The sequence below is a fragment of the Lithobates pipiens genome, unplaced genomic scaffold, assembly GCF_037356315.1.
Source record: "Lithobates pipiens isolate NorthernLeopardFrog02 unplaced genomic scaffold, aLitPip1_a1.2 Scaffold_16, whole genome shotgun sequence".
Taxonomy (NCBI): Eukaryota; Metazoa; Chordata; class Amphibia; order Anura; family Ranidae; genus Lithobates; species Lithobates pipiens.
Genome location: NW_027507748.1, coordinates 656,121,381 through 657,274,813, shown reverse-complemented (window position 1 = coordinate 657,274,813; position 1,153,433 = coordinate 656,121,381). Strand labels below are relative to the sequence as shown.

The 1,153,433-nt window shown below is 42.5% G+C and overlaps 1 protein-coding gene and 1 long non-coding RNA gene across 2 annotated transcripts; both read left to right on the top strand.

The window, feature by feature from the left end:
- Positions 1–232,154: 232,154 nt before the first annotated feature.
- On the top strand, positions 232,155–1,012,604 carry CNTN5 (contactin 5). Its single transcript, XM_077484405.1, has 22 exons — positions 232,155–232,329; positions 287,777–287,900; positions 292,344–292,519; positions 380,685–380,780; positions 452,267–452,470; positions 470,363–470,465; positions 511,359–511,540; positions 526,965–527,101; positions 530,832–530,961; positions 536,311–536,461; positions 710,718–710,845; positions 719,952–720,127; positions 769,055–769,175; positions 820,307–820,465; positions 838,411–838,560; positions 862,407–862,477; positions 862,633–862,867; positions 935,085–935,194; positions 976,664–976,850; positions 980,114–980,226; positions 1,007,607–1,007,775; positions 1,011,853–1,012,604. Exons 1-22 carry the CDS (start codon positions 232,302–232,304, stop codon positions 1,011,948–1,011,950), a joined length of 3,048 nt encoding a protein of 1,015 aa, XP_077340531.1. The 5' UTR covers positions 232,155–232,301; the 3' UTR covers positions 1,011,951–1,012,604.
- An 85,704-nt stretch (positions 1,012,605–1,098,308) lies between these two features.
- LOC143984088 (uncharacterized) lies at positions 1,098,309–1,104,823 on the top strand. The gene is made up of 3 exons (XR_013274711.1): positions 1,098,309–1,098,657; positions 1,101,880–1,101,972; positions 1,102,961–1,104,823. It is a non-coding gene; the product is annotated as an uncharacterized LOC143984088 (long non-coding RNA).
- Positions 1,104,824–1,153,433: the final 48,610 nt, after the last annotated feature.

Sequence of the window (1,153,433 nt, the reverse complement as noted above, 5' to 3'; positions counted from 1 at the left end):
ACTGAAGAAATGACACTTTGCTACAATGTAAAGTAGTGAGTGTACAGCTTGTATAATTTGCTGTCCCCTCAAAATAACTCAACACACATGTCTAAACCGCTGGTAACAAAAGTGAGTATAGCCCTAAGTGAAAATGTCCAAATTGGGCCCAAACTGTCAATATTTTGTGTGGCCACCATTATTTTCCAGCACTGCCTTAACCCTCTTGGGCATGGAGTTCACCAGAGCTTCACAGGTTGCCACTGGAGTCCTCTTCCACTCCTCCACCTTCCGTTTGAGAATGCCCCACAGATGCTCAATAGGGTTTAGGTCTGGAAACATGTGTGGCCAGTCCATCACCTTTACCCTCAGCTTCTTTAACAAGGCAGTGGTCATCTTTGAGATGGGTTTGGGGTCATTATCATGTTGGAATACTGCCCTGCGGCCTAGTCTCCGAAGGGACGGGATCATGCTCTGCTTCAGTATGTCACAGTACATGTTGGCATCCATGATTCCCTCAATGAACTGTAGCTCCCCAGTGCAGGAAGCACTCATGCAGCCCCAGTCCATGACACTCCAAGCACCATGCATGACTGTAGGCAAGACACATTTGAGTTGCCATGCTGAACTTCCAGTGATCAGTATGAGAGAGTGAGAGCGATAACACCAAATTTAACCAACTGCTCCCTATTCATACCTGAGACCTTGTAACACTGAGTCACTTGACACCGGGAGGGAAAATGGCTAATTGGGCCCAATTTGGACATTTTCAATTAGGTGTGTGCTCACTTTTTTTTTATTGTATTTTTATTAAATTTACAGAACAAATACAGTATAATTATGCATTACAATTTTCACTGAGCACAAATGTTTAAAGAGTGTAACAAAACAAAATTTTGTAGTGAGGTGGTGAGATATCAATGGGTTAGTAATAGTGAGCAAGATATCATCTGCAAAAAGTGATAACTTATATTCCTCCTGTCGCATCACCACCCCATGTATGTCCAGATGAGATTGGATAGACTCGGCTAGGGGTTCAAGGCATAAAATAAAAAGTAGCGGAGATAAGGGGCACCCCTGCCGAGTTCCATTCGCCGTGGGGAAGCAAGGAGACATCTGCACTTGGGCCGTGACTGTCGAATACAGGGCCTCCAAAGAACTTAAAAAGCAGACAGTAAAATCATATTCTTTTAATTTCAATCGTTTTTTATTGAATTTTTTGAAAAATAACACAAACCGCAAAGAAACAAAGTCAAATAACCATTATCTGCCATCCAAGTAACAGCTAGCATGAAATAGTTGCGTACACTGGCAAATCTGTACAATAAGAAAAAGAATGTTGGGAAGGAATGACTCGCTTAGATAACAGGTAAGAGGTATACCCCCACTCCCTCTCTGGCACCCCAATGGGATCACACTGTGCCAGAGAGGGAAGGGGCCCCCCACCCATCAGATTCAGCATTATTAAGAACATAAAAAGGAAAGTAGACAGACACAAGAAGGAGAGGGTACAGAAATAGGGGAGGCAAGCGGGGCACTGTGAAGATACGAGAAATGCAGACCTCAAGAGGCACCGGTTAGCAAAGATGGTAGAAAGTTCAATATATTTAGTTCACAATGTCCCCGTAGAGATCCGTTCACTTCCATTTGATGATTACATTGGAGAGAGGGTGCTCTTGCAGTTGAATAAGAAGGAGAGGAAGGAATAAAGGGAGAGGGGAAGAGGGAGGAGTCACCTTATGTAAGTATCAAGGACAAAGATAAAGGAGATGTATGAGTACATGGGATGACTTGTGGAATGAAAACAAATTATCAATCTTTAACCGTACAGCGTGGGTGCGATAGCCAGATTTTCCATTTGGTCCGAAATGTCATAATCCTAAGATCAGTGATAGCTAATAGTTTCTCCATCACGCACTGATGATTGAGAGTGAGTACTGCATCTGTAGGAGATGGAGATTTATCCGAGTTCCACAGTCGTGTGATAGTCAGTTTAGCTGCTAGCAAAATTTGAGTAAGCACTACTCTAGTGTTGGGTGGAAATTCATGTATTGTAAGGTGAAGCAGAGCGACTTCAGGGGAGGGATCCACACGAGTATCACATATTTCGGATATCAACGTAAACATTTGTTCCAGAAGGCTTGCACCGATTTACATGACCACAAGATATGGTACAAAGTACCCACATCTCCGCATCCCCTCCAGCAGAGGGCCGTGCGGTCATGACAAAATTTACTAAGTCTATAAGGGGTGAGATACCAGGAATGAACAACTTTTTGAAAAAGTTCCCAATGATTAGCGCATCTGGAAGAAGTATATGTAATAGAAAATGTTGTCTTCCAGTAGTTGTCAGGAAAGGATTTACCCACGACCTTTTCCCATTTAGAGATAGTAGTCGTTTTGGAAAAGGAGTCGTGGGAGTTATAAATATCGTAGAGTAGGGAAATTCCTTTGATGGGGCTACTAGGGTCCTGGAGGAACTTATAGAGTGAGGAAGGTAACATCAGGTAAAAGGGTAAGGGGTGCTTCATTAGAAATGAGTACATTTGTAAATAGGGGAAATAAGCTGAGGAAGGAAGAGAAAATCTGGAGACCAAATCGCCAAATTTGCAAAGGGATGCGTCATGGTATAAGTCTTTGATAAGAGTAATGCCTTTGGAGATCCAAGGTTTCAAATCAAGGTGCAGAATGAAATCGTAAAGGATGGAAAGTGGGGTAGATAGTTTACAGAGTGGCTGGTTAGGTATGGAGGAAATGGGAAGCTCTGACCATAATGTGGTAGAAATCTGGATGGTGGGTATAGGGGAAGTAGGGACAAGAGCACCCAATTGAATAGCAATAAGGGTTGATTTAAGGTCTCTATTAAGATTACTGCCGACCTCCATGGATATCCACGTTTTGTGTTCGGAGGGGGACTACCAATATTTAAGTTGATCTAGGACACACGCTTTGTAATACGCTGTTACATTAGGGGCACCCATACCACCGAGTTTCTTATGTTTTAGCAGAATAGTGATAGAACATCTAGGTGGTTTGTGGTTCCAGATATACTGATTAAACGTTGTTTGTACCGAGGAAAGGAAAGTGCGTGGTATAGGAATTATTAGTGTGCGAAATAAATAAAGAAGTTTAGGGAGGATGATAATTTTAAGTGCTGCTATTTTCCCCGTTGTGGACAGGCCTTGGGTATGTAGATGTGACAGTTGTTGAGGTAAGGCTTCCAGAAAGGGTTTAAAATTATAGGTATACAATTGAGAGGTATGGCGGGTCAAATGGATACCTAAAAAGGGTATAGAGTGAGTGGACCAAGTAAAGGGGAATTCCCTGGCTAAAGTGGATTGCATGGCCGCGGAGACGTTGATACCAAGTATTTGGGATTTTGTGGCATTTAATTTGTAATAGGATGAGGCACTGAATTCCTGTAACAGTTTCTGTGTCTCAGTCAATGAAGTCAAGGGGTTAGAGAGTATGAGCATTACATCATCAGTGTATAAGCTGATTTTATGCTCTTTACCAGCTATAGATAGTCCTGTTATGTGATGATGGGATCTAATATGCTCTGCTAGCGGTTCCATGAGGAGTGTAAAAATTATTGGTGAAAGGGGGCACCCTTGCCTTGTCCCATTGGTTATGTGTATCGGTTTGGAGGTAATCCCTGATGTAAGTACCGTGGCTGAGGGAGTGGCGTAAAGGGCTAGTATGGCTGTTTGTATCCAGCCCCCAATTCCAAAGGCGTTGATTACTGCCTTAAGGTAACCCCAGTGGACCCTGTCGACTGCCTTCTCCGCATACAGAGAAAGAATCAGAGAAGGCACTCGAGAGGATCCAGCCTGTGAGATTAGGTTGAGAAGATGTCTGGTGCCGTCCGGGGCCTGTCGACCGGGTACAAAGCCCACTTGGTCCGGGTGGACAAGGCAGGGAAGGACTGGTTGCAATCTAGTAGCTAGAAGTTTGGCATAGAGCTTCACATCCGTATTAAGGAGGGAAATAGGCCTATAATTTACTGGACTAGTAGGATCTTTGTCGGGTTTAGGCAAAGTCACTATCACCGCTCTAAGCATTTCAGGTGGAAAATTACCCGAGGATGAAGCAAGATTGAAGACTGATTGTAGGTGTGGGGCAATTTCTTTAGATAAGTGTTTGTAGTACTCATTTATAAAACCGTCCTCACCAGGAGACTTACGGTTGGGAAGTTGGTTGATGGCCAAACAGATCTCTTGGGTAGTAAATGATTGAGATATGGAATCAATTTGATCCTTGGAGAGGGTGGGAAGCTTTCATTTCCGTAAGAACTCATTAATAAGTTCTGGAGATGGTTGAGGGGTAGACACATCATTACAAAGATCGTATAAAGACTGATAATAATCCGCAAACACATTGGCTATGTCTTTAGGGTTGGTAACAGAATTTTTAGTAAGTGGATGGGTAAGGGCGGCTATTCTTCGTTTGATCTGTTTTGCCTTCACTACTCTAGCCAACCATGCTCCCAAAATCATATTCTTTTAATGTAGCAAACATATAAGGACAGCTCAGCCTGTCAAAGGCCTTCTGTGCATCTAAACTTAAAATCAGTGCTGACCGTTTGGACCTATCCAGGAGATCTATCAGATCTATTGTGCATCGGGTGTTGTCTCCGGCATACCTGCCAGGGACAAAACCCACCTGGTCTCTATGGATTAGCTTGGGGATAAGTCCGGACAATCTAGAGGCAAGGATTTTGGTGAATATCTTATAATTTGAATTTAAAAGGGCTATAGGTTTGTAGTTGTCAGGAATAGAGGGGTCCTTACCAGGCTTAGGGATGACTGAAATGTAGGAGTGGGAAAATTGCGGGTGAGGAGATGTGCCCTTGAGTAGAGAATCAAATAGAGTCAGCATATACGGACATAATATATCAATGTAGATTTTATAATAAAAATAGGGAAGACCATCAGGGCCAGGGGATTTATGTGAAGGGAGGTCCCTTATTATAATAGAGAGCTCTTCTGCCATCACAGCCCTATTCAGGTTCTCTAAATCTGTTGGCGAGAGTTTGGGGAGTTTTATGGTGGAGAAAAAAGTCTCAAACTTTTCTTGTGTGAAGTTGAAGTGGTTCTCCGGGGTCAGAAAATTGGTAGAATTTGCCAAAAATGTCTGACATCTCACAAGGGCAGTGCATCTTGGTTCCGTCCATAAAAGGAAGTCAGGAAATGAATTCAATGGGCGTGGATGTCGTTTATTAACTAACATTTTGTGGGGTTTGTTGGAAAATTCATAACATTTTTGCTTTGTCCATAACAGGGATTTAGCAGCCTTATCAAGTTGTGTCATTCTAATTTGTTCTAAGTGAGGTAACCCTCCGCAGTTTCGTCACCGTGGGGGCGCACAACAACCTCTGCTCTGCAGAAATCAGAGCAGATGTTAAAGACCGTATGAGTTTGATTCTATTCCTCTTTAATCTAGAGCTTTCAGCTATGCAGACACCCCGAAAAATTGCCTAGTCAGAGACTGTCCCTCTATTTAGTTGTAAAAATTCTGTCAGACCCTTTGCCAAAATAGAACGTGAGATTTCAGACTGAAAGAGATGGTCATTAAGCCGCCAATGACAGGATCTGGGGTAGGCCTGAGTGAGTATGAGATCTAATGTGATGGGATCATGGTCTGACCATGTAATAGGCATCACATCAGACTCAACTACATAGGGGAGAAGTGGGGCCGAGATAAAAAAGTGATTGAGCCGTGACATCTTATGAGCTGCGTAGTAGAACGCGAATTGTTTAGTGGAAGGGTGTTTAATCCTCCATGAGTCGAAGAGCTGATGGGATCTTATGCATTGACGGAAAGAGTTAGCTTGAGACAAAGTGTTTGTCTATTTCGAGTGGGAGACATAACCAGATTGAAATCACCACCAACAATCATAAAAGGCTGTGCTCGGTATTGGGGGGATTCAAAAAGGCCATTAAGGAAATCAATCCTACCTGTATTAGGGGTGTATAGATTAACAAGGGTAAGGGAGATATTCAAGTATTGGCAAGCTAGAATGAGGTATCTCCCATGGGGGTCAGCATGAGAGTCCCTAACCTTAATAGGACTTTTTAACCAAAATCGCCACTCCCGCCTTGCCCGTAGAATCAGAAGCAAGGAAGGCAAGGAAGGAGATGGGGAAATGCTTGGAGGTGAATTTAAGAGAACCACCCACCCTAAAATGGATTTCTTGTATCATTATCACGTCTGCACCTGAGGTCCTGAACTTCAGGGCCAACCAGCGTTTACAGATGGAGCCCAAGCCCTTCACATTATACAACATAATCTTTAAAGTCATATAAATGGACTGATTGGGAAAGCTTGGGTAAGAGGTACAAAATTGCAGAACAGCAAAACGTGAATAACAATGAAACAGATGTCTATCTGTCTATAAGTATCATTAATGGTAATTACTCTTTGGTAACTGAAAGAAATTAGGTATACCCTGTTACGATGCAGCCATAGGTTATACCAACATAAAATTGCATTATCAGCCTGTAAAACTGATCTATAGGGATAGACATAGTAAGAAAATTTACATTAAACAGAAGCAATAGAAAAAAAAAACCCTGAAAATCTTGAGAACCTGAAGGGTATATACACCTCAGGAGACCCAGGATACAAAAAGGTCAGGTAGGGACGTGAACGGATGACCATCAGAAGGTTCTGTGTGGATAAATGGGGAGGTCCAACTGCTCACCTTATGAACTCGGTAACATTCAAAATAAATTGACAACAGAAAGTCGTTGATAGAAAAAAGTCTCATGGGTTGGGAAAGTAGAACTCTACCCTGAACAAGGAGCAAGGTAGACACCAACTTTATATAGCCAGAACAACAGGTTCGTTTTTTTTTATTTTGTAAAGAAATGGAAATGCAAGGAGCATTGGGGGATGGATCACGGAAGGGCCGCTCAAGGATTCAAGGGGGTTGTTTGGAGGAACGTAGTTCCTGGGGTGTGGAGGGGTGCTTCTTAGGTTTGCCCCTCATGGTCCAGATGTGGCTCGGGGTGTTTGGGAACGGGAGGGTCTGGATGGCTGTAGAGTTCAAACCGTCTTCCGGAAGAGGAGGCAGCCCGAGTTTTTTAGAAATGCTTCGCTCTCTTGTAGTTCACGCAGAGTGTATTGGACTCCGTTTTTAGATACAACAAGGCGAAAAGGAAACCCCCAGTAGTATGGAACCTTGTGATGTTGTAAGTAGGAGGTGATTGGACGCAGGTTCTTACGCTTGGCCAGGATAATGGCGGAAAGATCACAAAAAATCTGCAATTTTGCCCCTTTGTACACAATTTGGGATTTGTTGCGCGTGGCCAGGGTTAGCGCCCCTTTACTTTAAAAAAAATGGAACCGCACTATAACGTCCCTAGGCCTAGCTCCAGCCGGAGGCTTAGGACCCAGTGACCGGTGGGCCCTGTCCAGGCGCCAGTCTATATCCACCACCGTGGGGGCTAGAGTGTTGAAAAGACCCAGAAGATAGGCGCGCAGGTCAGGATCTCCCACCGTCTCAGGGATACACCTAAAGCGCAGGTTCTGCTGTCTTTCTCTATTTTCCAAATCCTCCTGCTCTAGTTGTAGTTGGGAAACTGAGAGACGTAGGTTATGATTTTCCTCCACAATAGCCTGGACATAGTTAATCATCTCATAAAATTTGTTTTCAAGCATATCTGTGCATTCCCCGAGTTGGATTATTTCCCTTCTCAGTTCCACAGGTAGTTTCTAGTTTGCTCACCTCAGCCGAGACATTGCTTGTAATTTGTTGAAGTAAGAGCTGTAGTTTAGCATCTAACTCAGCGTCTAAGATATCATGGGTGAGGATCCCCTGTGAAGAGGATGGGTGCAGTTCAGGACTTTGGGAGGTGGCAATTGAAGGGCTTACAGGATGTTCCATTCCCAGGCATGGGTCCATTGTGGCAAAAGGGATTACTGGGTGATTTGAGGATGGCAATTGGGACCTGGTAACAAAGCGGTCCATATTTGGCCCTTTATACTGTCCAGACAGAGGTTTATAGTATTCCTTAGACATGTGCATTCGTTTTCGTCCGAATGCATTTTCGTCCGAATTTCAGCTATTTTCAGCTATTTTCGTTTTCGTTTTGACAAACGATAACGAAAGCACAAAATCCAAAAAACGAAAGATCCGACATAAATAAATGCTTTATTTTCGTTTTCATTGTTACAACAGTTCGATATAGAATAGGAGATTCGACATGACTCTGACAATAACAATCGGTCTATAGAACCTGTGGTCGAATGTGCCTAACCTTACCTCTATTAGTCCAAGATTATATAGAGAAAATATCCGACAGAGAAAAAAGATTTGACAGAGAGAAAAGATTCTGCAAGTTACTGTCCTAAAAAGTGTTTGGGGACCACGGGTCCTGCCCCAGGGGACATGTATCAATGCAAAAAAAAGTTTTAAAAACGGCCGTTTTTTCGGGAGCAGTTATTTTAATAATGATTAAAGTGAAACAATAAAAGTGTAATATTCCTTTAAATTTCGTAGGGGGGGTTGTCTATAGTATGCCTGTGAAGGGGCGCATGTTTCCCGTGCTTAGAACTGTCCCTGCACAAAGTTTATGCAGGAAAAAAAGTCCTTTAAAATCACTCGCAGCTATTATGAATTGTCGGCTCCCGTAATACAGAGAACACTCATTGAAAGTCATTGATAAAAAAAATAAATAAATAAAAAAGCGTGGGGGTCCCCCAAATTCAATTTCAGGTCTGGTATGGTCTGGTATGGATATTAAGGGGAACCCTGCCTCAAATGTAAGAAAAAATTTGACATGGGGTTCCCCCTAAATATCCATAACCAGACCCTTCAGGTCTGGTATGGATATTAAGGGGAACCCCGCGTCAAATTTAAAAAAAAAATGACGTGGGGTTCCCCCTAAAAATCCATACCAGACCCTTTATCCGAGCACGCAACCTGGCAGGCCGCAGGAAAAGAGGGGGGGATGAGAGAGCGGCCCCCCTCCCTCCTGAACCGTACCAGGCCACATGCCCTCAACATTGGGAGGATGCTTTAGGGGTCTGTGACCCCTCAAAGCACCTTGTCCCCATGTTGATGAGGACAATGGCCTCATCCCCACAACCCTGGCCGGTGGTTGTGGAGGTCTGCGGACGGGGGGCTTATCATAATCTGGAAGCCCCCTTTAACAAGGGGACCCCCAGATCCCGCCCCCCCCTGTTTGAAATGGTAAGGGGGTACAAAAGTACCCCTACCATTTCACAAAGAAAGTGTAAACAATGGTTAAATAAAACAAACACACTTTTGAAAAATTCCTTTATTAAAAATAAAAAAATAAAAAAAGATTCCAGCGGCGGTAATCCACTCTTGCTATCCAGCGACGGACGATCATCTCTCCAGCGATGGCTCATCTCATCCAGCGCAGCGAATCCTCCATCCTTCTTCTGTCTCCGTGGAGGAGACACTGCAGGCATTCCGGCGGCTGACATTTCTTATAAACGGAGGGCGGGGCCACCCGTCACCTGACCCCGCCCCCCTCTGACGCAAGGGGAAACCCGGGGTTCCCCGTGACATATGGGTGACCCCGCACCCCTCTGATGTAACACAGGCAGGTTTCCGTTACATCAGAGGGGGGCGGGGTCACCCATACGTCACGGGGAACACCGGGTTTCCCCTTGCGTCAGAGGGGGGCGGGGTCAGGTGACGGGTGGCCCCGCCCTCCGTATATAAGAAACGTCAGCCGCCGGAATGCCTGCAGTGTCTCCTCCACGGAGACAGAAGAAGGATGGATTCGCTGCGCTGGATGAGATGAGCCATCTCTGGAGAGATGACCGTCTGTCGCTGGATAGCAAGAGTGGATTACCGCCGCTGGAATCTTTTTTTTATTTTCTTATTTTTAATAAAGGAATTTTTCAAAAGTGTGTTTGTCTTATTTAACCCTTATTTTTACACTTTCTTTGTGAAATGGTAGGGGTACTTTTGTACCCCCTTACCATTTCAAACGGGGGGGGGGGGGGCGGGATCTGGGGGTCCCCTTGTTAAAGGGGGCTTCCCGATTCTGATAAGCCCCCCGCCCGCAGACCTCCACAACCACCGGCCAGGGTTGTGGGGATGAGGCCCTTGTCCACATCAACATGGGGACAAGGTGCTTTGAGGGGTCACAGACCCCCAAAGCATCCTCCCAATGTTGAGGGTATGTGGCCTGGTACGGTTCAGGAGGGAGGGGGGGCCGCTCTCTCATCCCCCCTCTTTTCCTGCTGCCTGCCAGGTTGCGTGCTCGGATAAAGGGTCTGGTATGGATTTTTAGGGGGAACCTCACGTCAATTTTTTCTTAAATTTGAGGCAGGGTTCCCCTTAATATCCATACCAGACCTGAAGGGCCTGGTAATTGAATTTGGGGGACCCCCACGCTTTTTTATTTATTTATTTATTTATTTATTTTTTTATCAATGACTTTCAATGAGTGTTCTCTGTATTACGGGAGCCGACAATTCATAATAGCTGCGAGTTATTTTAAAGGACTTTTTTTCCTGCATAAATGACACTTTGTGCAGGGACAGTTCTAAGCACCAGAAACATGCGCCCCTTCACAGGCATACTATAGACAACCCCCCCCCCCTACGAAATTTAAAGGAATATTACACTTTTATTGTTTCACTTTAATCATTATTAAAATAACTGCTCCCGAAAAAAGGCCGTTTTTAAAACTTTTTTTTGCATTGATACATGTCCCCTGGGGCAGGACCCGGGTCCCCAAACACTTTTTAGGACAGTAACTTGTAAATTAGCCTTTAAAATTAGCACTTTAGATTTTGAACGTTGGAGTCCCATAGACTTTAATGGGGTTCTAAAGTATGCTATATACTAGCTCCGTCCAATCTTCTTTATACATTCGACAGACACCATAAGCCTTCAAAGACAGATTCGACCGTAATTCATGTGGATTTTCGGACGAATGCAATTTTTGAACGAAAAACGAAATAAATAAAAATGAATTTCGGGAGTAACTAAATAAATTAAGTTTTCGGACGAAAACGAAATTCCGAAACAAAATATTTTACTCTGCACATGTCTAGTATTCCTGCTGTTGGCCAATTTTGCACATGAGATGACCAAGTAATGTAATGTAAAGGTAAGCTTACCCCTGGAGCTTTAACTGGCTAAGGTAGCATTGCAGGGGTCTTGGAGAGCAGATGGGACCTTGAGCTCACTTAAGTGTCATTTTTTATATTAGATGCGGCATCCATAATTCTTTTGTAATCCTGCTTCCTCCAGTTAGTTGCAATGATAATGAATGGGAGTAGCAAGATGGCTGCCGGCCTCTGGGGGTAGGCCGAAGCCACGGCCTGTCCTGCAAATAGAGTCCGTCTACCCAGATCCCTCTCTCTGCATGTTGAGTGTACTCACTTTTGTTGCCAGTGGTTTAGACATTAATGGCTGTGTGTTGAGTTATTTTGAAGGGACAGAAAATTTACACTGTTATACAAGCTGTACACTCACTACTTTACATTGTAGCAAAGTGTCATTTCTTCAGTGTTGTTACATGAAAATATATAATAAAATATTTTCAAAAATGTGAGGGGTGTACTCACTTTTGTGAGATACTGTATAACATCTTTTTTATTTTAAGTAAAAAATATTCTTCAGAATTTAATTTAATTAAAAATGTACAAAAAAATTATTCTCCACCTGCACAACATCGACTGATGGCATAAGTGCATTATGGGAATCTGCTGGGAGATACATTTATTGCGCATAAAACATGAACCGTAAGACTGTGACAAACAGCACATAAAAATGTTTAAAACCCACTAAATGTGTCATTTTCATTGTTTATTGCTTATTTATTTGTAAAAAAGCCAAGCCAGATCCATGACATTTACAAGTGAGGGAATATTAGCGCTGTGTATTGTGGTAGACTTTGCAGAATGACTGGAGGTGATGTATCTGATCTGTGAGATCAGCCAGGGATATTGCCTTGTTCTGGGCTTTCACGTCTATGTATGCATTGCAGAAAGCAAGAAAAACAAGAATTTCACCTGTTTTTACATGGATATTTGACATTTTTCCATTAACATTATTGAGGCACAGTGCGCAAAGCAGCAGGAGGTGCCGAAGTTGGATAAAATAGTAATGGCTTTTAATAAAAAAGATGCTGCGCTTATAATGCAAGTACCATTTCATAAAATTCAAATAAATACAAAAATAAACAACTAGAGCAGTTTTACCTCCCAAAGGATTTTGGGATAATATTTAAGAATTACCCACATTGGAATGTACACCGCTAGTGGATTTGGATTAAGGTTTGGATATTGATGTGTTGAAATTACTGCAGAAAGTTTTTTTAGTAGTGTACCCCGCAACTTCTGGTTGTGGCCATTTAGGCGATTACTTCATCAACCCGGCCCATTGACTCCTGGGGTATCTATGTCATCAATCCCAGAAGTCTTCAGGCGTCTAATGCATGTACACAAAGTGCGCTGCAGCATCATTCCTGCACAGGCGCAAGATCCGTAGGTGCATGCTGGGTAGTCAGCTGCACGAAAACCAGGAAATGAAACCAGACTGGCTTCAGCTGCCCAAATCCTGCATGGCTGCAGCCAGAATCGAGGAACACAAAAGAAAAAAAGGCAGTCTGTAAGTAGATACGATGCGTACATGGGCAACATTTTCCATTATGCTTATGAGAAATTACAACAATCTCTGCAATGCTTTTAATGAAATGTTGGCTAAGAGAATGGACCTCTATTTTCAGTAACATATTTTGGTCTTCTCTTCACCCCCACTTTATGATTGGACAGTGAACGTGGAAGCAGAGGAGCTAATCTCCCTGTCACTTTGTTCTCTCCTTCTAACAGCATGTTTCTTGCACTGCAACACAAATGAAATGCTGGTGTTTTTTTGGGGGGGCATCAAACAACTCCCCCTTCGCTTGCTCCAGGTCAGTCAGTTGGCGGTCGGGTCAACTGCACACCCACCCAGTCAGTCAGTCATCCAGCCCGGCACCTACCCCACCAAGGTTGTGGGCAGGCAGCGCTCCTACGGGTGGAAGACCCGCTTCCTGATTGGCCGGGAGGAGGATTAGTATGGCAATAGGGAATATTCATTTGGTATTGTCACACAACTAGTTGGGCTCGGAGTGCAGAGCTATGCGCCCCAGGCACACCCTTTTTTGAAGTGAATGAGTACCTCTGGCTCTAATCACATGCTTAAACCCCTCCCCCCATTGGAATTCATGGTCTGGTACCCCGCATGTAGATCAGGGGGCCGGACGCATAGATAGGAAGGGCGGCGCCCGTGCGCCCCTAATGGATGGGCCGACACTGGCTGAATGGCTCCCTGTGTTTCTCTCTCCCTGATTCTGAACTCTGCCATACAGGGACTACAGGAGGCTGATACCATTCAGGTGCCTGCACTGCTTGAATTGAAAAAAAAAAAACATACAAACACATAAACATAAATTACAAAGCTTGTGCTTTTTTGATCTGCCTGGATTTCAACTTTAAAGTGGTTTTAAATGCTTAAAGTGTTACTAAACCCACAACAGTAAAATCAGTCTGCTTATGCAGTAAAGCATGCTTGTTATACTCACTGTGGAACCTAAGGGGTTAATCCTGTGCATTGTATGCCAGTGTTAAATGGTTTGTCTCAACCCTCGAACTGACTTTTTTTTCTGCACAGCTTGGTCTGTTAAAGGAAGTTGAAAAATAACAAACTTAGTGGCTGGACCATCAGGTGAAAATAAAGAAAAAAAAAAAGAAAAAAATGAAAACGAATGCAGACACTACATCAAAGAATTAGTAAGCTGCAATATAATACATTTTTTTTTGGGCTTAATGCATTTTAATGTTTCTTTGGGTATTTCATATCTGCCTACACTTTCCCTTTAAGCGTTGTTGCTGTTGAAGTAGAGAATATCAAACGCAAATTATTCCTTGATCCACAAGAGATCGTGGTTAGATGTATTCCGTTGCAGTTCTGTAGATTTGTGTTGATTTTATACCTAAGGATGTCAGTCAAAGGTCTGTTTTTCTTGAAAAGTGAACCATAGGTAACCATTCATGAATGAACCATGTGGGCTTATGAAGGTCTGCATGATATAAAATTGATAGAAACAAATGTATTAACCAGCGCCGGTTTAGAGGATGCAGGACAATGTCTCCAGGGGATTCGTATTGATGAAAGGTCTGCACAAATCTTACATGTCATCTGAACGGAACCTATGAGGTTTGGGGTGTATTTATCCATACAAATGTACTGCCGTGTCCATGGATAGATTTTTTCTCTAAAAGCTCAGAGTGGTCAATTCCTCATAGAGAGCAAACTAAATAGATTCTGATTAGAAGATAAGTAAATCAATAGAGGCCTGCTTTGAATGATATCAGACACATGAGTGTATGTTATCTCAACAGGGCTTCCTACGGGAAAGTACAGTATATTCACAAATACTTCTTGGTAAAACAGTGTTATTCACTTTCATCTTGTAGAATTTAGATAAATCTGAACTCCAGGCAGCCAGCTAAATATCCAGGTAAAATACCAGAAGAAGTTGAAATTTTACTGTGTAAATGAGTTCTGAAATTCGATATATAAGCTAATAGAACCAAACGGGTATTATTTTAATGAAACAGAACATAATACAAACCTTTCCAATTATTTCCAAAATTTTACGGTAAAAACAGCATAGATTTGGAAATATTTACACTTCCTTGTCAAGGGTCCTCTAAGAAGTGTGGTCCCTTAGGCTAGGTTCACATTGATGCGGCTCTGCAAGCCGCGTTTTGCACAGGTATTTCAGCCCATTAATTTGAAGAGGCTGCTGCTCCTCCTGAAACTCGGGTCCTTGCATCGTTTCTGGAATCGCAGCCCGCACGGGAACTGCAAGTGCAGTTTGGTTTCTAGTGTGGGTGCGGTTTCCAGTGCGGGTGGGATGCCAATAATAATCATTTACAATGATAATGGTAAACAGGCAAACAGAGAGGCTGTTTTAATACAGTGGTAGGGTGGAAATTCTGGAGCGCTTTTTTAAAATGGCATTCTGTTTACCACTTGTCCACCCATTATTAGATGGTACAAATCATAAGTAAAATGCATAGAGCCAATCAGAGTGGCGTTGTGCCTTTTTATTGCTGTGATAGCCAATCACAATGATCACAAATGTAAACAGTACTACTGTTTACCTTTGAGAGCCCTCTTAACAGAGGAAGGGGAGGAAGAAGAATATTAAGAATGCAGAGACTTCCATCCTCTTACTGTATGTGACCTGTTCATTAACCCCCCCCCCCCGCACCCCCACCCCCTCTGCCTTCCTCCTGTATATGTCCTTTATAATGATTATGCATGATATCTTGTGCACCATTACCAAGCTTCATGTTTTAACCTCCTCAATATTGCCATGTTTCTTAATTTACAAAGTTTTCAATTTTGGAGGTGTTTGTATTGTCCTGGCATTTTTGTTTGATATGCTTTAAAACAGAAAGTAAAGAAGCAGGTATTTGTTTCAATATTTTTTTTTCTTTATATACTATATTGTCAAAAGTATTGGGACACCCGCCTTTACATGAACTTTAACGGCATCCCAGTCTCAATCCATAGGGTTCATTGGCCCAGCCTTTGCAACTATAACAGCTTCAACTCTTCTGGGAAGAGTCAATATTAACCACTTGCTTACTGGGCACTTAAACCCCCCTCAGTCCCAGACCAATTTTCAGCTTTCAGCGCTGATGCACTTTGAATGACAATTGCGCGGGCATAGAACACTGTACCCAAATGAAATTTTTATCATTTTTTTCCCACAAATAGAGCTTTCTTTTGGTGGTATTTAGTTACAGCTCGGAGTTTTATTTTTTGCTAAACAAACAAAAAAAGATGCAAAAAAAATAAATAAATAAATCATGTTTTAATAGTTTGTTATAAAATTTTGCAAACGGGTCATTTTTCTCCTTCATTGAAGTGCGCTGATTAGGCGGCACTGATAGGCTGCATTGGTGGGCACTGATGGGCTGCATTGGTGGGCACTGATAGGCTGCATTGGTGGGCACTGATAGGCTGCATTGGTGGGCACTGATAGGCATAGTTAAGGCGGCACTAATAGGCACAGATAAGGCGGCACCGATGGGCACAGATAAGGCGGCACTGATGGGCAAAGATGGGCACAGATAAGATGGCACGGATGGGTGGCACGGATGGGTGGCACGGATGGGTGGCACGGATGGGCACTGATAGGTACCACTGATAGATGGGACTGATGGGCACTGATAGGTGGCACTGATAGGTGGCTCTGATAGGTGGCACTGCTGGGCACTGATGGGCGGCACTGCTGGGCACTGATGGGCGGCACTGGGGTGCAGCACCTTTGAGGCAGATTGTGGGCACTGTGGGTGGCACTGTGGGTGGCACTGCTGGGTGGCACTGTGGGCACTGCTGGGTGGCACTATGGGCACTGCTGGGTGGCACTGACGGGGGGCACTTACTTTTTATTAGGGTGGCACTGCAGGGGGCAGGTGGGCACTGGCAGGGGGCAGGTGGGCGCTTGCATTGCTGGCCGTGATCGGGACTGATGTCCCGATCATGGCCGCCGGTGATCGGCTTTTTTTTTCTCCTCGCGCTGTCAGCGTGAGGAGGAATACTAGCCGATTACCGGCTCCGTTAGATCACCTGATCAGCTGTCATTGGCTGACAGCTGATCACGTGATAAGGGGTCGGGATCGACCCCTTGCACGGATCGGTGATCAGGCGAGTCTCATGGTCTCGCCGATCACAGAGCGCGGGGCGCGCAGGCCGCTCGTACACGGGACTACGTCAATAGACGTAGTCCCGGAAAAGGAGATCCGCGCTGTAGCCGTCATTTGGCTATAGCGCGGATCTCAAGTGGTTAAACCCTACGGACTAAGACTGGGATGCAATTAATGTTCATGTGTGTGTAAAAGGCACGTCCCAATACTTTGACAATATAGTGTATAATAAAATATATAAGAACCCAATGATTAATAAATACCACTAAATGAAAACGATATCTGTCTTATATAAAATTAAGGTTGGTATAGAGTTGCATGCCTGAGTGATTGTTGTTCAAATTATCACAGTACTAAAAACTGAAAAATGGTCTGATTATGAAGGCTAATACTCCTTTTAGCATTTAAACAAAGTAATTTCTCTGGTACGAATAGTATTTCCAACTCTATCAGCTTCTTCAAATGTACTGTTCTGCAAATTTTTCAGTACAATGCAAATATCTTCTTTTTATTTTTTTATGTTTTTTAACTGATTCCCGACCGGCGCATGTCGGCAGAATGGCATGGACAGGCAAATGGAACTACCTGTACGTCCCTTTAAATTTGCCGCAATGCCATCGTGCGCCGGCCAGGAGCTCCGTGAGCCGGGTCGCAGGTCCCGCGGACTCAATCGCCGCGAGAATACCCGCAATCGTCTCATGGAGAGGAAGAACGGGGAGATGCTGTCACGATAAAAATCGATGATCGCCACCATTACTAATAAAAAAAAATATTAATAAAAATGCCATAAAACTATCCCCTATTTTGTAGACGCTATAACTTTTGCGCAAACCAATCAATAAATGCTTATTGCAATTTTTTTTTACCAAAAATATGTAGAAGAATACATATTGGCCTAAACCGAGGGAAAAAAAATGTTTTTTATATATTTTTGGGGGATATTTATTATAGCAAAAAGCAAAAAAAAAGCATTTTTTTTTTTCAAAGTTGTCGCTCTTTTTTTGTTTATAGCACAAAAAATAAAAACCGGTGATCAAATACCACCAAAAGAAAGCTCTGTTTGTGGGGAAAAAAAAGACATCAATTTTGTTTGAAAGCCACGTCGCACTACCGTGCAATTGTCAGTTAAATCTATGTAGTGCCGAATCGCAAAAAGTGCTCTGGTCTTTGGCCAGCAAAATGCTCTGGGGCTTAAGTGGTTAAGCTAAGCACTCACCTACATCTTTGACTACACTACTTGCTTACTTATGTGTGCAGGGAGCAGTCACACCTATAAGTGGAAGTGCCCAATGGGGAAATAATTGTATTTCTGGAAACAACCCTTTTGGGCACAAGCCCAGGGAAGAGAATCTTCTTTAAAGGTTGCTTCTGGAAATGTATTTCTTCCCCAGCTTACACCACTGGGTCAACTCCTCAGTGATTGGGGTAATAATTATTTATAACCCAGCTTGTTTTGCCTCCTGGCACAGACTTCCTGAGCATGCTTCAACAGCAAAGGTAAGCAGTAATGAACAATATGGACGTAAGGCATACTCAGAAGTAAATGCAATACATCGACTGTCTGCAGCCTAACTAGTTCCTAAAAGCACAAAAATACTAATAACACATGTTGCCTGTAGCAGGGTTTCTATTTGGGCCAGATTCTGTGACCTCTTCACAGTTGTGGTTTGGCTTAGCAGATATACTTCAAAGGGCCAACAGCATTTAAAAAGGGAGCAGCGCAAAACGCTCCATAGTGTGGTAAATCATCCTGGAGTTTATTACTAAAAACGGAGTAAAATACACTCACAAATTTAGACACAGGGGGTGGTTGCTGGGGGGTTATTAAGTATAGATCAAAAGCACAGAGATTCTCCAGTGTCCTCCCCATCATCCAATTTTGGTTACAGTGAATTTTTTGCCTCTGCCTGGCATTATACTATGTGTACTATTTGTTCATATACATATCTGTCACTTCTATTAATCAAAACACATTTTTTTTTAAAAAAATTTTTTATTATTATTATTTCTGCTCCTTTTATTATATTTACCTGCGTGCCGCAGAATATATTGTTTTTGTTCCAAGTGCCAGCACCTGCACTTTTGTATTGCTGGAAAACAACATCGTGTACACAGGAATTCCTCTTCCAAACAGAATTTATCAATAAGTGGCTGGACCATTTCCAAAGGACCATTTAATGGTGCGTGAGTCAATAGATCTACCGCTAGCTGTATATGTTAAGTTCAGCACATCCAGATGAATTCTGATTTAGATTTGCACAGTCTATTCTGTAAGGGCAGAACCATTTTTTGTGTTGGGGTGCATTAGTGCATTGTGCTGCCGTTCATTTGGAATGGAACCCCAAAGTATTAAAGAGGAAGAAAAGCCTAACTATAACTATTCCTAAAAAATGTTCCTATGTTTAAGCAGTCAAATATATCTAATAAAAAAATATTTTAAGTAAATGTTTTTTGTTGATCATTTACATAATCACAACACAGACACAATATTTTGTTGTTTTGGTTATTTATTACAAAAAAAGTTAAAAATAATAAAGCACATAAGTATGTTAAAAGTCATAAACATGAAGAGACAAAGAACGACATCCAAAAGAGATATTCATCTCCCACCATGCCTGTATAGCCTCCTTGTCTTAACCTGTAATGTCTCAACTTCAGCACCACGCTCAATAATAAATGGCCATTATCCAAAATGTTTGCAATATTATTCTATCCAACATGTAAGGAATAGGCTGGGATGCTAAACAGGATGTATATATGTAATTATACAAATGTACACAAAATTATACAAATTAATTTAAATAAGGTCAAATTACTTACCTAGGTCTCTGTATAATAATCACAACTAATTTCCACTCTAGAACCACCAATCAGTTGTCAGGAGTCCGGAAAAAGAGGCTACAGGGCCATCAAAAAGCCATAATGTTACCTACTTCCCAGCTATACTCCCATCTTATCAGGGTATCAGTGCCGATCCTGGAGGGTCTTAGGGCCAGGTGGCAATTCCTGAATTGAATGAATTCCTGAATTGCATGGTTAGGATTGGGACGATATCTGGAACTTCCCATTTCGGTCCTTGGTTTTCCTCCGAGACTGACTGATTCAGTTCAAACTTCTTCACCATGCCTATTTTACACCATACAAATTGAACAAAATGAATCCCAGCTCCCCTCCTGGGTGCTGGCGATGCGGGGGGACCCCTGGACACTTTATCCATATTTTCTGGACCTGCCCAGTCATAGCCGGGTTCTGGGAGGAAGTGTTATCATTTATACAGCTGGTCAGTGCTATATCCTTGCAGGCCCCCCATGTCTGTTTATTGGAGTTCATTGAATATCTAATTCCCACTGTGGCAGGACGTACTTTAGTCAGTTTGCTTTTATTTTTTGCCAGGAAAACCATCACATTTCACTGGAGGAAATCAAATCCCTCACCTATCACATTCTGGAAAAAGCTGGTCAACAATAGCCTACCACTTTATAAGGATACTTACGCTAACAGAGGCTGTCCTAAAAAATACGATAAGATCTGGTCCAAGTGGTTAGTAGAGCCATCCATGCACTAACAATGCTTGGTAGTTTGCTGTGATCTTTTCTACCATATTACTGTGGTAGCGTCTGCCTTATTGTCATGCTTCTTATTGATAGCTATCCAGGCTATGTGGGTTCAATAGTTATACTTGTTATAATATCTCATGACCTAAGGGAGCCTTACCTATTCTTTTATTAAGGTGCCCCTCTCTGTATTTCACTGTTTGATCATATTGGTACGTATAATAATAATTATTAATACCTGTGTGCGGGTCATTGTGATTTTCACCCCTATGTTTGTATGTTGGTTATTTGTCTGTGACATTAAAACCAATAAAAATATATGTATTTGTTGAAAAGCCATCATTTTAAACTAGAACCTGCATTAGGACATCATAAGTATTACTTATACTATCATTAAGCCAATATATTTAAAAATGCTGATTGTTAAATAGTAAAAATCTTCTAGGATTTGAACCTGTCCCACATTATAATGTTTTTTTCTTCTTGTTTAAACCACTTTATGGTGAGTAGGAATGAATGTCGGGTTTATGCTGAACCGATCTGAACTAAACCTGATTGCAGTTCGGTGAACAAACTGGCTGTACTTGGCCAAATTCGTCTGTTCAAATCCAAAGCTATTATTTGTATAGAAATATCAGTTGAACTTGTGTAATTTTACACCAGCAACACCACCACCACCACAAAATGACAATTCCCTTGCCAACGTCATTCAGCATCCCTGACTGTTTCTTTTACTTACAGCAACTGGCCAAAGATTTTTACTTTGTAACAGACGTAGTACTGGTTGAACATCATTGGGTGGTGGATTGTCATGGTTAGGCTGTGTGGTTTATCATGAGTGACATAGATCAATATGCATTGCTGGACAACTTGACTGATGTTGGATTTACATTGGTGGACATTGTTTATTCTTTTATTTATATTGTGCATGAGTAACAACGGATGCTATGTACCCTTTACTCATTTACCTGAGGAAGGGCTGATATCCCAGATGTCACCCACCCCCCACAGACCCCCACATCTATTTTGCCTTCTGCTTAGACGGCAGTTCTGGGAGGAATATCCAGATCTGCAATAATAGGTGAGATGTTTTGTTTGTTCTTGGATATTTTATTTGGGCACAATTTGGGCCTTGTTGATCTGTGCTATGCCCATGTGAGGTCATCATTTATGTGCTCCTTGCAAGCGTATCCTATAATTTGAAATAATACACAAACACCCTGGGGGGTAATTAAGGGTTAAGGAAGGGAGATTATACATGCATGGTCGGAGAATAAAATACAATTTGGATACTCTGGTTCTATGTCTCTATATATTTGTCTTTTAACATAATTACCGTATTTATCGGCGTATAACACGCACCGGCGTATAACACGCACCCCAAGTTTAGGAGGGAAGCTTAAGGAAAAAAACGTTTAGGACGCAAGTTTAAGGAAAAAACCTTACATTTTAAATGCCCATCAATGTAGCCTTCCACTGTCCCCCTGCAGCCCTACACTGTTCTCCTGCAGCCCTACACTGTTCTCCTGCAGCCCTACACTGTCCCCCTGCAGCCTTCCACAAAATTGCAGTATGGTTAGTTTTAAATGTACTTGTTTATTTATTTTCAAGATCTTCGGCTCCTCCCGCCGCCGCCGCCGAGATCTTCGGCTCCTCCCGCCGCCACCATCGAAATCTACGGCTCCTCCTGCCGCCGACATAGACCGAGCCGAGCCGAGGGTACTCGGCTACTCGGCTCTGCTCGCAGTAACGCCCCCGTCCCGCCCCTTGTCCTGGCTCCTGTGATGGACACAACACCGGGCCAATGGCAGGACGTAAAGGCTAGGAGGCGGGACTGGGCGTGACTGAGAGCGGAGCCGAGTACACAGTACGCTCGGCTCAGCAAATGTAGGCGGAGCTCCACAGAGCGCAGATCGGCAGATCGGCGGGGGGATCGGCGTATAACACGCACCCATGATTTTCCCCCGATTTTAAGGGGAAAAAGTGCGTGTTATACGTAGATAAATACAGTATATGTTTTAACATTTTTGCAATAAATGAAAAATTATCAAATATTGTGTCTAAATTGAGATTATGCAGCTGGTCAACAAGTACTGTTAAATTCACATTGATATTTAAATATTTTTTATGCAATCTTTGGAATGCTGACACTAAACAAGAACTCTATAAAAGCACACCCATATACATATAGTGCATGCACATTTTCTAATAAAAAGTGAGCAGACAAGTATAGTGGGGGTGTTTTTTTTGTTTATATTTACTTTGAAAATCCACTTTGCAAAGTGAACGTGCTTTACTCATTTACTAAATCAGCTCCATTGTGTACTGTCCTCTATTTCAAAATTATGGCTAATAGATGTCCCGGCTCATAATCAGTCAGTGCAGAGATTCCAAACTCCAGACTACAGGCACCCTGCGTATTGACTCTGCTTATTTCAGCATTCACAGATACTGTGATTCCAACCTCATGTGTGAACCATAATGATGGTGATTCCAATCTTTGGTGGACCATAGGGACTGTGATTCCAACCTTCGGTGGACCATAGGGACTGGAATTCCAACCTTCTGTGGACCATAGGGGTTGTGATTCCAACCTCTTGTTGACCATGGGGACTGTGATTCCAACTACCTTTGCAGCATAGGGACTGTAAATCCAAGTTCCTGTGAACTATAGGGATTGTGATTCCAGCCTCTTGTAGACCACATAGACTGTGATTCCAACCTCCTGTGTGGACCATGGATACTATGATTCTAACTACCTGTGCATCATAGGGACTGTAAATCCAAGCTCCTTTAAACTACAGGAACTGTGATTCCAGCCTCTTGAGGACCACATAGACTGTGATTCCAGTCTCCTGTAGACTATAAGGACTGTGATGTCAAGCTCCTGTGGACTATAGGGGCTGTTATTCAAACCTCCTGTGGACATATTTCATCATTTTGTTTCAAGCGAGAACATTATTTGGCTGGGAATTTGTCCATTATCCATATGCTGCTAATTAAGTCTAAAACAACCTTGTTTGACCAGTAATCATCCTGACTGTGATGATCTTATGGGGACTGTTAACAGCCCATAACTGCTAAGTCAGATAAGAAAGTAAGGAAGCAAGATACTTTATTCTATTTTATATTTTCTTTAAATACTGTGCAAGAGCTGTCAGTAGATTATTGTACTCTACTCAGTAACTCGGAAGAAGAAAATTATGCTTTGTACTGGAAAAACACAAAGTCTTCGGTGAAAGATTACTGATAAAAGGAGTATGATGGAAGCCATATTATCTGGTATAAAAAGAGGAAATAAAAAAAAGATCTCTAACCCTTGCCTTTCTAGACTAGTTTCTAGGGAAACTATACTGAACTATCATTGAGTACACATTTTGACTTATCTTTGTAACATTTGCTGGAAAGTAATTTTTCCAGTAATTCTCGCATGTGTTACTTGTTTGCTGATCCTTAAAATGTTGAAAATTCTGAGGGATAAAACATAGTAGGAGAAAGAAAGCACTGGAACTTATTGTACAATGTGATGGAAAGAAAGAAAAGAGGCATATTATTGAATACATTACTGGTGTAAATAGGGTTTGGGATTGTAGTAGTTGCAATATGAAGCCAAAATCAAGACCAGCACAATAACCTTAAAGTATAATTTTACCCCAAAAATTTGGTTTTCAGAGCAGTAACAAACATCTCCATACTTACCTGCTCAGTGCAATGGAATTACACAGAGCAGCCCCGACCCTCCTCTTCTTGATCTTCCGCCAGCGCTCCTGGCTCCTCCTCTCTGTCCAGTACCCCCATGAAAATCTGCTTCCCATAGGGGTACTCATATGTGCTCGTTCCCAAGCCCCGTTACTGTGTCCATTGACAAAGACAGTGAGACTCTTTCCTGCCCCTTCCTCGTCACTGGCTTTGATTAACAGCACTGGGAGCTGGCTGCCCCAGCAAAGCCGACAAGACACAGAAGTGAGGGGAGAGAAAAGCTGCAGATGTGCACAGCGCTGGATCGAATGAGGGTTTAGGTAAATATAAGGGGGTGAGGGGCCAAGTTTGATGCGTAAACATTTTTTACCTTAACCACTTCCGGACTTCCCACCATCGTTATACTAGCTAGCAAAACCCTGGTATCCTCTTCTTCAGCGGGTGGTCCGCTTCAAGATAAAAGTGGTCTCTGTGGTAGATTCGCCGCAAGATCACTTTTATCGGCAGCGGGAGGGGCGCCCCCCTCACGCCGCACTCCGGTGCCCTCCGCCGCTTACTGGAGCCATCAGCAGATCTTGTGAGACATGGAGACGAGTGAAGGGAAGATGGCCCCCACCCGTCTCCATATCACTGCAGGGTGGAAGCAACGTCAAAACGTCGCTTTTTTTTAAATTGCATTTTAGTGTAAAAATGAGATCTGAGGTATTTTTGATCCCAGATCTCATATTTAAGAGGTCATGTCATGCTTTTTTTATTACAAGGGATATTTACATTACTTGTAATAGGAATAAAAGTGACACTTTAAAAAAAAAAAAAAAAGAACAGTGTAAAAATGAAAATTAAAGGTAAAATAAATAAGAAAAAAAACATTTTTTTTTAAACGCACCACATCTCAACGAGCTCACGTGCAGAAGCAAACGCATATGTGACTAACGCCTGCATATGAAAACGGTGTTTAAACCACACATGTGAGGTATCACTGCGATCAGTAGAGCCAGAGCAATAATTCTAGCTCTAGACCTACTCTGTAACTCAAAACATGTGACTTGTAGTATTTTTTAAATGTTGCCTATGGAGATTTTTAGGATATCGCGAGCGCAATTTTGAAGTGTGACATGTTGGGTATCAGTTTACTTAGCGTAACATTATCTTTTACAATATAAAAAAAATGGTCTAACTTTACTGTTGTCTTATTTTTTAATTCAAAAAGGTGTATTTTTTCCCCAAAAAAGTGTGCTTGTAAGACCGCTGCACAAATACGGTGTGACAGAAACTATTGCAATGACCGCCATTTTATTTTCTAGGGTGTTAGAAAAACAAATGTATAATGTTTGGGGGTTCTAAGTAATTTTCTAGCAAAAAAAACAGTTTTTAACTTTTTAAACAACAAATCTCAGAAAGAGGCTCGGTCCTTAAAGTGGAGGTTCACACAAAAATGAAACCTCCGCTTTTCAGAAACCCCCCCCCCCCCTGCTGTCACATTTGGCACCTTTCAGGGGGGAGGGGGGTGCAGATACCTGTATAATACAGGTATTTGCACACACTTCCGGGCATAGACTCCCACGAGTCTACGCCTCTTCCTGCCCCCCCCCCCCCCCCGCTGTCTACTGGGAAACACATGGATCTCAGAGACAGCAGGGGCCATCCGGATTACGCAGCGCAACTCGCGCATGCACAGTAGGGAACCGGGACGTGAACCCGCAACGCTTCATTTCCTGATTACCTTAATGGAGATGGCATCGTGGGTGCTCTGGACAAGTAAGTGACCATATTTTAAAAGTCAGCAGCTGCAGTATTTGGGCGGACCTCCGCTTTAAGTGGTTAATGCAAGGAATGCATTAAGGCAAAAAAGTTTAGACTTTAGAACCACTTTAATGCCTGGGAGGCAGCACATCTTCTGTATTTTGTGACTTCTGTGATTGGTCACATGATCGGGAGCATGGTTCACAATCAGAAGCCTTGATTGAGAGCTGTTGGTGATAGCCTGGTAATTGTGCTGTGAGCACATTCTCAGCACACAACTTCAGACTATCATGGGGGCATATATATATATATATATATATATATATATATATATATATATATATATATATATATATATATATATAGATAGATATGTTACGCAGTTGGTAAGAGCATAAACATATTTGGGACAAACATCTTGTAGGCCTATACTTGGACAAAAAGTAAAAAAAAAAAAAAACACAAAACAATAAAAAATATAAAGGGGAACGGCTTAATGAACCACCTGGTCTTTTACGGACATCTCCTTTTTATGTTTCTATACTGAGTTTCATTGTTATCTGTGTTACCTCTAGAGACAATCTGTATTTTAGCTAATGTGATTAGTGTATTATAAACAATTGTCTTTGTTCAATAAAATACTTGTTTTCATGTGTTTTTTGTCCATTCGTTTTTTTTTTTTTCATTCTACCGTGGGTTGAACGAGAAAAAACTGTCAGCTCTGGTTGAAGTCGCTGTACTAACCATGAAAGGTTAGTTCAGCGATCTCCCCTACTTAGCTGTTGTGCTCTGACAGGAGGAGCCCCCCCCGCCAGACCACTCCGATCAGCACTCTATGCCATCGACTAGGAGTGCTGATTGGGAGTTGGTCGGATCCAGGTTTTACAGCACGCATGTCCAACAAAAGCCAGACAGACTGACATACACACGGACCGAATGTTGGCCATTGTTTTTTAACCGGCTGTGTTCTGCCGACATTCAGCCCATGTGTACAGGGCTTAAGTTGTATCTCCTCTGCTGATCTACTGCAGCCTTCTAGGATGTCAATTCATGCCTACATGTCCCCCAGTAATAGCTGCATGCCATTTTTCAGAGCAAGCATCCTGATGGTGGAATAATGGGCTTGGCTATGGGTGCTCAACCCTTGACCCTTCAACTGTTGTGGAACTACATGTCCCATCATGCCTCTGACTCTAGGAGTCATGCTTGTAACTGTCAGTGGCTTGTAAACAAAAATACTAGTGCACTCCACTTGCCTATTACCCTGATGAAATAAATAAATAAAAGGAAGCTGCCAGCATAGAAAGTGATCTCAGCACCTGAAAGGAATATGTTAAAAGAAATATGCAGCGCTACCCCACTTCCTCATACACTACAATATGAAAAAATATAACACAATGTATATAAAAAAAATGATAATATACCTATGTGCAAAAATAAATGTGCAAATCAGCAAAACCATATAAGCATGCTTAGAGTAGTATATTGTAAAGGATTATGGGAAGGTTTTTGTAGATGTAGAAGTGCCGCTGTTTGGTTTCTGGTTGCCATGACAGCGGTGCGCATTGTATATAAGCTCCACCCGACACCGGTCTCCTTTACCCTTTGAAAAAGTCACGTGGATGTGACGCAACGCGTCAGAGAGGAGCTAGGTGTCACAATCGTCACTTCCGGTCGCGGCTGAGACCGAAAGTTTCCTTGTTTATCATTTTGCGAGTGTTACTACTAACTGTAAGTGTGGATATTGTTTTAATAAAGTATTATACATTACGTTCTACACATGGGAGCCCCCTACTCTAAGCATGCTTAGAGTAGTATATTGTAATGGATTACGGGAAGGTTCTTGTAGATGTAGAAGCGCCGCTGTTTGGTTTCTGGTTGCCATGACAGTGGCGCGCATTGTACATAAGCTCGACCCATCACAAGTCAGTGGGTCACCTGTATTTTGTTTGATTTGGCCATTGATGGTCTCCATTGGAGGTGAGAGGCTGGGGGAAACAGGTGGTGCACAAGTTTAGCACTGAATTAATGGTGGACTGTCACACTATTTGGAGCAGCTTTAGCTTTCATTCCACTGCATGGATTTACCATAGGATCACAGTATTCATATTGGAGTCCGCACTGCACTGTTCGGCTGTGCGGTTTATAAACTATTTGCACTTTTCGCATTTTTTATGAACACTGAGCTAATTGGAGGTCGCACTTCACTGATCATCTGTGTGTTTTATGGATTTTGATGCACCTTTATTTATGTTATATTTTATTGCATTTGCACTTTATTGATTACAAAGTATCATTTTATGTGTACTATTATATGGTTTTGCTGATTTGCACATTTATTTTTGCACATAGGTATATTATAATTTTTTTATATACATTGTGTTATATTTTTTCATATTGTAGTGTATGAGGAAGTGGGGTAGCGCCGCACATTTCTTTTAACAACTGTCAGTGGCTTGCAATGCCTCAGTGAACTTGTAGTTCCACAACAGCTAGAGAGCCAGAGCTTGAGTACCCATGGGCTAGGCCTACATAATGTGTGCTGGAACGGCCACTTGTGGTCTTTGTTAGTCTATTTTACAAACTGACAATGCAAGAGACAGGTGTTGCCACCCTATACTAGGAAGCACCTAACTTTTTTTTGTTTTTGGTCCTCTACATTTTTTTGTCCCACTGGGGAGATTTCTTTTCACTTTCTGCAGTGCATATCCAACTTCAGACATTTATCATCACAACCTCATTGTCCTCATGGAAGACTTCCTCTTTATTCCTTTTCTGATGATAACTCAAAAATTTGGATTACCCTCATGACCAACACACTTAAGTTTAAGAAATCAAAACTTTCCTGAGGCATTACATATAAACAATTAAAGTGATTGTAAAGGTTATATATATTTTTTAAAATAACAAACATGTCATACGTTCCTTCTATTTGCAAGGATTTTGCACAAAGCGGCCCCCATTCTGCTTTTCTGGGGTCCCCAGGTGGTGGTCCTGGCTCCTCGTCGGTGAGCCGATTTCCATGGGGGCATCCGTGCGGGCGTGCTCCCGAGTCCCGCTGATCATCCATTGACACAGACAGCAGGACGCGACTCCCACTTCCCAAGCCATTTGCTATCAATCTATCCAATGAGGACCTGAGACAGCGGTTGGATCTGCTGGGCTTGTGCTCTTCACTGGAACGATCGAGTTCAGATAAGAAAAACAGGGGGGCTCTGGGTGGCAGCTGCCACACAGAATGTTTTACAGAGACTTTACAACTCCTTTAAAGTGATTCTAAAGGCTTAGTTTTTTTTAACCTAAAATTAAAAAAAAGGTATATACTTACTGGTACTTGCACAGAGTGGCTTCTTTCCTCTTCTTCTGTGTCTGCCCTCATAAAAGCTGCTTGCTATGGGGGCAGATGTGCAGGCATGCTTCTGAGCCATACCGTGTGCATCCATTGACACACAAAGCCCGGCTCGGCCCCACCCCCAATCCCTCACTGGATTTGATTGACAGCAGTAAGAGCTAATGGCTTCCATTGCAATCAATATGCCCTCTAAGAGCAGTGCTGCTGCCGATGGGCACAGATCGGTACAAGTATTTAAGGGCTGGGGGAGCACACACATAGTGAAATGTTTTTTGCCTTAATGCAGGTAATGCATTAAGGGAAAAATAAATATTGTGGCTTTAGAACCACTTTAATTTAACAAAAAACAGCATTGTGAAATAAAACCCTGACATGGTTGATAATCCCTACTCAATCAAAAACTTAAAAACGAAGAGCTTTTAACAATATTACTGATCCTTTACAAATATTATTTATTAAATGAACTGCTTTGTGACCGGCTCTCGCCGATATACATCAGCAGAAGAGCTTGTACAGGCAGATTAACGTACCTGTATGTTGCTCTTCAAGAAGCAGTTTGTACGTGCGCATGCGCCCGCCGCGACCTCTGTAAGTGTGACGCGGGTCCCCTGGACTCAATGTCCGTGGGGCTACCCGTGATCATCTCACAGAGAGGAAGAACGGGGAAATGCTGATGTAAACAAGCATTTCCCCATTCTGCCTGTAATCGGGATCGGTGATCAGTGTCGTGTCACGCATAGCCCCTCCCCCCCACAGTTAGAATTACTCCCTAGGACACACTTAACCTGTACAGTGCCACCCAGTGGTTGACTCCTTCACTGCCAGTCACATTTACACAGTAATCAATGCATTTTTAATTGCACTGATCACTGTATAAATGTGAATGGTCCCAAAATAGCGCCAAAAGTGTCCGACCTGTCCGCTATAATGACGCAATCATGATAAAAATCGCTGATCGCCGCCATTACTAGTAAAGATAAAAAGATTAATAAAAATGCCATAAAACTATCCCCTATTTTGTAGACGCTATAACTTTTGCGCAAACCAATCAATAAACGCTTATTACAATTTTTTTTTTTTTTTTACCAAAAATATGTAGAAGAATACGTATCGGCCTAAACTGAGGAAAAAAAGTGTTTTATATATTTTTTGGGGATATTTATTATAGCAAAAACTAAAATATAAAGTTTTTTTCATAATTGATGCTTTTTTTGTTTATAGCGCAAAAAATAAAAACTGCAGAGGTGATCAAATACCGCCAAAAGAAATCTCTATTTGTGGGAAAAAAAGGGTGTCAATTTTGTTTGGGAGCCACGTCGCACGACCGCGCAATTTTCAGTTAAAGGGACGCAGTGCCGAATCGAAAAAAAATGCTCCGGTCTTTTGCCAGCCAAATGGTCCGGGGGCTTAAGTGGTTAAAAAATATGCGAAATGATGAGCTATTTGCAGTGTCTTGTTTTATTTTTAAAACGTAGTCACTGTATACAAGGACATTTATTCCAAAAGCAGGCCCTCCCACATCCAGCCAATACTTTCACTGGAAACCATAAAAAAACGACTCAAGTATTACTACTGCAGGCGTTAGCCTTCAGGAATTTTATATTGTAACTTTTATTGAGTCTAAAGTATTATCACTAAAGACTCAGATCATTACCACTGTATTGTAGCAATCTATTAATTAGGGGAGATAGGGAGTTTGAATGGATGTAAAGATAGATTAACACTCATATGGCCATGAAGTCTGTCTCAAATAATGGACGGATTTAATGAGGATATTGAGATCAAAGGCGAGGATTTATGGGCAAAAAGATAAAGAGCAGAGGAGGAGTAGACCACTGACCTGATCTATGGAAACTGTTAATCCATCTCCTCCACTGTCAGGTGGTGGGTGATTTTTGTCCTGTCACCTTCAGCCTGATCCTTTATAATGAATATTGTGCTGCTGGAACACAAATAGAAAGGAGAGTATTTCAATGAAATTAAATGAAGTAGGCGAGCTCTCAGCACAGAAACATTGGCCACCCCGTGATGCATATGTGCGTGTATATGGCATTAACGCCCACCCTTTTGCTGCCACACATACAGGTGCATCTCATAAAATTAGAATATCATCAACAAGTTAATTTATTTTTCAGTAATTCAATTTAAAAAGTGAAATTCATATATATTTATATAGATGTGTTACACACAGAATGATATATTTCAAGCTTTTCTTTCTTTACATTTTGATTATAGCTTACAGCTAGTGAAAACCCAAAAGCTATTGAAAACCAAACATTCAGTATCTTATAAAATTAGAATATTACATAAGACAAAAAAATTGTCTTTTTAAAACAGAAATGTTGGCCAATCTAAAAAGTATGTCTATGTACAGTATAGTATGCACTCAATACTTGGTCGGGGCTCCTTTTGCATGAATAATGGTATCAATGCGGCGTGGCATGTAGGCGATTGTGGCACTGCTGAGGTGTTATGGAAGCGGCTTTCAGCTCATCTGCATTGTTGGGTCTGGTGTCTCCCAGAACCGTTTTAAGGCAGGACAAAAGGGGCAGCTGCCCTGGGCCCCATCATTGTAGTGGGGCCCAAAGCATCTGTCTCATACTTGCCAACTATCCCAGCTTAAATTCCCTTATCCCTTGAAGTTTTAGTGCCGTGCTGTGTCCTGATATGTCAGTGTAAACTTCTGCTGCTGCTGCCCAGCTCTGCCCTATTGCCATGTACAGATGACTCACTTGCAGACCCTGTGCTTACATGTAAATAACCTGCATTGATATTTAAATAGGGGCAACATTAATATCTAAATAGTCATGGACTGTGACATTGATATGTAAATAGAGGTGGCATTTATATGTATATCATGTCCCCCTGAGGTCACATCCACCATTAATTTTGCTTAATGCTGTCCACTGGGGAGGTAAAAGGGCATGCTTGAAAGTCCTGCCTACAACTGTGGTCATTAAACCTAACATGGGCCTGTTCTGAAAAAGTAAGCAAATTGGAGGTGGAACCCTTTTTCAAAATAACATGGTGCCACAGCACCCTGAATTTTGGTGCATGTGAATATGCAGGCAGGAAGGTAATGATGTGCTGTAACCTTTGGCAACCAATCATTGGGCAGTAATAATGTGCAGTAAACTCTAACAACCAATTAGTGAGTGGTATAGATGTTCAGTAAACTCTAGTAATCAATCAGTGAACAGTATTGATGTACATTAATCTCTAGCAACCAATCAACAAGCAGAAGCCATGTGCTGTAACCTCTGGAAAATAACAGTGAGCCTTAATGTGTGCTGTAACCGCTACCAGCCAGTCAGTGAGCGGTAATGATACACTGTAACCTTTGGCAACCAATCACAATTTACTGCCTGATCTGAATCAGTAAACTGATTTTGAGTCTAGCTGCTATTTATTTTATGTCTCAAAGCATGTGGAGAGCAAAATTGAATGTTAGAGGAGGCCCAATAAAATGTTTGCCCATGGTCCAGTAAATATTAAAGACAACCCTGGTGTCTCCATCTTCTACTTAATACCCCACAAATTCTCTTTGGGGTTTAGGTCAGGCGAGTTTGCTGGCCAATCAAGCACAGTGATGCCATGCTCATTAAACCAGGTATTGGTACTTTTGGCTGGTGCATCTCCATAAAGCTGGTCAGCAGATGGAAGCATGAAGTGCTCTAGAATTTCCTGGTAGAGGGCCGCACTGACTTTGGACTTGATAAACCACAGTGGACCAACACCAGCAGATGACATGGTTCCCCAAATAATCACGGACAGTGGAGAATTTTGCATTTCATTTGGAAATCAAGGTCCAAAAGTCTGGAGGAAGAGTGGAAAGGCATGGAATCCAAGTTGCATGAGTTCCAGTGTGAAGTTTCCACAGTCAGTGATGATTTGGGGAGCCATGTCATCTGCTGGTGTTGGTCCACTGTGTTTTATCAAGTCCAAAGTCAGCGCAGCCCTCTATCAAATGTAACAGTGGTATGTTAAATACAATATAACCAATAAAATTAACATAAGAAAACTGTTAATTTCAATTCTTGGACATTTCTTGGACATGCTAACATAAGATGAACTAAAGCCCCATACACACTCAGATTTTCTGCTGTTTTTTTGTCTTCAGATTTACCAAAACCATATAGTGCAAGGGCCTGTCTGATTGCATACAAATTGAAACTCTTAGCCCTTGTACACACGGTCGGAGATTCCAACGGAATGTGTCCTATCGGACCATTTTGTCCGATATTCAGACTGTGTGTGGTCTCCATCGGACTGTTTCCGTCGGAATATCTGACAGACCAACTTTTCCAACTTGCCGGTAAAATTTTCCGACAAAAGGATTTGCCCCCTTCCTGACAGGCCCTTTTTTGCGATACGGCACTGCATCATTTTAACTGACAATTGCGCTGGCAGGCAATGTTTACACAAACAAAATGTATGTTCTTTTTTTCCCACAAATAGAGCTTTCTTTTAGTGGCATTTTTCAGCACAGTTTCCAATACCCTAGGAATGTCCTTCACAATGCTGGATCATTGACAGCTATGTGACACCACCAAAAAAAGTGACAACTTTGAAAAAAAACTATATTTTTTTAGTTTTTGGATAAATAACCCAAAAAAACTGATTTCTTCATCAGTTTAGGCCAATATGTATTCTTCTACATATTTTTGGTCAAAAAAAATTGCAATAAGCGTATAGTGATTGGTTTGTGCAAAATTTATAGTGTCTACGAAATAGAGGACATATTTCTGGCATTTTTATTATAATTTTTTTTTTACTAGTAATGGCGGTGATCAGCGATCAAGGGGTTCAGTGTTCCCTGGGAGGTGTTTCTAACTGTGGGGGGAGTGTACTAACTGGGAGTACAGAGAGATCACTGCTCCTGATCACTAGGAACAGACGATCACTTTGTACTCCCCTGATAGAGTGGAGATCTGTCTGTTTACATTGACAGATCCCTGTTCTGGCTCTTTGAGGAGTGATCGTGAGTCACCGGCCAACATCACATCGGCTCCGGCGTTGTTGCCACAGAAGCTCATGCGTGCCCCCTATAGCTCTTAAAGTGGCTGACGAACACCTATGGAGATTCGCACAGACATGCCAACCTGCCGCAGTAAAATGACAGCAGCTGGTTGGCAAACAGTTAACACATAGGTTTGCAAGGGGGTCAGATTTTGTGATTCACTATACCCAACTGCCATACCGCCTAAGACAGTGGTGTCACATAGTTGTCAGTGATCCAGTATTGTGCAGGACAGTCCTAGGGTTTTGGAAAATGTGCTGTAGTATCAACATCCCACAGGCTGTCCTTTTGTGCAGAGTGGCTGAGGGTGGTGAGCACTGGAATGCTCTGTGCTGCAACACCTGGCCCTAAAAATTACACTGAACTGTCCAGCAGAGAGGTCTGCTCCCCAACAGTCTCGGCATTCAGCTTCAGCAAAAAGCTAGAACAGCAGTGTGTAAATGTGTGATTATATAACTAACCACTCAACAATGGTGCTTAGTTTTTTTCCCCAACAATTTTGTGTAAGTTTTCTCCTACTGACACCCAAAAATTGTTTTTTTTTATTTTTAATCCCACTGACACCCAAGATATGGGGCATTTTTTGCTGACGTCAATTGCAAAGCTTGCTTTAACTGCTTGCCGACCATATACAGTACATATACTGCGGCAAGGCGGCTCTCCTTTGTAGGATCTCATACTTGTACCTGATTCTGCACTTCCAGATCTCGGGCATGCATGTGCGGTGCCTGCGACCCGCTCTCACTGTGATTGGACACAGCGGGAGCGAAACTGTGGGTTCGACGGGGTCGATGCCCACTGGGACCTGCCAGTTGTTCAAGAGAGAAGTAGAACGGCTGTCTGCCCATGTAAACAAGGCAGATTGCTGTTCTGTGAGATGTTTTGTCACATGATGACAATGTACATGTATAGGTAATAACACCAGAGAGTGTTGACCCAGAGAATATCTGGTTGCCTTATAATGGATCAGGAAGGAATTCTTTCCTCCACTGGAGCAAGCTGGACCATACTTCATAGGACTTTTTTTGCTCTTCTTCTTGATCAACTGTGGGTATAGGATTGTGCATATAGAGGTTTTCTATTTCTTTTTTTTTCTATTGAATGAACAATATGGACTTTTTTTCCCACTGACACCCATGATATGGAATTTATTTTATCCTACTAACTCTAAGCCCTTGTACACACGGTTGGATTTTGTCCGACGGATTTTGTCCAAAACTGTTGCATACACACGGTCGGACAAAGTTGTCGGAAAATCCCATTGTACATAACGTGATGACGTTATTTCATTACGATGGGACTACGTTCAGGCTAGTAGCCAATAGCTTTGGTCTAGGAATTTGATCTGAGCATGCTTGGCACTTTGTCCATCGGAGTAGGCTACACATGCTCGGAGTATGTCCGATCGGAGCATTTTGTCAGAAAATGTTACCGGCAAGTTGGAAAACTTGGTCCGTCGGATATTCCGACGGAAACAGTCCGATGGAGACCACACACAGTCGGAATATCCGACAAAACGGTCCGATAGGACACATTCCGTCGGAATCTCCGACTGTGTGTACAAGGGCTAATGATTGTTTTTTTCTTTTCCACTGACACAAAAAATATGACTTATTTTGTTCTTAGTTCTTCTTCAGTAAACCTATTCAGGTCCTCTTCTGTGTCAAACATTGCAGAACCTATGTGGATAGATGTGACACCACAAGCCATTGGACGTCAAGTCATTTATTGGTCACACTCACTTTTTTTTTCCTTCAGTTCATTCTCATTTATTTCCAGATCTCGGTGACTGTGGTGTTAGCGGCCCAGGACCCAAATACCTAGGTGCTAGCAATGCCTATGATGATACATCCAGGTCATCAGGGGACTGTTTCTAGTTAACATGGTCAATAGAATTCATGCAACACTATTTTACATCATTGTTTGATAGATAATTAAAATGTTTTGTACAATGTTTGTTAAATATGATTACTGATAGACTTAGGCATGTTCGGGATCATAGTCCCAACCCACCTGAGCAAATACCCCCAGGAAGCCGGCACTGCACACCGGTAATCATAGCGAGTGTGGTATTTCCTACTCTACGCAGCTTCGGACCAGGAAATACCTCACTGCCTATGATTGGCGGTGTGCAGTGTTGGCTTCCTGGTGGGATTGCTCAGGTGGGTTGGGACTACAATCCCGAACACGCCTGAGCCCATCACTAAATATAACCTAAGCTGTTCACATTTCAGGACCCATGCATGTAGATATTCAGAAACGGGATCACAATTGTTTATTACTACCATCAGTATTGACAGAACTACTGCTTTAAAACTTTTTTAGGCACATGGGAATTGAATTGAACTAATTATTAAGTATTTTTGGAAACAGAAATGTATTTGGCTTTTGAAGAACAAAAACTTACATTACGCATGCCATAAGCTTTCTTTTTATGTTTTGTTATTAATATTTTTATTTCTTGAAAGTCTTTGCATTCCCCAGAATTTGGACTCTGTTACGATTGTTCTGCTAATGTACACTCTTGGCAGTGGTAAATGTAATTTCTAAAGATTAATTGGGAAGGAAAATCCTTGAAATTGGCCAGAGAACATACATCTAATAATAGAAAGCTATTATGTTCCTCATAAGATGTTGGATGCCCTGAATAAATCAATGGATAAGGACCTTTTTTAATTGAAAAGAAATATTTCAGCACCATAAATAATTGGAGAGGAAAAAAATCAGATCATACAAAATCCATCACAGTTTTCTATATTCTTTTAACACTCTTTTGGCTTATCCAGGCAAAAAAATAAAAAAAAAATAAAAGAAAAAACCCTTTTTATTCCTCATTCTTTTCTCCTGTTATAACACTCCAGCTAATCACTGAAATAAAAAAAAAAAGTCACCAGAAAAAGCATTATACAGGGGATTTGTGTCCCCTATGTAATAAAAAATAAAGTTTAGCAAAAAAAAAATAAAAAATGAAAAATTACTTCCAAGCATTTAAACACCCCAAAAATGTTTGAGGCCCCCAAACACACCTGAACATACAAAAACGTAAACACATATGTTGGAGGCACTTATGCATGAAAACATCAACTTTACTAAACATGTTACATATCAGAGTGCATGCTGGAGTGAGACCTATAATTCTAGGCCCAGTATTCATGATTATCTCTAATTTGATGATCTGTAGGGGCTTAAAATGCTGCCGATAGAGAATGTAAGGTACCAAGGTTTACCACCATTTCAAGCACACAATTCTAAGGCTTAATATTTTGGGTATCTATTTACATGGCCCATCCTCATCTTTTATAGTTTACTAAACATAGGGTAAAATATTGTGTTTGTAAGTTAAAATAACTTTATTGTTTTTTGTTTTTTTTTAACTGAAATTTTGTGTTTGATAAACTGTTGTGCTGATATTGAGTGATACATAAAATTGGAACTACCACCATTTTTTATTCTCCAGGTTGTCCGCTTTCAGAAATGATATAAAGTTTTGGGGGTATTAGGTAAATTGCAAAAAAAAGCTCATATTCTATCTATCTATCTATCTATCTATCTATCTATCTATCTATCTATCTATCTATCTATCTATCTATCTATCTATCTATCTATCTATCTATCTATCTATCGATTTATATATATATATATATATATATATATATATATATATATATATATATGTATGATAAAAACACACATAAATACAAGATATTTCCTTTAAATCGCTGAATGTGACTTCTGATATTGTGTGTCAAACTATTATGCTTATGCTACACAACACAGTCAAAATTATATAATATACACTTCAGCTTGCTCTCTGGTGCAAACATGACATTATTCACAAACCCTGCTCAATTTCTTCTTTCTACTTCTATATACAGTATTACATAATTCTGCATATTCCATTGTAGGGGATCACAAGAGGTAAATGTCTATTCCTACAATCCAATAACATTATTTTTTATTTATTTAATTTTGTTATTTTTGTCATCACATCTCTATTGTTCATCCTTTTTTCTTGTTAGGCCCGTTTTTCTATACATTGGATTTATTAGATAGATAGCAGCTTTCCTGTCTGAAAAAAAAAGGATTTCCTAACAGAGCTGCAAGTCACTTATCACAGCAGGACCTAATATGCAGCAGGCTTTTAAAACTTTAAGCAATTCTATCTCTCGGGAAATAAAATGGAAGCCAACAAGAAAACTAGTCTGTTGACATTTTTATTTGCTCCAAGTAATCTGACATAAAGATTGATGACATTTGTATTGATAGCGGTGCTACTTTAAATCGCATGCAAATACATTAATGTAATGGCTCCACAACACATAATGGCCTCAAATTGAAATACAAGGCTGACATCAAGTCATCAAAAGAGTGTTAGATTTTAAGGGGAATTGAATCTCACCATCATGTAGTGATGACAAATGGAATTCTATTTATGTGGCTAGAATGTATGGAAATGTCTCAAAGTAATTTTTTCTGGTGTCTCGAGGGGTGTGGGGTAGTTTTTTTTTCTGCTCTTTTGAGACCCTTGGAATTCTTATTGCGCTTTAGAAAGCTTGCCTTGCCATCCCAAAGAAATATCATCAATTAAAGTGGGTGATGGAATCAGGTCCTTCCGAAGGAAGGAAAGTGAAAGAATGAAATCTCCTTGATTAAAGTAGAACTTAAAGCGATAGCTATTTTTTCTTTTTAATTGAGCCTCTGCATGTTTATGCCATAATGTGCTAGTGTGTACTGCATACTAGCATGTTATGATTGACTTACCTTTGAAACTGAGCCCTCCAGCTGAACTGTCATTGCTCCTGGTGCTTCCATCTTCGTCCGGTCTGCCTTCCGAGTTTGTATTTTCCATCTGTTTGAATGGCAGGGCAAAATTATGTTATTGCTGTGTAAGGGAGTCACGATTCCGGAAATGCACTGCGCATGCCTCTGGCTCTATTTACATGCTTAAAAAAAAACACCCCCCCCCCATTGTAATCAATAGTCCAGCGCCCTCTATTTAGATCAGGGGACCGGACTCACGGATAGGTAGGCAGTGCCCATGAGCCCCTAATGGACGGGCCGCCACTGTTCCCCACCCTCCTGGTATAATAGGAACTGTAATGCCGCGTACACATGACCGGACTTTCACGGACTTGGTCCGGCGGACAATCCGATGGACTTTGCAGCCGAGGTCTGCCGAACTTTCAAACAAACAGACTTGGCCACACACGATCACTCCAAAAGTCCGACGGATTCAAACGTGATGACGTAGAATAAGGAAGTTCATAGCCAGTAGCCAATAGCTGCCCTAGCATCGGTTTTAGTCCGTCGGACTAGCACACAGACGAACGCATTGTCCGCTAAAAGCTGAGTCTGGCGGACAAATTTGAAGCCAGTCTTATTTCTAGGTCCGCCGGACTTTTGGGAAGAAAAAGTCCGCTGGAGCCCACATACGATCGAATTGTCTGACAGACTCTGGTCCACCGGAAAAGTCTGATCGTGTGTACGTGGCATAAGTCGAAGAGTGAAAAAGATTTATTTTTTAAGGACCTTGTATCCATATCCATGTGCGGGCTTCCACATGATTTAGTCTGAATAATAAAGGATTTTGAAATTGCGCTATACTGATTATTGGATTATGATCCATCAAACTTTACAGGTTGCATGTTACTGCCTTCAATTTTATGCTAAGCTCATATATTTGTGGACTGGCTATATACATTTTTGGATTTTGTAAAGAAATGAACTATATCCCATTTTCAGGCACTAGTTATACAGCATAGTTAGGAACCTCTTTGTAATATACTGTATAAGGGCAGCTAGGTTGTAAATCACGTTCATGTGCAGTAGTCTGGAAATATTATCTGTTATTAAGTGTTTTTTATTGCCTGCAGGTATATGAGGGTGACAGTAGCTGGCACCTTTATTAGCATTGAGTGACCTGCAAAAATTCAATAAATTATATTTTTAGTATGTGTATAGTAAAGTTTATTATCGCTTGTATCTAGACATTAGTTGAGTGCTGGAAGCTCTATTTTTTTCTCTTTGTTTATAGTTATAGTTTTTCTGCTTTGTTTCCTCAGGGGTATGTCCACAGATGTGTACACCTACTTGTAGCTGTGAAATGTTGGAATAAGCACGGCTTTCTCTGTACAAGAAATAAATGTTGAGTATTTGCTATATGGGTAGTGTAAGATGTTATACAAGCATAAGGGATTGGCAGAAAAAAAGGGAGAAATGTAGAGTTAGTTTAAGACCTTCACTTAAAAGTGAAAGTACCACTCATCTGCCACCCCAACATAGTTTATTATTATTACTATTATTATTATTATTATACAGGATTTATATAGAGCCAACAGTTTACACAGAGCTTTACAATATAAAAGGTAGACAGTATAGTTACAACAAAATAAAATACAACAGGGTTCAGAAGGCCCTGCTTATAAGAGCTTACAATCTAATGGGGGTGGGCGGGGGGCAAATGGTACAAAAGGTTATAACTGTGGGGGGTGAGGTGTGGAAGTGATAAAAGATTAGTTGGAGGCGCGTAATTGGCTACCCTGGAGAGATGAGATTTTAGGGATCGGACCAAAGGCAGCCAGAGTAGGAGATTGAGGTAGAGAGTTCCAGAAGATGGGAGAGGCTCTGGAGAAGTCCTGAAATGAGTGTGGGAGGAGGAGACAAGGGAGCTCAAGAGCAGGAGGTCTTGAGAGGTGCAGAGAGAATGATTTGGTTGGTATTTGGAGACAAGGATGGCGATGTAGAGTTGTGAATGGTTTTGTATGTTGTAGTTAGTATTTTGAATTTAATTTGCTGGGCAATGGGAAGCCAATGTAGGGGTTGGCGGACACTGAGCGGTGGGTAAGGTAGGTGAGTCTGGCAGCAGCTTTCATGATAGACTAAGGAGGGGATAGCCAATGAGATGGGAGTTGCCATAATCAAGGCGAGAGATAAGGGAGGGAATGAGTAGCTTGTTGGCTTTGTTAGTTAAAAAAGGGGAACATTTTAGAGCTGTTACGGAGGTGAAGTCTACAAACTTGTTTTATACAATTATTTTTTTTGTGGAAGTAGGTACCTTTTTCTGACAGGTACACATTGCCACAATTCTTAACTAAGCAGCTTGGCCCACAGGTCCACGTGCCCATAACCTCTTGGGACATTATACAGCCCAGGAGGTGCAGGCCCAATCCACGCTTTCTCAGTGATACAGTGATAAAGTCACAGCCGGCACCCACACGCAATATGTGTCGATGCCAGGGGGCCTAAGACCGGTGAACAACTGGTCCCAGTGGAGACAGCACTGGACTCCTGGAAATTTAGAAAAAAAAGAAAACATTTGGCTAGAGTATGTAGCCTTAACCACTTCAGCCCCGGACCATTTTGCTGGCCAAAGACCAGACCACTTTTTTACGATTCGGCACTGCGTCGCTTTAACTAACAATTGCGCAGTCATGCGTCGTGGCTCCCAAACAAAATTGACGTCCTTTTTTCCCCACAAATAGAGCTTTGTTTTGGCGGTATTTGATCACCCCTGCGGTTTTTATTTTTTGCCCTATAAACAAAAATAGAGCCACAATTTTGATAAAAACTCATTATTTTTTTACTTTCTGTTATAATAAATATCCCCCAAAAATATATAAAAAACATTTTTTCCCTCAGTTTAGGCCGATACGTATTCTTCTACATATTTTTTGTAAAAAAAATCGCAATAAGCGATTATTGATTGGTTTGCGCAAAAGTTATAGCGTTTACAAAATAGGGGATAGTTTTATGGCATTTTTTTTTTTTTTTACTAGTAATGGCGGCGATCAGCGATTTTTATTGTGACTGCGACATTATGGCGGACACATCAGACATTTTTGACACATTTTTGGGACCATTGTCATGTATACAGCAATCACTGCTATATAAATGCAGTGATTCCTGTGTAAATGACACTGGCAGTGAAGGGGTTAACCAGTGGGTGGCAGTGTAGGGGTTAAGTGTTCCTAGGGGTGTGTTATTAACTGTTGGGGGCTGGGCTTTCTTTTAGTGAACACCAATCACATGGAGCAGAGATCAGCATCACTTGTTGCTAGGCAGAACAGGAAGATGTTGTTTACAATGGCATCTCTCCGTTCAGCTGCCCCGTGAGACGATCGCGGGTATGCCCACGGTGATCGAGTCCGCGGGTCCTGCAACCGGACTCATGGGGGTCCCGACCAGCACGCGAGCATGCCGCCGGCGGCGCGCTTGCGATGGCAGGGCGGCATTAAAGATTGGACGTACCTGTATGCCAATATGCCTGCCCGTGCCATTCTGCCGACGTACATCGGCGTGCGCTGGTTGGAAAGTGGTTAAAGAAAAGTAGCCTTATTATCTTTACATTTGTAATGGGCAACCTTGTCAATAGGCCCTTACCTTGGTATCCATAGCCTATATCTTGAAATTTACGTTTTGCTTTAAAAGTCAGGGGTGATTTTTTTTTAAACATTTGTATTAAATCCTTCTGGACTCTGCAGCCAAAACCTGAATACTGAATGGTGCTTAAAGACTAAGTAAACCCTGATGGGTTTACTTCCTCTTTCATTCCCTGCAAAGGTAAAGCATAATGGACTACTATGCATCGCATAGGAGTCCATTATGTGTCACTTACCTGACACAGGAGCCAGCAAAGTCACCGCTGTCCCCTGTAGTCCGGCGCATCCATCTTCTCGGTGGGTCTCGCTGCTCAGCCGCTGTCATTCGGCAAAGCCGCGATGACGTCACTCCCGCGCATGCGCACGTGAGCCGCCACTCGCGGCATATCACTGTTGACCACGGCGCGCTCAGTGCCACAGTGCGTAGACAGCGGTGACTGTCTTTTGGCAAATATCTCCTAAACCGTATAGGTTTAGGAGATATTTCTTGGACCTACAGGTAAGCTTTAATCTAGGCTTACCTGTAGGTCAAAGTTGGTTGTAAGGGTTTACAACCACTTTAAAGCAGTATTAAACCCAAAGAAAACATTTATTATAATGCAGTTTAACAATTCTTAAAGTGATGGTAAAGTCTTGTTTTTTTTTGTTTTTTTTTAACCACTTACATACCAGGCCTATTCTGGCACTCCTTTCCTACATGTAAAAATCATCATTGCTAAAAAATTACTCAGAACCCCCAAATATTATATGGTATATGTTTTTTAGCAGACAGCCAAGGGAATAAAAAGGAGGTCATTGCAACTTTTTATGTTGCACGGTATTTGCACAACAATTTTTCAAATGCGTTTTTCATGAATTAAAAAAAAAAATAGTAAAGTTATCCCAATGATATCATTCATATTTCCCCACTGAAAGTCAAAGACATCATATGATGTCCTTGGGCTGGATTTGCACCTTACCCTCTCCATCTCCTGATTGGCTTACTGGCTGTGATTGCCAATGGCACCCGCTGCTGCCAAAAGCCACTCAGGAGTGTGAGTCCCTAAAGAGCCAAGACTCTAGTGGACATTCCTGGATCGAGGAGGCTAAGGTAAGTATTAGGGTGGCTGGGGGGGGGGGAATGCTGAACAATGAAGGTTTTTTTTACCTTCATGCACAGAGTGCATGAAGGTTAAAAACCTTGTGCCTTTACAACCACTTTAAATATGATGGCTGCAATAATTTTCTTTTTTAGGTTTTCTTTTTTTATATTTTCATCTGGTCTGTATCAAACTTTCTTGCAGTTACAGGGATGAGACAAGCCATTTACCATTGACAGAGGTGCTTACAGTGATCAGCTTTTATTTGTTTTATGGAAAAACTTTATCCAAAAAGGAAAAAAATAACTGGTTGCCATAACTGCTTATAAAGTGTTAGCTGGAGTTTGGCTTCAATTTGTTAGTGTATTTAAATCTGCCAGCACATCTAACACTGTCCTCCCCCCAGACGAACAATGCTGCTGTCCAAATGTGTCCCTTTTTCTCCATCATCCACAGTGTAGGCACTCTAATACAGGAGGTGTTTCACTGGCCAGATCACCAGGTTAAAACGAAGGGAGGGAAAAAGGCCTAAAGAAAAAAAGGGAAACTATTGCAACCACCACTTCTAATGACTCGGGATTGCAATTCGCCAGTCAGGCTCTGGACGGTTGTACCAAGATGTCCGCTGTGGCTGGACAAACACAGGCAATCAGCGCTGAATCGCCAGGGCCTACTGACATGAGACACCTCATCTCTCCAGCAACCCTCACTTACACCCCAATCTCACAGGTAAAAGGCCAGCAATTCCCTACTCCCTCCCCAGCATCCATAGAATCTTTATTGAGCCACACTATGGAAGACTATAACTTCTCCCCAGCAGGGCCTGCCTTTGCCTGCCCACCTGAGGCCTTCTCTCCTGGATTTACCAGGGGTGTACACTGCTTTCCTTTCTGCAGATCTTTTGCGCAAAATGTCCGAATTACTGGACAGAGGACTATCAAATACTGCTGCAAAAATAAGGGGAGACATTAAATCCGATTTTCTAAATTTGGGAGCCTGAATGGATGCCATAGAGCAGAAACTGGACATTATTAGAACTCCGACCACATCCAAGTATTACTGGACCAGCTCGATACAGCTTTCTCCAGAATAGACGACCTTGGGAATAGATCGAGAAGATATCATTTCAGGGTCAGGGGTCTCCATAGAGAGTTGGTCAAAATCCCCTGTGTGAACCCAGCCTAACGGCGATAATAACCTGTGTGAACCCAGCCTAACGGCGATAATAACCTTCCTCAGACCGCATCCCTATTTCAAAGCACTTGGAGACATTGGAAAAAAACAAATCCAAATGGGCAGTACCAGATATGCAGCCATATTTACTTTTTCCAAAGTCCCGATGGGGAGAATCCATTTTTTTATTTTTTATTGAACCTACCCTTTTTATAAACATATTTTTCATTAAGTTGAAATAAAAAAAGAAAAATCCAACTTCTCAATCACTTAGGATAATATAAATGAACATGCCTTCTAAATGGTGATTGCTTTAAAATATATCCAGAGCACAAATTTGTTATCTAAAGCCCTAAATATAAATCAACGGTGCCTGGAAACAGCATAATTCCGCTGTAGTGTCTAGCGTTCATAAATAAATGATGCTTATAAAGGCTGATTTATGGCACAGAATAATGACTGATTAACTCAGTTGTAATTCGATTGTGTTAAAAGTGATGAAATTTATGCTGTCACATCTAGTAAAAGCGTGTTCCCCTCCATCAACCAAGTTGTAGGCAATCAGTCATCTGCAACTAGATGTCTACACAGAAGAACACAGGTGATTTGAAGGACGGCATTTTCCCAACATCACATGGAAAAGGCCAAAGAAGACAATTTTAATCATGAAGGGAAACAATAAAAAAATGTTTGATTATTTTGTCCTTGTCAGTCTGGATGAAAGCATCAAGAAAATGTACAGGAAGGAATGCAATATATATATATATATATATATATATATATATATATATATATATATATATATATATATATATATATATATATAGAACAATGCATATTCATTTCCTTAAGATTAAATGATACCTTTTTTACAAAAAAAAAAAAAAACTTAGATATTAGGTATTAGGTAGGCTTTATTTGAATGCATAATATATCTTAAAATTACTTCAGGCTTTTATCATTCTAATTATTTGCATACCTCCCAACTGTCCCTGATTTGGAGGGACTGTTTCTATATTGGAACCCAATACAAATGTCCCTGGTTACTTCTCGAATGTCCTTATTCCTGGTCCAAGGTATGGACCTCTACAAAACAATAGAATATAGTTGTTTTTTTTAATAAATATATAAATAAATAAATCACAGGGCTATTCATCCTGGCAAACAGCATTTATATTCATTCTGTGTGAATGGGGACATAATCGAATGTCATTAGACTATTTTCTCTCCTGGTCAAATGTTACTCAATCATAAAGAATAGAGTGTATCAGGAAAATATTGCATTATGGACACTAAATGGCACTGAAAATCACAGTAAATAAGTAATGAGAAATGACATGCAGCAGCTGCCAGAGTGGATGCAAAGAGGCTGCAAGGCCTCAAGGTTGATATGCAATAAAGTATGTTAAAAAAAATCCCTGTATTTTAATCAAATAAAACATGGTTATTGTTTATAATGCACAGTCCTTTATCAAACTGTCATTTAGATATTACATCTAACATCTCTTTTAGGATCAAGTGTCCATAACAACGTGATAAAATAAATAAATTCTTTATCAAGGAACATACATTCCACATTAATGATTAAGCTACCAAAATTAAGCCCATTTCACACAAACGGTCCGATTGGATCCATTTTTCAGGTGGACCCGATCTGACCCTCCATTCTCCTCAATGGGGTGGTAGATGTAAACAGACTTGTGTCTATTTACGCCAAGGAAAGAGAAAAAACTGGCCAAACACCACAACAAGACTGATGCCAAATACTTCCTTGATTGTCTTCACGGTCAGAAGAGCAAAACAGGACAACTGTTGATGCATTTCACACACAAAGCATGTGCTTAATTGTACCCAACCTCTTTCCTGGATGTTTGTGGTAGCGTGCCGGGGTGGGTACCCACGCTGGACTCTAATCAAGTGCTCACCAGAGCGTTATATACACCTTGGATCTTCTGTTTACCGCTGCCTACCTCCAATCCGATCTAGCAAAAACCAACATAAAGGGATCCATTGGCCTTCATCTGGCCAAATTTTACACCCAAGGGCAGTCGGATGTATATGGGCAGCTAGTCCGTTTACATCAGACTGCCGGTCTGTTTACAGAGGAGATTGGGCTGTGTTTGTGTGCCTAAGTGGAGCGAACACGGACCTGTCATCTGCCCGCTCTGCTCAGCTCAGCAAGAAATCAACGGACAGATCCCCTGCTGAGAAAAAAGGATCCAGCCCATGTAAAAGAGACCTTAGTGTGTGCTGTAAATCGCCTCCAGCATTGCTCCATTTTTCTGAAGCCCATAGACCCTGAGCAGCAGTATATCTGGCTGTCAGCAGATTGGCCTCTAGTGGTTTTCAGCACAATACCAAAAATGGAGAGCAACTGACTACGTGCAGAGTTGGGTGAGACCATGTATTACTGGATTTAAAACAGTATAGGCACTTATTTTTAATGTTTTACATGGCTATACTTGCAAAAGAGGCCAGCCTTGCTAAAGTTCTACTTTAAGTTTAAGTGTTGTGGTAAGTGTTAAGAATTCAATCTCACAGCTAGTGTGCAGGATACTACATATATAAAATGTATGTTTACCTAAACAAAAAATAAATAAATCACAAAGCACGTTAATAGTCTTCAGTGAGATGTGTCCCTCCCGCCAGTGAGGGACCCGTGAAGAGGAGGATCGGGGCTGCTCTGTGCAAAACCATTACACAGAGCAGGTAAGTATAAAATGTTTGGTATTTTTAATGATAAAAAAAAAAACAAGACTTTAGTATCCATTTAAAGATAATCATTTTTAATTTTTTAGAAAACTCCTTTCTCCTAAACTATTCAACCTTCTATATTATCATTTTGAATTTGCAATCACCATATCAGGCTGAAAACTTAGGGGGAAACTAAAACTCCATTTTATTTCCCTTTTTTTATCTTTTACAGTATTATTATTATTATACAGGATTTATATAGCGCCAACATTTTGCTCAGCACTTTACAACATGAAGGCAGACAGTACAGTTACAATACAATTCAATACAGCAGGAATCAGAGGGCCCTGCTCATTAGAGCTTACAATCTAGGAGTCCGTATAGAATAGGATATAGAATTCTTCAGATTCTTTATTTTATAAGTATGTAGTATCAGTATTAGGGATGAGCAAAATTAGGAGTTTTAATTTCCACAAAATGTTTATTTTGGCAAAATGCAGGGAAATCAATGGGGAGGTGAAATTAAGGGGCTTTTTTATGAGTTTCTAAGGGTTTAATGGGCTTTAAATGGCTCCTGATGTTTCTAGAAGTTCCTTTTAACTATACTGGTTCTGTTGTGAAAATAAAGCAATGTAAAATATTTAGCATCAGTACACAAAAATGCAATCAAATACGCACAAAAGCGGAAGAAAAAAGCTTTAAAAAAGCATAAATTCAAAGAACATTTAGGGTTTTCAAGTTTTAGTGTTCTTTGAATTTATACTTCTAAGCACATTTCGCCTAAGCAGCCCAATGAGTAAAATTAAGAGTTTCAACTTCAATAAGATTCCGCTGACACCGAAAATTATCATTTTGAAGCAAAATTAGTGATGCCAGTCAGTGACTATCAATGACATCAACCTGTGCCCATCAGTGACACCAATCTGTGCCTGTCAGTGATCCAAATTTGTGCCCATCAGTGCCTGCTCATTAGTGCCGCCCATCATTGCCCATCAGTGGCACCCTTCAGTGCCCATCAATGCTGCCTATCATTGCCACCTAACAGTGCCCATCAGTGCCACCTATCAGTTCTCGTCAGTGCCACATATCAGTGCCCATCAGTGCGGCATATTAGTGCCTCCTCATCAGTGCCATCTCATCGGTGCCCTTCAGTGCTGTCTCATCAGTGGCCATGAGTGCCACCTTATCAGTGCCCATCAGTAAATCCTCATTTTCATAACCCCTATGCACAGTTAGAAAGCAAAGGAAGTTATCATCTCATAAAAGAACTGGTCATTTTTGCACTTATTGAACATATATATGTATATAAAAAAAGACTTTCAATGGTTTGCATAAATGTCAAAGGTGATCGTATACTGTATGTATTAAGCTATGATCAACCTAGACACAATCCATCACAGACAACTAATTCGCCATCAATTAAAATATTGAATGATGCAAAAAGTATGTCATCGACAATATATCTATTGCAATTTTAATCAATATGCATTAGGGTCAGTTATCCTACACATAAGCAGATATTCCTACAATTGATCAGGAATGATCAATACATTTCCAAACGCCATGCCAGCGCTGAAAACAATTGACTGCTTACTTAATTACGGAAAAAATAAAATAAATAAATGGAGACGTTCACACAACTCTAGTTTGCTGATGACACCACTTTAGTTGGACTCATACGAGATAATGAAGAGGCGGCTTATAGGCACGAAATTCAATATTTAATTAGGCGGTGTACAGAAAATGAGGCAATACTCAATACTGCAAAAACAAAAGAAATAATAGTGGATTATAGGAGATCAAGAAAGATCAATCATCACCTGGTATATATAGATGTGAGGAGATAAAAAGGGTGGGCACTATTACATTTTTGGGAGTGCATATTACAAAAGAGTTGTCATGCTTTCGAAATACTTGTTTTTTTGTGAAAAAAAGCGTGGCAGAGACTGTTTTTCCTTTAGAGACTGAAGCAGGCTGGATTGCCCTTAAGGCTTGTGGTCAAATTCTATCATTGTGCCATTGGGAGTATTCTTCTCCACTGCGCTGTAGTGTGGTATGGCAGCTGCAGGGCGCAGAATAAGAAGCACCCATCTCAATTTCTGATCGTGTGTATGGGCCATTCGGGACCATTGCTCTGGCTCCCTCTGTCCCGCTGCAATAATAATAGCCAGCACTTTATTTTGGAGGGGAGAGGCTTTTTCTTTCAGGTGGCCTCACCCCCACTGCCTTTCTGGCCCTCATACTCTAGCAACCCCAAGGATATCCTTATTGCATATCCATGTTAGACCATTTACAGAGGGGCCAAGGTTGGAGCTGCATGCATCGTTGGGGGATACCTGAAGCCGGAAGAGGCAGCCAGCTGAATCAGACCAAGGTAGAAGCACAAGACTGAGTTTCTGACACCCAAATAATGGCTCACCACAGGAAAATGCAGGATCCCCTGGGCAGGTGAGTATGTTTTTTTATTAAGAGAACCTAGCAAAGCAAGTAAGAAGAGATGCTAAGGAAGAGGCAAGGGGGAGGGTTGAAGTTTCTGTTTAGGGGCCTCTGATGATGGACTATGATGGGCCAAGCAATACTTTTTATCAGTTTCTCAGACCATTCAGAATTCATTGACAGGTGCAGTTGACCAGCTTCAGCAGCATTGTATTCCCACAAAGTTGAATGGGGAGATCAGAAGCTTTGAAGTACATCCGTAGACACAGGTTCTTAGTATGTCAGTATTTTTGTACAATTTTTATTTTTATAAGCAACATTATGATTTATGAAAATGTCTTGAATAAAAAGTGCTTTTATTTAGAATGAACAAGCTGGGTTTTATGAAATCAAATTTGATATGTCTCCTCTGTTTAATATTCTTTCATAAAAGTATGCATGTTCATCTCACTGTGTAAAAAGATGCAATCAGTGAGCCTAATAGATATGGGTTTTAAGGAAAATGTATGCATTTTTATACTCATCATTGGATGGTTTCATTGTATAGTGATATGGTCTGCTTCCTTCGTAGTCCATGGTAAAACGTTACTGATTATGAAAACTGCTATTTAAGAACTTCCTTTCAATTATCTGCAGCTACATTTTATATACCGTATATCATGTAGGCAATGTGATGTTTTCTAAATAATGTGGGTCCGTAACGGGTAATGATATATTTTTTTTATTGATAACAGACTTGAGGGGTTTTAGCAGAACCAAGTTTTAGGTTTTAGATGGAGATGTTTGAAATACGCTTATACATTGTCCATGCTAGGCAAAGTAATTTACAGGAAGTACTATAGGGAGCAATTGCTTACTTTTCCTATGCTACCTCCCCACCTAATTCATATCAGAAGCCCAGAACAATTCTGAGTATGTATGAGAGCATGACAATCACCCCGTCTCCCCACTATGTGGTGCTTGGTTGTTGGGGGGGGCATTTTCCAGGCCTTAAGTGGTGTTAGCAGTGGCTTTACTAGAGTTGGTGTCACCCTGTGTGGAAAAACATGGTGTCACTCCCACAAACTATAGTCCCTCCTCAGTACAGACCTCCCTCCACTAAGTACAGACCCCCATCTATCAGTATAGACCCCCTCAGTGACGAACCCCCTCTATCAGTATAGACCCCCTTCAGTGCAGACCCCCTCTATCAGTATAGACCCCTCTCAGTGCCAACCCCCTCTATCAATATAGACCCCCCCTCAGTGCAGACCCCCTCTATCAGTATAGACCCCCCTCAGTGCAGACCCCCTCTATCAGTATAGACCCCCCTCAGTGCAGACCCCCTCTATCAGTATAGACCCCCCTCAGTGCCAAACTCCCTCTATCAGTATAGACCCCCCTCAGTGCAGACCCCCTCTATCAGTATAGACCTCCCTCAGTGCAGACCCCCTCTATCAGTATAGACCCCCTCAGTGCAGACCCCCTCTATCAGTATAGACCCCCTCATTGCAGACCCCCTCTATCAGTATAGACTCCCCCTCAGTGCAGACCCCCTCTATCAGTATAGACCCCCACTCAGTGCCGACCCCCTCTATCAATATAGACCCCCCTCAGTGCAGACCCCCTCTATCAGTATAGACCCCCTCAGTATAGACCCCCCTCAGTGCCAAACCCCCTATATCAGTATAGACCCCCCTCAGTGCAGACCCCCTCTATCAGTATAGACCCCCTTAGTGCCGACCCCCTCTATCAATATAGACCCCCCTCCATCAGTATAGACCCCCTCCCCTCCCATAGAGCGCTCCCCCCAGCACATGTCATCTTAACCCCCCTCATCACTCCTCCATTGTTTTTCCCCCCTTCCTGGTCACTGTTTCTCTCCTCTGTCCTCCACATACTTTACATATCAGTAATAATCAGTACAGACCTCAGAACAGCACAGTGTATGTCCTTCCTCCTCCTCCAGCTGGCGACATGCAGATTAGTGGGGGTGCGTGGTGTTAGCGGTGCTGCTGCCCACAGGTGTCACCTCTTCTGGCGGGTGTGGGATTCGGATAACCATTTTCTGAAGAGGAATAGTGGGGCTGTTTTTTGTTTAACACATGATTTTATATTTTTTATTTGATTAAGAAGGATCATTTGCTTTATAATATTGCAGTTCACTAAATATGCACTTTATTTGAATTCATGATGATGAATCACTGATAAAGATTGTTTTTGATATGTGGTAAGATAAATATACTATTTAGGGTCAATGCAGTTACACCTTTTTCTGGAACACTGCTTACCCCACACTATTGTTGGGGGATCTATAACTGCAGCAGATCTGCTATTTAAATCAAAAGGTAAAGTCACATACTATTATAGATTTATATATTATTGAACCGGTGACACATTTTTTCACTTGGGTGCAGCCTGCATCCCCCCCTAGTGACGCCACTGGGTGTTAGGTGGGGGAAGGGGGTGCTTACATTGCTCCCTGTAGTTTTTAATTTGCTCAGGATGCCTACATAAGAGTGTCAGGTAGTTTAGCAGCAAATAAGGTTAGTGAGAGAGTCTGAAAAGGTAAGTAACTTCTGCTTGTGGTCCTTTCTGCAAAGTGAATCTGTTACTTTGCCTAAGTTTAGTTCCAATTTTTTTTTTTTTTGAGCACAAGAGATGATATGTACCGTACATGCAATGCGAAGTGTCCCTTATGATGGTAACTGCTGTCCTAGTTCAATCGTCAGTCCTCTGCCCCTGCATAGGGTTAATATAGTTGCTGGTCCAGTCATAGGCACACATCAAGAGTGCCAATGTTGCTGCCCTTTCCGACCCCCTCCTTCATTCATAGCATCTGTACTATAGCTTCCATCAATGAAAAGCACTCTATGAATGGCAAATGGATAGATGAATGAAAGGTCCCCCTCCTCTCTATAGTGTATATAAGTAATGCATATGATGTGATGCAAGGTAGCATGAAGATGCTGGTGCTTCAGATGATAAAAGTTATAGTGTATATTGGAAATTTATTTTTTAAAGGAAGTATGTGTTAAAAGAAAAATATAGTAAATTGCCTGGCTTTTATATTGATTCAGCAGCTTCAATGCTTCACAAGGGAGAACATTGGTAATTGGCACATGTTTTCTAAGATGACCCATAAATAGTTTCTTCTAAAAGCAGTCATGACGTAATTATGTGCCAATTCTAAAGACTCCTAAATATGTCCGTCCAATCTGGCCAAAGGCAGCCACATCGGGTACATTATATATTTGGTGGCTTCATGGGGCAAGGCAGTAGAACACATTACGGTAAATAACATTTATAATATCTTCTGGCTGGGATTGTGCAATACATACAATTACAACCGATTTATTATGAAAATAATGCAAATAATAAATGGAGTTACAAAAAAGGTCATCATTGACATCAGTTTTGATCCTACTACTGTTCCAACCCTAATACATCTTAATATCATGAATTTTCTGAAATAATTTACTTAACTATGAGCAAAAAAAGATGAGCAATTTTCAAAAATATAACATACAAGCTAATTACTATTAGCCCTTGTACACACGGTCGGACATTCCGACGGAAAATGTCCGATCAGACCGTGTTGTCGGATAATCTGACCATGTGTGGGCTCCATCGGACTGTTCCTGTCGAATATCCGACCGACAAAGTTTTAGAGCTGGGCTATAAAATTTTCCGACAACATGATCCGATCGGACTTTGTCCAATCGTTTGTAGACAATTCCGATCGGACAAAGTGCCACGCATGCTCAGATCAAATTCCTACACCAAAGTTATTGGCTACTAGCCTGAACGTAGTCCCGTCGTAACAAAATAACGTCATCACGTTCTGAATGATCGGATTTTCCGACAACTTTATCCGACTGTGTGTATGCAACACTAGTTTTTGACAAAATCCGTGGGACAAAATCCGACGGATTTGGTTGTCGGAATGTCCAACTGTGTGTACAAGGGCTTAGAGACAAGTAAGTCTGCCCATTGTCTTCAAAGGCATTGTCATATTTGAAAACTTTTTTTGAAGGACCTGTTTTCTTGCACCCCCTGTGCCCCTGGTGAGCATGGGAAAGATTCCACTTCTGCATGCTGTGAAACTATTAGAGGTATTTTTCCTCTACCCTGATGCAAAGAAAAGTATGAAACAAATGTGAATTCTAACTTGAAATGTTATACTGCATATTCAAATGGAAGCCTTCCCCATTATCTGCTTCAATAAGTTTCATAATAAGGATCTTATATTCCCTTCAGTCTGCAGTTGGCTTCTGCCTAAAATTGCGTCTCTTCTTCATTTGAATAAAACACACCTAGGGTAAAGTTTGGGGAGCAGGATGCCCCATGTTATTGCTTTTGGGCTTTCAAAATGACCAATTCGTAGAAAAAATGCATTTTTGAATCTGCAGATCGAACTTCCACACACCAATATGTATGCTGTTGTAATTCTGTTTTACCTGGGATCACAGCAAATGACTCAGTCCACGTATTTGGCTGTAGTTGTCCAGGCATATCTACCTGGTTCTTTCTCTAGGATGTTAGTGAAAGTAAATTGGACCCTAGTTACTTTATAGAGAATCTTGAATAATAATTTGCTGGGGAACACCCACAGAAGAGAAGAAGGATGAGGAACAACCAGGTTACCCCAAAAGCACATAATCTCAAATTGACTTCTAATCCTCTTCAAATGTCTTCTGTGTTACCACAGACTATTCTATTTTATAGCAACACACGGGTCTATTTGGTTCCTTAAGGACAAAGTTTCTAGTGGTTTTTGTGTTTATGTTTAACTTCTCACTCAACCTTCCAGTAAGCCTGTTGATAGGAGGGTGTTTAAAAGCAGCCATATTGGGCAAATGATATATTGGGTGGCGTCATGGGGCAAGCCAGTAGGACACATTTATAATGCCTTCTGGTTGGGCTTGTGCAATGCATAAAATTACAGCCGATTTATTGTGAAAATAACATGCCTGTCAGTCACCACCTCCCTGCAAGTCTGAGAATGCTGCAGGTGCTTCTTCAAGGTCGAAATACTTATTTTCTTTGAAACTCTGTATTCAGCAACATGCCATTAAATGTATTTTGTAATTATTTTTAAAGGCAAACAGTATCTGAACTTGCCTTGGTATGAGACCCTTGCTGTTTATGTACAATATAGCTCAGACTGGGAAAGGGAAAATAAGGGACCAGTCAGTTGTGTTGTATTGCTAATGTACTAACAAAGAACAGGACAGGAAAAAGCATAGTGACAGAAAGATGAGCTTCAATCTGCTGCTTCTCCTTTCAGTGGCCAATCACAGGCTGGGGAAGTACTCTGACAGACATAGCTGGGCTTAGTACCTCAGTAATTATTAGACAGAAATACAAATCCTTTGGCAGTTAAAACTGCTCTAATGTGATTATATAATAGTTGCCTGGGGTTCAGGTTTGAAAGCACATACTCAATTTTTCAAGGCCCTTAATTTTGTTATTATTACTTATTCCATTAACCTCCCTGGCGGTATGATTAGTTCTAGTTTTAGGTGCTGAAAGCGGTACAATTATTTTACATGGAAATTTGGCGTTTTATATTGTAGTCCTGTAATTCTCGGCGGACTAAGTAGGCCATACAATCCGCCCGTGTGTACGCGGCTTTAGGAATAACTCTCTTAAATCTGTTCAAACCAGAGTCTAGCAGACATCCCAGGTATGGTAAAGTTTATAATATCATAAATAATAATAAAAATTATTCAATAATGTAATCAAATCCAAAAACACTGAAATTTGCTCATTTGCAGAATTGTTGCTGTCATTAGATTTAGTGTTTGATGACGAATTTCCCCCAAAAAAGCTATCAATCAATTCTGCAAGTGATTATAATTTATTATCGCTGTTTTCTAGTTGGTCTAAAATCACCTTTGACATAAAGGGACACTTTTTGGTTGCTATGGACAATCTCCAAATTCCAGGCAGAAAAAAACTGTATTTATAATGTAAAAGTGCATGCAGGGCACTGAACAGACCACTAGGGACAAAGGGGATGTATCATTTTTTTATACAGTACTGTAATCTGTAAGATTACAGTACTGTGTATGTTTTGTGTGTTTTTACTTTTTTGAATTTGGCGCCGATCTCCGCTCCTGTGCGCCGTAACGTCAGAGGGAACGGAGCTCGGTGGCATTCAGGCACTGTGTGAATGGAGCGGAGGACAGCTTCGATCACACAGCGCGGAGGACATCGCTGGATCCAGGGGACAACTTCTCCCTTCAGGGTAACTTCTCCCTGTGTCCTCCCTGTATCCAGCGATGTGATCCCGAGTCTGACTCGGGGTTACCGCTTATAGTACTGACATCCCAACCCGAGCCAGACTCGGGATCACCGCCAGGGAGGTTAAAGTGGTTGTATAGTCATTTTTGGGACTTTTACCTACAGGAAAGCCTATAATAAGGCTTACCTGTAGGTAAAAAAAATATCTCCTAATCCTGTACGGTTTAGGAGATATTCCCCTCGCAATGCTCCGCTGACTGCAGCGGCGCATGCGCTCAGGGGATTCTCGGCTACCGGACCCTGCCAGGAAGAAATCTCCCACGCGCATGCGTGGGAGTGACAGTCACGCGATACCCGTGTCAGCTCCCTCGGCGTGGATCGGGCCAGATTTTGGGGTCTCGTTCTAAGGTAAGTATTTCATAATGAGCTAATATGTGGTGCATACTAGCTCATTATGCCTTTTCCTTTGCAGGTGAGTAAAAAAAAAAAAAAAACATCAGCGGGTATACAACTGCTTTAACTGCTTCCGCCCCTTCCAGACCAGAGCACTTTTTGCGATTCGGCACTGCATCTTTTAACTGACAATTGCGCGGTCGTGCGACATGGCTCTCAAACAAAATTTACATCCTTTTTTGCCACAAATAGAGCTTTCTTTTGGTGGTATTTGATCACCTCTGCGTTTTTTATTTTTTTGCACTATAAACAAAGAGTGTAAATTTTTTTTAAAACGCAATATTTTTTACTTTTTTCTATAATAAATATCCCCCAAAAATATATATAAAAAATGTATTTTGCTCAGTTTAGGCTGATATGTATTCTTCTATATATTTTTGGTAAAAAAAAATGGGAATAAGAGTATATTGATTGGTTTACACAAAAGTTATAGCATCTACAAAATAGGAGATAGTTTTATGGCATTTTTATTATTATTATTTTTTACTAGTAATGGCGGTGATCTGCGTTTCTTATTGGGAATGCGATATTGTGGCGGACAGATCGCACACTTTTGACACATTTTTGGGACCATTGGCGTTTATACAGCGATCAGTGCTATAAAAATGCACTGTTCACTGTAAAAATGTCACTGGCAGGGAAGGGATTAACACTAGGGGGTGATCAAGGAGTCAATTGTGTGCCCTAGTGTGTGTTCTAACTAAAGGGGGGAGGGGACTGTGTAGGGGAGATCACACATCACTGTTCATACTCCATATAAACAGACGATCAGTCTCTTCTCCCCTCAGAGAACCGGAAACTTTGTTTACACACACAGATCCCGGTTCTCGGTGTGCCCCGAGCGATCGTGGTGATCGTGACCGCTGGCCACTCGCATTGGCTCTGGGGGAGAGCAGCGGGCCGCTGGTGGCCACAGGGCGAAGTGACGTAACATAACATCGTTTTGCCCAGCCGTGCCATTCTGCTGCAGTAAAATTGTGGCGGCTGGTCGGCAAGTAGTTAAGAAACATAGTAAGAAAGCTTTTTTATGGCAGTAGGCCATAGAAAAAGTAACACTTATAGGAATAAGAAGATTTAGGAAGATTTAGGGAGTTACCAGTGGGGTGGATTTGCAAATTTTGCTTTGCTCCAAGAACTATTATTATTTTTGTTGTACCATTTTTGTTAATTATACTTTAATACTTTACTATTACTGAAATAATAACTATTCATAAGAGGCGCAGAATGAGAAAATCTATTTGACCTGATATGATGCTCATCTAATTGAAACTTGTTGACTTTTTTTCAATTATGTTCCTCTTGATGTCATTAAATATTTTCTCCATCCCAGACCAACTGACATTTCATCTCATCTACATATTAATTCTGCTGCCTACAAATTGGACTGCTTAACTAAACAGCTATATATTTACTATACAACAACAAGAATTTTTTCATCCCTCTCTTTTTTTTAATTTGTTGGCTCATGTATTCTGTTGGTTAAAAGAAAATTTACAACACCCCGCTGTCCTTGCTACAAACTAGCCTGCAATCAATTTAGTTTAATGAAATTTAAGCCATGCACAATTAGACGATGTTAAAAGCCCCCATGTGTATTTTGGAATTTGTAATGAAGGAAAAGTTTATCAGAATACATGTGCCATTCGGGGTTGTCACCGTTGATGTCAAAACACCCAGAAATATTTACATATTGCATGTTTGTACTCAATCATTCAAAAAGAACTCATTAGTGTCACAAAGACATCTCAGATTGGCAACTAACGATAGAAAAGACATCAAATGAAAGAAGGAAAAATATTAGTATAGCTCAAGCTACTGACTTATGGAAATAAAGTCATGTAAATCTTTCAATTGCTATGTGAACAAATGGTTTGTTGTATTTTACTGGGTCCAACATTTTGTATGTTCTCTTTAACTGCTTCAATACCGGGCACTTTACCTCCTTTCCTGCCGAGGCCAATTTTCAGCTTTCAGCGCTGTCACGCTTTGAATGACAATTGTGCAGCTATTCAACACTGTACCTAAATAACATTTTTATTATCATCATGGCTTCCTGGGCGGGCAGGATTGCCCGAGCAAAAATGTACCTATTACCTCACATATTGCACCTCTTTTGTGCATTATGTATACCAGTGTTAGCATCTTATCTCAAGAAATTACAATGACTGTTAGACACTTTCATCTGCACTTCCATCTATAACTACACGTGTGGGCACATGGATTTGAAGTGGGATGGCCAAAAAACGCTCACATAAGTAAATTGTCACTTATCGCTCTTAATTCTCAAGCTGGAATGGGACCCCCAATATATCTAAATACTATAAAGCAACAATACTTGATCAACTTCAACACTGGTGGTGCCCATCCTTAGGGAAACAATAGGTACAAATTGAACATGTCTCATCCTCTATGAATCTACAAACCGTGTTGTTGTGTGCTACCACATTGACCTATAAGGGAAATATATTCTGCCTGGACACCATTAATGCTGAACTTCATATATGGCTGGCCTGCTTCAAGACATCGCCTTGGGAACAGTCTCCTATCAACAAGTTAATACCATATAATTTTTGATGTTTAATGTGAATTTAAATGTGTGGTCTTAGGAAGTTACAGGTTTTTAACTTGTATCACAAATCTAGTCATGGGGAACTATTAGAATCTTCGAGGACCTTCCTATCCTCCATCTACTCCATTCCTAAGACAGGCTTTTAGAAATACCTCCAAATACGTCATTTACTGACTATTATAACACAAATGGGTGACCCTCTCACAGACTCTGTTCTCTCGATTTATATTTCCTCTGACACATGCTCAGGTGTCATCTCATATATATGTCCTCCTCTCTAAAAATTCTCAACCAGATAAACTACCTTCAATGCTTAAATGGGAGCTAGAACTGAACTTTCAAATAACTTTCCAACAATGGTATTATGCCCTTTGATGGCCTAGAAAAGCATTGCGTTGTCTTTTCCCATTGGAGATTATTCACAGACGGCATTTCACTCCTTCATGTTTAACAGTTCTGTTCCCTTCACATCACTCTTCCTATTGTTGAAGACTTGCTCCTTTCTTTTCTTCATTATGGATATACTTGACAAGACAATATAGTGTAGATCTCAACTAGGCTCTAATGCTCTTTTGTATATATTTCATAATGATCATTATAACGGATGAGTATATATTTGGATTGAAGCCATTGTTTTTAATGCCAACAGTACACTTCCTTTTCTTGGTATATTTATGCTGTCTGTAACTCGTCTAATATTTAAAAATCAATAAAACTTTGAAGCCCCATACACTCTATCAGATTTTCTGCTGATTTTTTCCTTCAGATTTACCTTTCAGATTTTCAGATAATATGAGGTCAAACCTTAGGAGTTTCAATTTGTATGCAATCAGGCAGGCCCTTGCACTACATGGTTTTGGTAAATCTGAAGACAAAAATCAGCAGAAAATCTGAGTTCGCATGGGGCTTTAGTAAAAAAAAAAAAGTATTGTGAGGTCAGGTACTGATGTTGGCTGAGAAGACCTGGCTTCCAGTTGGCATCCTGATTCATCTCAAAAGTGGTCATTAGGGCACTGTGCAAACTATTTGAGCTCCTCCACATGAAATATATCAAACCATTGTTTATTGATCTGGCACAGTCATGCTAGCACAGAAAAGGGATTCCCCAAAATGTTTCTACAAGGTTGGAAGTAATCCTGCCTGTTGAGCCCCGATTAGTGGGCAGGGGTTGCCCTCGAAATGTATTAGCTGTTTTTTGTAGCAACAATTGAAATAATCTTGGACTCTTTCATCTGGTTTTAGTCTGATGCTCCTTTCTGTATTCCTTTGGTTTGATCTACTGTTGGGTGCCCATTGAGGAAAGCCTTGCTATATGGAAGCTACCTTGCCAGAGCTATAGCACTTATTTGAAGTTTTTTCCATCTGACTACACATGCAGATCTAAATATTTGCAGCACCTCTTTGAGTATGTTGTTGTGGAGTATGACGGTTTGGTCCTGCAGAGTACTGGAGACAACCAGCCAACTCAGAGCTAGGACAGGCTTTTGCTGCAGCTGAGCCTTTCCCACAACAGCCCCCGGGCCTCTTCTGTTTGTCTGTCAGCTCAGCCCTTATTGTATCAATGACATAATGCAGAAATATTGAAGGGAATGGTGTGTAGGGTGTTTCTAAAATGCTGTAAGATGCATCAAATTCATTGACAATCCATGTATGCTATGATATTTTTCAGATTAATCAGTTTATAGACCAATACAATAATAGTATAGGAATGCTTGGTGTTTGACACCAATAAACATAAAAGCATTTGCTCTTCTAATAATGTTTTATATTTGGGAATGTCATGGCATTTTTTATTATACAGAACATTACGAATAAATCAACTGTCTCCAATTGTATTCCCCCCCATTGTCTTTTAAATATAGGCTTAATATTATAACTTAACTAACCATTGAAGGCGTTGGAACCTAACATAAAATTAATTCTAAGGACTGCCACGGTCTTGGGAAATTGAAGATCAGCTATTTTAAGTTTCATATTTGGCACTTGTGTCATTACCATGAAACATTTACAGCTCTATCTATTATGCATATCTTTCATCCCTGTGCTTCAGTCTCTGCATCTCATTTTTCTTCTCAGCCTAGTCAATTTTTCTTTTTAATTTATGAGATATTCTGTATATAAGGTCCCCAGCGAGAGCAGATACAAATTAACTCAAATAACGTGGTCTCTTTTGCCCTAATTTAAATAATCAGGTGTTTAATATTTGATACCGGGTGATATTCTACATAATGTATATCATTATACCCTTGTTGGGAAGATTTGGCTGTGTGTATTTGTGGGCTGTAAATTCATAGAGGGAGGTAAATGTGATGTTTGTTCACTGTTTACTGGTTTACAGAATACTTGTTTATAACTAGTATTTAAACCATGCTGTCTAATGTTATAAAGTTATTTGTTTGGAATGAGTGCTATGAAATATGTATATAAAGATATTAGTTCAGAGACTTTTCCTAGAGTTTAAAGGAGGTTTGAGGGTTTAGCTTCAAAGAGAATACAAAGACGCCAGTTCATTCACCAATCAGGCATTAAATCTCTTCCTGCACAGGATCTATGTCAAGCATAATCCAAACTGAGGTTATGGTAGTCCAGCTTGCTCTCCTCTCTGTTAACATCACAAAGAGGCCTTTCCATGTGCACAACAATACCCACAAGATCGTTATGTACTTCCCTTTAAAATTGGACACGCATTGATGACCAGGAGCAACATCTTCACCTTTACTGGCCAGGCTGCAAAATATACAGCAGTGGTCATCAGCCCTGTCCTCAGGGTCCACTAACAGGCCAGATTTGCAAAATAACTGAAATACATCAGAGGTGATATCATTTGCTGCTCAGTGATTGCAGTATTCTAATCTGCATCTCCCCAAGGTAATAAATAAAACCTGGCCTGTTAGTGTGCCCTGAGGACAGGGTTGATGACCACTGATATACAGAGATCATTCTTGTTTGTCTCAGGCTTTGTTTTTTTTATAGTTTGAAGACCACCACGGCCTAGGCAATAATTATCTTCCTTCATAGATCGGCCCCTGGGCCTTCTGAGCTGTTTGTCACAGTGTTTGCAGACCTGGCAGGACGGACAGACATGCAAGCATTATTTTACTGACCTATGATACGTTTTCAATACGTTTTCACATAAACTTAAACACTTGGGGTGCCAAGGCTAGACTCTAAACCACCAGTTTATCTTTATGAAAACAATAACTACTGTAGCTGACAAAATGTTGCCATTGCCATTTTCTCTGAGATCAGTCAGCTTGGAAAATCAATGCCAATGGAAATGATGGTGTGAAGACCATATTATGTATATGGTTAACTGAAGTAAGGGTTAAGAAAGTGTGCCTGCTGTCACTAAAAAAAACAATAAAACCAATGTCCATGGTTGCATTTCTGGTGGGTGGTGTGTTAAATCTTTGCTGTCTTACTTTTGGACCTATTGATTTTTGCTAACCAAGTCCACCAAAGGCAGATTCCTGTGATAAGATGACAATACTGTTGCACTGCTCCTAAATTCAAAGCAGCATTGTCATCCTCATGTAGACTGTGCTTCTTGGCGGTACATTGAGATGAAAAGACATTGAAGAAAAGATGCAATGTCACCAATACTACACATAAATGCATAGCACATATTGTATTGATAGCATCACATGAGTTAAAGAATATCAACATTTTGGGAAACTGTTCCTTTTCAAGGTGTTCTTGCAAGGCACTGAAAAATCTGTATTTTTGACTTATGTAATAATATGCTCACAAAAAAACATGTGATATACATTTATTTAAAGTGCTGTTGACTTCCTATCTTCTAATTCAGTTTTGGCATACCACCATTTGATGCAATCACTTGGATCACTCATGGATCGTAAGTACAAGTACTGTTAAGAATGCAGCTTTAGATTTGAACTTTAAAGACGTTGTAGAGGGTATGGCTATGCATTGCTTGTTAATCTGCACCTGGTCATTCCTAACCCTGTACACAGATTTCAGGACTGCCAGCACTGCCTCTGCTTCTGAAACTCTCCTACTGTGAGCTGCAATGTCTGAGATAGGGAGTATGAGACACAATTGTAGAATGTACTCTAAGTATGTTTTCAGAGGTCACCATTGTACATTAGGCATGGCTTTTAGAGACTGTGGGATAAGATTCTTTGCTTCCCCTCAGAGCTCCTCTATCGTTTTTCCTGAGGTAGTCATCACAATGCAATATTTGGGGTTGTACTGTAATGCATATGATATGGTCTTGATTATAAAAAGAAAGGCTCACTCCTGCTGAAAAGCATTCAGAAGCAAATCCTCAAGCCGATGTTTCCAGACACCTTTATAACACCCCCACGCTTGATTTACCAAAAATGTATAAATTAATTGTTCTGTGCAAAAGTGTTTTCACACATAATTGCCCTACAATCAATGTATGCATCATTTCCATGCAAATAATTTTTCTTGTGTGAATGTATGTTACAATAAACACCAGATATAAATTTAAAATGTATAAGTAAAAGGCTGTATGTTCTGCTTTGACCATAGCCTTCATTGGACTATGGTTAATTTGTAGCATGCATTTTTTAAAGGCATAGTTTACCTTTGCCAAAAAAAAACTGCCTGTGTAGGTTAGGGCATCTGTAGATACAATTAAACTGTTTAGCTTTGACCAAAGTTGAATTATGCCCTTGCTATAGGTGTAGGCCGTTTATGTACCTGATGAATCCTGACTGAAAAACTCCCAGGGATGCCATCATCCTGTTCTGCTTCGTTGCTAGGATGTTGTTAAAACACGTCCAGATGTGACTGCTCACCCCACCATCACAGGATTTATCTTTGAAATGCTGAGCTCAGAGCTACTGCAATAGGGCAGAGAAAGTGCATGTGAGGGGGGCTGAATCGGAGAAAGAGCTCACTCCTGTGATGGTGAAGGTGCACAGCAACAGGTGGACGTGTCTTAGTAACAGCCTAGCAACAAGGCAGGAAGGGGAGATGCAATCTCTGGGAATTTTCCAGTCAGGTTTCATGAGTCTTGATTTTAAAAAGATTAATTCAAATGAATGCAGACTTAAATCTAATCTTTAAAATGTAATTTAAGATTAAAGGCTAAATCCACCTCTGTTCGCTTTTTTTTTCTTCTAAATTCCAGCTCCCCTATGTACCAATAGAGCATTAATGTACTTATTTTGCAAAAATTAAACAGCTTTCCATTTATTCCACATACACTCACCTCACTGTATTCATGGCGGTTTAAAAACACTGCTCGATTATTTCTGCCTTACTTCCTAGACAGACTTTAGGTCATGTCACAGGAAGGAGTTGACCAGCTGATCTCATTAGCACACACACCCTGCATTATTTACCCTCAGCTGGTCAACTCCTTCCTGTGTCATGACTTAAAGCCTGCTCAGGAAGTAAGGCATAAGTAATCGAGCAGTGTTTTTAAACAGCTATGAAGTCAGTGAGGTAAGTGTATGTAGAATAAATGGAAAGCTGTTTTATTTTTGCAAAATAAGTACATTAATGCTGTACATAGGGGAGCAAGCATTTAGAAAAAAAAAAGGTAAACAAAAGTGAAATTATCTTTTAAGTATTGTAAAAGAAAATGCCACTCCCAAGCCCTTTCAGGTCCTGATTTTCTGTCTGACTGGTATTCATCGGGGAAAAAGCTCCTTCCAGCTTGCATGTGAAATCCACAAATATGAAAACTGCCTTCACTATATTTCGAACAATATCAAAACAGAGCTGACCTGGCATCTTAAAGTGACACTAAACAATATCCTAATTCTCCCAAAAAATTTCCATACACATCCAGTACTTCATGGTCTTGTAATCTATTTTTCATGATATTGTTTTCTTTTTTCCACTCACGGTTTGTTTGAAAAAAACAGTGCATGTTGGTTGCGGCCATGTGTACAGCTCAATGATCATTACAAGTCCCATAGTCCCTAGTTCATCTTGAGAGTGAGCAGGAGATGGTGTCTTCATTCCTACAAGCAGTGAGGTCATGGAGAAAGAATGTAGCCACTCTCTAGCAGAAAGTCAGATCAGAGCAGCAAAAAATGAATTCTGAGATTTGGAGGAGGCTGTGCGTTAAAGTGGGCGTAAGCTCCCTCGGTTGATATTTACCTATAGGTGCAGTAAATATCTCCTAAACGTGCACTGTTTAGGACATATTTACTTGCAAAGCTGCCGGTGATGTCACCAGTGCATGTGCACTGAAGGAACAGTCATAGCATCAGAGTCCTGTGCCGTGAACAGCAGCTTCCGCACTGTAAAGGTCTGGAGCATGTCAACCCAAAGGAAGACTAGGTGAAGATGGAAGCCCTGTCAGCTGTGAAAAATAAAATTAAATAAAGCACCCCATCCCTCCGTGCTCACGCGCAGAAGTGAACGCATGCGTAAGTCATGCACGCATATGTAAACTGTATGCAAACCACACATGTGAGGTATTCCTGCGAATGCTAGACCTCCTCTGTAACTCTAAACAGGTAACCTGTAAAAGTGTTTAAAGCGTCGCCTATGGAGATTTTTAAGTACCCAAGTTTATTGCCATTCTATGAGGGTGTTCAATTTTAGAGTGTGACTTCTTAGGTATCTATTTACTCTGTGTAACATCATCTTTCACATTACACAAAAAAATTGGGGTAACTATTGTGTTTTTTTTTTAATTCAAGTGTATTTTTTCCCCCAAAATTACGCTTGCAAAACCACTTCAGAAATACTATTTTATTCCTTAGGGTTGATGTATAATGTTTTGGGGTTATAAGTAATTTTCTAGCAAAAAATACTGATTTAAACTTGTAAACAAAATGTGCCAGAAAAAGCCTGGTCGGCAAGTGGTTAATATTCTCTAATATTAAGCCTATTTCTAATAGAAATGGGTCAGAGTGTCCCAAGCAGTTTTGTGTTGTTCAGAACAATAATGTTTTTATTAATGCTGGAAGTTACTGAGTTTAGCCAGTTTCTTCTATAGTTCAGATAGAAGAGATTTCTAAGATTTATCCTGCAGATTTTTAACTCTGCAACTGTTCTGGAAATGTTATATTTAGGCAACTCCTATCCTTATATTGTTAAGTGGTTCCAAATGAATAATACCTACTACAGTAGCGAACAGACACAACAGGATACACTCCGTATCTTTCCAAATCACTGTTCTGCTTATGAGGTGCAATAGAAGTGTTTTTATACACATGATTATGTAGGTATCACATTAATATTACAATTGTACTTTTATGGTAACAAGGGGCGTGACATAGGCAGGCTAATTTCTTATCAGGGCAAATACATAATCAAAACATTATTAGTGCCGTGTGTACAATGAGTGCATTGTGTAATACACAAGCAAAGCATACAAAATAGAATACAGTTTTATACAGATTTTACAATCTCTTTTACAGCAACTTTCAGTGACACTTGCAAATGCACCTGTGCTCCAATTACTTACCAGAACCTCAGCCAGGGTTCTCGTGATTATCTGAAAGAGGCAGCCCCCTTGAAAGCAATGAGTGGCTGCTGACTCTCACAGCTAATTGTGATCACTCACACGTAATCTAAAAGAATACCTGGTGGTCCTGCAATGGTCTTTGTTTCTGTTATGAGTTGACAGCTGTCTTTCAATAGTGCTCCTGCATTGTCACCCTATCACATATTCCCCTGGTGTAGAATACATGCAGCTGTGCTAGCACACATTAGACTTGCACGGTCACTGTTAGCGGCCTAGTTGAGATCAATGCGGTGCTGCCGACACTGGAGTAGGTGCACGTACACCAAAAGTGAATGAAAGAGGCTGGAGGAGATAAGTACTACCACTACCACTTTAATTAGACTTTCACCAGATAATGTAGCATATCATTCCATTCTAGCTAGTGAACCAATAAACATATACAGTGTATTGTAAAACCCATTAAAAGTGCACACAATGTCAAAATAGTGCACCATACTTCACAATATTGAAATCACTCTCAGTGTTGTTCCTTCTACTGTGCGGTGCCATAAAAAAATTGAAGTCAGATCACTTGATCAAATCATCAAGTATTTGGCCAAGTTTAGTAAGAAAAAATCTTTCAACTAAAGTCTCGATTAGCAGTAATTACTTCTGTTAAAGTAATACCTTTTTTTGAGTACCGGTAATACCTTTTGTGGTTCTAGTATTATAACAATGAGCAGGATCTAACAGAACTTGTATGGGCTGATATGAAGCACACACATCATCAGGCTCATGTGATATGATGGTGATGGACCTTGAAAAAAATGTTTGTTACCCAGCGTAGTAAATTAAATCATATGCATCAGCTCGTATAGTACAGCACTCAAAACACTTCTAATGCACATCAACTACATTTTTCAGAGTCTCTCTGTGCTCATAATTAAAATATATTTGTGCTAGGAAGAAGATTGCATTGCTGTCATACAATATAACACTCTACTTCGTTTACTAGAAGCTTGATGGTTGCAAACTGGTGAGTAAAAAGTGTATGATAGGAGCAGCACAGGTCACTCAACAATGTAGTTAAGTGACTTGGAACTGAAACTGAGATGTGTCAGGTTTATACAGTAATCTAAACATATGAACATATAATATACACGTAAGTAAAAAAATATATAGACAAAGTTCCAATACCAAAGTAGTGCTCCAATCAAATAAATGAAGTATTACCAGCATTCACATGTAAAAACATATGAGAAATTGGTAGTATGTTGATAGGTGATGAGACAGTTCAATTGGTGAATGATTCTACTTAATGATTGATAGGCATATACCATCCACCAGAGTCGACACCATGTGAAACACACTCCCCTAGGGGTTCACACTCACCAAATGGATTTAATTCAAAAGCCTTGAACACACCAGGTGTCTCCCATTTGGTCTGGTTATCTCAAACAGTTCATTACCCAGGGTGGTTTAGTCATGTAAACAAAAGGCTCCACATAGCGTGATACTGTTTTAAAAGTTTATTCAAGACAACCACTCCCTTAAAACCACACTTGAACAACATATATCGTAACAGGAATTTGGTTGAATAATCAAACTGTGTGTTATCACTAATTATTATGGAATGCCACCTAGCCTATGGCACTCTCCTTGTCTGTCTGTCCACCTGCAGGCTGATTTATGTGATCAGTCTCTGGGTGGGAACCAAGCCTTTTATAAGCCAGCTCAAACCTCATTTGGGTGCTTGTGATAGAGTGAAACATATGTTTTTTTCTGATCAAGCTCCCTGTCTGTCTGTCCTGCTTTGCTAGTTTGGATTTCCCTATGTATGACTTTGGACCAGATTATTGGACTATTCCTTGAGCTCAGCCTGCCTTTTACCTGGACTGTCATAGAACCATGTTATCTGTCTGCTAACTGCAAGTATCTATTTGCTTTGCTCAGTTCGCATCTGCCCTGTGGTGGCCAGGCACTGTAGCATTGTGTATAAGTCCTGGGGGCAACCGAGTATGGGTAGGCCTGCTTGCCTTATGGGAAAGGGGGCTGCTATAGGTGAATCACACAGTAGCCAGCTATTGTGTCTGATCACCTGCCTTGGGGTAGACGTGACAGAGATAGAGAGAGGGGGGGTGAGGGGGGAGAGAGAGAGATGGAATCCATAGTTAAAACACACTGCTCTCTCTGCTGCTGCTCTATCTTCTTTAACAGAATGACTGAAATAGTTAATAATACTTGTTTTTCTTGCATTGTGGGCATTTGGAAGGGTCTCCTGAGGTTATCTTTAAAAAAGGTTCTAAACCAAGGACATGCTTCTTCCTGTCTGCAGCAGACTGATGACATTATCTCATGCTAGGCAAAGTCACTGAATTGCAACCCAAATACTGAATTTTAATGATAAAAGGTTGAGCTTTTTAAAAAACATATATATATATTGTTTCTGCATATTGTGTCAGAAATGTATTATTGCACACTTGTAAACTTACTCAAGGGTCCACTTTAATGTGTATGAGCCTTGGACACTCATGTAGCGTTAGTTGTAACTAACAAGCTGTAAACTGGAGAACTGGCAAAGTTTTTGTTTGTACTTCTGCTATAAGGCAACCTGGAGTATTGTGATCTATTGTTATGTATGGGTTTGCATGGTATTCCTAGACCACAAAAGATGGCATCTGTGGTATTATGTTGCAGTGGCAGTGTCCAGTGAACATCACAATGGTGATGAAAAGTTGTGGCTTAGCACAGACTGGACATCAGCAACATTACAAATGGGCTTGTGGTCTGCCTCCACAATGACTTCTCCCCTGGTGTAGATTAGTGCTGGCTCAGATCAAAATACCCTGCAATTTCATACTTGAGGCTGAGTGCTCCTATAATGCCACATACACACGATCAGAATTCCGGCCAGAAAAAGACTGATTTCATCAGAAACTGCGACCCTATGCTCCATAGGCAATTAGCTTTCCGAATTTCCGCCAGCCAAAAATTGATAGCATGTTCTCAATTTTCCTGTCGGAAAAACTTTCTATTGGATATTCCGATCGCGTGTATGCAATTCTGACACGCCAAAAATCACACATGCTCAGATTCAACTATGAGACCGAAGCTATTGGCTACTGGCTATGGAACTTCCTTTTTCTAGTCCCATCGTACTTGTTGTAAATCACCACGTTCTAAACTATCGGGATTTGGTGTGACCGTGTGTAGTCAAGACAGCTTGAACGGAATTCCATCGAATGTCCGTCGGGAAAACCATCAGAGCTTTTTCCAACGAGAATTACGCTTGTGTGTACGCGGCATTACAGAATAGTCAATATCCAAAAGGCAAGGGTCACAGAGTGGACATTAGCAACATTTTAAATGGGCTTGTAGTCTGTCTCCACTGTGGCATTCCTTTTAGGTTAGGCAAGTGCTGATCTAGTTCAAAAGACCCAAGGATGATAGCCCCTATAACCAGACATAGCGCTTCACCAAGAGGTAAGGCTTAGTATGGGATGGATGTTGGCAACATTTTTAATAGTTTTCGGTCTATCTTCACTATGACATCCCCTCTAGGGTAGGCTAGTGCTGGTCTAGATCAAAAGGTCAGAGAATTACATACTTGAGACTGAGTGCTCCTATAGCAAACATACTGTTGATGATGTCTAAACGGTAATGCTTAGCACAGAATGGATATCTTCAACATTTTAAATGGCTTTGTGGTCTGTCTCCACCATGGCATCACCTCTAGGGTAGGCTAGAGCTGGTCTAATTCAAAAGACCCTATCATTTTGTACTTGAGGCTCCCTATAACAGACATAGACAATACCAAATCTGTTCAGGAATCAGTGAACTTTTTCAGTTGCGAGTAAGCAGAAGCATCCAGTTGAAAGCCATACCAACTCTATGAAGAAACTGTGCCTGTTGGAATTGGAACCAGTATACCAACACTGCAAGATCGTCATGCTGCAACGTGAGCTGCTTCATTATCAAATATTGGAGACACACCAGGTCATCTTGAATAATGTTAAATTGTCAGTTTAGTCCCATCTGCAGAACCTTATGTCACTTCTTACTAGCAGACAAATATAAGTAGGAAGTTCTTGAAACATCTAGACTAATTGTTTTATTAGATAGAGAATTGATGAATGATATAAAGTAACACACAATATCCAAGCTTCTCATGTTTTTTTCAAGTACATTAGCATTCAAAGATCGCTTCACTATAGCATTTAGATGATGCTTTGTGTTTATAATATGAATGTGAATTGATTGAAAGGAATGCCAGCTGTTTCACTACAATTTAAAAAGAAGTTATACTCTTAAATATAGTATATGTTTCATAATAAGACAAATGGCGGTGATAAGCTCAAAATCTTGAATATGTAAATGTGATTGCAAATGTAATTTTAATTATTTTTATTTTTAATTCTGCATTTTTTCTTAAAATAATACCTTGTGATCCTGGCATGAAGGTCATTGTTCTGGCATCCTGTTATAAGGTGACAATGCTCTATTGCTGTCCTCCAATTTTGCCTCTGTTTTTTCACGTTGTCACATAAGTGGCTGATGATGACTACAAGTTGCCCTTGCAATACACATTATGCAGGCAAGTTCTCTGTTATGACCATCAGGAAACGCCATCAGAAAGCTGACCTGTAAAACTGGGATATATTTTTGGAGTTTTTATTCATTTATTTATTTACTAGTAATAGCGGGACTGCAAAATTGTGGCGGACAAATCGGACACCTAACTGACACTTTTGACACTTTTTGGGGACCAGTGACACTAATACAGTGACACTGTCACTGTACTAATGCTACTGGCAGAAAAGGGGTTAACATCAGGGGCGATCAAAGGGTTAAATGCGTTCCTAGGGAGTGCTAACTGTGGGGGAGGTGCTTGTACTGTGTGAAGGCAGAGATCCGTGTTTCTGCTTAGCAGAAACACAAGATCACTGCCTTCCCTTGTCACAGAACGGCTATTCGCCTTGTTTTCATAGGCAGAATGGCGTTCTGCCTGTGCCTCGAATGATCAGCAGGTCCCAGCAGACTCACTGGTTGGCTTCCGCTGTGTCCAGTCACAGTGAGAGTGGGTCGCCGCAGACGCGCATGCACGCCCCAGACCCAGAAGTGCAGAATGATGTACCTGTACGTGATTCTGCGCAGAGGAGCCACCACCCTGCAGTAAATGTACGTAGGGCGGTCAGCAAGAGGTTAAGTAAGCCAGTCCTCAGCAATGATTTGTATCATAGTTGCATTGGTCCAAGCTGGTCAAATATAATTATAAATGAAATATCCATACTTGGAATTCATCCTTAAAGAGGAACTGCAGTCTGCTCATATAATTTTGTAATAAAAACATCTGAAGATTCCCTCCTACAACATTGCATATTTTATATATACTGTGATTCTGTACTTGCCAAATGTGCTGCAGAACCCTCCCTCCACTAAATCTGGCTGCATCCATTTTAACTGTGGGCAGCTGAAGCTGCTGTTTGTTCACTTCCTGGATTTACACAGAAACACAAAGGCACACCTCCAGCTCTGCAGCTCTCATTGGCCCTCTTATGACTCATCACCCCTCCCTTCCTGGCAAACTCTCACAAGAGTGAGCAAGAGGGCTGTGCATGATGTCATATGCCTAGGCTTTTAACCACTTCCTGCCCAGCCTATAGCAAAATGACAGCCAGTAATCCTGACTGGGCATCATATGACGTCCTTCAGGTTAACAGCCACCACATGCCTGTGGGGGTGCGCATCGCTGCGTTCTGTGGTGCGGTGTGTGAGTCTGACACACCGCTACACCGATCTCGGTAAAGAGCCTCCGACGGAGGCTCTTTACTATGTGATCAGCCATGTTCAATCACGGCTGATCACGATGTAAATAGGAAGAGCCATTGATCGGCTTTTTCCTCACTCTCGTCTGACAGACATGAGTAGAGGAGAGCTGATCGGCAGGAGCTGATCATTAGCTCTCCTCATGGGGGGTTCTGTGCTGATTGTTTATCAGTGCAGCCCCCCTCGGATGACCACACTGGACCACCAGGGATGCCACTAGGACCACCAGGGAAGGGGGTAACATGTGGATGGCCAGGTATGTACCCCATGGCCATCTACATGTTGAATGCCCAATCTATGCCAATCAGTGCCCACAAATGGGCACTGATTGGCACCAGTATATACTAAAAGACAACAGTGATGCCCAGCAATGCCACCCATCAGTGTCATCAGTGCCACCCATTAGTGTCCATCAGTGCCACCTATCAGTGCCCATCCGTGTCAGCTATCAGTGCCACCCATAAGTACCCATCAGTGCCACCCATAAGTACCCATCAGTGCCGCCTATGAGTGCCCATCATCAGTGCCCATCAGAGCCACCTCATCAGTCCCACCTCATTGGTGCCACCTCATCAGTGCCCATCAAGGCCCGTCAGTGCAGCCATATCAGTTCCCATCATTGAAGGAGAAAACATATTTATTTACAAAAAAACAGAAACAAAGAAAAACATGTTTTTTTATTTCAAAATTTTCGGTCTGTTTTTATTTGTTGCGAAAAAAATAAAAATCGCAGAGGGGATCAAATACCACCAAAAGAAAGCTCTATTTGTGGGAACAAAATGACAAAAAAGCTGAAAATTGGTCTGGGCAGGAAGGTGTCTAAGTGCTTGGTATTGAAGGGGTTAACCAGGCAAAAAAGCAGGAAGTGGGCTGTATAAGGTATTTACTGTCAGAAAAAAAAAGTTTTACTATCCAAAGTTAAACAACAAGGGCAGAAGATTTATTTGATGGAAAGATAAAAAAATGACTGAAGTTCCGCTATAACTACTCTTGTTTCTATGGATGCTGCCTTGGCAAACACAGTGTCAACTTTGAATTGCGGCCCAGTTGCCTTTTTTCTACCAATCCTCCTGTAACAGACACAAATCATTTATTTCATTATTTAGGGTCGATTTCTGAAAGATGAAGTGACACAAATAAGTAATGTGTACGAAACACGAGCGTTAGTGTTTACATCTTACCCTCTATAATACCAATCCTCGCTGCGTCTTTATTATTTGGCACTACAATAAGAGTTAAGAGCCTAGCGAATACTTATTCGTTTCTGTCTTTTTGTTGTATTTATAAAAAGAAAAAAAAAAAAGAATTAAGCCTCATTGTTTTGCCTCTATCATAACTCCAGTGACGGGGTCGAGGGAGAAAGGCAGTCCGGCATCCTTCTAGTCGGCAGAATCTTTTGGCACCGACACAATGGCGGCGGTACAAGCATGTTGTGTGGCGCGGTTCGACAATCACGCTGGGGATTTTATCATTTATTTCATTTCGCTCCTCTGTTTGGACTGTGCAGCTGAATAAACAATGGGCAATTTGAATTCAAAAGCGCAACATAAAAGACTGTCGATTCAGGCTCTCCTCCCGCCATGTGTTTGAAGGCAGTGCCAAGTATATTTCGGGTTTGCAGAGCCGGATTCTGTGTCAGCTACATTGTTTCATTCAAGCTCTGGGTCTTATTTACACAAACTTCACAAATTGGGTTTCATTTCAATGATGCATAAAAGTGATAAGTGTGTGTGTATTGTAAATACAAGTGGTAAATTGTGGAATAATGCAACGTGCCTTGTGTGGAAATAACAAACTACCTGTCAGGGATGCTTGATATAGGCTGCTAATTACCTGCCACCTGGTTGGAAGGTGATGATTGGTTTGTGTGTGTGCGTGTGTGTGTGGGGGCTCACAATCTTGTTGTCTGAGTCAAAGAAAGTCTAGAAGTTGTTTTATAACCCATCTATTGTGAACTTAGGAGCTATATATATTGTTTTTTATTTAACTGGTATGGTAAATATCTAACCTTTTTACTCTCAGAACTGCTACCTGTTGAGCAATACTCTATAAAGTGTAATGGAGAACTCCAGGCAAGCTGTACATAGTAATTGAAAAATAAAATAATATATATTATTATTATTTTTTTCTACATTTAGATGCAGCCTACCCTGACCTCTTCTGGCCAGTTTACAGTTTAGAGGAAGCTATCATTTAGATGCAGCCTACCCTGACCTCTTCTGACTAGTTTACACTTTAGAGCAGGGGTCTCAACCTGGTGACCCTCCAGCTGTTGCAAAACTACCAGTCCCATAATGACCTTTTCCTGTGGGAGTCATGGTTTAAGTTGTCAGTCTCGCAATGCTTCATGGGACTTGTTTCGCAACAGCTGGAGGGCCACCAGTTTGGGACCACTGCTGTAGAGAAAGCTGTCATTGGAAACATCCATTCATTTGTGATAAAGATGCTAGTAGGCAGGTAGTATTGGCAAAAAAAACATTCCCAAGGATTGAGAGCTTGCAAACAGTTCTCACCTGCTTTCACATCCGTCTACCCCTTGATTGCTAGAACCCCTCTACAAATATCCCCCTTTTGTTCCCTGAAGGGTCCATGCAGTGCTGGGACAAGGTAATCTAGAGCCCAGGGCGAACATGCCAAATTGCTCCCCCCTTTCCCTCAAGTTTGTATGAGCATTATGTGTCAGTGAAAATCCCACCCCTCCCCCCAAAAAAAAAAAAAATCACTCACTCCTTAAGTATACATTTCCCCTCCTCCCGGTGCAAATCTGCCCCTCTGCTGAAACCGTCCCCCCCAACCCAAATCTTTGTCCCACCATCCCCTCCGACTCAAATCCTCTCTCTCCCCATATGCCCCAGTACGAATCGCCCCACAAAATAATCTTTTCCCCTTATTGCACAAATCCTCTACCCCTAAAATTTCTCCTCCAAGTACAAATCCCCCCCACTCCAAATCCCCCCTTCCAGCGCAAAATCTCCTTCCCCATCATACCACTATTTTCCCCTCCTTGCACAAATGCCCCCAATCACCCCTGCTAGCACAACCCCCCCCCCCCAATAAAATATCTCCCCTCTACTGTTTTACTTTTATAGCACAAACCCCTCAAACCCCTCCTCCTAGTATAAATCATCTTCCCCTCCCAACACAAATCCCCACTTCTAGCACAATTCTTACCCCTGCCACCCCCTGAATTCTCATTCTAAACACAAATCCCCTTACCCCCCCACCTTACATGATACCGCAGTGCCCAGGGCAGCCACCCCTCCTGCCCACCCTTTGTCCCAGCCCTGGGTCCATGGCCTGTAATAAAGGGAGAACTACCTTCTGTGCAGGACTCCTGGGAGGGCTAATGATATGGCAAATGTTTCGCTCCTCTGCACTGATCCCTTTAGCATTTATTATTTTCAATATGAAAATCATTGATAATATCAGTCATTTTGTATAGACAATGGACACTCTTGCATTTGCCACATCTTCAGCATTTTTTCATTACATAATAAATAATCACAATCATTACTAATCTTCAATAGTATACATCCAAATTTAGATGAGTCAATGGTACTCCAGATAAGAAGAGACAAGGAGAAAAAAAAGTAGGACAAGCTGGGAGAAAGATTCTTCAAAGAGTAGTATTCTGTTGTATACCCTGTTTCCCCCGAAAATAAGACCTAGCGTGATTGTCAGTGATGGCTGCAAAATAAATGCCCTACCCCCCAAATAAACCCTAGTTAAAGTCCTTGTAGGTCTTATTTTCAGGTTAGGGCTTTTTTCGGGGAAACGGGTTAGGGCTTATTTGGGGGGTAGGGCTTATATTGCAGCAATCACTGACAATCACGCTAGCTCTTATTTTCGGGGAAACAGGGTAGTATGGAAAGTATAGCAAAAAGTAACTAAATACATTCATAAGGTTGCTGGATACCTGTTAGGACCTGGGCTTGAACCTGGGACCTCTGGTGTGTCTGGCAGTGACTCTGCTTGCTGAGCCACCTGGAATGCTGGACAGCTCTATGGACAGCTCTATGGACAGCTCCATGGACAGCTCCATGGACAGCTCCATGGACAGCTCCATGGACAATTCCTTGAATGATCTTGTCTTGAATCTTGTTTGCCTTGAACCTTGAACCCTTTGCTCCTCCCATGAACTTCCTGATTTAAGCCATGTCTCTGCACTTCCTGGTTGCCAGAATATTGTGCCTTCACCAGCCAATATCTTGCTCCTATCTCTCCTGCTGCCGACCGTATCCTCGCTACAATTCGTTACCGACATTTGGCTTGTTCCTGGACTACGCTTCTGCTGAATCCCAACCTGCAACTATTTGTTACCGACTTTTGGTTTGTTTTTCAACTACGCTTCTGCTTGATCCCTACCTGCTATATCTGCTACCAGACCCCGGCTTGCTCACCTCCTGGTGGGGCTATCCTGAGGACCACGACCTGGCACTAACACGCAGCCAAGCCCATCTCCACCTTTGGGAGCTCTGGTGAATACCGGTTAGTGCTTAGACCCCGCACCTCAGGTGAACCCGTGTCATCAGCCAGGGTGACCTGTGTGAATATCTGCTCTGCTGCTATAGCTACTGGCCTCTGAGCCTGACTCCAGATCGTGACAATACCTATTGTCACAACCTATTGTCAGTGACCTATTTTAGCACATATGGAGAATATGGAGTCCACGCAAAGTGTGGGCGGTTGCACTTAATGCTCATCAGTGTTTTATCTAACTGACTTTAGTCAAGAAAAAAAAGACTTCTTGTTTATATCTTTTTGCATAGAAAATTGCTTCTCTGGAAAAAACAAAAAACAATATATATATATATATATATATATATATATATATATATAATATATATTAATATTGTTCATTTAAGAGTGGTCCATTCACTCAACCTGTAGACACAAATGCAGCCCTTGAGCTCTTGTAAGTTGAATGGCGCTGCTCTAAAATTTGTAGACATCAATTTAACCTTTTGGATCTCACCAGTATGTATATAACTCAGACACATTATTCACACAAATGGAGCTACTGACGTAACAGATCTAATAGAAGACTTGATATTGTATTACAAATCAACACATCTGAAAATATTACAAGCACCAGGCTTTTAGCTGCACCGATCCATGAATAAAAGAGCAAATGTAACCACATAACCACATGAAATGTAATTGAACGTCCCAAGTAACTACAAATTGCTTGGTGTGGAGTGGTGTCTCTATTTCAGACTGCCCTAATGGGAATGTAAAACCTTCAGATAGGCAAAAATAATTATTGCAATAATGCCTTAATATTTGTGGCTTAGTAAAGCACAATAAAACGTAACTATGATTTATAAGATATAGAAAGTTCTGTTTTTTTTTAGTTGAATACAGTCTAATAAAATTACATCTTTATGTACTGGAGGGGTGGCTCTACCTGCATGCACCAGCACTTCTATCACTTCCTTTAAGCTTACCTGTCTTTTTTTTTCTTTTGATCCTTATTCGGGGAAAAGTGGGCAGCCTATGGCCATAGGATTTTATACCTAAATTGCTGCCAGCCCTTTCCCCTGTATTGTGGAAAAGCAGTAGTTTTTCTCCCAGAAGCCAGGAGTAACGACCTCTGCCAATCCGAGCAGGCTACTCTGTGGCCTGCTCTGATTGGCTTGGAGAGTCAGAGCGGCGCGGGCTGATGATGTTACAGCCTCTGCCAATCCAAGCAGGCTTTGTATTCATTAATAGAATACATCGCTCGCAGTGATTGGCTCCAGCAAATGCAGGAAGGAGGAATAAATATGAAGCCTCGGAAGCCTCGAAAGCCGGGTCGTCTTATATGGTAAGTACAGTTTTAAAAGCGTTTTTGTCCTGTAAGATTAGGGGGTCGTCTTATATGCCGGGTCGCCTTATACACCGGCAAATACGGTAAATTAAAAATGGGGCTGTGAATCAGCAACTCTGAGTAAACACAGGTAAGGAAGCTCTAATGAGGGCCCTCTAATTCCTCTTGTGCCAGATTGTATTGTAACTGTAATGTCTGCCATCATTTTGTAAAGTGCTGCGCAAACTGTTGGCGCTATATAAATCCTGTCTAATATAATAATTTTATTGGAAATTTGCAGTGCAATGGGATTGGACTGCTAGATTTTGGGTGACTATTATGCACTTTTTTACAGCTCCAGATGGAAGCTGATGCTTGTTATACGCTGTAACATCCCTTCGCTCCCACTTGTAGCATTTCATAGCTCTCCCACTTCTGCCTCACCTTTAGGGATGTCCTGCTCTCCTCTCCTTGCCACCAAAGTGCATTCTGACACATCATCTATGTACTGCTCACTGGTGCCCATCTTGCAGAAAGCACCAGCTGCTGCATTTCAAAGGATGGTGCTGTTTCACGAATGCGGACCTATTCCTGATTAAGTGGCCTTCTCAAGAGCAACGATGGGCTCTATCCCAACCCTCTTTTGCTCAGTTTTTATATTATTTTGTCACTGCCACTCTGCCTCATCGGAGCATACCCTGAGAGATATCATTGTCTCCATATGCAACAAGGAAGAAATTAAGCAGCTTAACAATTCTGTCTTCTCTAAGCATAGACAGTTTGAAGAGAGATGGTGGCATATACCTAGATATTGAGAGATGGATCCATGTAGATTGATAATTAAGATCAATAGATAGATAAGTTAGATAGTTAAGGACAGATTGATAGATAAGTCGAAAGAGTAAGAAAAGACAATCTATAATCTACATTCTTCCCTGCAATTTCTGCTTGTGGCTTCTCTTATATCGAACAAGAATTAGCGTGCTCAAAGAATTCTACCATATCCAACCATAGGGTTTCGGCAGGATTAGTGGAAAGGAAGGAATAGGGTACATCAGCAATGCCAGCTTTTTTCCGGAAAAAAAAAAAATATATATATATATATATATATATATATATATAGTATTTTAGGGCTATGCTAGTCAAGCCACCATAAATATATTTATTTTTCACAAAAAATGTATTGAACAAAAAAAAAAGTATATGTTTACTGAAATCTATCAAATTAAAGTGAATTGGGTTGCTGCTTTCTGTAATTTTTCAATGACCCTCAAAAATGTCTTGATTCTGAAAAACACCATCTAGCTTTAAGGCATCCTTTAAACCTGTTATTTGAAAGATTTGTGTTTTTTCTATGATGCCTTCCAAGCTGCACGAACACGACCTTGTCCCCAATTTAATTTTTTTGTATGTGTGACAATGCAAAATTAGATTTGAAATTTAGCCAGACACACACACTCACACACACACACGCACACACACACCATAGTCTTCAGTGGGATTTGCTGCTGTGTTTTGAGTTTTGCAAATTTCAAACCAGATTAGGTGAACCCTTTCACCAATTAAACCAGGGGCAAATTTTTCCGCTTTGCCTATTCTTCCCCTACACTTGCAGTATTCCTGTGTCATCCTACTAAGCCATGTAACATCACAAGCAACAAAGAACCTGAAGAAAGCAATGTTGGATCACAACATCTATTACTGGTGTATTATTTAAGGAAAATTCTCTTTCTTTTTGTCCCGGGTGGCATATGCTTTGTGATTCTGTTGCCGCTGCTTCCCATTGCAATGCAATATGATAATTGCATTTGTCAGCACAATGTACCAAGTACAATACTTCAAAGATTTACTAGAAGTGAAAGGGGAGGGGCAGGAAAGCAAAGTGCAGTACTGTGCAAAGGCAGCAAAATGAAATTTTAATTCCAAAGCGCTTGAAAGTAATCTGTCTAAGTCACTCCGTGATGGAGGTGACTTATTTCTACTAACTGCAGTTTAACCTTTCCTGCATGGTACCATCGAATGAAACAACCTAATCATTGTATGTAAACAACCCCAACACAATTTCAGCAAAAAGGACAAACCTTTCTATTAAAACAATACTCATTACAGTACCTCTTAATAGCTGGAATAATTACAAGGGCCTGGGAGTGAAAACACTTCCTCCTTATGTTATATCTGAAAACCGTGAACCAAAAAAAATGTCATATGCCTTCATGCAACAGGAGTGTCCTCTATTCTGCTATAATTAAAGTTGTATCTAAACACAAAAAAAAAATGCATGTCCTGCAGAGAATGCTAGAGAGTGTTGTGTAGTGCTCACCCCGAAAGGGACCGCTGGAAATAACCCAGGTTTCCTTTACTTACTCAGAGGCTGCTAGGCCCAGGTACCAGTTCCAAAGCACACAGGCAAAGTTCAGACTCAGTCTAGGGTTGTCATTTGAAGACTCATTGCAGAATGTGAACACATGTGGGTAGAGGGATGAAGGTGAAGGATACTCCAAAATACATGCATGCATTAGATCAGGGGTCTTCATTTGTAAACATAGGGTCAATGTACTGTCCTTCAGACTTTTGGGGGTCCAGACTGTGGCTAATGTGAGTAGAAAATTCCCCGGCATCAGGCGGAGTAAACATTGCTTCATCATTGGTGTCAGTGGCAGGAATAATGCACCATTGTTGGTGTCAGTCTGGGGAATAGTGCCTCATATCAGTGGGAGAAATATTTCCTCAAGGGCCAGATAAAGGCAAGCAAAGGGCCACAGTTTGAAGACCACTACATTAGAGGATGGATTCTCAAGGAAAACCCTTCAGTAGCAGCCTAAAGTAATGCTGGAGGTAACAGGCAACAGCCAGCTAGTCTGAGACTCTGTAAGAGTGATCTCAGCCCTTGTAGCAACCTCTGGCATCTAACTGCCACACCTGAAGTTTTAGGCGAAAGTTCCTATGCACAGTGTACAAAGGCAGCTCCCCAACCTGCTTCCCTACAACATTCCTCAGTGAAACAATTCCTTCACCAGCTCAGTTTCCTAAGGTAGTGTCTTCCAGCAAAGTCCAAGTTCCTCCAAGGCCATCAACCAACACATGCAAAGGCCAAACAGCAGCAGCTCTTCTGTAACACAGGCTGTTACAGAGAGGCCCCCAGGAGAGAGAGCTCTGATCAGTCCTATCCAAGTATTCATCTTCTCCTCAGCTATACTTTTGGGCCCCCTCCCAGGGATTGGAGATCAGATAAATATTCATAACCCAGTGGCTAACCCTCCTACTCTATTTCGTGAAGCTTCTTCCAGAGGCAGGCAGGAGTAATCAACCAGCAGGCTCATGCAAAGACCTTAACAATAAATTGTAACAATAAATTGCTGCTCAGATGGGTACATCAGTGGCAAAAAGGGGTGCTACAGTTTTAAAAAGTCTCTTTACATAGCTGAAGGTGCAACTTACTCAGGGGGCTCAGTCTAAAGTTTTAAACTGGCACACACAATGTGAATTGCCAGCTGGTTCCTGAACCTGCCGAAATTCGCTACGAGGAAAGCTGTATTGGGAGATTTGTTCAACAGCACCTTATAGTGCAAATGGAGGAATCTGTTAGTTTTTTTGAAAAGGTACTCGTGTATGTCCAGTTTTAGTCAGACAATACCAGCCAATAGGCAGGCTGCTTCTGCTGTTATGACTCCTTATCTAACTCATAGCACTCTGCCAATTCTTTGTCATTTGTTCTAACCAACCAAAAATGGCATACATATAGTAAAAAAAAAGTTTTATCTATCTATCTATCTATATATCTATCTATCTATCTATATATATATATATATATATATATATATATATATATATATATATATATATTTTTTTTTTTTTATTATTTTTTTTTTATTATATATCTTTATTTTTTTTAGGTTGATTAAACAAAAAATATTTAAGAAAAAAAACTCACTGTAGTTATTTCTGAATTTGGTAAAGCTAATCAATTTTCCTAGCAAATCATGACACAAGCTGTACATTTCACTCTGGCATCTTAATACAATTCTCAGTTTGCAAATTTCCTAGAACTGCTGAAATAGTAAAACCAAACTGTATCCACTGTTCTCTTTTAGTTTTTTCCTGTGAAGGCTGGAAGTTTAGGGAAGCAGAACTAAGAGAGCAGGACAGAATGCTCTCCTTTTGCTGCTTTTTCCTCTCTAAGCTTTTCTGTACAGGACATTGCTAATTAAATACATAAACTATTCATATTGCTATATCAGTAAATATAGAGTTGCATTGTTGTATCTGTCTGTAGTTCAGAAGCAAAACTTCATTTTTTTTTCCTTCTATGGCTCCTCCCTACTGTTCTCAGCTCCATGCAGTGCAGACAGTCCCCTTCAAATGAATTTACATTTTGCATTATTCTACCCATTTTCTGACCCCATCCTATTGCTAGGTATACATTATCGCAGGCTGGCCTCAGAGTACTCTGGGACTCAGTAGCACTTGCATGCCTTCACGTGAATGCCACTCAGCCCAGAAGAAAGACTTACCTCCTGAAAGAACAGAATGGACTCATGTCCTGGCTAGAAGACTGCAGGTAAAAAAATATGTATAGGCCTTTTTTTAATAAAAAAAAAAAGATTGATTGGTTGGCAGTGGTAATGCAGATAGATAGAGAAAACAAGCTTTCCTTGGTTGATATTAGTTTCATTGGCTTTGGAATACTGAAGGTTCACTTTAAGGTACACCACTGAACCTCACATATGATGTAGTCTAAAGAACTAGCTAAAATGTTTATGTGCTTATCCAGCCTTCAGAAAAAAAAATCCAATAGGTGCCAGAATGGATTTTCTCTCGATAAGTATAGCACTGAGAAAATCACTGGGAAGTCAGAAGTAGATTGAATTATATGAAACCCATTCTCCGCATGTCACCATTTCATTTTCTATATGGAAGTGTTGTATGCATCCTGTAATGTGTTTCATACTTATGGGATTTTCAGATTTGTTAAGGTTTGCATTTCCAAGCCAAATACGGATATAATGGCATAGAGTATCATATTTTCTAGCGGGAAATCTTGTTTGGCATTATATTTAAGAGATAAACCACTGTGGAATGAAAGGAAGAAAAGTAAGAGAGACAGGTTGCTATAGTAAGATGGTTTATCTAGGAGGAAACAAATAGAATTGAGTGTATTGTGGTTAGAGATGAGCATGTAATGGAAAATCTGCTGCATCAGGTGATTTGGTTGAGTGGAGTCTATTACTGACTGGGTTGGGCAAATATTTGCTTTGTCTTTTGTATAATTAAACATGTTTGAATGGTCCAATGAACGTCTTGCTAGTTCACTGCTAGCAGATTGTACAACGCACCCCTCCAGCCACCCTTCCTGCAGTAGACAGTACAAACTCTTTGCTATCCCCCTAGAGCGGTGGTTCTCAACCTCAGTCCTCAAGTACCCCAAATGGACCACGTTTTCAGGTTTTCCTTTACTTTGCACAGTTGCTTTAAATCAATATCAATGACATGGTATTGATAAGAGCTATTTTAATTAAGGGAAGTTCCCAAAACATGGCCTGTTGGGGGTACTTGTGGACTGAGGTTGAGAACCACTGCCCTAGAGGACCTCAAGCAGGATCCAGTGAGTATGTGGAGGTGGGGAATCCTCGATCCAAGTGATGTTAGTGGTCTAAGTTGAAAATGTCTTTTTAGTAGTAGAGCTGGCCATAGATGGATCATTTCTGTAGTTCAGCCAGTGGGCTGAATGATAACAAATAAAACATATTCCTCCATCCATACAAGTGAGTTGTTGTATTCTGGCAGCAGGGAGTCTCTGCTGTCAGGATACACTGATGAATAATCCCATTGATAAAAAGTTGATCATTAGATTAACTTCCACTAAGCGGAAGTTGCTACACATTGAATTAAATTTGGCTAGCCCCTGTTTAACTGGTCGAAATGTTTTCATTAATTGTCAGCTGTAGGATGAGCTTAGGTTTGGAACCCAGACGGAAGTTGTCAGTGCCGGAAATTGAAAATTCCCCTTACTTTGTAGGATTTCCTATCATTTTCTGTCTCGGTGAAAATTGTCACCAACACAAATATTATGAATCTTCATTGCTGGGACACAGATAGCAAAATAACCGCACTAGGGGCTTAGTGCCCTATATCAGCTAAAAAATTGGCATTTTAACCGCTTCCCGACCGCCTCACACAGATATACTGCGGCAGAAGGGCACGTACAGGCAGATTAACGTACCTGTATATTTCCCTTTAAGAGGCGGCTCACGGGCGCCTGTTGGGAGCTCCATGACCGCGATCGCCCCACAATCGTCTCACAGTGAGGAAGAACGGGAAAATGCTAATGTAAACAAGCATCTCCCCGTTCTGCCTAATGGCACTGACATTGATCACAGCTCCCTGTAATCGGAGCGGATCAGTTATGTGTCACACACAGCCCCTCCCCCCCACAGTTAGAATCACTCGCTAGGACACACTTAACCCCCTACAGCGCTACCTAGTGGTTAACCCCTTCACTGCCAGAGCCATTTTTACAGTAATCAATGCAATTTTTTAGCATTGATCGCTGTATTAATGCCAATGGTCACAAAAATGTGTCAAAATTGTTCGATGTGTCCGCCATAAGTTTGCAGTCATGATAAAAATCACTGATCAGCTCTATAACTAGTAAAAAAAAATTATCAATAAAAATGCCATAAAACTATTCCCTATTTTGTAGATGCTATAACTTTTGCGCAAACCAATCAATATACGCTTATTGGATTTTTTTTTTTTTACCAAAAATATGTAGAAGAATAAGTATCGGCCTAAACTGAAGAAAAAAAATGTTTTTTTAAATATTTTTTGGGGATATTTATTATAGCAAAAAGTAAAAAATAATGAGTTTTTTTTAAATTGTCACTATTTTTTTGTTTATAGCACAAAAAATAAAAACTTCAGAGGTGATCAAATACCACCAAAAGAAAGCTCTATTTGTGGGAAAAAAGGACGTACATTTTGTTGGGGAGCCACATTGCGCGACTGCTCAATTGTCAGTTAAAGCGACGCAGTGCCGAATCGCAAAAAGTGCTCTGATCAAGAAGGGGCTAAATTATTTCCCAGGGCCTGAAGTGGTTAAAGCATATTTCCACTTGGGATAACACCTACTTTATATTTGTTACATGTTTCCATTTACATAACATGACTTAAAAAAAATTGCAAAATGGTACCTTACCTTTCTTGGATGCTCTATTCTGGACCCTTCAGCAAGGAAGCATCCTACATAGTTCTCTTTGTTTATGAGGCTGGGCAACTGTGTTTGCCAGTATTAGCCCTGTTTGTACTGTGTAGGCATATATTTATTGTCAATTGTAACTAGATTTAAACACTGTGGGATTGATTTTCTAAAACTAGAGTGCCAAATCTGGTGCAGCTCAGCATAGAAACCAATCTGCTTCCAGGTTTTATTGTCAAAGCTTAGGGCTCCCTTCACACGAACCTTCCGATCAGGTCCACCTGTCTGTTCTTCGGGCAGACCCAATCAAGCCATCCATAGCTCCCTATGGAGCGGCGGATGTCAGAGGACATGAGTCCGCTCACACCCACCGGCATCCGATCCAGGCTGGGAAAAACAGATAGATGGGAATCCGTTCCCCATCCATCCAGCGAATCAGATCGTATGACAGTCGGACAGAAACTGACAGGCGGTCCATTTCCATCCGACCACTCCATAGAGGAGAGTGGGCTGTGCCCAATATGTAGAGCGGACACGGGCCTGTCACCTGCCTACTCAACGAGATCCTCCACTGAGCATGCGGATCCGGTGGACAGAGTCCGCCCCGTGTTAAAGGGTCCTAATTGAACAAACTGAAGTTAGAAGCTGATGGCTACCATTCACAGCTGCACCAGATTGTGCACTCTCCAATTTTAGTAAATCAACCCATGTCTGTCCTAACAAAGATGTTTAGAGGCCAGGCTCCTTGCATTGTATGTTAATGAGGACAGACTTGGGACAGACTCACTCTGACTTTGTTGCAGTCATCCATGAGACCTTCTTCTGAGAATCATCTAAATGGAAAGAAAAAATAAAATAAAAATAGGCGTGTTGTGTGAATGGGAGCATTTAACAAACATGGAGTGGGGCTTTCTCAAATTTGACTGCAAAAGTGAAAATATTTAATATTTTAAGTATCAAAATAGAAGATAGAATCTTCCTTTAACTTCTGAATTGCCCCACACATATATACTTAGGCATGGTGGCCCTTTAGTGCAAAATCACATACCTATACGTGATTTAATTTCCTGGGTCGGGGGTGCACACGCTAGCCGCCGGCGACCAGTTCCCGCTGTGGTTGGATCTGCCGATCATTTCCAAGGCAGACAGAACAGTGGTCTGCCTATGTAAACAAGGCAAATCACTGTTCTGTGACAGGAGAAGACAGAGATCTTGTGTTTCTGCCAAGCAGATACTTTTATGCAATTTTTCTTCATTTTATCTTTTTTTTTTAAAAGCCCCCCCCCACCCCCCAGTTAGAAAGAACTCCCTAAGCACACATTTATCCGTTTGATTGCCCCAGATATTAACCCGTTCCCTGCCAGTACAGTTACACTACAGTACATATTATTTAGCACTGATCACTGTATTAGTATCACCGGTCCCCAAAAAAGTGTTAAAAGTGTCACTTAGTATCTGATTTGTCTGCAGTCCCGCTATAAGTTGCTGATCGCCGCCCCTACTAGTAAAAAAAAATTAATAAAAATATCCCATAGTTTGAAGATGATATATCTTTTGTACGAACCAATCACTATACACTTATTGGCATTTTGTTTTACCAAAAATATGTAGCAGAATACTTATCGGCCTAAATTGAAAAAGAAGTTGGATGCTTTTCCATTTTTTTATTGGATGCGTTTTATAGCAGAAAGCAAAATAAATTGTTTTTTTTTTTCAAAATTGTTGGCCTTTTTTGTTTATAGCGCAAAAAATAAAACCGCAGAGGTGATCAAATACAACCAAAAGAAAGAGCTATATGTAGGAATAAAAGGACATACATTTTGCTTATGTACCGCATTGTACGACCACGCAATTGTCATTTAAAATAATGCAGTGGCCTGGTCATGAAGGGGTAAACCTTCTGGAGCTGAAAAGGTTAATCTGACAGCAGATAGTAGAAATAAAATTGGTGTCTATGGATTTAGCTCTGCACATCAGTATTCCTTCATATGACAGGTTATTGAATAAGCCCATTTAACTCTGGATAAAGATTGCTGTAAATAAAGTTAATTCCTCAGTGACAATCAAACTTCAAGAACTTGGAAAAAATCTAGATCTCAACCTCTATCCAGGAAAAAAACAGAGATAAAGAGCACTGTTCATCTTGTAAGATAAATCTGTGTTCTTTGGCACAAAACATCAAGGTCCAGAGGTTGAACAGTAGAAAGAAAAAATTCAATTCTTGGAACGCTGTCTAGCCTTTTAAATCTGCCGTGCATTTTTCATTTTGAAAGGGATTCAAAAGTCAGAAGTCCAGCATAATCCAGCAATATGCGCTAAAAACTTCATGTACTCATCTGTTAAATTACATCCTGTAACTTTGCACTGTTTATCTGAAAGAATAATTATTAAAACTAAGAAGAATTTTGCTCTAATGCAAGAGTAACATACTGAATTACAAAATGCTGTACATAGTACACTCCCATCAGTCCCTGCACCATAGGAGCTTACAGTCTAATGCCCATCCATAACCTTACAGACACACATCTTTCTACAGTAATTTTTTTTTAAGAAACCATTTAACCAAATAGAGTATGTTAGGTTGCAAAGGGAAAGACTAGAGCAGCCAGGAACATGCAAAACCAAGGTCCCCTGAACTGCAAGGCCACAGCGCTAATCATTTAGACCCCTTTCACACTGGGGCCAACCGTGCATTAGAGTTAAGCACCGCTTATTTTAGTAGCACTTTGGCGCTGTTTAAGTGGCGCTTTTTGGCCACTAGCAGGTGCTTTTAACCCCCGCAAGCGGCCGAGGTAGGGGTTAAAAACGCCTGTATTGCGGCACTTCCGAAACGCTTTTTAGGTGCTTCGGAAGCATTGCCCATTCATTGCAATGGGCAGGGGCGTTTTGGGAGCAAAACCACCTCAAAGATTCTGCTTGCATGACTTTTTATAACGTCCCGCAAGTGCACCTCCCCAGTGTGAAAGCACTCAGGCTTTCACATTCGGGTGGCATGGAAGGCAGTTTTCAGGCCCTTTACAGGTGCTATATCTAGCGCTAAAATGCCTGAAAACTGCCTCAGTGTGAAAGGGGTCTAAATCACTAGGAATGAGCAAAGTTTAAGGGTTTTAATTAAGATGACATTTTGGCAAAAATGGGGAAACATCTTCATTTTGTTGAAATGCGTTGGAGTCAGTAGGGAAGGGTGTCATCTTCTTTACTGCTGTGTACTTTAAACCTCAGCTGATCAGACCTTTTTTGTTTGTTTTTTCACTTTGTTTTATCACGTTTCACACATTTTTACTTTCAGGTTTCAGAGTTTGTAAAATACCCTTAAACCATACACTTCTGTAAGCACAGGACCAGTAGAATAAAAGGATGGTGCTGATGATTTTGTACATCTCTAATGCCGCATACGCACAACCGGACTTTCCAGCAGACTAGGTCCAATGGGATTAGTCCATCGGACAATCCGATCATGTGTGGGCTAGTCCGATCGTTTTTCGAAATAAAAATCTGACGGACCTAGAAATAGAATATGTTTCAAATCTATCCGATGGACTAAAATCAGGAAAAATGTTTGTCTGTGTGCTGATGGACCAAATACGATGCAAGGGAAGCTATTGGCTACTGGCTATTAAACTTCCTTGTTTAGTCCCGTTTACTTCATCACGTTCAAAATGAACGGGCTTTCGAACACATGCCATATTCGTGGCATCCAGGGGTGTACACATGCCATAGTCATGGTGCCCGGACGTGTACACACTCCATAGTTGTGGCACCCGGGGGTGTACACATGCCATAGTTGTGGCACTTTGCCTTTCAGCATGTATTATACCCCCTGTCGCTTTCAAGCAAATGTAGCACTACCCCTGTAGGAGTTGCAAATGTCAGGGTTCCCCACTGTTGCAGTCACTCACTCATTTTCAACTTCCAGATACAGAAAACAGTCCTTGAGCTTGGTTTTTGTTGTTTTATTGAGAGGATAATAACTTGGAAGGGGATAGGAATTATGGGATTCCCAACTTGACTATACCCAAAAAAAAAAAAAAAAAAAAAACAGGGACAACTTCCTCCCTATAGACAGCTCCTCTCAATCCTCCTGCACAGCTTGATCCTCTGTACAGCTCTGCTTGACTTATTCTTTTTTTTTTCTTGGAAACCAACAGCCTCTTGTTAGCTTACCAAAAGCCCCTTAAAAAAGTAGCACATGGGTTGTGAACTGCATCCTGGAGTGCCTCCAGGAAATGCTAGACCACCTGTCTGTCTCTTCAATAGGCCCACCTGGCTGCTTCTTCTTCCCAGTCTACTTGACTCACCCTCTTCACCAGTCTACCCGACTGACACTCTGGAGATCTTAGAGGGCAAGGCTGAAGACTGCACCGTGCTGATGTACTCACACCGTCCTTCCTTGCTCCAGGTGCCCCTCAGGAAAATGGCAAATTTAAAGGGACGTACAGGTACGCCCATTTGCCCATCCGTGCCATTCTGCTGGCGTACATCAGCGTGCGCCAGTTGGGAACCGGTTAGCAGAAATGTAATTTAGCTGTTTGTTGTTCAGCTTTAAAGGATCTTGTATAAAAGCCCATTTATAATAATATGGTTTCACTGGTCCTTTAAACTGTTGGCGATGAGATGAAAAGCAGTAACTAAGGAGAAAAAAATACAGGATGTTATGAAAAGTTTAATGCATTGGAAAATGTAACTACAAATCATGGCAAGACGGTTAATTTATGACGCCAGTAAAATCTCTACGAATTGAAGAAGCCCGCAGTTTATAAAATTTTACAGCTGCAATATTTTGTAGTATGCTAATCATATTGATGGAAGTTCCTCAGTAGCAAACAACAATTCTTGATTTTTTTTTAAGCCTTTCTTCTCACAATACCCGTGTGGGGCTATAAATGTATGCATGGTGTTTCCGGTATTTGATTAAAGTAAACATATCTAAACACACATGTTTTATTTCCTGTGATCCGCTCCTGTGTCCTGATTAATGATATTTGTTGTTAAGTGTTTTCTGCACAAGATTAATGGGTGGTGAATATATTATACTGGAGCCTCTACAGCATGATTAGAAAAGACTTAAAGCGGAACTAAATCTTCAATTTAACCTAAAAGACTGTCATTGAAAGAGTGCTGTAAATGATAACTGTAAAGCCCCGTGTGCGCGATCGGGCTTTCCGGCGGGAAATGTGTGATGAAGATCCGACCGTTTGTACGCTTCAACAGACAATTGTTGTCGGATTTTCCACGGATAAATGTTGGATGGCAGGTTTTAAAATTTTCCACGGACAAATGTGTGTTGTCGGATTTTCCGAGCGTGTGTACACAAGTCCATCGGACAAAAGTCAAAAGTACAAACACACATGCTCAGAAGCAAGGACAAGCTGGAAGCAGGCAGTCTTGTAAACTAGCGTTCGTAATGGAGAATTAATATTCGCGACGTGGCAAATTATGAAATCTCGAAATGCAGCGCACATTCTCTTCTTATTTAATGGGATAATAATGAAGCTGCTTTGCTGGTTATACTGATGGAGTTATTGCAAACAAATTTTCAAAGGCTTTTCTTTCTAGTGCTATCAAGAATAATATTATTATTAATAATATTATTTTACTTTTTTCAGGGGAAAGTTACCACAACACCATTATCCCATTGTTTTTAAGATCAAAGATACAACTATGTTGGTATCCCTTGTCAATTTGTGTTTTTTACAATGTAACTGCCTACTCCCAAAGTGTCATTTGAAGTAAAACACATTAACAAGTATTATTCTCCACAATTTTTTTATTGTGCATTAAAAAAAGAAAACAAATAAAATTAGGCATGCTATCTGCCAATAGAACTTAACCAAAAAGTGCATTCTATGCATCCAAAAATATATAAAATATACCAAATCGATTTTCATTGCAACGTAAGACCCAACCCAATCTAAACTGGGCGACTTCTGTCTTATGTTTCTATGTGAGACACAGATAACACCTTTCCCTTAAATTAATAAACACAGGATTCAAGGGTCATCTGATTGGTATCTGAGAATTTGTATGATTATTTTCTCCTTGAATCCGCAATCTATATAGAAAATGGTATATACACAAAATCTACTATTCCGATAGGGGATAGCCCTGGGATTAAAGCCTGACTCTCGGGCCCACCTAATTTTATCGGGTCCGAGATATACATTTTACTCTTGCTCTTACTGGCGATGTTATAATAATTTGAACTTATGGGGTCTATATGTTCGTTTAACTTCCTTGATTGAAGTTCTAGCTTCGCTGTATTAACAATACTTGATATTTTGTTTAACGCAGAAGACATCTGTTTGTATTTATCGTTTTTCACATGTATTGATATAAACTTTAATAAAAAATTTTCTTAAAAAAAAAAAAATATACCAAATCAAATCGTTATTCAACCAAAATAATGTCAAAGCAATAACTCCAAGGCCAATAATAAATAACACGTTATCTCCTCCGATTCCGCAAGATGTCTGATTGACGAACACTGAAAAGCGCAAAATTAAAAGCACGAATCAACACTCACCAAACTTCTACTAGCATGAGATTAACAGAAGGAGCCCAAAGGGGGGCGCTAAAGAGCTGCAAAACCATGTAGTACGTCACTATGTTTGTGATTGTTGGCCAACAATTGTGTGCCATGTGTATGCAAGACAAGTTTTTTAAGACAAGTTTGGGCCAACGTCCTTTGGATAAGTCCACGATTTTGTTGGCCAACAATCCGATCTTGTGATCATCTGATCATCTGATCACATGTGCAGCACCATGACAACTGCAGATCAAATAGAGGCTAAGATTGCAGCTCCCTTGGCAGTAAATGATTGAAGGGTTTAGTTCCACTTTAACCACTTCTCCTTAGGTGGACATCATATGACGTCCTGGAGTTTAACCATTTGCCAACCAGCCCCCATTATACGGTGGCAGGCCAGCCCGTTCCCGCGAATCGCCGTAGATGTACGGCGGAAACTTTTACAGCTACAGCTAGGGTTGTCACCTGTCCAGGATTTACCCAGACAGTCCGGGTTTTGAATTATGCATCTGGGTTTCAATTTGTCTAAAACCCGGACATATTCAGATTGGGCTATGGCTCCCCAAGTAATTAAGTAATTAAGCCGGAAGCTGCGGGCATCTGTCTGGGGGCAGGTTTGGTATCACTGGGGGTTCGGGATGATGTCAGCAGGAGCAGTTTGGCCACACACACATGGTTCACCGCAAAGTTACTACTCTGCTTGGGGCACTCAAAGGTGTCCTAGATCTTTTATAATCCTAAAGTGTTTACTATGGGAAAAAAAAATACCCTGTGCCACTAAAGTGTTTGGGTTTGGCTTGAAGAAAAGGTGGCAACCCTAGTTACAGCTGGCGCACCTGTGGCGTGGGAGCTGATGCACCTGGACGGCAGTCGAGATGTTCGCTGGTCACCTGCAATTGCTCCACAGAGAGCCAGGACAGGATCTCCCAATGTAAACAGACAGATCCCTGTTCTGACAGGGGAGTTCAGAGTGATTGTCCCTAACGATTAGCAACAGCGATATCTCTCCTCCTCCAGTCAGTCCCATCCCCCCACAGTTAGAAACACCTCCCAGGGAACAGAGTTAACCCCTTGATTGCACCCTAGTGTTAACCCCTTCCCTGCTAGTGACAATTATACAGTAATCAGTGCATTTTTATAGCACTGATCGCTTTATAAAAGTCAATGGTTCCAAAAAAGTGTCCGATCTGTCTGCCGCAATGTTTCAGTCCCGCTGAAAATCGCTGATCACCGCCATTGCATTTGCAAGTAAAAAAAAAATAATAAAAATTCCATAAATCTATTCCCTATTTTGTAGACGCTATAACTTTTGTGCAAACCAATCAATATACGTTTATTTTGATTTTTTTTTACCTACCAAAAATATTTAGAAGAATATATATTGGGAAAGCTGTGATATTTTTTTTTATTTTATTTCAGGCTTTCCAGCCTAGAGGAGAGATGTGGGGACTTGAAGGCCCCAGATCTCACTGTAAAGAGGACATGTCATGCCCTATTCCTATTACAAGGGATGTTTACATTCCTTGTAATAGGAATAAAAGTGATAAAAAAAATGTAAAGGGAAAGTGTCAAAATGAAAAAATAAATGTAAAATAAACAAAAAAATATAATTAAGTTAAAAGCACCCCGGTCCCCGTGTGTACGCACACACAAAAAACGTAGGGTGCACTTACATATGTAAACGGCATTCAAACCACATGTGCAGTATCACCAACGTTAGAGTGAGAGAAATAATACTAGCCCAGGACCTCCTCTGTAACTCCAAGTAGGTAATCTGTAAAAAAAAAGGAGATTTTTAAGTACCAGAGTTTGGCGCCATTCCACAAGTTTGCACAATTTTAAAGTGTGACATGTTAGGTATCTGTTACTCAGCGTAACATCATCTTTCAGATTATACAAAAAAATCGGGATAACTTTTGTGCTTTGTTGTTTTTTTAATTTCCAAAACAGTTTTTTTTTTCAAATAAAAAATGTTTGAAAAATTGCTGCTCAAATACCACGTGACATAAAAAGTTGCCATGACCACCATTTTATTTTCTAGGGTCTCTGCTAAAAAAATATATATAATGTTTGGGGATTCTAAATAATTTTCTAGCAAAAAAAATTATGATGTTTCATGTAGGAGAGGAGAGCCAGAAAAGGGCCTTGTAGTTAGGCTTATTTGCAATCACTTGCTGAAAGGTTTGTCTCATGTTCTTCCAGCTTTGGACTAATGCAATGGTGGCCATACTCGATTCAATGTTTTTATACAATTAATGTACAATTCAATCAATTTAGACTCAGTTTCAATCAATCAGATTCAATCAAACTGAGTTAAGTGGTCAGGCCGGAATATTATTATCATTTGACATCAATCCGCAAGACTGAGACACTTTGTTCATGATTACAATCATTGATCAGATAATGAGAATGCATGGTGGAAACAGAGATGTGATCATTAACTTATGAAGCCCACTTCCCCATGTGGGGCATATCAATCAAATGGGTTGTCGACCATCAATTGATTATTGTTATCGGAAGGGATTGATTGGAAAATAAATCGATCATTTATCAATGCATGTATGGTCTCCAGCCACAGGGGAGCGGTCACTCTGTACTGCTATCATTTATAGAATACCTTATATATTTTTTTTCAATGAATACAAGGCATTTTCTCTGATTGGACAAAGCGATAATGAAGTGATGATCATGATATCACTGCACCATGTCCAATCTTTGTTCCCTGAGACCTGAAAATTATTTCAAAGGTTCCTCTGGGGTAAAAAAGTTGTTGCAGCTTTGAAGTGGTTTACCGGGATTATGGCTGAAGATATCAGCCATAACCCTGGTATCATTTTTTACAGCCGTCAGCTGGCTTTCTTAATGAAAGTGTTCCAAGCAACTCATAAGCTGCTGGAACGTTTTCAAAAGTGGCGGGAGGGGATGTCGACCCTCCACTCGCTCGCTGGTGTTTCTGGGCTTACCATTTCCACCGGTTCGCCCAAGAAACGATCAGACTGTGCGTTCGGCTAGTCCCGGAGGTACTAGTACTGTGTAGTTCGTTTTAGCTGTTTTTATTGTGCACCTCCGGCCGCCATCGGTGGGTCGCGGTCTGGGTACTGTTCGGCAGACATCTCTCCACCAGGTTTTAGCAATTTGGATGCCCCATGAATAGCAATGCACAACAATATCTGGGTAGATTATATGTTATAATCTAATTTGTTTCTTTATCACAAATTGTACCTATATATTAGAATATTGTTTAATTATTGCTGCCTATGGTCTTTTTCTCTTTTGTAATGTCCATAGATGGGAATGTAATGCATCATGAACCCCTGAGGAAAAGGTTTAACACTTTTGAACAACCTTGAAACGCGTCGGGCCTTTGTTGGTTTCAGCATTGTTCTGTGATCGACAACGTGGGTGCCTTCATCCCCATTATGCTGCTCTAGAAACACTGGAATTTGTTGTACTCTCTATTAATCATTGTGCATCCGCATATGTATATTGTTTTGTACTATGTAATAAAAAAAAAATTTTAACTTCTTTTTGTTAATCATTTTTGAGACTACTGACTAAACTAAAGTCCCAACCGAGGAAAAAATAGTTTTTTTGTTAGAATAATAAGTAGTGTCTGATGCTGGGTCCATTATAATATAGCCTAACTTTTGCAAAAATGTAATGAATACTCCAACATTTATAAAATTTTAAAAATGTGCATTTATTAAATGTTTTCATTCAGGCCTGCTGAGCATGGCAACCATGATTGCAGGTGCAGGCTCCTGCAAACCCTTTGACCATTCTCAGGTACATACAGAGGTACAAACCTGGCTAGAGGAAGCACTGTTGAACTTCAGTGCTGAGGGAGGTGGGATTTCCATTGCACCACCGCCACGGTGGCAGATAGGACTTGTAGTATAATTTCCAAACACTGGAAGATGTGGTGGTGTGCGGCTCTGCTAGGGTGTAACATGAAACATGGGTGTGTGAGTAAATATGGGTGTAACATGAAACATGGTCTAAAAGGTAGACTAAGTCTTGACTAAAGGATTTGTTACACTAGGTTCTTCCAACAACCATTTAAATAACAACATGGATGGTGTGGTATAGGTTTAAATGGCATAGTATGCTTTCAATTTAGGAAGACAACAAATAACATAAACTATCATAAACAACAAGCAATAAATCATTTGACAACGCAACCAAAAGGGGTGTTTGGGTGTCCTCACAGGCACAATTTATAACTAGAATTTTCCATGTCCCCTTTGGCTCGAAGATTTTGCCAATCTCACATGTTCTTACTTTTTCCCTGGCAACATAGCTCCTATGGGAATCACCAATAACCAAGAAAATTGAAGCCTCATACCTCAGATGGGCCCTTAGTTTTGTAATAATTGCATTATTCAGTACCCCCTGACCCCCCGTGCCTCTGTGTGTGCGTTTTTTTTCTTTTCCCTCCTCAAACCTTTGACTTCCAATGAACCTCAATTTGAGAGCTAGTGGGTGGGAAAATGTTTCTCTGCCTGAATTTACTGGCATACATACTCAGCAGCCTTCACACGCGTACAACCCTTTAGGCTCAGTCAGGCCCATCTGACCTAAAACCAACAATCCGCTAAGACCTACCACCTGTTTTACACTAAACTCAACCCTTTTAACCCTTTCTTGGCCTATTCTTCCACTTCATCCTATTGATCTTCTCGAGGTCTCACTTTAATTGCTGTATGACTATATGACTGCCCTCTTTAAACCTCTGCTACTTCGCTAGTGTTATTATTTCCCTCATGGAAGGACAACCTTTCTGGGTTTTTTTTGTATTTATCTGAAAATGTATGGTTGTTTATATATTCTCTTCTAAATCTGGATTCACCTTTGCATCACCCAAACTCTATTTCCTTAGCAAGAATAAAAAAGGCCTTATGATTCTTCTCGCACACTCTTCTCTAACACCTGCAAATCTAGACAACATATTTTAGTTTTCAACCTTTTGCTAGTTGGGAAAGGTCACAGAGAAAGCTTTACATTGCATTTCTAAACTGCTCAGTTTGCCATTCTTTATGGTCCATATATCATCTTAATTACTAGCAGGCTGTCTTCCTCCGAAAATTTGTAAATTAATAATACAATATAGACGGAAATGCAAGAATAAAAGAGACAAAGAAAGTTAGAAAATGGCTAATATTTATTCAGACCTTTTATATATATATTCATTCATCACTTCCCAGTGCTCTGTTCTGACTCAGGCTAGAGAAATATACTACCCAATTCAGAACGATCTACAAGAATTTTACTCTTTCATATCCACAATTAATTTTCGCTTGTTTTTATAAATTCATTTTTTAAGTTGGTTGATTAAAGCGTAATTAAACTTAAACAAAACAATTACATTTATTGCACCTTGCCATTCCTTAGATGATGTATCTGCAATAGTTTTCATTTTCACTTTATTTTTACCTGGTGATTTAGCTAGTAACACACTTACTAACCTAGAGTGGATACACTCACTTCTACACTGTATCTATGGGGGAGCCATGGTTGTCCCCCAGGCTGACCTTGATAACGTCTTCCTCTCCATATCTACATTATATGGGGGAGGGGGTTAGCTGTTTACAGAAGGTAGATAACCTTTTTTGAGCTTTCAGTTCAGCTCACAGGACGTCATTTGGACACTTAGGGCTTGTTAATACCACACAGCACACATTAAAGAGGAAGTAAACCCTGCAACGTATTGCTGTTTTTTCTGATATGTAAATGTTTTTAAACCTTGTCAAGTGACAGATATATAAAGTTGTCCAAGCAAGCTTTCTAGATACCTTTTTTATCAGTTTTATTCTTTTGTCTCTTCCGGGTCTCACCCGCGCCATTCTTCCTCATGTATGCTGAAGCCTTTGTGGACATCATTTCCGCCTTCAGTTCAATACCCTATTGAAATCTCGTGCATGCACCATGGCGTCGCCATAGCGTCTTATACAGTTACAAAGGGGATCATGCTGCAGCATCGCGAGGCTTCACTCTGTGCCGTTCTGAGTGTCAGATAAGGATACGGCAAGCAGAGGGTACTTTGTGCGCCATTAAAGAAGATACACAGTGTGCAAGCGTGGGCGATGTCACAGCACATAGAAGGGCGATTTATAACGGAAACACATCTGTGATAAGCTGCCTTTGCTATCTAGATTAAGATGAGCTAAAGTAGTAGAGGAGGGTTTACAACCATTTTAAGCTTAGTACACACTATCAGGTCTTTTTTTACGTTGAACAAAGTGGGTTGAACAAAAAACACCTGGCAGCTCAAGTCGGAGCCACTGTACTAATCATCCAATGTTAGTACACCGACCTCCCCCTCGCTGAGCTATTGTGTACTGATAGGGGGGACAGCCTGCCTGCTAGGAACACTATTGGCTGAGAGCTCTGATTCGGAGCAGGTCAGCTGCCTGTTTTCCAGCATGCTCGTCCGACAGAAGCTGAAGCCAAACTGTCAGACCAATGCATGGCTAATTTTTATTGAACCGGCCGATGTTGCCCGGCATTCGGCCCATGTGTACTAGGCTTTACTGTGCCCATAACATTTGCATGCTGGTGTGCAGTATTAACCCATACGGCAGTGCATTGTAAGAATGCATTGTACTGCTTGCTTCCTTTCTTCTTTTTCTAAGTCCTCATTCATGTCTGTGTCATTTTACACCCATGTGTGACAATGCACATCAAATAGATTTCCATGACATGGATCATGGTAAATGAATGCTTTTGGCGATCCTACAGGACAAACGAGCCCAATTTGACAAGGTGTGGGACCCCTGGATAAGATATTTGTCAGACTCTCGATAAGATACCAGGGACCCACCAAATCAACTTTATGGAGTGGACATCTCTCTCTTACCTCTCTTTTCTCTCTGAAATTTCCCTTTTCCTACTTCTAATCTTTCCTTTTTTCTCCCTAAGGAAATGTTTTTCTCCCTAGGGAAACGTTCGTGGTCATGGCAATCCCCCCCCCCCCCCCAAGGGGGCCGGGCGATAATTATAATTACCACAGAATTGTTAATTGGTTTAGTGTTTAGTCTTTTCTGGAAATGCAATAATAGAATGATAAATGTACTGGTTGGCAATTAGTAAGTTGCTTTTCTGTGAAGAACTTGTATACATACTTTGAGATATGGCAAAAAGTTTATGCCAAAATGTCAAACATATTTTGCAACTTTCAATAAAAACCATTGAAATACAAATACATTTCCATTTTGGTGTGAGAGTGTGCATTCCGGGCCCATAGATTTCAAGTAGAGAACATAAAAGATGCATGAAAATCACATGAAAGTGCATAAAAACTGCTTTAAAAAATGCATATAAGATTGCATGAAAATGGAGGCACATAGGTGTGAACTCCACCATTACATTGGGATGTATTACAGTATTTTAGAATGTGTTGCGGTGCATGAAAAATGCAACAAATCTTATTTTTCTCACATTGATGTGAACTGAAGTCATATGACATAAGGCTAATCAACTTGCTCTTACGTTGAGACTGCATTGTACCACACTGCTTAATGCAGTCCAATGTTACTGATGTGAATGAGTCCTTAGGTTCTTAGCCTGAAAAAAAAAAAAAAAAAAAACTTTATTAATTTCTTTAGATTGCTTTATTTAGAATGATTTGAAGAAGAGATGTGCTAGATGTAAAAATTTGCATTCATTCTTTAGGTGAATCATTTCATGTTCATGGTAAAATGATTTGTTTTTGGAATTCATTTTGTATACTTGGATTTGTTTGATATATTCAGATTTGTTTTGTATATTTATTGTTCTGAGTCGATTTATATTTTCGGAAGTTATATGGGAAAATTGCCTATATTTATTTTAGCGTGTTAGTTTCTTATTTCGGGAGATTACTTATGCACTCTGAGTCATCCTTGCTTGTCTAACCCACAGAGAAATCGAGTAATCTGATTGAGAAATAGATGTAGCCTCTATAGCAGTAATAATGGTAGGGGAAATGTAGAGAATTGTACCATCCAGAAACTTCAAAATATGGAAATCGGGAGCTTGGTCCCCAACCAAGCCTCCTTAGAGGACAAGGGCAATTGGACTATCTTGGTACACATTAAACTAAAATAGATTCAAATGTATGAACAAGTATATAGAAAAATATATAAATGTATAAATATATAATCAATAAAACATGACAAATAACCAAATACAGATTAAAAGCATGGTAACAATCCATGTGTATCACTCATATAATGGTCCCCAAACGGGGAGGATCATAGTGGGATAGTTGGTCATGGATAACATCTTAACTGGATTTGCGGTCTAATGATGCTTCTTCAGGAGGATATATGTAATTTGATTGACAGATGATCAATAACAATACAATTGACCAAAATAATAACAATATTTCATACAATAGTATCAATAACAAGGTATGCATGGGGGAAGAGCAGAGCAGAGTAATCTGATTGGACGATATCGACAGAAGTCGCGTGCATTTGAAAATAAGGAGTGAAACGAAAATAATTTTCAGATTTATTTGTTATGTTATGATTCAGAGATTCTGATTGATCCACCTTCATCCAACCCAAACACAAAGTAGGAATCAGCTTATTTCACTTTTATACCCTACTATATTTATTGCAACATGTTTCCATTCATATGTAGTGCATTGTTTATAATAATGAAAAATGTTAATGCAGAAAGAATCTCATCAGAAACATAAAGATTCGTTTCATTGCTGCTATTAAATTGAATTCATTTTCATTATTTCGGATGCTTCAAATATTAACAAAAGGCCAAATTATTGCATCTTGTCATTCAAATGAAATAAATGAATATGAATTAATTTGTTGTTTTTGTTAAAATTTATTTCGGATTTGTTGAAATTCGTCACTATTGTGATTCGCAGATTCAGACACATCCAAATCTCCAAATCATGCAAATTTCATCCGAATTTTGATCCGTAACAAAACAAAATCGCACATGTCTAGTTTGAAAGGGAAATAGGAGAGAGATCAACATATACTGTATAATTCTAATACCTAAATATGCCAGTTTCAACATCAACCATCAAAAGTCAAGGGATTTTGATGGAAGCTTTGAAACAATAACAAAAGCACCTTAGTTTTTAGCTTCTGTGCGCTTTTGTGTTTGGACTTTTTGAGTCAGATTTTTTGTCACACAAGCATCTAAAAAAAAGGAGGTCAGCAAAGGCAGATTACATTATTTTCCACGTTTACATTGTCATTCCATTCAAAATAGGACCTTACATAAATTGATTTTAACACAAAGAAATTGGATTTGATGTCATTTGGAAGTCTACAGAGACAAATCCTCAAAATCTGGAATAGAAACCTGCATATCAAAATATATTAATGTTGTTGCCCATATAGTCCAATTTGTTTATTCACCATCATTTACATTGAATTATTGTACTGACCTCCTTCCTGTGTAACAGAGCCCTGTGTAATGCCTTTGCTGGCCTTTTCTAGTCTGGATGCTGCTCTACAGGCAAATATGGGAAGCGGATATCAACACATATTGGAGTTCTTAGGCCGCGTACACACGCGGGGACTGTTCGCTCAACTTTGTCCGCTGAACAGTGTTTCGGCGGACAGTCCGCTCGTGTGTGGGCTTTCAGCGGACAGTTTCAGCGGACAGTCTGCTGAACAAAGTTTTTCGGAAATTCCGAAAAACTGTCCGCTGAAACTCTGTTTCAGCGAACAGTCCCCTTGTGTGTAGGCTTGTTCGACAAACTAAGTTCCGCGCATGCTCAGAAAGGATTTACACGCGAAGTTTGCATTGCAGTGTATAGGACGTCGTATTTTTCGTCCCGTCGTACGTGCCGTTCACGTCATCGCGCACGGTTTCAGCGGACTGTTCGTTCGTCGTGTGTGGGCAAGTCCGTCCATGCTAATTTTGAGCGGACTGTCCGCTGAAACTGTTTGACGGACAAAGTTGAGCGAACAGTCCCCGCGTGTGTACGCGGCCCTACACTAGTGCATTCAAAATGCATTCAATATTATTTTTAAGAAATATATAACCACATAAGACAGCTCTTTATCAAGCCAAACAAATGTATACAATTACATAGTAGCAACAGTCTGTTAAAGTGACACTAAACTCACATTAAAATAAATAAAATATGTTTAACCACTTCCCACCTGGTCAATAGCATATTCACGTCCGGGAAGTGGTTCTGTTATCCTGACTGGGCGTCATATGACGTCCTTCAGGATAACATGCCGCCATGTGCCTGTGGGGGCGCGCATTGCAGCGATCGGAGGAGCGGTGCTTCAGTCTGACACACCGCTACACCGATCTCGGTAAAGAGCCGTTGATCGGGTTTTCCTCACTTGCATCTGACAGACAAGAGTAGAGGAGAGCCGATCGGCGGCTCTCCTGATGGGAGGGTCTGCGCTGATAAAGCCCCCCCTCGGATGACCACACTGGACCACCAGGGAAGCCCCCAGGACCACCAGGGATGTGGGCAACATGTGGATGGCCAGGTATGTAACCCATGGCCATCCACATGTGCAAATGACAGCCCAATCTGTGCCATTCAGTGCCCACAAATGGACACTGACTGGCACCATCATGTACAAAATAAAAGCAGTGATGCCCAGCAATGCCAGCCATCAGTGTCATCAGTTCCACCCATAAGTGTCCAGCAGTGCCACCTATCAGTGCCCATCCGTGCTCATCAGTGCCCACCTATCAGTGCTCATCAGTGCCCATCCCTGTCACCTATCAATGCCACCCATAAGTACCCATCAGTGCCGCCTATGAGTGCCCATCATATGAGTGCCCATCAGTGCCACCTATGAGTTCCCATCACTGCTGCATACCAGTGCCACCTATCAGTGCCCATCAGTACCACCTATCAGTGCCCATCAGTGCCACTTATCAGTGCCCAGCATCAGTGCCCATCAGTGTTACCTCATCAGTACCACCTCATTGGTGCCACCTCATCGGTGCCACCTCATCGGTGCCCATCAGTGCCGCTGTATCAGTGCCATCAGTGCAGCCAGTGCCCATCAGTGCCGGTTAAGCCCCATACACACTATCAGTTTTTCTGCTGAGTTTTTCCTTCAGATTTACCAAAGCCATTGAATATGAGGTCAAACCTTAGGAGTTTCAATTTGTATGCTATCAGCCAGGCCCTTCTACTACATGGTTTTGGTAAATCTGAAGGAAAAACTCAGCAGAAAAACTGATAGTGTGTATGGGGCTTAAATCAGTGCCGGTTATTGAAGAAGAAAATATACTTATTTACAAAAAAATTAACAGAAACAAAGAAAAAATTTTGGTCTTTTTTTATTTGTTGCGCAAAAAATAAAAATCGCAGAAGTGATCAAATACCACCAAAAGAAAGCTCTATTTGTGGGAACAGAATGATAAAAATTTGTTTGAGTACAATGTTGTATGACCGTGAAAAGTCTTTCAAAATGTGCTAGTATGCAATGCATGCCAGCTTTATAGCTTTAGAATTTAAAAAATTTTTTTTTAGAAAGTTTACTACTGCTTTAAATAGTCTAGACTAACTAGAAATAGAGGTATTTCAAATATATTCACACTTAAATGTATCCTTCATATCATTATCAATTAATATCTTACTTTAACCACTTGACATCCGCGCTATAGCCAAAAGATGACCACAGTGCGGACCTGAATTTCTGGGAGGCCGTCATATGACAGCCTCCCCTGTGCATGCTCCCTGTGCGTGCCATGATCACCAAGTCACTGAGCCCCGGCCCCTGACCATGTGATCAGCTGTCAGCCAATGACAGCTGATCACATGATGTAAACAAAAGCTTGTTAATTGTTTTTTTTTTCTTCTCACATTGACAGCGTGAGGAGAAAAAAAAGCCGATCATCTGCAAGGGACATCGGTCCTGAAGAGGAAGAGGCAATTATGCCTCATCTGTGCACGTTAGTACCCCCTGCCAGTGCCACCTGCCATTGGCAACTGCCAGTGCCCACAGTGCCACCTATCAATGCCCACATGTGCCACCTATCAATGCCCACCAGTGGTGCCAATAGATGCCACCTTGCAGTGCTGCCTATCAGTGTAACCGATCAGTGCCCATTATTGCCACCCATCAATGCCCATCACTGCCAGCTATCGGTGCCCATCAGTGCTGCCTCATCAGTGTACACCAATGAAGGAGAAAAAATACCTGTTTTAAAATTGTATAACAAAGTATATTAAAAAGAATATTATTATTTTTTTTATTCATTTTTTTTACATTTTTTTAACAAAAAATAAAAACTGCAAAGGAGATCAAATACCACCAAAAGAAAGCTCTATTTGTGGGGAAAAAAATGATAAAAATGTCATTGTTGTATGTTGTATGACCGCGCAATTGTCATTCAAAGTGCATCAGCGCTGAAAGCTGAAAATTGGTCTGGACAGGAGAGGGGTTTAAGGGCCCAGTAAGCAAGTGGTTAAATAATTCATATGACAACAAGGTCCTGTTTACACTTGGGCAATTAGGAATTGCAGGCAGAAATGGTGCGATTCTGCCCACAATTCCATATCACAGCAACATTTGTGATGCTCATTTGGGTGCCATTCATTCTGAGTGGCACCCCAAACGTGGTGCGATTTTGCCACAATTGATGTTCGAGAATCACAAGGAAATGCACTTGCATAAATGTGCTGGGCCCAGGGCCAAAAATTAGTCCCAGACCTTCTTTGCCACAACCAACCCACCTTGAAGTGAATGGGCTGCCCTACACACGACATGGGGAATCGTGTGACAATCATCCATATAGAATCACAAGTGGGAAGTGTGAACGGGGCCTGCTTTGAAGGTGAATATTCTCCAAGACAGTAGTAAAAATGAACTGACATAAAAAGAAATAATAAATCAAACTAGACACATAATTCATTTATTCCATATACTATACAGGATAAATAATAATAATACACATGATTGCCGAATTGTAATAAAATAATTCAGAGAATGAATGTCATTTAAAATCAGGACTAAGCCGTTTAGGATGTAAAGTATCAACTTACTGAATCCACTTCACTTCTAAATGCTTTAATTGAAGCTGACATTCACCGCCCCTTCACAAATGTGTGATAGCCATAAAACCTTCCATGGAAACACTCAACTGCTCAGTTACGATTCCTTTAAAATTCTTCAGATCCGAGGTTGATTTTTTCACAGGTGCAATATTATCAATTTAATCTATCAGCCCAGGAAGATACCAGCATGCTTCAGACAGCAGGCACTTAGATGTGCTTCCCAATAAATATACCAGGGCCTTAATACATCCCATGGAACTTCTCCCTGAATAATTGTCCGGTGAAATTGCAGATTCCACATTATTTGATTGCCTCAATTCATACTTCACCTTGCTGCTCTGAATGTATTTTGGAAAGTGCTTTTTTTTCTCCCAGGGATGAAATCATGAAATCAGCAGTCCACTTTGACGGCTGCATCAAGCTGGATGCTGTAAAGGCTTAATTTTGTGTCCGAGGCATCCTGCTCTGATCACAAGGGAAGGGTGATGTATTGACAGCCTTTTTGTCAGTTGGCTTACAAAGTCTCTGCCAGGGTTTTGTAACCAAGAACAGGCTGTTGTAGGAAAGAATTTTAAAACACCACAAATTTATAAGAACTAAATAATGTGTATGTGATATGCTCAAAGTAAAAGAAAAAAAAAAGTTTTGAATTGTGTTTTCTACATATTCATAACAAAATAAAAATATTAAATCTAAACCCAAAATCTAAAATGTAATATATTTGACCTTACCAATCCTAAGATGGGATGGCTGCATTCGTATTCTTTATGACATTTATTTTCCATTATTTTCACCTGCTGATGCTACAAATAACTTCCTATCCCTTTTTGTCTACACTCATTTTTCCAGTGTACATATGGAGGGAGCCATCTCCATTACATTGAGGACTGATGGGGCTGGTAATTTACACAAAAAAAATAAGGATGTCTGTGCTTTCTTTTAAGTTAACAAGAAGTGACAAGGACACTGCATTTCTGGAAAGATCAAATGGCACTTTCCATACTTGCTGAAAATCATCATTGCCTAAAAAAGAAAATAAATGCAGCCACCATATCTAAGAATTGGTAAACTGCAATTTATTACTATATTACTATACTGTACTATACAGCTGTGCTCATAAGTTTACATACCCTGGTAGAATTTATGATTTCTTGGCCATTTTTCAGAGAATAAGAATGATAACACAAAAACTTTTCTTTCACTCATGGTTAGTTTTTGACTGAAGCCATTTATTACCAATCAACTGTGTTTATTCTTTTTAAATCATAATGACAACTGAAACTACCCAAATGACCCTGATCAAAAGTTTACATACCCCAGTTCTTTATACCATGTATTGTCCCCTTTAACATCAATGACAGCTTGAAGTCTTTTGTGATATTTGTGGATGAGGCTCTTTATCTTCTCAGATGGTAAAGCTGCCCATTCCTCTTGGCAAAAAGCCTCCAGTTCCTGTAAATTCTTGGGCTGTCTTGCATGAACTGCACGTTTGAGATCTCCCCAGAGTGGCTCAATGATATTGAGGTCAGGAGACTGAGATGGCCACTCCAGAACCTTCACTTTATTTTGCTGTAGCCAATGACAGATCGACCTGGCCTTGTGTTTTGGATCATTGTCATGTTGGAATGTCCAAGTATGTCCCATGCGCAGCTTCCTGGCTGATGAATGCAAATGTTCCTCCGTTATTTTTTTGATAACATGCTGCATTCATCTTGCCTTCAGTTTTGACCAAATTTCCTGTGCCTTTGTAGCTCACACATCCCCAAAACATCAGCAATCCACCTCCGTGTTTCACAGTAGGAATGGTGTACCTTTCATTATAGGCCTTGCTGTCTCCTCTCCAAATAAAGCATTTATGGTTGTGGCCAAAAAGCTCAATTTTGGTCTCATCGCTCCAAATGACTTTGTGCCAGAAGGTTTGAGGCTTGTCTCTGTGCTGTTTGGCGTATTGTAACCTTCTGGATACTTTGTGGCATTTGCGTAGTAATGGCTTTCTTCTGGACCATGCCTGTGTGTTGAGTTATTTTGATGGGACAGCAAATATACACTGTTATACAAGCTGTACACTCACTACTTTACATTGTAGCAAAGTGTCATTTCTTCAGTGTTGTCACATGAAAAAAATATAATAAAATTATTACAAAAATGTAAGAGGTGTACTCTATTTTGCGAGATACTGTAGTGTGTTTTCCCTTTTTGCAAAGTGGCTAAATTCCTGAAACAACACTACTGAACCAAGTTGGCCAGTGTACCCATCTGCCAAAAATATCATACCCAGAGCTCCCTGCCACGAGAAGCCAATATATTCACCCCTCCAGTGGCTCATGTTTCTTACCTACTGTACCTTCCTTTCATTCCAGATCTGCGAACTTGGGAGTGTTGGATTCCTCTGCTGCTCACCCCCGCCCTGCCCCTGCCGCATTCTGTGGCCCCTTCCTTCAACCCCTACATCATTACAGCGTTTAGCAGTCAGTTTCGCTGATAACCCTGGAAGTGTTGAATGCAAAAGAGAATGACAGCAACGCTTGAATGGAGGGAAGATAGGAGACAGGGGCCACCATATTCATGAGAATAAAAGCTCTACTAATGGAGAAATGTATGTATTTTTTCATAACTGGCACTATTGTCCAGGACTCCAGAAAAAGAGAGGAAAATAAGAAAAATATGAGCTCAAGCCTCATTGGTTTAAACATTTTAACCAAAATAGAGATTGAAATACATAAAACAGACAAATATAGACTCGGCCAATGGCTAAACCTAATTTGCGGAACCAACCTTTCATCTCCAGCACTCTGTCTTCCCTTTCAGGCCTGTTCACCTGCGGCTGTCCCATCAGTCTGTGTAAAATGATTGACACGATAAAACGGGATATGTTTGTGCACAGAGCGTGATTATGGTCCAGTGCTTCATTACTCCGATAAAATCTTAACTTGCAGACAAGCTGGTACCTCAATACGTATCACTATCTATGTATGAGTTGGATTTTATCATATGTTACCTAGTCCTGCTTTTTAAAAATAGAGCATTATTCTCATGTCACAGCTGACAGTATTATCATCTTATTTTTTATTTTTTATAGTGCCTAAAAAGATATGGATTTTACTAAGCAGACTATAGCATAATCAAGGTGTTTTAGAGTTCACTCAAAGTAATTCTATGAACATATCTCAATTATTGTTGCAGACAATGGCTAATCACATTTCCATCAGTCATAGCCGTGTATCTACCAGAGCTGGGATTATTAAAATCTATATTTCACGTTAAGCTCTGCATGTCTGAGATTACTTTCTCGGAAGCTGTGCACCTGTAATAAATATCTCCTATCAGTTATCCTCTAAAATACCGTTGCTGTCATAGATTAAAATGCATGGTGTGAATTTATAAGTAGATTGCATTTTGCAGGGAAAGGCTAAGTGCGTAATACTTGACCCATATTCATCTCTGGACGTGGAATCCACAGTGTGTTGCACAGATGCCTTTCTGGACGGATGAGACAACTTGAAGAACACTTGGCAAAAGCTGAAATGATGGTGTTTTCTTTCTGTATTTTCAGATTCTCTATATTGAATCTGAACTCCAGACAAACAGCTAAATACAAAAATGAAATGCATATATAAGAGCTGTTACGCCTGGCAAAAGATTTGTAATTGTATCCATTCAGTCCTGAGATTAAAAAAAACTCTGCCAGACTGTACAGGCAGCTTGTTGACAGCTGAATGTAAAAAAAAAAAAGAATTGCCGGCAAAAAAAGTGTGAAAAAAACGGCATGGAGTCCCCCCAAATCCATACCAGACCCTTATCCAAGCATGCAGTCCAGCAGGTCAGGAAAGGGAGGTGGCGAACTAGCGCCCCCCCCCCCTTGAACCATACCAGGCCACATGCCCTCAACATAGGAGGGGTGCTTTGGGGCAGGGGTGGCTCGCCCCCACCACCCCAAAGCACCTCGTCTCCATGTTGATGGGGACAAGGGCCTCTTCTCCACAACCCTGGGCTGTGGTTGTGAGGGTCTGTGGGCAGGGGGCTTATCAGAATCTGAAAGCTCCAGATACAGTATTCTTCTGGGACACCATCTGAGAAAATGGAGGCTAAAGGATTCTCATTGGTCAGTGCAGTCATGTGGTCAATCCTGACCATTGAGCACTCACCATTACTCGTATTGTGCTGTTACACAGCCTCCTGTGCTGTGTAGTGATGTTTCCAAGTGCTGGACCACTTTACAGCAAGGGCGGGCAGAAAGGGGTTGAAGGTAGAGTGACTATTTTTAATAAATACATAACTACTTTCATTGATTTTTTTTTTTTTTTTTTTTACTTTCTGTCTGCAGCAACTTTAATAATTAGATTACTGATACCAATTCTGTAGTTAGGGGGTCGAGATGGTAAATGCATCCTAGAATTTAGAGGGGTATTATAATAAGTGGTTCAGCCACAATTGATATGATTAATTGGAGGAAAGAATTTAGGGACTTTTATGAAATTATGGCCTGGTAAGGCCACCTATTTCCATCCCATGGGACTTTAAATGAAACAATGATTTGGTAAAGTCATATGTTTCCATCCCTATAATCATAAATTGATATGAGGTGGAAGCAGTGGAGGTTTAAAGTTTCCTTTTGAGTGCCCTCCTTCTCTGGTGTCGGGGTCCACAATTAGCAAAGGAACAGAAAATATAATGACTTAGCTCTAAAGCTGGTTGTACACTAGTAGAATTTTGTTCAAAATCTTTGTTTTCTGAACATTCTTAAGATGTTCTAATAGTTATTACAGTCAAATCTATGTCTGTTTTCAACTGGAGTGATGATAAAGGCCAAAGGAGCAGGATGGCAAATTTTTCTCAAACAAAATAAAATTTTAACTGTGGTTTTTGTTTGGGGAAAAAATCACACAAATGGTAGTGTCATAACCCCTGCTGGTTCATTTTTTGGTTCCATTTGTGTGGAGATTTCCCTTCACTTCCTGTCCCTTAGCCAAAACAGGAAGTGTGAGGAAATCCTTGTAAGTTAGGGAATCCTTTGGGGATTTTCAGGGGACAACATTTGAGATTTTTTTTTAGTTTCTCTTAAAGCGGAGTTCCACCTATTTTGACATGTCCCCCAAGTCACAATGCCCACCCGCAGTACACTCCCAAATGGATATTCTATTTTTTTTTATTATTTTTATTATTAAAATGTATTTAGGTGGCACTTCCTGTCCCGGCCAACTAGATGATTTCATCATTAGGCAATCCCCTTGGACTATTCCTGGAGTCTTCGGGAAGACTTCCCTACTGCACTTGCCAGAAAGACAAATCCTTTGGCAGGCAAAGTAACTTCCAAATATGCATTTTATCTGTGTATTTAGGTTTGTCTGGAGTGTTATCAAAAATATCAGGCAGGAGCATTGCAAGGATCGCTCATGCATAACACGTCAATGACTGCTGAATATATAGTAATAATAAAGCATTAGCTTTTACTATCAGCTTGTTAAAAAAGGGGAAGCATAACATACTTGCATGCCATAATCTGACATATCTTCTGCCTAGTCAGCACTTCATCAAAAGAAGTAGAATTGGAGATGGGGGAGCAAGGGTGATCGGAGATTCGCTGTCCAAGGGCCTCGGCTATGGAATGCTCTACCAATCAACATCCGCCTGGAAGAAAATCACCTGGCTTTTAGGAAAAAACTCAAGACCTTCCTCTTTTAGCAGATGATCAAAGCTCGCCACAGCGCCTAGAGGCGATTCAGTTCGCATTGTGCGCTATACAAGTATTTCATTCATTCATTCATTCATTAAAACTATACGTAGGCACTTCTGTAGTTTAAAAAAATAAATATGAGGTGGCTATAACTATACTATACTATACTATACTATACTATACTATATATACAATACTATACTATACTATGCTATAACTATAATATTATATACTTTTAAGGAAAAAGAGTATTGCCTGAAGTTCCCCTTTAAGATATGACACAGAGGATGGGTCCTCATGGCACACATAAATAAAGTGAACAAAATAGACTGCGGTCTCATTCAGTCTGGCACAGAAACTCTTCTGCCCAGTCAGCACTTCATCAAAAGAAGTAGAATTGGATATGGGGAGCATTAAAATTATATGTAGACACTTCTGTAGCTCAACAAAAGAAATATGAGGTGGCTATAACTATTCTATACTAGAACTATAACTATAATAATATATACATTTAAGGAAAAAGAGTTGTATTGCCTGAAATTCCCCTTTAAGATATGACACATAGGATGGGTCCTCATGGCACACATAAATAAAGTGAACAAAATAGACTGCAGTCTCATTCAGTCTGGCACAGGAAACTGCCCTCAACAAAGACATGTGATGCTCATACATGGTCTGTTGGCTGCATCATCACAGGACCATCTGTGGGCATGGCCGGCTGCCTGCTCTGAAGGTGGCATGGCAGTTTATTACTGATGCAGTGGCGGCAGCCAAAATAAAAGGTTGAGATGAGCACCGGGCTCAATTTTGTGTTACTAATGCCATCTGTTCTCTCTTTCATGGAGAACATCACAAATAATATTCATTTGTTCTTTATCACACCTATATTTTATATCTAAAAATCCATTGTATACCTCTAGATAGTGTGCACATGATGATAAGTTGGTATGGCACTCTTGTATGAATGAGTCGTTGAAAGCTGAACTCCAGGATATCAGTGAACTTGCACCATACGTTACACTAAATATACACATTATGAACATTCACATTGTTTATATTCGAAATTCAGTTCATAGGAACACTTTTTTTTAATCTCTGTGACATCACATGTGGCTACGGCCAGGGCCAGGTACCTGGAAGAGGTCTCTAAAGTTGGCAATTGACAGACCATAGGTTGCAGGAAAGAAAATTACTTAACAGTCAGTGTTAATGGGGGAATCCCTTCCCCAGAACCATTGTGTTCTCCCAGCAGGGGGGGGGGGGGGGTCTGGGGAAGCTGATACTCTTGGGTCCTCCATTTACAGTGAACAACAACAGAATGAAGTCATCACTTTGCAAAAGAATAGAAGCTGTACTATAGCTTTCATTATGAATGGAGGAGGCAGATCTTTCATTCATCCTCTGGTCCTCCATTCATGGATTGCTTTCCATTCCAGGAACTATAGTACGGCTTGTGTGAATGGAGGGGGGTGCAGAAAGGGTGAGCATTGTCAGCACTTTTGAAGATTGCATATGGCAGGTCCCTTGGCTCGGGGTGGACGGGAATCAGGCGACTTCGGATTTCAACTAAAACAGTTGCCAGCAAAGCTAATGCTGGGGATATGGACAATGACGATTGGGTGGAGGGGCTGAACAGCTGTAAGATGGTGTCACCTAAATTCTCTGATCGCCTCACGCAACTTTATATATTCCACTGAGCTTACCTTATCCCCATCCATATTGCCAAAGTTCGGGCCTGCCCACAATCCTTTGTATGCCATGTGCTTACTTACCCGGGGTGCATTCTTTCATATTAGGGAGACTTAAGGAACTGTGCCACACTGTATAAAAACTAAATTAAATAAATAATTCATATAATTAGAGCTCAGCTGCTATCTGGTTTAAATATGACGGAGCACGCAGGGAGGGGCTTAACATTATGTCACCACCAATGTTGGGTCTGTGCTCACGATTAGGAATTGTGGTTGGAGCCAGCCTGATTTTATGATTAGATGAATTATATGAATTGTGTCACTTAATAAATGTGAGTCCCTAGGCACACCCTAATCACCCTGTGTGGTGCAGATTTCCCCTGTTTAGACCCCTGATATTTTACCCAAGCCCCCTAGTGGTGATCTTAAAAAATTATAAAAAAATAATGAAGAAAAAATAAAATTGTAAAAAATAAAATAATAGAAATAAATAAATACTTACACCGTCCACTGCCCTACTGGCACCAGTCTCTGCCCTAATGGCAGTGTTCTCTGCCCTACTGACACCAATCTCTGCCCTAATGATACCATTCACTGCTCTACTGACACCGCCAGTATATACACACATGCACGCACACATATGTGTCTGAGCTTTGGGGTGCACACCCTTAATGCAATAGGTTGTGTACGCCTATGTTTACATGATTACGTTTGCACATGGCACTTTGATATATGTAGGCATATTGCACTATGATAGATGTCTATTGAAATTGAATATTACCGTATTTATGGGCGTATAACACGTGCCGGCGTATAACATGCACCCCAAGTTTAGGAGGGAATTTAAAAGAAAAAAACTTTTAGGAGGGAAGTTTAAGGAAAAAAAAACTTACATTTAAATGCAGATTAATGCAGGCTTATCAGTGTCATTTGCAGTCTTGCATTGCAGACTTGCATTGCAGCCTTGCATTGCAGCCTTGTCAATCGATTGAAGCCTTGTCAGTCTTTTGCAGGTTTGTCAGTGTAATTTTAAAACTGGCGCCGCCAAGATACAGAGTGGATGTCCTGTGTATCTTGGCGGCACTCGTTCTCGGCGGCTTTCGGGTATTTTCGGCCGCACTCAGGTGTTCTCGGCTATTTTTGGCCCTTCTTGCCTATTTTCGGCTGCACTCGGCCATTCTCGGTGGCTTTCGGCTTTCCGAAAGCCGCCGAGAATGGCCGAATGTGGCCGAAAATAGCCGAGAACGGCCGAATATACCCGAGAACGGCCGAAAATACTTGAAAGCCGCCGAGAGCAGCACAGAAGGTTAGGAAAGGAGGTGGATCGGCGTATAACACGCAGCCCCGATTTCCCCCCGATTTTAGGGGGAAAAAGTGCGTGTTATACGCCGATAAATACGGTATATGATTTATATACAGTATATGACACTGGAATTAGGATTGATCATACATAGCACATTTTGTACAGTGCTGTCTTTTTAGAACCTAATGTTCTTTCTTCTGCTGTGGGCTTGTCCCATTATCCAAGGTTTCTGGGCACAGGTGGTGAGGTTTCTTCATGAAACCATGGGCTTCCTCCTCACCCTACATCCCAAACCTTGCCTGTTAGGGATTTATTCCAATCCAGACAAGTTTACTAAAACATTGCTACATGAAACTCTTATGCCGCGTACACACAATCTGACTTTTCGACGGACTTGGTCCAGCAGACTATTCGGCGGACTTTGCAGCGGAGGTCCGCCGGACTTTCGAACGAATGGACTTGCCCACACACGATCACTCCAAAAGTCTGACGGATTTGAACGTGTTGACAAACGACTGGACTAGAATAAGGAAGTTCATAGCCAGTAGCCAATAGCTGCCATAGCGTCAGTTTTAGTCCGTCAGACTAGCACACAGATGACCGGATTTTTCGACCGAACTCGAGTCCGTCGGAAAGATTTGAAACATGTTTTATTTCTAGGTCCACTGGACTTTTGGGAAAGAAAAGTCCACTGGAGCCCACACATGATTGAATTGTCCGACGGATTCCGGTCCGCCAGACCTAGTCCGTCGAAAAGTCAGATTGCGTGTACGCTGCATTATTCATTGAAGTTGATTGCATGAGGCTGGATGCAGGCTATATCCCCCATGAGTAACTCCTGGGTCCTGAAAATTAATTCCACCTTGCCCTATAAAAACCTCATCTATATACATAGGGATTGCCCATCTAAATACGACAAAACCTGGGATCGCAGGCTGCAAATTCCCTAGTGTGTGTGGGTGACCCTAGTTGGTAATACACTATGGAGTTGCTTTACTAAAAACAAATCCACTTTGCACTACAAGTGCACTGCAAATGAACTTGAAAGTGTACTTGGAAGTGCAGTCGCTGTAGATCTGAGTGGAAGATCTGAAATGAGGAGAAGCTCTGCTGATTTTATCACCAATCATGTGCATACTAAAATGCTTTATTTAAATTTTCCTTGCATGTCCTCCTCAGATCTACAGCGACTTAACTTCCAAGTGCACTTGTAGTGCAACGTGGATTTGCCTTTAGTGAATAACCCCCTATATTACCAAAAGTATTCATCCCAAAGGTATTCTATTGGGTTGAGTTTAGAGTGGAGACTGTGAGCCAGGCCTTCTCATCCAACATCGGTGTATGACCTCACAAATGTGCTTCTGGAAGAATATTCAAACATTCCCATATAGACACTCCTAAGCCTTGCAGACAGCCTTCCCAGAAGAGTTGAAGCGGTTATAGATGCAAAGGGTGGGCCAACTCAATAACTCCAGACTAAGACCAGGATGCCATTAAAATTCATGTGTGTGTAAAGGCAGGTGTCCCAATACTTTTGGTAATATAGTGTACCATAAAATTATTGAGCAGAGGTAAACCAGTCAGTGCGACATATTCGCCATATACTACATCTTTCCATAAACTGTCTTCATGACTTGCTCTGATTCCCTGTACTTGTTGCTTGACAGGCCTCAGTGTCTTACCAGTTTTCCATTGCTAGATATCACATGTATCACCTTTTGAAAGAAATGTTACGTTAGGAATGAACCTCTGTATATGTTGCTGTATAATGGTCACCATTTATCCATTGTAATTTTGCAGTTTGTTATGTTCTTATGCTTCTCAAGTACTTTATCTATTGTACATTACCTTGTGCCTATACTTCGATAAATTATACCTTTTTCTTTTAAAAGTTATTTATTCTTCAAGACCCCCTAACATACGTTTACGTTACTGGTTTGAAGTGGCTTATAGTTTCATAGTTTCATAGTTAGTAAGGTTGAATAAAGACACTAGTCCATCCAGTTCAACCTGAGTGTCTACAATTGTCCCTATCCCTGTACATTGTACACTCACATCGGTCCCCACAATCTAAGGTCCCCATTCTTATACTAGGGCCAATATACCTACCTGCATGTCTTTGGATTACCGGGGTTATGGCCGAAGCTATCAGCCACGCTACCTATCAGCCATAACCCCAGTATTTTTATTTTCACCCGACGATTCTCTTTCAGATAAAAGTGATCCAAAGGCTGATTACCCACTGCTCTCCCTCCCTCCCGCCGCTTGCCTGTGTTTCTTGGACTTACTGCTCGGCAAACAACTCAGCGGCTCGCGTAGCTGGACACAGAGGTGAGGAGAAACTAGATCTCCTTACCGCTATGATCTAGGAGGACCATATGTCTCCATAAAGAGGACCTGTCATCCCTTATTTCTATTACAAGGATACTTTGCGACTTAAAAAATTGCGATGACCACCATTTTATTCTCTAGGATCCCTGCTAAAAAAATATATATATATATATATATAATGTTTGGGGGTCCTAAGTAATTTTCTAGCAAAAAAAATACTGATTTTACCTTGTAAAGAAAAACGTGAGAAAAATTCCTGGTCCTAAGATGGTTAAAGTTTTCAATAAGCGTGCACAGCACAAGATAGCAGGGCAAACAATTATGTATACAGGTGAGGAAGTACAAGAAAGGTCAGCACCTAGGCCGAGATCATCAAAAGCATACCAGGAAGGAAGAGTACCATCACAACGATATCTGGCAACGCGAGTATGGTCAATATATGAGGATACGTTTGCCAGAAGGACAACCCTTTAGCACGGGGTCTGCACTGGTGCGTGCAGAACACCCCATGTGATTCACATGCACATCACATGCGATGTCTGTGCGGTGCATTTTGAGACGTATATTTTGTATGGCTCAAATCACATCCGCACCAAGATTGTGCAGGATCCTTTTTTTTCCCCCGCATCTGAATGCCACCACATTTAAAAATCAATAAGCTGATAAATATTTGCTTTCGGGTTTAATATTTAATATGGGTTTTTATTGTGTTGATATCTTCCTGATTATTAGCTTCAAACCTTGATGGAATTCCTAAAATGAACTCTACATTTCCTGATCAGCTATATTCCTATCAGTTATAAAAATGACAATCAAAAAATACTAAGTGATAGTATTTACTATAATATTAATAAGTCATGCTAATTATTATTGTGTTAAAAAAAATGATAAGCTCCCTTAACAAACTTGTGCTGCAATACAGTATATGAATGCCAAATATTTTTATATGGACATACAGCGCAGCAAAATTTCAATGCCACAAATCCTGTGCCAAATTGTCTGGGCTAAATGCAGCTCGGCCACAATGCAAGCTTTATCCACATTGCCTGGAACAATGCCATTGTATTCAATCACAACATAGCTTGAATGGCTGGTGAATCTGGTCATATAGGCACGTTCAAAAGCAATCTCATGATGAGATCTCTGCCATTTTTTCGACAATGCCACTTTACTGTTTATCTTTATCATTTAGCACATATGTTAAGATTAGGAATACATGTAAAAACATCAGCAAGAGTTTCAGAATATATATATATATATATATATATATATATATATATATATATATATATATGTACTATACAGTACATCCGGAAAGTATTCACAGTGCTTCACTTTTTCCACATTTATGGTTATGTTACAGCCTTATTCCACAAAATGGATTAAATGTATTATTTTCTTCAAAATTCTACAAACAATACCCCATAATAACAGTGTGAAAGAAGTTTGAAATCTTTGCAAATTTATTAAAAATAAAAAACAAAAAAAAAATCCCATGTACATAAGTATTCACAGCCTTTGCTCAATACTTTGTTAAAGCACCTTTGCCACCAATTACAGCCTCAAGTCTTTTTGAGTATTATGCTACAAGCTTGGCACACCTATTTTTGGGCAGGTTCTTCCATTCTTTTTCGTAGGACCTCTCCAGCTCCATCAGGTTGGATGGGGAGCGTTGATCCACAGCCATTTTTAAGATCTCTCCAGAGATGTCCAATCAGGTTTAAGTCTGGGCTCTGGCTGGGCCACTCAAGAACATTCACAGAGTTGTCCCCTAGTCACTTATTTGTTATCTTGGCTGTGTACTTAGGGTCGTTGTCCTGTTAGAAGATGAACCTTTGCTCCAGTCTGAGGTCCAGAGTGCTCTGGAGGAGGTTTTCATCAAGGATGTCTCTGTACATTACTGCATTAATTTTTCCCTAGTCTCCCAGTTCCTGCCGCTGAAATACATCCCCATAGCATAATGCTGCCACCACCATGCTTCACTCTAGAGGTGGGATTGGCCAGGTGATTAGCGGTACCTGGTTTCCTCCAGACATGGCGCTTTCCATTCAGGCCAAGTTTAATCGTTGTTTCATCAGACCAGAGAAATTTGTTTCTCATGGTCTGAGAGTCCTTCAAGTGCCTTTTTGCAAACTCCAGACGGGCTGTCATGTGCCTTTTACTGAGGAGTGGCTTCCATCTGGCCACTCTACCATACAGGCCTGATTGGTGAAGTGCTGCAGAAATGTTTAAAGGAAAAATAAACTGCGCTTGACAAAAACGAAAAATAAAATTAATCTATAAAGAAGGCAGCAGCAATAAGTGAGATACACACACCTAACAGCAATAAGGAAATACAGAAGGCTGTGCCAACACAAAAAATATTCTATACATTAACTACCCAAAATACAAAATATAAGAAAAATATAATAACAATTATAAATAATTAGTATATTCCAAACTTATAAAAAATGATGACAATTAATATGAATCCATAATTAAAGAGTTCATGAAAAAGTCCGTAGATAATCAACACTTGCGATCCTATGTAAGAACACCACGGTGGTTACACACACTTGAAATGCGCACATGTGCCCGTCACCTTATAGTGAGTGCGCTTACCAGATTAAAGCTTAATGAAAGCGTTGTAAATATGTCCTCAATCGCCTCAGGATACTCCTCCTTTTAATGGATCAGCTCACCGTAATTAAAAGCAGTATTCACATGTACATATCTTATTCCATGATCCCACAAATTGCTATCAATGGCTCAAAGGAAGAAGAGGAAACCAATATAGTGTAATACTGATTGGAAGTTTAATAAGAGCAAAAAAGTAGCACACTTACATGAGCATTGAGTCAATACAGCATGCACAAGGGAACATAAAAAAGCCGGCCGGCATTCGGGAGCCCGTCCTCCCCTTCTGCAACGTGATGGCGTCACTGCGTGCCTTCCTTTGAGCCATTCAAGTTGTAGAAACATCTGAAGGATAATCAGTGGAAACAGGATGCACCTGAGCTAAATTTCTGAGTGTCATGGCAAAGGCTGTGAATACTTCCGTTCATGTGATGATTTTAATTTTTTTTATTTTTTATTATGGGGTATTGTTTGTAGATTTATGAGGAAAATAATGGTTTAAATCCATTTTGGAATAAGGCTGTAACATAACAAAATGTGGAAAAAGTGAAGCGCTGTGAACACTTTCCGGATGCACTGTGTGTATATATATATATATATATATATATATATATATATATATATATACACATACACAGAAGACAGGACACACAGTTTTTGTTTTATCCAGCTGTATTTACTAACAACAAAGTGAGTTGGAAAAAGGATCACCCCACTCATAAAAATAACTTGTAAACTCAATCAGGTATAGCTAATCACTTTCCTGATGGCACACAAAGCCATTTGACTGTCAACTATGATCAACTGTGGTCATTTTGATTAGCTCAGCATGAAAAGAGCTTTCCTGGAGCATTTTAGTTCATATATATACAATCTAAGGGGGAGGGTCTACAGATACAAGAGGTAATAACTGTGGGAGATGTGCTGATGGTGAAAATAAATGTACAGTTGTTATGTGGGAAATCTTTTCAGAGGCTTCTCTGAAAATATGAGTTTTCAGGGATCGTCTGAAAGTAGACAAAGTAGGAGATAGTCGGACAGATTGGGGTAGAGCATTCCAGAGAGTGGGAGAGGCTCGGAAGAGGTCTTGGAGCCAAGCATGGGATGAGGTGACACAGGATCTAGAGGGCAGGAGGTTTTGGGAGGAGCGAATAAGACCATTTTGGTTGGTATTTTGAGACCAGGTTAGAGATGAAGCTGGGGGCCAAGTTGTGGAAGGCTTTGTAAGTTACTATCAGTATTTTGAATTTGATTAGTTGGTTAAGTTTAAGTTAATGGAGGGATTGGCAGAGAGGAGTAGCAGACGTGGAGTGGTTTGTAAGGTGAATGAGCTTGGCAGCAGCGTTTATGAAGGACTGAAGGGGGGATTGATCATTTAGAGGTAAGCCAATGAGGGGGAGGTTGCAATAGTCAAGGCGAGAGATGACCAGAGAGTGGATTAGAAGCTTTGTGATGACATTGGTTAGGAAGGGGTGTATCTTGGAGATGTTGCGGAGGTTGAGGCAGCAAACATTGGACAGCGATTGGATGTGGAGCCGAAAGGATAGTTTAGAGTCCAGGATTACACCTAGGACCTTGGCATGGGGGGACGGGTTGATAGTTGAGCCGTTGATTTTGACAGAGAAATCAGGGGAAGTGGCATGTGGGGAAGGAAATATCGTAAGCTCAGTTTTGGACAGGTTGAGTTTGAGAAAATGATGTGACATTCAGGTTGATATATCTGCTAGTAAGTTGGTGATGCGTGAGGAGACAGATGGAGAGAGCTGTAGGGGTGGAGAGGTAGATTTGGGTGAGATGATATTGAAGAAAAGGAGAGGTCCAAGAACAGAACCTTGAAGGACTCCAACGGAGAAAGGAAGAGGAGAGGAGGAAGTAAAGTTGTAAGTGACACTGAGGAGTGGTGGGATAGGTAGGATGAGAACCAGTGAAGAGTACAGTCCCAGAGACCAAGGGAGTGGAGTTTTTTAGGAGGATGGGGTGGTCTACTGTATTAAAGGCATCAGAGAGGTCCAGGAGAAGTAGTATAGAATAGTGTCCATTGGTTTTAGCCGTTACACATATACACAGTATATGTGTATAATATATTAATTTGATACATTTTACATATTTGAATATTTTGTATACTCAGCCATAACATCATGACCACCCACCATAACAGGACCATCTACGTAATATAGAGAAAGCTGACCCATTGAGATATGGGCTCCACTAAACCTCTGAAGGTATGCTGTGGTATCTGGCACCAAGTCTCCAGTAGCAGATCCTTTAAGTCCTGTAAGGTGCAAGGTGGGACCTCTATGGATCAGACTTGTTTATCCAGCACATCCCACAGATGCTCAATTGGATTAAGATCTGGAGAATTTGGAGGCAAAGTCAACACCTCAAAGACACCTTCTTCTATTGCTCTATGGTACAGCTTTCATGCTTACATGCCCATTGTAGGCTCTTTTGGATGTGGACTTAGGTCACCAATTGCACCCTGACCAGTCTGCAGCTAAGCAGCCCCATACACAACAAACTGTGATACGCTGTGTGTTCTGACACCTTTCTATCGGAACCAGCATTAACTGTTTTAGCAATTTGAGCTACAGTAACTCTTCTTTTGGACCGGACTACACTGGCCAGCCTTCGCTCCCCACGTGCACCGATGAGCCACAGTTGCCCATGACCCTATCGTTGGGTCAATGGGTTTCCTTCCTTGTTACCACTTTTGGTAACTCCTGACCTCTGCAGACTGAGAACATCCCAAAAGAGCTTAAGTTTTGGAGTTTCTCTGACCCAGTCCCTGACCCAGTCACCTAGCCATTATATATTGGCCCTTGTCAGAGTCATATAAATCCCTATGCTTGCCCATTTTTTTTGCTTTCAACACATTAAGTTCAAGGACAACATGTTCACTCTCTGCGTAATGTATATCTCACCCATGTTCAGATGTCATTGTAACAAGATAACCAATGTTATTCGCTTTACCTGTCAGTGGTCATAATGTTATGACTGATTGGTGTGTTTTTGGGGAAGCCTTCTACAATGTAATTCCCAAACTGAGGTATGTGATATTTAATTATAATTTAATTCAGTTTCTTTCCAACATCACTATGGTTCATTGAGCATTATCCCTCCCTGTGGGCCTTATATGTGAAACGTGTGTTAAGAATATTTTATATTGCTCATAGCAACCAATCACAATCTTTGTTTAATGCTAAGCTCCAGGCACATATAAAAGGTAGAAATAGATGCAGCTCTGCATTCATAAATAAATAATTAAGTCTCTAATCTCACTTGTGCATAGCCAGGCAAATGTGTTTTTGTTTTTTTTTTTGTCATGTTTTTACATGTTTTTTTTACTTGTAGTATGGGAGCAGAATAAAATGCTAAAAAAAAATGCTGGATAACAAATACTGGTAATAGCTTTTTGTAGTAGCATTTTAAGAGCATTTAGGAACATTAAGGAGTGTTAGCATTGTATTAGCATTTTTGCAGTAAAAGGAAAAAAAGCTAAGAAAAATGCTATTACCGTAGTAGCATTCAGCAGCATTTCTGCTGGAAAAAACGCTCCAGGAAACTCTACAAAAACAATTTTTTTTCTGCTCCTAGACGCTGAAGCTCAAAAAACGCTAATAGCCTAAAGTAGTGTGCATGGACACATAGGATAAGACTATTTAGCTTCTAGGAGCAGAAAAAAAAATTGCTAATAACAGCTTCAAGGAGCCTTAAAAAAAAGCTAGTGTGCATGGAGCCTAAAGTCTATGGGGTGATTCTGCCCCAAAGAAGCTCAAGTGCTTTTCTCAAGCTTCACACAACAGGGGACACAATGCTCAGGTGTGATCAACAGTGTTAATTTAGTTGACTAAAATGTCTAAAACATTTTAGTCGACTAAAATGACTAAAACATTTTAGTCGACTAAATGAATACTATTTTAGTCAACTAAAATACGATTAAAACTAAAACAATTGAGACGACTAAAATACGACTAAAACTATAAAAGCCATTTTAGTCAAAAGACTAAAATTAGAGTTAGGCTACTTTCACACTGGGGCGTTGCGGGCACTGGTGGTAAATCGGCACTATATTTAGTGGCGCTTTACGGTCGTTTTAGTGGCGCTATGTTAAAACTGCCTGCAAGCGGCCAAAAAAGGGTTAAAACCGCCTGCAAAGCGCCGCTGCCCCATTGTTTTCTATGGGAAGGGGCGGTAAATATATCGCTCCTACAGCGCTTCAAAGATGCAGCTTCCAGGACTTTTTTGACCGTCCTGCAAGCGCACCACTCCGGTGTAAAAGACCTCAGGGCCTTCAAACTGGAGAGACAGCAGTGGCTGTTTCAGGGTGCTTTGCAGGCACTATTTTTAGCACTGTAGCGCCTGCAAAGCGCCCTAGTGTGAAAGGGGCCTAAAACTAAAATGCCATTTTAGTCAAAATATATGCAAATCAGTGCAGCGCTTAAAGGCACCTATTTCAATAAGTGAAAAAATATATATTTCTAGCAAACAAACAAATAATAGTGATGAGAAAGTCCACAAATTATGTCCAAAAATGTATCGTTCAGGACCTCTTGAGAATGGGTTCTACACAAATTAGAGAAGGTAGGTACTCTTACCGGATAGGTTGGACACATCCACCTTATAGTAGTGTGTCTTACGAGCTTATGGGAGGGCTCTAGCCGCTCACCCCAATACACTGGCCAGATGATATTTTCGTCTCGAGATTCCTTACGATATCCAGATGAAGAAGCTGAATGGAATTTCGGTCCCATGTGTTGCTGTGGAACCTGGTGCCAGAAGTCTCGTGAGGGTTCACCATAAAATGAACAAAACATAAAAAATGCCTCGCATGGTGAAATACAACCAATGATGGTTTATTGAAGAATTCTGATACACAGAACAGAAAAAAAAATTTAAATCACGTGATACATAAAAACAAAAAATAATTGCAATGTGGGGAGCAAACAACTGCTGGGCCTACGCGTTTCGACCTCTAAGTCATCAACAGGGGCATTTTACCATAGTCAAAAGACTATGACTAAAACTAAATTGCAATTACTGAAATGTACTGGAGATTTTGTCTACTAAATCCGACTAAAACTAAAATAATTGCAGAAGACTAAAATAGGACTAAGACTAAAATGCCATTTTAATCCTAAGGCCGCGTACACACGGGCGGACTGTCTGCCCAACTTAGTCCGCTGAACAGTGTTTCAGCGGACAATCCGCTCGTGTGTGGGCTTCAGCGGACTTTTTCAGCGGACAGTCTGACGAACAAAGTCTTACGGAATTTCCGTAAGACAGTCCGTTCAAACTTGGTTTTGTCCGTCCAAACTTGGTTTCAGAGGACAGTCCGCTCGTGTGTAGGCAAGTTGGACGGAATAAGTATGGCGCATGCTCAGAAAGGGTTTACACGGCCCGAAGGTTGCATTGCAGTGTATAGGACGTCGTTTTTCTAGTCCCGTCGTACGTGCTGTACACGTCATCACGCACGCTTTCAGCGGACTGTCTGCTCATCGTGTGTGGTCAAGTCCGTTCATTCAAATTTTGAACGGACTGTCTGTCGGATTGTCTGCCGAACTTAGTTGGGCAGACAATCTGCCCGTGTGTACGCGGCCTAAGACTAAAATTAACACTGGTGATCAAGCTCATCATAAAGGGATTCTCTGTCTTGAGTGTTGTTCGCTTTGGGTTTTGCTCCACAAAATGCTTAGATGTGAGCGGGGATCTATGTGAATATTTTAAATGCATAATTCTGAGTACCTGAATTTGATCTGGTGGCAGCCTCTTGCAATCCCTTAAATAGCAGCACTCAGATGGGGAGCCAATCAGATTTTCTTCATGCAAATATGTTAAAGCGAAGCTCCATCCAAAAGTGGAAGCTCCGCTTGTTTGCACCCTCCCTCCGGTGCCACATTTGGCACTTTTTGGGGGGAAGGGGGAGCAGATACCTGTCAAAACCAGCTACCCACTCCCACTTCGGTGTAAGATCGCTGCACAATCGTGCCAATCTACCAAATTCCCGGCCCCTCCCTCCCACTACCTTCTGGGAGACAGTGAAACCGCAAGGCTTCATTTCCTGTTTCCCTTAAGGATGATGTTGCCTGCACCCGAAGCTGATGAACAAATCGGCTTGGGTGGGGTACCTGGACAGGTAAGTGTCCTTATATTAAAAGTCAGCAGCTACAGTATTTATTCTCCTCCCCTCTGCTAAGTGCCCCCAATAGCAAGCCGCACTCAAACAGGTATGCTCCCGCGCCACGTTCTGTGTGTCCTTGATAGCAGCAGGAGCCGATGGTTCCTGCTGCTTTTTGAGCCAATGAGGAGAGAGAGACCCGGGAGAGCCGCAGCTCTCATGAACATTGCTGGATCGAGATGGGACTCAGGTAAGTATAAGGGGGAGGGGGGCTGCAGGGGAGCCGCACCCCAAAGATTTTTCACCCTAATGTAAAAAATGCATTAAGGCAAAAAAAAAAAACGTGAGCCTATAGAACCACTTTAATTAAAATTTTACATTGGAGACATGAACTTTAAAGCTGATTGGTTGCTAAGTGAAATACATTTTCTTGTTATCATACATTATTTCATAGACATTTAGAGGTGGTACTCTTTTATTCCCTATTGTCTTCAATGTCTTCAAGGTCGTATGTGTGTGCATAGTGACAAGTTCCTCCGAAGAATACATAGTCAGGTCTAGAGATGTCTAAGCTAGCATGCCAGAGTTCATTGATTTTATGAAGCTCTCATTGATTTGGCATTAATCTCACTTATGCATATTGTCAGGAGTTCATGACGTTCGCCGTTCACAGGTCACTTACACAGTTGTTACACAGATTCAGGTTTGTGTTTTACCTTTATTTCAGAAAAGTAATTGACGTTATCATCGAATGGGTTATAGCCCCAAAAGGGATCATCAATGCACTTTAGGTGACATTTTATAATTAGGATTTTTACAAAAATGACTATCAAGATGGATGTATTAAAAGGGAACTAACGTCTCTCAATCAACACTATTTGTAATCCTTTTGTTGCTAGCCTTAGTATATAGGTGGGAAGGTATATTATATTTACGTTTAACGTTTTTTAAAATTATTATTATTATTTATGCATCCATGTATGTACAGCACATAGCACTGTAAGGGGTGAACCCATCACTCGATGTTTTATGAATGCCATGCAAGTGGCCACAAATCTTAGGAAAATATGGGTCTACTAGAGTCAGATATATGCCTTACAGGTGCAAGCAATTTTCTTATGCATAAATCAGTACCTGTCCATGCTGTAGTAGCTGCTTCCTTGCTTTGGTTGCCTGATTTTAGCCCTTTTATCTGGATATATGCTCCTTGGGCAGGCTCAGATTATAGTGCGTATAAATCGGATGTGGGGCTATAATCTGAGCCTACCTTACTTTTGCATCTGTGTATGTATAAATTATTTATAGGAGTGAACCCATCACTCTTCTTTTAATCAATTGCACGCGTTTGTGTATTATAAATAATATAATAATAATATAAATTCACTGGGGAAAAAAATCATCACTCCCTATTTTATGAATGGTTTGCGTCTGTGTGTGTACTGTATATAGACTTTGTAAGGGGTGAAACCATCACTCCCTCTTTTATGAATGGCCTGCATCTGTGTATGTACTATATATAGACATTGTAAGGGGTGAACCCATCACTCCTTGTTTTATGAATGGCCTGCATCTGTATATGCATATATACCTTCTATGGGGTGAACCCATTACTCCCTGTTTTATGAATGGACTGTGTATGTGTATGAATATAGACATTGTAAGGGGTGAACCCATCACTTGCTATTTTATAAATGGCCTGCGTCTGTGTATGTACTGTATATAGACATTGTAAGGGGTGAACCCATCACTCCCTGTTTTATGAATGGCCTGCATCTGTATATACATATAGACCTTGTATGGGGTGAACCCATTACTCCCTGTTTTATGAATGGACTGTATGTGTATGAAAATAGACATTGTAAAGGGTGAACTCATTGCTTGCTATTTTATGAATGGCCTGCGTCTGTGTATGTACTGTATATAGACATTGTAAGGAGTGAACCCATCACTCCCTGTTTTATGATTGGCTTGCATCTGTGTATCCATATAGTAATTGTATGGGGTGAACCCATCACTTGCTCTTTTATGAATGGCCTGCGTCTGTATATGTATATTGACATTGTATGGTGTGAACCCATCACTCGCTGTTTCATGAATGGCCTGTGTCTGTTTATGCATATAGACATTGTATGGGGTGAACCAATCACTCACTGTTTTATGAATGGCTTGCGTCTGTGTATGTATGTAGACATTGTATGGGGTGAACCAATCACTTGCTGTTTTATGAATGGCCTGATTCTGTTTATGAATATAGACATTGTAAGGGGTGAACCCATTACTCCTTTTTTATGATTGGCCTGCATCTGTATATGCATATAGACAATGTATAGGGTGAACCCATCACTCACTGTTTTATGATTTGCCTGCATCTATATATGCATATAGACATTGTATGGGGTGAACCCATCACTTGTTGTTTTATGTATGGCCTGCATCTGTGTATGCATATAGAAATTGTAAGGGGTGACCCCATCACTTGCTTTTTTTATGAATGCTCAGCGTCTGTGTATGTGTATAGACATTGTATGTGGTGAACCCATCACTCGCTGTTTTATGAATGAACTGTATCTGTGTATGCATATAGGCATTGTATGGGGTGAACCCATCACTCGCTGTTTTATGAATGGACTGTGTCTGTGTATGCATATAGGCATTGTATGGGGTGAACCCATCACTCACTGTTTTAAGAATGGCCTGCTTCTGTGTATGTAATAATTTAGTGTATGTAAGAAACCCATCGGTCTCTATTGTATAAATGGCATTCAACCTTTTATGTATATTTTCAATGTAAAGATTGAGCTCATCGCTCTCAGTTTTATGAATGACATTCATCTGTATATGTATAAATTCATTATACAAGGTGAATCCATCACTCCCTTTTTTCGAATGACATGTACCTGTGTATATTTCATTATACGGGGGAAACCCATGAATGAATGGCATGCGATCATGCATGTATATATTCAGTGTATATGCTGAGCTCAGCACTCTCAACTTTATGGCATACACCTACATACTGTATGTATAAATTCACTGTAAGGGACAAACCCGTCACTCTGTGTTTTATGAATGATATATGTCTGTGTATATCCATTTTAAGGGGTGAACCCATCACTCAGAGTTTTATGAATGACATGCATCTACATATGAATTAACAGTACAGAGCAAACCTAATAATCTCTGTTTTATCAATGGCATGCACCCATGCACAGTATGTAGTCCAATAGAGCCCACACACGATTGGACAATATAGTCCGATCGGACCTTTTCCGTCTGAATTTCCGACCGCGTGTAGAGGGCATTAGTGCTTATCCCATCACTGGCTGTTTTTTGAATGGGATGTGTTCATCTATACACATACATATAAGTGATATAATGCCTCATAAATAATTTTACTGCTTAGATCTGTATAGTGGCATCCTCATTCTCATTAGATTAAGACAAAAGAAAGAGCGGGTTCACATGGACTACTCCAGATAAGTTACCGTGTAACGCCAGTGATATTGGAGGACTCTCTTGATACCCAGTGGTTAAACATAACTATTTAAAAATAAATACATACATTTTATTTAGAAAATTATTGTTAAAAGGGTTTAGATAAACAACCAATACATAGATCAATACATCATCCTAACACTACTCTGCCCCCCCTATATTAGGTTGGAAAAAGTCGGGGGCTTGTTTCCAAGTTAGCGGTGTACTCAACTAGTTTCGCGACCATGTCGCTTCTTCAGGAGGTGTCTTGGCGCATCTAAAATTAAGTAAATACAGTCTCATAGTTATGATGTTCAAAACCAACTTACTACAAAGAAGTCAAATATAACCTTACAATTAGACAAACATGGAGCAGATTACAATAATAAGAACCATAGCACGGCTTACCACTCAGATCCACAAGGGAGGCCCACAATTAAGGCACGGGTGGCACCACAAAAAAGGGGTGTCCCACCCCCGGGGCGGACACGGGAGGCAAGATATACAGAGAACGGCTGCGGATAATAAATTTCAAGAAATGAAAAAAGTAAATATAATAATATGTCAAGTATATCTATATTATTTAGGCAATTGTGGTATGTATATAATTGAATTGTATACACCAATCAGGGTAGATTACTAGAAACAAGGAAATAATTAATCAAACAAAAAAGAAGAGAGGGGAAAAAAAGATGGTAAAAAGGGGAAGGGGGAAAGAAAAGGGGAAAGGAGGAGCTAAGAAATGGGGAGGAGAGGGGGGGAGTAAAAAAAAGGGGGGGAAAGGGGGAAAAGGGGAGGAGATTAGCCTACTTAAATCTATTAGCCCTTGTACACACGGTCGGACATTTTGACAACCAAATCCGTTGGATTTTGTCCAACGGATTTTGTCCGAAACTGTTGCATACACACGGTTCGACAAAGTTGTCGGAAAATCCGATTGTACATAACGTGATGACGTTATTTCGTTACGACGGGACTACGTTCAGGCTAGTAGCCAATAGCTTTGGTCTAGGAATTTGTTCTGAGCATGCGTGGCACTTTGTCCGTCGGAGTAGGCTACACATGATCGGAGTATGTCCGATCGGAGCATGTTGTCGGAAAATTTTATAGACAAGTTGGAAAACTTTGTCCGTCGGATATTCCGAAGGAAACAGTCCGATGGAGACCACACACAGTCAGATTATCCGACAATACGGTCCGATCGGACACATTCCGTCGGAATCTCTGACGGTGTGTACAAGGGCTTAGAGACACCACGTGCACAGACACCAAATAAGACAAATCAGTCTTTGTAAAGGACCATTAATTTTAGTTAAAAAAGGGGGGAGAAGGGAAGTATAAAAATACCCACCCTGGTAAAAAATGAATAGTAGTATACAGGAAGTGGCTCGGGGAACTGAAACGCAAGCAGTTGCCTCAGCGTGCTGCTTGTCTTATCGTATCCCCGAGTGGAGAGCCATCTCTGAAGTAGGGCTCTCACAGGGATGCCCTTTTATAGCCTCCAACCCGGCGAGCGCCGCCAGCATCGGCGGACACCGAGTACTGACATCGCCGGGTCTGCCAACTCCTAATGCGCGTGCGTCAAAACTGACTGCGCGCGCATAAGCTCCCGATTTTTTATGGAAACCCGTAAGCCGAAAGCACGGACGAAACACCGCTCTCAATTGCGAGAACGTGCGTTCATTCTGTTGGAGAGTGCCCGCCCCTAGGAACACAAACTCCTTATACCCACTGGCCAAACAAGGGGAATATCAATGGTAACCTCGCTAATGGATAAATAATAAAGCAACATCAAAAGATGATTTGAAAACATTTTAAACAACATTTATGCGGGGAATACAAATGGTAATTTCACAATGTATTAAAGTCTCACCATACATGGTATGTAAGTCAATGTAAGGGATCAACCCACCACTTTCTGTTTTATGAATTGCATGCATCCGTGTATGTGTATAGTTCCTGTGGCTGTGTATGTATAAAGATACTCATTAAATGTGTGTTTGGAATGTTAAGCTCTTTCCAAGAATCTTTGCTAATTTAAATCCCAATCTGCACCCACATATAACATGATTCCTGTTTTATGCAGTGTTTACGCTGTCTGATTATGAATAGCCATTAGCTGCATGCTGAGCAGTTATTAAGATCTTAACAGAAGTGTATTCCATTGAGACAGCTATGTTGAATCAAACATTTCAATCTGATATACTGTCAACTGTTTAATGTTAAAAAAAAATGTAGCTGAGCCATTGAACAAAGAATCAAAATCTGTTTACAAATAAAATAAAATTATGTTTGGCCTATTGCATTTTTGAATGATTTTTCACTTATTATAACTTTTTCTTTATTTTTTAAACATTAACTATATCGTACATCAATCATACTTAAATGGGAATATATAGTGGGCTATTTTAGCCTGCTTGCTTTCAGGTCACTCCTTTCAAATTGAGTAATCCAGCTGCAGAAAGAAAGGTGGGTGTGTCTCTCCTCTGAGTCATTTGGCTGTGTTTGTGTAATTCCATCTTTTGCTATACAGTTCAATTAAAATATAAGATGGCCAGGCTATTTACAACATAGCAGCAAATCAAATTTCAGATTTTTTTTTAGCTGTAACATCAATACTCATGTGCAATATTTGACTTAATAAAAAAAAAAAAAGTAAACATAATTTTATTTTATGTTCCTTAAAAAAAAATAACATAAAAAAGAAAATAAAGGTAATGTATAAACCACTTCATGCCAAAGCATATGTGTGCTTTGCTCAGGTAGGTAAGAACAAGTTCATCCTAATACAATAGAGAGATTTTAAATGTGCCTTTTCAGGGATAACACAGTACCTTGATATAAGAACAATTATGTTTATTACAAATTTAAAAGCATCATAAAGATACATTAATGCCAACTCATAGTAAAAGTGATGACACATATCATATCATAACTAGAAGATACATAATCCCAAAGTGATGTAATGAATCTATGCGTTTCACCAAAATAAGGATTCATTGGAATCTACACTGTGACAATTAGACAAAATCAATATTACAGAATCACATAATCTCACACTGAGGATACCTGATGTGTAATTTTTTTTCTCTTTTTTCCATCTCTCCCCTCCCAGGTTCTTTTATACATCAGGCATTATCTGCGTGGTATTTTAATGTACATGCTGATTACATTTTTGTGTGTTTATATTATGTGGTTCTGTAATATTGTTTTTATTTTGGTCTAGTTACATCAATTGTCATAGATTAATGTGGATCCTGATAAACCTGTATTTTGACGAAACGCGTTGATCCATGATGGCAGTTTGGAATTATGTATCTTGTACTGTAGCTATGATATATATGTCATCACTTTTGCCAAGAGTTGGCATTGATGTATCTTTATTACCCTTGTTTTATGATGATTTTGTAATATATATCATGGTACTGTAGTATCCCTAGAAAGGCATATTTAAAATCCTTCTATTGTATATCGTTCACTAGTCCTGTGTTTGTGGTTTTTAGGTAACTAACTATTGTGTATATTGTAGGAATAGGAATGGTGTCTTATGGGAAATAAATTATATTAGTCAGCTTCATCCCAAGTTTATATATGCATTTAAATTCATCTTAATGGTGGCCCCGGCCCAGCAGCAGCACATATTTACCATCCTCCGCTAATGTGATAGTGCTTGTGTTTGGTGAGTGGAATCTCAGGTACCCATTGCTGTCACATGGGGGTGAGGAGGAGGTTCTGTGTGAGCTTCAAGTCCCTACACAGGGGTTCCTTTCTTCACTACCAGCAACCAAACACCCATGGCTGCCAATAGCAAACCTCACTTTTCTCCTTAAGAAATGATGCCAACATGAGCCACACTTCTGTCCTCTTGCCTTCAGCCAGAAAATAGGAACAGCTGCCAGAAGCATATTGAAGGTTGATGAAACAAGAATTTTGTTCCACACCCAAGGCAAGAGTTCAAATATAAAGTTTATTCCATTAAAACAGTCTTATAAAATCTATATTTGTATTCAATGCATTTTGAGCTCTCACCTTAGGTGTTGCACTCTATTCTTGTTTCTTCAACCTCAGTCAAAATAGTTCTTACAGTATCTTCATTAAACGCGATCTGCCTACCGACATTCCAATACCTCTAACTCAACCCAAGTCTGTGGGTGTAAACTCCAGTTTGTGATCCAACTCACCTTTTCAGTTAGAAGCATATCTAAAGATGTGTTGCGTTCTGCAACCCTACATCTCTAAAGGTGTGGTGTTGTACCTTAACACCATGGACTCCTAACTATTGGTCATCATGCCTTTTAGGCTTCTTGGACTTGCTCCTACAAACTTCTTCTTGCCTATCCTCCTGTTGATGAGAATTCCATCAAAGTCAATGGTCCACACATGTACAAGTCTCACAATGCAGTTATGAAAGAGAGCATGACCTAAAGGCAGCCAGGGACAGGGCCAGGGAAAGGGGACTTATCTTATAAACAAAACCTGTATGAATGCTCTCACTGCTAACCAATCCTAAAAATCATGGTGGCATGGCTGTCATGCTTACCCAGTAACACCAGTCAATTCCTCAAAAAAAGCATTTACAAAACTAGTTTTGACTTTTCTGGCCACGTTTGTTTTTGGGCAATGATTCAGAAAGTATTGAGCTCATAGGCAGCCAATCAGTTACTATTTTGAATAAGTTCAAATAAAAAGTTATTTAGATTGTATGCTGTAAATAGTTTCAATATTTATGCACGCATTTTGAAGAAACTTTTTTCTGATATTTCTTATATAGAGTGATTTCTTATGGATATTAACTGTGAGTGGGTGATAAACACTCCACCCCATACCCTACAATAAGGCTACATGCATTTGCCCATCTAGCGTGAAGACACTGGGGTTGATTTACTAAAGCCGGAGGGTGGAAAAATCTAGTGCAGCTCTGAATAGAAACCAATCAGCTTCCAGGTTTTTTTTTGTACTACTACAAGCCCATGTGTAAGGGGGGATTTAGCTACTTGACTTCCGGAACATTTACCTTCCTTCATGACCAGGCCATTTGAGATATGGCACTGCGTTACTTTAACTGGAAATGGAGCGGTTCTGCGACCATACTGAAAAAAAATATGTGTAATTTTTTTTCCCACAAATAGAGCTTTCTTACAGTGGTTTTTGATCCCCATTGCTTTTTATTTTTACTTTCTGTTATAAAATATATACAATAAAAAATGTAAAAAATCTAATTTCTTCATAAATTCAGGCCAATAAGTATTCTGCTATGTGTTTTGGTAAACAAAAACCCAATAAGCATATATTGATTGGTTTACACAAATGCTATAGCATATACATATTACAGAATTTTTTTTTATACTAATTATGGCAACAATCAGTCACGTATAGCAGGACAGAGATATTGTAGAGGACAATCGGACACTAACTGATACTTTTGACACTTTGTGGGAGCCAGTGACACTAATACAGTGATCAGTGTTAAAAATATGCTCTGTTACTTTACTAATGACATTGGCTAGGAAGGGGTTAATGACAATGGCGATCAAAGGGTTAAATGTGTTCCTAGCCAGTGTTTGTGTTCACTATGTGTGCTGCTTTTACTAGGGGAAGACATGGATTCTAATCCCTGCTTTGCAGGAACACAGAATCCATGCCTTCCCCCTGTCAGAACAGGAATCTGCCTGCAGATCCCAATTCTGTGTAGTTTACTGGCAATCAGCGTGTACCGGAGAGCATGGACTGCCCGACACTCGCAGATTGGCTTCTGTTGTGAATTTTCACAGCAGAAGTGGCCCGCCGGCATACCGTGCATGACCCCTGCAGGTGGAAGACCGGAATCATGTGTATATATATATATATATATATATATATATGGCTTCCCATAGACAGTGAAGGTGGTTGTACACAGCTATTTGCTTAAAGTAGAGCATGTGTTTTCATGGAATGCACCAAATGCACCTTAGGTGTGTTTGATGAATTTTGTTTGTAAATGTGCTCTACTTTACACAAATAGCTGCATACAGCCACCTTTACCCATGCATGTCTATAGGCAGATGTATGAAGCTCTAGGACAGCCTTTCTCAACCTTTTCAACAAAGAGGAAATCTTGAAATAACTTTCCGGTCTCGGGAAACACCTGCTAAAAATGTCTCTACAACTCATGATACATTAGTGTGATGGTTAGTGAGAAGAATGCTCCTTACATTTTGTGGTCATTGGGAAGAATTACCCCCTTACAGATAGCTAAAAAGATCAATGGTGTCTGAGGGAACTTATTTGAGAGGCAGAAATTGCTCATTGCTCAAGGAACCTCTATCGACTTCTGGAGGAACCCTAGAGTTCCATAATACCCTGGTTGAGAAACCCTACTCTATGACATTCAAGAAAACTAATATAAACAGTGTTTTTTTATGCATCTTTTTTCTTCAAGATTTTTAATTGTATTTTTTTTTATAAAGCCATCAAAACCTAAAGGAGATGATTGTACAAAGGTTGCCAGGTGGCCCAGTACAACATTGGCCCAGTAATACAGTACTGTATACCAGTATGCCAAAATAACAGCCACAGAGCAAACCAAGTAGGCTGTGATACACTAGATACCGAGATGGGATCACTAGGATCCAAATTCAACAACACAATTGAAAGAAGAAAAAGAAAATGAAAGACGAGAGCAAAAGAGGAAAGGAAGATTGGAAATGGAAGGGTGAAGGATCCCAGAGACTGTAGAGCCTGTTTACATCCCAGCCTAAACAGTATGAGCTTAACCCCCCTGGTGGTATTCCTGATTCTGGCTCAGGGTGAAAATTCAGTACCATTAGCGGTAACCCCGAGCCAGATCGCAACGGGATCCCTCGGGATCGCAACGCTGGATCCAGGATAAGCTTACTTACCTTATCCCCTGGATCCAGCGATGTCCCCCCGCACTGCGAGCGGCTCGTCCTCTGCTCGATGTATCACATCGCCGGGCTCCGTTACCTGTGAGCATTGTGACACACAGGGATGGAGAACGGCGCCAAATTCAAAAAGTAAAACACACACTATACATACAGTATAATGTAATCTTATGCCGCGTACACACGATCAAACAATCGGGTGAAAAAGTCCGGCAAACTCAAGTCCGCCGGACAATCCCCCCGTGTGTAGCCTCCGGCAGACTTTTTTTACCCAAAAGTACGGCGGACTTAGAAAGTAGTTTTGCACTCCAATCTTCCCGCCGGACTTGCATTTCGGCGGACAATCCGGCCCTGCGTATGCCAGTCCGCCGTACTTTTGAAATAAACGGAGAAAAGTCCGCTCATTTTGAGCGGGTCTCCAGGTAGGCGGGGCCCGCGAAGGAGACGTCGCTGACCCCGCCACCTGGTATAGACTTAAAGGGGAACCCCAACGCCGAAAAAAATTGGCGTGGTGGTCCCCCAGGTCCACATCAGACCCTTGTCCGAGCACGCTACCCGGCTGGCCAGGAAAGGGGGGACGAGCGAGCGGCCCCCCTCTTGAGCCGTACCAGGCCGTGTGCCCTCAATATGGGGGGTGCCTTGGGGAAGGGGGTCCGTGTGGCCCCCCCACCCCAAAGCACCTTGTCCCCATGTTGATGAGGACAAGGGCCTCTTCCCGACAACCCTGGCCATTGGTTGTCGGGTCTGCGGGCGGGGGGCTTATCAGAATCTGGGAGCCCCCTTTATTAAGGGGGCCCCCGGATACCCGCCTCCCACCCTATGTGAATGAGTATGGGGTACAATGTACCCCTACCCATTCACCTGTGAAAAAAAGTACAAAAAAAACACAACACAAGGTAAAAATAGTTTATTGCACAGTTCCGGGGGTCTTCTGTCTTCGGGGGTCTTCTCGCCGGACTCCTCCACTATCTTCTTCTAGCTCTTTTACTAGCGGAGGAGCCCGGCTTTCTTCCTCACCGCCGGCCTCTTCTTCCGACTTCGGGGGTCTTGTCCCCTTCTTCGGTTCTTCTGTTGCCGTTGTCGTCGCCGCCTTCTGTTCTCTTCAGATGTTGCCTCGTCGCTCCCTCCACTCACAATGACCGGGACACGGTGCGCGGCGACTTATATAGGGACATCACCAGATGATGTCCCCGCCCATTATGGTGTCACAGTCCCAGAGGATGCTGGGCCTGTGACATCATAATAGGCAGGAACATCATCCGGGGGAGCGACGAGTCAACATCTGAAGAGAAGAACAGAAGAACAGAAGGCGGCGACGACGATGACGACAGCGGCGACAGAAGATCGGGCCACCGCCTTTAAAAGAGCTATAAGAAGGCGCGGTGGCCCGGCAGAAGAACCGAAGAGGGGGACAAGACTCCCGAAGTCGGAAGAAGAGGCCGGCAGCGAGGAAGACAGCCGGGCTCCTGCGCTAGTAAAAGAGCTAGAAGAAGATAGCGGAGGAGTATGGCGAGAAGACCCCCGAAGACGGAAGACCCCCGGAGCTGTGCAATAAACTATTTTTACCCTGTGTTTCGTTTTTTTTGTACTTTTTTTCACAGGTGAATGGGTAGGGGTACATTGTACCCTATATTCATTCACATAGGGTGGGGGGCCGGTATCTGGGGGCCCCCTTATTAAAGGGGGCTCCCGGATTCCGATAAGCCCCCTGCCCGCAGACCCCGACAACCAACGGCCAGGGTTGTCGGGAAGAGGCTCTTGTCCTCATCAACATGGGGACAAGGTGCTTTGGGGTGGGGGGGCCGCCACCCCCCCTTCCCCAAGGCACCCCCCATGTTAAGGGCACGCGGCCTGGTACGGCTCAGGAGGGGGGGGCGCTCGCTCGTCCCCCTTTTCCTGGCCGGCCAGGTAGCATGCTCGGACAAGGGTCTGATGTGGACCAGGGGGGGAACCCCACGCCGATTTTTTTCAGCGTTGGGGTTCCCCTTTAAGTCCATACCAGGTGGCGGGGCCAGCGGCGTCTCCTTCGCGGGCCCCGCCTACCTGGATATGCGCTCAAAATGAGCGGACTTTCCTCCGTGTGTGTGGGCGAGTCCGTTCATTTCAAAAGTACGGCGGATAGTACGGTGGACTTAGTACGCCGTATTAGTCCGCTGAAAAAGTGCCGTGTGTGGGCAAGTAGCCCGTTTGGAAAGTCGGACGGACAGTCTGGCGGGAAGTCCACCAGACTAAGTCTGCCGGATAGTCGGCGCTGTGTGTACGCGGCATTACAGTGCCCTGCATGCAGTTTTATATTATAAAAACTGTTCTTTCTGCCTGGTAACTGGAGATTGTCCATAGCAACCAAAACTGTCAATTTACATCAAAAGAGGTTTTAGACCAGCTAGAAAACAGCGATAATAAATTAGAATCACTCGCAGAATTGAGCGATTGCGATTTGTGGGGAGATCCGTCATCAAATACTGAAAAAGTAATGACAGTGACAATTCTGCACCTGAGCAAATTTCAGTGTTTTTGATTTGATTACATTATTAAATAATTTTTATTATATTATTATTTGTATAATTATTTATAGTTATTTATTATATTATACTTTATGATTTCATTTTTCAAACTTTATCATACCCGGGATGTCTGCTAGACTCTGGTTTGGACAGATTTAAGCGAGTTATTCCTAAGAATTACAGGCCTACAATATAAAACGCCAAATTTTCATGCAAAATAATTGTACCACTTTCAACATCTAAAATCAGAAATGATCATACTGCCAGGGAGGTTAAAGGTCAATATGTATACAACATGCCTGTGGCCTGCAAACATTTTCAAAGCGGTTATTTGTGACCCGAATGTCTTGCATCTTAGAGGCTGGGTTCACACTTGAGAAAACAGTGGATCACAGCGGGAGTCAAGTGCATCTCCTTTCACTGTTTCAGGTCTGATTTTAGCCCGAATTTTGGGCTAAATTCAGGCCTGAATTGGACCAAAAGACGCACCTGAGCCACAGAGATGTATGAACCGGCTCCATAGAGAGTTGGTCACAATCTCCTGCTATGCGAATTGGATGCAGTGAAACCAGCATCAAATTCGCTATAGTGTGAACTCAGCCTTAGGCATTATGCTGTTATGGTGGGAGCGTGAATTTCCCGTTCACTCGATTTTGAATGGAATGTCTTTTTGTGGCAGTCCTCATTTCTCAATACACCTAATACAGTACTTTGTTTACCTTGCCGAGCTGGAGTCGTACGCAATCATTTTTGTAAAACGCTGAACAAGGCTAAGCGCGTATGTGTGCAGCTATTCGGAAAATTATTTTAACACTCTGGTAATGTAGATAATTTACACCTCTGTAAAATATGGAAATAAATCTGAAGGTTTGCAAAGAAAATATTATTGGAACTGTGACAAATTACCTTTTTTTTATCGCGCATTCCATAGACATGACAACATTTTTTGCAGAATTAACAATTTTCTTTTCTGCCATTTTCAGATGATTTACTGTTTTTTCTTTTGTTATTTTTACTTTTAGGAAAATCGTAAAGTAATGTCTCTGCAATACATGCACATTTCCACAGGTTTTACCCCTCTTTAAAGACCCTGCAAGATCAGAATAATACCTGCTGATCTACAATAACTGCACTCAGGGTTTGGATTAAAAAGAGGACGTGGTGGTGGAGAGTGAGGGGCCACTTCAAGCAACTGGGCAGACAATTGGGCATGGCTGACACCTCTTAGTCCATAAAAATGCTGCGTCTTGTAATTTCAAAACAGGACCTTTGAATTTTTTGTGCTTTTTTGTATTTTCAGGGAATTCTCCCTGCACAATCTCTGTTCTTGCCAAGGTGAGAATGATGTCACTTGCCTGTAGTCCCCTTACATACCCACATCATTCATCCTAGAAGGCCTCAGAGTTAACTACTTTGCCTGTGCCATGGCATGTCATCAGGAGGTTACCTGATCCTTAAAGCCAGCCACCTGATGATGCAGTGGGACGCATGCATCTCATCAGGAAGTCTTCTGTAAAACCCCAGAGGACACAGGGCTAATCACGTGTCTTCCTCAGGGGGAACTGTAAAGAATCCTATGCTTAAAGCGGACCTCCACCCTGAAGTGGAAGTTCCGCTCATATGATCCCTCCCCCCCTTCGGTGCCACAATTGCCACCTTTCAGAGGGGAGGGGGATGCAGATACCTGGATAACTGGGACAAGCTAGCCGCAGATGCCCCCCCCCCCCCCGTTGTGTTCTGGGAAACACACAGTTCCCAGGACACAGCGGGGACCAGTGGAGACGCGCAGCGTGACTTGCGCATGCGCAGTAGGGAACCGGGCAGTGGAGCTGCAATGCTTCACTTCCCGATTCCCTGACAGAGGATGGCGGCGAGGGCAGCAGAGAGACGAGAAATTGCTCGTCATCTGCCGCCGACATCACTGGACCCCTGGGACAGGTAAGTGTCAATTTATTAAAAGTCAGCAGCTGTAATATTTGTAGCTGCTGGCTTTTAATATTTTTTTTAAAGGTGCAGAACCACTTTAATGCTTTTACAGTTTGGTGCACTGGAAGCACCTAAAATATGAATACCCTTGTCACGTACCTAGTAGTTGAGCCTGGAATGCAGGGAGCGGCCCCTCGTATCCCCTGGTTAAAGAACCCCTGGAGGTGGAGACAGGTATTCAATAGCTCAGGGGGCACAAGTGCCTGGCAGGTAGTACTGGTCCGGAGAATCAGCTGGGCACCGACAGCAAGTTGGCAGAGCAGGAGGTGCTTGACTGTAGCGGGCAGGCACAAGTGCGGAGACTGGCTGGTGAGCAGACGTCCGGTAACACAGGAACTCAGACGGGCAACAGGAACAGCGGAGTCGGGTACAGGCCGGGTCAGCAGGAATCGGTCAGCAAGGTACAGAGGATGAGGCAGAGACGTGGTCAGACAAGCAGGGGTCGTGGGCAGGCAGCAACGGATCAGGGTCAAGGAACAAGCCGGATATCAGGAACCAAGGTAACGGGTACAGATACTGGAAGCAAGATCACGGACACGCTGTAGACTGGACAGCACGGGTAGGAGGGAGCCAGTGACTAAAGAAGGCCTTAGGGCGCCAAACGGACATACGACGGGTCAGCGCGCCCTTGCACGTACACGTGCACCCGTTCGTGACCTGCGTGCGTGTGTGTGCGCGTTCGCGTCGACGCGAAAGCGTTCGTTCGCTTTAGCGCGCGTCCAAGGGGAACGACGGACTCTCCACGACGGGTTCCGACGGGTAAGACTCCTGTGTTTGGCCGAAACGTCAGAGTGATCGTGACAACCCTGATGTTATATTTTTCTAATTACATTTTTTAAACTACCGATAATGCACTATCCAGCCTCTTTCTTGTTTTAAAATTGAGGACAACATCTCTAGATTTTCCTGTGGGATCCTGCTGAGCCGGTTTCACTTAGGCCGCGTACACACGGGCGGACTGTTCGCCCAACCTTGTCCGCTGAACAGTGTTTGGGCGGACAGTCCGCTCGTGTGTGGGCTTTCAGCGGACAGTTTCAGCGGACAGTTTGACGGACAAAGTCTTTCGGAAATTCCGAAAAACTGTCCGCTGAAACTGTGTTTGAGCGAACAGTCCGCCCGTGTGTAGGCTACTTTCGAAATGAGCAAACTGTTCCCGCACGGAGGAAAGTCTGCTCATTTCGAGCGCGTGTGAAGGTAGGCGGGGCCCGCGACGGAGACGTCGCGGGCTCCGCCGCCCGGAATGGGCTTAAGGGGGAACCCCAACGCCGAAAAAAATCGGCGTGGGGGTTCCCCCAAAGTGCACAACAGACCCTTGTCCGAGCACGCTACCCAGCCGGCCAGGAAAGGGGGGCGAGCGAGCGCGCCCCCCCTCCTGAGCCGTACCAGGCCGCGTGCCCTCAACATGGGGGGTGCCTTGGGGAAGGGGGGGCCGCACGGCCCCCCCACCCCAAAAGCACCTTGTCCCCATGTTGATGAGGACAAGGGCCTCTTCCCGACAACCCTGGCCGTTGGTTGTCGGGGTCTGCGGGCGGGGGGCTTATCGGAATCCGGGAGCCCCCTTTAAGAAGGGGGCCCCCGGATACCGGCCCCCCACCCTATGTGAATGAGTATGGGGTACAATGTACCCCTACCCATTCACCTGTGAAATAAAGTACAAAAAAAAACACAACACAGGGAAAAAATATTTTATTGCACAGCTCCGGGGGTCTTCCGTCTTCGGGGGTCTTCTCGCCGGACTCCTCCGCTATCTTCGTGTAGCTCTTTTGCTAGCGGAGGAGTCCGGCTTTCTTCCTCCCCGCCGCCGGCCTCTTCTCCCGACTTCGGGGGTCTTGTCCCCCTCTTCGGTCCTTCTTGTAGCTCTTTTGCAGGCGGTGGCCCGGTCTTCTGTCGCCGCTGCCTTCCGTTCTTCTGTCGCCGCCTTCGGTTCTTCTGCCGGGCCACCGCGCCTTCTTGTAGCTCTTTTACAGGCGGTGGCCCGGTCTTCTGTCGCCGCTGTCGCCGTCGCCGCCTTCCGTTCTTCTTCTTCTTGTTCTTCTTCTTCTTCCCCAGGAGATGTTGACACGTCGCTCTCTCCGGCCGGAATGCCAAGGCCGCGCTGTGCGGTCACTTATATAGTGACAATGGGGCGGTGTCACATGGTATATGTCACATGGGTTGGTCACATGGGTTGATGTCACATGGGGACTATGACATCGTAAGGGGGCGGGGTCACCATGTGACCAACCCATGTGACATATACCATGTGACCCCGCCCCATTGTCACTATATAAGTGACCGCACAGCGCGGCTCTGGCATTCCGGCCGGAGAGAGCGACGTGTCAACATCTCCTGGAGAAGAAGAAGAAGAACAAGAAGAAGAAGAAGAACGGAAGGCGGCGACGGCGACAGCGACAGCGGCGACAGAAGACCGGGCCACCGCCTGCAAAAGAGCTACAAGAAGGCGCGGTGGCCCGGCAGAAGAACCGAAGAGGGGGACAAGACCCCCGAAGTCGGGAGAAGAGGCCGGCGGCGGGGAGGAAGAAAGCCGGACTCCTCCGCTAGCAAAAGAGCTACACGAAGATAGCGGAGGAGTCCGGCGAGAAGACCCCCGAAGACGGAAGACCCCCGGAGCTGTGCAATAAAATATTTTTTCCCTGTGTTGTGTTTTTTTTTGTACTTTATTTCACAGGTGAATGGGTAGGGGTACATTGTACCCCATACTCATTCACATAGGGTGGGAGGCCGGTATCCGGGGGCCCCCTTCTTAAAGGGGGCTCCCGGATTCCGATAAGCCCCCCGCCCGCAGACCCCGACAACCAACGGCCAGGGTTGTCGGGAAGAGGCCCTTGTCCTCATCAACATGGGGACAAGGTGCTTTGGGGTGGGGGGGCCGCGCGGCCCCCCCTTCCCCAAGGCACCCCCCATGTTGAGGGCACGCGGCCTGGTACGGCTCAGGAGGGGGGGCGCGCTCGCTCGCCCCCCTTTCCTGGCCGGCCGGGTAGCGTGCTCGGACAAGGGTCTGTTGTGGACTTTGGGGGAACCCCCACGCCGATTTTTTTCGGCGTTGGGGTTCCCCTTTAAGCCCATTCCAGGCGGCAGAGCCCGCGACGTCTCCCTCGCGGGCCCCGCCTACCTGTACACGCGCTCGAAATGGGCGGACTTGCCTCCGCCTTACGTGGGCGAGTCCGTTCATTTCAAAAGTTGAGCGAACTGTTTGGCAAACAGTTTGCTGAAACAGTCCGCTCAAAAAGTGCCGTGTGTGGGCAAGTCCGCTCATGCAAATTTTGAGCGGACTGTTTGCCGAAACTGTTTGACGAACAAGGTTGGGCAAACAGTCCGCACGTGTGTACGCGGCCTTAGAGCCCAGGAGTGGTTCGACTGCTTATGGACCAAACTTAAATGTGCGGTCACGCTGTTGGAGGTGAATGCATTCACACATGGGGGTGGGGGGCGCACGTGTGTGAAGTCACCCTCTTATGATCAGGATTATCATCACTAGAGTCACCTTTTGGAAATTTAAAAGGAATAATACACCAATTTGCACTTTTGTCTCTGTGGATTGATGTAAATTGGGAGAAAAAAATCTCCCAACTTGATATTAAGGAATAATACTATATTTTTTTTCACTGTGAGTTTGCTTATTACACAAAAAAAATTAAAAATAAAAATTATATTCATAGTTACATTTTTTAGCAATATTTATTTTCATTGCACTATTTATGCATTTGTAAGGTTCAGTATCACACAGCGCTGCAGTTTTTGTTTTTTTGTTTTTTGTAAACTTTTGTACACAAATGAGCGTGAGTTTGTCATCCTAAGGTTGTAGGCAAATATTATATTATAATTACATTATGGGTCCAACAGAGACCTTGAGGCGATTCAGTTCGCGTTGTGCGCTATACAAATATTTCATTCATTCATTCACAAATGACTCAATAGACAAAGGAATCTAAAGAAATTAAAGTTTTTTTTAGTTTTTTTTTTAGTTTTTCATGCTAAGAACCTAAGAGCTCATTCACATCAGCGGCACTGGGCTGCGTTAAGCGATGTTGCACAATGCAATCTCAACACAAGAGCAAGGTGATTTGACTTGTCGTAAGACTTCAGTTCACATCAATAGGATTTGTTGCACATAGTTCTACTTTAAGAAAGAAGTTCATATTGCCTATGGAAACTTTTCCAAATTTATATTTTGTTTTGCAGTGCATTATGGGAGAATTAAAGTTAGAATCCATCTGCATAGGCAAAATAAGCGATTGTTCCTTCAGACGTTTATTGGTTCCCAAGTCCAGCTTTATGTGGTCTCTCCACACATCCAGCCTGATAGTAACAGAATGTTTTACTGCTATTGTGTTTTTTTTTTTTGCTGATATTGTTGAAGAGAGAGCGGTTTGCTTCTGTAGAATGCTTCGCACTGTATAATGAAGTAAATGGAACACTGTGTTTCTTGTTGAGTCAGATGGTCGCAGGTGCAGATCTGTTCTGTTGGCTTGATCAGTAAAAGCCCACCTGATGCCTTGAATGGTGACTTGGCCTTAAACACTAGAGCAGGACACAACAGCTGAGCTGAGACTGAAGCATTTCATCTTGGAATCGATTTTGGTTATCCATAAAACAGTGTTATTGAAACAATAAACCATTGGTGTTACAGAGCTTAAAAGCTCTGAAGATTTCTCTGGTGTGAAAGTGTCCGGCTTAGTTCTATCAGAAAATTGCTGCTTTCTACTTTACTGCTTTTAGGGACAGTTAACCTGAAATAGATACTTTTGGTAAGCGCTGGTGAGTTTATAGCCAAAACTTTTTAATTTTGAATAAAGTAGTGAAGGGTTAGACCCTCTGTTAGCTTGATGTGTGCATCCTGTTGGGGAGATTTCCCTTCACCTTCTATCCCAATGCAACATGAAGTGGTAGGAAATCTCTACGTAGTAAGAGTTGCCACCAGAGCAAGTTGCTACCAGAGCCACCAGAGCAAGAATATCCATTTCCACCGAGTCCACTGGTCCCGCAGGCACGGTCACGCTGTACGTGCCAGTGCATGCACACCTGCTATCCCTGCCTCTTATAGGGGATGCACATGTACGCCCATTTGCTCATTGCTGCCATTGTGCTGACGTATATCGGTGTGCAGCGGTTGGCAAGTGGTTAAAAAATTATTATCATTTTTTTTAGGTACTTATCTATTTTGTTTACAGTCATTGCCTAACCAGTACCAAGATAGATTTACCTTAAGCCCCCATTCACATCGGTGTGGTTTTTCATGAAATTTGACTGTTCAAAATCGCATGACAAGTCGCACCCCATTGTTGGCAATGGAACCGTTCAAATTGCCATGACTCATGTCATGAAAAAGGTTCCTGCACTACTTTTGCCAACTTCATTGCGACTTACACAGACTTCTGTTAAACAAAGTCGCAATGAAATCGTGGGTGCAGATTGAACTGATCTGCGGCTTTGAAACGTATGTGTACACCTCTGCCTACTGCCTTTGCAGCTTATGGTGGAACGGTTGGGAGCTGGTATAAACACAGCCTAAACACATGACTTGAGCTTAAAGTGATTGTAAATGCCATTCAGTGTAAAATGGAAATGAAAGGCAAAACATTTTTGTATTGATATAAAAAAAACATTACAAATACCCTTTTTACCTTCCCTCTGTTCTCAGCTGCATACGAGATGGGGGAGGAGAAGCAGCTGCACACTGAGCTTCCCAGTGAATGTGTGCAGCTGGGGGTGTGTCAGGACAAGTCTGATCCTTGGAAAGCTAGAGAACTAACCACGGTGTGTTCTCCTAGTGTGGTTAGTTTATTATAGGACAGCAGAGGGATTTGCAGGAACACCAGGGATTTCAAACAAAGGGAACAAAGAGGACGGGATACTTTCTCATACAAGTACACGGTACAGCAGGCACATATCAGGAATATGAAATGTTGGGTTAACAAACGCTTTAAGCTCAATTTTATTTATGCTTCCTGGACATTTCTTGCATGCAGTTCAGAAACAAAAACACAGGGGCTGATTATAAAGACGTTGTGAAGTAATTCAGCAATGCAAGTTTTAATGTTGTTTAATTTCCCAAGACATTTTATCAGGTATCTATAAAGGAGCAATCTGTTGGTCAGAAATAAAATAAAATAAAAATTATAACATAGCAAGCTACAAAAATGTTTCCTTAACTGGCAAACTTGGTTAAAACAGTTAAAAAATAAAAATAAAAAAGGCAAAGTGGCACAACAATGATTTTGTCCTACAAAAGAAATAGGAGAACACCATTCAGTTTTTTTGGGTTGAACGAAAAAAAAACCTGACAGCTCTGTCCGGAGCCGCTGTACCAACGATCCAAGGTTGGTGCAGTGATCTCCTCTGCTCTTCTTTTGTGTTCTGACAGGGGGACGCCCTCCCCATCAGAACACTCTGGTCAGCGCTGATCGGGAACTGGTCAATGCTGGTTTTCCAGCATGCTGGTCTGACAGAAGCTTGCCAAATGACCAGCTTCTGTTGGACCGGCTGTCATACACACGGGCCAAATGTCAACCTGCTCATGTGGCCCGACATTCGGCCCATGTGTACTAGGCTTCAGGAGTCTGTTTATAAAGGTGTCCCAATGGTCACAAAACTTTCACCCAAAATCCACACATTTTTCTAACTGGATTCCTTTGCAAAAAATAAAAATTTTAGGGGAAAATTGTGTTAATCTTCTGTAAAAACATTTATAAATAGGCTCTCTAATTCAGCCATTCCCAACCAGGGTTCCTTCTGAGGTTGCTAGGGGCAATTTGAGCTGTGGCTGATTAACCCTCCCCTATCTGATGGTGTCTGTAGAGTTCCAGGGCCAATGCCACTTTGTCCGTGACACCAGTTATCTGTAAGTGGGGGGGGGGGGGGGGGGGGGGGATTCTGACTACCAATGTAAGTGGGGCATCATTGCAACTTCCACCAGTGTAAGGAACATTTTTCCCACTTACCGCCAATGATTTTAGCAGGGGTTACTCGCGACTTGAAAACCACTTTATGGGTTCCTCTGGGGCTAAAAGGGTGAGAAAGACTTCCCTAGCTGGATTGTAAATCAGCATCATCACCTTTGTTCATGGCCCATAAGTTGTTTTCAGATGCAGTAAAAACTGATTTAGGAATGCAAATCCAGAACATAGTGAATTAATCTTACTGAAACCATCAGTACATCAGAGGTGTAAATCAAAGGAATAGCTAACCCTTTGCCAGGTGAAGTAGTTACTGTACGTATAAATTTTAGACTTGAAAGTCCACTTGGAGCTGGACCTTTTAATACTGTAACAAATACACATTTGTGACAAGTCACATTATACAGCAACGATATCACCTTTTAAAATGCTGCATCCTATATCAATAAAAAAATCATCAATGAGCTCCAGTCCAGTGACCGCCTAGACTGGAATGATGTCATTATTGTGATGCAGTAATCAAACTGCTACATTGTAACTTTGTAGAGAGTCACAGGATGAAAAAAACTGTGACAGAGCCTGATTTGTGTTAGAAAAAAACATAAAAGAAGTGCACAGACATCAGAATTTACATGATTCTGTCGTTTATGAACTGGCATTTTAGTCAAGGAAGTAGGTGTTGACTCTGAATTGTGCAACCACCCTATTCACAGATGACAATGCTGCTCTCAATGGATGATCATGCTGTTCCTCCATAGATACAGTTGAGAAGTGAGCATAGCCACCCTAGGAAGGAAGATCAGGTAATATTAAAGCAAAAAAGGCCTTAAAAAACAACAACAACAAAAAAACAGCAACTCTACATCTAAAGATTTGGACGCTGCAATATATATTTTTTTGTTCTTGGGTTTAGATATACTTCAAAGTAATAAAACTAAATTGTCATGCAACATTCTTGTAGATTCCAAAGCTATAAACAATTAAGAGTAAATAAAAACAAAAGGTACTGTTTCACCCCTTTTAATTAACCACGTGGATTGGGACACGGGGCAAATCAAAATTATAATAAAAGCATCAGTCACCAAAAATGACCACATTTCCTGAATTACATATAAAGGGGGGAAAACTGCGCTAATGTATCGGTAGGAAATAATCAATTACTAAAGAGTTATAGTTCAATAAGTAGCAGCTTAATTTGAGATATACACAAAATAGACATACTGTAGAAATAAGAAGCTGCACTAATGAAGTCCAATTAATATAGAAACTTGATAGTAGGAATAAATATCATATCTCTAGTGGTGAAAATATGGTGGAATAATGAACCAAATTCTTCTAGTATTAACACCACGGTGAGTTCATACAGCAAAGTGTGCCACCACCTTTAGAAGAACTTGCTTACCATGGCAAGCAAAACCAGGTATGTGGCTATAGCCCAGCCAAGGCCTTTGCTTGCATTGAAGATCATATAGGCTCTGCATGGATGGCTGATAGGTATATTCTTTTCAAATGTTTTTATTGAGATTTTTAGCAGAGTTAGTTACAACAAGGGTTACAAAACAAAAAAAAATAATAATATATAGTAATAAAAGTAACATAACACAGTATAATGTAGTGACAGGGTTTTCTCAGCATAATATAGCATAGAAACAAATAATCCACAATAAAGAATAAAGTAGTATTCCTAAGTATCTAATATTCATAGTCATAAAGGGACTCGAACAAGAGTAAGTCTCTTAGAATTTGTATAATAAAGTCTGTAATATAATTATTGTAAGATTTATAAATAGCGATATGGATAATGGCCACTTCTGGACCCCAAGACACCCCTCACAGGGATCTATCTGTGTCTTGGAGTACCTAGGCCAACATCCTAAAGGAAATTCAAACACAGTAGTTATCTTTTATGAAGGAAAATAAAGATCTATTCTTACTCCGCAGCTCAATTCAGATAAACAAATATGTGATATATTTGTCACTTTGCTATGAAATTATTATTTTTATTTTTTTTTAAATATAATTTTTATTAAATTTCACAGTTACAAGTGGAGTGTTGAACAAGATCACTTGAATAATACATTGTAACATTCAATATAAAATAAAATAAAAATAAAATGAAAGAAAATAAAATATATTGAACTCGAATGAGAACATTACTATTGGAACATACATGTGATGTTTGCAATGAACAGTGTGCTGCGGTCACTCCAACTAGAATTCACATCTAAGGGACATGCCCGAACCTCTCTAGCGCCCCAATTGGGATCACATTGCGCCAGAGGAGGTCCCTTGTTTGAGGTTGAATAGACATAAGTTCTAGTTGGAAGATCGCCTATAGAATGATTAACAAATAATTGACTTCCTAAACGAACAACTTGCTTCCACTACCTGGTAATGACGTGGACATTATGTTTTTATGGACGTCAACGGCCATACCATTCTTTCCAACAATTCCAGTTTTTGTCAAAAGTCAAGCAAGAATTATTTCTAATCGATAATAACCTTTCATAATGGTAGTTGATATTTACTTGAGCCGTTACCTCAGAGGGATTCGGGGAGAGGATATTTTTCCAGTGTCTGGCAATTATCAGTTTTGCTGTGGTTAAAACATGCGTCACAACCGTCCGGAATTGATAAGGGTAGTTATGTAAACCTAAATGGAGAATAGCCAGAGCTGGGTTTGGATTCTGTAATATGCCGGTAATTTCGGCCAAGACCGTGAATATTTTTCTCCAGAAACTAGTTAGATTTTTACACTGCCAGAAAATGTGTAGAATTGTTCCGGGTGACTCACAATTTCTCCAGCATAATTGGGAGTGCGTAGGGAATATTCTAGCTAATTGAAAGGGTGTCCTGTATCATTTAGTGAGAATTTTTTGGGTCAGTTCCCAGTGATTAATGCAGTGTGTGGCTTTATAATTGTAATGCAGGGCTACCCGCCAATGGTCGGGGTCAACTGTTATGTCCAGATCTTTCTCCCAGGACAGTATGTTTGGAGTTTTGAGGAATTCGAGTTTGGAATTTAATAGATTGTAGATAAGAGATATGCCTCTTCGTTTGCTGTGTTGTGATGCCAGGAACTGCCATACCTGGGTATTTATTTGTATAACCGGAATGGAATGTTTAGTTAAGAATGATGAGACTTGCTTATACAACATAATATGAGAGGTAGGTAGATTATATTTACCCTGTAAAATGTTAAATGGCATCAAAGTGCCATTGTCAAGAAGTTCCTCCACTGTTTCTATTCCTAAATCCATCCATTTGTGAATATGGCTATAGGGAAGAAGTATACTTAGTGTCTGCAATGGAATTTTTAAGGTGGTGAATTTATTTTCATGTTTAGGTTGAGACATAAGGTACCTCCACGCGAGAAGTGTGGCCTTAGTGGTTGGGGACAGGGATGTAAGCGACAGCTGTTTCCAGGAATCTGCTATCAGTAGTAGACTTAAAGGATACGCCTTATTGACAAACGCTTCTATGTTCACCCATAATGGGGGAGAAGATTCCTGGAACCAGCTTTTGGACTGTGCAAGAAGAGAAGCCCAGTAATAGTCTTTTAGATCCGGGAGCCCCATCCCCCCTCCCTTCTTATGCCGAGTAAGAATAGCATGTGAGCAGCGAGCTCTTTTCCCTTGCCAGATAAACAACTTGAGGGATCTGTTCAGTTCGTTGAAATAGGAGGCTTTAAATGGAATGGGAAGTGTTCTGAACACGTACAATATTTTGGGGAGAATGATCATTTTATAGGATGCAATTCTGCCCGCCCAGGAGAGTTCAGTTTTGGCCATATTGTCCAGTAATTTCCGAATTTCCGAAGTTAACAGTTTAATATTAATCTCGGCTATTCGTGAGGTATTGGCCGCAAGCTGAACACCCAGGTATGGAATAGATTTCTCTGCCCACATATATGGGAAGGCAGATTTTAAACGAGTTTTAGTGAGATGATGAAAACCTAAATCTAATATTAGGGACTTATTGAAGTTTACTTTATAGTAAGATAGTTTACCAAATTCATTGAGAATGTTGTGGGCGAATTGGAGTGAGAGAGAGGGATTGGTAAGCAATAGTATAACGTCATCCGCAAAGAGACTTATGACGTGGTTTACCCTATTGAGTTTAAAGCCTGATATATGGGGATGGGCACAAATGGTCTCCGCCAGGGGCTCCATCATTAGATTAAAAATTGATGGCGATAAAGGGCACCCCTGGCGGGTTCCATTCGTAATTTTAAATTCCTTCGATAATAGTCCTGAAGTGTAAACCTGCGCTATTGGGTTTGAATAAAGGGCCATAATAGCTGATAGTGATTCTCCTTGGAAACCGAATTTCCGCAAGACCGCTTCCATATAGCCCCAGTGGACTCTATCGAACGCCTTCTCTGCGTCCACCGATAGGAGCAGAGAAGGCGTTCCCCGGGTCTCTGCTTGATCAATGATGTTCAAAAGGCATCTTGTGGCATCTGATGCCTGACGGCCTTTGGTGAAGCCCGTCTGGTCGGGCCTCACCAGGTCTGGGATAAGATCATATAATCTGTTAGCGAGCATCTTTGCGTAAATTTTTACATCTCCATTGAGAAGAGAGATGGGGCGGAAATTGGCCGGCGTGTCGGGGGGTTTGCCTGGCTTTGGTAGTGTGATCACATAAGCTTTTAACATTTCAGGTGGGAAGGAGCCTTTTTTCCTGGCTTCATTGAATAATGATATGAGGTTTGGGGTCAAAATCTTGATAAAGGTTTTGTAGTATCCATTGGATAAGCCGTCTGGGCCAGGAGCTTTATTAAGGGGGAGGGACTCTATGGCCTTTTCTAATTCTGGGATTGAGAAAGGGTCGTTCAATATTTGAAGCTGGGACTCTGATAGTGAGGGTAGATTGATAGTAGCTAAAAAATTGGCTATATCCTCTCTATTTGGTTGGGTGACATTGGGGTCGTTTCTTAAGTTATATAGTGACGAGTAGTAGTTCGCGAATGCATTAGCAATTCCCTGTGGATTTTCTATTTTCTTGGATACGTCTGGGTAGTACAAATGGGGAATTACCGTTTTGGATCTTTTTTGTTTTAGTCTATTCGCTAGAAGTTTACCTGCCTTGTTGTTATTAGCATAGTAGTTTAATTTTAGCTTGTTCATATATTGGTCGTGTTGAGTGCAAAAAAGTTCCCTGAGTTGTGAGCGAGTATTGGCTAGGTTCGAGGCAGTGGCAGTTGTAGGTGTGAGTTGGTTCTCTTGTTCAAGCTTACGTAGTGTAGCTGTGAGTTCCGTAATCTTAGCCGAGCGGGCCTTGTGGGCTATTGTGTTCAGTTTGATAAGGATTCCCCGGATATAAGCTTTGTGGGCATTCCAATTTGTAAAGGGATTCGTGTCAGCGGGGGTATTAAAGTGAAAGAATTCTGTCAACTGGTTGGCGATATCTTTTTGTAGTTTAGAATCCTGTAAAATGTAGTCATTACAACGCCATAAGCGAGCTGCGGCAAAAGCACTCCCACCCTCTATCTGGAGAAGTACTGGGGCGTGGTCTGACCACGTGATATCATAAATTGCAGAGTGGGAGATTCTCTGCAACAGCAACTTATCTACTAGGAACATATCCAATCTGGAATATGAGTTGTGTCGGGGAGAGTAATAAGTGTAAATTCTATCATTTGCATTTAAACAGCGCCACGCATCATACAAATCTTCTTTGATAAGAAGGTCCCGAAAATTTGGGTTACGATTTGTGGTGCGGGAGGAAGAGTCTAGATTATCATCTACTACCATATTGAAGTCACCACAAATTAATATACTCCCAACTCGCATCTCTGATATTTTTTTGGTGACACGTTTTACAAATTGGAGTTGACGCGAGTTGGGAGCATATATACACGATAATGTAATAGGGAGCTTATTTATAGTACAAACCAGAATAATGTATCGACCATCTGGGTCGCAAAAGGAGTCTTTCAGTTCAAATACCACCGTATCTCTCACTGCAAGCATCACTCCTCTCTTCTTCGCTGAAGCAGATGACAGGAACACATGCGGGAAGTTCGGGTGAGAACATCTAGGTGTAGCTGCATTATGAAAGTGAGTCTCTTGGACTGCTAGAATGTCTGCTTTGTGCTGGATAGTCTCTCTCCATAGGGATCTTCTTTTAGCCGGGTGGTTAAGGCCCCGTGCGTTGATCGACAAGATCTTAACTGACATTCAGATTTGTGGGACGATAAGGCAGTCGATAGTAACCTTGGTCATGGGTAGGTGGCATAATAGTTTCGGAATTGGAAAGGGTTCAGATGTAATAGTCAATATGTCCTCCAAGATATGTTTGGTTAGGCATGGAGCAAAGTCAAAGCATAGGTAGAACCTCGCGACAGTCAATATCCAGGATGACTGCCAAGAGTAGCGGTAAGGAAGGCAAACAATCATAAAAAGGGTAATGTCCAGAACTGTCTTTGGAGATGTTGGAAAATTTACAGCTGCGAGCATAGTAGCCAAGTATAATCTCCAAACTGCCAAAGAAAAACAAAAGGAAAACAAAAGGAAAACTCTCAAAAACATACAAATAAGTCCAGACGGACCAGGCAGACTGGCCGCCCAACTGGAGGGAACTGCGGTACGGTGTACGGTACCTTAGGCCTTCGGGGAACCCTACTGTGCTTAGTAGGTCGTGTTATGCTGAGTTATTCAGGTACGCCTTGAATTGGATCTTCTGCGCTGTTGTAATTGCCACTCTTGGTGTACTTTACCAGGTGGGGTCTTGAGCAGCGGAGGTGGATCTTCACTTGTGTCAGGCGGTAGGATTTGCCACTGACGGATGAGGCGTATGCCATCTTCCAATGAGGTAATCAAGGGAGTGGTGCCCTGATGGGAAACGATCAATTTGGCCGGATATTTCCATTTATACATTATTTTGTGGTTTCTAAGCGCTTTAGTGACTGTCGCCATGTTACGTCGCTGTTGCAGTGTGTATTGCGAAAGGTCCGGAAGCACTTGTAAGTTTGCAGCTTGTTCTGGAATATTCTCCGCTTTGCGGAAGGCGTCCAAAAGTAGCTCCTTAGTCTGGAAGAAATGGACTCGCAATAGTACATCTCTCGGGACTTCTTGCGGCAAGAAGGAGGGTTTGGGAACTCTGTGAATCCTATCTATCTTCAGATCTAATGGGGACAATGATGGCGCTACAGCATGGAATAGGTCTGTGGCATAGGACTGGAGCTGTTGCGTCGTGACAGTTTCCGGTATGCCCCTTATTTTCAAATTGTTCCTGCGGGAACGGTCCTCGAGGTCTGCTAATTTCGCTTGTATTTTAGAAATAGAGTCCTGCTGGGACATATGGGAGTCAACAAGCGCATTGAAAGATACCGTAACATCACTCATCTGTGTTTCAACTTGATGCACCCTGCCCCCCAATTCAGTGATTTCAGCTCTACATTGTTGGAGGCACGTCAACATATCTGACTGCAGCGATGATCTAAGCGACATGAGCATTTCTTTGAGTGTAATATCCGAAATTGATTGCCCTGTAGTTGGAAACATAGCAATTGGGTCCGCTGGGGTGTTTGAGCCTGAGTCCTTGTCATGGGCACCACTCACCTCCATGTCCAGGGCTGAGTATTTATTGCGATGTGCAGGGATATCTGGATCCAGCCTGGGCTTGGATTTCGCCGGGCTTCTCGTTGTGGGTGAGTCACATGGAGAGGTACTGCCACTGCTCCGTGCAGCGTGCATAGTGTGTTCGGCATCTGCGTACCTCTCCTTCTCCTTCCGCAGCACTTCCGGTCCAGAAGGTGGCACTGGAGCGCTTGAGGCTTGCCTGTGATTATGTCTCTCGCCGCCATTTTCCTGTGGTCCGCGGGAGACAGCCGGAAAAAAGTCCGGTAATTTGTGCATTTTCTCCGCCGCGCGGAGCTTCTTCTTCATGTCCCCGGGACCCCTCGCTACTACGGCGGATTGTCAAGCCGAGGCGGCGATTCCGGCGTGCGACCGAGCAGCGATAATTCGGTGGTTCCCCGTCAGCCGAGCGGAGCTCTAAGCACTTGCGGCCATCATGTTCGGCGGTCGCCACGCCCCCCGCTATGAAATTATTTTTAAAGCCATCCAAAAAAAAATATTAAAACGCAGTTCTTTCTTCTATATGATTAAAGAATCAGCATTATCTAAATTGTGGAAGTATAATTTTTGTACCATGTGCTCCAAGGTTCCCATAGTTGTTGTTCCTTAATATATAGGGATTTGTCATTAGGAAATAACAATTCATAGGAGTGGTGGAGTTGGGTTAATTCTATAACTTCTGTCATAGTAGGAAGAGAGTCAGTTTTCCATTTTCTAGTTATGGATAGTCTCGCAGCTAAAAGTATATGTGTTACTACTTTACGATATTGTTTGGGAATCGTATGTAAATTCATATTCAGAATGGCTAGTTCTGGTGAAAGTTGAAGGACAATACCTGTTACGGAAGTGAGTAAATGGGAGATTGCCTGCCAGTAGTTATGTAAGCTTGGGCAGTCCCACATAATATGAAATAGGGTCCCCAATTGGGTACAATTTCTCCAGCCTGATAGGTATATTCAAACACCAATATTACGGCTCGATCCAGGACCATTAGTTCAGCAACAAACACAGCAGTAAACCCTTCCTGAAAACCAGACGACGTGATCCCAATAAAGTGGCCCTAGCAGAGGAGAGAAGTGATGGATCAGAGTCTGTAGAAGAATCTCTAGTGACCAGTCTAGGTGGACGAGTAGAGCTCTACATCTAAAGATTTGGAAGCTGCAATATATATATTTTTTTTGTTCTTGGGTTTAGATATACTTTAAAGTACTAAAACCAAATTGTCAAACAACATTCTTGTAGATTCCAAAGCTATAAACAAATAAGAAATAAAAACAAAAGGTACTGTTTGACGCCTTTTAATTAACTACGTAGATTGGGACATTGGGCAAATCAAAATTATAATAAAAGCATCAGAGTCACCAAAAATGACCACATTTCATGAATTCAATTTTTGTTTGCTCATTCAATTTCAGCATTATTTTTCTACACCTGTTTCCCCAGGGGACATTACTAACTAGGTGAAATAATTCCGGAAAATAGCTGGCCTTTAAACCATGCTGAATTTTCACTTTCCAAAACAGGAAAAAGGCTGCAGCGGTGCACGTTCTCCCCTTAAGATTCCCTCTATGATACTACAGTAGATAAATGTCTATACTGACTCTATAAACTCAATTTAGAAAAATAAGGGATTTTTTTTAATCTCATCTAATCCTCCAGCAAGATGAGAGACGTTTATGTACATATGAGAGTAATGAGTCCCACTAGCTCATTTTTACATAGATTTTCTGCTTTCAATTCACCTCCGTCCTAATGTACTTCTCCAAGAGGGATGGAAAAAGATACAGATTTTAAAAATACCTAAACCTGCCGGAGCCTAATTTCCCAGGGGGATGATAAGATATACCATATTTTCTCCTACTGCTCTTATTATTGTGCTAGAGGCCTCTGAAACAAAGGTATGACTTCATTTTGTGGCTTCTGTCTTTTTACCGGGAGAGAATTGTCGACCTTTCCATTTGTTGGGCCTAAGTGAATAGTGTGTCATGGGAGCCTGAATTTACTTTAGGCCGTTATGATCTTAAACTTATTGGTGTTGTGCCTAGTCCTGAAAGTAACAAAAATAATAATTATAATTTAGGATTATTATTATTATTATTATTATGCAAATAAATCTACCTGAACATAATTGAAAGTAGTGTTGTGTTTTTGCTTAGAAAAATAATAATAAAAAAGTATTATTGCGGTATTATCATTATTAAGCACACCAATCTACTCAAACCAGATGAAAATTCAAAAACATCTTGCCATTCGCCTGTCCAGCCACTTTGCCTATGACTGAACTTTTAAAGTCTAACTCTGGGAAAATTAAATATTACCCGTTGGGACTGAAGAAGACTAAAGAAGATCTTATTTGATCCTCCACTGCTCTGTGCTTGCTAGACTTGTCCCCACAGTGTCTTCTCCCTCCCATGCTTCAGCAGTTCATAGTCCTGCATTGGACTTGATAGCGCTAAGGGACATTCCACCACGTAGGGAAGCCCCATCTGCCAGGGAAACATAGGATCCAGTCAGTTAAAGGTGCTTTTTATCTTCCCTAGACTAAATAAGCAGGTAACCTTTGTAGTGCAGGTGCAAGTGTAGTGCAAGTGCAGGTGCTACCTCATTACAAAGGAGGGTTTTCAAATTTCCTAGAGTTGGGCTTTAAAGTGTATGTTAAGGCAATAACAATCTAATGGATAGAGTGGGGAAGGGTTTGACCTTCTGTAAAGTGTTTATTGCTGTCCATGCCCAGGCTGAGGAAATTCACCCCTCTGCTTGTCCTGAATGACTATTACTATTGAAAGAGGGGAGAAATCCAAAATGTTTGAGTTGCCACCAGAGCAAGAGGTGGTATGTTCAAATCACTCGATTGCAACAAATGTTCCAGTGACAGTAGTAGTTTAAGATGTGAATAACTCACTTTGGGGAATTTTCTGTTGCGTTTCCCAGACAGGAATTGCATGGAAATCTCCCCTTTTTTTAAATTTAACAAACATGTCATACTTACCTGCTCTGTGCAGTGGTTTTACACAGAGCACCTCCGATCCTCTTCTTTTTAGGTCCCCTCTAATTCTCCTGGCTCCTCCCCCTCAGGCAGTGCCTCCAGAGAAAGCCGCTTATCCTGGGGGCACCACTGCATGGGGGGGGGGGGGGGATTCACACAGAAGGCTTTTTTTTACCTCCATGCATAGTATGAAAATAAATCATTCAGCCTTTAGAACCACTTTAGTTTAAAAGACCATACTCAGACATTGAGAAAATAGAATTGCAGGTGCATAATAATGTCTTTCTTGCCATGGAAGTACAACATTCATCCCTCATGCTTTGGCATCTTTTGCATCTAGAATTGCCCAAGAATTCTGGCTAAATAGAATTATTACTGACAGCAAGCTTTAACTGTGAGTAAAATATGGTAAAAAATGGTAAATTATAACAGTGCCTGCAATTTTGGATGCACAATTTGTCATTAGCATCATGTATAGTTGTGTGTTTCATATCTCACCAGTTTTGAAAGTGGAACTCAAGCCAAAAACCTCTCGAGGAGAAGTGGGTAAGGATTGTAACCACTGCCTTTTTTTAGTTACTTCTGTTGTGTGTTTTCCCATATAACATCTCATTCAACACATCAGAAGTAGGAAGAGTTTTTCCAATGGTAAATAAAACAAAACAAAAAAAAACCCTTATATACATTCCTGATTTACTTAAAGCTGATATTTCAAAAATGGCAAAAATGTAAATCTACCCTTGCAGTGGGGCTCGTTTTTGTGTAGGGGTTCACTAAAAATCCTTGCTCCTCCAGCTGGTGTACCAGGTTGTGGGCTGGTCCTTAACATCCCTCACTTTTTCTGGACCTGCATTTTATGTGATGTCAGAGCTCCTGACAGAGAGCCAAAAAAAAAAGTATATTCAGGGGACCAGTTGCATGGAATTGTGAATTGGTGGCAGAAGATCTAACCCTTCTCCATTCCATTAAAAAATAATTTGATAAACGCTTTGCCTGAATTTTCTCTTTAAAGGCAAACTCACAATGGGAACTAGAGACTGGTTTGTGATATGTGAAAGCAAAAAGAGGCCACTTATGCTCAGACCGAAGCAACACTCAGTCCCCAATATTCCGAAAAAAATCAAGAAGAGATTTGCCCATGGAACTTTTATGAGTGGTGCTAAATAAAATAGTACACCGATTTGGTGTACCAATTTATTTAACACCACCCATAAAAGTCCCATGGGAAAATCTCTTCTTGATTTTTTGTGTTGTGATATGTGTGTAGCGCTAACCCCCAGAAAGGGCCACTGGTTTGCATCCCAGGTTATTTTCCCACTAGTGTAGCAGCAGCCAGATTAACACCTCTGGCTCAGTAAACAGTCCAGTGTTGCCATTTTTAACATGTATTGCAGTTTAATGTGGATGGGGCTTAGGGAAGCTGTGGCATAGTCCAGAACTCTGAACAACATTGAAAGGACACTCTTCTATGCACAGCTAGCAAAGTCCATTCAGCAGTAGTTCAAAATTGGACAGCACTGGAACACTATAGGTAAAGCTGCAGCCCAGGCAGGTGCACCAGTGGGCTAGCAGTAGCCACAGCCACTAGGATCCTTCATTCAGGTTTGTACTCACAGTGTTCCTGGGACTGAGATGCTTCCCTCCAGACTTAGGCAGACAGTCTCATTGGTGAAACAGTTTCCTTGGTGGAACTTACCTCTCTCTTAGTTCCAAAAAAAATTGCAGCAGGATATGCCCCCCTATATGCACAACTGGGACCTCAATGAAATAAGCAGAAACTTCAGCTGAATGGCCTAGAAGGGCAGACGCCCTTCTGGCTAGGAACCTCACCTCCAGGGGAAGGACCCTGCTCTCTGAGTCTCCAAACTATTCCCGCAGCCACCATCTGGGCACACTCCCCAGGGATTGGCTGGTGTCACATAAATATTATAAATATAAATAAATATATAAATATATATATAAATATATATATATAAATATATATATAAATATATATAAATATATTATATTATATTATATTATATTATATTATATTATATATATAGTATATTATTATATAAATAAATATATAAATAAATAAATATTATAAATATAAATATCTAAATACATAAATAAAACATGCAGCCTGCAGAGCCCAGAGCAGCCCAAAACAATCACATACTACTCTGCTGATTATAGAGGCACTTAAACTAAATTTAACCCTATTAGAAGCTTATCTGGGAGGGTGCTACATGTAACTATTTGTAACTATCAGTTTTGTAATTAAAAGGGTGTTATACTGTAAGAATACTGTTATAGCACCGTTATGCACACTTAAGGGAAACACGCGCCAAAGCATGACCATGGAGAAGTGAAGGCTTTGAGGTCTATCTGTGTGTTTGAGTTACATGCAGCTGTACAGTTGTTTAGTTTATCAGGAAATTGTGCATCTGTTCAATAAGTGTTTTTTACTATTGTTATTTTTGGGTTATCATCAATGGCCTGAATTGGAAGAGATAAATTGTAGTCAAACTACTGGATCTTCTCGATTAGATTATGATGTTAAAGCATTCTTGTCTGTCTTCGTTGCTGTATGTGTTTGCTGTAACTGGCATTCTATATGATTAAAGAGAAGAACAAATTATATGTTTGGAATGTTTCGATGAAAGGGTTCAGTTGAAGCTGATGTAAGCTCTATTTTAAACTTTTTAAAAGTAAATATAAAAGTAAGAGCAGACAATAAAACAATACCTGATAAAGTAACAGGCTTTTTTCTGTGCTACACCCAATCCAAAGAGAGTTCCTTGGTGGCCAGTGTGCCACTCTTATAGTACACAAGGATGACAATTGATGGAGCTCAACTATGAATTGGAAGAAGAATTCCAAGTATGGCATTTTTTACATTGGCCAAGCTTGGCAAAGGGATTTTTCTGTGCTTTTCTATTATTTAGTTTGACTTTGTTACTGAGGACTGACTATATGGCTATGTTCCATCAACTACTACACCCTATACAGTGAAAGTTCCTTGGTGGCTAGTGGTGCCACTCTTATAGTACACAAGGATGGAAATTGATGGAGCTCAACCATGAATTGGACGAAGAATTCCACGCATGACATTTTTTACATTGGCCAAGCTTGGCAAAAAGGATTTTTCTGTGCTTTTCTATGATTTCGTTTGACTTTGTTACTGAGGACTTACTATATGGCTATGTTCCATCAACTGCTACACCCTATGCAGCGAAAGTTCCTTGGTGGCTAGTGGTGCCACTCTTATAGTACACAAGGATGGAAATTGATTGAGCTCAACCATGAATTGGACAAAGAATTCCACGTATGACATTTTTTACATAGTTACATTGGCCCAGCTTGGACCTATGTAACTAGGCATATACAATACCTGTAGGATCTCTCAAGAAGCTGGAAATCACTGTAGTGGGCACCTTTACTACAGTGATATCCACAAGCTTCTGGGTCAGGCGGATGCCCTGCTGCAATCTGGACACTGGAGGTCAGCTACTTGGCACAGGTGCCATTCAGAGATCGCTTTGTAGTTTTCAATAAAAGGCACTTATTGTTATGGGGCAGCAACTGTTTCCAAAATCCTCTCATGCATTCTCACCATTTCGCATGTGCCCCTGAATGGGTACAATCAGTTGTACTATCACACATTGAGCAAGCATTTGACACTATTGTCACATATAACTGACATAACTCCATAGGCCCAGTCTGTCTGGACAGTATGGCAACCTGCTGACTTAATATCATCCACAGGCATTATAAGTTTCCAATAAAACACGAAGGTTGAATCCAACAGAATTTTTTTTCAGTAATCTAGTACAGATGATGTTTTAAAAGTTTTAGGAAGACAATGACCTTCCTAAACCCTGTCGCTGACAAGAATTAACACTGACTGAGAGAACATGTTAAAAACAGGCAGGGTCTAACTAGTAGTCAACTATCTAGCATTAAAAAAAGAGGGGAGCACAGAGGGAGATACCAAATTACATAGGTAGACAAGCTATAATTGACCTAAACCACTGATAGATGTGAGCATACAGAAGAACAAAAACAACCAGATAGAGTTCCACACTACAACTGAAAAAAAAATACACATTGGTTGGACAAAACAGATCTGCAACCAACACTTGAGTAAATGCACGTAGACTGGAAGTATCTTGAAGAGACTGGAAGAGATCAGCAAAAATAAAAGGAAAACGTATTTTATGGAAAACAATTGCAATTGTTTATGATACACAATGCTTAAGGAAAGTACATTTTGCCCAGTTAGGGTTTAGTTCTACTTTAAGGCATCCTGGCATTGGCTAGTCTTAAATTAACAAATGAGGCCTGCAACTGAGAGAAAGAAAAATCCTACAACGTTTAAACTACTATGAAGGCTGTATACTGCTGAGTAGAACTTTCTAAGTTAATGCAAGCAGTGGTAACAAAGACTTTCCCTCAAAACACTGCAATGGCTCGGGAGATAAAACAGCCATTACCATGATAATACTGCTGTAGGAATCAGCTGCCGGCTCATTATGACTTGTTAGTTAGCTCAGCTTTCCTTCCCATAATAGCTTGTTATTGTGAACATGTGGCAGTGATCAGATATAATTAACCAGTTACTTGTGCTTGCACCCCAGGCCAAAAGATACCAGCAGTCCCACTGGGGCATAGGAAGAGGCATGCTGCCAATATGCCTTCAGGTAAAAAAAGCGTTTCTTCCAGATTTACCAGGTACATTTTCTGACAGGCGCTGCTGTACAATTTAGTTCAACAGGAAAGATCATTGTAAATGGAGAAAATGCATACAAACATTTTCTTATCATTTTTTTTTTATTGTTCTCTCTCCTGCTACTGATAATATTACCAATAATAATAATAATAATAATACCCATAAGGAGAAGTCTTAAAAAATGACCTAAACTGAAAAGAATGTGCTATCTTATAGGGAATGTCTACTATAATTGTCAACGCTATATAAATACCTAAATGAAATAATAATGCATTCATTTAATATAGGCAGCACACATCTGCACACATCTGTGCCTTGAGACTCATACAGTAGCTGCATATAGGTACATAGATAGTCAGTTGATCAAGAGCAAGGTTTCTCAACTGGGGTTCCATGGAACCCTAGAGTTCCTCCAGAGGTTACCAGGAGTTCCTTAAGCAATGAGCAGTTTCTGCCTCTCAGATAAGTTCCCACTGGCACCATCCTTTTTGTTAGCTATCTGTAAGTGTGTAATTCTTCCCAATGATTATCATGAGTAGTAAATATAGTCATTATTAGCAGGGGTTCCCTGAGACCGGAAAGTTATTTCAAGGGGTCCCCTCGTGTTGAACAGGTTGAGAAAGGCTGATCCAGAGGAAGGCAAAAACCCTGCATAGATGTAGTGTGAGATCCAAGGCGTACATAATTAGTATTAGTTATCTATATTAGTGATCGTTAACTTGTGATCTGCACAAGTTTTTCTGCTCCCATTTTCACACTCAAATACCATTTCTACAATCTGAGGCCACTATTCCAGTTCCTTGTTTCACAAGAGCAGCTGATCCATTACCCTAACACCCCATTGGGATATTATCAGTACATTTTTGTTGAATACATTATTTAGGATCGAAGTATATCTACCCAAGTCATTGTATTTTAGTAATGGGGGTATGATTGGCTGCAGGAAAATCTCAGGCAATAGTGATGAATATTTCCTTGCCATTTGCTTGTTTTTTGGGTGTAGATATTTCATGATTCAGGGACTGAATTCAGAAAGTGAAGATTTGCTATCCTAATTGTACCTAATTAGTACTCTAAAAAGTTTACCTTTTGTTTTGAATTTCTCCTGAAGATTAGCGGTGCACTTCCTGGCATGTTATTGTGCCTAGGCACTCTTCTACCTGCAGCAGCCGTGTATTGGCAGTGTGAGAGACATTGCTGCTTGTGACTGCTAATCTCAGGAAATTTGTAGTGAGATTTGATGATGTTTCTCAGCACTCCTTGCTGGTGAGAAACTTGTACCTGATGTCCTGCAGTGCTAGGGTCTTCCTGCTTCTGCATTACCCATTCTTCATCCATTCTGTGTAGTTGCAGTGATCTCTATAAAGCTGGTCAACAGAAGGAAGCATGCAGTGCTCTAGAATTTCTTGGTAGGAAACCATGTTAAATGGACTGTAGTAGAAATCTGCAAAATGCAAAAAGCACAAAAATGCCATGTCTCTTCTGCAATAAGATACACTTACCTGCCTGCTTGTCTTCTCCGGCATCCATGTTCCTCCCGATAACCATGGCATATAGAGGAACCGATCCCCTCCATGTTCTCTCTGAAGCCGCTGAATACCCGCTTCTCCTCTCTCTCCCGCAGGCATTCAGAGGCTTTCAGGAAAAACATGGAGGGGATCAGTTCCTCTATATGGCGCATTGCCACCCCTCCTATCCAGGTTTACAGGAGAGCCACACGGGCCCTGTGAAGGATGGGGCCGGGTCACAATTGCGAACCCTGTGCTTACGTCCCTGTCTCTGGGTGATATATGTACATTGCTGGGATTTTAGCACATTTTGTTGCAGATTCCTACCTTTTGTTATTCTGCAGAAATAGCTGTGTGTTTCTCTGTGTCCATGTGGAAAGTAAATCTAATGGGGGTGATTGTATAATTATCAATCAGCTGCTGCACCTGCAGGGATCTAATGAGGAAAGAGTCATAGCCTGCATCCCTTTAGACATGATTTCCCTTTGACAGCATCTCACCAAAAATCTAATTTTTGTTGTAGGTGAGGCACAAAATCTGACTTGTATCATAGTGCAGACTGGGACAATCAGTAAGCCAATCACAGAGCAGGAAATAGCATGTCTGGAGGGCTTTCTGTATACCACCTGTGTACAGATCACCTCCAGGTTGCAATATTGCATTGCATTTTACAGAAAATTACAGAGCTACAGATTGAAAATGAAAAATAGTTTTAAATCCCATTCAAATACAATATGGACTTTTTTTTTCCACGAAAGTGGAGTTACCCTTTAAAGCAGTGGTGGTCATCAACCCTGTCCTCAGGACCCATTAACAGGCCAGGTTTTATGTATTACCTTGGGTAATGTCACTGAGCAGCAAATGATATCACCTGTGATGTATTTCAGTTATCTTGCAAACCTGGCCTGTTAGTGGACCCTGAGGACAGGGCTGATGACCACTGATTTAAAGAATCATCCATCCTCCCCCTTCTCCTGACCCATACTGTCATTCACCCCTTCTCACTGCAATTATCTGTCACTGCCTTCAATCATTTTGTTCCCAAACATTACATAAAAGAACACACTCCTGGCATCCCTTTAGATTTTCATGGTTTAGCAACTGATCAGCAGATTGCACAGCTAAACTCTGCATCCCCCAGCCTGACGTATCAAAACTGTCTAAAGTATACCTGGGGTGTGTTCTTTCATATAACGTATTCAAAAAAAGATCCAAGGCAAAGTCCTGTAAAGGTTTACAGGAGCCTGCTCCCACCAAATACGAAGCAAAGTGATCACTAGATCTCAAAGAGAATTTTTGAAAATTAATTAAAAATGTTAATAGCAATTTGATGATGGGGGGGGGGGGGGGGGGGCAAGCAAAGGTATTGTATGCGGTGCTGTGTTTTTTTTTTTTTTTTTTTTTTTTTATTAACAGCCAATAAATAATGATTAAAAAAAAATACTTGACATTATAGTATAGGTTAAAATGCATCACAGCTTTACAAATTGGTAGTGATTTCAGGGGTATGGATGAGTTTGATGTATAGTCTCATAAGACTACAACTCTTTGCTGTAAACTTACTCTGCTATTTATGTCTGTAATACAGTTTCATCAGACGAGGATAATTAGCACTAAACACATCATAACATATTTATGCTAATATGTACTTCTGATCACCTTGCACTTTTTTGTGAATCCTTAAATAGGCACATCATTATACATTTAAATCACAGCGCAAAGAAGAAGCCGTTTGCCACCCGTGACTTAACCTTAGGATTTCCGAGTGTGTATGGAACGCTGGGTACATTAATAATACAGGCGTAAACCGCTCGGACTTCAGTGGACATGACGTATCTACTAATCGCTCATGCTTTATTGATTTAGCACTCTGTGTCACTTCTTGTGAACAACAAGTCTATTAAATAATGGCATCAGGGTTTTGTATTGAAATGCTGTCAAAGTTGGACTTTATAGAGGTTTGTAATAGTTGTGACATGACAGTTGGCGACATGTTATTCAGAACAATGCGAGATGGCCCTTACATTCTTCACCTTGGAAACTGTTGGCGTAAAGTGTACCTGCTTTGCCACATCAAAAGCTGAGTAAATGCAATGGTCACAACAACATCAAACCTTTCTACAAAAGATCCTCCTTGTGACTAGACATGTAAGGGGATATAAAAGTGGATAAGTCCAACTACACTTTTTAAAAACAATTTAAAACATAATTAACCCACCAGTAGAAAAAAAAATGCTAGAGATACAGTTTCTCACAAAAGTAAGTACACCCCTCATATTTTTGTAAATATTTTATAATATAATTTCATGTGACGACACTGAAGAAATTACACTTTGCTACAATGTAAAGTAGTGAGTGTACAGCTTGTATAACATTGTACATTTGCTGTCCCCTCAAAATAACTCAACACACAGCCATTAATGTCTAAGCCCTTGTACACACGGTTGGACATTCCGACGGAAAATGTCCGATCGGACCGCGTTGTCAGATAATCAGACCGTGTGTGGGCTTCATCTGACTTTTTCCATCGGAATGTCCGACCAACAGAGTTTAAGAGCTGAATATAAAATTTTCCGACATCATGATCTGATCGGACTTTGTCCGATTGTTTGTAGAGAATTCCGATCAGACAAAGTGCCACGCATGCTAAGATCAAATTCCTAGACCAAAGCTATTGGCTACTAGCCTGAATGTAGTCCCGTCATAATGAGCGAATGTCATCATGTTGGGAACGATTGTATTTTCCGACAACTTTGTCCAACCGTGTGTATGCAACACCAGTTTCGGACAAAATCCGTCTGAAAAGATCCGACGGATTTTGTTGCCGGAATGTCCGACCGTGTGTACAAGGGCTAAGACACTGGCAACAAAAGTGTGTACACCTGAAAATGTGCACATTGGGCCCAATTAGTCATTTTCCCTCCCTGGTGTCATGTGACTCGTTAGTGTTACAAGGTCTCAGATGTGAATGGGGAGCAGGTGTGTTAAATTTGGTGTTATCGCTCTCTCATACTGGTCACTGGAAGTTCAACATGGCACCATGGCAAAGAACTCTCTAAGGATATGAAGAAAAAAATGTTGCTCTAAATAAACATGGCCTAGGTTATAAGAAGATTGCCAAGACCATACAGCGGTTTAACAGGACAGGTGCCACTCAGAATAGGCCTCACCATGGTCAACCACAGAAATTAGTGCACATGCTCAGCGTCATATTCAGAGGTTTTCTTTTGGAAATAGTCATAAGAGTACAGTGAACAATGCAGCAGAAGTTGAAGGAGTGGGGGGTCAGCCTGTCAATGCTCAGACCATATGCCGCACACCGCATCAAGTCTGCATGGCTGCCATCCGAGAAAGAAACCTCTTCTAAGGATGATACACAAGAAAGCCCACAAACAGTTTACTGAAGACAAGAAGACTAAGGTCATTGATTACTGGAACCATGTCCTGTGGTCTGATGAGACCAAGATAAACTTACTTGGTTCAGATGGTGTAAAGCGTGTGTGGCGGCAACCTGGCGAGGAGTACAAAGTCAAGTGTGTCTTGCCTACAGTCAAACATGGTGGTGGGATTGTCATAGTCTGGGGTACTTCTGGCACTGAGGAGCTACAGTTCATGGAGGGAACCATGAATGGCAACATGTACTGTGATATACTGAAGCTGAGCATGATCCCCCCCCCCCCCCCCTTCGAAGACTGGGCTGCAGGGCAGTATTCCAACATGATACCGACCACAAAAACACCTCCAAGATGACCACTGCCTTGCTAAAGAAGCTGAGGGTAAAGGTGATGGACTGGCCAAGCATGTCTCCAGACCTAAACCCTATTGAGCATCTGTGGGGCATCCTCAAACGGAAGGTGGAGGAGCCCAAGGTCTCTAACATCCACCGGCCCCATGATGTCATCATGGAGGAGTGGAAGAGGACTCCAGTGGCAACCTGTGAAGCTCTGGTGAACTCCATGACCAAGAGAGCTAAAGCAGTGCTGGAAAATAATGGTGGCCACACAAAATATTGACACTTTGTGTGCAATTTGGACATTTTCACTTAGGGGTTGACTCACTTTTGTTGCCAGTGGTCAAATTCATCACTCTATTTTGTAAATGGAAGTGAAAAAAATGATAATCCTACTTTCTCGGAGGAAGATTTGAAAGATGGAACAAGGCGACATGGACTCGAACTAGCAGAAAGAAAGTTCAAAACTGATCTTGGAAAGTATTATGTTATGGAAAGAGTAGTCGACTTTCAGTAGAATTAGTGAATTTGTCAACAGTAAGTGGATTCAAACATTCTGGTTAAAAAAAAAGAGAAATGGGGCAGACTCTATGAACAACTTGGTCTTATTTGTACCATCATTCTTCTATGTTTTGTAAAGATCCAGGATGATTAAACTAAAATGGTGCATGCGATTTGAAGTAGTGCCAGTCCAGATTGCATTTTTAAGGGCATGGCAGCCATTTAAAGGCATTTAAAGGTATAGAAAGTTCACAAAACAGCAATTTCCCTTGCAGGGGGTTCCACCATCACTGCAACTTGCTACTCCAGCCCCCTGGGTTACTCACTTGCCACAAGGCTGCTTCAGGCCTCACACCTAGGCCTTAGTTCTGCTCCTCAGACCAACACAAAGGTACTCTTCAGTCAAGCTCTCTCCTAGCTTACTCGGGTTCAGCTTCGCGATGCGCTGTTGTGGACTCCATTTGCCTCCTGCAACCATGTACAGTCAGACTGTCACCTGCAGCCTCTGACTCCTAAACAGGAGCACTGCACCTGGAGTCCACCCAGTTGTGTGACATTAGCGAATTTATATTCGCTAATGTCTTCCTGTTTCTGAGACCTGGTTCTGAGACCTGATTGGCCAGGAGTCCTAAGACACGATTGGCCGCGAATCCTAAGTCCTGATTGGAGGAGAAGCGATCTCCGGGACTCGGGAAGAGACGCAGGGGGAAGCCACCAAAGTCACGACCTGGACGGTCGTGTTTAACAAAAAAAAAGTTTCATGAAAAAACCCGAAAAAAACAAACAAAAAACAGTGAAGTTAGCCCAATTATTTTGTATAATGTGAATGAGGATGTTACGCTGAGTAAATAGATACCTAACAAGCCACGCTTTAAAATTGCGCATTTTCGTGGAATGGCGCCAAACTTTGGCACTTTTACAGGTTACATATTTAGAGTTATAGAGCAGGTCTTGGACTAGAATGGTTGATTTTGCTCTAACGCACGCAGTGATACCTCACATGTGTGATTTGAATACCATTTACATATGGGCGCAACTTTCGTATGCGTTCATTTTTTTATTCTTTATTTTACTTTTATTTACTTTCTTTTTAAAAAAAAGTTTTGATCACTTTTATTCCCATTGCAGTACAAGGAATGTAAACATCTCTTGTAATATGAATAGTGCGTGGCAGGTCCTCTTTATGGCGAGATGTGGGGTAAGACCCCACATCTCTCCTCCAGGCTGCAAAGGCCAAGATAAAAAAAATAAACTCTCTCTGCCTTTCAAACCGCGTCCTCGGCTTTGGTTACTTCCACCAGTGCGGACGGAAGGAGGCAGCGGGAGGGAGGGAGTGTCCCTTCCCCCTGCCTGTAAGAATGATCAAGCGGCTGAACTGCCACTATGATTGTTCTTATGGTACACAGAATCGCTGGCTGAAAAAGATGATGTTTGCATGTTACCTGTAACTGCAGGCATCATTCAGATCTCACCACTCAAAGTCCAGGACGTCATATGACGTACCTTGTGTGGGAAGTGGTTAATCAGCCACAGAACCTGTGTAATTAATATGTGTTTGGTTTTAAAGGGATGAGGTGTGCCGTGAACCTTAGCCGTGGGCTACCCCCCCCCCCCCCCAAAGAACATTTGAGCACAAGCCACCACTGGTTACATTGTTTTTTGAGTGCTTAGCTAGTGAATCTGACCCCATCCAAGTGCCCAGCTATTTATTTATTTATTACAGGTATTTTTATATTGCTGACAATTTACACAGCACTTTACATGTTGCATACCTCCCAACATATTGAGACGGGAATGAGGGACACCTACTGGCAAATGTATGTAAGCATAGGACACACCCCCTGCCACTCCCCCTTAAAGGAGACTTAACCAAAAAAAAAGGTTAATTAAATCCACAAGGGCTTTTTTTTTACTATTCCTTTATATTGGCTTTTAAAATGTACACATGCAGCAATTTAGAAATTAGATGAAAGGTTTAGCACTGGAAAACCCTTTTTGAAAGATAAAAAGTGACTTTTATATACAACTATATAGATCAGACCAAAATGAGGGACAAATGAGGAGAAAAGAGGGACAGGGGCTCCAAATCAGAGACAGTCCCTCAAAATCAGGGACAGTTGGGAGCTATGCATATTGTATATTCATATGACTCCCTGCCCCCCACCCCCAAGGAGTTTACAATCTAAGGTAACTATCTTGCATACATTCCATATAGGAGAGAGTTCAATATCATCTAGTCCTTTTTTTTTCAGCCTGACTGCCCCGGGCTACTCCTTTCATTCATTGGATTTCAGTTTTTTCAATCATGGTGGCATTACCTAGGAAATGATCCATGCAAATGCAGCCTGCATAAGAATGCCCACTCTTCCATACTGACATCTACCCATCAAAACGTTTGATATTTGCATTACTCTTCCCAATAGTCAGCCCACTGCTTGCATTAGAGCCGAGGGCTCTTGAGAGAAGGGTTCTGTGATTATTTTCAGGAAGCTATATATTATACAGCACCCTGCTGGATTTTGTTTTTCCATTAATTATCAAACTCATCAGCTTAACCTTTATCAAACTACGAAAAAACTCCCAGGTTGTCATGAAGTGCCATTAGTAGTTCTGTACTTCTACAACTTGTGTAGCACATGATGTTATTTGCCGGTACAGAGTATTATTTTGTTCAGCTTCATTGTAGTGTACACAGCAGTCTTCTATTCTCACGAGTGGCACCTGGCGAGCGAATTCCCCAATCAGAAGATGTGCAGGTGTACCATGAAAGAAGCTGCCATTTATCTTTTTTTTTTCCAGGAGCCATTCTTTATCTTCCCACGGCATCGACTTATCAATCCTCATTTCTAAACACACCTGTCAATAGCCAACTTCCAACCACCACTATAGAAGAATGCCATTCATCATCTTTTATAGCATCTGAAGGACGATTGTACTTATGTTCTTTATGATGTGTAGTGAACACTTCAATAGAAATATCACAATCCTGTTGTGTATACTGTATGTGTAAAATGAAAGTGCACTGACGTATAAGTCCAAGAAAAAAAAAGAAAGAAAACCCCCCCCTAAAAAGTCTTTATAATAGCAAACTGTGTGCCTGATTCTTCTATCAGCAATATCACGTAGGTCTCTTCAGACTGCCAGCTGGAGGGGTGGTAAAAAACTGCCTATCTTGTACAGCTGGACAAGGCCATACACATGCCATGGCTGCAATGATTTGCGCCATTTTTAACATGAGGCGCAGAGTTTGACGAGGAGCGCCACTTGAATACTGAGTTCAATGGGGCCGTGCCGCAATGGCGTGAGGCATTACAGGGTTAATTTGATATAACGCCTACTCACCGTCTGCCAAATGGCCTCTGAAAAGTGATCTAAACACAAGTCCTAAATAGTGTTTAAAGCGGAGCTCTACCCAAGGGGAAGCTCTGCTTGTTTTCCTCTTCCCCCCCTTCGCTGCCACATTTGGCACCTTTTGGGGGGCAGGGGGAGCGTGTACCTGGTATTGATAGCTACCTGCTCCCACTTCCGGCTGATCTCGCCATGGCAAAGTCACCCTGAAGTTCGCTCCCCCCTCCACCTTCCTCCGCCACCAGGCCATTCATGGAGCGCAGCGCACTTCGCGCATGCGTATAAGGGATCCGGCAGTTTCCCTCACAAGAAATGGCAGCGGCAGCACCCGAGAGCCGATTGAAAAATTGGCTGGGACGAAGACACCGCTGGATCCCTAGACAGGTAAGTGTTCTAATATTAAAAGTCAGCAGCTACAGTATTTTTTTTTTTTTTTCTGATTGAGCCTGGAGCTTTTCTTTAGGGAAGGCTAAAATGATATACAATAACATTTGTTGAAAGGCCACTTTAACATGCTTTTAACACTAAACCCATATCATAAAAATCTATCAACAAATGATGTGTTACATGTTGTTTATACACACTCAGTCACTATGAGATTCATTTTCTGTATCCTGCAAAAAAAACTAATTGATTCAGCTGTTCTCTATCTCCAGCTTCTGCTCATGTCCCTAATTCAGCTAGGGATTTTGCAGCTGTGGTGGAAACTCTGCACATGCTCAGTTTTCAGTGGCTTTCTATGCTGAGCATTTCCTCCCTATCACATGTGAGCAGCCCATGTGACTATAGAGTCACACATGTGGGTGTACACAAAGTGGTAAATGATAGCCCACTCCCTCCCTCTTCCTCCATGCCCACCAACCAGCTAAACACAATGGGGGCGGGATATTATATGTAGATTAATGGAGGCTTTACCTCCCTCATATTCTAAGACACAGGCTGGAGGGGCGTGACACAGCCTGTGACTGGCAGAAATCCACCTACACCATGTTATTGCCAAACAATAATAAAAATTTGATTTCAGATATACTGTATATGTATATGATAATTTAAAACAGTTTATTGATATTAATTATGCATATTTACTCTGTATACCAAAGGTTTTTTTTTCATATTGAACATGTGACCAGTAGCAGAGGAAGCTCCTCCTGCTTATGTTTACCTGCAGACAGGCTGGGAAAAAATCTGGGTCATGTGATAGCTGTATATCGATTAGGAAAAGGGTAATTAGAGGGTTTTTTTTTTTTTTATTAAAATAATTACAGTGTCATCCATATACAGAAATAGAAGGGACAATGTAAATGAAGTGAACGAGGCAGTTGCAATTCAACTGCTCAAATTCCGCGCCATGTGAACAAGAACAAAAATAAAAAATATATACACAAAAGAGCAGCTCCCTAGAAAAGTGAAACAAACACCTGTAGAGTGATAACAATGATTAAGGGCGCTCTGTAAAGAATATTAATCTAAACCACTAATTAGCAAAAAAAAAATTTTTCTCTTCCTAAACCACTGAATCAAAATGACTGGAAAAAAAGTGCTTAAAATAATGTGAACATCACCAAAGTGAAAAATATACACATCATAACAATGATTATACTGGAGAAATAGTGGACATCAGTGAACCACCATACATAATAATAATAAATTGACAATGTAAAGTCCCAATAATGTGTCAATAATGTAAATGAAACCATGTGTGTTTAATATCACTTACCCACCTCTAACTGATAGCTGGCTTAGAGAAATTGCCCTTTTTTTAAAATGCAGTACATCACAATCCATGGTATGTACTGTACATTGTGGTGCATGGCATCATGTATTGCATCCTACTGTACACTGCATTGGGATGCCATTCACAATAACACGCTGCACATAGAACAGATGCATTGCCGTGCTTTGTGGCAATGTGCGTTTATGCTTGTGTTTTGGCACAAGTTGCACAAGTGTGAATGGACCCTTAGCCTCTTCTTATCTACATGCAGCTGCTCCAGTGTCCACTGAAAATCATTGTTGTGGCCCAAAATTCTTACATACCAACAGTGATGGTTCAGACCTAGCACAAGCATTTGTAGACTATGTGACAAAATTAGAGGCACTGTTGGGGGACAGTTGTCACCCCATAAGAGGAAGTGCCTGAACAAGTTAAAGCAGAACTAAACCTTCCTATCTTTCTCAGCCAAGGAAGCTGCCACCTTGGCCTCTGTTTGATCTGCAACTGCCATGGTGCTGCCAATGTGATCAGTTATGATACCAGCCATTTGATGGGTTGACAGTTTAGTTGAGAACCCAAGAAAATTTAACAGTAAGCATTCCCAGCATGCTGGGAATGTAACTGTTTTTGAAATGGTTAAATTGATGGGTTTAGTTACGTTTTAAAGGGGTTATAAACCTTCGTGTTTTTCCACCTTAATGCATCCTATGCATTAAGGTGAAAAAACAAAAAAACACCCGGCAGTGACCGGCCCCCCAGCCCCCCCCCCCCCCCCCGTTTTACTTACCTGTACCCTCGAACTTGACCCGCAGGGATGCGCTGTCTCTCTGCAGGGGGTTCTCGGCTCTTCATTGGATATATTGATAGCAGAGCAGCCATTGGCTCCCACTGCTGCCAATCAAATCCAATTACTCGGGCACCGGGGACAGGGCTGAGCCATACATTCGGTGGCTATCGACGCTGAATGCTGGACTCGGGCACACGCCCACAAGGTTACCCCCTCAGGAGAGCGCTTCTCGTAGAGGGTTATCTGATGTGGGGGGACCCTAGAAGATGAAGTTCGGGCCACTCTGTGCAAAACAAGCTGCACAGTGGAGGTAAGTATGATCTGTTTGTTATTTAAAAATCATTACAATCACTTTAATATCATCACAAGATATTATTTTAATGTAAGTTGCAGATTTTCAAATGGCATGAATATGGAAATAAAGGCAGGAATACTCAGCTATGCTCCAATGGTCTGACACTTGCTAGGTCCCTCACCAACTCCGGCATCTTCTTCCCAGTCTTGATTGACCGGTGCGTGATGACGTCACATGCAAAGCATGCACAGCTCAATGTGCATTCTACAGAGGACTGCAAACAGGCAGGCAAGTGTATTTTATTGCAGAAGAGACATTGCATATCTATTCTGCAAAAAAAGCGCTTACCTGTTCACAATTGTAACATGTTAAAGGATGTATGGTATTTTGATGATTGAATTTACACCTCCTTAAAGCAAACCCGTGATTCGCTGGGCTCTTTTACCTTTATTTTACTTGTTTTTAATTGTACACCTAAAGTTAACAGCAGATTTGCCTGCAGCTAATTCATGAAATAAATTAACACCGTCACATTTTCTATAAACACGTATGCCAGCAGCAGTTTTGATCTATATCGGTAAACTTCTTCAATCAGTGCTATTTTTTTGATAGATGCTCAACATTATTGTCACGAAAGTGAAATTGTATTCTTGCAGCATAAGTGAAATAGCCATTCATCAGCATAACAGCAGCTTGAAAACTAGGCAAATGAGACATTAAAATCAAAGGAAACATAGATAATTGACTAGGAATGACATTTCCATACCTAAAATGACTTAGTGGCAGATGCCTCAAATTTTAGCTGGGAAATGTATTGTAAATCAAATATTTTACGCTTGTGCATTTTTTCCTCCACGTCAACATTTTATTTATTTATTTTTTTTAAACGCCTTTATCGTACGGTACTAAAGTACAAAAAAGCTGGGAAAATAATTTTGAATTGATGCACAGTGTTTATGTTGAACTTTTCTTTCTTTGTTGAAAAAATGTCAAGGAAAAGACAAAAATAGAATAAATTGATAACATTGACATTTGTGAAAGTGTTTTCTTTTTAAATTTTGCTATTGCCTGTAGTCCTTTTTTTTTTTTTTGTTTAATAATGAAAAAATATTATTCCATAAAAAGAAAGAAAAAAGAAAGTAGGAGAAAAAGTGAGAAAGACATAAATTTGAGAAGGTAGTTCCCTGAACACCATCCAAAGGAATGTAAACACTTCACTCTATTCTATGCCATGGTGATCTTGATTGGAATGTTTATTTAAAGCTAAACTCTGGGCAAGTTATTTTTTTCCCCCGTGCATTGAGGCTGTGCCCACACTGCGCAGGTTAACTGCTGGTTTTGCCAAGAGGTGAGCAGAACGCTGTATACTCACTCGATCCTCCGCCCAAGCGGCAAACTGCGCTCCCCCACGATCCAACGGTGGACTGATCCTGATGTCTTCACATCCAGAGCAGGTCTATGGATGTGATAATGTGAGGAACAGTCCACCGCACAAGACCACTAGACCACGCATGAGGGTGGGTGGTTGGCAGGAGCCGCAGGGGCCGGTTTTGTGCGATTAGGTAAGTAAATATTTGCTCTACTGGACACAAATGGACAGTTAACCCATGCAATGTGGACACAGCCCCACTGTATGGGTAAAAAAAAAATTGTCCTTTCAGTTTCAAGGTTTTAGAAGAGCCAGTGCATTTCAGGGATCTGTGTCCCCTCTCGTCAGAACGAATAAAAAAAAAAAATCATAATAATTAATAAAATAACATATAATTCATTTTCAAGTTTGAGGCAGTTGATGTTGGTTAGGGAGTTCCTTACAGTGTACGTAAGCCCTTGTACACACGGTCGGAGATTCAGACAACCAAATCCGTCAGATTTTGTCCATCGGATTTTGTCCATCGGATTTTGTCCATCAGATTTTGTCCATCGGATTTTGTCCGACGGATTGTGTCCGACGGATCTTGTCCGAAACTGTTGCATACACGCGGTCGGACAAAGCTGTCAGAAAATCCGATCTTTCAGAACGTGATGACGTAATTTCGTTACGACGGGACTACGTTCAGGCTAGTAGCCAATAGCTTTGATGTAGGAATTTGATCTGAGCATGCGTGGCACTTTGTCCGATCGGAATTCTCTACACATGATCGGAGTATGTCCGATCGGAGCAGTTTGTCAGAAAATATTTCCAGCAAGTTGGAATATTTGGTCTGATGGAAACAGTCCGATGCATACCACACACAGTCGGAATATCCGACAAACCGCTCCGATCGGACACATTCCGACGGAATCTCCGACCGTGTGTACAAGGGCTAAGTGTGTGAATGAGGGACAGAGGGACTTTGTTCCAAATCAAGGACAGTCCCTTGAAATCAGGCACAGTTGGGGGGGATGACGATCGCTCTCCTCACCCAGGCAGTCCCATTAGAATCACTCCCTGGGTAACACAGTTAACCCCTTGATCGCCCCCTAGTGTTAACCTGCCAGTGAAAATTACACAGTAATCATAATTATAGCACTGATCACTGTATAAATGCTAATGGGCCAAATAATTGGTCAAAAGTGTCCGATGTGTCCACCATAATGTTACAGTCCCGATAAAAATTGCTGATCCCCGCTATTACTAGTAAAAAAAATAATAATAATAAAAATGCCATAAATCTTTCCCCTATATTGTAGACGCAATAACTTTTGCGCAGATCAATCAATATACTCTTATTGCGATTTTTATTACCAAAAATACATATCTGCCTAAACTAAGTAAAACATGTACTTTTATTTATTTTTTTAAAGGAGGGATTTTTATTATATCAAAACATACAAAATATTGGGGGTTATTTACTAAAGGCAAATCCACTTTGCACTATAAGTGCAAACTACAAGTGCAAAGTGTACATGAAATTGGTCTGAAAGTGCACTTGGAAGTAAAGTCGCTGTAGATCCGAGGGGTACATGCAAGGAAAATAAAAGACAGCATTTTAGCTTTCACATGATTGGATGATAAAATCAGCAGAGCTTCCACTCATTTCATATCTTTCCCTCAGATCTACAGCAGCTGCACTTCCAATTGCACTTTCAAGTGCACTTTGCACTTGTAGTTTGCATTTGTAGTGTAAAGTGGATTTGCCTTTCGTAAATAACCCCCATTGTGTTTTTTTCAAAATTGTTGCTAGTTTTTTGTTTATAGCACAAAATATAAAAACCGCATGAGATGAACAAATACTATCAAATAAAAGCTCTATTTGTGGGGAAAAAAAAGACGTCAATTTTGTTTGTGTACAACGTCGCACTACCGCGCAATTGTCAGTTAAAGTGACGCAGTGTACTATCACAAAAAATAGCCTGGTCATTGAGCAGCCAAATCTTCCGGGGCTGAAGTGGTTAATCTTCAACTGACATGATGCTGCACATGTGATCAGCTATGACACCAGCCATTGGATGATTTGACAGTTTGGTTGAGCGCAGCACAGGATGGACATGTAACTGTTTTTTGAAACTGTTAAATTGATGGGTTTACTTACACTTTAAGGGCTTTCCTGTTATAGGGTGACAACACCCTGCCCCATCCCCCAATTCTGCTGTCTTGTCATCCCATCACATACTTAGGAGATTACAAGCAGCCGTACCGCCACACATTGTACAGACAAATTCCAATGCTCTTACCACCAGGAAACCGGCTGTGAGAAATGTCATGCAGCCACGCAGACATGGGCCATGTAGACAGGAAGTAGCTGTAAAAGGACTGCAGGAGACCAGCAGTGTTGATATGCAAAAAAGGACAACTAAAAGGTAAAACTAGTATTTTATTTGAATAAAATGAAAGGAAATTATGATGCACAGTGCTTTCGCAAACTATGGGGGGAGATTTACTAAAACTGGCGCACACAGATTCTGGTGCAGCTGTGCACAGTAAGCAATCTGGTTTTAACTTCAACTTGCTCAGTTAAAGCGGAGTTTCACCCACAAAATTAACTTTACATTAATCAACAGGAAAAAGCATCAGAAAAAAAAATAGAAAAAAAAATATTTTTTTACATACTGTATTGCGGTCTTGCCCAGTGTCCATCTGCAGCCTTGCCCAGTGTCCATCTGCAGCCTTGCCCAGTGTCCATCTGCAGCCTTGCCCAATGTCCATCTGCAGCCTTGCCCAGTGCCTTTGCAGCCTTGATAGTCTTGCCCAGCCGCTGATTATTTAAAATTGGCACAGATCTCCACTGACTGTGAGCAGAGATGAGCGAGCGCCGCTGACATACAGAAAGCCGAGTGTATACGGCTAGACTCAGTGTCAGCGGAGATCGGCGGGGATCGGCATATAGCACGCACCCACAATTTTCCCAATTTTATAAATACGGCACTTGTTCTTGGCTGTTGCTATGGGTTCCCTTGTAATCTGACCCCTTCCTCTCTGCGACGCCTGACGTAATTTCCCTCGGCGCCTGCGTTCGCTAATGCTCCTGTGTGTCATTTCCCAGGAGTCAGTGGGCAGCGCCGAGGGCTAGAATTGTGGCTAAATGACCTCACTGTGCATGCATGAGATCGGGAAGTGCATGCTGGTTATTCAGCAGCACCGAAACCCAGAAGATTATACTTGTGGGCTTCACCTGCCCACAAGCAAGATGGGAACGCCCGAGCATAAGGAATATAAGGTAAGTTTTTGTTTTTAAAACTAACTAAAGCGGTGCTATTTACCACACGAACCAATGCCAAAACAACATAATATAATAAATGAATAAAAGAACCTTCACAAAAAAGAACTCAAAAGAAAATTTGTGGGTTCAGTTGGACTTTTTAGGCATAGAAAAAGTTGTCAACACAACCAATATATTCAAGAGGAATTTTTTCCTATTTATTATTAAGACAAAAATATAAACAAAAAATACAAATTATTTTTACAAACACAAAAAAATTATTTCCTCCTTATAACTACACATTTGAGACCTAATTGACATCCTATCGAAGGTAGTAAAGTCCACTCAAAATTTCCAAAGAGGAAAAAACAAAATACATATCTATATAAATATAGAATCGAGGATATCAACCATACAGTCGACAATTACATATATTCAGGTGCTCTACATGTTTCGCGTCTATTTGATGACGCTTCTTCAGGAGATGATAAAAGTGTTCTATATTGTAAGGAGAAAGAATAAATAAATAAAAAGAAATCATATATATATATAAAATGCTAAAAACACATAAAACATAAACATAAACATAAATTATATATATCCAAATAAACACAGCATATTTCATTATGCCACCTGTCAAAAATGCTAAGGTGTTTCCTGGGATTAGGGAAGGGGGAAAAAAAAAAGGAAAAGGGGAGAAAGGAAAGAGGAAAAAGGGGGCAAAAAGGGGGATTTTTCTCCCCAATCCCCCATTCCCTGTTAATGTCTATATTTACAAAGTGATAACCAGGACGTGGCATTCTGTTTAGTTTTTCTAGTGTATCCACAGACACCACCCTGTGACAGATACACATTTTTTCATTTAAATACTAACATAATATAATAGTAACACATATATTTGAAAAAAAATATGAAATTTGTGGGTTGAACTCCTCTTTAAAGGGGTTGTAAACCTTTGTGTTTTTTCACCTTAATGCATTCTGTGTAGTAAGGTGAAAAAACACCGCCCCCGCCCCCATTTTACTTACCTGTGCCCTCGAACTTGACCCGAGGGAATGTGCTGTCTCTCTGCCCTTGATTGGATAGAATGATAACAGCGCAGTCATTGGCTCCCGCTGCTGTCAATCAAATCCAATGGCGCGAACTTCGGGGGCGGGGCCGAGTCCTCTATGAATGCCGAATGCTGGACTTGGGAGCGCACCCGCAAGGTAAGCCCTCCAGGGAAGCGCTTCTTCCAGGGGGTTATCTGATGTGGGGAGGAGTCGCGAGAGCCACCGAGGGACCCCAGAAGACGAGGTTCGGGGCCACTCTGTGCAAAACGAGCTGCACAGTGGAGGTAATTATGATATGTTTGTTATTAAGCAAACAAAAAAATGACCTTTATAATCACTTTAAGCTTTGACAATAAAACCTAGAAGCTGATTGGTTACTATGCACAGCTGCTCCGGATTCTGTGTGCACAGTTTTAGTAACTCTCCCCCTATACATCACTTAGGCCCCTTTCACACTGGGGCGGTGCGGGCGTCGGCGGTAAAGCGTCGCTATTTTTTGCGGCGCTTTACCGTCGTTTTAGCGGCGGTCTGCGGGCGCTAGCGGGGTGGTTTTAACCCCCGCTAGTGGCCGAAAAAGGGTTAAAACCGCCCGCAAAGCGCCGCTGCAGCGGCGCTATGCCGGCGGTATTGCCGCGCTGTCCCATTGATTTCAATGGGTAGGAGCGGTTTAGGAGCGGTGAATACACCGCTCCTTCACCGTTCCAAAGATGCGGCTAGCAGGACTTTTTTCACTGTCCTGCCAGTGCACCGCTCCAGTGTGAAAGCCCTCCGGCTCTCATACTGGAGTGAAAGGGGCCGTTTTTTTTCAGGCGCTACACAGGCGCTATTTTTAGTGCTGTAACGCCTGAATACCACCCCCAGTGTGAAAGCAGCCTTAGGGTTTATAGTTACTTCAAAGCACACGCTAAGCTTTTTTTCCCCCCTGTCTTTATTAAAATTCTTATCAGATTAGATACTAATAAACAAGCATAAACAAATCCTCTAATTACTCTGCAAACCTGTATTGCCAATGGCTGTGGACCAGGGGAAGATCCATCGTTGTGAACTTGGGTTAATTGCATTTTTCTCTCGCTTTAGATCATGAATTAGCTTATGCTGACTACGGCATTAATGGAACATGTTGTTTTTTTTTTCTTCTTGTGACCTGCAGCATAATGTAATTCAATAATGGTTAGAACCGCCATCTGTGTGGCAACTATTACCAAACACATTAACCTTTCTGAACTTTGTACTTGTAAGTCCTAAATTTTTTAATAAAGTCCAGAGAAAATGCAGGCGGCTGATTAAAGGGGGTTTGCCGGGAAGAATGCACAATGTTTCCTGAGATATTATCTAATGCTGAGTGTTGTTATAACAGTGGCAATGAATAGGGAATACACAGGAGTCTTTTTACATACTGATTTTCCTTCCTTTTGTATACTTTTTTTTTTACAGCATTTTTCTAATAGGGGCCAAGCAAATGGAAAATGTAGAACCTGAGAAGTAAGCTCTGTCCTACTACTCTTTATAAATAGGTTATTTATTGTGCCACTCACTTGTCTGCATTAGACTAGATCAGTGGTTTCCAAACTGCAGCCCTGGGGCCAGATGTGACCCTTTGCTTGCCTCTATCTGGCCCTTTGGGGACCATTCCATCCACAACTGACACCAATGATGGAGCACCATTCCACCCACTGATACCAATGATGGGGCACTATTCCTCCCACTGACACCAATGATGGAGCACTATTCCTTCCACTGATACCAATGATGGGGCACTATTCCTCGCACTGACACCAATGATGGAGCACCATTCCTCCCACTGATACCAATGATGTGGCACTATTCCTCGCACTGACACCAATGATGGAGCACGATTCCTACCACTGACACCAATGATGGGGCACTTTTCCTCCCACTGATACCAACAATGGGGCACTACTCCTTTCACTGATACCAACAATGGGGCACTATTGCTCCCACTAAAACCAATGATGTGGTATTGATGGGGCATCTGAGGCTGGGGCATTTTCTACTCCCACTGGCCACAGTCTGGCCCTCCTAAGCTCCTAAGGACAGTAAACTGTCCCTTTGTTTAGAAAGTTTGGAGACCCATGTGCTAGATCACTCCCAACATCCCTCCCTTTGTATGTGTTACGTTCTATAAATCCTGCTAGTCTGTAGGGAATTTGACTTAACAGGCAGGGAGGTTATGAAAACATGGATTATCTAGATGCTGCTGAAAACAACCAAAAGCTTTAGTTCACTTTTCCCAATCAGATCATAGTGAAAAGGCACCCCCTGTGTTCTGCTCCACTTTTCCATGTTTTATTGAACCACATAAGATTTTTTTTTTGTTAGTATCCTGACATCTAGTGGTGGTTTGTGGGCCACTAAAACTTGTTTACTAATGTGATTTGTTATCTCCCTCTGTCCTCCTCTCCTGTTTACTGCTAGTTAGTTCAGTCCTAGATAGATGTCCCCTGTTTCTTCCATGTTCTCCCAGTCAGTAAATGTATTTTTAAAGTGATCGTAAAGGTTTTTTTTTTTTTAATAACAAACATCTTATACTTACCTGCTCTGTGCAAGGGTTTTGCACAGAGCAGCCCCAATCCTCCTTTTCTGGGGATCCCTAGTGGCACCTATGGCTCCTCGTCTTCATCAAGTACTCCCACGGAGAGCCACTTATCATAGGGGCACCCGTGTGGGCGTGCTTCCGAGTTCTGCTGCTGCATCAATTGACACAGAGAAACAGCCCCAAAGCATAATGTTTCCACCTCTTTGCTTGACTGTAGGGATGCTGTTCTTAAGGTCACAGTCAGCAATTTTCTTCTTCCAAACACGTCAAGTTGAGTTAAGGCCAAAGAGCTCAATTTTGGTCTCATCTGTACACAGCACTTTCTCTGAATCCTTCTCTGAATCATTTAGATGTTCATTGGCATGACTGTACTAGTGCCTTCTTGAGGAGGGGGACTTGTCATGTTTGGAGGAAGAAAAATTCTGACTTTGACCCTAAGAACACCATCCCTACAGTCAAGCACAGAGGTGGAAACATTTTACTTTGGGGCTGTTTCTCTGCTAGAGGTACAGACCAACTTTGCCACATTAAGGGGCCAATGGATGGGGCCATGTATTGTAAAATCTTGGGTGAGAACCTTCTTCCCTCAGGCAGAACACTGTAGATGGGTCATGAATGGGTCTTTCGGCATGACAATGACCCAAAACATACCACCAAGGCAACAAAGGGGTGGCACAAGAAGAAGCACATTAAGGTCATGGAGTGGCCAAGCCAGTCTCCAGACTTTAATCCTATAGAAAATTTATGGAGGGAACTGAAACTTCAAGTTTCCAAGCAACAGCTAAGAAACCTTAAGAATTTAGAGAAGATTTTTAAGGAAGAGTGGACCAATATCCCTCCTGAGATGTGTGCCAAACTGGTCACTAACTGCAAGAAACGTCTTACCTCTGTGCTTGCCAACAAGGGTTTCTCCACCAAATATTGTCATGTTTTTTGTTTTGTTTTTTGCTTTTACTCAGAACTGCAACTTCATTTATAACATTTGTATCATGTGTCTTTTTCTGGATTTGTGGTTGATATTCTCCCTATCATTTAAAATACACCTATGACAAAAAAAATTAAAATTATAGACCCTTCATTTCTTTGTAAGTAGGCAAACTTACAAAATCTGCAGGAGATCAAATAATTATTTTCCCCACTGTATCACAAAGGTGGCAGACCTAGATACCAATGAAGTCTATCTATCACCTATCACTTTCAATTGGGATCCAACCCATTGGAAGTGATTCCCTCTATACCCCCCACATAGAAACCCGCACCAGTCCAGTGATGTCTTCCACCCAAATGTGTTATGGTTAGGTAACCTTCCAATTTCCTTCTATTACTGTGTTTATCACCTCCTAAAATATATAGACAAATGTGATCAAGAAGATTTAGGTAGTCCAGCATATCAACATCAACAAATGAAAAAGAATTCACCACAGAACTGAAAAATGAAAAGTATATGACATATGTATTAATCCAAAGAGTTTAAAAACTGAGAATAGTAGTGATCTCTGTAGCTAAAAATAGCATGTTTAAAGCCTTAATCAAGGGTCTACAAAACAGCCCTATACTTTACATTAGATGCCTTGTATATCAATAGCATCATATACAATAGTGAGAACTTGACACTTTTGAGTTTTGTGATGCATCCTTCCTTCGCTCAGTGCTAGTACTTCGCAGAGACCAGGCTCAGCAAAATCCATGTCTTCTTAAACTTAAAAAAAAAACGTAAAAGCATCCTCTGCACTGCAATTAAATAAAGTAAAATTGATTTGTATTCAACTTCTGTGTCTTATTGAAGATTTAAGCTGCCTGTGAATGAAGCCAAGTTGGTGGTTGACCATACTGTCTGAAAAGACTAATCCTAAAGAGATATATCAATGCATAAAGCAGCAATTAAAACAGAACACCCTGACTTACTGATACATGCCCCTTCTATTTTCCCCTACCAATTCTTACTAAATTGCAGCCAGCACTAATATACTGGATGTCATCTGGTGTTGGAGCCTAGAAGGAGCAGTAATGTAATCCTCTTTTTTACTTCTCACGTCATTGGTCATGTCTAATGACTGTCTGCTAGACCAGAGCATCATCCCATGAAAGATGGTCACATGCTTTCCCCATACTCACGAGCAGCAAGCGGTTTGTGCTGGTTGAGGTAAGGGGGAAGTGTTGGGATTGCTGGATACTGACCTTAGTAGATCAGAAGATCAGTCACCTTGTCATCAGCAGTGCCTATGTAAAAATTAACTGTAGGCACCAAAACCTTTATTCAAATATACCCCTGTATACTGTGAGGCATGATGCTAAACTTTCTGAAAAAATGTATTTTGGTTTTACATGCACTTCAGTTTAAAAAATCCAGATTATTGCCGAAATGTCAGCAAAGCAGAACCACCCACTTTTGCCCATTCCTAGCAACTTGTTCCTATTTTCTCCCATACTCCAATCGCTAGGTTATTTTTTATTTTCCAAAAGGGGTGCTAATATGTGTATGAGGATTGTGACAGTACAACTCCCTGTCGTGGTGTAAGAAGGGTTAAGTGGCACTCAGGGATCACACAGGTTGAGTGTTTGGTACAGAGGCAACTGATTGTTCAGTGTCCACTGGGATAAGTAAGGTCTGATGTTCTCCTGGAACATGGAGGCTTCATAGAGATTTGTGAAGGATGAAGTCTCCAATCCTGGGTCAGGTAGCTGGCACTCTGATTGGGCATGTGTGTACATACCTTATGAGCTGACTGTTTGCAATAGTTCAGGACTCCTCCTTCCATGTGTTGAGTCCATGTGGCGGTGAGGGAACAGCAAGTTTGCACACATTAGAGATGCATTGATAATCTTTGTGAAAACAGATGACGGGTTTGAGAGGACCAAGCATTTGGGTCGATATGGAAGAGAGATTCTGAAAAGCCCTAGTTGATGGTTTGTGAAACTTTCTTTTATTAAACATGGGCAAGGAAAGCCATAAAAAGTATAATTAGGGAGTAGCTGAATCTTTGGAAGCTCTACATTGAGCTAATATTTCTGCAGTACAGATGTATAGCTTGGTAGGGAGATTAGACTTTAATATCTTGTGGGGCTGATGTGAATGTAGAACATGTTCTCAATAAAGTACTGCACAGTCTGTTTGTGCTGTATAAATACAGGAAATATCTAATGTTTATGTGTACCTAGAGATGACTATTTACTTAATGGAACACATTCTGCTTTGCTTTGGGATTGCAGATACATCACCTGCATGGTACATATAGATTTTGCTCACAGCAGACGTTTTTTTCTTCAAACTATTATTGATCATGCAGTATCCAATGCAGAAATGGGTTTTATGGCCCTGAAAGTGGGTCTAAATTTGAAATGTTACATGACATATGGTATATAAACTCTGAAGTAGTTTTAAAGTTTTCTGGATATGGCTCCATATTACCCGAATGTTTTCACTTTAGTGCAACAATATACCATAGAAATGTTTCTGTCCTGGGATTTAACTACCTATGAATACTAAGCACACACCGGGCAATCATGTAGCGCACCATATTGCGACCCATAAATCTCCCTCCAGGAATGTTACCTTCTAAACTCAAGAATAAATCGGAATGCTAGGAAAATGGATGTTTATTGAAACGTGTGTCTTTCCCCTCAAAGTATACGGTGCCCTTTATGTCTTAGTCTTCTTTTAGATTTACGGCCCAAATAAAAATATCTTTAGAAACGTTATAAAGAAATGCATCTCTTTAGAGAAAAATAAAATGGTTGTTAGTAAATTCTGTTATTTTTTAGGTTTACATGTATATAATCAAATATTTTGTATATCTTTATCATTTGTACTGCTTATTTTAAAAATTAATATTAAATAAGTGCTTGTTTAATTTTCTATTAAGAGTTATATTGGGTCTTGTTGGCAGCCCCTTGAAAACTTACTTATAGGAATGCCCTAGGGAAGAGCAGGAGGCAGGAGACTAGACCCTGACCATGGAAGCTGTGGTCTATCAAGTCCAAATCAAGCCCCCAGGTTTTGAGAATCTCATGTTTCTCTTAAAATATTCCAAGCATGCAGAAAGCGCAAAGAGTTTGATTAGGAGCCCATTTACAAGGTGAGCCCAATGGTTCACAGTAACATTGACCTAGTATCATATTCATGTAAAGTTTGCTTTTAAGTGACTCTTTTGCTAAAACCAAGACCTAAAATAAAGGGCCTTCTGCAAAGAAGACACTCACCTCTTCTGCTGCCTCTCACCACATTTGTGAGGAGAAATTGCTCATAGTATACCCTTCACAAAAGTTATCTAGGATACCCATGCTAAAACATATAAACAGCCGCTTAAGCAATCTGTGACACTAAATGCAAGAATTGTGATAAATATATGAAGCAAAAAAAATAAAAAAATTTAACTCAATATTCGGAAATCACAAAAATAAGCCAATATAATGACATCAGCCTTATTAGGTGAAAAAAACGAAAAACTTGTATAAAGAAATCACACCAAATATGTAAATAAGTTTCCATAAGAGCCCATTCACAAGGGCTAAAAAGGAGAAATATATGTGAAACAAGAAAGTTCAAAGAAAACAAATCATCTACGATTCTCTTGATCCACCAGTGTCCCCGCAATCACAATTTGCAGTGCTTTCATCACTGAGTGACACCAAGTATTAATGCCTCTTACTGGATCCTCTGGACCATCATATAGTATGGTCAAATGCGCGCCACACATCTCCTTATGAAGGGAAACTCCAAAGCACCAAATGTGATCCAGCCAGGGTTGGTTCATCAGCAGGATGAAAAATAAAACGCATATACGCCCATAGTGTAACCCATAAAAAACATTTATTCAAAAAATAACAAGTAAAACTTGCAAAGGAAATCATGCTAATAAAATCCTTGGGCAATAGGTTTAAAAAACTTGCATATAGCAATAAAAACAGATACAATTGCTCTCCCAAAAAGCAGCAGGCTGTGTGACTGCACCGAACTCAACCACCGGTCAGCAAGCGTACGTGATGACGAAGGATCGTAGCCACGCACAACTAGTTTTGTAAAAGAGATGATGTTGTCGGGGGACTGGCTTTTTTTAAACCTATTGCCCAAGGATTTGCTTAGTGTGATTCCCTTTTGCAAGTTTTACTTGTTATTTTTTGAATAAATGTTTTTTATGGGTTACACTATGGGTGTATACTGTATGCTTTTTATTTTTCATCCTGCTGATGAACTAACCCTGACTGGATCACGTTTGGCGCTTTGGAGTTTCCCTTCATAAGGAGATGTAACACGTGCATTTGACCATACTATTTGATGGTCCACAGGATCTGGTATTGGTGTCCCCTGGTGGTGGAAGCACTACAAATTGTGATTGCGGGGACACTGGTGGAGCAAGTAAATCGTAAATGATTTGTTTCCTTTGGACTTTTCTTTTTAAGCCCGTGAGAATGTGCTCTTATTTAGATATTTGGTGTGACTTCTTTATACGCGTTTTTCACCTAATAAGTTTGATGTCATATTGATTTATTTTTGTGTTTTCACGATGTTGAGTTACATTTTTTTGCTATATATATATATATATATATATATATATATATATATATATATATATATATATATATATATATATACTCTTCACAAACTGTCATGGGTGTGTCAGATTTCTTGTCCTTTGCTACACTCAGTGGTTCAGCCCCTATGTCGGTATTGTGTCCTGTCCTGTAGCGATATATGGATTGGCGGGAGGAACCAGAGCATCCAATGAGTGATCAGGAAAGCAATATTCCTTAAAATGTGTGATTTTTCTTTATGTGGTCAGAAGAATAGTTGAGTATCTGAATTCTTCTTTGCAAGGAGGCCTTTATATAAGTTTTGGTGTAAGTGACAATTGCTTTAAAGCGGGAGTCCACCGGGACTCCGCGTTTTTTTTTTTTTTAAAGCCAGCAGCTACAAATACTGCAGCTGCTGACTTTTAAAATAGTGACACTTACCTGTCCAGCGCGCCCGCGATGTCGGCACCCGAAGCCGATCGCTAGGTCGTCTGTCGGGTCCTGCCGCCGCCATCTTGGGTATGGGAATCAGGAAATGGAGCCTTTCGGCTTCATTTCCCGGTTCCCTACTGCGCATGCGCGAGCCGCGCGGCGCAATCCGGACGGTCCCCGCTGCCTCTGGGAACTGTGTGTTTCCCAGCAGGCAGCGGGGCACTTGCGTAAAGGGGCGGGCAGTTGCGGAAAGGGGCGTAATCTACGCCCCTTTCCGCAGACAGCTATCCCGGAAGTGGGTGCAGTTACCTGGATTATCCAGGTAACTGCACCCCCCTCCCCCCTGAAAGGTGCCAATTGTGGCGCCGGAGGGGGGGGGGATTCCGATGAGCGGAGGTCCATTTTAGGGTGGACCTCCGCTTTAATAGGGAACAGTGGTTTGAACAACTCTCACTTAATGCAACTCTTTTGCTACATTTTTTTAAATCAAGTCATACTTATAAAAGAAAACTGTACATACTTACCTTCCCTGGTGCTCACGCCATCAACACCCTTTCCTAAGAAACCTTCATGTGAAACGAACACTTCTAGGAGTGTTGATCTCCTGGGTCCCCTACATCTCTCGCTGGTTCCTCTTGCTCCACGCATTAAAGGATTCAGTAGTGATGTGGATGTCAGCAAGAGGAACAAGTGAGAGCTTTGGGGGACCCAAAAGATTGACAATCCTGGGAGTTTCAAATTAAGATTTCTAAGGATTGGAGTGGCTTTCGAAGGTACAGACAGCAGGGAAAGTTTGTACAATTTTTACAGGTATATCATTGATTTATAAAATTAGTATAGCAACAGGGTCACTTTAAAAAACAGATATGCCACTACTCCTACACAAATTTTCCTAGGGACTGTTCCCAGTTACCACTTTGACAAATGAACTGCACTCCTGTAATCCATAGGAGAAGCATAGCCAAAAAAACTTTGGCCATACTTCTCCTTTAATAATTGCCGACCAGCCACTGCCATTATACTGCAACCCTTTAAAAGCTATAGCGGGTGCGTGCCCGCTGCATGGCGGAGGAGCTGATGTGTGGGGCCAGTGGCCACAATGTCTGCTGGCTACCCACGATCGCTCCACAGAGAGCCAGAGTTTTTTTTAGAGCTGATCGCTGTATTAATGTCACTGGTCCCAAAAAAGTGTCAAAAGTATCCTTCTAGCACACTGCAATGTTGATCATCGATAATACTAGTAAAAAAATAATGAAAATGCCATAAAAACCTTTGCATAAATCAATCAATATACACTTATTGCAATTTTTTTTTCCATTCTACAGGCATGTAGGTGTTTTTTTTGGCTGAAGAGACATTGCATGCACTGCATACACTGCAATAGAAAGTCTGTCCGTTCACAATTTTTTTCTTTTCCAGATTTAGCTTAGCTTCAACTGGTAACATTTTTATTTTTATTTATTTTTTAGTAGATATATGGCAAGGTATTAACAATACCCTATTCCCACAACCGGAACACAGGAAACTTATCTTTGTATTTAGCTCATTGATCTACAAAATTGCTTGTTTTTTTCTCTGGAAGCTTAGCTATCAAAAACCCATGAAATTTCACTATTACAAATTTGGAGATCTAATATATGATATTACTTAATATCTTTCCATAAACCCGTCGTTTAAACTGGTATTTTAATGTAATCTGTAATATAATTAGTAAATCCTTCTCCCAGTTACTAGCTAGGAACAAAATTGCAACAGCAAACTCAAATTGTTTAAGCCTTTTCACTTTTCTATAGCTGAATAACCTATTATTTAAATTGGGTGAGTTTCCACACCATTTAAACATTAACAATTGATATCAACCTTCCATGCTGAATCTCTGAAAATATAAGTTTCAAGTATACTTCTTCCCTACAATCATTTTAAAAACCTTTTACAGAAGCTTACCTATAAGGTCTTGTCTCAGAAAAGGGATTCCTCCACTTCTTAGTTTAAGTAGGAATCCATTACTTTTTGATAGTTAAGACTAGAGATGTAAAATTTCTGGAAATTTTCAAGCCATGGGAAAAAAATTTAATTTTGGAAAAATTTAAGAAAAATTCAATGTGGAGTAGTTTTATGAATTGAAAGTAATTTTGTTACACTGGGAAGGTGATATGCCATGTGAATTGTGCTTGAAATAAAAGTACAGCTTATTCAGTAATCAAATTAAACTTGCTTCTTAACATTTTTTACAATTATTATTACAAATAGAATAACAAGGACTAATATTAAGAACATTTCACCTATACATAAGAACAGGTAACCACCCCTTTCCCCCATAATAATATAAAAGCTTCCTGCCAATATGTTATTTTCAGTTATTGATAATACTGATCCAGAAGCAAATATTTCTCTATGAAGAGCTTGATGAATGTTCTCCTGATTTTCAGGTGTAATTTTCTCTATAAATGAAGGTATTGTGTATTTTTGGGAGGCCGTGGTTTGTAACACTTCCTTACTTGAAGATGCTGCTGGTACAGAAACACTTTGTGATGATCCAGAAGCAGCAGCAAGAGTTTTTCTGGAATGAGAACTCTGGAGGGAAAAGCTACTTTTATTATGATCCTCATCATTTCATTCCATAGAGTATGTTTAATGTCTTTAGGGTATCTTTGGCATGCCAGGATGTGTTTTGTCATCCTTGTAGCATTTGGAAATGAATATTTTCATAACTTTATTGAGCTTTGCTCCCAGCAGAAATTGCATTGTGGAAATGTTTCCAAACTCTAGATGTTGGTCTCACCATTTTACTTAGAGGAGGAAAAGAAAAAACTATTTACTCACCTATAACTATAACTATAGGGAGACATTATGCTGTGATGATGGGGAACATTAATAGGAATCATTTAAAGGTTATAAAGATAAACTAATTTGTCAGACAAATTTACCATCTTCCTGTCAGTTAAGGCCAGAGAGGACAGCAGTGGCGGCCCCTTCATATGGAGCACAGGAGTACTGCCCCCCTAATCCATGTGCCCGGCGCCCTAATCTACATGCAGGGCTCTGGACACATGGATTCCAATGGGTTATTTTTTTTTTAAGCATACGATTAGAGCCCGAGGCTCTATTTGGCTTCAAAAAAGGGTAGACTTGAGCCCACCCACTTGTATGACAATTGAAAATTAAGGTACTGAGACCCGATTGGCCAGGGAGTCTTAGGACTCCCAATCATGTCAGATCGCTCCTCAGAGAGCCAAAATGGGGACCTGTCAATATAAACAAACAGATCCCCATTCTGACAGGGGAGGAAAGAGAGATCTGCTGTACCTAGTTATCAGGAACAGCAATCTCTCTACTCCCAGACAGCCCCCTCCCCCCCACAGTTAGAAACACCTCCCTAGTAAACACATAACCCCTTGATCGCCCCCTAGTGTTAACCTCTTCCCTGCCAGTGACATATATACAGTAATCGGTGGCTATTTTTAGCTCTGATTGCTGTATAAATGTCAATGGTCCCAAAAAAGTGTCCAATCTGTCCGCCGCAATGTCGCAGTTCTGCTAAAAATCGCTGATCACTGCCATTACTAGTAAAAAAAAAAATAATAATAATAAAAATGCCATAAATATATCCCCTATTTTGTAATTGCTATAACTTTTGCGCAACCCAATCAATATACACTTATTGCAATTTTTTTTTGTTTTACCAAAAATATGTAGAAAAATACCTATTGGCCTAAACTGATTAAGAAAATTATTATTTTTTTGGATATTTATTATAGCAAAAAGTAAAAAATATATATATATATTTTTTCAAAATTGTCATTCTTTTTTTGTTTATAGTGCAAAAAATAAAAACCCCAGAGCTAATCAAATGCCATCAAAAGCAAGCTATATTTTTGATGGCCTTAAGTGGCTAAACCACATATCCTCGTTTCTACATGTTTCGCCATCCTGGCTTCAACTGGAAGCCTTCATGTTATATAGTTTGAATATCATGTCATAGATATATTATTTATATTTTTTTTTACGGCCTTCTAATCTCTTGGTAAGAATTATTATCAGTTTGTATATACACATCATTGGGTTACCGCCTACATATGTTTTTGGTAAGTCAACTGGTTCCAAGTTAGTGCTTGAGTTCATTAGTTAAAGTGCAGCTAAGATTGTAGGCTTCTCTTGGATGACAGACTAAAGTGAGCGGTCCATTGCTCCCCATAGAGTACAGCAGAGTATGTCAGTGGTACATAAATTCAATTACTATATATCTAAAAAATTTCTGAAACAACTAAATTCTGCACAGACAGGCGGTGCTCTCATTAATTTTGACAGGAGGTGACAGACCAGTCTATTTCTTGACGCATCACTGAGGACACTGCAACCTCTTCTATTTTTTCCAGCCATGAGATGTTTTTACACAATTAAAGGGCCTTTACCTTTTCTGTAGGGAAAAGGAACAATTCTTAATCAGCTGTCAGGATGTTAAAGCATGCTGGAATTTCTGCAGCTGAGTCTAGCATTTTTCTCTTATCTGTTTATCAAAATGAACATACAGATCAGATTTTGAAATACAAATGTAAAAAATGACATTATCCAATTCCTTTTTGGTCTTAATTGCAGATTAGTTGTACAAATATTTGATAGCATCACTGAATAGGTATAGGAGAGGCCAATATAAAGGGGAGATAGAAATCCGTATATTCATAACATATGCGGTTCAGTGACTCTGCATATTTGTTTTATGTAAATTATACTTCGTTGTCTATGCTCATGCTTAATTTATTTTAAACTATTTTATTTCTAAAAGAATTTTTTTTTTTATATAAATGTTAAAAGTTTATTTATATTAATATATATATGTTATATATATATATATATATATATATATATATATATATATATATATATATATATATATATATATATATATGTTTATTTATTATATTATATTATTATATATAAATATAAAAGTTAAATAAAGATTACCATATTCAATATTTTTAAGGATGTTCTAATTGTTTTAGAGCATGCCAAAAAATAATAGCTCATAGCCTTGGCAGCAATAATCACCTTTAATCCAGAGCTGTCCAATGCAATACTTTTTTTCCACCACTAGTTGTCCTCAGTCCTCCAGGTTAAAGGATGGCTAACATCATTTAACTCACCTAAGACTGGTTCTGACCGGGACTGCACAGGAACGCGCACATTCCTGTGCAATTCCCATGCATTACTTTCTGGTGCATTTAGACAGCTCATTCATTTAAATACCAATGCCAGTTGTGCATTCTTTTTTCTGCATTTCTGCACTCTATTTTCAATCTGCATTTAGGGTGCCATTAGCAATACATTGGCACCTGCATGCAGATTGCAAACTTTTGCAAAACGTGCCTTTCCTGCACAACATTCTGCTGTGAACCAGCCTGTCACGTACCTTACAGCGGAGTACGAAATGACGAGGGTGGCCTCTTGCACGGTCCCGGTCCTAGCACCCCTGGAGGTGGAGACAGGAGCTGCTAGGGCAGCGGAAGGGTGCAGGTGCCTGAAGACAAGCAGGTAGCAGGTCAAAGGTCAAGCAGGAGTCGGCAACAGGCTGGCAGAGAGGTACACAGACGGCAGGCAGGCTCATGGTCGCGGACAGGCAGAGGTTGGCAACAGGACTGGCAGCGGAGTACAGAATCAGGAGACAAAGCTACAGTTAGAGGTTCAAGCCGGGGTCGGTGCAGGCAAACAAGGCAGATAAGGTTGCAAAGGTATTCCAAGAGGGTGGTCAGGAAGAGCCGGGTGTTCAAGATCCAGGGAAGTCAGACCAAGTAGTAGCAAGTATACAGGAAGGAGCTGAGAGCACTGATGCTAAGTGGCTGCTCGTTTAAATAGGGCGCCGTACGCTGTGATGCGCCGGTGTGCGCGCATGCACACAAGAATGTGCACATTGCACATGTCCGTTCCACAAAAATGCACACATCTGTGCGCCAATGCGCATATCTGTGCACCAATGGGCATATCTATTACATATGATGCGCTGATGTGCATATATGTTCAGAAAAGGTGCGCAAAGGCGCATATTGGATCCGGGATTCACCTGCTTGGTGCGGAGGTTTCCTGACACGGCCATTATCCTTTGCCCAGGCTGTCTGGCTCCACAGCAATAAACTCAAATGGGTATATATTATCCCGCACCACCTACCTAAATGCCTGAAATGTAAAAAAGAGAGAATGGCAGCAGACAATTAAAATTGTGTTCCCACAAACCCAAACGTAAATAATACAGATAAATATTGCTGCGCCTCCCCCTATGAATATACAGTATATACATAGTAAAATATATATTAACATTAGCCACTTAAAGACTGCTCACCGCAGATATACTGCAGCAGGGTGGCCGCTCTGCGCCAAATCACATACCTAGTGTGTGATCTGACACTTCCAGGCTTGGGGCGTGTGTGCGCTACCAGCATCCCGCTCTTGCTGCGATTATACACAGTGCCCCAAAGCCAGCACCTGCCGGTTACAAAGGACACAGGCAGAACGACAATCTGCCTATGTAAACAAGGCAAATTTTCATTCTGTCAGAAGGGAAGTCAATGATCCTGTGTTTCTGCAAAGCAGGAACACAGATCTTTGCCTTCCCCTAGTCAAAGTACCTCCCCCACAGTGAGTAAGCACAACCTAGGCATGCACTTAACCCTTTTATTGGCCCTGATGTTAACCATTTCCCAGCCAGTGTCATTAGTACAGTGATCATGCATATTTTTAAGTACTGATTACTATATTAGTGTCACTGGTCCCCCAAAAGGATCAGTAAGTGCCAGATTAGTCCAACGCAATATCACAGTCCCTCTATAAGTCGCTAATCACTGCCATTACTAGTAAAAAAAATAAAAAAAATATTCCATAGTTTGTAGATTCAATAAATCAATATACGCTTCTTGGGATTTTTCCCCCAAATATATGTAGCAGAATACATAAATACTTTCTATACTCTTTTCAAACCAAAAAGAAAAAAAGTTGGCTGGAGTTGAGTTATGATGCATACACATGGCTACACAATTGTTGGCCAACAAATACGAATGTAGTGATGTACTACATTGTTTTTCAGCTCTTTAGCGCCTTTGTGCTCCTTCTGCTAATTTCGTGTTAGTAGAAGTTTGAGTGTTGATTGGCGCTTTTCATTTCACACTTTGGATTTCGCGCTTTTCAGTTTGCGCTTTTCAGTTTGTTTCTGAACGACCGTTCGTCAACCAGACATGTTGCGGAATCGGAGGAGAAAACGTGTTAGTTATTATTGGCCTTGGAGTTATTGCTTTGACATTATTTTGATTGAATAATGCTTTGATTTGGTATATTTTCTATATTTTTGGATGCATATAATTCACTTTTTGGTTAAGTTCTATTGGCAGACAGCATGTAAATTTTTTTTTTTTTTCTTTAATGTACAATAAAAAAATTGTGGAGAATAATACTTGGCTATTTGTTTTACTTCAAATGACAGTTTGGGAGAAGGCAGTTACATTTTAAAAATACAATGTAAAATTAACATGGGACACCAACATAGTTGTATCTTCGATCTTAAAAAATACAGGATAATGGTGTTGTGGTAACTTGCCCAAAGAAAAAAAGAAAAAAAAAAGCATAATATTGTTATTCTTGATATCACTAGAAAAAAAAAACCTTTGAAAATAAGTTTGCAATAACTCCATCAGTATCACCAGCAAAGCAGCTTCATTATTATCCCATTAAAGAAGAAGAGAATTGTGCGCTGCATTTGGAGATTTCATAATTTGCCACGTCACGAATGTTAATTCTCCATTACGAACGCGAGTTTACAAGACCGACCGCTTCTGGCTCGTCCTTGCTTCTGAGAATGTGTGTTTGTACTTTGGACTTTTGTTGGATGGACTTGTGTACACACGCTCAGAAAATCCGACAACACACATTTGTCCACAGAAAATGTGAAAACCTGCTAGCCAACATTTGTTGGTGGAAAGTCCAACAACAATTGTCCGATGAAGTGTACACACGGTCGGATTTTCCACCAACAGCCTGACATTGAACTTTTCACATTTCCCGTCAGAAAGTCAGATCGTGTGTACGAGGGAGGCTTTAGTGTTAATAAAAAGGAACATGGTTAGGTGTTATTGGGGTTAAGACTTAAACATTCAGTTAACCCCCCTGGCGGTATTCTCGAGTCTGGCTCAGGGGGGGAAGTTTTACACCGAAAGCGGTAACCCCGAGCCAGACCCGGGACCGCATCGCTGAATGCAGGGAGACTTTACTTACCTTCTCTCCTGGATCCAGCGATGTCCCCGCGCTGTATGAGCGGTTCGTCCTCTGCTCGATTCATCATGGAGCCGAGCTCCGTTCCCTGCGAGCATTGCGACGCACGGGGAGGAGATCGGCGCCAAATTCAAAAAGTGAAACACACAGTATACATACAGTATAATGTAATCTTACAGATTACATTGCTGTATGTAATCATTTCACATCCCCTTTGTCCCTAGTGGTCTGCCCAGTGCCCTGCATGCAGTTTTATATTATAAAAACTGTTCTTTATGCCTGGAAACTGGAGATTGTCCATAGCAACCAAAACTGTCCCTTTACATCAAAAGAGGTTTTAGACCAGCTAGAAAACAGCGATAATAAATTAGAATCACTCGCAGAATTGAGCGATAGCGATTTGTGGGGAGATCCGTCATCAAATATTGAAAAGTAATGACAGTGACAATTCTGCAACTGAGCAAATTTCAGTGTTTTTGATTTGATTACATTATTGAATAATTTGTATTATTGTTATATTATTATTTGGTATAATTATTTATAGTTATTTATTATATTATAATGTATTATTTCATTTTTCAAACTTTATCATACCCGGGATGTCTGCTAGACTCTGGTTTGAACAGATTTAAGAGAGTTATTCCTAAGAATTACAGGACTACAATATAAAACGCCAAATTTTCATGCAAAATAATTGTACCGCTTTTAGCACCTAAAATCCGAAATAATCGTACCGCCAGGGAGGTTAAAGAATTAGTTCACTTAAAAAATAAAAAATAGAAAACAGGTGGAACATGTAACATGTTCTCATAGGTAAACTTATCCTTTAAAGGTGAGTTAAAGCAGTATTAAACCCAAATCCAAAAAATTTATTTTATTGCAGTTTACCAATCATTAGATGTGGTGTTTTTTTCCTGTTCTTGCTGGCAGGAGCCTCACACCAAAAACACATTTCTGGTTCTAAAAACAAATATTTCTATACTGTCACAGCAGCCTGTTTATTATCTGCCATTTATTGTATTATGTATGTTCCTGTGTGCCCCCTTTTGTGTGTGTTAGTACAGTCCTTAGTAAGTCATTCTCAGTCTCTCCAGTCTCCAAGCTTCAAGTTAGTTTTGTATTCACCATCACTATGTTAATAGATATTCTAGAGAGTGTCAAGGCTTTGCGATAAATAAATCTTTTCATCTACAATAATAACTCCAAAAATACATGACACGTTCATGGTTTGAGTTGACATTGCCTGTGGATTTGTTGAGTTGGCATATTGTCACGCTGTCCATAAAGACTTGGTCTCAGGAGGTATGTGTTTGCATAAGGTGACATTGAAACAAATTAGTATCAATATTTTACACAGATTGCCCCATGTATGAAAATGAAACATGAATGCACAGTCTTACAACACTTCATTCATATCAGCACCACTGTGCAGCACCTTTATGGCCATAGAAGAGTTAGGCTCTGCAGTACATATGGTTACATAATTGGTAAGACTTAATAAAGACACCAGTCCATCCAGGTAAACCTTTGTGTGTTTATGTGGCTACCAATTTCCATATCCCTGTATGAATGTATCTACACTTCCTGCTAATACCACTAACTGTGGAAGGGAGTGCCACATCTTTACCGCTCTAAGCCCTTGTACACACGGTCGGAGAATCCGTCGGAATGTGTCCTATCGGACCGTGTTGTCGGATAATCCGACTGTGTGTGGTATGCATTGGACTGATTACGTCGGAATATCCGTCGGACCCAATTTTCCAACTTGTTGGAAATATTTTCCGACCAACTGGTTCGATCGGACATACTCCGATCATGTGTAGAGAATTTTGATCGGACCAAGTGCCACGCATGCTCAGATCAAATTCCTACATCAAAGCTATTGGCTACTAGCCTGAACGTAGTCCCATCGTAACGAAATTACGTCATCACGTTCTGAATGATCAGATTTTTCGACAACTTAGTCCGAACATGTGTGTATACAACAGTTTCGGACAAGATCCGATGGGCAAAATCCGACGGACAAAATCCAACGGATGTGGTTGTCGAAATCTCCAACCGTGTGTACAGGGCCTAACAGTAAAGAACCCCTTACGCAGTTTAAGATTAAAAAGCTTAAATTCCAACTTCATTGTGTGGCCACGTGTCTTCCTTAGAGACCTTAGATCAATCAATTCTCTCCCAATGCTATCGTCATCATTGAGAGATTTGTATATTACCATAATTTCCCCTCTTAAAAGAGAAGTAAAGGATTTTTTTTCTCCCAATCATACTTACCTAGGTTAATGCAGCATTGGTCCAATGCTGCATCTGTCCCCCTGGTGCCTCTGCACTGAGAACTGAGTGATCGAACACTGCCTATCACTCGGTTTTCAGAGCTCCATGAGCAGAGAGCTGCTGACTGTCAGTCACAGCTCTCTGCTCTTCTCCCTCACTCACTAGAGAGCTGAGCTGTGGAGGGGCGGGGAGCGCTCGCTGAGAGGCTGAGACAGGTGTCAGCCCAGGCACCTGGCAGCACCGTGGTTGGGATGACATGGTGCCTGAACTGAAATTGGTGATGTCAACAGAGAGCGGACTTCAGACTGCTTAAATCGGGTCACAGGAGGGCAAAACAAATTGCATTCCTATGATCCATATAAGAAGTACAGCCAAATGAGCTTTGGCTGGACTTCTCCTTTAAGCGTCAGGGATGAGATTCTATAATCAATTTTCTTTGCATTTACATACAGTTCCATTGATGCCAAAAGACCTACCTGTGTCGACAAAATTTTTTTGTGGTACTGTATCAAAAGCTTTATCAAAATTAGGTACACTAGGACGACAGGCCTTCACTCAATTTTATGTTGGTTACTACTAACAACACTTTTGGCTGGCAGATTCTTGGATATGGTCCCTTACCTTTCCTTACTTTACATACTATTGACGTTAGGCTGACTGGACTATATTTTCCTGGTATCACACACTGTGCAAATGTTTTAGTTAGGTGTAGGAAAAATGCTGTAAATTAAGAATTATTTAAAAAAACAGGAGTTCTAGTAGTTAAATTTATCAGTTAACAAATTGGAAAATAAATGAAGAGAAATCCAAATCAAATCAGTATTTGGTGTGACCAACCTTAACCTTTAAAACAGCATCAGTTCTTCTAGATATACAGTTTTTCTAGTCTATATACAGTATATGTTTTATTCAGATTTCAACATATCAAAATAATACAGAAAAAAGCCAGTAGCATATCGTTTTTAAAGGAACTCGGCAGATAGGTTATTCCAGACATCTTGGAGAACTAACAACAGATCTTCTGTGGATGTAGGCTGCCTCAAATCCTTCTGTCTCTTCTTGTAATCCCAGACAGACTTGATGATGTTTAGATCAGGGCTCTGTGGTGGGCCAAACCATCACTTCCAGGACTCCTTGTTCTTCTTTACGTTGAAGATAATTCTTAATGGCATTGGCTGTATGTTTTTGGTCGTTGTCCTGCTGCAGAATAAATTTGGGACCAATCACACCTCCCTGATGGTATAACATGATAGATAAGTATCTGCCTGTATTTCTCAGCACTGAGGACACCATTGATCCTGATTAAATCTCCAACTTAATTTACAGAAATGCAGTGCTAAACTTGCAAGGAACCTCCATCATGCTTCCCAGTCACCTGCAGACACTCATTATTGTACCGCTCTCCAGTCCTTCAGTGAACAAACTGCCTCCTTCTACAGCCATATTTTTCACATTTTGATTCATCAGTCCACAGAACCTGCAGCCATTTTTCTGTACCCTGGTTTCTATGTTTTCATGCATTGTTGATTCACTTAGGCTTTTTTTCAATGTTGGAGGTATGGCTTTTTGGCCGCAATTGCTCCATGAAGACCATTCCTGTCCAGACTTCTCTGCACAGTAGATAGATGTACTTGGGTCCCACTGGTTTCTGCTAGTTCTGACACTGCTGGACAACTTTTGATGTTGCAGGCACATAAGCATGATGTGTCCTTCATCTGCTGTATTAAGTTTTCTTGGCCTATGGTCAGTGTTGCCCATTTCTTTGGGCTTCGTCAAAAGAGCTGGAACAGAACATCTTGAAACCCCAGTCTGCTTTGAAATATTTGCCTGTAAAAGACCTTGCTGATGCAGTATACAATATATGAGTACACCCCTCACATTTTTGTAAATATTTGATTATAGCTTTTCTTGTGACAACACTGAAGAAATTACACTTTGCAACAATGTAAAGTAGTGAGTGTACAGCTTGTATAACAGTGTAAATGTGCTGTCCCCTCAAAATAATGCAACACACAGCCATTAATGTCTAAATCGTTGACAACAAAAGTGAGCAACCCCTAAAATGTCCACATTGGGACAAAAGTGTCAATATTTTGTGAGGCCACCATTTTTTTCCAGCACTGCCTTAACCCTCTTGGGCGCGGAGCTCACCAGAGCTTCACAGGTTGCCACTGGAGTCCTCTTCCACTCCTTCCTGATGACATCACATGGCTGGTGGATGTTAGAGACCTTGCGCTCCTCCACCTTCCATTTGAGGATGCCCCACAGATACTCAATAGAGTTTGGGTCTGGAGACATGCTTGGCAAGTCTATCACCTTTACCCTAAGCTTATTTAGCAAGGCAGTGGTCATCTTGGAGGTGTGTTTGATGTCATTTTCATGTTGGAATACTGCCCTGTTGCCCAGTCTCTGAAGGGAGGGGATCATGCTCTGCTTCAGTATGTCACAGTACATGTTGGCATTTATGGTTTCCTCAGTGAACTATAGCTCCCCAGTGCCTGTAACACTTATGCAGCCCCAGACCATGACACTCCCACCACCAAGCTTTACTATAGGCAAGACACACTTGTCTTTGTACTCCTCATCTGATTGCCACCACACACACTTGAAACCATCTGAACCAAATAAGTTTATCTTGGTCTCAGACCATAGGACATGGTTCCAGTAATCCATGTCCTTAGTGTTGATGTTCTTTATTGTGCATAATCTTTAGAAGAGGCTTCCTTCTGGGAAGACAACCATGCAGACCAATTTGATGCAGTGTGCAGCGTATGATCTGAGCACTGACAGGTTAACCCCCACCCCTTCAACCTCTGCAGCAATGCTGGCAGCACTCATATGTCTATTTCCCAAAGACAACCACTGGATATGACACTGAGCACGTGCACTCAACTTCTTTGGTTGACCATGTCGAGGCCTGTTCTGAATGGAACCTGTCCTGTTAAACCGCTGTATGATATTGGCCACCGTGCTGCAGCTTAGTTTCAGGGTCTTGGCAATTTTCTTATAGTCCAGGCCATCTTTATGTAGAGCAACATTTCTTTTTTTCAGATCCTCAGAGCGTTCTTTGCCATGAGGTGCCATGTTGAACTTCCAGTGACCAGTATCTCAGAGTGAGAGCGATAACACCAAATTTAACACACCTGTTCCCCATTCACACCTGAGACCTTGTAACACTAATGAGACACATGACACCGGGGAGGGAGAATGGCTAATTGTGCCCAATTTGGACATTTTCACTTAGGGGTGTACTCATTTTTCTTCCAGCAGTTCAGAAATGAATGCCTGTGTTTTGAGTTATTTTGAGGGGACAGCAAATTTGCACTGTTATACAAGCTGTACACTCACTACTTTACATTGTAGCAAAGTGTAATTTTTTCAGTGTTGTTACATGAAAATATATAATAAAATATTTACAAAAAAGTGAGGGGTGTATTCACTTTTGTGAGGTACTGTAATATGTACCTTGGGTCTTGTTGTGGTGCTCAGTCTTGCCATTGTGTATGACCTGGCTGTGACATGAAACTGTTTTCTACAACCTCACCTTAGTAGCAGAGTTTGGCTGTTCCTCACCCAGTTTATGCCTCCTACACAGCTGTTTATGTTTCAATTATTGACTGTGTTTGAACCTACATATGAAATTGATGATCATTAGTGCCTATTTGCATTTTGTAAGGTGATAAAAATAAACAAATAAAACATATTTCTGAAAGCATTCTTACTTTACAGCATTTCTTCGCACTTGCCTAAAACTTTTGCACAGTACTTTATATATGCCAGGCATTTTTTTAATATTGGTGCCACGTTTGTGTTTCACCAATCTGTTGGCACCATTGCAATCTTTCATTAACGTTCTGTAATCTATTTCCCATAAAGATTCACCCCATTATGTGAAACCCTAAGCCCCCGCACACACGGTCGGACATTCCGACTGAAAATGTCAGATTGGACCGCGTTGTCGAGTAATCCGACCGTGTGTGAGTTCCATTGGACTTTTTCCGTCGCAATGTCCGGCCAACAAAGTTTGAGAGCTGGATATAAAATTTTGCGACAACATGATCCGATCGGACTTTGTCCGATTGTTTGTAGAGAATTCCAATCGGACAAAGTGGCACACATGCTCAGATCAAATTACGAGACCAAAGCTATTGGCTACTAGCCTGAACATAGTCCCATCGTACCGAACGAATGTCATCACATTCCAAACGATCGGATTTTCCGACAACTTTGTCCGACCGTGTGTATGCAACACCAGTTTCGGACAAAATCCATTGGAAAAAATCCGACGGATTTTGTGGTTGGAATGTCCAACCGTGTGTACAAGGGCTAACACTTTTCATGGCTATATCATGCTTGGTGTAGAAGGCTGTTTTTGCTCCTAACAGGGGATAGGGATGACAGTTTATACATAGTATATTAGTATAAATGGTATTTGGAAGCAGGAAACACTGGTTAAAAGCAAATTACTGAAATTCAGTCCCGGTACAGGATTTGACTTCTTGCTTATATTGCTAATCTTTAAATGAAAAAAACAAAACATCAGTTATTCCCGCAGCTCTGTAGACTCTACTCATTCCATGGTTATGCTAAGGTTATGTATAAAACATTCTCATCTTCTCTATTTACATCTGTCAACCATGTAAATTGCATTTTTCTTTTGCTTTCCAACAATGAAAGCAAATATTGTATTTAGCATTGTCATTAGACACAGTGAAGCATCTGTCTTTAAGCTATTTATGACATTTTTCAAAACATCAGCAACCATCTCATAGTTGCGCGAAGGTCACATTTGCAAGTATTATTAGATAACTTACATTTTAATTGGATTACTTCTAAATAAATGTCACATGACAATGCCAGTGACCCACTGTCACTTAAAGTGTCATTCAAAAGTTGCATTCTACTCTGTAAAAAAAAAAAAAAGAAAGTGTTGTTCAGTGCCCCAGAGCATTATTTTATGTTGGCAAATAAGGCATACTGCCAGGGCCAAGCCTGGGAAGTAGGCAAATGAGGCCACCTTGGGTGTTTCAGAAGGAGAGGAGTGCAAAAAGGGCAGGATCTACAACCTATACTGCCGAAGTAGCTCACCACTCATGGGGGTCACACTTTGGCCTCTTCACCTTGGGTGCTGCTAAACCCTGTACCAGCACTGCATACTCCAGTTAAAAAGAAAACCTTTGCAGTAAAAATGTATGTTTCCTCACAACGTTTTTTCTTGGTTTTGGATAGGGTGGGCAAAGGTTAGAATCCATGTGAGGTTTTTTTAGCTACCTGGGGTTCTGTTATATAGATTGATTAATTTTCTGATCAATCTCTTCTGATAGGAATAATTGATCTTTAGTCGACAACCCATTTGATCGATATGCCATACATGGCAAAGCGATTTCAAAGTTAAGTTGCTAGTTAAGATAAGATTTTAAACTATTGATCACATCTCTGTTTTCACTAGACATGTGCAATTCATTTTGTAACAAATTGAAATTTGGACAAATTTTGCATCTTTTAGACATTTGGATGCATCCGAATGTCCGAAGAAAAAAACATTTTTCAACTAAAACGAAAATAATGAATAAATTCAGCATGATTCATTAATTCATTAAAGGTCCAATGAAACAGCAGGTTGATTTGGAGTAAATCTTACAGCCCAATCAGCTGATTTGTGCTGGAGGTTGGTTTACTAACACTGGCAAAGTGCAATGCTGAGAACTTAATGAGAAGGGTGATGTATTTGAGCAGAGGAGAAGAGTTTTGAGAAGCAGAAGAAGAGATCTTGTCACTGTGTTTTATTGGATTCAAGCTCTAAACATTAGGTTCCTCCTGGTACCAGCAGTAGTGATACAGTACAACCACTGGCAAAGTGCATTCCTAAGAAGGGTGTTATATTACATCTGAGCAGAGAAGACGAGTTTTGAGGCACAGCAGAAGAGACATTGTCATTGTGTGTGTGTGTGTGTTCATGGATTCAATAAACAAACGACTTTCCGAATTACAATTTGCTATCACAAATATATATACATAACAAAATTATCCAAAAACTAAACAATTAAACAAAAAAACAATCGATTCATTATAATGAATATCTTTACTCTGCGGAAATAATAAATTATCCAAAAACAAGTTAACGTAACATAACGAATATAACAGAACTAAATGATGTATTTTTTACAAATGAAAACGAAACAAAATTTTCTGCCCCATGCACAAGTCTAGTTTCTACTATACAGTTTTATAATCTGCTCAGTCGAAATATAAACTGTGATATTGGGGATTCTTTAGCTCAGTGGTAAAAGCAATTGTAGTGAGTCCTTTTCCAGCTCTCTTGGCTCTTTCAGTCTTTTCGGTTTTCCTTGCTCTCTCAGGCTTCTCAGTTGCAGCACAGGCCCACTCCCTCGCCTCTCGATAGGGGATTACTTGACACTTTAGGCTCTCTCACTCCTCTGATTCCCACAGTCTTCTGGACTCGCCAAGTCATCCCAACTCTCTCAGTTTACAAGACTCAATTAGCTGGCTCGACTTTCTCAGTCCAATGGACAAGGAATCTCTCCCCCAGCATGGAATGCTGTCTCTTGAGCAGAGCATGCCTGTCTCCGAATGGGACCCCCGAGCTATGGTCAGGTCCTTCATTATAAGGGTTATGAACACCTGAACTCACTGCCAGCCAGTGTTATGCAAGACCTGGACAATGAGTCGGAGATCTCCTACCTCCCAAAACTCATTAAATTCTCAAAACTCTGGAACCCAATCTGGGAATATTGAAATACCAACCTTTTCCCTACCCAATACCCAATGCCTCACACTGTCACAGATTGTAGTCAAGAACAAATAATGTCTTTGCTGCCATGTAATGCAGTACAGTCAATAATATTCCTGATAGAATCAAAACTGAGTCTTAAAAGATTGGAAGGGAAGTCATGGTTATTTTATTATTTTGATCAAATTGCACATCGTCGGGATAAAAAGAATTGAAGCATGTGAGGACACCATTACTCTTACCTCACTGTACAGACAGAAATAAAAATGCTTTTCTATAACAGAGTAGAGAAAGGCTAGAACTGCTGTCCCCTTGGGGAAAATGTAAGTTCTCAGATAAATATCTGGTGAAGAAGTCCATGAGTTAGAAAGGAAAGGGATATAGAATCAGATGAACCCAGGGGCGGTAGGGGGGCAAGGGGAGTGGGAAGGGGGGGGGGGGGGTAAGAAATAGTAGGATAATATATGGAAGTCTCTTTTTGTATTGTACATAAAAATTGAATATAATAAAATAATTAAATAAGTTATAGTAGAATAAACCACTATGATGTGAAAACGAGAAGGGACAAAATTGAGCTGCAAAGTTGAAATAAGTCTCTTGGGAATTTCGCTGTCTGTTTCGTTATTGCAGGTTCCCTCCACTTCTTGACAGATGAACCTGTTTTCAGCAAGACCAGAAATGAGGGTAAATTTCTCAAAAAGAGCTGAGGATAGTAGTAAAAACTTTACTGGAGTTCTGATTCTTCCCTACATTATCCAATCCTGGAAAAAAATGTTTTTGTCCTGACATGCACTTTAAACTAGCTTGGAAGACTCAGTCTGTTTGAGTGGATCTAAATTCCATCCTAGCATTTATCCTCTGCATGTGGTTGTACCAGCTGATAACATCCCGTAGTCGCTGTTAATGTATTCAGATTTTTACCACAGTAGAGGTTTTTAATCCTTCCCTACTATCAACTCTCCAGCATCTACCACAAAATGAAATACCATTTTCAGGTGGACTGACCATTTAAAGTGGTTGTAAACCTATAAAAAAACCAAAAAAAAAACCTGCAAGACAAAGGCATAATGCGATAGTATATGGTAAATATCTCCTAAACACTGTAGGTTTAGGAGATAGTTACAGTACCTATAGGTACGCCTTATTATAGACTTACCTGGTTCACCTAGGTTCAAGTGGTGTAACAGGGTTTACAACCCCTTTAATACCCTAACATAACTTTCCTTTCCTTTCATCTGAGGCCACCCGTACAAGTCCAAAAATTTCGAAGGAGCATCACTTGCCAAAGACATGCAGCATAGGGGTTAACAGGAGGAGCACACTTTAAAGTCAAAAGTAGATGCTGGTAAACAATTCAGCAGCAGATAAAGTGGACGATCAGTTTGGGTTATTATAGGTTATTGCACATTGCTCTTTGGTTTATTGAATAAATATGCTGGAGGCATTTGTATTGGTCTAAAGAATGAACCTTTCATGTTTTTTGTGGCCTCAGCAACTAAATCCTATTCCTGATAATGTCACCTGGTAGGAAAATGAGCCAGCGGGTTCCCAAGAAGGTGAAGGGTTCAAACAGAGTAATGATCCTGACAGATTCAAACATGAATCCAATTAGAGGTTACAAGAATACATCATTACTGAAATAAATTTTCTTAAATAATAGAGGAAACAGCTTCAATGTTCAGCAGCTGCGGCTTTATGATCTGTACAATGGAAACCAATCTACCTTTAGATTTAATATGTAATTTCACCTGTAAGTTTTTAGTGACACATGCATCATACTGCAGATGCAGTTTTTACAGCCCTTTTCTCTATTTTCTCCAGAACTAGTAGTTAGATTTAGTTGTACTTGGTTAGTAATGTTGGAGTTTCATCACTCATTTAATTTGCTTCCACAATTTTAATGAGTGTTGGGAATATACAAAAGCATTTCCGACTCAGGGTTCCTGTTCATCTAGGAGTTTTCCTTGCTTCTCCCCATTTTGGCATGTTCCAGCTCCACCTGTTAAATTCTCCATAAAATTAAAGAAATAAAAAGATACAACAGAGTGAACACACGTATAATGGCCACAACAGGTATACAAACCCCAGAACCCAGAGAACTGACCAATAGCGACCCAGACACATATATTCTGTATGGCCCTAGATATACTCTATATGGCCAAAACGACATGGAAATCCCTCCAAATATTGAGTTTAGGGACACATGGTTTGATAAAAGTCATGTGTAGGAACCCAAATACCTACATGAAGCCCTGACCTCAGTCCTAAACACTAAGGATGAATGTGTTTTAACATTGATTTAAATATTCCAGTTTGAGATGTAATGAACTTATCCTAGCAGCAAATGTCATTGAAGTCTACGAGAGGCAAATTCTATTAGTTAGTTCGGCCATTTTTAGATCTAATAGACAAGCTGGGCACTGATATGATGGATGATAGCAAAAAAAAATCTTAAAAATAGCTTACAGAGGAAATAGGGTAATTTTAAGGCTTTGAGGGAGACTTGGAAAAAAAATACAAACCCTTAAAAATCTGACATGTCTTATGGAACAGTCCAATTTTCACAGGTAGCCTCAGCAACAGCGTACTCTGGCAGCACATTTTGCTGAGGATTTTTTTTGTACAATAGCTTAGCCTACATACAGAAAAACCAGTCCAATCTAATTTATTTCAGTTAAAATAAAAGCCTGTTCAAGGTAATTTTAGCAGGGACACGTGTTCTTACATCAAGCAGTAAAAGAAGTGCTTTGATTGTCAGGTAAACATTGGCCAGTAGTTTGCTGAGGCTGTCCTGCCACTGGTCATTAAGAATTTAGAGACTTCAAATTTCATAGCAGTGTAAAAATTAGTGAGTGGCAGAGCAGTGTTATTAAGAGAAAGTAAGCTTAGGCACAGGCAGGTGTTTTCTCATAGATGTCAGATATTTAAGCGGCAGTTCAACTATAACACCTCCTTCCCCCACTTTTGGAGTTGTTTGGGTTTTTGGGGGGGCTTCAACTTTTTCTTCAACTGTCTAGGCAATTGGAGCGGAAGTTCTCTTCTTTCCTCTCCCTGGACACATCACAGTTAGTAAACATTCCGGTGTAGGGGACCTAAAGACCGGTGAACAACTGGCCTAGATGAGTACGGGGCTGGATTCTTGGAAAAGTGATTATTCTTTTTTTTTTAAGTCAACAGCTACAGTATTTGTAGCTGCTGACTTTTATTTATTTTTTGTTATGAATAAACCACTTTAATGTAGTCTAAAAATTGGCCTGCTGATTTTTTTTTGGGAGGTTTGACATGGTTTACAAACAAAAAATAATATCCCGCCAAAAACCCACCCATCCCTCGCTGGGTTTCCAAAAAAACTGGGTTACCCTTACAGAAGAAAAACAATTAGTAATATGAAGTTAACATTTGCTGGTTAAATTTAAGATATTGTAGACCAAAAGCAAGTACTAGGCGATGTATTTTTCAAAACTATCACAATCCTGTTAAGAAGTTGCCACATTAATAATTGCAAACACTGTTAACTGGCTCAGTGTGCCATTTCATTACATATATTTAAGTAAACTACACCAAGATTTTTCAGTAGGCCATACTGCAACTAGGCATCAGAACTCCATGGACATCAATAAGGAATGTATGGAAAACATTGGGCTCCTATTGCCCTGAACTAAGCTAAGTAATGGAGAGGTTTTGTATTTTTCAAAGATTTAGGTAAAAAGCCACAAATCAGTGAGCTAAGTGCTATACCTGGGATGTCTAGACAAGCCTCCAACAATTACATTTGGTTTGACATCCGCATCTGATATAAATAACAACTTCTCCCTCACTAACATATCATTGACAGTTTTTTGCCAATCCGAGTGGGTCAAGGCCAGGCAAGGGGGCTATCCATCTTTGGCCAATAAGCTTGCAGGCTAGAAAAAGCAGGGCAGTTTTAATAAGCAACATGGGCAGGTTTGTTCCTAGAAAAATTAGGAGAGCACAGATAAAAAAGTGTGTAAATATGTTTCAGTGGCAGTGCAGTTTAATGAGAAAGACTAGGCCAAAATGTACCAGAGACAAAGGGTAAAGATTGTAAAAGAGACGATAAAGCAGTGTAAAATTGGCCAGCAGTAGGACAGTTTTAATCAAGGTAAATAGACCTAACTGGCATATAGTACTATGTCTAACTTTTTATGTTTAACAATGGAGATAGGAGCCGTGGTGTATGTGAGCAATATATTGTGAGGTGGTATAGGTGCACATTTTGTTTGCTACAAATTATGCAGCAAACAAAAAGTAGTTTGAAGAATAGATAACCAGCAATTAATTAATTCTCTTCTTTGAGCACCAACACTTAAAAAAGGCCCTATCAACATAAACAAAAAACTAAAGTATCCCAAAATAACCACCCCTGGAACAAAAGCCCTTCCTCCTTATTTTAAAAGGAAAGCCTGACAAGCAAAAAAAGCAGCTCGTGGATCAGACAGCAGCTAAAAGTGGCCGCTGCCTTCTAATCAATCACTAACTTAACTTTGAACAACAAAAACCCAATGTTAAGAAACATGTACCATGAACCATGCATGAATAATAATAAAACAAATTAGGTGGCAAAGGGGATGATTGTCCAAAAATCTAGTATTCAAAAGTAGTAGTAGTAGTAACAGTTTCCTGACCCTGATCTCTCTCCATGTAGTTTTTAGCTATCACCATCTCTTCTTATAGCAACTTTTAAAACACATAAGCCCCATACACACGGTCAGACTTTCCGACGGATGTTGGCCCAAACTTGTCTAGCATACACACGGTCGCACAAAGTTGTCGGAAAATCTGATCGTTCCGAACGAGGTGACCTAGAACATGTACGACGGGACTATAAACGGGCCAGTAGCCAATAGCTTTCGTCTCATAAGTTATTCTGAGCATGCTTGGCACTTTGTCCGTTGGAATTGTCTACACACGATCGGAATTTAAACGATCGGATTTTGCTGTCGGAAAATTTATATCCTGCTCTCAAACTTTGTGTGTCGGAAATTCAGACGGAAAAAGTCTGATGGAGCCCACACACGATCGGATTTTCCGACAACAAGATCCGATCGCACATTTTACGTCGGAAAGTCCGACCGTGTGTACAGGGCATTACCCTTGGCTGCTCTGAGGCCCCTATTTGTAGTGGTGAGTGGACTGGATTATCTAAAAACCCAATTATTGGCCCATCTATGACTACTGGCCATGGTTCAAGGCCAAGTAGTGCATTATGGTTGAAACAAATTTGCCCAGGAAAATTTGCACATATATTCCAGAGACAACAATTTTTGAACACCTGGGATGTACTGCAAACCCATACTCATGGTGAATCCCAACCTCATCTTTTTTTTAATACCTTTGGGATGAATTGTAGTCAAGTCCTCATCAGTACCATATCTCACTGGGGACAAATTCCCTTAGACACACTCCTCTCCAAACCTTTGCAAAAAGCCTTCCCAGATAAGTGGAGGAAGCACACGTTACTGTGTGTAAATCTCTCCAATAAAGCCTCTAGCAGTCATCCAACACTAAAATATCTATGAAGTTTTGACCTTAAAAAAAAAATGACAGTGCAAAAAAATAAATGAATTAACTTAGTAAAATTATATGTACAGTATAGAATTACAATAGGCTTGCAAAAATGTTCTGTGCTTCATTTTTAAATTGCTCTGGGCGATTATAATAATAGTATTATTGCAGTGCTCCTCACTGGCCTCCATCGTAGTATTGTTTTAACACTTCATTACCTTAAGAGTGCTAATTACGGTTCTTTAATTTTAGCATTTTGCAGAATGTCACAGGAATTCATTTGCAATTCCACATCCTACTCATTAAACTACACGTAACCTAACATGTCATTATTTTGTGATTTGCCTCTTCTGATTTTGTTTGTTACAGCGGAGCCCAGCATTTGGAAATGAGATGCAGGCAATCTTTGTTGTGTTTACAGTTTTATATATTGAAGACCTACATAGGGAGGTAGTGGGAAAACAAATTATTTTCCTCACCTAGGAGCATAACTGAATGTGACTGGGCTCAGGAGCAGAATAAAGCCCCGTTTACATCTAAGCAATGTGTGAGCATCGTGTTTTTCATGCTTTTTTTGGAGTTACAATGTTTGCTTGAATGGGCTGCCCACAGCTCCGAAAACACACCAAAGTAGCTTTTGCACCTCTTTTTGAAGCTAACTTTGGCGCCTTTTATGACAGCCCAATTTTATGTGTTTTTAACCTGTTTGTCCTGCGACAAAATGCCAGTTTTTTAAGTGCATTTAGGCTGCCATTAAGAATGAATTGCACCCAAAATGCTGTTGCATATTTTAACGCATTTTTGACGTGTTTCGCAAATGCACAGAGAAACATGCATTTCGGGTGCACTTTTCAGATATACGCAAGTGTACATGGGGCCTACGACCTCCCATCTCTGTCTTTAAATCATATTTAAAGAGAAAGTAAAGGCAATAAAAAAAAAATGAAACCTGCAAGGCAAAGGCATAATGAGCTAGTATGCATAGCATACTAGCTCATTATGAATAACTTACCTGAGAACGAAGCCCCCGAAGCGGTCCTCCGTCTTCATCTTCGCCACTGCCATGTATCCTGGAGTGACTTCCGGGTCTCGCTGCTCCGGCGCTGTGATTCGCCGGAGCCGCGATGATTTCACTCCCACGCATGCGCACAGGAGCCGACACAAGCAGCATATCACAGTGATCTGCGGCCTGCTCAGTGCGCCTGCGCACCGCTGTCTATGACGCATGCGCCGTAGACAGCGGTGCTTGTCTTTTTGGAAATATCTCCTAAACCATATAGGTTTAGGAGATATTTCTTGGACCTACAGGTAAGCCTTAATCTAGGCTTACCTTTAGGTCAAAGTGATTTGTAAGGGTTTACAACCACTTTAAACCCAAAAATATACATTTATTATAATTAATTGTGAAAAAATTGGAAAAAAGAAAAGGAATGCAGCTACAATCTCATAACTAGTTATCTGCAATATATTATTGTTTTTAGGTTTATATATGCTTTTAAATAAACCTACTGTATCATTACATGCATTTTTATTTTGGATAGAGTGGGGAATGTGTCAGCTTTTTTGCCTTATCTGTCTCTTTGGGGAGATTTCACTTTAATTTCTGCCCTATAGACACAACTGGGAGTAGGGAGAAAACGTCTCTCATAAAGGAAATTCTCTCTTAATTGTCACTTAAACAAGTGTCCCCATTGGTGGATTCCTTTTCTATTCCTGCTTAGGTGACAACTCAAAATTTTATATTTTCCTTCACTTATCATCTTTATGTCCAATGATCACCCTAGGGGAGACACAGGAGGTGGTCCGTTGGCATGGGCCATGGGGTAAGTACATGGATTGAAAACTGGCTACAAGGGCGAGTTCAGAGGATGGTGATAAATAGGGAGTATTCGGAATGGGCAGGGGTGGCTAGTGGGGTCCCCCAGGGTTCTGTGCTGGGACCAATTCTATTTAATTTGTTCATAAATGACCTGGAGGATGGGGTAAACAGTTCAATCTCTGTATTTGCGGGTGGTACTAAGCTAAGCAGGGCAATAACTTCTCCCCAGGATGTGGAAACCTTGCAAAAAGATCTGAACAAATTAATGGGGTGGGCAACTACATGTCAAATGAGGTTCAATGTAGAAAAATGTTAAATAATGCATTTGGGTGGCAAAAATATGAATGCAATGTACTCACTGGGGGGAGAACCTCTGGGGGAATCGAGGATGAAAAAGGACCTGGGGGTCCTAGTAGATGATAGGCTCAGCAATGGCATTCAATGCCAAGCTGCTGCAAGCAAAGCAAACAGAATATTGGCATGCATTAAAAAGGGGATCAACTCCAGAGATAAAACGATAATTCTCCCGCTCTACAAGACTCTGGTCCGGCCGCACCTTGAGTATGCTGTCCAGTTCTGGGCACCAGTCCTCAGGAGGGATGTACTGGAAATGGAGTGAGTACAAAGAAGGGCAACAAAGCTAATAAAGGGACTGGAGGATATTAGTTATGAGGAAAGGTTGTGAGCACTGAACTTATTCTCTGGAGAAGAGACGCTTGAGAGGGGATATGTTTTCCATATACAAATACCATACTGGTGACCCCACAATAGGGATAAAACGTTTTCGCAGAAGAGAAGAGAGTTTAACAAGAATTGATGCCACTCATTAAAATTACAAGAAAAGAGGTTTAACCTTAAACTCTGTAGAGAGCGGCAAGGATGTGGTCTCAGCGAGGGGCATTGATAGTTTCAAGAAACTTAGATAAGCACCCGAACAACTGCAAAATACAGGTATATACAATGTAATACTGACATATAATCACACGCATAGGTTGGACTTGATGGACTTGTGTCTTTTTTCAACCTCATCTACTATGTAACTATGTAACTATAACAATCTGATAGATGTTCTACCCCCTCTCTAGTCTATCCACTGCTCGTGGTTTAAAATAAACGTACCCATTCATTTTTATACAAATTAGTAGTGCATTAATTGACATTGCAAATCACATTATTATTTTGAGTAAAACGTATTTATTTTGCCATGAAAACAAAAATGGTGATCCTGCAGTAATAACTCAAAATATGGGCCCTAAACCAAGCTCTGCTGCTTAACAGCAGTGAAGGTGTAGGACTTGGCTATGCTGTCTGGCAGGGATGTCTGAATTACTTGTCTGGCTGAAAATAATTACACGTTGTTTGGCCGGATAAAATGATTTGTGAGTTTGTATTTCATCTGTGTATTAGGCTGCTTGTCTGCAGTTCAGCTTTAAAGTGTAAATTGCTGTAATAACTCAAAATGTGTGAATTCAAGAATGTGTTCTCACCACAAACCCACAATAGCTTGTAGAAACTAAAAGAGATTTTTTTTTATACTCAGTAGTGCATCACCACAGATCTTCTCATCCTTCTCCTCCTCCTTCTTCTTCCTTCTCCTTCTTCCTTATCCTTCTTTGTTTTCCTTCTTCTTCTTCTTCTTCTTCCTTCTCCTTCTCCTTCATTTTCCATCTTCCTTCTTCTTCCTTCTCCTTCTACCTCTTCCTTCTCCTTCTCCCTCTTCCTTCTCCTTTTCCCTTCTCCTTCTTCCCTTTCCTTCTCCTTCTACCTCTTCCTTCTCCTTCTCCCTCTTCCTTCTCTCTCTTCCTTCTCCTTCTCCCTTCTCCTTCTTCCCTTTCCTTCTCCTTCTTTCCCTTTCATAAAAAAATATATTTCCAGCTATTTTTTGAGATATTTAAAACAAAATTTCTACAAAGATTTTCAAGATAAAATAAACATTCCATTTAAGGATAGAATTACAAACCAGCTTTGGTTGATATTTTTAGCTTCAATACAGAAATATCATACACAGTACTTTTTTGTGCCACTAGATGTCTGCAACTCATTCAAATCACTTCCTCTGAAGCCAGGTTATCCTACATTCATCACAGCTTGTGACTGGACAGTGAAAGGAGGATCAGCAAATTGATGAGCTCATCTCTCTGTCACTCTGCTCCTTCCTTTTGTCAGCATACTTGCATATTTGTTGAATGTATATTTTATCTGTGAGCCCACTGGTGATTTTTTTCCCCTTCACTTCCTGTCCCTGTGGCTTACATTGAAGAAATGATAGGTGCTGTTCTCAGGACAGCATATACAACTATAAAAACATTGTCAGACTTCTAACCTTTTTCCACTCCACTAAGAGAGAGAGTTTTTGTTTTATCTGTGTCCCTGTTGAAGGGATTTCCCATCACATAAGAGACACAGCAATAAAAACGTAATAAAGGTCCTAACCGTTCACAACTCCTACTAATACTAATTCAAACAGTTAATTCAAAATGCATTTTGTTTTATTTCCTTGCATGCCTCCCTCCGATCTACAGCGACTTTACTTCCAAGTGCACTTGCAGTGCAAAGTGTATTTCCCTTTAGTAAATAACCCCCATTGTGTATAAGCATAGGTACAGGCATACCCCACTTTTAAAGTGGTTGTAAACCCTTACAACACACTTTGACCTACAGGTAAGCCTAGATTAAGGCATACCTGTAGGTCCAAGAAATATCTCCTAAACCTACACGATCTTTCCCAAAAGACAGGCATCGCTGTCTACAGTGCATAGTGGTCAACGGCAATATTCCGCGAGTGGCGGCTCCCGTGCGCATGCGCGGGAGTGACATCATTGCGGCTTCGCCGAATTACAGCGGCGGAGCACTGTATTACAGCCGAATTACAGCGGAATTACATCGGCGGACTACAGGGGACAGCGGTGACTTCGCTGGCTCCTGTGTCATGTAAGTGACACATAATGGGCTACTATGCGATGCATAGTAGTCCATTATGCTTTACCTTTGCAGGGAATTAAAGAGGAAGTAAACTCATCAGGGTTTACTTCCTCTTTAAGTACACAATGGGGTTTATTTCATTGTGTACTTAAAAGTGGGGTATGCCTATATTCTCTGTAAATAATATATACCTAGAGAGGCTTCTATATCCTAAAGAAACCAGTTTTCTAATCCTTACTGCTGGTATGCAAGAAGGCCAGTAGGTACAGCTAGAAATCAGTATTTCATTTTATTTTCACAGGTTTCTCACACTGCTTGTTGATCAGGTTGTTCAAAAAAAAAGATGAAGTATTAAATTATGGAAAAGTGTGTTTTTAATACAAAAATAAAGAACACCTTGAGGCCAAATCCATTTTACTTTCTTTTTTCTTTGATCTGAACTAGTGTTTTATGTATGGAGTGCCAAACTTTCTGCAAATACTTTTTATACATTTACATGAGAAGGATGATCTTTAAGGTTTCACATAATAGATGTGTCTTCATGCCTACTGGCCCTGCTGGATGTTATTGCATTATAGGCAGTACTGCATATTAAGAAAGCTCGGGCCAGTCAAAATGGCTTTCGTTACAGTGTGAGAAAGTCTCTTTTTTTTTTTTTTGTTCAGATCAAAAGAAAGATCATTAAAGAGGGTACAAATAAATTACTTTTTCTTACTCCTGTGTTACTTTCTCTCTCCTGCATTTAAATATACATATAGATATCGGAATAGTAGTGGTGGTAGTAGAGACAAAACATAGATATGGGAGTTGTAATGGTCCCGGAGAGATCCAAATTATTAAAGAGGAACTGTGTGAAAAATAAAAAAATATAAAAAAAAAATCATATATACTGTAGTCAATCATTAGCACTAACAAAGTTTTTTGTTTTTCTCAACCCCAAAAACGTAATTTTATTACCTGTTGATCATGCCAGTAAATATGTTGATTTCACAGTGCTGGAAAAGGGGTTAAAACATTGTCGGTTCTTAATAGAGAAATTGCATATTTCATATTCCTTATTAAGGTTGGCCTCATAAATAGCTAATAAAGCTTCTAATATCTTGGTTATTCTAGTAAGGCCGGGTTCATATTGCCGCACGGAGCAGCTCACAGCAGGGGTCCGATGTGTCCCTGTTCACCATTTCAGGTCCTATTTCGGTCCGAATTTTTGGCTGAATTTGAACCTGAAACAGACCAGAAGACACAAAAGACTCCTGTGCAATTTGCACTGGAGCCGCTCCAGAGATGTGTGAACTGACTCTATAAACAGCTAATCACAAACTAATGTCATTGGAATGTGATTGTAAGCTGACTTTATGGACAAGCCAGCCCTCTATCCTTCAGGATTTTTCCATTTTCCTTAGAAGATCATTTTGCTCTGAAGGTTGGCTTGACCATTTTCTAAATACAAGGCCTATATACCACAACCAAAACCTATAGGTCATTGTCTCACATCACAGCTGCCTGGAGGTAGGTGTCTGTGGTCACCTGTGCCATATTATGGGACCCTATGTCGGAAACAGCCCCTTTAGTTAAGTAGTCTTGTTGTATAGTTATCAATAGACTGCTCCAAATGTAAACATCTAGATCCTTAAAAATATTATCCAATTATTTGCACCATATCACAATAATATAAAGCCTTGAGCCTGATCAAGGAATCAGGGATCATTCTTAATACCTCCTTTCTTAGTGGTCAGCTAGTGGTATGGACCGCTGTGACCCAACAAGGTCCTAGTTGTAATGAGATGCTTCAGTTCGTTTCTCCTTTCCGTTGGAAAGTAGTTAGTTCAATCACAGTACCCCTTTTGTTTATGACTACCAGTGTGTCACGTATAGGGATGAGTTTCGTGTTCGAGACGAACATACGTTTGACTCGAACATCGACTGGTCGCCCGTTCGGCGAATTCCGAACGTTATGGGCCATTCGCACCAAATTTGTGTGGCGCTCACGGCCCACAATGTATTGTGATGGCGCAGTGCATTGCTGGCTCATGATTGGCCAAGCATGCACTGTGACCCCTACATGCTTGGCGAATCACAGCGCCGGCAGCGAGGAGAGCCATGATTGGCCACAGGCAGGATGCCTGTGGCCAATCATAGCTCAGGCTGTGTAGTATACGCCCCACACTATATAAGGCCGCCAGCGCGGCGGCCTTGTGTAGTGTGTTGGCATCTGTAGCAGTTAGTGGGTGTTCTGTGTACCTTCAACACAGTATACACCGATCGTTATCGGCCGATTTTTCGTTCTTGCTCTTCTGTAGTGGTTGTTGTCTGTGTGCCCTGACCACAGTATACACCGCTATATTCACCTCTATATCTAGCGATATATCTATCTTTTATAATAGAGCTGTCAGTCAGTGTTAGGAGATTGTGCGTGCTGTCTGCGTGCTCTGAACGCAGTATACACCGCTATTTCCACCTATATAGCTAAATATCTTGCTCGTTTTAAATAGAGCTTTCAGTCAGTGTTAGGAGATTGTGCATGCTGTCTGCGTGCTCTGAACGCAGTATACACCGCTATATCCACCTATATAGCTAAATATCTTGCTCGTTTTAAATAGAGCTTTCAGTCAGTGTTAGGAGATTGTGCGTGCTGTCTGCGTGCTCTAAACGCAGTATACACCGCTATATCCACCTATATAGCTAAATATCTTGCTCGTTTTAAATAGAGCTTTCAGTCAGTGTTAGGGGATTGTGCGTGCTGTCTGCGTGCTCTGAACGCAGTATACACCCCTATATCTGCCTATATAGCTAACTATCTTGCTCGTTTTAAATAGAGCTTGCAGTCAGTGGTAGGAGATTGTGCGTGCTGTCTGCATGCTCTGAAAAAGACGGACAGCAAAACAAATTATACAGGGGTGATAACCCTTCCCTATGTTTTCCAAAAAGCTTAAAAATATTTTTTTTGACTGGAGCTAAATGTACCGGTTGAAAATTACAAACAGATTCAACTTAACACAACAAACCTACACAGTCCCTGTCTTGTTTGCACCGCCTGTATACTGCTGTATACTGCTGTTCTGAGTATATAGGGCCTGGGGGCCACACGTATTTCCTTTTTTTAATATGGGTACGGGGTTCCCCTTAATATGCGTACAAGACCCAAAGCGGCTGGTAATGGGCAGGGAGGGCTACCCATGGCATTTTTCTAAATGATTTTCAACCATATTGCAGGAACCAGATATAACATTAAAACCGCAAGCAGCTTTAAATGACGTTATTTCCGTTAAATGTCATTTTGTGCAGGGACTGTTCTAAACACGGGAAACACGTGGCACTTCACAGGCATACTACAGACACCCCCAGGCACGATATTTAACCACTTTCAGACCGGACCAATTTGCTGGTCAAAGATCAGACCACTTTTTGCGATTCGGCACTGCGTCGCTTTAACTGACAATTGCGTGGTCGTGCGACGTGGCTCCCAAACAAAATTGACGTCCTTTTTTTCCCACAAATAGAGCTTTATTTTGGTGGTATTTGATCACCCCTGCGGTTTTTATTTTTTGCGCTATAAACAAAAATAGAGCGACAATTTTGAAAAAAATGCATTATTTTTTACTTTTTGTTATAATAAATATCCCCCAAAAATATATAAAAAAACATTTTTTTTCCCTCAATTTAGGCCGATACGTATTCTTCTACATATTTTTGGTAAAAAAAATCGCAATAAGCGATTATTGATTGGTTTGCGCAAAAGTTATAGCGTTTACAAAATAGGGATAGTTTTATAGCATTTTTATTAATAATTTTTTATTATTTTTTTTTTTACTAGTAATGGCGGCGATCTGCGATTTTTATTGTGACTGCGACATTGTCGGGGACCCATCGGACATTTTTGACACATTTTTGGGACCATTGTCATTTATACAGTAATCACTGCTTTATAAATGCAGTGATTCCTGTGTAAATGACACTGGCAGTGAAGGGGTTAACCAGTGGGTGGCAGTGTAGGGGTTAAGTGTTCCTAGGGGTGTGTTACTAACTGTGGGGGGGTTGGGCTTTCATTTAGTGTACACTGATCTCTGCTCCAATCACATGGAGCAGAGATCAGCGTCACTAGTTGCTAGGCAGAATGGAAAAATGTTGTTTATACAGCATTTCCTCCATTCGGCCGCTCCGTGAGACGATCGCCGCGGATCGAGTCCGCGGGTCCCGCGACCGGACTCACGGGGGTCCCGACCAGCGCGGGAGCGCGCCGCCGGCGGCGCGCTCCTGATGGCAGGACGGCATCGAATATTGGACGTACATGTACGCCAATATGCCTGCCCGTGCCATTCTGTCGACGTACATCATCGTGCACTGGTCGGGAAGTGGTTAATGGAATATTTCACTTTTTTTTTTCACTTTAATCGTCATTAAAATCAGTGCTCCCGCCAAAACGGCCGTTTTTAAACGTTTTTTGCATTGACCCATGTCCCCTGGGGCAGGAGCCAGGTCCCCAAACCCTTTTTAGGACAGTATCTTGCATATTAGCCGTTAAAATTAACACTTTTCATTTTGAACGTTCGAGTCCCATAGACTTCAATGGGGTTCTAAAGTTCGTACGAATTTGGGGTCTGTTCGAAAGTTCTGGTGCGAACCGAACCGGGGGGTGTTCGGCTCATCCCTAGTCACGTACATTGTTACGAACTTACTAGTGAAATGTACGGAGCTAAAAGCAGAGACGGTACACACCTGATCAGGGCTGGACTGGGACAAAAATTTGGCCCTGGACTTCATCCAGACCAGCCCACTTTAATTTTGCAAACAAGCACAAAAACTGTTTATAAAACTATACGCAATTGTGCAAAAAAACATAAGTAGTATAACATAAGGAGTCCTCACTAACCTCTTTTATTATTTCACTTATTCTCTTCTGTATTTTTCTCATCTTTCTCACATCACCGCGTGAAGTTGAGGGTGAGCCACGCAGCCATTACTTGTCACTGAAACCGGCCCACTGAGCCATCGGCCCACCGGGAAACTCCCTGTAGTCCCAATGGCCAGTACATGCCTGCACCCGATATAAGTATTTTGTTAGAAATGTCATGTCTGAGTTCTATGCTTTAGGCCAACAACTGAATATCATACTGTTACTAATGTACACCTTTTAGTTACTATGATATATCTGTTTATATTGCACATCTGTTTTTGTGATACGATAAATACATTTTTCTGATTAAAAAGAAAAAAGTAGTCTTGTTACATTTTCTTTATCTTTATCTGTATCTGTGATTACTTTTAACAAATGTTATACTTTTAAGTATTTGTGTGATCTCTCTTTGCACATATCGAACACAAACCCAAAAACGTGACAAACAGTTCTGCAGGGAAATCACTGCAGGGCTGTCACCCTGTGGGTAAGGTAGTCTTAGCCCTTGTACACACGGTCGGAGATTCTGTCGGAATGTGTGTGGTATGCATTGGACTGTTTCCGTCGGACCAAATTTTCCAACTTGCTGGAAATATTTTCCGACAAACTGCTCCGATCGGACATACTCCGATCATGTGTAGAGAATTCCGATCGGACAAAGTGCCACGCATGCTCAGATCAAATTCCTACACCAAAAGCTATTGGCTACTAGCGTGAACGTAGTCCCATCGTAACGAAATTACGTCATCAGGTTCTGAAAGATCGGATTTTCCGACAACTTTGTCTGACCGTGTGTATGCAACAGTTTCGGACAAGATCCGTCGGACAAAATCCGACGGACAAAATCCAACGGATTTGTTTGTTGGAATCTCCGACCGTGTGTACAAGGACTTAGATGGATATATGAGGTTGATTTACCATGGACAACTAGACCATGCACAAGACATGTGCAGTTGCTCCAGAGCTTAGTAAATGAGGTAATTCTTCACTTTGCAAAGAATACCCAATCACATGCAAGGAAAAAAATAAATAAGCATTTTGCTGTCACATGATTGGATGATGGAAGTCAGCAGGGCTTCTGCTCATTTACTAAGCTCTGGAGCAACTGCACTTGCAAAGTGCACAGTCTATTTGCCTTTAGTAAATAAGCCCCATTGTTTTAGATGGACACATTAAACACATTGAAGCCCAGCTTCAGCTAACACTATTTAGGCAGTTACAGCAAAATGTAATATGTTGTAGTTGCAAATCATTGGTTGTGTTGGCTGTATACATTTTCTTTTTTTAAGCTTTTATTCCTTTATTTCCATGTGGTGATCAGCTTGTAATACACCTTTTGTCTTAGGATGACTACATTCACTCCTCCACTATATCTGTGGAGAAGCAACATAGCCACCCTTTGACAGTAGAATTGTAAATCAGTGGAGACGGCAGTGTTAGATGGACTAGTAGGTATAAATTAACTTTATGTAAGTGACTAACAAATTAAGGTCGGCTAACACTTATTAAAGTGTCACTAAACCCATATCATAAAAAAAATGATCAATAAATGGTGTATTACATGCTGTTTATACTTACTCAGTCACTATGGGATTAGTTTTATATATTCTGCAAAAAACCTGATTGATCCCACTGCTCTATATCCCCACCTTCTGTTTATGTCCCCACTACAGTTGGGGATTTTGCAGAGCAGTGTTGGCAGCTCTGCACATGCTCAGTTTTCAGTGAGTTTGTCAAGCTCCAAGAGCTTGACAAAAGAGAGTGGCTGCCATTGCATCCGCAGCACACATGATCGTGAAACACATTGCATTATCGGTGACATCATCCTTCCTTGCTGTCTGACCACCTGCGTTCCAAGCCTCGCTTTGAGATTCCTTCTCCGTTGGCTGGCTTTTCCATACAGCGGTGTTACAGTGAGCACAGCGCTCACCCATGATGGAGTAAAAAGGACTGGATCGTCTACCGATGTCCCCTGCTGGGACCGTTGTTGATGTGCCTGTTTATTACTTCTTAAATGTGAGTTGCCATTTATTGAAGTGAAATTAAAGTTGTCATAAATCTGCCCCCAGAGGCGCCTCCCTCCTTGTCTTTTTCAGTGCTTCTGGAACCTGGTTTCTGTTCCTATATGATGTCAGCCATGAGTGTTGGACTATTTCCACTCCCTATTTATTTATTTATGGACTTTTAGACTGTCTTTTTAGACTGTTGTATGTTATAGTAACATTATTTTATTTACAATTGTTGGATACATTGATCAACCTTTTGCACCTTTACTTGTCTAGGAAAAGTACAAAGACAAGTGTGTCTTGCCTACAGTCAAGCATAGTGTTGGGAGTGTCATGATCTGGGGCTGCATGAGTGCTGTCAGCACCGGAAGCTACAGTTCATTGAGGGAACCATAAATGCCAACCGGTACTGTGACATACTGAAGCAGAGCATGATCCCCTCCTTTTGTACACTGGGCCACAGGGTAGTATTCCAACATAACAACCCCAAACACACCCCCAGGATGACCACTGCCTTGCTAAAGAAGCTGAGGGTAAAGGTGATGGACTGGCCAAGCATGTCTCAAGACCTAAACCCCATTGAGCATCTGTGGGGCATGCTCAAACGGAAGGTCGAGGAGCACAAGGTCTCTAATATCCACCAGCTCCGTGATATCATCATGGAGGAGTGGAAGAGGACTCCAGTAGCAACCTCTGAAGCTCTGGAAAACTCCATGCTCAAGAGGGTTAAGGCAGTGCTGGAAAATAATGGTGGCCACACTATATGTTGACACTTTGTGCTCAATTTGGACATTTTTACTTTCGGGGTGTACTCACTTTTGTTGCCAGCAGTTTAGACATTAAAGTGGAAGTAAACCCATCGATTTAAACAGTTAAAAAAAAGGGATGCCGGGAATGCTAACTGCACATTGGCTGTGCTCTCAGCCAAACTATCAAACCATCCAATGGCTGGTGTCATAACGAATCACATGTGCAGCACCATAGCAGTTGAAGATTAAACAGAGGCAAAGATGGCAGCTTCCTTGGCTGAAAACAATAGGGGGGTTTACTTCCACTTTAATGACTCTGTGTTGAGTTATTTTGAGGGGACAGCAAATTTACACTGTTATACAAGCTGTACACTCACTAATTTACATTGTAGCAAAGTGTCATTTCTTCAGTGTTGTCACTTGAAAAGATATAATAAAATATTTACAAAAATGTGAGAGGTGTACTCACTTTTGTAAGATACCGTAAGTCATTTTTTATTTAAGGCGTCATTACACTTTAAACCGTGTAAAGTACTTTTCCTGGTCAGTGTGGCAGGCATGTAAATATGGGAAAAGAAATAAAAAAAAAAAAAGGAATTTATATACTGAATTCTGCTATTACAGGTGTTACCACTAACCACATTCACAGGTGTTACCAGAATGCAATATTTTTAGCAGCAGTCCTTTAACCACTTAACCTCCAGAAGATTTACCCCCTTCATGACCAGGCCATTTTTTGTGATATGGCCCTGCGTTACTTTAACTGACAATTGCACGGTCATGTGCCCAAATAAAATATGTCCTTTTTTCTCCACAAATAGAGCATCCTTTGGGTGGTATTTGATCACCTTTGTGGTTTTTATTCTTTGCGTTATAAACAAAAAAAAACAACAATTGCGAAAAAAAGCTTTTTTTTTATTTTCTGCTATAAAACACATTCAATAAAAAAATGTAAAAAATCGAATTTCTTCATCAACTTAGGCCAATATGTATTCTACTACATATTGTTGGTAAAAAAAATTCAATAAGTGTATTTTGATTGACTTGTGCAAAAGTTAGAGTGTCTACAAACTATGGCATATTTTTATTTATTTAGTTTTGTATTACTAATGGCGGTGATCAGGGACTTATAGCAGGACTGCGATATTGCGGCAGACAAATCGGACACCTAACTGACACATTTGATACTTTTGACCAGTGACACCAATAATACAGTGATCAGTGCTAAAAAATATGCACTGTACCAACATATTGTTTATGTGTCTCCCTCTGTACCGAAGGATCGGCAGGTGCTGGTTGACATCGAGTCCACGGTACCTGTTGGTCAGCTCCCTCTGTGTATAATCACAGTGGGAGCGGGCCGCCGGCAGCGTACGTGCGCGACCCCAGACCCGGAAGTGTCGGATCACGTACCTGTGATCCGGCGCAGCCATGCCACTTTGCCGCCGTATATGTAAGTCATATGGTCAGAAAATTATTAATATCTCTCCCATGTCCCAAAGCCCTTAGAGCATGTTTACATTTTTTTTAAATCTCTCCTGCAACCAAAGTTTTTTATTAATAATTATAACTGTGTAATGTTAGGCATTAGAGGGATGGGTTATTAAATGTTTTGGAACCACAATTTTGGATATTACAAAGTGACAGGATGAAATACCTTGGCGAAACCTCTGCTCATGGAGACAGAAGGTCTGATAATGCATTCGAAGTAGGCTTTGGCTAACCATCCAAGGCTGTGAGTGCATCATCCTCAAGCATATTCCCTTTGGTTGGCATAGGGGTGTTAAAAGACCATCTGCATGGTATGATTGCGGCCCCAGTGATGTTTAATTTTAACCTATGATGAGCTAGGTTGGGAATGACGGAGAATTACTGGACTTGAACGAGATGCATACAGAGAATATAAACTGAGAAATATCCTTTAAAATTAGGCAAACCCTCCAACAGGTTATGTCAAGTATGATATATTATTGCAGAATCAATACATTTTAAAAGATCACATTCACCAGTTGTGTACAGATATATTTGAGACTAAAATTTTAAAAATTGAAGGTCTACATTTTTGAATGTCATCTAAAATGCTCTTACACAAAACAGCTTGAAATTTACATTTAGTGTCTGTTTAAGGCACTTTGTTTCCAGATATTCTGCAAAGCTGGTATAAGTCCTTCTCCATTGTTCTACATCATTGGTGAACGACTGTGTACAGGGTAATGAGGAGCGAAGCCACACACTGCACTGTATCAGCAGTTGGAAGCCTCATGCACTTGTCAGAATAAAGCTGACGTACTGGTGCACTGAGCAGAACTGTAAAGGTGCTAGACTGCCATATTCCTCATTACATTGCAGTTTTGCAAAGTTATTTGAAAAGGTCACACACCGTTTCATGGTGAGACAATCCTGCAGAGATTCTTGCTTAATGAGTGCAAATGCTGGAGTCTTCTGTTTAAAGCCAACCTCTATCACTCCTGCTATGGGAGCAGTCAGTCTGTGAGCGGTGTCAATGCTTGAAGCTTGCAAGCAGTTAAATATAGAGCTTAAATACATATGTAACAGAAGAAGAGGAAGGGGAGAAAGAGGTGCCAAGCCGCCAATGGTGTAGCTGAATTTATTCAACAATGTAAATAAAAATACAATAAAATTGCACTCACAAAATCCGCTTGAAACAAGGGTATACCAAGCTCCATGTGGAGCCACCAGTGCAAAGTCCACTCCCGAAACAGACCGCTGAGATGACAGGAGTTTTGTGGAAGTCAGGGATCCAGGCAAACTGCCAGAGAACCAAACAGGAGACTTGAGAAAGGAGCTGTCAATGGAGCTGTCAGATGCCACAGACTCTGTAGCTAATTAGGAACGTGTTTTGGAGGTCAAACTATGCCTCTTTTATCAGCCTGAGGGAGCGTCAGTCTGTGGCATCTGACAGCTCTTTTCTTGAGTCTCCCATGGATCCCTGGATTCCACAGCGCTCCTGTCATCTCAGTGGTCTCTGTCAGCAGTGGACTCTGCACTGGGGGCTCCACATGAAGCTTGTTTAAGCGACTTTTGTGAGTGCAGTTTTATTGTATTTTTACATACACTGTTGAATAAATCCTGCTGGGCCATTGGCAGCCATTGGCAGCTTGATGCCTCTTTCTCCCCTTCCTCTTCTTCTGTTGCAGCTTTCGGGTTCCCAGCCCGTTCAAAGAGGCAGCCTAACCCCAGCCAGCTGTGTCAGCAAGAAACTATCAACTTATTGATTATAGCCCAGACTTCCAGGTTATATATGTCTATATATACATGCATATATCTTTGTCATTTTATATCAGCATTATTTGAGGTGTACCTACTCTCATCTGATGTCGATATAGTCCCTTATACACCATTCAATCTGATTGTTTAAGATCACCCTTGATTGTAACAAGCAACAAGTGTAGTGCTGGATGTTGATAGTTTTTCTCTTTATTTAAATACATATGTCGGTAGTGTATTGTGATAATCATGTTTGGTTAATCCTGTGATCCAAGTAGTCAGATCAGTGAAACTTTTTTTCATGCATTACATTAGGATATAAAGGGTTAACATGGCAACATTTTTGCTGTCTATCATATATAACACAAAAAAAAGCGTAATTCTCCTCATAGTTGGCAATGCAACAGGTATCTCCATTGAATGTTTTAGCATCACCTTCTGTTCTTGAGTCAACTGTAAAATTCTGGATTACCCCTTACTTTCTGTTTCATTCACAATGGACAAACAGAAGGAGACAGTAGGGACACAGATAAAAAATAAAATCAATCAATATATAAATAAATGTAGCACTACTCTTGGCTAGGGCTGCTGATTTAGGGCCTGTCCACACTGGAATGCAGTGCAGGTAGGCCGTGTGTCTTCCTGCACCACATTCTAATCGCATTGCCCTTGCGATCTGCTGCGGGGGTCAGTGCAAAGTTAATGACTCCCCAAACGCAGGTCGCAAACTCAGTGTGTTTGCCAGCACCAGATAGAATGGTACAAAAATACCATGCAATCCAGTTGCCGTGCATTTAAAAAAAATAGTGAATGCACTACTTTTTGGCGCTATCTGGTGTGATTTCAGCCCATTCAAAATAAATGGGTTGAAATTGCAGTGCACAGAACTGCATGTAAATCGCACAGGAATCACACATCATTCCTGGATGATTCACATGCAGTTCCTAGTGGGAATGAGCCCTCAATGTCCCAGGTTCTATTCCCGATAGTGCAGCAGCCACACAAATAGCAACTTCACACTGATTCAGGATGCACAGTCCCCAAGGCTTGGCTTTTTAAAAACTTTTTGCAACATTAACTTGGATGAGTTCAGGGAGCTGTGGGATACTCCACATTACCAACTGGAACAATAAGGATACTTTTCCTTAAAGTAGAAGTCCACTCTAAAACGAAAATCCCTGCATCTACAGACATCCACGATCTAACACTAACCTATCTAGCCTTGTAGAGAAAAAATATGAGTATACATACTTTTTTTGAAGTTGATTGAAACCGGTCTCCAGTGGCGGAAAGCTCTGAAGAGGACACAGCCGACAATGTCTGTGAAATGAATGGGAAGTAACGTCACTCATTACTATGAGGCTTCTATTGTCGGATGTGTTCTCTGCAACTGCCTACACAGCGAAGCCGCGGCTGACAGCTCAGCATGGAATCGGATCAAAACTGCTTCAAAAAGGATATGTATACTGTTTTTTATTTCTTTACATGGTTAGTGAGGTTAGTGTTAGATCGTGCATGTCTAAAGATGTAGGGATTTTAGTTTTAGAGTGGACTTCTACTTTAAAGTAGCTCTACTGGACAGTCCCTTAGGTGGACAGCACTGGGGCACCAAAAACCATGACCCAGGCCAGCCAAGCCTATACTTTGTGCATGAGGGGTGATAAAAGCAAAAGTCACTGAAATGTTTCCCCCCTTTGGGTCAATACTCAGTGTCCTCAGGAAGGTTACTCTCTAATTCCAGCAGACAAGCTGCCCCTGAAAACTACCAAGGCAGGTCTTCAGTGGCATGCCTCTTTAGTCCCTGAAAGGGTTTATGGCTGAGCAGGCCCTCTCAGCAGGCTGGAGCTTCAGCAGGAGGCAGGAAAGCAAGCAGGCCTCCCTGGCTGGGAATTCTTCACCTCCTGAAAAAGAACTCAGGCCTCTGGGCTCCAGACTATTTATACACTCCCAAACCACCAGCTGGACACACCACCAGGGATTGGTTGGGTCTACCTAAATATTTAGGCTGCCTATTTGACTCTTTCACCCACTACATTTTGGAATGCTCCAGGCACAGGTGGCAGCAGCCAGACTAGCAACCTTGCAAAACCCAGAGCAGCCTAAAGCAATCAGTTCTGCTCTGTTCATTACAGGAGAGCCAAGAACTAAATTTGCCATATCAAAAAACTTAGCAGGAGGGTGCTACATTAATTAACCAGGACCGGCTTCATTGTTGCAAGGCTGAGTGATGCTGAAACGTGTGTAATAAAGATCTCCCTTACTCGGACTGATGTACCCATGTTGTCATTGTTTAAGACCAGTAGATACTGTGATAGATGATAAAGCCTTGAGTAAAGGGAACAGTTTAGCCCCTGAAACCAGGGCAAACTTTTAGTTATACTTTTTCAATTTGTGGATAAATAAACTACAGATTAAAACTCTCATCATGTGTGTATGGTACTTCTTCTGGTTCCGGTACATATAGATCACTCAAGCCTGATGATCCCCTTGATTGGAAAGACCCATGATTTGCGCTGAACCAAGGCTGTTTCAGGGTCAACTAAAGACTTTTCATTATCTACATAATGACTTGTGTCTAGCTCTTTTCACCGGAACCTACCCCCAGTTGAATACTTAGTAGAGACACAAAAACCTGAAAATATAATTCAAATATAAGTAAAAGTAGAAAGGGATTTCAATCCTTCCTTACTCTATCCAAAATTGAAAAAAAAATACATACATTTTTGGTAGTAAAGCTTTCTTACCAATCTGACCCCAGCCTGCTGGCTGGCCAAAGAGGAAGCTTCACCACATTCACCAGCAATACAATTCTGACAGGTTCTAATCCTGTACATTAGCAAACTATTGAGCAAACATGGTCATTATACATCTAATTTGCTGGCAATCAGGCTTTGGAATATCAAGAATGGCTTTGCCCCACATTATTATAGTTAATGTAAATGCAGATATGCATTTTTCATTTTGGAAGGTTCGTTGGTATGTCAGGTCCACCCTGTAAGTTTATATATTAATTTATCAATACAAAAGTACATTCTCGGGGAAAAAAAGACAATATTTAAAGTGTATGTAAGTCAACGCTCACTGCCTGCTTGTGATGCATATGTATGTTCTCCTGTGGTAGGACTACAGACTGACGTGACCCTGCCTTGCCAATCCACTGTATGTACACAAGTCAACCATTACTAGTAGGTAGAATGATGGGCTGTATTATATTTGCAGAAGTGGCATTAGCTTTTACCCATTAGAATTAGTGACAGATGGAGATCAGGTGACCATTGTACTAACGTGTTAGTGTATCATTTCTCAAGGATGTGCTTCCAATGGGCTTATTATTTGGATTTTGCCTTCAAACATCTGCTTTAAAGAAGGTTTCAAATGTAGTTAAAACTTTTTCTGCACTTTAGAATGGCAGTATTGTTTAGACCTCTACTTATAATCTATGAATTTTCTCATTTTGTGAGGATAACAGGGCAGGAATTAAACTAATTAGCTGATCTAGTGTTTACAGCAAAAACGTGTTTCTTTTCATTTTCCCATATGCATGTGCCTGTTAAAGCCATGCAGGTCGTATAAACAACATTTGTCTTTATTGGAGAATGTGTAATCTGAAATTACCCTAAGGTTTTGTTATGTTAGGATTTACTAATTTTACTGTACTGTTAGTATACATTAACATAGTGTGTGCTTGTGTGGGTTTTTATTTTATTTTTTATTTTCATTACTGTTTGGAAAATTGCTAAATACTATAATATTTATTGCTAAATACTATAATATTATTAAATACTATAATATTCTGGCTATTTAAAGTGTATCTAAACGCAGAAACATAAATATAATGTATTGCAGCTTACCAGTCCTTAGATGCAGTGGCTGCATCAGGGCTTTTTCTTCGTGTCCTAAGGTGACAACACGCACTGTTGAGTAGTGTTGTCACATAAGCTGCTCTCCTGGTTTGAATTACAAACACTTTGTCCTCTTATAATTGCCATTACAAAAGGAAGGAGGGGTTATATTGTGCACAGGTGATAGTTTATAAAGCAGATAACATTGTGTAGTACCCTCCTAGCCAGGGTGCTAGGTAAATTTAGTTTTTAGGCTTCTGCTGTATCTACAGGAGCCAGAATTGCTTGGTTTGGTCTGTTCGAGACTCCTCAGGCTGGGAGTTTGATTACCTCTCCCTGACTCTAGGAGAAGTTGCTGGAGATTAGGGCAGGAGGATTCAAATATATAGTTACATAGTTGGTAAGTTTGAAAAAAGACACAAGTCCATCAAGTCCAACCTGTGTGTGCTTTTAGGTCAATATTACATCATTTAGGTGCCGATCTAATTTTTTAAAAAATATCTGTGCTCCCTGCTGAAACCACTGCTTGTCGAAGAGAATTCCACATTCTTACTGCTCTTTCCGTAAAGAACCCTCTACGCAGTTTCCGGCCAAATCGCTTTTCCTTTCATTTTAGTGAACGGCAGCAAGTCTTTTTTAAATGCCCTTTCGTGGAAAAGATTTATCCCTATTGTGGGGTCACCACTACAGTATTTGCACATTGAAACAGTGATGGAATTATAGGGGTCACTTCAGTCGCACTTGGGACTGGGCCCTGTTGTTCGGCCACTGTGGGGGGGGGGCTCAAGACCTGGGGATCTCTCCCTGCACCTCTTTAACATGCAGGAGAGGGGGTGGGAGGGGACCCTGAAGTAAGGGGGGGGGGGCTTTCTGGGGACCCTGATGTAAGGAAGGGGTCCACTGGGGACCCTGATGTAAGGAGGGGCTCTCTGGGGACCCTGATTAAGGAAGGGGCTTTCTGGGGGCCCTGATGTAAGGAGGAGCTCTCTGGGGACCCTGATGTAAGGAATGGGCTCTCTGGGGACCCTGATGTAAGGAAGGGGCTCTCTAGGGACTCTGATATAAGAGGGGGGCTCTCTGGGGACCCTGATGTAAGGAAGGGGCTCTCTGGGGACTCTGATATAAGAGGGGGGGCTCTCTGGGGACCCTGATGTAAGGAAGGGACTCTCTGGGGACTCTGATATAGGAGGGGGGCTCTCTGGGGACCCTGATGTAAGGAAGGGGCTCTCTGGGGACCCTGATGTAAGGAAGGGGCGCTATGGGGACTCTGATAAAGTAGGGGGGCTCTCTGGGCACCTTGACGCTCTGGGGATCCTAATGTAAGTAGGGAGGCTCTCTGAGGATCCTGATGTTATGGGAGGCTCTCTGGGGACCCTGATGTAAGGGGGGATCCGCACTAGCTAAAACTATTTTATATATATATATTATATATATATATATACACACACACACACACACACACACTCCAGTCCCTTAGCTTTGTTGCCCTTCTCTGTACTCGCTCCATTTCCAGCACATCCTTCCTGAGGACTGGAGCCCAGAACTGGATGGAATACTCCAGGTGTGGCCGGACCAGAGTCTAGAGTGGGAGAATTATTGTTTTATCTCTGGAGTTAAATCCCTTTTTAATGCATGCCAATATTCTATTGGCTTTGCTTGCAGCAGTTTGGCATTGCATGCCGTTGCTGAGCCTATCATCTACTAATTACCCCCAGGTAATTTTCCATCCTAGATTCCCCCCGAGGTCTTCCCCCTAGTGAGTAGATTGCATTCATGTTTTTGCCATCTAACCTTATTTTTCTGTCTGTGCAGAAAATATCCTTAGCTTGATAAATAAAAAGCTAATGCAGTCACCACAACTAGTATAGATTTTGTTTTTGCTTTTAGATACACTTTACTTGGCCTATCCACTCACAATTGATATTTTTATTTTTGGGGGACTATACACTGAGTCAAATTGTTCACCACATCTTTATATCTCTTGGGAACTCTGGCAGTGAGATTTCAGCAACTGAAAATATAACTCCACCCTTCTTCCCCATATTATGAGAGGGATCTGACTCTCACAGCACAGAGAATGCATCATAAGAAATCAGAAACGACAGGTGTATCAGGTTGGCAGGTCATGTAACTGGCTTGGCGATCTTGCGATAATGAAGACAGTGGGAAATACAAAGTGTATGTTTTCTAATATGTACATAAACTTTGGTTTAATGTATTTTTTGCACTTTGTCTTCCAGAACTTGTACAAGCTGTTCCAGGGCAGCAAACATCTTATGCTGCAATACTAAGAAGGAAATCAGAGAGTTCCTCATCGTCACTGTTTAACTCCAGGAGCCGGCCGAGGTACAGCAGTTCTGCATTGGAGTCTAATGGTCAACCGCTGCAGCCCGGGAGGGAAAGACTCAAGCAGTACAGCTTACCCACAAACCTCTATCAAATGTTAGATGGTTTCAGGCAAGATGATGGTAAGTTGCTCCAACTGTAAAGATTGTTTTTTTTCTATCTCTGCACTTTAGAGCTAATTTAATTGAAAACAACAAAGATGAATAATGGTTGCAAGCATTTAAGGTGTTGTTATGGTCTGTTAACATTCCGGCTGCCCTTGGTACCACTTTAAGCCCATGGACAGGCTGTAGAAATTCAAGCATTTACATGAATCTTAACAAGCAGTAATTGTGTTTTAAAAAAGCCCTCTCCGCAGTTACTCAACAGCATAGCTCCCAACTATCCCTGATTTTTAAGGTACTGTCCCTGATTTGAAACAAAGTTCCTCTGTCCGTCTTTCCTCCTCATTTGTTCCTCATTTTGGTCTGATCTATAAAATTGTATATGAAATGCATTATTTATCTTTCAAAAAGCGTTTCCCAGTACCAAACCTTTCATCTAATTTCTAGATTGTTGCATTTGTAAATTTTAAAAGCCAATATAAAGGAATGGTAGTGGTAAAAAAAAGCACTTGTGTGGTTAACTAATATTTTTTTTGTACAATTCTTTTTTAAGGGGGCGTGGCAGGGTGTGTGTCCTATGCCTACATATTTTTGATAATATGTGTCTCCCTCATTCCCATCTCAGAAATTTGAGAGGTATGCAACAGATCAGATCACCCGGCTAACCCTTCACTGTAGTGGCTTTTAAAAGCATTGGCTTGTAGTTTGTCAATCGGTGACTGGCCACACTTAGCCCTGCCCACTTCTTTTTGGACTGACAGCACTGCCCAGAATGCTGAAACCCTCCCACTGTGAGCTGCAGTACATGGGGGTGTGAGTATGTGAGACACAAGTAAACAAAGAGTTGTAAAAGAAGGTAAAATACGTTTTTTTTTCCTTTCATTTTTTTTATAGGGCTGTGGAAATTAAAGATTAATTCCTTGATTAATCAATACTTTTTTTGATCAATCAAAATTCTTTTGATCTGTACGCACCTCTCTGCCGGCTTCCGGGTCTTCAGGGAGTTCCGTCGGAGAGCCGGACATTGACGTCACTGGTCTCCTCCCCCCTTCCCCAAGTGCCTCCATCTGCTAACAAAGGGAAAGGGGGAGGAGTCCGGTGACGTTGAAGTTCTGATTGAACGTAACGTGTATGGGGGAGGAGCTAGGAATGACATCACCCTCTGCTGCCCTACGAAACTAACACGACTGTTGGCTTTACATGCTGTGTTATTATCATCTTTATGTGAGTAGTTTGTGTTTGAACACAAAAATTAGATCTTGTACTTAAGTGGTGAGCACTTAGATCTTTTCTTTCTACCCATGACCTGGGGTCCTTGCTGAGATCTAAGGAGAGAGAGGTTTATGGTTCGTGTTAACCCTTTTGATACCCGCTTGCATGGCCACCTGTTTGCACAGGGGTCCATGCCATAAGGTGAGAGTGATCAGTTAGACCGGAGGTGGACGGATTGTCACACTACTGTGGAAAAAAAAAAATTACTTACGTCAGTGCTACAGTTTGAATTTAAAGAATATTTGTGTGAAGTGTGAAGTTCAGTCATGGATTGTAGAAACTAATAGTGTTGTGTGATTGTCTATAGCGTATACCACATTTACCACTGACTAATGCAGAGTTGCAATGCAAGGAGATCAGCTAAAAGTAGTTGGATCTGTATGTGCATTATAATGAATCAAAATTAGTTGATTAATTGATTTAAAAAAACAATTAATCGAACACGAAAATTTTAATCAGTAACAGCCCTAATTTTTTATTTATATTTTGAAGCTTATGCATCCCAAAGTATCAGGATTTGGAGCCTCTTTAGACTGTCACATGGGAGCCTTTAGATGTAATGATATGTAAATACTTGAGTGTCTGTTTCCTGGGTTCAATTTGATCATTAATCCAGGGAGCACATTATGCACACTTGAAAAAGGTCGCTGTGTTCAAACATGGGTGAAGTTTACGGAGTATGGTTAAAATGTACCTGGTACATGGAAAAAAAGATAATACTAGCATAATCCCCTAAAATCATACACCCAGGGAGTAGTCAAATTGGACACACTTTGTCCCATAGCCTCAGCCCCAAGTCTTAGTTCTGGAGTTTCACCAGCCCACAATGCAATGCAGACATCACTATTTGCGAGTTCAGAAGCATTGATGGTGCACTCAGGAGAGGAGGGGGTTCCAAATGTCTGACTTTGAGCTAAGGATACTGTCCTGAGTGCAACCAAACAAATTTTAATTGCATGATGCATCATTCAAAAGAAAAAACAGCATGCTAATTTACCTCATTTCAAGGCAACACCATGAATTGTAAGGAACTGTGTGATATGCGCTGTCCATGGTGCTTACCCCATGTTTATACAGCAATTCCCAAACATTAGGTAATACGATTGCTGCTAAAGGGAAAGATCAGCATTCTGCCAGAGCCACTGATTGGCTAAGACCTCTGTAAAGCAGAGATCACATGACCAGTACTTTTTGACAAACTATTGTGGGATCCTAAATCAACAGTTACTGAAGGTATTTTTGCTTTCTATGGGAATGTGTAACATAGCAGGGTGGACACAGTAGCGGGGTAGGAAGGGGCAGGCAGCAGAAGGATCTTAGTTGGCTATAGTTAATCTTAACCACTTGGGCTTTGCAACTCCAATGTCAATGCCCTAAAGCATTTTCTTGACTATGATCTATCTCTATGATTCATGCAATATGATAACATGTGATCACCAGTTATGGCACTTTCAGAACATGGTACATGACATTACAGGTTCCTTAATTAAGCCTTGGGCTTATTAAATAACCAGCTAGTTGGTTTCTTCAATAAAGCAGTACAAGAAGAAAAGCACTTCAACCCGTATTAACCACTGGGAATCCAATTTCAACTGGTCTGCCAGCACTAAAGTGGATTCTGATGGGCTGCTATCAGTTGATACAATTTGCCTTAGTGCTCCCAGACCAGTAGAATACACTTTAGTGCTGCCAGTCCAGTAGAAAATGGATTCTGAAATTTGATTGGTAAAATATGGCATGGGTTTTGATTTTCTCATTGCACCATCTTATTGAGCCAACTAGCTTATGTGCTTCCATACTTTATCAATATATCGGTCCTTAAAACAGTAGTAAACCGCAGATGAAAAAAAAAAAGCCTGCAAGGCAATGTCATAATGTACTAGTATGGATGTTTAGGGGGAACCCCACGTCATTTAAAAAAAATTGAATTTGGGGGAACCCCACGCTTTTTAAAAATAAATTTTTTATCAATTACTTTCAATAACTGTTCTCTGTATTACGGGAGCCGACAATTCATTATAGCCACGAGTGATTTTAAATGCCTTTTTTTTTTCTGCAGAAATTACACTTTGTGCAGGGACAGTTCTAAGCACAGGAACACATGCGCCCATTTACAGGCATACTATAGACACCCCCCAGGTACGAAATTTCAAGGAATATTACACTTTTATTGTTTCACTTTAAGCATTATTAAAATCAGTGCTCCCGAAAAAACGTCCGTTTTTAAAACTTTTTTTTGCATTAATACATGTCCCCTGGGGCAGGACCCAGGTCCCCAAACACTTTTTAGGGCAATAACTTGCATATTAGCCTTTAAAATTAGCACTTTAGATTTTGAACGTTTGAGTCCCATAGACTTTAATAGGGTTCCAAAGTTCACATGAAGTTTAGGTCTGTTCGCAGGTTCTGGTGCGAACCGAACCGGGGGGGAGGGGTTAAAGTTTAACACTTTTCTAGAAAGCAAATATCAACCTTGAGCATAGGTGTGCACACAGGGTGTGCCAGGTGTGCACATGTCCACACCACTGATATTTCACCAAAGGCCCCAGACAGGGTTCCTAAAAAATTGTAAACAAAAAAAACATTAAAAAAAATTCTAAAATATAATACAAAGTAAAATAATAAAAATAGAAACTGCTGACACCAATCTCTGCCCTGCTGACACTGTCCACTGCTCTACTGACACCATCAGTCGATATACTGTAAACATATACACACACTCATGTGTGTTTGAGCTTTGGGGTGCACACCCTAATGCCATAGGCTGCGTGCACCTATGGCCTTGACATACCTTTCCTATTGATAACATTCATAATAAGTTCCAATTTTACCTGGTAAAACACCAGACACATAGTAACTATGCTATCAGCTGATTTTCTGTGCAGAGATTTTCACGAAACCATTGCCCAAGGAGGAAGCGCTATTATGGAAAGCCAAACGTCGCTGATATAAACATCCAGTTTCTTGTACCAGCAGCCTTCAAGGGCAAGGTTCTCCAAATTTTATGAACAAAGGTCCAGTTTACTGTTCTTTAGACTTTAAGGGGGCCGGACTGTGGCCAGTGTGAGTAGAAAATGCCCTCAAAGGGAGTAAAGAATGTCCCATCATTGGTACTAGTGGGAGGAATAGTGCCCTATTGTTGATATCAGGGAAAGGAACAGTGCTCCATCATTGGTGTCAGTGGGAAGAATAGTGCCCCATTGTTGATATTAGGGGAAGGAATAGTACTCCATTGTTGATATCAGAGGAAGGAATAGTGCTCCATTATTGGTATCAGAGGAAGGAATCGTGCTCCATTATTGGTATCAGAGGAAGGAATAGTGCTCCATTATTGGTATCAGAGGAAGGAATTGTGCTCCATCATTGGTGTCAGTGGGAAGAATAGGGCCCTGCAGTTGGTTTCAGTGGGAGGAATAGTGTCCCATTGTTAGTGTCAGTGGTAGGAACACTGTAATACTGTATTGTTGCTATCAGTGGCAGGAATTATGCCCCATTGTTGGTGTAGAAGGAATAGTACCATGGATCAGTGGGAGGAATAGTGTCCAAAAGGCCTGATAAAGGCAAGCAAAAGGCCACATCTGGAGACCACTGTTCTAGGGGATTGGATGGTACAAACCAGATTAGCTGATATAGTTTTATTCACCTTGCAAATCAGGAGACAGATTGCCCTCCCATTAATTATATGTAATATGCCCCCTTCCTTAATAGAATGACTCTACATCTGAACATATGGCACACTTATCACCTATGTACTTCATGGCTTAGATTACATCAGTCTTAGCTTATGGTTTTGTATTATGAAGGGACATTAAATGACAGTGGGAAGTGCTTGTCTGTGAACTATTTCCTCCAGTATGCAGATCTTCTAAAACCCAAGAAATAGCAGAGAGGTTCATGAAAGCACCGATAAGACGAAAAGTAAAATCGCATCAATGCAAATCAGCCTCTTAAACCTGATTACTATTTAAATAAAGAGCCCTTCCCAGCGTCTGTAAGATGTTGATGTTTACCTGCTAAACATTATTAAAATGCACAGTTAAATTACTCCTTAAGAGCTGTAACAAATGTGCACATGCATAATGTGATTAACTGCAAGCTATGAATAACAATATGAATTTCATTATAGCCAGTTACAAGAGCACAATGTCTTGTTCCATGACACCAAGGCTTATCAATAAATATGGTTATCTCTGCTCATTTATTACTACTGGAGACAAGCAGATTGCTACTACACTTTTCAAGGAGGATTCCAGAGCAGGGATGAGTGTGCAATGTGCTTAACAAACAGCTACAGTATGTATATGTTACATGCCAAAATATCTGAAACTATGTTCTTTTATCGAGGGTGGCATTACTGTTTAGAGCCTACTGTTAGCCCTGGTTCTGCGACTTCTCGTGCAACTTGCTTCAACATGCGAAAACACATTCATTTTGATGGGTACCATCTTAATTGTTGCAACACAAATTCTTTCACTCATTTTCTTTTTTTTTTCTAAAACGTGCACTCATTTTCTGCATTTTTCTTGTGACATGAGTGCCATAGACTGCAATGTTAAAATTACAAAAGTCTCAAGCAAGTTGTTTCTTTGTCTTTTATCTTTGTGACTTTGGCTGCAACTTCAGAGTTTTTTTTTTTAAACCCTACACTTCACTCCTATTCCATTTTCCGCTGTTTACCTGTGGCTCAGCCTATCCCTGCAGCTCAAAATCTCCTCCCAAAACACATTGGGGGTTATTTACGAAAGGCAAGTCCACTTTGCACTGCAAGTGCACGCGGAAGGGCAGTGCACATGCAAGGAAAATAAAAAAAACGCATTTTTGCTTGCACATGATTGGATGATAAAATCGACAGAGCTTCCCCTAATTTCAGAGCTTCCCATCAGATCTACAGCGATCTACAGAGAGTCCACTTACAAGTACAGAGTGGATTTGCCTTTAGTAAATCAACCCCATAGTCTTCATAGCAAGCACACACTGTTCACAGTGCAGGAAACATGGCTCCCAAGAGGCTGAGGGATGCTCTTGACAATGAACAATTCATCTGACTTGTATGTGAGCGTCCTGCAATTTTTGATACAAGGGACTCGACCTATAAAGACCAAGGCAAGCAAGACCGAGCATGGTTAGCGGTAGAAAGACTCTACCATGAGAATTGGGAGAGCCTTTAAGCCCTAGAATGGTCCAAAAAAGTTCAATGATATGTGACACACTCGGTATTGTTAAAATTGGCCAAAGCCAAAATGACAAAACATCAAAGTCACATGAAAGTCTCATGAAGTCATGAAGTTGCATCAAGTCACAAGCAAGTCGCACGCTTTGGGTTGTTAGCAGTGTTAACCGAGTCTTAGGTCTGGTCTCCACTGGCAGCAAACATTGTGGTTTTGGGGCATTTCTGTCCCTGAACCTCCACTTGCAACCATGATAATGCTAATAATTAGCACAGTACAGATGGAAGTGGCAACCATATAACTTCCCACCCTAAGGGCAGTCACATGTTAATAAAAAATGCATGCGAACATTGAGAAAACATGTATACACATTTTCAAAGTTGGTACTGTATGTGTCACAAGTGGGGACAAGCTCCTAGTTTGTCCCTAGGTCACCTGGCCACCTCCAGTCTGCTCATTGGACTATAAATAAGAACTCTTCCTCCTATTACCTTTGGGTCACATCAGTCATACTGGTGATGCATTTTTTATTTTTATTTATTTAAGCAATTCCTTGCCAAGGAAATCCTAGGTATTTTCTATGAAAGACACTCTGTGATTAAGGTGGCACAGATTTCATGTCAGCAGAGAGGTCCTCTACATCCACGTCTATAGTTTAGCTACAAATTGCTAAAGAAGCCTGATTTGTAGCAGGGAATGTTATCATTTGGCGTAGCAGGTGTTTGACCTTTAACTGCAATAAATCTCTTCTTAGTCACAAATCTCCAGCAAATATAACGATTCCATTGCTAGCTACAGCACACTGATAGTTGCTGGCATTAGCAATTTGACAGACCTCGTTTCCACTTGCAATTTGGGGGGGGTTAAAAACACTTGGCTGAGCCACTCCCCCGTTAAGCATTAGATGGATGGTGTACATATGCTGCAACCACAAAACTTGGCATCATGGCAAAGTTTATCCCCACTGTCATGCTTGGCGGGCAATACAACTCATCCAACGGTTACGGCATGGTGGTGCAAGTTTTAGGGTTTAAAACAGGCAGTGTGGTGACATAACGCCTCCTCACCACCTGTGAAATACTTTCTGAACAGCAGTCCACCTCGGAAGACTCTTTAGAGGGCAACACAAATGTGAACAAGCCCTTAATCAGACACCTTCTGGCCTCTTGGCAAGTGAGCTTTGGCGCAGAGTGGCCGCATATTTGCGTCAATTGAGGTGAATGCAGCTGTGCCGAGAGCATGGGCCCTGCGTGCTCCTGGCACAGTTACCGGCAGCTGACGGAGAGCTCATGATCACTATTTGTGTTTGGGAGCTTTCCGATCATGTGACCGCCGTAATAACCAATCACAGTGGTCACATGATCATAAATCCCGCCCAGCCTTCTGGCATCTGAAACCTCTTAAAGGGTCGGGAGGCGCCGGCACATAAGGGTTCCCAGATAGCAAGGATAACTTGCCACAAATCTGTATTATAAGTCTGTTAACTTGCTGCACATTTTCACTGGCAAGTTGTACATTTGCAGAGCACTTGAAGCACAAGTTCTAATTGACACTTTTCCAATTTGTAGCAAATGTGCATGGCAAATCTCTAACAAGAGCAAAGTTGCAGTGGTGAGTCTATAACAAGAGCTCTGCAAGTCTACAGCATGAAAATTCAGCCACAGTGACCCCTGTGGTGGGATGACTATTGCACAACATAACTGAACCAGAACTTGCAGCCGACTTGCAGAATTTTTGTGTAGGGATGTAGTCATTTCCTAACTTCCTTTTGCTGTGTATTGTGATCTGTTAGTGTAGTGTTAGTCAGCTTAGCTGCGTGCTGGCTGTGTCCTTTGACTATTCTCAGTCACATGCAGTATGAGTGTTCTCCAGCAGGCTAGAGATATTACTGCACATTATAGATATTTAATATCTGGCCAACCAGCAGGCCTGGAGAGCTTGCTGTGCATGCTGGGAGAGCTATTAAATATATGAGTCTTTGCCTCCAGGGACTTTCCCCAAGAGGATGTCTGTGTGATCCTCTTATCTAGGCCTCAGACCTTAGGGCCTAGAGGTATGGAGTGTTGAGGGATCTCCTGTGTATGGGAGGTGTCCCTAAGCTGTTGGCTAAGATTAAATGCTACTGGCCGTTGGGGAAGCAAAGCTGCGCTTGTCCTACCTCACGCATGGTGAGTGACCGACCGAGCTGGGAAGCACCACATAAACCTTCCCACTGCTGTCCGGCTTTGTACCCTAGGACTGAGAATACACAGGAACCTCAGTTGACAAGGAGCCACTTTTATGAGATGTATTCCATCCAGCAGAGTTCTGTGACAGAAGGATTGATATGAGTGAGAAGACCACGTATGGGACCAGAGACTGTGTATTGTTAATGGAACCCTCAAGTATGCTGTGTTCCCTCCACCCTCCTTCCCTCTTTTCATGTGCGTGCATTATTAAAACATCTAACATGTATTTAGAGTGACTTAATCCACTACCACCTGGGTAAAAGGACTTTCTCTCTGAGCAGGAATGTGCCTAGGACATTTATCACCAAGTAAATGGGTCTGGGACATTCACGTGTATCTACTGGGCATCAGTAGAGCCAAATGTGCCAGGACTGGTTACCGATAGCTAGGGATGAGCCGAATACCCCCCTGTTCCGTTCGCACCAGAACCTGCGAACAGACCTAAACTTCGTGTGAACTTTAGAACCCTATTAAAGTCTATGGGACTCGAACGTTCACAATCTAAAGTGCTCATTTTAAAGGGTAATATGCAAGTTACTGTCCTAAAAAGTGTTTGGGGACCTGGGTCCTGCCCCAGGGGACATGGATCAATGCAAAAAAAAGTTTTAAAAACGGCAGTTTTTTCAGGAGCAGTGATTTTAATAATGATTAATGTGAAACAATAAAAGTGTAATATTCCTTTAAATTTCGTAGCTGGGGGGTATCTATAGTATGCCTGTGAAGGGGCGCATGTTTCTGGTGCTTAGAACTGTCCCTGCACAAAGTGTCATTTGTGCAGGAAAAAAAGTCTTTTAAAATCACTTGCGGCTAAATTGTCGGCTCCCGTAATACAGAGAACACTCAATGAGTGTTCTCTGTATTAGCCGACAATTCATTCATTCATTGATAAAAAATAAATTAAAAAAACTTGGGGGTTCCCCTAAATTCAATTACCAGGCTCTTCAGGTCTGACATGGATATTAAGGGAACCCTGTGTCAAATTAAAAAAAAAAATTGACGTGGGGGTCCCCCTAAATATCCATACCAGACCCTTCAGGTCTGATATGGATATTAAGGGGAACCCCACATCAAATTTTAAAAAAAATTGACGTGGGGTCCCCCTAAAAATCCATACCAGACCCTTTATCCGAGCACGCAACCTGGAAGGCTGCAGGAAAAGAGGGGGGGGGGGCGAGAGAGCGGCCCCCCTCCCTCCTGAACCGTACCAGGCCATATACCCTCAACATTAGGGGGATGCTTTGGGGGTCTGTGACCCCTCAAAGCACCTTGTCCCCATGTTGATGAGGACAAGGGCCTCATCCTCACAACCCTGGCCGGTGGTTGTGAGGGTCTGCGGGCGGGGTGCTTATCAGAATCTGGAAGCCCCCTTTAACAACGGGACCCCCAGATCCCGGCCCTCCCCCTGTTTGAAATGGTAAGGGGGTACAAAAGTACCTCTACCATTTCACAAAGAAAGTGTAAAAATGGTTAAATAAGACAAACACACTTTTTAAAAATTCCTTTATTAAAAATAAAAAAATAAAAAAAAGATTCCAGCGGTGCTAATCCACTCTTGCTACCCAGCGACGAATCTCCGGGGTCCAGCGATGGATGATCATATCCAGCGGCGGGGGATCTCTCAGTCCAGCGCTGTCCATACATCCTTCTTCTGTCTCCATTGCAGAGACACTGCGGAGATTCCAGCGCTGACGTTTCTTATATTAGGAGGGCAGGGCCACTCGTCACCTGACCCCGCCCCCTCTGATGCTGGTGAAGGGAGCCAGGGGTTCCCCAGTGACGTGTGGGTGACCCCGCCCCCTCTGATGTAACGGAAACCTGCGTTACATCAGAGGGGGCGGGGTCACCCACACGTCACTGGGGAACCCCTGGCTTCCCTCTCCAGCGTCAGAGGGGCGGGGTCAGGTGACGGGTGGCCCCGCCCTCCTAATATAAGAAACGTCAGCGATGGGATCTCCGCAGTCTCCGCAGTGGAGACAGAAGAAGGATGTATGGACAGCGCTGGACTGAGAGATCCCCGTCGCCAGAAATCCGTCGCTGGATAGCAAGAGTGGATTAGCACCGCTGGAATCTTTTTTTTATTTTTTTTTATTTTTAATAAAGGAATTTTTTAAAAGTGTGTTTGTCTTATTTAACCATTTTGACACTTTCTTTGTGAAATGGTAGGGGTACTTTTGTACCCCCTTACCATTTCAAACGGGGGGGTGGGATCTGGGGGTCCCCTTGTTAAAGGGGGCTTCCAGATTCTGATAAGCCCCCCGCCCGCAGACCCTCACAACCACCGGCCAGGGTTGTGAGGATGAGGCCCTTGTCCTCATCAACATGGGGACAAGGTGCTTTGAGGGGGGGCCGCTCTCTCGTCCCCCCTCTTTTCCTGCGGCCTGCCAGGTTGCGTGCTCGGATAAAGGGTCTGGTATGGATTTTTAGGGGGATCCCCACGTCAATTTTTTTTTTAATTTGATGCGGGGTTCCCCTTAATATCCATATCAGACCTGAAGGGTCTGGTATGGATATTTAGGGGGACCCCACGTCAATTTTTTTTAAAAATTTGACACAGGGTTCCCCTTAATATCCATGTCAGACCTGAAGAGCCTGGTAATTGAATTTAGGGGAACCCCCACGCTTTTTTTTTAGGACAGTAACCTGCATATTACCCTTTAAAATGAGCACTTTAGATTTCTCCCATAGACTTTAATAGGGTGTTCCGGCTTTTCGAATTTGCTGCGAACAGCCCAATTTGTTCACTGTTCGCTGAACAGGCGAACAGGCAATGTTCGAGTCGAACATGAGTTTGACTCGAACTCGAAGCTCATCCCTACCGATAGCATTACATTTGCAAAGAAAGTTGAATAGGAGTCATGCAATGCAGATTTGCTGAAATTGTGCAACAAACTTGTGAAGCCCGGCAAGTCTAGCAATAGCTTAGCAAGTCATTTTCAAACTTGCAGCACAATTACTTGATATCTGGGTGTTAAAGCTGAAATTCAGGCTAAAAAAAATATTATCTAAATACAGATGTGACCTGTATTCTTTCTTGAATCTTGGTGTGCTTTGTGTATTTTTTCCAGCTCTATGCAATGATCCAGTGTGAAACTTTACCTCTGTGCAAGAGCTTCTTGTAATAAAGACCTAAATAGATGTTCATTGCACTCAGCTATGTGGGACATGTAACAATAAATGATCGCACGGTGGGGGGGCTTAGTGCAGATCACTGGTAATGCAAAAATAACTAGCTGAACTACGATTATGTAGGTGTTCCAACTGATTATTTTTTCGTTAAAAGTGACCTGCACTATGCCCCTTTATTGTGTGATCATTTATTGTTACATGTCCCACATAGCTGAGTATAATGAGGATATTGTTTGTGTTTACATTTCCAGGACTCCTTGGCACATGTTCTAGCAGCACCAGTCCATATGGACATTTTTTGCACATATATGGTCATGGATCCTTCTTATTCATCATCTACAGCAGGGGTCAGCAACATTTTTCCAATTAAGGGCTGGATCCAATGTATGTGAATGCATGGAGGGCTGCATTCACCTGCTAATAAATTAAGATAAAAATAATCCTAGCATAGTAATAAAAACAGTACAGCTTTACCTCACTTTAATGTGCTTCACTAATACAAAGCCAGTTCACCCCCTACATTACACAGCCCCCTGCACCTTTGGACAACTTTACATTACATAGGCCCCTGCACCTCTGGACCACTTTACATTACACAGAGCACTGCACCTCTGGACCCCTTTACATTACACAGTCCCTTGCACCTTTGGACCACTTTACATTACACAGCCCCTGCACCTCTGGGCCCCTTTACATTACACAGGCCCCTGCACCTCTGGACCCCTTTACATTACACAGTCCCTGCACCTCTGGACACAGCCCCCTGGCATATTACACAGCCTCCCTGCACATCACACAGCCTCCCCTGCTAGGACCACCCAAACCAATCACCTGGAAAGTTATCTCCGGAATCTCCTGCTGTCTTATCAGCGATGCTGTGTGTCTCTCCCGTGTTTTCATTCAGCTTCCTGCTCCCTGCTCCACTCTGCTCTTACTTAAAATGGCTGCGGGCTGGGTGCACGTGATTTGATCACGTGCACTGAAAATCTGGACATTTGGTGGTGGCAGGCCAGGTGCAGCCCGCAGGCTGTAGGTTGCTGACCTCTGATCTACAGACTCAATTTAAGACAATATTGGGCTATTGGGCAAAATCTTCATCTTGCTTTTTCCATACATTGGTCTGGCACCATCCAGTGGTTTGTTTTAACCTGTAATAAAGACTGGTCACTGCTGCTCTCTCTCTCCTTGTTTCGGGGCGACTGGTCTTGCCTTCGCCCCCTCCTGTAGTTTTATACATAGACAATAGACTCTATTGTCACTCTGTAGCAAATGTTACATTATTATTCCACAAGGAGAGTTTAATTATGGTTCTTTTATAGATCTGGGTTGTCTCTGTTTCCTTTGTGTCCATGCAGGATTCATCCTGTGTTGAGCTCTCATGTAACGGGAGTGTTTTGGTCCCAGATATTTTGTTAGCTGTTTTATATGACCTATTTACCAACAGCTAAAATTACTTTGACTCTTTTATCCATCTTTTGGTCTGGCGCTCCTTGCTGTGTTTTTACGGTTTGAACTACAGTTGGGTATCCATTGGGGGAAGCTTTGCTCTGTGAGGACTTCCTTGCCAAAGCTATTGAGCTTGTTTGAAGTTTTTCTTCATCTGATTGCAAATACAAATTTGTAAATTCCCATCGCCTTATGTTTTTCATGAAGTGAAGAAACTATTCTGGGCAACAAATGAAAATACAAATTAATATCTGATGGGGGTTTTAGTATTCCCCTACCATAGTAAATCATTTTTTTTTCCTTGAATATGTTGCTGTTGAAGACACGTTCTGTCTCATTTAAAAACAGCAGTATAGGAAATGAGGATAAATCTTTCTACATCGCTACTTCTTATTACTTCACATGTCTTTATTCAACCTTACTAACTGTGTAACTATGGCCACTGTACTGCTGTTTAACATAAAGATGGATTTTAGATAATTTTACATGAAATATTTAAAGCAAGTGCTGACAAATTGAATGCCAACACAGCTCACTACTGCCATGTTCTCCTCTTGGTGGGTTGTTGGGCATATCAGTACAGCAATGCTTGAGGAATAAGTCCAGCCATGGCTATATTATACATAGTTACATTTTTCCAGCTTGTAATGATGCATATACTATACCTGACCTATGGCCCAGGAAGATGGAACTTACCGAAGTAAGACACCACTACTCCAGTGATCTTGTTCTGCTTCTGGGTCCAGTGCCAAGTGGCTACACTCTGCTTACTGAATACAGGAGGTTTGGCTACTCAGCACGGGCACCATTCAGAGAACTCTTTGCATTTTCTGAATGAATGCAAAGCATTCAGTGATTGGACGAGGTGGAAAGATAGGGCAGTGACATCAAGAGGGATAGAATTTCCAGCTTCCAGAAGGATCGGCCAGTTATGGTATGTGCATAGCGGGATCAATGTAACTATGTATAATATAGCCAAATCTGGAATTAGTCTTTAACCACTAGCCGACCTGCCACCGGCGGCAGGTTGGCTCTCTTGGCAAATTGTCTGCCCCAATGTCGCAGTCCCACTAAAAAATGCAGATCGATGCCATTACTAGTAAAAAAAAATAATAAAAATGCCATAAATCTATCCCCTATTTTGTAGACGCTAAAAATTTTGTGCAAACCAATCAATATACACTTATTGCGATTTTTTTTTTTACCAAAAATATGTAGAAGAATACATATTGGCCTAAACTAATGAATACATTTTTTTTGGGGGGGGGGATATTTATTATAGCAAAAAGTAAAAAAAAAATTTATTTTTTCAAAATTGTCGCTCGTTTTTTGTTAATAGCGCAAAAAATAAAAACTGCAGAGGTGACCAAATACCCCCAAAAGAAAGCTTTATTTGTGGGAAAGAAAGGACGTCAATTTTGTTTGGGTACAGCGTCGCACGACCACGCAATTGTCAGTTAAAGCGAAGCAGTGCCGTATTGCAAAAAATTGCCTGGTCAGCTGATGGGGCAGAGCCACGCCAGTCCATGTAGAATTTGGCAATACTGTCAGGATCCACCCTGACACCTGATTACCAGCTGGCTCCACCATTCAGCGTGTGGTGTGGCAGAGAGTAAAAGCCAGCTGTGCCTTCTTCCGCCACTACCTGGTGCTCCAGTGAGCACTGCAGGAACAGAGCAAGAGAGCAGTGACTGACAGTCTTTGCTCTCCGCTCTGAGCAGACCGTGAACCAATCTCAATTCTCGGTCTTATCCCACGTACACACGAGTGGAATGTCCGACAGAAAAAGTCAGACGGAAGCTTTTCATCGTATATTACGATCGTGTGTATGCCTCATCTGACTTTTTTTTTTGAAAATTCTGGTGGTAGAAATAGAACATGTTCTAAATATTTCCGACGGAACCAATTCCTATCGGGAAAACCACTAATTTGTATGCTGTTCCGAAGGACCAAAAACAATGCATGCTCTGAAGCAAGTACGAGACGGAAGCTATTGGCTACTGGCTATTGAACTTCCTTTGTCTAGTCCCGTCGTACATGCCGTACGTCACCGCGTTCTTGACGGTCGGACTTTGGTGTGATCATGTGTATGCAGGATAGTTTCAGTGGAATTCCGTTGAAAAAACCTTCAGAGTTTTTTTTTGCAATGGGAAAACTGGTCACGTGTACAGGGCATCAGAGCCAACATGGGACAGTGACAGCATCCCACAGATGCTGCAGCATGGAGGTGAGTATGGATGTTTTTTTTGTTTTAAAGCCCATTCTTATCCTTTAACACAAAACTTTTTATGACAATTTTCGAGCCATCCTAAAGTTTTAGCCTTTCCCCTGGTTATCTGCAAAGTTAATATTTAATATCTCCAACCAGTTTATTATAAACTTCTGCAGTGCAGTTGAAAAAAAAAAAAAGAGAGAAAGATCTGGCAGCCATCACCATGCTGTCAGATTTGAGTCTAGAGATCAGACAGCTCAAGATGGGAACAGGAATGTTCCTTCCAAAACATGACAGCCGTGCTCATTATGAGTAATCAAACTTTACGTGATGAATTAAATTAGAATTACCCTAAATGACTAGTTTGATAAAAGGTAGCTGTTATTTCGTGGCATGTAAGTGAAATGTAAGAGCCAAAAGGTCTCATGGTGCCGTACAACTCCGGGAAAGTGGAAAGACTGGGTAATAGCTGACGGTGGGCAAATTATAATAACTGAAACTTAAAAAGAAATACCGGGAAAGAAGTGAACGCATTCAGTGAGCCACATATGATATCTAACGTAGGAAAGTTTTAATAAACTAACATTTATGTTTGCCATGTAGTAGACCTTTCAGTAATTCATTAAAAAGCCATCCGTGAGCTCCAGAATAGTGATTTTCCTGAGGCTGGGATGATCTAATCAGTCCGAGGCGGGCAGGAGGGAGCATTTCCATAACCTCCTCTTCCACCAGTGATCAGACTGCAATAGTCACAAGGTACAGGTGCATCTAAAAAAAATAGAATGTCATCAAAAAGTTCATTTATTTCAGTAATTCAATTCAAAAAGTGAATCTCATATATTTTATATAGATGCATTGCACTCGGAGTGATATATTTTAAGCATTTCTTTTTTTTTAATTTTGATGATTATGGCTTACAGCTAGTGAAAACCAAAAATTCAGTATTTCAGAAAATTTTAATATTACAAAAAAAATGGATTTTTAATACAGTATAGTATGCACTCAATACTTGTTCTGGGCTTATTTTGCATGAATTACTGCATCAATGAGGTGTGGCATGGAGGTGATCAGCCTGTGGCACTTCTGAGATGTTTTGGAAGCCCAGGTTGCTTTGATAGCAGGCTTCAGCTCATCTGCATTGTTGGGTCTGGTATCTCTCAGCTCTCTCTTGACAATATCCCACAGATTGTCTATGGGGTTTAGGTCAGGTGAGTTTTCTGAGCAGTCAAGCACAGTGATACCATGATCATTAAACCAGGTATTGGTACATTTGGCAGTGTGGGCACGTGCCAAGTCCTGCTGGAAAATTATATCAGCATCTCCATAAATGAATGGTCAACAGAGGTAAACATGAAGTGCTCTAGAATTTCCTGGTAGAGGGCTGCGCTGACTTTGGATTTGATAAAACGCTCCAGCACAAACACTTGCTGCACACCATTCCTCCTCCAGCACTTTACTTGCTACAGACTGTTACTCCTCCAGACTAGCTAGCACCACATTGGGTAGGCTTGACATGACTCCAGCCAGGCCTCAGTAAACTTCCTTTTGATGGGCCCCTGTGGTGTAGTAATAGTTCAGGTGATAGCTGTCCTCTATTCAGCTACCACTCCCAGATAGCTCTCTTCAGGTCCTGCCAGCCAGTTTGGCTACAATGACCTCTCTCCGCTGCCCTTTTCACAGTCCTCTCTTCTGATTCTGCACCCCTCTTAACTGCAATCTCCCAGTTCTCTCAGTCCTCCCGACTGAGCTCCACTCACCAGTCCCCCCGGCTGTGACCTGTAGTCCTCCCTGGAGACTCTTACAAGTGTTCTCTCCTGCTGTCCTCTACTTGCTCTCTCATGTGCCTCTTCTACCAGGATCTCGTCACTCCTCCTGGGTACACCCAAGCCCCAGCACAGACCCCCCCACCCCCCCCCCCCGTTGGAGCTCCCTGTGGGCTAGAACAGTTTCCACGCTCTCTCACTACAGCTCTTCCACCTGACAACTCCTCCCCGGACTGACCCCAGGTATTTAAGAAGGTCTGCCCCCTGCCAATCCAAGTTGGGGACTGGTAAAGGCTCCTTAACCACTTAAGCCCCGGACCATTTGGCTAGTCAAAGACCAGAGCACGTTTTGCTATTCGGCAATGCGTCGCTTTAACTGACAATTGAGTGGTCGTGCCACGTGGCTCCCAAGCAAAATTTACGTCCTTCATTCCCCCACAAATAGAGCTTACTTATGGTGGTATTTGATCACCTCTGCGTTTTTTTATTGTTTGCTCTATAAACAAAAAAATTGTGACAAGTTTGAAAAAAAAAACCACATTATTATTTACTATTTACTTTTTGCTATTATAAATATCCCAAAAAAATACATAATTTTTTTTTCCCTCAGTTTATGCCGATACATATTCTTCTACATATTTTTGGTTAAAAAAAAGCAATAAGCATTTATTGATTGGTTTGCGCAAAAGTTATAGCGTCTACAAAATAGGTGATAGTTTTATGGCATTTTTATTCTAATTTTTTTTTTAGCAATCAGTGCAATTAAAAATGCATTGATTACTGTGTAAATGTGACTGGCAGCGAAGGAGTTAACCACTATGTGGCGCTGTAAGGGTTAAGTGTGTCCTAAGGAGTGATTCTAACTGTGGGGGGAGGGGCTGTGTGTGACACAACACTAATCTCCACTCCCAATTACAGGTAGAGCTGATCAGTGACAGTGTCATTAGGCAGAACGGGGAAATGCTTTATGTCCAAGTGCATTTCCCCATTCTTCCTCACCGTGAGACAATCGCGAGCATCCCCGTGGGCATCGAGTCCGCAGGACCTGCGATCACACTCACGGCGCTCCCAGTGGGCGCCCACAAGCCGCCTCTTAAGGAGCAAAGTACAGGTACATGGATCTGCCTGTACGTGCCTTTCTGCCACAGTATATCTGAGTGTGGTGCTCGGAAAGCGGTTAAGATACCCCAGACAGCTCCACCTCTCTTCCCTTCCTCTTTTTTTAGCACTTTCTAGAAACAAAGAGGGGGGTGACGGTGAAATGATGCTGCCTGTGAGTTACAAATTGCTATCCTGAGCCACTCCCAGCCCAGAATGAAACAAACAGGTCTAGCAACCAGCTAGGCCTGCCTAAACTTTCCAACTCTCAGGAAAATCCGCACTTTAGCACCTACCAAGATAGAGGGTGATACATAAGGATGAATACCACTCTTCGATCCATATCTTTAATGCCTTCCAGAATAGTGTCTATCACTTTATGACAATCTGTAATTCTGGACTTCTCAGGAATGTTCATGTTGTCAACTGAGCGTGGCATCATTCTAAAACATCCAGTGTCAGTGCATTTGGGGGCAGGGATGTGTCATTTTAGGGAAAACCTAGGCTACATTTGGTACTGGTCTGTGTTCTCTACATTTTTAACTGGGGATGTAGCCATCACCATCATGTCCACTATCCCACTCATTGGGTGCCCTACAGTTCACTTTTGAGCTGCCCCCTCCCTCCCTAGTCCAATAACCTTCTCTGCCTGCTCTCCACTTTCTTCTTGATAAACAGGCTGGACCCACGTGTGAGTGCCTTGCTCCTGGCAATTCACACCACACTTCCATTGGAAGGAGGCATCAAGGGAATTTCCTTTGGCTAGTGTACACATGTCCTACTCTTAGGCTCCCATTGGATGGATTCCATGTAGGACTTCCTCCTCCTGCTCTCTCCTAGAGCGCAGTGTTTACAGGTAAAGGAAGCTGGAATGACCATCCAGCACATGGTAGCAGGACATAGGATGGATCTGAAGGACACCAGGGTTTTGCCCAAATCCTGGGACAATGCCACCAAAACTGGGATACATTGTTTTGTTAAGTAAGCACCCAACTGACAGTGATCAGCATTTGTTAACCAGTTTTTCTTAGTTTTATGATCATAGCTGTTAATAACAGGTCTGGCGTAGCAACATGGCATGAAAGCCTACAGCTGAATGTCATTTTGGATATCAATGCCATCATTCATTTAAAGTTTATTTTCAGTTTCGCATTCAAATGTGAGAAAAAAAAAACACTATGGGGGTTATTTCCGAAAGGCAAATGCACTTTGCAATACAAATGCACAGCAAATGTTTAACATTTTACATGTTTTTGGGGAGAAGGTGTCATGGTAGAGTGCACGTGTTTCCGGTCTTAAGCCTAGTACAAACTGGCCGAATGTTGGGCGACATCAGCCGGTTCAATAAAAAACAGCCAACACTCGGCCCGTGACAACACTCAGCTTCTGTCAGACGAACATGCTGGAAAACCAGCAGGCGATTGACTCCCAATCAGAGCTCTCAGCCAATGGCAGAGAGCACTGACCAAAATATTCTGGCGGGTGTCAGAACACAATAGCTCAGCAATGGAGATTGATGTACTAACGTCGGATGACCTGAGCTGTCAGTCTTTTTTTTTTTTCGTTCAACCTGCTGTGTTGAACAAATAAAACTAATAATGTGTACTAGACTTTAGTGTCTCTGTCCCCACACCGGCTGGGGATTCACTGAGCTTTCCCTCATTAACATACAGTGCAGGAGGCCAGCTTCTATATTTTAAACCACTTATGAAGGCAAACAGTGCTGAAATCTAATTTACAACTGAGAATGGGATCTGCCAGCCTAGTTTAGACAGGGTTAATTATGTTGAACATTATTCAACAGCCCCCTTCCTAAACATTACAATGCAAGGTGAGCTTGATAAGTTTTTAAACCACTTGACTTCCGCAAGATTTATCCCTCTTTATGACCAGGCCATTTATTGTAATACGGCACAGCAATACTTTAACTAAAAATTACGCGGTTGTGCGACGCTGTACACAAATAAAATTGATGTCATTTTTTCCCCCACAAATAGAGGTTTCTTTTGGTGGTATTTGATCACCTCTGCGTTTTTATTTTTTGTGCTATAAACAAAAAAATATATATTTTTTTTAGTTTCTGCTATAAAACACATCCAATAAAAACATTAAACAAAATCTAATTTCTTCATCAGTTTAGGCCAATATTTATTCTGCTACGTATTTATGGTTAAAAAAATCCCAATAAGTGTATATTGATTGTTTTTCGCAAGTGATATAGTGTCTACAAACTATTTTATTTTAATTATACCAGTAATGGCGGCGATCAGCGACTTATAGCCGGACTGCGATATTGTGGCAGTTATTATAACACTTTGTGAGAACCAGTTACACTACTACAGTGATCAGTGCTAAAAAGACCCACTGTCACTGTACTAATGACATTGGCTGGGAAGGGGTTAACATCTAGAGTGTTTAAGGCATTACCTGTGTGCCTAGCCAGTGTTTGTGTGTTAACTGTGTGATGCTTTTACTAGGGGAAGGGATGGATTCTTTGCAGGGGCATAGAATCCATTCCTTCCCCCATCAGAACTGAAATATCCAAGAAAGTCACGGACACAATCTGGTTTTGTTGCATCTCTGGAGCACTTCAGCAGTCCTAGAGGAGACTTGTTTTACATTATGCTTTGATGTGTATATACCTTATTTATCGGCATATAACACGCACTTTCTTCCCCTTAAAATCAGGGGAAAATCGTGGGTGCGTGTTAGATGCCGAACCGCTGCCTTGGAGGGGAAGGAGGGAACGAGTGAAGCCGAAATAGACAGAGCCGAGTGTACTGTATACTCGGCTCGGCTGAGATCCGCTCGTAGTCATGCCCAGTCCCACCTCCTTGCATTTAGGACCCACCTCCTTGCATTTACGTCCTACCATTGGACCGGTGTTGTGTCCATCATAGGAGCCAGGCCAAGGGGCAGGACTGCGAGAGGAGCCGAGTACACAGGACATCCGGCTCTGTCTATCTCAGCGGCGCTCGTTCCCTCCTAAATTGAGTACCGTTAATTTAAAACCGATCATGCTGCAATTTTGGGCAAGGCTGCAGATGGACATTGTTGGGCAAGGCTGCAGATGGACACTGATCATTCTGAAATGATGGGCAAGGCTGCAGATGGACACTGGCTAAGGCTGCATTGATGGGCATTTAAAATTTACATTTTTTCCTTAAACCTCCCTCCTAAAAGTTTTTTTCTTTAAACTTCCTTCCTAAACTTGGGGTGCGTGTTATACGACGGCGCATGTTATAAGCAGATAAATACGGTATACAACATACCTTTGTTATCTTGTGTGTAGCCTTTTATTCTAAAATAAATGTTTAGAATGGAATTGCACTAGGTTCGGTGTGCCCTTCTCTTGTTTTTGTTGTCTTCTAGAACTGAGAAATGCCTTGTTTACATAGGCATACCTTAGTTCTCTGTGTACTGCCAACGATCGGTGGGAGCTGGGGGGCATTGAGTGCCTGGTGCCCGCAGATCAGCTTCTGCTCTAAATTTTCACAGCAGAAGCGGCTGCCGGCAGTGCATGCGCGCCCCCTGTAGGTGGTAGTCCGGAATCATGTATACAGTACATACGTGATCTAGTACACAGCTGCCGCCCTAGAGCAATAAAACTGTCTGCTGTGTGCACCAGTTTTAGTAAATCCCCCCCCCCCCCCCCATACTATCACCATGCTTATCAGTAAATAAATTACTTATTTACTAAATTAAATAATGGCAGTTTTAGAATATTACAGCAGCTTCAGATTGATCTTTTAGGACAGTTATGTATGTTTTGTCAATTTTGTATGGCAAACAGTGTTCTCTTTTAAATGATACACACATTGATGGCAATTCTAATCTTTTTCATACTGGATTTTGATTACAATATCTCCTAAAATGAAGCACAAGGAGAAAGATCCAACCTGGTAAATGGTTGTGCTATTTTCTTATCATTCCGTATTTTTGAAGAATATTGCCTTGTTTTGCTTGTGTTGTAGAAGTTATTGCTGGAGTATGCCTCGGAGACCTGTTTAGATATACAGAACTTGTACTATGTCAGTTCGATATCAATTTATAGCAAAGCTTGGGGGAAATGTTTAGAATGAAAGGCTGTTGGAACCTAAGTACTACAACCTACATAATACAAGTGGAACTTGTTACAGCCTGTGTGAGTGTAGATAAAATAGAAACTCTCGAGAATTCACAAAGAGGCACTTGACATTTCTCGTTTTGAGCCAAAGATACAGAATTTGGCATTAAGAAGGCTTTTAATTACACTATTCTGGAACAGATTGACTTGATGTAAAGTTAATGTTTATTTAACTTCTGAATTATGTTATCCTACGTTATTCAATTTAGCTCCATTTTGTTTTTTAATACATTGAATACTAGAGAAGTATACTTATTATATACAATTGTAATAGAAACATAAAAACGTAGACAATTTATGGCAGAAACAAGACCAAATGGTCCATTAAGTCTGACCCCCCCCCCTTTTTTTTTTTTTATAAATGCTTTTTATTTGTTTTGTTTTTATATTTTATTTAGTTTGGTGTGTTTTTGTTTTTTTCTTTGCTAACCTTTTTGTTGTTTGTCTAAATGCGTTTACTTTTGGCTGACTCTCTACAGCTGCTGTCTGTTCCAAGCATCAACTACCCTTTCAGTAAAATAATACTTTCTAAGATTAGTTTTGAACTTTCCTCCAGTTATGTTGAGGTCATGTCCCCTTATTCTTGATTTTGGTTTCATATTGAAAATGCTGCCTTCTTTAACCTTATGAAAGCAAAGCTCATTTGATTATAACCTATCAAGTGACTAGTTTGTGCTGAAGTGTATATCTGCCACTTCATTATTTAAAGCAACAGTGTCCCTTTTTGGTGTGGGGGGTTCCTAGCTAGTGTTAGCCTAGGGAACTGTAAAAAGGGTAGCGACAGGATAGGCTTCCAATGGCCATTTAGATAGGCAGCGGTCCGGTAGCATTGATAACCTATAGTCAGATTAGGAGCCAAGAAATAGGCTAGATAGACCTGATTTGCCATGCAGGTGGCGTGTTCCAGACTTCTTCTTCATTGGTGTGTTTGTCTGTACAAGCGTCCCCAGGAAGCCTCCACTCCACAGATGCATTGGCGTTCGTCCTCTAAAGCCAGATTGTGTAACACCTTGCAAGCCAGCTCATCAGGGGCCCTGCAACTGATCTGGGCTACAGGGCCTAATCGGAGGTATTGGTGTTGAAGGCCTTTAGTTACATATCCGGATATATATATAGATACATATATACACTGTTCTTAGACATATGTACATTCTTCCTGTTATTGCCTTGGTTGTATGTAATGCCATCACGTTATCATATATAAGGTTACACTAATCACCTGTTGGTATGTCTGCACATCTTTACTTTTAGAAATCTATGCTGGCTGTATTAGTACTACTGCTGTCAGTTATTTTGGGTGAGTTACTAGTTATTGTCCCAGAAAGGGATCATCATCATTATCTCTACATACATTGGAGTCCTGTTCTAGGTGGAGGCACTGCCAATGATATGATCATAGTCCATTCTTCCTTTAGAGAAGGCTCTGGCTCCTTTGGTTGCCTGCAGGTTAGCACCATAGCCTTTGTGGAGAGGGCAACTTCATATGACCCCCCCCCCCCATAACAGGGCTACATGTATTTAAAGGTTTTTATCATGTCTCCTCTTTCCTTTTTTCTTCTCCAGACTGTGCATATTAAGTTCCTGAAGTCTCTCTTAATATGTTGTATAGCAATAATTCTAATTCTAATAATTTTCTGTAAAAACTGTAGCAAACGCTCCAGATATAAGACTTACAAGAATTTTTGTTGGTTGCCTGGATGATCTTTCTTTCATACCAGAGAGCATCCCAAAAATCATAACAATTGTTCCAATGGAGTGAAAGAAAAGCCGCCTCACAACAATGATGTAACTGTAATCCAACTTTTCTTTTTTGAGCAAGAAGGAAGTGTCCTGGATCTTTAAAATGGATACCAGGATCACCAGGGTTATGGATTTTGAGTGGGATGTGACACACTTTGATATGTAAATTCTTTCCCTCCCTGCAGATGAAATTCCTTATTTATTTATTTTTCTATTTCATCTTACCTTCCCCCTGTTTCTACTGTTCAATCAGTATGTGGTAGTAAATATAATGCTGAATTTATGTATTCTGCTACAGGTAATACACATATATTGAATATCTAAAGATAAAAACATAGGCAAAAAAAATAGTTCCACTGAAAAGTGGATGAAAAAAAGCAGATCTACAATTTTTTCTGGTAATTTTTATAACCACAATTTATTATAATCTTGTCCAAGACTTACTTAGTGCTCGAGGAAATGAACTTCTGTAAAACTCTGCATCCCCTGATCCTTCCTGTCTGGTTATGTATGTATAATGCACTATAAATTAGATCGCATGCTGTCAGTACTTGTCTCTAATGCTACATCTTTTAGTGCAGTGGTCTCCAAACTGTGGCCCAAGAGCCAGATGCGGCCCTTTGCTTGCCTTTACCTGGCCCTTCGGGGGAACCATTCCTTTCACTGATACAAAGCACAATTCTTCCCACTGATACCACCAATGAAGCCCTTGTCCCTACACTGACACAGACGATGGGACACTACTTTCACTAACACCAACAATGACGCACTATTCCTTCCACTAACAATGAAGCACTGTTCCTCCCACCAACACCAACAATGAGGCACTACTCCTTTCACTGGCAGCAACAGTGAGATATTATCCCTCCCACTGACACCAACAATCGGGCACTATTCCTCCCACTGACACCATCTATGGGGCCTAGTTCTTGCACTGACACCAACTATGGGACACTATTGCTTCCACTGACACCAGAAGGGGGCACTTTTTCTGCTACTGACACCAGCGATGGGACAATATTCCTTCCACTGACACCAACTATGGAACACTATCCCTCCTACTGATACTAACAAATGGCACTATTCCTCTTCCTACTGATGATAGGTGCTATGCAATCTTCTAACTCCCACTGACCACCAAGCCTAAGACATTGTTTACTCCCACTGAAGCTGGGACATTTTCTACTCCCGCTGGCCACAGTCTGCCCCCCCTTAAGTTTGAAAGACAGTAATCTGGCTCTTTGGTTAGAAAGTTTGGAGAGCCCCTATTCTAGTGTGTACCCAGTTTTCGTGTTGTTGCATAAAAAAGCCTTTTCAGATCACTTAAAATGGTGCCCCGGTGGGTTCGTTCTGGTGTCTATCCTAGATTTGGAGGGCACGGAATGATCCACCGGAGCAGCGGGTGGCTCTGTGTTTTGATGTGGTTATGTTCTTTCTTTGTATTTATGTGTAGTTTACTTAATTTTTGAGGTTGATTTGTTCACTTTTTTTTTTTTTTCTCTCTTAGGTGTACATACTGATAGGTGTGGGTTATTACAGTATGTTGAGTGAGGGGAACCGAGACCCGGGAGCTCACTCTCTGCCCTGTCTGTCCACACCCCCGAATAGGCCGGCGCTTCTGGCCCAGTTAGGGTAGATAAGTGCCAAAGCACGTTTTTGTGCTTTAATCTTAGTTTAAGTGGAGGCCCGTTTCCGTCGCGCCTTGTGCGTGGACGGTAGGGCCCTCCTACCTCCCCTTTTTTATTTAAATCTTTCCCCCTTTTTCCTTTTTTTTTTTTTTTTTTTTTTTTTTTTTTGCTTCTCTGACATGGTAGGGACGGGATGGCTGATCTTATTAAGTTTCTTTCGCTAAATGCCAAGGGATTGAATTCCCCGGAGAAGCGACGGATCTTGCAACGAGAGTTGAAGACTAATTCTGTAGATATCGCGTTTATTCAAGAAACCCATTTTAAAACCTCTAGTCTGCCGATCTTGAAGTCCCGTGCCTTTCCTCACGTCTATCATTCGACTAACTCTTATTCTAAAACTAAAGGGGTCTCTATTTTGATATCTAATAAAAGGACATGGGTTTATCGGGACCTAATGGCGGATCCGGAGGGGCGTTTTCTTTTCCTTAAAGGCCAGGTTGGGCAGTCTCTTTTCACTTTTGCTACGGTATATGCTCCTAATGACCACCAGGATGTTTTCATACAGCGTACCATGCGTAGTCTAGCTGACTTCCAAGAGGGCCAATTGATTCTGGGAGGGGACTTTAATATCCCTCTTTCTCCAGTTTTGGACTCCTCTACCTCCTCCTCTTCAATTCCAGTCCCAGTTAGGAAACGGGTGACTAAATGCCTACAGTCGGCCCAGCTAATGGACGTTTGGCGACTTCAACATTCGGGAGAGAAAGATTATTCTTTTTACTCCTCCCCTCATAAATCCTACTCACGGATAGATTTTTTTTTGATTCCCCATGATCATTTACATTTAGTGAGCTCTTCTTCTATTGGCCACATTACCTGGTCGGACCATGCACCGGTTGTGATCACCTATGTGCTTTCGGGAAATCCCTCACCCAGGTCATTATTCTGGCGACTGAATGAGAGTCTCCTTCAGATACCAGAAGTCCTCGTAGATGTGACTAGAGCAATGGAACTCTATTTTCAGGAGAATGAACTGGAGGGTTCTGATCCGGGTATGATCTGGGAAGCTCATAAAGTAGTTCTTCGTGGGGTGTTGATTAAACACGGGACACGTATTAAACGCGCGCGAAACGAACAGCTGCAGGGCCTGTTTCAGGAGTTAGCCCGAGTTGAAGCACGATATAAACATGCTCCCTCACGACCTTTAGAGATCGAACTGGGGTCGCTTCGCTCTCAGATTAATGATCTTCTTTACTATAGAGCGAAGGCTGCACTCCAGTTCTGCCGTAAATTAACATACGAATCTGGAGATAAGTGTGGGAAGCTTCTGGCCAAGTTGGTTAAGGATTTGAAGTCGGCTGCGTTTATATCACAGATTACAGATGCTACTGGCAAGTTGGTCTCGACGCCGAAGCAGATATCTGAGACCTTTGGGAGGTTTTACTCTGAGCTTTATAATCTTCCAAGCACGGGGACGGGGAGGGAGGAGATAGACAGTTATGTGGTTGGAGCTGGCTTGCCCTCTTTATCGACGGAGGATCGGGAACTACTAGAAAAACCAATTACCCTGCAGGAGGTGCAGGGGGTGGTGGGTTCTCTGAAATTGGGCAAAGCGCCGGGTCCGGATGGATATACCGCGCAATATTATAAGGTCTTTCTCCCCATCCTCGGCCCACGATTAGTCGATTGGTTTAATGCTCTGAGTTCCGAAAGAGACTTTGCTTTTGATACCCTTAGGGCACACATTTCCTTGATCCCCAAGGAAGATAAAGATCCAGGCCTGTGCGGAAGCTACAGGCCTATTTCCTTGCTTAACTTGGATTTAAAATTATTTTCTAAAATTCTTGCTATGCGTTTAGCTCACTATGTGCAATTTCTCATTCATGCAGACCAGGTAGGCTTCATCCCCTCTAGAGAGGCTAGGGACAATACCATCAAGGTCCTGGCTCTGATACACAAGGCTCAGGTGTCGAACACTCCGTGTGTCTTTGTGAACACAGACGCGGAGAAAGCCTTTGATAGGGTCCACTGGCCTTTTATGTTTTCGGTTCTCCGTCACGTAGGATTAGGTGAACGGATGCTTACTTGGATTAGTAAAATATATTCAAGACCCTCTGCGCAAATTAAGGTAAATGGGGTGCTCTCTTCTGCTATCAATATTGGTAATGGGACCAGACAAGGTTGCCCGCTATCACCCCTCTTATTTGCTCTGTCCCTGGAACCTTTTCTGGCGTCGGTCCGGCGTAACCCAGATATTACGGGTTTGCGCATGGGTGGGAATGAATGTAAGATCTCTGCTTACGCAGATGATATGATGTTTTCCTTGACAAATCCAAGAACTTCCTTGCCGAATCTTCTTCGGGAATTTCAGATATATGGGCAGATGTCGCATCTGAAAATTAATCTCTCAAAATCGGAGTCTATGGGGGTGGCTGTTCCCCCAGGGCTACTTCGGGATGTGCAATCGAATTTCCGTTTTAGATGGACGACCACCGCACTTAAATATCTGGGTACTTATGTCCCACCGGACGTCGCGAATACGTTTAAGTTGAACTTCCTTCCTCTGCTTATTAGAACACGTACCTTGCTTCAAAAGTGGCACGCTGGGCTCCACTCCTGGTTTGGGAGATGTAATTTGGTAAAAATGAATATACTTCCTAAATTTAACTACCTTTTTCAGGCCCTTCCCATTAAAATCCCTTCTTCATTTCTTAAACAGGTACAATCCGTGATCATGGAATTTGTTTGGGCGCACAAGAAACCCAGACTCCGGTGGCCACAGCTGACGCTCTCTAAACAACAGGGAGGGTTGGCATTACCCGACATACGGCGTTATTATGTGGCCTCCCATCTTGGAAGGATTTTGGATTGGAATCGTAACAGTGCTACCAAATTATGGGTGCAAATGGAGCAATCTCAGTCCCGCATTCCGCTGAGAAGTGCCATGTGGTGCTTCCGGGCGTTGCCAGTAGAACTGAGATCGCATCCTACTATAGGGGTCTCTTTAAGAGTGGGATATATGATCGCCTCTCAGAATAAAATCACATCATTGTCTTCCCCCTTGTACCCGATCTTAGGTAACCCGCAGTTTGAACCAGGGATCTACCCAGGAGACTATAAATTACTTAGTGAGCTACACGTAGAGCATGCGTCCAGATTTGTAATCGATGGGAAATGGCCATCTATCGCCGATTTGACTGACCAGGCAGGTTTGTTTCGTCTTCCTTTCTGGAAAGCGGTGCGCTTAAATCATTTTCTGCGCTCCATACCCGATCCTCAGGTTTTTGCGGGCCCCATGACGGAGTTTGAGACCTTATGTAGGGAAGAGGGCCCGCTGGCTCACGTCCTCTCTCGGACTTATAATCTTCTGAATGGGCACCGGGACCACCCTCACCTGTCTTGTTTGTCTAAATGGGAAAGGGATCTTGGTTGTTCGTTCTCTCCCTCGCAGAGTCAGCGCATTATTACCTTAGCTCTTACGACTTCGTTGTGTACAAAGACACAGGAGTCGAATTTCAAACTTTTAACTAGGTGGTATATGACACCGGCTAAATTGCATAGGTGCTTCCCATCAGTTTCGGACAGATGCTGGCGATGCGAAGTTGAGGAGGGTACACTGCTTCATGTTTTCTGGTCCTGTCCGGGTTTGACGAACTTCTGGACAGAGGTCCGTCGTATAACACAAGCACTTATTGATTATCCTATCCCGGAAGGACCAGCTTTTTTCCTCCTCCACCACTCACAGATCCCAATAAAATGTTATAAAAAGTCACTTTTGCGGCATTTGGTTAACGCGGCGAAATCATGTATTCCTCTTTATTGGAAGCAGCGTACCCCTCCTTCGGTTACACATTGGGTTAGAAGAATTGAAGAGATCAGGAAGATGGAGGATTTGATTCTAACTTCTTTGAATAAACAAGAAACCTTTAAACAGACATGGGACGCTTGGTGTGTCTTTCGAATCTCGTTGGAGGGTCGTCGACTGTTGGTGCCCTAGCAAGATATTTCCATCATGGAGCACTCCCATGTCTCTCCCATGTCTCTTTCTATTCTTTTTTTCTTTTTTCCCCCTCCCCTCCCCCCTTTTTTTTTTTTTTTTTTCTTTTCTCTTTTCTTTTCTTCTTTCCCCTCTATCTTTCCCTGTATTATTGGTAAAAAGTGAAAACTGGGCACGCTGGGCCCCCTCCCTACGGGTTATAGGTGGATGTGGGCAGGGCAGAGGGTTGAGATGACCATGGTCGGTCAGTCTCATCTTGTTTATGGGGTTGTAGGAAGGAATATTTGTATTGAGGATATTTACGTTACATCTCTCCTTCTGCCTTATGCCTTGATGTATTTTGTTTATTATGTACTGTGGGTCCTGTGTGCCCTTTCGGTTGGAGTTGAATAAAGTTATATTTGGAAAAAAAAAATGGTGTACGGGGGGGGGGGGGGGATAATTATTTGATACCCTGCAGATTTTGTAAGTTTGCCCACTTACAAATAAATAAGGGATCTATATTATAGGTGTATTTTAAATGATAGAGACAGAATATCAACCAAAAATAGAGAAAAAACACATGATACAAATGTTAGAAATTGAGTTCCAGTTCAGTAAGTAAAATAAGTATTTGATCCCCTACAAACCAACAATAATTCTGGCTCTTACAGACTGGCTACAGTATGTACTCATGTGGTACACAGATTAGTCCTGTCAATTTAAGAAGGTGCTGCTAACGACAACTCGTTATGTGTATAAAGGATGCCTGTCCACAGAATCTCTTTTGTGCATTTAAACCTCAAAATCATGGTCAAGACCAAAGAGCTGTCAAAAGACATCAGGGACAAGATTGTAGACCTGCACAAGGCTGGAATGGGTTACAAGACCATCAGCAAGAAGCTTGGTGAGAAGGAGACAACTGTTGGAGCGATTATTTGCAAATGAAAGAAATGCAAAAAAAAAAAATATTTGTCCTCAGTCTGGAGCTCCATGCAAGATTTTGCCTCATGGGGGTAAGGATGATCATGAGAAAAGTGAGGAATCAGCCCAGAACTACACAACAAGAGCTTGTGAGTGATATCAAGGCAGTTGGGACCACAGTCACCAAACAAACCATTGGTAACAAAATATGCCACTATGGATTGAAATCCTGCAGTCCTGCAGTAAGTTCCCCCACCTCAAGAAGGCACATGTACAGACCTGTCTGAAGATTGCCAATAAACATCTAAATGATTCTGAGAAGGATTGGGAGAAAGTGCTGTGGTCAGATGAGACCAAAATTGACCTCTTTGGCATTAACTCGACTCACTGTGTTTAGAGGAATAAAAATGCTGACTATGACTATCAGAACACCATCCCTACAGTCAAGCACAGAGGTGGAAACATTGTGCTTTGGGGCCGTTTCTCTGCTAAATGTACAGGCCATCTTTGCTGCATTGACGGGCCAATGGATAGGGCCATGTATTGTAAAATCTTGGATGAGAACCTTCTTCCCTCAGCCAGAACACTGAAGATGGGTCATGGATGGGTCTTCCAGCATGAAAATGACCCAAAACATACCTCCAAGGCAACAAAGGAGTGGCTGAAGAAGAAGCACATTAAGGTCATGGAGTGGCCTAGCCAGTCTCCAGAACTCAATCATGTAGAAAATTTATGGGGGGAGCTGAAACTTCAAGTTGCCAAGCGACATCCAAGAAACCTTAAGGATTTGGAGAAGATCTATAAAGAAGAGTGGACCAAAATCCCTCCTAAGATGTGTGCAAACCTGGTAATTGGTATTGTGTAACAGTAGTGTCTTATGCCCTGCTATAAATCACTCACCTCCACAGTTGTATCCTCTGCCACCCCCCCCCCCCACAGCGATGTCCTTTGCCCACTTTACATAATCCCCCCAGTAATATACTACGCCCTCCACTGTAGTGTCCTCTGCCCCCTCCCCACACACATGGTAGTGTCCTGACACCCCCCCCACACACGGTAGAGTCGCCTGACCCCTCCAACAGTAGTGTCCTGTGCCCCCCCAAACCAGTGTCTTTTGCCATCCCCCTCCACTGTATTGCTTCCCTCCCTCTGTAGTGCCCTTTGCCCCCCATAGCACTGTCCTCTGCATCCCCTCCCTCACACAGTAATGTCCTCTGCCCCCCGACAGCAGTGTCCTCTGCACCCCCCCTCCCCACATAGTAGTCTCTGCTTCCCCCTTTGTAGTGCCCCCCTCACTCCATAGCATTGTCCTCTGCAACCCCCACCCCCCACAGTAGTATCCTCTGCCCCCTACCACCTTGTGTCGTGCCCTCTGCCATCCCATAGACATGTGCATTCTTTTTCGTCCGTATGCATTTTCGTCCGAATTTCGGGTATTTTTGGTATAATTTTAACAAACAATAAGGAATGTGCAGATTCCAAAAACGGAAAAATCCGACATAAACAAATGCTTTATTTCCATTGTCACTGCATCAACAGTTCGATATAGATAGGAGATTCAGCATGACGTTGACAGTAGCAATCTGTGTCAATCGAACCTGTGGTCGAATGTGTCTAACCTTAGCTCTATTAGTCCAAGATTATTCTACATAGAGAGAAAAGATTCATCATTATAGAGACAATAGCAAAAAAGGTTGAATGTGCCTAACCTAACTCTATTAGTCCAAGATTATTTGACATATTAGAGAAAAAAGATTCAACATGAAGATTCGACGAAGCAGTTGCCGTGAGTGGACATTTATGGTCAAATGCTCTGCCCATAGGCTATAGAAGAATTCTAATGTTGGTTGACTACTAGTAATAATAATTAATACATATAATTATTACTAGTGTCATACAACATTAGAATTCTACTATAGCTTGTAGGCGGAACATTCGACCGGAAATGTACGATTGTGGCATCGTACAGTTTAGCTGCTCTGTTGAATGTTCTTAGAACATTCGACAGACACCATAAGCCTTCAATGACAGATTCGACCTTAATTATTTTGGATTTTCGGAGGAATGCATTTTTTAACAAAATAAAATAAATAAAAACTAATTTTGGGTGTAACTAAATTATTTTTTGGACAAAAATGAAATTCCAAAACAAAATATTTCAGTGTGCACATATCTACCATCTCATAGCAGTGTCCTCTGCCATCCACCCACCACAGTAGTGTCCTTTTCCTCCCCATAGCAGTGTCCTCTGCCATCCACCCCCCACCCCCCACAGTAGTGTCGTCTGCCACCCCTTAGCTGTGTCCTCTGCACCAACCTCCCCACAGTAGTGTCCTCTCCAATCCCCCCCCCCCACAGTAGTATCCTGCCCCCCCCCCCCCCTGCTTAGCACTATCATCTGCTTTTAATCCCCCCTCCCCCAAGTAGTGTCATATGCCCCTCTATAGCTGTTTGCTCTGTTGCCCCCACAGAAAGAAGTGATCTTGACACACAGCTGTAGGTAGCTCTGTCTTACCTTACAGTAGCAGTAGTGTACAGTAGCTGTACATCACAGAGGAGTGAACGGCAGCACAGTGCTGGATGGAGGGCGGGACCAGGAGCTGCTTCAGGTAAATTTTCATGTTAACAAGTGGATGGCTGGTTGCTAGGACTGTCTATCAACCAATCACCTGCTGGTTAACTTGCAAAGCTACCTAAAGCAGCTTCCGGTCCCACCCTCCATCCAACACTGTGCTGCCTTTCACTCCAATCTGCTAGTGAAAGGAGAGTGGTGCTGGAGGAGACTAGGGGAATGGCTTGACACAGATCTGATCGTGGCCTACGTTCCCACAGTCAACAGCTAGATTGCGATCGGCGGGTTGCTTACCCCGGCTATAAAGGGATATGCTTTATTCATATTTCATTCATAGGTTTACAACCACTTTAATCATAAACATCAGATGGCAATCAAACATGTCATCATAATCCAAATGTTCTTTTAAAAATTTGTTCCATAAACATTTTTGGGCCATTTGAGTGTGCTTTTTTTTGCCTAGGGAGGAAAGAGTGTGACACCCAAGAAATAGGACCAGTTGTATATGCAAATGTTTCAGGACTCATTTCTGCATGTTGTATTTTGGCACAGACCATTTTTACTGTAATATCAGAAGTATTAATGAAGTGAAAAAATAACAGGTATAGGTTTAGAGTTAGCCGTTGTACACACGGTCGGACATTCCGATTGACAATGTCCAATAGGACCGTGTTGTTGGATAATCCAACAGTGTGTGGGCTCCATCGGACTGTTTCCGTCGGAGTATCCGACGGACCAAGTTTTCCAGCTGGGCTATAAAAGTTTCCGACAACATGATCCGATCGGACTTTGTCCGATCATGTGTAGAGAATTCCGATCAGACAAAGTGCCACGCATGCTCCGATCAAATTCCTAGACCAAAGCTAATGGCTACTAGCCTGAACGTAGTCCCGTCCTAACGAAACAACGTCATCACATTAAGTATGATCGGATTTTCTGACAACTTTGTCCGACTGTGTGTATGCAACAGTTTTGGACAAAATCCGTTGGACAAAATCCGACGGATTTGGTTGTCGGAATGTCCGACCGTGTGTACAAGGGCTAAGAGATTAGGAGTTTAACGACTTAGCCCAATACAGCCAATGCTATATATCTGGGTGATTTAATTGGTAAGATCTGTGCTTAATTCCCCAGGTCTAAACATCTACTGGGTCAATTTAATGGGTTCCCACTGTGCTTTTTAGATATTTAATTTATTTTAGCTTATGGATGCAATAGGAGGCGCAGAAATACTAAAAGAGGTAAGACCCAAATAATAATAAGACCTAAATAACATAGTCAAGAATGGGAGGAGGATGTTGCTTTTGGAGTATCCAAAACAAGAAGCTTAAGGCTGACTGAGACCTCCAGGTCATAACTATAACACAAATATTAATCTTTAATATGAACTGATCCTTTTGATCCTTTAAGGGTTTGCTTTGGGGGGGGTTCAGTTTAAGTTAGGTTTACAATTTAGTAGCGTTTCATTTTCAGGCGTGAGGCAGAAACTGTGATATCCCCACCAATCTTGTTTCATTTAAACACATTTAGCTGTCAAGAGCTGTCGTATCTCATTGAAAATAAAGAGAATCCAAACCGGCCAATTAAATCTTCCCCCCAGTTCACCAGGGGGTGCCTGAAAAGCTCACAGAATGCCGACAGACATAAATGTGATTCCCAATTCTACCCTAATTGCCAGGATTGAGAAACAATCATCTCAAGACCATAGACACTTTTACTGATGTCTGAGATCTGCAGTTAATATCCCATGGTTTACAGCAATGGTTTCCATGTTCTTTCCTCATCTGGCAGTCTGTTCCAGAGGGGAGATAAAGCACCGTCTTCCCTTCCGACACTGCACTCTCTGGTGCGGTTAGAAATTCAAAATAGTAATTGGATACACAAAAGTCTAACCAAATTAAGATGACTGAACTACTTTTAAAACAGTTGTCCACACACTGTGAGCTCTGTTCCAGAGTTCTCAAAACTGATTAGGGATTAGGCTGGCTCATTTTGCAGTAATATAGGTTAATTGAAAGACCTTGAAGAGTCAGCACCTTAAGTACAAGAAAAGTGAATGTAGAATGAGTATGGATAGTTGTGTAATTGCTGGCAGCCATGAAACAATGTTATCACAACAAGTTTAAACGTACACATCTATGTTGCGTACTGCACAGTTATTTATCATCATTAGCCATGTACTGTACCTTTTGAGGTGCTTTCTTGGCAGTTCAAGCATTTAAAGAAAAGCTCTTGTAGAAAAACAAGCAATTAGAAAGGCCATTAGAAAACATTTTTTTTTTTCTCTTTTTTTGTGTTCAGTCAGTCATTCTTTCTGTCTGTATCTTGTAGCTGCTTTATTAGGAAGAGGAAGGCTGACAAAGCCATCTGTTAAAATGGGTTCAATGAAAAAAATCTTTCCAACTGTATGACCAATATGTTGGTTGTGTCAGCAAGAGCAAAGATGCCTTTATCACATTTTCTGGCAATGCCTATTGGTACGACCCTTTTTGGAGAAGGCTTAGAAGGTGGTATTTGAGCTTACAGGTTTTCAGCTTGAAGGTTACCCTGAGGCCTTCTTACTGCACCTGACCCCTGATGTCTAAATGTTGCGTTAAGAAGTCACTCCTAGTCCACTTGATTAGAATGGCTAGGGTGTAGCTCAAAAGTGGAAGTGTACTGAACCTCCTTCAGTAGGTCACCGGGTTGCTGTAATTAATTAAATTAAACTGATGGAGGAACTCACTGCAACCTTGCAGCGAAAAGAGGAATGGCAACAGAAGAATTGGTTTTACAGGACCACTTTTCCGTATTCTCAAGACTATTACACTTACCTTGATGTTGATAGCTAGACTGGAATGGTTGTGGATGGTCCGTAACCTCCGCTGGGAGTATTGCACTTGTGTGTCCCACCACTTTTTTTCTTTCTGTTTCTCTTTCTCTCTTGTATTTGTATACTATCTCTTTACCCTCTCTCTTGTATTCAAAAATGGTGGGTCCCCCTGCGCAGCTGGAGGACGCTTAGGTGGGCAGTGGTATATTTCAATCCCTTACGGTGGGATTGCCTGTTCTGTTGTATACAATATATATACTACTGATTGTGTTTTAAATGTATAGATCTGGTTTTTGCTCTGGCCAGCTAATGGAAATTAGGTATATAAGGTTATTGGTGATATCACTACTCTGTATTGTTTGGCATTGTATTTGCAATCAATAACAACCTTTATTTAAAACAAAACTGGAGTTCAAAAGAAATTAACCTGTAGCATGTGTAACAAGATATTGCAATGTGTTGAGGTGGCCCACGTTTGTAAGTGTGGCCTAAATGGGGAATGTGACCTAATTAATGATTGTAGGTAATGTTGTAACCCCCCTAGTAATAGTGGTTCAATTGTGGTAACCACTTCCTGGATCTAATAGGGATTATTGTGTTGTTCACTTCTTGCTCTTTTGAAAATATTGCTTTAGTCCAGCTTTTTAACCACTTTCAGACCGGACCATTTTGCTGGTCAATGACCAGAGGTCTTTTTACAATTTGGCACTGCGCTGCTTTAACTGGTAATTGCGCGGTCATGCAATGTTGTACCCAAACAAAATTTGCGTCCTTTTCTTCCCACAAATAGAGCTTTCTTTTGATGGTATTTGATTGCCTCTGCGATTTTTATTTTTTGCGATATAAACGTAAAAAGACCGCAAATTTTGAAAAAAAATGATATTTTCTACTTTTTGTTATTAGAAAAATCCAATAAACTCAATTTTAGTCATACATTTAGGCCAAAATGTATTCAGCCACATGTCTTTGGTAAAAAAAAAGTCAATAACTGTATATTTATTGGTTTGCGCAAAATTTGTCACATCTACAAACTAAGGTACGTTTTCTGGAATTTACGCAGCTTTTAGTTTATGACTGCCTATCTCATTTCTTGAGGTGCTAAAATGGCAGAGCAGTACAAAACCCCCCCAAATGACCCCATTTTGGAAAGTAGACCCCCTAAGGAAATTGATAAGTGGCATGTTGAGCCCATTGAATATTTTATTTTTTTGCCTCAAGCGATTGAATAATGACAAAAAATTTTTTTTTTTTTTTTTTTACACAAAGTTGTCACTAAATGATATATTGCTCACACATGCTATGGGCATATGTGAAATGACACCCCAAAATAAATTCTGCTGCTTCTCCTGAGTACGGGGATACCACATATGTGGGACTTTTTGGGAGCCTAGCCGCGTACGGGGCCCCGAAAACCAAGCACCGCCTTCAGGCTTTCTAAGGGCGTAAATTTTTGATTTCACTTCTCACTACCTATTACAGTTTTGAAGGCCATAAAATGCCAAGATGGCACAAAACCCCCACAAATGACCCCATTTTAGAAAGTAGACACCCCAAGCTATTTGCTGAGAGGCATGTTGAGTCCATGGAATATTTTATATTTTGCCACAAGTTGCGGGAAAATTACAAACTTTAATTTTTTTTAATTTTTTTTCACAAAGTTGTCACTAAATGATATATTGCTCACACATGCCATGGGCATATGTGAAATGACACCCCAAAATAAATTCTGCTGCTTCTCCTGAGTACGGGGATACCACATGTGTGGGATTTTTTGGGAGCCTAGCCGCGTACGGGGCCCCGAAAGCCAAGAACCGCCTTCAGGTTTTCTAAGGGCGTAAATATTTGACTTCACTCCTCACTACCTATTACAGTTTTGAAGGCCATAAAATGTCAAGATGGCACAAAACCCCCACAAATGACCCCATTTTAGAAAGTAGACACCCCAAGCTATTTGCTGAGAGGCATGTTGAGTCCATGGAATATTTTATATTTTGCCACAAGTTGCGGGAAAATTACAAACTTTTTTATTTTATTTATTTTTTTCACAAAGTTGTCACTAAATGATATATTGCTCACGCATGCCATGGGCATATGTGAAATGACCCCCCAAAATAAATTCTGCTGCTTCTCCTGAGTACGGGGATACCACATATATGGGACTTTTTGGGAGCCTAGCCGCGTACGGGGCCCCGAAAACCAAGCACCGCCTTCAGGCTTTCTAAGGGCGTTACAGTTTTGAAGGCCATAAAATGCCAAGATGGCACAAACCCCCCCCAAATGACCCCATTTTGGAAAGTAGACACCCCTAAATTTAGGGGTACACTAGTGAGACTAGGTAATAAATGGCGGGTGCCCTGAAACTATAAAAAAATAACTAACCAACCAGCGTCACCTGTAACAGTTATATGGTGATCACTGGTGAAAGGGTTAACTAGGGGGGCAATCAGGGGGCTTTATGCGGTAGTATATGGGGGTCCCTGGCGCTATAAAAAGCTGCGGCGAACCTAAATACCTACCTGCCTAACTAGCGTCACCTGTGACACTAATACAGCGATCAGAAAAACGATCGCTTATTAGGCTGGGTTCACACTGGAGCGATGCAGGAACGCCACAAATCCGCGGCGGGTTCCCGCATCGCATGCCTCCCGGCGGCAGTTCACACTGCCCTATGCGAACTGCTGGGAGTGTCAGTGAAATGTTAATGACACCCCCATATCAGTTCACATATCGCAGTGCGATCTGTAAACTCGGATCGCATGGTGTGAACACCCATGCGATCCGATTCTGCTGCGGACCAAAAAAAGGGTCCCGTGCGAATTTGCGGCGGGTGCGGCGGGTGCGGCGGGTGCGGCGCAAATTCAGCCATACTATCTGTATGGCTGAACTCGAATCGCACAGAGATCGGATGTGATTTGCACTGCAGTGCGGTGCGAATCACATTCGTTCTCATAAACCGCTGCAATGTGAACCCAGCCTTAGTGACACTGGCGACGGGGGGTGATCACGGGGTTAAACCTTTATTGGGGGGGTTAGGGGGGTACATTAGAACTAAATGGGGCTAACCCTAACTGCCCTAACAGTTATTACAGTCACAAATGACACCAATGCAAAAAAAAAAAAATGCAATTGATGTCACTGTGACTGGGGGGGCAGGGGTAATTGGGGGGGTGATCGGGGGGTGAAGGGGGGGTGTGAGTGTGCCTGGCATGTTCTACTGTGTAGTGTCGTGTTGGTGCAACTCACCGATCCTCTCTCCTCGGTGCCGGAACGAAAACTACCGACACGGAGGAGAGATTACATTACTTCCTCTCCTGTGTTTACATTACAGGAGAGGATGTGATGTCACGGAGCATTTCTTTTTTGATCGCGAGGGGGTGGCCATGAATGAATGGCCGCCCCCTCATCCCGGATCGCTCCCGAACGAATACCGACCGCCGCAGGCACCGGGGGGGGGCCCGATCGGGCCCCCCACCCGCGGGAAGGCAGGGATGTATATATACGCCCATATGCCTGCCCGTGCCATTCTGTCGACGTATATCGTCCTGCGGCGGTCGGCAAGTGGTTAAAACCCATTTATTCCAGAGGAACACTTGAAATAATGTTTAGGTCTTGGAAAATCCCTGCTAAAACCATTCATTGGAGGGTCAGTGAGAAAATTGCCCCTTATATTGCAGACTAGTGGAAAGACTGCGCTCCTTAGGCCCCATTCACACCTGAGAGTTTTGTATGTTGAAGCCTGAAGCTACAAAATTCTGGAGGGGAAAACATCTATTATTCTCAAAGGAGATGGTTCACATCTCCACTCCAAGTCACCTGAAGCTCAAACAAGTTCTGGACCCTTTTTTGGCGCTCGAATCGGGCAGATTTGGGTGTTTTTCTTCTTTTTACATTGGCAACCTTTTGCCCTGCACAAAATCACTAGATTTTCTGCCTGAAAATGCTATGCTCAGGTGTGAATGGGGCCTTACAGTAGTGGTCAGAATGCCACCTTTACAGAGAACTAAAATTATCATGCTTGCTCTGCCACGTGGCATTGGCCCTGAATGTAGGCATTCCTGAATGAATTACAATTTGGCACAAGAGGAATAAGAGGGCCCTGCTCGTTAGAGCTTACAATCTAAAAAGGAAGGGGCAATTGATACAAGAGGTAATAGCTGTGGGGGATGAGCTGATGGAGGAAGTAAAACAGTGTTAGTTAGAAGCAGGATAGGCTTCTTTGAAGAGAAGGGTTTTCAGGGATCGTCTAAAGATGGATAGATTAGGGGACAGTCGGACAGATTGGGGTAGGGAGTTCCAAAGGATGGGAGACGCTCTGGAGAAATCCTGGAGGCGAGCATGGGAGGAGGTGACAAGGGAACTAGAGAGCAGGAGGTCTTGGGATGACCGTAGAGGGCGGTTTGGTTGGTATTTTGGGACTAGGTCAGTGATGTAGCTGGGGGTAGAGTTATGGATGGCTTTGTAAATGATTGTTAGTACTTTGAATTTTATTCGTTGGGTGAGTGGAAGCCAGTGCAGGGATTGGCAGAGAGGGGTGGAGGACACTGAATGGCTAGTAAGGTGGATGAGTCTGGCAGCGGCATTCATTATGGACTGGAGGGGGGATAGTCTGTTTTAGAGCTTTATTTAACCATAACTAGACAGCATTCGGGCTGAAGGTGGGCACTAACACCCGATGCTGGTGCAGGACTTTTTTTTTTTCATACTACCAATAGGGCTCACTATTACACATTAGTACACATGGTAGATAGATTAATAAGCTTTATTTGAGATCCTGATGAGTTTTAAAATATAGGTTATATATTTAATGTATGTACTTTGTATTAGATTAGTAGATCATAATGAGGAATTCCACTATGATGTTCTTGTTTTTTAACGTTAATTGATATATGCATATGAAGGCAGAATGACCCGATGATTCACCCATCACCATGGCAATTTGTAAACAAAGTCCAGACACTCGTCACTAGGCTCCATTTCCCTCGTGATCGTGATCAGTGACGCAACGCATCGGTAGGAGTTGTGACGTCACTTCCGGTGACGCAGGGACCCAGAAGAAACAGTGAGGAGGAGAGCCGCTCAGTATATTATGATATTTGGTTGTACACAAGATGATAGCTATGTGAGTGGGCAATTTTTAGGCAAAATAAAATATTTTATTTAAACAATTTTGCGCGATGAAAGCTTTCTTTATGCTCTGAGCCACTCCAGAGAAGCAGTCTGTCCAGTGCACTTGAGGAGACTTAAAGAGACCAAGACACAGTGGCATTTTCCCTTCAGGAATATCTAAAACACATTAACCAAATGGCATGAGGGGTCGCTTCCTAAGGTGAATGGAGGTGAATGGAGGTGGTGATTTTATTTCTCTGAATTCTTTCACTAAGAGGCACATATTGACACAGAGTCTAAAGGAGGATCTTAAACTCATTATTTTTATGTGGGACAATTATATCTGGAATATTCATCACTTATTATATATTTATATATTTTGTATGATATTGGGTAGTGGTAGTTTAATGTTACAGTACTATCTTTATTTATGCACAAGTGGAATTAGCGCACTGCTGTTTTTATTGCTTTTATGCATGTTGTGGTGCGCCTACATGGATTTACAAGTAGGGCTTGTTCAACTCACTGGTGAGAAGTGCTCCAATTAAAATAGATTGCTTTAACAATGTATGTGCACTGCCATGCGTTGATCAACACATCCCAGATCTGATGTGAATGATGAATAGGAGAATCGGATGGCCGCTCTCCCAATCAGGATAAAACGTTTTTTTATTTTATTTAGACATCCATAAAAGCAAGACAGCAATAAGCCACAAGCAGCTACAAAGCAGGGGAGGAAATGAGTTAATGCATTTCACACTTTTAAGGTGCTTGGTGGTTTTGAAAAAGCATGTTAAATGTGTGAAACGCATTAACCCTTTTCCTCCCCTGCTTTGTAGCTGCTTGTGGCTTATTGCTGTTTTGTTTTTATGGATGACTAAATAAAAAACTTTTTATCCTGATTGCGAATGCGGCCATCCGATTTTCCTATTCATCTGACTCCTGTGGCAGTGACAGGGTGTGCACCCCTTTCGGAGATGGAGCAGGTTGCTGACCCACCTGTGAGCACCGGGTTACACTTTGTTTTATCTGATGTGAATGGACCCTTAAAGCACAACATTTTGACTTCACCGATTACCCATCATTTTAGGACTCCAGCAATAGGATCTCTCTGCAATAATTGCTTTTTCCCACCCACCTTAAAGGCTGTGGTACTTCTTTCCCACCTTGGTGCGGACACATTTCCACCTATTGCATGCCATATAATAAAAAGTAAACCTCCTAGAGGGTGAGTAGGACTCCCATGTATTTGCCACAGCACAAACATATATCATTAACAGATTTCCCAAGACATATGGAAAAGGAAATCGATAAGAGGTTTAACTCTTCAGTATCAACTCAAAACTGAAATGCCATTTTTTGGGTGGAATGATGCTTAAAAAGACATATGTTTTCCTAAATGGTCTATTCATGGAAGTGCTAATAGGTAATATTAGAGTATTGGTAGCCTGATATTTTTCACACCGAGCCCCATTGTATCCTTTATTTGTCTTCACAGCGAAGTGGCCTTGTAGCTTTCAGAAAAGTAATGGAAACCATAGCGCTTATTGCTTCAAAGAGCCTTTAAGTGCTTTGAAATTCCATGTTGTAAACAGCAATAAATATCTATTTCAGAACATAGCCAGTCTGTCACATGGCAAGAAATCTCTTTTTAATCTTTAGGTGACAAGGCTGGTGCATTGCATATTATATTGCTACACTTTTACGTCTTCTTACAAGTCGCCGTAATTATAGAAAAGATGCAGTGTGATGGGTGCAGTTACTGTGGTTGAAATCACTGTGTTTATATGTGAGATGTAGCCAATGGGACTAAATGGATATACGATCTATATTCAAAGTGAATCTGTCACATGAAAAGTAAGATCACAGAATTGTAAGACAGAGTGAGATACTGCACAATTTGTTTCTACTTTTTCAATTTGTGATCCCTATTGCCAAGCAATCAGGAGTGGAAGGTGTGTGGTTGGATTGCTTTTTTAAGTCTATTTAAACACAAAACTGTTTTTTTTTCTTTATTGCTAGTGTAGCTCTACCCTCGTAGAAACCACTGGTTAGGATGGGTCCTCTGTCCTTTGCCTTGACCTGTTCAAGAATATCAGCTCCTTGGACACACCAGCTTGAGTGTACAAACACACAATATCACTGGAAATCACTAAGAGTAATACTTGGCACCCAATAGTAATGCTATATCAAAGAAATCAGGCACCAAACCAGATAATAAAGGCAAACTTAATATATTGTGACCAATATGGTTGGTAACTATGCAAGCATAACATGGAATAACAATGGTAATAACTAGGGGTGCACCGAATGGGTTTTTTGGTGCCGAAACCGATACCGAAAATGAAAAATACGCTAGGCCGAAAACTGAAACCGATACCGAAACAGCACCGATTCCGAAAATGACTGTTTTTAAAAAATATTTTCATACAGCAGATGGTCAGAGACTGGGGACATGGTACAGGAGATGGTCAGAGACTGGGGACATGGTACAGGAGATGGTCAGAGACTGGGGACATGGTACAGGAGATGGTCAGAGACTGGGGACATGGTACAGGAGATGGTCAGAGACTGCAGACATGGTACAGGAGATGGTCAGAGACTGCAGACATGGTACAGGAGATGGTTAGAGACTGCAGGCATGGTACAGGAGATGGTCAGAGACTGCAGGCATGTTACAGGAGATGGTCAGAAACTGCAGGCATGTTACAGGAGATGGTCAGAGACTGCAGGCATGGTACAGGAGATGGTCAGAGACTGCAGGCATGGTACAGGAGGTGGTCAGAGACTGCAGACATGGTACAGGAGGTGGCCAGAGACTGCAGACATGGTACAGGAGATGGCCAGAGACTGCAGACATGATACAGGAGATGGTCAGGGACTGCAGACATGTTACAGGAGATGGTCAGAGACTGCAGACATGGTACAGGAGATGGCCAGAGACTGCGAACATGGTACAGGAGATCAAAGCAGCCTCACCAATTCCCCTCAGATGCAGCCTGCCTGATAAAAATACATGCACAGTGTTTTCCATGTATTCCAATGGCTTTAGTTCACACCATGCAGTCAGTTTCCGGTGCGGAAACTGACTGCATGGTGTGAACTAGAGCCATTGGAATACATGGAAAACACTGTGCATGCATTTCGTGCAAAAAAAAAAAAAGCACACGGAACTGCATCTGGTGTGAACTGGCCCCAAGCAAGCTACCTGGTTCCGTTCCAACAGACTTCTATTGGGAATGATCATATCGTTACCTCTACTAGCAATAACAACTTAACCCTTCCCCATTCTTTCACATGGCGAAAAAAACCTAGCTGGGTCAAAATCAAGATTATTATTTTTTTTTTATATGGCCAATAAAGGGAGTACAGCCTTTGTCCTGTGACCTGGTTTTATATAGCATGGCTACATTCACACAAGTGGCCAGAGGTAGATAGTTTCAGAGGCAAACAAATTACTCTTTTGGATGCAGCAGCACTGTGGGCACAAAAAACTTTCGATTTAGCTGCGGACAAAACTCTGCAGTAATGCTTGCCCTGGGCACACTCTTTCCCGCTCATGCAGCTTGCCAGTGTCTAAATGCAGCCTTACCCATGCCCGGATCAGAGCGGTGATCTCCGTGTGTCACGGAGCTGTGCATTGAATTGCCCGGGCGGCTGTAGTAACAATGTCCCACCTCCTGTAATCATGTCAGGCTGATTCAATGTCCCACCATTGGATCATTGTACCGTCTGTCACAGGAGACATTGTTACTGCAGCCGCCCAGGCAATTCAATGCACAGCTCCGTGACACACGGAGATCACCGCACTGTCGGGCGGGAGGAAAGGGGGAGGGAGGAAAGGACGAGGGAGGACGGAGGACTAGGGATGAGCCAGGAAAACACCCCTGCAATGGGCGGCACCAGGGGGCGGAGGCCCGCCCAGGCCCTGCCCCCATTTCCGGCCCCATTATCAGCAAGATTTTCCTTTCGGCAATTTGCTGAAAACACCATTTTCAGCCGATATGTTTCGGCGGCCGAAATTTTGGTGCATCCCTAGTAATGACACTATTTAGCATAGTGATTGCAAAGTGATTAATAGTAAGGACTAGGCATAATATAACATTTAGTGTCCAAATCAGTAGCAGGGCCACCTCAATTGCAGCTGTCACATACCTTCAGGTAGCGTCTGACAAGCAGAGAAAGGCCTCTCATACAGCCTTGGTTCAAAGACCACTGAGGTTAAAGCAGTGGTCACGAGAGGACGGTTAGGTAGGAGTGCCTCCATTTAGCAGGGAAGCAGGAAAAGCAGATGGTAGCAGTAGTAGAAGCTGCTGGTTGGGGCAGATTCAGGCATGTTGTGGGGATGCTGTGGATGCAGGTACATTTCAGGTGGCGGCATACTGTGGATGCAGGTATGTAGCCACTGAAGGAGTCAACTGAGACTGGTGCAGAGTCAGACAAGGGTATACACGGAGGATCAGACAGATACATCAGAGATATCAAGCAAAGAATGGTCAAGTTCAGGCAGAGGTTTGGCAACATAGAATCAAGTAGATGCAGGTAAATCAAGGTCAAGGCAAGCCAAGGTAGAGATAGGAGAGAATCAGGATAGTCTGGAAGCCGGATCAAAATCAGATAAAGGATTGCCACAGGAACAGAATACAGGGGAAAGCTGCAGATCAGACAGCAAGGCCCTAGTGCACCTGTCATCCTTATATATGTCATTTTGGCACCGGTGCTAATGGCCATGCATGTTTGCGCATGCTCATAGGCGTTCGCATGATCACTGGGAAATGTCTGTTAGAAAGGATACTTGTGAAATTGTGCTAACGCATGTGTGATTGCCTCTGCCTTTACACATCTGCTGCGCTATGGCCCGCATATCTCTGACAGCAGCAGTGAGGAGTAGTTAGTTTTAATCTACTGAGTGCTGGAACTATCCTGCCAGAGCTCATATATGGTGACAATCAACTGGGTATGCACTGCCCAAAATTAATGCAGGATGTTAGTGGAAGGGCCAGGAGAACAAATGGGGGCTTGGGGTGGAATAATTATTACAGGAGGGTCAGTCCATTGAGATGTTCTTCTACCGGGTATTGATGGGGCCTTTTAAAAGTGTCTTTGCACCTAATGACAGTCCCAGTTAAGCTGTATGCAGTATAGGTACAGAATAGGCATGGTATAGTATTGGCACAGGTGCAAGGTAGATGTGGTTCAGATGCAGTAAAGGTTTGGTATAATGCATGATAGGCGGCATTGATGAGCACTGATAGGCTGCACTAATAGGGCTGCACTGATCATCGGGGCACTATTGATCAGTGCCCTGATGATAAATATAAAGAATGTACTGACAGTCTTGCCTTTTAACTAATCTCCTTTTCTCACACAGACAGTGTGGGAGGAAAGGACTGCCGATAACCAGCAAGCCTGTTTACATGTGATCAGCTGATCACATAGTAAATGGCTGCTGTGATTGGTACTTTATTGCGATCTGTGAAGGACACAGCAGTCACAGAGCATGCTGGATGTGCACCCCAGGGGGTACACGGGAGGCAGGGTTATGGGATGATGTCCATGGACACCCTCCCAGAAATAGACGCCTGGGGCTTGGATGGAAGGGGGGGGGGGGGGGGGGGCCTTCGTGGTTTCATGCACCGAGGCCCTGAACATTCTAGTTGCATCTCTGAGTAGAATCTTCTGATGACCTGTCCTTCCAGATTCTCAGTTTGTCAAATTGTATGTACAGTATAAACTAGATTATGGACCAAATCAAGTTTATATGAAAAAGTTGAATTAAGAAGGATCTCTGTACAATATATAAAACTGAGAATCTGATAAAACAAGTCATCAGGTTTCTACTATATGCTATGCTGGCGGACATTTTTTTTATCATGAAACTATAGTTTGTAATAAATATAACTTTCATTGATTATTTTGTGTTGCTTGTTTTGGATGGCACCAGGAATGTCTCATTTGTTTCTCTATATAAATTGTTTACAACCACTTTAATACTTCTAAGAAGGCAGTGTAGAGAAATATGCTCAAAGGTAAAAATCGCAAAAAAAAGGCCTTACAGAAATTTTGTTATTTGATATGAAAACAGAAAAGTAGAAAAACAAAATCAAACGTCACCATTTTGGCAGTACATATTATTCTTTTTTTTCAATTGGTTTTTATTGAAAATGTTCACATTATAGTTTTTATCAACCATAACAATCAAATAAAGAAATAGGAGCAGATAACAGAGACTATACATACAATCAATTGTGTTGAAAATAAATATTCTCCAGTTACAAAGATTCAAATATTGAGTTGGATTAGTGTGAACCTCTGCATTTCAGGTATACTTTACCATGCTACAATCCTAATCGCCATTGAGACACACAGGTCCCCATCATTGGTTATTGATTACAATACGGTATTGCATGTATATGCAAAAAAACAATAGAAAAGAGGAACAAGTAGTATAAAGGGAGGTGGGGATGGGAGAGGGTTGGGGTATTGGGAGTGTCTGGTCTGATCTGCAAGGGAGTAAGATGACAAGTTAATAAGGTGTGCTTAGCGTCGACAGTCAAGAGAGAAGGGGGGTCAGTTACCTGTTTTATACCAGTTTGTCCAGGTTTTCCATTTGTTGTCAAACAGTTTTTTATTACCACTTCTGCTAGCTAGTAGTGACTCATACACAAAGTGGATCTGAGTAAATACCTCTGATGCGTTGGGAGCTTTATCAATCTTTCAATGTCTTGTTATTAAGGAACGAGCTACCAAGAGGATGTGTGTGAAAATTATTCTAAATTCTGGAGGAAAGGCATCGATTCCTATATTCAATATTGCTAGACTTGGGTTGGGGTGTGCTATAATTCCCGTGATACTGGAGATTGAATGGGAGACGGAGTTCCAGTAGCTGGTTATATGTTTACATACCCAAAACATATGGAGAAGGTTGCCAATTTCACCGCAGTTTCTCCAGCATAGCAGGGAACTATTTTGTCTGAATTTGGAGATTCTGTAAGGAGTAAGATACCACCTTAGGGCAATTTTTTGGGATAATACCCAGTGGTTGATGCATCTAGAGGCCTTATATAGGCATTGAAATGCCTGTTTCCACTGTGAATTAGTGAATGTAATATTTAGTTTAGACTCCCATTTCTCATAAGGGTTGGTTTTGACAAATTCTAACTTTTGTTGGAATAGATTATAAAATAGGGAGATACCCTTATCGGGGGGGGGGGGGGGGCAGTGTTATAAAACTGTCAAGCTTCTTGGATCTAAGGAAGTGGGAAATTTGGTTGTATTTGTCAGTGGGTGTTAGATTAAATTTGTTTTGAAGTATATTAAAGGGTACAATAGTATCTTTGTTGTAAAGGTCTGCAAGAAGGCAGATTCCTTTTGCTTGCCAGTCAGTCATAGAAAGATTAGGGATTGCCTGGGTAAGAGTCATTATGGGAATGGGAATGTCTACTAAGCTAGAAGCTGGAAGTGGTAGTTTTCGCAGTTCTCTCCAGGCAACCATTGTGGCTTGAATTGTGGGTGGTAATTTGTATATGGAGATTGGTTGTAAAGCGTGGAGAAATAAAAGTGCCTTTAGGTTTTTAGTTGGGCTTAAAGCTCACTCAATGTTGCACCAGAGAGTATCTGGAGTTTGGTCGAGCCACCTTTTCAGTTGTGTGAATATGGAGGCCTTGTAGTAGTCCTGTATATCTACTAACCCCATACTCCTGCTGATCTATGCTTGACTAGTAAAGCTTTAGCACATCTCAACCTTTTGGATCTCCAGATGAATTGTGTAAGTAGTGAGTTTAGGATTTGAGATGTTTTCTATTCATGAGTATTGGAGGAGTTCAAAAAAACATATAAGACCTGAGGCAGTAGTAGCATTTTAAATGTGGCTAGGCAGCCAGACCATGTCAGCTCAGTCTTAGCTAGTCTGTTAGCTTCTTTGGTGAGTTTGTCCAGTAAAGGAGTGTAGTTGGCTTCTGCTAAATTATGTATTTTTGCCGTCAATTTTATAAGGAAAGTTCCTCTGCAGCTTATAACTGAGAGGTGAGGGGAGACCTAAGTCAAGAATAAGTGATTTGGTACAGTTAGTCTTGTAATAAGATATATTACTGAATTCTTTAAGAGTGCCGTGTGCGTGTAGTAAGGAAATTTCTGGTGACGTCAGGAACAAGATAATGTCATCTGCAAATAAATTTATGTTATGTGACCCATCTAGTAGGGAAAGACCAGATATGTTGGGGTGAGTTCTGATTCTCTCAGCCAACGGCTCAATAAGGAGACTAAAAATTGAGGGGGACAAAGGACACCCTAACCTTGTGCCATTGGATATGGTGAACGTGTTTGAAAGTAAGTTGGACGAATATACCTAGGCACAAGCAGATGAATAGAGAGCCATTATAGCTGAAAAGATAGGACCAGAGAATCAGAATTTTTGGAACGTAAGTCTCATATATCCCCAGTGGATCCTGTCGAATGCCTTCTCCGCATCCAAAGAAAGAAGCAGAGAAGGCACCCGACAGGACCTCGCATATTGCATGATAGTAATGACTCTCCTTGTGGCATCAGAAGCTTGTCTCCCTGGGGTAAAGCCTTATTGGTCAGGTTTGATCAGGGAAGGAAGAATCGGGAGCAGTCTATGTGTGAGGATCTTGGCATATAACTTCACGTCAGTGTTGAGTAACGAAATTGTTCTGAAGTTGGCTGGGGATGTAGGTTCTTTCCCTGTTTCGGGATTGTAACCACATATGCTTTAAGCATCTCTGAGGGAAACGAGGCGTAGGACACTGCAGCTGTATAAACATTTTGTAAGATTTGGGTTAGGTTACCTTGGAAGGTCCTGTAGTACTTGTTTGGTAGCCCATCCGGGCCTGGAGATTTTCCCAAGGGGAGGGTCTTTATGATTTTCTGGATCTCAGGCTCTGTAATGGGGGAATTGAGAGTTGTGAGTTGTTCTGGTGGAGGAGAAGGGAGTTGAATTCTTGTCAGAAATGCTTGTATACTTTCCACAGTTGGTTGGGGGGTGTCATGGTCATTCTCTAAGTTAAAAAAGGGAGGCATAGTATTTAGCGAAGGAGTTCGCAATTTCCTTGGGATTGGTTATTTTCTTGTTGTCTGGGGGATGAGTTAGATATGGGATTCTGGATTTAGTCCTGGCTGCTCTGGGTCTCTGGGCCAAGAATTTACCTGCCCGGTTTCCTGAGGAATAGCAAGATAATTTAAGTGACCTAACATGTTTATCATACTGTTCAATGAGTAAGAACCTGAGATCAGAGCGGTATTGGGCTAGCGTTTGGGCTACATGTGTGTTGGCGTTATTTTTGTTAAGGGTCTCAAGTGTTTTGATATTAGTGAGAAGTTGGTTACGTTTTTGTGTCCCCCGCCTTTTCTCCTTTGCACATATTTGCAACATTGCCCCCTGATAAATGCTTTATGTGCACACTACAGCATCGCTGGGTCAGAGACCGAGTGCTCATTTAAGGAAAAGAATTCCGATAATTTGTTGGTTATGCTAATGGCGTGCACAGGCATTTGAAAGATCCGGGAGTTGGCTCTCCAAACATATGCAGGACCTGGTGTGTGCCCCTCCACCACCTTTATGGAAACAGGTGCGTGGTCAGACCACGTGATGTCCTGTATGGTAGAGGAGGACACTGCTTGTAGGAGAAGTTTATCAACCAATATTAAGTCAATTCTAGAATACGAGTTATGTCTAGAGGAATGGTAAGTGTAATCGCATTCATCCACCTGTTGGCATCTCCACACGTCATAAATAACTTCTGAATTTAGGAAAGGTTGAAGAGAAGGAGGTGGACGTTTAGCTTTGGAGGTCGTATCTGTCAGAAACCATGAATCAGACCGAGACAGAAGTACAATTAAATCAGACTTGTTTAGTAAATAAAAAGGTAAAGTAATCGTAGTCAAAGCATAGCCAGAGTCAAGTAACCGGATCGAGTAGTCAGCCAGTCCAGAGTTCAATAACTAGATCGGCTAATCAGCCAGGCCAGAAGTCAGGGATCCAAGTGGAGCAACAGCAAGCAGGATAAGGAGCCAGAAGGGATGTCAGCAAACCAGTCTTTAAACAGAACCGCAGAAGATGGTTTCTTGTGATGTGACCAAGGCGAAGGCAGAGATGAAGTGAGCTGGACAGCTTTAAGTAGGGGGATCAGACAAGCAGGATTAGGAACAGCTGGGTAACTGTGGAGAGAGATGATCGCTGGCAATTAGCCGACAGCTGAGCAGCCAGCCCAGAGAAGGAAGGGCTAAGCCAGCCCTGATAGTATCGATAGAATAGTCTGGCGACAAGTTATGATCACCACATATTACCAAGGACCCCCATTGGATGGCATTGACTTTACGAAATAGTATTTTCAGGAAACGAATTTGATGAGAGTTAGGGGCGTATAAATTCACAATGGTGAAGGGTTTGTTGTTTAGTTCGCCAAGTAGTATAAGGTATCGACTAGCAGGGTCGGCATGTGTTTCTTTCAAAGTGAATGCTATCGAGTCTTTAATGGCGATAAGCACTCCCTTCTGTTTCGTGGGAGCAGAGGCTAAGAAAATATGTGGGAATTGCTTGTGCAAAACTTGGGCGTGTTGTCAACTAAAAAATGAGTCTCTTGAATGCAGAGGACATCTGGTTGGAGTTTGAGTGCTTCCTTCCAAACAGACACTCTTTTGGCCAGATGGTTTAAGCCATTAACATTAAAAGAGACAATATTAAGCACCATTGGTGTATGGTTAGGTCAGATATTGACAGTACCTAAGGCGTGTGCTGATGTCTCTTGCAGGAGGCCTCCATGCAGGTGTTGATAGTGGTACATCTTCTTTTCTGGTCGTGCCGAGATCTTGAGTGTGCAGATCAGACCAGAGGTGAAAAGGGCGAAAGAGAGGAGGGGAAGAGAAACAAGTAAAACCAAAAAAACAAAGAGAGTTCAGTAAAAAAGTAGATTCAAGCAAGAACCTGAGGGCAGAACATCTGCCCATAACTTTGAAGGGGAAAACTTTGCACTGAGAGCTCCATAGTGCATCAGGAACTTTGTCATGACTGAGTGCTACCCAATTTTAGAACCAATTAATTAAGAGTTACGTTCCTTAGGTTTTTTTCTTTTTTGACACTGTTTGCCACTCCTGCTGAAGATGGACAGGTGCTGGGGGGAGGATCCTTCAGTTGATTGAGCACGGGGAATATCCAGGGAACGTAGAAGTGCAAGACCTTCTTCCAGAGAGGTTACTACAGTGGTGGTGTCTTTGTGTGTGATAGTCAGCTTCACAGGGTATCCCCAATGGTATGGGATGTTGTGATTGCGTAGGGCTTTAGTCACAGGAAGGAGGGATTTGCATTTCTGCATCGTGAATTGAGAGAGGTCTGCAAAGAGTTGGATATGCGAATATTCCTCTGGAGGATGCTGGTGTTTACGAAAGGCAGACATAAGTTGCTCTTTAGTTTGGTAAAAATGCACTCTCATCAAAACGTCACGAGGTATATTGTCAGGGAGATGTGACGGCTTTGGCAGTCTATGAATGTGGTCGATTTGCATCTCAGATTCAGGTAAGGAGGGCAGGAAAACTTTCATCAGGTCCTGGGCGTATTTTTGGAGTTGTGCAGGGAGAACAGCCTCAGCAACCCCCCTTATTTTTATATTGTTCCTCCTTGACCTGTCTTTGAGGTCCGCTACTTTAGCTTTGAGCCATACGATTTCATTCGCATGATCACTATGAACTTTAATCAGAGTATTATGCAAGGCCGCAAACTCCCCCATTTTGACTTTGATGTGATCTACTCTCCTGCCCAGATCCCCCACTTCTGTTTTAAAGTTGTTAATACACTTTAACATGTCAGCATGCATAGAAGTGCGGAGTGAGACAAGCATGTCCTTCAACACGGTATCTGACACAGGTTTATCCGTGGTGAGGAACGTCATAAAGGGATCGATCAGTTCCCTAGTGTCCACCAGGGAGTCCTGACATGTGCTCACCTGTAAGTTGTCCACATCCATACGTGGCTTGGATTTGGTAGGGCTTCGGGAGAGTGGGGTGGAGGCGTCCGGGGAGCGACGAGCACTGGCATCATGCGTTTCAGGGCTTGACGCTGCGGAGCAAGAGTCGCTTGAGGAGGAAGGACAGAGAGCTCCGGCACTGACACCATTTTGTCTCAGATCACAGCCCGCCTGTCTGAAGAAATCGTCAAGTTTCTTCGGTACAGCTGCACCTTTCCGTTTGTGGGTCATTTTGTGAGCGAGGCAGAAGCTTTAGACGGTCTGTGGTGGTTGTTTGGGTTAGCGGTGTCGCTTCTGTGTTGCTCGGTTCCTGTTGCTGGAGCGGAGCTGTGTTAGCTAGCTTCCATTCAACATGTTCAATGTTCAATTTTCAAGATGCCTATTTAGAGATGTATAGATGTGAAACCAGCTCTAACCCTTGGACAATCACCTTTAGAGGTGTTACTTAGCCTGGTGTGAGTACGATTCCTGCCTTTTGAAATGGCCAGGACCAGCCAGTTGTAGTGGCTGGATCAGAATAGTTAGAATTTCTTACATGAGTACATTATCCCAACTACAGCAGTTTGAAACAGCTCAAGACTGCTGTGAGCCAGGTCCAACTAACTTCTTTGGCAGTCCCTAGGTGGTTCTATACAACCAGGAGATATTTTTTTGCATCTGCTCACAGGTTGTACGGTCAGAAGGAATTGTTTTCATCTCCATATGAGTAATATTTTGGGACTTATAGATGAAAATATATTCCTTCTCATCTCTGGAAAATGAGAAATGATTGTAGATAGTTCAGAGCCCAGTAGCTGTAGAGTGTTAAAAGTACCCAATGTCTTTCCCCCAGTGAGGTGACAGTTTTCTAGGTTTACATACAGCCAGAAGACCTTGTCAGAGATCCATTAGCAGCTAGGTGTTAATTCCAGGTCCAAACTGTTTAAGCAAATTTTAACATTTTGAACATTTGTCCATCACTGACCTCTGAAGCAGGAAGTTGTGTGATATCATCTCTCTTTTATATTTAATTTTATGCCTAGTATACTTTGAACTAAGTTTCCTTTCAAGCATGTACATCAACAACTTGGACAAATTAGACACGTGTACCGTTCGTTTGTGCTAAATGTTCCCATATTTTACAAGAAAGAGGAACAGGAAAATAAAATCAGTCATGTTAAATAAAATGTTATGATATGTGGGTAGGGGATAGTAAATAAGTTGCACCACATCCCTTAAGATGCATAAAGAACAAAGTAACGATTGCAGGAATGGGATTTTTAAAGGTGCAACGAATGTACCAATAACAAAATTAGAAGTTAAAAATATTTTTTTATAGTAATATTTAAAATGTATATAAAAATGTACAGAACATGAACAATAAATCAGAAATGTGCTTTGTTGATGTTAAAAATATCCTCTACATATAATCTTCAACATGTTTCACCATCATGGCTTCTTCAGGAAGTGTACATATATGGAGAATACTAATAAAAAAAACAAAAAAGATTCATGTAAAAGACAGCAAGAATATGCATATATTGCATAATATAGCAGAGGATATGATAAAGCACATGTACGAGCAAACAAACCCCCACCTGCCCACCAAACCCCAAAAGGTTAAGCTCCCTTGCATCAAAAATAACCACAACATTAATTCATTTTAGGTTACAAAACATTATTTAAAGCATAGATCTGTGCTGGAAAAAAAAATTATTAAAATTGTCTTCTTAGTAGAGGATCCCGCTATCTTCCTCCTTTCCTGCTTTTTAGTTCTGATGACCGGCCACCTGAAGCCTCTCTTTTTCCAGTTTAATAACCATACTTTGAGAAAGCAGTTTTAGCTTACAGTTCTGCTTTAATACGCTGTACTGGATTTGCAACTGTGCTTTAGATTTTTGGCTTGAGTTCTGCTTTCATTATCTGTAAACCGACTAATGTGTGCATCAGCAGTGCAACATTCGTATACCTGAGAATATTATATAAACTGGAAGAGTTGTTTAAAAAAAATATAATGTATTTCATAACTGTTCTAGCTGCATGCTTCATTTGAAGACTTGCTATAATAATCTAAACCTCATGAACATCAAAGACCGCAAAGGAAAAACATAAGATCTAAAGCATTTTGTAAATTTTTTTTGTAAAAAATAAATAATGACTGTGATCAAAGCTGTAATTTGTATTAAACTTTAAAGTTTGTTTTCTCTGTCATGTTTAATCAGTGTGGCTTCATTTGTATCTACCCTGATCAGTGTTGCAGTGTAAGTACCAAGTACTTTTTGTGTTTTTAACGGGTAGATTTTCATTTTTTCAGAGAGTGTGGATTATGGACCAGTGTTTGCCCAAGAGCCAGAGAATGTAATATTCCCCATGGATTCTGGAGAGAAGAAAGTGTCACTTAATTGTGAGGCGAGAGGATTTCCTGGCCCGAGTTATAGGTACATACACTGACTATAAATGTTCCATTGCAAATAAGCCTTGCATTTACCATTCGCTATCCATGATCATCTCATCTCCAACAGCTTTATAATAACTTAAAATAAAAGACCCACTTGTAATATTCATTATAAGCCATGCAGCAGTCCCCATATCTGTGCATTCCTTTTAAATAGACTCTCTCATTGAGGAGAAAAGGGGGTAACTGCTCCAGGTATGGTATGCAGGCATCTAGAGGTGCACATACTTTCTGAAGCCTACAGCCTTAGGAGCCCATTGCTGATCCAAGGCAAAGCTCCTACACTTCTAACTTGTTGCTAGTAGACATGTGCAGTACTAAAAAAATTAGTTTTGTTTATTTTTTGTTTAATTTGTTTTTGTTTGTGTTTTGTTTATCGGATCATTCGTTATGATTGGCATTCGTAACTTCGGATGCATTCATATTCGTTCCATTCATGTAGATGCGGCATTCGTTACTTTAGATAGTTAGTAACTTCGGATGTATTCATTCCATTCGTTTAGATGCAGCATTCGTTACTTTGGATAATTCGTAACTTCGGATGCATTTGTATTCGTTTCTTTCCATTTAGATGCAGTATTAGTTTCTTTCCGTTTAGATGCAGTATTCGTTACTTCAGATAATTCCTAACTTCCGATGCATTCATATTCGTTCATTTCCATTCGTTTAGATGCAGCATTCATTACTTCAGATAATTTGTAACTTTGGATGCATTCGTATTAGTTCCGTCCCATTCATTTAGATGCAGCATTCCTTACTTCGGATACTCGTAACTTCGGATGCATCCATATTTGTTACGTTCACAAACAGTTACTTTAGCCAAATTTGAAAGGAAATTCCGATAAAACTTAAAATATAATCTATCCCAAATTAGCTGCTATGGCACAGAGACCTGAATAGAAGAATTACTGACTTACCTGTATTACTAAATTACTGAAGTTACCTATAATTGAATTGTTTCTAATAATAATAATAATAGATAATAATAAAAACTATAATAATTTAATTATAATAGAAAATAAAAAAAATTATTATCCAAATGTAATCGATTTGTTAAACTCATAGGTTGAATTGTTTTTCGTTCTTTCAGATTTTTGTATTTGCAGGTTTTTGTTCTTTCGGATTGTCGTTCTTTCGGGTTTTCGTTCTGGATTTTCATTCTTTCTGACAATTTGTTTTCGTAAGCATTCGTCAAAGCAGTCTTTCATTCACTTGGATGGTTCCAAATGAACAAATATGTTGAATTTCGTCACAGAAAATAAATTTGTAACTAAATGAATTGTACATGTCTAGAATTTGTAACAAAATTAATTGCACGTGTCTAGTTGCTTGGTCCTACGCCACACATTTCTGTCTGACGATAGAAAAGTGTAGGAGGGACAAGCAAGCTCGGTGTGTGCATCTCTAGATTCAGCAGTTTGTCCGTCCAGCCCGCCCCCCTATGAAATAATAAGTGTCTTTGCTGATGGATTTTGGGCTTCTGTCAATGGCATCAATTTGACATCAGATTGAGATGCTTCTGAGATCATTTGTAACTTTGGATGCATTCATATTAGTTCCGTCCCGTTCATTTAGATGCGGCATTCCTTACTTCGGATACTCGTAACTTGGGATGCATCCATATTCGTTATGTTCACAAACAGTTACTTTAGCCAAATTTGAAAGGAAATTCCGCTAAAACTTAAAATAGAATCTATCCCAGATTAGCTGCTATGGCGCAGAGACCTGAATAGAAGAATTACTGACTTACCTATATTACTAAATTACTGAATTTACCTATAATTTAAATGCACATTTGACCTGCAGTTGACCTCCTTCTGGCTTACATTTGACCTTCTTTCGCATGGGTTTTGCACTCCACAAGACTTGAATGGAAATGCAAAACCTGTCTGAAACAAACAAAAGCCCAATGACAGAGGTCCTTAAAAGAGTTCTTTCTAAGAAAATATACATATACTCACCTAGGTGGATGCAACATCGCTTGAATGCTGCATCTGTCCCTCACTGCTTCTAAAACTGAGAACTGAGCGATCAAAGACTGCTGATAGCTTAGTTCTCAGTGAGTCACCCGCTCTGTGCTCTGCACCTCCAGAACTCACTGGAGCGCTGGGCCGTAGAGGGGGGCTGGCTCAGTCTCCCAGCGATTTGCTGAGAGGGTGAGCCAGCCACCATTCCAGGCATCTGGGTGGATCCCGTCTATAAAGTTGGGATCGATCCAGAGCCTGGACTGACTGAGTAACCCAAGCCAATATCAGGCTTTAGCCTGCTGATGACTGAAAACGGACCACAGGAGTGCAGAATAAGGTGCACTCCTGTGATCTACAGGAGAAGCAGTGCCAAAAAAAGTTCTGGCCATACTTTTCCTTTAAGCTTCTGTTGCTGGCCCATCTTTCTAAAGAGTACTAGTCATCTGGCTTCTTTGCTGATCCAGCAGCCTCACATCTTTTTGTGCTGTTGACTTGAAACAAGTCAGGGTGTCAGGAATGATGAATTCAACTGCTACTTATTTATTAGCACCAGTTTTAAAAAAACTGATTATAATTAGAGTCAACCAGGCAACTTGGATTTTTAGAAGGAGAAGATCAATGGCAACCTACCGTACATGCTTTTCTCAGTACAGCTATAACATTTTATGTATATCTGCTGTGTACCAAAGCATGGCCTCTTGGCTCTGTATTCAGCACTTCCAGGCTAAGAAGAGGCTGCCTGAAAGGAGATTGATATATCACTTCCCATTTGATCAGGACTATTTAATGCTGCCAGAAGTAGTTAGTCTTATTGTACTAGACTTCTGCTGCAATACTAAAGACATGTAACTATTCACCCAAGTGGCTTCCTCAGTTCTAATGAGAGTCAGAAACACCCCTCAACATTTATGCCCTATCCCAATCACCATGGTGTTTTGAAGGCAGGTAACTATTGCCTAAGAACCAGATGGATGATGTGAAAGTTGGTGAAACCACATTGTTCTACTTACATAATCCCATATTCATAGTGCCATGACAATTGGTGCATTTGGTACATGGTTGAAGGCTTGAATGCTTACCGAGTACCAAACACAGGACTTCTGTCCTTACCCTTGTCTAGCTGGACATTCTGCAGAGCATGCAGGGCAATATGGAAAATAGTAGGATTGTCCTGCACCATGGGGAACACTTGGCAACTATGTTTGTGGACTGATGCCGCCAGTGTTTAGTTATTACCCAACATTGCCCATATACTCAACATGTATGTATAGTAACAAGCTAGTCTTGGGTCTGACACACTGTAATTAGACAGATTATACTCATCGATCTAACTGGGCAATTGAATTTCACATTTGGCAAAACAAAACACCATCCCACATGAAGACAGACCTTCTCACATGATGAAAGAACTTCAGGTTTATTCAATATAAACTTATTCTTAAGTGCACTAAGCCATTTGGACCAATCAGAGTTTACTCTGCTAAAGTTAGACCAGTACACAAGAGATTCTGATTGGTTGGTAGGCTTACTGCACTTAGAAATTAAATAAATTAAAAAGAAATGACTCCATAAAACTCAAATACATGTGAAAAAGATACTTCTTTTTCAGTGCATGCCAGATTGTATTAACAATACACTTTGGCAGCACACTCTTGTACATAGCAATGCAATGCTGGTCAAACTCTTGGAAAAAGGATGATATGGAATTGAAGTGTCCACAGCAGTGTGCCACAAACACCTTACATAGGGTTAGTTTATTAACACTGGAGAATGAGAAATCTGGTGCAGTGGGGAATGGCAACCAATCAGCTTCTAACTTCAACTTGTTCAATTAAGCTTTGACAAAAAAATCTGGAAACTGGTTGGTTTCTATGCAGATCTGCACCAGATGTTGCATTCTCCAGTTTTAGTAAATCCACCTGATTGTGTGGTTCAGTGCTAAATGATTACATTTATGGCCAAGCTCAAATGATACCAATGTAATGCCTGCTAATAGGCTATTTTGATCAATTCCAATTGCAGTTTGGATTGTTTGGCCATGCATATGCTGGAACAGATCATAACCACAGGTGGCAGATAGTCACAACTGTGAACTGTCATACTCAATGCAATTATTTTTAACTGTGTAATAAAGTTGTCAATGTGTGTGACCGGCATTGTGGAAAGATATAAGCATCCAAGTTATTTAGGATCCTAACACAGATCTCCCTGACCTAAGCAATAGAAAGATGTAGAGCATATTTTTCTTCTTCAATTACACCAACAAACAATAAATTCTACTGAACTAATTATACTTATCGCTACCATTATCATTCGTATTGTTTTGCTCTGAATGTGCTCACTTTGATGCATGATACTTTATATTGTTAGCTATATAACAATGCTGCTTTTTTAATTTCATTTTAAAGCTTCTTAAGCTTTGTTTTTCATTTTGTACATATTTTTGATTTCTTTTCAAGATGGCTTCGCAATGGAACAGAAATAGACTTGGAAAGTGATTATCGCTACACTCTAATAGATGGAAATTTAATCATCAGCAGTCCAAATGAGGTGAAGGATTCTGGCCAATACCAATGTATAGCATCAAACACCTTGGGCAGAGTTCTTAGTAGAGAGGCTACACTTCAGTTTGCATGTGAGTAATGCTTCCCCTGGTTTGACCAGAGGTCATTGAAACATACGGTAGTTAGACCAAATTTAGCAGTGTCAGCATGCTTTGGTTAATTTAGTAATAATAATAGCTGTATAACCAATTTGGCTACCTAAATATTTTTTACTGTGTTTTTAAGGATATGTAAAGCCATTATGTTTTGCATTTGCTTTTATTATAAGTCAAATGTACAAACATGTTTACAGAATGCAACTGTCACTTAAAAAATAAAACACATAAGGATCATAGTGCTATCATGAGATATGGAAAGCTTTATGATCCTTATGTGTTTGTTTTGAGTCTGGTGGGATAATATAAGTGAAGGTTGGAGCAATGACCCATTTAAAGGAGAAGAGTTGCCAAATTGTGATACATGGTGGAGAGTGGATTTGGAGGAAAAGGGGCGTTCTGGAAGAGGGGAGAGCAAGGCTATAACCCCCTAAAGAAGAAGGCGCATAATTGACCTATAACATATTTATGGATCAACAACAAGTGAGTGCATATATGAGCACAAGGGTGAAGCACTTGGGTAAAGTTTGATTTATAGCACGGAACAGTCATTCCTATATGAGCACTGGATTTGGACTGGTTTATTGACTGAGATATTACTTAAAGAAAAAAAAATTGTGAATTTTACACAAATTAATTTAAATAATTATTTATAAATTATTTATAAATTATAAATAATTTTATAATTTGATATTTCAATAACAAGTATGAGTATAGCATATGTTAAGAAAGGTGGATAGTAGGTACGTTTATTTTTCAGTACACTGGACAATTTTTAGTTAAAGTGATTGTAAAGTCTCGTTTATATTTTTTATTTTTATTTATTTAATAACAAACATGTTATACTTACCTGCTATGGGCAGTTGGATTTGCACAGAGCAGCCCGAACACTCCTCTTCTGGGGTCCTTCTTTGCTGCACCTGGCCCCTCCCTCCTGGCGAGTGCCTACACAGCAAGCAACTTTCTATGGGGGCACCCAAGCCGAGTCACAGCTTCATGTGTCCATTCAGACACAGAGCCCTGACCAGGCCCCACCCCCTCTCTCCTCTAAATGGCTAACTGATTTGATTGACAGCCGCAGGAGCCAATGGTGCCGCTGCTGTGTTTCAGCCAATCAGGAGGATGGCTAAGACACTTGTAGTATACTTTATTTTATTTTAATTTAATTATTTTAATGTTTTTGTTATTGGTCAGAAGGAAAGATCTAGGCATCACTGCAACTGTGTAAATAATAATTTTGACAGCATTATCAAAGGTTTAAAGGGTAAATGTCAGCTTTATATAAGTTGGTTTCTACATAAGCCTAAGCAGTACCCTTGTCCTAGTATGGACGCTGTTTGATCTCCAAGAAGATAACACTACTGTTTGACTAAAGAAAAACAAACCAGTCTAGGTCCAGCATTACTGGGCTTGGTGACCTTTTATTTATATTGATATTATGTTGTTATTTAGTTGGTTTTATCATTTATAGATTATATGTAGCTGGCAATGAGCAAATTATTTCATTTCACCCAGGCTGCTGCATCATTAGTAGATAGGGTCTCCATCTCTCTTTTGCAGCCTTTACTAGGTAATTTCCCAATTGTTTGCCTCAGCTATTGGGTCTGGCTGAGCTACAAATCATTTACTGCAACTTTTCTTTATGCCATTAGTGGCTTCACATAGAAAGTAAAATGCATCTTAAACAAGCCCAGCAAATGAAATACGTTATACAATGTGTTTATACTGGTAATTGTCACCCGAAGACAGAGAATGGCCTATTATCTGCCGCTCTCCCGCTGAGCCGCTCTTTGAAAGAACATACATTTTAATTCCTTAGGCTGTTAGGGTTTCTTTAATATAAGATTCATGTTAAACAGCGTGACCAAAACAGTCTGCAGCTTATAACTGGGTGTCTCTAGAAGTGTTTCTATCTAGAAAATTGTGCGTCTGTACTAAAGATGGAAAGTCTTTATTTTACCTTTATTAATATCTTATACAACACCAGTATGAACAGTGTCAGCAAGCTTCATTGAACAAATGTAACGTGCTTTTGACATCAGTTTGAGATGCTTATGAAATCATCCAGAATTTATTTCAGGTACATTTAACCTGCTTCAAGCTGCTTTTGCATTTCTATAGACTTGTATGGGGAGTTCTGAAGAAACAAAATCCCATTGACCCTGGCACATAAACCCAGATTCCACAAGACATCCAGCAGCTGTTCCATACTTTTAAACTGGAGAGCCCATTGTTTCAACTACTGTCACATACCTGGCCTGAGGGTGATTTGACGAGAGGGCTTCCCTTGCGGCTAAGTGCCAAGCACCCCTGAAGGTGAGAACAGGGAACGCTAGGCTCAAAGAAGCATGGGTGCAGTTTAGGTGGATCTTCTGAAATCTGCTTGCAGCACAGTGGAACTGGATAGCTGTCAGCTAGTCTGTCAGGACAGATGGCAGGACCCCGTACCACCTGGAGAAGTAGCAGAACCAAGGCAGTGACCGCAGGCAAGGTGGCACCCAAGGAAAAAGCAGGATCAGGCTAATAGGTCCGGACTGAAGAATTGTAGTCAGAATGGGAGCCAAAGTCATACACAGGAGGGGAAGCCAGGGAGTAGGCAGATGCGTGGTTAGGAGCAGGCAGAAGATTTGTCAAAAGCAAGCCAGAGTCATACACAGTAGAGCAAGAGAAGCAGAGTCCTTAGAGCAAGCTGGGGTCAAAACCAGGGATCAGACAGCAGAGAAGTCCAGAGGCAAACCGGATCGGTAACAGGTAATCCAAAGAATTCACCACTAACCTTATATAGGACGTTTGGTGCCAGTTCTGACAGCAGATGAGTGTGAATGTGTGCCAGTGCAAACGAGCATGACCATGTCAAGTATTGGCAACTATGTCAGGTCTTTTCCTCAGCACATGCACATTTTATTCCTCACATGCTCATGCTTTGTTCTGAAAAGCACCCTGACAACTACTGTCAAGAAAAACAAAACAAAAAAATAAATGTTCAATATATCTTTACAATATATGCACATTCCCCCATATTTTAAAATACTGCCAGTGCAGAAAAAATACCCATTGATCCAGTGAGCTCTAAAATCCCTGTTTGATCTGACGACACATAGTCTTTGCTGCACTTAAAGTATTACTAAACCCACAACAGTAAAATCATTCTGTATATGCAGTAAAGCATGCTTGTTATACTCACTGTGGAACCTAAGGGGTTAATCCTCTGTATTGTGTAAAAAGGCTGTTTGATCCTGTATTCTCTGAGCCTCCCTTCCACTGACTCCAAAACATGTCCAGAGACAGAGTTACTGGAGTCAGGTTGCACATGCTCAGTTTCGTGTGTATTGCTAGAGAGTTTTTTTTTCTTGGGAGAGTAGATGTGACCAGCACAGGGCCAATCAGCATTGTCCAGAGAGAGGGTCAGGGGTAGTGATAGTCATTGCAGTATGAAAACTGCTCCTTCAAGCTTTAATCAGGCACTGATAGAAGTCACAAGACTGTTATATACTGCTGATGGGAAAAGGTATTTAAAAGTTTATATTTACTAAAATTATTACATGTCCATGTTCTCTGTACTGTGGGAGACCAAATATAGTAAATCCGGGGTCCTAGGTTTAGTTACATTTTAAAATCCTAATCCGTGTTGTCAGCCCTGCCTGTTGGACTAAAGAGCTCCAAATATCCCCAGACAGTTTGGCCCCTCCCCCTTGCATGGATTGTTTTTTTCCCAGAAAGACTATGCTGCTGACCTAATATGCTTGTTTTTACCTTCCTTGGTTCCTGCTTTTCCCTTTCATTAAAATGCTAATGACATGTTTAACCAATTCAGCCGCCGAAGATTTTACCCCCTTCCTGACCAGAGCATTTTTTCCGTTTTGTCGCTGCGTCGCTTTAACTGACAATTGCGCGGTCGTGTGACGTTGCATCCAAACAAAATTGACATCCTTTTTTTCCCACAAATAGAGCTTTATTTTGGTGGTATTTGGTCACCGTGGTTTTTATTTTTTGCGCTATAAACAAAAAAGAGCGGCAATTTTGAAAAAAAAACGCATTCTTTTTTACTTTTTGATGTAATAAATATCCCCCAAAAATATATAAAAAAAACAATTGTTTCCTCAGTTTAGGCCAATACGTATTCTTCTACATATTTTTTTGTAAAACAATCACAATAAGCGAATATTGATTGGTTTGCGCAAAAGTCATAGGGTCTACAAAATAGGGGATAGTTTTATGGCATTTTTATTAGTATTTTTTTTTCTAGTAATGGCGGCGATCTGCGATTTTTATCAGGACTGAGACATTATGGCGGATGAGTCAGACAAATTTAACACATTTTTGGGACCATTGGCATTAATACAGTGATCAGTGCTATAGAAAATGTATTGATTATAGAAAATGCATTAAAAATGTCACCCTCTATTCATCCTCTGTACGAACAGACGATCTGTCCATTCTCCCCTCAGAGAACTGGAAAACCATGTGTTTACACACACAGATCCCGGTTCTCCATGTGCACCGAGTGATAATGGGAGCCCGGCGGTTATCATGACCACCGGGCACTTGCATCGGCTCGGGGGACGAGTGTCCCCTAGTGGCCACAGGGCGAAGCAATGTTACATAACATTGTTTCGGCCAGCCGTGCCAGTCTGCCTCAGTACAACTGCGACGGATGGTCGGCAAGTGGTTAAATAAAATCCTGTTATTATTACATACCTTACTTTGGATCCAGTGACACCATGGCTGGGTCTCTGTGCTTCTTTAGGCAAGGCAGGAAGATCATGTTTGTTAGAAGAGGCTGGCATGGTACTGTAAATAGCATACACCTCTTAAAGTAAAACTAAACCTAATCAATTTGACTGTATCCTGAAACGGTTACATTTAAGGCATACCTTGACTGAACTCTCAAGCCATCAAATGGCTGGTGTCATAACTGATCAAATATGCAGCACCAATGGCAGCTGCATGCAGTAAGTGCCGCTAACTTGCCACAGGTTCCTTTCCCAGATTAGTGCAATACAACAGTCACTCAATAAACAGTCTAGTTGCCTTTTTAAAATGTATTGCCGAATAACCTGGATAGGGCATAGGGACTCGTGGGCTACTCCATGAACACTAAGCTGGAAACTAAGAACACTCTTCACTATGATACTACGTTTCATAACAAAGGGCCAGAAGGTGGACAGCACTGAGACACCATCAGAAATGTCCCAGGACTAACATTGATACGTCAGGGATAGCAGCAGCAACACTCACTAGGATTCCTAACTCAGGTCTGTACTCATAATGTCCCTGAATACTTGTATGCTTCCCTCCAATATCAGACAGACAGTTCCTCATTGAATCTTCCAGACCAGACCCTCAATTAAATTCCTTGCTTAGCTGCAGAGATTCTTAGCAGAACAGCCCCCCCCCCCCCAGCTCTGCTACAGTTGGGAACTCAATGAGCACTAATAGAATTTCAGCTGGGCTGCCTAGAAGGGCAGCAACCCTTCAGGCTAGGAACTTCCTCTTCCAGACAAGAACAGGGCTGCCTCAGGCCTCAAACTATTTATGCACTCTCCATTCACCTGCTGGGCACCCTAGACCAGGGATTGCCTGATTGGCTGACACAACATAAATATTCAGACGGCTGATTTTCCTCCTCCCAACCCACTATATTCTGGAATACTCCAGAAGACAGGGGGAAGCAATCAAATCTGTAGCCTGCAAAGTGCTCCCCTGATTACAGGGGAGCCTAAAAAAACTAAATTTACCTAGCCTATACAGTAACCTACCTAGGAGGGTGCTACATGCAGATCAATCAGATGCTAAGATGGCAGCTTCCTTGGCTATAAAGGGTAAGAGGGTTTAGTTCCACTTTAGGAGCTCTCTGTCCTGATGCAAGCAGTGGCTTGGCTCTTGGGAGGAGTTGTGCAGATATCAAAATATCTTGATGGAGGGGGGCGGAATTCATTCTGGAAGAATGAGTGTTTTGCCCTTTTAAATATTTTTAGCTACTACTAAGTCAGCATAGATCTTTAAATGTCTTTATCTTTATAACAAGCAGAATAAATAAAAATACAATATTTTTAGTTACTTTTCCACACATGCCATTCATGTTAAAAGAACTTGATGTGGTTGCCTATGTCTAACCCCTTTTAAATTCCAAACATTTACAGTATAATAAAACATATTCCAACACGTACTTTACGTGTCTCTTTAAAGGGACCTGAAGTAGTTCTTCTAGCACATGTTTAGTATTCATAAGGTACATTTCTATGTTCTCAGAATTTAATTTAGGATTTGGCTATCAAAGATTACTGGTTTAAAGGTCGCCCCTCTATAATGTGCCCTCACTTTTCCTATTCTATTATTTGATTTCTTTTAAAAGGTCTGATTGCTTGCTGCTCCAAATTGCTAGGGTAAGAGTAGCCCCATGACAAAAAAAAATAGTTGTAACCATAGCAATTTTTTTAAAATTCAGTATTTTTAGTCGAGAAGAGTGCAAATATGACCTTTTTGGAGATTAGCATAGTTTGTCATTCTATTTTAATGGGCTGGCAGCTGTAATAAGACAAATGGTTTCATATACTTTTCATACACTTTTATGAAAACACGCCTCAAAGTCTTTTTAAAAGAATGAAAGAATGAGTGGTTAGTGGTTACTAATCTTTTTAACAGCTAATTTGAAAGTATTGAATCTTTGCGTGCCTTTATGTATTATGCACATTTCTCTGTATGATCTTAATTTATACAGGTCAGGCATTCGCAGGTTAACTTTTAATGATGAAAGTTTTGACTTTGCGTGATCATGGAAACGTTCATGAACATCAAATACATCAATGTTATTTGATTCCTATGAAGTTTTTTTTTTTTTATATAAGAAAACCTGTGATTATAGTAATATATGTGCTGCCATTGTCAAATTCTATTCTGAAAATACCGGTTCTCTGGCTGCCATGTGGATGTTGCTATTCAGACTCACTGAAGCAAAACAAGTGTAGCCAGGTGCTGGACTACCGAAACATGGAGGAGGAGACATTTCCCTCTTTACAATCAGTTTACTTTCACTTTCTGCTGTTATGCTGAATGTTGTGTTGCAGTCAGCAGTGGGAGGACTATAGCCTGTAAAGCCTGGACGTCTATGCCGAATGATGAGGATTATGGGAATTGTAGTCTGAAACATCAACCATAGAATGGAACTTATGGACCTTTACAATACAGTTCCTATGGGACTTTGAAGAGAAAGGGGAATGGTGTGGTGGAACAGCTTTTACCTGACTGCACTGGAAACCTCTTCCTCTTTTCAGCTTGGGAGCCGAGGTGTGCACATCAGTCATACTGCACACGGATTAACTAAGGGACAAGTGACCAGAGCCAGAATCTGAGACCTGAGGGTGGAGACACCCGGGCAGCGCAGCACAGACTACAGAGATCACATCTGCACTGTTGCCGCAGGGAGAATGGAGGATCCTCCCTCCATCTACTTCCCACTGGAGGCTTTCATGGAGAGACCATGGTTGCTCCCCCATCTATATCGAAAGGTCACCACAGCATACTGGGGACTGGTAAGAGGGCTATTCGCCTATTGCTGATGCTGCTAGCAGAGACTGAGCCTCTGTGAGCAGGACACCAATCCATACCGCACTTTATAAAGAACATACGTCCGGACCCCCCTTTGTTCCCCAGCTGCCTCCGTTTCCACCCTCCTTTCCTTATGGACAGTGCATACCCAGTCAGTCTAGGACTAGCATTGCCAACATAAATTCGCTCTGGCAGTATATTGCTAGCACTCTGTGGATTAAACTTTACTACTGCTCACAGCTGCACTCGAGGTGGCCTTGCTACTGTTTATGCTAAACTGGATACCAAATGTCATCCTATGCCTAGTCCCTACTGTTAATCACTTTGTATGCTAAATTGTGTTATTACCATTGTTAATCCATTTTGTGCTTGCCTAGTTACCAACCATATTGGGTGACAATATATGAAGTTTGCCCTGGTTTGGTGTGCCTGTTTTCTTTCATATGACACTGCTACTGGGTAGTAAATATTACTTTCAGTGATTTCCTATGGCATTTGTTGTGTTAGAGGGGATGAGGTTCTTGAAAAGGTCAAAGCAAAGGACAGGCTACCCATCCTAATTAATGGCTCTCCTACGGGGGGGGGGGGGGGGGCAGGGGGGGTAGCCCTACACAAGCATGGAGCCATTAAAGTAGTATTAAACCCAAAATCAAACATGTAATATATTGCTACTTACCAATCCTGAGATGTGATGGCTGCATTCGTTTCTAGTACTAGTTTTTTACTGTCTTTATATTCATTTGGTGATGAGGCCAGAAAGTCTGTTATTTTTCAACTTCCTTTAAAAAGTTAGAGCAGAAGATCCCGGGAGTCGTACATCAGAACAAGACCTGCTGTGTGTAGACAAGTGGCAGTTTCAGCCAGGCTACACCCCAACGCGTTTCATTTCTCCCACTGGAGCTTACTCATGGGATAACTAGAGTCCTCTCCCAAAGGTCTGAGATCCCTCACCGGAATTACTATCTTCTACCTGGCTTCTTCCAGGTGGCAGGTCTTTTTAATTGAATGATGTCAATCCTGTGCATGAACAGGAGATCAGTCAGCACCGGCACACAGGATCTGTGCCAGAAAGTAAACTGAGCTGTGCAAGCCCTGCACTTCCAAGTGGATTTGTCTTTAGTAAATAAACCCGAATATCTCTTCAGCAATAAAAAGCCTACCTATTCAGATTTTTTTAATTGGAGATCTTAGTTCTGCTCAATGGCATCTGGTGATCAATATTTGGGGGGGGGGGGGTTGGGGGGTGTGGCAAACAAACCTGCCCCCCGCACTTGCACTACCCCACCCCACGGGAGATGGACAGGAAGTTGGCGAGGGATTCCTAAGACTCCCTGGCCAATTGGGTCTCAGGACCTGATTCCTGATTGGCTGGGAGGAGAAGCAGGAAAACAATAGCGAATATTAATTTGCTATTTGCTCACACAACTGGGTGGGCTCAGGATGCAGTGCTCTGTGCCCCAAGCCCATCCTTTTTTCAAGCCAATTACAGCCTCAGGCTCTAATCAAATGCTTAAAAAAAAACAAAAAAAAACAATTGAGATCCATGCGTCCAGTACCCTGCATGTAGATTAGGGGCCGGGCGCATTGGATTAGGGGCGGGCCACCACTGGTTCCACTTTAACAGACCAAGCTGTCCGGCAAAAATGACAAAGGGTTGAGACATATCATTTAACACTGACAGAAGTGCTTACAAAGGTCAGCTTTTGCTAATTATAATAAAACCTTTATCCCAAAAGAAAAAAACTGTTGCTGTAACTGCTTACTAAGTGTTACTTGTAAACCTGCTAGTCTATTTAACGCTACCTCCTCAGATTAGTAATTCTGCTCCAAAGGCATCTCTGTTACTTCCCCATCCAGAGTGGAGACATCCACTACATTACATGCTGGATCACCAGATAAAAAATAAAGGATAAAAAGATCCATAAAACTGCAAAGAATGCAACCACCACAATGAGGGATTGATAAGCTGCAATATTCTACATTTTTTGGATGGGGGGGTTGGGTTGGATAACGCTGCTTTAAGCATAGATTACTGGAAGAACGAGATTTTGATTTACTAAAACTGGGGAGTGCAAAATCTGGTGTAGCTGTGCATGGTAGCCAATCAGCTTCTAACTTCAGCATGTTCAATTAAGATTTGACAAAAAAATCTGGAAGCTGATTGGTATATATACAGAACTGCACCAGCTTTTGCAGTCTCCAGTTTTAGTAAATAAACTCCAATGCATTTAAATATGTTACGCTGACTGTGGGTTTCAAGTAGAAGTGATTTGTGTGGCTATAAAGCCCCCCGATCAATTCCACACCCCACAAGGTACCGCCCCTACCGTGTTTTCGAGGCTCAGCTGTCCCAGCTGCAAATTCAGAATCAACAATGGTGGGCGATGATAACGTAGTGGGACATGGGGAAATCAGCCTACATCTGTTTGATGAACATGGATCTAATGCCCTGTACACACGGTCGGACATTCTGACAACAAAATCTATCAGCTTTTTTCCGAGGGATTTTATGCCAAACTTGTCTTGCATACACACGGTCGGACAAAGTTGTCTGAAAATCCGATCGTTCTTAACGAGGTGACGTACAACACGTACGTCGGGATTATAAACAGGCCAGTAGCCAATAGCTGTGGTCTCTTAATCTATTCTGAGCATGCGTGGCACTTTGTACGTCGGAACTGTCTACACACAATCGGAATTTAAATGATTGGATTTTGTTGTTGGAAAATTTTAGATCCTGCTCTCAAACTTTGTGTGTTGGAAATTCCGATGCAAAAAGTCCGATAGAGCCCACGTACGATCGGATTTTCCGACAACACGATCCGATCGCACATTTTCCATCGGAAATTCCTACTGTGTATTGTGCCATTTCTGGGTTCAGCACTGTGATTCCTTGGCTCATTTGGCCAGGGAAGCATCTAACGGAGTGTGATCTGGGCTCCATTAACTGCAGTGGAGGACAGTGAAGACATCAGGAGTCTAAAAGACCATTAATGTCTCATTAAGTTGAGCCTGTCATTACAATGTGTTATCACATTTTTTACTTTTTTTAAAAAGAGTTACACATAATAAATAAAGAAAACATACAAAAAAAATGTTTAAGTCCTCTGCCCCCATGTACATGCACATAAGAACATAAACACATGCATCAGGTGGGGCTACCTATGAAAACGATTGCTCCACACATGGGAGGTATCACTTTCAAACTCGCCCAAACTTGTACCACCTATCAAACTTCCCCATCGTGATTAATGGAGCCACACCACAGCTATGAAATTGCCATTCTGAAATTAAAAGAAAGGCCCCTTTCACATGGGCGCCTCCACCTGACGGACTTCGCTTGCTCATGGAGGATTGTTCACTGTGCAAAGAGGAGAGGGACCAAGTCCTGCTCTACTCTATGGGAAAATCGGGTGAAAATGGACTGCCTATCCGTTTTCATCTGATCATATCCGATCCTCCAGATGGATGGAAAATAAGACCACCATCCATGTGAATTTTGTGGAGAGGATCAGATAGCGGCAGATGTTAGCGGACATTTCACCGCTGACTTCAGGCGTCCATAGGGGAGAGTGCAAGGTCTGAAAGGGTCTGCCTGAAAAACTGACAGGCGGACCTGATCGGACAGCCCATGTGAAAGGGGACAAAAGGTTAAAAAATCCAAATAAACTGGGATCTGGAAGAGGCAGTAGCACTTCCTCAATGCCTGCCATCCGCTTCTTCACTGCCCTCTCAAAAGCAAATCCACTGTGGATTGCTTTTCTGATGGCATTAAGCTTACCGCCTGTCTGAAAGAATGTTATTATTTACTAGTCATTGTCATACTCTCCAGTAACCCTCTACTGCAGATACTGCCACTGTCCTACCTTTAAAGTCTTTTCAGATACTGGCTGCTGGAAAGCAATGTTCACCTCATTCACTAAGATAGATTAAAGTTCAATACCTGGAGCCGCTCCAGATGACGTCTGTATGACGAAACGCGTAGGGCGTGGCCAGGCAGCGTACACCTTTAGCTCAGACGGCGAGGAAGCCGAGCGGGACATTTAAAGCTATACAGCATAAACAAACGAAACTGCAATTTTTGATCGCTTGTAAGTAGTTTTAATTCATTGGAATAAAATTCACATTTTAAACGATATCACACCATGGATATGCCTCTTCCTTATTATATATAACGTGGCATACTACACCCACTGAGGAACGAGGGACTCCCAGCACCACAGCAGAAGCAAGCCAGAGAGCGACACAGTGGCTTATACTGTGAAGGCTGATCCACCCCGGATGGGGTCATTTCTCTGGTGACAGCATATTACATAAGTGGTCACTGGACACCGGGAACAACAGCGGAAGTCACTCCCCCCACCCCTTCCCCACTCACAGAAGACTTTGTCACCTATTTTTATTTTTATTTTTATTTGTATTTTTATTTTTTTCTCTATTTCTTCACCAACATATTTTGTCACTAATTTTAATACGAATCTGTTTATATTCATCAATTCATTTTTATACCAAGCCTTTGTCACATCCATTCCGGTATAATCATTACCACTTTTTGTTCACCTGTGGTCTAGAGACACAAATTTTCCTTTTTATTTTTATTCCCATTTTTTACGGAGTTTTATTTATTATATGCACATATGCAGATATAATTTTTTGGTTTTGTGGACTCAAATATTGGCACATGTATTTTCACTGCCACTTGCACTTTAATATTTGAAACTAAGGAATAGTATGTTGAAACAGTTATTTATGGTTCATACATTTTTTATGGTTTATTGATAAGCACTTTCACCTTTACATTCTATGGTTTTATTCCTACGCTCTAATGTTATCATTTTTATTAATTGCCAGCACGCTGAAAAATCTATGCAAATTAGATCTATTTATTTATTTATGTAGTTTTAGCCAGAAATGGTATAGCGTCATATCTATTCCTCTCGCCTTTCCTCAGGGGGGCCGCATTGGCCCCCTAAAGCATGGGACCAGAGCATTGCAACCTCTGCGACCCCTATAGTTACGCCTCTGGTACAAATATCACTTTGTACAGATTTATGAATAGAAAAACACTCCTAGCAAGCTCCACTAATTTAATTTTATTCACCAAGTGAGAGGATTGCAAAGAAAGTCATGCACAACAGATGTATCATCAAGCAGTATTTCAAACCTCGAGTTATAGACAGTATGCACAAAGAGCATGCAAGATTAAGACAAGATTTACAGTTGACTCTCAGTTTAATTAAATATTGTATTAAAAGTGTAAAATGAAAATTAGAGCAGAGAAGTAGAGATTGTGATAAAAATGATTAGAGTATTCATTAGCGTAGAGTCACACCACTACAATAGCTGAAGTGGCCTCTGCTGAGCCGCATGTGACACTTATATACAAAATAATTAATTCAGATCAGAGTTTATTTCATTATTGTTATCATTCTTCTTCATATAAAATTAATATTTTCTATATTTTATAACCTGAGGTTGGAAAACTATGATAATAAGATACTATTATACAAATATTGAATATATATATATATATATATATATATATATATATATATATATATATATATATATATATATATATATATAGGTTTCTCTGCTTACACTTATCCAGTAAGGGCTTGTTTATACCAGTGTGGCCCCAAGGTTATTCCATGGTTTTACCCCCCACACAAACATATCCACCCACCTTAACCGAGTCCTAGTCTGGCGGGACTTTATCTATCTATCTATCTATCTATCTATCTATCTATCTATCTATCTATCTATCTATCTATCTATCTATCTATCTATCTTTCTATCCATCTATCTTTCTATCTATCTATCTATGAATCTTATCAGATCGAATCTTGCTTGGGCATATCATGCTAGTACGGTAATGGGCATTTTTCCCCCATGTATGGATCACTGGGGGCATTTTTTAGAAAATCTTGTTATATATTAGGAATGTGGTTTTCTTCATTTGCTGAGTGCAACTTCCACTCCTTTACAGAAGTGTTCCAATGAATAAATCAAGAGAGAGGGTTGGATCTTCCTTACCCCAATGAAAAATAAACAAATATACTGTAGATATCGAAACATAAATAATTATTGGAATTACATAAATTAAATTATATATTGACGTAATGATACATTCTTTGAGGGTAATAGCCTGAGGCACAGGGGGCGTGTGAGTTGATCAATGCTTGCAGATAGAACTATTCCAGAAATCTTTCCTGCTTTGTGATTGGTTCACTACTTACTTAGAAACTTAAAAAGGAGCTTCAGGCTCCTTCAGAAAAAAATCAGCAGCTACAAATACTGTGGCTGCTGACTTTTAATATTAGGGCACTTACCTGTCCAGGGATCCAGCGATGTCCTCACTCGAGCTGATTCTTCAATCGGCTATTGGGTGCTGGCACCGCCATCTTGACTAAGGTTAACCAGCAGTGAAATCTTGGGCTTCACAGCTGGTTTCCTACTGCAGAGGAAGGAGGAGGGGATTTCTGGCTCCGTTCACCATGGCAAACTGAGCTGGAAGTAGGAGCGGGTACCTGTCAAAACCGGGTACCTCCTTCCCACCAAAAAGTACTGAATGTGGCAGCGAAAGGGGGGGGGGGGGTGTCAGACAAGTGGAGCTTCCTCTTTTGGGTGGAGCGCCACGTTAAACTGTAATAACAGCCATTCCGGGAAAAACTATTTGTTAATTGTTTTTTTTTGATTACTTTTCCATATTCCAACTTATCATACTGTCACTTACTGTATCTTAGTTGACTTATATTTTGTATATTTTGTCAGAGAGCATGCAGCTCAATTAGAGCAGTGGGGATGATTTACTTAACTGCAGAGTATAAAATATGGTGCAGTTGTGCATGATAGCCAATCAGCTTCCAACATCAGCTTGTTCAGTTAACATGGTTGTAAACCCTCACTTTGTAAAACAATCTATTCAGTTTAAAATAGAAATGAAACGCAAAACATTTTTGTATCGATATAAAAAACATTATAAATACCCTTTTTTAAAAGTGATTACATTCCCTCTGTTCTCAGCTGCATACGAGCTGTGGGGGGGAGAAGCAGCGCAATTAATTTCTCAGTGAAAGGCTGTGCAGAGGGGGCGTGTCATGACTGATTATTGGAGCAGAGCAGACTGAGTTCCCAGCATAACTAGAGAACTAACCACAGTGTGCTCTTCTGATTAGTGTGGTCAGTTTTCTAATAGGAAAGCAAGTGGACTAACAGGAACACCATGAATTTAATGAAAGCAATATAAAAAGAATGGGAAACCTTTTCATACAAGTACATAGTACAGTCCAAGCCAAAAGTTTTGAGATTGACACAAATAGTATTTTTCACAAAGTCTGCTGCCTCAGTTTTTATGATGGCAATTTGCATATACTCCACAATGTTATGAAGTGATCAGATGAATTGCAATTAATTGAAATGTCCCTCTTTGCCATGAAAATTAATTGAATCCCATAAAAAACATTTCCACTGGATTTGTGAAGAAGGCTTCAGAGTGCCCAAGAAAGTCCAGTAAGTGCCAGGACCGTCTCCCACAGGTGATTCAGCTGCGGGATCGGGGCACCACCAGTACAGAGCTTGCTCAGGAATTGCAGCAATCAGGTGTGAGTGCATCTGCATGCACAGTAAGCGGAGGACTTTTGAGGAGTGGCCTGGTGTCAAGAAGGGCAGCAGGAAAAACATCAGGGAGGACAGACTGATATTCGGCAAAAGCTACAGGGACTGGACTGCTGAGGACTGGAGTAAAGTAATTTCCTCTGATGAATCCTCTTTCTGATTGTTTGGGTCATCCAGAAAAAAACCTTGTCTGGAGAAGAAAAGGTGAGCGTTGCCATCAGTCCTGTGTCATGCCAACAGTAAAGCCTCCTGAGACCATTCATGTGTGGGGTTGCTTCTCAGCCAAGGAAGGTGGTTCACTCACAATTTTGCCTAAGAACACAGCCATGAATAAAAAATAGTACAAAACATCCTCTGAGAGCAACTTCTCCCAACCATCCAAGAACAGTTTGTGACAAACAATGCATTTTACAGCATGATGGAGCAACTTGCTGTAAGGCAAAAGTGATAAGTAAGTAGCTTGGGGAACAAAACATCAAAATTTTCAATCCTCAAAGGGCGGGGGAATTAAAAAAATAAAAACACAAATTCTGACAAACTCCAAGCATTGATTATGTAAAAATGAGCTGCCATCAGTCAGGATGTGGCCCAGAAGTTGATTGACAGGATGCCAGGGCGAATTGCAGAGGTCTTGAAAAAGAAGGGTCAACACTGCAAATATTGACTCTTTGCATAAATTTAATGTAATGGTCAATCAAAGCCTTTGACACTTATGAAATACATGTAATTATACTTCAGTATACCATAATAACATCTGACAAAAAGATCTAAAAAAATATGAGGTGTTGGGCTAACAAACGCTTTAAGCTTTGACAATAAAACCTGGAAGTTGATTGCTTTCTATGTAGAGCTGCACCATATTTTGAACTCTTCAGTTTTAGTAACTCAATCTCTAAGGGGGTCATTTACGAAAAGCAAATCCACTGTGCACTGAAAGTGTGCTTGGGAGTGCAGTCCCTCTAAATCTAAGGGGTAGATCTGAAATGAGTGGAAGCTCTGCTGATTTTATCATCCAATCACGTGCAAGCTAAAATGCTGCTTTTTATTTTCCTTGCATGTCCCCCTCGGATCTACAACGACTTTACTTCCAAGTGCACTTGCAGTGCAAAGTGGATTTTCCTTTAGTAAATAACCCCCTATGTCTCTTTTTTTGTTCATTCATTAGAGTTTAGCGTCACAAGTGCCTTACTAATCATCATTACATCCACAGTATACTGCTTGTCTATAAGGGACATTTAGAATATCTCAGACTGAGGGGGCAGTGGATGGATTCAAGGCTGCAGATAATAACAATGAACCCTATCTGTGTAGTATCTTTGTTTTAAAGCTCCATTCCTTTAGGAGCATACACAACCTAAGGTAGTAGATTGAGTATTTCTATGTTGCTTGGTATGACCAGAAATTTCACTTTAATAAAAGAGCATCAATATGTTGTAAACAAGCACATGACAAATGACCTTCAGGCTTAACAGATGGGTTTTAACTGTACAATTTCAACAAAAGAGCTTAATATATTTCACCTTAACCTGTGGAACACCAACTCGGGAGATCTGGCAGTTGTGTGAGAGAAAGGAGAAATAACTATCGCTATCCAGTGAAACATGGCTTGTTATGCTTCGGTTAACAGCCTCTGGTTTCACTTGACCTCTATAATTCAAGCAAATGCTTCTGGCTGACTCTGCCACTACCTCTGAGGATGGTGCATACAGCTCTCATCACAACCATTTCTACAGGATCTGGTCTTTTTCACAGCAGCTAAAAAAAAAAATGTTAGAATAAAAAATAAAGAAAAGTATTGGACTGGTCTGTCAACTGTACAAAGGACATGGGATCTGTAATCAGCAGTATATAATGGCCAAAACCGAGGGATCTACAAATACATTATATGGCCTACATTATGTGGACACTCCTCCAATCTATTGCATTCAGGTGTTTACAATGGAGGCTACAGTCCTTGTGACAATAGTTTGGGCAGGGCTGCACAGAGCTCTGACCTCAACTCTAATAAACACCTTTGGGATAAATTGAAATGCCAGTTGTTATCCAGGTCTTCCTGTCCGGCATCAACTGACCTGAAAAATAGAATGGGCACAAATTCCTACACATGCTCTCCAAAATCAACTATCGTCCAACTATCTTATAATCCATCTTTTTTTATTCGGGCGATCCCTGAAATCTCATCTCTCTGTTTTTGCTTTCTCCATCAGCTCATCTCCCACAGTTATTACCTTTTGTGTCATTTGACCCTCACTCTGATTCCTCTTGTATTGTTTTGTATTGTAACTGTAATGTTTGCCTTCATTTTGTAAAGTGCTGCGCAGACTATTGGTGCTATATAAATCCTGTATAATAATAATAATAATAATAATACAGGTATTTTTATCAACCATCAGTAACTGACCTCATAAATGCTCTTTTTGGTAGAATGGACACAAATTCTTCCACATACACTCCAACATCTAGTTGCAAACTGTCCCAGATGGGTGGGGCTGGTTTAGCCTCAAAGGAGTGGGTTTGGAGCATTGGGACTCCATATTGATGCCTATGGTTTAGGAATGGGACGTCCGACAGGCACAAAAACTGTGGGTTTCATAAGCCTTTGGCCATATAGTGTACTTACTGTATATGGCCATACAGTAGCTTCGGAACTTCCTGGTAGTGTTCAACTGACGTCAACATCCTAATTATAGGCCAATCGCATAACAGGCAACTTACTTGACAATGCCTGAATTTTGATGTGGTTGCTGGATCTTTACCAGAATCAGCCAGATCTCTGGGACGACTAGCCTGCATTGTTTGTGAACGTGCTGTAGCAAGGATGGAAATGGCAGCCACAGTGAGTGAAATAATTGTGGTCCCAAAGTTCAGAGAATGTACCCATTTAGCATGTGTAACCAATCAGACACTGATACTGCAATTGATACTGCAGCCAATTGGGAAATTCTGTTAGTCATGTGACAATGTCTAACCTTTCCAGATTGGCTGTTATTCCAGAATGCCTTCTTTTTCACACCTTCTCAGTGGGGCTTAATGATTGCCCAGGAACACGTACCAGGAGGGTGTTAGCTAATTACTTGGCTGCCTTCAGTAAGAGGGGGCTGCAAGGCAGGCTAGCAGAGCAGGAGGTCCAGTTTTGTTTTTATTTCCCTTTTGCCCAGTAAGGCTTTACCAGGACCAAGCCAACAATCCGTACAGAATTCAGGAGGTTGCTGTGGTACAGGAGGTTAGCAAGGGTGGTCCATTGCATTCCCCACCCTAATTTGTGCCCATTCTCTAGAATTATGATTGTTTAAAAATCCCAAGTATGGGCCCCTCAGCTGAGATACTATTGGTTTGCCTCTATTCCGATCCCTACCCTCACCGTATTGCAGCTGAAAAATCTTAATTCCAAAAATCCCTCTACCTGAAATTGTGAAGGTCATCAAATCACTGAAACAGGACTCAGGCCCCAATCCTGACAGGACTTAATATAGGACTTCCCTATATTATAAAAAATTTTCCCAATTATCTCCCAGACTGGTTCAGCTTTTTCATTATATTCTTCAGGGTCATAGGTTCCCCGAGAAAATGCTGTTGGCTAACATGTCATTGATCCCAAAGCCTTGTGTGTTCTGCCACAAATGTATAGACCTATTTTGGTTATTAACAATGATCTAAAAATTTTTTAGCAGAATCTTGACTGACAGACTAGTGGGATAATACCATTTCTGATTTCACCATATCAGTTTGGATGTATTCCCAACCGTCTTATTACAGACAATATCTGCCTTGCTGCAAACATCATCCAAGATACAAATTTACTCTCTAAAAAAACTGTTAATGCTTAGTCTTGATATCCATAATAATAAACATGCCATAAATCTATCCCCTAGACACAATAACTTTTGCACAAACAAATTAATATACGCTTATTGCGATTTTTTGTTACCAAAATGTGTAGAAGAATACATATCGGCCTAAAATGAGGAGGAAATTTGTTTTTTTTATATATTTTTTGGGGATATTTATTAGCAAAAAATAAAAAATATTGCTTTCTTTCAAAATGTTCACCATTTTTTTTTTTTATAGCACAAAAAATAAAAACCGCAGAAGTGATCAAATACCACAAAAAGAAAGCTCTATTTGTGGGGGAAAAAAAGGATATAAATTTTGTTATTTTACAACATCGCATGACTGCACAATTGTCAGTTAAAGCGACGCAGTGTCGTATCACAAAAAAGGGCTTGGTCAGGAAGGGGGTAAATCAGGGGTGCCCAATCAGTGGCCCGCGAAGCCCTCTGATGTGGCCCGCGACCTCCTTCTGTGGGATGGCAGATTGGCAAACCCAGATCATGGGTTGCAGACCCACCATCACAGAGCATCTGTGTTGTTAATGAAGCCGGCAAAGCAAGCAGCTGTGGAGCAGAGCTGTATTAGCTGATGCTTCCTGTATGCACTCTGGCGGGGACAGCAACAGCAAGCGACACCTGAATGGGAGACTGTTATTAAAAGACAGTTTATTACTAAAATTGCAGTGTATACATGGGCATATCTGCGCAGTGGTTACTGGGCTGCTTTCAAACTGATCCGCAGGTGCAGTGCCCCTTTCAGGTTACCTGCACTGAGGCATAGATTTCTGTTATTACCTGCGGGTTTGATGTGCTTTCAGAAAGCGCACCACACCTGCAGGCTATAATAGAAGTCTATGGCAAAGTGTAGCTAACCCACAGCAAAGACACAGGTGCACTGCGCTGAATTAGTGTGAAAGACCCCTTTCACACAATCAGTACAACTCAATTGGATCCTCCATTCACCACTATGAAACGGCAGATGTAAACAGATTTGTGTCCTTTTACACCCGCCTACCTCCAATCTGATTCGCTAAAAAAAAAAAAAACAGCAGGGGATCAATCTCCTTCCGTCAGGGCGGATCGGAGGACCCATAGAGTAGAGTGGGCTGTGTCCGCTCTGTACAGACCTGCTCTGCTCATTGTGGCCCGCGACCGGTTACCAAGTCGCTTAAATGGCCCTCGCTCTTCAAAAGGTTGGGCACCCCTGGGGTAAATACCGTATTTATCGGCGTATAACACGCACTTTTTTCCCCTTAAAAGCAGGGAAAAATCATGGGTGTGTGTTATACGCTGAATCCCCGAAATTCTGAGCCTCTGGGCAGCTTTCAGCCGCCTTCGGCTCTTCAAAACGGCTTTCGGCCGCCTTCGGCCATTATTGACGGCTTTCGGCTGTTCTCGGCAGATTTCGGCCGCCTTCGGCCGTTCTCGGCAGCTTTCGGCTGCCTTCGGCTCTTCTCGGCGGCCGAAAGCTGCCGAGAATGGCCAAAGGCAGCCGAAAGCTGGCGAGAAGAGCTGAAGGCGCCGGAGGCCGGCGGCATTTTTAAAAAATAAAAAACAAATAGCAAATAAAATAGACAAGGCTGCAATGGGGGACAAGGCTGCAATGGGGGACAAGACTGAAATAGTGGACAAGGCTGAATAAGGCTGCAATGGTGGACAAGGCTGCATAAGGCTGCAATGGTGGACAAGGCTACAGATGACACTGATGGGCATATAAATGTAAGTTTTTTTTTCCCCTTAAACTTCCCTCCTAAAAGTTTTTTTCCTTAAAATTCCCTCCTAAACTTGGGGTGCGTGTTATACGCCGGCGCATGTTATACGTCGATAAATACGGTTCTTCCGGGGCTGAAACTTATTATCTCAATAAAAAACTGTTTGTGAATAAAAAAAATTCCAGGCATGGCCAATAGGAGGAGGATGAAGAAACTTAAGAAGTCTTCCCTGCCAGGAACAGTAAAAGCTTTTGGCTTAATGTACCTTGTTTATTTGGGTGCTAGAGAATGGTTGAGGACATCTGAATGTACTTGAGGTGCCTGCAGTTTATGCATGTGCTCATCTTACCAAAACGGAACTACAATGCATCCGAGCATCAGAAACCAAAAGCTCTATTTAATGCACACCCACCTGCCTTCATGCCGGGCAGATGGATTCCAGATATTAAATGCTACATGAATCATCTGCCCTTACTTAAGATGGCCACAGCGAGAAATATTAGGAGGTTATTTTTCAAAGTGATTTCTCAGCAAAATAAAGCATGGAGACGTGAATGATGAGGGGGATTGCTTTGAATATTAAAAATATTCAGTCTGAAATCTGACCTGAAATGGTGAATGGAGATGCACCAGACTCCTGCCGTTCAGCCGTTGCGTGTTCTAGTGTGAACCCAGCCTGAAGGTAGATTTAGACGTGCCTCTAAACCCCCTTTCCTCTGAAGCCTGACCCGAATTCTCATCGCCCTTCAGACAGGCAGTAGAGAAGTGATGTGACCCCTCCTCACCATCTACTTTAACCCCATTTGTGCTGCAAAATGTGCCATATCCGTGTGCATTGCATGCCGTAGCTGGGCGTTTGTGGCACATCCCCATTTGCTTGAGTGCATAGCATTCAACAGGCTTGTCACCTGCCGATCGCTACATGTCGGGTACATTTTGCTGTAAGTACAATAAGCATGGGTACCATAGCATGTAAACACCTGTGTCAACTGCCTATTACAGCTTAAGCTTAACCGCAGATTTTTACCGCCCCCTCAACCACATGTCTAAATAGCCAAATATTGATTGAAATCAGCCGATGCACTAGAAACCAGCCAAATTTTGGCATGTGTGTACAGCTGCCTGTCCGACAGAAGCCAACCTCATGACCGGCTTATGTTGAACGGGCATTGTTCAAAACAAGTAGCTGTGGAAACACTAGGCAATCTGAATCTAGAAGTTGCCAACTTTGGTCTTCTGACTTGCGAATGACTGGAAACCAGGTCTTCTCACCTCATGGGTGCAGCTAGTTCCCAGTTGGGGCGCCCATGGGTGGGAAGAACTATGTGTATTAGCAAATAAGGTCATGTTATCAGTAACAACAGGAATTAACACAGTATATGATCTGAGTTTGCATATGCTTTCACTCTACAATAGGCATTGTCCTTGTAAGTCATCAAGATTGTCAATTGTGCTTTTGATGTCCTTCTCCTTATCATTTTCTATGCAATATGTAGCACTCATTCTGTAACCCTATGTTGTTGTTAACTATGAAAATTTATTGAATAAAAACTATTGATACAAAAAAAACAAGTAGCTGACCGGTGTGTTTTGCGTGTGGGGGTTGGTCCTCTGCTAGAACACAATAGCACAGTTGAGGAAGATAGACATACTAACATTACTTTGTTAGTACGGCGACCTCTCGCTTTTTTTATGGTGTGTACCGGGCTTTCTTGTAAAGCAATGCACATAATGTTGGCCCAATATAAATCCTGTATAATAATAATAATACTAATAATATTATGGCACCTGAAATATGTTGTGTCTCCTGCATTAAAATGTACAAACCTAAATCAAATGTAGAGTATATCTACAAAGAAATAAATAAACATACACATGTAACATGCTTTATGTACAGTACATAACATTCCTCCTGTATTGAATTGTATTGTGATAGTTCTGTCTGCCCTAACATTGTAAAGCGCTGTGCAAACTGTTGGCGCTATATAAATCCTGTATAATAATAATAATACTATTATACAGTGGAACACTTTTTAAATATTCTAATTCCAGAAAGGTATCTTTCTTTTTTTTTTCCATTTTGCAATATAAAAGGCAATTTGAAAAAGTTTGCTCCAGTGTTGTGTTTTGCCATTTACAATTACTAGTCTTCCCATTTTAGATGTCACTATTGTATAGACTTTATTCCCTTTCCTATTTAAATAATAGTTGTAGAAATAGAATTTGCCCCCAAAAAAATGAACATTTTGCAGAACTAATATGTTCTCCCACTTCTATTTGTGGGCTTTGTTCGAGTTTTTTACTTTCTTTCTGCATCACCAGCTTTGCTTTTGAAAATATTTGTCAGTTTTGCTGTCGGCTTTCAAAAGCCATTTAAAGAAATTCTATCATTAAAAAAAAAAAGAAAACAAAAAGTAAAATAAAACCGCAAATTCAAATAGGACAATTCCGGTTTAGTCATGTGTAAATGTTTTATGTAATATTTTGTGCTTACTGATGTATTTGTGATGTAGCTGTCTGCATTTGATAAGCTCTGGGGGCTCTTTGGTTATGATAGTTCGTGTTTAGTGATGTATTTATGATGTAGATGTATATATTTGCTAGGACCCTAGAGCCAGTCATACTAAAAGGTCTTCCTATACATCAGAGGGCAGTTGGGCATGCAGACCATCATGTCCAGCAGACCATGGTATGATCTATCCTCTCTAAGGAATGTATCCCTAGCTCTTCCCTAAACACAAATGCTTGCATAGCGCGATCATTCATATTTAGACTCTAGACAATGGAGGGAAGACAAATAATGCAGATATCTCTAGCACCAACATCTTAGGAGGAAATATTACCTGCCAAACAAGGTCTCCCAACATATCTAACTGGCCATTTTTATTGGCTGATTAGTTGACGTAATAAAACCAACCTTAACATTCCTATACAGTATGCCTACAATTAAATTTATATATATATATATATATATATATATATATATATATATATATATATATATATATATATATATATATATATCTATATATAGGCATAACCAACTTTTAAGTACACAATGGGGTTTATTTACTAAAGCTGAAAAGTGCAAAATCAGGCTGACTTCTTCATAGACACCAATGAGATTCTAACCCCAGATTTTTCAATTAAACTTTGGTAATAAAACCTGGAAGCTCATTGGTTTCTATGCAGAAGTGAGCCTGATTTTGCACTTTTCAGCTTTAGTAAATAAACCCCATTGTGTACTTAAAAGTGGGGTATGCCTGTATATACATGTGTGTGTGTGTGTGTGTGTATGTATATATATATATATATATATATATATATATATATATATATATATATATATATATATATATATATATATATATATATATACAGACATACCCCACTTTTAAGTACACAATGGGGTTTATTTACTAAAGCTGGAAAGTGCAAAATCAGGCTCACTTCTGTATAGAAACCAGGAGGATTCTAACCTTGGCTTGTTAAATTAAGCTTTGGTTATAAAACCTGGAAGCTCATTGGTTTGTATGCAGAAGTGAGTCTGATTTTACACGTTCCAGCTTTAGTAAATAAACCCCATTGTGTACTTAAAAGTGGGGTATGCCTGTATATATATATATATATATATATATATATATATATATATATATGTGTATAATGTTTTTCTTTTTTTTGGAAAGTGGAGGTGGACTATATGTTCAGAGTGCACAAAGGGTGGAGGGAGGGCAGTATTGCATGGCCATGTGCATTAAGCAGTCAAGTCATTTTGAACGGGCTACCAAAGCTTTACAATGCGCACAAACTAGCCTTTTTTTTTTTGTATTCCAGCCACGATCACCGCAGGTAATTGCTGGCTTTGCAAACAGTCATGAATAGCTGTGGCCTCTGACTGTCATTGCACTGTAAAGGCTTGTTGGCTGCTGCTCCACACATAGCTGTCTATCTCAGCCATAGGAATCAGTAGCGTAGCCAAACGCCCGTGTGGATGGAGCCTTGGATGTACTGTTTTTTATGCTTTTCCGCACTTTGCAAATAATGCAGGGTAAAGTGCTTATTACTGATTTGATCAAAGCTTGTATGGCTCAGAGCGGTGGGAAACAACGCCTTACTTTGGAAGTTTGCAGTCAGCGTGTCCAAGCTGAGGTGTCCTCCCACACACCAATAGACAAACGGTCATCGAATAAAAGCAGCCGGCAACTCCATACCATCAAGCGTATTTATTTTCAAGCCTTCACTGTGAGTACAGCCAGCAGCAGACTTGTTTCGGCTATAAGCCTTGTTCACAGCACTCAAAGTGCTTATTACTGCAGTGCACTTGTGAAAACTGACCTAAAGCAGAAAATACGTTACAGACAAAAATGTAAAAATGAAATAAACAAGCAAATAAATAAAAGATAAATATTTCTGAACATTAAAAAGTAGTACGATGTAATTAGAGTGATTGTTTCAAGCTAAATTCAAAAAGACACATCATGGTTTTAAAGTTTGCAGGGCTGCAGGTTATTTTTATTTAAAAAATATTTTCGGGGGCAAAAAGGTCAGCAAATATTGAAGCATAACTCAGCGGACCCAACAACTTTCCAACTCAACACTTTTTAGGTTTTTTTTTTGTTTTTTACAGTCAAAGTTTATAGGAAAACATTATTGTGATTTGTAATTCTCCCAGTGTAGAGTTTTTCTTTTAAACCTACACAATTTTTATATGGTGCATAAAATATTCATCCATGTGCTGGTCTGTCCAACCGATTAATAAATAAACACAAAAAGCAGAACATAAATCTCAGCAAGCCTATCCGATTGTAGCATGTGAGCCATTTAGTATTCAGTGATTATGAGATGATAGACGATGGTCTTTGAAAGAAGAAAGGGGAATGAAAAAAGACAACTTTGCACCAAAGATAAAAAGGAAGTGATTGAGTCAAGGAACATTGCCGGGATTCAGCAAGTTTGGGAAATGTTACTTTGAAATTGTGCAGTCACTTCAAAAGAGAAAAGGCGGCTTTGTGTGCATATATAATGTGGCTTTAAAATAAACCTGATTTCAGGTATAACGTCTCTTTTCTAATTGGTGTAGATTTTAAGAATTAGAAAATTATTATTCATTAGCTTAACTAGTAATAATTACAGACCCACGTGTTTAACGCAGTGGCGGCTGGTGAAGTTTTTGGATGGGGGGGCGCCAGACCCCGCCCATCATGACCCCGCCCACCATTTTGGCCCCTCCCACTTCTCATAAAACACGCCCCTTATGTAATCGGAAAAAAAAATTGACGTGGGTTCCCCCTCCGAGAGCATACCAGGCCCTTAGGTCTGGTATGGATTCCAAGGGGAACCCCCTACGCCGAAAAAACGGCGTGGGGGTCCCCCCCAGATCCACACCAGACCCTTATCCGAGCACGCCACCCGGCCGGCCAGGAAAGGGGGTGGGGACGAGCGGGCGCCCCCCCCCTCCTGAGCCGTACCAGGCCGCGTGCCCTCAACATGGGGGGGTGCCTTGGGGGAGGGGGGGGGGCGTGCGGCCCCCCCACCCCAAAGCACCTTGTCCCCATGTTGATGAGGACAAGGGCCTCTTCCCGACAACCCTGGCCGTTGGTTGTCGGGGTCTGCGGGCGGGGGGCTTATCGGAATCCGGGAGCCCCCTTTAATAAGGGGGCCCCGGATACCGGCCCCCCACCCTATGTGAATGAGTATGGGGTACAATGTACCCCTACCCATTCACCTGTGAAAAAAAGTACAAAAAAAAAAACACAACACAGGGTTAAAATATTTTATTGCACAGCTCCGGGGGTCTTCCGTCTTCGGGGGTCTTCTCGCCGGACTCCTCCGCTATCTTCTTGTAGCTCTTTTGCTAGCGGAGGAGTCCGGCTTTCTTCCTCCCCGCCGGCCTCTTCTCCCGACTTCGGGGGTCTTGTCCCCCTCTTCGGTTCTTCTGCCGGGCCACCGCGCCTTCTTATAGCTCTTTTAGAGGCGGTGGCCCGGTCTTCTGCTGCTGCCGCCGCCGCCGCCGCCCGTTCTTCTTCTTCTTCTTCTTCCTCTCCTTTGAGATGAGATGGTAATGAAGGGCACTGATGAGGAGGCACTAATACGCAGCAATGAAGGGCACTGATATGCAGAACTGATAGGCGGCACTGATGGGCACTAGTAGTAGGTGGCATTAGTGGTAGGTGGCACTGATAGGCTGCACTTGTGGGCACTAAGAGGCAGCACGGATAGGCAGAAATAATGGGCACTGATTGGAGGCACTGATAGGCAGCACTGATGGGCATGACTGATGGGTGGCACAGATGAACAGGCACTGATGGGCACAGAAAGGCAGCACTGTTTGGAATCACTAATGGGCACTGATTGGCATCACTGATGGGCAATGTTGGGGCTGCACTGAAGTTCAGTGCCCTGATTATCTGTGCAAGTCTCCCCTATGAAGAAATACCGATGATCGGCTATCCTCATCTTACACAATATCAGCGTGAGGAGAGGAAAGCCAATAACCGAAATTTCCTTGTTTACATATGATCAGCTGTGATTGGACACAGCTGATCACATGGGTAAAGAGCAGCTCCATCAGCTCTTTACCAAGATCGGGGATGCGCCGTGTCCCAGCGACACAGTGCGTGGCTCATTGCCACGCTGCACACCGAGTATGGGACAATGTCGTATGACCACCCAGCTGCCACCATTGCCCTATACGGCTGTCCGGAGGTGGTTAAATAAATACCTGGTGATTCTTTCATAAATATTTTTTGCAGTCTCTCCTGTTGTCACCCTGTCTAATGCTCTCCCAGTTGATATAGTAAGTGGCTGTGTCAATGCACATTGCATGGTCACATTCCAATGTTGCCTCCACCAGGAGATCTGCCCTGAGAAATTAAATATAACGATTTTTGGAGTGCTAGTTGGCAGAAAATGTCTGCAAATGGGCTGCAAAAGAATAGAAATGCTGATAAGCAGCAAAGGTTTAAAAAAGGTTAAAACAAGCATTTTTAAAATATAAAAGGTATAAAATATAAAAAGGGCAATTGTTTTTAACACACGGTGCTTAGCAGAATAATGTCCTTCAGTTAGGGCCGGTTCACACTGCAGGCGAGGCGAGGCGACACCGACTTGCCTCGCCGCGACCTGCCGCGACCTCAGCGGCAACTTGCAGATGACTTCTGTATAGAAGTCAATGCAAGTCGCCCCGAGGTCGCCCAGAAGTAGTACAGGAACCTTTTTTCTGAGTCGGAGCGACTCGAGTCGCTCCTCTCAGAACGGTTCCATTGTACAGAACGGGGGCGACTTGCGAGAGCGAGGCGAGTCGTGTCGCCTCGCATCGCCCGCTGTGTGAACCGGCTCTAATTGCTAAAGACCTACAGCGAAGCTACCTAACATAAGTGTCCTATTATTTGCGTAAACTAGCACATTTGCATTGCAACTTGATATTACTGATAAGGCCTTGTCATAGCTTATATACCCTCCCAAGAGCATCCACTGACACATAACACATATATAACCCATAATCCTTCCCACCAGCATCTACTAACCACATAACACATAGCCCATAACCCTTCTCAAAAGCATCTACCGACCACATAACACATAGCACATAACACCTCTTGCAGCATCTGTCAGCCAGATAACACATAACCTATAACACCTCCCATGAGTATTCATCAGCCACATAATCAATAACCCCTCCCACAAGGATACACAGACCACATAATATATAACCCATAACTCGTCCTACAGACATCCACATACAACAGTCCATAACCTTTCCATATGCATCCACTTAACACAGCCCATAACCTCTGCCACAAGCATCCGCCAACCATATACTACATAGTCCATAACTTCGCCCACAAGTATTAACCACATAATACATAGATCATAACCCTTCCCACAAATATTTACCGACCACATAATACATAGATCACACCCCTCCCCCCCCCCCCCCCTCCACAAACACAGTGGCCATTGATTTCAAAACAAATAGTAAATATTGTATTTTTCTGTGTGTACTAAAGTGAACAATTTGTAAAAGAAATATGGGAACTGCCATTTCTCATATCCTTCTGAAAATTCTAGTTGTTTGACATCAATCCATTGACAAGCAGGATGCCAATGAAGAGACCTTGCCACCCCTGATCTTCAGCTGCAGGTCTGTGGCTTTGTGTAGTAAGGCTTTGGGGCCTGGGACTGAGCATTCTAATAGGGAGCTGTTTCAACTTGGTGGTGCTTCCAAGAAAAGTAAGGGAAGATGGCTGCAAATATGTACTTGGGCTTGGCACTAATCAAGACTGCTGCCAGGATGTATGCTTTTGCCACTGGTGTTCTGTACTAAAGATTCTGCAGAGTATGTTGAGTGTGATGTTTATTGGAAGAAGTATTAATTGCAGTAAAGTACTGAGAAAATGTCTAAGCCCTTGTACACACGGTCGGAGAATCCGTCGGAATGTGTCCTATCGGACCGTGTTGTCGGATAATCCGACTGTGTGTGGTATGCATCGGACCGTTTCCGTCGGAATATCCGTCGGAATATCCGTCGGAATATCCGTCGGACCAAATTTTTCCAACTTGCTGGAAATATTTTCCGACAAACTGGTCCAATAGGACATACTCCGATCATGTGTAGAGAATTCCGATCGGACAAAGTGCCACGCATGCTCAGATCAAATTCCTACATCAAAGCTATTGGCTACTAGCCTGAACGTAGTCCCATCATAACGAAATTACGTCATCACGTTCTGAAAGATCAGATTTTTGGACAACTTTGTCCGACCGTGTGTATGCAACAGTTTCAGACAAGATCCAACGGACAAAATCCGATTTTATTGTAATATGTGGCTTCTGGCCGGGGATGTAATGAGCTGGCCTATGACTGGGAGAAATGTGTACAGGATGGCGGATAGGTTCTTTCAAACATCACGTATGGGAATGCCTTTTCCAAGAAGAAGCAGGTGCGGGACCTGGGACAGCTTGGCGCCAATGGCTGTCCAATCCAGATCCCCCACAAGCATGATAGCCAGGCAAATAGCATGTTCAAAGCATAGCATTGGCAGTCACAATATTTCTCTAATGATGGGGATTGCTTTAGACCTTTAAGTCTAATGCCCCATACACATGGTCGGACATTCCGACAACAAATCCATCAGATTTTTTTCCAACAGATTTTGGCCCAAACTTGTCTTGCATACACACGGTCGCACAAAGTTATTGGAAAATCTGATCGCTCTGAACGCGGTGACGTAGAACACGTACGATGGGACTATAAAGAGGACAGTAGCCAATAGCTTTCATCTCGTAATTTATTCTGAACATACGTGGCACTTTGTCCATCAGAATTGTCTACACACGATTGGAATTTAAACGATCAGATTTTGTTGTTGGAAAATTTTAGATCCTGCTCTCAAACTTTGTGTGTCGGAAATCCCAACAGAAAAGGTCAGATGGAGCCCACACATGATCAGATTTGCCAACACCAAGATCCGATCGCACATTTTACGTCGGAAAGTCCGACCGTGTGTACAGGGCATTATACTTCCTCTGTGAGTCAGTATTTAGCAGTCAATAAGAATTTTCCCTGAGAGTTCCATATACATTTCTGCATATGGGGAGTTAGTTATGAATTTTTTATGAGGTAGGTCACTGGATCTTTCCTCAACCCTTCCTAATTGCTCAGCTTGGGATGTACACGCAGGCTGAAATAACACACATACATAGCCAACGTGTACAATTGTTCAATTTAGACAAGAGTCAGTAACCTACCAACATGTCTTGGATGTAGAAATAAAATGAAGTAGTAGTGTGAAGAAAGTCTAGGTGGCTTCACATCCATAAAATCTCCCTTATTGATGTGGAAGATTCACAACGACAACCCACAATGCACAAATGAGAAATATAGCAGACAGCTAACACGTTTCATGCCATAATTATAGAGCTTTAATTAAGCACCTAGAATGGCGTGAAACATGTTAGCTGTATGCTATATCCCTCATTTGTGCATTGTGGATTGTCGTGACTTTTCTACATCAATAAAGGTGATTTTATGGAAGTTTGGCCAGTCAGACTTTCTTCATACCAGGATTTCTGTGAAGTACAGAGCCAGCATCCATCGGTATGCAGTGGCGGTGGGAACAGGGGAGACTCACCTGGAGCAGTGTTTCACTATTTCATGCTCTCTCTAATAAATAGGCGTACCTTGAGTAAACCCATGTGAACAGAGAAAACATACCAACTCTATGCAGATTGTGTTCTGACTGGGATTCAGACCAGGGACCACAGTGCTGAAAGGCATAAGTGTTAAAACTGTGTAGTGCCCTATAGTTCTATAGAGTGTGTCAAGTGAAGAATGGCTTCAGCTCACAAGTCTACAGAGCCTCCGGATGTGCCTCCTCAGTCCATATCCATTGACTTCTGTGGGGTTTTCTCTCAATGCAGGAGACACTTTGTAGGTGGCCCCATAAAAGTTGCACAGGACACGTATCCTTTCATTTCTCTTTTACTGTGGGAAAATACAGTAGATGCGGGGAATGATAGCGAAATCCAGACGGAGCCTCCTTGGGGCAGGTGACTGGTCATAGCCGCGCTTTCTGCCACCGCACTCTCAATGCCGCTGGGTGCTACTTAACTGTAACATTATCATTGATTTCAGGCACAAACATTTTTAGTAAACATGATTTAAATTATTTGACAATTGGTAATACCACTGACAATTAGAGCTTTTCATGACTAAGGATCGTTAGATGCTTTCTTCTTCGTTAATTTGGTGACACCAATAAAGTTTACTTGTCTTTGATACAGCAGATTAAATAGTCGAAAACTTTGAAGATCATTTTCGTTTTTTCCCTTATTATGTACAGTGAGGCCAATTAGCAGTATTTTTATTCACGTTTATAAAAGAAAACACATAGAATGCAATTAAAGTGTGTATGAAAGCAGCAATTCTTTCTTAATTTTCTTTGAAACCATATGCGCTTGTTATTGTTACAATACATATATTAGGCAGCTCACATCATTTATAAGCAGAAAACATGCAAATTAGAATTTACAACATTACAAGTACAACTGAGATGATCTTGTTGTTATTGGAAACCAGACAAATCCAGCTAACAAATGGTATGGATTAGTGACTTGCTGATGCAATTCAGGATGGAGCAGAAGGTCTTGGCACTGGTAGATCAAGACTGCTAGGTTCTAGTGAAAATATTTTTAGTAATCATATAGTATACAAATATAGAGACTTAAAGTTCACCTTTCTGCCCCCCTAAAGCCTGGTTGAAAAATTCCCATCTTAGTTTACAGTACATATACTATCCTGGCTAATTTTTGGGAAATTGTAGCTGTTGGAACCTCGTTCCTAGTTTTAGAGGAGCAAGTGTCTTTGCGTTCCAAAAGCCATACATACGCAGTGTGCTCTCTCTTTCCCTATAGTAGCCTGAGAACATCCAAGAGATGCAGCATCCCGGAAAACAGGACGAGAATGTAAACTAAGATAGGAATGCTTAAACCAGGCTTCAGAAAGAGAGAAAATGACCTACATATATGTGCATATACAGTAATAAATATTTTTAATTTCAATATATTTATTGGGTTTTCAAAGTGGAATGACATGAGATCGAGCAGATACATGTCAGTATATGACATGACCTGAGTTCAATAAACAGTACAACAACTGCAACCGTCAGTGTCATGTCGTCATTTGAAGGTACTCAAACATAGAGGCAGGAAGAGTTAACTACTTTGTGCTTTGAGAAGTAGAATCGATAGGAGGGAGAAGAGAAATGGGGAGAAGGAGGGAAAAAGAGAGAAGAAAATTAGATGGGGGGAGGGCAAGATGCGGATGAAATTCACTTGTTATCAGCGTTCAGTGCAGTAGGGCCCAGGTTAAGCAGTGCTATTTGAGTGATGGTGTGTGGTCCAGGGGTCCAAAATTTTGCAAAACTTGGTATGGTTATTAGTGAGGATGCTAGATAGCTGTTCATTCATGAAAAAAAAATCTATTTCGTATTCAAACTAAGAGAAGTGGATAAATTGTGTTTCTATATGCCTTTGCTATGGTTAGTAATAACTAGAGTTGGGCAAACAGCTTGAGCCAAGCAAAAGTTGGGCCGAAACATCGCCTGTATTTAGATGTTCGCCTTCTGCGTGCCCCACAATGCACTGCGCGCTGCATAGTGCATAGCTGGTTGTTAAGGAGTGGGCCGGGAAGCCGGCCATCACGTCCTTAACAATGGGCGAGTCATCAGCTTGCCTGCTGATAGCTGAAGGAAAAAACAAACATTGCCGGCAAGTGAAAAAAGCAGCATGGGGGGTCAGCCCCCAATCCATACCAGGCCTTTCGGGTCTGGTTCAACTTTTAAGGGGAACCCCACACCAATTAAAAAAAACGGTCCCCCCAAAGTCCATACCAGACCCTTATCCAAGCATGCAGCCTGGCAGCTCAGGAAAGGGGGGGGGGCGAATGTGTGACCATCCCACCTCCTAAATCATACCAGGGCACATGCCCTCAACATGGAGGGGTGCTTTTGGGCAGGGGGTCTCTTCTCTCCCACCCCAAAGCACCTTGTACCCACGTTGATAGGCACAAGGGCCTCTTCCTGACCACCCTGAGTAGTGCTTGTGGGGGTCTGTGGGCAGGGGGTTTATAGAAATCTGGAAACCCCTTATTTGAATGAGTAGGGGTACATTGTAAAAAAAAAAAAATGTCCCCTGATGTACAGTAGATCCATCATCAATCACACCCATACCGCTGTACCTGAAAAAAGAAAAAAAAGCTATATCACAGAGGACACAGGTATGAGAGTCTGAGAGGGCTGTACACCCCAATTGAAGTCTTTAAAAAGAAAAAAGTGGAAAGTGGAACTATAAGACACCTGTGATTATTTCAGTTATGTTTTTCCAGAGCATACACAATGACTATAATCCTGTTTCTTGAGGGAGCAAGTTGTATGCCTTTCGTTCTCTTTTTTTTCTTTTTCTTAACCTATAATTTCATTTCCCTACTACCATGTTCAAAACTTGTTTTTTCAAATGCAAATTTAAAAAATATGGCGGACTGCAATATGAATTTTGCAACCTCTTAGGTGGCTCAACATATGCAAGTTTAAACTGGATTTTATCTCAGAATTTAATTATTGATCTCTCAGATATTTTCTGTGATGTCTTCTGTCTGTTGTTTTCATTTTCTATCTGCATATATTTCTGGGTTGCAGATACTGATTCATGTCCCGCAGTTTTCAGAAAAATAGCTTAGTGATTGAAGAGTATGGCTTAAAAAACAAGAATGGTATGATGGAAGTTTGTAGAATAGATGGAAACATATGTAAAGATCGGAGCACTTGACTCAGTTTGGATTTGCACATATATATACAGGTTTTAAAACACTGCAATTTCAACTTTGTCTGTTATTCAGTATAGCTAATAGCAGGTCACTAGCTCAGCCATTGTCAATGGCTTGTATTGGTCACCCCTGTTCTTGTTTTTATCACAGCCAGTTCTTTGCTGCAGTTTCCCTGAACTGGACAGCCTAGAAATATACATTATCTCACAAAAGTGAGTACACCCCTCAATTTTTTGTAAATACTTTATTATATATTTTCATGTGACAACACTGAAGAAATGGCACTTTGCTACAATGTAAAGTAGTAAGTGTACCGATTCTATAACAACGTAAATTTGCTATCCCCTCAATATAACACAACACACAGCCAATAATGTCTACACCACTGGCAACAAAAGTAAGTACACCCTAAGTGAAAATGTCCAAATTGGGCCCAAAGTGCCGATATTTTGTGTGGCCACCCTTATCTAAAATCGAAGGTGGAGGAGCGCAAGGGCTCTAACATCCACCAGCTCCGTGATGTCACCATGGAGAAGTGGCAACCTGTGAAGCTCTGGTGAACTTCATGCCCAAGAGGGTTAAGGCAGTGCTGGAAAATAATGGTGGCCACACAAAATATTGACACTTTGGCCCAATTTGGATATTTTCAGTTAGGGGTGTACTCACTTTTGTTGCCAGTAGTTTAGACACTAATGGCTGTGTGTTGAGTTATTTTGAAGGGACGGAAAATTTACACTGTTATACAAGCTGTACACTCACTACTTTACATTGTAGCAAAGTGTCATTTCTTCAGTGTTGTCACATGAAAAGATATAATAAAATATTTACAAATTGTGAGGAGTGTACTCACTTTTGTGAGATACTGTATATCATGAGAATAAATGTACAAAGGTATAAATATTGCAAGCAAAGGGATTCTGTGCTTCTACCCATACAACCTATTATTAGCCCACTGGTGCTTGATCCGCAGCGCTTGTCTGAGAAAGGTTACCATAAAGATGATCTGCACAAAAAATTGTTGCCTATAAAAAATGCAGATAAGATCAGTTGACACGTTTCAGCCTACAAGGCCTTAGTTGTAGGCTGAAATGTGTCAACTGATCTTATCTGCATTTGTACACTGTAGTTTCAGAATAAATATGAAGATTTTTTAAGAGCAACATTTGGTTGTGCCGATCATCTTTATGAATTACCTTTCTCAGACAAAGGTATAAATAAATGTTCATACAGAATCCTATAATTGTTCACTCTGTTTTTATTCATAACAGTACCATGCAGCTATCCTTTACAATTTTTTAATTTCATCAAAAAGCATGGCCATTTTTTCTTTACTGCCACTCATCTAAAGCAGGTTGGGAGACGGGGCATCATATAAAAGCTTTTTTATTTTTTGTATTTTTTTCTCATTGTTCCCTGGCAGATGATTCATGTGCCTACATAAGGTGGCTGAGGGGGAACTGGGTGCAGGATGCAAGAAAAATGCAAGGACTATACTGTATTTAACTGCAACCTTGAGGTTTTCAGTGGCACATCCCCACTATTTCACTGTTCAATGGAGTACTTAAAGTGGTTGTAAACCCTTACAAATATCCAGTGAAGCGACTAGCCTCATATGATACACATGGTGAAACAAACCCTCTATCTGAAGCCCTGTGTCCTCTACAGTCTTTCAAAGTATAACATTTACACAGCATTTCTCCCTGAGTGTAATTTGAGACCTAAGTGGAGGGAAAGGACACATGCCGCAGTACACAGTCTCATACTGAAACATGCACAGCTGAGGCTCTCAATTCTTTGGGGGGGCTCTTGTGAATAGAAGAGGAAGAGAGAGAGAGGAGATATAAATCACACTAGGTGTTTTGGATAGCGGTAACTACACGCTATAGAAGGATGTGCTTTATTCATTTTTCTAATTAGACGTTTAAACAAGTTTAATTGGCTCTTATTTGGCCTAAAGATGAGTGACAGCAGAGGTGGAATGTGCCCAAGAGCTCTATTGCAGTTCTTGTTTAGCACTCAGTTTGCAGGCTTTTTCTTTTTTAAGATATATACATTGGTTGGATATTGGATTTGTTTTAAATCCTAACTTGGATATGTCACTGCTTTTATGTGCCTTTTAGTGCTCCATTCACACTCTTTTCCATGCTGTCCTGTACATAGTTCCAGGTCTAGTCCAATATGCCTGTTAATTTTCCTAACTGAATTATGCCAAGTCATTCAACCACTTCCTCTCTGAACTTGGCGTCATGGCCCCACCTGTGTATAATGACTTTTGTCCACTTCAAATGGGTGTTGCATTTCCATGCAAGTTAACAGGAATGAAAAATCCAGCCAAAGCAGGTCAGAAGGAGCTTAACAGCATCTAAAATGCACCTGCCAGTGAATTTTAAAAGATGCCATAAGTGTCCCAAACTGATGTCAAACTGATGCCATCAACACAAGATTATAGCCCATTAACACAGGTTCTAAATGTTTGGACTACAGGTGTTATGTCATACTTCAAACAGAATGGTCACCATGCCCTAACTACCTGCCCAGCAACACTAACATTGAAAGGATTAACATATTATTATATATTACAATATATAATATATATATATATGTATATATACATATATATATATAGATATATTCATTTTGGGTGGGAATTTTTTGGGAGCAGGGAATTTTTATTTAAAAATGTATATTTTTATCTGGCAATTCTGCTGTCCAGGAATGGAAATTCAGCTTTTAAAAAAAATTGTCAGCAGAAAGGCATTTGTTACTGAAAAGATTCAGTGGTGTGGATTTACTAAAGGCAAGTAGACTGTACCCTTTGTACCGGAAGTTGGATTTTGCAAGGGAATTATTACTAGAACTCAGTGAATGAGGTATATCTCTCCTGGCTTCCATCATCCAATCAACCACTTAGCGTCCACTCCACGCACATTTACTGCAGCAGGGGAGCTGCACTGCACCAGATCAAGTACCTAGTACATGAACCGACACTTCCGGTCTGGGGCGCACCAGGTGACGGCGACCCACTGCTGCTGTGATTGAACATCAGCCGATTGTTCGGGACACAAGCAGAATAGCATCACTGTGTGTACTGATCACTGTATTAGTGTCGCTGGTCCCCAAAAAGTGTCAAAAGTGTCAGTTAGGTGTCCGATTTTTCCACTGCAATATCACAGTCTCGCTATGAGTCGCTGATCACATGGCATTTTCTGTAATGGGGTGATAACACACTGTCCCTGTCTCCTAGTTATTTTCCTCCATTTTAACCCTGTTGCATGCTCTCCCAGCAGAGCCCTTGGTTATCCATTCCAGAGCAAATTGCACAGACATGTTTCACAGTGGCCATAATCTAGAAATCAGCTCTGAAAAATGGTACATAGCAGTTGCTGAAGTACATACCTGTAGACAGGAAGTGACTGCAAAGAGGAGATCATCAGCAAAAGGATGCAACAAAGATAAAAAGTATGATGCAAAAGGGATTTATCAAACTAAAAGACCTTCAGTTAGAATTTACATCTTTCTAAAGGCTATACGATTGTGACTAGCCATCGCTTAACCACTGATTTTGATTATTTTATATATCTGTAAAGTGTATACTATAGAGTTTACATTTAATATACACTTGTGTATGCGTGTAAATATAGATACCAGTGCACACACGGTACCGTTTTTTAATGCATTCCATTCCTGTTAAAACATCATTACTGCTGTCCTTGCATTGGTAATAGAGTTCACTGCTCTTCTCAGATAAAGAAACTGAGCCTGCTTGTTGGAAGGGAATGGGATATTAGAATATTCTTCTTGTCTGTCTGTTACTTTGATGAAATCAAGACTCTGAATGACAGGCTGTCCATTGCTGTTTGTAGAACCATATCGGATACGGGATAATGCTTGTAAAACATAGAGCAGCCCCTGGCGGCTTTTATTTAAAGCTAAAAAAAGAAATGTGTAGATGTGTCACTTGGAATGTACTGAGCAGGCCTTCACATATCATGTTTGTCTAACACAGGGGAAGGGTACCTTGTATTATTTTATAGATTTGGAACCTGATTGTGACTGAAATGTTGAAACATTTAGAAGAAAGAAACAGGAAAAGAAAAGGAAAGCAGAGCTAACAGCTCCAATACTCCAACTCCTTGATGTTCAATGACTAGCTGAGGGCCACCTGCGGCCCTTTAATTAATAAGAGGCTCTTGGGCTCTAGAAGCCAGTGTTTTCCCTGACTCCCTAAGATGCCAATAGGCTGGTTCCTGTTGATTCGGCCAATTGCCCTCCTGCTTGACACCCTTCAAGTGAAAATTTAAGGAGCTGGGTTCAAAAAATATCAGACCAAAAGGACCTGCACCCCAATCAGATGCAACTGCTGTTCAGGAAATCTGACAGTTGCCAGTACAAAAGCCAAGAAAGGAGGTCTTGTTAGAGTCATCATTCCTTGACTGTGTGTTCATCCCATTCTGTGCTGGATATTGCGCTAGTAAGGTTGTCACAGAAGGAACCCTCTTTAGCACATTCTGTATACGGCCTATGAGAGTGATTTTGGTGACATTTATTCAACAAGATTTTGCTGAAACAGAAACACAGTCAGAAAATCAGTTTTGCTGATTGAAATGTTTAGGTAAAATGCTTAAAAAAAACATTTTGACAAAGAAAGACGAAAAGCATCAGTTAAATAACATCAGGCGCAAACACCGCAACTGGAAGTGCCCATTGTGCCATCTTTGATTTGAGAATTGCATTCATCTACCATTATAAGCATTCTGGGCTTAATAAATGTGATTTTATCAAGACGTTCTGCACTATTTGTGCTTTTTCTTCTTTTGCATGTCCTTTATAACCTATTTATAGGGCTAACTGTATTTGGAGTACTTGAGAGAGAAGTGAGAGGGGGAGAGATTTGCAGTGAATCCACCAATTCAAGCTTTGGTAAGGATATAGATTTAAGGGGGAGTGAAGAAGGCACAAGACACAATTGGTGGTTTGAAAAGCATGCTGATCTATACACCTGTGAGTACAATATTTGAGAAAATTATTATAATTTAGAAGGTTTTATACTATATGAGTTATTTTTCTTTTTGGGGGCACATACAGCTAGGTACATATATATTTGGACACAGAAACAATGTTTGTACTATTGGCTCCAGAATAAAATTAAAACTAAACAATCCAAATGAATTTGTAGTGCAGACTTTCAGCTTTAATTCAAGGGGTTGAACATAAATATCAAGTAAAAATTTTAGGAACTGCAACCATTTGTATACATAGCCCCCCATTATCAGTGGCTCAAATGTAATTGGACAGATGAATATAATCATAAATAAAATGTTCATTTTTAATATTTTGTTGAGAATCCTTTACTGGCAATGGCTGCCTAAAGTCTGAAACCCATGGACATTACCAAAGACTGGGTTTCCTCCTTTCTGATGCTTTGCCAGTCTCTAACTGCAGCTGTCTTTAGTTGTTCTTTGTGGGTCTTTCTGCCTTAAGTTTTGCCTTCAGAAAGTAAAAAAATGCATGCTCAATTATGTTGAATTTGGGTGATTGACTGGGCCATTGCAGAAAATTCTACTTCTTTTTCTTCAAAATCTTCTGGGTTGCTTTTGCAGTGTGTTTTGGATCATTATCCATCTGTACTGTGAAGCGCCATCCAATCAACTTTGCTGCATTTGGCTGAATCTGGGCTACAGTATATCTCTAAACACTGCAGAATTTATCTGACTGCTTCTGTCTTCTGTCACATCATCAATAAACACCAGTTACCCAGTGCCACTTGAAGCCGTGCATGCGCATGTGACCACACTGCCTCCACCATGTTTTACAGATGACATTGTATGCTTTGGATCATGAGCTGTTCCAAGCCTTTTCCACACTTTTTTCTTCCTGTCATTCGAGTATACAGATTAATCTTAGTTTAATCTGTCCAAAGAATGCTTTTCCAGAACTGGTCTGTCTTTTTTAGATGTGTTTTGCCAGGTTCAGCCTGGTTTTTCTATTCTTCAGGCTTATGAATGGTTTGCACCTTGTGGTGGACCCTCTGAATTTGTTCTTGTGAAGACTTCTCTTGATTATAGACTTTGACAATGATACACTTGTCTGGATGCTGTGAATTGTTTTTTCTTTACCATAGAGAGAATCCTGCGATCATCCACCACTGTTGTCATCCGTGGACATCCAGGCCTTTTTATGTTGCTGAGCTTACCAGTGCATTCTTCTTTCCTCAGAAAGTACCAAACTGTTGATTTGGTCACTGCTATCTCTCTGATGGATTTGTTTTTGAAGCCTTACAATGGCCTGTTTCACTTGCATGGACAGCTCCTTTGAACACATGATGTAGGTTCACAGCAATAGATTCTCAATGCAAATACCACACATAGAATCAACTCCACACATTTTACCGGTTTGATGAAAAAATAACAAAGGAGTGATTTAATTGTCCAATTACTTTTGGTGAAATGAAAAAGGGGGGGTGGGTTATTCTTAAGAGCTGTAATTCCTAAACCCTTCCTCCGATTTGGATGTACATACCCTCAAATTAAACCTGAGTGTGTGCACTTCCAGACCATATCCATTATATAACTATAGCTTGAATATGTTTTGGTAAATACCTGAAAAAAATCTAAAATTGTGCATGTGTCCAAATATACATGGACCTAACTGTATAAGGATGAATGAAGGAAAATAAGAGAGAAAACACGTTGTGGATAAGGAGACTCTATTGGACCCATAGATTTGGGTTTGGTATGGGTCAGCTAATCTGTAAAGAGTTTGGGACGTTGAACGAATATAAGCAAATAAGAAACCTGTTGGGATTCTAGATGATTTTGTCCAGAGGGGTGACTTTGATAGAAACAGTAGGGCTGGAGGATTTGGACCAAAATTAGCTTTTTAAAAATAACTAATAAATCTACCAAATCTACTAAAATGTATTAATTTCCCACAAAATTACCAACAAATACTTTTTCCTTTATTTAGATTTAGTTTTTTTGGGGAGTGCCAAACCCAGTGAAGGATGGTCTGGTTTGTTTCTTCCAAATGTTCTTCCTCATTGCTGGCCATTCCCATTTCTCTTTCTATGTTTTTATTTCCCCTATTTGTACTGAATAGTAGGGAACATTCATTTTAAGTAGGCTTCAGGGAAAATACATGTGGGGATATTTATTAATAGAAGATTGTAATGCAGTCATCTCCGGCATTCTCCTATAACGTGTGGAGTCGCTGACCTCTTGCTGCTCAGCTGCAATCTCTAAAAGCCTTCTTCAGCATTATATATATCAAATATTATGTGCTCAGTGTTATCAGGGGCCATCCTTGAGGCCTTCATAAGTGAGTAAATTTTACTAACTGTTCTAAAGTAAACAGAAAAAGCTAAGCTAGATGATGAATAGTATTCATCGTAGGGCACTGGATCTTGCATATTTTAGGTAACAGTAGTCCTTTGGGGGTGCTGCCACAGCCTCTAAAAATATTTGAATTTCCAGGGAAGTGCCTGACCTATTGTCATCTAGGTACTTTTGGGGGATGTAGAGATGGATGGGCCTAAGCTTATGCACCTAGTTACTTGGTATTTATCTATGGGGCTTTGGAAAGCTCTGGCGGCATTGTGAGGAAGGATCATTGTTATTAGGAAGGTACCCTATGGTACCTTCTATGCAGCATATGATTTAACTAAGTACTGTTTTCCTCTTTACAGAAATAGAGGAGAAACACCTTCTCTAGTTTGAGGTTCCACCTGTCATTTCTTTTTATATAAGAAACTAGTAGACGGAAGAAAGAGAAAGGGGCGAGAAAAGTCACAGAAAGCCATCCTTTCATATTGGAGACGTGAAGCCTCGGCAAAGGATTCAATAGCTTAATGCTTTAGTACTGAATATTTTCTAGTATTATAGGGGTCACTGCCTTTATAGTTGCAAGAGTAGCTAAAAAATAGAAAGTCCTTTCAGATTTGTGCTGCTTTTGACAGCTTATAGTAACACTGCCCCACATGCCAATTAAAGATGTGTTAGACTATCATACAACTTCCCTGTTTTCGCATCAATTACATTTTGCAATTGCTGTTCTAAATGTAATATTCAGATGCATGACTAGCAGAAATTACATTGTCTTGCATGCACAGCTCATTGTACAAATTCTGAAATTCCAAGCTGATGGAACTCTCCCTAATGCATGGGAGTCACAACTTCTTTGCCCAGCTAATGAAAGCGACTGGTAATCAATAGCTGGCCTCCTGAAGATGTCAGTTGCAGGCTGGAAGCTCCAGGATGCTGCATCGCTGAACTGAAGGTGAGTATAGTTGCGCGTTAGCTAACCTCAAGACAGAGCTTGGTGAAATAGACAACCTTTTAATTTAGCCCATCATAAACCATCATAAACCCCATTAATGGGACCTGGGCAACTAGGGGAATAAGCATCTAAAGTCTGATGTTTTAATAGCTAACATTCCAATTTCCAGGCTTAAGTAACTGGAACCCTTAAGCAGATATCCATCCCAGCTTATAGCATCAGGTTGGCTTTATTACCCGATCATAAAAAGTGAACTTACAGATAAACTGAGTATCCTGGCTAACCATCCCTACCAGCAGAGTCAAAACTTAAAGGTGTTTCATAGCCCCTGAATCACAGTAAGGTGTTCCATTCTATGAATCTTCTCCAATATCCATAAAGCCTGTGGAAGAGTGGGTGGAGAGGGGGGTAGCCATCTTAAGGGTATGGTAGCTCTTTTTGCTGCCAAGAGGATAAAAGTAGCTAATTTTTGAGTGTGTCTGGAAATGCCAGGGAACGGCAGGCCTAGTAAGTAATGGATCGGGTCCAGGGTGAAATTGGCTGTGAAAAGGCCTTGTAGAAGATATTGAATGGAGGACCAGAATGGTTGGATAATGAGACATTGACAAAATATATGAAAATGTGAGCCAATGTCACCCAGGCATCTCCAGCACACCCAAGAAACCTTAGGATCATATCTATGTAGGATGTCTGGGGTTCTATACTAGAAGAACAATATCTTATAAGCCGCCTATCTCTGCTCCACACACATTAATGATTTGGAAGCAGCCTCCCAAATCTTCTGCCATTGAGGGAGAGGTATGGGTCGTTGAGTGACCTGAGACCATTTCTGCATATAAGGATATTGGGGGTTATTTACTAAAGAAAAATCCACTTTGCACTGCAAGTGCACTTTAAAGTACACTGAAAGTGCATTTGGAAGTAAAGTTGCTGTAGATCCGACCGGGACATGCGAGGAGAATCAAAAACAGCATTTTAGCTTGCACATGATTGTATGATAAAATCAGCAGAGCTTCCCCTCATTTCAGATCTACCCCTTAGATTTAGAGCTACTGCACTTCCAAGTGTACTTTCAGTGCACTTTCAAGTGCACTTGCAGTTCAAAGTAGATTTGCCTTTCGTAAATAACCCCCATTGTGTGTTCGTGAGTGGGAGAGCTTCATGGAGATACCTATAGATATCCGAAATAAGGTGGGTCTGGTATGGAGCTTGAGCACATGAGTTCAAATGGGGTGGGTTTATCCAAGGTTATAATAAGGGACTTAGAGGAGAAGTAGTGTTTGAATTGGAGGTAGGAGTAGAATAATTGTTTAGGGATCTGGTGTTTTCGTTCTATTTCTGCAAAAGGTAAAAGGAGACAGGTGAGTGGATGGGTGGGTGTTGAAAAGCACGTTTAGTATGAGTGGGCATGGGGGAGAGAGAACTGACGGGAACATCTCTGCCATATAGAGATTGTAAATATCATTGGGTGTAGGCATAGGCCCCGTAGTTGGGCTATAGAGGTCCCCAGCTTTGACAAGATCATGGAGCAGGGGTGGACCGGGCATGTTATGCTCATGTCTATCTCTGACCAAATACTAGTCACCATTCTAGTGGACCATGTAATAATCGTTTTGAGATGGGTGGCAAAATAATATTTGATAAGGTCCGGGGCTCCCATACCACCTCTAGACCAGGGGCTAGCATTACCGAACTGACTATTTGATGGGTTTTATTATGCCAAATGAAGTTAAGAAATTATTTATGTGTAGCTTTAAGCTGTGACATAGGGCTAGGGACTGGTAGAGTTTCAAACAGATATAGGAGTTTTGGTAGGATGGACATCTTCAGGACATTGATTTGACCCAAGAGAGAGAGAGGGGAAAGGCATCCAACTGTCGCAAGAGTTGGTCAATGTCACGGAAGAGTGGGGGGAAGTGGCCTGATAGAGGGTGAGATAGGAGGAGGTTAGGTTATTCCTAAGTACTTGAGGGAGTGTTGGCACCAATGATAGGAGTAGTTTTGTTGTAGAGTGGCAAGAACTGAGGGCGAGATGTGTAGTGGTAGAGCTTCTGTCTTGCTCATGTTGATTTTGTACCCAGAGATTGAGATAAATTTCTTTAACAGGTTGTGGAGGTTTTTGAGGGAGGTATGGGGGTTGGTCAACATCAGTAGGACGTGTCTTCTGCAAACAAAGACAATTTATACTCTCTCTGGTGGAGCGAGTCCCCCCGGCTGTCAGGATGAGGGTGGATGGCTTCAGCTAAGAGTTTCAAACAAAGAATAAAGAGCAGAGGAGATAACGGGCATCCTTGTCTGGTACCATTACTCAAGGGGGGTGATGGCAACAAATAGGAGGATAGCTGAACTTGGGAGGAAGGTCAGGAATACAGGGCGTGTAGTGCTGCCAGGAAGTGGCCTTGAAATCCATAATTGGAGAGGGTAGCAAACATAAAAGGCCACCTGAGCCGACAAAGGCTTTTTCTGCGCCTAGGCTCAGTTTTAGGGCTGGGCGGGTTGTTTTATTTAACAGGTCAATGGTGCGTCTTGTGTTATCACTGGCATGCCTGGGAGGTACAAAGCCTACTTGGTCTTTGTGTATGAGTCTGGGGATTATGTGGGATAATCTGTTGGCCAAACTTTTTGTGAATATGTTATAATCGGAATTAAGTAAAGTAATGGGTCTTTAATTCTCAGGAAGGGAGAGATCATTACTAGGTTTCGGAATCACAGGGATGTGTGCATGGAAAAATTGGGGATGGGATTCAGTGCCTTTGAGCAATGAGGTGAATAGGGATATTAAGTGTGGGCTCAAAATCAGGAGGGAAGTTTTATAGTATGAGTAAGGCAGGCCATCTGGGCCAGGGGATTTATTAGTCGGGAGATTTTTAACTACTTTGGTTAGTTCTTTGGGGGTGACCACTAGGTTCAGGAACATAAGATGGTCTGGGGAGAATTTAGGTAGGCGTAGGGAGTCAAAAAAATAGCAAAATCTTTCTTGCGGGAATTGGCAGTTGGGGTTTGTTTGCAGGCAGTTGTATAGTTTATGGTAGAATTCTCCAAATACTTTGGACATGGTAAGAGGGCAATAAGTGGGGGTACCATTAGTTTGCATGAGAAAATCTGGGAATGAATGGAAGGGGTGGGGTTTCAGTTTTTTTTACCAGCATTCTATGGGGTTATTGGAGTATTCATAGAATTTCTGTTTGGACCACAGAAGAGAATTATCGATTCTCTCCATGTCTAGGGATCTGAGTTGGTTTCGTAGAAAAATAACGTCTCAGAGCCTAGCCACTATGGGGGAAGATACCAAGAGTTTCTCAGCTTTGTGGAGTTTGGACAGGATAGAAGAGCGTTGGAACGCTGCATCTTTTTTCAAGCGGGAACCTGTAGAAATACAGTGCCCCGGAAAGACGGCTTTATGTGCTTCCCACAAGGTGGAGGCCCCAGAGACCGTGTTTGCATTAAGCTGAAAGTATTAAGATAGGCTGTTGGATAGGTGGTCCATAGTTTCCGGGATATGAAGTAGGGACTCATTGAGGCACCAATGACAAGTTTTGGGGCAGGTGGAGGATAGGATAATGTCTAAGTGTACAGAAGAGTGGTCTGACCAGGTTATGGGGTTAATTTCTGAGGAGACTGTGGATGTCAGAAGGGGGGAAGAGACAAAGAAGTGGTCTAGTCTGGAGTAGAGCTTGTGGGAGTGGGAATAGAACATGTATTGCTTGTGCGTGGGATGTTTAATCCTCCAGATGTCTAAAATGTTACAAGCTCTTGTGAGTTTACGGAAGTAATTTGAGAGTCGGTTGGCTTTGGTTGGTGTCGTGGAGGGGAATACTATATGCCTGTCTTTGCTTGGGGAAATGGTCATGTTAAAACTCCCATCAATAGCCGTAAAGGGTTGGGAGAATTTTTCTAAGATGTCAAACACGGTAGAAAAGAACTGAATTTGACCAGAGTTAGGAGCATAGACATGAACTAATCAATTAACATTGACTAATTAATTAATGGGTGAGAAATGAACAATCCAAGATAATAAATCTATTGTGGGGGTCTAGGTGTGAGGATTTGATGTGCAGGGGGCACGAACATTTAATTAAAATCACAATGCCTGCTTTCCCAGATGGGTCGGAGGCCATGGAAGTTGTCAGGAAGTTTTAGCTAGCAAATTTAAAGGATCCCCCAGGGCAGAAATGAGTCTCCTGGATCAAGATAATATCAGCCTTGGAAAATTTAAATTCTTTCAAAGCCAGTCATCTCTTTTGAATAGAGTTTAAACCTTTGACATTACATTAAGAAACTTTAGCTCCATAGTAACTTAATCTGTAGAAAAGGCATATGATAAACTGCATAGTATATGTTTGGTGGAAAGTTCCATGGTGTGTGGAGCATATAAAGGATATAACATAACATGAAACTTAGAAGGTTAGTAGCATTGTAACATGAATACGTTAGGTCTGTGAGGTGTAACAACCACAGGTCAGAAAATAAGCCTTGAAAAAAACAGGTAAAAGGGAAAAACAGAAAAAAGTAAAAAAAAAAAACATAATTTTATCCAAAATGAAGCCTGAAAGGCAGGGTGCCTCCAGCAAGCCCAGGTCAAAGCCTTGGGCTAGGAAGGGGAGCATGGTAGGCCTCCAAAAATGGGGAGGGAGAGTCCCCCACTGTCCTCTGGGTTATAAAAGCCTGGAATACAAAACATAAAACATATGGAAGATCAAACCTTTAAACCAGGGTGCAATGATTGCAACAGGCGACGTACCCCATGGGCAAGGGGTGAATGAACCCACTAAGGGGACATGGCCAAATAGGAATGTCTGGGGGCCAGGTAAAATCAGAGATCACAGCCAATACATGTATTAGTGTTCCTCAGGTTGTAAAGCTGGAAAAAGGGTGCCTCTGAGGTGTGAAGTTGGATTTGTGTTGTTTCTGCCTCACTCGAGTCCAGATGTGGCCTGGGGCTATCAGCGGCTTAGGAGTGTCAGAAAGTGGCACAGGATCTTCATCAGGGAGGGGTGGCAGGCCCAGATTGCGCAGGGATGTGTCACTTTCCTGGGGATCACGTAGGGAATACTTATGCCATTACAGGAGGCAGAGAGGCGAAAGAGGAAACCCCAGCGATACACAACTTTGTGGGTCTGGAGATGTAATGTCATAGAATGAAGGTTTCTTCTTTTTGCCAGGTTTATAGGGGAGAGATCACTGAAGATCTGGATCCTGGACCCTTTGAAATCAAGCCTGGATGTATTGTGGGTCGCGATGGTTAAAGCTTCTTAATAATGAAATCAGACAATCACATCTCTCGGATTAACCCCAGCCGGGGGTTTAGGAGCGAGTGATCTGTGAGCTCTATCTAAGCACCAGTCAATATCAGGGATATTCTGAGCTACTATATAGAACAAGCTTAGTAGGGGCAGAGGTCCTGGTCTTCCACTGTTTGTGGAATACCCCTGATCTGCAGATTTTGTCTGTATTCTCTGTTCGCCAGGTCCTCCTGTTGAGCTTGGAGCTGGGTGACAAAAGGGGTTATTTACGAAAGGCAAATCAACTTTGCACTGCAAGTGCACTTGGAAATGCAGTCGTTCTAAATCTAAGGGGAAGATCTGAAATGAGTGGAAGCTCTGCTGATTTTATCATCCAATCATGTGCAAGCTAAAATTCTGTTTTTTATTTTCCTTGCATGTCCCCCTCGGATCTACAGCGACTTTACTTCCAAGTGCACTTTCAGTGCACTTTCAAATTCACTTGCAGTGCAAAGTGGATTTTCCTTTAATAAATAACCCCCAAAGTGTTTTATGGCAGTGTTGTCCACTTCCAGGACTTGCACATATTGTATAAGTTCATTGAACCTTGTCTCCAGGGTGTCAATGTATTCTCCCAATTGTACTATTTCCCCTCTCAACTCTTTAGCAAGTTTCCCCACCTCCTGTGCAATGCTATGGGTAAGGGCTTGGAGCATAGATTGCAATTTGGCATCCAAGATTTCTGCTGTCAATGGGGGGAGGGGGGTCCCTGTGCCGGAGTGTGGGGGATATAAAAAAGGGAACCTGTCATGGGCTCTTGGTGCTCCGGTGGGTCTGGCACGTCATCCTGGTTACTTGAAGCGGTGGATGTAGGCCTATGCAGGTAGCGGTCCATGGTGGAGGAGGCCCAAGGCTTGTAGACTGTGGCATAGTTGTGTCTCTGGTCTCTGATTTTGCCCATGAGATGCACAGCCGCTGCAGGAGTTTGGGGAGGTGACTCCCATGACTATCGGTGCTGCAAGTCGGGTGGCAGGAGTCCTGTAGTGGCAATGGAGCCCAAGTCTCACACATCTGTCATGATCAGAAGCCGCCATGTGCGCCTTAACCTGTACACATTTGAAGATACCACTCCTCAGACCTCTTAATTGGTCAGGTCATGACTGTACCAGCACTTTGGAGTTCTCCTTTAACATCAAGAACATCAGCCAAGAGTCTGTTTTTAAAAGTCAACACTGCTTCATTGTATACCAGTTGGGTGAACTTTGCCAGAGCCAAAGAACCTAGGGCTTTTGTTAAAGTGGTTCTAACCATAACCATAAAAAAAATGCTCCTGTGCCTTTATGGCACGAGATATAGCACAGTGTATTTGGCATGTCAATTGTCTCTTTGTATGTTGTACAATACGTGCTGATCCTGCCTTTTCCTGTCTTAACCTCTGTAAATTTAAAATTTTTATAATGGCTGCTGATCTCTAATAGTGTGGTCATTCTGTGTGCCTCCATCATCCAGCTTCCTCCTCAGTGTCTCTGCATCTCCCTCTCTCCCACTCCCTGTCAGTTCCGTAGCCTGTGTGAGAGCCAATCTCCTCCTGGCCCCTCCCCTCTCCTGTCCACTCCTCTCTCCTGACTGTGTAATTCTATTCCCTACAGCTGCTCCAGTGCTTGTAAAGTAAAGCAACATGTATTGATTACTTTGATCCTCTCTGTTTAGGTCACTGTTCAGTACAGTGTGTGTGTTTTCCTAAAATTATAATGCTAAATACCTTCTTTACAGAGCTCTGCTTTGCAGACACGTGACCTCTATCTGCTGGCTTGCATTCATCAGAGGGAAATCTCATCCCTTCCCACTGTACTCACTCGGGAATGGAACCAGAGGTAGGTCACATGACAGCACAGCAGGGCTCTGCAAAGAAGGTATTTAACATTAGAATTTTAGGAAAACACACACACACACACACACTGTACTGAACAAGGATCTAAAACAGAGAGAATTAAAGTAATTAATACACGTGATCTTACAATCACGTTAAGTACTTTTTATTTGCGAACCCTTTTTGTTTTTTTGTTGCATTATTGTCTCATTGTTGTTTGTAATAGCTTTTTTAGTCACTAAAAATTTTGTTTGCATGATTTTACCTTTTTTCTTATCAAACGATAGTTTACAATTCTTAACATCATCTCTAATGCACTAAGTCAGAACTTAAAGTATCCCCGTCTCTTTAAGAGTGTTACTACCTTGTACATCTCTGAAATATTCCTGGTTTGAATTTTCTGGTATTTATAGCTCCCCTTCACCAGCAGAATGGTAATGATTTCAAATGAAATCTAAATCCCAGAAATGTTGCCTAGGGAATGGCTGTATGACTCTGGCTCTGGTCTGATCCATGACTGATCCTTGGTGCTTTGGCTGTAGCTTCTTTCTTCTGCAGCTTTTGTGAGTTTTGTGATAGGTAAAGAACATTGTTGCACTCCTCCAACAATGTTTTGTGAGCTTTTGCTGTATTGTAGGATGAAGAGAGAGTGTTGTACTCAAAACTCATCAATGGAACACCAACAGTAACCTATATACTTGTGTATTCCATAGATGGAAAGAGGATACATATAACTATGTTTGGTAGTATGTTTGGTATCATTAGCCCACTATAGAGAACTGTGCAAAATTCCTACGCTATAAAAAAAAAAATATATATATATATATAGCTGTGACAGCGTAACAGTGTATGATCAAATAAAGGTGCAGCAAAAATAAAGTGTAGCAAAAATTGTGAGCATGTATTAAATCCCCCAAAAATTTGATAAACACCTTATACAAGAGACAAAATATATATGTGAGTTCATAGAAGTGAAGAAAGTATGGTGATATTCTCAAAAACGTCTCCAAGAGAGATAAAAGGACACATGCATAGAGAGAAGCGACTCCCCAGATTATCCAGTGGAAAAAGACAAACAGTCAGGTGGCTGCTTACCAAAAGAAGTTGGCCTCCAAATGAATAGGAAGTCAAATAGCGCCTAGAGAGTGTCTCTCAACACCATCCACATAGATAGTAGCAGTCTTGGATCCCTCCTCTTCTGCTGATGATATCAGGGGGCGTATAAAATATAGATATATATAGTCAGTGGCAGCCCGTCCATAAGGGGCGCAGGGGGCACCGTTCCCCCATCCATGCGTCTGGCCTCTAATCTACACAAAGGGCGCCGGATGCATGGATTCCAATGCGATGGGTGTTTTTTTTTTGAAGCACTTGATTAGAGTCAAAGGCTCAAATAGGCTTCAAAATAGGATGGGCTTGGGGTGCAGATCACTGTGCTCCGAGCCCACCCAGTTGAGTGGCACTAGCAAATGAATATTCGCTATTGTCACACTAATTCTCCTCCTGGCCAATCACTAAGTGGGTCTAAGGCTGCGTACACACGCGCGGACTGTTCGCCCAACCTTGTTCGTCAAACAGTTTCGGCAAACAGTCCGCTCAAAATTAGCATGGACGGACATGGCCACACACGACGAACGAACAGTTTGCTGAAACCGTGCGCGATGACGTGAACGGCACGTACGACGGGACGAAAAATACGACGTCCTATACACTGCATTATAACTTTCGGCGTGTAAATCCTTTCTGAGCATGCGCAGAACTTAGTTTGACGAACAAGCCTACACACGGGCGGACTGTTCGCTGAAACAAGGTATCAGCGGACAGTTTTTCGGAAATTCCGTAAAACCTTGTTCGTCAAACTGTCCGCTGAAACTGTCCGCTGAAAGCCCACACACGAGCGGACTGTCCGCCCAAACACTGTTCAGCGGACAAAGTTGGGCGAACAGTCCGCCCGTGTGTACGCGGCCTGAGACCCGTTTCCCGATTGGCCGAAAGGAGAAGCTACGCTGGCCGTCGGGAGGAGGATGAGGGAGGAGGATGAGGGAGGAGACATGAGAGCACAGTCGCCCTGGACAGAAGCCCCAGGTAAGTATTGCAGCCGGGTGACCAACTGGAGGGGAGGAGATGCAGGTGACCTGACCAAGGGGGGGTGGTTGTGCACCGATTGCCTCCCCCAAAAAAAATACCGGCCGCCACTGCTTATATCATAGTACTAACACTGTTTTATCAAAAAGCATAAAGTGCACTTGCGTATAAGAAGTTAAAAAAATGCATCTTTGTATATAGAAGCTGCAGCAAGGACCGAAACATCGGCAATTCTGGCCGGTGGCCACTGTGTGTAGTAACATCACATCTGGTACCACCCAACATCACGTCTGGTACCACCCAAATGTGAACACACGTCTGGTACCACCCAAATGTGAGGGCTTGTGTTGCTAAGGACTGGGCTGATGGGGTGGTCCCTTCAATTAAAATTTCTGGAGATCATGCCCAACACTAACTGAAAATATTAAACTACTGCCTTGCAATCACAAGCTATCGCATTGATCATATTATCGGGAGCCAGTCCTGGCTTTCCAATCTTTGGTATGGAACAAGGAGCTGTCGGTGACAGCTCAGTCTCCATGCTAGGAGTACATTGTGGAGTGTGCTTCAAGCACAAACACTGATGCGTATATATGCAGTGCCTCATAGGCTAATTTCCATGATGCTGCATATATGTGTTACCTCAGCATCAACAGGTTAAGAAAACTCTATATCATGAGGCATGATTGCAGACACACTGAAGAATAGATTTGGGGTTTACATATACTTTAAGGGTATGTAAAACTAGAGAGATTGAGGGGAATTCCCCATGGAAAGTAAAAGAATTTTTCTGCTAAAATATTTTTTACCCATAAGGCTTGCCACCCCCTGTCATTTTTTTCACTTCCAGCTCAAATGGTGGATTTATGTCCTTGTTCATCTTCTGTTGTTTGCCTCTTCCTGTAGAAAGTTGCCTAGAATCTCGACATGGTCCTGTTTGAAGAAGTTATTCAAGTTAACTGATATTACCTGAGTGCTTTAAAAAGGCTCCAAATGCTTCTGCATAATTTTATTGCAACACTTTTCCAGCAGATTTGATTCCAGATGGTAGGTGATTCAATTGTTTTGTCCCCAAGGTGCCTTAAAAGTACACAGTAGTGATGACTGATCACCTAGTCTGGTCTACCACCATATTTCCCATTCATCCAAGATGGTAAACAGTTGTTTACAACTCTTGTTTAAGCAACTGATTCTTTTCTGTTTGGAAAACTGGAACCTTAGAAAAACCTAATTAACATATTTAAATATATCCAAGGCCCGTATTAACATTTTTCTAAAGCATGTTTAACCAAAGGACAGTATAAAGGATGGGGGGACATATCTGCATATGGAAGAAAGATGTATCATCAGTTTCGGGAAGAGTTTTTTTTTTACAGTAAGGGCTCATGTTCACACAGGCTAGGTTGACTGTCAGCTGAGGGAAAACACAGCAAAAGCACACCACAATTTTACAGCGATTTTGCCACGTTTTATGGCCAGTGGTCAAAAAGTTCCTATCCTGAATGCGATTCTTCTGCATTCAGGAGAGGAAGGTTGAGGGAGGTTGAACCTCCCCTAACCGCAGAAGCTTCTAAACTCATGTAAAACCCTATGCATACATGGACACATAGGCTTTAATGGAGTTGATTTAGGAGCTTTGGCAAAAAAAACGCCAAAAGCTCCAAAACTCAAGTTTAGAAGCTGTAGTGTATATGAGCCCTTAGTGTGGTTACTCATCTAAAAAATTTAATTTCACTTCACTTCCTGTCCCATAGACACAATAGAGTGGATTTACCAAATTGAGGGAAATCAAAATCAACAAGTAACTCCCCCTATAACCCCCCCTATAACCCCCCACCCTTTCAACCTCTGCAGCAATGCTGGCAGCACTCATACGTCTATTTCCCAAAGACAACAACTGTATAGGACTCTGAGCACGTGCACTCAAATTCTTTGGTCGACCACGGAGAGGCCTGTTCTGAGTGGAATCTGTCCTGTATGGTCTCTTGGCCACTGTGCTGCAGCTCAGTTTTAGGGTCTTGGCAATCTTCTTATAGCCTGGGCCATCTTTATGTAGAGCAACACTTTTTTTTTTCCAGATCCCCAGAGAGTTCTTTGCCATGAGGTGCCATGTTGAACTTCCAGTAACCAGTATGAGAGAGTGAGAGTGATAAAACCAAATTTAACACACCTGCTCCCCATTCACACCTAGGACCTTGTAACACCAATGAGTCACCAAGGAGGGAAAATGGTTAATTGGGCCCAATTTTGACATTTTCACTTAGGGGTGTACTCACTTTTGTTGCCAGCGGTTTAGACATTAATGGCTGTGTGTTGAGTTATTTTGAGGGGACAGCAAACTTACACTGTTATACAAGTTGTGCACTCACTACTTTATGTTGTGGCAAAGTGTAATTTCTTCAGTGTTGTCACATAAAAAGATAGAATAAAATATTTACAAAAATGTGAGGGGTTTACTCACTCTTGTGAGATACTGTATATATATATATATATATATATATATATATATATATATATATAAATATATATAAATACAGTGGGTAAAATAAATATTGAACATGTTACCATTTTTCTAGGTAAATATATTTCTAAAGGTGCTATTGAAATGACATTTTCACCACATGTTGGTGACAACAACCCATGCACTCCACACATACAAAGAAAGCAAAACAAATAAGTTCAGGAACTAAGATTATCTGTAATAAAATGGAATGACAAAGGGACAAAGGGAAAAAGTATTGAATGTGCTAACCGAAATGTATTTAATACTTTGTACAAAACTCTTTGCTGGTAGTGACAGCTTCAAGACGCCTCCTATATGGAGAAACTAGTCGCAGGCATTGCTCAGGTGTGATTTTGGCCCATTCTTCCACACAAACAGTCTTCAAATCTTGAAGGTTCCGAGGGGCCTCTTTTATGAACTCTGACCTTTAGTTCTTTCCATAGATTTTCTATTGGATTCAAGTCAGGTGATTGGCTAGGCAATTCTAGCAGCTTTATTTTTTTTCTTTGAAACCAACTGAGAGTTTCCTTTGCTTTGTGTTTGGTTAATTGTCTTGCTGAAATGTCCACCCTCGTTTCATCTTCATCATCTTGCTAGATGGCAGCAGATTTTTATCTGTCTTTGTACAGTTTTCAATTCATCTTTCCTTCAATGATAATGAAGTTTGCCAGTACCGTATGCTGAAAACTAGCCCCACACCATGATGTTCCCACCTCCAAACTTCACTGTGGGTATTGGGGTGCTTGTGGGGTGATGTGCAGTGACATTTGACCTCCAAACATGGTGTGTATTATGATATTCAAAGAGTTTAATTTTGTTCTCATCTGACCAGACTATATTTTTCCAATATTTCACAGACTTGTCTAAATGTTGTGCTGGCAACTTTAAATGATCTTCAACATGCTTTTTTTTCTTCAGCAATTGAGTCTTGCGTGGTGAGTGGGCATACAGGCCATGGCAGTTAAGTGCATTACTTATTGTTTTCTTTGAAACAATTGTACCTGCTAATTCCAGATCTTTTTCAAGCTCTCCACAAGTGGGCCTTGGCTATTACACAACTCTTCTGATAATTGTTTCACTCATCTGTCAGAAATCTTGCGAGGAGCTCCTGGCCATGGCCGGTTTATGGTGAAATGTTCTTTCCACTTCTGGATTATGGCCCTAACAGTGCTCACTGGAACATTCAGAAGTTTAGAAATCCTTTTGTAACCAATGCCATCAGTATGTTTTGCAACAATAAGGTTGCGAAGGTCTTGAGAGAGCTCTTTGCTTTTACCCATCATGAGATGTTTCTTCTGTGACACATTGGTATAGTAATGAGACACCTTTTTATAGGCCATCAGTAGAGACTGAACCAGCTGATATTCATTTGCACTGACAAGGGGCAGGGTTGTTCTAATTACTGATAGATTTCAGCTGGTGTCTTGGCTGCCCATGCCCCTTTGCACCTCCTTTTTTTCTTTTGTTCAATATTTTTTCCCTGTGTCATTCCATGATATTATACATAACTTAAGTTATGAACTTTTTGTTTTGGTGTCTTTGTATGTGTGGATTGCATGGGTTGTAGTAAAAATTGAATGTCAATAGCACCTTTAGAAGCATATTTACCTAGAAAAATGGTGACGTGTTCAATACTTATTTTATCCGATATATATATATATATATATATATATATATATATATATATATATATATATATATATATATATATATATATATAACAAAAGAACAAATGGTTTGCCTTTCATTTCTATTTTAAACTGAATTGGTTGTTTTACAAGATAAGAGTTCACAAATAACTTTAGAGTGACATTAAATGATCAATTTGAGTTTAGAACTCTGAGGTCAATAGCCAGCGAATGCAAAGTAAAGCCTAATTATCATTCATTATTACAAACATGGTAGGATATCTGTCAGCAAGTCACCCAGATTACATTTTGGAGCAAATAAATGGAGATACACTGCTGTTTTATGTAAATAAGAATACAAATACAAGAACAGATTTTTACCATATAAAAGAAATAGTAGAATTTGACAAGGAACATAAAGTAAGTTCGCACAGACTAATATAAGTTAAGCAGGTACTTGTTTGACCCATGGAGCCTGATATTGGAAAAACGTGCTACAAGTAAAATTTTATATATCTGAAGCCAACTTTTTTTTTGTCTTATTTGAGTACAGTATGGAACAGCTGAAACCCCTGTCAGATGTTCCTTTGCTGTCTGTGTCCTATCGGGATGAATTACCTTTATTTCCTGTCCCATAGACATAACCAATACGGTAAGTAAGTACGTCTCTCCAAAATAAGGAAAGTCTCCTTTTAGATGGTTGTCCCCAGATTAAGTGTAACTTTTGGAAGATTACCCTCCTGTTCTTGTTCCAGTGACAACTCAATTTTTTTTCCACTTTAAGTTCTGGTAATAATTGAATTTGGAATACCTAGAGGGGATGCATTTCCCCAACAGAGACACTGGCAGTAATCAAAACCTGACCAAGATTCCAAAACCTACCACACAATATGACAGCTGAAAAGAAAAGCCTTGGCTTTAGATGCTCTTTAAATCAAGGAGGCTTGATGGTTACTACAGCAACAAGAAATACATTTTACAAGCAGCACAGTTTTTATACATCAGACGCAGAATCACTGTGACTGCTATTGAATGTTACTTATTAGTTCTAGTGACACCAATAGCTGGTGCCCTGTACAGTTACATTGGATGAAGGCTGGAGCTTCACAGAAATAGGGTTAGGGAACAATGCTACTGCCAAACAATCCAACTCCTACCAGTGCTAATAAGCATACATGTCCACAATATGTTGGCTATATAGCGTAGCAGGATGCATAACTCTTCAGGTGGCACTTTAGTATATGAGTCAGGGCTGAAAGTGAAATCAGCTTTACAGAACAAAAACACCAATGTGACAGCTTGTGTATATGGCATAGTTAATCTTGAAGGTCAAGGAGCTCCTGTTTACTATTATCACAGAGTGAAAGTAAAAGAAAATCCCAAATTTTGGGTCCTCATCAGTAATAAAGGGAAAGTGTGGCATGTCAGTCTGACATGCCGCATCTCCGATTGTGGTAAGAAGCCTCTGACAGAGGCTTCTTACCACGTGATCATCTGTTACCAATCACAGCTGATCATCTCACGAACCAGGAAGTGCCGGTCAATGGCATTCCTCAAATTCACGCTGACAGGGAGAGCCAATTGGCTGCTTCATTTAGCACATTTATTATCATCACAGCCCCATCAGATGTGCCACCACAGCTGCCAAAATAGTGCCCATCAGCTGCCAGTCAGTGCCCCATTAAAAACAGGTGTAGGTGGCCATGACAGTGCCAATCAGTGCAAATTAGTGCCCATCACAGTTCCAATAAGTATCCATCACAGTGCCAATCAGTGCCCTACAGAAACGCCTGTCAAAACATCATCAGTGCTGCCCATCAGTGCTGCCCATCAGTGCCACCTGTCAGTGCCAATCAGTACTGTCTATCAGTGACAATCAGTGCCGCCTGTCAGTGCCCATCACAGCCTCTTGTCAGTGCCCATCAGTGCTGCCTGTCAGTGCTCATAAGTGCCACCTATCAGTGGCCATCAGTGCAACCTAGCATTGCCCATCAGTGCTGCATATCAGTGCTGCCTATTGATGCCCATCAGTGCTGCATATCAGTGCCGCCTATTGATGCCTATTGATGCCCATCAATTATACATATCAGTGCCTCCTCATAAGTGCCGCCTCATCAGTGCCTGTCAGTGAAGGAGAAAACACAATTTTATAACTGAAACAAAGAAAACTTTTTTTTTTCGACAATGTCGGTCTTTTTTTGTTTAGCAAAAAATAAAAACCCCAGTGGTGATCAATTATCACCAGAAGAAAGCTCTATTTCTGGCAAGACAATAATAAAAATATAGTTTGGGTACAGTGTTGCATGACCGCGCAATTGTCATTCAAAGCGCGACAGTGCTGAAAGCTGTAAATTGTCCTGGGCAGGAAAGGCAAAAGTGCCTGGTATTGAAGTGGTTAAGAAATGTTAAATATTCACTTTAAATGGCACTCTTCTGCTTTGCTGATGCAGAGAGACTTCCATACTTAATAATGGAAAGTAAGTACAGCTCATTTCAGATAACGTGTTCATTTATTTGTGACGACGCGTATGGATAGGTTTACAGTAAACATCCACTGACCAGTAAACCAGTCAAGCTATGTTGAACAATTCTGGTTGTGCTTCCTTGTCATGGACCAGCATAGTTTCCACAAAAATGTAGTCACTAACTCACACAGGTACTATATCTAGTTTGCCATTTCTTAGCAGTGCTAAAAAGTCTAAGCTCTTAGACCCCTTTCACACTGGGGTGCTTTACACATGCTACAGTGATAAAAAATAGCGCCTGCAAAGTGCTATGAAACAGCCGCTGCTGTGTCTCCAATGTGAAAGCCCCGAGGACTTTCACACCAGAGAGGTGCACCGGCAGGATGGTAAAAAAAAGTCCTGCTAGCAGCATCTTTGGAGTGGCGTATACACCGCTCCTGCCCATTAAAACCAATGGGGCACCGCGGCTATACCGCTGGCAAAGCGCATGTTTTTTAACCCTTTCTTGGCCGCTAGCAGGGCAGTTTTATAGCGCTGCAAATCCGACGCTGCTAAAAATAGCGCCACTTTACCACCGATGCTCCTCCTGCCAAAGTGTGAAAGGGGCCTTAAGGGAAAGACAGTGTCCCCAAATACAGTTGAATGGATCTCCTCAGTCTTTACTGTATCATTGTATTTACAGCAGGGTCGTTTTTATTTCAGCTGCTTCAAACTCAACAGAAAATCACTAAAGGGGTAAGTTGAAGCTCATAGCTGCATGGGACTTGCAGGGAGTTCATCCTCAAAACTGTACTGGACAACTTTTCACCCACAATCTTTGACATACCATATATGAAAACCACAACAAAGATCCCTGACAAAGCTCATGCCTCATCCTTAACACTTTTGACGTAATAAATTCAAATAAACAAGACACGCTACTTCAAGCAGATACATTCCTCAGCCCCCCATCACATTTAGAATGTTCAGTCATGGTTCGTTGTATGCCAATAAAAATCTCATGTAAAAAGTTGCACACTCTCTACCATGATGTTTTATTGTAAATGTAGCACCCTCCTAGGTAGGTTGCTAGAATGATAAGTAAATGTAGCTATAATAATGTAATAATTGGAGCAGCTATTGATTTTTCTAGATCTGACAGGCTGCAGGTTTCATTGCTTCCCTATGGCACCCTATAGGCTTCCACGATATAGAGGGCATGGATAGTCAAATGTGCAGCGTGAATATTGTGCTGCAGCCAATCCCTGGGGAGGTGTGCCCAATGGGTGGCTGAGGGGGACAAAAATAGTCTGAGTCTGGAGCAGCTGTGTTCTTGTGCTGCTTGAGAAGTTCTCAGCCTTAGGGGCTGCTGCCCCTTTGAAGCAGTTCTGCTGAAGTCTGCTGATGTTCATTGAAGTCCCCACTATATCAGAGCTGGGGGGGGGGGGCTATTTCTAATTAGTCCGTAAGCTAAGGTTTTGGTTTGGAGCCCCCACGATGAGTGACTGGTGGGTGCTAGGAGGTATACAGCTGTCCCTGGGTACTGATCCAAGCATAACAATTCAGTGGCTGTGTGCTGTTTTACTTTGGGGGTCAGTGCTAGCTCTTTCTCTAATACTGCTCCTACAGGCTCCAAGTTCTGCATTTTTGGAGCATCCCATACCACCCTAAAGCCCTTTCCTGTTAACCGGTTCCCAACCATGTCACGTAGATATACTGTGGCAGAATGGCTCCCCTAAAATCCCGTATGGGTACATCCTTCCCTTTTTTGGGCGAACAAAGCGTGCCCGGTCATGATCACCACCTGCCATCCGCGGTCGCCAGTGCCAGCATGGGAATTTGTGTGTAAACACACAAATCCCTGTGCTGTCAGAGCCATATTGTTTGTTCCTACTAAGTAGGAAAAAGGATATGTCTCCTCTCCTAGTCAATCCTATCCACATACAGTTAGAACACACTGAGGGAACACACAATGAATCCCTTGATCGCCCCCTAGTGTTAACCCCTTCCCTGCCAGTGACATTTACACAGTAATCAGTGCATTTTTACAGCACTGATCACTGTATAAATGTCAATGGTCCCAAAAAAGTGTCAAAAGTATTCAATCTGTCCGTCGCAATGTCACAATACCACTAAAAACCACAGATCACCAATATTACTAGTAAAAATAATAATAATAATAATAAAAAATGCCATAAAAATGCTATACATCTTTCCCATAGTTTGCAGACGCTATACATTTTTTATGCAAACCAATCAGTTTACGCTTATTGCAATTTTTTACCAAAAATATATAGAAGAATATATATTGGCCTAAATTGATGAAGAAATTTGTTTATAATAAAAATTAAGGGATATTTATTATAGTAAAAAAAATATATATATATATATATATATATATATATATATATATATATATAGTTTTTTTTTCAAAATTGTCGCTCTTTTATTGCTTATAGCGCAAAAAATAAAAGCCGCACAGGTGATCAAATACAACCAAATGAAAGCTCTATTTGTGGGAAAAAAAAGGATGCAAATTTCATTTGGGTACAATGTCAAACGTTGCGGAATTGTCAGCTAAAGCGATGCCGTGCCAAATTGTAAAAAGTGCTCTGGTCAGGAAGGGGGTAAAATCTTCGAGGCTGAAGTGGTTAAAGTTCAGAAAGCAATAATTCTAAAAAAAGACATCCCCTAGACTGTTTAATGGAGCTGGAGTGAATACTGACTATTGCTTGTGTGTCTGGTAGCCTCTGCACTGTTAAGGAAGGAACTAGTTAAATACAGTGGCTCCTTCAGGGGTAGCTCTGAATAAATCTAAGAGCCAAAGAAACATTCTGATGCACTTTCCCCTTGCTTAGTGGATTTTGAGCACTTCTCTGGTTCTTGGGCAATACAATAAAAAAGCACTGAGCAGCAGTAAAGAGTGTACAAGTTCTGACTTTATGTCAAGTATGCTGTAGACTTCTTGTATCACTTAACCGCTTCTTGACCGCCTCACGCAGATATACTGTGGCAGAAGGGCACATACAGGCAGATTAACATACCTGTACCTTGCCCTTTAAGAGGTGGCCTGAGGGCGCGCACACATGCCTGCCGGGAGCTCCATGACTGTGATTGCAGGTCCCGTGGACTCGATGTCTGCAGGCATACCCACGGTCGTCTCACGGTGAGGAAGAAGGGGGAGATGCTAATCTAAACAAGCATCTCCCCATTCTGCCTAATGACACTGCCACTGATCAGCGCTCCCTGTAATCGGGAGCCGTGATCAGTGATGTGTCACACAAAGCACCTCCCCCCACAGTTAGAATCTCTTCCTAGGACACACTTAACCAAAGCAGGGCCACCTAGTGGTTAACCCCTTCACTGCCAGTGACATTTTTACAGTATTAATGCAAATTTTTTGCATTGATCGCTGTATAAATGCCAATGGTCCCAAAATAGTGTCTGATGTGCACGCCATCGTGTTGCAGTCCTGATAAAGATCTCTGCCATTACTAATAAAAAAAAATAATAAAAATGCAATAAAACTATCCCCTATTTTGTAAGATGCTATAACTTTTGTGCAAACCAATCTATATAAGCTTATTATGATTTTTTTACCAAAAATATGTAGAAAAATACATATCAGCCTAAACAGAGGCAAAAAAAAATGTTTTTTATATATTTTTGGGGGATATTTATTATAGCAAAAAGTAAAAAATAATGTTTTTTTTCAAAATTTAAGTTCTGTTTTTGTTTATAGCGCAAAAAATAAAAACTGCAGAGGTGATCAATTACCACCAAAGAAAGCTCTATTTGTGGGGAAAAAAAGGACGTCAATTTTGTTTGGGTGCAGCATTGTACAGCTGTGCAATTGTCAGTTAAACGACAGTGCCCAATCACAAAAAGTGCTCTGGTCAGGAAGGGGATAAAATATTCCGGGGCTGAAGCGGTTAAAAGAGAATATTTTGCAATATGTAGTTTCCAGGTGCAAAAAACATTGTGTTGATAAACAGCATGTTGGAAATCTGGCCAAATTTACATAAATCAATCTAGAGGTTTGCTCCTATCTTGATGTCTCTTGTTTTTTCATCTCTCTCCTCTCTCTCTGCCTCTCTCCCACCTTTCTCTCTCATCTGACAGTTCCCGTATTTGGACCTCCTAGCCCATGTCTGTTTTGTTTGGTTGTCACCTTTATTCCTTCTCATTCCAGGCCAAACTTGCATTGGTGTTCAGGATCTGATCTTATCATCTAAACTATCCTGCTGCCCCTGATTATAGCTGGGACTGGTTCCGACCACGTTTTTCTGTTGTCTATCCTGACCTCCATCCTAAACCTATGTTTCTGCATAATGATTGATACTCTATCTAATTCTTAGCTCTTGTACACACGGTCGGAGATTCCGTCGGAATGTTTCCTATCAGAGCATTTTGTCGGATATTCCGACTGTGTGTGGTTTGCATCGGACTGTTTCCGTCGGAATATCCGTCGGACCAACTTTTCCAACTTGCCGGAAATATTTTCTGACAAAATGCTCTGATCGGACATACTCCAATCATGTGTAGCCTACTCCAACGGACAAAGTGCCACGCATGCTCAGATCAAATTCCTAGACCAAAGCTATTGGCTACTAGCCTGAACGTAATCCCGTTGTAACGAAATAATGTCATCACGTTATGTACAATCGGATTTTCCGACAACTTAGTCCGACCTTGTGTATGCAACATCACTTCCGGACCTGGTCTGGAATTAATCCGTCGGAATAACTCAGACAGATTTGGTTGTCCTCGACCGTGTGTACAAGGGCTTAGAGGTAAACCCAGAACTGCACTTTAACCATTTAAAGACCGGACCATTTTGCTGGTCAAAGACCAGACCACTTTTTGCGATTCGGCACTGCGTCGTTTTAACTGACAATTGCGCGGTCGTGCGACGTGGCTTATAAACAAAATTTACGTCCTTTTTTTCCCACATATAGAGCTTTCTTTTGGTGGTATTTGATCACCCCTGCGGTTTTTATTTTTTGCGCTATAAACAAAAATAGAGCGACAATTTTGAAAAACTCCATAACTACTTTTTGTTATAATAAATATCCCCCAAAAATATATAAAAAAAATTTTTTTTCCCTCAGTTTAGGTCGATACGTATTCTTCTACATATTTTTGGTAAAAAAATCGCAATAAGCGATTATTGATTGGTTTGCGCAAAAGTTATAGCATTTACAAAATACGGATAGTTTTATAGCATTTTTATTAATAATTTTTTAATATTTTTTTTTTTACTTGTAATGGCGGCGATCAGCGATTTTTATTGTGACTGCGACATTGTGGGGGACCCATCGGACATTTTTGACACATTTTTGGGACCATTGTCATTTATACAGTAATCACTGCTATATAAATGCAATGATTCCTGTGTAAATGACACTGGCAGTGAAGGGGTTAACCAGTGGGTGGCAGTGTAGGGGTTAAGTGTTCCTAGGGGTGTGTTACTAACTGTGGGGGGGTTGGGCTTTCATTTAGTGAACACTGATCTCTGCTCCAATCACATGGAGCAGAGATCAGCGTCACTAGTTGCTAGGCAGAATGGAGAAATGCTGTTTACACGGCATTTCCTCCATTCAGCCGTCCCGTGAGACGATCGCGGGTATGCCCGCGGCGATCGAGTCCGCGGGTCCCGCGACCTGACTCACGGGGATCCCGACCAGTGCGGGAGTGCGCCGCCAGCGGCGCGCTCCCGATGGCAGGGCGGCATTGAAGATTGGACGTACCTGTACGCCAATATGCCTGCCCGTGCCATTCTGTCGACGTACATCGTAGTGCGCTGGTCGGGAACCGGTTAAAGCAGAACTAAACCCATCAATGTAACAGTTTTTTAAAAAAAGTTACATTCCCGGCATGCTGGGAATGCTAACTGTCATATTTGCTTGTATTCTCAACCAAACTGTTAAGCCATCAAATGGCTGGTGTCATAACTGTAGCACCATGGCAGTTACAGATTAAAAGAAGCTAAGATGGCAGCTTCCTTGGCTGAAAAGGATAGAAGGGTGTAGTTCCGCTTTAAGGTCCCATTAATAGAGCAGCAGTATGGCCTTATTGTGGCAATAACATTGTTTAAAAAAAATGTCTAGCACACTTATAACACACAGTAGAGGAGATGAAACCCCATTCATCTAAAAGAAGAGATGAAAAAGTGCTAGAAGGACAACCCTCCACAATATGACCTATCATATTTATGTGCCCAAGCTCTTGCCCTATCATGGAGTGTCCTCTATAGTACTATGCAGGCTCCAAGCCACATCCTGCATTTAGTAAAATAAAACTGCACAGTAAAGTAAACCCCATGGTGTCATGCAGAGAATTGTATCCTATCTCTGTTTGTAATAAAAGCCATAGTCCCATAATTTAACCATGTTTCCACAATGCTAAGACTACCAATTAGATTCAAACACAGTCTGATAATCAGAGGGAATTGGGCTGTGTATGGGGAGCAGCTATTTTCTCAAAGTACTTAGAGCTTTTCCATGCTTTTTTGAAAATGTTGTACAAATGGAACTGATCCTTCTCTATGGAAGGAATAGAGGGAAGGTGTTAACTTCACCTGCATTATTTCTGTTTATTGGTACATCACATCATGTCCCGAAAGGGCTGAGATCAGACAGATGTTCTTGCTGAGACATCTGCCCTTCCATGGGGACCCTAAGAGATTCTAAACAAATGTGTTGTTTAATGGACTGTGTAACCTAAAAAAATAAATAAAAGCAGTGTATGTATGCAGAATTCTAATGTTAATTTAATGGTGTATATTTAATCGCTAATATGTTTTACAACAAAGATGAATTTTATGTTTTGCAAATTTAAAGAGCTAACAGTTGCAGCTGCAACATAAATAGACAAAGCGATAATAAAGGCATCATTTCAGCACTTAGAAAATATACCATTTTTAAAAGACATCATTTTCAGCATTTGTAAAAAAATACAAATGTTCACATTGTGAGATGCAGCAAACTAAACTTTTAGTTGCACTAAAAAATCGAGCTTGTCGCACATCACAATTTTTAACATTTTCCAAGCATGTATAATTTCTACTTATTCCAGTTGTGGATTTGAATAAAACCAATATTTCAAAATGTGCTCAGCATCATGGGGTAATGAAGTGTGCTGAAAAATGTCTCCTGCTTCTTGGTTTGTTCAGTTATCCTGCTTTTCTAGGAGAATTTGTGACAAGGAGAACGTTTCAGAGTGATTTTATTCTAGGAACAAGGATATCTGTAGTTAAACATTTTGCAGTGTTTAGTGCGAATGATGATGAAACTAACGTTAATTTACTACATATCATAAATAATTGCCTTTTTAAATAGAATATTTTTATCACTTTTTTTGCAGATCAGTGCTGATAATCTCCTGCAGCCTGATCCTGTACATGCATTCTGGGTATAGCTACATGGCATTTCTCAGTGAAGAATTCCTTATGGCGACAACAGTGTGTAGCACAAAGGCAAGGCCTAGTCAGCCTCGTAACTGGGATTCTCGCCACCACCTTTGTGGCCATTGGGGTCCTCCTGTTTGTGGGTGACTCAAGGCCATATAGCACAACCACTTCTCTCACTTAACTTACCATTCCATTTGTAGATTTCATGGATAGTAGCCATATACTCAAGTAATGAATAAGCGCACCTGTTACTGTGTGAAACGCGTCTACCATTTGTACTGTCTGTAACACTTGGGATGTTCTTTATTAAACAAGAATTTGGATGGATCTTGGAGTGCAGCCATTTCTTCAGTGTTACTCAAGTATTGGGTCTGTAAGATAGTGCTACCTTATCTCAGAACAACCTGGCATAAACCATAGGATGTTTTGCATTGTTCCCCCATACACTTACTGAGACTTAGTGGTGCATATGGTGTCCCTCACTCTCCCTATAAACAAGGCCAGGATTAGAACTCTCAACACTGCTCCAAATCATTTGGTGGAGGGGAGATTATGATGTGGGGTTGTATTTCAGGGGTTGGGCTTGACCCCTTAGTTCCAGTGTCGGGAACTCATAAGGTGTCAGCATATCAAGACATATTGGACAATTTCATGCTCCCAACTTTGTGGGAACAATTTAGGGATGTCCCCTTCCTGTTCCAATATTACTGCGCACCAGTGCACAAAAGAAAGGCCCACAAAGACATGGATGAGCGAGTTTGGGGTGGAGGAACTTAACTAGCCTGCACAGAGTCTTGGCCTCAACCTCAACAGAATACATTTGGGATGAATTAGAGCAGAGACTGCGAGCCAGGCCTTCTTATCCACATCTAAAGAAACAGGGAGGTGCCACTCTGAGTGTAGTATTAAGGTGAAAATATTTATTGCAGAAGATTGAAAGCACTTACAAGATATAAGTGAAAGTCATGCTCATCATGGGATGTACAGTCATGGCAGCTCTCATGCGACCCTCTGGCTCCACACACTTTCCAGATTGCTGTTGGGGAAAGTCTGATGAATGGCTTTATGGATGGCTGTGCTTCAGAGGAAACAGCAAGCAAGAGGCTCCACGCTGACCAGCTTTAACTGCGGAAGCAGAATCTATGTCACCAGCACGGAGTGGGAGGAAGGGATCAGGGCTGTCTGTAAGAAGAATAGGCTTATTTACTTTCACTTGTATCTTGTAAGTGCTTTTAATTTTGTGCAATAAATGTTTTCACCTTAATACTACACTCAGAATGGCGCCTCCCCCTCTCTGTTTCTTTACATGTCTTAGCCCACATACACATGGTCGGAGATTTTGCCAACCAAATCCGTCGGATTTTGCCCGTCGGATTTAGTCCGACGGATTGTGTCCGAAACTGTTGCATACACACGGTCGGGCCAAGTTGGCGAAAAATCTGATCTTTCAGAACGTGATGACGTAATTTCGTTACGATGGGACTACATTCAGGCTAGTAGCCAATAGCTTTGATGTAGGAATTTGATCTGAGCATGCGTGGCACTTGGTCCGATCAAAATGCTCTACACATGATCGGATTAGGTCCGTCTGGCCCAGTTGGTTGGGAAATATTTCCAACATGTTGGAAAATTGGGTCAGACGGAGATTCGGACGGATTCAGTCCGATGCATACCACACAGAGTCGGATTATCTGACGACACGGTCTGATAAGACTCATTCCGACAGATTCTCCGACCGTGTGTACAAAGGCTTACAGAGTCTCTGGACACACTCTAAGGATGGCGGCCTCTTTTTAAACTTCTTTGGACCAGTTCATGACTATTTTATGGGTTTTATCCCAGCAAATGCACACCATTCCATTTTAAGGGCATTACCTTCTGGAGAGCCAGATCCCCAAATCACCATTTCTGATTAACATCAGTGCTTGACCTCACAAATACCCTTCTGGAAAAATGGTCAGACATTCCCATAGACACACTCCTAAACCTTGTGGACAGCCTTCCCAGAAGATTTGAAGCTGTTATAGCTGCAAAGGGTGGGCCAACTCAATATTGAACCCTACGGACTAAGACTTGGATGCCAATAAAGTTCATGTATATGTACAGTAAAGGCAGACATCTGTAATAATATGCCCAAAACATTGTGATTCCATTTTGATATGCTTTGATATGCTTCACCATTTCAACTATGAAAGAATGCTTAGAAAAATGCTTGCACAAGCACTGTACTCTATATATATCATTGTGGGTTGGTTTGTCCTTTCCTGTTCTCTGTTCTGTAGGCCATGGGACAGTATGCATGACTTATGACTCATAACCAGATGGCCTGTTGACTCTTATAACCTCATGATAAATGTATTTTAGGGGTTTATTGACTAACCACTCCCCCCTCCCCTCTTTTGTATTGGTAAGTTGATCCATATATAAGCTGTATACGCACCTAATAAAGGTAGACATTTTACGAATGCACAACCTGCTTCTCGTTTCATTCGGTGTCTCCAGATATCTGAGGGCCCTGTTGGTGTACCTACAAGAAGGATGGCCATCCAGAATGAAGAAGTTTTGAAAATATTATATATATATATATATATATATATATATATATATATATATATATATATATATAGAGTCACCCTCACCGGGGGGCAGATGACTATCACTTTTAATTTCGCTGTCCACTGTTTGTTCTATAACAGAGAATATAAACTATTTACATCTTCAGTCACAGAATAAGCCTCAATCCAGATAGCAATGATCTAATTTGCAATTTGTTTAGTTATAAACATAATGTGTGGCTTAGCAATGGAGAGGACTAACTTATAATAATATGTAGGATTAGGCTGTGTTACACTAGTGAGTGGGAGTTAAAGAAGATTAGCCTGTAAAGTTCTAATATGGTGGAGTCATTGTGTGCCTTGGGAAAATTCTGATATCAGGTCGTTAAGTTCATACTTCCTGAGGAAATTAATCATGCAATGGATTAAAAATTGCAGCAATGAGTCATGAATTTAGTGTTCTGATTAACAGCATTGTTCTTGCTGCTATAATTCAATGTATTTTAATTCCTACCTTACTTTATTAACACATGGATAGGTGAGAAAAGAAGAGGCTTGTTTAGATGAATTGCAGATGCTTTTAACTTTGATAAATTTGTTCAAAGCAGTAAAAACATCTTCCAATCAAAGAAACTGGAAAGGGCAGGAGGGCCTCAGTGTTTGATCAAACTGATTGTGGGTAAAGGTTATAAAAGTATATGAAACTTACAAAAGAAGGATATTGGAAGAGACTTGCATGATTTTCTGATTCTGCTCTCTTCAAAGCTGATCTTCAGGTAAACAGTCTTAAGATTTACACAGCTTTTCCCTACAGCCCATCTAACAGGGGAGACAACCTGAACTTTCTCTGCTGCTTTTTCAATTTCACTTATAGGTAGGGGCGTATTTATGGTAAATAGCAAGCACTGAAATTGTGTCCCTATCCAAGCATCTGACACCCTATTTCTGACATACCCAGGTACATATACACTCACTCGAGTTGCTGGGCTTGTAAGGTTGGTGCAGAATAAGTAATGCACTAATGAGCGTGGAATATAACATATACAACAAGGTGTATAGAGTGTGGCAGCATGGAATAGGGAATGTACAGAAATGTGTATGGACTTAGATGGTGCAGAATACAGTATATACAAGTATGGAATATGGAATGAGGCAGTGTGGAACAGGGAACACATAAGTTTGATATACAGAATAAAGCAGTGTGGAATAAGAAATGTACATCATGGCATATGGAATGAGGGGGTATGGAATAGGGAATGTACAGCTTGGCATACAGAGTGAGGTGGTGTGAAATAGGAAATGCACATGCTTGGTATACAGAATGAGGTGGTGTGCAATAGGAAATGCACTTGTTTGGTATACAGAATGAGGTTGTGTGCAATAGGAAACACAAATTTTTGGTATACAGAATGAGGCAGTGTGGAACAGGGAACACATAAGTTTGATGTACAGAATAAAGCAGTGTGGAATAAGGAATGTACATCATGGCATATGGAATGAGGGGGTATGGAATAGGGAACATACAGCTTGGCATACAGGGTAAGATGGTGTGGAATAGGAAATGCACATGCTTGGTATACAGAATGAGGTGGTGTGAAATAGGAAACATACATGCTTGGTATACAGAGTGAGGTGGTGTGGAATAGGAAATGCAAATTCTTGGTATACAGAATGAGGTGGTGTGGAATAGGCAATGCACATGCCTGGTATACAGAATTAGGTGGTGTGGAATAGGTAATGCACATGCTTGGTATACAGAATGAGGTGGTGTGGAATAAGTAACACGCCTGCCTGGTATACAGAATTAGGTGGTGTGGAATAGGTAATGCACATGCCTAGTATACAGAATTAGGTGGTGTGGAATAGGTAACACGCCTGCTTGATATACAGAATGAGGTGATGTGGAATAGGTAATGCACATGCTTGATATACAGAATGAGGTGATGTGGAATAGGAAATGCACATGCTTGGTTTACAGAATGAGGTGGTGTGGGAAAAAAGGGAACATACAGGATGACATTTGGAATGAGGGGCTACAGAATAGGGAACATACAGCATGGCATATGGAATAAGGCGGTATGGAGTCAGCAATGCACAGCATGGCATATAGAGTGTACTAGCAGAAGTATTTTTGTATCCTAATTTAGAGTGGAACTTTACCCATAACAACTTAATAAAAAAAAATTATGTTCTTTAGCAAGGAGCATACATTCCACATTAATAATTATGCTACCATAATTAGTGTGTGCTGTAAATTGCCTCCAGCAATCTTCCTCTTTCTTCTTGCTGGAGGCTGCCATTTTGCTGAAGCCCAGAGCCCCTAAACAGCAGTGAATCATAAAAGGAAATGAAACCCATCAATTTAATAATAGTTTTAAAAAAGTTACATTCCTGGAATGCTGGGATTGCTAACTCTCACATTTGCTTGTGTCCTCAACCAGTCAAACCATCAAATGGCTGGTGGCATAACTGATGATCACATGTGCAACATCATGACAGTTACAGATCAAACAGAAGCAGCTTCCTTGGCTGTAAAGGATAGGTGGGTTTCATTATGCTTTAAAGCTGTCAGCAGATCGGCTTCTACAGACTCAGCAGTGTTTAAAAATGCCTAAAAATGGAGAGAAACTGAGAATGTGCAGAGCAGGAGGAGACGGGGTGTTACTGAATTTTACACAACATAGATGCTGTAATCATCTGGGGTAATTATGCTGAAGTGGTATATACGTTTTCAGGAACACCGGTCAGTCCAGCCCAATTTTATTTAAATTAAACAAACTTCACAGAAAGCCTTCCTTTGCAGGGGGTTCCACCAACATTACATAACAGAAAAATGTCAGCCTCCTGGCTTATTCACTCTTACTTAGTCAAACTCCTTCCTGGAGCTTACTTGCTCAGCTGCATGCTGCTTGGTTGCGGGCCATATCTGCCTCCTGCAGACTTACACTCTCGGGCTCCTAGAGACCGCCTGTCTATCTTTCATGGAGCCGTCTCCACCTGAAAGCCTTCCCGACTCCTACACCAGGCTGCCTGTAGGGTGGAACTAGGGTTGCCACCTGTCCAGGATTCACCTGGACAGTTTGGGTTTGGAATAATGAGTTCAGGTTTCAGACCTCCTGAAACCCAGACACATTATTCAAACCAGACTATGGGGTTGCAGTTGTGTAACCCAAGAGTGTCTGTTATGCTCTCTTTCACTTACACTGCCCGAAGCCAGCCGTAACAATTACCCCTCCCGCCACACAGATGGGAGAGGAGAAAGGGCTTGATCTGCTCCTCTTCCTCCCGTCCCTACCACTCTATGTCTACCCACGCTCCAGCAGCCTCAGCTACATCTGGATGAGAGGTGCTGACTGCCAATGGGTGAGTGAGCTCACTATTCATCCCTGAACTCTACCCCTTCTCTCTCCTGCCTTTGAGTGAGTACACTAAGGTAAATCAGGGTTCTCAGAGTTCCACCTTACATCAGAGTCCTCTCCGTACATCAGAGTTCCCAATGTTCTCCCTTAGATCAGGGTTCCCAGAGCATCCCCTATGTTAGAGTCCCCAGAGTTCTCCTTTACATCAGAGTTTGCAGAGTCCCCCCCCCCCCCCCCACAGTGTAAATGAACTCTGTTCAGAGAGTTCAGAAGTAAAAGGGAAACTCTGTGGACTCTGATGTAAAGGGGGACTCTTGTGATTAACTTAATTTGATTATAAATGTTATTTAATTGCAAAATATATGTATAGTTCATACTATAAGAAAATATTGCTGTGCACCGCTAAATTGTTCGGATTTGACATGAAGAAAAGGTGGCAACCCCAAGATGGAGCTCTTCCTAAGAATGAGCGCTGAGTTCTCTTTCTGAGGGGAATATAAGCACAGCCCACACGTGTGCAATTATCATTAGGCTTGTGCAATTCGTTTCGTAACGAATCGAAATTCGGCCGAATTTTGCATCTTTCGGACATTCGGATGCATCCGAATGTCCGAATAAAAAAAAAACAAATTACAACGAATACGAAAGAAATATAACGAATGAATTTGACATGACTCGAAATGATTTCAACCGCATTCGAAATTATTTCAACATGATTCGACATTATTTCAACTGCATTCGAAAATATTTTGTGACCCGACTTTAGGGCCATGTATCTCGGGGTCACTTGGTGCTAGACACTTCAAATTTGGTTTCTAGCACCAAGTGACCCAGAGATACATGGCCCTAAAGTCGGGTCACAAAATATTTTCGAATGTGGTTGAAATAATGTCGAATCATGTTGAAATCATTTCGAATCCGGTAGAAATATTTTCGAATTTCGTTGAAATATTTTCGAATGTGGCCGATTTTTCGAATTCGGTAGAAAACTAAACGAAATCCGAAAACTAATTTAAGGAAGTTAACGAATATAACTAAACGAAATTAATGAATTAACGAATTAAAACAAAACTAAACAAATTTTTTCCTTTTGCACATGTCTAATTATCATGCCTGTCTTTGCAAAAACCAGGCTGAAGATGCTAATACACACCATGAATTGGGGTTGCCTCTCCACAATGCTTATTTATAAATGTTTTACATAGCTATACCTGCAAAAGGGGCCAGCCTGACGTCATCTATCAGGACTTTGTTTTCTAACTAAAGTTCCACTTTAATGATCCCAGCCCTATTTAGACCTCTATTAATGCAGACACATGTGGATTGTTGTGAAACTAAAGCTGATCGGACCCCTAGACCCAGGGATAAAGAGAGGCATTTGCCTTTTTAGTTAGGTTGTACCCCATTCAAACCTGACATCTATGTTGTTCTTCAGTGACAGCTCAGCCGATCACTGCTGTCACTTGTAAACAAGCAGACAGGGCAGATGAACACTTATGCCGTGTACACACGATCAAATTGTCCGGCGGACTAGGTCCGCCGGACCACAGTACACCCGACAATTCAATCGTGTGTGGGCTCCAGCTGACTTTTTCATCATAAAGTCTGGCGGACTTAAAGTAGTTTTGACTCAAAATTTGTCTGCCGGACTTGGCTTTCAGTGGACAATCCGTTCCTCAATGTGCTAGTCTGGACTGAGAATGACGCATGCTCTGAAGCAAGTACGAGAAGGAAGCTATTGGCTACTGGCTATTGAACTTCCTTTTTCTAGTCCCGTCGTACGTGCTGTACGTAATCGCGTTAGAAATCACCGGATTTTCGTTATAAAGTCAGCCGGATTGTTTACCGGACAAATTCCGCTGGACAATTCGATCGTGTGTACGCGGCATAACACTACTCACTTCCCTTAATGGGCTATGCATTAGAGAATGTTATCAGTCAGAGCTGAGCAATGGAAGTGAGTAGGCTAACTTGCTCTACCATGACTCTTTGTTTGATATGTGACAGCAGCGATTGGCTTACTCATATGCAAATCCTCCTGTAGTTCACTTACTTGACATGCTGAAGGAAGCACCTTCTGCTGCCGCTGCATCTCTCTTTTGCATTGTTCCTCCAGTGAATAAACTTAAGAAGGAGAAGGGGGGCTTCACTGGAGGGAGGAGGACTATACTAGAGGAGGGAGCTCTTTATTAAAGGAGGGTGGTTTGCTCTGAAGGGAAAGGGTCTGTACTGGAGCAGGGAGCTCTTTATTGGAGGAGGGGGCTCTGTACAAGTGCGGGTGTAGAGGACTGTACTGAAGGAAGGAGATCTGTATGGAAGGTGGGGTTTCTGTACTGGAGGGGGATTCTTTATGGGTGGCGATATAGTGGTCTGTACTGAAAAAAGTGAGTCTATACCAAAGGGGGAGGGGCTCTGTACTGGAAGCATAAGGTCTGTACTGGTGAGGGTTGGGAGGGTTTTGTACTAAAGTGAGGAGGTCTGTATGGGAGAAGGTCTGTACTTGTGGAGGAGGAGGTATGTACTTGAAGGGGGTCTGCACTGGTGGGGAGAGAGGAGGTCTATATTGTAGGGGCTTTTTTACAGGAGGGGAAGATGGGAGTCTGGACTGGTGGGAAGAGAGGGTACCTGTACTGGTGGGAGAGGGGGTCCTGTACAGGTGGGGAAAGAAGGGGTCACTACTGGAGGTGGGGTCAGTACTGTAGAGGGACCTGTATTAAAAAGGGACTGGGAAGGGGGGTTCTGTGCTGTGGGGGTAGTCTGTATGGGGGTCTGTATTTTAAAGGGGCTGAGAGGGTGGTCTGTGCTGGGGGGGGGGGTATGGCTGTGGTGGGGAAATGTGTACTAGGAGTAGAATGTAGTAATTTTTGGTTGTACTCTCTACACTGGCCTTTGCCTAATGCACTCCTGACCCCTACATGCTATGCATTATGCACTCCTGAGGCTTGCGTGATAGAAACCATGTTGTACACTCGTTGCTGTTTGTCACTGTATTGTCTACAAGAGCCGTTGGGTTATCACACTATAAGTAGACTGTACTAAGAGTTATACATTATCTAGCTAAACAATTACATGAATTTCGGTCTTTTTTATGATGAATCTTTTAGTAGTGCCAGGTGGGATTCTTATCAAAGCTGCTGTAAGAATATCTGTAAACCATGCCCATATGGCAGTGCCCACTTTTCAACTGCCAAACCCACTCCCTGCTGCGGTGCACTACACATTCCCTTTAAAACTTGTCCCTCTTTGCCAAGTTCAAAAGTTGGGACTATGAGTGTGGTGCCCTCCTCAGCTGGAGCTCAGGGCACCTCGCCTGCCAGCCATACCCTAAATATGGAACTGCTCACAGATAAAATATAAAAGATGAAAGGACATGGCTGGCAGCAGAGTAATATGGCTGCCTAAATCTGCAGCTCCGTTCAGCCTAGAGGCACATAGTGACCTACCAACGACATTCCTTCCCTCTCTATCATACCAGTGGGGAGCTCTTTCCTGTGGCATCTCAACAGTATGTCCAAGAAGAGGAATACCAAGCCTCACAAGCTGCACCACCTCACTAACTTCTTTGCACCGTTGGCCATGCAGAAGGATCAAGATGGCGCCACAGAGGTGCTGCACTCCTCTTCCTCAGAACAGTGCAGACTGCCCAGAGCAAATGACAACCTGGAGGATATGGACAGCACTGCATACACTAAACTACGCTCTTCATCTGCTGACAGAATTAAGTGGGTTGCTCACTCTCCAGAGCTCTATCTTGTAAAAGCAACCCTTACTAAAAAAACAGCACTGGGATACTCTTACAGACACAGCACATGAGGAGATTCATACTGATTCTCTATCTGCTCACCCCGCCAGTGACCAGCCAGCTTCTGAACACACACTGAAGATGATGGTCCTCCGCAATGAGCTCCACTCATCTAGCTTAACACTTCACTCCAGAATTTATCGTCTGGAAATATGCAGAGATGACTTAGAGAGACTGGCAGTGGAGCACACTACTGTGTACAATGAAATGGCAGATGCCTATGACCACCATGCAGAGAAAATCCACCTCTCACAGACAAAAGTGGCAGATTTAGAGCACCATTCCAGAAGAAACAATATTAAGTTCAGGGTCATTCAGGAAACTGTTAAACACCCTGATCTGGTTTCCTATCTCCAATAATTATTTCTTAAATTACTCCCTCAGCTAAGCCAAGTTTGATATTGCTATAGATCACAGCCACAGAATTGCCAAGCCCATTCATCTCCTTGCCTCTGTGCCATGAGAGGTATTGGTGATTCATTTCTTTCAAGTGAAAGAACGAGTCATGGCTGTGGTACCATGCACATCCTCACTATCAGATCCCTACTTTTCTGTCATTCTGTACACGGATATCTGTGCCACAACAGCTCAAAAACACAGAGAATTCACCCAAGTCACTGTGGTCCTCAGAAATCATAATGTCATCTACAATTGGGATTTCGCCACCAAACTGATAGTGACTTATCAGAACCAAGCAACTACCATCTATATGCCTAAGGAAGGTATCAAAAAGCTGCTGAACTGGGGCCTGTTTACCTCACCTTCGCCTGATCTCCCACATCTGCATGCTACCAGGATTATAGGAGCTAAACCTGCCTCCTCCAGGCACTGACAGTCACTATCTCTATCGTGATTTGTATCAGCAATTGCCCAAGTTGCCAATATAATAATATGAAGCTTTCAGCTTTAGAATTATGAATGATTTAGGTGGGTGTCACCTCAAGTACACTTCTACTTTTTCTCTTCCCCCCTGAGAATAGCAGAGTGCTAAGCACCCCCTCGTCAGTTTAATTTTTTTCCGCTACTTAGAATTTGTACTTTTTTTGTTACTTTACTTACACTAAAAAATAGGGGGATACCTCGCTAGTGTACAGATACTAATCAAACTAAATGAAATTAAAAGCTGCAGTTCAAATGTGAGATACACACAATAGCAACAGAAAAAAGAAAAACGGAACCGCACTAATTAAACATAAACATATTCAAAATCTTTACAAAAGTCAGTCCATATTGATTGGTTTGATTGAATCTTCTAATAGTAAGTGAAATCCCTGGGTTAGGACAAACAGCATCACCATGAATCAACTATATAAGTGTGCACCGCCACCTTAAGAAAAGCTTGCTTACCAGATGGCAAGTAATACAAGCATATGGCTATAGCCCAGCCAAGGCCTTGTATACTTCAGATGTCTGCGAGGATCGGGAACAGGGAATAAGCCTCTGTACCAGGAACCTCACTCCTGCACTCACGTATCCAATCGCTGAAGTGGACCAATACTCATTCGACAAACATAATCAAAGAGAAAGATCTTGCCATAGTGTAAAATTGCTAGATTCATTGTATTAAAAATATGTATAATGCACTTAGCGAAGTTGTTAAAACTCTGGTGTTGTTGAAAGCCGCCCAGCTAAAACGTATACCCGTCCTTCTTCCGGGATAGCAAACAGTGTGGTGACATAAACACGTCCCTCCTCCCAAAGTGTTTTGTCACAATGACAAGGAAAGCCTTAAAATACCTCAAACCTGGCCTCTGCTTGCTGCCACTGCCTCCTCACTCAGCCCTACTTACACTGTTGAACTGTTCTCAAGAATCACTTGTTACTGTATCACTGCTTCTGTGTGTGCCATTAGAAGGTGTTGTCTGTCTCCCTTGCTCACCGTACCCAGCCCATCAGCCGTTATGTCATTGTCATAACTTCTCTCAATGCAAAGGGATTAAACTCCCCCTTTAAAAGGTCAAAAGAGCAAAAAACATTGACTGCATGCCGAGGTATAGAGGATAAAAATGTTGTTTTATTCCACATATAAATGCATCAATGTAACACTGACACACACAGACAACAGCAGAGGTTGACACATTTCACAAATCAGGTGCGCTTAATCATAATATTTGACTATTCGTCCAGACCACGGACTGGACCTGCAACTGGTCATTAGAAGAAGGATTGGTCTCCCCTGGAGCTGTACAACCTCTCCTCCCGTAAACCTCCTCTCTGCACTCAAAAACAGTTTTCACACCGTTTTTTGCTAAAACAGGCTGGAGTCCTAATTGCTGGTTGCTCCTCAGTCTCCTTTAACCTGCTTCACTCCAAGGTTGACCCTTATGGTAGATATTTCATTTTAAATGCCAGAATAAATGACAATACCATGGCCATTATCAACATTTATGCCCCAAACACTAAACAAAACCAGTTCTACAAAACTGTCATGGGCAAACTCAAACCCTTCAGACACACTATCCTAATTATCTGTGGCGACTTCAACCAGATATTTGATCCAGCCTTCTATCAATCTACGTCTCTCCCCTCTCTCCTACAGTCAGAAGACTTACTGTATATGATCCCTGGACGTGTCTCCATGATACGGAGGGAGACTACACCGTCTACTCCCACACCCAAAAAAAATATTCTCAGATAGATATGTTTCTGGTCCACAAATATACGTTTCAATCAGTTCAAGGTGCTTAATTCAGTACCATTACATAGTGCGATCATGCTCCCATCTCCCTGAAACTATTCGTACCCCCACCATTAAAAGGGGATGGATTTGAAGACTCAATACCTCTCTTACTATCCCTGTCACCAGAAACATATTGCCTCCAAAATTCAGAACTAATTTTTAATTAACACAGGATCTGGGACCAACCCTACCGTTTTGTGGAATGTCCATAAATCATATCTTAGAGGTCACACCTTATTAAATTGGGGGCCCACAAAAAAAGGTAACGCAATGCTACCAATGAGCGACTGCTAAAACAAATACATATTCTTGAACACGCTAACAAAACTCAACCTTCTCTCCATCTTGACACTGAATTGCACACCACCAGGCAAAACCTAAGTGAACATCTCCATAACAGATTCAATCTCCATCTTAAGCACCTCTGTTTACATTTTTATTCCCATGATAACAAACCAGGAGCTTGCCTAGCTAAACAACTTAAACGCCACCTAGCTCTATACTAAAATCCATACCTTATCTCTCTCCTTCTATCTAAACTCGTGCCCGCCTTCTCAATCTCAAAATTATTGCTAACCGGTTTAGCTCCTATTATGCCACACTATACAATCCCACCTCCTCTGGTGCTTCCCTTCCCCTATTCTTGGACGACAGTAAGCATTTTCTAGATAATTTAGCACTTCCATCATTATCCCCAGAACACCTATGAACCCTTTCTACCCCCTTCTTCCCAGTAGAACTTGAAAAAGTGATTGCCTTTCTTCCATTACACAAAGCTCTGGGCCCTGACGGCTTCAGAAATGAATATTTTAAACAATTCCCCAAGCTTATTATCCTCCATCTTTGTGATTCCTTTACCACATAATGAACACAGGATCCATAACTCCAGAATCTCTAGAAGCTACCATTACAACCATTCCCAAGCCAGGCAAGCCATGCAATGGGTAGAGCATCATCATATGGTCATGAAACCTTTTGTTAGCTCCATCTGCACAAATCTTCTCATCTCGAGCATCGACATTGGCAGCTATACTCACAAAATTGGCCTTTATGCAGATGCTGTTATAATTTCTCTGACCAATCCTGTTCAATTACTCCCACACCTACATCCAACCTTAGACTTGTTGAGTAAAGCCTCCCTTTACAAATTAACTACTCCAAGTCCTACATAATAGCTGTTCGCATAGAACATACTGTCAAAAGTAGCATTGCCTCTCAAACCTTCTAGTGGGCCCCTAACTTCATTCTCCCATACTTGGGTATCCAACTGATTGCACCTACCTCTCGCTTACTCTCTCTTTTTTTTTAACCTTGTCTCCTAAACTTCAAAATGCCATAAAAGATCTCCAGCATGTCTGAGCTTCCTGAGCGGGCCACATTGCCCTATCCAAAATGTATCTTTTACCACATGTGCTGTATGCACTATTCCTCTACCTTTTTTACAGTCTCATCTTCATAAATTACAGACCAGCATTATATTCTTTATCTGAAATGGGAAACGCCCCATTCTAAAATGGAACATACTGTGTACACCTGTATTCTCTGGAGGACTGGGTGCACCAAGCATCTCAACCTACTTCAAAGCAATCATCTTAGACTAAGCCAAATCATGGTGGAACTGCAACCGACAAATCACTTGGCTTCAAACTGAGAGAACAGTTCTAACAATCCAACCACAGATGTTCCTCAGTGCCACTTTTGCAATGATTTGGAGTTTCCTCCCATCTTGGCTCTATTAAGAAAACAATCAAGATTTAATGTGCTACCAGCCAGACCACTCAAGGCATACCACAACGATTGTTATCTCACATTCCTCTAGGCACATTACAAACCATCATCCATGATATTTCTGTAGCGGCGACACTTTGGACAAAGTGTCTGCTATGTACAAATTTAGTTTTTTCCTCAGAACAGTAAAGGGGTTCTGAGGGCTGATTGTGTAGGTTTAACTTTGGCATCAGTTTGGCTGGGCTGTGTTAGAGTTCTGCCTGGTCATGTGTACAGTTAGGTGCACATGACAGGCCCAGAACCAGGCCTGGTTGGACACTTTAGGTATCAGCGTTCCCTGGAGCCAATCAGTGGGTGCGTCTGGCCCTGCTGAAGAGTCTGGGGAAGGGTACTTAAGACGATGAGGTTGCATGTTCAGGGTTTGTTCGTGAGGCCATAGCTGCCTGTTCCTGGATCTGGACCGGGGTAGCCCCACGAGGGGTCCCGGTCAAGGGAATGTATGCCGCTCTGCAACATGGTCGGTGTGACTAGCCCCATTAGATCCGCATAGTCTGGGGCAAGGATCCATCTGTTTTGGCTGGTCCGAGGCGCAGTAACTGAAGGAGGATTCAAGGCGTCCGGGTGTGCTCTCAACTTGGAGGGGCACCACAGCCCGTGTAAGCGATCGGGGGTGGACTCTTCGGAGGAGGGCCAACAAGCTGGCATCCCAAGAAGTGCCTGGTTGCTGGGTTGTCAAGGACATTAACGAATCCACGCTTTTTCCAGTACTGCCAAGGAGACAGAGAACGTTCCAGGTACTGGGGAAAGGTTCCTGTTCACTTTCAGTTGCAAGCTTTATTCCAGGTCAGAAACGTTATAAGTTCTGGATCAAAATTCTGACTGCTATAATCTCTGGCTACAGATTTGTTCATCCTTGAAGTGCCCAGCTGCGAGTGGCTACTCTTTGTTTTGTATTAGAGACTTTTTGGTGATTAGCAGTTCAAGGTGCCTGAGTTTCTTCAACCTTGCCCTCTGTTCCCATACGAGACTGTGTTTGTTGGATGTTACCCCTGCAAATAAAAACCTTTCTAAAGGACTTTTATGGTGTCAGCGTCCAAAGTTGTTGGGTACTAACCCTGGGAACCCCTAGACGTGGAAGAAAAAGCCCAGTGGAGGTAACCGGTAAGCCCAAAAGTCAAGGCCGCCCCATTGAGGGTTATGGCTGCTACATTTCCATTTCAGAGTGGTGTGAAGCAGGCCTCACAGAAACTGAAGATCTATTCCAGAACTCTCCACTACTTTCCTTAGGGCAACTACAGACCAAGTATGCTATAACTTCCAAGTACCTAAGCTCTGCTTATACTATTGTATACCAGGTCTTGATAGCCTCCCACCTGACTATAGCTAGAAAAAGGGAGATCCCCTCATCCTCTCGCAGTCACAGAAGTGATATCTATTCTGAACAACCACTGTCTGATGGAATATATACACTCCAAAGCTCACCTTCATATTCCCACATTCTATAAAATGTGGAACCCCTGGTTGACGCATCCTAAATATTTAAACCTGACTTAAAGTGGTTGTAAAGGCACAAGGTTTTTTTGTACCTTAAGCATTCTATGCATGAAGGTAAAAAACTTTCTGTTACCTGAGCCCCCTCTTGGTACAGCGATGTCCATGAGAGCCTTGCCTCTCTGGGGACTTCCACTGCTGTTTGGCTTTTGTCAGCTGCAGGAGTCATTGACACTTGCTGCTGTCAATCACAGCCAGTGAGCTAAACAGGAGATGGAGGGGGTGGGGACAAGCTGCGGTCACATGTGTGATGGGACATGCAGAGCTGCAGCTCGGAAGTGGGTGCCCCCACAGCAAGCAGGAGGTGGAAGGAGCCAGGCGTGCCAGCGTGGGATCCAAGAAGAGGAGGGGAGGGGGCGGTATTCCCCGCGTTAAATACATCCCCACGCTGAGGGGGGTGGCATTGGTTTGCCAACCCCCCCGAATTATCGCGCACCAGCCGCCACTGATTAACACCGTATGCTTGTGTGCATGTAAATGCTACACAAACCTTTACATGCATACAGTATAAATAATATTAACATCTATAGCCCTTGATGCAATCCTGTCCTTAATGCAGTACGGCTTTACTGCCCCAGGTGCAACTGTGTGAATGGGCCCATTGACTAATCTATTACTGCATATAGATGCGTACAAAACTATATGCTGTACACATCCATACGCAATATTTTTAACGCCTATGAGCCCTAAAGGTGATGGGAAAAATGTTGTCTAATAATTGTACAGTGAACGGCCATGTCTTTGCCTCCACCGCCTATAGGGACAGGCCCAAGGTGTGTAATGGTAAATTCAGGCCTGGGCATACAACCTGACATGAAGTAGTTTAAAAAAATATTTCCATTCTAAGGGGAGTGTTCCTTTAAATACATCAATATCCTTCCTCACTGCTGGTTTTATTAATGCTTTTCACCTCTCCCTCAACCTAAAACAGAAGGTTCCTCTGAATCAGTTTTTTACCACAAAAACTGCTTTTAAAGCAATTTGAGGAGGAATATGCTGTAAATAAACCCGTGGGAGTAAGATTTATATTTATAGTCCCGTAACTACTATATTTTCCTTGTCATTTATGTGTGAAAAGACAGACCTGAAATTACAATGCAGCTTTGATGTTTAAAGTGCTGATGGTATTCTCACAGGAAAACACATTCTTTGTATTCCGGGCTAAATATATTTGTGTATAAAATGTGCATTTTATGTATACATATCCAGAATCACTGGCAGACACATTACGCTTTTTCCATTTTTATGAGTGCTGGATCTTCTTTCTCCTTTTTATCTGTACATTTTACTTGAGGGGTATATTTCTAAAGTATTGAAAGTGACATGGGGTTGATTCACCTACAGTGAATGTGAATGTGTTATATGGTGAGTGTCCATTTACATTGTGTATAAGATTGTACAGGCATACCCCACTTTACGTACCCTCACTTTACGTACATTCGCAAGTAAGAACACATTGGCATCTATGGGAAATCTTGGTCAGCTTGACATGGCACTGCTCTCGGTTTTTAACATTGGCATCCATGGGAAATCTTGGTCAGCTTGACATGGCACTGCTCCCCTTTTATTTAATTTTTTTCGTATTTCAATATTTTTATTGACTTTACAAAATAGCGTACAAAAGCATGTAAAAGATAAATGTTTGAATCACAGACAACATGGCCAAATATTGAAGTAGGTGTAAGAAGAACATTATTGAACTAAGTGCACAGTACAAAGAAACGAATTGTGCATGACAAATTCTAAGCATCAGTCGAAGCATTGAATGTGAGTTGAACTTATTCATTTAATGTAAAAATGGAAGCATAGGGAGATCTGGGGAACCAGGCATGCAACCCCTAATGGAATATAACTGTGGTCAGGCTAACTCCACCCAGGCGTCTCAGCCACCAGAGACCAAACTCACTCTTGTTCAGTAGTCATGGATCAAGAAGAAAAAGGAAAAAAAATACATATACAGCAATAGAGGGCAATGCATCCTCAACTCTAAAGCGCTATCATTGGAGATAGATTATCGTATTCTGATCATGAATCTTACACCAATATTAGCGAGAACTGAGAGGGTGAGGGCCAAAATCTGGCAAAGATGGGGAGAAGAGAGGCAGAAGAGAAAGGAGTCAGGGGACAGGAAAAGGTTAGAGAAGACAGTACGACTAGAGGAGTGCATTCAAAAGAGAGGTATAGCGTACAGCGAGTATGTGTGCAGAGGAACATTTATGAAGGTCGCCCAAAGTTACCAGATCAAATCAAATTTCTTGGTGCAGTCCAAGAGTATACTTGCTATCTTTTCTTGAGCCATGATCCAAGAGATTTTCCTTTTTGCTAGCAGAACAGAGACACTTGGCTTTTTCCAAGATTTGGCTGAGGTGAGTTTGGAACCAAAGAATATTAAGAAGATAAGGTGTTGCTTACTCTTGGAGGCAGACTCTATGGAGAAGTTGAGAAGGACAATATGCAGAGATTTATATTTAATACTGGAGACCTTTCAGATCACGGCAAAAATTTTGTTCCAAAAACCCCTTATTTTAGGGCATTTCTACCAAACATGCATCATATCTCCCCTGAGATTGCAACCCCTGAAGCATATTGGGGAAGACATAGGGTAGAGCTTAGCTAGGCTAGTGGAACCAAGTATCATCTAGATAATACATTTATATTTGCTACAGCTAGATTAGTGTTGAGAACCCCCTTGTAGGGCTTAAAGAAGTTTCTGTTCCATGTCTCAAGTTTCCATTGTAGAGTGCGACAAGGACAGTGCCCCATAGATTATTGTGATTCCCCCCTCTGATCCGTGGTCTGACAACACCATTGTTCATAAGCTGTGATTTTGGAATCCTTATTTTGGGAATTCTATAGCTTGTGATGGAAGTTGAAAATTTGGGTAAGACAAAAGAGTTCAGAGGATGGCATGCCCGATTTGCTAATACAATACGCTTTAGGGAGTTGGCCCAGAGGTCGGAAGAAATGGCCTATCCTAAATAGCCCCTTGTTGAGCCATAAGCTGAAAACTTTGATTTCCATCCCAGGCGGGAATGCTGGGTTCCGGAAACGATACAATAAAGGCTCCAGTTTGAAGGTTAGCTGAAAGCTGCTCCCGGTGTTTAACATTGGCGTCTATAAGAAATCTTGGTCAGCTTGACATGGCACTGCTCCCGGTTTTTAACATTTAACATTGGAGTCTATGGGAAATCTTGGTCAGCTTGACATGGCACTGCTCCCGAACCATAAGTGACAGGGACACCAAATTTTGGGAGCACTGGGAGTGGACCCAGGACTACAACATATTCAATTTTGGGGTCGACCATCTTGTCAATGAAATCTACCATGTCATAGATCCCCAAATTTGGTGTCCCTGTCACTTATGGTTAGAGATCAGTGCCATGTCAAGCTGACTGAGATTTCTCATAGATGCCAATGTTAAATGTTAAAAACCTGGAGTAGTTTGTTGTCAAGCTGACCAAGATTTCCCATAGAGCTAGTGTATTTGCATGCAATGAGAAGTGCTTCACTTCAAGTACATTTTTGTTTTACATACATGATCTGGTCCCATTGTGTACTTAAAAGTGAGGCACGTCTGTATGTTGCATTAAGGGAGCCTGTTCACTTTAAACAGGTTGCCAACTGAGATGCAATTTAAAGGCTAATTCCACCTTTTGCAAAAAATAACTCCACCTATATTGATTTATAAAAAAGTGCATGTAAAGGCCAACTCCGGTGATGAATAAATGATCCCTTACAGTGGGGCTGTGCCCACACTGCAAGGATTAACAACTATTTTTTCCAAGGGAGAGGAAAAACAGTTTTACAGCTGATCCTCCATTTCCCTTGCAGATAGCGCTCCCCCACGATTCTGTGCTTGACTGTCCTTCACTTTCCTCACATCTAGGGCAGGACCGCTAGCGGACGGGGGTGCAGAAGCTGAGGGGACCAGTCTAACTGTGGGCAGGAGTGCAGGATTAGGAAAAAATATATATATTTTATTGTTCCCATACACAAGGTCAGGTCTGCGTATGGAGGCTCTTTACTAGATAATTTTGAGTTGGTTACTGGGGACATAGAGAAAGTAAATGTATTAAATACCTCCCTCAGCTCTATGTATACAAAGGAACATAGGGGAGCTGAAGTCCTTAATGGGAATAATATTGACACAGCCCCAAATGATCCATAGTGGCTCAAAATTGACATGGTCCAGAAACATTTAGACAAAAGGTGAAAAAAAGTGGCTTATAACCAAGGGTTTTAATGCCCTAAATATGGTTGTAAAATGAAACAGGTTAAGAAAGATGGACTTTGTTTTTAAAATGAACATCAATGCACCATGGTACATATGTCAGCCTTACAATAGAAATGGCACTGATGCTGGTATACTACATATATATATATATATATATATATATATATATATATATATATATATATATATATATATATTAGTACATTTTGTTCTGTTAAAAAAAAAGTATTGACTTATATAATGCTTCTAATCTTTTATGCTGCCTTTTGATTAATTCAATCTTACCAGACATCAATAAAGTCTTTTAATACAAGATATCAAACATCTGCGTGAATGATCAGAAAATTACAAAAAAAAACACGCATATTTTGTTCCTATAGGTTCTCACCCCTAACATTATCTAAGGCTTTGTTTTTCTCTGCACCTTAATTCATTTCCTTATCATCAAATAATAGCCTTGGAGCTCCATGATTCTGATAAGAATTCCTAAACCATGTACTGCAGATTATGCTGTTTAATCTCATTACACGAGTGTTATCTTTTTTTTTTTTTATGATAACTTTAAATGACACAGATAACTGATAGGAAAATATATCTGAAACCACTGTATAAAAAATGCAGGAATGCACTTTAATACAGGGAGGAGTTGGTAGGTTTTCCTCATACTTGGGGTTTCCTTTCCTTCCATGACCAGATGGCCATCAGGCATTTCTGCCACCATCAGGACTGGTCTACTGTAAACCAATTTGCGTCTATTTCCTCTGCAGCATTGAAGCTTCCTTAGCCCAAAGACCTATACTCACCTGTTAATGATCCAGCAAGATATCGCTGGTGAGGTGGGACAGTTTTTTTTCTTCCAAAATCTTCTTAGCCAGACCCGCACTTATGCTATGCACTTCCATTTAATCCCATGGAGAGTGGTGGCAAACTTTCCATAGGGTTCATCAGAAAGTGCATGGTGCATGTACAGTATGGGCTCAGAAGTCTTTGACAAGAAACTCTGTGGCCTCATCATTGATATCGCACTATATTGAAGACTGATGAGTTTAAGAGCCTGTGCCAATGGGCTTTTGTTTGTTAGAACTGCTCCTCTCCCATACAAGACAACACAAAGACAAAAGCATCTTGAACAGGGGCGACCTGTCCATTAAGGGTGCACGGCCGGGTAAAGGATAGGGGGGGCCCTATCCTTTGCCGCCCCCCCAATCCATGCATCTGGCCCCTTGCAGGATGCCGGATCCATGAATTACAATGGTGGAGGTTTTAGAGGCAGAGGCTCTAATAGACTTCAAAATTGGGTGGGCTCGGGTGCAGAGAAAGCGAACGGAGCCCACCAGGTGTGTTACAGCAGTTAATGAGTATATGCTATTGTAACACAGATCTTCCTCTCGGCCAATCAGGAAGTGGGTTTTGAAACCCGTCACCCTGGTTGAAAGGACAGGTGATCCTATTGGATGCCTAAGAGGAGGGGAGGAGCCGCATGCTGGAAGCTGCCCTGATGGAGGAGAGGACACTGAGCCACTGCCCGCTACTCGCCTAGATGGGGTGAGGGCAGACAGTGGGGGAGAGGTGCCACTGACTGACTGGGGGGGTGGGGTTGTTTGCCACCCCCCCAAAAATAAACACTGATCTTGAAGTCAGTTGATGCAGCTTAGAAGTAGGTCACATGCAGGACAGAAGGAGGTTAACTGTAGATAAAATTACCTGTTAAGAAATTGTGAATGATTTCAGAAATGTCTCAAACTGACCTCAGATGCAAGAAAAAAGCACTTGGAAGCATACTGCCTTTGCCCAACAACAGATTTTTTTCCTGATAGCCGGAACATTATTTCTCCAAAATAGACAAGTGAAAAAAAATTTGCAAGAATTTAATCTTATTTGGGATCACAGTGATCATTAAAGTGTATTAATCCCCAAAACATAAATGTAATATATTGCAGCTTATCAATCAGATATGATAGCTTCATTAATTTAGTTTTTTTTTAAGCTTGTTTTCCTTTTTTCTAACTTGGTCATTCTGCCAGTAACACATTACCTGTCCTCGGCTAGATTCAGATTTATGCGAGTGCGGGACTGCATGTAAATGACATGTTTTCCCAAAACTGCAGCAAAAACGCACTGCTGTTAGCTGACACGTGGGGGTGCCATTATGTCTTAATGGCACCCTCATGCATTGGAAATGCTTCTGATTGCACTGCAGTTCATTTCTCCATACTGGGAAAAGCATAGCACTATGTGGTTTCCCTGCAGTTGCAGTTTTAGAAAAGGTTCAGGGACCATTCAACATTCACATACAAAAAGAACCTGAACCTAGCCCTAGGAAGACAACACTCATGCACTCTTTTCTTTTAGGGTTTTAGGGCATCAAAAATAAAACAAGACAACATAAACTCACCCTTACAACATAGAGAGGCATTTTCTGGAGTCCTCAGAGCTAATGAAGAACAATGTAACTAATAACAATCATCACAGGCAAAGAGAACTGGTCAACACACAGATTTTGCGTAGGATCAGTCGGTATTCTTTTTTAACTTATCAAACATATAACAAAGCACATTCAATTATTTATTTAACCGAAAAAAGGACCAAGTAAGATAAGTTCATTGCTATGATTTAAATATGCTTTAAGAGATAGGCAAATCTTCCAAAGTAAATGAGCAATCTATGGTTGTATGTTCTACTTGCAGATTGACATAAGTACGGTATGTCTTTTCTTTTGTTCTATATAAAATATGAATTATATGATATACTGTTCTGCTTACAGATCTTGGGAATTTCAGTGGTCGTGTAAGAAGCGCAGTCTCAGTAAGAGAAGGACAAGGAGTGGTTCTCATGTGCTCACCGCCACATCATTCACCAGGTAATATCAACATTGCATTTCATTTTTTGGGAGTTTTATAATTATTCTGATGTCTCTAATGTCAATAGACTATTGTATATTTGTATGCTGAGACTATTTGAATTATGCTTCATGAGCAGCCCTAAAATAAAATAAGCTAATGTGTTATTTGGAGAACAAGTTTCTGTGGTTCAAGAAAGACTACAGTACTGTAATCACATTTCTGTATTAAAGAAAAAAAGCGTGTATAGATACAGTATCTCACAAAAGTGAGTACACCCCTCACAATTTTGTAAATCTTTTATTCTATCTTTTCATGTGACAGCACTGAAGAAATGACACTTTGCTACAATGTAAAGTAGTGAGTGTACAGCTTTTATAACAGTGTAAATTTGCTGTCCCCACAAAATAACTCAACACACAGCCATTAATGTCTAAACCGCTGGCAACAAAAGTGAGTACACCCCTAAGTGAAAATGTCCAAATTGGGCCCAAAGTGTCAATATTGTGTGTGGCCACCATTATTTTCCAGCACTGCCTTAACCCTCAGGACATGGAGTTCACCAGAGCTTTACAGGTTGCCACTGGAGTCCTCTTCCATTTCTCCATGATGACATCACGGAGCTGGTGGATGTTAGAGACCTTGCGCTCCTCCACCTTCCCGTTAGATGATGCCCCACAGATGCTCAATAAAGTTTAGGTCTGGAGACATGCTTGGCCAGTCCATCACTTTTACCCTCAGCTTCTTTAGCAAGGCAGCGATTGTCTTGGAGGTGTGTTTGGGGTTGTTATCTTGTTGGAATACTGCTCTGTGGCCCAGTCTCTGAAGGGAGGGGATCATGCTCGGCTTCAGTATGTCACAGTACATGTTGACATTCATGGTCCCCTCAATGAACTGTAGCTCCCCAGTGCTGGCAGCACTCATGCAGCCCCAGACCATGATACGCCCACCACCATGCTTGACTGTAGGCAAGACACACTTGTCTTTGTACTCCTCACCTGGTTGCCACCACACACACTTGACACCATCTGAACCAAATAAGTTTATCTTGGTCTCATCAGACCACAGGACATGGTTCCAATAATCCATGTCCTTAGTCTGCTTGTCTTCAGCAAACTGCAGGCTTTATTGTGCATCATCTTTAGAAGAGGCTTCCTTCTGGGGCGACAGCCATGCAGACCGAATTGATGCAGTGTGCGGTGTATGGGCTGAGCAATGCTGGCAGCACTCATATGTCTAGTTCCCAAAGACAACCTTTGAATATAACGCTAAGCACATGCACTCAGCTTCTTTGGTCGACCATGGCGAGGCCTGTTCTGAGTGGAACCTGTCCTGTTAAACCGCTGTATGGTCTTGGCCACCGCGCTGCAGCTGAGTTTTAGGGTCTTGGCAATCTTCTTATAGCCTAGGCCATCTTTATGTAGAGCAACAATTATTTTTTTCCAATCCTCAGGGAGTTCTTTGCCATGAGGTGCCATGTTGAACTTCCAGTGACCAGTATGAGAGAGTGAGAGCGACAACACCAAATTTAACACACCTGCTCCCCATTCACATCTGAGACCTTATAACACTAATGAGTCACGTGACACCAGGGAGGGAAAATGGCTAATTGGGCCCAATTTGGGCATTTCACTTAGGGGTGTACTCACTTTTGTTGCCAGTGGTTTAGACATTAATGTCTGTGTGTTGAGTTATTTTGAGGGGACAGCAAATTTACCCTGTTATACAAGCTGTACACTCACTACCACGAGATACTGTAGATAGATAGAGAGATATAGACTGATATTTCTATAGACAGCCCAATATTAGATATTTTTATGTAGCGCTGGCCTCATGGCAAAGTGTAATTTCTTCAGTCTTGTCACATGAAAAGATATAAAATATTTACAAAAATGTGAGAGGTGTACTCACTTTTGTGAGATACTGTAATTCATTCCCAAAATGTGCTTGTAATCCAAAGCAAATTTCCCTTTGAGAAAACATGAAAACTCAGATGCTTCATTCCACAACCATTTATTCATAAGTCCTTCAGTCTATAGTCCATATAAAAAGATTATAGCAATGTGGCTTTGAGGCAACTTCAAGGAATGTCTGGGTAATCTTCCTGTAATGTCGGATCCAAATCACATCAATTAAGATGAGGATCCAACTTAGGGCTCATGCACACTGCATCTCAAAAAAAAAGCTGCTTTTACAGACATTTGAGCTTTTATTTCAGCTTGAAAAAGCTTGTGCTTTTTTGTGCTCCTGTGCACATTTTTATTGAGCTTCTTTGAGCATATGCATTTTTTTTCACAAACCTGGATAGGAATCTCTTTGTCGGATAGAAGTTGGAGTGACTTCAGTAGTGCTAATTAAGACAACTCTCATTGACTAAAATGGGGTTTCACACTCGACTTAGTCTCACAAGTCAGATTCCAAGTCACTTGTATTGCAAATCCTCCTTGTTTATCAAGTTAAAATTTATAAAAAAAATTAGCTCGACTTGTATAATATTTGTAGACCAAGTTACTCGCAATCCAAGGTTTTCCTGTATGTACTTAAACCTCTGAATAACACATATACCTAACTTGGAACTAAACTGTATCTAAGCACAACAAACTGAAATTGCTATTTAATTCATATTTAATATATCTTCATGGTTTATTTTGTGAGAAATCACTTTGAAAAACATCCCTCTGGCATTTCTAGAAGTTGCAATCCTGAGTAGTTTCATAGTTTCATAGTTAGTTAGGTTGAATAAAGACACCAGTCCATCCAGTTCAACCTGAGTGAGTGTCTACAATTGTCCCCATCCCTGTACATTGCACACTCATGTTGGTCCCTACCCTCAAGGAGCACACAATCCAAGGTCCCCATTCATATCCTAGGGCCAATTTTGAACAGAAGCCAATTTACCTACCTGCATGTCTTTGGATTGTGGGAGGAAACCAGAGTACCCGGAGGAAACCCACGCAGGCACAGGGAGAACATGCAAACTCCAGGCAGGTAGTGTCGTGGTCGGGATTTGAACCAGCGACCCTTCTTACTGCTAGGTGAGAGTGCTAACCACTACACCACTGTGCCGCCCTAAGTAGAGCAGATCTATGTAGCATTTACTTCCAGAAATCTGTCTGCCCTTTATTCAGGCATTCAGGCAGGAGAGTGCGCTTAGCTGAGAAAACCCCTCCTCCAGATAATGGACAAAAAAAGCCCCAGAAGACTCCTGAGATGTATGTGTCTTTTTGGCCTAGGCCAGAAACCAGGAAACAACTGAAGAAATGTAAAAAAAATAAAAGTTAAAACAAGTAAATATTATGTTTCTTCCTATCTATTTACTAATGCGAGCAGCATAAGGGCCGGTTCACACAGCGATGCGATGCGAGGCGACACGGCTCGCCTCGCCTCGCTCCCGCAAGTCGCCCCCATTCAGTACTATGGAACCGTTCTGAGAGGAGCGACTCGAGTCGCTCCGACTCAGAAAAAAGGTTCCTGTACTACTTCTGGGCGACTTCGGGGGCGACTTGCATTGACTTCTATACAGAAGTCCTCTGCAAGTCGCCGCTGAGATCCCCGCAGGTCGCGGCGAGGCAAGTCGGAGACGCCTCGCCGCGCCTCGCTGTGTGAACCGGCCCTAAGGATTAAACAATTTTTATTCTTGATTAAGAGAGTTTAGTTCTGCTTTAACAGATATCAATCATAATATAGGATACAGAAATAGCAGCCTTATGCCGCGTACACACGATCGAATTGTCCGGCGGACTTAGTCCGGCAAACAATCCGCCGGACTTTCTAACGAACGGACTTGGCCACAGTCTGGCGATTTCTAACGCGACGACGTACAGCACGTACGACGGGACTAGAAAAAGGATGTTCAATAGCCAGTAGCCAACAGCTTCCTTCTCATACTTGCTTCTGAGCATGCGTCATTCTTAGTTCGCCGGACTAGCACACTGACGAACGGATTGTCCACTGAAAGCCAAGTCCAGCAGACAAATTTTGAGTCAAAACTACTTTCTAAGTCTGCCGGACTTTACGATGAAAAAGTCCGCTGGAGCCCACACACGATCGAATTGTCTGGCGTAATGCGTTCCGGTGGACTAAGTCCGTCAGACAATTCGGTCATGTGTACACGGCATTAAAGTCATTGTAAACGATCACCTTGTAAAACAACACATTCCGTTTAAAATAGAAATGAAAGGCAAAACATGTTTGTATAGATATGAAAAAAACATTATAAATACAATTTTTCTCTTTTTCTTTCTAAATGAGCTGGGGGAGGAGTAGCAGCAGCACACTGAGCTTGCCAGTGAATGGCTGTGCCGCGGGGGGCATGTCAGGACAAGTCTGTTTATTGAAGGAGTGTACATTGAGTTTCCGGTATAGCTAGGGAACTGACCACGCTGTGTTCTCCTGCTTATTGTGGTCCGTTTTTAATAGAAAAGCAAGGGAACTACTGTAGAAGGAACACCTGGGATTTCACACAAAGAAAGCAATACAAAGAGAACAAAGAGATACTTTCATATACAAGTAAATGGTACAGCAGGCACATATCAGGAATACAAAGTGTTGGGGTAACAAACGCCCAGCTCTCAGATCCCATATACTGTATCCCTGCAGTGCCTGACTTGCAGTTGTCCTGCACTGTAAGCCTTTGAGCTTTCATAGTTATGATGGAATTTTTTTCCATCTAAAGCCTTAATCAGGAAGGGTCTGAACGTCTTATTTATGCTACACAGATCAACAACATAGCAGCCAATCAATGTTCTGTATTTCGAAATTTAGGACAAAGTTCGAATTCCTTCAGCAGACTACTATAGAAGTTGGATGACTTCCGATCTGACTTTGCCCTACAACTTCATGTCCGACTTCAATGAATGGGATCTGACCATACCAGGCCCTTTGAGTCTGGTATGAATCTTGAGGAAGGAACCCCATGGCTAGACCCTTATCTGAGCATGCAGCCCAGCAGGTCAGGAAAGGGGTGGCGAGTGAGCACTCCCCCTGGGCCACATCAGGCCACATGCCCTCAACATTGGGGACAGCGGCTGCTTCCCAACAACCCTGGGCAGTGGTTGTGGGAGTCTGCAGGCAGGGGACTTATCGTAATCTGGAAGCCCCTTTAACAAGGGGACCCCTAGATTCTGTTCCCCCCTTTTACATTGTACCCCTATTCATTCACCCCAAAAAAGTGTCAATAATAAATAAAAACAGTACACAGTTTTTTGACAAAGTCCTTTATTAAAAATGAAGAATGTCCACCGTGTCTTCTTTCTCTGGGGATGTCTTCTTCCTCCAGTTCTCTCCTTCCACTGATGTCTTCTTCCTTTGATTCTTCCTGTGATTCTTCTCTCTCTGCTGTCTTCTTCATCTGGTTCTTCTGTCTGTTCTTTTCCCTGATGTTTTCTTTTCCCACTGATGTTTTCTCCCGACACTAGCTCCCGCTCTTGTGTTAACTCCAATGTGTGCCATTTCTTATACAGCTAAGATGATGATCTGACTGGGATGCAATTTACATTGAAATCAATGGGCTGAAATTGTGCCCACATCAGACCAAAGTAGTGCAGGAACTTTTTTAAAAGTCGGACCAACACAAGTCAGACCAGTAAAGACGGCTCTCATAGGAAACCATTTATTTATACCAATCATGCCACATGTGCTCCCAAAGTCAGAGCATATGCCGCACCAGTGTGAACCGGGCCTAACACGTGAACCGGGCCTAACACTGAGCTACCTGGTCAGATACTGGTTATTATGTTTCTCTTTTAGGAAGTTTCTCTGTAAATTCTATTCTTGGTCTTAGTGCAATCAACGCTAATGACTTGATATGAAGATTAGATTAATCCAGAATTACACACTAGCAATGCATCTTGGAGAATTAATTTGCAGAAAATCAGAAGTGTCTGGCTGTCATGCTGTTCCAATTGTTTTAAGGCTTTCTGAATTGTTAACCTGGAATAATGATGCAGATCAAGTTTTGACTTCACTTTGACTTCATCTGCTACATGCTTGTCCCAGAGTTGAGCCTCAGTGTAGTTAAGGAAATACTGAAGTCACATTCTTCATATAAGTCATTAATCACTACATTTTTTATTCTGAAAATGTGTGCATATCCTCAGTCCATCCCTGTAGCTACAGCTGCTGTTTTTGGCTCTTCTTAAAGTGGTTGTAAACCCTTACATACCACTTTGACCTACAGGTAAGCCTAGATTAAGGCTTAACTGTAGGTCCAAGAAATATCTCCTAAACCTATACGGTTTAGGAGATATTTACAAATAGACAGGCACCGCTGTCTACGGCGCACGCACCATAGACAGCGGCATGCAGGCGCACTGAGCTGGCTGCAGATCACTGCGATATGACGCTCGTGATGGCTCCCGTGCGCATGTGCGGGAGTGACGTCATCGCGGCTCCGGCGAATCACAGCGCCGGAGCAGCGAGACCCGGAAGTCACTCCAGGATACATGGTAGTGGCGAAGATGAAGACGGAGGACCGCTTCGGGGGCTTCGTTCTCGGGTAAGTTATTCATAATGAGCTAGTATACCATGCATACTAGCTCATTATGCCTTTGCCTTGCAGGTTGCCTTTTTTTTTTTTTAATAGCCTTTACTTCCTCTTTAACAGCCAGCAGGGAAAGTGATAAAGTAACTTCCTGCTGTAGCAAAAGTGCAAGTAGTCATCCCTGGACACCCTTTAGAAGTGCATGTTCCAAGGAGGCAGCTGGATATTGCATGGTGTAAAATTTAGCTACGCAGTCTAACCATCAGTGGCTTATTTACATTGTAAGACCCGCTTCTGGAACAGTAATCAAGCAACTGATCAGCACAGCTAAAATCAACATCATTTAGTAGCCAGCAGGGAGGAACATGCTTGTCTTAAGGGGTGCTAGCAATGTGCTATTTTACTGAAGCTCATCACAACTCATTATTTATACTAGGGTTTTCTAAGTCAGGGTTTTATGGAACCCTAGGATCCCTCCAGCAGTTGCTAGGGGTTCCTTGAGCAATTTCTGCCTCTCAGATAAGTTCCCACTGACACTGTTGATCCTTTTAGCTATCTGTAAGGGGGTAATTTTTCCCAATGACCACAAGCGTAAGGAGATTTTTTTCCCACTGACCATCTCACTAATGTATCATTAGATGTAGATAAAGTCATTTTTAGCAGGGGTTCCCTGAGACCAGAAAGTTATTTCAGGGTTTCCTCTGTGCTGAGAAGGTTGAGAAACGCTGACATATACTCTCTGCTCTCAGTGCATCTGAATGTGTGACTACAAAAGGGAGATACTGAAAGGTCAGAATGAACTATATGAAGGAAAGAAAATGGATGCAGATGGGAATCCCTGGAATAGTTCTAAGGTATTTATGGGGACTGAATGTTTTAAGGAAACAGGATGAAACAATTCAGAAATGATAACTCAATACTTGAAGCATATACAGTATGTAATTTTTGTTTTCAAACTTTAGTTACACTTTAGGCCAAAGACAGCCAGGCAATTAGCATCTTCAGTAGGAGGTCAGCAATGTTAGCCTTCATAGGTTTCAGGTACATGTTTTCGTTGAAGTCCAACTCTGGGAAACTTAAAAATTATCCCTTACATTGGGGCAGTGTCCACACTGCAAGGGTTGTTTTAGTGTTTAAGTCTAGGGGACATAGAAAAGAATATCTACTTACCGAATCCTCCACATTGCTAGACCAGTCCCCATAGCATCTTCTCCCCCATGCTCCAGTGGTCTACAGTACTGTTGCCTTGCATTGGACATAATGACGGTGAGGGAAAGTCCACCACTGGAGTGTGGGGGATATCCATTTGCCAGGTACCATAGGATCAGATAAGTTGCTTATTTTAAAGTGCTTTTACTCTACCCAGACTAAATTAGCAATTTTCTCTTGCAGTACAGGGAAAGCCCCACTGCAAGGGAGGATTTAAAAACGTCCCAGAGTTGTATTTTAAGGCCGACTACTCTGTGGCAAAAAAGATTGTTTCGGGGAAATCAACTGAAACTGACCTATGCCCATTCAATGTTGTGTGACCCCCTATAACATGGGCAGAAAAGTAGAACATGCCATATCTTTTCTGCTGGAGAATAAGTGCCATAGATAGCACTATCAATGCAGGGCAGTCAGGCTTCAAATATTATGCTTTGATGGAATATAATATATTCAAGACTAGGATTCATGCCAAGATGTGAGAAATGGAAAGGTTGAGGAGTTAATTGAGATAAAGGAACTGGAGAACAGCAGAACAATATTGTACCTGAATATCAAGCAAGCAGAACCTACTGTAAAATATGAAGTGATGATCTTTGTCTGCTACTGGAAAAGCATGTATTTTATTATTGCTTTTTGTTTTGTAGTGTGTGTAGGACAAATATGAAAAATGTGAATAAGTTAACAAGAACACTTTGCAATTATAGTGGAGCTTTCAGCATTACTGCACATTGCAGAGGCATCTTTCTCTTAATTGCATTACTGGGTGGCCTCAATTAGGACAACTATACTGTACTTTATAATCACCTTTCCTTATGTGGCAAACTGTCTCTAGAACAAACTCAGAAAGCCAGGAAATTTTAGTGGTGTGTGACGTCCCCCTGCCCCAAGAGTGACATTGCTTACATCTTTGAAATACACGGCACAAACAAGGGGTTGTTGTCTTATGTCACCTCTGGTTTAAAAACAGTTATGCCGCGTACACACGATCAGACTATCCGGCGGACTTAGTCTGGCGGACACCGGACTTTGTGAACGAGCGGACCTGCCCACACACGACCGGACTTTTCCGGCGGACTAGGTCCACCGGACTATGGCGGGAGTCCGCCGTACTTTTGAAATGAACGAACTTGTCCACACCCCCCTTCGGCGGCGAGATTGACACGTCGCTGGCCCCGTTACCTGGTATGGACTTAAAGGGGAAGCCCTACGCCGAAAAAACGGCGTGGGGGTCCCCCCAAGGTCCATATAAGACCCTTATACGAGCACGCTACCCGGACGGTCAGGAAAGGGGTTGGGGACGAGTGAGCGGGGGAAAGTCTGTTCATTTCAAAAGTACGGCGGACTAGCACACACATGGCAGGATTGTTCGCCGGACTCGCAGTCCGGCAGACAGTTTTTGAGTCAAAACTACTTTCTAAGTCCGCTGGACTTTTGGGAAAAAAAAAGCCAGCCGGAGCCCACACACGGGCACATTGTCCAGAGTCCGCCGGACCAAGTCCGCCATAAAGTTTGATCGTGTGTACGTGGGATAAGTGAAGTGTTCTGGCCCAGCAGCCTTCTCTGATATGCAACATGTACTTTTTGTTTTTTAAAGCCTCGTACACACTACTACCCGCTGGGTTGAATGAAAAAAAACAGCTCAGGGTCTGAGCGGCTGTACTAACAATCTGTTGTTAGTATAGCGATCTCCCCTGCTGTGCCATTGTGTCTGGAAGGGGAACCCCCTGCCAGAACACTCCAGTCAGTGCCCTCAGCCATTGAGAGCCAGTTTGTGAGTCTTTTTTGTGAATGACCTTGAGCGTCTGTCGGACCAGCTGCTATACACATGAGCTGAATGTGTTGAAATCCGTTGAGAAGAGTTGCTTATTGGTTAAATAGTTAATGGACGTTGGCCATCCATGTTTTTGATATCCACAGGTGATTCTTATGGACAATCGATGTTTCATGTGTCTATGTTTAATTAATTGTTATATAGTATAGAATAGTATATATATACCTGTATGTTGGTGAAGCACTTTGGCTATGAGTAAGCACCATAACTGATGTAAAACGCGTTAGCTGTGCATGTTGGTCTGTATTTATCTGTGGATGTATTTGGATTCTGTTTTTATACATTAAAAGGTGAACATTTGGAGTGTGGCTATCCAGCATTTTTGTTCTCAAGTTCTTGTTGCAACCAGAGCCGCCACCCAGTCCATTGTGGAGACAGCTGATACTAGGAGGGGTGATTATCTTAGAGCGGTGTATCTCTATCACAGGCTGTCTATAATTGTATGCCCTGAATTCTGGTAGAGGCTTGAGACAATTACAGAAGTACAAGTGCATCCAAGGAAATCTGCTCTACGCGTTTAATACGTTGCCGTGAACACAAACATATTCATTTATCTTTTATTAGTTATAGAAAATATTGGATACTTGTAGATGGAAACGGGAAAGTAATAATAGCATTATACTACAAAATGTCTCATTTATCAAATATATTTAGCGATTTATAATAAAACGGGCATTTCCCTTTGATAGTCATTCTTCTTTGCACCAATCATATACTTACTATATAATGAAATGAAAAGAATCATTTTGCAGACAGTCTTTTCTATAGACTTGAAATGCTGTGAACAAATCCTAACCAAACAAATAAAAATAAAACCAACACAATACTTGAGTTACAATTTCAAGTTGAAACACTTATGAAAAATGTGAGGTTGTTTTGCATTCACAGCAAACACACTGCAGACGCCAACAAATAACTGCATTTTTTTTTCCTATTTAAAATCCAAAATGTTCTCTAGTAGAGAAAAGAAACCGTTATAAAAGAAAATCTCCTCGCAACAAAAGAAGCCAATGCATTATTTATGAGAATTTAGATTAAACAAATTAGGTTTGCTTGAAATTAAACTCAATTTGGGTAAAACAGCATACAGCATTTGTTGTTTTATCTTTTCTGAATTGGAATTTGTGGATTTAGGAGAAAGTAGCAGATGCTTTAATAGTTGAAGCAATTGTGAGCTCATCTCCAGGCTGACACAGACAGGAATGGAGTTTTTTTTATGTGTTGTATTCAAACTGAAAGAAGCTAAAGCAGGGCAATGAAACAATGAAGGAAACGAGCATTAAAGGAAAGATTTCATTAAGTGAAATAATGTGTACTAGCCTGTTATATTGGAAAAACAGTGTAAACCGTAAAAGTCAAAAATTAAGGGCCAACTCCATCCATTAAGAAAAAAAATAAAGTTTTTTGCATATCTGAGTTTGTGTAATTGCTGTTCCTGTCTACCTTGGGGAAATTTACCCTTAATATAATTCATTAAGTAAAGTCAGAATTTCACACCTTTTTATATGCAAGAAATGCTCCACTCATGAAATCCAAGTAAAAGAAAGCCAAAATGTCATATCATCTTTGATGTGTTACTGTTAATTTAAAATCAAGTGTCAATCTCTTTTAAAGTGCCAATAAATAAAATGTATTAAATGCAAATAAGTATATAATAATAATTATTATTGTTATTATCATTCATGATTATTCTTAAAACGAACACCTTGTGTAATTTTTCATTCAAGCACTTTTGGGATGGGTAAAGTAAAAATTATATTTTAAAAAGGGACACTTTTTTAACTTTATGGTGTATTATCCCAAAAAGCCAAAATATAAACCTTAAAGAATAAAGTTCACCTTTTAGGGCAGAATTGCACTTTTCATAATAAATAGAAGAGTTTTCCAATGCCAATGCCACCCCAATGCGCTTTTCTTTCACACAATAATATACCAAAACTGGTAAAAGTGTTACTAATACTTAAATTGATCAAAGAAAATTAATTGTGAATTGATGCTGCAACAATGAAGAGCATATCAAATCGATATAAAGAAAAGTGTGTCATAAATTAAATAAAGTGACGTATTTTGAACAGTCCAAACTAGTAGTAATCTCAAAAATGAAAATTGATAAGCATCAAAAAAAGTCTTTAAATATCCGTGATTCCTTTAAAGATAACTTCCACACAGACTGATATGTGAAAAAAACCTCCACCACATAAGCACACTGCCGCTTACCAGAACCTGGTGGTCCCTTATTACAGGGGACCACACTGTGCAGATGGCTGTAACCCCAGCGCGGGATAATACTGGCACACAGGGAACTCCTCAGCCTCAATGGAAATGTCACAACTTGCAGCAGACTGGTACCCAGAAATATCCCCAGCCCAAGGGTGATTCACAGATTCAAATGTATGGCAGGTAACCCAAAAATCAAGTAGACTCACATAGCGTAAAGCCCTTATACATTTATTGAATTGATATAGACAAACACTTACGATACAGAAGAAAAAAATCAGCATAAATCGAGCCAGCTGGCCTCGCAAGCAGCCCGTAACTTCCCCGGACTAGGCATGTAGTGGTGATGTCAGTAAGTTGCTCCTCCCTACGCGTTTCATCATCAACAGGACTTCATTAAGTTGTGACATTTCCATTGGGGCTGAGGAGTTCCCTGTGTGCCAGTATTATCCCGAGCTGGGGTTACATCCATCTGCCCAGTGTGGTTCCCTGTAATAAGGGACCACCAGGTTCTGGTAAGCGGCAGTGTGCTTATGTGGTGGAGGTTTTTTTCACATATCACTCTGTGTGGAATTTATCTTTAAAGGAATCACGGATATTTAAAGACTTTTTTTTATGCTTCTCACTTTTAATTTGTGAGATTACTACTAGTTCGGACTGTTCAAAATACATCACTTTATTTAATTTATGACACAATTTTCTTTATATCTATTTGATATGCTCTTCATTGTTGCAGAATCAATTCACAATTAATTTTCTTTGATCAATTTAACTACCTCAATACCAGGCACTTAAAGCGGTCCTCCACCCTGAAGTGGAAGTTCCGCTCATCTGATCCCTCCCCCCCCTCCGGTGCCACAATCAGCACCTTTCAGGGGGGAGGAGGGTGCAGTTACCTGGATAATCCAGGTATCTGCACCCACTTCCAGGACAAGACCGCTGCAGACTGCCGCAGATGCCCCGCCCCCCGTTGTGTTCTGGGAAACACACAGTTCCCAGGACACAGCGGGGACCAGCAGATTTTTTAAAGAAAGGCCTGGATTCTTTCCTAAATGTACCTAATATAACTGGGTACTAACATTTATAGTTAAAGTTGATCCGGGGAAAATCCGATTGCCTCTCGGGGGATCAGGAGGGAATTTTTTCCCCTGCTTTAGCAAATTGGATCATGCTCTGCTGGGGTTTTTTGCCTTCCTCCGCATCAACTGTGGGTATAGAATTGGGTATATGGGATTGTATGATATATTTTTTTATTTTTTTTTGTGGTTGAACTGGATGGACTTGTGTCTTTTTTCAACCTGCCTAACTATGTAACTATGTAATTTAGCAATGGCTAAGGTAAGGCCTTATTATCAAAGAAAGCTTGTATTTTTCTGCAACAGACTTACATTAATGCTATATTGGTACATAGCAAGGCTGGATTTTAGAAAAAAGGGCAAACTTAGACTTTTATTTTAGTTTTAGTAAGCCCACAAAACAAAATTGCTTTAAATATGATATATTGTTCAGGAAAAGCTGACATGTGGGCTAAAAATGTAAGATCCTGTTTCATAAATACACCAAATTAACACTGGTAACACACACACACTGAAAAGTCTAAGCCCTTGTACATTCCGATGGACAATGTCCGATAGGACCGTGTTGTCAGATAATCTGACAGTGTGTGGGCTCCATCGGACTGTTTCCGTCTGAGTATCCGACGGACCAAGTTTTCCTGCTGGGCTATAAAATTTTCCGAAAACATGATACGATCGGACTTTGTCCGATCATGTGTAGAGAATTCCGATTGGACAAAGTGCCACGCATGCTCAGATCAAATTCCTACACCAAAGCTATTGGCTACTAGCCTGAACGTACAGTAGTCCCTTCGTAACGAAATAATGTCATCACGTTAAGTACGATCGGATTTTCTGACAACTTTGTCCGACCGTGTGTATGCAACAGTTTCGGACAAAATCCGTCGGACAAAATCCGACGGATTTGGTTGTCGGAATGTCCGACCGTGTGTACAAGGGCTAATGCAAATATTATGAGACATTCTAGCTATTGATAATGAGGTCAAACTTCAGTGGATAAATGCCTCCTTAATCAAGCAGCTTCCAACTGGAATTTAGGCTTGCCATGTCCCCTATATATATATATTTCTTATGCATCTAAAATTTATAAACATTTTTTTGAGCAGTATCTGAAGCTATTGTTGTTTTGTGTTCTTACTCATACTATGGTGAGTTTTTCCCTCATTTTCTGTGTCACCAGAACATGAAGTGAGGGCAAATTTCTCCATAGAGGACATAGACAGCAGTGGAAACTTTTTTTTTTCTAGCAGAGTGGAGGAAGGTTAGAATATCTGTTGATGCCGACAGCAGAAAACCTGCCAGAGGTTTTGTCTTCTCTAAATGTTTTTGCTGTAAGTGCACTCCTAAAAAATATAGAAACACAAGATCAGGGATATAGGCAAGGGTAATGTAAAGATAATGATTTTTCGAAAACCTGCTGTCTACAGAGCAGTGTGCAGAGAGCACTATATCATTGAAAGTTGGGAGTCGGCTGGATAAAAAAATGATCTCCACAGTGTGCAGCCTGTGTTTGTTATATACATCTCAAGACTTTAAATTTTGACTGTAGAGTATCTTCAAAATAACTTTTATTCCAGAGTTAAATGGGTTTTTGCATTCACCAATGATCCCAGTAACCTTAACACAGCCTTTTTCAACCAGGGTGCCTTGACAAAATGCCTAAAAAATGCTCCAAATTGCCCAAAAATTGTGTACAAGAAAGCGGGTGTATCAAGTCTACTTTTTTGTTACTGAAAGTCGCTGGTTTCATTGTGCAGCATTACAACCTTGGGCACTGTGATGGCCAGCCACCAGCGTCCTAACAATCACTAATGCTATTGGTTGATATGAAGGACATCCCCTGCCCCTCTCTGTCAGCATTGTGGTCATGTTAGCTGCGAGGGGAGAGAAAAGGAGAAAGAAATGCTGGCATGCCAGTCAGACACCCAACATAAATCACCACTAATGTTGGGTGTCCTACTTGTATGGAACTTTCACTACGTAAAAATATTCGTTTTTGGGGTTTTTTACGTTTTAAAATGGGGTGCCTCGTTTTGTGCATAATTTCAAAGGGTGCCTTGACTGGAAAAAGGTTGAGAAACACTGCCTTAACATGTGTATAGTACTAGGAGAAGGGAAATTAGAAAAAATATAATGTATATAAACACATACCCTGTTTCCCCGATAGTAAGACACCCCCGATTGTAAGACGTATCGGGAGTTTCAGAGGGGTCGGCTAATATGAGCCGTATCCCGAAAGTAAGACATATGTCTTACTTTCGGGGAAACACGGGGGTATTGCTGCCTCCCTCTCATCTAGCTGCGCGCCGCCTCCTGCCCACGTCCGCACCGTCCCCCTCTCCAAACGTCGCCACGTCTGCCATTTCCCTCTGATCTTAATGAGCGCCGCCTCCTACCCACGCCTGAGCCGTCCCCCTCTCCATACGTCACCGCGCCGTCCCCTGCACTTGTCACTGCCGCCTCCTGCTTAAAATACGGTAATGCACACAGTATTAATCATACATCAGTAAAACATACACACTGGCATACTGGGGTATCATCTGCTGTATGTAACCCAGTGGGTATCAGCAGGTGTCACACTGGATTAAATACAGCAGGTGGTACTGTATCACACATAAATCGGTTTTATCTTCCAGTATTCCACTGTTCGTTCTTACCATTTTTCATTGTTTTACATGTTATGCAATGTTGTAACAAGACATTCTTGGCACTTCCTTTTATAAAACTGTTTTGTGGTGAATACAATACTGTTCAGGTTGTTTATAAATGTTAATTTTATGGTTAAAACAAAAAATTCGACAATTTTTTTCCAATATAAGACATACCCCGAAAGTAAGACATAGTGGGGCTTTTGGGGATAAAAAGAAAGTAAGACACTGTCTTACTTTCGGGGAAACACGGTAGTATATGTAGTAGAATGTGTAGCAACAGTATCAGCATATCAGCACTATATCCTTAGTAAATGCCATGCTGCTCCACACAAAAGGGAAATCCATTAGGTCTTTAAAGGCCTTCCATAAAGAAAGCAGATGCATAATATAATTTTTTTTTTTACACCAAAGTTTTTAGCCATTTGTGGCTCTGGACAAAGGTTGGCTGCAACTCACCTAAATGCCATTGTAATAAAATGTCTATACTACAGTATCTCACAAAAGTGAGTACACCCCTCACATTTTTGTAAATATTTTATTATATCTTTTCATGTGACAATACTGAAGAAATGGCACTTTGATACAATGTAAAGTAGGGAGTGTACAGCTTGTATAACAGTGTAAATTTGCTGCGCCCTCAAAATAACTGAACACACAGCCATTCATGTCTAAACCGCTGGCAACAAAAGTGAGTACACCCCTAAGTGAAAACATCAAAATTGGGCCTAAAGTGTCAATATTTTGTGTGGCCACCATTATTTTGCAGCACTGCCTTAACCCTCTTGGGCATAGAGTTCACCAGAGCTTCACAGGTTGCCACTGGAGTCCTCTTCCACTCCTCCATTATGACATCAAAGACCTGGTGGATGTTAGAGACCTTGCGTTCCTCCACCTTCCGTTTGAGGGTGCTCCACAGATGCTCAATAGAGTTTAGGTCTGAAGACATGCTTGGTCAGCCCATCACCTTTACCCTCAGCTATTTTAGCAAGGCAGTGGTCATCTTGGAGGTGTGTTTGGGGTAGCTATCATGTTGGAATACTGCCCTGCGGCCCAGCCTCCGAACGGAGGGGATCATGCTCTGCTTCAGTATGTTATAGTACATATTGGCATTCATGGTTCCCTCAACAGCCCCAGACCATGACACTCCCACCACCATGCTTGTCTGTAGGCAAGACACACTTATCTTTGTACTCCTCACCTGGTTACCGCCACAATGCTTGACACCATCTGAACCAAACTAAGTTTACCTTGGTCTCATCAGACTACAAGTCATGGCTCCAGTAATCCATGCCCTTATTATGTTTGTCTTCAGCAAATTGTTTGTGGGCTTTCTTGTGCATCATCTTTAGAAGGGGCTTCCTTCTGGGGACGACAGCCATGCAGACCAATTTGAGAGAGTGAGAGCGATAACACCAAATTTAACACACCTGCTCTCCATTCACACCTGAGACCTTGTAACACTAGTGAGTCACGTGACACTGAGGGAAGGGAAAATGGCTAATTGGACCCAATTTGGACATTTTCACTTAGGGGTGTATTCACTTTTTTTTTGCTAGCAGTTTAGACATGAATTGCTTTGTGTTGAGTTATTTTGACGGGACAGCAAATTTACACTGTTATACAAGCTGTACACTCACTACTTTACATTGTATCAAATGTTGTCACATGAAAAGATATAATAAAATATTTACAAAAATGTGAGGGTTGTACTCACTTTTGTGAGATGCTGTATGTTTGTGTTTTGGGAAAAAAAGTTTTTTTGAAACTCAAGTTATAGTAAGTAGAAGACACCATGTAGTGCTAAAAATTTACAAAGAATAGTAAAATATTTGTCTTTGACACTGCAAAATGTCCGCCGGCTAATTGAACTTTACTTTCCTTTATGCACTTATCCTTTAATTGCTCTGGTCAGCTGTTTTTTGTAAGAGCCCTGCTTGCCTGTGGCTTTTAGTTCAGGTTTCCTATTGATCTAGCTCCATATGTGAGCACTATACCCTCTGTCATGTTCTGTCTATGTCAACGGCTCAGCATCACGTCCAGTTGTAGAACACACAGCAGCTGCTAGAACTCCAACATGTTTCAATCATTGCCTGCTCTTGGTGAAAACGGGTTTGATCATGGTCTTGGCTCTTATTCGACATCATGCTTAGAGCTGGGGATTTCAAACTGTAATGGTTTGGAAGGAAAATAAAAATAATTGTGATGTGAATCCTGACACATTGGTATTAAAAAGAATTCTGGTATCAAGTACAGATATAGGACAGAATGTTGTGATCATTTAGGGATTCCGTAATTGCCTACCTTCTGTAGCAATGTGTCAGTCAAGGTAAGTTATGTTCCAATACAATTGGACACAGGGAAGGATATTGCTAGCAATTGGCCACTCTTTGACCTATGAATTGAGTTAAATTGCACCTCACTATCTCACAATGACAAACGGTTTTACATTAGACAACTGTTGAGAATTATGTCAGCTGTAGGGGAAAGTTATAGAGTGTTCAGCTGGTCCTTTTGTCTTGCTATTGCTATTTAAAAGCTCTGACAAACTTGTTTTTAGCTCCCAGTGGGCTCTCAAACCTTTCCTTCTTTTCTCTGTTTAGCCAATCTGCTCGCTTGCTCTAGCCAGTTTTTAATCTATCCTTTACAGAAAAAAACACGAAATGCTCAATGGCATGCATGGCGTTCCAACTTTGAAATTAAATAGTTCCAAGTCTTCAACATGAACAGAAGACGGATGAAAAGCTACTGCACCCCCAGGCAAGAATACAAAAAAGCCATCTAGGATAGTACAATTGTACTTACAGTATGTGAACCCCCTTGGAATTAACTGGTTTTCTGTAGTATTTTCTCATGTCTTTATTGAGCACACTCAAACATTCACAGTGCTGGTGCTGGAGGAAAAAGTAAGTGGACCCTTGGAGTTAATAGCTGGTTTAACCTCCTTTGGAAGCAATGACTTCAATCAAGCTCTGGGTCAGACTTGCACAATGTTCAGAATGATTTTTTGACCATTTCCCTTTACAAAATTGCTTCAGCTCGGACACGTTTGCAGGATGCCTGGTGTGAAGAGCTTTCTTGAGGTCATTCCACAGCATCTTTATGGGTTTAAGGTCTAGGCTCTGATTGGGTTAATCCAAATTGTGCATTTTATTTTTCTGAAGTCAGACTGGGGTGGATTTACTTAGAAGCTTACGATCTTTGTCCTACTGCATCACCCAGCTTCTACTAAGCTCCAGCTGGCAGACAGCCACCCTGAAATTAGAATAAAATATTTTGGTAAACTTGGGAATTCATTTTCCCTTCAACGATGGCAAGTGTTGCAGGCCCAACTCGTAATGTTCCCTCCACCAATCTTCACCTTTGGGATGGTGTTTTGATGTTGGTAAGCTATGCTTTTTTTGGGACATGTATAGCACTGAATATTCTTCCCGAACAATACCACTTTTTAATCAGCCCAGATAACATTTTTCCTTTAATTAAAAGTGAGAAGTGGTCCTGCGCAAATCAACCATAATCATAAATAAAGTGCTACGTGCTTTTAGACAAAATTAATAATACAAATGATTAAATATATAGAAAGCAGGCAAAAACAAAGTCCATATAATAGATCTCAAATTCTTGTTCAATGGCACCAGTTAGGAAAACAGCAGGCAAAAAGGTACTTCTAAAAATCGGGGGACTAAGGGCTCCCAGAACTCTCACCTCCAACTGTAGAAAAGTAGGCACATCAAGCAAAGCAGACAACCTCCATTCTCATTATCAGCCAGGCCCAACTCATAACGTTCCCTCCACCAATCTTCACCTTTGGGATGGTGTTTTGATGTTGGTAAGCTATGTTTTTTTGGGACATGTATAGCACTGAATATTCTTCCCGAACAATACCACTTTTTAATCAGCCCAGATAACATTTTCCCTGTAATGCTGCAATAGTGCTGCAGTTGTCAAGATGTTTTTCAGGTGTGCAGAAATGTTTTTTTTCCTCAGTGGGGTTCTGCTATGAATGCCCTGCCTATTCAAGGATCTAAGAATGGTAGCCTACTCATGAATGGAGATGTGATGGATACACTCCACTCAAAAGGCAGCCTGCGAGAACCTAGGCTGCTGTGAAAGCCTACACTAAGTGCCTGCCTATTCTGCAGCCAACTTGATATGTGAAAAGTTGTTCGGGGGGGGGGGGGGGGGAGGCTGGTCCAGCAGCAGCAGGTGCTAAGTAAAAGTATTTTCAAATAAAATGAATTGCACCAAAATTATATTGACTGCAAAAAGGAAAAACGATATGTGTTGCCTCTAGAAAGCAATCACATCCGTAATTGTATTTTATCAGGTCCTTTAGAAAATCAAACCCGATTTCAGTTTTTTTTATTCTTCCAGATTTTATGAACACTGCCTAGTAAGGTTGGCTATTGTCCAGTATTAGTGTACAAACTGAATAGGTGCAAAGTGAGTGTGTTGCCTACCTTCAGGAGATGGTGCCCTTTGCGCCTCCTCAGTAAGGTTAGCTATTATGGTGCAAAGGGTACCATGTTGTGTCAGACAGAGCACTCACTGACTTTTTTAACTTTTACAGATTAAACAAAAAGGTGGGGGGATGCACTGCCTGCCACAGGATGGTGCCCTGTAATAGCCAATCTTACAGGGCAGGTACAAAGAGCACCATCTTGTGGAAGGCAGCACATACACTGTGTTCACATAGTAATTTTCAATTAATCACAGAATAAAAAATGAAAAAAACAATTAACTGAAAAATTACCAGCCTTGAATACACTGACTTTTCTTTAGGCTAGGTTCACATCTAAGCGGGTGCGAGAAGGTATGTAATTACACACCTCCCTGCACTGGCAGAGGAAAAACACACTACTGCTTAGGAGATATGCAGAGGTACACTACAATGCGGGAAACCTCAATCCACGCATGTTTCATGTACCTCATTCAAATCACACTCCCTTGCAATCTGCAGTGGGTGTCAGTGCTATCTTAACGTCACCCCAAACAAAGGTTGCAAAACACAGTGCATTTGCCTGCACCAGATTGCATTCACAAAACGACCATGTGAGCCGGTTGAAATGTGGTTCCAAAATTGATGCATGCATGACTTTGGTGCAATTTGAGCCCATTCGAAATGAATGGACTTTGATTGCACCGCAATCAACACAGTAAGTCTGGTTTCACACTACAGTTTGCATGTAAATCGCATAGGAACTGCACCGCATTCATGTGAAATCTACATGCGATTCTGTTGTGTGATTTGAGCCCATTTTGAATTTGCTGAATCGCACCACAAGGCACCAAAGAAGTGCAGGCGTCTTTTTTTGAAAACCAACCATGCGATCTGGTTCAGACAAGCACTGCATTTGTGACCTTCTTTTGAGGAGTTGTTAACTTTGAATTGACACCTGCAGCAGATCAAAAACACAGTGTGATTGCAATGCGGTGTGGGAAACGCACATGGATCGCAGCATTTCCTGCACCACATGTGTATGAACCAGGAGTAAAACAGGGCCAAGGCATGCCACTGAGGGCAGCAGAAATTCCAGCCTGGTTCTGGCATTGTCAGACATGTTGTGGTGCCAACTGCTGGATCAGTAAGCCGGTGAGCATCACAACAAGCTTGCCAGTGTCAAGCTGGACTGTCAGTAACACAAGCAATAGAAAACTCAGCTTAGCCTCAGTCAACTGTCAGTAACACACGCAATGCAAAATTTAGCCCAACCAGCCTCAATCACATACTCTGCCAGGTGCCACACAGAATCACAGACAGTCTCTCATTGACTCACGATTACCTAGTATGAACAGCAGAATGCCAGCAGCAGCACAGCAGTCTGAACAGTGTTAAGTCTGAGGACACTCTCTGAGACTAGGCCAGAAGAGAAAGAGTGACATACCTGGACAGGACAGCAGCACTTTACAAGTACTCCGCACTCCAGTGGATCATACTAGCTCATTATGTATTACTTACCTCAGATCAAAGCCCCCGCAGCGGTCCTCGTCTCCCCCTCCGGCTGCCGACATGTCATCCTGGAGTTACTTCCAGGTATTGTGGCTACGGCGCTGTGATTGGCCAGAGCCACGATGATGTCCTTCCCGCACATGCGTGTGGGAGTCGCCGGTAATGGCACGGAGACTGCAGCAACGGCACATAGGTGCCATTGCTTCAGTTTTCCCCAGTGTGCATGTGCCGATCACATCGGCACATACAGGGGACAGAGGATATCTCCTAACCTGTGCAGGTCTAGGAGATATCCTGCGTAGCTACAGGTAAGACTTAATATAGGCTTACCTGTAGCACAAGGTTGTAAAATAGGGTTTACAACTACTTTAAATTGAGGTCTATTAGTCCAGACAGGAGGAGAACAGAGGAATGACTCTTTCTTATGTCACACCTCTTCTTTCTATCCCCTGACACTGCAGGCCCAGAAAACCACAAAAAAGTGCACCTAGTGCAGTGGTCAATAGACATGTGCAGAGTAAAATATTTCGTCTCGGAATTTCGTTTTCGTCCGAAAACTTAATTTATTTAGTTACTCCCGAAATTCGTTTTTATTTATTTCGTTTTTCGTTCAAAAATTGCATTCGTCCGAAAATCCACATGAATTACAGTCGAATCTGTCTTTGAAGGCTTATGGTGTCTGTCGAATGTATAAAGAAGATTCGACGGAGCTAGTATATAGTATACTTTAGAACCCCTGTTAAAGTCTATGGGACTCCAGCATTCAAAATCTAAAGTGCTAATTGTAAAGACTAATTTGCAAATTACTGTCCTAAAAAGTGTTTGGGGACCTGGGTCCTGCCCCAGGGGACATGTATCAATGCAAAAAAAAGTTTTAAAAACTGCCATTTTTTCGGGAGCAGTGATTTTAATAATGATTAAAGTGAAACAATAAAAGTGTAATATTCCTTTAAATTTCGTAGGGGGGGGTTGTCTATAGTATGCCTGTGAAGGGGCGCATGTTTCCCATGCTTAGAACAGTCCCTGCACAAAGTGTCATTTATGCAGGAAAAAAAGTCCTTTAAAATCACTCGCAGCTATTATGAATTGTCGGCTCCCGTAATACAGAGAACACTCATTGAAAGTCATTGATAAAAAAATAAATAAATAAATAAAAAAAAAAGCGTGGGGGTCCCCCAAATTCAATTACCAGGCCCTTCAGGTCTGGTATGGATATTAAGGGGAACCCTGCCTCAAATTTAAGAAAAAATTTGACGTGGGGTTCCCCCTAAATATCCATAACCAGACCCTTCAGGTCTGGTATGGATATTAAGGGGAACCCCGCGTCAAATTTAAAAAAAAATTGACGTGGGGTTCCCCCTAAAAATCCATACCAGACCCTTTATCCGAGCACGCAACCTGGCAGGCCGCAGGAAAAGAGGGCGGGACGAGAGAGCGGCCCCCCCTCCCTCCTGAACCGTACCAGGCCACATGCCCTCAACATTGGGAGGATGCTTTGGGGGTCTGTGACCCCTCAAAGCACCTTGTCCCCATGTTGATGAGGACAAGGGCCTCATCTCCACAACCCTGGCCGGTGGTTGTGGAGGTCTGCGGGCGGGGGGCTTATCAGAATCTGGAAGCCCCCTTTAACAAGGGGACCCCCAGATCCCGGCCCCCCCCTGTTTGAAATGGTAACCCCGCCCCCCTCTGATGTAACACAGGCAGGTTTCCGTTACATCAGAGGGGGGCGGGGTCACCCATACGTCACAGGGAACCCTGGGTTTCCCCTTGCGTTAGAGGGGGGCGGGGTCAGGTGACGGGTGGCCCCGCCCACCGTATATAAGAAACGTCAAGCCGCCGGAATGTCTGTAGTGTCTCCTCCACGGAGACAGAAGAAGGACGGAGGATTCGCTGCGCTGGATGACATGAGACATCGCTGGAGAGATGACCGTCCGTCGCTGGATAGCAAGAGTGGATTACCGCCGCTGGAATCTTTTTTTTATTTTTTTATTTTTAATAAAGATATTTTTCAAAAGTGTGTTTGTTTTATTTAACCATTTTTTACACTTTCTTTGTGAAATGGTAGGGGTACTTTTGTTCCCCCCTTACCATTTCAAACAGGGGGGGGGCGGGATCTGGGGGTCCCCTTGTTAAAGGGGGCTTCCAGATTCTGATAAGCCCCCCGCCCGCAGACCTCCACAACCACCGGCCAGGGTTGTGGAGATGAGGCCCTTGTCCTCATCAACATGGGGACAAGGTGCTTTGAGGGGTCACAGACCCCCAAAGCATCCTCCCAATGTTGAGGGCATGTGGCCTGGTACGGTTCAGGAGGGAGGGGGGGCGCTCTCTCGTCCCCCCCTCTTTTCCTGCGGCCTGCCAGGTTGCGTGCTCGGATAAAGGGTCTGGTATGGATTTTTAGGGGGAACCCCACGTCAATTTTTTTTTAAATTTGACGCGGGGTTCCCCTTAATATCCATACCAGACCTGAAGGGTCTGGTTATGGATATTTAGGGGGAACCCCACGTCAAATTTTTTCGTAAATTTGAGGCAGGGTTCCCCTTAATATCCATACCAGACCTGAAGGGCCTGGTAATTGAATTTGGGGGACCCTCACGCTTTTTTATTTATTTATTTATTTATTTTTTTTATCAATGACTTTCAATGAGTGTTCTCTGTATTACGGGAGCCGACAATTCATAATAGCTGCGAGTGATTTTAAAGGACTTTTTTTCCTGCATAAATGACACTTTGTGCAGGGACTGTTCTAAGCACGGGAAACATGTGCCCCTTCACAGGCATACTATAGACAACCCCCCCCCCCTACGAAATTTAAAGGAATATTACACTTTTATTGTTTCACTTTAATCATTATTAAAATCACTGCTCCCGAAAAAACGGCCGTTTTTAAAACTTTTTTTGCATTGATACATGTCCCCTGGGGCAGGACCCGGGTCCCCAAACACTTTTTAGGACAGTAACTTGCAGAATCTTTTCTCTCTGTCAAATCTTTTTTCTCTGTCGAATATTTTCTCTATATAATCTTGGACTAATAGAGGTAAGGTTAGGCACATTCGACCACAGGTTCTATAGTCAGATTGTTGTCAGAGTCATGTCGAATCTCCTATTCTATATCGAACTGTTGTAACAATGAAAACGAAAATAAAGCATTTATTTATGTCGGATCTTTCGTTTTTCGGATTTTGTGCTTTCGTTATCGTTTGTCAAAACGAAAACGAAAATAGCTGAAATTCGGACGAAAATGCATTCGGACGAAAACGAATGCACATGTCTAGTGGTCAATAGCGTACCTCCCAAGTCAGACTACCCTGCTCATACACTACATATACTGAGCCCTGGGTATGCGTGTGGGTGCCCCTATGACACCAATAACTTCAGTCCCTTGGAAACTGGAAGAGGGCCTTGACTCTTCAGCTAGCCACTTTAGTTGGTGCACTTAAGAATCCTGTTTGATAGGATGGATGCAAAGTGTACTGTGTACTCCTGGAGCAGAAAGAACGCTTTTACTGCCTGGCAGCAGATGAGTGTAGCACAGTGTTCTTTTAGTGTAGATAACCACCTGCAACGTTGTCTGCATGCAGTATCTTTGTAAAATGGGCAAGTCCCCGCTCACCAATCCTGAGATCAAGGCCCAAGCAAAGTGTCCTGGATCAAGCAGGTTCTTCAGGTAGACCGACTAGCTACCTCACAACTGAAATGCTTTACGCCATCTGTACAGATACGCCTGGAGAATGCACCTGTGTACCCCCTCTCAGGCAGGATGTCCATCAGCAGTAGATGCTTGAGAGGAATGGTATGCCGACCTGTAAGGCAACACCTCTCCCCTGGGTCTGGTCCTCGCTTTGCCTCATTGCGTCTACCCCCAGGCTTCTCTCCCTGTGACATCTGCAGCCGGCAAAAAGTGTGGAGCTGCAGGCGGGCAGAGCAGCACCCGCTACACATAACTACAAACATACATGTCTAGCTGAAATTATAAAACAAACATAAACAATTTCATGTTAACCAGTTCCAGACCGCCCACTGCACATTTACTGTGGCAGGGTGGCCCAGCTGCGCGAAACAATGTACATGTACATTCTCACTTCCTGGTGTAAGGGCACGCTGCTAACCAGCCACAATCATTCAGGGGAATGACAGAATGGCAGTCTTCCCATGTAAACAAGGCAGACTGTCGTTCTGTCACAGAGGAATAGAGAGATTGTCATGAAAAGGTCCACACGTTGGTGGCGCTTTTTGGTCTCTTGGATTGCAGTACCAGTGTCCACCAGTGGGTGCCTTCTAACACCCAGGGCCTGTAATAAGAGGACCTACCTCCTGGTGGCACTGTTGGATCCTTGGGCTGTAGTACCGGTGCCCACTAGTGGGTGTACTCCATCAGTGTGGAGCAGACAGCACCTTCTGCGCTCAGCTGTTACGTGAGGGTAATCATTGGTAGTCTTATAAATACCCGGCAAGCTCTCACATGCTTGCCTTGGTATCGCTCTCTCCATGTGCCCTAACTGTTGTCTGAACTTGGACCTTGAGCCTGTATCTACCTGACCTGTTCCCTCCTGATCCTGAGCCCATCCTGGACCTGTCCCTCTTGTCTCCTGTTACCTAGATCCCTGCTCTGCAGCCCATCCATCCGTCCTCTCCCTCTCCTGCTGGTTCCCCTTCCTTACCCATCTACTGATTCCCCGGTGTATGACCTCGGCCTGGCTTTTGTTGACGACTCTGGTATTTCCTATTTATTGTATATATTACTTGTTGTTTGTGGTTGGTAGTGCACTGTCTGTTTTCACTTTCTTGTCATTTATAATAAACACTTTTGTTATTTCACTTACATGCGTTTTGGGTTTCCTCTGTGCAGTCCACACAGTCTGATCTAATAATTCCCTGATAGAGATCCATGATTCCTACTAATCAGGAACATTGACCTCTCTCTTTGCCTAGTATCAGGATCCCCCACACAGTTAGAAAGCACACATAGAGAACACATTTAACTCTTTGATTACCCCTAATGCTAACCCCTTCCCTGCCAGTCTGATTTATACAGTGCCAGTGCCATTAGTGTTTTAGCACTAATCACTGTATTGGTGTCACTGGTCCCTAAAAAGTGTCACTTAGTGTCCACTTTGTCCGCCGCAATGTTGCAGGCCTGCTAAAAATCGCTCACCGTTGCCATTACTAGTAAAAAAAATCAAAATCAAATATAAAGTTCCTAAATCTATCCCATAGTTTGCAGACGCGATAACTTTTGCACAAACCAATCAATATACACTAATTGGGAATTTTTTTTTTACCAAAAATATGTAGCAGAATACAAATCAGCCTAAATTGATGAAGTAATTAGATTTTTTTACATATTTTTTTTGGACATGTTTTATAGTAGAATGTAAAAAATATTGTTTTTATTTCCAAAATTGTTGCCATCTTTTTGTTTATAGCGCAAAAAATAAAAAACGCAGAGTTGATCAAATACCACCAAAAGAAAGCTCTATTTGTGGGAAAAAAAGGAAATCAATTTTGTTTGGGTACAGCATCGCACAACCGCACGTTAAAGCAATGCAGTGCCGTATCGCAAAAGATGGCCTGGTCATTAAGGGGGTAAATCTATATAATAACAAAAAAAAAGGAAGAAAGAGAAGGCACTAAAACTCCACCTATAACCAATGAATCACATTCAGTACATACTGCGCTCGTTACAATTAACCCCCCAGAAAAATCCTCACTGATAGGGCCACTGATAGAAATCATGGGGCCCCGTACAGCTCACCTGACTAGGCCCCCTTAAGCCCCACCCATTGTCCCACCCCTAGCCCATCATTAAGCCCCACCCCTGGCCCCTCCCTAGACCCCGCCTTGAAACAAAGTGCAGGTTTTTCTTCAAGTGATATTTACCACTGCAGACAGTGCCACCCATGCCACCGATGCCATAATGTACTGCAGACAGTGCCATCCATGCTGCCAATGCCATAATGTATAGATGCTGCTGTAGTAGTAGTAGATCTTGAATCATCAGCCCTTCCCCCATGCAAGCACACACCTGTGTTAAGCGGGTACCAGGAGTCATTTGCTCTCTGATACTGCTGCTGCCTGGACTGGAGTGTCAGTCAATGTCACAAGCAATTTCAGTCAGTCATTCAGCTGCTTGCTTTTCTTCTGCCACTGTCATTCGCCTCACTGCTTCTTCTCTTAGGCAGTGAAGAACAGAGCAGAGCGCCAAGAGAGAAGGGAAAGTAATCACTCTGCGGCACCAGGGAAGGCAATATGCAGGACGCTGCCTGGGACTTTAGCCAGCATGAAGAGCGGGTGCGAAAGAGACATTCTTCCACACCCAAAATAGAATAGTCCCTCCCTGCCACCTACAAGAACACTGGTATTTCTTCTTTGCATGAATTTGTTCTCTGTTCAGGTTGCCTGGGACCCCTTGCTGGCTGGGCCCGGTACAACAGGGCCAGTTGTTCTGGCCTATCAGCGACCCTGCTCACTGAATTAAAACAAAAAATTAAACAAAAAAGAATCTGTAAAAACATGGGATCATTGTATTCTGCAAAAGAATATCTATGAGGGACTGAACAATCCAAAACCCTCCTGCAATATCTAAACACAAGAAAATCAAAATGTATTCAACAAATAAGTGAATTAATGTGATCAATATATTATATATCTACATATAAACATTCAGTAAAATATAGCTGGTCATTCACAACTGCACACTAAGTTATGTCACTATATGGAGAATCCCGCCGGCCTATTAATCACACTGTTTTATCTGATCCGTGCTGTATCCTCATATAGGTAGTTATTATATACAGTGCCTTGAAAAAGTACCACCTGAAATTTTCCACATTTTGTCATGTTACAACCAAAAACGTTAATTTCTTTTATTGGGTTTTTATGTGATAGACCAACACAAAGTGGCACATAATTGTGAAGTGGAAGGAAAATGATAAATGGTTTTCAGAATTTCAAATTTAAATTTCATCTAGTCGAATCAATTTCCTTCAGAAGTCACCTAATTAGTAAATAACATCCTTCTGTGTGTAATTAAATCTTTATGGAAGTGCAGCATTAAAAAAAAAAAAACATGGCTGAAATAAACCCATAAGAATCCTGTTTGCAGGTTGTGAGAAGCCATGTGGGGGACACAGCAAACATGTGGAAGAAGGTACTCTGGACAGATGAGACCAAAATTGAACTTTTTGGCCTAAAATCAAATTGTTATGTGTCGTGGAAAACTAACACTGTACATCACCCTGAACACAACATCTCCACTGTAAAACATGGTGGTGACAGCATCATGTTGTGGGGATTCTTTTCTTCAGCAGGGACAGGGAAGCTGGTCAGAGTTGATGGGAAGATGGATGAAGCCAAATACAAGGCAATCTTAGAAAGACGCGTGTTATGCCCCATACACACTATCAGCTTTTATGCTGAGTTTTTCCTTAAAATTTACCAAAACCATACAATATGAGGTCAAACCTTAGGAGTTTCAATTTGTATGCAATCAGGCAGGCCCTTGCACTACATGGTTTTGGTAAACCTGAAGGAAAAACTCAGCAGAAAAACTGATAGTGTGTATGGGGCTTTAGAGTCTGCAAAAGACTTGAGACTGGGGTGGAGGTTCAACTTCCAGAAGGACAACGACCCTAAACCTACAGCCAGAGCTACAATGAAATGGTTTGGATCAAAGCATAGTCATGTGTTAGAAAGGCCCAGACCTAAATCCAATTGAGAATCTGTGGCAAGACTTCACAGACGCTTCCCATCCAATCTGACAGAGACTGAGCTATTCTGCCCAGAAGAATGGGCAAAAATGTCACTCTCTATATGTGCAAAGCTGGTAGAGACATCCCCAAAAGACTTGCAACTGTAATTGCAACGAAAGGTGCTTCTACAAAGTATTGTCTCAGGGGGGCTGAATACAAATGCACACCACACTTTTCAGATATTTATTTATAAATAAAAATGAAAACCATTTATCATTTTCCTTCCACTTCACAATTATGTGCCACTTTGTATTGGTCTATCACACAAAATCCCAATAAAATACATTTAAATTTTTGGTTGTAACATGACAAAATGTGGAAAATTTCAAGGGGTGTGAATACTTTTTCAAGTCACTATACATCCCATACATAGAAACAGGGCTTATAAAGGTTGAACACACTTTGATAAGTTGATTTAAATAAAGCATTACCTTCTTTTACATCTTAACACATTATTGAGAAGCCTACGCATCCCCTTTAATTGCTTTGTGTGTTTGCATACATTGACAAGAGTGTTTCATAAAAATTAGCTACCCTGATTGGAAATTCTACCCAATACAATTTTTATTCATATCCATTAATTTCCACAAAATGCATAAAAACAACAGACAAACCTTCTCAGTTTCACATAGTGCATCTTCTGTATAAGGCAATAAATTGTTGCATTTTCAGAAATTCAGACAGGTGTACACAGAACACATATTGCTCGTGAGCGTGTTATCAGCCGCTCACCAGACTGCAAAGAAACCAGCACTGAAAGCAACAGATAATATTAATAATGCAATACGCTGATTTCTCCATTGAGAACACCTACGGCTTCACATTGCATTTCTCACACTAATATGTATGCCTTTTCCATTAGAGTACATTTGTATTGTTCTGAGTTATTCCAAGAGAAAGCTATCAAACAGGAGTTAACTGAAATGGAAATAGGAGCTAAGTGGGTATACGCCATAAGCTAGAAAGTCAGCCCAGTGCTGCAGATCTCAATTTTATTAATATGAAATAATAGTTAAACTGAAAGAACATTGAAACAGATTAAGTAATGTATAGGTTTGGCTGGCGTTTTTAACTCAATAAAAGGAAAGCTTCGCTATCATTAAAAATTGATACCGTGTAATTGCAATGCAAGGTATTTTTATAATGAATTATTATTAAAAATGACCTTTTCAATCTGCAACCAGCTATTATTTTCTAAAGCTTGAAACTGTCCAATGCTAGACACAGGTGGATGAGTTTTAAAGCACATGTATAGTCAAAATATATTTTTTTCATTTTTAGTAGAGTGAGAAAGGGTGTCCTGTTAGGGGGTTTTCCCTGCACTTCCTGTCTCATAGACTCAACAGGAAGTGAGAGGAAATCTCTCCAAAGTGAGATATATTCCAAGGGTCAAAGACGCACAAACAACATTTTCAAGGGTTCTAACCTTTTTCCCTTAAAGAGAAAGTAAACCCTGATGGGTGTTACTTCCTCTTTGATCCCCTGCAAAGGTAAAGCATAATGGACTACTATGCATCGCATAGTAGTCCATTATGTGTCACTTACCTGACACAGGAGCCAGCGAAGTCACCGCTGTCCCCTGTAGTCTGGAGCATCCATCTTCTCGGTGGGTCTCGCTGCTCCGCCGCTGTCATTCGACGAAGCCGCAATGATATCACTCCCGCGCATGCGCACGGGAGCTGACACTCGCGGCATATAACCGTTGACAGCGGCGCGCTCAGTGCGCCTGCACACCTCTGTCAACGGTGCATGCGCCGTAGACAGTGGTGCCTGTGTTTTGGCAAATATCTCTTAAACCGTGTAGGTTTAGGAGATATTTCTTGGACCTACAGGTAAGCCTTAATCTAGGCTTACCCGTAGGTCAAAGTGGTTTGTAAAGGTTTACAACCACTTTAAACTTCAACTAAAGGCTTTTGTATAATGCTCCAAATAAATACCAAATCCAATTACTATGTAACAAACAAGCCACATAAAGCAAAACAAAAAACACTCTACCTTCCCTGAGTGTGGCAAACCCTCACATGCTCCCCTCACAATTGGAGGGTTTCAGTAACTGAATCAGTGCTGTCAATTCAGAAAGCAGTGGTCAGGACTATGTGTGGCCTGGTGCTGGTTGACCAGATATAGGCTTTTGAGTCAGCAAGGACATTGCTGATAGCAACACCCTCTACAACATCTGCTCCCCGTACTTTGGGCACAACCTACTTGAGTGGGAACTCTGCTCTGGGTTCAGGAACGATGCAGCATTGTTGCCACCCCATCACAGGAAGCTGCAATAAGTAGACATCACTTGCAGGATCAACAGGTATTTGTGGAACTCTGAAAGGGGACTAAAAAAAGTGCAGATGCAATTATAATTAAAGTGTGACTAAAGTCAAAACTTTTTTTTTTGGATAGGTGGAGAGGGATTCAAGCTTTTGCAAGGTTTTTATTGTTGCCCGTGGCCCTGAGAGATTTGCCCTCTCTGTTTGTCCTGTTTACCATTATAATTGAAGGTCAAATTAAGAGTAAATCCTAAATTTTGGGTTGACATCAGAACAGTAATAGAGGATGAATCTTCTAATGGTGACACTAGTTCTGGCGACCCTGGTGACACCCAAATATTTCCTCACTTTGAAGGGATTTATTATCATTTCCTGTTTTGACTATGGGACAGGAAATTAAGGGAAATTTCCCCAATGGGACACAGATGACAAAAAAAAAACCAACAGAGGTTATTATGCCGCGTACACACGAGCGGACTTTTCAACATCCAAAGTCCGAAGGACTGAGTCCGTCAGACTATCCGATCGTGTGTGGGCTGCAACGGACTTTTGACTCGCCAAAGTCCGAAGGACTTTAGAATATGGAACATGCTTCAAATTTTTCCGAAGGAACTCCGCCGGACCCGGTCCCCTTCGAAAAATCCGCTCGTGTGTATGCTACTCCGACGGACTAAAACCGACGCTAGGGCAGCTATTGGCTACTGGCTATGAACTTCCTTATTCGAGCCGAGTCGTACGTCATCACGTTCGAATCCGTCGGAGTTTAGTGTGATCGTGTGTGGCCAAGTCCGCTCAGCCGAAAAGTCTGTCAGAACTCCGTCGGAATTCCAGCAGAACTCCGACGGAACTCCTTCGGAAGTCTGTCGGACATAAGTCCTCTCGTGTGTACGGGGCTTTACCCTTCCTTTTATGAAAAAAAAAAGTTTTGCAGTTTAAGTTCCTCAGAACAGATGTTTAAAATGTTCTTTAAAGATAAGATAATATTTTGGTTTTAGATACACTTTGTGGATTATTAAAATTACTGCTGGGAAATAATTCAGTGCTAGATAGGGGTTGAAATCCTTTCCTAATCTAAAATAATAATAAAAAAAAATGCTTGGGCTATACATATACACTTGAAGAACCCCCAAAAAATTAAAAGCTGTAACGTTATATTGCTTGGTATTCAAAGGTCACAACTTGTCTATAATCTAACATCATATAAGTTTACTGATTATATTTACCCAAATTGGAATTTTCCTGTATAACCTTGTATACAAACTGTTGAAAAGTAAATCAATTGTTTTTATGATCATTTCCCATTCTAAATCTGTTTTAACTTAAAGTATTGCAGAGATGTTATTCTCTTTTAAAATAAATAGTCATTTTGCTTGTTTCAAATAGACTTTTCCTTTTTGTTATCGAATGACATTTTTGGACATTGCAACCATATCTCTGAAACATTTGCATAATTTAGCATACATTATGTATGTCAGATTTGTACAGAGGCATAATATTCGATTGGCGTGGCCTCGGCAGAATACAGATTATTCCTTTATCATCCTAGTGACAGTGACTGGTAACCAAGTGTCATCCTTTTATTACGGCGCGTACAAATGTTCCCAAAATTCTGCTTCTTGAAACAAAAGAGTTGGGAAAGAAATAAAGCTTGAGCATAAAATCAATTACTGCTTTTCCTTGTGAATCAGAAAAATGAAGGTGAAAATGGCAGATAGATAAGATGTATGAGGGAGGATGAGATATTACCATTAATTAGTTCAGAGAAAATGTTAGTACAAGTAAACATAGTACAAATAAACTTCCATTATCCAATCTTTTGCAATTTATTCTTGCACGTGATTGGGTATTCCTTGCACAGTGAATTTTCACGACATTTACTAAGCTAAGTGGAAACTTCCTTGCCATGTAAGCAGCCTATTTGCTTTTAGTAAACCAACTAATAAGGGTTCCATCTTTTCCAGGCACCTCTTTTTTTAGTTTGAATATATTTAATTTGTTTTGTAGATTTCAGGGAAAAAAAGAGGCAGAAAAAAGGGGAAGGGAGCTGTTAAGGGAAAAGGAGTGGGGGAAAGATGGGGTAAAGGGAGATGCTATCCACCAAATCCCGGTGCCCCCAACTTGGGATGCCCGCCTTATGAGGAAAGCATGGCTTGAAACTTTTGAATTGTGAAATATGGTCCAGGCATACCATATGGTCATGGTATGGTATGGTCATGGTATGTTTAACCAACCTATCGTGCCACCAGAAAATGTTCCAAGACCATGAGTGAATCCATTTCTAGTAGTCATCTGGCTAGGGTAGGTACACTCAGGGATCACCACTGTCTAGAAATGGCAGCTCTGGCAACTGTCAGAAAGTGGCAAAGGATGTCGCGTATGTTGGCTTTAATTGAACCAGGCAGTAAACATAACAAGGTGGCTTGAGGGGTAGGGTCTCTCTTTCTTTAATATGTCAGAGAAAAATAAAAAAGAGCAAAAAAAACATGTGCAGAGCATCATTTGTACAATACATACTAATTTCACAACCCCCACCCCCCATCATTTTAAAGGCCCTGCAAGTACAGAAAATGATCTGCCAAAAAGGAACCCAGCTCTTGCAGGCAGCATTTTTGTGGGTTGAGTGGTGTCAGCCCTGCCCAGTTGTCTTTGGCTAAAATACTTAGCCAAACCCTTATCATGTTCTCTACAACATAGACACTCATTTTTGTAGTCCCAAGTCGAGATCTAATTAGACTGCTTTAGATATCATAGGAAGTGTGATCAAGACAAAGGGCAGCTCTGAATTTCTGGCATGATCAACAGGTATTTGTTATACTTATTGCAGCTATAACAAAACACATTCAGTGGTAAATTTAGCAGACCAAAAGGTGGCCAAAAGAAAAAAATGTTAATAGGGTTTACAAACATTTCAAAAGGGATTCTAGCACCTGCCAATTCAGGGCAAAGTGACAATGCTTCCTATTAGCCCATACCTGTATTCTGTTACTGCTAGAGAGCAAGGACCCTGACGAAGTGGGAAGGTGGGCTATTTGAATTACTCTTCCAAGGATTACAACTCAGAGATCAAAGTTAAATGTTCACTTTGTGGTTTGCAACTACATAAAGATTTCTGAGTGAAATTCAAGGATAGGGGTCTCCAGTTCCCGCATTGTCTTGAATTACTTTTTTTTCATAGAAAACAGCATAGAATCAATAATGTAAGTCAGGATTGAATTTTTGGTGGGTACAGTTGGGTTGAATTACCTATAGACTAGAGGTGCACGATTAATCGCAAAAAGATTGTGTTCTCGATTCACCCCCCCACGCGATCTAAAGTCTGGATGACCCGCGATTTTCTATTTAGCGCTGCAGGTTCCACGTAACCAGTGTGGAACGCAAATGGCAGATATCGGAACTGACGTCAGCCACCAGAACTGACATCAGTCAACGGAGCTCGTGATGCAGCGTGCCCCTGCCTGGACATGGGTGAGTACAGTGGCCGGGAAACAGCAGTGAGTGCGCACTGCGATGTTGGTCTGCAACTCCCAGCGTGGCTGATTCTAGGGGGGTGGTGACATACAGTACTGAGGACTGGAGTGGACTACAGAATGGCCCTATAGGGTGAGTTAAGTAATAAGGCTGGTGTACAGAGGACTACAACCCCCAGCATGGCTGATTCTATATTATCGGGCACTGCAACCCTCAGCATTACTGTTGTATGGGGATTATGGCCCTATGTGGAGTGCTCACTACTATACACAGGTCCCTGCTGGGAATTGTAGTCCCCCATAGAGAATAAGTCCTGCTGGGGAGTTGCAGTCCTCAGTGCTATATGTCCCCCCCCAACATAGGGGCATGATAATGGTTGTAGTCCCCCATAAACCAGAATCATGCTGGGGGAGTTGTAGTCCCCCATAAGCCAAAATCAGTCATGCTGGAGGACTGCAGCTCCCAGAACAATCGTTTTGTTGGGGAACTACAACCTTAGTCGGGCCCTCTGGTGCTCAGTGTATAGTCCTGAGCAGTGTAACTCCATCATGGATGATTCTGTGTTATGGAAAGACTACAACTCTCAGCATGGCCCTGTAGTGGGCCTTATTTTTTCTTATTTAATCTCAGTTTTTGAGAATCGTGAGAGAATGGTGATCTTCATTCTAAGCAAAAGAATTGTGATTCTAATTTTTCCCAGAATCGTGCAGCTCTACTATAGACACTAATAATCCTCATAAAATTTCCCAGCATTAGTCCACGTCCCCTCAAGCCAAGATCTAATTACTGACAATATAATCTTTATTTTGCTTTAATGAGAATCACTAAAAACAAAAAAAAACAAAAAAAAAAACAGCATTTGGAGGTCACACAGGATCCTTTTATAAGCACAGTGAAAAGGTCCTGCATTGCTCCCAAATGTATTGGACTTTAAAGTGCTGACAACATATATTACAACAATAAAATCCTGAAAGACGTTAAAACTTTTTCTACTTAAAGCAAAACTAAATAAAAAACTGTTTGGCTTGAGTTATATTTAAGACATAATTCATAACAATTTCCTGCTGCTATACCCCCACATAATTGTGAAATAAATATAATGGGATGAATGTGATACCATCATTTGGATGTAACGTTTGGAAGGAACTAGTAATTCTATGGATGTTAGCAATTAAAAATAATTTTAGAAGAAATTAGTTTGAAACTCCAAAATAAAAATGTAGCATATTGCAGCTTACTGATACTGCTTACTGTTTTTTTTTTTTTTATACTAGTAATGGCGGCGATCAACAACTTATAGCGTGATTGCGATATTGCAACGAACAATCTGACACTAACTGACATTATTGACACTTTGCGGGAACCAGTGACACTAATACAGTGATCAGTGCTAAAAAATATACACTGTCACTGTTCTAATGACACTGGCTGGGAAGGGGTAAACATCTAGGGCAATCAAAGGGTTAACTGTGTGACTAACCAGTGTTTATGCGTATACTATGTGGTACTTTCACTAAGGGATGTGCTGGGTTTTATTCCCTTCTTTGCAGGGATAAAAAAAAAAACAGTGCATGCCTGCTGACAGGAGAGGGCTCTGTTTGGTTTACTTTCAAAGTATTTTATTTTCAACAAGTGTACATAACAATTTATTGCATTGCAGTTACAATAAAACCTGGATGGTGACTACACAGATGAGCAGGACATGGCACAAAGTCTACTAATGTGAGAAGAGGATGGCTTTAATCATGGCGTCAGCTTGACAGAGAGCCTACATAGTGCTCCTGGCTGGGCAACCCCAGGGAAGCTCCCCTGGACGGTCCGCCTGGGAGACAGGCTCCCCCTCTCCCCAGGCGCCCCTATCAGGAACAATCTGTGCATAGGGAGGGAACCTTCTGCCTCTCCCGCTGCCCCACCTGGAGCAGCCCTGCCTGATGGGCCCAACCATGTGGTCAGAACTCTAGGCCAATTCGTCTCCTCTAATCTCATGCACAAGATGAGTAGGAGATGAGTAGGAGGTTTCCCTGAGGTTATCTCCAGGTATAACAGCATCAGGGTATATTGAAGAAGGGGGGAAAAGAGGTGATGAGGGGAGGGAAAGGGGTACATGTCTATCCTGAAACTGTTTTTCTTGGGTCATTATCGTTATATCTTGCTTATATAGACAGAGCTCTGTCCTTTCTTCCTCCTAGCCGATCAGCATGTGCCATCCATTGGCCGCCACTAGACATGTGAAATTCGGACGAATTTTCATTATTCGGACATTCGGATGCATCTGAATTACCGAATTGCAATGCTAACGAATTCAAACGAAATTTGAATCAAATTCGAAAAATTACATTTTGGGACCCAACTTTGGGGCCATATATCTCGGGGCCACTTATAGCTAGGAACCCCAAATTTGCTATGGAAACACAATAGAACTAGCACTACAACATATACAAATTTGGGGTTTCTCTCACCAATTGACCCCGAGATACGTGGCCCCAAAGTCGGGTCACAAAATGTCAAGCACTTTTGTGCAGCAGAGAATTACGTTTTGTGACCCGAATTTGGGGACACATATCTCGGGGTCACTTATAGCTAGAAACACCAAATTTGGTACGCAAACACAATAAAACTAGCACTATAACATATCCAAATTTGGGTATTTAGGTTTCTAGCACCAAGTGACCCCCCGAGATACATGGCCCTAAATTCGGGTCGCAAAATATTTTCGAATCCGGTTGAAATAGTTTTGAATGCGGTTGAAATAATTTTGAATTCGGTAGAAATATTTTCGAATTTGGTTGAAATATTTTCGAATGTGACCGATTTTTCGAATTCGGTAGAAAACTAAACGAAATACGAAAACGAATTTAAGGAATTTAATGAATATAACTAAACTAAATTAATTAATTAACAAATTAAAACTAAAGGAAACTAAACAAATTTTTTCCTTTTGCACATGTCTAGCCGCCACCAGCAAATCAGCTCTTGCTGTGACTAATCACAGCACAAGTGGCACGTCTCCTAACCGGAAGAGCAGAATCACGTATATATATGTGATTCCACGCAGCCGGCTTGCACTGTAGCGTTAAAGCTACAGTGTGTAATCGGCAAGTGGATAACTTTCCTAAAGACTAATAAACACTAATTTGGGTTATTTCCCCCCCAAAGTAATGTAGCAAAATTCAGTCTGGCCTACATTTAGAAAGAACATTTTTTTATTTGCTAAATTTTATAACAGAAACAAAGAAAAGGGCGTTTTTTTTTTTTCAAACCTTTGTTTAGTAAAAAATAAAAAATAAACTGAAAAAAATGCTAAAAAATGTCATATGGGGTACAAAGTTTCATGACCGTAAAGTGCGACAGCGCTGAAAGCTGAAAATTTTTCTGGGTAGGAAGGGGGTTAAAATTCCCGGCATTGTAGTGGTTGAAAAAAGATCATCTGCTTGAAAGTGATTGGATGATGGATATCAGCAGAGCTTCCCCTCATTCACTCAGCTCTGGGACAAATGTCCTGACGAAGTGCAACTTCCCTTGCAAAGTGAACAGTCTATTCGCCTTTAGCAAATCCTCTTTTTCTTTAAATAGCCCTTCCTAGGATAGCTCTAGAGAGCACATTCAATTTCATTGTGTAAAAAGTTGACAGTATTTGTATGTGTTTTACGACATGGAAAAGTTTGAGAACAAAAAACTTTCTTCAGCGAATTCAGAATTTTCACCTGAAATAGTCACCCTAATTGACAGTATAAAAATGAAGCTCTTGGTGCCGGAGTTTTTTTTTGCTATGGCTAGCATATTTCTTGCTGTTGTGAAGCAGCCAATTGTTTCGGTATATTAATTTATGTTTTATTGTATCTATTTTAAATTGCCAGTGTTGAGCGAAGGTGATCACAAACCTTAAATCTAGGCTCTGGAAGGATATCTGCTCTGTATTTCCCCCCCTAAACTAGGAACACATTTGAATACATATGTTTTATTCATGCATCTCTTGGGATAGGACATATTGTTACAGAGTCCATGAAATCTCTGACAGCTCTAAGAAATATCTTTTATCTCTTGATTGGAACTCTGGATAGAGAAGTGGGAAAAAGGCTCTGGGGAGGAGGTTTTTTTTTTGGCAAACATTCCTTTTTTTTGTAGTCAATTCTCTATTTCTGTGTTATATACGCATGTCTAGCCACTCATTAAAGAAATGAGTGGCTAGACATGCGTCAATATTAGCCACTTAAGCCCCGCCAATTTTGGCTGGCCAAAGACCAGAGCACTTTTTTGCGATTCAGCCCTGCGTTGCTTTAACTGACAATTGCGCGTTCGCGTGACGTGGCTCCTAAACAAAATTGACGTCCTTTTTTTCCCATAAATAGAGCTTTCTTTTGGTGGTATTTGATCACCTCTGTGGTTTTTATTTTTTGCGCTATAAACAAAAAAAGAGCGACAATTTTGAAAAAAAACACATTATTTTTTACCTTTTGCTATAATAAAGATCCCCAAAAAATAATAATTTTTTTTCCTCAGTTTAAGCCAATATGTATTCTTCTACATATTTTTGGTAAAAAAAATTGCAATAAGCGATTATTGATTGGTTTGCGCAAAAATTATAGTGTCTAAAAAATAGGGGTTAGTTTTATGGCATTTTTATTAATCATTTTTTTTTTCTTTACTAGTAATGGTGGTGATCTGTGATTTTTATCATGACTGCGACATTATGGCGGACAGATCGGACACTTTTGGTGCGATTTTGGGACCATTCACATTTATACAGCGATCAGTGGAATGAACAATGCACTGATTACTGTGCAAATGTGACTGGCAAAGGGGTTAACCGCTAGGTGTCACTGTAGGGGTTAAGTGTGTCCCAGGGAGTGATTCTAACTGTGGGGGGGAGGGGTTGTGTGTGACAAATCACTGATCACTGCTCCCGATTACAGGGAGCTGTGATTAGTGAAATGCCTTGTACACACGGTCGGACATTCCGACCACAAAATCCGTCTGATTTTTCCAATGGATTTTGTCCTAAACTTGTGTTGCATACACACGGTCGGAAAAAGTTGTTGGAAAGTCTGATCATTCGGAACGTGATGGCATTCGTTCGTTACGACTGGACTACGTTGAGGCTAGTAGCCAATAGCTTTGGTCCCGTAATTTGATGTGAGCATGCGTGGCACTTTGTCCAATTGGAATTCTCTACAACCGATCGGAAAAAGTCTGATCAGATTTTTTTGTCGGAAAATTTGAGATCCTGCTCTCAAATTTTTTCCAACGGAAAAAGTCCAATAGAGCCCACACACAATCGGATTTTCCGACAATATAATCCGTCGGAATTTCCGACCGTGTGTACAGGGCAAAAGCATCATTAGGCAGAACAGGGAGATGCCTGTTTACATTAACATTTCCCCGCTCTTCCTCATCATGAGACGATTGTGGATATCCCCGAGGAGATACACGCGATTGCCTCACGGTGCTCCCGGCCGCAAGCCGCCTCTTAAAGGGCAATGTACAGGTACGTTGATCTGCCTGCACATGCCCTTCTGCCGCAGTATATCTGCGTGAGGCAGTCGGGAAGTGGTTAGATGATGTCTACTAAAGGCATGTGATGTCTCCAGGATCGAGCAATGATCAGGAAAATTAGCACATACCCAGAGCTCCCAACTGTCCCTGATTTGGAACAAAGTCCCTCTGTGCCTCTTTCCTCCTCATTTGACCCTCATTTTGGTCTGATTTATATAGTTATATATAAAATGCACTATTTAGCTTTCAAATAGTGTTTCCCAGTGCTAAACCTTTCATCCAATTTCTAAATTACTGCATTTGTAAAATTCATAAAGGAATAGTAGTGGTAAAAAAAAAAAAGCACTTGTGAGTTTAACTCCCTTTTTTTGGTATAATTTTCCTTACAAGAGGCGTGGCAGGGTGTGTGTCCAAAGCCTACATCCTTTGCTAATAGGTGCCGCTCGTTCCCATCTGAAGAGTTGGGAGGTATGCATACCACTGACTGCAGATTTCAGGACAGTAGACGGAGAGTCTATTTGATTATTTTAACCTATAGACTACTATTTTTTCCAAGAGAGTAGCCATTGTTGCCAATGTTTTCTATATGAACAGGCTTAGGCATGTCTTTATAAGTTAGGGAAAATGAGGGAGGATGTCCGCTAGGCCCATCACATTAATGCCCATTGTAGATAAATGGGAAAATACACTATATTACCAAACGTATTGGGACATCTGCCTTTACATGCTCATGAACTGTATTGGCATTCCAGTCTTATGCCCTGTCAAAACCAGGTACCCACTGCTCCCCCCCAGAGGAAGAGTGGACATTTCCCTTTGGATGAAGTTCAAGTTTAACATGTTAAGACTGAAGGTCTTGTAAAAAAAAATGTTTTTTTTACTCAGCACGGGTTTCCTTTAGTAAATGACATTTAGAGGTGTATTTATTTAAAAAACTGCACATCCGCTGAATCTGCATGTAAGTTTGTTCTGTGCACATAAGGCAAATGTGAATGTTCTCTGCAGATTGAACCCGTTAATGGGGAAAATACCACATTATGGCCACTAGATGGAGCTGAATATCATAGTAAATAAGTATGCACCTCAGCTGCATCTAGTGGCCAATTTGTGGTATTTTTCCCATTCACACATTCAATCTGCAGATAATGTAGCCTGAGAACATTCTGTTTTGCATCATTTTCACAGAACAATTTTGATGCCAAAACAGCTATGCATTTTTTTTTGGTTTAAATACAGGCTGAGTCTGTAAATATTTTCCTATGTACAAGCTCTGGAACTGCTAGTTGTGTGGTGCACACATTGCACATGCAGTCTTTAAATTCTGTGAGATACAAAAAAAATACCTTTCCCACATTCACATTCTGCACCTATAAAAATTAAGCCTAAGGCCGCGTACACACGGGCGGATTGTCTGCCCAACTAAGTTCGTCAGACAATCCGACAGACAGTCCGTTCAACTTTTGAATGAACGGACTTGACCACACACGATGAACAGACAGTCCGCTGAAAACTTGCGCGATGACGTGTACAGCACGTACGACGGGACTAGAAAAACAACGTCCAATACACTGCAATGCAACCTTCGGCCGTGTAAATCCTTTCTGAGCATGCGCCATACTTAGTCCGTCCAACTTGCCTACACACGAGCGGACTGTCCGCTGAAACCAAGTTTGGACGGACAAAACCAAGTTTGGACGGACAAAATTACGGAAATTGCGAAAGACTAAGTCCGTCAGATTGTCCGCTGAAAAAGTCCGCTGAAGCCCACACACGAGCGGATTGTCCGCTGAAACACGGTTCAGCGGACTAAGTTGGGCAGACAATCCGCCCGTGTGTACGCGGCCTTAGTGGCCATTGGAGTCAAATGCATTTCAACAGTTTAATGCTTGTGATTTCCCTTCCTCAGCCTGTTTTGTAATGAAGTTCTGATCACACTTGTGAAAGCCTCAGCAGACATAACTACACACAGATCTTTGTTTTTCAGTGGATCAATCATAATTAGCTGAGATTAATTGCAGTGTCACACATCTAAATCCGGGCTTATGCATTCAATGAATTGAAAGTGATTTGCTTATCTCAGTACAGAACCTGCAGGGAAATGTTCTCTTTCCACAATTTATTGCACGCTTTAAAATAAATCACTATTAGAAATGTCAAATTTTTATTGTAAAGTTACAGAAGTGACCTTTTTTATGATTTCATATTTTAAAACAGTTAAAAAAATAAATCACTTATTTAAAAGTGTATGTTTCTCTCCTATTATATAAAGTATTTACTTTTTAAAGGGTTGGATAGAGTAGGAAATGGTTAGACTGTTTTTTTTTTACAGTCTGTGACATGGATGGGGAGATTCAGCCCTCTTTTTTATTTTTTTCTGGTGACAGTTATCACTGAAAGTGATGGGAAATCCAAAAATTTTGAGTTGCCCTCAGAGCAAGAGGTGGGGGGAAATCTCCCAATGTTGACACCTGTTACTGTGCCAAACTTCTAAATGGGAATTCTGTTCATTTTGTAAAGATTGTTTTTTACATTTTCAGTGGTGTCTCTATCATTTGTTGTATTTCTTTTTTATGCTTTAGAAGAGACGTATGTATTTTTTTAAATTGTTTTTAGAATCATACTCACTTAGCTGGATGCTGCATCTGTCCCTCTCCAGCTCTAACACTAACAACCAAGCAATCAAATGCCACCGATTGCTTGGTTCTCTAAGCCCTTGTACGCACGGTCGGAGATTCCGACGGAATGTTTCCTATCGGACCGTTTTTTTCGGATATTCCGACGATGTATGGCCTGCATTGGACTGTTTCCGTCGGAATATCCGACGGACCAAGTTTTCCAACATACTCCGATCATGTGTAGCCTACTCCGACGGACAAAGTGCCACGCATGCTCAGATCAAATTCCTAGACCAAAGCTATTGGCTACTAGCCTGAATGTAGTCCCGTCGTAACAAAATAACGTCATCACGTTATGTACAATCGGATTTTCCAACAACTTAGTCCGACCGTGTGTATGCAACATCACTTCCAGACCTCTTCCGGAATTAATCCGTCGGAATTACTCCGACGGATTTGGTTGTTGGAATCTCCGACCGTGTGTACAAGGGCTTAGCTTCCTGAGCAGAGAGCCAGTGACTTTCAGTCACCAGTGCTCTGCCCCCCTCCCTTCGCTTTCTGGAGCACCGGGCTGTGGAGGGGTGGGAACAGCCAGCTCGGGCTCTCAGCGGCTCACTGACCATATGGTCGGGATCCTCCCACATGCCTCGACCAGCACCTGGCTTAACCTCTCAGCGAGCCACTGAGAGGCTGAGCCAGGTGCTGGTCAAGGCATGTGGGCATATCCCGACCATATGGTCACGATCTTTCCCGACCCTGGACCACCTCTGTGATGTCAGCCGACAACAGGTTTCAGCCCACTGTCTGCTGAAAACAGGACTCCTGTGATCCACAGAAGAAGTACAGCCAAATGAGCTTTGGCTGTACTTCTCCTTTAACCACCCAAAATCAACTACGACTGTTGTTATGTAAGGCACCAGTTATTTCACTCTCACTCCTTTCGGTGGTTTGAATATTTGACCAATCTGTTTAAAATCAAAACCATGCTTTAGGGGAAAATAAGCTGCTAGCACATCAACTGATATAGGTTAACTAAAGTAAAGTGTATAACAAAATGCAGTGCTAAATATATATATATATATATATATATATATATATATATATATATATATATATATATATATATATATATATATATATATATATATATATATATATATATATATATATATATATATATATATATTACAATCAAATGTGTTGATAAACAAAATTGCACATAAAACTTCTACTGTTATCAGTCCACCAAGTGGAAAAATTGCAAATGAAAAACTCTCAATATAAAGCGTGCAAAATGATCAATTGTAGGGAGTGAAAAGAGATCTTTGGTTTGAAACCGTGCAGAGAAGGTAAACCGAACAGGAACAACACCTGAATGCATCTTCATTGTTAGATCCAAAACACACTTACAAGGTCAATTTGACCTCCATATCATATAAGAAGCCAAAAAGCGCCTGTATGTGAGAGACGCTACTCAATATATGGTTGACATCGGAGTGTTTGCTCCCATCGCTACCAAGTCACGAACATCACCAATTTAAAGAAATACATTTGGTAAATTCAAATATTGGACCAGACCTCCCAAAATTAGCAAATTGAACCATTTTTATTGACTGTAGATTACTTAAAAAATGAATAAAAAAGAACTCCACAAAAAACTTTGGTTGGTCATATACGACAAGACTTAACTGGCCTCTGACTCCTGCAGAGGAATGGGAGTTCACCTGACTCCCATGCACAGACTTCCTGTATGTTGGGTGGGGCCCTGAGCCATAGTCAGGTCACAACTAAATAGCCCAGCACACAGTTGTGCCATCAGCATGCCTGTCTGTCCAAAATCTAGCTTACACCAGCATTCTCCCAGGTAGCACAGGGTCCCACTGCCACAAAATATAAATATATATATATTTATATTTAGTGAGTGTACAGCTTGTATAACAGTGTACATTTGCTGTCCCCTCAAAATAACTAAACACACAGCCATTAATGTCTAAACCGCTGGCAACAAAAGTGAGTACACCCCTAAGTGAAAATGTCCAAATTGGGCCCAATTAGCCATTTTCCGTCCCCAGTGTCATGTGACTCATTAGTGTTAAAAGGTCTCAGGTGTGAATGGGGAGCAGGTGTGTTAAAATTGGTGTTATCACTCTCACTCTTTCATACTGGTCAGTGGAAGTTCAACATGGCACCTCATAGCAAAGAACTCTCTGAGGATCTGAAAAAAAGAATTGTTGCACTACATAAAGATAGCCTAGGCTATAAGAAGATTGCTAAGACCCTGAAACTGAGCTACAGCATGGTGGTCAAGACTATACAGCAGTTTAACAGGACAGGTTTCACTCAGAACAGGCCTCGCCATGGTTGACCAAAGAAGTTGAGTTTGTGTGCTCAGCGTCCAATGCAGAGGTTGTCTTTGGGAAATAGACGTATGAGTGCTGCCAGCATTGCTGCAGAGGTTGAAGGGGTGGGGAGTCAGCCTGTCAGTGTTCAGACCATATGTTGCACACTGCATCAAATTGGTCTGCATGGCTGTCATCCCGGAAGGAAGACTCTTCTAAGATGATGCACAAGAAAGCCCACAAACAGTTTGCTGAAGACAAGCAGACTAAGGGCATGAATTACTGGAACCATGTCCTGTGGTTTGATGAGACCAAGATAAGCGTATTTTGGTTCAGATGGTGTCAAGCGTGTTTGGTGGCAACCAGGGGAGGAGTACAAAGACAAGTGTGTCTTGCCTACAGTCAAGCATGGTGGTGGGAGTGTCATGATCTGGGGCTGCATGACTGCTGGCAGCACTGGGAAGCTACAGTTCATTGAAGGAACCATGATTGCCAACATGTACTGTGACATACGGAAGCAGAGCATGATCCCCTCCCTTTGGAGACTGGGCCACAGGGCAGTATTCCAACATGATAACGACTCCATACACACCTTCAAGACAACCACTGCCTTGCTAAAGAAGCTGAGGGTAAAGGTGATGGACTGGCCAAGCATGTCTCCAGACCTAAACCCTACTGAGCAATGTGTGGGGCATCCTCAAATGGAAGGTGGATGAGTGCAGAGTCTCTAACATCCACCAGCTCTGTGATGTCATCATGGAGGAGTGGAAGAGGACTCCAGTGGCAACCTGTGAAGCTCTGGTGAACTCCATACCCAAGATGGTTAAGGCAGTGCTGGAAAATAATGGTGGCCACACTAATTATTGACACTTTGGGCAATTTAGACATTTTCACTTAGGGGTGTACTCACTTTTGTTTCCAGACATTAATGGCTGTGTGTTGAGTTATTTTTAGTGAGCATCAAGTTTAAACTGTTACAAGCTGTACACTCACTACTTTACATTGTAGCAAAGTGTCATTTCATCAGTGTTGTCACATGAAAAGATATAATAAAATATTTTCAAAAATGTGAGGGGTGTACTCACTTTTGTGAAATACTGAGATACTGTATACATCTCTCTCTCTCTCTTTCTCTCTTTATATATATATATATATATATATATATATATATATATATATATATAGCAGACTCGGTGGAGCAACTCCACTTGAACTTTTTTTCTGCTGCCAGTCTTATGTTAAAGCTGCAAACACTTACTACATGTAGAGATCAATCTCCAACCCCCCCCCCCCCCCCCCAGCTGATAGATTGCTACAGGAATACTATTCCCTTGATAGAGAGTGAAAAGGCAGCAGCATATGATAAAGACTTTCTTGTGATCTTCCCCCATGTAAGCATATTGACAGTGTTAGACTGACAGCACTGTTCCAAGCAATAATTTCTGGTTTGCATTGCTGTTCTTACCTCTTTCAACATAGATTGCTGTATAGGGGATTAAAAGATTGGAAATTAAAGACTAATTCACGTACTTATACTACTATATTCCAGCTAATACATACCTGGACTAAAGGATGTCTATTCTTTTTGCCTGGGGTCTGGATAGCTTTAACATTTCTATTTAAAAGTTGTAAAGACAATAGCAAAAAGATGGTAAGTTAATCATTAACCTGGTTCCTGAGAGGCAGTAATATGAATGGGAGAAGATGAAAACAATCTGAGTAGGAGCAATTAATCCTTAATATAGCTGTGAATCAATTGGCCTTACAGACAGGTAGCTATTTTCAGGCCACTTTCATTATATCAGCACTTATTACAGAAACTCAACAAGTACTAAGAAATCAAATGGGACATCGGAGATTATGGCAGAGAAAAAAAATGCAATTAAAACTCCCAAATATCCATTTTAAGAGATAATTTCCTACTGACTTTTCTAAATGTTACAAAGTCACACCTCTAAGTTGAGACTCAAGTTGCTAAGGGACATGTGCTGTGTTTATATGTGTCCCAAGAAGAGAGAAGGTGACCGCACTCCAGGATGCAAAGAAAAAAGTATTTCATTCCCTAAAAACAGCCAACATCAAGAAATATGTTCACGAGTCACGACAACATCATGACACAGACAGAAGAAAGCATTTTTGACACATTTCACGAATTGCTTCGCGTAGACATAACCTATAAGCGCCTAAGAGATTAACTCTTAAATAGCCACACCTCAGCTGATGATGTTAAGTGCTTAATTTATTTGCCCAAGACAAACATTTAATTTGTAACAAAAAATATAATGAAGATAAAGAAAATGAAAATAAAAACACCACAAAAATAAGTGAAAACATATATATACAAATTTGATGTTTGTCTAAAAATCTTGGTGTTTTGCAGGTGCACATAAGTACAAATGGCATTAAATAAACAGAAAACTGTATATGCCCATATACAGACGGACACCAAAGGAAAACTATATTTGCTGATTACAAAGACACTAAATGAAAACTTTTTTCGTACTGCAGAATACATACAGCCCATCACATTGACTAAATAGGTCCACTGTATATGTTGTGATATAGCCACACATAGATCTATATTAAATCAGGGATACAAGGAACTCGGAAAATCAACTGATATTGAAAATAACTTGGTCAAAATGTATAGTACTTCCCTAGAATATTGCAATAAGACCAAAAGAAAAGCGTGTGTGTGCAAAACTATACACACAATAAAAACAAAAAACAAAATGTCACAGTTTAAAAAAATACTGGGTTCCATCATGTGACAATTCGAATTTACATTCTTTCACAGTATGGCCATAAATATATAATAAATCAAAACTCAAATGTATATACAGATTGACCATGTTGTTACATGGTAACCAACAAAACCAACCCTAGATGGTCCTCAAAAAATGTGTGGTAAGCCCATAGGGGGTACTAGATGCTTTACCAATATATCAACAAATAGATGGTACAATCACATATTGTATTGCGTAAATCAAAAAATAATAAATATAAATATATATATATATATATATATATATATCTGTATATATGGAGGCAAAGAAATCAACAATGATGTAGGGCAACAATTTACAAATGAGATGAAACAAACCAGAACAGAGCAGCCCTATTCATAATAGTGTGTAACGTCCCATTCAAGGTTTAAACCATTAGGTATCCTAGTCTGAAGCTTAAAGGTCCAAAATAGCTCCCTTTTACAGAGGAGGCGGATACATCCACCCAACCAACCCCCCCCCCCCCCCACCCCCTTGTGGTGCTTTTACTTTTTTGATAACATGAACCTGAACCAGGGAGAAATCTCCTTTATGCATTAAGATGAGTGGCTTTGGTGGATGTATTGTTCTTTATATCGCTTTGTTCTTGGAATCTGTCCCTGAGTCTACAGATGGTTTTTCCTATGTACTGCATCGAACAAGCACTACAGATAACAACATGCATTACATAGGATGTATTGCAATTAAAAAATGTATCAATCTTAATAATCCTTTCATTGCTTGAACATTGGGAACAACACGACGGTGTCACCGCTGTTCTCTAAGTTTTTGTTTTTTTCTTTACAAAATTCATAATTATAGGGAATGTATATTGGTTTTGTACATATGGTTTGTATTTATTATGGTCAGGCCTATAAAAAAAAAAAATTATCTCAGATTGTATAGTTAAAGAAGTTGTAAACCTTAAAAAAAAAAAAAAAAAAAAAAAAATCCCCATAAAAAAACTGCAAGACAAAGGCATATTGAGCTAGTATTTATCGCATACTAGAGTGGGGATCGAAAGTTTGGACACCCCAGGTAAAAATGTGTATTAATGTGCATAACAAAGCCAAGGAAAGATGGAAAAATCTCCAAATGGCATCAAATTACAGATTAGACATTCTTATAATATGTCAAAAAAAGTTAGATTTTATTTCCATCATTTACACTTTCAAAATGACAGAAAACAAAAAAATGGTATCTTCAAAAGTTTGGGCACCCTGCAGAGTTAATATCTCGTACTGCCCCCTTTGGCAAGTATCACAGCTTTTTGTAGCCAGCCAAGAGTCTTTCAATTCTTGTTTGAGGTATCTTTGCCCATTCTTCCTTACAAAAGTGTTCCAGTTCTTTGAGATTTCTGGGCTATCTGTCACGCACTGCTCTTTTAAGGTCTATCCATAGATTTTCAATAATGTTGAGGTCAGGAGATTGTGAAGTCCATGGCAAAACCTTCAGTTTACGCCTTGTGATGTAATCCCCTGTGGATTTTGAGGTGTGTTTAGGATCATTATCCATCGGATCACAAAACACACAAAATTTCTGATTTTGAAAAGAAAATTATTTTCGAAATTTGACTATGTATTACACTTTATAAGTGGTTACAGCAAACAGTTTTTTCTTCCCTTTGGCACAAAGGTTTTACATAAATAAATAAAAGCTGGTAATTGTAAGCACCCCTCTCAGTGACAAATGGTTTGTCTCAACCCTGAAGCTTCTACAATTGCAGGAGAGCTTGTTCTGTTGAAAAACAACAGGCTTACTGGCCAGATCAGCAGGTAAAAATAAAGTAAAGAAAGTCTAAAAAAAAAAAAAAAAAGAAAATGAATACAACCATCAAATCTTAGCCCTTGTACACACGGTCGGACATTCCGACAACAACAAAATCCATTTGTATTTTTTCCGACAGATTTTGTCCGAAACTTGTGTTGCATACACACGGCTGGACAAAGTTGTCAGAAAATCCGATCGTTTGGAACGTGATGACGTTTGTACATTACGACGGGACTACGTTCAGGCTAGTAGCCAATAGCTTTGGTCTCGTAATTTGATCTGAGCATGCGTGCCACTTTGTCCAATCGGAATTCTCTACAAACGATCGGACAAAGTCCGATCGGATCATGTTGTCGGAAAATTTTATATCCAATTTTCAAACTTTGTTGGTCGGACATTCCGACGGAAAAAGTCAGATGGAGCCCACACACGGTCGGATTATCCGACAACATGGTCTGATCGGACATTTTCGGTCGGAATTTCCGACTGTGTGTACAAGGGCTATGAATTGTTAAGCTGTTGTATAATAAATATTTGCTCTTGGATTTAATACTGCTTTAAAAATGAAACATAAACTGCTGCTTTTGTTTTACCTGCTACTTTCTTAAAACTACAAAGTTTTTTTTGATATGCAGAGGAGTTACTGTTTACCATAATTAACCCTGTCTGTACTCTGCTGGCAGATCTCTTCATTAGTTGTAACCTAGATTGGAATACTGTCTGCCCTAGCAAAAGATCTAGACACTGGACTTCTTTATTGTATGCTAATAAGTTAATAAGGAAATTCTGTGAGTCCATCTTTGTCAGTGTGAACAGATGTGTTTCCTTGTTTTTCAAATTTTTTAGAGTAGCTTTCAGTCTGATTGAGACCTGCACCAAAGACCTAGAAAAGTAAGAAATATATATATATATATATATATATATATATATATATATATATATATATATATATATATATATATATATATATATATGTGTATGTGTGTGTGCTGTACCAAAAATAATGCAAAAGTGGGCATAACTTTTATATTAAAGTACATAGGTTGTCCAAAGTATTTCACATGTTGGTAGAATAATCCATCCACTATAGTAACTTTTCTTCTTCTTTTTCATTGCAGGTAAATAATGGATTCCAAGCAGAAGCAATGTGCCTTCACTGATCTCTTGATGAAGGAGGGGTGCAGGTTGTCCATCATTCACAAAAGGCTACAGAATGTTTACAGAGATGACACCATTGACAAGAGAAATGTGCACAGATGAAGTTTAAATGGTGTCATCTCCGTAAACATTCTGTCGTTTTCTGTGGATGTCGGACAGTCTGTACCCCTTCTTCATCAAGTATTCAATGATGGCACATTGCATCTGCTAGGAATCCAACCATTTACCTGCAATGAAAAAGAAGAAGAAAAAGAAGAGTTACTAATGTGGATGAGTTAATCTACCAACATGTGAAATTTGAATGACCTACAGTGCATATAAAAAGTCTACACACCCCTGTTAAAATGTCAGGTTTTTGTGATGTAAAAAAATGAGACAAAGATAAATGATTTCAGAACTTTTTCCACCTTTAATGTGACCTATAAACTGTACAACTCAGTTGAACAACAAACTGAAATGTTTTAGGCGGAGGGAAGTAAAAATAAAATAAATAAATAATAGGGTTGCATAAGTGTTCACACCCTTAAACTAATACTTTGTTGAAGCACCTTTTGATTTTCTTACAGCACTCAGTCTTTTTGGGTATGAGTGTATCAGCATGGCACAGCGTGACTTGGTGATATTTTCCCACACTTCTTTGCAAAAACACTCCGAATCTGTTCAGATTGAGAGGGTATCCCCTGTGCACAGCCCTCTTCAGATCACCCCACAGATTTTCAATCGGATTCAGGTCTGGGCTCTGGCTGGGCCATTTCAAAATGTTAATCTTCTTCTGGTGAAGCCATTCCTTTGTTGATTTGGATGTATGCTTTAGGTCGTTGTCATGCTGAAAGATGAAGTTCCTCCTTTTTATGGTCAGCTTTCTAGCAGAAGCCTGAAGGTTTTCTGACAATATTGACTGGTACTTGGAACTGTTCATAATTCCCTCTACCTTGACTAATGCCTCGTACACACGATCGGAAATCCCACCAGCAAAAGTCAGGTGAGAGCTTTTGATCGGATATTTCAAATGTGTGTATGCTCCATCGGACTTTTGCTGGTGGAAAATGAGGAAAGCCAGGTCAGCAGATCCAGGGTTCCTCAATGAAGAGTTTACGCCAAATAGACATGTACCCAGAAGTAAAGAAAGGGGGAACTAATCCGCATACCATCATAAAGACATCTATACCAAGCCTGAATTGACCCTCCAGACTGAAAAGCTGGCGGTCATGTGGATCTGGTGAGTGAGGACTCTCAAGGGGGTGTTGTGCACCTGAAGTTTTTATTCACTTTGGATTGGAGCACTTTCAGTGATTTGTCCTTGGACTTTATGTTGGTTCACCTTATATATAATTTATTCTCACATATTTTTGCGAGCGCTGTATTTATATATTTTATGGTTTTCAAGTGATTAGCACTTTGTGTATAGCAGCTGCAATTGTTTTTACATTATTGATTTTGTTTTTATATCATCAGCGAGAGTTTATATTTAGTTTATATATATTTTTCAAGTAGGAACACACAATCTGTCTCTCCTCTCCACACAGAACAAAGATGTGTGTGTTTTCACGCACACATTCCCTGTTCTGGCTCTTGTGCCTGGGATCGCTCATGGCCAGCGGTCATCGCGACTGCCGCCCACGCTCATCGTCAACCCCTGCAGTGCAGTCTGCTATCCCTGCTTAAAGAGCCGACATACAGCTATGAGGGTTCGCGTGAATGTGCCAACCTGCCGCAGTATAATGACAGCGGCTGGTCGGCAAGCGATCATTTTTTTTTTTTATAAATGGATTTATTTTTTACATATTGTAAATACTTGGTGACAGCCACAGGTTTTTTATGTTATTTATTTTTCTTGCACATGGTTGGGTATTCTTTGCAAAGTGAAACTTCACCACATTCACTAAGCTCTAGGGTAAATTCCTTGCAAAGTGAACATCCTATTTACCTTTAGTAAATCAGTCCCATAGTGTCATATAGTTGGAAGACCACTGCATAACACCACTGCACAAAAAAGCAGGTCAAATATTTTTTGGTTGTATTTAGTGATTTGAGCTGCTATTTTGTTTTAAAAAAATACAAATTTTTACGTAGACCAGAATTTTTTTATTTTTTTATTTGTCACCCTTACTAAATTCTTGCCACACTGATGTCACCATGAATTGGTTGTGTGCTGCAATTGTCCACAAAATGTTTACCTTGGCCAGATAGGCATGACAGGTACACTTTATTTTATTGGACTCCTTCACTTTTCAGTAGGTACTTATTAAAGAGACGTTAAGATTTTCATTTTCGCCCAGCCATAAAATCTTCATATAAATGGAAATAACTTGGCTATTTTTAAAGGGTTTAAAAATGACCTTCATAAAGCAGATGGAGAGCTCCGGGGAGACAATTTTGTAAACAAGAATGTTCTTTCATGGAGAAAAATGTCAGATTTACATTCCCTATAATGTTTTAAACTCTCTGCAAGCAAAACTTTGTAAATAACAGTCCTCCTGGTCAGCAAATAAGTTTATGTCTCCTCTCCGCTGCATACCAATGCCGTGCTCTGGGCTGCTTTTATTGTCTTCCTCTGCCTTTGAATAGAGAAATCTTTATATGTTGACACCACCACATACTTAAATTTTCATTCTGGGAAGCTGAGCCGAACGAGGCAAAGGATTTTCTTTCAAATACATCATAGGAAGTATCCAGAACTTGCTGGCTCTCACTGAAACATCCTCATTGAACCATAAAAACAGCACATTTTGAGGTTAGAATTGCAGAAAAGAAAATTATAAAAAAATACCAGACAGGTAGAAACTTGTTTAAATCTTTACAGCACCGATGCATCACTTTATTAATGTGTGGAGCAAGTACAGTATTTCAGAGTCTTGCTTTTACAGAAAACAAAGGTTACTTAAAGCGGAGTTCCACCCAAAAGTGGAAGCTCCACTTATCAGCCTCCTCCCTCCCCCTCCGCAGCCACATTTGGCCCCTTTCGAGGGGGAGGGGGGAGTGGGTACCTGTTTTTGACAGACACCTGTCCGAGAGAGCTCACCGTTGGGCCATTCAGAAAGAGCAGCATGCTCTAGGGCAGTGGTCATCAACCCTGTCCTCAGGGCCCACTAACAGGCCAGGTTTGCAAGATAACTGAAATACATCACAGGTGATATAATTTGCTGCTCAGTGATTGCAGTCTGCATCTCCCCAAGGTAATACATAAAACCTGGCCTGTTGGTGGGCCCTGAGGACAGGGTTGATGACCACTGCTCTAGGGAACCGGCTGTGAAGTCAACAGGCTGCCAGGTTCCCTTACTATGAATGGCAGTGACAGCACCTGAGAGCTGATGAAAACATCGCCTGGGGTGCCAATATTGCTGTATTTTAGGACAGGGAAGAGTCCTAATATTAAGTCCTTTAATTTTGTACTTGGGTTGGGGGGGGGGGCCTTTTTAAGGGAACCTGTTATGTCCTCCTAAATTTACATCCCTGTTGTATATTGTAATTTGCAGTGCAAAACCAATTTGTCAGGAACTAGAACTCCTATTGGTGGCACTGTGGCCCCCAGACTTGAATGGCAAAGTTCCAGTGTCCACCAGTAGGTGTCTTCTAGCAGTCAGTAGATCCCAGCAATTAGCCATCATTTGATGCTCGCTGCTTGGAGGATGTTTAGCTCTACCTCAGCAATTACACACTGCCTCTGTATTTTATCTGTATATTCTAGATCTGAAGCTCCATGAACCTTCTACTTGAGATGAGTTTGTCCTATTTTTTTTTTAGTACAATCAGCTGTGGGCTAAGTCATTTACTATGCTGCAGTACATGTAAATTAAGGGATTGGGCACTAGTGATGTCATTGCCCTTATATGGACACATGCCCATATTTTTGAAATTGACATTGATAAATGATATTGACTAAATATGGGCATGTATCAATATAATAGCTCCAAGCTCATCTCTGCCTGCTATCCATTCTGTCCCTGTTCCTGACCCGTGTTGCTTCCTGGTACTTCTCCTGTGTACATAATTATTCAGATGTTTTGTTTTCCTACATTTCATGCAGGTTCACTGTGTTTTGTATAGGTTGCTGTATTTAAAGTATGTTTTATGTCACTTGTGTTCTTTGTATTTCTTCACTTAGGCTTGTTAGGTTTCCTCTGTGTAGTTTCCACATATCTGGTCACACTAGCATTGCAGAATACCAGTATGTGGTATCCTACTGAGACCATACAACTAGAGTGGCTACACAGGGGGCTGTGAATTGTTTGCTTGCATATTGTATTGTATCAAGATGCATCCAAATGATGGCTATATTATGTGTTGCTAGCAAAAGAAGAAAGGAAATGTTGTTGCCAGATATTGCAGAACCAAACTAGTGAACATTTGCTGGAATACAGTCTTTTGGTTCATTCCTTTGTTACTCAAGCATGATTTTACATTTATAAAAATGTCACTAATAGTTCATGCCAGGTCTGAGCTGGCTTTGTCTGGTAACTCTAGTGGTGATGATCCTGGTGTGGTTGTTGGAACATGACAAACCCTATTTTTTCAAATACTATCCTCTATATTCAAGAGAGGCTCTGCTAAACTGTGCATTATATAGTTTGACAAAATAACTATAAATCCAGTCTTTAGCCAGTCTCACGTCGCTTTTGCTTCAGACCAGCATGTTCATATGCCATCCTCTTACCTGTCTGTGCCAGTACCAACCTCTGGCAAGCTTGTGTAATTGCCAGGCTTTGAGCAATCTGCTTGCCTTCCAGTCTCAGACCAGTCTGCTCACCAGCCCCTGCCTCTGATTCAACTCTAGCCACTGTCCTGTATGTCTCTTTGCCTGCTGTTCCAGTCTAGCCTGCCTCTGTACCAGCAGTTCCAGTCTTACTTTTCCTGTATACCAGCAGTGCCAGTCAAACTTGTCTTTATGCCAGCACTTTTAGTCCAGCCTGTCTCCCTGCCAGCCTCAGCCAATCTGCTCCAGTGTCAGCTTCTGTGCTGGCTGCTGCCAATTAATGTATGGAACTGTCAGCACCCCATACTTCCTTCTCTGCAAAAAATAATTCCCATGTCTTCCTAAGAAGTATGAATAATCCTTTTGATAGACTCACTAGTTCAGGCAAGTGAGGTCCTTAACCATTACCAAAAGCTACTCTGCTTCAAAGAACCTGTATCCTCTCTCTGCTTCTGAGGTTTTTCACCCTGAATCTGCTCCAGAAATTCATCTTTTTTGATTTCCAGGAGCCTTGCACCCTGTGTCTGCTTCTGAGGTTGTGCACTCTGAATCTGCTCCAAAAGTTCAGCCTTTTGACTTTGCACCTTGTCTATGCTGCAGTTGTTTTGCCACCCATCTCTGCTCCAGAAATTCTGTTTCCCATCTTTTCTTCTGAGGTCATGCATCTTGAATCTGCTCTAGAAGTCCAGCTATTTGACCTGTTTCCAGAAGTATTGCACACTGTCTTCGTTTCAAAGGTTTTACTGCTTCGGAAGACCCAGCCTCCCCTCCAGAAGTCACGCACCATATCAAAGATCTTGCACTGTGTTGCTCCAGAAATCTTGTATCCAGTCTTTGCTTTGGAGGTCCTGTACCCTGTTTCAGCTTACAAGGTTTGGTACCAAGATCCGGCTTTTGAGGTCCAGCACCTTGATCATTCTCTACTAGTGATGGACAAACGTTTCGCCCGGCGGTCGTTTCGCGGCGAATTTCCGACATTCGCGGTCCGCACGTTCGAACGCCTTTTTCCGTCGTTCGCCGCGGCGGACTTACGTGTTTAATGTATACAAGAACTTTAACCTTTGGTGACACGTTTATCATGTGATACAGGACAGCCAATTGAGACATGACAGCACATGGACACTTGGACATTCCCCCTAACCTATAAATACACCCGATCCGGTGGCCATTTTACATTCTTTCTTCTGTTACGATAGGGACAGGTTCCTGTGTGGAGTAGGGAGAGATAAACCACTAGCTATTTGGTACACAAAAGTTCTTTTCAGGACTGGTATAGGTGTTAGGTGTTGATAGGTTTGCTGTGCTGCTGATTCTTGCAGCAGCCTGAGTGTCTTTTGTTAGTTTAGAGAAAGGGAAAGGACGGTGTATGCTACAGGGACAGCCAGATTAGTCTTTCATCATCATCATCATCATCATCATCATTAGCTGTTACTATCAAGGTCCACAAAAGAGCTGTTCCAGTAACCACTAATCGTTCTCTTTTTTTGCCAATTTGTATAGGGACAGGAAGGAAGCAGTGTTGTCAGGCAGTGAGGGTAATTTTAAAGACTTGCTGTTATTATTAGTTCCACAAAGGTTCTTTTCAGGACTGGTATCAGTGGTACAGTAATAGGCTTGTACATGTATAATATTCTTTCTTCCAAATATAGAAAGGATATTATACTTGACTGCTGCCCTTCTGCTGCAGTCTGCTAAACATTCACAACTCACTTGTTCCACAAAAGTTCTTATAAGGACTGGTAACTTGGTATAGGGTGCTACGGTACATAGGCTTGAGTGCGGTACAGTCTGCTGTTCTGTAAGGACCGCTATCGGTCCACAATAGATAGGGTTGACGTGCACCACTGCTGACCGCTGCCCTATACTGCAGCAGTCCTTCAGCGGTATAGGGACTGACGTACAGTCTGCTAATCACTAACACACAACCTGCTTGTTCCACAAAAGTTCTTATAAGGACTGGTAACTTGGTATAGGGTGCTACGGTACATAGGCTTGAGTGCGGTACAGTCTGCTGTTCTGTAAGGACCGCTATCGGTCCACAATAGATAGGGTTGACGTGCACCACTGCTGACCGCTGCCCTATACTGCAGCAGTCCTTCAGCGGTATAGGGACTGACGTACAGTCTGCTAAACACTAATACACAACCTGCTTGGTCCACAAAAGTTCTTATAAGGACTGGTAACTTGGTATAGGGTGCTACGGTACATAGGCTTGAGTGCGGTACAGTCTGCTGTTCTGTAAGGACCGCTATCGGTCCACAATAGATAGGGTTGACGTGCACCACTGCTGACCGCTGCCCTATACTGCAGCAGTCCTTCAGCGGTATAGGGACTGACGTACAGTCTGCTAAACACTAATACACAACCTGCTTGGTCCACAAAAGTTCTTATAAGGACTGGTAACTTGGTATAGGGTGCTACGGTACATAGGCTTGAGTGCGGTACAGTCTGCTGTTCTGTAAGGACCGCTATCGGTCCACAATAGATAGGGTTGACGTGCACCACTGCTGACCGCTCACCTATACTGCAGCAGTCCTTCAGCGGTATAGGGACTGACGTACAGTCTGCTAATCACTAACACACAACCTGCTTGTTCCACAAAAGTTCTTATAAGGACTGGTAACTTGGTATAGGGTGCTACGGTACATAGGCTTGAGTGCGGTACAGTCTGCTGTTCTGTAAGGACCGCTATCGGTCCACAATAGATAGGGTTGACGTGCACCACTGCTGACCGCTGCCCTATACTGCAGCAGTCCTTCAGCGGTATAGGGACTGACGTACAGTCTGCTAAACACTAATACACAACCTGCTTGGTCCACAAAAGTTCTTATAAGGACTGGTAACTTGGTATAGGGTGCTACGGTACATAGGCTTGAGTGCGGTACAGTCTGCTGTTCTGTAAGGACCGCTATAGGTCCACAATAGATAGGGTTGACGTGCACCACTGCTGACCGCTCACCTATACTGCAGCAGTCCTTCAGCGGTATAGGGACTGACGTACAGTCTGCTAATCACTAACACACAACCTGCTTGTTCCACAAAAGTTCTTATAAGGACTGGTAACTTGGTATAGGGTGCTACGGTACATAGGCTTGAGTGCGGTACAGTCTGCTGTTCTGTAAGGACCGCTATCGGTCCACAATAGATAGGGTTGACGTGCACCACTGCTGACCGCTGCCCTATACTGCAGCAGTCCTTCAGCGGTATAGGGACTGACGTACAGTCTGCTAAACACTAATACACAACCTGCTTGGTCCACAAAAGTTCTTATAAGGACTGGTAACTTGGTATAGGGTGCTACGGTACATAGGCTTGAGTGCGGTACAGTCTGCTGTTCTGTAAGGACCGCTATCGGTCCACAATAGATAGGGTTGACGTGCACCACTGCTGACCGCTGCCCTATACTGCAGCAGTCCTTCATCGGTATAGGGACTAAGAGTTTTGTCACAGGGTCATTTAAAAAATGACAGGCAGAGGAAGAGGCAGGCCCTTCCGCAGGGGTGGTAGGGGTAGGGCAGGAGCAACAGGCTTGAGCCAAAGTGGGAAGTTGCAGAAGGTGCGTTCAATTACTTTAAAGGATGCACCAGACTTGGTTGAGTGGCTCGCTCAGCCTTACTCTTCTGCACCCTCCTCATCCTCTCGATCTGCACCCTCTTCTTCACTCTCTGCTATGTGCACCCCCAAAGACACTACCACCAACAACACGACCACCACCACCACCACCACATACCTTCCGCTTGAGTCACTGGAATTATTTTCCGATCCATATCAAGAGGACATTTCTGATGCGCAGCCACTCTTGGTATTGGATCAGGAAGAGGAGGTAGCAACAAGCGCTACTCAGCAGTCTGACGCCAGTACCCAGATCAGCCCAAGGAGGAGGTTGGTCCCCGGTGTTGCTGCCTACTCCGAGATCTCTACTTATAGCGGTGGGGAAGGTGACGTTGATGATGACGTGTCTAGTGATGTCACGTGGGTGCCCACAAGAGAGGAAGAGGAGGGGAGTTCAGAGGGAGATATGGACCAGCAGATAGGGAGGAGAAGCAGCAATGACTTACATTGCACAGCAGGGACAAAGCAGACTGCAAATGTATCAGGAGCGAGTCATCGACCATGTACGGTCACATCTGGCGCTCCCAGGACACCGGCACATGGCTCCGCAGTGTGGGCTTTTTTTAACGTGTCCGCTGCTGACAATAGCGTTGCCATCTGCAATCTTTGCAGTCAACGCGTTAGTCGCGGTAAGCCCAATACTCACCTAGGGACGACCGCCTTAAGAAGGCACATGAGCAGCCATCACCGAGCCCAGTGGGAGCAACGGAACACACAAAGCCACACTGCAGGCTCTCACCGTCCAGCCTCGTCTTCTACTTCTCCTTCTCCTCTCTCCTCACAATTGTCCTCCACTCCACCTTCCATCACGCCAAGCTCACATTTTTCTGCAAAAAGGCAGGCTTCCGTGGGCCTAATGTTTGAGCGTAAAAAAATGATGACGCCGGATAACCCTCTTGCCCAACGGTTGGCGGCTGGCTTGTCAGAACTCATAGCCCGCCAACTACTGCCATATAAACTGGTGGACTCGGAGGCCTTTCGCAAATTTGTGGCCATTGGAACACCACAATGGAAGGTCCCAGGAAGGAAGTATTTCTCAGAGAAGGGCATCCCAGAGCTATATGGCCATGTTCAGCGGCAAGTGAATGTATCTCTGGCACACAGTGTCGGTGCCAAGATACATCTGACCACAGACACGTGGTCTAGCAAACACGGGCAGGGAAGGTATATCAGTTTTACTGCCCACTGGGTGAACCTTCTGACGGCCGTCAAGCATGTAACCCGTGGCACCCGTGTAGATTTGGTTTTACCGCCACGGATTGCATGCAGGCCTGACTCTTCTTCTCCTCCTCCTACTCCATCCTCCTCCCTCTCCTCCTCAGCTGCCTCCTCCTTTTCCGCTGCTAGCGTCTCTTCCACTGCACCGCCCAAGCTCCCCAGAACCTATTCCACATGCCAGGTGAGACGTTGCCATGCCATGCTGCGTCTGTTGTGCCTGGAAGCAAAGAGCCACACTGGCCCGGCACTCCTTTCAGCTTTGCGTTCACAGGCAGATGAGTGGCTAACACCGCTCAATTTGACAGTTGGTAAAGTGGTGTGTGACAACGGTGCCAATCTGCTTAGCGCATTGAAACAGGGCAAAATCACGCACGTGCCGTGCATGGCACACGTCTTAAACTTGGTCGTGCAGCGATTCCTTGTCAAATACCCTGGGGTCCAGGACATCTTGCGGCAGGCAAGGAAAATCTCGGCCCATTTCAGAAGATCTTACACGGCCATGGCTCGCCTTGCTGACATTCAGCGGCGACACCATCTGCCGGTCAGACGTCTTATTTGCGATTGCCCGACGCGATGGAACTCAACCTTCTATATGCTTGATAGGCTGCTCCAGCAGAAACGTGCAGTTAACGTCTACCTGTATGAACTCTGCGAAAGAAACGGTTCTGGGGAGCTGGGTTTTTTTTCACCGCGCCAGTGGCTGCTCATGCGCGACACATGCAGACTTCTGCGGCCATTTGAGGAGATCACCAAACTGGTCAGTCGCAGCCATGGCGCCATCAGTGACATGGTACCTTATGCCTTCTTTCTGGAGCGTGCATTGCGTCGTGTCATTGATCAGGCTGTGGAGGAGCAGGAGCGGGAAGATGAGGAAGTCGCAATGCTGGATGAATTCCCAGGGGGGGCTACTCTATCTGAGACAAGTCAACAACAGGAGTCTGATGAGGAGTCAGAGGAGGATGGTGCCGGGGCGGATGAGCAGGAGCAAGAAGAGCATGCTTTAAACCTTTCTGGGATCCCTGTTGTGCGAGGATGGGGAGAGGAGAATGAAGAGGACGACATTATCCTGGATGATGAGCAGGAGCCAGGCCACCACACCGCTTCCACTTTAGTGCAAATGGGGGCCTTCATGCTCCAGTGTTTTAATAGGGACCCCCGTATAAAAAGCATGAGGGTCAAGGACCAGTACTGGGTGGCAACGTACTTAGACCCCCGGTACAAACACAAAATGGCGGAAATGTTACCGCCGTCGCAGAGGGCTGTCAGAATGCAGCACTTCCAGGCCTTGCTTCGAGAAATGCTGCATTCTGCTTTTGCGTGCGCTGGCAGAGGAGCAATTCCCACTCCCAGAGAAGGATTTGCGGGTACCAATCCAACAGCGCCTGCAAGAAGAGGCCGGTTTGAAGATGTGTTGGTGACTTCGGATATGAGGTCATTCTTTCAGCCGACCCATCGACAGGTGTCATCCGGATCCAGCATCAGGGAACGCCTAGACCGTCAGGTGTCCGACTACATTGGGTTAACGGCCGATGTGGACGCTCTGAGGAGTGATGAACCCCTAGACTACTGGGTGGGCAGGCTTGACCTCTGGCCAGAGCTTGCCCAATTTGCAATCGAACTGTTGGCTTGCCCCTCATCCAGTGTCCTGTCCGAAAGGACGTTCAGCGCAGCAGGGGGGATTGTGACCGATAAGCGTACTCGCCTAGCTCACCACAGTGTTAACTACCTCACATTTCTAAAAATGAATGAGGCATGGATCTCGGAGGAATTCAACACATGTGACCAGTAGACCATGTATATGTCTATAAACTATTTTTTTAATCAAGCACACAGACCTTCTTAATTCATTTGGCTCACTTCCTTGACCCAAAAAAGCACACCGTACTATATGCCCCTACCCTCCTCTTTGAAGAGGTTGAGCGGTGTCATATTTCTACTGGGGCTGCTTATGATATCCCTGTGCTGTGCTGACTTCCTCCTGGGGGTTCTTATTATGAAGGGATCACACTATCCCTGTGCTGTGCTGACTTCCTCCTGGGGGTTCTTATTATGAGGGGATCACACCATCCCTGTGCTGTGCTGACTTCCTCCTGGGGCTGCTTACGGTGCTGCTGTCAGTGCTGTATGTCACGGTGCTGCTGTCAGCGCTGTATGTCACGGTGCTGCTGTCAGCGCTGTATGTCACGGTGCTGCTGTCAGCGCTGTATGTCACGGTGCTGCTGTCAGCGCTGTATGTCACGGTGCTGCTGTCAGCGCTGTATGTCACGGTGCTGCTGTCAGCGCTGTATGTCACGGTGCTGCTGTCAGCGCTGTATGTCACGGTGCTGCTGTCAGCGCTGTATGTCACGGTGCTGCTGTCAGCGCTGTATGTCACGGTGCTGCTGTCAGTGCTCTGTATTACGGTGCTGCTGTCAGATGCCTCTATCACGGTGCATGTGTCATTCCGGTATGTCACGCTGCTGGTGATCATCTCCTGCACCCTCTTCTTTGCCTACCCTGGTCCCTGACCTTCCCTCTCCTCCATTGCCTTCATTAGCTCCATAGTCCTGAATTGTTAGAACAATTTCCCAAATAAAATAAAAATGCTTGTAGTTATCGATCCCAAATTCACCTCATACATGTATTATGTCATTGTCCAGATGGTGGGACTACGTTTTACCCCCTAATAATTACCACGTGGCCGCAAATTCGACATGAAGGTTTGCAAAGTTCGCCTCCCATTGAAGTCAATGGGGCCCGCGGCGAACGTTCGGTTTCGCGAACGTTTGGGTCCGTTCGCATTTCGCTTTCGCGAAACGTCCCGTCGGAAGTTCGTCCATCACTATTCTCTACATGCTGCCCAGCCTAAAGTCTGTGGTCTTCTCTTGTCCAACCTGACTGCTGACTCTCCCCCTGCTGTCCAGCCTGACTCCACGGACTCTCTGATTGTGATTTGGGTATAAAATACAATTGCAGCTCTATATTCAATAGGCTTTGGTTCACGCGCTTTGGTTCACACCAGAACATCTCGAACAGGCAAAAAGTTCTACTGAAAATGCAAACTCTATTAACCACTTTCAGACCGGACCAATTTGCTGGTCAAAGACCAGACCACTTTTTGCGATTCGGCACTGCGTCGCATTAACTGACGATTGCGCGGTCGTGCGACGTGGCTCCCAAACAAAATTTACGTCCTTTTTTTCCCACAAGTAGAGCTTTCTTTTGGTGGTATTTGATCACCCCTACGGTTTTTATTTTTTGCGCTATAAACAAAAATAGAGCGACAATTTTGAAAAAAACGCATTATTTTTTACTTTTTGTCATAATAAATATCCCCCAAAAATATATAAAAAAACATTTTTTTCCCTCAGTTTAGGCCGATACGTATTCTTCTACATATTTTTGGTAAAAAAAAACGCAATAAGCGATTATTGATTGGTTTGCGCAAAAGTTATAGCATTTACAAAATAGGGATAGTTTTATAGCATTTTTATTAATAATTTTTTTTTTTTTTTTTTTTTACTAGTAATGGCGGCTATCAGCGATTTTTATTGTGACTGCGACATTGTGGGGGACCCATCAGACATTTTTGACACATTTTTGGGACCATTGTCATTTATACAGTAATCACTGCTATATAAATGCAGTGATTCCTGTGTAAATGACACTGGCAGTGAAGGGGTTAACCAGTGGGTGGCAGTGTAGGGGTTAAGTGTTCCTAGGGGTGTGTTACTAACTGTGGGGGGGTTGGGCTTTCATTTAGTGAACACTGATCTCTGCTCCAATCATATGGAGCAGAGATCAGCGTCACTAGTTGCTAGGCAGAATGGAGAAATGCTGTTTACTCGGCATTTCCTCCATTCGGCCTCTCCGTGAGACGATCGCGGGGATGCCCGCGGCGATCGAGTCCGCGGGTCCCGCGACCGGACTCACGGGGGTCCCGACCAGCGCGGGACCGCGCCGCCGCCGGCGCGCTCCCGATGGCAGGGCGGCATTCAATATTGGACGTACCTGTACGCCAATATGCCTGCCCGTGCCATTCTGTCGACGTACATCGTCGTGCGCTGGTCGGGAAGTGGTTAAAGTCTATGGGACATGAACATGAAAAATCAAAAGGCCTGGTTTTAAAGGATTATATGCAAGTTATTGCCATAAAAATTGTATAGGGACCAGGGTAATGCCCCAGGGGATACGTATCAATGCAAAAAAGTTTTTAAAATTATTGTTTTTAAAGGAGCACTGATTTTATTTATGCTTAAAGTGAAAGAATAAAAATGAAATATTCCTTTAAATATCTTGCTCAGGGCAGTAATGTATTGCTGGCTCCTGGCAAAATCCATACCAGACAAGCAAGTGCCCCCCCCGAACCATGTTAGGCCACATGTCCTCAACATGGGGGTGTGGGTTCTTTGGGATGGAGGGTCCCCACCCCAAAGCACCTTGTCCCCATGTTGATGGGGCAAGGGCCTCTTCTCAACAAGCATTGACTGTGGTTGTCGGGGTCTGCAGGTGGGGGGCTTATCGGAATATGGGACCCCCAGATCCCAGTCAAAATAAAAATTCACAGAAAAAGTGTCAAAATGTAAGTCCTTTATTAAAATAGAAAAATAAATAGTCCCTTGATGTAATCCACCGCCAATCACACCACCCGCTGACCCGAAAACTAGAAAAATAAAAGCCCTGCTGTCATCATTTCAGAGGCCACTGGCCATCTGCCTACCCTCTGCTCTTGACAGCACTTTTATAGGTGGGGCCACATGACATCATGTGATGTCAGAAGGGTGCAGTGCTACCGGGTGACGTAGGCGGGTTGCCCTGCCCCTTGCCTATAAAAGAACTGTCAAAAGTAGAGAGGAGGCAGATGGCCGGAGGCCTCCAACAACGGGCTTTTTTTTCCTCTTGGTCGGCGGGTGGCGCGGATTAGATGTTTGTATTTTTTTTAATAAAGAACTTGTCAAAACTGTTTACTATTTTTCTTTTTGACACTCTTTTGGTGAATGGGTAGGGGTACGATGTACCCGATACCCATTCACAAAGTGGGATGGGATCTGTGAGCTCCCTTATTAAAAGGGGCTTCCAGATTCTTATAAGCTTCCATCTTGCAGACCCTGACAACCATAGCCCATTGTTGTCAGGAAGAGGCCCTTGTCCCTCAAAGCACCCTCCTCATGTTGAGGGCAAGCAACCTGGTATGGTTCAGGAGGGGGGTACTCGCTCGCCCTCCCTTTCCTGGCCTGTCAGGCTGCATGCTCGGATAAGGGTCTGGTATGGATTTTGGGGGGGGGACCCCACACCGTTATTCTTTTAATTTTGGCATGGCGTTCTCCTTAAAATATATTCCGTACCCAAAGGGCCTGGTATGGATTTTGTCCTCAGGGCCCAGTAACAGGCCAGGTTTAATGTATTACCTTGGGGAGAGGCAGAATAGAATACTGCAATCACTGAGCATTAAATGATATCACCTATGATGTATTTCAGTTATCTGGAAAACCTGTCCAATTAGTGGGCCTTGAGGACAGGGTTGAGGACTACTGTCCTAGGGAGGTGTTTCTAACTGTGGGTAGTGTAGTGACTGGAAGTAGAGAGACATCGCCATTTCTAATCACTAGAAATGGCAGATCTCTCTCATTTCCCTGACAAAACTAGAATTTGTCTGTTTACATTAACAGATCCCGCAGTGCATTATGGGTTGCTCCTCAATGGCCGGACATCCCGTGAGCACCCCATTAGTTCGTTTTTTCATAGAACAAATGTCCATCAAGCCCATCGCTAATATCCAATAAAACTTTAATATTTTTCCCCAAGTAAAGGTGCCACTGCATTCTAGTATATTTTAGAATTTAAATAATGTAACCCAACAGATAAAATTGTCAATATCATTACTCTGAAAATAATGATGTACAATAATCTACAACAGAGGCATGAATATTGTCCATTTTGATTCCATTTTGGCCTGTCCCAGTATCTGATTTCTATTTGATTTGACCTTACTTTCAGCATATTGAACTGGTACCCACATACAGTATCAAAGCTGACACAATTTAATAAGATAGTTAGGGGCATGTGGTAGATAGATACACATATAACATGCAGTTTACTGTAGCACATACTAACAATGAAAGGTTTAGTTTGGAAAAAAATAATGACTAAAAATACCTTGCTGTAAATCAGAATGCTCTACTGTTTAAAGTATTATATACTGTATGTGGTCATTAGGTAACAGAGTAAAATGTGCAATGTTAGTTATGAAGCATGAAAGAGTGGGATGCTGTAGTGAAATCTTACCAATAGGACTCATTAGTGCAACTCAGAGTTTTCTGATCATTGTGAAACTATTATGAATGCAACCAATCAGATAGAGCAAACTTCCCTAAACTATGAACCTTGCTAGAAGATAAATTCTTAGGAACAAAGAGCATGGAGGAGAGATTGGTTAGCTTTAAGAAAATATTAAATAAGGGCATTAGCCAGTGCATTCTAATGGGAAATAAATTTAAAAGAGCAAACAAAAGTCCTAGATGGCTTAACTCCAATGTAAAAATACATATAAAAGCAACGGAGAAGGCCTTCAAAAAATACAAGGCTGAGGGATCATCATCAGCATTCAGACTTTAGAAAGAATGCAACAAGAAATGTAAAGGTGCAATTAGGGCGGCTAAGATAGAACACAAAAGACACATAGTGGAGGAGAGCAAAAAAAATTCCAAGAAATTCTTTAAGTATTTAAACAGTAAAAAAGGGTAGGCAGACCATATTGGCCCCATAAAGAATGAGGAAGGAAATCTGATTACAAAGGATGGGGAGATGGTGGAGGCATTAAATTTAATGCCACCCTGCCATTGTGAGAGCGCCGCCGCCGGCGCACTCGCATGCCAGTCGGGACCCCCGTGAGTCCGGTTGTGGGTCCCGCGGACTTGATCACCGCGGGCATACCCGCGATCGTCTCACGGGACGGCTGAACTGAGAAATGCCGTTGTAAACAGCATTTCCCCGTTCTGCCTAGCAACTAGTGACGCTGATCTCTGCTCCATGTGATTGGATCAGAGATCAGTGTTCTCTAAATTAAAGCCCAGCCCCCCACAGTTAGTAACACACCCCTAGGAACACTTAACCCCTACACTGCCACCCACTGGTTAACCCCTTCACTGCCAGTGTCATTTACACAGGAATCACTGCATTTATATAGCAGTGATTGCTGTATAAATGACAATGGTCCCAAAAATGTGTCAAAAATGTCTGATGTGTCTGCCATAATGTCGCAGTCACAATAAAAATTGCTGATCGCCACCATTACTAGTAAAAAAAAAATTATTAATAAAAATGCCATAAAACTATCCCCTATTTTGTAAACGCTATAACTTTTGCGCAAACCAATCAATAATCGCTTATTGTGATTTTTTTTACCAAAAATATGTAGAAGAATACGTATCGGCCTAAACTGAGGGAAAAAATGTTTTTTTATATATTTTTGGGGGATATTTATTATAACAAAAGGTAAAAAATAATGCATTTTTTTCAAAATTGTCGCTCTATTTTTGTTTATAGCGCAAAAAATAAAAACCGCAGAGATGAAATACCACCAAAAGAAAGCTCTATTTGTGGGAAAAAAAGGACGCCAATTTTGTTTGGGAGCCACGTCGCATGACTGCGCAATTGTCAGTTAAAGCGACGCAGTGCCGATTCGCAAAAAGTAGTCTGGTCTTTGACCAGCAAAATGGTCCGGGGCTGAAGTGGTTAATATGTAAGCTCTTGGAGGGGATGATAAGGGAATATATACAAGATTTTAGAAATGAAACTGGTATCATTAGCAGTAATCAGCATGGATTCATGAAGAATTGTTCTTACCAAACCAATCTATTAGCCTTCTATGAAGAAGTGAGCTGCCGTCTAGATAAAGGAAGGCCAGTAGACGTAGTGTATCTGGATTTTGCAAAAAGCATTTGACACAGTTCCTCATAAATGTTTACTGTACAAAGTTAGGTCTGTTGACATGGACCGTAGGGTGAGTACATTGATAACTGGCTACTAGGGATGAGCCGAACACCCCCCCGGTTCGGTTCGCACCAGAACCTGCGAATGGACCGAAAGTTCTCACGAACGTTAGAACCCTATTAATTACAATGGACTCAAATGTTCGAAATCTAAAGTGCTAATTATAACGGCCAATATGCATGTTATTGTCCTAAAAAGGGTTTGTGGACCCGGGACCTGCCCCAGGGAACATGTACCAATGCAAAAAGAAGTTTTAAAAACTGACGTTTTTTTCTGGAGCAGTCATTTTAATGATTCATAAAGTGAAAAAAAAGAGAAATATTACTTTAAATATCGTACCTGGGTGGTGTCTAAAGTATGCCTGGGAAGTGGCACGTGTTTGCCATGTTTAGAACAGTCCCTGCACAAAATGACATTTGTAAAGGAAAAAAGCCATTTAAAACTGCTTGCGTCTATTAAAGCATTAATTAAGTAATTATTAAGTAATGTCTTGTCCTGGCAATATGGAGGAAAATCTTTGAGAAAAATGGCATGGCTACCCCATCACCCCCCTACCCCAGCCCATTACCAGCCCCTTTCGGTCTTGTATGGATATTAAGGGGAACCCCGCACCCAAAATATGTTATGTTAATGTTAGGCAGATGGCTGTGTTGCACAAATGAACTACACAACACCAGTAACGAGGGGGTAGATTCAGGTGTATGCTGTGCAGGAGGCACACTACACTAACTGAATATTAGGCAGATGCCTGTGTTGCACAAATCAACTACACAACACCAGCAATGGGTGGGGGGGGGGGGGTAGAATCAGGTGTATGCTGTGAAGGAGGCACACTACACCCACTGTAACAGCGCTCGGTTAGGAAGCAAAGCAAAGCTGACACTGTCCCTGCCTATCCTGCTCTCTCCCTGAACACTACACTTACTGTAACAGTGCTATCTAAAGAAGTAAAGCACAGCTGACACTGTCCCTGCCTATCCTTCTCTCTATGAACACCGCAACACACTAAACAAGGCCGCTGTGCTGGCGGCCTTATATAGTGTGGGGCATGTACTAAACCCCCTGAGCTATAATTAGCCACAGGCATCCAACCTGTGGCCAATTATGGCTCTCCTCGCTGCCGGCGCTGTGATTGGCCAAACATGCGGGGTCACAGTGCATGCCTGGCCAATCATCAGCCAGCAATGCACTGCGACTGGCGCAGTGCATCGTGGGCCGTTCGTATCACACACATTTGATGCGAACAGCCCACAAAGTTCTGTTTTCGATGAACGGCCGATGTTCGATTCGAACATGGGTTCGAATCGAACACTGGGCTCATTCCTACTGGCTACAAGGCCAAGTTAAGAGGGTGGTGATAAGTGGTCAGGGGTGGAATGTAGGATCCCCCAGGGTTCTGTGCTGGGACCAATCCTATTTAATTTGTTCATAAACAACCTGGCGGATGGAGTTTAACACAGTTTAACAGTTTAACAGTTTAATCTCTGTATTTACAGACGATACTAAGCAATAAGTTCTCCGCAAGATGTGGTAACCTAGCAAGAAGATCTGAACAAATGAATGGGGTGGGCAACTACATGGCAAATGAGGTTTAATGTTGAAAAATGTAAAATAATGCATTTGGGTGGCAAAACTATGAATGCAATGTACTCACTGGGGGGAGAACCTCTGGGGAAAGCAAGAATGGAAAAGGGCCTGGGGGTTCTAGTAGATGATAGGCTCAGCAATGGCAAATCCCAAGCTGCTGCTAACAAAGCAAACAGAATATTGGCCTGCTTTAAAAAGGGGATTAACTCCAGAGATAAAATGATAATTCTCCCACTCTACAAGGCTCTGGTCTGGACGCACCTGGAATATGCTGTCCAGTTCTGGGCACCAGTCCTCAGGAAGGATGTAGTGGAAATGGAGCGAGTACAAAGAAGGGCAACAAAGCCAATAAAGAGGCTGGAGGATATTAGTTATGAAGAAAAGTTACGAGCACTGAACTTATTCTCTCTGGAGAAAAGATGCTTGAGCGCGGATATGATTTTAATTTACAAATACCATACTGGTGACCCCACAATATGGAAAAACATATCCGTGGTAGGGAGTTTAATAAGACACGTGGCCGCTCATTAAAATTAGAAGAAAAGAGGTTTAACCTTAAACTACTTAGAGGGTTCTTTACTGTAAGATCGGAAAAGATGTAGACTTCCCTTCCACAGGCGGTGGTCTCAGCGAGGAGCATCGATAGTTTCAAAAAACTATTAAATAAGCACCCGAACAACCGCAACATACAGGGATATACAATGTAATACTGACATATAATCATATACATAGGTTGGACTTGATGGGCTTTGACAAAATGACATAAGCTGGCATCCAACTAGCACTGTGCAGCCAGGTCTTAAGAAGATTTCTGGCTGAACAGCTACAAGTTTTGTGACTTCTCACTGTTCATTGTTGTTAGACAGATATCAGTCTGTCCTTGGTCAGCCTTAGCTTAGATCACATCATAAGGTCACGTTAATGAAAAACAATATCTAGCCCACCTCTGGAGCCTCCTAACCAAAACTACTGTAAATTCAAACCCCAAAACAAATGCTTACTTAAAAATAACAGCCATGGCTTAAATTGTCTTCTGTGCTGGCCACACCTGCACAGTGGGTTCCCCTTCACTTGAATGGGGCCGTATGCCAAGCATCGCTAACTGCAGAGTATGACCCCATTTAGGCTTCTGAGGGTATACTGCAAAACCAGCTCTGAAGAGGTTTTCAACTCAGAGAAGGCAAACGCTGGACGATGCCACAGCTGTCTTGGTGAAGTAGGCAGGGAACTAGGAAGGAGGTTTCTAGATTTGTTTAGGGTAGGGAGCTAGGAAAGTCAGAATGGTACAATATATATTTTTTTAAATAACCTGTGCTTTAAAAGCTTCTATTTAAGTATGTACATATCATTTGAAGTAACATTTATATCTTTTTACTCTTTTTTTTCCCCTCAGAAATCACCTATAGTTGGGTTTTAAATGAGTACCCTTCATTTGTGGTTGAAGACAGTCGACGTTTTATCTCACAAGAGACAGGAAATCTGTATATCTCTAAAGCACAAGCTTCAGATGTTGGAAGCTATATCTGTCATGTAAAAAATATTCTGACTAACACCAGAGTTATGAGTCCACCAACACCACTAACATTACGCAATGATGGTAAGTGCTTATTATTCTCTAAATAGGAATCCTGATTATTTTTCTTCAGTGTCATTTCAATGTTTCAATAGTAAAAGTCCTGTTACTATGATGTTCTTTCATCTTCTTAGTAACAAATAAAATGTAATGCCTCAGATAATGTTAAACATTAAGGTAGGGATTGGTATCATCATACTGATTACGTTGATAGAAAGAAGTGGGTTAACATGGACTACTCCAATAGAATACCATGCAACACCTGTGGTGTTATAGGACTATCTTGATACCCAGTAATTGGAAACAAGTATAATAAAAATACAATAAAGTTTATTAGACGAATATATAAAAAAAAAAATTATCATTACAACAAGCCGAAGATTGCTGTAACATGATTACATAATTAGTTAAGATTTGTACAAAAGTCTACACCCCCTCATGTAGGAGTGAGGGAACTGATGCAGATGCAGATGATATCCTCTACTAGTTTTGCAACAAGGTCGCTTCTTCAGGAGGTGTCAAAAAGCATCTAGGGATAGATAACTACAGTCTCATAGTTTGCTGCAACATATTGACAATGCTGACAGAGAACACTAATTAAATAGAGTAGATTACAGAATGACAGCACAACTTACCACTAATGTCCCCAGCGGAAGCCAAAAAATGAGGGGCACGAGTGGCACCTCTAACGGGTGTCACACCTGGGGTGGACACGGGTGGCAGTGAATGTAGAGAGGGCTGTAAATAACAAGGTGGGTATAATTAACACATTATGTCTACCAGGACATACAGTGTGATAATGTGGCTTAGTCTCATAAGGGTTCATCATCATAATTAAATGGTCCAGGAGTGAGAAGCATAAGAAATGGCAAGAAAAAAGAAATGTATGATGATGAACCTTTATGAGCCTAAGCCACATTATCACACTGTATGTCCTGTGTTAATTATACCCACCTTGTTATTAACAGCCCTCTCTACATTCCCTGTCTCCCGTGTCCGCCCTGGGTGTGACACCCATTATAGGTGCCACTCGTGCCCCTCATTTTTTGGCTTCCACTGGGGACATTGGTGGTAAGTTGTGCTGTCATTCTGTAATCTAATCCATTTAATTAGTGTTCTCTGTCAGCATTGTCAATATTACTTACTGTGATTACTGTGTAAATGTCACTGGCAGGGAAGGGGTTAACACTAGGGGGCGATCAAGGGGTTAAATGTGTGTTCCCTCACTGTGTTCTAACTGTATGGGGATGGGAGTGACTAGGAGAGGAGCCACATTGTTTGTTCCTACGTAGTAGGAACAAAAAATATGGCTCCTCTCCTCTGACAGCACAGGGATTTGTGTGTTTACACTGCCCGCAGGCCACACGTATCGGGTCCCGTGCCATGCAGCGGGCACACGCGCCTTTTGGTGGCCAAAATCAGGTAGGACGTACCCGTACAAGATTTCACCCAGAGGAGCCATTCTGTTACAGTATATCTGCGTGAGCCTGTTGGGAACTGGTTAAGACTAGGTTCACATCTGTGAATGTTGAGAGTACTTTCCTGACAAGCATAGAATCATTCTGCCCTTTAGTAGATGCATGGCAGTGCCCTTAACTGTTCATGGTACCCCTACCCATTTGCAAGCGCACACAGTCTTTGGTGAGGCCTATTTTTTGGAAGATATGCAGGGATTTGGATTGTGTGAGGAATATTTTTCATTGATAGACCTCAAGGGCTAACCATTTAGTAAGCGCATAAAGGTAGGATTGTGTAGAATGTCTGATTGACAATAAATGATGGCTTCACAATTTTCTACAATCCTATTCAATCCTTTTTTGATCCAAGAATGAAATGACCTTGACTTGACCTTTAATCCCTAAATGGTATAATGGTCTAGTCTATGTCCATTCATCGTGATTCATTGGACAGGTCAGAGAGACAGATTTATGAGGTTCACCAATCACTTCATATACCGGTATATTTCCATCTATGAAAATAAAGAGTGATATTAAATCTTCATGTCACATTCTGCTGGATTGTATGACTTTAGCTGCTATCAGTCTTTTACTTCTTTTCCTATATATCTCAAAGGAAAACTTATCTTCATTGATACCGAACAAATTAAATAAAAACATCAAAAAATACCTTGGCTGGTTCCTCAGTAAAATGAATATCTCGTTTGTTAGAATGTCCTTGACAATCATTCATTTCCTACAATTCAATTTCATTTGGCGGAAGCCTATAAAACAATTTAATACAATATAAAAAAAAAAAGATTAGAAGTTCCCGTTTGTAATAACACATTACTATATTAAGTTTTGTTATACTTGGTAATTTATATAAGGTGATATCTATCTATCTATCTATCTATCTATCTATCTATCTATCTATCTATCTATCTATCTATCTATCTATCTATCTATCTATCTATCTATCTCTCTACGGTATCTGTCTATCGACATGTCTGTCAGTCTGTCTATCTTTATTAAAGTGTAACTAAAGGCAAAACTTTATTTTCTATTTTGGATATAGCGTAGCGGGATTAGAACACCTGTCAGTTTTTATTGCTTACTGTGCCCCCGTTGAAGAGATTCATCCTCTCTCTTTTTCCTGTTTACCATTATGATCGAAGGTGAAAGTAAAAGAAAAGCCCAATTTTGGGTTGATACCAGAACAGTAATAGAGGGAAAATCTTCCAATGGAGACACTGGAGTTCTGGTGACCCCGGTGACCCAGGTGACAGGCGTTCTAACCTGTCCAAAGTAAAAAAAAAAAGATTTGCCTTTAGTTACACTTTAATAGATATTTGGGATTTTTTTCTGTAACTCATTCATAGGTTTGGCAATTGGTATACTATTCTCATACAGTTGAGACAATTATAAAATCAGCTGCAATTGTAGTGTTCTGTGAATGCAACATTTTAAAAGTATAACTATTTTTTTTAAATTTTGGATAGGGTAATAAGTAGTTAAAACCCCTATTTTTTGTCTAATTTCAGAGAAGGAAAGGGATATAGTCAATAAAAAAAAGTGCCCATGTTGAATTGCAGCCTGGTAACTTTTGACTAGGGAGGAGAACTAATCCAACTTACCCATTTATGGGTTTTATTTTTAAAAACATTTAGCATTCATTTTCACATATACACTAAATTGTCAAAAGAAACTGGACACCTCCCTTTTCATGCACATGAACTTTAATGTCATCCCAGTCTTAGTCCGTAGGGTTCAATATTGAGTTGGCCCACCGTTTGCAGCTATAACAGCTTCAACTCTTCTGGGAAGGCTGTCCACGAGGTTTAGGAATGTGTACATGGGAATGTTTGACCATTCTTCCAGAAGGGTATTTGTGAGGTTAGGCACTGATGTTGGACAAGAAGACCTGGCTCGCAGTCTCCCCTCTAATTCACCCAAAATGTGTTCTATTGAGTTGAGGTCAGAACTCTATGCAGGTCAGTTATGTTCTCCCACCCCAAACTCGCTCATTCATGTCTTTATAGACCTTGCTTTGTGCACTGGTGTGCAGTCATGTTGGAGCAGGAAGGAGCCATCTCCAAACTGTTCCGACAAAGTTGGGAGCATGGAATTGTCCAAAATGTCTTGTACTTTTGACAATATATTGGTACTTCATCCAAACAATAACATAAATTATTTGCAAAAACAAACCACGGTACCCCAATCTTTTAATGAAAATGTTTTATTATTTTAAAAAAATATTTAAATATAAAACAAGTGTTCGTCTCAGTAGTTTACTAACTTCTTTTTACCCCTACACCTACTTAGCCCTCAATTAACTACTGATTCAACATGTGCATAACTATATATATTTTTTCCTTGTGTACTATGTTATCACATCATATATGATGACACAGTGGAAGGAGGGTATGCATTTAGTTCTTATCTGTACTTCCATTGCGTTCCATGTGCTGTATCATATGTTAGGCAATCAAAAATGACATTTAGTTAAACACATGGTAAACTGGGGGCTAAGCAGGCGGAGAGCTAAAAAGAAGCTAGTATACTACTGAGTCGAAGACTTGTTTTACAATATTATATTATGTTATACTATCCTATAGGAATATTTTTGTATCATTCAGCTTGCTTTAACAAATGAGCACAGCACTTCCCACAGTTTTGCATTTTTTCAGCATTGATTTCCTTAGTAGCTGTCAGTATCGTTACATCACAATTCAGATCTGCAAAGGCAGTCGATGCTAAAAGAGGCTGTTATTAATCTGAATGGGGGAATATCTCCACTTTGGGCCACCAGCCCAATGTATGTCATATGTACTGGCCCAGGGTCCAAATTCTCCGATACTAGTCATTTCAATCCTCCCCTGCCCCATTAGACTTCCCCACTAACCCTATTCTGGTGACAACTCAAAATTACAATTTTTTTCTAATTTACAGTCCTACTGACAGTAGTCACGCCTACTCCTAGTGTTGGTGGTCAGGCGCTATAGCTGGCTTCTGTGTTCTTTGCCAATAGCAGTCCCCTTTTCCATAAGTCAGGCAGGCCTACCAGTCCTCAGTTGCCCCCATGTTTAATGCACAATACTATAGTGCCTGGCTACCACCCCAGGGTAGGCGTGAACTGAGCACAGCAAACAGGTACTTGCAGTTGGTAAACAGGCAATGATAGTCCAGTGTCAGGGTAGGCAGAGTTCTGAGCATCACCAGTTAATAATCACCCAGGTTGTCAGCTCAGATGTCATGCTGAGGGAAGAAACATACAAAGTAACTAAAATGTATGTTACGTTTGATACAAACCTCTGTGGGTGCAATCTTTTTACTTTTTTTATCCATTGGTTTAATAAAGCTAACTGAACTATGAGCCTGTGTGCTCTATCTATTTTGTTTTATTTTGCATTCTGAGTAAAGTCAATATCCGATCAAAGGTTGTCAATAAGGGAATCCAAACTAGCAGGCGGCCAAGGAGCAGGCAAATGCAAGGTCAAGGTACAGGAACAGGAAAACAGGGAGCTTGAAGCACGTGTTGAAAACACTATCACATGCAAGACACTGGGGGTTTGGCTGGCTTAAAACAGGTTTGATCTCCACCCAGAGGCTGATTACATCAACCACCTTGCTGGTGGGCAGGCAGACCAGGAGGATGCAGCTCAGCCAAAACCAGGATGCTGGAATGAGACCAGTAGCTGTCATGGAAAAGGAGAATTACACGCTCCTGACAGTCACAGGGACAAATAGAGAGGATAAACCTCACTAACGGGGCACAGACAGGAAAATAAAAACGTAGAAATGTTTAAATGTTTAAACGTATAAATGTTTTGACTCTCCCCATCCTATCCAAACCTAAAAGTTTGACATTAACCCCCCCGGCGGTATTCCCGAGTCTGGCTCGGGGTGGAGATTTTGTACTAAAAGCGGTAACCCCCGAGCCAGACTCAGGACCGCATCACTGAATGCAGGGAGATGTTACTTACCTTCTCCCCTGGATCCAGCGATGTCCCCCCGCTGTACGAGCGAGCCGTGCTCTGCTCGATTTATCACAGAGCCGATCTCCATTCCCTGCGAGCGCTGCGGGGACGGAGAACGGCGCCAAATTCAAAAAGTGAAACACATAGTATGCATACAGTATAATGTAATCTTACAGATTACATTGCTGTATGTAATTATTTCACATCCCCTTTGTCCCTAGTGGCCTGCCCAGTGTCCTGCATGCAGTTTTATATTATAAAAACTGTTCTTTATGCCTGGAAACTGGAGATTGTCCATAGCAACCAAAACTGTCCCTCTACATCAAAAATGATTTTAGACCAGCTAGAAAACAGCGATAATAAGTTAGAATCACTCGCAGAATTGAGCAATAGCGATTTGTGGGGAGATCCGTCATCAAATACTGAAAAGTAATGACAGTGACAATTCTGCAACTGAGCAAATTTCAGTGTTTTTGATTTGGTTACATTATTGAATCATTTTTATTATTGTTATATTATTATTTGGTATAATTATTTATAGTTATTTATTATATTGTAATTTATGATTTCATTTTTCAAACTTTATCATACCCGGTGATGTCTGCTTGGACAGATTTGTCTGATTTGGACAGATTTAAGTGAGTTATTCCTAAGCCCCTTTACACACGGTCGGAGATTTCCACAACCAAATCCGTCGGATTTTGCCTGTCGGATTTTGTCCGTCGGATCTTGTCCGAAACTGTTGCATACACACGGTCAGGCCAAGTTGGCGAAAAATCCTATCTTTGAGAACGTGATGACATAATTTCGTTACGATGGGACTACGTTCAGGCTAGTAGCCAATAGCTTTGATGTAGGAATTTGATCTGAGCATGCGTGGCACTTGGTCCGATGAAAATGCTCTACACATGATCGGATTAGGTCCGTCCAGCCCAGTTGGTCGGGAAATATTTCCAACATGTTGGAAAATTGGGTCGGACGGAGATTCGGGCGGAATCAGTCCGATGCATACCACACACAGTCGGATTATCCGACGACACGGTCCGATAAGACGCAATCCGACAGATTATCCGACCGTGTGTACAAGGGCTAAGAATTGCAGGACTACAATATAAAACGTCAAATTTTCATGCAAAATAATTGTACCTCTTTCAGCACCTAAAATCTGAAATAATCATACCGCCAGGGAGGTTAAGATACAATTTATTGTGTAGTCATTTTTCTCAATTTTCTATTGTCTACTGTTAAAAGAACATGGGTTACATCACAGACTTTACTAAAATCTCACAAACTAGAGCGGGAAGTCTCTGCTTTACAAGTACCATGATTCATGAATGATTCTGCAAGTCTTTTCTGAATCCCTGCTTTACTTGGCAAACATGCCATGTTTTTCATACTTTGCAGTGACAATGCTCTAAAATCCTGAAACAGCTCAGTCAAAGTTGAAGTAAATGGCTCCCGAATAATAGAATGTTATATGTAAAATGTCTATGCTATTAACCAGAGGCTCTCGATGCATAGATGCCTGCAGGATGTAGAGGAATCATTTGCATTACTCTGCCCACTATCCTATAATAAGAAATAACCCCTTCTTTTATTGTTTCATGTTGGAAATGATAACATACTTTCTCAACGTAGCAATGTATTTTATTTACTACAATAGTTGTTTCTTTTATAAGCTTTAACATGTCCTTTCAAGAGTAAATTTCAATATATTAAGACTTGCAGCTTTCCTTAAAAAGAAAAAAAAAAAAAAACTGCTCGTGATCCTGTTATGAAGGTTCTTGTTTAGGGTGACAACAACACTTTCTCCTTCTCTTTAATTGCCCTCCAGTGTTATGACCCTGTCACAGGGGCTTCTGATGGAGACTAGAAAATGGCCATTTTAATACACATTATGCAGGCATGGTCCACTGTTGTCACCATCAGTAAACATTCCTTGAGAAATGCAATGCAGCCATCACTGAACTACATTTGTTAAGGCAATGGCTGCAAAAAGACAGCATGAAATCAGCAGCACTAAAGTGCAAAAAAAAAAAAAAAGCTGAAAGTATTTTATTACAAAGAAATTGCACTTGTTAAAGATACAAAGCTTTAGGAAAATAAATGTTATTAGGTTAGTTTTTTTCATCTACTTTAATACAATACAACAGAAAAATATAATGGCCAAAAAGGAATGAACAACAGTAATAGACTCTGGAGTAAATTACCTACCAATTCTTATGATGGTATCAAATAAAAATATGGTTCAAGTATTTTTTAACAGAACATATATTAGAAAAAAATGTAGCACTATATTTTGTATTTCAGGTTGTCTGGTATGAATGGTGAAGATTATTTGACTTTAGAGAAGCCAAGGTGAATTGCATATGTCCTTCATAGGCTATTGTCACCTATAATACACCTATGTTCCCCAGGGCGTAGGCAATATATTTTTACAACTTATGTATTAGCCAAGGAAATAAGAAATACAATAGGTAATAAATGTAGCTAAACTGTAATAAAAAAAATGATATGCATCTCCCTACGGTTTTTCAAAATGGACAAAAGTATATGTTTAACTCATTCCCTTGATAAACACTGGAGCAATGAATAGTCTTTTATGGCCCTTCTAACCTTTGGAATGACCAAAACAATTCATTTTTAACAGGCTCCTTTGCCATGGGGTCAATAAATAAGAAACAGCCAAGGGAAATCGTTTTTTTTTCTACTAGTTGTTGACCAGAACAGCAGAAGCCACCACTGCATTTCCGTGATTGGAAGAGCTGAATTAACTCTTGAACTTTATAAGCTTCCAAAGACAATATACACTGCTCTTTTGGTAGGCATGTAAAATATACAGAGCAGACTTTTGGTCGAAAGAGAACCTCCAATGAGTAAGCCCTATTGTCAGCAGATGAGGTCCCTCTGACTCTGAAGTTTTTAGATGTCTGTTCCTTCCAATGTTCTGGCATTATGTATCTTAATCTTTATATATATTGTATGGTACATATTTAGAATTGTTTAATAACAGTTCAATAACAGTTCGATGTAACTCAACACACGTTTCATGGCTCATGCCAATCATCAGGAGTAAAATGCTCTGAAATTAAATCAGTAATATCTATAACTATAGGATATCCTTTAGGCCGGGTTCACACCGCTGCGATGCGGGAACGCCGCGAATCCGCGGTGTTTTCCCGCATCGCATTACTCCCGCCGGCAGTTCACACTGCCCTATGCGGACGGCTGGGAGTGTCAATGATATGTTAATGACACCCCCAGATCCGTCCGCATATCACAGTGCGATCTGCCGACTCGCACAGGAATCGGATCGCATGGTGTGAACCCCCATGCGATCCGATTCTGTTGCGGACCAAAAAAAGGGTCCTGTGCGAGTTTGCTGCGGGAGCGATGCGAATTCAACCATACTATCTGTATGGCTGAACTCGCATCGCTACGGAGATCGGATGTGATTTGCGGTGCGAATCACATCCGGATCTCCCCCCCGCAGCAGTGTGAACCCAGCCTTAAACAGAGAACAATCTCTCAAAATAAAGGCGTGTAACTTACAATATGGCCCAATGGTGGCGCTCAACCCATGTCCAAGGGAGTTACATCGAACTGATGCCTAGACAAGTTTAGCTCTCCATGAGCAATTGATCATGTTCACAGATTTTTAATGAATGGATGAGTGTTTTTATGTAACTGTAATGCTAATTATGTTGTTGTTTTTTGTAGAAAAACAATTCATTCAAGTGTACCATAGTACATTGTGTCCTATATTACAGATTGACACTCTTTACAATGTGATTTGTTATTAATAAATCATTTTATGAATGATTTGAACAAGGTATCCATTCAGTGACATGCCTCACACAAAGTCCCATTCCTTTCTCTTTTCTGCTGTTTAAAATTTTATTTGAAAGTTTATACGTAACTTCTCGTCTCTGGTCAAGCCCCTGACTGATATGACTAGAAAGGACGGTAACCCACATAGTTGGTCTCCGGAGTCCATTAAGGCCTTTGAGAGTTTCAAGGCTGCCTTTGTTTCCGCTCCTGTGTTGGCACATCCTGATCCTACGTTACCTTTTATCCTTGAGGTTGATGCTTCTGAGACTGGAGTTGGCGCCCTTCTGTCTCAATTTCCTACCTCTGAGAGCACTATGCATCCTTGTGACTACTTTTCCAAGAAATTGTCACCTGCAGAGTGCAATTACGAGATTGGTGCCAGAGAACTGTTAGCGAACATTTTAGCCCTGAAAGAATGGAGACATCACCTCGAAGGTACCACTGTGCCGGTTCTCATTCTTACTGACCATAAGAATCTCACATTCTTGTCTGAGGCTAAGTGACTCTCTCCCAGAAAGGCGCAATGGGCTCTTTTCTTGTCTAGTTTAAATTACATTGTCTCATTCGTACGTGGTTCTAGGAATGTAAGGGCTGACACTTTGTCACAACAATTTTCCTCCACTTCCAAGATGGAGTCGGTTCCAGCTCCTGTGATTCCTCCTGATCGTATTCTGGCTACGATTCACACTAGACTCACTTTTCCTTTGGGTGACAAAATTCTTGCTGCTCAGGTCCATGCTCCTCCATAGAAACCTTGTGACCGCTGCTTTGTCCCAGAGAGTCTCCATACTGCCGTGTTCCAGACTTACAATTCTCCCAAGGTGCTGGCCACCCTGGGAGGAATCAACTCTTTTGGGCCATTTCCCAACAATTCTGGTGGCCTAGTCTACATGCTGATGTAATTCCCTTCATAACTGCCTGTTCCGTGTGTGCTCAGAGTAAGACTCCACGACACCTTCCTGTGGACCTCTTACAACCCTTACCCAATGGAGAGAGGTCCTGGACCCACATGTCTATGGATTACATTGTGGTGTTATCCAACTCCCAGGGCAACACAGTTATCCTTATGGTGGATGAAATATTCTCAAAAAATGTCTAATTTTTACCCACTTCTAAGGAACTGGCTTAAATTTTTGCTCAGGAGATCTTCCGCTTACATGGGCTACCCAAAGATATTGTCTTGGACAGGGGTAGTCAGTTTGTGTCCCAGTTCTGGCAAGCCTTTGGTGCACAGTTGGGAATTCAGCTTGCTTTATCCTCTGCATATCACCCGCAGTCTAATGGGACAGCAGAACGAGCCAATCAGTCCTTGGAGCAATTCCTACGTTGCAATATTTCTGACCATCATAACAACTGGTTAGACCTCTTACTGTGGGTGGAGTTTGCTCACAGTAGTGCTTTGAATTCTGCTTCCTGATTGTCCTCGTTTATGGCGAACTATGGTTTCCAACCTTCCATGTTACCTGACTCATTTGTTCTGCAGAGTATTCCGGCATTAGAGGTGGTCTTCGTTCTACTAGGGCACAAGTCCAGGAGGCTTTACGACATGCTAATGATAGGTACGGACTCCATGCTGACCACAGATGGGGACAGGGTCTGGCTGTCATCTCGCAACCTCCAACTTCGTGTTCCCTCTCTGAAGTTCACACCTCAGTTTATTGGGCTTACCCATTAGACCTCCCTTCTAATATGCGTATCCCAAATGTATTTCATGTCTCCTTATTAAAACCTTTGGTCTGCAACCATTTTACCACTTCAGTGCCTTGTCCTCACCCTGTACAGGTTGAGAACCATGGGGAGTATGAAGTACAGTCCATTGGTGACTCCCATAGGTTCCATGGGTGCATACAGAATCTGATGCATTGGAAAGGGTATGGTCCAGAGGAATGCTCTTGGGTCTCATCCTCGGACGTACGTGCTGCTGTCTGTGATTTCCATCAACATTTTCCCCTCAAGCCTGATGGTCCTCTGAGGGGGAGGGGTCATTGAGTAGGGGGTACTGAGCTGGCCGCTCAGCTGTTGGCTAATTGCCAGCTCCTATCTCTCCACAGGGACTCACCTGTTGATGATATCCTGCTCGTCAGGCCTGCCGACTTAAGCCGTCCAGTCCAGATGATCTCTGCCTTCACTTTGGTCACATCTCTAGAGAAGCTCTGCTGTGTTCCTGTTAAAGACTTGCTTGGCTGACATTCCTTCTGGCTCCAGATCCTGCTTGCTGTTCTACTACGCTGTTCTCTGGCTCCCTGACATTGTCTGACTCCCTGACATTGTCTGACTATCCATTCCGATTCCTGAACTCTGGCTATGTTTTGACTACGTTATTTACCTTTTTTTACCTTTTTTTACTATTATTAAACAAGTGTGATTTAACTTTACTTCTGTCTCAGTCTGATTCATGGTTTCTGACTTTGTCCTGGTTCATTCAGTTGCTACAAAAGAGTAGTATAGAGTGGTTTAATTGCCTCACAAATGCCCAGCATTAGGTTTTTTGCTTTCCTTATTTTTTGCTAAAAGGCAATGCAAAAGGCCGTGATTGTGCAATAAAATTCAAAAATCTGAACCAACCAATCACCTTTCAGTTAACCCGCACAGTCTCTGTGAAAGAAGTTCCAGTTGGTGCTATGGATTCCTTTACTTTATCCATTATTTAACTAGATTTGTATCAGCTCCTTGCCTGTAGAGCAAGGTAAAGGGCAGTGTAAAGGGCAGTGTAAAGGGCAGTGGTTTTGCACAAAATCCCCCAAAAAACTGTCCTGACCAATTCGATTTCAGATTACTTGTACTGGAAATAAACATTTTAGTTGGTGCTATGGATTCTTTTACTTTATTCATTTCTATTTACCTTATCTAGCGCCGGCTCCTGAAGAGCATGCGCTATGTGTTTTTTGTCATTTAATATTCCTGGAACTGCAGTTTGGTTTTGGGTTGACTTACACTAAATTAGGGCCTCATTACCATCTGGCCAGATTGCATGGTGTTCTGCCTGACCATAGGTGGCGCTGTCATCTCTGGGAGGTAATGGAATGCAGTCCAGTTAGGTGCATTAAGTGTCGATTCTCTCTAGGAACCAGCTCAGTGGGAGTTTCCTCTTGCTGTGCAGAATACAGGGAGAGGGTACTTAAGGTGCTGATGTCACGTGCTTCAGAGTTCCGGTGCAGAAGTGCTTTCTGTCTGTTTGGTCCTGGTCCTCCTAACCAGCCCCCAGGGCTCTCATGGCCTGGGGTGCAGATTCACCCAACTTCAAGTCTCGGGACTGGCTGGCCCGAGGCAAAGTAACTAAAAGAAGGATTCGCAGGTGGTCAGGTGCCATCTCGGTTTGTGGAGAGGCCCAGCAACTGGATAAGCATCCAGAAGGAGCCTGAATGCTAAGTTGAAAGACCTCAAGCGAATCTGATCTCGTATGGTATCGCCGGACCAGCTGCAAGATACTGGTGCTGTACGAGGGTTCTCTAAGCTGTCTACATCTTTCAGTTATTCAAGTGTTCTACAACAAGTCTGTGGCAGAGACTTTATTCAAGTGTCCTATAGCAAGTCTGTGGCAGAGGCTTCGCTTTGTTTGAACACTATCGGCTGCTAGGCCTAGTGAGAGAAGGACTATCCGATAAGGGTGAGGATCCAGATGTGAATGGCTATTCTCTGGATTTCCTAATGTGAGAAACTCTTTTCTAATTGACTAAGTTCCAAGAGTACCTGGACTTTCTACCTAAACCCTCTAACCCTACTTTGAGAGACTGTGTTTGTTTATTCTTCTTTGCAAATAAAAAATCCCTAGAACGGATCTGGTGTCAGTCTCTGCAGTTCTTGGGCCATCTAGCGCGGGAAACCCCTAGACATACACGAGGTCAGGAAGGTAATGGTAAGCCCAATTAAATCAGCCGCTCCTTCGGGCGTCAGTGCTACACTTATTAATAGACAGGCTTGATACTTATATAGATCTAATTAAACATGGTAAATAGAAATGGAGGAAGTAAACAAATTTATAGCACCAACTAGAATGTCGATTTGCCTAGTCATTTCACAAGGTGCAAGCAACCTGAAATCTAAATGGTCATTACAGATTTTTAGGGATATTGCGCAAAATCACTCCCCTTATAGAAAAAAAAAACAAGGAAAAAAAACGATGCTGGGCACTTTTAAATCACTTTCAACCGCCCTTTTTCGTAGCAAAAAATGACAATTAAAATAAAATGTGTATCCATCTTTAGCCTGTCCATTTTAATTATGAATGATTTGTCTAACATTAGAACAGTATTTACCTTAGAAATATTTGATAATTGGAGATGAGCTAATCAGTCTGCTGTTAAACAGGGGGACAGTTAATCAATGTATAGACAAAGCTTGATTCATCTATCAATCTTAAGGAAAACTAAGATACATTTTGGTCAGTGTTATTTAAAATTTAATTTGAAAACGTGCTTTATTTTAGAGATAACCATTTGTCTACAGGGAGTAATACATTGCACATTTTAGTAACTTCTAACTTCTGCTTTCTCCTAGACCAGGAGTCCTCAAACATTTTAACCACTTTCAAACCGGACCATTTTGCTGGTCAAAGACCAGACCACTTTTTGCGATTCGGCACTGCGTCGCTTTAACTGACAATTGCGCGGTCGTGCGACGTGGCTCCCAAACAAAATTGACGTCCTTTTTTTTCCCACAAATAGAGCTTTCTTTTGGTGGTATTTGATCACCCCTGCAGTTTTTATTTTTTGTGCTATAAACAAAAATAGAGCGACAATTTTGAAAAAAACGCATTATTTTTTACTTTTTGTTATAATAAATATCCCCCAAAAATATATAAAAAAACATTTTTTTTCCCTCAGTTTAGGCCGATACGTATTCTTCTACATATTTTTGGTAAAAAAAAAATCGCACTAAGCGATTATTGATTGGTTTGCCCAAAAGTTATAGCATTTACAAAATGGGGATAGTTTTATAGCATTTTTATTAATAATTTTTTATTATTATTTTTTTTACTAGTAATGGCAGCGATCAGCGATTTTTATTGTGACTGCGACATTATGGCGGACATGCCCGCGGCGATCGAGTCTGCGTGTCCCGCGACCGGACTCAGGGGGGTCCCGACCAGCGTGGGAGCGTGCCGCCGGCGGCGTGCTCCCGATGGCAGGGCGGCATTGAAGATTGGACGTACATGTACGCCAATATGCCTGCCCGTGCCATTCTGTCGACGTACATAGTCGTGCGCTGGTCGGGAACCGGTTAAACAAAGCGACATTTCACTGCCGGCAGACAATTTGGGAGCTGGCTGTGGCCAGTAGAAGTAAAAGTGTTAGTGAACAGCCGCAGTAATAAATACTCTGGTGTTAGTGGTTAGCAGAAAAATTAAATACTTAGGAGTCAGTGCCCCATATAAGTCATAAATTCTCATTTATCACTGGCCAATGGACATAATAAATGCCCATTTGTCAGCAGTCAGTAGGAGAAGAAAATGGCCAGACATAGACAGAAGTAATAAATGCCACAGCATCAGCAGTCAGTGGGAAGTTTATTGGACATCATTGGTTGTCAGTGGTCAGTAGTAGTCAGTGGGAGGAATATAGCCCTTTCATTTCTGTTCCGGTCAGTGGGAGAAATGTTGTGCCGTCAGTGATGGTCAGTAGGAGGAATATAACCCTACCAGTGGTGGCCATTGGGAATACTATAGCCCAGGGGTAGGGAACCTTGGCTCTCCAGCTGTTTTGAAACTACAAATCCCATCATGCCTCTGCCTCTGGGAGTCATGCCAGTGATTGTTAGGGTCTTGCAATGTCTCATGGGACTTGTAGTTTCAAAACAGCTGGAAAGCCGACATTCCCTACCCCTGCTATAGCCCCATTGATTGTGCTCAGTGGGAGGGATGAAGCCTCATTATTGGTGTTGGTGGGAGTATTGTGGATCTGTTATTAGTGGTCAGTAGGAGGAATGTGACCCTATCATTGGCGATCAGTGAGATGAATGTAGCTCCATCGTTGGTGGTCAGTAGGAAAATGTAGCCCAGTTGTTGGTGGCTAGTTAGAGAAATGTAGCCCCACCATTGGTTTTCAGTGGCATTTATCTTGCAGAGTTCTGGTCCACCTCTTCTGGTGAAATAATGACTGGTGGCATCACAGACTATGCAACCACCACTAGCCATGAGAAAGCTTCATCTGATATTGTATGTGTTGATCTTCTAAATGCTGGAAGCCTCCTCTTGGCAACCACCACCACTCTGAAAATAGTCAAACCCTACTTTTTGCTTATAATGATGCTGTATGCCGGATGCAGATGCTGTACTAAACTGTGTTTGTCCATTAGTAAAGATGTTACCATCTACATGAGCAGAGGAGGAGTGAGAGTGTCCCTCGTATGACTCTTCCCAGTCTGTTTAGAACAACTGCTGCTCTGAGATATGCTTAGGACTCTACCTGTGCACTGTGTAAATGGGACATAATCCTATGTAATATTTCATATATAAATAATTAAAATAGATACAAATGTTTTAGTACTGAGCATAATACAGGCATACTCCATTTTTAAGTACACAATGGGGTTTATTTACTAAAGCTGGAAAGTACAAAATCAGGCTCACTACTGCATAGAAACCAATAAGCTTCTAGCCTTAGCTTGTTCAATTAAGCTTTGTTAATAAAACCTGGAAGCTCATTGGTTTCTATGCAGAAGTGAGCCTGGTTTTGTACTTTCCAGCTTTAGTAAATAAACCCCATTGTGTACATAAAAGTGGGATATGCCTGTAAAGAGAGAAAATATTTAAACACATAAAAAAAAAAAAAAATTAATTCCATTCTGATTACCGTTTCAGGTAGATCAGCAAATCATGATTTAGCCGAGTACTAAATCCATTCACTTTACACCATATCCATTTGTCACGTGATATCTGCTTATATTTGAAAATTACTTTCTTAGAAAACCTTGTGATTGAACTACTCACATAATGAGAATGTTAGTAAAATTGAGTTTAAGTAACGTAAGAGAAATAATCCAAAAGCTATTTAAAAATACTCTAGTTTTCCCATTTTCTTTAAAAATACTCTTACCTTCCAAAACCTAAATGGTTTCTATCAACTCCTCTGATTTTCTTTTCTTCCGCTTTTTTTTTTTTTTTTTAACAAAGAACAGAGCAGTAATGAATTATAGAAATTTGATTAGGCTGGAGGCCCCCTAATTTTAAATAACAAATGGAGCCATTTCTGAAGAAGAAGGTAGTGACATTTCTCGTGGACATTTGTGGAATGACTATCAAAGGGTACATTTGTTACAAAGGCAGAGATTAATAAGACTGCGGGCACTAGAAAGATTCTGTTTGGAAAACAAATCTAAAAGAGTAAGATAAATTTGCTGTGTCGGAAATCTACAGGGACAAAAACAAGTTGTAGACGTGATAATCTATTTAAACTCTGAAATGCTCCAGATGCAGAAGAAATGAGACAGAATAGGAAGCTGAAGTGGTAGAAAACAGGAGATCAAATGTAAAACAGACTTGTGGAAACAAATAAAAAACAAATGATTCATGGCTGCCTGATGGGAATAAAAGGAAAGCCATTGTGGTAGCTTAGGGGTTGACAAGGTGGCCTTGACGCTGTGCTGCCCAAAAATTGTAGGTTATCCCTGTGCGTGGATTGCATATTTTACTCCAAAATTATGCTGGTAGGTCCATGATGGCATTCCTGCCATGGCAGCTGATACAGCCACTATAGAGCCTTTAGGCTGTTGGTATACCTCACCATTGCAAAGTGAAATACTTTTACCAAAACCCTGGTCACACTTTTGTTTCTGACAGGGAAAAAATGGCCAAATTCAGATTATGAACTTCAGGTATTGCGGAAGAAAAATACAGTTAGTGGTACATCACTGATCAAATATTTCACATAGTACAACTGGTTACCTATTCACAAATAATTGATACATAGTACATAAACACACACACACCCCACAATGATCAAAACATATCTCTTGAGGTAAATTCCCCACAACAATCCTCTTCAGCTGGGATTATTATTGACATTATTGATTAAATATGGTCATCATAATCATATTTGGTCAATGACGTCAGCCAGCATCCCCAATCCCTTTGTTTACATGCAGCTGCAAGCTGGGGAAATGTTGTTTGCAATGGGAATATCTGAGCCAGTGGGTCAGCAGTGTGGGTCAGTGTGTTTTTGCCAGCAGGTCAGAGTGGTGGGGGATATACATCGCTGGATGACATGACCTTGGATCTACATTGGGGGACAGTACTGGGGACGTTTTTAATAAAGGAATGTTTTAAGTGTGTCTGTGTTTTTATTTGCTTTTAAATTTTTAAGATATGAGTTAACCAGGGGCAAACAAAACATGTTGGTCTGGTATGGTTTAGAGTTGATGGGGCCAGAGGCCTTTCGTCCTCACCCTGCTTGTTCCTGGCTGTATGCTTGGAAAAGAGCTAGTTATGATTTAAGGGTGAAGCATTTAACTCTTACCGTGCAGTGGAACCCCACTACAAGTACAAGGGTGATTTTTTTTTTACAAATTCCTGGAGTTGGGGTTTAAGCCAAACTAATATGCTGCCTTTAAACTCATGATCATTCTTATTACTCTCACATCTGGTCTTCTTTATGGAAGTGATTCACATGATAAAAAATCTTCTATGTAAAGTGATATTCCTGTTATTTCTAAGTCTTTTCTCTATTTCCCAGGTGTGATGGGGGAATATGAACCAAAAATTGAGGTGCACTTTCCATTCACTTTTACTGCAGCTAAGGGAACCACCGTTCGGATGGAGTGCTTTGCGCTTGGCAAGTAAGTGCAGATTTCCTTAAATAAGTAGCAGTTGTTTATTAGAAGCTGTTGTGTTATATTTGTACTTGGCCATCTAGCTGTAATCTTTATTTATCACTTTATTTTAGCCTGGGTCTTAAGGAGCTAAAGCTGAAAAAATGCACTTGGACTGCTAGCTGCTATAAAACTTACGTTTCGCAGCATTTCTCTATATTCCTAATTTTATTAAATATTTATGTCCTCTTCTGCAAAATATACCCAGCATTTTTTTTTGGGCTGTTCTGCCAACATTACAGAAAAATTCTCGTGGATTTCAAACAAAATGCCATGCATGTTGTTAGATAAATGCAACCCTGAGGAAAAGTACGAGTAATTATACCAGGATCTCCCATCATAATGACATTTGTTGCCCTTGTCACTTCCTCTGTGCCCCTTGACTTTTGTCTGGACAGCTTGTGATGATACTCTTCTGTACTGTCCTGTGTGACCTCCTTCTTTGTCCTCACATTGTGTAGCCTGGAGGAAACAAATGTCCCAACATAAGATATTCAGAGACTGTAAAGTCTCAGTAATAGATATTCGTGAAGGGAAAGAAAGTGTGCAATTAGCATATTTGTCCACTGTTCTGCTTTTGGAAGGGCAGTGCCAAGTTTGCATCCAAATTCCCCATTCCCTCCTTTTCTACAATTGTGTTTGAAGAATATAGTTCATAGGGGAATCCAACAAAGTTGTTCAAGTTGTAATATAGTGGTCTAGAGGAGGTTAATAAATCAAAGTTTATAACAGGAGTCCAGCTTTCACTGTGGGTCAGCAGAAAGTCCTGCCTGCATGACCAAGCCAGGAAATATCAATATACGTTGCAGTCCTCCCTCGCACTGTATAGAAAAATATGTCCAAAAATCAATATTCTGGGGACTCCACTCCACATCTCCAACAGTATAGCATAGGAAATTCTTGTAAATCCTATAATTAGATCATGGTCAATGTCCCTCTATCCACAAGAAGCATGTATACAGTGATACTTATCAGATCCTGTTGTCTGTGGTGATCTCAGAGCCAGTGGATGTAACATCCATCCTAGAGTAATCCCATCCCATTCAGGTCACTGGTTGGTCACGGTGAGAAGGTGAGACTCTGGCATAATCCTGACCGGTTTTGCCTTTATCAGCCGGCTGCTTCAGAGGCTGTTGGGAGTAAGGTCTGTCCTCATGTGTTCCCCATGTGTGCTAAAAATGGCTGCCATAGCATTCTTGCATGCCAGGCATACACACAGGCCAACGCGTGTGCGCTAATGCACGTGTGCCAATGTGGATGTTGAGCAGCGTCATTGCGCACGCAATGTGTCAGCATTACCACGCACATAGCGCAATGACATCATCCTGGTAGCCGTGATGGGACAACAAAAGGAAATAATGACTGCTGTGTCCATCCTTCCCACAGTAGTGTTCTCTGAAGGGGAGGGAAATTTAATAAGTCAACCAAAAACACTCCATATTAAGTTGAGTGAATTGGTCTAGCCCTCCAACCCAGCAACAAATAGTGGCTTGACTCCTTCCACCAAGTTGAACTATGCATATTGGAAAAACAATCACCCTTTCTCTACATTTCTATTAATTAGATTGGCTAAATGACCTTAGCCAGTGCCCAAATGAGTTGAAGTATGTTATAAATACCAATGTGAATATTTTCAAAAGAGTAAAAAAAAATACTGAAAAATACAGAAAAAAAAATAGAAAAAAATACAGAAAAAATATCCCCCCCCCAAAAAAATAATAATAGTGTAATTAAAGAATGATGAGGTTAAATTGTTAATAATTATGTATCTGTTAGAAAGGGAACAAAACTACGGCTGTCATTCATACCAAGTGTCTTAGTAGCCTCCAGCTCCCATATCCATCTAGCTTAATGCGGGGGGACCAACTAGTCAAAGTTACTCCCTCTACTGACCTGAGGAACCACCTCCAGATCCCAGCATTTAAGACAGCTGGGATCCCTGTCATGTTTCAAACAAACATGCCTGGATATGGGGCCTTCAAGTGATAAGTTGCTATCTCATAACTATGCTCTTGAAAGCGTTTGCATACTGGTCTTATCGTTTTACCAATGTAAAATGAATTACAAGAACATAAGATCACATACACTACCCTCATGGTATTACAGTTAGCTTTTTGCTTACATTTCCAAAGTCTACCCATAGGTAGCAGTAGAGTATTGCCCTCTACCATATAGGGGCAGTACTCAGCTTCCATACTGGGTCATGCCTGCTCTGTCAAGGTGGTATGGAGGTTTCCAAGAAATGACGCTGTGTACCAGGACGTCACTCAGTTGCTGAGCCCTCCTAAACACTAATTGTGTATTGCTTGAGACAAACTTGCTCACAGAGGCATCCTCCCTCAAGAGGTGCCAGTGTGAGGAACAAATGTCCCTCACATTGCTTACCTTCTGTGTTTACTGTAAATAGTTACATAGTAGGTGAGGTTGAAAAAAGAAAAATCCAACCTGTAGACTCAGCCTAGTGAAACTTTGTTCCCTTTTCTTTCCCTCATTGAGTTTGAATATGGGGGATTCTCATTCATTATCCTTAGCCCTATTATAGGCTTCTGTAAGCCATTTATTACTATAAACTCTCATCTAGAATCTCTCCCTCAAAGTCCTGGCTTCCTGCTTGAAATCCTCTCCATCTGTACAGTTGTAGCATGCTCTCAGGTATTGGCCTACAGGTATATTTTTTGTTGGAGAGTTACATTGTCTGATAAAACTGTCATGGAACAGGGCATGGCAGAAATATGATAGGGGTTTTAATCCTTCCACACTCTATGACAAATCAAAAAACATTTTTTTTGTTCTATGGTTTTATTTTACTACTAATGTATGTCCTCTCAGATCAGACATGCAAATATTAAATTAAGAGAATTAAGAGGACTAAATCTTCTAGGCGGCCAAACTGCCTACTGAGGCCTGCACCTACTTAATTTTAGAAAAAAGGTTATGGCACTTCAGAACTAAATGTTATGCCGTGTACACACGATCGGAATTTCGGCCAGCAAAAGACTGATGAGAGCTTTTCATTGGAAAATTTTGTCAATTCTAATTGTGTGTATTCAATTCCAATAACTCACGCATGCTCAGATTCAACTATGAGATGGAAGCTATTGGGTATTGAACTTCCTTTTTTTAGTCCCGTCATACGTGTTGTACGTCACCGAGTTCTTGACGGACGGAATTTGGTGTGACCGTGTGTATGCAAGACTTGAGTGAAATCCCATCAGAATTCCGTCGAGAAACCCATCAGAGCTTTTTCTGACCAAAATTCCAATCGTGTGTATGCGGCATTATAGAAAATTTAAATTTTCGAAGGGGCCAAAAAAGTATTTAGCTGGAAAAGTATGTATTTTTTATGTTTTTTTTATTTCTTTTTTATCATTAAATTGCTAAGGGCTGCACAGAAGGAGTGAGAGTGCCACATGCGACTTCTAAAATAGAAATCTGATATGCCTGCCTTAGACTTACTGTCCAGTCAATGGTGCAAAAAGAGCACCAGTTAATTTAACCACATTTGCCACTGCACTAATTTAATTGGTAATTGTTCGGTTATGCAATGCTGTACATAAACTAAATTTGTGTCCTTTCTTTATTTGATCACCTCTGGGATTTTTATTTGTTTGCGATATGAAGGAAAAATATTTATTCAGCCACATGTCCTGGGTAAAAAAAAATTAAATAAGTGTCTATTTATTAGTTTTGCAATAGTTATAGTGTCTACAAACTAGGGTACATTTTCTGGAATTTAAGCAGCTTTTATTTTTTGACTGTCTATCTCATTTCTCGAGATGCTAAAATAGCAGGGCAGTACAAAAACCCTCCAAATGACCCCTTTTTTGGAAAGTGGACACCCCCAAGGAATTTGTTGAGAGGCATGTTGAGCCCATTGAGTATTTTATTTTTTTGTCTCAAGTGATTGAATATTTACAAAAAATAATTTTTAAACAAAGTTGTCATTGAAATTATATATTGCTCACACATGCCATGGATATATGTGGAATTCCACCCAGAAATACATTTTGCTGCTTCTCCTGAGTACGGGGATATCGGGGATATCACATGTGTGAGACTTTTTGGGAGCCTAGCCGCGTACAGCACCCCGAAAACCAATTACCGCCTTCAGGATTTCTAAGGGTGTAAATCTTTTATCAGTTTCGGAGGCCATGAAATGCCAAGATAGCAAAAAAACCCCACAAATTACCCCATTTTGGAAAGTATATTTGCTGAGAGAAATTTTGAGTCCATGCAATGCAGGCGCACCCCACTTTTAAGTACACAATGGGGTTTATTTACTAAACCCGGAAAGTGCAAAATCAGGCTCACTTCTGCATAGAAACCAATGAGCATCTAACCCCATTTCAATTAAGCTTTGGTAATAAAACCTGGAAGCTCATTGGTTTCTATGCAGAAGTGAGCCTGATTTTGCACTTTTCAGCTTTAGTAAATAAACCCCATTGTGTACTTAAAAGTGAGGTATGCCTGTAGTTTAAATTTTGCCACAAGTTTCAGGAAAATTCTTTTTTTTTCTTTTTTTTTTTAATCTGTAGGGCCTCTGCCATGCATTATGACATGCTTTAAAATCACGCAAACCTGTGCAGAGGCAACAAACTTCATACATTTAAATAAAAACGACCTTACATCCTGGGTAAAGCTGTCCACATAGACCATCCCCTGTGCCGCCATCGACGTCATCTCTTCCACGCTGCGCTCCACGAGTGCATCAAGCCTCGCTTTCAGATTTCTCTACTGCAGGGTAGTCTTCCTGGTCACCATTGCAGACTGACAGCGGTGAGAGCCACCGGAGGATGGTCTATGTGGACAGCGTTACCCCGGATGCCTGCATACTTGCATCTTTTAATCATCAACTATGTGAGTTGCTAAATGTTGTACCTTTATTAAATGTAACCATTGCTACACTTAGAGGGACCTCTCTTATCTTTTATACTCTGTAGCTCCTGCTGCATTTTGCTTCTAATCTCCTTGTGGAGGCTGCCATTTGTGAATGGACATGTTATGGTTATACAGCCTATTACATCGCTATAATCTTTTTTACTATAAACTGAAGGACCTGTGAATAAATGGTTGTGGAACGAATAATTTCAGTTTCCATTATTTCTTATGGGGAAATTTGCTTTGATATACAAGTGCTTTGGATTACAAGCATGTTTCCGGAACGAATTATGCTTGAAATCCAAGGTTTTACTTGTATGAATTTTGACACATGAATTTATGCACTTTAATTTTCAATTTTGCACTTATTGAAGCTTTTGCACTTTACATGAGAAGTTGGTTTATTTGATGTAGCATACTGCACTTTTTGCACTTTATAATTGTCATTATTAATAATTTATACACTTATGATTTGTAGCGGGGCTTTTTTGGCTTATATTTATTTTGGATTGGTATTACAATTTATAGCTAGCTGCTCAATCTTTTACAATTTAAGGTGGATTCTACATTTATTTACTGACATCTTTGGGCATTGGGCAGCCACCGATGATGTAACTCGTGCATCTCGTAGATACTGGGAACTGACTAGAAGTATAAACGGCATTGTGCATTAAACAAAATTGCTATGAAAAGGGAAAAGTATGACACCCAGGGAACTAGCAAAAGGAGCATTTAGAAATGTCAGCCTCCATGATTCTTATATGTCAGGGTCCTTTTAATCATCACAGTTTGAAAATGCGTTAAACTTTTCGTATCCGGAAAATAATAAAGGCACAGCCTACTATCCCTACTCGGCTCCTCACTACAAATTGGAAGCTACATTTTAAATACCAATAGCCAGTAATTTGATTTCTATCACTACATTGCTTTGACTTGATTCATGTCAGATCTGAACCAGCAAGCAGCCACTGAAGTCAACGTTTAAGCACAACTGCTTGATCAGCGTACTTGTTTTGAAACTATTGAAGCCTGTGGATTAGCATGACAATTAAACAACTAGATGTTAAGTTAGCAATGGCAGCTTACAAATTCTTCTCAGCCCAGGTTTATTTCAATCCATTTTCCTTATGTAATGGTAGTGGTGAACTGAATCCTTGTCAAGCTCCTACCAGACTTTGGGCATTGGCTAATAATTATTTAACAGTATGCCAAACCTCTGGAGTCATAAGTGAAAATATAGCTTTCTGCACTAGCGGATTCCTGATCACACAGTACATTTCGCTCTATTTGATTGTGAGGAAAAAAGAGCAATACATTGCAGGTCCCTACGGCACCAAGGTGTTAATAAATGATAGCATTTCACTGTCTGGGTACTTGGCACATTGCTCGCTTTTGTAATTGACACCTTTCTGCTGAAATTATTTATCATCGCAGTTTGCAAATTCATTTGAAATAAATTATTCTTTTCCATTATGTGGAAAACAATTGACCTTTAGAGACTTCCGGGAAGTTTTATTTCATTTTAATCCCACATTTTATAAGTGTGTCTAAAAATACATTGACTTATTGTTTTTCTGCTTTTATGTTAATTTCCATCAGAGAAATCTGCTAAATGCTGTCTGATTTTAAACTGGCGTGGAATTATATTAACAATTTACTTTCAGGAAAACAGTGAATAATAAAACACACGCATATGAACATAACATTTCAAAATTCAAAGAGAATTATTGAAAAAAACTGTTGTAGCTTCTTACAAAAAAATGACAACATATGTAACGATTGTGTTTTTAAAGCCTGGGCTTATTTTTAAGCCTATCCATAATGGTAATTCCATGGCTAGCTTACTTCTAAATACCTATATATATATTTATATCATTGTTGTAGATTTTCTGTTCTTGGTCTGTAGGGCACCTCAAAGAAAGCTGCATTTGCCCATCGACACCAGCCCAAAGCCCACCTTAAAGCATTTCTAACCACACACCCCCCTCCCCCCCCCCAAATAAAAATCAAAAAATGAATATACTACGTCCTGGTGTTTTATTTTTTATTTTTTCACCTTTTAATCCTGGGAATAACACACTTCATGTCTCTCAGTGGTTATCCTCACTCCTCCACTGTATCTATGGGGGCAACCAGCCAGGTTGCATTTTAATGGCTTTGTTCATTTCCATTACATGGGGGATAATGGGATTAGTGGTATAAGAAAATAAGATAACATTGTTTTATGCTGCAAAGTCAGCTCACGTGATGTGACAAGGATCCTGCACTTCAGGCAAGATCAACGTGTATTTTCTGTACTTGCTAAAAAGTTTTCTATGGAATTCCTGTGGAATGTTCAACTATATAGTCATGGCAAAAAAAAAATTTAATGTTTTTCTTTAAAGTTCAGCCAAAATTACTTTTTTTGGTTTAGGATAGAGTGGGGGGAAATGGTAACTCCTGTCAGGTTTGTACTGTCCCGTTAACAACATTTTACCAGACAGGAAGCAAAGGGAACTCTCCAACAGCAATACAGAAACTAAAATGCATTTTTACTGAACTCATCTCAGATGGTTTGTCTTCTTTGTGTCCCTGTTGTACTTTCTGGTAAAACTGCTGCCAGCAGGACCAGGGCCAGTGCAAGAATTTTTGTCTACTTAGGTGAAGGTGCATTTTGCAGCCCTGTGTGTGTGGGCACCATTAAAAAAATTAAATTTTTTATATGTCTCCTTATATAGTAATTTTTATTTACTTTTACATAACTTTTATTGCTGTCACATAGGGGACCAATACCACAACAGTCGGCTTTACTAAAGTACACACACCCCTGGTCGCTATAGCAGCTGGGAGTGTGTAAAAAACACGTCTGAAGCACTATAAAAATCTGAGTACCCAGCAAATGGCTGGGGATTTGGATTTTACCCCTCCCCCCCAATACTAGCACCCTAACACGGCTGCTTAAGCCGCCTTATGTTAGCGTCAGCCCTGAGCAAGACAGGAAATGAGGAGAGAAAAAATGTTTGGCTTGATATATAGTATTGATGTCCATGGCTGTATTTACCAAAGATTATGTGGTAATGTTTTAATTAAGGGAAATCATATGACTGCTTGTGGGGTCAGAAATTGTATTTATTTTTTATTTCACTTGGTGGAACAAAGGATGGTGGTATTCTTCTAGACCAAAATTAGTGTGAGAAGGTGAACTTGAGACATTTGTCTTTTTTAGCCTAATTAATAATTATTAAAACATGATGTATTATTCATGTTTTAATAATTATTAATTAGGCTGAAAAAAGACAAATGTCTCAAGTTCATCTTCTCACATTAAGGTACCCCTATCTAGAATTTACACGATTTTCCGTTGGTATTAAGAGATCTAATGAATGCCAAGAAAATATTCTGTAGAGCGTTATATTAGCTACAACTTAATCAGTTGGATTCTTGAATTCACTTTCGGGTTGATGTACGAAAACCGGGTGCAGCCTGCATATAAACCCTTTACAAAAATAATGAACAACCCTGCGCTAAGTTATAAATATAAAAAATACTGCAGTCTACTAAAACAATCTGAGTACAAATTGATCAGTGATAGTAAATTAGGGTGTGCTGCCTCTTTGAATGCACAGTATCACAATATTTTTTCAGCATATTCATCCTCATATTATAAACGTGAACAAGGTGGGCAAACAAACTAATAAATAAAGTTTAAAGTGCTCAATAAAACAAATAAGTGTAAAAAAGTCCCAATTGTGTAATAAATTCTTCATAAATACAGCCATTCTCTGCCAACACTGTGCCAACCAAAACGTGCTCCAGACTCCAACCCACCAGTAAGTATGCACTTCTTACCAGAATGTCGAATCCAATACAGAGATCAATGTGTGCCTTGTTGCTCTGAGGCTAACACAGACTCCACCGCAAAAATTGCTCACTAGTAGCAGTCTCAGAAAACATAAAAGGCACAAAAAATGCAAATCTCATAGTGTAGTATTCACAATAAATAATACAATTTGTTAAAACAGCACTTGCAGATACAATTTACCAGTGCAGTATGTACCACAAGAGTCGCAGCGCCACATCCACAAATCTAGACCCACCCAACTTGTTTCTTAAAGAGGGATTCCGCCCCAAAAAAATATATTAAAAGCCAGCAGCTATAAATACTACAGCTGCTGACTTTTAATAAATGGACACTCACCTGTCCCGGGTTCCAGCGATGCCGGCAGCCGAGACCGATCGACCGCTCGGGCCTCGGCTGCTGCCGCCGCCATTCTAGGTGAGGGAATCAGGAAGTGAAGAGAATCGGCTTCACTTCCCGGTTCCCTACTGCGCATGCGTGAGCCGCGCCGCGCAATAGGAAATCTCCGCGCTGTCACTGGGACCCGTGTGTGTCCCAGCAGACAGCGCGGCAGGGCAGGAAATGGCGTAGACTCCCGTGGGAGTCTATGCCCGGAAGTGGGTGAAAATACCTGTCTTTGACAGGTATCTCCACCCCCCTCCCCCCTGAAAGGTGTCAATTGTGACACCGGAGGGGGGGGGGGGTTCCGATCAGCGGAGGTTCCACTTTAGGGTGGAATCCCGCTTTAACAGGCATTATCAGGGAAAGAGGCCTCTTTCCCCGAGGATGCCTGTGTAGGAGAAACTTGTTGGGCAGGGCCAGATGCGTTGACCTCTGTGTTTGGATCCTACATGCCGGTAAGAAGTGTATACAGGCATACCCCACTTTTAATATACAATGGGGTTTATTTACTAAAGCTGGAAAGTGCAAAATCCGGCTCACTTCTGCATAGAAACCAATGAGCTTCCAGATTTTATTAACAAAGCTTAATTGAACAAGGTAAGGTTAGAAGCTCATTGGTTTCTATGCAGAAGTGAGCCTGATTGTGTACTTTCCAGCTTTAGTAAATAAACCCCATTGTGTACTTAAAAGTGGGGTATACCTGTATATGGGTTGGCGAACAACTATATTTATGAAGAATTAAATACACCATTCAGACTTTTTACACTTATTTGTTTTACTGAGCACTTTGTGCTTTAATTATTATATTGAATGCCCACCTTGTTCACGTTTATTAGATGTGGATGAATATACTAAGAAATATTGTGATACTGACAGCACACCCTAATAAATTATTAATGATAGAAACCAATCAGCTTCCTGATTTTTTGGTCAGTGCTTAACCCCCCTGACGGTTTTCCCGAGTCTGACTCGGGGTGGATTTTTTATACCATTAGCGGTATCCCCGAGTCAGACTCGGGACTGCATCGCTGGATCCAGGAGGAGGAATACTCACCTTCTCCCTCGGATCCAGCGTCGTCTCCCCGCTGTACGAGCGAGCCGTGTCTCGCTCGATCTATCACATCGGCGATCTCCGTGCCCTGCGAGCGTTGCGACGCACGGGCACGGAGATCGGCGCCAAATTCAAAAAGTAAAACACACAGTATACATACAGTATAATGTAATCTTACAGATTACATTGCTGTATGTAAACATTTCACATCCCCGTTGTCCCTAGTGGTCTGCCCAGTGTCCTGCATGCAGTTTTATATAATAAAAACTGTTCTTTATGCCTGGAAACTGGAGATTGTCCATAGCAACCAAAACTGTCACTGTACATCAAAAATGATTTTAGAGCAGCTAGAAAACAGCGATAATAAATTAGAATCACTCGCAGAATTGAGCGATAGCGATTTGTGGGGAGATTCGTCATCAAATACTGAAAAGTAATGACAGTGACAATTCTGCAACTGAGCAAATTTCAGTGTTTTTGATGTGATTACATTATTGAATAATTTTTATTATTGTTATATTATTATTTGGTACAATTATTTATAATTATTTCTTATATTATAATTTATGATTTAATTTTTCAAACTTTATCATACCCGGGATGTCTGCTAGACTCTGGTTTGGACAGATTTAAGAGAGTTATTCCTAAGAATTGCATGACTACAATATAAAACGCCAAATTTTCATGCAAAATAATGGTACCGCTTTTAGCACCTAAAATCCGAAATAATGGTACCGCCAGGGAGGTTAAATGAAAAAGCTGAAGTTAGAAGTTCACTGGCTACCATGCTGAGCTACACCAGATTTTCCACTCCCCATTTTCAGTAAATCAACCCTTTTGTGTCCAATCCTTATCTAACATTGGTTGAACCTTCTACTGCTGTAGCTCATGTTTCTCAAGGTGAGTGCGTTGTGTGCTCGGGATATCTCTTCATATATGCTTCATGCACATTCTACCATATCAAAACAATTTGTGTTGTTCCATTATATATATATATATATATATATATATATATATATATATATATATATATATGTAGCACTGACCCCCAAAGGAGCTGCTGGCTTTATTTGGGCTTACCGTTACCTCACCTCTTGCTTCTCTGTCTCAGGGGTCCCGTTAGAAAGTAGCCCAAAGAATGTTAAATCCGAAACGTAGTCCTTTTTCAAAGATTTATTTGGGATAAGCACCTTCAATAGAGGTCAAAGGGTTAAGGGGCGTTCAGGCACCTGATAATTGCGGGTTAGAAGTATTGGTCAGATCCAGAGGACGAACAGCTCCGCAGACTGGATCCAGCAACAACCGGATAGGCCCCTCTCACTTGACCTAGCAACCGGTGAGATGCTCAAACAAAGTCTCTGCCACAGACTTGTCAATTGAATTTAAGCATTCTTGAGAGATTTAGAGAACTGCCATACAGTACCAGTTTTCTTTCAGCCGGCCCGGCGATACTGTATGGGTGTTGATCCGGGTTGCGTCCTCTAACTGGGTTTCCAGGCTTCTCCAGAGATACCAGCCTTATGCTTGGTCCTCTCCTAGAAAATTCCTCCCCTGGATCCTCCAGTTTTCTTGGCCTCTCCCCGCAGGTGAGACAGCACAGGACCACCCCTGGATCAGTAGGCCCCAAGACCTTTTTGGGCCTACTTTCTCAGTTGCTAAGTCTCAGACCAGCCGGCCCGAGGCGCAGGATCATGCTACACACACCCCAGGCCAGGAGGGCCATGAGGTTCGGGATAGCGAACCCCGGAAAAAGACACCACAAAATGGCATCAGCACCTTAAATACCCTCTCCTAGAATGCACAGCAGGGAAACCACTCCCACTGGGCTATTTCCGTGCAAGAGGTGGTATTCAATACATCTAGCTTGTTGCATTTCTACACTTACTGCTGGTCTGACAACATTATGGATTCTTCTTCTCAGGCAGTGATGGCGTATGGTTCTCATTCATAAGACAGCGTGGCACTTATGTGAGTGCTGCTCTGTCCAAGAGTACAGTTACCCAAGGTTGGCATGGTGAAGTGATGACACAACCCCAGGGGCATATTCATGACTGCCTGGGTTTTCATGAAGTGGGTTGATTGCCATTGGGGACGTCATTCAACCCAGAAGAAAATTGGCACTGGATTGAATAGTGCTGGGTTTACAGAGACAGAACTGGAGAGGAGGATGCTATTGTACCCAAAGCTGCTTCTTTTATTTTAGAAGTGCCTTGCAACCGATTTAGTGCAACACAATTTAGTCTTTAATTTAAAAAGAAAAACATGTATTTAAATAGACATTTATTCTTTAAGAGTGCCAGTTCTGAGCGTAAGCTGTGTTTCCCCAAAGCTTATAACTGCTGATCTTTTAAGAATATGATCAATGTTGCATTTGCTGTAAGTCAGTCATTTTCAAACAATTTTTTATTATCCATGTGGTGACCTGTTTTGTTGTATTGTACATTTACTGAGACAGTAAAAGATGAATTTTGATTGCTAGTTGTGGTTGAATGCACTTAGCATGTTAACTTATTAAATAAGCCCAATACATTTCATTTAGTTATTTCTGTGTGTCTTATTACATGTTTATTGGTTTTCATTAGGCAACACATTGAATAGACTGTGTTCAAATCATGGCATTTAGTCATATTTAGCTTCTGTTAGCTATTCTGTCCATCTGACCTTTTCCTTTAGCAGTTTATCATCAACAGTCTAGTCTTTAAAAACATTTCTGTTGAGGTGCTGTGCTATCATTCAGGATTTGAATAATTAGAGACCAGAAGTTTAAGATGGCATTGAGGAGGTGACTGCTAAATGGCGAAAAGGTTAATTAAGAATTTAGAAAAGAAGCTAATGGAGGGAATATTACAGACTCCAGAGGAAGGCTCAGAACACTGGAAGAGATGAGTAAGAGACCTGCTCTATTAAACTTGGCAGCTGGAACTATTCATGCAAATGAGATGCTAGTGCTCTTTAAAGTGGTTGTAAACCCAATAGAAAAACAAAACAACACAACTAAAAAAAAAATTGCAAGACAAAGGCATAATGAGCTAGTATGCTATGCATACTAGCTAATTGTGTATTACTTACCTGAGATTGAAACCCCCGCAGCGGTCCGGCGACATCTCTGCCGGAGTTACTTCTGGGCATTGCGGGCTCCGGCGCTGTGAGCCACCAGTAACGGCACAGTCTAAAGCCCTGTACACACGGTCGGAGAATCTGTCGGAATGCGTCTTATCGGACCGTGTCGTCAGATAATCCGACTGTGTGTGGTATGCATCGGACTGATTCCGTCCGAATCTCCGTCCGACCCAATTTTCCAACATGTTGGAAATATTTCCCAACCAACTGGGCCGGTCGGACCTAATCCAATCATGTGTAGAGCATTTTCATCGGACCAAGTGCCACGCATGCTCACATTCAAATTCCGACACGGAAGCGCTCGTTCAGGTAAAACTACTGCTCGTAAGCGATATAGCACATTCGTCACGCTGCAATGTTAAAAATTCATTCATCAAGCGCATTCTCTTGTTCTTTACAATGCTGCAAGAAGGAACTTCTTTTGATGCTCATAGTCACACACACTTCTCCCGAACGGATTTCATGACTCTTTTTTAACCATTTCAGCAATACAATTTTAGTTTGCGTCACATCTACACAATTTTAGATTAGGTTTTTTCTTTTTTGGATGTTTTTGTGGGGGGATTCCCTAAAAATCTCTTTTAAAGACACTTTGCTCATTTCTCCTTATTTTTTATTTTTGTGTTGAAGGACACTGTGGATTGAAACAAGAACAAAAAATATTCATTTGACCAATCAACATTCCAAGCAGATTACACACAAACATTTTGTGACAAAATTAGTTAAACATTTTGGGAACTGAGTATTTAAAGCCTAAAGTCTAATGTCCCCTTATGAGAGTCATCACCCCCCCCCCCATCTGATGGGCCCTTGCTAAAAAATGAGGGGGGGATGTTTAGGACAGGTAACCCTCTCCACTTGATTGAGAGCTGAATGGCTAAATAATGAGTGATACTTTGGGAAGCCCCTCCTTAGTTACACTATTGGCAGCCCACCGGACAGGTAAGAAGTGTCAGAATACAAAAAATGTATCAAAATGTAAGCACTTTTTGAGATTCTCATATTACATATCCAGATAATGAATAGGTTAAAAGCAAAAAAAAAATAAAAAAGTTTAAAGTATTGAGGCAGGCCCTTACACTACATGCTTAGGTGAATTCATCCATAAATGTGAGCATCAAAAATGTAGGTATAGTGTGTATTGAGTTTGGTAAAGTCAACAGATAGAGGATTGCTATCAGCTGAGCTAGCAGTTGGGGGGAGGGGGGTTCCTAATGAGTTTGGCACAACCCCCCCAAAAAAAGAAAAAAAAAACACTCTGCATGAATTGAAGCACACACGTCACATTTGTAGACATTTTAGGGGGTGTTTAGGGTAAAGCAATACTATAGAGCTGACAAAAGACATTGTTAAGTGACTAGACTCTAGTTTTATGGGCCAAGAAGAGCATGGTGGGGAAGTTAGTGAGGCAAATATGCCTGAGGACAAAGGGGCACAGCATATAAATTAGAGCATATTGCAATGATGGTAATTAGGGAATGAGGAAAGAAATTCAAGACATTAGCAATCATGAAATACATAGAATGTGATGTTAAAGGATAAAACTTACCTTCATATAGTCCTTCTGCAGGACCTGAATGATGGCAGAACAGGTCTCTGGAATAATGATCCCCAGAGCCTGGGGGGAGATGCCTGTAGAGAACTTGAGGTCCTGAAGGCTTCTCCCAGTTGCCAAGTAGCGCAACGTGGCGATGAGCCTCTGCTCCGGAGTGATGGCTTGCCGCATGCAGGTATCCTGCCTGGTGATATAAGGGGTCAGCAAAGCCAGCAGACAGTGAAAAACGGGGTCCATCATCCAGAGATAATTCCTGAAATCATCAGGATTATTCTCCTGTATCTCATGGAGCAAAGGCATGTGCGAGAACTGGTCATGCTGGCGCAACCAATTCTTGGTCCACAAACGCCTCCCCTCCCTGTTCATGGACCGGGCTTGTGTCAAAGTAGCAACCCCAACACGAAGCCCCTGCACAGCAGAAACTCTACGACGAGTACATAGAGGAAAAATGCTTTGAAAACGGATGGCTGGTCAGAGCGGACACCAGAAAGCACAGATAAACAGCAAAGCCTGAAAGAACGACCTGAATAGCAGAAGCAAGCAGACAATAAGAATTGCCTTTCAAAGCGTACTATACCCAGATATAGTCCACAATGATCAACAAATACTTACTGACTGCACGCACTGATTATCAGATATGCACCGACAAGCAGAAACTGAAGAACTGTAGCGATCTGAATCACAAATCTGAAAAGCGCAAATCGTCTCTCACCAAACTTCTACTAACACGCGATACACACGAGATCAGCAGAAGGAGCCCAAAGGGTTCCGGACGTGGTGCTGAACTTCCTTTTTCTAGTCCTGCCGTACACGGCTTACGTCACTGCGTTCTTGGCAACCGCGAAATCAGACAACTTGGCCCAACCTTGTGTATGCAACAGCTTCGGATACAATCCGTCGGACTAAATCCGACGGGCAAAATCAGACGGATTTGGTTGCCAAAATCTCTGACCGTGTGTACGTGGGCTAACTGATAATGTTGGCACATGCAAATACAGGGGATATCTTCTAAACCGTGCAGGTTTAGGAGATATCCAGGGTAGCTACAGGTAAGCCTAATTATAGGAAATAGTGTGTTGTACGGGTTTACGACCACTTTAAGTAACATAAATTGTATACTGTTATACTCACGGCACAGAAACCAGAGCAATTATATGGAATCCTTTGTAAAGACAGATTATAGTGTGCACATACTGTAACTAGTATTCAATACACTGTATAGAAGACGATGGGGAAGATAAAAACTTCCATTGTTCTTTCTACCATGGCTTGGTGTACTTTGTGAAAATAAGAATAAACTGCAAGATTAGAAAGATGGATTTTTTTCTCATTTGGCAAAGAGAAATACAGCAAGACGGGACATTTTGTACATACCAACACTGACCACAGATCTCTCATCAAGGCATCAATATACAGCTGTGTAAAAATAGGTAAGATGATGCCAAAATATTAACAATGAACATATATTAAGCTCTGTGCAAAGAATAAACCTAACCGATACAAGTGCTATTTGGTCAAGCTTTGTGGACGCCTTGACCATCGCACCTATATTGGCTTGTTAGGATTTCATTCTAAAACCATGTGCATTGATATGAAGTTGTTGCTCCCATTACTAGCTCCCACCCAATCCCCTTCCATTTCAGCTATAACAGCTCTTAATATTTTGGGAAGGCTAGCCATAAGATTTTGGAATGTGTTTATGGGATTTTTTTTTGCCAGTTCAGCCAAAAAATAATATGCAGGCCACTTGAGTTTTCACCATGAAAATCATTAAACTATGGGATTGATTTACTAAAACTGGAGAGTGCAAAATCTTGTGCAGCTGTGCATGGTAGCCAATCAACTTCTAACTCCAGCTATTCATAATTTTTTTACAAAACAACTGGAAGCTGATTGGTTTTTATGCAGAGCCGCACCAGAGTTTGCACTCTCCAGCTTTAGTAAATCAACCTTCACGTCTTAAAGAACTCTCAGAGAAAAGGGAACCTGCTCATTTAAAAGCCTTAAAGCCAATTTATTTAGCTTTCCATCGTACAGACTTCTCCACCTGGTAAAATTTCACAAAATTGTAGCTATATAGTTTAACTACTGCATCACATTGGGGAGATTTACTTAAACTGGTGCACGCAGAATCTGGTGCAGCTGTGCATAGTAACCAGTCAGCTTCTAACTTCAGCTTGCTCAATTAAGCTTTGACAATAAAACCTGGAAGCTGATTGGTTACAATGCACAGCTGCACCAGATTCTGTGTGCATGCTGTGTGTGTGTTCTACATTGGAAAAAAATTACTGCATTCTTTACCAGTGAAAAGTAATCATATTACTGACAGAGGTTTTAACCTTTCCTAGCCCTATCCAAAATTTAAACAAATACTTTTAGCAAGAGATACACTTTGTATTCAGTGTCTGAATGTCAAGGTCATTATCTCAATCAGCAGATTTCTTGACAAACGTGAAATAAGAGATTTCAGGATCTTGGGCATACTTAACCTCTTCACACCGACAGTATGCACCCCACTGGACCGGACTGTTTTCCGTGGGGCCACATATGTGCATATCTGTTTTTGTGCTGGAAGCATTCCGCATAGCGTGCTCCCAGCACAGAGACTGGGGTCTCAGCGGGAGCCCCGGGTCCCGTACTAACAATCGGTACCCGGAACTCCCAGTTGCGGATCACCTGATCACTGTGATAGCCTCTGATTGGCTATCACAGTGATCAGTCACTGTGAAGCCCATCCCTGTGTTTCTCTCTCTGTGAATGGAGGGGAGAAAATCATTGCATCTCTCTCTGCTTGCAGAGAGAAAAAAAAACTGTGTGTAAGAAAATAATAATAAAAAATAAAACAAAAAAATAACTAGATCAAGGTTTGATCTAGGTCAATGTCAGGGTTAGTGTTTGGGTCAAAGGTCAGGGTCAGTATATTTTGGGCAGCATTTTTTTAAAAAAAAGCCATTTTTAAATTAGTATAAGTGTTGGCGTGTTTTAGGCAGGATAAAAAAAATGCAAAATGCGCACTATTGTTTTTGGGCTGTACATTACTACGGGTACATACAACAACTAAAATACACATATGTGGTATCGCTGCGATCGTAAAGAGCAGAAGAATGTATTTTGGGTTGTTCTTTGGTGGAAGATTGTGGTAGTAACAAGAAATATACAGCTACAATTTAAAAAAATATATATTTTTTTACTATTTTGGGCCAGTTTTCCTATAACAATAAAAAAAAGACCAGGCCCTGTCACCGTCTGACCAGTCTACGCTGGAACACTTCTTTTTCTCATATGGCAAGCCACCCGCACATGGCTAAAGAAAGACAGCCTCTGTATTCTCTGTATTTTCTGTACTCCCTCTTGGACGTTCTGGACCTCCCAAACGGACTCTCATCATGGTGAAATTCCCTTCCCCCCTCCTCCACCTACCCTCCCTCTCATTCCCTGCCCCCCCCCCCCGTTATCCCCGGTTATACCACCTAATTTTGTATTATCTTTCATTAGCCGTGTTTCTGGTATAGATCCATCCAGTTAGTCTACTTTTCCTTGCCCAGGCTTCACTTCCGATGGATCCTCATTGCCTCCATATCTTTGTATGCTTATATAGTTGTATTAATGCTGGTCCTTGACCCTGCTAATGATTTACAGTATGTCTATATTATGGTATCTTGTTATCTTAAGAAAATGCACTGGATCTTTGCTTTTGTACGCCTGTTCTTGATTCCCAATAAAAATGTTTTGAAAAAAAAAAAGAAAGACCAGGAGATATCTATTACCATTTACTACCAAATGAAAGCCCAATTTGTCCTGGGAAAAAAAGGTATAATCCGTATAATTCACCCACATGCACAAGGTTGTGATGATATGTACAGTTTTACTAACACATGTCAAAATTGCAAAATTGTTCTTAGGCATTAAAATCTGTTTTACCCTAAGGCGTGAAGGGGTTAAAAAGTAGTTAATATGACTTTTACCAAACATTCATTGGTAGTAAATCAATCACTGTCATTTTAAACACATGTAACTAGAAGATTCACATGCAGTGCATGTTTGTCAAATTAATTGATCTATAAATATGCCCTAGTGTTTTTTTTTTTTTTTGCATTAATTTTATTTAATAGCTTGTGTTTATGTAAAATACATGTATGCTCTTCGGTTTTAGGGCACAGGCATATCCAGTTTTTTTTTTTTTTTAAATACATTTTCTAACTCCAATATAGTAAATATGCTCACATTTTGATTGCAAGTATCCTCTTCATCAGCGTTATCATTGCTGTGGAACAAATTCAATAGTGGTTATAGACCAACATGATTTTTGAAGAACTGTTCTGTCTTATTTAAACTCAGCATGGCTTATTGTAATTATAATGGCAATGCTGAATGGTTAGGATTCAAGTAATGTATCTGCCACTAGCAATGATGATCTGATGAGCTAAACCGAGGATAACGGTCTCTATAAAGTGAAAGAGAAAATAATGTCACAATTCCCTACATTTTATCTCTAATCACTGGCTCCTCGTGATTCTGCCTATTGTACTTACCTTTCAACCTAACTAGGTAGGCATTGACTTAGTAATAGACAGAAGAGTACTGGGCACTGGTAACTAGAAATGTGTCTGCCCCTTGAGTTCTTGGGTTCTTCCTGCTATTCAGACTTACCCCTGTAATTTTGTTTAAAATAACCCTGATATAGGTCAACAAAATTGCAAAAGTGCTAACCTATGAACCTATGAACAAAGCGGCTTTATTCATACCTGTCCTTCAACCCGTTTGCTAAAACTTCATGAATGTAGATTTGGCTCCCTGGGTACTTTGGTTTTAACCACTTCAGCTCCGCCAGGTTTACCCCCCTTTATGACTAGGCTATTTTTTTGCAATACGGCACTGCGTTATTTTAACTGACAATTGCATGGTCATGCGACAATGTACCCCAAAAAATAGTTTTCCTAATTTTTCCCACAATTAGAGCTTTCTTTTGGTAGTATTTGATCACCTGTGCTATAAACAAAAAAAGACTGACAATTTAAAAAAAAAATCTATATTTTTTACTTTCTGCTATAAAACATATCCAATGTTTTTTTTAAAAAAGGTAAAAAATCGAATTTCTTCAATTTAGCCCATTATGTATTCTGCTACATATTTTTGGTAAAATAAATCCCAATAAATGTGTATTGATAGTTTTGCGCAAACGTTTTAGCGTCTACAAACTATTTATGGATTTTTTTTTTTCACTAGTAATGGTGATCAATGACTTAAAGCGGGACTGACACTGGCATCGAAGGGGTTAACATCAGGGACGATCAAAGGTTTAAATGTGTCCCTAAAATGTGTTCTTATACCTGTGCTTGTACTATGTTTACATAGGCAAGACAGCCGTTCAGTGGGTCCCGGTGGACATTGAGTTCACCAAACCTGCTGATTGGCTCCTACTGTGTCCAATCACAGCGGGAGAGGAACGCTGGCTGTGGACATGCGCACCTCAGAGCCGGAAGTGCAGGACCATATACGTGATTCTGCACAGGAGAGCTGCCTTGCTGCCATATGTGTATATATATATATATATATATATATATATATATATATATATATATCTATTTTTGGGCAGTTTCTCCCATTCTTCTTTGCAGGACTTCTCAAGCTCCATCAGGTTGGATGGGGAACGTCGATTCACAGCTCTTCAATCTGGTTCATGTCTGAGCTCTAAACTCAAGGACACAGATTTGTCCCGTAGCCACTTTATTGTTAACTTGGCTGTGTACTTATGGTTGCCGTCCTGTTTTAATCAAGGATGTCTCTCTGCATTGCTGCATTCATCTTTCCCTCAATCCTGACTAGTCTCCCAGTTCCTGCTTCTGAAAAACATCTCCGCAGCATGATGCTGCCACCACCATGCTTTACTGCAAGGATGGTAATGCCAAGTGATGAGCGGTGCTTGGTTTTCTTCAGGCATTCAGGCCAAAGAGTTCAATCTTTGTTTCATCAGACCCGAGAATTTTGTTTCTCATGGTCTTAGAGTCCTTCAGTAGCCTTTCGGCAAACTCTAGGCAGGCTGCCATGTGCCTTTTACTTAGGAGTGGCTTCCGTCTGGCCACTCTACCATAAAGGCCTGATTGGTGGAGTGCAGCAGAGATGGTTATTCTGGAAGGTTCTCCTTTCTCCACTGAGAAAAGCTGCAGCTCTGTCCTAGTGACCATCGGGTTCTTGGTCACCTTCCTGACTAAGGCCCTTCGCCTCTGATCGCTCTGTTTTTCCAGGGGGCCCGCTCTAGAAAGACCTGGTGGTTCCAAGCTTCTTCCATTTACGGATGATGGAGGCCACTGTGCTCATTGGGCCCTTCAATACTGCAGAAATGTTTCTGTACCCTTCCCCAGATCTGTGCCTTGATACAATCCTGTCTCGGAGGTCTACAGACAATTCCTTGGACCTCATTGCTTGGCTTGTGCTCTGACATGCACTGTTAATGGTGGGACCTTATATAGACAGGTGTGTGCCTTTCCAAATCATGTTCAATCAACTGAATTTACCACGGGTGGACTCCAATCAAGTTGTAGAAACATCTCAAGGATGATGAGTGGAAACAGAGTGCACTTGAGCTCAATTTTGAGTGTCATTTCAAAGGCTGTGAATACTTATGTACATGGGATTTTTTTTGTTTTTGCAGCAATTTTCCCTAATGTGCCTTTGTGTTCTGACAGGAGGAAAAATGAAAAGTCAGCAGCTACAAATACTGCAGCTGCTGACTTTTAATAGTCAGACAGTGACCTGTTCCAGGGTCCAGCTATGCGGCCTTACGAAGCACCGCTCATCTCCCGCTCCTCTCTGCAGTGCTGGCATTTTAACTGTGGGTGCTTCACCCACCCACACCCACTGCGCTTGTGCGAGCCGCACACTGTGACTGGCCGGGCAATCATGTAGGGACCTGTGACGTGTCCCAGATTATTGCTCAGAGGGAGGGAGGAGAGGTGGACTGACTTCCGGCTCCGAGGAGACCAGAGAGGAAGTGGGAGCTGGAACGCTAATTTTTGTAGAGCAGGCAGCTGTGAACAGGGGTGGAAAGTCACCCAGTTGCTGACAAACTAACCATTTTCAGACGATTTTTGGTCCATGCAAAATTAAACCCTCCTTTCATTTTCAATATAGGAAGCTGCCATCTTGGCCTGTGTTTGATCTTAAACTGCCATGATGCTGCACATTTGATGGTTTGACAGTTTAGTTGAGAACACAAGCATTGTCACAGTTAAATTCCCATCTCATGCCAGTATGTAACTGTTTTTTGAAATCGTTAAATTAAGGTTTAGTTTCTGCTTAAAAGCAGAAGTAAAGCCCCATACACGCTATCAGATTTTCTGCTGATTTTTTCCTTCAGATTTACCAAAACCATATAATATGAGGTCAAACCTTAGGAGTTTCAATTTGTATGCAATCAGGCAGGCCCTTACACTACATGGTTTTGGTAAATCTGAAGACAAAAATCAGCAGAAAATCTGATAGTGTGTATGGGGCTTTAGAAGGCAGAGGTAGGAGAAAGGCAGAGATAGAAAGGCCGTTAATAGTGGTGATGATGATTAGAGGAAGGAATGCATCCCTCAAGGCAAGGACTTGGAAATCACTCCAACCATACAAGCTGGTGAGTATTTTACATTTACATTACATATTTTGAAGTTTATATATAGTATTTTCTTTTTTTCTTGTGTGTACTATTTTGTGGCCCAATAAGCTTTCTGTCCACATCCCCTACAATATAGTTGGCGTTGTGAGCAGGGTTCACAATAATAGAATATTTTTTTCAGTAATGGAGTTTTGAGGTCTGACCATCTAGGGAAATTGCATATTTTCACCATATAAAAACTGGAACCCATTGTGAAACACATCTGGAACCTCTAAGCCCTTGTAATCACGGTCGGAGAATGTGTCCTATCGGACCGTGTTGTCGGATAATCCGACTGTGTGTGGTATGCATCGGACTGATTCTGTCGGAATATCCGTCGGACCCAATTTTCCAACATGTTGGAAATATTTTCCGACCAACGGGTCCGATCGGACATACTCCGATCATGTGTAGAGAATTCAGATCGGACCAAGTGCCACGCATGCTCAGATCAAATTCCTAGACCAAAGCTATTGGCTACTAGCCTGAACGTAGTCCCATCATCATTATTCTATTATATATTTTTGGTAACAAAATAACCAATAAGTGTATATTGATTGGTTTGCGCAAAAGTTATAGTGTCTACAAACTATGGGATATAGACTATAATTTTTATTTATTTTTATTATTTTATACTAGTAATGGTGCCGACCAGAGACTTATAGCGGGACTGCAATATTGCAGTGGACATTCTGACACTAAATGACACTTTTGACACCTTTTGAGAACCATTGATACTAATACAGTGATCAGTGCTAAAAATATGCACTGTCACTATATTAATGAAACTGGCTGGGAAGGAGTTAAACAGCTAGGGCGACCAAAGGGTTAAATGTATGCCTAGCCAGTGTTTGTGTACATTATGTGTGGTGCTTTTATGAAGGAAAGTGATGGATTTTTATTCCCTGCTTTTCAGAGAATCAAAGTCCGTCACTTCCCCGCTGACTGAACAGAGCTCTGCCTTGTTTTTTATAGGCTCTGTTCTGTGTCTCCTTGCCGATCAGTGGGTGCCAGCTGAATTCTATTGGTTGGGACCTGCTGATCTGCTTGCACTGTATCTAATCACAGCACAGCCAGGTCGCCAGCGGTGGGCATGCACCCCCTATCTGGAAGTGCCTAGATACGTGATCTGGCACAGAAGAGCCGCTCTGCCGACGCGCAAGTGATGCGGTTGGCAATCATGATTGCATTGATGATTCTATTGAAAAAAAAGAAAACAGTAGTGTAAATAATTTTCTACTCTATCCAAAACAAACAAAAAAGCATGTTTTGGCTTTATGGTTCGTTCACACCAGAGCACGGTGCGGGAGACCTGCATTCTGTGTGTGTTTCCCGTACAGCGTTCAAAACACACTGAGCCCGCGATCTGCTGTGGGTATCAAAGCCATTTCGCTATTGCACATGTGTGAAGCGCACTGCACTTTCTAACTGGCCCATGGGCACAGGAAGGAGGAGGGGAGGACTCTGGGAAGTGGGGACGGGTAACAGAAATCACACTGGTTTATGCCAAGGGTAGTGCATGTGTTACTTTTAAAAGCACAACTGCAACCAGATTGCATAGTGCTGTGGTACCATGCAGTGCTGCGATACCATGCAATCCAGTGCATGCAAATGCACTGTGTTTGCAATCTACTTTTAGGTGCCAGTTTCCCTTACCAAGAATGGCGGCGGCAGCACCCAAGAGCCAATCTGAAAATCGTCTGGGGTGCATGCTCCCTGGACAAGTAAGTGTCCTTAATTTAAAAGTCAACAGCTACAGTATTTTTTTTTAAAGTATAACAAAAGGCAAAACTTTAGATAGAATGAAGAGGGGTTAGAACAGCTGTCAGGTTTCAGATTTGTATTTCTATCTGTGCCCCCTTCTGGGGACATGCATCCTCTGTATTTGTACCGGTGACTATTATCAGTGAAAGTGAAATAAAATCACAATTTCTGGGTTGTAACCATAAAAAAAAAAAATCTTCCCATTGAGACACTAGTTATGGTGACCCTATTGACAACAGGGGTACCTTCACATTGGGGGAATTTTGTCTCACTTCTTTTTTCCTTTGGGACAGGGAATAAAGAGAAATCTCCCCAAAGGGACATGGATGACTAAAAAGACAAGCTCAGGGGTTATAAGCTTTCCTTATCCTATCATTAATAAAAAATAAAAAAATAAAAAGTTTTGCTTTTAGTTCTACTTTAATGAGTGGATCAGAAGTAATTTGCTATAGAGTTTCCTGGGAAGATAATTGGGATAAGGAAGAGAAGATGCCGGATGAAGCTGTAGTTGAAGTTTAAAGTGATTGTAAATGCAATTAAAAAAACAATAATAACAAATGGATATATACTCACCTGCTTTGTGCAGTGGAACTCAGATCCCCAGCCCCCCACCACGTGCCCCCATAGGAAGCCGAAGACTCAGGTAAGTGTATGGAGGGGTAGGGGTGAGTACTACTATCTAAATATTTTTTACCTATATGTGTAAATGTTAAGGCTTTATAACCACTTTAAGCAGTTTTAAGAAATACCACTCACAGATTTCCAACAAAGGTTTGGTAGGGTGCATTCTCAAAAATGTGGAGAGGTGGGCCAATGTCTTGGTTATATCTTCAGAGGAAACTCATATAACAGAGTAGATTTTCTTACCAAGATTTCAAAAATGATAAAATTTTGATGGACATAGACTGTTTCTAACCCGACTGATGTCATTAGCCACTATGACATCTGCCGGTCCTCAAAAAAATTAAGCTCCAGAGGGCGCAGGTGCAACCAGTCCGATTTGACACCTATCTGTATTGTGATCTTTATGTCTTCTCTACTAGCCCATTATAGCAGAAACAATGTGTGCCCTACAAAAAAAAAAATCCTTTAGGGCCAGTTCACACAGGGGGCGATGCGAGGCGACACCGACTTGCCTCGCCGCGACCTACCGCAACCTCGGCGGCGACTTGCAAATGACTTCTGTATAGAAGTCAATGCAAGTCGCCCGGAGGTCGCCCAAAAGTAGTACAGGAACCTTTTTTCTGAGTCGGAGCGACTCGAGTCGCTCCTCTCAGAACGGTTCCATTGTACAGAACGGGGGCGACTTGTCAGGTCGCGGCGAGGCAAGTCGTGTCGCCTCGCATCGCCCCCAGTGTGAACCGGCCCTTAGGGTTAGATGCTAAGAGCATATGCTATCAGGTTTTATTTCTTACAAGCCTATTATTGAGCTCCTTTTTACTGGTGGGCCCATATCAAATACCTATTTATTAAAGATCAGCATTTTCTTTATTTTCAAGAAGCATACACATGAATTAGAAACATCTGTCCAGCTTTTATTGTTCTTTGTCTCCCAGTTTGAGTCAAACAAGAAGTAAGGAGAATCTCACTAAAGAGAATACCGAAAGAAACAAGCTTCTGTCCATTACTGGCTCCAATAAAAAAAAAAAATATATATTGCTGTCTTTGTCACAATTAGAGAGATTTAAACTCATTTTCCATTCTGGTGACAACCATACAAAGTGAGGAATTTTTTCCAATGACAGACAGCTTCAAAAAACACATAGACATAGAACAGAATAATTAGTTATGGGAGTGATCTTTGCAATAAGCAAATATTATCCAAATACAAGAGGCATGTGTATCCTTTCTGTACTTTGTATGTTTTAACAGATCTGTGTGGTAACCCAGTGTGAAACATTGGGGTCGATTTTCTAAAGGCAAATAGAGTGTGCACTTTGCAAAGTTGCAGTTGCCCTCTGCAAGTACAGTTTCGCCAGAGCTTAGTAATTGAAGAAAATCTTTACTTTGCAAATAATACCCAATCATGTGCAAGGAGAAAAAAAAAAGAATTTTGGATGGAAGTCAACAGAGCTTCTGCTCATTTTTCTAAGCTCTGGAGCAAAGACACTTGCACAGTGCAACTGCACTTTGCAAAGTGTACAGTCGTTTTCCCTTTAGTAAATCAACCCCGTTGCCTCTGTGCAGTAGTTTCCTGAATTAAAACCAGTCACTTCTGCTCTCTCTTCTTGTGCAGGGTCACTGGTCCTGCATCCACCCCATCCTGTCGTTTTTACGTAGGCAGCCTTTAGTAAGTGGACCTGCCTGGCCCCTCCCACTGCGCCGCTCTTTGTGCAGAACAGTGATGATGTCACCACTACTTTTGCAAGATAATTTCTAGATTTGCAAAAGCATTAGCATAGCGTTCAGCTTTAAACAGATCCTGTCTGTACTATAAATTGTAAGTAAGTAGTCTGTCTCTTCTGAATGCTTGCTACAGATAGATTTTAAAATGTAATTATAATTAGAGTTTTTTTTTTTTTTTTAAATCCTTTCCATTTAAAAGCTTCCCCAAATACCAATGTGTAATCACAGCAGTCAGACGTATGTACACCTAGAGGGATTCCAAAATCTGCGATACGGGATGTGACATTAAAGAATGCTTTCACACTGTTCTCCTTTGTTATGTGCTAGTTTAAACTCCTGAGAATCAGAACACCTTTACAGCTGCTAATAACAGCTAGAGAAACACACATTATCATTTTCCTCCTGCTTTACACCTTGCCGTCAACAAAAGATGTGTCCTGTTAAGCAATTAAAGGTTATCAAAGTGAACTCTATCAACTTACATGAAGTTATTTTGGTGTCCATGTAACAACTTCTTATCTTTGTCTCACAGGCAATAAATGGGCATCAGATCACTGTTTTTATTGCTGCTTTTTACAAATTGTTGCTTACATTTAAAATACCATTTTATGGGTTGTTTAAATTATGTGTTTCATGTATAAGGGTACTTGGGGTGGCAGGTATTTAATTTCCAGCCGTTTTCTCCTTATTTTTTGACTTTGTAGTTATTATTTTCTGTTTATTATAAAAAGCGTTCAAAATTAAAAGCACATTTTAGAAAAAAAAGCTAATGTTATATATTTTATTGAAGAGATATTGTTACCTAAAGTAAGAAAATATGTAAAATATAATATATAGTCTCCCCAAAGTTCAAGTACTTCTGCACCAGATACGCTTCATATATATAAAGTTACTAGTGTGTCTTCCTGCAAGGACCATATGAAGCTATGCTTAACAAAAAATCTGGAAGCCAGCCTGTACCAATACCCAATATAAGCTGGCCACATATTCTAATTGAAACCAAAAGGGAATAATAGCCAAGAGGTTTCCTGCTCTAACCTTAGTGGAAGTCAAGCACTGGGTTTGTAAGGTCATGTTTTATGAGCAACTAATGCTCTGTACACACGGTCGGAAATTCCGACGGAAACGGTCCGATCGGATTATGTTGTCAGAAAATCCAATCGTGTGTGGGCTCTATCAGACTTTTTCCGTCGGAAATTCAGGCGGAAAAAGATTGAGAGCCGGATCTAAAATTTTCCAACAACAAAATCCGATCGGACTTTTTCCGATTGTTTGTAGAGAGTTCCGACGGACAAAGTGCCACGCATGCTCATAATAAATTACGAGACGAAAGCTATTGGCTACTGGCGTCTATGTAGTCCCGGCGTACGCAATAAACGTCATTGTGTTCAGAACGATCTGATTTTCCAACAACATTGTCCGACCGTGTGTATGCAACACAAGTTTTGGCCAAAATCTGTTGGAAAAAATCCGACGGATTTTGTGGTTGGAAAAAATCAGACGGATTTTGTGGTCGGAATGTCCGACCATGTGTACAGGGCATTACAGTTATACAGGCTGACACCATGATAAAGTTCTGAAAATTTTGGGAACTGCGGTTCGAGTTTACCAATCACGGGGACTTGCAGACAATCTGAAGCTGAGTTTTTCTCAACAAAATTTTAACTTTGTCTGGCCCCGTGAATGTCACCTGTCCTCCCTCCACCTTGTGTTTCCCACCCTCTGTTTTTCTCCTTCCCCTACTTTTTTTCTTGTTTCTCCTGCAGACCTCTGGCCACTAGGTTCTCTAATCGTAATTCCTATTATGTGGTGCCCTCAGTTACATTATCCTGTTGGGTTTGAAAGCCTCTGTTAATTATAGCTTTGTATGACCAACACTGCCTCCTCCCATCCTGTCAGCTATTGATTTTAGCAGCCACAGCTCCTGCGAATGCCTGAATACAATGGTGCTGCCAAGCAGTGACAATATTTGATAGGATTCAGTTACTGTTAGGTTGATACATTTCTACCTGGGCCGCTAAATTTTTATATTGGGTTGTTTTTTTTTTTGCCAGGAGGCATTTGCAGGACTAACCACAACTTGAATTTTGACAGGAGTAACATTAGTTGGCCAAAATTCATTATGTCTATGGCCAGTTTTAACCTCCCTGGCAGTACGATTATTTCAGATTTTAGGTTCTGAAAGTGGTACAATTATTTTGCATGAAAATTTGGCGTTTTATATTGTAGTCCTGTAATTCTTAGGAATAACTCACTTAAATCTGTTCAAACCAGAGTCTAGCAGACATCCCGGGTATGATAAAGTTTGAAAAATGTAATCATAAATTATAATATAATAAATAACTATAAATAATGATACCAAATAATAATATAATAATAATAAAAATGATTCAATAATGTAATCAAATCAAAAACACTGAAATTTGCTCAGTTGCAGAATTGTCACTGTCATTACTTTTCAGTGTTTGATGACGGATCTCCCCACAAATCGTTATCTCTCAATTCTGTGAGTGATTCCAATTTATTATCGCTGTTTTCTAGCTGGTCTAAAACCTCTTTTGATGTAAAGGGACAGTTTTGGTTGCTATGGGCAATCTCCAGTTTCCAGGCATAAAGAACAGTTTTTATAATATAAAACTACATGCAGGACACTGGACAGAACACTAGGGACAAAGGGGATGTGAAATAATTACATACAGCAATGTAATCTGTAAGATTATACTGTATGTATAGTGTGTGTTTTACTTTTTGAATTTGGCGCCGTTCTCCGTCTCCATGCGTTGCAACGCTCGCAGGGAACGGAGCCTGGCAATGTGATACATTGAGCGGAGGACGAGCCACTCGCACAGCGGGGGGACATCGCTGGATCCAGGGGATAATGTAAGTAAGCTCATCCTGGATCCAGCGATGCAATCCCGTGTCTGGCTCGGGGTTACCGCTAATGGTACTGAATTTTCAACCCGAGCCAGACTCGGGAATACCACCAGGGGGGTTAAGAATCAAAATTTGGTAAGTTCAGCAGGGACCAGCTGAATTAGGACCTATGTGTGTCCATCCAGGTTTGACAGAAGTCAATCCATAGATTGACTTCTGTCGAACAGGAATGTTTGAAAACTTTTGTTGATCAGCGGTTGCAGCGATTGTTCAGTGTATTCTAATAGCAGAGAGCCCCACTGTCAGAATAGAAAGTCCCAGTGGGATGGGGGGCTTGTTTGTGTGGATGGAGAAATCTGTTACATTTTATATTTTTTTTCTCAAATTAAACTTTTATAGCCAGCTTAAAGTGGTAATAAGCTCAGTTCTTACAAAACTTGCTGACAGGCAGGGTTTTTATTATAGAAGAGACCCTAGAGGTCTCTTCTGTCATAAATCAACCCCCTGCCTGTCAGTAAGTAATGTGATCTGAGCCACAAATATGCAGCTCTGACCACATTTACGGCCTGCTGTATGTGTTACTGGTATGTGACTCCCGTGCGCATGTGCTGGAGTGACATCGTAATGGCACAGCCAGTTAAGTGGCAGACGATCGCAAACCCAGAAGTGGTCAGGGACAAGGGAGCACAGCACCGGAGGGCTGCGTTTGTAGGTAAGTCTGTCTTAATACTAGTACATTATGGCTTAATGCTGGTGTGGGACCCATTTAAAAAAAAATATATAGACTTTTCTACCACTTTGAAGTGGAATTCACTCTTCCAATCAACATTGATTGTTTTAATTCTCATGCTGCAAACATTAGTAAATAGATAGGAAAGTATATAATATTTACTTGTTTTTAACTTTTTTTTTTTACATTTCTTCAGTTATTTCCTGGTTTACATGCCTAGGCAAATGATGTCATACATCCTAGGAGGGGAGGAGAGGAGGGGTTTTCTCAGCTAAGCACACTCTCCTGCATACATACTTAAGCTAAGGGCAGGAAGTAAATGCTACATGAATCATTTGCCCTTAATCAAAATGCTCACGGCCAGAAATGCTAGGGGTTGTTTTTCAAAGAGATTTCAAAGAGATTTGTCAACAAAATAAAGCATAGAGACATGGATGGATAGGAGAGTTTGCTTTGAATAATAAAAATGAATTAAATTGTGTTTTGAGCTGCTCAGATACAGTGAAGAACCACTTTAAGTCATAAATGCACATTTTTGCTCCTTTTGTAAATTCATTTTCATGAGATTAATTATCAGTTTCTGACTGTATCTGTCCTTTTATTTAATTTTTTATACCTTGATGCTATTCTTTGTTTTAAAGAATATCTAAAATATAAAATGAAAGTAGAGGCAGTTCTAAGTGTACACTTATGCCCTGTACACATGGTTGGACATTCTGACAGATTTTGTCCGAAACGTGTGTTGCATACACACGGTCGCACAAAGTTGTCGGAAAATCCGATAATTCTGAACTAGGTGACACGTACGGCGGGACTATAAACAGGCCAGTAGCCAATAGCTGTCGTCTCTTAGTTTATCCTGAGCATACGTGGCACTTTGTCTGTTGGAATTGTCTACACACGATCGTAATTTATGCAATCGGATTTTGTTGTCGGAAAATTTTAGATCCAGCTCTCAAACTTTGTGCGTCGGAAAATCCGGCAGAAAAAGTCTGATAGAGCCCACATACGATCGGATTTTCCGACAACATAATCCGATCAGACTTTTTCCTTTTGGAATTTCCAACCGTGTGTACAGGGCTTAAGAGTAGTACATTAATGTGGCTAAGTAGGTCTAATGTAAATTCTTTCTGGTTCTGGCCTGTGCTTATCAGGTTCCCAGTGAGATGTTCAGAGTCTGGTTGTCCTGTATGTACATATGGTACAGCTGGTGGGCTGTGGCGCTCAAAACATTCTGTTCCACCCATTTTGGTTTCTCAGTTGTACTGGTCCATATTTTCAAAGACACTCAGTAGTTGTTCTGCACTATTGAATTTTATCTTTAAAATATTGTTCACACTACAATTAACTCTGAACTGTTTGAGCAGATGGAAGAAATAGGTTGTGAAGTTTGGTGTATTAGTGTTTTATTATTTGATTGTATAAGGAGTGATCTTTTCCCTTTATACTATTGCTTGCTGTGAATCCAGATTCTGTGCCTTCTTTATGTTTTATATTGTTTGTTTTAAGTTGACTTTTATTTTGTAATAACATTCTAAGAAAGAAAGTACTGTACAATTCTCCCTATTCTTCTCCCTCATTGGTTACAATACCAAACAACTTTAGTCATAAAAACTGTTGCACACAGAATCTGGTGCAGCTGTGCATAGTAACCAATCAGTTCCTAACTTCTACTTGTTTGATTAAGCTTTCACAATCAAATCTAGCAGCTGATTGGTTACTATGCACAGCTGCACCAGATTCTGTGTGCACTAGTCTTAGTAAATTAAATTCCCCATTGGTCTCTGACAAAGACCTTGGACACTGAGTGGATGAATGTGTCATAACCTTGATTCCGTAAGACCCTTAGAGCTAGTTTACACTTGCTTCAAAACAAGGTTTCGGACACGCTTTGTTAAAGCTCTCTGAATGCCAGTCAAAGCCTGTTACTATATAAAATGGTTGGCTTACAGTGTGTTTGCTTTGCTTTGACTTTGCTTCAGAAATTATACCCCATGTAGCTTTAGTGGTGCTTGAAATCTTCTTCAAAGCCCCCATAGAAGCTTGCTTGAAGCCCCTAAAGATTTTGATTTAATTCAGCTTTAACTTCACTTTGTTTTGGAGAAATTTCAGGTCTGTGATATCCACACAAATATAGGGCACCTGCCAGGCTCAAATAAAGCTTCAAAAGAGCTTCACCAAAGCATCACTGACGTGTCACCAAAGCACACTGAAGCTTCACCAAAGCATGAATGAAGCTTCATCAAAGCCCCACGAAGCATCAACAACACATCATAAAAGCATGTTGAAGCGTTAAGCGCTTCAATGTGTATTGAAGCCAAAGCAAGTGTAAATGAGCCCTTAGGGAATAAGATTGTGTGACCACAAAAATATGGGCACTGGTGTGGGTTTGTATGTAGGCATGTCTAAATTAAAGCTATTGAATTAAGTGAAGAGTTGAAAAGAGACAGAGGAGAACACAAGAAATGTAGCCTAGAGCCCTGCTATCTGGCTAACAGTAAAATATTGAAGAAATTTTAATCTGCAGTATTCACAATGTTTTTAGTCTTAGCCAGTCTAGATACGAGTGGCACATTATCATTTTCTTTGGTAACATGGTAGTTTTGGCCACTATCACAAAGGTATCAAGAAGTGTGGGATTCAAAAAGTTATATGGCATGAACTGAAAAAAGAAATACCTGAACAAAATTAGACTAGAAAACTTAAATTACGGGTAATTAAAAACGAAACCTTAACCAAAAGTTTCACCTATGCCTAAAAAAGTTACCTGTATTATAATTTTAGTCCTTAAACTTAAACTTGACCTCATTTATCAGAAACCAATCAACATAACAAATAAAAATAACCCTTAACTCAACCTCTTAAACGTATACAAATCTGCATACCGAGCCATCATCCTAATGGCCGGTACAAACAATCATAAAATCATAAGAAAAATACTGCTTTCAACATGATCGTATGATCTGATCCTTAGTACACAACTTTCGAGAGCTAATCATGACAGTTCATCCGATATTATCCAATAGGACAAGCATGAAAATTTTTCGTTAATCTGTACAGTTGTTATTCGAAAATACAATACAAATACACTGTAATACATTACATCACTTCAGAATTTTTATTCTGTCGTACGAGAATTTTCGTAACTTTAGTAAACTTTTCATTTTCTATATGAGATTAGCATGCAAGAAAAAAATGAATGATCATTCATCCGATAATCTCATCATGTGTACCAGGCATAAGTCTCACTAAAGGCAAACATATCTTAGCTTAACCTCTAAACCTCAACTTACCTCCAAACATTAGCCAAGCCCTAAACCTTATCTTAACCTAACCTCTAAAGCTACCAAGATGAAGAAGAAAACACAACTGGTTGGGATCTAAAAGTATGAATGCAGGTTACACACTCGGGGGAGAACCTCTAGGGGAAACAAGGATGGAAAAGAACCTGTTGGTCCTGGTAGATAAAAGACTCAGCAATAGCATGCGAAGCTAAGCTGCAACAAGCAAGATCAGCAGACTATTAGCCTGCATTAACAATTGTATTTACTAAAGGGATAAAACTATAATTCGACCAGTTTATAACACTCTGGTTCAGACACATCTTGAATGTGCTGTCAAGGTTTGGTCACCAATGCTTAGTAAGAATGTGCTTAAAATGGAGGGCGTCCAGAGAAGGGCAACAAAGCTAGTAAGGGGCTGGGAGACCTTAGTTATGAGGAAAGCCTACAAACATTAAACATATTCTTCCTGGAGAAGAGACAATTAAGAGGGGATATGATCAAAATATACAAATCTTTGAATGGTGACTCTCGTATTAAAGTGGAAGTAAACTCCCCTATCGTTTTCAGCCAAGGAAGCTGCCATCTTTGCCTCTGTTTAATCTTCAACTGCTATAGTGCTGCACATGTGTTCGTTATGACACCAGCCATTGGATGGTTTGATAGTTTGGCTGAGAGCACAGCCAATGTGCAGTTAGCATTCCCGCCATGCCTTTTTTAGATTAAAACGATGGGTTTACTTCCACTTTAAGAGGAAACTAATCTACGATCTCAAAAAAAGTCTTACGGCCACACAATGAAGTTGGAAAAGAAGTGGTTTATTCCCAAACTGCGAGAGAGGTTCTTACTTAGAATGGTAAGGATGTGGAAGGATGTGGACTCGATTCCAACATAAGGGCAAACAGTGCAATTACAATACAGTTTAATACAGTGGCAATTAGAGAGCCCTGCTCCTTAGAGCTTGCAATCTAAGAGGGAGGGTCAAGAGACACAAAAGGTAATAACTGTGGGGGATGGGCTGATGGAGAAAATAAATGTACAGTTTTTGGTGGGGGCCGGATAGGTTCCTCTGCCCCACCTATTCAATTTTCTCGCCAAAACATTCCTCCCAAAATATCTGGAGAAATGTGTTTTTAGGGAAAGTGGACAGAGTAAGAGATAGTCTGACAGATAAGGGTAGGGAGTTCCATAGGAAGGGAGAGGCTCTGGAGAGGTCCTGGAGATGAGCATGGGATAAAGTGACAAGGGAGCTAGAGAGCAGGAGGTCTTGGGAGTAACAAAGATCATCATTTTCATGTCATGCTGATAAAACAATACCTAAAGCTTTGCGTCTAAAAAGCTACATCTAACATGCATGAGCCGTACTGCCAATAATTCTGACTTGATGTCACATTGAGTTGGAAGGCTTCATTTTTATTTCCGCTACAAAAAACCTGACCTCTGTAATCATAAAGACAGATTTCATTGAAAATCACAGAGGTCTCATTAAAAAGGCCCTTAAAATATTTATTGAGTTTATTATGTTGGATTCTGTTGTATTGAGCGTTTACATGATCTTCATGATGTCATCAAATATAATTATAACCTAATTGCACCATCTCATAAACCCTTTATGTACTCGCTGTCAGCGTTCAGTATTTGTGATTACATTGTTTACTCTTAGCCATTTTCCTTCTATCCTGCGCTTATTTGGGTTGGCACAGAAAATTGTCGTGATTCATATCTTCACAGCAGTTAAATATGCAATGTACCATACTCATCGTGGCTAAGAAAGATGTTTCAAACAATCAGCCTCCCAGCTGTCACACTCCCAGCATTTCCCTCTCTCTAGCCATTGTCTGCAAACTGTGCTTTGGCTTTAGATGACGCGTTTTGAGCCTAATAAACAAAGCGATCTTTTCCCAATTAAGACTCTGTGAAATAAAATAACTTTCAAAGATTTCACAAGCCTTTGTTGTAAGCGAGAAAAAATAAAAAAATAAAACAAGAATTTGATCCTTTTTTTTTATTTTGTTGTTGTTCTTTAGAGACTTTGTTGTGTTTTGAATAAATCTCCTTGAATCAGAGCCCCTACTGATTGTTCATATTTGATGTGAGCGTATCTTTCCTTTCTTTGTACAGACGTGATGGACGTGATGGAATCTTCCCTCCTTTATTCTATCCCGCACATTGCAAGACTTTTAAATAGTGCACTCAATAGGGAAAGTGATTTAATGTACCTGCTACTTTGCCTCAATGCCTAAAATAACAAAGGCTTTAATGACCAGGTTGTGGGAAAGAAAGGGAATTATCAAAGTAATTTTACATTTTAATATAGTATAAAGCATATCTCGAAAATAATATCTAACTATATAGACTTTTTATTTGTTATACAGTTAAAAAAGGGATGGGAGGCCCTGCTTGTAATGAAAGGTTACAAAAATCAATTTCTTTCATTTGGGCAAAAGAAGAATAAGAGGTAACCTAATTTTTGGGAATTTTCCATCATTTTATATTTCAACTGCTATATGAAACACGTTTACACTCAGGCCTTTTGTAGCAATAGTTGTTGAATTTATTAATAAATGATACAAGATCCACCTAGAAACATTCAGTGCTCTTGAGGTAGTGGCCTTCAAAGGTATATAAAGAAAGGAGGAGGCCAAGCTCTTAAGGGTCCACTGAAAAAAATAAAGGGAGAGGCAAAAAGAGCCTTTATAGTATAGTACGTGGTGGATGGTATAAGTGGGAGGTATAAAAGGAGGGAGTAGACAAGAAAAGAAGCAACTTACATTTGGTAAGGCTGTGAATGACCAAGTGGTTTTGTAGATGTAACCTTCCAAGTACCTGTGTGGAAAATATCTCTGCTTCCACCTAGGACAAAGGTTAGGTGGCCCCTGGTCTTATGCATAAACCCTTGATTTAGTGTGTTGAATTTTATTCACATATTTTCTCAAATATTGGTGGAGTTAGCGCATCTACATTTTATTTTATTCTTTTTGAAGATTCTTTTTATTCAGATTTAAAAAGTTTAAAACATAAACTACTGTGAAAATAAAAAACTGTGAAAAAACAAAACAAAAAGTACGTTCAGACCACAAAAGGGAATAAATTCCAGTACTCTTAGATCAAGATATTATAAAAGGAGGGATGACACTACCCTAAAAATTCACTACCAAACTAGGTTAAGGGATGCACAAACAAGCATATCACCACTATGACAGCAAATTCACAGGTGACTGACTATCATCAGTCGAGCGTAGCAGAGTCACTGTTCCTAAATGGGGAATCTATCCATATATCCCAAACTTTATGAAACTTGTTAGCACAGCCACAAGCTAAATAGGTTGCTTTATACAATGATAAGGCTGAATTGACCAGATGCTTCCAAAAATTCAGGACAATTTCTTTACGTGCATTAAAGAGTAAAAGACCCAAGAGAGTCCTAGGAACCCTACGAGGAGCTAGGGAGTCCACCAGACTCAAAAGACAGACATTAATTGTCAATGGCAGCTGAATAGTAGAGACTGAGAGGATGACAGAAGTTACAGCAGTCCAGAATGTCTGGACTGATGAACATCGACAGAAAGTATTTGCGAAGTCTGCTAAATCTGATAACACCTCCAGCAGGTAGCAGGGACTGAGGGATATTTCCTATGTAATTGCATGGGAGTAAAATCAACGAGGTGTTGAAACTTAAATTGGATCAGTCTATCCCTAGTAGACTAGACACCAACTGGGAAAAGGAGCATTCCCACATTTCCTCCCAATCTTCTTCATCCAACTCAGGGAGGTCAGAGAGCCACTTAGCTTTAAGGGACTCAAGCCCAACATGAATGGAGTGAAGTAACTCCTTGTAAATGTGGCTAGGGCCTTAGTCATGGACTTGTCCCTAAGTAGATTTTCAAGGGCTGAGGTATATACTGTAGAGCAACCAGCTGGTTGCACATCTACATTTTTAATCTGTTAATAGGTCACTCTTGCTGTATTTAGGAACCTGATTCTAGGTCCTCATGGGGAGAACATCAGGAAGGTGAGTGACTGGTTTATAAAGGAGGAAAAAACCCACTGACTGACATTTTTAATTCGGACATGAAGTTTATTGATTACGTAGCACCAAAGACTCCTTTCAAAGCTAACATATGCCACTTCCTCAGTTTAGCAGTGTTTTGCACTGGCTGGTTTCCATTTGTTTAGTGATGTGTGTGAACAATCTGACTGTATAATCTCATTTAGATTTGCCAAAATAATGTAATTCAAGGTGCTCTCTCCTCATCTTATCGTGTTCCTTGTCAGCACATGAGCACTGCGCACAACTGATTGGCTCCTTGTACAGCTTCTCCCTTCCCTAGTCTGAGCTCTAATGTACTGTAAAGGGGATTGTAAGAGAGTGATACCAAGGGGAAACAAAAAAGAAAGGGATACTTGCTAGGTATCCCTGGGTCGGACAATCAAAGGGATAATCCAGGACCAGTAACCGAAAAGGAGGGTACTCAAACAGCAAAGCCAAGCTACCTCAGTGGCCACTGCATAAAGAATCCTGTGCCTATATAGATAATATAGTCCCCATGTGGTGATCTATAATGAGAATAACAAAGTAAAACAGCATGCTTCATTACAAAATGTATCAAAGTAAATGTATAAACAGTTAAAGGATGGAGAAAAAAACAAACCACAATTACTTACATTGGACAAGGACAGGTATCAAATGGCCCCTGGGAGACAGCCTTATGCCAGTCTCAAGATTTGTGTGAAAATTGAGTCTATTTAGAGTCCCTTATGGATTTGCGCCAAAAATAAAGAGACGCAATGGAACATATGTGACGTCATATAGCCGCTATATCACAACATGGGGACTATATTACATGTCTAGGCACAGGATTCTTTATGTGGTGGCCAGGGGAACAGGAACACTCTACAGGGGAAGATTTACTAAAACTTGAGTGTGCAAAATCTGGTGCAGCTGTGCATAAAAACCAGTCAGGGTCCAATCCAGGTTTTATTGTCAAAGCTTAATTGAACGAGCTGAAGTTAGAAGCTGATTGGCTACCATGCACAGCTACACCGGAGTGCTCCAGTTTTACTAAATTAACCCCTATGGGTTTGATTTACTAAAGGCAAATAGACTGTTCACTTTGAAACAGAATTTTCCCCAGCTTAATAAGTCTGCCGACTTCCATCATCCACTCATATTTAAGTAAAAATACTATTTATTTTATTTTCCTTGCATGTGATTGGGTATGCTTTGAAAAGTGAAATTCACCACATTCAGTTAGCTCTAGAGAAAATTTCCTTGAAAAATGCAACTTCCGTTGCAAAGTGAATGCCCTATTTTCCTTTAGTAAATCAATCCTTTTGAGTTTCTGTACAAGCTTTTGGGAGAGGTTGTTAGACACTTACAGGAGCAATAAGGTTGGGATTCTGGTGTTTGTTCCAGTGATTAAGACAGTTGCCATAGTCCTAAGGAATACACATTGACATTTTTAGGTAGATGTATAAATGTAAGACTTGCTGCCATTTAAAATGGAAATATAATTTTTAATAATATTAAATTCCATAGTGGCTTGTAAAGCCAGTGTACATATCAATGTTACAAGACACAGGAATTTTCCTTTAAATACTAATATTTTCTTCTCTGAACTTTTGCTATGCATATAAAATAGACCCTTATAACCTCTTGCAGGAGTGATGTAAAAAATGGTAGTTAAAACTACCGCATTAACATTCAAAATGGTTTTCAGCCTTCCATTGTAAAAGTAAAAGTTAATATATTTTACTTAAAATATCATCTTGCTTCTCTCTATGCGTTATTGATTTCCCCCAGCTTGAATCAGCAAAGTCTTCTATGGCCTTCACACTAAATAAAGCCTTTGGCCAGAATGTTTATGAGTACTTTTAGTTGGATATATAAAGACAATTCATAAGCACGTGTAGCTATCTTTACAATGCAGTAAACACGTTACTGAGAGTGCACGAGGCCTATAAATACTTCTCGGGTCTTATTGGATTTTGCAGCCAAAAGTAATGACCTGAATATTTTAGGGTGATGTGGGTCAACTTTGAAATACAAAAGTAAAGCATGATAACAATATTTTAGAAGTTAGAACCTAGCAAAGTACATAAAACATTGGCAAAAGGTGAATATAACAGGGTTATAAAGGTTTATTATAGTTTCAGCAAAAAGTGAAAAGGCATCAAAATGTATGCAAAGTCATACCACAGAATATACATCAGTTCCAACCTTACACTTTCACTAAACATGTTTTGTACTTGAAAATACTAAACATAAGGGGGTTTATTTATTAAAGGCAAAAAGACTGGCAAGAGCAGTTGCCCAACGACTTAGTAAATGAGCAGAAGCTCTGTTGACTTCCATCATCCAATCACGTGCATGCAAAAATGCAATTTTTTTAAACTTTCCTTGCATGTGATTGGGTATTCTTTGCAAAGCAAAGCTTTACCTCATTTACTATGTCCTGGAGAAACTGCACTTTCAGATTGCAACTGCACTTTGTGAAGTGCACAGTCTATTTGCCTTTATTTAATCAACCCCAAACTCTGAGGACTGGAGACGAAGACTCAAAATGATTCTACTGTCACTCAGACTGTGAAGGGCTGTGCCAGTGTATATATCAAGGTTGGATTACTGCTTGTCTAAATGAAGAACCCCAGGCCCACTATTTATCGGTAAGGCTGCCCTGTAGCTCCCCAATGGGAAGAAAAGATGCAAACTGACCATACAGGGATAGATCTAATTTCATGTAATAAAATTCATAATCCTTCTCTGTTCTAAACAGAAAAATATATTTTCGTCCATCCACCACATTTCCATCCATTCACTGTTTAAAAAAAAAAAAAGTCTTTCCTAAACCCTTTGAATTTACCTAAATTTGTTGTCACTTGACCCTCCATGGTGCCTCCTTGGAAGTGAAGACTGATGATGTAGTCAGGCCCACTGCTGACCCACCTTGTTTAAAAAAAAAACTGAGGGGGTGGGGTGATTGTTCAGAGGAGGGTTCCCTGGCTGGAGTTTAGCTTTAGCCAGAACTTTGCCATCCAAAACCTTGATTTAAAAAACAAAACCAAAAAAACAAACTTGAATTGCTCTCATAATGCCTTCTTTGTAACGGTGAGTTGCTGTTTGTTCTTTGTATTGCTCCATTCTCCATCACTAGTGGAGTCTCAGAAAAAGGAAATCAACCTATATTTATGATATTCAGGCTAAGAAAAATAAGACTAAAAGCCTGTACTGTTCATTAGAGATTTAGCTTTCCCCCTGGGAATGCAGTATGAAGTATATCAAGAGGTATACGGCTTTTCATTGTGATTAGGGGTTTGTGCTACTTTTAACCATAAAATGCAGAAATTAAGTGCTGCCTTTACAAGAATAGAACACTTTTACATGTTCCTAACTTTTTTGACAGCCCTGTTCCTACAATCTCATGGAGGAAAGTGAATGGCTTTATTCCAAATAAAGCGCGGCTAAGAAAATTGCAGGCGGTTCTGGAGATTCCAAATGTTCAGCTGGAGGATGCTGGGACGTATGAATGCAAAGCTGAAAACACCAAGGGGAAAAACGCCTTCCGAGGGCAACTGCAAGTTTATAGTAAGTGCAGATTTCTAGAAATGTAATGTTTTCATTGTGATGATTTACAAAATGTTACAGAATATCCATATAGAGTGTTAGTAGAAGACCTAAAGTGTATATAAACCCAAAATCAATTTTTCAGTATGTTTTTAACATGCCCCACACGTTACAGTTATCTTTTTTTATTTACTGAAAAGTTTATTTCTGAAGATCCTGCCAAAGATATCATGTGCTGTTTCAAGCTACCAGATGCTGTAAGCTTTCCTTACCTGGGTGAAGGAGGCATCTGAGCCTGCTGGGTTTTGAGAGTATTTCAGGCCAGAAAATCTTAGAGCAGTCTCTGAGGTGGTTTGTTCCATCTTTAGCCGGCAGAAACCTGGTAGGGTAAGTGCACCTCTTGGGACTGTCTGGGTCTGTCATAGTGTCGTCAATCTTTTGCTTTGCATTTGCTCTTGGAGCAGACGTTATGGGCTCATTATTGTGAGACAATTAAATGGTAGCAGTTCCAAAATAGGGACGTGAGGTCGATCTTAAGAGCTCAAGCCCCTGAACATCCTTCTTCTTTCTTTCAGATAGGCTAGACTGTTCAGTGATGACCTCTCTGCATGAGGTAGATTTTGGGGTCCATAATCATCTGTAAAAAGCATCTTCGTGTGGCAATTTGTTTCCAGGCTCATCAAAGATTTATGTAATTGCAGTGGAAAGCCGTTTTTTTTTTTTTTTTTTGTGAATCTTTCCTTTGTGTTAGCCACAGCTCCGGAGGGTTCTCAAAGCATCTATCCCCAGTGCTGGGCTTGCTGAAGACACCTCAATACTCTTTACCTCAATAATCTTTATTCAGGAAGCAGTCAATTCCAGGGGTTTCTTCGATTTATTTCTACAGGAGGAAGCTGTGTTTAGGTCAAATCATGTTCTCTACATATAGCCCTACTCCAGGTCTTGGTAAAGGTTCGTTCTCTTTCTGGAACTTGAACATCCAAGCATTGCATTGCCAGAAGGCTCTGTTTCCGGGGTATCACAGAGCAAAAATCGGTGCTTGATATTCTTCCTTTTCAGGGATTTGGAAAATAACCACTGATGCCAATCTCTCTAAGTTGACTTGAGGCTGGCTACAGTTCTGTGGGTTTGGTCCCCACAGAAGAGAATACTGTCCAATAGCTTGGACTTTTTGGCCAGTATGCTTTGCTCTGGATTATAGGACAAATCTATTGTAGGTTCAATCTGTAAATGCCTCTGTAGGCATTTATATATTGACCACCAGGGCGGGACCAGAGGTCATGCTAGTCAGGGAGATATAACACATTCTGTCTGGGACAGTACAAGTTCTGTCTCTATCACCAATACATATTCCAGGTATAGGATAGTAGCAATGTGAACTCTGCAGGGAAAAATGCTAGATTCCAAGTTCTACAACAGTTTGGGACAGGTGTGTCCGGGACAAGGATCACACTGCCAATAAGGGCACATGTACTGGTAACACCTTAAGGTCTGGTTCTCCCTTATTTGAATTTTTTGTCCCTGTTTCGGATTTTGCAAAGAATCTGTAAGGTGGTAACACTGATATTAGTGTTGGCCAAATTAGCCCGGGGAGCATGGTACACAGCCATGATGGTCTTGAGTCCTGTATCTCAGCACTGTTGAGCCCCTGGAAGCTAGCTTCGGGGAATTTCAATTACAGGACTTGAAAATATTTTTTTGCCTGGGGTGAAGCCAGGAAGCGGCACCCGCAGAAATATGTGGGTGGGAGATTTTATTTTTCTTTCTCCAATTGTTAGAGAAAAGGAGTTTTGCCTTAAGTACCGTTATGGCTCAGAGTTTGTCCCTATCCATTTTCCAGGGGAGTTGTTTCTCACTCCTTGTTTCATATCTCATACAGCATGTAACTTGGACAGTCCCGCCTGTCAGGCCATTCTTGTTTCCTTGGGACTTAAATTGATCTTGACTGTCCTTGCAGAGACCACTTTTTGAACCGATTGGGGTATTCTGTTGGTCCTTTTATTTCAGAAGGTGGCTTCTTTGGTTGCCATCACTTCACGAAGTGGAGTGTCAGAGTTGGCGGCTCTTTCATGCAAGGAGCCATTCTTGGTCCCACAGCATAAGGTGTTGTTGCATCCTCATTCATTTTTATTTCTTAAAGTGGTTTCTAGTTTTTGATTTGAATCAGGACAGTGTCTTGCCTTATATTTTTCTTCTAATCCACAGTCGATAGGAGAAAGATCACTAGCTACTCTAGAGGTAGTTCAGACGCTCTGGGTCTACTTGAGTTGTCGGCACAAGTCAGGAATCCTGGTTTGTGCTGCCAGAAGAGCCCAGGAAGGGCAGGCGGCATCCAGGTTGAATATTTAGCAGTGGATCTGACAGTTTATCAAAGATGCCTATGGTTTAAATGGCAAAAAAAAAAACATTTTTTTTTTCTGGGGAGAGATTCTCTACCAGGTGAGGGAGTATCTTGGATGTCAGTGGCTCAGGTGTATAAGACCACTATTTGGTCTTTTGTTTATATATCTACAGGGTTTTTACCAGGTTGATGTCAATCACATAGAAGATACTGCCTTTGGCCTCAGCATATTACAAATAATAATAATAATTAGTAGGTTCTTCTTTGGTGGCAGTTTCTATGATGGTCTCTCCCTCCCCTCAGGGGCATTGATTTAGGAAATCCGAGATAGTAATTACTATAGCTGCTCTGTGTACCATAATATTACCTGTAAAATCCCTTTCTTGGAGTACATCACAGGACACAGAGGCCCTTCTCCTCTTTTCGGAATTGCTTGCTTCAAAACTGAGGTACTTCCTGTATAGGAGGGGTTATATAGGAGGGGGGACTTCCTGTCTTTTGGGTGTTCCAGTGTCCATTCACCTATAGGTGGCGTATAACCTATCTAGTATAGCTGCTATGTGTCCCGTGATGTACTCCAAGAAAAGGATTTTACAGGTAAGCTGTAGGAAAAATCCTATTTTTAATTTATTCTACTTTTGTCATATGGGCTTCTGAAGGAGAAAACCAATAACCTTTTCAATACACATTTGGCTTCTCTGTTGTCACCATCAGGAAACCTTTTCTGAGAAATGTCATGAAGGCATTGCTGGAGTGCATGTAGACACGAAGTGGCTGCAGGAGATATACATTATATTATATGATATACAGTACAGTGCTATAGCAAACTAAATGTCAGTTATGGTTTATATGTACACAGATGAAATACAAAACAAGGTAGATATTTTACCCGGGATTTATATTTCTGTCCATCCAGTTCTGTGAATTTCACAGCTTTGCCACACAATTCAACCCTATCTAGAATGGCAGGAGATTGGATTTTTCTGTACTGCAGTTAACGTACAGTAACAGGTTTCACTCCCATCCATAGCATGTGACTGGAAAGTAAAAGGAGAAGCAGCAGCAGCTTGATAGGATCAGCTCTCTGTCACTTTGCTTTCGCCTCCCATCAGCATGTTTTTTTACTAGCACATGAACTGTGCTGCTTCATCCTCTCCAGTTCTGAGCTCTGCTATACAAGGCCTGAAAAAGACTAAAGCCAAGTCAAATTCAGATATTCACACTGACTGTATTTTAAAAAATGCATTAAAACATGTATCAATGAATACAAACTTGCAACTGTGTCTTTTATATCAGCCCAAAGTTTAGCGTTAAGTATAATGGAAGAGTTTCCACAAATGTAGTTGAGTTAGGTATTAAATGAATGCAGTACACATGAATAACAACAGTACAATTATTGTTGCTCAAAGTCATCTCTTGCCAATAGATTGGTGCAACCATGTGTTAGATCATAATACATACATTTTTCAGGGGCTGAAACACAGTAGCAGGGGAGTGAATGGACGGTCAGTGTTTTCATTACTCTGGTCTAAAATGAGCCCTAAATAGCTAAAGTACAAGTTGAGTTCAACATTTATTTAGACAAAATCTGAAAATACTTCTACTACTAATAGTAACTGGTAATTAATAGAGCCTGTGTTGTTGGCATATATCAGCCATTCTTAACCAGGGTTCCATGGAACCCTAGGGTTCCTCCAGAGGTTGCTAGATGTACATTAAGCTCTGGTTGATCAACTTCCCTTTTGATGATACCTGCATAGTTTTAGGGTCATTGTCTCTTGGCAGGACCAGGTGCATAAATTCATTGATCTTTTAACTGTCTGTAATGGTTGTATTTTTGACCACCAATGTAAGGGGCGTTTTTCCTACTGACCTACAATTAATTGTTTTTTGGAAAGGTTTTCTGAGACCTGAAAATTATTTCAAAGGTTTCTCTTGGGTAAAAAGATTGAGAAAAGCTTCTACACAAGTGGTTGCCAACATTTGAGCTATAGGGGTCCTCTTCTGCTGCCCCTGACATCACCAAAATGTTCAATATATGTAAAGCTTGAGAGGACAGTCAGACTGCAGACCTATTAGATTAAATTATGGTAAGAGACTGTGCACATGCTACATGTTTGGCCTGGAGACATGATGCAGAAGACAATTTGAAACCAGTAGAGATCCATGCTAGTACCCCTAATCTATGTTTCTACCATACTACTGTCTGAGGGCTGCACTTCAAATACTAAAAAGGGCCGTGAGACCATGTGAGGGCCATTAGACTCATAAAATGCTACCTCTGCTATGATGCAGAGCAAAAGGTGGGGACAAGGGAAAGGAAAGGGTCTCTCTAGAAACGTGATGGACATAGAAGTCAGCCAATAGTATGTGAAGAAGAGGGGAAATGCTCTTGTCATTTTTTTATGTTATAAGCTTCCTGATGTTTTGCTCAGAAGAAAGCACAGAACAATATAAAAATATTATAGTATATGCAAGTTAGCAAAACATATTTTATTCAGGTGTTTTCATGACACTTGATTCATTGTTAGGTTATGGTACTTTCTATTCTGTCTGATGCAACAACAATGGAGGGAACATTGTTGGGTTGATTTACTAAAGGCAAATAGACTGTGCACCTTGCAAAGTGCAGTTGCTCCAGAGTTTAGTAAATGAGATAAGGCTTCACTTTGCAAAGAATACCCAATCATGTGCAAGGAAAATAATACAAAAAACAGCATTTGTGCTTGCACATGATTGGATGATGGAAGTCAACCGAGCTTCTGCTCATTTACTAAGCTCTGGACCATCTGCACTTGCACAGTGTAACTGCACTTTTGCAAAGTGCACAGTCTATTTGCCTTTAGTAATTCAACCCCTGAGTGTTCCTAAATGCATGCAGGGAAACCCACAGACATCTTTTACAACTGAAAGAATTTTGCATGGACATGTGGTCAAATGTTCATGTCAGAGACTTGAGGGGCAGTTATACAAAATGCCTACAAAAAGTAATTTCTGCTACAGGGGGTATCACCAGCTCCTTATGCCAATGGTGTACTTACTGTACATTTTCCACAGTACACTATAACATCTATTGATGTTTTTGTTGACTAATAAAGGACATTGTTCTTGTGTTCTTATTGAAGGATATTACCTTTACCTGTAGACACTGTTTCAGTAAAATCATGTTTGCCTTTTTAAATATGTTGAGAACGTTCACCATTTCTATGGGATGTATTTAATTTTGTATAATGACTTTGGTTGTTCTGCAAGGCATCAGATTTGCTTTACGCTCTCTCATGTTTCAGTAAACCTGAAGCCTTTGCAGTTGCAATACTTCCCACTGTGTAACTGACATCATTAAGGATGACAGCTCAGGAATCCCCTAAGATTGCCCATCCTGGGAGTCAGGGGCGTAAAAAGTAAATCTACTACTGATGGTTTTCTCACTCCATGTATCTGGAAAATTAACCTTTAGAGTGTCAAGGAAAACTACTACAAGTTCACATTGCAGCAGGGAGGCAGAGGCCTTTTTTTAATGTAAACATATATAAAAGGTTAAGAAGGTTAACGGATAATGTACCGATATCTGCTGTCCTTAAGGTAGATGTAAATCCTAACTGAGTAATTTTTGGTTTGCTAAAGCACTGTGTATGAAAATACCCCCCCTTCTTATTTCCATTGCATAAATATAGGTTCTGTTCAAAAAATGGATTAGGACCTTCACCCAACTTCAAGTGGATGAACAAGAGAGAAAACACCGCTCCAGATCCACCAGCCACACACTGATGCAATAGCACTAAACAGATGCAGGCCCAGCTCACAGCTGATGATGAGAGAAAAAGGAAGTCCGGATGGCTGCACTACTGCAGAATTTACCTTTATTTAAAAAAATCGCCAAACAGGGTAAAAACATCAAGAAAAAGGCATCAAAAGAGCAGGGCGGCCCACTGACAGGTTTTGTGCTACACTACCACTCAAATCAGTCTGCTATGAGTAAGTGATATTGTAGTGCGAAACATGTCAGCGGGTCACCCTGTTTCTCTGTTTCCATTTTCTTGATGTTTTTACCCTGTTTGGCAATTTTCTAAATAAAGGTAATTTCTACAGTAGTGTGGCCATCTAGACTTCTTTTTTTCTCTCAACTTGAAGTGGATACATTTTTAAAGCAATTATGTTTATCCTGGGGAACAATCAAAGCCATGATGTACTGTGAAATGTTGCTTCGGCTTTTCCATGATTCCCACATATCCCCATATCAATCTTACCTCATTGGCCTTAGCTATCCTCTTGCTGCCTGAAAAGTGGACAGCAATAAAAATAGATAAGATTGCGCTATGGACAAATTCCACCCGTTCGCCACCCAGGCGAGGGAAAAAAATAAAGTGAAATAAAGATAAATTGAAAAAAATGAACTCAAGGGGTTAAAGCTGCCTGTGCTTGAGACCTGTCCCTAAAAATAGGAATAGGTTAAAAATCTAAAATATAAATTAAGCTTTGGCGCTAAAACCTTTTTGTGCACTGTGAATACTAAAATCATATATGAGTGTGAGATGATCTATTATCTTTGTTGGTGCTCTGGAGAATTTAAAACAAATTATGGTGGAAACCTCCCAAAAACCACTATATACGTGATGTTAAAATGCGTGAAAAAAAGAAAAGAGGATGTGTGTCTGTTGACTTACACCTCAACAATGTACGTAAAAAATGGTGAATCAATCACATAAAAATAAACAATTAAAAATTAAAAATATTACTGTGCTCAAATAGAAAAACATACGTAAACCAATATCTAGAAAATCATATGCAAACCAATATGTTCAAAGTGACAATCAAAAAGCGTTTTGTGAAAGTCCCCAGAAAAAATAATAATAATAACAAAAAATCTTATAATGTCCAACAAAAATTTTTTTTTTTTTTTTTTTTTTTTTTTTTTTTCAAAGTCGCATCATCTGGTTGCTGGAAAAACGCATGGAACTTTCATCAAATGAGGAAGGTAGAGTAAAGTGACTAGTGCAGAAGGGTTAAATGCATTCCTCTCCGGTGCGCCACTCTGTGTTAGGAAAAAGGTATATATATGTGCTCACCAGACAAAAAACCCTCAATGGGTTAACCGAGCAGCCACAGTATGAGCCACTGTGCAGCTTTCTTTGGGCTCTGCTTCTGCTATGCTGGGGAGATGCTTTACACTTTTCCTGTGTGGTCTGACGTGGAGAAAATCCGATGCTGGTGGCCGTGTGTTTTTAAGCATCTCCCCAGCATAGCAGAAGCAGAGCCCAAAGAAAGCTGCACAGTGGCTCATACTGTGGCTGCTCGGTTAACCCATTGAGGGTTTTTTGTCTGGTGAGCACATATATATACCTTTTTCCTAACACAGAGTGGCGCACCGGAGAGGAATGCATTTAACCCTTCTGCACTAGTCACTTTACTCTACCTTCCTCATTTGATGAAAGTTCCATGCGTTTTTCCAGCAACCAGATGATGCGACTTTGAAAAAAAAAATAAAAAATTTTTTTGTTGGACATTATAAGATTTTTTGTTATTATTATTATTTTTTCTGGGGACTTTCGCAAAACGCTTTTTGATTGTCACTTTGAACATATTGGTTTGCATATGATTTTCTAGATATTGGTTTACGTATGTTTTTCTATTTGAGCACAGTAATATTTTTAATTTTTAATTGTTTATTTTTATGTGATTGATTCACCATTTTTTACGTACATTGTTGAGGTGTAAGTCAACAGACACACATCCTCTTTTCTTTTTTTCACGCATTTTAACATCACGTATATAGTGGTTTTTGGGAGGTTTCCACCATAATTTGTTTTAAATTCTCCAGAGCACCAACAAAGATAATAGATCATCTCACACTCATATATGATTTTAGTATTCACAGTGCACAAAAAGGTTTTAGCGCCAAAGCTTAATTTATATTTTAGATTCTGAAAAGTGGACACACTGACTTTTTTTTGTGCCTAATGGACATTGCCTCAGATTTAAAAAATTCTGGGTCGCAATTTACACTATACTATGACTTAGGTATACTATGACATACCTAGAAAACTAGTTGCCCTTAACTCCTGAATGGGCACTTTATGGCCTAATAGACATTTCATGTAATATCATGGCAAGGGAAGCCATCCTACATAAGTGGACCTGTCCTGAGCCCCCGCCATATCTCTGTTTGTAGATAAAATGGCTTATGTTTTCTGCATGGAATTGGTGCAGGCTTTCTTTCACAAAGAAACACAAATCCAAACATTTTTATATGTCTGGGAATCTTTCAATCAAATCTTGCTTACTGATATCCATGATGTTTTTAACACTGATGATCCTCCAATTGACCCTCTACCAACCACCTAAATTATACTTTATTTCCTATTAGCCTAGGTCTTGCTAGATAACAGACAGACCACCATCCAACTACTGCTCATTGCTTAACCTTAGATTCAGTACCACTAATCCAGTGTTTCTGAAATCCAGTCCTCAGGCCCCCCCAACAGGTCATGTTTTCAGGTTTTCCACTATTTTTCACAGGTGATTTCATCAGTTTCACTGCCTTAGCAATTACCACAGCCGTTTCATCTGAGGGAAATCCTGAAAACATAACCTGTTGGGGGGGCCTGAGGACTGGATTTGAGAAACACTGCACTAATCCAAACTTAAACTATTCTATTAAAATGAACACAGTTGTTCTGTATCGTTCTGTTGGTGAAATATTGTGGGCATCCTGTCAACTGCATTCTTACATAAAAAAAAAAAATTGGTTCTGTAGTCCAGCAGTGAAGAACTCCGGCTTGGATTTTGGTGCAGCAAAGGCAGGAAGGTACAGGAAGTTAGGAGCTCATTGGACTTCTGGCAGAATCAAAAGTTGTTTCTCTGTACTTGCAGAGTTTGTAAAAGGGGACAAAATGTGCATGCATTGTAAGGTGCATATGTGGGTATATATGCATATGTTTTTGCAAAAATGTATTACTTTTTTTTCCTAGGCCTAAACTTAAAGTGTATATAAACCCCATATCTATTTTTCAGTATGTTTGGAAACATGCCTTACTGTATACAGTTTTTCATAAAGTTTTTTTTTATGTTTCCTGTACCCCAGGGGCAAAGCACACATAGAATATTGTTCGATCTTTATACAGACTGTCTAAGGTTAATTGCATGATTGGGCAGGGTGTCCCCTTCCCCCATGGCTGTCCAAAAACACAGTTCGAAAGACGGTGAATAAATAATGAGGTTTGAGGTTGGCTGCTAGCACTTGCCTGAGACTAAGGCCATCACTAGAAATGCAGGGTGAGAGAGCCATGTCAGCTAAACTATGCTTGGCTTGTTCACAGCAGAGCACAGTGCTGCACAAAGCCTATGCTAAACTGTTTGTATAGATAGTAACAGATCAGCTCAGTACACAAGGAGGTGCTGGCAGTTGTTCTCTGCCACCACTGTGCAAATCAGTAGTCTTTATTGGGAAGAACAGAGAAGAAGGAAGTGAATAAGGAAAAATGAACTCTTTAAGCAAATAATTGTTTTGTGGATTGGTTTCAAAGTTTCTTAACTGAGAGCCTGCCAAAAGCAGTACTTCCTGTTGCAGGGTGGCAATAATAAGCCACTCTCTCATAATTAGCAGAAGCATGTCAGACTGTCATGTGTGTTTCAGAGGGCTTCAGTTAGCCTTCGGCTTACCTTTCAGGTCTGTTGGATAGGCAGGCCAACAGCCAACTGAAGGACCATGTGTATCAAAACTTTGCAACAGACCCGCCCCCCCCCCGAACAAAAGACAATAGCTTATGAAAAATGCAGTGATGCATGATGCCGGACATATGGCAAAGTAGATTTAGGGTCTATTCCCAATGCAAATCAGTACTGTGGTATGTCCCCCTCTCATCCCAAAGTTATCATCGCACCTTTTGAAAGGCTGCTGAGTTTTAGCAGTTATTTACAGTATATGTTTTGTAATAACGGATTCACTTTAAGTGAGGTTTGAATACAATTTGGCCATCATCTGCATCTGTACTGGCCAAGTGATGTAGGTAATCCAGATATTGCACTGAAATTCAATGCGGCTCTTTACAACAACCAGCTGTAAGAATTTATAAAGGTAGACTCATAAGGATAACCTACTTTTGGAACAAGATCTCCAGAAAAGACAGGGTCACTGATAACTTCCACTTAAGAGTTACATCGCTTGGAAGAGTGAATTAAAATACCAATGGAAATATTAACACACAACTGTGTCCCTGTACACCAGACCTTTAAATGAAGTACAGCACCTTTTGGATTAGAGCTTCTTGTGCGGCTAAGAACATAAAACAAAAGCCAAGCTTAGCCAGGGACTGAGCTTGTGACTCCTTTATTATTCAGCATGATTGATGCACGGCATTGCATCTGGAGCAGATGATAGACTGCAAATAAGCTGAGGGTCATTTAGGTGAGTGAAGGGCATATACCATGGCCTCCGTAACAATAAATTTCAATACGTATTACCACAGGCTTACTGCCACTATATTATTGGCTAAAATTTACTTTAAGTGGAGCTGCATGGAACCTTATTTTTTTTAGCATGTGATAAGGTTAGAAGCTATGTGTTACCATTGGCCAGATTTCTCCTTCATTTATGTCTTGCTATTTGCTTCCCCAGAACACAAGATCGGCCTAATAGTGACTATACACAGAGCAATTTTATACTGTATTGCCGATTTGCCCGCAAAAAAAAAAAATATATGATCAAAGGATCGTATTTTCTATATGATGCTCTGTAATCCTAAAAAAAAAAGGTTATAACAAAAAAATGGAAAATTTTATTATAAAATACTTACTGTTACATAGTTACATAGTTACAAAGTAGGTGAGGTTGAAAAAAGACACAAATTCATCAACCTATGTGTGTGATTATATGTCAGTATTACTTTGTATATCCCTGTATGTTGCGGTTGTTCAGGTGCTTATCTAATAGTTTCTTGAAACTATCAATGCCCCCTGATGAGACCACCACCTGTGGAAGGGAATTCCACATCCTTACCACTCTTACAGTAAAGAACCCTCTACGTAATTTAAGGTTAAACCTCTTATAATTTTAATGAGTGGCCACGAGTCTTGTTAACTTTTGCAAAAAAGATTTATCCCTATTGTGGGGTCACCAGTACGGTATTTGTATATTGAAATCATATCCCCTCTCAAGCGTCTCTTCTCCAGACAGAATAAGTTCAGTGCTTGCAACCTTTCCTTATAACTAATATACTCCAGACCGTTTATTAGCTTTGTTGCCCTTCGTTGTACTCGCTCCATTTCCAGTACATCCTTCCTGAGGACTGGTGCCCAGAACTGGACAGCATACTCCAGGTGCGGCCGGATCAGAGTTTTTTAGAGTGGGAGAATTATTGTTTTACTTCTGGAGCTGATCCCCTTTTTAATACATGCCAATATTCTGTTTGCTTTGTTAGCAGCAGCTTGGCATTGCATGCCATTACTGAGCCTATCATTTACTAGAACCCCTGGGTCATTTTCCATCATAGATCCCCCAGAGGTTCTCCCCCAGTGTATAGATTGCATTCATATTTTTTGCATTATTTTACATTTGCCATGTAGTTGCCCACCCCATTAATGTGTTCAGATCTATTTGCAAGGTTTCCACATCCTGCGGAGAAGTTATTGCCCTGCTTAGTTTAGTATCATTTGAAAATACAGAGATTGAACAGTTTACCCCATCCTCCAGGTCATTTATGAACAAATTAAATAGGATTGGTCCCAGCACAGAACACTGGGGGACCCCACTACCCACCCCTGACCATTCCGAGTACACCCCATTTATCACCACCCTCTGAACTTGCCCTTGTAGCCAGTTTTCAATCCATGTACTCACCCTATTGTCCATGCCAACGGACCTCATTTTGTACAGTAAACGTTTATGGGGAACTGTGTCAAATGCTTTTGCAAAATCCAGATATACCACGTCTACGGGCCTTCCTTTATCTAGCTGGCAACTTACCTCATAGAAGGTTAGTAGATTGGTTTGGCAAGAACGATTCTTCATGAATCCATGCTGATTACTGCTAATGATACCGTTCTCATTACTAAAATCTTTTATATAGTCCCTTATCATCCCCTCCAAGAGTTTACATACTATTGATGTTAGGCTAACTGGTCTGTAATTCCCAGGGATGTATTTTAAAATATTGGTGCTACATTGGCTTTTCTCCAATCAGCTGGTACTATTCCAGTCAGTAGACTGTCAGTAAAAATTAGGAACAATGGTCTGGCAATTATCCTTTCCTGATGGACTCCATGGCAGTCTATTTGTGGGTTAACCCTGCCTCCTCTCCAATGCTATAGGACCCCACTCCCATAAATTTGAGCTCCTCACTAGAGACTGCATTCCTGTAACTAGCCAACTCTTTGACCGATGGGTGGGAACTCTGTCTGCCATGGAGTCCATCAGGAAAGGAAAATTACGGTAAGTATTTGATAATACATTTTCAGTTTTCCTGAAAGACTCCATGGCAGTCTACGTGTGGGAAATAACTAGCCAGACCACACTGGTGGGTATGCTGATCAAAAGAAATTTAATTTGGCCTGTCAACCAACAGGATTCAAGTTCAGTAATGTGACATAAAGGTATTAATGGAGACCCATGAGGCCGTTTTGCAGATGACATCTGGAGCCACATGCCAAGCTGCTGCCCACAAAGCTGCCATACCCCTGGTGAAATGTGCTGTCATCGCCTCTGGAGGAGGCAAGCCCTTAGCCCTAAAAGCCAGCTGGATGGACTGGACAATCCAGTCCTCAATTGTTCTGGTTGAAGCTCACTTCCCTCTGTTACTGCTGGAGTGCAAAATAAACAGGTAGTTGGAGCATCTAAAGGAGGAATTAACTTGCAGGTATTCCTTCAGTATTTCGCCTACATTCAGAGGATGAATTTCGGTGGACCCGGGGTCCTGAATGTAGGTAGGACAATTGCTTGGTTCTCATGGAACACTGAAGTGACTTTCGGGTTTGAGCCGAGCATAGGGATGAGGACCACCTGGTCCGGGAAGAAAGTCAAGAATGGTTCTTCATGACCCAAGATTTAAGAAACCCCTTTGGCCAAAGTGATGGCTACTAGGAGAGCGACTCTTACTGAAACGTATTTGATAGAAAGCGGTGAAGATCCCCAGTACCAAATCCAGACAGTGAGTCGAGAATGAGGGGAAGATCCCATTTTGGGAATCGTGGTCTTCTTTGGGGCCTGAGTATTGTCATCCCACAAAAGAACTGCCGGATTAGAGGGTGATCGGCCCATGACATTCTGGAGAAGGTCGACAAGGCCGAGACTTGGACCCTGAGAGAGCTGATGGATAGAGATAGATCAAGACTGGATTGAAGGAAGCTGAGGATTTCCTGGATTTCTGGATCTCTGTATGATCTGCCCATAGAGGATAAGAATTTGACAAACTTGGCCCATATTCTCCCATAGACTTTATTCATGCTCGCCTTTCTTGAGCTCATGAGGGTGGAAATCACTCTTGAAGCACACCAGAGAGATTCCAGCCTCTCCCTCTCAAGAACCAGACCACCAGTCTCAGTAACACCAGACAAGGGTGCAGGACTGTCCCCTGAGAAAGAAGGTCCGGCCTGATGGGAAGAGGCACTAGATCCCAGAAGCTGAGCTGGGTCAGGAGAAGAAACCATGGCCTGTTCGACCAGTAAGGTGCTACCACCCCCACCTTGACACTTCCGCCTGGAGTCTCCGTAAAAACTTGAAGATGATTGGGAGCAGAGGAAAGGCATATGCCCTGTTGAAGCTCCACTGATCTGCCAGAGCATCTACACCGAAGGCCTGGTTGCAACAGCCCAGAGTGTAATACTTCTTGATCTTGAAGTTGCAAGGGGATGCAAATAGGTCTACTTTGGGATTGACTCCCATAGACGGTGTGATGATTCCCCTATCAACACAGTCAGTGTTGTTGAGAGAATCCCTTCCATGGGGCTATTGTGCTCTCCCAATGGGGGGAGGGCAGAACCCTTACACTGTGGAGGGGGCACTGCAAAGGTAGATTTTTTTTTGTGCCTGGAATTTGGCTTTGGCTTTAAGCCCATTAAAAGAGCAATATAGCCAAAGCTTTTTTTTTGACCATAGACCATGGGTCACAGAAGTGCTATTATTTCTGCTGCCGGCTGAGGTCAGAGTCAGCCTAGACTCAGGGAATGATCCTGAATTTAAGTTTGGGATCCATCCAGCAGCTGGATAGGCCCCACAGTGCACCACTGAAAGTCTGAGACAGCCAATCTCGCCCCTCCACAACCTGGCACTCCTGTGAGCGCTGGAGGGGCAGAGCAGAGACTGCTCTTTGCTCAGTGAAGATTGAGAACTGAGCGATCAGTGGTCATGTGATTGTGCAGTTTTTGGTCTTAGAGCTGGCGGAGGACAACTACAGCACCTGATCGATGCTGCAGCCATATAGGTGAAAATGTATGTTTATTTTTGTGATTCCCACACTTCACCTTTAACACAAAATAAAAGACTTAATTTTTTCTTCTCCATTAACTTTAATGCATTTTAGCAAAAGATAGCCAAAATATCTTGAATTTCGCAGACATTGGGGCCAAAGTGAAAACTCACTCACTGCTCTCTGCTCAGTGTACTTTGCTTAATTCCAAATGTTACTGGCAGGTACTAAATAGGGCTGTATAGAAGGGGATCCCTGGTAGTTAGTCACAGCTGTCCTTACTCCACAGCATATTATGAATGCTCCATTTTCTGTGTCTCCCAGAGCACTTTGCAGTAGCATTCTGACAAGTAAAGTCTACCGATTGACATCTGATGCGGCCTACTGCAAAAGTTAGTTTGACAACTAAAACTTTAACAACAGGTTTACTTTAAATTGGATGGGACATTAAGATGGCCTGGGGAAATCAGTAACCACTGGCCAGAACATAAAGCTCATATCTTCTTGGTTACTCATTTGTGTTGCTTTATTAAAAAAAGAAACTTCCCCAATAATCCTTGACAGAGACTGTTTCCGCTATTTGCTTTAGCGCAATGTCACTTTCTGTGTGCCTGATTGTTTGTCCCAATTAATAACGGATCAAGTGTTTTTATTTTCTGTGCGCTTCATTAGAACATAACTTTACTTTTTTTCTTCTCTGCAACAGCCCAGCCACAGTGGATAGAGAAGATTAATGATACGCAGTTAGACAGTGGAGATCAGCTCCGCTGGGAGTGTAAAGCATCTGGAAAGCCAAGGCCCATATATCGCTGGCTAAAGAATGGACTCCCCTTGCTACCCCAGGTACTGTGCGCTCAGGTTAATTAAGGATTCTCACTACTTTTACCATGTCCCTGCCAATAAAATGTTATTATGGATGGAACTGTCAAGCGTGCACTCGCTTCTCTGCAAAGCTGTCACTTTATTTTGAATCCAAAATACAGGTTTGTGTAAAAAAAGTAATCAAGGTCCAGATAACCATTGCAACCAACTGCATTCCAGTTTTAAGGAAAGAGAGAGAGCCTCACCTCTGTACTATGCTGCTTGTACAAGTCCCCTGTTATTGAGAGGATACAAATATGAGAGCTTGCATTTCCGACCTGTCTTTATAGTGAAGATTTATATCTTTATTACTGTAATGCAGTCAGGCTGCAGCCATATAATTTTTTATTTGTATTGTTCTACTTTGCTGGGAGCATGCTAGACATCTACACCATTGCTCCACACATAGTGCAACAGTCCAGGTCAGGAGGGGTCCAACATGCCATCTGTACAGTGCTCCAATCAACACTAGAAACTAAAAAAAATCTTTCGTCTGGAAGTCTTCTTAAGAGCCTAGCCCTGAAAGAAATGCAAGCCCAGAAGTCTCATCACTCCATCCTGCTGCTGCAATTAGTCTTCCAGGTTGCATGATGCCCATTAGCCTTTGTACACACGGTCGGAGATTCTGACAACCAAATCCGTCGGATTTTGTCCGACGGATTTTGTCCGAAACTGTTGCATACACACGATCGGACAAAGTTGTCGGAAAATCCAACGTGATTACGTTATTTCGTTACAACGGGACTACGTTCACGCTAGTAGCCAATAGCTTTGGTGTAGGAATTTGATCTGAGCATGCGTGGCACTTTGTCCGATCGGAATTCTCTAAACATGATCAGAGTATGTCCAATCGGAGCATTTTGTCTGAAAATTTTACCAACAAGTTGGAAAACTTGGTCCGTCAGATACTCCGACGGAAACAGTCCGATGTAGACCACACACAGTCGGAATATCTGACAAAACGGCCGATCGGACACATTCCGTCAGAATCTCCGACCATGTGTACAAGGGCTTAGACATGTGTGATTTGTTCCGTTACAGATCAAATTATTTACAATCACAATACAGATTTCAACAAATCCAAAATAAATGATAACAAAAACAACAGATTCATTTGTTTCGTTCCGATGACATGATGCGATAGTTTGGTCTTTTTGTTAATGCTCGAAGCATCAAAAATAACGAATGATTCAAATGGATTCAGATACATTTGTTTTTAGTAAGCATAGCATGAATTATACAAAATGCACTACATAATACATATAAATGAGAACAGCGCAATAAAGTACTGTTCACATCTTGCGTTTTCTGATCTCAGGCAGAATTACTGCGATTCTGCCCACAATCCCAAATTGCACTGCAAAATTGACAAAAGCGCACCACGCGTGTTTGGGTGCCATTCATTTTCAATGACACCTAAACACCGGCAGTTTTGCAACAATTGAAAGTACATGGAACCTGAACACACGTGGTGCGTTTTATCATTATTGCATTGCGATTGGGGATCGCAGGCAGAATCACACTGATTTTGACTGAGATCACAAAACTCTGGATATAAATAGGGCCTAAATAGTTACAGTAAGATATAAGTGAAATAAGATGAATCTTATTTATTCTGTTTAGGTTGAATGGAGGTGAAGCCATCACAATCTCTGAATCATAACATAACGAATGAATCCAAATCTTCCGAAATAATATTAATAACTTTAATATGAATTTCATACTAATTTATATATTTTTTTTATAATTTTTCAAATTTATAATCTCCTTCTGGTGAGCCAAATGCATGGTAATCTGGAAGGGCTGTTTTCCACCTATTCAAGCAACTTAGTATTCCTTGATGCAATGTTGACTGCTGTAAGTCAAAGGGCTAAAAGTAACCACACATATCAAGATTGCAGTACATCAGTAACTGAACTCAGATTTCATTCAAAAGACCTGTTTTTTTGAGATTTGATCTCAAACAAATACCATTCGGATGTCCAAAATGTCTCCTGTAACTTCTGCATCCCTTCCCATTTATGGGTGAGTTATGACTCATGTACAAGGATGTTTGGAACAATCCATAACAAAAGTGCATTGACATTTCAAGAAAAACGTGGTAATGAACACTAAAATAATTTCAGAGGTAACAGAGAGAGAGAAACATGGTAGCATGGTCAACTAGAGATTAACAGAATTCTGATTTTATATGGAAGAAATGAGCATCACTTAGATATTGTTAAGAGTTGAGACCCAAAGGAACTAATTACTGAAAAATGTAGGCATTCTTCGGTTGACAGATGAACACCTGAGTCACACACCAACAAAACCTATTAAACCACACATACAGTGTTATGTTACATTTTATTATATAATTTATTATATTAAAACTTCCATAAGGGAAACATGGAGGATTCCATTGCTGACCTTTCATTTTTGCTCATTGCCGGCTGTCATGCTGACCCTCTGGCTTCAATATTTTGAATTACTAACCCAGAAAAAGGAGAAGAGGATTTATGACTTTTCTCTAACTTGTATGATCTGCATACCAATTCTGGCTTAGGAACTCAGTAAGCATTGAAGGCAGTAGCTCAGCCTAACCATCAAGCAATTAGACATTTCAGAAGGAAATTGGCAGTTTAGAAAGGGTTTAATCTAAAGTGGACCTGTACTTTGGAACTTTGTTCTCAGAAAAGTCAGTCAGAGGACAAAGGAATAGTCACCAGTGATGCTTGTGACCTCCCCACAACTGATGCTTCCGCTGCTACTGACATATGCCTTATATTGCACTTTTTCTCTGTGTGGGGACAGCCATTTCGGTAGAGGCAGGGCATTGCTTCCTCTTCTCAGAGCTGCACACATGATGACTGGTAATCTGATGACAAGTGGGTTAATAATCAATAAACAGCAGGAAATTAAGAGAAAGCACAGATCCACAGAATGATAGAAACTGAAGCAGAGCGATCCTTGCACTGTGGTTCATCCGTTACAGCTTTCCCTCCAGCAAGGAGAGCAGAGAACAGTAATGACATCACCAAACCCCACTCCAAATCTCCTGAGACAGAGGCTGAAAAACAATTATTTTCCCCACTGTATGTATTTAGTGATCAAGAGGCTTTTTAGATCTGCTCTGGGATATCATTAAAAAGCGGGAAAAGGTTTGTCCTAGCATCATGATAAAATTAGTAATTCCATTTACACACGACCGGACTTTCAGGCAGACTAGGTCCGACGGTCTTCCCGACGGACTTTTGGCGGAGTTCCCACGGACTTTCCGAACAAACGGACTTGGCCACACACGAACGGACTAAGCCCGTCCATAAGTCCATTCATTTTGAACATGATGACGTAAACGGGACTAAACAAGGAAGTTCAATAGCCAGTAGCCAATAGCTTCCCTTGCGTCGTATTTGGTCGGCTGGACCAGCACACAAATGGTTTTCCCACTTTTAGTCCGTTGGAATTGAGTCCGTCGGATAGATTTGAAACATGTTCTATTTCTAGGTCCATCAGATTTTTTTTTTTTTTTTAAACGATCGGACTAGCCCACACACAATCGGATTCTCCGGCAGACTAATTCCTTCGGACCTAGTCTGCCGGAAAGTCCGGTCGTGTGTATGTGGCAAAACAGTTGAGTTTTATGAAATGTATACATTATAGTATTATAATGATCATAATCAAGTGAGCTAAGTACATGTTTGTTATACACCATTTGTGATATCTATTACAGAACAGACTTGAAATGGTTAATGGCATGTTGACAATTCACAACATCAGTCAGTCAGATGCCGGCATGTACCAATGCCTAGCGGAGAATATTTATGGGATCATCTATGGAAGCGCTGAGCTTAAGGTTCTGGGTAAGTCAGATGCTATTTCTTAACTAAAGATACATTTATCTGCTGCATTTTTGATGAAGGACACAGTATTAAGGGGTTCTGAAAAACAAGGGTGAACATTGCATCTTCTACACGATTTTACCTCTTACAGAATTTTAGGTGAACTTATACTAATTTAAACTTTTAAAAGTAAAAGGTCTTGCCTTCTAGTAAACACCACCAGATGTCTGCTATTTCCTTTATTAGCTAGAGGAAGTTCTGTGCTCCATTCTGATTTAGGGTGCACTCACACTGGCACTTTAACAAGTTCCTATCACTGCCTTAGCCTAGTTCGTTTGTGTAGCATGAGTGCTCCGAATCATGCCCAGTATTAGTTAAACATACAATCAAACAAAAGTGGTCTCAGGCTTGGTTCACTTGTGGTCCAGTAGTGTCAGTGCAAACTGTGGCAGAGCACAGAACTGTACATAGATGACAATGTACTCAAGCATTGAATACTGTGGGCTGGTTAGAATAAGGTGTGCCCGGGAATACTTCCTTATAGCCCAGTGTGAGTGCAGACCAGCAGGAAAGTAGGGAGGGAGGGACAACCAAAATCTGACATGGTTCAATTAAACCAGTCCCAGTGTGAGTACAACATTAGGCTGGGTTCACACTGCTGCGGGGGGAGATCCGGATGTGATTCGCACCGCAAATCACATCCGATCTCCGTAGCGATGCGAGTTCAGCCATACAGATAGTATGGCTGAATTCGCATCGCTCCCGCAGCAAACTCGCACGGGACCCTTTTTTTGGTCCGCAACAGAATCGGATCGCATGGGGGTTCACACCATGCGATCCGATTCCTGTGCGAGTCGGCAGATCGCACTGCGATATGCGGACGGATCTGGGGGTGTCATTAACATATCATTGACACTCCCAGCCGTCCGCATAGGGCAGTGTGAACTGCCGGCGGGAGTAATGCGATGCGGGAAAACGCAGCGGATTCGCGGCGTTCCCGCATCGCAGCGGTGTGAACCCGGCCTTAGTCCTACTTACTGAACCTTAAAGGGGTTTAAAGGAAAATGTTTTTTCACCTTAATGCATTCTATGCATTAAGGTGAAAAAACATCTCACAGTGCCGGCACCCCCAATCCCCCCATTTTACTTACCTGACCCCTCGAAAGTCCTGCGCTCGCCCCCGCCGTCCTCTTCGCCGCTCAGCTTGGCTGCTGATTGGATGGATTGAAAGCAGTGCAGCCATTGTCTCGCGCTGCTGTCAATCACATCCAATGACGTGGCGCGCCAGGGGGGGCGGAGCCGTGTGATACAGCAAGCGGCTATACCCGCAGGCTGTATCATGGGAGCGTGCCCGCAGGTGCTTCTCACCATGCGATGGAGCTCGCATGAACGTGAAAAGTACCTGTGGGAAGAAGCAGAGACAGCCGCCGAGGGACCCCAGAAGAGCAGGTTCAGGGCCACTCTGTGCAAAACGAGCTGCACAGTGGAGGTAAGTATAAAATGTTTACCTTACAATCCCTTTAACTTTCCCTGAGATCATGGATCATGGATAAGCTTCATCTACTATTATCCTCCTATCCAGGGAGACTGTCCTCATAGTCAGTAGGGCAGTTTGATTAGATTGTGAAACAGAACGTAGCCATGATTGAGGAACACAGAAGAAAAGTATTTGGCTTATAAAGACAATGACTGGCATACTGCGACTTTACTGTTAAATGTTTAAAATGGAGTACAGGTGATCTCTAAAGTGACACTAAACTCACACTTTTTATAAAATAATATAAATGCAATATCTTTAAATATAAGTAGAATGTACTTTCTGTCTCTCTCTTCCTTTGTTTCATCTCTCAAATGCAAGTTTTTTTTATTCAGCTGTTCTCAGGCTTCCTGTTTTAGGGTGGCTACATTCATTCTATATGTTCCCCCCCCCTTGTATATGTGAACATAGCCACCCTTTCCTGCCCCCTCCAAGATGGACTACACATCTACCTGCAGACACATTCAGCTCTATAGAAATAGTAGTACACATAGAGCAGAGCATATGACCAGAGCATTGCACTGCTCTACACTAATAGCAGCGAGGGGCATCACTGGAGGATAGGGAGAAGTTACAGGACAACAAAAAAAGAAATCATGAAAATCATAAGAGTCTTTTCAAATATAAAGAAAAAGAAAAAACAGAGTTGTGCTATATTTGATATTTTAGAGTGATTGATGTATCAAAAATTTAGTTTAGAGTTAAGTCACCAAAGGTTTATTGATTTTCCCTTTATGAGCAATAAAGTTCTTAAGAAAGACTTAAACCCTGAAATCAAGTTTGATTATTTTCCCCTTCCTTCTTCTACCTCTAATGCCCCGTACACACGATCGGAAATTCCGCCAGCAAAAGTCCGATGAGAGCTTTTGGTCAGAAAATGCGATTGTGTGTATGCTCCATTAGACTTTTGCTGCCGGAATTTCGGCCAGCAAAAGATTGAGAGCATGGTCTAAATTTTTCGGTCGGAAAAAGTTCTGATCGGAAATTCTGATCGTCTGTACAAATTACGACGTGCAAAATTCCTATGCATGCTTGGAAACAATTTGACGCAGGCTCGGAAGCATTGAACTTAATTTTCTCGGCCCGTGGTAGTGTTGTACGTCACCGGGTTCTTGACGGTCGAAAGTTCAGAGAACTTTTGTGTGACCGTCTATATGCAAGCCAAGCTTGTGCGGAATTCCGTTGGAAAAACCATCCAAGTTTTTTCCGACGGAAAATCCGCTCGTGTGTACGGGGCATTAGCAAATGCAAAGGCATGTGTGATAGGATGGGATAGAAAAGAATATGTGGAAATTATTACTAAAACTAAGACCAAACAATTGAATATATTGCAGCTTACCAGTCCTTAGATCTTGTGGAGGACATTATGTTTTATTTTCAGCCTAAGAACATTTTCAGCATGTGCAGAACATATCGATCTTGCCAAAAATGTGGTGTCCTTATCACTACGTATGAGTTGAACTGGAAGCAAAAAATATTTGCTTACATAAACTACTAATCTCCTGACCCCACATGTAGCACTACCCCTATAGGAGTTGCTGAAGTCAGGGTTGCCCACTGCTACATGGCCAGACACGCAGAATTTTCTTCTTTCATCCAGACGCAGAAATCAGTCTTTGGCTTCTTTTTGTAGTTTTATTAGGGGATAATAACTTGGATGGGGTAAGAGATTATGGGATGGCCAGCGTGACAACAATTCAGGGACAATTCCTCCCTATTTACAGTCTCCTCTACTTCCTTCCAGCTGAACAACCTTGGTTCCTCTTTGTACAGCTTCTGCTGGCTCACTCCTGAGGGAACTAACAGTCTATCGTCAGTTCAGCAACAGCCCATTACAGCCAGGAACTTTCAGTCTCTTGACAAAGTAACACATAAGGAGTGAACAACATTCAACATCACCTTCTGCTTCCCTGTGGTCACTGATCCCAGTTACATTGCTTGCAGAAATTTGCTACCCCTCCTGGCTGTCACCAGCCGAACCTGGCTGCTTTGATCTTCCCAGTCCTCAGAAATGACACAGCCATGTAGACCTCTGTCTTCAAGAGAGCTCTGCTACAGCTGGCAGTCTCTCCCCTTGTCTGTCCCTGCACTGTGCTGATCTACTCACTGTCTCTCCTTGCTGTCTCTGCTGCCTCTCCAGTTAGGGTCCCACCACTGCCTCCTGTGGTAGGATCCTTCCAGGCCAGCCCCCCAAGCTCCTCAGTAAGGGGTCCCTCAAGGGCCACTGAGACAGCTTTCATCAGCACTGCTTCTCCATCTTCCACCCAACTCCCCTGCTGGCATGGCTTATGTCTATTCAAGGGTTCTTTAGCTCCACTGACAGGCCCACTTCTGGGAATTCAATGTATGTTTCTGTGTTGATATACACTTCTAGAAGGCTGGGTTACCTCTGGGTTCTTCCCTATTACAGTCCCAGCACAATGTGTGGCTCAAGTGGGGTAGGGTCTCTGTATAAGCATATATTGGCTGCTTAGGAAAGCTCTGTGCCTGAATCAACATGCATACTAGTACCAAAATGAATCCCAAACTTGCTAAAAGGGACATATTCCATGAGACTCTTGTTTTCTTTGTGCACATGCAGCGTGATATAATAGCTAAAAACAATCAACAATATATTAGTAAACAATACCGTCCATATTAACCACATGCCGACCGCCGCGCGCCGATTTACGTCAGCAAAATGGCACGGGCAGGCAAAAGGGCGTACCTGTATGTCCCTTTGAAATTGAAGACTAGCGGGCGTGTGCCCGTGGGTCATGCAAACTCAATGGTGAGAAGAGGCAGAACGGGGAGATGCCTATGTAAACAAGGCATTTCCCTGTTCTGCCTAACAATATGACAGGGATCTACTGCTCCCTGTCATCGGGAGCAGTGATCTCTGTCATGTTGTAGTGAGCCCATCCCCCCCACAGTTAGAACACACTAAGGGAACACACTTAACCCCTTGATCGCCCCCTAGAGTTTAACCCCTTCCCTACCAGGGGCATTTATACAGTAATCAGTGGCTATTTTTAGCTCTGATCGCTGTAAAAATGTCAATGTTCCCAAAATAGTATCAAAGGTGTCCGATCTGTCTGCTGCAATGTTGCAGTCATGATAAATATTGCAGATCGCCTCCAATACTAGTAAAAAAAATAATAAAAATGCATAAATCTATCCCCTATTTTGTAGAAGCTATAACTTTTGCGCAAACCAATCAATATACATTTATTGTGATTTTTTTTTAACCAAAAATATGTAGAAGAATACATATCAGCCTAAACTGTGGAAGAAATTAGTTTTTTTATGTATTTTTGGGGATGTGTATTATAGCAAAAAGTAAAAAATATTGCTTTTTTTCAAAATTTTAGTTTTTTTTGTTTATAGCGCAAAAAATTAAAACAGCAGAAGCGATCAAATACCACCAAAAGAAAGCTCTATTTATGGTAAAAAAAATACATCAATTTTGTTTGGGTACAACGTTGCACGACCGCGCAATTGTCAGCTAAAACGTCACAGTGCCAAAGCCCAGAAATGCTCTGATCAGGAAGGGGGTAAATCCTTCCGGGGCTGAAGTGGTTAAACTGAGCTTGTGATAATGCCTACATCACCACTCTGTACATGAACACACACAGAAAATGCTGCTTTGCAGATAACCTTTGCATTTGATTTCAGATCTCCGAACAAAATGTATAAAGACTGCTTTGTATAGTTCTTTGAAAGCACCTAAAAAGAGAGCTGTCTTTGCATAAACATTCTATAAAAGCACGGAACAGCAATGCACGAAAAAACAGTGGGGGATTTATTGTGATTTAGATCTGTGATTGTTATTTTCATATGTTTTCGCTTAACAGCATCCGCTCCCTCATTCGAGCTCAACCAACGGCAAAAAACAATAATCATCACCAAGGGCAAGGAAGTCATTATGGAGTGTAAACCACAGGCATCTCCCAAGCCAACCATCTACTGGATGAAGGGTGACAGAGCTGTGAGGCAGAACAAGAGGTTAGAAACTGTCAACTTTACTTCTATAATTAATCTGTTATGAGATGTTATTGTTTTCCTGGGCACCTTTCCGATTGCTGCAGTTACTTTGTGCACATATGTAGGTAATCTATACTGTGTAACTCTGCCGCAAGTTGAACTTTTCGTATTTATATCTCTTCCAAAAACGAGTACAAGTGACCTGTGCCTGCCCTTTACCTGACCAAGCCTTAGATGTTGAGTATATATAGAGACTTCCGCGCTCTATGGAAAAGATAGGAGAGGGCGAGAATAGCAAATGAAAAAAAAGCAGCAATCACTAAATGAGTTGTCTCTCACTGGTAAAGGTAATTGAATAAAGGTGTGATGCGCTAATTACAAAACATTCAAATAGCCACAACAAAACTGAAAATGTGCAATTATAGAGCTATATAAAGTGCAACCGTGCATAGATCAATCAGAGAACATCCCTATACATATATGTCAATGAGTTAAAAAACCATGCCGGTGATTGATAAGTGCAAAAAAACACACAAAAAAACACATAAATATTTAACGTAAAAAATAAGATATACGATATATGCACGTGTTCAGCGTGTAATATATATATACAAAGAAAAAATAAATAAATATTAAATCGTGATTTGTGTAAAATGTCCCATACACAATCAAATCAAAACGTGCAATTCGGTAAGCACACTCAATTAAACATGCAATGTGCTGGGTAATGAGTCCATTCGTGGTGATCCGTGCAGGTGGTGTAAATGCTATATAATTACCTCACTGCTGTGGGTAACACAGCAAAAATAGTAATGGACACAAATTTTAAACGTGCAATTCAGTAGGCACACGAGATTAAACGTGCAACGTGCTGGGTGATAGATCCATCCGTGATGGTCCGTGCAGATAGTGTTAATACTATGCAATTACCTCACTGCTGTGAGTAACACAGCAAAAGATAGTAATGGGCACCAAGGTGATTGCAGGGATGGCTGTATAAACGAATTTTCTTTAGGAGACTTCTTATGGCTTCCTCATGGATGGTAGGTAAACTCAGAGAAATGAATCAGAGAAAACCGCCATAGTGTAGTTGTTTTTTTAAAATATAGCAATTTATTTAAATGATTTAAAACTACTCACAAGTGAAGCAGGAAAAATAGGCACATACGACAAACAGCAAATAAAACCGGATACGAACGTCACTTCCGGGCGTCCTACGCGTTACGTCGTCAAGACTTCAACTGGGATGAAGTCTTGACGACGTAACGCGTAGGACGCCCGGAAGTGACGTTCGTATCCGGTTTTATTTGCTGTTTGTCGTATGTGCCTATTTTTCCTGCTTCACTTGTGAGTAGTTTTAAATCATTTAAATAAATTGCTATATTTTAAAAAAACAACTACACTATGGCGGTTTTCTCTGATTCATTTCTCTGAGTTTACCTACCATCCATGAGGAAGCCATAAGAAGTCTCCTAAAGAAAATTCGTTTATACAGCCATCCCTGCAATCACCTTGGTGCCCATTACTATCTTTTGCTGTGTTACTCACAGCAGTGAGGTAATTGCATAGTATTAACACTATCTGCACGGACCATCACGGATGGATCTATCACCCAGCACGTTGCACGTTTAATCTCGTGTGCCTACTGAATTGCACGTTTAAAATTTGTGTCCATTACTATTTTTGCTGTGTTACCCACAGCAGTGAGGTAATTATATAGCATTTACACCACCTGCACGGATCACCACGAATGGACTCATTACCCAGCACATTGCACGTTTAATTGAGTGTGCTTACCGAATTGCACGTTTTGATTTGATTGTGTATGGGACATTTTACACAAATCACGATTTAATATTTATTTATTTTTTCTTTGTATATATATATTACACGCTGAACACGTGCATATATCTTATATCTTATTTTTTACGTTAAATATTTATGTGTTTTTTTGTGTGTTTTTTTGCACTTATCAATCACCGGCATGGTTTTTTAACTCATTGACATATATGTATAGGGATGTTCTCTGATTGATCTATGCACGGTTGCACTTTATATAGCTCTATAATTGCACATTTTCAGTTTTGTTGTGGCTATTTGAATGTTTTGTAATTAGCGCATCACACCTTTATTCAAAAGCCTTAGATGTTTTATTTTAACTGTAAAAGTCAACAGGCTTACTTTACTCCTCTCTCCCTAGAAGCACATATTTTCCTTTCTTCCTCTGGATCTTTTAGCTACTCAGAGAAAGAGAAGCCAACTTTGTGTAAGCTACCAGTAAGCTACCAGTCTTCCTTTTTCCACAGAAGGGACAATGTTTGTTTAGGCATCACCCAGTGTCAACATTTATGTTCTGGACTAGAATGTTGGCCATAAAAAAAAAACCTAGATATGTTTTTCCCGGTGTCTGCAGGTTCTTGGCTTTTTGTATGTATGTTCAACACAGCTAAGTCCCTCACACCTACACTTTGGCCAATCAGCGTAAAAAGATCCATCAATTACACACAGCCAAGTCCCACTGCTGCTACTTATGCCGGCCATACACGATGCGAATTCCGAACGACCCGTCGAGCGATAAACGAAAGCGGCACTCACAACAACATGCGAATGTGCCATCAATTAAGTACGAAAATCGTACGTTAAAACACTATGTTTTAACGGGTTTTTTTTATTCCGTGTTGCGTTCGACCATTCGTTCGTTGTTTTATACTTTCCAGAGATCGTGCGCAGTTCATTTTCTTATGTCAAATCGTCCAACTCTGCCATTAACGATACGATTTTTGGACGATTTTTGAAAAAAAAACCAACATGTTGGATTTGCCAATTTGCCCTGTCGTACGAAAATCGCATGTCGCGCATACCACACTAACGATACGAAAATCGGTCGATTTTATTTTCGCTCGGATTTTCGTTCGGAATTCGCATCGTGTATGGCCGGCATTACTCATTGACCAAATATGTCCTTTCAGCTACTGAGAGAAGGAAAAGTCAGCTTTGTGTAAGCTACCAGTCTTCTTTTCTCCCCAGATGGGACATCTCAGGCATCACCCAAGTCAAGCATCTATGCCCTGGGCTAAGATATTGGCCCTAGAATAACCTAATTATGTTGGTCCCATTGTCTGCAGTCCAGTCTTTATGTTTTTGGCTCTTCGTATACATGTTTTCTAACCCAGCTAAACGCTTCAGGCTTACTTTTTGACCAACCAGTGTAAAAAAATCTATTACTTACACACAACTTAGTCTCAATGCTTCTTCTAAGCCCTTGTACACACGGTCGGAGAATCCGTCGGAATGAGTCTTATCGGACCGTGTCGTCAGATAATCCGACTGTGTGTGGTATGCATCGGACTGATTCCGTCCGAATCTCCGTCCGACCCAATTTTCCAACATGTTGGAAATATTTCCCGACCAACTGGGCCGGACGGACCTAATCCGATCATGTGTAGAGCATTTTCATCGGACCAAGTGCCACGCATGCTCAGATCAAATTCCTACATCAAAGCTATTGGCTACTAGCCTGAATGTAGTGCCATCGTAACTAAATTACGTCATCACGTTCTGAAAGATCGGATTTTTCACCAACTTGGCCCGACCGTGTGTATGCAACAGTTTCGGACACAATCCGTCGGACTAAATCCGACGGGCAAAATCCGACGGATTTGGTTGGCAAAATCTCCGACCGTGTGTACGTGGGCTTACACTTTGACCAACCAACTCCCAACAGTCTCAACGTTATTAACCCCACTGCTGCTTCATACCTTGTTACCTGCTGGTGATTACTAGAAAGTTGATAAAGTATTTTATCCTGCCTTCAGCATACTTAGATGACATGTTCACACTATGTTGTTTCTAGATAAACCATGCGGGACTGTGCCTAGGCACAAAAGCCTGCCTTGATCTCAATTACTACTTTTTTAATAATTAAGGGTACAGTTTAAAAAATGTATACTATATGTACTGTTGCTGTATATTGTGACATTTTATGAATGCATTTAAGAAGACTTGTACAGTTATTGCAAGATCCACTTCAAAAGTAAACATGTGTTAACTTTTAAATGACAAGCTGTCACCTCATGTTCTCATGCCATAGATAGCACCCCTATGAGCAAATATTTGTTGTGTGTTTTTTAGTTTAGTTTAGTTTACTTGCTATGGATGATCTATTGACACACAGTGGCCCTGGATACACAGAAAATAGAGTCGTTTGAAGCACCCTAGATCAGGGGTGCTCCACCCATGGCCCATGGGCCACATGTGGCCTGCAGAGCCATCTGATGTGGCCTGTGACCTCACACCAGGGAAGCACATGCCCACAATCTGGGATTGCAGGTTAGCAAGCTCAACTACAAGGTAAAGGCATAATGTGCTGGTATGCATCACATACTAGCACATTATGAAAGATTTACCTTAGGGCAAAACCCTCCAGCGGCATGCTGTCACCACTGCTGAGGCTTCCAATTTCACCCGGTCTTCCTTCCAGGTTTGGGGACTCTGACCGCCTGACTGGACAAGCAGCGATGACATTTCAGCAGAGGCACACAGCTCTGAAGGAACGGCACGGGTATGCTGCTCCTTCAGAGAGCATGCGTCTGTGATTTCACCAGCTGCTACTTGCTAGAATATATCCTAAACGGTGCACATTTAGGAGATATACATTTTACCTACAGGTATTATTATATATTATAATAATAATAATAATAGAATATATTATTATAAGCTTACCTGTAGGTCAAAATATGGAAAAAGAGTTTACTACCACTTTAATATCGCATACACTGCACTTCTGCAGTGGGCATAAAAAAGGGTTATTAGGCTACTTTCACACTGACCCGCAGGTGCAGTACAGTGCAGCTGCGGCTTTCCTGCGGGTTAGCTGCACTGAGCCATAGACTTCTATTATATCCTGTGAGTTTGGTTCTGAATGTAGAAGTTTTGGTGGGCTTTCAGAAAGTGCACCACACCTGCAAGATATAATAGAGGTCAGTAGCTCAGTGCAGCTAACCTCTCTGAAAGCCACAGATGCACTGCGATGTACATGCAGTGCGGGTAAACTGCACCACATCAGTGTGAAAGCAACCTTATAGGGGCCTCAGGACAGTGAAAGCTTGAATATTTTTGCAGTTTGGAGGGTGGTAAAACACCATAGTTTATTGTGACCCAGGACCGGTTACCAAATCTTTTAAGTGGCATTTGCTGTTCAAAAAGTTGAGCACCCATGGTCTATTATATTATAGATGGTCTATAACCATTGGTAATTAGAGCTACCTGTGATGCATAATGTATGGGAGTGCAGATCACAAAACCTTCAGGAGAAAAGCAGTGCAGAGGAGTTTCAAATTAAGGACAAAACATAGAAACATAGCATGTAATTAAAATTTACATCAACTATCCCTTTGTGAAAAAGATCCAGCACTGTTGTAAAGACATCATAAGGTGCCTTTACATACCTTTGACTTGTCTTCCTGGAGCCCTCATTAATCCTTAAGGGCTCCGCAAACAACATCTTTTAACCAATTTCACATTTACAATAAACCTGCCAGGTGTTGTGTTTCCCATGTTTTTGGTATAGTGCTATATAATTACCGTATGTATATTGACTCCAGTTGTGTACATGTGTATAATATTTTCAATATTCATTAACAATAAAAGTGATGCCTACAGCCACCAAGGATTATCTGTCTTGGATTATCCATAGTGTACAATACAAAGGCGACCTGGCTATGAGACTTTGACATTTTTGTAACAGCTTGGGTGCAGATGCAAATTGTTATGTGGAACACCTACTGTTGAAGTCAATGGAACATAAAAAAAAGAATTTAGGATGTTTAGGCTCATAAGTGCTAGACTGTTTATAATCACTGAGCTGGTCGCCAGCTCTGTGTACAAAATGCATCAAAAACACAATGCACCTGTGGGAAGTGTTTTATCCAATCACATGTCCAGGGAAAAAGCACAATGCAAAAGCAGCAAAAACACAACGCACCACACAAAAACAGGGAAAAACACAGCAAAGTAGGCAAAGGAAGTCCAAAAATTCTCATGTCACAAAAAAATCATGTAAGGAGGTGTATGAGGGCCTCAGCCCAGGCTCCAACCAGGCCATGACCCCAACAGGTTTTACTCCACCCCTGGAGCTTAACCACCTCTATACACTTTCACCCCCTTCCTGGCCAGGCCAATTTCAGCTTTCAGTACTGTCGGACTTTGAATGACAATTACTCAGGCAACACTGTGCCCATATGAAATTTGTAGCTTTTTTCACACAAATAGAGATTTATTTTAGTGGTATTTAATCACCACAGAATTTTTTTATTTTTTGCACTATAAATGAATAAATGGCCCAGAGGTGAAGCATTTGCTCGGATGGGTTTTACAGGAATGTCCAGTCAGAACGGCAAATCTCTCACCCAGCCGTTAATTATGGGCATATGCCTTTTTTGCCACATTTTTGCAACGATGTGAAAGCAGCTTTTTTTATTATTTTTTTTTTTTTACAAACATTAAATTGTTTTATTGAAAAAACAAAGGCAGTTTACAGTTTACACTTCGTTGTGGTATCATTTGGTATACATTTGGTAAAGTAGGGGAACAGCAGGGGTACTCATGCAAGTTATTCATAGCATACCTTGCTATAACATGTGGATCAAGTGGACACAGACATAAGCACAATACAGTAAATAGTATATTAATTAGTGTGGAAGAGGGGTAGGAGCCTCAGATGTGCTTCAAAGTATCATGTAGCTATTACATTACAGGTAGCAGCCTAACCAGGGGTCCCATATCTTGCCATATTTAGACGGGCAGCCTCTATGGGCGTATATTTCTTTTTTATAAGGAACAACCCTATTGATAGCAGTCATCCATTCCTGGAGTGTCGGGGGCATAGATTGAAGCCACCTTCTGGCTATGAGTAGCCTAGCTGTGAAGAGTGATTCCTGGAGGAATATTTTGTGAAACTTGTCAGAGTTGGGATCCAGAAATATCCCCAGTAGGCACTGTTTAGGGCAGACCTTCAGAGGGGATCCCATTTCATCATGGATAAATTGCACGATATGGATCCAGGATTCCTGTATAGCTGGGCATGACCAGAGGATGTGAAAAAATGTGCTATAAGGGCTACTGCATCTGGGACATAGTGGGTTGTAGTTAGGCTTTTATTTAGCTAGTCGGATCAGAGTCAGATAAGTCCTATGTAGGATGTATAGTTGTGTAAGGCGGTCAGATACTGTAGCTTGGTAGACACGTTTTTGCAAGCCTCCAGTGCTTCCTCCCATTCATCATCCTCCAGCCCACTCACGTCTCCAGACCAACGGTCTCTCAGCTTGTATGCAAGTGTTACCACTGAGGAGCGGAGGAGGTGAAATCTGCTTTACTGAATTTATTGCAATATGTGGTGCATTTTTTATCATTAAAAATGTTAATTAAACATAAAAATTAAATGGACCCAAATCAATTTGATCATAGTGATGTCTTTATGTTTTTCGGATGCTTCAAACAATAACAAAAGTTCCAAAGAAAACATATGAATACGAATACATTTCATTGTTTCATCATAATTAATTTTGGATTAGTTGAAATGCGTTACTATTGTGATTCAGAGATTAAGATACATATTAATATTTGAATAACGAAAATTTTGTCTGAATTTCAGTTTGTAATGAAACAAATTGCACATGTTTATATTACAGTCCCTGTACAGCAAGGTTTAGAGAGACAGAGAGAGAGAGAAGGGGAAGCAGCACACAAAGCCAGTCAGGTGTTCCGCAGTGCAACGGGCATGTGGATAAGAGGAAACCAAAGAGTGGCAGAAATACGAGCCATAGGGTGCTGCTTCTCCTGTCATGTGCAGTTAGGAAGGAGACCTGTAAGTGAAAGTCTACCTTACCCTGGTAAACAGTGCCGTATAGTGGGGAGTGGATTGACAAAAATACAATTCTTTTGGCAGGTAAGACAGCTCTCATAAATGCATAGCTCCCAACTGTCCCTGATTTCGAGGAACTGTCCCTGATTTGGAACAATGCCCCTCAGTCCCTCTGTCTTCCTCATTTGTCCCTCATTTTGGTCTGATCTCTATAATTCTATATAAAATGCACGTTTTATCTTTTAAGAAGTGTTTCCCAGTGCTATACCTTTCTTCTAATTTCTAAATTGCTGCATTTGTAAATTTCAAAGGCCAGTATGAAGAAATAGTAGTGGTAATAAAAAAAAGCGCTTATGGGTTTAACTAAGCAGTTCTTTAAAGGGGCGTGTCCTATGCCTACATACTTTTGCTAGTAGGTGTCCCTCAATCCCACCTCAAAAAGTTGGGAGGTATGCAAATGTATTACATTTGCCTATTTAGCTATTTTTCTGGAGTTCAGCTTTAAGAACCGCTGTAGCCTGGAGTCTTGTGCTAGAAACAAAAGTATCAGATAAGGCCAAGTATTATGTGATGTGGTTATTTAGATCACAGGAATGTGGCAGCTCAGCCTTAGCAACATGAAGAAAGCTGAACAAGATATGTCTTTGCATGCCTGGTGTCTTCAAATGCCATTTAAAGTTCTTAAAGGTCAAGCCATTTCCAGTGTATTACTTTAGTAGTGACATTTTTAGTCAGATTAGCTGCAAGATGAATTCTGGTTGGTTACAAGATGATTTCTGATTGGCTACTTAGGGTCACTCCACTTTGCACATCATCTGCGTTCTATCTGTCGCCCTGTTGTATGATACCAGTAGTGATAACTGAGCTTACTAGGTATAATGTAGTGCGTGACATTGCTGTTTACTCATGATGCGATTTGTCAACCCGGATAAACTGGATGCTTTCAGTACTATTATTCCGATAATCTTGCTAATAGTTTAAGACATTTCTTCCCACTACCCATGTATATTTCATTAGAATACATCAATTCCTCTGCTGCATGTATATTTAATACTCAGACATATAATTCATTGGCTGGGATGTCAGCTTTGACTCTTGTAGACATTGAGGCTTGTAAAGCAGAAGGAGGGGAACAGCTCTCAGGCCCAATGATAAATGGATATTTTGTCCTTTTGGGTTTGAAAGGTTTAAAACAGGTTGTTGTTTTTGACATTAAAAGGCATGAAGTGGAGTACATAATTAAGAAGCTTTATACATTAAATATTATTATTAATAATACTAATATTATATATTAATATATTATATATTATATTGTAATAATATAATACTTTTCAGATATAAATGCAGTATTGTCTGCAGAATTGTTCAGTATTCTATGCAACAAGCAACAATAACATGCAAAGTGAAATTATCCATAGTTATTAATCACAATTGAGTTAATTATAGGTAAATCGGTGAATGCCAGAATCACTGAAAAAGACCATCCTACTTACAGGACTATAATGGACTGTAAAATATGCATGGAAATGTACACATAAACACGACATAAAACAAAACATCATGGAACTTGTAGTTCTGCAACAGCTGGAGGGCTGCCAGTTTGAGACCCCTGGCTTAGATCAAAGTCGGAGCCCTTGTACACACGGTCGGACATTCTGACCACCAAATCCGTTGGATTTTGTCCGAAACTGTTGCATACACACGGTCGGACAAAGTTGTGGAAAATCCGAGTGTACATAACGTGATGACGTTATTTCGTTACGACGGGACTACGTTCGGGCTAGTAGCCAATAGCTTTGGTCTAGGAATTTGATCTGAGCATGCGTGGCACTTTGTCCGTAGGCTACACATGATCGGAGTATGCCTGATCAGAGCATTTTGTCTGAAAATTTTATGGACAAGTTGGAAAACTTGGTCCGTCGGATACTCCGACGGAAACAGTCCGATGGAGACCACACACAGTCGGATTTTTCGACAAAACGGTCCGATAGGACACATTCCATCGGAATCTCCGACCGTGTGTACAAGGGCTCAGATAAATTTAGAGCCTAGCTCTGGCCACAATAAAGAAATAAACATGTTTTTGAAGAATACTGTATACCTTCACTTTATACCTACACTGTGTGCTATGATCTAGCCCCATAGGCATATTCAGGGTCTATTGCAATAGTTATTATCAAGAGAATATCTACACATAAGTATTATAATTATTGCTCCATATAAGTTGTGGGCTGTACCAGCATTAAAAATAATCAAGGCAAGAGTGACGTCACAATCCTGGTGAGATGCTGGAAACACTGAAGATCCCAAATCTCCCAAGATGAAATCCTGCAATAGACTAGGGCATTTTTGTGAGATTTGGGAGACACTAGGGGAGACTAAGGCCGCGTACACACGCGGGGACTGTTCGCCCAACTTTGTCCGTCAAACAGTTTCGGCAAACAGTCCGCTCAAAATTAGCATGGACGGACATGGCCACACACGACGGACGAACAGTTTGCTGAAACCGTGCGCGATGACGTGAACGGCACGTATGACGGGACGAAAAATACGACGTCCTATACACTGCATTATAACTTTCGGCGTGAAAATCCTTTCTGAGCATGCGCGCAACTTTGTTTGACGAACAAGCCTACACACGCGGGGACTGTCCGCTGAAACAAGGTTTCAGCGGACAGTTTTTCGGAATCTCCGAAAAACCTTGTTCAGCGGACTGTTCGCTGAAACTGTCCGCTGAAAGCCCACACACGAGCGGACTGTCCGCTGAAACTTGGTTTCAGCGGACAGTTTCGGCGAACAGTCCCCGCGTGTGTACGCGGCCTTACAGAAACTGGATCCCTCAGAATTTAGTGTAGCTGTGCATGGTAGCTAATCATCTAACTTCAGCTTCTTCAAATAAACTTTGTTTGCAGGGCTTTGGCATGGATGTGGGGCCCTAATAAGTGGACCTTGCTTTTTTAGAACAAGGGCAAGACACACTTTTCTATTGCTCCCCCAGCAGCTCCAGTCCTTCCATTCCATACCCTGGCACTTTTAGATATGAGGAAACATTTAACTCCCTCTCCCATGTGACAGCACTGGTGTCTTGTGATTGGTCCATAACTGTCACATGGGGCCTCAAAAGGAGACATATCCCTGCGTAAGCTATAACAGCTTGGTTTGTTAGCTTACACTGGGCTTTCTTTTCCTGGTGGTTAAACAAAAGGCATGGCGTGAAGGAAGGTGAGTATATATTACTGGTGAGGGAGGTGAGTGATTTTTTTTTACTTTGCCCTGAATGAGGTCATCCACATAACCAATAATGCATTGTCTACTAACGCTCTCTGCCAATCCCTCCAGTGACACTGGCTTGCCCAATGCAAAAAATTCAAAATACTGACCAGAATCACCAGCTTTATCTCAAAATATCACCCAAACTGTTGTCACTGCATTAAAGACCTTCTACTCTCTAGTCTCACTTCTCTAGGGCCTCCCTCATATTCTTGTACTTACTACTGCAATCTGGTTGGCCGCCCCCTACTCCACCTTTAGTCGATCCTTGAAAAAGCATCTCTTCAGGGAAGCCTGTCGTTCCTCCACCTAAAAACTCAAGTTTTACTTTTTCTATCAACTCATCCCCCACGTAGTTGTTACTTTTTCTTTCATTTGCCCCTCTCTTTAGATTTACGCTTGCACAATAGACATGTGCATTCGTTTTCGTCCGAATGCATTTTCGTCCGAATTTCGGGTATTTTTGTTATCGTTTTAACAAACTATAACAAACGTGCAGATTCTGAAAACCGAAAGATCCGACATAAACAAATGCTTTATTTTCATTTTCGTTGCGACAACAGTTCGCTATAGATAAGAGATTCAACATGACGCTGACAATAGCAATCTGTGTCCATGGAACCTGTGGTTGGATGTGCCTAATCTGAACTCTATTAGTCCAAGATTATTCTAAATAGAGAGAAAATCTTCAACATAGAGAGAAAAGATTTGACGTAGAGAGAAAAGACTCAACATTATAGAGACAATAGCAAAAAAGGTCGAATATGCCTAACCTAACTCTATTAGTCCAAGATTATTCAACATAGAGAGAAAAGATTCGACATGAAGATTCAACAAAGTCGTCGCGAGTGCACATTTATGGTCAAATGCTCCACCCATAGGCTATAGAAGAATTCTAATGTTGGTTGACTAGTAATAATAATTAATAAATATAATTATTACTAGTGTCATACAACATTAGAATTCTACTACAGCTTGTAGGCGGAACATTCGACCGGAAATGTACGATTGTGGCATCGTACAGTTTAGCTGCTCCGTCAAATCTTCTTAGAACATTCGACAGACACCATAAGCCTTCAATGACAGATTTGACCTTAATTATTTTGGATTTTCGGACAAATGCATTTTTAAACGAAACTAAATAAATAAGAAAAAAAACTAATTTCAGGAGTAACTAAATAAATGTATTTTTCGGACAAATACGAAATTCCGAAACAAAATATTTCAGTGTGCACATGTCTATTGCACAACAGGGCCTTCTGAATGCTCCTGATGTTTTGTAAATGTACTATCTCTCTTAATTTTGTGAAGTGCTGCACAAACTGTTGACTATATAAATCCTGTATATTAGTATTAGTAATAATAATAATAAGCAGCTGCTTTTTTAATTTGTCCTACATGGGCAAAGCAAAGGTTTTACTTTGCAGTAAAAAAAAAAAGAGAAAAAAAAGACGTAAATCGCCTTTAATAATATCAAACATTGCATGTGAAAAATCCACTTACAGCTTAGATTTTGCCTTTAGTTCTTCTCATGATTTTGATAATCTTTCCCTTTGTTATAATAGACTATTAAAAATGCTGAAAGTTTCCTTATTTGAAAGCTGTTGAATGGTTTTGAAATGTGTCATTGCAGCTAGGCTTTGAAAAGTCAGGTCACAGGCTCATTCTTCAAACCTTCGCTAAAGTCACATGAGGCTTTGTGAAGTCTGGATAAAGTCATAGAGAAGGGTACACAGCCCAAGGAAAAAGAGACAATGGCAAGTGAAATTAATTTAGATAGTGACATTTTTTGGCACTGCGCTTTAATTATGCTTTTTTTTTATTCTTCGCCATAATTCTACATTGGCTTTATCAACACTTTTGAAAGTTTTCAGGGCTGCGCAAGCAGAATAATTTATTCGTTCATTTATTCATTCAAAATAAAAGCATGCACTATGGAGTCCTTGGGGTTGCTTTAAATGTTAATGTTTCACATAAAATTGTTAATGGTTAACTGTTAGGTGGGAGGTAAAAGTTAATCTTTAGACAATTTTAACCCCTCTCCCCCTGCTTTAACCCCTCTTGCACTTTTTTTCTTTAAGCAAACTAAAGTCCCCAATGCTGACCCCTCCTTCAACAATCCAATGTCCTTCGGCAGCGACAGCATCTTCTATCCGGCTTCTTCTGCCGGCTATTTTCATTGGCCAGCGTTGGATGACATCACTCCTGCACATGCAAAGGATTTTAATAATCCAGGCACATGGGATCTGTGCCAGAATGTAAACTGAGCTGTGCTTGCGCAGCCCAGTGTCCATTATAAAGAAGACTGCTAGCAGGCAGGTAGGTTTATTTTATTGCAGAAGCAACAATGCAATAAAGAGCCAACCTGTTCACAGTTTTTTAAAAAGGAGATATTAGTTCAGCTTTAACTTGTGAAGCAAGGTATTCTGTTCACAGACAGTTTACAGCAGGCAGGATGAGGCAGGAGATGAGGTTAGGATTGGAAACTAAGGTAAAAGCGCAGTGGTCAAGCAGAGGAGTCAACAGGAGCATGGTCGTCGTAGATTGCCCGTTTAGGCTCTGAGGAAAGGGATTCTCCCCTGAAATGCATCAGCCATCTTGAGGTATCGTTTGATCCACTCGATGTTAGGTCCTGGCTTGTCGATGTTCAGAACAGTGGATTTTGCTCTATTGATTATGCCTTCTATCAATACTCATTTGTGAGTATACACTTTGCTGTTTTATATTTGAATAAAGCTTTATTAGTGGTAATGCACTAGGTTGGTGCGTCCTCCTTCTTTTCTTTTTTTTCCTTTAGTGTATGAATACCCATTATTCAGAGGAGGGCTGCAAGACATCAGGCATTACTATATGAAGCTGGTCACACCACGCATTGAGGAACTAGACACCAGAGCGCAGGAGAAATTATTTTTGTGTTCGGTGGCAGGCCAGGGTCATATGCAGGAGGTAGTTGGGAACAGGTCCGTGGAACAAGCCGAGGTCAGAGCCAGGAGAGAAGCAAGGGAAAGTCCAGAAGCAAGCCTGGTTGGTAAAAGGAGTCCAGAAGTAATAAGCACACAGGAACATGGGTATCAGGGTGTTGAAGACCATTCAGCAAAGTCTGCGAGGAACTGTCGTCCTTATAAAGGGCAGAGAGTGTCAAAATGTATTGAATGTAGCATGCATCAGTACACAAATATTCATGCGCTGCAAAGGAATGCAACCATGCTGGGTATTGACAAGCCAGGCCTTTGAACCAATCTTCTCCAGCTTATCCCTTGACACTAACTGTAAAAACTGCCGCTTAGACCTGTCATTACTAATGGGCTCTTCACAAGTTCCCTCCTTTGTGGGTGCAAAGAATTATGTTTTTTTCATTCCGTGTTTGTCATTAAAGGGTTAGCTGCACTAGGGTCTGTGCACTGGTTGCTTTGTTAATTTTATAAAGGGACTGGTGGCCTTCTTCGGACCATTGCCCAAGTTTACATATCTACACAATGCCTTTATCTGCTGCCCATGTGTGACAGGTTCTCTTTATGCACATGATCTAGGGCAGTGTTTCCAGTCAAGACACACTTTAAAATATGGCAATCCCTTCTACTCCCAACAACACCCCCACACTTAGGACACCCAACATAGGTGATTTATTCTTTCAAACCAAATATACTTTTGCACAGAAGTACTGACTAATAATTCAGTATTTCTTCGTCCTCATTTTCTATCCCTTATGCAGCTAACATAATCCACAACCCCAGTGACAGAGAAATATGAGGATGGTCAAACAAGGATGTTGCTCGGGTACCTCATATCCTCCTTACCAACCAGTGACGTCAGTGGTTGTTAGCACTTTGGCAGCTGGCCTGCACACTCCCCAAAGTTGTAATTTTCCACAATGAAAACCTGTGGATTTGTATAACAACAAAAAAAAACAGGTTTCATCCACCCGCTGACTTGTACACAATTTTCCAGCAATTTGGGGCAATTTTTAGGCATTTTGCAGGGAACCCCTAAAGAGCCCAGAGGCCCCTCGAGTGCTTGACCACTTCCCACCTGGCCTATAGCAGAATGACATCTGGGTGGTGGTTCAGTTATCCAGCAGGATAACGGCTGCCGTACGCCTGTGGGGACGCGCATCGCAGCGATCGGTGGTGTGGTGTGTCAGTCTGAAGGAGGCTCTTTACCACGTGATCAACCATGTCCAATCACGGCTGATCACAATGTAAACAGGAAGAGCCGCTTATCGTTTATCCTCACTCGCTGACAGATGCGAGTAGAGCAGGGCCGATCATTGGCTCTCCTGACAGGGGGGTCTGCGCTGATTGTTCATCAGCGCAGCCCCCTGTGAATGCCCACACTCGGCCACCAGGGATGCCTCCAAGGACTGAAGGACTTTTTGCAGATTGCTATTTGCACTTTTTTTGTCTCTCCCAGTGGCTGTGCTCTGCCTGTGGGAGTGACCTATTTCATTTCATCATCAGCAGGGTTCCCATCAGTGCCAATCAGTGCCAATCAGTACCCACCTGTCCCACCTATAAGTGCCACCCATAAGTACCCATCAGTGCCGCCTATCAGTGGCCATAATCAATTCCCGTCAGTGCCAACTCATTGATGCCACCTTATCAGTGCCCGTCAGTGAAAGAGAAAACATATTTATTTACAAAATTTTAAATAAATAAATAAATATATATATTTATTTATATATATATACACACACATATATATATATATATATATACAGGCATACTCCACTTTTAAGTACACAATGGGGTTTATTTACTAAAGCTGGAAAGTGTAAAATTAGGCTCACTTCTACATAGAAACCAATGAGTTTCCAGGTTTTATTACCAAGGATTAATTCAACAAGCTGGGGTTAGAAGCTATATATAATAATATATAATATTTAATAATATTAATAATAATAATTTAATTATTATATATATATATATATATATATATATATATATATATATATATATATAGCGGGAGGAGCCTGTGGCAATGTCATCACGTTTACTATCCGGAGATTGATGGGACACAGACAGTAGGCGGGAGGAAGTTTGTGGAGACGCTGCAAATTCCGATCTTTTTATACAATCGTTCTTAACGCTCTTTATGGATGGATAATCTTGTAAGTGCAATTCTTTTGTTATATTAAAACCTTTTTAAGCAATGCTATACCATGGGAGCTTTTCTTCATTTTGTTTCATGAGAAATACAGTTATAGTGCTAGCTGCAGAAGCCGCTGTAGGTTGTGTGGAAGACCTGAATGTTTTCCATATTCTTGATGTGACTATCCTCATGGTGGTCATCTAAAGTCGGTAAGGAGCCTTAATACTCACTTGGGTGTGAACTGTTCTGGATACGGGATCTTCTTTTACTGCTATCCTGGTTGGAGCAGCACTTTTTACTTTATGGTCTTTCATTTATTCAAATAATTTTTAATTATGCACTATTTCAATTGGGACTCTTTTTGTTCTATTGATTGATTCGGTTACCTTGAATATTTATGTTGCTACTTTGATTAATTAATTTATGTTATATGGTGACTGCTTTAGTTTTCTTTTTAAGAGTCTTATTGGATGTTCACAATTATCAGAATTGTTTGTGTAATTTAATTGTATGAAATGTCATTTTGAGTGTTTTATTGAATCATTTTATGATTCGTATCAACATATTGAGACCTTATCACTATTTTTACACATATTTAAATTTTAATTAGCGCTGCATCTTTTTCTTATACATATATATATATATATATATATATATATATATATATATAAAATGTCATAGTTATTCTACAATTTGTAGAGTGCGGAAGGAATTTCTAGAGTGCGGGAGGAAGTACAATCTTGAAGCATATTATACCTGTTTCAAATGGAACAAAAAAAAATTGTTTTAAATTTTCGGTCTTTTTTTATTTGTTGCGCAAAAAATAAAAATGCCAGCAGTGATCGAACACCACCAAAAGAACGCTCTATTTGTGGGAACAAAATGATAAAAAAATTGTTTGGATACAGTGTAGCATGACCACGCGATTGTCATTCAAAAGGTGACAGCTCTGAAAGCTAAAAATTGGCCTGGGCAAGAAGGTACAAAATTGCCTGGTATTGAAGTGGTTAAGCCCCGTGGTTGAAAAAAGGCTGATCTAGTGTAGAGCTAACAGGGTTGGTTCGGATCACAGGCTTGGATGTAAGGGCCATTCACAAACAATTGTACGTTGTTTGCCTAATGCAGGTTTGTGCTGGAGCATTGGGCTGCAAATGCTGTTACAAATGAGCTGTAATCTATTCAGAAGAGACTGAGATTTTAAATAAGTTGTTTTCCATTTATTTAATATGTTTGCTAAATCAGGAGAAAATTGCCTTTCCCAGCATTGTTCTCATTTGCGGCCTTTTGTCTAATGTCGATTTCACAGTTTGGTAAATTCTGAACAACACATATCTCTAAACCCATCATGTACTAATTTTGTGCTGACAACCTTGTAATGGGAATTTAAACACGCGTTAGATTCTACTTGTTAAAATGATAGAAAAAAAAAGTATTTACAGTCTCAACCTGGTGTTGGTCATGACTTTATCTGCTCTTGGTTTGCAAGATAAATGAGGTGTAACTATGCAAGTAGGTGGCAAAGCTTATTTGCTGCACGTTTCGGCTTCAATTTGAAAGAGGTATAATATGTACTTGTGTGTGTCTTCTGAGTATAGTGGCTTCCTCCCGCACTCTAGAAATTGAAGAATAAATTATATATATAGATAGATAGATAGATTATGGATTATACTTATATATTTATTCATTTATATTTGTATATATATATATATATATATATATATATATATATATGTGTGTATAAATACATGTATTTATGTATGTAAATATAAATAAATACATATAAATTTAAATTAAATTAATTTATATTTGTATATATATATATATATATATATATATATATACAAATATAAATGAATAAATATATAAGTATAATCCACATCGAGAGTGTGTATGGTGGAATTGGATTTTTTTTTTTCAGCCTACCAGTTGAATGAAAAAAACAAAAAGTAAAAATGAGGAATGTATGGGCTGCCATAGATGTCCTCAGACAGGAGGCTGCAGGCACTACTGTCTTATCCTGATATTATTCAAGTGTTGGCGTGTGAACTATTGCTCCTGCCACCCAGTCACACACATAAAAATTCATACATATGTCTGTTATGTGTCTTGAGGTTACCACTTCCATCCTTCTGCTTATATTTTATTTTTATTGCTTTCAGTCACCTATAAATTGCTCTCATAACCAAGTTCTAAACATGATATTGTATTATGCGGATTGTTGTACTAAAAGTTTTGCAATGGAGTGTTTTTAAGGCATAGACACTTATTTATTCACCGAAAATTGAAATATTTCACCCTGAGTTATTATTTTTGGATGATTCATGCTTTCTTTCTCAGCATAGTCTAAGGATCTCTGTGTTATTGGCATATATTTTCCCTCTCTCTCTTTTTGTTGGAAATGAATATTAATGGCTTTCTCTGTAGGTACTTCATTGTCACTAAATATATTTTCAGGATTATTTTGCCCTTGGGTTTCCTAAGCTTCAAGGCATAAATCTCATCCAAATGAGCACAATGAATGCTCATGTTCTTCGATAATGGATGAGAGAAAGCAATATAAAGAAGAAATGGGTGGAAGGGACACGATGATGAGTAGTAGTTCATCACAAGGAAAAAAAGTTGTAATCTTTGTGGAAATGTCTGATGGGAAAATGTTAATGCAGGTTTTCCATGTGAAAAAGCACTCCAATAAACCCAATTGGAGTGGAAGGCAGAGGCGACCTTTATAATTCTGTACTGCAAGCAAGAGTGGTCACTTTATGACAGCACCATGTATGCACAATTGCAGTTAGTTCCTGGCACCCCTGTATTAATCTGTGTCTACTTCAGAGTTTTTCCTGGTCCCCATGTATCTCCTGTGATCACACAGAGCATCCCCTCCATAATTTGTGGACTTGCCCGGTAAATTTCTTGACGTCTTTCAGACTTATAGAGAATTGGTGGTCCTTAGAAATCCATGAAGAAGCCTATGTTGGCGAAACATGTTGGGATATAACTTCAAGTACTAATCACCTTTTATATATGGACATCAGTGACTCAATGCGATTTGTATTATACTCTTATTTTTTTATTGAATCCAATATATGTTATTTCATAAATAAACTTTCAATTTTGGGCACCGTTATAATCCCAATCACAATGTTGCTGCTACTATTTACCAATTGGAGTGGTGTTGTCCTCTCATTAACAAGCTTTGTAACGTCATCAGACTCATCAGCACCATATATTTATATATTGTTTATTGTCAAACCGTGAGCAAACAAACTGAGTCAACTCACCAGTCTTTTTTCAGGACATTTTGTTCCAATTTTATACCTCCAACAAGGTAGAACCAGGGGCGGACTGACCATTCAGCCACTCGGACACTGCCCAAGGGCCCCAGCCACTAGGGGGCCCCATCAGTGTTGCCAGCCTCAGTAAAACCAGGAACAGTATGTAAAAATCTGTGTTTTTTTTTACATCTGTGTTTGAAATGTCCCTTCCCGACATCCTTTTGGTCTAAAAATCCTGAGGTTATAGCTGCCCCACCTCTCCAGTAGCCAATAGAAACATATCTGTGTATACTGTGTGTACATGTATGTGTAACCTGTGCGATTGTATACTGTGTGTGTGTTTGTGTATACTGTGTGGCCCCATAATCTCCTATTGCCCAGGGGCCCCATGAGTTGTCAGTCTGCCCCTGGGTAGAACAAATGTAAGTTTGCCATGCAGGAGTGAGTTCAACATAAATCCTTACACAGGAGGATCGCTGATGTCCAGCCACAGTGGACTTGGGGTTGAATTCACAAAGCTTTAACACAAGGTTAACCACTTGAGCCCCAGGCCAATTCTGACATTCCTCTCCTGCATGTAAAAATCTGAATTTTCGTGCTATAAAATTAACTAGAACCCCCAAACATTATATATATATATATATATATTAAAAGCAGAGGTGCTAAAGAATAAAATGGTGGGTGTTGCAATTTATTATGTCACACAGTATTTGAAAAGTGTTTTTTCAAACTCAAATTTTCTTTAAAAAAAATACACTTTAATGAATTTTGAATGCATAAAACAAATATATACTGTAATACCCAATTTAATGGTAAAATATAATACATGAACATGTCATGCTTTAAAACTGTGCATGCTCTTGGAATGGCGAAAAACCATGACACTTGAAGCGATAGTAAACCGCAGCATTAAAAAAATAAAAAATAAATACTCTGCAAGACAATGGCATAATGTGCTAGTATGAAAAGCATACACATTATGAAATACTTACCTTAGAATAAAGTCCATCAGCAGTGTGCTGTCAGCAGTGACAGGGCTTCCATCTTTCCCCGGTCTTCCTTCTGGGTTCGGGGGCAGTGGCTGTGGCCACGACAGGTTCACTCCCACGCATTGGGAACTTCAGAGTGAATGCGTCGGTAACGTTTCTGGCTGCAACCAGTGTGAATATCCACATCGCACATGTAGGAGATATTCACTGGACCTACCTATAAGCCTTATTACAGGCTTACCTGTAGGTACAAGTTATAAAAACAAGCTTACTACTGCTTTAAAATTCTCCATAGGTGACACTTTAAATACTAAAACAGCGCTCAAGATAAAATATGATCCAGTAAATAAAACCATATAAGAGTAAACAAAAGTCTTTTGTGCAGTATATGTGATGATAGTAGTTCAATCAGCGTTGAAGGGTGATATTGGTGATTATTCTAAGTGTTGTTACAGCACCATCCACCAGAATTCCAAGCATTTCACCATGTGTAACATATCCCCTCAGGGGGTTAAACTCACCAGACAAAGCTGATAAACAAGCCTTTAAGGAAGTATTCCATCAATAGGTTACCATCAGTGCATATCATTACTCTCTCCTCTCTGTTTTAATTTTTAACTGATCATTGGAGGACAGGCAGGCTGTTCTTTCAACACAGCCAGAAAACTGACCACCCTGAGATGCATGTCCTCTCATGCCTAGTGTGGTCAGTCTGAAATATGAAAGCGGGGGACTGGCAGGATCACAAGCACATAGTATAAAAAACACATCTCAGGAATATGAAATGTCAGGGTAACATATTCTTTAACAAATTAAATTGAATTGACCCCAAACAATTATAATTTTCACTCAAATTCCATTCTCAGAAGTACAGGTCCTCTATGGGTCCTTTAGTCAAAAACAACAGTAAAACAGGACTTTGAAGGAGACCGATAATGATGGGTAATGAAGGTTGATAATTATGTAGTAATTGACTGTGTTTGTTAGGCTAGTTTCATTATCCACGGACAAATAACACCCATCCTCGGAGAGCCTATTAACACCTTTACCCAAGTTATACTAAGATGGTTGCCGCAACTTGATTAATGTGACGCTGAAAATTTTTTTTAATGTAAAATGTTCCTTTTAATTAACAGCATCAGACAGCTATTAAAACTTCAAAGGTCACAGTGGCCTAGATTTCTCCAAAGATGTGAAGGTTTAGGACTCTTTAAATCCTTTCTGTATCAATGTAACCAAATTACCTTTTGATATATTTTGTTCTGGACGGTAATAAGCATATTGGTTAAGTGTCAGGCTCGACCATTCTTACCGCTTATGTAATCTTATCTCAATGTCAAATAAAAGTATAAAAAAGACACTGCTTTATTGGTTTCTGGATCCAAATGCATTTTTTAAAGCAGCACTCTAGAAAAACTGCTAAATAACTTGTGATCTATACATCATCTTGAGTCCTCTTTCCAGTTCTGTATCTTCTTTGCATTAGAGATCCATCTTATACACCCAACCCCCCCCCCCCCCCCCCAGCAACCCCTCAAGTCTCATACTTAGATGTCCCTGGCCCTCCAAGATCTGTATGACCTACTCAGAGCTACACAGCTACAACGTCAAAAGTCTCTATGTCTTCTGTATATGCCCACTGCAGTCTTTACTCATTATGGGAAGGAGTTTATTTTCCTTTAAAAGAGAAGTATGGGAATCTGTTTTTTTGCAGAATCATACTTCCATAGGTGGATAAAACATTGGTCAAATGCTGCATCTGTCCCCACCGGCTCTAACACTGAGAACTGAGCGATTAAACACCTCTGATCACTCGGTTCTCAAAGCTCCCTGAGCAGAGAGCTGGTGACTGTCAGTCAACGGTTCTCTGCTCTGCCCCTCCCTCACACTCACTGGACTGCTAGAGGGGGGTGGGAGTGGCCAGCTCAGGCTCTCAGTGGCTCACTGAAAAGCTGAGCTGAGTGCCGGTCCAAGCACGTGGGTGGATTCTGATCATATGGTCACAGGACCAGCTCCGTGACGTCAGCAGACAGCGTACTTCAGCCCGCTGTCTGGTAAAAACGAGAGAAGTACATCCTAAAGAGCTTTGGCTGTACGTCTCCTTTAAAGAGTGGATGGCATAGGAATAGGTTATGTTTTAATAGGAATTTTAAGTATATAATAAAAAATATATATATGCAATTTTCCTCTGCAACACATGCGCCTTTCCCTAAGTTTGTCTTTTTAAAAGCACTGCTAGTACTGTCAACTCAAACAGAAAGTTAGGAGCATACTGGAATTCTGCCGAAATCAAGTATTTTATGTACTTGCAGAATTTCTGGGTGCCAAAACATGGAGAAAATGTGCATGTATAGGTAGATTTATACCTTGGGGGGCCCGGGTCACTTCAGGATCGGGGGGCCCCTTTTACACAGAGTTGGTTTACATTCTCATTGACAGTCAGACATTTTTAAAATTCATGACAGAACGTCATTCTGAGGTCAAACCTGCCCACAAACACGCAGTCATAGCGCTTCACGTTTGGTTTGCTTGAGCCTCCAAAATTCATTTTTTAAATATGATATAGTATACCAGTCCAAAGTTTTACAGATAATGGCCAGCAAAATATTACTTCCCAAGATGCATCTAATAAAAGAAAGTACATTTTTTTATTATACATTTCATATTATTTTATTTATTTATTATAATTTCATTATTATTATTTTTTTTTATTATTTTATATATAATTTTTTATAGATGATAGAAGATGCATGGTCGTCAAAGTAAAGTGCAATCCTGGCATTGCACATGCATTATTTTATATATAATTTTTTATATTGTTTTATATCATTTTTGGATAGAGGGGGGCTTCTTCTGTCATGGAAAAAAACAGGGAGGGGGAGGCGCCGACCTGAGTGTAGTATTAAAATGAGGACCTTAATAGGATAAGATTAAAAACACTTACAAGATGATAGAAGATGCATGATCGTCAAAGTAAAGTGCAGTCCTGGCATTGCACATGCATTATTTTATATTTAATTTTTTATATTGTTATATATCATTTTTGTATAGAGGGGGGCTCCTTCTGTCATGGAAAAAAACAGGGAGGGGGAGGCGCCGACCTGAGTGTAGTATTAAAATGAGGACTTTAATAGGATAAGATTAAAAACACTTACAAGATGATAGAAGATGCATGATCATCAAAGTAAAGTGCAGTCCTGGCATTGCACATGCATTATTTTATATATAATTTTTTATATTGTTTTATATGATTTTTGTATAGAGGGGGGCTCCTTCTGTCATGGAAAATATAAGGGAGGGGAGGCACCGACCTGAGTGTAGTATTAAAATGAGGACTTTAATAGGATAAGATTAAAAACACTTACAAGATGATAGAAGATGCATGATCGTCAAAGTAAAGTGCAGTCCTGGCATTGCACATGCATTATTTTATATATAATTTTTTCATATTGTTTTATATGATTTTTGTATAGAGGGGGGCTCCTTCTGTCATGGAAAATATAAGGGAGGGGAGGCACCGACCTGAGTGTAGTATTAAAATGAGGACTTTAATAGGATAAGATTAAAAACACTTACAAGATGATAGAAGATGCATGATCATCAAAGTAAAGTGCAGTCCTGGCATTCCACATGGCTCTGTGGGTCCCACCGCTGTTCTGGATAAGGATTGAGCAGCTGGCTGAAATGGATCACAGTGTTTCTCCAGGAGCAAAGGAACCAAGCAGCTCCACACAGACCAGCATGGACCGTGGAACAGGAAGTGATGTTACCGGCGTCTGATTGGACAGTGATGAAAGGCTACGCGCTCTGAGCTGACTGCTCCTTCTAGAGGCCTCTCTGGTGTAGCCTAATAACATAGAAAACCAATAAAATTAAACCACAACTATGACCTTTTTTTTTTTTTAACTGAGCAGCATTGCCCTAGAAAAACACACATTTAAAGACGTATATTGCGGTGGCTCTGTATATAGGGCGTCCTTGTGAAAGAAGCACAGCTTTGTCCTTTGAACCATTAAAATGAGTCCGGAAGGAAATATTACTGTACATAGTTCCATTCAGTGTGCAAATAAAGTCAATATGATTATGTCTCCCCCAAGAATTCTGTGTTATTTTGAAGCTTATGGGGTTAATCCTCCCTATTGTCTCTAGCGATAGTCCAGATCATAGTAAATCTAGTAAACTCAGTAGGGATCGATAGTCTTTGCTCAGTATTGAGTGCACAAAGGAACCAATTATGGAGATTCATTCTCAGGTATGAAATAATAGATAGAATACCACCGAAAGCGATAAAACTGTCAGTTTAGCGTCTTGTGCAAATCTCTTTTTAAACGTTCCTCCTCCCCTGCAGTGGAAGGCTCTGATGCAGTATTAATAATATCTTGCAGAGTGTCTATTCGCTTTCATTCGGCAAGAAGCACAGTGTAATATAAATGTCTGACCCCCTACAATGTTTTTCTTATTGCTTCAATCAGGGAGGTCCCATGGAAGGCAGGAGCACTGAAATATCCTCTAATCAAATTATCATAACTTTAATGCGCTAAAGAGATTACTGCAATTAACCAGATAGTTCCGCAGTCAAATAAAAGCTAGTGACTTGTGAGTTTTGCTAATATTTGTTCGGTCTTGTCAGTCATTAGCATAAGCCGTTCAACGTTTATGCAGTAAATTGAGTACATTGGCGTGTCAATATCAAAAGAAGGTCATTCTGTGGGCACCATCAACCCTTCTAAAATAGTTTTTCCTCCGCCTACTGATGTGACTGGGCTATAAGTACCCCCTACCAATGCCCACGCCCCTGCTTGGCTTGCTTGGGGCTGTATGTACAAGCCCTAATCGCATGCTTTAAATGTTTGATGTAACACATTTGTTACAGTATAATCCGCCTGTATAGTGACAGAAGAACATGCTGGTAGATTATATGCCACAAAAAAGAGCACATGCAGCATTTTGGCAGAGAATTATTCACACTTGTAGGAAATGCCATGGATTGTAATGCTAAGCACTGTTGTCCTGTCAACAGACATAAAATAGCAATAAATCGTATATGGCAGAATCTTGGAGCTTATTCTGGTAAAAAGCTGTTGTTGATAAATTTGTAGGCTAAGTTTATGTCAGATGAAGGCGATATTATTATTACTATTATTTTTATATTATTATTATTATTATTATTATTTTTTATATTATTATTATTATTTTTTTTGTGGTTGAACTGGATGGACTTGTGTCTTTTTTCAACCTGACTAACTATGTAACTATGTAACTATGTAATGCTGTGCTCCCCCATACCCCTGACAATGGGGTATGTTCTGTATACATTGTTGCTCTCCTTGTGTCATTTTTTAGGTATTTTACTCCATCGTAACACCATCACATTTTTGGACATCTCCAAATGAATGTGCTTGTGTTTCACCCAACATGCACTGCATGAGCTGGTAGCTAAACGTCCTTGTTGTCTCATTCCAAACCCATCCACCACAATCACACAGGAATATGATTAAGGTCAGTGGGTCACCCTTAGTGAATTAATATATGACTATACCAAAATCTTGACCCTGCTTCTGGAAAACGGGCCATAAGGTAGCATGTGATAGAGGATTCAGTTAAGTTGTTATGGGCTTTAGGGGCTTTTTTTGTTAAAGCTCAATTCAGGAATGAAACAACTTCTACCCTTGCAGTGGGACCCCCGTGTTTTTTACACCCCGCGATCAGTTTCTGACACCTATTTGGACATTTTTTTTTCAGCAATGTAAATACCTTATAATTTGCTGAATCCTCCACTTCTGCTCTACTTGCCCAATGGGCATCCGCCTCTTTTAGCACCACGCCACGCTTTGTACTATATGCACATGCGTGAGATTGAGATGCGTATGCTGGGTAGCCAGCAGAACTGTATCCTAGAAGGAAGAATGAGTGGGCTTCAGATGCCCACGCTAAAGGTGGCAGTGTGCTCACTGGAGACAACAGAGTGAGTTTATATTTAAAAAGATCATGAGTTAAAAGACCTACACGTGATACCCTGTTTCCCCGAAAATAAGATCTAGCATGATTGTCGGTGATGGCTGCAATATAAGCCCTACGCCCCCCCCCCCCCAAATAAGCCCTACTCTGTTTCCTTGAAAATAAGCCCTACCCTGAAAATAAGACCTACAAGGACTTTAACTAGGGCTTATTTGGGTGGTAGGGCTTATATGGCAGCCATCACCGACAATCACGCTAGGTCTTATTTTAAGGGAAACAGGGTACATGAACCATTATGAATAGCATTAGGTGCAACCACTTAAAAAAAAAAAACAAGATGGAACTCTGCTTTAAATTCTTGTTTAGTCTTGGGGTGCAGGGATAAGCTGTATTACTTAAAAAAAAAAAAATAGCACTATATAACATAATTTTGAACCTTTTTGTGCACAAGAGCAAAACAAAACAAAAAAGTAGTTAGTGAGCTCCCACCAAAATGTATAAAGTGCAAACATCTACAGTACTATAATACTGTATATTATGATATATAGTAAAAAAAAATATGTGAAAAGTCCCTTATAAAACTATTCTTTTTACAGTCAAGCAGGCAATGACAACTTCCGCGCACTCTGGAAGGTACGAGTAGAGGAACCTCCACTCTTACCTTCCAGGGAGCACAGATCTTGTTTATACCCACTGGTCAGGTCGTTTGTAAATTTGCGCCTCAGACAAGAGTCCCACTGTGGTTTCGATATGCTTTTCATCCACTGCACACTATGGAAACCATGATGTGAGGCCCAATTACCATTACCATATATGACCACATGTATGAGTATTGGCGTTCTCTGAAATGGAGACTGTTGGTTTTGGAGGTATTGTACTTACCAGTGGGTCTGGAGGAAGGCTGTGGGGATGTGAAATCTCCCGAGAGTAACACAAGTACTTTTTACGACTATATATCAGGGGTCAGGTTTCTCTGCCTGTCTCACTTGGTTTGTGTGATGTGTATGACATCTGGGATCTGAAGGCTTTCTACCTTCCACTTTGGTTAAATGTTGTGAAGACTCGGATCAATCTCTTCTGGGACTTCTTTGCCCTTTGCTTCTTCTTTCTTCTTCTTTCATAGAAATATTGGAGATTGATTGGACTTTCTTGCCATCATGCTTCTTCATGGACTCTGTGTATACATGAGTTTGCACTAATAATTTTATTGTTGTGATTGCTTGCTTGACTTTAATAGGAATAGTTTTTTTAATGTACTAATCACACAATTTTTTTTTACTGTAGATCATAATATACCATAGATCAGGGATTGGCAACCTACGGCTTATGGGACGCAACCCAGCCCAGTCGCCGCTAAATGTCTGGCCCGTCGGTGCACGTGATTAATTGCAACCGGTCCGTGGACATTTGAACCCCTTCATGCCGACAATACGCAAATATACGGCTTTGGCTTGAAGGGGTTGCAGGCATCACCCCAGTACCATTTTTTAGAGCTGGCGTTTAGCTTTCTAAGGATGGCAACCAATGCGGCTAAGACCCCGCTCAGCTGTTATCCCAAGCAGTGAGAGGGGACGCCCCCCCATTTTTTTTCCACAGTTTGCCAGGGCTCTTCGGTCCCCCTGGGAGGCCCAAGGGACCAGCTGGCATGTCTGCTGGCTAGTCGGAGACCTGAACAAAGCCAGAATCAGCTTCGATCGGGTCTCCGATCTAGTAACCCGAAAGCGCTGTCATGACCAACTTCTGGTTTACAAAAGACTTAAAGGCGCCAAATTTTAAAGAATGTCAGTATTCAAAATAGCCAAACTTAGCGTTTTGAATGCTTTTAAGTGCAAAGGAGAGATTTGGGGTCCTATAGACCCCAGATCCCTCCATAAATAGTACCTGTCACTGCCTATTACTCTCACAAGGGATGTTTACATTCCTTCTGACAGCCATAAAAGTGAGCAGATTTTTTTTTTTCAAAGACACAGTGTTAAAAAAAAATAAAAATAAGAATAAAAAGTAAAGTCCCCCATCCCTCTGTGCTTACACAGCTGGGGGGCGGGAGTGTAATATGCAGGGGGGTCTGTGTTATGTGCAGGGGGGACTGTGTAATATGCAGGAGGGGCTGTGTAATGTAAAGAGGTCCAGAGGTATGGGGACTGTGTTATAGAAAGGGGTCCAGAGGTGCAGGGGGGTGTGTAATGTAAAGAGGGTCAGAGGTGTAGGGGCTGTGTAATGTTATCTTCATTTATTAGCAGGTGAATGTGGCACTCCATGCATTCACATACATTGAATCTGGCCCTTAAGTGGAAAAAGGTTGCTGACCCCTGCTGTACATGTTTGCACTTCACACTTTTGGTGGGAGGTTGTTATATACTTTTTTTTTGTTTTGCTCTTTTGCACAAAAAGGGTTATAATTATATTATATAGTGCTACATGTTAGTTTTTCATTTTGTATGTTTTGCATTAAAGTATTGTGTTAGCTGCTTATCTGACGTTTTTCACTTAGGCTAAAGTGCAAATTTTTTCTTTTGTTTTCCAAGCTGTATTACTTAACCTATTGCTCTGTGCAGCAGCACTGTTCTGTTCTGCTCAAAGCTCTGGCCTGTAGGTGAGCTGTGAGCAGTCCTTTGGCCTCATCACATATAATGCAGGACTGCTTACCCAGCATTGCATGTGGAGGAGGTGAGCATGGGCCAAAGGCCTGAAGCGACTTAGAGAGCCAATTGCATGGATGGAGAAAGCCAAAACTAAGGTAAGTAAGGAAGTCCCTGCAGTTCAGTTTTAAAAATTCTATCTGTGTTTTTTGGGAGTTTTTTTGTTAACTGGAGATAGATCTAATATTATTCAAAAGATCATACATAATGCATATGTAGACTCACTGTAACTGGCATCATTGTTTCCATGTTTTCTGCAACCACTGCATGTGTCATTTTCAAATAAAATACTGCTGCTAAGATCCAAATCAGCATTTAAGCATAGTGCATTTCTGCAGAAATGCTTTACAAATGTAAAACATAGATGATTTCATACTGCTGACTCTTATGCATCATTTTTTTTAAATGGGCAGGGGATCAATATAAACTGAATAAACACCAGGGTCCAAATAATCCATTGTTGGTTAGATCTGCTGTAAGTGTTTTTTGACTCTTTTCATACCTATCGGGGAGATTTCTCTTCATCCTGTCCCGGAGATACAACAAGAAGTGAGAGGAGTTTTCTTAAAGGGAGTTTCTTAAAGGGAGTGGACATTTCACCTTTGACAACTGGATGGGTGTAGATGCATGCTCAGTATACAGGTTTGCCACACATGAGGTTGTATTTAAGAAGTTTACTGAGGTTGAAAATTCACAGGTGCTAAGTAAAGACAACGCGTTTCAGGGGAAATGCCAAAAATTCTGGACAACCCTCTGCACACTGCTATATACCCTTTCTACAAAACATAGAAACCTGATGAAGATCACAAGGGATGTGTGGGGCTTACTTTGGTAACAAAAGGATCATAGTAGAGTGTTTTCAGGTAAAAAACAAATGCTTAATGCTGCAGACAAAAATAGTTTACAGATTTACAAAATCATTTAAATCCACATAAAGCACCATCATGAGGTGCAATAGAAAAATACCAGACAAAAAAACAACAAAAACACAACAACATAAACACATACTGAGCTGTACATCCAGACGCCACATAACAATACACCGATGTGATGTCATACGATAATTGTCACTTTAAAATCGGCAAATGAAAAACATCATATATGTTAAAGATGCCATCCAATCTGTGTATAGCCCCAAGCTGGGAGGTGGTTCTATCTATTGACAGGTATTAAATAGGCCACTGGTGACCCGCAAGATTCCTGCAAGAGAAAGGGGTAATGCCTCTAAATAATAACACACAAGGGAGAATACATTTCCTCCAGCTCAATGAAGCCATAGATACATAATAGAATCACTGGTCGAGATGTAAGCTGTAATGGAATCAAGGTATCTTACAGCAATTGGCATCCAAATCAACTGAAGAATCAGTCGGTTGGCTGTGGCATAATAGTATGGAGTACTATTCCTTGATAAGTTGGTCCCAGACAACAGCACTGGAATAGTTAAAGTAGGAGTATGTGCAGCGATTCATTCGCTATCAATTATTGCTAGTATTGCTAAACCAGTCAGGCTGTAAGTTGGGTCAACTGTTAGGTAAAGGAATATAGTTCCAAAAAGCTGGTGTGCATGTAACCCAAGTTAGTATTTCTCTCAGCTTATGCTGTGTATCTGTTCTGAAGGGCATATTCGGCACATAATCACTTGAGCCAAACAAGGGCATAGTAGGCAGTACTTTATTGCAGCCATGGGCCATGCACGGATTCTAAAAGTCCTACTGTTCACTTGCACAGGAATCGCTAGAGGCGATATCACCATGCTCCAATAGATGATAGAACATTTAGGTCCACTGTGTACATCATCTGTTAGGTGGCAGTCACCATCATGTTCCAGCTCCTTCTCCCGGTAAAAGGGAGGCATTCCACGAGTGGCATCGCGTGACGCTTTTGACGTCAATACGCTTCGATAAGGGGAATAGCGTAGCTTCGTCTGGCCTGCTTTGTCTTCCCTGGATTTTCATCAGTGGTGGATTTACAAAGGCTCTTGTGACCTTCCATAATTAGAGGGTCCATGCTTTGGGGTAAGAGTACATCTTAACCTCTGTGTAGATGGCTTTCACAAAGTGGAGGATTCTCTTTTGAACCTACATTCATAAGCACTCCTATGATGGGTTTCTTTCATTTGTTTCACTTTCATCTGGCTTTTTAATTTCATCCATTGTGCTTTTGGGACTTTGGAGATTTTACAATTGCACATTTAGATTTTTATAAATTATTTTTCTTGCCTCTTAGGTTAGGGTTTACCTGTCAACCTGAACTCCAGGAGTAAATAAAATTTACTTTTGCTGTGTGACTTCCTCCACAATGCAAGGCTTAGATGCTTTTTTTTTCCTAGGAGGAACAGAATAAGCAATTTTACTTATGTTATCCATAACTCCTGCAGACTTCCTCCCAACTGCATGATTGGTCCCCACAGTTGCTTCTCTTCGCCCCGGCAGTCCTTCGCTGTGTTGTAAGTGAGTACACTGAGGGCCCACCCACATCTTAGAGCAGACTTTCTTAACCTTTATTTTTATTTTTTTATTTCAGGAACTCTTGATATTATTTTCAGGTCTTGGGGAACTCTTGCTTAAAACCAATTCATCAGGGGGGGCGATGGAAAAAATGCTTATTACATTGGTGGACAGTGAGAAGAACACCCCTAAGACTTTTTTTTTTTATGCTTGTGGTACTGTTTACCTTTTTCTGAAATGCATATCTGCAGTGGACTTCATCTGAAAGGCCTTCAGGAGGCATTACTGCTGCCTCTTGCATGCCTGTTTTTTCACTTGTATTTTTACATTGACAAATGGCTATTTTTACATTGTGGGGCCATGCCGCAACTGCAACCTGAGGGTTACCTCACAGTTGCGGTGCGGCCTTCTTAATATCAATAAGTGAGTTTGACAGGCAGTGCCTCCTGTCAGACTTTGCACCCTGTGTTAAAAATGCTGCAACATGTGTACAGCCCTGTGTAGCTGTATTGTTACAATTCGTGTAGTTTGCCAGGGGATGGTAAAACCACATCTCAGCCGCCTGTTGTTTGTCCACAACCCATCTGAAAAAGCCCTTACAAAGACCGAAAAAGATATGTGGTGTAGGGCTGCTGACTCTGCCAAGTGGAGTTGGCCCATAACCTTGCAAGCACCAATAATTAGGAGGTCAATCGGCCACAGCTCAGGAAACCCCTAGCAACCTTTGAAACCTGCAACCTAAGAACCCTGGTTGAGAATGGCTGTTTTGGAGTGTCGGAGAGAAGAGACTAGCTGCCAGGGGAGGGAGTGATGAGATATAATTGCTTTTAATTGCCTCTAGATAAAAATAAACATTTAACCCTTGCAGTGTGTAAGCATCCCAACTGCAAGGGTCACTTTATATCTTACCCAAAGTTCAGGTTTATATATTTGCGAGGGGGATTACAATTTAGTGTTGGGGTGCAGGTCAATAAGTGTACTGGGAGGGGGTAATGATAGGGCGTTTAGGTTGGAGGCATGGGTGTGCATATTTTTTATTTAAATTGTTTTTGCCACTAAAGGTCACATACCTCAAAACAATAGTTACAGAGTGAACAAACATTCATAATATTCACAACCACTATAACCATTATCCCAACAATATCATTAAAACAGCAACGTTTGACCCAGTTTGGGTCTTTATCATCACTTTGGGAGTTGAAACATTACCATTTTCTAATGGAGTTGAAACAAAAAATGCAGTGCATTTAGATATTATGAGTGTGCTGGGATCTGTATGCATATTTGATTTGCTGGAGGGGGAGTGCACAGAGTGCCTCTTGTCAGATTGTGCTATTTCACCTGTCTATAGGAAACATAAAATGCACAGAGAAAATGCAGTAACATTGGAAAAACACACATGTGTAATGCTTTTCCATTCATTAAAAAATGTATATGTGTGTACACAGCTTAAAAAAGATTTTCCCAGGAAGAATATATGCCAGCCGTACCCCTTCCTACAGCAAATTAATAGCCTAATTGTCTGTGTTTACTTCCCTTATAATATAATTGCCTGTGCTAAAGTTATTGACTTTTGTTTACAAGTGGACCTGATTCCAGTTCATTAGAGTGGACAGAAATCCAAATGTTATAAGTTATGTTACATCTTTCTCCGCTACATTATCGTTATCTAGCATGCAAATCTGTCAGATCCCCACCTACCAGTACCCCTTGGATCCCTTTCAGTGACTGGAATAAAAACACTTCCATTTTACCTCTGTCCTACTTTATGCACTCCTCTCCTACACACACCACTTAACATTCTTACCCTCCACACTCCTCTGTATACACTACCCCTTGTCATACCTTTTGCACACCCTTCCTACATATGCTGACTTGTATAGCCAATCACATAGCAGCAACTAAATGCATTTAGACATCTAGATATGGTGAAGATGACTAGCTAAAGTTCAAACCGAGCATCACAATAGGGAAGAAATTGGATTTAAGTGACTTTGAACATGGCATGGTTGTTGGTGCCAGACGGGCAGGTCTGAGTATTTTAAAAAACTGTTGTTCTACTGGGATTTTTCATGCACAACCATCTCTAGGGTTTACAGAGTATGCTCCGAAAGAGATTAAATATCCAGTCAGCGGCAGTTGTGTGGAAGAAAATGCCTTGTTGATGTCAGGGATCAGAGGAGAATGGGCAGACTGGTTCAAGATGTTAGAAAGGTAACAGTAACTCAAATAACCACCCGTTACAACCAAGGTATGCAAAATACCATATCTGGATGCACAACACATCGAACCTTGAAGCAGATGGGCTACGGCCACTCCTGTCCGCTAAAAAACAGGAAACTGGGGCTACCCTTTGCACAGGCTCACCACAATTGTACAATAGAAAATTGGAAAAATTTTACCTGGTCTGATGAGTCTCAATTTCAGCTGTGACATTCAAATGGTAGGGTCAGAATTTGCCATAAACAACATGAAAGCATGGATCCATCCTGCCTTGTATCAATGGTTCAGGCTGGTGGTGTAATGGTGTGGGGGATATTTTCTTGGCACACTTTGGGCCCCTTAGTACCAATTGAGCATAGTATAAACGTCATGGCCTACCTGAGTATTGTTGCTGACCATGTCCATCCCTTTATGACTAGAGTGTACCCATCTTCTGATGGCTCCTTCCAGCAGGATAATGCACCATGTCACAAAGCTCAAATCATCTCACCACTGGTTTCTTGAACATGACAATGAAGACACTGTTCTCCAATGGCCTCCACACTCACCAGATCTCAATCCAATAGAGAACTATTGGGATGTGGTGGAATGGGAGAGTCACATCATGGATATGCAGCTGAAAATTCTGCAGTAACTGAGTAATGCTATCATGTCAATATGGATCAAAATCTTTGAGGAATGTTTCCAACACCTTGTTGAATTTATACCAAGAACAATTAAGCTCTGAAGACAAAAGGTGGTCCAACCTGGTACTATCAAGGTGTAACTAATAAAATGGCCCGTGGGTATATATATATATATATATATAAGATTCAGGATCCAGAATGCTTCTGCTCTCAGCTCTGCAGTCGGAATTTAATTGTCAATCCTCCACAAGTCTCTGAGGAATTCGCTGACAATCCTCTGCCTACGGAAAATCTGTAGATCGGGGAGAACTTAGGTAAGTGTATTGCGCCTAATAACAATTACCTCACCCCAATCTTAAGATCTGTAAAACCTGTAGTGGGAGACTGCTGAGATGAAAGGATGGACTGGCAGACTTCAGTACGAGCGTCTGTAAGTGGAGAGACACATGGAGCTAATAACTCTACTGATAAATCACAGTCTAAAAAATGTTAGGACTTCTTTCCATTTCATTGTGTGACTTACACAAATGATAACTTTTGTAAATCAGTCAGTCAATGAATATGTTAATATTCCGATATAATCTCTTGAAAATGACCCTGATGGATTGTCCTTTAGGAGATTATAAAAGCCAGCAAAGGTTCAAGGCAGCGGTTTATCAACTTAATGGCGCTGCATTAGGATCAGTTCATTAGAACCGGTTTCAGTGAAGAATGGGATGACTGCAGGAATAATTCTGTTTTAGTTTATTGCTAATCCCAGGAGCTTTTCCTGTCACTCATTTTTTACTGTCTTTAGCGTGACATAAATCTCTGCAAATTGGAAAAACAATGGCCTGGGTGTAAGATAAGAAAACACATCCACGCCTTAAAGGAAAAAATAAAGAAAGATTTATTTGAAAAAAAAATGTTTTCCTTATACTTTGTAATATTTGTAAAATTTGTAAAATCATATTGAAGATTCTTATTTGCTTCTAATCTGAAAATATTGCAGACACCAGTTATGTGTTATTGACATGTAGGATGGATGTGGTCATTAACCACTTAAAGAGGAACTGCAGTCTGCTCACATAATTTGTAATAAAAACATCTTTGCCATTTTAAAGCTTCTCTCCAACCAATTTGCATATTATTTTATATATACTGTGATTCTGTACTTGCTAAATATGCTGCAGAAATCTCCCTCCACTGAGTCTGGCTGCAACCATTTTAACTGTGGGCAGCTGAAGCTGCTGCCTGTTCACTTCCTGGATTTACAAAGAACCACACTTCTAGGTCTGCAGCTCTCATTTGCCCTCTTATGACTCATCCCCCCTCGCTTCCTGGCAAACGCTCAGAAGAGTGAGATTTCATAAGCCTAGCCATGATGTCATAAGCTTTTGACCAGACAAGAAACAGGAAGTGGGCTGTATAAAGTATTGACTGGCAGAAAAAAATGCTTTACTATCCAAAGTAAAAATAACAAGGGTGAAGGATTTAATAGATGTAAAGATGAAAAAATTACTACCCTTTAAGGACTGAGCCTATTGTTAAAATCATTTTATTTTTTTTGCTATAAAATTACTATGAACACCAAACATCATATATAATGTGGTGAAGACTGGAATCCCTTGCTCCTCCCGCCTACACTCCTGAAGGTGGGAACAGAAAGTGTAAAGGCACGAGTGCTGGGTAGCTGGCTGGTGATATCCCCTCTGAAGGTGGGTAGAACTGAGAGTCACAGTCCTTGGAGTAGGAAGTAGAAGCAGCTGGGCACCAGAGTGCGACAGGGGCGAAATCAGGAGAAAAGCAGTAGTCAGCAATAACCGGGCAGCAGGGTACTGAATCAGCTGGCAAAAACAAGTCCAGAGGGCAGGCCAAGGTCGGGTAACAGCGGGGCAATGTGGTACCAAGTCAGCAGGCAGATCAAGTCCAATAAACAGAGCAAAGGAGCAAGCAGAGGGGAAGTCCAAAGACGAGCCGGGTCATACACGAATAAACAGGAGCAACGGATCAGGACTTGGTGGGTCAGGAAGGAGCTGAAGATCATCCAGCACTTGTTTGCCGTGACAGAGCAGTTTAAATAGGTCACTGGGAGCCAAGTGCTAATCGTTGTGTGCACGTGTGCGCACACGTGTTTGCATATGCACACTTGTTCGCGCATCAATATGCTCACGTGCACATACCCGTGCGAGATGAACTGGCATTGTGGGCATTATGTTGGTCCTTTGCTTATGAATATTAGTACATGTGCAGTGTATATGAGCATGAGCAGGTATCCACACTGGACTTTTAGTGATGGAGGTCCACCCTAGAGAATTAAATGGAGATCTTTGCAATACTTTATGTCACACCGTATTTTTGGAAAAAATACACTTTTTGAATAAAAAAATAAGAAAACAGTAAAGTTAGCCCAATTTTTTTCTACGAAGTGAAAGATAATGTTAAGCCATTGATCTGATAGTTTACGCAGCTTCTAGCAGCTTCAGTAAGCGGCGGAGACGCCCGTGAGGCGGGGGGGGTCACCTCTCCCGCTACCCATAAAAATGATCTTGTGGCAAATCCACCGCTGAGACTGCTTTTATGTGCATAATGGCGTGAATAAAAAAATACCTGGGTTATAGCAGCTATCTGCTGCCATACCAACGGTATTTAATGTCAAAGTAGTGGCGTATATCCATGGTATAAAGTAAAAAATAAAGTATTGCCTATGGTGCCTATGGTTCTACTTAAAGCAGAAATTTCTGATAATTTTATGGAGTGGACTGAGAAGATATAACCATGCCAATGGTGCAGCAGAAAACATATAGCACAGGGAGGAATGTTTGTGGGTCCAGGATGATAGGACAGTCAAAATTAGAAGTGGCGCCCCCCCCCACAGTTGTGGCATTCTGGCCGCCCGCATACAGGAAGCAGTGTGGCCGCTTTAATGGGGGCGCTAGACTAATTTGTCTGTCAGCCCAGTCCGTCCCATAAGACTGGCACTACACTAGCAGTGTAGCGCAAGCTAGCGGGGACTCTTTTCATGCTGCCCCCCTGCAAGGTGCTGCCCTAGGCCTGGGCCTTGTCGGCCTAGGCCAGGATACAGCGTTGTTTTAATACATGTAATGGTGGTATTAAAGTGGAAGTAAACTTTTTTTTTAACCTAATAGCTAACAGGAAAGATATTTATGCCAGAAGAGACCCTATTGGTCTCTTCTGGCGTAAATGCATCCTTGTGCCTGTCAGCTGTCATGTTCACTCAGCGAACATTTACGGCCCTGATCGGTCGCCGATCCCTTGAGTAAGGACAAATAATTCATGTAGCATTTACTTCCTGCCCTTAGCTTAGGGTGACCAGACGTCCCCAGTTTCCCGTAACAGTCCCCGGCCTGAGGACATTGCTCCCGGAGGAAGTCTGTCCCCGGTTTTGTCCCCGATCCTGGGTGGATGCACCGCGAGCTATGGCAGAGGAGGGGCACCCAAGGCCGGCCCTACCATGGGTCACACTGGGCCCATTTGGGCTTCTGCTGTCTCAGATGGGGAGGGGAGGGGAAGGGATGGGAAGGGATGGGATGGGATGGGGGTAGGCAACGCTGGATTATAGAGAGCGGGGATCTCCCACTTACCCGGCTGTCAGACGAAATCCCACCTCCTGTGCCAGCTCCTATGATGGGGCAGCACACTGGTGATGTCTATCGCAGGAGGCGGGACTTTGTCTGAGAACAGCAGCTGTACCGGGTAAATGGGAGATCCCAGATCTGTATGATCCGTCTGCTCTCCTCTAATCACTATGCACTGGTCAGACTGCATTGATTACCACAGGTAAGGCTGAGCTGATGGGCACTGAACAGGCTGAGCTGATGGGCACTGAACAGGCTGAGCTGATGGGCACTGAACAGACTGCATTGATGGGCACTGGTGAAGCTGAGCTAATGGGCACTGGTGAGACTGCATTGATCGGCACTTGTGAGGTTGCATTGATGGGTACTGGTGAGGCTGCACCTGATGGACACTGGTGAGGCTGCATTGATGGGCACTGGTGAGGCTGCATTGATGGGCACTGGTGAGGCTGCATTGATGGGCACTGATCAAGCTGCATTGATATGCACTAGTGAGGCTGCATTGATGAGCACTGGTGAGGCTGTATGAATGGGCACTGATGAGGCTGCACTGATCGGTACTGATGAGGCTGAGCTGATGGGCACTGATGAGGCTGCACTGATGAGCACAAGTGAGTATAATACACAATTAAAATGTGCTTCAAAATGCATGAGTTTACCTTTTATGAACAAGAAATTAATGACGTTATGTGGTTAGGCTGGTATAATAATGCTATGGGGCTAGTATGAAAAGATTTCCAGGGCCCTGACCATTTCCCTCTGCAGCCGCGCCAATGCTGCTAAGTAAATGTACGGCACCGCCATATGACTACAGTGCTGCTATGTGACTACAGCGCTGACCCGAAATCTCCTCTCTCCACCTCTCTCTGCACTCCCCAGTGCCCCAGGTTAGTGTTCTCCAGTGCTGCTTGCAGAAAGACTATAGAGGTGGAGGTTGAGGTGGCGCTTCCCGTGGCTAATGATCCCGCTGGAAGGATGCCTGCAAGAGTTTGTTCTGTGGGTTGGGTGGAGGGAGGTGAGTTGGCGGGTTTTGCAAGATGTTGAGACTTTTGTGCAGGGGCTTGAGATGGGGGGTGGTGCAGTGACAGCAGGGTAGGTGGCCAGTACTAGTGCTGTACAGCTAACTTTAGTTGCTCCATGCATGCCACTTCCAAGTTGCCTCTGCATTGCTGGAACATGGAAATGCGACTCATTTACACCATATACTTTTATATCATCCACCTGCACCCCTCTTCTGCACACCGCTATGCCCTCCGCACCCCTCTAATACTTTATAATGTTTTTTTTCTCTATCTTATTTACTTAACATTTGGTAGTCATATCCCCAAAAAAATTCTAAGTATCTTTTTTTTATTTCATGGACAAAATGTGAGAAATAACGTATATATCATACAATCATGCCATAAACACATACCACATACACTGCATATATCTTTTGAGGAAAATATGCTTATAAAATAGTTTACTATTTGCCAATAAAAAATAAAAAATAAATTGTCCCCGGATTTCATTTAAAAAATCTGGTCACTGCTTTAAGTGTATTGAAGTTGCAATAGAGCAATTGCAGAAAACTCTTACTACTGCTTAGGGAGGGTCGGTAGGGGCTTACAATAGCAGGCTTATGCTTGTTTTAATCTTTTTGTTTTTGTTTTAACTGTCCATATTATATTATGCTCCAAACCCTATTACTGTCACATTCACTGTTTGTTCTGCATGTAAATGGGAAGAATAATTTTAAAAAATCGTGTGCAATAAGTAGGGAACAATATACTGAATATAGTCGTTTAATTTTCTACTTACTTATTGTAGTATATTATAACTTTTTAGTAATTATAATTCAATATATGTAACATTGAGGTCTTTTAATATTATATATTTTTAAATGTGTACAAAAATCAGTTAGCATACAGTACAAAGAGATTTTAGACAATTATGTGCTTACAACTTTCTGTCAGTTTGGGGAAGGCTCTTTTCTCTTCCATCATGACCGTGCCCCTGTGCACAAAGTGAGCCCCATAAAGACATGGTCTGATGAACTTGGTGTGGAGAAACTTGATTGGGCTGACTAATCACTTTTGGAATAAATTGGAATTCTGACTGTGACTGATGCCTTCTTGTCCAGCAACAGTACCTTGTAGGCAGGTGTAGTTTGGCCTCCCTGCAAGGTTGGCACTGTCAGGTGGCCACCATGCAGAGAGAGCAGAGAACAAGGGGGGGCCCATGTTCTATTGAGTCCTTCGAATGTGTCATCAGGAGAGATGCTGTCCGATAGACATTGCTGCACTGGCTGACCTCCACAGCCATTTTTACTGTGGACAGGGCTAAGAAATAGCACTTATCTCCCTTCAGTTGGCATGAATTTGTGCAAGTTGTCAGGTCAGGGATAGAAGCTCCACTGGTTAGGGACAGATTGTCTAGCTTAGGGACATGTTCCTGTGGAGAAAACTAGACTAGGGACTGATGGTGTGTCTCGGGCAACAGCTCTCCCATTCTCAGGTGCCCAATTGCAGGATTGCCTTCAAGCTACCTACTTTTTCAGATGCTGTTGAGTGTCATCAGTGTGCATAGATATGTGTTTCGGCCATTTTGCCCATGTATGCAACCTCTGTTGAAATTCCTTAATACTGCCATGTTAATACAATTTGCTACATTCGGTCTCCGTGTGAGTTCTCTTACCTATGGGCATTGTGCACAAAATTCTGCCCACAACCTGACCTCATACATAACCTTTTGGCTGAATGGCCACATATTCCCACAGACACACTCCAAAATCCTATGGAATGCCTTCCCAGAGAAGAGGAGGCTGCCATAGCCACAAAGGAAGGAAGGGATGGGGTAGTGTTTCATATTCCTACAGTTTTGGAAGGGGATGTTCAACAAGTTCATATGGTCAGGTGTTCACATATTTGGCCATATAGTGTAGATCAGGGTTTCTCAACCAGGGTTCCGTGGAACTCTAGGGTTCCTCCAATGGTTGCTAGGGGTTCCTTGAGCAATGACCAATTTTTACCTTGCAGATAAGTTCCCAGTGACACCAATGATCTTTTTAGCTATCTGTAGGGTGGGGATTCTTCCAGAAGACCACAGATGTAAGAAGCACTCTTCCACTGACCATCACATTAATGTATCCTGAGTTGTAGATATAGACATTTTTAACAGGGGTTCCCTGAGACCGAAAAGGTTATTTCAAGGGTTCCTCCATGTTGAAAAGGTTGAGGAAGTCTGGTGTAGATCAAGAGGAGATTTGTGAGCTTCACCTACAAGAATTGGGCCTGTACTGCCCCTGTGGCAGTTTGGAGTCCAGATGCACCCAAACCCCAAGTCCAGTTCGCCAAGGAGAAAACACTGTAGGATGGAAAGATCTTACAATAATGTGGTTTCTAGTGTAGTGTAGAAATAGTATTTTGAAAAACATCCTGGAAGATGGGGTTTCACTTTAATGACAGAAAAATATACTAGTTTTAAATCTATTTTTCTCTGCCAGAGGAGATAGTCTACAAATAACATGTGCTGTATTATATTTTAATAACCAGCGTCTTATCGCTGATTGTAAGCCAGTGTGTTAAAAGGGCACATTGTTATGTTAAGATAAGAAACACGGCTGGATGTTTCACAAGATTTCACATGGGGAAAACTTTGAAATTAAGTTGAATATATTCAGTGGGAATTACATATTGACTGTAAATGAAACAGATTAGGTGTAATTCTCTTTGGTTTTCAGCTGCACTCACTTAATCATGGGTTTAATCTGGGTATTATTTACCATAAATTTTAAATTATACCTGTGGCAACTTCACAGATATTAAAATGACTCCATGGCAGGCCCCTCTAGGTGCAACCAGGAAGCTTAAGTATATTTCCAGAGACTCTAAACATGTTCTATTATGCAAACTGTAATCAGACTTCGGAGGTTCACTCTCTGGCCTCAATGCCTATTTGCCCATAAAAGTAATTGGCAGCCTCACTGGACAATAGGGAGTCATGGAGAGGAAAGGGTGCATGCCAGCGCTTAAAATTTGGTTGGTGCCCAGGAAATAACACGGAGCTGTGTGGCAGCACCTGGAGATGACTGCTATAGAATATGGAAAGTAATTTAATAACCCAGAAGTCACCCAAGTCAATCTGTTGCAAATGTGGACAAATTAAACAGATGTGCATACACAAAGTTTTTAAAGCCTTGCTCACTGATAAGGTAATTACATTTAGCTGATCACTTTACCATGTATGTGTGTAACATGTATAAAAGTCTTAAAGTGAGTCAGGAATTATCTTGATTGCCGTCGTACATTGATCTAGCTTGGCATGATGAAATTATCTATATCTTATATCTGGAGATCTGCTGGGGATGCTGTAAATTACGGTAGTACAGTGATATCTACAATGTTCATTTTCTTGTTCGGGTGACTTCACCTCTGCACGCTGAACACAGGAGGTCCCTTGAACAACACCACCACTGTTCAGGGAACACCGCCACCTGAACAAAGGTAGATTCCAATCAGAGAATGCCTTGCATTCTTTGAAAGCAGTGCAGTCTACTGCAGTGGTTTCCAGGATCCTCAGTGGCCCTCTAGATATAACATAAGTAGAACTGCATTGTGCCAAGCTAGTCCAGTATAAGTTGGCAAGAAAATTCCCTGAGTCCCTTTTTAAACCTTTTTTGCTTTTACTGGATTCTGCACAATGAGTTCTTTCTCTTCTCATTGACATACTGCATGGCCAAGGGTTCTTGGGTTCTTAAGGATACATTTATTTGGTGACTCCCACCAGTTACATCTACAAGGTGGCTGAAAACTAATGCCGACTTATACCCAGAGTGAGGGGTCAGGCTCAATGATACAAATACAGACTTTGATTGGTCTTAGGTTCTGGTAAGAGAATATATTTGCCCTGATTTCCTATGGGGAGCACTGGGTGTTACACCAATTAAGGACCAGAGGACATTTGCACTTAGTTGTGTATCTTATGGGCTTTTTCTATGGACACTTAATTAATTAATTTCCTTCATTGAGGATTCTTATTACTTATAACGTTTTATTGGAGTTATATGTAATAACTATGCAACAGCGCAACACTTTTTTTTTTTAATTTGTATTATTATCCATCCTACGACATGGTTTTCTTGATCTTTAGAGCAGAGGTAAGAGAATGATATTTACATATACACTACAAAAAAAGTAGTGACTAATCGCAAAGAATATCAAGTGATTGCTAAACACAACGGATAATACCATATGGCAAAACATGTATAACGTACATACATGCAAATTATGGCAACTGCTCTGGGACACCATTCAAATTCAGTTCCGCTTTAACCGCTGCTATGTTCAGCATGTGTACCTTATATTATTGGAGCCATCTGTTTAGCAGTTGATCACTATTCTTAGCAACTGCTAGCAAATTTATCAGCATGATTGAGCTACTAAAAATTGCTCATGTAGCTATATCCTACTTATCACTGTTCTATTGGGCTACCTATCATCCAAGCAAGTCAAAGACATACAGTATCTCACGAAAGTGAGTACACCCCTTACATTTTTGAAAATATTTTATTATATCTTTTTATGTCACTGAAGAAATTACACTTTTCTACGCTAGTAGTAAGTGTACAGCTTGTATACCAGTGTACATTTGTTGTCCCCTCAAAATAACTCAACACGCAGCCATTAATGTCTGGCAACAAAAGTCAGTACACCCCTAAGTGAAAAAGGGTGTACACTGGAGTCCTCTTCCACTCCTCCATGATGACATCACAGAGCTGGTGGATGTTAGAGACTTTGCCCTCCTCCACCTTCCATTTGAGGATGCCCCACATATGCTCAATAGGGTTTAGGTCTGGAGACATGCTTGGCCAGTCCATCACCTTTACCCTCAGCTTCTTTAGCAAGGCAGTAGTCATCTTGGAGGTGTGTTTGGGGTTGTTATCATGTTGGAATACTGCCCTGCAGCCCAGTCTCTGAGGGGAGGGGATCATGCTCGGCTTCAGTATGTTAAAGTACATTTTTGTATACATGGATACCCTCAATGAACTGTAACTCTCCAGTGCCAGCAGCACTCATGCAGCCCCAGGCCATGACACTTCCACCACAATGCTTGACTGTAGGCAAGAAACACTTGTCTTTGTACTCCTCACCTGGTTGCTGCCCCACACGCTTGACACCATCTGAACCAAATAAGTTTATTTAGATCTCATTAGACCACAGGACATGGTTCCGGTAATCAATGTCCTTAGTCTGCTTGTCTTCAGAAAACTGTTTGCAGGCTTTCTTGTGCACCATCTTTAGAAGAGGCTTCCTTCTGGAACGACAGCCATGCAGACCAATTTGATGTAGTGTGTGCTGTATGGTCTGAGTACTGACAGGCTGACCCCCCACCCCTTCAACTTCTGCAGCAATGCTGGCAGCACTTATACGTCTATTTCCCAAAGATAACCTCTGGATATGACGCTGAGCACGTGCACTCAACTTCTTTGGTTGACCATGATGAGGCCTGTTCTGAGTGGAACCTGTCCTGTTAAACCGCTGTATGGTCTTGGCCACCGTGCTGCAGCTCAGTTTCAGGGTCTTGGCAATCTTCTTATAGCCTAGGCCATCTTTATGTAGAGCAAGAATTCTTTTTTTCAGATCCTCAGAGAGTTTTTTGCCATGAGGTGCTATGTTAAACTTCCAGTGACCAGTATGAGAGCGTGAGAGCGATAACACCAAATTTAACACACCTGCTCCCCATTCACACCTGAGACCTTGTAACACTAACGAGTCACATGACACCGGGGAAGGAAAATGGCTTATTAGGCCCAATTTGGACATTTTCATTCATGGGTGTACTCACTTTTGTTGGCAGCAGTGTTGAGTTATTGTGACGGGACAGCAAATTTACACTGTTATACAAGCTGTACACTCACTACTTTACATTCTAGCAAAGTGTCATTTCCTGAGTGTTGTCAAATGAAAAGATATAATAAAATATTTACAAAAATGTGAAGGGTGTAATCACTTATGTGAGATAATGTATATTCTTTTTACCAAATGTGAGGTTACGAGTGAAAGCTAGCCAGGTAGATAGATAGATAGATAGATAGATAGATAGATAGATAGATAGATAGATAGATAGATAGATAGATAGATAGCTTTATGCTGATGCTTTCTTATTTTACCTTCCAGTGAATGGATGTTGAAAGTTGGCCTCTAGTTGATATAAAAAGCTTCTCAGCAGATTCTGTAATTAAAATTTTGATGAGTTCATAATCCTTCTTGCTGAAGCTTAATATGCTTTCATATCACATTAACGTCACATCTGGGATATCAGGCCCGCACTGGAATCGCAGGCTGGCTTCGTACGGCACAGTTGTCCTCTATTATTCTTTACACTCCGTAATATATTGCATCAAGCAATGCACAATGCTGACAAATAATCTCTGTCATAAAGGTTTTACGGTATAATTGGATTCCTGACTTGTACGCAGAAATATAAAGGTGTTTTCCAGATCGGGTCAATTACCATGGGCACAGCTTAAGTAGTACGGTGGAACATCTTAAGTTGCATGGTGGGAAAAGTAAATTAAAAATACCCAGAAGTGATGTTACATATTTTTATTAATAATGATTACAACACATTACATGATGCTGTTTTACAGCATGTTTTATTGGCTTGACATGCAAAAAGCTTCTTGAATGCCAAAAAAGATGTATTGGAGGATTAAGACATTTTAAGCTTTTCTAGAATTTCAATGCATTTATGATGCTGCGTGTTTCTCCTTTAGGAACTAGGATGTTGAAAGTCTTTTAAATAGAATCCCTCCATGAAGCATCCCAACGATGGTATGTTACTAAAGAGATTTAACCACTTACAGACCGGACCATTTTGCTGGTCAAAGACCAGACCACTTTTTGAGATTCGGCACTGCGTCGCTTTAACTGACAATTGCGCGGTCGTGCGACGTGGCTGCCAAACAAAATTGACGTCCTTTTTTTCCCACAAATAGAGCTTTCTTTTGGTGGTATTTGATCACCCCTGCGGTTTTTATTTTTTGCGCTATAAACAAAAATAGAGCGTCAATTTTGAAAAAAACGCATTATTTTTTACTTTTTGTTATAATAAATATCCCCCAAAAATATAAAAAAAAAAAAAAAATTTCCCTCAGTTTAGGTCGATACGTATTCTTCTACATATTTTTGGTAAAAAAAAATCGCAATAAGCGATTATTGATTGGTTTGCGCAAAAGTTATAGCGTTTACAAAATAGGGATAGTTTTATAGCATTTTTATTAATAATTTTTTATTATTTATTTTTTTACTAGTAATGGCAGCAATCAGCGATTTTTATTGTGACTGCGACATTGTGAGGGACTCATCGGACATTTTTGACACATTTTTGGGACCATTGTCATTTATACAGTAATCACTGCTATATAAATGCAGTGATTCCTGTGTAAATGACACTGGCAGTGAAGGGGTTAACCAGTGGGTGGCAGTGTAGGGGTTAAGTGTTCCTAGGGGTGTGTTACGAACTGTGGGGGGGTTGGGCTTTCATTTAGTGAACACTGATCTCTGCTCCAATCACATGTAGCAGAGATCAGCGTCACTAGTTGCTAGGCAGAATGGAGAAATGCTGTTTACACGGCATTTCCTCCATTCAGCCGTCCCGTGAGACGATCGCGGGTATGCCCGCGGCGATCGAGTCTGCGGGTCCCGCGACCGGACTCACGGGGGTCCCGACCAGAGCGGGAGCGCGTCGCTGGCGGCTTGCTCCCAATGGCAGGGCGGCATTGAATATTGGACGTACCTGTACACCAATATGCCTGCCCGTGCCATTCTGTCGACGTACATCGTCGTGCGCTGGTCGGGAACCGGTTAAAGGACATGTCCACCAATATGTGATATTTATGTTTATTTAGGTCAAGCCTGGTGGGTCATCTGCTGTTATAGTCCAGTAATAAAAGTCTATAGTAATAAAAAAAAGAAATATGCCCAGCAGGAAGAGAAAAAGCTCTCATAACGGCCACAGTAGGTGTGCAGACCCAGGACCTAAAGTGCAGATATCTTACAATAGAGACTTCAAAAATTGTAAACAAAAAAAAAATGCAACAGTCAGGCCCTTAGCTCCCCAGCATCAGCGGGAAATACGTTTTTGGTGGACTGAACTTTTAAGAGCATTGTCTCATCCTTTCCTCTTTATTGCAGTGTGTTAATGCATGTGCATTGACTATTATTATTATTATTATTATACAGGATTTATATAGTGCCAGTTTGCACAGCGTTTTACAACATGAGAGCAGACAGTACAGTTACAATACAATTCAAAAAAGGGAGGGCCCTGCTCATTAGAGCTTCCAATCTAAGAGGGATGTTCGGTATTACACACATTAATAGGCATTGTGCTAAGAAATTGTAGCTAAATTAATTGATTAATTGGGCTATGGAGGACCCCCCCCCCAAAAAACAGTGCTCAACACCAGTCTAATTTATCCTGCTCCTAATGCATCAAAAAACTCATGGTAAATGACCAAACCAATAAACATAAAATAGATAAAAAGAAAATTTCAGCCCCCAGCTATATCACTAACCTAGTCCCAAAATATCAACCAAGCCGCTCTCTTCGGTCATCCCAAGACCTCCTGCTCTCTAGTTCCCTTGTCACCTCCTCCCATACTCACCTCTAGGATTTCTCCAGAGCTTCTCCCATCCTTTGGAACTCCCTACCCCAATCTGTCCGACTGTCCCCATCTTTAGGCGATCCCTGAAAATCCTTCTCTAAAAGAAGCCTATCCTGCTTCTAACACTGTTTTACTTCCTCCATCAGCTCATCTCCCCACAGCTATTATCTTTTGTATCACTTGACCCTTCCTTTTTAGATCGTAAGCTCTAATGAGCAGGGCCCTCTGATTCCTCTTGTACCAAATTGTAATGTAACTGTAATGTCTGCCCTCATGTTGTAAAGCGCTGCGCAAACTGTTGGCGCTATATAAAACCTTTATTATAATAATAATAATAATAATAACAAAAACAATAACAGCCATATGCTACATACGATCCCGAGGTTAATAGATGGATTAAGTGAGCATTTAGCACTAGCATGAAAGAAAATAACATGGGTAGCCCAAAAGATGATTCTGCAACGATCTAACAACGAGGATGCTGATCTTGGACCAGAGTGAGTGCTCTCTTGAACCGCTGAAAAACAAAAGGAATAGCAAGAGTGCTCTTTTATATACTTTTGTTTTCTTTTCAATAGTTTATATTTCAAAATTTCCTTGTACACACGGTCGGACATTCCGACAACCAAATCCGTCAGATTTTGTCCGAAACTGTTGCATACACACAGTCGGACAAAGTTGTCAGAAAATCCGATCGTACTTAGGCTGCTTTCACACTGGGGCGGTATTCAGGCGTTACAGCGCTAAAAATAGCGCCTGTGTAGGGCCTGAAAAAAACCGGGCCCTTTCCCTCCAGTGTGAAAGCCTTCAGCGATGCGCTGGCAGGACGGTGAAAAAAGTCCTGCTAGCCGCATCTTTGGAGCGGTGAAGGAGCGGTGTATTCACCGCTCCTATACCGCTCCTACCCATTGAAATCAATGGGACACCGCGGCAATACCGCCGGCAAAGCGCCGCTGCAGCGGCGCTTTGCGGGCGGGTTTAACCCTTTTTCGGCCGCTAGCGGGGGTTAAAACCACCCCGCTAGCGCCCGCAGACCGCCGCTAAAACGACGGTAAAGCGCCGCTAAAAATAGCGGCACTTTACCGCCGACGCCGCTCCCGCCCCAGTGTGAAAGCAGCCTTAACATGATGACGTTATTTCGGTAGGACGGGACTATGTTCAGGCTAGTAGCCAATAGCTTTGGTCTAGGAATTTGATCTGAGCATGCGTGGCACTTTGTCCGATCGGAATTCTCTACACATGATCGGACTAAGTCCGATCGGATCATGTTGTCGTAAAAATTTTATAGCCCAGCTGGAAAACTTGGTCCGTCGGATACTCCGACGGAAACAGTCCGATGGAGCCCACACACTGTCGGATTATCCGACAACACAGTCCTGTCTGACCGTGTGTACAAGGGCTAAGAATACAAACAGTATCAAGTAAACAAATAAGAGTTTTCTTTTGGTAGTATTTGATCATCTCTGCGGTTTTTATTTTTTGCGCTAAAAAAAAGTTCTGAAAATAACACAATATTTTGTACTTTTTGCTATAATAAATATCCCCAATTTAAAAAAAAAAGCTAATTTTTTTTCTTAGTTTAGGTCGATATGTATTCTTCTACATATTTTTGGTAATAAAAATTGCAATAAACGTATATTGATTGGGTTGCGCAAAAGTTATAGCGTCATCAAAATAGGGGATAGATTTATGGCATTTTTAGTATTTTTTTTTTTACTAGCAATGGCGGAGATCTGCGATTTTTATTGGGACTGCGACATGGCGGACACATCAAACACTTTTGATGTATTTTTGGGACGACTGACAATTATACAGCGATCAGTGCTATAAAAATGTACTGATTACTGTATAAATGTCACTGGCAGGGAAGGGGTTAACACTAGGGGGTGATCAAGGGGTTAATTGTGTTCCCTGACTGTGTGTTCTAACTGTGGGGGGAGGGGACTAACTAGAGGAGATGACAGATCGTGGTTCCTAGCTATTAGGAACTCGCGATCTGCATTTCCTCTTAGAACAGAACAGGGAACACGTCCCTGTTCTGCCTCTCGTGCCCACAATTGCTCGTGGCCAGCGATCATTGCGACCACCGGTCACCCCCGCAGTGTAGCGCCTGCTATCCCGCTTAAAGGAGCCAACGTAAAGCTATGACGGCTCGCAGGATTGTGCCGACCTGCCACAGTATAATGAAGGCGGCTGGTCGGCAAGTGGTTAAGCTCAAAAAGTGTAATCAACCTATAACAAAAGTCAAAACAGAGATATAATTATGAAAGGACATTACAGTAAACTGTGGATCAAACATACAGTAGCTCAGTTACATGGAGAGGTAAGGGAACAATAATGTCAAGAATTATTTCCAGTGCCTCAAGGCACGATACATCACAACCGAGTATATATTAAAGTAGTTGAGGCTCTATGGTCCCCTGTCAGCATCCATACAGGAATCTTTGAAACGTAACGGAAAATTAAAAAAAGAGAATAAAGGAAGGAAAGAAAGAAGGAGGAGAAAAGACAGAAGTTGGTCCTCTTTGTCTGGACCCCCAACCTCAAGATGTCCCAGTGTCTAGGGAGCCTGAAGGTATGCAATCCAGGGATTCCACACTTTTTTCAATCCTGGCTTTTTTTTCTCTAAAGCCTCATACACACGGTCGGACTTGTACAAACTTTTCCGTGGATTTTTGTACAAAGGGCGTGGTCCACAAGTTTGTATTGCATACACACGGTCGGACTTTTTGACAACAAACACGAACGTGGTGACGTCACAACGTACGGACGCCACTTCAAAAGAGGACGTTCAATGACTCCAGCGCCACCTTTGGTCAACTTCTGTATTGTAGTCTGATCGTTTGCATAGGTTCTGAGCATGCGTGTTTGTACCTTGTACAAAAGTCCGATGCTTTTGCGTACACACGGTCGGACTTTGCTCCATCGGACTTTTGTTGCCAGAAAGTTTGTCCGTTCGCACAGCCAACAAAAGTCCAATGAAAACAGAAAAAGTTTGTCCGATGGAGCGTACACACAGTCGGATGTTGCTCCAAAACAGCTAATTTGCATGTTTGTTGTCAAAAAGTCCGACCGTGTGTACGGGCCTTTAGGATGCTTTTTCATCGATCGTAATCCAGGATATTTTGTTTTTAAGCAACGTAACCTTTTGTTTTATTGTGCTAAGGAAACCCATTCATGTTGAGCTGAAAAACCACCAATATGACCAAAAAAAAAAAAACCTGCGTCATTTTTTAATACAGCCCAGTACTCATGCATTTGGGTACTATTGTAAATGAATAGTGTGGCAATGCATGTCACTAGGGTACCATACCTTAAGGTGCATTGCAATAAAAAGCTATAAAACGCGAGTTGTCACAACACATAGGTGTAACATGTTTACCACTTGGAAAATGAATTATTCTGGGTTGGAAAAGGTTAAATGTAGCTGGAAGAGTCCATTAAAAGTTCAATAAAAAGCACAAGGTTTATAGAACATATTAATTTAGGCTCTCACTTTGGCCCTTGTCCTTGTGCACTTGAGCATTTTATGTATATGTATATAATATATGACCAGAAAGACAATTCCAAAACCACTGGGATGTATAGCTTATCAATCGTTGCTTCCGTGATTTAGCCTTGTAACAGAAGTGGCTATCTACTCAGCAACCTTGATCTTTCACCCAGGTGTTTGCTTAACTGTGACATAATCAAACCATCTGTGCATTTTATTCAAAGCAGGCAAGATGACCAGTTAATGGCTCTATTCCATCTTTGTAACATCCTTCTGGTTGATTATGTTGTTTTTAAGGCTTGGTTTAACAGCTGAGCTCATGTTTTCCAAGAACTGCCAGGTCAGGTGCAAGGCTATTGAAAATTGGCAGAGTATTTTCTTGTGTCTGGTCTGTTATTGGCCTCTGTGCATTTCATGTTGGGCAATAACTGCCGTCTAACAAATACAATGCAGCCGCTTTGACCCTGTGTTATTTTTTTCTTCCACTTTGATGAATATTGCATTGTGTTCTCAGAAAAAAAAAAAAAAATGTAAATATTACATGGGGGAGAGATTTTGTGGATTGAAATAAACAGCTGTGAAGGGGCTATATGAAGCAAGCCGTCAATTGAATCAGGCACCTATGTAGACATCACATTCTGTATGTCACATAGGTAAAGACTTGCGATAGTTTTGAATTTATTTGTGAAGAATTTTTAAATACACAAGCTTAAAATGACTGCAATATACATTTTGTATATACTCGTATTATAAATTCTATATTTTGATTAATATTATTAATTATAGTCAGAAATAAAAAATACATAAAAAAAAAACATTCTATTTTTTTAATTCAGATAAATAGGTGCCATGGTGCATTAGGCTGGGTATACACTGTATTCAGATGTGGCTCACAGCAGGGGTCCGGTGCGTCCCTGTTTTCCGTTTCAAGGACGAATCAGGCCCCAATTTATGCCTGAATTCAGATCTGGAACAGAGCCAAAGACGCACACTTCTTCATCTTCTCCACAGCCGCCACAGAGATGTGTGAACCGGCTCCATTGAGAGCCGGTCACAGTCTCCTGTCATGTGAATTGATGCGGGGAAATTCGTATAAGTGTGAACCCAGCCTTAAGCTGCATTGCGACGCTCGTTAATATGTGTTGTGATAATAGAAAGGATTATAGCCCCTATGAATGTAGATTGAGGATAGACTACATAAAGTGTACCATCATCCAATTGAAAAGGAATGGGGAAGACTAGGGGAATATTCCCAACCAATCACCCAGTAAAGAGCACTAAAGCGGAACTATTACAATACCATTATTAAACAATGTATACTAAAAGTTTGTAAAAAATATGATACAATTTTTATTTATTGATACAAAAGACATTTTAATACATCATAAAAGGTGCATAGTGACCATCCATGTGACCATCACCAGCATACGTGTCCCCAGTGAAGGAGGATCCAAATATGGTGGGTTCCCACGAGTATTATAGTTCTCAACATGTTTTGCGTTACCGCTTCATCAGGAGAATAAATTTTGAGTATACATTCTTTAATATTGAAACCGTAATAGTCCCGCTTTAATGCACTTTACTGGGTGATTGGTTGGGGATTGTTCCCCTAGACTTCCCAATGTGTTGTGATAAGGCACCTAACAAGTGAGCTTTTAATTATTCCATCCGCTCTTCCTTCACGTTATCCGCTCTTACTTCTCGTTATTACCTTTTGCACCACTTGCTCTACCATCTTGGATTGTAAGCTTTCATGAGCAGGACCCTCCTAACCCTCTTGTATTGTATTATAACTATACCATGTTTATATTCTAAAGTGCTGCTCAAACTGTTAGTTCTATGTAAATCCTGTATAATAATCATAATAGTAATAAAAATAATAATAATAAATGGGCTTTCTAACACAGCAAAACAACAAAAAAGGTGCATGCATTATTTTTAGCAACACAGCGCAGCAAAAGGCATGGTAGTGCATTATCATGTGTTGGGATGTACAGTACCACAGCACACCAATGCAGCGTGTTACAATAATGCACATGTAACCTCAATGCAACTGTGTCAATGAAATAAAAAAAAAACACGCAGGGATATTCCATATTGGTAGCATGTTGTCTGTGTCCAGCCAACTGGAGACATTTTGGGCTCTTTATACAAATTCTTCAAAACTTCTCTGTTGTACAAGGCATGATTTCATTCAGAGGCAGATGGGAGGAACAGTAATGTCACAGTCACAATAAAACTCGCAGATCGCCGCCATTACTAATGAAAAAAAAAAGAAGAAAAATGGCATAAATCTATCCCCTATTTTGTAGACGCGATAACTTTTGCGTAAACCAATCAATATACACTTTTTACCAAAAATATGTAGAAGAAGGCAGATAGGCCCAAACTGTGAAAGAAATTTGTTTTTTTTATATATATTTTTTTGGGGGATATTCATTATAGCACAATGTAAAAAATACTGCTATTTTTTTTAATTTGTCGCTTTTTTTGTTTATAGCGCAAAAAATAAAAAAACGCAGAGGTGATCAAATACCACCAAAAGAAAGCTCTATTCGTGGGGAAAAAAAAGGATGTAAATTTTGTTTGAGTACGACGTCGCACGACTGCGCAATTGTGTAATGCGATACAATGGGTAATCACAAAAAATGCTCTGGTCAGGAAGGGGGTAAATCCTTCCAGGGCTGAAGTGGTTAAGCACAGAAACTTCGCCTGCCCATTGACACAAATGTGCAGCATGTCGGTGCTAAAGTCAACCTATTTGCCGCCGCACATTTGTGTTAGGCAGGCGGCAAGAGGTACTCCTTGCAGTTTGTTGCACAAATGCACACACAGTCCAAAGAAATTTTTTTTTTTTAATAATATCACATACCTTCCTGACAACTCCAGTGGCAAAAAGACACATTACTAAGGATAATCATATACCGCTTGATAAAATGTGTATCATTTTAGACTAACCATTCAAATTACAAATATACAATTGTTTCACACTATTTCCATTCTTTTTAAAATGAGTTTATTATAAATAATGAAGAATTAGTACTGTTCAAAAAGGGAAAAAATATTTTTTTTAAGATGCTAAGAATAAAATATGAAGTATTGCGAATGCCCTTGAAAATAGTAAAACCTATTGCTCAAAACATACAGTAGTAATGCTGTTATCTAACTGCCGCGGAACAATCTCTGTATGTACAAAGAGCCTATACTTTCTGTACCAATATTTTATATATAAACAAAAGACAAAAAGACAAAAGAGAATGAAGAATTAAACAGTTCTGAACAAACTGTCTACACCTGATACCACGGGGGTACTTGAGGCGTCTGAACTCAACAGTGGAATGGGAAATGAGAGGTTACTGTACATAGATCAGATAAAACTAAAAGTAGATCTAGAATCAGAGATATTTTCATGGTTTGTGCATGCCTTCTAAATAGTGTGTAAGTGTAACACTTCCAGGTATTTATTACCTCTTAAAGAAATTGCGGTACGCTCTTGGCAATATCTTTAGCTGCTTTTACCTCCAAAAGAACATCCTTGTTTCTGCACTATCCAGGATCAATATAACGTCCCAAACTGAGAAGCTGGCTCAGAAATTACACAATCATCTATAGCCTGGTGTAGTTCTTGTTCACAAATGTGAGACATAGATCAGCCCATATTCATTTTTTTTTTATCCATAATTTTTTTATTTTATCAACAATTAAGATTGTTGCAAATGGTACATATCATTGTAATGAAAAAACATTGTAATGGCATATAAGATAGGCTTCATTTAAATCTTGATGGCCCAAGACAGCCTACCCCAAATGGGTTCACGCTGTAGGTCTGGGAGGTCACCACATTGAGCCGCTAGTCAGCCTGTACAACTATAAGTAAGGGAATAACATTGGGAAGGGGGAGAGTAACAATATAGGAAGCCCATATTCATTTTTTAACTTATTATAAAATTACAACAAGGAGACTGAGGAAATGCTTCCTCCTGCCTGCAGCCAACTAGTAACAAGATACGAGAGATGATATACGAGAGAAGCTAGAGAAGAGATAGTCACTTATGTGCAGCTTATGGACGCTTTTTAATGATAAAGTGTAAAGTTTAATTAGCTTAATTTATTTTTGTATTGAGGCCACGAAGATAGAGCTGACTAAAGGGTCAGCATAATAAGGGTAGTTATACCCTAAAGCAGGGGTCTCACACTGGCAGCCCTCCAGCTATTGCAAAACTACAAGTCCTATCATGCCTCCGCCAGTGGGAGTCATGCTTGTAACTGTCAGCCTTGCAATGCCTCATGGGAGTTGTAGTTTGGCAACAGCTGGATGGCCACCAGTTTGAGACCCCTGCCAAAGTATGACCCCAACCAAATAAAATGAATGGCGCATTAACAGATACAAATAGCAAAACCTGCTTTTTCTGCAATGTCCACCTTCAATCCACAGATTCCACCCACAGTATTTTTTCTTAAACTAGATTTCCGCAGTCTGGTGACCAGCATCATCCAACCCACTATCTATGGGCTCTGGTGGGACTGGACAGTGAAAGAAGCTGCACAGTGATGAGCTCATCTCTCTGTCACACTTTTGCAGAGCATCTTTTGACATTTTTGCACATATTTCAAGCTTGAATATTTTTTTTTAGTCAATTGAAACCTAGGCACTAGACAAGAAACATTCAAAAACACATATTTTTCAGGGGGCAAATTACGGACATTTTTTACGGGCTCCTATTGAAGTCAAAACACAGAACTCTGCCCCAAAACTACTTTTCGAGCGATGATCTTAAAGTTTCAAGGGACACATGATCAATTGCGAACTGCACCATTGAATGTGATGGAAATACAGATGTCGAGTCTTGAAGTGCTTCTAGAGTGACTCTGGAGTCTTTGTTGTGATGTCTGAGGATCTTGGAGAATGAATAACTTCACAGTACATACAACTAGAGAGGTCAGGGATGGCTGGTTTTAAAGCTTATATTCTGATTGTTAATAATATGTAAAACATGTAATGTCCATAGTCTGGGCACAAGTACACTTTGGTGAGTTCAAATAGGTGTCTAAATTCAGAAGGCCTGATTGAGTCATTGAAAGGCTGCTTTTGGTTTGGAGAACAATAAGCCCTTGTACACACGGTTGGAGATTCCGACGGAATGTGTCCTATCGGACCGTTTTGTGGATAATCCGACTGTGTGTGGTCTCCATTGGACTGTTTTCGTCTGAAGTATCCAACGGACCAAGTTTTCCAACTTGTCCATAAAATTTTCCGACAAAATGCTCCGATCGGACATACACCGATCATGTGTAGCCTACTCCGACGGACAAAGTGCCACGCATGCTCAGATCAAATTCCTAGACCAAAGCTATTGACTACTAGCCTGAATGTAGTCCCGTCGTAACGAAATAATGTCATCACGTTATATACAATCGGATTTTCCGACAACTTTGTCTGACTGTGTGTATGCAACAGTTTCGGACAAAATCCGTCGGACAAAATCCAACGGATTTGGTTGTCAGAATGTCCGACCGTGTGTACAAGGGCTAAGAGTCAGGGGCTGCCTAATAATTACAGGTAACAGCACAGTGCCATGTTGTTTTCAGTCCCAGACAAATATGACTGTTCTGGAGAATTATTCTATTGCAGCACAGAGGTATAGATGACCTAAATTATTGCAGAGAGAGCTATGAAATGGTTGTTTTATTGATTAACGGTGATATCAGCTAAACTATTTTGCAGGTTTTATGTACAGTGAGCACAAATTGTTTCTACTGGCTAAGAATATATAAGACTAGATGGCAGAGTGGCTTAATAGTTAGCATTTGCCATGCAGTAATGAGGTCGTTGGTTCAAATCTTGGCCAGGACACTATCTGTATGAAGTTTGCATGTTCTCCTTGGCTACCCCTGGGTACTCTATTTTGTTCCCACACTTCAAATACATGCTGGTAGGGTAATTGGCTTCTGTCTTAGCTCTAGCATGTACATAGAATCTTGCTGTTATCACATTCTGCTTGTCAGTCCAAATCCTGAGTAGTTCTGGAGGGTGGAGGAAAAACCTGGTGACCTACCTCGTAAAAAAAAAATAATCTAAGAAAATGTTATGAAAAGGCCATCAAGCATATCAGACATGGTGCCCAAAGAGCTAGACCATAGAATTACCAACTAGACGAATATATACATATATAAATATAAAAACAAAATCCTGATAGTGACAACTCTTACTTTTTTTAAAATGCATAGTGGCCTAGAGTTATTTTTCCCCCACCCTCTTTCCTACAAACCCTCGCATATTTGGAGTTGGAAATAGCATTACAAACACACTTACATCCAGTAGGTCCGGAATGAGTATCATAAGAGTGTCAATGACATTCTTTTCTTAACTGTAAACATATTCTTTAATTAAACATTATCTCAGGAAATATTCTTCTCTAAGCTCTTCTTACTTTACTTTCCCCGTTTCAATTTCCACTAAATCTTTCTGCGGGTCATTTGGCGCTCTGCAGATATTTCATGCCTGATTTGAAACGGCTTCCCTTAATTAATTCAGGACACCTGCAACCTGTAATTGATTTGGCTCTGACAACAACTTGCTGACATCCATCCAGCATTGGTAGTATTTCGGATCTTATCATTCTTTTCATGTTATACTTTAGAAATTCAGCAGTGTAGAAAAACGTCTTTTATCACTAGCCTGTTGTCCTAAGCAGCCAAGGTGAAAATACAAAGGATAACAACATATTTCAAGTAAGAGCCCATTGTTATGTTCATGTTTTTTGGATATCTTTCTTGTTTATAAACTCTTTGTTGAAAATCGGTGGCTAATACTAGTTCCCGATCTGACACTGGCTAGATGAAGCAAGAGGCTGTTGCACCTTAAGCCCTGTACACACAGGCTGAAAAAATGGACAACATTCGGCCCGTGTGTATGGCAGCCGATCCGACAGAAGCCAGCCAAACGGAAAACCAGCAGCCGACCGGCTCCCGATCAGCACTCTTACTCAATGGCTGACAGCGCTGATTGGAGTGTTCTGTCAGAACACGACAGCTCAGTGTTGGAAGTTGCTTTGCTTTTTGCATTGGATCGTTAGTACAGCGGCTCCAACCAAAGCTGACAGCTTTTTTTCTTTCAACCCGCTGGGTTGAACGGAAAAAAACTCAGTGTGTACCAGACTTTAGAGTGGTTTTGTCGATGTAAATCCATCTACTAAAGCCTTTCCTCCAATCAGCTCACACACAGCGTATACCCAGACCGCACACCCACTGCTGAAAGAGGAAGAAAAATGTATAACACCATGTGCACTTTATAAAGAATGTAGAAAGCTGAAGACAGCAGATATACAAGTAAAACTTATATAGGGAGATTTGTTTCATCTCTGTGTATCATCTGAGGCTGTTCACTGGGTATATGTAAAGATTTACATCCATTTTAAGCAGGCCATAGATTATGCAATTTTCTTTCCTTCCACCACAGGTCAATTACCCCATCAACACAGTCAGTGTTGATGGGGGAATCCCTCCCACTGCTCTATAGTGTTCTGCCAATTAGGAGCCTTCCCTGCCAGCAGAACACAATGATTCGTTTTGCTGGTGGCGCTAATTGTTTGGGAAAAACCCAAGAGGCTGGTTGCATGCAAGTAAATAAAGGATACCCATACATGGATCGAAAATTTGGGTGGTCCCTGCTGAACCAGCCGAATTGCGATCCATGTATGGCTGCCTTTAGGCCAACATTTCAATCTGTGTATGCCCATGAAAAATTATTGGTTCACAAAATTTGTGTCAGGAACCAAAATAATATTTTTTTACTTTTTAAATTATCAAGCAGATAAGCAAAATGCTTACAATGTTAATTTTTAATAGATCGAAAGGGAGTACAGTAAATAATATAACTTCATTGTTAGGGTTTACTGTACATACACTTTTATTTCAGCTCTTGTTCTGCAGAGATAGTGACTACACTGCCTGATATACAAATATCTATTAATTGAAAAACTAAAAATATCTTTATAGCCAATTGCCGAACACCCTATAGCAGTTTTAATTCTACAGGGCAATTGCATTGCGCAGGATCACGTGTATTGGGCACGCCGACTCACTCCCGCTGTTCTAAACAGCGGGAGCTGATCAGCAAGTTCCATGGACCCAATGTCCGTCTGCACCCGCTGATCATTCGGTACACAGGCAGAACAGTGATCTGCCTATGTAAACAAGGCAGAGCGCCGTTCTGTCAGTAAGGAAGGCATGGATTTTGTGTTCCTGCTAAGCAGGGACATGGCTCCATGCCTTCCTCTAGTAAAAGCACCTTCCCAACTATGGTAAAACCCCAGCTAGGCACACATTTAACCTTTTAATCACCCCTTATGTTAACCCCTTCCCAGCGAGTGTCATTAGTACAGTGACAGTGCATATTTTTAGCACTGATCACTGTAATAATGTTGCTGGTCCCCAAAAAGGTGTCTAAAGTATCAGTTAGTGTCCAATTTGTCTGCCAAAAACAATTGCAGTCCTGAAATAAGTTGCTGATAGCTGCCATTACTGGTAAAAAAAAAAAAATCCATAAATATATCTCATAGGTTGTAAACGCTATAACGTTTGCACACACTAATCAACATAGGTACATAAATATAAAAATATTGGACATGCCTATAAAGTGTAAGGCCGGCCATACACAAAGCAAATTTCTTTCCTGCAACCCATAAAATTATTTTGATTCCCCAATAGGGAACTCGAACATTGGTCGTTCGTGCGTTCGCCGAATTCCGAACGTTTGGGCCGTTCGCGGCAAAATTCGTGTGGCTCACAATGCACTGCGATGGCGCAATGCATTGCTGGCTCACGATTGGCCAAGCATGCACTGTGACCCCGCATGCTTGGCCAATCGCAGCGCCAGCAGAGAGGAGAGCCATGGTTGGCCACAGGCATCCTGCCTGTGGCCAATCATAGCTCAGGCTGTGTAGTGCACGCCCCACACTATATAAGGCTGCCTTTGAGGCGGCCTCGTGTAGTGTGTTAGTTAGCATCTGAAGCAGTGGGTGTTCTGTGTACCTTCAACACAGTTACACACCAATCGTTTTTGGCTGATTTACTATCTTGCTCTTGTGTAGTGGTTACTGTCTGTGCCCTGACCGCAGTATACACCACTATATTCACCTCACCTATATAGCTAGTAGGGATGAGCCGAACACCCCCCGGTTCGGTTCGCACCAGAACTTGCGAACGACCCCCGCGTTCGGTACGAACGTTAGAACCCCATTGAAGTCTATGGGACTCGAACGTTCGAATTGGAAAGTGCTAATTTTAACGGCTAATATGCAAGATAGTGTCCTAAAAAGGGTTTGGGGACCTGCCTCCTGCCTCAGGGGACATGGGTCACTGCAAAAAAAAGTTTTAAAAACTACCGTTTTGGCGGGAGCACTGATTTTAATGACGATTAAAGTGAAAAAAAAAAGTGAAATATTCCTTTAAATATGGTGCCTGGGGGGTGTCTGTAGTATGCCTGTGAAGTGCCACGTGTTTCCCGTGTTTAGAACAGTCCCTGCACAAAATGACATTAAACGGAAATAACACCATTTAAAACTGCTTGCGGTTTTAATGTTATATCTGGTTCCTGCAATATGGTTGAAAATCATTGAGAAAAATGGCATGGGTAGCCCTCCCTGCCCATTACCAGCCTATTTGGGTCTTGTACGCATATTAAGGGGAACCCCGTACCCATATTAAAAAAAGGAAATGCGTGTGGCCCCCAGGCCCTATATACTCAGAACAGCAGTATACAGGCGGTGCAAACAAGACAGGGACTGTGTAGGTTTGTTGTGTTAAGTTGAATCTGTTTGTCATTTTCAACCGGTACATTTTTAAAGTGTAGCTCCAGTCAAAAAAAATATCTTTAAGCTTTTTGGAAAACATAGGGAAGGGTTATCACCCCTGTATAATTTGTTTTGTCGTCCATCTTTTTTCATCTCACTTGCTGCTGTCTCCTTGCGTTTGCAAGTAGGAGATGTTTGTAAGTTGGATGTTTGAAAGTAGGGGCCTGCCCTATATTATAGCGGTATGTACTGGGTAGAGAGCACGCAGACAGCACGCACTATCTCCTAACACTACTGACTGCAAGCTCTATTATTAACCACTTGTTAGCCCAATGTTTGCATAAAGTGAAAGATGAAGTTATGCTGAGTAAATAGATATCAAACATGTCACTCTTCAAAATTGCACATGCCCGTGGAATGGCGCCAAACGTCGCTACTTAAAAAATCCCCATAGGCGACGCTTTAATTTTTTTTTTACTGGTTACACGTTTTGAGTTGCAGAGGAGGTCTAGGACTAGAATTATTGCTCTCGCTCTAACATTCTCGGCGATACCTCACATGTGTGGCACATGCGAGCACATGGGGACATGGGCGCTTTAATTTTTATTTTATTTTTTTATTGTTCATTTTACTTTATTTATTTTAGTTTGACATTTTTTTCCCCAAAAATATATTTTTGATCACTTTTATTCCTATTACAAGAAATGTAAACATCCCTTGTAATAGGAATATGGGGTGACAGGTCCTCTTTACAGTGAAATCTGGGGGGTCAATATGACCCCACATCTCACCTCTAGGCTGGGAAGCCTGAAATAAAAAATAAAAAAAAGATTCTGGCTTTGATCGTACTGGCGAGTTGGTAGAAGCACCGGAGGGCGGTGAGGGGTGGGGGGCGTCTATGGCTGGGTATTTCAGGGTATCACCGAGTATGGCTGGGTATCTCTGAGTATGGCTGGGTATGGCAATTTATGGCAGGGTATTACAGAGTATTGGCGGGGTATTGGCGGGGTACTACAGAGTAATAGCAGGGTACTGCAGAGTATTGGGGGGTACTACAGAGTAATGGCAGGGTACTGCAGAGTATTGGGGGTACTGCAGAGTAATGGCGGGTACTGCAGAGTAATGGCGGGTACTGCAGAGTATTGGGGGGTACTGCAGAGTAATGGGGGTTACTGCAGAGTAATGGGGGGTACTGCAGAGTAATGGCAGGGTACTGCACTGCAGAGTAATGGCAGGGTACTGCAGAGTATTGGGGGTACTGCAGAGTAATGGCGGGTACTGCAGAGTAATGGCGGGTACTGCAGAGTATTGGGGGGTACTGCAGAGTAATGGGGGTTACTGCAGAGTAATGGGGGGTACTGCAGAGTAATGGCAGGGTACTGCACTGCAGAGTAATGGCAGGGTACTGCAGAGTATTGGGGGTACTGCAGAGTAATGGCGGGTACTGCAGAGTAATGGCAGGTACTGCAGAGTATTGGGGGGTACTGCAGAGTAATGGGGGTTACTGCAGAGTAATGGGGGGTACTGCAGAGTAATGGCAGGGTACTGCACTGCAGAGTAATGGCGGGGTACTGCAGAGTAATGGCAGGGTATTGCAGAGTATGCACTGGTATTGCAGAGTATTGGCAGGGAATTGAGGGGTTAAATTCGGTGAGCAGCGATGTGGGCACTGCAGATGCAGCCCACATCGCTGCTGACACCGATCTCTTTCCCCTCCGCTGTACCGATCGGTACAGAGAGGGGAGGGAGGAACAGGCGTCATAACATGACGCCGGTTTGTTTCCAAGTGATCACTCCGTCATTTGACGGAGCAATCATGTGGTAAACGGCCGCTATCCGGCAGTCACGGATGCTCTCGAGTGCGCATACCTCGGGGCACGCGAGAGCAGAATTCTGGGAGGCCGTTAATTAACGGCCTCTCAGAGTTAAACAACCGCCCTGAAGCCGTTAATCGGCAATGGGCAGTTGTTAAGTGGTTAAAGCTAGATCACTAGCTATATAGGTGAGGTGAATATAGTGGTGTATACTGCAGTCACGGCACAGACAACAACCACTACACAGCAGCAAGATAGGAAATCAGCCAAAAACGATTGGTGTGTACTGTGTTGAAGGTACACAGAACACCCACTGCTTCAGATGCTAAGTAACACACAACACGAGGCCGCCTCAAAGGTGGCCTTATATAGTGTGGGGCGTGCACTACACAGCCTGAGCTATGATTGGCCACAGGCAATCATGGCTCTCCCCGCTGCCGGCGCTGCGATTGGCCAAGCATGCGGGGTCACAGTGCATGCTTGGCCAATCATCGGGCAGCAATGCACTGCGCCAACGCAGTGCATTATGGTCCGCGCGCGCGTCACTCGAATTTTGACGCGAACGGCCAAAACTTTCGGAATTCGCCGAACGCACGAACAGCCAATGTTCGAGTCGAACGTACGTTCGACTCGAACACGAAGCTCATCCCTAATAGCTAGTGATCTAGCTTTAATAATAGAGCTTGCAGTCAGTAGTGTTAGTGCGTGCTGTCTGCGTACTCTGTACCCAGTACATACCGCTATAATCCACCTACATAGCTGTTCTCTATTTGGGCCCAATTGTCATCTGCAGGAGTTATTGGAAGTTGTGTGTGCTTCCAGCACAGCACAGCACAGTATACATCTGTATATACCCCTTTAACTCTGCTGTTTTCTGGTTATTGTCTGCGTGCCCTGACCGCAGTATACACCGTGATATTCACCTCACCTATATAGCTAGTGGTCCATCTTTAACAATAGAGCTTGCAGTCAGTAGTGTCACTCAGGAGATAGTGCGTGCTGTCTGCGTGCTCTGTACCCAGTACATACCGCTATAATCCACCTACATAGCTGTTCTCTATTTGGGCCCAATTGTCATCTGCAGGAGTTATTGGAAGTTGTGTGTGCTTCCAGCACAGCACAGTACAGTATACATCTGTATATACCCCTTTAACTCTGCTGTTTTCTGGTTATTGTCTGCGTGCCCTGACCGCAGTATACACCGTGATATTCACCTCACCTATATAGCTAGTGGTCCATCTTTAACAATAGAGCTTGCAGTCAGTAGTGTCACTCAGGAGATAGTGCGTGCTGTCTGCGTGCTCTGTACCCAGTACATACCGCTATAATCCACCTACATAGCTGTTCTCTATTTGGGCCCAATTGTCATCTGCAGGAGTTATTGGAAGTTGTGTGTGCTTCCAGCACAGCACAGTACAGTATACATCTGTATATACCCCTTTAACTCTGCTGTTTTCTGGTTATTGTCTGCGTGCCCTGACCGCAGTATACACCGTGATATTCACCTCACCTATATAGCTAGTGGTCCATCTTTAACAATAGAGCTTGCAGTCAGTAGTGTCACTCAGGAGATAGTGCGTGCTGTCTGCGTGCTCTGTACCCAGTACATACCGCTATAATCCACCTACATAGCTGTTCTCTATTTGGGCCCAATTGTCATCTGCAGGAGTTATGCCAACGACTTGGTAGAGTGGATGACCAAGCCCTCTTCATCCTCCTCATCCTCTCTCACCCAGTCTCAGGGTAGTAGCAAAGCAGCTGCCAACGCATCGTCTTCCCTCCTCTCAATGTCATCATCAGTGACTCCTTCCCTAGACCCACCAAGTCCTCCTGAGGAGTCTCCTGAACTCTTTGAGCACAGTGTTGGGTACATGCTCCAGGAGGATGCCCAGTGTTTGGTGGGCTCTGATGATGACACTCAGCTAGAGGAAGGCAGTAGCGTGAGCGCAGAGAGAGAGGATGCTCAAGAAGCACAGCAATCTGGCAGTCATGTTCCACAAGCTGCAGCATACTGCCAGGTTTGCTACAGCGATGAAGAGGGAGGGGATGATGAGGGCACTGACTCCACGTGGGTGCCTGGAAGGAGGGAGGAGGAGGAGGAGGAGGAGGAGGAGGAGGAGGCACATGTCCAACGAGGCAGGATGCCCTCCGGGGGCCAGCTTAGGGGCAGCACACCGACTGAATCACACCGCAGAGCTCCGCCTGCGCAGAGCGCTTCCTCTGCGCGTTATTCTAAAAGTTCTTTGGTGTGGGCCTTTTTTGAGACGAGTGCATCAGATCGCACCGCTGCTATTTGCAACATATGTCTCAAGCGTATCTCACGTGGCCAAAACATCAGCCGCTTGGGCACCACATGCTGGACCAGACATATGTTGACCTGCCATGCAGCTCGTTGGCAAGCGTACCTCAAAGACCCACACCAAAGAACAAAGCGGACCTCTCCTTGCTCCTCATCAGCTGGCATCTCCAACCCCACTAGACCTTCAGTCCTCTCTGAAACCTGCTCTGAGAGGAATGAAGGTGTAGAATTAGGTGTGTCACAGCCAAGTGCTTCCGGGAACTCTGCTAGTGGTACATCCACGTCCGATTATAGCAGGCAAATGTCCCTGCCCCAGCTGCTGGACCGGCGGAAGAAATTTACTCCCAGCCATCCACATGCCCAGCGGTTGAATGCTAGCTTGGCTAAATTGCTAGCACTTCAACTGCTGCCTTTTCAGTTGGTAGACTCGGCCCCCTTCCGTGAGTTTGTACAATGTGCGGTTCCTCAGTGGCAGGTCCCCAAACGCCACTTTTTCTCACGGAAGGCGATTCCGGCTCTCTACCGGCATGTGGAAGGCAATGTCCTTGCCTCGCTGGACAGGGCGGTCAGCGGTAAGGTGCATATTACCGCTTATTACTCATGGTCCAGCAGGCATGGACAGGGACGTTACCTGTCTTTCACGGCCCATTGGGTCACTCTTCTGGCTGCTGGGAAGGATGCAGGACAAGGTGCAGTAGTGTTGGAGGTTGTTCCGCCACCACGCCTCCAAAATGCTACTATTAGTTGTGACACACCTCTCTCCTCCACCCCCCCCCCTCTTCTTCTTCCTCCATGGCCTCTTCCAGTGCTCTGTCCTCAGAACCAGCGGTGCTCCGTAGGCGTTCCAGGGGCTACGCAAGTACGCAGGCAAAACGATGCCATGCCGTGCTTGCGCTGGTTTGTTTGGGGGACAGGAGCCACACTGGGGCGGATGTTTTGTCAGCTCTGCAGGGGCAGGCCGAGAGGTGGTTGACGCCACGCCAGCTTAAGCCAGGAATGGTGGTTTGCGACAATGGCACCAACCTCCTCTCCGCCCTCCGACAGGGACAACTGACCCATGTGCCCTGTGTAGCTCACATCCTTAACCTGGTGGTGCAGCGGTTCTTGGGCAGGTACCCCGGCTTACAGGATGTCCTGAAGCAGGCCAGGAAAGTCTGTGTGCATTTCCGCCGATCATTTAATGCCTGTGCTCGGCTGGCTGAGCTCCAAAAGGAGTTGAACCTGCCCAAGAATCGCCTTATATGTGACATGCCCACCAGATGGAACTCAACATTGGCCATGCTGCAGCGGCTGCACACGCAGCAGAGGGCCATCAATGAGTACCTGTGCGACTACGGCACCAGGACAGGGTCAGGGGAGCTTGGTTTTTTCTCACCACGCCAGTGGGGCATGATCAGGGATGCATGCACTGTCCTGTCACCGTTTGAGGAGGCCACAAGGATGGTGAGCAGTGACAGTGCATGCATCAGTGACACTGTACCTCTTGTCCACCTCTTGGAGCATACGCTGCGTGGAATAATGGACAGGGCACTTGAGGCAGAACAGAGGCAGGAAGAGGAGGACTTCCTTGCCTCTCAAGGCCCCCTTTATCCAGACAGTGTTCCTGCTGTGCCACCCATCACAAAGGAAGAGGGTGATGAGGAGGAAGAGGAGGAGGAGGATGATTGTGTCAGCATGGAGGTGGAGGCTGGCACTCAGCATCAGCATCAGCAGCAGCAGTCTTATAGGGATGATTTACAGTCCCAAGAAACACGTGGACTTGTACGTGGCTGGGAGGAGGTAGCTGCGGATCATGTTGTCCTTAGTGACCCAGAGGACTCCGGACCGAATGCCTCAGCTAACCTACGCTGCATGGCCTCCCTGATCCTGCAAAGCCTGCGGAAGGATCCTCGTATTCTTCGGATCAAGGAGAGGGACCATTACTGGCTGGCCACTCTCCTTGATCCACGGTACAAGGGTAAGGTTGCCGACCTTATCTTGCCATCGCAGAGGGAGCAGAGGATGAGACATCTCCGGGAGGCCTTGCAGAAAGCTCTGTGCAACGCGTTCCCAGAGACTGGGAGGTCACAAACTCCTGGTCCTGGACAACGTGTTGCTGAGGCATCAGTCAGAAGGAGCGGTGGAGAAGGTGGCCGTCTGACTGATGCTTTCAGACAATTTTTTAGTCCGCAGCCCCAAGGTATGATTGGTTCCAGCACCCATCGCCAGCGTCTAATTTACATGGTGCAGGAATACCTAGGGGCAAGGTCAGACTTGGACACCTTTCCCACTGAAAATCCTCTGGCTTACTGGGTCTTGAGGATGGATCACTGGCCAGAGCTTGCACAGTATGCAATTGAGCTACTGGCCTGTCCTGCATCCAGCGTTCTTTCGGAACGCACCTTCAGTGCTGCTGGTGGCTTTGTTACCGATCACAGGGTGCGCCTGTCCACCGAATCAGTTGATCGACTGACCTTCATCAAGATGAATCAGTCTTGGATCACCCACAGCTACCAAGCACCTGAAGCTGATGTAACCGAATACTTTTTTTTGAAATACCACATCCCTTCAAGACTGCCTATGCTGATGCTGAGTGACTGTCCTGTTATGTTGATTGTCTATCCTCTTCCTCCTCCGCTGATATGTTGGAAGAACATTTTTGGTTCTGGGTGATGCCAGCAGCCCAATTTTTCTGCCCCTGTTTAACAGGGGCGTTTAAGTACAATTTTTGATGCAATGCTTTGCAGCAGGGCTAATTCCTGCAATAAAACTAGAGTATATGGCAGAGGTTGGAGTGTGGTGGCACCAGCACCAGTGCGTAAGGCCCAATTTTTCTGCCCCTGTTTAACAGGGGCGTTTAAGTACAATTTTTGATGCAATGCTTTGCAGCAGGGCTAATTCCTGCAATAAAACTAGAGTATATGGCAGAGGTTGCAGTGTGATGGCACCAGCACCAGTGCCTAAGGCCCAATTTTTCTGCCCCTGTTTAACAGGGGCGTTTAAGTACAATTTTTGATGCAATGCTTTGCAGCAGGGCTAATTCCTGCAATAAAACTAGAGTATATGGCAGAGGTTGCAGTGTGATGGCACCAGTGCCTGAGGCCCAATTTTTCTGCCCCTGTTTAACAGGGACATGTAATTACAATTCTTGATATAATATTTCACAGGAGGGCCCCTTCCTGTGCCCACCCAGAGTAACGGTGAGGACTTATAGTGTTGTGGCACCAGCACCACAACCACCAAAGGTCAATTTTTCTACCACTGTTCAACAATGGCATGTAATTACAATTCTTGATATAATCGTTCACAGCAGGGCGCTCCAGCGCCCACCAAGAGTCACTTTGAGGGCTTACAATGTTGTGGCAAAACCAACACCTTGTTCCGCCATTTCTGCAGAGAATATAGGGCAGGCCCCTACTTTCAAACATCCAACTTACAAACATCAGACAGCAGCAAGTGAGATGAAAAAAGATGGACGACAAAACAAATTATACAGGGGTGATAACCCTTCCCTATGTTTTCCAAAAAGCTTAAAAATAGTTTTTTTGACTGGAGCTACACTTTAAAAATGTACCAGTTGAAAATTACAAACAGATTCAACTTAACACAACAAACCTACACAGTCCCTGTCTTGTTTGCACCGCCTGTATACTGCTGTTCTGAGTATATAGGGCCTGGGGGCCACACGCATTTCCTTTTTTTAATATGGGTACGGGGTTCCCCTTAATATGCGTACAAGACCCAAATAGGCTGGTAATGGGCAGGGAGGGCTACCCATGCCATTTTTCTGAATGATTTTCAACCATATTGCAGGAACCAGATATAACATTAAAACCGCAAGCAGTTTTAAATGGTGTTATTTCCGTTTAATGTCATTTTGTGCAGGGACTGTTCTAAACACGGGAAACACGTGGCACTTCACAGGCATACTACAGACACCCCCCAGGCACCATATTTAAAGGAATATTTCACTTTTTTTTTCACTTTAATCGTCATTAAAATCAGTGCTCCCGCCAAAACGGCCATTTTTAAAACTTTTTTTTGCATTGACCCATGTCCCCTGAGGCAGGAGTCAGGTCCCCAAACCCTTTTTAGGACAATATCTTGCATATTAGCCGTTAAAATTAGCACTTTCCATTTCGAACGTTCGAGTCCCATAGACTTCAATGGGGTTCTAACGTTCGTTACGAACGCGGGTCCGTTCGAGAGTTCTGGTGCGAACCGAACCGGGGGGTGTTCGGCTCATCCCTATTCCCCAATCAATGTATGTTGATGCAGCAATCCCTCCTGCTGGGCAATTGTCTTCTCCTGGTGAAGGCAGGGAAGGGCAGGGGAAGCTGTCCTTGCCAGTGATTATTTCTATCAGCTATAGCAGGTAGGCTGGTTGCACCCAAGTTGATTGATTGATCAACTTGGTACATTTAGCCTGCCCATTAATGGTTCAAATCTAGGCTTGTTCAGCAGGAAGATTTGAACCGTGTATGGCCAGCCTAAAGCCCCATACACACTTTCAGATTTTCTGCTGATTTTTTCCTTCAGATTTACCAAAACCAAATAATATGAGGTCAAACCTTAGGAGTTTAAATTTGTATGCAATTAGGCAGGCCCTTCTACTACATGGTTTTGGAAAATCTAAAGACAAAAATCAGCAGAAAATCTAATAGTGTTTATAGGGCTTAAGAGCCCTCAAAATAGCTTGCGGGTTATTGTTATAGTTAGGCCTCTTGCACATGATACTCCTGTTTGAGGATTTACTTTTTCAGATGCATTTTTTTTCTTGTATGTACTTTCGCATATTTATGTGTATTTTCGCGCAATGCTGTACTGTCAATTCTTGGGTGAGAACCATCTTCCCTCAGTCAGGGACTTGGAAATGGGTCGTGGATGGGTATTCCAGCATGACAATCACCCAACTCACATGGCCAAGGCAACAAAGGAGTGGCTCAAAAAGAAGCACATTAAGGTCCTGGAGTGGCTTAGCCAGTCTCCAGACCTTAATCCCATAGAAAATATGTGGAGGGAGCTGAAGGTTCGAGTTACCAAATGAAATATTAACGACTTGGAGAGGATCTGCAAAGAGGAGTGGGACAAAATCCCTCCGAAGATGTGTACAAACCTGAAGGACAACTACAAGAAACGTCTGACCTCTGTGATTGGCAACAAGGGTTTTGCCATCAAGTACTAAGTCATGTTTTGCGAAGGGATCAAATACTTATTTCACTCATTAAATTGCAAATCACTTTAAAACATTTTTAAAATGTGTTTTTCTGGATATTGTTTTGTTATTCTGTCTCTCTCTGTTAAAATTAACCTACCAATAAAAGTATAGACTGATCATTTCTTTGTCAGTGGGCAAATGTACAACATCAGCAGGAGATCAAATACTTTTTTCCTTTACTGTACCACGCGGTATGAAATAAAGAACAGCAGCACTTTGTTATGGTTGTTTGTGATGTAATTTAAAAATAACAGTTACAATAAAAAAGTTAACAAATAATTTCTTCTTAGCCGCTCTTCCATTGAGTCTCTCCCACACACTCTGCTCTTTTCTTCTGCTTTACCATGATCCTGACTGCAACAAAAATACATCATACTTACAGTGTCTCCTCTGCAGTTTAGCCGTGTTGCCTGCTGCATGATTTAACCACTTGACCTCCAGAAAGTTTCACCCCCAGGTCGTTTTTTGCTATTCAGCATTGCGCTACTTTAACTGGCAATTGTGCGGTCATGCAACACTGCACGCAAATTAAATTTATATAATTTTTTTCACACAAATAGATTTCTTTTGGTGGTACTTGATCACCTCTGGGTTACTTATATTGTGTGCGATATAAATGAAAAAAAAAATGAACATTTTGAAGAAAAAAAAATATTTTTTACTTTCTGCTATAAAACATATCCAATAACAAATTAGAAAAATCTAATTTCTTCAATAATTTAAGGCAAAATGTGTTCTTCTATATGTCTGCTTATATCCCAATAAGTGTATATTGATTGGTGAAAGTTATACAGTAGCCTCTACAAAACTATTGTATATATACTGGAATTTTTATTCTGTGATGCAGCAGGCAATCTGGCACTAACTGACACGGGGGGGCTGGCTAACTGCCACTGACATCACCAGTGATCTTCAGTGATTAGTGCTAATAGTATACACTGTCAATGTACTAATGATACTGGCTCTGTACGGAGCTCTATGTTGATTGTCAACACAACACAGGGCTTTGAGCTGTGATTGCACACAGCCGATCAGCAGGTCCTGGCCGGGCATTGGCCTGGACTTGCTGACAGAACATCCTCATCCCCCCCCCCCCACACTTCCGTTTGTTTGGAATAAGCAGTGTTTTTTTTAGTTGTTAGCATGTGCACAGCTCAATGCCAACTACACAGCCCATAGTCCATCTCAGGAGCGAGCAAGAGAGGATGGCTTCTTTCCTACACATAGTGGGACCATGGCGAGCCAATGTAGCCACCCTCTAACAGGAAATCAGAATTTGGAGATTTGGTGGAGGATAAGAGCAATAGATGATCATTTTTTGAGTTAAGAATATATTTTTTTTCATTTCAAAAGGTTTTTATTTTTTAATCAAACTTATACAAACATGTGTAGCAATTGGTTGACAGTGTAAGAAATTCAAAAAATCAACATGAATTGTTAGTGTAGCGGATAACATTTTGGACAAAGTGTCATGTGTAAATTTAGTTTTTGCCTCAGAACAGTAGGAGTTCTGAGGGTTGATTATGTAGGTTAACTTTGACATCAGTTTGGCTGGGCTGTGTTAGAAGTTCTGCTTGGTCATGTGTACAGTGAGGTGCACATGATAAGCCAGAACCAGGCCTGGTTGGACGTTTTGGGTATCAGCCTTCTCGGAACTAATCAGTGTGCGTGCCGGGTCCCGCTGGGAAGTCTGGGAAAGGGTACTTAAGATGTTGAGGTCATGTGTTCAGTAGGAGTTCGTGAGGCCCGTGTGGTCTGTTCTTGTTTCCAGGACCGGGGTAGCCCCACGAGGGGTCCCGGGCACGGGGTGTTCGACATCCCGCAACATGCTTCTGTTGGTTACCCCCAATAGACCCGCCTGGTCTGGGGTAGGGATCCGTCTGTTCCCGAGTCTCAGAACCGGCTGGTCCGAGGCGCAGTAACTGACGGAGATTTCAAGGTGTCCGGGTGTGCTCTCGGCTTGAAGCGGCACCACAGCTCGTGAAAGTGACCGCGGGAGGACACTTCGGAGGAGGGCCGACAAGTGGCATCCTGAGAAGTGCCTGGTTACTGAGTTGGGAAGGACATTGAGGAATACACGCTTTTTCCAGTACTATCAAGGAGACAGAGAACGTTCCCGGTACTGAGAAAAAAGGTTCCTGCTCTCAGTTATAACTTGTCCACGTTCAGAGAATTTAAAAGTTCTGAATCAACGTGCTGATTGCCATGATCTCTGGCTAGAGATCTCTTCAGCCTTGAAGTGGCCAGCTTTGAGTGGCTACTCTCTGGGTGGTATTAGAGACATTGTTATGTCTGCAGTTCAAGGTGCCTGAGTTTTTCACCCTTGCCCTCTGTTCCTATACGAGACTGTGTTGTTGGATGTTACCCCTGCAAAATAAAACCTTTCAAAAGAACTTTATTGGTGTCAGCGTCCAAGTTGTTGGGTATCAACCCTGGGAACCCCTAGATGTGGAAGGACAAGCCAAGCGGAAGTAACCGGTAAGCCCAATAAGTCAAGGCCGTCCTACAAAGGGTTATGGCCGCTACATTAGTCTTCAAAAAATAGCTTAACATAACTGAAATACCACCGGAGTAAGACTGATTCGGTCAGGATAATATCCCGTCCAAGCCTCGGGTATGAAAGGAGCCCAAAACCATTGCAACTTGAAAACTGAGGGAGGGATGTGCAACTGAAGGAAATGCTCTTATGGCAGTCCAATGGTAGCAGAATAGATTTTTTTAAAATCAAAATTTAATGTCAACGATTCACTTTAAAGGGTTTCCTACCACAGTCCTTTTATAGCCTTACAGTGATGAAAGAAAAAGAGAAATATAACACAGGCTATTAAGTTTTGATGCATACCATCCTATTTTAAATTAAACACTTGTACAAATCTAACCATCTAAAAACATTGCAGTCCAAATGTGTTTTCTTTGAGTGTAAACTTATATAATTATAATGTAGGAGAGATGTGCTTTTCCAGCTTGGTATGGAGACCATCTGGTGTCTCCAGAGCCCCCCCCCCCCCCCCATTGGTGCCTGGTAGAGGCTGCTGCACTGGTTGGGCTGCTGCACAAGGAGAACAGCATGAGAATACAATGAGGTTGGTTTATTAAAGCTGGAAAGTGCAAATCTGGAAAGGAAGAGCTCTTTTGGTTGAGGCAAAGAATCTCATATGATCTACTATGTGTTGTGTCCATATTCCCCACTACATATATATAGCAATATTTTTTATTTCAGTCTTGGATAGTGAAATTGAACATGCATATGTTTTTTGGTAAGAAAAAAAAAACTCATGGAGGTGTTCAATGTTTCCTCTTTTTACCTTTTTTTGTGTTTGATAAAATATAATTGGGATTTGGTTCTGTACTAAAACATTTCTATGTCAGTTTACATTTTACATAACAATACAAAAATAAAGAAATAAATGATACTAACCGCTTTTATCCACCTATGTTTGTCGCAATATTTTACAGTAAAAAAACAAGAAAGACAAACAGTACATGCATATTTCATTCTTTTGGTATACTTGAGTGATTGTTGCTATACCTACCTGTACTTTGTGCCTGCAGGCAAGAAACCCAACCAGTACACAAGAATCACTTTGATATTACAGAAAAAAAGAAATATGTGACCAGATTATGTCAGAAGGATGTTTAGAAACTTGCTATCTTATCTATAGCCACCTAAGAACAGCTAATCATTAGAATGGGTTACATGATGGCTTCTGTATTTACGTGGTGTCCTTTCCTCACCTGCTTCACTAGTCAGCTCCCAGTGGTGTTACCCTTTAAATTGTATATTAATCAGCACTTTTCAACTTAAAGGGGTTCTGCACTCAAAATACAACATTTGCCCATTCTGTTGCCTATAGTTAATATATCTCATAATGCCACCTGTTTTTTTTTTTTGATTCACCTACCTTTTGTAATCTTCAGTACTTTATTTTAAACCCCTGCGGCGATGGGCGGTCTCTTGCGGCGATGGGCGGTCTCTTGCGGGGATCAGCGTAATTTCCTGTTGAAGCCCGCACTGTCTCCTGTGATCTCGTTCGTGTAATCCCAGGAGACATTGCGGCTAATGCACCCGACATCTCGCGAGATTTCGGGTGCTACAGCCAACATCTCGCGTGATTTTGGTAATTACAGCCGAGATCTCGCGAGATCTCGGCTGTAATTACCGAAATCACGCGAGATGTCGGCTGTAGCACCCGAAATCTCGCGAGATGTCGGCTGTAGCACCCGAAATCTCGCGAGATGTCGGGTGCATTAGCCGCAATGTCTCCTGGGATTACAAGAAAGAGATACCAGGAGACAGTGCGGGCTTCAACAGGAAATTACGCTGATCCCCGCAAGAGACCGCCCATCGCCGCAGGGGTTTAAAATAAAGTACTGAAGATTACAAAAGGTAGGTGAATCAAAAAAAAAAAACAGGTGGCATTATGAGATATATTAACTATAGGCAACAGAATGGGCAAATGTTGTATTTTGAGTGCAGAACCCCTTTAAACACATACCATGTATAACTAGCTTTTTATATGTATACTTGTATGCATTTCTTCAGCTAACATGAAGTAGTAGAGACCTAACCCCTTCTTTGAAAAGCAATTCAATTAGAGTGAGTTATAGTAAACAACTAATTTGTACAAAGTGTAATAGACATAGAATAAAAGCTATAAAGCAAATGACGTTAAACATTACTTGTGCTAGAGTAGACAGCAGAGTATAAACTACATTGTCTTTATATATGCTTTCTGCGTTATGGGTTGATCACTTGTGACCCATTTTGAAAAGTGTTTGCATATTTTAATTCACAAAGGCTCTGTATATTGCAAACATTAGAGCTACCTCATTATTGTTTATTGATCTCGAAAAGCATCTCTATCTGACTTATATACACTGTTTTGAAGAACCATTTAAATATAAATAGCTAATTTAAAACTTATATTTTATTAACAGTGTATAAACATTTTTCTTTCCTTTTTCCTTCCTTCCTTCCTTCCTTCCTTCCTTCCTTCCTTCCTTCCCTTCCTTTTCTTCTTCCTTCCTTCCCTTTCTTTTCTTCTTCCTTCCTTCCCTCTCTCCTCCCTTCCTTCCCTCTTTCCTCCCTTCCTTCCTTCCCTCCCTTCCTCTCTTACTTCCTTTCTCTTCCCACCCTCCCTTTTTTCCCTCTCTCATCCCTTCCTTCCCTCTTGCCTGCCTTCCTTTCCTTCTCTCCTTCCTTTCCTTCCTTCCTTCCTTCTTTCCTTTCCTTTCCTTTTCCTTTCCTTTCCTACTTCCTTCCTTCATTCCCTCTTTCCTTCCCTCTTTCTTCTCTTCTCTTCCCCTCCTCCCTTCTATCCTTCCCTCCCTCCTCCCTTATTTCCTTCCTTCCCTCTCTCTTCCCTCCCTCCCTTCCTTCTTTCTTTACTCCCTTCCCTCCCTCTCTCCTCCCTTCCTTCCTTCTCTCCTCCCTTCTATCTGTCCCTCTGTCCTTCCTTCTTTTCTTCCTTCCCTCCCTACTCCCTTCCTTCCCTCTCTCTCCTCCCTTCTATCCTTCCATCTGTCATCCCTTCTTTGCTTCCTTCCTTACCTTCTCTTTCTCCTCCATCTCAATTCTTATTATCATTGCTTTCATGATACTGTATTCATGCCAGTATTATCTCCCTTGCTCTGCCTCAGAATTTATGCATATTGCATCACAAACATAAAATCTAAGGCTGCTTTCACACTAAAAGCGCCGGTCATTAGCGCTAAAGCGACACTCATTTTAGTGTCGCTCTAGCACTGTTCAAGCAGCGATTTGCATCACTTTTGGGCTGCTAGCGGGGCAATTTTACCCCAAAAAATGGTTTAAAACTCCTGTTTTGTCAGGCTTTTAAATCGCTTTTAAGGCACTTTGAAAGCTATGCCCATTCATTCCAATGGGCATGGCGTTTTGGGAGCACTAAATATAGTGCCCCTAACCCACCCCAAAGATGCTGCTTGCAGGACCTTTTGGAATGTCCCGCAAGCACACCGCCCCAGTGTGAAAAGACACACTGCAATGAATGGGGGGCAGTTTGCAGGTGCTTTGCAGAGGATATTTCTAGCGCTAAAGCACCAGAAAACTGCCCCAGTGTGTCAGTATGGGGTATCAATAACAATGGGGTCCCATTTTCCCTGATAGAATTTTAATGGCATTCCCGCTATGGAGAATGGACTGATAAAAATTAAGGTGGGTGGAAAAGTCTAAAACTAAAGTCTAAAACTCCCCAGTGGGTGGGAAAGTACTGTAGGCAGGGGGATCTCAATCCCCTAGTCTTGAACAGTTTTAGAAATCAGTGGGTAAAAACTCTTAAGCCCCATACACACAATCGTATTTTCCGACAGGAAATGTTGGATGTCAGGCTGTTGGCGGAAAATCCGACCGTGTATATGCTCCATCCGACATTTATTGTCAGACTTTCCACCAACAAATGTTGGCTAGTATGTCTTCAAATTTTCCGCCAACAAATGTGTGTTGTCGGATTTTCCGATCGTGTGTACACAAGTCCGTTGGACAAAAGTACAAAGTACAAAAACGCATGCTCGGAAGCAAGGACTAGCTGGAAGCGGTCGGTCTTGTAAACTAGTGTTCGTAATGGACAATTTACATTCGTGACGTGGCAAATTATGAAACCTTCAAATGTAGCGCACATTCTCTTCTTCTTTAATGGGATGATAATGGAGCTGCTTTGCTGTTGATACTGATGGAGTTATTGCAAGCAAATTTTCAAAGGCTTTTTTTTTCTAGTGATATCAAGAATAATATTATTATGCTTCTTTTTTTTTTTACACTCACCAAACTTCTACTAACACAAAATTAGCAGGAGGAGCCCAAAGGGCGGCACTAAAGAGCTGAAAAACCACGTAGTATGTCTAGTGGGACCGTGTGTATGCACTTAAAGTGGTTGTAAATTCTCCATCCTGACTTTAGCACATTGCAATCCTCATTAGTAAAGCTATTGATTGTTTATTCTTAAAGTTTCCTTACTTGTTTCTTCTTTTTGCATTCTGTCCCACAATGATCAATTTCTTCACCGGCACATGCTCTTCCTGTCCCTTGATTCATGGCATGCTCTGTGTGCCGTCTCCCCATCAACGTCATGCCATGTACGTAAGTTATGTTGTCTGTGGCATATCTTAGAGGCCTTGCGAAACTGGGCATTCAACCTCAGTTTCCTGGTTCTCCCCTTGTATTTGTGTGACATGGGGAGTAAACCAGAAGATCCGAGAGAGCCTTGGATAACACAAGATCGTGCATGCATGAGATTTCAGCAGGGGCAAAAGGAAGGGCGGAAATTATGTCCACAGGGAGACCGAAAACATTTCTGAAGATGGCACAGCCTAATCCTGGAAGATTATTTTATTACAAAAATGATTTATTATAAAATATAGTAAGTCAGAATCTTTCTTACATACATTAGACTATGCAATGCTTGTAAATACTTTTTCAAATCAAAGTACATGAAAAGCACAATACAGAATGCAGAGTTTATTTCCTCTTGAAATAAAAAATGGGTAAACCAACCTTTTACACTCTAAAATGATTTTCTTCTCTTTTAGGCTGGGTTCACACTGCTGCGTTGATGAGATCGGATGTGATTCGCACCGCACTGCAGTGAAAATCACATCCGATCTCTGTGCGATGCGAGTTCAGCCATACAGATAGTATGGCTGAATTCGCATCGTATCCAGCCCAAACTCACACAGGACCCTTTTTTTGGTCCGCAGCAGAATCGGATTGCATGTGTGTTCACACCATGCGATCCGATTCCTGTCCGAGTTTGCAGATCGCACTGCGATATGCGAACTGATCTGGGGGTGTCATTAACATTTCACTGACACTCCCAGCAGTTCGCATAGGGCAGTGTGAACTGCCGCCGGGAAGCATGCGATGCGGGAACCCGCAGCAGATTCGCAGCGTTCCCGCATCGCAGCAGTGTGAACCCAGCCTTAGGGGTCATATAATGAAACATTTATTTTAAGGTTCATGTTTTGCAGCTGGTCAAATTGTGAATGGCAGTATTTACAAATAGTCTTATAGTTTATATAGTTATAAGTGCCGGTTCACACATCGCATGTAATTCGCAGCGCACTGCTGTTCACATTACATGCGATGTCTGTGCGGGTGCGGTGTCAGCCATACAGATAGTATGGCTGATATCGCACCGCATTCGGTCCAAACACGCACAGGACCCTTTTTTCTGTTTGGACCAGAATCGGATCGCATGTGTGTTCACACATATGCGATCTGATTCATGTCCGAACTGTCAGTTCGCAGTGCGATATGCGAGCTGAAATGGGGGTGTCGTTAACATATAATGACACTCCCCAGCAGTTCGCATATGGCAGTGTGAACTGCCGTGCGTGTCGAGTGTGATGCGGGAACCCGCAGTTGATTCGCAGGGTTCTCACATCGCACTAGTGTGACCGGCACTTATGTACGATGTCTACAATTTGCTGAACATTTGGATATCTGAATGTAAGCCACGTAGATAAAGATTGGATTATGACAAATTATTATGTAAAATAATTTGAAATTTGTTGCTGCAGTATGTATACCATTATACCATTTGATCCTAATGAAAAGGAGTAGATTGTATTTTTGGTTGAGAAGTTAAGCTCCGGATGCCATTTTTGCCTTACCGGGTTTTCAAACTTCTACTGTGTTTGGTATATTCCAAAGTTACACTGAGTTACACTCTGTGGAACCCGTAGGGCAGTGATGGCGAACCTTGGCACCCCAGATGTTTTGGAACTACATTTCCCATGATGCTCCACTACACTGCAGAGTGCTTGAGCATCATGGAAAATGTAGTTCCAAAACATCTGGGGTGCCAAGGTTCGCCATCACTGCCATAGGGGATATCCCCGTTATTGACACAGAATGCAGCGGGTTATGGGGGATCACTACCCTAAAAAGAGTTATGCCCCGTACACACGGTTGGATTTTTCAACGGAAAATGTTCGATGGGAGCTTTTTGTTGGAAATTCTGACTGTGTGTAGGCTCCATCTGGATCTCAAATTTTCCGACAACAAAATCCGTTGTCGGAAATTCTGATCGTGTGTACACAATTCCGTTGTCTTTTTTTCTACACCTGTAAGGCAAAAGGCATAATGAGCTAGTATGCACTGCACTGTGAGTGGCCAGAGCCGCGATGTCACCACTCCCACGCATGCACGTGGGAGACTTCCTTCCGACAAGGTCCAGCGTCTGCCAGACTTTCAGCCGAGGATCCCCGGAGCGCACGCGCCAATGAAGTCAGTTGCAAGGGGAATATCTCCCAAACTGTACAGGTTTAGGAGATATTCTTTTTACTACATGTAAGCCTTATTATTAGACATGTGCAATTTGTTTCGTACAAATTTAGATATTCGTACGAATTTACGGAAATTTGTACATTCGTACAAATCCGAAATACCAATTTTTATGCATAGGAATTCTGTACAAAATTTCGTTTACAAATTTCGGATCCAAATTCATAAGGAAAATTGGTAATTGTTAGGAAAAGTTAAGGAACCTAAAAGTTAAAATCCCAGGAAGTCAGCATAGCACAGGGATGGTGGGAACCCCTCATAATGATAAATTAATCATAACGAACCTTTGTTATTTTAACGAAAAGATTACGAACCTAATGAAAATTCATATTTCGTACGAATCCGAATTGAATTTCGGACACAAATTACAAAATACATTTTTTTTTAATATGAAACTGAACTAAACAAAACCAATTTTTTGACGGCGCCCATGTCTGCTTATTATAGGCTTACCTGTAGGAAAAAGTAAAAAAAAAACACTTTAACCACTTCAGCCGCGGACCATTTTGCTGGTCAAAGACCAGACCACTTTTTGCGATTCAGCACTGTGTCACTTTAACTGACAATTGCGCTGTCATGCGACGTGGCTCCCAAACAAAATTGATGTCCTTTTTTTCCCACACATAGAGCTTTCTTTTGGTGGTATTTGATCACCCCTGTGGTTTTTATTTTTTGCGCTATAAACAAAAATAGAGTGCCAATTTTGAAAAAAAATCCATTATTTTTTACTTTTTGTTATAATAAATATCCCCCAAAAATATATATATAAAAAAAAAAAACATTTTTTTCCCTCAGTTAAGGCCGATATGTATTCTTCTACATATTTTTGGTAAAAAAAAATCGCAATAAGCGATTATTGATTGATTTGCGCAAAAGTTATAGAGTTTAAAAATAGGGAATAGTTTTATGACATTTTTATTAATCTTTTTTTTTTTACTATTAATGGCGACGATCAGAAATTTTTTATTGTGACTGCGACATTATGGCGGACACATTGTCATTTATACAGCAATCACTGCTATATAAATGTAGTGATTCCTGTGTAAATGACACTGGCAGTGAAGAGGTTAACCAGTGGGTGGCAGTGTAGGGGTTAAGTGTTCCTAGGGGTGTGTTACTAACTGTGGGGGGCTGGGCAGAGCAGAGATCGGCGTCCCTAGTTGCTAGGTAGAATGGGGAAATGCTGTTTACAACGGCATTTCCTCGTTCAGCTGCCCCGTGAGACGATCGCGGGTATGCCCGCGGCGATCGAGTCCGTGGGACCCGCGACCGGACTCACGGGGGTCCCGACCAGCACGCGAGCAGGCCGCCGGCAGCACGCTCGCGATGGCAGGGTGGCATTAAAGATTGGACGTACCTGTACGCCAATATGCCTGGCCATGCCATTCTGCCGACGTACATCAGCGTGCACTGGTCGGGAACTGGTTAAACCATGGATTTATGAATACTATACATACTGCACTTATTCTTACTCCACTGATATCTGCTTTTTAGTTTCTGTCTAGAGAAACCCTTTTAACTAAACTCTTTTTAATGGCTAAACATAATGAATGACACCGGTTCAGATACATCATCAAAATTTATTTAAATCATGTTAAAACACTGACGAGACTTATGCTAATGAAACACACTCACCTTTTTGTTCCTTTGCCCCCTCTTCTTAGTGTCCCTGCCCTATCTTGACTCTCCTCTTTTTTGCCTTGTCTTCAAAGCTGGTGTTTCTGACTAGCATAGGTGATCTCATGATCTCCTGATTTACTCTACATTATTACTCAAATGGAAGTATAACTCACTGCGCATACCTATGCACTGCCCAACTAAGTTATCTATTTTTTGTCTTTTTTTAATCTAATTTATCTATTTGTTCGTATTTGTACTGACTTGACTTAAATTGCAATAAAGTTAAAAACAATAGTTAAAAAAAAAATATACACCTGTGCTTTGTGTGTGACAAAGCAGCAGGTTCCCATTTTTTACATATTAAATTTTATTATATATTTTGCATAGTTACATTCAGAAAGAACAGAGTCTGGGGCAACATGACCCCATATATCATGACATTAGTACAACAGGAATATGGCAGTCCTTCGTAACACTTCTTAGGAGCTAAAGATAATCAATCTATCTATCTATCTATCTATCTATCTATCTATCTATCTATCTATCTATCTATCTATCTGGGAAAGCTCTCTCCCAACCAAAGAAGGTCCATCCACACCGCCATTTTAGGTCAGGGTCAAGTTCTAAAATAGAAGCTATTTATAAGAAGGATCTCAGGTTTAAAAACTCAATCGAAGGAGACTACACAGCCATATACTTAGGATAGCATTCCTGTATACTCGCCATTAATTACTCCTTTCTCTTTAGATGGTATAGTTCAACTACCCACTCTTTAATAGTGGGAGCAGCCTGAGTATTTCAGTGTCTATGTATAAGTATTCGAGCTGCGGAAAGGAGAAAACGAAGCAGTCCCCTTTTAGTTGTCCCCTTGGAGCATGGATAAATGGAGAGTAAGGTCCCTTTCACACGGGTGGACTGTTCAGATCTGCCTGTCAGTCTTTCAGGCGGATCTGAACGGACGCTCCATATACCTCTATGGAGCGACGGATGTAAGCGGTGTCATGTCCGCTGACATCCGATCCGCTCAGCGGGGATCAACAGAGCGATCCCCGCTGAGAAAGCGGATGAGTAAAAACAGACAGTCCCGTGAGAAAGGAGCCTGAAGCTATTTCCAGAGTCTTCTGTTTTAAGGGAGCAAATTTGAAACACAGACTCCCAAAATTGTTTAGCAGATTCACATGAGTGCTGCCCTGCCCACTTCAACAAACTAATCTTTCTTTAACTACAGCAACACATGATCCCTGCATAAGCTCAAAGTCCTAACCTGGAGCTTACACGGGGTGAGCAACCTCTCTTCACCTCCATGTGACACCACCAAGCACCAGCATTGTCATGTGGGAGGAAAGGGAGTGAGTATCATGCTCTACCATACCTGGTATCTTTACTTACTCATAGCTGCCAAACCAATCTCCTTGGGAAAAGAAAGGTGAGTGTGTGTTGTTGACATGGACTTTAAAGTTTATGTCTATGCCCAAGCCCCAAATACATTAATATATGGTCACATGGAGCACTAGATCCTGAGCATTCTATAATTTGTAAATGAGAGGGTCCTTCTTTGGGTGACAACATTGCTTTCTGGGTGACGTGGACACTTGCAATTGGCTGTCCAATCAGACACACAGAATATTGCAGCAGTATGATGAATGATATCCCAAAGATGGGGACCAGTTGGTGGTGTGGATAAACTGCAGAGCTGGATCAACGGTTCCCACTTCTAAAAGCTGTGCCAATGATTGACATGGACAGTGGATTAAACTGAGTGAAAAACAGCTATAGAAAATTATCTTTTTTTAAAAAAGGTTATGAATGGGTCGGGACATTGTGCAAGGAATAAGGGACAGACAAATGTTGCCTGCGGATAGGTTTTACGTTTTAAATAGTGAGGTTTTCTTTAATAATTGTTTTTGCCTGGACATAATGAGATTTCTTTTTTCCCTGTTCTTCATTAGTCCTTTCATTCCTATGGAAACAGCTAACCTGAATCGCCAAGGCTGAATTCGAATATTCTGGTGACATGCGGGGCGATTGCCATCTCCGCTAATTAGCCTGTCACAGAACCAAGTTTTTTTGGACCAATTATCGAGTAATAAACACGACTTCTACCCATCGTGTGCAAATGTGGATGACAAGACGCATATACTGGCAACAGCTTAGAGAACACTAATAGATAAGGTGATCACTAGCCATGTAATTGGAGGAAAATAATTTCAGAGAAGGGATGGAGACCAGAGATGTAAATGCTGGATTACAGAAAGGGAAAAATCCATGTGGAGGTTGAAAGAGAAGAGAACAGTGAGGACTTTGTAGATCTCTTAAGAGCCCAATTCTGTTAGAACTGTAGAGTACATTTATTTTTACTATAGACAGAGCCATTACGTGAATGAGAGCTCTGAAAGGAAATGATTTTCCAGCTTAAAGATATATCCCAGCTATCAAAGACGTAAATGCTTCCAGCTTCTAAAGGTTTTTTGTTTTTTTTTACATTTTCAAATACATTTACCAGTTACCATTCGGCTTATATTAAAAATAAAGTCTGCTTGAAAAGCATAATACACTTTTAATAGGAGACTTGTAGACTTTGAGGATCAGAGGCTAAAGGAAACAAGGGGGAGGCACAAAATGGAAGCATCTACAGACTTCTGCATCTACAGACGTGCAAAAGTTAGGGCATGCCTGTAAAAGGTACATTCAGTTGATTTTCTAATTTGCTAAATAGCTGTACAATATGTCTGGGTATTACTCAAATTTGACCTCAGGTCATATCTATGGTTGCCACCTGTATGGGATTCACCCAGATAGTTTGGGTTTTGAATCCTGTGTCTAGGTTCCAGGTGGACTGAAACCTAGACACATTATTCAGACCAGACTGTGGCTCCCCAAGCAACTAAGATAGTCGCATGCAAATCTTTTGCCACCTGAGAGCTGCAGCTGTCATCTGGTGGCAGATTTGGCATCAATGGAGGGCAAGGTGATGATGTCAGGAAGAGTCATCTGGCCACATCCATCATTCACTGTGGCGCACTGCATTACTACTTTCCTTGGGGCACCCAAAGATGTCCCAGACCGCTAAAATGTTTGAGTTTGGCTTGAACAAAAGGTGGCAATCCTAGTGGTATCCCAACAATTTTTTTTTTTTCTTACTCTCTTCCTGTAGTGAGGAGCAGCTTTTATTACTGCCTATAACAGGGGTGGGCAACCTCGGCCCTTCAGCTGTGGTGAAATTACAAGTCCCATGAGACACTGCAAGACCCTGACAATCACAGACATGACTCCTAGAGACAAAGGCATGATGGGATTTGTAGTTTCACCACAGCTGGAGTGCTGAGGTTGCCTACCCCTGGCCTATAACTTCACCTCCAGGCTTGTAAAATTATTGCAGGGGCAGCTGCTAGGAGGTTGGCCCCTATTGACATATGCTCCCAGAACTACATCACACAAGAGCCCATTCCATATGCACAATGGGGTTGATTTACTAAAGGCAAATAGGCTGTTCACTTTGCAAGGAAAGTTGTGCAGTGCAAGGGAATGTTCCCCAGAGCTTAGTAAATACTGTGAAATGCCACTTTGCAAAGAATACCCAATTATGTGCAAGGAAAGTAATAAAACTGCATTTTTCTTTGAGTAGATGATGGCTTTAATCAGAACATCACCTCACTCACTATACTTGGGGAAAATTCCTTTGTACTGTGCAACTTCCCTCGAAAAGTGAACAGCCTATTTGCCTTTAGAAAACCAACCCCAATGTGTGAAAAGACTCTTGGGAATTAATGCAGCAGCCCCAAAACCACATCACCCAAAATCCTTTCCATACCTACAATGTGTGAGAAGATTGTTGGGAATGAACACCGCTGCTTGCAGAATTACATAACCCAAGAGCCATTTCCATACATACTGTAAGATTGATTTACTAAAACTGGAGCGAGCAACATCTCTTGCAGCTCTGCATAGAAACCAATCAGCTTCCAGTATTTTTTATTTTTTTTTGTCAAAGTTTAAATTAATAAGCTTAAAGGGGTTGTAAACCTTTGTGTTTTTTCACCTTAATGCATCCCAGTGACCGCCCCCCCAACCCCCTTGTCTTACTTACCTGAGCCCCGGAAGTTGACCCGGTGGGGACACGCTGTCTCTCTGCCTGGGGTTCTCGGCTCTTGATTGGATAGATTGATAGCAGTGCAGCTATTGGCTCCAGCTGCTGTCAATCAAATTCAATGATGCGGGCTCCGGGGGCGGGCTGAGTCCTGCATTCTGCAGCTATGGACGCTGAATGCTAGACTATGGAGCGCACCTGCAAGGTAACCCCCTCAGGGAAGCACTTCTCATAGAGGGTTATCTGATGGAGGGAGGAGCCGCAAGATCTCAGGGACCCTAGAAGAGCAGGTTCAGGGCCACTCTGTGCAAAAAGAGCTGCACAGTGCACTATGATGTTTGTTATTTTAAAATAAAAAAAATGAACCCTTACAATTACTGTAAGTTAGAAGCTGATTGGCTGCCATGCACAAATGCACCAGATTTTGCACTCTCCAGTTTTAATAAATGAACCCCAGTGTGTGAGAAGGCTGTTGTAAATCAGTGCAATGACAGAAGAGACTGGGAAGGGAAGTTCTGTAATCCTGCGGCGCTGACTATGCTGCTTTGGATTTTAGTTCCTCAGAGGCAATACCTTGACAGCTCAAAAAGGAAGTTGGAAGCACACTGGTTTTCTGGCAGATTGGTGTTTTTCTGTACTTGCGGCACTTTTTAAGTAATGAAACTGGGAAATGTGTATATATTGCAGAGGTGAACTGCATATGCGCTAGATATTGTTAGCTCTCTGTGACAGAGGTAGGAGTGGTGCTGGTGGCAAGGTAAGTATCAGTGGGTCAGGGGGGATCCCTTTGCAAAGACACTGTCACTTTACACTGAATGGGTAAGGTGATAATGTCTCTTTACATGTTTTAAGGTGACCAGATTTTTTTAATGAAATCTGGGGACATTCTTTTTTTTTTTACTTGTCAAATGGTAAACTATTTTATAAGCATATTTTCCTCAAATGAAATATGCAGTGTATGTGGTATGTTTTTATGGAATGATTGTATGATATATACGTTATTTCTCACATTTCGTCAATGAGATAAAAATATATATATATATACCGTATTTATCAGCATATAACACGCGCTGGAGTATAACACGCACACCAAGTTTAGGAGGGAATTTTAAGGAAAAAAACTTTTAGGAGGGAAGTTTAAGGAAAAAACTTACATTTAAATGCCCATCAATTCAGCCTTATCAGTGTCCATCTGCAGCCTCGTCCATCATTGTAGAATGATCAGTGTCCATCTGCAGCCTTGTCCATCATTGTAGAATGATCAGTGTCCACCTACAGCCTTGTCCATCATTGTGGAATGATCAGTGTCCATCTTCAGCCTTATCCATCATTGTAGACTCATCAGTGTCCATCTGCAGCCTTTTATATCATTGTAGAATGATCAGTGTCCATTTGCAGCCTTGACCATCAGTGTAGAATGATCAGTGTCTATCTGCAGCTTTGCCTAGTCTGATTGCAGCCTTGCCCAGTCTCATTGCAGCCTGATCGTTTTTAAAATTAGTGCCGCCAGATATACATAGCCAAGTGTACTGTGTACTCGGCTAGGCTCGGCTCCTCTTGGCTCCGCTTGCAGTACCACCTAGTCCCGCCCATTGGCTCCTATGATGGACATAACACAGGTCCAATGGCGGGACTAGGCGTGACTGCAAGTGGAGCCAAGAGGAGCCGAGCCTTGCCGAGTACACAGTACACTCGGCTATGTGTATCTCGGTGACGCTCGCTCCTCTCCCCCTCACAGTCAGTGGAGGTTCGGTGGGGACTGGCGTTTAACATGCACCCATGATGTTCCCCTGATTTAAAGGAGGAAAAGATGCATGTTATATGTCGATAAATACGGTATATACTTTTTAGAATTTTTTGGGAATATGACTACCAAATGTTAAGAAGATAAGATAGAGAAAAAACTTGGAGGGAGAGATGGGGTGCGCTACCTGTGCGTGTGACCAAAAAGTGGGTGTGACCCACAAATGGGCGTGGTCAGCAAGTGGAGGTTTATTAATGGCATACAATGGTCATCAGTACGTTCTGGCCTCTGTATACCAATAAAAAAATCCAACAAATGCAGCCCAACCCTACACTTCCGTTATACAATTCTACAAATGGACTTATAAGTGCAATGGTAAAACCTATAAATTAATATCCAGTGCAAAGCAACCCAATAGATTAACAATGTATTGACACCTGCAGAGGTTCACAGAAGGCCAGGTGATCTGCCGGCAGGAGAGATGCAATGCAGGAATCGCACCGGTTCACGCATCGGACAAGTGTTAACCTAGGCGAAGAGCACTAAAGTCAAGAAAAACAGACAGAAAAAAAAATTGAAACTGATGTGATGCATTGTAGTTTATTTGTATTGCATTTTCGAACGACAACTGTACTGATTAAATGAAAATCGTACAATCTGGCATCACATGAAAAAAATTTCCGTGCATGTCTGATCGGATTATATTGGACGAACTCTTGTGATTGGTTCTCAAAAGCTCTTTACTAACGCCCTGAACTATCATCGTATGATCGCTTCGGAATTGGTATATTTCATATGATTTTCTGATCATGTGTACGGGGCATAAGTGCATCTAATGTGAGTGGTTTCATAATTATCAATCAGCTGCAGCAGCTGCAAGGCACTAATCAGGAAATCTGCTGGGCCTGCATCCAGTTCACACCACATGCAGTACAGTGCATTTTTTTCTGCATCAAAAACGCATGAAAAGTAGGTTATATGGTTTCCAATGGCATAGTTCACACCAGTGCAGTCAGTTCCAGGGATTTCCAGTTCCAGAAAAAAATAGAACATGCTGCATTTTTCCTGCACTGGACTGTACTGGAATGCGGTAAGACGCATTAAAAATGCACCAGGATGCACTGGAATGCATCAACAATGCATCAAAAAGCACCGGACCCCTGTACAGTGGGGAAAAAAACAAGAAAAAACAAGCATCTGGAATGCATCCGCAAATGCATCAAAAATGCACCGGAATGCGCCAAAACTGAAGTGAGTTTTTGTGGTGTGAACGTGATTTCCTATTGGGAGTATCTCATCAAAAATACATTTTTTGTTGCAGGGGATGCCTAATATCTGACTTTTATCTTAGTGCAGACTTCTGGGAAAATCATTGAGCCAATCACACAAGCAGGAGATGATATACCCAGGGGGCATTCTGTATACATTCTTTGTACAGATCACCTCCAGCTGGCCATATTGCACTGCATTTTCAGGAAATTACAGAGCTGGTCATTTTTAATAACATTCAATTACAATATAACTTGTGTCGCAATTGTAAATGCTATATTATTATTTTTTTATTTGCTATTTTTTTTCCACACGAAAGCAAAGTTACCCTTTAACTGCTTGCCAACCAGCCACCGCAGTTATACTGTGGCAGGTTGGCCCGGCTGCGCAAATCACCTTACCAGTATATCGGTCCTTTTAATGGTTATAGCAAGCACGGCACAAGAGGTGATGCACGTAGGCAGCGGCCGCGATGTCTGCCATCCACCCGCGATTGCTTTACATGGAGCCAGAATGGGGATCTTTCAAAAAGACAGATCCCCATTCTGCCAGGGGAGTAGAGAGAGATCTGCTGTGCCTAGTGATCAGAAACAGAGATCTCTCTCCTCCTTCAGTCAGTACACCCCCCCCCCCCACAGTTAGAAACACCTCCCTGGGGAACACTTAACGCCCCCTAGTGTTAACCCCTTCTCTGCCAGTGTCATTTTTACATTGATCAGTGCATTTTTATAGCTTTTATGATCAATGTCACTGGTCCCAAAAAAGTGTCAAAAGTGTCCGATCTGTCCTCCGCAATGTCGCAATCCTGCTAAAAATCTCTGATCCCCGCCATTGCTAGTAAAAAAAAATAATAATAAAAATGCCATAAATATATCCCCTATTTTATATGCTTATTACGATTTTTTTTTTAACCAAAAATATGTGGAAGAATACATTTTGGCCTAAACTGATGAAGACATTTTTTATTTTTTTTGGAGGGGGATACTTATAGCAAAAAGAAAGCTTGTCCTGAAAAAATGTTAGGCCCCTTTCACACTGGGGCGGTGCGGGCGTCGGCGGTAAAGCGCGCTATTTTTAGCGGCGCTTTACCGTCGTTTTAGCGGCGGTCTGCGGGCGCTAGCGGGGTGATTTTAACCCCCGCTAGCGGCCGAAAAAGGGTTAAAACCGGCGCTTTGCCGGCGGTATTGCCGCGCTGTCCCATTGATTTCAATGGGTAGGAGCGGTTTAGGAGCGGTGAATACACCGATCCTTCACCGCTCCAAAGATGCGGCTAGCAGGACTTTTTTCACTGTCCTGCCAGTGCACCGCTCCAGTGTGAAAGCCCTCCGGCTTTCACACTGGAGTGAAAGGGGCCGGTTTTTTTCAGGCGCTACACAGGCGCTATTTTTAGCGCTGTAACGCCTGAAAACCGCCCCAGTGTGAAAGGGGCCTTAGTGCAAAGAAAAAAAAAGTATCACGGACAGTACTCAATTTTCTCTGTCACAATTGCACTACTACGGCTACAATCACATCAAGAAGCAAAAGGTAAAAAATATTGTTTTGCTTTGTTTTCAAAACTGTCGCTCTTTTTTTGTTTATAGCTCACAAAATAAAACTGCTGAAGAAAGCTCTATTTGTGGGCAAAAAAAAGACATCAGTTTTTTTTGGGTACAACGTCGCAGGAACGTGCAATTGTCAGTTAATTAGACGCAGTGCCGTATCGCATAAAAAATGGCCAGGTCATTAATTGGGGTAAATCCTTCCGGGACTGAGGTGGTTAAGTTTACCACTCTTTTTCTGTTAGCACGTTATGATTTCTATCAATGTCCATTATTTTTTTTTTTAAAGAATCCTTATTAACAGATCCAACACCAACACAGGAACATTTGTTTGCAGAGGCCATATAATGTGTAGGTCTAATGATTTCCTCCTCCATTTCCATACATAGGATGTAATGTTTATAGGACACGTTGGGTAATGTGAACTCGTTCTAACACCTGCTGAAAAATAGCAGGCTACTTCATACATACAAAGAGAAGACACAGCATGCTTTAACCATTAGCTGGTTACACGGCAAACCACATATTTTATTTATAATGGACACTCCAGAATTTGGTAGCTACAACAGTCATGGTAGTTAAAAAATCCACAGATCAAATAGCTATTAGAACAACAAATGTTATTGTTTAAAAATAAATTGCGGTACTTTGATAGTGGAAGGTGAAGAAGAACATGACTGCGCTCAGATCGTGATTAGCAGCGAAACAATGCCCTAATTATGGGTTATAACAAATCTGCCCAACCGCATCTCTGTGTGCAAATACCGCTCCATTGTATCGTGCGCTCTGATGATACATCAAACGCCCCACTTTACAATTAGTTCTTTGGAAATGTTTCAACCACTTTTACAAAAAAAAAAAAAAGTTTGGGAAATGTTTTGTTTTTATCTTTACAATTAATGGTCCAAAAACAAAATAATAGTTTGGCTTAATGAATGACAAACGCTTTGAAGGATGTCAGAACTCAGAAATGAAAGAAAACGTATTAAAGTGTAAAGTCTGAAGCCGAACTCCGATATGAATTCCTGGCAAATAGTTAAAGTGACACTAAAGCTTTGTTTTTTGTTTATTTAAATAAGAAACATGTCATACTTATCTCCACTGTACAGGTCGTTTTTGCACAGAGTGGCCACGAACATCCTCTTCTGGGGTCCCTCGGCGGCTCTTGTGGCTCCTCCCCGCATTGGATAACCCCCTTGGAGAAGAGTTTTCCCGAGGGGGTTACCTTGCGGGCACGCTCCCGAGTCATTCATTCAGTGTCAATAGAAGCCGAATGTATGACTCGGCCCCGCCCCCCCAGAACCTGGGTCATTGGAATTGATTTACAGCAGTGGGAGCCAATGGCTTCGCTGCTATCAATCGATCCAATCAAGACTCGAGACACCGGCCCGAGAAGTCCGACCCGAGACAGAGAATGCATTGGGGTGAAAAACCTCTAAGATTTGCAAGCCCTTTGAAAAAACACACCCTTTAATCGAGTTAGGTATTCATTAATATTAATTAGGGGTGACTAATATAAGTACCTTAAGCTTCCATACAATATATTAGCTTCTTGTAAACCACTGTATAGCAGCATGAGTACCTTAAAGTGGTTGTGAACTAAAAAAAAAAAAAAAAACCCTGAATGATAAAGGCATAATGCATTCGTATGCCCCACATACGAGCGCATTATTAAATACTTACCTTAGATGGAAGCTGTTGCAGCGGTCCCAGTACACCGCTGTGACCAGCGACTTGTCTCCTGAGTTGGCAGGCTCCGGCGCTGTGATTGGCCAGGAGCTGCCGGTCACAGCACGGCTACTGAAGAAATGGCACGAGTGGGCTGTTTCTTCAATGCGCATGTGCCGACGTCATCGGGATACAGTGAATATGTGCCGATGTCAATGGATACAGTAAATATCTCGTAAATGATGCAAGTTTAGCAGATACTCATGGTACCTACAGATAAGCCTTATTATAGGCTTACCTTTGCAGGCAGGGACCATGGGCCCCTTTGGTAGTGTAGGTAACAGTATGAATGCCAAGCTGTTCTCCTTCTGTGGCTACTGATCCCAGCACCACCTCTTCAGGCATTGCCAGCCCACCTGGTTGCAGCTTCCCCTTTCACGAGCCCTCCTGGCTAAGAATCCACAGCCCTCCCAGACTGACTGTGCAACCATCCCAGACTGACTCCGCATCCATCCCAGACTGCTCTCTCCCAGTCCTCTCAGGCATGCCTCTTAGTCCTCTCTGAATGTAACACTCACCAGCCCTCCTGGCTGTCTTCCTCCCTGGAGATTTGCCCGGCAGTGTTCTTCTGCTGTCCTCCCCTTGCTTCTGTGTCTCTGGTCAGGACACCTCTGTGTGTTGTGAACACCTGAGCCCAGGCCAGAGGTCAGCCCCCCAGACTAGAGGGCACCCTCAAGGGCCACCGACAGCCTAACACTCCATCTCCAGCTTCCACCCGAACTCCACTGACACAGCTGGGCTGACCCTGAGTATTTGAGGGGGCATGCCCCCTCCCAAACCTTCTGTTAGGGATTTATCAGGGCCCTCAGAATACTTCAGGCATCTTCTCCTTACCTCCACTCCCATCCTTCTAGAATCTTCTGCAAGTTTCTAGAAGTAGGGGAAGGTCTCAGAGATGCTGCCTGTCAGTCATCCAGCCCTCCCCGAGTCACTCAAACCCTGACCCAGAAAAACACACAGCCTTGGCTGTCAGCCTAAACAATTTACCTACTCTAACAAAAACAATCTACTTCAAGCAAACTAGAGGATGCTACATATAATACAGTTTTTTTTTAAATATCTGTCACATGACTGTGGGTCTTTTTGGTATTCAATTTTTTTTTGGTAGGAATTGTGCTAGAGATAGGGTAGAACTAGGAAAGTGTTAGGGTTCTATGTAAAGTGATTCTATAAGTTGTACCTGTTAATCTTCAGCACTCTCTTCTCTACAGCTATTCAAAGTGCAGATTTTATAAAGCTTGTCTGAGCTGTCAGAAAACAGAGGGCAGAGAGCTAGAGTTACATTCTGCAGAACTCAGTGAGGAGAGATGGATTTCCAAGGATTCCCCTTAAATTGCAAGGATTGCCTCTCACTTCCTGTTTAAGGAAGGGACAGGAAGTGAAGGGAGATGGAGAAAGGGTTATAACCCTTTAAAAAAACATATTTGTGATACCTGAATCTACCGCTAGTAACTGTTACCAGTATATTTCCAGTATATGACATCCCTGAGGAAGAAAAGATATTTGTTTGATGTTAAAATCAAGACTCATCAGAAGAATTGCATTTGTGATCAATCTGAGAGTTTCCATATGTTACAGCAATGATATTCTACAAGCCTGAAACAGCTGTCTGCTGCTGAGAATAAATGTCTCTATTATATTAGCCTGCATCCCTGCAACGTAGTGTTATAGACCCATATAGACTCGGCATTCTGTTTATTTACAATGTAATCTTGGATCTTTGAGGATTTTATATCAGCCGGCATAGCTGAAATTGTCACATACACGCGGGTCTCTTTAACCGCTTTAGAAATTCCACAGTTGACATCTGTTGTAATGGCATACCCTGATAAGCGTTAATTCACTGTAATCTTGTCACAGGAAGCACTATTGGCAGTACTGAAAAATCTTTCAAAAAATCATTAGGATTAATGTGGGCTTCTATGAATTCATTTTTATTTTTGATCTTTTCCTAATATTAGACAAAAGAAAGTTCCCCTAAGACCCCTTTCACACTGTGCCGCCCATAGCGTCGGTGGTAAAATGCCGCTATTTTTAGCTGCATTTTACCATCGGATTTGCGGCACATTAGGGGTTAAAACCGGGGTTAAAATCACCCACAATGCGCTACAATAGTGGCGTTTTTCCGGTAGTATAGCCACGCCGCTACATTGATTTCAATGGGGAGCAGGGGTGGAGAAGTGGTAAACACACCGCTCCTACACCGATCCAAAGAAGCTGCTGGCAGGATTTTTCCTGACGTCCTGCCAGCGCACCGCTCCAGTGTGAAAGCCCTCAGGCGTTCACACTGGAGACAATGGAGCAGCTGTTTGAGGGCGGATTGCAGGTGCTATTTTAATGCTATAGTGCCTGCAAAATGCCCTCGGTGTGAAAGGGGTCTTAGTGGACTTTTAAGGCACTGACATCATTTGTAGAAAAAAACATGTATTTTATAAAAGATAAAAAAACACAATAAAAACAGGATATATTGGAATGGTTACAATAGCTGTATGCTAGATACAAGATCACCACAATGATTGACTGAAAGGTTCAGCTGACGCATTTCAGAGTATCTATGTCGCCTTCTTCAGGGGTATTTATAGGAAGGTCAATTATATATATATATATATATATATATATATTGTGAAGTTTGGGGATACTAGCTCCGCGGGATTAAGTGCATAAACCGTTTGTCAGGTGAAACCAAAATATATTTATTTATCAATAAATCAAAAATAAAGCTTTTCTTCAGCATGTAAAACCATAAATCAAAGTCCGCTTGTCTTCAGCACAAAAATAATACAAAAAGAAAAGCACCTACAGTTCTGTAGAAAAGGTCTTCACCAAAAAGAGTCCTTGTAGAGATCTTTATGCAGCCTCCAAAACAGCAAACAGCCAACAGCAAAACAGCCAATATAACAGCACAGCCAGACAGCTCCTCAGACAGGTGTACAACTCCTTCTCCTTCTCACCACACCTCTCTGACTACTTCCTGTCTTTATGGGCTGTGTGTCCTCCTGGAGGCTGTTAACCCCCTGTGGTCAGGGAGGGAGGCTCTTTCCCACCCAAATGACACTTTAGAGCCTCCCAAATTCCGGGTCCCAACTACCTCTCTTAAAATACAGAGAGGACCGCAAATCAGTCCACTCCTGCAAACTACACCCGGAATCTGTCACCCATTTTGGGTGACCCCCTGAGCCTACCATGATTCCCTTAAAGGGACCACATCCCAAATATAGGCGATACATAGTACCCGTCCAGGACCCAACCTTGGCGTCCTGTACAATATATATATATATATATATATATATATATATATATATAGTGGCAATATTGTAGACAAGACATTCCAATAAGGCTATTTAAAAACAAAAATATATAACCGGAAGTGTGTCTCCAGAGATCTACCTGTAAAAATGGCTTTAATATCATAAATTAAGGGTTAAATGCAGCCAAACTAGTATGAAAGGCACTGGACAGCTGACAATACTGAAGCCGAAGAAGGCCGTAGCCCTAGTATATAAAGGCAGGTGGATGTGCATGTGGCACTCTATATGGACACTTGCACAGATATAACTTTTTTTCCTAATATTAAATCGATTTGTTTGACAAGCAAGTCACATTGTTGAGACCCTCAGTTTGGAGACAAGAATTTGGAAAAAGTGAAAGTTGTGAGACTCCCAAAATAACGCAAATGGGGTTGATTTACTAAAGTCAAATAAGACTGTGCACTTTGCAGTTGCACCAGAGCTTAGTAAATAAGCAGAAGCTCTGCTGACTTCCATCATCCAATCATATGCAAAAATTATGTTTTGTTTTTTTAACTTGTCCTTGCATGTGATTGGGTATTCTTTCCAAAGTAAAGCTTTACCTTATTTACTAAGCTCTGGAGCAACTGCACTTGCTGAGTGCAACTGCAATTTGCAAAGTGCACAGTCTATTTGCGTTTAATAAATCAACCCCAAAGTGTTTAATTTGTACTTGGGCACATATGTCATTTAAAGCGGAACTACACTGCATCTGAGCACCACAAACCAATAACTCTATTTTATTTTATTTTTTTATATTCACAGCAAACTCACCCATGCTCCATGCTTTTTTTTTTTTTTGTAGAGAAATCATTTTGAAAAACACCCCCTCCAGCATTTCTAGCCACAACCATCTAGAGTAAGGGCAGATGATTCATGCAGTATTTACTTACTGGAATCCATCTGCCCTTAGCTCAGTCATGCAGGCAGGAGAGTGTGCTTAGCAGGTAAAGCCCGTTCTTCCCTCCTACAGGCTCTTGGGATGTATGACATCATTTCCCTAGGCCAGAAACCAGGAAGTAACTGAAGAAGTAAAAAAAAAAAATGTTTTAACAAGTAAATAAGATATTCTTTCCTATTTATTTACTAATGATACTAAAAATAGTCAATGTTGATTAATAAAGTGAAGTTCCATGACAGGTCTGTGGATACCTGCATTCCAAATCCTGCCCTGCGGTGTCGCTCACAGTCAGTGGACAACAATGGCACTGTATAATTCCAAATGAGAAAAACTGTGTCTGTGGATACTGGCATTTATATGAGACAAATATCCATGTTAAGATATAGAAAAAACTCTCATTGCCACTGTTCGTAGTATATATACAAAAAAAGAAGAAATCGGACTATATTGGCCAGATAAGGAGTACACAACTATATAAAAACAATGTGTTTATTAAAAAAAAAAATACAATTAAAATACCATACAATATATATATATGCAAGATAATCCTGCAATATAATAATTTAAAAACCAATATCTATTTGTTTGCTTTTGAGTCAGCTGTGTGTGAATGTAAAGTAATTAAGATTCAGTGCAATATGACAATGCCCAATGTTAATGTAAATCTTAATGAGTCAACATGTTTCGCTCGATGTAGCTACATCAGGATGCATGAAAATAACACAGCAATTGCCTAGAAAGAAAAATATCATTAAGAAAAACATACAAATGACTATTGAAATAGTTATTACATATACAATATCACATACAGGGCGCACCTCAGCACTAGAGCAACACCAGCATAAAGATGAGAAAAAGCACTGTATAATTCCAAATGAAAAAAACTGTGTCTGCGGATACTGACGGTACAAACAAATGACCACTGCCCCCGCTTATAACTGGTCTTTGCAGCAAGGAGCACATTTAAGGGCGACACGTGTTAACCACTTAAGCCCCGGACCATTTGGCTGGCCAAAGACCAGACCACTTTTTGCGAGTCAGCACTGCGTCGTTTAACTGACAATTGCGCAGTCGTGCGATGTGGCTCCCAAAAAAAAATAAAAAATTTATGTCTTTTTTTCCCACAAATAGAGCTTTCTTTTGGTGGTATTTGATCACCTCTGCGTTTTTTATTTTTTGCGCTATAAACAAAAAAAAGCGCCAATTTTGAAAAAAACTCATTATTTTTAACTTTTTGCTATAATAAATATCCCCCAAAAATATATAAAAAAAAACATTTTTTTCCCTCAGTTTAGGCCGATACGTATTCTTCTACATATTTTAAGTAAAAAAAAAAAACGCAATAAGCATATATTGATTGGTTTGCGCAAAAGTTATAGCGTCTACAAAATAGGGGATAGTTTTATGGCATTTGTATTCATTTTTTTATTAGTAATGGCGGCAATCAGCGATTCTTATCATGACTGCAACATTGTGGCAGACACGTCGGACAATTTTGACACATTTTTGGGACCATTGGCATTAATGAAGGGATTAACACTAGAGGGCAGTGAAGGGGTTAATATGTATCCTATTTTGTGTTCTAACTGAAGGGGGGATGGGACTGTGCAGGACAGACGATCTGTCAGTTCCCTGCTCAGAGAACCAGAAACTGTGAGTTTACACACACAGCTGCCGGTTCTCCGTGTGCCCCGAGCGATCGCAGAGCCTGGCAGTGATCGAGACTGCCGGGCACTCGCATCGGCACAGGGAGTGGGCAAGCGCCTCCTAGTGGCCATTTATGCTACGGACGTAGTATAACGGCGATTCGCGCAGCCGCGCCATGCTGCTGCAGTACAACTGCGGCGGCTGGTCGGCATGTGATTAAGCAAAACCAAAGAAAACTCCCAGCTTCACTTACTGACCAGCCTGCAACCAACCAAATTATCCTGTCTAAGCCCTTGTACACACGGTCGGAGAATCTGTCGGAATGAGTCTTATCGGACCGTGTCATCAGATAATCCGACTGTGTGTGGTATGCATCGGACTGATTCCGTCCGAATCTCCGTCCGACCCAATTTTCCAACATGTTGGAAATATTTCCCGACCAAATGGGCTGGTCGGACCTAATCCGATCATGTGTAGAGCATTTTGATCGGACCAAGTGCCACGCATGCTCAGATCAAATTCCTACATCAAAGCTATTGGCTACTAGCCTGAATGTAGTCCCATTGTAACGAAATTACGTCATCATGTTCTGAAAGATCGGATTTTTCGCCAACTTGGCCCGACCGTGTGTATGCAACAGTTTCGGACACAATCCGTCGGACTAAATCCGACGGGCAAAATCCGACGGATTTGGTTAGCAAAATCTCCGACCGTGTGTACGTGGGCTTACAGTATGCGTTAAAAACTGGGGTTTAGTTTGCGCACATTTGCAAATACATATGTAAGCTGCCGAAACACTCTCAGAGGGTCTCAAAATTTAGAGTTAGGACTGCAGATAATATTGGGGTGCCTTGGAGCAGCTCTGCAGCTTACGCATGTATTTGCAAATATGTGCGAACTAAACCCCTCTTTTTAACGCATACTAATAGACAGGGTAATTTGGTTGGTTGCAGACTGATCGGTAAGTTGAGCTGGGAGATTTCTTTGGTTTTGTTTTTCTTTGGATACTGGCATTTATATCAGACAAATATCCAAGCTGCTAGAATATAGATGTAATCCAGAGAAATACATACTTGCCCGATATTTCACTGGGACTGAAATAGAAATAGCCTCTGTGTCCTTGGCAACCAAATTCCAGCTGTCATTTTCCAGCATATAATATATTTTGCCATATATCCAGTTAAAAGGTGAGCAGAAGTACAGGCATACCCCACTTTTAAGTACACAATGGGGTTTATTTACTAAAGCTGGAAAGTGCAAAATCCGGCTCACTTCTGCATAGAAACCAATGAGCTTCTAACCCCAGCTTGTTCAATTAAGCTTTGGTAATAGAACATGAAAACTCATTGGTTTCTATGCAGAAGTGAGCCTGAGTTTGCACTTTCCAACTTTAGTAAATAAACCCCATTGTGTGCTTAAAAGTGGAGTATGCCTGTACATGTTTGCTATAGGTAACATTCTAAACTAAAACCTATTACAGTATATAGGACACCTCTAAAAGTATACATACTGCAATTAAAAAAAAATTATTTTTTTTTTTTTACAAAATCCACATTAAAAACATGATTAGTACATCCAAATATATATTTGAAGCAATCTATTTGTTACAGAATAAAAATAGGTCAGAATAATACCATCAACCTATTTGTAGCATACCCCAGCTGAGATGTCAATATGATCGATGTAATAGGGTTGACACCAGTGGTGGCCCATAATGCAGTGGCCGCCCCCCTAGCCATGTGTCCGCTCCACTAATATACATTTGGGGGCACCAGACACATGGATGCCAGAGGCTCTAATAGGCTTCAAAAAAGGGTGGGCTCAGCGTGCAGAGCACTGCGTCCCAAGCCCACCCAGTTGTGTGACAATAGCAAATAAATATTCATATTGTCTTCCTGCTTCTCCTCCCGGTCAATTTGGAAGTGGGTCCTGAGACCTGTCACCCGATTTGGCTGAAAGGAGGCGGAGGGAGGAGATACACGGCGAAAGCCGCCGTGATGCAGAGGAGGAGTCGCAGGGGAAGCCGCCGCCTTTCACCCGGAGGAAGCGTGACCTAAATGGGGTAAGTGCAGGGCTGGTGACCAACCAGGTGCATTCCTTGCCACCCCCCCCAAAAAAAATACCACCAACCTCCACTGGTTGACACGTCTTGCGGGAGCCCCTGCTTCCTCAGGACCTCACAGATCTCACTTGTATCCACAAATATTACCAATATAATGTTTTCTATAGGCAACACAGTCACTTTTAGATTGATATGAATAAAACCTCTGCTCATGGTGAAACTTTTAAAAGTTTTGGATTTTTTTTAGAAAAGAGGCATTACATAGTAAAGATTAATCAAAGTAAAGTTTAGGGAAGAGATCAGAAAGACTGTAAACCTCAAAACCTTTTTAGGGCAGCTGCCATGTAGAATCCCCCCTAAAACATCTTTCATACTGACATTCATTTTTGTTTTTATTGAGCACCCCAACTTAACTGTAACCCAAAGCCTGAAATGTCTTACTGCAAAACATTAGGAGATTGTACCTTCAAGACTGCATACGTTCTTTCAAGGCTATTCTACCAACACATTTCAAGGACTGCAAACATTAGCATACAAGCACTTATTATTATCATTTTACTGTTAGTAAATAATATTGTTTTGTTTTTTTAGAACAAAATACTTTTGATGCACACAGTCTATTTGTTTTATTTTCCTTTTTAGACCGAAGAAGGTATTTTCCCCCTCTATGCAACAAACATTTAGGGCCGGTTCAGACGAAACATGTTTCTGGCACGTTCCCGTTTTGCAGCCCATTCATTTGAATGGGCTGCAGAACACACTGGACTATGGAGAGAGTGGTGCAAACACCACTTTTTCAGTACCATGTGATTTGATGCCCACAAACGCAGATGCATTTATTATCACAGGTACTTATACAGCGCCAACAATTTACACAAATTCACAAATTTCACACTTTACATATACATACCTCCCAACTTTTTGAGATGGGAATTGAGGGACGCCTATTAGCAAAAGTATATAGTGTCATAGAGCACACCCCCTTAAAGGAAAATTATACCAAAAAAAATAATAGTTAAACCTAAGTGCTTTTTTTTTACCACTAATATCCCTTTAACCTCTTCAGCCCTGGAAGATTTGGCTGCTCAATTACATTTTTTTGCGATTTGGCACTGCATTGCTTTAACTGACAATTGCGCGGTCGTGCAATGTTGTACCCAAATAAAATTGGTGGTTTTTATTTTTTTGTGCTATAAACAAAAGAAGAGCGACAATTTTGAATAAATCACAATGAGGTTGATTTACTAAAGGCAAATCCACTTTGCACTGCAAATGCACTTGGAAGTGAAGTCGCTGTAGATCTGAGGGGAAGATGTGAAATGAGTGGAAGCTCTGCTGATTTTATCATCCAATCATGTGCAAGCAAAATACTGTTTTTTATTTTCCTTACATGTCTCCCAACTTGTAGTGCAAAGTGGATTTACCTTTAGTAAATAAACCCCAATATCTTTTACTTTTTTATATGATAAATATCCCATATTTTTTATCAAAAAAAGATTTATTTTCCTCAGTTTAGGCCGATATGTATTCTTCTACATATTTTTGGTAATAAGCGAATATTGATTGGTTTGCACAAAAGTTACAGCGTCTACAAAATAGGGAATAGATTTATGGCATTTTTTTACTAGTAATGGCGGTGATCAGCGATTTTTATCGGGCCTGAGACATTATGGCGGACACATTGGACACTTTTGACACATTTTTGAAACCATTGATATTTATACAGTGATCAGTGCTATAAAAATGCACTGATTACTGTGTAAATGTCACTAGCAGGGAAGGAGTTAACACTAGGGGGTGATCAAGGGGCTAACTGTGTTCCCTAGGAAGGTGTTTCTAACTGTGGGGGGATGGGACTATCTAGGAGGAGAGAGATCGGTGTTCATACACACACGATCTCTCTCCTCTCCGCTGAAAGAACTGGGATCTGTGTGCTTATACACACAGATCCTGGTTCTCGCTCTGTCACGGGCGCGCCCCCAGTGGCCAAAAGTTGAAGTGACATAAGGCAACGTCATTTCGCCCAGTCATGCCATTCTGCAGCGGCTGGTCGGCAAGTGGTTAAAGTGGCTTTTGAAATTTATAAATGCAGTATTTTAGAAATCGAATGAAAGGTTTAGCACTGGCAACACACTTTTTGAAAGATAAAAAAGTGCTTTTTTCTATACAACTATACAGATCAGACCAAAATGAGGGATAAATGAGGAGGAAAGAGAGACAGAGGGACTTTTTTTCCAAATCAGGGACGGTCCCTCGTAATTAGGAAGAGTTGGGAGCTATGACATATATATAGTACATTTACATCAATCTGTGTCCTTAAGGCGCTTACAATCTAAGGTCCCTAACTCACATTCATATATACAAATACTAGCATCAGCTTAGATGGGAGTCAATTAACCTACCAGCATGTCTTCGGAGTGTGCGAGGAAACCCACATGGGCACAGGGTGAACATGCAAACATTGGGTAGGGTAGTGCCGTAGTTGGGATTCGAACTGACAACCTTAGTGCTGCTAACCACTACTGTGCTACCCATAATGTGGGGGGTCATTAACAGTTCATTGGCACCCTCATGTAGCTCACAAAGGGAGCGTGCCCCTTTCGGTGTGGGAAGCGCGCAGGGAGCGTGCCCTTTCTCGCACCACAATTTACTCTGGACCGGGCCTTGAATGTTTGATCTGGGACCAAATCTGTAATAGAGAGGCTGACCAGACAATCAGGAACACACGTGTAGCATGTTTTCCTTTTTAATTTCCATTCCATGCTACATTTTTGGAAAGATGACCAGGCATTATATTTTCAGCTTTTTATTATTAAAGGGAAATAATAGGAGGATTACTAAACCCTATAAATGAAATCAAATTTTTTTGATTCTGTTGTTGCAAAAGAATCCCAGCAAAAGAATCCCAGCATCCCTTTAATGTGCAAACACATCTTCTATTATTAAAAACTTAATCCGTGTTATAAAGTTAAGCTCTGCGCTGGCTGACTATCCATTCAACCGCTAAAAACTCATATAATAATTCATATCCATAGGATAGCTGCTGAATGAGAAAAGTAAACACAGGCAGTCAGTAACTGCTCCCTAGGATAGATTTTAGTTACTTTATGCAGACAAAGGTCATTGGCGTTTGACTGAAAAAAAAAAAAGAAGAGCAGTGGCAGTAATAAAGAAGAAAACACTGGATTGGAAAGAGGAACTGTTGGTGATAACAGCACAAATATTAGACATGTTCACTGCCGGAGAATTTGTTTGTTTCTGTTTTAATTGTTTGTTTGTTTTTCATTTTATTTTTTTATTTTTCGGGTCATTCGTTATGATCGCTATGCGTAAATTCAGAAATTTGTAAATTCGAGAATCCGAAAATAAGAAAGAAAATCCAAAAATTCAAAAGAATAACTAACTAACTAATAATAACTAACTATTAAATTATAGGTATTGGAATTTCTTTTCAAATTTGGCTTTAGTGAATGTAACGAATACGAATTTATCCAAAGTTACGACATATCCGAAATAACAAAATGGAACGGAACTAATTAATAATAAATAATAATAAAACGTTTTTATTATTATTATTGTTATTTATTATTATTAATTTGTTACGTTCCATTTGTTTAGATACGACATTCATTATTTCGGATATATCGTAACTTTCGGATAAATTTGTATTCGTTACATTCACTAACAGCAAAATTTGAAAGGAAATTCCAATACCTGTGATGTATTAGTCAGTAATAGTTATTATTAGTTCATTATTATTTCAGATTTTCACATTTTTGAGTTTTCGGAATATCGAATTTACTAATTTTTGAATTTAATAATCTTTGAATTCACAAATTTATGAATTTTAGAATATTTGGAAAAATGTGCTAAATGGGTCTTTTGATATTTCCGAATTAACTAATTTGTTGGAATTTTTTAAAACACCAACTTGGAATGAAACGAATTGCACATGTCTAACAAATATATTCTAAAAAATTGACATACCTCCTGCTACAACCTTCCCCAACGTGCTACCAGAAAGAAAAAAAAAGATGATAGAAACTTTGAAATAGTTATTTTTGCTTCAGAAAATGCAGCTTTACGATTCCATGATGTATGTGGATGCCTAGGCATTTTGTCATGTGATCTCTGCTGAAGGGGAGGGCCAGAATTCAGATTTGCTGGACATCCTCTGAAAGTGGTTGTAAACCTGTACATATACCCAGTAGAGTGACTACCCTCTGGTGATGCATATAGATGCTACCCTCTGGTGATGCAGACAGAAATCACACTCTGTGTTTTGGACTGGAGAAAGCAGACACTATAGAAGAATATGCTTTGTTCATTTTACATGTAAGCCCTTACAAACGGTCGGAGATTCTGACGGAATGTTTCCTATCGGACCGTTTTGTCGGATATTCCGACTGAGTGTGGTCTGCATCGGACTGTTTCCGTCGGAATATCCGACAGACCAAGTTTTCCAACTTGACGGTAAAATTTTCTGACAAAATGCTCCGATCGGACATACTCCGACCATGTGTAGGCTACTCCGACGGACAAAGTGCCTAGCATGCTCAGATCAAATTCCTAGACCAAAGCTATTGGCTACTAGCCTGAACGTAGTCCCGCCGTAACGAAATAACGTCATCACGTTGTGTACAATCAGATTTTCCGACAACTTAGTCCGACCGTGTGTATACAACATCACTTCCGGGCCTCTTCCGGAATTAATCCGTCGGAATTACTCCGACGGATTTGGTTGTCGGAATCTCCGACCGTGTGTACAAGGGCTTAGAGGTTTACAACCACTTTAACCACCTTGTGTCCGCACTATAGCAGAAAGACAGCTACAGCATGGAGCTAATTTCCAGGAAGGCGTCCATGGACTTCCTGGCGTGCTCGAACGACCTGCCTGCCCAAGTCTATGAGACTCGGCTGATGACAGATCAGAGTGAGACCACTTTCACACTGAGGTGCTTTTCAGGCACTTTCACAACAAAAACAGTGCCTAAAAAGCTCACGAAAACGTATTTCCATTCAAATCAATGAACACTTTCACACTGGGGCAGTGTGCTGGCAGGGCTGTGAAAAACTCCCCTCTCCATTGAAATGAATGGAAAGCTCTTCAAAAGCACCTGAAAAGCTCTTCAAAAGCGCTCAGTGTTTTTACTGGCAGTTTAGAAGTGCCTCAGTGTGAAAGTGGCCTAAAGGGTAGATCCCGACCCCTTAACAAGTGATCAGCTGTCAGCCAATAACAGCTGATCCTGTGATGTAAACACAGCCGGTAATCAGCTATTTTTTCTCCTCATGCTGGTAGCGTGAGGAGGGGAGAAAAAAAGCCGATCACTGCTGGCTGTGAGGGGGACATCAGTCCTGATTGTGTAGAGCCTCTGTAGAGGCTTCTGTGCCCAAAAGTGCCACCTGCCAGTACCCCCTACCAGGGCCAATAGTACCACCCATCAGAGCCCACATTGTCACCCATCAGTGCCCACAGTGTCACCTATCAGTGCCCACAATGCCACCAATTAGTGCCTCATCACCAGTGCTGCCTATCAATACCATCTAACAGTGCCAGTCAGTGCCGCCTACCAGTGCCCATCAGTGACATCCATCAGTGCCACTCATCAGTTCCACTCATCAGTGCCAACCATCAGTGATGACTTATCATTGCCCATCGGTGCCTTCTTATCAGTGCCTATCAGTGTCGCCTTATCTGTGCCCATCAGTGCAGCCCATCAGTGCCCATCAGTGCAGCCTCATCAGCGAATATCAATGAAGGAAAACAATTACCCATTTGCAAAATTTTATAACAAACTATTTGTTTTGTTTTTTATAAAAATGTCTTGTCTTTTTTTGTTTGTTTAGCAAATAATAAAAACCCAAGTGCTGATTAACCTCCCTGGCGGTACCATTATTTCAGATTTTAGGTGCTGAAAGCGGTACAATTATTTTGCATAGAAATTTGGCGTTTTATATTGTAGTCCTGTAATTCTTAGGAATAACTTAAATCTGTCCAAACCAGAGTCTAGCAGACATCCCGGGTATGATAAAGTTTGAAAAATGAAATCATAAATTATAATATAATAACTAACTATAAATAATTATACCAAATAATAATATAACAATAATAAAAATTATTCAATAATGTAATCAAATCAAAAACACTAAATTTTGCTCAGTTGCAGAATTGTCGCTGTCATTACTTTTCAGTATTTGATGACGGATCTCCCCACAAATCGCTTTCACTCAATTCTGAGAGTGATTACAATTTTATTATCGCTGTTTTCTAGCTGGTCTAAAATCATTTTTGATGTAAAGGGACAGGTTGCTATGGACAATCTCCAGTTTCCAGGCATAAAGAACAGTTTTTATAATATAAAACTGCATGCAGGACACTGGGCAGACCACTAGGGACAAAGAGGATGCGAAATTATTACATACAGCAATGTAATCTGTAAGATTACATTATACTGTATGTGATGTGTGTGTTTCACTTTTAGAATTTGGCGCCGTTCTCCGTCCCCGTGCGTTGCAACGCTCGCAGGGAATGGAGACCGGCTCCGTGATAGATCAAGCGGAGCACGGCTTGCTCATACAGCGGGGGGACATCGCTGGATCCAGGGGAGAAGGTAAGTAAACTCTCCCTGGATTCAGCGATGCGGTCCCGAGTCTGGCTAGGGGGTTACCGCTTTTGGTATAACATTTCCACCCCAAGCCAGACTCGGGAATACCACCAGGGTGATTAAATACCACCAAAATAAAGCTCCATTTGTATGAAAAAAATGTTAAAAATTTAATTTGGGTAGTGTTGTGTGACCGCACAATTGTCATTCAAAGTGACGGCGCTGAAAGCTAAAAATTGGTCGGGGGGGGGGGTTTAACCTCCCTGGCGGTATGATTCAGTCTGGAATAAGGTGCTGAAAGCGGTACAATTATTTTGCATGGAAATCTGGCTTTTATTTTGTAGTCCTGTAATTCTAAGGCCGCGTACACACGGGCGGACTGTTCGCCCAACCTTGTCCGCTGAACAGTGTTTGGGCGGACAGTCCGCTCGTGTGTGGGCTTTCAGCGGACAGTTTCAGCGGACAGTTGGACGGACAAAGTCTTTCGGAAATTCCGAAAAACTGTCCGCTGAAACTGTGTTTGAGCGAACAGTCCGCCCGTGTGTGGGCCTGTCCGCTGTACTTTCGAAATGAGCGGACTGTTCCCGCTCGGAAAGTCCGCCCATTTCGAGCGCGTGTACAGGTAGGCGGGGCCCGCGAAGGAGACGTCGTGGGCTCCGCCGCCTGGAATGGGCTTAAAGGGGAACCCCAACGCCGAAAAAAATCGGCGTGGGGGTTCCCCCCAAGTCCACACCAGACCCTTGTCCGAGCACGCTACCCGGCCGGCCAGGAAAGCTCGCCCCCCTCCTGAGCCGTACCAGGCCGCGTGCCCTCAACATGGGGGGTGCCTTGGGGAAGGGGGGGCCGCGCGGCCCCCCCACCCCAAAGCACCTTGTCCCCATGTTGATGAGGACAAGGGCCTCTTCCCGACAACCCTGGCCGTTGGTTGTCGGGGTCTGCGGGCGGGGGGCTTATCGGAATCCGGGAGCCCCCTTTAAGAAGGGGGCCCCCGGATACCGGCCCCCCACCCTATGTGAATGAGTATGGGGTACAATGTACCCCTACCCATTCACCTGTGAAATAAAGTACAAAAAAAAACACAACACATGGAAAAAGTATTTTATTGCACAGCTCCGGGGGTCTTCCGTCTTCGGGGGTCTTCTCGCCGGACTCCTCCGCTATGTGTGTGTAGCTCTTTTACTAGCGGAGGAGTCCGGCTTTCTTCCTCCCCGCCGCCGGCCTCTTCTCCCGACTTCGGGGGTCTTGTCCCCCTCTTCGGTTCTTCTGCCGGGCCACCGCGCCTGGTCCGGTGGCCCGGTCTTCTGTCGCCGTCTTCCGTTCTTCTGTCGCCGCCTTCGGTTCTTCTGCCGGGCCACCGCGCCTTCTTGTAGCTCTTTTACAGGCGGTGGCCCGGTCTTCTGTCGCCGCTGTCGTCGTCGCCGCCGCCGCCGCCTTCCGTTCTTGTTCTTCTTCTTGTTCTTCTTCTTGGAGCAGCTCTGCAGCTTACGCATGTATTTGCAAATATGTGCGAACTAAACCCCTCTTTTTAACGCATACTAATAGACAGGGTAATTTGGTTGGTTGCAGACTGATCGGTAAGTTGAGCTGGGAGATTTCTTTGGTTTTGTTTTTCTTTGGATACTGGCATTTATATCAGACAAATATCCAAGCTGCTAGAATATAGATGTAATCCAGAGAAATACATACTTGCCCGATATTTCACTGGGACTGAAATAGAAATAGCCTCTGTGTCCTTGGCAACCAAATTCCAGCTGTCATTTTCCAGCATATAATATATTTTGCCATATATCCAGTTAAAAGGTGAGCAGAAGTACAGGCATACCCCACTTTTAAGTACACAATGGGGTTTATTTACTAAAGCTGGAAAGTGCAAAATCCGGCTCACTTCTGCATAGAAACCAATGAGCTTCTAACCCCAGCTTGTTCAATTAAGCTTTGGTAATAGAACATGAAAACTCATTGGTTTCTATGCAGAAGTGAGCCTGAGTTTGCACTTTCCAACTTTAGTAAATAAACCCCATTGTGTGCTTAAAAGTGGAGTATGCCTGTACATGTTTGCTATAGGTAACATTCTAAACTAAAACCTATTACAGTATATAGGACACCTCTAAAAGTATACATACTGCAATTAAAAAAAAATTATTTTTTTTTTTTACAAAATCCACATTAAAAACATGATTAGTACATCCAAATATATATTTGAAGCAATCTATTTGTTACAGAATAAAAATAGGTCAGAATAATACCATCAACCTATTTGTAGCATACCTCAGCTGAGATGTCAATATGATCGATGTAATAGGGTTGACACCAGTGGTGGCCCATAATGCAGTGGCCGCCCCCCTAGCCATGTGTCCGCTCCACTAATATACATTTGGGGGCACCAGACACATGGATGCCAGAGGCTCTAATAGGCTTCAAAAAAGGGTGGGCTCAGCGTGCAGAGCACTGCGTCCCAAGCCCACCCAGTTGTGTGACAATAGCAAATAAATATTCATATTGTCTTCCTGCTTCTCCTCCCGGTCAATTTGGAAGTGGGTCCTGAGACCTGTCACCCGATTTGGCTGAAAGGAGGCGGAGGGAGGAGATACACGGCGAAAGCCGCCGTGATGCAGAGGAGGAGTCGCAGGGGAAGCCGCCGCCTTTCACCCGGAGGAAGCGTGACCTAAATGGGGTAAGTGCAGGGCTGGTGACCAACCAGGTGCATTCCTTGCCACCCCCCCCAAAAAAAATACCACCAACCTCCACTGGTTGACACGTCTTGCGGGAGCCCCTGCTTCCTCAGGACCTCACAGATCTCACTTGTATCCACAAATATTACCAATATAATGTTTTCTATAGGCAACACAGTCACTTTTAGATTGATATGAATAAAACCTCTGCTCATGGTGAAACTTTTAAAAGTTTTGGATTTTTTTTAGAAAAGAGGCATTACATAGTAAAGATTAATCAAAGTAAAGTTTAGGGAAGAGATCAGAAAGACTGTAAACTTCAAAACCTTTTTAGGGCAGCTGCCATGTAGAATCCCCCCTAAAACATCTTTCATACTGACATTCATTTTTGTTTTTATTGAGCACCCCAACTTAACTGTAACCCAAAGCCTGAAATGTCTTACTGCAAAACATTAGGAGATTGTACCTTCAAGACTGCATACGTTCTTTCAAGGCTATTCTACCAACACATTTCAAGGACTGCAAACATTAGCATACAAGCACTTATTATTATCATTTTACTGTTAGTAAATAATATTGTTTTGTTTTTTTAGAACAAAATACTTTTGATGCACACAGTCTATTTGTTTTATTTTCCTTTTTAGACCGAAGAAGGTATTTTCCCCCTCTATGCAACAAACATTTAGGGCCGGTTCAGACGAAACATGTTTCTGGCACGTTCCCGTTTTGCAGCCCATTCATTTGAATGGGCTGCAGAACACACTGGACTATGGAGAGAGTGGTGCAAACACCACTTTTTCAGTACCATGTGATTTGATGCCCACAAACGCAGATGCATTTATTATCACAGGTACTTATACAGCGCCAACAATTTACACAAATTCACAAATTTCACACTTTACATATACATACCTCCCAACTTTTTGAGATGGGAATTGAGGGACGCCTATTAGCAAAAGTATATAGTGTCATAGAGCACACCCCCTTAAAGGAAAATTATACCAAAAAAAATAATAGTTAAACCTAAGTGCTTTTTTTTTACCACTAATATCCCTTTAACCTCTTCAGCCCTGGAAGATTTGGCTGCTCAATTACATTTTTTTGCGATTTGGCACTGCATTGCTTTAACTGACAATTGCGCGGTCGTGCAATGTTGTACCCAAATAAAATTGGTGGTTTTTATTTTTTTGTGCTATAAACAAAAGAAGAGCGACAATTTTGAATAAATCACAATGAGGTTGATTTACTAAAGGCAAATCCACTTTGCACTGCAAATGCACTTGGAAGTGAAGTCGCTGTAGATCTGAGGGGAAGATGTGAAATGAGTGGAAGCTCTGCTGATTTTATCATCCAATCATGTGCAAGCAAAATACTGTTTTTTATTTTCCTTACATGTCTCCCAACTTGTAGTGCAAAGTGGATTTACCTTTAGTAAATAAACCCCAATATCTTTTACTTTTTTATATGATAAATATCCCATATTTTTTATCAAAAAAAGATTTATTTTCCTCAGTTTAGGCCGATATGTATTCTTCTACATATTTTTGGTAATAAGCGAATATTGATTGGTTTGCACAAAAGTTACAGCGTCTACAAAATAGGGAATAGATTTATGGCATTTTTTTACTAGTAATGGCGGTGATCAGCGATTTTTATCGGGCCTGAGACATTATGGCGGACACATTGGACACTTTTGACACATTTTTGAAACCATTGATATTTATACAGTGATCAGTGCTATAAAAATGCACTGATTACTGTGTAAATGTCACTAGCAGGGAAGGAGTTAACACTAGGGGGTGATCAAGGGGCTAACTGTGTTCCCTAGGAAGGTGTTTCTAACTGTGGGGGGATGGGACTATCTAGGAGGAGAGAGATCGGTGTTCATACACACACGATCTCTCTCCTCTCCGCTGAAAGAACTGGGATCTGTGTGCTTATACACACAGATCCTGGTTCTCGCTCTGTCACGGGCGCGCCCCCAGTGGCCAAAAGTTGAAGTGACATAAGGCAACGTCATTTCGCCCAGTCATGCCATTCTGCAGCGGCTGGTCGGCAAGTGGTTAAAGTGGCTTTTGAAATTTATAAATGCAGTATTTTAGAAATCGAATGAAAGGTTTAGCACTGGCAACACACTTTTTGAAAGATAAAAAAGTGCTTTTTTCTATACAACTATACAGATCAGACCAAAATGAGGGATAAATGAGGAGGAAAGAGAGACAGAGGGACTTTTTTTCCAAATCAGGGACGGTCCCTCGTAATTAGGAAGAGTTGGGAGCTATGACATATATATAGTACATTTACATCAATCTGTGTCCTTAAGGCGCTTACAATCTAAGGTCCCTAACTCACATTCATATATACAAATACTAGCATCAGCTTAGATGGGAGTCAATTAACCTACCAGCATGTCTTCGGAGTGTGCGAGGAAACCCACATGGGCACAGGGTGAACATGCAAACATTGGGTAGGGTAGTGCCGTAGTTGGGATTCGAACTGACAACCTTAGTGCTGCTAACCACTACTGTGCTACCCATAATGTGGGGGGTCATTAACAGTTCATTGGCACCCTCATGTAGCTCACAAAGGGAGCGTGCCCCTTTCGGTGTGGGAAGCGCGCAGGGAGCGTGCCCTTTCTCGCACCACAATTTACTCTGGACCGGGCCTTGAATGTTTGATCTGGGACCAAATCTGTAATAGAGAGGCTGACCAGACAATCAGGAACACACGTGTAGCATGTTTTCCTTTTTAATTTCCATTCCATGCTACATTTTTGGAAAGATGACCAGGCATTATATTTTCAGCTTTTTATTATTAAAGGGAAATAATAGGAGGATTACTAAACCCTATAAATGAAATCAAATTTTTTTGATTCTGTTGTTGCAAAAGAATCCCAGCAAAAGAATCCCAGCATCCCTTTAATGTGCAAACACATCTTCTATTATTAAAAACTTAATCCGTGTTATAAAGTTAAGCTCTGCGCTGGCTGACTATCCATTCAACCGCTAAAAACTCATATAATAATTCATATCCATAGGATAGCTGCTGAATGAGAAAAGTAAACACAGGCAGTCAGTAACTGCTCCCTAGGATAGATTTTAGTTACTTTATGCAGACAAAGGTCATTGGCGTTTGACTGAAAAAAAAAAAAGAAGAGCAGTGGCAGTAATAAAGAAGAAAACACTGGATTGGAAAGAGGAACTGTTGGTGATAACAGCACAAATATTAGACATGTTCACTGCCGGAGAATTTGTTTGTTTCTGTTTTAATTGTTTGTTTGTTTTTCATTTTATTTTTTTATTTTTCGGGTCATTCGTTATGATCGCTATGCGTAAATTCAGAAATTTGTAAATTCGAGAATCCGAAAATAAGAAAGAAAATCCAAAAATTCAAAAGAATAACTAACTAACTAATAATAACTAACTATTAAATTATAGGTATTGGAATTTCTTTTCAAATTTGGCTTTAGTGAATGTAACGAATACGAATTTATCCAAAGTTACGACATATCCGAAATAACAAAATGGAACGGAACTAATTAATAATAAATAATAATAAAACGTTTTTATTATTATTATTGTTATTTATTATTATTAATTTGTTACGTTCCATTTGTTTAGATACGACATTCATTATTTCGGATATATCGTAACTTTCGGATAAATTTGTATTCGTTACATTCACTAACAGCAAAATTTGAAAGGAAATTCCAATACCTGTGATGTATTAGTCAGTAATAGTTATTATTAGTTCATTATTATTTCAGATTTTCACATTTTTGAGTTTTCGGAATATCGAATTTACTAATTTTTGAATTTAATAATCTTTGAATTCACAAATTTATGAATTTTAGAATATTTGGAAAAATGTGCTAAATGGGTCTTTTGATATTTCCGAATTAACTAATTTGTTGGAATTTTTTAAAACACCAACTTGGAATGAAACGAATTGCACATGTCTAACAAATATATTCTAAAAAATTGACATACCTCCTGCTACAACCTTCCCCAACGTGCTACCAGAAAGAAAAAAAAAGATGATAGAAACTTTGAAATAGTTATTTTTGCTTCAGAAAATGCAGCTTTACGATTCCATGATGTATGTGGATGCCTAGGCATTTTGTCATGTGATCTCTGCTGAAGGGGAGGGCCAGAATTCAGATTTGCTGGACATCCTCTGAAAGTGGTTGTAAACCTGTACATATACCCAGTAGAGTGACTACCCTCTGGTGATGCATATAGATGCTACCCTCTGGTGATGCAGACAGAAATCACACTCTGTGTTTTGGACTGGAGAAAGCAGACACTATAGAAGAATATGCTTTGTTCATTTTACATGTAAGCCCTTACAAACGGTCGGAGATTCTGACGGAATGTTTCCTATCGGACCGTTTTGTCGGATATTCCGACTGAGTGTGGTCTGCATCGGACTGTTTCCGTCGGAATATCCGACAGACCAAGTTTTCCAACTTGACGGTAAAATTTTCTGACAAAATGCTCCGATCGGACATACTCCGACCATGTGTAGGCTACTCCGACGGACAAAGTGCCTAGCATGCTCAGATCAAATTCCTAGACCAAAGCTATTGGCTACTAGCCTGAACGTAGTCCCGCCGTAACGAAATAACGTCATCACGTTGTGTACAATCAGATTTTCCGACAACTTAGTCCGACCGTGTGTATACAACATCACTTCCGGGCCTCTTCCGGAATTAATCCGTCGGAATTACTCCGACGGATTTGGTTGTCGGAATCTCCGACCGTGTGTACAAGGGCTTAGAGGTTTACAACCACTTTAACCACCTTGTGTCCGCACTATAGCAGAAAGACAGCTACAGCATGGAGCTAATTTCCAGGAAGGCGTCCATGGACTTCCTGGCGTGCTCGAACGACCTGCCTGCCCAAGTCTATGAGACTCGGCTGATGACAGATCAGAGTGAGACCACTTTCACACTGAGGTGCTTTTCAGGCACTTTCACAACAAAAACAGTGCCTAAAAAGCTCACGAAAACGTATTTCCATTCAAATCAATGAACACTTTCACACTGGGGCAGTGTGCTGGCAGGGCTGTGAAAAACTCCCCTCTCCATTGAAATGAATGGAAAGCTCTTCAAAAGCACCTGAAAAGCTCTTCAAAAGCGCTCAGTGTTTTTACTGGCAGTTTAGAAGTGCCTCAGTGTGAAAGTGGCCTAAAGGGTAGATCCCGACCCCTTAACAAGTGATCAGCTGTCAGCCAATAACAGCTGATCCTGTGATGTAAACACAGCCGGTAATCAGCTATTTTTTCTCCTCATGCTGGTAGCGTGAGGAGGGGAGAAAAAAAGCCGATCACTGCTGGCTGTGAGGGGGACATCAGTCCTGATTGTGTAGAGCCTCTGTAGAGGCTTCTGTGCCCAAAAGTGCCACCTGCCAGTACCCCCTACCAGGGCCAATAGTACCACCCATCAGAGCCCACATTGTCACCCATCAGTGCCCACAGTGTCACCTATCAGTGCCCACAATGCCACCAATTAGTGCCTCATCACCAGTGCTGCCTATCAATACCATCTAACAGTGCCAGTCAGTGCCGCCTACCAGTGCCCATCAGTGACATCCATCAGTGCCACTCATCAGTTCCACTCATCAGTGCCAACCATCAGTGATGACTTATCATTGCCCATCGGTGCCTTCTTATCAGTGCCTATCAGTGTCGCCTTATCTGTGCCCATCAGTGCAGCCCATCAGTGCCCATCAGTGCAGCCTCATCAGCGAATATCAATGAAGGAAAACAATTACCCATTTGCAAAATTTTATAACAAACTATTTGTTTTGTTTTTTATAAAAATGTCTTGTCTTTTTTTGTTTGTTTAGCAAATAATAAAAACCCAAGTGCTGATTAACCTCCCTGGCGGTACCATTATTTCAGATTTTAGGTGCTGAAAGCGGTACAATTATTTTAAAAATTATATAGTATATAGCCCTCGTGAATCTATTGTCCAATATATACCATATTGACAGCGCTAAAACAACAAAACAATCATTCTTAAGAGGGTAGAAGCCCCATGGTTTACAACAAAAACCACAGTAATGTCATTAAACATTTCTGCATAACATATTTAGCCTTGTTTTATTAATATATTTTTTTATGTGAACACAGCATACATGTATACAAAAAAGAGTATAGGTCGGTTCTATTCTATTCTATTTTTTGGGACACCTACTTTTGCAGTCGAGTAGACCAAGAGGTCTGCATTTTCTAGCTTTGCTGGTACTCAACATTTGGGTTTTATTTTATCTTATCATTTTTTATTAATCTATCAGACAAGACTATTGATTAAGATAGTGTGGAGAATTATTTAATATTTTATTGAATGTAATGCATTTTGCTCTGCATACATATTGGTGGTATATATAGATTTGAGATATATGTGCCTTTTATCTCAATGCATTTTTCTAAGATGGATACCTGCAATATTGACAATATTTATTATTTTGGTATGATAATGGGTATTTTAGGTAATAATGATGTAAATTTATTATTATATTATTATTTTAGTATGATAATGGTGATTTCCTGGAATAATGAGATAACCTGCTCACTTAATGTATGCTGTTCGGTGATTTAATGAATTAATACTGTTCTCATGAGAAACGAAGGTTTGTGTGAACAAATTTTACCCACAGGGACGTACTCGTGAGAAACGAAAGTTTTTTTGCGAACAGTGTACATTTAGGCATGTTGTCATGGCGATGGCTTGCACGACGTGGCCTTTTCATTTCCGCATTGGGTGGGAGTGAGTGTGTCTAGGGGGCTGGACGTGGGAATGCCCATGAGCCACCTCTCCGCCCCTATTCATATTTAATCGGATTAGCTGCACTGCTTGGCCACGCCCACAGATGAAGACGTGATGACGAAACGCGTATGGGCGTGACCAAGCAGCTATTCGTAACTACAGAGCGGTCGATTTGTACGATTGCCCGGGACCCGCCGTGGAAGCCGAGCCTGCATTCGATCTAAGACGCCCGGAGCCGCGGTGAGACAAATCCGGTTGTTCTAGTGGTTACATCTCTGTGAATGAATTTTTATTGATTATGTACGTATGGTGTATATGCGCACAAATTTTTTAAAGAATAAAGCAGTTTGCACTATGGAACCTCTTTTTGCTGTTTTCTATATGTGAATTTGCTGCTGGGAGTGAAGTATTAAATCCGAAAAATCTATGAGGACACAGGAATTGGGTACAGAGGAATACCAGTGAAAGACTATTTATAAAGAGGTGCCTGTTAACCCATTGGGTTCTGGTGAGTGCTTTACCATAAGGGGTGTCACCGGCTAACAAGCTCTTTCTGCACTGGTGGTCTTTTCTTGGAGATGGACTTTTCTTTCTGTTTTCCATCATTTTGGTGTTTCAACTAAAATCCCATCCTCAGATGTGTGGGACTTTTTAAGGACATTACTGTGGTTTTTGTTGTAAACCATGGGGCTTCTACCCTCTTAAGAATGATTGTTTTGTTGTTTTAGCGCTGTCAATATGGTATATATTGGACAATAGATTCACGAGGGCTATATACTATATAATTTTTATGATTTATCTTTTGTATGATAGCAGCTTGCAAATTATATCATCTTTTGTTTCTGTGTGCGCTGGGATCGGTGGGGAATATTCTTAGCAATTTTTGTTTAGATTGTTTGCCAGTGATATCAGTACTTGGTACAATTATTTTGCATAGAAATTTGGCGTTTTATATTGTAGTCCTGTAATTCTTAGGAATAACTTAAATCTGTCCAAACCAGAGTCTAGCAGACATCCCGGGTATGATAAAGTTTGAAAAATGAAATCATAAATTATAATATAATAACTAACTATAAATAATTATACCAAATAATAATATAACAATAATAAAAATTATTCAATAATGTAATCAAATCAAAAACACTAAATTTTGCTCAGTTGCAGAATTGTCGCTGTCATTACTTTTCAGTATTTGATGACGGATCTCCCCACAAATCGCTTTCACTCAATTCTGAGAGTGATTACAATTTTATTATCGCTGTTTTCTAGCTGGTCTAAAATCATTTTTGATGTAAAGGGACAGGTTGCTATGGACAATCTCCAGTTTCCAGGCATAAAGAACAGTTTTTATAATATAAAACTGCATGCAGGACACTGGGCAGACCACTAGGGACAAAGAGGATGCGAAATTATTACATACAGCAATGTAATCTGTAAGATTACATTATACTGTATGTGATGTGTGTGTTTCACTTTTAGAATTTGGCGCCGTTCTCCGTCCCCGTGCGTTGCAACGCTCGCAGGGAATGGAGACCGGCTCCGTGATAGATCAAGCGGAGCACGGCTTGCTCATACAGCGGGGGGACATCGCTGGATCCAGGGGAGAAGGTAAGTAAACTCTCCCTGGATTCAGCGATGCGGTCCCGAGTCTGGCTAGGGGGTTACCGCTTTTGGTATAACATTTCCACCCCAAGCCAGACTCGGGAATACCACCAGGGTGATTAAATACCACCAAAATAAAGCTCCATTTGTATGAAAAAAATGTTAAAAATTTAATTTGGGTAGTGTTGTGTGACCGCACAATTGTCATTCAAAGTGACGGCGCTGAAAGCTAAAAATTGGTCGGGGGGGGGGGTTTAACCTCCCTGGCGGTATGATTCAGTCTGGAATAAGGTGCTGAAAGCGGTACAATTATTTTGCATGGAAATCTGGCTTTTATTTTGTAGTCCTGTAATTCTAAGGCCGCGTACACACGGGCGGACTGTTCGCCCAACCTTGTCCGCTGAACAGTGTTTGGGCGGACAGTCCGCTCGTGTGTGGGCTTTCAGCGGACAGTTTCAGCGGACAGTTGGACGGACAAAGTCTTTCGGAAATTCCGAAAAACTGTCCGCTGAAACTGTGTTTGAGCGAACAGTCCGCCCGTGTGTGGGCCTGTCCGCTGTACTTTCGAAATGAGCGGACTGTTCCCGCTCGGAAAGTCCGCCCATTTCGAGCGCGTGTACAGGTAGGCGGGGCCCGCGAAGGAGACGTCGTGGGCTCCGCCGCCTGGAATGGGCTTAAAGGGGAACCCCAACGCCGAAAAAAATCGGCGTGGGGGTTCCCCCCAAGTCCACACCAGACCCTTGTCCGAGCACGCTACCCGGCCGGCCAGGAAAGCTCGCCCCCCTCCTGAGCCGTACCAGGCCGCGTGCCCTCAACATGGGGGGTGCCTTGGGGAAGGGGGGGCCGCGCGGCCCCCCCACCCCAAAGCACCTTGTCCCCATGTTGATGAGGACAAGGGCCTCTTCCCGACAACCCTGGCCGTTGGTTGTCGGGGTCTGCGGGCGGGGGGCTTATCGGAATCCGGGAGCCCCCTTTAAGAAGGGGGCCCCCGGATACCGGCCCCCCACCCTATGTGAATGAGTATGGGGTACAATGTACCCCTACCCATTCACCTGTGAAATAAAGTACAAAAAAAAACACAACACATGGAAAAAGTATTTTATTGCACAGCTCCGGGGGTCTTCCGTCTTCGGGGGTCTTCTCGCCGGACTCCTCCGCTATGTGTGTGTAGCTCTTTTACTAGCGGAGGAGTCCGGCTTTCTTCCTCCCCGCCGCCGGCCTCTTCTCCCGACTTCGGGGGTCTTGTCCCCCTCTTCGGTTCTTCTGCCGGGCCACCGCGCCTGGTCCGGTGGCCCGGTCTTCTGTCGCCGTCTTCCGTTCTTCTGTCGCCGCCTTCGGTTCTTCTGCCGGGCCACCGCGCCTTCTTGTAGCTCTTTTACAGGCGGTGGCCCGGTCTTCTGTCGCCGCTGTCGTCGTCGCCGCCGCCGCCGCCTTCCGTTCTTGTTCTTCTTCTTGTTCTTCTTCTTGGAGCAGCTCTGCAGCTTACGCATGTATTTGCAAATATGTGCGAACTAAACCCCTCTTTTTAACGCATACTAATAGACAGGGTAATTTGGTTGGTTGCAGACTGATCGGTAAGTTGAGCTGGGAGATTTCTTTGGTTTTGTTTTTCTTTGGATACTGGCATTTATATCAGACAAATATCCAAGCTGCTAGAATATAGATGTAATCCAGAGAAATACATACTTGCCCGATATTTCACTGGGACTGAAATAGAAATAGCCTCTGTGTCCTTGGCAACCAAATTCCAGCTGTCATTTTCCAGCATATAATATATTTTGCCATATATCCAGTTAAAAGGTGAGCAGAAGTACAGGCATACCCCACTTTTAAGTACACAATGGGGTTTATTTACTAAAGCTGGAAAGTGCAAAATCCGGCTCACTTCTGCATAGAAACCAATGAGCTTCTAACCCCAGCTTGTTCAATTAAGCTTTGGTAATAGAACATGAAAACTCATTGGTTTCTATGCAGAAGTGAGCCTGAGTTTGCACTTTCCAACTTTAGTAAATAAACCCCATTGTGTGCTTAAAAGTGGAGTATGCCTGTACATGTTTGCTATAGGTAACATTCTAAACTAAAACCTATTACAGTATATAGGACACCTCTAAAAGTATACATACTGCAATTAAAAAAAAATTATTTTTTTTTTTTACAAAATCCACATTAAAAACATGATTAGTACATCCAAATATATATTTGAAGCAATCTATTTGTTACAGAATAAAAATAGGTCAGAATAATACCATCAACCTATTTGTAGCATACCTCAGCTGAGATGTCAATATGATCGATGTAATAGGGTTGACACCAGTGGTGGCCCATAATGCAGTGGCCGCCCCCCTAGCCATGTGTCCGCTCCACTAATATACATTTGGGGGCACCAGACACATGGATGCCAGAGGCTCTAATAGGCTTCAAAAAAGGGTGGGCTCAGCGTGCAGAGCACTGCGTCCCAAGCCCACCCAGTTGTGTGACAATAGCAAATAAATATTCATATTGTCTTCCTGCTTCTCCTCCCGGTCAATTTGGAAGTGGGTCCTGAGACCTGTCACCCGATTTGGCTGAAAGGAGGCGGAGGGAGGAGATACACGGCGAAAGCCGCCGTGATGCAGAGGAGGAGTCGCAGGGGAAGCCGCCGCCTTTCACCCGGAGGAAGCGTGACCTAAATGGGGTAAGTGCAGGGCTGGTGACCAACCAGGTGCATTCCTTGCCACCCCCCCCAAAAAAAATACCACCAACCTCCACTGGTTGACACGTCTTGCGGGAGCCCCTGCTTCCTCAGGACCTCACAGATCTCACTTGTATCCACAAATATTACCAATATAATGTTTTCTATAGGCAACACAGTCACTTTTAGATTGATATGAATAAAACCTCTGCTCATGGTGAAACTTTTAAAAGTTTTGGATTTTTTTTAGAAAAGAGGCATTACATAGTAAAGATTAATCAAAGTAAAGTTTAGGGAAGAGATCAGAAAGACTGTAAACTTCAAAACCTTTTTAGGGCAGCTGCCATGTAGAATCCCCCCTAAAACATCTTTCATACTGACATTCATTTTTGTTTTTATTGAGCACCCCAACTTAACTGTAACCCAAAGCCTGAAATGTCTTACTGCAAAACATTAGGAGATTGTACCTTCAAGACTGCATACGTTCTTTCAAGGCTATTCTACCAACACATTTCAAGGACTGCAAACATTAGCATACAAGCACTTATTATTATCATTTTACTGTTAGTAAATAATATTGTTTTGTTTTTTTAGAACAAAATACTTTTGATGCACACAGTCTATTTGTTTTATTTTCCTTTTTAGACCGAAGAAGGTATTTTCCCCCTCTATGCAACAAACATTTAGGGCCGGTTCAGACGAAACATGTTTCTGGCACGTTCCCGTTTTGCAGCCCATTCATTTGAATGGGCTGCAGAACACACTGGACTATGGAGAGAGTGGTGCAAACACCACTTTTTCAGTACCATGTGATTTGATGCCCACAAACGCAGATGCATTTATTATCACAGGTACTTATACAGCGCCAACAATTTACACAAATTCACAAATTTCACACTTTACATATACATACCTCCCAACTTTTTGAGATGGGAATTGAGGGACGCCTATTAGCAAAAGTATATAGTGTCATAGAGCACACCCCCTTAAAGGAAAATTATACCAAAAAAAATAATAGTTAAACCTAAGTGCTTTTTTTTTACCACTAATATCCCTTTAACCTCTTCAGCCCTGGAAGATTTGGCTGCTCAATTACATTTTTTTGCGATTTGGCACTGCATTGCTTTAACTGACAATTGCGCGGTCGTGCAATGTTGTACCCAAATAAAATTGGTGGTTTTTATTTTTTTGTGCTATAAACAAAAGAAGAGCGACAATTTTGAATAAATCACAATGAGGTTGATTTACTAAAGGCAAATCCACTTTGCACTGCAAATGCACTTGGAAGTGAAGTCGCTGTAGATCTGAGGGGAAGATGTGAAATGAGTGGAAGCTCTGCTGATTTTATCATCCAATCATGTGCAAGCAAAATACTGTTTTTTATTTTCCTTACATGTCTCCCAACTTGTAGTGCAAAGTGGATTTACCTTTAGTAAATAAACCCCAATATCTTTTACTTTTTTATATGATAAATATCCCATATTTTTTATCAAAAAAAGATTTATTTTCCTCAGTTTAGGCCGATATGTATTCTTCTACATATTTTTGGTAATAAGCGAATATTGATTGGTTTGCACAAAAGTTACAGCGTCTACAAAATAGGGAATAGATTTATGGCATTTTTTTACTAGTAATGGCGGTGATCAGCGATTTTTATCGGGCCTGAGACATTATGGCGGACACATTGGACACTTTTGACACATTTTTGAAACCATTGATATTTATACAGTGATCAGTGCTATAAAAATGCACTGATTACTGTGTAAATGTCACTAGCAGGGAAGGAGTTAACACTAGGGGGTGATCAAGGGGCTAACTGTGTTCCCTAGGAAGGTGTTTCTAACTGTGGGGGGATGGGACTATCTAGGAGGAGAGAGATCGGTGTTCATACACACACGATCTCTCTCCTCTCCGCTGAAAGAACTGGGATCTGTGTGCTTATACACACAGATCCTGGTTCTCGCTCTGTCACGGGCGCGCCCCCAGTGGCCAAAAGTTGAAGTGACATAAGGCAACGTCATTTCGCCCAGTCATGCCATTCTGCAGCGGCTGGTCGGCAAGTGGTTAAAGTGGCTTTTGAAATTTATAAATGCAGTATTTTAGAAATCGAATGAAAGGTTTAGCACTGGCAACACACTTTTTGAAAGATAAAAAAGTGCTTTTTTCTATACAACTATACAGATCAGACCAAAATGAGGGATAAATGAGGAGGAAAGAGAGACAGAGGGACTTTTTTTCCAAATCAGGGACGGTCCCTCGTAATTAGGAAGAGTTGGGAGCTATGACATATATATAGTACATTTACATCAATCTGTGTCCTTAAGGCGCTTACAATCTAAGGTCCCTAACTCACATTCATATATACAAATACTAGCATCAGCTTAGATGGGAGTCAATTAACCTACCAGCATGTCTTCGGAGTGTGCGAGGAAACCCACATGGGCACAGGGTGAACATGCAAACATTGGGTAGGGTAGTGCCGTAGTTGGGATTCGAACTGACAACCTTAGTGCTGCTAACCACTACTGTGCTACCCATAATGTGGGGGGTCATTAACAGTTCATTGGCACCCTCATGTAGCTCACAAAGGGAGCGTGCCCCTTTCGGTGTGGGAAGCGCGCAGGGAGCGTGCCCTTTCTCGCACCACAATTTACTCTGGACCGGGCCTTGAATGTTTGATCTGGGACCAAATCTGTAATAGAGAGGCTGACCAGACAATCAGGAACACACGTGTAGCATGTTTTCCTTTTTAATTTCCATTCCATGCTACATTTTTGGAAAGATGACCAGGCATTATATTTTCAGCTTTTTATTATTAAAGGGAAATAATAGGAGGATTACTAAACCCTATAAATGAAATCAAATTTTTTTGATTCTGTTGTTGCAAAAGAATCCCAGCAAAAGAATCCCAGCATCCCTTTAATGTGCAAACACATCTTCTATTATTAAAAACTTAATCCGTGTTATAAAGTTAAGCTCTGCGCTGGCTGACTATCCATTCAACCGCTAAAAACTCATATAATAATTCATATCCATAGGATAGCTGCTGAATGAGAAAAGTAAACACAGGCAGTCAGTAACTGCTCCCTAGGATAGATTTTAGTTACTTTATGCAGACAAAGGTCATTGGCGTTTGACTGAAAAAAAAAAAAGAAGAGCAGTGGCAGTAATAAAGAAGAAAACACTGGATTGGAAAGAGGAACTGTTGGTGATAACAGCACAAATATTAGACATGTTCACTGCCGGAGAATTTGTTTGTTTCTGTTTTAATTGTTTGTTTGTTTTTCATTTTATTTTTTTATTTTTCGGGTCATTCGTTATGATCGCTATGCGTAAATTCAGAAATTTGTAAATTCGAGAATCCGAAAATAAGAAAGAAAATCCAAAAATTCAAAAGAATAACTAACTAACTAATAATAACTAACTATTAAATTATAGGTATTGGAATTTCTTTTCAAATTTGGCTTTAGTGAATGTAACGAATACGAATTTATCCAAAGTTACGACATATCCGAAATAACAAAATGGAACGGAACTAATTAATAATAAATAATAATAAAACGTTTTTATTATTATTATTGTTATTTATTATTATTAATTTGTTACGTTCCATTTGTTTAGATACGACATTCATTATTTCGGATATATCGTAACTTTCGGATAAATTTGTATTCGTTACATTCACTAACAGCAAAATTTGAAAGGAAATTCCAATACCTGTGATGTATTAGTCAGTAATAGTTATTATTAGTTCATTATTATTTCAGATTTTCACATTTTTGAGTTTTCGGAATATCGAATTTACTAATTTTTGAATTTAATAATCTTTGAATTCACAAATTTATGAATTTTAGAATATTTGGAAAAATGTGCTAAATGGGTCTTTTGATATTTCCGAATTAACTAATTTGTTGGAATTTTTTAAAACACCAACTTGGAATGAAACGAATTGCACATGTCTAACAAATATATTCTAAAAAATTGACATACCTCCTGCTACAACCTTCCCCAACGTGCTACCAGAAAGAAAAAAAAAGATGATAGAAACTTTGAAATAGTTATTTTTGCTTCAGAAAATGCAGCTTTACGATTCCATGATGTATGTGGATGCCTAGGCATTTTGTCATGTGATCTCTGCTGAAGGGGAGGGCCAGAATTCAGATTTGCTGGACATCCTCTGAAAGTGGTTGTAAACCTGTACATATACCCAGTAGAGTGACTACCCTCTGGTGATGCATATAGATGCTACCCTCTGGTGATGCAGACAGAAATCACACTCTGTGTTTTGGACTGGAGAAAGCAGACACTATAGAAGAATATGCTTTGTTCATTTTACATGTAAGCCCTTACAAACGGTCGGAGATTCTGACGGAATGTTTCCTATCGGACCGTTTTGTCGGATATTCCGACTGAGTGTGGTCTGCATCGGACTGTTTCCGTCGGAATATCCGACAGACCAAGTTTTCCAACTTGACGGTAAAATTTTCTGACAAAATGCTCCGATCGGACATACTCCGACCATGTGTAGGCTACTCCGACGGACAAAGTGCCTAGCATGCTCAGATCAAATTCCTAGACCAAAGCTATTGGCTACTAGCCTGAACGTAGTCCCGCCGTAACGAAATAACGTCATCACGTTGTGTACAATCAGATTTTCCGACAACTTAGTCCGACCGTGTGTATACAACATCACTTCCGGGCCTCTTCCGGAATTAATCCGTCGGAATTACTCCGACGGATTTGGTTGTCGGAATCTCCGACCGTGTGTACAAGGGCTTAGAGGTTTACAACCACTTTAACCACCTTGTGTCCGCACTATAGCAGAAAGACAGCTACAGCATGGAGCTAATTTCCAGGAAGGCGTCCATGGACTTCCTGGCGTGCTCGAACGACCTGCCTGCCCAAGTCTATGAGACTCGGCTGATGACAGATCAGAGTGAGACCACTTTCACACTGAGGTGCTTTTCAGGCACTTTCACAACAAAAACAGTGCCTAAAAAGCTCACGAAAACGTATTTCCATTCAAATCAATGAACACTTTCACACTGGGGCAGTGTGCTGGCAGGGCTGTGAAAAACTCCCCTCTCCATTGAAATGAATGGAAAGCTCTTCAAAAGCACCTGAAAAGCTCTTCAAAAGCGCTCAGTGTTTTTACTGGCAGTTTAGAAGTGCCTCAGTGTGAAAGTGGCCTAAAGGGTAGATCCCGACCCCTTAACAAGTGATCAGCTGTCAGCCAATAACAGCTGATCCTGTGATGTAAACACAGCCGGTAATCAGCTATTTTTTCTCCTCATGCTGGTAGCGTGAGGAGGGGAGAAAAAAAGCCGATCACTGCTGGCTGTGAGGGGGACATCAGTCCTGATTGTGTAGAGCCTCTGTAGAGGCTTCTGTGCCCAAAAGTGCCACCTGCCAGTACCCCCTACCAGGGCCAATAGTACCACCCATCAGAGCCCACATTGTCACCCATCAGTGCCCACAGTGTCACCTATCAGTGCCCACAATGCCACCAATTAGTGCCTCATCACCAGTGCTGCCTATCAATACCATCTAACAGTGCCAGTCAGTGCCGCCTACCAGTGCCCATCAGTGACATCCATCAGTGCCACTCATCAGTTCCACTCATCAGTGCCAACCATCAGTGATGACTTATCATTGCCCATCGGTGCCTTCTTATCAGTGCCTATCAGTGTCGCCTTATCTGTGCCCATCAGTGCAGCCCATCAGTGCCCATCAGTGCAGCCTCATCAGCGAATATCAATGAAGGAAAACAATTACCCATTTGCAAAATTTTATAACAAACTATTTGTTTTGTTTTTTATAAAAATGTCTTGTCTTTTTTTGTTTGTTTAGCAAATAATAAAAACCCAAGTGCTGATTAACCTCCCTGGCGGTACCATTATTTCAGATTTTAGGTGCTGAAAGCGGTACAATTATTTTGCATAGAAATTTGGCGTTTTATATTGTAGTCCTGTAATTCTTAGGAATAACTTAAATCTGTCCAAACCAGAGTCTAGCAGACATCCCGGGTATGATAAAGTTTGAAAAATGAAATCATAAATTATAATATAATAACTAACTATAAATAATTATACCAAATAATAATATAACAATAATAAAAATTATTCAATAATGTAATCAAATCAAAAACACTAAATTTTGCTCAGTTGCAGAATTGTCGCTGTCATTACTTTTCAGTATTTGATGACGGATCTCCCCACAAATCGCTTTCACTCAATTCTGAGAGTGATTACAATTTTATTATCGCTGTTTTCTAGCTGGTCTAAAATCATTTTTGATGTAAAGGGACAGGTTGCTATGGACAATCTCCAGTTTCCAGGCATAAAGAACAGTTTTTATAATATAAAACTGCATGCAGGACACTGGGCAGACCACTAGGGACAAAGAGGATGCGAAATTATTACATACAGCAATGTAATCTGTAAGATTACATTATACTGTATGTGATGTGTGTGTTTCACTTTTAGAATTTGGCGCCGTTCTCCGTCCCCGTGCGTTGCAACGCTCGCAGGGAATGGAGACCGGCTCCGTGATAGATCAAGCGGAGCACGGCTTGCTCATACAGCGGGGGGACATCGCTGGATCCAGGGGAGAAGGTAAGTAAACTCTCCCTGGATTCAGCGATGCGGTCCCGAGTCTGGCTAGGGGGTTACCGCTTTTGGTATAACATTTCCACCCCAAGCCAGACTCGGGAATACCACCAGGGTGATTAAATACCACCAAAATAAAGCTCCATTTGTATGAAAAAAATGTTAAAAATTTAATTTGGGTAGTGTTGTGTGACCGCACAATTGTCATTCAAAGTGACGGCGCTGAAAGCTAAAAATTGGTCGGGGGGGGGGGTTTAACCTCCCTGGCGGTATGATTCAGTCTGGAATAAGGTGCTGAAAGCGGTACAATTATTTTGCATGGAAATCTGGCTTTTATTTTGTAGTCCTGTAATTCTAAGGCCGCGTACACACGGGCGGACTGTTCGCCCAACCTTGTCCGCTGAACAGTGTTTGGGCGGACAGTCCGCTCGTGTGTGGGCTTTCAGCGGACAGTTTCAGCGGACAGTTGGACGGACAAAGTCTTTCGGAAATTCCGAAAAACTGTCCGCTGAAACTGTGTTTGAGCGAACAGTCCGCCCGTGTGTGGGCCTGTCCGCTGTACTTTCGAAATGAGCGGACTGTTCCCGCTCGGAAAGTCCGCCCATTTCGAGCGCGTGTACAGGTAGGCGGGGCCCGCGAAGGAGACGTCGTGGGCTCCGCCGCCTGGAATGGGCTTAAAGGGGAACCCCAACGCCGAAAAAAATCGGCGTGGGGGTTCCCCCCAAGTCCACACCAGACCCTTGTCCGAGCACGCTACCCGGCCGGCCAGGAAAGCTCGCCCCCCTCCTGAGCCGTACCAGGCCGCGTGCCCTCAACATGGGGGGTGCCTTGGGGAAGGGGGGGCCGCGCGGCCCCCCCACCCCAAAGCACCTTGTCCCCATGTTGATGAGGACAAGGGCCTCTTCCCGACAACCCTGGCCGTTGGTTGTCGGGGTCTGCGGGCGGGGGGCTTATCGGAATCCGGGAGCCCCCTTTAAGAAGGGGGCCCCCGGATACCGGCCCCCCACCCTATGTGAATGAGTATGGGGTACAATGTACCCCTACCCATTCACCTGTGAAATAAAGTACAAAAAAAAACACAACACATGGAAAAAGTATTTTATTGCACAGCTCCGGGGGTCTTCCGTCTTCGGGGGTCTTCTCGCCGGACTCCTCCGCTATGTGTGTGTAGCTCTTTTACTAGCGGAGGAGTCCGGCTTTCTTCCTCCCCGCCGCCGGCCTCTTCTCCCGACTTCGGGGGTCTTGTCCCCCTCTTCGGTTCTTCTGCCGGGCCACCGCGCCTGGTCCGGTGGCCCGGTCTTCTGTCGCCGTCTTCCGTTCTTCTGTCGCCGCCTTCGGTTCTTCTGCCGGGCCACCGCGCCTTCTTGTAGCTCTTTTACAGGCGGTGGCCCGGTCTTCTGTCGCCGCTGTCGTCGTCGCCGCCGCCGCCGCCTTCCGTTCTTGTTCTTCTTCTTGTTCTTCTTCTTCTTCTCCTGGAGATGTTGACTCGACGAGCTCTCCGGCCGGAATGCCAGAGCCGCGCTGTGCGGTCACTTATATAGTGACAATGGGGCGGGGTCACATGGTATATGTCACATGGGTTGGTCACATGGTGACCCCGCCCCCTTACGATGTCATAGTCCCCATGTGACATCAACCCATGTGACCAACCCATGTGACATATACCATGTGACACCGCCCCATTGTCACTATATAAGTGGCAGCGGAGCGTGTCCCTGGCATTCCGGCCGGAGAGATCGTCGAGTCAACATCTCCAGGAGAAGAAGAAGAACAACAAGAAGAAGAACAAGAACGGAAGGCGGCGACGGCGACAGAAGACCAGGGCCACCGCCTGTAAAAGAGCTACAAGAAGGCGCGGTGGCCCGGCAGAAGAACCGAAGGCGGCGACAGAAGAACGGAAGACGGCGACAGAAGACCGGGCCACCGGACCAGGCGCGGTGGCCCGGCAGAAGAACCGAAGAGGGGGACAAGACCCCCGAAGTCGGGAGAAGAGGCCGGCGGCGGGGAGGAAGAAAGCCGGACTCCTCCGCTAGTAAAAGAGCTACACACACATAGCGGAGGAGTCCGGCGAGAAGACCCCCGAAGACGGAAGACCCCCGGAGCTGTGCAATAAAATACTTTTTCCATGTGTTGTGTTTTTTTTTGTACTTTATTTCACAGGTGAATGGGTAGGGGTACATTGTACCCCATACTCATTCACATAGGGTGGGGGGCCGGTATCCGGGGGCCCCCTTCTTAAAGGGGGCTCCCAGATTCCGATAAGCCCCCCGCCCGCAGACCCCGACAACCAACGGCCAGGGTTGTCGGGAAGAGGCCCTTGTCCTCATCAACATGGGGACAAGGTGCTTTGGGGTGGGGGGGCCGCGCGGCCCCCCCTTCCCCAAGGCACCCCCCATGTTGAGGGCACGCGGCCTGGTACGGCTCAGGAGGGGGGGCGCGCTCGCTCGCCCCCTTTCCTGGCCGGCCGGGTAGCATGCTCGGACAAGGGTCTGGTGTGGACTTGGGGGGAACCCCCACGCCGATTTTTTTCGGCATTGGGGTTCCCCTTTAAGCCCATTCCAGGCGGCGGAGCCCGCGACGTCTCCTTCGCGGGCCCCGCCTACCTGTACACGCGCTCGAAATGGGCGGATTTGCCTCCTTACGTGGGCGAGTCCGTTCGTTTCAAAAGTTGAGCGAACTGTTTGCCCAACCTTGTTCGTCAAACAGTCCGCTCGTGTGTGGGCAAGTCCGCTCATGCAAATTTTGAGCGGACTGTTTGCCGAAACTGTTTGACGAACAAGGTTGGGCAAACAGTCCGCGCGTGTGTACGCGGCCTTAGGAATAACGCTCTGAAATCTCTTCAAACCAGAGTCTAGTGGACATCCCGGGTATGATAAAGTTTATAATATAATAAAGAATAATAAAAATTATTCAATAATGTAATCAAATCCAAAAAAAACTGAAAAAGGGACATGTTTTGGTTGCTATGGACAATCTCCAAATTCCAGGCAGAAAAAACAGTATTTATAATATAAAAGTGCATGCAGGGCACTGCACAGACCACTAGGGACAAAGGGTGTGTGTATTTTTTAATACAGCACTGTAATCTGTAAGATTACAGTGCTGTGTGTGTTTTGTGTGTTTTTACTTTTTTGAATTTGCCGCCGTTCTCCACTCCCGTGCGTCGTAACGTCGCAAGGAACGGAGCTCGGCGGCATTCGGCACTGTGAATCGAGCGGAGGACAACTCGATCACACAGCGCGGCGGACATCGCTGGATCCAGGGGACAAGGTGAGTAACTCTCCCTGTGTCCTCCCCTGCATCGAGTGATGCAATCCCGAGTCTGGCTCGGGGGTTACCGCTTATGTAATTAAAATCCCAACCCGAGCCAGACTCGGGATTACCGCTAGGGAGGTTAAGTGCCCAGTAAGCAAGTGGTTAAGCAGAGATGTAGGGGTTGATTTACTAAAACTGGAGATCGCAAAATCCGGTGCAGCTGTGCATGGTAGCTTCTAACTTTAACTTTTCAATTAAGCTTTGAATAAAAAACTGGAAGTTGATTGGTTTCTATGCAGAGTTGCACCAGATTTAGCACTCTCCAGTTTTATTACATCAACCCCCATGTCACCAAATACCTAGACATTTGGCCATATGCCTGGTTGCTGTTGGATCTCCAAGCAGTAAAAGTCATTCTGTTGTCTGTAATATTTTTTTTTAGAAGTCAGAGGGCATGATCACAGTTGTCACAATTAGTCTGCATTAGCCAAAATTTCTAAACTTCTTTTAGTGTTTAAGTTGCCACTTTTAAAATGTTGCTATAGCCTACTGAAAACATAATTAAATTATACGAGTTAGTTAATATTGATATCATAGTAAGCGTTTTTTGTTTTTTTAATGGAGGTAAAAATGAGTTTAAGTTCATATAGGAGAAAAAGACTGAATTGATTTTTCAGCTTCTATTGGAAACAACGACCATCTTTTTCTGGAGTGAAGTGCACTAATATTCCTTAATTCCCATGAGCGTGAATATACATATTAGCCTAAACATCAGTGATATGTTCTAGCGATTTCCCCAAAATTGGCAATTTCGCCTGAAGCAAGCAATTAAGAATAACGATTACAAGCCAATCCATTTTTATATTCTCGTCTCTTATTTTGCATAAAATTATATTAACATTTTTGAACATGATCGTCAGAAATGACATCGGAGGTTCTGCAAAGCAGCGTAGCTAAAATTTTAAACACTTGTTATTACAGAAATAATAGGAAGGATATAGGCTTGATTTGCTCAATCAAAAGTAATTGAGAAATTATGTGCAGTAATAACGTTTTAAATAGAAAAAAAAAAGTTAATAAGATATATATTTTTCAGCATAATTCGGATTACCTCGAGTGCTTCGTCTGAAAATTGGCAGTGGAAATTTTGCACCCCTCATTGTTGGGAAAACGAGATAACCTTGGGCTCCACCATGGAGCAACCTTTGTCTAAAGCCTCATACACAAAGTCGGATGTTCCGCAGACAAAACCTCTGACTTTTGTCCAAAAGGTGTTGGCTAGGAACTTGTCTTGCATACAAACGGCAAGGAATTATTGGCCAACAAACAGGAACGTAGTGACGTACTACGTGTTTTTTCAGCTCTTTAGCGCCACCCTTTGGGCTCCTTCTGCTAATTTCATGTTAGTAGAAGTTTGGTGAGTGTTGATTTGTGCTTTTCATTTTGCACTTTTCAATTTGTTTCTGAACGGCCATTAGTCAACCAGCCATGTTGCGGAATCAGGGGAGATAACGTGCTATTTATTATTGGCCTTGGAGTAATTGCTTTGACCCGAGCCCAGTCCTGGAACAGGAGAAGGAGGAGTTCTTGGGCTAAAAATTGGTTGCTTTATTAATCGTGACCCATTATATCATATGCCTTTGCTGCCGGAGCTCCAGGAGAATAATCCGGATGATTTTCGGAATTATGTCTGGATGACGGACCCCTGCTTTCACCAACTCTTGGCATATTCCTATATTAACCACTTCAGCCCCGGAAGAATTTATCCACTTCCTGACCAGAGCACCTTTTGTGTTTCGGCACTGCGTGGCTTTAACTGACAATTGCGCGGTCCTGCAATGTGGCTCCCAAACAAAATTGACTCCCTTTTTTTCCCAGAAATATAGCTTTCTTTTGGCAGTATTTGATCACCCCTGCAGTTTTTATTTTTTGCTCTATAAACAAAAAAAAGAGCGACAATTTTGAAAAAAACATATTATTTTTTACTTTTTGCTATAATAAATATCCCCCAAAAATTTATAAAAAAACTATTTTTTTCTTCAGTTTAGGCCGATACGTATTCTTCTACATATTTTTGGTAAAAAAAACGCAATAAGCGATTATTGATTGGTTTGCACAAAAGTTAGAGCGTTTACAAAATAGGGGATCGTTTTATGGCATTTTTATTAATATTTTTTTTTAAATGGCGGCGATCAGCGATTTTTATCATGACTGTGACATTATGGCGGACATTTTTGACCCATTTTTGGGACTGTGTAACACACTGTGTCACACACAGCCATGCCCCCCACAGTTAGAAACACGCCCCAGGACACACTTAACCCCTGCACTGCAACCTAGTGGTTAACCCCTTCACTGCCCGTGTCATTTACACAGGAATCAGTGCATTTGTATAGCACTGATTGCTGTATAAATGACAATGGTCCCAAAAATGTTTAAAAAATGTCTGATGTGTCCGCCATAATGTTGCAGTCATGATAAAAAATCGCTGATCGCCGCCATTTAAAAAAAATATGTATATTTAAAAAAATATTTTGTAAACGCCATAACTTTTGCGCAAACCAATCAATAATTGCTTATTGCGATTTTTTTACCAAAAATATGTAGAAGAATACGTATCGGCCTAAACTGAGGAAAAAAATCGTTTTTTTATATATTTTTGGGGGATATTTATTATAGCAAAATGTCAAAAATTTGTTTTTTTCAAAATTTTTAAATACATTTTTTTAAAATAAAAACCGAGGGGTGATCAAATACCACCCCTCGGTGGTATTTGTCAGTTAAAGCGACGCAGTCAGTTGTCAGTTAAAGCGACGCAGTGCCGAATCGCAAAAAGTGATCTGGTCAGGAAGGGGGTAAAATCTTCCGGGGCTGAATTAGTTAAAGTATATCCAAATCCTAACTGGATAACATTTTGTTTGAAAAAGTATCATGTGTTATGAACACTTGTCTTGGCTTTTTTTTATTTATTTATTTTTGCTTTTTTCTTGTACAATAGTGTTTTCACTTTTTTTTGAATGAAGCATCTTTTAACCACTTCCTGTCTACATGCACGCATTCATATTAGAAAGCATACAGGCTTAGAACCTACATATAAAGCTTTTTATCGTCTTTATAACATAGAAGAGAGCAAAATCTGGTGCAGCGCTGCATAGAAACCGATCAGCTTCCAGTTTTTTTTTGACAAAGCTTGATTGAACAAGCTGAACATAAAATCTGATTGGCTACCATGCACAGCTCCACCAGATTTTGCCGTCTTCAATTTTAGCAAATCAACCTCTATGGGTCAAAAAGAAAAGGATACATTAATATAGTAAAGCTGGTGTACATTTCAATCAAATCATGTATTGTTTAACCACTTGCCTACAGGGCACTTACACCCCCTTCCTGCCCAGGCCATTTTTCAGCTTTCAGCGTTGTCACATTTTGAATGACAATTGCGCGGTCATGCTACACTGTACCCAGATTAAATTGTTATCATTTTCTTCACACAAATAGAGCTTTATTGTGGTGGTATTTAATCATTGCTGGGTTTTTTATTTTTTACAAAAAAAAAAGGCCAACATTTTTGAAAAAAAACGTTTTTTTTACTTCGTTTCTCTCAGTAAATTTTGTAACTAAGTAATTTTTCTCCTTCACTGATATGCGCTGATGAGGCGACACTGATGGGCACTGATATGCTGAACTGCTGGGCATTGATGAGGTGTCACTTACGTGCACTGATTAGATGGCACTGATGAGGAGGCACTAATATGTTGCACTTATGGGCACTGATAGGTGGCACTGATGAGCACTGAAAAAAGGTGACTGGAATGCCAGTCAAAGGAAAGTTACATTCACAGGACACACGTGGAGTATCAAAAACAACCAAGTTAAATGAAGTAAATACAAAATATCTTCATAAATGTCAAATATTGCATTAAAATAGTATAAAAAAAATCACACATATATATCAATACTCTTCTTTCACCAATAAAACAGACAACATGGTCATTGGGGAGATTTGCCTTCACTTCCTGTCCCATATCCAAAAGAGGACGTGAGAGGAAATTCCTACAAATTAAACAAATCACTTGGGGACTCCCAGGTCAGCAGAACCAGTGTCCCCATTAGAAGATTTCCCCTCTATTACTTTTCCGGGGACAACCCAAAATGTGGGACTTTCATTTACTTTTAATATTAATGGTAAACAGGACAAATAGAGAGGGTGAATCTCCCTAACAGATGCAGAGACAGCAATAAAAACCTGACAGGGGTCTAATCCATCTCTACTCCAAAACAAAACAAAAAGTTTTGCCTTTAGTTTTACTTTAAGTAAATCAGCCCTGATGATTCTGTGTTTTTCCATATTTAGGTTTTTATGCATTACTGTTGAGAAACTCATCCAAGAAGGTAGTAACTACTCCAAATTGTCTTTTATTTTGTTTACATTCCTTAAATACCTCATGCCTGGGCCACTATTTATTTACGGTAACTCATACATTTATATATTTACTTATTCCCTTTAGTAAATTGACTGTTTTATGAGTTATTTACCTCAGGTTTTTGGTTCGTGAGGTAAATAACTCATAAGGTGATAGTGAATTGATATTTTCAGCATCTCATGAGATGAGTGGAAAAAGTGTGTCTCGGGATTCAATTACCTCGTGAGATATTCTCACGGCTTAACTACGAAAAGATGCTGCTGTCTGTTGGAAGATGAAAACTCCACTTTTATTGAAAAACTCATGTAATATACACAACCGTGTTGTGTAGTACTATTAACCACTTACCACCCGCCATGAGTCTCCGTCAGAGAGACCAGCCATGATCAGCCATGTCCAAGCACGGCTGATCATGATGTAAACAGGAAAAATCGGTGATCGGCTTTTCCTCACTCACGTCTGTCAGACGAGAGTAGAGGAGAGCCGCTCGACTGCTCCTCTGACAGGGGGGTCTGTGCTGATCGATTATCAGTGCAGCCTCCCCAAGGATGCCCACCACTGAACCACCAGGGATGCCACTAGGACCACCAGGGATGTCACCACCAGGGATGCCAATCAGTGCCCACAATGGATGCCAATCACTGATTGGCAGGTATTATTGTTTGGCACTGATTGGCATCCATCAGTACCATATTTTACAGTACATCAGTGCCACCTATCAGTGCCCATCCATGCCCATCCATGCCACCTATCCGTGCTCATCTGTGCCACCTATCCTTGCCCATCTGTGCCACCTATCTGTACCCATCTGTGCCACCTGTCAGTGCTGATCCGTGCCGCCTATCAGTGCCCGTCCGTGCCGCATATCAGTGCCCATCAGTGCCGTCTATCAGTACCCCATTGGTGCCACATATTAGTGCCCATCATCAGTGGCCATAAATGCCACCTCATTGGTGCCCATCAGTGCCGCCTTATCAGTGCCTATCAGTGAAGGAGAAAACTTACTCATTTACAAAGTTTTGTAATTGAAACAAAAGAACATTTGTTTTCATTTAAATTTTCGGTCTTTTTTTTATTTGTTTAGCACAAAATAAAAATCCCAGTGGTGATCAAATACCACCAAAAGAAAGCTCTATTTGTGGGAACAAAATGATAAAAACGTTGTTTGGGTACAATGTAGCATGACCGCACAATTGACATTCAAATTGCGACAGCGCTGAAAGCTGAAAATTGGTCTGGGCAGGAAGGTGTATAAGTGCCCTGCATTGAAGTGGTTAAAGTAAGTTTATATAAGGGCTGTACCATTGTACTGCAGTACAAAACATTATTATTATTAAATTAGGTCATTCAAATTTTACGTGTTGGTAGAATAAGACCTCGTTCACACACACATGTGCAGACACAAATGTGTGTTTTCTGCACACATTCTGCAAGGGCTCAAAAGAAAACAGAAAGAAGTCCGCAGACGCCAGATCAGAGAAGTACAGTGGATGATAGAGAACAGCTACACCGCTCTGAGCCAAGAATTGGCGTACACGGATCGCATAGTGCGCAGCGTTATTATGCAGCAACATCCACTGTCCAGTCCTGTGCAACTCTGGCCGAACACAGCGGATGCATTATAACAACAGTTTCAAAACTTGATGTTTACTTGCTGCATTGCACTGTGACGATACCTCTTATACTGACTATGTTCAACTGTCCGCAGTGGTTTTATACTGATGGTCACGTGTACTCCACGCCAGGTGGTGCTTCTTGACATGTCTCCCGTGTGCATGGACACCCTGCCCATGTTGCCGTTGAGAAATCAAGCCCTTCACCAAACTTTTTAGACACATCTTGTATTTATATAGATATCTATAGTTAGATATATCTATATATACAGATATAGATATATCTATAGCTATATGTATATATATACATATCTAGGATGGAAAAGGACCTGGAGGTCCTAGTAGATGACAGGCTCAGCAATGGCATACAATGCCAAGCGGCTGCTAACAAAGAAAACAGAATATTGGCATGCATTAAAAAGGGGATCAACTCCAAAGGTAAAACTATAATTCTCCCGCTCTACAAGACTCTGGTCTGGCCGCACCTGGAATATGCTGTCCAGTTCTGGGCACCAGTCCTCAGGAAGGATGTACTGGAAATGGGGCGAGTACAAAGAAGGGCAACAAAGCTAATAAAGGGTCTGGAAGATATTAGTTATGAGGAAAGGTTGCGACCACTGAACTTATTCTCTCTGGAGAAGAGACACTTGAGAGGGGATATGATTTAAATTTATAAATACTGCCCTGGTGACTCCACAATGGGGATAAAACTTTTTTGCGGAAGGGAGTTTAATAAGACACATGGCCACTCATTAAAATTAGAAGAAAAGAGGTTTAACCTTAAACTACGTAGAGGGTTCTTTACTGTAGGAGTGGCAAGGATGTGGAATTCCCTTCCACAGGAGGTGGTCTCAGCGAGGGGCATTGATAGTTTCAAGAAACTATTAGATAAGCACCTGAACGACCGCAACATACAGGGATATACAAAGTAATACTGACATATAATCACACACATAGGTTGGACTTGATGGTCTTTTTTCAACTTCACCTACTATGTAACTATGTAACATATAGATAGATAGATAGATAGATAGATAGATAGATAGATAGATAGATAGATAGATAGATAGATAGATAGATAGATAGATAGATAGATAGATAGATAGATAAAATCAAATTTTATATAAGCTTTAAAGTTTAACTAAAGGCAAAACTTATATTCAGTTTTGAATAGCTTGGAGATGGACTACAACACTTGCCAATTTTTACTGCTGGCTGTGTCCTCGTTAAGGAGATTCACCTTCTCTATTTGTCCTGTTTACCATTATCATTGAAATTGAGTTGTACCCAGAAAAGTAATAGAGGGGAAATCTTCCAATGGGGTCCCTAGTTCTGGTGACCTGGGGGTCCCCAAACATACCCTTAGTTTGCAAGAAATTCTTCTTACTTCCTGTTTGGCTATGGGACAGGAAGTGAAGGGAAATCACCACAATGGGACATGGATGGTGAAAAAATAATCTAACAGGGCTTATAACCCTCCATTGCTCTACCCAAAATGAAAAGAAAAGTTTTGCCTGTAGTTCTACTTTAACATAAACTTGGACCTTGCCCCCAAAATACCCCCAATAGAAAAAAAAAGAAAAGAAATGCATGCCTTAAGTTTAAAAGCTGCAGTTCAGCCATGAATTGTCCACCTGGCTCCTTCAATTCTTCAATCAATGATTCAAGTGGCACCAAAAGTATCACAGACAAATTAACTGTGTGAACATTAATGGGAAAATATCACAAATTAAAGAGGAACTAAACCCTGATGGGTTTTACTTCCTCTTTTGCTCGCTGCAAAGCCTGCAAATGAAAAGCATAATGGACTAGTATGCATCGCATACTATCCCATTATGTGCCACTTACCTGCAAAAGAATCCATCGAATGCCCCCTGTGTAGGCAGCATCCATCTTCTGTACCCTCTTCCTTCCAGGCCGTGACATCACTCTCGCGCATGCGCACGGGAGCCGTGATTAACGGCAAAGGCTATGGAAGAAACGGCACCTAGTTTCGTTTCTTGCCCGCACAAGCGCAGTTGGAATTTTCGGCAGACTACAAGTGAAATATCTCCTAAACAGCGCACATTTAGGAGATATTTCCACTACCTATTGGTAAGCCTTATTCTAGGCTTATCTATAGGTAGAAGTCCAAAAATGTGGGTTTACAACCACTTTAAAAGTACATGGTATTCTACAAATACTCTTATTTGATTGTAATCTTATCAGCGGTAAATATGATCAACATGTTTCTCTTTAACTATGTGAAACATCTTTCTAATAAAAGTTATTTTAAGTGAAGTTTGAGCGGTATATGGTCCTGTTGGCATCACCCACCTGGGATGGAAAGTTAATTGCACAGTGACTATCCTATCAGATGGAGTCAGTATTTCGGTATAATAAGATACCCAGCAATGGAGAGTCCTCCATCCACATCGTTCAGCCGGCCTTGGACCTTGGTTTTCGACCTATTTGCCTGAGCAATGGAGAATTCACTTAGCACTCTCCGGTAACGTTTCGAGAATGAATTGAAGGAAAACCCTTCCATTTAGCAGTTTTAGAATACGCCGGTTAAGACCTACATCAGTCAAAAACATTTGAAGCTGTGGTTCATTAAAATCCTTGCAATGGATATAGTACGTATTTCAACTGTGCATGTAGTTTGCCCATAGCTCCTCTCCAATAATAAATGTGAACTATTACAGAATTGCATTCAGACGTTTTTTTCCTTATCACCTTTCTTTTAGTGTCGTTATGTTTTAATTGTTTTCCTTCTCATGCCACAACTGAACAGTTGACGGTTTGCCTCCCCAAATTAGGTAAAAATAATAAGCTGAGAACCTTTTTTAGTTTACAGATTTTTATATGAGTCGACTTTTACCACAAGTCCTATGATCAAGATTGTTACAAAAAAAAAGGCAGGCAAAGAGCAAGCTCATTAAATACTCGGAGGTTATGTAAGGCAACGTGTCACAAGGGACAGGGAATTAAAGCTTGATGACATCTTTCTTTGTTTTCTATGCAATCGAGAGTTAGACGGAGACATAGAAATGCACTCACCAGCCAATTTAATAGGTACACCTGTTCAATTGCTTGGTAACACGATTTGCTAATCAGCCAATCGTAACTCAACACATTTAGACATCTAGATGTGACTTGCTGAAGTTCAAACCATGCATTAGAATGGGGAATAAAGGGGATTTAAGTGACTTTGAACGTGGCATGTTTGTTGGTGCCAGGCGAGCTGGTCTGAGTATTTAAAAAAACGTGGATCTACTGGGATTTTCACGCACAGCCATCTCTAGGGTTTACAGAGAATGGCTTGAAAAAGAGAAAATACCCAGTGAGCGGCAGTTGCGTGGAGGAAAATTTCGGGTTGCTGTCAGAGGTCGGAGGAGAATGGGCTGACTGGTTCAAGATGATAGAAAGGCAACAGTAACCCAAATAACCACTCGTTACAACCAAGATATGCTCCACACATCGAAGCAGATAGCCTACAGCAGCAGAAGACAACACCGGGTGCCACTTCTGTCCGCTAAGAACATTAAATTGAGACTACGATTCACACAGGATCACCAAAACTGGACAATAGAAGATTGGGTAAACATTGCTTGGTCTGATGAGTCTCGATTTTAGATGTGACATTCGGATGGTAGGGTCAGAATTTGGCGTAAACAACATAAAAGCATGGATCCATCCGGTCTTGTATCAACGGTTCAGGCTGGTGGTGGTGTAATGGTGTGGGGGATATTTTCTTGGCACACTTTGGGCCCCTTAGTACCAATCGAGCATCGTTTAAACGCCTCAGCCTACCTGGGTGTTGCTGACCATGTCCATCCCTTTATGACTGCAGTGTACCCATCTTCTGATGGCTCCTTCCAGCAGGATAATGCACCATGTCACAAAGCTCAAATAATCTCACCACTGGTTTCTTGAACATGACAATGAGGTCACTGCACTCCAATGGCCTCCACACTCACCAGATCTCAATCCAATAGAGCACATTTGGTACAATGTGGTGGAACGGGAAATTCACATCATGGATGTGCAGCCGACAAATCTGCAGCAACTGTGTGATGTTATCATGTCACTATGGACCAAAATCTCTGAGGAATGTTTCCAACACCTCGTTGAATCTATGCTACAAAGAATTAAGGCAGTTCTGAAGGCAAAAGGGGGTCCAACCCGGTATACCGGTGTACCTAATAATGTGGTCGGGGATTGTATAATCTTAAAATAATACGGATAGAACAGTAAATCTCTGCTCAATGGACAAAGAGGAAAATAAGTTATTTTCACTCCTTCATACACGTTCTCTTTGTGTGTCATATTAATAAAGGTGTTTCACTAAGTATAAGTAAAATGTGGAAAATATACGCTTCTGGTGATCTGCAGAGAAAAAAAATCAGTTTTAGTATATCCACCCTTTTTTGTGTATGCAAGCCTGTTCTTATGAGTGTATCCAATCCAACCCTGAAATGTTGTGATAATTAAAATTCAACTCCAGACAAGCAGATGGCGATGCGTATTTTTATGTCACACACTATTTGCGCAGAGGTTTTTCAAACGCAATTTTTGGGAAACAAATACAATTCAGCCCCGAAAGATTTGCCTGCTCAATGACCAGGCCATTTTTTGCGATGTGGCACTGCGTCGCTTTATATGACAATTGCACGGTCATGCAACGTTGTACCCAAAAAAAACTGACGTTCTTTTTTTCCCACAAATAGAGCTTTCTTTTTGATCATCTCTGCGGTTTTTATTGTTTGCGCTATAAACAAAAAAAGAGTGTCAATTTAGAAAAAAAACACAATATTTTGAACTTTTTGCTATAATAAATATCCACAATTTTGTTTAAAAAAAAGAAATGTTTTCCTAAGTTTAGGGCAATATGTATTCTTTTACATTTTTTGGGAATAAAAATTGCAATAACCGTATATTAATTAGTTTGCGCAAAGGTTATAGTATCTACAAAATAGGGGAAAGATTTATGGCATATTTATTATTATTATTTTTTGCAAGTAATGTCGGTGATCAACGATTTTTATCGGGACTGCGACATTATGTCAGACAGATCAGACACTTTTGACACATTAACATACAACATGAAAAACCAATGATAAAAAAATATATATGGGAGACAAGTGTGTAAATCAGCTGAGGGAAGAAGGAGGCCCACAGACTAATGTCCGACGCGTTTCAATTACACAAACAGTGTGGATTTTCCTCAGGGACTATGCGGTCTTCAACACTTCAAATGCTGCAATTCCCAAATATAAAATAATTTCACCAGCAGTAGACAGACACTCAAGTAGTGACATTAAAGAATTCGTCAAGGCCAGACAGGTAGCGGCAACCCGGACACCAATGGACCAATATGTGTTCCCAAAAATGGCTCTTGATCAATGAGTCATTTTACTACAGCGAATTGCATTACACTTCATTAGAGAAAAAATTAACTCATGGAGGGTGTAACCACCTAGAGCAATATATCCATATTGTATGATGGAGCTTATCCAGACAAAGTGATAGTAGATGTTGTCCTGTAGTCTAAAAAGTCATGGTCACAATCATTTGACAGTGATGTATAGATGTGAGGCAAAGCTTTAGAAGCCTTTACAGTTTACCAGTTTAGAGTTACATCACTAGAATTATTGCTCTCTCTCTCTGACATTTGCAGCAATGCCTCACATGTGTAGTACAATTTCCGTTTACATGCGGGACCGACGCACATGTTCACCTTCGCTCGAGATCATTGGGGGAGCAGGAGCACATACATTATTTTTTTTAATTATTATTTTATTCTTTTTTTTTATCGAATGTATTGTTATCACAATGGATGAACAACATCCCTTGTGACAGCATGGGCAGTGACAGGTCCTCTTTATGGAGAGATCTGGGATCTATGAGAGCCTATATTTCTCCTCTGGCCTCCAAAACACCTGATCAAACCAAGATCAGTTTGATCAGATGCTTTCACGAGCCACTAATCGTTTGTTTACATGAGCCTGAAACGGGAAATTACAAAATCCTTGTCGCTTCGGGCTTCTGACGTCACACATCAGTTCCTCTCACTGTGTTCCAGGAAGCGGATGCTACCAGTCGCATCCTTATTGGTCGGGAGAGCCCAGTAAAGGTGGCGGCGGGAGTGGGGGGACCCCTTCTGCCACCTGTAAAAGTAATTCAGATTACTTTTACTAGAAAAAGAATCGGCTGCTGAAAAAACCCGATATTGCAATCATGACTGTCATGATGCCGGTATAATCACTTCAACCTTAGGTCGTTTATGAGAGAAGGGAAGGGAAGTGGCTAAAGACTGTGGAAGTACACAAATATACTGTAAGTTGTTTCACTTGCCAAAACATTTGTACCTTTGTTTAGCCAGTCCAGGTACTCCCGTCAGACAACAAATCCAGGTCTGTGGTTTTGCTTTTCTTCACCGTAGCTACATAATACAGATGTGTCCCCGACCTCCCACAAGACTGCTGATTAGTCAAAGAAGAAGTATCACCACAACAATAAAGTTAATCGTCTGCACTAGCCTGCACAGCTTGCTTGATAGGGTGGGGATGGGTATCCTCTATCAAGTTTGTATCAGGATTTTTCCCCATTGAGGAGGTTCCCCCCACTCAGTTCATTTTCACCAAGAAAGAAAGTGAGGGGAAATCCAAAAATGTAAGAGTTGTCTCCAGATCAATAGGTAAGGGGCCTTCTTCTAATGTGGACATGTGTTTCAGGAAAACTGTCTGAACTACCTGTTGCATCTCTAGAGGAAACATCTCCCATGGTACACAGACACAAAATAAAAACCTGACAGAGGGTTTAATAATTTGCAACTTCATATAAAACTATTAAAACATTTAGCTATGCATACACTTTATTATAACACTCAATACAAGCAAAATCCACTGGACCATGGCTAACAATACAAGTTGCTTGGACAACTTGGCCTGGATACAGTCAAGCTGAACTATAATTTCCTAAAAGCATATGTATGGAAGGACATGGGACTTGGACCCTACAGCTGATTTGAAAATATATTGGATTATTTTGAAGGCGTTCATAAATGAAGTGGTGGCCTTTTATATATTTTCTTGTTTTTACTGTTAGCAACAAGGTCCCCTCTAGTTTTTAAGGACATTTGGAGGGGTCACATGATCTCAGAAGAAAACTATAATGTTTGCTTTGCCATGCTAGAATTAGTGTACTATTTGTCCCATGTACAGGTCTACTTAAAGAGAGCTCACCATCAATAAAAACCAAATGAACTTGCAGCCCGGGTTCACACATGTGCATTGCGAAATGAAGCTCTAATTTCACTGATAAAAATCAGTTGTTCAGAGGTTCCTTTGCGTTTTAGCCGCGGATCATTGAGCGGGGGGGGGGGGGGGGGTGAAGTGAGGAGAAGGAGAGAATTTGTGTTCAGAATGGAATGCATCTGCGAATCAGATGCATTCCGTAGAAGATAATGGGCTAGTAATTCGAACCGCAATGCCCAGAAAACGCACATATGTGAACCAGATGCATTCAAATGAATGTATTTTAAAATGTCCTGTGAAATGGATGCGGTATAAGCCGCATATAATTTGCATAGGTGTGAACGGGGGCTCAATGTTACAGAAGAGCCGCACTCCTGACCAGCCAACATAAATATACATGAGAATGGCCTCAACCCATGGGTCTCCGTCTAAAGCCATGCCCACCTGACACGCTTCACCACGCCCACCAGAGCTTAACCTCCCTAGCGGTGATCCCGAGTCTGGCTCGGGTTGGGATTTTAGTTCCACAAGCGGTAACCCCGAGCCGGACTCGGGATTACATCGCTGGATACAGGGAGGACACGGAGAAGAGAAAAATATTACAGACAACAGAATGACTTTTACTGCTTGGAGATCCAACAGCAACCAGGCATATGGCCAAATGTCTAGGTATTTGGTGACATGGGGGTTTATGTAATAAAACTGGAGAGTGCTAAATCTGGTGCAGCTCTGCATAGAAACCAATCAACTTCCAGTTTTTTATTCAAAGCTTAATTGAAAAGTTAAAGTTAGAAGCTACCATGCACAGCTGCACCGGATTTTGCGATCTCCAGTTTTAGTAAATCAACCCCTACATCTCATACAACACTACCCAAATTAAATTTTTAACATTTTTTTCATACAAATGGAGCTTTATTTTGGTGGTATTTAATCACCCTGGTGGTATTCCCGAGTCTGGCTTGGGGTGGAAATGTTATACCAAAAGCGGTAACCCTGAGCCAGACTCGGGACCGCATCGCTGAATCCAGGGAGAGTTTACTTACCTTGTCCCCTGGATCCAGCGATGTCCTCCACGCTGTGTGATTGAGCTGTCCTCCGCTCGATTCACACAGTGCCCGAATGCCGGGGAGCTCCGTTCCCTGCGACGTTATGGCGCACGGGAGCGGAGATCGGCGCCAAATTCAAAAAAGTAAAAGTACACAAAACACACACAGTACTGTAATCTTACAGATTACAGTATTGTATAAAAAAATACACACCCCCTTTGTCCCTAGTGGTCTGTGCAATGCCCTGCATGCACTTTTATATTATAAATACTATTTTTTATTTCTGGAATTTGGAGATTGTCCATAGTAACCAGAAAGTGTCCCTTTTTCAGTGTTTTAGGATTTGATTACATTATTGAATAATTTTTATTATTATTTATTATATTATAAACTTTATCATACCCGGGATGTCTGCTAGACTCTGGTTTGAACAGATTTAAGAGAATTATTCCTAAGAATTACAGGACTACAATATAAGACGCCAAATTTCCATGCAAAATAATTGTACTGCTTTCAGCACCTAAAACCAGAACGAATCATACCGCCAGGGAGGTTAATCATAGGTGACCACCATATGATTAGGCACTGATGAGTGGGGCGAAACACATCAGAAGGCATGGCTTCTGGCAAAGACCCATGGGCTGAGGCCGTTCTCATGTTTATATTATGTTGGCTGGTCGGGGCTGCGGTGCTTCTCTAACCCTGTATATGCGCTTTGGATGAGCTCATTTGGAAGCCTGTGCCCTCTTTACCTGATGACTGTGGGAGTTGTTTTTTTGGCTTTGAGCGGTGCTCCAAATCTAATACCTAGGTCACACTAAATGAAAATTATTATAGAAGACACCACAAAATTCTAGCACCTACCGGTCCCTTGGTCATATCATACATGGCATAGAGCAGAAATCGCCACACCAAGAATGTTCACAAAATGGAAATATCTACATCATAGATGTGTCTATCCCCTACAGTTCAGTGTGAGTGACAAAGTCTATGAGAGTCCTCTGCATTGCAATGTGGGTTAGTAATAGAAAACTGCATTCAACTGAGATTTGAAGGATACCATAGACCGCAACAAAATTTTTATAAATACATGTTGTGATATGGTGCACGTTATAACTTATGATATGCCAGTCTGTCCTACTTTTCACAATGGTAGGTTCTCTGTAACAACATATACATTGCAATGTGTTAGTTTTGTATTGTTTAAAACAACGTTACAACCTGAATGCACCCTCCAACAAGTTCTTCACCTCTGCCCTCCACTATTTGAATAGTCTGGAACCAAAAGCAATTGGTCTGTTAAATGCCAACGAGGATGAAGTGTATGACAGAATTCTACCTATCTGCATGTTAGACAACAGACTCCAATACAGATCAGACTACAATATTCCCTGTATTCCATCCTGCAGAATTATGCTCTGCTTCATGAAGCTATCTGTTTCTTTGTTTAGTGATTGAATAAATGCTAAATTTAAGCAGGCATATTATTAACACGCCTAATTCAAGTCTGACAAATGCTTTTAGGTACAAATAGCAATTACATGAAGACAGATATCAGGAAGAGAGTAATCAGTGGTCCATAACCCCTTGTAAATGATTTGGCTTTCTTGGTGGGAAAAGTATAGCGTGATACCGTTTATAACTGACATTTATTGGTTCATTCTGTTTTCTGGCTTTTGTATAGAATGTAATGTCATAATGAATTGCCTGATCAGGAAACTGTCGTAATTGCTTCCTACAAGAACTTTGATTAGAAATAATTTTCCGAACTGTCAAAATATTTCTTTTGGAAAATAGCTGCCTATTACATTGGTAACCTGTCATTTTTGGTATTTGCCAGAAAGGTGTGGTTGATTGACTAGAATGATCTCCTCTCGGGCACTTCCTGCTAATAAACTTCCACAATATCAAAACTCATTGCAGGCTATGGACATTCCAGGCATTATGATGTGCAGAAGAAATGAGATGCTTGCACTGTAGGTTCTCCAGTACAGCTTCCTCTCCAGCAAACCAGGAAAACAGTGAGAAACCCAGTACACTAGTCACTCCTGGTTTGGTGTGGTTATCTGTCAGAGGCAGCAATGCCTTAGACCAGTGGTTCTCAACCCTCTCCTTGAGTACCGCAAACAGGCCATATTTTGGGAATTGCTCTTGTCCTCTTGCCCTTGTACACATGGTCGGACATTCCAACAACAAAATCCGTCTGATTTTTTCAGACGGATTTTGTCTGAAACTGGTGTTGCATACACACGGTCGGACAAAGTTGACAGAAAATCCGATAGTTCGGAACGTGATGATGTTAGTTCGTTACGACGGAACTACCTTCGGGCTAGTAGCCAATAGCTTTGGTCTCCTAATTTGATCTGAGCATGCGTGGCACTTTGTCCGATCGGAAGTCTCTACAAACAAGTTGTCGGAAAATTTTATATCCAGCTCTCAAACTTTGTTGGTCGGACATTCCGACGCAAAAAGTCAGAATGAGCCCACACACGGTCGGATTATCCGACAACACGGTCCGGTTGGACATTTTCCGTCTGAATTTACGACCATGTGTACAAGGGCTTAGATAAAATAGCTGTCCAAAATACCAAGACATTGACTCTGATTTAAAGCACCTGTGCAAGATAAAGGAAAACCTGCAAACATGGCCTTTTCGGGGTACTTGAGTACAGGGTTGAGAATCACTGCCTTAGACCACCTCACACTGCAAATATAAAGCTATGAGGCTAAAAACATTCATGACACCACTTAGGCACAATTTTGATTTCTAAAAACGTTCCTATACCATAGTAAATCTTCACTTTTTTAAAGCAGAACTAAATTCCACTGGGTGCAGGTGGGCTCTCACCATAACGTAGGGCACACTTACATCTCCAGTAATGGCAGTCGGTGCTCTATTCCATACCACCGCTATTTACCCCACGACTTTGTCAAGTCCTGTGATGTCCCTCTTTGGCCATTGGATGGCCACTGATCATCCCCGAAACTGATCTCACATGTGCGCTGTAGTGTACACTGGAAAAGAAAAACTGTAAGGAGCAATGGGCAACATGTTTCTAGCCCCTGGCAGCTTTTGTTACTACAGGCGGTCCCCCGGTTATAAGATAACCTGGGGGGGGGGCAAGATAGGGACTGTTGATTTGCTCTTAAGTTGAATCTGTTTGTAAGTCGGAACAGGTAAAAAAAATTTAAGTGTCGCTCCAGCCAAAAAATCTATTTTTAAGCTTTTTGGATAGCATAGGGAAGGGTTATCACCCCTGTAACATTTGTTTTGCTGTCTGTGCCCCTGTTCAGAAGATTTCACCTCACTTTCTGTCCCAATGACAATTGGATTTTGAAAATTTGGGGTTATTAAGGAAGCAATAATTGGTGATAAAGCATCAGTGGAGACACCTTTTTGCCATATTAACTCTTACAGGAGTGAATTTCCCTTCCTAGGGGAAGATTTTCTCTCACTTTCTGTTGTCTCCCTCCGTTTGTAAGTAGGAGTCGTTTGTAAGTTGGATGTTTGTAAGTAGGGGACCGCCTGTATGGGACTTAAAGTGGAGCTTCACCCAAAAGGTGAAGTTCTTCTTTAAGGCCCCCTCCCCCGCTCCTGTGTGGGAAATTGAGCTTTTGGGGAGGAGCGTTTACCTGTCAAAATCAGGTACCTGTTCCTCCCCAAAAGCTCCATTTCATTCATAGGAGTGGGGGAGGAGGCCTTAACCACTTGCCGACCAGCCGCTGTCGGCATTATCCCGCAAACCGTCATAGCTAAATGTCGGTTCCTTTAAGCGGGATAGCAGGCACGTGCACATGTGCGCCCGTTGCACAGCGGGGGTGCCAATGCTCATGACTGACACACATCCCAGTTTTGTGAGGAGAGAGAGATTGGGAGTTCCTATGAGCTGGGAACCACGATCTCTCATCTCCTTTAGTCAGTCCCGCCCCCCACAGTTAGAACACACATAGGGAACACAGTTAACCCCTTGATTGGCCCCTTGTGTTAACCCCTTCCCTGTCAGTGACATTTATACAGTAATAAGTGCATTTTTATAGCACTGTTTGCTGTATAATTGTCAATAAACCCAAAAATGTGTCAAAGGTGTCCGATGTGTCCTCCATAATGTTGCAGTCTCGATAAAAATTGCAGATCACCGCCATTACTAGTAAAAAAAATAATAATAATAAAAATGCCATAAATCTATCCCCTATTTTGTAGACACTATAACTTTTGCTCAAAGCAACCAATATACGCTTTTTGCAATTTTTATTACCAAAAATATGTAGAAGAATGCATATCGGCCTAAACTGAGGAAAAAATTAGCTTTTTTAAAAAATAATTTATTTATTACAGCAAAAGTACAAAATATTGTGTTTTTTTTCAAAATTGTTTCACTTTTTTTGTTTATAGCACAAAAAATAAAAAACGCAGAGATTATTAAATACCACCAACAGAAAGCGCTATTTGTGGGAAAAATAGGACGTAAATTTTGTTTGGGTACAACGTCGCACAACCAATTGTCAGTTAAGGCGACTCAGTGCCGTATCGCAAAAAATGGCCTGGTCATTGAGCAGCCAATTCTTCTGGGGCTGAAGTGGTTAAAGCGGAACTTGGGTGGAGCTCTGCTTTAAGACCCATAGTAAAAAAGCTGTAAAGAGCTAGAAAGGTGTTGCTCCTTACAGTTTTTAATTTCCAATGTACACTTCTGCTTCCGTTCCGACCGTCTAGGTGATCGGAAGCAGAAGTTCCCCTCCGCCCCTCCCTCTTGGACAAGCAGATACAAGAGAAAAAACAGCTGAGGTGAGCCCATTGCTGGGTTGTGAGACGGATAAGTGTCTGTTTCTTAAAAGTCAGCAACTACAGTTTTTGTAGCTGTTGACTTTTCATTTTTATACAGGAGCCTGGAGCTTCAGCTTTAGGCTAAGGTTACCATATTCAGAAAATTAAATCCAGGGACAACCTGATCATGCCAACACAACCATACACTCATTTGTAGCCACACCAACAACACCACGCCCCCATTCGTTAAACTGAAAAAAATGGCAAGGGGGAATTATTGGGGCACCTGTAGCGACAGTTAAGCTTTGTACACACAATCGGACTTTCCACCAACAAAACCGTGGGATTTTGTCCGAAGGGTGTTGGCTCAAACTTGTCTTGCATACACACGGTCACACAAATGTTGGTCAACAATTACAAACGTAGTGGCATACTAGACGTACTATGTGTTTTTTCAGCTCTTTAGAGCCACTCTTTGGGCTCCCTCTGCTAATTTCGTGTTAGCAAAAGTTTGGTGAGCGTTGATTTGCGCTTTTCTTTTTGCAGTTTTCATTTCGTGCTTTTCAGTTCGTTTCTGAACGGCCGTTCGTCAACCAGACATATTGTGGAATCGGAGATAATGTATTATTTATTATTGGTCTTGGAATTATTGCTTTGACATTATTTTTTTTTGGTTGAATAATAATGATTTGATTTGGTATATTTTCTATATTTTTGAATGCATAGAATGCACTTTTTGGTTAAGTTCCATTGGCAGATAGCATGTCTAATTATTATTATTTTTTTATGCACAATAAAAAAATACTAGGCTTTGTGTTTTACTTCAAATGACAGTTTGGGAGTAGGCAGTTACATTTAAAAAAAAAATACAATGTAAAATTGACAAGGGGCACCAACATAGTTGTATCTTTGATCTTATAAACTACGGGATAATGGTGTTGTGGTAACTTGCACAAGTAAAAAAAAAAAAAAAAAAACATAATAATATTATACTTGATATCACTAGAAAAAATAGCCTTCGAAAATTTGTTATTGCAATAACTCCATCAGTATCACCAGCAAACCAGCTTCATTATTATCCCATTAAAGAAGAACATAATTGTGCGCTGCATTTGGAGATTTCATAATTTGCCATGTCACGAATGTTAATTCTCCATTACAAACGCTAGTTTACAAGACCGACTGCTTCTGCTTCCAAGAATGCGTGTTTATACTTTGGACTTTTGTCCGATGGACTTCTGTACAGGGGCGGACTGACAACTCATGGGGCCCCGGGCAATAAGAGATTATGGGGCCCCCAGGCAATCAGAGATTATGGGGCCACACAGTAGACACAAACACACACACACACAGTATACAATCACACAGTATACACAGATGTGTTTCTATTGGCTGAGAAGGTACTGGAGAGGTGGCGCAGCTATAATCTCAGGATTTTTAGACCAAGGATCTCGGTAGGGGACATTTCAAAGACAAAGACAGTAGACAGTAAAAACACAGTAAAAAAAACAAACACATACTGTCCTTGGTTTTACTGAGGCTGGCAACCCTGATGGGGCCCCCTAGTGGCTTGGGGCCCTCGGGCAGTGCCCGGGTGGCCCAATGGTCAGTCCGCCCCTGCTTCTGTACACATGATTAGAAAAAATCAGACAACAGACATTTGTTGGCGGAACATTTGAAGACGTGCTAGCCAACATTTGTTGGCGGAAAGTCCGACAACAAATGTCCGATGGAGCGTACACACAGTTGGATTTTTATTCCAAAAGCCTGTTGTGCAACATTGGACATGGAAAATCCAACCGTGTGTACGGGGCTTTAGAATAAAGCAGCAGTGTGCAGGCTGCAACTCACACTGCAACCATCAATCCAATTCCAAAAAAACAACAGGGCTGGAGCGGTGTGTGCATGCATGGTGGCATGGGTGGCCTCACACTGCAGGATGCTCCACGGTGCCAGTTTTGGTCTAACCAATAACACTGTTTGTATGCTTAGCACAGCATGGCTAGAGTGGTTTGCATGTGCGCAGCAGCATACATTGGCTGCGCATGTGCAGAGAGCTCTGCCAGCATCATTTTTGAATGTGTGATGTGCTGCCTTGTGCTGGGGACAAATGAAAAAAAATTGCCGGGGATGCCCGTTTTCGGGGGACACGGTCTCCAGAAAATGAGAGCGAATGGCAACCTTATTTTAAGGTCACAGAAAAGGTTAAATAACACCAACGTAGAGAAAATGGAAACAAGATTTTTTTGGTAGTGGCAGCAATGTGGGTTGCGAGGTAAGGAAGGGCGTTATTTAATAATTCATGAGAACATTGTAATGCACATTTACAAGTATAAAAACAATTAGGGAATTTAAACTCATGTCGCCTGTTCATTTGCTATCCTTTGTTTTTGGAATGACTTACAGAAGGAGTACAAGTGACAGATGAGATTTAGCAGGAGGCAGTGAAGCTCCGAAAATTTAAATTTTTATTTGTATTTGTATTTATGGTAATTTTATTCAGATTTCTTTTGGAGAGAATGAATGAAATATAAATATGAATATATTCAAGTTGCAGTATCCGCATTGTAGGAAGATGACGTTCACCAAAGAAAAACGTATTGTTTACAGACTTTGAAGAAGTTGTACTGGCAAAATCTGAAAACTTTAATAGGAAACTGTAGGTAGAGCTTTGTGTTTTGTCAGCGTTATCTCCTAAATATATGTAAACATCAGAGAAAAAAAGACACAACGGCATCACGTTTAAACCATGGATTTTCATTCTACAGTCAACATTAAAAAGTCACAACTAAACTAGTTCCACGTTTAGTTTATGTATATAGTGATGGAAAACAGGGAGGCCACGTGTGAGTTTATAAGAGCTGTCAATTGGATCTACATTAGTAACTCCACTAATTGGACAATCAGTCTAAGTAGTGGATTGTATGTCCTCTGAAAAAGTCAATGCTTGCACTTTAATTTGGCTGCTGTGGATGTTGCATATGTCATCCTTTCATGGTCAGACGTCGTACAAGCCTAGGTACTCAGATCAATTTTAGCAGTGTCAAGATATGCTGGTTGACTTGACTAATTTGCCGGTATAAATAATATTTACATTGTTTGTAAAAGTGGTTGTAAACCCTTATGCCGTGTACACACGGCTGGACTTTTCGACAGCAAAGGTCAGACGGAACAAATCCGTCTGAGAATTTGATCATGTGTGGGCTTCATCAGACCTTTGCTGTCGAAAAATCAGACGGACTTTAGATTTAGAACATGTTTCAAATCTTTCCGACGGACTCGAGTCAGCTCAAAAAATCTGTTCGTCTGTGTGCTAGTCCGACGGACGAATACCGACGCTAGGGCAGCTATTGGCTACTGGCTATGAACTTCCTTATTCTAGTCCGTCATCATGGTCGAATCCATCAGACTTTGGTGTGATTGTGTGCGGCCAAGTCCGTTCGGTTAGAAAGTCTGTCAGAAATCTACAGAAAGTCCATCGGGAAGACCGTCGGACCTAGTGTGCCGGAAAGTCCGGTCGTGTGTACACAGCATTACATGCCCAGTGAAGTGACTAGCCTCAGGTTACATAGTAGGTGAGGTTGAAAAAAGATAGAAGTCCATGAAGTCCAACCTGTGTTTGTGATTATATGTCAGTACAGTGGAACCTTGGATTACGAGCATAATCCATCCCAGGAGAATGCTTGCAATTCAAAGCACTCGCATATCAAAGTGAGTTTCCCCATAGAAGTCAATGGAAACAAAGATAATTCGTTCCACATTGACTTCTATTGCATGCAATACCGCATGTGGCCAGAGGTGGGGGGATCACCAGATAGACTCGGAAATACTTAGAGACTGCTAGGCTGCACTTGGAAACCCTCCGAAAGGCTCAGAAACACTCGAGAATGGAATATTTCCGAGTATTTTCAAACTGCTCCGAATGGCTCTGAGTTTTACCAGTGCCCCCGCACCTCTGGCCAAATGCGGTACTGCACACAGCAGAGGCTTGAATCCTGCTCGTTTTGCGAGACAGCACTCGAAACCAAGTCAGGATTTAAAAAAAATAATTGCTCATATTGCGAGACACTTGTTAACCGTGTTACTCGCAATCCGAGGTTCCACTGTAATACATTGTACATCCCTGTACAGTATGTTGCGGTTGTTCGGGTGCTTATCTAATCGTTTTTTTAAACTATTGATGCCCCTCGCTGAGACCACCGCCTGTGGAAGGGCATTCCACATCATTACTGCTCTTATAGTAAAGAATCCTCTATGCAGGGTAGGCAAGAGTAGACAAGTACAGTGGTGTGAAAAAGTGTTTGCCCGTTGAACCTACCATTGTGAAAAGTAGGACAGACTGGCATATCATAAGTTATAACATGCACCATATCACAAAATGTATTTATTAAAATTTAGTTGCAGTCTATGGAATCCTTCAAATCTCAGTTGAATGCAGTTTTCTATTACTAACCCACAATGCAATGCAGAGGACTCTCATAGACTTTGTCACTCACACTGAACTGTAGGGGATAGACACGTCTATGATATACAGTGGTGTGAAAAAGTGTTTGCCCCCTTCCTCATTTCCTGTTCCTTTGCATGTTTGTCACACTTAAGTGTTTCGGAACATCAAACCAATTTAAACAATAGTCAAGGACAACACAAGTAAACACAAAATGCAATTTGTAAATGAAGGTGTTTATTATTAAAGGTGAAAAAAAATCCAAACCATCATGGCCCTGTGTGAAAAAGTGATTGCCCCCTAAACCTAATAACTGGTTGGGCCACCCTTAGCAGCAACAACTGCAACCAAGCGTTTGCGATAACGTGCAATGAGGCTTTTACAGCGTCCTGGAGGAATTTTGGCCCACTCATCTTTGCAGAATTGTCCTAATTCAGTTACATTAGAGGGTTTTCGAGCATGAACGGCCTTTTTAAGGTCATACCACAACATCTCAATAGGATTCAGGTCAGGACTTTGGCTAGGCCACTCCAAAGTCTTCATTTTGTTTTTCTTCAGCCATTCGGTGGTGGACTTGCTGGTGTGTTTAGGATCATTGTCCTGCTGCAGAACCCAAGTTAGTTTCAGCTTGAGTACACGAACAGATGGTCCGACATTCTCCTTCAGGATCTCTTGGTAGACAGCAGAATTCATAGTTCCTTTTATCACTGCAAGTCTTCCAGGTCCTGAAGCAGCAAAACAGCCCCAGACCATCACACTACCACCACCATATTTTACTGTTGGTATAATGTTCTTTTTATGAAATGCAGTGTTCCTTCTACGCCAGATATACTTGGACACACACCTTCCAAAGAGTTCCACTTTTGTCTCATCGGTCCACAGAATGTTGTCCCAAAAGTCTTGGGGATCATCAAGATGTGTTGTGGAGAAATTGAGACGAGCTTTGATGTTCTTTTTGCTCAGCAGTGGTTTTCTCCTTGGAACTCTGCCAAGCAGGCCATTTTTGCCCAGTCTTTTCCTGATGGTGGAGGCATGAACGCTGACCTTAACTGAGGCAAGTGAGGCCTGCAGTTCCTTGGACGTTGTTGTGGGGTCTTTTGTGACCTCTTGGATGAGTCGTCGCTGCGCTCTTGGGGTAATTTTGGGCGGCCGGCCACTCCTGGGAAGGTTCACCACTGTTCCATGTCTTCGCCATTTGTGGATAATGGCTCTCACTGTGGTTTGCTGGATTCCCAAAGCTTTGGAAATGGCTTTATAACCCTTTCCAGACTGATAGATCTCAATTACTTTCTTTCTCAATTGTTCCTGAATTTCTTTGGGTCTCGGCATGATGTGTAGCTTTTAAGGATCTTCTGGTGGACCTTACTGTGTCAAGCAGCTCCTATTTAAGTGATGCCTTGATTGTGAACAGGTGTGGCAATAATCAGGCCTGGGTGTGGCTAGAGAAATTGAACTCAGGTGTGGACAACCACAGTTATAGTATGTTTTAACAAGGGGGGCAATCACTTTTTCACACAGGGCCATGATGGTTTGGATTTTTTTTCACCTTTAATAATAAACACCTTCATTTACAAATTGCATTTTGTGTTTACTTGTGTTGTCCTTGACTATTGTTTAAATTGGTTTGATGTTCCGAAACACTTAAGTGTGACAAACATGCAAAGGAACAGGAAATGAGGAAGGGGGCAAACACTTTTTCACACCACTGTATATCATGTTTGTTATTTAAAAAACAATAATAGACTTTATAATCAATTTAAGTGGTGAAACAAACTCATGTTAAACAATCGCTCAAAGCCGACAAACATGTCCATGTAAACACAATTAGCAGCTTTAAATATACAAAGTACTTATGGCTCTGAAATAAAAGCCTATGAAGCTGGAGGTAATCCTGTGAATTCTCAGGCACTTGTTTGGTGCTTTGTCAAGGTTAATGGCAGTTGTAGTTGTTGAGATGTTGTTTGCCCTTCACACAGGATGCTCCATTTGTTAACAAGTTCTAGATCTCATTAACCCCTGGCAATGATGCTCAGGGTAACTATACCCAGAAGAGAGTTTAGCATTTATAATTAACCCGTTCCACTAATGATTGCATTCTTTCTGAAGATGTGCTTGTGTAATCGTTGTTTGCCTGTTTGAAGGGGAAATGTTTGTGTATTCCTGCCTGATGAGCTGAAAGATGGTAATTGCACTCTTGCAAAAAAAAAAAAAAAAACAGTTTTATTGCTGCTGGTAACAATGCGGGTCTTTAGCTGTAAATATATATTGGAAGATATGAAATGAAACACTATTTCTACTCCTGCTTTGAATTTTAATCCAGAGCTTCAATTACAAAACAATTTTATGGTTTTTCGCAAGATGGACATTAGATTAAACTCATAATTTTAGAAAAGCCTGTGCATATGTAGATTAAAAAGTATCATATTTCATGCTGAGCAGCGTAGACAAAAAAAGCCAAATAGTGGCGGTCAAGGCCAAAACGAGGACATTGAGGTCTTCCTGCCAAGGTGACCAGTAGGCTTTGTATCATACTCCACTGCCATCAAAACCGCTAATTTATGTATGCAACTTTGGGTTGAAGATGACTTTCCTGCACTGAAATATCTTGTTCATCAACTTGTCTTATACATATTATGACTTTATTACAGGCATACTCCACTTTTAAGTACACAATGGGGTTTATTTACTAAAGCTGGAAAGTTCAAAATCAGGCTCACTTCTGCATAGAAACCAATGATTTTGCAGCTTTCCAGCTTTAGTAAATAAACCCCATTGTGTACTTAAAAGTGGGGTATGCCTGTATTATGTTAATATCCTTTATTTTAAAAATGGCCAAAACAATGGTGGTAAAATTGATATTTTTCCAGATAAATCTTTACTCAAACACAGGCCTACCTTGCTTAACCACTTACGGATCGCCCGCTGCAGTTTTACGCTTGCTGTTTGAAGGAAGATATCGTTGTTATGGCAGCAGCTAGCTGCCATAACCCCAGTATCTTCTTCTTCAGTGGGCGGTCCGCTACAAGATAAAAGTGGTCTCTGTAGCGGATTCGCCGTGAGATCACTTTTATCGGTGGCGGGAGAGGGCCCCCATGCCACGCTCTGGTGCCCTCCGCTGCATGCCGCTTACCGGAGCCGTTGGCAATCTTGTCCTGTCTCCTGTTAGGTATGGAGACGAGTGAGGGGAAGATGGTCCTCAGCCATCTCCATAACAATGCAAGGCGGAAGTGATGTCAAAACATCACTTCCACCCACAGCTCTCTTAAAGGAGTATTTTTTTTTAATGATTTTTTTAAGTGACAATTTTTTTTTTTTTTATTATTGCATTTTAGTGTAAATATGAGATCTGAGGTCTTTTTGACCCCAGATCTCATATTTAAGAGGTCCTGTCATGCTTTTTTCTATTAAAAGGGATGTTTACATTCCTTGTAATAGGAATAAAAGGCTTTTTTTAAAACAGTGTAAAAATAAACAAGCTCGCGAGCAGAAGCAAATGCATATGTGAGTAGTGCCCGCATATGAAAATGGTGTTCAAACCACACATGTGATGTATCGCCACGATCGGTAGAGCAAGAGCAAAAATTCTAGCCCTAGACCTCCTCTGTAACTGAAAACATGCAACCTGTAGAATTTTTTAAACATCACCTATGGACATTTTTAAGGTTAAACGTTTGTCGCCATTCCACGAGCGGGCGCAATTTTGAAGCGTGACATGTTGGGTATCAATTTACTTGGCATAACATTATCTTTCACAATATAAAACAAAATTGAGCTAACTTTACTGTTGTCTTATTTTTTAATTCAAAAAAGTGTATTTCTTTCAAAAAAAGTGTGATTGTAAGACTGCTGCACAAATACCGTGTGACAGAATGTATTGCAACGACCGCCATTTTATTCTCTAGGGTGTTAGAAAAAAACTGTATTATGTTTAGGGGTTCTAAGTAATTTTCTAGCAAAAATAAATATTTTTAACTTGTAAACAACAAATCTCAGAAAGAGGCTCGGTCCTTAACTGGTTAACCAATTCAGCCCAGGAAAGATTTTACCCCTTTCCTGACCAGAGCATTTTTTTGCCATTTGGCACTGCATCAATTTGGCTGACAATTGCACGACATGCGACATTGTACCCAAACAAAATGAATGTTCTTTTTTTCCCACAAATAGAGCTTTCTTATGGTGGTATTTGATCACCCCTACGGTTTTTATTTTTTGCGCTATAAACAAAAAAAGCGGAAATTTTGAAGAAAAAGCAACATTTTTTTACTTTTTGCTATAATAAATATCCCCCAAAATATATATAAAAAACTAATTTCTTTCTCAGTTTAGGCCGATATGTATTCTTCTACATATTTTTGGTAAAAAAAATTGCAATAGATTGATTGGTTTGCTCAAAAGTTATAGTGTCTACAAAATAGGGGATAGATTTATGGAATTTTTATTATTATTTATTAGTAACGGCGGCGATCTGCGATTTTTATAATGACTTAGACATTATGGCGGACACGTCTGACACTTTTGACACTATTTTGGGACCGTTTCGGGATGGGCTACCTAGGACATGAAAGCGATTACTGCTCCCGATGAAAGGGAGTAGTAGATCCCTGTCATGTCACAAGGCAGAACGGGGAAATGTCTTGTTTACATAGGTATCTTCCCGTTCTACCTCCACACACCACAATTGCGGGCCGCCAGTGAACATTGAGTTCCCAGGACCCGTGGACATGCTCCCACTGTGGGTCTGATAGGCGGCAAATTTAAAGGAACGTACAGGTACGCCCATTTGCCTGCCTGTGCCATTCTGCCGACGTACATCTGTGTGCGGCAGTTGGCAAACGGTTAAAGCGCAGCCTTAACCAAAAGGGAAGCTCCACTTGTTTGCTTCCTTCCCCCCTCCGCTGCCACATTTGGCACCTTTTGGTGGGAGCAGGTACCTGTTTTTGACAACTACCTGTCCCCACTTCCAGGAGACCTAGCCGCGGTGAGGTTCCCTGAAATTTGGCCCCCATCCTCCTTCCATCACCGCCAGGCCATTCAGAAAGCGCAGGGACTCCCTTAAAAGGAACGGCGGTGGCAGCACCTGAGAGACGATTGAAAAAACAGCTGGGGTGCCAACATTGTGGGATTCCTGGACAGGTAAGTGTCCTAATATTAAAAGTCAGCTGCTAAAGCATGTAGCGCACTACCCCCTTAGGATCTGCTGAGTTGTTCAATACCTTTTTGTCAGATGGCCCCACTTTTGATCCCCCATGCAATTTCAGGACACCAAACAGTCAACTAAGGATTTTATAAGGCTTTATTCTGGGCATAAATCGGTGGGCTGTTAAATAGAGTGCATGAGATGCTCCACCCGACCCCAGATTTGAATCAAAAAGGGTACTGATTTGTAGTTGTAGCATTTGTTAGTTAAAGTGGGACTGTAATGGGGAAAAAGATATTAAAAGCCAGCAGCTATAAATACTGCAGCTGCTGACTTTTAATAAATGGACACTCACCTGACCGCTCTCGCTCGGCTCTCAGCTGCTGCCGCCACCATTCTAGGTGAGGGAATCGGGAAGTGAATCGAATCAGCTTCACTTCCCGGTTTCCTACTGCGCATGCGCGAGTCGCGTAGCGCAATAGGAATTGTCCGCGCTGTCTCTGGGACCCGTGTGTGTCCCAGCAGACGGCACAGCAGGACAGGAAGAGGCATAGACTCCCAGGGGAGTCTATGCCCGGAAGTGGGTGTAAATACCTGTCTTTGACAGGTATCTCCACCCCCCTCCACCCTGAAAGGTGCCAATTGTGACACCGGAGGGGGGGAGGGTTCCGATCAGCGGAAGTTCCACTTTAGGGTGGAACCCCGCTTTAAGACCCTTCTAGCAATCCTTTCCTGATTCCAATTCCTATCTCAGGCTTTAGCACTTCCAATATGGACAGATATGCATCACTTTGAATAATGCTGTGGATGTTGACTGCGAAGTCACAGGCCACACTGCCTATTTCTATGACTTGTGTTGTCAAACCTCCCCCAGTCTTGGAAAATGCTTGATACTGTGGTCCTTGGATACACAGTATTTATTTATGGATTAGTTCTACTGGGTTGCACTCCCTTTGCTCTCTCCCAATCAACAGTCCATGTTCTATTCACAGAAAGTTGATTCCCAGTTTTCTCCGACCACTTAGTTCCTACTTCCTCCTCCACACTGTCCGGCACATCCCTGCATGGGATGCCTGGTCTTCCTGCAGTACTACATGATGACCTTTCCTCCAGGGGCCAGACTTCGGCCTCCCTGGACTCACATCCGGGTATCCGGCTCTGGGATCTCTGAACTCCCGGGCCTTCAAGCCTCCCCCAGAGGCTCCGGGGTCTCTGAACCCCCGGGCCTTTGGTCCCGAACCTCTGGACCTTGGACTCCTTCCTGGACTCCCCCTAGACTCCCCTTGGAGCATGCGACCCCCCCCTTTTATGAGAGACCTCCCATTGACCAAAGACACCATTGATCAATTCGCTCACATGGGTTTCCTGACACTCAGGTCTCAGTCCATCCTCTCTTTCCAGCAGAATCTATTGTCAAGCAGAGGAGGTATCCCTGAGCCCAAGTGTAGGCGGCCACACTCCCTCCTAATCTGACACTCCCATCCCCAATAAATAACCAGGCCTAGAAAAGAGTAGGACCCTGGCTAAATTTACCTGTCTCTATATCCTACACTATCAAAAAAAAAAACACCACTAAGCACCTACCCAAACGTAGGGGGCGCTACAAGCATTTGTTGGTGGAGGGGCTGGAGCTCTGCTTTAAAATGTATTTAAACACAAACATAAAAAGGTAATATATTGCCACTTACCAATTCTTAAATGTGTTGGCTGCCTTAGTTTTGTTTTTTTTAGGTATGTTTCTCTTTATTTTGATCTACATAAGACAAGTTAAAGGGGTTGTAAACCTTTGTGGTTTTTCACCTCAATGCATTTATACATTGAGGTGAAAAACCTCTTGCAGTGCAGCAGCCCCTAGTGCCCCCTTTTTACTTACCTGAACCATTTTTTTCTCTCGCCGGGGACAAGCACACCAGCTCTAGCTGGTGTCCCGTGTCCTGATTGGCTAGATTGATAGCAGCAGAGCCATTGGCTCCTGCTGCTTTCAATCAAATCCAATGACGCGTGTGCCGGGGAGGTGGGGCCGAGTCATACATTCGATGGCTATGAACGTTGAATGCTTGACTCAGGAGCACGCCCGGCAAGGTATACCCCTCGGGGAAGTGCTTCCCCTAGGAGGTTATCAGATGTGGGGAGGAGCCGCGAGAGCCTCAGAGGGATACCACAAGAGTAGATTCTGGCCACTCTGTGTAAAACGAGCTGCACAGTGGAGGTAAGTATGATATGTTTGTTATTTTAAATTAAAAAAAAATGAACCCTTACAATCACTTTAATGAACAGAATAATTTAATGCAGGAAAACCACATCGTATGTTTATAAATGTCCTCGGAGGGAAGGGTGATATCTTGATCATCGTTGCAGCTGCAGCAATGTTCAACATATCCTCTTTTAGGGCCGGCGATTCTGCAAAAAATAAAAGCAATCTGAGTGGCTAATGAGCCACTGGATTACTTTTACAGGTGGTGGAACGGTGTCCCACCCCACTTCCACCACCACCTTTACAGAGCTCTCCTCTGCGATCAGAGAGCCCGATAAAGGATGCGACCAGTGGCATCCTAGTCCAGGCATACATTGAAAGGAACAGATGTTCCTCCCAATGTGTGACCTCAGAAACTGGAAGTCAGGGCTCAAGTCCTGCAGGAACTCATGGGAACGAAGTTCCTGTACTTTTTCCACAACAGGAACTCGGTTCCCGTTAGCAGCCGTGTCCTGCAAGACTTTGAAGTATGCGAGCTGTGTGGCAAGTGCTACACCAGCAGCTGCCGACACAGCTTGCAATAGTAAGTGCCGCACACCTAACCATTCAGGAATTGCCAGTAGGGGGCCCCATGACAGCTTCTGCTTCGATATAACAATATAATCAGAGCTAGCTGATGGGTAGATCAGGTCCCTGCTGCTAAGAGATTGTATTTAGTCAGACCTTTTGTGATGCGCTCCTCCCCGCCGGCCCCTCCTGATTTCCTGGCTCTGTGTGTCCCGCTGTCCTCTATCTCCAATGCCATATGGTGAGAGAACCCAGAGGAGGAGCACAGCTATTTTGCTCACAGGACATGCAGGGAGAAAGGTGAGCTGAGGGAGGAACATCAGTTTGGTGTGGTAAGCTGAGCACAATACCTGGCAAAGTTTAATGCCAGGAGGGAAGTTTATGTGGAAATACATGAAGGATTGGAATAGCAGCGAGTGTGTGTTGGAGCCCTGGAGAGTTTTCAGCCCCCCAAGCTAACATACATCTCCTAAGCAGGAACACATCACTATCTCCCCAACATTCTGTCCAGATAATGTACAGTTGATTTATGACCTTTCCGTTTAACCCTGTGTTATCCAAACTCTGTTCAATGAAAAGTGTAAACTCACCAAATAAACACTCTATATACAAAATAAAATTCCCCAATAAAGATCAGAACATGATGTTCACATTTGCATGGAAGCACAATTGAATGAATGCTGATTATTCAGAGAATTACCGTATTTATGTTTATTGAGGATTGTTTTTTTGTATGTACTAACAGTTAAGCTTCATACACACAATACGAAAATTGGATGAAAAATACCACTTTTGAAGCGTTCGTGCATATGAGCGTATCATTTTTTTTTTTTTTTTGGTGGGCGAATGGATCTTGGGATCTTGGGAGTTCCCACACTTTTTTCCCCAGGACTTGACCCCTGCTGGAAGTGTCAAAGATTTTGTCACTTCCTGTTTCGGGAAGAAGCCGATCAGACCGATCTGTGTCTGATCGGTTGCATTGGAGGCCAGAGAAGAGATCTCTCCTTAAAGGGGGCCTGTCACGGCCCATGCTTTTGCCATGAACAACATCCCTGGTAATAGCAATAGAATTAATCGAAAAAAAAAGTTAAAGGTACACTGTAAAAAAAAAAAAAGTAATAAAAAAAAAAAATTGTAAAGGCTTTTAAAGCTTTGCCATGGGAGATTTTTAGGTACCGTAATTTTGTGCCATTCCACAGGCAGACGCAATTTTAAAGCATTACACATTTTGGTATCCATTTACTGGGCGTAACATCATTTTTGGCACTTTTCCACTAAATTTAGTGGACTTTCTGTAGTTATATGTCCTGAATACCATTAGCAGCTCACTGATTGATTTTTTCTTGTCTGAAGTTGTTCTTAAAGGACTTTATGTTCATCATTTCTCTTTTTATATCTTGTGCAATGCTGAAGGATACGTTTTCAGATACTTTACAGTGTTTCATAGCATCGTTTCATGCTGGGTTAAAGATTCTTGACATACTCAACATCCAGCTTAATATAAAAGGACAAATTAATGGCATCTGGACTTCAAAAAATGCCAAAGGGCAGATGACTCCATAGCGTTTCAGCCTTATCTGTCTTTTTAGATGAAATCAAAGAAGTGTCTGTTTCTCAGAAAATGCAGTGATAATTAATAGTGAATCATTCGCCTCCACCTGGGAAGAGTAACCCTTTTTGTGCAGGTAACCAGTTTGTGGAAACATGCAATTTATGGCAAGCTGATACACTGATCATTGAATCAATATAAAACATAGGAGATTTTTATTTTCTTAAAAAAAAAACATCTACCGTATATATAGACAGCAAGAAATGAGCTGATAAAATATAATGTTATATTAGTTCTGCTTGAAACGTGTCAGGAAAAGGTGATAACACGCAAACCAGCAGGTGTCCAATTCCCAAAGCTCTGTTGACTTGGACCCACAAAAACCTCTTAAACGCCACTTAGGAGACTTTGCAATAACAAGTATTCCACATACCGAAGCTTGGTTTACTTGATTAACATGCATTCTGTGAGGAGTTATATACATAATACAGCACAATGGCTAAGTGGTTAGTATTTTCCCCCAATGCCGCATACACACGACCGGACTTTCTGGCAGACTAGGTCCGATAGTCCTCCCGACGGACTTTTGGCGGGGTTCCAACGGACTTTCCGAACAAACGGACTTGGCCACACATGAACGGACTAAGTCCGTTCGAAAGTCCATTCGTTTTGAACATGATGACGTAAACAGGACTAAACAAGGAAGTTCAATAGCCAGTAGCCAATAGCTGCCCTTGCGGCGTATTTGGTCCGTCGGACTAGCATACAGACGAACAGTTTTCCTGATTTTAGTCCATTGGAATTGAGTCTGTCGGATAGATTTGAAACATGTTCTATTTCTAGGTCCGTCTGTTTTTTTTTTTTTCTTTGAAAAACGATCGGACTAGCCCACACACGATCAGATTGTCAGACGGACAGTCCAGATCCCTTCGGCCCTAGTCTGCCGGAAAGTCCGGTCGCGTGTACGTGGCACAACAGCACTAGGGTCATCGGATCAAATCCCAACCACGACCTTACCTGTCTGGAGTTTGAATGTTCTCCTTGTGCATGTGTGGGGGTACTCCGGTTTCTTCCCACACTCCAAAGACATGCTGGTAGGTTAATTGGCTTCTGTATAAATTGGCTCTAGTATATGTATGTATGAATGTGAGTAAAGCCTAGTACACACGATCGGATTTTCCGCAGACGAAACCTCAGACTTTTGTCGGAAAGCGCGTGCCTGGATTTTGTCTTTCATACAAACGGCAAGGAACTGTCCACCAACAAACACGAATGTAGTGACGTACTATGTGGTTTTTCAGCTCTTTAACGCCACCCTTTGGGCTCCTTCTGCTAATTTCGTATTAGTAGAAGTTTGGTGAGTGTTGATTTGTGCCTTTCATTTCATGATTTTCATTTTGCTCTTTTCAGTTCATCTTTGAACGGCTATTCCTCAACCAGACATGTTGCGGAATTGGAGGAGATAATGTGTTATTTATTATTGGCCTTGGAGTTATTGCTTTGACCCAAGTCCAGTCCAGGAACAGGAGTTCTTGGACCAAAGGAGTTCTTGGACCAAAAATTGTTTGCTTTATTAATCATGACCAATTATGTCATATGCCTTTGCTGCGGGAGCTTCATGAGAATAATCCATATGATATTTGGAATTATCTCCAGATGACGGACCCCTGCTTTCACCTTGGCATTGTTGACCCCCTATATTAAGAAGCAGGACACATGCCTGAGGCTTTTACTTAATTTCTTGGTTACATAGTTAGTAAGGTTGAATAAAGACACCAGTCCATCCAGTTCAACCTGAGTGATTGTGGGTGCATGTCTACAATTGTCCCTATTCCTATACATTGTCTCTCTGGTTGAATAAAATGATTAGATTTGGTATATTTTCTATATTTTTGAATGCATAGAATGAACTTTTTGGTTAAGTTCTATTGCCAGATAGCATGTCTAATTTTATTTGTTTTCTTTTTTTAATGCACAATTAAAAATTGTGGAGAATAATACTTGGCTTGGCTGAAGTGTTTTACTTCAAATGACAGTTTGGGAGTAGGAGGTTACATTTTAAAAAATACAATGTAAAATTGATAAGGGACACCAATATAGTTGGATCTTTGATCTTAAAAACTACGGGATAATGGTGTTGTGGTAACTTGCCCAAAATAAAAATAAAAAGCATAATAATATTATTCCTGATATCACTAGAAAATAAAAGCCTTTTAAAATACGTTTGCCAGAACTCCATCAGTATCACCAGCAAAGCAGCTTCATTATTATCCCATTAAAGAAGAAGAGAATGTGCGCTGCATTTCGAGATTTCAGAATTTCATGAATGTTAATTCTCCATTACGAACGCTAGTTTACAAGACCGACTGCTTCCAGCTCGTCCTTGCTTCCGCGCATGCATGTTTGTACTTTGGACCTTTGTCCGACGGACTTGTGTACACACGAACATTTGAAAACCTGCCATCCAACATTTGTCCGTGGAAAATCCGAGAACAATTGTCCGATGGAGCGTACAAATGGTCATCACACAATTCCCGCCGGAAAATCTGATCATGTGTACGAGGCTTTAGAGTGTAAGCTTTTTGATGACAGAGACTGATATGACTGTACAATATATACGTGTAAAGTGCTGTGTAAATTTATGGTGCTATACTTGTAATAAATAGGTAAGAGCAGAATCATTTTGTTGAAAATTAATTCACTAAATTACCCATTTTATATTGATGACATTTTGCTGAATTGGAAAATCTAAATTTTGCTTATTTAGCAGCTTGAGGGAAAAAAATCTCCTTTTTTTCTCTTTGTATGCAGGATTTTTTTTTACTTTGCGTTACATATGAATGCACACTCACCGACCACTTTATTAGGTATACCTTGCTACTACTGAGTTGGACCCCCTTTTAGTTCTTCAAGGCATAGATTCAACAAGGTGTTGGAAAAATTCCTCAGAGATTTTGGTCCATATTGACATGATGGCATCACACAGTTGCAGCAGATTTTTCATCTGCACATCTATGATGCAAATCTCCTGTTCCACCACATCCCAAAGGTGCTCTATTAGATGAGATCTGGTGAGTGTGGAGGCCATTGGAGTGCAGTGACCTCATTGTCATGTTCAAGAAACCAGTGGTGAGATGATCTGAGCTTTGTGACATGGTGCATTATCCTGCCCGAAGGAGCCATCAGAAGATGGGGACACTGCAGTCATAAAGGGATGGACATGGTCAGCAACAATACTCAGGTAGGCCGAGGCATTTAAACGATGCTCAATTGGTACTAACAGGGCCAGATTAAGAGCATCATGGGCCTGGTGCTAAGGACTTTGGAGGGTCGTTTTTATGGTTAATAAATAAAATTAAAATGCAAACAAATTTTTATTAAAACAAATTAGGTAATTTTAACAAACTGCTCATTCACACTAAGTGCACGAGTACCCGTGCGAATGAGCCCAAATTTTCTGCATACTTTTTTTTACATTTTTTTTATTTATTTTTTAATTATTTGTTGCAATTTTTTATTGTTTACATTTTTTTTTTTTTTTTTTTTACTATTTTAATTTTTAAATTTTTTTTCCAGTAGGGGGCAGTGGATGGTGTAAGTAGTGCAGTGGACGGTGTCAACAGTTTTCATTTTTTTATAATTTTTTTTTAAATTTTTTTTTTTTTCAAAATGCATTTGGGGCTGGGTTTTTTGCAGTGGACAGCATCAGTAGGGCAATGGCAGTGCCCAAATGGTCAGTCCAACCCTGCTGGGCCTATATTAAAGGTAGGGGTTTGGAGCTGCAGCTCCAATAGCCCCTACGTTAATCTGTCCCTGGGTACTAAGGGGCCCAAAGTGTGTAAAAAAGATATCCTCCACACCACTACACCACCACCAGCAGAAACTGTTGATACAAGGAAGTGTGGATCCATGCTTTCCTTTTTATTTTTTACTACAAATTCTGACCCTACCATCTGAATGTCGCAGCTGAAATCGAGACTCATTAGATTAGGCACCATTTTTCCAATCTTCTATTGTCCAGTTTGGTAAAACTGTGCAAATTGTAGCCTCAGTTTCCTGTTCTTAGCTGACAGGAGTAGCACCTTGTGTGGTCTTCTGCTGCTGTAGCCCATCTGCTTCAAGGTTGGTTTTGTTGTGCATACAAAGATGGTATTTTGCATACCTTGGTTGTAATGTGTTGTGCATACAGAGATGGTATTTTGCATACCTTGGTTGTAGCGAGTGGTTATTTGAGTTCCTTTTGCCTTTCTATCATCTCAAACCAGTCTGCCCATTCTCCTCTGACCTCTGACATCCACAATACATTTTCCTCCACACAACTTCCGCTCACTGAATATTTTCTCTTAAAACCCAAGAGATGGTTGTGTGTGAAAATCCCAGTAGATCAGCAGTTTTGGAAATTCTCATACCAGCCCGTCTGGAACCAGAAACCATGCCACATTCAAAGTCACTTAAACACCCTTTCTTCCCCATTCTGATGCTTCGTTTGAACTTCAGCAAGTCTTATGCCCCATAGACACGGTCAGACATTCCGACAACAAAATCCGTCGGATTTTTTCCGACAGATTTTGGCCCAAACTTGTCTTGCATACACACGGTCGCACAAAGTTGTCGGAAAATCTGATCGTTCAGAACGAGGTGATGTAGAACACGTACGACGGGACTATAAAGAGGCCAGTAACCAATAGCTTTAGTCTATCTAGCTTAAGTCTATTTTGAGCATGCGTGGCACTTTTTCCATCAGCATTTTCTACACACAATTGGAATTTAAACGATTGGATTTTGTTGTCGGAAAATTTTAGATTCAGCTAAGTCTGATGGAGCCCACACACGATCGGATTTTCTGACAACATTTTCCATTGGAAAATCCGACCGTGTGTATGGGACATAACTCTCAGGGTACTATTGGTATAAAAAAATTAAATATATATTTAAATATATCCCTACAGGAACATATTTACATAAATAATCTACAACTACATTCTAATACTCAAATTAAATTTATATCATTTTTTTCAGATAAATAGAGCTTTCTTTTAGTAGTATTTGATCACCACTGGTTTTTTTTTTCTTTTTTTTCTGCGCTATAAATGAAAAAAATTCTTGAAAAATTCTTGAAAAAAAAAATATTTTTTACATTCTGCTATAAAACATTTCCAATAAAAAATGTAAAAAATTTAATTTCTTCAAAAAATTTAGGCTAATAAGTATTCTGCTACATATTTGTGGTAAAAAAAAAACGCAATAAGCGTATATTGATTGGTTTATGTGAATGTAATAGCATCTACAAACGATGTTATATATTCTGGAGTTTTTATTTTTTAAACAGTAATGGCAGTAATTAGTGACTTATAATGGGACTGTGATAGTATGATGAGGAATCTGACACTAACTGACATTACTGACACTTTGCGCCAACCAATAACACTATTAAATTGATCAGTGCTAAAAATATACACTGTCACTGTACTAATGACACTGGCTAGGAAGGGGTTAACATCTAGGGGCGATCAAAGGGTTAAATGTGTGCCTAACAGTGCTTGGTGCATTCACTGTGTACTGTTTTTCCTAAGGGATGTGCCCGTTTTTATTCCCTGCTATGCAGGGAAACAAAATCTGGCACATGCCCGCTGATAGGACAGAGCTCTGCATTGTTTACACTCACAGAGCTCTGTCCTGTCATCCTCAGTGCCAGCGCTCAATCATTGGGCAGCACCCGCTGAGCAGCTTGTACTGTGACTAATTAGAGAGCCGCTCTGCCACTGTAGTCCCACGTGAGGCGGTCCGGAAGCGGTTAATGTAATTCAGCTTACCAATGCCCAGTACACACGATCAGAAAATCGTACAAAAAATAGCGATTTTGAAGCGATTGTACGATAATCTGATTGTTAGTACAGAACTTTTGAGAGCCGATCAGAACAGTTCATCTGATATTATTTGACCGGACATGCACGAAAATATTTTTTGTATGATGCCAGATCATACGATTTTTGTTTAATCAGTACATCTGATGTTCGAAAATGAAATACATTACAACACATGACATCACTTCTGATTTTTTTTTTCTGTTGTACGAGAATTTTTGTGACTCATCAGATTCGATCTGAGATTTGCTCCCAAAAAAAAATATCCAATAATATCATTGTGTGTACCATGCTTAGGTCTAAAGCCTCGTACACCAGATCGGATTTTCCAACGGGATTGTGTGATGACAGGCTGTTGGCAGAAAATTCGACCGTGTGTACCTTCCATTGGACAATTGTTGTTGGATTTTCCACGGATAAATGTTGGATGGCAGGTCTTCAAATTTTCCGCGGACAAATGTCTGTTGTCGGATTTTTAGAGCGTGTGCACACAAGTCCGTCGGACAAAAGTCCAAAGTACAAACACGCATGCTCGGAAGCAAAGACAAGCCGGAAGCGGTTGGTCTTATAAACTAAAGCCCCGTACACACGAGCGGACTTTTCAACATCCAAAGTCCGACGGACTGATTCCGTCAGACTATTCGATCGTGTGTGGGCTGCAACGGAGTTTTGATTCACCAAAGTCTGACGGACTTTAGAATATGGAACATGCTTCAAATTTTCCCGACGGAACTCCGCCGGACCCGGTCCCTTCGAAAAATTTGCTTGTGTGTATGCTATTCCGACGGACTAAAACCGACGCTAGGGCAGCTATTGGCTACTGGCTATGAACTTCCTTATTCGAATCCAGTCGTACATCATCACGTTCGAATCCGTCGGAGTTTAGTGTGATTGTGTGTGGCCAAGTCCGCTCATTCGGAAAGTCCGTCAGAACTCTGTCGGAACTCCGGCAGAACTCCGGCAGAACTCCTTCGGAAGTCTGTCGGACATAAGTCCTCTCGTGTGTACGGGGCTTAACATTCGTAATGGAGAATTAAGATTTGAGAGACGTGGCAAATGATGAAATCTCGAAATGCAGCGCACAATTCTCTTCTTCTTTAGGCCCGGTTCACACCGCTGCGGGGGGAGATCCGGATGTGATTCGCACAGCAAATCACATCCGATCTCCGTAGCGATGCGAGTTCAGCCATACAGATAGTATGGCTGAATTCGCAGCGCTCCCGCAGCAAACTCGCACGGGACCCTTTTTTGGGTCCGCAACAGAATCGGATCACATGGGGGTTCACACCATGTGATCCGATTCCTGTGCGAGTCGGCAGATCGCACTGCGATATGCCGACGGATCTGGGGGTGTCATTAACATAACATTGACACTCCCAGCCGTCCGCATAGGGCAGTGTGAACTGCCGGCGGGAGGTGTGCGATGCGGGTAAACGCCGCAGATTCGCGGCGTTCCCGCATCGCTATAGTGTGAACCCGGCCTTAATGGGATAATAATGAAGCTGCTTTGCTGGTGATACTGATGGGGTTACTGCAAACAAATATTCAAAGGCTTTTTTTTTTTCTAGTGAGATCAAGAATAATATTGTTATTCTTTTTTTGGTTTGTTTTTTTGTGCAAGTTACCACAACACCATTATTCTTTTTTATTAGATTTTAAGATCAAAGATACAACTATGTTGGTGTTCCTTGTTAATTGTACATTGTATTTTTTTAAATGTAACTGCCTACTCCCAAACTGCCATTTGAAGTAAAACACATAGCCAAGTATTATTCTCCACAATTTAAATAAAATTTTATTTAAAATAAAAAAAATAAAACAAATAAAATTAGACATGCTATCTGCCAATAGAACTTAACCAAAATGTGCTTTCTATGTATCCAAAAATATAGAAAATATACCAAATCAAATCGTTATTCAACCAAAAAATAATGCCAAAGCAATAACTTCAAGGCCAATAATAAATAACACGTTATCTTATCTCCTCCGATTCCTCAACATGTCTAGTTGACTGGTTGACGGCCGTTCAGAAATGAACTGAAAAGTGCGACATGAAAAGCGCAAAATGAAAAGCACGAATCAACACTCACTAAACTTCTACTAACATGAAATTAGCAGAAGGAGCCCAAAGGGTGGCGATAAAGAGCTGAAATAACATGTAGTATGAGACTACGTTTGTGTTTGTTGGCCGACAATTCCTTGCCTTGTGTATGCAAGACAAGTTCCTGGCCAACGCCCTTCGTATGAAAGTCCATGGTTTTGTTGGCCAACAATCCGATTGTGCATACGAGGCTTTAGCATAGGTAAGTTGCAATATATTACAGTTTTTGGGTTTGGGTTTGGGTTTAAATACACTTCAACGTATCGTTCCCGTGAGATGCATTCCTCACATCTGTCTCATCAAAGCAAATAAACAATTTGATTGTGTGAATGGATAAATCAATCAGCAATTTACTCATGGTGTGATTAAAATGACAATCCTTTTAAATACTGTGTTATTCTTCCGCATAAGTCTCTTTGCATTAGCGTATGTAAGAAAAACACCATCCGAAGAAAATGATATTTGCATTTAGAAAACATTTTCTGAACGCTTGTATGTGCCTTGTATTTTATATTTACAATGCAGTCTTAGCATGTGGAAGAATAAATTAATATGCAAGAATCCAATATGAAAGTGGAACTCAACTCTCTCAAGCCAGCATTAACTATATGTAATCCTTATGCTGCTAGTATTAGTAAATGGGTATATTTTATTTACTTTATGCTTTTGTTTATGCATTTCTTTATTTTCTGGCCTAAGCCAAATGATATAATACATCTCAGGAGTCTTCATGACTTAGTTTTTTTTCTTTCAACTTGAGGGGGAGGAGGGGCTTTTTCAGCATGTCCTCTTGCATGCCGAACTGAGGGCAAATGGATTCCAGGCATCAAATGCTACATGAATCATTAACCCTTAGAGTACATTCACACTGGCAGCGCTGGCTTGTTCTAGCGGCGCTTTAGCCCTGTTTTAGCGGCGCTTTTGCAGCACCTTTCGGCTGCTATTGGGCCCCATTTTACCCCCAATTTTTTTTTTAAAGTCCTGTTTTGCAGTGCTTTCAAATCGCTTATAAGGTGCTTTGGATGAGTGAACTTATTTTTTTGTGAGTGTAACTTCTTTTTAACCTCCCTGGCGGTCCATTATTTCGGATTTTAGGTGCTAAAAGCGGTACCATTATTTTGCATGAAAATTTGGCGTTTTATATTGTAGTCCTGCAATTCTTAGGAATAACTCTTTTAAATCTGTCCAAACCAGTCTAGCCGACATCCCGGGTATAATAAAGTTTGAAAAATTAAATCATAAATTATAATATAATAAATAATTATAAATAATTGTACCAAATAATAATATAATAATAATAAAAATTATTCAATAATGTAATCAAATCAAAAACACTGAAATTTGCTCAGTTGCAGAATTGTCACTGTCATTACTTTTCAGTATTTGATGACGGATCTCCCCACAAATCGCTATCGCTCAATTCTGCGAGTGATTCTAATTTATTATCACTGTTTTCTAGCTGGTCTAAAATCATTTTTGATGTACAGTGACAGTTTTGGTTGCTATGGGCAATCTCCAGTTTCCAGGCATAAAGAACAGTTTTTATTATATAAAACTGCATGCAGGACACTGGGCAGACCACTAGGGACAAAGGGGATGTGAAATATTTACATACAGCAATGTAATCTGTAAGATTACATTATACTGTATGTTTACTGTTTGTTTCACTTTTTGAATTTGGCGCCGATCTCCGTGCCCGTGCGTCGCAACGCTCGCAGGGCACGGAGATCGCCGATGTGATAGATCGAGCGAGACATGGCTCGCTCGTACAGCGGGGAGACAACGCTGGATCCGAGGGAGAAGGTAAGTAAACCTCCTCCTGGATCCAGCAATGCAGTCCCGAGTCTGACTCGGGGATACCGCTCTTGGTATAAAAAATCCACCCCGAGTCAGACTCGGGAATACCGTCAGGGGGGTTAATATTGTCTTTTAATTAAATTCGTATCAACGGAGAGCACTAGATTTTGTTTGTTCTTTATGTTTATATATGGAATCACACTGATTTGATGACATGGAGAAGGATTTTATCTTGGATCACTCCCGTTTTCTCTGCTGAATTTTATGATTTTCCCTTGATGGGAACATGCGTTTTCTGACCTGTCTGATATATCAGGGGTCCATTATTTGAGGTGAGAGTCCATCTTGCTCAATGGTGAAGGGATCACATCATCACTTGTTACATTGATTGAAGACACACTGCACAAGTGGACTCTTCCTGATTACTACACCTTTTTTCTCACTTATGGACTTTTGTGTTTTATGCACTTTATTTTATTGAGTGTTATTTAATTATTCATATTATATATTTGCGCTGTACTGTTACTTTTTTACTTTTTATTTTTGCTTTGGATGCAATGCCCATTCTTTGCAATGGGCAGGGGCGTTTTGGGAGTGCTAAATACAGCGCTCCCAACACGCCCTGAAGATGCTGCTTGCAGGACTTTTCGGAACGTCCTGTAAACGCACCGCCCCAGTGTGAAAAGACACACTGCAATGAATAGGAGGCAGTTTTTTTCAGGTGCTTTTCAGAGGCTATTTCTAGCACTAAAGCGCCTGAGAACCGCCCCAGTATGAGAGTAACCTCAAGATGGCCCTATCTAGGGGGTGTTTTTCAAAGTGATTTATGAACAAAATAAAGCGTGGAGATATGAATGGTTGGGTTGGCTTTGGATATGAAAAATTATTCAAATAGGCTTTTCAGTTTGTGGTGCTTCAGATACAGTTTGGATCCGCTTAGGTGGTTAAAGCTGTTGTATACCGATGGACTTATTTTTTCCTGTAAGGTAAAGTCATAATGTGCTAGTATGCATTGTATGCTAGAACATTATGTGAAACTTACCTTAAAAGGAAGCTGTTCTAGAGCGGCAATGTCAGCGTTGCAGCCGATTCCATCTTCACCCGTCTTGCTTCCGGGTTCACGGGCTCCGGCTCTGTGACTGGCTGGAGCCGTGATGAGGATACTCCCGGGTGCCTATTCCTTCAGAGCGCGTGTGCCAGTAATGTCACTGGCTGCATGTAATGTAAATATCTTCTAAATGGTGCACACTATGGTATTTACACTACTTTTAGGTAAGCCGTTATTATAGGCTTACCTATAGGTCAATGTCAGTAAAAGAAGTTTACTTCCTCTTTAAGTGGTTCAGAAGGCTGAAGGTTTTTTTTTTTACCTTCCTGGTTTTCTATGCGGAGCTGCACCAGATTTTTCACTTTGCACATCCGCCCACATGCCTGGACCCACACCCGGCTCAGGCTCCTAGCGAGTAGCTGAGAGCCTGAGCCAGCCGCTTACGCCCCTTCCACAGCCCAGCACTCTGGTGAGCGTGGGTGGGCAGAGCAGAGAGCCGGTGACTGACAGTTACTGGCTCTCTGCTCACAAAGCTTTGAGAACTGAGAGATCAATGGTGTTTGATTGCGCCGGCGGGTAAGGTAAGTATGATTCTTCAAAAAAAAAAAAAAAAATTTCCATACTTCTCACTCAAATGTTAAGATATATCTAGAAAAACAGTTGCATCATTGTATAAACTTGCCAACTGGAATCTTATCAAAAAGTAATTGTAAAACCTCTAGCGTTGAGGGGGGTAGGTGAAGTAGGTTTATAATAGAATTTTCTGTTCAAAGCTACATCACAACTGAATAAGTAATAGGAACTACATCACAAGAACATGCGTTAACAGTTTGTACACAAGAACATAAATTAACAGTTTGTATTGTATGAAAGATACGTGACTATAGAGGCAAATATGTAAAATAACAGATTTGTTTTTTCCAGGGTAGCAGTTCTTCCAGATGGAAGTTTACGGATCTTCAATGCTTCTAAGTCAGATGAAGGAAAATACACATGCCGAGGGGAGAACGTGTTTGGCTCTGCGGAAATTACAGCAGTTGTGTCTGTTACAGGTACCCTGATGTATTTTACCTATAAAGCATGCCAAGTGTAGAAATATGCAGCCCAACCTTCTAGTATTATCTGTACTGCAAAGTAAGTTCATGAAGTGTGCACAGCACTGGATCAGGATCAGGCTCAGGTAAGTATAAGGGAGGACTAGGGGGAGCTTCATACAGGCTTTTTTTTTTTTAAACCTTAATGTGTACAAAGCATTAAGGTACAAAACCTTCTGACTTTAGAACCACTTTAAAGTGGAGTTCCAGCCTGGATGAAAAAAAATTTAAAGTCATCAGCTTCAAATATTCTAACTGCTGACTTTTAATATAAGGGCACTTACCTGTCCAGAGACACTAAGGCCGCGTACACACGGGCGGACTGTCTGCCCAACTAAGTCCGTCAGACAATCCGACAGACAGTCCGTCCTACTTTCGAATGAACAGACTTGACCACACACGATGAAAAGACAGTCCGCCGAAAGTTTGCGCGATGACGTGTACAGCACGTACGACGGGACTAGAAATACGACGTCCAATACACTGCAATGCAACCTTTCGCCGTGTAAATCCTTTCTGAGCATGCGCCATACTTAGTCCGTCGAACTAGCCTACTCACGAGCGGACTGTCCGCTGAAACCAAGTTTGGACGGACAATATTACGGAAATTCCGAAAGACTTAGTTCGCCAGACTGTCCGCCGAAAAAGTCCGCTGAAGCCCACACACGAGCGGATTGTCCGCTGAAACACGTTTCAGCGGACCAAGTCCGTCAGACAGTCCGCCCGTGTGTACGCGGCCTTACAGTACATGCCCATGGACACTTACCTGGCCGCTCATCGGCTCCGGGTGCAAGCGCCGGCATCCTTACTAAGGGAAACAAGAAGTGAACTTCCCTTCTGTGCATTTGTGGTGCTTTCTGAGTGGTCCCGCCATCTTCTGGAACACACACGGGTCCCAGAAGGCGATGGGGAGGACATAAAAAAAATGCGGAAATCGACATATCTCGCCGCAGTGCATACAAAAACATACCAAAAAGGTATGAAAAAAAAACAATATATAGATATCCAAAAATAAGGAGGGGTGTGGTGCATGTTGATTTCAATCGGAGTTTAATTTTTGTCTGCACAGGCTACAGAAGGCCACACAAAAAAGTGTTTTTTTTCCCCTGAAACTTCCCTCTTAAATTGGAGTGCGTGCTATACCCCGGCACGTGTTATACGCCGATAAATACGGTCATTTCATTCTAAAATCCAAATTGTGTTGTCAGTCCTGCCCAGTTCTCTAATGCTGGACTACAGAACCCCTTTTTCACACCCATGACCTACGGGGGGGGGGGATTTGTCTGTAGTCCAACAGGCTGCCAACACTGCTTAGAATTTTAGTTGAGCACAGGCAGTGTTGTCAGATCAGTGCAGGATGTTCACAGGTCGCTGGATTTCTGGCAGGATGCATGTATTTCAGAGACATCTGAATCTTTTATCTAAATATATTATTTTTCTGCTCATACATACATTTTAAACATGGCAGTTCCTGAATACAGTTTACTCAGGAATGCAAAACATGATATGCACCATTTGTTGGCATTAATAACTTTTATATGTAATTATAATAAGCTGAATGGGGTTATTATTTATGAAGATGTGGGTCAGTTTACTGAAGTGAAGAAGTGATTTTTAACTGCGTTTGGCATTTTATCTCATTATAATTTTCTCTCCAAAATGGTCAGTTCACAAACATAAATGTTGCTAAGGTGTGCAGTCATTCATTTCTGTGTGTAATACAGATAATCACTGAAAGTCTTTATTTCTTACAAATCGTTATGTTATCTTGTAAATTGTAATTTTATTACCACCTCGAATGGCTTCTATTTTCTGCTCTTCTCGAAAGACACCTATTATAACCCACCTCAAGCTAACATCATTTTTAAGAATTATAAACCCTCTGATAGTCTTTGTGAATTGACATTTACACTCCAAATGCTGCAAGAATTGATACAATCATTTGCATGCAGTAAATTTATCCAAACTGTGCGGTAAAGCCATTACTAAATTACAAAAAGCAACAGATAATTAAAAAGAGCAAATAATGCGCTGTAATGGCAACCCTGAATGCTTCATTGTTTTGTCACTTGGCCATATCATCTTTTTATGTGATCATAGTGAAAGATCCTCTTGACCATGTCTTGATTGAACTTCATTTAGAATTGGCTGTAACGTCACTTCACAATCAAGTAGAGTTAAAACATAAGTCCTCCTAGCCTAGGTTTCAGTGTGTTAAATAGAAGATTTTTTGTTTTGATTGGATGCCAGGAAAGTGTATGTATCCAATGTATTTCTAGAGGACGAGGCATCACATTTTTTTTGCCACTAAGCTGACACCGCCTAAGCTTCATTGCTGACACCAGCTAAGCTTCATTTCCAAAAGGCTTTCCAGCTTCTACAATAGCCAGGAACCCTGAAGAAGGAAGTAACTTGTCCACTGAAATGTGTTGACTGTTTTTTTTGTTTTTTTTTTAACTATAAGTATTGAATTGAATCATGACTATGATGTCTGAAGTAGGAGTGTTTGTACAAGGAGCTCCTCACTCCCCAGGCACTGCTATTTCTTTACTGATGGACCAACACCCTGGCTGATTCCTCTAAGAATTGTTAAGGAAAGAGTAAACTGGTAAATAAAGGTCAATGCTGGATAGGCCAAAACCGATAAAAATAAATCAATGTTTTATTAGTCACGTAACTGAGAGCAATACAGGCAATCATGAAAGCACTTTGAAGTTGCATTGGGGGTTATTTACTAAAGAAAAATCCACTTTGCACTGCAAGTTCATTTGAAAGTGCACTAAAAGTGCACTTGGAAGTAAAGTCGCTTTAGATCTGAGGGGGACATGCAAGGAAAATAAAAAAACAGCATTTTAGCTTGCACATGATTGGATGATAACATCAGCAGAGCTTCCACTCATTTCAGATCTACCCCTAAGCCCTTGTACACACGGTTGGACATTTCAACAACCAAATCCGTCGGATTTTGTCCGACGGATTTTGTCTGACAGATTGTGTCCGAAACTGTTGCATACACACGGTCGGACAAAGTTGTCGGAAAATCCGATCTTTCAGAACGTGATGACGTAATTTAGTTACGATGGGACTACGTTCAGGCTAGTAGCCAATAGCTTTGATGTAGGAATTTGATCTGAGCATGCGTGGCACTTTGTCCGATCGGAATTCTCTACACATGATCGGAGTATGTCCGATCGGACCAGTTTGTCGGAAAATATTTCCAGCAAGTTGGAAAATTTGGTCCGACGGATATTCTGACGGAAACAGTACGATGCATGCCACACACAGTCAGATTATCCGACAAAACACTCCGATAGGACACATTCCGATGGATTCTCCGACCGTGTACACAAGGGCTTAGATTTAAAGCGACTGCACATCCAAGTGCACTTTCAAGAGCACTTGCAGTGCAAAGTGGATTTGCCTTTCATAAATAACATCCATTACCTCTCTAAATACACGGGGCTAGGTAAACTATGATTGGTGATTCTTGAGGAATGCAAATTGTCTCACTTGACATCTTTTTTGGCACAGCACATATTTATTTGGCGCATAGTAGAATGTGTAATCGTCTTACGCCATCATCTTCTTGATGCACTATTGCACAACTCTGTTGCGCCAAATATTGAAATTTTTTGTACCATTATTCATTTGGTGTAGATTGTAAGACTTTTTGTGCAAAAAGTCGCAATTAGGATTTTTTTTTTCAATTCTTCATTTATAGAATTCCTCTCACAAAGTACAAACATAGAATGGTACACACAATTCTATGGTAACCAACATAGTGCAAGAGGCCCACCATTGAGCCAATGATATGACAAGCTGTTAGGGTTGAGTTCACCTGCTGGTGGCACTTTGCTGCCCTGGGCTGTCAGCACCAATGTCCACCAGCAGGTGCATCCCAAGAGCCAGCAGGCTGTTAGAATCAGCCACGCCTGGGCTCAGCCATTAGGTGGCTATGTAAGGCTGCTCCTCCCTTAACACCCGGTGCATCACTCTTCTGTTTGCCTCCCTGCTCACATTGCTCAATTAACGAGTGCACAGCAGCAATACAATCCAACAACACCTGTTTTGAATAGGCTGAATACTGCTGGATAAAAGATCCTGCACAACGTTCCAGCAACCATCCCAAAAATCCAACCTGGTACATAGTAAATAGGGGAGTAAAAACATCATGGTCCTGAGAGATAACCAGAAATAATAGCTCAGAACAGACCTGAATCAAAGATTGTACTTTGCTAAGGGAGAATCTGCCTTCAACAGCTAAAGCATGTGCTGTCAGAATGCTTCTCAGCAGTTCCTCCACAGTGAGATCCTGCCACGTGAAGCGACAATGATCTTTATCTACCTATAGCATGAGGTGCACTTGACAAATAACCCTCGCTCTAAGCATCCTGACAAAGGCATAGCAAAAAGCTCAAGCAACTGGCTCCCAGTTCCCAAGTGTAGCAGGTCTGGTCATTGGTGGGCATCACTATTATGTCAGGTTTCTGCAGCAAACAGCTCAGAGCAGCAAAGCGCCCCCAGCAGGTGAACTCAACCCTAACACAAGCCTATCAGGCGTTATAAGCATAGTAAATAAAGTCAGTTAACTTAAGTCAGTTAACTTAAGAAGCAGTCCTAAGTGAGAAGATAATATTATACCAATAATCTCTACCTTACGTATCAACGTCCACTGTACTGATAGAACAAGAATACAGTTTTAAAGTCTAGGATGTAAAATAAAAAAAGAAAGGAATGACAAATTAATGAACAGTCTTTGCAGAAGTGACATTCCATAAAACAGACTCATGGAGGAAAAGAAAAGACAGAAGAAAAAAAAAGGAGGGGGCAAAAAGTTTGGCATGAGGTCACCCCCCCTTCCCGAGAAGTGAACCATTCAATAGAATGCAGAATACAGATATGCAGTCTAAGTTACCGGGGGGCATCTGAATGGATACCAGGCATTGTTTTTACTGCACTATTCACATCTTTTATTTAAAACCCTTTTAAATGTAATTATTATCTGGTGAATCTACAAAAAGCTGATTATTTGGCACACCTACAAAGGTTTATCTGGCCCATAGTCTGAACAGCATGAATTTATACAAATTTCAATACAGAAAATAACATAATTGCTTGTTAATTAACTCATATTAAATGGTGGAAACTTCTCATATGTGCATTCACAAATATACATTTTGAGCAGATGTTATCCTTGAAAAATCAAATTTATTAATTTCAGGAACAATTATCTTGTTTATCTGCAAACAACCAAAGCTTACAGGTATATTCAGAAACTTGTCATTATTCTGAAATAAATAGTTCTCTAATAAAAACAACTTAGAGGAGTTGTAAAGGCAGAAGATTTAATTTTATGCATTAAGATAAAAAGCTTTCTGTGTGCAGCATGCCCTCCTAACACTTACCTGAGGTCCCTCTCTGTCCAGTGATGTTCACGAGTGACTCCGAAAGATTCTCCTTCCTAATCAGCTGAGACACAGCAGCGGCACCATTGGCTCCTGCTGCTGTCAATCAAAGTCAGCTAGCCAATCAGGGGAGAGAGGGGGCGGGGTCAGATCGTGACTCCGTGTCTGTATGGACACAGGGAGCTGTGACTCAGCTTGGGTGCCCCCATAGCAAGCTGCTTGTTGTGGGGGCACTGAACAGGAGGGAGGGACCAGGATCACAGAAGAGGGACCTGAGAAGAGGAAGATCCAGGCTGCTCTGTGCAGAACCACTGCAACAGAGCAGGTAAGCATAACATGTTTATTATTTTTATAGGAAAAAAAATATAGACTTTACAATCACTTTAACCACTTGCCGACCACCGCACGACGATGTACGTCCATTTTTTGAAGAGGGATATCTCGGTAACGGCAGCAGCTGCTTCCACAACCGAGATATCCATCTCTTCAGGCGGCGGTCGGCTGTACGATAACGGTGGTCTCCGCGGCGGATTCGCCGCGAGATCACCGCTATCGGCGGCGGGAGAGGTGCCACCCCCCCTCCCGCCGCCCTCCCGCACCTTCCGCCGCTTACCGGAGCCGTCGGTAGCGGCGGAGGCGATCGGGTCCTTCAGTCTGCTGGGTATGGAGACGAGTGAGGCTAAGATGGCCCCCACTCGTCTCTATACCATAGGAGGGCGGAAGCGACGTCAAAACGTCACTTCCGCCCATACCTCTTAAAGGTATATTTTTTTTTTTAAATGTCAGATTTTCTTTTTTTTTTTTTTGTTGCATTTTAGCCCAAATATGAGATCTGAGGACCTTTTGACCCCAGATCTCATATTTAAGAGGACCTGTCATGCTTTTTTCTATTACAAGGGATGTTTACATTCCTTGTAATAGGAATAAAAGTGATCCATTTTATTTTTATTTTTAAAAAAAGTGTAAAAATAAATAAAATAAATTAAAATAAATAAGAAAAAAAAATATATATTTTTAAAAACACCCCGTTACGACGAGCTTGCGCACAGAAGCGAGCGCATATGAAAACGGTGGTCAAACCACATATGTGAGGTATCGCCGCGATCGGTAGAGCGAGAGCAATAATTCTAGCCCTAGACCTCCTCTGTAACGCAAAAAATGCAACCTGTAGAATTTTTTAAATGTCGCTTATGGAGATTTTTGAGGCTAAAAGTTTGACGCCATTCCACGAGCGGGCGCAATTTTGAAGCGTGACATGTTGGGTATCAATTTACTCGGCATACCATTATCTTTCACAGTATAAAAAAAAATTGGGCTAATTTTACTGTTGTCTTATTTTTTTATTCAAAAAAGTGAATTTTTTCCAAAAAAAGTGCGCTTCTAAGACCGCTGCGCAAATACGGTGTGAAAAAAAGTATTTCAATGACCGCCATTTTATTCTCTAGGGTGTTAGAAAAAAAACAATATAAAATGTTTGGGGGTTCTAAGTAATTTTCTAGCAAAAAAAACTGTTTTAAACATGGAAACACCAAGTCCGAAAAAGAGGCCTGGTCCTTAAGTGGTTAAAGTCATAAATAAAACAGACAATTTTTTTTAGATCCGGTATCAATATAGCATTGACAATTTACATATATATTGTACATTCATGTTAGTCCATGCCCTCAAAGAGATTACAATCTATGGTCCCTACCTCACATTCACACCGATGAAAATTTAGAGATGATCCAATTAACCTACAAGCATGTCTTTGGAGTGTAGGAGGAAATCGGAGTACCCAAAAGAAACCCACACTAGCACAGAGAGCACATACAAACTCCATTGATGTAGTGTTGTGGTTGCGATTCAAACTGACGTTCTGAGTGTTGTCAGGCAGAAATGCTAACCACTAAGCCACTGTACTGCCCAGTGGCTAATGATATACAGTATCTCACAAAAGTGAGTACACCCCTCTTATTTTTGAAAATATTTTATTATATCTTTTCATGTGACAACACTGAAGAAATGTCACTTTGCTACAATGTAAAGCAGTGAGTGTACAGCTAGTATAACAGTGTAAATTTGCTGTCCCCTCAAAATAAATCAACAAGCAGCCATTAATGTCTAAACCGCTGGCAACAAAAGTGGGTACACCCCTAAGTGAAAATGGCCAAATTGGGCCCAAAGTGTCAATATTTTGTGTAGCCACCATTATTTTCCAGCATTGCCTTAGCCCCCTTGGGCATGGAGTTCACCAGAGCCTCACAGGTTTCCACTGGAGTCCTCTTCCACTCCTCCATGATGAGATTACGGAGATAGTGGATGTTAGAGACTTTGCGCTCGCTCACCTTCTGTTTGAGGATGCCCCACAGATGCTCAATAGGGTTTAGGTCTGGAGACATGCTTGGCCATTCCATCACCTTTACAGCTTCTTTAGCAAGGCAGTGGTCATCTTGGAGGTGTGACTGGGGTCCTTATCATGTTGGAATAAGGCTCTGCTTCAGTATGTCACAGTGCATGTTGGCATTCATGGTTCCCTCAATGAACTATAGCTCCCCAGTGCTGGCAGCACTCAAGCAGCCCCAGACCATGAAACTCCCACCACCATGCTTGACTGTAGGCAAGACATGATTGACACAATCTGAACCAGATACCTTTATCTTGGCCTCCTCAGACCACAGGACCTGGTTTCAGTAATCTCTGTCCTTAGTCTGCTTGTCTTCAGCAAACTGTTTGCAGCCTTTCTTGTGCATCATCTTTAGAAAAGGCTTCCTTTTGGGATGACAACCACACAGACCAATTTTATGCAGTGTCGGCGTATGGCCTGAGCGCTGACGCCCCACCCCTTCAACCTCTGCAGCAATGCTAACAGCACGCATATGTCTATTTCTCAAAGACAACCTCTGGATATGAAGCTGAGCACGTGCACTCAACTTCTTTGGTCAACCATGGCGAGGCCTCTTTTGAATGGAACCTGTCCTGTTAAACCGCTGTATGGTCTTGGCTACCATGCTTCAGGTCAGTTTCAGGGTCTTGGCACTCTTCGTATAGCCTAGGTCATCTTTATGTAGATAAATAATTAATCTTTTCAGATTCTCAGAGAGTTCTTTGCCATGAGATGCCATGTTGAATTTCCAGTGACTAGTATGAGAGCGTGAGGGCGATAACACAAAATTTAACACACCTGCTCCACATTCCCACCTGAGACCTTGTAACACTAATGAGTCACATGACGACAGGGAGGGAAAATGGCTAGTTGGGCATAACTTGGACATTTTCATTTAGGGGTGTACTCACTTTTGTTGCCAGCGGTTTAGACATTAATGGCTGTGTGTTAAGTTATTTTAAGGGGACAGAAAATTGACACTGTTATACAAGCTGTACACTCACTACTTTACATTGTAGCAAAGTGCCATTTCTTCAGTGTTGTCACATGAAAAGATATAATAAAATATTTACAAAAATGTGAGGGGCGTAATCACTTTTGTGAGATACTGTATAAAATATGATAAATACCATAGATAGATGATAAATCCCTTTCAGATTGAGCAGCCTAAAACCCACAAGTGAGCCTTACACAACACTACCATTTGAACCTCTCAGTGACACTGTCTAGGTAGATTGTCTGTTGTATTAAAGGCATATAGTTAATATATTTCCTGTATCCATTTGTTTCCATTTAGAACCAACAAAAATAGAATTAAGTCCAAAAAGAACAGAACTGACGGTCGGAGAGAGTGTGGTGCTCAGCTGCAAGGCCATTCATGATCCATTATTAGATGTTTCCTTCTTCTGGACCTTAAATGAGCAACCTGTTGTCTTCGACAAAGATGATGGACATTTTGAAAGTATTAGAGCTGTAAGTGCATAATGCCATTTACTATAATATTATAATCATTGCTATTGTATTGCCATTTTTATTGGCCTGTCTTACAACCATGATATGCATTACTGTTGGACCACTTAAAGTTCACGTGTTATGGCAAACAGAGTTTTTGTCCAGTTGAAGCTGATAGATGTCTAAATAGCATGGGTGGACAATCACTTTAAGTTAGTAAATTAAATGAGCAAGGTGTGAATAAACAGAATGTTGAAAGTTCTAAGAAGCATATATACATCTTTAATACAATAAGTAATAATGTTTCTTTTCAAACTCATATATCCAGCTAATATTATAACTGGCTCTGACTATGAACACACAAAGCACTCCTGCTGAATCTCAAAGAGCTGACTGTATTTGAATTGGATGCTGTGGTGGTACTGAAAATACTTCCCCATTTCAATGCAGACTGATAAAATATGAAATAACAAAGTATTTTCCTGCAATATTTTTGTTCATAAAAAAAAAGCAACACATTTTTCTGAATTTATCAGTCTATTCAGCAAAGAGATATAGATTGTTCTTCTTTTATATAGATTTTTTTTTTTGTTAAGACTCTTTTCAAAAAGTCATCTAAATTATATATCTGTAGACTTGCAGTTTTACTTTATTGGCTTTCTTTTAAAGTATCTAAATGTGTATTATTATACACTTTTCACTGGTCTGTTTCTCAGCCAGCAGGGAGCAAAACAACCGTCGTGGGCGCTATTTCAAAATCTCTTTGTTTTTCAATTGCTGAAAGTAAAAGTAAAAAAAAAGAAAAAAAAGAAAAAAAAAAACAGTATAATTATGTTGAACTGTAAATTGTATTTTAAAATGGTTTATTTATAAATCATACAACAAAGAACTGTTTCCTCCTAAATTTAAAAATAAACTACTCATGATGTTATTTCTACCTGAGTAGAAAAAAATGCAAACACCTAGAGGTGACTGCACAAATTTGAGTTATATAATGTAGTCATTTATATACATACTTATGAGAAAGTTAAGCCCCATACTGACACTTCTCATACCCTTCTTTTGCTCTATGAGGGCAGCTATCTGTAAATGAACAAAGAGGTACTGGAGGCGGTGGAGCATAGGCCAAGACTTTACTTTTTTTTATCTTAGTCTGGAATTTTTATAAATGAGTATTCTTACTTTCACTAGGTATGCGCAGACCGAGCCTTCATTATTCTTCAGCATTAAAAACATAGAAACATTGAAGAGTGACATTAGAAAGAGACCAAGTGGTCGGTCGATCCTGCCGCCCTTTTTAGTTTTGTTTACTGTAGACCCATGATTCTTTGCATCCAGGCTTGACTTTTTCCCTGGCTACAGCCATACTTCTCAACTTTATTTTTTTTGTAGTGGAACCTTTTGACCGTTGCCTTCAATATTCTTCAGCATTAAAAACATAGAAACATTGAAGAGTGACATTAGAAAAAGACCAAGTGGTCGGTCGATCCTGCCACCCTTTTTAGTTTTGTTTACTGTAGACCCATGACTTTTTGCATTCAGGCTTGACTTTTTCCATGGCTACAACCATACTTCTCAACTTTATTTTTTTAGTAGTGAAACCTTTGGACAGTTCTCCTTAACTGATATAGTCTACTTTTGTAAATAAGTGGAATCAAGCAGTTTTTCCTTTTTAACAGTTTGAGAAGGTTCTAAATGTTTTAGAAACCTTTCCCCACTGATCCAGTACTTAAAGGCACATGGGCATGCATAGCAGCCTACTTGTTGCATTTAGCCTTGAAGATAGTTTTCAGCTGCAATGATAAGAAAAAAAAAAAAGAAGCAAAATGGAAATTTTTCAAAAATTTACAAATTTCTAACAGTGTATGTGGTTTTTGTTCAGTAGTCCATTTATTACAAAATGTAATGCTAAAAGCAAATGCAATTACTTTTGAATAATATTCAAATAGGCTCAGACTTTTGGTATGAAATTTCCTAATAATTTTCAAATAAATTTTCATTCAAAATTCCACTGTGTATAACCAGTATAAGTCTTCCAATTCTCACCACCTTTTTATATTTGTGGGACAGGAAGTGAAAGGAAATCTATAAACCTCAGCTGTCCTATAAAGTTTTAACTGAAGAGAAACTCTGGTATTTGTGACTACTTAAGGCATACAAGGTTAAATTTGGTCTGTATGAAAAGTTCAAATAGCAATCTAAGCTGCTAAAACAGAGAGATAAAGGCCTTAAACTGTTCATATGGTGAAATCTGTGACAACAATCCTGAGGTCTGATTTTAGCTCTTCTTTTAGAAAACATGACAGATTAATTTTCCCTTATGGAGCTCCCTCTTACCTTGGTCCCATACCAGCCATGTGGGCTGCCATGGCTATTGTTAGGCCCCCTTTTTTTTTATTTAACTGGTGCCATGCTAATCTACAGTGTACTAGCTCTTTAAGAATGCATATACATTGCAAAACTGGCAATAAGAAACATTAAACATACACCAAAATGCAATACCATTTCCCTGTGGGTTCAGTTAAACCAATCCAGTAGCCCCTCCCCTATGTGGTTTGTCACAGGGTCTTGTGACTTCCTCAGGGGGATTGTTTACTGTATAATTTATATGGTATACACTTGTGTAAAGGGCCAGTACACTGAAAGTTAATGTTGTGGTAGCATAAGAAGATTGAATTAATTGAAGCTCACAGGGAATTTTTATTGCATTTTGGTGGATGTTTATGTTTTTTTATTGGCTGTTTTGCAGTGTATATACATTGATAAAGAGCCAGTGCAATGTACTGCACCAATGTACTGCACCATTTAAAGAAAAGAAAAAAGTCTGTATATACGCTTATATCAAAGGGTGTAAGGTGCTTAGCAGCTATTGTATTAAATTTAATTTATTTTATTTCACATTTTGTTAACACATCATAGCAGCTCACAGGTAACACAATAATAATTATTGTTCCGACACTGTTTTGAAGAATAACAGTATGATTTAAAAGGTGCTGGTTTGTACAAACTCGATGTAGATGATGTCCCTGGTGATATCTATGTTTAGGATACAGAGATATAGGGCAGGCATGCTAACTACTTAGTGTTCTAAACTCATATTTACAATAGAGCTCAAGGGTAGGCCAAATAAAAGAGCATTACATTAGTTCAATCTAGATGACACAAAAGCTTGCTTAGACTTCTCTCAGCAGAAAAAGGAATCACAGGCCTTGGGAATATTACATAAATGATAAGGAGCCATTATTCAGACATTAGTAATGTGATTCTGAACTCCAAGAAGTTTCGGAAAGGACTCTGAAACTCCTAGCCTGTTTTTTTGGGAAAAGTTGAAATATGCTATATTATAGTTTTTGCTGTACTGCATTTCTGATAACTCCTCTGTGTTATACTTATTCAACTGCAAAAAAAACAGAGCATCATCAGCTGACTGATACTAACAGATGTTACACTTATTGATTGTACTAGCTGTGGGAAAGGATATATGAGTTAAATTATAAAAGACCGAAAACTGAGCCTTGGATTCCACAACTATAAGAAACACGAATAACCAATGCAACATGATATTTACAACTTAAATTTGACCCATCTTGGACTTTGCTAGAAAGGCTGACCCAGTTATGTGTCTGTTCAAGTAATATCTATCCAACTGTATCAAAGGAAGTACCGACATCTAAGAAAACCAGAAAGAAGAGCTACCTGGGAGTACAGCACGCTAACAACTGCAGTTTCAGTGATAAGATGCACTCAAAATTGATCGAAATTTATTGTTAGGGTTGTTTTTAAGATAACCACTTAACTTTTTTTTTTTTTAACAAACTGATCTTTGATTTCCACCAACAGCTCATGCTTTGTGCATATTCACACAGCTGAGTTCTTATTGATCCTATCTGCACATATATGAGGTTATGTGTAAAAGATGAACTAACCGCCGAGCATGATGGACGTCTGATTCCTCAGCTCCTGCACCGACCGGAATCTATAACGGAGACATCGCCGTTCAGACTGCCTCTACAAACCCCTAATCACACGGGGAGACTGCCGCTAGACCCAGCTATGTCCCAGGCAAACCGCAAACGAAAAGATTACCGGCCGCCGAAGAAACTGACTGATTACTTTAATCAGCCGCCGGACACTGAAATCCAAGATGGCGCCCGCGGCCCTGCTCGAGAATCATCTGCCTACACAGATCTCCCTGATGCAGACGAGCCTGTAATACCTACCCCACAGCATTCTCTTGAATCATCTACTCAGTATTCTCCCTCCTCGGCCAGCAATAGCCCAGCAAAGGTGCGGATGCGACTGGATTCTGCGGGGCCCAACTCTGAGGTAAGCCCTGCATCCCTCTCAATCTCACATCAGCCCTCAGCTATTGCGGCCTTCCCCACCTCTGACCAGCCTGTTCTGGACACTACCATGAAGGAGATGCTCATCTCCTTACAATCTTCCCTGCATAATGAGATAGCATCCATGTTTACTAAATTTTCCTCTCATGTGCTGCACTTAGGACAAAAACTCCAACGTGTTGAACATCATATGGGTGACCTGACTAATACTGTCAATGACCTTGTGGATGCCCAAGATCATACGCATGATGAACAACAATGGTTGAAATCCAAAATGGCGGACCTTGAAGACCGCTCTCGACGTAACAACGTCAAAATCAGGGGTATACCCGAATCGGTCTTGCCTCATGACCTCAAAACATACGCCAGAAAAATGATCTCCACTATATTGCCAGACCTGTCACCTATGGAGACCATAATTGATCGCATACATCGCATTCCCAAGCCGCCACACCTTGCAGCAACCATACCCAGGGATGTCTTAATGCGGGTCCATTTTTTCCACGCTAAAGATCAGCTACTGTTCAAGACCAGATACCTGAACAAGTTACCTGAACCGTTTACTGACTTGCAGCTATTTGCAGATCTATCTCAGCATACTAGACAACTGCGCAGACAACTAAATACCATTACTAAACCACTGTTTAACCACAAGATCCCCTACCAATGGGGATTTCCGACTAAACTCATCGTTACCAGAAATGGAATGAAACATATCATCACATCAGTCCCTGAGGGCATAAAGCTCCTACAACAATGGGAAATCATCCCGGAAGAGCCTGCCGCACTATCCAACACTCGCAGAGGACCTTCCCAACCCCTCTATGCTAAACAACCTCCTAATGCTCGCTGAAGTCACTCTCCAGGCGATGTTCATTCATTTTATGCTATGCTTACTCCGGTCGGTGCCCTGCTTGTGCAGTGTTCACCACAAACTTTTACCCCACTCAGTTGGCACAGCCTAGTGTTTTCAGGCTGTTCTAAGCTACAGTTCATACCGTTTCTTTTACTGTTCTGCTTACAGTTACCACAGTATTCTATTATAACCTCTTCTCTCCCCCCTTTCCTTCCCCGGTTTCCCTCCATCTTGAGAACTCTATCTGCAATACTTACAGGAACTCGCCTCCAGGAACCATTTGACACCGTACAGAGACTCTCACCTACCGTAAGTACCGACTACTACTACTACTGCACCTAACACCCACGTCTGCTATACAATATGCCAAAATTTCTCTCACTTAATACAAAAGGACTTAACCATCCAGCAAAAAGATCCTCCATGTGGAGGACTGCCACTCAATCCAAGTGTGACATCCTCTGTCTCCAATAGACACACTTTAAAAAGTCGGATGAGCCTCGCTGTTCTAACCGCCGATTCCCCCACATCTTTAAATCCTCGGGACCAGACAAACGCAATGGGGTTATGATAGCGATTAAAGACACCATTGCCTTCGCCCTACACAACAGCATAGCGGATGAGGATGGGAGGTATCTAGCACTTGACTGTACTCTTGAGAAAACCAGATACACCATTGTAAACGTCTACTCCCCCAATACTGGCCAAATCAAATTCCTATCTAGATTGATGAAAAAGCTCGAAAAATTTCGACAGGGTTGTTTCATTATTTGTGGAGACTTCAATGTGGTACCGGACAACTCGATAGATACTTCTTCACGCTCTTCCAGGCTAACTTCCCCAATGACTACCTTCATCAGAAACAATAACCTCTACGACATCTGGAGATGTCACCATACCACAGAAAGAGACTACTCTTTTTTTTCACATAGACATAACTGCTACACGAGAATTGACTATTTTCTTGTGAATAAATGGACACTAACCAGATCAACAGACTCGGGCATTGGTACGATAACCTGGTCCGACCACGCTCCAATAACTCTCACTGTTACGGATCATCCAAATTCCCCGTGCCACATGGTATGGAGAGTGAATGCAGACATCATCCATTCCCCAGAACATTCTTCTTATATACGCACTCATCTCGAAGAATTTTTTAAGTTAAATGCTGGCTCAGTCTCCAGTAATACTGTCCTCTGGAATGCGCATAAGGCATTCGTCAGAGGGATCATTATGCAGCTCTCTGCATGGGAGAAGAGGAGGAGATCATAGCGTCTAGACACCATTATAGCCAAGATACATGCACTTGACGTTCAAAACCAAACCAATCCAGATCCTAAACTAAAAGAACAGTTAGTTCTCCTCCGGCAGGAACTCAGAAATTTACTTCTAGAAACACACACTAAAACTCACACAAAATTCAAAGCACACTACTACACTACAGGCAACAAAGCAGGGAAGGCACTTGCGCTCAAAATCAAGGGTCGCTACATTAAATCCAGAATCCACCACCTCTTCCACCCCGACTCAAAACAGAAACTTTTTGATCCTCAAGCTATTGCCGATGCTTTTAGCCATTATTACCAAACACTGTACAATTTGAAAGATGACACCAACACAAACCAACCCTCCCTCACAGACATTAATACATTCCTACAAACAATTGACCTACCGACACTATCACAACAACATTTAACCGACCTGAATACACCCTTCACCCAGTTAGAGGTTCAAAACATCATATCAGCTTTACCTACCAATAAATCACCAGGGCCTGACGGCTTAACCAACGAATACTAAAAAAAAATGTCATAATGATGCTTACCAATCCCATGACTTCCCTGGCTTCTGTACAACATGTTCTAACCAACTTCGGTTCGGTTTCATACTATAAGGTCAATGAAACGAAATCTTATATTTTAGACCTAGGTCTTGACGCTATTACCAGCAATATTTTACGTAACCAATATGCATATCCCTGGGCCGACAATGGTATATCATATTTAGGCATCGTGCTCACCAAATCAGTATCCAGATTTTTCCAGTCCAACTATATAGCCACCAAACAAATGCTAATCAAAGAATTATCCAAACTGACCCAATTTGAATTCTCGTGGTCCGGTAGGCTAGCAGCCTTTAAAATGCTCCTACTACCCAAACTACTGTACACGTTTCACACCCTTCCCATCCCCTTAACCAAATCATATCTCAATTCTTTACAATCTATCCTTACAAACTACATATGACAAGGTAAAAAACCTAGAAGCAACCACTCTAAGCTCATCAAACATAAACATGCGGGGGGCATGGGATATACTGACATCCGAGATTATTACTTGGCCACCATCCTTTCCCAATTGAAAGAATGGACTAATCCCCCCCACACCACACTATGGGGTGATGTCGAAAATCATGCCACACCAGGTTCTGATCTTAAAAGTTGGCTCTGTAGCTCCTCAGCTTTTATGACGAATCTACGCCTATACTCACCCACCATACAGGCATCGATCTCTGCTTGGAAAATACTACACAACAGTAAGTGGATATCCTCTCCCATGAAAGACCTACAGATACCCCTACAAACTCTCCAAATTTTGTCCCCTGATCTGACCCTCCCTACATGGCTCACATCACACGCACTAACCACGACTGAACTTAGAGCCCTCACAGACCACAAAAAATTCTCCGAGATCCAGTCCACATACGGGGCTCCTACTTCAGCCTTCCTCACATACCACAGGATATGTTCCTGCCTGACCACACACACTCATATAGAAGGGGCACTGCCTACAAAATTATGGAACTTCTATTTCTTCCATAGCTCTACGGCTAAAGGCATCTCACTTATCTACCCATTACTACAGGAGAAAAACGTCTTCTGCAAATCCAAACCCTTCTTAGACTGGGAATCGGACACACACCTACAACTCTCTGATGCCCAATGGCAACAAGCGCTAAACTCTATTTATAAAGCTACACGGTGCACAGGTTTATGGGAACTAATGACCAAAATCACACTTCGATGGTACCTGACTCCACTCAGGCTAGCTAAATTCCATTCCACCACCACCCCATTATGCTGGCGTAATTGTAATCATACAGGGACTTTACTCCACATCCTATGGCAATGTCCTAAAGTACGACCCCTCTGGTCGGAAGTCACACAGCTCATTCATGAAGTAAGTCATACCACTCTTTCCTTGACACCGCAACTCGCTATACTCAACGTAATTCCAGACGATGTCCCTTACACATTTCATACAGTCCTTACTCATATCCTTTTGGCAACTAGACTGCTTCTAACTAGAAACTGGAAATCCCCAAACTTACCTACTATTCTTGACGTCACCACACTGGTCCATTCACACTACACCTATGAACTTCTAGGATCTAGAGGCCCAGCCTCATACATTAAAACTCAGACCAAATGGCTCCCATGGCACAGATGGTACAAATCTAAGATAGACTGATTTTCCACTTGATGACTTCTTTTTTCTTGCTATTATTCCTGTAATTGAAGGGTTACTTACCATACAACTTTGTTCTCCAGATCCTTAACCCCTTCCCACTCCACCCCCCCCCCCCCTTCTTACCCTATCTCCTCTCCAAATAACCTTTACTTCAATTATTACATGGCACATTACCAGATCACTTATCTCTGCTTCCTGTTTTCTGCCAATCATATATATATATATATATGTGTGTGTGCCGAGATTATTGTTACTACTGGCAATTTCTGTTATATTATATTAAGATGTAACCGATGGAATTGTATTTTCTACTATTGTCCATTGTGAAAGTCGATAAAAATCAATTTGAAAAAAAAAAAAAAAAAAAAAGATGAACTATGGGCAGGTTTGGAAACACTTATGCCCCGTACACACGGTTGGATTTTCCAACGGAAAACATTAGATGGGAGCTTTTTGTCGAAAATTCAGACCGTGTGTAGGCTCCATCGGACATTTTCCATCGGAATTTCCAACACACAAAGTTTGAGATCTGGATCTCAAATTTTCCGACAACAAAATCCATTGTCAGAAATTCCGATCGTGTGTACATAATTCTGACCCACAAAGTTTCACACATGCTCGGAATCAAGCAGAAGAGCCACACTGGCTATTGAACTTAATTTTTCTCAGCTTGTCATACGTTTTGTACGTCACCGTGATCTTGACGTTCGCAATTTCCGACCAACTTTGTGTAACCATGTGTATGCAAGACAAGTTTGAGCTAACATCCGTCGTACAAAATCCATGGATTTTGTTTTCAGAATGTCAGATCAATGTCCGATCATGTGTACAGGGCATAAGGCTGTCTTCATACCTATGCGCTGTGTTGCATTTTCCCACAAGATGCAGTAATGCATGCTACTCTGTACATAGTGTTGCAGTACCATTAATTCTGAGTGGCACCCTAAAGCAGTTTTTTTCAACCTTTTTTCAGTCAGGGCACCCTTTAAAATTATGGACAGTCTCAAGGCATCCCATTCTAATATGTAAAAAAACGATTCTAATAATTGTACATAATGCATCAACAGCCACACATGTAGGTTACCCAACAATAGAGGTGATGTATTCTTTCCAAAGCAAATACATTTTTGCACACTGGTATTGACTGGTATTCCAGTGTTTCTCTTCTTCCTCAGTTTCTCTTGATCGCTCAGCTAATCTGACCCCACTCTGATGGAGTGGATTAGGGGAGGGGCAAACAAGGATGTTGTGCAGGTAACTGACATGCTCCCTATCAACTGATGATGTTATTTGTTGTTAGGATGCTGGCGGCTCTAAGGTCATAATGGTGTACAATGAAAATTTGTGACTTTGCCAAGGCACCCCTGAAGACACCTGAAGGCACTCTGGTGGAATCAGGCTAAAGTATAAGTACAACAGGGTTTGATGGTCCTGCGTTGCATTAAAAATTAGCTGCGAGTCCGGGGGTGTTTTTTCATTGTGGTGCAATCATGCATTGTGTTTTCTGCAGGGCTCTGGCACTCTTTGCATCTCAGGTGGCCAAACCAATTTTGCTATTTATCATTTCTACATTACAGCCTAAAAGTGGAAACTAACCCAAAATGGATGTTCTGCTTGTCTGCGTCCTCCCACCCTCCACTTTAGGTTTTGTCACTTTATATATTTTGGAGGGGGGGGGGGACAGGTACCCGTTCCCACTTCCTACCAGATTGCTGTGGGGATTGGAGTGGAAGTTGCTCCCCTCCCCCCACAGCCTTCTAGGACACATTACAGGTGCCAGAAGACTGTGGGACCATTCACAAAGTGCAGTGTGGCTCTTCCATGCACAGTGGGAAGCCGGCTTCACAAATTAAACATGCCATTGCCATGAATCCAAAGAGCCAGCTTGGGTGATGACCACGCTGGATCTCTGGACAGGTAAATGTCCTATTATTAACACCCAAACACCCTTTGGTTAAGTTCAAACTAGCCCATTCTCTGAAAAGCCATTGCTATTTTTGTTTTGTTTATGAATGGAAATTCACATTGGGCCTCATGTACCACAAGTGCTAGCTCCCTTGCTTGGCTTGTATTTAGGGCACTGGCCCATTGACTTGAAAAGCTGAGGTTGATGGGTGGCACTGGCAACACTTATAAACAGCAAATGCACAATATTTTTGCCCAAAACATTACATTCACAGCATATGAACAGCCTCTAAAGTCCACAGTATTGTGGACTTTATTTGGGCAGTTGAGGAGGGGCAGTGAAACCACAGATCATACTCATGTTTTTACCGGCCCCCAGTTGCCCGTGTGAAAGAGGCCTTTGAGTGGAGATATTGTACTGGTGTGTGAGGCAGATAAATCTTTTACACATACTTTTTCCCTGCATGGATTGATATGGACAAATAAGTTAAGATATGATTTTTCAACACAGTTATTTGTGATGTATATGGTGTAATTGTGCTGCATTTTATAGGGGTGTATTGAATGGATTTTTTTTGCCAAAACCGAAAATGCAGGATGCACTTGGCCAAAAACCGAAAATGACAGTTTTAAAAAAAGTATATGTAGCGGCAGCTCCTGAAGAGCACCCACTATGCATTTTTCCAAAGTTAAAGTTTGCCTGAACTGCAGTTTGGTTTGGGTACAATTGTTTAAATTACACTTCAGCATCGATCTTACTGGACTGTGAGATGTTTAGCCTGGCCACAGGGGGCACTGTCTCTGCTGGCAGGCATGGAATCATGGTCTGGTTAGGTGCTTAAATTACTCTCTCTCTGAGCCCGCCCAGTGGGAGTGGCGCTCTCGTTGTGCTTTCTGGGAGAGGGTATTTAAGATGCGGACGTCACGTGGTTTGGGTTCCAGGCCAGAATGATGTACTGACTTCATGGTCCTGGTCTTCCTGATCAGCCCCCAGGAAGGCTATGGCCTGGGGTGTGGATCCACCCGACTTTAATGTCTCGGGGCTGGCTAGCCTGAAACTAAAAGAAGCATTCTGAGGTGGTTGGGTGCCGTCTCTGGTTCAGGAGAGACCCAGTGACTTCAAGCATTCCAGGGGAGGACTTTTCAGAAGAAGACCACGTATGGGTTGGCTTCTTATCAAGAGCCTGGAAGGGTTGAAGTAACCAAGAGAATCCGGTCTTGTGGATATCACCAAGCTGGCTGAAAGATCCAGGTATCCTACAAGTGTTTCAAGCTTCGTTTTCCTACGTGTTCTACAACAACGCCTGTGGCAGAAACATTAACTTCTATGTTCTACAACAACGTCTGTGGCAGAAACTTGTTCCTGAGTAAACACATTGTTGGCTGCTAGGCCTTGTGAGAGAGGGACTGTCCAACCTGAGTGATCATCCAGTTGCGAATGGCTATTCTCTGGATGCAGTCCAAGTAAGCAAGTTCTTCAACAAATTTTTCTTTGACACGAGAAGTACCTGAATTTCCTTTCAAACCCTCGGATCCCAATGGAAGAGACTGTTTCATTGTCTACGTTTTTGCAAATAAAATCCATTCAAGTGGATCTGTTATCAGTCTCTAAGTTACTGGGCCATCTACCACAGGAACCCCTAGACGTACAATGAGGAAAACAGGAGGTAACGGTAAGCCCAAAACTAACCAGCAGCTCCTTCGGGGGTTAGTGCCTCATATATATATTTTTTTATACGATTATGCTTTATTATATGACTTTTTAACTACCGTATTTATCGGCGTATAACACGCACCCCGAGTTTAGGAGGGAATTTTAAAGAAAAAAACTTTTAGGAAGGAAGTTTAAGAAAAAAACTTACATTTAAATGCCCATTAATGCAGCCTTGTCAGTCATTTGCAGCCTTCAATTTAGCCTTGTCAATCATTTGCAGCCTTCCATTGCAGCCTTGTCAATCATTTGCAGCCTTCCATTTAGCCTTGTCAGTCATTTGCAGCCTTGTCAGTGTCTTTGCCGGCTTGCCGTTTAACCACTTGCTTACTGGGCACTTAAACCCCCCTCAGTCCCAGACCAATTTTCAGCTTTCAGCGCTGATGCACTTTGAATGACAATTGCGCGGGCATACAACACTGTACCCAAATGAAATTTTTATCATTTTTTTCCCACAAATAGAGCTTTCTTTTGGTGGTATTTAGTTACAGCTCGGAGTTTTATTTTTTGCTAAACAAACAAAAAAAGATGCAAAAAAAATAAATAAATAAATCATGTTTGTTATAAAATTTTGCAAACGGGTAATTTTTCTCCTTCATTGAAGTGCGCTGATTAGGCGGCACTGATAGGCTGCATTGGTGGGCACTGATGGGCTGCATTGGTGGGCACTGATAGGCTGCATTGGTGGGCACTGATAGGCTGCACTGGTGGGCACTGATAGGCATAGTTAAGGCGGCACTAATAGGCACAGATAAGGCGGCACCGATGGGCACAGATAAGGCGGCACTGATGGGCAAAGATGGGCACAGATAAGATGGCACGGATGGGTGGCACGGATGGGTGGCACGGATGGGCACTGATAGGTACCACTGATAGATGGTACTGATGGGCACTGATAGGTGGCACTGATAGGTGGCTCTGATAGGTGGCACTGCTGGGCACTAATGGGCGGCACTGCTGGGCACTGATGGGCGGCACTGGGGTGCAGCACCTTTGAGGCAGATTGTGGGCACTGTGGGTGGCACTGTGGGTGGCACTGCTGGGTGGCACTGTGAGCACTGCTGGGTGGCACTGTGGGCACTGCTGGGTGGCACTATGGGCACTGCTGGGTGGCACTGACGGGGGGCACTTACTTTTTATTAGGGTGGCACTGCAGGGGGCAGGTGGGCACTGGCAGGGGGCAGGTGGGCGCTTGCATTGCTGGCCGTGATCGGGACTCATGTCCCGATCACGGCCGCCGGTGATCGGCTTTTTTTTTTCTCCTCGCGCTGTCAGCGCGAGGAGGAATACTAGCCGATTACCGGCTCCGTTATATCACCTGATCACCTGTCATTGGCTGACAGCTGATCACGTGATAAGGGGTCGGGATCGACCCCTTGCACGGATCGGTGATCAGGTGAGTCTCATGGACTCGTCGATCACAGAGCGTGCCGCGCGCGCCCCTCAGGGGGCGCGCAGGCCGCTCGTACACGGGACTACGTCAATAGCTGTAGTCCCGGAAAAGGAGATCCGCGCTGTAGCCGTCATTTGGCTATAGCGCGGATCTCAAGTGGTTAAAAATGGCGGCTTTCGGGTATTTTCGGCCGCACTCGGCCGTTCTCGGCTATTTTTGGCCACACTCGGCCGTTCTTGGCAGCTTTCAGCTTTCCGAAAATTGCTGAGAATGGCCGAGTGTGGCCGAAAATAGCCGAGAACAGCCGAGTGTGGATGAAAATAGCCGAAAGACGCCGAGAAAGGCAGAGAAGCAAAGAAACGGTGGGGGATCGGAATATAACATGCATCCACGATTTTCCTCTGATTTTAAGGGGAAAAGGGTGCGTGTTATGCTCCGATAAATACGGTACTTCAATACGGGACACTTGCCCAGACCAATTTTCAGCTTACAGTGCTCTTGTACTTTGAATGCCAATTACTCAGTCATGCAATACTGTACCCAAACAAAATTTGTATCAGTTTTTTTCACACAAAAAGAGCTTTCTTTTGGTGGTATTTAATCACCACTGGATTTTAGATTTTTTGCAATATAAGTGAAAATTTTGAAAGTTTGCAAATAAGTAATTTTTGTTCATAACTTTGGGACAAAATTTATTCTGCTACATATCTTTGATAAAAAAAATGACCCATATTAGTTAATATTATTTAGGCATGGTTCACATTTATGCATTTTTAAGTGCATTTTGAGTTTTTTAAGAAACAATACAGTCCCTTTAACATGGTTTCCTATGTATGTAGTTCATATCTGTGAATTTTATGGAAAGGGCCAGGGTTTTTATTCTGGTTTTTGGTTCCATAGACTTCAATGGTTTAAAGATGTGTATTGAAAACGCAAAATGCACTTGCAATATGCAAACTGCAACCTGCACAAGTGCGAATCAGGCCTAAGGCCTACACCTATGCATTTTTAGTGATTTTTGCATTTTGCAGATTTGCACTACAATCCATTCAACATGGTTTCCTATGGAACACGTTCTGTAGTGCAAATCTGCAAAATGCAAAAAGCACTAAAAATGCAAAGGTGTGAATCCGGCCTTATGCCCCATACACACCATCCGAAAATCGGATGACAGATCGTATGTTTTTTTTTTTTGCATGCTAGTTATATATTGAACCTGAGGAGTTTACTAGAGTTAAAAAAATTCTTGTATGACAGAATAAAAAATCATAAGTGATGTCATGTGTTTTCGGACAACAACTGGACTGATTAAACAAAAATTGTCTGATCTGGTATCGTACGAGAATCATTTTTGTGCTTGTCTGATCGGATAATATTCGGATTGTGTGTATGGGACATTAGTCTATGTGAAAGTTATAGAGTCTACAAGCTATGGTTCCAATCACTGAAAATTGATCACATCTGATCACACCTGATGCACCGAAGGACTATCACTTCTTGAGGCCCTGAAATATCAGGACAAGACAAATACCTCCCAAATGACCCCTTTTTGAAAAGTATACAGTCCAAGGTATTTAGTAAGAGGCATGGTGAGTTTTTTGAAGTTATAATTTTTCCCACAATTATTGGGAAAATTAAGTTTTTTTTGTTTGTTTTGTTTTTTACACAAAATTGTCATAATAACAAGTTATTTCTTATACACAGCATAGGCATACTTCCAATGACACCACCAATCACATTCTGCTACTCTTCCTGAGTATGGCAATACCACATGTGTGAGACTTTTCCACAGCATGGCCACATACAGAGGCCCAACATGGAGGGAGCACTGTCAGGCGTTCTAGGAGCATAAATTACACTTATCATCGCCTAATGACCTATCACATTTTTGAAGGTCCTGGAGCACCAGGACAGTGGAATTACCCACAAAATGACCCCATTTTGGAAAAAAAACACCCCAATGTATAGCCTATGAGGAATGGGCTGCAAACAGGTACTCGGGTACTCTGGTATTCTGCAGACAGGTACTCGGGTACTCTGATGAGCTGGAGACAGGTACTCAGGTCCTCGGGTAATCTGGTGGGATGTCAGGGGCACGCAAGAGTGGCAAGAATGAGGGAGAGAGTGCTTTTTAGCCGCATTGTTTGTTATCCAAATAAAGCCAACCGCCGGTTCTAAAAAAATAGTACCTGATACCTCACCCCGGTACAACCCTTTCAAGCTGAGGCCGCATATTTGTGTACAGTTGGCTGGAAGGAGTTAAATAAATAATAAACATTATACTTGCCTGCTCTGTTTAATGGCTTTGCACAGAGCAACCCTGATCCTCCTCTTCTGGGGTCCCCTGCCAGTGCTCCTGGCTCCACCTCTTCAACAATTAACTCCATAGGAAACAGCTTCGTATAGGGGCACTCGTATAGGCTTGATCCCAAGACGTGCTAACTGCATCTATAGACACAGACAGTATGGCTTGACTCCGCTCCCTGCTTCCTAGTCATACGATTTGATTGACAGCAGTAGGAGCCAATGGCTCCCACTGCTATCAATCTGCCCTGTGAGGTGGGAGAGAGTGGAAAAAGCCACTGCTCTTGGTCACAGCTCTGGATCGTTATTGGGCTCGGGTAAGTATGAGGGGTGCCTGGGGGGGATCCTGTAGCACATACGGTTTTTAACCGTAATGCAGAGAACGCCTTTAGAACCACTTTATTGAAGTTTATAGCCATATTTTACCTGGAGCTCTTGAAGGTATTTATTATTAAAGACTCAAAAGAGCAGCTTAAAGGTTTTAAAAGTGATATGGCATTTATAAGTACATTGAGGTCAATACCAGAAAGACAGACGTTTTGCTATCACAGGGCAGCATGGAAGAAGAGTAATACGGTGAGGACAAATACCCATTATATTTTCTGATGGCAGGAATTCTTTCAATGCTAACGCATTACATTTTTCTATGTGTTTAGAACTCTGATGAGATCCGATAAGAAGGATTAATCAATTTATCTATAGCAGAGAAAAAAGAAATTTGGGTTGTCTTGACTATCAATCAAGGTTGAGGAAAACGATTTCCTGGCAAGCTTCATTTCTCTATTAAACTTTTCCTAATTATTTTTATAGATAGTCTGATGAACTGCTAAGTTTGGCCACCTCCATTTGTTTTCTGCTTGTCTTCTGTCATTTTCAGTGTATTCCTCCCGTAGATTTTACCTTGGCCTAAGACATTCTTAGTTTTATGTGGCACAAATATTAGTGGTCAGTAAGTCTGAGTTGAAGTGTATGGTAGCCCTAACCTTGGGGAGATCATTTGTTTTGAGACAGAGCTTTCTTTTGGTGGTATTTAATCACCGCTGGTTTTTTTTATTTGTTTGCCTAAAAAAATTTAAATAAGATTGAAAATTTGGGGAAAAAAACAGTATTTCTTAATTTCTGTTATAAAATTTAGTAAATAAGTAATTTTTCTCCTTCACAATAGTGCGCTGATGAGGCTGCACTGACAGGCACTGATAGGCTGCACTAATGGGCACTGACGAGGAGGCACTAATAAGCAGCACTGATGGGAACTGATAGGCAGCACTGATTTGCAGCACTAATAGGTGGCAGATATGCAGCACTGATAGGTGGCACTGATGGGCACTAATAGGCGGCACGGATACTCAGCACTGATTGGTGGTACTAATGGGTGACACTCATGGGCATTGATGGGCGGCACTGATGAACAGGCACTGAAAGGCAGTACTGACTGGCATCACTGCTGGGCAGTGTTGGGGTTTCACTGATAATCAGTACCCCGATTTTCTGTGCAGACCTCTCCTGTGAGGAAATGGCGCTGACCGTTTCTCCTCTAATCGCACATTGTCAGCATGAGGAGAGGAATGCCGATAACCAGCGTTTCCCTGTTTGCATGTGATCAGCTGTGATTGAACACAGTTGATCACATGGGTAAAGAGCCTCCTCATTGGCTCTTTACCGGGATCTGTGATACGCCATGTCCCAGGGACAGAGCGCATCACTATTCGGCACGCTAGTGTTATGAGAGTGGGAAAACGTCCTATGATGTCGTCCCAGAACAAGAGAGGCGCCGCCTGTCATTTGATAATCTGGCGGGCGGGAGGCAGTTAAATTAAAACAGTATTAAATCCAAAACCACAAACGTAATAAATTGCAGTTCACCAGTCATTAGATGTGCTGCCTGCATTTCATTTCCTTTTTTTAAGCTTTTTTCCCTCTGTTCTCACCTGGTGATCTGACCAGTAACACACCTGTATTAGGCCGCATTCACACTACAGCTTTTGAATCGCGCCTAGGTGTGAATGACAAAACGCGGGACAGGCATTCACACCCTGGCTCTGTCAAATCCCGGGCAGATCCGAGACAAATCTGCCCACGATTCAAGAATGTTGTAGTGTGAATGCAGCCTTATACCCTGTACACACAGTTGGATTTTCCGACGGAAAATGTGCGATCAGATTTTCCGATGGAAATTGTGCGATCGGATTTTCTGACAGAAAATGTGCGATCGGATTTTCTGACAGAAAATGTGCGATCGGATTGTGTTGCTGGAAATTCTGATTGTGTTTGGGCTCCATCTGACTTTTTCTGTCGGAATTTCCGACGCACAAAGTTTGAGATCTGGATCTAAAATTTTCCGACAACAAAATCCGATCGTTTAAATTCCAATCATATTACCAGACAAAAGCTATTGGCTACTGGCCTCTTTATAGTCCCATCGTACGTGTTGTACGGCACCTCATTCTGAACGATCGGATTTTTCCACAACTTTGTGTGACCGTGTGTATGCAAGACAAGTTTGGGCCAAAATCTGTCAGAAAAAATCCGACAGATTTTGTCGTCGGAATGTCTGACCGTGTGTACATGGCATAAGTGTGCCCTCCCCACTCTTGATGAAGGAGCACAGGGGGCACCTTTGGACAGCAGCATTGTTAATCTGGGGAAAGGAGGGTTGGATGTACTAGCAGATTTAGATAAACTAACAAATTGAAGCTAAACTCCAGCTAAACATTTATATAAGCAGCTAGAGGAACAGTTGTTTCCTTTTGAAATAAAGGTTTTACATAAATAAATAAACACAGGACAATGTAAACACCCAAGACAGTGGCAAATATCAGACTTACTGGCTGGATCACCAGACAAAAATAGAAGAAATAAAGCCTAAAAAAGAAAACAAATGCAGCCACCCCATCTAAGCCCTTGTACACACGGTCGGAGAATCTGTCGGAATGCGTCTTATCGGACCGTGTCGTCAGATAATCCGACTGTGTGTGGTATGCATCGGACTGATTCCGTCCGAATCTCCGACCGACCCAATTTTCCAACATGTTGGAAATATTTCCCGACCAACTGGGCCGGACTGACCTAATCCGATCATGTGTAGAGCATTTTGATCGGACCAAGTGCCACGCATGTTCAGATCAAATTCCTACATCAAAGCTATTGGCTACTAGCCTGAACGTAGTCCCATCATAACGAAATTACGTCATCACGTTCTGAAAGATCGGATTTTTCGCCAACTTGGCCCAACTGTGTGTATGCAACAGTTTCGGACACAATCCGTCGGACTAAATCCAACAGGCAAAATCCGACGGATTTGGTTGGCAAAATCTCCGACCGTGTGTACAGGGGCTAAGAATTGGTGGGCTGCAATAATAAATATAATAATAAATGCTTGCTTTTGGGTTTAATACTACTTTAATTTTTTCATATAAAACACCTTCTTATGGCACAGTAGATACAGGACACTGTGTCGGAAATTTCTTTCCTAAATCAAAATCTATAGCCAGCAGTTTGGCTAAATACTTTTTCAGGACCCGGAATGTCACTCAGTCAACCTCACCTTGCTCCCATATTACCAATTTTTCATTCCCTACGCTGGCTGCCCATAAATTGGAGTATTGATCTTCACACAGAGCTATTAGTTTTCGAATGGCTAAATAATAGACATATGCACTGACAAAAAATTAGTTTGTTTTCTTTTTATTAGTTTTTTTGCTTTTTTCAGAAATTCAGAAATTTGAAAATTCTGAAATTCGGAAAACTGAAAATTCTGATATTTCACACTTCTGAATTTCGAATTTTTGGATTTCTGAATTAACGAATTTTCGAATTTCAGCTTAAAAAATGTTGAAAATCCGAAAATCTGAAAAAAAAGAAAATCAGTAAAATTTGAAATAATAACTAACTATTAAATTATAGGTATTGGAATTTCCTTTACATTTGAGAACGTAACGAATACAAATTTATCTGAAGTTACGATTATCCGAACTAACGAATGCTGCATCTAAACAAATGGAATGTAACAAATTAATAATAAATAACAATAATAAAAAGTTTTTTTATTGTTATTTATTATTGTTAGAGCGTTATGTTCCATTTGTTTAGATACGGCATTCGTTATTTCAGATAATTCATAACTTCGACATTGTGTGTATAAGGCAGCACTGTGATCCAGGGGGAGGGAGGCAGAGAGCCAAAACGATGTGTGTATAAGGCTGCAGTGTGATCCAGGGGGAGGGGGCAGAGGACCGGAGCATTGTGTGCATAAGGCAGCAGAGTGATCCAGGGGGAGGGGGCAGAGAGCCAGAGCATTGCATGTATAAGGCAGCAATGTGATCCAGGGGAGGGAAGCTGAGAGCCGAAACTATGTGTGTATAAGGCAGCAGTGTGATCCAGGGGGAGGGGGGCAGAGAGCCGGATCATTGCATGAATGAGGCAGCACTTTGATCCAGGGGGAGGGAGGCAGAGAGCCGAAATTATGTGTGTATAAGGCAGCAGTGTGATCCGGGGGGGGGGGGCAGAGGGCCAGAGCATTGTGTGTATAAGGCAGCAGTGTGATCCAGGGGGAGGGGGCAGAGAACTGGAACATTGTGTGTATAAGGCAGCAATGTAATCCAGGGGGAGGGGGCAGAGAACTGTAACATTGTGTGTATAAGGCAGCAATGTGATCCAGGGGGAGGGGGCAGAGAACTGTAACATTGTGTGTATAAGGCAGCAATGTGATCCAGGGGGAGGGGGCAGAGAACTGGAACATTGTGTGTATAAGGCAGCAATGTGATCCAGAGGGAGGGGGCAGAGACCCGGAGCATTGTGTGCATAAGGAAGCAGTGTGATTCAGGGGGAGGGGGCAGAGAGCCGGAGCATTGTGTGTATAAGGCAGCATTTTTATCCGGGGGGGTGGGCAGACAACCAGAGCATTGTGTGTATAAGGCAGCATTTTAATCCGGGGGGGTGGGCAGACAACCAGAGCATTGTGTGTATAAGGCAGTAGTTTGATCCAGTGGGAGGAGGGCAGAGAGACGGAGTATTGTGTGTATAAGGCAGCAGTGTGATCCAGGGGGAGGGGGGAAGAGAGTTGGAGCATTGTGTGTATAAGGCAGTAGTTTGATCCAGGGGGAAAGGGGCATAGAGCCCGAGCTTTGTGTATAAGACATGTAAAATTCATGTCAGTGGTCTGTGGGATTCAAAATTGTAAGTTTAGTGGTCCGTGAAGTCTGAAAGGTTGGTGACCACTGCGATAGATGAATAGCTCTGCATTTTTTTAGATATACATCACTATGTCAAAACATATTTTTTTTTTATTTGAAAATCACCCTTAACATTGCATGTATGTGGTCAGTTTTCTGCGAGGATGTAACATTGTCGGTTCCTTGGTGATTGATATAAAACCCACAGCTAGTGAGCTATAATCTCTATGTTACAAGCATGGCATTTATTTACAGGAAAAAGCCATCATTTTCAACAATTGCTTTTTAAAATTGAAGTAAAAGAGATAATTGTACACCAGCCTAGCTCCAGTTGCAAAATAGCTGACGTTATAGCAAAAAACATGAACAGCATCATTAATAAATACTAAAGGCTAAAGTCATATCACACTCCATTGTAGAGTTTGGCTAGTGCTTGCCATGTCTGGTCCATAGGGGTGAGGTTAGGCATTTACCGGCTATAAGTTGTGTCTGCTAATCAGAGATTTAAGGCTAAATACACAGATGAAATACATATATAAAAGTTGTTTTACTTGCCAAAGAATTTGTATTTCTGTCCATGCAGTCCTAAGATTTTACACAGCTCTGCCATGTGCCACATCCATGTCTGGCAGGGCAAGAGACCGTGTTTTCTGTAGTTCATTATCACTTACAGGTCTCCTCCCTGCTCATCTCTCTGTCACTATCATTGTACTTCTTGCACTGCAGCACAACTGACTGGTTCCATGTCCTGCTTTTCCATACCACTCTCTGAGCTCTGCTGCAAAGAAATGGAAACATGCTGATAGATGTCAAATGCAGGTAACTACTGCTTGCATAAAAAAAAAAAAAAAAAAAAAAAAAACAATTATAACCCATTTTAGTACATTGTTGCATTTTAATGCACGTGTTGTAATGTGCTATAATGCATTTCTACAACGTCTCGATCTTATCTCAGTGCTGCAGTGCATTGGGTTTTGAAAAATATGCCCTGGCCTACTTTTTCTGTGTTTTTGTGCATTGGGAGGCAAATGTAATTGGCAACAGGTATTATAAAGTCTTGGTCAAAGGCTGTTAACCCTAACCCTATTTTGGAGTTAGGAAAAGGCAGTGTCACCGATCCAGGAGGATCGTCTGATAGCAAGGCTCTTCACCCAGTTGAAGAAACCACAGGTGCCAACAATGCATATAGCAATGAATGAAAAGTGGTTCTGGACAGCCCCACTTCCGAAAAAAAAGCCTCTTATTTAAAAAAAACACAAAATCCAAAATTGCATGTCACAGCAGAACAGGAATCTAACGTGTTTCACACTAGACACAGTGCTTAATCATAAATAGTTATGATTAAGCACTGTCTTGTGTGAAGCGTGTTAGGTTTTCTGTTCTGCTGTGACATGCAATTTTGGATTTTGTGTTTTTTTGAATAAAAGGCTTTTTTTTGTAAGTGCGGCTGTCCAGAACCACTTTTCATTCATTCCTATTTTGGAGTTGCCCTGACCCAGTCATCTAGTCTTTACAATGTGTCCCTCGTCAAAGTCATTCAAATCCTTACGCTTGTTGCCCACTTTTTCTATTTTCAATATATCAACGTAAAAGACATGCTTGCTTGTAGTCTAATATAGCTCACCCATTTTCAGGTGCCTTTGCCACAAGATAGTCAATGTTATTCACTTTACCTGTCAGTGACCATATTGTTATGGCTGAACGGTGTTTATCCTTTGTGGCTTTTGGAATATCTTAATGTTTTTTGTGCCCAGACTTCAGCCCCCGGAAGATTTGGCCGCTCAATGACCAGAGCATTTTTTGCTATACAACACTGCAACGCTTTAACTGACAATTGCGTGATCGTGCGACGTTTCACCCAAACAAAATTGACGTCCTTCTTTTGGTGGTATTTGATCTTCTCTGTGATTTTTATTTTTTGCACTATAAAGAAAAAAGAGTGACAATTGTGAAAAAAACCTACAATATTTTGTACTTTTTGCTATAATACATATCCCCAATAATAAAAAAAAAGGGAATTCTTTTCTCAGTTTAGGCCGATATGTATTCTTCTACATATTTTTGGTAATAAAAACCGCAATAAGAGCATATTGATTGGTTTGCACAAAAGTTATACAAAATAGGGGATAGATTTATAGCATTTTTATTTATTTATTTATTTATTTACTAGTAATGACGGCGATCTGTGATTTTTATAATGACTGTGACATTATGGCAGACACAGCGGACACTTTTGACACATTTTTGGGACGATTAACAATTATACAGCGATCAGTGCTATAAAAATGCACTGATTACTGTATAAATGTCACTGGCAGGGAAGGAGTTAACACTAGGGGCGATCAAGGGGTTAACTGTGTTCCCTGACTGTGTGTTCTAACTGTAGGGGGAAGGGACTGACTATAGGAGATGACAGATCGTGGTTCCTAGCTATTAGGAACTCACGATCTGCATCTCAGAACAGAACAGGGATGTGTGTGTGTGTTTACACACACACATCTCTGTTCTGCCTCTTGTGCCCACGATGGATCGTGGCCGGCGGTCATCGCGACCACCGGTCATGAACATTGGCACCCCCTCAGTGCAGCGGGTGCTATTCCGCTTAAAGGAGCCGACGTATAGCTACAACGGCTGGCAGGATCGTGCCGACCTGCCGCTGTATAATAACGGCAGCTGGTCGGCAAGTGGTTAACATCATCTTGGTGTTGTACCTTCTAGTGTGTGCTTGTTGGTAATGTAGGTTTGTAGTGCTACAATGAGGGAAACAAGTATTTAATACCCTGCTGATTTTGTACGTTTTCCCACTGAAGTAATCAGTTTATCATTTTGATAGTAGGTTTATTTTAACAGTGAAAGACAGACTATCAACAAAAATATCCAAAAAAATGCATTTAAAAAAAGTTATACATTGATTTTCATTTTAATGAGTGAAATTACGTGACGGCAAAATCCTTGTTATCAATCACAGAGGTGAGACGTTTCTTGTAGTTGGCCACCAGTTTTGTACACATCTCAGGAGGGATTTTGCCCCACTCCTCTTTTGCAGATCCTCTTCAAGTTATTAAGGTTTTGAGGCTGACGTTTGGTAACTCAATACTTCAGCTCCCTCCACATATTTTTTAGAAGATTAAGATTTGTATGAGATTAAGATCTGGAGACTGACTAAGCCATTCCAGTGAGTCTTCTTGAGCCACTCCTTTGTTGTCTTGGCTTGTGTTTTGGGTCATTGTCATGCTGGAATATCCTTCCGCAGGCCATTTTCAATGCCCTGACTGATGGAAGGAGGTTCTCACCCAAGATTTGACAGTACATGGACCTGTCAATCATCCCTTTGATGCGGTTGTCTTGTCCCTTTAGCAGAAAAACACCCCCAAAGCATAATGTTTCCACCTCCATGTTTGATGGTGGGGATGGTGTTCTTGTGGTCAATGCCAGCATTTCTCCTCCTCCAAACACAGTGAGTTGAGTTGATGCCAAAGTCATCTGAACACAACACTTTCACTCAGTTCTTTTCTGAATCATTTAGCTGTTCATTAGTAAACTTCAGATGGGCCTGTACATCTGCTATTTTGAGCAGGGGGATCTTGCGGGCGCTGCAGGATTTCTGTCCTTCATGGTGTAGTGTGTTACCAATTATTTTTTTGTGACTCAGCTGCCTTGAGATCATTGAAAGATTCTCCCGTGTATTTCTGGGCTGATTCCTCACCGTTTTCATGATGATTGAAACTCCATGGGGTGAGATCTTGCATGGAGCCCCAGACCTAAGGAGATTGACAGTTTTTTTGTGCTTCTTCCATTTGCGAATAGTCGCACCAACTGTCACCCTCTCACCAAGTTGCTTGGCAATGGTATTGCAGCCCATTCCAGCCTTTTGTAGGTCTACAATCTTGTCCCTGACATCCTTGGACAGCTCTTTGGTCTTGGCCATGGTGGAGAGATTGTAATCTGATTGATTGTTGCCTCTGTGGGCAGGTGTCTTTTATACAGGTAAAAAGTTGAGATTAGGAGCACTCCCTGTAAGTGGGTGCTCCTTATCTCAGCTCGCTACCTGTATAGAAGACACCTGGGACCCAGAAATCTTGCTGATTGATATGGGATCAAATACTTATTTCACTCTTTGAAATGCAAATCAATTTATAACTTTTTTGAAATGCATTTTTTTCTGGATAATTTTGTTATTATTCTGTCTCTCACTGTTAAAATGAACCTACCATTAAAATTATAGACTGATCATTTCTTTGTCAGTGGGCAAACATACAAAATCAGAAGGGCATCAAATACTTTTTTCCCTCATTGTAGGTTTTAGTGTAAGCAAATTTCTTTGGCTCGGGGCTGGGCCTGAGCTGTGGATCTGGGTCAGGGTGAGACTCATCCTAGCAGCCTCTCTATTGCCTCCCCCTGTATTCTGGGACATTGGAGAATGTTCCATACACAGTGGGTGGAGGTTAGAAGCACAAAAAAATAGTAAAGGTCTTGCGAGCTACCATACGATATTTCCCTTGTATCGACACACGTAGGGAGGGTACTGGATGGTGCAGGAAACAGCTGGTCTACCTTATGGAGTAGGAGCACACAATCTCATCCACTGCTTGGCGCTATTAAGGCATGCTATAGAACGGTGTACTAACACACCAGACCCATGTGAGTACAATATAATAGGGCTTTGTTTGCAGTAAATAAAATATTTTATAACTGTATCACCCTACGGAGTTTTTTTTTTATATTTATATGTGAGGGGGCTACATTTTTGAGCAGTGTTTGGATCTTGCAACCTGACCTGGAATCCGTTTTGATGATTCAAAAGCGTGTATTAACCAAACTTTATAGCGAGGTCACACGCTCTGAGGTGAGCGGCCATTACCTTGGGGTGGGGAGCACTTGAGTGTAATCACTGCTGCAGATCGTTATATTCACAGTCACCTATAAAGTCACGTTTATTATTGCTGTATTAAGGACACTCAAAACTGATCTTGGTTGGTCAGAATATCATGGACTTATATGCACTTGAGCACTTTATGGATCACTTTTGTATCAATATTTATATTTTATGAAATGTGTGTACAGTCACGCTATATAGTTTCATAGTTTCATAGTTAGTAAGGTTGAATAAAGACACCAGTCCATCCAGTTCGACCTGAGTGAGTGTCTACAATTGTCCCTATCCCTGTACATTGTACACTCTCATCAGTCCCTACCCTCAAGGAGCCCACAATCCAAGGTCCCCATTCATATACTAGGGCCAGTTTTGGACAGAAGCCAATTAACCTACCTGCATGTCTTTGAATATGATATTGAAAGCTGAATGATGACTTTAGTCGCTTATATATTATTATTATAATCTTGGATTTGATTTATATGCACATCACTTTAACAATTTTGTTTTTTTTGTTTTTTGCTGCAGGTTCAGCAGATTCATTAAGGGGATAGCGCAGCACATGATTTATTTATTTATCGGAGGTTAGAAGGAGCTTGGCATATTTATGAGGGCCTCAGAAAATCACCAGTAAAGGGCTGGCAGGGAGCAGGCCACCTTATAAATTGGCCTGAGTCATGCCAGCAGGGGAAGTCAGGTGGAAGATGTAGATGGAGTGCTAAGGAGGGTGTTGGTGGCCCTTGAGTCTGCCCCTAGTCCGGGGGAGTGACCTTGAGCCTGCGGCCCTTGAGTCTGGTGTCAGTGGCCCTTGAGTCTGCCCCTAGTCTGGGGGAGTGACCTTGAGTCTGCTGCCCTTGAGTCTGGTGTCGGTGGCCCTTGAGTCTGCCTCTATTCTGGGGGAGTGACCTTAGGCTGGGGCTCGGCTGCCGGAACAATCCTGCCAAAACACATGGGAGAAGCCCTTTCTAGATGCACATGAGCAAGGAAAGAGGACAGCAGGAGCAGGTCAGCACTACTGGGAGATCTCCAGAGTCAGCCGGATGGGCTGGTGAAGAGTCAGCCAGGAGGACTATGGTGGAAAGTTAGCCTGGAGGGCTAGTAAAGGGGAAGCTCCAGCCAGGTGGGTTGGCAGTACCTGAAGAGGTGGTGCTGGGATCAGTGGGATTGCTACATTGGATTTCACACTTGTTAGTTGGCACTCTTATTGAATATTTAAAACTTGATAGAGCTTCTAAACCTTTCTCACTTTAAAAAAAAAAAAAGTTTTGTTTGACATACGACTTTAACTAGTATGGAGTTTATGATGACCTCCTGGGTCTGCTTACCCTTCAGGTAACCCCTGCGTACATGTGCATTTTAGTCTGTGATATATCATTTCAAATTGGACAAGTGCGTTGAATATTTTGAAACCTGTAATGAGCGAGACAGAATGAATTTAATCATTGCAGTAAGTCACGTATAGTCCAAATGTGTAGAAATTTGCTGAAGGCACTTTAGGCAGTAAAAAATGAAATTATCTGCAAATGTTCAGCTTGTAAAAATATACATTTCACATAAACATTTCATTATTTTATCATACATTCAGATTTTACATCAGAGATAGGAATTGCTATGTATAATCAGGAATGGTGCTAACATATATTAATGCACCAAATCATATTACACAATGTAAAAGCGGTGTCTTCAGTTATCATGTGCTGCAGAACTATTTGTAATAAATTCTTCCAAACCTTTTTTACTAAGTAAAAATCCAATCAGCATTTTTTAAATGATAATGACAATCCTTTTTTTTCTGCATGTAGTGCAACAAATGTCACGCATGGAACCTTCATGGTAACTTTGTTACCTCTCTGACTGTATGTCTTATATCTCTCATATGGTAACAGGAGTCTGGAAATCTCTAGATAAAAGCAGGGCAATGTTTCTAAATTTAAAGCGGAGGTCCTCCTTTTTTTTTTTTTTAAGTCAGCAGCTACAAATACTGCAGCTGCTGACTTTTAAAATAAGGACACTAACCTGTCCAGGGAGCCCGCGATGTCGCACCCGAAGCCGATCTTTCCCTCGGCTGTTGGGTTTTGCCACCGCCATCTTCAGTAAGGGAATCAGGAAGTGATCACTTCCAAGTTCCCTACTGCGCATGCGTGACTTGTGCTGCGCTATCCCACTATCATATAAATGTACTCACCGAGGCCAAGATGCCGAGAGCGGTCGCTGTTGCGACTCGGCGCAGACCACCCCTGAAAGTGGCACAGAGAGTGGTTGCACCAAGAGGCACAAGCTACCAGTAGGACAGTCACTTGCTAGCAGATCAGCAGGTAGCTTGAGCAGAGCTGAGAGGTGATGTCCCGTGGGAAGGTCCGAAAGCAATGGTAGCAAGTCCGTAAGGCAAAGACAGAATCCAGGAGACAGGCCAGGGGTCAAACACAGTCCAGATCAGAAGACAAGTACCAGGAACGCTGAGACAGAAGGATAATCCAAGACAAGCCGGGGGTCGAACACAGGAGACAGCAGGTAAGTCCAGATGCAGGCTGAGGGTCAAACACGTTAGAAAGCAGGAGTCCAAGATCAAGCCAGAGGTCGGGTCAGGAGAAGATCAGCGAGGTCGATAAGGCAATCCGGGTCACAACGGGTAATACAGATAACAGAAGCAGACATGGGAATCACAGGAAGCTGAAGACAAACCAGCAGTGTGTTTGGATGACCTCACTTCCTTTATAGGTCAGCGAGGGGTCACACCCTGTGTGTGTGTGCTTGTGTGCTTTCGTTTATTCCTCTTGCACACAGCTGTGCGCCGGAGTGCTTTAACTGTGCGCATCCTATGACAGTGCCCCCCCCCCGAGGGGCGGCCTCCGGACGCCCAAGCTAGCCATCAATTCCGGATGTTGCTGATGGAATGTCTTTATTAATTTGGGAGCGTGAAGGTTCTTGGATGGTTCCCAGGAGTTATTTTCTGAAGGATACCCCTTCCATTTTACCAGGTATTGTATTTGTCTACCGACTTTCCTGCATCCTAGTAAAGCTTCTACTTCGAATTCATCTTCTCCATCGATCTTGATGGGTGGAGGAGGAGGCACTTCCCTTCCAGGAAAAGGACTAGGAACCAATGGCTTCAAAAGGGAGGCATGGAAAACAGGGTGTATCCTGTATGATTCAGGGAGGGCTAGTTCAAAGGCTACAGGATTTATTACCCTTTTGATTTTGAATGGTCCTATGAATCTGGGACCCAGCTTGCGTGTGGGACAAGGAAGTTTGAGATTGGTGGCAGATAGCCAGACTTCCTCGCCAATTTTAAAGGTAGGGTTCTCCTTCCTTCCCCTATCATGGTATTTTTTGTAATCATCCTGGGCCTTCTGTATGGTCTCCTGGATCCTTTGGAAATTAGATTGGATGGCGGCTATCCGATCTTGAACCGCAGGAACAGTGGATTCTGGGATGGAGTTGGGGAGGAAAGAAGGGTGAAACCCACAGTTGATCCAAAAGGGAGTCTGGTTGGTAGTTGTATGAATAGAATTATTGTAGGCGAATTCTGCATATGGCAATAGGGCCGACCAATCATTCTGAGATCCTGAACAAAAGCAGCGAAGATACTGCTCAAGGGTTTGGTTTGTCCGTTCCGTTTGCCCGTTACTTTGGGGATGATATGCCGATGACAAACAGATCTTGATTTCCAGTATCTTGCAGAGTTCTCTCCAAAATCTAGAGGTAAACTGTGGACCTCTATCAGACGTGATACTGCTGGGAACCCCATGGAGCCTGACAACCTCCTTAATAAAGAGATTGGCAGTTTCCAGAGCAGAGGGAGTACCGACCATAGGTAGGAAATGGGCCATCTTTGAAAGACGGTCGACTACTACCAGAATTGTGGTGAAACCTTCCGAGGGCGGTAGCTCCACAATAAAATCCATTGACACGTCTGCCCAAGGTCGGTCAGGAATGGGCAAAGGCCTTAACAGACCCCAGGGCTTGATCTTGGGACCCTTGCTACGCTGGCACGGTACACAAGAGGCAATGTAAGTCTGGCAGTCCTGTCTCCAACATGGCCACCAGAAAGAACGAGAGATCAGTTCCGCTGTTTTCTGTGTCCCAAAGTGGCCGGCCAATTTGTGATCATGACAAATCCTTAGAACTTGAGTCCTAATCTCAAGGGGAACGAAGACCTTGTTTCGGGCCCAAAACAGATTGTCACGTTTTTCCAAGGTAGATAGGACTGGGTCATTGCAATGGACTGAAGCTGTTTTGATGGCCGTAAGTAAGTCAGGCTGTGGGAGTAGAAGGAAGTTGTGAGGAGACAAGATCGTACTAGGCTCCGTTACCTGGGAAGACTCAGGGAACATGCGCGAGAGCGCATCCGCTTTGTTGTTCTTGGATCCGGGCCGGTACGAGATATGGAACTGGAATCTTGAAAAGAAAAGCGCCCAACGGGCTTGACGGGGTCTTAAGCGTTTGGCAGTCCGCAGATATTCAAGATTCTTGTGATCTGTGAATATTGTGATGGGATGAGTGGCTCCTTCCAAGAGGTATCTCCACTCCTCCAGGGCGAACTTGATGGCCAATAGTTCTCGGTCGCCTACGTCATAATTCCTCTCCGGTGGGGTTAGCTTCCGAGATGCGAAAGCCACCGGGTGTAACAAAGCTTTAGGCCCTTGTCGTTGAGAGAGGATGGCTCCTGTGGCTGTCTCTGAGGCATCTACTTCCAGTACGAATGGTAATACTGGATCGGGATGCCGTAAAATAGGAGCTGAGGTGAACAAGGTCTTTAGTTTGGTAAAGGCTACTTGGGCTTCTTGAGACCACTGAAATCGGGTATGTTGGCGGGTCAGCTGAGTAATGGGGGCGACTATTGAAGAGAACCCGGCGATGAATCTGCGATAAAAGTTAGCGAAGCCTATAAACCTTTGCACGGCTTTCTTATCCCTTGGAGCAGGCCATTCCAAGATTGCCTTGATCTTTTGGGGGTCCATGGAGATGCCCTCAGTAGAAATGATGAATCCTAAGAACTGAACTGTAGTTATCTCAAATTCACATTTCTCCGCCTTAAGGTACAGCCGATGTTGTCGGAGGATGGTGAGGACTTTCCGCACGTGGACCCTGTGGAGTTCAAGAGAAGCAGAGAAAATAAGGATATCATCTAAATATACCACTATAAAATTATCAAGATAGTCTCTGAAGATGTCATTTACTAGATGCTGAAATGTGGCCGGGGCATTGCACAGGCCAAAGGGCATAACAAGATATTCATAGTGGCCAAATCTTGATCTGAAGGCTGTCTTCCATTCATCCCCAGCACGGATTCTAATGAGATTGTAGGCCCCCCGCAAGTCCAGTTTGGAAAATACTTTGGCAGATCCTAAGCGCTGGAATAAATCAGGGATGAGTGGAAGTGGGTAGCGATTTTTGATTGTGACTTTATTAAGTTCCCTGTAGTCAACACATGGCCTAAGGGATCCATCCTTTTTTCCCACGAAGAAAATACCTGCCCCTGCTGGCGAAGAAGATGGGCGAATGAACCCCTTTTCAAGATTTTCATCAATGTAGGCTTTGAGAGCCTTTAGTTCAGTCTCGGATAAGGGGAAAATTCGTCCAAAAGGGATCTCAGAACCAGGTAACAGTTCAATGGGACAGTCATATGGTCTGTGTGGTGGTAGACGGTCAGCCTTCTTTTTATCGAAGACGTCCTTAAACTCGGAATAGACCTGAGGAATGTGCTGCAGGTGATCAGTGGTGGGGGCCACGGTCATACAAGGAGCTGGAACAGAATCAAAACAATGCTGCATACAGTAAGCGGATGTAAAGGACACTTCCTTCTTGTTCCAACTGATCTGGGGATCATGAGCCTGCAACCAAGGAAGTCCCAGGATGATAGGGAACATGGGAGATGATATTAGGTCGAAGCGTAGAAGTTCTCTATGGCCAGAGTCTGTAATAGTGAGCAAATCCTGTGTTACTGGACCTGAGAGTGGCAGAGATCCATCTGCTAAATGGACTAGAAGATGTGTTGCTTTATTCTGGCTTGGAATGCGTAGTTGCTGTGCGAGGGAGATGTCCAAAAAGCAACTACATGCCCCTGAATCAATCACGGCTGGGAGTGGGATCTTCTCTTCTGCCAGCTGTAGGGAAACAGAGAGAGTCACATAAGTTTGAGCAGGACCAACACTCTGGTAGTTCATTACACACCGTGGGGGCAACTTACGGGGTCTCACGGGACAGCTGTGAATGAAATGTCCAAGCCCCCCACAGTATAAGCACAGATTGGCTTGGCGTCTTCGTTGTCGCTCTTCTGGGGTGAGACGAGGACGGACCAAACCTAGCTGCATGGGCTCCCCTTCCGAAGCTGAGGGACCCGAAGGAACCGGGATGGGCGGATACGGGATAGTGGCCTTAGGAAGCATCCAACTAGGCCGAGGGGCCTGGAGGCGCATCCGTCTGTCCAGTTTTGTAGCCAACTGGATTAATTCCTCCAGGGAGGCAGGAGTCTCTACTCGGGCCAACTCATCCTTTAGGTTCTCGGAGAGCCCCAACCGGTATTGATAACGCAGGGCCGCCTCATTCCAGCTGGTGTCAGCTGACCACTTGCGAAACTCAACGGTGTAATCCTCCACCGGTCTTCTCCCCTGTGAGAGAGCATGCAGGGTAGCCTCAGCCGTGGCAGTACGCTGAGGGTCATCATATAATTGTCCCATAGCCTCAAAGAAGGTGTCTGTGGAGTTTAACAAGGGGCTTCTCTGTTCCATAAGGCTATGGGCCCAGGCCTGGGGTTCCTCAGCCAGAAGAGAGATAATAAACCCGACCTTGACAATCTCTGAAGAAAAGGTCCTGGGTTGCAAAGCCAAGTACAAGGAACATGCATTTTTAAAGGCTCTGAATTTCTTTCGGTCGCCTGAAAATCGCTCAGGCGTGGGTACTCGTGGTTCGGGTACTGCCATCATCATACCGGGTGGAGGCTGGACATGAGGTGTGGAGGCATCGCTGACTGAGGCCTGCGTAGGATTTGTGGGTGCCGGAGCTGTGGCTAGTCGCTGAAGCCTGCTGTCGATCTGCGCATAGCCATCCTGTAGTCTCTGTACTGCTTCTGTGAGTGCAGAGACTTGTTGGCACAGGACTTCTAATGGCGAACCCGCTCTGTTGGCCTCTGTCATGGCTGGTTTGTACTATCATATAAATGTACTCACCGAGGCCAAGATGCCGAGAGCGGTCGCTGTTGCGACTCGGCGCAGACCATCCCTGAAAGTGGCACAGAGAGTGGTTGCACCAAGAGGCACAAGCTACCAGTAGGACAGTCACTTGCTAGCAGATCAGCAGGTAGCTTGAGCAGAGCTGAGAGGTGATGTCCCGTGGGAAGGTCCGAAAGCAATGGTAGCAAGTCCGTAAGGCAAAGACAGAATCCAGGAGACAGGCCAGGGGTCAAACACAGTCCAGATCAGAAGACAAGTACCAGGAACGCTGAGACAGAAGGATAATCCAAGACAAGCCGGGGGTCGAACACAGGAGACAGCAGGTAAGTCCAGATGCAGGCTGAGGGTCAAACACGTTAGAAAGCAGGAGTCCAAGATCAAGCCAGAGGTCGGGTCAGGAGAAGATCAGCGAGGTCGATAAGGCAATCCGGGTCACAACGGGTAATACAGATAACAGAAGCAGACATGGGAATCACAGGAAGCTGAAGACAAACCAGCAGTGTGTTTGGATGACCTCACTTCCTTTATAGGTCAGCGAGGGGTCACACCCTGTGTGTGTGTGCTTGTGTGCTTTCGTTTATTCCTCTTGCACACAGCTGTGCGCCGGAGTGCTTTAACCGTGCGCATCCTATGACACCCACTGGTCCCTGTTGTCCTGTGTGTCTCCCAGAAGACAGCGGGGGGAGGGATGGAGAAGGCGCCAGAAGTGGCGTAGATACCCACGGGTGGCTCAGGTATCTATGCCCAGAAGTGGGAGTAAAATACCTGTAATAGACAGGCATCTGCTCCCCCCTGAAAGGTGCCAAATGTGACACCGGAGGGGGGGGACCGGAAAAGTGTAAGTTCAATTTTTGGGTGAAACTCCGCTTCAACTCGTTAATTATAAAAACGTATATACCGCAATTCACTCATTTTTTTTTTTCATTTTGGATTCTGTCCTATTGGGGGAGATATACCTTCACTTCCTGTCTCATAGCCGAAACAGGAAGTGAGAGGAAATCCCTCTAAAGGAAGGGAATCCCTGACTGTCACCAGAACTAATATCCCGATAGAAAGATTTCCCTCTATTACTGTTCTGTTGACAACCTCAAATTTGGGATTTTCTTTCATTTTCTCGGTGATAATGGTAAACAGGACAAAAAGAAATGGTGAATGGGGACACAGATAATAAAAACTTGACAGGTGTTCCGATCCCTCTCCACTCCACTCAGAAACTAATCTAAAAAAAGTTTTTATTCAGTTATCTTTATCCACTGCATCTTCAGAAATAAACTAAAGGCACTATTAACCATTGAAGGACCTGGGCTTTTTCTGACATTTGTTGTTACTTAGAACCCCCAAACATTATATATATATATATATATATATATATATATATATATATATATATATATATATATATATATATATATATATAATATATTATTATTGTTATTTTTTTTTTTTTTAGAAGAGACCCTAGAGAATAAAATTGTGGTTGTTGCACTATTTTATGTGACACTGTATTTGTGCAGCATTGTTTAAAATGGGATGGGTTTAAAATGGGATTTAAAAAAAAAAAAAAAAACATTTTCATGAATTATAAAAAACAAAACTTTAAAGTTAGCCCAATTTTCTTGTATAATTTGAAAGATTACTTTTACTTCTAGGGACGATTCCTTTTCCCAGAATAGCTTCAGTGCTTTAAAAAAAAAAACTTTTTGCTTACATGTTACCATAGCAACGGCAATACAAACAGAAGGTCACTTTTAGATGCTTTAATCACGTGTAAACACAACATAAGTCAAATACAGTATCTGAGGAAAGCATAATCCTTTTCTCCAAGATCTCCTGAGAATTTTTTCTCATCAGATCTCACAGTGTTATGATGTCATCTCCCAGGAAGGTACTGGTGACATAGCCTTCCCAGGGAGCATTTCTGAGGCCAGGGCTACCTCACCAGTGCCTCAACAAACCAGGAAGTGCAATTCAGGTTTGAGTAACTTAACACCTTTTAGAATTTTCAAATATACTTTCCAGACATTTTAGAAGGTGCATGCACAATGGATTTTGAGAGTAGGGGAGGGAAAGGTTTGTGTTTTAAGCATCTCAGGTAAAATGTCTTAATCTTAATTGTACAGGACACAGGGCTTATAGTCATAGACCATGGGTTATACTTGTATGCTGTTTTTGAGAACTAAAACAGAGAAGAGTTGGACCCTCTGTCAAGTTTTTTATTGCTGTCTGTGTCCCCATTGGGAAGATTCTATATATACTGGCAACCATTGTCACCAACACTGAAAGTGAAGTGAAATGAAATACACTAATGTAAGTGTTGTCCCCAGAACAGAAGCGAAGAGTACATCTTTCAAAAAAGACATCTGTTCCATGGACAACTGGCTAAGAGGGAAATTCCTCTCACTTTAAGAGATTTGCTTTGATTTCCTGTTGCATCTCTGGGACGGGAAGTGACCCAAACAAAGGCAATTTGACACAGTTACCTAAGGTAAACTTGTCAGGGCTGGTATCTGAACCTGCAAGCCCTGCTGTGGCTGGCAGTATTGCTTCTTGCTGAGCCACCAGAGATGCTGGACAGCTCTCTGGACAATTACTTTGACAATCTTGCCTTGAACCTTGTTTCTGGTGAACCTTAAACTTGCTGCTCCTCCCATGAACTTCCTATTCAAGGCATGCCTTTGAATTTCTTGTTTGCCAGATTATTGTGCTCTCCCCATCCAATAGCTCACTCTTGTCACTCCTGCTGTCATTTGTATCTTCCCTACCACTTGTTACAGACCTTTGGCTTATTCTTCAACTATGCTTCTGTTTGATCCCAACCTGCAACCACTTGTTACCGACCTTTGGCTTATTTACTGACTTAGCTTCTGCTTCGTTCCTACCTGCTATATCTTCTACTTGCTCCCCTCCTGGTGGGGCGACCCTGAGGACAATGACTTGATACTAGCATAGCATCAAAACTCACCAACACCATAAGGAGCTCTGGTGAATGCCAGCTTAGACCCCACACCTCAAGTGAGCCCGCTTCAAATGCCGGGGTGACCTGCTTGTATACTTATCCTGCTTATCAGTTGGAGCCTCTGTATTGCTATAGCTACTGGTCTCCAAAACTGAACCTTGACCCTGAAAAAACCTATGGTCACCCTAAACGAATTAAAGTAATAAGGGGAATGTAAAGCTGGCATGTGCTTTTGTCCATCTTTAGATGATTAAGCACCCCTAAGGAGGAAAGAAAGTTGTACCTATTGTGCCGCCCTATTGGTCAATAAGGCCACTCACCATTCAGAGTCCAGGAGGGAAGGGTTAAGGTGATATGCTGAAGGTAGATTTCCTGTGCTGAAGTTGGGATGTGCCTAACAGAGTGCCCTAAAAATATATCATTTTCAGGTCTGAGGGTACCTTTCCAAAAAACAATTAATTGGTGGTCTGTGGTAAAAGAAATTCCCCTTTCATTGCTGGTCAGAACACCATTCTTGTTCATGGAGTCTCACTTTTTCAAGTGTCTTTGACCCTGGAACTATGCAGGCACCATCAAATTGGAGGTTAATCAGCAGCAGCTCAAGGAACACCTAGCAACTTCTGGAGGAACCCATAACTCTTCTGGAGTTCCACATAAACCTGGTTGAGAATGGCTGGGCTACACACTTCCTATGCATATTACTAAGGGAGTGAGGCATCCCCCTTCATCCAATACTGAAACATACAAAAGGTGGGCAGTAACATTCAGGAGACAAGAGCAGAGTCTGGAGTTATAGTAGTGAACACTCACTGTTGGAGTATCCATGACATTTAAGAAACCAAGAGCTGACTCAACCCCTGACAGAGCCCATCAAATGTTTGAAAAGCAAGCAAATATAGAAATTTAGGCCAACCTGGTGAAGTCATTTGGTGATGACAGATGTTACATGACTGTGGCTGTAGCTAAGAGCGTATGTTCAGTATATTTAAAAAAAAGCAATTTCCACTGTTTTTAATGTAAATTTGAAGCTCTGGCATATTGCAAAGAAAAAAAAAATCGTTTAATTGCTTTGCAGGCAATTTATTTAAATCTGTAACCAAAGTATCCTATTGAAAAGTTGTTGTTAAAATTATGTCTGGGTAATAATTTCACTGATCAAAATAAAGGAAACGCAGAGGGCGTACTGTCATAATATTTCTGATGTTTCTGAATAAAAATAAACCGCATTTATCATTGAATGACAAACAATTATTATAATGACTGTCATTCAGAATGCTTAGAGACTATTAGTATTTAAACCAGCAGGGAAAGGGCTTTTTTTTTTTCAAGTAAACTACACATGTCCCAGTATTTAAAATAGCAAATTTGTCCGTTCATCAATGACTAGGATTTTGAGGGCTAACAATGTTTTTTATTTTTTATTTTTTGTTTGTTTATTAGCATACAGCAGATAAAGTGGGTTTCTTTATAATAGTTATTGGTCAAGTATATTGTTAGATCATGCGTTCTTTTCTTTTCATTATTATAACTGTGCAGATTTTGTTTAAAAAAGAAAAAGAGGATAATTTAATGGTATATTTATGTTCTTTAAGCCCTTGTACACACGGTCGGAGATTCCGACAACCAAATCCGTCGGATTTTGTCCATCGGATTTTGTCCGACGGATTTTGTCCGAAACTGTTGCATGCACACAAGTTGTTGGAAAATCCGACGTGATGACGTTATTTCGTTACGATGGGACTACGTTCAGGCTAGTAGCCAATAGCTTTGGTGTAGGAATTTGATCTGAGCATGCGTGGCACTTTGTCCAATGGAAATTCTCTACACATGATTGGAGTATGTCCGATCGGAGCATTTTGTCGGAAAATTTTACCAACAAGTTGGAAAACTTGGTCCGTCGGATACTCCGGTGCAAACAGTCCGATGGAGACCACACACAGTCGGAATATCCGACAAAACGGTCGGATCGGACACATTCCATCGGAATCTCCGCCCGTGTGTACAAGGGCTAAGGGGGGGAAGGGAATTTACAACACGGAATTCTGAGGAATATTTGAGGACTAATATCCCCTAGTGTGTCTTAATATTTTTAATAGGACTGTAATCCCTCATTCATTTAGGTTATAAACTTGGGGGTGGGGGGGGGGGGGGTCACTTATTACACATTTAGAGCCTTAAAAATGACTATGGGGGAAGTTACTAAAATTGGAGCATGCAAAATGTGGTGCAGCTTTGCACAGAAACCAATCAGCTTCCAGGTTTTATTATCAAAGCTTAAAGTGGAAGTAAACTCCCCTATCGTTTTCAGCCAAGGAAGCTGCCATCTTTGCCTCTGTTTAATCTTCAACTGCTATGGTGCTGCACATGTGATTCGTTATGACACCAGCCATTGGATGGTTTGATAGTTTGTCTGAGAGCACAGCCAATGTGCAGTTAGCATTCCCGGCATGCCTTTTTTTTTTAACTGTTTAAATCGATGGGTTTACTTCCACTTTAATAGAACAAGCTGATTGGCTACCATGCACAGCTGCAACAGATTTTGCACGCTCCCGTTTTAGTATATTTCCTCCTATGTATTTATGCATATGACCTCTGCTTTCCATTGTTGATTACGTATAGGCAGGGGTTTCTCCTCCAAATATAGATAATGCTGTATAATTGACACTATTTTTAGATGTTTTAGGATTTATGTGTTTTTAGGTGTTTTAAGGTATTCATTTTTTTATCTTTTGATTTTCTGTTTTTTGATGTTTGTTATTATTTTTATATTAATGATGAACCTTATGTGAATATTGCTCTTTTTGGGACGTTGAAGCATGTGTTAAGATTGTGATATGTGGTGTTTCAAGAGGTATGTCAGTACAGTAAAACACTCGGATTGTGAGCATAATTCGTACCAGAAACATGCTTGTAATCCAAAGCACTTGTATATCAAAGCGAATTTTCCCATAAAAATAACGGAAACTCAAATGATTAGTTCCACAACCATTTATTCATAGGTCTTTTAGTTTATAGTCCATGTAAAAAAAATGATAGTGATGTGACCAGGTTGTGTAACCATAAAATGTCCATCCACAAATGGAAGCTTCCACAAGGGGATTAGAAGCAAAATCCAGCAGGAGCTACAGAGTATATTGCTTAGGCACACATTTAATCCTTTGATCGCCCTAGATGTTAACCCCTTTCCAGCCAGTGTCATTAGTACAGTGACAGTGCATATTTTTAGCACGGATCACTGTATTAGTGTCACAAAGTGTCAGTGTCAAACTGCCCGCATTACTATCATAGTCCTAGTATAATTCGCTGATTGCCGCCACTAATAGTATACAAAAATAAATAAATAAAAGTTCCAGTATACCTGTATATACCATAGTTGAAGATGCTATAACGTTTGCATAAACCAATCAACATACACACATTGGGATTTTCTTTTTACCAAAAATATCTAGCAGAATACATATCGGCCTAAATTTATTAAGATTTTTTATTTATTTTTATTATTATTGGATATGTTTAATAGCAGAAAGTAAAAAATATTGTTTGTTTTTCCAAAATTTTCAGTCTTTTTTCATTTACCCAGAGATCAAATACCACCAAAAGAAAGCTCTATTTGTGGGCAAAAGAATGTATATAACTTTTGTTTGTGTACAGTGTTGTATGACCGCGCAATTGTCAGTTAAAGTAATGCAGTGCCAAAAAGCAAAAACATAGCCTGGTCATGTGGAGGTGACGTTTTTAAAGTGGACTTAACCTCAGTAGTGAAGATATTCTGTATTATACAGAATTCTTAGAAATGATTATTGTGCCTAAGCTGTATCCTTAAAAAATACCCTTTGTTGTATAGTCTGCATATCTGCAGTATTAGGGCTCATTTACACATATGGCAGCTCTTGCCAACCCTCTGAATTACAATTCTCACTAAAAGGGTGGCTCTAGGAAGGGCGTCTGTAGGCACATGCCTACAGTGCCTAGTGGAAAATCCAGCCCTGATCACAAGCTTATTATTCCCTTTTTTTAGCCTACAGGCAAAGCTTGTGTTTGGGGCTGGATTTTCCACTAGGCATTGTAGGAGCCCTTCCTATAGGGTGGCGTTCGTGAGTATGAGTTTTTGTTTTTTTAACCCTATCACTGCCAGGTCCTGACAGCAGGGGGTTTTACACACAATCCAGTGTCTGCAGCCATCAGGATTGTGTGTAAAACTGACAGGCAGACTTCTGCTTCTCAGGTGGAAACATTGCTTCCACACACCCCTGGTACTGGGAACCTACCCCCCCCCCCTCCCCCACACGTGCACTTCATGTCCTGAAACCAACATGCCGCCAGAGGGGAGGGGAGGGAGAACAGTGAACACACGTCCACTCTCCTCCCCTTCTTCATGAATGACGTCACTTTTGAGTCACCATGTCACTTTTCCCGGCTAGCATAACCAGGTGGAGATGTATTGCAATGCGATTTTCATTGTAATACATCTAGTGGAACCCAGAGGATATATGCCAGGTCTTTTAGACACAGCATGTCTTATTAAAGAGAACCTGTCATCTAAAAATCATCACATAGGTAACTTTTTATCTTTTTATGTGATGAAAAAAAAAAGTTAAGCAAAAAAAAAAAGTACACCCAAGCACATAAAATCCTTCCCCCCTCCCCCAAATTTTTTTTTGAGGCCCTCCATATACACATGTATGATCGTAAATGCATGCATCGAGGGTGCTTACACGTGAAAGCGTTGATTGTGATTCACATTAAATATCGAAACGTATGCCAGAGTGAGAGCAACAATTCAAGACCTCCTCCGTAACACTAATCTGATGATATATAGGGGGCATTTGGAGCATCGCCTATAGAAGATATAGGGTGCTGAAGTATGTTGCCATTTCAGGGGTGCACACAAATTTATGGTTTGATGTGTTGTATATCTATTTACTTGGTGGAACCTTGTCTTTTGTACCTTGTACAAAAAAAATTTGGGTAGTTTATTGCGTTTGTATGCCCTAAAGTTCACTTTAGCATGTTTTTTTTACTGAAATTTGGCATTTCCTAGACCTTTGCGGTAATTTATTAAGAAAAAACTCGGTCCTCCTCTCTTTTTTTGGGGAAGGGGGGTTGTTCACTTCAGAGTTCTCTGCCTATAGGCTCCTGAGGTGTAAATCCGGCCCTGCTTGTGAGTAGTTCTTTACCCTTTGCTTGGCTTTTTTTGGCCACATGTTCCACTGTATAGTTCCTCTTAAGGCCGGGTTCACACCGCTGCGATGCGGGAACGCCGCAAATCCGCGGCGTTTTCCCGCATCGCATGACTTCCGCCGGCAGTTCACACTGCCCTATGCGGACGGCTGGGAGTGTCAATGTTATGTTAATGACACCCCCAGATCCGTCCGCATATCGCAGTGCGATCTGCCGACTCGCACAGGAATCGGATTGCATGGTGTGAACCCCCATGCGATCCGATTCTGTTGCGGACCAAAAAAAGGGTCCATGCGAGTTTGCTGCGGGAGCGATGCGAATTCAGCCATACTATCTGTATGGCTGAACTCGCATCGCTACGGAGATCGGATGTAATTTGCGGTGCAAATCACATCCGGATCTCCCCCCGCAGCAGTGTGAACCCAGCCTTAAAGTGGTTCTCCGTATACTCCAAATTTTTATGGATTGTACAATACCAGAAGACCCGCCATTTTTTCTCCTCCATGCCATTCATATACCAAAAAAGGAATCCATTATATAAGGAATCCATTATCCGCCATCTCTTAGATGCCTCTAAGGCTTGTGTCCCACTGACATGGAAATATGAGTTACCCCTGACGATAGGGATGTGGTTGCGTAAAGTGAAAGAGATTGGTAAATTAGAGGATCTGGTTCTCTCTGCATGACACCAGAGCTACTCCAAGACCTGGTCGCCTTGAAACGTTTTTCTGGCCTCGGAGGAGGGAAGTACCCTTCTTAATGGGAATTGGAATAGCTAGGATCTTATTCTGAATTTCTTATATGAGTGGTAAGCACACTGGGGATGTATCTCCATGAATTGGCTCTATTTCCCCTTCCCTCCCCCTTTTTCTTTCCCTTTTTTTTGTTTTTGTTAATAGATAATGGTATAAAATTGAGTAGGACGGGTCCAAGACCACAGGGAAGGCAGTAGATAGGGTATCGGGTTGATTAGAGTCATCTTAGAGGGTGACCCAACTTGCTGCATGATTGTTATAAAATGGTGTCCTAATTAAGTCTGAATTTAATGTTTTTTTTTTTCCTATGTGTTCTCTCGAATGTGTCCTATGTTCAAATAAATAAAATAATTGTAAAGTGGTTCTGAAGGCAGAAGTTTTTTTTTTTTTTATCTTAATGCAATCTATGCATTAAGATTAAAAAAAAAAAAAAAACATTCTGTGTGTAGCAGCCCCCTAATATTTACTTGAGCCCCATCTCGATCCAGCGATGGGCATGAGTGTCACGACCAACCGGGACTTTCCCTCCTGATTGGCTGAGACACAGCAGTGGTGCCATTGGCCCCCGCTGCTGTCAATCAAAGTCAGTTAGCCAATCAGGAAAAAGAGGGGGAGGGGTCAAACCATGGCTCTGTGTCTGAATGCACACACAGAGCTGCAGCTGGGCTCGAGTTCCCCCATAGCAAGCTGCCTGCTGTGGGGGCACTCAACAGGGTGAAAGGGCTAGAAGCACCAAAATGGGACCCAATAAGAGGAGGATCTGGGCTAAACCCATTACACAGAGCAGGAAAGTATGACATGTTTGTTATTTTTAAAGAAAAAAAAAAAGGACTTTAGTATCACTTTAAGGATAGGCTCTTTTAGGAATATTTGAACTGTACAATTTTTTCTAGCTCAAAAACATAAAAAATAACAAAATACCCAGGTTAGTTCCTTTGACCATGCATTGCCTAGATTGTCTGGCCTTAGGTCATAAAAAATATATAGTTTCAGAAGCTGGAGTCATGAAACCTTTCAACTCTTCTTTTGATATTCTTTTTATAAATATGTGGATTTAACGGTGCATGAGTGACTTATTGCGCCTACTGATATATCTCAAAATATTTCCAGCTGAGGACCATGAAAGGGGCCAAGGAAAAGTCATTTTGTTTGTGTTCCAAAATGTGATTTCAATCTGGTCTTCATTACTAGACACAAGAGAAAACATTCTGTACGGGTGAAAGAGACATAAAGACCAGATGAAAGAAGTAGGAACTATTTCTAGGCCTATAGGCAGAAGATTGGTTCCCAAGAACCTAAGGAACGAACAAACAAATTCTTTTTATAGCTTACCACCTTTACAACAACGAAGGTGAATGTGTTTATACAAAGTCAGATTGGAGTGATTACTCAGCAGTAGAGAAATGTTTAATTATAGAGAAAAGCTGACAACAATTGTGCGCCTTCTGAGTAGCCTTTTTAAATCAACGCCATGCAGACATGTCCCTAAGACTGGGGTGCGCTTTATAATTGCCGCTCGCTAATGTCACCTTTTGTTCAACCCGCCAGAATTGAAGTCATTGGATGAACTGTAATGTTCTTGTCTAATCTCATCAGCAATTCTTGGTTTTGGTTCAGGCTTTTGATTGCTGAAAATTATGTGTATGACAATCACCACAGCTTTTTTTCATTACTTTTTTTTTTTTATGTTTTAGTAGCGTTTCGTCTGAAAGTTATTAGGCAACTGTCAATCTGTGAAATTCAGACACTGTAAAAAAAATTTTTGCATTTTCGGCCAGGGCTAAAACGTTTTCTTCATCGAGTGGAATTTTAAATGACAAATGAAAGAAAGGTCAAGGGTTCTGGCTTCAGAAGAATGAGTAGCTCAGAAATCTCATTTTGTGTTTGGAGAAAGTTGCTATATATTGGGAAATGATAGGCACCTTATAGTTACAGCGCTATTAGATGTTAAAGTGTCATTTCAGGCAAAATGTTTTCTTCTAGCTTCAGAAGGGACTGGAAAAGTGCTAAAACTTCTGCCAGGTTTTTACAGCTGTCGATGTCTCTTTTGTGTGGTATCCCCATCACTAAAGCCTCGTACACACAATCAGATTTTTTGCAGACAAAACCTCAGACTTTTGTCTGAAGTCGTATGCCTGGATTTTGTCTTGCATACAAATGGCAAGGAATTGTCGGCCAACAAACATGTACATAGTGACGTGTTACAATCAGTGGCGTAACTAGAACCTTCAGGGCCCCGATGCAAGAAACCACGAAGGGCCCCCCTGACAGGGCCCTTTACTCAGAGTTTGGTGGCGGAACAACAGGACCCGGTTGCAAGTGGGTGGCTGCATGTAAAGGAACAAATTTCTCCATTTGCCGCCGCTTTTCCACCTCTCCCTTCCACAGGCATTCAGCGGCTGCAGGAGGAAAATGGAGAGACCGGTTCCTCTATGTCGGTGTTTCTCAAGCTTTTTCCAGTCAGGGCACCCTTTAAGTACATCCCTATGTGAATGGGGCTACACTGCAACCACCCTGCAACTGTGTGCATTGCATGCAGTTGCAGCATAGTGATGATGCATTTAAGGGGTTGTAAACCCTTGTGTTTTTTCACCTTAATCCATACTATGCATTAAGGTGAAAAAACATCTGGCAGTCACCGGAACCCCAGCCCCCACCATTTTACTTACCTGAGCCCTGGAACTTCACCAGGTGGAGATGCGCTCTTCCTTTGCCCGGGGTTCTCGGCTCCTGATTGGATAGATTAATAACAGCTCAGCCAATGGCTCCCACTGCTGTTAATAAAATCCAATGACGCGGGCGTCAAGGGCGCCTGCAAGGTAACCCACCCCCCCCCCGGGAGAGCGCTTCTCCTAGGGGGTTGTCTGATAAGAGGAGGAGCCACGAGAGCCACCGAGGGACCCCAGAATACAAGGTCCGGGGGCCACTCTGTGCAAAACGAGCGGCACAGTGAAGATAAGTATAACAAGTTTGTTATTAAAAAATAAATAAAAAGCAAACCTTTACAATCACATTAAGGGATTAAAACAGGTGGTCAGGAGGCAACATATTGCCCCTTTACCAGCTGTCAAATGCCTCTGAAAAGCAATCTGAGCACAGATCGCTTTTCAGAGTAATAGCATTTTTTTGCTGCTACTTTGAACAAGCAAGAAAAAAAAACAGTTCTGATTGTACACATATGGGGTAGGGCTGGGGAAAAAAATCGATTTGAATCTTGAATTGAGTTGAGAGGTCAAATCGATTAAAATTTTCAGCAAATAGTTTTTTTTAGATATTTATTTTTTCACCAGGATCAGTGCTGACACCGCACCGGTCCTGAGGAGCTGCGTGCAGGAGTTTTTAGGTGAGGCCGTGGCTTCGGCCTAGCCCGCGAGGCCGGACCTGCGGACTAGGACGTAGCCACGGCCTCACCTAAAAACTCCTGCCCGCAGCTCCTCAGGACTGGCGCGGTGTCCATAAAAAAAAACTGGATTCGAATTGTGAATCAAGTTTTTTTTTTTAAATGACAACATTTTTTTTTTTAGAAAATCACCCAGCTCTAATATGGGAAGGGGGGGGGGGGGGGGGGCAGGATTAAACGCAGCTACATAAAATGTGCATACATACATCTAAACAGCGGCGGCTGGTGCTCAAAATTTTTGGGGGGCACAAAATTTTTTATAAACCAAATCATCAAGTGCAGCCACTGTGCCATCAAACGCTGCCACTGTACCCTCGAATGCAGCCACTGTGCAATCAATCGCAGCCACTGTACCCAAACACTGCTACTGTGCCAAACAAACGCTGCCACTGTGCCATCAAACGCTGTGATTGTGCCATCAATTGCAGCCACTGTGCCATAAAACGCTGCCACCGTGCCATCAAACGCTGCCACTGTGCCATCAAACACTGCCCCCGTGCCAATTTAACACTGCCACTGTGTCCATTTAACGCTGCCACTGTGCCCATTTAACGCTGCCACTGTGCCCTCAAATGCTGCCATTGTGCCATCAAAGGCTGCCACTGTGCCATCAGTTGCAGCCACTGTGTCAAACGCTGCCACTGTGCCCATTTAACGCTGCCACTGTGCCCTCAAATGCTACAACTGTGCCATCAATTGCAGCCACTGTGCCATCAAAAGCTGTCACTGTGCCATCAAACACTGCCACTGTGCCATCAACTGCAGCCACTGTGCCCTCAAATACTGCCACTGTGCCATCAAACGCTATCACTGTGCCATCAATTGCAGCCACTGTGCCAAACGCTGCCACTATGCCAAATGCTGCCACTGTGCCCTCAAATGCTACAACTGTGCCATCAATTGCAGTCACTGTGCCATTAAACGCTGCCAGTGTGCCATCAAATGCTGCTAGTGTGCCCTTGAATGGCCCCAGTGTGCCCCCCCCCACCCGCTCGCCATCTGCACACATGCACATGCACATACATACACGCACACATACACACACACATACACATACACACACAAATGCACACACACATAAAGTCTTTTCAAAAACGGCAGTGCTTTATCTTACCTCTTCCTGCCGGGTACTGCACTGTAGGGGGAAACACAGAGCACACACTGCTTTCACTTTAGTTATAAGCAGTGTGATGACTCCGAGCTCGATCCTAGTTCCTGGCTAGATCCTCAGGTATTTTCTGTACTTGCTGAAAATGTTCTTAGCCTGAAAAAAGAAAACAAATGTAGCCACTACATTTAAAGACTGGTAATCTGCAATGTGTTAAATTTTTTCTGATGATTTTAGATACACCTTATCAAATAATGTATACATAAAGAAAAAAAAAGAGATAGGAAGAGACAGGGAGATAAAAAGATTTATATTATTTACATATACCTTTAAATCCTTCATTTATTTTGAATCTAAACTGATATTAAACCTTCATTTTTTATTATATTAAAATAATAAACATGTCATACTTTCCTGCTCTGTGCAATGGTTTTGCACGGAGCAGCCCCAATCCTCCCCTTCTGGGGTCCCCCACCAGCAATCCTCCTCTTCAGCAAGTGGCCCATAAAAAGCCATTTTCTATGGGGGCACTCGTGATGGCTTGCACCCAAGCCAGCCTGTCTGTGTCCCTCCTCGCAGAGTTTGGTTGACCTCAGTGGAAGCCCCTGGCTGCTGCCGCCATCAATTTGCCTAGTGGGGTAGGATGGATCGGGGGGAGCTGATGCTCTTGTGCACAGTGCTGAGTTGGGATTTGATTCAGGTAAGTATAAGGGAGTGGGGCTGTGGAGGGGGTTCACTGCCACAGAATGTTTTTTCACCTAAATGCATTAAGGTGAAAAACCTTCAGCCTTTAAAAGCACTTCCCCTTTGTGCATGAATGGCTCATGTAGTCAGTGAACAGTAAATGTAAATACAGTGAAGAAATCTGTTGCTTAATTCCTATACCTATATGCTGGTCAGTCCAAACCTGTCAAAAGGCTCATAATAGACAGCCTCTATGATTAAGCCCTGAAAATGGTGAAACGCGTTGAGGGGCTCTCTACAGGTGGAGGGCAGGAGCTGAAGCCAACTATTACTCAGCTTATTCACATTCATTCAACATGATGTTGTTGTCTGTTTGCGGATGGCCACATTTTTTTGGAAGTCTGCTAAAGTCTGACCAGATGATCCTGTCTGTCTTGCACCAGTCTATTCACTATACTGATCCAACTGATATATGTTTGAGGGGCATTTGAGAAGTTCTTCTTTGTTTTGGGATACATAAAATATCTCCTAATTTCAGCTTCCTGCCAGTCCTGTCTGGTTTATAGAACACTACCACTGCTGGACACCCTGTAGCATCTGAGCTCGGCATTGAGAAAAGCGAACTGATCCTTTAAGCTAATAGAATCTCAATAAACCTTTCAGGTGTAATGGTGTCACACACTATATGAAAATGAAAACTGGCCCTGCAGTGGGAGAGCCTACATTGCAAACTGATGGGTGGAAGAGGAGGAAGCACTGATGGCCTTAAAATATCGAGAAAGCACATAGTAGATGTGAGATGTGTGAAGGGGTTCATTAGAAGCCCACAGACAAAGCTGGGCACTGGCACCAAATCTGCCAAACCATTTTGCTTTGAAAGGTGTTGTCACCCTCCCCCTAGCAGCATGTTAGACATGGGCAGATCTCCAGAAAATGGGCAATGTATGTGTTTCAGCTGTATGTATGTATATGCTTCAGCTGAAGGCCTCTTGAGACTCCTCCCTAGGGAAAGAGAGCCTTGACTGATGGGGGCATGGCTAGGTGCATGACAAGGGGAACGATTGGTTGAAACATGTGGGATGGGATGGACCTGAGCTCCGGGAAAATGTGGCCCAGGGAATTCTGGGTCTTTCGGAAGAGTCGGTTGGAAGAGATGGCCACCCTCCCGCCCCCGTTTTCCTATGTTATGGTATGGTCACAACTTGCTGCGGTTTTCTTGACCTTGCCAGCACTTAAAGTTGCTGCAATGGGCTATGCCCTTGATGGAAAATTGGAAGTAGGCTGTCTGTCCAGCACTTATGGCAAGGACAGGCCCCACTTCCCTCCTTTGGTTAAGTGCTCAGAGTACGACTGTGACTGACACTGGTTAAATATGTCCACATGCTATGTGTTGGAATTGAATAAAGCTGTGGCCTTGCCCTTTCCAACCTAATGGTTGTAAGCATCTAATTTAATTGGGTAAAGGGCAAGGGTGGTGGGGGACTTGATCCCATTGTGTTACATTAATTGGGACCTAAACCAATTGCACCTCAGCAGTCATGTCAATATGTTTCACTTTGGCTTTACTTTAAATGTTGATTTTTAGCCTGTTTTGTGTTTTTTTATGCATGTTGCATATTTAGGTTTTGAATTGTACTTAATTGGACATTTATTTCTTTTGCAGCAAGCCTCTTCTGCAGATTTAATGATTAGGAACATTCTTCTGGTGCACGCTGGAAGATATGGCTGCAGGGTGCAGACCACAGCTGACAGTGTATCAGATGAGGCAGAACTGCTTGTTAGGGGTGAGTATGCTAACACCATCCAATTGATTTATTGCCTAGTCATACTGGCACTGGGTTCTGGTGCTCAGTACATTGCAGGTGCCTCCATCTTCCACGTCCAACTCTGCAGTGTTTAAAATTAGCAGAAATTAAAGATTAGCACTTTAAAATGTCACAAATGCCAGGCGTCTGATGCAAATTATCTATATGATGAACAGTAATTACATTTTCATGCTCAATTGTGGGTCAGCCACATTGACTAATGAATCAGTGCTGTGCAAACTAGTGTACTAGATGAGCGGAATGTTCTCCTTTCCTAGCAGCTGCGTGGCACCATGTGTGATTGTATCAGGGGGGTACCTCATTGTACAGATGGGGCAAAACTGACACCAAGTCCTCTATTCAGGACCTGTGTGAGGTTTTCAAGTCTATGGAATATTGTTATGTATATGTACTTCCCTATATTAAGGAAATAACATTTCCTCAATTTGTAAAAGTGCTGTAAACAAGCATAGACTGATATTCTAATGATAGGTAGATAGATAGATAGATAGATAGATAGATAGATAGATAGATAGATAGATAGATAGATAGATAGATAGATAGATAGATAGATAGATACTGATATTTCTATAGATATAGCAAAATATTACATTATTATTATTATTATTATTATTATTATTATTATATTCCAAAGATAGATAGATAGATAGATAGATAGATAGATAGATAGATAGATATAGACTGATATTTCTAGATATATATATATCCCAATATTAGATTAATATTATTAGATTGATATTTCAATTAGAAATGGGCAAACGGTTTGGCCCGAGCATGATTATTATACTGATATTCCAAAGATAGATAGATAGATAGATAGATAGATAGATAGATAGATAGATAGATAGATAGATAGATACTGATATTTCTGTAGATAAAACCCAATATTCGATTATTATTAGATTTATTTCTGTAGCTAAAGCCCAATATTAGATTATTATTATTATTATTATTTTTTTTTTTTTATAATATTCCAATGATATATACAGTATCTCACAAAAGTGAGTACACCCCTCACATTTTTGTAAATATTTTATTCTATCTTTTCATGTGACAACACTGAAGAAATGACACTTTGCTATGTAAAGTAGTGAGTGTACCGCTTTTATAACAGTGTAAATTTTATGTTCCCTCAAAATAACTCAACACACAGCCATTAATATCACCCATAAGTGAAAAATTGGGCCCAAAGTGTCAATATTTTATGTGGTCACCATTATTTTCCAACACTGCCTTAACCCTCTTGGGCTAGGAGTTCACCAGAGCTTTACAGGTTGCCACTGGAGTCCTCTTCCATTCCTCCATGACAACATCACAGAGCTCAGGTTGAGGATGTCCCACAGATGCTCAATAGGGTTTAGGTCTGGAGACATGCTTGGCCAGTCCATCACCTTTACCCTCACCTTCTTTAGCAAGGCAGTGGTCATCTTGGAGGTGTGTTTGGGGTCATTATCATGTTGGAATACTGCTCCACCGCCCAGTCTCTGAAGGGAGGGGATCATGCTTTGCTTCAGTATGTCACAGTACATGCTGGCATTCATGGTTCCCTCAATGAACTGTAGCTCCCCAGTGCCGGCAGCACTCATGCAGCCCCAACCATGACACTCCCACCACCATGCTTGATTGTAGGCAAGACACACTTGTCTTTGTACTCCTCACCTGGTTGCCACCACACACACTTGACACCATTTGAACCAAATACATTTATCTTGGTCTCATCAGACCCCAGGACATGGTCCTAGTAATCCATGTCCTTAGTCTGCTTGTCTTCAGCAAACTGTTTGCGGGCTTTCTTGTGCATTACCTTTAGAAGAGGCTTCCTTCTGAGATGAAAGCCAATTGCAGACCAATTTGATGTAGTGTGCGTGTTATGGTCTTAGCACTGACAGGCTCCCCCACCCCTTCTACCTCTGCAACAATGCTGGCAGCACTCATACGCTTATTTCCCAAAGTCAACCTCTGGATATGACACTGAGCACGTGCACTCAACTTCTTTGGTCAACCATGGCAAGGCCTGTTCTGAGTGGAACCTGTGCTGTTAAACCGCTGTATGGTCTTGTCCACCATGCTGCAGCTCAGTTTCAGGGTCTTGGCAAGCTTCTTATAGCCTAGGCTATCTTTATGTAGAGCAACAATAAATTTTTTCAGATCCTCAGAGATTTCTTTGCCATGAGGTGCCATGTTGAACTTCCAGTGACCAGTATGAGAGAGTGAGAGCGATAACACCAAAGTTAACACACTTGCTTCCCATTCACAACTGAGACATTGTAACAATGAGTCACATGATACCAGGGAGGGAAAATGGCTAATTGGGCCTAATTTGGACATTTTCACTTAGGGGTGTACGCACTTTTGTTGCCAGCTCTTTAGACATTAATGGCTGTGTTTTGAGTTGTTTTGTGGGAACAGCAAATTTACACTGTTATACAAGCTGTACACACACTACTATGAGATACTGTTGATAGATAGATATAGACTGATATTTCTATAGACATAGCCCAATATTAGATTATTTTTATGTAGCGCTGACCTCGTGGGGTTGCTACGTGTTACAGCATCCACACATTTTACCCTGCTGCCAGATATCCATTAGACACATTTTTCAGTCAGTGAACAGTCTCTTGCTTGTTTTTGTTGTTTTTATTAGGGATTGAACTTGGTTGGGGAAAAGGGACATGGGATGCCTATAGGATGAATATTGCTTGGCAGAATAAAATGAACTGCGTCACACTTCTCAGCAGAACAAAATGGTTGACTCTAAATTTGACAGTCCTTTACCTCAGAACACTTCCTCCAGTACACTACTTAGGAGCTCTTACTTTACTGTACAATTTTAGTACTTCTGTCACACCATCAGCACATGACTAGGCCTATCTCTGAATAAGTCCCAGTGTCTTTACTTGATAGCCCTTTGTAGGCCAGGGTCTGCAATACCCCTTTGTGGTAGCAACCGATTTGATATAGAAGAATAAATGCAGCCAGCAAGTCCGATTGCAAATCCTGCCCGCCCTCCTGGCTGCAGCGACTTGACACAAAACCTCCACAGTCTCTCCTTCTGGCTCTCCCTCTGGTATCTACATCCAGCCCCCCTGGCATGTCTCTTCCAGAGCTTTCTACTGTGCTTTCCACTCACCGACACCTGCCCTGGATCCTTCCTGAATGACTTTGCTCCTGGCATGCTGACCAACTGTCCTTCCAGCTCCTGTTCCAGGACACCTCTCCATGACCGTGTAAGGAGAGGCTCCCTCTCAGCTCCCAAGCTTCCCGCCTGAGGTACACCCCCCCCCCCCCCCAGAAAGGGGGTTCCCTCAGACACGACAGTCTTATGCTGGCCATATACAATACGGAAAATCGGCCGGACCAATTTTTGAAAAATGAACGAGCGCAAACGATAGTGCCATCATGTACTGACCGATAAATCGTTCAGTGGACATAAATGAATGCATTTTTTGTTTGTTTTTTTACATATACCTAGTGCAGGCAGTACGGACGGGAAACACATTAACCTTTCAACTTATTGTTCATTCGGCAGAAAATTTCAAAATGTGTCCTTCATTTTTTCGGCTCAAAAACATCCCAACGGTTATCGATTTTGTGCCAATTAACTGGCCGAAAAATGAGCAAACTTTCTAAATGACGGAATTTCGGACGATTCGTATAGTGCATGACCAACATAACACTCCATCATCCAGTTAACCCAGCTGAAAACTCCTCCCCCAGCAGGCTGACCATGGGTATATGTAGGAGACCTGCCCCCTGCCAATCCTAGCTGGGGATTGGTCAGGGCTCCCACTTGTCATTCCAGCTCTCTGCCCTGCCCCTTTTCCAGAACCTTCTCCCTGGAAACAGAGGAGACACCCAAGAGCCGAAGTACATGTCAATCACCTGCTGCTATACTAAACCACTCCCCTGCCCCCAGATCAAAACAAACAGGCCTAGCTCACAGCATAGACTTAACCTAAATTTGGAGGGTACTACACTTATTAGACTGATATCCCAATAATAGATAGATAGATAGATAGATAGATAGATAGATAGATAGATAGATAGATAGAGCCTGATATTTCTTTAGATATACCGTAATATTATTATTATTATTATTATTACACTGATATTATAGACATGATTGTTATACTCATATTCCAATGATAGATAGATAGATAGATAGATAGATAGATAGATAGATAGATAGATAGATAGATAGATAGATAGATAGATATAGACTGATATTTATATAGACATAGCCCAATATTAGATTGATATTATTAGATTGATATTCCAATTAGGAATGGGCAAAAGGTTTGGCCCGAGCATGATTATTATACTGATATTCCAAAGATAGACAGATAGATAGCTACTGTAGATACTGATATTTCTGTAGATATAACCCAATATTAGATTATTATTATTAGACTGATACTTCAATTAGGGATCGTGAACGGTTTAGCACGAGCTTGATTATTATACAGATATGCCAATGACAAATGGATAGATAGAGACTGATATTTGTTTAGATATAGCAAAATAGTAGCTTATTATTATTAGACTGATATTTCTATAGATAGATAAAATATATAGACTGACATTTCTATAGAGAGGTAAAAGATATAGACTGATATTTCTATAGATAGATAGATAAAAGATATAGATATATAGATATATCTTTTACCTATCTATAGAAATATCAGTCTATATATTTTATCTATATAGACTGATATTTCTATAGATAGATAGATAGATAGATAAAAAAATATATACAGATATTTCTACAGATAGATAGATAAAATTATATAGGGCAGCACAGTGGTGTAGTGGTTAGCACTCTCACCTAGCAGTAAAAAAGGTCACTGGTTTGAATCCCAACACGACACTACCTGCCTGGAGTTTGCATGTTCTCCCTGTGCCTGTATGGGTTTCCTCCAGGTACTCCAGTTTCCTCCCACACTCCAAAGACATGCAGGTAGCTTAATTGGCTTCTGTCCAATATTGGCCCTAGTATATGAATGGGGACCTTGGATTGTGGGCTCCTTGAGGGTAGGGACTGATGAGAGTGTACAATGTACAGGGACAGGGACAATTGTAGACACTCACTCAGGTTGAACTGGATGGACTGGTGTCTTTATTCAACCTTACTGACTAGGTAACTATATAGACTGATATTTCAATAGATAGATACAATTATATAGACTGATATATCTATAGATAAAAGATATAGACTGATATTGCTATAGATATAATCCAGTATTATATTATTAATTACACGATTTAAATAGATAGATAGATAGACAGACACTTTTGTACTTTTGAAAATAGAGGTGAACATTTTTCTTCCTGTGAATATGGTGTCCTGAGGTATCCAGGGAAACAAAGAATGCACAATGGAACACAAAGGAAAGCGTAGAAGAATTGAGCGTCTTTGCGTGGCCGTCTCCTTCCCTGTATTACAATATGTCCGCTGGTTGCAAGGCTATATAGTATAGTATATGAGGCTGAGGACTGACATGTGTGGAGAGCAATGTAAAAAGTGATAGCCCAGGCACAAATGATTAAAACGCACTTCTCAGTGGTAACCCTTATCCCGAAAATGTTTAAGAAATTATCTACAAATGCCCTTTAAAATTCTCTTTAAAGACTCCAGCATTTGCTGATGCATTCATGCCAGTGAGACATAACATGGGGAACATGTAACCATTACATTGTGTAAATTTCATGTTCACAACTTCAAAGGTGTACATTCAGCTGCGTCAGCAACTCGCTATCATAGATGTTTAGATTGATTATGCTAATCAGACAAGGAATTTATCACAGTAAAGGTGACAAGAACACTATCGGCTTGAACGTATTGTTCACATTTTTTACATTTTGTTTTTTATCGTTATTCCCCAGGTGACAATGACAAGAATAGAGCAGTTATTAATATACTTTAGTTGGAGTGCGAAATCAATTCTGCTGTAGATAATCTGTCACTTCCATTTTATCTGAGCATTGTAAGCCATATATTTATCATAGAGAGCGCAGGAAGGCTTCCAAACCGCTTACTTCGGAAAACATGGCAGGTCAAGGAGCACTGATTACATGGGGAAGGAACATACTATACAGCTGAAGTCCATCCATCATTTTACCAGCCTCATCTTTTCCATCAAACACATCCTTTTTTTCTATCCATGTTGTTATCTGCTGTAAACTGGAATGTATTACTCTTCTATTGTTTTGTGTATCTGCCTCTTTTTTTACCGAGTTCCTATGGGATTAGAACCAGAGAAGGTCACACCTGTCCGTATATGTGTAGTGTATATATATATATATATATATATATATATATATATATATATATATATATATATATATATAAATTTACGATATATACACTGAGTAAAATTATAAACGCAACACTTTTGTGTTTGCCCCTATTTATTATGAGCTGAACACAAAGATCTACAACTTTTTCTACGTACACAAAAGGCCTATTTCTCTCAAATATTGTTCACAAATCTGTCTAAATCTGTGTTAGTGAGCACCTCTCCTTTGCCAAGATAATCCATCCATCTCACAGGTGTGACATATCAAGATCCTGATTAGACAACATGATTATTGCACAGGTGTGCCTTAGGCTGGCCACAATCAAAGGCCACTCTAAAATGTGCTGTTTTACTGTATTGGAGGGGTCGGGGGGTCTGAAAAGCAGGTGTGACCACCATTTGCCCCACGAAGTGCAGCACATCTCCTTTGCATAGAGTTGATGGGGTTGCTGCTTGTGGGCTAGGTCCATTCCTCTGCAATGTATAATTGCAGGAACACAAATTCCATATGCAAATTACAGTTCTGTCTCTCTGCCTGACGATCGGCGGGTGCCGGAGGACATCGAGTACCTTACACCCACCAATCGGCTTCCACTGAGTGTAATCACAGTGAAAGCGAGCCACCGGCGGCGCCCCCTACCCACAAGTGCTGTGTTCCAACGCACAGGTGCTGCCCTCTAGCAGTGAAAACTGCTAGAGGGTGAACTTAAAGGGGTTCAGGGGTGAATGGGTACCTCTGAATATAAGCCCTCTCTATTATTTTTACAAAAAAATAGAACAAGATTTTTTCAACAGAACTCAAACCACAGCAAAACTTTTACAAAAATATTTTTATTGTACAAATTATATATTAAAATGTCTCAGACAGCTGATTAAAATAATAATAATAATACATAATACAAACATCCCCGAGGCTCTCGCCACATCAGCTTTTAAATAATAGCACCCAGTAAACTGTTTATACTTTTACAAAAATTAATTCAATATCATTAGATGTAGTAGCTGCATTAATTTTTTATGGCTTTTTCCCTCGGTTTTCACCTGGTGATCTGACCAGTAAGACACCACCTGTATTAGCCCTTGTACACACGGTCGGAGAATCTGTCGGAATGAGTCTTATCAGACCGTGTCGTCAGATAATCCGACTGTGTGTGGTATGCATCGGAGTGATTCCATCCGAATCTCCGTCCGACCCAATTTTCCAACATGTTGGAAATATTTCCCGACCAACTGGGCCGGTCGGACGTAATCCGATCATGTGTAGAGCATTTTCATCGGACCAAGTGGCACGCATGCTCAGATCAAATTCCTACATCAAAGCTATTGGTTACTAGCCTGAATGTAGTCCCATCGTAACGAAATTACGTCATCACGTTCTGAAAGATCGCATTTTTCGCCAACTTGGCCCGACCGTGTGTATGCAACAGTTTCAGACACAATCCGTCCGACTAAATCCGACGGGCAAAATCCGACGGATTTGGTTGGCAAAATCTCCGACCGTGTGTACGTGGGCTTAGAGTTCCCCCACTCTGGATGAAGGAGCACAGGGGGCACCTTTGAACAGCAGTATTGTTAATCTGGGGAGAGTAGAGAGTTAAATGTACTAGCAGATTTAGATACTCAACAAATTGAAGCTGAACTTCCGCTGAAACTTTATAAGAAGTTACAGAAAATATTTTTTTCCTTTTGGGATAAAGGTTTTACATAAATAAATAAAAGCTGATCACTGTAAGCAACCCTGACAGTGGCAAAGGGTTTGTTTCAATCCCCTAATTGCTGCAGGACAGTTTGTTATGTTGAAAAACAACAGACTCACTGTCCGGTGTTCTGCCGTATAGTGTCCGGCCATCAAATAGTGTCCGGGCCATACTGCGCATGCGCAGTACGGAGCAGACGGAGCTTCTGAAAATCTCCGAAGCTGAATGGTGCGTGCGCCGTGAGTGGAGGTGGTAGCCCCACCATCCAAGCAGACATAGGGTTGTGAATATTAGAGGGCCCCTCGCGGGCGAGCTTCGCTCGCCACGCTTCGGGCTCGGCCTCGCTGCGCTCTGCTCTTTTTTATTCCTACTCTATGTCCACTTGGATGGTATGGCTAGAACCTGGACTCACGGCGCAGGCGCCGTTCATCCTCGGCAATTTTCGGAATCTGTGTTGCTGTGTACTGCGCATGCGCAGTACGCAGCGGACACTATCGGATGGAGGACATTATATGACCAGACACCGGATCACCAGGTAAAAATTAAAGGCCATAAAGCCTTAAAAAACAAATGCAGCCATCACATCTAAGAATTGGTAAGCTGCAATATAATAAATGATTGCATTTTGGATTTAATACTGCTTTAAAGTGATTGCAAACACAATCACCTTGTAAATAAGCCCACTCAGTTTAAAACTGAAATGAAAGGCAAAACATTTGTGTATAGATATAATTTAAAAAAAATAAATCTTCTCCCTTTTTATAAGTGATCACATTCCCTCTGTTCTTAGCTGCCTTAGAGCTGGGGGGAGGAGAAGCAGCAGCACACTATGCTTCCCAGTGAAAAGGCTGTGCGGGGGGGGGGGGGGGGGGGGGTTGGGTGTCAGGACAGGACAAGTCTGATCAGTTGTGGCTGGTGTTTTTTTTGGGGGGGTGGCTAATATCAACCCACCCCCCCGCTGGCACCCCATTGTGCCGGGCGTTCTTAACCACTTTCAGACCGGACCAATTTGCTGGTCCAAGACCAGACCACTTTTTGCGATTCGGCACTGCGTCGCTTTAACTGACAATTGCGCGGTCGTGCGACGTGCCTCCCAAACAAAATTGACGTCCTTTTTTTCCCACAAATAGAGCTTTCTTTTGGTGGTATTTGATCACCCCTGCGGTTTTTATTTTTTGGTCTATAAACAAAAATAGAGCGACAATTTTGAAAAAAACGCATTATTTTTTACTTTTTGTTATAATAAATATCCCCCAAAAATATATAAAAAAACATTTTTTTCCCTCAGTTTAGGCCGATACGTATTCTTCTACATATTTTTGGTAAAAAAAAATCGCAATAAGCGATTATTGATTGGTTTGCGCAAAAGTTATAGCGTTTACAAAATAGGGATAGTTTTATAGCATTTTATTAATAATTTTTTATTATTTTTTTTTTACTAGTAATGGCGGCGATCAGCGATTTTTTATTTTGACTGCGACATTGTGGGGGACCCATCGGACATTTTTGACACATTTTTGGGACCATTGTCATTTATACAGTAATCACTGCTATATAAATGCAGTGATTCCTGTGTAAATGACACTGGCAGTGAAGGGGTTAACCAGTGGGTGGCAGTGTAGGGGTTAAGTGTTCCTAGGGGCGTGTTACTAACTGTGGGGGGGTTGGGCTTTCATTTAGTGAACACTGATCTCTGCTCCAATCACATGGAGCAGAGATCAGCGTCACTAGTTGCTAGGCAGAATGGAGAAATGTTAACGGCACTTCTCCATTCCGCCGCTCCGTGAGACGATCGCGGGGATGCCCGCGGCGATCGAGTCCGTGGGTCCCGCGACCGGACTCACGGGGTCCCGACCAGCGCGGGAGTACGCCGCCGGTGGCGCGCTCCCGATGGCAGGGCGGCAAATTTAAAGGGACGTACATGTACGCCCATTTGCCTGCCCGTGCCATTCTGTCGATGTACATCGTCGTGCGCTGGTCGGCAAGTGGTTAAACGCGCGCATGGATAGGGGAGGTGGCGATGGGGGGTTAAAGATTTAAAGCAGTAGTATAGCCCGCTTGGCCATTTTTACCTGAAGGCCTATAATAAGGCTTACCTGTAGGTAAAATGTATATTTTTTAATAAACATGCACTGTTTCGGACACAGGTGTCAAACTGGCGGCCCTCTAGCTGTTGCAGAACCACAAGGCCCATGAGGCATTGCAAGGTTGACAGTCACAAGCATGACTCCCACAGGCAAAGGCACAATGGCACTTGTAGTTCCTCAACAGCTGGAGGGTGCCAGTTTGAGACCACTGGTTTAGGAGACATTTATCCTGGATGCGCTCTGAAGGCCCAGCATACCTTGCCAGACCTTCAGAGCTTTGTGTCAGAACTGAGGGCTCCCGCACGCATGCACGGAAGTGACGTCATTGCGGCTCTGGCCAATCACATACCCGAAGCATTCGAACCCAGTAGAAAGACCGGGGGAAGATGTCAGCCCTCTCAGCGGTGACAGCACAGCGCTGGAGGGCTTTGTTCCAAGGTGAGTATTTCATAATGTGCTAGTAAAAGAAAAAAACACATTTGGAATTTTTTTTTCTTTACTCACCTCTAAATGGCTGTTGCTAGGCGGTCAATCATAGTCTGCCTCCTTCAGTGCCTAGGCTCGTGACATCTCTTCCCCTCAGCGCAGGAAGGGCTCAGCTTTGCCCCTCCCTCTTGTCAATCATCTGGGACATGTGACAGGTCCCAGATGATTGCGCGGCCAATCATGGTGCTCGGTGCCGCTCGTGCATGCACAGTGTGTGCCCGGCTGTGGAGGCACAGCCGGGCGCCCACAGTTACAATGCTGGCACCACTGAACAGAGGGGGAAATGAGAGGGGCTTCGATCGCTGGACCCTGCAGTATTTGTAGCTGCTGAGTTTTAATTATTTATTTTTTTAAATGGCAACACCACTTTAAGCCCACTGTTTCATCTGGGTTTGACATGCCAGGTGTAGGGACATATAATGCAGAGGCCTATATTACTTTATTCCTCTGTCCCTCTCCAACCCTAGAACGTGGATGGGCGGTCCCTGCCATCATTGGTTGCCGCTGGTTCTGCATTGTACATGAGGATGTCCCTGAAAGGGTGGCCACACAGCACAAGAAGCTTTGGGAGACTGCCCATCCATACATCCATATTGTGGGGGAGAAAATCTGCAGATACAAGGAAGTATATGGTAAGTAATTCTCAAAACCAATAATGCTGCTCTGGTGTTATTAAATATATCCAACCACTTAGTGTATCAATTCTCCTGTGAAAATATGAGTGGCATCATAATAACATGTGAATATACACTAATATAATACATTCATGTATATTTCTTCTTATAATAATATAAATCCCATGGATTTTTGAGGATTTATGAAGCCTCAACAAGTTAAAACTTTTTTCTGATATTATATATTATATAATATATTATAAGATATATTATTATATATTATAAGAAGAAATGTACACGGATGCATTATATTATTGTTTATTCACGTTATCATGATGGCACTCATATTTGCACAGGAGAATTGATACACTACGATATTTGTATTAAAGTGGAGTTCCACCCAAAAATGGAACTTCCGTTTCCCCCCCCCCCCCCCCCCCCTCCGGTGTCACATTTGGCACCTTTCAGGGGGGAGGGGAGAACAGATACCTGTATAATACAGGTATTTGCTCCCACTTCCTGTGATAGATAGATGCAAATTTTGTGGCGATCTACACCATGTCTGGCCCCTCCTCCGCCCCCCCCCCCCACTGTCTTCTGGGAGACACACAGGTCCCAGAAGACAGCAGGGACCAGTGAGATAACGCAGCGTGACTCGCGTATGTGCAGCAGGGAACCAGCCTGTGGAGCCGCAAGGCTTCACTTCCTGACTTCCTTACTGAAGATGCCGGGAGCCAAGGGACAGATCGGCTTCAGGTGAGGACATTGCGGGCTCCCTGGACAGGTAAGTGTCCTAATATTAAAAGTCAGCAGCTGCAATATTTGTAGATGCTGACTTTGAATTATTTATTCTTTTTCGGCAGAACTCCGCTTTAACACTAGAGCAGCATTATTGGTTTTGAGTTTTACTTGCACATTTATATTGAGAGTGCTTTACTTGCTGCTTGCATATATTACACAGATTGTATTCTAGTTGCTCGCAAGAATACCTATTATATTGGTAAGTAATTCTGCCCATTGTATGCCCCCTAGACCAGTGTTTCTCAACTCCAGTCCTCAAGGCGCCCCCCAACAGGTCAAGTTTTCAGGCTTTCCATTATTTTGCACAGGTGATTTGATCAGTTTCACTGCCTTAGTAATTACCACAGCCTGTTGGGGCACCTTGAGGACTGGAGTTGAGAAACACTGCCCTAGACTATACAAACAATAATATACGGGAAGGAATGGGCTCCCTGGGTGCCAAGATATACTGTACTGTACATTTTTATAAGATGGCCAGAATTCGGTTTTCAATATTGCAATTCGATTGGCCTCTTAAGGTTTTTGCATTTAATTGATGTAAGTTTAGCTATGCTCTAATGCATTTTGTACATCACAATTTAATACTACTGTATTAAATAAGCCAGCTACTTTTAAACACGTTTCTATTATTGACCTTCCTGATGACACATCATCCGTCTCACTCTTTCCAGGAAATTGTAAGCTTCTTCTATTCTTTACATGAGTTGTATAGAATATCCTGTCCAATTATCCAGTCCACTTTCCTGTACACTCTGCTGCCTATCTTGTCTCTCAGCGATGGCCGTGTTTATTCCCGATAAAAGATTCTGTGACATTATTCAACCGGTTCACATTCTCTGGGGAAAATACCTTTATATGTCAGAAAATAGCTCTGCTACATGTATTGTTAATTACATTAATTAGATCTTCTGAGATAACAACATATATACCTGCTGCCCCTGATCGGAATAAGACGTAGGGGAGCAGAATACATCATAATTTGCTTTAAAGCGGATCTCTGTGTTTAATGTCCCAATAAAGTGGAGTTCCAATGACATCTAATATATATATATATATATATATATATATATATATATATATATATATATATATATTTTTACATTTCTTTAGGTCATAACATTAACATATTATACTCACGTGTTTTGATGTCCTGGACGTTCTCATATTGCTTGTGGGCATGTGAAGCCCACAAGCATACTGTTACGGGATTCGGTGCAGCTGAGTGACCAGCATGCACCTACCGTTCTTGCGCACACGCAGTACGACAGGTTCGCAGCGCCGTAAACTTCTCACGTTGCCATCACAACAGGTGGGGGCATCAGAAGTGTGTGCCCGGCGTCACTTCCAGTTTTGAAGTAACGTGATTCTAGCCCTCTGAGATGCCCCCTAACTCCTGGGAAATTATGACACACATCTCCCAGAAGAAGTAGCAAGCAGAGGGGCCAAGGGAAGTGATGTCAGGAAGGGAGGTAGGCGAAGATCTGAAGGGACCACATAGCAACAGGGATTAAAAGGTAAATAAATAAAAAAATTATCTCTAAATGTAATTACTTATAATTGCCGCACAGCAAAGATTTTTTATTTTATTTTTTATGGGTGGAACTACGCTTTAAATACATGAACTTTTTACTGCACTAACAGGTGCACTTACTGGGGGAGCTACGTTAACTGTATGTAATGTAATACAGCATACAGCATGGTGTTGCGGCAGAAGGATAGAGACTTCCTGTCCCACTCCAGGAACAAAACCGAGTTGGGCTGAGCCTTGCTTAGCCATTCACGGGAAGCTATGAATGAGTACAAAGCTTCCTTCGATTGGCTGAGATAGAGATTGTGACTTCATCTGTCCACCTCTACATTTTAGCCAATCGAAGGAAACGTAGTATTCATTCATAGAATAGAACATTTCCCATAAATGTCTGAGCAGTGCTAAGCACAACCTCTTTTTTTTCCCGGGAGTAGGACAGGATGGAAGTCCCCATCCCACTATTAAAAGGGACAATAAACATGGAGTTAAACTTAAATATTTTGAACTTTTTAACAATGAATTTCTATTTCTTAGGAAAGACATACAAATAGGAATAGAAATTTAGAGTGAGTACCAATAATTAAAATTATTATTATTATTATTATTATTAAAACTATGCTGGAAATATAGTTTTACCTACAAAGAAAATAAAAAAAAACAAGACTAGACTTCTCCTGCTTCCCAAGACAGCAGAGAAGAGAAAACTCAAGTTGAAGATGCTACAGAATACAATTAGAAGTGTTGGATTCCTAATCCACTGCTGCACTTAAGGGCTGTACACAGAGGCCGAATATCGGGCGGCATTAGCCGGCTCAATAAAAACCGGCCGACGTTCGACCCGCGTGAATGGCAGCCGGTCTGTTCAGCCAGCTCCTTTCAAAGAGGCATGACCAAAAAAGGTCTGCTGATTGCCATGCAATCAGCATTCTTGGAATCTGAGAGCGCTGCCCGGGTAGTTCTGGTTGGCGGGGTGGGCAGGGGTCAAGTCCTGGGGAAAAAAGTGTGGGAACTCCCACCCAAGATCCACTCCCCCACCAAAAAAAAAGGTACGCTCATATGCATATATATTTCACAGAAAATACAGTACATTTATTGTAAAGTGCCAGTTTACAAAAACAAAATAAGTTAACTTGTCAAACAGAATACTCAACACAAAGGGTGATGATCTTTCCCTAGCAGGGAATTTCTAACACAAATACACCCTGTTCCAAATTCTATGTTACACAGCCCATTAGAAAATATCCTACAAACTAGAATAACGTTGCCCTTGCCGTGTAAGATTATCGGCAACGGATCAAAAAACTCACGGATCGGATCATTCCTTGGATCAGAGTCACGGATCAGATAATTTTTTGGATCAGCAAATAATAATTGAATTTGCAAAAACCTGTGAAAATTTCACCACCATATAGTCGCCACTGCAATATACATCTCCCCCACTGTAATATACATCTCCCCCACTGTAATATCCACGTCATCTCCCCCAATAATATTTTGGCTGAGCATGGATGGGTATGGCTGGGTATTAGCAGAATATGTATTGGCAGGGTAAGTATTGGCAGGGTGTTGGAGAATATTGGCAGGAAAGTATTGGCAGGGTATGGCAGATTATTTCTGGGTATTGCAGATTATTGGCAGGGCATTGCTGGGTATTGCAGGGTAAGTATTGCAGAGTCTTGTCAGGGTAAGTATTGGCAGGGTAAGTATTGCAGAGTAAGTATCGGCAGGGTATGTATTGCAGAGTATTGGCAGGGTAAGTTTTGCAGAGTAAGCATCAGCAGGGTATGTATTGCAGAGTATTGGCAGGGTATGTATTGCAGAGTATTGGCAGGGTATGTATTTCAGAGTATTGGGAGGGTATGTATTGCAGAGTATTGGCAGGGTATTGCATTGCATTGGCAGGGTATTGCAGAGTACTGGCAGGGTATTGCAGAGTACTGGCAGGGCATTGCAGAGTATTGGGTAATGCAGAGTATTGGGTAATGCAGAGTATTGGCAGGGTATTGCAGAGTATTGGCAGGGTATTGCAGAGTACTGGCAGGGTATTGCAGAGTACTGGCAGGGTATTGCAGAGTATTGGGTAATGCAGAGTATTGGGTATTGCAGAGTATTGGCAGGGTATTGCAGAGTATTGGCAGGGTATTGCAGAGTATTGCGCGGTATTGCAGAGTATTGGCGGGGTATTGCAAGGTATTGGGTATTGCAGAGTATTGGCGGGGTATTGCAGAGTATTGGTGGGGTATTGCAGAGTATTGGGTAATGCAGAGTATTGGCGGGGTATTGCCGAGTATTGGGTAATGCAGAGTATTGGCGGGGTAATGCAGAGTGGCAGGGTATTGTATTAGCGGAGTATTGCAGAGTATTGGCGGGGTATTGCAGAGTATTGGCAGGGTATTTCAGAGTATTGGGTAATGCAGAGTATTGGCGGGTATTGCAGAGTATTGGGTAATGCAGAGTATTGGCGGGGTATTGCAGAGTATTGCCGGGATATTGCAGAGTATTGCCGGGGTATTGCAGAGTATTGGCAGGGTATTGCAGAGTATTGGGTAATGCAGAGTATTGGCGGGTATTGCAGAGTATTGGGTAATGCAGAGTATTGGCAGGGTATTGCAGAGTGCAACTTAATAACACAATAGTTACTAACCTGGTTTACTTCTCGGGAGAGAAGTAAACTGGTAGCTGTTGTCCCTAGGAGGCCTGGACTGTCTGGCACTCGGTAGAGGGGAGGGAGGAGACTGTCCGGATCCCAGCGGCGTGTGTCTGTCGCTGGCTGCGCTGGAGGCCGTATGCGCACTGCCCACTGACTCCAGTGCGTGCCGACGTTTACGGCCGACGTCATGTGACCAGTTGCTAGACGCGGAGCGGCCCTAGCCTAGCAACCAGTCACTCGGGCGGCCGAGTAGTGGTGGACTACACGCTGAATAGCCTCAGGCGGCTAATGGGAACGGCGTTCCCATTGTGGAAATAGTACGGGAACGCCGTTCCCATGCGTTCCCGCAGGACTCGAGCCCTGGGGGTGGGGGGGTGGGCATCCCCCTGTTAAAACACAATATCTCAGTGGGGGAGATCGCTGTACTAAGATCACATAGTAGTAAAGCCTAGCACACACTTTTAGGTTTTTTTTGTTCAACACAGCGGGCTGAACGGAAAAAAACTGCAGAGCTTGGGAGCTTAATGCCGCAAAGATCAGCAGAACTGTCAGCCAGAGTGGAGAGTTGTGATTATTTTCTTTGTATGGAGAACTGTATTTTTAGCATCTATGTTAGCAGCAGATTTATTTAAAAAGGTTAGAGAGGGAGTCCACTGGAAAAAAAAATATTAAAAGCCAGCAGCTATAAATACTACAGCTGCTGACTTTTAATAAATGGTCACTCACCTGTCCCAGGGTCCAGCGATGTGGGCAGCAGAGGGCGATCGATCGCTTGGCTCTCGGCTGCTGCCGCCGCCATTCTCAGTGAGGGAATCAGGAAGAAAAGTATTGTGGCTTCACTTCCCGGTTCCCTACTGCGCATGTGCAAGTCGCGCAGCGCAATGGGAATGGTCCGCGCTGTCTCTGGGACCCGTGTGTGTCCCAGCAGACAGCACGCCGAGACAGGAAACAGCATAGACTCCCATGGGTTCCGATTAGCAGAAGTTCCACTTTAGGGTGGAACTCCGTTTTAAGTCCACCTTTACTCATATCAGTCGTAAGCTCAACTCTACCCATTTTCTTTTAGATTTGGAAGGAGTGTGGAAGGGATAAAAACCCTTTAAAGTTCTTATTGCTGTCTGTCTACATGCTTGGGAGATAAAACATAAATGAAATGAAATCTCTCAAATGGGAAGAATGATTGGGGAAGTCATTAAACCCTTTGTGTTTTTTTTTTTTTTATTCTGTTGCTCAGCTGAAGTCTACTTGGAAATTGACACTTCCATGAGTGTCACTCTCATTGGTTTGCACTATCGATTTCTTACCACTTCCTGTCTTTGCATGCATTTAGAGACAATCTCCCCAAAAGGGCCACAGACAGCACTAAAACTTAACAGAAGCTCTAACTCAGTGGTTCTCAACTTACAATGTATAGGGGACCTCAACTGTGGTCACTGGTGTCGCCAAACGGCTGCACATAAGGTTCAGTATTTGTTTTGCTAGAGAGGACTGTTAGGGCTTGAGATTGTCTTTGTCACTCCTCTGAAATGCAATCCGCAATGGATTGCTTTTCAGAGGATTTTGACCAACGGCTTGTAGGCAGTTACAGTCTATTTTCTCCAATGCAGATGGTGCTGTCCTCAGCAACACTGTTGTTGGAGAGGATGTCAAGAAGAACAGGGTTCCTCTATGGTTTCTTGAGTGACCGGGGAAGCTATTTTATTGGATCCTGCTGCCCCATGTGACTCTAGCAGCCGTCTTGGGTCAGGCAGAGCTTATTTAAGACCCTGGTTCCTGGGTTTGGCATGTGTTCTATGAGTGGGCAGTCTAAGGAAAGGTACCGCACATGTTAAGAGACAGTGTTAGTGGTAGGGAGAGGTTCCTGATGAGGAGGGAAACAGTAGGGTCTGTGACTCCTATGGACATGTTCCCGATTGGGCTTGAGACGGCCAGGCCGCATTCTGCCCTCTTTACAGGCGTTGTCAGTCCAGATGAGCATTGCTCCATTCATATTGCTAAAAACTATGAGTGCACCCACTTGGGCGGTCTTCCCTCCAGGTTCTGTTATGAACTGTTTCTACATACTTCAATACAAGTTCTTTATTGCCCCCATCTGTGTGAATTATTGCCACTGCACTACGCTGCACACCACCTACAGGCTGGAAGGGAACATGTTGCCTCCTCACCACCTATTTTACCTTTTAAGTACCACACTGCAACCATGTGCTTAACAAGCAGTTGCGGCAAAGCCCAATTCACTTGAATGGGTTGCGTTTGGTAGAAAAACTGCGGCCACAAAGAAAAGCATCATGGCTGAGGTATGTGTACCACCCCTCCAGCCGCCATATTAGGTTAAGGGAGTAGGTCAGAGGGCAGTAAAAATGTGGGTCAACTGCCTGGTTTTACTCCCCCCAGCTACAAGTGTAAATGTGGCCTACAGCAGTGGTCATCAGTCCTGTCCTCAGGGCCCACTAGCAGGCCAGGTTTTATGTATTACCTTGGGGAGATGCAGACTAGAATACTGCAATCACTGAGCAGGAAATGATATCACCTGTGATGTATTTCAGTTATCTTGCAAACCTGGCCTGTTAGTGGGCCCTGCGGACAGGGTTGATGAGCACTGGCCTACAGGACTGCAGACATACCAGAAAAGGGGATGGTCAGAGATTCTGTATAAGCCACAGGTTTGGTTGAAGAAATGCTGCTGAAGACAGCAGGGACTAGGACATGTCACATTCAGGCTCGTAGAGATCACTCCCATTTCACAGTTACACATAAATGCTCCTACTCCCACTATACACTGCCAGGGGTCACATATGAAATAACAAGGGGCCCCATGTGGCCTTTGGCCAGCAAGTTGGCACCAGACCTCTGACTGTTCCTGGCTCTGTCCAAGCCAAAAGTGTTTGGTTGGACCTGGGCTTTAAAGTTGGGCAAAGTTGCTTACCCTTACTACTATGCACTTGCATATACCAGGGATTCCACAAATCCATATTATCTCATTGCACAAGCATGAGCCAATTGTTTAGGTCACATGACAATTCACATCCACGTCTCTGAGCTTTATATGTACAGAGAAAGATTATAACCAGTGGATAAACACCATAACTTAATTCATTTGATCCTTGTATGAGCGAAATGAAGCTAAATCGAATTGTCATGCCAGACATCATGGTGATGAGAATGAATTAATGTGCTGCTGCATTTATTATTAATCACTGCTGTTATAACTGCAGCTTTCCCCAGGACTTACATTGGACGGAGCTTCATAAATATTAAAGACGTTCTTGATCACTCCTGAGTCATCAGTGAGAGAGAAAACAGGCATTTGTATTTTGGTACATGTAAATGTAATTTGAGTTTTATGACTGTTAAAAACAGTATTAACTTGTGGCTTTCTGAGTACATATATTCCACATATTCAGCAGTGTTTATATAAGAACTGGATGGGATGGATGTAAAATGAACACAGAGCATCCAAGAAATTAATAGTTAGATGTCTAATGTTCACTGGCCGTGCTTGAATTTACAGATTTTTCTTCTGTTTTTTTTTATTTTTATTTTTTAGATGGGCACTAAAAATTTTAAACAAATACAGAAATCTTATTGGATTTTGGTGTTTAGACACAATTTGCAAATATCAAAGAACCTGCAGATCAGTTTAAATATATGGTCAAGTTTGATTTTCCCTGAATTAGATCATGCATATCATAATTTTTTTTTGCTCCTAAAATATATCTAAAGCCTCATACACACGATAGGACTTTGTACAAACTTTCCCTTGGATTTTTGTACAAAGGGCGTCGGCCCTGAACTTGTATTGCATACACACAGCAGGACTTTTTCAGCCAACTTTCACCAAATCACGTGGTTTTTCTGCTCTTTACCGCCACCTTTGGTCAACTTCTGTATTGTTGTCTGATCTTTTGCATTGGTTCTGAGCATGCCTGTTTGTACTTTGTACAAAAGTCCTCTGGTTTTCTGTACACACGATCAGACTTTGCTCCATCAGACTTTTGTTCCCAGAAAGTTTGTCCGTTCGCACAGCCAACAAAAGTCCGATGAAAACCAAAAAAGTTTGTCCGATGGAGCGTACACACAGTAGGATGTTGCTCCAAACAAGCTAATTTGCATGTTTGTTGTCAAAAAGTCTGATCGTGTGTATGGGCCTTAATAAATGGATGAAACAAGGTAGAGTAGAGTCTACTATTGATAAGGATTGATAAGGATTCCGTCATACAATTCACCTTTCATAGCCTTTACACAAATTCAGTTATATGTCTATTGTTGACATCAGATGCCCATGTCCAGCGACAGGCAGGGGCGGACTGACCATTAGACAAGGGCGCAGTCAATAAATTTGTTTCGTTCTGTTCCGTTACGGTTTGTATTAAAATTAATTCGTACTTCGTATTTCGTGTCCGAAATTCAATTTCAACTCGTACGAAATACGAATTGTCGTTAGGTTCGTTAACTTGTACGAACGTTCGTTACGATGAATTTAAAGGCAAAAATATACCTCAATATGACAGTCGATGCTGATGGGTGTTTGGTTTTTATCCGAAATACGAAATTCCGTTGAAGAATTTCCTATCTGAAATCCGAATTTTCGTTAGATGAGGGGCTTCCACCATCCCTGTGCTGTGCTGACTTCCTCCTGTGGATTCGTAAACAAAAGTTCGTACAAAATTCGGACGCATGGCAATTCGTATTTCGGATCCTCCCGAACGTATGAATTTAGGGAAATTCGTACGAATTTGAGATTCGTACGAAACAAATTGCACATGTCTACTGACCATTGGGCCACTCGGGCACTGCCCGAGAGCCCTGAGCCACTAGGGGGCCCCATCAGGGTTGCCAGCCTCAGTAAAACCAGGAACAGTATGTCAAAATGTGTGTTTTTTTTACATCTGTCTCTGAAATGTCCCTTACCAACATCCTTTTGGTCTAAAAATCCTGAGATTATAGCTGCCGCACCTCTCCAGTACCTGCTCAGCCAATAGAAACATGTCTGTGTATACTGTGTGTACATGTATGTGTATACTGTGTTATTGTATACTGTGTGGCCCCATAATCTCGGATTGCCTGGGGGCTCCATAGTCTCCTATTGCCCTGGGGCCCCATGAGTTTCCAGTCCACCCCTGGCGACAGGCTTTTTCCAAGTATACATGAGTGAAAGCCGTGACGACCCATATGCTCTTTGTGAAGGTTATCATTTATTTAGGTCATGTTCTATCTAGTAGTAGTTCAGGAAATTCATTATTTATATGCACACAGGTACGACCGACAACTTGATCCAATCACCATGGAAAGGCAATTGTTATATACCAAGAACCCTTGTGCTAAATTTAGCTCCTAGCCATGAGATTAAAAATGTACATAGCCCTTTCTATTAACCACTTCAGCCCTGGAAGGATTTAACCCCTTCCTGAACAGGCCCTTTTTTGCAATATGGCACCGTGTTGCTTTAACTGATAATTGTGCGGTCTATTTTTTGCGCTATAAACAAAAAAGAGCGACAATTTTGAAAAAAACTAATTTTTTTACTTTTTGCTATAATAAATATCCCCCAAAAATATATAAAAAAAATGAATTTCTTTCTCCGTTTAGGCCGATGTGTATTCTTCTACATATTTTGGGTAAAAAAACAAATCGCAATACGTGTATATTGATTTGATCAAAGATTGTATGGCTCAGAGCGGTGGGAAACAAAGTCTTACTTTGGAAGTTTGCAGTCAGGGTGTCCAAGCTGAGGTGTCCTCCCACACACCAATAGACAAACGGTCATCGAATAAAAGCAGCCGGAAACTCCATACGCTTCATGGTATGGAGTTGCCAGCTGCTTTTATTCGATGCGTATATCGATTGGTTTGCACAAAAGTTATTGTGTCTACAAAATAGGGGATAGATGTATAGCATTTTTATTATTAATTTGTTTTTTATTAGTAATGGCAGCGAAGTGCCATTTTTATCGTGACTGCGATATTGCGGCGAACAGATCAGACACTTTTGACACTATTTTGGGACTATTGACATCTATACAGCGATCAGTTCTCTAAAAATGCACTGATTACTGTGTAAATATCGCCAGGAAGGGGTTAAACACTGGGGGCAATCAAGGGGTTACATGTGTTCCCTCAGCGTGTTCTAACTGTAGGGGGGATGGGCTCACTAGAACATGACAGAGATCACTGCTAATGATCACTGGGAGCAGTAAATCCCTGTCATGTTGCAAGGCAGAACAGGGAAATGCCTTGTTTTCATAGGCATCCCCCCGTTCTGCCTCTCCGTGCCACGATCGTGGGCCACCAGCAGACATCAAGTCCACAAGTTGCTCTACATAAAGATGGCCTAGGCTATAGGAAGATTGCCAAGACCCTGAAACTGAGCTGCAGAATGGTGGCCAAGACCATACAGCAGTTTAAAAGGACAGATTCCACTCAGAACAAGCCTCGCCATGGTCGACCAAAGAAGTTGTGTGCACGTGCTCAGCGTCATATCCAGAGGTTGTCTTTGGGGAAATAGACATATGAGTGCTGCCAGCATTGCTGCAGAGGTTGAAGGGGTGGGGAGCCTGTCATTGCTCAGACCATATGCCGCACACTGCATCAAATTGGTCTGCATGGCTGTCGTCCCAGAAGGAAGCCTCTTCTAAAGATGATGCAAAAGAAAGCCCGCAAGCAGTTTTCTGAAGACAAGAAGACTAAGGACATGGATTATGTCCTGTTGTCTGATGAGACCAAGATAACGTATTTGGTTCAGATGGTGTCAAGCGTGTGTGGTGGCAACCAGGTGAGGACTGGTAGTGTGTCTTGCCTACAGTCAAGCGTGACCGTGGGAGTGTCATGGTCTGGGGCTGTATGAGTGCAGCCGGCACTAGAGAGTTACAGTTCATTGAGGGAAGCATAAATGCCAACATGTTCTGTGATTGTGATAGGTGGAGGAGCGCAAGGTCTCTAACATCCACCAGCTCAGTGATGTTGTCATGGAGGAGTGGAATAGAACTTCAGTGGCAACCTGTGAAGCTCTGGTGAACTCAATGCCCAAGAGAGTTAAGGCAGTGCTGGAAAATCATGGTGGCCACAAAAAATATTGACACTTTGGGCAGGGCCGGTGCTAGACTATTTTGCACCCTAGGCAAGACCAGCTACTTGCGCCCCCCCCCCCCCCCCCCCCAAAAAAAAAAAAAAAAAAAAAAACATGCCCTGCATGGCTTTGTGAAGTGTCATTAAATAATAGCACAACACACTCTTTGATCACAGATCCCAGTGTGTATTGTGTGACAATCTGTCAGTTTTAATTATTTCACTGTGAACACCAGGGCCAATTGCAAGTGCGACTGCTCAGCCTGGATTACGAGCATCATGGGCCTGGTGCTGAAGATTTTGGTGGGCTCTGGATTATGAAGCCCCTTGCCCTGAATTATACATTACATTTTTCTTTACAGGCCCGCCTTAACCATCACTTGTGCCTAGGCATGCCTTTCATCCCCACCCACTGCATCTGGGACCCCTTTCTTCATCATCTACTGTGCCTGCAGCCTCCCTTGCTTTACCACCCACTGCGCCCACAGCCCTCTTCCCTCACCACCCAACATACCTATAGCCCCCCTTGATTGCAGAAATACTACAGGAGAGGGTCAAAGACTGCAAAACGTGCTACAGGAGAGGGTCAGAGACTGCCGACAGAGTACAGGAGAGGGTCAGAGACTGCGGACAGGGTACAGGAGAGGGTCAGAGACTGCCAACAGGGTACAGAAGAGGGTCAGAGACTGCGGACAGGGTACAGAAGAGGGTCAGAGACTGCCGACAGGGTACAGAAGAGGGTCAGAGACTGCCGACAGGGTACAGGAGAGGGTCAGAGACTGCGGACAGGGTACAGGAGAGGGTCAGAGACTGCCGACAGGGTACAGGAGAGGGTCAGAGACTGCCGACAGGGTACAGGAGAGGGTCAGAGACTGCCGACAGGGTACAGGAGAGGGTCAGAGACTGCCGACAGGGTACAGGAGAGGGTCAGAGACTGCCGACAGGGTACAGGAGAGGGTCAGAGACTGCCGACAGGGTACAGGAGAGGGTCAGAGACTGCCGACAGGGTACAGGAGAGGGTCAGAGACTGCCGACAGGGTACAGGAGAGGGTCAGAGACTGCCGACAGGGTACAGAAGAGGGTCAGAGACTGCCGACAGGGTACAGAAGAGGGTCAGAGACTGCCGACAGGGTACAGAAGAGGGTCAGAGACTGGGGACAGGGTACAGAAGAGGGTCAGAGACTGGGGACAGGGTACAGAAGAGGGTCAGAGACTGCCGACAGGGTACAGGAGAGGGTCAGAGACTGCGGACAGGGTACAGAAGAGGGTCAGAGACTGCAGACAGGGTACAGGAGAGGGTCAGAGACTGCGGACAGGGTACAGAAGAGGGTCAGAGACTGCAGACAGGGTACAGGAGAGGGTCAGAGACTGCCGACAGGGTACAGAAGAGGGTCAGAGACTGGGGACATAGTACAAGCGTTTCCTAGGCTAGCAGTGACCAGTGTGGAAAAACATTGATCACTGCAATATGTGTAAACAGGAGTTTACAAGATATAACAATGTGCCAAAAAAACAAAAAAAACTAACAGTAATTTCTTAAGCACAGGAGGACAGTAAATGGTTAACAGGTCTGAGACGCTCCCAGCCTGACCAACCTAATTCCTTCAAAGATAAATAAAAGGTCAAACAAATCATGGATGGACACATATAGCTATAGAAACAGCAGTCATTGCAGGTCTTGCAGAAGTCTAATCAGCATTCTCCTGTCCTGTGTTCAGTGTAAATAAATAAAACCACAGATAAGAAGCAGCTTGAGAAGACAAGGGGAAGTCATCAGATATGTGATCTCTGCATATCCTAAACACAGCACAGGAGAAGGAGAACACTGATACGTTTCTGCAGCCAGCATTGGGACAAGTTTTATCTCATACCTTCCCCATGCTCAGGTATGTCGGGTCCTCTCCATCCCTCCCTGCTCTGACCAACATCTTCTGGTCAAATGTGGCGGGCTGGACAATACGATTGGCTAAGGAGTTAGTGGGAGGCGGAGCAACTCAGCAGTCACGCCCTCCCACTCAGAAGAGGAGCGCTATTGGCTCCCTGCCTTGTTACACAGACGTCCCTCTCCCTCCAGCATTGTGAAATCCTGGGAGGGAGAGGGGAGAAGCTGCACACCACAGCGCTCGGCTACCACCCTCCCGCCGCACTGAACTCCTTGCTCCCCGGGTCCCCTGTCAGTGGCTCTGCCGGGAGCTTGGGGGTGGGAGAAGAGGAAGAAAGGGGAAGCAAGGGTCGGCTGCGCCCCTAGGCGGCAGTGCGCCCTAGGCAGCTGCCTAATCCGCCTAGTGGGTGCACCGGCCCTGACTTTGGGCCCAATTTGGACATTTTCACTTTGGGGTATACTCACTTTTGTTGCCAGAAGTTTAGACATTAATGGCTGTGTGTTGAGTTATTTTGAGGGGGCAGCAAATTTGCACTGTTATACAAGCTGTACACTCACTACTTTACATTGTAGCAAAGTGTATTTATTTTCAGTGTTGTCACATGAAAAGATAGAATAAAATATTTACAAAAATGTGAGGGGTGTACTCACTTTTGTGAGATACTGTATATGTATATTCATTCTGTATTTGGTTGCTTGCCTGCAGTTTGGATTTGAAAGGCAGAGAAATGGCACTGAATTCTCCCTCTAGTAGCTAATGAACAATCCTCTATATTGAATACAATAATAAAAATATGGAGGTCTAATGTAAAATATAAATAAATAAGTACTGGGGTAATAAATCAGAATATGTAATCACTAAAAATACAACATTCCTTTCTTTGGGATATTATCTTTGACCCTGCCTGACCTACATACACTGACCACTGACCTACCTGACCTACATACACTGACAATGACCTGCCTGACCTACATACACTGACAGTGACAGTGACCACTGATCTGCCTGACCTACATACACTGACCACTGACCTGCCTGACCTACACAAACTGACAGTGAGCACTGACCTGCCTGACCTACACACACTGACAGTGACCACTGACCTGCCTGACCTACATACACTGACCACTGACCTGCCTGACCTACATACACTGACAATGACCTGCCTGACCTACATACACTGACAGTGACCACTGACCTACATACACTGACCACTGACCTGCCTGACCTACACACACTGACAGTGAGCACTGACCTGCCTGACCTACACACACTGACAGTGACCACTGACCTGCCTGACCTACATACACTGACAGTGACCACTGACCTGCCTGACCTACATACACTGACCACTGACCTGCCTGACCTACATACACTGACAGTGACCACTGACCTGCCTGACCTACATACACTGACCACTGACCTGCCTGACCTACACACACTGACAGTGAGCACTGACCTGCCTGACCTACATACACTGACAATGACATATATACACACACTCTGTGTCTGACCTACCTCAGCTCAGCCGTGGTGTGCGGTCACTTCAGGCAGTCAGTCAGTCACTCTTCACCTTCAGAGAGGAGCAGAGTCAAGGAGGAGAGCCGAGCCACCCGCCCGAGCGGGGATGTAGCGTTCCCGCCTTCTGGAGCCAGCAGGCTAAGATGAACATCACGTCACACGTCCCACGGTCCTGGCATTAGCTCTGCAGGCTCAAGAAGGCAGGACCAGCGGCACTCGGCCACACTCGGCCGCTATGACACTCGGCTAATTTCATCCTCGCGAACTGATCGCGAACAGATCTGTCCCTGCGGCCGGCGCTCGGGGCTAACAATGGAATGCAGCACTCCATAGGCTTGGGGCTTTTTGTGGTCGCATTCGGGGGGCTTCAGCCCCCCCTAGCCACCCCCTTCCGATGCCCCTGACCTTGGCAGTACTCTATTACTCAGGAAACCTGGCATCACATTGGAAATAAGGAAGCTTTGGTAAAATACATCACTTTGGTAACCTGGACTCCCACCGTTTACTAAAACAGGTTTACTAAAACGGGAGCACTCAGAATCTGATGCTGCTCTGCATGATAACCAATCAGCTTCTAACTTCAGCTTGTTCAATTAAGCTTTGACAATAAAACCTGAAAGCTAATTGGTTTCTATGCAGAGCTTCACCAGATATTGCAAATGGAAGTTAAAACAAGTAAAAAAGCATGAGCTGAATCTGGCAGGACATGTGATATACTCAGAGCAATAAAACGTGTTTAAATATGGGAGATACAGCCCAAATCCTTTTCACTGAACTGCAGAAAGTGCAACTGCTTCACAGCAAAAGAGGAGCAAAAGGAAAAAAACAACAACTTCAAGAGCTATAAACTGCAGTGCTGATTCAGTCTAGTTCTCTATCTGGGGGGGTATAAAGCTGTATTTACATTATTTCATCTATTACCAGTTGTTTTATCTGTCACAATAGACCAATGTGTAAACCTAAGACAATAAAATGAAAAGACGCTCCTCACTTTGATATTCAGGGCAGAGTAGATCAGGGGCCTTATGAGACCGTTTGTTCTAATCATTCCTCGTGTTTCTAGGGGTTCTGTAAATACTCGAATAATGCACTTCTTATCCAGCCTGATTTCAGCAATGTTAAATCAGTAAAGAGCTGGAAGAATGCAATTTCTAATTTCCTACCGTCAATCGTATAATTTATTATTTGTACGTACTGTATACAGTACAGCGGGTCTTATTTTTATTTTTATTGTGGTGGAACCTAAAAGTTTAATAATCAGAATAATTTTCCATTGGCGTTAAGCGCACTAATAAAGTCATCACATCATGATGACATTATAATATGGTAATTTACTGTATATACCTGCCAAAGCAATTTCCCAACCAGATTAAAGCTACGGTATTCACTCACATTGACCATCCTTCATAAAGTAAACCTATCTAAATTGCTAAACTAAGACCCACCACCATATAGCATAAAGTGGCAGACAATAAAACCAGAATATAGAGAGATAAGGGACACCCCTTGCCCCGTGTGACAATATTCAGTGTGCAGTCATTTTAATTGCTAGGCACAAGCGCTATCACTTTGGGGTCAGAACTATCTAAGCATAAGGCTAACTTTCTAAAAAGCCAATATGGGCACAGAAACCTGTATCCCAATATCATTCTTATTATTACACAGGATTTATATTGTGCCACCAGTTTAATACATTTCAAGACAAGAGAGTTAGGAGGGCCCTGCTCTTGAGAACTTACAATCTAAAAAGGGTGGCACGTGATACAAAAGTTGGTAGCTGTGGGTGAATGAGCTGTTTGAGAAAGCAAAATTGGCCGCACGCTAGTAGAGTTACATAAATGGATGTTTGTACAAATATTCGTATGAAAATTCTGATCAGTACATTTGTTGACTTTCTCAATGTCATTCAAAAGTACTTCAAAATGTAGTTTGCTTTAAACTTTTGATTTTGGAATTAATAGATTTTCTCACACAAAAACCACATTCACTGTTAGAAATGAGAAAATGTTCTCTAAAAACTCAATTTTTCAAATTAACCGGTTCCCGACCAGCGCATGCTGATGTACGTCGGCAGAATGGCACGGGCAGGCATATTGGCGTACAGGTACGTCCAATCTTTAATGCCGCCCTGCCATCGCGAGCGCACTCGTGTGCTGGTCGGGACCCCCGTGAGTTCAGTCGCGGGTCCCGCAGACTCGATCGCCGCGGGCATACCCGCGATCATCTTACGGGGCGGCTGAACAAGGAAATGCCGTTGTAAACAGCATTTCCTCGTTCTGCCTAGCAACTAGTGACGCTGATCTCTGCTCCATGTGATTGGAGCAGAGATCAGTGTTCACTAAATTAAAGCCCAGCCCCCAACAGTTAGTAACACACCCCTAGGAACACTTAACCCCTACACTGCCACCCACTGGTTAACCCCTTCACTGCCAGTGTCATTTACACAGGAATCACTGCATTTGTATAGCAGTGATTGCTGTATAAATGACAATGGTCCCAAAAATGTGTCAAAAATGTCCGATGTGTCCGCCATAATGTCGCAGTCACAATAAAAATCGCCGCCATTACTAGTAAAAAAAAAATATTAATAAAAATGCCATAAAACTATCCCCTATTTTGTAAATGCTATAACTTTTGCGCAAACCAATCAATAATCGCTTATTGCGATTTTTTTTACCAAAAATATGTAGAAGAATACGTATCGGCCTAAACTGAGGGGAAAAAAAGTTTTTCTATATATTTTTGGGGGATATTTATTATAACAAAAAGTAAAAAATAATGTGTTTTTTTCAAAATTGTCGCTCTATTTTTGTGTATAGCGCAAAAAATAAAAACCGCAGGGGTGATCAAATACCACCAAACGAAAGCTCTATTTGTGGGAAAAAAAGGACGTCAATTTTGTTTGGGAGCCATGTCACATGACCGCGCAATTGTCAGTTAAAGCGACGCAGTGGCGAATCGCAAAAAGTGGCCTGGTCTTTGACCAGCAAAATGGTCCGGGCTGAAGTGGTTAAATTCTACTAGTATATGACCTAACTTAAATTTCAGTTGTTAGGTGTGTGTGTGTGTGTGTGTGTGTGTGTATGTGTTGGAGGGGGGGATGGGGATAAATTACTATGAAGAGATGAGTTTTCAGGAATTATCTGATGGCAAACGGAATTGTAGATAGCTGGACAGGTTGAGGTAGGGACCTGCAGAGGATGGGAGAGGACTCTGAAGAAGTTTTGGAGGTGAGCATGAGAGGAGGTAATGAAGAAGCTAGAGAGCAGGAGGTCTTGGAAGGAGAGAATGGTCTGAGTGATATTTGGATACAAAGTTGTAGGTCAGGGCAGAGTTATGGGAGATTTTTCTCCATTTTCTGTCTATATGATGGGTGTTGAACAAAACAGCAAGTGAAAATAACAGTAAGTGAAAATAAATCTACCAAACGGGAACTCAATGAAAACATAGTAAGTTTAGAATAGCTGTCAGGATATTGTTGATTTATGTGTCCCCCCCCCCCCCCACACACTTTTTGTTCAGGTAAGAAGACAGGAACAGAAGAGAAATCTCTTGGGAATGGGAAATCTGACAGAATCTGTAACACTTCCCCACTCTATACAAATAAAAAACAAATTTGGCTTGTGTGTAAACCCCATTAATGCTGATCCTGCATTGTATGTCAGGACTTTGGAAAGCTTGTGACTGGAGGAGCAGTGAAGAATCGCCTCTTTGGGAAATTGGTTGTGCAGCGGAGAGGAAGCCTTCAGTAGTGAGGAGTACAGAAAGAATTACTGCTTATTCCTATTCCCCTAGACCAGGGTTTCTCAACCAGGATTCCATGGAACCTTAGGATTCCTCCAGAGATTGATATTGGTTCCTTGAACAATGAACAATATGCCTCTTAGATAAGTTCCTACTGACACCGTTGATCTTTTTGGCTATCTGTAAGGGGTAATTCTTCCTGATGACCACAACTGTAAGGAGCATTTTTCCCTCTAGCCATCATACGAAAGTATCATGAGTTGTAGATACAGTCATTTATAGCAGGGGTTACCTAAGATTGGAAAGTTATTTCAGGGGTCCCTCTCTGTTAAAAAGGTTGAGAAAGGCTGCTCTAGACTAAATGAGCATTAAAGTGATTTTCTATTTATTTAGATCCCTTCCTTTCAACTATAAGAATTAATTCTAACATACATGGTGTAAAAGTGAAGGGAAAGGAAGATAAGTTAGCTGCATATGCAGATGATGTCTTATTTTACGTTCAACAACCCGAAAAATACATTGCCAAATTTACTAGGGTTAATGCGGGAATTTCAATATATATCCAATTTTAGGATTCATATGACTAATCTGAAATGTTAAATATATCTATACCTATGCATGAAGCTGAACCTTTAAAAACACAATTCCCTTTTACTTGGCAATTATCTGCTTTAAAGTACTTAGTCTCACCTAGTTCTCACCAATTTATTTCAACCTAATTATCTTAAGTTGCTCAAAAAAGATGTAATTTGATTTACATAAATGGTCTTCTCTTTACCATTCTTGGCTAGGTAAGATTAATGTTATAAAAATGAATGTCCTTCTCCGAGTTTTATATGTCTTCCAAATGTTACCCTTTGGTGTCCCTATAGGATTTTTTTCACTGTTACAGTCCACTATAATGCTGCATACACACGGGCGGATTTTCAGACAGGAAAATGTTCGATGGGAGCTTTTTGTCTGAAATTCTGACCGTGTGTAGGCTCCATCGGACATTTTCCATTGGAATTTCTGACACACAAAATTTGAGATCTGGAACTCAAATTTTTAGACAAAAAAATCAGTTGTTGGAAAGTCCGATCGTGTGTACACAATTCCGACGCACAAAGCTCTACACATGCTTGGAATAAAGCAGAAGAGCTGCACTGGCTATTGATCTTCAATTTTCTCGGCTCATCGTACGTCACTGCGTTTTTGACATTTGGAATTTCCAACAACATTGTGTGACCATGTGTATGCAAGACAAGTTTGAGCCAACATCCCTCAGAAAGAAAAACATGGATTATGTTGTCGGAATGTCCAATCGCGTGTACGCGGCATAACACACTATATTTGGAAGGGAAAGTGTATTCGAATATTTCGAGATATCTTATATCGTCCTAAAAAACGGGGGGGGGGGGGGGGGGTGGCTTTACCAAATTTTAAATTATACTATCAAGCAATTGTGTTAGCTCGATTGGCAGACTGGAAGTATGCTAGAAAGACTAGACTCTGGGTGGAACTTGAAATGGCACTGGAGGATACAGATTTATCCTCAGTGCCATGGATACCACGACCATTGAGAAGGCTAGCATCTACAACATCTCCTTTGACTAGATTAACCCTGGCAATATGGGACTCCTTGCATACTCGATATTGTTGGGAATATAATTCCCCATTAATGCCCTTGTTGAGACATAAATATTTTATGCCTGGTATCTTAGATAAGGTCTTTGAATCATGGTTTCCAGAATCAACACTGGTATTACATCAAGTAATAAAAGATTAAAAAATAAAATTATTAAAGTCCTTATGCGGAGTAGATCAGCCAACATTTATGGACCAGTGGAGAAATGTACAGCTGTCCCAATTTACTCAGAGCCTCCCGCAACCCATACGTTCGTTAAAAGAACTGAACCCTATTGAAATAATTGTGCAGTGTAAAGACCCACCACAACATTGTATCTTTTTTTCTATAGTGTTCTGATGTCTTTACAAAGCCATAGGTACCCGGGCTATGTATGCCGTTGGGAAAAAGACAAATTACATTTACAGATAAGCAAAAAGACAAGATTATGCCATTTTCCCCATACGCCCAGTACTTTGATTAGAATGATGGAGGTAAATTTTAAACTTCTTACTCGATGGCATTACACACCAGTAAAATTAAACGTAATGTTTAGTTCAACTTTGCCCTATGCTGGTGGGAATGTGGAGATCGAGCTACACATGGGCACATATGGGGATTTTTCCCTAATGCCGCGTACACACGATCGGAATTCCGGCCAGAAAAAGGCCGATGAGAGCTTTTCATCGGAAAATGTGACCGTGTTTATGCTCCATCGGAATTTAGCTGTTTGAATTCCCGTCAGCCAAAAATTTATAGCATGTTCTCAATTTTCCCGATGGAAAAACTTTCTATCGGTAATTCCGATCATGTGTATGCAATTCCAACATGCAAAAAATCACGCATGCTCAGATTTAACTACGACACAGGAGCTATTGGCTACTGGCTATTGAACTTCCTTTTTCTAGTTGCGTCGTACGTGTTGTACGTCACCGCGTTATAAACGGACGGAATTTGGTGTGACCGCGTGTAGACAAGACAGCCTACATTCCGTCGGAATTCCGTCGGGAAAACCATCAGAGCTTTTTTCGACGAAAATTCCGAACGTGTGTAGGCGGCATAACAATCGCCCATTTTTTTGAGGAAGTGGCGAAGGTGATCATTCTGATATTGGGACAAGCAATTAGACCTGAACCACTGACCTTTTTTATTTACCGTAATTGCACAAACGAAACAACAGACCAATATAAGATGTGCATGACTCTATATTTGTTAACTGCTTGTAAATCTCTGATCCCACCATATTGGGGAAAATGCCTGATACCTACTATCCCAACTGTGGCTGCGAAGGGTTGACGAGCTTCATTTAATTGAAGAAATAACTTGCAGAAATAAAGGGCTGACCAGGAAATATCTTAAGACATGGGCAAAATGGTTAGAATTAAAGAATAATAACCTATATTATGAAATAATTTCAGACTTTAAACGTGAGTTAGAAAATGATTTACTGAATAATACTAATTAACGTTAGTGTTTCTATATCCTTCCGACAGGTTTACCTCTATATTTGTCATAGGTCCTCTCTTTTCTCCCTCTTTTTTCTTTTTACCATTATGTTTTTGGAATCCTTAATTTTTTTTTCCTTTCTTTTATGTTTTCTCTTCTGTTGTCCCCGCCCTCCCTTGTTTACTTTGATAGTGGAGATATAACGTGTCAACATGATAAATGATATGGTATGTGTTTCAAGATATTGTCTGGAATTTACCGAATTGTTGAAAGTAAGTAAAAGTAAATGTAAATAAAAACTAAAAATTAAAAGGAACAGGAAGGAATTTATTCCCCCTCCCCAGAGCAAATAGGACCACACTTTATAGTTTTTTTTTTTGCATTTCTCTGAATCAACTGTGGGTATAGGATCCTGTATATGGAGGTTTTCTATTTATTTATTATTATTTTTTTCTATTGCTTGAACTAGATGGACTATTTTCTTCAACCTAGCTAGCTATGTAAGCATGTAACTCTAGTTGTCCAGGGATGGGGTGGGAAGGGTTCACTGCAAGGGTACTTTTCTTTGCTGATCAGAGTTTAGCTTTATGTTATAATAAGCATCTAATCTGAGCATAGTGCAATTTGAGCACCCCCTTAACTATGTATTAAATTGTATCTAATCTTTTGTTTTGTTTTTTTTCATAATTTTGCCTATTTAAGAAAAGAAACATGAGTGGTGTGATCATTTAAATATTCATGCTCTTTGCAGAAGGAACAATGTTTAAAAGTAACAAAAACAAAATGGAACGTCAGCAAGGAAAGAGTTGCTTATACCATGCTTCGTCTGCCGTAACGCAAGTTAATCTTCAAAATGCTACCCATTCAGTGTGCTATAACCTTCTGCTCGGCGGAGTGAACGGAGCACAACAAGCCTGTGCTATCATGACTGAACGTCTTGCTTGATTTACCAGAAAATCAGATGCACTTACATCTATTTTCTGTTCTGATGATGATGCATTATCATAAAAGGCATTACATTATTTCCATTGCGCCGCCAAACAGTCCACAAACCTTCTCCACGGATGGAGGTTTTAATCATAAATTGCAATTTCTTCATATAAAACAGAAGGCGATGCAATTTAAAGGTACATAATGAAGATAAGTACCGTACACAGGCAATCACAAATGTGAATGTGCTGACAGATACTGAATGCTGCACTGGAGAGTTTTTTCTGCGTTTCGGGACTTTTTATAGCTTGCCATATTGAAAGGGAAATGTTGTTCAGTCTTGCACTGCGGTAGTAGGGAAAAGGATATCTTTCAATGTCAAGAAAAATCAAGACAATAGATTATAGGAATTGTAGCTTTTTTGTTTTTATAGGGTGGTTTTTAAAGTAGCTGTTTGCAAGTTTTAAAGGGGCAGTCCACTCATACGTAAGATTTCAGGTACAGTGGTGGTATTTAGTTATTCAATCACTTGTTTACTTATAAATAATACAAAGTAGCAGCACTAACCAAAACGTGACCAAATAAGTGTAAAAATGAAAAATAATAAATGAATTAATCCAAATCAATGGTTGTGCACAATTGACATAAGTAGTAAATAAACAGTTCATAAATAGCACATAAAGTGAGTGCTTAGAAATAACACCTCTTGATGACAGTGTACCTCCACTACATAGATTATGCACTTATCAGAAAGCAAGGTAGAAAGAGCCTGCGGCTAAATACCCAGCCAGGGCCTTTATCCAAATGGAAGATGGTAATCCCCCACTAGTTATGGGAAGGAGCTTATAATAAGCACCAAATAGCCTGGAGTACTCGAGCATCAGCCACCAAGGAGCAAATTCAGGTATTACCCAGAAAATATAAAGAGAGACTCCATAGTGTATACCGTGCCTAAAAGGGTTTAATAGAAAAAAAGGATGAGATGACGAGACGTCAGATTGTGACGAAACATGCGTAGGGAGGTTGACGTACGCACTTTCTCAGTGGATGGGTTTTCGCTTGCTGGCCGGTTGTTTGTTATGATCATTTTTATGTTCTTATTTGTAAGTGTAATCCTTTTATTCTATTGAACCATTTTAGTTACGGGATACACTATGGAGTCTCTCTTTATATTTTCTGGGTAATACCTGAATTTGCTCCTTGGTGGCTGCTGCTCAAGTACTCCAGGCTATTTGGTGCTCATTATAAGCTCCTTCCCATAGCTAGTAGACATGTGTGATTAGTTTCGTACAAATCGAAAATTTGTACAAATTTCTGTAAATTTGTACATTCGGGAGGATCTGAAATACGAATTGCTATGCTTCCGAATTTTGTACGAAATACAAAATTTTGTTTATGATTTTCGGATTCAAATTCTGTTACAACGGAAACGCGACTGGTGTTTTGTTGACCAATCAGAGGTTTTCTTCTGCTGCTGAACGAGGGTTGGGAAAATGACCTTTTTAATATGGGAGTGGGAGATTGGTACAGGTGGTCGATGGGAGATTCAGAATCGGACAAAATAAGAATTTTCGGTAATTATGATTATTCGTTATGATGAAGTTAAAAACCCAGGAAGTCAGCAGAGCACAGGGATGGTGGGAGTCCCTCTTAATGAGCACAGCACAGGGATGGTGGGAGCCCCTCATCATGATAAATTCATCATAACGGACGTTCGTAATTGTTACGAAAAGTTAACAAACCTAATGAAAATTCATATTTCGTACGAATCCAAATGGAATTTTGGACACGAATTACGAATTAACGGCTAATACAAAAGGGAACAAAACAAAACAAATTTATTGACGCCGCACATGTCTAATAACTAGTGGTGGATTACTATCTTCCCTTTAGATAAAGGCCTTGGCTTGGTGTTTAGCCACAGGCTCCTTATAGCTTGCCTTCTGGTAAGTGCATAATCTATGTGTCGTTTCTAAGCACTCACTTTATGTGCTATTTATGGACTGTTTATTTACCACTTATGTCATGTTTACACAACCATTGATTTGGATTAACCACTTCAATACAGGGCACTTAAACACCTTCCTGCCCAGACCAATTTTGAGCTTTCAGCGCTGTCGCACTTTGAATGACAATTGCGCGGTCATGCTACACTGTACCCAAATGAAATTTGTATCATTTTTTTCCCACAAATAGAGCTTTCTTTTGGTGGTATTTGATCACCTCTACGGTTTTTATTTTTTGCGCTACAAATAAAAAAATACTGAAAATTTTGAAAAAAAAAATGTTTTTTTTTGTTTCAGTTTCAAAACTTTGTAAATAAGTACGTTTTCTCCTTCACTGATGGGCACTGATGGGGCTACACTGATGGGCACTGATAAGGTGGCACTGATGGGCACCAATGTGGCACCAATGAAGTGGCACTGATAGGCGGCACTGATGGGCGACACAGATGGGCGACACGGATGGGCGACACGGATGGGCGACACGGACGGACACTGATAGGTGGCACAAATTGGCACTGATAGCTGGCACGGATGGGCGGCACGGATGGGCGGCACGGATGGGCATGAATAGGCGGCACAGGTGGGCATGGATAGGCGGCACAGGTGGGCATAGATAGGCGGCACAGGTGGGCATGGATAGGCGGCACAGGTGGGCACTCATAGGCGGCACAGGTGGGCACTCAGGCGGCACAGGTGGGCACTCAGGCGGCACAGGTGGGCACTCATAGGCGGCATCGGTGTTATAGTAATGGATGCCAATCAGTGCCAAACAATAATGCATGCCAATCAGTGATGCCCATTGTGGCCACTGATTGGCATCCATTATGGGCACTGATTGGCACCCATTGTGCTGACTGGCACCCTGGTGGTCTAGGGAGGATTATGGATTTTTATTACCTTTTCCCTGGTGGTCTAGTGGTGTCCCTGGTGGTCCAGTGTGGGCATCCTCGGGGGGGCTGTGCTGATAATCGATCAGCACAGACCCCCCCTGTCAGAGGAGCAGCCGATCGGCTCTCCTCTACTCGCGTCTGACAGACGCGAGTGAGGGAAAGCCGATCACCGGCTCTTCCCATTTACACTGTGATCAGCCGTGATTGGACACGGCTGATCACATGGTAAAGAGTCTCCGTCTGAGACTCTTTACCGAGATCGTAGTTGCCGGGTGTCAGACTGACACCCCGCAACAACGATCGCCGTGATGCGCGCCCCCGGGGGCGCGCAGCGGCTCATAATCCTAATCACGTCATATGACGTCCGGTTAGGATTATGAAACCACTTTGCCGCCGTCAATTTGTAATAGGGCGGGCGGCAAGTGGTTAATTAATTTATTATTTTTTATTTTTACACTTGTTTGGTCGTGTTTTGGTTAGCACTGCTACTTTGTATTATTTACCTGTTTCTGTGTGTATCTCATGGTTCTAGCAGCTGCTCTTTCTACACATTTCTTTTGCATTTGTATATGTTATTCAGCGCGGTATTTTTCTATTTTTTTATACTTGTTTACTCATGTATTCAGTAATGGTTTTTTATTCTTAAAGGGTAACTCCACTGTAGTGGGAGAAAAAAAATCTGAAAATAATAAAAATAATAATAATATAGAGTATACATATGACACACAAGTCATATTGTAATTGAATGTTATTACAAATTACCTTTCCTTTTCAATCTGCAGTGCTGTAATTTTCTGTAAAATACAATGCAATATGGCAACCTGGAGATGTTCTCTATGCATAATGTGTACAAAACATCCCCCAGAAATGTAATTTCCTGCTTGTGTGATTGGCTCACTGATTGAAGATGAAAGTCATATTTCAGGCATCCCCTGCAACAAAAATGACATTTTTAATGAGATACTCCCAATAGGAGATCACATCTAAAGGAATGCAGACCCTGCAATTTTCCTCATTAGAGCCCTGAAAGTGCAGCAGCTATTTGATAATTAAGAAACCACTCCCATTATATTCACTTTACACATGGACACAGACAAACACACAATGATTTCTTCAGAATAACAAAAAGGTAGAACTGTGGAACAAAGTTTGGTAAAATCCTTGCAATGTACACAGATCAAACAGAGGGGAATTTTTTTTCTCAACAAAAGTGGAGTTACTCTTTAAATCTGCAGCTTTCATTAAAATATTATCTGGCAATCCTGCCATGAAGGGGCACTTCCTTTTACAGGGTATCAAGACTTTGTTCCTGTCTCCCAATAGTGCGCCTTAATTGTCACCCCATGAGACGGCTTATGAAGGAGACTCTGGGGGAGATTTACTAAAGGCAAATCCACTTTGCACTACAAGTGTCCTTGGAAGTGCAGTCGCTGTAGATTTGAGGGGAAGATCTGAAAAGAGGGGAAGCTCTGCTGATTTTATCATCCAATCATGTGCAAGCTAAAATGCTGTTTTTTATTTTCCTTGCATGTTCTTCTCAGATCTACAGCGACTGCACTTCCAAGGACACTTGTAGTGCAAAGTGGATTTGCCTTTAGTAAATAACCCCCTATGAGTTTGAATTCCTAGAGGCAATTAGGCTGTTCACTTTGCAAGAGAAGTTACACATTGCACGGGAATTGTTCGCAGAGTTTAGTGAAGGTGATTTTTTTTTTGCAAAGAATCACAGGCAAGAAAAATATAAAAACAATTTTTTTGCATGCACATGATTCGATTGATGGAAATCAGCAGAGGTTCAACTCAATTAGTAAGCTCTGGGGAAAATCCCTTTTGTAAAGTGCAACCTCTTTGACAAAGTGAACACTTTGGGGTAAAGGCAAAAAGAGTGTGCACTTTGCAAAGTGCAGTTACACTCTGTAAGAGCAGTTGATCCAGAGCTTAGTAAATAAGCAGAAGCTCTGCTGACTTTCATCAACCAATCATGTGCAAGCAAAAATGTTTTCTTTTCTTTTTTTCCCTGCATGTGATTGGATATTCTTTGCAAAGTGAAGCTTTACCTCATTTGCTAAGCTCTGGAGCAACTGCACTTGCAGAGTGCACTTGCACTTTGCAAGGTGCACAGTCTATTGGCCTTTAGTAAATCAATCCCTTTATTTGCCTTTAGTAATTCAAACACTAATGCCGCGTACACACGATCGGAATTCTCATTGGAAAAAGCTCTGATGGTTTTCCCAACGGAATTCCGACGGAATTCGGCTCAAGCTGTCTTGCCTACACACGGTCACATCAAATTCCGATCAGTTATAACGCAGTGATGTACAACACCTACGACGGGACTAGAAAAAGGAAGTTCAATAGCCAGTAGCCAATAGCTTCTGTCTCGTACTTGAATCTGAGCATGCGTGATTTTTGGTGTGTCGGAATTGCATACACACGATCGGAATTACCGATAGAAAGTTTTTCCGTCTGGAAAATTGAGAACATGCTATCAATTTTTGGCTGGCGGAAATTCGGACAGCTAAATTCCGATGGAGCAGACACGCGGTCGCATTTTCCGATGAAAAGCTCTCATCTGTCTTTTTCTGGCCGGAATTACTATCGTGTGTACGCGGCATAAGAGTGGATGTTGCAACATAAGTTACACAGGCGCTTAGTTCAGTATTGTCACCATCAGCACTGAAAAATGCCAAGCAGCTATCACTACAAAGAGGCTGCGGGAGATCAGCAGCACTGAGATACAACAAAGAACATAAAAGGTGAAAACAGGAATTTCTAGTTTAAAACGACAACTGATACACTTGGCTTTAGCAAACTATCATTCAATGAGGGTTAACGTCTGCTTTGAATAGATAGATAGAATATAGCACTAAAAAACAATAAAACTTTAGTTCCATAAATGTGAAATAAGTGATAAAGAAATGACACTATATTACCAAAAGTATTGGGACACCTTTACACACACATGAACTTTAACCCCCCTAGTGGTAATCCCGAGTCTGGCTCGGGGTAGGAATATACTGATAGGAGCGGTAACCCCGAGCCAGACTCGGGATGGCTTCGCTCGATGCAGGGAGGACACAGGGAGAGTTACTCACCTTGTCCCCTGGATCCAGCGATGTCCTCCGCGCTGTGTGATCGAGTCGTCCTGCGCTCGATTCACAGTGCCGAATTCCGCCGAGCTCCGTTCCCTGCGGCGTTACGGCGCACAGGAGCGGAGATGGCGGCAAATTCAAAAAAGTAAAAACACACAAAACACACACAGCACTGTAATCTTACAGATTACAGTGCTGTATTAAAAAAAACACCCCCTTTGTCCCTAGTGGTCTGTGCAGTGCCCTGCATGCACTTTTATATTATAAATACTGTTTTTTACTGCCTGGAATTTGGAGATTGTCCATAGCAACCAAAAAGTGTAAATCTTTCAGTGTTTTTGGATTTGATTACATTATTGAATAATTTTTATTATTCTTTATTATATTATAAACTTTATCATACCCGGGATGTCTGCTAGACTCTGGTATGAACAGATGTAAGAGCGTCATTCCTAAGAATTACAGGACTACAAAATAAAAGCCAGATTTCCGTGCAAAATAATTGTACCACTTTCAGCACCTAATTCCAGACTGAATCATACCGCCAGGGAGGTTAATGGCATCCCGGTCTTAGTCCGTAGGGTTCAATATTGAGCTGGCCCGCCCTTTGCAGCTATAACAGCTTCAACTCTTCTGGGAAGGCTTCCACAAGGTTTAGGAGTGTGTCTATGGCAATGTTTGACCATTCTTCCAGTAGCACATTTGTGAGGTTAGCCACTGATGTTGGATGAAAAGACCTGGCTCACAGTCTCCGCTTTAATTCACCCCAAAGGTGTTCTGTCAGGTTGAGGTCAGAGCTCTGTGTAGGACAGTCAAGTTCCTCCACCCAAAACTCACTCATTCATGTCTTTATGGACCTTGCTTTGTGCACTGGTCCAAATCATTTGGTGGGGAGGGGATTATGGTGTGGGGTTGCTTTTCAGGGGTCTGGCTTGGCCCCTTAGTTCCAGTGAAGGGAACTCTTAAAGCGTCAGCATACCAAGAGATTTTGGACAATTTCATGCTCCCAACTTTGTGGGAACAGTTTGGGGATGACCCCTTCCTGTTCTAACATGATTGTGCACCAGTGCAGAAAGCAAGGTCCATAAAGACATGGATGAGCAAGTTTGGGGTGGAGGTGTCCCAATACTTTTGACAATATAGTGTATGTGCTAAAAATCCCCACACTTAAAGTACATAGACATTAAGTGAAAATAAAGTCTGTAAAAAACCTCCCCAAGGAGAACCAATGATAAAGTGAGAAAGTTGTATTCCTTTAAGAGCCCGTTCACACTTTGTACAGTTACCTGCGTTTTTCCTTGTAGATAAATGCAGGTAACTGCAATGACATATAGAAAACAATAGTTGTCTGTGTGTCATGTTCACACCAGAATGCAGGGTTTCACTGCATTTCAGAGAGAGTGAGCATTTTTCCATAATATTACACCTCTCTGGGTCATTGTCACCTCACAGTAAGCGCAATGCCTCATACTGCTGTGTGGTGCCATGAACGAAGTGTCACTCTGTGCACTTCACATGAAGTTCAGCCAAAAAAAGGTAACTGTGTGATGTGATTAAATGTGCATCACACTGCCCCCTATAGCAGAAATGGACATCTGCTACACGCTAAACCACTGTGGTTTAGTGTGCTGGGCAGTGTGTACAGGCCCCTACCCTCTGTCTCAGTAATAATGGTCACCAGGACAAAAAGAGAATCTACCCAATGGGGACACATACTGCAACACTTGCTCCATAAAAAAAATGGCTATGCAAAGATTTTAAAGAGGAACTCTCTAGTTAGCTGCATTATTGCAAAGGTGTACAGGCTCCTCTTCTGTACTGAAACCATGTGCATTTGAAGCTGCAACATTTGGAGGATCCTTATTTAGCCATTTCCTCCCCAGCCTGACTTTCCCTGGCTCACCCCTTTCATTCATTGGATTTCAGTTCTTTCAATCATGGAGGCTCAATTTCTTCAATCACTGAAAACATCACACATGTTACTGTAGAGGTCTAAGACAGTTTAAGGCCAGGTTCCTTGGGCAAGCATGTTGGTGCTCCATAGTCCTCAGTGGCCTTCACTCTAATACTGGCCTATTCATTGCTTAAATATGGTGAAAGGCCCTTAAGGGCTAGTGATAAAATGAATTCACATTCCACCTTCTGAATGAAGGATGTCTCCTTTTTCATTTTAATACAATGGCAAAAGGTCTTGGAAAACATTAATACTGAAAAAAGTGAAATGTCTCCCGTGGTGATTGAATTCATTTGAGAACATTCAGGGATGTCTTTTTCTGGATGATCTTACAAAGGTTCTACATTTATTTTGTTCCAAACTGGTTATTCTCCTGTTGCTGGCAAGCGATTGTGAGGCACGATATAGCCCCTGGGAAGAAAGGATTCTCCAAGCTAACCATCCATCTGACAGTATGAATGATTACCGGCCGGCATTAAATGTAATGATATTGCAATGAGGGGAATGACATCTGCATAGCGCGGCCTGCCTGTCACCTATTCCTCACTGGTGACTGCAGAGTGATACATTGCCACTTCTCAGCCTTTGCTTTTTCAGCATAAAGATGTTCTCTCTAACCCACCAACAACCTTTTCCTTGAATATTTCAAGTTTTCTGAAATTCAATTGTCCGAATGTAATATATGTAATGCTCTTATAATGGATTGCATTTATCAGTTAAAGTGACACTCCAGTCACAGAAGAAAACCTCTCGTCAACCTCTGTCTGTACTTTTTTGTCCCTTTGCAGTTAAGCTGGGTATACAATAGAAGAACGTCAAATAAAAATTCTTAGGAGAATTTGTACGAAATTTCCTAGAACTGAAAATCCTCAATGGTCAATCAATTCAAGGTTTCATTTACTTTTAACATTCAATTTTGGAATGAATTGACTCCTTAAAAAATTTTCATCACTGCAGTCGAAAACAAATTTCGATTTGATCCCACTAATGATTAGAAAAACAAAGAGAAATTCTTACAGCAAAAAATGTTGATAGACATTCTACTAATGTATACCCATCTTTAAAGCATGGTTCTTTTAATGTCCGCTCTGCAATGTGGCCACCTTAACCTCCCTGGCAGTATGATTATGTCGGATTTTTGATGCTGAAAGTGGTACAATTATTTTGCATGGAAATTTGGCCTTTAATATTGTAGGCCTGCAATTCTTAGCCCTTGTACACACGGTCGGACATTCCAACAACAAAATCCGTAAGATTTTGTCCAACGGATTTTGTCCAAAACTGGTGTTGCATACACACGGTCGGACAAAGTTGTCTGAAAATCCGACCGTTCGTAACGTGATGACGTTATTTAGTTACGACGGGACTACATTCAGGCTAGTAGCCAATTTGATCTGAGCATGCGTGGCACTTTGTCCGATCGGAATTCTCTACAAACGATCGGACAAAGTCTGATCGGATCATGTTGTCGGAAAATTTTTATATCCAGCTCTCAAACTTTGTTGGTCGGACATTCCGATGGAAAAAGTCAGATGAAGCCCACACACGGTCGGATTATCCGACAACGCGGTCCGATCGGACATTTTCCATCGGATAATCCGACCGTGTGTACAAGGGTTTAGGAATAACTCACTTAAATCTGTCCAAACCAGAGTCTAGTAGACATCCCGGGTATGATAAAGTTTGAAAAACAAAATCATAAATTAAAATATAATAAATAACAATAAATAATTAAACCAAATAATAATATAATAATAATAAAAATTATTCAATAATGTAATCAAATCAAAAAAACAGAAATTTGTTCAGTTGCAGAATTGTCGCTGTCATTACTTTTCAGTATTTGATGACGGATCTCCCCACAAATCATTATTATTCAATTCTGAGAGTGATTCTAATTTATTATGTATGTAATGTGTGTGTTTCACTTTTTGAATTTGACGCCGTTCTCCGTCCCCGTGTGTCGCAGCGCTCGCAGGGAAAGGAGCTCGGCTCTGTGATAGATCGAGCGGAGGACGAGCCGCTCACACTGCGAGGGGACATCGCTGGATCCAGGGGACAAGGTGAGCATACTCATCCTGGATTCAGCGATGCGATCCCAAGTCTGGCTCGGGGTTACCGCTAATGGTTCTGAATTTTCATCCCGCGCAAGACTCGGGATTACCGCCAGGGGGGTTAAGCTGCCTCCGTTTTTTTTCCTTCCACCATTGTCCAAATGTGAAAAAGTTACGTAGTTACATGGTAGGTGAGGTTGGAAAAAGACACAAATCCATAAAGTCCAACCTATGTATGTGATTAGTCCAAAAACATCAAATTAAGGTAATCACCGCTCCAGGTGGTATCGCTTGAGGTTCAGACCGTCCTAGTAGTAGGAGATGAAGGGTGCCGCCTCTGCAAAGTCAAATGGCAGAAAATGGAAAAAGGATGGCCACACTCCAAAATAATGCTTTTATTGAATAAAGCTTAATCCATACATCGATCAGAGACACAGGTCCAGTGAGCGGCCGTCCTTTTTCCATTTTCTGCCATATGCATGTGGTTATATGTCAGTATTAAATTGTATATCCTTGTATGTTGCAGTCATTCAGGTGCTTAACTAATAGTTTTTGAAATTATCGATGCTCCCGGCTGAAACCACTGCCTGTGGAAGGGAATTCCACATCCTTGCCGCTCTTACAGTAAAGAACCCTCTATGTAGTTTAAGGTTAAACCTCTTTTCTTCTCATTTTAATGAGTGGCCACGTGTCTTGTTAAACTCCATTCTGCGAAAAAGTTTAATCCCTATTGTGCGGTCACCAGTATGGTATTTGTATATTGAAATCATATCCCATCTCAAGCGTCTCTTCTCCAGAGAGAATAAGTTCAGTGCTCGCAACCTTTCTTCATAACTAATATCCTCCAGACCCTTTATCAGCTTTGTTGCCCTTCTTTGTACTCGCTCCATTTCCAGCACATCATTACTGAAGACTGGTGCCCAGAACTGGACAGCATACTCTAGGTGCGGCCGGACCAGAGTCTTGTAGAGAGGGAGAATTATCGCTTTATCCCTGGAGTTAATCTCTTTTTTTAATGAAAAAAACTGATAAAGATCTATGCGCACAAACTCAAGGCTGCAATGTAACAGTTCAGCAATTTTATGTACAGTACTGTACATCTTGCTATAGCATTACGTATTACGTATTAATGCAGGCATTTACTGTTCATAGGAAAAATACTGCCCACAAAATAAAAAAGTCTTGTAAAATGTTTACAGTCTATAAACAGATGATTTTTACAATCATATAACAGTAAATATATACATTACATGTTGTGATGTCAGGCGCAGTGCCATGCTAGTGACATACAACTATGCAATAACATAGTCGAATGTTCATCTAATACATTTTTATTTTTTCCTTGCTTTTACTGACCAGGGAGTCCCGGAGCAAAAGAAAAGAAAGAAAATAAGCTTAGGGACAGCATTACAGGGTGGATAGTAGGTCAAAAAGACCCCAGATCTCTCAATTACCTATAAAAGCAAAAAAAATAAATAGCATTTTGAGTTTAAGAAAGGAAAAAAAATCCTGTCTATCTGCCCGAGGACTGGAAGTGAAGTTGGAGGTTGCTCCGGTCCTCCAAGGCATAGAGCCGAGTGAGGGCCATCTTGCCCTCACTCGACCTTCTGTCTATGTAGCAAGTGGATCAAACCATTTCTAGGTTTACTGCTGGCTCTGGTAAACGTGGAAATGACCGGAAAGCGGCGGGGGGTACCTTTCCCACCGCCCTTAAATGTGATCCCGTGGTGAATCCGCCACTGGGATAACTATTAGCAGATGCCGTATCGCCCACAGAAAAAAATCATACCAGGGTTATGGCAGCTAGATGCTGCTGCTGTAACCCTGATATTAAATGTCAAAGTGATGGCGTATATTACTGTGGGTCATGGGCAAGTGATTAAAGTGACACAGGACGCAGTAGTGATGTATGGGTCAGCGGGAGGAACTACTGAGTGCAGCAAGGGACCAAGCATCTGACACTTCTGGAAGTGTCAGGTACTAAAGAGACTTTGTTGGGTTATTTCCCTTCATTACAGTGGTGTTTAGTTTTGCGGGCAGCCGCAGCGGTTACTATCTTCTTTGCGTGGACATCTTTTATTAGCAGTTTGATTTTAGTGACAGGTTTTAATAGAAAAGAAAAACATATATAGAGTCAATTAACTTTTACAAAACCATCCCTCTACATCTGTGACCTGTGAGCTAGGGAAGGCTTGTAAAAGGTAATGTATACGTATATGTGTTTAGAGCTCCCAACTCTCCCTGGCTTGAAAAGAATGTCCCCTTTTGAAACCAACTTCCTTTATACAGCTCAGTTGCCTCTCACTTTGGTAAAAAGTATAAAAAATGCTTAATTTAACTTTTTAAATTGTTATACCAAATAAACCTTTAGGCTGGGTTCACACTAGTGTGAATTCAATGCGGTTTTGCCCACATCCAATTTGCATGACAGGAGATTGTGGCCGGCTTTCTATGGAGCCAGTTCACATATCTCCAGTGCGGGTAGGGAGCGGCTTGCACAGGAGTCCTGTATATCTTTGGCTCTGTTTCAGGGCCAAATTCAGGCATAAATTCGGCCCTGATTCATCCCTGAAATGGAGAACAGGGACGCACCGGACCCCTGCTGCGAGCTGCATCTGGCACTAATGTGAACCCAGCCTTAATCCAACCTCTAAAACAGCCTTTCTCAACCAGGGTTCCTTCAGAAGTTGTTATGGGTTCCCCAAGACAGGAACGTCATTTCAAGGGTTCTCCTGTGCTAAAAGGTTGAGAAAGGCTGTTCTAAAGAACTGCATCTAAATTTGAATAAAAAGCCAGTATAAAAGAAAAGTAAATATACTTGTGTAAAATCTACAGGTTTGCACCCTGTTCTGTGAAAATGGTCAGACCAGTGTGCAGTTTACCCTATAGCAGTGATAGCGAACCTTGGCACTCCAGATGTAGTTCCAAAACATCTGGGGTGCCATGATTCACCATCACTGCCCTATAGTAATCACCTTTTCTACCAGTATTTGGAATATCCCCAGGATTTAGGACACAGAGCTGTATTCACAGAACTAATATTCTCCCCAGAAACCCAGAGTAATGCAATGTGTCAGATGACTTCAAGATTTAAGGACAGTAATGAGTGGGGGGAGTGACTGAATGGATGCCATATGTGCAGGGGCCTCGGCTGACTTGCAATCGGCGGAGGCAGAGTCCATAATTTAACAAGGGTCTGGGCAGGCGGCAATTATGGATTAATCTGTAATCCAAGTAAGGAGCAGGCAGATGGCAATCGTAGAGAAATCTATAATCCAATCAAGGGTCAGGGCAGGGGACAATCACAGAGTAATCTGTAATCCAAGTGAGGGTCAGGGCAGGGGACAATCACAGAGTAATCTGTAATCCAAGTGAGGGTCAGGGCAGGGGACAATCACAGAGTAATCTGTAATCCAAGTGAGGGTCAGGGCAGGGGACAATCTTATGCCCCGTACACATGATCGAAAATTCAGCCAGCAAAAGTCCCTTTGGCTGGAAATTCTGACCGTGTGTATGCTCCATCGGACTTTTGCTGATGGAATTCCCGCCAGCAAAAGATTGAGAGCAGGTTCTCAATTTTTTGGTCGGAAAAAGTTCAGATCGGAAATTCCGATCATCTGTACCAATTCCGACACACAAAATTCCTACGCATGCTCGGAAACAATTCAACGCATGCTCTGAAGCATTGAACTTAATTTTCTTGGCTTGACATAGTGTTGTACGTCCCCGCGTTCTTGGCAGTCAAAAGTTCAGAGAACTTTTGTGTGACTGTGTGTATGCAAGCCAAGCTTGAGCGGAATTCCGTCGTAAAGACCATCCAAGTTTTTTCCAATGGAAAATCTGCTCGTGTGTATGGGGCAAAATAGTCATTTGTACTCCAAGTAAGTGTCAGGGCAGGCTATACATTTCAATAATCAAGGCTGCTACTAATCATATAATAAAGTTATCCAGTCAATGGGTCAGCAACAGGAGAATCCTAAAGAAGGCAGGGGAAGAGAGCCAAGAATCAGAATGCAATAATAAGACCAGAGTCCTCGGCTTGTGATGTAAAAATAGAGAGCTCCATTGCCACGTGCCAACCAGAGCTGGAGAAAGGATCAGGCAGCGTTGGGCCACTACCAAGCAACATGAACGCCATAGCCCCGCAAGCCAATCAGGGCTGAGTGAGAGTAACAGGCAACACAAATGTTGCAGGCTTGTGCAAGTGGAGGCACCCTTAATGGCAAACAGTGGCTGAGCAGTGGGCTGCAGAGGAGAGTGTCTAACAAGTTGTGGGTTTAACCAATCATTTTCTGGAGTATTATTGTTTTTGTGGTCAGCATAACAGGTGGCGTGTGTGTGTCCTTTGCCCACAGGCTTTGTGCTTCAGGCCAGGATATTTGGCTTGTCAGCATCAATTTTGGAGTTTTCAGGTACCCATGATGAACAGGCGCAGTGTCCAGTTCCTGTGCCAGTAGCCTGTCAACATCTATGACAGGCTGAAATACATGGCGAATGTGTGCTTTGATTTGTGTTTCCCTTTCTAGTTCTTCTTTTTGTACCTTGAAAAGTAATCAAACTGTTGACAAGTAAAATATAGAATTCCGATGGCACAGCTGATAACATGACATACCCCAAACAAGACAAAAATACTAAGCTAATAATAGCTACATGGCAGAAAATAGGATACATGTATACAGTAAAATGCATTCTGCTACTCAAATATACTGCAAACATTGAGCGTAATTTAAAGATAATCTTATCAAATATATCAGTAGGTAGTAAACTCCAAAAATAAAGTATTGTATTTTGCCATATAGGGCCAGTATAAACACAATAGACCAGTGCCTAACAACAAATGAAGCCCTACATATAGCTGGATGAGCAGGAGTGCTAGACATGTGGCTCTACAATGTTTTTGCATGCACTTGGTAGCCAGCTTTGTTGCAAACATTGCCTATGCTTCTTTGAAATGTTATGTTTTGATCAGCGCCGCTGATAGGGCAGTACAACCAGTCCTGTTGTACCTGGCCCGGTCAGCAAGGGGGGGCTGAGCAGCTTTGTAGTTCATTTCAAGCTAAAAAAATGAATTAGCTGAGTAACATTTTTAACCTGCACCTACTTCATTAGCAAGGTATATAGTACCTTCCTGGGCCCCATCAGTTTAACCGAGGGGCCCAGGAGGTGAGAGCAGAAGAGAGACCTTTTCTCTATTCCCAGGTGCAGGCAGGCAATCCCTGCTCTGCACCAGTGTACCTTGTAACAAACTAAAGTTCCGGTGTTTCATCAGATTTGGCAACCCATCAGAATGTGTAACAGAAGAGACGTTTAGTCTCTGCACTCCTCCATAGTAAAGATACACTGAGAAGGGGAAAAGCAGACATCTTGTTACACCCACCGGAGTTTTGCTTTTTACACTTATTTTTGACAGTAAACTGAGGTTATATAGTGAAATACAGTACTTAGAACTCCGTATAAATGTTTAGATGTTGAATTTTAAAAGCAGCACACTTCTGTCAGATTAGCAAGCCTGTGAGATCAGCAGGCTTGCCACTGCTTTAAAAATTCAACATCTAACCAGTCAGACGGAGTCCTAAGTACTGTATTTCACTATATAACCTCAGTTTACTGTTAAAAATAAATGCAAAAGGCAAAACTCTGGAGGGTGTAACAAGATGTCTGCTTTCCCCCTTCTCAGTGTATCCTTACTATGGAGGAGTGTGGGGTGTAGCAAGATGGCGGCGACAGAACGTCACTTTCGTTACACATTGTGACGGGTCGCCTAATCTGACTAAACACTCCCCTCCAGTCCCTAGACTCCCCACTGTGTGTCACATGCTGTGTGGTGCTGACTTTCTTAATATATGGCTGTAATATGTGTTGCAGAATATAACTCAGTACAGCCATAACAAAGTCAGCACCACACAGCATGTTACACTGACAGAGCCATACAGCACTTGCTGTGCTCTGATCATCATAATGATAATTACCATGGGCACACAATGAGATGCTACTTTACATGGGTGTTGGGGAAGGGGCAATAGAAACACACATCCAGGCTGCATTTTTACCACCCCCAAACCACTCCAATTTGAGAATTTTTCATCTAAGCTTTGCAATCAGGTCCGCTTGTCAGTTTTTCCATGCAGACCTGATTGAAAGCTCCATGTAGGTCTACAGGAGTCCATATATGAATTGACTTGTGTGCATTTACATCCGCCTACCTCCGTGTCCATTCAAGGCCAGGAAATAAAAATGGAAAAATGGAATAGAACACCTAAATGTGACAGATCAGAGGTAGCCTGATGTAAATGGACACAAGTCCGTGGTGTATGAGGACACAAACTGAACGGGCACAGATGTCAAAACACTGACATCTCTCCCATTCAGATCCAGTTATGATTGGTGGGACACTGTAAAGCTTCCTGGTGTTATAGCTAAGGTGGGTTCCGTCTACGGTCCAAACACACCTGAGCTCATCCCTACTAATTAGTTTTTATCAAAGTTCTAGAGATCTCTGCTGCTCTATAATAGTGTAAAAAGTTTAGAATAATGATGGTTATTAAAGGTTCACCTTTTGGAACATGTTACATGTTTCAGCTCCTGCCACCAGTCCCCCAGATTTCGTGACAGCGTGGGGTCAGGGGTGGGGTTGTGGGTGGAGCCAAGGGGGGCCCCATCAGGTAGGCGGTATGGGGCCCCATGATTTCTAATAGTAGGCCTGCACTTGATCATTCAATTTGATGTTTGTTTTTCAGGTCCACCTGGTCCCCCAGGGGTGGTGATCGTGGAGGAAATAACCGAGACTACAGCCACGCTGTCCTGGAGTCCTGGAGCTGACAATCACAGCCCCATCCTCTATTACAATTTACAAGCCCGGAGCCCTTTCTCATTAGGCTGGCAGACTGTGAAAACAGGTAGGCTTGATTCCCAGCTTAAAAGTACAAAACGTTGTATACATAAAAAATCAGAACACAAGCATTCTATTAAAGCAGACTTCTGATCAGAATGAAAGGTACCAGTAAACTTGCATCCTATAAGCACCAGTGCTTTTTTCCTCAGAGAATAGGTGCAGGAACCCCCCTTATATGTCCCTTTGTGTCTCTACCCCCTACCTACCTGCAAGCACTGACCCTTGGTTCTGCCCCTGCCCAGCTCTGAGCACCGGCCCTTGGTTTCCCTCCTCTAACCAGCTCCCAGTATGATCACTTTTAGAGAATATGGGGCCAAATATAATTTTGTAATGCTAAGTAGTTTGTATGGAATTTGGTAATGATAACAAGACAGCAATTAAATAGATCCCCTGCAGCCAGCAGTAATAGACCCCCAGCAGTAACAACAGATCTCCCAACAGCCATCATCATTACTAGACTCTCCAGCAGCCAGCAACAGTGGACCTCTCCCAAAACAGTAGATCCCTTCCAGTAACCTCCAGTAACAAAAGATCCTCTACTAGCAACAATAGATTGCCACGCAAAAATAGATCCCCTCCAGAAACAATAGGCACCCCAGCAGCCAGCATCAGTAGACCCTCCATCACACACCAGCACCCCTTGAATACATTCAGTGCTGGAGGGGACTGCCGGGACTGCTTTTTCCCGCGTTCCAGCTGAAAAAAGCCCTGATCAACACAAAACTCAATTTAACATGATTCCGAGATTCTTTACAACATATTGCCAATATGGGATGTAGCAAGAAATTCTTTTTTAGCATTTTGACTAAATGTTCCTGCCTTCTGAATCTGCTTTGATTTAAATATAAGCCTTCCAGTGCTGTATGATATTGCATATGAGATGGCATATGATAATATGTTTTTTGTAATGTCCACCTGTCATGGGCCTTATACTGAAGAAGTGATTTTTACGCTGGCCCAGTGCAGCTCCCTTTTGTTAAAATATGATGTCAGCTTAAAGTGAACTTCAAAAAAGCAGTTTGGATCTTTTTAACTCTCTCCCCAACCGCAATTTTGAAAGTACATTTTTTTTGTATCTTGCTCTGCCATGCCTCTTGCCTCCCTTGCCTCTTGCCTCCATTTTTGTCTAGCAGAGAATGATGCAAGTCTTGCTCCAGCAAACTTCTGGTATATCCATGTCAGATATCTTGGGACGCATTAGCCTACAGACAGTGGCTAATGGAGAACAAACCTGATGTCTTGTTATCACATACCGGCTGTAAGAACCCAGAAGAAAGAGCTGGTTCCTGTTGATGTGAGAAAGGAAGATGGAAGCACAAGACCCAGCATGTGGCCAGGGAGTATCACATCACAGAAAGATGACTCTGAATTTGCTGGGTGTATGAGTACATTGTTTGTTGATTGAGCATAACCCAGTGTAATCAGAAATAACTTGCATATCTCAGTGCATTTCAATGGGATCAGCAACTTCTGTTTTCCCGAGATCAGTCTCAGCATGTTGCTTAAATCATACTGACAAGGGCCCAGTATAAGGTTTAATTTCATAAAGAGTAGCAAAACCTCTATTCACTGTAATAACCTGCCAATAACTGAAGAGATAGAGGAGAACCTACATAGTGTGTCAGTACTCATCATTAGGGATGGGCCGAATGGACCCATGTTCGGTTTGCACCAGAACTTTCGAACACCGCGAAAGTTCAGACCCGAATAATGAACCCCATTAAAGTCAATGGGACCCGAACGTCAAAAATCCAAACTGCGCATTTTGAAGGCTTATATGCAAGTAATTGGGCATACAATGGTTATGGGGGTCCGGGTCCTGCCCTGGGGGACATGTATAAATAAACACAAAGTTTGTAAAAAAAGTAATTTTTAAATAAGCACCATGAAACCTATACAAAAAAAATTCTTCCAGATGAAATTATTGAACACCCTCAAAGCTAGGCAGCCTCGAAGTGCTTCAGAGATTCTACATCCCAAAAAGACTTAATCAGTGACATCGGCATCAAGGGCTTCATAGCTGGTAATCCAGAATTGATTAATTTTTATAAAAGTCAAACGGTCCACAGGGTCTGTGGACAGAAGCATTCAGTGATCAGTAACGAAACCTCCTGCAGAACTGAATTCCCATTCTGAAAGCACGCTGGATGCAGGGCAGCTCAACAACTCAATAGCATACCGGCAGGTTCTGGCCAGTGGTCTGTTCTCACGACCCAGTACCGTATATACTCGAGTATAAGCCGAGATTTTCAGCCTCTTTTTTGAGGCTGAAAGTGCCCCCCTCGGCTTATACTCGAGTCACCGCTGTCTGACTGCCCGAACAGCGTGTCGAGCAGACAGACAGCGGCCATTCTACCTTTCAAAAGCCGCGCCTCCGCCTCCGCCTCCGCCTGTGATAGGCGGAACACTCAATTTCCCAGCAGTCAGTGTTCCGCCTATCACGGACATCGGCTCATCCTCGGATGAGCCGATGTCCGTGATAGGCGGAACACTGACTGCTGGGAAATTGAGTGTTCCGCCTATCACAGGCGGAGGCGGAGGCGCGGCTTTTGAACAGGGGAATGGCCGCCAGGGCGCCGACGAAGAGCGGCGATCCTGGCATGGGACGACACGGAGGCTCGGGACGGGACGACACGGAGGCTCGGGACGGGACGACACGGAGGCTCGGGACGGGACCGGACGGAGGCTCGGGACACAGGTAGGCTGGACACACAAGGCTGCACGGACACACACACACACACACACACACACACACACACACACACACACACAGGGATGGATGGATGGACACACACACAGGGATGGATGGATGGATGGACACACACACACACACAGGGATGGATGGATGGATGGACACACACACACACACACACACACAGGGATGGATGGATGGATGGACGCACACACACACAGGGATGGATGGATGGACACACACACAGGGATGGATGGATGGACACACACACAGGGATGGATGGATGGACACACACACAGGGATGGACGGACACACAGGGATGGACGGACACAGAGGGATGGACGGACACACACAGGGATGGACAGGCATATCTCACCCTCGGCTTATACACGAGTCAATAGATTTCCCAGTTTTTTGGGGGTAAATTGGGGGCCTCGGCTTATACTCGGGTCGGCCTATACTCGAGTATATACGGTAAGTCAGTGGTTCGTAAGCTGGAAAGCTTTCCATCTCTGTTTTGGCCCCGAGGTAATCGTCCACCATGTGATGCAGACGCTGCCGATGGGATGTGGAAGCTGACAGCCCTGGGCAGAGGGACTAAAAAAATTCAGAAAAGCCTCACTTAGGCGGACGCCTTCTCCAATGCTCCTCTCTTGACCAACAGAAGACTCAAAATTACGTTTTCCACGACACTGTAACCTACTGGAGTCAGGAAAAACATTCAATAAAATCCTCTTTAATGAGTTCTGAGACCTTCCCCTTAAAACGGTGGTCAAGAAGGGTTGGCAATCAGTAATCATCCTTCTCATTTATGCCACGTATTCTTGGGTCCTTTCGCAGGCTTTGAAGCATAAGGTTGCCCAATGTGCCTCAAATTTGCCGAGGCTTGAGAAGCAGACTCCTCAGGGTTACTCAGGATGACAGCATCTGGAACTTCCTCCTCCCAGCCACGTACTACTCCCAAGGGCCCTGGGGTTGGAAAGCCATCGCTTACAGATTGTCTTCCTCTTCTTCGAATACTCTGAAAGTACCAGAATCCCCCTCCTCATCCTCCTCCCCTCTCTCTTCCTGTTTGTTCTGTGGCATAGGAATGATGGTGTCTGGAAACAGTGGACCTTGAGAGGAAAGTCCTCCTATTCCTCATGTTGCTCTGCTTCCAGTGCCTTTCCATAATGCCACGCAGAGTCTGCTCCAGCAGGAACACAACAGGGATTGTGTCACTGATGCATGCACTGTCATGGCTCACCATCCTTGTGGCCTCCTCAAATGGTGACAATATAGTGCATGCATCCTTAATGATCATCCATTGGCATGGGAAAAAAAAGACGAGGCGGCCTGAGCCTGTTGTTGTGCCGTACTGGCACAGGTACTCGTTGACAGCCCTCTGCTGCATGTATAGCCACTGTAGTATTCCCATGTTGAGTTCCACTTGGTGGGCATGGCACAAATCAGGCAGTTTCCTGCTGAATTTCGGCTAACTGAGCACTGGTTGCATATGACCACCTGAAATGGCTACAGACTCTTTTGGCCTGCTTTAGTACATCTTTCAACCCTGGGTACGTACTTAGGAAACACTGCACCACCAAATTGAAGATATGTGTCAGGCATGGCACATGTGTCAACTTTCCCTGTCTGAGAGCGGACAGGAGGTTTGAGCTATTATCAGATACCACCATTCCTGGCTCCAGCTGGCATGGTGTGAACCACCTCTGGGCCTGTCCCTGCACAGCTGCAAGAATCTCTGCTCTGGTGTGGTTCCTGTCCCCTAAACACACCAGCTGAAGCACTGCATGGCACCTTTTAGCCTAACTCTGGGAATAGCCCTTTGGACGCTTAGGGGGTACCTGATGTTCATAGGACAAGTCTGCAAAGGAGGTCATAGAGGTGGAGGAGGAGGAGGTAGAGCTCACAGGTCTGGCATCATCACCACCAGCTGTATGGAGACGTGGGGGCACGACAAGCTGCAGCACTGAGTCCTATCCTGGATCCTTTCAAGTTGCAAGCAGCGTTACCCAGTGTGCTGTAAACTAAATATATCATCCCTGCCCATGCTTGCTGGACTACGTGTCAGCAGTAAGGTGGATTTTACAGCTGACTGCCTTGCCCAACGATGCCAGAACATTCCCTTCCACATGATAGTAGAGAGATGGAATGGGCTTACATGAAAAGTAGTAGCAACTGGGAACCTGCCATCATAGTACAGCAAATTGTGCAAATTCACGGAAGGGGGCAGAATCCACCAGGCTGAAAAGCAGAAGTTGGAGAGCCAACAGCTTTGACAAGCTTGCATTCAGATGCTGGGCATGTGGGTGGCAGGGACTGTATTTTTTTTCCGCTGCAGCAGATGGGGCAGAGAAATTTGCCAGCTACAGTCTATAGCTGGTGGTGTGCTGCTGGCAGATGTGCTGCTAGGACCTGGGACACCCTGTGCTATACCATCATTCCTGACTAAAGAGGGTAAGTAGGAGGAGGAGGTGGAATGATAGATGTGTGCCCCTTTTGTGTGGCTTTTAGGTGCTCTTGCCAACAGGAAGAGCGGTTGGACGTTAAATGCCTTGTTAAGCATGTGGTACACAAATAGTTGGTGTTTTTGCCACATTTGATGTGCCTGAGACACAGTTTGCCTAAAAAACATAGCTGCAGTAGGAGTCCCGACGCGTTTCATCCTCAAAAGACGTCATCTGGTCTTTTGAGGACGAAACGCGTCGGAACTCCTACTGCAGCTGTGTTTTTTATGAAATAAGCGCTTGATTCATTGTATACATGTAAGTTCATTACCTTTTTTTATAAAATTTTCTTTTAAAACGGAATTACACTATTGTGGCCCCTATTTCCTTTTGCATGGGTTCGACAATGTGAGCTGGATTACATTGCTGAAGATATTTCATTATTAAGTATTTGAATGGAATAGTTTGATCTGAAAGTTCCCTGGAGAGTTTATCTTTGAGAGATCTGCATAAGAGTGCATAAGCCTTTGTGATCCTTCGAATGTATATTCGTTTGGATCCATTATATCTGGTAAGCCTATATCATAACTGGTGATGGGAATACCACGTGGTGTCTGCATGCTGTCTTCATATAAAGAAGGTGGACGGTGATTTCTACTTCACGTGTGGATTGGATCAATATCTATAAGAGACTTTTTTGTATCTCTTTTTGGACTTCTTTGCATCACTTTATATTTTATAACCAGATATTTTCATCTTTTATTAAATTTTTTTACACAAAAAATTGTGCACATAAGGTGTATTTGGATGAATATTATTTTCAAATGAATGTTATATAATCTTGGTTTGACATTTATTTAATACTGTCAGATTACTGAAAAGTTATATATAAGGTCACTTTTCTTTTTTAGCGCTACACTATAGTTTAACCCTTTCCCGCCGAGCGTACGCAGATGTACGTACTCGGTTTCCGGGGGGTATACCGGGATGATGCCCGCACTTGCAGGCATCATCCTGGTACCGTTTTTTGCAGCAGGCGATTGGCTGTCCAGGCATAACAATAGCTGTTATGCCGGGGGAGCGGGAGGGGACGTCCCCCCCTCCCGCCGCCTCTCGCCGCTGTTACCGGTGCTCCCGATTGAGCGGATTAGTGATTCGTCGGGTCTGGCTGCTGGGGAGGAACTGGAACAAAGCCGTAATCGGCTTCGTTCCAGTCTCCTCATCGTAAACACGGAAGCGACGTCACTTCCCGTTTACTCGGCTGCCAATGGCGCCGGTTTTAAAAAATATCCGGTATTCAGAATCGCCGTTTTCGGTGATCTGAATACATTGAAGTGTAAAGGAGGGGTGGGGGGTCTTTTAGACCCCCGATCCCTCCATAAAGAGTACCTGTCACCGCCTATTACTGTCACAAGGGATGTTTACATTCCTTGTGATAGCAATAAAAGTGATCAATTTTTTTTTTTTTAAACAATTTAGTCATTTTAAAATAAATAAAAAAAATAAAAAAATAAAAAAAAAATGTTTAAAGCGCCTGCCGTCCCCGCGAGCTCGCGAAGCAAAGAAAACGCATACGGAAGTCGGCCCGCGTATGTAAACGGTGTTCAAATCACACATGTGAGGTATCGCCGCGATCGTCAGAGCGAGAGCAATAATTCTAGCACTAGACCTCCTCTGTAACGCTAACCTGGTAACCGTAAAAAAAATTTAAAGCGTCGCCTATTGAGATTTTTAGGTACCGTACTTTGTCGTCAATCTACAAGTGCGGGCAATTATAAAGTGTGACATGTTTGGTATCTATTTACTCGGCGTAACATTATCTTTCACATTACGCAAAAAAATTGGGCTAATTTTACTGTTTTTTTTTTTTTATTCATGAAAGTGTCCCTTTTGCCAAAAAGTTGCGTTTAAAACACCATTGCGCAAATACCGTGTGACATAAAATATTGCAACAATCACCGTTTTATTTTCTAGAGCCTCTGCTAAAAAAATATATATAATGTTTGGGGGTTCCAAGTAATTTTCTAGCAAAAAATATGGATTTTAACTTGTAAACACCAAATTCCAAAAATAGGCTTAGTCATGAAAGGGTTAATAATTGATGTTGGGGCTATGGCAGGAATAAATGTGGACAAGGAGGCAGGTTTATCCCCTCTGGTAACTGCAGGGGACTGCACACTTCACTCTGCCTTCTTGGCAGAGGATGAGAAGGATGAGGAAGGTTTAGTAAGCCAGTCCACCTCCTCCACTGCATGCTGTGGCTGGATAGCACTGACAATTGAAGCAAAATAGCACAGTATAGCACACTAATTAACTAACTAACAGCAATGAACAGAGCCCTGTTCTATCTCTCTCCACGCCAAAATCACACTGAAAATGGCTGCCATTGAAAGAATACTTTTATACTGTGGGGCAGGAATGAGCCATCATTGGCTAAAGTCATGATGACAGTGTCCAGTCATGACTCTGATAGTGCTCTGTGCCCTGATTGGCTGAAGCTTTCACTGCTTCAGCCAGTCAGGGCTTGCAATGCACTGTTCAGCTCCGCAATGCATTGTGGTCGGTTCAGGGGGTCGAACAAACGTTCAAACGACCCGTTTCTTTGGCTGTTCGCCGAACGAGCGAACAACAAATGTTCACCTATACCTACTCATCATATACAGGTATTAGTTCTGCCATCTATTAACAAGATATGAAAGTGGAGACATTACTTTTCCTTTATCCCAAATATCTCTCTTGAACATATCTGGATGTTTGAAAAGAACACAGGTTCACTGACCTGCATAAAATTATTCTATTAGAATAATGTAGTCACGTTTCTCTGATGCCCCCTACAGTGATAATAAAAATGAAATCTCTGTTTTTGAACATGGAAATTTGTGCTATTCAATATAAAAATATAATATTTTTATTTTTAAAAAAAATTGGTGCACTAGGAAATGTGTCAGTGTGTGAGTATGCTTGGCGAACTTGAGAGAAGAAGGATTGAGACTTTAGTGTCTGCATGTTAGGTGAGCCATGTATTGACTTATCTTTCAGTCTGCAGAGTTTTTTTTTTTTATATTTCAGTAATGAGTAGGCAGGTGCAACTTTGGGGGTGTGGGGGCGGGATGTGAAAAGGAAAAAAAATGTTTTTAAGTTCAACCTACTGGTTAAACAAAAAAGTACTAAAAGTACTAACCAGCCTTAGATCTTCTAGACAAACCTCCAAGAATCCCATCTAACCAGAGTTTGGGAGGTATATAGTATGTTTACCAGCATTACTGGTTGCCCATTAATACTCCTATTGAGGAAGAGAAATCTGCTCTGATCATCTGGTCATTTGGTCTTGGAAAGAGGAAGGCAGGGATCTAGAGATAGGAATGAGGATGCTTTTGATTTGGAGTCTGGAGAGTGTGGTAAGTTTTAGGATAAAACTAGAAAATTTAGGAGTGTTCGCTTTATTAAAATGTGTCTCCTGAAGATAGACAACATGAGACCACAGTATCCAATGTTTTCCCAAGACCTGTGATATTTTTGTCCAGGAGATTTAGACCACTGGTGTTTAAAGATATAAATTTGGTTGATACTATAGTTTGCTTGATGATGCATAGTCCCTACACCCACTTTTTAAATGTCCCTACTCCCTGGGGGTGTCACCACTTTTGACATGTTCTCTATAATATAAAGTAAATTCTGAATCTTTTAGGGAAGTTGGAACCCCCATCATATTGGTTACAACCTTTGTAGAGACCCTAATAGAACTAAAGTGTGAAGATTTTACAACTGCAGCCAACAAGACCTTTAGGACACTGAAAAAATAAACAGTACAAAAAATGAAAGAGCTTCTAACCACAGAACCCTTAGGAAAGCAAAAAACTCTCATAAAACATTAGCAGTACCCAGTGCAGTGTGCTGAGGAAGGGGGTGCACTTCCAAAATGCATTAGCTGTACCCTGTGTTCTGTGGCCTAGCTCTGAGGAAGGGGGTGCTCCCCCGAAATGCGTTAGCTGGGCACCATGTTCTGTGCATATCCATGCACTGTGTTGATGGCCTTTTTTCAGTTGTAATTTGTGAGTACCCACTTTTATACAAAAATGTCTTCTTATTAAATTATCTCTAGTAATGCACTAGGTGTGCACGCCATCCATTTCTGTTTTTCTTTTAGTTCCTTTTGGATTACCCCATCTGAGGAAGGCAGCATCTAGTTTGGGATACCTTATATACCTTCCACACCACCATTTGTTACTCCACACCTTGAATGACCTATTAGCGCTGGAAGTGTGTTTTTTTGTATCTTGTGATTCAATTTGTTCCAGTATTGGCAAAATTCCTCCCTGGCCCTAAGGCTACTTTCAAATTGAGGTGTTTTTCAGGTGCTAAAGGGCTAAAAATAACGTCTGTAACGCGCCTGTAAAACGCCTCCCCTGCCACCCCAGTGTGAAAGCTGGAGTGCTTTCACATTGGAGCGGTGTGCTTGCAGGACAGGAAAAAAAGTCCTGCAAGCAGCATCTTTGGGGTGTTGTGGGAGCGGGTAATACACTGCTCCTAAAGCCCCCCTGCCCATTGAAATCAGTGGCCAGTACTGCTGAATCGTCCGCAAATCTCTCCAGCAGAGGCAATTTGTGGGCGCTTTTAAACCTTTTTTCCGGCCGCTAGTAGGGGTTAGAAACCGTCCCGAAAAGCGCTGCTAAAAATAGCGGTGCTTTACCGCCGATGCCCGCCCCAGTGTGAAAGTGCCCTAAGGGCAAGCACATGGTTTCCTAGATCAGATGTCAGATTTAAGGGCTGATTTAATAAAATAGGCTAAAATTGAACAAAAAGAAAATTCTTTATTTTGTTATGTTCACTTCTTGTGTCTGTTTCCTTTTTAATTTTTATTTTTCGAAATACGTCTTTTATTTTACCTTTTATAATAGTAAAACATTTTTTTCCAATTCATCTTGGACTGTCATCTCGCAGCTGGCTTAATGAGAATGAATTGCTGAAGCAAGGCTTGCTAGCAGTACCCAGAAGAAAATTAATTGTCTAACCTCCATTCAGTATCTCCTGCTACATTTCTTCCCCTGTCTTTTGATAGGATACAATAGCAGACGGTTAACAAGAATCCCCTGTAGGGATACAGAGGAATGTAGCTGGTCTTGGCTTTTTTTTTTTTTTTTTTTTATTATTTATATAGTTTTCGTAACATAAGACCTGTCTTTGGCAGATTTTCAGCATTATATGTAACATGGACGAGTATCATTATCATGAAACTCGGAGATTATACGATAGGCAATTTAAACTGCCTACATAATCCGTGGCTAAACAACGAAGCCCTAAACCCTAAGCCATGCCTAATTTGCAGTCACACTTTATTATATGGAAGCGGATACATTTAATAGGCTGGTGCATGTTTAGTGGTGACATCTATCTTGGGCCTTCATGGGTTTCTTCTTTCATCATCGGAGATGAGGGGCAGGAAAGCCTTGATCTGCCTGTGGACACCTGATATGAATTTAGGTCAGGTTATATATAGAGAGCTTTGAAATTGGAGCTAGAAGAGAGGGGACTCGGAATTTTACAATACATACTGAATAATTTTGCTTGGCAATTTGTTTTTGGAAATCGTTAGCAGAGGCTTCACTTTTCTTATATAATGACAGTACAAGGTTACTCTGTAAAAATGGTGTGTACAATAACCAATCATGTGGGCCTGATTTACTAAAGTAAATAAACAAGACCAGGGATCGATCACTATGGTACACTTGCATCCCAATCTGCATACATAACAATCACCGCTAGATTATTGGTCACTGATGGTCATTGCATACAGTGCAGGCCTTTGATGTGCACGTTGAACATCCAAATATTGCTACTTTTATGTGCTTCCATTGTGATAGGGTTCACCTTCCAATATGCACCTCAACGTTTTTATTGACTGGCTTACCAAACAGTAAAATGTGCCAAGCTCAGTAATGTGTCAAAAACCCCGTTGTCAATATCAACATGTAAAAAATGATATTGTATGCATGTGTATTTATCAATGGAATCTTTATTTACCAGCGCCAACATAAGAAATCACATATGCCAGCTAACCCTTAACGCAAACCTTCACTCATTTCCATGACTTTGCATGCGTGTAGCCTATGATCCACAATATATAAAGCTACCTCTTTTTTTTATTTATAAAAATGCCCCATCCTCTGTTCTCACCAAGGCCAGAATGACCTCTCCTGCCGTCCTATGGGTTTTCTACATCAAATATCCCAGGAGGCTTCAGGTACCTTACAGAGGCTGAAGAAGGATGGACATGGCACTGGAGCAGAACTGGCATACATCATCAGGGAGGTGGCTGACTTATCCCAGAAGAGAAAGCTGGGCTCCCGTTGATGTCAGAAAGACAATGGTGGCACCAATGGAGCTTAGAGTCACGGCACGACAACGCTGGGTTCACTAAGTGGTTGAGTATGTTTAGGAGGACACCAGCAGTGACAGAAGTAAGGTATAAAACACACACACACGGGAATCGGAATCCCTCGCATAAGTTTAACTAAAGACAAAATGTTTTCTTTCGTTTTGGATAGAGAGGAGAGGGATTAGAACACTTGTCAGTTTTTATTGCCCCTACTAGGGAGATTCACCCACTCAATTGGTTCTGTTTACTACCCTGTTTCCCCCAAAATAAGACCTAGCGTAATTGTCGGTGATGGCTGCAATATAAGCCCTACCCCCCCCCCCCCCCCCCAAATAAGCCCTAGTTAAAGTTCTTGTAGGTCTTGTTTTTGGGGAAACAGGGTATTAGCATTGAAAGTAAAAGTAAAAGAAAATCCAAAATTATGGATTGTCCCCAGAAAAGTAATAGAGAGGAAATCTTCCAATGGAGACACTAGTTCCTATGGCCTAGGGGTCCCCAAGGGATTCCCTTAGATTGTAGGGATTTCCTCTCACTTCTTCTTTTGGCTATGGAAGGTAGTGGAAGGCAGATCCACTGAAGGCAAGAAGTGAAGGCAAATTTCCTCAATGGGGCACAGATGTAAAAAAATAAACCAACATGGGTTTTAACCCTCTTTTACTCTATCCAAAATGAAACAAAAAACGTTGCCTATAGTTCTACTTTATGTTTCTGCACATGTACACAAATATATATGCATGCACAGTAAAATTTGCAATACAGTTCACCAGAGCTTTTTATATATTATTATTCATTTTTTTACAGTCTTCTTTAATGACAGTCTTGTGCATTTACATTTATACATGAAATGCACATTTAAAAAGCAAACTGCGGTTGGACACAAAAACTCACACCTTTCTTTTAGACAACTAATGCCACGTACACACGGTCGGACTTTCCAGCAGAAAAAGTCAGACGGAATCTTTATATTGAATATTCTGATCGTGTGCATGCCTCACCAGACTTTTTTTTTAGAATATTCAGACGGACCTAGAAAGAAAACATGTTTTAAATCTTTCCGACGGAATCAATTCCTATTGGGAAAACCGTTTGTCTGTATGCTGTTCCGACGGACCAAAAACGACGCATGGGCAGCTTTTAGCTACTGGCTATTGAACTTCCTTTTTCTAGTCCCGTCATACGTGCTGTATATCACCACATTCTAGAAGATCGGACTTTGGTGTGATCGTGTGTAGCCAAGATCGTTTCAGTGGAACTCCGTTGGAACAAACCATCAGAGTTTATTCTGACGGAAAAAACGGTTTTAAGTACACGGTGTTACTGGGCATATGTTATAAGGCTGAAGAGTAGATTCCATAGCCACACTTATTATTTGTATATAAGCTATTAAATAGTAAATTCTTCTTTTCTCATGATTGACACATAAAACCTTTTAGTAAATAATACCACACCGGACATCTATGCTTCAGTGCGAATGTGTGACTACATGTTTTAAAGAGATAAAAAGGAGAACCATCTCCGAAGACTTACCAATGTGGACACAGACCACAATAAAAACCTCATAGGGATTCTAAAAATAACCATTGTGTCTAAAACTGGAAATGTTTGGGGTGGAGTTCCAGTTACAATAAACATCTTGATTTTGAATAACATGTCAGTGAATAACATTTATGAATATACTGTTGTAGCACTTCCCCTAAAGAGCCGCTGGTGAATTTTTCCCCTTGGAGCACACATAGACAGGCACACAGCATTTTCTGCATTCCACTGGTTAAAAAAAACAGTCTAGGGGTTTCTTTTTTGGGGTTTTATTGAGAATTATTAACTGGGAAAGGGAGAGGGAGCATGAGATACCCCAGAAAACTGTAGAACTGAATAACTTGAGGACTCCTTAACTTTCTGGCTGCTCAGTACAAGAATGAAAGTCCCACAGGATCTCTATGCTGACAGTGATTAGTACTTCTTCCAGAGACTAATAGCTACACACACTTACTAACCCCTCAGTAATGGGGTTGCTTACTCACATAGGCACAGGACCATCAGATGCCAATATCTACCAGGCTCTTCCTAGTGAGGGAGATGTAGACTCACACCACCATACAGCCGGACTCATTCCCACAAATTTCCTCCTGGCTCTCTCCAGTGAGCTTTTCCAGACCCCACTTTATCCCTGGACTCAAACATGCAAATAGCCCCCAGGTAAGCCTAGCTGGGACCTCAGTGTCTTCCCAATGGATTCTTCTGAAATTTGCACAGGGGTCTCCTCCAGCACCACTGTACCCAGGAATTCTGCTGCTGCTGCTCAGGCCTCAAGCTATTTATGAGCTCTCTCACACCTTCTGGGCATCTCCCCAGGGATTGACTACAGTCCCATTAAGACTGTATGCCCTTCTCTTCCTCCCACTATGGTTCTAGAATTTAGGAGAAGAAAGTGGCCCTAATTAATCAGCTCCTTGCACCTCTAATTACAGTGGAGCTAACTACATTTACCTAGCAGCCTACATGCTTGGAGGGTGCTCCACTTTATATACTTTATGTAGGTCTACATATACAATGCAGTGTGAATGATTACACCCTTAGGTTTAGGCCCCAATCCACCTCAGCTTGGTTGCCTGACCCACAAAGCATCTCGTGACCTCTCTCTTATAATAACTTTTCTGGATTTATTCAGAAAGGTGCAGAGATGGCCAAACAAGATGGAATAGTATAAGAAAGAAATGTTGGATTGCAAAATTAAGAGCCCCTAGAATAAAATAGAAAAATACAGATGAGAACAAAGGAAATTTCCTTGTAGCTGTGATCTGAGAGGTGACTTTGATTTTTAGACTTGTAAACTATTCTATTTTTTGGGTAAGTAAGCAAATCGCTATTGATATTTTTCTCCCAGGGCTGTGAAATATAGGTTGTTCTGCTGGCTGCACAATGTTTACAGGGAAGGGTAAAGTTCTTGGACTCAAGCGTACTTTTATAGCTACCTGAAGCAGTAAATTGCCTATGTATCAACACTTTCAAAATTGGATCACAAGTCCTCATGCCTGCAGCCATCAAGCTCTTAAAGAAAAGGAATAATGTTTGGTTCATGGAACCTGAAAAGCTTTTTATAACAAACAAAATAGGAAAATGACTGCGGTGCTCTCTCACTTTTATTGCTGCGAGTAATATAATCTGACTGTCTGAAATGTAATAACGCTTTGTATAAAACAAAATGTATTAAAAGTGCCCGGCTACTTGTCCCTGCTTTGCTATATGCAGCTGCTCACATCTTTTGATATTAAAGGCATATTTCAGAATTGGAGAACGTTGTTAGAAATGCTGTCATGATTGGATTTTTATAGGCCACATTGTGAAAGCCTAGGGGAAGGGTCAAATCTTCCGCTGGTCTGGGTCATCCAGGGGGAAACTTTTTCAACACTGCCTGCCTTTCTGTCGCCAGCACAGGAAGTGAGGGAAAGTCTGCCCAGCAAGGGAATATACTGCAATAAAACCAACATTTTTTAATTATAGCCTTTCCCTATCCTATCCAACCCCTCTCTCACTCCCCCTACTCCCTCTGTCCTCCCTCAATTTTTTTTTGGGGGGGGGGGGGGGCTGGATTTGGGTTTCATGGCATATATACACCATAACACACATACCTCCCAACTGTCCCTGATTTCGAGGGACTGTCCCTGATTTCGAGGGACTGTCCCTGATTTGGAGCAATGTCCCTTTGACCCTCTTTCCTCCTCATTTGTCCCTCATTTTGGTCTGATCTGTATAGTTGTATATACAATGCACTGTTTATCTTTCAAAAAGTGTTTCCCAGTGCTAAGCCTTTCATCCAATTTCTAAATCGCTGCATTTGTACATTTTAAAAGCCAATATAAAGGAATAGTAGTGATAAAAAACAACACTTGTGGGTTTAATAAACTTTTTTTTGGTTAATTCTCCTTTAAGGGGGTGTGACAGGGGGTGTGTCCTATGTCAACATACGTTTGGTAGTAGGTGTCCCTCATTCCCATCTAAAAATGTTGGGAGGTATGTAACACACATTATAAGGTTTGACATTGCAATTCAAACCTCAAGGCAGATCTACAAATCACAAAGCAAACTGCAAACCAATTTTTTCATGCACGGAATGATCGTGCAAAATGAATGAGCTGCTTAACATAACATGCCTTAAGGTAAGAAACGTACTACTTTGTGGTGAATGATCTCTTTAAGTCTAACTCCAGATTTGATCAAGCTTTAAATAGTTTGTTTGGACCAAGCTGGTCCAAATGAACTATTTCCGTCACTAACAGGGGTTCTTGTGGTCTGGTCAGCGCTGTATAAACTTTATGTAGCATCAGCTAAGTACAGTATACAGAGTTGTGTTACGGTAGCTGGACAGAGACTTTCCCGGCCCACTCCCAGAACAAAATCGAGTCAGGCTGAGCACTGATCAGCCAATTTAAAGAAAGCTTTGTATTTTGTGAATGAGTGCAAGGCTTCCTCTGCGACCCAATGCAACTTAGTGTGCTGCTCAGGCTCTGTTTGAGTGGGGTGTATGAATCCGCCACTGGGAGTGCTGGCTGGGGATGGAGCTCGTCCCAGATCCTGCTGTGACTCAGAACAAAAGAATCCCTGTAACCGCATGTCTGTGTAGCCTCTAGAATTGGTGTAAGAGTGGCAACCTCAGCCTGGACTCCAGCCAGGACATGCCCCCAACATGTTTCTCTCCGCCCCTCTGAGCTTAGTCAAGGCTACCTCTGATTGGCTGAAGTGGGGATCATGATGTTATTCCCCTACCCCTCCACCTCAGCCAATCAGAGGAAATCTTGTATTTATCCATAAAATGCAAAGCTTCCTCTGAATAGCTGAGCAGCTCTCAGCCCGATTGATTCATGGATCCTCCCCCTTTCTATGTGCCCACATAGCAAGTCGCTTGCTATGGGGGCATTTGTGCAGGCTCAATCCCCTGTCAGAGTCTGTGTGTCCATTGACGCACAGCTCAGCCCACCCCACGCTCTCTTCTTATGGGCTGTGATTGATAGCAGGAAGAGCCAATGGATGCTGCTTCTGCCTCCATGTCCAGAGGAGAAAGAGCAGAGTGAGCCTCTGCTCTCGTGCACATTGCTGGATTGAGATCGTACTAAGGAGGTAAGAATTTAGGGGATACTATCGCCCGACATTCTTCCCATTCCCCCCGTGCCTTCACTCAACTTAACAATCCCTTAGGGAGACGATAACACCCACAACCAATGACATACCCCGGCAGCTTCAACTTTGGATTGTGTACAGTTCACTTCCCGACCACCTGCAATGGGAACCTATCGGGCCAATCTCCGCGATCCTTCCACTTACAGTCAATATTGTTTAAGGTGTAGACTGCTATATAAAACAAGATGGGTTAGAGACCACCCCTCAGTTTATACTGTTATCTGTGATCTCAATTTGTACTATGTCTTTCCCTTTTTTTTTAGTACATTCTGTATCGCCTGCTATTGTACTGTTTAAAACTTCAATAAATTCTTTATGGAAAAAAAAAAAAAAAAAAAGAATTTAGGGGGGTAGAGCTGAACACAGACGCTTTTTTGCCTGAAAGTGACACTAAATAAAGGTTTTTTTTCATTTTTTTTAAAATAACAAACATATCATACTTACTTCCACTGTGCAGCTTGTTTTGCACAGAGTGGCCCCGAACCTGCTCTTCTGGGCTCTCGCAGCTCCTCCCACACATCAGATTACCCCCTAGGAGAAGCTCTCTCCCTTGCGGGTGTGCTCCCGAGTCCAGCATTCGGCGTCCATAGGGGCCGAATGCAGGACTCGCCCCGCCCCCAGCGCCCGCGTCATTGGATTTGTATGAAAGCAGCGGGAGCCAATGGCTGCGCTGCTATCAATCTATCCAATCAACAGCCGAGAATCCCGGGCAGAGAAACAGCGCGTCCCTGTGGGTCAAGTTGAGTAAAACAGGGTGTCTGGGGGGCCGGTCACCGACAGGTGTTTTTTCACCTTAATGCAAAGGAACCTTTGCAACCCCTTTAATGCAGAAAATGCATTACGGTAAAAGTCCTGCTGTTTCAACCACTTTAATGTTACACAGATAGGGGTTCCGGCAGAGGAGGAAAGTGCTGGAGTCAGCCAGAACAGAGGTGTAAGGTAAGTACCGCAGCATTTACTTTAACCCCTAGACATAACAAGATTGTAAAAGATTACAAAAGATTACAAAAGATTACGTAAAAAGATGAACTAATTACGGTTCCTACCTATGACAGTTTCAGCAATGTGCTTACAATATAGGTAATGACATTTCCTGGTATTATGAAAGGTGGGCCTATAACTACATGCTGGTATATATAAAGACAAATGTATACAATTTGAGCTCAGAAGCATGATGACCCTTTCAGGTATCTTTGACAGGCTATTATTCACGGAACATATAAACAGCTCTGTTTTCATGTGACATCTTCACTTTACAGTTCCTGACATTATTAGCGGAGATATGGAGTCGGCCATGGCAGTCGATCTGAATCCCTGGGTGGAATACGAATTCCGAGTCGTCGCCACTAACAGCATTGGAACCGGGGACCCCAGCATACCTTCCCGAGTCATCAGGACTAACGAAGCAGGTAATGTCTCTTTAATGTCTTCCTTTGTGCGCACATGACCTTTCTGCAGTTAATGGCCTAGACTGCACAGCTACAATAACTTGGGCTCTTAATGTGCCATTCTGTGCTGCAAGACATTCACGTCTCTATGTGTTTTGTTATCAGACTGCTATAGTATGTTCTTAAAAAAATGTGTCATATAACATAACCCCAAGGCAATTTCAGAAGGACAATTACTCTTTGTGTAAAATAACTTATTTTTTGGGGTTCCTCATGCCTTTAAGATCCATTGCAGGTGGAAAAAAAAATTCACCTGTCTGTGGCCATTATGAATGAGCGAATGAGTAATCTTGGAGATTTTTTTCGCTGTGAATTAATGATTTTGCTGTTGCTGAAATTTCATGGGAGCGCAAACGCTCAACTTAATTTACTGAGCTGCTTAGGCCAAGTTTGCTTAAAAGATTACTCCACTTTTGTGAACAAAAATAGCATTTTAACTACTTCAGCCCCGGAAGATTTGGCTTCTGAATGATCAGGCCATTTTTTGCGATTCGGCACTGCGGCGCTTTAACTGACATTTGCACGGTTGTGCGATGCTGCACCCAAACAAAATTGACGTCCTTTTCTCCCACAAATAGAGCTTTCTTTTGGTGGTATTTGATGGCCTCTGCGTCTTTTATTTTTTGCGCTATAAACAAAAAAAGAGCGACAATTTTGAAAAAAACACAATATTTTGTACTTTTTGCTATAATAAATAACCCCATTTTTTTATTTATTTGTTTAAAAGCTATTTTTTTTCTCAGTTTAGGCTGATATGTATTCCTCTACATATTTTTGGTAAAAAAAATCAAATAAATTGCAATAAGTGTATATTGATTGGTTTGCACAGAAGTTATAGCGTCTACAAAATAGGGGATAGATTTATAGCATTTTTATTATTTTTTTTACTAGTAATGGCGGCGATCTGCAATTTTTAATGGGACTGTGACATTATGGCGGACACATCGGACACTTTTGACACATTTTTTGGACCATTGGCATTTACACAGCGATCTGTGCTATAGAAATGCACTGATTACTGTAAAAATGTCACTGGCAGGGAAGGGGTTAACACTAGGGGGCGATCAAGGGATTAACTGTGTTCCCGATGTGTGTTTCTAACTGTAGGGGGAGGGGACTGACTAGAGGAAATGACAGATCGTGATTCCTAGCTATTAGGAACACACGATCTGTCCCTGCTCTGCCTCTCGTGCCCGAAATAGCTTGTGGCCAGCAGTCATCGCGATCGTCAGCCACGAGCATCGGCACCCCCGTGGCATGCACGCCTGCTATCCTGATCCCGCGAGCTGACGCACAGCTACAAGCAGTTAAAAAAAGAATAATAATATAGCATATATAATTGCTAAACCGGCCATATTCTCATTTGATGTTATTAAAAATGACTTTTTCTTTTCAATCTGCAGCCTCTGTAATGTTCTGTAAAATTTGATGTATAGAATTTCTCTAGAAGTGTCATTTCTTGCTTGCTTGTGTGATTGGCTCACTGATTTTCCCAGAAGTCTGCACTAATATACAAGTCAGATTTTTGGCATCCTCTGAAATAAGAATTATATTTTTGGTGGTACTCCCCCTAAGGGTTGGAGCGGTAGTAAGCTGAGCAAGAAAAATAACTTTTCCTTTGCAATGCAATGTTATAAAGCACTAGTATACACCGTATACTAGCACATTATGTGAAAGTTACCTAAAAACTAAGCCCTCCAGTGGTGCGCTGTCATTGCTGACAGGGCTTCCATCTTCACCCGGGCTTCCTTCCGGGTTTGTGGGCTCCGGTGGCTTGAATGGCTAATTCCCGATAGCTTCACTCCCGTGCATGTGCACGACCATGGCACAGAGCTCTGAAGGAGTGGCAATATGCCGTTCCCTCAGAGTGCATTCACCTGTGACGTCACCAGCTACAACACAAGTAAATATCTCCTAAACCAGGGGTCTCCAAACTTTCTAAACAAAGGGCCAGTTTACTGTCCTTCAAACTTTAGGGGGGCAGACTGTGGCCAATGGGAGAAGAAAATGTCTTGGCATCAGTGGGTGTAAGCTATGCCCCATCATTAGGGCATTATGGGGAGGAACAGTGGCCTGTTGTTGGCATCAATGGGAGGAATAGTGTCCCATCATTGGTGTCAGTGGCAGTAATGGTGCCCTATCATTGGTATCAATGGGAGGATGAGTACCCATCATTGGTATCAACGGGAGGAATATTACTCCATCATTGGTGTCAGCAGGAGAAATAGTGTTCCATAATTGGTGCAAGTGGGAGAAATAGTGACCCATCATTGTTGCCATGGGGAGGAATAATGTCCCATAATTGATGTCAGCGGGAGGAATCGTGTCCCATCGTTGGTATCAGTGGGAGAAACAGTGTCCCATCATTGCTATCCATGGGGAGCATAGTGTCCCATTGTTGATGCAAGTGTCAGGATCTATCCCACTGTTGCTGCCTGTGGGGGGAAGAATGCCCCAAAGGCCAGATAAAATCAAGCAAAGGGCCACATCCGGTCCCAGGTCTGCAGTTTGGAGACCACTGTCCTAAACGTTGCATGTTTAGGAGATATTTACAGTACCTACAGGTACAGTAAGCCTTTTTATAGTCTTACCTGTAGGTAAAAGATAAACAAAACAACTTATATACCACCTAATTACTTCTGAAGGAATGCAGACACTGCAACTTTCCACATCAGAACACTGAATGTGCATCAACTGAATAGAATGAACGCAGATACTCCCATTGAGGAATCAGTATTCCAAGGACATAGTGGGACAGTGGTGTGGATTTACAGAGTTAAAATAGGCAGTGAGGAGGTAAAAAAATCACTTCCCAACCACCTATCCACCACCGATCGCTCCTCAGAGGGCAATCAAATGTAAAGGAGCTCTTACTGGTTGCACAGAGCTCTCAAAAGAACCCATAGTGCCATAAATGATCATGTTTTATTGAATCCCTAGGACATTTGTTTAATTTTACGATTGTTTATTTTATATGGCAAGTGTTATTTCATCCAGTACAATAGTACTGTGCCAGAAACAGCACCATTTGTTATGTGTGATATCCCAACAGCGGCTACACGACTTCAGCTTGGCTAGGAGGCTGAATCCGTTACGTCTTGCATGTTTTCATATACTGTTACGGGTGATTACTTCCACGCTTTGTCCTCCAGGCGCCAACCTCTTCTGCAACTAAGAGATAATAGCAATAACCATATGGGAAGCCTATAACATACACATACATTGAAGAAATGGATGCAGATTAAGGGATCCGAAGAGGAATCTTAATTGCCATTACCAAAGTCAATATGCAATTTGTTTTCCCCTTCTCAGACATAGACATAATTGCCAAAGGTTTTGCTAGGGATGTGATTGCCTTTCTTCAGGTCAATATAAGTATAACTGCAGGACGAGTGTTACTGCCGCTTAGAATTTAATAAAGCGCCGACTCGGCTTCCTTTTTTTTTCTTCTTTTATGTTAGTACGAGTGCCCTTCACACAAACAGCACCAGTTCTGTATGGCAGCTAGAGTGGAAACACAATGTATTGATGGAATTCAGACCAGTGTGGTTCTAAGAGACGCTCACTATGAAGTTCAAACCTAAGACTGTTTCTTTTCTTTCTCTTGTTTTGTTGTGTCGGTGGAGCAGTAGTTATAGAGCAAGAACAATGGGGTGTGAGGTTCTAGCAAACACAAAAATAATAACAAAGGTAACAGAGGAAGGAGTGAAAAGCTCGAAGGTGGATACGCTGCACACTTTAAAAAGATAATGTGGAAAGTATAAAGAACTCTAAAAAACATTGAGCGTCAATTTATTTATAGCACAACTGTTAGAAACCAAACAAAAAATAAAAAAAAAAGTATTATAACTCAATAAACCACTTCATAATGTCTATTAACCTAATGCCAAGGTCGAAAAAAAAAAATAGTGTATATATAGAATGAATGTGAGACTCCAGTATTAGAACAATAAACTAATATAAAAAAAAAAAAAAAAACCTGATTATAACTCAGTCAACCAGTCCATAATGTCTATTAAATTAATGCCAACAATAACTCAAAAAATCTAAACTTTTTATCAATATACTCATGCCATATTAAAAAGTTCAAAACAACAAGAACACAAATGTTGTGTGTTGGGGGGGGGGGGGGGGGGGGGTGCTGTGGGGTTTTTTTTTCTTTGTTTTCCCCCGGTACTATATGGTATCTTATGAATTAAATCGACATACTATACTTTGATGCGGGGGACGGATGGGAGGGGAGTTTTAAATATCCTTTTCTTTCTTTTTTTTTCTTTTTTTTTTTTAGTGGTTGTTGTGGGAGGGGAGGGAGGGGGAAGAGGGAAGAAAAAGGAAAGAAAAAGAGGAGAGAAGAGGGGGCTGGGTGTACATAGATAAAAGCTATAAATAAGAAATTGAATATATATATATATATATATATATACATATATATATATATATATATAGAGAGAGAGAGAGAGAGAATTTGTATGTAAATGGATATGCTTGGAAAAATAAATAAAAATCTATAATAAAAAAAAAAAATAAGTTCAAAACAATTTTTTTCTCCAAAGCTTTACGGTGCTGTGCTTGTCAAAACCTTATGAACCAAAAAGGAGCCGTGAAATCACAGCATACAAAAATGTTCACAAGGATACAGGCATGGTACAACCTCAAAAGAGGAAGGACCCCAAACCCTGACCTCCCCGGAGTGCAAGGCCCCTGACAGGGGCAAGGCACTCTAGGGTCTATCTAGGTCAAAGCCAGGAGGCCACTTTCCTTAGGGACCTTCTGAAGCTGACAAGTACTTGGTGGGGGGCTTTCCTGAAGGGACCCCCCCCCCCCCCCCAGTTGGGGAAAGGAAAAAGATCTGAAGGCAATAGATCCTTCACCCGACAGCAGGGCAGGTGCAATAACCTGCACCCTCAGTGTCTGTGCATAGAAAGCAAACAAACACATGTGCAGTGCCTACTGCCCATGATAAAAATGTAAAAATAAATAAATAGTGCCAAGCGCAGTAACACAAGGCAGGCCTTTTTATACACTATAAAAATTTCCCTGAAACAATGCTATCAGCTTTTTTAGTTTTTCTTCGGCAAACTACAGGGAATGTCTCCTTTATAAACAGAAATATAGGCGTAAAAACCTAAAAGTATAACTATCCCAATAGCAATACTGTCTGTCATGGCATTACACAGTCTATATTAGTCCATGTATGTGGTTAGTGACATGTGGAAAAATATGAAGTCCGGAACACTCAGGGCTGCCAACATATGGGAACAGTAACCAAGTTCCAAAGGTACTGCAAAAAACAAGGAGAGAGGTGCCTCTGGGTGTAGACGTTTAAAACTTTTAATGGTACATAAGGTAAAAAACTCACGTTTCAGAAGAAGTCACAGGCATGTAGGTCCCAACAAAGGTAAGTCCTGGTGTGGACGGTCCTGCTATTCCTGGTCCTTCACACTTGGGCGCTGACTTCAGTGGAGTAAAGGAAGAGCCGGCTCGGATGGCGTGAGACGCAAGGAGGAAGATGGAACCAGCAAATGACGTCACACCAGGACTTACCCTTGTTGGAACTTACATGCCTGTAACTTCTACTCAAATGTGAGTTTTTTTTACTTTATGTACCATTAAAAGTTTTAAACGTCTACAAACAGAGGCACCTCTCTCCCCTACATAATGGAAATGAGGAGAAGGGAACTAGGATAACAACCTAGGTGACAACATGTCTTGTTTATATATACAGAACAGTAAGTTAGTGCTGTCACCCTAGGATAGGAAGTGTGTTACTGGCTGGATCAACAGATGAAAAGAAAACTAAGGCAGCCACCACACCTAAGGACTGGTAAGCGCCACATTATTACATTTTCATTTTTGGAGCTTTAATATTACCAAACTGTTATGTGGCCGAAAAGTAAGGCCGAGGAGTGCTCACTAATATCCAACGAAGCTAATTTTCAGAAGCTGAAAACAAATATACAGTGGTGTGAAAAAGTGTTTGCCCCCTTCCTCATTTCCTGTTCCTTTGCATGTTTGTCACACTTAAGTGTTTCGGAACATCAAACCAATTTAAACAATAGTCAAGGACAACACAAGTAAACACAAAATGCAATTTGTAAATGAAGGTGTTTATTATTAAAGGTGAAAAAAAATCCAAACCATCATGGCCCTGTGTGAAAAAGTGATTGCCCCCCTGTTAAAACATACTATAACTGTGGTTGTCCACACCTGAGTTCAATTTCTCTAGCCACACCCAGGCCTGATTATTGCCACACCTGTTCACAATCAAGGCATCACTTAAATAGGAGCTGCTTGACACAGTAAGGTCCACCAGAAGATCCTTAAAAGCTACACATCATGCCGAGACCCAAAGAAATTCAGGAACAATTGAGAAAGAAAGTAATTGAGATCTATCAGTCTGGAAAGGGTTATAAAGCCATTTCCAAAGCTTTGGGAATCCAGCGAACCACAGTGAGAGCCATTATCCACAAATGGCGAAGACATGGAACAGTGGTGAACCTTCCCAGGAGTGGCCGGCCGCCCAAAATTACCCCAAGAGCGCAGCGACGACTCATCCAAGAGGTCACAAAAGACCCCACAACAACGTCCAAGGAACTGCAGGCCTCACTTGCCTCAGTTAAGGTCAGCGTTCATGCCTCCACCATCAGGAAAAGACTGGGCAAAAATGGCCTGCATGGCAGAGTTCCAAGGAGAAAACCACTGCTGAGCAAAAAACATCAAAGCTCGTCTCAATTTCTCCACAACACATCTTGATGATCCCCAAGACTTTTGGGACAACATTCTGTGGACCGATGAGACAAAAGTGGAACTCTTTGGAAGGTGTGTGTCCAAGTATATCTGGCGTAGAAGGAACACTGCATTTCATAAAAAGAACATTATACCAACAGTAAAATATGGTGGTGGTAGTGTGATGGTCTGGGGCTGTTTTGCTGCTTCAGGACCTGGAAGACTTGCAGTGATAAAAGGAACTATGAATTCTGCTGTCTACCAAGAGATCCTGAAGGAGAATGTCCGACCATCTGTTCGTGTACTCAAGCTGAAACGAACTTGGGTTCTGCAGCAGGACAATGATCCTAAACACACCAGCAAGTCCACCACCGAATGGCTGAAGAAAAACAAAATGAAGACTTTGGAGTGGCCTAGCCAAAGTCCTGACCTGAATCCTATTGAGATGTTGTGGTATGACCTTAAAAAGGCCGTTCATGCTCGAAAAACCCTCTAATGTAACTGAATTAGGACAATTCTGCAAAGATGAGTGGGCCAAAATTCCTCCAGGACGCTGTAAAAGCCTCATTGCACGTTATCGCAAACGCTTGGTTGCAGTTGTTGCTGCTAAGGGTGGCCCAACCAGTTATTAGGTTTAGGGGGCAATCACTTTTTCACACAGGGCCATGATGGTTTGGATTTTTTTTCACCTTTAATAATAAACACCTTCATTTACAAATTGCATTTTGTGTTTACTTGTGTTGTCCTTGACTATTGTTTAAATTGGTTTGATGTTCCGAAACACTTAAGTGTGACAAACATGCAAAGGAGCAGGAAATGAGGAAGGGGGCAAACACTTTTTCACACCACTGTACTTGTGTATGGATCCTTTTTTCACCCTAACTAGCTCTCCTTCCTATATAAAAAAACAAAAACAAAAAAAAAATCACTCAACTGCCTTTATCAAATGACCTCATGCCTTTGTATAATAACATTTACATGATTCTTTATCTTATTAATAATTCAAACGTCTTCACCAACAGAGATGCTGTAAATATGCTAATATAACATAGATATTATGACAGATGCAAATAAATGGTAGGGTCCTGCTCATGAATATTCAGGAAGGAGCATGTGGTGCCGAAAATAAGCAGTAAGAGATACCTCTGTGTGGATCTCATTTTACAAGTCCCTGTTCCCAGCCGCTGGCAGAGGCCTGTGAACCATCTTTATACTCATATATATACACATGGCAAGTCTTCATCTTTACAAGCTGCGTAATTATAGTGTGCCAACTGTGCCAGCACTAAAGAACATATTGGCAGTTTAGAATTATATGTTAATAATATTAATTGCTTATATCTGCGTTCTGTCGTATATAGATGCAGATTTGCAGGTGTTGATCGCATTCTTGTACTCTCTACAGATGAGCAGACTGATATTAAAGTAGACCTTTCAGCCTGTAGGAATACATTTCTAAAATGTCACAATATACAGCAACATTATAAATAAAAATAAATAAATAAATAAAAAATCACCTTTTTGTCCTTAACCGCTTCGAAACCGGGCACTTTTGCCCCCTTCCTGCCCAGGCCAATTTTCAGCTTTCAGTGCTGTCACACTGTGAATGACAATCGCACGGTCTTTCACCCACAATACATTTTTTTTTCATTTTCTTCACACAAATAGAGCTTTCTTTTGGTGGTATTTAATTACCGCAGTTTTTTTATTTTTTGCAAAAAAAAAAAAAAAATACCAAAAATTTTGAAAAAGAAAAAACTTTTTTCTTAATTTCCTTCAGTACATTTTGTAAATAGGTACGGTAATGTTTCTCCTTCACTGATGTGTGCTCAGGAGACTGATAGGCTGCACTGATGGGCACTAATGAGGCGGCACTGAAGGGATATGATCAGGTCCCACTGATGAGGAGGCACTAATATGCCGCACTGATAGACACTGATAGATGGCACTTTTGGGCACTGATAGATGCCACTTATGGGCATTGATAGGTGGCACTGATGGGCGGAACTAACGAGCAGGTACCGATGGGCACTAAAATGCAGCACTGATGGGCACTGATTGGTGTCACTGATGGGCACTAATTGGTGTCACTGATGGGCACTGCTGAGGCTGCACTGATCTCCAGGGTGCTGATGAGCAGTTCCCTGATTACCTGTACAGTCTCCCCCATCAGGAGATGCCCTTGATCAGCTCTCCTCTCCTCACACTCTGTCATTGTGAAGCGTGGAGACCTGATAAACGGCACTTCCTTGTTTACATGTGATCGGCTCTGATTGGACACAGCTGATCACATGGGTAAGGAGCCACGTCATTAGCTCTTTACATGGCACGATGTCAGAGGGCCAGATCGGTGGCACTGGGGCAACATCATAGGGGATCCAGCCCACGGTCATTTTACTATACGGTGGGTGGGAGGTAGTTAAAGGCATTTGCTGAATTGTTCTTGGCTTGGATGAGATGATGTCATAAGTTTGCTGCAGGCAAGAAGAAGCATTTCTTTAGTTTTCTCTCCCCAGTTGTCACGCTGAAACGTTGTAACTTTTTAGCAAGTCACAATTCCCTTTTGTGTGCACACAAGCCACTGCCATTTGGTCATCATCAATGCAGTGTATGAAAATCATGGCTTCTATGGAGTAGGGCTTGGGACCCAACAAGATAGTATAATCATACAGGTTATAGTGAGAAGAGAACAAAAAGCCCTCTAACCAAATCAGTGTATAGCACAGTAGAGCCTTCTCTAATCAGAAGATAATCCCAAGTCTCATTCCATCACATATCCCAAAAATAAGAGGATTATTTCTCATTTCAGGAAGAGGGTGAAGCCATGCACATTTCCTTACTTCCCAAAAAATGCCAAATGGACTCCTTTTCCCAATAACCTGTATGGTTATCCCTGTAGTATACCCCACCTGTACACCATACTGCAATTGATAATGTGATTTAAAGGGTGCTCCCAACTGGTAACGGTATACAACATGGATGAAATACACTGTATATTACCAAAAGTATTAGGACGCCTGCCTTTACATGCACATGAAATTTAATGGCATCCCAGTCTTTCAATATTGGTTCAATATCGAGTTGGCCCACCCTTTGAAGCTATAATAGTTTCAACTCTTCTGGGAAGGCTGTCCACAAGGTTTAGGAGTGTGTCTATGGGAATGTTTGACCATTCTTCTAGAAGCTCATTTGTGAGGTCAGGAGGCCTGGCTCACAGTCTCTGCTCTAATTCATCCCAAAGGTGTTCTATCGGGTTGAGGTCAGGACTCTGTGCAAGCCAGTCTAGTTCCTCCACCCCAAACTTGCTTGTCCATGTCTTTATGGGCCCTATTTGTGCACTGGTGCGCAGTCAGGTTAGAACAGGAAGGGACCATCCCCAAACTGTTCCCACAAAGTTGGGAGCATGAAATTGTCCAAAATGTCTTGGTATGCTGACACTTACCTCACAAATATGCTTCTGGAAGAATGGTAAAACATTCCCATAGACACACTCCTAAACCTTGTGAAAACCCAGAAGAGTTGGAGCTGTTATAGCTGCAAAGGGTGGGCCAACGCAATATTTGATTAATCGTGTTAATTTTTGGAATATGTGATATTGAATGACAAATGTCTTTTTAAAAAATATTTCACTGTGCTACGCACTGGTTAGAGTTGAGGGATTTTTGATACCTTTAGTTCCTTCTCACTATACCCTGTATGGTTATTCTATTATGTTTAGGGCCATATTTACATCAGAGGGGACTATAGGCAGAGAATTTTGAACCCCTGTAAAAATAAAAAAGACAGTAAGAATGACTACTGTAAAGGGCTAGGAGACACAATAAACTGCCCACATTTTTGTAAGACGGCGGGGACACCCGTGCAATTAAGACTTTCAAGACGCCCCTACCCCATCAGGGTTTTGGGTTTGGCTCCACTACTGAGCCCCCCAGATGAGGGATACCCGTATACTATTGGAAGGCTTCTTCACTCCTAATTGATTGGCAAATCCTATTCGAGAGTATGTGAAAGGGTACAACTTTGAGGTGTATTGATATTATTTACGATATCTATAATTGAACTCTTGTGCTTGATTATTCTACCCCCCGCACTGAGCTTCTTTTGATCTACATCATTCCACTCTTAGTAGAGTTGCCAGTTAACTTGGTCACCCCAGAGAGTGGACTCCTTCCCCCCTATCCAGGTATCCTATACGAGAGTTCAATACTTGGAATTTAATCCCTTGAAAGGATTGATTTGGTTCTTAGTTTGTCTTGTGTGGTGTTATCCAGGACCTGTTTTTCAAGGCCAATCAGCACCTACCTATTATATTCTATATAGGAAGCAATTGAATTGTAAAACACGTTGACAAGCAAGCATGGAGGAGTTCATGGACCTAACCCCTTGATACATACAGTTTTCTGCATATTTCATGGACTTTTCACCAACTCATTGAAAGGACCCATTGCCTCCATGTCTGTTCTATTGGGTATCTGTTGACCTTGTCAAGTAAAGGGTGTTGTTGTTTGTCATATTTATGTCAATTTTTTATATTTTTGTAATAAAGATAGTTTTTTTATATTTACTGTCTCATGTTATGCCCACAAAGTATGCCTATTTTTGAGAGAATTACAATTACTCTTTCAGCCTTTCTATATACCCACATTTTTGGTAGAATATTAAAGGCGAGGTTGCACCGAGTAAATAGATACCCAACATGTAAATTTGTGTGTGCCTGTGAAATGGTGACATACTACAGTACACTATATTTTCTTTAGGTCATCAGTTTAGTGTTACGGAGGAGGCCTTGTCCTAGAGTTATTGCTCTCACTTTGGCGTCTGCGACGATATGTAACATGTATATGGCAATCAACGTTCTCATGTGTAGGCTCTCTCAACGTGTGCGTTCACGCTAGTGCGTGTGTATATGTATAGGTGGGGGAGGGCATCAAACTTTTTTTTTTTTTTTTTGGGGGGGTATTTAAGGGGTTGGGTGTAACTATTTTTTTTACAAAAAAAAGTTTTGTTTTTGCTTAACTTTTTTTCCCCTATCCCCCATCACAAAAGTCTCCTATGTGATGATTCTTTTAGATGGCAGGTTCTCTTTAATGAGACAGGCTGCTCTCCCTCCTCCACACCCGCTGGCACCCACTAATGTCGGTCCCAGGGGCACACTTACGGGTGGGGGTTGGCAGTTGGCAGTGTGTGGAAGCAACCGGGTGGCAGCACAGTCACTCGAATGCTTCCACCTTACAGGCAGCACTCTGTCTGTCAGTTTTACACACAATCCTGGACACTGCAGCCATCGGATTGTGTGTGAAACTCCCATCTGTCAGGTCTGTATGATGTGCGGACTTGGCAGCGAAAGGGTTAAAAAAAACACATACTGATGGGTGCCCCTCTAGGTAGGGTGCCTGTAGACACATGTCTGCAGTGCCTAGTGAAAAATCCGGCCCTGGTTAACTTGGGTCCCAAGCCCTACTTTAAAGAATCCATGGTTTCTATACACAACACTGATGATACAATTGTATATAGTTTGGATTAAAGAGGAAGTAAACCCTCATGGGTTTACTTCCTCTTTGTCTCCCTGCAAAGGTAAAGCATAATGGACTACTATGCATCGCATAGTAGTCCATTATGTGTCACTTACCTGACACAGGAGCCAGCGATGTCACCTCTGTCCCCTGTAGTCCGGAGCATCCATCTTCTTCCGGGTATCGCAGCTCTGGCTACTCAAAGCGCCGGAGCAGCGATGACGTAACTCTCGCGCTGGCGCATGGGAGCCGCAACTAATGGCATATCGCCTTTAGCAGCTGCATGCCTACACATGCACAGTAGACAGCTGTGACTGTCTTTTGGTAAATATCTCCTAAACCGTGTAGGTTTAGGAGATATTTCTTGGACCTACAAGTAAGCCTTAATCTAGGCTTACCTGTAGGTCAAAGTGGTTTGTAAGGCCGCGTACACACGGGCGGACTGTTCGCCCAACTAAGTTCGTCAAACAATCCGACAAACAGTCCGTTCAAAATTAGCATGAACGGACTTGACCACACACGATGAACGAACAGTCCGCTGAAAACGTGCGTGATGACGTGTACAGCACGTACGGCGGGACTAGAAAAACGACGTCCTTTACACTGCAATGCAACCTTCGGCCGTGTAAACCCTTTCTGAGCAAGCGCGATACTTAGTCCATCCAACTTGCCTACACACGAGCGGACTGTCCGCTGAAACCAAGTTTGGACGGACAAAACCAAGTTTGAAAGGACTGTCTTACGGAAATTCCGTAAGACTTTGTTCGTCAGACTGTCCGCTGAAACAGTCCGCTGAAGCCCACACACGAGCGGACTGTCCGCTGAAACACTGTTCAGCTGACTAAGTTGGGCGAACAGTCCGCCCGTGTGTACGCGGCCTAAGAGTTTACAACCACTTTAAATGTCTCTATAATATTGTGCTCTATTTGCACTATACCCCTGTGGTCCTGGATGTGAATCTGGCCAATGGGGTATAAAGCTATGATTTGCATGGCTTGGCCCACTTTCTTGGTATGGAGATTAATCATCTTATTTTTGGAATATGTGATGAATGACACATGTGTATACCATCTGTTTTGAAAAGCCTTGACTTTGCTAAGCACTGATTAGAGTTGAGGGATTTTTGATCCCTTCAATCCGTTCTCCCCATACCCTGTATGGTTATACTGTTTCTTTTTCAGCATAAAATCTAAAACTGAATGTAGTCTCCGATAAATTTGATCTTCAAGCAGTGCGTAGGATTGAAGTCATGATTAGATATGTCATATTTGCTATCTAAATCACTTTGTTTCCAAATAAAATGACTGGTAATTTAAGCTCCCACTTGGGAATAGGCAGGAGTGCAGTCAGATGACAGGGGAGACGTGGGGACGTTAATATTCTGTACAATTCTTCAGGTGCTCATTCAGCGAAGCCTGCGGCAGACAAGAAGGAAGCTCTTCTCACTGCTTCACTGGAGAATCCCGCACAACTTGCAATCCATCATCTTTTTTTTTTTCTTGCAGTGAAGTTAATGAATCAAACAGCAGTCACAGTAAACTATGCGTTATCTCCGCAAATAAAAGAAACAGCTTCGATTTTATGGAATCATACAAAAATTCATCAAGTGCCATTCATTTGCTTTGGTGTGTTTATATGTGACAGGCATATTTGTAGCCTGTGATTAAGTTATTGATGTGACATTTAAAGGGCAGTTTATTTTTTAAATTGTTTAAAGTGTATCCCTAGACCAGGGGCCTACAAGCTTTCTAAATAAAGGGCCGGTTTACAGTCCTTTAGACTTTAAGGGGGGCCAGACTGATGCCAGTGGGGGTATAAAATGTCCCAGCTTCAGTGGGAATAGACAAAGTCTCAGAAATAATGACATAGTTCCTGTGGTCAGTAGGAGGAGATATAGTATCTTATCATTGATATTAGTTGGAGGAATAGTGCCCCATTGTGGTATTAGTTGGAGGAATAGTGTCCCTTTTGTGATGTTATTTGGAGGAATAGTGCCCAATCATTAGTATTAGTAGAAGGAATAGTTCCCCATCACTGGAATTAGTTGGAGGAATAGTGCCCCATTTGTGGTATTAGTTGGAGGAATAGGGTCTCATCATTGGTTTAAGTTTGAGGATTGAAATTAGTTGGATGAATAGTGCTCCATCTAAGATATTATTTTGAGAGATAGTGCCCCATCATTGGTATTCATTGGAGGAATAGTGCCCAATCACTGGTATTAGTTGAAGGAATAGTGCCCCAGCATTGGTTCTAGTTGGAGGAATAGTGCCCCATATATGAAATTAGTAGGATGAATTAGTGCCCCATCTATGATATTAGTTGGAGGAATAGTGCCCTTTCATTGGTATTAGTTGGGGGAATAATGCCCATCATTGGTATTAGTTGGAGGAACAGTGCCCCATCTTCGGTATTAGTTGGAGGAATAGTGCCCCATCATTGATATTAGTTGGAGAAACAGTGCCCCATCTTCGGTATCACTTGGAGAATAGTGCCTCATCCATGGTATTAGATAACGGAATAGTGTTCCATCATTGATATTAGTCGAAGGAACAGTGCCTCCTCATTAGTATTGGTTGAAGGAATAGTGCCCCATCATCAATATTAGTTGGAGGAATAGTTCTACAAACTTTCTAAATAAAGGGCTAGTTTACAGACCTTTAGACTTTAGGGGGGCCAGACACCATTGTGGTATTAGTTGGAGGAATAGTGTCCCATTTGTGATGTTATTTGGAGGAATAGTGCCCAATCATTAGTATTAGTAGAAGGAATAGTTCCCCATCACTGGAATTAGTTGGAGGAATAGTGCCCCATCTGTGGTATTAGTTGGGGGAATAGGGTCTCATCCTTGGTGTAAGTTTGAGGATTGAAATTAGTTGGATGAATAGTGCACCATCTAAGATATTATTTTAAGGAATAGTGCCCCATCATTGGTATTCATTGGAGGAATAATGCCCAATCACTGGTATTGGTTGAAGGAATAGTGCCCCAGCATTGGTTCTAGTTGGAGGAATAGTGCCCCATAAATTAAATTAGTAGGAGGAATTAGTGCCCCATCTATGATATTAGTTGGAGGAATAGTGCCCCTTCATTGGTATTAGTTGGATGAATAGGGTCTCATCCTTGGTGTAAGTTTGAGGATTGAAAATAGTTGGATGAATAGTGCTCCATCTAAGATATTATTTTGAGGGATAGTGCCCCATCACTGGTATTAGTTGAAGGAATAGTGCCCCAGCATTGGTTCTAGTTGGAGGAATAGTGCCCCATAAATTAAATTAGTAGGAGGAATTAGAGCCCCATCTATGATATTAGTTGGAGGAATAGTGCCCCATCCGTGGTATTAGTTGAAGGAATAGGGTCTCATCCTTGGTGTAAGTTTGAGGATTGAAATTAGTTGGATGAATAGTGCTCCATCTAAGATATTATTTTGAGGAATAGTGCCCAATCATTGGTATTCATTGGAGGAATAGTGCCCAGTCATTGGTATTAGTTGAAGAAATAGTGCCCCAGCATTGGTTATAGTTGGAGGAATAGTGCCCCATATATGAAATTATTAGGATGAATTAGTGCCCCATCTATGATATTAGTTGGAGGAATAGTGCCCTTTCATTGATATCAGTTGGAGGAATAATGCCCATCATTGGTATTAGTTGGAGGAACAGTGCCCCATCTTCGGTATTAGTTGGAGGAATAGTGCCCCATGATTGATATTAGTTGGAGAAACAGTGCCTCATCTTCGGTATCACTTGGACGATTAGTGCCCCATCCATGGTATTCGATAACGGAATAGTGTCCCGTCATTGATATTAGTCAAAGGAACATTGCCTCATCATTAGTATTAGTTGAAGGAATAGTGCCCCATCATCAATATTAGTTGGAGGAATAGTGCTACAAACTTTCTAAATAAAGGGCCAGTTTACAGACCTTTAGACTTTAGGGGGGCCAGACTGATGCCAGTGGGAGTATAAAATGCCCCAGCATCAGTGGGAGTAGACAATGTCTCAGACTTGGTGGTCAGTGGGAGTAAAAAAAATGACATAGCGCCTGTGGTCAGTAGGAGGAGATATAGTATCTCATCATTGATATTAGTTGCAGGAATAGTGACCCATTGTGGTATTAGTTGGAGGAACAGTGTCCCTTTTGTGAAGTTATTTGAAGGAATAGTGCCCCATCATTAGTATTAGTAGAAGGAATAGTTCCCCATCACTGGAATTAGTTGAAGGAATAGTGTCCCATCTGTGGTATTAGTTGGAGGAATAGGGTCTCATCCTTGGTGTAAGTTTGAGAATTGAAATTAGTTGGATGTATAGTGCTCCATCTAAGATATTATTTTGAGGAATAGTGCCCAATCATTGGTATTAGTTGAAGAAATAGTGCCCCAGCATTGGTTCTAGTTGGAGGAATAGTGCACCATATATGAAATTATTAGGAAGAATTAGTGCCCCATCTATGATATTAGTTGGAGGAATAGTGCCCTTTCATTGGTATTAGTTGGAGGAATAGTACCCCATCTGTGGTATTAGTTGGAGGAATAGTACCCCATCCGTGGTATTAGTTGGAGGAATAGTGCCCAATCCGTGGTATTAGTTGGAGGAATAGTGCCCAATCCGTGGTATTAGTTGGAGGAATAGTGCCCCATCATTGGTATTAGTTGGAAGAATAGTGCCAAATCATTTATATCAGTACATCAGGATGAATGTTGCCCTATCCGTGTCAACGGAAGGAATAGTGCCTTAGGAAAATGTAGGGGAAGCAAGTGGGAACTAATTGGTTATGGGAGCTTTGATTGTTTAGAACAGGCCCAGCGTATGAGCATGCAAAAAACATATAAAGTTGCTGCATATATATGTTGGTACCCCCACCGCCCACACATTATACTTGCCAGCAGTTTTATGTTTTTGTTAACGTGACAGAGACACTTTAAAAATCACATACTTTGGTTTTCCTTTAAACTGCTATAAAAAGAAACTCTAACAATCTAACATCTGCATATTATGTACAAAATGTTTAAATGGCTCCCTAAACCAAATAAAATCCAAATCAGCCATTTGTACGGTAAGGTCAACAGGAGACCTGGCTGGCAGCAGAATACGCTTTTCAATTCCTAAGTCTATTCCGGTGTTCGTTATGGTAATTCAAGTTTCCTCCAATATTGCAAAGATTTTCTCTCTTTTTATTTCCGCACTTTTATTTGGGCTCACCATCTGTACAACTGTTCTGAACTGTCAGGAAAAGACGAAGCAATATGAAATGTTATGTCGTTCCTGCTTGTCATTAGAGTGAGCCGGCCTTCTTTATGTGCCTCATTATAAACAATTAATATGCAGAAGGCTCAGAATATACTAATTATGTGTCAATATGCAAGTTTTATAACTGTATAAGCGCAGTGATAAATTATACTGATAGTTACACACTACGGCTGAATGATACGAGCTGTATGTTGGTGTAAAACCAGCAACGTCTGGCAGAGTAGAAATTCCAAATGTGGAAATTCCAATCTCATGATCAAACTCATTATTAATAAACATTTGCGGCTGTTACAGATTTATCTGAGTAAAAATGAAACTGAAACCCGGGCTTGATTTTAGAATTCATTATTAGCTGTTTTAGATGAATACCTATATCGGAGAGATAAGGGTTTATTAAAAATAAAAATAGCAATTCAAAAAAACAATATAAATTCTGATGACAAATTACTTCTCATACTTAAAATTTACCTTATTTACCTCCCTGGAGGTATGATTATTTCAGATTTTTGATGCTTAAAGCGATACAATTGTTTTGCATGGAAATTTGGCATTTTATATTGTAAGCCACTCCAGGTATCATGACGGTGACAGAGGAGGTTAACGAGGGTCGCTTTGGGGGCTTCAATCTCAATTAAACAAATCATAATGAGCTAGTATGCTATGCATTTTTATTTTTTGCGCTATAAACAAAAAAGAGCAACAATTTTGAAAAAAAAAAGCATTTTTTTTACTTTTTGCTATAATAAATAACTCCCAAAAATATATATATAAAAAATATTTTCCTCAATTTAGGCCGATATGTATTCTTCTACATGTTTTTGGTAACAAAAATCACAATAAGCGTATATTGATTGGTTTGCGCAAAAGTTATAGCGTCTACAAAATGGGGGATAGTTTTATGGCATTTTTTTTTTTATTATTAGTAATGGCGGTGATCTGTGATTTTTATCATGACTGCGACATTATGGTGGACACATCGGACACTGTTGATGATATTTTGGGACCATTGTCATTTATACAGCAATCAGTGCTATAAAAATGCACTGATTACTGTCTAAATGACACTGAAGGGAAGGGGTTAAACACCAGGGGGCGATCAAGAGGTTAAGTATATCCTAGGGAGTGATTCTAATAGTAGGGGGGATGGGCTACCACTCACATGACAGCGATCACTGCACCCGATGACAGAGAGCAGTGATCTCTGTCATGTCATAAGGTAGTACGCGGAAATGCTTTGCTTACTCCCTGATTTGTGGCTCCGTGACATGATCTCCGGGACACCGGCGGACATCGAGTCCGCGCACGCCCGCTAGCCCCGCTAATTAAAGGGGATGAACAGGTACGCCCATTTGCCCACCGCTGCCATTGTGCCCACGTATATCGATGGGCAGCGGTTAGCAAGTGGTTAAGCACAATTAACATTTCTAGATGTGTTCTATGATATGGCAAATCCTAATTTAGACGCTGTTCACCCTAGTGAAATTTCAGATGTGACTTGAGTTGCACAGAATTGCATGACAATGGAAATCACATTGTTTTCAATAGTGCCTGTTCACGTCAATGCAACTCATGGCACAATTTTGGAAAAGGTTCCTGTACTACTTTGGTGTGATTTCAGCATGATTGGCCCAATAGAATATGCATACCACGTTAAAGTAGCATCACAGTTTCAATATTCTATCTTGTTTTCAAGAACATATAATCACACTTTTATATATTTCATAGTCATATTTTTACATGCTTGATCTTCCTTAGTTGTATAGTAGTGCATTGAATGCATATACTCCAATTGCGCTGCTAAACCCTTATGCCCTGTACACACAGTCGGACTTTCCGACTGAAAATGTGCGATCGCATGTTGTTGTCGCAAAATCCGATCATGTGTGGGCTCCATCTGACTTTTTCCTTTGGAATTTCCCACTCAAAGTTTGAGAGCAGGATCTAAAATTTTCCGACAACAAAATCTGATCCTTTAAATTCCAATCGTGTGTAGACAATTCAGACGGACAAAATTCCATGCATGCTCAGAATAAATTACTAGACGAAAGCTTTTGGCTACTGCCCTTTTTATATCCCCGCCGTACTTGTTCTACGTCACAGCGTTCTGAACTATCGGATTTTCCGACAACTTTGTGTGACCGTGTGTATGCAAGACAAGTTTGGGCCAAAATCTGTAGGAAAAAATCAGACGGATTTTGTTGGCGGAAAGTCCGACCGTGTGTATGGGACATTAGCAGCAGAGCACTTCCAGTTCAGTTGATGCAAAGAAATTCAGTGGACAGAACTTCAGCTGAGTGTAGTCATGAGCTTGTTTTAACTTTTTGATTGCCATGACATATATGGGGTTGAGTTATGGGGTTGGCTGTTCACTTAAGGCTGGGTTCACACATGCTGCATCCGCGGCTCACAGCAGGGGTCCGGTGCGTCCCTGTTCACTGATTCAGGTGCGAATCAGGCCCGAATTTCTGCCTGACTTCACACCTGAATTGGAACCAAAGACACACAGGCACCTTTACAAGTGCAGACCACGGCCGACCTGGAGGTGTGTGAATTAGCTCCATTGCGAGCCGGGCACACTCTCCTGTCATGCCAATTGGAATTTTATTATTTTTTTACTATAGTAACACTGTACTGCTCTGGGAAAATGATAAGGGATTTTTTTTACACATTATGATTGCTTATACCAGTGAATTGTATTGGCATAAGCAACCATTTTTACTGAATGTAACTGATTCAGTGTATTTTGTTGTGATTAGTTGTGATTGATCACATCTAAACACATGGTACAGATGGGCTGTAATTGGCCCTGTCTGTCCCATGTGATCACTGTGACCTATCACAGCTAGCAACACAATTATACACAATGGATGGCATGAAAGGAAGCCATCCATTATTTACAACTGTCATGTGATCTGCTGTGATTGGTCACAGCAATCACATGGTACCATCAGCGCCCATTACATTGATCAGTCATTGGCTGTGTCCAAAGGATTAGATCACACTGCAGCTGTGGAAGAGGCATGATCCTGGAGGATCATTCTACCCGGCCATCATTTTGCTATAGGCCAAAAAGGATGTGGTAAACACATCTATACTCAAGTGTTTTACTGATCATTACGCAGGAACATTTCTTCTAGAAAACACATGTAATAACATTAGTAACATTTTTACAGCCACGTGAATGAGGCCTAAGGCATTCATACTTTTTTTTCTTGCTGATCTAAATGCAGCCCATTGTTTTTAATGGGCCTGTACATATGGGCATTTAAACTTGTGCTACGTATAGATCAGTAAAGAGCAAATCCAAAAATCTGTGTTACTTGTCAATATTTTACACGTCAACATAAGAGTATGTGTAAATTCACGTATATACGTGGGTACATCCCACCCCCTTGACAAAAAAACAGCCAAAAGAATGTCTATGCATGTGTATGTGTACGCAAGGATGCACGTGTAGGACTCTCTGGTGTGTGTTAGAGTTAGTGTTGGCAAACCATACTCTGACTCACATGTTAAAGGATATGTAAAGGTACATTTAAAAAAAAACAAAAAAAAAAAAAAACAAAAAAAAAAACATGCCATACTTACCTCCTCTGTGCAGTTGGTTTTGCACAGAGTAGCCCCAATCCTCCCCTTCTGGGGTCCCTCAGTGGCGCTCCTGGCCCAATGGCTGCGCTGCTATGAATCTATCCAATCAGGACCTGAGACACCAGCTGGAGCTGGTGTGCTTGTCCCCATCGCTGGAAAGACTGGGATCAGGTAACTAAAAGGGGGGCTCTAGGGGGCTGGAGCATCACAGGAGCTTTTTCATATTAATGCATAGAATGCATTAAGGTGAAAAACCTTGAGAGTTTACAACCCCTTTAAGGGTAAATCTTAATTGGGTCAGGGTTCATTAGTGTTCAGGGCTGGATGACTCATCCTGGCAGCTCTCTGGTGCCTCCCCCTGGTCTAGAAGGTTGGAGAATCTTCTAGTGCTAGATGGTGGGCTTAGGAGGAGCTGCCATGCATATTTATGAGGCCTCAGCCAATCCCTATTGGTGGGCTGGCAGGGGGCTGAGACAACCTCATAAATAGTCATGGACCATGCCAGCAGAGGCAGTCGGGTGGAAGATGAAGATGCAGTGTTGAGAAGGCTGTCGGTGGCCCTGAGAAGTACCCCTTAGCCTGGGGGGGGGGGGGGTTCCAACCTTAGGCCGGGGCTCGGATGCTGGAAGAATCCTGCCAAAGCACAAAGGAGGAGGCACGGGAGCAAGAGAAGACAGAGTGAGTGACTCGGCACTGTTGGGGACTAACAGGGAGGGAGGCTACCACATGTAGCCAGTCTCCCTTGAAGACAGGAGTGTGCTTAAGTCTTAAATCCTTCACTGAGAGATCTCTTGAGAGTCAGCCGGGTGGGCTGGTGAAGAGTCAGTCGGGTGGACTGGTGTAGAGAGACAGCTGCAGCCATAAGGGCTGGCAGGGCCTGAATATGTGGTGCTGGGACCAGTGACCACAAAGGAATTAGGCCGCGTACACACGCGCGGACTGTTCGCCCAACCTTGTCCGCTGAACAGTGTTTGGGCGGACAGTCCGCTCGTGTGTGGGGCTTCAGCGGACAGTTTCAGCGGACAGTTGGCCGAACAAGGTCTTACGGAAATTCCGAAAAACTGTCCGCTGAAACAAGGTTTCAGCGGACTGTTCGCTCGTGTGTAGGCTTGTTCGGCCAACTAAGTCTCGCGCATGCTCAGAAAGGATTTCCACGTCGGAAGGTTGCATTGCAGTGTATAGGACGTCGTATTTTTCGTCCCGTCGTACGTGCCGTTCACGTCATCGCGCACGGTTTCAGCAAACTGTTCGTCCGTCGTGTGTGGCCATGTCCGTCCATGCTAAGTTTGAGCGGACTGTTCGCTCAAACTGTTGGACGGACAAAGTTGGGCCAACAGTCCGCGCGTGTGTACGCGGCCTCAGAGGAGAAAGTTACATGCTGTGTCACTCCATATGTCCTACTGTTAAGGGACTATGGGGGTTATTTACTAAAGGCAAAAACACTGCGCACTAGAAATACACTTGGAAGTGCAGTAGCTGTAGATCTGAGGGAAATATCTATAATGAGGGGAAGCTCTGCTGATGTCTATCATCCAATCATGTACAAGCAAAAACACATTTTTCTATTTTCCTTGCATGTCCCCCTCAGATCTACTTGCAGTGCACTTGGAAGTGCAGTCCCTGTAGATCTGAGGGGGACATGCAAGGAATTGCAAGGAAAATCAAAAATTGCATTTTTGCTTGTACATGATTGGATGATAGATATCAGCAGAGCTTCCCCTCATTTCAGATCTTCTCTTCAGATCTATAGCTACTTCACTTCCAAGTGCACTTCTAGTGCACAGTGGATTTGCCTTTAGTAAATCAACGCCTGTGAGTTCCTGCCTGTATTAGGTCGTTTCTGAGCTGACAAGGTGCCAAGTTCCTCTAGGAGTATACCAGCAGGGGCTGAGCAAGAGAAAGGCCAAGAGAATGCAGGAGGAGAGTGAAGAAAAGTCTGTATATAGATGTGCAGTATATAGGAAGTTGTCCCTGAAGACCGCCAGTGTCAGGTGGGTATCCCATAACCTCCCATCCCTATCCAAGTCAACCTCCTAATAAACAACAAAAACAAAGCTACAGACTGTTCTCACAAATATGCACATATACTCATGTGGTATACAGCCCATCCTCATGTTTTTACACAGGAGCTTTCTACCCAGAATAGCTGATGTTCATAAATGAGTACCTTGTACAAGAACCCTTAATAGCTCTATACCCGTCTTAAAATCACCTGATTATACAGACGGATTTTGTCCAAAACTGGTGTTGCACACGGTCGGACAAAGTTGTCGGAAAATCCGATCGTTCAGAACGTGATGATGTTTGTTCGTTACGATGGGACTACTTTCAGGCTAGCTTTGGTCTCGTAATTTGATCTGAGCATGCGTGGCAGTTTGTCGGATCGGAATTCTCTACAAACGATCAGACAAAGTCCGATCAGATCATGGTGTCGGAACATTTTATATCCAGCTCTCAAACTTTGTTGGTCGGACATTCCGACGGAAAAAGTCAGATGGAGCCCACACGGTCGGATTATCCGACAACACGGTCTGATCGGACATTTTCCGTCAGAATTTCCGACCGTGTGTACAAGGGCTAATAGGCCAAACTAGATTACAATATGATATACAGTATTTCACCTAGGGTAAGCAAAATTCGGTCATTTCTTTTTTATCTTTTGATTCACTAGCCTTACCGATAATAATGATTTTTATTTTAAGGTTTACTATTGTAGTTTTTTTTTTTTTTTTAGTGCCCAAGACTCCCCCAGCAAATGTCAGTGGTGGAAGTGGAAGGCGCCATGAACTGGTGATAACATGGGAGGTATGCTTATCCTTATTAAATTTATATCGGCAGTGACGTTCATTTTATTTTGACATTATTCCTTATATTTACTCGACCTGCAATCTCATGTGCCTATGTGGACACAGGACTCCGGTTTCCTTGGTTAATAATAAATAATGCATTGACTTTTCCAGCCCGTCTCAGAAGAATTTCAGAACGGTGAGGGGTTTGGTTACATCGTGGCATTCAGGCCAAATGACACCAGGGGATGGAAAGAGAAAATGGTGACCTCCTCCGATGCCTCCAAGTTTATCTACAGAGATGAAAGCACGCCGCCGCTCACACCTTTTGAAGTGAAAGTTGGAGTGTACAATAATAAAGGCGATGGTCCCTTCAGTGATATCGTGTTCATCTGTTCTGCTGAGGGAGGTGAGAAACCTAACATTATTATTGCAAATACAGTTAAAGGGAGACTCTGCAAAACCAGAATATTTATTGATGGCTGTTGATAGAACTAATACAGTATAACCAGTATTTGAAGCCGAACTCCAGGCAAACTCCAGGCTAAATATGTATATATAGGGGGGTTGATTTACCAAAACTGGAGAATCTGGTGCAGCTGAGCATGGTAGCCAATCAGATTATAACTTCAATGAGTATGTAGATAATATTAGTAATTGAATAAACTAATAGTCCTTATAAAACACCAGTCTAATGACACCACAGTGACACAATGGATTCCCACTGAAAACGTCACCTGTGACGAAGCGCGTCTGGGAGGGCACATATTTACATCCCCACGTTGCTTTGGAGGAGGACGGGCTCCTGTGTTTGCCGGCCGGCATTTTTTTTCTTAAGTGAATTTCTATCTACTAACATGTAAGTGCAATACCAAATTTTGAATACATTTTTCGAGACTATTTCACGCTATGGTCAGTTTTTCTTTCTCCTGAGCCCATCCTGAAGTATGGCTACAGACTCTATGAGAGGCCTAGGGTGATTTTTAGCTACACGGTCCAGTCCCTGTGTGGTTCCAGTTGTCAACATTGTAAGCTAAAAGCCAAACTCCAGGCAAACTGCTAAATATGTATACATAGGGGGTTGATTTACCAAAACTGGAGAATCTGGTGCAGCTGAGCATGGTAGCCTATCAGATTCTAACTTCAATGAGTATGTAGATAATATTAGTAATTGAATAAACTAATAGTCCTTATAAAACACCAGTCTAATGACACCACAGTGACACAATGGATCCCCACTGAAAACGTCACCTGTGACGAAACGCGTCTGCAGGACACATATTGACATCACCACGTTGCTTTGGAGGAGGACGGACTCCTGTGTTTGCCTGCCGGCATTTTTTTCTTACGTGGATTTCTATCTACTAACATGTAAGTGCAAAACCAAATTTTGAATACATTTTTTGAGACTATTTCACGCTATGGTCAGTTTTTCTTTCTCCTGAGCCCATCCTGAAGTATGGCTACAGACTCTATGAGAGGCCTAGAGTGATTTTCAGCTACACGGTCCCTGTGTGGTTCCAGTGGTCAACATTGTAAGCTAAAGGCCGGGGCTGAGTTACAGACAAACGCCCTTTGTGCTTGCCATCTGATAAGCAGGCTTATGATATGATGGTCGTACACTCTTTCTGTGTTCGGAGTCACTGTGGTGTCATTAGGGGAGGACTGGTGTTTTATATGGACTATTAGTTTATTCAGTTACTAATATTATCTATATACTCATTGTGTGTATTGGCGCAGCTCTTCCCTTTTCTTTTTTTCTGTTCATGTGTGTATTGAGCTGCTGTCTGTGTTGTTTTATACCATTTATCAATTTCAGTCTAGCACAGTTTTTTTCTTTTTCTTTTTCTAGATTCTAACTTTAGCTTGTTCAATTAAGCTTTAACAAAATAAAACTGGAAGCTGGCTGGTTTCTATGCAGAGCTACACCAGATTTTGCAGTCTCCAGTTTTAGTAAACCAACCCCATAGTGTGATATTTATAAATGGGAGCTACAGTATTGTATCCGCCAAAGGGGTGTATTTCTGTCCATCCAGTCCTGAGGTATATGTAGATGATTGTGTAGTAAGTAACACATAGGGGTTGATTTATTAAAGGCAAATAGACTGTGCATTTTGCAATTGCACTCTCCATGTGCAGTTGCTCCAGAGCTTAGTAAATGAGCTAAAGCTTCACTTTGCAAAGAATACCCAATCACCTGCAAGGAAAATAAAAAAAACAGCAGTTTTGCTTGCACATGATTGGATGATGTATGCCAGCAGAGTTTCTGCTCATGCTTTGGAGCAGCTGCACTTGCAAAGTGAACAGCCTATTTGCCTTTAGTAAATCAAACCCTAAGTATAGCTCCATTCACATCTGTGCATTCCCGAAACACACAAAAGAAACGCTTGTTACCCTTGCAGTGCCATAAATTAGCATAGGGAAGTCCATTGATTTTGTAGCATAGGGAAGTCCATTGATTTTACGTATGGCATGCAAAAACAAAAAAACACACGTTTCAAATTGCTAGATGTGTATGGGGTCTAAGCCCCGATTCACACTGCCGTGACTTGTCATACGACTTCAAAGTCGCCCTCTATTAACTGCAGTGGAACTGTTCTAATCGGTGCGACTCAAGTCTCTCCGACTTAGAAAAAGGTTCCTGCACTACTTTTAGTGCAACTTCAAAACAGCCTGCATTAACTTCTGTTAATGAGGTTGTATGCAAGCCGCGATAAAGTTGTGCAGGGATGTCGGATTCAAAGTCGCGGCAGTGTGAACCCAGGCTCGGGGTTCTTTCACACATGCAACGTTCTGCATTAGGACCATTTTTCAGAGGGCATTTGACAGGTGATATGGAGGCGTTATATCGACTCCCTTGCCACCTGATTTAACTCTGTAAATGCCGCACTTCTGTGCCATAATCGTGTGCATTGCACATGGTAGTGAGGCAGTTGTGGCGCAGCCTCATTGGTCTCATTGGGCGCATTTGACAGGCGGCGCCTCTTTTCAATCTCTGCTGTCCAAAATAAAATACTGTAGCTGTGAAACAAAGCATCATGGCATAGGAACAGCCTTGTCAGGCTGTGATATTAAGATTTGGGTGGACGGTCAGAGAGAGAGCTAAAACCTTGGCTCCGTCGCCTGTTTTTACTGCCTTCCAGCCGCCTGTGTAAAAAGCCCTTTCAGGTCTTGCCTGTGACTGGTTGGGGAAGGAGAAGCAGAAGACTGCTTCTGTCATTCTGCCCTTTCATCCTAAAGCCTCGTACACATGATCAGATTTACCGATGGGAAATGTGTGATGATAGGCTGTTGGCGGAAAATCCGACCGTTTGTACGCTCCATCAATTGTTTTTGGATTTTCTGCAGACAGACGTTGGATGGCAGGTTTTAAAATTTTCCACGGACAAATGTCTGTTGTCGGATTTTCTTAGCGTGCGTACACAAGTCCGTCGGACAAAAGTCCAAAGTACAAACACCCATGCTCAGAAGCAAGGACGAGCCAGAAGCGGTCGGTCTTGTAAACTCGTGTTCGTAATGGAAACATGGCAAATTATGAAATCTCCAAATGCAGCGCACAGTTCTCTTCTTCTTTAATGGGATAATAATGAAGCTGCTTTGCTGGTGATACTGATGGAGTTATTGCAAGCAGATTTTCAAAGGCTTTTTTTTTCTAGTGATATCAAGAATAATATTTTTTATTTACTTATTTATTTAGGCAAGTTACCAAAACACCATTATCCCGTCGTTTTTAAGATTAAAGATACAACTATGTTGGTGTCCCTTGTTAATTTTACATTGTATTTTTTTAAATGTAACTGCCTACTCCCAAACTATCATTTGAAGTAAAACAAATAGCCAAGTATTATTCTACACAATTTTTTTATTGTGCATTAAAAAAAGAAAACAAATAAAATTAGACATGCAATCTGCCAATAGATACTTAACCTCCCTGGCGGTAAGATTATTTCGGATTTTAGGTGCTAAAAGCGGTACCATTATTTTGCATGAAAATTTGGCGTTTTGTATTGTAGTCCTGTAATTCTTAGGAATAACTCACTTAAATCTGTTCAAACAAGAGTCTAGCAGACATCCCGGGTATGATAAAGTTTGAAAAATGAAATCATAAATTATAATATAATAAATAATTATAAATAATTGTACCAAATAATAATATAACAATAATAAAAATTATTCAATAATGTAATCAAATCAAAAACACAGAAATTTTCTCAGTTGCAGAATTGTCACTGTCATTACTTTTCAGAATTTGATGACGGATCTTCCCACAAATCGCTATCGCTCAATTCTGCGAGTGATTCCAATTTATTATCGCTGTTTTCTAGCTGGTCTAAAATCATTTTTGATGTAAAGGGACAGTTTTGGTTGCTATGGACAATCTCCAGTTTCCAGGCATAAAGAACAGTTTTTATTATATAAAACTGCATGCAGGACACTGGGAAGACCACTAGGGACAAAGGGGATGTGAAATAATTACATACAGCAATGTAATCTGTAAGATTACATTATATTGTATGTATACTGTGTGTTTCACTTTTTGAATTTGGCGCCGATCTCCGCCCCCGTGCGTCGCAACACTCGCAGGGCACGGAGACCGGCGATGTGATAGATCGAGCGAGACACGGCTCACTCGTACAGCGCAGGGACATCGCTGGATCTGAGGGAGAAGGTAAGTAAACCTCTCCCTGCATAAAGCTATGCGGTCCCGAGTCTGGCTCGGGGTTACCGCTTTTGGTATAAAAATTCCACCCCGAGCCAAACTCGGGAATACCTTCAGGAGGGTTAACCAAAAAGTGCATTCTATGCATCCAAAAATATAGTAAATGACATAAATGACATAAATATATGTCAAAACAATATCTCCAAGGCCAATAATAAATAACACGTTATCTCCTCCGATTCCGCAACATGTCTGGTTGGCGAGCGGCCGTTCAGGAACTAACTGAAAAGCACGAAAAGAAAAGCGTGAAATGAAAAGCGCAAATCAACACTCACCAAACTTCTACTAACACGAAATTAGCAGAAGGGTGGCGCTAAAGAGCCAAAAAAACATGTAGTACGCCACTACGTTCTGGATTGTTGGTCAACAATTGTGTGCCGTGTGTATGCAAGACAAGTTTGAGCCAACACCCTTTAGACAAAAGTCCACGGTTTTGTTGGCCAACAATCCGATCATGTGTACGAGGCTTTACAGTCCATGAGCACTGCAGCACAGCTTTTGTTTGCTGCTTCTTTCTCTCCCAATCTAAACTCTGCTGTACAGGGACTGATAGAAGCTAATGCCAAGTACCCAAGGACCTATATTGCTTGCATTAAAAAAAAAAATTTATGAATATATTAATGAATACAGAACTGCATCAATTTGTGTTTGTTTTTTTCTGCCTTTAGTTTGAATTTCACCTCCTTATTTTTTTTTTTTGTAACTTGAGAACAGTTCATTTTAATGAGACATACAAATAAGCCTCCATTGTCGCAAGGGAGATCCAGCTATCAGTTCTGCTTTACACTTAGCTTCCCCGATGCCTCAGACTTTGCCAGGTTCTATTATTAACAATATATACAGATACAAGGAATCCTCCGAGAAGTCTTGCCGCATCGCTGGGTATTTAAATCAGAGAGCATGGTGTACAAGCAGCATCGCACAAGTACCTTGACCTTGAGGTCTTCTTATGAGTAAGTACTAAGGGTTTTGAAGCGCTTTAAGGTACTTGCTGCTTGTTCAGTGTGCCCTCTGATTTAAATAAACTCCCACCATTATGGCAAGACTTCTCCGAGAATTTGTGTCTGTATATATCGTTGGCAGTTAGCTTCAAGCTCACCTTTTTCATGTGTTCCTCTTATGGTGTTACATATTCTTCATGGTCGCGGTTATACCTAATTATCTTTTTCTTTGTCATGATCCCCACTTGCTGTGCCACCTTTTTCATATTGTAAATGGTGCCAAGGGTGATCTGCACTCTGAAGAGCTCTCTCTTTCTGATCAGTGGTACTGACCCACCACCTCCTACATCTTGTGCCTCACCACCGGCCCATCGCTGGGATGGGCAGCCTTAGTAATAGTGAGCCAGAGGGCCAGAGCCATTGTCCATAAAGCTGGATCCTGTTTTTCAGAATACAGCACGCCTCTGTTTGGTGATACTATACTGTGGCACTGTGTAGAAGAACCAAAATGATGTAAAGGCACCTGAAGGTGTTTGCAGTAAATGGTAGGTGTCAGCTTGTAATTTTCTAAAGGTCACAGGTTCACTTTAACCACTTCCCGCCCTCCCACAATGTACTGTGGGCAAGCAGGCAGGTGTAGACAAAGCATCATACCCATACATCGCTGCCTACTTCCTGGTTTAGGGCACGTGCATGCAGGCCCCCCCTGCCCAGCACCCAGATTCATGGCTGGGACCTGCTGATCAGATGTATACAATCACAGCCCAGAGCTTTGTGTTACTAATCAACACAGAGCTTTGTACAGACGGTGCAATCTCTCAGTTTCTCATTCCTGCAAAGCAAGAATGAGAAACTGAGAGATATCTTAAGCCTACACACGATGAGATTACTGGATAAATTATTGTACGTTTTATTTATTTTTTGGATGCTAATCTCCATATCGAAAACGAATACGTTACTAAAGTACAAAAATTCTCATATGACAGAATAAAAAAATCGGAAGTGATTTAATGTGTTGTAGTGTATTTGCATTGTATTTTCGGACGAAAACTGTACAGATCGAAAATCCTACAATCTGATATCATACGTGAAAATTTTTGGGTTTGTCCTTTTGGAAAATTTTGAATGACAGCTGTTTAATAATGATCAGATCATTGTGCTTTCGAAAGTGGTATTTTTTGTACAATATTCTGATTGTATATGGTGCTTTAGCAAAAGAAGCACACTTTATGCAATTTACACATGGGCACACATTTAACCCCCTGATCACCCTAGATGTTAACACCTTCCCAGCCAGTGTCATTAGTACAGTGACAGTGTATCGTATAAACACCAGGGGCGGCCGTGCATTGTAGGCGCACAAGCGCCACCCTCCTTAACAACTTCACCGCCCTCCTTATCCATGTGCCTGGCCCCTTTCAGGATGCCGGGCACATGAATTCCTATGGTGGGGGTAGGCGGGGTGTGTTTTTTGAAGCACCTGATTAGAGCTAGAGGCTCTAATAGACTTCAAAATAGGGTGGGCTCAGGGCACACTCCCACCCAATTGTGTGACCATACCGAATTAACTTTTGCTATTTTCACATTACAGTTACTCCCCGCCAATCAGGAGGCAGGTCAGTGAGACCTGTTTTCCAATTGGCCAAAGCACTAGGCGATCCTATTGGATGCTGCTGTAGGAGACATGCTGCAGCCGGACCCGCCACTGCCTGGAGGACACAGGAAGAGAGGAGGACACAGCCCGCTGCATAGTAAATGCCACACCACCCGGGGGGGTGCTGACACAGCCGCGAGCCCCATGGCCACCCCTGGTGTGGAGGGGAGGGTAGTGCTGGTTTGCCACCACTGACCCTCAACAGAAGAAAAGCCCACCAGCCGCTACTGATTATCACTGATCACTGCAATAATGTCAGTGGCAGTTAGTCAACTCCCCCCAGCATCAGCTAGTGTCAGATTGAATTTTGCAGTCCCATTATAAGTCGCTAATCCCACCATTTGTAGTATAAAAAAAATGTAAAATTACACATTCCAGTATGTATACCATAGTCTGTAGGCACTATAACTTTCACGCAAACCAATCAATATACACGTATTGGGATTTTTTTAAATCAAAGACATGTAGCAGAATACATTTTGACAAAAATGTATGAATACATTTGATTTTGATTTTTTTTTTCATTGGATATGTTTTATAGCAGAAAGTAAAAAATATTTTTTTTCAAAATGTTTTTTTTTTGTATTCATATCACGAAAAATAAAAAACCCAGTGGTGATCAAATACTAATAAAAGAAAGCTCTATTTGGGTGAAAAAAATAAAAATAAATGTTGTTTGGGAACAGCATTGCATGACTGCGCAATTACCAGTTAAAGTAGCACAATGTCGAATAGCAAAAAATAGCCTGGTCATGAAGGGGGTAAAATCATCCAGAGCTTAAAGGGGGAGTCAGAAGTCAGAAGGTTTGTGTGCAGCCCCCCCCCCCCCCCCCTCGGCCCACCTAATACTTACCCGAACCCCATCTCTGTCCAACGATGTCCACAAGTTTGTCAGCAGTCTGAATCTCTCCCTCCTGACTGGCTGAGACACAGCAGCAGCGCCACTGGCTCCTGCTGCTGTCAATCAAAGTGCTGTCAATCAAAGTCAGCTAGTCAATCAGGAGAGAGAGGGGGCGGGCCCGGGCCCCCATGGCTCCGTGTCTGAATGAACATAGGGAGCTGTGGCCTCGGGTTCCCCCATAGTAAGCTGCTTGCTGTGGGGGGCCTTCAACAGGAGGGAGGGGCCAGGATCACAGAAGAGGGACCCGAGAAGAGGAGGATCCGGGCTGCTCTGTGAAAATCCACTGCACAGAGGAGGTAAGTATAACATGTTTGTTATTTTTATAGAAAAAAAAATGAGACTTTAGTATCACTTTAAGTGGTTAAAGTGAGCCTTTCTGTTCCTCAAGCATGTGAGTACCTTCATAATACGCTCTGTCAGCTGTTACAAGCACACTTCATTTCTTTTTCATTCCAAAACATTCAATCTCAGTTTGCTAGACTATGCTGTTACTCATATGCAAATATTGTCTACTAAACTGCTGATGTATGCAGAGAGCATACACATTTGTTTTTAATTCACTTGTAATGTGCTTCTAAACTCGTTAGCAAACCTGACGACTCCAGGAAGAGTCAATTCCCTAGTACATCCCCCAGCTTCCTTGCTCCTCTTCTGTGAGTGTCCAAAAAATGTCCATGGCGGCAGCTCCTCCACTCATCTCCTCACCTCCCTACATAACCTTCTATGTAGCTACAAGGGGAAGAGCGAAAGGGAATACTATAGACCAGTGATGGCGAACCTTGGCACCCCAGATGTTTTGGAACTACATTTCCCTTGATGCTCAACTCCACTGCTGAGTGCATGAGCATCATGGGACATGTAGTTCCAAAACATCAGGGCGGCTAGGGTTCACCATCACTGCTATAGATTGTCATCTGTGAATCTCATGACATTACATCTAAGATGGTGGCAACCAACAGCAGTCTAATGCCACGTACACACTACCGGACTTTTCAAGGGACTAGGTCCGACGGTCTTTCCGACGGACTTTCGGCGGAGTTCCAACGGCCTTTTCCGAATGAACGGACTTGGCCACACACAATCACACCAAAGTCAGACGGATTTGAACGTGATGACGTATGACCGGACTAGAATAAGGAAGTTCATAGCCAGTAGCCAATAGCTGCCCTAGCGTCGTTTTTTGTTCATCCGACTAGCATACACACGAACAGATTTCTCGGACTGGCGGAGTTCCGGTGGGAAAATTTAAAACATGTTCTATTTCTAAAGTCCGCCAGATTTTTGGCAAGCAAAGGTCTGATGGAGCCCACACACGATCAAATTGTCTGACGGACTCATTCCTTCGGCCTTTTTTTTGTCAAAAAGTCTGGTCATGTGTACGTGGCATAATGGCTTTTGGATGTCTGTACAAAGAAGCCCATTTGACTCCCCCTGCCCCCCATGTTATGGAAGCCTCCAAAAGTCAGGTGGAGGCAATCAAACCTGCAGCCTGTGAGATCTAGAACAGCCCAAAGAAATCAATAGTTGCTCAAAGTATTACAGAAGAGCCAAAAAGAACTAAATGTACCTATGATCATAGCAACCCATCCAGAGGGTGCTACATCTGAAACGTAAAAACAAAGCAAAAGAAAATTCCTAAAGTACGCTAAAGGCACATATCATCTTATGGAAAGATTATTGTTAAGAAGAATGGTCTGGTGAAAATGTCTATTTAAGTCGCAAATTAAATTAGTAAAAAAATGTCACCTGAGATCCAGTGTGTGCGCATGTGCTCAGTATGTGAAATAAGACAATGTTGTGATTTGACACCTCAGTTCACGGCTTTTTCAAATGTTAGAGTCAATTATGCAGCAGGGATAAATTGATAGCTTCATCCATCAGTTGGTTTGCGGTAGTTAGTTACTATTCTTATGCTGTTGATTTGCCGAGATACAGTTAATCTGATAATCAGTCTAATAAATATGTGTGCTCTTGCTAAGAATCCATACATTTTTAACTGTCAAAAACTATTTTTTTATCGAACTGCACAAGCCAGTCAGAATAATGAGATCGCAGTGGGGGTTGTAGTCATTAGTAGAATAAGCTGGCCATATTCATGACAATTTGATAGAGCGATCAAACTTTTAGATTCCAAAACAATCAAAGACGGCGGGATTGACGATGGATTTACACCAGGGGACACAATTTTTTTTATTTTTTATTATAGGAATTGTCAAAAACTGTCTCTGTGTTTTTATTACTTTTTGACACTTTTTTGCTGAATGGTTAGGAGTACCCCATACTCATTCACATAGGTAGGGAACCAGGATCTGGAGGCCCCCTTGTTAAACGTGGCTTCCAGATTCCGATAAGCCCCCTGCCCGCAGGCCCCCACAACCACCAGCCACGGCTGCGGGGATGAGGCGCTTGTCCCCATCAACATGGGGGCAAAGTGCTTTGGGGTGGGGGCAGTGTCCGATTATTAAAAGTCAGCAGCTGCAGTATGTTCAGCTGCTGGCTTTTATCCGCTTGCCGACCGCCGGCTGTATATATACGTTGGCAGAATGGCACGGCTGGGCAAAGTAACGTACCCGTACGTTACTTTGAATTTCTCGCCATTCGCGCATACGCCTGCCGCAAGCTCCGTGACCGTGCCCACGGGACCCGTGAACTCAATGTCCATGGGGATACCCGCAATCGTGTCATGGAGCTGAAGAACGGGGATATGCCGATGTAATCACAGCATCTCCCCGTTCTGTCTAGTGACAGGACACTAATCATATGCTCCCTGTCATCGGGAGCGGCGATCAGTGTCGTGTCACTACTAGTCCATCCCCCAGACAGTTAGAATCACTCCCCCAGGACACACTTAACCCCCTCCCTGCCCCCTGGTGGTTAACCTCTTCACTGCCAGTGACAATTTTACAGTAATCAATGCAATTTTATAGCATTGATCGCTGTATTAATGCCAATGGTCACAAAAATTTGTAAAAATTGTCCGATGTGTCCGCCCTAATGTCACAGTCATGACAAAAATCGCTGATTGCCGCCATTACTGGTAAAAAAAATATATATATATTAATAAAAATGCCATAAATGTATCCCCTATTTTGTAAATGCTATAACTTTTGCGCAAACCAATCAATAAATGCTTATTGCAATTTTTCTTTACCTGTAGAAGAACATGTATCAGCCTAAACTGCGGGAAAAAAATGTTTTTATTTATATATATTTATATATATATTTATATTTTTTGGGGGATATTTATTATAGCAAAAAGTAAAAAATAATGCGTTTATTTTTTCAAAATTGTCTCTCTTTTTTTGTTTATAGCGGAATAAATAAAAACCGCAGAATTGTTCAAATACCACCAAAAGAAAGCTCTATTTGTGGGAAAAAAAGGACATACATTTTGTTTAGGTGCAACATTGCATGACTGCGCAATTGTCAGTTAAAATGACAGTGCCGAATCATAAAATGTGCTCTGGTAAGGAAGGGGGTAAATCCTTCCGTGGCTGAAGTGGTTAATTGTTGCAGCGATAGGCGGACCTATGCTTTAAGGGCTTACTGTCTTGTGAAATTTTCACCTTGAATGCAGGACATTCATCCATCAGTATTTTACAGCTACCCTGTTTCCCCGAAAATAAGACCTAGCGCGATTGCCAGTGATGGCTGCAATATAAGCCCTACCCCCTAGTTAAAGTCCTTGTAGGTTTTATTTTCAGGGTAGGGCTTATTTTTTCGGGGAAACAGGGTAGGGCTTATTTGGGGATAGGGCTTATATTGCATCCATCACTGACAATCAGGCTAGGTCTTATTTTTGGGGAAACAGGGTATCATTTTCAAAGAGCATTCTTCTATTACCATACAACATAATAGTGTAATTGGGATTCCAATTACCAGATTCGCCCGATTTAAATTCAAACAAGATTCACCCATTAGTAGCCATATACAACATACATTATCAAAGAGATTGCAACTGCAAAGAAGATTTGCCTGTCACATTTAACCACTTCAATACCGGACACTTTCACCCCCTTCCTGGGCAGGCCAGCTTTCAGCGCTGTCACACTTTGAATGACAATTGCACGGTCATGCAACACTATACCCATATGAACATAAAGAAAGAAGGCCACCTACGCTCAGACCAGATCAGCACTCAGTCCCTAATATTTATTTAAAAAAAACAACTGTTAAAAAAAGTACATAAGGTATTTTTTAATACAAAAAAAACACAGTTCAGTCTTTAGTTGTGTCATCATAAGAGACAAATCAACAATGTGCATACAGGGTGCCAAACATAATTGCTGGCACATATATTTCCTAATTCACAAGGTCTGTTACCTCTATGCGTTTCATGGGGCAGCACCCACTTCTTCAGGCCATAGTTGGATTTTGTGTATATCTGTGGAGAGACCATGTCATAACGAAAACAACAAATTAAACCCTTAAAGTTACGCCATTTGTATTTAAAAAGTGCATCAGGCAAAGTCAAATAATATACACAAGGTATACTCACACATGGGTTGATAGAATATACCCATGTGATATTTTTATAATTTTTTTCAGACAAATAGAGCTTTCTTTTTGGTGGTATTTATTCGCCACTGGGTTTTTTTTTTTTTATTTGCAAAAAAGGCCGACATTTTTGATAAAAAAATATATATATTTTTTTAAAATGTCCTAATTTTCAAAAAATTGTTCACAAAAAATTACAACTTCAAAAAACTTGCCATGCCTCTTACTAAATACATTGAAATGTCTACTTTCCACAAAGGGGACATTTGGAGGATATTTGTGCTGTCCTGGCATTTTCAGGCCTCAAGAAATGAAACAGGCTATCGGTACATCTGGATTGATCAATTTTCAGATATACAGTATATACCAGGGGTGGCCAACCAGACGAAGACCAAGAGCCACATTTTTTACCAAGTTACTGCAAAGAGCCACATCATACGCATGGCACACATGAACATCACCCCATCCCTTCCTCATACACACATACTTTTGCTCAGCTAGATTTATTGTAAATGTCACACACTGTTTTAACACTACAAAGACCACAGGCCAGTCATTTTCATCAAGTCAGTAATCTTCCTTTGAAAGTACATCCATGTGACAGAAGACAGCAGCTCATCTAATTTCCAAAATACAAATTGTCTTACAAACAGTGAACTGGTCAGGATAACAATAAACAGTTAATGGGTCTTCTAGCCTGAACTAGCAGTAAATTCTTCCAAAAAACATCACAGAAAGCATGCAGCACACACAGAGCTCTGGATAAATAAGTGAAAAGAAGCTGAAATGGTTAACAGCCAGCCGTGTGTCACACTATCAACAGACAGAGAATGTGCTGAGCAGATCTTATCAGTGTTCAGGTGAAACAGTTATTAAAAAAAAAAAAAAAAGTACAGAGCAAGACAGAGGGAGGACAGATCAGTAACCTGCACACTTGTGGTCATACCTTCTTGTATCTCATCGGCTTCAGATACAGCGTGTTTCTCCTTCCTCTGCCCCCCTTCAGCCTCACTCCAGCGCATATGTATTCAAATGTGGCGGGCTGGGGACACTACATGCTGATTGGCTGTTGATGTGTGGGAGGAGCGGAGGAGTGCAGAGACTCGGGCTGCCTGTCACTAGACCAGCCCACCGAACCATCGGCCCAGTCCGAACGCAAGGGCCGCAATAAAAAAGTCCGAACGCAAGAGCCGAATGAAACAGCCCGAACGCAAGAGCCGCATGAAACCGGGCAAAGAGCCGCATGCGGCTCGAGAGCCGCGGGTTGGCCACCCCTGGTATATACCATAGTTTGTGGACTCTATAACTTTCCTACAGACTAAATAATATACACTGATTTGGGTTATTTTCACCAAAGGCATGTAGCAGAATAAATTTTGGCTTAAACTTATGAATAATAATAATTTATTTGCAACATTTTAGAAGAGAAACAAAGAAAAACAATTTTTTCAATATATATATATATATATATATATATATATATATATATATATATATATATATATATTTTTTTTTTTTTAACACACACTCACCAGTGCAGTACATATATATATATATTATTTTTTTCAATTTTTAAAAAAAATATTTTGTTCCTTTTATTAAAATTTTTTTTTTAACATACTGTGACCAGAGCTATAAAGTGTTACCCTAGGACCACTGTTCTACTCTGGGAGGTGATCAAGATTTTTTTTTCTTTTACACACTATTTATGCTTAAAACAGTGAATATCGCTGTTATAGCTTATAGGCTAGCCGGCTCTTTACAGAGATTGCCACGTTGCGTGCCCCCATGTGATAGCATCCGTTCTGGGACACTATCATATGACGTTGTCCCAGATTGAGAGCCACACCAACCCGCCATCATTTGACGGTGGGCGGGCGGCAACTAGTTAATTAACCTCCCTGGCGGTATGATTATTTCAGATTTTTGGTGCTGAAAGCGGTACAATTATTTTGCATGAAAATTTGGTGTTTTATATTGTAGGCCTGTAATTCTTGGGAATAACTCACTTAAATCTGTCCAAACCAGAGTCTAGTAGACATCCCAGGTATGAGTTTGAAAAATTAATCACAAATTATAATATAATAAATAACTATAAATAATTATAACAAATAAAATATAATAATAATAAAAAATATTCAACAATGTAATCAAATCAAAAACACTGAAATTTGCTCAGTTGCAGAATTGTCGCTGTCATTAGATTTAGTGTTTGATGATGAATTTCAACACAAATAATTATCGCTCAATTCTGCAGGTGATTCTAATTTATTATCGCTGTTTTCTAGTTGGTCTAAAACCACTTTTGACATAAAGGGACACTTTTTGGTTGCTATGGACAATCTCCAAATTCCAGGCAGAAAAAACAGTTTTTATAATATAAAAGTGCATGCAGGGCACTGGACAGATCACTAGGGACAAAGGGGATGTATATTTTTTTATACAGAACTGTAATCTGTAAGATTACTGTATATGTACTAGTTTTACTTTTTTGAATTTGGCGCCGTTCTCCATCCCCGTGCGTTACAACGCTGGAAGGGAACGAAGCCCGGCGGAACTCGGCATTGTGTGAATCGAGCGAGGAGACAGCTCGCTCACACAGCGGGGGGACATTGCAGGATCCAGGGGACAAGGTGCGTAACTTTCCCTGTATCCTGCGATGCAATTCTGAGTCTGGCTCGGGTTACCGCTAATGATACTGAAATTCCATCCTGAGCCAGACTTGGGAATACCGCCAGGGAGGTTAAAGTGATTGTAAGGGTTTTTTTTTTTTTAAATAACAAACATGTCATACTTACCTCCACTGTGCAGTTTGTATTGCACAGAGTGGCCCCGATACTTGACTTCTGGGGTCCCTCGGCGGCGCTGGTAGCTCCTCCCTGCATCGTATAACCCCCTAGAGCTGTGATGGCGAACCTTGGCACTCCAGATGTTTTGGAACTACATTTCCCATGATGCCCACACACTCTGCAGTGTAGTGTAGCATCATGGGAAATGTAGTTCCAAAACATCTGGGGTGCCAAGGTTCGCCATCACTGCCCTAGAGGAAGCGCTCTCCCTGGGGGTTACCTTGCAGGTTCAGTCCCAGGTCCAGCATAGGATGCATTAAGGTGAAAAAACATGAGGGGTTACAAGCCCTTTAAGTTTTGACAAAAAAAATAGAAGCTGATTAAGTTCTATGCAGATCTGCACTGTTCAGTTTTAGTAAATCAACCCCATTGAATCCTTGATAAGTACAGTACACTCCTAATGGTTCACTTACACCACAAAAAAATAAAAATTAAAGTGCATGTGTGTTAGGCAGCCTGTTCATTTTGAATAAGCTGTTAATGGACTGCAAAAGAAAAATTGCATTTTTTTTTTTTTAAACAACCCATTTATTGTAAATGTGCAATTAACAAGGAATTTAAATTCATCACTGCCTACATGGACAGCACATTAAAAATGTGGGTCATCACATTTGGTGTGAACGAACCCAATAGCACTTTGGCGTGAATGAGCCCTACCCCTCCCTTATGTAGAATGTGCCCTTTGTTTGCACATTGGCCTCTCTTGTCCTGGGATACTTTGTGCTGAAGCTCCCCGTACCTAAAAAAATACGAGTCCCAGTGCCAGATTCTCTTGCTTTGTGCTAGAAAAACAACATTGAAGACGCTGACTGAGCCAACACCTGCCCGCACAGATAAAGAATTTTTTTTTTTATAGGTAGGCCATAGCCATTAGTGGCTTCAAAACATTTTATTTTAAGCTGAGTATCACTTCAATGTGCATTATTTCAAAGCAAAGCAGTTCATCTGCTTCCATGAAAGCATCTGCCTCATTCATTTTAATGGATCTGGCTCATCAGTGGCACAGCTGTTTTCAGGCTTGCCTAATACAGTAAATCAGTGACAATGCAGCACCACTGTGCCCCTGTCACCCCGTCTCTGCATTCCCTGACAATTCCTCCTTGTCACACTCCTCCGTGTGTTTTCCTACTGATCACAGGTGCTGACTTTCAACCATTTCACTGAAAGCAAAAGAGTAAAAAGTGACTTTATTAACAGCTGTCATATACTGAGAAGATTCCATTAGTATGAATCTATTTTTTTCCTATGTCAGCTGACAATTTGTATCTTCTTTTCAGCTACATAGTTTTTCTTTTTATAAAGAATTGTATTTATCCTTTAAAATGATAAAAGAAAAGGAAGATATAAAAGTTTTAAAGATAATCTCTTGCAGCCAGGGAACCAGTTTAAGCAAACATGGCGGTTTTACCAATGAAGGGTGCTTTCTCATACCGCTGCAAGAACATTACAGCTTCATCATTTTACTCAGCGACCCCTTGGGTCCCACGCAACACCTTACCTTCTTTTGCCTTCAAGAGCATATGCAGGTCACATCCACATTCCACGGGTATAATCTCCTTGATTTACTCTTCAATTGTATCCTCTTCCAACAACAATGGGAACGCAGACTAGCTGTGGAGTTGGCACTGGTGGATTGGCAGATTATGCTTCAAAGATTTCCAGAAATGTAGTCATTCATAACTTATAAGGTTATATACCAATGGTACTATACACCAGCGCACCTGGCGTCTTTAATTCCTCAATATCCATCTTGCTTTTGTGGATGTTCTCAGCCGGGGACGATGTCCTATATCTGGTGGTACTGCCCTTATGATGACTAGACTGTGGATCCAGGTGTACACGCTTTTATGAACATTACTTTGTTCAAATGTAAAGAGAAACCCCTGTGAAGCCCTCCTTTTCAAACCTATAGAATCCTTCCTACGGGCAGAATGCAAACTGGCAACACACCTCTTTGTCGCAACTAAGCTAACTATAGCGAAGGCCTGGGAAACTCCTGCACTCAGCTTTTAAGTGGTGAAACATTCATGAATAACAGTTTGGTCAATGAGAAATTAACATGTATACTCTCCGATTCCCATGACCAGTTTTTGCGAGTTTGGCCACCCTGGATATCCTACGCGAACCCTTCATGCTTTGACCAAACGTCACTGACATCGTGATACCCTCAGGCGCATGGCCCTCTTTCTTACTTTCTTTCCTTTTTTCCAGCATTCTTAACCTTCTCCTTTCCAGCCAAAAAAGCTCTTCTCGTACCATATCTCTTTCTACACCTCAACTGACTGAAATCCTCCCAGTTTAGCAACCAAGAGCATGCTGTAACTCAGTGCCTCTCTTCATAGTTTTGAGGCTTGGCCTCTTCTAGTTCTTCCGTTCTTTGTTTTTGTTACTATTGATAATTACACTTTCATCTTTGAGAATGCTAGAACACTACTTTAATACAGTGGTTCATTTTGTTTATTTCAATAATTTCATTTTTCAATTATTTCTTATAATTAAAATTATTATTATTTATTTTTAATTATTATTTGATTTCAATTATCTTTCACTTCATTGTATTTTGGAATTGTACCTTGAGTTATATCACATGTATCGGTTTCTAATATTTGTCATTCAGCTCTGTACACTTATGCTATTTTTTAATAAAAACCTTTATAAAAGAAGGGTCCTTTCTCATCAAACAGCATGTAAAAACTCACCACAATGCATCAAAAATGCATGTGCATTGATGTGCATTTATTATGTGTGTTGCATTGCAATATGTTACATTACCTTTTTATACACATTGGCATTGCTTTCTGTTAAAATACAGACAGGTTACATTTTTTTGGTTTAAAATAGCAGTACAAGTATAAGGCACAAAGTGAAGAGGCCAGACAGAGCAATACAATCGACCATTCAATAAGAGCGACAAAACAAGATCAGAGTCTCACACGTGTACAAAACAGTAAGGCATTATTTTGTATGTGCCCATAGTGGGAAAAAAACAGGTCACTGCCCATGGTGTTAATGAGCCTTATGGGGAGTTTTGTATAATGATATTCATGTTATTGGAATCAGATAGGGTAGGTGACAACACTTTTCAAAGTCTACAGGTCAAGTAGATCTAAATCCTAAATGGATGATGTGTGAAAAGAAGAAAGTTACAGCACACCAGAAGGATCATTGGTGTCCACATTTGTTAATTTGAAACTGAAAGGCATGGACAAAGCATTGTCACCTTGTAACTGGATCAGCAGGTATTATTTAATGAAAGCTACAGATTTAAAAAGATTGAAAATTATTTTTGAAATTACTTTTACCATTTTAAAGATGAGGCCCTCCAGGTTTGCAAGTGTCTTTCATCTCCTGTTCTTGCAAAGGGAGCTATGAGAGTGACGTGAAGGGAATAGTTGAAACTTCTGCAGTGTCACAGCTAAGTGTGCCATTTACTCCAGAGTAGGGATGAGCCAAACAGCCCCCCCCCCCCCCAGATTGGTTCGCACCAGAACATACGCACAGGCAAAAAATATGTGCGAACAGCGTTAAAGTGTATGGGACACGAACATAAAAAATCAAAAGTGCTAATTTTAAAGGCTCATATGCAAGTTATTGCCATAAAAAGTGTATGGGGATCTGGGTACTGCCCCAGGGGACATGTATCAATGCAAAAAAAAAAAAATATTAGATGATAAACTTGTAGTGGAGGCAGTATTTCTTAAAATGGGAATATACTTTGAAATTAATGTACCTGGGGAAGTGTCTGAACAAGCAGTCAGGGAAGCCCATAAAGCAATCATCAGAGGTGAATTGATAGCACATGGCTCTCGTATTAAAAAATAAAAACAGAAAGAGATAGCAGACCTGTTGGAAAAAAAATTAATGAGTTGGAGACTAAACATAAAACCCATCTTGACCAAGCATATGCCCAGCAACTATAGACATTACGATGTAGTCTCTCACAGTGTTTGTAAAAGATAATAAGTAAACATATTTTGCACACCGGTTCTAAGAACAAGGGAATAAATGTGGCTGGTTACTGGCCAGACAACTTAAAAAGCAGCAGGACTCCAGGCACGTTCATAATTTAATGGTTCACAGTAAAAAGATAGTGGAAACCCAATCTATAGTGACATAATTTATAATTCCATAGATTCTGTAAGACCTTATATAATATCCAGCCGTCTTCTTTGAGTGCTTTGGAGGGACAGCGGGTTGATGAGATTTGAGATTATATCAAGGATTCAGCATTGCCCGCTTTGCCCTCCGTGGTTAGCGAAGAAATAGAACACCCAATTACCACTGATGAACTGGGCAGAGTAATGTCGGCTTTGCCAATAGGCAAAAGTCTTGGGCCAGATGGCCTGACAAATGCATACTATAAAACATATATTTCTATGTTAGCACCCCCATTATGTAGTTACTTTAATGCATTTAATGCCTCTAATCCTTTGCCTCCAGAGGCCCTCTTGGCCTACGTCACAGTACTCCCTAAATCAGGGAAGGATCTGCAATATTGTGCTAATCATAGACCCATCTCCCTACTTAATTCCAACACTAAGCTTCTAGCTAAGATCTTAGCCCTTCGATTACAGGATCATATAGTGAAATGAGTTCACCCAGATCAGACGGGTTTTATGAGGGGCTGTGAAGCTAGAGATAATACTATTCGTGCCCTCCATATTCTCCATTGGATGCAACATGGCCCTGATAAAACCCAGAGAGTGATATCATCAATGGATGCCGAAAAGGCATTTGATAGGGTGAATTGGGTCTTTATGACTGAAGTGTTGAGGGGGGGGGGGGGGGTAGGCTTAGGTGATCATATGATGGGGTGGGCTCTAGCACTATATGCAGATCCAAGAGCTAGGGTTAAGGTGAACGGTACACTCTCTGACTATTTCTGTATACGTAATGGCACGAGGAAAGGGTGTCCGCTCTCCCCATTATTCTTTGATATGATATTGGAGCCTTTTCTTTGTAATGTGAGGACAAATATGGAGATATCTGGGATATGTATTGGGTCTGTTGAAAACAAAGTTTCAGCATATGCTGATGATCTATTATTCTATCTCTCCACCCCCCAGGCATCATTATCTGCTCTGATGTCTGAAGTTTATAGATTTGGCATCTTATCTAACTTTAAAATAAACTTTGAGAAGTCTGTACTCTCACCCAACCACATCCCTTCAGCTTTGGCAACGACTCTGCAACATTACTATCCTTTTATTTGGAATATTGACTCTTTATTTTATTTGGGGGTACATATTACATTGGACCCAAAACTTTTATATGATCTTAATTATAGTTCTTTATTGACAGGGGTAATAGGGGACCTGCAGAGATGGAAGGGTCATTATTTAACATGGTTTGGAAGGGTGAGTACTCTTAAAATGAGTATATTACCCAGAATAATTTATATCTTACATACGGTACTGATTACACTCCCACAGATCTTTTTTTAAACATCTACGGAAAGCCTTTGTGTCTTGTATGGCAGTGGTCATCAACCCTGTCCTCTGGGCCCACTAACAGCCTAGGTTTGCAAGATTACTGAAATATATCACAGGTGATATCATTTGCAGCTCAGTGATTGCAGTATTCTAGTCTGCATCTCCCCAAGGTAATACATAAAACCTGGCCTGTTAGTAGGCCCTGAGGACAGTGTTGATGACCTCTGTTGTATGGAATGACCTCTGTTGTATGGAATGACCCTAGAAGGGTCTATGATATCCTACGTAGAAGTAAACTGGAAGGGGGAGTGGGGTTACCAGATGTATTACAAAGCTATGTCTCTAGTACATATTTTGAGTTGGTGCCATGATTCTTCAAGCAAAATGTGGGTCCCTTTAGAGGAGACAATGGCGGGGAGCAATCTGGTGGGTGCCCCATGGATTTCCGACTATATCCAGGGGCCTCTCAGATTGGACATCCCCTTTAACCCGGAATTCTTTATCTGTGTGGGATAAATTGAATAAATCAGGTAAATATGCCCCTCAGATATCCTCTGGCTCCACTGGGAGGATACCCTTGGTTTCCTCCAGGGTAGGAAGCAGGATTCTTAGGTGCATGGGGGCTGAATGGGGACACCACGTGTTGCAAATTTGCCCCACGGGAAATTGTATCCCTTTTTTCAGAGCTGGAGTCAGTCTTGGGGAATGTACCTGTAGCCAGGTGGAGATACCATCAGATGACATTTTTTTAAAATAAAATTAAACATCTATTGTACTAAGGCTCACTCACTACATTTGAATCTTTATGTGTATATACACCAAACACTAGACATCTGCTCAAAGGGTTTTTAGTTTTTATAAGGGGTTCGGCGCCACTGTAAATCGGCTCCAATGGAGTGTGTATATAAACTGCAAGTACACGCCCACCACTAGCCTTCAAAAAACCACAATAGGTATCAGGTAGGTAAGCACCTGTCCAGAGGGGTATGTATATAAATAAATGGCAAAGGAGGAGAAGGGAGGTATATATAAATCAGCTCTCAAGCTGACTTCTACTATTGAAAGGAAAAAAAGCACCAATAATGTGCTCCCGTCCCTGTGATCAACCTATAAGGTGCCCCAGGTAATTGGCTATGCGTACATAAGTCTTAGCTAAGCATACACAGAACTAAACGCATGCGTGAACATCAAGAGTTATTAATATGGTACATAACATACAATTAAGTGCATATCGTGCAAAAAATGATAAATAGTGCGATAGTGGTGCACTATATAAATAAGTGTGTAATAGGGTTACCACATTAAAGTTAATTGGGGCTAAAAATAAAATAACAAAAAATAATAATAAAAATCCAAAAGACATACAGTTAAACACAGTCCAATATGCCCTCAAGTGAATGTGTGACAAAAATGATATAAAAATGTGCAAACTGTGAAAAGGGAAAAAATATATATAAGTAAATGAGGAATATTAGATAAATGTGATATACAATTAAAAAAAATGCATAATTCATAAAAAACTCAGCATTAGTTCATGTAAACCCAAAAATTGGCAATAATCTAAGCAGTGCAGTCCAAAAAGGTGAGTAAAAATTAATATTAAAAAAATTAAAGAAAAGTTTTTTAAGTAATAGTCCACAAATTCTTCAGGAGAGTGCAATAATTGAAAGTGACAAGTGCCCAGGAAACAGAAAATTCAGGTGACTTCCGTGCTCACCCCCTTTAGCTCCCCACTCACCAGAGCTATGAGCCCACGAAGGGCAGTCAGGCCCGTAGATAACACACAGCAGGCGTTGATACGCTGATGAAAGAATTTTTTTCCCCAGAGGTCATCGTCGCTGAGGACGTCTTATGACGAAACGCGTATGACGCAATCACGTACGCCCCTTCCGCATTGTCAGCTGTAGTAGGTGGAACGCAGGGAGGACCGCACGCTAGGCACGGCTGCCTTCGTACCTGTCCTCGTGCTGAGGTTGGACACTGTTAGCCTCCACACGGTTGGCTTATCTCCCCTGTGTGAGGACCGACGGCGGAGTTGTCTCTCTCCCTCCAGCCTGCAATTGTATGTTATGTACCATACTAATAACTCTTGATGTTCACGCATGCGTTTAGTTCTGTGTATGCTTAGCTAAGACTTATGTACGCATAGCCAATTACCTGGGGCACCTTATAGGTTGATCACAGGGACGGGAGCACATTATTGGTGCTTTTTTTCCTTTCAGTAGTAGAAGTCAGCTTGAGAGCTGATTTATATATACCTCCCTTCTCCTCCTTTGCCATTTATTTATATACATACCCCTCTGGACAGGTGCTTACCTACCTGATACCTATTGTGTTTTTTTGAAGGCTAGTGGTGGGCGTGTACTTGCAGTTTATATACACACTCCATTGGAGCCGATTTACAGTGGCGCCGAACCCCTTATAAAAACGAAAAACCCTTTGATACTGGTTGCACCCCTCTGGGACTGCGACTTTTAGGGGTGGCAACATTGGTTGTGAGTCCTTCCATTTGTGCCTGAACCTCAGTATAGCCTCCGCAGCGCAGCCTGGGATCTGCAAGATCCGAGCACTTTTCTATTACTAGACATCTGCTATCACAAATCTATAGACTGGTCCTTAGTGGCCAAAACACTACAGTCCCTTATTTTATTAGAGAATGGGAAAGAGAGTTAAATCAGGTGTTTACTTCCGTACAAATAAAAAAAAAAATTGAATAATTCAACGCACTCTACTTCTATGCCCTTGTACATACGGTCGGACATTCCGACGGAAAATGTCCGATCGGACCGTGTTGTCGGATAATCCGACCGTGTGTGGGCTCCATTGGACTTTTTCCGTTGTAATATCCGACCGACAAAGTTTTAGAGCTGGGCTATAAAATTTTCCGACAACATGATCCGATCGGACTTTGTCCGATCGTTTGTAGAGAATTCCGATTGGATAAAGTGCCGCGCATGCTCAGATCAAATTCCTAGACCAAATCTATTGGCTACTAGCTTGAACGTAGTCCCGTCGTAACGAAATAACATCATCACGTTCTGAACGATCGGATTTTCCGACAATTTTGTCCGACCGTGTGTATGCAACACCAGTTTCGGACAAAATCCATCATACAAAATCCGACGGATTTGGTTGTCGGAATGTCCGACCGTGTGTACAACGGCTTTAAGTTCTCATGTACAAGAAATGTCATATAAATTCTTAGCTAGGTTGTATCGGACTCCAGTTGGGCTGGCGCAGATGTATCGAACAGCTGACGCCCGCTGCTGGAGAGGTTGTGAGCAGAAGGGCACATTTCTCCATCTATGGTGGTCATTCCCTAAGATTAAACCATATTGGGAGTTTATTTCCCCGTGGGTCAAAAGATTGACTTTTAGACCCATGGAATTTACACCTTTATATTTCCTATTTCATGGGGCGCCCTTGTCTATTAAGTCATACAATACAAAAAAAGTATCACTCCGCATTTATTGAATGCAGCCAAATTATTAATACCAAGGTTTTGGTAACAGGCTTTATGCCCTACTTTGTTGGACTGGAAAAGAGAGGTTAATTCAATAAGGGAAGCCGAACAATTGATGTATGTGGCAATGGTATTCTTTAGAGATCAATATAGAGTGAACACTCTAAGACTCGAACATCGGCTCATACCTACTCCAGAGCAACCTGATACAAAGCTAAAGTTGCTTGCTGCATTAAAAAACACGGCTGATGACAGTCAGCTGTGGTAATTATTATTATTATTCATGATTTATATAGCGCCAACAGTTTACGCAGCACTTTACAAGGTAGAGGGGGGACAGTACAATTAACGTACAATAAAGAAGGGACAGGAGGGCCCTGCTCATAGAGCTTACATTCTAAAGGGAAGGGGTGGCGGTACAAAAGGTAATAGATGCGGGGAATGATTGGATGGTGTTGTTAGGTGGGTGTGGGATAGGCTTCCCTGAATAAGTGAGTTTTCAGGGATCTCCTATAGATGGACAGGTTAGGGGCTGGTTGGATATAACCGGGGCAGGGAATTCTAGAGGATGGGAGTGGCTATAATAAATGGTTATATATGGTATATTAATGGTATTATAGTACAGAGAAAATGCCTTGAAGTGTGAGCTTTACTGGTTCATTATATAGATATCCCTTTAGTTTGGAGTGCTTGTTGCAGACACAGGTACACTTTAAAATGAATCTGTACTTTGTTAATGAAGGGCCAAGCAACAGGTTCTTTTTAACGCAGACCTCCACAGACACATATCTTGTTTTTCATATCACTCCTGCAACACTCAGCCACCAGCAGCAAAGGGAAACTCCTGGTGGCTATGTGGTGGAGTCGCCTAGTCGCTGGAGTCATAATGCACTTCAGTGATTGGCCCAGTTCTGTCACATGCCCCTCCATAACAGGAAGTATTATTTAGACACTGAATGGAGCAGCAGAGGGAGCAAATGAATGGTAAGTATATGTTGCTGTGGTGAGAGATTAAAGCAAACCTGTTGCTTTGTTCTAAATGGGATTATGAACTGGTTTGCACTGCCAAGGATGTAAGGCTGATGTTGAATGAAACAGAACCGCTTCCACCTGACCAGCTCATTAAGCCTTATAGCCTTGGCTATCTTCCACTATAAGTTCTTAATCAGAAGAGTCCCTTATTTTTTTACTTTTATAGTCAGAAAGATTGACAAAGGGCCACATAAAAAAGATCCTGCTAGAAAACAATATCAAAAGCAGTAAAGCATGGATTCACGAAAGACCAAAGTTGTCCAAGAAATCAGATTTTCTTTTTTATGAACCCGGTAAGCAAAAACATAGACAAATGAGTGCCTGTGGATATAGTAAACTTTTTATTTTGCAAAAGTGTTTGACACAGTTCCCCACACCCTGCTAATTTTTAGGATGAAGTCTAAAGGATTAGAAAATCCAGTCTGTAAATGGATAGAAAACTGGCTTACAGAACATATTCAGAAAGCAGTGACTGATGATTCATACTCTGAATGGTCTAAGGTTATTAGTGGTGTACCCCAGTGTTTCTCAACGCCAGTCCTCAAGAATGAATGAATGAAATACTTGTATAGCGCACAATGCGAACTGAATCGCCTCAAGACACACCAACAGGTCATGTTTTCAGGATTTCCACTATTTTGCACAGGTGATTTGATCAGTTTTCACTGCCTTAGTAATTACCACAGCCGTTTTATTTGAGGGAAATCCTGAAAACATGATCTGTTGGTGCGCATTGAGGACTGGAGTTGAGAAACACTGGTGAACCCCAAGGTTCAGTGTTGGGACTGTGACTTTTTAACCTATCGATAAATTATATAGAGAAGCCTTTTTCAACCAGGACTGGAATCTCTGGGTTCCTCCAGAGTAGGGATGAGCTTCGTGTTCGAGTCGAACGCATGTTCGACTCGAAAATCGGTCGTTCGTGCGTTCGCCAAATTCCGAACGTTTGGGCCGTTCGCGGCAAAATTCGTGTGGCCCACAATGCACTGCGATGGCGCAATGCATCGCTGTCTCACGATTGGCCAAGCATGCACTGTGACCCCGCATGCTTGGCCAATCGCAGCGCCAGTAGCGAGGAGAGCAATGGTTGGCCACAGGCATCCTGCCTGTGGCCAATCATAGCTCAGACTGTGTAGTGCACGCCCCACACTATATAAAGCCGCCTTTCAGGCGGCCTCGTGTAGTGTTTGTTAGCATCTGAAGCAGTGGGTGTTCTGTGTACCTTCAACACAGTTACACACCAATCGTTTTTGGCTGATTTACTATTTTGCTCTTGTGTAGTGGTTACTGTCTGTGCCCTGACCGCAGTATACACCACTATATTCACCTCACCTATATAGCTAGTGATCTAGCTTTAATAATAGAGCTTGCAGTCAGTAGTGTTAGTGCGTGCTGTCTGCGTGCTCTGTACCCAGTACATACCACTATATACACCTACATAGCTGTTCTCTATTTGAGCCCGATTGTCATTTGCTGGAGTTATTGGAAGTTGTGTGTGCCTCCAGCACAGCACAGTATACATCTGTATATACCCCTTTAACTCTGCTGTTTTCTGGTTATTATCTGCGTGCCCTGACCGCAGTATACACCGTGATATTCACCTCACCTATATAGCTAGTGGTCCATCTTTAACAATAGAGCTTGCAGTCAGTAGTGTCACTCAGGAGATAGTGCGTGCTGTGTGCCTGCTCTGTACCCAGGACATACCGCTATTATCCACCTACATAGCTGTTCTCTATTTGGGCCCGATTGGCATCTGCTGGAGTTATTGGAAGTTGTGTGTGCTTCCAGCACAGCACAGTATACATCTGTATATACCCCTTTAACTCTGCTGTTTTCTTGTTATTGTCTGCGTGCCCTGACCGCAGTATACACCGTGATATTCACCTCACCTATATAGCTAGTGGTCCATCTTTAACAATAGAGCTTGCAGTCAGTAGTGTCACTCAGGAGATAGTGCGTGCTGTGTGCCTGCTCTGTACCCAGTACATACCGCTATTATCCACCTACATAGCTGTTCTCTATTTGGGCCCGATTGGCATCTGCTGGAGTTATTGGAAGTTGTGTGTGCTTCCAGCACAGCACAGTATACATCTGTATATACCCCTTTAACTCTGCTGTTTTCTTGTTATTGTCTGCGTGCCCTGACCGCAGTATACACCGTGATATCCACCTCACCTATATAGCTAGTGGTCCATCTTTAACAATAGAGCTTGCAGTCAGTAGTGTCACTCAGGAGATAGTGCGTGCTGTGTGCCTGCTCTGTACCCAGTACATACCGCTATTATCCACCTACATAGCTGTTCTCTATTTGGGCCCGATTGACATCTGCTGGAGTTATTGGAAGTTGTGTGTGCTTCCAGCACAGCACAGTATACATCTGTATATACCCCTTTAACTCTGCTGTTCTATAAAAAAGGCATCTGCAGGAGTTAGTGGGTGTTGTGTGCCTCCAGCACAATATAAACTACCCAACTACTGTTTTACCCAACTCCCTTCAGGCCATTACCATGTCTGGAAGGCCAGCAAGGAGAGGCAGACAGGCGCGAGCCGATAAAAGAGGGCAAGCAGGCTCTGTCTCTAGAGACAACAGTGCTGGTCGTGGACGCGGTGCATTGTCATCAGCACGTGGCCATGGGACATGCTTGTCCTTCTTTTCTGCAGCTGGACATGTTGAACCGCAACATGCCAACGACTTGGTAGAGTGGATGACCAAGCCCTCTTCATCCTCCTCATCCTCTCTCACCCAGTCTCAGGGTAGTAGAAAAGCAGCTGCCAACACATCGTCGTCCCTCCTCTCAATGTCATCATCAGTGACTCCTTCCCTAGACCCACCACGTCCTCCTGAGGAGTCTCCTGAACTCTTTGAGCACAGTGTTGGGTACATGCTCCAGGAGGATGCCCAGTGTTTGGTGGGCTCTGATGATGACACTCAGCTAGAGGAAGGCAGTAGCGTGAGCACAGAGAGAGGGGATGCTCAAGAAGGACAGCAATCTGGCAGTCATGTTCCACAAGCTGCAGCATACTGCCAGGTTTGCTACAGCGATGAAGAGGGAGGGGATGATGAGGGCACTGACTCCACGTGGGTGCCTGGAAGGAGGGAGGAGGAGGAGGAGGAGGCACATGTCCAATGAGGCAGGATGCCCTCCGGGGGCCAGCTTAGGGGCAGCACACCGACTGAATCACACCGCAGAGCTCCGCCTGCGCAGAGCGCTTCCTCTGCGCAGAGCGCTTCCTCTGCGCGTTATTCTAAAAGTTCTTTGGTGTGGGCCTTTTTTGAGACGAGTGCATCAGATCGCACCGCTGCTATTTGCAACATATGTCTCAAGCGTATCTCACGTGGCCAAAACATCAGCCGCTTGGGCACCACATGCTTGACCAGACATATGTTGACCTGCCATGCAGCTCGTTGGCAAGCATACCTCAAAGACCCACACCAAAGAACAAAGCGGACCTCTCCTTGCTCCTCATCAGCTGGCATCTCCAACCCCACTAGACCTTCAGTCCTCTCTGAAACCTGCTCTGAGAGGAATGAAGGTGTAGAATTAGGTGTGTCACAGCCAAGTGCTTCCGGGAACTCTGCTAGTGGTACATCCACGTCCGATTATAGCAGACAAATGTCCCTGCCCCAGCTGCTGGACCGGCGGAAGAAATTTACTCCCAGCCATCCACATGCCCAGGGGTTGAATGCTAGCTTGGCTAAATTGCTAGCACTTCAACTGCTGCCTTTTCAGTTGGTAGAATCGGCCCCCTTCCGTGAATTTGTACAATGTGCGGTTCCTCAGTGGCAGGTCCCCAAACGCCACTTTTTCTCACGGAAGGCAATTCCGGCTCTCTACCGGCATGTGGAAGGCAATGTCCTTGCCTCGCTGGACAGGGCGGTCAGTGGTAAGGTGCATATTACCGCTGACTCATGGTCCAGCAGGCATGGACAGGGACGTTACCTGTCTTTCACGGCCCATTGGGTCACTCTTCTGGCTGCTGGGAAGGATGCAGGACAAGGTGCAGTAGTATTGGAGGTTGTTCCGCCACCACGCCTCCAAAATGCTACTATTGGTTGTGACACACCTCTCTCCTCCACCCCCTCCTCTTCTTCTTCCTCCATGGCCTCTTCCAGTGCTCTGTCCTCAGAACCAGCGGTGCTCCGTAGGCGTTGCAGGGGCTACGCAAGTATGCAGGCAAAACAATGCCATGCCGTGCTTGCGCTGGTTTGTTTGGGGGACAGGAGCCACACTGGGGCGGATGTTTTGTCAGCTCTGCAGGGGCAGGCCGAGAGGTGGTTGACGCCACGCCAGCTTAAGCCAGGAATGGTGGTTTGCGACAATGGCACCAACCTCCTCTCCGCCCTCCGACAGGGACAACTGACCCATGTGCCCTGTGTAGCTCACGTCCTTAACCTGGTGGTGCAGCGGTTCTTGGGCAGGTACCCCGGCTTACAGGATGTCCTGAAACAGGCCAGGAGAGTCTGTGTGCATTTCCGCCGATCATTTAATGCCTGTGCTCGGCTGGCTGAGCTCCAAAAGGAGTTGAACCTGCCCAAGAACCGCCTTATATGTGACATGCCCACCAGATGGAACTCAACATTGGCCATGCTGCAGCGGCTGCACACGCAGCAGAGGGCCATCAATGAGTACCTGTGCGACTACGGCACCAGGACAGGGTCAGGAGAGCTTGGTTTTTTCTCACCACGCCAGTGGGGCATGATCAGGGATGCATGCACTGTCCTGTCACCGTTTGAGGAGGCCACAAGGATGGTGAGCAGTGACAGTGCATGCATCAGTGACACTATACCTCTTGTCCACCTCTTGGAGCATACGCTGCGTGGAATAATGGACAGGGCACTTGAGGCAGAACAGAGGCAGGAAGAGGAGGACTTCCTTGCCTCTCAAGGCCCCCTTTATCCAGACAGTGTTCCTGCTGTGCCACCCATTACACAGGAAGAGGGTGAGGAGGAGGAAGAGGAGGAGGAGGATGATTGTGTCAGCATGGAGGTGGAGGCTGGCACTCAGCATCAGCAGCAGCAGTCTTATAGGGATGATTTACAGTCCCAAGAAACACGTGGACTTGTACGTGGCTGGGAGGAGGTAGCTGCGGATCATGTTGTCCTTAGTGACCCAGAGGACTCCGGACCGAATGCCTCAGCTAACCTACGCTGCATGGCCTCCCTGATCCTGCAAAGCCTGCGGAAGGATCCTTGTATTCTTCGGATCAAGGAGAGGGACCATTACTGGCTGGCCACTCTCCTTGATCCACGGTACAAGGGTAAGGTTGCCGACCTTATCTTGCCATCGCAGAGGGAGCAGAGGATGAGACATCTCCGGGAGGCCTTGCAGAAAGCTCTGTGCAACGCGTTCCCAGAGACTGGGAGGTCACAAACTCCTGGTCCTGGACAACGTGTTGTTGAGGCATCAGTCAGAAGGAGCGGTGGAGAAGGTGGCCGTCTGACTGATGCTTTCAGACAATTTTTTAGTCTGCAGCCCCAAGGTATGATTGGTTCCAGCACCCATCGCCAGCGTCTAATTTACATGGTGCAGGAATACCTAGGGGCAAGGTCAGACTTGGACACCTTTCCCACTGAAAATCCTCTGGCTTACTGGGTCTTGAGGATGGATCACTGGCCAGAGCTTACACAGTATGCAATTGAGCTACTGGCCTGTCCTGCATCCAGCGTTCTTTCGGAACGCACCTTCAGTGCTGCTGGTGGCTTCGTTACCGATCACAGGGTGCGCCTGTCCACCGAATCAGTTGATCGACTGACCTTCATCAAGATGAATCAGTCTTGGATCACCCACAGCTACCAAGCACCTGAAGCTGATGTAACCGAATAATTTTTTTTGAAATACCACATCCCTTCAAGACTGCCTATGCTGATGCTGAGTGACTGTCCTGTTATGTTGATTGTCTATCCTCTTCCTCCTCCTCTGATATGTTGGAAGAACATTTTTGGTTCTGGGTGATGCCAGCAGCCCAATTTTTCTGCCCCTGTTTAACAGGGGCGTTTAAGTACAATTTTTGATGCAATGCTTTGCAGCAGGGCTAATTCCTGCAAAAAAACTAGAGTGTATGGCAGAGGTTGCAGTGTGATGGCACCAGTGCCTAAGGCCCAATTTTTCTGCCCCTGTTTAACAGGGGCGTTTAAGTACAATTTTTGATGCAATGCTTTGCAGCAGGGCTAATTCCTGCAAAAAAACTAGAGTGTACGGCAGAGGTTGCAGTGTGATGGCACCAGTGCCTAAGGCCCAATTTTTCTGCCCCTGTTTAACAGGGGCGTTTAAGTACAATTTTTGATGCAATGCTTTGCAGCAGGGCTAATTCCTGCAAAAAAACTAGAGTGTATGGCAGAGGTTGCAGTGTGATGGCACCAGTGCCTAAGGCCCAATTTTTCTGCCCCTGTTTAACAGGGGCGTTTAAGTACAATTTTTGATGCAATGCTTTGCAGCAGGGCTAATTCCTGCAAAAAAACTAGAGTGTATGGCAGAGGTTGCAGTGTGATGGCACCAGTGCCTAAGGCCCAATTTTTCTGCCCCTGTTTAACAGGGGCGTTTAAGTACAATTTTTGATGCAATGCTTTGCAGCAGGGCTAATTCCTGCAAAAAAATAGAGTGTATGGCAGAGGTTGCAGTGTGATGGCACCAGTGCCTAAGGCCCAATTTTTCTGCCCCTGTTTAACAGGGGCGTTAAAGTACAATTTTTGATGCAATGCTTTGCAGCAGGGCTAATTCCTGCAATAAAACTAGAGTGTATGGCAGAGGTTGCAGTGTGATGGCACCAGTGCCTAAGGCCCAATTTTTCTGCCCCTGTTTAACAGGGGCGTTTAAGTACAATTTTTGATGCAATGCTTTGCAGCAGGGCTAATTCCTGCAATAAAACTAGAGTGTATGGCAGAGGTTGCAGTGTGATGGCACCAGTGCCTAAGGCCCAATTTTTCTGCCCCTGTTTAACAGGGACATGTAATTACAATTCTTGATATAATATTTCACAGGAGGGCCCCTTCCTGTGCCCACCCAGAGTAACTGTGAGGACTTATAGTGTTGTGGCACCAGCACCACAACCACCAAAGGTAAATTTTTCTACCACTGTTCAACAATGGCATGTAATTACAATTCTTGATATAATCGTTCACAGCAGGGCGCTCCAGCGCCCACCAAGAGTCACTTTGAGGGCTTACAATGTTGTGGCAAAACCAACACCTTGTTCCGCCATTTCTGCAGAGCATATAGGGCAGGCCCCTACTTTCAAACATCCAATTTACAAACATCTCCTACTTGCAAACGGAAGGAGACAACAGCAAGTGAGATGAAAAAAGATGGACGACAAAACAAATTATACAGGGGTGATAACCCTTCCCTATGTTTTCCAAAAAGCTTAAAAATATTTTTTTTGACTGGAGCTACACTTTAAAAATGTACCAGTTGAAAATTACAAACAGATTCAACTTAACACAACAAACCTACACAGTCCCAGTCTTGTTTGCACCGCCTGTATACTGCTGTTCTGAGTATATAGGGCCTGGGGGCCACACGCATTTCCTTTTTTTAATATGGGTACAGGGTTCCCCTTAATATGCGTACAAGACCCAAATAGGCTGGTAATGGGCAGGGAGGGCTACCCATGCCATTTTTCTGAATGATTTTCAACCATATTGCAGGAACCAGATATAACATTAAAACCGCAAGCAGTTTTAAATGGTGTTATTTCCGCTTAATGTCATTTTGTGCAGGGACTGTTCTAAACACGGGAAACACGTGGCACTTCACAGGCATACTACAGACACCCACCAGGCACCATATTTAAAGGAATATTTCACTTTTTTTTTCACTTTAATCGTCATTAAAATCAGTGCTCCCACCAAAACGGTAGTTTTTAAAACTTTTTTTTGCAGTGACCCATGTCCCCTGAGGCAGGAGGCAGGTCGCCAAACCCTTTTTAGGACACTATCTTGCATATTAGCCGTTAAAATTAGCACTTTCCAATTCGAACGTTCGAGTCCCATAGACTTCAATGGGGTTCTAACGTTCGTACCGAACGCGGGGGTCGTTCGCAAGTTCTGGTGCGAACCGAACCGGGGGGTGTTCGGCTCATCCCTACTCCAGAGGTTGATACGGGTTCCTTGAGCTATGAGCAATTTCTACCTCTCAGATATGTAACCACTGACCACTGATCTTTTTAGGTATATATACAAGGCATTCTTCCCACTGTTCACCAATGTAAGAAGCATTCTTCCCACTGACTACCATGTCCTGTAAGTTGTGGATATAGCAATTATTGGCAGGAGTTCAATAGCCAGTGCGGCTCTTCTGCTTGATTCCGAGCATGCGTGGACTTTTGTGCGTCGGAATTGTGTACACACGATCAGAATTTACAACAACGGATTTTGTTGTCAGAAAATTTGAGAACCAGCTCTCAAATTTTTGTTGTCAGAAATTCGGACAAAAAATGTCCGAAGAAGCCTTCACACGGTCGGAATTTCCGACAACAAGCTCCCGTTCAACATTTGTTGTGGAAAAATCCGATCATGTGTACGCGGCATAAGAGCTGCAAAAATGTGGAATAGACTTCTTCAGCATTCAATTCTAGCCAGCTCAGGTGACTTTTTTTTTTCTTTTGCAAAAAGCTGTATGTATTTTTTTTTTTAAATACACAGAATTTAATTGCGTATTAAAGTGGAACTATACTTCATCTCAGCATCATAAACCAAAAATGCAATTTAATTCATCTTTAATATTCAAAGCAAACTCACCCATTCATATGTCTCTATGCTTTAGTGGGAAATCACTTTTAAAAACACCCCCTAGCTTTTCTGGTAGTGGCCATCTTGAGTAAGAACACACAATCAGTCTCTTCTCCCCTCAGAGAACCGGGATCTGTGTGTTTACACAGTTCTTGGTGTGTCACAAGCGATCGAGGCAGCCTGTCGGTCATCGCACCTACCGGGCACTCGCATTGGCTCTGGGGGCGAGTAGCGGGTGAGCAGCGGGCGTGTTTGCGCCCCTAGTGACCACAGGGTGAAGCGACCTAACATAACGTTGTTTCGCACAGCCGTGCCATTCTGCCACAGTAAAACTGCGGCGGCCGGTTGGCAAGTAGTTAAACACGCAAATATGATATACTTTCCTATCCATTTAATGCTAGCAGCATGAGGATTAAAAATAGTCAAGGTTTATTGAGAGAGTGAAGTTCCGTTTTAATATTTATAAGTAATACGCCATCAATTCTTGCTTCATGGAAGATCCAGATGCCTTGGAGAATCAGAAATATGTTTTTTTCTTTATAGGAACAAATTGAACCATGCTTTAAATGTGTCTTTCAATGTATTTGTTTATTTGTTTTCTATTGGTTACATTCAGCGGACCTGTCTTTTTTTCAACCTAACTATGAATTTTCAAATTATATAACAAATCATCTAGACAGTAGTTCAGGGCCTTATCTATTTTAAATCTTTAAAATGGCTGAAGCCAATAAAGAAGTAGTGAAAGCTGCATGTAGGTCACAGATTGTGAGTTTGATGTACTTGCTGTAATTGATTGTCTAATGCCCCATACACACGATCGGAAATTCCACCAGAAAAAGTCTGATGAGAGCTTTTGGTCGGAAAATGCAATCGTGTGTATGCTCCATCGGACTTTTGCTGGCCAAATTTCGGCCAGCAAAAGATTGAGAGCATGTTCTCAATTTTTCGGTCACAAAAACTTCCGATCGGAAATTCCAGTTGTCTGCATAGTGGGTAGCACTCTCACCTAGCAGTAAAAAGGGTTGCTGGTTCGTATCCCAACTATGACACTACCCGTCTGGAGTTTGCATGTTCTCCCTGTGCTTGCGTGGGTTTCCTCTGGGTACTCTGGTTTCCTCCTGCACTCCAAAGACATGCAGGTAGGTTAATTGGCTTCTGTCCAAAATTGGCCCTAGTATATGAAGGGGGACCTTGGATTGTGGGCTCCTTGAGGGTAGGGACTGATTTGAGTGTGCGATGTACAGGGATAGGGACAATTGTAGATACTCACTAAGGTTGGACTGGTGTCTTTATTCAACCTTACTAGCTATGGAACTATGTAACTGTAAAATTTCCAACACGCAAAATTCCTTGTAAACGATTTGAAGCATGCTCGGAAGCACTGAACTTAATTTTCTCGGCTCGTCGTAGTGTTGTACCTCTTGACGGTCGAAGGTTCAGAGAACTTTTGTGTGACCGTGTGTATGCAAGACAGCTGGAGCGTAATTCCGTTGGAATTCCGTTGGAAAAACCATCAGAGCTTAAGAAATGAAAAAAAAAAACCTCTAAGGCTGCTTTCACACTGGGGCGGTATTCAGGCGTTACAGCGCTAAAAATCGCGCCTGTGTAACGCCTGAAAAAAACCGGCCCCTTTAACTCCAGTGTGAAAGCCGGAGGGCTTTCACACTGGAGCGATGGGCTGGCAGGACGGTGAAAAAAGTCCTGCTAGCCGCATCTTTGCAGCGGTGAAGGAGCGGTGTATTCACCGCTCCTATACCGCTACTACCCATTGAAATCAATGGGACACCGCGGCAATACCGCCGGCAAAGCGCCGCTGCAGCGGCGCTTTGCGGGCGGGTTTAACCCCTTTTCGGCCGCTAGCGGGGGTTAAAACCACCCCGCTAGCGCCCGCACACCGCCGCTAAAACGACGGTAAAGCGCCGCTAAAAATAGCGGCGCTTTACCGCCGACGCTGCTCCCGCCCCAGTGTGAAAGCAGCCTAATAGTGAGATTTTTAAGGCAACAAAAGTTAATATAAAAAATTTATTTATTATACAAAATATTCATATACATATAGTAACAATCCACAGAAAACCATCAGAGCTTTTTCTGACCAAATTTCCGATCCTGTGTACACGGCATGACTCTCGTATAATAGATGGGCTACTATCCCCCATATTGTAACCATATATCTTAACCACTGCTACGTCCCCATACTCCCCCCAGAAAATGAGAGTAAATAATTGGCCGTAGCAGCCAATTAACTTTGTTTATTAAATATTCAAATAAATTAACATCAATAAACATAACTGTATAAAACTGTAATAAAACTGTAGTATCCGTTAACTCCACCCGTTGGTCTTTGCAGGAAAAACCCACCACTCTAAACACCATCTCCAATCTGGCACTGCGGTACCTTAAGACTAAAATAGGCCTCCAGCTGACCTGCTGGCTCGGAAACACAAACCACTGACCGCAGTGCACCCGGTAACCACCTTCGAGCTAAAAACCACCGTTAGCTGGACCACCACCCACGGGCCCCATATCACCAATGTGTCCCGCCCTCTTTCATAACTGGGGTTTAACCTCCACCCGCAAAGACCAACACCACGCCACAGCACACCAGGGGAAAACCTTACCCTTGTGTGCCCCGCCAAACCCTCAAGGCTCTCTGAATTCCATCCTGCAACCCCAGGGCCCACAAGTCAATCCCAACGTCATTCAGGTGCACTCCATCCCACCTCAGGTACCGCCACGTGTCCACCTCCAGTTCCAGGTGGCGAACAGCCAACCCCCCATTTCTAACCACGAAGCCACTGACCTCCTTGTTCACCTTTTTTCTTGCCCTATTGATCTTGTCGACAGACCTGGCAAACCTCCATGAGGTCCTGGCCACCATGTCTGACCACACGATGACCATATGTGGGTAGGCCAACCGAAGCTGCCAAAAATCAAATTTGATATCCCGCACCAGGTCCAACATGGACTTAAGGCCTAAGTCATTGCCCCCAACATGTAAGACCAACACGTCAGGAGGCCTACTCAGACGTGCAAACTTATGCACTTCCGAAACCGTCCTCCCCCACAGCATGCCCGGCACCCCAAACCACCTGATACAGGCATCCTGTCTGGAAAAGCCGAGCTGCCTCCCCTCGGGTCGAACATCTCCTCTCCTAGCCCCCCAATACACGTAGGAATGGCCTACAATCGAGACCAGGCCCTGAGTTCCACCTGTAAGAAAAGAACAAAACAACCCCATAACAGTCTGTAGCACCCAAAACCATGACACTCACTGAACCGTAATGCCCCCCTCCCCAACCAAAAATTTGTTAAACACCCAGCAGATGAGGGCGAACATACGATCGGAACCTCCTCGACTCCCACCTCCCAATCCGTTTGACAGCCGCCTCGTCCAACCCCCACCTAACCGCTTCCGTCGCTGCCCCTATCCGAAACGAATGGGAAGAAAATTGCTGATCACCCAGCCCCAATGCCGCCAAACACTTCTTAAACACCGCCACAAATTGAAACCTAGAAAGCGATGACCCATCCTGATGCACCAGCAACGAATCCCCCACCTCCGGCCGCAACGCCAGAAACCCCCTTACCAGCTCCACTGGGCACAGGGGAGAACCGTGCAATGCAAAAACTTGCACCTTCCTGCCCCTGCCCCGCTGATCCGTTTTCGACTGCCGTAACCATATTGACAGCCTGTCTGCCCTGCAAACCAAATCTACCACCCCTAACCCCCCATGTTGTCGCTTAGAAGGGCTCACCAACTCACTAATCCTGAACGCCCCAAAAAATGCTAAGGCGAACGCAGCGCGGAACAAAACCACCTCATAGACCGATGAACAGGTGACCCCCACCTGTGCCAACAACCTGCCCAGCAGCGCAAAGGACACCGGCCGTCTCGTGTCCTTGCTCGGCTTAGCGCGCCTGTAACCCCTCACCGCCTGTTTAACCCAGAAATCCTTGGTCAGATCCGGCCAGCCCTGAAACTTAAACCAAAACGCCAGACCAGCCAACTTCTTGTCCAGCCCTGACACTGACACCCCCCCTTCCATCTGCCTCGAAACAAAATACAAAACCAGCAGCCGCCGATCTCGCGCCTCCTGCCCATCTTCCACTTCCCGAACCACAGCCAACCATTCTCCCCACACCCTAAGGTATGCTGACCACGTAGCTTCGCTCACCGACCTTCTGATCCAACCGGAGAGTCGTCCAAGGCAATTGTCCATAGCCACTCGGGACAAGGGACCCCACACAGCTCCGCCCCCGGTGCCAACTCCCGGAATCGGTCCCACTGAAAGCGAGACAACGCATCAGCAATGACGTTCTCTACTCCCGGGAGATGAAAAGCATAAATGAACACGTTCAACTGCAGGCACCGCAAGACGAGATGCCTGAGTAACCGGACCACGGGGGCGACGTCGCCGTCACATTGTTAATCACCTGGACCACCCCCAAATTGTCACCATGAAAACGAACCTTCAGGTTTCGAAACGCATTCCCCCATAACTCCACCGCCAGCACCACCGGAAACAGTTACAGCAATACCAGGTTCTTCACAAACCCCGCCTCCTTCCAAGAGTCCGGCCACGGTCCAGCGCTCCACTTACCCTGAAAGAAGGCCCCAAAACCTGCCGCCCCCGCCGCGTCCGTGTACAATTCCAGATCAAAATTGCTTACCGGACCCGACATCCACAGCGCCCTGCCGTTTAAATTAGCCAGGAACGTGTGCCAGCACTCCAGGTCCTCCCTGTGAACCTTCCCCAAGCGCACGTAGTGCTTAGGCAACTTCACCCCTGCGGTACTAGCCGACAGCCGTCGGAAAAACACCCTTCCCATCGGCAAAATGCGACACGCAAAATTCAACTTGCCCAGCAGCGATTGCAAAGGCCTGAGTTGAACTTTCCGCAAACCTATGATCCCGCGAACTTCCGTCTTCAGCGCCATCAACTTGACCTCCGGCAGTCGACATTCCAACCTGTCTGAATCCAGCACTATGCCCAAAAAACTCAACAGTGTCGCCGGCCCCTCGGTCTTCTCCAGTGCCAACGGGACGCCAAACTTCTCTGCCACGTGCTCCAACGTGGCCAAAAGGATCGCACACACCTCCGATGCAGGCGGGCCCACGCAGAGAAAGTCATCCAAATAGTGTATGATCGAATTCACTCTCGCACCACCCATTCAAGGAACTAACTAAACTGCTCAAACAGTGCGCAGGATACCGAGCAACCCATGGGCAAGCATCGATCCACGTAGTACCCCTCCTGCCAGTGACAACCTAACAGGCGAAAGCTGTCCGGATGAACCGGGAGCAAACGGAATGCCGACTCCACATCCGCCTTAGCCATCCGCGCTCCCTGTCTGTACTTGCGTACCCAAAACACAGCAGCATCAAAAGACGTGTAGGAGACTGCACAAACTTCCGGGTCAATCGCATCATTCACCGAACCCCCTTTGGGAAACGACAAATGATGTATTAATCGAAACTTGTTGGGTTCCTTCTTTGGCACCACACTCAAAGGCGATATTACCAAGTCCGGAATTGGCGCCGCCGGGAAGGGACCTCCCATGCGGCCCAACGCCACCTCCTTGCGCAGTTTTTCCGTAACCACGTCCGCATGCTGCAGAGCCGATCGCAAATTGCGAGCGACTGGGGGAGCGGTGACCAGTCTGGATGGAATACGAAAACCCTCTGAAAACCCCCGGGCCAGCAACTGGGCCGCCTCCCTATCGGGATACCTATCTAGGAAAGGCTGCATCTTTTCCACTCTCACCAGCGTTTTCCCCCTTTCCAACCGCATCTCCCGTCCAACCTTTTCCTTGCTTAAAACAGCGGGACAGGGGGTGTCCGCCGCCACAGCCAGAACATTCGTGCTTGTACTTGCACGACCCCCCAAACTTGCAGGCTCCCTCGTTAAACTGCCAACACAACCCCTTTTTTCTCGCGGCCGATAGTCCGGGGCTGGCGGACCCACCGGCCCCCCCTGGAAAAAACTGACTCGCCGGTCTCGCCGAAGTCATCAGACGCATCCACAGACTGATGTCCTTGTGGTCCCACCGCAAGAACGATGGATCGCCCTATGCTGTCGGAATTGTTCATCATACCGCAGCCATGCCGTTCCCCCGTAGACTCGGTATGCCTCTCCCACGGCGTCCAGGTAGCAAAATAATGCCGAGCAGTGTTCCGGGTTCTTCTCCCCAATCACACTTGCCATGATCGCGAAAGCCTGCAACCAGTTCGCAAACGTCCTGGGAATGAGCCTATAGCGCCTCTTCTCCTCATCCTCCTTCTTGCTGTCCTCCGGCCTAACCCTGTCCAAGTTAAACTTTTCCAACGGCAGGAGCGCAAAGATCTCCACGTATTCCCCTTTCCAGATCTTCTCGCGCACCTCAGGTTTTAAATGAGCTCCGAGGGGCCCCTCGAAGCACACATATACCTCACACTTCGCCGCATCCGCCAACCTAACCAAATCCTGCTTCTTCTCCACTTCCGCAGCGGTCTCCGCCGAAGATTTAGTCGCCTCTGCCTTGTCTGACCCCCCCACCACCTCCTTGACGGGTACCGCCGGCCCCGCCACGGGCGCCGCCACTGGCTCCAGTGCACTCACAGCCTCCAGTGCCCCTGCCCCCTCCCCCCTGCCCCCCCTGGAGCCACCCATGCAGATGCCGGAGCCGCAACGCCCCCCCCACCGGGCTCAAACCTGCCCACCAGTTCTTTCAAACTGGCGAGAAACCCCTGGAACCTGGAATCCGCCCGGCTGCGTCGCTCGCTAGCGACACCGGAGGGGAAGACACGGTCGCCGCCGACCGCCCCGCTACCCCATGCCCCACACCCTCCACCCCCCTGCCCCCCACCCCCGACATACAATCCCGTGAAAAAAGCAAAGCAGTCTTACTGTGATGCCTGGAGGGGGTCCCACCAGCCGAAGGTCCCGGCCCGACAGCCGCCGTCTGTCCCTGCAGCCCTTCATCGTCTGACTGTGACAGCTCCCCTTCCGTGCGCTCGGCAACCATCTCGTCCTCACCCGCCGAAGGCCCACCAGCAGATACGTCACTGGCTGCCGGGGATCCGCGGTTCGCCACCTTCCTCTGTAGCGCGCCAGATCCGCTTTTGGACTTCTGCAAAGCCTTCTTTGGCCCAGACCATGCCTGCTCGCTGTGCCGCCCACAGCCACCGCCAGCTGCCGCCTGCAGTTCACCTCTGTCCAGCACATCCTCAGCCCGCCCACCAGCACTGTCCTGGAGCGCTCCGTCCGCCGCCTGCCGTCTGTCCAAGCCAGGGCGCCTTCCATCCGACCCCATCCAACCATCCCTGCGCCCCCACCCTCCAGCCCCAGTCCCAGCAGCCTCAGTATCCAGTCCTCCCCAGCCACCACGTCCAGACCCCGCCCCCGCCGACTCCAGGCCAGAAGCCAGGGCCTCCCTCCTCCTCACAGTCCCCCTGCTGGGCCCAGCCACTGCCGCAGACAGGCCAGCGCCGTCCCCCCCAAGCCTCCCAACAGTCCTCCGTGGATGTGCGCCCCCCCCGCCCGCGGGCACCGCCGCGCGCTTCGCCGGCGGCCCTGAGCAGGCCCTACCCCGTCTCTCTGTAGCACAGGCAATAGGGGGAGAGGGGGGGTCAGGGGAGAATCGAGCCAGCGGCCTGGAACGCCGCGCTCGCACCGCTCGAGCACCCACCGCTTCTGCCGCCGGAGTACCTCCTCCCAGCGCCACCGACAATCGCTCCTCCAGCCATCCAGGTCCCCTGGACGCCGCTTCCGCCTTCAGCCGGGCGAACAGAGCCTCCAAACCAGCCATGCTGCAAGCTCGCTCCTCGTGGCCAGACTTAGCTTGTGTGTGAAGCCACTCCCCCCTTTGGATGCCTGCTCCTCCGCCCCCTCCCCGCATGACCAAAGCCTGATTTTTTTTAACCCCCTATTCACTCTGTCATGCCGCCCTGCGCTTAGTGCTTTTTTCTTTTACTGTGCTCTGGGCTCTCTTTACTGTTTAGTTATCCAGCAAGAATGCTGATTGCACTTTCTGACATACAGATAGCCACCAGAGGGGGAACCTATGAATGTGCACATGGAATATGATGATATAAGTATGACTTAGCAAGCTTGGCAAAATGAAAAAATCATTTCTAAAATCACTTTTCGAGTAAATATTTCTAGAATAACTCAAAATGAGTACTTCCTGAAAATACACAATGGGTTCCCCCCCGTAAATTAGTTCTTTGACACGCATTCAATCTCCCCCTGGTTCTTCAGCTTTCAATGAGCCTAATATGCTAATGACATGTCTGTAATGAAGCAGGCAGTGTCCCAGCACTTCTGTAATAACAGTGCAGGTAATGGCATTCCTCTGCCTTCACTGGTATTAGCATACAATGAGTTATAGCAAAGACACCAAGTGCGTCCATAAATCTTGTTATCTCTTCTCTTTTCTTCTCATCATTCTCACCTGCAGCATGGAAAGAAAGAATCCTTATTTTGATTGTGTCCTTGGAGCCTGTCATTCAGTTTATTAAAGATAAAAACCTGTCTTTCAGGTCATATATATGATGAAAGGATGAGGGAAAAGTGCAATCTAAAATTTAAACCTCGCCGCCAAGATTATACGGTTGTGTCTGTGCTATAAAAAGGGCCTGTCATGAAATGTTTGACTAGGACTGCTTTTAGGTGTTTTTTTTCAAGTTTTGCTTCTATCCTACTGCCCTGTACACATGGTGGGACATTCCGACGAAAAAAAACATTGTATTTTTTCCGAAGTAATTTTGGCCCAAACTTGTTTTGCATACACACAGTCAGGGCCAGACTTACCATTGGGCTTGACTGGGCTCAAGCCCATGGGCCCCGCCCAATAGGGGGCCCCATCGAGATACATAGCAGAGTGTACTCGGCTCGGCTCCGCTCACAGCAGGGGCGGATCCAGGGGGGGGGGGCAACGGGTCAATTGCCCCCTCCGAGAATACCGGCAAAGCCGGTTCCGCGGGTCCAATCGCGGCCGGTTCCGCGGGTACCAGCGGGCCGGTTCCGCGGGTCCAATCGTGGCCGGTTCCGCGGGTACCAGCGGGCCGGTTCCGCGGGTCCAATCGCGGCCGGTTCCGCGGGTACCCGCGCTGAGTGGATGGGTGAGGGGGGGGGGGGGCAGCTGGGCAGCTTAGGAGGGCTGCTGGCCAATCAGGAAGCCAGCAGGCAGGGGAGCAGGGAGGTGACATCATCTCTCACTGCCCTGCATCCCTCCAGTCCTGCCCTCACTGTGTAGGAAGCTGTGTGCAGCAGAGAGATTGCATCATCTCTCTGCTGCCTATCTTCACTCTGGGACCCAACAAAAGACCACCTTAGCAGAAAAGTGACACAGTAGGTGACAATCCGCAATGTGTGGCAGGCTTCGTGGCAAGTGGCAATCCGCAATGTGTGGCAGGCTTCGTGGCAATCCGCAATGTGTGGCAGACTACGTGGCAAGTGGCAATCCACAATGTGTGGCAGACTACGTGGCAAGTGGCAATCCGCAAAGTGTGGCAGGCAACGTGGCAAGTGGCAATCCGCAATGTGTGGCAGACTACGTGGCAAGTGGCAATCCGCAATGTGTGGCAGACTACGTGGCAAGTGGCAATCCACAATGTGTGGCAGACTACGTGGCAAGTGGCAATCCACAATGTGTGGCAGACTACGTGGCAAGTGGCAATTCGCAATGTGTGGCAGGTGACGTGGCAAGTGACAATCCGCAATGTGTGGCAGGTGACGTGGCAAGTGACAATCCGCAATGTGTGGCAGGTGACGTGGCAATCCGCAATGTGTGGCAGGTGACATGGCAAGTGACAATCCGCAATGTGTGGCAGGCTACGTGGCAAGTATCAATCCGCAATGTGTGGCAGGTGACGTGGCAAGTGACAATCCGCAATGTGTGGCAGGTGACGTGGCAAGTGACAATCCGCAATGTGTGGCAGGCTACGTGGCAAGTGGCAATCCGCAATGTGTGGCAGGTGACGTGGCAATCCGCAATGTGTGGCAGGCAACGTGGCAAGTGACAATCCGCATTGTGTGGCAGGTGACGTGGCAAGTGACAATCCCCAATGTGTGGCAGGTGACGTGGCAAGTGGCAATCCACAATGTGTGGCAGGCAACGTGGCAAGTGACAATCCGCAATGTGTGGCAGGTGACGTGGCAAGTGGCAATCCGCAATGTGTGGCAGGCTACGTGGCAATCCGCATCTGGTGGCAGGCGACGTGGCAAGTGACAATCCGCAATGTGTGGCAGGTGACGTGGCAAGTGACAATCCGCAATGTGTGGCAGGCTACGTTGCAAGTGGCAATCCGCAATGTGTGGCAGGCTACGTGGCAAGTGACAATCCACAATGTGTGGCAGGTGACGTGGCAAGTGACAATCCACATTTGGTGGCAGGCGACATGGCAAGTGACATCCTCAGGGCTCCCACTGATTCTGCATTATGGTGAGATGAACCATTTAATTTTATATTACAATGTATTAATAGAAATAATGTGCTTCAATCATCCTGACACCATAACAACCATGGTGCCGTAATGATTGAAGCGCAAATACCAGCCATTTCCCATATAAATTGCCCCCAAAAAAACATATTTTATAGCAGTGCCCCTCCCGAGACTAGACTCTGGATCCGCCCCTGGCTCACAGTCATGCCCAGTCCCGCCCAATGATTGACAAAGGGACTGGGCGTGACTGTGAGCCGAGCCGAGTACACTCGGCTACTCCCAGCTCCGCTCGTGCCTGCGAGAGGACCAGGGAGCCACCGAGATACACAGGACTCTGTATCTCGGCAGCACCTGCCCTGCACACAGTCGCACAAAGTTGTCGGAAAATCCGATCGTTCAGAGCGAGGTGACGTAGAACACGTATGATAGGACCTCCTGAATGTACGAATTTACAGAAATTCATACAAATTTTTGATTCGTACGAAACTAATCGCACATGTCTAGTGCTTTTGTCACGCTGAAAAGATGTGTTTTAGCATGGCAAAAGAGTATCAGTGGTAAAGGGGCCTAACGCTGGTAACGAAAATAAATAAATAAATGTCTTCTTTTCTTTACATCTTTTAATAAAAAATTTTCTTGCCTTTTTGTTTATAGACGACATAGAAAATAAAATACATTTTACAAGATAATATTGCAAAAGAAGGCCTAATTTGTTCCCCCCCCCCCAATAAAGTTGTTGTAAACCCTGGAGGTTTTGTATTCTATGCATTAAGGTGAAAAACCTCCCGTGATGCAGCAGCCCCCCAGAGCCCCCTTTTTACATACCTGAGCCCAGTCTTTCCAGCAACAGGGACGAGCACACCAGCTCCAGCCAGTGCCTCGTGTCCTGATTGGATAGATTGATAGCAGCGCAACCACTGGCTCCTGCTGCTGTCAACCAAATCCAATGACATGGGAGCCGGGGGTGGAGCTGAGTCCTGCTGTCTGTGTCAATAGGCGCAGTAGCAAGACATGGGAGAACACCCACACGAGTGATCCCCCAGGGAAAACGCTTCTCTGTTGGGGCACTCGATGCGGGGAAGAGTCGGGAGCACCGCTGGGAGACCCCAAAAGAGGAGAATCGGGGACACTGTGTGCAAAACCCTTGCGCAGAGGAAGTAAGTATGACATGTTTGTTATTTAAAAAAAAAAAAAAAAAGACTTTACAACCTCCTTTAACCCCTTCCCAGCCAGTGTCATTAGTATAGTGACAGTGCATATTTTTTAGCACTGATCACTGTATTAATGTCACTGATTCCCACAAAGTGTCAAAAGGGTCAGATAGTGTCAGACTGGCCGTCGCAATATCGCAGTCCCACCATAAGTTGCTCATCATCGCCATTAACCTCCCTGGTGGTATGATTATTTCAGATTTTAGGTGCTGAAAGCGGTATAATTATTTTGCATTAAAATTTGGCGTTTTATATTGTAGGCCTGTAATTCTTAGGAATAACTCACTTAAATCTGTCCAAACCAGAGTCTAGCAGACATCCTGGGTTTGATAAAGTTTGAAATATGAAATCATAAATTATAATATAATAAATAACTATAAATAATTATACCAAATAATAATATAACAATAATAAAAAATATTCAATAATGTAATCAAATTAAAAACACAGAAATTTGCTCAGTTGCAGAATTGTCGCTGTCATTACTTTTCAGTATTTGATGACGGATCTCCCCACAAATCACTATCGCTCAATTCTGCGAGTGATTCTAATTTATTATCGCTGTTTTCTAGCTGGTCTAAAATCATTTTTGATTTAAAGGGACAGTTTTGGTTGCTATGGACAATCTCCAGTTTCCAGGCATAAAGAACAGTTTTTATAACCCTTTCATGACTAAGCCTATTTTTGACATTTGGTGTTTACAAGTTAAAATCCATATTTTTTGCTAGAAAATTACTTGGAACCCCCAAACATTATATATATATATATTTTTAGCAGAGACTCTAGAGAATAAAACAGCAATTGTTGCAATATTTTATGTCACACGGTATTTGTGCAGCAGTGTTTTAAACGCAACTTTTTGGGAAAAGGGACACTATATTTTTAAATCCGGCGCCATTGGCAGCCGAGTAAACGGGAAGTGACATTGTGACGTTGCTTCCGTGTTTACAATTAGGAGACTGGAATGAAGCTGCTTACGGCTTCAATCTAGTCCCTCCCTAGCCGCCAGAGGCATCAGATTGTTCATCGGTGCTCCCGATTGAATGGGAGCCCCGGTAAGAGTGGCGGGAGGAGGCAGGAGGGGGGACGTCCCCTCCCGCTCCTCCAGCATAACAGCCGAGCGGCTTTTAGCCGCATCGGTTGTTATTGCTGGAAAGCCGATCGCCGGTTCTAAAACTCAGTACTGGGATGATGCCTGCAGCTGCGGGCATAATCCCGGTATAACCCCCAGAAGCCGAGTACACACATCTGCGTATGCTCGGAGGGAAGGGGATAATATACAACTACATGCAGAGCACTGGTCAGACCACTAGGGACAAAGGGGATGTGAAATAATTACATACAGCAATGTAATATGTAAGATTACATTATACTGTATGTAATGTGTGTGTTTTACTGTTTGAATTTGGCGACGTTCTCCGTCCCCGTGCGTTGCAACGCTCACAGGGAACGGAGCCCGGCGATGTGATAGATCGAGCGGAGGGTGGCTCGCTCGTACAGCGGGGGGACATCTCTGGATCCAGGGGACAAGGTAAGTAACCTCTTTCTGGATCCAGCGATGTGGTCCCGAGTCTGGCTCGGGGGTTACCGCTAGGGATGAGCTTCGTGTTCGAGTCGAACATACGTTCGACTCGAACATCGGCTGTTCGCTGGTTCAGCGAATTCCGAACGTTATGGGCCGTTCGCGCCAAATTCGTGTGGTGCTCACGGCCCACAATGCACTGCGATGGCGCAGTGCATTGCTGGCTCATGATTGGCCAAGCATGCACTGTGACCCCACATGCTTGGCCAATCACAGCGCCGGCAGCGAGGAGAGCCATGATTGGTCACAGGCAGGATGCCTGTGGCCAATCTTAGCTCAGGCTGTGTAGTACACGCCCCACACTATATAAGGCCGTCAGCGCGGTGGCCTTGTGTAGTGTGTTGGCGTCTGTAGCAGATAGTGGGTGTTCTGTGTACCTTCAACACAGTATACACCGATCGTTATCGGACGATTTTTCATCCTTGCTCTTCTGTAGTGGTTGTTGTCTGCGTGCCCTGACCGCAGTATACACCGCTATATTCACCCATATAGCTAGCAATATATCTATCTTTTATAATAGAGCTTTCAGTCAGTGTTAGGAGATTATACGTGCTGTCTGCGTGCTCTGAACGCAGTATACACTGCTATATCCACCTATATAGCTAACTAACTTGCTCGTTTTAAATAGAGCTTTGAGTCAGTGTTAGGAGATTATGCGTGCTGTCCGCATGCTGTGAACGCAGTATACACCGCTATATCCACCTATATAGCTAACTATCTTGCTCGTTTTAAATAGAGCTTTCAGTCAGTGTTAGGAGATTATGCGTGCTGTCTGCGTGCTGTGAACGCAGTATACACTGCTATATCCACCTATATAGCTAACTATCTTGCTCATTTTAAATAGTGCTTTCAGTCAGTGTTAGGAGATTATGCGTGTTGTCTGCGTGCTGTGAACGCAGTATACACCGCTATATTCACCTATATAGCTAACTATCTTGCTCGTTTTAAATAGAGCTTTCAGTCAGTGTTAGGAGATTATGCGTGCTGTCTGTGTGCTGTGAACGCAGTATACACCGCTATATCCACCTATATAGCTAACTATCTTGCTCGTTTTAAATAGAGCTTTCAGTCAGTGTTAGGAGATTATGCGTGCTGTCTGCGTGCTGTGAATGCAGTATACACCGCTATATCCACCTATATAGCTAACTATCTTGCTCGTTTTAAATAGAGCTCTCAGTCAGTGTTAGGAGATTGTGCGTGCTGTCTGCGTGCTCTGAACGCAGTATACACCGCTATATCCACCTATATAGCTAACTATCTTGCTCGTTTTAAATAGAGCTTTCAGTCAGTGTTAGGAGATTATGCACGCTGTCTGCGTGCTCTGAACGCAGTATACACCGCTATATCCACCTATATAGCTAACTATCTTGCTCGTTTTAAATAGAGCTTTCAGTCAGTGTTAGGAGATTATGCGCGCTGTCTGCGTGCTCTGAACGCAGTATACACCGCTATATCCACCTATATAGCTAACTATCTTGCTCGTTTTAAATAGAGCTTTCAGTCAGTGTTAGAAGATTGTGCGTGCTGTCTGCGTGCTCTGAACCCAGCACACAGGAGAGGCTTCACAGGAGAGCAGACGTACGTGGAAGAGCTCTGTGGAGAACCGCAGCTGTCTTGGACATCCTGCCTTATGGCGTCGGCCAGCCCAGGCTCGGGGCCTCTTTCCCGGCCTGGGTCTCAGACAACCCCCCCTGGGGTGAGAGACCTCTCCAGGGAGGAGAAGTTGTTCCTGGTCACACAGTCTGAGCTAATGGACTGGACCTGGGCCCAGCCGGGAGAGGGCCCAAGCAAGCTCCAGAAGAGGAGAGAAAGGGTAAAAACCCTAATACAGAAGGCCGCGGCAGCTTATGTACAGCGCTCGGAGCGACTGGCCGACCTACGAAATCGCAGGGACCGCTCAGCCAGCAGCAAGCGTGGTGAATATAGGGAGACCATAGATGGCCTGAAGCATGAATGCAGGGACCTCTGGCGGCTGCTGGGCGGTCTCTGCGAACGTGGAAAGGGTGAGAGAAGGTTTTTGACAGAGGTAAAGAAAGAACTTCTAAAGGCCAGCCAGGAAGGAACCCAGGCGGTGAGACGAGGAAATACCCCCCTGAAGTCCCCCCTGAAACTCTCACCTGATGCAACAGTGCCACAGACCCCAGTGGAAGCAGCGTTTTCCGGTGACAACCAATCCATGGCCTGTCAGGAAAGTATGACCCCCGGAGCTGTCAGTGCGGAGGGTCCCCGGATTCCTGTGTTAACACCTGCTATGCCTATGGCCGCAGTCCAGGAGAATCCGGGTAGGGTACCCGATGAAGCATGTAAAAGCTCCGGTGGAGATGCAAGTCACAGTCAGCGGAACAGGAAACTGTTGGTGGTCCTCACCAGAGAGCCGTCGGAGGGGCCAGTGAAGGCCAATAGTCAGAGGTCCCCAGCGGAGAGTGCAGTCCGACCCCCCTCCAGGGCCCCCCCGGTGACCCCGACGACTCCTGCCAGACCCATAGCGGTGCGGGGAAAATCGGCCATAATGGCGGCCCCCACCGCGGCCGCATGGAGAGAGGGGGAGGTGCTGATGGGAACGGACACATGTGCAGTTTTGGATAGACATTGTGGACAAGCATCCTCTGCTGACACTGGGAGGAGTGGTGGGATGGGGGCGGGTGCATCACTTCCTGTTCCGGGTGACGAGACAGGAAGTGACCTCATCGACTTCCGGGAACAGGAAGTGATGTCAGTGGTGACCCCGGAAGTCCCAGGAGGGCCTAAAACAGAAGTGGGGACACCGGGAATTCAGCTAGGGGGGCCGTTGGTGTCGCTCGTTGGGGGAGAGGAGGCGTTGGTATCGGAGACCTCCCTGGAAAAAACAGCTTTAGCGTCCTCTGGGGATTTTCTTCCAGCAGGACAAGTATGCTGGGGTGAGTCCCCGATGGGGGATTTGAGGAGCGAGTGCTCGGCCCTGGATTTCATAAGGGGTTTGGAGGGGTCACAGGAGCGGGGTCCTGAAGAAATGGAGGTGGCTCCCCCCCAGGATCATATGTGTGTAGGGGGTACTGCTCCTTCCCCCGTGGTAAGGAGTGAGATGCCGGTTGGTGGGGATGCGGTGGGTAGAGGTACTGAGCCAGGGAGTCCGGTCCGTCAGGGGTCTGGCCCTTCCCCCACAGACCCAGTTTTCATCTTGGGCACACAGGAGGAGGCAAACCTCTTAGGTGCCCTGAAGGCTGGGCGCTCGTTTGCACAGGTGGCAGGTTCCTCTGTCCCCCTGGGTCCCCTGTACGGCCAGTTTGGCGCCCAGAATTTCCGGGCTCCCCCTGGGGATCAGCCCCAGGGTGCGCAGGCCTGGACGAGGGGTACGGGGGGCCCTGAGAGGCGCAGACGGAATGTGGTGCAGCTCAGGTGGGAAGGGACGTCTGCATGTCCCAGCAGGGGTCAGGTCATCGACTATCTGCTGGGGCTGCGCTTTAAAGTTTCTGACTTATTTGCAGTCATACACCCCACAAACTCGAAGGAGTTTGATGTGAGTTTCGTCTCCTTGGTCTCCATGGAGCTTTTCCTGACACTGTACGAGCTCGTTAGGAAGTCAGATCCGTGGAAAAGTTTCCGGGTGATACCTCTTTCGAGGCAGGAGGAGATAAAGAATGTGACTGTACTGGTCAGGAACGAGTCCCTCCCACCTGAGGACATCGCGACCTGGCTGGCGCGGTACGGGCAGCTCCAGACAGGGCTGAGGAAAAGTTTGGATGAGCGCGGGGTCTGGACAGGTGCGTGGTTGGTCAGGATCCGGCTCAAGCGCCACAATAATACCGTGGCGCATGTACCTGGCAGCGCCTTTATAGGTAGAGACCGGATCCTGGTCTTCTACCCTGGACAGCCCCGTCGCTGTTTCAAATGCGGCAGTCCCGCGCACCTCAGTGCGGACTGCACAATGCCCCGCTGTGTGAGGTGCAATGGTTTCGGCCATTCACCTGAGGGTTGCAGGCTTATTGTCTGCAACCTCTGTGGGGAAATGGGACACCCCTTTAGTCGGTGCCCCAAGGCGTTCAGGGGGTGCCAGGCTGAGGGGGGTGCCCCAGGCCCGGAGGGTGAGGGGGTCCCTAGACGAAGTGGGGATCCCAACCCCTCAGGGTCACAGAGGGAGGGTTCCCCCCTCCCTCAAAGGGTCAGACCCCCCAGGCGCGGATCAAGGACAGGAACTGGCGTAGTGAGGGAGCCGGCGAGTTCTCCGGCCCCGTCTGACCCTGTGTCAGATGGGGCAACGGCAACAAAAACACCTGGGAAGCCGGCCAAGGCGAAAAAGCCCTCGCCCAAAAATCACCCTCCCCCCCTCCCCCTGTTTCCCCCCCGTCCTCCTCCCTTTCCCCTGCTCCCCCCCCTTCCCCTCTCGCCCCCCTGGTCTCCCCCCTCCCAGCTTCCCCTTCTTCTCCTTTGCCCCCTTCCCCCCCCCTCCCTTCAGTAATTAAATCTGCGGGTAAACCGCATCCACCCCTGGATCAGGCGGCTATACTAATGCCCCCTCCGGCCTCTTCGGTGGTCGTGAGTGGTCGGCAGGCTAGTGCAGGAGGGGTGACCCCAATGGACATCTCAGGGGCTGGTAAGGGGGTTAATAAGAGGGTTAAGGAGATCTCCAGTGGGAGGTCCGATGAAGAGAGTGGGAGGGAACCTCCCAAAGTGGAATGGGAGAAGAAAACTAAAAAGAAGAGGAAGAGGAAGGTTTCGGGGAAGGAGGGTGGTGAGGACCCCCAGCCCAGTACGAGTTCAGGGGCAGGGGGGGGGCTCCTCACTGGCCCTATGGAACAGATACGGGATCCTTTCCTCCTCGGACTCCGAGGAGGATTGATTTTTTTTTTAGAAATGTAAAATAGAGAGGAACGTAAAATTCAATCACTAAGGATGGCGGTACCCGCTCCAATACGCCTTGCGACCATTAATGTCGCAAGTGTGCGTTCTGCGGCGGCTAGATTTTCAGCCTTTGACTTTCTCGGCCGGGTTGAAGCCGACATTTTGTTTTTGCAAGAGACCTGGCTGGCATCTGTGGCAGAGATGCACCTAGCGAAGAGGGAGTGGAGACATGGGCCCTCCCTCTGGTCTCTTGCGGCTGAGCCCTGCAGTGGTGTTGCGGTCCTTTTTAAGACTGGTTCGGTGGCTTGTCGACGAGTGATTGAATTGGAAATCGGTAGGTGTTTGATTGTGGACGCAGTCGTGAGAGGGGAATCCCTCCGCCTTATCAATTTTTATGGACCTCAGTCCCAGAGGGGGAGGAAGGACCTTCTCACGCTGCTGAAACCATACCTGTTTACATCCCAGCAGGTGGTCTTTGGTGGTGACTTTAACATGGTCACCAGGTCAAAGGACCGGGCAGGCCCCTCAGGCCCTCTGGGATATGATAGTATCTTTTTGAATAGAATAGTGAGGGAAGCTGGGTTGGTGGATGTGCACGTTCGCCACTTCCCCAACCTCACTGGTTTCACATATTCCAGAGGTAGTTGTAGGAGTAGGTTAGATAGGTTTTTTTTGAAGGGGGACTCGTCCTTTGCAGCTCCTGCGCTGCATGCGGTTGAGTTCTCTGATCACCGTATGGTGTCGGTCACTCTGAATGTGGCGGACACCCCTCAGAAAGGGAGGGGCCTGTGGCGACTAAACGGGTCGCTACTTGAGGACCCTGAAATCAGATCGGCCTATGAGGACTTCTTTTTAGAACAAGCCTCGCTCCTTGAGAGCGGCTGCTCCCGCCAGGAATGGTGGGAAGTGGTGAAGAAGAGGTCGGAGGGCTTCTTCCGGGAAGTCTCAGGCCGTCGGGCAGCATCCCGGTATCAGGCCTACCAGAAGTTACGCAGGCAGCTAGATCGCTTGGTTTCTGATGGTGGCCCTCAGGACCAGATCTCGGATCTGAAGCTCCAGATGAAGGAGTGTCAGTATGACCGTCTCGCCTCCCTGGTGCTGGAGAGGGATTACCGGAAGTTCACCAACCCGGATCCCTACAAAAGCTGTGGGGACGCGGTGAGTGGGAAGGTCATACATGGACTGAGAGATCCCTCCGGTTCCCTGGTAAGGTCCAAGCCAGGCATCCTGGGGATCATCAGAGCCCATTTTTCAGACATCCTTCGGAAGAAGCCGTTGGATCTGAGGAGAGCCAAGGAATTTCTTGATGGGACTCCACTTGAGGTGGGGTCTGACCCCCTAGACTCCTTGGTGGAAGAGATCTCAGTGGCCGAAATTGAGCAGGCTATTGACTCGTTGTCTCTAAAGAAGTCGCCGGGGCCTGATGGATTCACGGCAGAATTTTATAAAGCCTTTAAGAGCCTTTTGGCTCCTCCTCTGAGGGAGGTGTTCAGTGAGTGTTTGGCATCTGGCCTGCTCCCTCCCTCGATGAGAAGGTCGGCCTTGATCCTTCTGTCCAAGGGGAAGGATCCGTCCGTGGTTGAGAATTGGCGTCCTATCGCCCTTCTCTCCACGGATAGAAAGATTCTGGCAAAGATTTTGTTTACGCGTATGTCTGCTGTTGCGGGCAAGCTGCTGTCTGCCTCCCAGCACTGCACAGTTCCCGGCCGTAGCACCTTTAGTGCAGTCCTTAACGTCCGGGAGGCTGTGGAGAGGTGCAGGGCAACGGGTGATGGGCGGTATCTGCTGGCATTAGATCAGGCGAAAGCTTTTGATCGGGTAGACCACGAGTACCTCTGGCTTCTCCTGGGTAGATACGGCCTGCCTGATCGATTTATTGATTGGCTCAGGACTTTGTACAGAGGGGCCGAGAGCTTCCCTCTGGTCAATGGTTGGGTGGGTCCTACCTTTCCGGTGGACTCTGGTGTTAGGCAGGGCTGTCCGCTGAGTCCCCTGCTCTATGTCTTTGCAGTCGACCCCTTCGTAAGAAGGCTAGACTGTGGGCAGCTGAGGGGGGTCCTGATGGAGCCCGGCAGTGGCCCGGATAAGGCGGTGAAGGTGGTGGCCTACGCGGACGACGTCTCGGTGGTGGTGGCTAGCCGAGAGGAGGCCCATTTTGTGGAAACACAGATTGGAGGCTACTCCGAGGCGTCTGGTTCGTTGGTCAACTGGGACAAGAGTGAAGCTCTCTGGTTGGGAAGGGAGGGTGAGCAGTTTGCCCTCCCGGACGTTTTTCCCCCGCCCCGACCAGAAGTTAAGATCTTAGGCATTTATTTCGGCCAGGGTGATTATCCCAAGCTAAATTGGGAGCGCAGGTTGGTAAGTGCCACCCAGAAAGTCAACGCCTGGAAAGGCTGGAAGCTGTCGTTGAGGGAAAGGGTGAGCCTGGTTAAAACCTATTTGCTTCCCGAGTTCCTCTATGTCAGCTACGCATGTCTGTTGCCAGATAGTGATGGACGAACGTTTCGCCCGGCGGTCGTTTCGCGGCGAATTTCCGACTTTCGCCGTCCGCGGGTTTGAACGCCTTTTTCCGTCGTTCGCCCCGGCGGACTTACGTGTTTAATGTATACAAGAACTTTAACCTTTCGTGACACGTTTATCATGTGTTACAGGACAACCAATTGAGACATGACAGCTCATGGACACTTGGACATTCCCCCTAACCTATAAATACACCCGATCCGGTGGCCATTTTACATTCTTTCTTCTGTCACTGTAGGGAAAGGATCCTGTGTGGAGTAGGGACAGAGAAAACGCTAGCTATTTGGTACACAAAAGTTCTTTTCAGGACTGGTATAGGTGTTAGGTCAGCAGCCTGAGTTTCTTTTGTCAGTTTAGATAAAGGGACAGAGCGCTGTATGCTGCTATTTTAGGGACAGCTCAGCCAGATTAGTCTTTCTTCATCATCATCATCATCATCATCATTAGCTGTTACTATCAGGTCCACAAAAGAGCTATTCCAGCTAATCGTTCCAGCCTACTCTTTTTTGCCAATTTGTATAGGGACAGGCAGGAAGCAGTGTGTCAGGCAGTGAGGATAATTTTAAAGACTTGCTGTTACTATTAGTTCCACAAAGGTTCTTTTCAGGACTGGTATCAGTGGTACGGTAATAGGCTTGTACACGTATAATATTCTTTCTTCCAAATATAGAAAGAATATTATACTTGACTGCTGCCCTTCTGCTGCAGTCTGCTAATCATTCACAACTCACTTGTTCCACAAAGCTCTTTATCAGGACTGGTAACTTGGTCTGTCTAGGGTGCTACGGTACATAGGCTTGGGTGCGGTACAGTCTGCTGTTCTGTAAGGACCGCTATCGGTCCACAATACATAGGGTTGCCGTGCACTACTGCTGACCGCTGCCCTATACTGCAGCAGTCCTTCAGCGGTATAGGGACTGACGCACAGTCTGCTAAACACTAATACACAACCTGCTTGGTCCACAAAAGTTCTTATAAGGACTGGTAACTTGGTATAGGGTGCTACGGTACATAGGCCTGAGTGCGTTACAGTCTGCTGTTCTGTAAGGACCGCTATCGGTCCACAATACATAGGGTTGACGTGCACTACTGCTGACCGCTGCCCTATACTGCAGCAGTCCTTCAGCGGTATAGGGACTGACGCACAGTCTGCTAAACACTAACACACAACCTGCTTGGTCCACAAAAGTTTTTATAAGGACTGGTAACTTGGTATAGGGTGCTACGGTACATAGGCCTGAGTGCAGTACAGTCTGCTGTTCTGTAAGGACCGCTATCGGTCCACAATACATAGGGTTGACGTGCACTACTGCTGACCGCTGCCCTATACTGCAGCAGTCCTTCAGCGGTATAGGGACTAAGAGTTTTGTCACAGGGTGATTTAAAAAATGACAGGCAGAGGAAGAGGCAGGCCCTTCCGCAGGGGTGGTAGGGGTAGGGCAGGAGCAACAGCCTTGAGCCAAAGTGGGAAGTTGCAGAAGGTGCGTTCAATTACTTTAAAGGACGCACCAGACTTGGTTGAGTGGCTCACTCAGCCTTATTCTTCTGCACCCTCCTCATCCTCTCGATCTGCACCCTCTTCTTCACTCTCTGCTATGTGCACCCCCAAAGACACTACCACCAACAACACCACCACCACCACATACCTTCCGCTTGAGTGCAAATGGGGGCCTTCATGCTCCAGTGTTTTAATAGGGACCCCCGTATAAAAAGCATGAGGGTCAAGGACCAGTACTGGGTGGCAACGTACTTAGATCCCCGGTACAAACACAAAATGGCGGAAATGTTACCGCCGTCGCAGAGGGCTGTCAGAATGCAGCACTTCCAGGCCTTGCTTCGAGAAATGCTGCATTCTGCTTTTGCGTGCGCTGGCAGAGGAGCAATTCCCACTCCCAGAGAAGGATTTGCGGGTACCAATCCAACAGCGCCTGCAAGAAGAGGCCGGTTTGAAGATGTGTTGGTGACTTCGGATATGAGGTCATTCTTTCAGCCGACCCATCGACAGGTGTCATCCGGATCCAGCATCAGGGAACGCCTAGACCGTCAGGTGTCCGACTACATTGGGTTAACGGCCGATGTGGACGCTCTGAGGAGTGATGAACCCCTAGACTACTGGGTGGGCAGGCTTGACCTCTGGCCAGAGCTTGCCCAATTTGCAATCGAACTGTTGGCTTGCCCCTCATCCAGTGTCCTGTCCGAAAGGACGTTCAGCGCAGCAGGGGGGATTGTGACCGATAAGCGTACTCGCCTAGCTCACGACAGTGTTAACTACCTCACATTTCTAAAAATGAATGAGGCATGGATCTCGGAGGAATTCAACACATGTGATCAGTAGACCATGTATATGTCTATAAACAATTTTTGGAATCAAGCACACAGACCTTCTTAATTCATTTGGCTCACTTCCCTGACCCAAAAAAGCACACCGTACTATATGCCCCTACCCTCCTCTTTGAAGAGGTTGAGCGGTGTCATATTTCTACTGGGGCTGCTTATTATGAGGGGTTCCCACCATCCCTGTGCTGTGCTGACTTCCTCCTGGGGGTTCTTATTATGAGGGGCTCCCACCATCCCTGTGCTGTGCTGACTTCCTCCTGGGGGTTCTTATTATGAGGGGATCACACCATCCCTGTGCTGTGCTGACTTCCTCCTGGGGCTGCTTACGGTGCTGCTGTCAGCGCTGTATGTCACGGAGCTGCTGTCAGCGCTGTATGTCACGGAGCTGCTGTCAGCGCTGTATGTCACGGAGCTGCTGTCAGCGCTGTATGTCACGGAGCTGCTGTCAGCGCTGTATGTCACGGAGCTGCTGTCAGCGCTGTATGTCACGGAGCTGCTGTCAGCGCTGTATGTCACGGAGCTGCTGTCAGCGCTGTATGTCACGGTGCTGCTGTCAGCGCTGTATGTCACGGAGCTGCTGTCAGCGCTGTATGTCACGGAGCTGCTGTCAGTGCTGTATGTCACGGAGCTGCTGTCAGCGCTGTATGTCACGGAGCTGCTGTCAGCGCTGTATGTCACGGAGCTGCTGTCAGCGCTGTATGTCACGGAGCTGCTGTCAGTGCTGTATGTCACGGAGCTGCTGTCAGCGCTGTATGTCACGGAGCTGCTGTCAGCGCTGTATGTCACGGAGCTGCTGTCAGCGCTGTATGTCACGGTGCTGCTGTCAGCGCTGTATGTCACGGAGCTGCTGTCAGCGCTGTATGTCACGGAGCTGCTGTCAGCGCTGTATGTCACGGAGCTGCTGTCAGCGCTGTATGTCACGGAGCTGCTGTCAGCGCTGTATGTCACGGAGCTGCTGTCAGCGCTGTATGTCACGGTGCTGATGTCAGTGCTCTGTATTACGGTGCTGCTGTCAGTGCTCTGTATCTCCTGCACCCTCTTGTTTGCCTACCCTGGTCCCTGACCTTCCCTCTCCTCCATTGCCTTCATTAGCTCCATAGTCCTGAATTGTCAGAACAATTTCCCAAATAAAAAAAAAATGCTTGTAGTTATCGATCCCAAATTCACCTCATACATGTATTATGCTATTGTCCAGGTGGTGGGACTACGTGCTACCCCCTAATAATTACCCCGTGGCCGCAAATTCGACCTAAAGGTTTGCGAAATTCGCCTCCCATTGAAGTCAATGGAGCCCGCGGCGAACGGTCGTTTTCGCGAACGTTTGTGTCCGTTCGCGTTTCGCGTTCGCGAAACGTCCCGTCGGAAGTTCGTCCATCACTATTGCCAGAGTCACTCTATGCGCGGGTCTGCGGTCTGTTTTTTCTGCTTTTGTGGGGAAACAGACTGAACCTGATAAAAAGGGAGGTCACGTATCGACGGAGAGGGGAGGGCGGTTTGGACATGATCAACCCCACGGTTTTCTTTACTGTGGTGTTCCTGAAGTTCAATCTGCAATCCATTTTTGTGGACGAGCCCTCTCTATGGGAACGTTCATGTAAGAATTGGTTCCTGGTGTTCCTGAGCAGGTGGGAGGGGGGCGGCCGCCCGGGTGACCTTCGGAGGTCCCATGGGTACCTCCCCGCCTATGTCCCAATCGCCCTGAAGGTACTAAGGCGGTGGAGGATAACGGCCTTAGAGGTAGGCTCCCTGGGCCGGCGAGAGCTGTACCAGAGGGTCATGGCCTCGGACGTTTTGAGACCACTGGCCTTAAGGGACTGTCCAGACAGGGTTCTCAGGGAGGGACTAGCCCTCCTGAATTCTAAGAGAATTCCTGCCAAGTTCTGGGATCTCGCATGGAGGGCGTTCCATGGACGACTCTATGTGAGATCGAACTTGAAGTACCGGAGCCCAGAGGACAGAGGCTGTCCTCGCCCTGAGTGTGGTGGGGTACTAGAGACCATGGACCACTTTTTGGTCGAGTGCCCTTTCAACTTGGGGGTTCTGGGGGAGGTTGGAGATGCCATTGGCTATCCCCGTCTCCGGGCCCTTGCCTATTCTGAGAGGGTGTACGGTGACTTCAGAGCCCGGAGGGGTTTTGTGTTATCATCACTGTTTTTAGTTAGTGTCATATGCCTTTACTACACTTGGCACGCTCGGTGTTTAGTGTCCACTAGGGGCAAATTCCTGCCCATGCATGAGGTGGCGGGTGATATCATTCGGGAATTGGGTAAGGTGAGGTTTCTTGAGGGGGAAAGAATGGGTAGGGAAAGGTGTGCTAGGTTGTGGAGAGGGTTCTCTTTCCGGCCACCTTGATGATCTCCCTCTTCTTTTCCTTAGGTGGGGGTGCGTCTGTCCTTTCACCCCCTTTTTTTTAGCTTTTGGGCAACTTAATTTTAAAAACATGGTATGCACCGTCAGTTTCGTTACGTTCCTGCCTATAGGGGGTATGTAATATAAATGTATATAGTTTGAATAATGATTAGGAATTTTTTTTTTTTTTTTTTTTTTTTTTTTTTTTTTTTTTTTTTTTTTTTTTTTTCTTCCCAGATGATCATGGGATTAAGGATCGTCTGATATGGGCAGTTTGAATAGATCCGGTCTGTCCAAAAGCATTTATGCAAGTTGTTCTTTAGTTCTTTTTTTGCTCAAGTATGAGTTTTTCTTAAGTTCTTGATTATGTAAATCAGTAGCAGTTTTATTTTAATAAAAATTTCCACCTATATAGCTAACTATCTTGCTTGTTTTAAATAGAGCTTGCAGTCAGTTGTAGGAGATTGAGCTACACTTTAAAAATGTACCAGTTGAAAATTACAAACAGATTCAACTTAACACAACAAATCTAAACAGTCCCTGTCTTGTTTGCACCGCCTGTATACTGCTGTTCTGAGTATATAGGGCCTGGGGGCCACACACATTTCCTTTTTTTTATATGGGTACGGGGTTCCCCTTAATATGTGTACAAGACCCAAAGGGGCTGGTAATGGGCAGGGAGGGCTACCCATGCCATTTTTCTCAATGATTTTCAACTATATTGCAGGAACCAGATATAACATTAACCACTTGCCGCCCGCCCTATTACAAATTGCCGGTGGCAAAGTGGTTTCATAATCCTGATCGGACGTCATATGACGTGATCAGGATTATGAGCCGCTGCGCGCCCCCGGGGGCGCGCATCGCGGCGATCGTTGTTGCGGGGTGTCAGTCTGACACCCTGCAACTACGATCTCGGTAAAGAGACTCCGACGGAGACTCTTTACCACGTGATCAGCCGTGTCCAATCACGGCTGCTCACAGTGTAAATGGGAAGAGCCGGTGATCGGCTTTTCCTCACTCGCGTCTGTTAGACGCGAGTAGAGGAGAGCCGATCGGCTGCTCCTCTGACAGGGGGTCTGTGCTGATCGATTATCAGCACAGCCCCCCCGAGGATACCCACACTGGACCACCAGGGACGCCACCAGACCACCAGGGATGCCCAGCATAAGGTATGCCACCCTAGACCACCAGGGATTGCAGTCAGTGCCACAATGGATGCCAATCAGTGCCCACAATGGGCATCACTGATTGGCATGCATTATTGTTTGGCACTGATTGGCATCCATTAGTACAGTATATTATACAATGCCGCCTATCAGTTCCCATCTGTGCCGCCTATCAGTGCCCATCCATGCCACCTATCAGTGCCCATCCATGCCCACCTGTGCCGCTTACCCATGCCCACCTGTGCCGCCTACCCATGCCCACCTGTGCCGCCTACCCATGCCCACCTGTGCCGCCTATCCATGCCCATCCATGCCGTCCATCCATGCCCATCCATGCCAATTTGTGCCACCTATCAGTGCCCATCCGTGTCGCCCATCAGTGCCACCCATCAGTGCCGCCTATCAGTGCCCATCAGTGCCGCCTATCAGTGCCACATATCAGTGTCCATCAATGCCACCTCATCAGTGCCACTTCATTGGTGCCACCTCATCGGTGCCCATCAGTGCCGCCTTATCATTGCCCATCAGTTTATCCCCATCAGTGCCCATCAGTGAAGGAGAAAATTTACTTATTTACAAAGTTTTGAAACTGAAACAAAAAAAAACATTTTTTATTTAAAAATTTTCGGTATTTTTTTATTTGTTTAGCAAAAAATAAAAACCGCAGAGGTGATCAAATACCACCAAAAGAAAGCTCTATTTGTGGGAAAAAAATGATAAAATTTTCATTTGGGTACAGTGTAGCATGACTGCGCAATTGTCATTCAAAGTGCGACAGCGCTGAAAGCTCAAAATTGGTCTGGGCAGGAAGGTGTTTAAGTGCCTGGTATTGAAGTGGTTAAAATCGCAAGCAGTTTTAAATGACATTATTTCCGTTAAATGTCATTTTGTGCAGGGACTGTTCTAAATACGGGAAACACGTGGCACTTCACAGGCATACTACAGACACCCCACAGGCACCATATTTAAAGGAATATTTCACTTTTTTTTTTCACTTTAATCGTCATTAAAATCAGTGCTCCCGCCAAAACGGCCATTTTTAAAACTTTTTTTTGCATTGACCCATGTCCCCTGGGGCAAGAGCCAGGCCCCCAAACCCTTTTAGGACAGTATCTTGCATATTAGCCGTTAAAATTAGCACTTTTAATTTCTAACGTTCGAGTCCCATAGACTTCAATGGGGTTCTAACGTTCGTACGAATTTGGGGTCCGTTCGAAAGTTCTGGTGCGAACCGAACCGGGGGGTGTTCGGCTCATCCCTAGTTACCGCTAATGGTACTAAATTTTCACCCCGAGCCAGACTCGGGAATACCGCCAGGGGGGTTAATAGTATAAAAATGAATATAAATTCGAGTATATATACACCACAGTCTGTAGACACTATAAATTAAACCAATCAATATACGCTTATTGTGATTTTTTTTTTTTACCAAAAATATGTAGCAGAATACATATTGGCCTACATTTATGAAGAGATGTGATTTATAACATTTTTGTATTGGATATGTTTTATAGCAGAAAGTATGTTTTTTCTTTTTTCAATTTTTTTTGGTTTATTGTTTATAGCGCAAAGAATAAAAAAACACAGTGGTGATCAAATACCACCAAAAGAAAGCTCTATTTGGGGGGGGGGGGGAATCCATGAATTTTGTTTACATACAGCATTGCATGACCGCGCAAATGTCAGTTAACGTAACGCAGTGCTGTATAGCAAAAAATGGTCTGGTCATGAAGGGGGGTACCTTCCAAGGTTGGATGGTTACTCTATATGTCTATAAAGGGGATAAACATGTGAGAGCTGATGTGGTGGAACATATATTTTTTTATTGTTTTGTACCAAGTGGCACTTCTTCCATAGGAAAGTTATACAAACTTAACGATCACTAATCTATCATATTGAGACACTTGAATAGCAGGCTATGCCAACCTGACCTGGCCTCCTTTCTCCTCACATGGTACGGTCAAATCCATCATACAGCCTCAAAGAAGAAAGGGCCAGGCACTCAATTAGCAGTATATGTATATTGATCCATGTTACGGGAACATGTACAAGTTATTTGGCTTACATTTTTGTGCTTAGACACACTTTAATCCCTTGTCAACAGCTAGCAGAGCCTTTGTATCCAGCTTTCCCCCATACACAAGTCTGCACATACCTTTTCTCAATGGACTTTATACCTAAATGTATGCTCATTATAAGATCCAGGCATTCTTCTTCATAATATCATTCTGCAAGCGGGACATTCAAATAAAAAGGAATATGAATGCAATGAGTAGCAGGTTCCGTAGTTATTGTTCAGTAAAAATAAAATTTGTGACAAAAGCCTCATTGACTTGCTCTAAATCTTCCTAGAATTTATTTCTTAAATGCTCTCCCGTTTTATAGTCACGAATACAGATGAGTAATTATTAAAAAAACTGTTTGCTTCTGTTAATCCGAGCTGAATGAATACCACATGTGAGATTAACGGAAAGTTGCTGTAGAAAGCTCAGTGGCATGGCAGCTTGGAGGGTCACGGGTTTCTAAAGAAACTGCATAATCAAATCATTTTTAAGTCTTGCGTCTACACGTTAATCATGTTCATACCAACCCGGGAATGAGTGGCAGTTACTAACATTAAGTAACTTAATTAAATGGATGCTTTATCACCACGGACGACGAGAAAGTATATTAGCAGCAAAGTGAGGTTCCTAATTAGATTACATGTGGAAAAAATAAATGTCCGCATTCTCATTTAAACAGGTTTATAAAACAAGGCCGTGTTGGTGGAGTCTAATTAAATGGCTAAACACTGAGCACTGGGGTTGATTTGCACAGTCCAATAGAGTACATACACTAGATTACCGAAATATTGGGACGTCTGCCTATACATATAAACTTTAATGGCCTCCCAGTCTAAAGGCCCATACACACGATCAGACTTTTTGACAACAAACATGCAAATTAGCTGTTTTGGAGCAACATCCGACCGTGTGTACGCTCCATCGGACAAACTTTTTTGGTTTTCATCGGACTTTTGTTGGCTGTGCGAACGGACAAACTTTCTGGCAACAAAAGTCCGATGGAGCAAAGTCTGATCGTGTGTACAGAAAACCATAGGACTTTTGTACAAAGTACAAACAGGCATGCTCAGAACCAATGCAAAAGATCAGACAACAATACAGAAGTTGACCAAAGGTGGCGCTAAAGAGCAGAAAAACCATGTGATTTGGTGAAAGTTGGCAGAAAAAGTCCTGCTGTGTGTATGCAATACAAGTTCAGGGCCGACGCCCTTTGTACAAAAATCCAAGGGAAAGTTTGTACAAAGTCCTATCGTGTGTATGAGGCTTTAGTCTGTAGGGTTCAATATTGAGTTGGCCCACCCTATGCAGCTATAACAGCTTCAACTCTTCTGGAAAGGCTGTCCACAAGGTTTAGGGGTGTGTATGGGAATGTTTGACCATTCTTCCAGAAGCGCATTTGTGACCTTGCTTTGTGTACTGGTCCAAATCATTTGGTGGAGAGGGGATTATGGTGTGGGGTTGTTTTTTGGGGGTTGGGCTTGGCCTCTTAGTTCCAGGGAAGGGAACTCTTAAGGTATCAGCATACCAAGACATTTTGTACGATTTCATGCTCCCAACTTTGTGGGAACAGTTTGGGGATGGCCCCTTTCTGTTTCAACATGACTGCATACCAGTGCATAAAGCAAGGTCCATAAAGACATGGATGAGCGAGTTTGTGGTGGAGGAACTTGACTAGCCTGCACAGAGTCCTGACCTCATCTCGATACAACACCTTTGGGATGAATAAAGCCCCATACACACTATCAGATTTTCTGTTGATTTTTGTCTTCAGATTTACCAAAACCATGTAGTGCAAGGGCCTGCCTGATTGCATACAAATTGAAACTCCTAAGGTTTGACCTCATATTATATGGTTTTGGTAAATATGAAGGAAAAAACCAGCAGAAAATCTGTTAGTGTGCATGGGTCTTTAGAACAGAGATAGCGAGCCAGGCCTTCTAAAGCCCCATACACACTATCAGTTTTTCTGCTGAGTTTTTCCATCAGATTCACCAAAACCATAATATGAGGTCAAACCTTAGAAGTTTCAATTCGTATTCAATCAGACAGGCCCTTCTACTACATGGTTTTGGTAAACCTGAAGGAAAAACTCAGCAGAAAAACTGATAGTGTGTATGGGGCTTTATCCAACATCAGTGCCTGACCTCAGAAATGCGCTTCTGGAAGAATGGTCATACATTCCCATAGACACCCTCCTAAACCTTGTGGACGGCCTTCCCAGAAGAGTTGAAGCTGTTATAGCTGCAAAGGGTGGGCCAACTTTTAATATTGAACCCTACAGACTAAGACTGGGATGCCATTAAAGAGGAAGTAAACGCTGATGGGTTTACTTCCTCTTTGTCTCCCTGCAAAGGTAAAGCATAATGGGCTACTATGCATCGCATAGTAGCTCATTGTGTGTCACTTACCTGACACAGGAGCCAGCGATGTCACCACTGTCCCCTGTAGTCCGGAGCATCCATCTGCTTCCGGGTATCGCTGCTCCAGCCACTCACAGCGCCAGAGCAGCGATGACGTCACTCCCACGCATGCGCACCGGAGCCTCCACTAACGGCATATCGCTGTCTACGGCGCATGCACCATAGACAGCTGTGACTGTCTTTTAGTAAATATCTCCTAAACTGTGTACTGCGGCAGGTTGGTTTCCCTGCCCGAGCCGTTGTAGCTATACGGCGGCTCGTGGGGTTAGATAGCAGGCGCACATGCGCACACCCACTGCACAGCAGGGATGCCAGTGCTCAATCGTGATCAGGAGATACAGAACAGGAATGAGTGTGTGTAACCACACACTTCCCTGTTCTGTTCTGACTGGCGTGACAGATTGTGTGTTCCTATTAGCTAGGAACCACGATCCATCACTTCCTCTAGTCAGTCCCCTCCCCCTTCAGTTAGAATCACCTCCCAGGGAACAAAGTTAACCTCTTGATAGCCCCCTAGTGTTAACCCCTTCACTGCCAGTGACATTTTTACAGTAATCAATGCAATTGTATAGCACTGATTGCTGTATTAATGCCAATGGTTCCAAAAATGTGTCAAAATTGTCTGATGCTTCCACCAAAATCGCAGATTGCCGCCATTACTAGTAAAAAAAATAATAATGATAAAAATGCTATAAATCTATCCCCTATTTTGTAAATTATATAACTTTTGTGCAAACCAATGAATATATATTTTACCAAAAATATGTAGAAGAATAAATATGGGCCTGAACTGAGGAAATAAATTGTGTTTTTATATATTTTGATAATGCATGGCCCCATGTTGCAAGGGTCTGTACACAATTCCTGGAAGCTGAAAACACCCCAGTTCTTGCAGTCACCGGACATGTCACCCATTGAGCATGTTTTGAATGCTCTGGATCGGCGTATACGACAGCGTGTTCCAGTTTCTGCCAATATCCAGCAACTTCGCACAACCATTGAAGAGGAATGGACTAACATTCCACAGACCACAATCAACAACCTGATCAACTCAAATTGAAGGAGATGTGCTGCACTGTGTGAGGCAAATGGTGGTCACACCAGCTACTGACTGGTTTTCGGACCCCCCAATACAGTAAAACTGCACATTTTGGAGTGGCTTTTTATTGTGGCCAACCTAAGGCACACCTGTGCAATAATCATGCTGTCTAATCAGGATCTTGATATGTCACACCTGTGAGGTGGATGGAATATCTCGGCAAAAGGAGAAGTGCTCACTAACACAGATTTAGATAGATTTGTGAACAATATTTGAGAGAAATAGGCCTTTTGAGTACATAGAAAAAGTTGTAGATCTTTGAGTTCAGCTCATGATAAATAGGGGCAAACACAAAAGTGTTGCGTTTATAATTTCGCTCTATATATATATATACATATATATATATATATATATATATATATATATATATATATATATATATATATATATATATATATATATATATATATTGGCTTCTCTATCTTTTGGTTTAGCTATCAGGAAGAAAGTATTGGTGTTTCTTGTATACAACTTGTGAAAGAAAAATCTATTTTACCACTGAATGTATATTGATTTTTAACGGTAATTGTCTGGTAGTTTACCCGGCAGGTGTTAATACTAGTGGTTATTAACTTCGTGAAGTGATTTAGATTCCTGCATTCAGCAAGATGATCATTTTGAATTGCAGGTTTATAAATACATTTTTTTTTTACAAGTTATATTATGCTGTATTTTATTGATACAGTTTTCTTGTGGCTGAGAGTGAAATGTGCCATTTGGAAAGTAAACCGAAAGACTTTGGATACAGAACGTGCCCTGAGTTTCTTGAAGTGTATTATTTAAACCTCCATAAACCTTAAATAGTGGAGTGCTCATTCTGGGAGTTCTATAGTCTTATCTTCCTTAAGCTGGAAATTCCACTGGTTCAGCAGGAACAGGCCAAATTTCGATCCATCTATGAGCAGGCTGGTTCTACGAAGTCAATCTATCGATCAGCTGCAATACAACTAGCCTGTCTTTTCTTTTTGTGTAATCATTGTATTCTGATGGTGGGAAAACTTCCCGCTCACAGAATACAATAGCTCTATGGGAGAGGTCGCCCCATCAACACTGACTGTGTTGATGGGAGAATTGAGCCATTTGTATAATCTATGGCCAGCCTTATGCTATCTGACAGGTTTGAGTGAGCGTTAAATGCAGTGATAACTTTAGGCAAGCAAATAATTGGCACTTAAATTAAATTGCCAAATAATTGCAAATAAAACCCCAGTCCATTCAATAGTCTTGGGTCTCGGTTGCAGAAACAGTTGGTTTACTAATAATAGCCTAAGCCTAGTGCATTACCAGATAAACCGTTATTCAAGAAAAGAAAATAATGAGTGCATATTCACAAAAAACAAAGGCTAGTGCAGCTGTAAAAACCAGATCCAAGTGACGGGAACCACTTTAAGGTTACATATCAACATGACCCTGGCATCACCAAGACTCACCACGTTTCAAGGGAAGCATATCTGGCAGAGCCTAGGAGGAGGCTGTTGTGATATCATGAAATCAAAAGCTAAAGGGATATCCTACTGTGTCCTTTAGACAGACACTTAAGAAATTGTTGGCTCAGACCCTAAAAAGTAAAACAAAGACAAAACAGGAATAGCACTTTAAGTTTATGCTATTCCCTCTCACCCCCCCCCCCCCCCCCAGAAGACCCACAGATAGATATATAGATAGCCTTAGTGGCAAACTCGGGTACTATATAGACCACTTCCTGATGGAAATAATCCCATTACCCTCATATGTAAGGGATTTGGGCAATATGCTGGACATCTTATCCAATTATCAATGGCAAACTGGGTACAAATGGGTGTCATTGGATGTTCCCTCCTTATACACGTTCATAAAGCATGAATATGGCCTACAGGCCTTACAATTCTTCTTATCCCAGGACAGTAACCTCATTCCAGAACAGCCCAAGCATCTTTCATTGTCCGCTGAATTGAATTCACCCTGACCCACAATTATTTAGCTTTTCTGGGAGAATTCTACAGACAAATTAAGGGCACAGTCATTGGAACCATGTTTGCCCCAAGCTATGCCAACTTCTTAATGGGGTTTTGCGAGCATTTCTATAATCCCTTTGGAGCAAACCTGGTCATTTATGCCTGATATATTGATGATATCCTAATCATTTGGGACGGTCATAGGTTATTTGTTAGGGAAATTCATTTAACAATAAATTTACATATATAGTGGACAAAAAAAATTGGTCTTTCTCTATCTCAAATTAGGTTTTGACACTAATTGGAAGATTGTCTCGAAGGCACACTCCGACCTGCACGCCTGAATTCATCAACACCCCAGGTGGATTGAGAATGTCTCTTTTGGGGCGGTTCTTTAGGCTCAAGTGGACTAGTACCAAAATGGAGGACTTTGACAAGCAGAGTTTGGTCCTAAAGCAGAAATTTCTAGTAAAAGGATACCACAGGGATCTCATTAATGAGGCCTATAGCAAGTATAGAAGCAGGCATTTTGAGGAGCCAAACAAGCTTTCACACAAGTCCAAGTGTAATGATGATTATAGTATAGTCTCATTTAATACCAAGTATAGCAACAAAGTCTTTGAAATAAAAAGTTTTTTTTTTCAAGATTTTGGAATGTCCTGAAACAGGATCCCCTTATTTCTGGTATAATTCCAGATAAACACAACATAGTCTTCAGGAACCCCAGGGACCTCAGGGGCTATATTGCCCCTAGTAGGGTCAAACCCCCAAAGAAGATGATCCACATGGATCTCCTTTTTTTGATCAAAGAGGAAGTTTTAGATGTGGGGTAGCCACCTGTGGCACATGCATATGCATGTGGCATAGGAAACATTAATTGTGGAATTGTGTAGCCATCTCTGCCCATTTGGCCTCTTGTATGTTGGCCATACCATATGCACACTCAGGGTTCACTTTGGGGAACATAAGAGAACATCTTGAAAGGCTAGGAGAAACATTCTGTACCCCAGCACTTCAGAGACAATCATAACAAAAATCCTGATGGTGTCAGGGTGTTTGGAATAGAGGTAATTTCAGGGGATGTGGATGTTGGTAGAGAATACAGAAGGGTCTGCAGTAGAGATGCCTACTGAACCCATCCTCTGGGCACCCTCACACCTAGAGGGTTGAAGGAGGCTCTAGTGACCGATGCTGTGGCGTGAGTATGGTCACTCATGAGAGGTGGTATGTGTGCCAGTCCTGTGGTCTATAAGTATTGCTGATGCATAGCAATACATCCTCCTTTTTTCCCCTCCCCTCCTTTCTAGCATCGCCTTTATTGTTAGGAGTCAGGACACTGTCATAGCTATTAGCTTTTCATTGATGAGTTCATACCAATAGGTAACCCAATGGATTTCCATTATTATGTGGAACTTTGGATACATATGGAAAAGGCCTTATTATTGTTGTTGTTGTTATTATTATTATTATTATTATTATCATTACTGCTTTTACTAGTAACATGATTATTTATATTTTATTCTTGTCTACCTCACGTTTATCAATTATTAATTTGTGATAATAATTTTTCAAATGATTTTTCAATTATTTTATTATTTTTTATTAAATTTTTATTAACCAATTTTCTTAAATAGCATTCATATTATATGTAACATAACAATAATTAGTGTTTTAAAAAAAAAAGTTCCTCATCATGGTTATATGATTAATGGATTTGCAAATTGGAGTTACCAGGGTAAGAAAGCTTACCTGTACCCCCTAAATAGAGAAACCGAGCCACCCTTAAAGGTGTTCAAGTTCTTATTCAAATGGAAGTCTGCTTTTCTTGAAAACTGGAATAAAGCCGAAACTTTAGATTTTTTTCAAAAAAGAAATTAAATTCATAACCTGCTGGTTTGGACATCCATATTCTTTGAAATGTTCTCAATGGAAGTTCCTGCATAAGGCAGACTTGGAGTTGGCATGTGGACTGCAGATGACAAGAGGGGCGTGCTGATAATTACTGTAAAGTGTTATATCAGAATGCACTGTGAGTGAGCCTCAAGCTAGCAGAATTGACTTTGTCTCTGATTTTTTATTTTTTTTCCCCCTACAGTGCACCACAACACCCATCATGCTGCAGTGCAGGTCATTTTATGTATGACCTTTTTGGGGTGCCGTTTTAAAAAAATGCATATATACACAAAACATCGTCTTGCCCTTCAGTATAGCATGCGAGTAGGCCCTTAGGAGTTCATTTTCATTTTATCGATAGCCAAAAATTTTTACACATAAGCGCAAGTTTATCTACCGATCATTTATTGTTTATTTTTGTGATAATAAAAAATAGCCTTTCAAACCCATCAGGTGAATTCAGGAATATGTTCTTCCCTCGACCTTCATAAACATTACAGATAATAAAGAACTGAATACATTTGTGGGTAGAAAATAAACCCGATGTTTATCTAAAAACATGACAATACTTTGGTAAGAAAGCTTTTGATATGACGGCTACAGCGGGACAACGTTGAGCTTGTGACCCTGGGGTTCATGTACAGAGAGATAGATGGTGACGTTTTAGCTGTGCTGTATTGCCTTTTTATGTTCGTTGATATCTCATAAAGCCATGCATGTTCCTGTCTGATGTTCACTGATAATGCATATTACCTCTGCATACAATTTACTGCTTACTGATTTACTGCATGACACCGCATTTCATAGGGGTCTACATGGCACAAACAGGCAGAGGACTATAATCTTGGGTTTTAACATTTGTATATTTAAAAGGGCAGTGGAGATGTTGGCTGATTTACGGCTTGGTGTCCTGGTGTGTTGTATTAACCACTTTCTGACCAGCTCACGCAGATATACTGCGACAGGTCATCTCTCCTGTGCAAACCGACATACCTGTACGTTTGTCCGTGCAAGGAGGATAGCGGGAGTGCATGCCCGCTATGTGATGCGGGAGCGTGCCCGCAGGTCCAAAGACATGCAGGTAGGTTAATTGGCTTCTGTCCAAAATTGGCCCTAGTATATGAATGGGGAGCTTGGATTGTGGGCTCCTTGAGGGTAGGGTCTGATGTGAGTGTGCAATGTACAGGGACAGGGACAATTGTAGACACTCACTCAGGTTGAACTGGATGGACTGGTGTCTTTATTGTGAACCTTACTAACTATGTAACTATGTGACTCGATGTCCGCCGGCGACCGTGGTGAGGAGAGGCAGATTGGGGAACTGCCTATGTAAACAAGGCGATTCCCCGTTCTGCCAGATGACATGACAGAGATCTACTCTTCCCAGTGATCGGGAACAGTGATCTCTGTCATGTTCCAGTAAGCCCACCCCCCACATTTAAAAAAACACACCAGGAACACATTTAACCCCTTGATCGCCCCCTAGTGTTAACCCCTTCCCTGCCAGTGTCATTTTTACACTGTGATCAGAGCATTTTTATAGCACTGTATAGCAATGTAATAATGTCACTGGTTCCCAAAAAGTGTCATTTGGGGTCAGATTTGTCCGCTGGAATGTCACAGTCCTGCTAAAAATCGCAGACTGCTGCCATTACCAGTAAAAACAATAACAAAAAAATTAAAAAAGAAAAGTCCCTAAATCTATCCCATAGTTTGTAGACGCTATAACTTTTGCGCAAACCAATCAATATATGCCCTTTGTGATTTTTTTTTTTTACCAAAAATATGTAGAAGAATATATATCGGCCTAAACTAATGAATACATTTGTTTTCTTATATATTTTTTTGGGGATATTTATTATACCGGAAAGTAAAAAAAAATTTTTTTTTTTTAAATTGTTGCTCTTATTTTGTTTATAGCGCAAAAAATGAAAACCACAGAGGTGATCAAACAAAATCACCAAAAGAAAGCCCTATTTGTGGGTAAAAAAAAGGACATCACTTTTGTTTGGGTACAACGTCGCACGACTGCATAATTGTCAGCGACGCAGTGCCGAATCACAAAAAATGGCCTGGTCGTTAAGAGGGCAAATCCTTTCCAGGGCTAAAGTGGTTAAACTCCAAAGAGAAGCATGCAGACCTTCAATGTAAAGCAAATGGGCGTTTCACACAAAATGGCAGATATAGAAGACTGGAGCCGCCAGAATCTGGAACAGCTGTGCAAGGCAACCAATCAGCTTCCAGCTTTCATTTCCAAAGCTTACTAAACAAGCTAAAGATAGAAGCTAATTAGTTGCTTTGCACGGCTGCTCCAGCTTTAGTCTCTCATAAAATGAATCAGGGCAAAGCATCTATAAATCCAACACGCTTCTACGTGACAAGTGAGTCAAAAGACATTTTAATTACAAATTAAACTAAGAATACAAATATGGGTGGATAACATAAAGTTGAAATAAAGCATATTTGTTGAGATGAAATGTATCAGCATGTGACAGATCTATGGGGGTTTTTTTAAGGGGAAAAGATAAATGTCCACAATGAAAATTCCAATGCAGTGTAATGTTTCTATGTCATCTCTTCTGCAGAGCCAAGCAATGCGCCCATAGATATGAAAGCCACAGGCTTGTCCGCTTCGGAGGTCCTTGTTTCATGGAAGATGTCCAAGGATAATGTTGGAAGACCGCTGGGGTTTGAGGTATGCAGAGCTTCTGCTAGGACTTGATCACTCCAAATGCCTTGTTATACAGGTCCTTCTCAAAAAATTAGCATATTGTGATAAAGTTCATTATTTTCTGTAATGTACTGATAAACATTAGACTTTCATATATTTTAGATTCATTACACACAACTGAAGTAGTTCAAGCCTTTTCTTGTTTTAATATTGATGATTTTGGCATACAGCTCCTGAAAACCCAAAAATCCTATCTCAAAAAATTAGCATATTTCATCCGACCAATAAAAGAAAAGTGTTTTTAATACAAAAAAAGTCAACCTTCAAATAATTATGTTCAGTTATGCACTCAATACTTGGTCGGGAATCCTTTTGCAGAAATGACTGCTTCAATGCGGCGTGGCATGGAGGCAACCAGCCTGTGGCACTGCTGAGGTGTTATGGAGGCCCAGGATGCTTCGATAGCGGCCTTAAGCTCATCCAGAGTGTTGGGTCTTGCGTCTCTCAACTTTCTCTTCCCAATATCCCACAGATTCTCTATGGGGTTCAGGTCAGGAGAGTTGGCAGGCCAATTGAGCACAGTAATACCATGGTCAGTAAACCATTTACCAGTGGTTTTGGCACTGTGAGCAGGTGCCAGGTCGTGCTGAAAAATGAAATCTTCATCTCCATAAAGCTTTTCAGCAGATGGAAGCATGAAGTGCTCCAAAATCTCCTGATAGCTAGCTGCATTGACCCTGCCCTTGATAAAACACAGAGGACCAACACCAGCAGCTGACATGGCACCCCAGACCATCACTGACTGTGGGTACTTGACACTGGACCTCAGGCATTTTGGCATTTCCCTCTACCCAGTCTTCCTCCAGACTCTGGCACCTTGATTTCCGAATGACATGCAAAATTTGCTTTCATCCGAAAAAAGTACTTGCTTCTCTGTAGCCCAGGTCAGGCGCTTCTGCCGCTGTTTCTGGTTCAAAAGTGGCTTGACCTGGGGAATGCGGCACCTGTAGCAAATTTCCTGCACACGCCTGTTCACGGTGGCTCTGGATGTTTCTACTCCAGACTCAGTCCACTGCTTCCGCAGGTCCTCCAAGGTCTGGAATCGGTCCTTCTCCACAATCTTCTTCAGGGTCTGGTCACCGCTTCTCGTTGTGCAGCGTTTTCTGCCACACTTTTTCCTTCCCACAGACTTCCCACTGAGGTGCCTTGATACAGCACTCTGGGAACAGCCTATTCGTTCAGAAATTTCTTTCTGTGTCTTACCCTCTTGCTTGAGGGTGTCAATGATGGCCTTCTGGACAGCAGTCAGGTCGCCAGTCTTACCCATGATTGCGGTTTTGAGTAATGAACCAGGCTGGGAGTTTTTAAAAGCCTCAGGAATCTTTTGCAGGTGTTTAGAGTTAATTAGTTGATTCAGATGATTAGGTTAATAGCTTGTTTAGAGAACCTTTTCATGATATGCTAATTTTTTGAGATAGGAATTTTGGGTTTTCATGAGCTGTATGCCAAAATCATCAATATTAAAACAAGAAAAGGCTTGAACTACTTCAGTTGTGTGTAATGAATCTAAAATATATGAAAGTCTAATGTTTATCAGTACATTACAGAAAATAATGAACTTTATCACAATATGCTAATTTTTTGAGAAGGACCTGTATACTGAGAAGACTCGTACAAAGCTTTGTACTGATGTACATTACATAGGCCTCCATACTGAATGGAGTTCACCTGCATCTTCCCTTTCAAGTCATACGCCCTGTACACACGATCGGACTTTACAACGGAAAATGTGCGATCGGATCTTGTTGTCGGAAAATCCGATCATGTGTGGGCTCCATCTGACTTTTTCCATCGGAATTTCCGACGCACAAAGTTTGAGAGCAGGATCTAAAATTTTCCAACAACAAAATCCGATCATTTAAATTCCGATCGCGTGTAGACAATTCCGGCGGACAAAGTGCCACGCATGGTCAGAATAAATTTACGAGATGGACGCTATTGGCTACTGGCCCGTTTATAGTCCCGTCGCACGTGTTCTACGTCACCGCGTTCAGAACGATGGGATTTTCCGTCAACTTTGTGCGACCGTGTGTATGCAACACAAGTTTGGGCCAAAATCCATCGGAAAAAATTGGACGGATTTTGTCGTCGGAAAGTCCGACCGTGTGTACAGGGCACTACAGTAACATAATAAACCTACAGGCAACTTAGTAATTTTCCTTAAGGAGAGGACAAGACATGGCTTGTATAGCATTCTGAATATTCATTCTGAACGCTGAATTCCAATCAATAGAAAGATTTCAGAAACATACAGTATATGGGTACTTTAGTGTTGCAAAGTAAATGTCAGCTCCTATCATGACACAAAGTAATTAAACACAATCCCCAAAAAAATCACTACTAATAATAATACCAAAATCCAACACAGCTCAAATTTGTCCCTGAAAATCAAACCACCACTGCTGCCGCCTTTCTTACAAGCAAGATCTTACATGAAAATCCTAAACATATATGAGGCTGTGCAATAGTCATCCCCTGTGTAAACAATACATTCACACATATAATTATAGCACAGTCGTTTTGGTAAAATATCTTTTGCACCCCATGTTCAGTATTAATGTGAACAGGCCCGGACTGGGACATAAAATAGGCCTGGGCATTTTAGACTGAGCAGCCCAGGGGGTGGGGGTGGTGGGGCGCAATCGCCGGTGGGAGGGGGGGGGGGGGGGTTAGGTTGTTGATGAAGGGATGTGGGGTTGCAGGATGTATGGATTCAATTACGATACCTTTTTTAGTTTAACCTGACAGATTGGGGCCAATTTAGATCAGCTGCTAAAATAGCAGGGTTTGACTGTCTCCTACTGCTGACTCTCCCTCTCCCAGTCTGAGTGCTGCTATAGGGAAGGGGATATCACCGCTCCACGTAGGTCAAACAAAAAAACAAAAAAAACTCTCATCCAGTTTAGAAGCCCGGGTGCTGGCAATGCATGGAGCAATGAGTACAGGAAGAAGTTCTGGACAGCCACACTCCAAAAAGTTTTTGCCTTTTATTAAAAAAAAAATGATCAAAAATACACGTTTCACACTTCAATACCGTGCTTAGTCATAGCTCATGACTAAGCACGGTATTGAAGTGTGAAACGCGTTAGCTCCTGTCTTTTTCTGCTGTGGCTTGTATTTTTGATTACATTTCATGAATAAAAGGCAAAAACTTTTTGGGAGTACGGCTGTCCAGAACTTCTTCCTGTCCTAATTACTGAGTGCTGCAATACACGTGGATCACAGGGGATTGATACAATGTTTCAGGTATTTATACTAGTTTATTAAAAAAAAACAAAAAAAACAATTATGTAGATTTGTAAAACATGATTAAGTGTATTTTAAAAAAACAACTAGTATAAGTACCTGAATATGACTTGATGATCCATTGTACAGCAGAAGAGAAAGAAGCAGCGCAAGGAGCCAATCATTTGTTGTATAGTGCTCATTGATCACAAGGAACATGCTGATGATAGTAGGTGACAGCAGAGTGACAGAGAGGTGAGTTCATCAGTCTACTGCTTCTCTTTCACTGCCCAGTCACAGGCTGGGGGGATGACAAGGTCTCCGGGTCTTCAGGTCTCCTGGTTGACTGTGCTCTCTGGCCAGTCTGTGTAAATCTTAGGACCTGATGGACAGAAATACAAATTATTTGGCAAGAAAAACAGCCCCATCTATATATTTGATCTGTGTGTTCCTAGAGTTGCACTTCAAAGAGTCATTCCACCCAAATCAGATATTTCAGTTTGATTGATGCTGGAATGTCAAACCACCTGACAATTTCTTATACTTCTTATGCCGCGTACACACGACCAGACTTTTCGAGGGATTAAGTCTGACAGACTTTCGACGGAGTTCTGACGGAGTTCTGACGGAGTTCTGACAGAGTTCTGATGGACTTTCCGAATGAACGGACTTGGCCACACACAATCACACCAAAGTCCGACAGAGTCGAACGTGATGACGTACGACTGGACTAGAATAAGGAAGCTCATAGCCAGTAGCCAATAGCTGCCCTAGCGTCAGTTTTAGTCCGTCAGACTAGCACACACGAGCGGATTTCTCAGTAGGAACTGGGTCCGGCAGAGTTCTGTCGGAAAAATTTGAAACATGTTCCATTTCTAAAGTCTGTCAGACTTTTGCGAATCAAAAGTCCGCTGCAGCCCACACACGTTCGAATAGTCTGCCGGAATCATTCTGTCAGACTTTAGATGTTGAAAAGTCTGGTCGTGTAAACGGGGCATTAGGAATTCTGTTGGTGATTTATCAGCCCTTGAGTGGCCCACTCTGCTTCTATTGGATCTTATATTATTTCGTTTATGGAGAAAGTAAAATGAGATGCGGGACAATGCAAAGTTGGGTGGGAACACTCTGGTTCACAAATACAGTCGGGAGATGTGGCCGGGTGGGCAGTAGTATTTGGAACATCCTTCTGGACTCAGCTCCACAAATAACTAAAATAAAACATCCAGGTGGACTGGCCCATTAGACACTTTACATGTGTTATTCATCATATGTAGAAAAACCTTATATTTTAGAACAAACTTGCTCATGCTCTCTTGTGTTATGATAATGCACATTTTCCGAAAGCCTTAATTTTTTTTCTAAGCCTCTTAATTATCTTCCATGTCATTCACAAGAGGACCAGTTATGAAAGTCAGGAATATGGCTTGACTCTGAAATTCTTGATAACTTTGGCATCCCCTGCTGTATACCCATGAGGGCTATGGAATTGTACCCACGGCCACTTAATTAAAGCTGCTGCAGACACCTGTGGAGAGCCAGTTTTTAATGTCATCTGGCAATTATAGGTAACGCTAGGTGGTGCCGCTGTGAAGATGGAGGTTGCCGAGAATCCTGTTCTTCTGTAACAGAGCCACATATGGAATATAACATTTTGCATACTGTTTTTATTTATGCTTCATTACTGGAAATGTGCAATTTAATTGCTTTAGCTGAGTTATGGGCACATTGGAGGTTCAATTAGTATTTCTGCCTCCGTGGGTTTCACATACTAAGGAATGCTTAAAGGGCAGTGATCACCGAGTTCAAATCAATGTACTGCAGAAACTAAAGATGCAGTTGTGTCTTCATTTTCTCAGCAAAGATTTCTTAGACTGAAATGAATTGTGGTTTTACAAATAGAAGTTTTGTTTATTGAAAAATACCTAGCTCAAGAGGTCAAAGTGACCCTATAACCACATAGTCAGTTGTACAGAAGGAATGTCCTGTAAAATTATAGGCAATGAAATTACCTTTCCTGGAACCCATATGTTAATTGCCATCACTCTGCTTATTCCCTGTTATGCCGCGTACACCTCGACCGGACTTTCTGGCAGACTAGGTCCGACGGTCTTCCCGACGGACTTTCGGCTGAGTTCCTACGGACTTTCCAAACGAACGGATTTGGCCACACATGAAAGGACTATGTTTTTTCGAAAGTCCGTTCATTTTGAATGCGATGATGCAAATGGGACTAAACATGGAAGTTCAATAGCCAGCAGACAATAGCTTCCCTTGTGTCATATTTGGTCCATCGGACCAGCACACCGGTTGAACGGTTTTCCCGATTTTAGTCCATCAGAATTCAGTCCGCCGGATAGATTTGAAACATGTTCCTTTTCTAGGTCCTTCTGACTTTTTTTTATTAAAAATGATCGGACCAACTCACACACGATCGGATTGTCTGATGGGCTAATCCCTTCGGACCTAGTCTGACAGAAAGTCCAGTCGTGTGTATGCAGCATTAGTTGCAGGTATTTGACTCTTCAGAGTGGTTAAATAAGTTTCCTCCATTATCCTTAGGTGCTCTAATGCTGCGTACACACGACAGGACATTCTGGCAGACTAATGCCGCGTACACGGTCGAACTGTATGACGTACTTAGTCTGGCGTACTTTCCGCCAGACTGTCCGTCGGACTTTCCGAACGGGCTACTTGCCCACACACGGCACTTTTTCAGCGGACTAATACGGTGTACTAAGTCCGCCGTACTATCCGCCCTACTTTTGAAATGAACGGACTCGCCCACACACGCGGAGGAAAGTCCGCTCATTTCCAGCGCGTCTCCAGGTAGGCGGGGCCCGCGAAGGAGACGTCGCTGGCCCCGCCGCCTGGTATGGACTTAAAAGGGAACCCCAACGCCGAAAAAAATCGGCGTGGGGGTACCCCCCAAGTCCACAGCAGACCCTTGTCCGAGCACGCTACCCGGCCGGCCAGGAAAGGGGGGCGAGTGAGCGCCCCCCCTCCTGAGCCGTACCAGGCCGCGTGCCCTCAACATGGGGGGGTGCCTTGGGGAAGGGGGGGCCGCGCGCCCCCCCACCCCAAAGCACCTTGTCCCCATGTTGATGAGGACAAGGGCCTCTTCCCGACAACCCTGGTCGTTGGTTGTCGGGGTCTGCGGGCGGGGGGCTTATCGGAATCCGGGAGCCCCCTTTAATAAGGGGGCCCCCGGATACCGGCCCCCCACCCTATGTGAATGAGTATGGGGTACAATATACCCCTACCCATTCACCTTTAAAATAAAAGTACAAAAAAAAAACACAACACACGAGATAAAATACTTTATTGCACAGCTCCGGGGTCTTCCGTCTTCGGGGGTCTTCTCGCCGGACTCCTCCGCTATCTTCTTGTAGCTCTTTTGCTAGCGGAGGAGTCCGGCTTTCTTCCGCGCCGCCGGCCTCTTCTCCCGACTTCGGGGGTCTTGTCCCCCTCTTCGGTTCTTCTGCCAGGCCACCGCGCCTTCTTATAGCTCTTTTACAGGCGGTCTTCTGTCGCCGCCGCCTTCTGTTCTTCTTCTTCTTCTCCAGGAGATGTTGACTCGACGCTCTCTCCGGCCACAATGCCAGGGACGCGCTGCGCGGCCACTTATATAGGGACAAGGGGCGGTGTCACATGGCTTTATGTCACATGGGTTGGTGTCACATGGTGACCCCGCCCCCTTACGATGTCATAGTCCCCATGTGACATCAACCCATGTGACCAACCCATGTGACATAAAGCCATGTGACACCGCCCCTTGTCCCTATATAAGTGGCCGCGCAGCACGGCCCTGGCATTGTGGCCGGAGAGAGCGTCGAGTCAACATCTCCTGGAGAAGAAGAAGAAGAAGAAGAAGAAGAACGGAAGGCGGCAGCGGCGGCGGCGACAGAAGACCGGGCCACCGCCTGTAAAAGAGCTATAAGAAGGCGCGGTGGCCCGGCAGAAGAACCGAAGAGGGGGACAAGACCCCCGAAGTCGGGAGAAGAGGCCGGCGGCGAGGAAGAAAGCCAGACTCCTCCGCTAGCAAAAGAGCTACAAGAAGATAGCGGAGGAGTCCGGCGAGAAGACCCCCGAAGACGGAAGACCCCCGGAGCTGTGCAATAAAGTATTTTATCTCGTGTGTTGTGTTTTTTTTTGTACTTTTATTTTACAGGTGAATGGGTAGGGGTACATTGTACATTCACAGGCCCGCAGACCCCGACAACCAACGGCCAGGGTTGTCGGGAAGAGGCCCTTGTCCTCATCAACATGGGGACAAGGTGCTTTGGGGTGGGGGGGCCGCGCGGCCGCCCCTTCCCCAAGGCACCCCCCATGTTGAGGGCACGCGGCCTGGTACGGCTCAGGAGGGGGGGCGCTCGCTCGCCCCCCTTTCCTGGCCGGCCGGGTAGCGTGCTCGGACAAGGGTCTGTTGTGGACTTGGGGGGGACCCCCACGCCGATTTTTTTCGGCGTTGGGGTTCCCCTTTAAGTCCATACCAGGCGGCGGGGCCAGCGACGTCTCCTTCGCGGGCCCCGCCTACCTGGATACCCGCTCGAAATGAGCGGACTTTTCTCCGGGCGGGAAAAGTCCGCTCATTTCAAAAGTACGGCGGACTGGCATACACACGGCCAGATTGTCCGCCGAAATGCGAGTACGACGGACAGAATTTCGAAAAAAACTAAATTCTTAGTACGCCGGACTGCACGCTGAAAAAGTCAGCTGAAGCCCACACACGAGCGGACTGTCCGCTGAAATGTGTTTAGGCGGACTAAGTACGCCATACAGTCCGCTCGTGTGTACGCGGCATAAGTCTGACGGAATCAGTCCGTCTGACAATCCGATTGTGTGTGGGCTAATTAGATAATTTTTCATTAAAAAAAATCAGATGGACCTAGAAATAGAATATGTTCCAAATCTGTCTGAAGGACTCAATTCCTATCTGGAAAAGCGTTCATCTGTGTGCTGGTCCGACGGACCAAATACAACTCAAGGGAAGCTATTGGCTACTGGCTATTGAACTTCCTTTTTTAGTCCCGTCTTACGTCATCACGTTCAAAACAAACTTCGTGTGTGGCCAAGTCTGTTCATTTGGAAAGTCCGTCAAAACTCTGCCGAAATCTGCCGTAAAGTCCAGTCGTGTGTACACAGCAATAGAGGTTACTACATGGCCACTTGTACAGAATTAATGCCCAGTAAAAGAATAGGCATGTACTTACCCTTTTCAAAGCCATGTGTTACATAGTGACATAGTTACACAGAGGGTGAGGTTGAAAAAAGACACAAGTCCATCAAGTCCAATGCCACCACTCTGCTTCTCCCCAGGTGGCTGTAGGTGTTTGACTCTTTAGAAGGGTTAAATTCCTCTTTCCTCCACTGTACTTATCTCTGGTGCGCTAAGAGGTCACTACATGGTCACTTGTATGAATTATTGTCCTGGAAAAGAATATGTAATGTACTTACCTTTCCCGGAAACCATGTATTAAACGCTACCACTCTGCTTCTCCCCTGGTGATTGCAGGTATTCGACTCTTTGGAGGGGCTGTGTCCAACCCTGTACTTATCTCAGATGCGCTTAGAAATCACTACACAGTCTCTTGTACAGAATGAATGCCCTGTAAAAGAATAGGCAATGTACTTACCATTCGAGTGACCCATATGTAAAAATGTCACAGCTTTGCTTGTCCCTGGCCGCTGCAAGTATTTGATTATTCTGATGGGTTAAGTACCTGGTACCCCCACTGTACCTTTCTCAAGAGTTTAAAGTAACCTTATCACTACATGGTCACTTGTACAGAAAGAATGCCCTGTAAAAGAAGAGGCAATGTACTTAGCGTTCTGGTAGCCCATGTGTTATTCCGCTGACACTTTTTCCTTCCCCATCCCAGCTGCTGCAGGTTATTGACTCTACAGATGGGTCAAATACAGTACCTGAGCAGAAACATCAGGCTATGTGTCAAGCTGACAAGCCATTCTATCACCTCTATGAACTGACAGCAAATACATACATAATAATGGGTTGTCAGTCTTATATGAAAGAAAACTAAATGCAGTTCAGCTGCTGAGCAGAGTGCTAGTTATGAGCACAGCGCTGAATCAAAATGGGGCTCAGGTAAGGGGAACTGGAGGGGAGGCTGCATAAAGAAAGTTGTTTTACCTTAACCGCTTGCTAACCAGCCGCCGCCATTGTATGGCAGCAGGTCGGCTCCCCTGCACAAATCGCCATAGTGGTACAGCGGGTGCTTTTAAGGGGCACGTATGCGCCGCCCAAGGTGCACACGCGCATCTGCTGCGTGACGTAGAAGCCGATGCACATGCCCGTCGGCCACGATATCCACCGGGTACCCGCGATCGCTCCTGACAGACAGAACTGAGATCTGTCAGTGTAAACAGACAGATCTCCGTTCTGACAGGGGAGAAGAGAGAGATCGTCTGTTCCTAGTAATTAGGAACAGTGATCTGTCTCCTCCTCCAGTTAGTCCCATTCCCCCCGCAGTTAGAAACACAAACAAGGGAACACATTTAACCCTTTGATCACCCCCTAGTGTTAACCCCTTCCCTGTCAGTGACATTTACACAGTAATCAGTACATTTGCATAGCACTGATCGTGTCAATTGTCCGATCTGTCTGCTGCAATGTTGCAGTCCCGCTAAAAATCGCAGACCGCTGCCATTACTAGGCAATAATTAAAATACCATAAATCTATTCTCTATTTTTGTAGACGCTATAACTTTTGTGCAAACCAATCAATATACGCTTATTGCGATGTTTTTTTTGCCAAAAATATGTAGAAGAATACATATTGGCCTAAACTAAGGAAGAAAAATTTTTTGGGATATTTATTATAGCAAAAAATATTGTGTTTTTTTTTCAAAATTCTCACTCTTTTTTTGCTTATAGCACAAAAAATAAAAACCCACAGAGGTGATCAAATACCACCAAAAAAAAAAAAAAGCTCTAATTTTGTTTAGGTACAGCGTTGCATGAGCGGGCAATTGTCAGTTAAAGCAACACACTGCTGTATCGCAAAAAAAGAATGGCCTGGTCAGGAAGGGGGCAAATCCTTTCAGGGCTGCAGTGGATAATGCAGAGAATGCATTAAGGTAAAAAAAAACCTTCAGCCTTTAGAACCATTTTAATGTTCCTCAGCACCGGAGTAATAAATGCTGGGATTTTGAAAACAGTGCTCAGGCACTGGCTAGCTGAGCTGATTCTATCTTTCAGAACGAGAGACAGCTTTTAACAGCAGCAGTCAGTGAAAAAAAAATTAAGTATATTTAAAAAGTTTAAAAAAAGCTTTTTTTATTGAAAGTATACCAAATAAAAGCCTGTGGTTGTCAAAAGGTTAATGGAAAATCGAATGCAGCATACACACGGTCAGAATTTCAGCCAGCAAAAGACCGATGAGAGCTTTTCATTGGAAAATGCGACCGTGTGTATGCTCCATCGAAATTTTGCTGGCCGAATTTCCGCCAGCAAAAGATTGAGAGTATGTTCTCAATTTTCAATCGGAAATTCTGATCGAGTGCAATTCCGATGCGCAAAAACTCACGCATGCTCAAATTCAACTACGAGACTAAATCTATTGGCTACTCACTATTGAACTTCCTTTTTCTATCACCGTCGTACGTGTTGTACGTCACCGCATTCTTGATGATTTGAATTTGGTGTGACCGTGTGTATGCAAGACAGCTTGAGCGAAATCCCGTTGGAATTCCGATCGTTTGGCATTACAGTTCTATTCCAACTGAGCAAGAGAAAAATAAAAGCATATCAGGTCTTCTTTAGTTAACTCCGCACATCAGAATAATCCTTGGATCCAGATTTGTAGTAGCTGAAATTATAGGTAAATCTGAACTTTTCCTGAAAAATCGAAGATTGCTTATGATTTTAACTGATTGGGCTGGCCAAGCTCAACTCTTGCAGGAAGAGTCAAGATTTGGAAATTCATTCAGCTACATCTAAATTTGAGTTTGAAGCATTTCATAAAGCATGTTCCATAAATTATCGGGAATCACACGTTATATATTCAGCACACAATATGCATATATACATATTGTATATATAAATATAATTTTGTATGTATAAATTCTAATTACAAAATAAATTAAAATATTTATCAACTTTTTTTTTCCATGTTAAATTGGTAATTATATACAGTATATAATAATCTATAATAGTCACTCCCAGAATTTGTTGGCCATATTGTGTAAAGTTCATTTTAGACATATGACACTGAATATTTCTTGGTATTGTGTGAGTGCCACTCTGGACGATGGGTAAAATCTATGTCCCTGATCTCCAACTATAGCTCACACAGCAGGCATCCAAGATTGACATTAATTTCTCTATAAATAATATGACACATGACATTATATGACAGTTATAATTATCAGTGAAGTAAAAATAAATTAAAGAAAAGATAAAAAATAAATATATATATATATATATATATATATACATACATATATACATACATATATAATTTTATTTTTTTCAATTTTTTAAAAAAAATATTGTTCTTTTTATTACATTTTTTTTTACCATATTGTGACCAGAGCTGTAAAGTGTTACCCTAGGACCACTGTTCTACTCTGGGAGGTGATCAGGATTTTTTTTGTTTGCTTTTACACACTATTTATGCTTAAAACAGTGAATATCGCTGTTATAGCTTATAGCCTAGCCGGGGACACGAGATTTACAGAGATTGCCATGCTGCGTGCCCCCGCGTGAGACTGTCTGTTCTGGGACACCATCATATAACGTTGTCCCAGAATGAGAGCCACACTGCCCGCCATCATTTGATGGTGGACGGGCGGAAAATAGTTAATTAACCTCCCTGACGGTATGATTATTTCATATATATATATATATATAGATATACTGTATATATATGTGTGTGTGTGTGTGTTTAAAAAACAAACACAGTGCACATATGTACAGCTAGCATACACAGAAGTCTTTATTCCACTACCTATATTAGATTAACCTGCACATGCCAAATACACAACACTGGACAGGCCTAGCTGTAAAGGATTTTTTATCTCTCTCGTTTACCTTTTAATTTTCACTATTTTGAATTTATGATTTAAAATTGAAACACAATTTAATTATTTAGTAATATGACAATAAGCAATGATTTTAAAATATTTTATAGAATATATATATATATATATATATATATATATATATATATATATATATATATATATATATATATTTAATATGCACAACTATCATTCTATTCTGTGTATAAAATTAGCTAAATTAGCTAAATAAATAAATAAATAAATATATATATATATATATATATATATATATATATATATAATGTTTGGGTAATTTCTAGAAAATAATACTGATTTAAACTTTTACACAAAAAGAAAAAGCCTTGTCAGCAAGTGGTTAAATAAAATCCACAAAGCACAAACCCTGTGAATGTAAAGAAAAAAAGAATAGAACGTCTTTTTTTCAAAGTTCATGTTAGCAGCTCCTAATCAAAATTCCGCTTTGATGAAGAGTTGCCGAAATATCTCCTATTCATGAGTAATAATGAATGCACAGTGTACTGGCAGAATCATGTTCATTGTAACCCATGAAACTTTCTGATAAAGTTGTAATTCTGACACTGTATAGATCTCCCTGCAGCAGAATTATTTCTTGTTTCCTTTACAAGTTTATCATTTGATTGCTTGCAAGTAGTTCTCACCAAAATAATACCGCTTTCCCCATCTCTTTACTATTATGTCGTGAATTCATTTTGTGACATGTAATTTCGTAAACATCCTCCAGTATCGCTAGACTATTGAGTAAATTAAATTCATGACAATCGGCAGAAAAAAAAAAAAAAATCAACTTTACGCTATTAAAATAAAGAAATAGAAGATATAGCACTGCATCAAACAGGCAGCTGTATTCATTAGCATATAAAACAGAATTCCAATGTGTTTCTACTTGAGAAAACTTTTTCAGCATAGTTGATTTCATTAGATGTTTTACTGTGTTCTATAATGCATAGTGACTTGTTTTATAGAAATAGATTGACTTGCTGCAGCCGCATTGCTACTAGATTATACAGTCATGTTTTCTTAGGCTGCCGCCATTTATTTAAATGTTCTGCCTGTGAGAACCTCGTGAATTATTATGTACTGAAATGTTTAATAGATGCTTGGAGTGTGTGTTGGGAATTCTTATGCTTTCTTCCCGGAAAAAAGCCTGTAAATGGTTAGTACTCCATTTACTACAAGTTAACATGTTGTAAAGCTTCCAGGAATGTATCTTTGCCACTTTTCTATGTTTAAGAGTAACCCAAAAGATGTGTGTATATATATATATATATATATATATATATATATATATATATATATATATATATATATACACTACGGTTCAAAAGTTTGGGGTCACCCAAACAATTTTGTGTTTTCCATGAAAAGTCACACTTATTCACCACCATACGTTGTGAAATGAATAGAAAATAGAGTCAAGACATTGACAAGGTTAGAAATAATGATTTGTATTTGAAATAACATTGTTTTTACATCAAACTTTGCTTTCGTCAAAGAATCCTCCTTTTGCAGCAATTACAGCATTGCACACCTTTGGCATTCTAGCTGTTAATTTATTGAGGTAAGCTGGAGAAATTGCACCCCACGCTTCTAGAAGCAGCTCCCACAAGTTGGATTGGTTGGATGGGCACTTCTGGCGTACCATACGGTCAAGCTGCTCCCACAACAGCTCAATGGGGTTCAGATCTGGTGACTGTGCTGGCCACTCCATTACCGATAGAATACCAGCTGCCTGCTTCTGCTGTAAATAGTTCTTGCACAATTTGGAGGTGTGTTTAGGGTCATTGTCCTGTTGTAGGATGAAATTGGCTCCAATCAAGCGCTGTCCACTGGGTATGGCATGGCGTTGCAAAATGGAGTGATAGCCTTCCTTATTCAGAATCCCTTTTACCCTGTACAAAGCTCCCACCTTACCAGCACCAAAGCAACCCCAGACCATCACATTACCTCCACCATGCTTAACAGATGGCGTCAGGCATTCTTCCAGCATATTTTCATTTGTTCTGCGTCTCACAAACGTTCTTCTTTGTGATCCAAACACCTCAAACTTGGATTCATCCGTCCACAACACTTTTTTCCAGTCTTCCTCTGTCCAATGTCTGTGTTCTTTTGCCCATCTTAATCTTTTTCTTTTATTGGCCAGTCTCAGATATGGCTTTTTCTTTGCCACTCTGCCCTGAAGCCCAAAATCCCGCAGCCGCCTCTTCACTGTAGATGTTGACACTGGTGTTTTGCGGGTACTATTTAATGAAGATGCCAGTTGGGGACCTGTGAGGCGTCTGTTTCTCAAACTAGAGACTCTAATGTGCTTATCTTCTTGCTTAGTTGTGCAACGCGGCCTCCCACTTCTTTTTCTACTCTGGTTAGAGCCTGTTTGTGCTGTCCTCTGAAGGGAGTAGTACACACCGTTGTAGGAAATCTTCAATTTCTTTGCAATTTCTCGCATGGAATAGCCTTCATTTCTAAGAACAAGAATAGACTGTCGAGTTTCAGATGAAAGTTCTCTTTTTCTGGCCATTTTGAGCGTTTAATTGACCCCACAAATGTGATGCTCCAGAAACTCAATCTGCTCACAGGAAGGTCAGTTTTGTAGCTTCTGGAAGGAGCTAGACTGTTTTTAGATGTGTGAACATGATTGCACAAGGGTTTGCTAATCATCAATTAGCCTTCTGAGCCAATGAGCAAACACATTGTACCATTAGAACACTGGAGTGATAGTTGCTGGAAATGGGCCTCTATACACCTATGTAGATATTGCACCAAAAACTAGACATTTGCAGTTAGAATAGTCATTTACCACATTAGCAATGTATAGAGTATATTTGTTTAAAGTTAGGACTAGTTTAAAGTTAGCTTCATTGAAAAGTACAGTGCTTTTCCTTCAAAAATAAGGACATGTCAATGTGACCCCAAACTTTTGAACGGTAGTGTATATATATATAGAAAGGCCAGTATGGTGGCCTGAAATTATGGGTGGAGCCCGGTGGTATATAAGCAGCCGTTCGCCCATCCTTCCTCGTCGGTTCCGGTGCGTGATACCTGATACGTCAGATATCAAGGGCCGACTATCCAGACCAGACGCAGTGAGCCGTTCGTCAGCTCCCGCGTTATTCGTCTCCAATTTTTTGACAAACCGTCTCTCGTCCATCAGCATCCGTAGGTTCACCGTCGGATTGTCGTCGTACCCATCAAATTTGTCGCTACGCCTCGGGCCGGCTGTCGCAGGTAGGGCTTCGGCACCCTCTTTTCATTATGTTTTCGATGTACCGTCATCATGCTTGTACTCACGAGCCGCTCGGTTCTTTCATATCGAATGTTTTCGGTGGCCTCGTACGCATGTCACTATGTTCTACTTTGCGATGTAGTCGTTATCATCGTTCGACACGTTCGATTACGCCACGTCAGGCGATTCATTCACAGGTACGGCATTCGAAACCGTTCGTCTGCCCGAGCATTTCTATTTGTAGCGGTCGAATCGTTCGACTCACAGCGACTGCTTGTTACGACAAGGCAAACAGTCCGCACGTTTCGCTTGGTCTGCTCCAGTTCGAATATGTCTCTTCGTTCATGCAATTGTGTTAGGTGTTTCATTTCATCTCGTTTCATTCATTTCAGTCCCAGTCATTTCTACTGTTTCAAAATCATTTCTGTCACTAGTCGCGCTCCGGCGCGAATCCTGTCGCACCTCCGGTGCACCGATTCGCTTTGAAGTGCCCCAGGGTTCGGCCTCATTTCTGTACATGCTCCAGAGACTGAATCACTCGCAGGATCACGCACGGTCCCTGATTCTGGTCTTTGTCATGGCATACCATTTCTGTCACTTATTACGCTCCAAATCGAGTCTTGTCGCATTCCTCTATGCACCGGTTCGTCCTGGTGCGCCCAGCTGCTACGCCTCATTTCGGTACATGCTCCAGAGACGGATTCTTTGGTAAACCTACAGATCAGTCGTTGAATCCTGTCTCTGTCATGGGACATCATTTCTGTCACTTATTACACTCCAATTCGAATCCTGTCGCATATTAGTTATGCACCGATTCATTCTGGTGTGCCCAGCTGCTACGCCTCATTTCAGTACATGCGCCAGAGACGGATTCTTTGTTGCTACCATCAGTCCAGTCGTTGATTCCTGTCTCTGTCATGGGATATCATTTCTGTCACTTATTACGCTCCGATTCGAATCTTGTTGCATTTATTGGATGCACCGATTCGTCCCGGCGTGCCCAGCTGCTACGCCTCATTTCAGTACATGCTCCAAAGACAGGATTCATCTGTTAGGTGCATGGGCTCGTCTTCTGACTCCAGTCTTTGTCATGGGTTTCATTTCATTTCACCTATCACGTTCCGGTACGAATAAATCTCATTCACGGACCAATTCGTCCCGGCGTGCCCCAGGAATGGCCTCATTTCAGTACATGCTCCAGGTTCCGTTTCGTGCTCGGTCGCAAGTTTGTGGCATGGCGATTCGGATCTCTGTCATGGCAGATTTACTCATTTCACGGTCACGTATCGCTTCCCGCTTCTAGTCCAGTTGATTCTTCAATGTTGGATTCTTATCGGGGGGCCCTTGCTCGTCAGCCTCATTTCGCGATAAAAGGAAAAAAAAGAAAAATGTATATAATAAAAGGGGGTAGGGGGGAAGAGAAGAGAAATTTCATCTGTTTCTTTCATTTGTGTCATTTTTCATCTCATGTCTGAAGTCTCACCTCCACTGTTAGCTAGCCTTCATCAGGTGGGAGTCTCAAACAAAAAACTTCACCTTCATCTCCTCAGGTCAGTCGAGTTCAGTAGGTCCAGCCTGCACCTGGTCGGACGGTGCCTCCTTAGGTCCGTATTAGGAGAAAACCCGGATCAGAGGGCTTGTAGCCTCATCAGACCCACGTTCTGTCACCATGTCCCAGGCTGACAGCGAGGACCTCACGGCTCCATTGTCTCCATCCGTTTCAGAAAATGGCAGCCAAAGGGCCTTCAGAGCATGGACCATTCCCAGGCTGACAGCCGAGCTGAGACGCAGGGGCGTCCCCTTTCCAGCAACAGCCAGAAAGGCAGAGCTTTTCCGGCTCCTGTTTCCTCCCCCCGCGGTGGTGGAGGCTTCGGCTCAGCAGGCCTCATTGGGCTCCATCGCCTCCTCTATCTCACAGCTCCACACCCTGATGTCGTCCCTCACAACCTCGATGTCAGATCTGCAGGGCCGAGTGGCCCTCCTCGAGACCCACCCCTCTGTTTCTCCGCCAGTGCCAGCATCCCAGCCAGTTGTTAGTCTTCCCGCAGGTATCTCCGGAGGTGCACCAATAGTGTACCCGTCTCATTTGGTGTCAGCAAACATCAGGAAGGACATATTAGAGGGCAAAGACGTCAATTTGGCTTCTCTTCTGATCTCGATTCACGAGCTGGCAGAGAATAAGGCGTATACTTGGGGGGACGTATCAGTGGTCCTCAAAGCCAAGGATCCCAGACTAGACAGGAAACTCTCTATCACCGAGTTTTCCCTGGCCTTCGGCATGATGAGGGACATCATTTGCTTAGCCTCCCCTGGCAGAAGGGAGGAGCTGGATCGGTACCTCCATGTGGTAGTTGACCTGGGGTACAAATACGGCGGGTTTTCATTCTATGACTACCACCGCTCCTTCTCCGCTAGAGCAGCTGCCAGGCTCTCCCAGTTCCAGACCCCTACGGACTGGAGCACCATGGACACCGAACTGTTTTGCCGCCACTTCGCGGGGCTACGGTCCCCTCTGTGTGCAATCTGCCAGTCAGCAACACATACTGCGGCCTGGTGCGCTACCTCAGTGGCAGCCCCTCCCTTCGACGGTCCATCTACCTCGGGTACCGCTCAGGGCCTGCAAGCACCAGCTCGCCCGCCACAGACCGATAAGCTAGGGCGCCCAGTTAAGACCATGGGCGGTGCTCCGATCTGCAACAACTACAACAGTGGGTCGTGTAACTTCAGTCAGTGTAGGCTGCTCCATGTGTGCACCCAGTGTCATAGAGCTCACCCCCGGCTCATGTGTGAGATCAAGCAGCTCAAAAGGTCTTGACTGAGCCGGCTCAATGTCGCATGGCTTAGTGTCTACCTTTCCAGTCACCCTACCCCCTCACTGTCCACCTTCCTCGTCCAGGGCTTCACAGAAGGTTTTCACACTGGACTTATCTCTCTCCCTCACTTCACGCACGAATGCCAGAACCTACGGTCAGCAGCCACGGATGAACAAGCCATCGACCAACTGCTGCAATCTGAGCTAGATCAGGACTTTGTCATCGGCCCTTTTGAACAGCCCCCTTTCAGCACCTGGCGAGTCAGCCCTATTGGGCTTGTCAAGGGCAAGTTCTCTAATAAACTCAGATTGGTTTATGATTTGTCAGCGCCTCATTCCTCTACGGTTCCCAGCCTCAATTCTCTTATTCCCTCTGAGGAGTTCTCCCTTAAATATGCATCGGTAGACATGGCCATCCAGGCCATTCTTAAAACAGGCACAGGTACCTGGCTGTCCAAGGCCGACATCTCAAACGCTTTTAAACTTCTTCCCATCCACCCGTCCCTCTGGTGCTGGCATGGAATCAAGTGGAGGCAGCGGTACTACTTTGCCACTAAACTCACGTTCGGGTCCAAGAGTAGTCCTTGGCTCTTCGACACCTTCGCGCAGGCTCTTGCTTGGATCTTGTTACACGTAGCCCAGTGTCAGGAAGTCATTCATTATCTGGATGACTTCCTGCTGATAGAGCCACCCGGCTCTCCTCCACGAGATCTGGGTAAGTTGAGGGTAGTCTTCAATAATCTTAATGTCCCCATCGCCGAGCACAAGGTGGAGGGTCCGTCGCAGGCTATCACCTTCCTCGGGGTCAGCCTAGACACTAACACTATGCAGGCCAGCCTTCCCCCGGATAAACTGACCCGCATCAGGACGGTCCTGAGGGACTTCACTCATGCCAGAACTTGTACCAAGAGACAACTTCAGTCCCTTCTTGGTATGCTTAATTTCGCTATGCGCATCATCCCCCAGGGGCGCTCGTTCGTGTCACGCCTGTTAGCCTTGTTATCCCACTCTCAGGACCCGGAGCAAGTACTCAGCCTGGATTCCGCGGCTATGGCAGACCTAGCCATGTGGGAGGAATTCCTATCTTCTTGGAACGGAGTGTCCCTGTTCGTCCCCTCCGTGTCCGCCCTTTCACCTCGGGTGGTGACCGACGCGGCGGCCTCCACGGGCTTTGCAGCGATCTTTGGCAACCTCTGGCTCGCAGCCCCCTGGCCTCCACAGATACTGGCTATTCCTGGCTTCACTGAGACGTCCTCCCTGTTTGAGCTATATCCCATTGTAGCCGCTGCACACACCTGGGGCCGCAGCTGGTCGGGCCAGACGGTGGTCTTTTCTACAGATAACCTGGCCACTGCGGAGATTGTTAATAAAGGCAGGTCCAGGTCTCTACAGATTATGTCCTTCCTGCGGCGACTGACCCAGCTCGCATTATTGTTTCAGTTCAACCTTCATTGTTCCTTTGTTCCCGGCAAATTTAATCAGGCGGCGGATGCCCTCTCCCGCTTTAACTTTGTTTCATTTTTTGATCAGGTGCCCGGAGCCGAACCAACATCAGCAGCTATCCCGGACTGGTCTCAACTGATCTTGGATTAGCCCCACACTTGTCAGCAGCAACTCAACTCATCGATCACTCCCTCTCAGACAATACCCGCAAGGCCTATCAGTCGGCCTGGAGGGCCTTTAGTCGCTTCGCATCATCTCACAATACAGAGTCCTCCCGGGTCAAACAAGTCCTTGCCTTCCTTTCCTACTGCCATTCGGACTTGGCATTGTCCTTCAACACAATCCGGTTGTACTTGGCCGGGGTACAACACTTCACGTCCCTCCAGGACCCTACCAAGCCCTCCTTATTTACCTTTCACGCCGTCCGGGCTCTCATGCGCGGCATTCAGAAACGTCGGCCAGTTTCCAGCATCAAACGGCTGCCTATCACAGGCGAAGTATTCAGGGACATGTCAGATATTCTGGCCTCTTCACCTTTCGGTCTCCATGTCAGTGTCGTCCTGCAAGCAGCCATACATCTGGCCTTCTACGGCTTCCTGCGGCCAGGCGAGTTTACCTGCAGTAGCCCCTCGGCACGTATGCTGTGCAAGCACCATCTAGTCAGGTTCGAGGACCATTTCATCTTGCACTTAGCGGTTTCCAAGACACAGCAGCTTGGCCCAGGTACGGACATACATTTCTATAAGACCTACAACCGCTGGTGTCCGGTTACTGTCCTCTCCCGCTTGTTGACCCTTTTGGCCGATCAACCAGGGACTGGCCCACTTCTACCCTTTCACTCAAAACCTCTCAACGCAGCCCAGTTCATGGAGCATGTCAGGATACTCCTGGGCATCCTTCACCTCAATCCTGCGCACTACTCAGGACATTCATTCCGCATCGGGGCAGCTTCAACGGCCTCCCGCCAAGGGGTCCCGGTCCATGTTATCAAAAAGTTGGGTAGATGGAAGTCCTCCTGTTTTGCACGTTACGTACCCAATCCGCAGATTGAGATGGCCCAGGCCTTTGTCAAACTTACCCAGTAACAGTCTGGGTTCAATAAAATGCTTCCCCTACCTGAGTGTTTTGCCCCCTTATTTTGGTATACCGTACGTTAGACCAGGGCACACTTTCAGGTCCATTTCAAGTAAGCGAGTTTATGTTATCCTTGTCTTTCATCCTTATCCGTATCGGTCAGAGGGCTCTACACCATAAATAGAAAGGCCAGTATGGTGGCCTGAAATTATGGGTGGAGCCCGGTGGTATATAAGCAGCCGTTCGCCCATCCTTCCTCGTCGGTTCCGGTGCGCGATACCCGCCCACCCGCCCCTTTATCAGGCCTTTACTCTAGCACACTCCTCATATGAGTACTCATTTCACCCATTTCATATTTATTTCATTTTAAGGTATGCCCCCTTATTTTGGTATACCGTACGTTAGACCAGGGCACACTTTCAGGTCCATTTCAAGTAAGCGAGTTTATGTTATCCTTGTCTTTCATCCTTATCCGTATCGGTCAGAGGGCTCTACACCATAAATATATATATATACACAGTATATATATATACACTATATTACAAAAAGTATTGGAACACCTGCCTATACACGCACGTGAACTTTAATTGCACCCCAGTCTTAGTCCGTAGGGTTCAATATTGAGTTGGCCCACCCTTTGCAGCTATAAAAGCTTCAACTCTTCTGGGAAGGCTATTCACAAGGTTTAGGAGGGTGTCTATGGGAATGTTTGACCATTCTTCCAGAAGCGCATTTGTGATGTCAGGCAATGATGTGGGCGAAAAGGCCTGGCTCGCAGTCCCTGCTCTAATTCATCCCAAAGGAGTTCTATCAGGTTGAAGTCAGTGTAGGCCAGTCAAGTTCCTTCACCCCGAACTCGCTCACTGGACCTTGCTCTGTGCACTGGTGTGCAGTCATGTTGGAACAGGAAGGGGGTCATCCCCAAACTGTTCCCACAAAGTTGGCAGCATGGAATTGTCCAAAATGTCTTGGTATGCTGACGCCTTAAGTGTTCCCTTCACTGGAACTCAGGGGCCAAGCCCAACCTCTGAAAAACAAGCCCACACCATAATCCCCCCTCCACCAAATGATTTGGGCCAGTGCACAAAGCAAGGTCCATAAAGACATGGATGAGTGAGTTTGGGGTGGAGGAACTTGACTGGCCTGCACAACATGATATTGTTTATGAAGACTGTGAGCCAGGCCTTCTCGTCCACATCAGTGCCTGACCTCACAAATGCGCTTCTGGAAGAATGGTCAAACATTCCCATAGCCCTTGTACACACGGTCGGACATTCTGACAACCAAATCCGTTGGATTTTGTCTGACGGATTTTGTCCGACGGATTTTGTCCGAAACTGTTGCATACACACGGTCGGACAAAGTTGTTGGAAAATCCGATTGTACATAACGTGATTACGTTATTTCGTTACGACGGGACTACGTTCAGGCTAGTAGCCAATAGCTTTGGTCTAGGAATTTGATCTGAGCATGCGTGGCACTTTGTTCGTTGGAGTAGGCTACACATGATCGGAGTATGTCCGATCGGAGCATTTTGTCGGAAAATTTTACCGGCAAGTTGGAAAAGTTGGTCCGTCGGATATTCCGACGGAAACAGTCCGATGGAGACCACACACAGTCGCAATATCCGACAAAACGGTCCGATAGGACACATTCCCTCGGAATCTCCGACCGTGTGTACAAGGGCATAGACACACCCCTAAACCTTATGAACAGCCTTCCCAGAAGATTTGAAGCTGTTATAGCTAAAAAGGATGGACCAACTCAAAATTGAACCCTACAGACTAAGCCCTTGTACACACGGTCGGAGAATCCGTCGGAATGTGTCCTATCGGACCGTGTTGTTGGATAATCCGACTGTGTGTGGTATGCATCGGACTGATTCCATCGGAATATCCGTCTGACCCAATTTTCCAACTTGTTGGAAATATTTTCCGACAAACTGGTCCGATCGGACATACTCTAATCATGTGTAGAGAATTCCGATCGGACAAAGTGCCACGCATGCTCAGATCAAATTCCTACATCAAAGCTATTGGCTACTAGCCTGAATGTAGTCCCATCGTAACGAAATTACGTCATCACGTTCTGAAAGATCAGATTTTTCGAAACTTTGTCCAACCGTGTGTATGCAACAGTTTCGGACAAGATCCGACGGACAAAATCCGACGGATTTGGTTGTCGAAATCTCCAACCGTGTGTACAGGGGCTAAGACTGCAATGCCATTAAAGTTCATGTGAGTGTAAAGGCAGGTATACTGTATATATCACAAACCCAGTCAACTTAAACTGAGCACATGGATAAACAGAGGAAAACTGCATGTTTGAATGAGCAGAAGATCCAGAGCTCTAGACCAGTTGTCTCCAAACTCATTGCTGGTCTCTATATGTCCCTTGGTGCATTATACCTCCCACTGATATGAGGCACTATTGCTCACACCAACGATGAGGCACTATTCCTTCCACTGATACCAACAATGGGGCATCAATCCTTCGACTGACACCAACAATGAGGCACCGTTCCTTCCACTGACACCAGTGATAGGGCATATTTCCTCCTCCCAACATAAATCATGGAACACTATTCCTCCCACAGACACCAACAAATGGCCACTATTTCTCCCAATAATGCCAATTTTGGATCACTATTCCTCCTACCTATACCAATAATGGGATTCTTTTTCTCCTCCTACTGTCGCCCCCTCTTACAGGCACGTATGTAATTTTTTTACTCCCACTGACCACCAAATCTAAAGTATTGGGGTTGATTTACTAAAACTAAAGAGTGAAAAATCTGGTGCCACTGTGCAAAGAAACCAATCAGCTTCCAGCTTTTATTTTCGTCAGCTACCATGCACAGATTTTGCACTCTCCAGTTTTAGTTTTGGGGAACACCGAGCCCGACCAGTCACTGTAGCAGAGGACATTCTGGAAGAGCTTCTCCTTCTGGTCAATCAGATCTTAAGACCTGCTTCCTGATTGGCTAGTAGGAGAGGTAGGAAGACAACAGTGAATATTAATTTGCTATTGTCCCACTTTTTGAAGCCAATTAGAGCCTCAGGCTCTAATCATGTGCTTCTAAAGCAAAAAATCCCTCATTGAAATCCATGCATCCGGTGCCCTGCATGGAGATGAGGGGCTAGGCGCATGGAGATTAGGGGGGCGGTACCCCTGTGCCCCTTATGTCACTGTCCAGTACCCTTCCTGAAGCCCCAAGTCCTATCTTCCACCAAAGCAAATATATTGTAGTTCTCAATGGACTAAAAGCAAACTGATTAGCACACTCGTATTCCATTCACAAGTGCTCAATTTTTCTAACAGAAAACTCCATACAGAGGTACGGGTGGAAATCTGGGGAAATGTATGTAGAAATCTGACATTGCACCCTTAATCCGCTGATCGCAAAAATATGAGAAAAAATGAGAGGACACTAATCTATTTTCTGTTTGCCCACTAGGGGCATGCACAGGTAAACGCTCCAATCTGAGGGACATCACTGTCATTGGCAGTGCCTGGCTTCAGCTAATGATCAGGAATCAATCAGCGTAATTCCCATGTGATCATCATGATAGCCAATCGTACTGATTGCATGAGGTATGTTTGTAAACAAACCTCTCTTGTTTCCAGCTGTTAGAGTATATTCTGCACTCTCAGTGCACAGAGAAAAAAATACAGTAGAAAGCGTTACAGCGTTAAAATAAATCGATAATTGAAATGTTTTACATTTTTTAATTGTTAAATTAAAAAATGTTTGGAGAGACCCGGAAGTGAGGGGAGAGAAAAGCTGCAGACATGCACAGCACAGGATCGAATGAGGGCCCAAGTGAGGGGGGATTTTTATGCCTAAACATTTTTTGCCTTAATGCAAGAAATCCATTAAGGTAGCAAAAAAAAAAATCACAGCATTATTGGATTCATTTATAAAACATTTGTTAGATGAATTCCAAGCACATCCATGCAGGCTGCACAAATTTTGGCTGTAATTTTTTTATAGTTGACTTTCTATGATTGTCAGCGCCATCTAGTGGAGCTAATGTGTTATATTTTCTCATTTATGTATTTGAGAAAATTATATTGTATTATGGCCACTAGATGGAGCTGACAATCATAAGAAATAATCTATTACAAAAATGACAGTTAAAATTTGTGCAACACATGTTTTATAAATCGACCCCTGTGTAATACTTGCCACAAACACTATCCAATCTTACAATCACACACAATGGCATATAAATTTACCAATAAAATTGTATAGTGATGTCAACGTAAATTTATATCTAGTTATGGAGGCACTCTCACTAAATGGCTATTGGTAAGCCGAAAGGAGATTGTACAGTCAGAGTGTAGACAGGTTATGGATTGAATAAACCTGTGACAGAATGCAGAAATGTGAACATTTCCACAAACCTTTCTGCCACACATATTGCATTAACAGTAACAAATATTAACAAATAACATTATTACCCACAATTTTTTTTTTTTCCAGGGACCTGTTCTTCCTGTAAAAATTATAATTTACTGATTTTTATCTTGTATAATTGAGAGAGAGTGGCAGTTTTACCCATTTAAGTTTTTATGTATATACTGTATATATATATATATATATATATATATATATATATATATATATATATATACATATTTTTCATTACAGTCTTTTGGCTTGCCTTCCAGACAAATTATCCATGTGTAAATGACCAGCTATGACAGGCATCACTTTAAAGTCTGGAATTGTCCTCTATCTGCTAATGTCAACCAACATTTGGCATCACAGAGATCGCCACAGGGCACGCTCCACAGTACCGCTGTACCGTGCCCTAATCAGGTCACTTAGTAACCAACAGTGATATGTCCGTAACCTAGAAAAAGGTGTAACGTTTCCAGTCTGGAAGAGAAGGCGCACTTTTGACTAATCTTCTAGCTGTTAGGTGATTTTATATGTACAGTAAATGTCCTTTGATGTTGTTTGAATTGTATTATGCCTCCACACGCCATGTTCACTGGATTACACATGTAGTGCCACCGCTAGTTGAATTAGTACCCCCATTGGTTGCCCTGACTCTGAAAATCCTCCATCACCTCTGACACCCTGGGTTCAGACATTTTTATCAATGACAAAGATAACGAAAGACTCACTCAAATCTGATACACAGTACCCTAGGAAAGCACCTCTGAAGGTAGAGGCAATAATGGCAACAAATTATTTCTGATGGCAGAATAAAAGGAACAATTAGACCCCTTTCACATTGTGGTGGGAGGTAAATCAGCAGTAAAGTGCCGCTATTTTTAGCGGCACTTTACCATTGGATTTGCAGCACTATTCGGTCGGTAAAGGGTGGTGGTTTTACCCACCGCTAGTGGTCGATAAAAGGGTTAAAAACCACGCAAAGCGCCTCTGCATAGGCAATTTGCCGGCGGTATAGCCGCGCTGCCCTATTGATTTCAATGGGCAGGAGCAGTGGAGGAGTGTTGTACACACCGCTCCTTCACTGCTCCAAAGATGCTGCTAGCGGGACTTTTTTTACCGTCCTGCTAGTGCACTGCTCCAATGTGAAAGCCCTCAGGGCTTTCACATTGGAGACAATAGGAGACAAAGTGTTTCAGGGCACTTTGCAGGTGCTATTTTTAGTGATGTAGTACCTGCAAAGCGCCCCAGTGTGAAAGGGGTTTTAGATACAGTCAAGCCCTGGCTTAGAAATAGGAAACTTTTGGGAACAGGCAGGAGGAGGGCAGGGGAATGACCTTTGACAGTGTCAGACCACTCCCTTCTGTACCTTAACCCACAGGCCCCATCAAAGTGGAATATTGTATGAAGTTCAATACAAACAATTTAACTTGCAAGCTTTAACCTTCTCTTATAAGAGTTCTAGGTAAACAAGGCCTTTTTGGCACTGAAATGTAAATCTCCTGCGGGGGGGGGGGGGTTAGATGTAGTTAATTTATAGAAGTGAAGTCCTTAGGTCTTCAGCTAGCACTTTAGGTATTTACAGCTGTAGCTTTAGGTATTTACACTTCAGGCCCAGCTGGATCTGATGTGTGTGGAGCAGAATCGGCCTCCAGGCTGCTACCGATCAACCAGATGATGCTGCCACTGGATGCCTCTCGAGCACACACGACGACTCGTCCTTGCGCAGGTCGTGATCCGGCCACAGCACTCTCAGACACAGTCTTTGCTTGCATTTCCAGGCCAGGGTCCCAAGAGAGGGATCTAGGCCTAACACAGCCTTTTTATAAACTCTCCCAGCAGTCTGTTCTTTTCTCCCAGCCGTCTGGTAGTTATAGTTCAAGATAGTCCAGCTAGAAGTGAAATCCCAGTTTACTGAACTACATGTCCCAAGATGCTTTGCTTTGCATTTAGGGCTCAGTCACTCTACATTCAGGAAGTGACAGCACAGGGTCCAGGGTAAACACTAGGAGGAAACAGCTCCACAACAGTAAGGCTGCACAATGTCTCCTAACTGCAGGTAAAGATAGCTACACAGACATGACTTGTGTGCCTGCCTAATTTCAAGTACCTCTCATTACCTAAACATGTGTGAACTCTGTTTAAAGTCTATTCATCAAAATCTTTTATTTAGCTTTGATTAGAGGATTTTAGCCTTTGTTATCTTTTTATTGCTGTCTATATTCCCACTGGGGATATTCAGTCTCTCTTTATGTCTTGGTGACATAAGGTGATAAGATACAACATTTTCTAACTGCCACCATAACAGGAGGAGAGAAGAAACCCTCTGTGGACACCTGTTCTGGTGATAAGTTTTCTAAAGGGGACTTTCCTCAAGTTTCTCCATTTGGAACCAACATCTCTAAGACTATGCCTTCATATAATTAAGACATTCAGACATATCATCATGTTTTACGTTTATTTGTATTGACCTAAACGATTGATCATTGGATCCATAAAATGCATAATATCCTGACCACAAATGGCCCGTACAATGTCACAAAACAATTTATAAATTAATTATTTCACTGTTGTGCTTTCCTCACGCTCGTCCTTCAGCATATCACTCACTATGTCTGTTTTACAGTAAGTATTTCCCAGTCTTCTGTGCTGGTAGAGTTGGGGGCAGGGGGGAAGACCAGTGCAATATATGATACATTTTGTGGGTTCATAAATCCCAACTTCCTCAGGTTCTGTGAACAATCCTGAAAACTTCAACAGGAAAAAGGAAGCCCAGGGTCCAGGATATGGACCTCATAATTAAGGCATGATTGGTTACCATTAGGAATGATCATTAACACCATTCCCTTCATTAAACAGGCAGCCCCCCCCCCCCCCCCCCGATGGTTGGCCAAATATATTCTAAAAGAGTTACACTGAAAGCCCCAATTACTTTCCTGAATCTATGGTTATGTCACTTACTGGGTCCTGAGTGTTCTTCATTCTGAATTCTGGACTGCAGAGTTCTTCTTTAGCTGATGACATCAATGTTCTTTGAAATGGACACTTCCTATTGGCTGTACATAAGCAGGGCCCTAAAGACTCCAGTGGGGTGAAGATGTCACAAAGAGAAGTAGCGACAAGACCAGTGGATGTGGGAATATAATACAGAGGTGAAGCACCAGTCTTTGCCCTTTAACATGGAAAAGGCAACTGTATGGGTCCCATAATGGTCCAAAATGGCATTAGATTTCTGGTAGATGAGCAAGTATTTTTTTTGCATATTTTTTAAGAGATAAAATATGGAAAATATGCGTGTATTACATAGATGTACTGTATATATACAGTATCTCACAAAATTGAGTACACCCCTCACATTTTTTAAAATATTTTATCATATCTTTTCATGTGACAACTAGGGATGGGCAGACGATTCGGCCCAAGCATAAGTTTGGGCCGAACTTTGGTTGTTCAGATGTTCTGCAGAACACCGAACAATATGCTGTGTTCGGGGGAAAATTTGAAAGCCACCAGAACACCGTTAAAGTCTATGGGACATTAACATGAAAAATGAAAAGTGCTAATTTTAAAGGCTTATTTGTAGATTATTGTCATAAAAAGTGTTTGGGGACCTGGGTCCTGCCCCAGGGGACATGGATCAATGCAAAAAAAGGTTTAAAAACGGCCGTTTTTTCAGGAGCAGTGATTTTAATAATGCTTAAAGTGAAACAATAAAAGTGAAATATTCCTTTAAATTTCATACCTGGGGGGTGTCTATAGCATGCCTGTAAAATGGAGCATGTTTCCTGTATTTACAACAGTCCGAGAGCAAAATGACATTTCTAAAAGGAAAAAAAAAAGTCATTTAAAAGTACTAGCGGTAGCGCCGGCAGCTATAATGAATTGTCGGCTCTCTGCAATACTCATAAAAGTAATTGAAAAAAACAGCCTGGGGTTCCCCCACAGTGCATTTCCAGGCCCGTTGGGTCTGGTATGAATATTAAGGGGAACCCCCAATCAAAATGTAAAAAAAAATGCATGGGGCTCCTCCCAAATTCCATACCAGGCCCTTCAGGTCTGGTATGAATATTAAGGGGAACCCCATACCAAAATGATAAAAATCCATACCGGACCTGATTTTAAGGGGAACCCTACGCCATGTTTTTTTTAAAAGGCGTGGGGGTCCAAGTACGCAACCTGCCCCCCCCCTCCTGAATTGTACCAGGCCACATGCCCTCAACATGGGGAGGATGTCCCCATGTTGATGGGGGCAAGGGCCTCATCCCCACAACCCTTGCCTGGTGGTTGTGGGGATCTGCAGGCGAGGGGCTTATCGGAACCTTTAACAAGGAGACCACCAGATCCTGCCCCCCCGTTTGAAATGGTAATGGGTACAAATGTATCCCTAACATTTCACAAAAAAAGTGTCAAAAATGTTAAAAAAACACAAGAGATAGTTTTTGACTAGTCCTTTATTAATGTTTTCTTCTTTCCCTGCTTCTTCTTCCATCTTTTTCTGGTCTTCATTCGGTTTTCTTCCTCCATCTTGTTCTTCCCCCGCTTCTTCCTCTTCTTCCTCCGATCCTCTGCTTCTAGCTTTTGTCTTCTTGTCCACATCTTCCTCCGGTGTCTTCTTCCCCGCATCGTTCTCCGGACGATCCGCATCCATGGGAGATTCCTGTTGTGTGACGCTTCTGTTCTTCTGACAGTTCTTATATAACTGAGGGTGGGGCCATCCGGTGATCCCGCCCCCCTCTGACGCATGGGGACTTCACAGGGGCTTCCCTATGGTTTTCCTTGTGGTGTCAGAGGGGGGCGGGGACACCCATTACGTAACCGGGTTGAAGACATTAGGCATGCTATGTACACCCCAAAAGAAAACATAAAACTACACAGGGTGTACGTAGAATGCCCTGTCCTCCTCTGCCGTCTGCCTGCGCTCTCACTACCGCTTTACGGTCAATTTTACCAGGAGTAAATACAGCAGCTGGCTATTGCTACTTTCAAAAAACAATCTAAAGCATGATTCAAAAATACAAAGTGACATTATTTTTCCTTTGTATTATAACCCCTTATTTACCCTAGATACCTAAACAGCCCTAATTAACTCCCCTATCTTCTCCCTTTGGTTATTATTTATCTGCTATTGGCTTTATATTTCTATTTTTTAAACCATTAATGTACGCTTTTTTCCCCCCCCGTTTGTTCATTGATTTTGGTTGTGTGTTACATCTTTTAAAACATGTCTTTATTTCATCTGTAAATAACTTTGCTTTGTACCAAAAATATAATTTTAGTATCGTTATAAATAAGAACAATTATACAATAAAAATATATAAATACTTTTCATTTCTGTTTCAAATAATTGATAAAAGTAGAAAAAAAAATTGTTTTTTTTTGTTTGTTTTTTTACATTTTGTCTATAGATAGCATAATTATTTTTTTCAAGACACTATCTTCAAAAGAAAACCTTATCCCCCCCCCCCCAAAAAAAAAATAACACAAAACGATATATGTAGTACTTTACCAACTTATATAATGGCAGTTGGGCTTAGTTTACACTTGTGGTTGGGGTGGGGGTAAAGGCACATAGTTGAGCCACATTTTTCCACACACCTCACCTGCTTTCTATAGCTACAAAGGCAGCCGTACGGGGGGGGGTTATACATATAACACATCTACAATGCTCATTGCCTGCTGTTGCATTTGATGGGCAGTACCTGTGACCCAGTCAAGCGTAAACCACTGCGCCACAAGGGCCCCACATGCAATGCATGCAGTTGTGGCATGGTGGTGCAGACTTTTAGGGATTAAAATACGTGGTGAGGAGGTGATCGAATGCCTCCTCATTGCTTGTCAAACTCTTCTGAACATCAGTCGATAGAGGGGCTAATGCAAATGTAAATAAGCCCCTACTGAATTAATGGGCTTAGCGGAAAATGAGAAATCACTTTGGTTGATAAGGGTGTAGAGGAACCGGAGCTGAAGCGGTTAAATTACATAGTAAAAACCATAAAAAGTGCCTTTATTTACAGGAGCAATCCTTATATTTCGGCTGCACTAAATAGAACTGCGCTCGGGAATTTTTATGGAGCATTCTAGGGACATCCATCAACCTATTTATCCCTGTTTTCCCAGCAAAGGTCATTTTGACATTGTCAGACCTCTTTCTAAACTGAATGTGACAGACACCTGTCCTAGTCTGAATAGCTGAAAGAGAATCGTCTCCTTCCATGGCTGTTTTGCTTATGCTTTCAGTAAAACATCAACCCGCTACAATTTATCCTTAGGTGTTCTGTCAGATTTTATTCATCACAATTGACGCCGCTCTTTCTCTATCTGGATAGTGAGACGGATGAAGGGCTTGTTATAAAGCTGTGCCTTGCAGATCATTGTGTCAGTGGGACTAGTTAAAGTTTAACAGAAACCTATAGGTGAACGAAAAATAATAATTTCATAGTTCACTATAAAAGTTTGCGAACGGGTAATTTTTCTCCTTCACTGAAGTCCGCTAACGAGACTGCACTGATGGGCACTGATAGGCGGCACTGATAGGCACTGAGAGGTGGTACTGATGGGCACTGAGAGGTGGCACTAATGGGCACTGATAAGTGGCACTGATGGGCACTGATAGGCAGCACTGATTTGGCACTGATAAGTGTTGGCAAAAGACACACCCGCTGCTCCAGGTGAGACCAGGAAGCCTAATGATCCAGTAGGTGCTCGCCTCCGCACACAATGAATTTAGAAATGGCCGCACACCATTGTAGATCAAAATCATTTTTATTTGGACATCCCAGAAATGGCAGGAATCAGAATGCTGGGTAGACGCGTTTTGCACACTTCACGTGCGCTTAGCCATTACCCACTGACGGGGAGGCAGTGATGGGTACTGATTGGCAGCACTGATTGGCAGCAATGATGAGAACTGATTGGCAGCACTGGTGGACACTGTTGGAACTGGACTGATAATCAGTACACTAATAATCAGCTCCCTGATTATCAGTGCTGATGTCCCTTTAACACAAGCCGGTTATTGTCTCTCTTTTTCTGTCCTCACGCTGTCAATGTGAGGAAAGAAAAGCCAATAACTGGCTTGTGTTGACATCAGCTGTCATTGGATACAGCTGATTACGTGGTAAAGGGCCGCTGTGAGTGGCCCTTTACCCTGATTTGTCATCAACTGAGTCCGAAGGACTTGGCGATCACAGAGCGCACGGGAAGTGTGATCACGGAAAGGCGTCTAAGTACACGCTCCTGGCAAAGCAAGCCTGCGCTGTAGCCGTCATACGGCTATAGTGTGGGTGGGAAGGGGTTAATAAAAAGGAGCTCGTCCCAACCTAGGCCCTTCTATTGGGACAGATTCATGGTAACTTGTTCATAAGTTCTTGCAGTCAACCATAACACCTTGTCCTAAGAAACATCTAAGGGCCCTTTGAAACAGGCGCCTTCTGTTCTGGTCAGCAGGGGATCTGTCCACTGATTCCCTGCTGATTGGAGCAGAGCGGGCGGATGACAGATTTGTGTCCTCTCAGTATCTGCAGGGTGGACACGGACAGAGCCCGCTCTGCTCTATGGGTGGCCGGGAGTACATTGACTGTGCTGTACATTTTACACCCAGCTGTCTTCGATCCGGTCCGCCCAAATGTAAGAGGATGCCGTCCTCCTCCATTTTTTTAGCAGGCCTGATCAGACCTGGAAGTAGGTAGATGTAAACGGACACAAGTCTGGTCCTTAGGAATGCAAGGACCTTCCGATCACGTCCGCCTAAAAACCTGACAGGCAGCCCTGATCGGATCGCCCATGTGAAAGGGCCTTGAAAGGCAAGAAAGTTTTTTTTGTTGTTTGTTTTTTTTAGGTATGTTGTGTGAATGGGTACAAATTCGCCGCAAGATCACTGCTATTGGCCCACCCCCTCCCCCGCCACTCTCCCACATCCTCCGTCGCTTACTGGAGCCGTCGGCAGGGGCGGAGGCAATCGGGACCTGTCCGTGGCTGTGTATGGAGACGAGTGATAGGAAGATGGCTCCCACCCTTCTCAAAACCATAGCAGGTCGGAAGCGACGTCAAAACTTCACTTCCGCCCATACGTCTTAAAGGCACATTTTTTTGTTGTCATTATTTCAAATGACAATTTTTTTTAAATTTTTTTTTCTTTTATTGCATTTAAGTCCAAATATGAGATCTGAGGACTTTTTGACCCCAGATCTCATATTTAAGAGGACCTGCCATGCTTTATTCTATTACAAGGAATGTTTACATTCCTTGTAATAAGAATAAAAGTGACTTTTTTTTTCAAGCGAATGCATATGTGAGTAGCGCCCACATATGAAAACGGTGGTCAAACCACACATGTGAGGTATCACCGCGATTGTTAGAGCCAGAGCAATAATTCTAGCCCTAGACCTCCTCTGTAACTCAAAACATGCAACCTGTAGACATTTTTAAACGTCACCTATGGAGATTTTTAAGGGTAAAAGTTTGACGCCATTCCACGAGTGGGCGCATGACATGTTGGGTATCAATTTACTCGGCGTAACATTATCTTTCACAATATTAAAATAAAAGTTGGGCTGATTTTACTGTTGTCTTATTTTTTTCATTCAAAAAAGTGAATTTTTTGCAAAAAACTTTTGTTGCGCAAATGCAGAGCAACAAAAGTATTGCAATGACCGCAATTTTATTCTCTAGTATGTTAGAAAAAAAAATGTATAATGTTTGGGGGTTCTAAGTAAATTTCTAGCAAAAAAACGTGTTTCTAACTTGTAAACACCGAATTTGAAAAAGAGGCTCTTAAACCGCTTAAGGACCGCCTCACGCCGATATACGTCGGCAGAATGGCACGGCTGGGCACAAGCACGTACAGGTATGTTGCCCTTTAAGTGCCCAGCCATGGGTCGCACGCCGCCGCCGCCACACTCACGACCCGGTCCTGAGCTCCGTGACCATGGCCACGGGACCCGATCGCCGCTGGTGTCCCGCGATTGGGTCACAGAGCTGAAGAACGAGGAGAGGTAAGAGTAAACAAACCTCGCCTCATTCTTCCTAGTGAGGCTGTCACTTATCGTCTGTTCCCTGTTATATCAGTGATGTCACACGCCAAGCCACACCCCCTACAGTTAAAAAAAACACACACTCACACACTTAACCCCTACACTGCCCCCTAGTGCTTAACCCCTTCACTGCCTGTGACATTTTTACAGTAGACAGTGCATTTTTAATCACACTCATCACTGTATTAATGCCAATGGTCCCAAAAATGTGTCAAAATTGTCCGACGTGTCCTCCATAATGTAGCAGTCAATAAAAATCACTGATCGCTGCCATTGCTAGTAAAAAAAAAATTATTAATAACTATGCCCTATTTTGTAGACGCTATAACTTTTGCGCAAACCAATCAATAAACGCTTATTGCGATTTTTTTTTACCAAAAATATGTTGAAGAATACGTATCGGCCTAAACTGAGGAAAAAAAATGTTTTTTTATATATTTTTGGGGGATATTTATTATAGCAAAAAGTAAAAAATATTGCATTTTGTTTGGGAGCCACGTCGCACGTCCGTGCAATTGTCAGTTAAAGCGACGCAGTGGCGAATTGCAAAAAGGGGCTTGGTCCTTTAGCTTGGTCCTTTAGCTGCAAAATGGTCCGGGGCTTAAGTGGTTAAGTGTCTAGGCAGTTGAGTTTAGAAGCATTTTTTGGAAAGCAAAAAAATGCATTCAGGACCAATGTTCAGAGGCATTTGAAACACAAAATGCCTGTAACAGCTTGTAAACGTGTGTAAATGCAGTAACTCGCAATTAGCCGCGTTTCGTCTACAGACATTTTTAATGGAGATCCATTTTTGACTATTTGAAAAAAAACTAAACATTTTTAAGCACTTAAGGACCAAGCCTCTTTTTGAGATTTGTTGTTTACAAGTTATAAACAGTTGTTTTTTTTTTTGCTAGAAAATTACTTACTTAACATTATACATTTTTTTTTCTAGCACCCTAGAGAATAAAATGGCAGTCGTTGCAAAACTTTCTGTCACACCGTATTTGCTCAGCGGTGCACTTTATTTGGAAAAAATACACTTTTTTGAATAAAAAAATAAGACAACAGTAACGTTAGCCAATGTAAATTGATACCCAACATGTCACGCTTCAAAATTGCTCCCGCTCGTGGAATGGTGAGAAGCTTTTACCCTTAAAAATCTCCATAGGCAATGTTTAAAAAATTCTACAGGTTGCATGTTTTGAGTTACAGAGAAGGTCTAGGGCTAGAATTATTGCTCTCGCTCTACCGATCGACGCGATACCTCACATGTGTGGTTTGAACACCATTTACATATGCGGATGCTACTCACGTATGCGTTTGCTTCTGCATGCAAGCTCGGCGGGATGGGGCGCATTTACATTTTTATTTTTTTTTAACTTATTTTACCTTTTATTTAATTTTTTTTACAATGTTCTTTAAACAAAACAAAAAAAAAAAAAACCCTGTAATAGAAAAAAGCATGACAGGACCTCTTAAATGTGAGATCTGGGGTAAAAAAGACTTGAGATCTCATATTTACACAAAAATTGAATAAATAAAAAAAAAATGTTGTCATTTAAAAAAAAAAATATGGCCCTTTAAGAGCTATGGGTGGAAGTGACGTTATGACGTTATTTCTGCCCTGCAATGATATGGAGACGGGTGGGGGCCATCTTCCCTCACTTGTCTCCATACCCAGCAAGGGAGACAATCTGATCGCCTCCGCTGCTACCAACGGCTACGATAAGCGGTGGAGGGCACCGGAGCAGGGCGGGAGGGGAACCACTCCCGCCACCGATAAAAAATATCTCACAGCGAATCTGCCGCAGAGACCACTATTATCGAAGACCAGACCACTCACTGAAGAAGAGGATACTAGGGTTATGGCAGCTAGCTGCTGCCATAACAATGATATTCCATTTCAAATTTAGGACGTATATCGGTGTGTGGCGGTCTGGAAGTGGTTAAAAATGTTCCTAAACGCAAACGCGGCATGGAAACTCGGCAAAACTGACGTTTTTAAACACTGTTTACTATCTGCCACGTTAAATCGTTCAGGGGGGATTGTAAGATGTCCCATGTACATTAAGGAGCATTTAAGCCCCTGTACACACGGTCGGAGATTTCGACAACCAAATCCGTCGGATTTTGTCCGACGGATCTTGTCCGAAACTGTTGCATACACACGGTCGGACTAAGTTGTAGAAAAATCCTATCATTCAGAACGTGATGATGTAATTTCGTTACGATGGGACTACATTCAGGCTAGTAGCCAATAGCTTTGATGTAGGAATTTGATCTGAGCATGCGTGGCATTTTGTCCAATCAAAATTCTCTACACATGATCGGAGTATGTCCGATCGAACCAGTTGGTCGGGAAATATTTCCAACAAGTTGGAAAATTGGGTCCGACGGATATTCCGACGGAATCAGTCCGATGCAGACCACACACAGTCGGATTATCCGACAACACGGTCCGATAGGACACATTCCGTCAGATTCTCCGGCCGTGTGTACAAGGGCTAAGAGTGTTTAGGAGCAGTAGTGTTTTATTGGCATTTTTGCAGTAAAAGGAAAAAAAGCTCAAAAAACACTATGAGTAGCATTTAGAAGCGTGTACAAGCGTTTAGCAGCGTTTAGGAGCATTTGAAACTCTACAAAAACATTTTATTTTCTGCTCCTAGACACTAAAGCTCAAAAAATGTTAATAGCCTAAAATAGTGTACGTGGACACATAGCATGACATAGGATAACACTATTTAGCTTCTAAGAGCAGAAAAAAAAATGCTAATAACAGCTTCAATGAGCTTAAAAAAACGCTAGTGTGCATGAAGCCTTACTGTAAAAAGCTAATAAAACGCTAACGCTCTTAAATACTCCTAAAACACTACTACAAAAAGCTATTACCAGCATTTTTTATGCAGAGTTTTTGTTTCCAGCCTTTGTTAGCTAAAAAAAACTGCATGGAGCCTTATTCTCATCTGGTAATCCTGTCAGTGACATGCTTCCTATCCTAAAGTGACAACGCTCACTCCCTGTACTGTGATGAATGAATGAGCATCGTTGTCACCATAGGATAAAATGTATTAAGACTACAGAACACTTCCTTCTCCTCTCTGATCCATAACCTAGGCAGGGGTGTTCTGTAGTTCACAGAGAGAACTGGCAACAATACAGCTGATAAAAACACAGCAAAGGAAGGGAAGTTCTGAGCACACTGGATTTCTGAAAGAATCTACACATTTTTTATTTTTTTGCCACGGAAATTGTTTTTTTCAGCTGGCGCACTAATGATGCAAAAAAACGAATGCCCTGACGATCGACAAGAATTTTCGCTTGGTTTTTGGCTTGTCTATGATCTGACCTTTTTTCACGTTACACCCATATTTAGAAAGGGTCACCATCCACAGCCCCCCACCCTCAAACCACCCCCACTTACCTGAATGATGGGGTTCTTCTCTGCATACACATGGCTGTGTGTGGCTGTGTCTGCACAGCTGCATCATCTGTTTCCAGGGATCTGTGAATGGAAAGACTACAAGTCCCATCTGCCACCATGGTGGAAGGGCTCATAGATCTCAATGGAGGAAGAAGTTATCACATTTGTAGTCCATTGTTTACTTGCTCTAGCCCTGAAACCAAAAGTCCTTGTTTCTGTACGGACCTGGGGCTGCAGGAAGAGTCTGCAGGAGCCTATACATTGTACTTACGATGCACTGATCGCGGTTGCTGTGCGATTTAATTAATTTTAATTAATTAAATTAATTAATTTTTAAATAACAAACATATCATACTTACCTCCACTGTGCAGCTCGTTTTGCAAAGAGTGGAGCCCAACCTCGTCTTCTGGGGTCCCCGGCGGCTCTCGTGGCTCCTCCTCACATCAGATAACCCCCTAGGAGCAGCGCACCCTGAGGGGGTTACCTTGTGTCCATAGCCGCCGAATGTATAACTCGGCCCCTGCCCTGCATCATTGGATTTGATTGACAGCAGCAAGAGCCAATGGCTGCGCTGCTATCAATCTATCCAATCAAGAGCCGAGAACCCAAGGCAGAAAGACAGCGTGTCCCCGCTGGGTCAAGTTTCAGGGCTCAGGTAAGTAAAACAGGGGGGCTGAGGGGGCCGGTCACTGCCAGGTTGGGTCCAAGTAAGGGAATAATTATACTTACCTAATCCCCTGCTCCCACAGCAGATGGTGCTCCTCCATGACCCAGCATTAATACGTCCAGTGCAGGGTCCCTGCTTTGATCTTGATGACGTCAGGTAGGGTTGCCACCTCATCCCTTTAAAACTGAACACATATTAATCACACAGGTTCTGTGGTGGATTAAGGTGGTAATTGCACTCACTTGGTGCCTTATCTGAAATAAATTAGTCTCAGAACCTGTGTAATTCATATGTGTTTGGGTTTGAAGGGATGAGATGGCAACCCTATGACAGGACCTTTGGACCGCCAGAGCATGGGGGGAGAGGACAATGCAGAAAGTCGCACGATTTTACTGTAATTTTTTCCATGATTTTGATGCATTTTGCCCTGATTTTGTACAGGTCAAAAGGTCATCTATGTAAAAAGCAGAAAAACGCCTAAATCTGTCTGAAAAAAAAGTTCCAGAACTTGTTTGAGCTTCAGGCATTTTGGAGTGGAGATGTGAACCATCTCTATAGAGAATATTTTTTTTTTCCGTCCAGCGTTTGGTAGCTTTATGCTTCAAGCTACAAAACGCTCAGGGGTGAATGGGGTCTATAAGGTCAGGTACATAAACTTCCTTTAAGACCTCTTTGAAAAACCACCTCCCATTCATTCCAAAGTGGCTTTTCACAGTGGGGCAGTGCGCTTGCGGGACGTTCTGAAAAGTCCTGCAAGCAGCATATTTGGGGTGGGTTAAGAGCGCCGTATTTAGCAGTCCCAGAATGCCCTGCCAATTGGAATGAAGGGGCAGCGCCTGAAAAGCTCTTTGAAAGTATCGAAAAACTGGAGTTTTTAACCCTTTTTTTGGAGTTAAAAGCGCCCCGCTTAGCAGCACTTTAGCTCTAACGGCCGGCGCTTTCAGTGTGAAAGCAGTCTTATTGTTCCCCTAGAACTAAAAGAGCCATTAACCCTTGCAGTGCTGGCACAGCCCCACTGCAAGGGTTAATGTTCCAGTTGCCTTTAGTTTTCAATAATTTTTATTAACCTCCCTGGCGGTACGATTATTTCGGATTTTAGGTGCTAAAAGCGGTACCATTATTTTGCATGAAAATTTGGTGTTTTATATTGTAGTCCTGTAATTCTTAGGAATAACTCTCTTAAATCTGTCCAAACCAGAGTCTAGCAGACATCCCGGGTATGATAAAGTTTGAAAAATGAAATCATAAATTATAATATAAAAAAATAACTATAAATAATTATACCAAATAATAATATAACAATAATAAAAATTATTCAATAATGTAATCAAATCAAAAACACTGAAATTTGCTCAGTTGCAGAATTGTCACTGTCATTACTTTTCAGTATTTGATGACGGATCTCCCCACAAATCACTATCGCTTAATTCTGCGAGTGATTCCAATTTATTATCGCTGTTTTCTAGCTGGTCTAAAACCATTTTTGATGTAAAATGACAGTTTTGGTTGCTATGGACAATCTCCAGTTTCCAGGCATAAAGAACAGTTTTTATTATATAAAACTGCATGCAGGGCACTGGACAGACCACTAGGGACAAAGGGGATGTGAAATATTTACATACAGCAATGTAATCTGTAAGATTACATTATACTGTATGTATACTGTGTGTTTCACTTTTTGGATTTGGCGCCGATCACCGTCCCCGTGCGTCGCAACGCTCGCAGGGCACGGAGACCGGCTCCGTGATAGATCGAGCGAGGCACGGCTCGCTCGTACAGCGGGGAGACAACGCTGGATCCGAGGGAGAAGGTAAGTAAACCTCCTCCTGGATCCAGCGATGCGGTCCCGAGTCTGGCTCGGGGTTACCGCTAATGGTACAAAAATTCCACCCCGAGCCAGACTCGGGAATACCGTCAGGGGGGTTAAAGGTTTACAACGTATTGAACAAAGGTCTCGACTTTACATTATAAAATACAACTTGTACAAAGAACTATACATATAGTCTTCTGATTTACTTGGGAGTTCCTCCTCTCGTGTCATACCTAGACCATCATTACCTTCCAGTGTTGACTACATTTTGCTTGTTAAGTTATATATGGCATATGTATCATAGTCTGCTATACATTTTTAACTTTGTATGTAATCATGGTCCGTAACTCATTTTCTATCCAAATCTCCCGCATAATCCCCACCCACTGAGGCAACCCAGTCCCCCAACTACTTTTTGGGGAAATCTGTGTCCTCCCACCAGGCAGGTATCACCTAACATAGCCCGTGTGGGCCGAGCTCTGTCAGGAGTGAATGATAACAATATTGCTACAGATCATTTCGCAATTGAGAACTGATAGTTGTAATTATAAAGGGGGGGAGGGTAAACAAGAAAAGTCAGAAAGGGGGAAAGTTGAAGAAGGGTGGGGGGGGGGGGGGTGATGTGGTCCCGCACCCTCAGGCCCATTTCTCTAGAGTAGATTTAAGTTGCAAGTGTCCTGGAGTCATTTGTCAGATATGCAATAAATGGGTCCCATATTTTATGGAACAATTTCATCTTATCCTGTGCTAGAGCTGTGCTATGATAACATTTCATTTATCATAAGCCATGTCCAGTTGCCTTTATTTGGACTTTAATACATTTTTGCAATAGATTATGCCTTTAAGTGACAGTTTGTATCCTTTCACTATAAACCATATGGCTCCAACTAGACATGGCAGGTTTGCATTAAAATCTTGGGGTCATCAACACCTTCCTTCTCTATTCCATAGAGCCTTAAGCATAGTTTGTTTCCGTGTTTTGTCTAAGCAGCCAGACTATGTAACGCCAAGTCTGAGCCTCAGAATATCAATGAACCCGTGCGCAACGCAGTGACATACTGACTCCAGGCAGCTGGGCGGGTGAGCCGATAACACTCAGGCGTTAAACTCATCCTAAAAATCCCTGATGTTTGAAATAACCCGTTCCGTTTTTTTTTTTTTTTTACATGAGCTCCTCTTCACCGTAGGGAGGCCAGAGCCTTCAAACAGCCAATAAAGAAATAAAGTGAAAACTTCACGGCTGCCAAAATTAATCTTGTGTGTGGTCACTGTTGGCAGGTTAGTTACTGGAATGATATGGAGCAGGAAGAGGCTGCAGAAAAAGTGAAAACAGCTGGAAATGAGTCTTCTATCATCCTGACAGAGCTGGAAGGAAATACATTATATCACATCACCGTGAGAGCGTTCAACAAAGCCGGATACGGACCTCCTAGCGCGGCCGTACGTGGAAGCACCAAGAAATCTCGTAAGTGCCCTGTTGTTTCCATTTCATCACTCTCTGCACCTATTTCTTGGCCAACTGATAGTCCCGATCTTCAATCATACCTGGTTTTAAAAAAAAAAAAATTATTCATATATGTATTCTTAACCCAAAAAAGTCCTTAGCCTCCTTCAAATCTTCAATCTCCTGAGCACTCAGGTTTCATTCCTGGCGCCACTTCGTATTTGCGGTTGGTATTTCACACTTATGGTGTCAATCACAGCTCATAGGCAGCAAGGGGGGAAGGAGTGACACCATAGGGTTGATTTACAAAAGGCAAATAGACTACATTCTGCAGGTGCAGTTGCTCCAGAGCTTAGTAAATGAGTGGGAGCTCTACTGACTTCATCATCCAATCATGTGCAAGCAAAAATGCTGTTTTTTTTCCCTTGCATGTATTTGGGTATTCTTTGCAAAGTGAAGCTTCACCTTATTTACTAAGCTCTGAAGCAACTGCATTTGTGTAGCACACTCCTAGTTAGGTGCTAGGCTGTTAGTTAAATTTAGTTATTTTTGTGCTTTGTGGAGCAGCTGCAGATTGGTTTGGGCTGATCAGGGTCCCACAGTCTGCACATTTGATTGCTTCTCCCTGCTTTCTGGAAAGCTCCAGAACAGTGCCGGTCCACACTTATGCAAATTCTATATGGATCGGATGCGATCTGAAAAGCATAAATTTGCATGTCATCTAAAAAAACATTATTTCCAATGAAGGTTGTTCACATATTTGAGCTCAAAAAAGGGTCTTGTGTGAGTTTAGTGCGGTGCGAATTTAGACTTCTATGGGACCAGATGGAAATCGCAGTCGTATTCACATCACTCCAAAAAAAATAAAAAAATTCCTAGATTTATAGAAATAAAATTGCAGATATGACCACTCCCCTCACAAATTTGCAGTAAATTTGCATTGAAATTGCACATGGCAAGCAGAAATCACAATGCGAATTTCCACTATGTACTGCTTTAAATTTAAATTTAATTTAAAGTTTGTAGCACATAAGTCTGAACCGGCACTAAGTGAGAAATCTGAATATTTATGAGGTCGTGCTCAGAAGGTGGCTGGAGAGAACATAAAGTCTGGGGCTGGATCAGTCAGGGCTCTTGTCTAGTAGGAGAAGCACCCAGCCTGAAGGGCTATAGCCCTCCCAGGCAGCCCAGCACCTCTATCAAGAGCTCATCAAGGCTCTAGCTACCCTATCACCATGGGTCATATTCAAGCTAAGAAAAGGGGCTTTCACCCAGGATCCAGTCTAACAAGTCCACTGAACAACTGTATGTCTGACTTTTGATAGAGGCATCCAAGTACCCAGGGACTTGTGAGTACAGACCTGAGAGCAGGATCTGGGTGAATGCACTGGTGTTAACCCCGTGTTACACAAAGGCTGAGGTAGGCCCGGCCTGGTACATTGCTATTGGTATCCCAGTGTTTCTCCTTCCTAGAGTTATTGCTAAGGGACTTTTCTAAGGGGTATCTTTAGAAGGAGAGGAGGCTTTAATTGCAGGAGAGACCATATGCATATCTCTTCTGCAATAAAGGTTTCTTAACTGCCTTCTAGCAAGTTTCTAAAGATGTGCATCTCAGTGTACAATGTCACTATAACTCGGAGCCAGGAGGAATTGACTCCCCTGTGCGCATTGCGCAGGAATCAGATCATCTCAGGCCAAAGACACCAAACACAAAAAATGATAGAATGAAGATATTAGCAATAACAGCTTGTGAATATTAAGTCGCTGGAAGTGAGGTAAGTGCAGCAAATTTTTAGTTCCACTTTATATTGGGGTCCTAGGGCCTGTTCACATCATTATGTCTTAGGTGTGCTACAATGCAGGATCACAGTGTGCTAAAGGCAAATGAAAACTAGTTACCGTTATAATCTATGACGCTTTTCACATCAATGTGTTGCATTATAACCTCTGTCAGTTTTTTTTTCCATCCGTGTCTCTTTGGGGAGATTTCCCTTCACTTCCTATCCCATATCCAAAACAGGAAGTAAGGAGAAATCCCTGCAAATTAGAGGAATCCCTTGGTCACCAGAACTTGTTTCCCCATTGGAAGATGTCCCCTTTTTTTCTGGGAACAACCCAACATTTTGGATTTTCTTTTACTTCCAATGATAATAGTAAATAGGACAAATAGAGAAGATAAATCCAATATGACACAGAGGGGGTTATTTACGAAAGGCAAATCCACTTTACGCTGCAAGTGAACTTGAAAGTGAAGTTTCTGCTGATTTTATCATCCAATCATGTGGAAGCTAAAATGCTGTTTTTTATTTTCTTTGCATGTCCCCCTCGGATCTACAGCGACTTTACTTCCAAGTGCACTATGCAGTGCAAAGTGGATTTTCCTTTAGTAAAAAACCCAACAGACAGTAATAAAAACATAAAGGGTGTCCTGATCCCTCTCCGCTCTTTTAAAAAAAAAAAAAAAAAAATTGACTTTACAGTGCCTTGAAAAAGTATTCATACCCCTTGGAATGTTCCACATTTTGTCATGTTACAACCAAAAACATAAATGTATTTTATTGGGATTTTATGTGATAGACTAACAAAAAGCGGCACATAATTGTGAAGTGGAAGGAAAATGATAAATGGTTTTCAATTTTTTTTTACAAATAAATATGTGAAAAGTGTGGCGTGCGTTTGTATTCAGCCCCCTTTACCCTGATACCCCTAACTAAAATCTAGTGGAACCAATGGCCTTCTGAAGTCACCTAATTAGTAAATAGAGTCCACGACAAGGCACTGTAGTTTTTATACTTTAATAGAAATATCTGTTTTTAAGTGCAGACTGGCATTCTGCATTTTCTATTTCTTTCTATATTCTATTTTTTACCTGATTTATTCTTTTCTGAGACAATACAGCGCAGACTGCTTTGACTCAACATGCCGGATTTATGAATCAGAGTGTTAACTGGAAGCCCATGTACTGAACTGTAAAATTGTGAGTGCAAAATGCTCTCTTCAGAACATATTGATATTTTATTCCTACAAAACAGGGCTAAGCATTGGTGACACACACCAGAGATAAAAGGATTCCGCTTTATAAGCTAAGTATAAGTTCAGCCAAGTAGAGTCACTATTAAAATGACACCGCTGGAGCACGCAATGGTTTATCAGCTTCCAGCTGTGCTGGCAGGACTAGCAGATAGGGAGCAATTCTCTGGGCAGGAATTGGAATATGTATTTACATTTCATTTGGTTATAAAGTACATTTTTTTTTTGTTATTTTTTTTTTTATCTCCATCCAGCTCCCAGTCAGGCTCCGAGCATTGTGAAGTGGATACGGAACGGCTCCCATGTTTCCTTGGGCTGGGAAGCAGTCCGATCATTAGCCAACGAGTCAGATGTCATGGGATACAAGGTCAGAGCACGCTCCCTCTCAGGCTGCATTCTACTCAATCTGTCTTTTTTTTTCCCGTTCATATTATTATTATTATTATACAGGATTTATATAGCGCCAACAGTTTGCGCAGCACTTAACAAAATAAAGGCAGACATTACAGTTACATTACAATTTGGTACAAGAGGAATCAGAGGGCCCTGCTCCTCAGAGCTTACAATCTAAAAAGGAAGGGTCAGTTGATACAAAAGGTAATAACTGTGGGGGATGATTGAGGAAGTAAAAACAGTGTTAGTTAGAAGCAGGATAGGCTTCTTTGAAGAGAGGGGTTTTCATGGATCGTCTAAAGATGCATAGATTAGGGGACAGTCGGACAGATTGGGTTAGGGAATTCCAAAGGATGGGAGAAGCTCTGGGGAAATCCTGGAGGTGAGCATGGGAGGAAGGGGCAAGGGAACTAGAGAGCAGGAGGTCTTAGGTGGACCGAAGAGAGCGACTTGGTTGGTATTTAGGCTATGTCTAGGAATTTGGGGTTAAAAAACAGAGAAAAGTGATGTAGCACAAGAGGCAGTTTTTATTAGACAAGTTAAAGCGCTAAACCCAGGACCCGGCATTCACTATATCTGGTCTCCCACAGTACACAGAACATGGAAATGCAATTATAACTGCTAAATACCTTTTCTCATCAGCAGTATATAGGAGTCTTGCGACTTCTATCAGTGTCTGGTTAAAGCTTGTAGGAGGAGTTTACATTCTCCTATGTCTGTCCTATGAGGCTGCAAGACCCTTATGCCCTGTACACACGGTCAGAAATTCAGACGGAAAAGGTCCAATTGGATTGGATATTGTCAGAAAATCTGATCGTGTGTGGGCTCTATCTGACTTTTTCCGCTGAAAATTTTGACGGAAAAAATTTGAGAACAGGATCTAAAATTTTCCGTCAAAAAAATCAGATCGGACTTCTTCCGATCGTTTATAGAGAATCCCCACAGACAAAGCGCAACGCATGCTCAGATCAAATTACGAGACCAAAGCTATTGGCTACTAGCCTCTACTTAGTCTTGTCGTATGCAACAAACGTCACCACGTTCCGAACGATCGGATTTTGTCAGACCGTGTGTATGCAACACAAGTTTGGGAAAAAAGGAGTCGGAAAAAATCCGACTGATTTTGTGGTCGGAATGTCCGACCGTGTGTACAAGGCATAACCCTCTGCCTGGACAGTGCTGATTGGCCCTGTGCTGATCACATGCACTGTCCCTAGAAAAAAATAAATCTCTAGCAATACACACCAAACCGAGCATGTGCAGCTTGTCCCCTAGCTCTGTACTATCTGGAGATCTATTAAGGACAGTGGAAGAAGAGGAAGATCAGAGAAGACGGAATCAAACAGCCTTTTTATACAATGCGAAGGATAAACTGCTTAGGTTCCACAGTGAGTATAACAAACATGCTTTACTGCAGTTGTACTCAAAAGTTTGCATACCCTGGCAGAAATTGTGAAATTTTGGAATTTTCCCACTTAAAAAAAAAGTTAAAAGTCAGCAGCTACAAATACTGCAGCTGCTGACTTTTAATAATCATCGGAAACCTTACCTGCCCCAGGGTCCAGCGATGCGGGGGATCGAAGCCCCGCTCGTCTCCCCCTCCGTTCAGCGGTGCCGGCATTCTAACCGTGGGCGCCCGGCTGTGGCTTCACAACCGGCACCCACTGCGCATGCGTGAGTGGTGCTGTCCTCCGTAATTGGCCGTGCAATCATCTGGGACCTGTCACGTGTCCCAGATGATGGACAAGAGGGAGGGGGCAGAGCTGAGCCCTTCCTGCGCCGAGGGGAAGTGACGTCAAGAGCCCAGGCACTAAAGGAGGCAGACTTTGGGGGACCGCCTAGCAACAGCCAGTTAGAGGTGAGTAAAAAAAAATTCAATTTTTTTTTTTGGGGTGGAAACACCACTTTAATATTGAAAATATGACTGATCGTGCCAAAAACCTGTCTTTTATTTAAGGATAGTGATCACATGAAGCCATTTATTATCACATACTTTTTTTGGATGATTTAAAAAAATATAAATGGTAAAAGAAATCACCCAAATGGCCCCAATAAAAAACTTACATACCCTGGAATGTTTGGCCTTGGTACAGACACAGAAGGTGGCACACACAGGTTAAAATGGCATACATAATATCTGTGCTACACCTGTGCTAAAAAGCTAAAAACTGCACTACTAACTAAAATAGGTGTGCCACTACATGTACAATGAAACAATTGATTGTGAGCAAGAGTTTAGATAAAAAAACAAAAAATAATGAAACAAAGATAATACAAAAATAGATCAGCATACATGAGCTGTTCTAGTCAAAAAACAAACTGTTCTACTCAGAAGAAAGTCCATGAAAGGTACAATACAAGTCCATTGACAATAATTCTTTAACCACTTGCTTACCGGGCACATAAAACCCCTCCTATCCAGACCAATTTTCAGCTTTCAGTACTGTTGCACTTTGAATGACAATTGCGCGGTCATGCTACACTGTACCCAAATGAAATTTTATCATTTTTTCCCCCAAATAGAGCTTTCTTTTGGTGGTATTTGATCACCTCTACGGTTTTTATTTATTTGTTAAAAAAATTAAAAAGACCGAATTAAAACGTTTTTATTTTTTTAAATTTATTTTTTGTTTTAAAATTTTATAATGGCTAATTTTTGGATGTCATTGATGTACGCTGATGAGGCGGCACTGATGGACACCGATAGGTGGCAGTGATGGGCACTGATCGATTAGACTGATAGGCAGCACTTCTAGGTGGCAATGATTGGCACCACTTGTGGGCATCGATAGGTGGCACTTGTGGGCATCAATAGGTGGCACTTGTGGGCATCAATAGGTTGCACTTGTGGGCATTGATAGATGGCACTTGTGGGCACTGTTGGTTGGTATAAATGAGGCATAATTACCTCTTCCTCTTAGGGACTGATGTCCCTTTAAGATCATTATTATTAAGTTATTAAATTATTAATTTAATAATTAATTATTAATAAACAAACAACAATATTTTTTACTTTCTGCTATAATACATATCCAATAAAACATGTAAAAAAAAAATCGCATTTCTTCATCGGTTTAGGCCAATATGTATTCTGCTACATATTTTTGGTAAAAAAAAAAAATCCCAATAAATATTGATTGGTTTGCACAAAAGTTACAGCATCTACAAACTATGGGATAGATTTATGGACTTTTCATTTTTTTTTATTGTTTTTACTAGCAATTGTTAGTGGGACTGTGACATTGCGGCAGACAAATCGGACACCTAACTTACACTTTTTGGGGACAAGTGATATTAATCAGTGCTAAAAAAAAATGCACTGTCTCTGTATAAATGGCACTGGCAGGGAAGGGGTTAACATCAGGGGCAATCAAAGGGTTAAGTGTGTTCCCTAGGGAGTGCTTTCTAACTGTGGGGGGAATTCTGTGACTGGAGGAAAATCAATCCGTGAAACAAAATATCTCAATTTTCCTCCCTGTCAGAATGCCGATCTGCCTTGTTTACATAGGCAGTTTGCCGTTCTACCTCTCTTGTGAACGATCAGCGGGTTCCGGTGGCAATCGTGGCCTCCGGACAAGATGATTGGCTCCTGCTGTTTCCAATCACTCCAGCGGCGTGCGTGTGCGCCCCTAGAACAGGAAGAAAAAATCACGTACAGGCAAAAAATGTTTTTTTTAAATATATTTTTGGGGGATATTTATTATAGCAAAAAGTAAAAAATATTGCATTTTTTTCAAAATTGTCACTCTATTTTTGTTTATAGCGCAAAAAATTAAAAACGCAGAGGTGATCAAATACCACCAAAAGAAAGCTCTATTTGTGGGAAAGATAGGACACGAATTTTGTTTTGGGAGCCACGTCGCACGACTGCGCAATTGTCAGTTAAAGCGACGCAGTGCCGATTCGCAAAAAGGGGCTTGGTCCTTTGGCTGCAAATTGGTCCAGGGCTTAAGTGGTAAATGTTGCATCATATACTGTATACCATATTTCATAAGTATAGTATGCTAAAGATTGTGTAAATGTAACCCTTTCAGGTATTTATTACCTCTCATGGAAATCATATTTGATTTTCTATCCAGATTCTGGCTTTGAGATGACATAATCATGTCAATTATGTTACCTGTGCAGCTCTTGGCAGTATTCACAAATGCCTGACACAGTTAAGCCCCTGATGCTGCCTCTCACTCTGTGAAGTTGCAGTCTGAACACTTCTTTTGATTTACCATAAAAAAAAAGCCCAATTGGTCCATATAATCCAACCTACAGTACATACACAAAGTGACGATATTTACACTTTTGCTAACACATGTCAAAGTTGCAAAATGGTACTTGGGCATTAACATTTACCCTAAGTTGGGTATATCTTTATTTATATTGTTGTTTATATTGTTCTACATGTTAACATGCAGACCAAGCTGTCCATCGACTGACAGAAGTTGGGACAAAGCTGGTAACTGCCTGTAATGCTTACAACAGTTAACTTTTATTCACTTCATTTAAACCTTCTTAAAGTAAAGATTCTAAAAATGTAATATACTAAGTACTTCTCATTATATTTTCTGCCCATAAAGCTATCCTTTTTTTACGTTGTTGGGGGAAAGTTTTAATCAAGCTAGGGATGAGCTTCGTGTTCGAGTCGAACATACGTTCGACTCGAACATTGGCTGTTCGTCCGTTCGGCGAAGTCCGAACATTTTGGTCCGTTCGCGCCAAATTCGTGTGGCGCTCACGGCCCACAATGCACTGCGATAGCGCAGTGCATTGCTGGCTGATGATTGGCCAAGCATGCACTGTGACCCCGCATGCTTGGCCAATCGCAGCGCCAGCAGCGAGGAGAGCCATGATTGGCCACAGGCAGGATGCCTGTGGCCAATCATAGCTCAGGCTGTGTAGTGCACGCCCCACACTATATAAGGCCGCCAGCGCGGTGGCCTTGTGTAGTGTGTTGGCGTCTGAAGCAGTGGGTGTTCTGTGTACCTTCAACACAGTACACACCGATCATTTTCGGACGATTTTCGATCTTGCTGTTGTGTAGTGGTTATTGTCTGCGTGCCCTGACCGCAGTATACACTGCTATATTTACCTCACCTATATAGCTAGTGATCTATCTTTTATAATAGAGCTTGCAGTCAGTAGTGTTAGGAGCTTGTGCGTGCTGTCTGCGTGCTCTGTACCCAGTACACACCGCTATATCCACCTACATAGCTCTTCTCTATTTGAGCCCACTTGCCATCTGCAGGAGTTATTGGAAGTTGTGTGTGCCTCCAGCACAGCACAGTATACATCTGTATATACCCCTTTATCTCTGGTGTTCTATAATAAAGGCATCTGCAGGAGTTAGTGGGTGTTGTGTGCCTCTAGCACAATATACACTACCCAACTGCTTTTTTACCCAACTCCCTTCAGGCCATTACCATGTCTGGAAGGCCAGCAAGGAGAGGCAGACAGGCGCGAGCCGATAAAAGAGGGCAAGCAGGCTCTGTGTCTAGAGACAACAGTGCTGGTCGTGGACGCGGTGCATTGTCATCAGCACGTGGCCATGGGACACGCTTGTCCTTCTTTTCGGCAGCTGGACATGTTGAGCCGCAACATGCCAACGACTTGGTAGAGTGGATGACCAAGCCCTCTTCATCCTCCTCATCCTCTCTCACCCAGTCTCGGTACTAGTAAAGCAGCTGCCAATGCATCGTCTTCCCTCCTCTCAATTTCATCATCAGTGACTCCTTCCCTAGACCCACCACGTCCTCCTGAGGAGTCTCCTGAACTCTTTGAGCACAGTGTTGGGTACATGCTCCAGGAGGATGCCCAGTGTTTTGTGGGCTCTGATGATGACACTTAGCTAGAGGAAGGCAGTAGCGTGAGCACAGAGAGAGGGGATGCTCAAGAAGGACAGCAATCTGGCAGTCATGTTCCACAAGCTGCAGCATACTGCCAGGTTTGCTACAGCGATGAAGAGGGAGGGGATGATGAGGGCACTGACTCCACGTGGGTGCCTGGAAGGAGAGAGGAGGAGGAGGAGGAGGCACATGTCCAACGAGGCAGGATGCCCTCCGGGGGCCAGCTTAGGGGCAGCACACCGACTGAATCACACTGCAGAGCTCCGCCTGTGCAGAGCGCTGCCTCTGCGCGTTATTCTAAAAGTTCTTTGGTGTGGGCCTTTTTTGAGACGAGTGCATCAGATCGCACCGCTGCTATTTGCAACATATGTCTCAAGCGTATCTCGCGTGGCCAAAACATCAGCCGCTTGGGCACCACATGCTTGTCCAGACATATGTTGACCTGCCATGCAGCTCGTTGGCAAGCGTACCTCAAAGACCCACACCAAAGAACAAAGCGGACCTCTCCATGCTCCTCATCAGCTAGCATCTCCAACCCCACTAGACCTTCAGTCCTCTCTGAAACCTGCTCTGAGAGGAATGAAGGTGTAGAATTAGGTGTGTCACAGCCAAGTGCTTCCGGGAACTCTGCTAGCGGTACACCCACGTCCGATTATAGCAGGCAAATGTCCCTGCCCCAGCTGCTGGACCGGCGAAAGAAGTTCACTCCCAGCCATCCACATGCCCAGCGGTTGAATGCTAGCTTGGCTAAATTGCTAGCACTTCAACTGCTGCCTTTTCAGTTGGTAGACTCGGCCCCCTTCCGTGAGTTTGTACAATGTGCGGTTCCTCAGTGGCAGGTCCCCAAACGCCACTTTTTCACACGGAAGGCGATTCCGGCTCTCTACCGGCATGTGGAAGGCAATGTCCTTGCCTCGCTGGACAGAGCGGTCAGCGGTAAGGTGCATATTACCGCTGACTCATGGTCCAGCAGGCATGGACAGGGACATTACCTGTCTTTCACGGCCCATTGGGTCACTCTTCTGGCAGCTGGGAAGGATGCAGGACAAGGTGCAGTAGTGTTGGAGGTTGTTCCGCCACCACGCCTCCAAAATGCTACTATTGGTTGTGACACACCTCTCTCCTCCACCCCCTCCCCTTCTTCTTCCTCCATGGCCTCTTCCAGTGCTCTGTCCTCAGAACCAGCGGTGCTCCGTAGGCGTTCCAGGGGCTACGCAAGTACGCAGGCAAAACGATGCCATGCCGTGCTTGCGCTGGTTTGTTTGGGGGACAGGAGCCACACTGGGGCGGATGTTTTGTCAACTCTGCAGGGGCAGGCCGAGAGGTGGTTGACGCCACGCCAGCTTAAGCCAGGAATGGTGGTTTGCGACAATGGCACCAACCTCCTCTCCGCCCTCCGACAGGGACAACTGACCCATGTGCCCTGTGTAGCTCACGTCCTTAACCTGGTGGTGCAGCGGTTCTTGGGCAGGTACCCCGGCTTACAGGATGTCCTGAAGCAGGCCAGGAAAGTCTGTGTGCATTTCCGCCGATCATTTAATGCCTGTGCTCGGCTGGCTGAGCTCCAAAAGGAGTTGAACCTGCCCAAGAACTGCCTTATATGTGACATGCCCACCAGATGGAACTCAACTTTGGCCATGCTGCAGCGGCTGCACACGCAGCAGAGGGCCATCAATGAGTACCTGTGCGACTACGGCACCAGGACAGGGTCAGGGGAGCTTGGTTTTTTCTCACCACGCCAGTGGGGCATGATCAGGGATGCATGCACTGTCCTGTCACCGTTTGAGGAGGCCACAAGGATGGTGAGCAGTGACAGTGCATGCATCAGTGACACTGTAAGTCTTGTCCACCTCTTGGAGCATACGCTGCGTGGAATAATGGACAGGGCACTTGAGGCAGAACAGAGGCAGGAAGAGGAGGACTTCCTTGCCTCTCAAGGCCCCCTTTATCCAGACAGTGTTCCTGCTGTGCCACCCATCACACAGGAAGAGGATGAGGAGGAGGAAGAGGAGGAGGAGGATGATTGTGTCAGCATGGAGGTGGAGGCTGGCACTCAGCATCAGCAGCAGCAGCAGCAGTCTTGTAGGGATGATTTACAGTCCCAAGAAACACGTGGACTTGTACGTGGCTGGGAGGAGGTAGCTGCGGATCATGTTGTCCTTAGTGACCCAGAGGACTCCGGATCGAATGCCTCAGCTAACCTATGCTGCATGGCCTCCCTGATCCTGCAAAGCCTGCGGAAGGATCCTCGTATTCTTCGGATCAAGGAGAGGGACCATTACTGGCTGGCCACTCTCCTTGATCCACGGTACAAGGGTAAGGTTGCCGACCTTATCTTGCCATCGCAGAGGGAGCAGAGGATGAGACATCTCCGGGAGGCCTTGCAGAAAGGTCTGTGCAACGCGTTCCCAGAGACTGGGAGGTTACAAACTCCTGGTCCTGGACAACGTGTTGCTGAGGCATTGGTCAGAAGGAGCGGTGGAGAAGGTGGCCGTCTGACTGATGCTTTCAGACAATTTTTTAGTCCGCAGCCTCAAGGTATGATCGGTTCCAGCACCCATCGCCGGCGTCTGATTTACATGGTGCAGGAATACCTAGGGGCAAGGTCAGACTTGGACACCTTTCCCACCAAAAATCCTCTGGCTTACTGGGTCTTGAGGATGGATCACTGGCCAGAGCTTGCACAGTATGCAATTGAGCTACTGGCCTGTCCTGCATCCAGCGTTCTTTTGGAACGCACCTTCAGTGCTGCTGGTGGCTTTGTTACCGATCACAGGGTGCGCCTGTCCACCGAATCAGTTGATCAACTGACCTTCATCAAGATGAATCAGTCTTTGATCACCCACAGCTACCAAGCACCTGAAGCTGATGTAACAGAATAATTTTTTTTGAAATATCACATCCCTTCAAGACTGCCTATGCTGATGCTGAGTGACTGTCCTGTTATGTTGATTATCTATCCTCTTCCTCCTCCGCTGATATGTTGGAAGAACATTTCTGGTTCTGGTTGATGCCATCAGCCCAATTTTTCTGCCCCTGTTTAACAGGGGCGTTTAATTACAATTTTTGATGCAATGCTTTGCAGCAGGGCTAATTCCTGCAATAAAACAAGAGTATATGGCAGAGGTTGCAGTGTGGTGGCACCAGCAGCAGTGCCTAAGGCCACATTTTTCTGCCTCTGTTTAACAGGGACATGTAATTACAATTCTTGATATAATATTTCACAGGAGGGCCCCTTCCTGTGCCCACCCAGAGTAACGGTGAGGACTTATAGTGTTGTGGCACCAGCACCACAACCACCAAAGGTCAATTTTTCTACCACTGTTCAACAATGGCATGTAATTACAATTCTTGATATAATCGTTCACAGCAGGGCGCTCCAGCACCCACCAAGAGTCACTTTGAGGGCTTACAATGTTGTGGCAAAACCAACACCTTGTTCCGCCATTTCTGCAGAGCATATAGGGCAGGCCCCTACTTTCAAACATCCAATTTACAAACATCTCCTACTTGCAAACGGAAGGAGACAACAGCAAGTGAGATGAAAAAAGATGGACGACAAAACAAATTATACAGGGGTCATAACCCTTCCCTATGTTTTCCAAAAAGCTTAAAAATAGTTTTTTTGACTGGAGCTACACTTTAAAAATGTACCAGCGGAAAATTACAAACAGATTCAACTTAACACAACAAACCTACACAGTCCCTGTCTTGTTTGCACCGCCTGTATACTGCTGTTCTGAGTATATAGGGCCTGGGGGCCACACGCATTTCCTTTTTTTAATATGGGTACGGGGTTCCCCTTAATATGCGTACAAGACCTAAAGGGGCTGGTAATGGGCAGGGAGGGCTACCCATGCCATTTTTCTCAATGATTTTCAACCATATTGCAGGAACCAGATATAACATTAAAACCGCAAACAGTTTTAAATGGTGTTATTTCCGTTTAATCTCATTTTGTGCAGGGACTGTTCTAAACACGGGAAACACGTGGCACTTCACAGGCATACTACAGACACCCCCCAGGCACCATATTTAAAGGAATATTTCACTTTTTTTTTTCCACTTTAATCGTCATTAAAATCAGTGCTCCCGCCAAAACGGCCATTTTTAAAAACATTTTAGGCATTGACCCATGTCCCCTGGGGCAGGAGCCAGGTCCCCAAACCCTTTTTAGGACAGTATCTTGCATATTAGCCGTTAAAATTAGCACTTTTCATTTCGAACGTTCGAGTCCCATAGACTTCAATGGGGTTCTAAAGTTCGTTCGAATTTGGGGTCCGTTCGAAAGTTCTGGTGCGAACCGAACCGGGGGGGTGTTCGGCTCATCCCTAAATCAAGCTGCAATCTTGTAGTAAATGTGTATAGTAATTTAAATTCTATATTAGTTTACTTTAAAGTTGAACTCTAGGCAGATACTGTATGTGAAAATGAAATCAAAAAAGTTAAAGCAGCTCTGTAATCATCAATGCATCATTAAAGCTGAAATCCAGGAATTTCAATAAAATACCCTTGCATTGGGCGACCCCCCCCCCCCCCCCCCCCGGGCCATCTTTAATATTGATTGTACCCTGGGCAAACATTCCCCCCCCCCACCCCCCCATGCAATTTCACTCTCCACCTACTAAATATCAGCTAGACTTAAATCAGTTTACTGTATCAGATCAGGCTGCGATTGCGATTGGTTGCCAGCGGTTATAGCATATCATTACTGTTTACTGACTGGTTGCTAGAGGTTACAGCACACATTACGTTTCACTGATTAGTTGCTAGAGGTTACAGCAAATGATTTCTGCTTGCTAATCGGTTGCTAGAGATTACTGTACACTACAGTATTACTGCTCACTGATTGGTTGCTAGAGGTTACAGCACATCTCCTCACTGCAGGGGGGCATGATCTACATATGAATGCATCCTTTATTTACATATCAATGCTGTCAGGCGCAGCTATTTACTTATGAATGCTGGTTGTTTACATGTAAACCCAGGGTATGTACAGTGGTGTGAAAAAGTGTTTGCCCCCTTCCTCATTTCCTGTTCCTTTGCATGTTTGTCACACTTAAGTGTTTCGGAACATCAAACCAATTTAAACAATAGTCAAGGACAACACAAGTAAACACAAAATGCAATTTGTAAATGAAGGTGTTTATTATTAAAGGTGAAAAAAAATCCAAACCATCATGGCCTTGTGTGAAAAAGTGATTGCCCCCCTTGTTAAAACATACTATAACTGTGGTTGTCCACACCTGAGTTCAATTTCTCTAGCCACACCCAGGCCTGATTATTGCCACACCTGTTCACAATCAAGGCATCACTTAAATAGGAGCTGCTTGACACAGTAAGGTCCACCAGAAGATCCTTAAAAGCTACACATCATGCCGAGACCCAAAGAAATTCAGGAACAATTGAGAAAGAAAGTAATTGAGATCTATCAGTCTGGAAAGGGTTATAAAGCCATTTCCAAAGCTTTGGGAATCCAGCGAACCACAGTGAGAGCCATTATCCACAAATGGCGAAGACATGGAACAGTGGTGAACCTTCCCAGGAGTGGCCGGCCGCCCAAAATTACCCCAAGAGAGCAGCGACGACTCATCCAAGAGGTCACAAAAGACCCCACAACAACGTCCAAGGAACTGCAGGCCTCACTTGCCTCAGTTAAGGTCAGCGTTCATGCCTCCACCATCAGGAAAAGACTGGGCAAAAATGGCCTGCATGGCAGAGTTCCAAGGAGAAAACCACTGCTGAGCAAAAAGAACATCAAAGCTCGTCTCAATTTCTCCACAACACATCTTGATGATCCCCAAGACTTTTGGGACAACATTCTGTGGACCGATGAGACAAAAGTGGAACTCTTTGGAAGGTGTGTGTCCAAGTATATCTGGCGTAGAAGGAACACTGCATTTCATAAAAAAAACATTATACCAACAGTAAAATATGGTGGTGGTAGTGTGATGGTCTGGGGCTGTTTTGCTGCTTCAGGACCTGGAAGACTTGCCGTGATAAAAGGAACTATGAATTCTGCTGTCTACCAAGAGATCCTGAAGGAGAATGTCCGACCATCTGTTCGTGTACTCAAGCTGAAACGAACTTGGGTTCTGCAGCAGGACAATGATCCTAAACACACCAGCAAGTCCACCACCGAATGGCTGAAGAAAAACAAAATGAAGACTTTGGAGTGGCCTAGCCAAAGTCCTGACCTGAATCCTATTGAGATATTGTGGTATGACCTTAAAAAGGCCGTTCATGCTCGAAAACCCTCTAATGTAACTGAATTAGGACAATTCTGCAAAGATGAGTGGGCCAAAATTCCTCCAGGACGCTGTAAAAGCCTCATTGCACGTTATCGCAAACGCTTGGTTGCAGTTGTTGCTGCTAAGGGTGGCCCAACCAGTTATTAGGTTTAGGGGGCAATCACTTTTTCACACAGGGCCATGATGGTTTGGATTTTTTTTCACCTTTAATAATAAACACCTTCATTTACAAATTGCATTTTGTGTTTACTTGTGTTGTCCTTGACTATTGTTTAAATTGGTTTGATGTTCCGAAACACTTAAGTGTGACAAACATGCAAAGGAACAGGAAATGAGGAAGGGGGCAAACACTTTTTCACACCACTGTATGTGAGTCATCTGTACACAACAATAGGGCAGGGCTGGGCAGCATTAGTAGCATCACTTCACACTGAGATATTGGGACACAGCACAGGACTAAAACTTCAAAGGACAAGGCAATTTAAACCTGGATAGTTGGTAAGTATATGGCAGCTGATTTGGGCCCCACAACAATGACAGGGCCCAGGGCAGATGCCCCTTTTACCCTGCCTTAAAGATAGCCCCCCCCCCCCCCCGCCATGCTCCCCCGCTCATTAAATCCAGGGGTAGAGGAATAAACTTACCTTATTCCTTTTTCTGGCAGGCTCAGATGCCCTTTTCTTCTCTACAACATGCATGGGCACCTTCATTTTGACTTGATAACAGCTTCTTGCAGTTCTAGTCAACACTGTATCCTGGCCTAGGCTGACAAGGCCCAGGCCTATGGCAGCACCTTGCAGGGGGGCAGCACGGAAAGAGTTCCCACCGGCTTGCGCTGTTAGTGTAGTGCCAGGCTTATGGGGCGGACTGGGCTGAGAGGCAAGTAAGTCTAGTGCCCCCATAAAGCGGCCGTCCTGCTTCCGGTATGCGGACGGCTGGCATTCCGCAACTGTGAGGGGGGCACTGCTTCTAATTTTGACTGTCCTATCATCCTGGACAACAAACCTTCCTCACTGTGCTATATGTTTTCTGCTGCACCATTGGCATGGTTATATCTTCTTAGTCCTCTCCATAAAATTATCAGAAATTTCTGCTTAAAGTAGAACTATAGGCAATACTTTTTTTTTTCCATTTTGGAAAGAGTAAGGGAGGGTTTTAGCCCCTGTCCGTTTATTTTTTAGCCTCCCTGTCCCATTGGAGAGATTTCCCTTCACTTCCTGCCCTATAGCCAAACAGGAAGTGAGAGAAAATCTATGCAAATTAAGGGAATCCATTGCCCCAAACCCCCCCCCCCCCCCCAGAACTAGTATTCCCATGCAAAAATTTCCGGGGCGGGTCTTGAACAGCAAGGGGTGTGACCTTGACAGGAAGGGGTGTGTCATAGTCAGGCCTAGGGCAGCACAAAACCTAAATACACTACTGGTGCTAATACAATATGTACAACAGAGCTTAGGGATGGGAAGGGAGAAGCAGTAAAAGGAGCCAGTCAAGTGTGCTGCATTGCAAAGAACATACTGATCACTGTGCTGCTTCTCTTTTCACTGTCCACTCCCAGGGTGGGTATGGAGAGAAGAACTGTAAGTAAAAGTAAAACCACCGCAAAAAAAGTTAAAAAAAATCAGGTCACAATGCCCCATCCATTCTGGAGCAGAGCTGTGTAAATCTCAGAACTAAATGGACGGACATATAACTCTTTTAGCAGGTAAAACAGCTGCCATGTGTATTTTATCAGCTTATTTAGCTGTTTGGAGTTCAGCTTTAAACACTTTTATTTTTTTTTTTACAATGAAAATCATTTGGTTGGCTGATTCTCTATAAAGGGTCAAAAGTCAGAATAACAATCAACGCTTTTACAATAATTTGAGCTTGACATTACTCATTATGTTTCACAGGGAACATTTTTATTTCAAATTGAAAATGTTGTGAAAACTGACAGTAGCCTGTCAAAACAGTGTTACAAGTACTGCATTTAGTTTGAATACATTTGACAGATTCTAATGTTGGATAGAGATTTTAAAACCTGTTACAAATAGCTTTAAATTGCTATATAAACTATATAAACATATATAGTAACCTATATGTATATACAGCAGTATGTATGTGTGTGTATGTGTGTGTATATATATATATATATACAGTATCTCGAGTACACCCCTCACATTTTTGTAAATATTTTATTATATCTTTTCATGTGACAACACTGAAGAAATGACAATTTGATACAATGTAAAGTAGTGAGTGTACAGCTTGTATAACAGGGTAAATTTGCTGTCCCCTCAAAATATCTCCACACACAGCCATTAATGTCTAAACCTCTGGCAAAAAAAGTGAGTACACCCCTGTGATGTCCAAATTGGGCCCAAAGTGTCAATATTTTGTGTGGCCACCATTATTTTCCAGCACTGCCTTAACCCTCTTGGGTATGAAGTTCACCAGAGCTTCACAGGTTGCCACTGGAGTCCAGTCCATCTCCTTTATCCTTAGCATCTTTAGCAGGCAGTAGTCATCTTGGAGGTGTGTTTTGGATCATTATCGTGTTGGAATACTGCCCTGCGGCCCAGTCTCCAATGGGAGGGGATCATGCTCTTTTTCAGTATGTCTCAGTACATGTTGCCATTCATGGTTCCCTTAATGAAATGTATGGTGTGAGCACTGACAGGCTGACCCTCCACCCTTTCAAGCTCTGCAGGAATGCTGGCAGCACTCATACGTCTATTTGGATATGACTCTCTGGATATGACGCTGAGCAGGTGCGCTCAACTTCTTTGGTCGACCATGGCGAGGCCTGTTCTGAGTGGAACATGTCCTGTTAAACCGCTGTATGGTCTTGGCCACCATGCTGCAGCTCAGTTTCAGGGTCTTGGTAATCTTCTTATAGTCTAGGCCATCTTTATGTAGAGCAACAATTCTTTTTTTTCATATCCTCAGAGAGTTATTTGCCGTGAGGTGCCATGTTGAACTTCCAGTGACCAGTATGAGAGAGTGAGAGCGATAACACCAAATTTAACACCCCTGTTCCCCATTCACATCTGAGACCTTGTAACACTAACGAGTCACATGACACCGGGGAGGGAAAATGGCTAATTGGGCCCAATTTTGACATTTTCACTTAGGGGTGTACTCACTTATGTTGCCAGCGGTTTAGACATTAATGGCTGTGTGTTGAGTTATTTTGAGGGGACAGCAAATTTACACTGTTATACACGCTGTATACTCACTACTTTACATTGTAGCAAAGTGTAATTTCTTCAGTGTTGTCACATGAAAAGATAGAATAAAATATTTACGAAAATGTGAGGGGTGTACTCACTTTTGTGAGATACTGTATATATATATATATATATATATATATATATATATATATATATATATATATATATATGTAGCACTAACCCCCAAAGGAGCTTCTGGTTTGATTGGGCTTGCCGTTACCTTCTTCACCTCGATTTGTGCCTAGGGGTTCTTGTGGTAGATGGCCCAGAAACTTTAGAGACTGACGACAGATCCGCTTAAAGGAATTTTTATTTGCAAAAACCGTAGTTAACGAACAGTCTCTTAGTATAGGATCAGAGGCTTAGGAGGAAAGGTACTCTAATGCTGCGTACACACGTAGCCGACTATCCGGCGGACTTAGTCTGGCGAACTTCCCGCCGGACTGTCCGTCGGACTTTCCGAACGGGCTACTTGCCCACACACGGCACTTTTTCAGCGGACTAATACGGCGTACTAAGTCCGCCGTACTATCCGCCGTACTTTTGAAATGAACGGACTCACCCACACACGCAGAGGAAAGTCTGCTCATTTCAAGCGCGTCTCCAGGTAGGCAGTGCCCACGAAGGAGACGTCGCTGGCCCTGCCACCTGGTATGGACTTAAAGGGGAACCCCAATGCCTAAAAAAATCAGCGTGGGGTTCCCCCCCAGGTCCACATCAGACCCTTGTCCGAGCACGCTGGCCGGCCAGGAAAGGGGGGGACGAGCGAGCACCCCCCCCTCCTGAGCCGTACCAGGCCGCGTGCCCTCAACATGGGGGGCGCCTTGGGGAAGGGGGGGCCGTGCGCTCCCCCACCCCAAAGCACCTTGTCCCCATGTTGATGAGAACAAGGGCTTCTTCCCGACAACCCTGGCTGTTGGTTGTTGGGGTTTGCGGGCGGGGAGCTTATCGGAATCCGGGAGCCCCTGCGTTTTTTTTTTTTTACTTTTTTTCACAGGTGAATGGGTAGGGGTACATACCCCATACTCATTCACATAGGGTGGGGGGCCGGTATCCGGGGGCCCCCTTATTAAAGGGGCTCCCGGATTCCGATAAGCCCCCCGCCCGCAGACCCCGACAACCAACGGCCAGGGTTGTCGGGAAGAGGCCCTTGTCCTCATCAACATGGGGACAAGGTGCTTTGGGGTGGGGGGCGCGCGCCCCCCCTTCCCCAAGGCGCCCCCCATGTTGAGGGCATGCAGCCTGGTACGGCTCAGGAAGGGGGACGCTCGCTCGTCCCCCCCTTTCCTGGCCGGCCGGGTAGCGTGCTCGAACAAGGGTCTGATGTGGACCTGGGGGGACCCCCACGCCCATTTTTTTCGGCGTTGGGGGTTCTCCTTTAAGTCCATACCAGGTGACGGGGCATCCTTCGCTGGCCCCGCCTACCTTGAGACCCGCTCAAAATGAGCGGACTTTTCTCCGGGCGGGAAAAGTCCGTTCATTTTAAAAGTACGGCGGACTGGCATACGCACGGCCGGATTGTCCGCCGAAATGCAAGTCTGGCAGGAAGATTGGAGTGCAAAACTACTTTCTTAGTCCGCGTACTTTCGGGTAAAAAAAGTCTGCCGGAGGCTACACACGGGGGGATTGTCCGGCGGACTTGAGTTTGCCGGACTTTTCCATCCGATTGTTTGATCGTGTGTACGCGGCATAAGTGTCAAAGTCAATAATAAAGAACTTGCTTACTTCAACTAAATCTAGAGAATAGCCATTCACAGTTGGATGTTCACTCAAGTTAGAAAGCCCCTCTCTCACAAGGCCTAGCAGCCAACAAGGTGCTTAAATCAGGAATAAGTCTCTGCCACAGACCTTATTGTAGAACATGTAGGAAACTAGGACTTGCAGAACACTCGTGTGATACCTGGATCTTTCAGCCAGTTTGGCGATACCCACGAGATTGGATTCACTTAGGTACTTCAGCCCCACCAGGCTCTTGCTAAGAAGCCAACCCATACGTGGACTTCTTCTGAAGAGTCCTCACCTGGATAGCTAGGAAGTTGCTAGGCCTCTCCACGAACAGAGACAGCACCGGACCACCTCGGAATCCTTTCTTTAGCCCCGAGACATAAAGTAGCCTTCCTGGGGGCTGGTCAGGAGGACCAGGACCATAGAGTCAGAACCCCGAACTTCGTGACATCCGCATCTTAAGTACCCTCTCCCAGAAAGCACAGCAAGAGTGACCCTCCCACTGGGTTGGCTCCGAGAGAAAGTAACCTTAAAGCACCCAACCAGACCGTGGTTCCATGCCTGCCCAAAGAGACAGTGCCCCCTATGGCCAGGCTGAACACCCCATAGTCCAGTCAGACTGATGCTGAGGTCAAAATTTGGAACAATTATACCCAAACCAAACTGCAGTTTAGGTGTAACTTTAAATTTCAAAACATATAGCGTGTGCTCTTCAGGAGCCGGCGCTATATATATATATATATATATATATATATATATACTTATATTATAGCAGGGCAGCATTTTTTCACAGCAAATAGGTGCAGGTACTCACCCCTGCAGAGTCACCCCATGTCTCCTCCCCTTCCCCACCTTCGAGCACTCTCCCTGATCCCCTGCTGCCAGCAGAAATAGATCCCCACCAATAAAATACCCACCAGTAACAATAGATCCACCCCAGCAACAATAGGCCCGCCAGTAACAATAGATCTCCCAGCAGTCATCATTAATAGACCCTCTAGTAATAGACCCCTCTCTCAACATTACACCCCTTCCAGCGACATAGGACCTCCCCAGCAACATAAGAACTCCTTAGCAACAATAGATCCCCCACCAGCAACAATAGGAGTACTCCCAGAGACAATAGATCCTCCAGTATTCAGCAACAATAGACCCTCCAGAACACCCCACCACCTCTTGCAATTACATACATTCAGTGCTGGAGCGTTCCTCTACATTCCCGCTGAAAAAAAAACATGCTGTGTAGGTTCTCACTTTAATATACAGTGCCCTATGAATGTGAAAATCAAAAGTAATTTAATGTAAACCTGCATAAAATATATGTTTAGTAAATGAATCAACTTTTCTGCCTTTACTGCACACACCTTTCACCCTGATTGGTCAATATAGAGCCTGGCGGATCCCATGCATACAGGATTTTCATTGGGCAAGAAACATCCACCACTCACCCCCATGTAGCCCTGTGACAGCACTCAGACCTGATGATTGACTGCTTGTGCACCAGGTATTGATTAGTAGAAGGTTGAAGATGTCTCATGTGTTCGCCACCCAGAAGTACTTCTTTTTTGTTGGGAAAGGAAAGACATCATAGGTTGCCTACTGCAAATGCTTGACGGTTAGTTTATTAAACTTTTGGGCAGCCTTTCTCAATCTTTTTTTCTCAAAGAAACCTATAAAATGATTTTCTGGTCTCAGGGATCCACTGAAAAAATGATATCTACAGCTCACATTATGTCATTAATATCTGTAAAATATAACGATATAATATTAAAGATATTATAAATATAATACAATCATAAAAAACACAATAAAGACAATGGCACACCTAGTGTATTTGACATGATGTATAATATTTAACATTAAAAAATCTAAAAATAAAAAGAATAATTTTCAGTAATAATAAAAATAAAACGAAAAGTAATAATAATGTCCATAAAAAAAAATACCTTACATCAGCGGTCAGTGGAAAAATGGCTCCCAACATTGGTGGTCAATGAGAAGAATGTCAGTCTCGGGAAAAATTACATGGAACCCTAGAAGGTGCAGGTTTACTCCAAGTTTAATGGTCAAAGCAGTGGAGACAAAGAATGGAGGAATGCACGGTGTTTGACAGCCCTTCAGGTCAAGAGAACCTTTAGTAATGCTCAAACAAAGAAGCTTTTGAAACATTATTTTGCTCTGGGTACATGCACTAGTCTAAACACATTAAAGGTGTTTTGTTTTTACTGTCTAGACTAGCTAACACACTGCTAGATTTCTCTTTTCTATCCTTTGTGTTCTCTTTATCTACTACTAATGCTTTTTGTCGGTAGTATACTGTATAAAAAAAGATCACATACAATCAAACACTGCCTATACAGCTATATATATATATATATATATATATATATATATATATATATATATATATATATATATATATATATATATATATATATAGGTTTGATTCATTTATATTTCTAGTCTATATTGATTTAAAAAAAGGAATCCAGTGAAACCAATAGTAGATTATAGTAGAATCAATGAGTAGATAATAGAATATTTTTTATATATATATAATAAAATAATAATAGTAGCATTAAACTGCTGTAGATGCATATCATAAAATACTGTGGCAATATAAAATACAACTAAGACTACTATTGTAGAAAAAACCTTTATCGGCATATACTGTAACATGTTCCGGCGTAAAACACTCACCCCGAGTTTAGGAAGGAATTTTAAGGAAAAAAACATTTAGCAGGGAAGTTTAACCACTTCAGCCCCGAAAAAGAATTTACCCCCTTCCTGACCACTTTTTGCGATTCTGCACTGCATGGCTTTAACTGACAATTGCGCAGTCGTGCGACATGGCTCCCAAACAAAATTGACGTCCCTTTTTCCCCAGAAATAGAGCTTTCTTTTGGTGGTATTTGATCGTCTCTGCAGTTTTTATTTTTTGCGCTATAAACAAAAAAAGAGCGACAATTTTGAAAATCTTGTTATTTTTTACTTTTTGCTATAATAAATATCCCAACAATTTTTTTCCTCAGTTTAGGCCGATATGTATTCTTCTACATATTTTTGGTAAAAAAAAATCACAATAAGCGATTATTGATTGGTTTGCGCAAAAGTTATAGCGTCTACAAAATAGGGGATAGTTTTATGGCATTTTTATTAAAAAAAATTTAAACGGCGGCGATCAGCGATTTTTATCACATCGGACACATCAGACATTTTTGACACATTTTTGGGACCATTGTCATTTATACAGCAATCAGTGCTATACAAATGCACTGATTCCTGTGTAAATGACACTGGCAGTGAAGGGGTTAACCAGTAGGTGGCAGTGTAGGGGTTAAGTGTGCCCTAGGGGCGTGTTGCTAACTGTGGGGGGCGTGGTTGTGTTTTACAGATCACTGATCTCTGCTCCAATCACAGGGAGCAGAGATCAGTGTCACTGTTGCTAGGCAGAACAGGGAGATGCTTGTTTACTTTAACATTTCCCCGTTCTTCCTCTCTGTGAGGTGATCAAGTCTGCAGGACCTGCTACCGGACTCACGGAGCTTCCCACGGGAGTGCAAGCTCGCTGCCGGCGGCCCACGCGTGACCCTGCCACCTCTTAAAGGGCAACGTACAAGTACGGGATTTTGCCTGTACGTGCCCTTCTGCTGACGTATATCGGCGTGAGGCGGTCAGGAAGCGGTTAAGGGAAAAAAACTTACATTTAAATGCCCATCAATGCAGCCTTATCAGTGTCCATCTGCAGCCTTGTCCATCATTACAGAATGATCAGTGTCCATCTGCAGACTTGCCCAGTCTGATAGCCGCCTTGCCCAGTCTGATAGCCGCCTTGCCCAATCTGATTGCAGGCTTGCCCAGTCTGATTCCAGCCCTGCCCAATCTGATTGCAGCCTTGCCCAGTCTTATTGCAGCCTTGCTTGTTCAAAATTAGCGCTGCCGAGATACACAGAGCCGGATGTCCTGTGCACTCAGCTCCTCTCGGCTCCTCTCGCATTCCTGCCCAATCCTGCCACTTGGCCTGGCTCCTTGGCCTGGCGCCTATGATGAACATAACACAGGTCCAATGGCGGGATTGTGCGTGACTGCAAGTGGAGCCAAAAGCAGCCAAACCTAGCCGAGTACACTCTCGCTCCTCTCCCCTCACAATAACATGCACCCACGATTTTCCCCTGATTTTAAGGGGAACAAAAGTGCGTGTTATACGCCGACAAATACGGTACATCACTCATTATATTTGTATAAAAACTCCAATTAAAAGATTTTTTTAAGTTACTTCTACAGTGCTTCGCTTAACCATTTAATGTCCAGGAGTAATCAAAATCTTTGTGACCCGACCAGATTTCGAGGTTTTGCAGGTTTGCTCAACAATGAGAAAAGCAGTCGGTGGAAACGTTTATTTCTGTGCACAAACTTTCCCTGTGCTCAGATAACAACCTTCTCAATACCTTACAAGCGGCAACATTCCACAGAAACTGTTCCTCTAAAATTCACTAATGACTTACTACCTGCTAAAATCAATGGCAACTACTTCATACTCATACTATTAGACCTTTGTTGCTTGTGATATAGTAGACCACCTGCTCCTCTTTAAAAACCTTCACCTTGTCCTCCAAGACTCTGTTCTTTTTTGGTTCTTCTCCCACCTATCTCAGCACACCTTCAATGTCACCTACAATTCCATCTCCTCTTCTCCCCTTCCTCTTTCTATATGCTCCCTCTATTCTTTATCAAACACCTCCTCCCTTGACCAATTGATAGTCTTGCATGGCTTTGACCACCTCTCTATGACACCTTAACCACTTCAGGCCCATAAGGATTTACCCCCTTCCCGAACCAGGCCACTTTTTGTGATACGGCACTGCATTATTTTAACTGACAATTGCGCGTCGTGCAACACTGTACTCAAATAGAATGTATGTCCTTTTCTCCCCACAAATAGAGCTTTTATTTGGTGGTATTTGATCACCTCTGCAGTTTTTAATTTTTTTTGCTATAAACAAAAAGGCTGTCAATTTTGAAAAAAAACAAAACAATATTTTTTACTTTCTGTAATACAGTAAAACATACCCAATATTTTTTTTTTAAATATTGAATTTCTTCATAAATTTAGAACAATATGTATTCTGCTACAAATTTTTGGTAAAAAAACCCAAAAAAACAATAAGTGTATATTGATTGGTTTGCACAAAAGTTATAGCGTCTACAAAATAGGGGAAAGAGTTATGCCATTTTTATTATTAATTATTTTTTACTAGTAATGGTGGTGCTCAATGATTTTATGCGGGACTGCTAAATTGGGTTGAAATTGGGGTGAGTTGTTTACACAGGCAGATCCCCATTCTGTCTCTGCAGGGAACGATTGTGGGCAGCCGGCAGACATTGAGTCTGCCAGACCCACTGATTGGCTCCCCTGCTGGCCTATCAATGCACCCAAAGAACCATGTGCACGTAACGCTGTACGCCTACGGCGAATTGCGCAGCCAGAGCCTACCTGCGCCAGTATAACTGCCGCGGCTGGTCAGCAGGAGGTTAATCTATCTCTCTACTCCTAAGCACACCCCTTCATTCTTCTTAAACAAGCTGATAATATTTCTCTGCCCCCCACCCTCTTTTTTTAACATTTCCATAACATTTCCATTGTGATCAATAGCACAGCTATTAATCCCTTCCCTTATGCCAGGGTGCTAGGTGTGATCCTTGACTTAAAACTGCCCTTCTGGCCCCATAGCCCCATATCCAATCATTGTACATATCTCGCATCCTTCACCTCTGTAACATTTCCAAAATAGGACATTTTTTACCAATCACACTATCCAGCTAAAGTTTTACTTCCTTTTTATTTCTCACAACAATGTCCTCTTTATTTGGGGTATCTCTACACAAATAAATTCAATATGCTAAGAACAACAAAGCCCTCCACAATTCTACCCCGAGCTACATCACCAGCCTCATCTCAAAATATCACCCAAACCATGCTCTGTGCTCCTTCCAAAACCTTCTACTCTAGCTTCCTCATCACCTTCTCCTATGGTTACTTCATCATAGCCTCTTCCTTCCTCTGCAATTCTTCATTCCAACCCGTGCAGCTGTCTCCTATTCTGTCCACCTCTAGATGATACCTGAAAACTCATCTCTTTAGGGAAGCCTATCGAGCTTTTACCTAACAACTGAACCATTTACCTTCTCCATCAACACCTCCCAACACATTTACTTTTATATATCACTTGCTGATCCCTTTGAAATTATAAGCTCACATGAACAGGTCTCTCCTAACCCTCTTGCCTTAGGTTGCATTGTTACTGTACTGTCTCCCTTTATATTGTAATACACTGCACCAGTGGCGTAACTAGAACCTTCTGGGCCATGAATGGCCCCCCAACCCCCAGTCGGAGCCCTTCCCTTCAAGCCTGGGGCCATTCCTTCCTGTCCTGGGGTCCTCCCCACTGATCCTGGGGTCCTTTTTTTACCCTTTCACATGTCCTGCAGCAGGCCCATTCCTGCCCAGGGGCGGTGATGGAATGCCAGGGCCCATTTGCAAGTGCGACCTTTGCTACCCTGGTAATTTTTAATTTTGCCACTGGTGTAAGTAGTTTTTTTTTACCATTTTATTGTATGTATATTTTTTACAATTTTATTTTTATTATTTTTTACAAATTTTTTTAAGAGCCCCATTGGGGGACTTTGAAATATCAGGGGTCTAAACAGACGTCTGATGTTTCGTCTTTGAGAATAGGGATTGGGGACACAGCCCTCAATTTCCATCTCTGCAGTCTCAGCTGCACAGTTTACGGTTTACGGCGGCGCATGCTCTGAAGCAAGTACAAGACGTAAGCTATTGGCTACTGGCTATTGAACTTGCGTTTTCTAGTCTCGTCGTACGTGCCGTACGTTACCGCGTTTTTGGCGGTCGGACTTTGGTGTGATCATGTGTATTCAAGACAGCTTGAGCGGAATTCTGTCGGAAATCCGTCGGAAAAACCTTCAGAGTTTATTCCGACGGAAAAACCTTCAGAGTTTATTCCGACGGAAAAACCTGTCATGTGTACACGGCATAACAGAACATACAAAACCCAAAGGTGAGTAACAACAGAGTTAGAAACTATAATAGTGAGCTCATCAAGAGTTACAAGAAGCTGGACTTTAATTATAAATTAATTATCATATCTGGGGGACAGATCCTTTTAAATTTGGTGTGGTTTGATCTATTGTATAAAATAAGTGGCTGAATTTTTTTGTTTATTGATCATTAATCATGCTTTCAGCTGTGCCAGGGAATATACTGTAAGCATGGCTAAATAAGAAATAGTAGCAGATGGGATACATTGTTTAAAAGCACGTACAAGTATACAGTAGTTAAACTTAGTATTAGAAGAGGATAAGTAGAAGCCAGTAAACAATAAAAGCAAATGTAATATATATCCTTTGGCCAAGAATTACTTATGCCGGCACCATAGACAGGAGTGCCATAGTATAATTAAATCCTTCACCGGTGACAGCAGGCTTTGCTGGTTCTTCTTTTCCATTAAAACACAGATTTTATTTCCTTTATGTACTTTGGGGTTTTAGAAGTTGAAAATTGCTGTTATCCCCAACAGATTCACACTGTTGAGATTAGTAGAGATGAATGATAAAGAGCCATGGCACATATTATACATGTCTAGAGAATTGATAATGAATACATTTTGGATTGTATGATTGGACTGTGTATTGAAGTCCTTATATGTTAATAGTTTCTATTTTAGGAAGGTAGTACTGTACTTTAGAAGGTGATAATGGAACAGTTTATGGTTCCTTTTGACCTACTAAATGGGAATAATAACCCTTTCTAATATACCCATGGTTGCCATATCTTGCACTAATAAGCTGTATGCAATCTGGATAGATGGCTTTATGTTTATGATATAGAGTACTGTTGCAGTGCATTGCAGGGCCATCCACTTAGAACAATACAGTAGATGTCAATGGAACATACCATACTGCACTGCAATAAAACGGTCGTATGTCTGTTTTTTGTTCCATTTCTGTGTGTTAGAATCCCATTATTGCAACACAAGTTAATGCAGCTGTGCACTAACATACATACGGTTAGGCATACTATAGCTCCCAACTGTCCCTGATTTCGAGCTGCATTTTATTCTCTCTCTCTGTATAATGTTTGGGGGTTCTAAGTAATTTTCTAGCAAAAAAAAATGTTTTTTACTTGTAAACAACAAATCTCAGAAAGAGGCTCGGTCCTTAAGTGGTTAAGGACGTGGCGGCCAGCTTCCCGGCCCGCTCCTTAAAAACCAGCTATTCTTCACACAGAATTCGAATTGGTTGGTTATTTTTTGACCTAATTGTTCCAAAAATTTGGAATTCATTACAAAATTTATAAATGAAACAAAATTAAATGAAATTAAACTAAACAAATTCTGAAACAAATCAATGAAGCTAAATTAGTAACATAATAAATCTACCCGGAACTAAATTAACCACTTGCAGACCGGACCATTTTGCTGGTCAAAGACCAGACCACTTTTTGCAATTCGGCACTGTGTCGCTTTAACTGACAATTGCGCGGTCGTGCGACGTGGCTCCCAAACAAAATTGACGTCCTTTTTTCCCACAAATAGAGCTTTCTTTTGGTGGTATTTGATCACCCCTGTGGTTTTTATTGTTTGCGCTATAAACAAAAATAGAGCGACAATTTTGAAAAAAACGCATTATTTTTTACTTTTTGTTATAATAAATATCCCCCAAAAATATATAAAAAAACATTTTTTCCCCTCAGTTTAGGCCGATATGTATTCTTCTACATATTTTTGGTAAAAAAAATCGCAATAAGCGATTATTGATTGGTTTGCGCAAAAGTTATAGCGTTTACAAAATAGGGATAGTTTTATAGCATTTTTATTAATAATTTTTTATTATTTTTTTTTTACTAGTAATGGCGGCGATCAGCGATTTTTATTGTGACTGCGACATTGTGGGGGACCCATCGGACATTTTTGACACATTTTTGGGACCATTGTCATTTATACAGTAATCACTGCTATATAAATGCAGTGATTCCTGTGTAAATGACACTGGCAGTGAAAGGGTTAACCAGTGGGTGGCAGTGTAGGGGTTAAGTGTTCCTAGGGGTGTGTTACTAACTGTGGGGGGGTTGGGCTTTCATTTAGTGAACACTGATCTCTGCTCCAATCACATGGAGCAGAGATCAGCGTCACTAGTTGCTAGGCAGAATGGAGAAATGTTGTTTACACAGCTTTTTCTCCATTCGGCCGCTCCGTGAGACGATCGCGGGGATGCCCGCGGCGATCGAGTCCGCGGGTCCCGCGACCGGACTCACGGGGGTCCCGACCAGCGTGGGAGCGCGCCGTCGGCGGCGTGCTCCCGATGGCAGGGCGGCATTGAATATTGGACGTACCTGTATGCCAATATGCCTGCCCGTGCCATTCTGTCGACGTACATCGTCGTGCGCTGGTCGGGAAGTGGTTAAACACATTTTTCCATTCTGCACATGTCTATGCGCAAACACATGCATTTGAATTTCTTTGCTTTGGTTCTTCATTGTACATGTTGACATAGGAGTGCCCCCCCTCCCCCACATTGCTCTGCTCCATTGCATGCATTTAAACTTCTTTGCCAGCAATGGCAACGCATTTCAATAGGTCGCCTACCAGTCTTGTCACTGCCCTTCTTGCCAACGTCATCATGAACAGTGAAGGACCTGCAGCCACCAGTGGTCTGCATTGCACATGGTGATGTAGGAATGTCCACCTACATTCAAGTGTGGTATAGAGGAGGACCATAGCGCTGGCTGCTTTGGGACTGTGGAGTATGCTGGAGTTAGATCATCACCCTGACATAATTGTTATGATTTACCAATTGTTCAAAGTTCCACTTTAAGATAATCACTACATTCAGAAAAAGAAAAAGTTCCTGTAAGCCTAATAATGGCTACCCACATAGTATACCACATAGTATACCTCAGCACACTGACTGTTAGTTGGTTAACATTATTAGTTTGTAATAATATCACAGAAAAGAACCTTGGTGAGGACTGGAATTTGTATTTATGACTGGATATAATAGAGGGGTAATTATCCTACCTCTGTCCATTGGGTGCGCGATGTGGATTTCTAGCAGGTTTCAGGCCTGAACACAACGGAATTGGCGTTCTCTGCATGATATATTTGGTATTTTTCTCCCTGTTTTTAGATTGAAACGTATAGTGAGTCTGTGAAAGGTCACAGATCCGTGGCCTCTGTCTAAATCTCCAATCTGGTGTTCTACCTTTGTATTAAGGCATAACAGGCAATTTTTCTATTTCTTAATCCGCAGGTCATGTTGAGACAAGAAGGTCACAGCAACAGCCAAGTCATCCAAACACAGACAACATCAGCAGTGGTTCTGCTGCCGGACTCCGGCTTTTATATCATAGAGGTGCGAGCCGTTAGTGAAGGCGGAGATGGGACAGCCAGCTCTCAAATCAGAGTGCCGTCTTATTCAGGTAAGTTCGGAGTCAGAATACTTTGTATTGTAGATTTGTACTTATTTACTGAAACTTAACATGAGCTTCCAAACAATCCGATTCCTCCAGAGATTTCTTCTGTACGGGATGGGAATGTCAGGCAAATTCCTGTGTACTGTAACACTAAGAGCTTATACATAAAGGCAATTTTAGTTTGTTTTATGCAGCTTTTAACTACTTAAGGACAGGAAGGTTTCACCCCCTTAATGACTTGGCCATTTTTTGTGATACTGCACTGCCTTATTTTAACTGACAATTGCGCAGTCGTGCAACTCTGTACCCAAATGTCCTTTCCACCCTCACAAATAGAGCTTTCTTTTGGTGGTATTTGATCACCTCTGTGGTTTTTATTTTTTGTGCTAGAAACAATATATGATATGACGCTGAGCATGTGCACTCAACTTCTTTGGTCGACCATGGTGAGGCCTGTTCTGAGTGGAACCTGTCCTGTTAAACCGCTGTATGGTCTTGGCCACCGTGCTGCAGCTCACTTTCAGGGTCTTGGCAATATTCTTATAGCCTAGGTCATCTTTATGTAGAGCAACAATTCTTTTTTTCAGATTCTCAGAGAGTTCTTTGCCATGAGCTGCCATGTTGAACTTGCAGTGACCAGTATGAGAGAGTGAGAGCTATAACATAAAATTTAACACTCCTGCTTTCCATTCACACCTGAGACTTTGTAACACTAACAAGTCACATGATACTGGGGAGAAAATGGCTAATTTGGATATTTTCACTTAGGGGTGTACTAACTTTTGTTGCCAGCGGTTTAGACATTAATGGCTGTGTGTTAAATTATTTTGAGGGGAAATAAAATTTACAATGTTATACAAGCTGTACACTCACTACTTTACATTGTAGCAAAGTGTCATTTCTTCAGTGTTGTCACATGAAAAGATAAAATAGAATATAAAAAGAAATTTGAGGGGTGTACTCACTTTTGTGAGATACAATATATATATATATATATATATATATATATATATATATATATATAGTGTATGTGTTTTTTGTTATACACATACATTTTGATAAGTTGTTGACTATGACAACGCCACAACACATATTAGCATATTAGAATGATTTGAACACAGGGACCAAATGGAACCTAAAAACAGTGATGCACACCTCTAAATGAAATAAAGTTCATTCACCTGGTTTTAAACGTGCCCCATTACACGGGATTCCATTTACAAAGCTGCTCCATTATTGTGACTTGATGTATCAAATGAGACATTACCTATTACATGCCTATTCCAGAGCACTGTAAAAGTGCGTGATGAATACACAATGAGCCATGAATGTTCTGTAATGAGTAGAGAGGTGTCGGCTTTGAATTTGCATTATGTCTGATCGGAAATTTCCCAGTAAACATGGCAAAGTGCTCTAATAGATCATTTTGTTCTACACATGTAAATGAGTCTGTGCTTCTTGTATCATTTAGTCCAGCTGATGAATGAAGCCTTTGAGATATTGTTTAATAGCCCTGATCAGAATCAGAATAATATCCACCTGACAGCACAATACCCAGGCCAGAGCTCTGTGCATCGTGGTCCATAGATCCTTTACTTTTGGTACTTTTTTCACTATTGGACCCTCATTTAAAGCTTCCAAATAATTGTTTAAATACATAAACACCATAACATGACCACTTATCTAATATTGAGTAGGTCCCCCTTTTTTCCACCAAAACAACCCTGACCTGTCTGAAAAAAGGTTGAGAAACACTATTTTAGACGTACTAAGAATTCCTGTATTTTAATAAAAATGTGTTGGTAACCCTGATTTATCACGGCCGGAGGCCCCTCCTGCTGGGGGACAAGATATAGTATGCACACACCTGTAACATGGAGAGACTCCACCATATTTGGTTATATACATCTCTCTAGGCCTTCACAATTCTGGCACACAGCACAGTCCTGCTTCCCAGGGCAGGGGACCTGATTTTTCTCTGCTGCTGTTAACAGCTTGTTACAGGTCTTGTATCTCCCCACTGGAAAGTGAAAGGAAACTGTAGACTGCTGAGCTTGTTTCTCTGTTCTCAAGCCAATATGACCTTGCTAGATCATGAGCATTGCAGCATAACTAATTGGCTCATTGTGCCGATTCTTTCTCTCCCAGTATGCAAAAGGATGATACCAAGTCTAATATAGGTAATCACACTAAAATAAAACCACAGATATTCTCCGCTCTACCAAAGTTACATAGTTAGTAAGGTTGGATAAAGACACCAGTCCATCCAGTTCAACCTGAAGTGGGTGTCTGCAATTGTCCCCATCCCTGTACATTGTGTCTCATTAAGATGCTCCTCCATTATATATTATTTTATTTAAGGTACCCATATGGCACCATCAATTTACACAGAGCTCCACACATACAGTGCACACTTACATTGGCCCCTACCCTTAAGGAACCCACAATCCAAGTCCCCCAACTCACATTCATATATTAGGGCCAATTATGGACAGAAACCAATTAACCTACCAGCATGTCTTTGGAGTGAAGGACGAAACCTGAGTACCTGGAGGAAACCCACACAGGCACAGGGAGAACATACAAACTCCAGGGAGGTAGTGTCCTAGTTGAGGATTAGAACCAGCGACCCTGTTTACTGCTAGGCGAGAGTGCCACCCATTACACCACTGTGCCGCTCAAAATACTTAAATAGCTACTGTATGTGTGAAAAAGCACATTTTGGTCGGAATGTTTGCTGTACAAAGCATATATATATATATATATATATATATATATATATATATATATATATATATATATATATATATATATATAATATTTTATAGGAGTGGTTGAGTATACACGGGAGTTTCAAATATTTATTTTTTAATTTATTGCTGTGAACAATTTATATTTTTTTTTGGCTAGTTTATGTTGATTATAGCACTACACTTTTGTAGATATAAAATGTAGGTTTTTTTTTTTTTTTTTTTTTTTTTATATTTTATTGAGTTTTCACAAAATACAGGGCAGTGCAAACATAAGTCACATTTCCCAAAACAGAATAATGACAATTATCAGAAGTGGATCTGAACAAGATAAACATCGAGTAAAATACTGATGCCTCAATGTTGGGAAAAATAAACAATGAAAATAGGGAATATATGCGATACGGTCCAAGAAAGATGTCATATTAAGAGATATAGGAGCCAAAGTAATGATAAAGGAAGTGGAAAGGGTAGGGAAAGGAGAATTGGTTATTGTGGGAAAGCCTAGTTGAATATATACCTGTCTCCGGTCACCCCTAGAGGGCTCTGACTGTGACCGGAGAATGTGCAAATGTAGGTTTTTATATCGCTTGCTTTTAAACAAATATACTTAATGATGCAATAATGAATACAGGGCTGTTTTAGCTTCTGAATATTTTTTCACATAAGTCAGAGGTGTCCAACCTGTGGCCCATAGGAATGCGGCCCAACACAAAATTGTAAACTTACTTAAAAATGTAAAATTTTTGGGGGGAATTTTTCTTAAAAATGCATTTGACAGTGTCTCTTTACTGGACTTTTATAAGTTTTATCTTCCCAAAGAAAACTATCCTACTCGTCACAATCACACCTTATTCATGTCATCAGTTTTCGGCAGCACCTATATTTGTGAGCAGCTAAAGGGCAAGATTAGAACCAAAATATCTGATAAGCATCTTGAAAATCCATTGCGAATTGCTACTAAACCCATCAAACCAGATACTGATGCCTTAAAAACAGTGTCAAATATCTCACTACTTTTATGTTGCCCTAGTCTATTTTATATGTGGCCCAAGACATGTCCCCTTCTTTCCAATGTGGCCCAGGAAGGTCAAAAGATTGGACACCCCTGACATAAGTATTTGGGTGGTTGAAGTTAAGGAGCATTTCATTTATTATTTATTTGTCTATCTTTATTTATTTCTGTCTTGTTTATATATGCCTAATATTCAGCTTTATAGATAGTGATTTTCTTTTGCCTCACCTCCAGCTTTTCTGTTCCATAATTCTTTCAGATTTTTATTTTTATCCGTTGACTATACGTAACATATTTTTTTTTTATTTATTTTTTTAGGTATAACAAATGCGCAGTCTACACTACACAATATTTCAGCCTCTTCGTCTTCTTTAACTTTCCTGTTGGTACTGGTTGTTCCAACGACATCATGGTGAAGATGGATTCTTTTTTATTGGTTTTGTATTGATGACATGATCATAGTTACTGGCTCTGTGAAAACATTGGAAGCCTGGACCTAACTGAAACACCCAAAGACTACATCAAAAACAAAAACAGCAACAAAAAAAGAACTGGAGATATATCGCAAATTTTTGGTTTCTTTTTTTTTATAAAAAATGATATATATATATATGTATAAATAGACTTTGCAAATAGCCTTTATGAGCTTCTGTAAAGAAAATGGTACAGTAACTGTAAATGCTCTGGGTTTTGTTTTTGTTTTTTTTTTTGTTTTTTTTTAAATAATTTCTTAGCAAATTACTGGAGCAAATACCTTGACCTTGTTGAAGCAGTGGTGTGAAATGCATATGTGGAATTGAATGATATGATATGATTTACAGGTATAGATCTGGTGTTATGTACACTCTTGTTATGTTCTGATAAAATACAGATGTAAACGGCAAAAAAAATTACAGATAATGTATGACATGTTAATTATCAGCTGCATTCATGAAGCTAGTTTCACTGTAACTTAGGAGACGTGTTCTCTTGATTAAAGCACTTAGAAGGTTTGGTTTTCAAAATAAATGATATTTTGTTTTTTTTGAAGAACATGATTTGTAAATAAGACTAAAATGAATCAGCCTTAATACCGTCAGTTATTGAGCATAGTCATGCAATGATAATTGTCTGATCCGGCCAATCGTAATTGTATGGGGAAATATAGTTTTGTCTATTGGTCACCATTAACCCCTGCAGGTACACCAAACCAGCTAAGCACAGGGAAGCAATCTGCTGCCGAGGATGTTTTTTTCCTGACCAATCACTATTGTTCTAGTAAGGTAAGACCAACGATAGGAGCGTCTGCTCAGGGACTAAACAGACATATTTTCCCAGTGTGACTGTTTGTGCTACATACAGTGTTCTTATATAAGGCTTGTGTGGCAGTCATGTCCTCTTATGTTGTATATACACTAAATTGTCAAAAGTATTGGGATACCTGTCTTTACATGAACTTTAATGGCATCCCAGTATTAGTCTGTAGGGTTCAGTGTTGAGTTGGCCCACCCTTTGCAGTGATAACAGCTTCAACTCTTCTGGGAAGGCTGTCCACAAGGTTTAGGAGTGTGTCTATAGGAATGTTTGACCATTCTTCCAGAAGTGCATTTGTGAGGTCAGGCAAATTTTTACAAATACCATACTGGTGACCCTACAATAGGGATAAAACTTTTTGTGGAAGGGAGTTTAACAAGACACGTGGCCACTCATTAACATTAGAGGAAAAGAGGTTTACCCTTAAACTACGTAGAGGGTTTTTTACTGTAAGAGCGGCAAGGATGTGGAATTCCCGTCCACAGGTGGTGATCTCAACGGGGAGCATCAATAGTTTCAAAAAACTATTAAGTAAGCACCTGAACAACCGCAACATACAGGGATATACAATGGAAGACATATAATCACACACATAGGTTGGACTTGATGGACTTGTGTCTTTTTTCAACCTCACCTATTATGTAACTATGTAACTATGTGGAGGAGAAGGCCTGCTTCACAGTCTCCGCTCTAATTCATCCAAAGGTGTTCTATTGGATCGAGGTCAGGACCTGTGCAGGCCAGTCAAGTTCCTTCACCCAAGTTCGTGCATCCATGTCTTTATGGACCTTGCTTTGTGCATTGGTGCGCAGTGATGTTGGAACAGGACGGAGCCATCCCCAAACTGTTTCCACAAAGTTGGGAGCATAAAACTGTCTAAAATGTTTTGGTATGCTGACACCTTAAGAGTTCCCTGCACTGGAACTAAGGGCCAAGCTCAACCTCTGAAAAACAACCCCGCCCCATAATCCCCCCATCCACCAAAGTATTTAGACCAGTGCACAAAGCAAGGTCCTTGACCTTAACCCAGTAGAACACCTTTGGGATGAATTAGAGAGGAGATTGCAAGCCAGGCCTTCTCCTGCACATCAGTGCCTAACCTCATAAATGTGCTTCTGGAAGAATGGTCGCACATAGACACACTCCTAAACCTTGTGGACAGCCTTCCTAGAAGAGTTTAAGCTGTTATAGCTGCAAAGGGTGGGCCAACTCAATATTGAACCCTACGGACTAAGATTGGGATGCCAATAAAGTTAATGTGTGTGTAAAGGCAGGCGTACTAATAATTTTGACAATACAGTGTCTATATATATATATATATATATATATATATATATATATATATACGTATATATATATATATATATATATATATATATATATATATAGGGACTTCTTTACTTTACATTGTACATGATAAGAACCCTAAATGTTAATTACAAATAATTTATAAATTCTAGACATGCATACAAATACCTTATTTATTTATAATTTAAGACAAACTCTACTCCAGTAAATGGGTAGGGAATCTTGTGGACCAGAAGGGACAGGTCTATCTTTTTGGCTGTAGAAACAAGATTACTGGGGGCAACAATTGTGAACCAAAACAGTCCTTTTATCAGTTCACAAAACAGTTAACAATTCCCTAAACAGACATATTAAATACTCCTTGTTCCCCTTTGATGTGCCCCTAGAGATTTACGTACTGCCCATTGAGAATCGCAGGTGTATTATACCAGCTTAATAGTATGCTAAGCCCAAACTTTATTTTTAGTTTTCCATATAGTAAGAAAGAACTAGAACCATTTTTTTTTGTACACTAGGAGAAGTCCAAAATTCCCATCCACTCTTTATCTATCCAAACTAATAGGCTGGATTTATACTTTAAAGAAAATGAACATATAACAAAATCCCATTATACATCTAAATCATCTATTCTAGAAGCTTTTTGATGGGAAGCATACTTTTATGGTGTCCCCATGTCAGGTACATGTGCACGTATTTGAATTCTTGTTCCTTTATGTGGTCACCCCTCCTTTAAATCTTGTGGCTGAGCATGTTTCAAGTAAGATAAAAAAAAATCCTAACAATGAACTTGGAGATTTCCTTGCTTTGCCCAAGCATGAGATGTACTAATGCAATTGAGAGACTATGGAAGCATAGTTTTTTGGGTATTAATTATGGAACAGCATTCTTGTTTATATTTAAAGATTTTTATAGCGCTTTGATTAAACAATATTCAGGTATCTTTTTAAATTGGATTTCTTTCTTTTTGAAGATGACCACGTGTTTATGTCCCTAGTGTGATTACTTAGTTATAATACAAATAATACATTCATTTATAATAAGTTAGATCTTCGGTTAAAAAGAAAAGTAATCCAATTAGTATCTTCTAAAAACTTATTAGTCAAATGATCAATGCATTTTTTTTATTTTAAGATCAAAAAGGTGTATAATATTTGCTTAAATAATTCTGCTTAGGGTTATAGAGATTGTAAACTCAAAATGTTATTTTATTTTTTTTAATTATTTAACAGGATTATAGTTACCTGCTCTGTGCAATGCTATCGCACAGAGTGGCCCAAACCTCCTCTTTTGGGGTTTCCCGTTGGTGCTCTAGGCTCCTCCTCATATTGATGTGCCACTGTACTGGCACACCTGTGGGCTCGATCCCGAGCCACGCTGCCTGGGTCCATAAACACAGACAGCTAGGCTCTACCCGATCCCCTGCTCCCTTGTCACAAGATTTGACTGACATGAGAGGGAGCCAATGGCTCCCACTACCTCAGCAATGCCTGTGTGAAGAAGAGTGAGAGCCTTTGCGGACGGGCACAGTGCTGGATCGAGTAAGGGCTCAGGTAAGTATAAGGGGGGGGGGGGTGAGAGGGCAATACTTTAAAACATTTTTTAAGTTAAAAAGACGATAACTTTTTTTTGTTTAAAAATAACAAACAAGTTATATTTACCTGCTCTTTACAGTGGTTTTGTACAAAGCAACCCAGATGCTCCTCTTCTCCGTTCCCTCGCTGGCATTTCTGAGCCATCACTCCTGCTGAGTGTCCCCACAGCAAGCAGCTTGCTATGGGGGCACCTGAGCTGAGCTGCTGCACTGTGTATCTATTCAGACACAGAACTATGGCTCTGCCTAACCCCACCTCTCTCCTCATTGGCTCACTGGCTTTGATTGACAGCAGCGGGAGCCAATGGCGCGCACTGCTGTCACAGCCAATGAGGAGGGAGAGTCCCAGAAAGCTAAGGCTCTTGTGCAACATTGCTGGGTCAGGATGGGGCTCAGGGATGTATTAAGGGGGCTACTAGAAGTTTTTTTTATCTTAATGCATAGAATGCATGTTTTAACACAATGCATAGGATGCACGTTTTATCTTAATGCATAGGATGCATTAAACAACCTTCTGCCTTTAGAACCACTTTAAAGGGTCGCAAACCCTATGCATTAAGGTGAAAACATTTCTGACAGACCGACCCCCTAGCCCCCCATTTTACTCACCTGGCCCCCTTTGTTCCCTCAGCCATTGGCTCCCGCTGCTGACAATCAAATCGAATGACACGGGGGCGGGGCCAAGTCATACATTCTGCGTCTATGGACACTAATGCTGGGCTCGGGAGCGTGCCCGCGAGGTAACCCCCCCCCCCCCCCCGGGAGAGCATTTCTCCTAGGGGGTTATAAGATGCGGGGAGGAGCTGGTAGCACCGCCGGGGGACCCCAGAAGAGGGTGATCGGGGCCACTCTGTGTAAAACTAACTGCACAGAGGAGGTAAGTATGACATGTTTGTTATTTAAAAAAAAAACAAAGCTTTACAATCACTTTAATGCAAGGCATGCATTAAAGTAAACAATGTTTCGGCTTTAGACTGACTTTGATTTATGTTATATTGTATTTATACTTATTATAAGTAATTTAAACAGAACTTCCTGCACATGATTATTGGTGTGATTTATTTTAAAGAATAGGCGTGGCCACAGACAGCCCTATAATACCAAACAATGCTGCTGGTTTCCAGGACAGTTATGCTGTTCTTGACATTCTACAGGGCAATAATGTAAAAGGAGTAAAACCAAAAAGCATTACGAGAAGATCTGACTTGTGGAAGCTGTGCCAAAAAGTGCATACAGAGAGCAAAAAGGTAGGCAACAGTATTGCGTGTAGGCTCTCTGCAGATGATTGCTTCCTAATTATTGACTTACCAGGCCTGGCTCCGCATTGTGCTTGTGTGGTAGTGGCCATATTGGTAAGGGTAAGGTTGGTAATCTTATAAGTGATGGATGAATATTTAGGAAGCAGCATGAGAGGTGGAGAAATCCCAGACCCGTAGAATGGATGAAGCAGGTGTAGTGAGATCCTTGTACTGCAAATGTTCAGGTGCCAATTCCTCTCCACCAAACCTCATAAGATTAGCAGTCAGAGGCAGCAATGCCTTTCATTATCTTCACACAGATATACAGCTATGTGGTTTAAGGCACAGGATCTCCTAAGCACAGTAAGTAAATCTTTTGGGATACCACTTAACACAATGACCAGTTCTTGATGTTCTCTAAATATAGCAAATCTTCATTTTTTTATAGTTCAGTTCCACCAAAGGAGGTGTTATGGAAATACAAACCAAGTACATAGCTAACCTGCCTGACGTCTTTGCACTTCATTCTGGCATCTTTTGAGTATATCAGGCTATCCTATAGAGCAGCCTTTCTCAACCTTTTTAACACAGAGGAACCCTTGAAATAGTTCTCCAGTCTCGGGGGAACCCCTGCTAAAAATTAGAAATCTACAACTCATGATACATTCGTGTAATGGTCAGTGGGAAGAATGGTCCTTACACTTGTGGTCATTGGGAAGAATGACCTCCTTACAGATAGCTAAAAAGATCAATGGTGTTGGTGGGAACTTATTTGAGAGGCAGAAATGGCCCAATGCTGAAGGAACCCCTAGCAACCTCTGGAGGAACCCTAGTTGAGAATCACTGCTATAGAGTATTATCCTCTAGTCTCCAGTAAGGTTTAATACTAAACTCTTCAGTCCTGTCAGGCATACCCTTCTTAACTGTAAATAAAATTGAACTCCAGGGAAAATTTCAAAGTTACGCTTGCACACGGCACTACTTGCATTCTCATTTTTGTTCAGGATACCAAAAAACATCAGTTTTACTTACCTCATCTATGACTTACAGTATCCTCCCCTTCTCCTCTTTCTTCTGGTGCTCCAGGTTGTGGGTGACCCTGCAACCAAAAGAGCACCAAAAGTGGTTTCAGGGGATCTGTCAAATGGAGGGGAAGAAGTCTGCAGGAGTGAGGGATAAGGTAAGTAAACTGCTTTTTAATGGTACCCTAAACAAAAGAGTAACTTTTGATTTCCCCCAAATTTTAGTCTTAAACATTTAAAAAATGAAATGAGAAGAATAAAAATAAATACATTTATATGCCAGGCCAGTCTTCATTGGTTTCTTTGGAGGCATTGCTATGGATGCATACAGACATAAGTCAATGTTAGCCAAATATGCTGCCGGTAGTTGCCTGCCTCAAGTTTAAAACTTTTGATATTTGAGGTCTACTAATCTGGCTAGTAAATTAGTCCCTGTGTTAAATTACCCCTTAATATTATTTCCCAGTCTGATCATTTTGGACAGTGGTTTTACTATAATGATAGTAAGGAAATCATGGATGGTGAATAAGGGGTATGGCTAAAAGACTGGTCATGAGTGATTCCAACTGTTGTGAAAAGTGTTGCACGTTGCACATCTTATACCATAGCCAATTCGGTGAAGGAAATCTTTTATATCCTTTAACTTACATGAAAAGGGAACAGTTGTGCTGGGGGAACACTGAAAAGACGAATAACCCTACATGGCAGTGTCTCTTTAAATGTTATGGTTGGCCTCTCAGACTCATAGGAGAATAGGAGGGGAAGGGACCATACTCTCACTAAAAACAAAGTCTAGCGTTGTATTTAATTTTAATTTCTGATATATTTGGATCTACCGTTTGATCTACAGTTTTCAGTGCATATAACCTTTGCTTACCATTTTCCTCATTGTGTGCTCAATTTGAATTGATCAAGTGATTCATTTTAATTGACTTTTTAAAAATTGTGCAGCAAAAATAAAACAGAACTTGGTACACAGAGCACTTATTTAATGAACAGAATGTCAACAGGATAATCTCCCTTAAAAAGATCAATGGGAAAGGAGACATAATACAAGCTAGAAACCAACAAAATAACAAAATCTTATCTTGTCATCTTAAGCAGATTGGTACTTGAACCACAAGTGGAATCGCACAGTAAACAGTTTGGGCTCAATTTTAAACGTGTATTTCTATAATAATGCTGCTTGTAACTAAACATTGCAAAAATTGTGATTGTGGTAAATGACCAACCAAAATATGAAAACACTGTACGGTGACTGTAAGGTCAGTTGACTGAGGATGCAGATGTAATTAACTAATGCATTGTATTAGCAATCACATAAACTATAGGCCCTTACACACAGGTGTATTTGATGTGTGTACATCATCCTGGGCAATGCGGCGCTGTGAAGTACATGCCTTTATTGACCTGAATGGAAAGCAGGGCACACAGGGGGTGCAGCACTTAGCAAAATTTATTTGATTTTACAAAGTGCCATACTAGCCCATATTTGCTGCATTATCAGATGGGCTATGCAGAGACATGCATGAATATGTTTGTACTACAGTGCACGAGCAAGGTGATGATTCTGTTTCAAGGAGACAAATATGGTTATACTTAAGAACCTTTACAGCTAGAGCTAAATTCTCTAGCATGTTACTTCTCATTAAGCATTATAATGTAGCATCCCTGCTATTTAGCATTCAATGTTCCAGATTCAGGGCATTTTAGCCATCTTCATAACAACATTAAAACTATTTAAAGGGCCCCATAACCCCAGTATTGTAGTAGGATAAAGACAACTTAAGTAATGAAAGCCTAGGATGAAATGCCTATGTCTGAAAATAAAATGCACACATGCAGGAGTTTGAATATTAGTTTGTCTGCCATAGAGGAATGTGACTGCAGCATATACATAAACGAACCTTACTGAAACTGATCCTTTAGTCGTTGCTTTTGGGGACCTGTATCCCATGGTTGTGTTTGCTCAGCTCAGCAAAAAATGTCTTTGTAGGTCTAACAATTAGTACTGGGGAGTTATTTTACTCTTGATGCACTTGGCCTCTGTTTTGAAAGTAGAGGTGTGCTTTAAAGGCAAGTGAAGTCATTTACATTTTTAAAATTTAAATCTAACCCCCCTCCTTCCATCCATGGACTGTTAAAATCCAAATGAGTGTCCACTTTTGAGTAATTTAATTACTAAACTTTTTCTGTCTTGTCTATCCTACAATCCCCTGTACAAATAAAGTGGAAACTCCCTTAAATTCTGGGAATGCCCTCCAACATCTAGAGTTCCATCTCTTTCCCTTCTATGATTGCTCTCATTGTGAAGTAGCTACCTGTTTTCCAACAGAGCAAGGTACAGATATAGCTTTCTGACTAAATGGATATATATTCCAGCTCTTTCCAGACCTACCATTTGCCAAATGGCAACACTCACATACTTTGTATAATTATTCAATGACCTTGCACGTCCCCAAATTCTGTAGTGTTACAAACCAGTATAAAAATGGATTTCATTCGGTTTTCTTCAATTTCATTTACATTAAATAGATGCTATATGTTTTATTTTTTATTTTTAGTGTGACGCAAAGGTAAAATAAAGAAAAAGACAACTGTGCTGTACCCCAAGTCAGTACTTGGTAGAACCAACTTTGTGTTTGCCAAGAGCCATTAACATTACATTTCGGTCGCATGAGACTCATTTATTAGCTGTGTCTTCCAGGCACATTTGACAAACTCCAAACAAAATTTGATTCAGATGTTTTCAACAATGTCTTTTTTTCCGCACTCTTTCATGGCTCCTCCATGGACACCTTTGCCATCCCTGATCTTGGATCTCTACAGATCCTCCAGAGTTACAATTGGCTTCTTGGTTGAATCCATGCCTAACATCCTCCTTACCTGAAACTGAATTTGGCGGATAGCTTTCTTTAGGTCACAAAGTGGCCGAGCCACATTCTTTCAATTTCGTAATAATGGATTTAAAGCGTATCTAATCTCAAAAACAAAAATGTAATATATTGCAGCTTTCCAATCCATAGATGTAGTGACTAGATTTGTTTTCTTTTTCATATTTTTTCTTTTCTTTTATTTATACTTACATGGTAATCATGCAATTAAAAAATATCCTGTCCCTGGGTGGTTATGCTCACTTATCCACTGTGTCTATGGCTGGACACTACATTTCTAGCAACAGCAACAGATATTTCTGTACTTGCTGAAAATGTTCTTTTTTTATGCCGTCATTCTGATATGTGATGCAGGCGCCACATCAAGTACTGATCAGCTGCAATAGTTGTCATTTTTGTTTTTAAGTTTAGATACACTTAAGGGTGCATTTAAATATGTGATAATTTATGGCATATACTGTGGATTATCTGTGGATTACTGTGGATTATACCAAACCCTGGTCGGTGCTCCCAGCATTTTTCGTAGATTTGTTACAAAAGATCTTTGGTCTTCATGATGCAGTTTGCTGTTAGTTGCGAAACTCTAAGATCCTTTCATAGCAGTTATATTAGTTACGTATATTATTTAACTGCACAGGTGATTGGACTCCATTTAACTACTTAAGTTATTGGTTTTCCCTCAAAAGAAATAAATGCTTATAAAATCAAGACATTTCATTTTTGTTACGGTATTTGTAAAATATTTGCAAAAACGATCATGATTTTCGCTTATGAGGATCAAGACCCCAATAAAATGCAATTTAAATCCAGATTATAACGTAACAAGGTGGGGAGGGGGGTGAAATACCTAAACTAGGTTCTGTACATTTATGCAAAGAGAATTGCCTCTGCATGGCTCCATTTTCTCCTTATGGTTTAACTGCAATGAAAAGTTCTGCTAAAAACTGGAAAATCCCTTTAAAAATAGATAAGTGCTTTATGTTTGCCTTTTGTACTGAAGTCATAGATATTTTTGTGTGGTATAGATGGTCAGTTTACCATAACCTGATATTAAAGTTTAATTATGAATTTACCTCTTTCTGATATTTTTGAGGAACTCCAGCAAGTAGGATCATTTTGATTTGGGTTCTTTAGCCCACCACCTTAGCATGACCATTACAAGGCAATCTATCTGTCCATTTAACGTGCATAACAATAAATGTGGGAGACATTTGACGTGTTTGCCTAAAGGGTACAACACTGGAGGACAAATCACTACTGGAGTCCCTGATAAATATAAGGAGTCAGAGAGTAATTAATGCCAATGGAGTTCATCCAAAACTGAAACATTAGTTCTTTGGTTTAGACTTTAGGTCCCATGTACACTGAGTTTTTAGTCCCGGTGCATGGCGTTCTGACATTCAGGTGTAGTCAGAAGGCACAGGTGTCCCATCAAGCCTGGTGCCAATACCCTGTCAGACTCTATGAGAGGCTGGCAGCTACTGTGGCGGAATGGGCTTGGATTGTACACCTAGTGGTATGACGTTTGAGTGCAGTATGCCCTTAATGCAAGAAGTGTGCACCTCTGCCCTCTGCCTGCAGATAAATGACAGAGCCCTATGCACTAGGTCTAAAGGCCCAATGTACATGGAGTCTTAAAGTGTATGTCAAGCCAAAAACTTTTTTTTTCTAGATTTGTATACAGTGGGGAAGGATTAGAACTGCTCCCCAAGGCTCAATTCGAGAGATTTATCTTATTTCCTGTTCTGTGGACAACGGTTACATGAACTGAGGGAAGACCTGCAAATGAGATACGGACAGAAATAAAAATCTAACAATGGTTTTAGACTTCCTTGACTCTACTGAAGAAAAAAAATGTTTTTCTGTCTCTGTTGCTTTTGAAGATTTCCCTTCACTTCATGTCTGGTAAAACCTTATCAGCAGGACAGGAAGTGGAAGTAAGTGTCCCTGATGGGGCCTTGGCTAGGGATTTCAGCCCTTCTCCACTTTATCCAAAATAAAGAAAATATGTTTTGAATGGACTTAATAAATCATACCATTCCTATGTAGCATCAGTGCCTCACTGAAAACCATTAGCAGAAAAGTATAGTTCTTTTTAAACAAATCTTTGCAAATGATGATTTGGTTGTAGCTTGGACGGTGGTTCTGTAATGATCAATGTGATATATTAGAATTATTGTATACAAAGTGTATATAATATATATATAATTGTATACTAAGTGGAAGACACAGTCGATGACTAGTTCCTGTGTACTGTTCTTGTATCATTAGGTCTTTTTAATAAATAATTCTCTTTTTATTGACTTCTACCCCGTGTCTTGTCAAGTATTGGATAGAATCATTCATAATTCAGTGCAGATTTTGTGATGGGTTCAGTGACATTTCCCAGCAAGATTCTCTGGAGAAGATTGATTTAAAAATGTCAGCGACGAAGGAACTGGAGCCTCTTGGAACTTTACCCAGTATAGAGGTTCTGTGTACACATTGCTATAGGTGACACTATTTTTAAAGGGGCAGCAAATCATAAAAAAAACAAGCTGGTTTATGTAAAAAAACATAAATGTGTACTTAATTGTAACTATTGGCAAAATCAAATATCCATATACATAATATAGCCTATTCGTAGCAGGTTTTTTTTTTTCCTTTATGAAATAGTGTGATAATGCTTTTTGTTCTAAATTAGATCACACAGCAATGTTGTCACCCTGCAGTCAGGGTAGTCTTAGATGGACATGTAGTTTTAAATGGATATTAACCGCTTGCGGACATATACTGCGGCAGAGCGGCACTCTGTGCCAGATCACGTACCTAGTACGTGATCTGACACTTCCAGGTTAGGGGCGCGTGCACGCACCACTGGTGGCCCGCTCCCACTGTGATTGGACACAGCAGGAGCTAATCAGCAGGTCTGGCAGACTTGATGTCCGCCGGGACCTGCCGATCGTTTGGGAGACAGGCAGAACGGCGGTCTGCCTATGTAGACAAGGCAGACCGTTGTTCTGTGTGAGGGGAATGTACTGATCCTGTGTTTCTGCTAAGCAGGAACATGGGTCTTTACCTTCCCCCAGTCAAAGCACCCCCCCCCCCCCACAGTTAGCAAGCACTCCCTAGGAACACACATAACCCTTTGATCTCCCCTGATGTTAAGCCCGTCCCTGCCAGTGCCATTAGTACAGTAACAGTGCACATTTTTAGCACTGATCCCTGTATTAGTTTCACTGATCCCCAAAAAGTGTCAGTTAGGTGGTGTCCAATTTGTCTGCCACAATATCGCAGTCCCGCTATGAGTCGCTGATCAACACCATTACTAGTAAAAAAAAAGAAAAAATAAAGAAAAAATAAAGAAAAATATCCCATAGTTTGCGATAACTTTTGTGCATACCAATCAATATATGCTTATTGGGATTTTTGTTGCCAAAAATATATAGCAGAATACATACTGGCCTAAATCAGGGATATGCAATTAGCGGACCTCCAGCTGTTGCAGAACTACAAGTCCCATGAGGCATAGCAAGACTCTGACAGCCGCAAGCATGACACACAGAGGCAGAGGCATGATGAGACTTGTAGTTTTGCAACAGCTGGAGGGCTGCTAATTGCATATCCCTGATTTAGGCCAGTATGTATTCTGCTATATATTTTTGGCAACAAATTGATAAAGAAATTTGATTTTTACAATTTTATTATTGGGTATGTTTTATAGCAGAAAGTAAAAAATATAGTTTTTTTTTTTTCAAATGTTGTTTTGTTTATAGCGCAGAAAATAAAAACCATAGAGGTGATCAAATTCAAACAAACACTAAAATGGTATTAAACCCTATGTTTTTAGCACTTTGAGCAGCTGATTTATTCACTTTACTTTATTTATTCAGTTTACTGAGAAATGTTTATTTTATTATGCTCAATGTGTTAAGCTAAAGAACGCTGAGGGTTCACTACTACTTATTTTACAGAACGCCCTTTAAGAAACATTTTTTTTTCTCTTGCAATAAAGGTTTAAGCCATATGAGTAAAAGCTGACTGTTGTAAGAACCCTTGTCAGTGTTAAATATTTGTCCCAACTCCTATAACTGAAACAATTGCTGGAAAGCTTGACCTTTTTAAAAGTAGTGGAACAATTACTCGCCTACTGGCAGGATCAACAGGTAATAAAACTATTTTACAGGGGGCTTGGAAAAACAAAAAATGGTAATGACAGACTGCAACATGTATGTCATTTTTTAAATTGCTGATAGTTACACTTTAATCTCTTAAGGACTGGAAGGATTTACCCCCTTAATGACCAGGCCATTTTTTGCGATACGGCACTGGGTCGTTTTAACTGACAATTGCAAGGTCATGCGACTGTATGCGACTGTGCCCTTTTTTGCCCACAAATAGAGCTTTCTTTTGGTGGTATTTGATCACCTCTGCGGTTTTTAATAGCCCTGGAAACAAAGAACGACCGACAATTTAAAAAGAAAAAAATATATATTTTTTTACTTTCTGCTTTAATTAATATCACCCCAAAAAGTGTAAAAAAAAAAACAAATTACTTCATCAGTTTAGGCCAATATGTATTCTTCTATATATATTTGGTAAAAAAAAAAAAAAAAGCAATAAGCGCATATTGCTTGGCTTACGCAAAAGTTTAAGAATCTACAAAATAGGGGATAGATTTATGGCATTTTTATTATTATTTTATATTTTATTAGGAATGGTGGTGATCAGCAATTTTTAGTCGGACTGCGACATTCTGACGGACAGATCAGACACTTTTGACACTTTTTTGGGGACCAATGACATTTATCCAGCAATCAGGGCTATAAAAATGTACTGATTACTGTATAAATTATACTGGCGGGGAAGGGGTTAACACTAGGGGCGATCAAGGGGTTAAATGTTCCCTAGGGAGGTGTTTCTAACTGTGGAGGGGATGGGACTTACTGGGAGTAGAGAGAGATCGCTGTTCCTGATTACTAGGAACAGCATATCTCTCTCTAATTCCCTGTCAGAACGAGGATCTGTCTGTTTACATTGACAGATCCCCGTTCCGACTCAATGAGGAGTGATCACGGGTGGCCGGTGGATATCAGCTCTCTCGCCATGCAGCGATGCACACGCGCCTGCTATAGCTCTTAAAGGGAACACCATAACGGTACGCCGATTTGTGGGAACAAGCCAACTTGCCACAGTATAATGATGGTGGCTGGTCGGCAAGTGGTTAAGAGACATACGTACGTTTAGTTTAGTTGTCCTTTAACCTCTTGGTGCCAGCACCTCCTGGCCCTTTAAGGGGTTTCAGATGCTGGGAGGTGGGGTTTATAATCATGTGATCGCTGTGATTGGCTGTCACATGATCATAAATCTCCCAATCACAAGCAGAAATCAGGAGCTTTCTGTTAGCTGCTGGTAACTGTGCCGGGGAGTGCATAGGGTGCATGCTCTCGGCATTGCTGTTTTTGCAATATTGCAGGTAAATATGTGGCTGCTCAGCACCAAGGCTCACCCAGCGAGAGGCTGCATATATATGTGCGTGCTTTTGGTGCCAAGAGGTTAACAAACCCAACCTCCCAAAATAATTGACCTTCCTTCCTCTCTCCTGCCCTGCCCACCAACATAAAATCTTTGCATAGCCAGGTCCTCTTTTATCTGTGGATGTGGGCATCAGCCCCATTCCTATGACTAAGTCATATTCATGGCAGCCTTCAGCCATCTAGAGAAGTACATCTAGGAATGAGTAGGGTCCTGGTGCACATGCACAGTAAGAAGAGGACCTAACAGGGATGTTTTTAGATCAAAGACAGGACTACACATTAAAATATATTGTTAGAGTGGAGAAAGGTAATTTTGGCCAGCTGCACTGGGGGGACAATGCGTTATTTAACCATTTCCTGACCAAAAAGCATTTCTAGATCAGATTGCTCAAAAATAGATGGCAATATTTATTTATTTGTAATTAGCAATTTTTATTAGCTTTTTCAAATAGAAAGCACTTTGTACAGCGTTCTACACGAAACGATAAAGAAATATACCACACAGGTAGCTTACATTAAGAACAATATCTGGAAGTCAATAAACCAGCAGCCAGAACAGACAAAAAAAAGAGACCGGCATTCAAAGCAACTTATGAAGCAGCAAATTCTGTACTAGAAAGATTATTGTGGCATAATATATTCTACCAGAAAGGTAGAACAAAGAACAATAATATAATTGTTCAAAGACGACTCCATGTGTACCAATGTCAACTCAGATATTAAATCTATCTACACCTAACCTGTTACAAAGTAAATCAAAATCAGAGTAAAAGTAGTAAGAAAGGGAAGAAATAAAAAGAAAAACAAAAGAAAATGAAGAACTCTCCAGAACACAAACCAACCTCCGGGAAGGAAGAACTGATAGCTATCTAGGAGGTCCCTCCATGGTGGGTCTTCAGTAAGATGCTAGAGCTACTAGACTTTATTGTGTTCATCAAGAGTATTAGTTTGGCATGCTGTAAGGGTTTCCATGAGTTCAACATCTTTAATTCTGGCATACAACTCAACAGAGGAGGAAGGTTCTCTCTTTTTCCAAGCACCGCAGTGCGGTAAGAATATGACGTGCCCCACAATTTTTTAGCGGTTTTAGAGAGAGTAGGGGGAAGCAAGCCTAGTAGGATGATCTTGGGGAGAAAGGAAAAGCTCAAATCAAATAAACATTGAAGAAGATGATGGACCAACTGCCAGTATGGTTCAAGAGACCGACATTGGTAATTTATGTGCAGCAAGAAATATTAAACATCTCCAGCAGCGGTCACTAGCTGTTGGATGAATAGCATATAGAAGCTCAGGTGTTAAATACCAAAAATAGAGAACTTTATAGGTATTTTCCTTGTAGAGTGTAAATATAGATCTCTGCAGCCTGAGACCAAATCACGTGCCAAGCTTCTAAGGTCAATTAAGCATGTTTCACCGGACAGCCTTCTATATGTGTGCTTAGTTTATACACTGATCAGTCATAATTTTATGAACACCTGCCTAAATTTGAGTAGGTCATTCTTTGTCACCACAACAGTCCTGACCCATCAAGGTGTGGATTCCACTAGACCAGTGGTTCTCAACTCTAGTCCTCAGAACCCATTAACATGCCAGATTGTATGTTTTACCTTGGGGAGATGCAGACTAGAATACTGCAATCACTGATCAGCAAATTATATCACCTGTGATGTATTTCAGTTATCTTGCAAACCTGGCCTGTGGGTCCTGAGGACAGGAGTTGAGAACCACTGTACTAGACCTTTTCCAAACACATCCCACAGATGCTCGATTAGATGATTATCTGAAGAATTTGGAGGACTCAAAGACGTTGTGTTCCACAAACCATTCTTGAACCATTTTTGCAGTGTGGCAAGGCGCATTATCCTGCTGAAAGTGGCACCACCATCAGGAAATACCGCTTCAATGAAGGGGTGTACTTGGTCAGCAACAATGTTTAGGTATTTGGTGCGTGTAGAAGTAACATTCACATGAATTGCAGGGCCCAAGGTTTCCCCGCAGAACATTGCTCAAAGTATCACACTGCCTCTGTCAGTTTGCCTTCTTCCCATACTGCATCCTGGTGCCATCTCTTCCCCAGGTAAGCGATGCACATGCAGATGGCCATCCACAAGATGTAAAAGGAAATGTGATTCATCAAACCAGATCAACTTCTTCCATTGTTCTGTCATCCAGTTCTGATGCTCAAAAGCTCATGGTAGACACTTTTGGCTGTGGACAGAGGTCAGCATGGACACCTTAACCGGACTGCGGCTACACAGCCCCATACATAACAAGCTGCAATGCCCATGTTTCTGCTTTCAACACATCAACGTCAGAGACACTATTTATGGACTGAGTGATGTGTTAGGAAAGAATGGATGCTACATTGTTTGATGGAAATGAAAATGATCAACCTACAGAGGGCTGAATTTAAAGACACCCTGAAAATCAAAGTAAAAAAATGATGCAGCAGGCTAGTCCATTTTGCTTAAATTTTATTACAGCAACTCAAAATGGTATTCAGTAGTTTGTATGGCTCCACGTGCTTGTATGCATGCCTGACAATGTCAAGCATGCTCCTAATTAGACGACGCATGGTGTCCTGGAGTATTTCCTCCCAGATCTGGACCAGGGCATCATTGAGCTCCTGAACAGACTGTGGTGCCACCTGGTGGCATCAGATGGACCGAAAAATAATGTCCCAGAGGTGATCTATTGGTTTTAGGTCAGGCGAGCGTGGGGGCCATTCAATGGTATAAACTCCTTCATTCTCAAAGAACTAGCTGCATACTCTCGCCACATGTGGCTGGTCATTGTTGTGCACCAGAAGGAACCCAGTGGCGGCACAGTGGTGTAGTGGTTAGCACTCTCACCTAGCAGTAAAAAGGGTCACTGGTTCGAATCCCAACCATGACACTTCCTGCCTGGAGTTTGCATGTTCTTCCTGTGCCTGCGTGGGTTTCCTCCAGGTACTCTGGTTTCCTCCCTAACTCCAAAGACATGCAGGTAGGTTAATTGGCTGCTGTTCAAAATTGGCCCTAGTATATGAATGGGGACCTTAGATTGTGGACTCCTTGAGAGTAGGGACCGATGTGAGTGTGCAATGTACAGGGATAGGGACAATTGTAGATACTCACACTCATGTTGAACTGGATGGACTGGTGTCTTTATTCAACCTTACTAACTATGAACCCACTGCAGCAGGTTAGGGTCTGACAATGGGTCCAAGGATTTCATCCCAATACCTGATGGCAGTTGGTGTGCCATTGTCTAGCCCATTTCTCCAGACCCTTTCACACCCGTCGCATGTGCTCAGGGTAAACCTACTGTCATCTGTGAAAAGCACAGGGTGCCAGTGGTGGACCTGCCAATTCTGGTATTCAATGGTAAATGGCAATCAAGCTCCACAGTTCTGGGAAGTGAGCACAGGGCCCACTACAGGATGTCGGGCCCTCAGGCCACCCTCATGAAGTCTGTTTCTGATAGCTTAGTCAGAGACATTGACACCAGTGGCCTGCTGTAATTTTGTAGGGCTCTGGCAGTGCTCATCCTATTCTTCCTTGCACAAAGGAGCAGATACCTGTCCTGCTGATGGATTAAGGACCTTCTATGGCCCTGTCCAGCTCTCCTAGTGTAACTGCCTGTCTCTTGGCATCTCCTCCAAGCTCTTTAAACTGTGCTGGGAGAGACAACAAACCTGGCAATGGCACGTATTGATGTGCTATCCCGGAGGAGTTGGACTGCCTGTGCAACCTCTATAGGATCCAGGTATTGCCTCATGCTACCAGTAGTGACACTGACCCTAGCCAAATGAAAAACTAATGAAAAACAGTCAGAAAAGATGAGTAGGGAAAAAAATGTCAGTGGCCTCTACCTGTAAAGCCATTCCTGTTTTGTAGGTTGTCTCATTGTTGCCCATCTAGTGCACCTGTTGTTAAAAACTGAAGCAGCGGAAACTGATTAACAACCCCCTCTGCTACTTAACTGACCAGATCAATATCCCAGGAGTTAAATTGACTTGATGCTATACTCTGAAAGTGTTCCTTTATTTTTTGAGCAGTGTATAATCTAATAATAAAAGAAAAATGCAATTGTTGGTTTACACATTTTTTACACTTTTTTTTTATACCGTGTCTTTATTAGGTGTATAAAACAAATACAATACAGCTTATGCAACATATCATGTACATGAAATATACAGTTCTATAGAAATAACAATCACTTTTTCAGGAAAAATTATTCAATAAAGTAACTTAATCTTGATCATCTGCCATCGTTATGCTGAGACAAAGCTGTATGTAATAATAGAATCATTCATTTAATTAAAGATATTATGTAGCAGGTATAAAGAAAAACAAAATTACAAATTTGCTAAGGCCCCGAACCCCAAAACAACATTGTTTTCTGAAAGCAGATGAGATACGGCACATTGTACTGTATATGTTACACAATGCTTGCCCTAATGTATATGAAATCTATATTTCATGCTGCACAAAACAATAAAAATGAATTCTAAATATCACACCTGTTACATAAAATATCAACTTAATTAATACTACTTAAAAAAAACTATAAACATAGATTTAAAAAAAAATTTGAGCTAATTGTATAGGGGTTTAATGCATATTAATAACAAAGCTGACATTTATATATCAGCTTCATGCAGTGTGATATTTAGAATTGGGTTACTGCTTTTGCATATAATATATTTATAAAATATTGTACGCTGTTCTGTCCCACTGGAAATATAAAGAAGGGACTTTTCTTAGAGTTTATGGAAATAGACAGGTACTCTTGATTTGGAGACAATGGGGGTCTATTTAACCTATAATGTCTCCAGCATACGGAAATAAGTGACAGAGTCCCCAATGTGCTGTTCACCTAGCTGCTGTAAAAATGCTCAGAGCTGAGCACATCCAAACCAATGGTAAACAGAGATTGGGAAATGGCAAGGATCCATCTTGTATTAGTGACCTGGATTGTTCCTTGATGCACAGGGGAGACAGATGGGTACTAGGGCTAGGGAGGGGTAGAAGGGAGTTGCTTGGTCACATCAAATGCCATTACAGTAATCTGCATCACTGAATTTATAAAGCAGACCCTGATGTATGACAAAGACCAGGCCCCTAAGCACACAACAGGCCCAATGCACCCACCTAAGTCACCTTGTGGGTTATCCAGCCCTGCTTTACATGCACTTCCCTTCATGTATAATAATAAAAAAAAAAAAATGCCAAGGAATATGGCTACTAGAGGCTGGGACCATAGTTCATGTTCATGGTCAATTCTGTGGGGAAATGTCACTATCTTTAGACTCTTTTCTGTGTACACATGATTGGATTTTTCCGAAGGGAAATGTTGGATGTGAGCTTGTTGTTGCGTGTTGTCAGATTTTTCGATAGTGTGTACACAAATCCGTTGGACAAAAGTCCAAAGTACAAACACGCATGCTCAGAATCAAGGACAAGCCGGAAGCACTCGGTCTTGTAAAACTAGCGTTCGTGATGGAGACATCACGTATGTCTTGTATGTCACTATGTTCGTAATTGTTGGTCAACATTTGTGTGGCTGTGTGTATGCAAGACAAGCTTGAGCCAACACCCTTTGAACAAAAATACACAGTTTTGTTGTCGGAAAGTCCGATCGTGTGTACGGGACATTTTCACTTAGGGGTGTACTCACATTTGTTGCCAGCGTTTTAGACATTAAGGCCTCATGCACACTGGACGTTTTTGGATGATTTTACATCAGCTGTTTTTGGCTTTAGACTTTTTTTACAGTCAATAAACTCCCCGTTATGTTATCCTATCTGTCCATGTACACATAGGCTGTTATTATCCGTTTTTGGCTGGGGCATTTTTTGGCTTTAAAAAAACAAACAAAACTAGTAGGTTCTGAGTTTTTCAGCTGTTTTCATGCTCTACCGTCAAAAAACGTTGATAAATGTGCTCATAAGAATCAACTGGCCAGCACACACCCAAAAGTAAGATCAGATTTAAAGCTTAACTCCAGGTAAAATATTAAATACAGATTTAAGATACATATAAGGGAGCTCTTTTAGCTGCCAAAATATTTTTAAATCTATCTGGCCACTCCTGAGATTTACCTCTACCACAGCAAACCAGTTTGGTGACCTTACTGCCTTGATACCTACATACCCCTTAGACTGCGATTGGATAGTAAAGTGCAGAAGTAGACTGATGAGGTTATTACTCTGCTCTTTCAACTATCAGCAGGTTCTTTGTCAGCCCATGTGCATACTACAACCCTGATTAGACCTATGCGCTGTCAAAAAATGTGTTTCGTTTCGTTCTGTTTCGTATTAAAATGAATTCGGATTCGTACGAAATACGAATTTTCGTTAGATTCGTAAACTTTTTGGAACAATTATGAATTTACATTATGATGAATTTATCATTATGAGGGGCTCCCACCATCCCTGTGCTGTGCTGACTTCCTGGGGTTTTTAACTTCATCATAACAAATAACCGTAGTTAACGAGCATTCTGTCCGATTCTGTTGTTCGTATACGAAATTTTGTATTTCGTACAGAATTTGTATGCATAAAAATTTGTATTTCGGATTCGTACAAATTTTCGATTCGTACGAAACTAATTGCATATGTCTAACTCTGATTGGCCCCCTGGTTTGGTCCTTCCTTTACCAATCTGAGTGCTGCTGTACATGGGTTTCCAAGAGGATAATACTGAACTAAATTCAAGTTTTTACATTGGGTTTATTTTATATACACGTGAAGATTTTTTATTTTTTTATCAGCCTGTTATTTTATGTTCCCAGAGTTCAATTGTATATCTTTTCATGTGACGTCACTGAAGAAATTACATTTTGCTACAATGTAAAGTAGTGAGTGTACAGCTTGTATAACAGTGTAACTTTGCTGTCCCCTCAAAAAAATTAAACACACAGACATTAAGCCTCATACACACTGGACATTAAAGTAACGTTATAAAAACGCCAGTAGCTTTGCAGTGAGTTTTTCAATGTTTTTCAACATTTTGCAATATTGTTTTTTGTGTTTATTAGCGTTTTAGCGTTTTCTGCATTAGCATTTCTTAACGGGTTTCTTTTTTGTTTTTTAGTTTTTTTTTCAATGGGTCAAAAAGTAAAGAAACACTGGTGAACCACATGTTTTATAGTTTATTGGCGTTTATCAGCGTTTTTTGACATTAGAGTGTGAAAACAGGTGAAAAACTCCTCTCAGAACCCACAAGTTCTGACGGTTTTTTTAAAGCCAAAAAACACCCCAGCCAAAAACTGATAATAACAGCTTATGTGTACATGGACACATAGGATAACATGTTGGGGAATTTATTGACTGTAGAAAAAAAAGTCTAAAGCCAAAAACAGCTGCTGTAAAAACATTGGGACCATTTAGTAATTTTCCCTTACTGGTGTTATGTGACTCGTTAGTGTTACAAGGTCTCAGGTGTGAATGGGGAGCAAGTGTGTTAAATTTGGTGTTATCGCTCTCACTCTCTCATACTGGTCACTGGAAGTTCAACATAGCACCTCATGGCAAAGAACTCTCTGAGCATCTGAAAAAAATTATTGTTGCTCTACATAAAGATGGCCTAGGCTATAAGAAGATTTCCAAGACCCTGAAACTGAGCTGAAGCACGGTGGCCAAGTCCATACAGTGGTTTAACCAGACAGGTTCCACTCAAAAAAGGCCTCGCCATGGTGGACCAAAGCAGTTGAGTGCACGTGCTCAGCCTCATATCCAGAGGTTGTCTTTGGGAAATGGACGTATGAGTGCTGCCAGCATTGCTTCAGAAGTTGAAGGGGTGGGGGGTCAGCCTGTCAGTGCTCAGACCATACGCTGCACACTGCATCAAATTTTGTCTGCATGGCTGTCATCCCAGAAGGAAGCCTCTTCTAAAGATGATGCACTAGAAAGCCCACAAACGCTTTGCTGCCCGCACTGGGGAGCTACAGTTCATTGAGGGAATCATGAATGCCAACATGTACTGTGACATACTGAAGCAGAGCATGATCCTCTCCCTTTGGCCCCAAACACACTTCCAAGATGACCACTGCCTTGCTGAGGAAGCTAAGGGTAAAGGTGATGGACTGGTTAAGCATGTCTCCAAATCTAAATCCTATTGAGCATCTGTGAGGCCTCCTCAAATGGAAGGTGGAGGAGCGCAAGGTCTCTAACATCCACCAGCTCTGTGATGTCCTCATGGAGGAGTGGAAGAGGACTCCAGTGGCAACCTGTCAAGCTCTGGTGAACTCCATTTTCACTTAAAGGTGTACTCACTTTTGTTGCCTCCGGTTTAGACATTAATGGCTGTGTGTTGAGTTATTTTGAGGGCACAGCAAATTTACTCTGTTATACAAGCTGCACAGCCACTACATTGTAGCAAAGTGTAATTTCTTCAGTGTTGTCACATGAAAAGATATAATAAAATATTTACAAAAATGTGAGGGGTGTACTCACTTTTATGAAATACTGTACCACCATCTGAATATTCAGTCTTATATTGGGCAAAATAAAGAAAAAATATGCAACAATCTCTACTATTCATGTACATTTTGCCATATTTTGTCTCTTCAAAAACACAGCAAGTACAAAAACGCCTGGTGATTAGGGATGAGCTTCGTGTTCGAGTCGAACGTACGTTCGACTCGAACATTGGCTGTTCGTGCGTTCGGCGAATTCCGAACGTTTTGGCCGTTCGCGTCAAAATTCGAGTGACGCGCGCGCGGACCACAATGCACTGCGTTGGCGCAGTGCATTGCTGCCCGATGATTGGCCAAGCATGCACTGTGACCCCGCATGCTTGGCCAATCGCAGCGCCGGCAGCGAGGAGAGCCATGATTGGCCACAGGCATCCTGCCTGTGGCCAATCATAGCTCAGGCTGTGTAGTGCACGCCCCACACTATATAAGGCCGCCTTTAAGGCGGCCTCCTGTAGTGTGTTACTTTGCATCTGAAGCAGTGGGTGTTCTGTGTACCTTCAACACAGTACACACCAATCGTTTTTGGCTGATTTCCTATCTTGCTGCTGTGTAGTGGTTGTTGTCTGTGCCCTGACTGCAGTATACACCACTATATTCACCTCACCTATATAGCTAGTGATCTAGCTTTAACCACTTAACAACTGCCCATTGCCGATTAACGGCTTCAGGGTGGTTGTTTAACTCAGAGAGGCCGTTAATTAACGGCCTCCCAGAATTCTGCTCTCGCGTGCCCCAAGGTGTGCGCACTCGAGAGCATCCGTGAGCGCCGGGTCCATAGGACCCGGTGCATCACGGTAAACGGCCGCTCATAGCGGCCGTTTACCACATGATTGCTCCGTCAAATGACGGAGTGATCACTTGGAAACAAACCGGCGTCATGTTATGACGCCTGTTCCTCCCTCCCCTTTCTGTACCGATCGGTACAGCGGAGGGGAAAGAGATCGGTGTCAGCAGCGATGTGGGCTGCATCTGCAGTGCCCACATCGCTGCTCACCGAATTTAACCCCTCAATTCCCTGCCAATACTCTGCAATACCAGTGCATACTCTGCAGTACCCTGCCATTACTCTGCAGTACCCCGCCATTACTCTGCAGTACCCCGCCATTACTCTGCAGTGCAGTACCCCGCCATTACTCTGCAGTGCAGTACCCTGCCATTACTCTGCAGTGCAGTACCCTGCCATTACTCTGCAGTACCCCGCCATTACTCTGCAGTACCCCGCCATTACTCTGCAGTGCAGTACCCCGCCATTACTCTGCAGTGCAGTACCCTGCCATTACTCTGCAGTGCAGTACCCTGCCATTACTCTGCAGTACCCCGCCATTACTCTGCAGTACCCCGCCATTACTCTGCAGTGCAGTACCCCGCCATTACTCTGCAGTGCAGTACCCTGCCATTACTCTGCAGTGCAGTACCCTGCCATTACTCTGCAGTACCCCGCCATTACTCTGCAGTACCCCGCCATTACTCTGCAGTGCAGTACCCCGCCATTACTCTGCAGTGCAGTACCCTGCCATTACTCTGCAGTACCCCGCCATTACTCTGCAGTACCCCGCCATTACTCTGCAGTGCAGTACCCCGCCATTACTCTGCAGTGCAGTACCCTGCCATTACTCTGCAGTACCCCCCATTACTCTGCAGTAACCCCCATTACTCTGCAGTACCCCCCAATACTCTGCAGTACCCTGCTATTACTCTGTAGTACCCCGCCAATACCCCGCCAATACTCTGTAATACCCTGCCATAAATTGCCATACCCAGCCATACTCAGAGATACCCAGCCATACTCGGTGATACCCTGAAATACCCAGCCATAGACGCCCCCCACCCCTCACCGCCCTCCGGTGCTTCTACCAACTCGCCAGTACGATCAAAGCCAGAATCTTTTTTTTATTTTTTATTTCAGGCTTCCCAGCCTAGAGGTGAGATGTGGGGTCATATTGACCGCCCAGATTTCACTTTAAAGAGGACCTGTCACCCCATATTCCTATTACAAGGGATGTTTAAATTTCTTGTAATAGGAATAAAAGTGATCAAAAATATATTTTTGGGAAAAAAAATGTCAAACTAAAATAAATAAAGTAAAATGAACAATAAAAAAATAAAATAAAAATTAAAGCGCCCATGTCCCCATGTGCTCGCATGTGCCACACATGTGAGGTATCGCCGAGAATGTTAGAGCGAGAGCAATAATTCTAGTCCTAGACCTCCTCTGCAACTCAAAACATGTAACCAGTAAAAAAATATTTAAAGCGTCGCCTATGGGGATTTTTTAAGTAGCGACGTTTGGCGCCATTCCACGGGCATGTGCAATTTTGAAGAGTGACATGTTTGATATCTATTTACTCAGCATAACTTCATCTTTCACTTTATGCAAACATTGGGCTAACAAGTGGTTAATAATAGAGCTTGCAGTCAGTAGTGTTAGGAGATAGTGCGTGCTGTCTGCGTGCTCTGTACCCAGTACATACCGCTATAATATAGGGCAGGCCCCTACTTTCAAACATCCAACTTACAAACATCTCCTACTTGCAAACGCAAGGAGACAGCAGCAAGTGAGATGAAAAAAGATGGACGACAAAACAAATTATACAGGGGTGATAACCCTTCCCTATGTTTTCCAAAAAGCTTAAAGATAGTTTTTTTGACTGGAGCTACACTTTAAAAATGTACCGGATGAAAATGACAAACAGATTCAACTTAACACAACAAACCTACACAGTCCCTGTCTTGTTTGCACCGCCTGTATACTGCTGTTCTGAGTATATAGGGCCTGGGGGCCACACGTATTTCCTTTTTTTAATATGGGTACGGGGTTCCCCTTAATATGCGTACAAGACCCAAATAGGCTGGTAATGGGCAGGGAGGGCTACCCATGCCATGTTTCTCAATGATTTTCAACCATATTGCAGGAACCAGATATAACATTAAAACCGCAAGCAGTTTTAAATGGTGTTATTTCCGTTTAATGTCATTTTGTGCAGGGACTGTTCTAAACACGGGAAACACGTGGCACTTCACAGGCATACTACAGACACCCCGCAGGCACCATATTTAAAGGAATATTTCACTTTTTTTTTCACTTTAATAGTCATTAAAATCAGTGCTCCCGCCAAAACGGTAGTTTTTAAAACTTTTTTTTGCAGTGACCCATGTCCCCTGAGGCAGGAGGCAGGTCGCCAAACCCTTTTTAGGACACTATCTTGCATATTAGCCGTTAAAATTAGCACTTTCCAATTCGAACGTTCGAGTCCCATAGACTTCAATGGGGTTCTAACGTTCGTACCGAACGCGGGGGTCGTTCGCAAGTTCTGGTGCGAACCGAACCGGGGGGTGTTCGGCTCATCCCTACTGGTGATCCTGTCATAAATCTGGTGAGCTCCTATCTGTAGTGAGTTGACCATGCCATCTCTGCTGTCCTTTAATCCCAGCATTGTCTGAGTTCTTCCCCACTGGACTTCAGAACTCATGTTAACCCTTCTGTTATTGAGATGAGGAGAAGGGGAGGTCTGGCAGCTGAGTTCAGAGGTTACCTAAAGTCTGACAATGGTTGCTCTTTCAACTGCCTGACCTAACAATACTGCACGCTCAGAAGCGTGGAAGCCCTATGTGATATTAAGCAGTATTAGGTGACATAAGGTATGGGACATTATTGCCTGTATACTGAAATTATTTTGCTTATTGGATGTGTTGTCACCTTCTGTCACTTGGTTGTGCAGTCAATAGGGAAACAACGGCTTGCATTGTCCTGTGGGGAACTTGTGATGGACCCCCGGTACTCAAGAAGTGTATGTCCATCGTATAAGCTTCCCTTGCCTGGGACAAGTATGAACCAAGAGATATACTCTGGGGAACCACATGACCCCCCCCCCCCCTTCTTTGCATAATGACACAGGGCTGGGTAAACTGTACATTCAGTAACATGAGACACAAGTATATTCAAACTTTTCAACAAATAATTCAGTTAGTAACTGGGCATGTAGACAGGGATATAATTAACTAATTAAAATGAGTTAATTAACTAGGCACCTAAACCAGATTATTGGGTCCTACAACCCTGAATACAAAATACTGTACAATACACATTCTTATAAGCATAAAACAACATCTCACACTAGTTCCAAACCAAGTTAAAGTGGTCACACGATTAATCTCATCTACAAGAGATGCTCCGACAGACAGACACAATAGAACAATGGGAATGACATACTTTACAATAAACACTTACCAAACCCCACACCACTGCAGACTATCCAATAAAAAAAGTCTACAACAGTCTATGAGACAAAGCTCATACAATATCCCAATAGTCTGATACAGTGAAATCCATTTATCTTCATATATTTCTCCAGAGGGATATTGTTGATAAATATTACTGTCTCAAGTGGAGGATATTCTCCAACTTTCAACACAAACCACACATATAAGACCCAGGATAACAGGGGTAAAACAGAATACTGAGTCCGGTGTGGTGGTACTATGAGTCTGGTTAGGGCAGACCAGACTGGGCTTCTTGGTCACTCTGTGCTCCTAATAGACACAGGGTAATCTAAACATAAGAGAGGCCTGGGGAGTTGAAAAAGGAGTTTCCCGACCTCTGTAAAGTAAGCTGGGTTCCACGTGCCCCCCCAGCCCAAAGTGATTACCATCACAGAATTGTTCATAGGGCCTGCTCAAAAGTAATTACACTGATACAGGTTCTTGGATAAGCCCAGTAACATTTGGTTCTTGTTAATATTTTTTTATTTTTGTAACTTTGGAATGAATTTACATGTTTACTGTCCAAACCAGTAAAACATTAGCCAAGTTGTAATCCTGGACTTAATTATCTCCAAAATGATATCATATTTGGACTTTTCTATAACAAATGTTGCAAAATTCAGTGTGATTCCAGGCAAAATAGAAATTGGATATATAATATCTAAAAAAAAAACCTATATAAATTCCCCCAGGAGCAGTTGGTTTTTGCCATCTCTGTAATGTTGATATGTATGTAAACCCCCAACAATGAACTTGCTCATTTTTGGTCTGTTAACTATTGAAAGTGATTTGTTATATTTGCAAAAAAAAATTAAAATACCTGCAGAACCTGCCAGAAATTCATCTCTGTCCTTTATCATGTACATGCTGTACATGTTATCTCAAGCACTTTTATCTGCCCTGTTTACCTTGGTGAACTCTACATACCTCCACTTATGTTATGGTGATAAAGAGTGGGGAAGACGGTGCCAAAACTTTTTCTGCACAAGGCTGACAACACTCCTACTCTATAGATACAGTATGATGCTTGAATGTTGTCACATTAGGACAAGAAGTGTGTTGCTGACAGGATTGCTAATATAAAAATAAAGAAAAAAGACTGAAAATAAGCAAACACATGCTGTCACCACATCTAAGGACTGGTAAGTCTAAAAATGATATTATTATTCTTAGGTTTACTATTATACTTTAACATAATTTTTGAACTGTCATACTTATGGGTATCAGCATTTAAAGGTCAACTTCAATTAGATGTTTTGTGCTTTCATGATGCTCTGCAATCACAGTCCAATGCCAATTTAGGAACACTTTTTGCTGGATAAGAAGAAAGGAGGAAGAGAACCTTATGCATTATACACTCACCGACCACTTTATTAGGTACACCTGTTCAATTGCTTGGTAACACAAATTGCTAATCAGCCAATCACATCAAAACAACTCAATGCATTTAGGCATCTAGACGTGGTGAAGACGACTAGCTGAAGTTCAAACCGAGCATCAGAATGGGGAAGAAAGGGTATTTAAGTGACTTTGAATGTGGCATGGTTGTTTGTGCCAAACGGGCTGATCTGAGGATTTCAAAAACTGCTGATCTACTGGAATTTTCATGCACAACCATCTCTAGGTGTCACAGTACTACTTACAGCGAACCCACAGGCGAGCAGGTGACACGGGATCCCCCAGGGTGTGGGATCTAAGAGTCAGCCGGTGTTCCGCCAGGGACCCTCTCACGAAGGTTTGGACTTAGCTGCGTGCTGACCCCAGGTCACGACCCCCGGGTTCACCCTGCTTGTTAGGGAAGTACCAGAAGACACTGTAGACAAGGATGGTTGGATGGATGAAGCGAGGAAAGACAGATAGTGAGCCAAGGTCAGGGCGGGCTGCAGACAACGTAATCAGAACAAGCCGGATCAGTACACAGAAGATCAGTTCACGAGAAGTCAGGTAAAGCAGGTTACACAGGGGAGCTTCAGAAACAAACGTTGCTCAAGCAATGGTAGCAAGTTAGAGAAGCACATGAGGGGCTGGACAGGAAGTAGCAGGAAGGAAACATATATCAGGCAACAGGTGAAGGGCGTTGACGCCCATAGCTGCAGAGTGCACAGAGCTGAACACCTGACAGTGGACAAGAGATGCCAGCCGACCCACTGCAGTAAAGGTGAGACACAGATCAGCTCCGCAGCTGATCTGTGACATTACCCCCCCTCTTACGAGGCCTCCCTACACGTCTGGGCGCTGGCTTGGAGGGAAATTTCTGATGGAATCTGGTCACCAGACGTGGGGCATAGACATCAGTGGCAGGGACCCAAGACCTCTCCTCCGGACCATAGCACTTCCAATCAATGAGATAGAATAACCTCCCCTGGGAGTACTTGGAGTTCAATATTACTTTAATCTCATACTGATCTGAGGTATCAGCCACAGGAGCGGGGTGAGACGAAGGGTGAGAAAAGCGATTGAGGACCAGCGGCCTGAGCAGGGAGACATGGAAGGTGTTGGGTATCCTGAGATGAGAGGGTAGACGGAGCTTGAAAGCCACTGGATTGATCTGGCGGAGAATAGGAAATGGACCAATGAAGCGAGGGGCAAATTTCATCGAGGGTAACCGGAGTCGGATGTGCTTGGTAGAGAGCCAAACTCTATCGCCAGGCAGGAACTTAGGAGCCGGACGGCGATGACGATCTGCCGCCGTTTTATGCCTGGAAGCAGCTAGATGAAGATTCCCAGAGACTTCTTTCCAGATTGAGCTGAAGGACCTTTGGGTCTCGGCTGCTGCTGGTACCACAGGAGAAATGGTAACAGGAAAGGGAACAGATGGATGCTGCCCATAAACTGTGAAGAAAGGAAATTTCCCAGAACTGGCATTGGCGTGATGGTTTAAGGCAAACTCTGCCCAGGGCAAAAGGACCACCCAGTCATCTTGGTGAGCAGAAATGAAGGCACGGAGAAAACGTTCTACATTTTGATTGACACGTTCCGTTTGCCCATTGGACTGGGGATGAAAGGCACGTGCTGATCTGAGGATTTCAAAAACTGCTGATCTACTGGCATTTTCATGCACAACCATCTCTAGGTGTCACAGTACTACTTACAGCGAACCCACAGGCGAGCAGGTGACACGGGATCCCCCAGGGTGTGGGATCTAAGAGTCAGCCGGTGTTCCGCCAGGGACCCTCTCACGAAGGTTTGGACTTAGCTGCGTGCTGACCCCAGGTCACGACCCCCGGGTTCACCCTGCTTGTTAGGGAAGTACCAGAAGACACTGTAGACAAGGATGGTTGGATGGATGAAGCGAGGAAAGACAGATAGTGAGCCAAGGTCAGGGCGGGCTGCAGACAACGTAATCAGAACAAGCCGGATCAGTACACAGAAGATCAGTTCACGAGAAGTCAGGTAAAGCAGGTTACACAGGGGAGCTTCAGAAACAAACGTTGCTCAAGCAATGGTAGCAAGTTAGAGAAGCACATGAGGGGCTGGACAGGAAGTAGCAGGAAGGAAACATATATCAGGCAACAGGTGAAGGGCGTTGACGCCCATAGCTGCAGAGTGCACAGAGCTGAACACCTGACAGTGGACAAGAGATGCCAGCCGACCCACTGCAGTAAAGGTGAGACACAGATCAGCTCCGCAGCTGATCTGTGACATTACCCCCCCTCTTACGAGGCCTCCCTACACGTCTGGGCGCTGGCTTGGAGGGAAATTTCTGATGGAATCTGGTCACCAGACGTGGGGCATAGACATCAGTGGCAGGGACCCAAGACCTCTCCTCCGGACCATAGCACTTCCAATCAATGAGATAGAATAACCTCCCCTGGGAGTACTTGGAGTTCAATATTACTTTAATCTCATACTGATCTGAGGTATCAGCCACAGGAGCGGGGTGAGACGAAGGGTGAGAAAAGCGATTGAGGACCAGCGGCCTGAGCAGGGAGACATGGAAGGTGTTGGGTATCCTGAGATGAGAGGGTAGACGGAGCTTGAAAGCCACTGGATTGATCTGGCGGAGAATAGGAAATGGACCAATGAAGCAAGGGGCAAATTTCATCGAGGGTAACCGGAGTCGGATGTGCTTGGTAGAGAGCCAAACTCTATCGCCAGGCAGGAACTTAGGAGCCGGACGGCGATGACGATCTGCCGCCGTTTTATGCCTGGAAGCAGCTAGATGAAGATTCCCAGAGACTTCTTTCCAGATTGAGCTGAAGGACCTTTGGGTCTCGGCTGCTGCTGGTACCACAGGAGAAATGGTAACAGGAAAGGGAACAGATGGATGCTGCCCATAAACTGTGAAGAAAGGAAATTTCCCAGAACTGGCATTGGCGTGATGGTTTAAGGCAAACTCTGCCCAGGGCAAAAGGACCACCCAGTCATCTTGGTGAGCAGAAATGAAGGCACGGAGAAAACGTTCTACATTTTGATTGACACGTTCCGTTTGCCCATTGGACTGGGGATGAAAGGCAGATGAAAAATCCAATTTAATCCCAAAGGAGCTGGCCAAGGCTCTCCAAAACCGGGCAGTAAATTGAACTCCTCTGTCAGAGACGATATGGGAAGGCATCCCATGAAGACGAAAGATCTCCTTAATGAAAGTTGTGGCAAGACTGGGAGCAGAAGGTATACCTGGGAGAGGAATCAAGTGACACATTTTGGAGAACCGATCCACCACTACCCAGATGACTGTAGAACCTGTTGAGGGAGGCAGATCTTAGTAATAGCCTATGCCCTTGGTGATAGCGCGGGGATACCCTAATCTACTTTAGATCTGAGATAAAGTCCATGGCAATACAACGCCAAGGTACATCGGGCACCTGGACGGAAAGTAATGTTAAAATTAAAACGGGCGAAAAAGAGGGCCCAGCGAGCTTGACGTGGGTTCAAGCGTTTTGCGGATTGTAAATACTGCAGATTTTTATGATCAGTATAGATGGTAATACAATGGGGAGAACCCTCTAGAAGATGTCACCATTCTTGAAGAGCTAGTTTAAAGGCGAGTAGCTCACGGTCCCCAATGGTATAGCATCAGAAAACTTCTTGGAAAAGAATCCGCAAGGTTGAGACTTGCCCTGCTGAGCTTGGAGTAGGACGGCCCCGACTCCTACAGAAGAGGCATCTACCTCCAAAGAAAAGGGTCTAGTAATGTCCAGACGTAGAAGAATAGGGGCGGAGAGGAAGGCTGCCTTGAGTTTGCGGAAAGCTTCAATGGCTTCAGGGGACCAGAGCCGAGCATTCTTCGCGGTGATGGCGTTAAGACCCCTGTAGTCGAAGCATGGTCGGAGTGAACCATATTTTTTCACTACAAAGAAGAACCCGGCTCCAGCAGGTGAGTTAGATTTCCTGATGAAACTCTTTTGCAGGTTTTCCCAAATGTATTCAGACATGGCTTGTGTCTTGGGGATAGATAGAGGGTAGACTCGGCCACGGGGAGGAGAGGTCCCAGGTAAAAGCTCAATGGAGCAATCAAAGTCTCTATGAGGAGGAAGGCGATCGGCGGCCTTTTTGCAGAAAACATCTTGGAAGGATTGATATTGGGCAGGCAACATGGGAGTTGTGGAGGTCTCAGCAAGAGGAATGGAAGGAGAAGGTAGCACCCTGGAAATACACCGTTGTTGGCATGGAGGGCTCCAAGCCAATACTGGAATCCAGAATTCCAGTCAAGATGTGGAGAGTGTTTCTGCAACCATGGAAGGCCCAGGATGATGGGACTGGAGGATTTAGGCAATATTAGGAAAGAGATCTCCTCACTATGCAAAGCCCCAATGCATAACTCTATAGGAGAGGTTTTAAACCGGATTGGACTCATAGGCAAGAAGGAGCCGTCTACTGCAGACACGGAGAGAGGCATAGCCAAGGCAACAAAGGCAATGCCCAACTCGGAAACTACAGAATGTTCAATGAAATTCCCGGCAGCACCAGAATCCACGTATGCAGAGAGTTGATAGGCATTCTGAGCCCAGCAGATAGCTACTGGAAGGGTGAAACGATGGAAACGAGGAAAATGAGTGAGCTAGACCTTGGAGTTTCCCGGGCGGAGTGGACAGGAGTTCAAAAGATGTCCTTTATTGCCACAGTAAAGGCACAAACCCAGTCCCATGCATCGGCCACGCTCCTTGGGAGTGAGGCGGGTTCGCTCCAGCTGCATAGATTCTTCCAACACGTGAGAGGTCGAAGACGAAGAGGATTGCACCGATCTTTGGACTACCTGTGCTGGACGGCCAGCAGGGGGATGACTGGATCTGGATTTCTCCAGAGCCCGCTCCTGAAAGTGAATGTCAATTTGAATGCTCAATGCAATTAAGTCATCCAATGTGGTAGGAATGGCGCATCCAGCGAGTTCATCCTTGGCACGGTCAGATAGGCCTTGCCAGAAGGGCCTCATTATTCCATTTTAGTTCAGCGGCCAGCGTACGGAATCGAACTGCGTATTTGCCGACTGTCATTTCTTGCTGACAAAGACAAAGGAGGGCCCCAGCAGACGAAGACACTCTGCCGGGCTCATCAAAAGTTTTCCGAAATGCATCCAAAAAGAGCTGGAGGTCAGAGGTGATAGGAGCGTGTGATTCCCAGAGTGGAGAGGCCCAAGCTAAAGCATCATCGGAGAGGAGAGAGATGATATATGCGACTTTGGTGCGATAAGTTGGAAAATGGTGGCTGGAAAGTTCGAAGTGGATGGAACACTTATTAATGAAGCCCCGACAAGCCTTAGGGTCACCGGAGAACCCGAAAAGGCGACGGCAGATGCAGGCAGGGATTGCCAGGTGCAGCAGGTAAGACCGGAGCGACTGAAGCAGGAGCAGGAACAGGAGGAGCTGAAGTTGCAGTGAGTTGCAGACGATCCAGACGAGAGGCCAGATCCTGGAGAACCAGCATTATTTGCTCTTGATTAGCTTGCTGGGAGTTAAGTCTCTGAACTAGATGTTGCATAGGATCAATGGCCGATTCTCAGAGACGCTCGTGGCTTGAGCAAACTGTCACGGTACTACTTACAGCGAACCCACAGGTGAGCAGGTGACACGGGATCCCCCAGGGCGTGGAATCTAAGAGTCAGCCGGTGTTCCGCTAGGGACCCTCTCACGAAGGTTTGGACTTAGCTGCGTGCTGACCCCAGGTCACGACCCCCGGGTTCACCCTGCTCGCTAGGGAAGTACCAGAAGACACTGTAGACAAGGATGGTTGCATGGATGAAGTGAGGAAAGCCAGATACTGAGCCAAGGTCAGGGCGGGCTGCAGACAACGTAATCAGAACAAGCCGAGTCGATACACAGAAGATCAGTTCACGAGAAGTCAGGTAAAACAGGTTACACTCGTTCCAACCATTGTATGCAAAATACCATCTCTGAATGCACAACAAATCAAACCTTGAAGCAGATAGGCTACAGCAGCAGAAAACCACACCAGGTGCCACTCCTGTCAGCTAAGAACACTAAAACGAGGCTACAATTCACACAGGCTTACCAAAATGGGACAATAGAATATTGCCTGTGCCTGTGTGTTATCATGAGTATGTCACAGATGATCGGACTGACAGAGAGTGGAGGGGAGGGGGGGTGGGGGGGGGGGGTGGGCGGACGGCTGTGCCTGTGTGTTATCATGAGTATGACACAGATCATCGGACTGACAGAGAGTGGAGGGGAGGGGGGGTGGGGGGGTGGGCGGACGGCTGTGCCTGTGTGTTATCATGAGTATGTCACAGATCATCGGACTGACAGAGAGTGGAGGGGAGGGGGGGTGGGGGGGGGGGTGGGCGGACGGCTGTGCCTGTGTGTTATCATGAGTATGTCACAGATCATCGGACTGACAGAGAGTGGAGGGGGGGGGGGGGGAGACGGACGGCTGCTGTGCCTGTGTGTTATCATGAGTATGTCACAGATCATCGGACTAACAGAGAGTGGAGGGGAGGGGGGGGGGAGTCGTCATGATGATAACACACAGGCACAGCAGCCGCCCCCCTCCCCCCCTCCATTCTCTGTCAGTCCGACGGTCTGTGACATTACTCAGTCATGATGATAACACAGGCACAGCAGCAGCAGCCATTCCCCCCCTCCCCCTCAGTCCTCTGTGACATGATAACACGTGTCATTTGATAGGATGGATGGATGGAGGATGGATGCAGCATGCATCATCATGGGATACAGCAGGGCGACGTCGGCGTGGCGCTTGAAGGCCACTCTCTGAGCTTGGGGTCAGGTGCGCGCAGCCTGGGCTAGCTGGAACAGGAAGAGAAGAGGCACCATTCCACACGAGGCAGGTACACAGGCTGGCAAATACAGTTGGTGCCAGCAACAGGTTACTGGTGTGACCGTGAGGTAAGCAAAAAACTGTTGCTTTCTCTCTATTAGGCCCCTTTCACACTGGGGCGGTTTTCAGGTGCTACAGCGCTAAAAATAGCGCCTGTATAGTGCCTGAAAAAACCGGCCCCTTTCACTCCAGTGTGACTGGAGCGGTGCGCTAGCAGGACGGTGAAAAAAGTCCTGCTAGCCGCATATTTGGAGCGGTGAAACCGCTCCTACCTATTGAAATCAATGGGGGAGCACGGCTATACCGCCGGCAAAGCGCCGCTGCAGCGGCGCTTTGCGGGCGGTTTTAACCCTTTTTCGGCCGTTAAACGCAGACCGCCGCTAAAACAACGGTAAATCGCTGCTAAAAATAGCAGCGCTTTGCCGCCGACGCCCGCACCGCCCCAGTGTGAAAGGGGCCTTAATGAGAATAACATTATGTGAATGTGATGACCATGACATTTAATTTTAAAATGTGAGTGTATATATATCTATTATGTTGACTAATCTGCCAAATGTCCCCCCAAGTCTGTAATTTATGGGCACTGGTGAGGCGGAATTGTTGAGCGCTGGTGAAGCGGTATTCTGGGGGTGGAGTCAGGGGCGGGGCCAATGGGGGGCGGCAAAATGAGGTTTTGCCTAGGGTGCCAAAAATCCTTGCACCAGCCCTGGATGGCTACTTCCAGCAGGATAATGCACCATGTCACAAAGCTCAAACCTTTTCACCACTGGTTTCTTGAACATGACCTAGAGGTCCCTGTTCTCCAATGGCCTCCACAGTTAGCCAATCTCAGTCCAATAGAGCACCTTTGGTATATGGTGGAACGGGAGATTCAAATCATGGATGTGCAGCTGACAAATCTGCAGGAACTGTGTGATGCCATCATGTCAATATGGACCAAAATCTCTGAGGAATGTTTCCAACACCTTGTTGAATCCATGCTATGAAGAATTAAGGCAGTTCTAAAGGCAAAAGCGGGTCCAACATGGTACTAGCAAGATGTACCTAATAAAGTGGCCGGTGGGTAAATTACCAGCCAGAAAACAAGTGGGAAGGCTGCCCACCCAGACTGGGTGTTGGATTTAAAAGATGGCTGCAAAATCTGCCAAATCTCAACCCACTTTCCATGAGATTCAGTACAGGATTTCAAGGTCACCTCATGCTGCACATTCTTTCATGATGGGCCAAGGTTGTCAACACAGAGTAGAATGGTGGTCACCCTCAGACAGGGAATATATTAAAGGCAAGATCACCAGGTGAAAATAAAGAGAAAATAGTCTAAAAAAAAATTATCTAAGATCTGCTACAATATCATACATTTTTGTTCTTGAGTTTAGACTTTATGGACCTAGTCACACTGTAATATTCTGTTTAAATATGGCCCTAGAGACAAACCTTTCTAGTTTATTTTTGAAATGAGATGCCAGGAGAGCCAGCTTTGACGTTCCACAACAAAGGCAGAAGTTCTAAAACAACTCATGGTTCAGTAACCACATTCCTTGGTCCAGACAGCGCTGGCTGGGTAAATCCATATGCCTATTTTCCATACCAGCAATGTACATATCAAAGAGAGATGGAATGTGGCATTCTGCCCATGCAAAAATGTATTCAACCTCTCTTGCCACAGCAAAACTACTTATTTCTCTACAATGTCTGGCATATGCCCATATGGCTGTGGCTTGTCCCAGCTGATCTAAAATATATGTCCAGAGAGATACTTATTTCAGTCCTGAAGGGACCGCCAGATATTCTAGAGTCCTTTGACATTGACTGGAAGTCAAGACTCCTTCGTTGACTAAAGCCTCTGACCCAATAGGGTGTCCAGGGTTCTTTCATAGCCCTAAAGCATATTGCCTGTGGCCAGGGTCTTCAAAAATATGGTAAGAAACCACTACAACAGAGGTCTCCTCATCCTAGTGTTTCAACCACTTGCCGACCACTAGCAGTACTTTTACTGTGAGTGGGTGCATTATACAGGCACAATCACATACCTGTACTTTGGCACTTTCTTCCAGGTTAAGGACATGCGTGCAGCCCCCCCCCCCCCCTTCGGCTGACTCCCGATGATTTTACATAGCTGGATTTTTTCAACAGGTTTCAGCCAATGATTGATGCCTGAGAAATGCTTATCGGTCAATCACAGCCCAGAGTCCAGTGTTGACAAACACAGAGGGCTCAGTAGATAGGGAACGATCTGTGTGTTTCTTCTCCCTGTAAAAAATTAAAGAAGTAAAAAAACAGACATTTAGTAAAAAAGCAGCAAGTATTACAAAAATGAAAGGAACATTAAGTTTGTTAAAAAGTGCACTTTTTTACCTGTAAAAAAAAATATGGCAGATCGATGTTTGTTTGGCATGATTAGCGGCCGATGCATGCCGGTCATCTTGTCCGTTGAAGGAATGTAATTGCACACCTTGGGATAAGAGACACATTATTAATTTGCAGTGGATTCCCATACATTTTATCTTGATCTGCCACTAGATAACGGTTTTATCTACCCCTGATCGCATAGGAGCATTTTTCAACACTGTATATGGAAATTAGGGCTTTTTCTATTCTGACCAATGTTTGGGATATTCGCCATTTATCGATATACAACTTGTTATACCCCGGATGCACTGGTTGGCTTTTTAGTGATTAATGTTTAGACATTATGCCCATATCTTGATACTGAGAATGTGTGGACACTGAAGAAGCTTTGGATTTATGCATAACGTGCCGGCCCACCAAGCTCTACACCTGTGTTTTCATGTACATCCATTATGTAAATATGGACTACGTTTTAATCTGAGTTTTAAGTACTATTAAAGATATTTTGTATCTTTAATATCACTTTAGTTTTTTGTGTTGTGACACATATACATCCCCCTACTCCAATCTCCAGTTCTGGTGATCTGGGGATCATGCCTCATTTTCTGCATGCTTTTCTCTAAGGCCAGGTATAGCTGGTCTTATAAGACAACGCAGGTGAAGGTTGTCCAGGTACTTTGTCACCGGTATGCCCTGGAAATGCTAAAGAGCTAGGACCTTGGTAAATATACAAGAGGCAGAAGAAAGGCTGAACTGAAGCTATGAATTGATAGTGAGAGGTGACTAGTGACTTCAACGGCTAGCTGGAGGCAATACTAGTGTACAGGAAGGAGGGACCTGTAGAGATATGCATCTTGGATGTTCACCAAATACAAGAAATCTCCTTGGTGCAGGTAGGCAATGGCCAACCACAGGGACTAAATTCCTGAACTTGTGCGCTGGATAAATACTTTCAGGGCCTTGAGGTTGTGGATAAGGTGGATGCCACCTTATGGTTTGAGAACCGGGAAATAGTTGAAGCTTATATAGGAGATGACTATTTTTAATGAAGATGGGATTGAAACACAATCGGTTTCATTTTCTAACCTGCTGTGGAATAAACAGGTTACTATGGCAGCAAAAAAAGGTTCACCTTTTTTATATTTCATATTTATTTATATTCATTATTTTTTTATAGTCTCAATGATTTTTTGATCTCTTTGTAACATTATTATTTCTTAGATATTTTCACCCCTACAAACATATTCAAAAGTACAAAATGGTATTTTAGACATTTTTACTACTGAAAAAAAGTGTAACCTTAAAACATGAACAATCGTGTTCTGCATTTTTTTTTTTTTCATCCATCATTTTGCGAACATTTAAAAGAAGACAATGGCATCAGAAGCGCTGACATGTTTTGAATATGATAGTCATGGTACAATGGAAGACGTTATATCTTTGCAGCACTAGAAAGCTTTAATCCTAATGGGATAAAGCAAAATATTGTCACGAGCAAGTATAACATTTCAAATCAAAATGAGTCTGTCGCCTTTTTGCTCCGTAGAAATGCTGTGAAAAAAGATTTGAGGACACTTTTCTTGGAATCGGTGTCATGATGGTGTTTTTAAAAGGACATCTGGGATGAGAAAGAACTATTTGATCTCAATCCTTTAAAAGTTCCACTTGTAACAGATAAGAAATTGTTTCAATTTACAATGGGAAAATCATGTTCACTGAGCCGTGTGGTCAACAAAGAAGAGACCGAAATTGGTATTTCTGAAGTATTGACCTGCTGCTGTTCTGAGCATTAACAGCAACTGAACTGGCCACAGAACCAGAACCCTTTTGTAATTTAGAAGACTGCAACCTGTGCTATTAAAAAAAGGAAAAAAGTACTATTTTTATGTTTCTATGTAACAGTCTATTGTGCTTGATTTTCCAAATTTCTGTTATCTTTGGCAACCTATTGGTTTTGGTCAGCATGTCACTGCTAGGTATACCAGGTTGTCATAAGCCAGTAGCACCCACCTACCTCCAGACTTACATATATATATAACGGAAAATGTTATACTTACCTGATGGTAATTTTCCTTTCCTGATGCAAAGCAGGAAAGGAAAATTACCATCAGGTATGTATAACATTTTCAGTTTTCCTGACACAAGCATGACAGCATACAGTATGGGATGTAGCATTCCCAAAAGTACCACAAGGGAGGGTATGCTGAAAATGTATTTTATTTTTTATTACCGTATTTATCGGCGTATAACATGCACTTCTTTCCCCTTAAAATCAGGGGAAAATCGTGGGTGCGTGTTATATACGTCGATCCTCCGCGATTTCTGAGCAATTTTTGGGCTCTGGGTGGCTTTCAGCCGGCCTTCGGCCCCTCTCGCGGCTTTTAGCCGCCTTCAGCCCTTCTCAGTAGCTTTCGACCGCGTTCGGCCCTTCTCGGCGGGCGAAAACCACCGAGAGCGGACGAAAGCCGCTGAGTACGGCTGAAAGCCGCCGATTACAGCCGAAGGCGGGCGAAAGCTGCCGAGAACAGCCAAAGGCGGCCAAGAACTACCGGCTGCCGCCGAGATACACAGGACATCTCGGTGGCGCCATTTTTAAAAATAAAAGCTGACATTATCACAAAAAGCTGACAACGATGCACAAGGCTGCAATGATGGACAGGATGCATGACGGACATGCTGCATGACAAGGCTGCAATGACGGACAGGCTGCATGACAAGGCTGCAATGACGGACAGGCTGCATGACAAGGCTGCAATGATGGAGAGGATGCATGACAAGGCTGCAATGATGGACAGGCTGCATGACAAGGCTGCAATGATGGACAGGCTGCATGATGGACAGGCTGCATGATAAGGCTGCAATGATGGACAGGCTGCATGACAAGGCTGCAAATGACACTGACAAGGCTTCAGATGGACACTGATAAGGCTGCATTGATGGGCATTTAAATGAAAGTTTTTTTTCCTTAAATTTCCCTCCTAAAAGTTTTTTCCTTAAAATTCCCTCTTAAACTTGGGGTGCGTGTTATACTCCGGCACATGTTTTACACTGATAAATGCGGTAGTTATCCATTCCACTTAGTACAGAACGACCAAACTCTATGGTCGTTAATGCTGCCGGATCTACTTTATAATGAGTCAGGAATGTGTCATATGTTGACCACGTTGTGGCTCTACAAATAATTTCTGGGGATACACCCTTAAACTCTGCTCAAGATGCCGCCAGGCTTCTTGTCAAGTGCACTCTTACATTCATTGGAGGCTCCAGGCCTCTTGCTTTATGAGACTCGTTGTGGATACTGCTAGCTCTTTTCTTATCCCAGCTGGAATAATGAACAGATTCTCAGCCCTTCTGAAAGAGGCCGTCTCCTGTATATATGTCTTCAGAGTGGCCCCAACATCTAACGCATGTGTTTGACTAGATGCCTCCTTCTGCATTTCTGCAGATTGGGAGGACAATGTCCTGTTTTCTGTGAAATTACTTGTTTAGGTCGGTATTGTGGTAGTGTCCTCAATACCACTCTGTCAGGTAGGTGACAAAAGTAAGGGGGTTTGTACCCTAAAGCTTGAATGTCTGATACCCTTCTACCTGATGCAATGGCAGTGAGTAAAACTGCTTTCATTGTGATGTTCCATAACGAAGTTGCTTGGGTCCCTAAAAAAGATGACTGGGACAACATTTCCAGCACTACTTGTATGGCCCATGGGGGCACAAATGACCTTGTCTGAGGTCAGACTCTGTCGCAGGCCCTCAAGAATTGTCGCACTAACTAGTGGGTAGCCCATCTCACTCCTCTCAGAGCTGACAGGGTCGAGATCTGCACCCTCAGTGTATTTGTTTGTAGGCCCATCTCCTGGCCTGCTTGCAAGAATTCCAACACCTGTGCCTCTCCTTGGTGCTAGAGGATCAAATCTTTGGATTTTGAGAAAGCGTCAAACATTTCCTATATCTTAGAATACGTTTTGTTAGTCATTGCTGCCCTTGCTTTTAGTAAGGTTTTGATGACCGAGGCCAAACAGCCTGCTTCTCCTAGCCTTTGCCTCTCAACTTTCAGGCTGCCAGATGGAGTTTGGTAGGGTTTTTGTGCCACACCTGACCTTGTTGAAGGAGATTCTGTATTTTTGGTAATGGGATCGGGGGTTCCATTGCCAAAGCCTGTAGGTATGATAGGTATAGGTATGATTGCTATCACTGTTCCTGGATGGTTACATATCCTGTTCAGTAATCTGGAAATGATCGCTATTGGTGGAAATACGTATGCCAGAGTGCAGCTCTATTTGGAACTGAGTGCATCCACTGCTTCTGCCTGTGGGAACTTCCCCCTTGCCAGGAATCATCTGCATTTGCTGTTGCCTGGAGATGCAAATTAAGTTGAGGTCTGGTTGATCCCACTGATCGCAAACCCACTGAAAAACTGTTGATCTAATGCCCACTCGTTGTTGTCCAACGTTTTCCGGCTCAGTGTATCTGCTAGATAGTTCTGTGGGGCTGGAATGTATATGGCTGTTAGATTTGTTAAATTATGTTGTGCCCAATTCATTATTGGTGGAATTTCTGCTAAGAGTACCTGACTCTGCGTTCCTCCCTGATGGTGTACGTATGCTACCACTGCTTTGTTGTCAATTTGAAGTGTGACAGTGGCCCCTTTTACCTGATCCTGGAATGCCTTCAGTACTTGGAAGGCTGCCCTTAAGTCTATCATGTTGGAGACCTCTCTTCTCTTGCTCTCCCATCGGCCCTGGGCTAGGTGCCCCTTGCAGTGTGCTCCCCAGCTGATGCATCCAACGTGACCATTATCGGTATCAGTGGATTGAGTTGGTGACAGTTCGTAAGATTGGTTTACTTCTGACACCAATTGAGGGAATGTTTCATTCTCATGATAACCTGATCCGCTGATGACTGGATCGGCTTCTCTATTGTTTTAAGAATTACATTTGAAACTTCCTCATTCGCCAATGGGCCCATTTTACCATTGGGATTGTGGCTGCTAATGATCCCAATAGTCTGAGGCAGTGAGATGCCGAGATGTATGGCCAGGTTGTGATTCTTTCTAGTCAGGAGATTAATGCTGTTGTTTTCTCTGGAGGGAGTTCCACCGCGTTCTTCTCGGTGTCCAGAATGGCTTCCAGGAAAAATATTTCCCGTCTGCCATCCATGGTTTGAGCCATAGCGCTCTTCTTGCCATTACGGACGACTGCATTACTCTGGCTGAACTCCACAGCATGTTGATCGCAGCTTTGTCTATGAAGTCATCTGCCACCTTAATTTTGCCTAGTATCTTTGTTACTGGTGTGTTTCCTGTATCTGCTGTAGCGCTGTCTCCACATTCTCTGCCCATGTTGTTATGGCTTTGGCTACTGACGTTAGTGCCAATGCTGGCCTGCAGGCAGTTCCTGCGACGGTATAAACTTTCTTTAGTTCCATGTCTATTTTACTTTCTGATACATCCTTAAAGGAAAGCGCGACATCCATCGGCAGTATAATGTGCCTAGCTAATCTGATGACAGCTGTGTCTACTAGTGGTGGTTCTTCCCACGCCTGGACCTCCTCCTCCTTGAAGGGATACAGCTTCTCAAACCTATTGCACAGAGATGTTTTTTTGTCGACCCTTTTCCATTCATCATACACGACCTCGCTTACTTCCTCAATCAAGGGAAATGAGAGCATCATCTTCTTTAATTGCGGGAAGTATTTCCTGTTTTTACAGGTTGTGTAACGTCCTCCTCCCACTCGAGAGCTTCTCTTATTGCTCTTACTAGGGGTTGCACTAGAGCAAAGTCAAACACGGCAAATGATTCTTCTCCCACCGGGGATTCATCTTCTGAGCCTGACGCTAGTGATGGTTCTCTTGGGGCACTACTTTATGCAAATGGTGGGCTGGACACTGTCCCTGGCTGTGTGGTCTTACCCGACACTTCCTGCAGGGAGTCTTTCACTGTCTGTTTCATTATTGCAATCATATTTGCTTTCTCTGCCTCTTTATCTGTTGCTGCTTTCAACAGGCATGCCTGGCATAATACCTTTCTAGGCAACGCCTTGAAACCGTATGCTAGGCATTGGCCCTCTTTGTCCTTCTCTTGAGCCTCTTCCATTCTGTGCGGACTCTCTTGGCGGGACTTTGAATGGGCTGTAGCTGAGTTCGGGCTTCTGTCTGGCCATTTTGAGGAATGCCATTGACTGTGAGGGCTGTAAAGATTTACATTTGATTAGCCCCAATGTTCTCATTTAATGCATTTAGTACTACTTATCTAACCCTCACCTTATATTGTGTGGCTGGTCTCTGGGAGAATTCATGGTGTTTTGAGGAACTGCAATAAATAGACATTTGTGCTATAGCTTCTAATGCTGCTGAAAAAAAGTAAGCTTTTAGGAGTATGTCTTACCTCTGTAGACATATTGACTCCGCACGCCACAAACAGGCAATCTATTTAGATAAAGACATTTCAGTGTTTGCTGTGCAGTGTCACTGTCTCATCCCCTCCCCTGCAGCTCTCAGTTCCCCCTGTTACCTAGTGTCTGCTGTGTGCACTCTCTCCTGTTTGTTCACCCTTTTGCTGTGAATTTTCCATTATAAGGTCATGGGAGCGGGGGCCTAGCCCCTTTCCAGGTGTCCGCTGATTACTACAGCTTCCGCTGGCCATTCCCAGCAAACCGGAAGTCAGCTCGATGCCATTTTGGTACACCTCAGACGACCGGAAGTCCATTGGACACCATTTCAGATGGACAGTTCGAAGTCCTCCGCCGCCATTTTGGAAGAGGGCGCTGCCCTGAATCTCATGTCCCCGCTGTCTGCTAGCCTCCTGGCCATTCGGTGAGGGCCCAGGCCCCTAAACACCATAAAGGGGATGCTCTGTGCTCCTGGAGAGTGCCAGTAATGGGGGAACCATGCTGCCCAAATGTATGTGGGGAGGTTGTGTCCAATCTGCCACCAGAGATAAATCTCACAGCCCCCCCGGCATCTGGCCCTGGGGGGGGTCTCCCTCATATGGAAGAATTTACAACCGAACAGAGGTGCTTTGCCACAGCAAAGAGGCTTAACTTGTGCGGCTGACCAAATGAATCCGGCAAGGTGAGGGTAAAAATAAAAAATCTTCTTTCTGTAGTTATAATCGTCTGAGCATTTGAGGAAAAAAAAGAGAATGCCACGAATTAATTCGACATGATTCGGTAATTCTTTAAATATCGATTGAAACAAAAGGTCAGCTCAAAGTAAATCTTATAGTTCAATCAGCTGATTAATTTTGTGCCGGAGGTTGGATTACTGGCAAAGTGCATTCCTGAGAACTGAGTTAGAAGAGTGTTGTATTGTATTTGAGCCGAGGAGAAGAGACGTTGTCATTGTGTGTGTTAAAAGATTCAATAAACAAACTACTTTCCAAACTACCAATCATTATCACGAATACATACATAAATATCGAATTTCAACAAATACGAACGTAATCATTGCACATATAACTAATGAATTCGACATGATTCGAGATTCAGTATAACGAATATCAACAATCTACGAATAATAATGAATTATCCGAAAATGTATTAACGTAACATAACGAATATAACAGAACGAAATGATGTATTTACAGCAAGTAAGACCATGGAGATACAGCCAATCGATATAATTATTTTCTTATTAAAAAATAACATTAGATGATTGCATAGCTAAATGATTATCCGCAACATGTATAAATTTTATTGGGCACATATATTTGTATATCTCTAACCAGGGTATATCGGTATGTATAACAAATCTTCAAAGTCAGGTTCTAACTAGGGAATAAAATTACGAGGCATACTAAAATAATTAGGATATTAAAATATTGAAGTGATAAAAATACTTATGCGTGCGGGGAACACGGAAATGTGGGCGGAGTTGATCCGCCCAGTACACTCATAAGTCACTTCCTTTGCCTCTGTAAGTATCCCAGTTGAAGTCTACACTAGTGATGGACGAACGTTTCGCCCGGCGGTCGTTTCGCGGCGAATTTCCGACTTTCGCCGTCCGCGGGTTCGAACGCCTTTTTCCGTCGTTCGCCCCGGCGGACTTACGTGTTTAATGTATACAAGAACTTTAACCTTTCGTGACACGTTTATCATGTGTTACAGGACAACCAATTGAGACATGACAGCTCATGGACACTTGGACATTCCCCCTAACCTATAAATACACCCGATCCGGTGGCCATTTTACATTCTTTCTTCTGTCACTGTAGGGAAAGGATCCTGTGTGGAGTAGGGACAGAGAAAACGCTAGCTATTTGGTACACAAAAGTTCTTTTCAGGACTGGTATAGGTGTTAGGTCAGCAGCCTGAGTTTCTTTTGTCAGTTTAGATAAAGGGACAGAGCGCTGTATGCTGCTATTTTAGGGACAGCTCAGCCAGATTAGTCTTTCTTCATCATCATCATCATCATTAGCTGTTACTATCAGGTCCACAAAAGAGCTATTCCAGCTAATCGTTCCAGCCTACTCTTTTTTGCCAATTTGTATAGGGACAGGCAGGAAGCAGTGTGTCAGGCAGTGAGGATAATTTTAAAGACTTGCTGTTACTATTAGTTCCACAAAGGTTCTTTTCAGGACTGGTATCAGTGGTACGGTAATAGGCTTGTACACGTATAATATTCTTTCTTCCAAATATAGAAAGAATATTATACTTGACTGCTGCCCTTCTGCTGCAGTCTGCTAATCATTCACAACTCACTTGTTCCACAAAGCTCTTTATCAGGACTGGTAACTTGGTCTGTCTAGGGTGCTACGGTACATAGGCTTGGGTGCGGTACAGTCTGCTGTTCTGTAAGGACCGCTATCGGTCCACAATACATAGGGTTGCCGTGCACTACTGCTGACCGCTGCCCTATACTGCAGCAGTCCTTCAGCGGTATAGGGACTGACGCACAGTCTGCTAAACACTAATACACAACCTGCTTGGTCCACAAAAGTTCTTATAAGGACTGGTAACTTGGTATAGGGTGCTACGGTACATAGGCCTGAGTGCGTTACAGTCTGCTGTTCTGTAAGGACCGCTATCGGTCCACAATACATAGGGTTGACGTGCACTACTGCTGACCGCTGCCCTATACTGCAGCAGTCCTTCAGCGGTATAGGGACTGACGCACAGTCTGCTAAACACTAACACACAACCTGCTTGGTCCACAAAAGTTTTTATAAGGACTGGTAACTTGGTATAGGGTGCTACGGTACATAGGCCTGAGTGCAGTACAGTCTGCTGTTCTGTAAGGACTGCTATCGGTCCACAATACATAGGGTTGCCGTGCACTACTGCTGACCGCTGCCCTATACTGCAGCAGTCCTTCAGCGGTATAGGGACTGACGCACAGTCTGCTAAACACTAATACACAACCTGCTTGGTCCACAAAAGTTCTTATAAGGACTGGTAACTTGGTATAGGGTGCTACGGTACATAGGCCTGAGTGCGTTACAGTCTGCTGTTCTGTAAGGACCGCTATCGGTCCACAATACATAGGGTTGACGTGCACTACTGCTGACCGCTGCCCTATACTGCAGCAGTCCTTCAGCGGTATAGGGACTGACGCACAGTCTGCTAAACACTAATACACAACCTGCTTGGTCCACAAAAGTTCTTATAAGGACTGGTAACTTGGTATAGGGTGCTACGGTACATAGGCCTGAGTGCGTTACAGTCTGCTGTTCTGTAAGGACCGCTATCGGTCCACAATACATAGGGTTGACGTGCACTACTGCTGACCGCTGCCCTATACTGCAGCAGTCCTTCAGCGGTATAGGGACTGACGCACAGTCTGCTAAACACTAACACACAACCTGCTTGGTCCACAAAAGTTCTTATAAGGACTGGTAACTTGGTATAGGGTGCTACGGTACATAGGCCTGAGTGCGTTACAGTCTGCTGTTCTGTAAGGACCGCTATCGGTCCACAATACATAGGGTTGACGTGCACTACTGCTGACCGCTGCCCTATACTGCAGCAGTCCTTCAGCGGTATAGGGACTGACGCACAGTCTGCTAAACACTAACACACAACCTGCTTGGTCCACAAAAGTTTTTATAAGGACTGGTAACTTGGTATAGGGTGCTACGGTACATAGGCCTGAGTGCAGTACAGTCTGCTGTTCTGTAAGGACTGCTATCGGTCCACAATACATAGGGTTGCCGTGCACTACTGCTGACCGCTGCCCTATACTGCAGCAGTCCTTCATTGGTATAGGGACTGACGTACAGTCTGCTAATCACTAACACACAACCTGCTTGGTCCACAAAAGTTCTTATAAGGACTGGTAACTTGGTATAGGGTGCTACGGTACATAGGCCTGAGTGCGTTACAGTCTGCTGTTCTGTAAGGACCGCTATCGGTCCACAATACATAGGGTTGCCGTGCACTACTGCTGACCGCTGCCCTATACTGCAGCAGTCCTTCAGCGGTATAGGGACTGACGCACAGTCTGCTAAACACTAACACACAACCTGCTTGGTCCACAAAAGTTTTTATAAGGACTGGTAACTTGGTATAGGGTGCTACGGTACATAGGCCTGAGTGCAGTACAGTCTGCTGTTCTGTAAGGACCGCTATCGGTCCACAATACATAGGGTTGACGTGCACTACTGCTGACCGCTGCCCTATACTGCAGCAGTCCTTCAGCGGTATAGGGACTAAGAGTTTTGTCACAGGGTGATTTAAAAAATGACAGGCAGAGGAAGAGGCAGGCCCTTCCGCAGGGGTGGTAGGGGTAGGGCAGGAGCAACAGCCTTGAGCCAAAGTGGGAAGTTGCAGAAGGTGCGTTCAATTACTTTAAAGGACGCACCAGACTTGGTTGAGTGGCTCACTCAGCCTTATTCTTCTGCACCCTCCTCATCCTCTCGATCTGCACCCTCTTCTTCACTCTCTGCTATGTGCACCCCCAAAGACACTACCACCAACAACACCACCACCACCACATACCTTCCGCTTGAGTGCAAATGGGGGCCTTCATGCTCCAGTGTTTTAATAGGGACCCCCGTATAAAAAGCATGAGGGTCAAGGACCAGTACTGGGTGGCAACGTACTTAGATCCCCGGTACAAACACAAAATGGCGGAAATGTTACCGCCGTCGCAGAGGGCTGTCAGAATGCAGCACTTCCAGGCCTTGCTTCGAGAAATGCTGCATTCTGCTTTTGCGTGCGCTGGCAGAGGAGCAATTCCCACTCCCAGAGAAGGATTTGCGGGTACCAATCCAACAGCGCCTGCAAGAAGAGGCCGGTTTGAAGATGTGTTGGTGACTTCGGATATGAGGTCATTCTTTCAGCCGACCCATCGACAGGTGTCATCCGGATCCAGCATCAGGGAACGCCTAGACCGTCAGGTGTCCGACTACATTGGGTTAACGGCCGATGTGGACGCTCTGAGGAGTGATGAACCCCTAGACTACTGGGTGGGCAGGCTTGACCTCTGGCCAGAGCTTGCCCAATTTGCAATCGAACTGTTGGCTTGCCCCTCATCCAGTGTCCTGTCTGAAAGGACGTTCAGCGCAGCAGGGGGGATTGTGACCGATAAGCGTACTCGCCTAGCTCACGACAGTGTTAACTACCTCACATTTCTAAAAATGAATGAGGCATGGATCTCGGAGGAATTCAACACATGTGATCAGTAGACCATGTATATGTCTATAAACAATTTTTGGAATCAAGCACACAGACCTTCTTAATTCATTTGGCTCACTTCCCTGACCCAAAAAAGCACACCGTACTATATGCCCCTACCCTCCTCTTTGAAGAGGTTGAGCGGTGTCATATTTCTACTGGGGCTGCTTATTATGAGGGGTTCCCACCATCCCTGTGCTGTGCTGACTTCCTCCTGGGGGTTCTTATTATGAGGGGCTCCCACCATCCCTGTGCTGTGCTGACTTCCTCCTGGGGGTTCTTATTATGAGGGGATCACACCATCCCTGTGCTGTGCTGACTTCCTCCTGGGGCTGCTTACGGTGCTGCTGTCAGCGCTGTATGTCACGGAGCTGCTGTCAGCGCTGTATGTCACGGAGCTGCTGTCAGCGCTGTATGTCACGGAGCTGCTGTCAGCGCTGTATGTCACGGAGCTGCTGTCAGCGCTGTATGTCACGGAGCTGCTGTCAGCGCTGTATGTCACGGAGCTGCTGTCAGCGCTGTATGTCACGGAGCTGCTGTCAGCGCTGTATGTCACGGTGCTGCTGTCAGCGCTGTATGTCACGGAGCTGCTGTCAGCGCTGTATGTCACGGAGCTGCTGTCAGTGCTGTATGTCACGGAGCTGCTGTCAGCGCTGTATGTCACGGAGCTGCTGTCAGCGCTGTATGTCACGGAGCTGCTGTCAGCGCTGTATGTCACGGAGCTGCTGTCAGTGCTGTATGTCACGGAGCTGCTGTCAGCGCTGTATGTCACGGAGCTGCTGTCAGCGCTGTATGTCACGGAGCTGCTGTCAGCGCTGTATGTCACGGTGCTGCTGTCAGCGCTGTATGTCACGGAGCTGCTGTCAGCGCTGTATGTCACGGAGCTGCTGTCAGCGCTGTATGTCACGGAGCTGCTGTCAGCGCTGTATGTCACGGAGCTGCTGTCAGCGCTGTATGTCACGGAGCTGCTGTCAGCGCTGTATGTCACGGTGCTGATGTCAGTGCTCTGTATTACGGTGCTGCTGTCAGTGCTCTGTATCTCCTGCACCCTCTTGTTTGCCTACCCTGGTCCCTGACCTTCCCTCTCCTCCATTGCCTTCATTAGCTCCATAGTCCTGAATTGTCAGAACAATTTCCCAAATAAAAAAAAAATGCTTGTAGTTATCGATCCCAAATTCACCTCATACATGTATTATGCTATTGTCCAGGTGGTGGGACTACGTGCTACCCCCTAATAATTACCCCGTGGCCGCAAATTCGACCTAAAGGTTTGCGAAATTCGCCTCCCATTGAAGTCAATGGAGCCCGCGGCGAACGGTCGTTTTCGCGAACGTTTGTGTCCGTTCGCGTTTCGCGTTCGCGAAACGTCCCGTCGGAAGTTCGTCCATCACTAGTCTACACGACGTAACGCGTAGGAACCCGGAAGTGACGTCCATATCCGGTCTGCTGCTGTATCTTTGTGCATTGTTTTAAGCTTCGTTTGTGAGTAGTATTCACCTTCTTTTAAATAAACATTACATGTTTTAAATACTACACTATGGCAGTCCTCTCTGATCTATTCCTTTGAGTGTACCCTATATCACATACAAGGAAGCTGTAGGAATCTCTAAGAGCCTGCTACATAGCCACCCCCGTGATCGTCCCTGGTTACCTGATTGCCCTGTACTAATTTCGCTGTCTACCTCACAGCGTTGAGGTAATTGCATTTTATTAGCATCACTTGCACGGACCATCACAGAAGGATTGCCGGCTCAGCACATTGCACTTTAATTTAGTGTGTTTATTAAGCCACATTATTTGATCATGTATGGGACACTTTTATGTGCTTCACTATAACCACGCAGATCTGGTTTTCTTTACATTTGTCACCTTTTGTTATTAACTATTTTTTTGTTTGTTTCCACGGAATTAACTACCTTTTACACTATACCTGCGTTTATGTATTTTTGGTGTATGTAGCATAACATATGCACCTAGTCACTTTCGAGACATTTTTATTTTTATACTTTATAAACATTATGCACCCGATCACTTTCAGCAATATTAATGCACGTTTGCACTTTTAATATTGTATAATTTTTTTCCTCATTTTATATCTGCACTTTATGAAGTGTTTCTTATTTAGAAGGTTTAGTTCACTTATCCACTATTGTTTTATATGTATGGCTGGAAATTAGCGCAACACACCTCTATTTTGTTTTATATTATGGTGCATTAGTTCCATGCAAAATCGATGTTCCAAAAAAAAAAAACACATAAAAAAAAACAGGCATTCAGGGGGTGGCAATATTGCCTCCTAAACGTCTGAAGGTTACTGTTCTATCACCCTCCAAAAAGTGAGAAAAAAGTAATTGGAAATCTTCCTTTTTTTCAGCACCTAAAACATAAGAAAAATTGTATATTTGGGCTTTCAATAACAGCGTTCTCAGGTACCCCACCCCTGAGCCTTCCTCATGTATGTTATGCTTCTTTTTTTTCTTCTAGTATACCTTTTTCTTATGCCTTCTGGCCAATCATGTGACACACAAACTCCTTATCTTCCTTGATCTTCTTCATCAATGTAAAGTTCTCTGAGACACAGAAAGTGCTGATGACATTTGTTCTGCTCTCTGTACAATATAAAAGTACTACGAAGGAAGCCATAATGTCACAATTAGAATGTCCTTAGTCTACTGGGTTGAATGACTCGATGTGGACGTCTTTTGCAGAAAAAGTACTGCAGAAGAAAACTTTAGATTGAAGGCAAGTATTGTAGCCTAAGCTGCTTTCTTTATTTTCTTAACTGGATGGAGACCCTTATTAAAAAGAAATCATGTAGTTGAGTTTAAGAATGCTCTACACTAGTTCAGTGGAAGACTTTTGTTTCCTTTTAGCCTAAGGTACAATACCCTATCAGATTATACTTTCTTGTTATGAGTCTGCTAATTATGACAGGGCCTGAGAAAGGCTACAGGTATACACTTAAGGTGTCAGAATCCAGAGAGCCTCTAATTTGCATATTATTAGTTCCCCGTAGGCATTTGGCAGGACAATACAAGGTTGTTTCATAGCTCCTCATCTTATTTCTTTGATTAGACTGGAGTTCTTCAATGCTTTTTACAAAAAAAATAAGTTAATGGAATTTTACTGCACTTTTGAAATTACGGCTAAATTATAGCAGCGCTAATTGGCAGCAAATTACATTTTCAAATTTGACTTTATTTTGGAGTGGATTGGATTTTACATCAACAGAACAGGCAATGCTCTGCCAGTAATTATTTGTGTAATTATAAAAGCTTTCATACAACTTTGAATCATAATCCATAATTATGTACAGTCAGCTGTGTCTGCTCCATAATTTTGTATAGGATTAGCTACCAAAGAATGAAACCAGGAGTTTGCTTAATAGGGCAGAGGGGAGAAAATAAGAGCAAGTAAAGAATTATCCATAAATCTATAGGTTCCTGACTCAACTAAGTTTTTTATAGTGTAGTAGTCACATACGGTCAGTGAATATGTTGTCGAGTCAACTGCGTAAAGCTGAACTCCCGTCAATGCAGAAGCAGTGGCCCTTCATTGTACATGAGGATGTTGAGGGCCCACCCACATTCTGGGGCTGTAGTGGATAGAAAAAAAGTGCAATAATAAGGTAAGTACCCTATATACTCGAGTATAGGCCGACCCGAATATAAGCTGAGGCACCTAATTTTACCACAAAAAAATGGAAAAACGTATTGACTCAAGTATAAGCCTAGGGTGAGAAATGCAGTAGCTACAGCAAGTGGAAAAGTGGGTCAACAATGCCCATCTGCAGCCTCACTGTGCCAATTTGAAGGGTAGAAAAAGGAAGCGCCACCTGAGTTCAATATTATATACTATATTATGTTATACTATAGTACTATATAAATCATGAATAATAATAATAATAATTAGGGAGTACGTTTTAATGACACAACGTATGGTTACACTTACAGGAAAACATAGATTAAAAGATTCATCTGTTTATAGGTGGTCCGTGGTGGGTTCCTCAAATCCCGATCCGGATTATGCTGCAGAGATGTAGGGCTGCAGATGAATGGTTATCATCCAGTTCTTCCTATGGCCATCAGGATGACGCTGGGGCTGGCATGGAGCGCATGTGGAACGCACGTGACGTCGCGAGTCATCAGATTACTTCCGGGGGAGGGCTTCCACCGAGGAGAGAGACTGGCAATGGATTGGCTATGCACTCAGAACTGCTGCTCCTTCAATAGGCCTCCAGTTACCATTACAGTTATCATTACCTCTCACTGTGCCCATTTGCATGCCTCACTGTGCCACCTGCATGCCTCACTGTGCAAATCTGCAGCCTCGTGTACCTGATCTCCAGAACTCCAGTGCTGTGACATGCAGTCTAGTCAGCCGCTGTCCAGTGTAACAAAGCCCTGCCTTCTCCTCGTCCATGGCGGAACACTGATTCAGTTTCCCAGCAGTGAGTTAGTGTTCCGCCTATCATGGAAGACGAGGAGAAGGCGGGGCTTTGTTACACTGGATGGCCACCGACTAGACTGCATGTCACAGCGCCTGGAGATCAGGTGCATCAGGCTGCAGATGGGCACAGCGAGGCAAGGAGACTCAGTATAAGTTACCACAACCCCCCGTACTGGGCAGGCTATGGCCACTCTAATCCCATCAACCTGGTTAATCTTGTAATTGATTTTATATCAGCAGTCAGTCAGCAATGGTTCTCACTCCAATTCCCAAAACAGATACTGTAAAGCCCATACACACTATTAGATTTTCTGCTGATTTTTTGTCTTCAGATCTACCAAAACCATATAATATGAGTTCAAACCTTAGGAGTTTTAATTTGTATGCAATCAGGCAGGCCCTTGCACTGCATGGTTTTGGTAAATCGGAAGACAAAAATCAGCAGAAAACCTGATAGTGTGTATGAGGCTTTACTGATAGAGGGATTGAGCAGATTTGTATATAGAACAGCCGTATGTGAATCATACAACAAGTATGTATATCAGAAAGTGCATTTCAGTAGACTTTACAATAAAGCTCAAATCACGACTGGCCAATTGTTTTTTAAATGTGGGTGGATACTCATTTGGTTTAGGAGGGCTCTAATAAAGAGTGTTGCTTACCCACAGGCTTCCTTCCTACTGGTTTCAGTAGTGACAACCAGTTCCTCAATGCCCCTGTTTATCACTGGTTGTGTCACCCGCACCCTTCCCTATGTCATCATATACAATGCAGGACCAGTGTGTAGGTGATGACTTCAAGGGCATGCCCACATTCCAGGGTGGGAGAAGAGAAGATTATAGCTAAAAGTAAGGTAAGCATTACCCTATATCAGGGTCACCTGGACTAAATGAGCATTATATCATGCATATATAAGGGAACATCCATATCTATGCATTTTTTAAGCAGAATGGATTTAGTGCACTATCCTTAGCTGCTCCCTCCCTGTGCTAAATATGTATCTAATAGGAAATATTTACCTAAATTACAACTGCGTGGCCCACACACAGGAAACATCATTCAGACCAGGACTTGTTTCTATGACAACAGAAATGCCATCCAATGCCTCATCGCTATCCCTATTCTAAAGTGTTAAGGTATTAATAAAAAAAGTATCATTTCTTGATTTTACTAATAATGTAATTTGAAAATGAAAAAAAAAAAAATGTTTTGTCAAGTTTGGAAGAGTGAGTGACAGTTCTGTAGCACAGTGGCAACTGCAGAATGGTGCAGTGATGTGAAAAGTAGGTAAAAGCTGAACCCCAGACAGATAAAAAACACGATGAATGCAGTAATAAATGTATCACACGCAAATTAAAAGTTTGATAGAATTAATATAAATACCTGAATTTGACTTGATTCTATTCAAAGGAAGGATCAGTGCATGGAGCCAATCAGATTTACTGCATGCACATGTGCTGACAAGGAACATGCTAAGAGGAGGAGAGAACAGAAAAATGACCCCATCAGTCTTTTGCTGCTTCATTATTGTCCAATCAAAGGCTGGATGGCATGGGGGTGACCAGGCTGTATTGTTGTAGGTACATTAAAGAAAAGTAAGGTCACTAGGTGTGGTTGGGTTGTATTAATCCAATAATTGGTTGGAGGTACAAATCCTGAGGCAGGTAAATTTGCTGCCATAGATTGTATGCATAGTGGTTTAGCTGTTTGCATTGATTTAAGCTTTAAAGGCTTTGTACATGTAGCGGGGTCTCTTTAAGAACTATAAAACTACTGTTCCCAGAACCCCCCTGGTTCCCAGAATGCTTTGAGTTATGCCCCAGAGACTTATGGGGGAGGAAATATAAGGAGGGGGAGAGGCCTAGTTCGCTCTCTTTGGACACCCCCCTCTCTTCAAGCAAGAGGAGATCTGTGCTGAACTTCTGAGGCACAAGGCCTGAAGCCTGGGCCTTGTGCTCTTTTCCAAAGAGCTCTCTGCCAGTCTAGTTGCACCTGAGAGACATTTTCTCATTCCTTGCTGCTGTACACCAGAAGGATTGAAGACTCGGAGGTCAGTGGATTCCTGTTCCTAGACGAAAAGGCAGAGAAACCGGACTTGGACTTTTCTGGGTGGTGAGAGCTGTTTAAAGACAGATGCTTTATCTTTATTATTCGTTTGGATTACAAAGTTGTTCTTCAAGTGCACCACCGAAAGATTGCTAGCGAATATTGTTTCACTGGACTTCCATCTAGATCAGTCAGGCCTGACTGCATAGGTAGACAGTGCTGGGTGTTTACCCATGTGGGGAAGTAGCTGAAAAAGGGCAGCGCTAGAGTTGCATAGCAATACTTTATTATGCTGATTACTCTGTTTATCTTTATTACTGGTTACTGCAGGGACCTGATTATGTGTTGCAATCCAAATGTTTGATTCATGTTATTCCTTTTATAAAAACAATAAGTAAAGTCAGTTATATACTTTCAAAGATTGTCTATGAGCTTGAGTTACCCACGCACGCACACACACATATTTAGAGTATAAGTGATTTAATGTGTATTGCTAGATACTAACTGTGCCAGAGTGGGTAGTGCAGATTGCCGGGGGGTTGGCGGAGCTGTGCTCAGGACCCAAACCAAACTTGCGGCCCTCTTAAGTGAGGGTATCGCTATACGTGGGGGCTCGTAAATCCGGGATTTCTGAGACAGCGGTGAACACGCCAGAGGTATGGACCCACAGGGAGTCAGAGCGTGGTGTGAAGCGGCTAAGGCCGACCCAAGTCAGTCAGTGGTCATTAGCCTCCCAGGGGAGAAATGGTCGACAGAGACCGTAGAGGAGATAGGAGTCACCGCAGTGGGAGTCCCTCAACCCTACTGTGGGGTAATTCAACTAGCAGAGGAACTCCTGCCAAAGCTGTCCAGAAAGGAGCTGAGCTATGACCAATTGGAAGACCCCATGGGGAGATTGGTCCTTGAAGCTTTGGAGAATGATAATCCAGAGGGACTTCGACATCACCCTTCCAAGGAGGCTCGCCTGCTGAGGAAAGAGTTGGATAAGCTACAAGTACATCAGGGAGTGGTCTACCGAAGGGGCCCCTCTGATAACTCAGAAGATAAGTGGCAGTTGTTTCTCCCAGAGAAGCACCGAGAGACGGTACTAATTGCCTTACATGACCAGCATGGCCATCTAGGGGCGGAGAGAACTTTCCAGCTTGTCAGAAGCCGGTTCTATTGGCCCTGTATGAGGGCAGAAGTGGAGGAATATTGCCGTTCTTGTGCACGATGCATCCAGAGGAAGACTCTACCCCATCAAGCTGCCCCAATGGGCCACCTACAGAGTCAGGGTCCAATGGATCTGGTGTGCATTGACTTTCTCTGCCTCGAACCCGATTTGAGTGGATTGGGAAATGTTCTGGTGGTAACCGATCATTTCACCCGTTATGCCCAGGCTTTCCCCACCAAAGACCAAAAGGCCTCCACTGTGGCCAAGGTGCTCATGGAAAAATACTTTGCCCACTATGGATTACCACAGAGAATCCACTCAGACCAAGGAAGGGACTTTGAGAGTCGTCTGATCCGGAACCTACTGGACTCATTGGGAGTAGAGAAGACCAGGACTACACCTTATCATCCACAAGGAGATGCCCAACCTGAGAGGTTTAATCGGACCTTACTAAACATGCTTGGAACTCTAGAGACAGAGAAGAAGCAACACTGGAGCCAACACATATCAGCTCTGGTGCACGCTTACAACTGCACCACAAGTGATGTGACGGGTTACTCCCCCTACCGGCTCATGTTTGGGAGAGAAGCAAGATTGCCGGTGGATCTGGCCTTTGGCATTTCCCTAGACCATGCCTCTGCTACCTCCCACAAGGGATATGTGGACCGACTTAGACACAATTTGAAAGTGGCCCATGAACGAGCTCAGGCGGCCTCGGACCAAAGGGGAGCCCGCAACAAGAGGAACTTCGATCTGAAGGTTCGAGGGCAAGACCTGCAGCCTGGGGACCGTGTACTGCTACGCAATCTGGGGATCCCTGGGAAGCACAAGCTTGCTGATAGATAAAGATCGGAGCCCTATGTCATTTGCAGAAAGCTACCTGGATTGCCTGTGTATAAGCTAAAACCAGAGGGGAAAGTGGGGCCCTTGAAAACTTGGCACAGGAATCATTTGCTCCCGCTTACTGAAGCAGTCAGAATACCTCCAGTGAGAGATCCACCTGAATCTGTTTCCATTCTGGATACCCCAGGACCTAGCACTCGGTCTCAGACCTCCCGGGTTAGAGATGGACAAGATTCCCAACAAGGTGAAGGTGGAAGAGGAGAGCTTGAGTGGCTGTGGCCTTCATCAACTCCAGGAAATTCTGCCATAGATCTCCCACCTACTGAGGATACACAGGATGGGACACTGAACCCAGAAGCTACAGAGTTCATTCCATCTAGTGGTGTGCCTGAAGGCTGGGAAGATATCCCTAGCATTTACTCAGAAGAGGAAGGAACTGATGTTCCAGAACCAGTGATGCTGTCAGAATGTGTTCCTGAAGTAGAGCCTGTGGCACCAGAGCCTGAAGTCCCAAGAGAACAGAGAGCTCGCCGAGTTGTGAGACCCCCCAAGAAGCTAACCTACTCTCAAATGGGAGAGAGCTCTGAGGACTCTGTTGTGACTGCTAGAAGAAGTGCTGAACGCTCTAATACTTCCACTGACCATTTGGTGGAGGGCAACCCCAGCTCACTCTCTGGCACAGTTAGGCAGGCCACTCATGTCAGTGTGACCTGTGGGACAGGGAATCCCACCTCTGAGTTCTGGTGGAAATTCCCTGTACCAACATCATACTCAGCACTTTCAAAATTGGTACAGGATATGTGTTAAAAGTTTATCTTTGGGGACCAAAGAGTTTAAGTGGGGGGAGTGTGTAGCGGGGTCTCTTTAAGAACTATAAAACTACTGTTCCCAGAACCCCGCTGGTTCCCAGGATGCTTTGAGTTATGCCCCAGAGACTTATGGGGGAGGAAATATAAGGAGGGGGAGAGGCCTAGTTCGCTCTCTTTGGACACCCCCCTCTCTTCAAGCAAGAGGAGATCTGTGCTGAACTGCTGAGGCACAAGGCCTGAAGCCTGGGCCTTGTGCTCTTTTCCAAAGAGCTCTCTGCCAGCCTAGTTGCACCTGAGAGACATTTTCTCATTCCTTGCTGCTGTACACCAGAAGGATTGAAGACTCGGAGGTCGGTGGATTCCTGTTCCTAGACGAAAAGGCAGAGAAACCGGACTTGGACTTTTCCGGGTGGTGAGAGCTGTTTAAAGACAGATGCTTTATCTTTATTATTTGTTTGGATTACAAAGTTGTTCTTCAAGTGCACCACCGAAAGATTGCTAGCGAATATTGTTTCACTGGACTTCCATCTAGATCAGTCAGGCCTGACTGCATAGGTAGACAGTGCTGGGTGTTTACCCATGTGGGGAAGTAGCTGAAAAAGGGCAGCGCTAGAGTTGCATAGCAATACTTTATTATGCTGATTACTCTGTTTATCTTTATTACTGGTTACTGCAGGGACCTGATTATGTGTTGCAATCCAAATGTTTGATTCATGTTATTCCTTTTATAAAAACAATAAGTAAAGTCAGTTATATACTTTCAAAGATTGTCTATGAGCTTGAGTTACCCACGCACGCACACACACATATTTAGAGTATAAGTGATTTAATGTGTATTGCTAGATACTAACTGTGCCAGAGTGGGTAGTGCAGATTGCCGGGGGGTTGGCGGAGCTGTGCTCAGGACCCAAACCAAACTTGCGGCCCTCTTAAGTGAGGGTATCGCTATATACACTTTCAAATCTTTTTGTGGATTTACCTTGGTTTTAGTGAAGTTATATTCCCCTTGCTATTTGTTTGCCTTACCTTGTAATGATGGGTTTTGGTGGTTTGTGGTGTATTTGCTGATTGATTCTCCCATGTCCATATATTCCTATAGCTAACCTGTCCCTTTTCGCCAAAGGGACGAGACAACTTTCTGTTCTGGGTTACAAAGCATCCAATGCATGCAGTACCATCTGCTCTGTGTTGCATTACCAATGTGGGAATACCGATGTAATAAAAATAAGTCTTTGAGTGTGTATGCGTGTGTCTGTGCATGCTCTGCCTGCTTATGTCTGTGTTATATCTAATTACTATGTAGCAGTGGTGACCCGTCCAATAGGAACGCTGAGGCACCGCCCCCCCAATCCATGCGCCCGGCCCCTAATCTATATGCAGGGTGCCAAATGCATGGATTCTAAGCGGGGGGCTTTTTTTTTTTGTAGAAGCACGTGATTAGATCTAGAGTCTCTAATTGACTTAAGAAAAAGGGTGGGCTCGGGACAAAGAGCACTGAGCCCTGAGCCCACCCAGTTGTGTGACAATAGCGAATTAATAGTCGTTATTGTCTTCCTGACTCTCCTCCCAGCCAATCAGGAAGTGGGTGAGACCCAATTGGCTGTGAGGAGAAGCGATCATATTGGCTGCCGCCCCGAGGGAAGGAGGAGGGAAGCCGCTGAAGAGGAAACCGCTGTGATGCCCAAAACGCAGATGAGGAGGAGACGTAGGAAGGAGCCAAAGCTGCCCGCGATCTAGATACGGAAAAGTGCGGGGTTGACCAATTGGGGGGTGGGAGAGGATGGGGGTGTCAGCAATGAGATTTCTTGTTTGCTGCCCCCCCCCCCCCAAATATACAGCATCAGCCGCCACTGCTGTGTAGCCCTCACCTGCCCCAACACTAAACTGAGAGACTTGGGGATCATGGGGTATGTAAATTCTTCACAGGATATGTCAATTAGACACTAAAGACAGAGGTCATGCATTAACCTTTGCAGTGCCATTTCAAATACCTCATACTTCTTTACAAGGTTCAGGTAGAAAATTGTATAGTAACTTTAAAACAAAACTCCAGGAAATATTTTTTCAGATTTTAATTTGTTTATGATCCCCAAGTAGGTGTAATAATGTCTTCCTCTTCAACTCTGTCACTTACAGTAATTATTTTCCTTTACCAGATGAACTGTTGAATGATAGTTGAATAATAGTGAAAACTGAGGACATCCGGTGCATGAAGGGCATCATTGACCCCCGCCAGAACATCACCAGGGCACCCTGCAGTCACAATGTAATGATCCATTGAGTGGCTGTCAGGTCATCACCATTCTCTGCATCATATTGCTATTGCAGGGAGAATTTCTGAAGTGGAAAAGGACCACCGCATCATGTGACTGAAAACATCTAAAAAAAGAGAAAGTAAAAAAAAAAAAGCCTTTAAAACGGTAGTAAAATCTTCAATTTTTTTATATGATCCCTCTGCGGTCTCATATCGTACACTTACCTACTAAATGGAACCATCCAGTGGTGCACTGTCAACACTGCCAGAGCTACCATCTTCACATGGTCTTCCTTCCGAGGTTGCACTCTCCTGTCATTTGAATGGCGATGCTACAATTACATCACTCCTGCGCATGGGCACATAAGCCTCAATCGTGGTATAGTGCTCTCTGCATTGAGGGCACACAATTGCACAGCTAATGCGCGCCACAGTGAATATATTCTAAAGGGCACACGTTTAGAAGATATTCACAGTACTTACAGGTAAGCTTACTTGTAAGTACAAGTTAAAAAAAAAAAAAAGGTTTTACTACTACTTTAACTCACACTGGAGGAGAACATGGTAGCCAGGGGCATGCACTCCAATGTTGCACTTTAAATTACTGCTTCTGGGAAATTGGTCTGCAATGGCTATAGTTGCACCTATGGTAGGAGAGGGCAGGTACGGATAGCACACTAAAAGTGCACTTATCCTTTGATATGCAAACTTACTAAATATACTCTTGATTTTCAGCCTAGGTTTCAAACAAAAATGTGATAAGAGGGGAAAAATTACAATGAGACTGCAATTACTTGAAGTAACAAGGTATTGTCTATGCAGTTCCATCTTAATTAAAGTAAGAAAGAAAAGCGCAAAGAAAAAAAAAATGATATAAAACATTTATAATGAATAGCTCAGTTCGGCAATATCTGCTCTACAAAAGCAACTGTTTTAATATAATGCGAATATTACCGGCTGATTATGTTAAAATATTGCTTGCATTCACTGTAAAATATTCATTAATTAATTTGAAGCTGAGAAATCCATTTCGGCCATACTCGCTTGATGAACAAAATCCAATCAACCACTTTGTTAGCATAAATGGGAGTTGCATTTTGGTAAGTGTGACAAATGTTTGATTTTAGCATTGATTAACAGGAGAAGTTTACAGAGCAATATGACATAAATAAATCTTTTAATATAAAAACACAAGCAGCTTTATGTTGCATTGTGTCTGAACAAATTGAGAGTGGGGTACATATAATGGATTACTGAGAGCCTGTAGCCAGGGGGTGGGCAAATACAACCCACTAGCTCTTCGGTAGTAACAGATTTCGGTGAGCTAATTAGCCTCCACCATGTACAATACAGGGTTGCATTGTATGTGATGATGCCACACCTCCCCCCGCCCTCACCTACACACCACAGACTGGAGCTTCGAGGAGAGTCAAACAGGAAATGCAACCTCTCATTCTACCCCCGAAGCTTAATGAGCATTGGGAGGGGGGACCCAGTGCAAGGGTTTTTCGTGCCTGGAGTTGGGCTTCAAGTATACCATGCAATGTGTGCCATGGTTCCTCAGTGATGTGTGGATATGGTGAAAAATTGTCTGTCTCTAAATGTAGCGGCGGCTCCTGAAGAGCATGCGCTACGCGGTTATTCCAAAGTTAAAGTTTGCCTAAACTGCAGTTTGGTTTGGGTACAATTGTCTAAATTAGACTTTAGCATCAGTCTGACTGGACCGTGAGATGTTCAGCCTGGCCACAGGGAGCACTGTCTCTTCTGGCAGACATGAAACTATGGTCTGGTTAGGTTAAGTTACTCTCTCTCTGGGGGGCGTGGCCGGATGTTGACATGAACGGACATGTGGAGACAGAGCTCCTCACAGCCGAATGCAATCTACAGCCATCCGACGACCCAAGAAGCTTCATCCACCCGCTGAATGCACCAGGAGGTAGCAGAGCCGCCACGGGAGGTACCTGATGTGAAATTCCGGATTTTGTACCGCGATCACGGGGACACCGGAGGGTACTAGGAGCCTCCCAACACGCCAGGCCCTGCCAGGATTCTGCCATACGGGCTGCGGAGGACAGCGAGCGGACGCCACCTTGAGTAGGCCTGAGAGGCCCAACACCTTGGTGAGTGCTGCTGGGGACTGTTGGGATGGCATAGACGCTCCCTGGGAGACCAATGGGATGGGGGCTGACACAGCTTGCACTGCTGCTACCCCATTGAGTCACCCAGCAGGCTGCCCATAATACTTGTGACCTGAATGGCTGCTTGGAGCCCAGTAGCAGTGCAGAGCAGATTTTGAGCTCCTTTGGACACCCCCTGTTCCCCAGTGATGGCACCTTTAGCTCTGCCTCCCTTGCTAGAGAGCCCCAGGTTCCCCTGAACACTTGCGGATATCGCAACAATGCCACTAGGAACCACCGGGGATCCGTTTGTTTTGTGAAGCTACTACAGCCCGGGGGGTGTCCCCCTTTTGGACTGCCACATGCACTGTTACCTCTGAACCTCCCACGTCAGCTGTTTGTGACCACTGCAAATCACACATGCTGTTCTTAATTAAATGTGAGTGACCCTGAGTCCTGTCCAGCGTTCAGCCTTACCACCACAATTATGCCAACAAAGAAACCTAGATCTCGTTCCACAACTAACAAGGGATCTGGAAAGGGGCCAGTGCTAACCCAATCCGGGTCCCGTTCAATTCAACACTTTCTCGCCATGGGAAAACCGGTGCCGGGCGAGCGAGGCAGCCACGCCAGAACACCTAAACGCAACTTCTCCCCCTCCTCTCTTGCAGCCTCCATCAGGGAAATTTCCCCCGCTTCATCCTATTGCTCTGACCTAATGGATGATCCCAGTTCCCCAGCAGGCTCCGACATGTCCAACCTAGTCAGCGGTCTTAAGAAGGAGCTGGCGGGGATGTTCCATGGTCTGGAAAAATCCATAAAGAAGGAGATTACCGGAGTTAGAGCGGATATGGCGCATATTCTGGATAGGGTGGAGGAGACGGAGCTCAGACAGGAATTTCAGGCCTCCGCCATCAAAGAGTTGCAAGAGACGGTCACACAATTAGCGTTTGCCCAGCGGGCTTCATCTTACAAGCTTGAAGACCTCGAGAACAGAAACCGCAGAAATAACCTGCGCATGCAGGGTCTTCCAGAAGCCACTGGTGACAACGACCTCGAACCATCGATCCATGGCATCCTTAACACAATCTTGGGAACGCCGGTTACTGAGCCATTGCTGTTTGACTGAGTACATCGACCCCTTCGCCCCTGCAACTTTTCCTCGGATCAACCAAGGGACGTTATATGCCGCCTACATTACTTTTCAGACAAAAACGCTGTAATGATCAAAATGCGGAGCACACCTACCATAGACTTTGATGGGGCCACCATCAGCATTTTCCCAGACCTGTCTAAAGACTAGGGATGAGCCGAACACCCCCCTGTTCGGTTCGCACCAGAACCAGCGAACAGACCTAAACTTTGTGTGAACTTTAGAACCCTATTAAAGTCTATGGGACTCGAACGTTCACAATCTAAAGTGCTCTTTTAAAGGGTAATATGCAGGTTACTGTCCTAAAAAGTGTTTGGGGACCTGGGTCCTGCCCCAGGGGACATGGATCAATGCAAAAAAAAGATTTAAAAAACTGACGTTTTTTCAGGAGCAGTGATTTTAATAATGATTAAAGTGAACCAATAAAAGTGTAATATTCCTTTAAATTTCGTAGCTGGGGGGTATCTATAGTATGCCTGTGAAGGGGCGCATGTTTCTGGTGCTTAGAACTGTCCCTGCACAAAGTGTCATTTGTGCAGGAAAAAAAGTCTTTTAAAATCACTTGCGGCTAAATTGTCGGCTCCCCGTAATACAGAGAACATTCAATGAGTGTTCTCTGTATTAGCCGACAATTCATTCATTCATTGATAAAACAAAAATAAAAAAAAGCGTGGGGGTTCCCCTAAATTCAATTACCAGGCCCTTCAGGTCTGACATGGATATTAAGGGGAACCCCGTGTCAAATTAAAAAAAAAATTGACATGGGGGTCCCCCTAAATATCCATACCAGACCCTTCAGGTCTGATATGGATATTAAGGGGAACCCCGCATCAAATTTTAAAAAAAAATTGACGTGGGGGTCCCCCTAAAAATCCATATCAGACCCTTTATCCGAGCACGCAACCTGGCAGGCCGCAGGAAAAGAGGGGGGGACGAGGGAGCGCCCCCCCTCCCTCCTGAACCGTACCAGGCCACATACCCTAAACATTGGGAGGATGCTTTGGGGGTCTGTGACCCCTCAAAGCACCTTGTCCCCATGTTGATGAGGACAAGGGCCTCATCCTCACAAACCTGGCCGGTGGTTGTGAGGGTCTGCGGGCGGGGGGGCTTATCAGAATCTGGAAGCCCCCTTTAACAAGGGGACCCCCAGATCCCGCCCCCCCCTGTTTGAAATGGTAAGGGGGTACAAAAGTACCCCTACCATTTCACAAAGAAAGTGTCAAAATGGTTAAATAAGACAAACACACTTTTGAAAAATTCCTTTATTAAAAATGAAAAAAATAAAAAAAAGATTCCAGCGGTGCTAATCCACTCTTGCTATCCAGCGACGGATCACCGGGGTCCAGCGATGGATGATCATATCCAGCGACGGAGGATCTCTCAGTCCAGCGCTGTCCATACATCCTTCTTCTGTCTCCACTCCGGAGACACTGCAGAGATCCCAGCGCTGACGTTTCTTATATTAGGAGGGTGGGGCCACCCGTCACCTGACCCCGCCCCTCTGACGCTGGAGAGGGAAGCCAGGGGTTCCCCAGTGACGTGTGGGTGACCCCGCCTCCTCTGATGTAACGCAGGTTTCCGTTACATCAGAGGGGGCGGGGTCACCCATACGTCACTGGGGAACCCCTGGCTCCCTTCACCAGCGTCAGAGGGGGCGGGGTCAGGTGACGGGGGCCCCGCCCTCCTAATATAAGAAACGTCAGCGCTGGGATCTCTGCAGTGTCCCCGCAATGGAGACAGAAGAAGGATGTATGGACAGCGCTGGACTGAGAGATCCCCCGTCGCTGGATATGATCATCCATCGCTGGACCCCGGAGATCCGTTGCGGGATAGCAAGAGTGGATTAGCACCGCTGGAATCTTTTTTTATTTTTTTTATTTTTAATAAAGGAATTTTTCAAAAGTGTGTTTGTCTTATTTAACCATTTTGACACTTTCTTTGTGAAATGGTAGGGGTACTTTTGTACCCCCTTACCATTTCAAACAGGGGGGGGCTGGGATCTGGGGGTCCCCTTGTTAAAGGGGGCTTCCAGATTCTGATAATTCCCCCGCCCGCAGACCCTCACAACCAACGGCCAGGGTTGTGAGGATGAATCACATGGGGACATGGTGCTTTGAGGGGTCACAGACCCCCAAAGCATCCTCTCAATGTTGAGGGTATGTGGCCTGGTACGGTTCAGGAGGGAGGGGGGGTGCTCTCTCATCCCCCCTCTTTTCCTGTGGCCTGCCAGGTTGCGTGCTCGGATAAAGGGTCTGATATGGATTTTTAGGGGGACCCCCACGTCAATTTTTTTTTTTAATTTGATGCGGGTTCCCCTTAATATCCATATCAGACCTGAAGGGCCTGGTAATTGAATTTAGGGGAACCCCCACGCTTTTTTATTTTTTTATTTTTAATCAATGAATGAATGAATTGTCGGCTAATACAGAGAACACTCATTGAGTGTTCTCTGTATTACGGAGACCCGACAATTTAGCCGTAAGTGAATTTAAAAGACTTTTTTTCCTGCACAAATGACACTTTGTGCAGGGACAGTTCTAAGCACCAGAAACATGCGCCCCTTCACAGGCATACTATAGATACCCCCCAGCTACGAAATTTAAAGGAATATTACACTTTTATTGTTTCACTTTAATCATTATTAAAATCACTGCTCCTGAAAAAACGGCCGTTTTTAAAACTTTTTTTTGCATTGATCCATGTCCCCTGGGGCAGGACCTGGGTCCCCAAACACTTTTTAGGACAGTAACCTGCATATTACCCTTTAAAATGAGCACTTTTCTCCCATAGACTTGTATAGGGTGTTCCGGCTTTTCGAATTTGCTGCGAACAGCCCAAATTGTTCACTGTTCGCTGAACAGGCGAACAGGCAATGTTCGAGTCGAACATGAGTTCGACTCGAACTCGAAGCTCATCCCTACTAAAGACACTCTAGACCGTCACAGAGCTCTTAAACCTCTTCTGGATCTCCTCTGCGCAGATGAGATTACATATAGATGGGGATTCCCGGCTTGCTTAATCGCCACTTAAAACGGCCGCTCCCACACCTTACGATTCCCAGAGGATCTGCCCACATTTCACAAGTGGATCTCCCGGGATGGCAGGTCCAAATTCCCCAGTTCTCCTCTACTCTGGATCCTCAATGGCGGAGAACCCCGTCAAAAAAAAAGGCGCACATCCCTTCCAGGATCTACACAAAAGAACGGCTGATTGATGCTTTCTGGTGAACACAGTGGTTTTACTTTTTTTCCTATTATTGTTTGATCTCTTTCTCACCACGCTCCAACTCACTTTTTCTTCATTACTGGACGTTGAGCGCCCATGGTTGGAGTGGACACACCTAATTGCTGAAAGTAAGTTTGCAACTCTTGACAGTGCATTTGCCTCAAGCTACATTAGTGGACTCAAGGTGACTCCCCTATCCTGGGACCTTTTTCCTGCTCCGGACCGATGGAGGTTTATTTTCAGAAGTGATTTCTCGATACTTCAGATTGTTTCATTTCATTTTCTTTTCCCTTCCTCCTTCTCTCTCTCCCCCTTCTCTCCCTTCCCAGGTTGGCTTGCGTGGAAATTTAAGCCTAAGGGTTACACTCTTTTGATGTCATGGTCTCACTAACAATTACTTCATATAATGTGAGGGGTCTAAATGTCGCCGCAAAAAGACACCAAATTACCCGTGAATTGAAAAAACCGCATGCTCAATTGCCTTTCTTCAAGAGACGCACTTGACTCATACAACACCGGTCAAATTGACCTCCACTCAATTCCCACAATGATACTATAGCTTGTCTGATACTAATAAAGCAAAGGGTGTGGCCATAAGATTCAACAGCAGTGTTCCCTTCCGTCTTGTTGAAATTCTAGCGGATGATCATGGTCGGTATCTTATTTAAAAGGGGTTTCTGGGTATCACACGCTGCACCCTGGAAAACGTGTATTGTCCCAACCGGCACCAACCTGCCTTCAATTTAGTGCATGCTACTCCACACATAGCCGCGGCTTTTAGGGACAATTACGCTGATTTGTATAACATGCAGAGTGAAACGCCCTCGCTAACCCCGGGGGAAAAGCGCAACCGAATACAAGCGTATTTAAAAGAGGCCAATTTGACCACATTATCCACTGCCGCACTCCGGGCACTGGAAGAGGAATTTACAGTGGAGGAATTTCGAGCTGCCCTAAAGTCCTCACCCCCGGTCAAGGCCCCTGGCCCTGATGGATACACCATCAGCTATTATAGAACATTTAGTGACATCCTACTCCCCCACCTCACCGCTTATGCCAACTCCATCTCATGCAAATCCTGTCTGTGCCCGAAATCTCTCACGGCCCACATCACTGTCATACCAAAACCAGGTAAAGACCCTACAGTATGCAGTAGCTATAGGCCAATCTCCCTGCTTAATGTTGATGTTAAGCTTTATTCCAAGGTTCTGGCCAATCAGTTACTTCCCCTTATCCCCAGCTGGATCTCGAAGGATCAGGCTGGCTTCATACCTAATAGGGAAGCTAGGGATAACTCCCTCTGGACCATATCCCTGATTTAATATGTACGGCGGTGCTCCCAGCCCACCCTACTTGTCTCTACAGATGCCAAAAAGGCGTTCGATAGGGTGGACTGGGACTACCTTAAAGCGACTCTGCATCACCTGGGACTCAGTCCCAAAATGTTCTACCACATAACCTCCCTTTACTCCACTCCCACAGCACGTGTTCACATAAACGGTTGTCTGAGTGACTCATTCTCACTGTATAACGGGACCAGGCAGGGCTGCCCCCTATCCCCTCTTCTATTTGCACTCACCCTTGAACCCTTCCTGTCCACCATTAGACATAATACCAATATCCATGGGGTTCAGGTAGGTTCCACGATCCATAAATATGCAGCATACGCTGATGACATCTTGTTTTTTGTCCAGCGTCCTCGTATCTCCCTACCTAATTTAATGTCGGCCCTCTCTACCTATCAAAAATGCTCCAACTTCAAAATTAACCTCTCTAAGTCAGAAATTCTGAACATTAACCTTCCCAGACGAGAAGCAGATTCTATACGGCCCCTCTTCTCTTTCAGATGGGTTCAACGAACCATGACATACTTAGGAATCTACCTAACGTCTAATTTCCATTCCTTTTTTCGGTATAACTACCTTCCCCTACTGAACAACATCAGGGAAGACCTGAGAAACTGGAAGAGCCTCTCACACTCCTGGCTGGGGAGGGTTAATATTTTTAAAATGAACATATTGCCCAGAGTCTTATTTCTATTCCAAATGATCCCTATGGGGGTACCCATAGGGTTTTTTACAACATTGCAGACCATGATCTCCCGCTATGTATGGAGGAACAGTCACCCCAGAGTGTCAAGGGACATATTATACCTTTCCAAAGACGCTGGGGGCCTGGCCCTACCAAATTTTAGGGTATATTATCACGCTGCCATACTCTCCAGGATAGCAGATTGGAAGTACGCTGCTAACACCAAGTTGTGGGTTGCCATGGAACACTTTCTGTGTGCTGCAGACCTTGCGGTTGTGCCATGGATCTCTCGCATACACAGACATCTCAGCAGCAAAACCTCCTTGCTTACATCCTCCACTTTAGATGTATGGGACAACCTACACAAGAAGTTCTCATGGTCTTACAACTCCCCTTTAATGCCACTTCTTAACCATCGGTACTTTTTGCCAGGTCTACTAGACCCAGGATTTCGGGCTTGGTCCCCTGATCAACCCCTGCTACTACACCAGGTCCTCCGGACCACTGTCATTGAGCCTTTATCGGATATCCTCGGCGCCAAACCAATTATGTTCCTGGACAGGTGGAGGTACGCTCAGTTACAGTGCTTCCTACGAGCTCTGCCTCGACCACTAAGAGGTCCTGAGAACCTAAATGAAATTGAGGATATGTTTTATCCAAAGGATCCTCCATTGCACTGCCTATCACTGTTCTACAAGGCCCTTATCAAACTCCTCTCTAACTCACACCCGCCCTATCTGGCTAGATGGGAAGAAGACTTCAATGCAAGCCTCACGGACCTACAAAAAGGGAAAGGTACTGCAATTAACCCATGTCTCATCCCTTGCCTCAAAAATGGCTGAAGTTAATTAGTGGCACTACACTCCAGAAAAATTACATCGGATGTTCTCTGAAAACTCCCCGCTATGTTGGAGGAACTGTAGGTTCAGGGCCACTCATGCACACATCTGGTGGTCATGCCCACTCATCAGACCGTTTTGGTCCAATGCTATCCAAATCATACAGCGGATCTCGGGCATCAACCTTCCCAATGATCCCTGGACCATTCTCTTCCACGTTACTACAGATCCTGTTGGCTTGTACAAACGCTCCATAATCCCCCACTTGTTAAATACAGCCAAGGCACTAATACCTGCCCTTTGGGGCCAACCCAAGATTCCTTCACTGAAATACTGGATGCATAAGATTGCAGCAGTTCACCTCATGGAGGACATGACTCACACTAATAAGAACACTTCCCAAAAAATTCTTTTGACGTGGTCTAGCTGGAGGGAATTCACCACCACTTCATTCTACAAAGATCTCCTAACACAGTGCCAATGAACGGGGAACACCCTTGCAAACCCTCCGAGACAGCTACATTTATCAGCGGAATCATTCACCTCTTCTCCTCAGGTGGACTGGTAGTACCTTACCCCTGGCTTTATAGTTGAATAGTGTAGGATCTGTTACACTGATTTTCTACATGTTACCTCTTCTTTTTTTTCCCCCTTTACACTCTCTCATCTTTCCTTGTTCTACTCTCTGTTTCTGAGACAGACAACTTGAAGCCCGGTCCTTGAATTAGAGCTGTGTAATATTCCCATACCCTCCAAAAAGTTTGTTTCAATGGCACTTATGTGTTTCCTTTTCTGTATTAAATGCCAACATGCACTGATTTTGGATGACTAGATGGTACTGGGTAAGCCTGTTACCATGCTTAGGTAATTGGGCGCTGTATGTATGTAGACTTTACTGTCAATGTTTGTCTCTAATAAACATTTATTAAACAAAAAAAAAGTTACTCTCTCTCTGAGCCCGCCCAATGGGAGGGGAGTTCTCGCTGTGCTTTCTGGGAGAGGGTACTTAAAGGGGGGTTCCACCCTAAAGTGGAACTTCCGCTCATCGGAACCCCCCCCCCCTCTGGTGCCACAGTTGGCACCTTTCAGAGGGGGTGCAGATACCTGTCTAAGACCCACTTCCAGGCATAGACTCCCACGGGTGTCTATGCTTCTTCCTGTCCCGGAGCTCTGTCTGCTGGGACACACACGGGTCCCAGAGACAGTGCGGACCATTCCCATTGCACTGCATGACTCGCGCTTGCGCAGTAGGGAACCGGGAAGTGAAGCCGCAATGCTTCACTTCCTGATTCCCTCACAAAGAATGGCGGCGGCAGCAGCCGAGAGCTGAGCAATCAAACAGCCGCGGCTGCCGACATTGCTGGACCCTTGGACAGGTGATTGTACATTTATTAAAAGTCAGCAGCTGTAGTATTTATAGCTGCTGGCTTTTAATATTGTTTTTTTCCAGTGGACTCCCTCTTTAAGATGCGGATGTCATGTGGTTCGGGGTTCTGGTCCAGAATGATTGTCAGGTCACCTAAGACCAGGTGACAGATGCACTCCGTAGGAGTCGGAAGTGCACCACTAGGTAGTGGACCTTAGGATTGACTGCTGTGGATAGTACCCAGGGAGATTCAGGACACAGGTCTACTGGATCACTAATACAGATCCCAGTAGGAGCTAGAGCATAGATTCCCCAGAGCGCAGAGTCTAAGAGCCAGCAGGTGTTCACCAGAGCCTCCAGTGGTGAGGATGGACTTCGCTGCAGTCTGGCTCCAGGTCACGGCCCCTAGGGTCTCACAGCTCACACTCACAGTAGACTACAGGAGAAGGAAGCAGCAGGCTAGAACAACAAGGATAGTAAGGGAATAAGGCAGAGGTCAGGGCAACTAGCAGACAGGAACAACAGAGTACACGCCAAAGGTTCAGGGTCACAGGCAGACAGGGATGGTCGGGGACATGCCAAAAGGCCAAAGTCACAAGCAGACAGGCATCGTTGAGAACATGCCAAGGTCGGTAACAGAGACAAACATAGAGCACATGGCAAGCAGGAAACAGGAAGCCAAACACACAATGGATACACATGAGTTGATCAGCACCGCTGGCTTGCAGTGCACAGGTTAATATAGGGTTCCCTGATAGGGCCTGCGGTGGAGCCACGCTTAGAGGAGAGGTTATAAAAACCACCAGGTGGAAGTGGCTAGCCTCTTAGTCTGAACACATGAGGAGAGGTAAGCAAACAGAGGAAGATTACTGCATAACCATGACAATGATGTACTGACTTCATGGTTCTAGTCTTCCTGACCAGCCCCTAGGAAAGCTATGACCTGGGGTGCAGATCCACCTCACTTTGATGTCTCGGGGCTGGCTAGCCTGAGGCAAGGAAACTAAAAGAAGGATTCTGAGGTAATTGGGTGCCGTCTCTGGTTTGGGAGAGACCAAGTGACTTTAAGCATTCAAGGGGGAGGACTCTTCAGAAGAAAACCACGTGAGGTCGGTTGGTTGGTTTCTTAGCAAGAGCCTGGAAGGGCTGAAGTCACCGAGAGAATCCAGTCTTGTGGATATCGCCAAGATCCAGGTATCCTACAAGTGTTTCAAGTTTAGTTTTCCTGCGTGTTCTACAACAACAACGTCTGTGGCAGAGACATTATCTTGTATGTTCTACAACAACGTCTGTGGCAGAGACTTGTTCCTAAAGTGAGCACCTTGTTGTCTGCTAGGCCTTGTGAAAGAAGGACTGTCCAACCTGAGTGATCATCCAGTTGCGAATGGCTATTCTCTGGATGCAGTCAAAGTAAGCAAGTTCTTCAGCAAATTTGACTTTGACACTAATGCCGCATACACACGATCAAACAATCGGGTGGAAAAGTCACTCAAGTCCGCCGGACAATCCCCCCCCCATATGTAGCCTACGGCGGACTTAGAAAGTAGTTTTGCACTCCAATCTTCCCGCCGGACTTGCACTTCGGCGGACAATCCGGGCGTGCGTATGCCAGTCCGCCGTACTTTTGAAATGAGTGGACTTTTCCCGCCCGGAGAAAAGTCCGCTCATTTTTGAGCACGTCGCTGGCCCCGTCACCTGGTATGGACTTAAAGGGGAATCCCAACGCCGAAAAAAATCGGCGTGGGGGTCCCCCCAGGTCCACCTCAGACCCTTGTACGAGCACGCTACCTGGCCGGCCAGGAAAGGGGGGGGCAAGCGAGCGCCCCCCCCCCCCTTCCTGAGCCGTAACAGGCCGCGTGCCCTCAACATGGGGGGGTGCCTTGGGGAAGGGGGGTTGTCGGGGTCTGCAGGCGGGGGGGCTTATCGGAATCCGTGAGCCCCCTTTAATAACTGAGTACAATGTACTCCTACCCATTCACCTGTAAAATAAAGTACAAAAAAACACAACACACAAGGGTTAAAATAGTTTATTGCACAGCTCCGGGGGTCTTCCGTCTTCAGGGGTCTTCTCGCCAGACTCCTCTGCTATCTTCTTCTAGCTCTTTTACTAGCGGAGGAGCCCGGCTTTCTTCCTCGCCGCCGCCCTCTTCTTCTGACTTCGGGGGTCTTGTCCCCCTCTTCGGTTCTTCTGCCGGGCCACCGCACCTTCTTCTAGCTCTTTTACAGGCGGTGGCCCGGTCTTCTGTCGCCACTGTCGCCGCAGCCTTCTGTTCTTCTCTTCTTCTCTTCTTCTTTTCAGATGTTGCCTCGTCGCATCCTCCGCTCACAATGGCACCGACGCGAAGCGCGGCAACTTATATAGGGACATCACCGGATGATGTCCCCGCCCATTATGGTGTCACAGTCCCAGAGGATGCTCTCACTAGGCCTAGCAGCCGATAGGGTGCTCGGTAAAGTCTGTGCCACAGACTTGTGATGTACACTTGAGCATAGGATGTTTGACAAAGTCTCTGCCACAGACTTGAGCGTAGGATATTTGACAAAGTCTCTGCCACAGACTTGTGCAGAACACTGAGGGACTTAGACAAATTTAAAGAGCTATCATACGGTACCAGTATCTCTCAGCCGATCCGGCGATACCGTATGAGTGTTGATCCAGGTTGCGTCCTTTAACTAAGCCTTCAGGCTCCTTCAGAGAAACCAGCCTTGCACACGGCCTTCTCCTGAAGAGTCCTCCCCTGGGTTTCTTCAGTTGCTGGGCGTCTCCTTTCAGATGAGACGGCACTGGACCACCCTTAGATCAATAGGCTCCAAAATCCACTCGGGCCTATCCCTGCAGTTGTGTTGCCTCGGGCCAGCCAGCCCCAAGACTCGAAATGCATGGTTCTGCACCCCAGGCCAGGAGGGCCATGGGGCTGGGTCAGGAGGACCACCAGAACTGAACAGACAGAAAATAATCTCCGGAACCCCGAAGCACGTGATGTTGGTGCCTTAAATACCACCTCCCAGAATGCACAGCAGGAGAACACTCCCACTGGGCTAGTTCCGAGAGAACAGTGGCATTCAATACACCCAGTTAAACTGCGTTCTCACACTTTCTGGCGGTGACAGCAACACCTGCGGTCAAGGAGAACCCAGTGCAACCCAGCTGGACTGGTACTGAAACCAGAAATATAGAAAATTATCCCCAAAACCCAACTGTGGTTTCAGGAAAATTAACTTTAAAAAAAACATAGCGCCTACTCGTCAGGAGCCATCGCTACATACTCCCCCCTCCCATTTAGACGGGATGGAAAGGAAATAAAAAGAGAAGAAACATGGAACATACATTACATTAAAAAGATAACATAAAACAAGTCACATTATGCACAAACCCCAAATCCTGACTATCTACACCACCCACTCTCTGGCAGCTTGATAGACGATCATGGTGATTCCTGAAAAGAAAATACACACACAAAAAAAAACAAAGAAAAACACATACTATGTGTACAATCCTAGGAGGCAAAATCCCATTCCAGGCAGAGAATGAGACTCTCTCTCCAGTGTTGTTGACCTACATGTCTGCGTGCAATAGTCCAAGTGTTTGTGCAAACTCTCACCATCTAGTTGCAAGAGCAACAAAGTAAAGTCCTTTCATACAAGTGCTATGGCCGGTAGTTGACCTTGACACAGAGCTTTCTTCCAGTAGACGTAACACTTGCTAACTAGCCCCACAGTCCTTGTACTTTATTATTTTTTCCAAACAGAGGGAAAACAGTCTATATAATCACTTTACCAATGGAAAAGAGGATCAGGCAAAGTTAGTGTTTTCCCTTTGGCTTCCACCATGGTGATGAAGTATACTACATTGTCCTTTCCCGGCTGGCAAATGACAACTTTATCGGAGTATATGTGTCTCCCAAAGCTCCAGTGCAGAAGACACCCATGAAGTGTTTGTTCATAGTAGAGGAACATCCTTGTTTCCTAAAGGGTTTAGGTACTTTCAGGTAGTCCCACACATCACTGGCATACCAATGCTCTCGGTTTTTCTCAATTTCTTGAATAAATTCCTTGGGAACATAAGGGAACTCCAGACAGTAGTCTGTAGCCACCCGCTTGTTCAGCACCCGCTGGGATCGTGCGAGCCTAGGCAGAGCTCGGGCACTTCCATCCCTGGGAGACACACAAGAATTTGGTGATTTACGTACCATGACAAAAGAAATTCTATTAGATTCGGGCAAACTAACATTTTTAGGCAAAGTCAAGTCAATAGTTGTAGGGGTTCCCACCCGAGGCGAAGCACTCCTAAAAATTAGAGCTAACCAGACAGAAATAGTATAGGTTGTGACCACATCATCTGCATTGGCCCATAACATCTCCTGAGATAAAGTCTCGAACAAATCGTCATCACCTGACAAAACGGACAGGGAATCCATCTCTGAGTCCTGTAACTCCTCTGCTGGCAAATAGTTATGTACAGTCCCACTCAATACAATTTCCCCAGATTTCTCACATGTACCTGCAGCGGATTCCCTGGAAGTGATCTCTTTCTCTCGATCCGATCCAGGCAGGCAAGTTCTGAGATGGACCTTTACTGCAGCCGCAGGAGGCCTTGATGTAGCCTACTTTCTTCAGAGCCGGCACAGTGGTTGTAGTAATGATGGACGAAGTGGTGTCCATGATGTCCGGAGTGGCTCCTCCAGTAATGGTGGTGACAGTATCTCCCTCCGGGATACTGGTTGTAGTAGTCAGCATACAAGTTGTAGACCCCGCCACAGGAGCATATACAGCAGACTCCTCGGTGGCAACACCCATGGCCCAGTCTATGCGGTATGCCCGAGGTCGGCACGGTGGGTTGCTCCACTTTAAACAGGTTTTCTCCACATTGCAGGCACCTGAAAAATGGCCGGAGACTTGCGACCAGTCCCTCGCACTTGTTGCAGAGCATTCCCAGCGCCTTGACATCTCCCGCCATGTACAGTACAAAACGCCCCTGTGGTCCCAGGCTAATTCCTGTATCTGTGAGTAGAGTCCCGGGCAGTCTCACACTTGTGGCGTTTCCCACTGAAGGCATCCTGGGTCCCATGATGGACGGTGTTCCTGGCTTCTGGAACATTTTCTTTTCTTTAGCAAAGAAAAACAACCTCTTTCCTCTTTCTCCTACGACACACTCACGCGTGCCTTGTGCAGGGAAAAAAAAAACAGGCAAGACTAATCCCACTGGTTCCTCCGGTCACGCACCTCGTGGGCTTTTTCCAACTCCGCCCACAGTTCACGTGCCAAACAGTGGCCGTCAATTACTTCTTGTAAAAATGGTGCAGTCCAAAAAACACCACAACCCTCTACAACAGTGGTCTCAAAGTACTGGCCCGCGGGCCATTTGCGGCCCGTGGACTGGTTATAAATGGCCCGCAGCGGCATCCCCAAACAGGCAGACAGTCTGTCACTCTCATCAGCAGCGCACGCACAGTGCAACAGTCAGTGCCAGTGCTGCAATTTTTCGATCAAGGAGCGGGCCGCGGGTGGGCAGGGCCTTGAGCTCCACTGACGCTCTGGCCCCGCCCCTTGCTATGCGTGCACAGTGTTCAGTGTACCTGATCGGAGGAGTGGAGGAGGAGGAGGGAGACCGAAGCGCAGAGTGCTGCCTGGTTCCTGCTTGGTCAAGTGTGTGGAGAATTGATCGGAGGCTGGAGCTGAGCTTGCCAGGACAAGGTAAGGTCTTCTTTCTCCTCCCCTGGCTCCCGCTCCCTATCCCCATGCCATGGCCCATGTGTAAAATAGAAGTTTAAAAACACTGACCAGACCTGCAGTCCAGGCTGAGTGAGAGCACACAGCATAATTTATAGCACATGGCATACTGATTTAATGTGTTTGTATGTGTTTTGGCGGCCCACATATGCGCAGACACCGCAGCCCATTCATTTGAATGAGCTGGCATGTATGCATTTCCTGCACAAAAAAAAAGTTGCATGCGTCATGTAATAGGTTGCGCACACCAATGCCCATCAAGCAATGAAATACAGCACTATCTGTCCTTTCTGCATTTGCACCATGTGACTTATCTGCAGTTACTGCATCGGCAAACATGCTGCATTTTTAGATGTTTAGGTCACGCTTTTTTAAAATAAAACAGTGCGTTTGTGTGTGCAGGAACTGCAGGTAAGTTGCATGGTACAAAAGCAGAATGGATTTCAAGGCCACTGCATTTTTAAAATGCTGCATGCACCTTTTTTCTGCAGGAAATGCAGGCATGGCAGCCCATTCAAATGATTGGCTGCTGTGCCTACGCAAATGTGGGCCTCCAAAACACATACATGTGAATGTGTGATGTGACAATGGCTGCAATAATGCGTTTTGCTGACATCAGTGCTGGTTTAATAATGCGTTTTGCTGACATCAGTGCTGGGTTTAATAATGCTTTTTGCTGACATCAGTGCTGGGTTTAATAATGCATTTTGGTGACATAAGTGCTGGTTTAATAATGCGTTTTGTTGGCATCAGTGCTGGTTTAATAATGTGTTTTGCTGGCATCAGTGCTGGGGGTTACTAATGCGTTTGTTGACACCACTGCTGGGTTTAATAATGCATTTGACACCAGTGTTGGGTTAATCATGTGTCTGCTGACACCAGTGCTGGGTATAGTATAGTATATTATTGCTGGTATATATAGTTTATTGTTGAAGTTTTAAAAGTTTGCATGCGGCCCCCATGGGATATGAAAACTTGTCATGTGGCCCTCAGTCTGAGACCCCTGCTCTACAGTATGAATTCCACACAGACAATTTTCTTTTCCGTTGTAAGAGGTAACGGGAAATCCCGGACTCTAGCCCCCACATGTAGCACTAACCCCCAAAGGAGCTGCTGGTTTTATTGGGCTTACCGTTACCTACTGGTCTGCTTCTGTTTAGGGATTCCTGTGGTAGATGGCCCAAAGAAATGTGGAAACTGACACTGAATCTTCTTTTGGGTTATTTATTTGAAACAGAAACAGTGTCTTTCAATGTAGGGTAGAGGGTTAGGAGTAAGTTCAGGTACTTTAGACTGCAAAAATGCAAAGTCTCTTATAGGAAAACCCAGAGAATAGCAACTGTTCCACAACTGGATTTTACAACCCCCGGATAGACCTCTTCTCACTAGGCCTAGCAGCCGGTTGGGTGCTCAGTAAAGTCTCTGCCACAGACTTGTGATGTACATTTGAGCATAGGATGTTTGACAAAGTCTCTGCCACAGACTTGAGTGTAGGATATTTGACAAAGTCTCTGCCACAGACTTGTGCGGAACACTGAGGGAGGTAGACAAATTTAAAGAGCTATCATATGGTACCAGTATCTCTCAGCCGATCAGGCGATACCATATGAGTGTTGATCCAGGTTGTCGTCCCCTGGGGTTCTTCATTTGCTGGGCCTCTCCCTTCAGACGAGACGGCACCGGACCATCCTTGGATCAATAGGCCCCGAAATCCACTCAGGCCTGTCCCTGCAGTTATGTTGCCTCAGGCCAGCCAGCCCCGAGACTCTAAATGCATGGTTCCTCACCCCAGGCCAGGAGGGCCATAGGGCTGGGTCAGGAGGACCACCAGAACCGAACAGACAGAAAATAATCTCCGGAACCCCTGAAGCATGTGATGTTTGTGCCTTAAAAGCCACCTCCCAGTATGCACAGCAGGAGAACACTCCCACTGGGCTGGTTCGAGGGGGAACAGGGGCATTCAATACACCCAGCTAAACTGCATTCTCACACTTGCCGCCGGTGACAGCAAAACCTGCGGTCAAGGAGAACCCAGTGCAACCCAGCTGGACTGGTACTGAAACCAGAAATTTAGAAAATTAACCCCAAAACCCAACTTTGGTTTCAAGAAAATTAACTTAAAAAAAACAGCGCCTGTTCGTCAGGAGCCAGCGCTACATATTTTTTTGCCATCTGTGTCGCATTGCAGAGATTTCCCTTCACTTTCTGTCCAATAGACAAACAGGAAGTGAGCGCAAATCCTTGCAAATTAAGAAAATTCCTTGCGGACCCCCAGGACACCAGAATTAGCGTCCCCTTTTCTGAGGACAACCCAAAATGTGGGATTTTCTTTTACTTTCAATGATAATGGTAAACGGGACAAATAGAGAGCGCAAATCTCCTTAATGGGGGCACAGGCAGTAAATACTGACAGGGTTTCTGATCCATCTCCACTCTGTCCAAAACTAAAAATGTAAAAGTTTTGCCTTTAGTTATATCTTAATACTTACCTGTTTACGGTAAGGGTCTGGATCTAAGTGAGAGGAGGGCCTGCATGACTGAGGTGTGCAGAAGAGGAGGAGGTTTAGTAGGGTGGTTTTTGAAAGGGAAAGCAAGTTTACCGGATTAGAGGGTCCAGGGAAAAGAGTGTGTTCAGTAAGGGGTAGAGAGAAGGGGGAAGCTTTTCGGAGCTCAGTCAGAGCTTGTGACACATAAGACAGTTTTCTCCTGCCATCCCTCCCTTGTTTTGTTTTGGTTGGCGGGAAGCTTACTGTTTTTTGCAGTACTGAGGGATATAAGTTGAGTTGAGGGATTTTAGTTACGTTTTAGTCTATATATGGATTTTAGGAGTTTGTTTAATTTTTGTCGTAGCAGCTGGCAAGGGGTCTATTGGGTCTTTGAATGTGGTGCTGCTTCAAAATGGTGGAGAGTTATGGGTTAGGCCCATATACAATGCCTTGAAAAAGTATTCATACCCCTTGACATTTTCCACATTTTGTCATGTTACAACCAAAAACATAAATGTATTTTATTGGGATTGTATGTGATTGACCAACACAAAGTGGCACATAATTGTGAAGTGGAAGGAAAATTATAAATGGTTTTCAATTTTTTTTACAAATTAATATGTGAAAAGTGTGGCGTGCATTTGTATTCAGCATTCCTGAGTCAATACTTTGTAGAACCTCCTTTCATTGCAACTACAGCTACAAGTCTTTTTGGATATGTTACTACCAGCTTTCCACATATAGAGAGTGAAATTTTTGCCCATTCTTTGCAAAATAGCTCAAGCTCTGTCAGATTGGATGGAGATCGTCTGTGAACAGCAATTTCCAAGCCTTGCCACAGATTGTCAATTTGATTTAGGTCTGGACTTTGACTGGGCAATTCTAACACACGAATATGCTTTGATCTAAACCATTCCAGTGCCACCACCATGTTTCACGGTGGGGATGGTGTGTTCTGGGTGATGTGTAGTGTAAGTTTTCCACCACACATAGCGTTTTCCTTTTAGGCCAAAAAGTAAAATGTTGGTCTCATCTGACCAGAGCGCTTTCTTCCACATGTTTGCTGTATCCCCCAACATGGCTTCTCGCAAATTGCAAAGGGGACTTCTTAAGGCTTTCTTTCAACAATGGCTTTCTTCTTGCCACTCTTCTATAAAGGCCAGATTTGTGGAGTGCACGACTAATAGTTGTCTTGTGGACAGACTCTCCCACCTGAGCTGTGGATCTCTGCAGCTCCTTCAGAGATACCATTGGGGCTTGTGGCTGCTTCTCTGATTAATGCCCTCCAAGCCTGGCCTGTCAGTTTAGGTGGACGGCCATGTCTTGGTAGGTTTGCAGTTGTGCCATACTCTTTCTATTTTCCAATAATGGATTGAACAGTGCTCAGTGAGATTTTCGAAGCTTGGGGTATTTTTTTATAACCTTAAACCTGCTTTAAACTTCTCCACAACTTTATCCCGACCAGTCTGGTGTGTTTGTTGGCCTTAATGATGCTGTTTGTTCACAAAGGTTCTCTAACAAACCCCCCGAGGGCTTCACAGGACAGCTGCTGAAATTAAATTACACACAGGTGGACGCTGTTTACTAATTAGGTGACTTCTGAAGGCAATTGGTTCCACTCGATTTTAATTAGGGGTATCAGAGTAAAGGGGGCTAAATACAAATGCACGTCACACTTTACACATATTTATTTGTGAAAAATGTTAAAAAAACATTTATCATTTTCCTTCCACTTCACAATTATGTGCCACTTTGTGTTGGTCTATCACATAAAATCCCAATAAAATACATTCAAATGTTTGGTTTTAACATGACAAAATTTGGAAAATTCCAAGGGGTATGAATACTTTTTCAAGGCACTGTATGGTATGGGTGTCCCCTCCTAGTAATACATTGGTGGGTGTCCCCTCCTAGTAATGCATTGGTAACATCTGGACTATAAGGTTGTATTTGATAGTAAGTATGTGGTTAATTAGTCCCCGAGGTGTTGTCCGAGGTGGCAGCTGGGGGCCTTTTATGGTGTGGCAGATACAACTGGTTTTCTCAGAATTATATCGAGCTTCAAAGACCTTAGATCTGGCAGGATTAATCTGACTCTTATTGGTCATGAATTGATTGTATGTATATGCATTGAGCTTGTTTTCTTTAATACTGTATTTTATTGTTTTTATTTTATTGGTTTTGTAATAAAATGGCTGCTATGGCCATTTGACTCCAAAGAAGTGATGTGTCATCTGGTCATTTCAGGTGGGAAAAGGGGGTTTGCTGTTCTATGGTTAATACCTTAGTTTACCTGAGCCACTCTGCAGGACCCTCAGTCATACCTTTTTCCGTAGTGATGAAAGAAGTTTTCTATTTATTGAGTCAGTAAAGATGTTGTTATCTCTTAGGGCCTATTCAAAGGGGGTGATTAAACCCATTGCCCATGCTGAGCCACGTTAGCTGTTTGTGCGTCTACCTCAGAGCTGAGCTGGCAGCCCATAGAATTGGATGCAGATGCAGCACCTACACGGACACAGTCTCATGGCAAAATTTGATGTGCAGGCAGGAGCAGGTACACAGATCCAAATGCAGACACCCATCTAAATGAGACCTTATTTGAAATCTTTGTGTAGAATGAGGTGATTCAGCCTAGAGTTTAGATTGCAAAAAAATTTATTTCCTTATCAAACCACTGTATAGTAGTCCTTTTAGAATTCTAAATAAGTTTTAGAGGCTAAAGAAAAAAAATAGTACGTGTGTAACTTATTTCTTTCTTTGTTCAAGGTAAGAAGTCCTGCAAATGGGATTGTAAACACAAAAGAAGATACAGGAGGAGGCTATAGCACAGAACTACAGACAAAGACTGAAAAAAAAATGCAGATATTTTTTTTTTAGACCATAAAAATCAACAAAGTCTATACAGGTGCATCTCAAAAAATGAAATATCATCAAAAAGTTAAATTATTTCAGTAATTCAAGTCAAAAAGTGAAACTCGTATTATACAGATTCATTACATACATAGTGATATATTTCAAGCATTTCTTTCTTTTAACCACTTGCTTACTGGGCACTTAAACCCCCCTCCTGCCCAGACCAATTTTCAGCTTTCAGCGCTGATGCACTTTGAATGACAATTGCGCGGGCATACAACACTGTACCCAAATGAAATTTTTATCATTTTTTTCCCACAAATAGAGCTTTCTTTTGGTGGTATTTAGTTACAGCTCGGAGTTTTATTTTTTTCTAAACAAACAAAAAAAGATGCAAAAAAAAAAAAAAAATCATGTTTAATAGTTTCATATAAAATTTTGCAAACAGGTCCTTTTTCTTCTTCATTGAAGTGTGCTAATGAGGTGGCACTGATAGGCTGCACTGGTGGGCACTGATAGGCTGCACTGGTGGGCACTGATAGGCTGCATTGATGGGCACTGATAGGCTGCACTGGTGGACACTAATAGGCATAGTTAAGGCGGCACTAATAGGCACAGATAAGGCGGCACCAATGGGCACAGATAAGGCGGCACTGATGGGCAAAGATGGGCACAGATAAGATGGCACGGATGGGTGGCACAGATGGGTGGCACGGATGGGTGGCACTAAGGGGCACTGATAGGTACCACTGATAGATGGGACTGATGGGCACTGATAGGTGGCACTGATAGGTGGCTCTGATAGGTGGCACTGCTGGGCACTGATGGGCGGCACTGCTGGGCACTGATGGGCACTGGTAGATGACACTGATGGGCACGGATATGTGGCACTGGGGTGCAGCACCTTTGTTGAGGCAGATTGTGGGCACTGCTGGGTGGCACTGTGGGCACTGCTGGGTGGCACTGCTGGGTGGCACTGTGGGCACTGCTGGGTGGCACTATGGGCACTGCTGGGTGGCACTGACAGGGGGGGAATTATTTTTTAATGATGTGGCACTGGCAGTGGGCAGTGGCAGGGGGCAGGTGGGCACTGGCAGGGCTGGCCGTGATCGGGACTGATGTCCCGATCACGGCCGCCGGTGATCGGCTCTTTTTTTTTCTCCTCGCGCTGTTAGCGCGAGGAGGAATAATAGCCGATTACCGGCTTCGTTGTATCACATGATCAGCTGTCATTGGCTGACAGCTGATCACGTGATAAGGGGTCGGGATCGACCCCTTGCTCGGATCGGTGATCAGGCGAGTCTCATAGACTCACCGATCACAGAGCACGCCGCGAGCGCCCCTCAGGGGGCGCGCAGGCCGCTCGTGCACGGGACGACGTCAATAGACGTAGTCCCGGCAAAGGAGATCTGCACTGTAGCCGTCATTCGGCTATAGCGCGGGTCTCAAGTGGTTAATGTTGATGATTATGGCTTACAGCTAGCGAAAACCCAAAATTCGGTATCTCAGAAAATTTGAATATTGTGAAAATGTTCAATATTATAAACTCATGGTGTCACACTCTAATCAGTTAATTAACTCAAAAAACCTGTAAAGGTTTCCTGAGCCTTTAACAGTCTTGTTCAGTAGGTTACACAATCATGGGGAAGACTACAAATCTGATAGTTGTCCAGAAGACAATCATCCACAAGGAGGGTAATTCACAAAAGGTCATTGCTAAAGAAGCTGGCTGTTCACACAGTGCTTTAACCAAGCATATTAATGGAAACTTATGTGGAAGGAAAAGGAGTGGTAGAAAAAGGTGCACAAGCAACAGGGATAACCACCGCCTTGAGAGGTTTGTGAAGCAAATGCCATTCATGAATTTGGAGGAGATTCACAAGAAGTGGACTATTACTGGTGTCATTGCTTCAAAAGCCACCACACACAGATGTATCCAGGACATGGGCTACAACTGTCACATTCCTTGTGTCAAGCCACTCCTGAACCAGAGACAACGCCAGAAGCATCTTACCTGGGCTAAAGAGAAAAAGAACTAGACTGTTGCTTAGTGGTCCAAAGTCCTCTTTACAAATGAAAGTAAATTTTGCATTTCATTTAAAATCAAGGTCCCAGAATCTGAAGGAAGAGTGGAGAGGCACAGAATTCAAGTTGTATGAGGTCCAGTGTGAAGTTTCCACAGTCAGTGATGATTTAGGGAGCCATGTCATCTGCTGGTGTTGGTCCACTGTGTTTTATCAAGTCCAAAGTCAGTGCAGCCCTCTACCGGGAAATTCTAGAGCACTCCATGTTTCAGTCTGCTGACCAGCTTCATGGAGATGCTGATTTCATTTTCAAGCAGGACTTGGCACCTGCCCACACTGCCAAAAGTACCAATACCTGGTTTAATGATCATGGTATCACTGTGCTTGATTGACCAGCAAACTTGCCTGACCTAAACCCCATAGAGCATCTGTGGGGTATTGTCAAGGAAGATGAGAGACACCAGACCCAACAATGCAGACAAGCTGAAGACCACTATCAAAGCAACCTGGGCTTCCATAACACCTAAGCATTGCTACAGACTGATTGCCTCCATGCCATGCCACATTGATGCAGTAATTAATGCAATGTATTGAGTGCATATTATACTGTACATGGACATACTTTTCAGTAAGCCAACATTTCTGTATTAGAAAAACTTTTTTTTGTTGGTCTTATGTAATATTCCCATTTTCTGAGATAATGAATTTTGGATTTTCACTAGCTGTGAGCCTTAATCATCAAAATTAAAAGAAAGAAATCCTTGAAATATATCACTCTGTGTGTAATGAATCTATATAGTATAAGGATTTCACTTTTTCAATTGAATTACTGAAATAAATTAACTTTTTGATGATATAAATTTTTTTGAGATGCATCAGAAAATCTGACAAAAAACACAGCTTTTGGAGCGATCATACGATAATCTGATCATTAATCAGGGCCACTGATAGAAATCATGGGGCCCCGTACAGCCTACCTGACGGGGCCCCCTTCAGCTCCACCCTGGCCCCGCCCCTAGTCCCTCCTCCAGCCCCACCCCTGGCCCCACCCATTGCCCCTCCCCAGACCCCACCTTGAAACAAAGTGTAGGTTTGTCTACAACTCGGTGCTGCATATCACAGTGCAGGTGTCAGTGCTGTATGTCACGCTGCTAGTGATCATCTCCTGCACCCTCTTCTTTGCCTACCCTGGTCCCTGACCTTCCCTCTCCTCCATTGCCTTCATGCGCTCCACAGTCCTGAATTGTCAGAACAATTTCCCATATAAAAAAAGAATGTTTGTAGTTGTCGATCCCAGATTAACCTCATACATGTGTTATGTCATTGGCCATGTGGTGGGACTATGTTTGCACAGCTATTAATTATTTTGTGGCTGCAAATTTGACCTGTAGGTTTGCAAAGTTCGCCTCCCATTGAAGTCAATGGGAGGTTACGGTTCGCAAACTATCGGCCGCATTCGTGGTCCGCTTTCGCGAAACGTTCCGTCGGAAGTTCGTCTATCACTAGTCAGGGCCATCTATAATATTGCTTGGACCATGGGCAACAATAATTTGGGCCGCCGCCGCCCCCCCCCCACACACACACACACAGATTTACATTCCTGCAGCCACGGGTTGCAGGAAAGAGAAGCACGGATTAAGAATGCAATGATATAAGGAGTGCTGGACATGACAGTGTGGATGAGGGACACAGAGGGTTAAGCTTTATGGGTGGAGTTCAGGAAAAGGTTTGCAGGAAACAAGTTCAGTGTAGGGGAGGGGTCACATAAAAGGGAGAGGTGTGGCTTTAAGGAATCATTCGGAGCCCAGTGTGACACAGAGGAGGCAGTTTTTTCGCTGCTCCTCTGCTATGGCGGACCTCGAGGGACTCTTCGCGCGGCTGCGACGGGCGGCGGAGGTGCACGGTGCGGACTGGCTGCGGGAACGTGTGGGGGACCTGACGGACGGCGATGTGGACGGCGGCGGGACAGGTGAGGTTCCACTGCGCGCGCGGAGGTCTCGGCCTCCGGCGCGTTTTTCTCCTGGGCCTACTCCTCGGCCGCCTCGTGACTCCCGGAGCCCGGGGGTGGACCGATCGGTCCCCCCGGCAAAACGGCAGGTTATCGGCTCCCCCCGGTCCGGGCGGTCGTTGCGCCGCCGAACGGAGGGGGGCGGGGCTTCACGGCCGCATGGAAATGGCGCCGGGACCGCACGGGGCCCGGTGGAGGAGGGGGGGAGTGTGGATGGCTCTGGGTCGGCAGGCCAAGGGGGGGGGGTGCACGTGGCGGGGGATCTGCGGCAGGCTGGGTCTGGGGCCAGCATCCGCGCGGTGGGGGGGAGGGGGGCGCTCCGGGGGGGTCGCATGCCGGAGGGGGGGGAGGGTGGGTCGCAGAAGGCTGCCAAGGTGCCTGGCAGGGCTGGTTTTAGACGCCGGCATGCCGGGGGCGGTGGGGGGAGGAGGACATTGCCTGCAGTCACGGATCGCAGGGACCGGATGGACCGCGCGGAGCACAGGGGGATTGCCGCGTCCCCGGTGCGTGTTGGAGAGGTCGGTTCGGAGAGCGAGCTGTCCCAGGAGGAGGAGGGGTCCTTTTATACACCCGGACCGGTACCGGTCGCCGAGGCCCCTGGGGGCCCGGGTAAGTTGCGGGAGTCTACATTGCTGGCGGATGCCTTGCGGGATCTGATGGGGGTGGCGCAGGGGGGTGCGGTGCCCACGGGATCCCGGGACGTATTGGGGGGGGTTGCGGCAGGTTCAGCGCAGGGGGCGGGGCCTGTTGCCCCGGGGGGGCCGTCAGGTCAGTTTCAGGAGCTGTTGGGGGGGCTGCAGGCCCTGGTTGGTAAGTTTGCTGGGGGCTCCGGGTCGCCTCAGGTGGCCCCCTGGATGGGTACTGTGGGGGGGGCCGGGGGGGCGGAGGTCATTCCTGCGCGGGATGCACCGCCTGCTGCGGTGTCGGGGAGCACGGATGCAGGGGCTGTGGGCTCGGGGGTCCCCCCGGTGCCTGCGGACCCGGGGGCGCGGTCTGACCTGGTTAGGATCGCGGATGCTGCCCGGTGCGAAGTCTATGTTTGTTTCGAAGGCCCATTGGGGGCGCATTTGAAGCAGGAGGTGCGGGACAGGATCGGCAAGGGTGAGTATGTGGAGATTTTCTCCTTGCTCCCCCTCGAGAAATTTAATTTGGACAGGGTTAAGCCGGACAGTTCCAAGAAGGACGACGAGGAAAAACGTAGGTATCGGCTGATCCCGCGCACATTTGCAAATTGGCTTCAGGCGTTCGCTATATTGGCTAGCGTGATAGGGGAAAAGAACCCCGAGCATTGCTCGGCGTTATTTTGTTACCTGGACGCGATTGGGGAGGCTCACCGAGTGTATGGAGGGCTGGCTTGGCTGCGCTATGATGAGCAGTTTCGTCAGCGTAAGGCAGTGCGGGCTGACCTGCGGTGGGATCACAAGCACATAAGCCTCTGGATGAGGCTTATGTCTGCTCCGCGGGCGCCCACTCCGTTTCTTCAGGGGGGGGCCGGGAGTGCGTCTTCCTCGGGACTGCCGGCCGGAAAGAAGTGGGGGGTGTGCTGGCCCTTTAATGAAGGGGCTTGTAAATTCGGAGGCGCGTGCCGCTTCAAGCATGAGTGCTCCGGGTGCGGCGGCACCCACCCCCTGTCTCGCTGTTTCAAAAAAGGTCAGCGTGCCAGTGCCGCCGGTCACAAAAGGGATGACGCCGGTGAACCTGGGAAGGATGCTTCCTTTCCTAAATAGGTATCCGGATGGTGCGGCGGCGCGGGGGTTAATTCTGGGTTTTCGGGACGGTTTTAGGATTCCCTGTTCTCTGGGAGGGGTGCCACCGTTGGCCAGGAATTTGCGATCGGCTTTAGATCACCCGGGGGTTGTGGATGACAAATTGGGTAAAGAGGTGGCGCTGGGCCGGATGGGTGGTCCTTTCGAAGTGCAGCCGTGGGGGGACCTGGTGGTCTCCCCGTTGGGTGTAGTTCCTAAGAAGGAGCCGGGGAAGTTTCGCTTGATTCATCACCTGTCTTTTCCGAAAGGGGGGTCGGTCAATGATTTCATTGACCCGGAGGCGTGTACGGTTTCCTACACGTCTTTTGACGCGGCGGTACGGTGGGTCAGGCGGTATGGTCGTGGGGCTCTCATGGCCAAGGCGGATGTGGAATCGGCATTTCGCCTTCTGCCGGTCCACCCGGACAGCTTCCGGCTGTTGGGATGCCATTGGCGGGGCAAGTTTTATGTGGACTTGTGCCTGCCCATGGGTTGTTCCATTTCATGCGCCTATTTTGAAGCTTTTAGTTCATTTTTGGAATGGGTGGTGAGAGATGTTTCGGGCCTGGAGTCGGTCATCCACTATTTGGATGACTTTCTGTGCGTGGGCCCGCCTGCCTCCAATGTGTGTGCGATTCTTCTGTCCACGTTGCAGCACATTGCGGGCAGGTTCGGGGTGCCGTTGGCGGGGGATAAGACGGAAGGCCCGGTGACGGAATTGAGTTTTTTGGGAATCGTGATTGATTCTATGGCAATGGAGTGTCGCTTGCCAGAGAATAAATTACGGGATCTGCAGGCGGAGTTGGCAGGCATGCAGGGCCGGCCGAAGGTTCAGCTTCGGGCCCTGCAGTCCCTGTTGGGCAAGCTGAATTTCGCTTGCCGGATCATCCCTATGGGCCGTGTGTTCTGCCGACGGCTGTCGGGGGCCACGGCCGGGGTAACCGCCCCTACCCACTTTGTGCGTTTGCGAAGGGAACACCGGGAGGACCTGCGGGCTTGGCATGAAGTTTTGGAGTCGTATAATGGGCGGGCTATGTGGATGTCGGGGCCAGTGAGCAACTTCGATGTGGAGTTGGTTACTGACGCGGCTGGCTCAACGGGTTATGGGGCATTTTTCCGGGGTCGGTGGAGTGCGGAACCTTGGCCACACTCATGGGAGGTTGCGGGGTTGTTGGGCAATTTGGTTTTGCTAGAATTGTTCCCGATAGTGGTGGCATTGGAGCTGTGGGGGGCGGAGTTTCGTAATTTGAAGTTGCGCATCAATTGCGATAACATGGGGGTGGTCCAGGTCCTCAATCGGATGACTGCTTCCTCCCCCCCGGTCATCCGACTGCTGCGACACCTGGTCTTTCGCTGTTTGCGGCTCAATGTTTACGTTTATGCTGTGCACATACCTGGGGTGGAGAATTCTTTGGCTGACTCGCTCTCTCGTTTTCAGTGGGACAAGTTCCGGCAGCTGGCGCCGGGAGCGGAGGAGTCGGGGGCGCCATGCCCCGGGTGGATGTGGGAACTTCCCTTGGAATCGCCGCAGGTTGGTTAAAAAGGTCGTTGAGTGAGGCTACATGGTCCGCTTATTCTAGAGTGTGGGCGGAATGGTGGGCGTTCCTGCGGGAGGTTGGAGTGGCTGGTCGGGGCTCCGACCGGCGCTGGGTGGTATTGTACTGGGTTGCCCGGAACATTGAGACGGGCCTGTCTCCCGCGTCTATTGAGCGGAAGCTGGCGGGGTTGGCCTTTTTGTTCAAACTGTGGGGGGAGCCGGACGGGACGAAGGATTTTTGGGTTAGGCAAACGTTGAAAGGGTACAGGAGGGATTGGAAGGGTAGGGATGCGCGCCGGCCGGTGTCATTTGACAATTTGGTGGCAATTTGTTCTCGGCTGGTGGACGTTTGCTCGTCTGCTTACGAGACCGTTCTGTTTACGGCAGCGTTTTCGTTGGCGTTTTATGGGGCTTTTAGGATTGGGGAGTTGGTGTGTCGCTCAAAACGGGTGGCTGGGGGTCTGTTGGATCAGGATGTGCAGGTGGTTGCGGATCGGGTGAGTATACGGTTGCGTAGGTCTAAGACTGATCAACGGGGCACGGGAGTGACGATTACGCTGCTCGCCCTGCCGGGCTCGGTAGTGTGCCCGGTGGCGGCGGTACGGGCTTTCCGGGCGGTACGGCCGGTGGGGGCGGGCCCCTTTTTGGTGCACGAGGAGGGCTCTTTTCTATCCCGTTTTCAATTTGTGTCGGTCTTTCGGCAATGCCTGAGGGCGGTGGGTTTGGATGAGCGGGACTACGCGTCCCACTCTTTTCGGATTGGGGCGGCCACGGAAGCGGCTCGATGTGGGCTGGAGGAGGCGGTGGTGCGCCGGATTGGTAGATGGGAGTCCCGGAGGTTCCGGTCCTATGTCCGGCCGCAGTTGCTACTGGGGTAAGGAGGGTGCGGCTGGGGGTTGTTTGCTGTGGGATTTATGGGGGGGAGGACTGTGCTTGTAACATTCCTTTGGTTGTTGTGTTATTTCTCTTGTTTTCATTCCAGATGGAGGTTCTCAACGCCTCGTTTGGATCCTGGGGCATTCGTACGTCTGCTGGGGGGCCAGGAGAGGTGATTCTCTACCAGCAGGCAGGCAATTGGGTATCCCCAGGGAGGTAGCTAGGGTGATGTGGTTGGGTTTCCCGGGCATGAGGTGGGAGCGTGTCATGAGGGAGGTGGAGCGCTTCGCTTTGAGGGATAGGCCCCCGGATGTGCTGGTTGTTCATGCGGGGGGCAATGACCTGGGAGTTCGGAAAGTGAAGGACATTTTGGCGGATATCAAGGCTGATGTGTTGCGCATGCGAGTCCTGTTCCCGGGCACCATTTTGGTGTGGTCGGACATTGTGGCCAGAACGGTGTGGCGGGGGGCCAGGTCTTTAGCCAGCCTCGAGAAAACTAGGATTAGGGTTAATAAGGTTGTTGGGCGGTTTGTAGTGCAGAACGGGGGCATTGTGGTAAGACACAGGGAATTGGAGGTAAATGTAGGGCTTTATCTTAGGCGGGATGGCGTTCATCTATCGGATGTGGGGATTGACCTCTGGTCCTTTGGCTTACAGGAGGGCATACAGAAAGCTCTTCGGGTGTGGGGCGGCCCTCAAGGTTGAGGGGGTCACCCTTTCGGGCTGTGGCGGTGTGTTTTCTGGTGGTTTCTGACGGTAGACAGGTACTCAGAAGGGATCTGAGGGTGTGGGGGGCTCATCTAACGATCGGCCCCTCTGGGTATTCCTGAACGTTGGAGGGAATACGGTTATGTTCACTGGCGGAAGTTGTCTCCGACCGGTCACAGGTGGAGGCCTTTGGGAAGTTGGTCAGGTGTACCGCAGTGATTGGGTATTGGTTTAAGTGTGGTCACCGTCAGAGATCACCAGAATGGGCAGTTAATGTTAATTAAAATGTGGTTTAATGTTAATAAAGTTATTTATATTTATATTTATATTTATATATTTATATATATTTATATATTTATATATTTTCATATTTACAAGTTATTGGAGTAATTTTGAGTTATGTTTAATAAAGGCTGTTGTGGCCAGTTTACTCCAACCTATGGTGTGGTCTCGTTTCTAATAGATAAGGAATAGTATATGGGGAACATTCAGACTACACTAGTCAAGAGAAGCACGGATTAAGAATGCAATGATATAAGGAGTGCTGGACATGACAGTGTGGATGAGGGACACAGAGGGTTAAGCTTTATGGGTGGAGTTCAGGAAAAGGTTTGCAGGAAACAAGTTCAGTGTAGGGGAGGGGTCACATAAAAGGGAGAGGTGTGGCTTTAAGGAATCATTCGGAGCCCAGTGTGACACAGAGGAGGCAGTTTTTCCCACCCTCCCGCCCTATTGTTATGTGTTTGTTTTGTGGTGTTTTGTTGCTGGTCTTTTTCTTCTTTTTCAGGTTCATCGGTTGTCACAGCAGCTGAAAGTTTTCGTGTTGGCGGTGTGTTTTCTGGTGGTTTCTGACGGTAGACAGGTACTCAGAAGGGATCTGAGGGTGTGGGGGGCTCATCTAACGATCGGCCCCTCTGGGTATTCCTGAACGTTGGAGGGAATACGGTTATGTTCACTGGCGGAAGTTGTCTCCGACCGGTCACAGGTGGAGGCCTTTGGGAAGTTGGTCAGGTGTACCGCAGTGATTGGGTATTGGTTTAAGTGTGGTCACCGTCAGAGATCACCAGAATGGGCAGTTAATGTTAATTAAAATGTGGTTTAATGTTAATAAAGTTATTTATATTTATATTTATATTTATATATTTATATATATTTATATATTTATATATTTTCATATTTACAAGTTATTGGAGTAATTTTGAGTTATGTTTAATAAAGGCTGTTGTGGCCAGTTTACTCCAACCTATGGTGTGGTCTCGTTTCTAATAGATAAGGAATAGTATATGGGGAACATTCAGACTACACTAGTCAAGAAACTAGCTAAATTCCACCATCAACACAGACAGTGTTCACAGGGGATTCTCTCCTGCTAAACCATTGTGATGTCCTGGCAGGAGATGCAGTCCCCACCAAGAAAACACAGTGCACATTATTACCACACACCCATTGGTTTCTAGAGGTTACTGTACATTATTACCACACACCCATTGGTTGTTAGAGGTTACTGTACATTATTACCACACAGCCATTGGTTGCTAGAGGTTACTGCACATTTAAATAGGTGCAAGCCGCAAAGTGCTAAGCAGCATATATCAACCACTTACTTTTTGCAGACCTTTCAGTAGCTGATAAAGAGTCCCAGGTATCATAATATATACATGTACATGCGACTGCATTGCAACCTAATTACTTTCTGTGGAGAACAAGTCACACCGAAGATGAAACAAAGTAGTGCAAAAAACATTCATGGAGTCACTGCGACTTAAGTCGCACCAATTAGAACGGGGACCATTGAAATACATAGATTTTGACTTGTCATGCGACTTCACATTTGTCAACTTGCACAACTTTCAGTAGTGGAAACAGAGCCTTTAAGGGCACCTATAATGCTGATGCGGCCCATGGTGTAATGGAGTTTGTCACCCCTGCTTTACAGGCTCCTTACAAAAAAAATAATTATAATTGCATACATTTTTACCTTCAAAAAAATGTGCACTTATTTTTTTGTAAAGGTGAACTTATCTTTTACCCTTCTCTTGTGAAAAGTGATCCCTACAACATGAAAAGATTTTGATTAGCAAAGGTTATTGTATAGCTTATACAGTAGTAGATAGTCACATTTAATTGAACATGCCCTGCAATGTTGAAAATGTTTTGCTGCTTATCTAAGCAGCTTGTCAATGCTATTGCCTTTCAGAAACAAACCCCAGCAACATCTTCCTCTTTAAAGAGTAAGTGCAGCTGAATGAGACTAAGGCCGCGTACACACGGGCGGACTGTTCGCCCAACTTTGTCCGCTGAACAGTGTTTGGGCGGACAGTCCGCTCGTGTGTGGGCTTTCAGCGGACAGTTTCAGCGGACAGTTGGACGGACAAGGTTTTTCGGAATTTCCGAAAAACTGTCCGCTGAAACCTTGTTTCAGCGAACAGCCCGCTCGTGTGTAGGCTTGTTCGTCAAACAAAGTTGCGCGCATGCTCAGAAAGGATTTTCACGCCGAAAGCTATAATGCAGTGTATAGGACGTCGTATTTTTCGTCCCGTCGTACGTGCTGTTCACGTCATCGCGCACGGTTTCAGCAAACTGTTCGTTCGTCGTGTGTGGGCATGTCCGTCCATGCTAATTTTGAGCGGACTGTTTGCCGAAACTGTTGGACAGACAAAGTTGGGCGAACAGTCCGCGCGTGTGTACGCGGCCTTAGTACTACTGGTTGTACCATAATCTGGGTATATAAGAACCTTCACATACATATAGTCCATTGTTGTGCAGGGGATATGTGAAAAAAACAACAAGAAAACGTGCAAATTACAGGAACCACCAACGCTTTAACATCAGATGTTGACATTTTGGGATTACCCTATTAGTTCGAGCTTGGGATTCACGGTAAAAGATCTTCTATACTTGATCTGGGACCAGTATATTTTTAAGAGAGCTCAAAACAACTGATAAATGGGCAGGTTAAACAGACCCATTTGACCATTGATACCCTGGAACAGAAAGCTGATAATATTAAACAGAATCTGGTATCAAAAAAAATTTGATGAGATCCTAGAAAGGGTAGATAAATCTACAGAGAAACCTCAGCAAGTCCAACTCTAGGGATGAGGTTCAGGTTAGCTGAATACTGCATGCTCACAGTTTTGGGGACCTGGAGAAATAATGTGGGGGTTTGCTATAGTATGTACAGATCACTGATTGATACTGGGACTTTGCTGGTGCCTAATCAAATATAAAAACACATTTTCTAGACTTGTAAAAACTTTAGTCCCTTATTAAAAAAAACTTACATTAAAGTGTATGTTCCTTTCAATACAGGGCCTCAGGAGGCTTCCACATGACAAACACTATTTTTAAACCGATTTAAAATATTGAGTATATTGCTCTCTTTCACTTAATACCATTATTAACCACACACCTCACCTTGTCCCCAACTTCAAGATTTTGCCTCGATCGCTCGGCCCCTGCTCTCTCTGCTTCTTGTTAGTCACGTGTAGAGAGAGAGAGAGAGGATTGGGCATATCACTCCGCAACATAACCTTTCTATGCTAATGCTGTGCAGTGTGCGGAGCGGGTGCAGAAGCTGTATTCCTCCGCACCCGAAATAGAAGAAAGAGTCCCCCCCACTACAGGCAGCCGCATACACAGAGCATAGAGCACATATAAAAACAAAAAAACTGTACCAAACGGTGGGGGTGGGAGAGGGGTATGGCTGGATGTTATCTGCTGATAGTGCGTGTTATTTATGGCAATCCATGATCGTGGAGGAGGAACTTTTTTTTTTTTTTTTTATACATAGAATTTTTTGCAGTTCAGGTTGCTCGGGCCCCCCTGCTGGTCAGGCCCGGTACAGCAGGGTCAGATGTACTGGCCTATCAGCGGCCCTGTCATTAATACACAGCTTTCGAGAACCGATCACGACAGTTAATGCGAAATTACCTGAAGGGACAAACACAAAAATAATTCTCATACATTCCAGAACAAATGATTTCTGTTTATTCAGTATAGTATTCGTCCATAAAAATCAGAAGACCAAGACCACACATGCTCGTAAATGAAAGAATATATTACAATACAAAACAACACATTAATTCACTTCAGAAGTTCTGTTCTGTTGTATGTGAATTTTCGTATCTTTAGTAAAAATCGGTTTTCGATATGAGACTAGCATGCAAAAAAAAAAAGAAAAAAAAAAGAAGGAAGATCATTCTCATCATGCGAACGAGGGTAAAGACACCAAAAGGACAAACAACAGCTCCTGAGATCCCAAGAAGAGGTTCATGATTTATTGGGAGGTCCAGCAAAGAATTCAACCAACTTTGAAAATCCAGAAGAAGGATGTAGCAAACAGACAGTCAAAGAGGACAAAAACAAATGAGCTGAAAAAAACAAAAGACAAATAGGACCCTTCTGAGAAACAAAAAACCTTTGGACCAGAGGGTATTCAAGACAGAAGACCCAATAAGGGGCAGAAGCAGCCAGATAGATCCAGAGAAAGGCTGCAGTAAACAACCATTGGAAACGACTAAATAGAAGTCAGTAAAAGAAGACTTATGAAGGGAAGTCATAGCTCATGTAAGACTGAAGAACTCTGAAAAAACTGTGCAGCCCTAAACTTTGGATTCTCTGTGAGAGCATTAATATTCCCTGGGAGAACGGGCGGTTATCAGCAAGTTCTTTCCGCCAAAAAGGCTTTTATTGTGGCTGTGGATAAATTCAACTTCCACAGTGTTCTCGGAGAAGGGCACTTTGGAAAAGTAAGGCTGGCGACCGATTGCATCAGAAGAGAACATGTAGCTGTGAAAATATTAAAGAAGAGAACAAATGGTCCATCTAGGAAACACAATTATGTGTGAGAACAGGGTCCTCCAGCAAACATATGGGTGCCCATACTTAATTATTTCAGGTACTTATATAGCGCCGTCAATTTACGCACTGCTTTACATATACATTGTACATCTATATCAGTCCCTACCCTCAAGGAGCTTACAACCTAAGGTCCCTAACACATATTAGCACATATACTAGGGCCAATTTAGACAGAATCCAATTAACCTACCAGCATGTCTTTAGAGTGTGGGAAGAAACCCACACAGGCACAGAGAGAAAATGCAAACTCCAGGCAGATGGTGTTATGATCGGGATTCAAATCAGTGACCCTTTTTGCTGCTAGGTGAAAGTGCTAACCCCTACACCACTGTGCTGCACCACTGTATTTAATTCAAGACTATGGGGCATTCCAGTCATAAAGTTGTATTTATTACATCATGGAGCTGGCACCATGCAGAATGTCGAAGCAGCTGATCTACTGCAGAAAAAAACGGTCACTAAACTAGTAAAAATGGTTGCCGCAGAAATGGTTTGTGGCATACAGTTCTTGCATCCCAAATGAATGGTGCACCGAGAGTTGAAGCCTTTAAAACGGCTTGCTGACCAGCAATTGAAATGTGAAAATTACAGATTGTGGCCTTGCCATAGAAGGTGATTTTGGAAAGTCAAGGAAGTATGTAAAGCTTAGAAGAATAGGAAATAAAGCCCTTAAGATTATCCTAGGCTTGCCCTTGCATGAGGGCATTGACTGGTTTGCATTTGGCCTAATTTTGTATGAAATGCTTTAAATTGCTGGTGGTTCTAGCCAGCACAATAGAGGTAAAAAGGCCTTGATTCTTTCCTCAATGCACATAATATGACTGGATACTAATATTTATAGGTAAAGTCCATCCAGGGAATATCCGATTGCCTCTTGGGGATCAGGAAGGATTTTTTTCCCCCTGCTGGAGCAAATTGGATCACGCTTAATTGTTTTTTTTTTTTTTTTTCCTTCCACTGGATCAACTGTGGGTAGAGGATTGTGTATGAAGGTTTTTGATTTGTGCGTGTTTTGGTTTATTTTCTGTAGGTTGAATTGGATGGACTTTACACCCAGATTAAATATGTAAGAAAGACTTTGTATAGACTTTAATATTTGATGATTTAATTTAACCAAGGGTCTCCTTAAAGGTAAGTCCACCAAAAAGCTGTATTCTAGTTGTAGGTGGCTATTTATAGACTTTGGCTTCTTAGCCATCCTTTGGAGTCTTGCATACTCCAACAGCAAGTGTTCCCTAACATAATTTCTGACTTTGTTTCTGTCCACCAGGAATTATTTGGTGCCCCACCAGCTTTGTGCGTTTCAGCTGTTTTGGTTACATACTTCATAACAGGAAATAAATGAAAAATCCAGCATTGGAGTGGAGAGCCTTCATAATGGTCACAGCTGATGTGCAGACCAAACAACTAAGTGCAGGGGGAAAGAAGGGGAGGGGGCTCTAACCAAGTTATTTTTATTTATAATTAATAGTGGATGTAAAGGTAGGAGTTTTTTATTTTTTTATTTTAATGCATTCTCTGCATTAAGGTAAAAAGTTATGTGTTATGCTTCCCCCCCCCCCCCCCAAATACTTGCCTTAACCTTCTAGATACAGCACTGTGCCCAAGAGCAGCGTCTCTCTCCTCACTGGCTCAGAGTCAGCGGCAGGAGCCATTGGCTCCTGCTGCTGTCAATCACAGCCAGTGTGAGGAGGGAGCGGGGGTGGGGCCGAACTGGGCTCTGTGGATCAGTGGACACACAGAGCGTGGCTTGGGATCAAACCCACACAAGCGCCCCATAGCAAATAGCTTGCTGCGGGGGCACTCGGAAGGGGAATTGGAGCCAGGAGCGCCGGTGGGGGACTGCAGAAGAGGAGGATCAGGGCTGCTCTGAGTAAAATCATTGCACAGACCAGGTATCACATGTATAATAAAAAAATAAATCCTTTTACAATCCCTTAAACTACACTGGACATCTTGTATCTAGCTTTTCTATGTAGCTGTTTCTACCTGTACTTCAAGACTGGATGAAAATGTTCCCACTTGTGTATTTTAGTCATGTATTTAGCTTATTTACCTATAATGAATCTTTAAAGTTTAACTCCTGGATGATACATATACAGTACTGCAAAAGTTTTATGCAGGTGTGCAAAAATTCTGTAAAATAAGATCCAAAAATAGAAGTGTTAATAGTTTATTTTTAACAATTAACAACATAGAAAGTAAATAAACAGAACAGAAATCCAAATCAAATCACAGCATCAAATCTTTTAGGTACACTTGCACACAGTTATTGAAGAAACTTGGTTGTTCCAAACATCTTGGAGAACTAACCACAGATGTTCTGTGGCTGTAGGCTGCCTCAAATCCTTCTTTCTTTTCCTGTAATCCCAGACAGACTTGATGATTTTGAGATTGGTGCTCTGTGGGGGCCAAACCATCACTTTCAGATCTCCTTGTTCTTCTATAAGGTGAAGATAGTACTTAAAGGCATTGGCTGTGTTTGGGGTCGCTGTCCTGCTGCAGAATACATTTGGTGCCAATCACACGCCTCCCTGATGGTATAGCATGATGGATATGTATCTGCCTGTATTTCTCAGCATTGAGGGCACCATTTGCAGAAAAGCAGCCCCAAACCTGCAAGGAACCTCCACCATGCTTCACTGTTGCCTGTAGACACTTAACATTGTAACACTCTCCAGGCCTTCCGCAAACAAACTGCCTAATGCTACAGCCAAATATTTCAAATTTTGACTCAGTCCAGAGCTCCTGCTGCCATTTTTCTGCACGCCAGTTCCTATCTTTTCATGCATTGTTGAGTTGCTTAGCCTTGTTTCCACATCATAGATATGGCTTTTTGGCCACTATTCTTCCATGCAGGCCACTTTCTGGCCAAACTTTTCCGGACAGTAGATGGGTATACCTGGGTCTCACTGGTTTCTGCATGTTCTATGCTGACGGTATTGCTGTGCAATTCCGATGTCGAAGGGAAGGTAGCTCTATAGTGTTGTAGATCACACTGGACTGATTCAGTCAGTTGTAGGTCAATGGTTAGGTGATGGTCGGGGCGGGTTGTAAGAGTTCCCTTATGATGCTTTCTGCCAACAAAACAAGAAGGAGGTGGTGAGCCCTTTTTGGGGGGTTGGGCTGCTGCCCCTGGATACGACTTTGAAGTAATTTCCACATGTACTAGTAAAGGTAGGTAAAAAGGGAGTGTCGGCTATCCAATGAAATGCACGTTAAAAGGTGAATATGTGGTTGTTTTTTTGAAAGTAGCAACAGGTGATTAAGCCAACACGTATAGCAGAACTCAGACTGAAGGAAGGAGAAGCAGCACAAGGAGCCAATCAGATGTGATGCAGTGCATACACATTCTAATAGATGGAGAGAGCAGAGTGACAGAAAGATGAGCTCATCATCTTGCACTGCGCAATCACAGGCTGGGGTAGGGAGGCAAGACTCAAAAATCTGTACTCCTCCCCAGCCAGATAGAGTCATACAAATCTCAGAACCAAATGTACAGAAATACAAATCCTTTGGCATGTATTTCATATGTGCATTTAGCTGTTTGTCTGGAGTTTTCGGACCTTTCTTATCCTAGTTTCCCTGCAATAATGACTAAAAGAAATAGCAATTAGGTTGAGTAAATAAATCAGCTCTCTCATTCATTGTTAGTTAATGATCACTTATTCACGATTGCTGCAAAGGAATACTCTCACCTCGAATCATTACCATTTTTTTTAACAGCTGGTCCTTATGTTTTCACTGATAAGCGTTCTCTCTGGAATAAATATTTTGTTGTTTTGTCATGTCATTTTAATAACTGGAAATGATCTGTCAAATTACATATGCAAATGTTCGACAATAAAGAGAAAGAAAAAGAGCTAAAGCACGGCAAATAAAATCCAATCATGGCTGTATCATCTGAAGTTCCATCCCCGTTCAAACAGATTCCGATTAATTCTTTCACCAGCATTGGGACATCTTTCACAGTCCATTAAATAAGTTTAGTAAATCCTATTGTAATGTAAATAAACTATTAAGAGCTGGAAAATATGGCTTTCTTGATTCACAACTGAAAATAATTACATTTTCACTCTAATAACATCATTAAATTTAACCAGTTGCAAAGGCTCGAGAACAGTCTATTAAATCTTACCCCTTTCATGTATTTTGTGCAAGTGCTGGCTCTTTTGCCAGCGTGTTTCAAATGCTTGTGTTTGTAAGATATGAAAGAATTGTCGACAGATTGCTGAGAGTTAAAGCTAAAATTTGGGCTAAGCAAATATTGTCCAAATACAAGAGGCATGTGTATTCTTTAATGCTTCAATCTTGGCATGCCTTATGTATTTTTTATTTTTTTAAGCCTGGCCACTACTGGTGCTCACTCTCCTTCTTTGGGACGACTGGTCTTATATCTTCCCCTTGTAGGCAGCCTGTAGTGCGTGGAACTGCTGCCCATCCAACCCTGCTCTAAGCATTGGCTACATGCTAGTTTTATAAGGTTATCATAGTTAAGTTTACTTGTGAATATCTCGCTCTTGGATTTAGAGTGAGATCTGAGGACAGGAAAGTATTAAGCTTGTCAGTATGTTGGAAGCCAAGCTAAGCCACTACAGTTCTCAACACTCTGTTAAAGTACCCACCACAGTTTGGGGCCTAAGCCCCCTAACACAGTCGGACATTCCAACCACAAAATCCGTCAATTTTTTTAAGACGGATTTTGTCCGATACTGGTGTTGCCTACACATGGTCGGACAAAGTTGTCGGAAAATCCGATAGTTCAGGATGTGATGATGTTCGTTCGTTAGTAGTAGCCAATAGCTTTGGTCTCGTAATTTGATCTGAGCACGCGTGGCACTTTGTCCGATCGGAATACTCTACAAATGATCAGACAAAGTCTGATCGGATCATGTTGTCGGAAAATTTTATATCCAGCTCTCAAACTTTGATGGTCACACATTCCGACAGAAAAAAGTCCGATGGCGCCCACACACGGTCAGATTATCCGACAACACGGTCCGATCGGACATTTTCCGTAGGAATGTCCGACTGTGTGTACGGGGGCTTATGCCGCGTACACACGATCAAACAATCGGGTGGAAAAGTCCGGCAAACTCAAGTCCGCCGGACAATCCCCCCGTGTGTAGCCTCCGTTATACTTTTTTGACCAGAAAGTAAGGCGGACTTAGAAAGTAGTTTTGCACTCCAATCTTCCCGCCGGACTCACATTTCGGCGGACAATCCGGCCGTGTGTATGCCAGTCCACCGTACTTTTGAAATGAGCGGACTTTTCCCGCCCGGAGAAAAGCCTGCTCATTCGAGCGGGTCTCCAGGTAGGCGGGGCCCGCGAAGGAGACGTCGCAGGCCCCGCCGCCTGGTATGGACTTAAAGGGGAACCCCAACGCCGAATAAAAATCAGCGTGGGGGTCCCCCCAGGTCCACATCAGACCCTTGTCCGAACACGCTACCCGGCCGGCCAGGAAAGGGGGGACGAGCGAGCGCCCCCCCCTCCTGAGCCGTACCAGGCCGCGTGCCCTCAACATGGGGGGTACCTTGGGAAAGGGGGGGCCGCGCGGCCCCCCCACCCCAAAGCACCTTGTCCCCATGTTGATGAGGACAAGGGCCTCTTCCCGACAACCCTGGCCGTTGGTTGTCAGGGTCTGCGGGCGAGGGGCTTATCGGAATCCGGGAGCCCCCTTTAATAAGGGGGCCCCCGGATACCGGCCCCCCACCCTATGTGAATGAGTATGGGGTACAATGTACCCCTACCCATTCACCTGTAAAATAAAGTACAAAAAAAACCACAACACACAAGATAAAATAGTTTATTGCACAGCTCCGGGGGTCTTCCGTCTTCGGGGGTCTTCTCGCCGGACTCCTCCGCTATCTTCTTGTAGCTCTTTTGCTAGCGGAGGAGCCCGGCTTTCTTCCTCGCCGCCGGCCTCTTCTTCCGACTTCGGGGGTCTTGTCCCCCTCTTCGGTTCTTCTGCCGGGCCACCGCGCCTTCTTCTAGCTCTTTTACAGGCGGTGGCCCGGTCTTCTGTCGCCGCTGTCGCCGCCGCCTTCTGTTCTTCTGTTTTCTTCTTCTTCTTCTTCTTCAGATGCCGCCTACCTGGAGACGCGCTCGAAATGAGCGGACTTTCCTCCACGTGCGTGGGCGAGTCCGTTCAGTAGGGCGGATAGTACGGCGGACTTAGTATGCCGTATTAGTCCGCTGAAAAAGTGCCGTGTGTGGGCAAGTAGCCCGTTCGGAAAGTCCGGCGGACAGTCTGGCGGAAAGTCCGCCAGCAGTTTGGCGGGAAGTCCGCCAGACTTAGTCCGTCAGATAGACGGCTACGTGTGTACGCGGCATAACACTTCAGCCCACCACTGCCTTACAGCCACCACTCCCGTAGAGGTGTCTGCTCTTCAATGTCAGAAAGGTAGCTTCTTTTCCTGACCATCACTACTCCTGACCTAGCTAAGTTGACACCATGTACCTTGTCCACCAGCCAACCTGTAGTGTATCATGAGTTGTATCCGTCCAGCCTACTGTGGCCTACCTGTGTACTGGCCCATCTTACAAACTTCCCAGGTGTTGGGCATTCTATTGAATGACATCACTCCAGCCAGAAGCAAAGCTTTATTTCATTGCTTAACTGCTTAAGGACCGCCTCCTGCACATATACTTCGGCAGAATGGCACGGCTGGGCACAAGCACGTACCAGTACATTGGTCTTTAAGTGCCCAGCCGTCCCAACCCAATCCTGAGCTCCATGACCGTGGCCGTGGGACCAGTGGACCCGATCGCCGCTGGTGTCCCTGCGATCGGGTCACAGAGCTGAAGAACGAGGAGAGGTCTGTGTAAACAAACCTCTCCCCGTGCTTCCTACTGTGGCTGTCATCGATCGTCTGTTCCCTGTTATAGGGAAAGACGATCAGTGACGTCACATTCCAGGCCACGCCCCTACAATAAAAAACCCACAGAACGTCATACATAACCCCTACACTGCCCCCTAGTGGTTAACACCTTCACTGCCAGTGTCATTTACACAGGAATCAGTGCATTTAAATAGCACTGATTGCTGTATAAATGACAATGGTCCCAAAAATGTGTCAAAAATGTCCCATGTGTCCGACATAATGTCGCATTGACAAAAAAAATTGCTGACCTCCGCCATTACTAGTAAAACATTTTTTTTATAAAAATGCTATAAAAATATCCCCTATTTTGTAAACGCTATAACTTTTGCGCAAACCAATCAATAATTGCTAATTGTGATTTTTTTTTTACCAAAAATATGTAGAAGAATATGTATCGGCCTAAACTGAGGGAAAAAATGTTTTTTTTATATATTTTATGGGGATATTAATTATAGGAAAAAGTAAAAAATATTGCATTTTTTCAAAATTGTCGCTCTATTTTTGTTTATAGCGCAAAAAATAAAAAAACGCAGAGGTGATCAAATACCACCAAAAGAAAGTTCTATTTGTGGGAAAAAAAGGACGCCAATTTTGTTTGAGAGCCACATCGCACGATGCCGCAATTGTCAGTTAAAGCGACGCAGTGCCGAATCGCAAAAAGGGGCTTGGTCCTTTGGCTGCAAATTGGTCCGGGGCTTAAGTGGTTAAATGAAGAGCATAACTTTCCAACATTTGGCAAAGTGAATAAGGTGCAGGGGCGGACTGACCATTCGGCCACTCGGGAAGTGCCCGAAGGCCCCGGGCCACTAGAGGGCTCCATCAGGGTTGCCAGCCTCAGTAAAACCAGGGACAGTATGTTTTATTTACATATGTCTCTGAAATGTCCCTTACGACATCCTTTTGGTCTAAAAATCCAGAGATTATAGCTGCCCCACCTCTCCAGTACCTTCTCAGCCAATAGAAGCATGTCTGTGTATACTGTGTGATTGTATACTGTGTGTGTGTGTGTGTGTGTGTGTGTGTGTGTGTGTGTGTGTGTGTGTGTGTTTGTGTTTGTTTGTGTTTGTGTATACTGTGTGGCCCCATAATCTCTGATTGCCTGGGGGCCCTATAATCTCCTATTGCCCGGGGGCCCCATGAGTTGTCAGTCCACCACTGATAAGGTGTCTTAGATTTCAGGTCAATAGACCTGTATCTTCTTTTCTAAAGTCCGCATCTCCTTAACAACTTGTCTACCTGGGAGCTTTTTTTCATTTTTTGCACATGTTAAAATGTGCATTTTTTTTACAGAAGTTAGAGTAAAGCCCCATACACACTATCAAATTTTCTGCAGATTTTTGTCTTCAGATTTACCAAAACCATGTAGTGCAAGGGCCTGCCTGATTGCATACAAATTGAAACTCCTAAGCCCCTGTACACACGGTCGGAGATTTCGACAACCAAATCCGTCGGATTTTGTCCGTCGGATCTTGTCCGAAACTGTTGCATACACACAGTCGGACTAAGTTGTCGAAAAATCCGATCATTCAGAACGTGATGACGTAATTTCGTTACGATGGGACTACGTTCAGGCTAGTAGCCAATAGCTTTGATGTAATAGGAATTTGATCTGAGCATGTGTGGCACTTGGTCCGATCAAAATTCTCTACACATGATCGGAGTATGTCCGATCGAACCAGTTGGTCGGGAAATATTTCCAACATGTTGGAAAATTGGGTCCGACGGATATTCCGACGGAATCAGTCCGATGCATACCACACACAGTCCGATTATCCGACAACACGGTCCGATAGGACACATTCCGACGGATTCTCCGACCGTGTGTAAAAGGGCTTAAGGCTTGACCTCATATTATATGGTTTTGGTAAATCTGAAGGAAAAAATCTGCAGAAAATCTGATAGTGTGTATGGGGCTTTACCCTCCAAAATCAATATACAGTACTTTCTGAAAGCAGAGAACCAGATTGTTGTCCTATGGACAGACTCTCCCACCTCAGCTGTAGTTCTCTGCAGTTCATCCAGAGTGATCATGGGCCTCTTGGCTGCATCTCTGATCAGTCTTCTCCTTGTCTGAGCTGAAAGTTTAGAGGGACGGCCAGGTCTTGGTAGATATGCAGTGGTCTGATACTCCTTACATTTCAAAATGATCACTTGCACAGTGCTCCTTGGGATGTTTAAAGCTTAGGAAATCTTTTTGTATCCAAATCCGGCTTTAAACTTCTCCACAACAGTATTACGGACCTGCCTGGTGTGTTCCTTGGTCTTCATGATGCTCTCTGCGCTTTCAACAGAACCCTGAGACTATCACAGAGCAGGTGCATTTATACAGAGACTTGATTACACACAGGTGGATTCTATTTATCACCATCAGTCATTTAGGACAACATTGGATCATTCAGAGATCCTCGCTGAACTTCTGGAGTGAGTTTGCTGCACTGACTTATTGAATAATTTTGCACGCACCACTTTTCAGTTTTTTATTTGCTAAAAAAGTTTAAAATATCCAATAGATTTCGTTCCACTTCACAATTGTGTCCCACTTGTTGGTGATTCTTCACAAAAAATTAAAATTTTATATCTTTATGTTTGAAGCCTGAAATGTGGCAAAAGGTTGAAAAGTTCAAGCGAGCCGAATACTTTCGCAAGACACTATATATATATATACATACACACACACATACGTATATTATATACATGTGCATTTCCGCCCAAACGTATGACTTTCTTTACTTTGCTGCTAATATCTAACCCCAGATATTTTGTAGACCTAGCAATGCCCCTGGCTGCATCCTCAGCTACACTACCCACGGAATGGCTGACAGTTGTGACTCTGGAAGTGACTGTATACACATCGCTTCCCGGGCCATTAATCACAGGAGGAAACTGATGTTCCCCAAGTTCCTCCTGCTTACTCTGGGGAAGCTGTTTCCCACCATCCCGAGGTCCGCAGTGGAATGAGAGAGCCCAGAAAACACTGGTGGGGGGGGGGGGTATCTTAAAGCTGGTATTATGCTCACAGCTTACAGTTTAACCATATGTCTACCGTGACATTTATAAACATACCTTGGTAGACAAGTGGGTAACATCAATGGTGGAATCTTAAAGTGTTACTATCCCTACAACAATAAAATCAGTCTGTATGTGCAGTAAAGCATGCTTTTTATACTTACTGTGGAATCTAAGGGGCTAATCCTATGCATTCTGCATTGTATAAAAAAGATTGTTTGATACTGTCTTCTCTGGTCCTCTCCTTCTTCCACTGCCCCCAATATATTTCCTGATAGTACAGATATAGGGGGCAGGTTGCACATGCTCAGCTTTGGTGTATATTGCTAGAGAGTTTTTTTTTTTTTTTCTTGGGGCAGTGAATGCGATCAGCATAAGGCTTATCAGCACTGTCCAAGCAGAGGTTCAGGGGTCCTGTATCCTCATACAACAGTCAGTGCAGAATGAAAACTACTCCTACAAGCTTTAACCAGACACTGATAGAAATCACAAGACCAATCTAACTGATGTAGAGAAGGGTATTTAGCAGTTTATATTTACTAAAATAATTGCATTTCCATGTTCTGTGTGTTGTGCGAAACCAGATATAGTGAATATAGCATCCTGGGTTTAGTAACGCTATAAGGCCCATAGCGAAGAAAGCACTTGAGGGAAAACCAACACTGTTCCCTTAACCCTCTGCTACATTCTTCCTGCCCAAGGTACACTGTAACTCCCACAACCTCCTAAGATCAATACTCTGATAATACTATGCAATACTCTGCCAATACTATGCAATACTCTGCCAATACTATGCAATACTATGCAATACTCTGCCAATACTCACCAATACTCGCCAATACTCACCAATACTCTGCCAATATTCTGCCAATACTCTACAAATACTCACCAATACTCTGCAATAAATTTTAACAGAAACAAATAATTTTTTTTCATTTTATTTTTACCGAATTTTCAGTCTTTTTTGATTTATAGCGCAAAAAACAAAAAACCCAGTGGTGATTAAATATCACCAAAAGAAATCTCTATTTGTGTGAAAAAAGAGTTATTGTTATTCAAAGTGTGAGAGCACCGAAAGCTAAAAATTGGTCTGGTTAGGATAGAGTTAGGTTAGGGTTTAAGTGCCCAGTGGTCAAGTGGTTAAATCATGTTATTAATTTGTATGCATTAATCTGTAAAACTCATAGGGGATTTTTTTTTTATATGAAAAAAACAAACAGCTAAGTAGAGATCATGTTAAACTTATACCTGTTATCATTCAGCATCATAAGAATGCCTTATTATAATAACCTACAATTTAAGATCATTATCTATTTTGCATTTTTTAAACACACAATAAATTGAAGCTTGGAATCGCTCCTTAGCGGATAATAAACTGTTTAGTGACTAATGTAATGATATGCAGTATTAAGCCGCATAACACTGTCGCAAACATGTCATGTTTGTATTAAATGGCTAATAGGCCATTTTGCACAGCGGAGTTTGAGCGTAATGGCAAAGCGCTCATGAAGAAAATACCACCCAGACACAATTTGCTCCAATATCCGAATTAGCCTAATGAGCCTATTACTGGATTTCTCACTTAAGTGTGACAACTTGTACATTAATAATCATAATTGTAATAATGATGATTATTTCATGTATTTGGTTTTATTTTTTAACAGAGTTAAGCATGAGAAGCCACATGGAGAGGAAAATAAGTAGGAAACACATCAGCCATCTTCATGGACATTCTGGTTCAGTGAAGCTGTGACCATAAAGCCATATTAGATCCAGTGATCTTGTATTATCTATCCCAAAAGTTTAATATTTAACCAGATCCTATCATAGCCTCACCACACACATTACTATCTGACCATACAATTTATGTACAGTCAACTTTACATGTACCAAAACGATGTAATATGAGGACCCACCTAATCTATCCGTATACAATCTTGCAGACCCTTGTACTATATACTTGTTAGTAGATCTAACATAGATTGTACAAGTAAAATGTAACATGTGTGGTGAGCCTAATCTCCCATATAGGGATGAGCTTCGTGTTCGAGTCGAACGCATGTTCGACTCGAACATCGGTCGTTCGTGCGTTCGCCGAATTCCGAACGTTTGGGCCGTTCGCGGCAAAATTCGTGTGGCCCACAATGCACTGCGATGGCGCAATGCATTGCTGTCTCACGATTGGCCAAGCATGCACTGTGACCCCGCATGCTTGGCCAATCGCAGCGCCAGTAGCGGGAAGAGCAATGGTTGGCCACAGGCATCCTGCCTGTGGCCAATCATAGCTCAGACTGTGTAGTGCACGCCCCACACTATATAAAGCTGCCTTTCAGGCGGCCTCGTGTAGTGTTTGTTAGCATCTGAAGCAGTGGGTGTTCTGTGTACCTTCAACACAGTTACACACCAATCGTTTTTGGCTGATTTACTATTTTGCTCTTGTGTAGTGGTTACTGTCTGTGCCCTGACCGCAGTATACACCACTATATTCACCTCACCTATATAGCTAGTGATCTAGCTTTAATAATAGAGCTTGCAGTCAGTAGTGTTAGTGCGTGCTGTCTGCGTGCTCTGTACCCAGTACATACCACTATATACACCTACATAGCTGTTCTCTATTTGAGCCCGATTGTCATTTGCTGGAGTTATTGGAAGTTGTGTGTGCCTCCAGCACAGCACAGTATACATCTGTATATACCCCTTTAACTCTGCTGTTTTCTTGTTATTGTCTGCGTGCCCTGACCGCAGTATACACCGTGATATTCACCTCACCTATATAGCTAGTGGTCCATCTTTAACAATAGAGCTTGCAGTCAGCAGTGTCACTCAGGAGATAGTGCGTGCTGTGTGCCTGCTCTGTACCCAGTACATACCGCTATTATCCACCTACATAGCTGTTCTCTATTTGGGCCCGATTGGCATCTGCTGGAGTTATTGGAAGTTGTGTGTGCTTCCAGCACAGCACAGTATACATCTGTATATACCCCTTTAACTCTGCTGTTTTCTGGTTATTGTCTGCGTGCCCTGACCGCAGTATACACCGTGATATTCACCTCACCTATATAGCTAGTGGTCCATCTTTAACAATAGAGCTTGCAGTCAGCAGTGTCACTCAGGAGATAGTGCGTGCTGTGTGCCTGCTCTGTACCCAGTACATACCGCTATTATCCACCTACATAGCTGTTCTCTATTTGGGCCCGATTGACATCTGCTGGAGTTATTGGAAGTTGTGTGTGCTTCCAGCACAGCACAGTATACATCTGTATATACCCCTTTAACTCTGCTGTTTTCTGGTTATTGTCTGCGTGCCCTGACCGCAGTATACACCGTGATATTCACCTCACCTATATAGCTAGTGGTCCATCTTTAACAATAGAGCTTGCAGTCAGCAGTGTCACTCAGGAGATAGTGCGTGCTGTGTGCCTGCTCTGTACCCAGTACATACCGCTATTATCCACCTACATAGCTGTTCTCTATTTGGGCCCGATTGGCATCTGCTGGAGTTATTGGAAGTTGTGTGTGCTTCCAGCACAGCACAGTATACATCTGTATATACCCCTTTAACTCTGCTGTTCTATAAAAAAGGCATCTGCAGGAGTTAGTGGGTGTTGTGTGCCTCCAGCACAATATAAACTACCCAACTACTGTTTTACCCAACTCCCTTCAGGCCATTACCATGTCTGGAAGGCCAGCAAGGAGAGGCAGACAGGCGCGAGCCGATAAAAGAGGGCAAGCAGGCTCTGTGTCTAGAGACAACAGTGCTGGTCGGGGACGTGGTGCATTGTCATCAGCACGTGGCCATGGGACATGCTTGTCCTTCTTTTCTGCAGCTGGACATGTTGAACCGCAACATGCCAACGACTTGGTAGAGTGGATGACCAAGCCCTCTTCATCCTCCTCATCCTCTCTCACCCAGTCTCAGGGTAGTAGAAAAGCAGCTGCTAACACATCGTCGTCCCTCCTCTCAATGTCATCATCAGTGACTCCTTCCCTAGACCCACCACGTCCTCCTGAGGAGTCTCCTGAACTCTTTGAGCACAGTGTTGGGTACATGCTCCAGGAGGATGCCCAGTGTTTGGTGGGCTCTGATGATGACACTCAGCTAGAGGAAGGCAGTAGCGTGAGCACAGAGAGAGGGGATGCTCAAGAAGGACAGCAATCTGGCAGTCATGTTCCACAAGCTGCAGCATACTGCCAGGTTTGCTACAGCGATGAAGAGGGAGGGGATGATGAGGGCACTGACTCCACGTGGGTGCCTGGAAGGAGGGAGGAGGAGGAGGAGGCACATGTCCAACGAGGCAGGATGCCCTCCGGGGGCCAGCTTAGGGGCAGCACACCGACTGAATCACACCGCAGAGCTCCGCCTGCGCAGAGCGCTTCCTCTGCGCGTTATTCTAAAAGTTCTTTGGTGTGGGCCTTTTTTGAGACGAGTGCATCAGATCGCACCGCTGCTATTTGCAACATATGTCTCAAGCGTATCTCACGTGGCCAAAACATCAGCCGCTTGGGCACCACATGCTTGACCAGACATATGTTGACCTGCCATGCAGCTCGTTGGCAAGCATACCTCAAAGACCCACACCAAAGAACAAAGCGGACCTCTCCTTGCTCCTCATCAGCTGGCATCTCCAACCCCACTAGACCTTCAGTCCTCTCTGAAACCTGCTCTGAGAGGAATGAAGGTGTAGAATTAGGTGTGTCACAGCCAAGTGCTTCCGGGAACTCTGCTAGTGGTACATCCACGTCCGATTATAGCAGACAAATGTCCCTGCCCCAGCTGCTGGACCGGCGGAAGAAATTTACTCCCAGCCATCCACATGCCCAGCGGTTGAATGCTAGCTTGGCTAAATTGCTAGCACTTCAACTGCTGCCTTTTCAGTTGGTAGACTCGGCCCCCTTCCGTGAGTTTGTACAATGTGCGGTTCCTCAGTGGCAGGTCCCCAAACGCCACTTTTTCTCACGGAAGGCAATTCCGGCTCTCTACCGGCATGTGGAAGGCAATGTCCTTGCCTCGCTGGACAGGGCGGTCAGCGGTAAGGTGCATATTACCGCTGACTCATGGTCCAGCAGGCATGGACAGGGACGTTACCTGTCTTTCACGGCCCATTGGGTCACTCTTCTGGCTGCTGGGAAGGATGCAGGACAAGGTGCAGTAGTATTGGAGGTTGTTCCGCCACCACGCCTCCAAAATGCTACTATTGGTTGTGACACACCTCTCTCCTCCACCCCCTCCTCTTCTTCTTCCTCCATGGCCTCTTCCAGTGCTCTGTCCTCAGAACCAGCGGTGCTCCGTAGGCGTTGCAGGGGCTACGCAAGTACGCAGGCAAAACGATGCCATGCCGTGCTTGCGCTGGTTTGTTTGGGGGACAGGAGCCACACTGGGGCGGATGTTTTGTCAGCTCTGCAGGGGCAGGCCGAGAGGTGGTTGACGCCACGCCAGCTTAAGCCAGGAATGGTGGTTTGCGACAATGGCACCAACCTCCTCTCCGCCCTCCGACAGGGACAACTGACCCATGTGCCCTGTGTAGCTCACGTCCTTAACCTGGTGGTGCAGCGGTTCTTGGGCAGGTACCCCGGCTTACAGGATGTCCTGAAACAGGCCAGGAGAGTCTGTGTGCATTTCCGCCGATCATTTAATGCCTGTGCTCGGCTGGCTGAGCTCCAAAAGGAGTTGAACCTGCCCAAGAACCGCCTTATATGTGACATGCCCACCAGATGGAACTCAACATTGGCCATGCTGCAGCGGCTGCACACGCAGCAGAGGGCCATCAATGAGTACCTGTGCGACTACGGCACCAGGACAGGGTCAGGAGAGCTTGGTTTTTTCTCACCACGCCAGTGGGGCATGATCAGGGATGCATGCACTGTCCTGTCACCGTTTGAGGAGGCCACAAGGATGGTGAGCAGTGACAGTGCATGCATCAGTGACACTATACCTCTTGTCCACCTCTTGGAGCATACGCTGCGTGGAATAATGGACAGGGCACTTGAGGCAGAACAGAGGCAGGAAGAGGAGGACTTCCTTGCCTCTCAAGGCCCCCTTTATCCAGACAGTGTTCCTGCTGTGCCACCCATCACACAGGAAGAGGGTGAGGAGGAGGAAGAGGAGGAGGAGGATGATTGTGTCAGCATGGAGGTGGAGGCTGGCACTCAGCATCAGCAGCAGCAGTCTTATAGGGATGATTTACAGTCCCAAGAAACACGTGGACTTGTACGTGGCTGGGAGGAGGTAGCTGCGGATCATGTTGTCCTAAGTGACCCAGAGGACTCCGGACCGAATGCCTCAGCTAACCTACGCTGCATGGCCTCCCTGATCCTGCAAAGCCTGCGGAAGGATCCTCGTATTCTTCGGATCAAGGAGAGGGACCATTACTGGCTGGCCACTCTCCTTGATCCACGGTACAAGGGTAAGGTTGCCGACCTTATCTTGCCATCGCAGAGGGAGCAGAGGATGAGACATCTCCGGGAGGCCTTGCAGAAAGCTCTGTGCAACGCGTTCCCAGAGACTGGGAGGTCACAAACTCCTGGTCCTGGACAACGTGTTGCTGAGGCATCAGTCAGAAGGAGCGGTGGAGAAGGTGGCCGTCTGACTGATGCTTTCAGACAATTTTTTAGTCCGCAGCCCCAAGGTATGATTGGTTCCAGCACCCATCGCCAGCGTCTAATTTACATGGTGCAGGAATACCTAGGGGCAAGGTCAGACTTGGACACCTTTCCCACTGAAAATCCTCTGGCTTACTGGGTCTTGAGGATGGATCACTGGCCAGAGCTTGCACAGTATGCAATTGAGCTACTGGCCTGTCCTGCATCCAGCGTTCTTTCGGAACGCACCTTCAGTGCTGCTGGTGGCTTCGTTACCGATCACAGGGTGCGCCTGTCCACCGAATCAGTTGATCGACTGACCTTCATCAAGATGAATCAGTCTTGGATCACCCACAGCTACCAAGCACCTGAAGCTGATGTAACCGAATAATTTTTTTTGAAATACCACATCCCTTCAAGACTGCCTATGCTGATGCTGAGTGACTGTCCTGTTATGTTGATTGTCTATCCTCTTCCTCCTCCGCTGATATGTTGGAAGAACATTTTTGGTTCTGGGTGATGCCAGCAGCCCAATTTTTCTGCCCCTGTTTAACAGGGGCGTTTAAGTACAATTTTTGATGCAATGCTTTGCAGCAGGGCTAATTCCTGCAAAAAAACTAGAGTATATGGCAGAGGTTGCAGTGTGATGGCACCAGTGCCTAAGGCCCAATTTTTCTGCCCCTGTTTAACAGGGGCGTTTAAGTAAAATTTTTGATGCAATGCTTTGCAGCAGGGCTAATTCCTGCAATAAAACTAGAGTGTATGGCAGAGGTTGCAGTGTGATGGCACCAGTGCCTAAGGCCCAATTTTTCTGCCCCTGTTTAACAGGGGCGTTTAAGTAAAATTTTTGATGCAATGCTTTGCAGCAGGGCTAATTCCTGCAAAAAAACTAGAGTGTATGGCAGAGGTTGCAGTGTGATGGCACCAGTGCCTAAGGCCCAATTTTTCTGCCCCTGTTTAACAGGGACATGTAATTACAATTCTTGATATAATATTTCACAGGAGGGCCCCTTCCTGTGCCCACCCAGAGTAACTGTGAGGACTTATAGTGTTGTGGCACCAGCACCACAACCACCAAAGGTCAATTTTTCTACCACTGTTCAACAATGGCATGTAATTACAATTCTTGATATAATCGTTCACAGCAGGGCGCTCCAGCGGCCACCAAGAGTCACTTTGAGGGCTTACAATGTTGTTGCAAAACCAACACCTTGTTCCGCCATTTCTGCAGAGCATATAGGGCAGGCCCCTACTTTCAAACATCCAATTTACAAACATCTCCTACTTGCAAACGGAAGGAGACAACAGCAAGTGAGATGAAAAAAGATGGACGACAAAACAAATTATACAGGGGTGATAACCCTTCCCTATGTTTTCCAAAAAGCTTAAAGATATTTTTTTTGACTGGAGCTACACTTTAAAAATGTACCGGTTGAAAATGACAAACAGATTCAACTTAACACAACAAACCTACACAGTCCCTGTCTTGTTTGCACCGCCTGTATACTGCTGTTCTGAGTATATAGGGCCTGGGGGCCACACGCATTTCCTTTTTTTTAATATGGGTACAGGGTTCCCCTTAATGTGCGTACAAGACCCAAATAGGCTGGTAATGGGCAGGGAGGGCTACCCATGCCATTTTTCTGAATGATTTTCAACCATATTGCAGGAACCAGATATAACATTAAAACCGCAAGCAGTTTTAAATGGTGTTATTTCCGTTTAATGTCATTTTGTGCAGGGACTGTTCTAAACACGGGAAACACGTGGCACTTCACAGGCATACTATATAGACACCCCCCAGGCACCATATTTAAAGGAATATTTCACTTTTTTTTTTCACTTTAATCGTCATTAAAATCAGTGCTCCCGCCAAAACGGTAGTTTTTAAAACTTTTTTTTGCAGTGACCCATGTCCCCTGAGGCAGGAGGCAGATCGCCAAACCCTTTTTAGCATACTATCTTGCATATTAGCCGTTAAAATTAGCACTTTCCAATTCGAACGTTCGAGTCCCATAGACTTCAATGGGGTTCTAACGTTCGTGCCGAACGCGGGGGTCGTTCGCAAGTTCTGGTGCGAACCGAACCGGGGGGTGTTCGGCTCATCCCTACTCCCATACACACGATGAGATTATCGGACGAATGATCGTCCGTTTTTTATTGCATGCTAATCTCAGATCGAATCTGATGAGTTTACTAAAGTCACGAAAATTCCCGCACGACAGAAAAAAAATTCGGAAGTGATGTCATGTGTTGTAATGCATTTGTATTGCATTTTCGAACATTAGCTGCACTGATTAAACGGAAATCGTACGATCTGGCATCATCCGAAAAAAATTCTGCACATGTCCGATAGAATAATATCGGATGAACTGTCCTAATCGGCTCTCGAAAGCTCTGTACTAACGATCCGATTATCGTACGATCGCTTCGAAAGAGGTATTTTCCATACGATTTTCTGATCTTGTGTACGGGGCATTAGACTGAAGGTGATTTTCAGGCATTTTAGTGCTAAAAATAGCACTGTACAGCGCCTGAAAAGCACCTCTCAAGCCTTCAAGCCTCCCCAGTGTCAAAGCCTGAGTGCTTTCACATTGGGGCGGTGCGCTTGCAGGACAGGCAGCGTCTTTGGGGCAGCACTTTACTGCTTTACTGCTAGCACGGGGCTATCTTCAGTGTGAAAGTGGTCTTAAAGTAAAAATATAGTGGGTTTTGGTCACCTTTATTTAAAGTGGAAGTAAACCCTCCTATCATTTTCAGCCAAGGAAGCTGCCCTTGACCTCTGACCTCTGTTTAATCTTCAACTGCCATTATGTTGCACATGTGATCAGTTATTGGATGGTTTATCAGTTTGGTTGAGAGCACAACCAATGTGACGGTTACATTTCTGGCATGCCAAGAATGTAACTGTTTTTTGAAACTGTTCATTTAATGGGTTTACTTCCACTTTAAACTGCATTTAAAGCTCATCTACAGGGAGAAAAAACCCTCCCACTCCACCGTGCCGGGACAAGGTCACCCGGTGCCCAAGTTGAAGACGGCAAATTGCCCCCCCCCCATAAAAAAAAGTGTGTAATTTCAAAACGGTAAAATACTTACAACAACACAAATTAAATTTCCATGGAAACAGAGTTCACTCCCACATTTGAAATATGTGTATTTTATTAGAGGTACTTAATGTGATTTTACCCCCTTCATGACCAGTCCATTTTTTTGGAACAGCTCTACCTTAACTGGCAATTGCGTGGTCATGCAACAATGTACACATACTAAATTTATATACATTTTTTTCACAAAATAGAGCTTTCTTTTAGTGGTATTTGCACACCTCTGGGTTTTTGTTTTTTTGTTTTTTATTATATAAATGAAAACAAAAAAAATATATATTTTTTACTTTCTGCTATAAAACATATCCAAAAAAACAACAACAATTTCTTCATAAATTTAGGCCAAAATGTATTCTGCTACACGTCTTTGTTATTAAAGCAGAGTTCCACCCATTTAAAAGTCAGCAGCTACAAAAAGTTTAGCAGCTGACTTTTAATAATCAGATACTCGCCTGTCAGTCCAGCAGTTTAAGGGTGGCACAGTGGTGTAGTGGTTAGCACTCTTACCTAGCAGCAACAAGGCTTGCAGGTTTGAATCCCAACCACGACACTACTTGCCTGGAGTTTGTATGTTTCCCCTGTGCCTGTATGGGTTTCCTCCCACACTCCAAAGACATGCTGGCAGGCTAATTGGCTTCTGTCCAAAATTGGCCCTAGTACAGTGATGGCGAACCTTGGCACCCCAGATGTTTTGGAACTACATTTCCCATGATGCTCAACTATACTGCAGAGTGCATGAGCATCATGGGAAATGTAGTTCCAAAACATCTGGGGTGCCAAGGTTTGCCATCACTGCCCTAGTATATGAATGGGGACCTTGGATTGTGGGCTCCTCAAGGGTAGCGACCGATGTAAGTGTGTGATGTACAGGGATAGGGACAATTGTAGACACTCACTCAGGTTGGACTGGTGTCTTTATTCAACCTTACTAACTATGTAACTATGATGCAAAAAAAGCCCCGCTCCTGTCCGCAATGCCAGCATTCTAACTGTGGGTGTCTGGCCATGGCTTCAGAGCTGTGCATGCAGGCTATGAATGGTCCCAGAAGATTGCAGGGGGGAGAGCTGGCGCCAGGAAAGGAATTGGGAGCTGGGTGCCTGTAAAATCTGGGTACCCACTCCCCCCAAATAAATTACATGTGGCATGTCAGAGGGTCACCAGCAATTAAAGTTCAATTTTTTGGTGGAACTCCGCTTTAAGTGGTTTGTGTGAAAGCTATAGCGTCTTACTAAACGATGGAATATATACTGCAATCTTTTTTTATATACTAGCAATGAGGCGATCAGTGACTTATAGTGGGACTGTGATAGTGACACTGATGCTGCATACACATGATCGGACTATGTGTGGGCTCCGGCTGACTTTTTTTTTCCAAAAGTCCGACGGATTTAGAAAGAAGTTTTGACTCAAAATTGTCTGCCGGACTCGCAGTCCGGCGGACAATCTGTCTGTCTGTGTGCTAGTGCGCTGGACTTTTGAAATGAACAGACTTGTCCACGCGGAGAAAAGTCCGTTCATTTTGAACGTGGCTCCAGGTAGACGGGACTAGCAGGGCTTCTTGTGAAAAGCAAACCCAGAACTGATGTGTTTTTATTATTGGGCAGGGCAGCTGTAAACAACACCTCCAATCCCATCTCATTGATTGGACTCCAGTTGGCTGACAACTTGCTCCAATTAGCTCTTGGATAGGGATGAGCCGAACACCCCCCTGTTCGGTCCGCACCAGAACCTGCGAACAGACCTAAACTTTGTGTGAACTTTAGAACCCTATTAAAGTCTATGGGACTCGAACGTTCACAATCTAAAGTGCTCATTTTAAAGGGTAATATGCAAGTTACTGTCCTAAAAAGTGTTTGGGGACCCGGGTCCTGCCCCAGGGGACATGGATCAATGCAAAAAAAAGTTTTAAAAACTGCAGTTTTTTCAGGAGCAGTGATTTTAATAATGATTAAAGTGAAACAATAAAAGTGTAATATTCCTTTAAATTTCGTAGCTGGGGGGGTATCTATAGTATGCCTGTGAAGGGGCGCATGTTTCTGGTGCTTAGAACTGTCCCTGCACAAAGTGTCATTTGTGCAGGATAAAAAGTCTTTTAAAATCACTTGCGGCTAAATTATCGGCTCCCCGTAATACAGAGAACACTCAATGAGTGTTCTCTGTATTAGCCGACAATTCATTCATCCATTGATTAAAAAAAAAAAAAAAAAAAAGCGTGGGGGTTCCCCTAAATTCAATTACCAGGCCCTTTAGGTCTGACATGGATATTAAGGGGAACCCCGTGTCAAATTTAAAAAAAAATTGACGTGGGGGTCCCCCTAAATATCCATACCAGACCCTTCAGGTCTGATATGGATATTAAGGGGAACCCGGCATCAAATTTAAAAAAAAATTGACGTGGGGGTCCCCCTAAAAATCCATACCAGACCCTTTATCTGAGCACGCAACCTGGCAGGCCGCAGGAAAAGAGGGGGGACGAGAGAGCGGCCCCCCTCCCTCCTGAACCGTACCAGGCCTCAACATTGGGAGGATGCTTTGGGGGTCTGTGACCCCTCAAAGCACCTTGTCCCCATGTTGATGAGGACAAGGGCCTCATCCTCACAACCCTGGCCGGTGGTTGTGAGGGTCTGCGGGCGGGGGGCTTATCAGAATCTGGAAGCCCCCTTTAACAAGGGGACCCCCAGATCCCGCCCCCCGTTTGAAATGGTAAGGGGGTACAAAAGTACCCCTACCATTTCACAAAGAAAGTGTCAAAATGGTTAAATAAGACAAACACACTTTTGAAAAATTTCTTTATTAAAAATAAAAAAATAAAAAAAAGATTCCAGTGGTGCTAATCCACTCTTGCTATCCAGCGACGAATCTCCGGGGTCCAGCGATGGATGATCATATCCAGCGACAGGGGAATCTCTCAGTCCAGCGCTGTCCATACATCCTTCTTCTGTCTCCATTGCGGAGACACTGCGGAGATCCCAGCGCTGACGTTTCTTATATTAGGAGGGCGGGGCCACTCGTCACCTGACCCCGCCCCCTCTGACGCTGGTGAAGGGAGCCAGGGGTTCCCCAGTGATGTGTGGGTGACCCCGCCCTCTCTGATGTAACGGAAACCTGCATTACATCAGAGGGGCGGGGTCACCCACACGTCACTGGGGAACCCCTGGCTTCCTTCTCCAGTGTCAGAGGGGCGGGGTCAGGTGACGGGTGGCCCCGCCCTCCTTATATAAGAAACGTCAGCGCTGGGATCTCCGCAGTCTCCGCAGTGGAGACAGAAGAAGGATGTATGGACAGCGCTGGACTGAGAGATCCCCCGTCGCTGGATATGATCATCCATCGCTGGACCCCGGAGATTCGTCGCTGGATAGCAAGAGTGGATTAGCACCGCTGGAATCTTTTTTTATTTTTTTTATTTTTAATAAAGGAATTTTTCAAAAGTGTGTTTGTCTTATTTAACCATTTTGACACATTCTTTGTGAAATGGTAGGGGTACAAAAACCCCCTTAATATTTCAAACAGGGGGGGCCGGGATCTGGGGGTCCCCTTGTTAAAGGGGGCTTCCAGATTCTGATAAGCCCCCCGCCCGCAGACCCTCACAACCACCGGTCAGGGTTGTGAGGATGAGGCCCTTGTCCTCATCAACATGGGGACAAGGTGCTTTGAGGGGTCACAGACCCCCAAAGCATCCTCCCATTGTTGAGGCCCGGTACGGTTCAGGAGGGAGGGGGGAGCGCTCTCTCGTCCCCCCTCTTTTCCTGCGGCCTGCCAGGTTGCGTGCTCGGATAAAGGGTCTGGTATGGATTTTTAGGGGGACCCCCACGTCAATTTTTTTTAAAATTTGATGCCGGGTTCCCCTTAATATCCATATCAGACCTGAAGGGTCTGGTATGGATATTTAGGGGGACCCCCACATCAATTTTTTTTAAAATTTGACACGGGGTTCCCCTTAATATCCATGTCAGACCTGAAGGGCCTGGTAATTGAATTTAGGGGAACCCCCACGCTTTTTTTTTTTTTTTTTTAATCAATGAATGAATGAATTGTCGGCTAATACAGAGAACACTCATTGAGTGTTCTCTGTATTACGGGGAGCCGATAATTTAGCCGCAAGTGATTTTAAAAGACTTTTTTTTCTGCACAAATGACACTTTGTGCAGGGACAGTTCTAAGCACCAGAAACATGCGCCCCTTCACAGGCATACTATAGATACCCCCCCAGCTACGAAATTTAAAGGAATATTACACTTTTATTGTTTCACTTTAATCATTATTAAAATCACTGCTCCTGAAAAAACTGCAGTTTTTAAAACTTTTTTTTGCATTGATCCATGTCCCCTGGGGCAGGACCCAGGTCCCCAAACACTTTTTAGGACAGTAACCTGCATATTACCCTTTAAAATTAGCACTTTAGATTTGTCCTATAGACTTGTATAGGGTGTTCCGGCTTTTCGAATTTGCTGCGAACAGCCCAAATTGTTCACTGTTCGCTGAACAGGCGAACAGGCAATGTTCGAGTCGAACATGAGTTCGACTCGAACTCGAAGCTCATCCCTACTCTTGGAGATCTCATTAGTCTAGGGGTTCACATACTTTTTCCACCTGCACTGTGGATATTTACATGGTGTGTTCAATAAAAACATGGTAACATTTAATTCTTTGTGCATTATTAGTTTAAGCAGACTGTGATTGTCTATTGTTGTGACTTAGATGAAGACCAGATCACATTTTATGACCAATTTGTGCAGAAATCCATATCAATATCATTCCAAAAGGGTTCACGTACTTTTTTTTTGCAACTGTATATTAGATGTAAGTAAACATGATAAATACTGAAAAAACTATACAAATATTGTGCAATGACAGTGACCATAAGTTCATATAAACCAGAACTAAGAATAACCAGTCCAAAAATTCAAAAAAAATGAATGTGTATATCCAGAACAAATAAAAAAAAGTCTTTAACAATTCCAAAGTGATCAGTGCTTGTAAATGCAGAGATAGCCAAGTAACTTTTGTGCTCCCCATCCTGGGCCCCCACTCACCAGCTCCACTAACCCCTGCAGGGGTATCTCACATGTAGGACAGCCTTGGTGTGCAGGTGTACTTGATAATTCCAGAGGCGGGTCAGCCAGCCAGGCTCCTTCGTAATTCTCCAATATTTTCCTCCGATATCCAGTACAAGGTGGTTGCTTCCAGTATTGAATATTCATGCAAAAAACGAGATATGGGCTCCCATAGTGTAGTGTTCACAATTGGGAATGTTTTTTTTTTAAAGTAAAAAATAGGTTAAAAACAGAACGAAAATAAAAATAAAAACAAAATTTCCATGGAAGAAACCTTCCCAGAAGATCTACAACTAAGGGGTAACTTATAGTCCCAGAACCGTGGTATTATCACACATGCGGCGTGTGCTCCAGCTGCATTCCACAGGCTCAGCAAGTGGCTATCATACCCAGAAGTGATGTATGTGCATGGCTCCGCCTTACATGTTTCATCATCGATGTCATCTGATGTCATCTGAGACAAACTGCAGGGTAGCCTCTTGTCTACTGATTTTGGCTTTTGAGGGGGCTCTATTCTTTGGGAGGTGTGTGCATGGGGGGCCATTGGAGTGGTTTTGCTTCAGATTCTGGTCCATGTCTCCCCAAATATATGCAGACTCTGGGAACCTAGAACCTAGATACAGATTTGGGGCCTCTGTGGCCAATCCAGCATTGACTGCTTCAACTCCACTCCACCCCTAGACTCAGAAACTCTAAGCAGAAGATTATAATTAGCTTAAACAACCTAATTCTGAGGTCTCCTGTTGCTATTCATAATCTGTTTATTAACCACTTGACCACTGGGCACTTAAACACCCTTAATAACTAGACCAATTTTCAGCTTTCGATGCTCTGACATTTTGAATGACAATTACTCAGTCATGCAACATTGTACTCATATGAAATTTTTGTCCTTTTTTTCACACAAATAGAGCTTTTTTTTGGTGGTATTTAATCACCACTGGGTTTTTTATTTTTTGTGCTATGAAAGAAAAAAGACCACATTTTTCTTCATTTCTGTTATAAAATTTAGCAGATTAGTAATTTTTCTTCATAAGTTTTGGCCAAAATTTATACTACTACATAGCTTTGGTAAAAAAATAAGTACAAATTGGTGTATTTGTATTGGTAAATTGGCAACATTTGGTCTGTGTGATATGGTGCCAATATCTGAAAATTGATCACACCTGAAGTACTGACGGCATATCTCCTTTCTTGAGACCCTAACATGCCAGAAAAGTACAAATACCCCCCAAATGACCCATTTTTGGAAAGAAGACATTACAAGGTATTTAGTAAGAGGCATGATGAGTTTTTTGAAGTTGCCATTTTTTCCCACAATTCTTTGCAAAATCAAGAATTTTTTTTTTCCTTTTTTTTTTTTTCACAAAATTGTCATATTATCATGTTACATGTCACAGCATATGCATACCACAAATTACACCCCAAAACACATTCTGCTATTACTCCCGAGTACGGCGATACCACATGTGTGAGACTTTTACACAGCCCGGCCACATACAGAGGCCCAACATGCAGGGAGCACCATCAGGCGTTCTGGAGCACCCAGGCTAATTCTGACATTTCTCTCCTACATGTAAAAATCATCATTTATTTGCTAGAAAATTACATAGAACCCCAAAACATTATGTATGTTTTTTTTTAGCAAAGACCATAGAGAATACAATGGTGGTCATTGCAACTTTTTATCTTGCACGGTATTTGCGCAGCAATTTTTCAAACTATTTTTTGGGGAAAAAAAATGTTTTGTGCTTTAAAAAAAAAACAGTAAAGTTAGCCCAATGTTTTTGCATAATGTGAAAGATGAAGTTACGCCGAGTAAAAAGATACCTAACATGTCACCCTTCAAAATTGCACACGCTCGTGGAATGGCGCCAAATGTCGCTACTTAAAAATCCCCAAAGGCGACGCTTTACATTTTTTCTACTGGTTACATGTTTTGAGATACAGAGGAGGTCTAGGGCCAAAATTATTGCTCTCGCTCTAACGTTTGAACACCTTTTTCATATGTGGGTGGGACTTACGTATGCGTTCGCTTCTGCATGCGAGCACATGGGGACAGGGGCACTTTAAATTTTATTTTTTATTTTTATTGTTCGTTTTACTTTATTTATTTTAGTTTGACATTTTTTTCCCCAAAAATAAATTTTTTGATCACTTTTATTCTTATTACAAGGAATGTAAAAATCCCTTGTAATAGGAATATGGCATGACAGGTCCTCTTTACAGTGAGATATGGGGGTCAATAAGACCCCACATTTTACCTCTAGGCTGGGAAGCCTGAAATTAAAAAAACAAACAAAAAAAATGATTCTGGCTTTGATCGTATTGGCAAGTCGGTAGAAGCACCGGAGGGCGGTGGGAGGGGGGGACGTCCCCTCTCGCCTCCTGTAAGAATGATCAAGCAGCGGAACAGCCACTATGATCATTCTTATGGTGTAGGGAATTGCTGGCTGAAAAAGCTGATATCTGAATGATGCCTGTAGCTGCACCCATCATTCAGATATCCCCGCACAAAGTCAAGAACGTCATATGACGGCCGGCGGGCGGGAAGTGGTTAAAATGCATTTTTTTTAACACAAAGTTGTCCATTTATACAATATTTCTAACACGTAACATGTACATACCAAAAATGACACCCCAAAATAGATTCTACTACTCCTCCTGAGTACGGCGATACCACATGTGTGAGACTTCCACTGCCTGGCAACATAAAGAGGCTGAGTACAGCCAAGCATGGCCGAGCATGGCTGGGTATCACCGAGTATTGCAGGATATCACCGAGTATGGATGGGTATTGCAGGGTATCAGAGTATGGCTGAGCATGGCCGAGTATGGCTGGGTATTGCAGAGTATCACTAGGTAAGGCTGGGTATTGCAGAGTATCACCGGGTATGGCTGGGTATTGCAGGGTATCACCAACTATGGCTGGGTATTGCAGGGTATCACCGAGTATGGCTGGGTATTGCAGAGTATGGCTGGGTATTGCAGGGTATCACAGAGTATGGCTGGGTATCACCGAGTATGGCTGGGTATCACAGAGTATAGCTGGGTATGGCAATTTATTGCAGGCTATTGCAGAGTATTGCTGGGTATTGCAGATTATTGCTGGGTATTGCAGAGTATTGGCAGGGCATTGTTCGGTATTGCAGAGTATTGGCAGGGCATCGCAGAGTATTGGCAAGGCATTGCTGGGTATTGCAGAGTATTGGCAGGGCATTGCAGAGTATCAGCAGGGCATTGCTGGGTATTGCAGAGTATTGGCAGGGCATCACAGAGTATTGGCAGGGCATTGCTGAGTATTGCAGAGTATTGGCAGGGCATCGCAGAGTATTGGCAGGGCATTGCAGAGTATTGGCAGGGTATTGCAGGCTATTGCAGAGTAATGCTGGGTATTGCAGATTATTGCTGGGTATTGCAGAGTATTGGCAGGGCATTGCTGGGTATTGCAGAGTATTGGCAGGGCATTGCAGAGTATTGGCAAGGTATTGCAGAGTATTGGCAGGGCATTGCTGGGTGTTGCAGAATATTGGCAGGGCATTTCTGGGTATTGCAGAGTATTGGCAGGGCATCGCAGAGTATTGGCAGGGCATTGCTGGGTATTGCAGAGTATTGGCAGGGCATTGCAGAGTATCGGTAGGGCATTGCAGAGTATTGCCAGGGTATTGCAGGCTATTGCAGAGTATTGCTGGGTATTGGCAGGGTATTGGAGAATATTGGCAGGGCATTGCTGGGTATTGCAGAGTATTGGCAGGGCATCACAGAGTATCGGCAGGGCATTGCAGAGTATTGGCAGGGTATTGCAGAGTATTAGCAGGGCATTGCTGGGTACTGCAGAGTATTGGAAGGGCATTGCAGGGTATTGCAGGGCATTGCTGGGTATTGCAGAGTATTGGCAGGGCATTGCTGGGTATTGCAGAATATTGCCAGGGCATTGCAGAGTATTGCAGAATATTGGCAGGGCATTGCTGGGTATTGCAGAGTATTGCCAGGGCATTGCAGAGTATTGAAGAGTATTGGCAGGGCATTGCTGGGTATTGCAGAGTATTGGCAGGGCATTGCAGAGTATTGGCAAGGTATTGCAGAGTATTGGCAGGGCATTGCTGGGTATTGCAGAATATTGGCAGGGCATTTCTGGGTATTGCAGAGTATTGGCAGGGCATCGCAGAGTATTGGCAGGGCATTGCTTGGTATTGCAGAGTATTGGCAGTGCATTGCAGAGTATCGGCAGGGCATTGCAGAGTATTGGCAGGGTATTGCAGGCTATTGCAGAATATTGCTGGGTATTGGCAGGGTATTGGAGAATATTGGCAGGGCATTGCTGGGTATTGCAGAGTATTGGCAGGGCATTTCTGGGTATTGCAGAGTATTGGCAGGGCATCGCAGAGTATTGGCAGGGCATTGCTGGGTATTGCAGAGTATTGGCAGGGCATCACAGAGTATCGGCAGGGCATTGCAGAGTATTGGCAGGGTATTGCAGAGTATTGACAGGGCGTTGCTGGGTATTGCAGAGTATTGGAAGGGCATTGCAGGGTATTGCAGGGTATTGCAGGGCATTGCTGGGTATTGTAGAGTATTGGCAGGGCATTGCTGGGTATTGCAGAATATTGCCAGGGCATTGCAGAGTATTGCAGAATATTGGCAGGGCATTGCTGGGTATTTCAGAGTATTGGCAGGGCATTGCAGAGTATTGAAGAGTATTGGCAGGGCATTGCTGGGTATTGAAGAGTATTAGCAGGGAATTGAGGGGTTAATTGTCGGTGAGCAGCTCTGTGGGCACTGCAGATCCAGCCCATAGCGCTGCTGACACCGATCTCTCCCCTCTCTCTGTGCCGATCGGTTTGTTTACAAGTGATCGCTCCATCATTTGACGGAGCAATCACGTGGTAAACGGCCACGATGAGCCAGAGGACCCGGCGGTCACGGATGCTCTCAAGTGCGCGCCCCAGGGGGCGCACAAGAGCGGAATTCTGGGAGGACATCATATGATGGCCTCCCAGAGATAAGCAACCGCCCTGTAGCCGTTATTCGGCTATGGGCCGGTTGTTAAGTGGTTAAAGTTTCTTTCTCTCATTGTATAATTCCCCATTGTGTACCTCCTAGGTTTGAATTCCCATTGTTAATTGAGTCACCTATTATTTCTGTTTGTCTGCTAGTATTGTGTCCACTTTACCTCGTTACCAAACTATTGTGGAATGTTTATGTGTTTATATTCATGTTGATTAGATCACTGTTAGCTGTGACTAGTTGTTATTTAGTTTACTGTTTAATTAAGATTACTGTTTATGTTTATGTAAGCGGTTCATTAGATGTACTGATATTCTTTTTTACAGTTTGCATTGTTTAGGATAATGTGATCACACTCTTACCTGATTTTATGTGGTATATATTGTGTGTGAATTTAAAATAAAGTCAGTTGCAGTTTGCACCTAAGCTAGTGTCGTCTAGTTCTTGGGTGCAATATTCAGCTATAATACCTGGATCCTGGTTCCAGAGTGGAGGAAGCTGTATCTTCACGGGGCACCCAGGCTGAGTGGCAGGCGGACTGTTACACTAGTCAAGGGGTCATAAAAGGACATAAGCAGGATGACCAAGCCCGCTATCCTCCTTAGAAGGTGATACCACTGTCCAAACAACTTTGGTTGACCATTTACTCAGATACTAGACCTGTATCTACCATAGCCCAAACTGGAATAAGCTAGTCCTCTAAAATAATGTCGAGAAGCCCATGTCTGCCCTGATCGTCGCCGTTGGAAAACAGGCGGGGACCTTTGGAAGAGCATCTATATTTTACCTGCAGGTAGGTCTCTTCATATATTCTTTTGATATTATCGCATTTGTACTTATGTCCCTATATCTATAATTTCTCAATGAAATGTTTTATATATATATATATATATATATATATATATATATATATATATATATATATATATACAATTGTTTGTGTGATCTCCCTTTGCACATATAGAAAAACCCTAAAAAGCGCAAACTAGCACGTAACCGTGACAAAGCACACATGCACCCTTTGATCCCTTTAAGGCTCCTTCCAATATGCTGTATTAAATATTTTTTTAAAATAGCCTTAAGAAGTTGGACCTGTAAAAGCATCCTGTACACAGATCATTTGACTTATTTGCTCCTTCTTCATATCAGCAGTTAGGCCGCGTACACACGCGGGGACTGTTCGCTGAAACTGTCCGCTGAAACCAAGTTTCAGCGGACAGTCCGCTCGTGTGTGGGCTTTCAGCGGACAGTTTCAGCGAACAGTCCGCTGAACAAGGTTTTTCGGAAATTCCGAAAAACTGTCCGCTGAAACCTTGTTTCAGCGGACAGTCCCCGCGTGTGTAGGCTTGTTCGTCAAACAAAGTTGCGCGCATGCTCAGAAAGGATTTTCACGCCGAAAGTTATAATGCAGTGTATAGGACGTCGTATTTTTCGTCCCGTCGTACGTGCCGTTCACGTCATCGCGCACGGTTTCAGCAAACTGTTCGTCCGTCGTGTGTGGCCATGTCCGTCCATGCTAATTTTGAGCGGACTGTTTGCCGAAACTGTTTGACGGACAAAGTTGGGCGAACAGTCCCCGCGTGTGTACGCGGCCTAAGTGGACTAATCTGCATGGGCCAACCCTTTTGATGACCAGATTTGAAGGTATGGGCATTCTTTGTAGTTTCCACCCACGAACAGGTGCATAGCACAGTAAAACAGTCATATAGCATGCCCATACACGCTTACCTATCTCCTACCTGGAGACTTACTTGTCTCCTACCCTGGCTCTTAAATAGCACAATGTTTGCAAGAGATGAGGGGGAAACCAATGTTTTTGAAATAACCCCCAAAAGCCCCCGGGCCCCACATGAAGTATTTCATCATTCATTTTGTATATTTGCTTTTTTTCTGATGTTATCTGGCCAGTCACAATGTGCAGTGCCCAGCTTTTGTTGATCTCTCCATAATATTGCAGGGAGAGTTGCTAACGTAATGACGTCAGTGTCATCATCATACTATGAATTCAATGTGCATTGATGGTGCTCTCCCAAGGCCATGATACCCTGCACTCACAGGAACTGGTTGAACAGCACATTCCACCCAGGACAAGCTTGGCATTGGATCATGGAGCAGTGAGTCTTTGGATGACAGCTCCAGAGAGGATGTGTGTATTGTACTCAACATTGCAGTCACTATCTTAACAGAATATCCATAGAGGTTTTCATGCTTGTTTTTTATGTAAAAATGCCTCCGGTTGCTATGATTAATTATGCTGCTTCTGTTTGTAAGTAAAATCAAAGGTATAAGGCAAAATGTACATCAGTAAGGCAATTTCGTTTAAGTAGATGTTAATTAAGCATTGTTTGTTGATATACAGTATGTATGTGTTCAGATGGTTTTATCTAGTGATAAAATATAATGACCCCAAGGCCTAAACAACATGGCAGAGTTATTTCATGCTTTCTGAGTGATTTAACCATTTGTTGGCAATTGGCTCATGTGCAAACCATTGATTTCAAAGTGCTGCATATGACCTAATTTCCAGAGGTGAAATTTCTGAGTGGCATGAATGTAATCTTGCCTGTGTACATTTGCCCTGGAGCACCCATTAAGAGTATTTGCAAACATACAGTAGGTTTCTGGGGATATATGAGCACTTCTGGCAGTTTCCTAGACAGTATATTTCTAAGTTTACTGGGTCTCAAAAAATTCTGAACTTCCTTTATCAGCAACACATTTGTGCAGAATGAAAATCTTGAGAAAACCCACATGAAAAATATTGCAACATTTAGTGCAAGATGCTTGTCAGGAAGCCAATCAGTGGCAGCGCCAGCCCATCCATTAGGGGAGCATGGGCGCCACCCCCTCATCCATGTATCCGGCCCCCTGATCTATATACAGGGCACCAGACTATGGATTCCAATGGGTGGAGGTGTTTTTTTGAAGCCCGTGATTAGAGCCAGAGGCTCTAAAAGGCTTCAAAAAAGGGTGGGCTTGGGGCGCAGAGCACTGCACCCTGATCACACCCAGTTGTGTGATGATAACAAATATATATTTTGCTATTTGCGCACTAAATCTTCTCCTCCAATCAGGAAGCAATTGGAAGCCTAGTGCCTAGAAGGAGGAGAGAGGAAGCGCACGGCAGTTTGCACAGCGGAAGGCACCATTCTGGACGGGAGGACTTTGGAGATGCTATATTTTGCTATTTGCGCACTAAATCTTCTCCTCCAATCAGGAAGCTATTGGAAGCCTAGTGCCTAGAAGGAGGAGAGAGGAAGAGCACAGCGGCTTGCACAGCGGAAGGCACCATTCTGGACGAGAGGACATCGGAGATGCTGCCTGCATCTCGCCACCTAGATGTGGTCTGCCATGCTCGAGGACACCGCATTCACTGCCTGCAGCCCGCCACCACCTAGATGAGGGTAAGTGCCGGAATGACTGGCAGACAGCAGGTGGGGGGCAGTGCCGCCCCAGAGGATGGTGGTTGTTGCTGCCCCCCAAAAAAAACACCAGCCGCCACTGAAGCCAATAGCCATGTCCATGTGCCAGTAGCTGACATACACTGCACTCACACGTCAGCACATATGTGTATGACCATGTGGGTTGTTGGCGCATGCCCATGTATGCAAAAACTTGGGGATGGTGCCAAAATGCCTATTTAACTACTTGTTTACCAGACACTAACATACCCTTCCTGCCCAAGCCATTTTTCAGCTTTCAGCACTGTTGCACTTTGAATGACAATTGCGTGGTCATGCTACATGGTACCCAAACTAATTTTTAATTATTTTCTTCATACAAATAGAGCTTTCTTTTGGTGGTATTTAATCACTGCTGGGTTTTTTATTTTTTACAAGCAAAAAAACAAAAACAAATATTTTGGGAAAAAAACGTTTGTTTTTTTTCTATCAGTAAATTTTGTAACTAAGTCATTCTTCACCTTCACTGATGTGCGCTGATGAGGCGGCACCAATGTGCACTAATAGGCTTAAAGTGGGGTACCCCCTAAAAAAAAAAATTAAAAGTCAGCAGCTACAAATACTGCAGCTGCTGGCTTTTAATAATCGGACACTTACCTGCCCCAGGGTCCAGCGATGCGGGGGAACGAAGCCCCCCCCTCGCTCCGCGCTCCGCTCGCGGCACCGTCATGCATACTGTGGGCACCCGGCTGTGGCTTCACAGCCGGGCACCCACTGCGCATGCGCGAGCGGCGAAGGGCGCCGTGATACGCCGTACAGTCACCTGGGACACATGACAGGTCCCAGGTGAATGTGCGGCGCGAGGGGAAGTGATGTCACCAGCCCGGGCAATGAAGAAGGCAGATTACGAGGGACCCCCTAGCAACCGGTATTTAGAGGTGAGTAAAAAATTTTTTTTTTGACAATTATTTTTTTTTAATTTTTTTTTACGAATTTTAAGTAGTTTTAATTTTTTGGTGGCAACACCACTTTAACTGGTGGGCATTGATGAGGTGGCACTTATGGGCACTGATGAGGCGGAACTTATGGGCACTGATGAGGAGGCACTAATATGCCACACGTATGGGGACTGATAGGTGTCACTGATGAGCACTGATAGGCGGCACTGTTAGGTGGCACTGATGAGCACTAATAGGTGTCTCTCCTCACCTCACACTCTGTCAGTGTGAGGCGAGGAGAGACGATTACTGGCATCTCCGCGTTTACATGTGACCGGCTGTGATTGGACACAGCCAATCACATGGTTAAAAAGCCGAGAAGCATCTCTTTACACAGATCAGGATCGGGCTGTGTCCTAGCATCACGGCGCGCCCACGATCACCGCGTTGCAGCGATTGCGCCGTTCTGGGCCGCCGTCATATGACAGCATCCCAGACAAGAGCTGCACAGCCCCGCCGTCATTTGACAGTGCGTGGTTGGCAAGCAGTTAAAGAAAGAATTGATATCTGGTAATAGCTGGATGTTCTTCAGCTTCTTCATGATCCGTGCTCCTGTGTTCTTGCTCTTGCTGACTGATCTCCCATTGCTGACCCAGCTCCCTCCTGACCCTGCTCTGTGTATTCTGACCTTGTTCCTTTATTGGTGTGCCTCCACTGCTCCTGACTACAGTCCGGTTTTCTCTGTCATCTGATACCTGGCCATGGCACCTGTGCTACTTTGAGCCTTACTCCTCTGTCACCATATTCAGGGGTGCTCAGGACAGTGCTGCAAGGGGAGCTCTTTCGTTAGCTTGTCAGGAATTCTTCCTTCTTGAATTCAAGATGACATCACGTTTTGGTACAGAACTGGTAGTGCAACTGCTCCTGGTGCAGGATAGGTTATACAACAGGAGTATAGCCCCGTACACAATTGTTGTTGGACTTTCCGCCAGATGTTGGCTAGCATGTCTTCAAATTTTCCGCTAACAAATGTGTGTTGTCTGATTTTCTGATCGTGTGTACACAAGTCTGTCGGACAAAAGTACAAAGTAAAAACATGCATGCTCGGAAGCAGAAGTGGTCTGTCTTGTAAACTAGCATTTGCAATGGAGAATTAACATTCCTGATGTGGAAAATTAGGAAATCTCCAAATGCAGCGCACAATTCTCTTCTTCTTTAATGGGATAATAAAGAAGTTGATTTGCTGGTGATACTGATGAGTTATTGCAAACACATTTTCAAAGGCTTTTTTTTCTAGTCATCTCAAGAATAATATTAGTATGTTTTTTGTTTTTTTTTATTTTGTGCAAGTTACCACAACACTATTATTCCGTAGTTTTTAAGAGCAAAGATACAACTATGTTGGTGTCCCTTATCAATTTTACATGTATTTTTTAAAATGTAACTGCCTATTCCCAAACAGTAATTTGAAGTAAAGCACATAGCCAAGTATTATTCTCCACAATTATTTTATTGTGCATAAAAAAAAAAAAAAAAAAAATAGACATGCTATCTGCCAATAGAACTTAAACAAAGAGTGCATGGACTAGCACAAAGAGATTATTCAATCAATACAAATAAAGAACAAAAAACACTTCTTTCTTTAATAATTATTTATTTATGTGGGCAAATTATTTATAGGCCACGGTGTTGTTGAAGGGGTAACCTGAAAATTGTATTAACAATAATTAAATTAAATTATGAAGCCATTATGAAGAATTAAAAGTTGTCCATCTAGACAACACTGGATGACTATTCCCCAATGTCCAAAGCCGGGAAAGAAACTTCCGGCTGAAGGTCCCCCCAACACTGAGGCCTTTTCAATCATGGTTTGAAGACCCATATTGAATATGTCTATGCCAAATGCGGATACATGTACTAAATCATTACTGAATAGTCCAGGCAAGAAACCTTCAAGTTCCATGTGGCAAAATGAAAAACCACCCAAAGACAATAGAAAATGATGGATAGTTCTATTCAGGCGTCTTCTAATTCTATCTACATAGAATAGATTACTGGAAGGAGACCACAGGAGTTTAGGAACCATTTCAGAGAAGGCCAAAACTGATAGAGGGAACAAAAGCTTAAATGGCAGAAAAATCCCTTTTCATTTCACATAACACCTCCTAGGTTTTAATTTTTCCAATGTCATTGCCTCCAACATAAATGATTATAACCTGAGAGGCGGACAAAAACATTAAGTGGTCCCTTAAGTCCCTAAGATTGCACTATCTAAGGCTCCTAATGCCTGACCATAAAACTAGAAATGTATTAACATCCAGACCTAAATTGCTTGAGTAAATCCTGGATTATGCCTGTTTCCCAGCCCAGAAGATGTAGGAATTGCCTACTATCCAGATAGTACACTTGGATAAATCTGAAAAAGAAAAATCAGACAATTAACAATTCAGGGCGGACATATATTTTATATCTACTACTTTCCCAACGACCCACTTTCTTTTGAACATCTGAAGAGAGACCTAACGAATTAGCTGTAGTAGCCGCCCCAATCCTAAAGGAGTGTGATGAAAATTTGAAACCAGATAGATTAAGGTGTTTAAGGCATGAAGATAGCACAGTTGAAAACTAGTCAAAGGGGAAAAATCCTGATGGACAAAGAATGAACCATCCGATGATGGCCTGACCGAAATGTATTCAGGTACATGGAAAACAGGGCACACTAACGGATTGGGGGATTTACCTAAAGAGATCCACAGACCATTACCCAATGCAAACGTCTTTGATCTGCAAATAAATATCTTTACGCATACCGTTTCAAAACACACATGTGAAAAACATAGAAAGGAAGAAGAAGAACTCCAAAAAATGCAACAGAAAAGACCGCTTTAAAAAGTAAAAGCTCATACTGAGAAAAACTAACTATTTCCAAAAAACAAAGTAGTTTGATCAGTAACTTAGTAGTAGGGAGAGCTCTGACCTGAAAGAAGGATGTTAAGGCTGGCAAGCCTGGCCATTTAAGGAAGAATGAAAACCCTGCTAAAATCCTGCTCATTGAGGCGGGACTAAGATTTGATGTAAATAGAAAAGACACAAATGCTAACAAGATATATGCATTTACTTCCATAGTATCTAACAGCGTGATGGAGCAGAAATAACACCACCTGGACCAGGCCAGACTATAAGCCTGCCATGGTTTTTGTGATATCAAATTCCTGAGATAAGTAGATATCCCAGATCAAGCCCCAGAGGAAGCCTGGGCAAGGTGTGCTGTATAGGTCCACCGATGGAGGCAATTCCTGGAATTTCTGGTACTGTGAACGAGATAAAGCATCTGCTATGGTATTATGCATTCCGGCTATGTGCCTTGCTTTCAATCAGATATTGAATCTCATGCAATGTAATACTAAGAAACGTAACAGTTCAATAACCATTTCAGATTTAGATGATAGCATATTGATAGAAAAGAGTACACCTTTGTTCTCCGTATGCAACATTTCTCTTCAATTTATGAATTTCTCTTTCCAGATAACTATAGAAACTATCACTGGAAACAACTCCAGCAGGACTGTTATGTAAAATTTCTTGATGTAACCAACTTGAGTGCCATTCAAGAGGCACACCAGTGGCCATCCATAAAGGCTCCAAAGCCAGATGAACCTACAGCATCTGTAAAGAAACCTAACTGAAAATCTTGTGTAAAAGCTTGTTGCCAAATACTTGCCCCATTAAAGTTGCAAAGAAAAAAAGAGTCCCACATTTTTAAATCTTCCTTTATATTTTTAGATAAGTGAATGTGCGAATAAGGGTTTTTAAAATCTCTAGTAGCCAAGGCAAAACACCTGGAAAAAAATCTAGCTATTAGGTTGACTCTAGCTGCAAAGGCAAAGAGGCCCGATAAGGATTGGGCCTCTTTTAACAGCACCTTGACAAGAATAAAGAAATCACTGTTCTCATGCGATGCAATTATTCTGAAGGCAATCTGAATTCCATTAAAAAATAATCGATAGTGATCCCCAAAAATTCAATGACAGTTGTAGGGAAATCCGTTTTTTCTTTAGCAAGCGGAAGACGTGAAAGAATGCATTTAGTGATTCAAGACATATGGGGGAGTCTGATGGGCCTATAAACAAAAAATTGTCCCCCAGAAGGGGAATGAGCCTCCAGAACCCAGTATAGGAATTTAGCAAAGGCCTCAAAATAAAAACATGATAACGAAAAACCCATGGGCATGCACTTGTCAAAATAAAAGTGTCCTTGGAAGTGGAAACCCAGTGAATTAAAACCTTGGGAATGTACGGGAAGTAAGCGAAAGGCAGATTTGATGTCTGCCTTCGCTAATAAAGCACCTTGATTAAAGCGCCTTAACAGTACCAAAGCTTCAATAAAAGAAGTATATGAAACAGGAGGATCAACATCTGAAACTTCGCCATTAAGCGAGTAATCCTCTGGATAGGGCAGGTGGTGAATTAATCTAAAGCTACCCTGTCCCTTTTTGGGTACAATGTCGAAAATTTGGAAGATATGGACCCGCTACTCTTCACTCCCTGACTTCTTTATTGATTTTTTCTTTAACAATTTCAGGGTGAATTGCAACAGAACGTAAATTATTTACTGTTAGGTTGCCCGTCTTCTCCTTGTGGCCTAGGCTCTTAGAGATGGCTCAGTGGAGGTCCACGCCGGCGGATAACCAATGACTCATACAAACACAATAGGTATGCTGAAATGGTTACAACTCTTTAATACTGGATTCGCTGTTTTATACTGTCTTTACAAGACTCTGCCCCAATTTTGGGGGCCAATCAAAATGATACACATAAATGTTCATTAGCATATTATTCGTTAATGTCTTGTGACCTTAATCTTAACCTCTGTATTTCAAGCTATTACAGTTCAATGATTCCTTACTTTCTGTTAACGTCTGCTGACCATGATGTGCCCAGCCACAACTTCCTAAAAACCAATTCTAGCCTTTTCATACCCAGTAACAGTGTACAGAGATAGAAACCACAAACAGATGTTTCCTTAAGATGAAGACATTTAACAGAAATAGATAGACATGGCAATGAGATAATTCAGTTATTAAGCAATACTGTCATGAGACAGATTCTCTAAAATGTACCAAGAAAGTCTCTTTAAATCACTAAGCAGATAAGCAATCCTGAACTTATATCCTCAGGGTGAAATTAATAATCAAAATCAATAACCAATAATGCAATGTATTATGGAATCTCCTTACAATCCTCCCTTTGACCATTCGATATCATCGAAATGGTCATTTTCTACCTTTCCGTCACGCCTCAAGGATTCATATCCTCCGGCCTCATGTTCCTGGTTCTCGTACCATACCGTGGGATCTCTGGAAATGGAAGTCAGCTTCATGGTTTCGGAATGTGCTTTGCTACCCTTCCTGCAGAGGCATTTGAGTAACATGAAGCATGCATACAAGAACAATATGAAAAGCAGTATGGTGAAAATAGTCATTGCAGTGTTCTTCAACCATGAAGTGAGACCTCCTAAACTGAACCCTGTAGAGAAAGGGTCCCATGTTTTCCCAATATCCCTTGCATCCTGTTGTAGCTTGTTTACCTCTTTTCTGTGTTGTGCAATTATGTCATAGTAATCAGGGATCTCGATACTCGTGTTATGTATCCAGGTGCAGCATTCATAGTCCTCAGTAATTTCACAGAGGCCAGTGAGGGCCGCACTCATGCTTTCTATAGCCAGGTCATGTAGCTCTAGTTGTTTTCTAATTGCTCTGGTTTCTAGGTTTAGTTTTGTGATGTCATCAGAGTCCTTTTCCAAGATCTCATCTATGATTGAAGTGTAGTTGTTTAGTTTCTTCATTAAATCTATTCCCCATCCTGTCCAGGAAGGAAACCAGGCCCAGGTCATATCTTTTTCTAGGAACATTTCTCTTTTCACAAGGTGTTTTAGAGGGTATCTTGGGTGGGTACTAGCTTTAAGTAGGTGTCCTTGTCCATTATCCCCCACTACTCCCATTACAGGGACTATTTTAGCAAGATAACACCACCCTTGGGGTTCCTCAGGAATCCATGGGTAACAGAGCTTGCCACAACAGATGTAGGTTGTGTTGCCTAATGCTAAGGGTCGTTGACTAACAATGGTCCTTGCGCCTTTTGAATGTCCAGATGCCATCAGCAGAGCTAATAACTGTGTGACCGGGGAGTGGGAGCTAGAATTAAAAAGGTCATAGATGGTAGCATTTATCACAGGGTCTGTGGTGCGAAAAAATGAGTTATCGGTAAGGGAAGCCATGGAGACATTAAGTTTCGACCATTTGCACACCTCAGCTCCCCTGGAAATGCTTCCCATTATGAAACACCAATCTGGAGCATGGCTTCTACCCACGATTTGAAAACTGAGGGGCTTGTTGGGACTTTTTCTTATGACATTGGCAAGAACAATAGGGGGTATTCCATTCAGGAAAGGAGTGATGTTTAAGGGAATGGCCATTAATGGGATTCTGGCTGTACTAGGGTGGAGTTTGCTGCATATCCAACATTTCTCAAAACCAGACTTTTGTGCATAACTGTACTTAAACTTTAACAACAACATTTTGTCGGTTAAACCTGAAGGGGGTTCAGTGGGGTGTATACTTCTTTTATATTTTAAACTAGGTGCATTGGCTGTCTGTGCTTTTCCACATATGCCTTCTAGTAGCCCTAAATCTTCTGGATGGTACACACAATTTGCTATTAACCAAACAGGTATGAATACTATCAGAATCAGACATGTCCAGAAGCATAATGTTTTTCCTGACACAGAAGTGGAAATCATTTTTGTCAGGTACTGTGTACAAAGTTCTGTTACTCGTTTCTTCCTGTGGGTGAGGGATTTGTCTTGTCGTTCAGAGAGATTTGCTTTATGCCTTCTTGAACGTCCTTCAAATCTGGTTGCTGTTCCTGGTCAGAGGAGTCCTGGGGTGCTGGAGGTGGGTCTGGGGTCTGGGGTTGCTGTGGACACTTCTTTAACCGGCTGGCGTGGATCCAGGTGTTTCCTAGATCGGTCAGTACAGCAGTTCTGGAAACCTTCTCTATCTTCCAAGGTCCAGAGTAGATTGGTCCGATCCTCTTTTTGTGGGCCAGTTGCTTGACTAGCACTTGATCCCCTGGGATGAAGGGGTGTGTCGGCTCTGTGGAAATAGGAGAAAAGGTGACAGAGACTTGTTCGTTCATTTCCTGTAGCATACTTACCAGATTTTTCACGTACATTTCCTGTTGGGAATAGATGTTAATGTCAGTGTTTTGATCTAAGAGGGGCAGCTCTATGTTTGCAGGAACTCCCATCAAAATCTCAAAGGGCGAGAGTTTTGTTCTGGCATGTGGTGTTGTTCTGATCTGAAATAGGACAGAAGGAAGGTAATCCAACCATCCTTTCATGGTGCCCCCCGTAGCCTTTTTTAACTTGTCTTTAATGTTCCTGTTCATTCTTTCCACTACCCCTGCACTTTGTGGGTGGTAAGGGATGTGCAGTTTCCACTGTAAGCCTAGTAGCTTAGCTAAAGTCTGTGTAACAGAGGAGCTGAAGGCAGGTCCTCTGTCTGACCATATGGCCGTTGGTATTCCAAACCTACAAACCCAATGGTTCAGTATGCATTTGGCAGCAATTTTAGCAGTCTCACCTGTACACGGAATACCTTCAACCCAGCCTGACCATTTGCATACGATCACGCAAAGGTATTTCAAATTGCCTTTTTGTTTGGGCATGTGTGTAAAGTCTATTTGTAAATCTGTTAGGGGACCTAGGGGTGGGGGCAGGTGGCCATGTAATCCATGATTTTTCCCTTGGACATTGTTTTGTGCACAGGTCATACAACTGCTGGTGAGGAGTTTTGCCTGTTTATTTAAGTTGTTTGTACAGAAAGACTTTGTGTATATGTTCGTTAGGGCGGTGGTACCTATATGTCCTGGACCATGGAGATAGGAAAGTATGAGAACACTGCTTGATTCTGGTATGCCCAATATCTTCCCCTCTTTTGACCAAAGACCTTCTTGGTCCTTGGTCAAGCCATCCTTGACCCAAAAAGAAACATCCTCCTTTGTAGCTAATCCCTGTATTTGTGCCACAATGGTTTTAAAGTTGGGTGATGTAAAATGTTCTTTGAAGAACATTGTTGTGGGGGCTGGCTGACCAATGTATAGGGCAGCGGCCTTTTTTGCTTCTCTGTCTGCCAGCGCGTTTCCTTTGGAAATTCTGCTGTTATTTGATGAATGTGCCTTTACCTTGATGACCGCTATCCGCTTTGGGAGAAGAATCGCTTGCAAGAGTGCTTTAATTTGCGTAGAGTTAGCAATTGGCTTGTTGTCAGCAGTTTTAAATCCTCTATTTGCCCATATTACGCCATAGTCATGCGTGACCCCAAAAGCGTACCTACTATCTGTGTAGATGTTTACCTCCTGATCTGAGAAAAGTATGCAAGCTCTTGTGAGCGCCTCCAATTCTGCTACCTGTGCCGAGGAGGGTGGTAAAGCTTTTGCTTCCAACACCATATCAGGGAGTTGGACAATGGCGTACCCTGTCAGGAATGTTGCATCAGAGGGGCGGGAGCAGCTGCCGTCTACGAAAACGTCCTGTACTCCTGGTAGGGGAATATCAGTGAGATCTGGGCGAGGGCTGGTTATTGCTGCAACCTGTTCAACACAATTGTGTTTCTGATCAGGGTCTCGTGGCAGCCTGAGCAAAGAATGCAAAAGGCGGACAGTGGGATTACTGGGTGGTGCGTGTTTGAGGGTGAGGTTATCAGTATTCAGAAGTGTGATCTCATACCCACTAAGCCTTTGTGCTGTCATATGCTGCGTGTTCATGTTTTGCAGGAGGTGAGTCACTGAATGAGTAGTGTAGAGAGTCAGCTCATGGCCTAATACTGATTTGTTAGCTTCTTGAACTGCCATTGCACAAGCAGCAAGGTTTTGTAAACAAGATGGCATCCCTTGTACTTGGGTAGGCAACTTTTTTGAGAGATAGGAGACTGGTCGATACCCGGTTCCATGTTGCTGTGTTAAAACCGCAGCAAAAGAATTTCCCGACACCACACAGTATAATTGAAAAGGTTTGCCATATTCTACCAATCCCAGGGCGGGGGCCTGAGTCAGACTTTTTAACAAGGCCTGAAAAGCATGGAGCCTTTCTGTTGTCCAATCTATTGTCTTTGGGGCGGTGGACAAGGTAGCCTCCCTCAGAATGCCATCATAATATGAACAATCTGGGATCCATTGGCGGCAATATACGATTGCGCCCAAGAATGACAGCAAGGTTGCTTTGTCTCTCGGAGGACTGAGAGCCTGCAGGGCTGCGGCACGTTTGGGGGATACTAGCCTGGTTCCCTCCTTCAGAATGCATCCCAGGCATTCTACCTGACTTTGACACCATTGTATCTTCTTCCGCGATGCTAGGTGGCCAGACCTGGCCAGGTGATGTAACAGAGATGTGGAATCGACCGCACAATCTTCAGCAGATCGACTGCACAGGAGCAAGTCGTCCACATACTGTATTAGTACCGACCCGCGCTCAGCAGTCCATGACTTAATTGTCTCATTAAGGACCATGGAGAAGGCTGCCGGACTGTCCACATACCCCTGCGGTAATCTTGACCAGGTCAACTGCTTTCCCCTCCATCCCCATGAAAATGAAAACATGGGCAATACCCTTTCATCGATCGGGATGCTAAAAAATGCATTTGCCAGGTCCACTACTGTGTAGCAAAGGGAATCAGCAGGTATTTTCAAAAAGATGAAAGAAATATCTGCTACCAAAGGTGGCAGAGGTATAACCTGCTTGTTGACGGCCCTTAGGTCCTGTACAAGCCTCCACTCCCCATTCGCCTTTTTCACAGGGTAGATTGGTGTATTCCAGGGGCTTATAATGTGTTTCAGAATCCCTTTTGCTATGTAATCATCGATTAATGGTGTGATGCCTTCAATTTTTTCGAGTGGCAGGGGGTATTGCTTGTGATATTGTACTTTGGCGTCTGGACGCATTTGTGGTGTGTAAGGTGTACAGTTAATAAAACCCACACTCCCTTTGTTTTCTGCCCATATGGCATGTGTTTCTAGAGTGGGTGGTAATGATGCAAAGAGTCCCCTGTAAGTGTGTCTTTTTGGAGCATGTAAATCGCAGAATGGTGAGCTGGCAGTGAGGGAGCCCCCTCTGTCAAATTTAATGGTGATATTCAGTTTTGAGAGCAGGTCCCTCCCCATTAAAGATACTGGACAATCCACAAGGACAGCAAAACTCTGGGTACATAGTTCCTGCCCTTCTGGAGTAGCCACGGGCAATGGTGGAGTGATGGGGTGGGTAATTGATGTCCCATTTATACCAATAGAGTTTCCCTCAGTACAGTGCGGTGTGTCATATATGGCATCATTCAAACTACTGAATGTAGCCCCTGAGTCCAATAATAGACATATCAGGTGATTGTCTACCCGCAATAGTACCTGCGGAAGACTTTTCCACGATGGATTGTAACACACAAGGCTGAGGGACGGGACATACTCTTGGCATCCCTATTGTGGGGTCCGCCGAGCGGATGGCCACTGCATCGGGATGCGTGGGGGTGGTCTATGAGGCTGAGGCTGGTATTGGGGTTGTGGTGGGTGAGGATACCTGATATCCTGAAGGCGATGTGGGGTGGTGTTTAGATTCCTACCTCTTCCTCTCTGAGCGTTTGTTCTAATTCTGTAGGGACATTGGGACTTCCAGTGTCCCAATTCCCCACAGTTAAAGCATCCCTGGTCTGGTGGGTAAGCCTGATCTGGGGGATAAGATTGCATTGGTGGATAAGGTTGCATTGTCATTATGTGGGTGGGCGGAGTCTGGGTTGGTGTCAGGGAGGGAAAAATGCCACCCTTCTGCTCAAATACCCCTGATGTTTCTCGTGACCTAGTATCCTTCATAAATTCATCTGGGGCTTGTTCTGCCCACTTTGGATTAGTGAATTTAAGCAGCTGTGTCACCTTCGTATCGCCACCAGCCATAATGGTGGTGGTGAACAATTGGGGGGTAGCGTTATC

What these genes read in the sequence shown, in the direction of transcription:
- CNTN5 (XM_077484405.1), top strand. Translation starts at nt 232,302, where the DNA reads ATGTTAGATGGTTTCAGGCAAGATGATG. An exon ending in ACCGCCACATCATTCACCAG is followed by an intron (nt 380,781 to 452,266) that starts GTAATATCAACA and finishes TTTTCCCCTCAG; the next exon opens with AAATCACCTATAGTTGGGTT. An exon ending in ATTTTGAAAGTATTAGAGCT is followed by an intron (nt 720,128 to 769,054) that starts GTAAGTGCATAA and finishes TTTCTTTTGCAG; the next exon opens with CAAGCCTCTTCTGCAGATTT.